This window comes from Paralichthys olivaceus, chromosome 3 (assembly GCF_024713975.1).
Source record: "Paralichthys olivaceus isolate ysfri-2021 chromosome 3, ASM2471397v2, whole genome shotgun sequence".
NCBI lineage: Eukaryota > Metazoa > Chordata > Actinopteri > Pleuronectiformes > Paralichthyidae > Paralichthys > Paralichthys olivaceus.
The window spans coordinates 23,301,145-24,330,503 of NC_091095.1; the positions used below are offsets into that span (position 1 = coordinate 23,301,145).

Here is a 1,029,359-nt window from a genome sequence, read left to right on the forward strand (position 1 = left end):
CTTACACACTGGACCTTTAACTGACAGCTCTTTGTAACCTTGCACAATGTACAGTATGCCCTGTTGGCGGTTTCTTAGGTCTACTTGGCTAAAACTAATGACATCTAATACAATAACTCTGCAATGATCTCACTTTCATGAAGGTTGTAACTATGAGATGAGCTGATTTAATGCAATGGTCTTTTTAGAGGCTGCAGTTTGTGATGCGGTTGAGTTCAAATGATTTTGTCCAATCCATCCAAGTCAATGAAGGTGGGGTAAACAGCAGACACGCCACTTTGTTTTATGCAATACAGTTCAACAGCACCACAAACTATAGCCTCAGAGCTGTTGCACTAGGCTGCATTAGTTTTAGCTAAGTGTGTTATGTAAGGTGATGTGATGTTAAAGGGCCAAGTCACAAAAGTCTAGTGGTATTTAGCTGCACTGTTTTGTAGTTATTTGCTTAGTTTCTATATTTCCCTCCACAGTTTCCTCCTTTATCCTAAATATAATACAGGCTATTTCAATGGGGCTTGAAATGTTTAGAATAACACATAAGATTAATAATGTCCTCAATAAGGATGACCACTTCAACCTGAGCCACAGCCTCCCTGGAGACAGAAACATCATGATGGATATATCAAGATCCGATCAAATAAAGCCAAACCATGAACAGTAGGTAAGAAAATGTTTTTGTTATTTAATTGAGCTAATCCTTTAATCATCACATAACATTTATTAGTTTTATTGTAATAATTATTATTGGTCAATCATTCACCAGTAATTATACTAGTGGATTACTAAATGCACTGTAGGAATTGTGTTACTGTGTGTGCTTTTTATAATATTTCTAAGCAATATTATCATTTCAAAAACCAAGTGAATTTCTCGCTCACTGTCATGACTGAATACTTCAACCGACAGCCAGCCAGCATTCACTCCCAGCCACATCCACGCTGCCTCTGAGAGGAATATAAGGCCGAAGCATCTCAGGCGTGATGTGCCTATTAGATTATTCCAGAGACCAAACAACGGAGCGGGGAGAGGAGGCAGCGGAGAGGGTGGCAGACTGGGAGCAAAGCCTCTCTGAGCGCTGGCAATCAGGTGATATTAGGCTCCACCAGTTAGAAGCAGCAGTGAGGCAGACACAGCTCAGTGTTAGCCGTACATGTGTACATACACTCAGCCGTCATCTAAGACACAATAATGGAAAACCAGATACCTTATCAAGCTCAACTGTCAGGCTGGAGGCCGAGCCGCAGAGATTAAGTGTGGGATATGTGTGACGGTGCGATGCATGAGGTTGGGTATGAGACTGGGAGGAAGTGTGTGTGAATGCGAGTGGGGGATATAGGGGTTAGTTGCAACTTCCTGAGGTTTGGTTGCAGATGATTCCCAACTGTATTATGTCTGCTTTGTTACAGAGACAGTGCAACATGGATTTGTTCTCTTTATCCTACTGGGAGATCCTCTAGAGTGTTTCTTGATTGACGCTGGAGATCCTCCCACTCCGGGTTGCTAATGAGAAAAGCCCCGAGGACACAGAAATTCAGCAGACATTACTCCCTGACCTTTGCGAGGTTTGCTGGGGACGCCATGGCAAGGCGTTCATGCAGCCACGGCGTCGTACGCGCGTCAGGCTCCCCAGGGCACCGCTCAGGGCCGGGGAGTAACACTAGGGAGCCTCGTTATGTGCGCACCATCAAAACGAATCAGGCTCCGTCCACCACCCCTTCTTCTCAGGCCCCCACTGTGGGCTGCAGGGTGAGTGTGTGGAGGTAATGAGACCATGGTGCTCTTCAGCCCCCGCCGCCACCTCCACTACGAGACACTAACAACTACTGGTGCCCCGGGGATGTCCGTGAGACAGGCAGTGAGAAAAAGAAAGAGTGAAATGGGGAGAAAATAAAGAGTGTGAGAGAGAAAGAGAGAGACCAGGCAGTCTACCTAACCAGCTGAAGTGGAAGTTATCCCTATGAAGTGTGTGTTTGTGTGTGTGTGTGCGCGTCTGTGTGTGACTCATGCACTGCCAGGGGTTTTCAGAGGTCTTGAAGGAGCAGTGCCAAGTTGTGTGGAAGTTTCTCTTGTTGCCAAAAGGCGCTGAGCAGTCCAGCCTCCTCCCTACAGTCACACAGAAAGTAAGTCTGAATCTTTGTCAGTGTGCACACAATCATCCACTACACTGTACAGTTGTGTGGAACAATGGATTAAACATTGGACCGAATTTCCTTCAGTGTCATCTCTCTGGATAATATGGTGAAGAGCGATGGTTGTCTCAGCTTATAGGCTTCACAAAACGTCTGTAAAGAGGAATTATTTATTGCAGCAAAGATGCAGAAAGACAATCAGCACACACATTTCTGCCAAAAAAAATCAGCAAGCCCTAAGCTGTTTCTCTCCCTAACAGATAATGTATGAGTGTGTCAACAGCAGGCTTGATTACTTCAAGGCTCTTCTCTCTGAAGAAAGCTTTGAATAACCTGCAGATCAGCCACGAGAAGCCAGGACCAGACTGTATTACTCCACTTACTTATGTTCAATGGTTCTTTATTAGTTTTGGAATAAACTAGAGATAATTAAAGATGGATTAAATGTTATTATGTTTGTATTATTTAAAGATACATGTTGTTAAGACATGTTCATTTAAATTGGATACAAAGTTCTTACAAATATTTTCTTTTGTGCTTTAAGGCAATTAATCCTAATCACAATTTATTTCAGCATACACTTTAATTTGCTCCCAGACAAAAGCATTAAAATGTGGTAACTGCAAACCCCAGATGACGTTCAATAACAAGGATTATTACATTGCTCTCGACCACAGTGCATTGGAAACGACAGTGTGGTCACGATTACGTCTTGGTTCATGCTGAGAGTGGCTTACAACAACAGTTGGTTAAGAATCTGAAAAGATAGTGGTTAATTTAAGCAATAATGTAATGTTCGTAGTGACACACGATACACACCCATCCGAAACCACAACCTTACTTTCCACCTTGCTGCACAAAGGACACACAGCAATTCAGGGGCTGCATCCTTCGAAGGACGCAGTCTACCCAATCCATGAAGACTGCATAGACCGTGAAGAACAACCAGAAATGAGAAAAACCTGGTCTACAGAGGATTTCTGTGATTGTTGTCACCAGTTTGTCTGGCGGTTGTTGCTGTTACAACAGAGCTGCAGTTGGACACATCGAGGAAGTTACAATGCCCCTTGTTTTTTTTCACATGTGTACTGTTACTGGTTTGGTTGCGTTAAAGCGTAATGCTCAAGCATCAGACGTGTCTTTGCTTGCCGCTGCCATTATCTCTTTTAAAACTGGTTCACCAACGGAGTGCAATGAATCGTGGAATAGGTTACGCCCGCGTTGTTGGATAACGTAAAGACTTCCATGTCAGCAGAGCCACCTTCTACTTAACAAATATAATTGCTCGCCTGAAATCTGTTCGATTAGTTAACTTCTCTTTGTGAAGGTTCCTTAAATTGGATTTCTTTTATTCATTCATACTCTTAAAAGTAAGCAAAAGCCAATCTTGCCCTTGGTGACTAAGTCCTGACATTCTGTACAACTGGTGCTTTTGTTTGTGTTATAATTAGTGGGCAAGTGTCTGAGAGGCAGATATGGCACTGAAAGCCATCTTTTGAAAAATCTGCCCACACATGGTATGTCATGTGTTTTCCTAAGGCTGCAGCATTGCTGTGTAGCTATTACCGTACAGTCAAATGATTCTCTGTACATGCACCACAATGGATGAGACAACATGACTATCACCAAACAGTAAGACCATTATATTTTCATAATAATACAATCAGATTAAAGCCTTTATTTTTATTTCAAAGAGATTGTAACTGATACAGTTCCGCTTCTAGAGTTCTGTCGGAAACCCTTGGCAATATATGCCAGTTTAGTCCTATCCACTGTGTATGCAGGCTTTTAATCAGGCATAGAAAAATACAGTATATTGTTGACTTTTTCAGAACAATAATATATCAAACTAAATGACTGTTGTTAGCATGTAAATGCCCTGATGAATATGATTAGTTAAAAGATGCAACTTACACAAACAAAGAAGGAGCATCAAGCATGAGGAGGACACACTGTGCATTTAGTTCACCTAAAAATGAAATTCCCTCATTATCTATGCACCATTATGCCGATGGAGTGTTTGAGTCCACAAAACACTTTTTCAGGGGTAAACAGCATTGCAGCCAAATCCAATACAAATGAAGTAAATGGTGACACTTCTTCAAACGTGAAAAACAACAGAAAAAATGCCTCCATACTGCTCCTGTGGTGTCATCTAAATCAAATTCCACTTGAAACAAGGTCATTTACACCATGTTTCTAGTCTTAATGTCCGCCATGATCCACACGTGAACGTGACCCCAGAGGAGGATATCAGGAGACATGTAGGCTAAAAACATGGTGTAAATGATACAGTTTAAAGTTGAATTTGTTCAGTCGCTCCTTGTATTTCTTCCCCAGTGGAAATAACTCTGGAGATGGCACCGACATCTGCCACATTCACTGCCTATTTCATACTGATCATGAGATGATAAAGTGCTCTCATGATTACAAGTTCTTTGCAATAATGTGTGTTTGTTATGGGGAAGGAAGATTATCCAGAAAATCTATTCTCTTCAGAGAAGTATCTGCAAAGATGCAACTACTTCAAACTCACCGAACTACTTTTTACCTTCATGATGCTTATCTATGCCTCATGTGGCAAAGTAAAAAAGTAAGGTTTTGTGCCTAGTAGGGTTAACTTCTGTTGTTGTGCGTTCGGTCACACATTTTGAACCTGGTAGTTTTTGGCTGTACTCTAATTTCAGCACAAATTAAACTGGTGAACAGGAGGAAGTGTCGCCGGCAGCATGTGGCACAGCAGCTCAAGCTGTTAGCAGCTGAAGAGGCGCAGCTGAGGAGCAGTCTCCTTGGGTCTCAGGGGGCTCATGCAGCAGTCTGCCCGTCTTTTCCTATTTCACTTCTTCCCTGCTCTCTTTGGGGACTTCTCCTGTTAGTGTAGTGTTTGCTGTAAGAGACGCGTCTGCCTTTCCATCTGTGCCCAGTTTGAGAGTGAGCTAAACTGCAGTCAATGTCACACAAGAAGTTGCTGAATTATTAAGAGTTTCAGATTTGCTGTGCACTGCACATATTTGATCCATCTGTTGGAGGAGCATTCATATATGGCAAAGTGTACCTGCAGCAGTTGCTGGCAATCTGTCGCGGATCAAATTTTGATGGTTCATATATTTATTGTCACCATAAAGAAGTTTGGCTCTCATGGTGTCTGACTCTGTGTTATACAGCTTGCTCTGCTTTCATTTACAGTGTGCCATAATGCACTTAATGCAAAATCCATTTTTATTCTGAATATTATAAAGTAAGTGAACTGAATAACATTATATCACCTCAGCCTGCACTTACTTATAATTTGTTTCCTGAAACAAGGAAAAAGAGATGATAAAACACAGAGAGAGGGAGACTGAAGTGTGAAAACAGTGACCTGCCAACACCTAATCATCTGCCCCATTCGCCCCAAGTTGATAGTGTAAAGGTTAGTGTTGTATGTCGTCACTGAGAGCAATAGAACATTATATCACTTCATCCATGCAGCTTCCATCAGGAGCTTTTTATTAAGTGAACGGCACATCTCAGTTGTCTTATTCTCATCCTCTGACCTGTATCTATTGTGCACATCATTGTTTCAGCCTTTAGATTAAAAAAGAGCCATGAAGCACGCTGCAGTAAATTAGACCACCTGCCTGTTACTGGTACATGATATGGCAGAAAATTATTTCTTGAAAATATTTCATATCATTCCATATTAAGCTTGACACTGTAAGGTATTCTATTTTCTAAAAAAAATTATATTTAAAACAAAGCAACAAACTACAATGAAATAAGCACTTACATATTTATTTCAAACCACTAGCTATAAATTAAATTGATCTTCCTGTTTGTCTCAGTCATCAGTTACATGTCATGGTCTCTTTTGAATTGTTATAAAACCACCAGAAAATGTTCTTGAGTAATGTGTGTATAGTTAAAGAAAACAGCTTAAATAGCATCATGTAATAAATAATCACTGCCTGAGATCATTGGCAGATGTTGGTCACTTTAATTGTCCTCAGAAAGATATTTGTCCTACATTCGAATAATTACGTCCTCTCTTGACCCTAGGATCAGCATATGTGATAAAGCAACATCTCATTTAAAAGCTAAACTTTCATGAGGCTAATGTTATAATTGCCAGATCTATAAGTATATGAGGTTCTTATTTAGTCCAGATGACTTCAGTTCTAAAGAATTTACATGTGCATGTGTATGATCTTCACCAAGCAAACTACAAAGTAGTACAAGGCCTTAATTACACTCCCTTGCGGACAGCGCACTGGTGCAGCTGCAGACACCACAGAGTTATACTTCTTTCTAATTGATTTGGAGCACACACGCACAGTTGTGCACTTGAAGCACAGGGGCCAATGTGGACACAACAAATTGACAAGTTTACACACTTACACATCCTTTCTGGACACTCCTTGATGCAGAGATAGAACATTATCAAATAAAAAAATCTGCCTGTGATTTTTCATGTGCTGTATGGAGCTTGAGTTGCTGTTACTTTTGACATATACTGTATTTCCTACACTTATTGATGGAGCCACTATCTCCGACCCTGTGTCCCTGAAAATAACTAATTAACGTGCAATCACAAATACATTTTGAAAGAAAGAATGTTGGGTAAATCACATAATGAGATGAAAAATCATATATTAATCATAAGAACAATTAATTTTCCTACATTTTTCTGCTCTTCATTACAATATCTGTTCATCGACACTAAAAGATGATTTAACTTATTTATGGTTGTGTTAATGAAATAACAGCACTTGCTTGAGGATCCAGAAAAAGCAAGGTCTTGGATAGTAAGTGAGCAATAACTTGAGCACATTTCTTTTCTGTTGCAACAAGTAACTTAATAATCCCTGACCTTAACCAAAGTGCTTTTCTCATCCAAGCCTGACCACCTAGAATACAAACCTCAGTGTGCATTTGCAATACTTGCTCTGATCACCTTGTATGACTTGGTTGCATTAAAAAGAAAGCCTTTCCTTCATGTATAAACATTGCCATGTCCAGGTAGCAATTATGTTTTCCATCAAAACATAATCAGCTCAAGAAATTATGCAATGTAACTTAATGGGGTGTCACATTAAAAGCAGTATAAAACACGAGGGATAAGATGATAAATGTATTTAGGTTGTGTTTGTAACTGACTGGCTAAGGGGAACACCACAACTTAATTCCAGCCAGCGACCACTTTGTGTTTGTGTTTTATATCCAACAACTCGCTGGAATTTATTATATTATATTTATTATCCCCTTTTGTTTGGCAGTCTTACTGTGATTCTTAATTACTACCTCCACCAAAGAGGTTATGTTTTCATCTACATTTGTTTGTATGTCTGTCTGTCTATGAAGCAAGAACAGGATTACACAAAAACTACTTTGATGGATAACCACGAAACATGGTGGAAAGATTCAGTATGGGTCAGAGACAAACACATACAATTTCTGTCCGGATCCGGATCCAGGATTTTCCTTTTTGTCTTTCTCTAACATCGCAAGAAAAGGTGTTTATCGACATTTTTGTTGATTTTAACATTTCATTGATCTTGATGAAATTTTTTTTTGGCATGTTTAGGGAACTGGTAATTTTGAGTGTGTGTGCAATTTGGTGCAGATCCAAATAAAAATCTGATCGAGTGAATTTGATAAGTGGACTGTTGGGCCTTGGTTGAGGTGTGTGCTCCACTGAATGACCATTCTCGTTGTATTGAATGTATTGAAAAGAAATAAATGAACGCCATTCCATCAATTTGGTTTTTGATGTCAGTGGACAGTACTGTGACACCCCAAAAATGATTAATTCATTATATTTGTCAAAAAAAGAGATAATTGTTGTAATAGCGCTATTTATACTGATACTGGTCTGGCTTTGTGCTTTGTGAGTGTGCTGTGGTTCCTGCTTCCCAGTGCAGAGGCTCTTTAGTGTGTTCTGTGGCAGACTTTGTACTTGACATTTCCATGATTCATGCCTGGTGTGATGGCTGGCCTGGAGGCTCACAGAACCTTTACTGAGACAGAACCAGGCTGCATTTGTCTGCATGGCCAGAGAGCATTACCAAACTACAGTACACTGTGTGCATGCACATGTGATTATTCCTGTGGTTCAAAGTCGTGCTTTTAATGCTTATCTATGTGTAAAATGCAATTTGGCGAGATCTGTTGGATCCATTGTGTAACCTCTATTATTGACTCTAATTCATAGTTGGCTCTTTTTTTCTGGGCCTGTGCTCACTGTTGGAGTTCAGAATACATATTTCATATCCAACTTTTTCTTTACAGAACTTGTGTTCAGAATGGTACTCCCTACTTTTGAGAGACCCACCCAGTGTACGCTTTCTTTTCATGTTTTAGAGGAATCATGAAGTCAGCTCCGCATGCATATGTTTCAGTGCTTTGGGGAAATGATAGTGGCTATGAATAACAAATAGATGTGAGTCAGTGCAGTTGAAAAGCCCCGGCTTTGTTGCTGTTATTAAAGCCGCGGTAGCTGGAGAAATGATCCAAAGTATGCTGTTGATCTTTCCGCGAACACATATCAAAGCCTGGACAGCAAACGAGTGGTAAGTACTGTGGGACAGGGGGGATCCCTGGAGCAATCCGAGGGGTGAAGATGAAGGGATGTGGAGGAGATGAAAGAGGGGGAAGAAAGAGAGAGGCAGAGAGGAAGAGGGAGAGAGAGAGAGAGAGTCTGTGTGCCTTTGTGTGCCTCTGTGTACCAGTGTCTGCTGGAGGAAGGACTTCAAAGACCCAGCAGAGCAAAGGCTGCTTCGCTTTTTCATTTTTTCATTTTTTTCTCACCAAAGCTCCTCTCGTGTTGGATCCCCCCTCCACCCCTTTCTGATTATTCATCTGTCTCTCCTCAAAGGCAGCCAGGCCTATTGGATTCTGTAGGGCACCACTGACATGAATATTTCTGCTGCATCAGAGACATTTGCTGTCGGTGCCTCACAGTGCCTCAACTGTAATTGAGCGCATGATCCCCGAAGCTTTCCACAAAGTTTATTGACTGTATTATGGACTGCAATGCTGCTGTCCCTGTTTATCCAGAGAAAAATCCAGTTTGTTCATTGGCAGAATTTCATTTTTGAAATTACATGGCTTTTACAGTCATGGAACAATGTGTCATTTGTGAAAAATATACAGAAAGTACATCTTATTAATGAGCCTTCAAACTCAGCAAACATGGAGTTTGAACTGGAGGGCACCATCGCAACAACGTCCTCTTTAAAACATCAAATGTCCCGTCAGTACAACGTCCCTGTGCCCAGATGTTACCATAAAATAAGGACCAGGAGGAAGGTTGCCTGTGGACTTCTCTTTTCTAGACTTGTACCAACATTTATATTGTAAGTTAGTCAAAGTACAAAACACTGTTGACTGTGAACAGTGATGTGAATTTCAAGAGTGAGATGCCAGTTTGTGTAATTCTGGCTGCCAACACATATCACTTTCTAGCCCTGCAGGTTGTAGGTACACAGCAGTCAATTACTGACCAACAGCACACATTAGTAATCCTGCCATTAAATATAAATATGTCACATTACTATTTTAAAAGTATAAATCTTTATGGCATAATTTCACACTCTTAAACAAAAGTACAGGGAAATATATCATATAAATATACAAATTATAACTTTAGATATTCTAGTAATTTGCATATTAAATGTGTGGCCCAGAGTAAAATGGTCTGGTTTTCTAGAAATAGTTTAATTAGAAGTAAACTCAAATTCATCAGTAACGCAGATTAGAGGTTGATGGGAATAATTTGGTAAAAATGTATTTAACCAAATTAGTTTTATGTCAAATACACATATGATAATATTAATTTTCAATTTCATTTTGTAACACTACCCTATAGTGAAGGTTTTTTTTAAATGATCAGTTGTGTTAAATATTAACCAAATACATTTTCACTGGAAGGTTTATTACATTACATCTATTTTTATTCACATACACTTGCTGAAAAATTTAACAAATAAAAAAAGACTAGAACAGGTGACATCACAGCCCAAACAACAGGACAGGAAGTGTTTAAAGTTTTTAGTGGCTTACAGTCTTGCTGTGGCTGTTGACATGCCTTTTTACGAGTGTCAGTCTTCAGCTCTGTGACTGATTTACTCTCCCCAGTCATGGCGAGTGTCTTTCAGATGCCATAATGCTGATCATGTTGCTCTTTGAAGAAGAAGAAGCTTCCCCGGAGGTACAGATGGCTACGCGCCTTCTCAGATTGTGTTAGGGAAGATGAGAGGCGGCGAGGTGGAGTGTGTTGTCGTGGTGGTGGTACGCACAGTGGAGGGGGAGGTGGAGGGGGGGTTTCTTTTCGGGGAATTTGAGAAAATCAAAGCTTTGTGCTTAGAGGCATAGGTGAGTGGGTACAACTGGTGCCGACTTTTGTCATACATGGATAGGCTGTCAGAGCTCTGATGGAGCTCATGGTTGTCTAATTTTGAATAGTTCTCCTTCACGACACACTCAATAAGTATTTGTGTCTCGTCTTCTCAAAGCTCAATGTAATTTTTTTCAGTTTTCTTGAGTGTCAAAAGGGTCTACAAGCCAGAAAACTTGCAATACGAGTGGGTCTTAAAAGGATGTCGTAACCAATTAAGTTTCCAAAAAGTAGAATTCTTATGGCACACGTTTTTTTCCTCTAATCCACAAACGTTTGTCTGTCTGTCTGTATGTGTTACGTTGACTTTTGCCTGAGAAATGTAATGCTGAGTCCCTTCAGATTTGGACATGCTTTTAATGAAAATGGAATAAACAAGAAACCCACACTCTGTAGCAGTCAGTTTGTGGGCTGGCAGCGGACAGTGCCCGTACCCAGTTCAATTATATTTTTGAAACAATGGTGTGTAACTGGGTCAAATAGCGGATCAAAATAAATAATGGAGTTAAGTTAATCATTCAAACTTATATACAAACCAGTACTAAAGAAATGGTTTTAATTTTAGGAAAAACATAATAATAACTTTACTTGTAAAGCACTTTTCTAAACAAGGTTACAAAGTACTTCACAAAATAAAATCCAAAAGAAGAATGATTATAATAAATGGTATTCAGTCCATTTCAATTTGAAGGGCCAAATCATAACATAATAAGGTCAAGACCTTAAAATGTATAGAGATAGACTATAAATTCATTGTAGATAAAGCAGGCAGGATGAACGCAAAGTTTTCTAACTTAACTCTGCACACGACATCCAGCACACAAACAATACAAAGTGACAGTACATTGTAGAACTGTTTGAGAAGGAATCACTTATGAGAAAGCATAATTCTGAGGTAGCTCTTGAGCTTTAACACAGGACAAGAGAACAGTCAATTCAAACAGGCAGGTTTAGAACCGACGCTGCACTAGTTGTTTGTTTTTTTCAGTTCTAAGGAAAGATATAGTTCTTGCCATTTTTAAATAATTTAAATGGTTGGACTTTTCTTTAGGATTTTTCTCAGTCGTGTCAATAGTCAGGACGAACAGCAGTAGTTATACTTTCTAATACTTCTTCTTTCAACAAATTGTCAGGCTTCCCCAGATGCAAAGTTGCAACAGAGTCGATGATATATCAGTGCGTCTCATGGGGGTCTCAATACAGCCCTTGTTCAAAGAGTTTGACAGATAGATCTTCACCCATATGCTTTTAGAGCCCCCACAGGACTTGAGTGACTAGTGAGGGCAGTATATTGGCCCTATGAATTCACTTTAAGACACTGCTTGTCAAGGTGAAACACTCACAGCTCATTACATGGCACAGGCTCAGATTGTTATTATATTGCAAATCCATGAAGATGGGGCTCATCACTGTGGTGGATCAACAAAGGGGACGGGCCATATAGCATGAGTGCACAGTTGTTAACATTTAGAGGGGGTGAAATAGTTACGAGCATATAAAATTTGATTGCCCCCTTTAGAGAACTTAGCAGCAAGTGTAAAGTTTGCACTCTGTGGGATCAATGGCTGCCTTTTTCTATTGTACACTATATCTCAATATCCGTCTGTTACTTCTCTCTGGTGGGTTGTAGATCTGACTTCATGTTGAAGTAATAGCTCCCTCTCTCAGAAATACTGCCTTTTGATGCTGCGTGCTTTAGATCCATGGTATATTTATTAGGGTGAGGATTCTGTAAACTGTATATTCAAGGGAAAACGTCCACCCATTTCCTGATCGGTCTATCTCCACATCCTAGTATCAGTGTGTGAAATAAACATAATTAACTCTCATTGTCTATAAAGTGATGTTTTTATGTTGTGCATTAGCCACAGTTGTGAAGACCGAAAGCCATGTATTGAACCAAAGTTCCTCACCATCTACAAGACGCAAATACACCCCCCCATACATTCACATACACACACAGGGCCTTTAAAGTATTGTAGGACTGTAATAAGGAGTAAACACAGAGGCAGTTTTTAGAGAGGGTGGCAACGTGTTAGTAGTTTGATGTGTGAGCGCTAATCACCACTTGGCCGTTAACCACACGCCGGCACCACTGGGCTCATTCCAGGGGTTAACTAAACTGAGCCGTGACACATGGCTGGGCTTTATGGGGTCCAGGCAGGGATGGGAGGCCCACGGATGACGCTAAAGAGCCCATAATAATGACAGCAATTACCACAATCCGCTTAAACAAATGGGAGTGCACCGAAACCTCATCATACTCTGATCAGATTGGCCCTAATGAGATAAAGATGCCAATTAATCCTGTGTTAATTGCCGTGGCGCGTTCTCGGAAAACACTGAAACATGCACATGCAAATGCGAGACAGGGCCTGCTGTGCCGTCCAGGATCCAAACTGCAAAATGTTGAGAGCATATTTACATAATGATTATGATGATGGTCGCGTGGATAATGATGATGTTGATGATTATGATGATGAGCATTCATATCTGGACTGTATTTACTGTAGATTTTGAATAATGGTCGTCCCCCAGCTGATCACTAGCTGTTCCTACTCCGATCTGAGCGTCTCAGAGCGATGAGCTCTGTCTCAAGACAGAGACAAACCCAAAGTCAGGCATATGCATTAAGATAATGTTTGGTGACTGATGCCATCTCCTAATGATTCTGTGCGCCGGGCCAGGTAACCTCTCTCAACACTGTGTCTGCACCCCAAAGTGCTGAGATGACACTGTGCAGTTGGTGACCTCATTATCACTATTAGCGCAGTCAGGGAATTTATAACATACATGTCTGTGATGACAAATTCTATAAATCATTGCATTAACTCCTGCTCAGAAGTCCTTTGCTGTGACATTCTCCTCAGCGCCGATGCCACCACAATCCATTTTCTTTCATGTTCTCTAATTGCTGTCCTCATAGTTTTGCTCTTTTTCTTGCCTGTGTTGACGTGCCGTAATAGTCAGTCCATCCAAAGTGGCCGCGTTGTCACTTGTGCCATTATGCAGGCCATTTTCATTTCATCTGCAGAGGTCCTAGCTCCTCACCGCAGTGACAGCATCCCCCTAAATCATCCTCATGTGTAATTGCTCCCTACTTACCCAAATGGCTATGGCCTTCTCTATTTGCCTAAGAGCATTTACTCAGGCTTCTCAGGAATTCATGCTCCTGGTTCAAACCTTTCTGACTAGTCCTTTATGCTGGACTCAGTGTCAGTTGCTTCATTACTATCATTCAAAGTGATGTCAGACTAAATGTGTTGTTTTGCATACTGTGGGAAAACCTCAAATTTGTCATCCTTTACCTTGAAGGATTACACTGCCCTAGATGAGTTGTTGACGACTTTGTCCATGAAGTCTTTCAAAACCATCAGAATTATTATACCTGAGGGAAAGCTACTGTTTATTATAATTTTTAAATAACACTGTTTTCACCAGAGTAATTGCAGAGATCTGAGAACTTCTCAAGGAAAAGAAAAAAGAAGCAACCATAATGTTGCTGATAATCTCTTATTGTACTGGAAAAACGTGAGTTATGCATGAACCATGAGTTACCGTGTTTGTGGAAGAAGGGTTTCATCACCTTGTACTCCCACATAGCTGCACAATGTGTCAGTGTGCTGCACTATTAGTGCTTCTCAGATGGTAGGAAGGGTTCTGAAAGGGCTTCGGACAGAGCTGTGTTCTACACTTTCTGAAACCTACAAACTAAAACTCTCAGGTTTTGATATTAAGGACAAATAGAAGAGGATGACTATAAGGAAAGCTGGTCCAGAATTGTGTCCCATGATGTCCATTCAAAATGGCCCCTTTTTTAAAACAACCTGCAGGTGTAATGGATCAGTATTCACTACTGGGTCAAATGATTCTGCAGTAGTCACAGTTCATTATCGGCTCCAGCTCTGATCATCGGTGATGGAAACAAGAAACTATTTTGGCAAGAAATGGTGAGAGAGCATCTCAGTTTTCGGGACATTCTCGATGTCGCACCAGGGAAAAAAACAAAAAAGACCTCAACTGGAAATGGGAAAGGAGTCAATCACCTTTATTTGGCAAAGTTCACCTATAAAAAAAAACCTCTGTATACCTGCTAATTTTGTGTAAAACCGGTATGAGTGACGATCACCCAATGATGCCAGGTTTGTTTCATCCTACCTTTTAACCAGCAACAAATATTTGTACCTTCAAGCTGTTGGTTTTAAAAATAATGTACCCTTTTAACTCATGACAAACTACAGCCTCAGACGTTATTCACTTGGTCTGGTCCCTGCTATAGTTTCTCCTGTGAAGACGGTTGCAGAACTAATTACACAGAGCACATTTATTGAATTGCTGTTGCTGAAATAAAGTGTTGGCCATAAATGGTGTCAAGAAATGAATTCGATGTGCTGAAAATCTTGAGGATTACAACTTTAAATGAACCGACACAAACCTGTCAGGTTGGCATTTTTGCCTGACAGTGGAGATGTTAGTCTTGTATTTGTGTTTATTCATGAGATAAAAGGTGACACGAGGGGAGACAAAGATGGCCCCAAACGCTCGCACACACACACAAAACATGCACTCACACACACAAAGCAGCTGGCAGATTGTGGCTATCCCATTTCAATGATAATAGCTATGTCCATTGTGATGTCCCACTTTTTAATTTTGATTTCGGGGAGGTGAGTGAAGTCATTCCATTGTTGCCCTCACTTGGTGTTATGAACAATCCAAAGCCCCAGAGACTCTTCTCCACACAGACAATGCACACAAACCAGCAGCCACACATGGACAATAGATAAGCACACACACCACAGCGAGTCACCCCCCCCCCCCCCACCCCCCCCCCCCCACCCCATTCCCCCCACCCACCCCAAGTGATTTGCCCTGCCATTAGGCCCACGACTTCCAGAGGGCTGCTGAGTGAATGGGGTGTCCCAGACCCACTCAGCGTCAGAAACACATCACTTAACCCTGACGCTCTCGCTCGCCTTCCCTCAGCATGAAAAGCCAAAAGCCTTTTGCAGTTAGGCCCTGCCTGTCTTGCCTCCATCGATTTTGTGACAATGGAAAAGTCCAGTGTCAAATCAAGGAGCAAATCATTGAAAGAAAGTTTCAATTAGATTTTTTTTTTCCTTTTCTCCTCCTGAAATTAAAGGCTACAGTGGATTCTGCTCCATCCTCCTCTGCTCCATCATGTCATGGGTAATGGGCTGATGGCAGAGGCTACACAGGAAGAAGAAGAGGTAACAAGCCCACAAGCCTTTTGAAAAAAGAAAGAAAAAAAAACTGAATCGGTCTGGTGTTCGCAAATGTTCGCCGCAGTCATGGCGTGCATCGATGAAGCATGGAGCCAATGGTCATTTGCACAACATCATAATTAGGAACCAGCTCTGTGTAATCTGGCACAAACAAAACAGCCTAAAAATAAAAACAATCGGAACTCATGGCATTACTGATGAAAGAACACGTTAAATGTTCAGACATTGTGTAGCTGTGATTTAAACCTGTTCTGTGTACACAGACACATTTGCCGTTGATTGTTTCTAATTCTCTCATGTAATGTCTCTTAATGAGGAGTGTGGGTTCAGCAATGATTGGATTAGTTGAGGTTGCTCATCTTTTGACTTCAACATACTTGTAGTGGAGTTGAAACTTCCTCTAAAGTGATTACTGTCTTATTTAATCATTTCAGGAAAAAACATGTTCTAATCAATTCTGCAAGTGTGCAGCCAGATGTTTGGAGTTTCTATAATTGAGTTATTTCAGTCAGACAAACAGAGACGTGTTTGGTCTAATTAGACTCTGTTGTCAGGGAAATCAACAATTCTTCAAGCAGGAGCTGAATGCTTTTACCACGCCGTTGAGTGATGTATCATTTTTAGAATTAATTTCTGATGCAATAAAAACTTGTCTGATCTTTGGATGTTCCTGTTCATCAAGAGCTGTCAGTTATTTCTGTCATAATTCCCTCAGAACAAACTGTTTAAAAAGCACATTGTTTGTCTCAGTTTGATCTCACCAGAGCAATCAGGCACTCACAGATATTTATAGCACTTTTCCTCAATCTGGGATGGAATTAATATTTGTGCAAATGAGTTGCCTCTCTGCTTCTGTCAATGTATGCGGGACGGAGATTATTCTTTTTTGTTGTTGTGATGTTAAAACATATCTGAGCATCTTTAGTGTTGTGTATACATGCAGAGCTTTGAAGGGAAATAGCGTCTTTATATGGATTGGAATAATGGGCTGATTTTCTTCCTGGCAGCTCATAGCCCGTGTGACTTCATTACCCCCCCGTCAGGCCCGCCAAGCACATAGGCTAATTACTCAGTCAGTCCAGCATTGGCAGGTAGCTGCACACATATTGATCAAAGTGCTTAAGGCAGGACTCTCAAGCAAAACTTAATCAGGCATTATTTTTACTGAGTGAAAATATTAAATCTCCAAATGATCCTTGTTTGATGTGATGTGAATGACGGTGGTGTTTACAAAGCAATATATTTTTTTTATTTTTTTATTTGTTTTTCTGCTGGATTATTGCCCGAACATGCAATGACATCAGGGAATATGAATCATTGTGCAATGAGGCAGAGACAAGCAGGGTGCAGGAGTCACTCTAATCACAGTCGAGTCACCCAGTCAAAGGTTTCTGAGTCTAATAACACAGTCCAAAAAATCAGCCTCAGTCACATTAAAACCGAAAATCACCACTACCGCCTGCCTCTGACATCGCCATGGAGCCAGAGCATGTTTTTGCATTAAAATGCAATTAAAATAGACCAATTATATATGATATTAATATAAAGTGTCACACTTTTATAGACAAAACAGTGGGTTTTCCTCCTTCCTGCATGCCAGACAGGTGTATGTTGGGTAAACAAGACCACCAAAGTTAGTAGAGGGGTGTGACAGCTTCTCAAACCTGATTCATTCTGTCTGTCTGTTACTGAACTCAATATTATTAGTTTATTAAATGTGTATGGGCCATTGTATGTGACTGTGTATGTCATAAACAAGACACGTTCCATCTTATCATTTGTAGAATTCAAAAGAAATGTACACAACTAATAATTATCTCTCTTTTTTTGTATTTTTCTATTGCATTGACTTGGATTCCTGTCTTCTCTCTATATACAGTTTACCTCTCTATCCTCCCTCTCTGCTTTTTGTGTTGAACTGTTGGATATCTTTATATAAAACATATAATATTTCATATCTAACAGCATAATAAAATATTGTGAAACAATCAATGTTGGAGTTTTCTTTTAATCAAACAAGCATTCTGTTAGTTTTGCACACTGAGTGTGTTGAATTATCCCCTCTTGATCTATGTCCATCCATTATCCAGTTACGGGGAGCTGGAGCCAATCCCAGCAGATATTGGGCAAGAGGCAGGGGCACACCCTGGACAGTGTATCACAGGGCCAACATACATAGACAAGAAACCATTCACCCTCACATTCACATCTACAGTCAATTTAGAGTCTCCAATTAACCTAACTTAAATCAATTTCTTTGGACTATGGGAGGAAGCTGCAGAAAACCCACTCAAACATAGGGAGAATGTACAAACACTACACAGAGAGACCCCGGCCAAAAGGGGATTCTTGCTATGTAGATCAATGGGGTGTGGCAAAAGCACTGGTCAGACTGTGCATGCATGTGTGCATGTACTCCTCTCTGTGCATGCACTGAACAAACTGCTCAAAAACAGCTCCTTGGTTCGAGGTCAAAAACTCAACAGCAAATACAAATACTGAATAAATGTTGAGCTTTGTAGTTTTCTCTGTATCAAAAGAGCAACTGTGCATGTTTAGTCAGTTTATTAGCAGTATGATAATATTACAGTTTAAAAGCTACAGTTCAGTTCTAATGCCTTCCTAACAACATGCACACAAACAAACACACAGAGACATTTAACATAACAGGTGGGGATTTCTAATTTCAGCTCTATTCAGAAGAGAACTTAATAGAGCCCTTCAGAGAAACTACATTTTTTTTGTCAGGGGACTTTTTAATTAAATTTACTCACATGTCGTAATAGCGTAATAATTTGTAGTCTGTTTCCATGTGTCCTGATAAGCAGAATGATGAGTAGTGGTGTGTAAATTTGCTTAGTGTCTGGAGTTAAGATGAAAGTATGTGCTCTGTAGCTCCGTGGATTTATCTGAGTTCATTTATGTAGCTTGGTGGGCTGCCAAGAAGCCTGGATTGAAACGTACATACGTCAGCAACGTGATTAACGGATAATGACAGACCCGGGTGTCGATATGTTCTGCGCTCAGATTTGTAGTGTGGGCATTATCACAGGCTCAGGGCCCAGTATATCATCCAAAGGGAGTCAGCAGAGAAGTGTGGTGGGAGAGCAGTGTACAGGCGCTACAAGTATTCTCAGGGAGAGGGGGGGAAAATGAAGAGAGAAGATTCGAGGCTCCCCTGATGCCGCGTGGACCTTATTTCTCATTTTGGTGCACAGACAGTAAATACCTTGCTTTTCCATCTGTGCTCCTGACCTGAACCCGTGACCTCCCCTTGGTCTCTGATGATACTCCAGCGGTCCCCTGCTCAAGGCTGCCGAGCAGGCGGCACGGCCAGATCCAGGCCTTGTAATTCACAGGCTTCTAGATCGCCTGCCACAGTGTATTGATTTTTGTTTCCCCAATCTCCAGGAGAGAAGCAAAGAAAAGATTAAAAACACTGTCAGTTTGAAGTTGAATAAGAATCCTGCACAGGGGAGATACCTTGGAGAGCACGGGGTCACAGCTGAGGTTCGAACTGTGGATCTCTTTATAGCCTTAACCCTTCCTTGGCTTGTAATCCAATTATCATCACACTGAGACAGCACGGGGCCAAAAATGTTAACCATAATTATGACTTTGATATGCACATTTTATCATGCTAATGACAAGAACTGCTTTTTAGGAAATAAAACTAGAGTCTGTTTTTTTTAATCTTCTCGGGACACCAGTAATGGGTGCCAAATTAATTTAGTATCTATTTTTAGGAGCATGAAGGGAGCTCAAGATGAAAATAACATGTTTCCTAATTATTTAGTTTTGATCTGGGTCAAACATAAAACAGTATCAGTCGCAGGAGTCCATGACACATCAGCTTATCGTCAGTGCCACCTACAGCACTGCAGTCCATGTGCAAACAATTCTGTAAACACTTATCACTATCACATTCTTAACAAAGTTTCAAACCAATTTAAATACTACCAGTAAAATGTGACATTTTGAGTTAGTACATTCATAAGTATACTATTTAAGTATATTCAATCATTTCAAAGATGCAGAACTCGTCTTTAATCGCACCGTGCATCTAAAATGAGTATTATGTGCATAAACTTGGACTTTTCCTCGTCTATTGCGCCTTTCAGAGTTGATTTTCAGCTCATTATGTTGGCTGAGTGTTTTGTCTCACCGCTCTCATCAACCAAATTTTTTATCTGTATAAAAACTCCTAATATGCTTCTAGTCCAGCACCAATTTAGAGACAGGAATAAACAAGCTGGTGAACGTAGCAGAATTAAGTAGCTTGAGAGCGATTCCTCAAGAACTGGTTCTGGATTAAAACCAACACAACTAGCATTCAATTCTATATATTTCTGGATGGTGGGAGGAAGTGTCATCTTTTTATGCCAGTCCATGACAGTTTGTCCAAACTGCTTACAAGGTGGCAATATGTGTTTATATTGATTTTTTAAGCACATTATATAATATTGTAGGCATCACAGGGCAGCACCTGTGATTTTGAAGAAAATCGTCTCTTTTTTCTGATATTGTCAAATACTAAATAATTGTCCTTTACTGCTTTTCAGTCTTGTGTCAAATTACTATTTCAGCAAAGGTACATTTGAAAGAATCTTGGCACTGCAGGATGATATTACATGAACATTTTTATGAATTGTACACGCCTTTTCAAAAGATTTGAAATGCAGAGAGATAAATAGACTCTATACCTCAGCCCTGACCTACATATTTTTCATAATATAAATCAAAAGTAGGCTAAAATATGAGGTTACATTAATCAAACAATCTCATAAAAACAACATCATTAAATATATCTGACAGAGTGCCAACACAGTCGCAGCCAAGACTAAAATGAAAGCAGGATTTTAAGGAGGACCCTCCATGTGTATGTTTTCACCTTTCTACATCACAACAAAGCAGGCCATTGTTGTGTGACTGGTCTCGTCAGTCATCTCTTCAACATCACTACACGCACTGACCTGATTACACTCTCACTCAGTTTCAGATAGTTTGTATCATCAGTTGGAAGTGAAGAGCTGCTTCTCATCCCTCTCATGTGTTTGATATTCTCAGGACAATGTGTGTGTGTGTGTGTGTGTGTGTGTGTGTGTGTGTGTGTGTGTGTGTGTGTGTGTGTGTGTGTGTGTGTGTGTGTGTGTGTGTGTGTGTGTGTGTGTGTGTGTGTGTGTGTGTGTGTGTGTGTGTGCATGCGTGCGTGCATGTCTGTGTGTGCTGGCATTTTGATCATGGCAGTCAGGCCCTATTCATCTCTGTGGTGTTGAAAAGGCTCCTTATTGGCCCTGACCCTACATGAAATATTGTCTTATCAGCTGAGCATGAGTTGCCATAAGACATTAGGGCTGGCACATTTCTCCAGCTCCCCTCCCTAACAATCCCCATCCACTGGAAAGAGATCACAGATACACCACTGTCACTCCCTGTCCGCTGTGTTTACTTGATTTCTATATATCTGTGGTCAAAGCTGGGATGTCAAATCAAGTCAGACTCTATATGGCTGTGTTTTAAATCTTACTCCAGTTTGTACTTTATAGACATTTTTAAAGAGAGCTGATGCTGTTCCAATCTTTTACACATATAATTTAAATGTCACAAGTTACAAGATTAAATATATCCTCACTGTGACTTTTACAGTAACCACAGATCCACTGTACGAGGGACATTACACAGGCAGGTGATAACCTTAATAAAAGATGACAGAAGACATAAGAAAACAAATTACAGGGTGACAATTTCCACAGATGCTGTCACCCAAGGTTGAAATGGCAGACACTGTGTTCTATTATTTATTGAGTTAGTTGATGAAATGTCATCTTTGATGATGTGATGTTCACAGGGAACGCTGACGTCTAAGAAGTTTAAGTGACACGCGTCGCCGTAGCCTTGCCAAAAAGCATGTACTCTTCTTTAAATATTGAAGGCCTACATAAGGAGGAACATGGACTCCTTTGTGCCGCCTGTCATTATTATACATGTGTCGGCTGGTGTAAATTAATTGGTTGGAAAGCGCTTCTTTTTGTGCACTGATTAAAGGGAATGGAATACCTTTCAGAAATGGCCCGTGTAGCTTTTTCCATGGACCAGAAACACACAGGAACTGATCATATCACTCTTGTGCTCATTTAAAACTACTGTTTATTTTACTTAATGGCTAAATTAGGAGCTTTTAATATTCAATACCAGTAAATATTATTCACTGTTTCATGTTATACAATAAGATCTTTTATGAATATTACCAAAATAAAATGACAGCATTGAAAAAAAGGCAACTGACAGGAAACACAGCACCACAAAGATTCCACAATTTACAGAGCATGATATTGTATTTTATGTTATTCATAGGAAATTGCCTTCGGGCAACTTCACAAGCTTAAAGTCTCACACAATATGCCGGGCCTCCTCAAAGGGCATATTAGCGTTCGCTGTTGCATATTAATTTAGCATCCAGAATGACTGACTGGATACAAACCACCATGCTCCTTTATGCCTTCTCCTCGCGCCCTGGAGGGGTAATATTGCAGGATTATGAGCCCTGTGTGTTATATTTATATATCCCCCTCTTTCTACTCCTTTTATCTCAAGCAATTATGTCTTTAACCCCATCAATCTGTCACTCAACATCTTCTCATACCCTCCACACTGTTTTTTGCCGGGAGACTCGTCTATTCATTCGCTCTGCACCACTTTTTTGATCAATTTGCAAATACAAAGATTTCAAGACTGTACACATGATCATCTGAGGTTTGGAGAAAGACGAAAAGAGTGGAACAGAGAAGTCGTTAAAACTGAACCACGTGCAGAACTCGCAGAGAAAGTAAAGAAACACATTCCCTTTGTTGCTCGTAGCCAAAAGCAACATACAGCATTTACATCGTGCTCAACAGTCTCATTGTAAAGTTATTTTTTGCCAAGTTGACGTGTCTCCATATGGCTGTACAGGTGTGAGGGGGGAATATGTGAGGAATCTATCTCTACTGTACCGCAGCGGCACTAGTTATTTTTGTTTGTCCCATCCTCTTTGGTAGAACACGGGGGGCTCAGGGAGCGCAGTGAGCAGAAAATGTGCGAGCAGAGGATCAATGGAAAAGCACACGAGCCCATGTGCATAAAAGAGGAGAAAACACAAACAGAAACACACACACACACACACACACCTACACATCACACAAACACACACACATTCAAACATTATAAATACACAACATAAACCCAGGTGGATTTGGTGCAAGCTGTTTTCACTGGCAGCAAGCTCCCCCTCCCCCATCCCCCCCATTCCCATCCCAGCCCTGTTCAGCAAAGCTGTCACAGCGGCAGCACTCATAATGAAGGGTAAAATATTTTATTCAGATTTATTAATTTGAAAATGAAGCATGCCTGTCGACAGAGGGACAGTTCTTCTCAATCTGTCAACGCGGAGCCACTCGGCGCTGACACCAGGATTCATTTGTCTTGTCGGCTCTGACAGTCGGATTCTCCCAGTGCTCTACGGAGGGGGATCGCCCAGGGATTTTTTTGAGCTGGATAAAACGCATTCCGACAAGGAACAGCCTCTTTATTAATGCAAATTAGGCCAGAAAAATTCCAGCAACAGCTACTTGGCTCCAGAGTCCTGGCTCCGTTCTCTGTTTTTTTTTTTTATTTGAGGGGTGGGGGGGTTGTGTTAATAAAAAGCAGCCTCTGAGTGTTTGTGAGAATAGGGCCTGCAGGAGGACCTGTCACACCGCAGCTGTGACACTCTGCACACACATGGGACCTACACCAAATCTTGGAGCCTTTCCTGCACTTTTAGGTGTCCTTTCCAGGTATAAAACCTCACGTCACAACGATGAATAATTCCTACATTCAAACTCTACTTTTTGAAAAACATACCAGGCCCTAATGAAAAATGAAAATCCTGCGATATGGGTTCCAATTTTATTTTCATTTGCAGCAAGCACTCAAGCATTAAGGTTAACCTATTGAGTTGCTTATGTTAAATAGGTCCACCATGCACTGCCCTTTATTTTCGATTCTCTTTTGCATTGGGATGTATGGATTTTTTTTTCTCTGCTCCACCTCTGTGAGTCTGTTTAGACCAGAGGCCAGGAGACTCACGAACTGTGGCTGACTTGTGCTTGCCTGGATGAGTGCGGGCGAGTTGTTGTTTTATTTCGCCGAGAGTCCTTTGACATTTATCTCTCTTCACCTGCTCCGTGATGGTGATTCCAAGTGACAGGGTCTCCTCTCTCTCTTCCTCCTCTGTCTTTCCGTCCTCTCTCCCCTTTCTTCCTCATCGTTTCCATCTCTCCTCCTCTTGTACCATCCTCCCCTTTAATTTCTTCTTTCTTTCTTTCTATTCCCTCTCTCTCCTCCAGACCTCGCTGCAGCTTTGGATGCGTGCATCCACGGCCACTATTGGCACCGCTCAAAGTAAATTGAACTCGGTGTGTTGGGGGACCCTTAAAAAGGAGACACTGTCAGTCTGAGGCATTTGTCTGGAGACAGCACAAGATGGGACCGCAAGGGTGAAGACATGCATGATGGGATTGCTCCCTTATAATGTCTGAAATGGGGCGGCCTCTCCAGTCCTTCAATTACTTAAATGGATGAGATAGGGAAGAAGTCCACGCTGCCACTGTATCTCTACTGTAACACTCAGATTAGTTAATTGGTTATCCTCAGGAACAAGGCAGAGGTTGTATTTCACTCAAGTAGACAGCAGGCGTCACTTATTCTAAGTCCTCCCTCTGTCAATATAGTGTAACAGAGAAGGGTTTCTCTCTGGCGTCCTGCAGTGTGGGTTTACTCTCTCTGGAAGATAAATGTGGCCCGTGTGTAGCCACCACAGACTGTAGCTATTTCTCAGAGGCTCCATTTGCGGCACACGCTGCTTCAAAAAATTAGGAACAAAAACGTCAGAGAGAGTGGTGGCTGTTTCATTTTGTTTTCATCCTGTGTATTAGCCAGCTCTTATGGGAAAAGTCACCTTAATTGCAGAGGCTTCAATACTTGACCTCAGCATCAGTTCATTAACCCAGCAATAAAAGGAGCCCTCATTCCAGAAGAACTGCAACCGCTCTGACCATTTGAAAACCATCTCACTTCCACAGCCCTGTTTTCCCCCAGTGTAAACACCTCTGCTTTAGCCACCCACTTTATCAATTGCCTTCATAATTTTAAAAGCCTTTTTTATGTTGTTGTTTTTCTCTCATATAGTAAATGGAGCCATAATTTAATATTTGAATGCATGTTAATGTGTTGTTTAACCTTCTAGCAACAATCAGGCGTCTCTAAAAGGTTAACCTTGAACGTGAGCCAGTGCAGACAGCAGCACAATAACGCGTCAATCTTTGAAAAACATCTCTGTCTAATGGATTAGTGGTTGATTGCACAGCCCCATCTCGAGGTAGATGCCGTATATATTGGATAGGCATTAAAACGAGCATTTCTCAATTTTCTCGCTGCCGGCCCTCAGGGTCAATGGATCGCTAGGGCAACAAAACGCTGAGTCAACACTTGCCTGTTAATTTATCTTGGGGTTTGATTATAGCTTCATTTACGTCCCTGGCAGCCCAGCAGCGCAAAAAATTTAACAGGTTGGCTTTAAAAGAAAGGAGGGGTTCCTTCAAAGTTCACTGAGAGAGTGTTTCCCCCTCTCATACCAGTTCACTGCGGAGGGTGTACGGAATGGGATAACACACCGATCCCGCACTGACATGAGAGGTAAACAATAGTCTAAGAAATATGACAGACACTAGAAAAGAGCTAAAATGAATGAGAGAAAGTGTGTGCAGCTACTGGTGTGTGAAGGGTAACTAGACTGTCAGTAACTAGTATGTGATAGGTTGACTGTGTATCTATCATATTAAGGATTGGTCAGGTGGAAAAGCAGTGATCAGACATGGCTTCATGATTTTATATTAGTCTGATGCGGTGGCTGCAATCACTCACTACTCACAATGTAGTCCACTATGTAGTCAGTTTGCCATTTTGTATTGCTGTGTGAATGTTTAGCGAGAGTTGCTCTACCCTATATGGTGGGATCATTGTATCCCACAATGCATTGTGAAAGGTAAAATACAACCTGTGGTCACTGATCGAGAGATATATATACCATCACCCTGAATGATAGACGAGAGCAGAGAGTACTGCATGATGTGAAAACCGAATTAGTAAAAAGCCTCAGATGTGACTCAGTTGAAGCAGCAAACGCAAAAGTCCTGATTGAAAAGAACTTCATGCAGACACCAAATATTTTCGGTTTATTTGTGTGAGAAAATATGCTCTGTATGGTAAGTACTGACCAAAGTTAATAAGGTACATTTTAAGTTTGTGACAACGATGAGCCGAGACGTGTCTCTATACAATTTATACAACTGTAGGCTACAATCATTGGAAAGTCGTTAAAACAAACCAAACATGGTTCTCTGGTTCTACGTATTTGCAATTGATGGCTGGAACAAATCTGAATGCACTGTTGGGCAAATCATTATGAATACATTCCATTATTATTCACGTTACTTTCCATAATTCAGTGTTTCTCTGGATACTCCATGCCGTTTAGCTGATGACTCTAAAATACCTGTAGGTGTGAGTGTGTTTCTATGTCTTGTGATGGAGACATGTAAGAAATACATGTAAGAATAGAAAACCAGGTATTTAACCAGGGTTTAAAGGAGTAATTAGATAATTGTTACTATTATGCTTATACTCTTTAATGCAAAACGTCAAAAGAGAAGATCAATTCCACTGTCATGTCTGTATTTGAAGGGACGACCAGAAAACAGTGAGCACACAGAAACAGCTACCCTCACACTAAATCAACTTTTTAAAAGTTATATAATCATTTGTTTAATCCAGATAGATGAAATAAAAACTACACTACACTGTAATTTTATATGTGCCCGACTGTTTCTTGAACAGGCGCACTGATTAATGGTGCTTGCCCCTGACAAACATCATGGTGATGACAAGCATTTTTCTCTTAATGCTATAAAGACTATTCTCACAAGTGAAGACAAGAGAGACAACTTCTATCAGAACCAGGTGATTCCTGAATAATGGCTCATAGGTATTAGGCAAACTATCCCTCTTCTTTGGTGGCAGTATCTGCATCCTCACAGCCAAATATTTAAGAGACATTTAAAATTAAATTACTGGAACACAATACTAAGTCCTTCTCAAGCTTGGTGAAAACATGTTTAAATTCTACTAAAAGAAAATGTTAATTTTGTAATGATGAGCAGTTACATAACACACATAACAATGTTGGCCAAAGCAGCTCTGTGTTTGTCAGAGGAGAAGTTCATCTATCTGCTGCTCATGTCCCAGGTTTCCTCAGTTTATCCACCCGTCCTCACATCTGTCTTTATCCCTGCTCTGTAACCGGAGGCTCCAGCCCTGAAAAGGTGCATGTGAGATGCCTGTGATACACAACTGTGACAGCGGTTGAGCAATGGGCCTGTCTTGTTCTTGGGTCCCCGCTGAAGCACAGTTCCCCTTTGTTCTGTGATGTATCGATCCATTCAGACCTCCTCTTCAATGTGCTCCGCTGGTGCTCACTCTGCTCAAACCAGCTTGTGCCATCTTCCTCTCCGAACACAGCTAGAGCGGCATCTCCGCCAAAAACCCAGGCGCTCTTATTTCTACTTAGCTGTAGAACTTTATCTGCACCTGTACAGCCAGTTGTACTTTCTGCTGTCATCACATCATCTGATCAGTTATTGGTTTGAACCAATAACTAACCTAAATTTGCTATTTTAGTGTTTATGTATGTGGTTTATATTTAAGTTTGAATTATTTATGACTCAACTGGTGTTATTTTTTGGATGTCAGCTATTTCAGTGGTGTGTTAAGCATATTGCAAAAGAGGAAGTGATTCTAGGAATGTTGTGCTATAACGGAGATCAGCACCTGCAACTCGTGAATGTCTGTGTCAACCCGATATTGTGAAATAAATATATTATACATTATAATAAATATAATATAAATTATGAAAATGATCTGGTGGGATAGATATTATGGGCTGCACACTGACAGTTTTCTACCACAGCTCCACAGCTGTAGTGGTAAGGACAAGGACATAGAAAAAGACAACTTGGTCCACAGACTGAAGGCACACTGCTTTTCCCCACTTGACTCCTACGGAGCGCTGCTTGCTTGTTTATTACATTTTTATTCATATTGAATGAATGGCATGGTCAAATCACATCAAATTCCACATTACACTTCCCTGGGCCATCATCAATACACACGCCAAGTGTGAAGCTGACTGAATGAATGTTTCTCAAGAGTTGTGTTCCAGAACAGACAGATAGATAGATGTTGGTGTAATTAGAATGTAGATAACCTTAAAAGATTGTTTCTCATGGCCTATTTTTCTGCATCCCAAAATCTTCACATTACCCTGAATATTCTGGTGAAGGAAGCATATACTGTAGTAGAGCAGCGATTGTCACTTATTGCCAGGTCACTCAGAGCATAATTAGCATGCAGCCATGGTGACTCATTGGCAGTGTCACACAGAGGCAAAGGAATGTAGAATTTTAAAACAATCAAGGTAATACGTCAACTGAGGAGTAACCCTGTGCTTTCTAATAAGACTAAATGCTTCTTTGAAGGAGAGAAATAGCCCACTTTTCAGGATTCACGGCTATACGTGCATGCTGTGTTGCATGTTTGAAAACGGAGCGGACACGGAGCTCCCATTCATCATTTTCTCGGTCCAAACGTATTAGAATCAAAGAGAGGTTTATGTGTGTGAATCCTTTCCATTACTGCTGCCTCCACACGGGCCAAAAGCCGCGCAGGATGAAAGGGAGGATTTATCTGCACAACCTCATCACATGGTGTGACCCGGGGCCTGAAGTAGAAAGGTCTCTCTCTCTCTCTCTCTCTCTCTCTCAGGTGCCATGGAAACCAGCCCTCCTCTGGCTGCTCGTCCTGTCGTCCTCCAGTCGCCCTCTTTTCCCCTCGAAGATATGTGAAGGTTTCTCAGGCCTGTTGAATGTCTGAATCAGCTTTTAACAGATTGTCCCAAAGCCGTGAGAACACTGTGGGGGTTTAATTCATGCTTGAATTGATGCACTACTGAAATCTAAAGTATAACATTCATTTGCACATGATCATCACATACAGACCTTGTGTTGTCTCTCAAATGTTTAGGTCAGCGAATCCATTTTAGTGTGTTCAAATAAACAGTGAAATAGATAGAGAGAACCGTGCAGGTTAGATTAACTGGTTTCACTATGATAACCTGCAGGTGTGAATGTGTCTGTTAAGCACCCTAATTGCAGTTAGCCACTCCACTCCACTGACACAGGTGGAACAGCTATCTGATGACAAAAACACCCAATGAAGATGGAAGCATCACTAACCATAACTTCCTGAGAAGGTAGTTTGAGGCGCATCGTCACCAAATGTTGTACAGGGGGAACATACATCCACCTTCTGCGTGTTACTGCTCCAAAGTGTAACAATAGCTGTGTTTACACTACAGGAAGTTTCCCCAGGAACTAGGAACCTTTGCAGGAACTCTGTAAGCTTCTGCCACAGGGGCCAGGGTCTAATTATAAAGCCAACTGCATGGGAGGGTAGCCCTTTATAAAAGTCCAGGAACCTTCGGGATGAGGCTTGCAGTGCCTGATTGGTCAAGTGCTCGAGCACATTTTTCAACTAACAAATACCTGAGATAGCTTGTATAATCTATTTACTTACTTTGTGTACAGCATTCTAGGGTAGGGTAGAGTAGGGTGGCTCAGGGGTAGAGTGGTTGTCCTCCAACCAGAAGCTCAGCAGTTCGATAATTTTAGGTGTTTTAAATACGTTTAGTTGCTCATGCTTGAATCGACAGCCTAAATATTTACATTTCTGACTGATAATCTGTTCACTGTGTACCTGACCTATTGCACTGTTGATTTGTTTTATTCGATGCATAATGTATTTATTTATATTCAAATGATTGTGCTTTTTAATGTATATGCTACATTTTGCTTTTGGACAGGATTTGTCCACAACACAGCATCAGTGCAGAGGTGTGAGTGCAGCTGTTGTGTCCCACACTTGGGCGTCATATTTGCCACTTCTGTTCGAGTTTTCTGTTGTTACTTTTAATAACTGTGACAGTATCCCAGAATCCCACCGGTGAGGACGGTACTCTGGCATGAGAAATTCAACGGTCCGTAATGTGTCGCTTACTTCTCCTCTGCAAATTAAGCATTTTACAGGACGTCTATTAGCATTTCCTGTTTGATCCCTGGTGAGTGGCCAACCATACAGTACACCAGCCTGGCAACGAATGGATGGAGATCACTGCCAGCTCTGCGATTTGTTTGCCTTGCTGTGTAGCCTGAGAGTATCAGCATATATTTAGATTTCTCAATGCCCTGCTAACATAACTTAGCAGATGTTGGGGAGTCATATGGATGTTGGTGTAACAGAGACCCCCTCAGGTATTCTCATTATTCTACTACTGAGCAGATGGCAGGGAAACTTACCACACTTACCATTATCCATCATACATATTCTGCTCCCAATTTACATAGGCGGTGCTTCAGCTGAGCTCCTACAGGGAGAGTACCTAGCTCCAGGATCGCTCTGCAACTACACCTGAGGCTTAGGAAGACAGTCTGAGATGTCACTGCCACTACACTTCAAACTCAAATATGCTAATAGTTGTACAAAGGACTACCGATGAGAGCATCCCAGTTGTATTTTGAATTGCGAGCAAGGAAAATCTGCAGCATGGTGATTTTTAAATAGTTTAATATCAATCAGGAGATGTTTTACTATTAAACAGCCTTAATAAGATGATAAATTAGTGGCTTCTGTTGTATTCAGGAATCATTTAAAAGGGACCTAAGTTTCGCTGGCATTTCAATAATGCAAAGGGAACTGTCTGAGCCTTTAAAACTCAAAATAAGCAATAATTTTATCATTGAACATGTAAAGGCCCTAAAAATCCCTCAACAGGATTCTTCCTTAAGAGTGATGATATTCACAAATACAAAAATCTCTGCTTAAGTGGGTTATTTCACATGATTTCACTCGATCTACAGGTGGCGACAACTAGTCAGGAAATACAGAGCACCACCAAAGCGAAGAATTCGCAGGTAGTGTAGCACTCAAAAATGTCTCGTTTAACTCTGGATTGATTTTGAGCTGCTCACGATAAAACCTTCTGGCACTTTTTAAATATTTAAATACCATTCTTAATATATGTGTCATATATGTAAATATCCAAGCCGACAATTTGCACGCTACCGTTCATACTTTACTTCCACACAGGAGTTTTTTTTTTTACCCTCCTCCTCTTTCTTTGAATGGCTCTCAGTAGTGGAGGGGAGCAGCGGCAGTGAGGCAGCACTGGGCCTGAAGGGCACTTTTCAGCCTGGCCAGACACACTCGGGTCTTGCTGCTTGGCTGCGCAACATGGGTCACCGCCTTACATTAGGAGGACCCAGCTAAAGTCAGCCAAGCGGAGCCCTGCAACATACCTGAAAATGAACGAACAGAGTCGATGTACCACCGCCTACAGCAAATAAACAAGCGTGTTTGACTGTAAGGCTCACTTTATGCCATAAAAATGAAATATTAATGACATCAGAAAGGTGTTATTCCACTATGTGTCTCATCAGTGGATTTTTCCCCCTCTCTGTTCATAAATCCTTATTATGCATCCAATCATTTTAACAAATGAATGGGCTTGTCCGGGTGTACCTTACATCATGGCACCACATGGAGATGGGGAGGTTTCCTGTGGGTCCTGGTGAAGGGATGTGTCTCTTGCAGAGGTCAGAATCAGAGACTAAAGCAGAACTCCAGTGTCAGACTCTGTTATTTATTTGGGGTTCAGCCTCTATCCATCACTCCGTACAGTCTCCCTGCTTGTAAAGGCAGCAGCAGCAGCCACATTTCCCAGCTTCTACCCGGCATCCCACCCTCACAGCCCCAATGATCGACGTTTCACGAGAGGCACCTCAAGGTGGGGCTAAACGGTCTTATATTCCCAATCATGTCGCGTAGGCGGAGTCTGGCATCTCATGCGCTCTGCTACGCTGCCGCCTGTACTGTACATGACAAAAGCAAGGGGATGGAGTGGTTGAAATAAATACACACTTATCATTATCTCTCACGGCCACTATTTTCTTTTTTTTTGTGCTAAATTGGCAGGAAGAGGTGGTTTTGGATCACTGCGCAACATCACAAGAGAACGTGTCCTAGTTGGTGGTAGTACTAACCAGCAGCTTTTTACGCACACCCTGCTCCAGTGAAGGCAGCAGCAGCAGCAGCAGCTCAGATCAGATTTCACATTCAGCACCGACCAGCTGAGAGAGAGAGAGACTCAGCCACAGAGCAGGAGGGCGCGTTTCTCCGCTTTCCCCTCATCCGATCCCCGCGCTCTCTGCTCGGCGAGCGCCACCAGAGCCGTCTGCGAGGAACCGACGGGTGCGCAGCGCAAATATTAAAAACACTCAGCTCCGGGATATTTTTTATCCCCTACCTCCCTTTTTTTTCTTCTTTTTTATGAATTTTTGCAGGATTTCAGCAGCGAGAGCGCCACACAGAATTAGATAAGAAGGGGGAAGAAGAGATGGACGAGCAGCCGAGGTTGATGCACTCTCACACCGGGGTGGGCATGGCAGGACACCCCGGCCTGCCGCAACACATGCAGGAGAGCACCGGAGGGACGGACGGCGACGGCAGGAAACAGGACATTGGAGACATTTTACAGCAAATCATGACCATCACAGATCAGAGTCTGGATGAAGCGCAAGCCAGGTAAAGATCCGCTCCAAACCCAGCTCCTCTCCCGCTGCCCGGCTGTCAGGAGGAGGCGGCGGCGGAGGAAAACTAGATAAAACATAGAATGGAAAAAAAAGAAAATTTTAAGAAATATATTACAAAAATTCTAAATTAAAAAAAAAAACACAATGAAGATAGAAGTATAAATGCCAGGGTATCGCAGTCCCTTGTGGAAAAGCCGACGAAACAACGATGGGTGGATTGAAATCACTAAACTTCACATTTAAATAAGTCGCTCATGTGGTTTTTATTACTGTCACATGCCAACGAGTCGCTCACTGGAGTATTTTTAAAAACACTTAACACCTCAATAAAGTCAGGGTGCATTCACCCTTCAACACAGATACAGCTGCCAGGATCTTTTATTTTCACAGTTTTATTTTGGATATCTGTTATAATTAGTGAGTAATAGTTCAGGCAGTTTTTTTAATGGCCTGCAGCTTATTCACAACTTTCTTATGTGATACATAATTTTGTATTTCCTCCATGTACTGTAATCCACATTAAAGTTCAGAATTGTATTTATATTTATAATGAATTTATATTATGAGCTAATAGAAGAGCTGATAAATCTAAATTAAATGTTTTTACGGTTATTTACATTAGTAAGTGATATAGGCTCTAACAATGAAACTGCAGCACTAGTACAATAGTTGTATTATTGGTCCCTGTAAAGATGTAAATATGTACCCACACAGCTTTGTTGTCCAGTGATTGAGAGGTTGAACATGTTTTGGATAGGACCCATGTCTTGTGGTTTGCTCATGGAGCCACCTCTCTGTTTCAGGAAACACGCTCTCAACTGTCACAGAATGAAGCCAGCTCTTTTCAATGTCTTGTGTGAAATCAAAGAGAAAACAGGTACGTTCACACCAACACTGCACTCCCCTGAACACTGAACACTGCTTTTGTCTCCACACTGTCCACGAGAACTGCTGCGAGTGTCTTTCACGAGGTTACAGGACTTGCACCGGTGCTCACACTGTGTTTTTTAATAATGGAACATGTGGCTAAAATAAATTCACAGAGGCTGTGTTGGCTGTCCTGTCATCAATGGGACATTCACTATTTCCACTCCAATTCACTCTCATGTTGGATATTCAGCTGCAGCACAATCCAGCATGTACATTTCTCTGACAAGACACATTTCACACATTTCCTCCTGTAGCTGTAAAATGTGAACATTTTCACTCTTATACAATAGCAACTGTGGACAATTACCTTTGAGTGGTTCTTATCAATTATTGTGTCAAAATATGAATGAGCTCTTTTATTTGATGCTATTGTGGAATAATGGAGAGTGTTGAGCAAAATTGTCACAAGCACGTTGATGTCTCCCCTTGTGAGTTAACTGTCAAGTCTGGTGAATACGTCTCTTTCCATTCTGTGTTGTGTCTCTCTATTAATGCAGTTGTGAGGGAGCATGTCAGCAGAATAATTGCTAGGAGAGAAATAACGTAACATAGGAGGCGTAAGTCATGTTTCCAAATCATTATCCCCGTGACATTTTGGAAATTGGCGCAGATAGAATTCAGTGCACTTCCGACCGATAGCGTGCATCTCATCTTTTATTTCCCTGTCCTCACACTGATGTGCTGTAGGACTCTTCAAAACTTGTACTGCAGAGATATTCAGTTGCCAAAGCATGCCAGTTTACAGAGAGAGGCAGCGCTTTCTGCGTGTTTCATACTCATTAGTGCATGAAATCAAATGGAAGGGATGGAGGATGAAGGAGATATTGTTGTCACTGTCTCCAAAGTTGCACTTGCTCATACTTGACCTTTGTGGCGGCGATGACTGGCGCTGTTTATGTTGTTTCCCGTTTGTGTGATCCCACCCTCGCCTGGTGCTTTCATGAATGTTTTCATTGAGGTTTTTTATTGAAGTTCACCTCACTGCCTACCCCCAAGCCCAACAATTTATCTGGAGTCGGCCAGTGCCTCAGGAGAGATCCGGGGGCCTTTTGAAGCCTGCTGGCTCGCTCTTCTTTTTTGTTGTCTTTGCTCATTTTTTTAGGGAGGGGGAGTGACACAGTTATGCATAGTGTTTTACTCCCCGGCGCTTCTCGGAGTTCATCCAAAGTTCGGCTCTGCAGAGAGTACAAAGTCACTTGGACCTCTTCCTGCCTGCACACCCATTACTTTCTCTTTCAGCTGGCAACCTATAAATACAAGGTGCAACTTATGGAGCTTTACACAAGAGACGTGGTGCTTGTCTTGTTTTTGTAGAGACATACTTTTCACATTTACTAAAATGTTGTACAGTTTCTCTGATTCTGGTACACTCGAGTAAATGTTTTTTATCTCATAACCCTTAACATTAAAATGTTTAATTTACTATACACACATGGAGAGTAAAATTGTTTATAAATGTACTCTCTCTCTCTCTAGAGAGATATAGTTATATATATCTATATCTATATAAATATATAACTCTGTGTGTGTGTGTGTCTGTGTGTACAGTTCAGAGGAATTATGGTTCAAACATTATTTTACTTTTTTCTCTGTCAACACTTTAGCAGTCGACACTAATGTTTCTCTTGGTCGTCGTTGGCCGCTAATCAAACAGAGCACTTGACTTAAGCTTGGTTATTAATATTATGATTCATAATCATTTTTACTTGAAATATTATTTTGCCTTGTTGGTGAGCTCAAAACATTGTCAAGTTCACTTTCACTGAAAACGTAGATTTATTTTCGAAGTGTTATTTATTAGTGAAGAAGTCGCAGCTTGTTGCTCCCTCTAGTGGTACAGTATCCTTCTGAAATTTAACTATATCATTGAATTGACTGACGTTTGCGACCAATTTCATTTTTTATTGTAATTTAAATTAAACGCAGGTCAATTTTTGCTCTAAGCGTTCGTAATTTTTAGAAATTAAATTACAGCCAGTTAATAGAAAAGTTAGTGGCTTTTTAAAACTTCCTTAGTTGGACATTTAAAAGTTTGTAGCTCTGACATTGCCTCTGTGTTACTGAAAGAAGCCAGCTGACTTTCAGGTTTTCTTTCTCAATGCTGACTCGATTAAAGGCCTGAAATGAAAGAAAAAAAGATTTTTTGTTTGAAAAGGCTAACGGTACATTTTCACAGATCACAACATTGGCTGTAATTTACTTTGCCGTTCCACAAAAGGTTTTTTATTTCAATGTTGTTTTATTTCCTGGAGACAACCTTCTGAAATATTCCAGAATAGAGCGTCAGAATCCACCAGAGTTGTTGTGGTGACTCTTCAAAGCTGCAGTGGAGCCACTGTAACTTTGGCCCTCATTACAATCCGAGTGCAGAGACAGTGTGTGTGTGTGTGTTTGCTTGTGTATATTTTCCATCCCTGGCTGACAGCACCTGCAGGACACAATGCCAGTGTTGATCTAGGTCCTGAACTTCTGACCCGCTCTGTGTATTTTTACTGGGATGAAATGAGGGATGGTCAACAGAAAGATTGTGCAGTATAAACAAGCACAATGCAGCATGTGCAGCAGAACCTTGGGAGGAAAGGAGAAGGAAGGAACACTTTATTTATACCAATGCTTCTTTTTGTTTCTTTTTTTATGACAGACATCAGCTTCGTCTTCACCCGTTTTCATTCCAGGAATATTTGGGTAGTCTTTATTACTTCAAAGGAATGCTGTTTTGCAGAGCGTGTGTGTGTGTGTGTGTGTGTGTGTGTGTGTAGCGAAGCACATTCTCAAGGAGAGACGAAGCATGAAATTTATAAAACATTAATTATACCACTCAAACGTGTCCAACATGTGGAGCAAAGGTAAAAAATACAGCAGGGTTTATCTGTGTTAAGTGTTGGTCCGAGCAACGTGGGCGTGCTCAGTGCAGGGAGATTCTCACAGTGACTTTCCAAAAATATAACCAAACAATTTGACTCCACTGCTACTGGGCCATGAAACTTTAACCTTTTACTAACTGAACTCTTCAAGTTAACAGACGGGTAAATATTGAGCTTTCAAATGAGATGACACGACTTCAGTTTATTTCATATGAATGCACTCTGTTTTTCTAGTTGTGTTACTGATTTTTTAAGGTGGACTGGTTTTTTTCAGGGTCTTTTTTTATGATTGATGAAAAGGCCTCTTTAGATAAGCAAATGCTTGACAAACTGATTCGGAAAATGAGCCGCCTTGACCTCTGTAAACACTTCAGCAACATCATAAATCTCTGGCAGTGTCAAACAAAAGCACTTCTTGACGGAGCTGCTCAGTAAATGTGCTGCTCTGACTTGCTTTTTAATTCTTTTCCTCTCAACCTCAACAAAAGGCCGGCTTTCTCGTGGCCCGTGTTTGTGCAGTGTAAGGTTTCAAGCCTCGGGGTTCCTCCATTTATAAAAATGACTGGGTCGAGTGATGTAATGTTATTTTTTGAAGGGTGAAAATACGGTGTTTTACGGAGGGGCGGCCGAGCAGTGTTTGACAGGATGAAACGAGCCAGAGGTCTGATTATGGAAGGTGAATGGAAGCCTACACTACATTGACTTGTCAGTCCATTCAGCTGCTTGGCATCTGCCTATTTGTATGACAGAGAACTGATCTCAGCAGAGCCTAGCTGCACGTCACTGTGTAAACACTGTGGAGCAGCCGCCACGACGATCAGGTATAATTTCAACCTTAAAACATCATGCAGTCTGGTGAAGTGCTGAAACAATGAGTTATTCTTAACTGATTAGATGATTGACAGAAAATGGATTGGCAACATTTTTGATTTATTTTTTTAACAAAAATGCAGATTCTCCTGTTCGATTGGCAGGACTTTAATCATTGTAAGCTGAATATCTTTGAGTTTTTGTTGTACTGTTGGCAGAGCTACAACTATTGTAACTAAATTTTCTCTATTGATTAATCTTCTAATAATTTTTTTTACTAATCAATTTACTCTTTTGTCCAATCAACTCGATTCAAGACCAAGCATTATACTTTGCATGTTTGACAATTAAACATTTTTTTGTAAAATGACTTAAACAATAAGTACATTTCCAAAATAGTTAATTAATTCCTTTTCAATGTCAACAAACTAAATAATTGATCACTCATTGCATCTCTAGACAAACACAACTGAAAACATCACCCTGGCATTAATTCATTATAGACTAAGAGATGAATGAATCAATAATAACTGGTTAATTGTTTGGTCTCTAAAGTGTGAATAAATTGGTGGTGTCGTCAGGTTGTATCACTAATTAACAAGTCAGAAAAGTTCAGTTTAGTTTCACATGAGAGTGAAAAAAGCATCAAATCCTCACAGTGTTCATTTAGATCTTGTTTGTCATCGAAAGATGAACTGAAAGCAGCTGCCGATTCATTTTCTTTCAGTGGATAAACTGATCAACTAATCAATAGCTGTTCAAATCTGTTGATAAAAGAACCAAAACATCCTGTCTTCAGATTTCTTCACGAGTCCAACCACCTTAGTTTGAATGCTCCGAACCCTGAGTTGGGAGTCACTATCAAGTGTAAACAAGTGACAGTGTGTGGCACTTTCTCAGGATGACATGGTGGAGCAGATATGTGCTCTGATAGCGAGCATCGCGTCACAGGGCTGTGCCTCCGCTCTCGTGCGCGTCTCTCGGCGGACACAGAGGCAACTGTGATACGCGCAGCTTTTGTCTCGCTCTCATCCTTCCTCCTCGCTGCTGATACAGCAGCATTCAAGGGAGAGACAAACGCCAAGCTCGCCGCCCCAGCTGGTTTCCCCCGTCTCCCTGCTTAATCATCCACAGGGAGTGGAAGAACTGAAGTCTGATTCAAGGGAAAATGTGTTTTGATTAACCAGCACCAGACACACACTTTTTTTTTTATTATTATTTTTTATTTGATGCAGATTCATAATCACAGAGCCATCAGTGAGTGACAGCATTGTAAATGGTGTGTTAATACCATTACAGTATAGAACAATGTGGTTACATTATACATTATGCAAATTGTCAGTCGCCTAATTGATACATGTTAATCATATTAAGGAGCTTAATTATAAAAATCTTACTGTGCTGCGATTTGGTAATTAACACTGACATCACATGTAGAAGGAAAGTCATCTATTTTCATTTTTCAGGACAAGTTTCTCTTCTCCACTCGTCCCTGTTAAAAGAAAGCATCAGTGCACACACTATGTGGTGTTTTTGTGATATTAATGAAAGATATTTAAAAAAAATTGGATGTGATGAATATTTTTTTTCCTCTCTTGTGAAGGCCACTTGTAGAAAAATGACATTTAGCTGGGAGCAGCCCTGCCAGTGTGGAGATTACAGAATGAAGGCATGATCCGAGCAGACTCATAGAGGAGCGTGGGCCTCGTTCTTTTACCTGACTGTCGCCTCCTGTGCTCAACGCTGAGAAACGGCTGCTTAAATATCGCTGCTCTGCCATTTACCTCGTTCAAGGCTCTCTTTGCAATCTCAGTCCCCGCAGGTTTGGTCTGCCCTTTTTTTATACCAGCCACCTTAATATGTTACGAATTTAATCAAGTCCGCAAATTTGTTATGCACGTTAAATTGAACATGCAACGGCACATTTGAATGTGGTTGCCATACCAACCCCCCCAGGAGTTCATTTTCCATAATGTAGTGTTTGGAATCTCATTTCCTCCACTCTCCCCTGCTGCTACTTGCAGACGCCACCTCCAGGCTTCCACTGTATGTTCACTATGAAAGAAGCTCAGCTGCCACAGCTTTCAAACACTGGAGGGAGGGAGGAGAGGAAAGAGAGAGGGAGAGAGAGGGAGAGAGAGGCCTCTCTCCACGTAGTGGAAATGACACAAATTAATATACACTACTTAAACCAGACCAAGATTAATGGTTCCCTTTCGCTGCAGCTTAGTCCCACTGTCAGTTGCCGGGTGCTCGTTGGACAAAATCAACACTAATCAACATTTATTCCACTTTTGCCCTGGGCTCTCAGGAGTCTGGCAGGACTGCGTGTCCCCCCCACTACTCCCTCCCTTCCCTCCCGGCAGAAACCCCCACCCCACCCCTCCTTCCCTTCGTCCGTCTCGCTACGCTTTTCACCTCTCATCCAGCTCCTCCATACATCACCCTCCTCACACCGCTCGGCTCCTCAGAGGAGAGTGCGCCCCCTCCTATCAGGCCGCATTAGAGTCATGATAGATTTTCTCTTTTCATTTGCATCTGATATTTAACACAGCAAAGCAGTTGCTCTGTCACTTTACTGTACAAGTGTGTCTGTGTGTGTATGGGTGTGTATGAGCACAGGTTTTTGTCCGTCTGTGTTTTTGAAGCAGTCCTTCCAGTCAGTAATCTTATCTGCACTCAGTCGCCACTGCATTATGAGAAACAGGATATGCATTCCCTGCTCAGTTCGGTCTATGTGTGTGCGTGTGTGTGTGTGTGTGTGTGTGTGTGTGTTTGCCAGGTAGTGTATTTATACAACACTTCATTTTCTGGAAAGTAGTACTTTAGATTTCCCCCCTACTGGGAAACTTGACTCTGGGAAACTGGAGACTCTGCTAAGTTATGAGCATCTTCTGACAAAACCTACGACTTATCCTAAAATTACACACAATGTTCTGTTCCAGTCCAGAGCAGAGACATGTATCGTACATGTTCTTTTGATTTCAGTGAGTGGTAGGACTGGCTTTCACACATCTTCTTCACAGAGCAACATTAGGCATCTTACAATGGCTCTTGATTGGCTGCACTAAAGCTGGGCCATACTCCCACCGCTGCTCTTTCTGTGCCTCCACCAGCTCCAATAAAAACACACTCCGAGCTATTAGAAAATAAACCTCAAATGAAACAGTATTTAAATCCTAAATGTGAATAGCAGTTTGAATAGTCGTTCACGAATAGAATTAGAAAGAAGGACAACATCACTAAAAGTCACATCCACAGTAATTATGTTCATAAAATATCATTATTGTTACTGCTGTCATTGCTGGAACTTTGATGTGTGCTAGTGTTTATTCACCCTCTTTGATTTCCCACAGTGGAAACACATGTTCTTCATTAAAGATTTTTGTGGTGATACAAAAATGATTCATTTAAGTGAATGGAGATGCTAACTGTGCTAACCTCTTCATATGATACATGATAAACTAATGATGCATGAATTTGTGTTGTGCTGCTCCACAGTCATAACTTTTAGTATTGTAGTGTTCTTCCTTTAAATCACAGTTGTAGGAAAACACTTGTACATTTTTTGTAAATAAAAATTAACTTTTCTTTATTTCAGGAAGGGACGATTATACATTTATTTTGTTAATATTTAAATATTTTTAAGATATTATCTCTTTACTCCTTTATCCTAGTCCTGGATAAACAGTAGTGATATTCATTCTTATGAAAAGGATGTCATTTTTTATTTGAAATTTGAGGGGTTCAAATTTCATAGCATATTTAAAAACAACAGGCCGCTCCTTATACTCCAGCAAGGGGGGCTGGTATAAGACTGCTCTCTCTGTCTGACCCACTGCCTGTTGTGCTATCACTTCACCCACTGCTCTCTTTGCCAACACAGAATATCCACGGCAAATGGATAATCGTGACAGAGGTAATATGAGGAGATATTTGGGGTTTGATGCCATAGATTGAACAGTCCTGAATAAAGATTGTTCTCAGTGGTAAGATTTACAGTAATGTAAGAAGGAAACTTGACCCTCGCTTTTGTTTTTGTGAGAAAATCAGTGCATCGTGATTTGCAGTTTATTTTTACATACATCCAGATTTTCATTCATCCAGATATTTTCTTACCCACTCATCCTATTTAGGGAGCTGTACGTGCTGGATCTATTCCCAGCATGCATTGGGTTGTAGCCAGGGAAACACCCTGAACTGGCAAACAGTCCATCGCAGCGGCTCAGATTTTATTATCCTGTAATCTGAGGTGGAAGCCTTCCTCAGATTCAGAGTTTGCTCGTTTGCTTGATTCCCTTGTGAAGATGAGATTGTGCAATTAGCTGATGCCTGCTTTCCTTCTTTGCCAAGATGTTCAGTGCAGGGTTGTCCGTCTTGTAGGATTGCATGGCCAGAGGCATTGTCATGGAACCAACTGGCCTCATTGAAGTGACACCGAGTGCTTTGTCAGCTTCGCGTCTCAGGTGCCAACCTGCGCTTCCCAAAATAAACTGTCATGCAATGTGGCAGGACAGAAAAATGTAGAGGGAGCATGTTGGGGCCCCGTGCCCCCGTGAAAGGAAACAAATGTTCCATTGCAGGGAGGCATTGTGGTTTTGGGCACCTTCCCAGCTCCGACACCAGCGACATGGTGGGGGAACGTAAAGCGTGCGGTGTCTGCAGCATCAGCAGGGGTCACAGCAGGTGGGATCACAGACACAAAACTTGGAGTTTCTCTGTCTTCCTGACGCATCTTTTTATTTATATTTTAAGTGATTTTATTCCACCGTGGACCTGTTAGATGTTGACAGCTCTTTGTTATTTGCAGACATCCTCCTCCAGAAATAGCTTATGCTTACTGTAGTTAGCTCCTCTTCCTGTTTTGTAAATGGTCTGTCATTTTCTCTCTGCGGTGCAACATTACACCAGGGGAATGAACGGAGGACGTGCTCTTGGCTGAAGTCGCTCTCGGACTGATGTCAGGGAGGCTGAAAAGGGTTAGTGTCGGGGACACGTCACATGCAGAGATTCCTTAGCGGCCTCCAGACCGTAGCTGCTGCACGTATCTGCCCTGCTGGGTTTGGCCCTGAGCGTGTGATTCCTGTTAGATCTCAGTGTGGCCTGTGTGCTCTACAGCTGCCATGACATTTTTATGCCTAGTGAACTGAGGTAGAGGTGGGAGCCATGAAAGCTTGAAATGGAAGTTCAGTCCTCACCTTCATAATGAGGAAACAGTAGCTAATCATGCAGACAAGGGGAAGGGGTCCTGTAGCCTGACAGCAAGAGAGCTGTAATGATGTTTCACTAAACATGGACTGCAGAGCTGGGTTACGACTTGAACAGTGTTGGAGCCAGGATCGTCTTGGAGTTGGTGAAATGGGCCCATTAATACTTTTCCAGGGGGTCACTGCTCTATCCAAGTAGGAAAATAAGCGGTGCTGTCGAAAAAGTGCACAATGAGAACTGACATTAGACATAATGTATACCAATGAGCCACAGCATTTAAACCAGTTACTGTGTTTTTATATATATATATATATTAGCATTGTTGGAACGATATGGCAAACAATCAATTGACAGATGGATGAAAATCTAAATATCATAGTCACAATGGGCTCCAGGAAACTGGAATCAACACTATTTCTGACACTTTATTGCCTAATTGATTAATAAGTCAATCAAATAATAATAATAATTGGGAGATTAATTGATAATCAAAATAATCATTAATCAGCTGTCGATTCTAAAAGCCAGTCATCCACTCCATCGTTGTTATTGCCGCTGATGAATTCACAGCGCTCCTGCTTCTGCTGTAAAGAGATTGTGTTGATAAGTTAATATTCGGACAACAGAGACGAGATAAAGAGGTTTTAGGAGTTTGGAGGATAGCGTAACCTTGATAAAATGCTCATCTCAGTGACATTGATTTTCACCATCTATCTTCATCTGATATGAAGTATGCAAATGGTGGCATCGGCTGGGAGTGGAGTACAGTGCTGTTAAATGGGCCATTTCAAATGTTCTTTGTACCATGCTGACTCCCCCCCCCCCCTAAAAAAATCACTGTCATTCAGCTCGGCACAGACTGAAGTCTTTTTTGGAGACACTTTTCCACCTTTATCTTCTACCCTCGTCTATTTCTATCCATGTCTTTCCCCTTTTTTTCCTCCCCTTCTCCAGCCTCTTCCCTTCCCTCGCCTTCTGTGCCATACAAATTATGGTATACTGACAGTGTCACAACGGCTACTCATGAAATATTAACAGCTTGGAGAGAATTTTACATTGCTGCATGTCTCTTCATTTTAACTATGTCAGCACAGGCTGTGGAGCATTTATTTGTGTGAGTTCAGCAAGGCTATTACCCTTCCAGCTTCTTTTTTTTTCTCCCATGTTGTAGATGATATCCATTAAGCCTCTTTCCAAATGCATGTAGTCTCACCTCACCCCAGACATCCTTTCCTTGCAAATGGAAAAGGGGTGTTTATTTATACCTATACCACAATCTGGTACATGATCTCTGGAAAAAAAGATCCTGGATGTAACGAGGTGTTTATTCCCTTATGATGCTGCTAATTATCCCTTTATGAGTAAGAAAAGACCGAACACTTTGCATTAAGCAACATAGGGATAGTAAAACCTAACTGTGTTATACTAAAAGGTGCAATCAGAAGGTGCTGGAATCATTATTTTCCTCTTTTTCTAATTTTTGCTTTTATTTATATCTTTCTAAAAATCTCACGTTCATGATTGCTCTCCAGGAACATTCAGCTCAGTGGGCGGGGTTGGCCTCTCTCTCTTTTTGCCTTTTTGTTGGATGGCCCTGTAAAGATGGAGCTGTCAATCATCTGCAGACTCGGCGAGTCCTGAAAGGCAGCGTCAGTTCTCAGTGAGGGACCAGAACAATGACTTTTGTTCTCACACATGTGCAGTTCTGTGGAGCATTCTGCGGACAGTGTCTTACCCTTTAATTAAATTCATCCTTTCAGGCTGAATGACGCTGTAGGCAGACAAACAGTTCATATAACAGATCTGGGTTATATGCCACAAAAATGTTCAGTTTATTACAATTTGGATGTAATTGTCATAGTTTTACACATCATTTCCATCAGTTGAAGTATTACAATCTCAGAAACAATTGCTCAGATGTTCTGACAAGCTGTAAACAAAATGTTAGCTTGACCAGATTATCTAAACCAAACTAACTGGAGGTAAAATAGAAGACAGCACACTGACAATGTTGATAATAATCCTTCATTCTATAGAAAAACTGTGTGAGCGCTCAACCACTGTTAATACAATACGATATTGTTTTTCTTTTTCAGATAAGTTTGTCTAAAACCTGTGATCCTCAAAGGTTTATCATCCTGCCTGGTTTCTGTTCAGTGACATTTAGAGATGTCAGCCATTAACTGCGGAATAATGGTGTAAACAATGAAAAATAAAGTGTCCAAATGAGCTGGAATGAGCCTTTAATGTTTAAAACCTAGAAAGCCCCAAATAAAACCAATTTTCTCTTACATTTTTATTAGAACTTTTTTTCTGGAAAATCCAGAAGCAGTGGATATGGATGGATACAGATGAACATCTTTTCTTCAAATAATGCACCAGAATCAAGGATCTTTATATCATCGCTGTACAAATTATATCAAATTCAAGCAATTCCACAAAGCATTCCTGCTCATTTGTTTGCCACATTGCCCCCAGTGGTGTAATATACTGGTTCCTTGGCTGGGGCTCGAGGCATAAGATAAATCAGTGGTTTAAGCAGCTACTGGTATAAACGTTATACAGCAAGATCTGTCACGGTTCACAAATTTGTATCATCTGATGGTACTGTATATATTATACATATAAAACAATGCAAATCAGCTCACTTACAGTTACAAAGACACAGGTGTAAATATTCTGTCTGTGTTGCTGTAAAAAATAAATGGGGGAAATTAGTTAATGAGGTGTATCCTCCTCTCTTATCATACGTGGCTGGGGCTTCCTCTCCTCTTGACTAATGATGATGTGTGGCACAGGTAGCTGTCAGCACGGCATGATTAATTAAAAGGAAAACTAGGCCAATTTGTCATATTGTTCTAACTGTGGTCAGAGAGCAAGCCAAGTTGCTCTGCCTGTGCCTCCACACCCTCCACTGTAGCTGCACATCCATAACAGGTTGAGTTGTGCTGCTGTTTGTGAGGAGTCTCATCAGCTCTGGGGGAGTTTTTATCAGCGCCTCTGCTCGCACTGTCTCAAACACAGACTAGATAACAATTAGGAGGCGTCTGCTTTGGAATGGGGCTCAGAAATATGAGCGTGCCGAGCGAGGTTGACATAATGAACAGATTCAGCACAGAGGAGAGAACTCCTCTCTGTGCCGAGTTTGAAGTCTGAGAGAAGCGTAGTGTCTTTTGCCGCTAACAGAGTCTAAGCCGCGTTTGATTTTCTGTGTTTGCGTTTCGGAGGTCCATCCATGCAGCTGCGATTGTTGGGAAGCCAGTGGCTCACGGCGCTGCTTTCAGTGCACGCTGACTGAGGCTTCTCAGCTGCCAGCTGTGGGTCCCACTGCAGGGCCGCTGAAGAGAGCAGGAGTCTTATTTGTGCTGGACTGCAGTGTTGCTCCCAGCATGCAGCCTGGCCCTTGTCAGCGGCCTTGTCATATCTGTCTCGGGCCTGTCCCGACAGCCAGCCCGGACGCCTGTGTCACAAAGCCGGGCTCGTCCTAGGAGAGACAGGTGTCAGCAACCGACCACTGCCCCCTCCCCCCTCTCTCTCTAGTTCAGGCAGATGCCTGCTGTGACGGAGCCACATATTTGAAACTGAGCAACTTGGAAAGAAGGGTCATCTCTGCCACCCATTCTCATTCGCAGTATCACCGAAGCTTCATCAGTGTGTGAGAGCGTTCATGTCAGATACGGAGCGTCCACCAGAGGAGACTGTCCCAGTCCAATAGCATTACAGACTGGGGCTGCGTCCTGACTGACTGACACACTGACTGACAGCTTTATTGTGTCCTTTGAGGAACAGGGATGAAAGGCTCTCCTGAAGAGGCCGCACAAACACAGACCATACTCAGCCGTGCTCGACAAGAATTACTTGTTCCTTTGTGTGCATTGTTGTGTCTTTGTATAGCGTCCACGTCTTTTAGCTGACAACACTCTTTTTGTAATTGTACAAAAGCAGCCATGAAGGGATCTGACTCATTATATTCTGGCTGTAAAACTTCAGCCCCAAGGACTCTGGCTTCAAGAATTTCATGTGGATGTTTGCTTCTTGTCTTGTGTAATTCCTCTGATAATTGTTCAGCTCGGACAGATTCAGTGTAATGGTTCTACATTTGCTTCTATTAATGGCTTTTTTCATACTACAGGGGATACTCATGCTGATCCATGCTACAGTATGAGGAACCATGACCATTCCAGCCAGACTAACTGTTTCTTTTTTAACAATTCATCCCTGACACTTAAAACGGACTAAAATTAAAACAAAGAAAAATAAGATGCAACATTAATGTCAATATTTCTTGTTTTGACAATTTTTTACTGGCCGATTGCAAAGGGACACTAATCTCTGTAAAAAATACAGTGCACTGTATTTCCTTAACCTGCTTCATAATAAAAGTCTCCCAGTGGGGAGCTTTAAAGTGACGCTATATCACTTATGTAACTAGCCAGATATTGGTGAATGTGAATACATATTGTAACTGAAGCATAAGTAAAGTTAATGTACTAATTCGTCTCAGAAAAATATACCCTATCGGAAGCTTAGCAACATTTGCTAGCATCAGCAAGCACTACTAGGGCAAGGCTACAGGCTGAGGAGGCCAGGCCCCTGAGTGCATTAAGTTACACAAAGGTCTTTTTGCTAACTTAATTAATTACACTTTGATTTTAGGAGGAAGGATACATTTTTGATATTTTTAAAATTTGTCACTCTTTCTAAAGGGTTGACCATTCCGTGTGCACTGAGAGCTACGTACACATTCTACTCCATTTCATTCCAGTTGGTGGTTATTTTGTACCTGGAGCATGTGCAGTCAACACGTAGAGTAGGGGGTTCAGTGTGTTCCCTTGCAGACATAGGTGAATGACCACATTGATGTCATGAGGACCACAGCAGAGCAGAAGCTATGAATTTGCCTAAACTGTAAAGCATCAGAAGCCATAATGTAACATACATCAGATAAAGGAGAGCAGTAAGGCTGATAATAGTAATACTGTATTCATGCATAACACAGTAGTGGAAAAATAATGGAAACCAGAAAGATGTGGCAACAACAAGTGCCACTTTTGAGCCATGCATGTGCCAGACATCTAGCAGTGGACAAGTTGCATGCTGGGATATGGAGCGTTGAACACCACTTGTAAAACTGATTTTTTTAAAGTAAAATTCTAAAATTTTCTTTATGTGCACGTTTTCTCTTAAGAATCTGCTTTGTATATAAAAACTATAAGAGAGAGAGATGCTAACATTTTTAAAGCAAACATATTTCTGCCGTTCTACCTGCCAGTGCTTGACATTTCAAAGAAATGACATGATATAGTGAGAGCCAAATGACTAATGTGCCATTTTCTCTCTCTCTTTCTTTCTCTCTCTCTCTCCCGTCCCTGTGTCTTCATACTCTGAGGGCTATAGCCTCCCTATTTTCTCTCCTGTGTTATTTTTGTAGTCATCTAAATTGATCCACGGTGAAGCCAGACAAAGATTGCTGTATATTTAATGTCTTTCAGCAGCCACATTAAGAGTGCAGTTTGTACGGAGGGGGGTGGTGGGGGGCTGTGACATTAATAATTTAATTGCAGTCATGTATCTGAATGCTGCAGGAGCGTCAAGTGATGGATGTTTTTAATGATATGAAGAGTGAAGCCCAGAAAGATCAATGCCAGCATGCACACACACACGCACACACACACACACAAACACACACACACACACACACACACACTCTCCCAGTGTCTGTCAGTGTGAATCTCAGTGCCTGGTGAGGATGATTGTGCTCACACACTAATATTGTTTTGGTCCATAAGCCGTCTGGTCTGATCTTCCAGGCTGAAGGTCTCCGGCCCAAATGACTCTGTCCCCTTTGCTGGTGCTGTCAGAACTGACAGTCCTCATGTTTATTTCATTTTGCGTCTGGGCTGTCTCGTTTCCCTATCCTCCAATGTCATTAACGCTCCGAGCCAGGACCCTGCAGTGGCGCGGCTAATGAATTCCTCTGCGGCTCCTTACTCCCCACCTAGTTACCCCAGCTCAAGGTGTCAAATTAAAACAGCCAGGGAAAAGCAAGAGGAACTGCTCTTGTATGTATGTGTGTATGTTTGTTTCATGTCCCCCCTGTTGCATTATTTATTGTGTTTAGAACAGCGCTTTATTTGAAGGGGAGAGTGTTGACCATTGAGAACAAAAGCACAAAATAAACTTTCACTTCAAAAAATTGGACTCCAACAAACACCTCTGTGCTGTAGATTGATACTGTGATACAAGAGGCGTTTCTGACGCCGACGTGCAGCTTTAACGTCCTTTTGGCCGATGATCAGCATGATGAACGTGCGCTACTTGATGAAGAATTGTTGCTCTTAACATTTGGGATCTCTGTGATAATTTGGGGAATGAAATCAGCAGCGGTGAGAGAGCCTGGTTGACTGCTAATTGTGCTTATTTAGTTGTCATTGTGATTAGCGTAACGAGGCCAGACGTGTTATTGAGCTGTGAGGCTGCAGTGGGAGAGCAGTTTTCTCACATTCACCCCACATCAACGGAGCCTGTGCAACGTTTTTTTTTATGTTTATCAGAAATGTACAGTGGGAACAATGTTGTTATCTCTCTGAATCTGATCATTTTTACATATAGTGTGTTTGGGTTGCACTGATCTTTTTACTCCACTGTATGATACAGTACAAGCTGCATATTGGGGTTAAGTGAGGCCAGTGCTGTGTGGTACAGTGTATGTCCACCTCCCAGTGGAGAACCTTCTAGGTGACCACAGTGCTGCTGCTGGAGTGTCAGGAGCGGCCTCCCTGTGTGGCTCACTCTCTTTCTCTGACAGCACCGGAAGATGGAAAATGGTGTCAATCAATTTATCAGAGCAACACGGGTGGCTGTGCGGCGAAAGAGCTGGGGGCGTGGTAATGGCAGCATGCAGGAGGAGCGCGGCACATGATTATGGCTCCCTGCTGCAAGTATTTCCCCTCACTGGTGGAGCTGATGCTGCAGTGCCTTAATGGAATGACTGCCTGTTCACCCGTCGGTCCGCAGCTAGAAAAGATCCCTGTGTAGTGTTCTTAGGGGGCCACAATGGCACATAGTGTCTGAAGGGCCCTTTCCCTGCGTGCTTGAGAGCCACTGCTGTATTTTAAACCAACTTGGCATTCAAACGTCCACAGCTTGTTAGCCTAAAAGAACGCGCTGCATTAATTAAAGATGTGTAAATTTATTATTTTCACATTAGGAGAGATTTGCAGGATCGGAGCTGTAATATATTTTAATTAAGAATTAATTAAAAAATAATGGGTATTTTATTTTGCCTGGCAGACTAGCTTTGGACGCGAATGTGGCGTCTGCTGTGAGCTCATCAGTGGAATATTGAGCATCGCTTCTCAGGAGCACAGGGAAGCTCTCAAGGTCTCTTTAAAAGAAAAGCTCTGCCCTCTCTTTGGATGAAACGGGAAAAAAGAAAACAGACATTTACTGTGGGAGGGAGTGGCCACGGTGGCTTAATTAAATTTTTTTCACCCCCCCTCCTCATCCTCACCCATCCTCTTCTCTCTTTTTCGGCTGGCAGAGCAGCAGAGTGGCTCTGAGACACGGAACACTAGTTGTGCTGGCAATTATGTTAATGGGATGCTATTAGGCCATGATTCCGTATGAGCGATCGGGGAGAAGAAGAGCCCCGGCGGCAGAAAATGATAACGGAGCGTGTGCCTCGTTGATACCGCTCCAGCAGGATCATTTGCATAATGAACCCTCCCCACTAACGAGGGGTGTGGCCTCGACACTGAGCTACTTAGAAAGCTCAGGAGTCGCAGCGTGAGGCGAGCTGACACTGAAAGCACAATGTGACAAAAAGATTCATGGACTTCACTAGTCATTGCAAAAGCCATTTTGGCACAAATGTAACTGTAGCATGCAAATTCCTCAGTTGGTTTCTTTGCAAACTCAGTTTACAGGCTCTGCTCCATGTTTCCTTCTACACAGAGACATGACAATGCAATTTCTTTGTAGTGCCCTCGAATCTTTAAAAATGAATGAAGAAATCTCCATATTGCCGGCTCCCTGCTCTCATTTAGTCATGAGTCTTGGACTGAGGGAAATTGAAGGTGTTTTTGCTGCCTCTGGGTAGCGTAGGCACTTATAGCATATTGTTATTTCTGGCAGCTACACTCTAAAATGTCTTCGGCTTCCAAAAATAGTTGCAAATCAAATATACCTCCGATTGTTGTTTTGGTCCTTCCTTTCTTAAAAACTTTTTTTTAAACGTTTCAGTTCAGAGTCAACATCTTGCCCTCCAAGTGCAACACACATGCACACACACACTGTAGGATTTTTTGGTTGTATGATTCACTAAGCGTTAAGAGGGAAACTACCTTGGGGCAGCAAAGCCCTGTGGATTCCCTCGGCAGCTGAAATAAAAAAAAGCTGAGAAAGGACTGCTACACTTCATTTGCTCGACATACTGAATCTGAATACTTTTTTTAAACTTTATTTATAAAGATGAAGTTATACACTGATGTCAATGTTTCCAATCCTTACAATTTATTATTAATTTGGGTGCACAGTGCAGTATCTTTATTTATGCATCGCCCCTCTCTCTTGATGTCTTGATGTATTATTTGTGTGTCCACACAGCGTGTGTGTTTTCCTGCGGCATGGCCTGTCGTCTTTAGACACAGCCTCAGGATTTGATCAGAATGATCTTGAGGCCCATGGGAAGACATTAAACACCCAGAATGCCCCTCAGGCTGCTCTCCCCTCCTCTCTTTCTCAACCTTTCATTCTCCCTTAATGAGAACTCCTCCTAATTATTTCAGTGGCTGGAGCGTGGGGACACAGCCGGAGTTAGATCCCCTGCGCTCGGACGTGACTGCTATGCTGATGAAGGCAGGGGATCAATAATTTAGGCCTGAGCCTTAATGGCGGGGTGAGGAGAAAGCGATACATCTGAGTCAGAGATTACATTTTAAAGGCACAGCCTGAGCGCCAGCCGGGCTGCCGGAGTAAACTAGAGACCTGTGAATGTGCTTGATGTAAACAGCTGACACATTTATGTTTACTGGAATCCTTATCGCTCTTCCTCTCAAGCTAAGTCTGTGTCTAAGTGCTTGTTTACCTAGCTTTGTATATCCCGCATTCCGTTATTGCAGCCTGCAGAGTCACTCGGAGAACTGCACGCTCGCCAAACGATTTGCATTTGAAGTACTTGGGGATATAATTGATTTAGAAGCATGAATATTGATAGTATCTTATCAGCTCGGTGCCCATCCCTCAAACCACTCTGCGGAGAATAGTGGTCCTCTGAGCATTTTTCTGGTCATCTTGCTTTAGTGGATGCACACATAATCTTTAAGTGTACAGAGCCTCGGCTCCATGAAGCCCTTCCATTTCCCTCTGGGGAGGCATCCATGCATCTTTTAAGGACTCTTCACATCAAGAAGGCTTGAGCAGAGTACTCTGCAGTTTCTCCCTCAATTATTAAAACCAGGATTTTGATGCTTTGTTTTAACTTAGCCTTGGAAGAGAAGAAGAGAGAAGTGAGCAACATGCAGAGGACAGTAGCCTAGCCAAGCTTCATATCCCTCCCCTGAAAAGAGAGAAAGACTGTGACAATTTTCTCTGGCAATTTATTACAGGATTCTTCTCTTTTTAAAAAAAACGGAAACTTGGAGGAGGTTTTGAAACATTCATATGGATTTCATATTGAAGACATTCCTTCTTCAAACAGAATGATTCACTGCGGGTTGCATTACAGTTTTCCAGCACCGCATACACAGTCACTGTGTGACAGAAAAGAAGGGCTGCATCCAATTATAACAGAAGACACATTTGCTCACAATGTTTCCTTTGATTGATGTGTGAGGGCTGTGGTTGGAGCGCTAATGAAGTCCAAATGGCTCGGATTGAAACGTTACTTATTGACTGAGCCTGACAAACAATAACATCAGCTCCAGACACCGGTGTCCACGGTGCTGCTTGTGAAGTGAAAGTGGGAGAAATGAGGGATGAATCAAGTAACACAAGACAGGATCTCATGTAAGACGATTGATTTAGTTATTGCCTACAGGCTCAGGGTGCAGAATCCCACTTGGCCTTGATTGGACGTCATTGTTTATTTTTTTCATTCGAGTGTCAAGGAGGTTTTTCAAACTCCACAAATTGTTTAGCTGATGGCAACGGCACTCCATGTAAACTCCATCCATTGTCTCTGTGAATCGCAGCTGCCTTTAACTCAGATTAAATATTGATACCCATGTAAACGCTGGTGCCATATTGAGTAGTTTATTCAGAGTCACCCTCCACAGTGTGGAGAGAGCTGCTGCTGGCTTGAGAAATAGACCCATTGTTTCTGGGCTCACTGTTGATTTATGGTGACAAAATGGAAGTGTTCTGACACCGAGCTGAAATTAAGGCCCAACCAGTTTCCAACTAAGGCGTCTGTGAATTTGAATAAATAAATCCCTCAGTGAGTGCCAGCTAACACGCATGTCCTCAGTTTGCTGCACACGTGAATCTGCTGTGAACAGCGACTGCTGTCACAGTAATTTAATATTGTCTCCCGCAAGCATAAATATTCTCTGCTTGGGAAAAGACAGAGGATTAGTATGGCCTAATTGATAATTGACAAGATTTATTTACCGCCCACAATCAATCACCGCAACACTTTATAAAATGGTTTATGGCGTGAAAGCCAACCGTGTCGCTCATTGTTTGGTTTTGTTTGTTTGAAGTGCTCCACATGCTTGTGAATATGCTTCAATCAGCTGGAAGGTAAACACGTGTTCAGCTGTTCTTAACACAAATACCATCAAATATTATCTCAATATGATATCTGCTAAAACCCCTGCTCGAATGTTTCACATGAAAAGCCTTCCACCGGACACCATATCCTTTTTTACTGCTGGCCATGAAACATTTTCTGCTCTGATCCATTTTCAGAAGTGCAGCAGCTCATGGAACACAACCCTCCCTCTTCCTTGTAGCTTTTAATGTCAAACATCTTCTACACGAGTTGACTGAAAGGACTACATAGCAATTAGTGAATGAAGAGTAGTGCTGAAATAAGTAGGGTTGGCTATCCTTTGGGTTTTTCGATACCGGTGCTAAATAAGTACCTTAACAACAATTGCGATGCCTAAATGGTGCCAGAACAAATTTTCTTTAAAGCAAGAAATGACAGTTGACTATAAAAACAGCTTTTTTAATGCTATGGCAAATTGGAAGTTTTAATTTAACATATTACATTCTTACTTCATTAAGCTCATTGTTTTCCCCCCTCCCTTTTTTCTTGGTTTACTGACCAAACAAAAACAACAATGTGCATACCCCCACCAATAAGCAACAGCTGCCAGGTCCCTGTATCGTCTGCCCGCTCTCGTCCCAGTGTAGGCTAACGTTACATACTGCCAGAGCTATGTAGAGTGTGTTACCACCAGAGTTAAGTGTAATGTTCCCTGTAAGCCAGAAAACTATTTCAGTACAGATCTATGACACCAAAATATGCGCTGTGATTTGGTCAGGTAGGCTTATGCCATGTAGAAACCAACGCCTGATCGGTACGACAGTCCGGTACCAACCGTAGAAATACGTGTAGAGAATCAGAATTTACCATGTGAGCCTTACAGGAGGGCTAATCCTGTCACCTGAAACCACAGTGTTTGTTTGTGCTCTGTATTGGTCAATATCTGAATCCCCACATTTATGTGAGAATTTACTGTAGTCGAGAGGATCTGGGGACAACATCATCCTTGATTGCATCCGCAGATTAGCTCGAGGCACGGTGGAGCTCACTACCACCTGCGTCTTTCATCCTGCACTGCAATAGTTGCCACACACTGAGATAATACCACTGTGAAGGGAGACATTTTCTCTCCTTCTCTCTGTCTGTTTTTCTCTCTTTTCACTGAGTGATACATCTCCTGCCAGTAGAGTTTCCTCTTTTTGCACCCCCCTCACTATTTGTCTGATATCTCAGGGTCAATTCGACGGCTCTGTGAAATAGAAACATTATAGACTCTTACTAGGAGACATGTGTGCATACAGTACACCACGATCCGTGTCTGAAATGCCACGCTCCTGGGAGAGGGAAGCTATCCACATATAAGAAATGAATGAGGTAATGTGCTGGGAGGTAATGGGTTTATGCAACATACTGGAACAGAGAAGCTCATTAGAGGACTGGAGCCTTAACCCCAGTGCTGTTTGCCTTTACTCCTTTTGTCATAGCAGACTGGTGGAAGCAGGGGAATTTAGTGCTGGAGGAAGGGAATCCATTTTGGGCTGTAGAATTCAATACAGGAGAGTTTCCACTGAGGCACAGGTGAGTTACTTTATGTATGAAATGGCCTTTCTCCAAAAAGACAACTAGCCATGTCATTTCCATTGGCCGGGAGAAACAATCAATATGAGCGCACTCAGGATTAATATGATATAAGTGACCTATGTCTTGATGAATGTGTAGAAAAGTCAGAAGCTGCTCTGATTCAAATCTACATCCTGAAAACAAGAGCTTGATGATTACTTGTCACTGAGTGTATTCATGTCAGGTCAAACTTTGTCCCAATTTCCAGTTCTTGTGTTTAGACTGCTTCTATGTGCTCATGAGGCAGGCAGAGCACTGAAGATGAGTCTTTGTGAACTTATGGGAATCACCTGTTTCATTCATGCTTCACAATCACTTGTTTACATTCAGGCCCTTTCCCACCTACCTTGTTTGATCCAGACCTCTTGAATTTTCAGTTTAGTCTGAACCAAAATTACAGGTGTAAGAGTTTCCTCGGACCACGATCTGGACCAATAGAAAAAAATGTAGTTCGACTTATAGAGGTGGTCTCGGTCGGCATCAAACTGAACCATTGATTGGATAATTTGCAATGTGAAAGCATTTTTTTGGGAGATGTTTGGACTATTGGACCAATTTTAAGAAGTTAAGACATCTTTAAACAGTAGAAGAGGAATAAAAGCACATGGTACAACCAAAACTAACCAGATAAGTAATATAAGCAATGTAACAAAGACATGCACTTTTGGTTCAGACCATGTTCTGGACGATCAGGTGTGAAAAGGCCAATCGATTGACTTTTCATCATTATTCAGTGGTGTGTGCTGTATTTTTGAGGTTTGCATCGAACACTGGCAGCTCGCATAGCGTTCCCTAACTGGATTAGATGGACCAGAGGACTTGATGTTATTATCAACAAATAGATTTTATTCTCGAAATACAAAATAAATCGTCTTAATTGTCAAAATGTTTCATTATGCCTGACCCTAATCCTCCAAAAGTCCAGACAACAGGAGTTTCATCCATTTTATAACAATGTAAGAAAGAAGGAGCATCTGTACGAAAAAGATAATCAAAGCGGTTAATGATTCTTAATTGATTATCCATGAATCCACTTATTGTTATATATTATATAGTGTATATTTCTGGTATTGTTGACTCAATATATAATGTTTATTCATGTGTTTTTGACAGGGAATGAGCAGAGCAGAGTTATAGGATTCCTTGGATTCATTGTCACTCTAAACTCAAACGCCCTCTTCAGTGTTTAAGGGATCAAATGCACCCAGAGCAGAAGTCTTCTGAGGATTTGTTGGTAGCTGCACACAGCAGCACATCAGCTGACTGAAGCGTGCTGCAGTGTGGGTGCACTTCACTCTGCGATGGTGTTATAGCTCGTTGAATAACATGCTTCGATCATGTTTGCTTTGTATGATTGAGCCGTAGTTGTGGGGTTTTGTCTCTCCCTGCAGTGGAAGGGTTTGTTTGGCAGGCGGGCGGGCAGGCAAGCATCACCAGCTTTCTGGCCCGCGTGGAGCCAGAGTTTCCGGTCTATTTCCAGCGCTGCATGTTCATTCTAGGTGACTGGGGGGACTGTGTGTCATTAAAGCCCTGTCCTCTGCCTCTACCCAAGTGTGAAATGCTGCGCCTTGGAGATGCTGGTCTGCTTTTGTTTGTGTTGACCAGTTTGTCGAGACTCGGAAATCCTTGGCAGAAGGTTATTGCTGCTCGTAGAGGTCAACAACACGATGTACTGTTTGAATTTAACATTTCTCTGAGGTATTATTTCCTTTTTTTAATACAAACTAGAATCAGAGGTTATGTCTTCATCATATATCATGTCTGGTCTCGGCTTGTTTTCACTTCAGTGAGAGTTTTTCCACTTTAAGAAAAATACCCTAACTAAATGTGTATTGATTTGATTAATTCAGACTATACGGGCTTATTGACCGCATTGTATAGTATACAATTTCTCATTTACTGTCAGAAAAAAGAGACGCGCCCATTGGGACATATCACCATAGCAATAAAGTCTCCCTATTATCCCCTTGTTGACAGTTTCCAAACCATTTTATAGTTGATTCAAAGATATAAAACTTTATTGGATAAAAAGATAAGGGACAAGGCCCTGTATGGTTTTCATGGCTCTGGTTTATACTATCTATATTATAGGTCCTTCGTGACATTTAAAACTTTATTGGACAGGACTTAGAAATCTGGGGGCAGTATATAAAATGAGGAATTTATTAGACTTTGTGCCCTTTTGTGTAGGCTGTGTTTGAAATATTGTATATGAGAGACAGATGAGCTCAGCCTGTGTGGCTTGGATGCTGCAGCCAGTCGGTGATGATGTGCAGTAAAGAGCAGGTAACAGATGCTGAAATAAAAGGGAACATGATCTATCAATATTTAGCATAACAGATGTGATGTAGCATTTTATAATGCCAATAATCCCCAGCTGACCCTGTAAGTCAGTAACAGCTGAGTGATTAGTAGATTTAACAATGCAGCGCTGCAGAACTGGCTCTTTGATGTTTATTATTTCAGGTAAACAGATATACAGGGTTTTATTTTTATTTTCAGGGTCATCCTCTAACGATACTCGGGGCTGAGATGTACATTTCTTGCACACAGAATGATATGATGTAGATGTGGTTCGGGGAAGGCTATAAAATCCCCCGCTCGGAGACTTTTTTTTTTCCCGAGGCAGGTGTGCATCCTCAGCCACGAGAGCAGAATTTAAAAGGAGCCGGGGAGGTAGGCTCTGCAGGGAAACCAAAGTAGGGAGTCAATAAGGCCTGAATTTTTTATGAAGGCAGAGGTATTCAGATCACAGCTCTGCCGACAGAAAGAGCAGCCTTCTGCTCATATGAGGAGACAGTAGTAGTTGTAGTAGAGTAGCAGAGGATTAAAATCTCTCCCAGATATATACCTCAGTCCTCATTAGCACATGGGCTGCTGCTCGTTACAGCTGCAAGAGGTGAAAGTGTGGTGTTCTAAAGATATTTTGTCATGTTGGAATATAAGAATAGTGTAGTAATGATAAACATCATATTATACTGATCTATTTTTTTTTGTAAAATGTCATGAAAAAATGTCATGGTTATAATAAGACTAAGGATTATTTCCTCATCAGAGACTAAACTGTGGCTCATTCTCACACTCACTTACTTGTATGGTATTTTAAAATAATGTGAACAATACTCATCACAGTTTTCTAAAGCCCAGGCTGACATCTTCCCATATCTTATACGAGAGCATTTTTGGCAGTTTTGCTTGTCAAATGACTTTAATGATGATTCATCATTAAAATACTAAACCGAATAACAGGAACAGGAACATCATTACAGCTAAGGGTCGGAATATATTCACAGTTAACTGTTCTTGACTGGGTTACTGGGTACATCATCAGCGTCTGAAATGGCGAAGAGTTATTAAGACAAGCTATGTGACCAGGTCCTGAATCACCCACATTTGTATCATGTGACATTGCCACTGCACAGTGCAAAGAGCAGAGCATTCTATAATCTTGAACAGTAGTCTGAGTTCTGCGGGGGGCCCCCTACTGGAATCCTCCGGTAACAGTTGTAGTACCTAAGCAAGTATGGACAATACTTTGCCTATGCATACGCATGCTTAAAAAGCAAGTATATATATCGCAAGTATATCTTAATTCAATCGGGCCAAATAACATGATAACCCAAAATATGGGTATTACCTCTTAAAATGGCAAAAACTATGGTAAGTACAGTGGCTATAAATTAAAACAGTGTGTTGTTTTCTGTTCCAAATATGTTTTTCTAACCTTGACATATGTTTAAAATCTGTCTGATGGACTGGTTGCTTGTTCTTTGTCCACTTTGGCTCCTCCTCTTTCTTAAACACGTTGGTCAAACTTTGAAAATAAGATTCAAGTAGTAATACATGTGGTTCAGCCTTCTGACAGATATTTTTCCTGAGGAGGTGGTGGAGATCCAAACAGAGCTAATAGGAGAGTGATTTTATTTGTTAGGCAGACAGAAACACATGGTGATAGTATGTTAGTGTTTTAAAATATCCATTAATGCAGGTTTAAAGATGTTGTCAGAAGCAAAAGATGAGGTTTAAAAGGAGATAGTGACGCTGCAAAAAAACCTAGCTGTCCATGTTCACAGTTTTCTTTTCAACACATTCACTGCACAGGGCTGAAAGACTGAGTTCACCCTCAGTCATCTGTGCCCGCTGTCCTCACTTCACTCAGACTTTTTACGGAGCGTGTATGAGTGTGTGTTTTGCGCTGAAAGACACAGCGTCTGAGTGGCTCTTGTTTACTAAGTCTGCGTCCGGAGAAGTTTAAGTTTGTTATCGATTCGGGAGACAGAGAGTGCATCTGAGAACTGATGTTTTGTGAAGCGTCGGCTGAAGAATAGTCCACGTTGTGTTGAGAACTGAAAATAGCCCATCAGTGCCTAATCACATTAATGCATACTTACTGCTGCCAAAATCTAATTTAGCATGCTTTGGAAACACACAAAGACACCAAATGACACTGGAATGAAAAGGGGAAATATTAATTTGAGTGGCAAACAAATATCTAGCAGGGCTTTAATAGATTCCTGGAAATGTAACAGTGACGCTGCCCCCTGCTCATTGGCGATATCGCCTGAGCGCACAGGAAGGAGCAGGTGCAGCATTGCAGAAAGGTCGAGGTTGGTCTTTGTGAATGTTGGCCAGCTACAGCGGGTCTGGGAGATGTCCACAATAACAGACCCTTTTTATGTCCTTTTTCTCTCCCAGCGATGCTCCGCTGGCTCTCATTGCAATTAAAACCAAGTGTCCATCAGAGGCTATCTCTGCTCTGTGTGGCCCATATGTTTGGGTGCTGATAGAGCGTGGATTACTCTGTTTGGGACACAGATAACAGGCTGTTTATAACCTTGGCAGAGTCTGGGGCCTAATCTGGCAGGAGCATATTTCCCCTTGCTCCCCGATAAAGGCCTGTTAGCAGCTTTATCACATGGGCAGATAGAAGTCGAGCCAGAGCGAGATGAGCACAGCACTGAGCCCAATCTGGCACCACACACATGGTTCTGCTGCTTTATTTTTAGAAGTCTAGCCCCCCCCCCCTACAAAACACACACACATTTATACAAATATCAGCCTCACTCGGAAAGAGCAATTAATTTCTACATCTGCCTTCTCGGGCAACACAAGGACCAACAAAGGACAATGTCTCCATTCATCATTATAGCATTTGGAGTTACATTATGTCTGTGGATAGGAAAAGAAACAGGAGCAGGGAGGTGGAGGCCATTCTCTCTTATGCATGTCATCACGTTTGGCTGTATAGTTTAGACCCTAAAGGTAATTAGCCTGAGCAGGAAAACACAATGTACCCTGGCTGTGATTATGTGAGCTATTCAGGTTTTTTTTTTTTTTTTAATAATCCGTGACTCGGTTTCTCAAAAAAATATTCCAGACTAAATAAAAGGAAGGTTTTATGGCTGCTTTCCTTCTTACAACTCTGAGTGGCACTGGGCTACGTGTGTGCCTGCTGCGCTATTTTCTGTATCCCCATCTTGATGGCTCTGCGTAGGCACAATTAGAGGGAGCGTTTTTTTCACAGCCGGAGAAAATTGTCGTCCTCTGTAAATTGCTTTTGCCGCAGCTTAAAGAAGATCTCTTGTTACCCTCTCATTCAGTCTTTTCTCGCAGCCCACTCTCCCCCTCTTTCAGGAAAATTGCTTTCTTGCAATCAACAGATTGCTTCCTGCACTTAGGGGTAAATACAGGTAGACTAGACCATTAGCATAACATTATTCAGACAAGTGTCAACCTCAAGGCAGTTTGCGCTGCATCTAAGCTCAGTGTGAGGTGAAATGAAGTGCTACAGAGTTGTAGAAGCTGCCGCTTTTCTGAGAGGAGCTGGAATAGGCCAAAAGTGCAGGAGTAAGAAAATGTGATGTACTTTCAGCACTTAAAAAGAAAAAAAAGTCTTCTTAAAGAAACTCAAGAATGAAAGTGAAGATCACGCTTCAAGGTGACTTAGTTTACTCACTTTCTCGCTGCTGGTGGAGATGTATTCTCTGGAGGTCTGCAGTGTGTACTGAGGTTAGACTGGCCTCATCTTCCAACTACACACCGTGTAGGAAAGACTTTATTTGTGTGGCGGTGGTGATACATGGTCCAGACATACAGGACTGAAAACAGAGCTTGAAGTTGGTTCAGTTGTGCTACAGGAAAATGTTAATGCTTTTTCACGCGCGTCAGTTAGCTCAAATTAACCTCATGAGCATGAGTCTAATTAAGTTTCCCTCATCGAGGCCTCGCACCAGTCGTCTCCGCTGCAGATGATTTGATACCCTCTGTCCTTGGGGACGGGCGGTGAAGAGGAGCAGTCGTGATCTTTCACCAGGGGGGAGACACCCTTCCATCCTCCTCCTTTACTCCACCCTTTTTTCTGCTCTTTCTTGATTGACAACGGGGGTTCCTTCTGACCTACATTTGCATCTGCTCCCTGACCCAAATAGGACCCCACGTAATGAGCTGCATGGACATTTTCTTTTCGTGCAGAAACTTGTGTGGTTTTCATCCTGGCTACAGGGGGGTGTGTAGCTGTAGCGGAGCAGCGGCATCCCTGTGTCCCCGGGGCTTTGTGTCTGGAGCTGCAGGGCTGCACAAAGACACTATCCCATCCAGACGCCTGCCATGGCCACTGGGCCATTCTAGGTCATCTGATTACTCTTCACAGTGATTACTAATCAGTGCTAATGTGCCATATCGCCGAGGTGCAGTGGCAAAATCATCAGTCAGATTTCCGTCTTATTTGTCAGGCGCTTTGTCATCAGTTTTCCTGATGCATCCCCCCAAATATGGCAGTGAAGAATCCATTCAGTGTCCTGGCTGTGCAGAGTGTCTGTAATCTGACTGTGCAATGAGCCTGTTATTGTTTCCTCCCAAACACCAAGAACAGTCGGCGCTGGCAGCAGCTTGTACACAAATGGAGAAAAAGAGAGAGATCCCCTGGGATCCCTCTGTGGATTCCACGAGCAGGCGTGAAAGTCTCAGGACATGTAGCTCATATTGGTGCAGCAAAACCTGTCTGATGAACACAATCGTCACTCAGGATGTGTGAGCAGCGTCTTCTTGAAGGTGCTCTGTTAAGAAACACAGAGGCGATTGTCCCTTTCTCTCGACACATTAAAGTGATTTTAGAGAACAAATGGCCTTTTTTCTGTTCTTCTACATTTCTCTCAGATCACATATGTGAGCTTCAGCTATGCGTCACATTGTCAGACATGTTCCCAGCATTGTAACGTTGTGTGTTACTGAACACATCACAGACATTCATAAACACGTCATACCAAGATTGGGGAGGAGATTGAATTTAGCTGTAGCAGAAATATAAATTTAGACTCAGGAACAACTCTGGAACTTGTTTCCTGGTTTCATTTCCTGTCTCTCCACTGTTGGATTTTCTCTTATCAGCGAGTGTGATATTATGTGAATAATCTCATTTTCCTGCAGCTTTTTTTTTTTTTTTTGCTGCCTTCATAATGAAAATTTCCCATATTCCTGATCTTGATTAACACCCTCGCTGCCGAAAGTGTTACATTTGTAGGAGATAAAACCCATCCCCCCTGAAGGAGAAGGGAATGAGACGTATTCAACTAGAAATTGCCTTTCTTTTCATTCATTTCACTCCAGCTTTAGTCCAACAATTTGATGTAATATCGCTCCCAACTGTGCTGAACAAACCTTTTCTAGTGGCTACATTATGTGGAAGAATTCCCACTCATTGAATTGATTTTTTTCCAATAAGTCAATTCTCTTATGTTAAGTCTGTTTTCTCTTATTCATGGCATGTCTGTACACGCTCCCATTACATTCACTACAAGCATGAGTTCAATGTCTGTTTGTAGGATAGCTGTGAACATACTGATAAGGTAGATAACATGCATCAAGATGCATTGATGTGATGTTGTCCCATGAGGAATAAGGGTACTTGTACATATAGTAAACATGACACAGTTATAAGGTTAAATGTGGACACCAGGAAGAATTCCTTCAGATTCGGGGCTGCATTACACAGTGTTTTCATGGCTCATCTCTCTTCTCCTCGTCTCCTGACTCTTCTTCCAGCAGCTCACAAGATTTCCATCACAAATTAGCTGGTCTTTCATTTTCCTTGGGCCTGCAATCCCAATGACATAACGTCGTGCACAAACATCTGCAGGGCTCTTCACTCTTTCCCCTCGCTGCGGATCTTTACTCAAACAGCTTCACTGTTCCCGATATGTAAAAAATACCAAATCCTATTATTTCTCCGGCTAAATAACACCACTCCCGAAGGCGTTGTCTGATGTTTTAATGAGAGCCCCAATTCCCGATGCTCAACACTGTCTTCTCCTCTGCATTTCCTTAAACTGCCAAGTAAGAGCCCCATTAATAATTCAGCTCATTAAAGTGTGTAATTAATCTGGAGCTGTGTAACAAGGAGAGACTGGGGTGCGGGGAGAAAAACTCTCCAGGGGGGCACAAGAGAAACATTGGGCTAAGAGACACAGCACACCCGCTGCGATGGAACCAGTTCCCCGGCACACAACCAGCTCTCCTGCATCATTTATCTGGCAGGAAAAAGCTACAGAGGGGCACTGCCGCTGCTGCTGCTACGCACTGAAACATCTTCAGGCAACACAGCCAATCAACAATGCGGCACGGGTACACACAGAGCCGGGCCCGGGACTGTGTGTGTGTGTGTGTGTGTGCGTGTGTGTGTGTGTGTGTGTGTGTTAGGCTGTTTTAGTATAGCCACAGAATTTCTAAAAATGTACACATAAAATTATAGGTTCAGAAATTCAGAGACCTCATCTTATCACTATTTCCTTTTAATGCCATGGTCAAGGTAACAGATTTTGTTTTTAATAAACATGAGCAAATTATTGTTTCATTTAAACAATGACCAATGTTTAAATACATCATATAGAAAATATAAACCGTGTAAGTCAGCATCAAATACCTTCCTGCATTACATAATAAGAATTAGAACAATATATGACTCTTGTATTACAGCTACATTTCCATATTTTGTAGGCAAAGCTCCAATATAAATGCAACAGCAAGGAAATACTGAATGTCTGATATGAAATATGTTGTTTAGATTAGTTTTAAATAAAGTTATCTTTAAGGATGTGTACACTTTTAAGAGTTTATAACTTATTCAAAATAGCTTTCAGGTACACAGATTGGCTGAAACAGAAAAGATAAGACCACAGTGTTTATCATCATATAAAGTTTATTTCTGGCTGCACTAATGTCTCCAGGTTATCAGCTCATCACAGATCATCATATCTGCGTCAGCAACATGTAACAAGGAATTGTGTCACAGAAATGTGACATTGAGTAGTTATTTTGTCACTATGAAATAAAGTCAAAGTTGTCTGCCAGAAATTGTTCATATTCATATTCTTCTGCCACATATTCATATTCTTCTGCCACAGTAGTGTGGCTGATGATGAAAACCTCATTAGCTAATGTAAAAAAAAAAAATGCTGATGACTTTTATTACTTTTATTTGTACCAATGTTATTTAGAGATGTTTAAAAGAAAAACTAAATTGGCTGCCTCCATATTTAACACCAAATTTCATTTTTGGATTTTGAAATAGAACTATAGATTACTTTTTTGAATCCAATGGATTATCCATCCATCCGTTAGCCATATTGTTTATTTGTATGTATGTGGGGGGGCTGCAGCCAATGCTAGCTTACATTGAGCGAGAGGCAGGCTGCACTCTGGACAGTCCATCACAGGGTCAACACACAGACAAACAGACAGGCCCAGGCCAGCTGTCAGGTTCAAGCCTGGAACTGTCTTACTATGTGATGACAGTGCTAACCACTGCACCACCATGTTGCCCCAATTGATTATGTTGCCACTAATCTGTATTCAATAAGTAACCACATTGCAAAGTAATCCAACCCAACCCTGGATTTAAAAGGAATGGAAGTGGTGGATTCACGCGAAGAATGATTTAAAAAAATTGTATGCATTATCCAAATTGATGCCAATTCATTTTAACTTTATAGATTCATTGATTAACAGATGTGCGGTTTTAGCTCTAATAGTGTCCCATTACATAACTTCAAGTCATTGAAAAACAAATGACCGTGTTTGTTCATGTGATAATGGCTGACATATTGTGTTTGTTAAATATCAGCCACAACAAGCACATGTCAGTACAATAGCTCTAATCACAGTGTGTAGGTGCAGAAATAGTTATCAAAAATAATTATATATATATATATATATATATAGAAAAAAAACATATGGATCGTCGAATTTAACTTTATTTTAAACATCTATGATAGCATTTATGTTCTTCTGATGGGTACTATGTGAATTTACACACCACTTGACAGCACATGTCCTAAAGTAAGCCGTGCCTGAAATGTGCCTGGTGCTGTTTGCTTTCAGATGTTCCAGGTAGACCTCAGTAAACAGTGGCGTTCGCACTCAGCATGCCTGCTGCCATTCACCATTCACCAACTCTCAGCTGCTCCAGATGTGGCTTAATTTACTGCGACTTGGCTAATCATGGTGATTAAGGATTAATTACTGTTAATCACTTTTACATAAACTGGTTGGCAGTAGGAGAGCTGCGCTCTGTGAAAAATGCCACACAAGTGTGTGTAGTCAGAGAGATGGGACAGAGCTGGAATCAGCCAGACTTCCCAATCGGGTGTTTCTATGGGCCTACGCAGTAGCTTTTTTACTCATGAGCACACCAGTCAAAGAGAGTTAACCTCTAATAATTCTCTGCATCAGTTAATACTGCTTAAACAACAGTATAAGGCCAGGTTGGACTGAATGTATGTGCAGATTGATTCTCAGCATTCCCAAAAACAGTAGGAGTTGCCCTGAACACGTTTCTTGCAAACAGGAGAGACACTGCCAATATTACACACAGCAGTTGTCTCCTGGTCAGCCGAGGCCCAACAGACACTGCTGGGCTGTGCCACTGTCCTGCTACAGGAGATAAGAATGTGAAGGAGCATAACCGCTGTGAGTTCCATTAACACAAACTGACAAGGGAATCACAGGGACATCAGGGGGTCCGGGATGAGGCTGACAACTAAGCCGCTGTGCTGTGCTCCTATCCCCCCCCTGCCCCCTGCACAAGCTGAGGGTGGCAGTGTGGTCACCTTCCCTCCTTGGCCTGGTTTCGCACTGTGACATGCTCGTCTGCTCTCCTGAAGGAATGGCTTTAATAAGGTAGAGCGGATCAAGGCGACTGTTAATGACATGGCAGGCCCAGTCAACACAGTGCCCGAGGCCATGGATGGCCCCAGTCTGGTACATGCTGCTGGATGCTTGCTATCTCATGTGGGACACACAGGACACTTGGCTGGATGCTCTTTAACTGCTACCCATCCTTCTGTGGGCCGAGAAGTTGCACCTATAGTGGCCATTGCTAAAGCACAAGGCCTGTACATAGCAAAGCGGTGTAATAGAAAAAGTTAAGGCAAGTCCAGTTTTTTTGTGCTGGTCATCCATCTTGTGAAAGCCAGTTATAACATGACAGATTGTATAACTATTAGACATTGCAACATGTCCACAACACTATATCCATCATTTAGCTGTATTCAAATCAACATTAACAAATATTTAAAACTCACAATCCACTTCCTAGCTTTTTTCAACTGACCTTAATCAGTGGAACGCAGTTGAAGAAGAACATTACACGGTGGACAGTTCAGAAAAAATATTCACATTAACATCAGACCCTGGAAGAGGGTAATGTGTTGATTTTAGAGGTTCATCTGCCCAAACAATTGGTAAAGTCTAGTGCATCAAAAACATTGAGAGATATTCTGAAAAACTGTTTGCATTCTTTATTAATGACTGTATTCACGAGCAGAACAAGACATTGATGGAAGTGTGGGGCTGCAGGAGTGTAAAGTGTCATACTGAAGTGAAGGATAACTAAGTACAAGAATTATTCATGTAGGAAGTGTATGTCTAATGTACCAATGACTACATTGTTGTAAGTAAGTCAAAGGCCTTTGTGGACCAACTTCTAATTACCCCAACCCTCCTCATGAGTGGTATCTGCACAGGACTGGAGAGTGTGATAAGCTGCTTCTCTCTCCTCTGAACTAACAAAACAGAGGGACACATGTGCGATGAGACGGCAGCAAAGCTCTTTAATGTTAACTCTGTCAGCTCCTTTTGCTTTTCACCTTCTGAAGAGCAGGAGGCCTTATCGGTTTAATTGACTCTTTATCTTTTTGTTAATTTCCCCTTTAGTGCAGAAGCTTCCGCTCTACCTATTGATGTGTCACTTTACATTGGCTTTTGTGTGACTTTAAGGAAGTGGCTGTATAGATAATTCCATATTTCATTAAATGCTGATTTCTCATTAACAACACTGTCAAGGAGCCCTGTTGCCTAGTTACTTCTTAATTGTTTTGATTTTCCATTAACCTCTTTGATATTATCTTTTTTCCCCTTAAAATGAATTACTTAACTTAGTGCCTATGCTTTGAAAGTAAATATAGTAAAATATGTTGATTCTTTACAGCTCCCAATGCTCTTCATGTGGCTATCTAATAAGTCTGGTTTAATTTTATAGTTCTGGCAAGACTTTAGAGCTGGAGTCCTTGCAAAGGCAAACAGAGGGGACTTAAGAGGAGCAGGATTTAACAGTTTGATGCCTGTCGTCTTCCTCCTGGTGTATGTTGGTTCTCTTTCCATTCCAGTACACTTGCGACTGTATAATGAATTATGCCAATGTTGAATTAGCATGTAGCTGTCGCTTCGGCTCTGGCGCCTGCCTTGTGACAGGACCACCGTAGCACAGGCCTGCGTCGAGTGAGGGGGCTTGTACTGTGATTTATTAACTGCTGAAGTCACAATGAAGTGTGCCCACTGAAGCACCAATGCAAACAAATAAGGCCAGTGCTGTCAGTGTAAATCCAAGCAGACAGGCCAACCACAGCCTGACCGGAAAGGGTTAATCATACAAGAGTGTTTGGCTTTCACCTGACACACATTTAGGATGGACAAGATTACATCATGCTTTCATTTTGTAAAAGGTATGGCCACATGCTGAATAATATCTTAAGAATTCTTTTGATACTTTTCATCATCAAATTCAGATTTTGATTAACAAAATATATACTCAGCATCACTTTAAACACCTCATTCCATTTTCAATACACAGGAATCCATATGAACAGTAATTATCAGAATTTGACAATTGAAGCATTTACGTTTATTATCATTAGTCTTGTCGGTATTAGTCTTATTATTTGTCACTTTGCCAGTCTTATAGCCATTTCAATGTGGAACCAGCATTTTACCATGTTCTCCTAAATCCTGCCCTTTGTCTCAATATAAAATTATTTTTCTCATTCAAAATGTCCTAAATTAAAAGAGATATCACATTATAAAACAATTTAGACAATAATTAAAACATTTAATATTTCACATATTTTCACAGTGTTTAAATATGTTTGACATGATAAAATATCATTGATTATTATTATTATTAAATATCCTATAACTGTTAACAGATTTGGTTATGGCTAATTAATACTAGTGTCTCTCTTTAATGTTTATGTTCAATTCAATGTATATATGGACCATTCAGAGGGTTTAGTCATTTACAGTGCGGGTGCTATGCTGTACCATACCACTGTTCCATACTCTTAGAAGCTAACGCTCATGTCAGCATCTGTACTTTATGAAATCAGAAATCAGCCACCTTTTTTCCATCTATGTTGTTGAATACCTAATGCTTCCTAACTTCACTTATCAGATTTTTAGTGTCATCTGCTCAGCGTAGCTTTCTAGTTTTCTGTATTTCATGTTAGCAAAAAGAGCAAAAGCCTGTAAACTGTGACGTTCAAATATTATGTATTGAATCCTACATCTGAACGGTGGTTTGGATATAGAATCAAAACCCTCAACCCTTTTTTATTTTATTATTTTCAGTTGTGTAACAATCAGAATCCATTGTTTAATTGGGACCTTGAATTTTGAGCCCCAATTCTTTACCTTTACCTAATTGACCTAGCCAAACGTAGGGGGAGCATGCTTCTGTGTGTGTCTTAGTGAGAAAAAAGATTGTGGACATTTGTTTTACAGTTTTGGTCTCAGTTTCAGAATCATAGTTGTAAACTCACAGTCTCATATATGGGACTCTGTAGCATATATTGGGTTTGAAATTTTATGAAAGTTTAACTCCATGTGAAGCCACGCTGCAATAAACTTTTAGTTGCCTCCTCCCTAGCACAGATTAGATGTGATTGGGATGTGGAGGCTTGCCACTCAAACGTTTGCATATGTGTCATAGTGGTAGTTGGCGGTAATGCAAACAACCTATTTCTTTTTTCTCTTTCACCCACTGGGCCTCACTTACACAGTCAGTTTTTTTGAAATGACAGATCTGTGTGACACAGTGAGTTTTAATAAGCTGGGTATGATCTGAGTTACTACTGATGATTTGGTGTTGTGCAATTACATAACAAAAAAATTCATATGAAAATATCTAGTTTTCACGTGCCCTTCACCTTCCAAATCAAAGTGCTCTCACAAATGTCAGGCCTGACGGGTGTTGATCTGCCTGGACGTGCTGTCACCTGACCAGCATCGTGTGTCACTTTTGGCCGACTCCCCCCGCGCTGCTACCCGTGATGTAACACTCCGGATCACATTTCAGCATAGAGGTGCAGAATGGAGGGCCTCTGAAGGTGAACACAGGCACCCAATATCTGTCAGAGGGCTTAATATTTGACTGTCCATCTCGCTAACTGTGACAGAACGGCCCAACATCATTAATTAAACATCAGGCTTTCCCCCATTCACCCGATCACCGTGACGGGCTGCCATGCCAACAGTCCCTGTTGACATGCCTTCGAAATCTAGAAGGGGATTACATATGGTAATGGTTTTTGACAGCCTGCCATTTGCCTCTGTTAATCTGATAGGATAAGATATCTGGACTGCAGAGCAGGGTGTGCTGCAACTCTTTGAGTCTGATATTGTTATGCCATGAAGAAACTGAATCATTTTGAAGATGCAAGCAGTGTCCTGGAAGAAATCGTAATCCCCTGACAAGCTTTTGATACAATCCCAAATATTGTCACTGACTCAAAACTGTATTTTTAGACCTGGATCTTGCTGGTATTTGCTGTCAATTTTAATATGTGTCACATTTTTGAACTCCTGTCATATATAGTGAGCTGATACAGCGACTATAAGGGACCTGTGTCCTTCCTCAGTGATAACGTTTCCTCCGAAGGAGCTGGTTGTGATGCTAGCCCCAGGCTGTCAACCCACTTTTGCTATGCCACGGTTTATTCCCCTTCAGAGAGAGGAGTTTACTCTCTGGTCTTTGTTCAATTAAGACTCACCACAAACTCTGATGTATGACAATGAATCTCTGTTGCTTGTCATTGAATTAATATTTTAATACCCACACCCATCTTCATCTGAGGCCACCAGCCAATCTCCTCCAATGACTAATATATGGGGAACAGAGAAAGTTACACATGTGCTTGCTGAAAACAAGCAACGTGGGGGGAGAAGACGGGGGCAAGCTGCTTCCCTCAAATAGGGACGTAAATCATCTCAGAGCATGATATTCCGAGCTTATCCTCAAAGAGCAAAAGCTTTTTTTCCCTCAGCTGTGTGGAGATGAAATAAATATTCCCAGATAAACGACCAGACAGTTAAACATCCACCTCTCCAAAAGCCAATTGCCCCGGGCTTATATTAAATATCGATTTGATTTGCAAAAGGCCAGATGTTGTGGGGTTAAATAAATGTCATGTTCTCTCATTCCAGTTTGCTTTTCTTGTCTTCTTGGTCTGTGACATTTTGTCACACAGAGCAGTAAAACCGCCGACCAGCATACGCCCATCCTGACCCAGTCCAACCTCGCAGAGATGCATTTATCACGTAAACACATGTAGATGATACATGAAGGTTTCTGCTTTCTGTGTGTTATTAGTGAATTCATCAGGAGCCAAAACCAATGCAAACCCTGTTTTTGTTCATATTAATGCATAAAATAAAGTGAGGCAATATAGCCTGGTGCTTGCCTCCTTGTGAGAATTGCTTGTGAGAGCGGGGAATAAGGCATCGTCTGACAACAAGCCATCGTTGAAACGCCTCCAAGAGGGAAATGGCATCCATTAGAGACATACAGAAAATGTGTGTTCACTGAGGGGGGAGGGGAGTCTAAATCACACACACACACACACACACACACATATACACGGATAATTGTTTATCTGAACCTGCAATGTTTGTCTGCGGGTGGCTAAGTAAGTTCACCAGCACTATTGGACAGGGAGTGCCCAGCAGACCCAAGGCTCGAAAAACATTAGGATGAATCAATTATGCTGCCATTAGCCAATAAAGTGGCCCTCACTGAGTCGTGTAATTATGACCCAGAGCAAAGCCAATTTTATGGAGGCACATTATCCCTTTCTTTTCTTTATTAATTTTATTTGTTTGAGATAATCCCTCCATGGTTTTAATTATGTGCTTTAGGTTCTGGATGGAATGAATAAATAATTGCTTGCCTCCATCGTTCGCCATCACTCTGTGGTTTCTCCATGTGGGGAAACAACCCATCGCAGGAGAGGAGACTGTAATCATCATGTCTGTCATTGTCTATCGAGGATCATACTGATTAGTCACTTAAATTAAAAAGGAACCCGTTCGCATCCTCCTTGCAGAATCCACATTAACCCCACTCTGAGCAGGTTCCCTTCAGATCGTGTGATAAGAAGCGGCAGGGAGAGCTGATATTATAGGGAGCAGCTCCTCCGCTTGTTCCCAGCTCAGAGGACACTGTGTAAGTGTGACAGTGTGCTGTCAATGAGGGATGACAGTACACAGCCAACACGGCGTAATGCATTGTTCCTTCCTGGGTCCCTCCTGACAGATGCTCTCCAAGACAGCTGGATCAGCAGCAAGAATGGAGCTGGGATCTAGGCTGCGCGCGAGGAGAGGATATGATATGTGGCTTATTAGCCAGGGTATACACGTGTCAACAAGCACGGCCTGGGGATCATCTCATAGTTTGTGTTAATTGTCAGTTTAAGACACATTTACCTTTTCTCTTCGAGTATCATCCTATGCGTACCCTCAGGTTCTGCTTTTAACTGAAACACCTGATGACACCAAGGTACAACTGAAGATTATTATTTTCATTATAACGACCAGTCTTAAATACGATGGTTACACAATCTTCCCCTCCTTCTCTCTAATGAGGGAGTTATATCTCTCCACAGTCGGCAAAGTGCTGCTCATTGTGGGAACTGTTGGATTTTTCTATATATTTTTGGCCCTTAAAATTGAATTGAACCGAATTCAATGCCTTTATTTTTATTCATTAATTTTTTTGACATTGATTTTGTGAAGCACTTGTTTAGATAAGTGCTATACAAATAAAGTTATTATTATTATTATTACTTGGTGGAATGTATTCATTTGCTTTCCATTTGTCAATGACCTTTCTTATTTAAAAAAAAAAAAGTCAGCCTACTAGTGTTTTTTTCTCTTTCCCTTCCAAGAGATCTCCTAAGAAATGACCTTCTCTGCAGCAGCCTCTCTTATAAGACTGATGTTGGAGGTGCCTTCATGCCAAGTAAAATAAAACACTTCATGAATGTTAAGCTGGAACTTGGCAGACGTGAATCGAATCGTTTGTGTGGACACGGGGAATTTTTATGTTCCATTTTCATTTGATAGTCTAGACGTTTTATGGGTTCAAGAAGAAATCCAGCCATGGATTTTCAGTAGAAACATCTTAAAAGAGCTTCCTCCCTAACATTTCTGGGCTGATGCTCTTTGAATGCGGCTTCTGAATGATTATTTTTCCCTTTCTCTTGTATTTAAGGAAGAGGATCAGATGAGATGTCCAAAACAATAGGTTGAGTTTCGAAATCATCATTTGAACATCGTCTGAGCCTCTTAACTCATTTCTAATCCACACTGGAATACTTAAAGTAGCTTCTCATTGTGCACGATTGTTCGTTTTCTTTCTTCTTCCTTCAGTATGTTTTGCTACGAGTTGTTATCCGGCTGGAAATTACTTCCAGAAAGTGCAGCTCATTTTTCTCCATGGGATATTGTGGTGTGCTCTCATTTTAACACCCACTTTAGTCTGGTATTTATGAGGTGGTAACTATAGAAAAAAAAAAGCTGTGCGTCCATACTGGTGAGTGTTCAGGAGCTGGGGGGATGTGGGGGGGCCTCTGTTGATGTACGTTAACTAAAGTGGACAGTCGAGTATAGAGTTTCTGATGGAGCGGGTTTGATCGGGTCATAACGCGGTTGCAGCCGCAGCAGTAAGGAGGTGAGACGGCTGTGAAGCCATCTGAGATTTTCTCCTCCAAGCCCGTCCATACCTTACACGAATGATGAAGGAGTGTGGGTAATGAGACAGGATGTTTGTACAGTCCTGCCGTCCCGAGAGACACCCCCCCCCCTTCCTCGCCCGACTCCTCCGACACTCCTCCCTCACTCAATCTACCTCCTGCTGAGCCTGTGGCCTGAACCCCTGACCTCTTCCACTCGCCAACAGTTGACATATTTGCATTTCCAGTCCACTTAAAGGCAGGGGGTGACTGAGGAAGCCCCCTCCTCTTCTTCAGCTAGTACAGCAGGCCTCATTCTCATCCCAGTGACCTCCTGCCCAGGCCTACCAACCCGGACAGCAGTCTGGGGTTAATGCACCAAGCACTCCCATTGTCTCTGAATTAATGAAGTGCTCCCCGCCTGTCCCTTTTCATTCAATGACAACGAGACAAATGACGAGTGGTAACGTTTTAAATGGCTATCGACACATGCAGGGCATAAAGTCACAGAGTCATATCTCCTGTTAGCGCTGCGACCGAAGCCCAGTAATGGTAATGCCAGCCGCTGTCGATGGACTTTCGATGTCCACTGTGGGATCAATTTGGATCCTAGCAGGCACCACGCTCCACACAGGAGAAGGCCTTTTATATTGAAATGGATGGTTCTCAGATGGAGGAAGAGTCAGAGTCTGGCAGTGTTTTCACCTCAGAAAATGGAAGGTGGGATTTGAATCTTCTAAAGAATGGCAAGGGAGACCTCTAGAGGAAGGTAGCGGTACTAATCCAGATTATTGTTGTTGATGCCTCACACACTGTAACGGGCCACACGCAACCTTGCATGGAAATAATATGGGACATATTGTGTCATCAGATCATATCAGGTCAATTCACGTCTTTCACATCAATCATATATGCAACACACAAACATAATAACCAGAATAAAATACTGAAGATGGAAAAAGATTATAGTGTAACAGTATAACACTAAGAGGTGAGAGTTTCCCTGGCAAATAAAAAATAAAAAATACCTCATATTTTCCAGATGAAGGTCACTGCAGCTAATGATTATTTTCATAATCAATTATTCTGCAAATTCACATCTCAAATTAAAATTGAATGGCTTCGTTTATTATGTATCAGAAAATGGTGAAAAGTGTCATTACAATTACCTAAAGCCCAAGGGGATGTGACCAAATTACTTGTTTTTGTCTGAGAATGAATTTAACGCAGGTATTTTGTTTACAAAGGTGAAGGAAAGAAGTTAATCCACACAGTCAAAAAGCTAGAAATGGGAAATGGTCTCTTGCCTGAGACGAAAAAAAAACAATCTAAAAAAATACCAGCGTGCAAAGACACAGTGATTTAACAAGAGGTAAACTAATAAACTAACTAAAACGTTGTAGTGTTATTCATTACTACATCACTCACAGTGAGCTGCTGGACATGTGGCTGCCACTCAGCGGTGTCAGGATGCTCAGCTGACAGGTCGTTACGATGCGTCTAGGTGTGACCTTTACAACTGACCTCTGACCTTTCCCTGTCATTGCAGTGCTCAGTATCCGTGGCGCCCAGGAGGAGGAGCCCCCAGATCCCCAGCTCATGCGGCTGGACAACATGCTGCTGGCTGAGGGCGTATCTGGTCCGGAGAAAGGCGGGGGCTCAGCGGCGGCGGCGGCTGCAGCGGCGGCCTCGGGAGCCGCAGGGGCGGACAACTCTGCGGAGCACTCCGACTACAGGGCCAAGCTTACCCAGATCAGACAGATCTACCACACAGAGCTGGAGAAGTATGAACAGGTGAGAAGACTGCACCTGACTGGACATAAGAACAACAGACATTTGATTAGTTCTTTTTGTATCTACCTTTATTAAATCATAAGAAGCACTGATTGTGACAGACTGTGAAAACAGAACATGCAGAATACTGAATGCTGCATTTTTAGTTCTCCCAATCTTGTACGTGATCGTCTGGGATCTCCCACAGAAGGTTACCAGGGCTTCACAGAGACTTGAGAATGTCAGTCACATACGTTACAGTATCGCTCAGACACCTGCAGTATGGGAGTAAGTTTCATTTCAAGAGACAGAACAGTCATATCATTTTGAAACTCAGCTTGTCAACTGTAGCTAAAAAGCAATAGAAAAAGCTGTAAGGCTGTTGGCTAATTCTTGTCTCACCATATTCTATCTGAAATTCACCATCTGAGACTTTTTTTCCAAATGAAATCAAAAAGTACTCTCACATTTTCCATAAAGTTGGGAGACTACAACATGAACAAAAGAAACAGACCCAGTGGTTGCAGAGGTGGCTGCGATATCTTGACATTAAAGCCTACATTTCCCATAATACAACTGGGATTTATGTTTCAATTTACATACGCTGGGTGTGTTTGGTGCTAAAAATGTGTTTTCTCCAGTCTTAAGTCAAAATGTCCCCTGTGAACAAAGGTTTCTTCCATAAATGATAATTAATTTGGGTATATCGCAAGATAACAAAAAAAACTAAATCTTCCCAGAAGCCCTCATATTGTTTGTTAAAAACACAGATTTTAAGTATACAATGGTACAGAAGGGAATATTGTTCAAGCAGACAACTGACTCACAGTTAAAGGTCAATCATTTTGTCAGTTGACCTAATTGATTATTTGGCTAGCTGTTCCAGCACTACTAGCATTGTTTTCTAATTTAGAGGCGCAAATGTCATAATACAACTGTTCAGACACTGAGATAACAAAACACAATAATTAGACAGACGATTAGAACAACAACATGTAAACAACAAACATGTAAACCATGCTCTCCATTAATAGGATCACTGGGTTTGATATTAGAATGAAAAAATAATAATGAAATACAAACAAGATAAATAGTAAACTGATCTTGTGTAAAAAACAAAAACTCTGAAAACCCAAGTATCCAGACTTGACACTGCTGAAGAAACATAATGACACACAACTAGGGAATGTAATTACACCATAAAAAGTCAACATCTGTGTCATTCTGTTACACAGACTATCACTTGAATCCATTATTCTTCACTGCTGCACACTCAGCCTTAACTCAGCCGTATAGACTCAAAATGGTTTGTCAATAGGAGCCAGAAAGAATTCACTTAAGTTTGTGTTTTCACAACAGAATAGTCCATCACATTCAGTGAGTTGTGTGTCTCTGCATGTACTCCAAGTATAGTCTTGAAAGTCTGTTAGAGGGAGAATGATTTCCTCTCATTGCCTTGATAACCAATGCGTTCATGACAATATCATCCCTTTCGGATGAATGTGAGTGAGACAGATGAACACGAGGATAGACAGACACAGACAAAGCCTGACACGGATAAATCCAGAGAGAAATCGACAGGAGGAGAAGAAATAAAGAAGAGGTGGCAGCAAGAGACACGGAGTCGGAGTGTAATATCGTGGCAGATTCGCTCCTGGTGTCGAACAGGCGGGATGAATGAAACGTTGTGGCATGCTCGTCTCTCAGGGTGGCTATGCTGTGAAAGTGTGTCTGAGAAGGGAACAGCTGTCATTGGTTCCTCTCAACACAATGCCATCGCCACTTCTGTTAAATATAAAATATATCAGCGCTTATATTCCCCCTCGGCTCTGCGAGAAAGCTTGAGCCCCAGAACTACATTAAGCATAGAGCTGGGTTTGGATTTTTTGTGATTTCCTTCATCTGTGAATTTGAAATATTGCACTCACCTTGCATGTTTGCAAATGTGTGATTCTTTGGTGGTGTATTTGACTCATTAAGGTCCTGTTCACAGGTTTATTGACCTCTGGGGAAGTGTTTTTGTGTCTTGGTTGTTTTTGTGATCCCCTCCTCCGCGTGTGTTCTCATTACAGGCATGTAACGAGTTCACCACTCATGTGATGAACCTGTTGAGGGAGCAGTCACGCACGCGGCCAATCTCGCCCAAAGAGATCGAGCGCATGGTGAACATCATCCATCGCAAGTTCAGCTCCATCCAGATGCAGCTCAAACAGAGCACCTGCGAGGCTGTCATGATCCTGCGCTCCCGCTTCCTCGATGCCAGGTGTGTGTCCTTGTGTACACGTTTCTGTTCAAACCACACACGTGCCACGCTCCATGCCAACCCCACAATTTAACTACATGGGTAATACTTCATCATGGGTTTCTTTTTCTGCCTCATATCCATATGAATGGCAGATGTAGGAGGCCTATCATGCGACAAACATGCTGTAACACATGCTGTTTAGCTACTTACCACACACACTGGACTGGTTTGCATTCACCGATGCCATTTGGACCAGCATACCCAGCAACACTGGCCAATAACAGTTCGCTGCGTGCTCCATAACACTAACAGTTTCCCTTTTTTAATGTAATCGCTTGTTCCTTTTGATGCGTGCTTCGGATTTGCATATATTTCTCCAAGGATAAATCTCACTCAAAGTCTGAGTTGGAGGCATAACATTTAAATGAGGCATGCGCTCCCTTACAAAGCTCCCTATCTATTCTCTTGCAAATGACTGTGGTGGTGCTGCAGCGAGGCGAAGGGGAGAGGAAGAGGAAAGCTTTCACTGCCATGCTCAGCTCCGCTGATTAATCTACTGGCTGCTGGAGCCCATGCTGTGCACATTTACATATTCTCAAGCAGGCTTTTGGAGTGCGGGACAGATATTTTAGCACAAATCTCCTCACCGGTGGATACATGCAAAGAGATTTTACAGGGTTCCCCTGCAGCTTATGCAAAGCCCTGTTTAGATGTGGCACATGCAGACATGACCTGATGGGTGCGAGAGGTAGAGGGCCAGTCAACTCATGGGCATCAGCATATGATATCTGTCTGCTTTTAAGGTGTTGTATGGAGGGCGTTCACAGGGTTCATTTACATATGCAATAAGAATATGATTAAAAAATGTGTATCCATGTTTATGTTTGATCAATTCAGCTTTGTTTCTGTGCTGCCATGCATTTGACACATGCCATGCATTTCCACTGAGGTTCTACTGTTTCAGCTGTATTTACACATAGTTACTCTGTGTTTAATATCAATTGTCTTCTACAATAGAAAAACTTGATACTCAGTTTTATAGTTATTTATGTTTATGTTCCAATCAGTATTTATTTGACAAAACCATGTATATAACCCACTTCAATACTCCTTCTAACCCTTAAATGTCCTGGTTCGCAGCTCTCAGCAACCTCATTTCCAGACATGGCTGTTTCAGTGAAGAAGTTCTGATAAACCCTCTTTACACTAACATACCCAGCACCAGTCCACAGACAAAGTTTGCATATAGCTGATGTACACAGTGAAGCCTTTAGCAGATAATTAGCTATTTTTTAGCCAAATGCAGCTAAAAACATTCTAATTATTCAACTGAATTATTCATTAAAAACACGATGACTCGAATCATCTACTATCAGTAGTACATAAGCAGTATATAAGTTCACATGAACACAATTTAAGCCTGTACTTCATACTTTGTTTTGTTCGGTACAGAAAAATGATCAATAGCTAGTATATCAGAAAGAGTCTTTACTTGATTCATACTTAATAAAAGAAAATATTCCATACATCAGAATAGTTTTCTCACATCGCAATTAAACATTTAATGCTACATACCGACTTTATGATAGTAGATATGGACTTAATTATTATGAGCCTCTATGTGCTCTTGTTGCCTTAGTCTCTCATAAACAGAGTTTAATGTAAAGCTGTTCTGGACTAAATTGTTCTCTTGAGTCCTGGCAAAGTGTGTCACAGTAAAACTGCAGCTAAACTGAACTTTCAAATACAGGAAGTCATGTAAAGCAAAGCCAAACCAGTGAGACCACATTATTTGAAGACTGGTATACCAACATCTTCAGCTTTAGTTTAGGTGATTGGCTTTGACTTTGAGTGAAAATGTTTCGATCAAACTAACATCACATTATTTATAAGCATGGAGCAATGCCATGTTTACAGAAGTGGATGATTCAAACGTCATGGTTGCAATCTGAGAGTGTAGAAGTGTGTAAAACTGGCAGTTTAAACATGGAGGGGGAAATATTCAGCTGGTGGGGTTTTTGGAGTTGGTGACTTGCACTACAGAGTTAGAGACCAAGGGAAAAGCTTTTTTCCCATCCTCCACAGCCATGCTTGAGTTTTTCAAATTGAGGTAAAAGTAGTATCAACTGTCTGACAGCAGTGTCTGACATATACTGGGTTAAATTCCTGTTTTAACCCTTGATGCACTCTTTGCAGACGAAAAAGACGAAACTTCAACAAGCAGGCGACAGAGATCCTGAACGAGTATTTCTACTCACACCTCAGTAACCCTTACCCCAGCGAGGAGGCTAAAGAGGAGCTGGCAAAGAAGTGCGCCATCACAGTGGCCCAGGTACACACACGCACACCACGCGCACCCACACCACCTGTAGGAACACTGCTGCACAAAGAGCTGTGAGAACGAACGATTTTCAGTCTGAAGAAGCAGCTGTGAGCGTCTTGGCAAGTAACCTAATAATACATTTTCTGACTGTCACGAGTACAGACAGCTCCTCTAATCTTTCAGCAGTACCTTTCATTGAGACAACAAAGGACTCAAAGTATAAATACTCCGTGTCATAAGTTTGTAGTCTCATAAATCAAACCACACTAAGCTATTTTTGACCAGTGACAGTGTTTCTATTGAAGTAACGCAAGCTCAAGACTACATAGTCTGTCATAGTCCTACTCTCTGCAGTATATAGCCAATCACATTGTGTAACAACACACAGGACAAATCCAGAGTCAATAAAAATACACAAAATCAACAATGGATATTAATGTTGTTTTAATAATTAAAATATAACTAAATGAAGTATTCCTTGTTTTTTGTTATACAAATATTTTTTGTTTAACTCTGAGTTCCTTTGCATTTGTAATTGTTTTACTTTTAATTAATAGAAATAAATAATAAATACTACAATTTATTTGCAAAGCCATCAGCTTCTGAAATTTTGCTCTGCAGTGGTTTAAGGCATTTGCAGAGCAATAACAATCAACTTGATCTCACTGTAACTGAGTAAATATCTAAAGACATTGAGATATTTGTGCCAGTGATGCTGACGAGCCAAACAGTGAAAATATTTTGGTATCTTGTTTTTTTTTTTTTTTATCTTTGCATTCTAGCGCTCAAGTTGTTTCAATCCTGTGAGAATTGATAATAAGGAAAGCAATGGCAACGTCAAGGTAAACAGCAGTTTGTGTTTTGAATCCATCATTTGGAAATGGATTGTTTTTCTCAATTGGTTTCGTTAATTTACACCAAATGATTTGAGGATGCGTCTGGGCCTGATTGTGGAAGCTGCTCAGTGGCTGAATGATTTGTAGCGTTTCTGTTTGTTGGCCATAATAAAGGAGAATGTTTACCCACTCTGTATTGGAAACTTTGCAGGATTGATTCGGTTTTCATTTTAATGTTGTTTATCATTAGCGCTGGGATTACCCCCCTGGCTTCATCTGGGAGTCCATTAGTCGTAATGGGTGTTAGCGGATGTTGACTGATTGGTGCTTGCGTGAGTTCTGATGATAGCTGCAGTCACAGTGACATAATGAGACTGTTATTGGCAATCATTCCATTCTGGCACTAATGCGGATTCACAGCACCAGTCTATGTAGCTCTTACCTCTGACGGAGGCTCTCTGCAGTGTCACGTGCTCCATTAAGGCGGTGCACGCGAAACACTAGCACACGTTATCTGAGAGGCTCTGTATGTTGAGATTTCACGTGAATTAAACTACGCTCTCTTGTTTGTCTGTTCAGGTTTCCAACTGGTTTGGGAATAAAAGAATCAGATACAAGAAAAACATTGGTAAGTTCCAAGAGGAAGCCAACATGTACGCTGCGAGAACTGCCGTGAATGCGGCTAATGCATCCTCACATGGAAGCCAAGCAAATTCACCCTCAACTCCAAACTCTGCAGGTGAGACAGGAAGTCCCTGGCTCTGCTCAGCTCATAGACATGTTCCTCCTCTCTGTGCATCACTACAACTTAACAGCTATTGCAGATGATCAATTGAACGTATTGAAATGCTGGTGCTGGTGATTTTTAAGGAATGAAATAATTAGGAATAACAAAAAGGCAGTATTTGTACCAGGAACCTATCACCGCTCAATGCACCATTACTATTATTATTATTATTGTTATTGAACAGGTTCAACTTTTGCCCGTAGCACAACACCCCTTCTAGATAAAAGCTGTGTCAGAGTTTAACCAACCTGAGCCCCATGCCAAGTCTCCATGTTCTTACTCTCCTTTTGTCTGCATCTCAATTAATCAATATGTTTCATGTATGCCTGTTTAACTGTGTACTCACCCTGATCTACTGCACGGATATTTGAAGAATGAGTCTGGTGATATTCTATATTTTTGCTTATTGTCAACAAGTAATGTAAAGAAATCCAAACCAACGATGAATTGTTTCCATTAATTAGCATTGTGTGTGAACCCAAAGCTTCATACAGCTCTGTGGTTATCCAAAGCACTGTTAAAAGACATCAGTGAGCCACGTTTGCACTGTCATTACTATGAACACACACACACTGTAATTATTATTATAATGTTGAGCAACAAACATGAATCTATACATCACTAAAAATAGCATCTTGTCAAAAAAGTCTGTATTTGTAACCATTTTAAAAGATCAGTCAATCAATATATCAGTTAGACAGAATCTGCAGAATTGTTCCACTAGACCAGAGTAGAACTCATTGGGTAAAGAATACAGCAAGCAAATGAAATAGCAAAGAGTTAAAAGTAAAACCAACACATCAGAATCATGAGTTAATACAAACTTCTGAATAAAACAACCACATTATAAAACATCAATGTTAAAAGGATGATTGAATACAATAATAAAAAATTAAAAGAAAACAATCACATTAAAAGCTGAAAAGTTGAATTTGTATGGTTGATGGTTGGCTATAATAATATTGTAAGAGAAAGTGAAATACAATTTTTAGTCTTCATTTAAAGATTTCATTATAACTTGCTTCTTGAACATGTAATGGAAAGTCATTCAAGAGAAATGTGTTGATTAACTTCATATGAGACTAGAATGACATCATGAATCACATGAATAGAGTGGGTAACACAAACAGGGAGGTATATTGTGCAATACAATATAAAAATATGAATAATCAAAAAGTAATAAAACATATAGACTAATTCCAGACTCATCTTTCAAAGCTACAATCCAGTATTTTGAGAATGTCCATATTTGCTGTCTGACTTGTAAAATAGTAGTATACACGTTTTTAAACGTTAGCATCTCTAAAGCTGTCTTGAAGTTGTATCCTGTTTAACAAAGTAGTGACCAAATCAGTCACAAGCCAAATACATTTTCATGTATTTTTTTCAATTTAAGGAGACTAATAGCTTCCCACTGTTTCCAGTAATAAACTAACAATTGGTACTTGACTCAGACATGAAATCTGGATTAAGACAGCAAGTAGGTGCATTCATCATAATATTGGATTTCCTCTTCCTTGTTTTAAATGTATCCATTAATAACCTCTTAATGACACTTATATACAAATTACTTGCTTATTTGTGTATGTGCTTGTAAAAACCTATACTCGACACAAACACCTCTCATGTCGGGGAACAGCTGCAGCTTCTCTGTCCTCTTACTGTGTCCATTAGTTTCATCTGAGCTCCGTTCCTCTGATCTAACGGCGCCTGTCTGGCTGCTAGCTAACTGCATGGTGCTCCTCCAGGCTGGAGGGGCCGACTTGCTTCCCCTGCTTGCTCTCTGTCTCTCTGTGATTCGACTGCTCCCTCTCTCCTTTCAGGTTCTGCTGGCTCTTTTAACATGTCAAACTCCGGGGACTTGTTCATGAGCGTGCAGTCTCTCAATGGGGACTCGTACCAGGGGGCTCAGGTGGGAGCCAACGTGCAGTCACAGGTAGGGGCCCCCGAGCAGCACAGCAGACAGGCCCACCACCTTTGCAACAGGCTGTTTACTTGTCTGTAGTAAAAGAAAAAAAAGTTAAAAAGTAATGAGACTAATTCACGTTACTGGTCTTTTTCACGACAGACATGTTATCGTGACATAATCTTAACAAATAATTATGCCTAAACCTTTGACTTTAGTATTTCAATTACATATTAAATTTCCATTATTATTTCATAAGCTTCATTTAAAGAGTCACATTTAATAAGTGTTTAATACATAAAGTTAAATATATACCTTAAACACAATTTGATTGAGTGATCTTCTTTAAATGTGATCATTCACATTGAACTCATGTAATAAAGTTACATGAAAACTAATTGAAATACATCAAGTCAATGATTTTTTGAGCACAGACATTACTGCTAACTTTAACGGTTGCTCTGTTCAGTTCACGTGTTCCAGTGAACGTGCGACCTGACATACTACTGTGAAGTGTCAAAATGTCTGCCATGAAAGTACTGGTCAGAAAGCGACGAGCCCCAAGCCACTGATTACATTGTAATTCTAAACTATTCTGAAACGTGGAAGAGTGTAAACCTCCGCCAGGGCCCAACAGTGTCTTTGTGAAACCACATTTAAATAGATGCAGATTTTTATTTGGATCTGCGACAAATTGAGCAAATTCATAAATATCAGTTCCTTAAACATGCCTGAGATCCATGAGCTATTCTCTGAGAAATCACTGAACATTCTAAAATGCCACAGTAATGTAAAGGTAGGTTAAAAAAAAAAGAAATCTTCCCCTTCCACAACCAATAGTAATTGAAAAAATAATAATACTCAGCTATAAAAGAGTGTTTATGAGTATCTGGATTTACTTGCTAACAAAATGCAAACACAAATATAAGCAAAGCTAATTTATGCTATTTGCTGAATATGGTGGGACTAGCAGTGGTAACACTGCCTCAATTAAGAATTCATTAGTGTTCATTTCCTTCTTTCTTTTTCTGCCAACATCGCATGTAGAATCTTGTTTTCTTGATTTCAGCTTCGCTTGCTTGATGACTGATACATTTCATTTTGCTGTTTGGTCATTTCTTGCTATCCAAATATTGCTGGCCATGCTAGCACTTAATTGCTACTGTTTGTTTTTGTTTCCAATAAGAAATTCATTTATAATTATTCACCATCAATTATACCTGTTCCTTCTGTGCTATGTGAAAATATCTGTTGTGTTAAAGGTCTATACAGGCCTGTACTCGTCTGTTCCCCTTTAGAGCTCCTTCACAGTCTCAAGGGCAGAATATCTGTTACATGTGTGTTCACCTGGTAGATTTTTTTTATCTCAACCAGCAAAAAGCAGAACCTTTTTTATCCGTTATGTTCTTTATTTTTATTTGATTGATTGGACCGTGTCCTCTCCAAGCATATAACTTGCAGAGCTGTGCTCTTGTTGTCTCTCTTGCCGTCTTGTCATCCCTCTCTCTTTTCTCATGTGTTGACTCTGACCTTGCTTTGTTTGTTGTTTCTGAATGTTTCAGGTGGATACCCTTCGCCATGTTATCAGTCAGACAGGCGGATACAGTGAAGGACTCACAGCCAACCAGATGTACAGTCCGCAGGGCATCAATGTAAGGATTTTTTTCTGTCTCTCCTCACCAATTATTTCAAAGCCATGGGGCTCAGAATGCCACTTAGTGGGACTTGTCTCTGCTCTGCTCTGGTCACCTAGTTGATTGGTTCTGTATCGCTGGCGCCATGGGCAGTACACTGTCCAGCGTATACGAGCATGGGGCTGGCCGCACACATGCAGAGCCACCGTCTGAGCCTGTCATGTATAATCAGGTCTGGCCCTAGCACCTGCAGCCACGTATGGTCAGTCGAGAACAAACAGCACAAACAGGTGACACTTCCTGCGTTGGACTTCCCGATCTCACCACCTGACCATGTGATTAGCAGTCCCCCGGGCAGCAGCTCCCACTAAAGCCTCCCGGGAGACAATGTGCTGTCCCACTAAAAATAAAACCCCACGCCACTGGAAGCAATTCCTCATGAGCCACAGGGGTGTGTTCCCCTTGTGCTTGTCTTATTTTGCAGCAGAGTTCAGGTATAGAAGCGGGGGTTGTGCAGGGGGGAGGGGCTGGGCTGGGGCTTTACTAGCTGGCGGCTGCAAACAGTGGGGAAATTCACAGCGACAAGCCGTGTCGTAAAGGGGAAAATCGATAAGACAGACACAAGGAGAGCAGAGTGTGGACTTGGGACAGCAATCCAAGCGCATTGCTCAGATCATGTTCCTGCCACACTAATGGCCCTGACAGCGAGCCGCGCTGAGAGGACGAGGACGGTCACAGCCGCGGCTGGGCTCCTCCGCTGTCGTCGTCGTGCCTCAGTGGCCATATGATAATCAGATGAAATGTCTCCCGTATAAAAAAACATGTATGTGTATTCAAATAGGCTTCCTGGCTGCTCCGAGCGCATCCCACAGCCAGCTGTGCTAACCCTGAGAGGCCGCTAACGTATTCAGGCCCTGTTCTTTCTCAGTCCTTTGACCTCATAGATACGGTTCTCCTTGGACGCCTGCTTGCTCTACCACATCTTACACTGCCACAATATTCTGTATTATTCACTTTCATACCCTATAAAGAAGCCCCACAATGCATAATGTAAGAGTAGGATTTCTGTCTTCCAGCCTGTTTGCCTGCAATTTATGTAGCAAAGACAAGTAAGTTTGGACTTGTCATCGCTCCGCTTGTCTTTTCTTCGACACCGTGCACTGCACTTTTTTCTTTGATGAAATATTTTGCGAGACTTTTTAAGTTGTTACACATGATTGAGTTGTTACCTTTATCTTAAAAAAGGCTTATGAATCAGCCTCATAAGTCAACTGTACCCCACATGTTGGGTCTCAGCACTGAAGCAGAGAAATTCTGGGTCATGTGGACCCTGTATCCAGGGAAACCATGTTCAGTCGTCCACAGACTTTGTGAAGAAGGATGCGAAGAAGTTAAATGAAAAAAACTTAATTCAAAAAAGTGAATTTTAGAAAAAAGAATGGGTAGTGACTACATGATTACAGCTGTAATTATGATTTTGAAATAGACAGCATCGCCAAAGTCAGACATTGTACAATGTGACCCCTCCACTGGTGATTACACTCTACTGTCTGCTGCCTCGAATAACAGGCTTTGAAATGAAAGGCTGTCGAGGACCATTTCCACTTTTTCTGATGCCTTTAATTTTACTATTAATATCCTAAATGCTCTTTAACAGGCCTGTCTGTGGTGGTGGGACGGCCCCTCCACAGCTCGTGTTGTATGTTAATTCCACCTGTCAGGGTTGTAATTAGTGCACGTGACATTGATTGGACTTGTTTTGTTTGTGACGTCTTTTCAAACAATTTACATATGATTCGTGTTATTTTAAATGACAGTGACAGACAAAATCTTGTACTTCTCTTGTGTGTGTTATCTCCATTAAATGAATTTGAGCGTGAAGTGTGTGATGGAGTACGGACTGACTCCATTTCTGCTTGGTTGCAAACGTGATTTTATTTATTCTATGTGAGAATCGTTCTGATATATTAGTTGTTATTTGAGCTAGGTTAGTCCAAGAGGATATTTGGCTTAGGGCTGTGTGTAACTGTATGGTGAATAACTCGAGCATCCCAGCATTCCACGCTGCGTCTATACACTACACTTGCCCTCAGGACTTCAATTCATTGTACCTCACTGTCTTTGACTCGGCTGCATTGGGTAATGAATATGGGAGCAATATACTCACCCCCCCACTTCCTGTTTCTCTCTATATTTATTTCTCTCAGGCAAACGGTGGCTGGCAGGATGCTCCGACCCCCTCGTCAGTGACTTCACCTACAGAAGGACCCGGAAGCGTTCACTCTGACACCTCCAACTGATCCTCCACCCCCCTCCTCACTCCTCCGTACTCTGCTTCCCTCCTTCATCCACCACCGGACCCTGCCCCCTTCAGCCATATCTCCTGAAACGTAACCCCATGACCCTGCCGGGATTGATCGTGATGTGCTGTATGTAGTCACACTGCAGGACACATTCTAGGGTCTGGGACGAGTATTTTTTTTCCACCGTTACGGACAAAAACGTTTCACTTTTCCCCCGTTTGGACCACAGCCGCACTGTCAGCAGCCTGCGTAGAGGACTCGCATCCACACTCGCAGTTTGTACAGTTTCCACTTGATGTCCATGTTGCCTCATTGTATTTCTCTTACATTATATATTCACATATTAGGCACAGTTAGCAGCATATTTGCCCCACATTGTGTAAATCTTTCACACTACCTCTATTCGAAAAATAACAGGCAAACGACATTTCGGTTTTTACAAATTTTCATAACGATTAGAATCGTACTGTACACCACACCATGCCCTGTCATTACACCTCTGTCTTTATTTGTACTCACAGATTTGTTTTAGTTTATCTACAGTGCCAAAGTTCAACCCTGGAGGTGAATTTTGATATGTTTTTTATCTCATGACCATGCATTTTTCATGCCACACGCATTAATATCTTAGTCCAGTTAATATTAGGCAGCCTCAGTCTATAGAGTTTGTTTTCAGAGCTTCTACAGCAGACTGTCATATGAGGCTTTTTATATTTCACTGCCGGAGCAGAAGGTTTTCTGCTCACATGCAGTACGAACAGAAAGCAGTCGCAGTTTTTACACAACCGATTAACCAACTGAGTTGTTGCTCTGTCACACACGTCGACTGCGTCAACAAAGAAAAATTGACCTGAAACACTAAAATCGATGACAGCATTAGCAGCAATTATGGCACGCCAATATGTATTAAAGCACAATAACACCAAGGGATTGAACATGTACATGTCAAAGAAGAAACAGCGGATAGAAGTAGTAGTTATATATGGAAGCAGCAGAGAGTAGATACAGAAGATTATCAGTCAGTGTGCATCAGTGTAGCCAAATACTGCTGGTAACCAAACCCAAAACTAAAAAACTGTAATTCTGATTTTAAGGTGTCATGTAATTGATCATTGTTGCACGTCTCACTTAACACAACATTTTTCATTTATGGCACAAAAACGTTTGTCTCTCAATCCTGAGAGACGTGACAGGACATTGGAACACAGGATTGATTTTTTTTTTTTTTTGCTCAAATACATTTTTCTCTTCAGGGTCATAATTTTTTCAACAAAATATACGTCATATACAAACAATAAGAAACTCTAAGTCCCTCATCACATATTAGAAAGAAGTCAGAAATATACTGTGCTCATGAACAACGTGAGGTCAGCCGTCCTTTGAGAGCACGAGAGAGAACGTTTGATATAAAATGACACGTCTTGATTTGTTTAAAAATAACATTCATCAACACCAACCAATCCAAAATGTGAAGTTAGATGTGTGACTTTTGTTGTATGTACAGTATAGTATGTGGTCTAACATGTATTCATGAATACAATAGTCCTCATGAGATATCAGCATTTACACACTTTGATACCAAAAAAAAAAGGCAGAATTTGTATCCTCTTACATTGGGATCAGCTTTATCGACATTTTCTTTTTCCTCTTTTCATAGGATTTTATTATCTAAGGTACAAGTGAGCAGCTCATAATGCTCTCGTACTCAAAGCCAAAAAAATGCAGTTGGAATACATTAGTGTTTATATAAATGAAATGGAAAAATACCCTGATGGCACACAAATCCAGATGATGTTTGGATATATTTTTATGTCTCCATTTTGTGAATAACTCATCATGTTCTTGTTTTCATATTACTTTGTTGCTTTGCTACAGGACTATGTTTCTTTTTTTCTGCTACCATTTGTTTGTGAATTAGGTCAAGAATGCTCTATATACAGTATGTAGATATGCACCTTTACTCTTCTTTTTTTCTTACATCTTTCAATTTGGACAGTAGCCATTTTGCCCGTCTCCGAGATAGCTGCTGTCCAAATGAAGGTGACGTGAAAAGTTAGTGTTAACATCGCCCTCTGGCACTGTTTTTAGCTCAGCTGAACCCTCACACAAAACAAGATTCAGTCCCGAGAGCCCAACCCGTCTCAAAACAGCCCGGAAACCACAGGAGTTTGTTTTTATTTTTAGCAGTTGTCAGTGTGTTTGTATTTATTACACGTGTATGAAATCAAGGATGTTTTCGGAGCCAGAGTGTGGAAGTCGACCACAGCGTGATCACACCAAACAGACTCATTGGGATCATTCAGAGCGGCTCCTCCTCAGCTCACCTGCTCAGTATTACAGTCGAGGGGCCGAGCACCATCCAAGTGATGCACAGACCCTGCCTCAGTCGTGTCTTCTCAAGTCATTGGAGTGAATTGACAGCAGCGGCCATGCAAGGCAAACACAAGGGTTGTTTTTGCACCCCCTCAGAAAGAAAAGGCTTAACTCTGCTTTTCACATTGCCTGTCAAATATTATCGAAGCTTCATGTAATGATGCTTTTTAGTTTTTGAATATAAAAGGAAAAGAGACATGAAAAGAAAAATGAACAATTTGTAAAACATGAAATGTTTTATTTGTTGCATGTCTTTTTGTTCTTCAATAAAATAACGTACTGCAGTGTTTTGAATGTTAACTTCTTTTTTATAAGGATTTCAGAGTGAAATCATGGAGCCTTTTTCTTGACAGGTTTTAACTTTTAAGATCTCTGCGTATGTAAAAAGAAACGAAATGGAAAACTATTGTCTTTTTCATTCCAACTCAAAACCTTGTTTCTGTGGAGAAAAATTGCGGAAAGGTGTAGGTTTTATGGTCTCTTAATTTGTACTGGCAATGCGTATCCCAAATAAATAGTTTCTTTTGTTGCATAAATTGCAGTTCTGTCCTTTTTCATGTCACGTTGCTTTCCAGCACAAACTTGTGTGGTTTCTCCTCCAGACTTTTCTAACAGGGTCAGGGTCAGGAGTCACTGTAGGACACAAGTTTACACGTTGCAGACTTGTCAGTCCAACACCTCTGGATAACATTGCACGTCTCACTTCCTACTATGCTGTGGCACGCGGGCATTCTATCAGCACTACCGCAGCGCCGGAGCTCGGCCGAGCTGCCGAGGGTGTGAAGGAGACATTTTCACAGTTTTCGAAGTGAGTGAAAGCTGTGCGCTCCCAGCCGACAGATGCCTCCTCTACCCCCCCAACACTTCCCCACATCCAGCGCTCCCTCCGAGGCATGGTTAATGTGCGTCGCCTGAAAGAGGCGGAATCCACACTTATCTCTCTCCTGCAGATAAACCAGACAGGATGTCTGATACTGCTCCTCCGATTCATCCCTCCACAGGAAAGAAAGAAAGGAGGATGAGGATGAAACATGAACTTGTGGATTAGGGAGCGGTACCCAGGAGCATCCAAAATCAGGGAGCGTGACAGAGACTGTGGGAGTGACATATGCAAACATGATCAAATGTAATTACATGGAGGAGCCTCCTTGTTCCTATCAAAGGGTTTCTTTTAGCCACTGTGTGAGGAATGAAAGGCGCCAAGTGCTGGACGTGTATAATTTATTCATGTGCTCCTGCAAACCAAAAGGCATTGTGACACTGATTCAGTCATTACATGGTGAAAAGGTGTAAATCCCATTCTGAGTAAAAATCATTCTTCGTTCTTTTGAATTTCTGAATCCTGGAACAACCAGGCAGGAGAACATGCTCCACCGTGACAAATGCCACGCAGGTTTTTAAAGAAGACAAAAACACTGATCATTTTTCATTTACACATGAGGAGGAGAAGTAAATACATCAGATGCAGAATCAGGAAAGTCTGTGATCCATCATCAAACACCTACAGAAGCAATGAAAATCACAATATTGTCTTTTCCTGTCATTTTCTCCGAAAGACATTCACCCCAAAATTTAACCGCATATATGTGAGTGTGAGTCAGATGTTTATACTTTGATCAACTGGAAAAAGTACAAGTATCTATTTGACCATTTGTAGGTCAAAAGAGGCCTTTAGTTGGATAGAGATGGATTTTAGACGTCACGTGTGCTAGATAATCTCAGCATGTAGTTAGCACCTGTTTCATGAGGAGATATCATTCAATGCTGCTGATAATTTAGATATATTTATATAGGATATATTATCATTTATATCTCGCTGTGAAAAAAATCTTTAAACTTTTCACCCAGATCAATGCCGACTGGATTCAATTAAAAGTTAGACTGATCTTCAAGAATATGTTTGAGACATCAGTGTCTTCAAATTTAACATCTCTAATCAAATATTTCTGCCTGCACATGTTGCCCCACTGATTCATTGGTCACAGGCCTCTTTCACAGCCGACAGTTTGACAAGTCACAGTAAGAAAAGCCCAGGTGGTAATAACAAATGGCTGAATTCCATTTCGCTGCTTCAGCGTCAGGCTCCAGGTAACGTTCATGCTCAGACTGTCATGAGTTACTGGGACAGTTAAATAGAACGGAGCCATGGTTAATGTTGTTAGTAACACCTGCTTTTACAGACCGGGGCCACAGCTACAACTGAGGTCATGTCCTACGTAATATTTATTTATAGATTTATTACATGATATTTATGACGTGAGAGGTTTAAAGGGGTAGTTCACCCAAAAATGAAAGTTCACTCATTATCTACTCACCACTATGTCAAACCTAAATAAACAGGAAAAAATTGTGAAATACCTCCATACTGCTCCTGTGGTGTCATCCAATAGGAGTTACTGCTGCAGTAACTAGGGGGAGGATGTCAGCAGACATTAAGACTAAAATCATGATGTAAACGATACCGTTTCAAGTCAAATATGAATTATTGGGGCTCACGGACACTTTGATGACAACTGCAGGAGCAGTATGGACGCATTTTCTGTTTTTTTTCTGTTTAAAGAATCGAACAATTACTTCAATTGTATTCGATTCGGCTGTTTACCCCTGAGACTCAAAAAATGTTTTGTGGACTCAAACACTTCACCCACCCCTCCATCGGTTAAGTGGAGAGTAGATAATGAGTGAATTTGCATTTTTCGGTGAACCAGCCCTTTAAATTCAACTTGTTCACATGTTGGGGCTTTTAACACTGATTCTGATAGATTCAATAAAATAGGTTAAAATAAATACAGCAGCCTGATCTCCATCCAAACTACATAACTGCATTTAGAAAGCTTTGGACCAAGCTGCAGAGAGATATGTTTTACAATAAACACAGTGGAACGTTTAAATCAATTAATTAAGTGTAAATTTTTCTGACATTTTAAAAGGTTTGGTGTAAGAAACTAGCAGACATGACGTTATCTTAGGTGGGAGAGGTTCTGCTGTGGGACTCTGGCCCTCCTGACCTCAGTGTGTCTGATCTTGTCAACAGTGTATTAAATACGAATAAGTTATTTCAAAATCAGCCAGTGTCCCTTTTACGACTCAACGTACCAGGTCTGAATATTATGTTCTTTGTTTTCAACACCTCCAAGAATAATTATGTGACAACTACTTGCTGTGATTAAACTAATTGCACATTTGATTGTGATGTTCACCACAAAAGTACATTGACGAAAATGGCAAGGGGCCTTCAGCACTTTTAGCTATGCTAATGTCTCCAGAGGATGAACCCTCTGATTATGGTAAAAACTGTTGCTATTCTGCTCTTTCTTTTTTTTTTACATATACTGTGCTGCTCAAAAACAACTCCAAAAAAAACCCTACACCATCGAACATATTAAGCACACACGTTAAAATGGACTGTTTTAAAATCTGCAACAACCTACAAACAAAAACACTTTCTGACTTGTTATATCATGAGAGAGCTTGTTGGATTAATAACTCCATCGTTTTTTTTTTTTAAGGGAGTTCTAGGTCTAATCATTTTTTGGTAGGATAAAGACACTGACCTTCCACGTATGAGTGGGCTTGTTATGGAACAGATTATTAAGAACTGAGAATAAATCTCCTGGATTGAGTGTATATTTTTGTGTCGATGTTGAAATTGACGTTATAAATGCTATTCCACAGAGTTACCTCATTGTAATTCAATCTCAGGAGAATCTTAAAGGAGAGTCATAGTTTACCCATGTGATTTAGATAACAGTCACACAGTATTTTATTCAACTAATTGTTACCTAATTTTACCTACCTAATTTTGTTTACCATTCTGCTGTTCTGTAAAATTTCAGTTCTGGCAACAACAACAAAAAGAAAAGTCAGGCGTGTCATTGTGCTGATGAAAGCACAGGTTAGTTATATTTGGAAAAGACAAAAGCACAGACAGTGCATCTTCCTGACCTGATGCTCATTGGTTAAGAACATCTGAGCCTCATCACTCATCACTGTTCTTTCATATCAATCATCCTCAACCAGTGGACAATGCATGTGGCACCTACAGTAGGGCTCAGGGCTCACATTATATCAATGACAATAACAAGACTCATAAAAAGACTGGCCTTATTCACAACGCATAATATGCATCAGTTACATCAACGGCTGCCAGTATGATATACAGACACACACACACACGTGCATGCACACACACACACACACACACACAACACACTTGCCTTGAGGGGAGGGCTACTGAAGCAGATGATGCAAGGTCTGAGGTCTGAGGGCACGACATAATGGAGAGGCTTTGTCTCAAGGAAGTCCTCTGCATTAATGTAATGAAACAAGTCTTCCTCTCCACTTAGAGATTTGTCCATTAATCATGTTCATGAAATAAATCCGCCCAACTCCAGAGACAAAAAGGTTCTGCGGGAATAGGGTCAAGTAATTAGTGACTGTGGGTGTGTTCCAGTCAGTGTTGCAGTTTTGGGAATTTGGAAAGTGTTCAGTTTGGCAGAGTCTTGCCGCTGGAAAGCGTCAGTTTCGTATATTGCCTATGCCACCCACAGATCTTTAATGAATTCCTCTGATCCCAACTTTCATAAAGAAGACATTTGGAGAAGATTTCACAGATCGGTGTGCGTCATCTGAGCCTTTCAAGTTATTTCAACCGTGGAACATTTGAATTAGAGGCTGCAGTATATTTGAGCATGTGGGGTGTGGGAGTTTAAGGCTATAAAGTGTTTCTCTTTATTTGCCTAAAGCTTCCATAATGAGCAAGATATGGACCTTATCATGTTCCTCAATTATGAGCAAAAAAGCCTTTAAAACCGTGCCAGGAGATGCTCTTATTAAAAAATGAGAAAGTTATCTCTGCAAAACATGAATCGAAAATAAAACAAAAAAAATATTTTGTGCTGATGATCCAGGACATTTGGATACAGTGCTGTTGCAATAATTATGGCGCTCCCATCCAACAACAACAGTGGCATCATTCATTCACTCATGCCGCTGTGAGCTAATTTGTTTTGGGGTATGCGTCTGTGTTTTCATCTTTCTAAATGTTTTTCGCTGCATTTCTGGACATGAAGTCATCAGACATATTTGGTCACTGTGGTGTCACTTGAGAGGGAGATTCTGTCTTTTCAAAAGACACCAATGCTGATTATGTTGTCAGGCTGGATTTATGTCTGATAAGAACTGCCCAGTTGCCCCTGCTCCCTGCACCCTGCTATGTACTGTATATTGTAATTTAGGAGGCAGCTGTCATATTGAGTTGCCCCATTATCCACTGTGTAGTGAGTCTGGCTGAATATGCCGTATGTGACTATAGCGCCCTCTATATCTCACACACAACCTTGATCTTTACCTTGAGCTCTTATTCTTAACAATGGACCTGAGGCAGCTCCTGTGACACTCAGTGAAACGCTGCTGACCCCTCATGGTCAGTGGGACTGCAGGTGTCTCACACACACACCAACAGGAGGAACTAGGAACTACATACAGGGGGAACTATGTACAGGAGTAAGGAACTATAGAAACAGGAGTAACTGTAAAAAGAGGAGCAACTACGGGACCAGGGGTCACTACAGAAACAAGAGTAACTACAGGAACTGAAGTGACTAAAGGAACTGGAATAACCAGAAAGAGGAGTAAATGCAGAAACAGAAGTAACCACAGCAAAAACGGTAACTACAGAAACAGGAGTTACTATAGAAACAGGAGTAACTATGTAAACAGAAGTAACTACAGTAACAACAGTAACTATAGAAACAGGAGTTACTATAGAAACAGGAGTAACTATGTAAACAGAAGTAACTACAGTAACAACAGTAACTATAGAAACAGGAGTAACTATGTAAACAGAAGTAACTAGAAACAGGAGCAACTGTCAAAACTGGAATAACTAAAAACAAGAGCAATACAGAAGCAGGAGTAACTAGAAACAGGAGTAATTACAGAAACATAACTACAGAAACAGATGTGACTACAGAAATAATAGTGGCACTTGAATACTAAAATGATCTGCACTTGATTTTTGAGACATTAAAAGAATACAAGTGCATCGTTTACAATTCACAATAGTTAAGGATTCAAACTCACACTTTTGACCTTTTCTGTAGAGAATACACTGAAGTGCCTTCAGCTTTGACAACTGTAAATATAACTCCAAAAATAAAAACGATAAATCAAAATGATCATTGAAACTCATTTAAATACATTAGCGGTGATGGTTATGGTAAAAAAAACCACATTAACTCTTCATTTATATTAACGGTATATAACACTGCGTTTGACTTGACTCTGATATTGTGTTGTCATTTACAACACATGAACTAACTTCCAGTCAAACTAATAAAGTACAATCAAATCCTCAGAGCGTCATGTGGGGGTAAAATTATTGAATAAAATGTTTCTTCCTCTGCACATTTCAGGCTGTGAACTGCAGATCACATGTGTTACACAATTCTGCTGTTCTGCCATTCTCCAAAGGATAAAACAAATACATATCTATGTTCACCTCTCGCTATTTACTTCCCTTTCCTGTAAATATACTGTTAAAATTTACTTCCAGAGACTGAATCAAACAAAAACTAGCGACAGCTTTAACTTTCGTCGTGTTGACATAATTGTTCTGGTGTGTTCAGGTTTTTGAAATTCATTCACACACCAAAAAAAGGTAGCATAACAAAACAAAGACACGGCCACTGATTATTTAACAGAACCAACCAGTGACTGATTGTAAATGCAGTATTATTTGTGAAGTATAAAAACTGCACAATCCCTGAACTTTGGGTGAAAACCTATGTGCACTCTCTGTCTGCAGGTTGTTGCCCATGAGCTCTTTGTTTATAATTTAGACCTCATCTGTGAACGTAAGTGTGACCTTGTGCAGCTTTGAGCTGTCTCAGCAGAGCGCCTGACCACGGCGGCTGACACAGCGAGACGTCCGCCTGTTTGGGGACAGAGGGTGTATGTAGGTCAGCCATGGGCCTGCACGCTGTGACAGCAGCACGGTCACTGTGCTGTGCAGCAGGACAGGGATTGGAGTGGACAGAGGGAGCCGGCGTGGTGAGAGGCCCCTCTCACACGTCAGCACCGATACTTCCTCATTTCCCCCCTTAAACACTTTGACATTATCAGGCCACACGGAGCAACGTCCACCCTCATTATTCTCACCTTTGGTGCTGCAGCAAAATGGGCAAAGAGAAGCAGGAGGAGAGGAAACTGGCAGAAATGGTGGACAGACATCAGATCATGGTGCATGTCTGAAACGCTGGGATGGTCATTTGATGGGTAACGTGATGTAAAACACTACTGATGTTCAATCACAACACAGACACTGTTTAGACATCACAGACGTTGTGTTAACAACATAATTATTGTTAGAAGATAACTGGTGCAACTAGAACACCCTTTACTTGTTTAGGATTTTAAAAGGAAAAAAATCATCCCTAGAAAATAGCATAATCTTAATTGTATTCATACTTTGTATGTTATTTAAATGCAAACAAAACCATTCTTTCACAACCAGTCTTTTTAACACGTCCTTTATTGAAAAAGTGTTTAGAGTGAAGTCACAAATTCAAGCGGCTGTGATCCAGTGAATGATGACATACTGCCATCTAGTGGCTCCAACACTATAGTTCAGTAAAAAATATTCTGGTAGATATAAATCAATCACAAATAGCAAAACGTTGTTTGAGATGTTTGTCGGATCAACCTGTACGTCACAGAAAACAGCTTTACAGACTCACAGCTTCGTGTGCTAACACGGCATCCAAAGGTGACATCATGTACTTGTAAATATATCTGTTGTTGTATAAAGGTTTGGAATCTAACAAATACAGGTGGTAGGACTGAGGAAGAGGGAGCTCATCGGTTGTAAGGGTGCATTGAACCAGACGCAGATTTGATGTTTGTCTTGATACTGCTCGGCATTTTACCTGAGAATGAAAAACAGGAAGAAGATCATAAATAAATAGTTACTGTGGCCCAAAACAGCTCAGGTTAAAACAATCAAATTGAACATTACCAATTCTGTATTAGCAGCAAAAAGCTCACAGAAGAGTAAGTGAGTGAAATGTAAATAAAAATTCAAGGTGGTGTTATCATAACCATATATAATGAAAGCTATACACTATGCAAATCAGTTCAGTTACATATCCACTCAGGAATGAACAATTCCACAATTTCCAAACAAGTTTCTTATATGCTGTGAAGGAAAATTTGTGAATAGTTCCCCTGCAACACGAGACTCGTCCGAGATACAGTTCTGCCTTGTCTTAAAGTGGAGAGATAAAAACATCCAGGGTCAAGACACTGAGGTCAGAATATTTGCAGCAGCATCCTCAGCCCCATACAGGAAGTCACATAAACATTTATTCTGATATCTGTTCAACTAGTCAATCCAGCTTTGACTTAGCTGACAATTGTTTTTTAAATGATCCTGTGTATGTGATATGGTATTAAATTACTTCATAATCATTTTGTTCAATATAATAGATATACATTACATCTCAAACTACAACCATTAGTGCAAATATGGTCACTGTATCCTCACACCTACACTTGTTAGCAGGAGCTGGATGTCACATCCCAGTGTACAAGAATTAAATACCAGTAAGGTTCTGTAATTGTGTCTTGATTATCTGGAATGAATTTATTCAGCTTCTCTGGCTGATAATAGTAGCCATTAGTAACTCTAGTGCAACTACTAAAATTCATTAATTTTTTTTTATCAAATTAAAATAATGGCTCTCCAATTATTGATTAAACTCTGTAACCAAGATTGAAGCACACTCCTCGCCTACAAGCTGTGAACAAATCCATTTCTTTAAATAGATATGTACAGACCTGCTTTAACACACCTTGCTTCATTCTTTTTGTGTAAACAAAAATAAAATGGACCGCCTACTAAGCTGATGTCCTACAGTTTCACAGTGAATGAATTTTTACGCTTCTCAGGGTCCATACGTTGACGTGTTTGAGGCCACAGTATCTACACTGACCACCACATAATGATCTCTTCTTCTCTCTCACACTCACTCACTCACCTACACAGACAAACACATGGACAACTGACACATCTACTCACAATGGCTAAAAACCTATTTTGGTCATAGTAACCACAAAATTGAGATCCAAGCACAAGTGGTCAGTGGAGACACATTCAGGAGGCATTTTATTACCGGGTGGGAACAGAGGAAATTAGCACTGACCACAAGTGATCAGATCTTAATACCAGGTCTGAACAAGGCAATTGAGACTCTTGATTGTGTTGCCTTCATCCTATGTGTCCTTGTCCTTCCACACACTTTGCCATTTTTCTCAATACTACAGTGACTGTTTTCCTCCTTTGCTTCAGCTGCTACAGTGTGTGCGTACATGCAAAAATAACACTCAAAGACAAAGAAGTAGAAATAGAAATACAAACCCAGCTCTCCAGGTCTCCTACCTGGCTGTCCTTGCTGCTGCTGAGCCCCAGGTCCCCCCATAGCTGCTTGCTGACCTCCACCAATGGTGACCTGCTGTAAGGTCGGGCCCCCACTCATCATAGGCCCTTGTCCAGGATGTCCAGGGGCAACTGGACCAGGAGGCCTGCATTTAGAAAGTCCCTTTCCAAATGCGACTGCTCCAACCAGTGCGTTAGTATCAGCTGGGTTGAAAGATGGTTTGTTTTGTCTCAATGCTGAAAAAAAACAAAGAATATATCATGAAAATCTACAAATTAGAGAAAAAAATTAAACAAAGGAACCAAAAACAGTGACCTACATGCACTTTCTGAATCTCTGTCATCGCGTGGATTGTTCAGCTTCTCTAGCAGATTGGAACACAGCTTGTTCAGCGCCTGGATTTGTTTCTGTTGTGAAAAATATGGCAGGGTGTTGTGTTAAAAATGCAAAATACTCATAAGGCAGTAAAAGTTACACAACCTAATATTTTGTATATGACTAAGACAGAATCAAACAGCTCAGTGTATATCATAGCAGTGTAACTAACTGACCTGTGCCACCTCGGGGCCGATGCGTGCTGCCTCTGTACTCAGCTGTTTCTCCTGCTCCTCCACCTCCGGATCAGGTTTTGTCCGCAGGTAGTCTGGTACGATCTCATGGCTGAACACCGGGACACGCTGCTCTGTCAGTTTCTGATGGAGAACAGGCAGCAGTGATAAATGGACATGCCTCAAGCAGACACATTGCTGGCTTTCACCTGTGAAAATACGCACTGCTAAATCTTCATCTCTGTCCGGAGACAGCAGCAGAGGAATTATAACCTGGTTGCGAAAGGACGGCGTCTTCTCATTCTTGAGCAGTTTGTTGATGGTGTTCAGTTGACCAGAGAGCAGAGCAAAGTTGTCCAACACAGAAGGCCTGAAAGACACAAAATACACATCACGGCATCTGACAGAAGAAAAAACAATCCACAAAAAACATCTTAAAAGGGAAACTTGCCTAATTTAATGATATATTATGACTGACATCCAGTGACCAAGTAATGCAAAGACTAACATATTTACAGAAGAAAATAGAGATAAATAGGCGATTGCCTTGATATGTGAATATAACAAGAGAGAAAATCTTATCTCAAAGCTGCTCCATAGAAAATGAATTATGTGTTTTTGACATAGTGATCAGAGCACGGACATGTTAGAAGTCTTAGTCATGCTCCACCCCTTCACAAAATGTCCTGGATATCGATTGAGAAATTTTTACACAATCCTGCTAATTTACAAAAAACAAAACAAAGAGACAAAAACCGAACCTTCTTCGCAATAAACTGTAAATGTCCAAGGCCCCAACACTTCCTCACACATGAACATTTCCACTTAAAACCCAAACAGAAATCTACTGTCCTGCAGTAAAATGCATTACTTACCATGTTAACCTCTCATATTCATTTTCCAACTTGTAAATGAAACTGTGAAGAGCGTTTTTGACGTGAGCCACCCGAGAAATTAGAGACTCCACCGACGCTTCCAGCTGTTTCTCTTCTCTTTGCTGTGGAGGGAAAAAAAACACACACACACACAAAAAAAGCTCAGTCTCAGAAACAAATACAACAAATATACACTGCGCACCAGATCAGATAACCAGATCCTATTATGGAGCAATGTGTATAATGAACCTCCAAGACAAATGATGTTTTTTCATAGACTTCTGCAGTTTGCCAAAACTTTAATCTTATTTCTCTGAATAACTGGACCCATTGAAAAAATTGTAAGGACAGATAAACATTTATCGACAGCTTTCATCCATCATTTTTTGGATATATTAGCTATTTGTTGTTGGTTTTGCCTTATTCTTTACTTAATTTTTGATGTATGTTTACTATGTAGGTACACTGACAGCAATGCTAAAACGGAGTACAAATACTTGGCAAATGGAGCTGCCTCTGATTGTGACAAGTTGCAGTGGGTTTGAAAGAGATCGCTTCAAAGAACTAAAATCTTCTTAGTCGTTAAAGGCAGCAGGGAAGTTGTTTATTCTCCATAAATATGAATTAGTTTTTGTCAAATGTACATGTTCTTTCCTTACAATGCACACTGACTGCGTATATCACAGACGAATATATAACAGAGAATGCTGATTGCCTCAACAGCATTTTAAAATATAGTTATATATATATATGTATATGTATATATTCCCTTATACTGAGAATAATGATGTAATATGCAGACATTTGTCACTTTACATTGTGGTCAGCTGATGATCTGTTTACATGAAGCATCAACACATGGACTCTTCGGTGAAGCTTCATCTCACTGTTTCACACAAGAAGTTACTAAACTCTGCGAGTCATCTACTCAAACTCTGGTTTAACTAGTAACGTTGGCTTCAGTTATTCAAACCTTTAGCTACATGCTAACGCACGCTACCTGATTTAGCGAGCTAGCTGCTGCTAGCTTTGTTTATTTTCATGAGTAAACCACAGGCTCTGCACACAAACACCGGGGAATACACCAGATTATACCTTTAACTAAGACAACACGCTGTCATTTACAAAGTATTTACAAAGTACTGAGGAGAAATCATTACCTGCATGGCTGAAATACAGGCTGACCATGGAAAGATCCAACATCTATGGACAACACTTCCGGTTCACTATTCAAAATAAAAGCACGCTCTGAGTCTTTTCAATCCAGTGACATTTACAAAGCAGGGACTAGGCCTGTATAGAATACATACTACTTCATATACTACATGATAGACACAGATTTATTGCCACAGATCACAAGCCAAAAAGCTCTCATTGTAATAATGGGATGTTAAATTCACATTGTTGCAATGTTAAACTTGTCGGACACCATCCAAAAAGAGTTGGTGCAAATCAAGGGGTTTATCCCATTTGAATAAATACATTTTATCAAAACTCATATTTACATAGAAAGTACAATGTTTATCAACTAGCATTGAATGGAAATACTCTATTCAATACATGTTACTAATATATGTAGCATAAATATACTAAGTTGTTGGTAAATACTACTCATATACCAGTGTTTCATAGCTAATATATTTAAATCGAGGGTTTGGGGACTTTGTCCTTGTCCTAAGTGACTGTCTCAAATCTAGGTGAGTTTTGTCACCTTATGTGGGTCACACAGAGTTTCAACACTGTGACCTCACAACATGTCAGAGTGGAGCTTACCTGTTCTCCAGGTGCCAACGTGGGTTTACTCCAGGTGCTGCCAAACTAGCAGGGTTCAATTGAGAATTTTGCAAATAAATATAAATGTTTAGAATAAAATTGATTTTGAAAATCAATTTGTCTTCTTTGTCTCAGCATATGATCATAGGTTATTTTCCAACAATTAAATACTGCAATTGTTTTTACAATACATTTCTAATAGTAATATTTTAACAGTGAAGTTCACAAAAGAGCAGAACGAGGTAGCAGACACACCACACATGTACAAGTACAACTGAACATGGAGATTTTTTGCAATATCATGTATAAATAGATCAGTATCATACATCCTGAGTATAAATTGTTTGTTTGAAGTGGGAATAACATATGAGAAGCAACAGACAAACTCAGAAACTTTTTACCCAAAAGATTTTATTTTGATACAAAAGCTGTCAAAGTGTTGCAGTTTAGCAAACAGTAGAAAATCTGACACCTGCTGTGATTGGCAGTTATTTTCTTCTAATGCTGATTAGATGCTAATGCTAATCAGTTTCTCATTAAGGCTCTTGGTTCTTCTTCCACATACACACCAGTATGTCATTTTAAAATAGTGCATTAATTCAATATTGTCTCAGTTTATTTGGTCAAAACTAAATCAGTGTTAGTTGTTGGGTAAAAGTTGAGAGCTGACCGTGAACAGGGAAGAAGTAGATGTTTGTTTCATAGTAACATGCCTCAAAAAAGAAGTGTACATTTCTGGTGCCTAGTACATGACTTAAGGGAGAAGTGAGGAGTGTTAGTCCCAGTTCCAGCAAAGCAGCTACAAATCAGCGAGGAAAGTTTAAAAGAGGCTCTCGACGTCACCCATTTCCACCACCACGGTCTTCAGCTGGGAGTAGTACTCGATCGTCACCTGGCCATTCTCTCTGCCAAAGCCTGGTGAAGCACAGAACAGATCATGAGAGACTGAATCACCAGACATTCATTCAGTGAAGATAATCTGGGTCTCACAATGCAAGAATATTTAATACTATGAATGCATTTTTCTTGCAGGTGCAAAGACCATTTTATTCTGACTATTTTAACCTGACAGCAGCCCACCTGACATCTTGTATCCACCAAATGGCACTTCCACAGGGCTGATGTTGTAGTTGTTGATAAAACAGGTTCCTGCCTCCAGGTTCGCAGCTACACGATGGGCTCGAGAGATATCCCTGCGAGCGGAGGACACATTTTAAATACAAAATAGAACAACTGCATTATAGAAGTTAAAGTTGTTTGAGACATTGATTCTTATTTTACTGTATGTATTCATTATGATCTACAGATCCTTTGTGTCTGGTGTTGGTGCCTTCTGGCTCCCACCTGTCTGACATTCCAGTGTCGCATGATGACCGTTATTTGTGTAGCCTGCAGGGTGTGTCTCCAGGGACTTAAACTAATTGATTTGAAATCTCGGTTTCCAAAAACGCTGTATAAGAAATATGTAACTTTTGTTGAGTTACCTGACTGACTTTACTGTGGTAAGATATTTAGATTTAATGTATACAATATATTCTACTTGAAACCTTCAGTGTTTTGTATTAGGTGGTTTAGATTCATTTCCAGCCCAGCATTACTGTTTGTACTGTATGTCTGTGCAAAGTTGCAGTTTTTATCTGTGTATGTCCAGATGAAATATATATAGTCAAGACTTTGAAGGACTCCTGTCAAGGCAGTCACCAGAGTGGAGGCATAAAAAGAGTTAATACTCTGTATATGTACCCTGATCAGGCAGAATAAAAACTTGATCCACTCCCTAATTACAGAGACTGTACATAACTAACTCTTCCTGGAACTTTCCACACCATGGAAAGCCCTGGCATGCAACCAGCGGAATGCAGTGGCCTCATTATCTATGAGGGCGAACCGTTAGCACTGTGTAAACAGAGGTTGTGATAAACTGCTGAGTGATCCTAAATTCAAATGCTCTTCTTTTCCTCAACTGACCTGGTGAAGACTCCAGAGGCCAATCCGAAGGTGGTGTTGTTGGCTCGCCTGAGTACTTCTTCCTCTGTGTCGAAAGGCAAGACCGACATGACGGGCCCAAAAATCTCCTCCTTCACACAGGTCATATCATCTCTGCAGTTATCTGTGCAGGAGAGAGACAGTCCTGGATGTTATGTGGGGCTCATACTGGGTCACAAAGTGTGCAAATGAAAATAAGTGATCAGAGTAGTGCTGCAGGAAAATATAAAGAACGAAAGAGAATACCAAAGAAGACTTACCAAGAACACAGGGTGACATGAAGTAGCCTCCTTTTAGTTTGGGGTCACTGGGGACAAAAGGTTCTCCTCCACAAAGAACTGTGGCGCCCTGGAAGAACAGACAAGTTTGTGGATGAACTCATCAAAAACCTTATGCACACCTGAATATTGTCTGTGACAGCTGTGTAGGTGGAGCCTGTTGGTTCAGCATTGTGACAGCTGTCAGACATCATCGGCCCAACCCTAAAAAAAGAAACACCTGCACGCTGTATAGACAGTTTGTGGGTGTTTCTTGAGTTAACAAATTTCACTGGATCAGTGATAGCAGAGCCATTATCACAGCAGATGAGTAACATACCTGCTTCTTGGCCTCGCTAACAAATCCCAGCACTTTCTCCAGCTGCGGCTTGCTGATAAGGGCTCCCATACGAGTTTCATCCAGCAGAGGGTCACCCAGACGGATGGCCTTGGTCCTTTTCACCACTTCCTCCAAGAACTTGGTCATAATCTCTCTCTGTACATACACTCGGGTTCCATTGCAGCAAACCTGTATTTTCATTGGACAGACATTTTAAGCTTTAAGGGCTGACACAAAGGGTAGAGATTGACATCATGCAAAACGGGGATACATGATGATCCGACAATCTCCTCCTCACCTGTCCCTGTGTGAGGAAGTTTGCCATGAGCGCTCCCTTCACTGCATTCTCCAGCTCACAGTCTTTGAAAATAATGAGTGGAGATTTCCCTCCAAGCTCCAGAGTCACCTGCTTCACCCCCTTAGAAGACATTTCCATGACCTGAGGAACAAAGTATATTCTGTGTTATGACATACTAAAATGTAGGCAGTAAAACCAAAAATCTAAGACTACATTTAACTTTTCTAAAATACCCTGTGTTAATGCAGTATGAAAATAATTTAAGAAATGGTTAGATACATTAACACGACTAACACCCACAGAATTAATTAAATCCTTGGTGACAATGGGGTTCATGTGCACGAAGGTCACTGTAATGCACAAAAGACTGAGTGACAGCTACACAGATATGCTCTCGTGTGACTAAACTATGAGATCTGACTTATTAATGTCAGATGTATTTAATGTCAAATGTAATTAATGGGAAAGACTGTAGCACACTAATGTGGTCCATTGAATAGAAGGGTCGTTTAAAAGTCAGTTCACTTCAGAAGTACTTTCAACATTTTGTGTCTGTAACATGTTTTTGTACCTTTTTGCCTGTTGGCACACTGCCAGTGAAGGAGACTTTGGCAACCATCGGGTGGTGGCACAGCAAGGTGCCGGTCTCAGCTCCGCCTTGCACCACACAGAAAAGCCCATCAGGTACGCCTGCCTCTTTGTAGATCTCAGCCAGAATGACGGCCGTCACGGGAGTCATTGGAGAGGGCTTGAATACCATAGCGTTACCTGACAACACAGAACAAATTTAACCATGCAGGTGACAAGTGTAATTACGGTTAAGGTACACAAGAAGCGTGACTGCTGGATAATTAGGAAGAAATAATGGTTTCAAACTGGATAATCATGATTCATAACATATACATGCTTCCAAACTCACCACATGCCAAAGCAGGAGCAGACTTCCATGATGCGATCTGGAAGGGGTAGTTCCACGCACCGATTCCCACGCACACGCCAAGGGGCTCCCTCCTGGTGTAAGCAAAGGCTCCCCCAGGAAGCTGGATATGCTGGCCTGCAGAGAACAAGAACACAATCCATCATTATCTTGATATTATCTTGGAGCACTAGTGCATTGAGTCTTCGTGTACTCACCTGCAAGTGTACCAGCCAGTCCAGCATAGTATTCAATGCACTGCCAGGCAATATCAATATCCACCAGTGCTTCAGTGATGGTCTTGCCATTGTTGATCACCTCCAGCTTTGCAATCTTCTCTCTTCTTTCCTGTTTTCATTGGATCACAAGAAGAGTGAAAAAAAAAAGAACATGTGCAGAGCTTAAAAATTATGTAATGATGATGGTCATTGGAGGTTGAAAATCATCAGACACTCCTCTTTGTGCAAAAAATGTAGTGCAGCTGCAAGGGAGGAGGGGTTTAATGAATGATGTCTTGTTGCACAGTTGTAACAGTCAACTCCAATCTCTGTTGCACAACACCAAAATCTTTTACAACCCCCACACAAGCTGTTGAACCGCCTCACCCTGATAATACGGGCGGCCTCAAGCATCACCCGTGCCCTCTCCATGCCTGCCATCTTGCTCCACTTCAGATAGGCAGCGTGCGCACTCTTGATGGCCTCATCCACCTCCTCAGCCCCGCAGGGCACCATCTGACACAAGACACGGCCTGAAGGAAACACATCCACACACACACAGCTCACAGACAGGCTCCGAGACCTAAAGAGCTGTTGTTATTTTAGAAGCAGCTGATCCTGGACTATGATTCCAACTGAACTGCTTAGATATAATAAGCCTACTCACATTTATCACCATTACTGGCAATTCCTCTATCATCACAATTGTCATTACTAGTCCCTTCATATCAGTCAGACATTTTATTTTGTATACATACTTAAATAGATACACCTCACCATTTATATTGGACACTGTCTTTTCTCATCAGTGTTGTAAAAACTTTCAACATGCTCTGTTAATACGTATCTATTGCACTTCTTACCATGTTAATCTGCAAATTCAGAATTACTGGACTACACTACTGAACTTTTACACTGATTAACAATGCATTAAACTAAATAATGCAGGTCACTACAGGTCACTCTCACAGCACTGGGCAGCTCCTTCAGCAACAGACTGATACACCCCAAGTGTGTGAAGGAGAGGTACCGAAGGTCCTTCCTTCCTGCTGCTGTCAGACTTTACAATCACTGCTCCCAGTAGCATACATCTGCATACACTTTTTATAAATACCCATATTTATTATCACTAGTAAATACACTGCCACACTGTCTTTTTGTAAATTCATTGCACACTGAATATGTTCATATGTAAATAGCAGTATATTCTTTCTATTCTATTTTCCTTACCTTTAAATTATCTTGTTTATTTTTCACTACTGTTATTGTTTTTAAAAACCTCTACTGTCCTGTTGCTGCTGTGACAAAGACATTTCCCCGTTTGTGTGACAATAAAGGTATTCTGATTCTGATAAAAATACAATGTAGAGAGGGTTTTTTTCAGGGTTTTTCCCCTGTTAAAACGTTTTTATTGGGTAGTTTGCGTTTAAGTGCATTAGATGTTGCACCTTGTTATGCCCAATGAATCAAATTGCATTTTGTGCATATTGGCAATAAGAATAATTGTTATTTTTCATGAAATAAATTAAATAAATGCAACCGGGAGAGTTGTCAGGTTTCAATCATCGTCCCTCAGTTTAAAATACCAAAGATATTCTGCCTCACCACCACAGAGGAAAGGGGGAGAGTCTCTATTACATAACAGCATAACTCATGGTGGCTCGAAAGACCAGCCGTGCCACTATCCTGCAAACCACGGCACTGGGATCCACGCTTTCACACACGCATTTAACATTTTAACTAGTTCTCTGTTAACCAGGCTTTACTGCCTTGTTCTCACCGGTCGCAGGTTCGAACACTGGCTCAGCGTTGATCTCCTGCCTGGGTTTCACGCGTTTCCCATCCCAGAAGTTCAGGTGGTCTGTAACGCTCACGGTCCCCGTCGAGGCTCCGGGCATCGTGTCGAGGACTGACTGGGACATGTTGGACTGGAGAGGACCTGCAGAAGTCAAATGGAGACTGGAGGTCAGGCGCTGCAATGGACTCTTCAGAATAATAAGGAGGACATGTGGGTTCAGCTGCACGGATATTACGTAAAGCTTTTTAAATAGCAGAGAAAATGCTCCGCTGGACGTGTTACACCCAATCGAGACAGAGACACACACAGAGACAGACAGAGGGACACAGAGACCGATAGACAGACAGAGGGACACAGAGACCGTCTCACTCACCGCTTGTCTCTGTGCAGAGCCGCAGACTGAGGAATGAGCGGAGTCAGCGCTTTATATACGCAGCCCGAGGGGATCGATACTGTGACCTCTTCCCGTTCCAGGCTCGATGACCACATCAGGAAATCGAGCTCTAAACGGAGTCATTGAAGGTCAACGTGTCATTTCACCATCGGCTGTTCCACTGTTCGATGCCCTTCTAACCGAATTAACAGGAACTACTTGTCCTTCCGCCATTTACAGTCATGTGCGCTGTGAAATCAGTGTCGCGTCAGGTTGAGCCCCAGAGGTGAGACTCCACCATAGTGTCAGCGAGCAGAGATCATTACATTTCTACTACTGATCACACTCAAAACATACGTACCATGATTTTATCAATGTCCCCATTCCGGGACTGATGAAAGACCGTCTTATCTTATCTTAATTTAATAAATGTTGACCTATGAGCAGATAACAACAATCAGCCGATAGATTCTTTCATAATGTAAGTTTTGACCAACTCATGTATTATTTGTGTCGTGGACACTGACAGTATGTATGTAATAAAAGAAAGCAGCAGGGCTGTGTGACTCGTTGATTCCTCTCCTCTTGGTGTCCAGTGGAACATTACTTCTTTACTTGGGACATGACCTATGGACATGTCCCATCAAGTCAAGTGTGTTAGGGTAGGCACGTCAGTCTTTGCCTCATATAAATTTTTAGAGAGGCTGCACAAAGGTACTTGAGTTGCTCTCTGCACTGGATGAACTCTGGGTTTCATGGTTTGATTGGATATAAGGACGGACAGCACCACACCTCCCCAAAAGTCATGATAAAAACATTTGGATCGCCCCCTGGTGGCTGGCTCCAATTTAGGTCAACCCCCCCACCCGTCAATGTAAACAGATAGGACATAGGACAAACTGTTAAAAGTAAAAGGCTGAGTTGTTTCAGTTACTTTTGCTTTAACCTCAAATGACAGAATTACAAGACATTTAGACTTGACACATTCGTAAGAGCACAGGGGTCTGAATAATAAAAAGAATGCTCTGGTCCTGTGGGTGTGGCCTCACTGACAATGACAGGTCAAAAAATGGACTGGGGAAAGGCTTATAGAGTAGAAATAAAGAATTGTATTATTTAGTGTAGGCTAGAGTATTGCGAGGTGAAACAGGCAGGCCAAATGTATAACAGGTTCTTCATATGCAAGTTTTTAAAAAAGTCCTTAAAAATGTTTGCCCCAATTATCTTGCATTAATAAGACTTATATAGGAAGAACTAGCAAACACAGTTTAGTGAGGATGTCTTCTTGATCTTTGACCCACTACAACTCAATTTGGATCACAACAAATGGGCTTAAATCATTAATAGGGACAATAGCAATTATTCTATCTTGACAACTGGACAACATGGAAACAGTGGTGGAGAGGAGGATGCTGAACAAACTGCTATCCATCATGGATAACCCCGACCACCCTCTCCACCAAATCCTCCAGGCTCAGAGGAGCACATTCTCACACAGACTCAGACAACTCCGCTGTCACAAGGACAGATTCAGGAAGTCATTCCTGCCATCCGCCATCAGGTTCTATAATAACTCCTTGTAGCTATTGTAACAACTGAAGGTTTAACTTAACTACATAAGTCTCCTATTCCCATCTGCAATGTAAATGTAATTTTTCCGCTGCTATTTATAATGACTGGTATTCAATATCAGTAGATGTTATTCTCGTAGATTGTATATAATAGCTAGTCTCTTTTGCACATCACTGTATCACTTACTACCTGCAATGTTTTTATCACTTTATCGCTTTACCACATCTACTCTTGCACTGTTTTATGGTTTTATGTTCTTATGCTTCTTGATTATTGAAACATTCAACTAGTCTCCTCTGTTTTTAACTTTGCCTCCATTTAGCCATCTGAACAACTCAGTCACCATATCCTACATATGTGCTCTTTTTATGTCTGTACTTATTGCACATGTCTGTACTGCTGGAACAAAATCATTTCCCTTCGGAGATGAATAAAGTATGTCTATCTTTCTATCTATCTATCTAATTACTTAACACTGATTATTTCAGAGAACACAGAAATTCAGCTATCTACATATGAAAAATAAATATCTCAGATAGAAATGTATAAACAAATTAAAAGCACAACAAAAGGTTTGATCATAAAAATTTATTAACAATTTCATATAATAATACTGAATGGATCAGGTGTCACTATGCCAATTGATAATTAAAATGCCCCAAAAAATGATAATGGGCATGTCCCAAATACAAGATAGATATTTGTTAATCAGTGTCATTAAGAACAACTTTTTATTTTTCTAATTTCTAGGTAAGACAATCTTCAAGTTAAATAAACAAAATATGAATGAAAACTCAAACAGAAGACAGTGATCACAGTAGCTGCAACAGATAATACGTTTGATCCGGCCTGAGCAGCTCCGCATGTGCTCAGATGAGGGAGCCGTGACGACACACAGTCGCAATGCTGGAGAAGCACAGAACCTGTCTGAGGATTAAGAAAACTTTGCTGCTTGAGGAGGAGGTCCCAGGAAGCCACCAGCCTGTTTTGTTGCAGCTCTAGAGGGCGCAAGGCCGAGCATCTTCTGAATGTTCTGGGTAAAAGACAGCAACACGAAAAGGTACTGAGTTTTCCAGCCAAACTTTTGTGACATGAATGTTAATCAGAAAATCAAAATCACTGCAGGTGACCAGATTCAAAACAAAGCTTAGACAAGGGGTTTATTATTCTTATATTTAATAGCAAAACACTCTCTTGAGTTTGACAGAATTGATAGTGATATTTGTACTCCTATGTGGGTCGTATGTGTGTCATTAGTGAGGTAATCAATATCAAAGTACTGAATATTTTTTTAGATAAGTGCTCTATTGATAATCTATAGCCACACTAATGAGACACAAAAAAACACAACTGCCTAGTGACATACAGTTAACATAGTTAATGCTACGTCCTTTATTTTTTTTTACGTTTGAACTGGTCACTATTTACTTCAATTGTATTGGATTAGGCAGCAAAGCTATTTACCCCTGGAACTCCAAAAGTATTTTGTGGACCCATCCCTTCATTGGCATAGTGGTGAGTAGATAATGAGCAAATTTAAATTTCTGGGTGAACTATCACTTTAAGTGGTTAAAACATAGAAGTTACCTGTCTGATGGACATGGTGCAGAGGATGTAGAGGAAGATAAAGGAGCAGTCTGTGAAATCCTCGCCCAGGAGGTTACGATGCGACAGACCCTGGATGTAAGACAGTGGCACGAATGGCAGTTTGGCCACTACTCTTCCATCAAAGCTGAACAAAAAACAAAAAAGTTGACAGTCAATAATAAGGAGATAATATTTGCTCAGATTAAACATTTTATCAATTAATTTCGTCAAATGCAAACTAATATGTCTGCATTTAGTTTGTGTGTGTGTGAGTGTGTCTACAGGGACAGAGAGAGAAAGATGAATGAATGAATGAGTAGCTTTGAAGAAAATTTTACTGATTTAAGATTAGTATCGATCATTATGTGGTGATCCATTTCAAACAAATGTTGTTTAAACTGTAGCAGGTTAGAGAGTCAGTTATAGTGTGTATGTGTGTGTTTGCTCGTCAACACAAGCGAGAGAGAGAGAGAGAGAGAGTAAAAGTGAGTAGAGGAGTCAGTGTGAAATGTGATATCGTCTTATCTTAAAAACCAACTTTACCTTTCCCTCAAGCTCTGGGACTTTCATACAGAAGCTATGCAATACGTTTAAAGTAATGAACAGTTATAGTGATCAACTTGGCCCCGGACAAACTTTATCACTATAAGGGGTTTACTTTGTATCCAGATGCTAACCAGAAGTAAACCAAGGCTAATGCATGGCAAAGATAAAAAAGGTGTGTCACTTTGAAGGCCAGTGTGCATAGTTGCAGGTTTTTTTTAACATTGCATCAAAATGTATCCCCTCTGAACCAAACAGTACCCTGTGGGATTAATCACACACATATTTTCCAAACAGATGCACTTTTTTTCGCTTCTACAATGACAATACATTGACCTGATGTAAGTGTGTAGGACTTACATGGAGTTGAACATGCCCATCAAAGCTGTAAAGCAGAAGCCAATGGCGAACATGGACTTCATGCGTACCTACATATAAACAAACAATGATTTAACATATAAATTAAGCAATATTAATGAGAAGAGATTGTTTAACCTTTACATACCAAAACAATTAAGGAAACACTTCATCAGACACACATCAGATCTTGATGAACAAATTATTCAAGTTGGATACACCGATACATAACATCCCATAGGTGCTCAATTGGATTGAGGCCTGGGGAACGTCAGGGGCAAGTCAATGGTATCAATGGCTTTGTAATCCAGGAAGTGGTCAGGGTACCATTGGCTATTACACGGAGATAAATGATCTGTATTTATATAGCACTTCTAGTCTTGATGTCTCTAAAAGTTTCTTTCCACACACACACACACACACACACACACACACACACACACACACACACACACACACACACACACACACACACTTAATATTTTCCTTAATATTTCTGAGCAGTGTATTTGACTCACCATGGAAAGGTCTCTGTTGTTGTTCTTCAGTTTCTCTTCTTGTCTTTCTGTAAATTGTTCAGAAGCAGAGGTCAGAGTGAACACATCTTCACTTTATCTGCATCTTCAAAAACAAAAATTGTTACAGTGTCTTCACTGGGCTCTTACCAATCTTCTTCTTCTGTTGACGTCCTGCAGATTCTGTGATGGTTTCCTTTTTCTTCTCAACTAACATGAAACAGGTAACAGAGAAAACAATTAACACTCAGAACTACTGCTACAATAGCATGATGCACACATTCATTATGTGTCACTTACGTTTTTTGCTTTGTTTTTCCACTTCAGCCTTTAGCCTCTTGTATTTTTCGGTGCGATAAACTAAAACCCATGTAATTCCTGCAGAAAGAATCAGAAGAGGTCTGTTAGTTAACATGACGCAACTCCTAATGGATCTCTGACACTAGGGTTAGACATAGGGTCAGATGATAACACACTGAGAAATGATTTAAATTTGTCAACTGTGAATTTATTTTTTCCTGTCACTACATTTGTTGGATTAGTTTATTAACTGAATAAGTATTACAATGAAATTAAAATAATTTAAGATATAAATCAATCAATTTATATTCAAAACCTAATGCAAGTGTCCCAGATAATCGCCATTCTTTGTTCTGGTGTGGTTAGAAAGCATCTTAAGGATTACAGAAAAGTATAATATGTTGATCTGATGTGTAAAACATAAACAATAAATATCGGATGTTGTAGAAGTCAAAATTGCAAAGAATGTCCAAGATTACTCAAATTCACCCTAGATATGTTATATATATGATATGTTTATAACTATATAGAATTAACAAACTCTCCACATGCAACACAAACACTCCAATAAATAGATAGATAGATAGATAGATGAAAGGAAAATTGTGGTCTTGGGTTTTCCTTCATTTAAGTATTTGCTATTTGGTGTATTCATTTAAAATGTACATAAATAAAAAAGGAACAAGTCCTATTTTGGAAATTCGAATAAAACAGATAGGTGTAGACGTGGTCATTATCATAGTCATATTACGTTTAATGTTGTTTTTTATTTATATTCCCTTCAACGATATTGACTGAGGGGACGAATTCAAACACGCTTACAAAAATATTATTCTGAAAGGTTTAGCGGAAGTTCAATTGCTTGTTCCGTTTGACTTGAGCATTAGCTTGGTTGGCTGAATTCGCTAGCTAGCTTAGCAACTACCGTCCAACAATGGAACCAAATGAAAGATAATGGATCCATCTTCGTAACACCGACAGTGTTTTCTCGCCCAGCGAACGAAGCACGGAGCAGACGTGGGACTCGGCGGCGGGCGCGTTGAGCAGCTCGTCCACCTGTCGGCAGGATCTCACTCACCTTCGGCTAACAGCGCCGTACACACCGAGATGAACACGATCAGGATGGTGTCTGCAAACATGGTGCTCATGGCGACGGGGTGCTGCCGATCCGAGCGCAGAGGTGGAGGGGGGGAAGAGAAAGCGTGTTTCCTTCTCAGAACTGAGCCTGTGAGCACATCACACCAGCCTGAGTCTAAAGCTATGTCAGCATTAGTGACGAGGGCAGACACGGCAGAGAAGCACTTCCGGTTCACCGTCTCCTCCACACGATCATCACACAGGAAACACTTAAAGGAGGGATACAGTTGAAGAAAGAGTGACAACAGTTGAAATATGTTTTCCTCAATATTTACAGAATGCACTGCTCATGTCATAGATACTGATGATTAAATAAAATGTGTTTTTACATATTTAACCACAACCTCCCTTTGTGGGTCACACAAAAGCGTCAGTGTCCTCATTCATGAATTAGCAAAATGGCTTTTAACTAGACTTTTGGTTTATGCATATATTTTATTATTTTTATTATCACAGTTTTAAACCAAATTTGTAATCGCACTTATGTGTTTTCTGTTTGGTTTGTGTTTGTTATAGGTTCAGTGTGTAAGAATGGGCCCTTTATATTTAAATTCATTTTATTTACATCAGGTCCCCTCTACGGAGGCCACCATGTTTTTTACATTAGCCCAGACTGGATAAACCATAGGGATAAACTAAACACCTTTTGAGTTTTTTATGATAACTGAAGGTTTCCACAGGTTCAGGGGTATTCAGCTGCAACATGCAACTTCAAACTCTACACACTGAACCTTTAAACATTTTGTCAAAGGGTTTTTTAAAGATCCTACATAAATAAAGTGTATTATTATATTATGATTATTATTATTGTTGTTATTATTATCATCATTATTTTAAATGCAGGCATGATGATGCAAACAAAAATATATATTAAATATAATAAAAATAAGAGCTGATTTTGGCCGATTCCCTGCTTTAGTGTAACCACAAGAACATTCGTGTAGGTGTAATCTATCGTCATCATTTCTCTCTCCTGTCGTCATGGTGGCGTCAGCCTCGTCGTCTTCATCATCATCATCATCATCATCATCATCATATGGGAGGAGCAGCGGGTGGACGGGCCGGCGTGTCAGAGCTGGGCCGCATCGCTCTGAGGCTGCAGATGAAGCATGGCAGGCGACAGCGACACAAAGCCAGGTGACAAAGCCCGCAACGAGAGCGCCAACCGGCAGCCTTTCCTCATCGGGGTGGCCGGAGGCACAGCCAGCGGCAAGGTGGGTATATATGCCACATTTCTTTTTTTTCTTTTTTTAAATGTGTAACTCCTGGTGTTTATATTGCTTTGTCTGTTTTTTATGACAGAACCAAAGGGATTGATATTGTTTGATTTATGGAATTTACAGATATCGTGTTTCCCCACCAATGTAAAACAATGGTAGCCTATTTGTCATGTTTCTGTTGGATCAGTTTCATCAGACTGTTTTGATCTGCAGGCCATCCCTATATTCTGCATGTCACTACAGAGTAGAGTGTATTTTCAAACTATGCCTTGACTTGTATGGTTGATAAAGAAGTGTGATATACGCGACTCCTTCATCTCATTATTATGGTTTCACATTTTTAAACTTTAATTGTTTGAGCTGTGTGGGTTCTGCCTGTGAAAATAAGAGACCACAAATAAAACACTTCTGGCTAAAACCTGGCTGTTGTGTCATGCTGTCTGCAGGACATAGATGTAAGGATATTATACATGTATGATGATGTTTTTTTTTTTATCATCCTGATCTGGATTGTGGTTCCTGGAGAATGTGGAGGACTTTCCTCTCTGCGACACTGATGTATCCACTGTTGCTGTTTCTTTTTTGGCCAAATATCTGCTTCATCATTCTCTGCTCTGCATATGGTGCCGTGTTGTTGAGGTTTGCAAAGGTTTTCCAACTTTATTTGTTGCACAGTTGCAGAGTAGATTCTCAGTATTCACACCTTGATACAACATTTTAATCTTAAACTGTAATGCAATTCAATTTTATTTTTATAGTGCCAAATCACAACATGTTTCAAGGCACTTTACATAATTTGAGAGGAACCCAACTGTTCCCACAACAAGCCAGTACTTGGTAACTGTGGAGAAAAAAACTGGAACGAACCTCGAGCAGAACTAGTCTCAATGTGGGTGGCCATAAGCGTAACAATAAGTGTGATATGCATAGATGTAATGGTGTTAGCAGCACCACTTGTTGTTAGTAATAATAATGATAATAATAATTGAGCGGTGTCAGATCTGGATCCTCCTGCTCTGGAGTCACATATTTGGTCAGTGAACTGTCAGAGACTTGTCTCCAGGCTCCAGTGTGTGACATTTTTGGCTCAGTGAAGGTAGTTAAAAGTATTTCCATGATTTTGTTATTTAAGCCGTTTAGCCTGTTTTCTCTACATTAGTTTTATAGCTGACAGTAAGTTGGATTAATGAACACTACTTAAACCTGTGGTTCAGCAGACAGTTGTTGGTGGGTTTGACTTCCTGGTTTTTTTTTTCTGTTTTTTCCTACTCGAATAACTGCTCACAGAACCACCTGCTCCCCCTCACATCTTTTCTGAAAGGGGAGTAGACAGAAATCTTAGTGTGTGCCAGTTTCAGATGTGATGCAAACAAATGTGCAACCTTTTTTATCAATGATTTGACTCATCAAACTTCAAGGCCACAAAAATGTGTGTGAGTGAACTATGCCAAGTTGATATGAAAATGTTGCTGTTGCTTGAAATGTGTTGGTTTGACATACATCTGCCTCTGCACTGAAAGTAGAAGGATGCTGTAAATCAGACAAGACGTGCCATACATTATCATAGTGTTTGTTTTGTTTTTCTTGTATGATCAGTCTTCAGTGTGCAGCAAAATCATGGAGATGCTGGGGCAGAATGAGATTGACCACCACCAGAGGCAAGTGGCCATCCTCAGCCAGGATAGCTTCTACAGGGTCCTCACCCCGGAGCACAAGGCCAAAGCACTAAAGGGCCAGTTCAACTTCGACCACCCAGGTACGTTAGTATTATTCACCAAAATACCATAGTGTTTATTCTGACAACAGGACCATATAAGCTGGGCAACTGCTGGCCTGAATCACCTTAACCAGCTGTCTGATGATATTTCATCCTGCTGGAGCAGGACTTCCTGAAACTTTTCAACCCCTGAACCCCAAAGTAAAGGTGCCAGAGACTTGAGGCCCCTATTAACCCAGCAGGTGTTTGAAGCATCCAAAGATAATCATCAGAAAATCACAGGATTGTACTCTTTCCTTTTAGATGCATTCGACAAGGACCTCATAATCACAACTCTGTGGGACATCAAGGAGGGAAAAACCGTACACATCCCCGTTTATGACTTTGTTTCCCATTCCAGGTGAGTGACTCTTTGAATGAGTCTGTCCATGCAGAGACATCTTTTCCATATGAGCTATAAAACAAGTCTCTGATGCATCATAATGCAGCAGTAACATTCACTCTAAAGCAGACATGATGGCCACTGTGCTGGACTAATTACTCTAATTTTATGCAAATGGTAATATCATAATGAAATGAACAGAAATGAAAGGCTGTCTGGAACATAGGAAAAAACATTTAAAAATGTGAAACACCACAGTAAGGCTCAATCCCATTTCAAAAACCTTCAAAAAAATCACTAGCATGCTAACACTAGCATCGTAATTGCATGATAATCCTGTATTTTGACATAATTTCATGTCGCATTCCCCCTTTGAAGATATGCATTGCACTTAATTTAACCAGCGTATAGCAGCGGGTTTACTGAATTTACCTGCTCCTCTATTAACAATGTATTATGGCTAGTAACCTGAAGCTGAGTGCTTTTGATTTATACATAAAATAATGCTGTTTCAATTTTGATTGGATGAATGGCAAATGTCATTGTGCCATTATCTGCAAGGATTAACCTGGGAATTTGATTCACCTGCATTAGCACAGATGTTATTTCTATATATATTTATAGGTTTGTCAATTCATAGAGGAAGATTTCAAATGGGGTTGTGCCTAAGCTTTTGAATATGGACACTAAAGTAAAGTAACTTGTTGTCAATAGGCTTTTTTGTACATTATGCACTAGAATAATGAAGAATTAAAACCTAAACATTTCATTGTAGCTTTAAAGCAATGTTTGCTCGTAGAATTGATTGCTCTGATCAAAACACTGTGGCCTCTTTGTCTGACACGAGCAGTAGCTTAAGATGGTAAAAGATCACTCACTCCATGACATAACTTATGTTCTAACAATTTCCATTATTGTCTCTTGTGATCAGTAAATGTTACATAGGCAAGCTCAAAGGGTTTTTTGTACCGTATGTGTTTGGTATGGCAGGAAGGAGGAGACAGTGAAGGTGTACCCTGCTGATGTGGTGCTGTTTGAGGGTATCCTGATGTTCTACTCTCAGGAGATTCGAGACCTTTTCCAAATGAAGCTGTTTGTGGACACTGATGCGGACACACGTTTGTCTCGCAGGGGTGAGACGTAAACTCGATGAGACAACTCCCATTGATTGTACACACAAAAGGCTCTGAAAGAGATGCTAACCACAAGCAACAGTGTGACATTTAGGGAAATACACTTTCTGCAATTTCTTGTTGAGGATTAGATAAGAGGATTGATACCACACTTGTGACCGTATGCTAAATAAGACCACAAATTATTACCACCTATAGCTAGTTAGCTAAGCACATTAAGTGGAAATGTGGGAAACATTCAATTTAGGTCTGTTCAGAGGAACAAAGTTTGTCTACCAGCATCTCTAAAGCTCACTGACAGATACCACCTCATATTTTTGTTGTATTTTCCAAAGAATGGATGTTGTGTCTTTACAGGGGTGACGTGTTGCTAAGCTGGGAAGAGTTATTGAGTGGGCCCGTCACAATAACTTTGCGAGCATTTAACCCCTGTTGAAACGTGGGTTCAGTTTTTATACAAATTACACAAACAGGATATAAAAAATTATTTGGTTTACTTTGGAGGTACTATGTAGACATTTTTTTTACCTTTGGACAAAGCCAGGCCAGATGTTTGCAGTCTTTATGGTAAGCTATGCCTTCAACTTTGCCACACACAAACTACTGATATAACCTTGTTTGTGTCATTTTCAGTGCTGCGAGATATTAGTGAACGTGGTCGGGACCTGGAGAGCATTCTTGCACAGTACATCAACTTTGTCAAGCCTGCATTCGAGGAGTTCTGTCTGCCGGTGGGCACATATTCGTATTCATATCGTAATACTACTCATCTAAGGTTTGCTAAATTGTGACGATGAACTCAAAGTCAAACCTCTTTTTTCCCCCTTTCTTATTGATGCTACATAGACAAAGAAATATGCAGATGTCATCATACCAAGAGGAGCTGATAATATTGGTGAGTATTTGTGCTTCTTTAGCTTGAGAGATTCTTCAAGAGCATTAGAGGTGATATTATTGACGCCAAATGTTTCAGACGCTATAGTCGCAACAGTGTTATCCTGAAGGACACAGCTGTGTTTATTGTTAACCTTCAGGTTTGGAACTGCTGTGCTCTCAAAACTAAGGAAGGAAAAGCTTCTGCTGCTGTGAGAACAGAACAGCTCTGTGTTGACTTGAGAAAAGAACATCTTAATAAACTGCAGTTTATTGAAGCAGGATACTCTGACCTCTCCCCAGTTGTGTCTCTTCTGCAGTACCATCATATTTGAGCCATCGATTAGATGGTTAGACATCTTTAAAGGCTCAGTGTGTAAGCTTTAGCTGAAAAGGATCTATCGTGATATTTTCACTCGTTTCATCATCCATCAAAAAAATTACGGATTTTTTACCCTAGAATGGGCCCTTTTTATAAAATACTTTGTATTTACATCAGGAGCAGGTCGTCCCTACGGAGGCAGCCATGTTTTTTACAGTAGTCCAAACTGGCAAACTAAACATCTTTTAGTTTTTATGACAACTGATGGCTACCAAAGGTTCTTTTTTATGTTTGGAAGGGGAGGGGTATTCAGCTGCAACATGCAACTTCACCACTAGATATCACTAGGTTCTACACACTGTACCTTTAAGGTTTCTAAACACATCTTCAGAAATGTACTTTGGGGCTTTTTATTAATTTATTACTGACTATTGTTAAAAGTTATACACTGGAGACACTGAAAACTCAAGACTAACCCTGACCACGCATCTGTTTATCTCTCAATACAGTTGCTATAAATCTAATAGTGCAACACATCCAGGATATTCTCAATGATGGTTTGACCAAGCGGCTGAGCGGGTGGTTTAATGGTTACGGAACAACGAAGAGTCAACCGAACATGGAGTCCAGCAGTCGGCCTCACTGAGCACAGCGCTGTGCACAGAGGAGGACAGAAGGTTCACCTGCACGTGGTGAATATACCCTTCACTGTGGCCAACAAGACAGGAGTTACTGCCAGGACATCAGAAGGCCTAATGTCCTGAAGCTTTTGATATGATCCCGCTTGCATTGAGAAAGGACAGAATTTTTTCCCTGGTGAAGCTAAAGTAAAGCAGTTTCATTTGTCCCTTTACTTAGTCTATGAGATTTGAGAGGGAGAAATCCACAAGGGCTCATTTGGAATTGAATTTAAAACTGCTGCTTGCCTTTACCACTGCGCTGAAACAGAGACACTAAAGAAGCAGCTATGGTGTCTAAAAAAACATGATCTCCTAGCATTTGACAGCCTTCAACCACACCATCGATGCGGTGTAGCAACATGATGTTAAACGGCAGGGCCTTAGCTTATCTCTCTCAGCTGTGTGACCAGACTGATTTCCTTTATCAATATTAATTTCAAAGCTCCATTATGAAGCATATTTTGAACTTATGTTAAGAACTAACTCAAGACTTCAGGTATGTGTCATGTGGCCCCTGAGCTGTACTTGTTTTGTCACATATAAAAACTAGTTATAAGACAAATTAAACAACCGGTTTCAACCTCAAGTCATCTGATGTGTGACAACCTCTCCAAAGATAATTTTTCATTCTGTCCTTGTGGACTAATTGATTTGTACCTTAATGCAGTATTGACATCACTGTGACTTATTTATTAAGATGTTGATGTAACACAGAGAGCAGTTGATTAAGACAAACGAAATATTTTATTTCATTCTATATTTCCTTAAACTTGAATCCTCAGATGCAGGTTTGTTAAATTCAAATGAAGATGCATTCAGCTGTATGTACAAGACACCCAGTGTTTGTGTTCTGTAAAAGCTGTTCAATGGGTTTCTCCTGTACACATATTTCTTACGATAAAGTTTTCAGGTACTCTTTGTTTGCTTAAGTTGACATCTGTCACTAAGAGTTTTGTATTTAATGTATTTGTATGACTTACATATATTAATTTCTGGTTGTAATCATTTGATAATTTGATTTAGGTAACTCATGTGCAGCAGTGGAAAACCTCAAACAATGAACCTAGCGGAAAACATGAAACAATTAGGTTCTGTCTCTGCATCGATGCAGAGACATCTAAGAGTGAAGAGATTTCCACACCTCTAGTATACACTGTAAAAACAGCCATGGAATTTAAAGTAAACACGACTTGAATCATATGACACTTGATTACATAAGAAAACATCACACATTTATTGTTTCCTTCTTGTCCACTTAACACTCGCATACAAATTATATTTTGAATCAAACAGGTCACTAGGGCAACAACAAACGCTGAAGTGTCCCTCAGACTAAAGGTCTTGATTAAGAACTGTATGAGTCCAATTGACTCTTGTTACGTCAGACCACTGTAACTTTCCGCCTCGTCTGAATCAGCTCTCCTGACGTACAGCAGGCACCGTCTCCTCATTCAAACCGCTGCGCAGCATCTTTCTGGCTATGTGGTATCCTGGCACTAAGCATCTGCTCCACATGAGAACCTCTTAAACGTCACTCCCTGACCGAGGAGTTCTGAACAAAAAGGCCACGATAGAGTTCGCTGCGGGCCTCGTCGCTCATTAAGCTGTGGTCAATGGGAGCCATGAAATTCACCAGCTTACTGTGGATGTGGAATCGGACTTTGCGCCCCTTGCTGGCTTTGGTGTCCACCTTCCTCTTGATCTTGCTGCGTAATTTCTGGATGGCCAGCCACTGTCGGCCCATGGCCACCTGGTCGTTGGGATCTGCTGCATTCGTCCTGCGCTCGATGAGCTCTCGCAGTAGTTGGTGGTAGAAATCGTCATCATCAAAGATGTCCTCGTCCACGTCTTTGAGATGGGTGTTGGCTTTCAGCTGCTGCTCAACCTCTTCATCCTCATTGGGGACAGTCTCCAGGGTGAGCGCAGAGGACTCTCTCTTCCCCAGGACTCTGTATTCTGAGCGTCTGGTCTGGGTACGCCGCACCAGCCTCTCTTTGTCCATCAGCACCTGCTCCACCTGAGTCAGTATGTTCCTATCAAATGCCCCAAAACCCTTGCTGCTCTTACCCATGGTCAGCCTAGTTTTGTCATGCCACTTCTGCAGCGTGGCGTTGCGGTAAGGCTGGAATGCAGCGAAGCGTTTGGCCATGAAGTCTGGGTACTCTGCCATCTCCAATTTTCGTTTTGGTGCGCCGCCCACCTGCGCTGATCCCTCTTCGTCGTCATTCTCGTCGCTGTTTATCTCCTCATCTTCACCCTGAGCCCCTGTCTTGCCCAGAGCGATGGGCCTCGTGTCTGTGTTCTGGCACAGCAGCTGATCTTGCAGCTCCAGCAGGGACCTTTGCAGAGCCTTTAAAGCCTTGTGTGTGTTCTTCAGCGCCCCCGCCATCTCGGCTCCACCCCTCCTCTTAAACTCCGAGAGGGTCTGCGGCTGTGGAAGCTGGTTGGCCGTCACCAAAGCTTTCTGGAATTTGATTCGTCCTTCGAGCAGTTGGTCCCACAGGGCCAGCTGGTTCTTCACGGCTTTCCCTTTCTCGACCTCTTCATCTACTTTCTCTTTGGAAAATGTGCGCACGGTTCCCTCCTCCTCACCATCATCTTCCTCCATGTCGTCATCATCATCAGAGGCTTCATCTTCATCACTGCCGCCAGTCTCCTCGTCACTATCATCATCACCCTCATCGTCTTCACTCACTCCCAGGTCATCCATGCCCTCTGTCAGCTTGTGGAAATCCACTCCCTGAGGAAAGCTCATGCCAGAGGCTTTTGTCTTGGCCACCAACTCTTCCTCGTCATCTTCTTCCAGATTGTTTTCATCATCATCAAGCTCTTTATTCAATATGGAATCCTCTCCTTCCTCATCGTCCGACCCTTCCATGCTGCCTTCCTCCTCCTCCTCCTCGTCTGCATCATCATCATCATCTTCCTCCTCACCAGATCCCCCGATATCTATCAGCAGCTGTTTACGAGAGACTGCTTTCCCCACGTACCGCCGGTCTGTGTCTGACAGCAGAGATGTGTTGTGCTTCCGCAGGGCACTGAGGCCGAGTCCCTCTCCGTCTTCGTCGTCATTGAATTTGTCGATGACTTTGGCTTTGGTCGCTTCGTCACCATCGTCCTCGGGATCCACGAATTTAGGCAAAGGATTCAACAAATCCTCGAGCTCCTGAGAGAACGAGGACGCCATCGGGAAAAGTTTGCAACAACCACACGTGTAACGTATCAAGCACGACTCTCCAGTGAGGCGGGTGATGACGTCAGTAAAATGCGACGATGATTAGGGATATTAGGCTCCTGGGTTTGTCTTTAAGGCGGAACATTTTTTCAGAGTGCACATAAACTCATGATAAATCCTGTTAATTGCTACAAGTAAAACAAATACAACCACTAGATAAATTAAATTGTATTATTTTACGGAATGAACACTAAGGAGAAATGCCGGGTGTAAGCAGAGGGTATAACATTCTGTTAAATCATTGAAGGACAGTGTGTTGTTACCTATGGTTGTTACTTAAAGACAAATCTGACAACTGACTATGGGTATTTCTTTTGTATAAGAAAAAAAACAAGTCATTGTTTGCTCAGAAAAATAACAACTACAAATGTGAGTCTACTGATATAGGTGATGAATAACAGTAACTGAGTTACGGATATGAAGATATAGTTGGAGCTGAAATGTGTAAAATAAGAAAACAGCATCAACAGCTTGATAATAAAAACTAATAATAAAACTCAGACACAAGGGGAAATGAATCCTTATATCAGATAGATAGATTACTTTATTCATCCCCAAAGGGAAATTAGGTTTGAGATAATTTAGAAAACTGTTACTGATACATCGACATAGAATCCCATTACAAACAAAGATGATTATTTTTGCTTTACAAAATCAGACCAACTGTTGTATCACCTCCAGAGAGGAAGGATTGGGTTTCCTTAGATTTATCCATTTGTGAGCAGCTGGCCAGAACTCCTGAAAGACAGTTCTCGGGGCCAGAACAATTCCACTTCCTGTATTGACCCTTCACGCATGCGTACTGGTGTGTCGCTGCTCCGGGCTGCCGCTGCTCACAGAGTTTTGTTCCGCAGTCTTCTCCTGAAAGAACACTTTCTGGAGAGTAACCATGTCGACAAGCGACTTCTATTTGAGGTATTACGTTGGTCACAAGGGAAAGTTTGGACACGAGTTCCTGGAATTTGAATTCAGACCTGACGGTGAGTAACATTTGGCGGTAATACAGAAGTGTTAGCTCTCCTACCTCCGAGCTAACGTCGCTAGCCGGCGTGTAGGCCGCAGCTCACTCACAACCACTTGCTAGCACCGATTTCTCCTTGTAGTTCCCATTGTATGGTAAATGATGTTAGTTTGTGTCTAGACTGAATGTATTCCTGAAATGTATGTAATGCAAATGTAGTTATGCTTTAAGTCAAATCCTGTGCATGTAGTAGCGCCACGCGGCCTTCAGAGGAGGTAACGAACTCGTGCGTGTTCTAAAAGTGATGCATTGATTCAAACCTCTGCTTTAATCTCTCCATGTTCCTGCAGGAAAACTAAGGTATGCAAACAACAGCAACTACAAGAACGACGTCATGATCAGGAAAGAGGTAATCAATGATTAGCAAGCATGTTTGTTTTGGAGTTAGCTGCACCTGAACATTTTACACCCCATTTTGTGGGTTTTCTTTGGTATGAATGTTAAAATTTCACAATATTAAAGTACGTTATGGTTATTTGTGACATCAATAATGTGTTCATGCTGCATGGTATGTAATTCAGGGGTGGATTCACAGTGACTGTAGTAGTAGAGAGGGTCATTGTTTCTCAGTTACAACATCGTGAACCATTAAAATCATATTTGTCACAAGCACAGTCTTAATATGAAATTGCACGCATTATTGAGGTGTAGCTATACTGCAAATACATGGCACAGTTCTTAATCTTCTCATCTCCCCTCTGTACCAACCCAGGCATATGTACACAAAAGTGTGATGGAGGAGCTGAAGAGGATCATTGACGACAGTGAGATCACCAAGGAAGATGATGCATTGTGGCCGCCTCCTGACAGAGTTGGCAGACAGGTTTGTGACTCCACTCACCATAGTTACACCAAAGTTACAGAAATCCACACAAAATTCACATTTGAAGACACACTGTACATATTCAAAAAATTCCAGAGTCGGCACATTAAAACAGCTGCTGGCAAAACAGGTTAAAGTGCAGTGTCTATTTTAAATTGTTTAGTGTGGTTATTGCAGAGGGAATGAAGGAGATGTCTTGTAGATGTTTCTCTGGGCCAGTGGGACTTTGTAACATCTGCCTGATGGCAGCAACTGGAAGGACTGGTGGAGGGAGTGAGATGGCTCCTCTCCGATCAGGGAGGATTTCCTTTATTTTGCTGGCCTGATAAGTTTTGTGGGAGATATTTGTTAAGTGTTGAGGTCATTGTACCAGGGTGAGATGTTTAAGGTAAGAACAGATTTGATAAGTAAATACTATATACTAATATGGAAAGTCCTGGGTGTCCTGAGTTTGGAGGCGCTGTTGAGCTTTTTTGTGTACAGTGTCAGTGTGCAGGGAAACGGACAGATCCCTTTTTGTTCCTAGGCATTTAAAAGACATTTGATCACCAATAACCAAATGATTATGCAGGAATCTCTCCAGCTTCTAGTTCTGAATGGTTACTTTACACTGGGCCCACTACACCTAGAATAAAACACTTCAGATTTTGTAACTTTTATTGAATAGTTAATATTAATATTCACAGGAACTGGAGATCGTCATCGGAGATGAACACATTTCATTCACAACTTCCAAAATTGGATCCTTGATTGATGTCAACCAGTCAAAGTGAGTATTGTAAAGTTGAGTGGACACAGTATATTTCTCACTGATAAAGAGCCACGGCTTTAAAAAGTTTCACTTTGTTTCAGGGACCCTGAAGGTCTTCGTGTGTTCTACTATCTGGTACAAGACCTGAAATGTCTTGTCTTCAGTCTCATCGGTCTGCACTTCAAGATCAAGCCCATCTAAAACGGGGATTTTGCTCATTTTAATTGCTTTAGCTAATGTTTCTGTTGTTGAACTACCGCATTTGTAAATTTGCTTTTGATGGAACACTTTTTTATTTTAAATAAACAGTGAAGAAAACCGTTGCCTTTGTTCTTTGCCAATATAGACACTACAGCTTAGTTTTCAATGATAATTGAATAGTCTATACTCATATGTAAAGAAGTATTGTATTATTAGTAAAATGATCATTTAAACAAGAAATGTTCTTTCTACAAATTTTTTGGGAATAAGGTTTTATTTCAAGTTACATTCACCCACACCAATAAGGCTAAGCATGAAAAACAGTGATAATTTAAATAACATGTATTACAGAGACATTAGTAAATGCTTTTTGATAAGGCACAACATTTGTCTCTATTCTGTCATTGTAGACTAAGTTTTACATCTAAAATGATTAAATGTATCTGTTTTGGGACCAGCACTCTTGAGTCTTAGCTGATGATGTTTCACATGCTGATTCTCCTTTAATTCTCCCATTGGCTTATAAATAATTGCTCTTAATTACTTCCTGCACTGTAATGCAGAAATGTTAAACCAACTAACCAGAAGCTGAGCAAAATAAAACAGACTTAAGAATTGTTTCTTAACTAAGTGGCTTTCCATCCAGGACTGTGAAAATGTCCTCCAAAGACTTGTGAACGCACTGCAAGAATTCATGGACGTTGCGAGCAGGGTAGCTGGACACATTACAGCCGATCCAGTCATCATGGACACCATAGCCAATGCCAAACCCATCAGGCACCACTGGGGCAAAGCCGCCAAGGTTCACTGCTGGACTGGTGAGGGTGCTGGTCGAGAGGATGTTGTGGTTGATGGCAGCGTAAGCAGGATCAGTGTACAGGCCTGGCAGAGCATGGCCCTTTGATTTGGCCAGGCATCGCATGGCAAAGAGGTGTCGGTCAAAACCTTGTCCTGGCGAGAGAAATGAAGGAGGTGGTTAGTGCAGCAGCTCTGAGTTTGTGTGTAAGTTGACACCATTTCTGTGTTCCAGTTTTAAAAGTGTATAGTATATGTATATCAAGTTTCAATGTATATAGGAATTTTAAGTAGGTCATGAATTCTGTGTTTACACTGGAAAAGTAAGAATCTTAACTAAAAAGCATTGTGCATAGAAAATTAGATTGGGTTTTTGAATAGAATGTTAATACACATTAACATTGGTTGGGATTGGACAGTGAGTCCAGTCCTGGAACATGCACGTTGCATGCTCTCATGTGGACTGTGATGGTCAAGGGTCGGTCTGTTTGCCTTTCAAATAACCTATAATCTACATTTAACTGTTTCAGCCCCAGACTCACTTACAGCATCCCACCCCCTTTTATTAACACTGATCTCATACAGCACCTCTCTGGACTCCAACTGACAGAAATCTGCCAAAAAACATTTTTACGAAATGAAATTCAGTATTTGAATAATTAATAGTAAGGAGTGACATATCCATTTTGCTGCAGTAATGTTGACGGTCAAAATGTTAAATAAACACCTCGTGTTCATTAAGTATTGTGATCAACATATGTAGAAATGTCTTATACACACCCATAGCTGCTTCCTTGGTGAGCTGCCCATGATATTTGGAGCATTCCTGGAGCATGGCTTGTAGTTGCTCCACACTGTGTTGTCCCGGCTGACAAACAAAGGCGTGTGAACACTGTTTGGTGTACGAGGTAGCGGGTCGGATCGTCTCTGTGCGGCCATGCTTGAATGCTGCAGTGCTACACGACTCATATGTGGACACTGTCTGTCCATGCTGCCTCAGGAAGCCCATCTGAAAAGCCAGCTGGGCTATAGCATCTGGACTCAACTTGCTCTTCTTTAGCTGATTCTTCCCACCCTTCTTGAACTCCATGGCATCAATGGTGAGTTCCGACACAGCTGAATCAAACTTCTCCTTTGCTTTTATGATTCCGTTTTCCAGCTCACTGTTCATCCTAAAGTCCAGTCTGTGCACAGCAGAGGCTGAATCTACAGCAGCAGCAACAGAGCCTGGGTGCACCAGTGGCTTTTCTGTGGTGTCTTTGAAGATCTCATTCTGAAAGCGGAGCACTGCTACACCATCGCCCCATGAGTGTTCAAAATTAATGGCGGCCTGACCATCCTTGGTGAGAATTATGCTGAAGGACTTGTCGTACCAGCGGTTGCAGCCATCACCATGCAGCATGTTGTGGGAGATGTCAATATGGTCTCGCATGGTCTCATCATCCAGGCAGAGACAGAAAATAGCACTGTCAATAAGATTTAATTTCTCTGCATTTCCAGCAGCTATCAGTCTTTCCCTTAGCCCGGCCCACACATCCCTGTTCTCACTAGTCAGCACCCCAAGAGGAAAGGTGGGCGCTGGTGTCGGATCAGACAAAATGTACTGTAAGTGGGACTGGATCTCTGCAGGCTTCACTAAATTCCCATCTCTGTCTACGATGTCAAACACATACATGTTGCCTTTTCTCATAATTAAGAGATGTCGCCCTTTTTCATTAGTGAAGAGCTTATCTCCTCCACATTTCGGAATCCGAGTTGAGTTAAAGAGGCGAAAGTACTGAGACATGTCCAGGGGGTAAGCATTCACCATGTAGGCTCCATACCAAGATAGAGAGGATGGGACCCAGCGGATTAACTTTTTGAATCTGTCTGTGTCACTCTTTGCTGGGTTTAGATGAAAAACCTCTGGCTCCAGTAATCCAGCTCGAAGTGTTTTCATGAAGCGAACGGCTGAGCACACCATATTAGTTGCCCGTATAAGCTGGTCATTGTACTTTGTGTTAGGGTCCAGATTGAAGGACATGAAGGGGTTGAAGTTCAGCACCACAGACTCACGAGCAGACAGGTACATATCAAACCATGGTCCTGAAATAAAAGTAAGTCAACCAGTTGCATTAGTAATTGTATAGATTTGACATGTTCAACTTCAGGCTGAAGACTGTCAAGAAAGGCGTCACCTGAGATGTAGCTTGTGTGCTTATTTATTTTATCCTGGGCTACCAATTCCTCATGCAGCTGTTTCCCCACACCACTCTGGAAATCCTGTGCAAGTTTCTCTATTGTTCTGAGGGCACACAAGAAAAAGAGTTTTGCAAGATCTTAACTGTTAATATTGTCCATGAATGAAATGAACAGACTGAGTGTCTCACTACACATACCTGAACTGGTCATCATCCAACAGAGGCCTCTGGGCAGCTAAATACCTCCTCATGGTATCCTCCAGCTTTGGTATGGGTAACCTGAACAATTGTCAAAATAATCATGGAGACATTTCAGCCTTTCAACAGCTCAGTAAATATTACAGTATACAAAAAGACTGGCCACACTCCTGGTGAATATCACAAAAATTAGGCTTTTCAGTCAAAGAGGAACAAATAATAATATAAAAAGCTTTCCATCAGTTTTGGCTTGCTTCACAAGAATATAACAGCTCTTCAGTTTTTTTCGTATTTGCGAGTTTCCCCAGATGCAACTACGTGGTTGTGCCATTTTAAATTCTGCCTTTGCAATGAATTGTGTGGCAGCATTTTCCTTTCCCTTAATAAAGAAAGGTGCAGTTTATGGATTATTCATCCACATCCAAGGTCAGGTGTAATCTTTCATGACCAGTTATTCTTTTGGGGACACTTTCCATATTATATTTCTTTAATATTTAATATTCTATGTAATACTCATGTTTATAAATACAGATATATATCAGTCAATCATATCTAATCTGTTTTTAATCACACATAATATTAAAATGCCCAATATTTGATGATCATTTATGACATCATTTAAAACAATTTAACATGTCAGAGACACTGAACAAGGCTCTGCACACTTTTCTTGTATACTGCAGAGGTCAGTCCTGTCACCGCCCCCTAGAGGTCACCGAGCTTAAGACAATAGTGCACTTTCACCTACATTCATCTAAAACCTGTTTAAACCAGGTAAAACTTCCCTCCATGCACGTGGCATTATCAAGGCAGATACGATTCACATTAGGCCAAAGTTCTGTTGCTAATAAAGCCACGTGTCAGTGCCGCATTGGAAATGAATACTTGAGTAAACTGCGTGAGCTCCTTACCTCGGTAAACTCTTCTGGTAATGCATCGATGGCACCACACTTTGGTGCAGGTACTCGAGAGGAGACGTTTCGTTCCTGCTGTAGTTCCGCGTCTGGACTCCCAGTGCTGCGGTCCTGAGGAGAACTAGACCTCTGCTTCTTCTCAGGCAACCGACGCATGGCATTGACAACAGAATGGTCATATTGGAAGTGAACACCCGCTGCTGGTTCTCGACCTAAAACACTCCGGTCTGTTCAAGCTCGATCACTAAAGAGACCCACGGGTCGCAGCTGTCCCCACAGACACACGGAGACGTTCAGAGGTGTGGAGCCCCTCGGGACCGTCAGGTAAATACTGCAGCTAGCTAGCAGGAGCAACTAGCATTAGCTGACAGGTTTCCTCGGCTGACCCCGGTTGGTTCCGGCAGCAGTTGAACAACTGGACAAACTCACGCTTGAAAATTTTATTAAACTCGCTCCCGACACTGGGGAAAAATGAGAAACGACTCCGGTTTAGAGTTTTGAATTAATAACAGGAAGTTCCACCGACAACGTTAGTCACGTGACCTGAGAGTATTTTCAGGAAGTGTCTGATGTCTGAGGGAGTTCACATTGCAAACCTTCTGAGCGGCTCTGTGGAGCAGTCTGCTGCCACACATCACATGGGTCAAATAGCTGATGTCTGACTCACAACAGAGCAGATTCACTTCTCTTCCATCAATGCAGTCATTTCAATTCACACATATATATTTAATCAAACTATGTTGGTGGAACAACTCAAATGTTAAGGTGTCATTAAAGCATTATCAAATTGTGATCAGAATAGTCAAAAACTAATCAATACTCAGCAGTAGAGGATGGACTGAAGTAAAACAAATGTGACAGTTGCCAAAGGTAAAGGTTACAGTGATATTCATATAAATCTGGAAAAAATATATGTAGAAATTTGTTCACAGAAACTGCACTGGAAATTGGAAATTCTAGTTATTCTTGAAAATTTCCTTAGACTCCTACACTTAACTACACTCACTTGACATTGGCAAGGCAGATAAGATTCAAATTAGACCAAAGTTATATTGATACCAAAACATTATGTTGGAGTCATATTGGGAAAAGGGTTTGAGCAAATTCATAGTGAGCTCCTTACCTTGGTAAACTCTTCTGGTAATGCATTGATGGCACCACACTTTGGTGCAAGTACTCAGATGGACACGCTTCTTTCCTGCTGTAGCTTCGCTTCGTGACTCCCAGTACTGCGGCCCTTAAAGGTCCAGTGTGTAAGATTTAGGTAAAAGGGAACTATTGGCAGAAATTTGATGTAGAACGAGACATTTTGAATGGGTGCCTTTTTGACACCGCTCCGTTCAGAGAGAAACATTTTCAGCATTTCGAAAAACTGCATGATTTTATAATCATGGGTGATCCAGGTTGGTGACAGAGAGATTGTACCAATTTCAGAGAGAGAGAGAGAGAAACCATGTTATACAGTTTTAAGGTCTGATCACCATCCATGGGATTTTTAATTAAATTTAAATTTTTCATAAATTAAGCCTCCTTCAGGCTTCCTGGGAACATCCTGTAACCATTTGGGTTTTTTATTTTGAAAATCCAGCCTCCTTTGAGCTTCCTGACAATATCAAGCAACTATCTGGGGTTTTTATTTTGAAAGTCCAGCCTTTTTGAGCCTTCCTGGTAACATCCCGTTACTATCTGTTTTTTTTTTTTGAAAGTCCAGCCTTTTTCAGGCTTCCTGGGAACATTCCATAACTATCTGGGGGTTTTCTTTAGAAAATCTAGCCTTTTTAGTCTTCCTAGGAACTTCCTGTGACTATCTAGGGGTTTTATTTTGAAAATACAGCATCTCTCAGGCTTCCTGGGACATTATCTAACTATTTGGGGGGTTTATTTCGAAAATCAAGCATCTTTCAGGGTTCCTGGGAACATTCCGTAACTATCTGGGGGTTTTATCTAGAAAGTCCAGTCTTTTTCCGGCTCCCTGGGATCCTGTAAGCATCTTGGTATTTTATTTTGAAAGTCAAGCCTTTTTAGGTCAGTAAACTATCTCTAGGGTTTTATTTTGAAAAAACAGGCTCTGTACAGGTTGCCTGGTAACATCCTATTACTTTGAAGGGGGCTTATTTTCAAAATAAAGGCTCATTACATATTTCCTGGTAATATCCAGTTACTATGGCGGGGTGGGGGGCTTATTTTCATTTTAATTTAAATTGTCAAAAGGTGAAGCAAAAGCACCCATCCTCACCTAGTCTCAGACTCACATCACATGATGCAAGTGCTTTAACCACTGGACTAAAGCAGAGCATAGTGAAATTTTGAAATCAGTAAATCTTCCTTGAAATCAGTAAATCTTCCTAGATAGCCATTCAAAGAATTTAAAGGGGTTCACTCCATGCAATGGACTAAAGTTATCAGCCCCTCTTGTGGGCCCCAGGCAATTACCTCATTTACAAGTGTTGCCATGCCCCAACTTATACAATTACATCCTCATCGCAGGTCCCAGATATTACGGGAAATATAATTGAAATAGGAGGTGGACATGTTGGAGATGCAGTCGAAGTGGAAGAAGTGTACGGACAGAGCCCCGAGCACCAACATTGGGGAAGAGGCAGGTGGTAGCCGCCTCAGAGGTCTGGTGGTCTGCAGGGGGCCTCATGCGGCCTCATGTGGTCCGATCTGAGGGGACTGCTTCCTCCTCTACAGGTAGAGGAAGATGCTACTTTTATGAATGTGTGCAGCGCTTGTGAGCCCACTACTGCCCACCCTCATGGTTTTATTGAAATGTGTTGCACATATTTGGCCTGAAGGGAACCTGACAGCCGGGTTAGTTTTTGAGAAGAGACCTTAAACAGCCTGGTTCAGGATGTCAAATATCCCATTGGTATTGTATGGTGGCCGAGAGCTCAAGCAGCTAACTCTCATACGTTTCCCACAGTAGCATGATTTCACCTTGGTGGAGATAAACAGAAACCAAACACGAAGGTAAATGTGTTTGCAGTCTGTAAAGAGCTTCAACAGGTCCTAAGTTTAATCATGACTCTTCAGAGAAATATGTGTTTTTTCATATCTTTTAATTCTTAATCAAACTGGCACATTACAACATATATACATTTTGGTATATACAGATACGAAATATATAAACAGATAAAATAAATATATACACATATCTATACACACATAGATATATATACACTGGATGATATCTGGATGTATATTGTATATACAGATAAACACAAATGGAGTTTTTGCACTTCAGTGTTCTCACTCCAGTGTTTAATTGGTCACAAGTTGTTCAAACTTCTGTTTTCTTTCACCTGGCGACCTTCCTTCTCTTTTTCGCTGGGCAGGTTTCTTCTAGCTCAGGCACCTCCTCTTTGTCCCTCTTCCTCTTTAAGGAATGAACTTTTGTTGAGTTTGAGGGGCAGCTTCTGACTTGTTGCCTCTGACCGAGACCCTCAAGTCTTTCTTCTCCTCTAGGACTGCCAGTCCTCCTTCTCTTGGCTTTGGAGCCACCTGGTCTGTGAGGTTGGATAAAAACATTGTTTAACTCTTGATCTTAAAGCAGTGGTTTGACATTTTAAAAAATGCACATTGTAAAATGCACTCAGTGGCAGCTCCATAGTTAATGAGAGTTTTATCATTCTTCCCAATGAACTCTGAGCAAAAAACAAGAATATGTACCAAAATGTTGAACTGTCTTCTACAATTTAAAATGATCAAGACAGGGAGATATTTTAAACACCCACCTGTTGCCACACTCTTCTGTCAATTTTCTTTTTTTTGGCCGAGCGATGGCGGAGGTTTGCAAGAAGGCAATCTTCTCATGCCTCATCACAGCGTGGCTCCCCTGGGACGTCCGCTGGATGGTCTGGTCTCTGCTTCCTCCATTCTCAGAGGTCTGATCCTTGCAGATGTTCATCAGGTCCTTACATGAGTTCACACTGGAAGACAAATTAAACTACGGAGTCAACACCTTAATCTCCTATTATCTCATATATGTTTTACCTGTATCTATCAGCACAGATGTACACAGACCATCTAAGCACACTTACTAGGAGCTGTTATTGAATCGACCTTCAAAATGGCTCATTGTGATAAACGGATGCTGGAGAATTTGTCTGGGGGTAATTCTCTCCAACGGATTCATCATCAGCATCTCTCTCAGTAGATCCACAAAGCACTTCAGGTCACATGCTTCAGCTATGTAGTCCTCTCCCCAGAGCCGAGGAGTCGCCTTTAACAAGATGAGAAAAAAAAAAAACATTGTTTGTTAACGATATGTTGTGCCGTTATAAATTCATCCTGGCTGTTGATCACAAACGAGAATTGAAACTATTGACTGAAATGAAAAGTTTGCTCCAAATGCAGTGGATGGCGCAGGGGAAAGAAACACAGACTGAAGGATAGACAGCATAATTAGTGAGCTATAAAAACAGCTAAGTGATGGTAAACTCATTTCTTACCATAAATCTGGATTCCATCCACTGTTTTGGCCAGAAGCAAGGATTGAAGTCTCCTTCAGGCTTTCCAATTGTTAACCAAATTTTGTTCATCTGTGGAGAAAACAAGTTGTGAGAGTTAATTAACGTTAAGTTTGTAAACTCATTGTTGTTCAGGTGCACTTCTATAACTGAGACATTCGGATGATAAAATATAAATAATGAAAATATAAAATAGTAGAAATCTGTGAACTTCTATTTGAAACTCTCACTGTTCTAATCAAGTGTGTGGATTTAAAAATACAAAAAGAAACGCAGCAGAAAGGTTTGAAGTGTTTTCAGGGCAGTGCGTGTGATCTGACCAAATCATTCTCATCCAAGGAGGGGAACAGGATTTGGCCTATAAAAAGCTCAGCAGCAATGCAGCCTAGAGACCATATGTCGATGGCCTCGTTAAAAGGCGCTTTCTGCACAATCTCAGGTGATCTTAGAAGAAGAAGAGAAACAAAAACACATTCAAGTCAACACATTACAGCAAACACAGCTGTCCCAGGTATAGAGATGTGCTGTCAGTTACCTACCTGTAGTACAAGGTCTGGAGGACGTTACCTATCTGCTCCTCAGGACTGTTGCTAGCCAAGCCAAAGTCAATGACTTTAACTTTCAGCGGTTTGCCGACATGATCCACCATCATGATGTTTTGAGGTTTCAAGTCCGTGTGAACGATCCCTGTGTTTTGCAGGAAATCCAATGACGTAGCCAGCTGAAATCATGAATAACACAATAATCATCATGAGCTACAGAGTTCTTCTCGTCAACAAAAACACAGTTTCATTGATGGCAACAAAAACAGAGAGTTTAGAGATTCAGTTCAATTAAATTCAATATTATTTGTGTAGCGCCAAATCATAATATACATTATCTCAAGGCACTTTACATAGAGGGTCAAGACCTTAAAATTGTATTTATATAGAGAAACCCAACAGTTCCCACACAGATAGACCAACATACATAGCACTAGTGATTGAACACACTAAACATGAGATTGAAGGAACTAAGGGTTTCCATTTAACCACCAAAAATCACCATCTCTAGTCTTTAAGGACATTATTTAACTTGAAATAGTGCAAACATCTTTCATTAGTTGTTAATGAAACACAAACTCGTGCAGTTTGAGAAGAAAGATGCTTTTTGATGGAAGTTACAACTGAGATTTTAATAAAAACTGTAACAGACACTTCACCCGACAAAGCAGTTAGTGTACGAATTTCAGTTTAAAAATCAAACCTGCTGCAGAATAGGGCGAATCTGCTTCAGCTCAAGATGTTGACCTGGGCTGTTGGTCATGAATTTGTGTAGTTCCATGTCCAGGCATTCAAATACAAGGCAGGAATTTCCCTTGTAGCTGAAGGACTCATTCAATCTTACGATATTGAAGTTGTCTGATTGGAGCTGCTTCATTGTTTGAAGGATGGCCTCCTCTTCCACTGCAAACTGATTGTATGCAGAGCTTCGACACATCTTCAGAGCCACCAGTTCATTGGTGCTCACATTCCTGCATTGGACGACAAGTCCATATGAGCCACAGCCCAGGTATTTCTCCACCAGGTAATTCGTAGTGGGGGATGAGATCATGTCTCCCTTATTGATTTCTATTACCATGTCTTGAGACATAGTGACGGAATTATTCTTCTGACTTCTCAAACTGTCGGGAGAATAGAAAAGAAGGAATTAGACACAAAGACAGGTGTGCTCTCACACAGACAGTTCACATGCATGCAGCAGAAACATTTACAGACCCTTTATCAAGCTCAGTCATTTTAAAACTAAAACTACTGCTACAAACCAGGATACAGTACAGACCAATACATATTACTTACTTCTATCACTAATATTACTCCTATGACCATATGTACATATTTATTGTACACAATCAAAAATGAGCCCACACTGAAGATATAACTACTGAATACGAAGATACAACTACTAATTAACACATACAAATATATTTTCTCAACCTTTTACTCACAACAAGCTCAAGTTGTAACAAAATCATTTGTAATAATTGTAGTACCATACTTAGCTGAGTTCAACAGGTGTCAGGTGGAAAATATTCAACTCACCAGAGGGTTGATCCAGGGAAGGTGATCTTTAAAAAGCAAGTTTTAATCTCTGAAATCACACAAGCCAAGTGGTCCTCACAAAAGGTTAACGTGACTGAAATGATAAAGCTTTATGTGTGTTTGTATACCCCTCTGACTACGATGTGCAATCAAAGTCACATTCGATTTCCTTTTAAGTTCAAAGCCAAAACACGATTACTGTGTTATGTAAAATTACTTTGCACATTGTCATATATTTTTTAATTAATTAAACAGTTGATAGACAGATAATTAATTGACAATTATTGTAGTAGTCGATTTATTGCTTCAGATGTTTTTCATGAAAAAATTCTAAATATTTTCTATTAAATTTGTTTTATTTATAAAGCAAAAATCTGAAGGTTTTAGATTTAGGCCAGACTAAAGCAGGCCAGATTAAAGCATATGGAGTGTAAACAATCAAGTGGACAGCTCAGTCAACACAACCAAACACAAGCACAAGTACCATTTTCTCTATTGAGTGGCATTTAGTTTTAAATGTGTCTTAAAATAAGGAGCGTGTCAAGGGACTTTGGGGGCCTGAACTGACCCCTTCCTGTTCCAGTATTTTTTTGTCAAACCTCTAAAATTACAAAGTTTTGACAGAAAAGTATGTAGCATCAGGGGCCTCATCAGGGGTTTTGGACCAGTGGAGCCTTTGAGTCTCCAGGAGATAGCCAGTCAACGAATTTAAAGGGGTTCACACAATGCAATGGATTAAAGTTATCAGCCCCTCTTTTGAGCCCCTGCTCAGCTTGGGGCCCCAGGCAATTACCTCATTTACAAGTTTTGCAATGCCCCAACTTATACAGTTACATCCTCATCGCAGGTACAGGTAACCTGTACAGGTAGCCTGTTTGGTCATATAGTGTTTGTCCTGTTGAGCAACATTGTTCTGGGTAAAATAAATAAATTAAGCAATACATGTTACAGATTACGGCCATGTAAATGTCCAGAATCATTCACACACATACTTGCAGACAAGTATGTAGAAGTTGGCAGGGGTGAGTCCAAATTTCTACTCTGCCGCCCAGTTGTGTTATAGAACCAGCAAACATGAGTGTTGTTATGCAGTAGCTATGATCGCTGAGATTGATTTCAGCCTATGGTTCCTCCCTCTGCCAGTGTCCTACTCTGCTGTGTACCATCATCCTGGTTGGGCAGACACTCCCCCTCCCAGATATTAGGGGAAATACAATTGAAATAGGAGGTGGACATGTTGGAGATGCTGTCGAAGCGGAAGAAGTGTGCGGACAGAGCCCCGAGCACCAACATTGGGGAAGAGGCAGGTGGTAGCCGCCTCAGAGGTCTGGTGGTCTGCAGGGGGCCTCATGCGGCCTCATGTGGTCCGATCTGAGGGGACTGCTTCCTCCTCTACAGGGAGTGGAAGAGGCTACTTTTATGAATGTGTGCGGCGCTTGCGAGCCCACCCTCATGGTTTTATTGAAATGTGTTGCACATATTTGGCCTGAAGGGAACCTGACAGCCGGGTTAGTTTTTGAGAAGAGACCTTAAACAGCCTGGTTCAGGATGTCAAATATCCCATTGGTATTGTATGGTGGCCGAGAGCTCAAGCAGCTAACTCTCATACATTTCCCACAGTAGCATGATTTCACCTTGGTGGAGATAAACAGAAACCAAACACGAAGGTAAATGTGTCCTCAGTCTGTAAAGAGCTTCAACAGGTCCTAAGTTTAATCATGACTCTTCAGAGAAATGTGTATTTTTTCATATCTTTTAATTTTTAATCAAACTGGCACATTACAACATATATACATTTTGGTATATACAGATACGAAATATATAAACAGATAAAATAAATATATACACATATCTGTACACACATATTTATATACACACAGATATATCTGGATGTATATTGTATATACAGATAAACACAAATGGAGTTTTTGCACTTCAGTGTTCTCACTCCAGTGTTTAATTTGTCACAAGTTGTTCAAACTGCTGTTTTCTTTCACCTGGCGACCTTCCTTCTCTTTTTCGCTGGGCAGGTTTCTTCTAGCTCAGGCACCTCCTCTTTGTCCCTCTTCCTCTTTAAGGAATGAACTTTTGTTGAGTTTGAGGGGCAGCTTCTGACTTGTTGCCTCTGACGAGACCCTCAAGTCTTTCTTCTCCTCTAGGACTGCCAGTCCTCCTTCTCTTGGCTTTGGAGCCACCTGGTCTGTGAGGTTGGATAAAAACATTGTTTAACTCTTGATCTTAAAGCAGTGGTTTGACATTTAAAAAAATGCACATTGTAAAATTCACTCAGCGGCAGCTCCATAGTTAATGAGAGTTTTATCATTCTTCCCAATGAACTCTGAGCAAAAAACAAGAATATGTACCAAAATGTTGAACTGTCTTCTACAATTTAAAATGATCAAGACAGGGAAATATTTCAAACACCCACCTGTTGCCACACTCTTCTGTCAATTTTCTTTTTTTTGCCCGAGCGATGGTGGAGGCAATCTTCTCATGCCTCATAACAGCGTGGCTCCCATCCTCGGCCGGGCTGCTGGAGGAGTCCTTGTTCTGGGACGTCTGCTGGATGGTCTGGTCTCCGCTTCCTCCATTCTCAGAGGTCTGATCCTTGCAGATGTTCATCAGGTCCTTACATGAGTTCACACTGGAAGACAAATTAAACTACGGAGTCAACACCTTAATCTCCTATTATCTCATATATGTTTTACCTGTATCTATCAGCACAGATGTACACAGACCATCTAAGCACACACTTACTAGGAGCTGTTATTGAATCGACCTTCAAAATGGCTCATTGTGATAAACGGATGCTGGAGAATTTGTCTGGGGGTAATTCTCTCCAACGGATTCATCATCAGCATCTCTTCCAGTAGATCCACAAAGCACTTCAGGTCACATGCTTCAGCTATGTAGTCCTCTCCCCAGAGCCGAGGAGTCGCCTTTAACAAGATGAGAGGAAAAAAAACATTGTTTGTTAACAATATGTTGTGCCGTTATAAATTCATCCTGGCTGTTGATCACAAACGAGAATTGAAACTATTGACTGAAATGAATAGTTTGCTCCAAATGCAGTGGATGGCACAGGGGAAAGAAACACAGACTGAAGGATAGACAGCATAATTAGTGAGCTATAAAAACAGCTAAGTGATGGTAAACTCATTTCTTACCATAAATCTGGATTCCATCCACTGTTTTGGCCAGAAGCAAGGGTTGAAGTCTCCTTCAGGCTTTCCAATTGTTAACCAAATTTTGTTCATCTGTGGAGAAAACAAGTTGTGAGATTTAATTAACGTTTGTAAACTCATTGTTGTTCAGGTGCACTTCTATAACTGAGACATTCGGATGATAAAATATAAATAATGAAAATATAAAATAGTAGAAATCTGTGAACTTCTATTGGAAACTCTCACTGTTCTAATCAAGTGTGTGGATTTAAAAATAAAAAAGAATCACAGCAGAAAGGTTTGAAGTGTTTTCAGGGCAGTGCGTGTGATCTGACCAAATCATTCTCATCCAAGGAGGGGAACAGGATTTGGCCTATAAAAAGCTCAGCAGCAATGCAGCCTAGAGACCATATGTCAATGGCCCCGTTGAAAGGCACTTTCTGCACAATCTCAGGTGATCTTAGAAGAAGAAGAGAAACAAAAACACATTCAAGTCAATACATTACAGCAAACACAGCTGTCCCAGGTATAGAGATGTGCTGTCAGTTACCTACCTGTAGTACAAGGTCTGGAGGACGCTACCTATCTGCTCCTCAGGACTGTTGCTAGCCAAGCCAAAGTCAATGACTTTAACTTTCAGCGGTTTGCTGACATGATCCACCATCATGATGTTTTGAGGTTTCAAGTCCGTGTGAACGATCCCGGTGTTTTGCAGGAAATCCAATGACGTAGCCAGCTACAGAGTTCTTCTTGTCAACAAAAACACAGTTTCATTGATGGCAACAAAAACAGAGAGTTTGGAGATTCAATTCAATTCAATTCAATATTATTTGTGTAGCGCCAAATCATAATATACATTATCTCAAGGCACTTTACATAGAGGGTCAAGACCTTAAAATTGTATTTATATAGAGAAACCCAACAGTTCCCACACAGATAGACCAACATACATAGCACTAGTGATCAAACACACGAAACAATGACACTGTGGGAGCAAGTTAGAAATTGTTTTCAGTTGTTCTACTTTCTGACTTTTTTTTCAAAAATTATCATGGCAGTCAATGGAGAAATGAAAACGAAAAACTTTTCTCGATAAATTGTCCCAGCCTAAACTACAGCACCGAGAGATGTCAGAGTGACATGTGTGCGTACGAAACAAACTCTATTTTCAACTGATGTAATGGGGCATGAGTCCCATTTGTCAATTTCGGCTGCGTTTTTGCAATTTTTCAGAGAACTATTGGCAGAATTCTTAGAAAAGTCATTACAGACCATTCAACGTAATTCCTCAAGGGTTCCGTATCATGGGTTTATAATAAAAAAACATCGCAATTTATTATTATTTGATTTATTTCCATTATGTTCCTATTGACACCAAAAATTCATGTCCCAGACAGAAGAGTCTTACTTCTCTGTAAGCATATTTATATTACATGTTAGACAATAACACATGTTCTTCTTGATTATGAAAGACTGGAGTTGTGCTTCATGAAGGAAAGTTTGTCGTTGCAGATGGAGAAAGAAAGGATCCAACTTCTGTTTAAGACCCAGCAGTAAAGTAGTACTCTACTTTTGGGCCCAATCCCAATTTACCCCTTGGCCCTTTGTTTTTGAGAGTTTTCTTGCCCCTTGAAACGCAGTCATAAGGGGTAGTGGTTGAAATCTTTCCCCTAAGAATTAGGACAGCCCTTTAACATGCAGTTACTTCATCAGTAGACAACGTTGTAAACGCGTATGAATCACACAGGTTGCTAGCAGTGGTCTGTATGCAGTCCAGCCAGGATTCATTGTTATTAGAGGAGTAGTTAAGTTCAGTAACAACACTTCTATATGCTGCTTAGATCATGTGCATTGTGTGTCCTCAAAGAGCGTAACATATTAATGGAGAAAATACTACATTTATTGGTCTCTCTCCTGGTTTGTTGGTGATTTGCAAGGCATTCTGGGAAATTTGCATACTCCTTGGTTTGAAATGAGGAAAAATCTCAGTTGGCGCTACCCCTCCATCCCAACAGGTATTGGGACAGCCTACCCCTACATGTGAAGGTGCAAAACGAAGGGCTAAGGGCCAAAGGGTGAAATTGGATTGGTAACATTCAAACCCATGAGGGTTGCACACTTCTGTGAGCATGACAGGAAAATAAAGAAAACAATCAATCCAACAGGAAACCAGGACAAATATGTATGAGGAAGATCCCTATGCAATGAAGGTGAGCTTGTTGATATGTTCATTGATAATGTTCAGACATTATCTAATAACACATTTAGTTCTCAAACACAGCACATGAAAACTCTCAATACCGTAGCAGTACAGCATTGCACTGCAACACTGCTGCGCATTTACATTATTAAAACTTTAACATTATTGATGCACTGTGCAGAGAAGTATTATGTCCAGCAGGGGGCAGTGTTCTTCTGGTTTAATATGTGCTATTCTGGCCTGTATAATAATTGAGGCTGGTAGTTCACTTCCACTAGATTAATGACATTTTTGGATGTTTGTCCCCACAGATGCTGTCTACATTATATGTAATGTCACTTGCTGACCTGCCCTCTTTGCATTGCCGCTAGTATACAACAACAGCCTGCACGTTTTAATTGTTTCTTATGCAGCTGTCAGACTGAATGGCAGCCAGCAGTTATTCCCATCAAGGCACCCATCAGAGTTTTCCATTATTATATGGATTGGCTTGTGATAGACATCTGACACAAATGGATAGCTCTTCCCACAGCATAATTTCATTTCTCAGTGTCGATCATGTTAAAATTCAAGGTAGAGTAGTCAAGGTTTCACATTCCTGATGGATATCTTGTCATCTTTAACAGACTTTACATGTGTTTGGGATAGAAAATGTGCAGAAACAGAAATGAACCATGATTGAACAACCATGACAATCATCTGATCACAATGACAAAAGTCACTAGATGAAGATTCTCCTCCAGTGCTTGAAATGTGACCCTTTTTCTATCATTCATAGTGATATAGACAGTTGGACTTATATAGTTGTGGTCATTTTCAGGTGCATGTTTTTGTATCAGTTATGTGACTGTAATGGGAGATTTTTATGTGTAGCAATGTTTCAGCAAAATGTAAACAACAAAACCAGGTAATTCAGTTTTAGTGCAGGTTTGATTCGAAAAGTCTGCAATCAAATCCTTGTGGCATAACTTTGGTAGATTACACACGTATGCATTTAAAGCATTCAGTAAATGAATGTGCTAAAGTATCCCAAACCACCTTTATATAAGAACCTCTACTTAAAGGTCCAGTGTGTAAGATTTAGGTGAAAGGGCTCTATTGGCAGGAATTTAATGTAGAATAACCCTTATGATGTATCGTTTCATCAAAATTGTATGAGTCGTAGTTTTCTTTACCCCAGAAAAGTCTGTTTATATTCAATTATATTATATTTACATAGAGGGGACCCTCTCTACGGAGGCCTCCATGTTTTTTACATTAGTCCAGACTGGACAAACTAAAAACCTTTTGAGTTTTATGACAACTGAAGTGTACCACAGGTTCTTTTTCATGTTTGGAAGGAGAGGGTGAGGTGAGGGGTGTTCAGCTGCAACATGCAATTTCAACACTAGATATCACTAAATTCTACACACACAAATACGTCAAACTCACAGCTGAGAGATATCTTAGTCCATGTTGACGAAATAGGATGTTATTTATTATTTTTAATTTTTGAGAAATGTAATTATTATCCTTGGAAAATTATGTTTGCATAAGAACAGATTCCTAAAAACTCAGATGATCTTCCACATAATACTGGGAGGCTGCCTAGAGTCTGTTTTTTATTCCTTTATACTTTATCATCTTTATCAAATATTCCCTTCTATGCTGCGTATGTCATGTGACATGATGCTTGTCTGATGTCAGAAGTGCTGTGAACGGTAAAAATGCCTTATTTTGTTTGTAACGTATCTTTGGGCACTTCAATACAGTTGTTTAAAAAGATTTCTTGGATCTTGTAAGACAGGTGAATGCTCTGTCTGAAAAAGTATCTGTTCACATTAGCTGTTGCAGTATTTTTGTCTTGGGGATATCTGTCATCACCTCATCATGTCTAAAGATCCGGGGAAATTGGGGGGAGTTTTTTTTATATCATTATTATTATTAAGGAATTTAGATTGTGATTCTATTTTCCGATCCACACTCCGAGGCAGGGGGTGGCGGTAATGCTCGATGCAAACCGCCGTAAAACAAGAAGAAGAAGAACAAACCGGAAGAAGCAAGGAAGTGAAGTTCGCATAGAAAGCACAAGCTGACCTGAGCCAGTGTGTCAGTCTGACTGTTTGTTCACCTGACGTAACAAGAAAATGCCTGAAAGACAAACGTTACGGTAAGAATAGTAAGCACGGTGTCACTGAGACACTGAGTTCATGTTTTTATACAGTTCATCCTCGTGGTCCCGGCTTAAACACTAACGTAACGCTACAGCTAGCTTGCTGGTAAGATACATGCCAAACATTCAATGATAGCTGGCTGATGCTGCTACAAGCTAGCCTGCTGCTATAACCTGCTATTGTCAGCAAGGTTGTTTCCTAATGAATTAGCACACCCTACTAGCATTGTCAGGTTCATGAAGATGGTGACATCCTGCACCCAGGATTTGAGAAGCATCGACTGTGGAGCAGTAAAGGTGTCAAGTAGGTGTCAGTAAATGTGGAAGAGTGTTTTCACGATGATCCCTGTAAAAAAAAAAAGCGACACTGCATTACTGCATGTTTTGATCTGGAACTGGCGAGCACACAATGAGCTCCAGTGGTGAGACACATGCAGTCAATGTCTTTGTTTCTTACAAATACATATATCACATTGAATTTTACAGATTGGTTCATTTCTAGTAACCAGGCATGTTACTCTGCAGTGTTTCCATCACCTTCTGTTGTTAAAGGTCCAGTGTGTAAGATTTAGGTGAAAGGGAACTATTGTCAGATATTTAATGTGGAATAATTCTCATGAAGTTTTCACTAGCTCATTTCATCTAAATTGTATGAATTGTAGTTTTCTTTACCCCAGAAAAGACCCTTTATATTTAAATACTTTATGTTTACATGGAGGGGACCCTCTCTACTGAGGCCACCATGTTTTTTACATTAGTCCAGACTGGACAAACTAAACACCTTTTGAGTTTTTATGACAACTGAAGCTACCACAGGTTCTTTTTCATGTTTGGAAGGAGAGGGTGAGGTGAGGGGTGTTCAGCTGCAACATGCAATTTCAACACTAGATATCACAATAGTCTACACACTGTAGCTGAAATAACCTCACTTTTCATTTCTTTCACCTTCACCATGTCAAGGATTGAAGCCATTAACACCAGTGCCAGTGATGGGCTGGAGGGGTTCAAGGCCCATGCTGTTTTCCAGGAAATCAACAAGAAGCTTCAGGAGGTGATTGAATGCCTTTTACAATCGAAGACAAAATGTTCATAGGCCAGTGTATGTTGTCCTCACTTGTGTGTAAGATTTGACACTTTTGAACGCTCACTAAATTTTGTCAGTTCAACTTGTGACACACACATCAATTCTCTTCAGGACTATCTATCTATTCCGTCATATATAATAGGTCTAGGTCTGTGCTGTGTGGTGGCACAGTAGTCTCAGTTCCATACCATGAAAATAATTTTAGACTTACAGTATGTTGACACAATCAGATTCACTCTCCTCCAAAAAATTGTGTTAGTTTTTTTTCATGCAAAAACCTTTTGTGACCCTGGTCATATCATCCACCTCAAGCGTGGCAGCAGTGCTGTCTATGTAATCACTGAGAAAATGACAACTTGGGAGATAACTGGTCCTTGGAGACATGGTTTGTTTTTAACTTGCAGGCAACTGATCAGACAAATTACTTTGAAAAATTTGAATGTAAAGTTTTACTTTTCTTCCACTTTTGTACTCATATTAATTAAATGCTGCAAGGGCATTGGAATTTTCTATTCCAATTCAAATCCTATTTTTTATGCAGATTTATGATGATGTTCCAAACCATCCAACTTATTATGTTTTCTGGCACTGGCGTAACAGAGTCAAACACATTGTTTAATTTCTCTACACTTAAAATTTGTGCTTAGGTTTTAATAAAAGAAAAATTCTACATACATCTGCACTTACATAGAACAAAGCAAAGCAGTGAGCCACTTCTAAAAAACAATGCCCCATAGCACCTCTAGTGGCCAAACATTCTGCTGTGCACATTTGAACATTTTGGCTTTCTGTATTTTAAATGTACATTTTTGCTCATTTTGTAAACTTGCAATCAGTCAATTCTAATCAGTTGATTTTAAGTATCTGAAACATATGACCCAATTGCAAATTTGCATCAGAAGTCGTCTCTCAACATTAATATTTCATGAATTTTAATTTATGGTCCCTATTTGACAAAGACATGTTAGTTTATGCAAAAAAGCAGGAGAAAGATGTGGCCAAAGATAATTTAACTGACTGACTGAATTTAACTCTGGTTACATCGTGCTGAAGTTTTCATAACCTAAAACATGGAAACTGCAAGGTCAAAGTTTTAACATATCCATCAGAAATGGCTGTGGACAAATTAAATATCCATGAAAATTAATTTATGTCCCTTACATTACTACTGCTGGGAGTTACCAATCACACAGGTACTATATCTCAGAACCACGGACCCTCTACCCAATGCAGTTATATATGGGTATTGACTGTGTGTTTAACACATGCATAGTGAGCAGTGTGACCTATTCTAAAAGCACCAATGTAAAAACAGCAGACCTGTACTAATGTGAATATAGGTAGTGAAAACTTAATTCCCATGTCATAGAGATACACTCCAGTTCACTGTAAAATAAATCGGTGTGTTTTATACAGGAAGGGGAGCAGTTTGTGAAAAAGATCGGGGGAGTGTTTGCTTTTCAAGTGAAGGATGGTCCGAATGGTCAGGAGGCAACTTGGTTTGTGGATGTGAAGAACGGCAAAGGCTGCGTTCATAATGACACAGGTAAGAGAACTCAAGAGTCTAGAAAAACCTCAGCATTGCTTGGTTTTGTCTCATATGACAGTGTCATGTAATCATATTAATATTTAACTGTTGGTGTAATTTCAAGACATGCACACACTTATCTATGTTTTTACATTAATGCTGTCTTTGCATTAAATCTTATTTCTGCTCTGCAGCTAAGAAAGCAGACTGCACCATTTCCATGTCGGATACAGATTTGTTGGCCTTAATGACAGGGAAGATGAACCCACAGAATGTGAGTATTGACAGAACTTTTACAAATATAAACCAAAGTAGTTGTTTCGTGTCTACAGTGAGAGAGTAAGACCCATTTTAGACTCGGTAGTAACATCTGTCTGAGAGATCTGATCACATGTGGAAAGCTCTAAGTACTGGAATTCTGTTCACATCTAGTCATAGACCTGCTGTTGTACTCCACAGTGTGTAGAGAACAGAAAAGAACAGTAAGGCAATAGATACAAATATGTATCAATTGAACAATAGCACTGAGAACACATCAATCCCCGACCCCCCCCCCCCTCCCATGATGTAGTGTTTTACTATTTTCAAGACATATGCTGACAGTAGCACCCGTGGCACACTGGACGTGGAATGGCCACAGAGAGGTTTGGTTTTCATTTCTGCACCCATGTTAACAGAGAAGACCTGGCACACTGGCTGCTGCGCTGCACGGCTGCTCATCTAGAGGATAGAGGTCTCTCTCACAAGAATCGAATAAACAGTGAAAATGATCTTTCACCACATTTTTATTGCTCTGTCGAACATTTCTGAAGACATATCTTTACAGCCTGTCCAATATGTCACAATCGTAAATGTTTGCAACACTTCCTGTACCACTTTTTAAAAATAAAAGCACTCCTGCTTTTCTTTTGACTGAAATATATTAATTTGTTTAAAAAAGTATTTTTTCTTTTATATTTGGAGCAGAAGATGCTCAGCTTCATACTTTACAGTACCAGTATTTATTTGAGGACATAAGAGTAGCCCCCAAGGGCTCTAGTTATATTTAAGTTCACATAAAGAACTTCAGCTGAATCTCTCTCTCTCTCTCACAATTTTTTTTTTTACTGTATAGTGACATCATAGTTAAAATTCTGTTATTTGTGGCCAATTCAAGGCAAACCCTATATAAAAACGTAGTGGAGTTGGCAGTAGATGCTTCTCTGCTGAACTGCGTCTGGTGTGACAGACAAACACCAACAACATGCAGCTGAACCGCCTCGCTGCCGTTCCACCGCCCAGTGTGCCCCGCCCTAAAAAAAAATGGAATAATACAAGACATCTACCTCAATGTGAAACTTAAAGTTCAGTTTAATGATTTCAACTGAGGTCTGATTGGACTTCAAATGATTTCTATTTAGTTTTGACATTATTATTACATATTGATAATTTTTCATAAAATCTCTTCATCATCTTAAAAGTCTTAGCGACATCCCCCTTCATGCTTTGTGAAGAAATGTTTTCATACCCTGAATAGTAACGGGGTGAGGAGCATTGAACCATGACTCAGGTCATTTGTAGTGGAAGAGTGATGTGAGGATACATCCCCGGCATCAGTTCACACCAGTTCAGTGCTTACCTGTGGAGAACCTGTCACTTTTTATCATTCCACTCCCCAAACAATCTTACTCTACACACACTGGGCTTGTGTGCCATGCAGTTTTCTGACATTTCATAAGCTGTTGTTGCCATTGCCCCACTTTTCTCTGGCTTGAGTTAATCTCCCATGGCAACTCTTTAAACCAGCTGCATATTAGTTCTCTATTACACTGGCCGAACACTTCTTCAGATTCCAAACTCTGGATGATGTTTTTCACCTTCTCTCATTCACAGGCGTTTTTCCAGGGCAAGCTGAAGATCAGGGGAAACATGGGACTTGCCATGAAGCTTCAAAACCTGCAGCTGCAGCCAGGCAAAGCCAAACTGTAGATGAGACCTCGGAGTGAGCTGTAACTGCGAACACTGAATAGAGTACATCACAAAGAATCGGTTTCAGAATAAATGTAACAGGGTTGGGAACCTTCTCATCAATGGAATGAACCACTTTTCCTACTAGTGGCCTCACTGACAACCAGGGGACTAGTCCTCAGCCCAACCAATCTAACTGGCCAATAATATAAATGGATAATTCTCTAATCAAGTCCCTTTCTGCAGGCTGTCCCATGATAATAATGTAACAACACTAGTGTGGAGAGGTGCTCCTACTTTCTGATTTTAGTGCAGTTTGTGTCCAATCTTCAATAAAATGTCCAATATCTGTCACTAATCGATTCCTCGTGGGAATGTTTTGAGAAGAATCTTGTGATGATTTTCCACATTAATGGACACAATAGTCAAAGTGCCTCCTTGTCTGAGATTTTCAGTTTTTAGCCAATAATGCAGAAATGGTTTTTACTGTCGCTGCCCAACATTTTAATGGAGGGGGTTGTAAATTTCTGCTGTGCTATGTCACTATTGTATGAATCTCTGAAATATTTCTACTAAATAAACTTATCTGTGCTGCAAGGTCCAGTGGGCAGTCTGTCAGCTTTTCTTAAACAGGAATGTAGCACTCGGCCTTAAACGAAATAATGTTTCTAATAATTTTGTGGACATAGACTAAAAGAGCAACAGTTTGTCTGGTTTTAACAACATGATGAAATTGTAGTGTTAACTTTATGGATGTTAAAATGGAAACATTGGCCAGATGTCCTAACACAAGCTTCAGTGTTTATTCAGTGCAAATGATCACACTCCTCCTGGCTCCACACACACACACACACACACACACACACACACACACAACTCCTCCGCCCACATAATTTTGGGGGCCTGTTTGAGGTTGTATTGGTGTCACTTACCACAATAATGGTCCTGTGTTCGGACGGGACAGAACTTGAATGTTGCCGTCAGGCTGTGCCTATGTGTGCTCCCCTTTTTTGGAAGACCTTGCGCTTTTCCAACACGGCAGCGACCTGGTTCCAGACTGCCACGCTGTAGTTTTTCCTTTGTAAATTGAGGAGTCTGGCAAAGACACAAATCTGTTAACTAGCTCTGACCCAGATTCCGCCGCAGCTTTGGCTTGGCTACTTTTCTGGGCCTGACTCAGTAGTCACACACAGGTTATTTCATCAGTCACCAATGGCTGCTTTTTTAGTATGAGATTTCATAAGTGTACATCTCCATGTTGTATTTTGCAATGGAACATTAACTTTTCATGAGAGGTGTTGGGTACCATGAGAACATGTCATAAATGCTTTAATTTTCATGTGAATAGCATAATTGATTCACACAAATGTTTTAAGGTCATAGATGTCTGTCAACAGCTGCATCGATTTCTAGGTGTTTGCTTAAAACCATAAAAATGGATGACTGGGCTGCTCCCAAAAAGTGAAGCCAAAACATCTCAATCACCCTCTAGTGGCTGGCTGCAGTATAGGTCATAAACCCTGTCTCCGTGTTAGAAGATGGGATTCAAAAGTCAAAGAACACATCAAATATTTTTGTTCTCATAGATGGTGACTGTAATTAAGAGAGTTCTTATCACTACTGTATGTTCTAATGTGCATTTTTCTGATGAATTTAGTTGTTTGATGCCATAATAGCAGGGTGAGACGTCATGATTGACAGCTGAGGCTGACTCACGATTGTTGGAGTGCATGTATCAGTGGGACCTTGATACTGCGCCTCCTTCTCCCTGTTACCACTGCGCACACCACAGCTCCAAATGTGAAAAAAAAAAAGTATCCTGGATATTTGGGCTTTTTTCTGGATAGTGGGAGGAAGAGACATGTCTGTCTTTATTTCCATTTTGATTACTCGTGTTGAATTATTGGTGATGACTAAGAGAAGAGCAAGCCAAAAGATCAGGTGGTCACAGACTAAGAAACACACAGTGTGGGACTTGAATCCTTGCTTTGTGTTCTGCATTAAACAAAAGAGTTGCCCTTTAAAGAGCTGCACTCAGTGGAAAATAGTTTATTCAAGCAAAAGATGGAAAGGATTAGTATATAAGAATGGAGACTGGACTGCATCTGTGTGCAAGAGAGCAGGCAATATCCCTGTTGTAACTGATTGAAGGTGCGAAACAAAGAGTCTCTTTGACTGTGTCTATCCTTAAGCACAGCGGGGGCAACTGTGTAGGTAGGACTTCAAAAATAGAGATTAGAGGTCCCATGGCTCCACGCTGATCTGGATAATAGCCAACACTGTCCCTGCTGTTCTGTGTCCTGAAGAATAACACAAACCTGTAACCTGTGAAATCAGTCTGTTGGAACAGCCATTTCTCAGAGAAAGTTGTCCGAACATGTTCCACTGGAACAGTGGAAACTTACAAATTAAATAGAGCTGTGACCAGCGGCCCCTCTCGGGGAAAACCCCCAAATATTACGATGAGTAGTGAAGAGAGCAAGGATCAGTGTGTGTAGTTTACTGCGGCTCCTGCAGTGGGAGAATTTTATTCCCAAAAAACTTCTGGAAGATTCACAGCAATTGTAATTGAGTTAACTGAGTCCAGCTGAACTTGATGAAAACATTTTCAGTTTTGAATTTGACTTTAAAAAAACACCAGACAGATAAATCTAGAAACTGATGCTGAGTTGGATAATAATCTTGTTATAGTTGGCTGTGTGATTGAAGGCAACTTTGACACAAATCTCTAATAGAGGAACAGAGGTTTCTACGATGTCAATGTAAAACAGGTTTTCGGTTTTTATAACAACTTAGTTTTCAACTACAGAAATCCATTTTCTTTTTGAAATGCCCTCAAATTTAAATGTCTGAAGACTCAACTTTTGAAGACCAGGTACTTTCTTGCAAATTATTTTTAAAGTTCCAGGAATCAGGGGAAAATAACTCCTTAAAGTCTTGCCATTATTCCACTCAACATCAACCCACAACTGGCTGTCAAATTTAACAGAAAATGCATGCTGGTTCTTACGGATTGCCCTTTTACTAAGATCTGTCCTACAAAGGAAATCCAGTTATAAATTGTCCTTAGAGTTATTAAGTTCTTAAAAACACTACATATGACTGATTACAATAAACATGTCTACATAACAACACAACCCCATTTGAAGGCAGCATTAGCACTAGTGCAGTGCATTGCCTGCTGTGAGCCTGTCTGTTTGGAATGGGCCGTTAGTTTGGCCTGATCCAGATCCTACTTCAGAATCATTCCTCACTCAATCATAACTACAATACAGACTGAGTGTGACTTCTCTCTTGTTTTAATTGTTTATTATGTGCTGCATACTGTGAGCAGAGATTTTTGTAAACAGTCCATGGTGAAGAGTGAAAAAAGAAAAAATTGTGTTTATCTGACCTGGTTTATAAAATGTTGATAAGGAGCTTTATAGAAGCTGTTAGGTGACTTTTGTTATATTTTGACAAAGCCAGGCTCTCAATTTCCATGTTTCCAGTCTTGATGTTAAGCTAAGCTAAATGTTGCTTCATATTTACTATACAGACAAGTGGTTTTAATCATCTCTTAACTCTTAAAAAGCAGATTCTACAAAATGTCAAAAGATTTGCCTTCTGGTGACAATAGTTTGTGTATGGTTAAACTAGACATTACAAATTCAATAAATGGTAAATGGTCTGTGTGTTGCTTTTCTGACTTGATCTCCACTGCTTTACAGTTTATTGACCATTCACACAAATTCTCACAGTGCATCTATGGGCAGCACGTTTTCTTCTATCAGGGTTCAGTATCTTGCCCAAGGACAACTGGCTGGAATCAAACTGCCAACCTTCTGGTTAGAGGACGACCGCTCTATCCCCTCAGCCACAGCCACCTGTAAGATTACCTATGTAGTTACATCAAGGTTGTGTAGGGTAGTGGGTACTTCCTCTGTGTTTTAGACCATTTCATTTGAATGTCTTCCGCTGAAAAAACGAAATGCTTTGGAATAGTAAAAATGAGATATAAAGTTTTGATTACTGCTCACACAGGCTGAAAATGATTCTTAATCTGACGATGAAGGTAAGGCCGTATATTTTGATTATTACTCGTGGTAATAAAACTCTTGAAACTCTTCCACATATAAAGTTCAGTGAACTGTGCTATTGCATCATAATGTTAACAGATGTTTACACACTGGCTTACGGGAGGTGGGCTTGTTGAAAAAGGGTCTTATCCAGATACACTGCCAACCTTTTTTGACAGGCTACTCTTCCACTTTTTAAATATTAGCGATGACTCATCTGTGTCCCAATTGAAAGTCATCTCATAACATGTTTCTGTTCTCAACCAGAGGAAAAAACTGTTTATACATACCTTATACAACATCTTTTATCAATAATCTGCAACACAGATGTTCAGAGTCAGTACACCCCAGAGAGCGAGTCTATGTTTTAGCTGTTACACTTTCACATCCAAGATGTGGCCACCCTGTCTGTTCGAGTTGATCTTTAAGTTCATGAACCCTAACCCCTGACCCAAGAGGAAACTCCAACAACCTAAAAATCACAGCTCAAAACTTCTAACAAGGCCTGCGAATGAGGGGAAATCAATCAATTCTTGGGGAAAAATATGAGAAAAAAGGAAAGAATTTTCATTTTTGGCTTCCAGTCAGGTCAGAGCTGTCTTTCGTACTCACTCCCTTTCCTTTCACTCTCGCCTGTTCCCTTTCCTGTGTTTCTCTTGACTTTCTCTCTCCTACTCCCACTTCTCTCAAACATCTGGAGGGTATCTGCTGTGGCTGTGTGACTCCTTGCTTGCTGTGGGACAGCCTGTGTTTGGACTGGACCTCAGACTGCATTTCAGCTAACGTGCGGAAGGGGTAAAGTACAACAGTATAGACCAGAATGTTGCTTTTGCAGACTTTTCTGCTCACTGCTTATAGGTGGCTGTTATGGTATACAGAGCACAGACTGAGCTTTATGCATAAAGGTCATTCATCCACGCATGACAGTTCTGGCATGTATATTTCAGATGACTATTTAACAGTGCAGTAAATCTGCCTCAAAACCTCTGCTCGGCTGAGAAAAAGGAGAGCAACATGAAAATATGCTTTTTAACTTCAAGCCTTGAAATTATGTGGTAATATGAGAGGGTTGTTGACCTAGTGATGACTTTAAACTCCTCTCTGACCCCTGGATGCTGTATTCTATCTAGCCATAGACAAGATTGAACAGTAAGTGCAGGCAAGTGCACATTAGGCTTTTATGTTTCATTGTATGTGGGTGTTTGCGTGCTGCTGTTTAAATTTTCTGTCTGTGCATCCACTTGTCAGTGTGTTTACCACAGTCCCTTTGATACTTGTGGTGCAGCAATCAGAAGAGGCTCTTCTTATGGATGGCTTTTAGATGTTTGCCTTGAGAGCTGCCTTGGATGGAGGTGATGAGAGCTTTGTCAAGGCTTTACTACACTGCTGTCCTCGTGCTTGCCAGACAATATACAAAAGGCTGCATTCATATTATCGTATGAAATATCCCTGAAACTGATGGATATATGATTGTTGTATGATTGGAAAGCCAAGCAAGCAAGGTGTAAGGATTGATGCCTATATGTTCTTTTTTCAAATCAGCTCTTCCAGTTGGTGAGGACTGAAGCTTCAAACTCAGCAGAGAGAAGGAGCAGAGGGCTTTCTTTTGTTGTTGGCCCGGTGTGTAAATAATGCAAACCCTCCATCAATTAATATACATTTTAGATGTAATATATATATATAGCATTTTTTTGTCTCTCGTATGGATAAAATAAATAAACTGGGCCCTACACTTCCCATAATGCCATTCAAAATTGTCATAGAAAACAAGTGTTTTGAACAAAATTGATAAATCAAGGAAACAAATTTAAATGGATTAAAAAACTGTGACTGCAAAAACATTTCTGAGGAGATTTCTGGTTGCATTCAATAAGTTTAAGTGTGCTAAATATTCCATTCTTTACCCTCATTCCAAAAAACACCACCAATTCTGAGCTGTCAACATGGCTACTATTCCACTGCTACTCCTGTTTACATGGAGCCATACGTACTGCAGCCATATTTAAAACATCCCCATGATGCCTTATGGTTACACTCCTTCTAAAAATAGGTGTATCTCCTTCTTTCCACAAATGTGGGCTTTTCATGGGCTTTGTTCTCTACCCGAACCTCGCAAACTGTGTAATTGGTTTGTGTACAACTCAGAGCTGACTGCAAACTGGCAAAAGGCAGTGTGTCGCAAACTGCCATCAAAACCCTTTTAGGTTACATATTCTGAATGTGCAAGTGAAAAAGCCAAATTTTGACTTTGTATAAATGATCTGCATCAATTTCCAATTATTGTCATATTCAGAATAATCTGACATTAGCATGTAAACATACTGACTCATGGGAAGGTGTTTTGAGTCTTTGATCAGCAGAATTCAAGACCAAAAGTCCACGCTGAGCAGTACTCAGTGTGCCTCATGAATTCATTTTGACATTTAAAATTCCGAAAGAAACCAAATGCATCTTATTGTCTAATACTTGGCTGGACAGGCTGCCTGATCTGAGCCAGTTTCTTAGGATGAACCAACTGTTGTGTTGAAATGGTCTCTGTTTTTTTAAAGTTTAAAGCGAGTGAGTGAGTGAGGCAGATGTTTTCATATCAACTGCGATTAGAAAACTGCCTTTGACAATACATACCTTCATAAAATCATACATTGTAAAATTGTTTAACTCATTGAAATTTGTAAAGCTAGTGCAGTGTGCATTCTAAACCTGCCTGTTTGGAATGGGTTGTTCTCTGTCCTGTGTTGAAGCTCTGGAGCTACTTCAGAATTATTCCTTGTCATTATTGAGTCCACCTCAGACAGTTCTACAATATTCTGTCACATTGTATTAGTCCCTTTGTGCAGTGCTTTTTGTGTACTATAATGTAGTCAATGTTTTTTATAAAATCGAACTAAATTAGCTTTAATACAGTTCATGTAGGGGATAAATGCATTACATTTGAGTGATTTACTGCTGTTATTTTTCCATACATTGCGTGTCGATATTCAAGAGGTCTGTTAAGCAACTGGCACTGACAATACTCTGGAATGTCTGTGTCGAAAACATCAAATTGTTAAAATGACCAGGGGACATTTCAACTCAGACTGAGGGGACACTGCACCACCGACTGCTACAGAGCGCTAGTCGTCTGTTTATTCAATTATTATATTATTATTAATACTGAACCGTCGATTGCATGTCCAAATCGCGTCAACTTGGACACTGCACTTTTCTGAGCCATTGAGGACACACATGGATGGTGTGAAGTTGATTAGGTGAACAGTTCACGAGATGTGATCCACATTCAGACAGATGATTGTAGAATTAGTATGTAGCTGATCTAGCAAACCTCACATTCCCACTATATTTCCCTCTAAAGTGGCTTTATCAAAATAACAATGGATAACAGGAACACTTGTTTATGAAAGATATCACCTACAGTGATGAACCCACAGAGAGTAATCACTAACTCTGCAGTTCCCCTCAGTTCTTCAGAGGGTTCTGGCATCTGTCAGCTCATTGTTTTGAGTTTAAGGTACAGGTTTACATTGCTTGCCTTTTTCAGCCACATCCCTTTTTGATTAAATGAACTTGTTCACTATGCAAGCTTGTAATATGTCTGTGTTTCTCTGCATTTTGTGGATAGTTAATGTCAGAATGAGTTGGTTATGAGCGACTGACAGGCAGTGGGCTTCCTCACACTTTATAACAATAATAGTAATATTTAATAAAAGTTATGACTGAGGATACTACCGTTGCTTTAGTATCAGAAAAGTAGCAAATTGCAAGTTTCATCCATAACCTGATGATTTTAACTCTACAGCATGCACATGTGCTCGTTCAACAGGACAGCTCAGCAGTGGACATGGCCTTTCCCAAGCATTCCTTCCTGCGGGCACTGAGTGTGCTGCTCTTGGCCTGGGTTTTGGTGCGATGCCAGGCCCCTCTTAAACCAGTGGAAGAGGAAGAATCGATAATGGAGACTAACATTGCAAAAGTGGCGACAAAATCTGAGCCGGTCCAGTGTCCGCCAGCCTGTAGCTGTACATCAGAGGGGGTCGTGGACTGCGCTGGAGTCGACCTCACAGAGTTTCCCTCCAATTTGTCAGATAAAATCTGCCATCTCTCACTGCAGGTCTTGCACACCCACATATGCAGTAGTAGACATTTGCATTTTGTTGTTCAGCTCAGAAATGACTGTGTTACCTGTGCCAAACTCCGTTTTCTTTCTGTCTGTGTTTTGTGTCCTGATTTCAGAATAACAAAATCGAGGAGATAACAGTGGAGCATGTTTCCCATCTGTATCAGCTTGAGACTCTCAACCTTCAGAACAACTGGCTCACTACAGATGGTAAACATTGTAACACAACATAAACTCCTAGCAGGAATCTGGCGTACAGCAAGGGAGCCGATTATAGACATGTTTTCTAATGTGTCTTATGACAAGATAAACATGGCTGTTGGATTCCCACTTGTCCTGCTCAGCTCTGAGTGTGTGCTGACTCGTGGAGGCTCAAAACGATGGATCAATTTCATGACATTTTTGCTTGATTATAACTTTTGCTGCCACTGAACTGTTGTGTGTGTCAGCACCATTCTGAAACATGCTGATTTAACCAACTGTGAATGAGTGGTTGGCCTTCTACAGCTGTATCCAAACATAATAACCTGACGCTCAGCTGTGGTCGTCGCCATTTGTGTTTCCCGGATAGTTCTCCAGTGCTCCAGAATTAGACCGGGGATAGGCCTGGTCGCGTGTCACTCAAATCGAGCCAGGCAATCAAAGGAGTGTCTCATAAATAATTCATAAGGCAGGCGAAAACAGCCTGTTCTGTCTGGAGCTCCAAAGTGAGGCAGCAGAGTAGCTTTTTTTACTACAAACCACTGATATCATTTTTAGGGTACCAATACCTCAAATTAAATCACAGATAAGTGTAAGATATGGGGCCTTTAAGTTGTATTTATAGAGAAAAATCTCAAACCTGAAAATGCAGATGTATACATCAGTTGTTCACATCAGTATCACTTGAAAAGGCAGAAAGTAAGGCTCTGAAATGTGGATGCATGCAAACAACATTGCAAGTTCACAGTCATCCTGACCCTTAATCCTAATGCCCCATGTTGCTCTATCAAAGTCAACACATTCCATTTACACAAACCACATAATACCCAAACAAGCATGATTCATGTCTGTGTATTTCAGGCGTGCAGTGGTGACTGCTGGTTTTTGTTTTTCTTGCTCAACTGACTGCAGCTTCCCAATTCATGTGAATTAAATAACAGGATATATTGTAGGTGAAGTAGTGTGGTGAGATTGTATACCTGATCACAGTTTGTATGTATACATTTGTTTGCCATGTTATAAATTCCCAGAAAAGATTTGCACATAATAAAAAGAAAAGACAACATATGTTCTTACATCTTTTAGTACACTTGCAATTTGGAATAAGTTATCGCCAAATAATTTTTAACAACTTCCTGAAATTCACTTAGTGACCCATTGGGTGTGCCTACAGTCAGTTAACTAACAAATCTTCCTTTTCCCAACTGGTTCAGACTGATCACTTTCCTATTCCAGTCCTATCTTCTGGACACCACAACTTGGTCAAACGCTCTAGTCAATGACCTACTTTTGCAAAAATAGAGATAGTTTGGTAATGTCATGAAGTTATGGGATTCATGGGAGTTGTTGTCCCTACCATTGCATTCCTTCAGTGTGTCAGACACCATCTGGTGGCTACAGGATATCTTGTAGGGCTCCGAGCCGAGTTGCCACTTACCATAGATTGATGACTAAAACCCTTCATCCAATTAAAACATATGGTTAAATATGATCAAGGTGTAAAAAGGTGAAGTATAAAAATGTTACTTAAAACTGGATGGTCCAGTTTGATAACAAGTGGATATACGCCACTGAAAGGGAATCAAATGTATACAGATTTCTCCCTGTTGCAAAATTACATTTCGGACAATCTGGGTTCATAATTCAACTTAATATCTGAGATAGGTCTAGTTGCTTTTCTATCTTATAATGTGGATATATGATTTGTTAAACCTTAATCTACCGATTAAATCTTAAATTATCTGAACAAAACTGTTCAGGAACATACAGAATCTGTTTTAAATGTCATGATTGTGCCATCGCCTAACTGAGAAAAAAGGTAACAAAGTACATTATAAACTAACTATGAATCAGTGACCTGAATAAATCTGAAATTTGAAACTTACTAAAACAAAATCCATTGCGGTATGTTTTTCTCTTTACAGGCCTTGAAGACGAAGGTTTCGAGATGCTCGAAGAGCTAGCTTATTTATACTTGGCGAATAACAAGGTGAGCCAAATTTTGTTCTACCAGCCTCCATTATGCAATAGCAAGTTCATCTTTAAAATGTTCATCTTACTGTTCTATTCTGTTATAGTACAGTGACATAGCGCCAGCTGGCAGAGAGGGGTGGCAGTCATACGCTCTGTGTGAGCTTATGCTTGTAATGACTCTCAGTATGTCTGTGCCAGCTGGTCAGAGCTAAAATGTTACTGACCCTTTTGGACACAGAGAAAAGAGAGAAAAGATGGCCAGATTTGTTTGTGCCTTTACAGGGATGACTATGCAAACAGGATACAGGAAGAATAGGGGATTTTAAAGTGCTCACTAAGCCTCAAAGACACCCATGCTGCTTTAATCCATAAACCATATTATAAAAAAGAGAGCTCTAAATGAACATCTAATCTCACCAGTGCTTCCCGGATTTCTATATTCACTGCTTTTTTCTTTTTTTTTTTACAGTGAAGTTGTAGTTGTGGTAAACTGTTCTGTTTCATGAAGGGGTACACAGCTTGCCTTTCTTCTTTAGAGATGATGTACCGAAGAAAATATTAGAAAAACCACAAGAATGTATTATTGTTGCCTTTCAAAACATCCCTGTTTGTAATCATCCACGGTCAAAAAGAACAAGAGTCTAGTAGCTCTGTAAGGCTTTCCATTTTGAGCTAAATGCTATCATAATCATATCAGCATGCTCATGTCAAATCTCTACATATAAACTGTTTACCATGAGCATTATCCTAGTCTATTGTTTGCAAGCTAACATTTTCTAATTAGCACTTCACACCATGTATAGCTGAGGCTGCTGGCATTAACATTAATTTTGTAGATATTGGGATACAATCATTTTGACCTAATGGTGGCACTGGATAAAAAAAATAAAGGGCTGCCCAAATTTATTATGGTTCATCTTGAGGGGACAAGATGAACATTTCACACAAACCACAAAAAAAGTCCACCTCATGATTGTTCAGTCATTTGGATTCATCCTCTTGTGACCACAAAATGTTTGCAATTGGTGGTCTGTCTGAATAAGTGACCAAGCGACTAACATTGCATCTCAGGAGCCCCACCACCAGCTAGGCCAAAATACTTGTTTGTTGTTGTTTTAACTAAAGCAAGATTGTGGCTATAGTTGAAAGAAAAAGTAACCAGCCAAGAGGATGAAAACTGCAGACTCCAGTTTCAAAGACTCTGTTTGTAAGAGATTTTGCAACATCATAACCGGATATCTGTTTTCTTTTGCTTGCAGCTTACTTCAGCACCAAAGGTCTTACCACCCTCTTTGGTTAGTGCTGATTTTGCTGCGAATCAGCTTACAAAGATCTACCCATATACGTTTGGCCATAAACCAAAACTGAGGTATGAATGTGTGTATCTATATAAAAGTATCTCTTCTTTCTGGCAGTGTGTCCAGTTACACATTGCATTATCCCTTGATTATGTCTCCCAGGTCTGTGTATCTCCATAACAACAAGCTGACTGATGCAGGGCTTCCTGATCACATGTTCAATGCTTCTGACAATCTGGAGATCCTGACAATGTCAAGCAACTTCCTGCGGGTTGTACCCAAAAACCTGCCGTCCAACCTTTATCGTCTTCATCTAAAGGTATAGCACCTGAACCACTGCATAATACCAGGAGAGTAGAGAATAATATAAGGTAATAGATGGTTTTCCAGCTTAAGTTTGCACTTAGATGTTGGGTGGATGACATACATCTATTTCTTTAATTCATGAATATGGCAATGATGCTAAAATATGCATTTTTCCCTTGGTTACAGAGTAATAAGTTGGAGAAAATCCCAGCTGGGGCTTTTGACAACTTGAAAAACCTAAGAGAATTGTATCTCCAGAACAATCTTCTCAGCAACGAGGGCATGGACAACGAGACTTTCAGGTGGAAAAATCCTCACTCACAGACCCTCAGTGGTTAATATGTTGTTGATATATTCAAGCATGTTGATGCTATTGCCCTGTGTAAAGTCTTGATGGCACCACAACACATTGATTACAAATTAATTTATGTATGAACTCTTGTGTTGCAGCAGCAGAGAGAAAGCAACACAGTTCAGGATCAGAGAACTGATTTGATGACTTCCTCTCCCTCTCTTCTGGTAGCCAGCTGAACAGCCTGGAGTGCCTGGATTTGTCAAATAACAATCTGAGCGTCGTCCCGAAGGGTCTGCCTCGCAATCTAGTGCTGTTACACCTGGAGAAGAATTCGATCCGCAGCATCCCCGGAGACGCTCTTATCTCTGTTCGAAACCTTGAATACTTGCTCCTCCACAACAACAAGATCCGCTCCCGTTCCATCCACCCAGCTGCCTTCCAGGTATGTTTCTTTTTCATTTCATATTCTCTCAGATCTTTTACAGAAACACACACTTGGGTAATAATATGAGGATTTTATCAAGCATTTTCAATTGTAAGACAGCCCCTGATGAAATGATATTCTCAACTACTTCACATTTGACATTTTGACTTTCTTCGTAAAATGGATAACTTTTTGATTTAACTGCTTTTTCACCAGGGTTTAAAGAAGCTGCATACTCTACACATGTATAACAATTTGCTGGAGCGAGTTCCCCGGGGCTTGCCTCGACGGGCCAAGACCCTAATGCTGCTCCACAACTCTATTTCTGAACTTGGCCGGAATGACCTGGCCCTGCTTTACACCCTGACGGAGCTCAATCTTAGCTACAACAAGCTGACCAACCAAAATGTTCACAGAGATGCCTTCAGGAAGCTGCGCGATTTGGAAAAACTGGACCTATCAGGGAACAACCTTCACTCCATGCCCCTGGGTCTTCCACGCAGCCTGCTGGTGCTCGAAATCAAGAACAATCAGCTCAACACTATTCCGGATGGTGCGTTGACGGGCATGGAGAAGCTACGAAAGATCATCCTGAGTAACAACCAGTTGAAACTGAACTCAGTCTACCAGGGAGCTTGGATGGAGCTCAGTGCGCTCACAGTGAGTGTCTAATGGGGGACTCAGATCAGATAATAGTGGTAGTTGTCCACTGCATAAACTGACAACTTGTAGCTTGAGGCTTCTCATAACATCAATATCTAAGACAGTTATGAGGCTCTTTTTACTAGGTCCCTGTGCTCCCACTGTATTTAAAAAACATTAATGTTAAACATTAAAAGAGCAAAAGTAAGACTGGCCATAGGATTTCTATGCAAGTGAAGCAGTTGTAGCACAGACAACAGTAGAGGCAGTTTGATAAAGGAAGGAAACATATGCTGGATGAATCAAGATCAAGGCTCTGCCCTGAAACCTGGTATTTGCATTTTAGCGTTGGGAGGTTTGTTGCTCTGTATGTAGGCTACTGGGCCTGTAATATACAAGGGTTATGTCTGTGACCTATTGTTATTTCTACTTTTGATTGAACGGAAAGGAATTTGGTAAAAGGACTTTGGGGACCTTGGGAATATGGGAAGAAATGTTCAAATAATGAAAGTGTCAGCAGTAGCCGTCAAGAAAAATATGTGCACTACCGAATATCTCAGCAGCAAGCCTGCAGCTATGATAAGCCCAAGAGGAAAACCTGTCTATCAGTCACCACCGGCATGGATTTGTTACACAACATGTTTGAGTGTTGTATTTGAGATTGAAATAGACAGAAATATCTATATCCCCTCCTCAGTAGCACCAAAATATAGCTTAAGTGGAAGCAAGAACCAGAACCTGTGACAGTTGCTATAATTTGTCTTGATTCGAAACAATGTGCAGTGCAAAATGGCTATTAATAACACATTGAGTATAAAACATATTTTTAAATATTGCCTTGTATTTAAAAATGATTTAACATACAGATCAGTGAATTTTTTTTATTATGCTTGATTATTTACTATGACTTTTGTAATTTTAGACATTAGATCTGTCTGCCAACCAGCTGTCACACATCCCCTCTGACCTTCCTGAGTCTCTGGAGTACCTTTACCTACAAAGTAATCGCATCTCTGCTGTTCCTGCTTCAGCATTCGAAGGCACTCCGAACATCAAAGGCATCTTCCTCCGGTAAGGGCCATGAAAACAATTTGTTAGTCTCAGTCGTATGTTACTTCTACTAGTCAGACACTCATTAATGATTCAAAATGATTGCACAAGACATGAAGTAGATGATAGACTTTAACACTCCTCATGGTCCTCAGGGGTTTATGGAAATATCCTGTGTGGCTCCTTAAATATGTTTCTTGTCCATTTGTATTGATCCCCACTCAGGCAACGATTATACAAGTGTAACCGTATCATAGTTGTGAGGAGATTGATGCTTTTATTTAAAGGGATAGGAAAATTAATGAAAAGTCACTTATTATCTACTCACCACTCACCACTATAATGATTTTGAATGTGGATGCAGAGGAGGATATCATAGGACATTTAGGCTTAAAACATGATGTAAATGATGCTGAATTATCAGTGCTTTGTAACAGTGGGGGTAGGGAAGTGTGCCTTCAGTCTGTGGACGAGTTGGTGTTTTGTTAAGGGCCTGTGCATTGGTCAAATTCTGTGCGATTCGGACAGCAAACTAATTATCACATTATAATTTGTTTACATCAAACTCAAGTGTAAAAACACCATTGTGGTTTTATAGGGCTTATGTGCTGTTGCTTTATATTAACTTTGGAGACATCAGATTGTTATCAGTCTTATGTAACTCTTGCCAAGAAAGTAAATAAGCACATTTTCATAAATGTCCAACCTGGTATTTACAATTGTGAAACATACTATGATACACATAGAGATTACAGCCATTCAAACGTTTGTTTATAAAGTCAACTTTTTACATTTCACATTATAGTCTAAACTGATGATATACTCTTTTACAAACAATTCCTGTGTTGGACTGAGCTTCATTTGTAGAGTGCTTATATCTAACTTGTGTGCATTCAGCAAATTTTCCACTTTGGTTTGTTCCACATAGTGCAGGCTTATGCCCGCAAGCAGTGCAACTGAAAGCAGCTGTCAGACTGCAGAGTAAAGAGGTTTCAGACAAACGCTTCCAAGGCTTTTGTTCTGTTAGGTTTTCAGTCTGACCTCAACCTAGCTGCTTTATTGCTTGTGTTCATGGACCAGTCATCCAGGCTGTTGTGCTCTTCCTGTTATATCAGGTGCTGCCACATTTCTTTGTTTTTTTTGCATCATTGAAGGAAGGGGGAAAAGGGATTTGTTTGTGTGTGTGTGTGTGTGTGTGTGTGTGTGTGTTTATTGCATGTTCATATGCATTGCATGTTTGTTACTTGATAAAGTTCATAGATAACATTTGCAAGCATTTTCTCTGATGGACAGAGTAGTTACTGTTGATATTAGGAGAAATTAAATGCTTTGATGCAAAGTGAGCACTTAGTGTTGTGTGCTCATCAGATAGATCCCACTGTACTGATCCCTGCGTGGAGAGATGCTCCTCCTGACAGATGACATTTGTAAATGTCAACTGCTTTTAACCCGTAAACCATCGCTTCCATCACATACATTTCCTCTCTTTGTCTCCTATAAAGGTTTAACCGCCTGTCTGTGGACTCTGTGGATGAGAGCTCTTTCGCGCACCTGTCCAATTTGCAAGTGCTGGACATTGGCACAGCAAACACTGACCTTCCCTTTAAAAGAAACGACATGGAGGATGATAAGGAGCAAGAAACATAAGAAACGTTCAATTAAACTGGACTTGATTGCGTGAAGGACAGAAATATTATCTAAATGGGAATGATCCTGTGAATGTAATTTTCCTGGTTCATTATTGTATTGTGCTGAGTGGCAGAGTCACATGTTTCTGGTGCAGGATACCAGATGAAGTTACTCTAGTTTCCATTGTATGGGCTGGTGAATATTGCATATCTTTATACCAAGCTTTCATATTTTATTGACTGTTGCCATACAACATCTATCTATCGTCTAAATTTTGTTATTCTGCTTTATTCTAAGAAAAGTGTATTCACAAAGGTCTGTGGGAATTTTCCTTTGTAAATGTCTCTGAATGAAAATGAAAAATTAATTTGCAACTTTAAGCAGCTGTTTATACTGTGTTCCTCTTTGTGAATGCTTTCATTTTGTTTCTGGCTGCCTTGTCTCCCTGGCTTATTCAAAGGATTTTACTAGAAATACTGTGAAACTCTTTGTGTTTTAACAACAAGAGTGGCCAGATAAGCAGTTGGCCTCCCACTGAAACCAACACACCCACAGTACCTGTTCAATGAAAACACTGCAAGTCTCAAGCCTGGCTTTATTTCAATTTTAATAAGTAATCTATTCATTATTTTCTTTAGAGCATTCAATTAATCTCTGGAGCCTGAGGTGATCTTATTTTATCAACACTCCATAAATCTTAAGCATTTAATTTATAATGATATTAAGTAGAAAAAAAATAACAGAGCAAAACATAACATTAGAGAACCGTTAAAGTAACAATCCTTAAGATTATCAATACAATAAACACTTATATATACATATGCATACATTTTTATAAAATATTAATTATATAGGCACTGTTTTCCTTAAAGGTTCAGTGTGTTGGATTTAGTGGCATGAAGCATTTGCATCTAGCTGAATACCCCAGAGGCTTAACCCCACTCCAAGCATCTAGAAGAAGGAAAGGAAAAAGATTGAAAAAACAAAACATGAAAGGTCTTCTCTAGATCCAGTGTCCAGTTTGTCCATTGCGGGCTACTGTAGAAACATGGTGGACTACGTGGAAGAGGACCCTCACCTGATATAGATATAAAGGTCTCATTCTAAAGTACGAAAATACAATAATTCTTGATAATTTACAGTCATGATATATCCTCCTAAATCCTACACACTGGACCTTTAACCGTGGTACTACGTACAAGTTTTTGAGTTACTGGCAGAGTGTTCATTTCTCAGGTGGAGTACACTAATGATGACATCACAGAGCATGGTGCCTAAACATCCTGGTGTGTTGCACAGTGCCGTACAACCAAGACTGCTGACTGTCCTCTTTAATGTTTCATGGGATTAAAACATTGTGACATCATAGATTAGCGCAAACTTTTGCTGGCTGTGCAGAGAAGCAGATCTTTTTGCTGTTCTTCTTCTTCTTGTCAGTTGTGTGTCTGCTGCTCCCAGCGTCCAATACATGAATCATACAAAAATGTACATTTTATTACCCCAGTAACCAAATTAAAACAGGACTGAAATCTTAAGGTTTGCAAATTTAGCTTGTTAATGTTCACCTTGTGAATACTATTCTAAATAAATTGGATGTCTAGTATTTCTCTTTCAATTGACAAATTCAAACAAGAGTGCTGTTTCAGCACTACTTTCAAATTAATGCGAAGGTGTTGAGTGTGACACACAGCCAGTAAGGTATTTGTATTGGTAAAGTAATATTCATCAAAAGCAGTGATTTAACTACGATGTGGAGGAAGGTATACATATCTTTTCAAATTCTTTAACTTGTGAATGACATATTCAAAACATAAACTGATTTCAGCTTCATTGCTGCTTCAGTCTCCACCTGTTCTATATAAGCAAATGGAAAGTATTTAGATATGACATTGAAGATATCACTCTCTATATTGCTATGAATACAGAGTCACTTTCACATACAGCAGTATTGTAGTCTCACATATATACGGTCATCAAACACAGCAATAATAATTTGAAAAGACATCTGATCAATATCTCAGCAGGTTCAGCGTCACTGATCCTTTTTGCAGGTAGTGCAGATATCGGTCTCATTCTGGCGCAACCGTTGCAACTGTTATTTTGCTATAGGATACTGAGCTTCTCTCAAATAATCTTGGTAACTCACTATGCACACAAGTGGGAAGAGAGATGCGGAAGACGGTGTGACGATGAAGAGCCAGCAGCTCACTGATATCTTCAGCCAAATAGTAATTTATAGCTTAGAAAGGTTCCGATCTGATCCAAATGACTCAGTGGCCACCTTGATAAGAGCCGGTCCAATTTTCTAAATACTACGGAAATGAGCCTTTAACATAGGGTACACAGGCCATCGTTCATGATAGGAAATGATAATGCTTTCCAACAATTCCTTGAGGCAACCGCATTTATCATTGCCCCACATGAATAACGTGCCATCGTACAATTGTTGGCTAGTATTATGAGCGCAGTCAGATTCTTTTGGCACCAAGTCTCCTTCACATCTTTCCCTCACCTCATGATGTTTTCTGTTGAGGTAGTTTTATAATGCAGGTGTATGTTCATGTGTTCATTCCTCTGGTAAGTTGTTTGTGATGTCATGATCGACGGCTGAAACTGACTGTGATTGGTGGGGTGAGTGGACTTGCAGGACCTTGTTACCAAGGCTCGCCCCCTCATCACTGCAGCACAGACTCTGGCTCCAAATGACGTCAGCAGCACAAGATGACAACATCTGTATCCAGGATATATTAGACATTGTCATCGTCTTTGATTACAGTTATTAGCTCCGGGCTAGGAGGATAACAGCGGACATTTAGGCTAAAAAAACGGTGTAAATGATACATTTTCGAGTCGAAAAGTTTTTAAGTTCAGCGCACTGAATTCACCTGGCCCACAAATTCCCACAATAGAATAAAAATAGCATCCGTAACATATTCAGTAATTTATTCTGACAAAACTAGGCTGTAAAGCATTGCTTGTTTGTATGTAGATGATAAAACAAAAACCTGTGACATTAGACTGTTATGAGTGATGAAGCTCAACAATGACTAGTACATGTTTCCACAGAAAGAGTGTATTGACACAGACCTGAAAACATCCAAGCCTAACATTCACATGAATGACTTCATGCAGTGGAAGATGTCGACAAGTTATATCAACCAGTGCATCAGACGTTCATGTGCTGTAGGTATCAAATGATACAGTACATTGCAAACAGAAGCAAATAAACTCACTCAACCTACAAACAAGAGCCACTTGGTTTACGTTACATAACCAGTAGTTGTTTTCAGGCTGTTCAAATGCCAGGAAAGTTTAATTCAATGAAGCCATGAAACCTTTAAAATCTCTATCCTACTGTATGTATGTACGTTAAATCATGACCCCAGTGGAAGTTTGGTGAAATCTCTCCTCCTGTTCCTCAGTCAGCCTGTAGCACCACCAGCGTTGTTAAGGCAAAAATAAAAAATTAGGACATTTCACTTTGCCTCCTCGCCATTCAGCTCACACCAGACATGTTGCACACAAACCAAAAAAGAAATAAGCAAATCATATAAAATGTAGATATCAAATAGAAATCAGTTCATCAATGTAAGTACTCACGTGTGCTTTCAGAGTCTGGGAGTTTAGTAGTTCAACCTGAAGGTCCAGACGAAGGACATTTGATGTTTATAGAATTATAGGTTCATTTGAATCAAACATACACTGTGAAGATGAGCTCAGTCGTCCAGTCCTCCCACTTGTACAGGTGTTCTTTGCTCTGAGGCTCAGCACAAGTACACAGTCGACCCATCAACCTCCAGGAGGAGGCTACACGTTGGTCTCAAGGCCATTCATGTCAATGGTGCAGTGTTCTTTTCCCTTCTTCAGGTGCCTCGGAGGAATCGGTGGCTTCTTCCTCTCTGACAGCGGCCGCACGCCCTCCTCAAGCTGCATGAGCCGGGCCACGTCAGGAGGGATGAGCTCATGTTTGATCCCTGAGGAAGGGGGCCGGTAATTGCCATTGTTGTTGTGACAGTTCCTCAGAGGTGGGGTGCTCAGGACGGGTTTGGTCTCGCAGATCAGTGGCACCTGAAGGTGTCAAGGGAGGACGTTGTGGGGTAATCAGAGTTTAATATGTCAGAAAGGAAACAGACATATTATGTGAAATCATAAAATTAAAGAATTGAGAGAACTGAATATTTTCTTCCTCAATTTCTGCCATTCTGTATTATTATTATTATTTACCAAAAAATCTCTGTCCATACCAAAGACACTGTAGAGAAACTGTATTAAGGTCCTGCCAATACACCCTCAGCTGTCAATCATGATGCTTCACCCCATTCTTTTTGCATCAAATATTGAAAATCAAACTTACTGGTAAAAGTAAGATTTTGACAAATAAGAACTACCTAAAATGAGAGACACCACAGAAAATCATTTGATGTGCATTTTGAAGATGGCTTCTCTTATGGGAGCTGTCATGTCGTTCAACTTTATATACAGTCTATTGTCCACACCTGAAAAAGCATAACACATGACCGGTCACATACACTGGGCAGTTGTATCTATTTGCAGTTGGTTGCTTTATTGCAGAAAAAAACGACATATGAGCGACAGCAATGACGAAGAGTAAGAACAAAGATTTGTTTTCTTGGACAGCGAGATATGTATGTTTTTGTGAAAGTAAATGTTAGAAACACTTGTTATTCAGTATAGGTGCTGCATTCACTGCTGGTAGTAATGTGCCTGACAAGACCCAATCAGGAAGAGAAAATAAGTGCATCTTTGTTTCTCAGTTTCTGTTCATCCAGCCAAAAAACAACCCCAGTGTTAATATAGTAAAAATGAAAACAGCCATGTTTTCCCAAAAACATGTTTTGCTTTTTGGGCTTTTAGGGGTGTGGTGGGGATGCCACCTGTAAACGTAGTAGAGTTGATGCATTTTAAAACTACATCATTGTAGTGTGGCTGTAGCAGCCTTTGCCATGCCTTAAAGTGCATCTGTTTTACAGGATCCAATCACAAGTGGACAGCACTATAAGAGACATGTCTCGAGTGACTACTTGATGAATCGGTCCTCACTTTCCTGCTCAGTATGCAAATACACACATGGATCCTTTCCAGTATCAAAGATAAAACTAAGTTTGTGTGTGATCCTGTTATTTTCTGCAGAGAAAATAACCTTTTTTGGACTTACCCCATCTCCCTCTTTCAAGAAGTCTTTCCTGCAGATGTGTGCCATGATACCTGTAGCCAAAGCATCGCCCATTACATTCACCATGGTGCGGAATCTGTCTCTGTAGAGGGGGTAGACATTTAGGAGAGAACATAACAACCGGAATAGAATCATTATTCATTCATTCCTGGACATTTTGGCCTGAAGGAAACTGAGGTGATTAAAAAGAGGACCCATCTGTTTTTGCTCTTGTATGATTAGTTTGAATCAGTTTCGCCAAAGTGATGGAGGTGGACACACATGCTACTTACAGCGCCCAGTCTACTGCAATAATAAGAGTGATGTCATCGGTTGGCAACCCGACAGATGTTAGCACTATCACCATGGTGACCAGTCCGGCTTGAGGTATCCCTGCAGCACCAATGCTGGCGGCAGTGGCTGTGATGCTGGTAGAGAAATGGGATGTCAGTATGAATATAAAACAAAACCTAATTCCATTAACTGATGCAAACCCTCACATGAGGCTCCCTCTATGTTTTTCCTCATGTTAATGGGTGGGTGGGGGTTGGAAGTTTTTCCTCACTCTTGTTGAGGGTTAAGGACACAGAATGCCGCACCTTGTTAAGACCTAGAGACAAATTGTCATTTGTGAATATGGACCATACAAATACAATTTGATTGATACATATAGTAACAGTTTATGCCTAGGGACCACAAAAGGACATTTGTTTTCTCTTTGTTTGAGATTTAGGAATTTATGCATTATGCAGCCACCTTTTCATTTCATTCATGTTAGACTCCTGCTGTTTCCACTCAAGTTGTACTTTAACTCTTTTCTAATTTCAGTTCTCTGTAGATCTTAATTTTCATCACTGAACATTGCTTTGCTGAGTTTGTAACTCATGGGGCTATTTTGTGACCGTGCCACACGCTGCAGGCACATTTGAACAGACAGAAATATTAGATTTACTTGCCTTTAACATTGGTTGAGTAATTTGCATGATGATTTTTATTTTTATTTTTTTTAACTTAAAGCCATTTGGTTAAGTGCCTTGAGATAATGTATGTTGTGATTTGGCACTATATAACATTTGTGGTGCCCCATGTGTCTCACTAGGACAGTATTCTCCAGTATATCTTTTTTTTTTCATGCCAAGCCAATGACATCAACGACTGTGGTGATTCATTTCTTCCTCCTCTATAATCAAAAATGGTGAGTCTCAGAAGATTGTGAAAAACTTCACATTAGTCTCCTGGTAAGGCAGGAAGGACATGAGGACACAAATGGACATCAAGGCAAGACTATTAAGTTGCCTTTGGTCCAATATATGTTTAGAAGAAAAGCCAAATGCATATTAAAGCAAAATATTTGCACATGTTGGTCATGAAGTCCTTCACTACAGGATTTACAAAGGAATAAGTCACATTGTTCAGCTCAACAACTTTTATTCTTCCATTGAACAAAGCAATGTTTTGAGACGCAGTATCTTCCTCTTGCAGGAAAACTGCCTTTTATGAGTTTGGTCTCCAGCTGCTCTAACATCCTCTGCACTCCAGAACTTAGCGGACAGCAAAGCATGCCAGTGCATCCCACTCTACTCCTACCCACACTCCAGGGGTGCACTTGGAACACTGAAATGTTAGGTCTGAAAGACTGCCATCAGAAAAAGGAGAAAGATCTGACCATCACATCTACATTTCTACACTCAAACACAGTTTAGCCCTGCTGTAGTATTGTTGTGCTCAATCTTTCATTAAACTGCCCTATGTTCTCAGCAGGAAGCAGCTAGGTTGTTTTGATGAGAACTTACTCACTAGAAGAATTTGAAGAAAACAAGAACAAACACTGAACTGACAACATCTCCACAGAAGCCGTCCCACTACATGTGGATTAAACGCATCCTCTGTTAGGTCAGAAGGTGCATGGTGACTATAATAGCAGACAGTGTGGAGAGTGATCTGCATGTTGTTGCACATGTGATGTCTGGTGCAGATCCGGAGGTTGAGGATGATGATCCCACCACTCATGGCAGCATGACAGTAGTGGGGGAGGTGAGTTGGGGTCGGAGGTCTCGCAGTGGCGTGACTGGGATATGGTGGTTTATCGAGGCCACATGGCTCTTTTCAGACAGAGGATAAGCGGATATTTTCAATCTACAGTTGCTTTATGGAATTATACATAAAAAAACATCCATTGGTGAATATAGGGGAGGATGACAGCTACAAAAGATGTAATATTTGAATATCTACTATGTTTGTAGACATCCTCAAAAGGAGAAGATATGACCTTGCCCTCACAATGATCGGCCATCAGGAGTGATTTCAATTGGCTTACCACATGCATAATTTTGCAGGTGTATTAAATATAAGTATCTGTTAAACTACTGTGTAAATGATTCTTATCCTTATTACTTAATCAAACACATATTTTCACATTCATATATTTCAGAAAACATCCACACATTTGATCTTTTACTCATTCTCAAATGCACCAGAACCATCAGCAGATGAATGTGTACCATTAGTATGCACAGGAGTTTCACTTAGTGGTGTGATTTTCCTCATAGTTTGTTGTTGATGTATGTATATTCCCTAGTTTTTAAGGTTTGAAGTCTCACCTTCATTTTGGAAAGGCAATCAGGAGTGTTCCTTTTCTGTGTGGGTTGTACTAGTACTGTCTGGTTGCAAATTATTTTCTGCACCCTGTGTGCTCAGCCTCCTCTCTCTGCAGGCCACTCACACATCTAACAGAGCTTGGCAGCAGGCACTGTCTTAAGTGATGTGGAGTGAAAAACCTGCTTCTCCATACTAATTGAAAAGGACAAAAAGATGTTTTAGATTTGTGATAATCTAACCCACCAGATGTAGACTGCAGGTATACCTGCCATTGGGCATGATATGTGTCTTTTACTATTTTTATAATCTACAGGGAAATAACCATTTTAAAGACAGTTCAAACGTTCAAGTTTTCTCTCTTGAGCTAAATTGCAGAGACATCATCACTGCATCTGGGTTTTACTGAAGATGAAAGTGATTTAAAGGAATACAAACAACCTGTGGGTGTTTTTCCCCCTCTAGCAGAATGATAATTGGAAAGGCCAGACCATTACCCAGCACTGACACTATGCTGTGAACATATGTTTGGCTATATGAGAACAGGAATCTGATAGATCCTTGGCCTCTGGTAAAAGCTATCACTGTCAAAGAGTTTAAAACGGGATCTAAGACACCTAAAGGTGGTAGTGTGCTTTCATTAAAGAGCTTGTTGGATCATTGCAGTGTATGGAAACTGCCCCAACACATCGCCCATGTCAGAATTGTCACTTCTCATGATTGCAGCTGTGTGCGTCACCATGAAGATACTTTTGACGAGAGACTGAAGCTTCACAAAAATACATGTAGGAGAAGGGCCTTTTTACATTTAACTCTCTGGCAGCAAGGAAAATGGCTATCTTCTCTAAATGTATCCGTGTCATCTGCTATTGGACTATGGCAATGCTCCAATATTTTAAGTTAGCAAATCAGTACTTTGACATGTTGATTTGAAGCCTCAGTATCAAACTAAAGTAGAGTGGTGACACTGCACATTATATTGTATAGTATTGAATTAATTGTTTTTAGGTGCAAAAGCTTATTTTTTACATTTTTGTAGAATAGGAAACAGATATTGTGGCAGTGTTCATTATCAATGAACACATGTGAACATCTTTCAAAATATAAAGATAAATGGATAAAAACTGTACATAAATAAATATGGCATTTCTACATAAAGGAACCTCTAATCCATCATCCAACTTCCTCTCTTTACTCTCCCGTGTGTCATTAAGTGGATATGTTAAAAAACCAGAGACATACATATTCCATGATGATTCTGCTCTACAGTTTAAAGGATTTATTGTTGTTGACATCATTGCTTTCAAATCCCAATGATATCTTTCCCATGTTAATGAGCTTACAAGCGCAGATGGTATAGAGCACGGTCCACTGACCTGATGGTGATTATCTGGCCAAAGTCCAGCTCATAATTGTTAACTTGTGCGATGAATATCGCCGCCACAGCCTCGTAGAGGGCGGTGCCATCCATATTGATAGTGGCGCCCACGGGCAGCACAAATCGGATGATTCGACGGTCGATGTGGTTGTTCTCCAAGAGGCACTTGAAGGTAATAGGCAATGTGGCAGAGCTGAGGGAGACAGAAAAGAAGACAAGAGAGTTCAGAATATTCAAATATCAGTTAGATGACCGTTTCTGAAATTCTCCTGGGTATATCTGTTAACAACTGGTGACTTATCCAGTTTGTTGTGGTGAGAGAAACAGCTGAAACTCTTATGAATAAGAAAGCATGCGTTCATGTTTGTAAGACATTCAGCATGCAGATGCATCTGACTGATCTGAGCCCAGTAAACACATCTCAAAGGCATATATACAGTTCTGTACGATGGAATTATTTATCTGCCTTCCACTCTGTTTTTTAAGAGTTCAAAAATATAAAAGTAAGAAAAATAAATAAATAAAATAAAGCATCAGTGCAATATAGTGCTATAGACAGTAAACTGATTTATGGTCTTATTGAGTCTGTGCAAAACACACACTTCAGAGTGAAGGATCTGTGTGTTGAGGTAGTCCAGGGTAGAATCATAACCAGTGAGTATTTGACCTATTTAACAATCGGATGGCTGTTGGATAGAAGCTGTTCCATAGTCTGGACGTCATGCATTTTACTCTTCTGTACCTTCTACCAGAGGCGTGAACAGTCTGTATTGGAGGTGGGTGGAGTCCTTCACAATGGAGCAGGCTCCTCTGTGGGCTCTGCGGTGGTAGACGTCCTGCAGAGGGTAGTGATGTCCTGGTGAACCTCTCAGCAATCTTTGCCACTCTCTGCAAGTGCTTGCGGTCCATTGCAGTGGTGCTCCCTTACCACACGCTGATGCGGCTGGTCAAGATGCTCTCAATGATGCAGCTGTAGGTGCTGCTGAGGATCTTTGATGACATGTTGAATTTCCAAAGCCTCCTCAGGAAGTACAGCTGTTGTTGTGCTTTCTTGACCAGCTGGGTGGTGTCAAGTGTCCAGGTGAGGTCATCGCTGATGAACACCCATGAATATGAAGCTGCTCACCCTGTTCAACTCAGGCCCACAGATGGTCAGCGGCCGATGAGTTCTCCTCTCCTTTCTCATGTCCACGATCATCACCTTGGTCTTGTCCGTGTTGAGGGTGAGATTGTTCTCTTCACACCATGTCACCAGACTTGCCACCTAAGGTCTGTAAGCTGCTTCCACACCGCCAGTAGTAAGTCCGAGGACTGTGGTGTCGTCAGCCAATTTCAGGACGGTATTGTCCTTGTGAGAGGAGATGCAGTCGTATGTGAACAGTGTGTAGAGCATGGGGGTGAGAACATATCCTTGTGGGGAACCAGGGTTCCTCACAAGGCTGTTTGATGTTGTGTTTCCAATTCTGACAGACTGGGACCTGCCAGTGAGGAAATCTGACAGCCAGTCACAGAGTGTGGAGTTGAATCCAAGGTTTGGCAGTTTGTTAGTGAAGTTGTAAGGGACGACTGTATTGAAAGCAGAGCTGTAGTAAATGAAGAGCATCCTGATGTCGGCGTCTTTGTTTTCCAGGTGGGAGAGGGCTATGTGACGGGCTGCAGAGATGGTGTCCAAGGTACTTCCGGGAGGCGTACTTCAAGGGGTCCAGTGTCTCAGATATACTGCTCTGAATGTGGGCCAGAACCACTCTCTCAAAACACTTCATAATGATCAGTGTTAGGGGGAACTGGGATGATGGGGTGGTTTTGAAACAGGTGGGGACTGTGAGACTGTGGGACTGTGAGAAGGACAGGCTGAAGATGGAGGTGAGAACATCAGCCAGCTCTTAGCAAATGCCCTGAGGGCCCGCCCAGGGATTTTACTTGGGCCTGCTGCCTTGCGGGGGTTGATTCTCCTCAGGGCTTTGTATGCATCATCTGTATGAATGTATAATCATAGGCCGTCACCAAATTCTGTGTTCATCAGCTCCATTTTACCACAATCCGACAACACACCTTCTCCAAGAAAAAGGACTGGATTCACATGGAAACACTTTTAAATTTGACCATACCAGTGGTTTTGTGTGTTTTATCAAATTTATTTCAAATTGCAAAGCATTTCCAACGTGTGCTGTTTTTAGATTTCCAGTTTGCTGCTCACCACCTTCCAGGCAGCTGCTGGCTCTCGTTCATTTTCTGATATTTACCACAGTGAACATAATGTCTGCTATTTACATTAATGTGCTACATCGCAAACTATTAACCACATGGAAACATGTAGCCCTGACCACACACATGCACAAATGGATAAGTGCCAGTCTAATAAGATGAGCGGCATGCTTCTTTACATTCCAGTCTCTTCCCCCACACACCAGATGGTTTCCCAACATCCCTATGAGGCTTTTTACGGTCATGTTTCTGTGAGTTGTTAGGAAAGGAAAGGATCTGTAACATCAGGACTCTGAGAGGTATTAAGATTCAAAAATGACTAAATAAAAAATCCTTTACTTCTCTTTTCTTTCCATACGAGATAAATGAATTGGGTTTCTTCACTGTATAGTGATTTTCTTTACCTGGAGGAGGTTGCAAGGGCGATGAGCAGAGCTTGCAGGATTCCCCGAATGTAAACGATGGGGCTCTTTTTGGTAATGAAGAAGTACATGGCAGGCAGAATGAACAAGCCATGCAACACCAGACCGAACACCACAGTGACGGCATAGAAACCCAGCTTCTTCCCCATGTCTGATGGATCGCTCATCTCCAGGATCTTACCGGCCACCAGGAACACGATGCCAAATGGGAAGTACCTGAATGGGGAGTTGCTCAATGTCAGAAACAGTAACTGTGAAATAACTTGTTGACAGAAAGTTGGGTTTTTGAGCGACATCACATTTTTTCTCCAAAGAAATAAGGGGGCAACAAGAAGTTGGTGTGTATACCCCTGTCGAATCAAATGAGGAAATGCCCTCTTTGGTCCTTCTAACGCACAGTTGGACAGGACATTGGTTAAACCGCAACAAATCTTGGTGTGCCACCATCAAAAAAATTTCAATTCAATTTTTCTGTGCACCTGTCATCCAGCATATGACAGAGTGCAGTGTACATGTCCTGAGACTGGGCTCACCCCAACAACCAAGTTTGAACCTTTGCCCTTACATTGAGCTAATGTTAGTTTGAACGAATCTCATCTCAGCAGGGAAGTTGATGTTATGTCGCCAACCTGCTTGTTATTGTTGATGCCATCTCATCATGTGACTGCTTGTTTTTTTCCTTTTGTGATAAATAACTGAGCTTGAGGAAAACGTGGAGAAATGTCGCTGAGAGAGTACAGCTCCAGCGCAGGTTTATAACCTACATGCAGTTATTACCTTTTGTTGGGCTAGGGGCAGAATGGGCACTAAATGACTCATTATCACCTCCTCGGGTACTAAGTGTTTTCAAAAGGTGCACTGAGACATAACCTACAGAGATGACATCATGTCGGTTAGTGATACCACTCCTGCTGGCTACCAAGACTTCAGAACTGATCTGACACTGGTAGTAAGTGAAGGAATGCTGCTTCATTAAGTCTCTTCACTGTTATTTCAAGAGTGAGTCTGCAGAAGTCACTCAGATGTCAAATACTTGAAACCATAGATCATTGTTTATCTCAAACACAGCTGTGAAGACACAGCTGCCCAATCCAAATTGGACGTTGCCACAGCAACCAAGGTCGTAGCAGGGAAACTCAGACATAGGACAGTGTCCGCTCATAAGTTTTCAATCACATAATAAAGGAATGTCTATAAAAGAGTGGGTTGTTTTGGAAATTGACTAAATGTTCCACACACAGATGTCTCTCAAAACGATGTCCCTTATACACATTCATTCAGTAAACTAAATTGACATGTGGCAATTCAAATCCCGGCTGCATGTTCATCCTTTACTGCTTTTAAAACACATCTAAGGCTAAATTCAAATCCTCACCATATTACAATGGCAACAATTCTGAGGACAGCCTCATTCAGACTCTGACAGAAGTTCACCAAGGCACTGCCATTTGGCCCCATCCTTCCCAGCATAATACCTGTGAAAACACAAAGTACATCTTTAAAATGATAAATGTGAATAAAAGTGTGCAATAACACGTTTGAGTACATTTGAGCCCAAAAGGTACACAACAGACTTCAGGGTAGAATAAAGCAGATATGTACCCATTGTGGCTGAAAAAATAACAATTCCAAGGACATTCATGCCATCGCTTGTTCCTTCCCGAGTCCTTATGAGCACGTCAGGGGGTGGAGTCAGGTCAAGGGCGAAGTTCTGGATGTCAGTTCCATTATCATCTTGAATACCGTAGATGAGGGCTCGTCGTGTGGTGGACTCTGATTGGGTCAGACTCACTGTGGGCTTGGGTTTCACAATGTACTCACTACTTGTTCGATACTGTTGCCAGGGAATAGAAACAGAAGCAGTAAGAGACTTGCAATAAGGCACTAAAAAAGTGTGGAGCCTTTGTGTTTGTAAGTGCTGTGTCTGATATTAAAGGTCTTACCTGCTGAAACGTGGCCTGGACCAAATTAGATGGGAACATGTTGCTGCAACACAAAAAATACACATTAACTGTATTGAAATATAATCACTTGATGGTTCAAAAGGGTTGGACAGTAACAAGAGGTGTTGTTGGTGTTAATACAGCCCATTGTGATAAGTTTACCATGAGTAACAGTAAATTCGGTACTTTTTCATATCATGAGATCCCTCTTCACTATGAAGCTGGAGAGATGTTTTATATGTTCTTTCTTTGGTCTAAATGAAATGGTAGTGAATCATAGTCAGCAGGTTCCAAAGAAAACATCCCAGTCTTTTTGGACAAGCTCACATAATACAGAGCAGAAGGCTGTAACAGTGAACAGAGTAGCTCTCACTATGTAATGTCTGCCTTGGAGACTTCATTATTCTCATTTATTTAAAAATCTAAATTTAAGAAAAACAAAACCAATATAAAGCTACAGGCTAAGTTATTATTCAGCATTGATATCATCAAGTGACCCTCACATTATTAATTCAGTTGTTGCTGCTTTGCTTGAGTGCAGCTGCAACAGTTGAAAGGCTGTGAGGTTTAAAAACAAAGTCCAAACAGACTAATTAAAATGACCACTGCAAATGGAGCTATAAAGTAACAAAATATAAGCAATTCATCATCTAACACTTTCTTGATCACAATCTATTGAAATAGGAACACACTCGAAATAAAGATCCAAACCCCATGTTATCTATGATCTGAATGCTATCATTCTTAAAGTATCTGGATAAAACTGTGTTTGAAAAACATCTGGACAGCTAAACAGCACAGCCTTTAATCCAACACAGACTTGGTTTGCGCACTATGTGACTGTATTGAGATCCAACAGGAGAAGATGAAAACAAAGAGAAAAAAGAAGAAAAGCAGACTATGACTCATAAGAATTACCTCCGGGAAGATTTACAAGTGCCAAGCACAAGAAACCCTGTGGCTGAGAACACAATGGAGGTCCTAATTAAATGACCACTTGACTTTTTTCATGAGCCTAGGTGAGATTATATGAGCTGTCTATGGCTGCATAATCTTTCTAACCTGCCATAAACATGGCTTTTTTTGCATACAATGCATTAAACATGAAAACAGACAACACCGATATACTTTGGGAAGTACAACAGCTGAAATCATCGATATGTGCATGACAACAAGAGCACTGATCTACTACACACTGAAGTGTTGTGTTTAAAATGCAAGAACATCCATTGACTTTGTGGAATAACTTTATAAAACAGTAAAATGTGGTTTCAAATCAGTGTCTTTAATGGCAGTTACTATATTTACAGCTGCAGTGACAGTTTAAATGCACCTGTGACTATTTATGATATATTTATAATTGTTGCCTTATGATTTCCTTGGTTTGTTTGTTTTCTTTCTGTTTTGTTTCGTCAGACTTGCACTAAACTTTAAAGATATTGAATGCACCAAGGGAACTATGGATTATTCTCCAATGTTACAGAACAGCACGCTTAAAACACAAAGCTAGTTTACAAAGCCTAAGTCATAAGCCTTATATATTATAGTTGAAGCAAACAAAAATAATCATGTTTGAATTAATCCAGCTAGAGTTCACTGTATCTTTAAAGTCACCTGGGCTCAGCCTGCCTACACAGCTCTGTGCTGTTTCATTAATGGCCTGTTTCACTAACAGCATGAAAGTGCTCAGATTACACAACCAAATTACTCACAGAACTAAAATGTAAGACAGGTTACTATTAATAGTTCTGTTTACTGGTACTGTATGAGGAAAACATTTCCTATCGAAGAGGATTTTTTTTTCAAACAAAGAAATCACAGCAGATACTGAAAAACAAAGGTTTGAATCCTGTCTCAGGTTTTCTGCCAAATTTAATAATAAATAATTAATTAATAAAACTAGTATGCTGTTAGGTCTGCTCCAGAAAGGTGCAAAATTCTAATTATTTTGTGTGAACACCAGAATGAACCGTGGTTTGAAACATGTAACAGAAGTGATTATTAAATGTTCCATTAAACTCAACTGAAATAAAGCCACAAGGGAAAAAGAGAAAAAGTAACATATGAATAAATCATTCTTTTTGCACAACAGAAGGCTGACCCACTGTCACTGTGACATCTGGAATGTCAATTGTTTGTAGTGAGAGCTGCAGAAATATGATGGCAGAAATATTGTCATGGTAACATGCTGTTCAACATAAGTGTTTTTAAACTTGGTCTTATGTGAGATAAATCAGGTTGGGAGAGCTGCAATGTAATTTAATGTAACGTAATATATATCTAATATAATGAAATTTGAGTATTTAAGGAAAGGACAATATAAATATGAAAATATTCTTTTCTTCCTGATTTATTTAAAATCCCTATGCAGTTGTGTTGATTTTTTTACTTGATTTTTTTACCTGATTTTTTCCCCTCTTCTGTGATTTTCTGCTCCAGCCTGATGGTCTGCCTGATTTCATCCATTCTCAATTATTGCTGTCTCCTTTAAGTATCTGGTTGCAGACACATTTCTATGTTTTTGTTTGAAAACGCAACTACTGTGCTACGGATATTCTGTAGAGTTTTAGAGCCACTGAAACGTGAAGTTTTAGTTTAGTTTTAGTTTGGGTGGGCAGAAAAGGAGATGTTTGGAAATAATGATGGAGACACTCACACTTTCTGATTAAGTCTTTTCAGTCACGATGTAGCCTTCGCTGATTTGTCAGACTCCTATCAGTGCAGAACGCAACATGGATCATCAATTAAAAAGCATTGCTGAACCTGTTAGCTTACAGCTGTTGTGCAATTAAATTCTGCATTTTACACTGAAACAGCTGCTGACATGTGTACAACAGGAGATATTATTCAAGCAATCTGGTACAATTCTACAACTAACAACCAAATGCTTCCTATGTTCTTCTTGTGTAAGCTCATGTGTATGTGGGTAGTCATGTAAAATGTAATTTTGGGCATTTTGGTATGGACGAGAATCAAACCTGATAGGGAACCAAAATGCTTGTGTGGATGGAGATCATTTTAATTTGAAAACATTTTAGTATAGATGTAGCCTCTGTGTTCCCTTTGCTCGCACCTTGTCTCAGACATCAAAATATCTATTTAGTTTCTGGTCTGAGTTTTTTCGTTTACCATGTGTTTATTTTTTTGAATCTGTGCTCTTGGATTCCTGGTCGTCATATTATCTAAGTGACTGAAAGAAAAATTTTCTGCAATCATTAAAGAGTTTCTTCACTCATCAAGCTTGCCTGCATTTGGAAATAAACAAACTGGTGGGGCAGCAGTAGCTCAGTCCATAAGGATTTGGCTTGGGAACCGGAGGGTGGCCGGTTCATAAGCATGGAAGGTGGACTGGTAGCTGGAGAGGTGTGTCAGTTCACCTCCTGGGCACTGCTGAGGTGCCCTTGAGGCACCGTACCCCCCCAATTGCTCATGGGGCACTTTTCCTGGAGCTGCCCATCACTGTACCATCTCTCTCCAAAATGTGCATGTCTTTGAGCCCTCTGTGTGTGTGTGGGATTGTGGGTTATTGCATGTATAAAAAAATGAAAACATGAGTGTAAAAAGAATTTCCCCTTGTGGGATCAATAAAGGAAGTTTAAGTTTAAGTGACTGAAAGAAAGATTTTCTGCACTCATTAAAGAGTTTCTTCACTCATCAAGCTTGCCTGCATTTGGAAATAAACAAACTGTAACGGGCTCAAACATGCCACCACTCTACCGGAGGAGATGGAACACCATTCTTGCTAAAGATATCCTTTTTCTCTGCAGTTTCAAGTCTGCAGTGATATGCTATATCCTCCTGTGTGTTTTGCATCACTTATGATAGTGATGTGTATATAGTGCGGTCGGCTCTGGCAGAGATAGCACTCCCTCCTGGTTCACTCCAAAGTCCCTGTTTGTGTGACACTAAATTGATGAAGACGGTCATTCTACCCTTTACCCTCTGTAGTGGGCTGTTTGTCATGCTGAGGTTTCAGACATTTGGTTTCTGGTCTTTTTTGCCAGTCTAATTTCACGATACACTTTAAACCAATGATAATTTAATGCCAATGGTCAAACAAATTTCATAATTATGATGAACCCTGTAATCATAAATACCTTCAGATCCTCAATGTTTTAACTGCTCTCTCTCTCTCTCTCTCTGTGTCTCTCTCTTTGTAAATATCAACCACTATATGAAATACAATATGATAATTTAATAATGAATATACTCCAATGACCATACAGGACAGACAGCTTTATGGAATTGAAGGATAAAACAACATGGGCAGCTGCGATACTCAGAAACATTTACTACAGAGCTTGTTTCTCTTCAAGTGCAACAGCAGTGCAGAGCTATTATTAATATTTTTATGAGCCTATTATTTATCACTCTTATTTTTGATTATTAATTGGTGCTGTTGTTTATACTAGTAACACCATTGAACTTCAACTTTGAACATAATTTGTCCCCAAAGGGCAATTTGTGTACAGCAAGAGAGTACAATACACGAGACATAAAACCTAAAAGAACATGGGCATATAGTACAATAAGGGATCAGCATCTTGCTATCCATATTACAAACAGTCATCATCATTGTCAACATTGTCTCCGTCACCATACCCTCACCACCATCATGTCATTCAAAACAACACTGCAACAAGGCATGGCCAAGCCCCTGATCAATACCATCAATAATGGTCGGAATGTAACAGTGTATCTGAGTATTGTTGTTGACCATGTTCATCCCTTCATGGTCATATTTAACAATCTTCTAATGGATACTTCCGACAAGGTAATGTACAGTATCACAAAACACAAGTCCAAGGTTGGTTACATGAACATGCAGCTGATGATGTAATGCAGTCATGTCACTCTCTTGTGGAATCCATGCAAGCAGAGACACAAACTACACGTGCACAGTAACTGTTTTTTTTATGTTGACTGCTGGTCAAGGTATAGACACTCCCTATCACTGTCCTTCACCTTGTGATGCCTTCTTGTATGTCCCTCTCTACAGAATTCAGTTCTATACATCAACCTAAAGCCTTGATGCTGCAAATCCCCAGCAGCAAAAATAATCTGTGTACAGCTTTCAGTGTTCAGTTTTTCTAAGGACAGTGACTCACAGCAGCCCTCCCATATCCTATTTGTTCTCTGCTAAGTATTGTCTTCCTGATGTCAACCAATCACAGACATGCCAACTCTGCGCTGTGTCTGTGCTGATTAATGAACACAAAACCCTAGACATGGCAGATGTGGACCTTTCCCTGAGGGTCACAATTGAACAGGATGCTCTCAACATGTACTGTACTGTCTCTGTCTGCCAAACTGGTCAACCCAGTAATTGCCAGTAAATAAGTAATGTTCACACATGCTTGTATCTTGAACTAGGAATCTTTTGTTCATGGTGTGGTGTGCACATGTGCAGCCTGATGGTTGTCATGGTGATCTTACCGGATAAGGTCTAGCAGAGCATCAGCAGAACTCATGATTGATTTGCCACTATCCTCGGAGTCCTCTTTCTGGGCTGCACCACCAGGGTGGATGATGGAGACCATGATGATCCCCACTATCACAGCCACAAAGGTGGTCCACAGGTAATAAGACACTGTGATCAGACCGAGGCGACTGGAACACTTGGCATCGAGGGCAGCGAGTCCTGACATCAAACTGTAAGAGGGAACATGCATGTTAGACACAATTACAACTTCTTCTTTAACACTATTGGGATTATAAGTAAGACATCCTTTCTTTTGTAACCATCCACAAGTTCTGCTTCACACTTTGACAATCAACATATTAATTCCACAAATGCCTGTCTGTCTGTATGTGAAATGGATGAATGAATGAAGTGCAGTGCCATGTGATTAGGACACTCCATGTGTTTAATATGAATGAAAATTGAATAATCTGGCAACCAGCACTCTGTTACAGTCAGTGGTTACCTGGTCTGGTAACAGCCACATAAAGGCAACATTTTGAAAAGGTCAAGTCAAGTCCATTGTTTTTCATGCAACGACAATTCAAGTTATAGAAGCTCACTTTTCATATGGAGTAGGTCTTGGATGCACGCTTAACAACATTCTACGTTCTCTGAGAAGCTACATCAGTGGCAATCTGCAGACAATAATATTTGGCCCACCAGATCAGTTCATCTGATCATTTTTATTTTGCCTTATCGGACTGACACAGACTTTAACTGGTCCTGCAGGTGTTGAACTCCGTCATGGCAGCAACACTCATAAAATCACTTCCTCTTTAGCAAATTGACTTCAAACTAAAAGCACTTTATTAATTGTGTTGCTGTAATGCTTTTTATCGAGCTGAATTGCAGAGCTTTTACTTTGAAAAGTTATTATCTTGGATCTGAAGATTGATTCAGTTGCTTTACAGACCTCTTTAATAGTCGACATGCAATGTTTGAAAAAACAGTTCAGTTAATCATTCAAACTTATATATAAACCACATACATGAACTACAATAAAGCAAATTTAATTTATTAAAAAAAACACTGACCATAAATCTTCGATGGGCATAAACCAGGTAGGATGAACACAAACTTTTTTTACTTCACTCTGCCTTCAGACTGTTCTCTGCACACTTGGTCCAGCACACGAACCATAAAAAAGTGACAGTATATTGTGGAACTGATTGAGGAGGACTCACTTATGACAAGGAATAATTCTGAAGCATTATCACAGGCCAAGCAAACAGCCCGTTCCAAACAGGAACTGACCCTGCACTACTGTTGATACTTTACTTAGACAACCTGAAAGGAAGCATGCACCCCTTCAATTTATCCGAAAATCCATTCAGACACAAACTTAGGCATTCTTGGACTTCAATTCAGTCGAAAAACAAGAATGTCCATGTTTTATGAGCTTAAAGACCTAGGGGTTTATTAATTCACAGGTAAGATCATTTTCCCAACTGCTGTACAAGGACAGGATTGATCTCTATATTTACATGGATCCATCTGCTGCAGAACACCATGTATTGCAATCATTGTCTCCGAATCTAAAAAAACAATTAAGCAAAGTGAAAACCTTGTTATGATATTCATGATCAATAAATCATGTCTCATTATACTAAATGTCTCTCTTTGACATGCAAGGTCTCAAATAACTACTTCAGATGAAAAACATAATGATTCATGCTTGTCCTCTCCAATGACTCATAGAAGCAGAATAGCATAGTTTGTCTGTTTCTTTCAAAACCGTTTCGAATCCCTGTTGAAAAATGTTCTGCTTTAGAGGGAACAACACTATAGTTAAGTTTAGGCACAGTAATAACTTGGTTAAATTGAGGTGAATGGTTTAATTTTTTTTTAAATGTATTAGTTTGTTGGCTCAGTTCAAAGATGACCCTTATATAAGGTTATTGACTCCCGCGTTAAACTCCAACAATTTAATGACCCATCCACGAAAACCTCCTCCAAACATTGACATTCTTCTACAACTTTACCTAACTTCACTATACTTGACCTCCACAGCTCCTGTTATAGTCACCGCAGTTGTGCTTGATAAAAAGACGGATGCTGTCAATATGTCTGTGAGCGCAATTCCAAAGCACTTTGCTTTAACTCACTCAAAGACCCGCTACTTATTCTAGTTTATAGAGACTCTCCATTAGGGTGTGCTACACAATAACTGTCAGGTCTGTTCAGTAACCTGCACCAACCCCAAGAGAGAGAGAACCATTAGCAGCAGCAGCAGCAGCAGCAGCAAAAGTTCAGTCTGGGAAATGTACTTGTCGATACCAGCACATTCAGGCAAAAAGAGTAGCAATCATGTTATTAACAGTTTCAATAATACTAGTTTTCCACAGAGGCCCTTGTCCTTGCGACTTATTTTGACAATAAAGACACTTCTTGGTGTACTCTGAACATCCAGTGGATATGCTACAATCTAATAATTCAGCTTGATCCTGAAAATGAAATGGGTTTTGAGATCCTCAGACAGTGTTCTTTTGTTTTTTCTCTGCAAATATTTTCCTGAAGAAGAAATACTGTTAATTTATTTTCTGTTTTATATTCATTCAGCACAGCACTTAAACTGTTCCCACTCTATCCCACTCTTTGCACTGCATACAAAATAAAAAAGAATACGATCTTCCTCTATTGCAGGACACCACTTTATGTATTGTGTATTGTACTTCTAATCCATTAAGTAATTTACATATATATATTAGAACAGAATGTTAGTAGTAACAACAAGAAGAGCTGGCAGCATCGACTGGAGCAGACATTTTAATCTGGCAGCACATCACAGTGGATTTCTCTAGTGAAAGTCAGGATCAGGTTCAATCCCTCTCGCTCTCTCTCTCACACACACACACACACACACACACAAGCACAAATGAATATATTTATCAAAGCAGCTGTTTGGTAAGATTGATAAAATCTAACTACACACAGATATAAAAGAGTGAGAACCATATAAGTTGATTAAAAGTCATCTGTGATCTGTATGTGGTCATATTATATAATTCATTCTGATATAAATTCATAATTTAATAATAATAATAATTGAATGTGAAAATGTTTCCTTTTTTTTAACATTTGCAACACTAAGCTTAAGGAGGCATCAAAATACTAAAACTGTGTGCCTGCTCTTCAGATTGTTCAATAGTACAAACCCGTGCACTTGATTCAATCCAGCACAACTCGGCTCCATGCAAAAGGCTGAAGAAATGTCCACAGGATGTGTTTTTCCCCTCAGGAACATGAGTTATTAATTCAGAGATAACTTCCACATGATTAACTATAGGTCGGCATCTGTCCTGCATCCCTTTGCTTCTTTAGCTCGGGACAATGTGCTCTTCAGTTTCTTCACTCACCCTGCTATGATTTCTATACTAAGAAGCTAACTTTTTCTTATTGCTAGCACTGGTTGCTGGAGACGTTTGTGGTAAAGCATGTCACAAATGTTGCTGGACGACAAGGTTTGTGTGCCATCAAAATGATTTTGAAGCCCTTATTTCAAGGTATTAACAACTAGTGTGTTTTGCGTTTCTTGTCTCTCTTTACGTGCCATCATTGTAAATAAGGAAATAAAGGTTCATAATAATTTTTGGATGCAAGTTAGAGACATTTTTAAACATTTCAATTACAGAGGTTATGAGGAATGTACAAGTTAGCCTAATATTCAGTACATTTCAAAAAATGAGTTAAGTTATATTAATATCTCAATACCTTAACCTGAGGTAACATAACACTTCTTCCAACAGCTTCCTGGAATGAATAAACTGGGCATTGAGGAGATTCACAATTTTGTGCATCAGTGAACAAGACCGGACAAATTCTGACACAGCCGCAATAAAGCTCATCTTGTTTTTTGTAGAGATGAATAGGGAGCAACATCTAGTCTGGTCACAGCCACATAAAGGCTACATTTATGAAAAGTTGGACAAATTCATGCAAGATATCTTAGCTCACTTTTCACATGGAGAACGTCTTGACTGTGCTCTTACCAACATTTCCCCTTGAGCATATGGCAACAGTGGTGGACAAATACTCCCCTTCAACAGGAAGATACCTTGAGCACAACCAGACTCAGGGTGAGTGAGAGAGAGAGTGAGAGAGAGAGAGAGAGAGAGAAAGAGAGAGAGATGTGACATGAAGTGTTTCTGAATCAGCTCAGTGATGAGAACATCCTGCTGATCAGTATAAGTTGACCCAATTATGTAATGAATGTATTCTTATAGACAGACGTCATTACCTGGACACGACGAGTGGGAGAATCAGCATCTTCAGCATCCTCATCAGAAGCTCTCCAGGAAACTGAAAGTACTTCACCTCCTGTCAGGACGAGAGGAGAAAAAATAATAGCAAGAGGTCATGAACAGAAGAACATTGGATAATTTCTAAAAATTATGAACATGAACAAGTCATTTTTACAATGAATGGTGCAAGGAAACCTTGGGAACAGATCCAGTTTTTGTTCCACTTGCTTTAAAATTGTAAAAAAAAAAGTTTTACATTTTCATTTATTTTCACTGAAGAATAAATAAAAGAATCTAGTGAAATCAGATGTGCTTTTAAAAGGAGACTGTCGCGCATTGTCGGACGTACACACTGAGTGCCCTTGTATTTTCTACTGCTTCCTCTCAGGGATACAATTCAACAATGCACCGTACATTCACACAGTGACTTTATTTGTGTTTATTTTTCTCCATTTTGTTATCAGTATTTTCATGTAAATTATTTGAAATCAGTGCAAGTTTTCTGCATATTTTTTCAAAGTGGATAATATAATTTTCATTTGTCTTCTTTGCAAATGAACATTTTTCATCCTTTCTGTTTAAAACCATTGTTCTGTTTACTTTGTTACCTTTGATGCAGAACTTTTCAAACAACAGACTGAGGCTGAGAGATGACTGTTACTTCAATGAGCATAAGCTCTTTTGGTGTCATCTTAAATATTAATAAAACAGTAAATGTATCAACTAATTAAGTGCACTCCTACTAAAAACACACAGATGTCTACAAAGTTCTATGTGAAGCGTAAGGAACTGTGATTGGTCAGATTGGGCTTCCAGTGTTTCTGATGCTAGTGAAGATGATGAGACGGCATCCATCAAGTAAAGCCATTCAAACGGCACACTGTGCTAAAGAAAGCTGATAAATGGTCTGTATTTATATAGTACTGTTCTAGTTCAGATGACTACTCAAAGCACTCTACAGTAGGTTTTTCCGTTGACCCATTCACACATTGAGCTATGTGCAGCACTTTCTCTTTCACACATCATTCACACACTCGTCAGGGGCGATTGGGATTTATGCCCTGTCCCAATTCACCCCTTAGCCCTACCACTTGGATACCCCCGTTGTTTTGTGTGTGACCGTGAAGGAGTAGTGTTCTCCATTTCTCTATGTGACATAATGGTAGTGGGCATCTAGCCCTTGAAACACCCCTTCAACCGTGGTGTATTCAGAATCCCCTTAAAAAAGGAGGGGTAGAAGAAAATTCCTGAATGCTTTACAAACAATCGAAGCAAAACAAGATCGTGAACGCTACAGGTAAAATACTCATAAATGTAAAAAGGGAAATCTTGCAAAAATAACCATGATTTTTTTTTAATCCAGCTAAATATCTTATTTGAATTAATCAAAAAAAAAATGTTATTCACGCTGTCAAAACAAACATGTAAACAGTCTGAGAGTGATGAGAAACATTTGTCACTCCCGTGTCCCATAAATGAAGTTTCAAAAAATTGTCAAGCCGCACATATTGCAAACTTCCTCAGGACCAACGTTACATTGAAACAAGAGTTGTAAAGACACTAACTGACTGTGTATTGGTCAATGGATCAATCTGTCCCATCTGTCCTGCAGTTGTCAGATGTGTCACTATTATAATGTTGGTTGATAACAGTTGTTTAGATAATATTGTTAGTTGAGATGGCTCTCATGACATAGAGAGTGGTTTCCCAATCCTTAAGGGGATATTTTCTTGGCACTTATTTTTTAGTGGTAGGGCTAAGGGAGAGGAATCGGGACAGGACCTTAGTATCTTGACTAAGAACACGTTGGCATGCAGAATGGGGGAGACAAGGATCAAACCACCGATCTTTTGGTTACAGGACAACCCACTCTACCTCCTGAGCCACAGCCATTCCCGAAAGCCATGTCAAACGCTTATATGGCAAATGTGTTGGTCATTTTTACATCCAGCAGACAGAGAACAGCAATGGCAATGAAATCACTTGGTTGCTAACGTTACCTCACATAAGTATTCAAACAGCTATCTAACGTCTTTTCTACATGTAGGCTATAGATACAGACTAAATAATGACATTTGTCATTGTCACATATCACACTATTTCTCACGTGATCACACATATCACATGAGGAAACGTGTAGCTAAATAGATGAACTCTGATAATGATTGTTAAAACAGCTGCAAACAATGTTTTTACAATAATGTATTAAATGACAGGGTGACAATGTGAGAGGCTTCACTCTAAGTAATGAACCTACAGAGAATTATAATAGAAGAGAATTCTTACTCCACAAAAAAAGAATCTGGTGCCTACAATCCACTGACTTAAATAACGGAAGTGGGTTGTTTTAGCATTGATTCATGTGAAAATGACATTATGGATTCAGGAATGTTTTTTGGGAGGAACTGAGTCACAGAGATCTGCACGACACAATACATAATCCAATAAATGTTAAAACATCACACACAAACACACTTGAGCAAGTAGCCCAAGATAAGTTATATGTTTATGATAAGTATATATTAATAAGTGTAATATCTTCAAACTGTACCTTGACAAATAACGTTTTATGTAATGTCACACTATCTGTGGCTTATAGTTTGTTTCAAGTGACGGTTTACAAAACTTCTGGCTCATAGACGACTTAGTTTACTCAAAATGTATAATCATAGTTTACTCAAACCTAAAATCTTTGGGCAAGTATAGATGCAAAATCTGCATCTGCATCAGAAGTTTATTTTTTGGGTGAACTAAACATGCAAGAGTAGTCTTACATGTCACTGCTCGTTGTCATGGCTGCTTTAAATACAATTCCGGCATAATTAAGATTATTCCCACTTCAACACCACTGAGAAGCACTGCTGCATATGTTTGCTGAGCACATCTCAAATCTGATTCCTGACATATTGTTGCATTTATAAAGTAAAACCTGTAAAACTATGGAAAATGTTAAATAGGATGGACAAATGAACGATGATCTATGAAAACGATTGTGCTGTAGTGTAGAGCTGAATATGACAGGATTCAATAAATGCCATTAAATTACCACACTCAGATTCTGTATTTATACGACAGGTGATTATTTTGTCACAGTCTGACTCAGGGGGACATTGGCTCTCTGACGAGGACAAAAGTGAACATCGTTTCTATACATCTATTGAAGTAATTGTGTTTTTCAGATAAAAGGTTCAGATTACATTTTATTCAGAGGTGAGATTCATCAGTCAGAGGTATACACGAATATTTTCTGAAATCCAACACAGCAGCAATTTCTCAAAATATGGTGTGTTAGAAAAATGATATAAATTACAGTACATGAATCTCCTGTCCTCTACTGATGCTTGATTTGGGAACATTGACAACATTGAACAAAACACACATCATTTGAAAACACAATTAAATACATATCGTTACCATGAGCATATGATTTAAGGAGGTTATACAGATATTTTAGCTAATGCACTGTACAAAATAGCCATACTACTGCATGACAGGGTTAAAGAGAAAATGGATCCATTGACTACTTTGTTCAGACATGAACACACAATTGAGTCCAGGCTTTCTCCTGAGTTTGTCTTCCATACATGAACAGCACAGTAGGAGATACAACACAGACACAGAATAGAAATCTCTGGAGTGTTCGGGTGAGGGGTGGAGCAGCAGACATGAGGCAGGACGTAAAGTTAAAGGTGTCTACTGGGTGGCTGGCCGGAGAGAGACTAGAGCATCTCTCTCAGGCGTTTGTGTTCTGATTCGCAGCCCCTTCGGAGAGCACCAGGTGATTAGCCTGAGACTGGGTTGTTCAGAGACTCTCCCAAGAAAGACCACAATTCACTGTTATTAAAACTAGACTTTGTTTGTGTATTCCAGTCCCAGGCCTCAATATTATTAAAGCAGTTCAGTGTTATTTGTTGATTAGGTGGAAGAAATTTTTTTTTTTGGCAAATGATCATTTCTGCCACTTGCCAGAGGAGATCAGGCAGAATCAGTCAGAGTGACATCCAAACACAGAGGGATACTTTAAACCTAAACTGAAAAGAATGGGAGAGCAGCCATTCAACGTCACACATAAACCACCAGTGACACAGTTACACGGTCCAAGAGTTTTGGGTGACAGTTTGGCAGGAATCTGCAGATCTCACAGGTTTTTTCATGCATGTGTGTGTGTGTAACACCAGTGGACAGCTGTTTTGTGTCAGCCGTGCTGTTTCCATCCACTGCAGCCAGATCTCGTATCCTCCCCCTGTCAAAATAGGCCTGGCAGTGCATCAAGATTTTGAAAAAAGCCTCTTTCCTCCTAAGTCGTCACCAGTCACAGTGTGGTGGTTTAGGGATCTGCAACATGAGTCAGTGTTGGATAATCCTGCACTTTCAAGTCTAATTACCTTTCAACAGTCCACAGGGAGAATATGATTTGGTTGCCAGTTTACTGTGATTGGAAATAAATCAGATTTGTATTGTTTGAGCCTGAGGAATAATAGTAATATGATACGTGTAATTTGTTTTTCCCTCTATCGATGAACTTTGAGATGTGGTTTTACAATAAATCATCAACAATGACTGAAAATGAGAACATAGCAAAAGTCTCTTTACTTCATCTGTGATTTATTGTCTTTGTGACAGAAATATATGACAAACTATCTGTGCTCAAACCTGTCTCATACACTCATTTTAAAAGGTAAAAATATGTGACCAATATGTTTACTGGCAAGTTTAATTTGTTTTCCTTTTCCTCGTTTTGCCTTCAGCGATGGAAAATCTGTTATGATGACCACTTTTGGTCACACTAGGTTCTGTTTGGGTGGTTGGAGAACTTGGTCAAAGTTATGGCAACAACATGATGTACGTTAAAAACTAAAAATGCCATACATGACCTCAAGCATGAAACAGGCTGGGTCCACTTCATTAACATTAGAGAAAAACATGATCTTTCCCTAACCTCAAATCTTTCAACCTTTCCACACATGTGCTTTGTGCTCTGACAGTCCACCGTGTATGTGGTTGAATGTTCTCCCTGTGCCTGCATGGGTTTTCTTCAGGTATGCCAGTTTCCTCCCACAGTCCAAATCATAGATGCATATTAACTTCTTCCCACTATCCAGAAATAAAGCCAAAGTATGCTGGATACAAATTCAGCCATCTTGCGCATTTGGAGTCGCAGTGATCTCGGTTTTGGCTGCGAGGTCCTACTGATACATGCTCTCTATCAGTTTCAGCTGTCAATTGTGACATTTCACCTCACTTTTCATAGCATCAAAGAGGTTATTAAAACCAAACCTACTGGAAAAAATTGCACAAATAAACCTCAGTGGGATGAGAAATACCTAAAATGACAGAAACCATCCTTGAAAAAAGCCTCCAGGGAGCAATCAAGACGCTTTCCCTTCACTTTCTTGGGAGCAGTAATGTTGGCCATGTTTAAATACAGTCTATGATCCAAACACATGCAGTTTAGGTTAATTGGTGACTCTGAATCTACTGTAGGTGTGTATAAGAGTGTGAGTGGATGTTTGTCTATGTATGTGAGGCAAGCCTATGTCTAGTACACCCAATGTCAGCCCCCTTGGGCTAACTTCTTAGCAAGAAAGCTCCAGATACAGAATGACATTAGCATTCATTTGGAGTTTTTGTTCACATGGGGAATGTTAGATCAGTATTCACTCTATTTAAATTCAATAACACTAAGAAACTGCAGTTTGGTGCTGAGCAATGAGCACACGGTGAGTTTTAGAACTGCTCAACATCATTAAAAATGAGGCTTGATTTTATATTTTGCTAAATAAATTGCTTCAGTCAAAAGTAATCGTTCTGGGAAATGTGTTCATTTGCAACCCTTTCACCAATGAACGGGGTAGAGAACAATAAATTGAGCCAAATTCAGACAAAATCTTGATGAGCAACAACATTTGAGCAAGCAGCAGTTTAACAGATAAGCTGGGACATGATTTCTCAGAGGAAAATCATGTCCCAACATGACCTGAAAAAAAACCTAAACTGACTCTCCAATAGCTTTAAAAATGGTTAGCGTGTCCTGCAAAAGTCCAAACTTAATCCCAGTGAAAATTGGTTGGATGACATTAGAAAAACACTTAAAAGGCATTACCTAACCAAGTTAGCAATCTTTTGGAATACATATTCAGATAGAGCCTGAAATATTTCTCACACACTGCTACTTTGCTTCTGCAGCTTTGTGGCAGCAACCAACATTCTAATTCCACAAATGTCTGTCTGTCTGGATGTGGAACGCAAATCTCGTCAACCATTCATCTTATCAACTTCAAACTTGGTATGTGTACTTTAAGGGTCAAGGGAAGTGCATTTTGGTGGGATTTAACATAGTATGAATACAATTTGAATAAACTGGCGACCAGCGCTCTTGTAGCAGTCAGTGGAGTGTGGGGTAATGTGTCCTCTCATTCTAACTACAGCAGTGGTCTGCAAGTGGGTCAAACCATGGGTCACAATATTTGGCAGATCATTTTGATAATTTGATTATTTTTATTTCACTCTATCAGACTGACAGACATTCACAGGAGTGGCAGATCTTTGGCAGCGACATTCACCGAATCACTTTTTTGAATCACAATTTGTCTTCAAAGTAAAAGCACATTTGTTTTGTTGCTGCAATGTTTTTTTATATCAAGCGTAATTACAGAACTTGAGTCTTAAGGTGGGTGTCCATTGCTTAACAGACCTCTGAAAGAAATGACATGCAGTGAATGACAAAATAACAGCAGTTAAGTCAATCATTCAAACTTACAAATAAACCACACATGTGAACAGTAATTAAGCAAACATTTCAATATTCATTGCAGATAAACCAGGTGGGATGAACACAACTTTTGATAAAAAAAAGTGTCCAGCAGGCATAGCTCTATTTGAGGAGTAACTCACTAATGACAGGGAATAATTCTGAGGTAGCTCCAGAGCAGGACAAGCAAACAGCTCACTCCAAGCAGCCGTGTTTAGAACAGGCACTGCTTTTGTTTTTTTTAAATAGGTTTTTCGTCTTTCCATTAATCACAAGTCCCAGCTCATCCTTTTCATCACTATGAAATTGAATTTTTGAGCAGGACTTAGACACATCTGTCTGGAATCACAGTTCAAACCATCTCTGAATGTTTTTGAATTCATTCTGGATATACCAGATCTGGTCTGGCAGTCTGAAGAAGGCCCTAGATCCTTAGCAATGACTCACTCATTCCATGTTTGCAAAATGTATTACTTTGCCAGTTCTTCTCTGACTGCACTGTAGCTTCAGCTAGCTAATGGCTCACTGGAGAACAACTAAGCTATGACCAGTTTATTGAATGCATGTTACATTCATCCATAGCAAGTGTTCTGCAAGTCTGTCCTGCTTGGTGTTGAAACATGATGCTTTTTGTTGAATTTTTCACAATATCAGTATCTTTTTTTCTTTAATTTTGTCAATTTCAGGTTAAAGTATGATGGGTTATTACAGCCATTTTGAAGTAATAGGAATAATCTGAAATTACAACATCAAAGTTGTTGTTAAGAGAGTAACATAACACTGGAATTTTGTTCCAGTATGATGACATTATGAGAATAAAGCTGTGAAATTATGCATCAAAATGTGAAGTATTTCGTTATGTGAAACCTACACTAAAGTATAACTTAACAAGATGCTCCATGTTTCTCATTTTAATGCAACCGACCGGCTGATCTTCTTATATCTCCCTTGTTAAATGAACACATACTCACATTTTTTCTCATAAAACTTTCTAACTTTATCATCACAATTTCAGATTTTTGGCCTTAATACTCTGTCATACTAAGTGATTAGATTCCAAGTCTCTGCTCCAATAATAACTGCTGCCAAAGTAGAACTTATACAGTGTTTTCTGTTACTGCACCTGCCAATAACACTGTGGTAATTTGATATCGCAGTAATCTTATGCATTGTGTACTTAAAACTCTTTAGTCAGATTTTGTCATTGACTACTATAAGCAAGAGGCAAAGATTTGCTGAGGCAACATTTGCAGTATCAATGTGCAAAATAATGACCATGTAAAAGTTGTGTATTGCATAGAGCTGATGGAAGAAGTGTGAGGTTGGCGATGTCAGAGAGGATGGTGGATTGAGGGGCTGTAGGGCAAAGCTAGAGCATAATGACGGCTAAAGAGCTTTTCTGTGGGGCATTAAGCAGAGAGAGCTTAGTTTGCTGTATAAGAGCAGGATCAGCACTCGCATACAGCAGAGAAGGTTTGTCTCTGCTCATCTTCCACTCCTGCATATGAGTTGGTGTGTATCTGTGTGTGTGTGTGTGAGAGAGAGAGAGTGAGTGTGTGTGTGTGTGGGTTGTGGCAAGTGCAGCTGGATGAATTCATGGATCTTTCTGTATTATTCTCATCTAAATTTGATTTAACAACACACCCCTTAAAGTGAGTCTATGTACATTGTGCTACAAGACGGTCATTGTGGTCACAAGTGAAACAATTATGGGATATGGTGAACATTACATGTAGAGTAACAGTACTGTAAGCAGATAGGCACGTTCAAGTCAGTGGCCCTGTTTAGATCTGTCCTGAAAGATCTGGTCACAAGTGATCAGTGTTAAATACGTGTATTCACACCTGACAGTGAAATGTGTCCTGAATGTGTCCTGTGACCACTAATGATTGGAATGCACTTCCCCGCTCTACATGCAAATAATCACATATGCCAGTTGTGTTCAAGAAGACCAAATAGTGTTGTTTTATGTTGTTTGTTGGAGTATAGAGAGTGTGAGTGGAGTCAGGCAAATAAATGAACGTGCACAGCTTTGAAGAAAGATTTTACTAACCCGGTCAGTGGACGTCACCTGAACAAGGGGTTCTTCAAATATGACACAATATACATTTGCCTTCAGACAGCAAAATGAATGTCTTCACATACATTCCAGACCACATTCAAACAGGGTTTGAGTGATCAGATCTCAGGACACATTTGGGTGCGTTCAGGCCTGAAGTTAGCGTTGACCACTTGTGAGCGGATCAGTCAGGATGGTTGTTAATACCCAGTGTGAACAGAGTCTAAAAAAGCACAACACATATCTCTCAAGTTTTCTGACATCATCTGCCAAAGCTAGAACAAGTAAGGTTGGAACAGTTTTCTCACTGGTGAGACGGTTGTATGCCTACTGAAACAAACCACCATTACTGATGCTGCTGCTTACGAGGCTTTTGTTATAGGACTTCATACTCCCCATGTAGCCTCACAAAGAGAGATGAGTCAATACAACTTTCAGGGACAATCAGCATTTGGATTTCAGATGGAGGTGTCTTTGTTGGGCTTTAAGGTTCACAGCATGAATGATTAAATCTAGGAGCAGATGTATGACACTTGAAATACAAAGTTGAAGAGCATATGCATAGATTGGCATTTTTACAAACATCTGGTGTCCGCTTGTTGAGGATATATTTTAATATATTATATTGTGATTTTTATTTTATACTTTTAGTGTATGACCGCAAACTGAATTTTTAAATCTAGTACTACTAGATTATTATTTTCTTTGATTTGTGCAAAGTAAAGTCATTCAGGTCATGTCAGCGAATTAAATATCGTGACTGTAATTTCTGGCACTATTAGACTGCATCAGCCAGAGAGTAAGATACACAGCAGCTGACTGAAAATCAAAAGGATCTTTTGTCTGTTATTCATCCCCAGTCTAGTGCTGCCTGTGGAGATAAACTACACCCACTTACGAAGGTTGCATGCAGTCAAATGTAGGTGCTTGCACTAAAAAAAACTTAAAAAGATAGTTCGTTACTTTACCTTACATTACATCCTGCATCTGGCTTTGGCGCCATCCCTCACCTTATCGCTCTGGAGATTTCTGGGTTGTTGTGAACGTGTCTGAGCAGAAAATCTCCTGTTGTGTTCAGGTAAGAAAGGCTGACAGAATTCTGCAGACATCCTCCTAAATTAATGTTAGAATTTAAACCTGCAACTAAATTTACAAAAACTGTTACTCGACACATCACAGCTGAATCCCTGGTGGATAAACTCGGCTCGACTGGTGACCTGATGGATGATGTTACATACCAGAAGCATCGAGATATTAGCTGAAGCTGGCAGGAAGGCACACGCACGCACACAATTTTGACCATGATTTTTTTCTTGAATTTCTTGAAACAAGTCCTTGAATCATTGATGGTATTTTAAAGGAACTTGTCACAGTATCTCATGCGCATTCAAAATGTGGACTGTCGGAATGTGGCACAGAACAATCCAACAGGATCTTTTCTCTGTTATTCATCCCCAGTCTATAATTCAGAATTCAAAAAAAAGAAATTCTGAAAAGTTCACAAGTTATGATGTTTTTCTGTTGTTTCAGAAATGGCAGAGGCCATGGAAGCTAATCTTTCTTGGATGGTGAGTTAATCTATACAATTCTAGTCATATTCAGTTTTTATTCTGACTTAAAAATGTCAAGGAAAATGTTAATATTCACAATGGCCTCATCTTTTCCCTCTGTCACCATGTATTTGCATTTCCTGCACTATGTTCTTCAACTGCTTGTAAACTGTTAGTGTCTGAGACCTCTCCACCATAAACTGTATAAAGATGGACGACATGACAGCTCTACAAAAGTAAAGCCATAGTGCCTTGATTGCCACCTGGTGGCTGCCTGCAATATAAGTCATAGCTCTTCCTCCATGTTAGTGAATGGTATATGGACCAGATTAAATGATACGAAAAAAATACTTAAGATGGTTTCTGATATTTTAGGTAGTTCTTATCCCAATGATATATGTTAAAGTTTGGTTTAGTTATTTTATGGTATAAAAATGAGGTGAAATGTCATCACTGACAGTGAGAATGACTCGTGATTGGTCAAGTGTGTCTGTATCAACAGTATATCTCTACCGCCCCCAATCATTACTGTGCAAACTCTGGCTCCAAATGAGACAGATGGCTGTGTCCTCCATTTATATGTACAGTCTACAGTCTAGATACTGACGGTAGTGTTAATATTAACATTACTGTTGCCTAGCAGCTGTGTTCTTACAATTTTAAATAACTTTTAACAAAGACCAGTGTGTAGTCAGTCTCTAACTTCAGATGTCTTTGATCTGATAAGCGCTCAGACAAACTGATTATTGATTTGTCCCTTTAATCTTCTCAAAATGGGTTAAATAATGTCCCAAACACTAATGCTCTAATTTCTCACCAAACAACAGAGATTAGAGAAAAACTCCTAAGAACTGAAAACAGATTTCTCCATGAGAAATGTGCTTTTCCTGCTGCCCTGTTTTCCTACATTTCCTGCCAAATGTGCTCTTCCCTCTTGTGCGTTGTTTGTCCACTCTTTGTCTGTGTCTGTGACTAAGGACTGGTTCTTCCACAAGACTCCACCAGATTGTCAAACACCTTCAGCAGTTATCATGCTACTGCAGCGCATCTGTCCAGCATTTGGTAGTGTGGTTACTCTGTTTTTTGCATGCTCACATCCTCTGTGAGTGCCTGATCACCTGCCCTCCCTGTAATACCTGCCCTGCTCTGTTTTAATATTATTAAGTGTAAATGGCTACTCTGTTACCTGTTGGTTGAATGTGGACTCTGGGTCACCTGTCCTGGAACCTTGTTAGAAAATAAGCCATTCTAAAATCCTAACATTTTTCTCTCCCATTAATCATCTCTCCATCCCTCAGTTTTATCTTCTGTCCCTGTATATGAATGTATATGTGCTAGTAGTGGCTGTATCCACAGCCACACAATTAAGATGGCTGGTCGGCTTTACTCTCATCACACATTATATGGATTCACTTTAGGTTCATGGTTTCACAAACTTTCAAATCAGTATCACATTTTCTTTGCAGTCATAGTAGTTTACAAACACAAACAGACATTTTTGGTTAAAATCTTTTTTATTGTTACATTTCTGACACTACGTTGTTTTCTGAATGAGGCACGCACATTTAGTTTACACTTTTTTATCCTTGGTAGAAGCAATAATTCAGTTTTCTTTGTCTTTGAATGGCCGTGTCTACTGCGTCAGTTCTCTTTCCTGGTTTGACCAAAATATGTGGCTGAGGGTGGAGTCTGGTTAAAGCAAAGCAGAGGGCCCAATAAAATGAACAAGACAAAGTGCTTCCTCAGCATGGGGGGATGTGGTGTCTTTGTATGAATTTTGATTTGTTCTCTATTTAGTTTTCCTCTTGTCATTTCCAAATTCAAAATCAGCCAGCTCATATGTCTCCCCTTTGACCCATTTGCAAGATCAGGTGTGAAAGTTAATGTACTCGATTTTTGAGTAGAGTTCTGTTTGGTTGACCTCTTTTAATGGGCACATTAATCCACTTAATTGGTTATTTTCCATTCCTTTGTCATTTGATACTTTTGGGTGAAATACATTTCAAATGTAATCCTCTGCTTGGTCCCCTGACAGTAGCTGAAACCACCCCCAGAAACTACGACAGTAATAAACAGTGATACTCACTTATTCAAGTCCCCTCCATAGTACAGAAACTGCCTCGGTAAAAATCACCAATGACCTTCTCATGGCAGCTGACTCTGCACTGTTAACCATTCCCATCGTCTTTGCTCTTAATGCAGCCTTTGACACCATTTCTTATCATCTTCTCCTTGATAGACTAGCCACACCATAAATTTCCGTTGTTGTGCGGATAGTGCCCAGCTTTACGTATCTACCAAACCTCAAACATAACAATGATTAAATCGAGGTTCTCCTTTTTGGCACCAAATCCACCTTATCAAAATCAGACAGTTTTTCATTCATCGTTGATTATTCCTTAGTTTCTCCCTCCCCTCAGGTTAAGAGTCCAGGTTTTATCCTTGACAGCACACTATCTTTCCAAGCACCACATCAATAATGTTTCTCAGTCCGCATAACTCCATCTACCTAACATTAATCGCCTCTGTCCATCCCTCACACCCAACAGCTCTGCCATTCTTGTTCACACCCTGGTTACATCCAGCATCGATTACTCTAACTTCCTTCTTTTTGGTCTCCCATACAAATTCCTTCAAAAACCTCAACTAGTTAAGAACTCTGCCGCTCACATCATTTCTAGAACCCCCTCCATTTATCATGTCACTCCTGTCCTTCAGCATTGTTTTTAAGATTCTACCTGTCAGGGTTAAGGCCATCCATAATCCTCTATACCTTTCTTAACTCCTGGACATCGACACAACCTCCCGCACTCTCAGGTCTTCTTCTTCCATCCACCTTACTCTACAACCTGACGACTTGACCACCACGGGATCCCGAGCCTTCAGCCGCTCTGCTTATAATGAATCACCCTTATGATGGATACTTTTTTTTACTTAACTATAGTATTTTTTACTACATATGGTTCAGGATGTAAAAACAGCAGAGAGACGAAGACAAAACAGCACACATAGTTAAATATCTGTACATGGCTTTTTATACATGCAGACAACATGTATGTATGTAGACAACATGCTATTTCTGTATTAAATTATATCATTTGTTAAATGTTTATTGTGCTGAGATTTCTTTACATTTTTCTTCCCTCTAACTGGGAAATCTGCAGCTGATGGTGTGACTCCGCCTTCTAATACTATAATCCAGACTTATGTCATAGATTCAGACATACGTCTCCACTCACTGTGCGCCCGTGTGGAAACTGTTTATGTAAGTCCTTTTTTGAATTGATGTTCACTTTACATTTGGGATAATATTTTTTTCATTTTCTAACTGCGGTCTCATTTCCCCCAGAAATAAATTCAGTTTTATTATGCCAACTCTGTAATACCAGGCATGCACCTGTACACACACACACACACACACACACACACACACACACACACACTCAAATAGATTGACTGCACCTCCCCTCTCGACTCTTGCCCCTCAATCTCATGGGGATGTGGGTGACTATAAATTGAAAGTAAAGGTCCATGGCCTCTGTGTACCTTGACATGCGTCACACTGACAGACACACATATTTGATGTACAATTAGAGAAAGCTTTTGCTTGATTGGATTGTAATCCCCTATTGTGAAAGTAAAGGAATCACAGGCTATTTTTAGGCCTATTTGAGAATATGACAGAGCTTTAGTCAGAGGGGTGATGGGCAAAAAAAGGTTGCATTTGGTTTATGGGGCCCCTACACAAAGCTGCATGGTGGATGGATTCAGAGCAATGTGCTGCAGCTGCCACATGTATTATTTTTCCCCTGTGTATTTACCGTAAGCTTGTGGGTTTGCGCTTAGCCTGGATTTGTGCATTGATGTTTTCTATGCAACTGCCAATAATTAAAAAGCATCACCAGCAATTACACCCAATCCCCCCAATGAAAGACCAATCAAAGCCAGGTTGAAGTTGTGCATTTCTGTTTTGTTTAAAGGTCAGAGTGTGCGTAAGAAAAAAGATACTGTTCACTAAACGCTACAAAGTAAAAAGGTTTGCACAACTGTTGGAATGGAGCCCTGCTGCCAGTAAAATGAAATATTCACGAAATCATCCAAGGTTTTCGTTTGTATGAATAACCTTATAACTCACCTGTAGTCGAAAGAAAATACATTTTACTAAGTTACAGACTTTTTATTTATTTATTTATCTGTTAAGTTTCCCAAAACTCATATCCGTTGTGTTTGTAAACTTTGAGGTCTCCGTTAGAATCTTAACCACAATAAGGACAGAGATAAGAGGTGTATAATAACATAATGTGCCATCAGTGGGAAGAAAGGGACTGACCTGCTCTGTGAGGCGCCGCGTCCGCAGGAAGAATCCCAAAAGACACCCGATGACCACAGCCAGCACCGACATGATGAGGAGCCCATTCTGCTTGCAGACATTCTTCACCCTCACCCACACTGCGTCCAAAGCCACGGCCATCGTGAGTCACCTATCGTATCCTCTCAGCAACCCATAAATGTGGCCAAGCCTTAAAATCCAGGTATGAGAATGAAAACAGACAAAAGAAGAGGAAAGAGAAGAAAACCTCCAGGGTGGGATGGGATGTTCTGTGAAATATCCAATCCTGTGATGTTTTATAGTACCTTCAGGCTCAGCATCCCTCTCTTCCCGTCGCTGCGGCAATCTGCACTAAGCTAAGAAGATCCTCTCACTTTCCAGACTTTCCCTCCCATCCTGCTCCACCCATCATCGTCCCTGTAAGCGCTGACCCACCACCAGGGGGGTGGAACAGCTGGCACCCATGTCCTCTGGGGGTTAACATCACCAATCCTGTTAGAGCGCTACTGTATTAAACAGGTCTGAGGCTGGATTATAGATCAGTGAACAATTTGACAAAAGGTTAGCAGGGTAGAGCTACGTCAACAGTAAAGAAAAGAACGCTTTAAAAAACAATCCAACACAGCACATAGTTGACTGTGAACAGAACAGCTAAATAACAGAACAATCACAAACATGTACATGTGCCAAGGTCGGATCAGCAGTCAGATTGAACCTATAGATTTCACATAAAGTTACAGGTGTTGACATGGAGACAGATTCCCTTCAACATTTCTCCATGTGTGTCACCTTCGACAGCCCAGCAGCCTCCGGTATGTCACCCTTATTGCATTTTTACGAACAACTTCCAAAATGCAGAGTTTCAAAAAGTCTGGTTTCTCTTTATCTTTGTGTATCTGCAACTTGCAGCTTACATCACACATATCCACTGTTGCTTTGTGTGTATCAGCACACTGGGTGGTTGACCTGGAAGGTCTTGGATAAAGTAAAGAAAAAGAGGATAAATAACTATAAGCAAAGATATAAGCAAAAAAGAAGGAAAAAAGGTTACTATCACAAAAGGAGATTAATCTCACTGAGCATGCTCACAGCATTCTTTTCTGGTATTTGACTGATCGTGGATGTATTTTTGTAGTAATTTTTGCATTCTCATCTGAATGAAGACATTTTGTAAAGAGAAGGTTGTGTGGACAATCTGGACATAGATATTTTTCAAAATGGAGAGGAGAATGTCAAAAAAAGTAGCAGCAGTACAAGTACGACTTAGGCTACATCTACATGTAGTTACATAACCAGGATTGGTGATGTTACTACATTTTGGTTTTAAAAACGTTTGGAGAGGCTGTGAAAACTCCTGTGCTGTGTCTGGACGGGCCAAAAAGGAGACTTTTTGGAAACTATGACATAGTCAACTGCATTTGCTTCCTGACTGGCTCTTATCTGTCATGACTCGAGTACCAAATGCTTATTTTCCCTGATTCACTTTTTGAGTTGCTCCCCTGCACCAGCCTTTTTGTTCTCTAACCGATGTGCTTTAACAGTTTGATTTAGTATTTGTTTGACAGTAGAACTGGACGGCCAGTTTATGTTTTAACACATTCTCTTCTGCTACATCTTGCACTTTGTCTATCCGTCCTGAGAGAGGGGTCCCTTACATATTACTCTCTCTGAGGTTTCTACATTTTTCCCCTTGTTAATATTTTTTTTTGGGTAGTTTCTCCTCACTCTCCTCAACAGCTAAGGACAGAGGATGTCCAATCTGAAGATACAAGATTATTTTCCCGTTGTGTCAACAAAGTCAAATTATCAGATTGCTTATCACCAATATAATTATACTAATTTCATATTACATCATTAGAGAAGTCCATACATTTGATAAACATCTGTGCTGTTTTCATTCTAGTCATTTAATCAGAGGCTGTCAGACCTGAGATCCTCTGGGTTATTACTGGAGGTCAAAGACAGACACGTGCACCAGTTCATTAACTGTAATCCTGAGGATGACAGCTGTGATTTGGCTGCTTAACCTTTACTTAATGAAAATAACTTGGAGGTGATTAAGGACACAGAGGAAACTTTGTTGTTCAGATGTAGCCTGAAAGATCCAAAACTCATTCATTCAGTATTTGATTTCATTCAAATATTTTCTTTACTGTGTAGGAAATTACAAAGAACTTCATCAGTGCCTACCTGTGTATTGGGCCTATCACTGAGTTTCTATTTTGCTAGTATTCAAAAACAAAGACAAAATGACTTGAGAAAGTGTTTGAGAATTCTGGGAATCAATGTCAAACTGAGAATGATGTTGGGGAGCTTTCTTGGCACCATCTGCAGTTGATTCATCGTCTTGCAGATTCACAAAAATCTATATGGTCAGCTCACTGTTATTTTTTGACATTTTGTACATTTCTAAAGAAATAATCAGGATCATTTGGTGTGGCTAAATTGATTTTAAGGGTACTGTTTATGGCCTTGGTGGTGGTGTTCGACCTCTTATTGCCATTCTAATATATAATTTTTATTGATTTAAACGTTTTGGGATTGTTTGACACTGGTAATTGTTGGCTATTTACAAAGGTATACACTCTACGAATGCCTCTCAATGACTCTTAACTCTCAACTGTGCAATATTCACTGTGCTATATTCATCTGTCTGTGCAATATCAACGGTTCATGTGCAATCCATTCACTGTACATATTCTCACAGTGCACATATTCTTCCTCTCTTTAGACTATATATACTAGTTTAATTACATTCATATGATTCTATATTTCTATATATATTTTATATTTCTTACACTTAAGTATTTCATGTTCCTTATAACTTGCTAATGTCTTTTTGACTCTAGCTGCTGTATGTAAGTAATAAAGGATTATCTTTCTTTCTTTCCTATCTATTTATATTACAGGTCCAGTGTGTAAGATTTAGGTGAAAGGGAACTATTGTCAGAAATTTAATGTAGAATAATCCTCATGATGTTTTCACTAGTTTGTTTCATCTAAATTGTATTAATTAATTTTTTTACCCCAGAAAAGGCCCTTTATATTTAAATCCTTTATATTTACAAGGGGGGAGGGGGCCTCTCTGTGGAAGCCGCCATGTTTTTTACATTAGTCCAGACTGGACAAACTAAACACCTTTTGAGTTTTTTATGACAACTGAAGTCTACCACAGTTTCTTTTTCATGTTTGGAAGGAGAGGGTGAGATGAGGGGGGTTCAGCTGCAACATGCAAGTTCAACACTAGATATCATGAAATTCTACACACTGTACCTTTAAGTGGAAGAAATGAATTTAATTTCGCTTAGTCTCCTATTCCTTCAGCGGAGCACATGTTGAGAGAACAGCGTGGTGACATGTAGAGGTTGTGATGCCCTCATGTGAAGCAGTTGTGTGACTGTTGATCCGGAAAGTAGTGCAGCTGTGTCCGGTGACAATGAGAAGGATCACCCTCTTCAGCTGCGTGGTAGGGAGGTGGTGTGCATGAGGGCTTTACAATTCAGATGGATTTCATTCAGTAATGTATGTATAAATGCCTCACGAGAATAGCCAGGGGATTATCAGAATGCATTTGACTGGTCTTCCATAAATTTATAAACATGAGCAGTGACTGTCAGTACGCAGGAGTCCCGGCTCCTCACATGCAATCCATAACAGTTTTCCTCATTTGTTGAGCTGTCAGTCACTTTAGTTTGTGTGGTTGGTTTTATATTCCATTCAAACTCTGCCAAGGCCCAACAGTCGCCTTAAACTGCACACCAAATCCATTATGTTCATTAGGGGATAGTCCTAAAAGTACTTAAGTATACATAACTGCTGATTCCCTTCTGAATCCATGATCTCAGCTCCACATTTGAAGTAGTTTGTGTGGTTTGTGGACCTATTTGTTACCATACATTGAATACATCTGGATAAAGACAACACACAATGAAACCACATTTAAATCTGCTAAATCTGGGTTTCTGATTGGATCTACACCAAATTGCAGAGATCAGTCCCCTGGATAAGATGCATGCATTGTTTCTTGAGAAAACATCATCCTTCCACCAGGTTTTGTGGAAATCTGTGTCTGTGTAATGCTGCTGACAAACAAAGAAACAGGGTTAAAAACATAGCCTCTTTGAATGGTAACAACCTTGGGGTGGTTGGAGTTTTCCAAACCTCATACACTTATTAACATTAGTGATTGTAAATACCTTATTTGCTATTCCAATTCCCCTTTCCCTCAGTCCATAAACTGAAATGCACATATTCATTTTCTTGCCAAGAGTAAGATGATGCCGAGAATAATGATAGCTGTGTGGATGTATTCAAAATTAGTAGTTTGACAAATTTGTTGATGTAGGAACTTGGCTACCTAGAAGCTTACATGCTAAGAGGGAACATTCCAGCACTACTCAGTTACAATCACAGGGGTGGAAGTTCAGCAGCTTTCTCTATAAATGTATTGACTTTCAAGATCCTTTTAAACTGAAAAGAGCCTTTAGCTTTCGATTGATAGTCTGGCTTTAACTGAAAGTTTATATTTCTCAGTGAATGCTCTAGCTGTGGCTGTATCTGGAATGATATCACTACTTTCAACTGCACAGACACACTATCAATGATTGTTCACGCAAGACACAGTCCTTGTTTTTATATGATATAATAAAGGGATAAATATATTAAACTTGACCTTTAATCATCAAAGCTAGGCAGAGTCTTCTTTTTCTTCTAAGGCCTTAGTATTTCCTAAAAAACATAGGCCATCACGAACACCCCCATCCTCGTCTTTTCGGTCAACTTGTTGCCATGACAGCCCATCATCTCCTGTTCTGTGCATCAGAGTCAGTTCAGTTTATTTTGACTTTTGAATTAAGAGTACTTCAATCCAAACATCTGGGGACTTTTCATAGAAAACAAGTGGCAATACTGAAAAGCCCCTCAGACTTGTGTTTTTTTTGGACTGTGCTATTATGCTATGCTATGTCTCAGCTCTGAATGGCTCGCCGTTATTATGTATGTGTACTGGAGCCAGGGCTGTGGTTCTGTGAACAGGAAACAAAACAAAGTGGCTCAGACCAAACCATAAAGCACTATTCCTTCAAAGTAGAAACAAGGTGCCTTAATGTGCACCACAGTGGCAGATCAGTGGACGCGCTCAGCTTCTATAGGAGCATTGAAGTGATCAACAACTGACAAGCTTTCTCCAGAACCACTGGCTCCTCCATTAATTAGCTGGGGGGTGGAAATCTTTTCATCTCACTCTTGACAGAGACCAAATGAGCATATTTTCTGAAACGTCAGAGGAAAACTTAAAGTCTTTATCAAGTGCGAAATCATATAACCCCGGTGCAGCCTGCAGATATGAAGGTTGGAGCTGATGGTTGGGTCTGCGGTTTTTGTTTTTAAGATACATTCTCATTGTTTGCACACACAGACCCGGACTGTTCTGTCTGCAGCACAGATTTTATTTTATTTATTTATTTATTTCAGCCAGAGTTTTAATCTTCTGTTTGCCCAAAGCTTGATAGATTCAGGTCGCTTTGTCCTTCACAGTCTGTCCTCAGGATGAGACCATGTGTGTGGCAGTGTGTTTTTTTTTTTGCAGTTCAAGTGTGTTTTTTTTTTAGCAGTTCAGGGTGTCCTTTGACTGAGGGAGTTCTATAGAAAAATTGTATAGAAGTAATTGAATTTATAATCAAAACCATAATACATTTAAAAAGGAAAGCAAGAGTTTTGATTCACTGTGCTATCTCCTATTTCAATCCTCATCTATGAATCAAATATGAGCAAACGGCATCATGAGGCATGTGCAAAGCTAGCAAGCAACTGGCACCCCTCAATAGCATCATCTTGTTCTTTTGCGTTACATGTGGAGGAATCATGAATGGAGGCGAGCGCAGTGGTGTTTGTCTGCGTGTGCCAGGGGAGAGCTGCCTATGTGTGAGTAAAGCATGTACTCGTGCTGGGATCACATGTTTTGCCAGACTCCACGTTCACTAATCCCTCTCTTTTACCAATATTCCCACTCTCTCTGGTTTCATCAGGCAGGGATTACACAGTATTAGACAACTTCCCAGAAGCTGACATGCATTCATTCATTAAAAAGTCCAAAGGCAGTTGCTCACACGCCTCCAATTCAGCCAAAATGCACAGATTACGCCCTGGTCAACAGCATATGTAAAACACATGGTCGAATAGCTGTAATGTGGTTCTTTATATTTATTTAGGAGATGTATGGCTGCAGCCACAGTGTTGGTGTGTGGTTATGTAATGTAATGATGTCATCAGGGTGGGAGTGGTCTCGAGGTTGTAGTTTAGCAAACAGAGACTTTACCTCTGAGCAGCAGGCAATCAGTCTGCAGAGCATGATCCTCCAGCTGCTAGCTTCTTTGTGCACACGGGTGGATCAGAGGCTCGCAAATGAACCAATGTTACAGCAGGCTCCATTTTGATTTACTTTAATGTCCTTAATGAACATATACCAGGACTGAACGGGTCAGAGGGAATTCTAACTCATGCACATGAAGGTTATTGTTTTTGTTTGATACCCGTTCGGATGGAAACAGGACAAGTTGTTTTGCTCTCCCTCACAAAGCCACATTCACATTGTGCTCTGCTAAGGCTCATTAAACATCTGTTTTGGACAGATGTTGTCTCAAGTAAGCTGCACAGGGGATGACTGACAGGTCTCTCCTTCAATCAGACATCAACATAAAACCCACTGATTGCTGAATGGACGCAGTCATTGGGCTGAGAATGATCTTTGTTTCTCATTTTCAATCTGGGTGAAATCCTGGAGGTTGTTGTACAGAATGGTCGACAAATCTAAGTTGAGAAATAGGCCATGCAGCTTCAGAAACCTATTTTATTTAATAACATCTATTTAATCTTAAATCCAAGTGACAAATTAAGTCCCTGTCATCTCTCATGCCCTCTCTTTGGAGCAACAAGATTATGTATTCACAGCCATGGTGGTGGGTCTGTGTAACTGTATTATGGCACATTCCCTTGAGACTACAAGCTCATAACACAGGATGAGCACAGGCCAACACTGAGAGAAACCTCATTCATTTCTTTTTTTGAAGAAAAACCATGAGAACCTAATTGTAAAAAAAGCACTATATGATTTTCGAGTAAGTGTCAATCATTCATTCTGCCAAAGCATCACGCCTTTGGGACCGGTCAATTCGAGGTATCTCTTAATCCTGTAGGAATATATAGACACGACCTAAAACTGTATGATTATATAGTAGGAATAATGTCATGTCATTACAAAGGTAAGTTGAAATGCTATATTATTACATTATTTCATAATAACCTTTGGAACAAATAACATTGGAGACAAAAGCTTATTTAGAATAGCACATAATTTGTCATCATATGGTATAAATTAATATTACCGCTTACTCCCAAGGAGGTTATGTGTTTGTTTATTTGCTTGTTTGTTTGTTAGCAAGATTATGCAACAAAAAAACCCATGGAGTACCACAAAATCACAGGATTTTTATATTTTTCACTTTCTTTAACTTTGTGGAGGGTTTTTTTTGCCATTTTCAATGATTTCCAAGAAAATAATTCATGTGTCTGGATGAAAAAAAATCAAACATAATTATGGGACATTAGGGGAAATTTGGTGCAGCTTGAATGTGTTTAGGGGTCTGTTAAGCCTTGGCAGAGGTATGTGCTCTACTGAGTGGCATTTTAGTTACAAAATAAAACTGTTAGCATTGCCTGACTGGGATAAGAACAGTTTGCGTGCAGAGTACGAATCACAGGTCTGATGCTTTTATTCAACTTAATGTCACGTCTTCATGCTCTCTGAGAGTGTCCAAAGTGGTTTGACATCATCTTAACTTATATCTAAGCAGGAAAAGTCCCGTTGAGATTAAAGTTAAACATGTTGAAATGTTAAAACATGAATTCATGTGCAAAACAAACAAAAAATAGTTGATCCACTTCATCATTTACATTAAAACCAACAGCTTGATTTGTGCTCGCGCGACATAACTGTTCCATAAGAACCTTCATTTGAAAAAGATATAAAACAACTTTCAGCCAATTACGTTCAGATACCAGTAAACAGCAGAGTCATTTATAGTTTTAAATAATATGTTCAAACACCGTGCGTGTATCATTAAGGACAAGTGTGTCCACACAGAGCGCACTGAAGATCACTCACAAAATAAAGAGAAACTATTTACTTTCAAACTACTTTTTTCAAATAATATCCCAGAGTGGAGGTTAGCATCCACGGATGTGTGAGGTAATCGGTTCGATTTCTCAAAATACGTAAATACTGTGGTGACGCTCGTGCGTAATGCCGCACGCGAATGGAAGATGAAGAGGGAACGAGGGTTCAGTGATGACTGATCAGCTGATGTAGAGTCCAGTATCACACAGATCGACCCAACGGAACCGAACCATCCCAGTATATACACAAGCACATACAAATTATTCTGTTAAATCGTATAAATTGGGGGCATCAAAATTGTCTCTGAATTTAATGTTCCTGCAGTTTTGGAATATTAAAATACGCACAGCCGATACAAGTTCCCTCACATTCACAGTGTGAAGCGATTGTTTTTTCGCCTCCACCTTTGAATTAGATTTTGTTTTTATTTCAGGCTCCGTTCTCTCTATCGTCCTCACTCTCACTCACTAACAGCAGCAGTGTATCAGTGTATTTCCTTTATTAGTGACATCACTGCTGTTCCATTAAATCGCTCTTCACCTCCACCTCACTAACAAACACCTCCATGTCAGTGTCACTATTGTGCGCACGTACACTTTTAGTATGAATCCTACGCACTGTTTTATTAAGATTCCCTTTGTTGTCATCCCTCATCAAACATGCACACACAATCATGCTACATGCAATCTGGAGATTCAACCTCTGCTTTTACTGTAATCCATCCTTAGGTGGACACAGTACACAGAACACAACACACAGAGCAGTGGGCTGATGTAGCTGTTAGAGGGGAGTAAGGTGCCTTGCTCACGGGCACTTGAACAGATCCATTTCTGGTCCATCCTCTGGTCCAGGTATCATGTTTTGCCAGTCCATGACCTCAAACTGGTGACTTTCCAGTCCGATGTCCTTCTTCTCTAACCACTAGTCCACCGCCGCTCCCAAATAACCTTTCATTTTATAAATGAGGGCCCAGGTTAGTATTTCATTCAACCAGGAACATTGTTTAAATGTCTGATAAATAAGTAAATAAAACAACTGGTCAACCATTTTAATATTTCAGTTTTGTCTAAAGGACATTCCAAGTGGCCCCTGTAACCGCTCAGTAGATACAGTGTTCATTGTATAGACTACAGTGACAACAGTCCACTGATTCTGTCAATGATCCCAGTGGAATTTGGTTGTTGCATTACAAGCAGAGAAACACGTTGCCCAATATTAATAAGGAAGAATGGTGCAGTTTACAGGCAGTGAGTTGTATTAACTTACTCATATGTGTGCTGGGTGATAGAGTTATTGTCAAAGTCCGTTGTTTTTACCTGGCTTGATTTTTTAAGTACTGACTCACCACCCATGTCAATCAGCTCATTGATGTTGACATTTTGCCCTTCAGGTATGGCGCCCCCATCAGGCTGATCAGCGTTACTGTCAAAATACCACAACACATCATCGCCCCTCACAGGAATCCAACAATTTGGTGTCTGCAGACCAGCGGTGGCTCGTGACAAATATTCTTGGTGGGGCTGTGCCGTGCCATACTCAGGTTTCAGTAACCATCCCACTATCATTTAACACAATCTGCAGGATACCAGTTCTTTGTGAAATAGTAGGTAATTATTTAACCAATAAACAATACTAAACATGTCAGTCTTTTTTTTACTGCAAACTACACAAATGAACTTAAAAAAAATAAACGTAGAAAACTGAATCAAAATACTATATACAAAATAATAATCAGCCGCTTGATAAATAATGTAAATTATTAATAGTTGTTTCCCTTGTGCTCAGATAGTAAGTAGTGCATCATTAGACGACAGACTGAGTCTGGTTACTAGTGTTTACTGAGTACACATTCCTGAAATATACACAGTAAATATATATATTATATATTAACAAACACTATTAAGACAAAATAAAAGGTGGCGCCATTTACTGCTGGATATCTTCTGACTCATACTCTGTACATCCTGCTAGCCAAGCCCTCTGCTGGACCAGTGATGGGAAATCCTCGGGTGTACGTTTTACCTTTTTTTTGCTGGCTTGTTGGCTGATTTTAATATCAGATTAATCTAGTCCAGTTTCTTTAATTTGCAGTTTTTCAACCAAAGTTCTCCTCTCAAATGGAGCTTGGAGAAGAGATTGTACCGAATTTGGCGGCTACGATGCTGTTTCGTGCGTACCTGTGGATTCATTCTCTCAAATACTGTCTGATTTCCTCCCCCACCACACTGAGGGGCTTGGGGCGCTATCAGAATCGCCCTTTGGGCATTATTTTTGACAATGTTGATTGGCCAAATTTACTTTGCCATACCTCTTATTGGCTATATTGGCTACATATTTCTACTGAACATATTTATTTATATGTTATACAACACACGTTATTGTGAAATTTAAACACATAGAAACCTAAATAATTCATCGTAGCTAATCGTTTTTAAAAATAAAACTGAATAAAAAATAATAAAACACTCTCCACAAGAGAGAGCGGCGCCCTAGCACCCTCTATTGACCAACTGCCACTACTGCAGACATATACAAATATGGGATAACATCAAAATGAACCTACACAGCATTTTTTGTTCCACATATAATTTTTATTACGTTATACTTTGATTCATTATTTTTCAATAATATGTGGGAACATATGTGATGGAATGTACAGTATTTCTCATATTCATATAATAATGAAAGGAAAACTCATGGGTACAATTAAGTACAAACCTACACACTGTTGTTTAAGCTGCAAATGTCCTGATGCAGAATGTCCCCTCTCACACTTGTACATCATAATAACTTATTATTATTATTATTCTGCTGTATTGATATTACTGAGGCTTTCATGTGTGAACAGCCATTTAGTACTGTAGCTGGCTGGCGTGAACAGTGCTTAAAGTTACTTCCAGTGTACATGGTACCTAGTGTAGTAGTTTAAGACATCATGTTGCATAAGCTCTGTAGTGTTATATGTTTAATCTGAATATAATGAGTAACAGCTGTTAATATGGAAATATAAATACAAAATGGTTAAAAATTGTGAAAGGATGTAGAATGGTCTGTATTTATAGATGGTCTGTATTTATATGGCGCTTTTCTAGTCTTGATGACCACTCAAAGCGCTTTACAGTAGTAGAAGATATCATTTTTCCAGCACAGTGCCTAAACAAATGTGTGATAGAAAAGCACTGCATGGATGTGTGTGAATGAGTGAATGTGACTTATTGTGTAAAGTGCTTGGAGTGGTCAGTTAAATATGTAAAAAGAAACCCTTTATTTGATGAAAGTTTCTCCTAAAGGAGAATTATTATGCTTTTTCGGTTTCTTTCTTTCCTCCAGAAGCTCCTGAAATGCTTCTGTAGTATCGATAATCGTGAAGCTGTGATATTTCTCAGACAATCGTGGCACCAAAATTTCATTTCGTGACATCCCTGTTTGTGTCTTTTTCATTCTATAGTATCAATAATATATCGTAGAATATTGTGAAACCGTGATATTTCCTCTGACAATAATCGTGGCACCAAAATTTCATTTCGTGACATCCCTATTTGTGTCTTTCTCATTCTATAGTATCAATAATATATCGTAGAATATCGTGAAACCGTGATATTTCCTAATCGTGGCACCAAAATTTCATATCGTGACATCGCTACTCATCGCTCGCTTTTTGCATAATGCATCCTTCAAGGCTAGTCTGCACCCACTAAAGCCTGATGCATGCTTCTGCTGTAGCCTACGCATAGATGTGTTCCCTACGCAGAGCCCTATGCTATACCCTGACATGCACCACCCCTAAAATGTACGAGGAGCAGGAGCTAAAACGAGATGTTTCGGACAGAGGCTGAAAAGAGGATCTGCAGCAATGGACACCATGTAGAAAAGCATGTGTTGTTTAAACATTAGAGCATTTGAACCTTTTCAAGTTATTACTCAAATTAAAATTAGGAAGGTGAGGGGTATTCAGCTACAACATGCAACTTCACCACGAGGTGTCATAAAATTGTACACACTGAACCTTTAATGAAGATCATTACTGACTAGAGAATGTTTGATCCAACAAAGGTAAATACAACAAAATCAACAGTGAGATGCTGATAAAAGATAAAAATGTATTGATCCACACACAAAAATGCTGAGTATGTATATTCCCATTTGTGATTTGTATATAAATGTTACAAAGTTAAGTGCAGTGGCACAGAATGATTGCACGAGCAAATAGAAAAAAGTATGTATATATATAAGGACATATTGCTATACAAATAAAGCTTTTTTTTTTTTTTTTTAATAAATGCTGCCACCTTGGTACTGCAATATGATTGATTCATTTAAAAATACCTCATCCTTCCTGGTAACAGGAACCAAATTTAGCACCAAGCCTCTCTGCTGAAAACTTCTTCAGTTCAGAGCTTGACATGTTAATAGAGGAAATTATGATGTGCAACAACAATAGCAGTGATGGTTGGACATCCATTATAAAGCTTTTTATGTATTTATCTCATTCCCACGTAGGGTAAGTGTGTGAATAGAAAATAGTGCAAAGTGTTTTGAGCAGTTTATCCGACTCTATCAGGGACATCAAGTATAACATTTGTGATTTTAGTATTCATTTGATTGGCCAAAACATTTGACAACAACTGTAGAACATTTTAATTAAAAAAAAGAACATTTGAACACCAACTAATTGAACACAGCCTTGTACTCTATTTTAGATTTAGATTTAGATTTGTCACAAGTACAAAGCAACGAAATGTAGCTGTGGGCAGTTGACACAGGAAATGCAGGTTTTCATCGGGGGTTGATTTACTGTTGACTGAGCCCCCTTTCCACTGGTCAGAAACCTCCACTAACATCTGGCTTTTGTCTGCATGAGAATGGATTGCTATCAGCATTCCCTCCCAAGTCAAATGACTCTGCAATAGACACAGTTTTTTTAACCAGCTTTGGTTGCAATCGGCACTGATAAACATGACACCTGAGTGAACACTCGTCTAGACGCTTACGCTGCACTTTGCCTGCGCTACCTTATAACGCGCATTGGACTTCTGGATGTTGGCGTGTCATTAGCTATAGTTGTTTGTCTCCTTTTTGTTTTTTACATCGGAGGGAGAAACAAAGAAAAACTCATCTAAAAATCTGCGTGAACCATCTTATTTAAAAGATGTATTATTTACATTAAATTATATTGCTTGTCACTGCCTGGTCCATGGGTAAAAACATCCCCTGACCCTAACCTGTATTACCCTCTTCTTCAAATAGTCTAGTATCTAACTACATACGTGCCCTCATATTTTAATTTTCACAAATTTTCGTAAAGAGCTCCTCCTTCCTGGACATGTTGTATATCAACACACACTATTGTCACTCTCAGATAATTTATCACGCCTTTCTTTATCTCAGAATGCTGGAAGAGCAAAGAGTCTATGGTGTCCCTCCCTATGTAAAACCCACTTTCACACAGGCAGCCATGGCTCAGCGGTAGGGCAGGTCATCCAATAACCAGACGGTTGGCAGCTCGATCCCCGCTCCCGCTGTTCGTCGCCATGACCGAGGTGCCCTTGAGCAAGGCACCGCCCCCCTCCCCCCAACATCTGCTCCCCGGACGCTGACAACGGCAGCCCACCGCTCCAGTATATGTGTGTACATGGTGTTTCTATGCATGTGCGTGTTTCAACAGGTGCCGACTGGATGGGTTAAATGCGGAGAACAATTTCATGTATGCATGTAAAAAGTGTAGAACATGACAATAAAAGTAAATCTTCTTCTTTATAAACCAATCTGTTTTCTGTTATTCCACACAGCAGTGATCTCAGTGCAAAGGTCTTGCAGGCTTGTGTTGCATCTTTCCCCTAGTTTTAATATTGGGACCACCACCACTGAGATCCACCATTGGACATGTATTTTATTCTAGGGGGTTTCTTTATAGGGATGCATTTGTATGCATCACACAATATCACTGCAAATAAACTATTCCCTTCTCCCTTTGCCTTTTGTTCTCTCCCCATGGGTGTCATCACAGTTGTCAGATAATTGCTCCCAGTTTGCCTTGATTACATTCAAAGAATCTGGGTCTTTTAAGTAAGTAATCCCCAAGTCTCAAAAATATAAGAAAGTAATCACTGTCCAAAATGTCCATTCTCACAGCCGCTAATCTATTTATTCTAAAGCTGAACGGCTCCTTTTCCAATAAAAAACCTTAGTTGTTCTCATTCACACATACTAACTCATATCTGTCCATACAATCTTCCTCAAGTCACTTCCCCAAAGGACTGGAGTCCCTGTGTTATTCTATAACCTCCTCTAAATCTTAATGTAATGAGCAAACAGACATTATATTATAGCAGTTGTTGATGTTCCTTTATCTGTTATATTATCACTACACATAGCTGAGACTTGATTTTCATTGTCTGCTGCTGCACAACCTCTCCTCACTTTGACTCTGTTTAATTCTTTCATTCCTTCATGTTGCTTAATCCAAGTTTCCTGAAGACATGTTACAGGCTTATCTTTGAATTCATCCACAAGTCTTTTAAATTCCTCCCAATGCATCCAAAAGCTCATGCTCAATTACAACATATTAAACATCAGCTGCCTCCTGATCATCACCTCTTATTTCCATGACTCTCTTTTAATTGATTATCTTTACATGGACACCAGTTTTACAATATTACCCACATTAAGTCAAGAGTCTGAATAAGAAAGCATCATGTAAACAGCATTTTCTGATTACTCTGACCTTTCGGGGTATTCTGACCCGAATTGCAGTTTTCACAGCATTTTGTGACATCAACATATGGTGGTTTCCAACTCCAGGGTGTAAACAAGATGAATCCAAGATGGTAAATGGCAGTGTCGTACATTTCACTATTTCAGGCTTGCATTTTAAAACCTGAACAATGCTGGATGAACTGGCTTAGTCGACCTAATGAAATGAGTCATAATGCTCAGTTTCATTTTAAACAGGAATATGAATCAAATATTCCATCTCATGTTGACATCATTATTATTCTGAATAGATAATCGATAGTCAGAATATTGCACACACTTACTTACTCTCATGTGCTTCTGCCTCATAAGTATGTGTGACTCCTCTGGACACACTTACATCCCTTCAAGAAACCATTCCACACCATCTACCTCAATTTTAACGATGTAACAGTTAATGTTAATCTTTATGAGCCCTGACTATAGTAGAATTTAAATTCTTAAACATGTTAAAGCATGTAAATATGTTTTCTTTATTTCCAGTTTGATTAAAATTATCCACCAGTTACAAGTTTCATTACAAAGGCTCATTTTTTGTTTTTTCTTTGTCTGTTCCATATCAATGAGTTGGTGCTTCCCTGGGTCCATAAATGAGCAGAATGTCTCCAGTATGGGCTCTTTGATGGCTCTGAAAACAGGTATGTCAGTCCACATGGCACACACACATAATACTAAATCACTGTTGGTTTATGAGTTGATTTCATTCTTTGCACAATAGCATTGTCCCAATGAACAAGCCAGCTAAGCACTCACATTAAGCACTGCTTCATGCAATAAGTGGTCCTGATCCAATTAGTGATACATGGCTGCTCATTCAATCAATGCATCATTATTCAACTATTACTACATCTCACCACTGTGAGAGCAGAACCTGTGCTGAGGTTTCATTAACCACTGATCAAATGTGTATCCCTGAGGTGGTACATAACATGTGAACTATCTCTGTGTCATTACGGTGAAGTGATGCCTATGTTTGTGTGAGGGTGCAGCCTCACATAGTCTCACATGAGTGTTTTTCAGAATGAAACATGAATATGTAACACACTGCCTGCATGGAGCAGCGATCGTGCAGTGAGGCAGAGCAGAAAAAAATCTCTTCTGTTGAAGAATGATTAGATGAAAACAAGCAACGATTGTATATGAGAACATTTTATTAGATCATATACTGAGACATACACTGCAGGGATCAGAGGACGTCACATGAGCAGGTGGTCCTTCATATGTGGCCCAGGACACATTTGTGTTCCCACAGTGAAAATAATTTTGTCACATGCATCCAAGACCACCTCTGAATGTTGTTTTTGCAATCCAATCTCAGTTTTCACACAATCATTTATTCAGATAAAAAACGTTCACATATCAGTCAAAGACATGAAACCTCAAAAAATAGAATAAATACAAATAAATACATAAATTAAGACAACACATCTGCAGAAGGGATTTCAAGTTCCTTTAAAGAAAAAAGCACACCTTCACAATACACACTTTTAAAAATCCTAATTTTTACATTATATTTTATTATAGTTCAGTGACATATTCTCAAAAAGATGTCAATAAAGTGAAAATGAGTCTCCCCAATGAACAAAAAAGACAGTCATCCGATACAGTCCAGTTGGACTCTGACACAAAGAGAGGGGGGTAGAGAGGGAGGAAGAGAGAGAGAGAGAGAGATGTATACAGGGATAGAGAGAAGGGGGTAGAGAGAGGAGGGTAGAGAGACAGAGTTAGAGAAAGAGTGATGTGGGAGTGAGAGAGAGGTATAGATGAAGATTGAGAGAGGGGGTTGGAGATAGAGAGAGTGAGATTGAGGTTGAGAAAGTGAGATGTAGAGAGAGGAGGGTAGAGAGAAAGTGAGGTGCAGTGAGAACAGAGTTAGAGACAAAGAGGAAGAGAGCGGTAGAGCGAGGTGTCAGCGCAGCTCCTCCTGGCTCAGATGATGAGGAGGAGAACTTGCAGTATGTGTGTGTGCAGTCATGGGAGCGGACGCTGATGTGCGCGCCACCGCGCGTAATGCGCTCCGTGCGTCGGACATGGGCTCGAAGTGTGAAAGTTACTACAGCAAGGAGAGGGTGTTCGTGGAGGGATTCACGTGTCCGAGAGCGGACAATGACTCCACGGCTCTCTACTGCTGCGGCTTCAGTGACTTGAAGTACTGTTGTGACGACCCCAACAGCTTCTTCCCATACGAGTATGGATACATGTGGTGGTTGAGGTAAGGAGCGGGGAAAGTAGCTGAACGTGACATTTACATTGTGCAGAATAATACAACTAAATGTTTCAAAGCGTGCATACTGTGACGCTTATCTTGATATCAGTGGTATTTTTGCAGCTTGTGCCTGTTTGGCTCCAATCTGGTTAACTGGTTGCTGAGAAACCAATTTCTCAGTCAGAAATATCAGTAGCCCTATTTAACATGCACACTCATGGATTAGTATTAGGGCAGTTCACAGTGGAATGTGATTCTGATTACTTGAATTAATGAATCTGTATCAGGCAGATTCCATATTGTCTCTAAAAAGAATCATTACATCACTGCATGGAACTCATGGGAATTTCATGTGCTGTGATATGAGCTCAAACATTGCTGATGCTGATGTTAAAATTCATTCAACTGGTCGCAGAAACAGTGTGTTTCAAAGACATTGACACACTCAGTTTACACTAACCTTTCCCCGATTGTCTTTCTTAAAATACACTAATCTAAATTACATGCTGCCTTTATTATCTCTGTGACTTTATTTGTGCATGTGTGACATATCTGTCTCTGGGAATTCTGCTGACAGCCCAGATATTCACAACTGTTAACTATATATATATATATATATATATATATAGTTAACAGTGTGCAAAAGCATAATGTTTCATAAAATAACATTTTGACGCATTTCTGGTCAGGAAAAAAGTTCAACATTCAATAAGCTTTTAATAGGTTTTAATTTAACACAATACAATTTCATTTTTCTCATTTATTTAACGGAATAAACAGAGCTGTTATTCTAAATGTATCTCTGAATCCATCCATCCACCAATCCACCCATCGATCCACCTACCCATCCATAACCCATCCACCCATCCATTACCAATCCATTACCCATCCATAACGCATCCATTACCCATCCACCCATCCATCCATAACCCATCCATCCACCCATCCATCAATCCACCCACAACTCCCAGTGTCTGGTCATTATGTATCATTGTGTGTCATTGGGTGTTTTATTTTACTGGACTTGGCTTTTGAGTCCTTTTTCAGCTTTACAACTCTCAACTGTCCACCTTCATATGATGAAGTATAAATGCAGAGCACATCACTCATGCAGTCGTGCATTGTCTCTTTTTTTATCTGTACTGACAGTAAACAAACAATTATAGCAAAGGTGTGTGTGTGTGAGAGGGGGGGGGGGCAATTTATTTATTGCACAAAAAATGTGTTCAAGGGTAATGCTGTGTCCAGAGAAGGGGCAGAGTGTTTCCAGAGCAGGAATGGAATGCAGCCGGCCGGAATGTTTCTCCAGCGAGGAATCGAGAGGACACTGTGGCTGAGGGCTGAATTCAAATGGCTGAATATGACAGAAGAAGGTGAGCAGCACGCGATGCTGAAGCAATTGAAACAGGATAAAGGCCCCAGCAGGCAGGCAAAACATACACACTTCTCTAAGAGCAATCTAGAAAGCTAGAAATACATCAAGATAATTTGGTGCTCTGGAAGGAAAGTATTGATCAAACCTGACTTATATACAGTGAGCAAGTGGTTTAGAGGAGGATAAGGTGCATGGAGTAGCTGGGAGGAGCAGGAACCAGGAGTTACACCTAGTGAGCAATTTGTAACAATTTATTTCGTCTTTGACATTATTTTTAATGCTTACAACTGGTTAATACATGACAGTGTCACCTCATAGCAAGAAGGTCCCTGGTTCAAGTGTGGTCAGGGTCTTTTTGTGTGGACTTTGAATGTTTCCTCCAGGTACTCAGGTTTCCTCCTATAAGGTCAAAAGAAACGCAGATTGGGGACTCTTAATTGTCTAATGGTGTGAATGTGAGAGTGATTGGTTGTTTGTATCTGTATGTTGGCCCTGTGATACTCTGGCAAGATGTCCAGTGCTCCCCTGTAACCCTCAAAGAATAAGTGGTACAGATAATGAATGGATGGTTAATTCCTTGATGTAAAAGTCTCTGACGGATTTTAAGGGTGTTCTCATGCATTTTTTCTTATGCTATAAATAATATTTTTTCATAAAGATCCATTTATCATTCCCTGGAAAATTGGGAAAAATGTCTGAAAAAAACCTGTATCACGTAATTTTGGACAAAGTTGTAAAAAATTCCTGGATCCGCCCCAAATTTGAATGGGTTCTTTCTCGGCTCGTGTCCCATTCTTCTATCAATTTTAATCGGAATCTGTTGAGTGACGTGTGTGTAATCCTGCTGTCAAACAAACACAGAGACAGGTTAAAACTTGTGACAGGTGAAACCATTTTTGGCAGAGCTTAAAATAAAACAAAAAAGTATTTTTCTCCTTCTTCTACATCACAACTTCCTTCCTCTACCTCAGCAACGTACAGTGCTGAGAGACATACATCATATGCACAAACATCAACACTGCATTCAACACAAATCTGAACACTAGAGCAATTGAATCAGGCAGTTTGGATTAGAGAATGTAAATGTTTCCTGTGTCCACTGTAAGGAAATAAAATGAAATTTCCCTTTAAAAACCAAGGAAACACATGGAGTGTAATCATCATGAGCTGTATTTCCTTTTTCTTCTTCTTTGTTCAGTTTTTTGGTGGGTGTCAATCGACGTTTAGGTGCATTACTGCCTTCACTGTGATGAGTATTTTCTTTGTATCGAACAGTATTTTCAGAGAATGTTAACGAAATGACACCTCTTTGTTCTGTGTCTCACAGTCTGGGAGCTCTGGTGGGTCTCTCTGTAGCAGCGTTGGTTCTTCTAGCCTTCATCATCACCCTGTGTGTACTCTGCTATCTGTTCATCACCACCAAACCCAGAGGACTGGATAATGGGCTGCCCCTTCGAGCACCAGGTAATGACTGCACTCTGCCCAATATACATACAGTGCTCTGAATATACTAACTTATTTGGGAGCAGCCCTCTGATATACAGGACACTGTGTTGTATACTAACTCCACACAGAAAGAACCTGGCCAAACTGGGATCTGGATCGCTCTCTGAAGCCGTTTTCTGATATGAATTCCAAATGTGAGTGTTTGGGTGACGGGTGGTGCAGCAGGATGTAACGTTTTAATTCCACAGTGGAGATCATGTGTTTTGTTTCGAGCACATCAACACCGGAATCGGCTCATATCACCAAAGGCTCTCTTGACATCCTCATCGGTGTCTTCTTCATTTTCATCCCGAGACATCGGATCATGTAGACAGTCTCTGGAGTTTTTACGTGGGGGCTGACTGAAGAAAGTCTGGAGCATCTCACTCTGATATACAGTGTCCTTCGTCCTGGCAGAGTGAGAACTTCATCTAATGATTATTAACTCACCAGTGTGTCCTGTGCTGAACCCTGCCTCAGCTGTTCAGACTAAATTAATTTAACGTGAAATTGTGGTTAAATAAGTTAAAAGCTGTGTCCCAGTTTGAAGACTGAGTCAAAGCAGCACGACTATAGGCTGACCCATTTCAAAGGTTCCGTCAAATGTGACTGACAAATTCAACCTTCAATTTCTCAGCAACAAAGTGTTCAACACACAGGAGTATTTTCCATTTTCAAACAACATTTCCTCTAAGGACTACTGCAGTGCTAATTCTAAACCTGCCTGTTTGGAATGGATTATTCTCTTGCCCTGTACGTGTTAGGGCTCCGGAGCTACTTCAGAATTATTCCTATTCGTTAAGGAGTCCTATTCATACAGTTCTACAATATACTGTCACTTTGTATTGTTTGTGTGCTGGACGTTGTGTGCAGAGCTTTTTATAAACAGTCTATGGTGCAGAGTGAAGTTATAAAACTTTGCGTACTTCCTACCTGGTTTAGACTTTCAATGCTTTTTATACAATGAAACTGAATTCGCTTTATTACTGATGACATGTGTGGCTTATATTTAACACCACATATTTACTCTCCCACTGACTTCTAGGCACCTGTTTATTCAAATGATTATTATTATACAGACAAGTAGACTCTCAACACTAACTTTAGATAAAACTCAATATTTTTAGGTAAAGATATACAGAAGTTTTGTTATGTAATGGTCCTTATTTTACATATACAGAAAAGGGTAAGGACACATTCTGACCTTGTGAATCCACAGAAAGTTGATGAACTTCACAGTTTCTCTTTTCAGTGTCTGAAAATTCAACCATATAATAAAGAGGTCTACTGAGATGTGTTACATGTCTTCAACAGAGAGTGATGTTGTGTTCCTGACATTTAATTCTTTCATCTTTTTCACTTATACTATTGCGGTTGAGCAGTTTTAGAAAACACAGGCTACATCCTTCACCTTGAAATCCCCATTTAGACATGCTGAAAGGACCAAATGTACATTTTCAATGGAGAAATAAAAAATGACTTAGAAATGATTCTATAATTGCAGCAGGTATTTTGCCAAAAGGTCAGTTAAGTTTGTAAGAAATGGACGAGGACAACTCTTTTTATAAACTATTCATTTGGCAGTGCAAGACGAAACTTAGTCTTTTTAGCATGTTATAACATTCTAGGAGGAAAAGAGAAAAATCTGGTTCTTAAATGGCCAGACTGTGTCCATCTGTTGTTTGTCACTGAGCACAAGAGCTTTTTAAAGAGCTGGCTGTGTCTTAACCATAGACTGTAAATAAAGACAAACATGTTTCCACTTCCTCCCACTGTACTAAAAGTGAAGCCAAAATATCCAGCATATACGGGTCCTTGAGCTTTTTTGTCTCATTTGGAGCCAGAGTCTGTGCAGTAGCAATCTAGCCTATACATGGGCTCGACCAATCAGGAGTCAGTCTCTGCTGTCAATCATGACATTTTGCCTAGTTTTATAGCATCAAATTACCAATAAATTCAAATCTACAGGAAAAAATAGCACTTGAACATAAATCGGTGTGATAAAAATGTCTGTTATGTCCTTTAAGTCCTCTGCTTGCTGAACCACCTCACCTGCACACTCCGAAGACTCCTGTGTTGTGAAGCATCTGAGCTGAAAATGTCCTCCTGCATTGTTCATGTGTGAAAAGGCAAACTATGAAGAAAGTCTCTATATTGTCACCAGCCAACAGAGAGCAATCCAGATGATTTGGCTTCACTTTGGGGAGCAGTCATGCTCTTGACACAATGATACAGTATAAAAACTCCATACTGGTTTGTCAGACTCTGTTCATACAACATCCTGAGTGAATTTTCTATTTTTCAGGTTCATCATCAAGTCCACAAGGACCAGGACCGAGTCATAGCAGCGCACCTCCTGGACCTCAAGGCTTCAGGAAACACTTCCTGAGGGGCAAGCTGGACTGTGACAACCAGCCGCCAGACCCAGACCGCCTTTTCCAGCGTTGTTTCATGGCTACTGTGACATCCATCAACGTCGAGAGTCCTGCATAGACTCGTAGACTATTCGACATTTGGTTCGGCTACTTTAACTTTGATTATTCTACCATCCTCCCTCTACTGAAGGTTCAATTTAGAATGTCACATAATCTTAAAGATAAATTGACATTTGACAAAATCAAATGTAAACCTTGAGGACCAAAAAATGTAGCAGGGGAGCAAGATGAGACCTTGATTGCTTTAAATGTAGGCTTTTGCTGCTGAAGCAAACAACATTTTCCATTGAAATCTCTTATTATTTGGTTTCCGGTTAGATCAAAACCCCATTATGAAAGCGGTCGTGATGTGCTGGAATTGTGTCATCAAACATTTTCATTTTGGTAAATCTGCGGTAAATGGTCTACCATTTAAATTAATCTCTTAGATTGAAATTCTCTAAAGTTTATTGTTTTTATCACCTCTTACTGAAATTTATGTTTATATAAACTTGAAGAAAAACATGAAGGATTTATCAATTTAAAATAAGTTTTTAAAATAAGATCCAGAAAGAATAACCTCAGCATGTTGAACAATGAATAACCACTGATATAATATTTTTGATAAACAACAAGAACATCTGCATCTATGTTTCTGAGTTCCTCGTGTTTACCTGGATATAACCCGGTGGCCAATAACCAATAACTTTGCTTTTACACTGTTATATAAAGCTTTATTTATTATTGAGCTGAATATTACAAATTCAAAAAGGAGGAGCATTCAGGACTTTGATGTAAAATGTGAAAGTACAGGATCTTCAAGCAGCCTGGTGTATATAGACCTGGAGGCAGTGTCTGTAGGCCCTCTGGTCTAAACGTCTCAACAGCTGTCAGAAGAATCCTTATTCATTCAGTCTCCTGAGGATTGAATCCTACTGACTGTGGATTCTCTGACTTTTTCCTTTGGGCCACCATGAGGTTTAGTCTTGTCTCGAAAAGTAGTGGATGGATTAGCATGAAATATGGTACACACCCACACACACATACACAACCACACACACACACACACACAATATTTTAAAAGTTCCCTTCACGATAAAAGATTTTTACTTTGCACAAAACTTTAGTCACGAACCAACCATTGAACATATTTCTTAGAGGTGACATTAACAAGAAAATAACTGTTGCTATATTTACTTAAATACAGGGTCAGATACATTGAAATGTAACCTGACATATTTAATTCAATTAACACACAAACAATGATGCCAAAAATAGAGCTGTGCATGTGTGAGATGTCAGTCACACCAGCTGTAATGTCAACAGACTGCCTCCACAGCCTGAACGTGACACTTTAAAAAAAAATCAAGGACATTTTAACAAGCAACATTTTATGGGAACATTTGTCTATTTTTGAAGAATCAGCCAACATGTTTCATCTTATGTGGACATGCAAAAGTTCCTACCTTTACTGAATAATTTGCTTTATATTGTAAACTTTGTGCTGTGTGTAAATGAAGCTTGAGCAATGGCATAAACCCCACCAAAATAAATACTTTTATTTACTTCGATATTTTGCATTTCAGAAGTTGGCTGAATGAAGAGAAGGCACAATTGTTGATTCACAGTTTGATGCCCATGTACTGAAATTGTTTTGATTGCATCAAAGCAGAAACTGTTGAACTGTTGAGCCATGAATTCTCAGAATAGTCATGTAATGTCTGTGTTTTGTTCACTAGCTTTGTACTTTGCGTGAGATATTTGGCAGCTCAAGTGCCTCTGACCTTGCACATATGTATTTTCCAAACTTATTAAAGGTACAACTTCAAATAGTTTTATGCTGTCTCTTGTTTTGATGCTTAACTTAACTTTGATCTTACTGCACCTTGAGCAATGGCTCCACTTCAAATTAGAATTGCTTCTTATCTTGCGCAGGCTAATGCATTTTTTATGAGTCTGAGCACCAAAGGTCCTGTTGGAGCTTCTCAGATGATTTATTCTTAGTTGCAGCACGTTTTTCATGAAGTCAAACCTGTAAACAATCCAACAAGTGAATGAAGATGAATTCCCTGGATGTCAAATCACTTTAAACCAGTCACTTCAAACAGGTACATTCATGGGGGGATGGAAATCACACACTCATACACTCAGATTCACTCAGCCACAGATTTGAACCAAAGCATCAAGAAACTCAGCTAATCAAGTTTTATTTTCACATGGGAATGTCATACTATGAAATTCTTGTTGCTCTTGCACAGAGACACAGGATTGTTATCAGTCGGAACCATCTGTTGCCCGTACTGAAGGACAACAAGCTCAGCCGACGGAAGGACTCTGCAGATTTAGACTTTGGGGTCCGGGGCAGGTTTAGGGTATAGATGGATGTTTACGAAGTCCTGGGCAAAAATGTTCTCAATAAAAAAGGGATATGTTAGAGTCATCTTAGCTGAGCTAGATCCTGATGCAACACACAAGCAGCAATGGGGACTTCACAGGAGACAGTACTTGGCCCAATCACATCTGGCACATTGATTCATATGACAAGTTAAAACCTTTTTGTCTATGTATTAATAGGTGTATTGATGGCTTTGTGGTGTCTGAAGGAATCAACTTCCTTAAAATAGAAAAACAACACATGGCATAGGTGTTGTTTTTCTATCTATAATCTATAGGCCCTGATAATCTGGCGGTCCATATGCTTTGGTTGGTTCCCTGAGTAAAGCTAAGTATGGGCATTAGGTCAAGGCTCTAACCACCGCTCTAAAATTTGGGCTGGCGCCCTCTTCTCTGTTTCTAGACAGAGAAGGTGTCCTTATCGGGGAACCAGATATGTTTCTTTAGGTTTATGACAAGACTCTCCTATAGAAACGGGGAGTTGAAGCTGTTAGCTCCGAATCTCTCTCCAGGCAGACTGCAGTGCTTGTACTGATGCTGAACATTTTGGAATAAACCTTTTATACAATCAAGACAGTGTCTTGATCTTCACATCTTCACATCATCGCTACCCAAATATACACAACAGCTTCTACCAGAAAATAATTTGGCTGAATGCTTATAAAAAAAATAGGAGGTTATTTTCTTGAAGATTTAGAATCAATGAGTACCTGTCCCAAACTTGTACTGACAGAAAACTGCCTTGTTCAAGACCTGCAGAGATATTTACGAACAAACCATGGAGACGATTTGTCAGGAGAATGAAACTACCTCAGTGGAGTTAGTACAGCAGACCAGTGTGTTGATAATTGGTGGAGCAACCTCTGCAAAGAGGGTTTGGAATATTGGATGTAGCTTCTTGGAGAACTGCATGAAAGAGGACAGTTTGAAGGAGGTGTACCCAAAAGGGCCATACATGCATGAAGGTATGCAATAATTCAGTTATGATGATTAGGTGTTAATATAGTCACATATGTGGGGGAGTTTTACTCAGTAAATTTACTTAAGTAATGAAGGCTTGTTTAAATAGTGTTTTACTGCATCATCAATTATTTTACAGCCCATACCTAAAGTATCTGCCCTCAGGACTTTTTCTTCTAATTGACTATTTCAACAGTGTAATATTATTACATTTACTTAAGATAAAGATCTTAATACTTCTTCCACCACTGCTCATGTCTGTTTTTAGGAAGAGCTGAATAACATCAAAGATTTCTGGAATGCACACCAAGTCCGATCTGTTTCCAACCCAAATGTCCCCTGCGGAATCTCAAATTTGATGTACTCGGCCCTAGCGTTATGGGACACAGTGGTCCGTGCCATGCCACTTGATCAAGAGGAGCTGAATATGTACAAAGGGCAAAATATGTTTCACCTGTGTTCCTTGTGATGAAGATATATTTGATCTTTGCATTATACTTGTGGATGAACTGGGCCTACAGTTCCCCAGTAAAAGGCAATTTGAAGCTGCATTTTTGGTAGTTTTAGCCCACAAGCCACACCTTTGTCACTTGTGTGTCATCTGTAGCAAAACTCGTTAACATAATTATACCGTTTTTTTTTAGTTTTTAAAGCATTCAGTGACATTAGGCCTATTTTGAAATGCATTTCAATTAAAATTGCGTAAAAAAGCCATTGCTTGCAATGGTATTCTTTTCTGTAAATTTTTAGAAAACAACTACCATTGTCAACATTACTTTATTGCATGAAAGACACTGTCATTTATGTAAGAATATTGTGTAGAGAGTCTAGAGGGTCAGTTTGAACATGCTTTAATAATTAACACTTTACTCTTAACATGCTGTATGGGGTTGTCTGTACAACTGGTTAACAGGATATATACCTTTCACACACTGCAGTTTTTTGGTTTTTAGTTACAAAAATAATTTGAATTAAACATACACACCCCTATAACACAATTTTTTGAAAGTATTACCTTACATTAACTGAATTCCAAACCATTTACTCTAAATGGTTGACATATTTTCTTTAACAAAAACATAAATACAATTAAAACTAAACTAAACCTTTTCAATGTGTATGTGCATTTCAAATTTGTAATTTACAGTACAAAAACAAGCCCTAAATCTGAACCTTTGTTCTCTATATTTTTAAATTCCTGAATAAATTACAATTTTTTGCTTTATATAGCCTACAAAGCAATTTTGGCAAAGGCAGGTTGTCACAGGAACTAACCATCATAGGCATCATCACATTTGTTAAATATTACACTGGCTAACCAAAAGGGTTCTGCATTCAATAGTGTTTTGCAAACTAACAATGTTGGGCTTCTTTAATATACCCTGACCAACCTGAACAACATTTTCGGTAAACACACTCTGTGTGCTCTAATATATATATATATATATATATACATATATAAACACTGCCCAATGAAAAGATTGTTAAAGCTGTCGTCACACATTACTTTTCTGTGTGTGTCTTAGCTATGCGCTCTGCGGTAACATTGTGCCACTGTGTGCAGCCACTGAGCACCACATGTCAATAAAAATGAAAAAGGAAATTATGTAACTGCTAATCGCATGTGTGTTTAAGGAAATTATGTGACTGGGAATGGATTTGGGGCTATTGACAACATAAACGTGTCTGCAGATAAAGGATCACACCCAAGCTCTGCCCCTGCTGGAGGGTCCTTAAAAGCTCCACACCTCTGAACATCTCTGTGTACCTGTGGTGACAGCGGTCACACAGCTTATTTCCACCAACTTCAACTGCAAACACCCGGAATTCACTTTCAATATGGCCAGTCTGCTTTCAATGCAATGTGTCGCCTCCCTGAGAAAAAGCAGAGGTCTAGTTCACTTAGGGACCGCAGTACTGGGAGTCAAGAAGCGAAACTACAGCAGGAAAGAAGCGTGTCCATCTGAGTACCTGCACCAAAGTGTGGTGCCATCGATGCATTACCAGAAGAGTTTACCAAGGTAAGGAGCTCACTATGAATTTGCTCAAACCCTTTTCCCAATATGACTTCAACATAATATTGTAGTATCAATATAACTTTGGTCTAATTTGAATCTTATCTGCCTTGAAAATATCAAGTGAGTGTAGTTAAGTGTAGGAGTCTAAGGACATTTTCATGATTTTTATACGTCTTTTAAATTTTGTTTTGATCAGGAAAAAAACGAATTTCTAATTTCCAGTGCAGTTTCTGTGAACATATTTCTACATATATTTTTTACAGATTTATATAAATGTCACTGTAACCTTTACCTTTGGCAACTGACACATAATCACTTTATCTTTGAGTCCAAGTGACAACTGATCAAAAGCTGAAGAAATTCCTTCAAGCAATCTTGAGATATCACATTCAAGAGGCCAAAAGAAGTTGTGTTCGTTATACATGATCAGCTGCTACCTCGATCATCATCCATGATCACGATCTACCATGCACCATCCCAGTCATGACGCACAATTTACTATCATGATCATGAACCACTGATCCACCATTAAGATGCCATCACGATCTCTGATTCACGATCCACCATCACGATACACAATGTGGCCACAGCAGTGATCTGAAAATGATAAAGCACAAGGACTCTGGAGAAGTCACAATAACATGAATTGATGAGACATTTATGTGATGAATAAGGAGAGAAGGAAATAAATGCATTCTAGACCTATAGCAGCATAACTACGAGCTGGGCCAACTGAAACAGTTCTACCTATAAGGTTTATCACAAAGGAAGTTTTAAGTCGACTCTTAAACATAGAGGGGGTGTCTGCCTCCCGAACTGAAACTGGAAGATAATTCCACAGGAGAGGAGCCACACAGTGATTAACTCTTGTGCGTGAAGATGACTCATTAATTTGCACAAATTGGAATCGATGTGAAAAGTAGAGAGGGTCCCCTCGATTTAAATATAAAGTATTTGAATATAAAGGGTCTTTTCTGGGGTAAAGAAAACTACAATTCATACAATTTAGATGAAATGAACTAGTGTAAACATCATGAGGATTATTCTGCATTAAATTTCTGACAATAGTTCCCTTTCACCTAAATCTTACACACTGAACCTTTAAAGGGCCGTGGTACATAATCCTGATGATAACGATAGATTGATTAAAGTAAGTAAAGTACTATTTATTAGGGGCAGAATTTCTTTAAGCAACTTTGTAGGAATAGGATCTAAGATACAAGTTCTGGATTTAGACGATGAGATTATTGTTGTTAGCTGATCAAGGGTGATCAGAGAGAAGCTGTCTAAACAATTAATAGGATTCCTGAGATTTCTATGCTTGATAGTGTCAACTGAGGGCAGGAGATTAGATTGTATTATTAGTAAGAATTGTATCATTTATAAAGACATTGCTGGTTAGGGATGGATGAATACTGGGTTCAATGGAGGAGGGACTCTCTGTTAGCCTGGCCATAGTGCTGAACAGAAACCTTTTTTTATTTCCCTATTAATATGGAACAGTTTGCAGCTCTTGCTTTGTGGGGGGCATTCTTATATGCTCAACCACTATCTTTCCAGGATAGGTGATTTTAGGGGTTTGGGGTCTAATGTTAATCGTAATGAGTGTACAGAGCTATCAAGTTTTTAAAGAGTGAGTTAAATGTAATTGTAATAATTTCCTTAAATTTAGCTACAGCACTATAAGGTAGTCATCTACAAAATGAGTTTTTTATTAATGTCATGTAGTCTGATAATGAGAAAACTAAGGTTGTTAAATTATGGTCTGACAGATTTTATTGCAGTTTAATCAGCCAAATATATATCTCTAATTGGGCTTGTTTGGCTAAGAAACATTGTATTAAATGGAAAATATTTCTAATTAACTTTTTTATGTGATATTCACCAGGAGTGTGGCCAGTCTTTTTGTATACTGTAATATTTACTGAGCTGTTGAAAGGCTGAATTGTCTCCTTGATTATTTTGACAATTGTTCAGGTTACCCATACCAAAGCTGGAGGATACCATGAGGAGGTATTTAGCTGCCCAGCGGCCTCTGTTGGATGATGACCAGTTCAGGTATGTGTAGTGAGACACTCAGTCTGTTCATTTCATTCATGGACAATATTAACAGTTAAGATCTTGCAAAACTCTTTTTCTTGTGTGCCCTCAGAACAATAGAGAAACTTGCACAGGATTTCCAGAGTGGTGTGGGGAAAAAGCTGCATGAGGAATTGGTAGCCCAGGATAAAATAAATAAGCATACAAGCTACATCTCAGGTGACGCCTTTCTTGACAGTCTTCAGCCTGAAGTTGAACATGTCAAATCTATACAATTACTAATGCAACTGGTTGACTTACTTTTATTTCAGGACCATGGCGTGATATGTACCTGTCTGCTCGTGAGTCTCTGGTGCTGAACTTCAACCCCTTCATATCCTTCAAACTGGACCCTAACACAAAGTACAATGACCAGCTTATACGGGCAACTAATATGGTGTGCTCAGCCGTTCGCTTCATGAAAACACTTCGAGCTGGATTACTGGAGCCAGAAGTTTTTCATCTAAACCCAGCAAAGAGTGACACAGACAGATTCAAAAAGTTAATCCGCTGGGTCCCATCCTCTCTATCTTGGTATGGAGCCTACATGGTGAATGCTATCCCCCAGGACATGTCTCAGTACCTTCACTTCTTTAACTCAACTCGGATTCCGAAATGTGGAAGAGATAAGCTCTTCACTAATGAAAAAGGGCGACATCTCTTAATTATGAGAAAAGGCAACATGTATGTGTTTGACATCGTAGACAGAGATGGGAATTTAGTGAAGCCTGCAGAGATCCAGTCCCACTTACAGTACATTTTGTCTGATCCGACACCAGCGCCCACCTTTCCTCTTGGGGTGCTGACTAGTGAGAACAGGGATGTGTGGGCCGGGCTAAGGGAAAGACTGATAGCTGCTGGAAATGCAGAGAAATTAAATCTTATTGACAGTGCTATTTTCTGTCTCTGCCTGGATGATGAGACCATGCGAGACCATATTGACATCTCCCACAACATGCTGCATGGTGATGGCTTCAACCGCTGGTACGACAAGTCCTTCAGCATAATTCTCACCAAGGATGGTCAGGCAGCCATTAATTTTGAACACTCATGGGGCGATGGCTTAGCTGTGCTCCGCTTTCAGAATGAGATCTTCAAAGACACCACAGAAAAGCCACTGGTGCACCCAGGCTCTGTTGCTGCTGCTGTAGATTCAGCCTCTGCTGTGCACAGACTGGACTTTAGGATGAACAGTGAGCTGGAAAATGGAATCATAAAAGCAAAGGAGAAGTTTGACTCAGCAGTTTCCACTCTCACCTTTGGCCTCGTGGAGTTCAAGAAGGGTGGGAAGAATCAGATAAAGAAGAGCAAGTTGAGTCCAGATGCTATAACCCAGCTGGCTTTTCAGATGGGCTTCCTGAGGCAGCATGGACAGACAGTGTCCACATATGAGTTGTGTAGCACCGCAGCATTCAAGCATGGCCGCACAGAGGCGATCCGACCAGTTACCTTACACACAAAACAGTGTTCGCACGCCTTTGTTTGTCAGCCGGGACAACACAGTGTGGAGCAACTACAAGCCATGCTCCAGGAATGCTCCAAATATCATGGGCAGCTCATCAAGGAAGCAGCTATGGGTGTGTATGAGACATTTCTACATATGTTGATCACACAACACAAATTTACAAATGAGGTGACATTTTGATTGTCCCAATTTAGTATATACTTATTTAAAAACCCTGAACATTTGGTTTCATATCTTCAAACATTTCATAGTTAAAAATTGTTTTACTTCTTGATGTTATCTAGCCGGAGAGGTGCTATGAAGGCTTTAATTGTCAGTGTACAAAATAACACAACAAAATTTTATTTAAACTTACACATTGAAACTGGATATACATATACTTATACTATATGTATTGAAACTGACACCACAGCATAAGTGTCAACTTACATGTAAACTCTGAGCTGCTGCACTAACTGCCTCCTCCATTTCTCTCACCAGGACAAGGTTTTGGCCGACATCTATTTGCCTTGCGATACCTGGCCATCTCAAAGGGCCAAGCCCTGCCAGGCCTGTACACTAGCCCTGCAAACATCCCCTTGCAGAAAAACACCATTACCACCAGCTCCCTTGTCAGTCCAACTTTGGGCCTTATGGGCTTTGCCCCGGTGGTGCCTGATGGGTTTGGCATTGCCTACAGTGTCCACAACGACTGGATCAGCTGCTGTGTGTCCAGCACCCCAGCTGGCAAGATCCATGAATTCATTCAGTGTGTCCACAAGTCTTTAGAGGACATTTTCACAGTCTTAGAGGGAAAGACACTCCGTTAATAAACAAGTGCTTATTAAAATAAGAAAATAAAAAGGAATTTTACAGTACAGCAAAGGTGAGCGAGGTCATCACTTTCAGCTTGTGGTTGGCTAATTTAACATTTCATCATACTGAGAACTGCCTTCTTTAAAATGCTACACATCTGAGGGGTCATGATGCATTCTATCAAAATAACTTTTTTTATTTTTTATTTTTGTTGCTTGTATTTTCCTGTCAACAGTAAGTTATGACTTCAATCATATTAAATTAAGCATATTTTTACATTGAGATGATGAGATGTGTCCAACTCAATGTTTCTTTTTGTGTCCCACTGTTTCATTCTGTGTTCCACTTGGATTTCCTGTTTTAATTTGTAGTTTCTGCTCCTTGTGTGTTTTCTACCTTGACTTCCTGCCTTTGTTAGTGTCACCTGTTTGTCCTGTGCCACCTGTCTCTAGTTTGTCATTGGTTCAGTGTGTATTTTAATCTCTGTGATTGCCTTGGTCTTTGTCAGTTAATGCAATTTGGCTTTTGCATGATCTCTGTGCCCTGTTCTGCATTTTTGGTCCAACCGCTCCTCTAACCGTGACACACCATGACAGAATAAACCGACCAATTACGGACCTAGCAGAGCTAAACATTTTTTATAAAAAAGTTTCTGATTTGGACTACATGGTGGACAAGCTGAGCATCATACACAGCAGTAAGCAGTGCTACTGGGTAGGATTTCAACAGTACAGGCATGGCTAGAGGACATTTATACATATTTGGTATAAATATTGTTCACATACGGTTGCCAGAGTGGCCTTGCTTCTTCATCACCCTCTCAGATGTGCTAAGTTAGTTTCTCTTCAACTTGTTAAAAGCCTTGTACCTCTTAGAGAGCAATCTCCATGCCCTTACACAATTTGGAATATCTCAGTATAAGCCTAGATAGTAAAGTATTTGTCTGACAAGTTGTTTAGCATCAGAGCAGATATTAAATCCCGGTTTGTTGCGGCCATTGTCACTATAAGTGAGTCTGCTTATTGTCAGTTTTGTGATCCAGCCCCATCTATTGGTTTTGGGGGCTTCTTCATTCAGGTCTGGCCAACCAAACCCGATACTCTCTACCCCTTGGTCTATAAATCTATAGATCCTCAATAATTACAGTTGCATCAAACATTTAGTTAGCTTTCTATATCCTTATTACTAATTTGTTGGCAAGGTGAGTCAGAGTGTCTCACATGTGTCTCATTGATACAGTGATGGAAGCAGTCTTACCAGAAATCTGCCAAGGTTATTCTCATTTAATCCTCCGCATGACCTTACCCTCTAACCTTAGAGGAACACATGTACACAGCATTTCCAATCACTCAAAGACTGATGGAACTTGTCAAGACTTTGGGTTATCATGCTATGTCACAACAAGAAGGAATATTGATTGTCAAACATCATCAGTTGCTACACCCTTGATGCTTTAATATGTACTCTCCGCTGCCTAATTCCATTGTTGCATGCCGGATCTTGGGGACCCCCCTTGACCCGCGGCTGGGGCAGTCACAACATGTTACAGTGCCTTTGTCACCCAAAGAACAGGCGCTTTTGTAAAACCCATCTTCTGGTGCAGGTTTTCCTTTCAACCTCCTCACACTTACACATGTTCCACCCGGAACGGGCACCTCCTGTTGGGCCCCACATGAGCTGGGCATGGCTGCCGGTGGACAAACTCCTGTCTCTGCGTGCGTCAGGCTCTGGCGTGAGGTGATGAGCATTTTGTGGGGGCTGCGGGTGGTCAAGGGTGCTCGGTGGGTGACGACACAAGGTGAATGAAGAGCTCCACTGCACCCTTGTCGCAGTATTTATTGCACTCCCATCCGTCCTGGGAGAGGGATCCCTCATAGCTCTCTCTGAGGTTTCTATGTTTTTTTGTATCGAACTCATCAAGCATCAGAAACTAATCATCTTTTGTGAATATGTGCTATACAAGTAAAACATTTGATTGAATAATATGTATGTGCTTTGCAGCCGTATGATGTTGTTGCATATCAGCTGGTTTGCTGAGTTTTAAGTGTTCAATATTGGTTCATTTGTTGCCATGTGGTTGTGGGAATCCAAGTTTACTACGTATACTCCCCCACAGCCAGGGTGCCTTTGAGGGGAACCTTACTAAGTAGTATATTCTCCTGCAGGCCAATGCGTCTAGAGAATGGCCACACTGCGTCAGCGAATGGCGCACACTTATAAGATAATGATCCATAACATCAGGCTCTGAATCTGTGCAGTTTTGGGGGGTTACAAGTATTTGCTCATCACTCCCATCATATCTGTGTAATCATATCAGGGGAGTGATTAAGCACCTAGACGCCAAATACAAACCTGTTCTTCTGTTGCAATAAACATTTGAAGGTGAGTTGTCTGGCTGAACTAACATTAGCTTTCAAATAACTTATATCCATATCATCACAACACAAATCAAACTTATTGAACATCACATTAATATAATTTAAACAGTCCTGTGCATAGCCTAGCATTATTAGACCAGTTGTGTTACCAGTTCATGAAAAGAGGGAAAAGGTCGTTTGTGAGTTTTCCTGTGTATGACCATTGCCTGTTTTTCCTGCCGTGATTCTCTTTGCCTGCTACCTTGGGTACCTTGTTTTGGACTACCCTTGTTCAGAACTGGACTGTAATAAACCACCGTATTTGCTACTCTGCCTGTTGAACGGTGCATTCTTGGGTCCTCCATCTCTTGGTTCTGATACCCTTAGTGGCTGACATGAACCCAAGTTGCTCTCGCAGTGATTTTGATGGCAGTGTGCATGGTAGGGTGCATCTGGAAAGGTCAGTCCTACCTTTTGGAATTCCAGTGCTTCCTACGCACATCACCACAAAATCATCTGGTTTATATGTGGGGTTGGGGGGTTGGTCAGCTGGCGTGTCCTTCACCTGTGTATGGATCAGAGATAGGGTGGAGGACAAAGCCTTGCAATATTTTCAGACATTTTCATAGAAATAAGTTTTCTTGTTTCCACAGAGCACCAAAACCATGCATTACACCAAATGCTTATCTTGAGTCTATATAAATAGTAACAGTTATGTCTTTTGCAACCTTACTGGATTAGTTAGTGCCACCAGCTCAACATCTTGAGCATAGAAATGGCATGGAATTGGCATAGATCTCACTGTCTCTAACCTACTTTATTTTGACCAGTGGTGGGGTTGTGAGACACTGAACCATCTACAAACAGCACTAGCTCAGGGTTAGACAATGGTAATTCAGACAGATCATTACACGGGAGCAAAGTTCATCAAGCACAGCAACACAGTTATGCTCCTCTCCATCTCCTGAAACATACAAAAGAGTAGCAGGATTCAAAACATTACATCATTTCTCAGTGATGTTAGGCATGTCAAGTTGCAAAGTGTTTTAATATCACTCATCTAGCAGTTGAGAGGTAAGATGTTTTCTGTTCTAGTAAGATCATAGAAACAGCGTGTGGGACAAGGAGAGTCTGGTCAGAGTAGCCTACTATGTCCCTGGAGGCCATAACTGCCTTTTCAGCTGCTGCTACTGCACAAAGGCACCATGGTAGGCCAGCAGCAACATGGTTGACTTTAGCAGATAAATAAGCTACATTGCATGTTGGAGCAAGACATAATTCATGCACCTGTTTCTTTTATCCACAGTCTGTGTGAATGTTCTCATAGGGTAAGGAAGCCCTAAAGTCTAAAGTGCTTGTTCTGTGCTGGATGTGCATGTCACTTTGTCATGAGATTGCAGGCCTTTGCCATGAACAATAGCACTGATTGGTGCTTCTATCACAGCATAATTAGTAATAAATGTTCTACAATAGGAGCACATTCCTAAAAAGAACAGTACTTGTTTCTTAGTCAGTGGTCTTAGTATGTTCTGTATAGCCTTAATACATTTGGTTGAGTGGGATTTGCCCTCTAGTCCATGCATTGTCACATAAACAATTGATTATTGTAATTCCTTATCATCAGGCTCCAGCAGTAAGTTGTCAAAGACTCTGCAGCTTATCCAAAATGCTGCAGCATGTGTCCTGACAAGACCCAGGAAAATAAATTACATTTCTCCTGTATTAGCTTCACTACACTGGCTTGAAGTGAAATCGAGAATATAATCAAAAATTCTCCTCCTCGCCTACAAGGCCCTTAATAATATGGCACCATCATACCTTAAAGAGCTCATAGTACCATATCGCCCCACTAGAGCACTGCTTTTCCAGAATTCAGGCTTACTTGTCCCTTAGTAGAGTAGGAGCCAGAGCTTTCAGCTATCAAGCTCCTCTCCTGTGGAATCATCTCCCAGTTTTAGACTGGGAGGCAGACACCCTCTCTATGTTTAAGAGTAGGCTTAAAACCTTCCTTTGTGATGAAGCTTATAGTTAGAGCTGGTCCAGGCTTGTCTTAGATCTGCTCTTGGTTATGCTGCTATAGGTCTAGAATTTCGGCGGACACATGACACATGGAGCTTCTCTTTGCCCTTCTGCCTCTTCACATCAAAAAAATGTTTCATTAATACATGTTACTTCTTCCCCGGAGTCCCTATGCCTTATCATTCATAGATCCAGGGCCATGGCTTCAGCCACATTGTGGATTACGATGATGGATCTCAAATCAGAGATGTATCGTGTTGGCTGATCACGATAGTAATGGCGGATCCTGTATCGTGCTGGCATTTGACCGTAATGGTGGACCATCATCAACGTGGCAGTCATGATGATGGATTGTGATGGTGTATCCTGATCGTGGTGGCTGCTGCTTGTGGACTATGATGACTACGATTACAACGAGACTGCTTGATATACCATATGTCTACTCAGATACCCTGCCATTATTGACAATAATTTTTTCAATTTGTTTATGCTGTAAATAGTGTTATTGTGGCATCTATTGCACGTCTGTCCTGGGAGAGGGATCTCTCACATGTGGCTCCCTCTGAGGTTTCTACGTTCTTTTTGTTTCTGTTTTTCCTTACTTTTATTGAGGGTTGATGGCAGATATTACATCTTGTTAAAGCCCTATGAGACAAATTTCGATTTGTGAATATGGGCTCTACAAATAAAATTTGATTGATTGAACAAGAACGCTGAAAAAGGCATAAGCCAGGAATCAGGCGAAACCTGTGACAGGATAGTGTATGGATTAGGAACAGTTGGAGCCCTTGGTTGAATGGCTGTGTTCACCACTTGTAGGTCTTGAACAAAACAACACTCAGTGGGTTGACCTTTATAATTTTTCTTAACATGAAAAATAGGTGCCGGTGATTTGTTGCATGGAATGATTACTCCTGCTTTCTGCAATGATTCAAAAAATGAAGCATTGTGTTCTAATAGAATTGAAGTAACTGGTGATCAATTCTTCAAACTTAAAAACAAGAGTAAATATTTAACATGTAGGTGGTGCACATGGACTCTATCTTATAGTGAAAACAGAAAACAGAATCATGTGCTAGTTTCAACTAGAATAACAGCTGCAAGGGCAGAATGGACAAAGATACAACAGTAGCTGAGCACACATGTAATGATGATTATAAATTGTCTTTATATTTAAACATGTGAAATATTTGTCTTGATTTAAAGGTTCAGTGTGTAAGATTTAGGAGAAAATTATCTATTGGCACAGATTGAATGTAAAATAATCCTCATGATGTTTTCACTAGTGTGTTTCATTTAAATTGTATGAGTCTCTTTTTCTTTACCCTAAAACAGGTCCTTTATATTCAAATACTTTATATTTACATCAAGGGGGTCCTTTCTATGGAGGCCGCCACGTTTTTAACAGTAGTCCAGACTGGACAAACTAAACACCTTTTGAGTTCTTATGACAACTTAAGGCTTCCACAGGTTCTCTTTCATGATTGGGAAGAGAGGGTGAGGTGAGGGGTATTCAGCTGCAACATGCAACTTTACCACTAGATGTCACTAAATTCTACGCACTGTACCTTTAAGTCAGATATTAAACAGGCTTAAGGGTAAAGAACCATAGCATAATTGATAAACTGCCTGTTTTCCAGACAGGAAGAAGATGTAGAAGAAGAAGAAATAATAATTTTTATTATGATTATTTTTAATATTTAGACATTGTATTGTAAGATAACTCGATAAACCTCCACACCAATTGGTGGCGGTAATGCGCAATAAAGTTGCTTGCCTACTGCGATAAATATAATGAAGAAGAATAAACAGGAAGCTCCTCCCTGGATACAAGGGACGCCACAGTGGTCGCCAAGCCGTTTACATTTACTCAGTTTGACGTTAAAGTTCAGAGAATCGTGAAGGGTCTACAAATCAATCTATGACGAACTTTTTATCAATGTGCAGCGCGTGTGTAGCTAGCCAGCGGCCAGCTAACATGCTATTATCCGCTAGCTAGCTAGTCTATCTACCTGTAACGCAGGATGGAAAGGTTGTAAACACGTGTGGCTGCTGTTCAAACAAACGTACTGTGAAGATGTGGAGACGAGGCGGTGGGAGCTCAGCCCTGGAACGAGCTGAGGTGCTTCTGTCCGCTAAGAGGAGCAGCAGAGGAGACGCTGCCGCCGGGGCCACACCGCGACCTGCGCACTCCACACCCACACACACTGTGAGTCTCCACCAGGCGCACACGTCTGTAACACTGCAGGACGAAGCACGGAACAAAGTCCTGCAAACATAATGTCAAGGTGCTTCATCGATCTCACCGTATTCACAATAAGCATCGTCGATTAAGCGTACATGGGTATCAAATGTAAACGTGCAGATTCAATGATCCCTGTCAAGGTGTAATAGGCTTATGTTATTTTAATGAGATGATACATTATATCATTGTTATTATTAGTAGCGGATTGCTATCTGAGCAGGATTTGAATGTTGCAGCTGCCTGGTAAGAGTTGTTTTAATAGTTTATTTTTGAAATGTTTGTTCAGCAGTTTGAGCTGTTCTTAAAACACTGTTTACGATCAGAATCAGTAATAGCTGTCTACTCAGTGTTGCAGAGTATAACGTTTTTTGTTTCCACGACTAAAGAAAACCTCTTGAAATAATTTGAAAAACAGAAAGTACATGTATTGTCGCCACCCTCTTTTTCCGTTGGGCACTGATTGTGTGGCTATGAAAACCAGATCTGTGGCCCTCAAATAGCCACACGTTGTTCTCAGATGTAAGTGACCTGGCCTCAGTGTCTGTGACTCTGTGAGTACTGAGATCCTTTACTGAAGTGAAAGTACTAATTCTACACTTTAAAGATACTCTCTACTTAAGAACAGTAAGTGTTATCAGCAAACTGTGCTATGAAAAGTGATGGTTGTAATTCTTTACTATTTTATCTGTCAGTTTTAATATTGATATTACATTTGTATGTTGCATTGTACTGCTGAAGAAGTTAAGGGTTGAGCTCATTTGAACTACTTTATACACTGTTGGGTAGTTTTATCTATAGCAAAGCATCAAATTCTATAAGATCATCATCATTTGTGAGAACCATGTATCTTTAAGTCATAATTTTGTCATCTGTTATGTAACTAAAGCTGTCAGACAAATATAGTGGAGTAAAAAGTAGTAGTAAAGGTACCTCAAATGTGTTCTTAAGTAAAGTACTTGAGTAAATGTACTAAGTGACAGTTGCCCAACGCAGAGGCAAATGTCCTGTGGTGCTATTGTACTCTATGCTGTTTCACTCAGAACATAAAAAGAGTGGAATCATTTGTCAGGTTTGACAACAAGCTTTCACGTCTTGTGATGCTGCCTGACCTCGTCTGTTTTATTCTCCCAGGGCCTCAGACCTCAGAGCTCTCTGGGAGCAGGAGGAGGAAGAGGGAGCAGGTTTGTGAAGAAGGCTCCGCCGTCTGCAACCAACAGCAGCCAGTCACCTATCAGCAAGAGCCAAATGCAGCAGATGTCTGAACCAAGGTATACAGTTCTGTAGATAAAAAAACATAAAGTCATGATGAGCACCTGAGTGAAAAGAATCAATATTTCTGTTCAAATAATCACAGTTAAAAACGTTTTTCATCAATCTCTCCCCATCTGGTCAGATATGTGTCATCCTCCCAGACTGCTGCTCTGAGTAGACTGGCTCAAATTGAGAGCAGCATCCACAGCCGTAAACAGATCCAGGAAGAAGCCAGACCGCAAATCTCTCCTCCACCAGAAACAACCAGTGTGCCAGTCTCAGTTCAGTCCAGCAGTGACCAGAGTCTGAATGGGAAACGTTTCCTCAAGAACAAAACAGCAGCCAGAGCCGTTGACAGTGCCAACACTGCTGCTGCTTCTGGATCTCCAAGAGGACCAGATGTTGGTGTCAGGTCTATGTCCAGAGCTTCTGGTGCTGCGCTCTCTTTGGCAGGTTTGGAGAGGAAGTCAAAGAGAGTAGTGAGTGGTGTGAGTCTGGAAAGTGATGTAGAGGACATGAGGGAACTGCTCGGAGACTCTTTGGATTCAACAGACAACAGCTTGTTAAAACTGGGGATACCTGCCTCTGTGAGAACAGCAGACAAGGTACCTTTCCAAAGCTTAACTTTGATGTCTGAGAGAGGCATATTATTACCAGGATTGTGTTAGACTAATGCCATCATTTCACATTTCACTCAGCAGTACTATACATGTTTTAAAACCGTTATTCTGAGAAAATATTTTACAGTTTTGAAATAATTTTGACTGAAAAAAACTATGGAGATTAGATCTTATGTCCCTCTTTGTCACAGGTTTACTGCACAGCAAACATTTACATACGAGGCAAGTGTCAGTATATGACTATATTGATGAAAAATATGTAAAAAGTTTGGGTTTGACACTACACTTCCCATCATGCTTCAGGTGACGCAAAGTTTATTGCAATTATTGAGTCAGTACATTTTCGCATATGAAATCTCATGCTGCATTATTGCTAGCAGGCGCTGTTAGCACTGCAGCCATGAATGCACAGATAAGAATGAATTTGATTAGTTTTAATACTTAGGAGGACTGCAGCCCTGTTCAAATCTGGTATTAGCATCCATCTTGGGTGAACTGATCACAAGTGGACTGGTGTAGAGGTGTGAACGCACCCAAGGCACATTGAGCTTATATTTGAGAGATCGCTCAATATATATATGTCACTCAAACCACATTCAGAGGCGATCTCGGCCACATTTCAGGACCACCTACTCTGCTGACGTCTCTGACCCGCCACAGTTTTATAATGAATCCAAAGTATTTTTACACCTCTCAATATTTTAGATACACTGATTTATGTGCGGTCACAACAACACCACACTGACCACCACATATTGATTATCTACTTCATTTAAACTATTTATAATTGTTAAAATTGTATTTTGTTGAAGAACTTTGGTTAGTACATTAATTCACTCAGCATCCCCTTGCCCTACCTTCCTTCCCCATATTTTGAGGTTACACGTATCAAATCAGGTCTCACACGTCAAAATCTGCATTTCAAGACAGTGGTTGTTTACATTGCAAAAGAAAACGCTCTGCTTTCCTCTCTTACAGATGTTGAGCAAAAGTAATCAGAAGGTCCACTCCACACCTCAACACACTATTCGTCCTTTGCCACCTTCCAACGCAGCACCACCACCTCGCTCTCCCACCTCCCCTTCTCGCCGTTCATCTCCTTTTCGATACACTGGCCAGGTCCAGGCCCAGTTCAGCCCCTCTGTGCTCTCTCCCACCCCCTCTCCTACGTGTCTCTCCCCCTCTCCACCAACGAGATGGAACTCTGCTCGTAGGGTGGCCAGTCCACAGCGCTCCCTCTCCTCCATGTCAGGCCACAGTGAGGTGCACTCTCTGGACGAGCTCTTCCCTGTGGCGCTTGGCTTTGAAGATCCCCACAGCGAGATGAGCTCAGTTTCATCTGAAGGTGAGAGAAGCGTACACGGCCAATTAGATACATCAGTTAGAGATAAAAAATCAAGAGTCAATAGAACCTTAAGTCAACAGTGTTCTTCAGTGATACGTCACAATATTATTGTTGAGAGGTTAACTGGTGTAAAAATATCATTTTTCATACAAAAGAAGTAACACGCTGCTTTGTTCATTAATCTTGTTTTCTGAACTCCTTATCTCATGCATCCTAGATGGACAACAAGGTACATAGATCTTTTCATAGTTTTAAATCTTTGAATGTTTAGGCATCTTTCTTATGTTTGTGCACATAAATTATACAGGTACTTTAATAGTTTAGTAGTTTATTACACTTTCATTATGAAGCGGCTGTGGCTCAGGAAATAGAGAGTCGTACATAAGTATAGAGGCGCTTTATGAATATGTGTGTGAATGTGACAGTATGGTAAAATGTTTCAAGTGGTCGATAAGACCAAATTCTAGAATTTCCTTTTTAAACATAAATGTGTTGAAACATTTTTATCACGTCAGACACAGTGACCTAGAATCATTGTTTATTACTTTAATTTATTTTTGATGTCTTGTGTGTTACTGTACTACTATTACCACACATGCCAGTTGTGTGGATATATGCTGTCATTTTATAAAAGTCTGATCTTGTGCTATTACAGACTTTAAGATAAATGTGATGACGTTAGATGACCTTGTCCCGGCTTCTTTTGGATATACAGAGGAAACACCAAAACAGGAGGTGGGCAATGACAGAAAAAGAATAATAAGAGCAGTATAATTAAACAAACAGTAGTAATATATTTCCTACTATGTATTGTGTGTGGCCTCAGTAGTGAAATGCTTCCTGGCAGTAAACATGGACAGGGATTATAGGAAATTTCAGTGTAAAGAAACAAACTGGCTCTTGTTTCAATTAATGGCATTTGGCATTTTGACCATCATTTCTAATTACACACTTAAACTAAACAACAATAGCTGCAATAAGGAATATTTATACATGCATAATAATCGAAAAAAAAACCTTAGTAAATAAAGTGGCACTTGTATCATAAACCAATATTCAAAAATGTAGAACTGAATTGTAGATCTTTTTTCTGTATCTGATTCTGAACCAAGTCTCTCACAAAAGAGCCTGATACTGTAAAGTCATTTGTTATTTGTGATTTGATTTGATCACAATGATTTAACTTGTCTTCTCTGTACATGGGGAGATGACTGCTGTGAGGGCAATACCAATAGGATTACTCTTCTAATGCAACCACCCATTTTGTGTTTTTTATTTGAATTATTTATAGTTTAATCTATTTCCCCTTTGACTGGGAATCTCTTTTACTGCATAAACAGAAAGAAGCCAAGCACAACGCCCTTTCTCCTGGATCTCTGAACAGACGTGAGCAGTCACCAAGACTGAGGGAGAAGAGGGAAGAGGAACAACAGCAAGAGAAAGAGGACATGTTGGACTATCAAAGTGACTTTGAGAGTGAGAGCAGGTCACAGCCAAATCACAGTGCCAGCCAGGTATCAGAGCACCTGCAAGAAGATGGAGATGAAGTGGGGGAGATTTCGCAGGACAGCGAGGAGGCTTTGATTTCAGACGTGTCCCGTGAGAGAACAGAAGATGATTACTCGAGCACTTTCTCGGACTCGTCCTCGCGGACTCCAGGTCGCAGTCAAACGTCAAAGTCATTCAGCATAAGCAGAGACTCCAGATCCTCAGTGTCACACATCCGCAGGACTTCAAGTCACCAGTCGAGGAGGCGTGCTTCAGCCAGAAAGGTTTTAAAAGAGGTGGCAGTACAGACGCAGCCTGATACCATGTCGCACACGTGGTCAACTGGTTAGTCTTTCATACAATATATTTCATATTGTATTTAAGATGTTGTAGAGACCACTTTCTTCACTATGGTCACATTAATGTAGTTAACTTGTCATTTAGTATTCAGGATTCATTTGTTAATGACATCGACAGTAAAAGTACTACATGTGTCATATTTACTAAGTGGGATCTGAGGTTTAGGACTAAACAACAATGTCTGTTTCTGATCTCTGATTCTCTCCCTCTGCAGGCGTAGCTACATTTGACCCCAAAACCTACATTAATCCCACCCCAATGGCTGCTTATACTCTCAGTGAAGAAACACTGGAAGGTAAGAGACAGTGAAATAGAGAATAAGATGCAACATAAACACACATAAATCCTAATCCTTTATTTTGATAATGGAGAATTGTCAGTGGTTTTAAACCTGCAACAGGATGTTGACGCACTGAATGATATGAAAAACATACACAACAGTGCTATTTTGTTAATGGTAGCAACGATGTCCACTGAGGAGAATATCTGGGTTTTGGTCAATAAGAATATGATGCAAAATTTCCTCAGAGGTGTCCATTTACTCTCTCCATGTCGCTGCAGCGCCATCTGTCGCTGAAATGCTATTGAAGTGTGCAGGGTGGCTTCGAGCCAGTTCACACAATGCCTGCAAGACTAAGACTTTTGTTTAAAGTAAAACAGTTTGTTGTATCAGAAAAGAAACCTTTTGGAGACCTCATCCAATATCTAATGAACTATACCTGTACATAATGTTGCTTTGCAATGACATCTGCTGAAAGTTAAAACTATCTGGGACAGGATTTGTGTCTTAAAAAATTATAAATTGGTGGGTATCAAAATATTTTCATGCCATACTGCGCTTGACTCAGCAGCTGCAGGAGGAGTTAGATATTTTGGTGAATACACTTATTTCCTTTTTGTTAAGTTTGATGAGTTAAAGATAAATCTTTAACTTGGGTCACAAAACAGTAAGCTTAGAAAAAAGAGTGGGAGCAGGTGGAAACACCCAGACAAGAGATATCATTTGACACTGATGGACAGAGTCTTTGTGCTAAGTGAGCCAGCTGCTGCCTATGTAGCTCAAGCTGTAAATAGGCAAACTTCTTGAAATGTTCAACTCCTCCTTTAGTTGTCCTGCATTTTGCCACTAACATGTATTAGAAGAATCATCTTTGGTGTGGCCATGACGTCAATCATTAAGTGTCAGGATCCTCTCACAAGTGTCACAGCATTGGCTGTGACTCCTGTAGAGATTTATTGACACTCAAGCAACCCCTTCAAAGGAAAACAATTCTGAGATAGAGATGTGATAGCACAACATTTAACATTAATAAATTATTTATGGAGAAGAAATTATTAATATTATGTGAATAAAATAATACTGTCAGAATAGTCATATATTTACCAAAAAGTCATATATTTACAACAGCAAAAGGGAAAAAAAGGAAATAACCTGAAAGGAGAACTTAGCTTGTGCTTGCTACTGCTGCTGCGCAAAACAATGCGGCGCTGATGTGCCCAGACTTTTTTTTTTATCACCAAACTGGAGATAATAATAATGTATTATTAAATAATCTATTGTATAGAAATGCTTTTATCATAGTACTTTTTTTATGTGTCGCCCATGTCTTTCTCCTCAGCTCTCAGCAACTTCAACCCAGCTGCGTTTGTAGTCAATGAAATGCTGAAACAGCAGCTTGCCATGACAAGACGGTTCATCGAGAGCAGCCATCGCCTTCACTCCAGCCTGGTGCAAAGTCTGGAACCACCCAACTACAGATACACCACACTGGAGGACACCATGGAGGTAAAGCACTCTGCTTAAACACACACAAACACACACAAATACACACAAACACACACAAATACACACAATTCAAATTACTTTCTAGAGTGAAGTTGTGAATGAATCAAGGAAATGACAAAAATAAATTTGTGAAGCAATAATATTAGATTTTTCCACCACATGTATCTTTGTGCATGAGATAAATGTCTTGCTTTAACCAGTGATGTTGGACAAACCTGTCACCCATTAAATTACTCTTATATTCAAAAGCCAGGCTTTATTGGGGTTGTAGTTACCTCACAAACTATTGTTCTTAATTCTTTCCACAGTACATTCGCAAGCACAGATCTTCCAAACTCACAATGGAGGAAGCCTTAGAGGAGGTGCAGCGGGAGATGAGGGATTGTATGGCGACTGTGTGACTACGTCAAACTGGATGACTGAGCCTCCTGGTGCAGAGCAAGAGAAAGTTGCCCTATATAAAGTTTAACATAATTGATTATGATTTTTTTATGCAGTATTATTAATAATTGTTGTCAACTCGTCACATGCCATGAACAACACATGCCTATAGTGTCTTTAGTGAAAAAATCCTGTCATACATTTAGTTATGATGCCAGCTTTTTAATGGTCTTAACGAGTAATTTATAAGACTTGACCCCCCCCCCCCACTGGTGAAATAATATTAATAATAAGTAAGTGTCCACGCTGTCACATGTGTATTCTCAGGAAATAATGATAAACAATGTTACACCTTCATGACTGTGATTCTGTTGTTTTTCATCGGATGAAGTGACTCAAATGTAATTACACACCTTCCTTCCTCATTTCCTGACTGGTGTCTATTAATATGCAAATACTGAGCTTACTCCAGCTACTATTAAGTGTTTTACTGAGTTACACTTCACATATCTATACATACACTTATTGATCTATGACACTGTTGAGTCACAGTGTCAGGTCATGAGCTTGAATCCAGCCCGGGAATCTCCTCATGGACGTTCGCATGGTCTTCTAAGGTTGTGGTGGTCCCACTGGGCACTCCTGCCTCCCTCATGGTTCACATGCGCAGTAGTAGGACCCATGGCTCCAAAGGTGGGAGGTCCTCAGGTGAGAGTGCTGGTGGTTGTGTGACCCTCCATGTCAGCCCTGCAACAGACCGGCGACCTCACTAGGTCGATCCCTCATTAGGACCCGAGCCCGAGCCAGGGCTTGTCTCATGTTTAATATTAGAATCTGCTGCACTGTTTGTGAATTGACTCAATAGACACACTCCAAATCTTACTACAGTGTTTCAATCCAGGCTGATGTACAGTACATTTATAGTTTGAGTTAAACTCTACATTTGTAAAGAATCACCTGGTCAAATAAAGACACTTCCAAGTGTAGTAACAAAATGTTTATTTAAAAAATAGCACATACATAATGTGTACAGTCATACAAGATTTTCCAGTCTCCATCATCAACATTAACCTGAAATGATAACGTGCAACAATTCACATGATCTAAAGACAAATTCTGAAGCCGGGATCCAGAACATGTAACTAGTGATGTGGGAGGGTGGTGTTGTGAGGTGTGGAGCCGATGGGGGTTGTTGAAGGCACGAGTTTAGGTTGTAGTGCGAGTCATCAGTAGGGGTCGTTGAAAGGGTAGTGAGGATGTCCTGCATCCCGTGGAACTCGCTTTCCCTCCACCTGCAACGTCCAAACCAGAGCTGAAACGTTTGTCTTTTGTGTATGTATAACTGCATGAGCAGACATGTTTGTGGAGGACTGACCAAATGGTTGACCAAATTGTTTATTTAAAAGGGCAACTTTAGGGTTTACCATGGTGGCTTAAGAGACTTGAATTTTATGGCCTCGAGAAACCACAACTTTATGGCATCTCTGGTTGGGATCTGACACCTGGGGTCTCACAGAACGTGTGAACACATAAGGACAGGATGTCTCCTCCACTGAGTGAAACTACAGGAGGGTAATAAATACCTTTGCATGCTTAGTGGGAGGGGGCTGTGAGTTATAAGATCACTGATTCTCCTATGTTCTTTGCTCATTTGTGCATGTCATTCAAGGTGATGTGTACTAATGAGTCCATCTGCAGATGCTGAATTAAACTTACAGAAAGAAGTGTTTGACTTTGTGCTTATTTCACAGAAATGGCCAACACAATGTGTTTACATTCAACTCAACAAACTGTTTTTCACACTGTTCATTTCAATCACTCACTTCAGGTGCTTTTACTTCCACCAATATGCTGGATTAAATGTGATATGGAAAATGTTCAACTAAAATTGAAACATCTGTAATATTTTGCACCAATGTCCTCTACATTTTCTTATTTTTACTATAATCAGGATAAAAAAAGCCTGATGATAATTTATAACACCATAGAAAACTTAAAAACCCCACTTACTTCAATCATTGGCACAATGTAGCGCCAGCCTTTGTCCAGGGCTGTGATACTTTTCATTTCCTCTGGCTCCAGGGTAAAGTCAAACACCTGGCAACAGAAAATTACATCAGCGTTGTCTGAATTAAGAACAAATTAAAATCTAAAAAAACAAGCGTCTTGATATTGAAGTAAATTACTGGAGCTAAAACTCATATCCCACCTGAATGTTCTCTTTGATACGTGACTCCGTCACACTCTTGGGGATTGTTACCACGCCTCGCTGTGTCTGCCACCTGCGAATGCAACACACTTTGTCACCGTAGAGTCTCCTTGCTTTAACCACTGCATGTTCCAGCCCTATTACTAGAAATGAACTATACAATGACAATGCTGTTAACAGTTCTCAAAAGCATGATTGTTTTTAATGGAGCTGGACTGACTGATACCAATGCAGTATTTAACAGTTTAAAAAAACATTAATTGCTGTCAATGTGTCTGTCTGATTGTAAAAGACTTTCAGCTAATTTCCACAGGTAGTATTTTTTTTACTGCATGTGTGGTATCTGTGTTATTAAACTAGTTAGTATGTATTTTATTATTTTGCTTGTGTCTTCAATATTTGGATGTCCTTTTGTTTCTTTAGCTATCGTGAGTTGAGCTGTGTAGCAGACAACTAAAGACACTGCAGTATAATTTGGTGAATGTTAACGGTGCAGACCCAATGGTTTCTAATAGTCAAGCTAAAATGTACGAAACAATGCTGAAAAGGTTACAGAATCATATTAATGTATAATGTATGGAAATGAACTACTCATTGACATACTGACAAGATTGTCAATGAGTAATCAAGCTCAAGTTTAAAAACCTAAGCTTGAGTTTTTTATCTAGATATAAGATATAGTGTATCATTGAGCAAAAACACCTTCACATAATAGTGAAATCACCTCAGAATAATCTGAGCAGAGGTCTTTTTATATTTCTCTGCGAGGGTGGCGAACACAGCCTCCTGAAGCACAACGGGTTCGTCTGGATGTTTCCAGGCCCGGTCAGGGGAGCCAAGAGGGCTGTAGGCCGTCATCACCAGGCCTCGGTCCCGACAGTGGGCAAGCAGCTCTACCTGGGCCAGGTAGGGGTGGCCCTCTACCTGTCCAAGCAAAATACAGAGACGCCAGAGTGACTCAAGACTTTTACTGCCAGTTTTCATCTCAACGCTTTGGTGCAGTTGATTTAAACATCATGTACCTGTAGTACAGTAGGTTTGATGCTGGCGACAGACAGGATGTCATCTATCTGCCGACTGTTGAAGTTGGACAGGCCGATGGATCTGACGAGACCCTTCTCCACGAGCTTCTCCATGGCAGCCCAGGTCAGCTTGTAGTCTATGTCATCATATAGCATGGTGCCATCCTCTTTTCTGGGGAAAGGAACATCTCCTCGTCTGGTGGATACAAAGAGGGGGCCACATTTAAAGAACAGATTAAAAACAAGGACAGACTGAGGAAGGAAGCAGGCAAACCCGACAGTTTCCTTTGTTTCCTCACAAATTTAGCTGCCTCTACAAGTTTCACTTTAAATTTACATAGCATGAACTGCAATTTATCCCTTTTTCCCCAAAATCTCCCAGTCTCAACATAACAGGTTAACCATCTTGTTATCTTGAAATACCAGTTTAATTACCTTGTTATCTCAGGATATCAAAGACATTTCACCTGATTATATTTTAATTATCTTGTTTTCTCTAGAAAACAAAATTGTTTTTCTCAGGATAACAAGTTAACTATCTCATTATTAGACCGTAGAGCAGGTTGAGCTCACTGGAAGGCGTAGGGCCAGTGGATGAGGTAGAGGTCCAGGTACTCAAGCTTCAGATCCTTCAGGGTCTTCAGCAGGGACGGCTCCACGTCTTCTGGGTGATGTTTGGTGTTCCACAGTTTGGATGTGATGAACACATCCTCTCGCCTCAGTGGCTGGTGCACAAAAAACATGTCGAGTGTAGTCAGATAATAGAGGAATCAGAATGTCAGGATAATGCAGATGAGAAAGTACAGACTATAGATAGAGATATCTAAAGAGACCAGAATCTCAGCATGAGGCAGTTTGGTGAAGGTGTTTCACCTTGTTAGGGCCCAGTGTCTCCTGCAGGGCTTCTCCAATCTCAGCCTCGTTGCCATAAATGGCTGCACAGTCAATGTGGCGGTACCCAGCTTCCAAGGCCCAAACAACTGCTTGTTTCACCTGCAATTTAGGTATAATGTGGCAACTGTCACAGTGAAAAACAGACTAGAAAAGGTACAAGGACAAATTATTTTCAGACATGGACATCAACTGGTAAATCATGGAGCTTGTTATTATTTTTACTTGTTATTTTATTTTTACAAACACAGCATTTGTCCTTAAAATAGTGGAAAACATTAAAATACCATCTGACTGGTTTTGACACTTATAACATCTGACAGATTTTCCACATATGATTAATGAATGAGGATCTATGTTGTTAAGATTAAGTGACATCTAGTAGTGAAGTTGCATGTTGCAGCTGAACACCCCTCGCCTCATCCTCCCCTTTCAAACATGAAAAATAACCTGCGATAACCTTCAGTTGTCATAAAAACTCAAAAGGTATTTAGTTTGTGCAGTCTGGACTAATGCAAAAAACATGGTGGCCTCCATAGAGAGGACCCACTCCTGATGTAAATGTAAAGGGTTTAAATATAAAGGGACCATTCTCGGGTAAAGAAAATAACAATATGAATACATTTAAATGATAACACAGTATTTTATATTCAATTTCTGCCAATAGGTCCCATTCACCTAAATCTTACACTCTGGACCATTAAGCTCTGTTTTTATTGCCACCATCTACTGACAGTTCTTTAACTAACAGTTAAGTCAAGGGTTGTGAAACCATAACAATAATCTACCTTTCCTGGCTCGCTCTTCCACGTTCCCAGTCCGAGCAGGGGCATCTTCCGCCCCGTGTTGAGAACTGCAAAGTCATTCATGCCTTTCAGTAGCACCTTTAAAAGGGACAAGGAGAGCATGATTCAGACTGTGCGAGGAGCTGCTCAGCTCACTCAGATGTTTAAAGCTGCAGTAGCAAAAGCTTTATGCAAAACTGCAGTGCTCTTCTTGGCCATACGAAGCTATGCAACAGCATGAGAAATGTATTTGCTACAGCTCCGCACAATGGAGGAGAGAAATCCAGAGTAAGATTCACTGGGGAAGCAAAGCACAGTGTGCTGTACACATGCTGGATTTTTTTCATAAAGATCTGTGCAGATATCTACCAACTTTCAACAAAATCGTTTTGTAGATTTTGAATAATCCTGTGAACAGAAAGACAAACATCTACTGCTATTTTGTCAAACCAGGGAGAGGGATCCCTCACATATGATTCCATTTGGGGTTTCTTTGCTTTTTTTCCCCATGTTGAAAGCTTTTGTGGTGGCTTTTTATCCATGCATGATGAGGGTTAAGGGCAGAGGATGATGCTCCTTTTTAAACCCTATATTACACAAATAGGGATTTGTGAGTATAGGCTGTACAGATAATGTTTGATTTGATTTGGGGATTATTTGAATCATACAGGTCTTTAATCATTGAAGGAAATACAGGAGATAAAAGTCATGAAATGGTCAGCTGCAGTCACAGTGTTACTGAGATATATTTAACAGCATATCATATAACTGTATTACAAACTGTGGCCATATTGGGAGTGGGACAGACAATGTGGTGCAAAAATATCAGTGCTAATTTACTCTATTGATTTAGGGTCTGTTGAATTGATTTACTTTACATAAATGGTAAATGGTTTTCTAGTCTTGAAGACCACTCAAAGTGCTTTACACTACAGTTTTCCATTCACCCATTCACACACACATTCATACAGTGCTTCTATAGCTAGCACTTTTTTTGACTTTGGCATGCAGATGGGAGGACTGGGGATCAAACTTCCGACCTTCTGGTTGGAGGACGACCGCTCTACCCCCTCAGCCACAGCCACTCTACATTCTACATGCAGAGCAGAACATTTTAAACAAGGCAAGTGAATGTTTTATTCTGATATAAGAGACTTTATTTTCTTCTCTGCTCTGTTAAATTGATCTACTTTATATAAAATCTCTACATTTCATTTACAGGACAGGAATGATGGATTTTAACAAAGACAAGTTAATGTGCATGTGACGTGTCTGCAGAGAAAACGGGCCGCAATACAAACAATGCGACGTGAATACAAGGTTGAAGCATGTGAAGCGTCTGTGTTTTCTGAATTACCTCGAAATCGAAACGCCTGGATCTAAAATCCCAGCTCTGTCAGCTGACTTCCTGAAAACAAGAGTCACGCGCGGCATCCGCACCTCAGCCACAATGAGCTGGAGACGTGAAATCAAACCGCTGAGTGCAGATCTGAGTCCAAATGAAATACCACCATTAGATATATGATTAGCGTGAAGACATGGCGGACGTTAGCTTGTTTAACAAGAGCAATGACATCAATCCGTTATCACAGCAGCAAACGGAACCGGACCATTAGCTGCTAAAGCTAGCTAGCTTGCGCTTCTCGGCGTGTAAACACACTTGACTGGACCCTCTCGTGTCCCCGGCTCTGAAGCGGTACCCAGCCTCGCTGTGCCTCTCGGCGGACGAGCGGTCATCTGCAGGAGCTGCTCCCGTCTCGATGACTGCACGTCCCACACGCTACGTGACAGCAGCATGGGAGCCGCGGCTCTCCGCTCGGTCACTCACCGTGTGAAGATGTGCGTTTAAAAACAGGGGCCCTCTCTGTCTGCGCTCCTCCAGCTGTGCAGAGACTGTCTGCGTTTTCTTCAAGGGGTTTAAAAACACCACCTCATTTTGTTGACACTTCCTGTTCCGGTTTGGTGAGTCCTCCCATTCCGGTGGAGGAAACCACCAGTCACGATAAAGCCTGCAGTCACGGCTGGACAGTCCTGACCCAGCCCTAAGTTATGCATGTCAACATGTCACTAACTTTATGTTTTCTTCCATTTCATAGTCTCTCTCTCTCTAAACCTGCAGGATTCAGACAACAACTATTATTATTATGATTATTACATCTTTACACCCAGAATTATCACTCTGATAGTTTTCATTACAACATCTACAGTCAGAGATGAAACCTCAAACCTGATGGTACACGACTGTTCCTGCTCTTTCTCTCCTCTCTCCCTCAATGAGGGAGTTTTCTCTCTCCATTCGCCAAAGTGCTTGCTCATTGTGGGTTTCTCTATATCTTTAAGGGCTCGACTCTCATGTAAGGTGCCTTGAGATAATGTATATTAGGATTTGGCGCTCTACAAATAAAATTGAATTGGATTGAATCACCCTCCTCAGCTCAGAGAGTTTCATTTAGTACTGGCCAAGTTCTGCGTCAATAAATGAACATAAATAAAGGCTGAACCTTATTTTTGTCCCTTTTAAAATGCAGGTAGAAATTTATATCACTTCATTCTTCTACCTGCTGGCCTACTAAGCTGGTCAAACATCAATGGTAAATGGTTAAATGGTTGTATTTATATAGCACTTCTCTAGTCTTGAAGACCACTCAAAGCGCTTTACACTTCAGTTTGCCATTCACCCATTCACACACACATTCATACATACAGTGCATCTAGAGGAGCACTTTTTTATTGTTGTTCTATGAGGGGCAATTCGGGGTTCAGCATCTTGCCCAAGGACACTTCCGACCTTCTGGTTGGAGGACGACTGCTCTACCCCTCAGCCACAGCCACCCAGGCTGTGGCAATGTCTGCATCATATATATATATATTCTGTGTATATTGCATTTGTTATCTGTTACGAGTATATATTACCTATATCAAATATGATCTGTTTATCACTGTCAGTTCCTATTTATTCTTGTGAAACTTTGTTTTTGTACTGAATAATCTGAACCAAAAAGCAAATATCTCTAATGTAATCAATTGATTTTACACTGTTTGTGCAGCAGTTTGTGTTTTTCATTTGATCACTATTTAAAGTCACATCCCTGAGGACAAAAACAAGAGATAAGAACGTTTTCAAAAAGACAGCGTTCAGTGGTCTGCAAAGCCAAGATTGATTCAAAAATCCATAACACAGACAATTTCACGTTCTGATGGAAAAAACTGACAACAACACCGTGTAGGTTTACTCCTGACCAGCAGGGGGCAGACTGTAGGAAAGTGGCACAGAAGGGAGCAGGAGCGGATATAGGATTAATATCAACAACCTGGGTTTACAACAACTCAGGTGAAACTTCACAACACTTCACCCCGATATGATCCGTCACATTGTTGTGTTCAGTTGAAATGCCTTAATAACACCCGGCACATTATGGGGGAAGTGTGTATTTGCGCTTCGAGGAAGAGGTTTGTTTTTGTGCTGAAACTCGGTGGCTAGTTTAGCCTGGGGAGCTAAGTTAGCTAACTTTTTGGTAGTTGACGCGTGAGGTCATTTTGGCAGCCTCGGTGAGGAAACTGTCCACTGATGTGCTCAGATATCGCTCCTTGGTTAAGTCTCTCAATGCTGCGGGTGTTGCCAGATTGTGCGCTAGCTGCTGTTGACACTACCTGGTAGTTTTATGTGGCGCTGACAGAGCCTGGTCCGCTCTTCATGCTCCTGCAGCTGCTCCCACCTGTCAACTAGCTGGCTACCTCTCCTGCTGTCCGCCCGCCTGCCGTCGCCCAATGGCTCACTGCGGCTCCTCCGAGCCAAAGCCACAGGCACCGCCGCAGGGCAGCGTAGACCAGAGCATGAAGCCCGTGCTGTTCGAGATCTTCGGTGAGATATGGACCGTCCAGTCGCGCCTCGGCCAAGGAGTCTCGGCCTCGGTGTACCGGGTCAGCTCGGGCAGAGCCACCACCGCCGCTGTCAAGGAGTATCAGGTCGACACTCAGGGAGGAGATTACGGGTATCACAAGGAGAGATCCGTGCTGGAGGACATACAGGGCCACAAAAACATCGGTAACATCACGATTACATTTTCAAAATGTTCACCTGTATGTATGTGCCAGGTAGAGGATGTGCACAAACTACGTCATGTGGAACATTAACAGTAAAATAGGAAAATATTATTGTTATAGATCTTTGTATGAAATAGAGCAAATACCAAATTCAACAAGAACATCTCAATCTAATGGTATACTAACGCTCACTGACCATTTATAAACACTGTATGTCTCCCCTCTGATTCTGCTTATGTAGCAAATCTGATTTCAGTTGCTTTCCAGGCTTTCAAATTCTCAGGTTATCATTCCATAAAACATGGTTAACAACAGTTATGTTTGTAAATCTAATGTAAAGGTTGTATTAGAACAGAGTAGACTGTATTTGAGTTGACAGTTCAACAGAGGTCCCCATTGATCAACATCATGGTGTCACTGCATTATCATTATCATTATTGTCATTGTTCTAGGCTAAACACTGCTGTCCTCTTGCTGTCTTGTCAACCTGATGTGAATGCACGGGTAGAGGCATTGCTGTTTGTAACCACGTATTCATTCTCTTTGCAGTGACACTGTACGGGGTTTTCACCAACAGCTGTATGGGTGTTTCAACCCGTTGTCTCCTGCTGGAGCTCTTGGATGTCAGTGTGTCTGAGCTGTTGGTGAGAGGCAGCAGTGGTACCCAAGGTGGTAGGTGAGTCATGGGAATTTTTTCTGATGTATGACCGTGGCAGTCTGCCAATTTGTTAGTCAAGCTCAACCATGTGCAGATTCCAGAAAGTGTTAAACACTGCACACAAGGCATGCTCTGCCTGACTAGAAACACACATGATCATTTGTATCACTGTTTCTAATCTTTGAAGGAACAAAAAGATTAATTAAACAACCAAACACTTATAACTTGTGATATAATCATTCAGGAAGTTTCTGATTTGTTTTATGTTTGTTTTAATGCAATGAATATTAATAAAATTTAGTTTGTGAATCTGAAAGCACAAACATTTACTTGTGACAGTGTAATCAAGCATTGATATATTGTTTCAGCTATGCTCAAAGCTTCATTCAAAAGAATGGACATTGCCATCTACTGGTAAAAATAAATGCAGTGCACCCTTTATACTTTACGTTACCTATGAACCCACACTAAACCTTCTGTGTTGCAAGATATCTCGTGGGAGAAAGTTTTCGCCTGTCATGCAGATGATCACTGATTCAATGTTCAGTGAACTGTGTGCTTTTAGTAAAACACTTGTTTCAATTATTTAATCCCAAGGGCAGCTTTCTTTGAGCAGTAGCACAGTGACACCTGTGAGTTATTAAAAAACCTGACTGAAAAATCTCAGCACTAGGTGTAAGTAGGTTAAAGTAATTCTTTGATTTAACAGACCCTTTAAATATCACCAGATTTTCAAAAATTCATCCCAGAATGTTACGTTGTTAGCTAAAGTAATTCAGGCTTATTCAAATTGTGGGCACATTATTCACTTGGCCATCAGAACTGTAAAAAGATATCATACACCTTGAATAAAAATGGTCTCAGAGCAATTGGAAAGATAATATAATGAATAATGCTGGATGGAGTCACTGTAAAGCTTTTATGTATTTAAGACAGCTTGAGCTTTCAGTGTGACTTCATAGTATGATATATATTCTGGACAGACCCCAGCAGGGCCACTCCATGTGGCTTGTCCAGCACTGTGCCAGAGACATCCTAGAGGCTCTCGCCTTCCTCCACAAGGAGGGCTACGTCCATGCCGATCTCAAGCCTCGCAACATCCTGTGGAATGCTGACGACGAGTGCTTCAAGCTCATCGACTTTGGCCTCAGCTTCAAAGAGGGAAACCAGGTATGTGTGCCTGAGAATTAGAAGTAGATTAAAAGAAGAGCTGGGATTACCCGAGTTCTGTTTTTCTAACCCTGACTCTTCCTAACCCCAGGATGTTAAGTACATCCAGACAGACGGGTATCGAGCTCCAGAGGCTGAGATTCAGAACAGCCTCGCTCAGGCTGGGGTTGAGTTGGAGGGAGACTCGGGCTGCACAGCCGCAGTGGACCTGTGGAGCCTGGGCATCATCCTGTTAGAGATGTTCTCAGGAATGAAACTCAAAGACACTGTCCGCTCGCAAGAATGGAAGGTATGACAAAGCTCAATTCAGGGAAGAGCGATGATGTTGACTTAGTCAATAATTCAAATGGATTAAATTATTAAAGGAAGAATATGTAAATATTTGGGGAATTTGAGTTCACCAAGATTATTTTTGAAGGCTTAAGAAAGTAAAGTAATAAATTATTTATGAGTAAAAGGACTTAAAATCTTCTGTAAGAGTTGCAGTGACCACTTCCCATATAGTAACAAAGTCACAATATAAAAGCACAAAATATGGAATTAAAACCAAATATAACAACAACAAAACATTATACAATATATGTAAATATGGGCTAATAGAGAAAATAAAGTTTAAAAGCTTTGGACATTTTCAGCAAGGAAATGTCCAATAATGCAGACACCTTTATGCAATACTAAAACAGTATTCTGCAATTGTTTTCCCTGTTATTAGGATAACAGTGCTGCCATTGTTGACCATATCTTTGCCAGCAACAGTCTGGCATGCCCTGCCATCCCTGTCTATCACCTCAGAGACCTTATCAAAAGGTAAACCTCATATCTACTACACTATGAGCTGCACTGTATAATGACACAATCTCGCCTGCTGTGTAAGCAGAGAGCTGTAGTCTGGTCTGTGAAATGTCTCTTGTTATGTTGTGTCTGCAGCATGCTTCTCATTGACCCAAAGCAGAGATGCACAGCTGAAACTGCGCTCCTGAGCCCATTCTTCAGTATTCCCTTTGGTATGGGTCAATATTTATGATAAGCATCAAGATAAACATGTCCATCAGTGTGCCATGTTTACATGTGTGTGTGATGTGTGTGTGATGTGTGTGTGTCAGCTCCTCACATAGAGGACCTGGTCCTGCTGCCTTCTCCTGTTCTGCGTCTGCTCAACCTGATTGATGACAGTCATCTGCACAATGAAGATGAGTATGAAGGTACAGCATATCTTCAACTTGAATGAATTTGTAAATTTCCAAATGTATATCCATTTTGACTTTTCATTTAAATTTGTTGTTCCCAGACATCCTGGAGGACATGAAAGAGGAGTGCCAGAAATACGGCTCGGTGGTTTCTCTGCTCATCCCCAAGGAGAATCCAGGGAAAGGACAGGTAAGTCTGTTTAATCAGCCAGGATCTTCAGAAACAATTCAGTACAACTAAAAGGAACAGCTACAGGGGATTCTCAGTAACCTTCATTCACAGCGATCTGATGATAGAAATCCATACTTGGTGCACATTGTTGTGCAAAAAAAGTGTTGTCCTTTACTCACCACCAGTATCCACTGGGTGCAACTGCAACCTTGCAGCTCTGTCATAGTGTCTGAAGATTCCTCATATAGTGGCCTACAAATAAATATTAATTCCTATTCCTTCATTTATTGACAGTGGATTTTAGATTGATATTTACTGATGCATTTAATTTGATACTCCTATAGTCTTAAATATACATGGAAGAACATTATTTTTCTTGTAAGGAGGGAAGCCTTAACATTTTTTGTGTATCAACTGCAAAGTGATATAGATACAGGCCAGTATGTGGTAGTACAGTCATTAAATGTAAACTACAATGCAGCCACAAACAATCATCTCAATTTGCAACAAATATCTATTGAATAGGTTTTTATAATGAAAGAATATCTGCAAAACTGCCAAAATCAATATGAAATGTATCTGCTGAAGAACATCCAGCTTGAAACGGTCCTGTAATGTGCTACAGCACAGGGTTACATGCATTCATCAAGGTTTTTAATCCACTTTGTGTCCACCAGGTGTTTGTAGAGTACGCCAACTCCAGCGACTCCCAAGAGGCTCAGAGGTTGCTGACAGGCCGCACCTTCGATGGGAAATTTGTCGTGGCCACCTTCTACCCTCTCAGCGCTTATAAAAGAGGTTACTTGTATCAAACTGTGCAGTGAAGCCCCAAAGCTCAATTTACATCATTCAGAACCGCATAGGTTACCACAAAAGAGAGAGAGAAGTAGTTTTCTCCCTGTTAAAAAATAAGACCTGTTATGAGTGGCCATCCTGCAGTTAAAATGCATTCAGTTAAAAAGGAGTGTAGTTCAAAGTTCTGCATGTAAGTCATGTGGTAAATCTGTGTAAATTGAACTCAGTTGTGAGCAGCAACACTCATCACATCTCTGCTGCCTCCAGTCTGGGCGCCACTCTTATCAGTACACATCCATCTGGTGCTTCAAAATGAGCTGCATCTGTCGAAACTAATGACTCTGGGGACAGACTACTAACTGTTCTCCCATCCATTTTCACACTTCATTCATAGAAATGACCAATGCTGAGAGAATGTGAATCTAAATAGTTGCACATCTCTAGATCCTTTAGAAATTCTAGTCAAATACTTTCAGGGATGAGATTAGGAACATGTAGCAGGATAACGCTGACCTCCTAGTAGTAATGAATGGGAACTTATGTCTGAAACCTAAAATCCTAATCCAAAAAAACATCCCAACTGAAGATGTCCTGCAGTGAAACTAGTGTCCTGTTTGAATTTATCTTATAGTTGCCTGTTAATATTTGTTATTCTGAACATAAATGAGAGGAAAGCGATACAAGGGGCTGTACAGGAAGCTTTTGCTGTGGCTCCTCATGCAGTTTTCAGGTACAGATAGTAAAGAGTGAGCCCTCTATCAGCTGGTAGGTTTCACTCTCTCTGCTGGTATCCGAACAAGCCCGGTGCTCCGTGTGCCCTGACCTGTAGCCACAGGCTTTGTAGCTTTGTAGCTTTTGTTTACGTTAGTTACAAAAGCATCCATCTGTTCTGTTGTTCTTCTGGTTCCACTGAGTCCATTATGGTTTCAGTGGACCTGCAGTGCCCGGCAAGCAAACTGTCACACAGGGAAGCATCAGATGGTTTCTATACAAGTGCCCAATGACATTCACAAGCTAGCTAGCTAACTAACCAAAATGCCACTGCAACAACAGGTTGCTGCACCTGTATGTGTTGGTTGCTCATGTAGATGAAGCAGATGCCTTAGAAAATTGTTCCCTTCCAGCAGTCGAGATGCTGCTCGCTAACAAAACCAGATTGTTACAGACAATGATAATAATTCTTCCGAAAAGCTGCTCATTGCTCTTGTTAAAATGAGACTATAACACATAAGTGGAGATGAGTCATGCAGTCAGTAAACTGAATGTGTTTTTAGAGCCCTATTGACACTAGACAACGTTAGCTTTCATTATTCAAAATTAGCTACTTAACATTGGCTAACAGTATCTACTTTAGGTCTGCTAACATTAGTCAACATTTGCTACTTAACATAAGCCAACATTATGTACTTTTTGTCATTTAACACAAGTCAATATTTAATATGTTAAGTTCACTAAAATCCGTCCACATAATTCAATATTTAATCTGTAAGAGGAAGAATGGAAGTTGAATAGTCATGCTTTAAGGTCTGGTGTGTAGTGCAAGAAGTGCAACTGGTTCACTAATGTTGGAAAGTTCAAAGATCAAGCCCTGCCCCTTCTGAATGGGTAATTAATTGAGTATGTGAGAAAAACTATAATTCACACAAATGAAGAAAATGTCCGAAGCTTATGGACGTATAAATCTTCCTTCTGACACTTATTTATATTATTATTTTATATCACTCTTTCAGGTAAAGAAAAATATCTAAATTATGCAACAGAAAAATTAAAAACCTACAATCAGAAGAAAAGATGGAGATTTGTCTTTACAGAGTGACTCCGACAAACATATTTTTCTACAATCTTTTATTTTCTTTGTGCCTGAAATGTACTGCTGGCCTAGAAACTTGATTTAAGGCTCCAACCACGTCTGTAAAGCACTTGTAATTTAGCAGTCTGTGGTAAATAATCAAGATGGTCAGTGTGGCCCTCAATAATAATTTCGGACTAAAAACCAATGAACAAACGCTCATCCACGTTTTTTCATGATTTGTCCCATAGTCTGTCAAGGACGTGGAAAAGAAAACAAATCATTGATGATGTCAGGATTGTCTTTTAAGGCATTTGAAGTTTAATTTTGTCTTAGGATCTAAACTCGCCATAGTTCAACTGCACCTTATTGGATGAGAGAACTTTGTTTGTGTTCAATGATGCATGGCAAATCAGTGTGCACAGGTCATGGTCTAAACATAGTTTTGAGATACTGTGTGAGTGTGTGTTACTGAGTGTGTATTGTCTGAAAATGATGTTGCGCGGCTGCTGTGTAACCCAGCAGTTTTTCCTGACTGGAACCTCAGTCAATGTTATATTTTTATTATATTACAGGTCCGTAATATCTTTAGTACTTGGTGTAACTTTATTATTTGTTGTCATACGATACATCCCCCTCAAATTGACAAATTGCCTGTTGACAAATTGTGTGCATACGTAACACTAACATTTCATTGAAAATAACCAATCTGTATTCTCTTTTCTAGCGCAGGAGAATGATATGATGAGAATGAAAAAAGCTGATATCCTGCACACTATCAGCACTAAGTTTGTTTAACATTAACATTAAGTTTAACATTTATTTCTAACAAATGTATTGACTGTGCAAATTCAGCTTTTTATATCTCTATAAATACTACCAAATTACATATAAACCTCTTGGAGATTATCAGGAAATTAAGAGGAAATGACAAAATGACAGACGTGTAAAATGTTATGTCTGTTTGTGAAGTTTAGAGATACAGGGCCAGTTAGAGCACCATATTTTATGTTTTGGATCATTTTTGGGGCATTTTGCTTGAACAAATAAGTTGTTTACATTGAAGATCCTGACAGGAGACATGGGTAGAAGAGAATGTGCAACAAACCAAACAAATACAACTAAAATGCAATGTTGGGATGTTGCAGTTACATGGATCTTAACCACTTGCTCATGCCCTCTTCATTGAAAGTGTTGGGTTCATTTTGAAACAAGATGTCCGCATATTCACAAGAGCTGGCAAGACAATTTCTAATGAACAGCCACACATAGCACAACAAATTGTGGCATGGGCTTCCTTTGACAAAATGACAGCAAACCAGTCAACTGAAATGGTCTTTTCAGATGTTCCTATCCGTGGTCTTCCACACTTCACAGGCCTCGTCCCATCTCACTATGGCTTAGGGTTGTTTTCAATCCCTTTTGAGCATGATGTCACATGAGAGAGAAGCCACAACAGGTGATCAGAGAAAAGTAAAGACCGGAGGTTATGGTTTGTACTGTTTCTAGTTTACATAGACAAGGACAAAGCCGGTTCCTTAGTTGATGGCTGCACCTTAGTATTATTATATATTTGTTCTTACATTATTTTCCCTGCTGGTCTCAGTCTGGAGCCGCCCAGACTTGATTAAATCAGCTTTAGCCCTGCATGGAAGCATTGGCAGTCTGAGAGATACTGTGCTGCCACAGAGCTGTGAGCTTCTGCAGTGGAGTAATGAGTCTGGGAGCAGTGTTTAAATATTAGACTCAAATATTTAATCAGGCTGATCTGAATGATATGATACTAAGTTGTTTGCTGCATGCTGATCCTTTTTAATGTAGGAGATTGTTTTAGTTCCATCCTTAAAACATCTTATTACTAGTTAAGTACTGGGGTACACAAAAGCAGCAGTTTTTGTTTATTAGTTTGTTTACACAATACTCATCACATTTATTAATTTCATAGAAGTGGAATAAGTATTTCTTTTTGTTTTAGATATATCAATATAATTAGTTTTTCACTTTTGGTGTAAATACCATTTATTCCTGGGAGTACTACAGACTTCACTGCACACTGTTTATGTGTAACCCTATTAATGTGACATTTCTGTCTAGGTCATGGTCCCACCGTTAATGCTCGCTGCCACAGTTAACCATCAAGAAATTTCAACAGAGCCCAGTGGGACCTAGAACATTAACGTCCAATGGCATCATGGGACACGATATTTAAATGTCTTATTTGTGATCAGTCACACATCATTTTCGACCAATTTGTGTCTGTATGCAAACTTTGGCCACACTTAACAATTATTTTAATTTAAATCATTAAGATGTTTCCATTAATTTTTTCTGTTCCGTTCGTAGCCTCTAAATTGTGAAATGTGGAAATACCCATCCAAATCTCACAGAGCTCGAAGTGACATTCATTTGAATAGAAAAGCATATCATATTTCATGATGAACCGATGATTGAAAATGTTGTTGACAATTATTCTCTTGTTGATTGACCATAAAGATAATTTGTGAGAGCACTAATGCCCATTTACTTGCAATACAATATCAATCAGATGAACATGAGGAGAATAAAAGAATATCAGCACAATGTTGTATCCATAACCACTATTGTCATGGCTCCAAATAAGTTGAAGCTCCCTTGTTGATTCCGAGATTTGTCCATATCACACTGACTTCAGATTCAAAGTAAAGTCTGGCACATTGTTGTTTTTCATAAATGTCTGTGTCTGTGCTGAAAGTGGCACATGCATTATTGTTCTACACACTGGCATTAGGTCTGCTCTGAGCAGCAAGAGTGCAGTGCTGGTGATGATGAGCACATAGTGTTGGTCAGCAGGTACAGAGAGATGAGACAGGGTGAAGAACAGAATCACACGCCTTAAGAGCTCTGTCGCGCACTTAGAGGGATGAGTTGACAGCAACATTTTAAATCTTCATACCAGGTGATTGGGAGGAGAGAGTGTGGCGGCTGCCTTTTGTTTTTGACCCCTGCTAGCTTTAACTTGGTATGGACTGTGACATCTTTGTCTTGTAGGGATTTGGTGACAATGCAGGAAGTTTGTCGCTTCATAATCGCCTTCACTCTCCTCCTACCTTCTCTTTGACTCCATTCTTCTCTTTTTCACCTCTTTCATAGTTACGCTTCAGCTGTTCAAGCTGTTATACTTGTGTTTGTTAGTCTGTTTGAATTCTGGTGTTGTGTTGAAATCAAAGGGAGATCTCTGTCCACTGGAAATAATGCAACAAGTAGATCTTCATGACTGCTGGATGTTTAAGTCTTACAATTTAAAGTCCAGTGTGTAGGGTTTTGAATATAATATTCATAATGATCTTTTCTTTAATGTTTAATAACACTTGTATATCTACATGAGGAGGAGGTCCTCTTCCATGGAGTCATGTTTCCCAAACCAAACACTGTCTCTAGAGTTGGCCCCATACATTTTAAATCACCCAAAGGCTTCCTTAGGTTCTCCTACATGTTTGAAGAGAGAGTGAGTGGAGAGATGTTGAGTTTGTTGCATTCTGCAGCCTCACTGTTACATCCCACTGAATCCTACACTCTGAACCTCATAACACACTTCTTCCACAGTGTGGATTTGCCACTTTTGACAATTTCTAGTCAGTTTTCTATAATAATAATTTCCTCCTGTTGTCTTTGCTGCTCACTATGGCTCTTTGTCAGTTTCAGAGTCGTGCTTTAAGACCTTTTTTTGTGCATTAGTGTGTTTCTAGATAATTTGGACTGTGTGTGTTGCGATGTATAGAAGCATTAGAGAGAGCATTTACCCGTGTGTGTGTGAGACTGAGATGTGTAACACTGTGTCTGGCTGATTTTCCTCCATCACTTATGTGTGTGTTGCCGTATATTTGAAGGTGTATTGAAATAATTTTATATCATAAGGACAGTGATCAAAACAGTCAGTTTCTAACTGAAGAGATAAGATGCAAACGTACAACCTGCCTTTTACACGCTTTGTGTCTGTAGTATCCATTCCTATAAACAAGCACACAACATGAGCTCACCTTAAATGTGTTACAGCACAGTAGATCGAATCAAAGGGCAGCGGTACACAAACGTATTAAAGTTCATGAAGAGTTGTTTTTTTTGTTCATAAAATTGGGTCAATTGAACAAGTACATGCTTATGTACAAAAGTACATCAGCAGTTAAATCTTTCTGATATATATTTACAAAATGTCTACAATGATACAAAGAACTGTGATTTCATGTGAATGTTTTTTAATCTCTATTTCTAATTCAAAGGTTCAGTGTGTAGAATTTAGTGACATATAGTGTGGTAGCCTTCAGTTGTCATAAAAACTCAAAAGGTGTTTAGTTTGGACTAATGTAAAAAACATGTCTGCCTCCATGGAGAGGACCTGTTCCTGATGTACGTATTTAAACATAAAGGGCCCATTCTAGGGTCAAGAAAATAACATTATTAATAACATCACTAATAACATATTTTGCATTAAATGTCTGCCAGTAGATCTTATCACCTAAATCTTATACACTGGACCTTTAAAGCTGCAGTAATTATGAATCTTCTGAGCCAGGGAAAAACATCCCAAAGTAACTAAGAAAGCTCCAGAGATAAACTGCAGTCACTACAAATTACCCTTTCTATATTTACACATGGTTATTTGATCTGTTGGGTCTGAATATTTAGATATTTTCGTATGAAATGGAACCCCATGGGATCATTATCTGAAGCCAAATCTGACATTACAGTTGCCTAAATGTCAAGTTGCACAAGTGCAGTTGGCCTAAAAATATCAAATTGTGAAAGAACTATCAGACAACTAAAACCAAATGATTCGATGACAACTTGCACAGTCCCGTGTTATCATCGTTTTGAGTCTGAATAGCTCAAAAATGTTATGTCTTCATTGTAATATTTGAAAATATTAAAGGACAATGCAAAAGACAATTGTTGCCTTTTTTTTGGATCAAGGTCTTCCTTTTGTTTTCAGCCAGGTAGGCTGAAGAGATGATGGTTGAATGTTGTGGAAAAGTTTAATTTGGACACTAGATGATGTTCACAATTGGGCAAAATGAGGTGGAACAGTTTTTCTCAGTGAAACATTAAAATGTAAAACATGTTCATGTTTGTTTCTGTGTCCAGATCACATATCCTCGTTCAGTGGTCCAGCCTCATGAGACTTACTACCGGTCAAACTGTACTGAGAGAGCTAATGATTGTTACTTCTTGTTTCAGGGCTTCTGCTCAGAGGAAGCACAATGTGAGGAGGTCACTGTGTAACACACATATAACATGTGTGGACCTGTGTGTTAGTCAATTCTCTAATATTCATAGCACTCATGTTGTGTTTTAGTATCTCAAAATAAAAATGATGCTTAACTTGACCTGATGATTGTCTGGTGTTTTTTAATGGATCTAATGCAGGAAGAAAGGTATTTTGTTGGTTTTGTAGGAAACTATGTAAGAAAAGTGTGACTTTAATTTCACTACATGTCTAGATAAGCCCCTACTGACAAATAGTGTTTAAATAGAATTGATTTTTTTTACCTGGAAAATGTGTAGCCAATTTTTGAAGGTGATGTATAAAGTCTAGCACGGACGCGCACACGAAAAAGAAACAGAAACTAGATCCAACTGTAGATCTATGAAGAACAACAGGAATCCATGGAACTTTAACATATTTATGTGAAGTTCCACAATAAAAGCATCACTTCACATTGACTCTTCTGCTGCTGTAAAACTTGTACTTTGGAGAATATGGTGCCATGAATACACACCAAACAGTAATCTTGAGCATGGTGCCTCTCTGTGGCTGCTGTTGGTACTACACTTTGTGACAGTGTAGGACCTCGTACCTTAAGGTCTCCACCAGGGATTCAAACCAAGTCACTGTGAAAGTAGTAATAGTAACCAGCTGTTTTGACTGATGGGTAAAGGTGTTTCCAAATATATTGGTGTTGGATATATTCAAGAATATAATAGAGATGTTCAGAATAAATACAAAATACATTTACTATTGGGATCATAACTCCAAGTTACTACAAATTAAATGTCTTGTAAATGTTAATGCTAGTATATTACATTAAGATAAGGCTTAAAATTTATAAATGACATAATGTCCCTCAACAGATTTAGAAACTCTACATTAATGTGTATTACAGCTGCATTAAAGGTCCAGTGTGTAAGATTTAGGTGAAAGGGATCTATTGGCAGAAATTTAATGTAGAATAATCCTCATGATGTTTTCACTAGTTCATTTCTTCTAAATTGTATGAATTGTAGTTTTCTTTACCCCAGAAAAGACCCTTTATATTTAAATACTTTATATTTACATCGAGGGGACCCTCTCTACGGAGGCTGCCATGTTTTTGACATTAGTCCAGACTGGACAAACTAAACACTTTTTGAGTTTTTATGACAATTAAAGTCTACCACAGTTTCTTTTTCATGTTTAGAAGGAGAGGGTGAGGTGAGGGGTGTTCAGCTGCAACATGAAACTTCAACACTAGATTTCACTAAATTCTACACACTGTGCCTTTAATATATTGTACCAGATATATGGTTGTGAATAAATCAGCTCTTTTAGTTATTTTAGCTGCTCAGGAAACTCAAAGATCAACATGTTTTAACCCAAAGAATCTTTGTGATTCATGCCTTCATTTTCTCTCATTTGGATTAGTGCAATTCTCTGTTCACCTGCCTGAGCTCCTCAGTGAAGGCTCTGCTTGTCATTCCACCACCTGGGCCTTTTCTGTCAGGGCCTTGGGACAATGCCCCTGAGGAGATCCATCTGTTAAGCTCCTTATGCTCTTTTAAATCTCTCTTCTAGGCACATTTTATAGTTGTGCTTTCTCCTTGTTCTGAAAACAACAATTGTTATCATTTTGCAATGGTTTATTTTGCTTTTACTCTTTTCTTATCTGTAACACTTTTTATTTTTGTATTTGTGCTGTGATCCTGTGTGATCTTCAAATACTTTTGATTGTTTCCTGTTGTTTGCATTCAATTTCTTTCAAGCACCTTGTAACTGTGTTTTAAAGGCTGTTGTATAAATAAAGTTTATTATCATAATTATGATTTTGAACTATTTGTATTAAAGCTGCAATGATCATGGAATGGATGTGGAATCCAGAGTATGTATTCTAAGTCATTACAAACTGTAAACGTGTAGCTTTTAAAACATTTTCTGAATTGCTAAAACATTCATTCCTGTTGTGTGAATCAATTGCTCAGTTGTCTAAACTCATTCACTGAATTGAGCATCAATTTGACAAAACCATAAACTATCTTCACCTCGTAAAACACTATCCGCAGATTTCAGTCTTTCCTTTTGCAAAACTCTCAACACATTCATATTGGAATAAAACACAGTTGTCACTGTGATGCACTTGTGATGCATAATGGTAAAAACCAGTGGCAAAATATGAACACAAATGAAACACATGAATCATCCATTGAACAAAAGGATTCAAAATTGATCACACTTGTTTCTTTTCATGTCATGATAACATGACAACCAATATAAGCCAGTTCAGAGTGCAAGCAGGTTGGTCCTGCAAGCTCATGACAACAATGGATCAGAGACACAGAGGACGAGTGTGTGTAAGAGGAGGTAGAGGCGGAGGACAAGAAGGAGGCAGAGGAAGAGGAAGAGGAGGGAGAGCAAGACGAAGAGTGGCAATTTCTGATGACATTCAGGCTACCGCCATATAACCTATACTTGCCGTACTCTCCCTCAATGCAATAGAGGAGTTTTTGTCCACTTGGAGATGGAAGGTGTACGAGCGACAGCCCTACTCCAGGCTCACAGTAATCTTCAGAGGCCATGGAACTAGCCTGTGATGACATTGGTGAGGAGATGTGTCAGGGCTGGGTACGGCACACTAGGGTTTTTTCCCCCTTTGCCTGACAAAGGCAAATATAACGTGTGATGTGGATGAAGTGCTGTGGCCTGACCCAGCCCAAAGACAGGATGACGCTCAATGAAGCTCAATGATCAACTGTACTTTATTGTGACCAATAAACATTTCTCCATGAGCAGCATGCCTTGACCAGTGTGTTTTAAATTTTTTGGTGTACTGTTTGATGACAGCGCAGCAGTTTTTCTATTTTGACCCACTTGTGCAAGATCTGACAACAGTGTTCGGTTTGACAAACTGCCTTAATCCTCTCACAGGGGATTTCTGTAAATTTGAGACTTTAAAGTGAACGCAATAAATCACCCACTATATTGAGAGAGAAGTTGTGGACAAAATCATTTGATTTTATTTCCAAGATAAAGCTTCAGATTCTATGAAAAAGATGCAGAAATGTGATGCAGCCTCTGCTCTGGTTAGTGAGAAGCTCATGGAGCGGTGAGAGCACAGGGTAAATCTTTGGTCATGTGCTCCTGTGATGAAAAAAGAGAATTCATAGTTAGTGAGGCAAGAACAAATTTGAATGCCTTGAATTTGTGCTGACTCTAATAGTCTGACTCACACTGAAATGCAGATCCTGTAATGTCACCACATCATCACTCCTTCGCTGTCTTCTCCTCACCCTCCAGGCATTGCCAAAGAATAGTGTGAAAACCACAAAAATGGCCGCTGACACACACATCACCACGATCACCATGTGGTTACTAGCTGCTGCCTGTGGAGTGTCTTGGTCTCCAGCCTTCATCGCAGTGGCTTCAGCATTAAGTGCAGAGTGAGGCAGAGGCTGAGATAGCAGCAGGTCAGATATATCTGAGGACAAATACACAAAAACCAAGGTGTTTCAGAGACTGCAGGAAACAGATATAAACTGTGTCTAAATTCAGGGGCTGCATCCTTCAGAGGTAGTTTTTGAAAAACGACAAGGCTGTCCCATTTCGAAGGTTCCTTCAAATGCAGCCTTTCATCCTCGCTTCGTGTGAATCCCTCTCAGTCCAACTTTCATTGCACTTCAGAGATCAACCGTCAAGAGTTAAAGGTTTAGTGTGTAGAATTTAGTGACATCTAGTAGTGAAGTTGCATGTTGCAGCTGAAGACCCCTCACCTCAGCCTCTCCTTCCAAACATGAAGGAGAAACTGTGGCAAACTTCAGTTGTCATAAAAACTCAAAAGGTGTTTAGTTTGTGCAGTTTGGACGACAGTAAAAAACATGGTGGCCTCCACAGAGAGGACCCCCGTCCATGTAAATATAAAGGATTTAAATATAAAGGGTCCATTCTATTGTCAAGAAAACTACAATTCATACAATTTAGATGAAACACACTAGTGAAAAGATCACTAGGATAATTTATATTCAATTTCTGCCAAAAATCCCTTTCACCTAAATCCTACACACTGAACCTTTAATGGTGCTGGCTAGTGACGAGACGTCCGGCACTTGAGTGTCACGCTTCAACCAAACAGCTTATGATTCATAAATAAAAAATAATCAAGTGGCATGAAAGCTGTCTTGGTGTGTCCAACTTTAGCTCTGTTACTAGGCAACAGCAACAAGCTTAGTGGCGCAGATCACCAAAATCCTCAGTAGACTGTCTCATTTCGTTTCGGCCTTCACGGCCCACAAAGGTGGCGGTCTTCATGTGCCGTGTAGACTTTGCCTTCTGAAGGATGCAGCCCCTGAATCGAGACACAGCTACACAGTATAACTGTGTGGGATGTCCTGGTCCTGTCTGAATGACTTGCATACCATCCAGACTTAAGAGGAAGAAGGCATCATCTCCTTTGATGAACTGTCTGCTCCTCAGCCTGCTGTGTGTAATGAAGGATGAGGTCCCAGTTCCTGGGCCTCGATAATAAGAGCTGCCATCAGACCCCGTCACTTTCGAGCCCACTTTTCTTGGATCGTCCCAGTAGTATTCAGTACCTGAGAGAAATGTTGAACCGTCATTCTCTGTTCGACAAACAGAGCTCAGCAAATACATGGACAGTCAAAGCTTCTCTTACCGTCAGTGGACATCTTATCAGGGTCAGTGGTGACCATTCGGTGCATGTTCATTTGCTCTCTGATGTCAGAATGCTGATCCATCAGGGCCATGGTCGCCTGCTGCCAGGGGCACGGCCACTTGAGGTTGTGGTCGTTGGGGCCTGAGGTCAGATGGAAGTAGAGGGCCATGTACCCCGGACGGTCGCTTCTTCCATTTAGGTAAGTGCCAACCTGTGGAGCAGAGAGCAGCATGAGGAAGCTTTACTTTTGTTTCTTGTATCAAAGGTTCAGTTTGAAGGATTGTCTGGCACCCTCCCCTTTCAAATGTGTAGAGGAAACTACAGTGGCCTTCAGCCTAAAAGTCAGCTGATGTCCTCCTCGGAGGCGCATTCACGTACACACGTGGACACCAGAAAACCGCACACTCTCACCCAAAGGCACGTGCAGGGTTTGCGTTCATTTGGCTACATTCGCTAGCAAGGCCACTTCCAGGAGTGGACTTTTTTGACTTTCAACATGGTGTAAATGACGCCGTTTCGAGTCGAATATGAATGTCGGGGCTTACAGACATTTTGATGACACCACACGAGCAGCATGGAGGCATGTTATGTAATTTTCTCTTATTACATCTAAAGAAGAGGTCACTGGCTGTAACACTGTTTACCCCTGAAACTCCTCAAGTGTTTTGTGGACTCAAACACTTCACCCACCCCTCCACTGGCATAGTGGGGAGTAGATAATAAGAGAATTTTCATTTCGTCATTTAAGAACTTTAAAATTGAGACTTCAGGTTTCTTTTACAGGCCGTGTTAAGTGTATAACAGCAGAAACATTATCCGCTAATGTGTCTTTGTTTTTATTTATCAGAAATTAAGTATTTAACTCATTTCATTCAAACACCCTTATCTTAACACTTATACTTCACACTTGTATATCTGCGGTGGAATGGGCTCATCACTGCATCATTTCAAGCTGCTGTATCTCTAACTGGCTGCAGTTGTTGAATATGGAAAGCTTCTGCTGCTCTCCCTCCTCCTCACAGGAATTTATTTTCACATCTCATCCTGCATGAATAATTAACTCAGTAACTTTATCTGGGTTCAAATCAGAAACACAATGGAAAGTTCTTTAATGGTCTCTGCAGGTCAATCATTTGCTTTCTTTTGATTGTTTAGTAACATATGTTTTTGATGATAGGCATATGTTTTATATCATTTATAAAATCAATATTCTGTTATACATGACAAAGTGTTGCAGCATACAAATACTGCAATACGTGGCATTTTAAACTCTGGTGGCAGGAAGTACGAGGGAGGAGCAGAGATTTCAGTAGAAAAGTGGGAGAAGTTTTTTTTCCTGTCAGACATGGTCACTTACAATTTAAGGTGGTCCCTAAATTACAGCGGGCCAGAAAAAAGAGTAACAAAATATTCCAAAATAGTGATATTTTAAGTTATGGCATGACAGAAACATATTTTTTGAGTTGTTTTTCTAGTCCATCAAATCACTGAAGCTGAGTTTTTCAAACACATTTTTATTAACTGAAAAACTTGATGTATTTAGACCATATGAAATGTAGTTCTTACTTTTGACATTATAACATTTGCACTTGTTATTGTACTTGTTATTAATTTATTTCAGTCCAATTTGAGCTTAGTTATTTATTAATTCTTATTTGTATTTAAGTCCTTTTTCTTTGAATTTCTTGTCATTCCTGTACAGATCTTTTTTTTTAAACTCAGTAAAAACATTGGAGACAGAGAGAGTACATCTACCTGGAAGGAGTAACCTGCTGGAGAGAGAAAGCGAGGGCTGTACAGTTTTACTCCGGGTGGTGTGGTGGCCATCAGGCCGGTGATGTTGCGGATGCGCCAGACGTGCTGAGGGCACTTTGTGGACGACAGGTTGATGTCATCGAGGGAGAAACCCCCACTCGATGGACTATTTCCCCTCACGGCCTGAAAAACCACACGGGCCTTCTGTGTCACATTCAGATCCACATTATGCAGCTCCCAGGAACCCATGACACCTCCTGTAGCAGAGAGAATATATTAATCACTAATAATCCCTCTGCCTTATGAAATTATTATATATTCTGTATACATTCTAAAACAACTCATTCCCCATCCCATAAAACAGCAGCTTCAAAATAGCGTTCAATGGTTCACTGACTTGGAAAAGGGAGGAGGTTTCCTCTTTATTCCCACTCCTCACTCTGTACACCTGTTCTTACTCTGCCTAACTTTAATGAGTGAGTTTGATCTTCTGTGAAAACTGTGGATCTAACTGATGATCGCAGCTTCAATTGTCAGAATCAGGTCCGACAGGTTCAAGAGTAATGTTGAACTGTAGTCGGGTTAAAAATCCAGGAAACTTTTAAAATATAAAGAATTCTGAACAGAGTTTATTTGCTGCAGCTCTTCTGGTTTAGAAAGCCAGGGATCATGGGTAATATCCAGTTGTGTTTCTGTTAGATGGGATTATGCACTCAGAGCTCAGAGACAATTCTCTTCTTGAAAACCATTTTATCACTGGAGCCCAACAGAATGAATATGTAGCTCAGTAAAAAATACATACTGTTGCATTAAATGTGTACATCTTTATATAACTATTGTATATTTTGCATAAAATGATCCTATGCTATCATGTTCCTACTAATTGGGGCAAAATGTCATACATTACCTGAAATGCTCTTGAAGAGGCTCAGTTTACCGCTGGGTTCAGCCTTGTCATACTCTCGCACCCAGATGTTGAGAACATCATCAGCCGCCCCCGTGTTATAGAGGAAGAACTGCAGACACTGAGCTCCAGGTTTGGGGTAAAGCCAGCGACTCTCCAGAAATGCCTGGTGACCAGGTTCAGCAGAGGCTGTGCTGAAGTGCATGAAGTAGCCTTTCCCTGGCAAAGCAGGCGAGAAGCAGCTCATACTAAACATCAACAGTTTCTCACATTTCAGTACACCATGTTAGTTCTGCATTATTGCCTGTTAATTGTTTTTCAGAAATTCAGACATCCACCAGGTTTTTATTACTTCAGCCAAAGATGTTACGTTTTCACTTCTACATTTGGTTCCCTCTGTATTCTAGAAATCATGAGAAAATCCCGTCTTCGATCTAAATACAGAGTCTAAAACGTTTCTCCTGCAATTTGCAAAGTCAAACTAAGTTTGTTGGGACCCTTAGCAGAGTTGGATTTTTTGCTCTCTTGCAAATTTCCTATACAGTTTTTTATGAATGGCAAAAAAATAAAAACATTGGAGGAGTGGGAGAAGCACAAGCAGGCAATTCAAACTTTTTTTATATTTTAATAATGCCATTTCTTAATTATGTTGCCATTTAACCATATGATGACAAATGTTCCGTTGGCCCATTGTAAATACGCTGTATTTCAAGATGTGGATGTAGAATGTGTCTCTAATGTTATTGGTACAAAACTACACTGTATGACATAATTTCCTGACCTATTGGTGATGTCATTATTACATCCCACCTACCAAATGATCATGAATTATTAAGTATTCCATATGAGCTTCAGGTCATGTCTATAGAATGCAGAGATACCTGAAATCATTATATTGATGTTGTTTTCTCACTTTTTTCTAACTTGTTTATGATTTAATTTATCATAAGATTATGATATGATGGTAAATCATTTTCTGATCTGTATAATTTAGTTTTTTGTTGACCTTTCATTACCATGGGGGTTCAGCTCAGTTGAATATGGATGCCAATGCATATGATGCATATATATGATGCTCAATTTAAACTGTGTGTAGGTCAGAAGTGTTAGTTAGTGGTAATGGTGACTTAAAGGTTCAGTGTGTAGAATTCAGTGATATCTAGAGTTGAAGTGTCATGTTGCAACTGAATACTCCTCATTTCACCCTCCCCTTCCAAACATCACAGAGAACCTGTGGGGAACCTCAGTTGTCATGAAAACTCAAAAGGTTTTAGTTTGTCCAGTTTGGAAGACAGTAAAAAACATGGTGACCTCCACAGAGAGGACCCCCCCTCTCCATGTAAATATAACTTTTTTAAATACAAAGAGCCCATTCTATGATAAAGAAAACAACAAGTAATACAATTTAGATGAAACACACCAGTGAAAACATCACTAGGATTATATTATATTCAATTTCTGCCAAAAATCCCTTTCACCTAAATCTTACACGCTGAACCTTTAAGACATGCAGATTCAAAGCCTGAGCTGTTTATCCAGCAGATAGATACTGCACAAAGTCCTTAATGAATTATAATCATGTTTATCTTGAAGCATCAAACTATGATCATTAAGCTTGATACTCTGTTCAGTGTACTGTTGTAAATCCACTCAGCTACTGGTGTTTTTCAGGTATACAAACACAAGTTCAGATAGGGACAGGCACCTCTGAAGTCAGATAAGAGGAGCAGTAACATTTATAACCACACAAAGATGCATACTTAAAGTGTAATTCAACAGCCATACACCTCACTCTCATCAAATAAATGTAGTGGAGTAAAAAGGTGAACATTTAAACTTCGCTACTTGAGTTAATGTGAGTTTTTACTCGCATACATTTGTAAGGTTTGACATTCACCTTTGCATTGCCCCATGTTGGTGAAGTCGTGCTGAGGCCCTCCGTTAACAGAAATGCGTTGTTCCCACTTTGCGTTCCCCGGACCTTGGATCATCCCACAGATGTTCTCCCGTTCAAAGTCACAGCTGTCCACAAAGATAGAAGACTTCGCTGTGGAGAGGGTAGAGCTGATCAAACACTGAGCCAAAGACCTCAGTATGGTAGACTCGAATAACCAAGACTTTGTTGATTGTTGTTTGATTTGTTTGATTTGAGCTTTGTTTCCATTCCTGTCAAAATCCTGGAATTCAAATAACATTAATACATTTTTGATTACTCAAAACAGAGACTCTGGCAAGAGGAGGGTAAAATCACTACTGAATCACTATCAGACCTATAAATGGCTGATTACCCTGTTGAAGCAGGCTCAATGATCACCTGATGGAAATTCTTATGTAATCTATCAGAGCACCTCTGATAGATTACGCTATCATACATACAGTTTTATTTGCCCTGCATGGACGGAGTGATGTCGATATGTACGGGGTGTTGACGCTTGCAGTTTGATAACTGTGAGGGAGGAAAAATAAGCTAAAAACAAACAGCGCAACATGACTGCTGATAAGCATTTTGTGGCATCTTCAGAGTATTCAAACTCTGGTCGCATATGAGTAAGAGCTGATTAGTGCCCAATATTATCAATAGGCTACATTTTACAATCAGATTTTGCTAGATAGACTCTGACTCCATGTAACCCTACAAGGTTATTATGAGACAAACATCATTTTATGAGGTGATTTAGTTTAGTTCAAACACTCAAGGGAACAGTGCAGGTTTATGTAGCCTATTCACATGTAGCATACACTTTGATTTTAATGTAATCTATACTGTTCTATTTATAATATTATGCTTATATGTACTTTGCCTGATTCTGTTTGGAATCCAGCCACAATTTAAATTCTCTTGGTTTTTTACCTCTGCAAGAGAGGTTATGTTTCTACTCATGTCTGTTATTTGTCAACAGGATTACCAAAACCTACTTAACTGATTTCCACCAGACAAGGATGGGGCCTGGGAAGAACCCTTTCAGGATTTTTTTAAATTTCTTACTCTATATTTTATGACAAATAATCAGACCACAGTTTTTTCATATTTCTACTAAAGGAACAAGACAATAATGTGGAGCATCATTCGGCCTTGGCAGATGCATATGCTATTCCTTGTGTATAAAAAAAAAAAGTGAATTTTGACTCATTGGTTTGGTTTGTGCAGCGAATGCTGCCATGTAGGGGGCTGGGTTTTTGACCTATACTGCAGCCAGCCACCAGATAGCAATGACGATAATTTGGCTTCACTTTGTCCAATCATCATCAATCAAATTCTATTTGTATAGCCCATATTCACAAATCACAATTTGTCTCATAGGACTTATAGGAAACGACCCAAAAAAACTATTAACGGGGAAATAATGTAGAAACCTCAGAGAGACACATGTGAGGGATCCTTCTCCCAGGACAGACTGAAGTGTAATAGATGCCACGTGAAGCTGAACACATCAACAAAATTACAATATTAAAATTTTTTATCAAGTATTTATGTTAAAGTATACTGATATATCCTGTAGAAGGTGTTGCCTGGGGCTGTCTTACCTCAAAATATATAAAAACATACGTCTTATTTACCGGTTAACTTACTGCAGTTGTAGAGACGGTTGAGTTTGGTTAGGTCACTAGTACTGAACCCTATCCTCTGACCAATCACATCCATGAAAGAGGGGATCTTGGTGACGATGGTGGGCTCAGAGCCAATGTTGAAGGATGTCTTACTGTAGTGCATCACTGAGCCATAGTCATAAGGGACACCCAGAGCACTGGACACTTTGTCATCATATGTCTTGAAGTTGTGCTCTTTTCCTGAGGAAGGCATAGAAAGAGATTCACTGCTTGGTTGGTTTTGTGATTTTTACAAATATGGATGGAGTAACAGGGTGTATGGATGTATTCAGATGGTAGACGAACATGAGGAGGAAAAAAAACGAGATAAGATAGAGTTGTGTATTAGATTTTATTTAACTCTTTCTATGACAGTGCTCTTATTGCATTGTAATGCTGAGCTGACCAGTCCTTCTCATCCAACATTTTTCATTGTACTGATGACCATATATTAACTTAGAAACGACAAATAAAACTGAACTTGAAACTTGAGTGTGCAGGTTGCTACTGTAATTCAAAGTTGCTACAAATCAACTTTACCAGGTTCAATGCGATCCCACATGATGTTGACGTAATCATCACGGTCAGCTCTGGACTGCTCGTGCCAAAATCCAAGAGCATGAAGGAACTCATGCTCAACAGTTCCAAGACGATCACAGTTTCTACCAATGGACAATCGCTGCTTTCCCTCCCGCTGGTTTCCGACAGAGGAGAAGCATCTACAGAGAGGGGAAGCAAAACGCAAGTTTGTCAAAGTGGCTGTCAGATGTTTTGTGGCTTTTTATTGAAAAGATATTGACAGAGCCATTCAATTCATTCATTTGTTTATATAGCATTATATAGCCGTGGGTTAATGAGGGTAGTGAGACTGAACCAAAACAACAACATAAAGTCGTGGACATAAAAACCAAAACAATGAGCTTGACTCTATAAATACATATATAATATAAAACACTGCAGAGCGATAATTACCTCAGCCAAGGTAGTTAGGTTTTAATTGCAGTTTGTCTGTTTATTTGTTAGCAGGATTATTAAAAAACCTCTGAAACAATTGCCATGACATTTTTGTGGAGGGGTAGAGCATGACCCAAGAAAGAAGCCAATAAGTTTTGGAATGGATCTGGATAAAAGGGGAGATACAATAGTGCCTTGGCAACTGTATCTGTTAATATGACATGAAAATAACAGCTATTGCAGGTTTAAGTGTTTCTTGGGTGCATCCATTTTTTGCATTGGATGTGTGTTATGAATGTTGACAGAGAAACATACAACCAGCAAACATGTCAGGCGCTGGGTTAACTTTGTCTCGCTCAACACAACTCAACTCACCCGCTGCCTTTGAAAACAGAGATGTAGTTCTTTTCTCCACTCCATGGTGTGAAGTCAATACAGGTCTTCAGTCTGTACTGGTCAAAGGCCTTCAGGATCACTCCCTTTGCATTCATCTCTATATGTTACAAAGTGAAAATATAAAATATTTTACTTCAGTGCATCACCATGGTACGTAACTGGGAATTTCCACACAGTGCCTTACCCAGACTGTCCTCCAGGTAGTAAGGAATGGTTTTTGGCCAGCGATACGCATCTCCTATGATGGAGTTTCTGCTGGATGTCTGACAAGAATGAAGAAAACAAGATTTACCAAAATGTGGAATAAGAAACCGATATATCTATCTATCTTTCTACACTCATATTTGTGTCTCTATTCTGAGTGCTTAAAACAATACAAACTAAAATGTTATTTCAAACAAAAAATCTGGCTCTGTTATCCACATAACCACGCAGGTGTAAACAAATCAAATTGAATAAATGTAGTATTGCAATTGCTGATTGGTTGTTTCATCTCCCATCTGAGCATTAATAGGATGATGAATCACTAGCGGGGAATAAATCAGTAAATCAAATTTTATTTGTATAGCCCATATTCATAAATTACAATTTGTCTAATAGGGAAGCACCTTATAAAATAAAACATACGCATAGATTCTGCCTATGTGCTTAAAATATCCCATCATGCACCCAGAACGTCACATTCAAACAGGCCTGAAGATCCAGATTACTGAAAAGTATTAGTGACAGAGTCTTTGTTGTGTCTTTATGTTCACTCACTGACTTACCACGTCGATATCTCCCTGCAGCAGGTCCAGCCCGGCCGCTGCAAAGAAGAATTGTGTTTGCATGAGACAAAGCCTGATTTAATGACATAATACAACAAAACCAACCAAAAAACAATGAGTCTTCAAACCTTGATTGATGTCGAAGATGTCCCAGTCATGACCTTCATCAACATCAGTCTCTGCAGTTGAAGAATCAGTCAAAATGAGATCACAGTATGATGAAATTAAATATAATAACAACACAGCAGATTCACATCAGAAAGAAATAACTTTAGTACTCCTGTACCACAGGTGTGGACACACAGTATATGTATATATACAGATATATTCATGCATCCAATTTAAACTTAATAAGAAATATGCTACACACACACACATATATATGTAAAGTGTAAATTTGACCGTCAATGTTTTTTAGCTGGAACCTTTCAGTAAAATATCAATATCTCCCTCCTCTGATCACTACTGACAAAGAACCCATTATATTATCTGACACACCTGTTTCCCCTGTTAGTGCAGCTGCTGCCTGTAAAATAAATTAAATAAAGCACATCAATTAATTGAAAAAAATGAGGAATTGATTTAATTGTGAAACATTAACTGACATCCTGCCTCTCAAAGGGCTTCACACTCACCAAACCCAGGCCAAAGAGCAGAGTTAGAAACCGGAGTGACATGACCCCTGATGCTGACACACAGTGATGCATAGCCTTGATGTGTTTCAGGTAGATTGTTGCTGCTTAGTTTTTGTACAGAAAAAGTCCAGCATGCAATAGTTACTTTTATGACTCTGGTTGGAGGGGATTACATGACTATCTAATTAATTATTAATTCAAAAGGAATGATTAGCTTATCAGAGAACTGTAATCAGATTCATAAACATGCACTGGCGCAGGTGGTTTGGAAAACATCATACAACAATACAACAAACATACAGTACAAATGAACAGACCTGGCTCGGACATGGTGTCTTACCCCCATGATTCTGAAAGTATTAATTGTCTGGGACAGAATGCATTCACAATCAATAATCTAGGCTTGAAAAGAAACTGAGGGAGGTCATAGGTGTCATTTTGCAGCACTGCTCCACAAAAACCCTCCTTGACCCTATCTGAAACTCACATACATTTTGGTAAGATTTGAAGATTTTATCATCCAATATCATGCAAGAGAGATAAAAAAATATACAAATAGGAGGGTAAGTGTTGTCATAGTGACATTTAATGTGTATTGACCTATTCAAAGGTCCAATGCATAGGATTTAAGGGGAAAGGCTCTATTGGCAGAAACTGAATATAAAATAATCCTAGTGATGTTTTCACTAGTGTGTTTAATCTAAACTGTACAAATCGTTGTTTTCTTTACGCTACAATGAGCCCTTTATATTTAAATACTTTGTTTTTATGGGGAGTGGGTCATTCGAACTGGACAAATTAAACACCTTTTGAGTTTTTATGACGATTGAAGGCTACCACAGGTTCTTTCATGTTTGGAAGGGGAGGGTGAGGTGAGGGATATTCAGCTGCAACATGAAACTTCACCACTAGATGTGTGGACAGGAGGGGCAGGGAAATCAGAATTGAACCAGAGACCACTACTCAGGGGATTTGAGCTCTGCCTGCACTGCAACTTTTATTCTGAAGGGCTGCACAGGTCAATAAATAAAATTATTCAAAACACTACTTGTGGTCATTTTGCTGCGTCAGCCTTAGCAGGATGTTTGGCTGACTGTCGTGTAATGTTCTCAACACAATGGAACTCTTAATAAGTTAGTCTATCATCGATAATGAGATCAGTTGTTGATCGTGGAATGTAAATCTGCCAGCATGTGGTCACATATCCATAAAAATGAGACATGCACAAACAAACATGTGCCTTTCATATAGGTGCATGACAGTACCACACCTCTGTAGAGTACATACTAGGTTTAATAAATGAATTGAGACTATTTAGTCAGACGGTCTGGTGTCAGCAGGGAGGTTGTTCAAGAGGACTGGGGCATGATAGGGAAAAGAAACTGCAGCCTTCTGACTGACTGGGGACGGATAGCATAGCATGAATTAGGATCTCAGTGTCTGCCATATCATCTGTTGGCTGATTCATTTAATCAATAGCCCTGTGATACTCCATATTTCACATCACATTAATATCACATTACTTTATAGTATTAATACAGGAAACACACTGTGTTACTGCTGACAACCTTCTATAAAAACAGTTTTCAGGCAATGTATGTTGTCATTTGGTACTTCAATAAAACTGAATTTAAAAAGCATCATTTTTACCATGTGATAGTAAGGGTAAAGACACCTCTTGTTTTCCAATCAATCAAGTTTATATTTTGATCTATAGTATCAAAATGTGCACTGAGATCAAGTAAGAGAAAGAGAAGTCCAGAGGTAGAATCTCAATCCATGGTAATTATAAGACCACTAACCACTAAGTTTAATAAATGCAGACTCAATGGAGTCCCAGACTAGGTCGTTTTAACAGGATCCTCAGCCTCCACACCTGGCTCCAGTCCGTATGCTCCCCTCACAACATTGGTTTCATTCACAATTTTATTTATTCTGAAAAAGTTCTTGTTTGCACGAGCAGTCTGCATCCAAGCTTGCAGGGGAGTCACATGCTTGCTTGTAATCTGCAGCAAGCTGTACTATTTACCCCTTGAGACTATTTACATGCACTGGCATGTCACCTGCTACCCCCTGCTCTTCTTCTGCCACCTTAAACAGCCACTAGCTCCTCCTTGTGGACAATTTTCAGTACTGCTTGCAGTACACCATCACCCACAGCCTCTGACATTCCTGTCAGGATTACTCCCAGAGTGGTAATTATTTGTGATGATCGGCATGGTGTGAACCTCAACAATCTTCGCACACTGCGCTGCGCCTCAAAGCCGGACAGCATGGACCTTACTCTCCACGTGACTCTGATTAATGCTAGATCTCTAGCCAACAAAACCTTTGTACTAAATCACTTTTACACATCTCTTGGGCTGCATTTTATGCTTTTGACCAAGACCTGGCTTCATACTGGTGAGTCCACAGCTTTTTATGAGCTTCTCCCTCCGGAATGTACTTTTTTCGGCTCTCCTTAGACCACTGGTAAAGGTGGAGGGGTAGTCACTGTGTTTAAATCCATATTTCAGTGTCGAGAGTCTGTAACTGTCACTTACTACAGCTTCGAGCATCAGCTCCTCCCCCGTGCTGTACCGTTCCCCAAAATACAACAACGATTTTATGCAAGTTTGCTGACTTCATAGTGGGTATTTCAATGAATTATGAACACTTTTTAATTTGTGGGGATTTCAACATGTATGCTGTGAAACTAAACCTATAGCTAAAGATTTCATAAATCTTATAAATTCCTTTAATCTCACCCAGTCGGTGTCTGAAGCCACACATGAAAAGACCTAAACATTAGACCTTGTCTTGTCTCATGGCCCCACATGTTCATGTCAAGGAAATCTGTGATACATATATATCAGATCATCTGCCCCTTTTATTTACAACTACAGTTGTTTGCTCTGTGGTCAAGCGTTTTCCTCCTGCACGCTACCGCCATATAATTAATAGTCAAACTCAGTTGCATTTCTCCACTGTTTTTAACACTCTGGGCTCTATAACTTGGATGGAAGTGATGTTCTCAGTGCTGATGCATTTATTTCTCTTTTTAACTCAACCTGCACAAGCTCTTTGGACTCTGTTGCTCCTTTGAGGTTGAAACGCACTAAAGCACTTTCAGAGCCATGCTTAAATGACTCTACCCTCAGACGTGCATGTCGGCAACCAGAGAGAAGGTTGTAAAAGGACTCTTACAGCTTGGCTCAGGGTTGTAACAACAGGGAAATCACACACACCGATAAGGCCGAAACAACGTGATTTATTCAAATAACAAAAGAAATAAATTCAAATGATGAAGTATGTAAGTATGGTGAGTATCAGTAGTGTGAGGCGCGTGTGCATGAGGGAAAGTGTAGGTGAGAGTGTTGAAAAGAATGTAGAAACAAACAAAACCAATACAGAGGCCATGAGGTCAGGTGGCAGCTGCCCAGGGAGAGAGAACACAGACTGGGGAAGCAACCCCTTTATGCCTTTTGCTCCTCCCACCTCTCAGGTGCAATCAGTTACTCTGACGACCCACCCAGGCTCCTTCAAGGAGTAACATCAACAGGAAGTCACTTGGTGGGCCGTCACAAGGACAAACTCAGAGTATCATATGAAATATTACAGGGCCGTCTCTCTGATGATCAGAAAGCTGTTAAATCTGCAAAAACTGAGTGTATATCCAACTTGATCTCCATTAACTGTCACAGGCCTCAGGTTCTTTTTAATATTTATAATAATAATACTCTAACAAACCCCTGTAATCCTACTTCTATTCTACCCACACCTGACCTCTGTGATTCCTTTCATAAATTCTTTGCTGAAAAAATGTCATGACTCCCCTATCCCTCATATGCGCTCAGCTGTCTTGGGTCAGTTTGAGCCTATATCAATCTCCTCCCTATCTGAGGTGGTCCACCATCTGTGACCCACAAACTGCCCCTCTGATAGCATCCCAGCTCATCTTCTTAAGGAAGTCTTTGACACTGTTGGCCCATCCATTCTGTCACTGATAAACACCTGCCTTCTCTCTGGTTGTGTCCCAGCTGCTTTTAAACATGCTGTTGTACAGCCCTTGCTAAAGAAAGAATCCTTGATCCCTCTGTTCTCTCTAATTTCAGGCCCATTTCTAAACTGACCTTCTTGGTCCTAGAGAAGGTAGTTCTCACCCAGTTGCAAACATTTCTATTCAACAATAATGTGTATTAAAAGTTCCAGTCTGGGTTTAAACCCCATCATAGCACTGAGACAGCCCTTTTAAGAGTATTTAACGATTTAATTTTAACTATTGATTCAGGAAACTCTTCTGTCCTATTGCTCCTAGATCTGACAGCTGCTTTCAACACCATCAATCATGCAATCCTGTTAAAGAAAACTTTGTGGGGACTGAAGGTGCAGCACTCAGGTGGTTACAGTCATACTTAACAGATAGGAGTTTCTCCGTCCACCTGGGTCACTACTGCTCTGGGCCGGCCCCACTTACATGTGGTGTACCTCAAGGATCTGTTCTAGGCCCTATCCTATTCTCCCTATATATGCTGCCCCTAGCATCATTTTTTGGAAAATACAATGTCTCTTTCCACTGCTTTGCACATGACATACAAATATACTTAGCCCTGAACCTTAAAACTAAGACTTCAATGCAACCCCTACTTTACTGCCTCAATTACATCAAATTATTGATGAATTCAAACTTCCTCAAATTAAACGAAAATAAGACTGAGGTTATTGTATTTGGACACTCTGAACTGCTGGATGTGAGCACCCTTGGCCCCTTAGCTCCTAATATTCAATCCACCGTGAAGAGTCTTTAAATTTGACCAGCAAATTTCCTCAGTTGTCAGGTGTGGCTTCTTTCAACTAAGACTCATAGCCAAAGTAAAGGCCTATCTCTCACAAAAGGGTCTTGAGGGGTTATCCATTCCTTCATAGCCTCTCAAATAGAGTACCGTAATTGGTAACACTTTATTTTAAGGTCCACCTATTCACCATTAATTAGTTGCTTATTAACATGCAAATTAGTAACATATTGCCCCTTAATTAGTCATTATTAAGTACTTATTAATGCCTTATTCTGCATGGCCTTATTATACAACCAGTTTTTATTTATCATCAGATTCCTAGTATATTCAGAATCTAGAACTGAAGATCTGTATTTTTGCCTCATAATTACTTCAGAACATATTTATAACAGCTCTTCCAACGCTTTTATTAATACTTATTTTTCATGACCACTTGGTGATAACAGGGCAGGTGGTTCAAGTTATGCCATTCTTACCTCTTACATGAGCTTTTCCAGGCACAGCCACAGTTGCAGATGCAGGTGGCTGTGTCCGACGTGTCTTCCGTCTTTGGATGACAACATCAGTGTCCGAGGACTCACTGATGTCTGGAGAAGATGGGGGAATGACGTCATCTTCATCCATGTTGCCATCATCATCCTCGTCGTCCTCCTCCAAAGTAAATACTTAAGGTTGAGCTTTGATCAAATAGAGGATAGATGAGACAAAGATCAGATTGTTATGAAAATATATCACACCGTTCATTACAATTACATTATATTATGCAAATACAAGTTGCTCCCAAATCACTCTTGCTGCTGCAACTTGCAGAGCCTTTATCTCCTTTATCTTCAGGACCTACAGTATGACATAGGTACAACAAAATGTATACATATAACATATGAAAAGATGACTTTAAACGTTTATACACATTTGGACAAGATAATTATTTAAGTATTACAGTTCCTTGAAAGTTAACATAGAAAAATTTACCATCCAGATCATTTTTGGTCACCTCTGTCATCGAGTCATCTTTAGGGACTTTTAGGGACATTTTCTTCTTTGCCTTAGGCTGTAAAAATATAGATAAATTAATGTCACTATAACCGGCAAAATGTAACTTAATAATAATCAACACAAGATTCAAAAGCTCTTCTTGTTCAATGACTGCATAGTGCATAATTTATTTTTCATTATAAAATGTGGTTCATACCAGAGATGGGACCAACTTAACTTAGCACTTAACTCAGTTTCCATTTTTTGTTTTTTTCTTTAAACTCTTCAAAGATACAGCAAATTTCATTTGTTTTGGGGTTTTATTCCATTCCTCCTCTCATATAGGGAATGTTCTTCACCCTACTTTGCTTTTGAGATTTGTTGTTTCAGGTTAAATACACTCTTATATTCAGGCTATGAGTATCTGCTGTGTCTGCAAATGGGACCGCAAATGAGAAATTAAGGTTATAATTATGGTTATAAAAGGACTAATGACAACTTAAGAAATTGGTTTTAACCACCCACTTCTAAATTGTGTCATTGAAATATTTATCTGGTTGATCTATTACAGATTTGCCCAAGGCCTTCGACTGAGGCAAGTGGACATGCTGAAGGAAGGAATTACTCGGAGTTCTGCAACTCTGACTAAACTTGCAGACAAGCTGCAGAGAGTTTGCAAATCAGGAATAAAAAGAATGAGAAGAGGAGGCAAGCAGACTGTTGGACAAAGAGCAGAGACTGTTATGATATATGAAAGCAAATTTGGCCATAAAAGAAAGGTAAGAAATTTTCACTTATGAGTATTACTTTGATGCCAAATACATGATTTTGTGTCTAAAAACGTGTATTTAATGTTGGATAAGTCTGTGCTAAACTCAGCTACTGTCAGTAGAGACAATATACATACATTTAAAACCTGTTTTTGCCTGAGGTGCTTGGAGGTGTATCTCCTGTATCTCGAGAAGTAACTACTGTATTATGGATTAAGATACATTGTAGTTCATTGATGCAATCGAGGGGAATGTTGGTTTTAAGAAACTACATTATTCCTACACCCCAGAACAGTTCAATATTTGTAAACATGCACCACTAGGCTACTCCAAAGCTAAAGAGAACTTTTGAATTTTTGACTTATGATTCATTCTCTCCCATTTCCCACCATTATTGCTGAATCATTCAATTGTCCTCATTTTTAAGTATTTGCTCTTGTGAATTTCAGTACAACAGAGGACGGGCAAGCAACAGGAGTTCCTGGGTGTTTGGAATGCTAGGGATTAAGGATGACAGGAGGAGACCCATTCTTAAGATTGTGCATCACCGTTCAGCCAGACATCTCTTGCCTCTAATAAAGAAGCACGTTCGTCGTGGAAGCTCCGTCATTTCAGATGGGTGGAGGTCTTACCGCCGTCTTCAGGATGAGATTTTGGGGTATTTGCAAGTCAACTATCTGGAGACAAAGAGGGAACCGCACACAAAAACTGTTGAGGGATCACTTAGATGTAATTGAGTGGACTTATTGGCGTGGAAACCATCACAGTAACAGAACACTTGGAATGTTTTTGCATGACATTAAGAAAAAATACCCAGTATGAAACCTGTCTGTAATGTAGATAAAGATATCAAGTTGATATGTATACTACCACTCAAAAGTTTTGAGAAATGTACTGTTACCTCTGAGAAAAGGCTATTATCATGGACATGAAGGCCAAATGCCAACTCCTTCCCTTGTTAAAGTTTTAAAATTCAAGTGAGCTTCTTTGTTCAGTTAAAATTCTGTTATATTATATTAGAAAAGTGAAATATTTGTGCACAGGGGAATAAATCACCTGATGCAGTAATTATAGAGCAAGTTCAAGCTGTGGAATTGCAATGTTTGTACGGTTCAGTACATTTGTTCTAACCTTTGACAAGTCATGTTGAGCTGTGCAGGTTTTGTATTTTTTAGATTTACATTTTTTGTATTTTTGTACTTTATATTGTGCAGTGTTTTGCAACAATAGAGTACCTGTTTTATCATACAGTATGACCTGCTTATACATTTGATACCATATTGTATGAAAACCTGAACCAGTGGTTTAATAAATGAGGTATTTGTACTTGTGCTGTCTTTGTTATTCTACCACTTAATGAGAGGGAACCATTAGGTGTAACCCATCACTTGTTTATTGCAGTAGTTATGTGCTATAATATATTAACTAATTGTGAAAAGGAGGCAACTTTAGATTAGGGAACATGTGTTGGTTAATAAGTGTTCAACTATTAGTGAATTAGTAATGATCAAGATGTCACTTTAGTATGGGGAACATATTCTAAGTAACAAAGACTTAATTTAAAGTTATTTGGACACTATTAACATTTGTAGTTTTGTGTTTTGTTATGTAAGAACAAACCATATTCATTAAGTGGTATTAAGGGAGAATAACTACTCTTTGGGTACTACCACCTTATAAAGTCCATACTAAGCAAAGCATATTGAAATCGTAATTCATATACAACAACTTCCTTACTCAGTACTAATAAGCAATAATTCTGAGGTTATTGAGGGAAGACTCTTAGTTAATGGCTTACTGGTTGTATAATAAGGCCATGCAGAATAAGGCATTAATAAGTACTTAATAATGATTAATTAAGAGCCAATATGTTCTAATTTGCATGTTAATAAGCAACTAATTAATGGTGAATGGGTGTAACTTAAAATAGAGTGTTACCCTGTAATTCCCTGTATGTAGGCTTAGACCAATCCTCCATTAAACGTTTAAAGCTTATCCAAAATGCTGCTGCTCGCCTCCTGAACAAAAACAAAAACAGAGACAATATCACACCAGTGTTGCACTCCCTCCACCGGCTTCCTGTCGGTCACAGGATCGATTTGAAAATTTCACTGTTGACTTTTAAATCTCTTAACAGACTGGCACCGCCTTACTTAGCCAAACTTTTCCATATACACACTCCAGTTAGGGAGCCGAGGTCAGCCACTGAGCTCCTGGACCGACCTAAAGCAAGACTCATAACCAAAGGTGATCGTGCCTTCGCAGTAGCCGCTCCAAACTTTTAGAACAACTTAACACTCCACATTAGATCTGCCCCTCTCTTTCACACTTCAAATCACTTCTAAAAAATCTGTTCTCCTTGGCTTTCTCCTTGGGTAAATGTTTTTCCCAGCTGACTTTATTTTAATTTATTATGTATTTTATATTTAACTTTATTTAAAAAAATTCTATCATTCTACTTTCTCTCTCATTCTATTTTTACTCTGATGTATTGTGTGTTACTGTCCTCTTGTTGTACCTTGTACTTGTCAAGCACTTTAGTCAAACAAGTTGTTTTAAATGTGCTTTATTAATAAATTTGACATTGACATTGACAGGCTCTTAAAGTTGATTAAAATGGAGATATGTGGGCCAAATGCTAAGAAAAAAACCTGCAATAATCATTAAGAGACCCTGGATCACAGTGTAGTTTCTACAGTAACCGTTTAACCACAGCAATATGCAGACTTTCAAATATCAAAGCAAATAGGGATGAAGATGTTTTTTTACTCCTCAATCTCAAACTGCAATTCCTCTTATCCTAAGACACAGATACAGTAAAACAGTGAATCTGGGCTTGGTGATGTGGACCCAGATGGCTTAAATGCACTTTTGGTGTCAAAATACAGTCTGAAAAGATAGGAAATACACTTACACAAAACTGATATCTACTTGATCTTAATAATCCCCCATTTTTTAGGACAGCAGACATCTTGTCTTACACTTTTTCATTGGTTTCAGAAATTTTTGACACCATTTATTAAAACACCTAACACAAATAGAATCTCATAGACCCATACATACACTGGATAACCTGCATTTAATAGATGCAAACCATTTGTGCAATTATGAATATCTCTTTTGTTTCTGAATATTTCTCATTGTAAGTAGAATGAAGAAGTCAGGCTAGCTGTGGTGCTAAGATGGGGAGGCAGTGAAAGCTTGGGAACCGGAGGGTGGCCGGTTCAAGTCCAGCATGGACGGAAGTTGGAGAGGTGCCAGTTCACCTCCTGGTGCCGAGGTGCCCTTGAGCAAGGCACCGAACCCCCCAATTGCTCCCCGGGCGCCATCATGGCTGCCCACTGTTCCATGTGTGGTCACTGTGTGGATTGTGTTCCGCGTGTTCCGTGTGTGCTCCGTTCACACGGATGGGTTAAATACAGAGGTCGAAATTCCCCATGTTTGCATGTTGCATGCTGTGTGTGGGACCATAAAGATGAAACTTAATCTTAATCTTAAAATAAGATAACTAGCTGCTAGCTGTAGCTTCATATTCATTGGACATTAGACACAATGAGAGAGAAAGAAAATAAGAACATAGTTCCCAAATGTTTAACAGCAAATGCAGAACTGATACATCAACATATTATGCCATTTTTGCATAGATTTAAAAAAATTAAACACTAATCCACAAACAGTTATACACCAATCAATAGCAGATGCCACAAGTGTCCAACCAGCGTCCGTTTATCTTCAAATGTGGATTACAACTGTCTCAAAAACACGTACTCCTCTTTCTTAAAACCTTTAGATTGTAAATTCCAGCATTCCAGGTGTCCCCTTCAGACCACATCTGGCTTCCAGATCCACTTCACTGCTTCCACTGTCCCTCTGTCGCTATTACAGGAACTTCCACCGGCCACCATTCTGTCCGTCACGTCTTGATGCGGCTCAGTCGCTCAGACATGATGGATAGGTACTGAGTCAACTTCACCATGGCAATGATAATGGTTCCTGCGATCAATGTGCAGGTTGGCCAGAACAGGGAGTGGAAGACGGCGACCCGACCATAGATCTGAGTCAAAATGGCACAGTCCATCCTCTCCGTAGGGTCCACAAAACACTGAACTGGGTGCTGAGACCTGAGACGCCCAGAAATATTCTGAACCATGGCGTGTGTGGCTGCATAGTCTTTACGACACTTTGGGATGTAGAAGCACTGAGGGAAAAGGGGAAGAAATAAAGAGTAAACTCAAAGTTATGTATTTGTTTTTCTCCAGATAGATCATTATTATACAGCTGCCCAGTCTTGTGGCAGAGGTGTTTGGGCTTTTCAATCATTTAACTGCTTTATTAATAATTAATAAATAAACACAGTATTTATAAACCATTACAATGCCTGTGTGTGCTTAACGCTAGACCACTGTTCCACTGGTTTATTGAATGATCAGTTTGTAGGTTTGCAATTCAAAGCTATTAGAAGTCAATGTGTGTGTGTGTGTGTGTGTGTGTGTGGGGTGGATTTAATGGGCATGAACAACTTTGTGTAAAAACACATTAATAAACAATAGATATGTGTAATATAAATGAAGTTGCAAACACAACCCCAAAACAAATGAGAAGGACTCAATAAAAAACTTAATAATTTAAATGTACTACTTAATGTTTCAGGGTTTCTAACAGCAGCATCATCATCAGATGTTGAGTACCTCGGGGTTGTTATCCTGCGTCTCCTCGTTGTGCAGCAGTCGCATCACCTTTCCCGAGGAGTTGAGGCTGACGTAGACCTGGAGACAGGGGTAACGGGAGCTCTTCCAGCACTCTGACCCACAACTGTATGAACAGTTTACATCCCACATGATGGTGGAGTTCACGATTGTGCAGCTAACCTCTTCAGTCCACACACTGTGGGATAGAACAATGATTTCCTACTTGATACAGGGATCATATATCTCAGCATTGATCCAACAACAACTGTGTCAACACAAAAGTGAGCATGCATTTGTTGCTTCGTGGCCTGAAAGTGTCTCTACCTTTCTGCGTAAGAGCGCAGTATGGTGATTCCCACGACAAAGTACATCATGACAGTGAAGAAGACCATGCCTAGGCCCAGCAGTATGGCTCTGTCCTCTCCTGCTCTCAAAGCTGTCACCGTCTTCCTCTTGTCCAGCACCTCATACTCACGGAACTTCTGGTAGATGGATCTTGACATTTGTATCAAAGAGGATCAAGTTTGACAGTTTTCTCTCATTTTATCACAAACAGGTAAAACTCTCAGTAAAACTCCCAGTAAACTCTGTGTGTAGTAAGGCTGGGCATACACTGTGTGATGTTCCAATACCTGCGGTCACTTCTTCCATCTTTTGCTTTACTTCCTGCCCACAGAAACATCCTGTCTGAGGCATGTGGGAAATGAAGTCCACCGTTGCTGACCCTAAGACATGCAGATATGGTGAGTGAGGTAGGGTCTGGTAAAAGAGGAAGTGACATATATGTCCTCCTAAATTATAAAACACAATCCATGCAGCTGGAATTAATAGAGTGGTTTTGGTAAGAGTGCAATGCCCCCAGAAAAGTCTACCATAAAAAAGGGCTATCACATAAAATGACAAAAAAAGTTATTGTGATCATTAACCAGCACAATTATGGCTTGTTTAGGCAAACAGTAAGTCTATGAACAGCTGGACGCCTTCTCCTACAAACATAAAATTCTTATAGTCAGCTAAACATAAGTTTAAAAAGCAACTCAAGGATCTTTGCTCCATAGTAAACTAGCAGAATAACAATTATTTTTTAATAGGGGAGAGGGAGTCCCTATGGTCATCCATCACAGATTCCGATGAACAGTGAGGAAAATACTTCTGGTCGACCAGCAAAGAAACTAAAAAGGAGTTATTGAATAGATTTTATGGAATAAATAAAATAATATCAATTTAAGAATGTAAATAAAAGATGAATAAATAATAAGTGGCACAGTATAACATTTCCTTGGCAGTAGCTGCTTGGTGCACTGATACTCGTAGTAGCAGTCAGCAATGGATGACCGGAGCAGTTGCTCTGTCAAAATGTATCACAAGTGGATTTGCACTGCAGTTCATTGAAGACCTGGTGTGTCTCCTTTAGATGCAGGAGACTACCCCGTGGATCTGAAGGAGACACAAGTGTGATAAAACACCAGAATGTACGGCTCCTGGAATGAGAAGGTGTTTGCTGTGCTGACAGTCAGTGAGACAATGAGGCCACCTTAAGAAGGCTAGATATGATTCAGATTTATAGAAAATTTTAACTCTGAAAAACAGCTAAAAGCAACTACAGCATAGGCATAGATTACATGATAGATTACGTTCAAGTGATTTCCAAAACCATGACCACAAACATGAGAAAAAGAGTCAAAAAGCACATGTCCTGTTAATGGTGGCTGAAAATATGAGTGGCTATGTTGACTTGAAGAGCATCTCTAACCCAACAGGAGTATGTGTGACATCAAAGAGGTGCAAACAAGCCCTGCTGGTTGTCCAGCCATACGTTCATATGTCAGCACTGACCTGACACAGCATGCCTCATCATAGTTTATGATCCAGGATTAACAGCATGCTCTCGTCAGTCATTAATACTAGTGGAACACTTCTCTCTGAGAAGTTACAATGTCGTCAGCTGTCCTCTTGTGATAAACAAGCCTATAGGTCATCTGTGCAACAGCCCATCATGATCCATGGTTACATTTTATTGTTAGGTGACGCCTGGTGGCCATAGACATTGTGCCAGGAGCAAAGGAGGAAGTAGGTACCATAAAGAGTGATGGAACCTGCTGCTGGTTTTCCTGGTAAAGTCAATAGTTTGTGATGTTTCCCATATCAGTGACCTTTTCACATCCTTACTACATTTTCATTATTGTGACCATTAAAACAGACATCCTATAATCTTAAAGAAGTACTTATTTTAAACTAAATGTTCTTATTCTTTCCTAAACCTAACCTAAGAAGTAGAAAGGTGTGCAAGGTGAGTATGGTACATTCTGTGAGTCTTCCACAAGTGAATTACATTTGGTCCTGATGTTGTTCAAATTCTCAGTTTTTACAGTACCTTTAAATAGCAACTATAGTTGTAGTCAGGGGATTTTGTTTATCACAGTCAGGTTTAAGGTTAAAATACATATGATTATTCCTCTTGGCTAAAACTGTAACAGAGCACTCACATGTTTGCGTTGGAGGCTTCAATGGAAACACTCTATTAACTTCGAATTTGGTGACGTCATGTGTTGGCGAACTGCATTATGTTGTCATTGCTTCGATTTGCCTGCCAAATACCCATTTGCAGACACTAGCCAATCAAATTGTGTTGTTATAAATAAACGTCCTTTCTAACGTGAGAATGAGCTTGGAAAACATGCAGCAGAGGCAGCTGTGAACCTGGTATGTGTTCAGTGGTGGAGCTATTTCCCGTGTATCTTCCCTTTAGCATTGCACAGACTTCACAGTCTGACATGTTACACACCATCCACCCACCACGACCTTCACATTCCCACTTTCTTCCTCGCTGCATATAGAGGTGACTCCACATTCCACTTTGGCACTTGAGTGTTGGCAGTGACTGTAAATCATGAGGTTCAGATTTTTCCAAGACGACTGTTTCCTGGCCACTGGGCCGCTGCCTTGACTTTGAACTGTACTTTGATTGTTGTGTATTTGTCTACTGAGGTTTAATTAAACCAATATAGAGTAACGCTATTAGATATTTGTTGAGAAAATAATTCAGTGTGACAGCACATTAGTGTGTCTACATGTCAAGTGATTGTTTGAAAAAACATGTAACCTAAATGATTAAGGCTGACGTGTGTGTGTGTGTGTGCGTTTGTGTGTCTGCACGTGTCTTTCTTGAGAACATGTGTTTCTTTTGATTTATGTGTGGCAAGTGTGTTGACTGACTGCATGCCTACACAGGTCTGCTAGTGTCTTTGAGAGTTATATTTGTCTAAAGAGATTGATCTTTGTAAACTAGAGGAAAACACGATGTGGTATGTGTCCAAAATACATAACTGCCATTCCTTTACAGTGTAAGGGCTCCTGCACAAAAGGGAAAGCACACTAGACATAAACAGTAAAACATTAAATGATGCCAACCCGAGCGCTGTGTTTTGCAAACAATTAATGTCTAGCATCAATGTTTTTGAACCTGTAAAGCAGAAATTAGACACCTCTGGCTACATGTTCCCACCAAGGCTGGGACGTTGACAAAACTATATAAAAATAGTGGATGCAGCTGAATGAAGCTGCAGCATCAGCATATGAAAATAATACTGTATAAGACTGTATAAAACCCTATTGAGACATATTATATTATAAGATTATATAACAACAACGTTTGGATCTGGTGAAACACCCAGTTGATTTCGGCCACTGCTAATGCACCACAGGTGAACTATAGTAAAGGTGCAGTTCTACCAGGCTGGTACCAATGATGTTGACATTGATAATATTTCATCAATAGAGCTTATGGCATCTTTAATGATAGATTGGTTTTATTTATCGCATTCAAATGCCAAACACAATGTCTCAAATCCTCCCACCGGGTCTGATGGTTCCACGGGAGCGTACTACCAGGAGGCTGGGATTTATCCTTCAAATCTGATAGATGGTTCCTAATTTTAAATCATAGGATCATTTATGTTTAGCAGCAGCTGTATCTATCAGAACTGACCAGAGTTCTCTATGTGTTTAATTTTACATTTGCAAAAGTTTGAAAAAAAGTATTTTGAAACACAACACATGATGCAAGTGTCTTTGCTAATGTCATTCCATTGTAATTGACATTATACCATCCAACACCCACATTGTTCCAAATTCCAAATGTGCTTTCGACTATCTGATCACCCATAGATGTGTTGGTCTTAAAATGAGGTGATAATGTTATTAGATTGACAATGAATGACTGAAATTGGAAAACGATTAAAGCAATACACTTACAATAGGTGTTTAAACAGATCTGTTTCCTCTGCAGCGAAGTATTCTCTCTTATATTTGTAAATATACTATTGTAATAGCAATACATCACCCATTTCAAAATGAATAGGAGATGACACTGTTTAGTTTATATATACTAAATGGTAATTGGTCTGTATTTATATAGCTCTTCTGCATCTAAAGGTAGCACTTTTTTTTCTATGAAGGGTTATTTGGGCTACGGCATGCAGATGGGGAAGACTGAGATCAAACTGCCGACCTTCTGGTTGGAAGACCACTCTGCCCCCTCAGCCACAGCTGCCTTAAACAAACCAATAGAACTTGTTGGACCATGGGCCTGGTGCGGTGACCTCTTTCTGCTGATGTTTTATCATTCATAAGAAGCTGACTGAAATGTTGAATAAATTAACAGCTCACTCAGTTTTTTATATTTTAAGGTCCAAGATTTAGGTGAAAGGGATCTATTGGCAGAAATGTAATTTAGAATAATCCTCATGATGTTTTTACTAGTTCGTCTCATCTAAATTGTATGAATTGTAGTTTTCTTTACCCCAGAAAAGGCCCTTTATATTTAAATACTTTATATTTACATTGAGGGGACCCTCTCTAGAGTTCACTGAAAATGACACTGGTAATAAGATGATTAGTGATGCGACAGGAAGTGAATTATCAAAATATAAGACGGATATTTGAACTCTACTCTCCATCCCTGTTTGCCATCCAGGGTATTTGGGGGGGCACAAGCTGAATCAGAAGAGTAACAACACATTCACAATTTAAGCTGCTTTTATTTACAGTGATGATGAATATCATATATGTTTTAATTTATTCAGTGGTCACTAATAAATGGGTTTTCTCAATTGTCAGGCATAACAGTGGCTATATGACAATAGATGAACTACTATAGAGCTTCATACGCTTGAATTTCATTGAATCTGATTACATTTAAATATTATTGATTATTGTTTTTATTACTGATTATTATTGAATATTATGTTTACCACTACCAAATGTTACTCAAATGGGGGTCAGTGGCACACTACCAGGGGTCCATGAAAAGTTTCCAGATTCATCCATTAAGATAATCATAATAATAACTGTGATAACTTGGTGAAAATGTTTTCATGTAATACATGTCTAATATGAGGTTCCTCAGAGAAAAAACGTCTTTTTGAATGGACATATTGATTTTCTCTGGTCAGTGTAATACTGCAGCAGAAGAATTTAGTTTAGTCAAAAGAAAACACAAAACTTAACTCATGAGTTAATCCAGTCATATGTGAACTGAAAACAATATAAAAGGATTACTATCCTGGTTCCAACAAAAGCATTTATATTCTAACGCAGACATAAGACGACACGGTGCTCACCTGATCTCGGACTGTGGTGTCTGACAGAGGTCAATGGTCAGACTGTCGGAGCAGTCGTCCCCAAACATGGCACCTTGCACTTTACAACACCTCAGTCCATTGGCTCATGTTAATCTTTATCCAGACTAATATTTCCCCATTTCATCTAAAGCTCCTCAGGCTTCACTGTTTGATGCCAAAACTCAGTAAAAAGAAAGATTATTGCCTGACACGCAGCACCCAACGTTAAGGAAGCTTTTCTGATATTTACTGTCAGAGGAACATTGAAAAGACAGAAATAGAAAACTTTTTCTTTGGAGAAAACAAACCAATGAAAACTACTATAGCCATCCTCTAACTATAATCCACAAGTGTTTGCTTAATGACTCTGATTCTGTTCTGTCTGAGGTGTCAGGTCTATTTAACATGAGTGTGCGTCAGCTCCATCAGCATCTGTCAGAGAGGATGTGGGTGGTGTGTGTGTGGGTGTGGGCTGGGGGGGTGACAGCGAGGACAGGGACATGAACATGACGATATCAAACTTAATAAAACTTAGTAGTTGTAGTTTTAGGCTTGTTATTTCAGAAAAGGAGCCTGTACTGGTGTTAAAGCATGGAGCACCTTGTGAAGCTAAACGTCTGTATATGTTTCACAAAAAATGAAATACTGAATCTTATGACTCATCAGCGCCACATTATTTTAAGTATCCATTATTCTCGTAATATTATGACTTTATTCCTGAAATGTCTGAATTGTTTTCCTAATACTCTGTCTTACAATAAAATACAAACCATATATATTAATGAAGAAAGTGCTTCTGAGACCAAACAAGATATAGAAGAATATAAATATTGGACTGAAATTCAGCAGGTGGCAACAGACACAACTGTGATTCTACATAAGACAGGCAGCGTTTTACTCGAGTCGCTAAATCTGAAAGTCGGATTCCCAATTTCTTAAGTCCGAGTCTAAGTCTGAGTTTGATTGAGTTCTTTAGACTTAGTGCCATCATTTCTCAACACAAACTGATGGCACCCCATGAATATGTATGTTGGCTGATCAACACACGCGTCTGCCATTGCATGACATTTAATAATGTTACAGATTTCATATAGCGATCAATAACTTATTTGATATTATTATGACCTATTATATGAATGCTGACATAATAAGTCTGCACCCTCAATTCCAAATGGAGTCAATGCTCAAATCCAGGTAAAGTCATGGGTCCTAAAAACCAGGACTGGGGTCTGACTAAAGTCCAGGGCTGTGTCCATTCATTCACTCCTTCCTACTCGCAGCATAGAGAGTTCCATGTAGAGGACTATATTGAGCTCATCTGCAAAATTAAAAACTACTATACTCTACAGTTTGTTGTCGAACAATTCAAACACGACACATTAGTCAGTCAGAACATATTACACTGACTGTATCTTCCATATGAAGAAACAGAAAAAAGGCTTTTATGTTCGCTGCTGCTTCTCTTGAGTCTCATCTGGGGCTTTGTTTTATTAAAGTCTTTTATATTTAGACATGACACACATTTCTTTCACATCATGCTGTTTCTCTTTCTCCTCTCATCTGTTGAATGTTTTTCTTTTATTCAGTACAAGGCCAATGTATGATGGTGTATATTTCTCAGTTTGTGACCTTGGGTTGTACACGACTTTTCACAATGCCTTGTGGGATACAGTGAGTCCACTATGCAGGGTATGAAAACTCTCACTACACATTCAGACAGCAGTACACAATGGCAAACTTGAACCCAAAATATCAAGGACTACACATAGTGATTGATTTCAGACTCAGTCCTTCAGTTCTGAAAACCAGAAATTGAGTGATTCAATACTTTTTATTTACTTTTATAGTTGGCTGGCTGGCAGATCAGGTCAGTGTGTGGTAGGTTACACACCCAACCCAAATAATCAGTACGAGTGATCTGCACAAGTGTAAGCAAATACAAAACAGAAGTTATACATTATACATTATCTTAGTCTTCTTCTACTTTTTTCTGTGGAGGGACCAGAATGAGATTCACGCTGCTTTTGATCTTTAAATGGATGACAGATATCTGAAATAATAGTTTTGTGTGCATATGTGTATGTGAGTAGGTGAGTGTGGTAGTGTACTGAAAATAAAAGTGGACAAGAGAAGCTTATAGAGAGATGGACGCTACAAGACAGTAGAGAGGAAGAGGTGGACAAAAATAATTCACTGCAAATGTGTCATCGTGTGAATGCATATGCACTTAGACAATAGTGGCTGTGTCTGAGGGGTAGAGCGGTCATCCTCCAACCAGGAGGTCGGAAGTTCAATCCCCAGTCTTCCTATCTGCATGCCAAAGTGTCCTTGAGCAAGATACTGAACCCCAAATTGCCCAATAGAACAACAAAAAAAGTGCTAGCTATAGAAGCACTGTATGTATGAATGTGTGTGTGAATGGGTGAATGGAAAACTGTAGTGTAAAGCACTTTGAGTGGTCATCAAGACTAGAAAAGCGCTATATAAATACAACCATTTACCATTTAGTCTTCAGAGACTTTAACATGAATGGTATCATATGTCATGTATATATTTATACATGTCTTTCTGTGTGTTGTAGACACACACACACACACACACATATCCACCTTTCTGACACCTGTTAAATAGGTCAAGGGCAGCATGTCGTGTGTTTAAAACCACTAAAGAATGTTCTCTGATGAGGCCAAACCCCACAAACGCATGCTTGCACATGTTTTCCACACACTATACTCCCTTTACCCTTAGACCTCCACACACACACACACACACACACACACACACACACACACACACACACACACACACACACACTAGCAGGATTAATCTCACAGAGTTCATGAGACACTTCTCTCATTGACACATAAACCTCACAGCCTTCCTGGAAGGTGGGACCGTCGGGTGGTGTGGTGAAAGCACAGGTGCTGCGTTTCTCAGTGCCAGCTCACAGACACACACAGACGTGCCTCCTACACACACATGCACAGGGTGCATCTCAGCAGTGATGTCATGGTTATGTTTCGGGAAGGTTTTATAGGGATGGCATGCGTTTGTGTGTGTGTGTGAGACCAGCAGTTGTCTGTTGGCACCTGACAGACGACAGTGAGCGTGTCACACAGCTGTTCAGTCTCGTTTTGAGTCAAAGAGTATAATGAACTTGTTGTAAACACAAATAACGGCTGGCACTTTCCCCTCTACATGCATTTGAACAGCCTCCATACAGCTGTTACCGGTGAAACTACTCATGAAGTTAACTAGTTACAAAAATAATCTGTAACTACATTGATCTTTAATGTTGCACTGGATTCAGTAAATACATGTCTGCCTGCATCTTTCCACACAATGCAGTCATGCCAGCTCTACAATTATCATCCCATTCTTTTGCATTTTTTTAATATCAGGTTGATTAAATTATACATTTAAATGGACAGTGTGTAGAATTTTGTGATATCTAGTGTTTTTATTAGTTTTTCTGTTCATTTTCTGTATTTTTATATGTGTGTTTTTTATGAAACACTTTGTAATTATGTTTTGACAAGTGCTATATAAATAAAGATATTATTATTGTAGTTTATTACTCTAGTTAGTCAACTAGTGCCAAGTTGTTTTGTCACAGTTGGAATCCCTGTTCACAAGCCATGGACCCATAACATCTCTGGTTTGATTGTAGTTGGAGACATTTATGAGATAAAAACACAAATTATTGAAATAATTTTTTTTTTACAAGAATATGTTGTGTCCACTGCCACTGTTGTGAGCTCCAATATGTCAGCATGTGTTACTTCTCCTGCCAGACATCTGTACTGCAGCTGGAGAGCAACACACACAGTATATAATAGGCCACAGCACAGTGCACTCTGTGAAACACATTGAGAGTGAAGCTGGAGAGGCACGAGGAGAGAAAAAGACAGAGGGACATGTGAGGAGGACAGGGACAGTGTGATGTACTGTAAATGGCATTAATGTTGTCTTGTCTGAGACAGATTCTGGTGTGAGTGTTGGGCTGAGTGCTAATGGCAGAGGAGCAGAGGCAGCTGGTGTTAATGGTTCAGACCAGACTTGGTGGCACCTCACAGCGACGCACCGTTAATGGAATAATCCAGATTGCTGCACAGTCATTGCAGTGCATCTAAATTTCATTGTCATCAGAGCTGACAGCAGCTTTGGACTATCAGCTTTTTTTCTGATGAAAAAGAAAGGGATTCATTGTTTAATGAATTGTTCCTGTTCTGAATTATTGAATTATATTCCTTCATTATTCCACATGTTGTGAAAGTAAACCCCTTTGATATAAAGACAAGCATTTGTTAGTATGGCTACACATTCAGTTTTCCTTGTTATTTCCAATATTTACTTACAAGAAAATCAGTTTAAATAATCCAACTCTTCATCAAATTCACAGAGTCTGGTTCTAGAGGTTTCTTCTTCTTTTTCTCTCCACAGTCACTAAAGTGCTGCTCATTGGGCGAACTGTTGGGTTTCTCTATTATTTGGAATGTCTTGACCTTCACTGTAAAGTGCCTTGAGATGTGATTTGGTGCTATACAAATAAAAGTGAATTGAATTGAATGTGACTGATCAGGACTGAAGATGAGACTGGCAGCCAATTTAAAGTCCATGGAAGGGACGTCTAGCTGTGTGACGGCAGCGTGTACACCACAGCTTCATCAAACTTTACCTACAAAGTCACAAAGTATACATTTACATGAAATAAAAATTGAAAGAAAGAAAATATTGTAAATGTGTTTTTTCTATTGACTGACATTTGTGACCACTTGGGGGCAGCAGAAACGAGTTTTTAGACACAATACTGACATGAGTGGCAACAGAGCCAGATTAAGACTAATCAGAATCAGCTTTATTTGACATATATGTTTACACATACTAGGAATTTGACTAAATGGACAAATAGACATACAATTAACTACAGACTACAAGACACTAGCAACAGTATATCAGTCTGCTTAGATTTATATTGTCGGAAATGCCCTCAGAGCGATGCCTGTGGGAAGAAGCTGCTGAAGAGTCATGGTTCTTACTACTTGATGAGTTAAGGCCAATGTTCACTCTGCTTCCACTTTGTTCTACTTTCCACAAACTAGCTGTCTGTTGCTGTACAGATAGTGCTCAATGGCTTTTAAAAGTTTTTTGTTGAAAACCGCTGCCTGATGCAGCCAAAGATGATGCCTATCAGAGCGGTGAGGGTGAAGCAGTAAAGCTACAGGCCGCAAAACCAACCAATGAGCTCAAACATGTGAAAATGCTTTATAGAGCTGAGAGGAACTGTGTGATCGTTTTTTTCACGAGCAAACCCCCCAGTATAAAACAATAACATAGATGACATAGATAGTCACATTTTCACCATGATGTGATTTATAATGTAAAACAGTGAATCAAGCTGTTTACATTCATCATCTTTTAAATTTCCAGTGTGGATGTATGACTACAAAAATGCTGCATAAAATGATCATGGGATTGAACAACATAATGAAAGCAAAATTAAAAGACAGCTCACATAGGACACAGGGCATTGGTTTAGTTTTCATTTCATTGACTGAAATAAAAACCCCCCTTTCCAATTTTTTGTAGAATGTAGTCAAAAATCTTTTCCTTTTGTCATCAAGTCAAATTCATTCTTACCTTCAAATGCTGCTGAAGTTAGAACCTTTTCTGGTTTTCATTTTGTCTTTTAATCCCATGGCATGTTGAGATGTGTCCACTAGGCAACATGTGGCATTGTGTTTATCAGGGACGGAGCAGCTCTGAGCATGACTCCCAAAGTGCAGAGTGAGGGGCAGCCATAATAGTCACACTGCCTCCCAGTGCTCACACTACTAATCTGAGATGGATGGGGATTGTCTGTAGGGTTTAGAGGAGAGAGACAGTGTTTGTGAGGGACAGAAACAGGAAAAGTGAGCAGGAGAAGACAAGAAGGAGAACAACAGATGGGATGTGCAAAATAAAGTAGGCTATATATTTAGAAATATTAAAAATCAAATCAGAGCAGTCCAGATGGCCATGCATTAAATTAAATGTCCATAAACCTCAGTCAAGGTATGATGCAGGTGTGGTTTAAATTTAGAAACAGGGACCTCTAGTGGTGGTTATCTGAACTTGACATGGTAGGAGATTTATATCATGGTGATATGTGTTTGATAAATACAGAGTTGTTTGAGAATGAAGGCGATAGTTAGCTTAGCTTAGTATAAAAGAAACTATAAGAGGAAACAGCTACCCTGGCTCTGTATATCAGCAGCTCTAAAGCTGCATGGATTAAACACAAGCTGGACTCCTTGTTTCCCCTTGCTTCCATATTTATGCTAAGATTAGGTAATCCATCCCCTGACTGCAATGTCATACAAAATATAAAAAATAATGAAACTATTGTACTTTAAAGAAGCAGTTTCAAAATCACTCTGATGGCACCGACCTCCCCACTCTGCACCCTGAACACCTCTTGCTCTACACAACGTGGGTTGACTTGTTACCATCTCCTGGGAGCAGTATGGAACATTTTACAGAACTATGTTGGACATCACGGCGGAGGTGAAGAGACCATCTACATTTCAGCACTCAGCTGCTGTGGCTTCAGTGCTTTGTAGTGGTTTTAACAGATCAGCTGAATGTTGACTTGACATGAGTGGACAGTGTCAGTTTGTAGTGACATGAGGATTCTGTGTTCATTTACTGAGCAATGAGTTTGGGTTCCCAGTAGAGTGCATGTCCCAGTGTGTGTGTGTGTGTGTTGGGAGTATTATTTAAGGGTATCTCGAGATGATTACCTTCTGCTGCTGAGTCAAAGGTCATTATCAACAAAGCTATGATACAAAAAACACATTTTCCAAGATCCCTACATATATCAGGGCCTATCATAAGCTTATATGGATCAGAAAATGATTCCTCATCATATGATGTAATGACGTCATGAATAAGTCACAATGAAGTCAGGAATTGATGCCATACATAAAAATGCATGTAAATCTGTATCCTATAGGGTTAAAGACATGACTTAAATCTCATAAAGATTTTAAAAAAGGCATTTATAAGCATATGGAAGGGAGGGATGACATTGTGACTTCACTATGTCATATAGTGATGCTTTTACTTTGACAACCAATTAAATCGGAAACACCATCTACATGTAGATTAACCAACCATCCGTAATCATGGTATAATGTATAGATGACAACATTATGATGTAACTATAAAGTTGTAATAATACAACATTAATATGTTAGTATTGCCTGGTTGGGGTATATACAGCATATGTTTGGCCGCTGCTGCCGCTGATCAGCAAGAGTTACAGTCTCATTTTAACAGAAGGAGAAATCTGCATTGTTTTTAAAACAACAAATAAATATATAAATAGTATACAAACATATTCTATTGATTCAATTGATATTCCTTTGCTTCTCCAAAAACATTATACAGCACCTTGGTGAAAATGCATTTGTGTATATGACATGTATATTACAGAATTATTCTTGCTTTTGTAGTAAAGTATGGAGTTGATATTGTAATAAAATAATACTTAAAAAACACTTTCTCTAATTGTTATGAATGTGTCCCATAGTATTGTTTTTCCTATTTTATGTTACATTCTTAACATTATCATGTATACAAGATCGACGGGCCAATATTGTTTTATGATTAAATTTAAGATAAAGACCACACCTGAAGGATATACTTTCTTCTCCTCTACTTATGCTGTACAGAAATGTGTAAAAAAAAAGACATGAGATGAAAACAGGCATTAAAGCGGAGAAACAGATCAGAGAGCTCACCCTGAGGTGCAGTGGGCTCCGGCCTTTCTGAAGCTCCTCTGGGTCAGCATGCTGTTGCTGTGTTAACGTCTGGCTGCCTGACAAAGAGACACACACACACACACACACACACACACACACACACACACATGAACACACACACACACACATGCCACAGGACCACAGGATGGAGAGAGAATTGGAGGAAGTGGAGGCTTGGCTCAGTTTCCTGATGGTAGCAGAGGCGGCCATTAAATGTTTCCATCCAGTTCAAACTTTAAAGTTTCTGGACTTTGGACACTTTAAGAAGGTATTTATTACATTCATGACATTTTTATAATTGAAGAGCATCTTGCTGTTACTATTGATTCATGTAGAAATCCATGACTTACATTATATTAACTAATGCTGATTTTCTAATGATTACTGAGAGTGATTGTTAGTTAATAAAAAAGCTTTTATTTTATATTTCTATGACTATTATCTGTATCTTTATTCATGTTGTTTTGACTCTGATTGTTTATTATAAAGCACTTTCGTACTGACAAGTTCTATACAAATAAAGGTATTATTGTTATTAAGTGGGTTTTCTCTATTACTTTGGGGGACTCACAAGAAACTCAGAAAGAGTGGTCAAATCTCATGTAACAAGTGCTGGGTTATGCTGATTTATATCTCCTAATGAGTCATAGTCCAAAAAACAATGAATCTTGGAAATGATGCAGCCAACTGGATCTTTGCTTGGACCTTCCTGGCCTGTAACAACATGATTTTCAAACTCCAAATACTGGAACAGGATATCAATGTTTGTTATGGCATTAACACCGACCAAGGGCTAACTGCACCACTGCACTTAAGAGCCTGACAGTAAGTGAAAAGCACATGACCTACTTTAATATGTAATATGTTCAAATATCAGGATCGTCATGTGTAACAGGGAGTATTTAGACAGGACAGGATAAGCTCCACTAGGTGGAAGCAGAGAGGCGGTCTGACTGTGTTGAGAAGTGGTTATATTTTTTAACAAAGCTCAGTAGGGGGCAGTGGGGAGTCATAGAAATCAACATGAAGGGGATGCTGTTTGTCCATAGGTGGCACTATATCCATAACCTTCTCTATTTTCTTGGGTTAGTGTGTGTGTGTGTGTGTGTGTGTGTGTGTGTGTGTGTGTGTGTGTGTGTGTGTGTGTGTGGGTGTGTGTGTGTGTGAGTGTGTGTGTGAGTGTGTGTGTGTGTGTGTGTGTGTGTGTGTGAGAGAGAGAGAGAGAGAGAGAGAGAGAGAGAGACTGTGTGTTTTGAATCAGGGTTCACTCAGGACTTAGCTTGGCATTCTATTTTAGAACTCCACCCTTAACAGCTCTAAATGTGACTCCACCCCACCCCCATAGTGTGTGTGTGTGTGAGTGTGTGTGTGTGCATGTGTGTGTGTGCGGGTGTGTGTGTCTTCTAGTGCGTGCGGAGGTGGGAAAAAAGAAAAGCCAGGCAGGCATCAAAGGGCCAAGGCATCAGGAGGAAATGTAGGTCATACTAGATATGAGGGAGGAAGAAGTGAAGGAGACAAGTGGGAGGAAGACAGAGGAGGACAAGATACCCGGCCGCCCACAGTCCCCCATGTGTCCTTTGGCAAGTGAACAGCAGGGACAGAGAAACAGAAAGAGGAACAGAGGGATAGTGAAAGCAGAGCAGCACTCAGTCGATCACAAGTGTATTTGCTCTGCGTGTGTGTGTGTGTGCGTGTACTGTTCTGACCAATCAACACCAACCATTACATTGGGATGCTCCTTCCTCTCTCCTTCCACAAAGAGGTGACCTAAATACTAAATCCACCCAACTGTTGGAGGAAAAAGTGAGAGAAAGTGCTCTCTGACTGTTTGTGTGTGTGTGCGTGTCTGTCATGACTGTTGCATCAGTCATGAAAGCCATAGTACTGCAGCTCAAAGCTATATTCTTGCCTGTTGGCATAGCAACCACTGAGTCAAACTAGGATGAGATCAAAGAGGGCCTGATTATCCAGTGTGTACGTGTGTGTGTTTCTGTGTGTGTGTGTGTGTGTTTGTTTAAAGGTTATACACACTACATTGAAAACATTGATAGAGCAGCCATATATGTTGTTTGTGCTCCACGCTCATGTTAGTGTCTAAACATAAACACTGAGCACACTTTCATGGACACCAATATTCCAACTACTGACCTTATTCAGAATAAGATAGTACAGTAGTACAAGTAGTACTTGAGAGTATGTTTACATGAGGAGTTGCTAAAGGAATCCATGTTAATATGCCACTTTTATAGAGCATAGTCTAAATATCTGTGAGTGGCGTCATCATAACTTCCTGCTACTCGTTTACACTCAAATGACAAATGACATGGCATACGTCATCAAGCAGTCTATAACTGCCATTACGTCAATGTCACAAATTGCTATGAATTAGGATGTTATCATGTTATTAGGACATATACGTGTCTATATAATGTGACCAATATCAGTACTCAACATGTCTTTTTCATTTACAGGTCCAGTGTGTGAGATTTAGGTGAAAGGGAACTACTGGCAGAAATATAATGTAGAATAATCCTCATGATGTTTTCACTAGTTCATTTCATCTAAATTGTATGAATTGTAGTTTTCTTTACCCCAGAAAAGACCCTTTATATTTAAATACTTTATATTTACATTGAGGGAACCCTCTCTACAGAGGCCGCCATGTTTTTTACATTAGTCCAGACTGGACAAACTAAACACCTTTTGAGTTTTTATGACAACTGAAGTCTACCACAGTTTCTTTTTCATGTTTGGAAGGAGAGGGTGAGGTGAGGGGTGTTCAGCTGCAACATGCAACTTCAACAATAGATATCACAAAATTCTACACACTGTACCTTTATGTTAATTATTGATTATTCCAAGGACGATCTGTTCAGGTTAAGATAATCACAGTCTTATTTAGCCTATTGTGTTAATCTGGTTAATATTATTACCTTTATGATTAAGTTAAGGCCACGAAAGCTAAAGTTAGGGAAAGATTGCGGTCATTCATGGTGCCAACACTGACATTTGGTTGGAGATGGGAATAAAACTGTGGTCACTAGTAATATGATACATCCAAACATCCCTATAACATTTTCTCTAATACTAACTAACAACACTTACCTTTGCTGTTATTTGTCGTTTCAAGAACAAAAAATAATGTGAAGTTCACCCAGTATCGGCTGCCACACTAAAATCCAGTGTATGCTTGAAATAAACGAATTTGCATGAAGTTTTCTCTGATCATGTGTAGAAGCGACAGTGTTTATAGCTCAAGCTAAAAGGTAAAAGCAGCCGGCTGAAAGCTCAAATGGGATTTAGCGAAAATGAATGTCATCATCCTTATATTTGGAAACACAAAAGAGATTTGGGGGTTTCCTGCACCTCAGAGAAGAGCTGGAGTTCACAATAATATGTTCTCAGATATAGGATTATGCACCATCCTATGGGTGGGGAACAGCATTAAGCCACATTATCATTGAGTCTGGAAACAACACGATGGAGCAGTTCAAAGAGCAAATGAAAGACGGGAGCTTGTGGATAGATTTTAAGGATCCCTCTTCATTGAAATGCTAGTGACCTCCTCTTAAGCGTTTGCTTCCTGTACATCTGTTTTTGTCAGTGGGACACGGCCCCTTAGTGCACACATAAAAGGTTACACGCAAATATCCTGGTCAACACCTTACGAGCATCTGCTGGCCATGCGTGTGGATGCGGAAACACGTTTGAGGCTTTAAAATAGCACTATGCTCTGCTACTACATCACAGGTTTCACCAGCTTTCATATCAGTATTTTCATAAAATCATAGGGTTGGTTCTTCTATATAATATCAACCACATTGCTACAGCGAAACCTGTATCCTGATCCATTTTGTTGACACGATACAGTCAACAACACACCCAATATCCCAACAGACCTCATGGCTTTTGCTGCATCTCATTCTCTCTGCAGTCACTTCACCCTCATGACACAACCTCAGAGAAATCGATGCAGAGGGAGGTCTGAGGTTTGTCCATTCTTACTCAGTCAGGTATGGAAATTAAAGCTGGTAACAGGAAATCATGTTTAATGTGTGCATCAGTGAAGACAGTCTGACAAAGAAAATGCTAGAGATTCATTTCACAAACAGGTTCAACGTGTTGACATCGGAGGGAAAAGCAGAGCTGTCAGCGAGAGAACAGACGTGTGTTTTTATGTGTATAAAATGTGTGTGTGTGTCTGTGTGTGTGTGTTTGTGTGTGTGTAAGTGTGTGTGTTTGTGTGTGTGTGTGTGTGTGTGTGTGTGTGTGTGTGCGTGTGTGTGTGAAAGTCAGTATTGGGGGTGAGCCTGGTGTTAGAGTTAGAAAAAAACCATGCCATCATTTCTCAGAAATCACAGAGCCGGTTGCCATGGGAATGCTGCAGGGAGCTCCTCATCCTCCCACCAATGGGCTTCAGTGATTTGTTACCGCGGGAAACCTGGCTTGTTGCCTAGGAGACTAGAGGCTGTGTGCTCTTGCTCAAATGAATAGTTGTTTCTGCTTGGCTGTTACCAAAGATGAAACACTCAGCGGTGGAAAAATGAATAGGATTAGACACATATCTGGGTTTACTGGTGTGTGGGGGAATATTGATCTGTGAATTGAAAATGGGATATCAGCCAGTGCGTGTCGTCCATGACTTCTATATTGCAGGTTTATTGATTCTGTTGTTACTTGTCTTTGCTACTTTATACTATCTATGTATGAAATTACCTTAAAGGAATAATCCACTAAAATGGCCAGTGATTAACAATGCCTTCTATTTAAACAAACATAAATATCCAAACTTTAAATAGGGATCGTTATGGTTGTCCATTAACATTGTCCTTTATAGGTAAGAATACAATCCAAACTAATATATATTTATATAGCCAAACCAATGAAATGTAACATGCAAACTTAAATGAATTGTAAAATTGTCCATTTATTTAGTGTAAGCATTTGTTGGTCCAAAAAAGATCAATGAATAGGAAATAGAATACTGCACCAAACATACAAGGTGGCTCATCAATTGTAAGATGAGCCACCTTTAGGCCTTTAGGCTCAGTAGCACCTGCCTTTTACAGTAAAATGTCAACATTGTTTCTTACAAAATCGATTCAGTGTAGTAACATCACTGTGACCAGTGAATGACTGCTGTCTGAGAAATCTGTGCCACTGACGTCTGAAAAAGTTGTAAATCAGAATTGGAAGCGATACAGTATAGACATATACTATACATGTATATGCCATTAGTCCCTTCAATCTAAATTCTATTCTACATGTGCAGTATGTAAATGAAACTAATTAATCACCATGACACCACTACATCACCAAGTTTCTGACAGAACCTTTTCCCATGGACGTGCAGATAAAGCTGTTTCCATGTTGTAAACAAATTCCATGGCCAGACCAACAGCCCAACAATTAACACTCACCAAACGATTTTAGCAAATGTTACTCAAATAGAAGGAAGTTGTACATATGTTGGGAACTCTTTTTAGCATTGGGTTAATCCTCATTCAACACGGATGGTCAAAATAAAGTGCAGCGTGTGTTACTAAGTTGATGATATGTTGAGGTAAATCAGGTTTGGATACGTAGAAACAATAGTGTTAAAAAATAAATCATTGATTTTGTTCTGTGAATTTTTGACGTGAGGTAAACTATAGAATATCATCAGACCTACTATTTTATCCCACTCCTCTCATCTCTATTCTACAAGAAGCTTTTACATCACACAGGCACAAAGCGCTCCATCCTTGTGAAAATCAGTCCTGTGTTGTACTGCCAACTCACTTATTTTATATATGTGATTATAAAGTTTTGATTGTAAGGATAATGAGATAGTTTTAAAAAGGAATGCCTCCTCCTTTTGCTTTATTGTTAACTTAAATAAAAATGAATAAATATACATTTGCAATGTCAAAGCCACTTTGTGCTTCAAAGATTTTGGTTGACAAGGCATTCCACGGGAGTGTTTTATGTGGAAATTCACATTTCACAAAATATTTCAGAGGAAAGAATCAAGAGTGAAAGAAAGTATTCAAAGCATGATGAATTATTGATAAGTGTGCCATCTGGAGATGCAAATAACCTCCTACTAATTCACCAAGGACACCACCTGAGTGCACAACAGCACTGCAATGCAGGGGAATATCACAAAATATATTAAATGACATTCGGCTGAGAAAATAAAATGTTGAGCCAAAGCTAATTTCCTGGGTTTCTAAGTTTCACATTTCAGTATGTGTGTCTGTAGGGGATGAGGTCTGATAGTGTCCAGCCATTGAAGAGTTCACTATCTCACAATGGCTGACTCCTCTGAATTCATCTCTTATGGCAGCAGTGACCTATCGTTACACTGAAATACACCAGTATGCATGATAGCTTCACATTTAATGTGTGTGCAGCGTAAGGATAAATGATAAATTACAGAGGAGATACATTTTAAAACTTATACCTAATAATTCTACCCGACCAAAATATACATGAAAAAAACATGTTTTGATGTGGAGATAAAGACATTCTTAATCCAAATATTAAATTTTGGGGATTTATAAAGCTCAACAGATAAAATTATTTGCAAAATGATGAATTAAAAAGAATAGAAACAAAGAAAATTAGCTATAGTCTGCTGCACCAATGTTTGCGATTGTTGCTGCTATTTTTGAAAATATAGTTGAAAGGAGCATAAACTCTGTTTTATAAAGTTTTTTCTATTTTTCACTGGTTGCCAATGAAAACTGAGCAACAACAAAGTGAATGGTGCAGTGGTCAGCACTGTTGTCTCCGGACAAGAAGGTTCTGGGTTTCAACCTGTTGGCTGATCAGGATCTTTCTGTCTGGAGTTTACATGTTCTCCTTGGGTCTGTGTATGTTTCCTCCAGGTTCTCCAGCTTCCTCCCACAGACATGCAGATTTTATGTTGGTTAATTGGAGACTCTAAATTGAATGTAGGTTTGAATGGTCGTTTGTCCCTCATGTCGGCCCTGTGATATCCTGGCGACCTGTCCAGGGTGTACCCCACCTCTCACCCAATGTCGGCTGGGATTGGCTCCTGCTCCCCCCGTGACCCTCAAGGGATAAGCGGTATAGATAATGGTCGATACTGCAATATCACAAGAACTTAACACCAAGTAAAACACTTTCTTTATGGAGTGTTTTCATTGAGGTCAATGGTGCAAAAGGTAATTCTATTCTCAACAGCACAATTTTTCTCAAACTATCTACGATAAGTGCACAGTGTCTGAAAACATCTAGTTCAACCATGTTTTGATAACAAAGGTCAATACAACAGTGTTTTTTGTCCATATGTTTTCAGCTTTCAGCTACACAGAGTGTTTGCACCACAAAAAAGGAAAAACACTCCACTTTGCAGAAATAATTTGAACACTTACAATGTAAATACACTTTCACACGGATACTTCAGAAATACCACATCTTTACAATTCTCTGAACTATGCTTAAATTGAAGGACAATACTGGGGATGGCCTAGAAAAGTCCCGGCCTCTGAGTGGTGCAGTTCGTGTGTCAGGACAGATTTTGGTGTGTGGCGCTCATGGAGAGCTTCTGTTTACAAGAGAAGGAGGTCATCCTGCTCCCCTGAGTATTTCCTCTGCACTGACAAAGACTGAGACGGACAGATTCAAGATTCTGCTTAAGCTTGATCCCAGAAAAGTATACAAGACTAAAACCTTTCCAGCTGCACTATGATTAGATGGAGACGTTTGTCTGTCTTGATATTACATTTTTAATATTACATTTTTGGCTCATGGAACAAAAAATTTCCTTTTCATCATTACTTGATATTATTTGGGCCTTTCTGCAGAGCCCTGATTGATGAGTATAATGAGCCATCATTGTACAGAGATGTGCAGGTTTCCACAATATTTGTCATCGTGTCTGTTCATATGAAAAATTGCACAGTGACATTAATTTGCGTGTCAACCTGAAACAACCTGCCAATGTGGTGACATTGTGACAGCAGGTCATGAAGTTGCCATGGGTAAAGGCTACTTCCATGTTTCACATAGTTTTATGTCTCTCTCTCTGTCTCTTTCTCTCTCTCCGTCTCTCATCATGCAGTTATCTCTGACCAGTGTAGCCAAAAACATCTCACCAGAAGCACCTATTGGCTCACTGAAATGTAGCTAAAAGTCACTAGATTGCAAAATGACGTCACATTATGTAGATCCATCTAATTTGCATACGTCACGCTGGCGACTGGCGTCTCATTCTCTTGCCTTTTTCCCCACACTCTGTGTGCAGTGCCCGTGTGTTATGAGTAAAGTACCTTTGGATTTTACCATTATTTTATTTAAGAGACTCAGAGTTTACTGAGTGTAAAATGCCGAAATGTCTATAGACAGGACAGTAGCCTAAAATGATTAGTACATGTACGTTTTTCTATATGCCCAATTTTCTCTGTTCATACATACGGGCTATGTCCAATGTCCATTCATCCCCTTTATAGTAAACAACATCTTGTCATTCTCTATATTAGGGCATGGGGATGAATGGCCTTTAGGACATTGCTACGGAGTGCTCATAACGACTCTGGTTTTATCCACATGCACGCCGACAGGCTTCATAGCATTCAGGTCTGTGTCGGCCTGCAATGCAATTGCCCTCCAATCCCATCGCTGAGATGACAACACATCCACGGATCTAAAATTGGGAACACTAGAACTCTAAGAAAGGCAAACGTGACGTCAGTCACAAGTCAGTGAACATGATTTTGCTGTTGCTGAACAATAAAAAATGGAGGTTGCCAAAGCAGCGTTTAATTGGCAACACTATCTCTGACTCCACAGCTGCAGGATCCGGATCTGACACTGCTCAAGTTTATTATTAATACTATTATTGTTATCATTATTATTATGAACTGGTGCTCCTGTCATTAAAACATCATTACAACAACATCATCATTACAACAACCAATCTGACAGAGGTTAGGCTAGCATCGCTATTTCCGGAAGGGGACTTTTAGGCTTAAAACATGGTGTCACTGAAATGACGCCATTTGGAGTCGAATATGAATGTCGAGGCTTGCAGACACTTGGATGACACCACACAAGCAGTATGGAGGCATGCTGTGTTTCATTTCTGTTGTTTTATTAAAGAAGGGGTCATTTGGCTGCCACACTGTTCACCCCTGAGACTCCAGAAGTGTATTGTGGACTCAAACACTTCACCCACCCCTCCATCTGCATAGTGGTGAGAAGATGAGTGAACTATCCCTTTAAATATGACACACAACTGTTCCTGGTCTGTCTCTCTCTCTCTCCCCTCTGTTCCTCCTCCCCCTCTCTCCCCCGCTTTCCATCCACTAACCCCAACCGATCGAGGCAGATGTTTGCCTCTGATTTGCCGATACACAAAAATTGAAACACAGAATTGAAAATGGAATTGAATAGTTTTATTTTGTACATGATGAACATGTTCTGCCTTTGCAGTTCCTGGTTCTTGGTCACTTTACTGTTACACGCCTGTCTCCTGATTGTTTTCCTGTCCCTGGACTTTTCTGCCAAGAAACCTCTTAAAACAGCCCCCCCTTCCCTTTACTTCCTGCCACGTTGTCTTGTTTCCCTTCACTCCAGTGTTTTTCGCATGTGTTGCTTCCCTGTGTTTGACCTTTGCGTTTCTGGACTTTGGACTCTTGCCTGTTTTTGGTTGCTGTTTTTGGACTAACTTCTTGTGTATGAACATTTGGACTCTGAGTAGAAACACTTTTCATCTTAAACCCTGCTCTCCTGAGTGTTCCCTGCATCTGATTCCTCAGCCAGTGTCACAGATTTCTCATTTACACATCCAACAGTTACAGAGCTCACTTGCAGTCATGTTTCTTACCTCCTGATGAATGTAGAAACACGGTGTTCACTCTCTTTGTCACTGCTAAAGGCTTTTTCACTGAAAACAGCTGTGGCTGAAGACAATGTTACAACTGTGGTCAGAAATGAATGCTGGGAGGAGCTGCAGATTTGGTGGATAATGGTAATTTGATGCATTGTTATTACTGCTTGCCAGTTGTGGGAACTGTTGGGTTTCTGTATAACTTTGTAAGGTCTTGATCTTTCTATGTAAAGTGCCTTGAGATAATGTATGTTTTGATTTGGCGCTATACAAATAGAATAAATGGAATCGAACTGAATTTAAATTAAAATTAACTGCTCATTATAACTGCAACCATGTCTCCTGAAAATTATGTCTTTATACAACTAAACAAAGATTTTGTACAATTCTTTACGTTTAGGTATGTTGGTAATTTATGTAAGTGGCAAATCACAAACACAGAACAACAACAGATGGAGATATACATGTGAACCCTGGTCTCAACTGTTGAGTCTACTGCCGTTCATTCAATTAAATTTGACTTCTGTAAAACCACATCTCAAGGCACCGAAGTATAGGTAAAGTATAGCAACCCAATATTACGAGCAAACGCTCCATAAACTCCACTGCAGCAGAACCAGACTCAATATGAGCGGACATCTGCCTCGACGGGATGGGATGAGCAGAGAAAAATGGGGACAAGAGGAGAGATGGGTCAAGAGCGGAGAGAAGAGAGAGTGGGGGTGAGAGAGGAGAGAGAGACCAGAAACAGTTGTGTAACTGTGAGGTAGTCTAGCTCAAGGGTCACAACAAATGATTGCTGGCAGGCAGACTCAGCAGACTTTAGGACGTGTTTGAGGTGATTATTTTATTCACAGTGTGCCCCAACTCCCAGTACCTAGAACAAACATGAAACAAAAAGAAAATATCAGAATGTACAAACTCTGCAAATGCACAAGCTGGTGGCAACACAGCTTCAACACAATAAACACTCCTGAAGAAAAGAAAAACCCCTTTGTTTGGGTTTGTCCTGGTGATATAATCAGTGACATCACCAACACTATAAAAATACAGGAAATGCTGGGCAGCGTCCTTTCAAACCTTACGTGGCTAAACAATGTTTTAACCTGTAACAAAAAAGGTAACTAAACTAACTAATTGTGGTGTGTTTACTTGAATCTACTCATGCAGTTAGATGTGAACTGTAACATTTTACCAACACTAACAAACCTGGGATATTCAGTGATGTAATGTAACTTACTTAGTAATGGTAAATTATAATAAAGTTAATGTGGAATGTGTAAAAACTAACAAGTGTCATGTGGAATGTGGAGAAACAATGGGAGGGGGGTTCTCTTTGTCACAGTAACCATCCGCGGCTCGGTCAGTGATGATAAAAATAACCATAGTGATTCTTATGATGTTATTAATGATGGCAGCACCAGCTAATAGAAGTAGTAAAACCACACCAGTGTGCTGCATGAGTTTGGTGCAAGACAGAATAAACTGAATATGAATAAAGTCTGATCATTACACTATTGAAATAAAGTCTGTTCTAAATTCTGCTGACAGACCCTGACTCACAGGGGCCCTGTGACTTTTGGTTGCTGCTGAAGTGATTGACCAGATTACACAACATGATCACAGCAACGCCTATGAGCATTAAAACAGGTTTCACTGAGCATTCTGAGCATTAAACATCCTTTATCATGATGTGACTGGTGGGGGCGGGGTGTGACCACCTGCTGGGCCTCCTGCTGTTTAAGGGAAGTTAGTTTCATAAATGACCTGAAGCCCTTTCAGACACCACTTGACCCTCTGAGGCTGCGTCCGTGATCGGGGGCTTCGCCACACGACGTGACAGTTGGACGGCTGCGGCTGGTGACGGTTCAGCTGTTTAACCACAGATGTATCAGAGAATCTCACATCTTCTTCCTCTGTCTCCGTCGGCCCCCTTCTGGCTCCCTGCCTGCCTCTTGTTTAATATTTCAGGTTATCACTAATGAAGGAAGTTATCTGTCTCTCACTGTGACAGCAGCTTTAAATAGAACTGGAGCATCAATTCAGTGCTAACAATCCCACAGCTCTCTCTCTCTCTCTCACTCTCTCTCTCTCTCCCTGTGTATTACACAACCTCAGCAGTTGGCCTGGCAATATTCTGACACATTCTGTCAAGTGACTGAAATTATTGAGATGTGAGACAGATTTCAGTGATTTGTTAAAATTCGATTTAAAATTCAACTCTGATGATATCACTAACAGAATCCTAATGAGGACAGAAACCAAAGGGAAAATGACTGTGAAGCTCTGCTGCAGTTAAATGAGAGGGGTGGCTGCTGATAAATCAAACTCATGTTCAGATCGTCAGGGTTCAGATCAAATCCCCACAGACTAATGTATGTTCATCTCATAGCTTTGTTGTACCCTTGTGCTGTTGTTCAGATAATTTAAGGTTGAGTGTAGTGAAATACTATTATTATAGTGATTATTCATTTGAACACCAAATGTGAAACTGACGAATCTTTGAGGTTGGGAACATACAATGAGAAATTAATGGAATAAATTAACAGAAATCTCAACATCTGGAGAAATATGTTTGTTAATTTGAATTTCGAAACCTGAACTTAACCTAACCTGAATAAAACAAATGTCTGAGTAAGAGGCTTCAGACGTTCTCCGGACTTTCTCCTGCCAGCCTGTCTAGAAAAACTCAGCAGACTGTCCCAATGAGTCGATGTGAGAACACAGCAGGAGACACTCTGCAGGATTCACCAGAAACAAGTGGGTGTGTTGAAGACACATCTAACAGGTGACAGATGCAAAAAATGAAATACAAATATCTCAGGATGTTAAAGAGATGCCACACACGTAGAAGACATCGATGAAGATGTTTGGAGAGTTGTGGTGATAATAGCTGAAAAACACATGATCTCCGCAAAAGAACTTTTAAGTTTTACAGTTAAGTTGCTTCACCACCCCTCACATTAGCACTCCGGAGATTTCTGTGTTGTTGTGAACGAGAACCTCCTGCTGCGTTTCTTCTTGTGTAAAAGGTACACTGCAAGTCCGCAGACATTTTGCGGAGTTCTGAAAACGGCTTTATTCACGAAAGCTACAGCCAGCAAGCAGTCAAGTGTCTGGCTAAGAATTAGTTCAGTATATTATCCCCATAACATTGTAAAGCTTCTGTGTATGAAACATATTAAACAAAGGAAATAAAATATGTGAACTACTGATTTTCACAAGTGCTTGTAATGGTAGTGTTGTAGAAAAACAGGGCCAGACTGTTTCCCCCTGTCTCCAGTCTTTACGCTAAAGTAACTACCAGTGGCTGTAGCTAATTCGTATTACTCAAACATGATACTGCAAATCTTTAATAAAAAAGAAAACATTGATCACATGTGTATTAACGAGAAACAAGATGATTCTGCTATCTGGTCTAATCTATTTTCAACATTTTGACCCAGTTCTGAATGTAATTTATCACTGGAAAGAGACAGAGACTTTCAAACCCAAGGACAGTCACAAAGACCTGAGGATGGACCTGATCCAAAATGTGGTCAACCTGAACCGACCCATATAGAGACACAGACAGTATCATGATGCAGCACCAATTACTGAACAGCCACAATCGAAAACAGCAGCAGCAGGCCACATATGTTTTTTTTCCTGCTCTGTATAATTCACACTCTCTGTTTATAGCCTCAAGACGTACATTTTTCTCATTCAGTGGTTATGACTCACCATGATCTGAGCTGATGGCAAGTGCACTTGGATCCACTCAGGAGTATTGACACACAGACCTGACACCTGCGGCAATAACTGGACTCCATGCAACCACTTACATTAAACCAAAATTTATATCTGACTCAGAATAGGTTGCTGGTCAGTTTAGGTCGGCCGTTTGATCCCTGTCTCCCCCATTCCATGTTCTAATGTGTCCTTAGGGAAATACCCCAAATTGCCCGTGAAAGCTTTGCTGACAGTGTGTGAGGGATGTGTGATAGAGAAACGGCTGATGCACTGTGTGAATGTGTGTGTGAGCGGGTGAATGGCAAAACTGTACTACAGTGCTTTGTGTCATCATGACTAGAAAAACTCTGCACTTATAACTTTTATTTTTTATCATTGGTTACTATGATACCAAATGGACTTGTTAGGACCATGGCTGTATCTGAAACCACTCACTCATCACTATCTAGTCCACTGGATAGTGAATTTACCGTTTTGTAGTGATCTGTGAATCTGAAATGTATTATACCCTATATAGTGGGCTCATTGTTTCCCACAATGCATCATGAAAAGTAGTGTACAACCAGTGATCACTAGCTGAGTAATATATACCATCGTGCATTGGGCTTGCAGCATTGCCAGGAAAGGGAAGGATGGAGCGATGAGAGGGCAGCACGTCTGAGCTTTCTCTCTTGGATCTACTTCTACTCTCATCAATATTGTTATGAATTATCGTGAGGACAAAGAAAGACAGGTATGAACAGATTTTAAAACTGTCAGTTTTAGCAAACGTCCCTAATATTTCCATTGGCATAGTCTGTCTTTTATGACCGGTACAAGACAAGTCTGTGAGTTGTGGCGGTGAAATCTGAATTAACAGCTGAGCAGCACATCCCAGCACAAACTGCCGTGAACAAGTTTACTTCTACATTTCAATATGTTCTTTCAACATGCTTGTTACTTAAAAGTATTCATTCTAAATTGTAAAATAAAAATCTACTATTTTCCACTGGCCGTTGTTGTTTTTGTACACAACAATTTTGCGATGTTTCCAAAAAGTCTGTATGTAGTGAATGAGTGGGTGGTTTTGGACACCGTCCACCAACAACATCACATCTTTCAAAATACGGTTTCTCACCAAAGCCCAATGAATCCTGTGCTAGGTTGGACTGGGAAGGATTCACCCATTGGAGCCTTTGTTTCTCAGGGATAGAAGGACGCATTTGTTTTGGACAGCCAATAGCCATGAGAGAATCTGTCTTCAAATGCAGCTGCCAAAGCATGCAGCCTCTGAAGTGAGAAGTAGTTTGTGTAGCAAACACCTTACACAACGGGAAGAGGAAGGTGTGGCCTACAGAGCATTTGTTTGGGTCTGAGATGCTGCTGCTAGTGCAACATCATAGTGGCAGTGAATATCATATATATATAACTTTCAAATCGTGACATTAACTTAAAATGTCTTGGTCTTCTTCTCTCTCTCCTCCAAAAATTCTCTCTCTTTCTTCTACTCTCCAGAGAGAGGGTAAGTCTTCAGAAGTGCTCTGTAACCAGACAGACAGACACATAGAGGATTGCCAGTCTGCTAAGATAAAGGAAGTTAGAAAAGAAAATATGGTTACAGACAGATCTGTAAGAGGGAAAAAAAACTGGAGAGATGATTCAAAGAGAAGCCCGGCTACATTAAAGTTCAAGCAAAGTTAAGATGTCCAAGCAAAGTTCAGTGCAGCTCTGAGAACTAAGTTGCACTGATTATTTCTTTTTTAATTCTGCATAATACTCTGCAGCTTCACATTCCCCAATTTGATCTTGACTCTGACACTGTACAGTGAAAAAAACAGGCCTTTTATTCCATCATCCGATACACAGGCCTACAGTCACAAGAGGATTTGAATTGTCTTCAAAAGTCATTTTTATTATTTTTTCCATACAAGAGTTCCAGTTTAACCAGATACCAACAGCGGAGCATGGAGACTCAGTCATTAATATGCAGTATGTATTCCCAAGCTGTATTTCCGTGTGTGTGTGTGTTGTGGGACATGAGCTGTGAGCACTCTAGGCTACAATGCTATTTATAACTGACATTGGCAGAGTTGCATAAGGACAAAGCAGCACATCAGACTGTGGAAGACAGGGAGAGAGCTGCAGAAGGAGAATGTGTTGGCACTGACCGATGATTTGTAAAATGCCCTCATTCTACTTCAGTGCTGCATTTCCACCTCTTGCACTTTATGTCTTTTTTATTTATAAGGTATCACCTCTACAGGACAATGTTGATGTAGATCAGTGTTGTCAGCTGCCATCTTCTTCTGATAGATTGATTTAAGAGAGAGAGCAAAGCTAATACGGATAAAAATATATTGCCAAAGAATAACACATTAACAGCAGGCCTGGATGTGTCATGAGGAATCAACAAGTTTATTCTGATGCTAAAAGTGACAGCAGAGTGGAATATAACAGCATTTTATATATTACACATACATTTATATGCATATGGAGATACTAAATCCATTAATCATTATTCACTACTACACATACAAAAAATTATTCAAACTACAAATGAAAAGCATCAGACGGGTGATCTATACCCTGCAAATGCTGTATATTCTAACTATATTGTAATATTGCTATTTCATAACAATCATGCGGTCATTTATTCCATATGACGAATGACTGGTTAATCTAAATAAGGTGCAGATTATGTCTTTAATCGTACTGGTAGCAAAACTCAATGTACTACTACGCTATATTTTCTGACTATATAGTTACATCAAGGTGACATAATTTCTACAATAACATTATAAGGGTTTTTTCCTATCAATTTAAGTTGTAGCTCATTTTTATAGTCCTACAGGATGGTGAGATACCTCTTTGTGACTCATGAGGTCACTTATCATACAGCGTAAAGGGTAATCAGATAAGGTGAAGTTGTTACAAACCCAGAAAATTGACTTTAACCCCACAAAGTTTATTTTTTAACCTCTTTTAGCTCAATGTTTTGGTTTTACAGCCTGTAAATATAAAGTACAGTTTGGATTCACTGGTTTAATTAGAAGCTACCTGCCCATCATCAAAGACTAGAAGGAGTGGTCCAATTCAATCATGCAAATAGACAATTGTTTGCTAGTATGTTTATTGTAAAACAACTTTATACGCCAATAAAATTATATGTCAGTGTTGTGTTCCTTTCAGCATTTTTTGATGTTTTCCTGCTCCCTAGTAGCCAGAATTAGAATAATACAGCTTCAGTGAATAATTCCACAAAAGACCTTTAGAAGGAGGAAAAACAGAGCTGCACTCATAGATAGACAGATAGATAGACGAACAGATAGATAGATAGATAGATAGATAGATAGATAGATAGATAGATAGATAGATAGATAGATAGACATACCTTATTCATCCCCAAGGGGAAATTCATGTTTTTCAGAAGTACAGCGAGCAATAAGTACATTTTTACATAGAAAGAGCATACATGTCTGATGGTAGTTGAGTTGTTCAGGCAGAGCTAAGTTGAGGCAAAGTTAAAACAGAGGAGACTGGGTTGAATGTTTCAGTAATCTAAGAGGCATAAAAACATAAAACAGTGCAAAGAGTAGAAGTGGTACAGTGATAAAACAGCAAGTAGTAAGTGATACAGTGATGTGAAAAAGAGACTAGCTACCATTAACAATCTGCAACAATAACAGTTACTGACACTGAATACCAGCCATTATAAATATAAGCAAATAAATTAAATTTACAGTGCAGATTAGAATAGGAGACTAATGTAGTCGAGTTAAACAGTCAGTTGTTACAGCTGTTACAGGGAGTTATTATAGAACCTGATGGCGGATGGCAGGAATGACTTCCTGAATCTGTCCTTGTGACAGTGGAGCTGTCTGAGTCTGTGTGAGAATACACTTACCTCTATGCTGAGTGTGGTCAAGGCTGTTTCCACTGGTGACCACACCCAGCTGTGATGTAGCATGGTACTATGCCATGCTAAATCACTGCTATACAGAGTGTGGTTGGCAGGATACAGCAATTACATTGAGTGGAGTTGCCCTTTAACATTTTCAATGTTGCAGCAGTTTGTCTTGCACAGACATCACAGGATGACAGAAATGATATCAGGTATATTCAGTTTGGTCCATAACCCATCCACTAACATGGAGGAGGTAAGGGGGAGGTCTTTTGGGGAGCTTTTGTGTGGTCTATCTTTATATACAAACGATGTTTTAAAAACATTGTGAAAAAGTTTAAATTTCGAGAAACTCACCAAACACATTTATCCTTGAGGTTTAATTAAGGTGTTGAATGCTCTTCCTTCCTCGTCAAACATTTACTCAGGAGATTTGTCTTAAAAGTCAGAATTGTGCATTGGCTACAAATTAATGCCTCCAGTTTTCTTCATTGCATTTGGTGGTGCATAATGGACACCTGCCCGTTAGGGGAATGGTTTACACTTAATTCTTTTCCTCCTCATGCACATATCATGAGAAACTCAAAACAAAACAACAAAGACTACTCCTTAATGTGTTGCTTGACTTTCACCTCATAGGAATCAATCCAGAAAGTCACAGCTGTTTATTTTAAATGCTGAAGTGGCAGACATTGTCGGGTGTGTATGTGTCGGTTTTAATTTCTCCTGTGTGAGAGTCCACCTCCAGTGGGACGCATTGGCATCTTAATAAGTGCGGTAGACCTTCAAACATAAAAGAGATATTTTCCATCTTGTCCCTGAGTTCCAGGGTGAGAAGTTGCATTAAAGATATGACGTCTCATCCAGCAGAGGCTTCAACTCTAATTCTGCTGTTCTCTCCTTGGGTTCTATTAGTTTGGTGGCTGTATACACCAGTACAAACAAAGCTACTGAATAGAAGACAGCTGGAAATATTTAGTAATAATCTGTTCTCTTTCTGGTCTTTGCTGTGTCTTCAATTAAAGTCCCAATGGGGACAGACAAGGAGGAGGTCGGAGTTAACTTCAAGTATCTGCTCTGCATTCAGAAATCATAACTTCATTTGCAGTCTGGAGTCTTCCTGACTCCTCGAGTTTCTGCATCTCTTCATGTAGCCAGAGTGGCAGCTGTGCTGTGAGACAGTGAGCAGAGGGACAGTGAATGGTCTGTTCAAAAATAAAGGAAAGATGATCCTGTCAAGATTCAAAATCCAGGCAAAGCAACACACTTATTTAATTCACTAAATTAGATAGTGAAAGAATATTGGCTGAACAAAAGGAGAGTTGAGTTTTGATCTGAAGCTTTGTTTAATCCGTGTTCTACCTATCTTCTACAGAGACGGCATCGAACATTCAAAACATATTCATGGGGTTTTATCGGATATTTTCAAAGTCTCTATATTTTATGCCTTTTTTACTTGACTGTACTTTTCTTATATGAAAGTTTATTAGCATTTCTGAAACGTGCAATACAAAAAAAAAGATGACTGATAACATTTCATCAATTTATTCATGTGTGACACTAAGTGTTGCCAATGCTAGACATGTAAAGTCAGTTTACACTGTAATATACCCAATGTCAGTCGATGTAAACAGTGTTCAGGCGCTTGAAGATGAAACATGGCAGAACATCCTGACATTTAAGCAGCTGTCATTTCTTCTTGTTCAGATTATAGTCTTGGTGTTCAGTGCTTGTATACAAACCGACAACTCAACTGCTCATTACCTTCCCAAATAATCCTGAAGTGTGAGGGGTTTACGAAAAATCGCAGTGCTAGCAATTGATTTGGAGCTTCCCCGGTCTCAAATCGTAAATATCAAACACGCTTGATTTAACCATTCACACACATATTCTTACATCACCTTTTCTATGATTATTGTACATTCAACATGCTCACTAAGGTAAGCTGCAGTGTTCAACAACTTAAAGAGGCTCAGGTACTGAGTCTGCACAGAGCAACAGCAGAGAGATATGGATACCGCTGTCACCTGCAGTGTCCTGTTGTTTCTCCTCTACGTCTTCAGACATCAACAGTGCAGTGACCTTGCCTGAGGTAGCTTCAGTGTCCTCTGTTAAATCTTACAGGATCGGTGACCTGTATGCAGTGCAGCCTGTTGGAAGTGAAACCATAGTTCTAAATTCATGCAGATGTGATTTCAAATATCTAAGACTTTATTTGAAGTATTGTATTATACACATGACCATATTGCGTGGGAGCGTGTGCACGTCTGGTGGTTTTAAGAGTGATCTTAAGCACATGTGAGCATCCTCCTGCACCTCTGTGTTTGTGTTATCTGAGCAGCTCCACTGTTAATCCCTCATCAATAAATGTAGCTGCTCTTTCATGATCGCTTCAGAGTGGCCTCGATCTGTCACATGACATCATATCAGTGCCTGCTTCACACACTTGCAGTCACATATTTCGGTGTAAAGCCGTGTAGGTGATAGTCATGCACATGGAACAGGCTCACGAACACACAGCTAGTACCCACATGCCGTCATCTCTCCACATTTAGCCCCATTTATGCTGGTGCAGGTTTTCTTTAATATTTATATTTTATTCTTTATTTCTCTTTGATTAATTATTAATGGTTTCCATGGTGTTTGTCAGAAACAGCCTTACAAAACCTTCTACGTTTGCTGATGCTGTTTCCACTACAACCACATTTTCTTCTTTTCCTCTGGTGCAGCGTCTTCAAAGGCACCTTGACAGTAATATAGGAAGAGAGACGGTTACGCATTCACTTTCCATGCACACACTTTCTCTGGCAGGCTGCAAATTTGTGCTGGGACCATAACAGCCTGCACGTCCTCTTAGCTACATAAAGGTTGTCACTTGGGCAGAGTAAGGAGAGAAAAAACACCTGGCAGGTGCTGCACTTTCATTATTTTACTGATGAAAGTAAAGCACAAAATAGACCAAAGATCATGGACGAGGTCCAAAATCAGGACCCTGCCACTCACAAAAATGAGAGTATGAGAGTATAAAAAAATGAGCTTAAGCTTCATTTCTGAAATCGGCTTACTTCACCACCAAATAAGTTGATGGACTGTTTTGTAGGTTTTATTGACCCTCGCTGTGCACCATCGCTGCTCAACACAAAAGACATAAGGACGTCATTTATGGTAACAAGAAACTGTCTCAAGCTAAAAAACAGCAGTAGGCGCTCACCACTAAAGCTGCTTTGTGACATGCACTGAACTGTGAAATGTGAGTGTGGCAGTAGACGTTGCCACCGGGGTCTCACCACAGCAGCCAGAGACAAACCAGTCACTTCACAGCATTTTATTCAGAGACTTAAATACAAACTACAAATTTGCCACTTATTTCAGCTAGTGTCTGAACTTTTCAGCTCCGCTCAACTCACTCTCTGTCACGAGTCTCCCCCGCGTTCCTCCCGAGTGTCTCTCTTTTGTACCAGAGGCTCAATCAGCTAACAGCTCTCACCTGCTCTGACTGATCCTCTGGTCCAGGTGAAGGTGCTCTCCTCCACAACGAGAGCCTCCGGACTTTCTTCTGAGAGGCTCGGGCCAACATCGTAGCAATTATCTCTAGATCATGTTCAGTTAGCTGATGTACACAGCAGGACATCCTCACCATGATGATTCACCACATTTTATATTATATGTTAGATATAGAAAAACCAATATAATAAATCTGTGTAATATTGTCTATTTTACTATTGTCAACAGACAGAGCCAAGCTGCCTCCTGGTTTTATGCTGTTAGAATAATAGACATCATTTCCAGGGGGATGGTGAGTTTTCAACCTTTGTTTTTTTTTAAAGAATTTTTAGATTTTCTGGATTTGATTCAATTTGCAGCACCCCAATTTTATTATAGCTACTTTGGCTACTAGCTAGTCGGTATTATCTGGCAAGTATGTGTGTGATTATTTCTAAGTTATATCAAGTGATTATTTACTTTAAGTCTCCTGTACCAAAATGAAGATAGTTTGGTTTGTAGAGTTTCCAATAATTCAAAAACCGATGAGCAGTGGGTGTGCATTTGTTATATTGTCATAATGTACTGAAACATTTCCACACAAAGGGGTGTAGAGGTTTTTCCATCACAGATGGCTTTCTGATGTCATCCCATCTGAAGACGTGCCAAACAGCTGCAGTCACATTTCTCTTCTTCATTCTCCCAGCTTCCTCTCAGAGTTTCTGCATGAGATAACATCAGGGGGGGAACTAAAACGGAGCTCTAGCCTCAAACTAAAAGTGGCACTGTGGTGAACAAAAGTCAACAGCTCGCATAAGCCTTGAGCATTTTCAAATACCATGACAATGATACGGACACTGCCTAGTCCCAAATGCTAAATGTGAAATTGATTTGGTGACAGTTTACATTAGCTGAGCTCCATTTGTTTTCATTTTATACAGCTTCAAGCCTTGTGACTCATTGTTAATGCTCACAAACCTCCCAGTTTCTGTAATCTATGAAACAACCTATAGATACAGATGTGCCAGCATCGACACTGCTGGCACTGAGCCCATCTCAGCCTCCTCCTCATACACAATCTGCTTCACACCAGTTTTCTCTTTGTTTATCTCTTTGTGTGTGTGTGTGTGTGTGTGTGTGTCTTTCTCACATCTTGTACTCTCTCGCAGCTCTTGGCTGCCTCCCTGCACATTCATCATTAATTTATCCAATTTCTTAATGTTCCCCCTCTTCTTCGCCTTCACATGGCCTCGGCCTCTCTACCTCTTCAGCCACCCACTGGCTCCTCTCCATCTGCACTACTTTTAGATTGAAGAGCCTCTCTCTGCTTTATTGCCTTCTGTGTTGTTGAATTCCATCATAAAAACCAATGACTGAGACTCTAACAGCTTTTAGAGAAATGGGAGAAGGATGTTTGAATTTCAAAATTTCTGCACTGCAGGCTCTGTGGGAACAGCTTTTTCTTAGCACCATTGATAGACTAGAAGCCAAAAGCTGAAAATACTGAGTGTATTTGTGGTGAATGTTTTGATGACACTTGCAGGGGCTATACTCTTCCATCAGGACACACTGGCATGTTCTATTATATCACTCGCTGACTATAAATGCAGGTGTGCACATATTCTCACCTTTACCTGATAACAATCATTCCTGATTGAAATGCCACCAGTTGACATAAAAAAGGAAGAGAGAGATTCTGGAATCCTGTTAAATTCTGCAGTGATACAGTATTTCAAGGTAAATGTTCTCCTCGGACTTTTAATAACACACTCTGTGTTATAAATCATGATAGAAATACACAGAAAATTACTTCAAGCTGTGAGGTGAGAGTGGAGTGATGAGTGAAAATTCCACTGTTCTGTCACTTTAATATGAAGGTGTCATTGGCAAAATGATGCCACCATAAACTCAGACTGGGAATTAAAAAAAAAAAAAAAGCTGAAAAAATCTTAAACGTGCACAATTGAAGACTTAGAGGTGGATCAGTAAAACACCTTGGCAGATATATTGACTAATATTATTTCATTGCAAAACAAAAAAACAAGAATAAGAAAAGTGAGAATTTGTAACCTTACGAGAGAAAAGAAAAAATACTTTTTAAGGAAATATAAAGAGAACAGGAGAGCCGGAGAACCCATGCTCGTCAGAGTTTCACTCTGTCTGGAACCAAAATCTTGAACCATTCTTATTGTGAAACTATGAAATCACACAGGTGTAACCAACAATATATTTACTGTCGACCACTACCAGTACTTTTTTCGACCACTACAAATATATTTACAATTTGTGCATTTTTCTTGTAATATAACAACTTTCTGTTGTGTTTTTTTCAACATGGCCACAATTCTCTGTCGTACATACCTTTGTCAAACATATTTGAAAAAAGAGTGTTGTTCAGGTTCAATAAAGAATCACTCTAATGCTTCTTACGCATCTTTTTGAATTTCATTGACACTTATTCTTGTCAAGGTATAAAGCCACCAAAAAAGATGACAACTGATCATTATTACAATTATTACAATTCTAATATCAAATTTGCAGACCCGCATAAAAGGAAAACTATTATTTGCCAAAACAAGGTTTTCATGTCACAGCTCTGATCAGGGATTTCATTCTAACTAATCTCCTCTCCCAATAGACACTGATAAAGTTTCTTCAGAGCATTTGATCAGTTCCCAAACAAACTCTTCCATCTATGTGTCTGTTCCCAGTAATTACTTTGGCGAGACAATGTTATCACAAACAATCTTTCCCTTAAGTCATTCACTGGAGCACATGAGAGTTTTTGAAAACTTTCATGAACTTTTCAAAACTTCTATGATAAAAAAAAAAAAGACATACTGACAGAGACAGTCTGAGTAATGGCTTTATATTAGTCATGGAATAACTTAGAGATGGAGCCAAATGCAACAATGAGGTCTGTAAATGCCTTTAAGGTTACGGGAATGATAGCTTCATGGGTCACAGCAAACACTGTTTTACAATGATGTTATTGTTCGTGTTGTGCGTACACTGCTCTGCTCTATCTGTATGTGTCACAGCATAACATTTAATCAGTATAATTCTAACAAGCACAAGGATAAAAGCCTTGGAGTATTTATTAGTGAGTCAGAGTGTTTCAGCATGAGCTGTTCAGATGGGACAGGGGGTGAGAATGTAATGTGAGACTTTGTTTTTCGCACCGTTCAACTGACCTTGGCACTGATGATCTGCTTAGAGACAATGAGGAGACAAATCAACAGAGGGAAGAAACAGAGGAGAGAAGAGCTGGATCCTTTTCTGTCATAGCACAGTATCACACCCTGTTCATTTCAACATTCTGTTATGCGAAATTAATGTTTTGTACAATTTCAAACCACTGAAAGAATACTGCGGTGTTTATGTAACATTTTCCTGGTCTATTGACCAATCAAAGCACTGAACAATTGTCCTCTCCTTTGTGATTCAGTGCCTTGTCTTATGCCATGTATTGGTCCACCTATCCATCCATTGATCCATCCATTGATTCATCTATTTATCCATCCATTCATTGATAAATCCATCCATCTTCCATCATCAATCCATCCATCCATTAGTCCATCTGTCACTCAGTCTTCAATCTATCCATTTTCTGCTGATTATGAAAGTTGGGTCATGGTGGCAGCAGGTTAGTCAAGGTAGTCCAGGGCTGCATTCGGAAAGTCCAAATAATCTCCTTTCCTAACCACTATTCCTTAGAATATGTCACAAGGTCAAGGAAACATGTAAAGGAGTTAGGAAAGGAGAGTCACTGACCAGAGAAAATCAGACTCAATGTTTTCTTTAAATAACTTAATTAATACCAAAAGATACACACACAATGTACAGCACTGCTGTGGGCTGTGAGTTGACAGTTATAATAACGTTTCCTGTCCAAAACAGAATGACACATACTGAGAAAATAAGTTTTCAGTTTCTACAGAGACGACATTTAACCATTAGTTTCTCACAGAAATATACAACAAAATAGATTGTGTCCTTCCACAATCAGGAGATTCAGCTACCTCTGAGTGTCTCAACTGCCATAAGAATGGCAGAAGTAATGGATTCCAATTATTTATTGTAGTTTTGGTACTTGACGAGAATAAAACTTTAATATTACCTCATCCATGAACATGATTTACACCTGAATCATGTCTCATATCATTCTCATTGGCAATAGTGGAGAAAACAATATCTTTTTGGGTCCAAAGCTGCTTCTCGACGTCTTTAAACCCCTAAAGGCTGAAGTTACATATTGTACATCCAAGAAAAGTCTGTATGTCTGAGCAACAGAAAAAAGAGAAGTGGATATTAAACATCCTACTCAACCCACTAAGCATTAGTACTTTCAGAAATTAGTCACCAGTATTGGTAAGGCAGTAAAGTAGAAATGAAACGACTATAGGAAGTATTGAAAACATGAAGTGAGACCCAGGAACAACCATGGCAGAAGAGAGGAGGACACTAATATGAGAAGACGAAGGTAATGGTCTGTGCTAAAATGAAATAAGGTAAAGAATAATAAAACCAAAGAAGAAAGCAAAATGCCACGCTACTATTTACTATTCCCTCCTAAGGAGCCATTCCTACCAATTTCATTCCATTTCCTCCTGCTGCTTCCTCCTCTATTATCCACTGTGAGGGACGTGAAAGACTTAGTGTCCTTGAGGTGCTTTTCATTTGCTGTTATGTGTTAGAGTGAGATTTGTGTTATAAAGCTTTTGAAGTCTCATTCCAGTAGAAATGGACTGAAGGACTGAATACACTTAATCAGCATCCACTGCAGCTACTACTGAACAGTACGCCACTGCATTCCCATCATGAATTATTAGTGCTTGTACATTGCAAGTACTCTACCACACTGTAACCATAGACATAACTAATTAGTCTTTATTTGCAATGCAAGAGTAAGTAAAGAGACATAGCAGGTACTCACGAACCTTCCATGAGGGACTTCAATCATTGAATTAAATGATGCCGTGTCAGTGCTAACCTCTCTCAGTCTTAAATCTGAGGGTTTGCTCTCATCTTCTGTTTCATAAACATTCTACACAGGAGCGTACAGGATAATTCTCGTCCTTGGGAACAAATCTCAAGGCTGATGCGAACGAAGGCTGCAGAATCTGGCTGACCCCTTTCATGGAGCCATCTGTGTGCTGACTGTGATCTCAAGGAAACATGGAGGACAATCTCTGCACCTCACAATTTGTGTCCCATGCCCACCTTCATTGTCCAGGCAGGAGCAGTCAGTGAAGGGTTTGGAGGTCAGGAGTGGTGGATGGACATGTGAAGTATCTTATGCTGATGCAGACGTTCACACTCTGTCACAGTAGATTGCATGACCATGGTATTTTTCTTAACCAAGACATTTCAGTTGGCCAACCCTTGCCATATCTTTAATCACATTTTAATTGGCATGACTACACTCTTTATTTGACCTAATCTGCTTTTATCTCGTACCATGCACAGTTCATAAAGAAAACAATTGTTTTAAATATGACTTAAATAAAATAGTAAGTTATTATCTCGTTCTATTGGTCTAGTTCTCTGGAATGGATTTGAAAAGAGCTGCATATGCTGTATATTATTATGGTCAGCATGTTTTAGACTGGAGAGCAAAATTCCCATTTGAATGCATTTGCTTTAAAGACCTGCTGACTGTAGAAAACAGTGGGGACGAAGAAAAGTGGATGTAAAAGAATAGTGGACAGGGATTTGTATCTTAAATTAGGATTTGTATGGTAATATGAGATTATCATTAAGATTTATTGTTAGATTAACCACTACCTTTCACTGTATCTGGTGGTGTACACATGTACCTACTCTCTCACATGACCTCAGTCTAACTGATGTGTTTCACTCGCCAACCCCAAACATAAAAGACCCTAAAACAGGCAAGGCAAGTTCAGAAATGGAAGCCTTTGACCAGAGAAGATACGAGCAACAATTATATTAAGAGAGTGTATAGCTAGTAATAACTAAATTTGGTGGAAATATGTATGATACATATTTCCATCAGTGACATATCCTCACTGATAATGAAGATGCACCTTAAAGTAGATACCTGAAATTAAATTGTAACAAATCCTTGTCACAATCCTTTTCCAACATCTGGGACTTGCAAATGCAATACATGTATTTATTACTAGTAAAGAACAAATTAGTGATATCAATAATTAAATCAAAGATATATTCGTTGCACTTATATGACACTTATATTGTAGCACTTTGTAGTTTGGCTTTTTGAAGCAAAATGTACTCACTTGATTTTTGTTGTTCTGGGTTTGGTCCCTCATGGTTGATGCACTTATCGTAGGTCGCTTTGAATAAAAGCGTCAGCTAAATGAAATGTAATGTATTCTGTAAATCATAATTTAATAATGATAATAATAATATTTCGTGACGTGTTGAAATCAATATCTTAAGGTAACATTTTTCATTTGTCGAAATGTCACCTCCCCTGGTGAAAAGTGAATCGCTGTTCGTCAGCTCTATGCACTAAATAAAAAAAATACACTCAGACACACGCTGACAGATGCCCCTCTCTACTGAACCGGGTATAATATGAGACTATATTAAAGCTGATATAAGTGCAGGTCTGCAGTGCTGCTGGTCTTGTCTTCCTTTGCCTGTTTCCACAGATCTATAAATAGCAGTGCTGAGCATGCAGCACAGCCTGCCATCACCCAGCCTGTTCTCTGCAGCACTCACACCCACAAACCTACACACTTCTCCTCATGTTTCCTCGCCTCTTCTCTCCTATTCACAATTTTACACAGATATTCTCTAACTCCTCGCCCTTCCCCCACTCCTCTCTGTCTCCTTTTATCTCTGTTCCCTCATTATACTTGCACTCATTTCCCTCTTTAAATCTCTAATTTCTATCCTAGACTCCACAGCCTTATTTCCATAATAATTTCCATCCACCTCTTACATTCACTTTGTCCCTTCTCCACCCATCACCTGTCTTTCTCCTGCTCTGTCATTAGTCTTTAACTACGAGTCACTTTCATCTCTACACACAGAGATGGATGGATGGAGGGAAAGATGAAGTGGCAGAAGTGACGGATAATAATGACGGACAGTGTGACTGTGGAGCAGTTTTAGATTACAGGATAAAATAAAGACACTTTACTGGACTCTGCTTCTCTAAATATGGAAAGTGAAATGTTTCATTGGAGCGTGATGTGCCCAGATATAATTCAACACCACCTGCTGTTCTGTGAGCCCTCTAGCACTCATTAGCAATTGTGAGCACCCTAGGAAAGTGACCATATCAGGAGATTCATACCATCTCCAGTGAGTGCAAAATAGAGGATTGAACATAATGTCAAGGCAGTGAGATTTTCTTCATTTTGTCATCTCTGCTTTTCACCCTTTCGGGCCTTTGGTCGTAGCTAGGTAAAATAAATATCTATTGAGGATGATAACATTCATTTTTTACCAGATGTGTACCACGTCACTAAACAGCTGACAGTAGACTCAACAAATCCCCCAATTTCTGATCCTAGTGCAGTGCCGGTTCTAACCATGTCTGCTTCGTAGGGGCATGCTTGCTGCACAAAGAGCAGTTCACCTGTTTATTCAGAGTTGACACTGCCATTCTAGTATTGGAATCCTTGCTCAATGTTTTGCTATGAGATTAGACTGTAAGATCACTGCATGGCACTAAACAAATCCCCCTTTGTTTGCACACTTGGTCACATGCTTCCCAGCAGTTTCAGTGAGTGCTGCTAAATACCTGACCTTGATGTATGATATGCAGAGTGCTGGTAACTCTCTGTGCAGCTACACTTCAGACTGCATGAGGGCACAGTGTCTCTGCATGTTGAAGCTACCTTGTTAATTCATCTCAGTCTGGAAACTGTTCTTTCCGCCTCTGTGGCTTCAACACTACACCTGTCAGCTGAAACATGAGTTAAGACGAGCTTCAAGAAAACTTGAAAGGAAGTGGCGCTCCAACAATCGTGTTAAAATTACCTTAGCCTGGAAAGATAGTCTTGAAGTGTATAAGAAGGCCCTCCACAATGCAAGAGCTGCCTACTGCTCCACATTAGTAGAAGAAAATAAAAACAACCCCAGGTTTCTCTTCAGCACTCTACTGAAGTCAGTATTCCTCCATCACTGAACAGCAAAGTCTTTAACAATAAAATTCTAACTATTAGAAATAAAATCTGTCCTACAAAGTTACTTGAAGAAAGTCTACCCTTAAAAGATTGTACTTTACTGAATACAATCAATCTATCGTCATCATCAGGATATGAATATGTATATACTGTATATATATTCTTATGTATAAATACTTTAAACATTGAGACACTTCTCCATTATGTTAAAAACTGTTTCTTCTAATCAATAATGTAATTTTGTTGATGCGTTCAGGTACACGTGGCATCTATTGCACTTCTGTCCATCCTTGGAGTGAGATCCCTCACATGTGGCTCTCTCGGAGGTTTGTTTTCCTCTGTTATTTTTTTGGTCGTTTTTCCTAACTGTTGTTGAGACGAATTATAATTTGTGAATTTGGGCTATACAAATACAATCTTTATTGATTTGATTAATAGAGATTTTTTCTGGTTTGAAATTTTAATTTATTTGCATACATCAATTTAGTGTAGATTCAGCATTAACCACAACATGCCAGTTGTAGTAGTTTGGCAGCAATCTCATTTATTTTTTATCAAAGTCTGCAAATAAAGATGGAGGACACGTCTCTGAGACTGACTTATGATTGGTTGAGCATGAGTATCAACACACCTCTCCACAACCTGCTGCTGTACAAAAATTAGATCTCATAATGTGGGTGCTGCCATCTTATGCCGGTGATGTCATTTGGTCAGAGCCAGAGTCTGCACAGTAGTGATCTTGGAGTATTGTGTAGATACTCGAACAATAATGAGTCAGTCTCAGCTGTCAATCATGATACTTCACCCCATTTTATAGCATCAAATAACTAATAACACCCAACAAACTCGAATGAAATAGACAAACTTGAAATTTGATTTCATGTCCTTTTAGTTTGGCTCTGGCCCATCTGCTAACATGGAGGGGCCAATATTATCCATGTTTATAAACAGTCTACGGTTTACCTTAACTGCACTTTTTGTCCCCACTGACACATGTCAGGTGTCCCCTGGTCTCTTGAAAGGTGCCATATAAATTATTATTATTATTATTACTACTACTTAGAATGTAAGCAGAATAAGGAAACCCTGATGTCACTGCTTTCTTTCTTTGCCACACAAAGCTGTAACAGTTGTATTAGTGATCTCATGTGAATTGAATGATGAGCGCAGATGAATAGCAGTCATGTGTAGGTGGAAGTAGTCTGTGGACCAGAGGGACGTTATCCATTAACCCTGACCCAGCACTTACTGTCTGGCTGACTACTCTGCAGTCTATCCCTCCTCTCACATTGCCCATCCCCCAGTCCATCTATCCATCCCTCAGTTCCTCCATTAGTGCTGAGAAAAAATGAAACAGCAAACCTTTGCTGGTACTTTTTGGTGTTTTTTTCTACACTGGTATGTACTTCCAGTTCCCCTAAACAGCACTAATACTGCTGGTGAGAGGAACTAACGCATTAAATCCTCCAATGGTTTTACAGACACAGCCAGTGCTGTCTGATGAAGTTAAGCTTGTTTTAAGCAGGTAGCCACAGACACATTTCCCCCTCAGGGCTTATCTTAGCTGTATGCGTTCATACCAAAATTGGATCATATGCTAAGCTAAAGCTGACCTGCAGATTGTCACTGCCTGTGAGATCTCCCTCTCTCTTTCGCTATGGATATCACCAAATTCATTCATATTCCACATCAAACTGTGGGCTCAGTGCCTGTTAGTCTGTGCATGCTGCTCTGGACTGTTATGTGCGTTGCTATACGTCAATACTAGACAAGAGAACTCATGTGAACATCAAAGTCTATTTACCCTCAACAAGGATAGGAACAAAAAGTATTAACAGGGGAAAAAACGTAGAAACCGCACAGAGCCACATTTATGAAGAAAAATAGACGTATAAAACCTTTTGTGGCAAAAGAGGAAGCTGAAGAAAGTCTGATAGAGGTTGAGAGATTTAGAGAGCTGCTGCACCTCTGTGCCCACCCCCCCCATCATCATTTCGGACTCAGCAAGGTGGATAGTTTCATATATGAGTTACACGTTTTTACCCAGTTTATATGGAAGCAACAAAAGCCCTGAACTTCAAGATATTCCCATCCATCCACCCACCTATGCTTCAGGTCTCCATTGAGAAACATTAACTGGGGCCACATCCTTCAGAGGCTGCATTTGAAGACCAATGGCCTCAAAGCAGCATGACTAGGCTGTCCTTCAAACACAGCCAAGAAGGGCGTCCTTCCATTCACAAGCATGAATGATGGATCCCTCTTGAGCCAGACTTTCCCAGGATTCATTGCATGCCAGTGATGAAGCAAATAGTGCAGCTTTAAGGGCTTGTCAAGCCGGAGATGCAAATAGGACATTTTCCGCAGACAAGACATTGTCCTTCTAGCAAGGCTAGGTTGAATTTTCCAACAGATGTGGCCCCTGAATTGCGACACATATTCAGCCAGGAAAACCCAGTGATTATCACTGTCTTCTCACAGCAAGAAGGTTCCAAGTTCGAATCCCGGTTTGTTTCGTGGAATTTGCATGTTCTTGTGGGTTTTCTCCAGAAAACCTTACATGATCCAAAGGTAAGCCATCAACCACTGAAGGTATCACAACTTATCTCACAGTTAACTTCAATGGTTTCTGCTTTGACTGCATCTGCTATTTTATCTTCCATTATATGTCCCTAATGATCTGCATTTGTTTCTATTTGCAGCCATTTTTCTGTAAACATCATGTTAAGATTTTTCTCTTGCAAAAATAACAACATCGAATGGAAATAATTAAACATTCATCCAATCTAGTCCAATCCATCCATCTATCTATGCTGCCTATGCTGGTTTACAGTCTGTCACACCCCACCTTTTAGTTTCTGTCGTTCACCTCCATCTCTCCTTATTATCCTCTGCATTTATTCAATACACACTCTCTCACACACACACACCTTCTATTTTATTAGGACATGCACTTAAGGGAATCACTTTCTCAGACCATTTATGCCTTTCCCTCCCAACAACCACACACAACTCACCTCCACCTCTCTTAGACACAGACACAAGCTATGAAGAATATGCTCCTCCAGAAAGTCAGTGGCTGCGGACATCAGATGATTTATCTATCCCACACAAACAAACAACATACAAATGTACATTGTCTTGGGTTATGTCGATACCCTGTTCTAGTTATAAAGCACATTACTTTTATTACATTTATGGCTGGCATCCTCACTACCCTGGAGTTTATGAGCCACGAGAAAAGGGCGAATTTTGGATTTTAGAAACACTGCTAGTACTGTTTTAGTTGGAAAATGGCCACTGTGCTGCCCAAGAAAAGAAATTCCTGGTCTTACTTTACATCTCTGCTGTTCCACATTTGTAGTGATTTCTGCTAATTAGGCAATGAACTGCAGAGTCAACAAACTGCTTCCTGTTTTCAAGCATGCACATGATTAATCTAAGTGAATGGCCATGTGATATACATATGTTACATCTGGACTGAGATTGTTTTATTAGTAAAATGCCGTTTTACAACTAAATCATTGTAGTGTAGATTAAAGTGTGGATACCCAACCAGAGCCCAGCAGAACCAGTTGTAACCCAGTGGGTTGGGCCAGGTTCGGAAGAAAATTGAAATGATATCTGAGTTTGGGGTCAGGTTCTGTCATGTTGGCTGAGCTTGCCCGCATGCCCGTAACAGGTGAAAACATTGGGTTCGGCTTGGCTTCAGACACAAAATCATGTAATATAAATCAACTCCCATCAACCTTGTGCAATAAATTTTCAATTAACCTTGAGTCAATCTAATAACTTAAAACTTAAATTTCCATTCCATCCATCCACTATCTATCTATCTCGACGTTTTTGATAATTGCAGGGGGGACTGGAGCCAATCCCAGCAGACATTGGGTGAGAGGCAGGTTACTGCACGGACAGCTCACAGGTGTATCACAGGTCCAACATACAGAGACAATCGTTCATACTAACATTCACACTTTTAGGGTCTCCAAATAGCCTAACCCAAAACTGCATGTCTTAGGAGGAAGCCAAAGATGTCAAAGAGAAGCATACGCAGACATGGGCACTGGGAACCTTCTTGCTGTGAGGCATCAGTGCCAACCACTGCGCCACTGTGCTGCCTGAAACTTATATATCAAGAATTCTATATAGAATTTGTTGAGTTTATTACCCTAACAGAACTTTTGGTTCGGGAGGCTGAGGATAATGACGAATATAAACTGCTCTCCTGTGGCTCAGTTCAGTGAGTGGGACTCCACAGTTAGAGCTCCTGTCAAGTGATTGATTGGCTACGTCTGCTGTTACGCAGCAGATTTACATAACTTTGCCTTAAATGGTGTAGTTTCATACAAAGCCCAAAAATTGAACTGTTTTCACAGAGACGCAACTCGTATATACTTGACATATGAGGTAACATTTGCAGAATAGATGTTTAAAATCCTGCATTATTCACATCAATGTTCACTAAGTCCTCCTCCGTCTCTCTGCCTCCACCAGCAGCTGATGACTCATGGCAGGAATGTGCATTGCATTGCATGCTCATGCACGTGCATGTGTGTGCTCCTGCAAGTGCACGATAGCAAGCTATGAAAGATATGTAACACTTTCCTTTCACATTTCCTCATTAAATAAAGGCTTTGTCATATTGTTGACTTTTTCTCTTTAGTAGTGTTGTTTTCATCTACCTGTTCCTGTAAGACAAGTTGGCCTGAAGTGACCCAGCCTTCCTCCACTGCCTCCTTCTCCCCCTCTCCAGTCAGCAATTCATTATCTGACCTAACCAAGCACACAAGCCCTGATTCATTTTCCTCCTTTCCTCTCTCTGCTAAACCTCCCCCACCACCTCCTTCATCCCTACGCCTGCCTGCCTGTAATTGTTGATTGTCCTTTCCAGTTTATGCCTGCAGCAAGCCACCCCCACCCCCCCACCCCCACACACACTGTGAATATTTATCTTTTTATAGCTCTGTCTTGTTAGGCAGGGGAAGCAGATTTCTCCCCAATGAACAGTTAGCATCTCCTGCAGCCAAAACTGCTCTGTGTTATATAACAAGGGACTTAAAAGTATGCCACTTAAGTATGAACTCCCTTTCCAAACCCAGTCTTATGTGAGATGTAATTCTGAAAGATGAAATATATGAATGTTGATTTCATGGCTATTTTGTGCTTTTAGATTTCTCTTTGAGACAGTTGTGAAAACACTGAGAGGACTTTAGGTCACAAGCCCAGAAGTACAAAGTGCATCCTCATGTGCTGGACTCAAGTGAACAAACAATCCTCCCACATGTGTAAAACCTCTAAGACTGGGTAGCCAAGTTTAGCCAGCACACACATGAAGGGCATATACACATACATTGTGTGTGCTGGTGTTTCTGGTATGACTGTATTTCCTCAAATGAAAGAGGGGCTATGTACTTAACTAAATGCGCATCATCCAGCCCTGCAAATATTTCACAATAAAAACCTTGTTAAAACAGAAGAATAGATTTGTTTAAGTTGCAAATATTCCTGTTTATGACACATTCAACAGACACAGACATTCACATTGTGGTGAAAGATCATTTTTAATGTCTATTTTGCTGTGAAGCACATGCAGAACACGAGCAAATGGGCAAACAAAACAAAACATAAATTATATTACGTAGCAATGCTGTAGGTTTTCTTCCTGTGCTTACAAAGAAATTGAAGGTTTGAATCTGTCTTATATAAAGAAAGTTAAAATAAGAAGAAGTGGTATATCAACATGACTCGGGCTCTGTTTTTGATGCAATAGGTTTTAATATCACTGTAAAAGGCATTGTTTATTGTACATTCAGCGTTGGTAGACCATAAAGTTAGAGCCCCCTCTCTACTGTAGAGCTTTTTGTGTGAGCATGCTGAGCTGTATGTGTGGTCCCCTGAGCAGGACTAGCTCAAGCAGCTGAAGGTGTGGCCTGACCTTGTTCTGGCTTCCTGTCTCAGCCATGGATTGTGACTGGAGCAGCACCCAGTCCAGCTCTACAGTCTATCGTTTGTGGGGCTGCTCGGCAGTGTTCCTCTAGTTGTTGTTGCTAGAGATTGACAGATCTTAGTTGGTGAACAAACTCACAAACTTTGTTTTTCTCATTGCACTACCTGTGGAGAGGGTTGGGTATAGACTTAAACCTATATATCTACACTACTGTAGATATTTTGGACAAACGTTACAGTCATTGTGAATGATCCATACACCCTCCAATCATGTCTGTCCTTGAGCTGTCTCTCACAGTATAACCATAAGGCGGGCTACGTTTGTTTTGTTGCTGCAATGCTTTCTACACAACAGAATTACACTGCGTGATATGTATTAAACTTGGTTCTGAAGATTGGTACAGTTGCTTGATGGACTCCTGCAATAGCTGACATGCAATGTATGAAAAAATAACACCAGTTAGGTAAATCATTCAAACTTATATATGAGCCATACATGTGAACAGCAATATTGAAAATTCTTTTTCATTTTATGAAATTCATTGATTACAATATCTTCATTACAGATAAACTAGGTGGGATTCTAACTTCAATCTGCACACGACATCAGCACACAAACAAACTGTTTGAGGAGGAGTCACAAATGTCAAGGAATAATTCTGAAGCAGCTGCAGGACAAGAGAACAGGCAAGTTTAGAACTGGTACTGCACTAGCTGGATATAATGTGAGTTATTTTTACCGAAATTAGAGAAAAATATCATCAAAAAGTAACACAGAGTGGAGGGACATACTGGTATTTAGCCCTCAACAATTGACTTTAAGCACTTGCACATGGAGGATTTTGTTTCACATCAAGAAATAGTAATAATCTTGGGAGAGTGACGCTCCACCCAGACGCTCCACCCAAACTCCATCTGTTAAGAAACAAACATGAACTAACTTGAACCTGTCGAGCTGGTCACGTTGCCTTAGGACCAGGGAAGTGCTTGAAAACATAATGGGATGGACTGACAGCATAAGAGTGATGTGTATATACTGTATGTGAATGTGCATTAAAGTCCTTGATGAATCCAAACATTGCTGCAGCTGCTCTCCTCTTCTCACAGCCACCACTCGGAGCTGCAAACGTGATCACAGAAACCAACAGAAAACTGCTGCCTGCACTTGAAAAGTTAATCAAGCCACTTCTGTATCTTTCTCTCCTGACGCCCTCCCCTCCTCCTCCCGCATCGATCTGCCCCTCCCCCCCACCCCCTCCAGAGAGACGGCGGGGGAGTGTAGATTATAGTTTATCCCTCCTCTGCTCTGCTCTGCATTGCCTCGCTCTGACAGCAAAGCCCTTTCACCTACATTCACTGAGCGTCTGCCTGCCTGCCTAGCTACACACACACACACACAAACACAGTCTGCCTGCCTCGTCTTGTCATGCAGAGTGCAGCAGTGCTCTGCTATCTGACATGGCTCCCTACAGGAGGGAGGTATTTACCATCTGTCTACGTTTACAAATGCTCTCTCTCTCTCTTTCGCTCTGTCTTTTCTCCTTAATCCTTGTCTTCCTTTCTCTCCTTCAGCCGCTCCCTCTCTCAAAAAATAAATATAGGAAGAGCTAAAGAAAGCAGAGGAGCACAGAAAAGGGAGGAAATGTTGTAGGAGGAGACCAGATGAGTGTAAAGGAAACAAGCTGCCAAGGCCTGTACGCCACAGTGGGCTGTTGCATAAGCAAAATCGTGATGGGATACTTTAGTGTTACTGAAGCCAACATCATGTTCTTTGCCAAAAATACATTTCTGGGGTAACATTGAATTCTTAATTTAAATGAGTTCAACTGGCAGCAAAATGTTAAGAGTGAATGTTTTTTAAATGCTCATGTACAGCATAATGGACAATTGTCCCTTTGGAGCCTTTCTGGAAATGAGCAACTGGATCCATCATCTGTCAAAGTTTAATCAGAATCAGATGAGTCATGTTGCAACACTGGACTTTTTAAAGTTAGAAAATGTGACAAGAATTAGTGGTTCAGTTTTGCCAAAAAGCATTTGTAAAGACTCCTCCTGAAGTTCTGGTTTGTATATTAATACATTTACATTTCTTTCAAGACGTTTCTCCTGCTGGGTCCAGAGAATTAAAAAATGGTACGTTTTCAGGCATAAAACCAATACAATGAGCTGAAAGACACAATAATGGGTCGATCATTTTCTGTGGGTTTGTCACAGAACACACATTAGTTCATTGTTATTATTACATAAAACATCAAAAAAGGTAGTCATTAAGAATAATAACACTTCATCTTTGTCATGTGTCATCTTGCTTTTCATTTGATTGCTTACTCTTGTCAACAGAGACTACTTGCTCATTTTTGGAGGGAATGGAGATTTGACTGCAGTACTTCAGCTAACTGTGCTGGATTGTGCGCATGTTCTTTGTGCTCTTCTTTCTCTTTTATAATGATGAAAGTCGACGTGTAATTTCTACCTCAGAGAGCCTGGTCTCTGCTGCGGTGTTGTGCAGATCAGAGTCTCCATGAGGCTGTGATGTATTTCAGTCTTTCTCTGAATAATTGGAGAACATATAACTGGAGCTAATTAGATCCAGTGACATGCATAGCATCTATTCTCACAAAGAATCTGTAGCCTTTCATTTTCACCAAAATATGAGATCAGTCAATGTCAATGATTTAAAAAAATTCAAAATACATAAAAAACCCAAATTCAACAACGAACAGCTGAAACAAACTATTTATCACATCCAGTTTGTTAAGAGAGAAAAGGTTATTGAAAAGGTTCACTTGTGGAATTTAAATGTACATAGTAAATTTCATGGCAATTTATGTTTTCCAAAAAAAGATCCGGTATGTTGACATTTTGAATTTAAAGTGGTGCTGAAGAAGAAGGTTCAGTATGTCAGAATGAGAACATTTTGTTTCAGTCAGCATAAAAATATGTAAGCGTAGTAAGGCTCATCCAAAACTTTAAAGGTCCAGTGTGTAAGATTTAGTTGAAAGGTTGAAATTGAATGTAGAATAATCCTCATGATGTTTTTACTTTGTTTTATCTAAATTGTATGAATTGTAGTTTTCTTTACCACAGAAAAGGTCCTTTATATTTAAATACTTTATATTTACATGGAGGGGATCCTCTCTACAGAGGCCACCATGTTTTTTTACATTAGTCCAGACTGGACAAACTAAACACCTTTTGAGTTTTTATGACAATTAAAGGCTACCACAGGTTCTTTTTCATGTTTAGAAGGAGAGGGTGAGGTGAGGGGTGTTCAGCTGCAACATGCAGCTTCAACACTAGATATCACGAAATTCTACACACTGAACCTTTAAGATTCATCCTCTGGTGACCATGAATGATCCCATTTCCAAATTACCAGCAAATTGAATTGGTGGAAGATAGATGCTCTCTTGACAATAACACAAAGTGAAAAGTGGTCCAAAAAATGATTAGGCATCAACCTCTGTTCTAAAGCATGATTTCGTGGTACTCTATAAAGTAGCTCCTGGATGAGATCTTAAGAATTACTGACTAACTGATGGATCTAGTGCCTGAGGCTTCGTATAACTTTCTGGAAAAAAAAACAAAAAAACAATTCCAGTACGAAGTAGGAGGCTCTCTCTGGTTTTGACTTGGGTATTTTGTCAAAAGATTGATTCATTGCCGACTGAAGTGCAAAGTCTAGTATCTGAAAAGGTAATACTGGTCAGGTCTTTCTTTCCTGCATTGTTGCCATTTATTTTTTCAGGAGTTGGTTAAGACTACAACAGAGTAATATTGCACTTACCCTCCATGTCTCCAAATAAGTGGTTATGTTGCTCTGTTTGCTACAGTGACTTACTACCATAAAGTGAAAGTGGAAAGAGTTCTTTGAGGAGCTGCTGAGCCCGTTCAATACAAGCTCTGTGGAGGAGGCAGTGTCTGAAGACTGAGGGGAAACCCTCACACACATCAATGATTCTGGGATGTGTGATCAGGGACCCTGATCACTGAAGTAGTCAAGAAGTTAACAAGATGCAGTGTGATGATATGATTCACCCCGAGATGTTGAAAGCTTTGGACATTATTAGGTTGTCTTGGCTGACATACCTCTTCAGTGCAATAAATAATGCAAACGTTGTACCATAACATTGTTATAAAGTCGCAACCGAGGTGGAAGAAAAGCTTTAAATTTACCAGTCAATCTACTGCAGTTTTTAGACATTAACTACAGAGAATATCTGCACAAGTAAGTTCTCCGGAGTTTGTCTTTCACACATGAACAACGCAGCAGGAGATTCTCCACTCAGACAAGTTCACAGCAACACAAAAATCTCCAGAGCGCTCAGATGAGGGGTGGTGCAGCAGGCAGAGGCAGGATGTAACATATTACTTCTGCTGCAAAGATCACTTGTTTTGTTTACTGCACATAGGGGCGACTGTGGCTTCGGGAGTATCCTTCTTATATGAATGGATGGATGTGTGTGTATGGGTGAATTGCAAAAAACTGTAGCACTTTGAGTGGTCATCAAGACTAGAAAAGCGCTATATAAATACAAACCATTTACATTGACACAAATTTTGGCCCTTATCACCAAAAGATTGATGTCTTCTACATCTGACCTGGGTACTGCTCAGGATCAGGAAAGGGACATTTGAAGTACTCTACCACTGTGAACCAACCAAAGAGAAAGAGGATGGATGGATTGTGAGTAAACAGCTGTTAGTGCTAATGTGAGCTATATAGCGTTGGCAAAATCGTCCATATAGCTCCTTTAAGTATCCCCCCAAGACTGCAATATGCATGAACAGATTGAACAATTAATAAAAGCCCCATCTAAATGCTGGGAGATGTTACCTTTGGCTGAACAGCTTGTCAGGTTTCATGTCCATGTACATAATAACCACGTCGGGTGGTGCAATTTGGAATAAATATCATCTTTTCTCCCTCCTGTCTCCCAGCAGAGCAGCTGATTGTTAGTTCTTTCTTCATTTTGGGTGCCGCAGGGTCAGCTGGGACTGAAATTAGATCGTGCTGATTTGGCCGTCCTCCACATCTCTCTTGCTTTTCCACTCACTCAGTCTCTCTCTCACACACACAATTAAACACAATTATTTCTTCCTGCTAAAGCCTCCTGTCCACAACTCAGAACATAACGTGGCTGCTTTTCGTTGCGTCCAACTCATATCTGTTAGTACTGTCATTCACTCCCAAACTTTCTGCTCTCCAAATATACAAACTGGCATCTTATCAGTTTACTAAAGAGCGTATGCAGCAAAATCGGAGAACTATACATGAACAAATCAACTTTCTGAGGAAAATACTTTATTATCCATGCATGCCAGTTCATTTGAGTTGTAGAGGTAGCAATGACAGAAACACTAGTAGCAATGGTAGCAGAAACAGTAGGAAGTAATAGTAACAGCAGGGGTAGAGGTGCACGATGACATCTAACTATATTGTCTTAGATTGCCCCATGATGTGATTTGTAGGCCTCTGCAAGGGCAATAGCTGAATGACCAGCCCAGTCTTGTGATATCTTAAGTTCAGTCAGGAAGACTTTGTCAGGTTTAACCATGTATTGCATAAATGGAAATAGCCGAGCCGCATGCTAGAATGAGCAGGGACCATGTGCAGCACCCCCGGTGGGCGTAAGGTGGAGACTGAGATGGATGCCGTGTATTTGCCGAGACCATGTTTGGACTCGGTGCTCGAAAGGTGGAGGCTGGGGTGGTGGTGGTGTTTGCTAGCGCAGCGCATGCGTGGCGGTGTAGCTGAGCAGGGATCGGTGAGGAGGTTGTTTTTAAGGCCTGCTTTATGAGAGGACGAGCTGTGATTGGCAGGTGACTTACCAGCACCTGTGCACCTATTGAGCTAATGATTGTGATAGCTGAGCTAATGACTCCATGTCCTGCATGAACTAACGTTATGCTTCATAGTAAAGGGAATTTAGTCAAATTTGGTACAAATGTTCATTTGGTATTAAGGAGGAACTGAATGGACTTTGGGGGATTACTGGTCAAAGATCAAGGTCAATGTGACCTGCTTTTTGTGAAATTGAAATATCAAGAACATCCATAGGGAACTTCAATGTCTGGTGCAAACATTTACTTTTTCGATTCGATTTGGATGATCAAGGTCACAGTAGCCTCACAAAACATGCATCTGGCTTCATGACCATGATGTCTTAAGTCTGCTTTTAGAGAATGTCCTCACATTTTGACCAGTTGTCTCTTGGACTCAAAGATTAACTGAATATATTTCATTGATTAAAGGTGAAGGTCAAAGTGAGTGGGGACACTGTATTTTTTGTTGACTGCTAAAACTTGGAAACGCAATCCACTATTTTCCATGTGTGCATGTTTCAATAAGTTTATCTTTAACTTTGATAAAAGTTTCAACGCATATTTATGGATTGCATTAGTTTTTGGATCAGCGCATCATGCTAATTATTAGGCCCTACCTCAGCCTCTCTGCGACACTTTTGTTTTCTTGAAGTTGCTACACCCACCACTGAAGTCACCATAGTCTGGACCTCTGCTATTTTCTGAGGTGTCTATAAATAGCAATTTTTGACATAATGGCTGAACAATAACTTTTTTTACTTTTCTTTACTCAACATGGTGGTTCATGGATGACATTACATTTAACGGTTGTCACAACCTTCTGGTGGCTCTTGTCATGGGAACACCAAAGTCAGTGGGATTCATCCCTTCATACAAAATTTCATAAAACCACCATACAAAACGATATAACTGCCCACCATACATGCTATTAGCATCGCACAAAATGCTACTGTTGCTAAACCCTCTCAGGATATTCCTGTTAGATCTGTGTTCTAATTAAGCACAGTTAACAATAAACACTTGGCTTTATTCATCTGTGTTAATCTCAAGCAGTTTGTGGCTTGTTGGTGTTGTTGCAGTTTTGACCACAGATTACTCAACAGATGTGGAGCGAGGAGATAAACCTCTCATTTGCTGACGGTTGCATCCTGTTTCCTTCCTTTCTCCCTTCCTGTCTGTTAAATACGAAACAACAGCATGGGGGCGTGAAGCTAACAAGCTCATATGGAAAGGTTTGACTAAAAACTGTAAACGTTAAATGCTGAAAGAACCCAGACCACATCCTAATGTAAACTGCCACGTAGACCACAAATCCTTCAAGCACCTGGAGAGCATGTAAACAGATATGTAACAGATAATATAAGTTCACGTTGCTTTACTTGGAGAATAAAAGATTCCAACTTTGCATTTCCTCTTTCTGTAATGATTGTCCACGTGAAGGGGAACAAACATGTTTGAAAAATGTTCACATAATTGTAGACAAGGCCTCAAATACTAGAACTGTTCGATCAATCAAACTCACTGTAGGCTTCAAGGTAACAAAGGCAGTAAAATGAGGTAAGATGACGCACCCAAGGTTGTATAACATGTTCATTGTTTCATTGTTGTCCACTTAACTGTTTGTAAAATGGCCCTGGAGCAGATGTGGTAAGAAGAAAAACAAAAGTGAGCTGATAAATATTGTATACTGTATACATGTTTTCCTCCTTTTGATTCTCCTAGAAATAGCACCCAAGTCACAGCAAAGGTTGCTATAGTGTTGCCAAGGAAACTCAGAATATGTCTGGTATTGGCTCAGCTGTATCTAGGCAGCCTATTGCCACACACACACATTAGCACACACGTTTGCAGACACAAAGACACGTAATAATGGCCTGCCTCTTACACAAACACAGCACATATGCTCTGGTGGTGCAGCAAATCAATAAAAATTACACGATGGTCCAATTTGTTCTGGTGATTTCACAAATTCAATTTGTATTTTATTTCTGACACAATATGAAATAACAATGATGTTGTTGTGTGTGCGTTTTAGTGGACGGAACATATATACAAATATTAGAATAAATGTATAAAGAAAATGTAGATTTCCCTCCCGTCATTCTAGTTCGTCAGCAGCCAAACAATAGCAACGTGATCAACCCTGAATCAATTATGGCTGAATTTACATTTGTTCATTAGCAAAATACACAGAAGCAATACTGAGTCTATAAGAAATACTGTAAATAATAATAATAATGTTTTTAGAATTTATTCCCCACTGTTTTTTTAGGGGGTAATTCTGCTATTTGGCCTGGATAATCTTGGCCCCTCATTATCAATGTGGAGGTGAGGGGAGGCTGGGAGGGAGACAAAGAGAAGCAGAAAGCAGGCTGGATGAGCATGGACAAAAATGTTGATTTGGATAAAGCTAAGAATGATGCACACAGGGAATGTGGGACATCTCAGTAAGTCGCACGTATTCAACCTACACACGCACACACACATGCTGCTCTAAGAGGCTGTCAGTGCAGTGCATACACAAAGGGATTCTCTTGTCAAAGAGAAGAGAGAAGGGGGTAACTGAAACACCCGTGGAGATTTCTCCTAATTCACCCTTACAAATTTCAAATATCGCGTGTGTGTGTGTGTGTGTGTGTGTGTGTGTGTGTGTGTAAATACTTTGATATCCAGAGCTCCCTGGAGTTAAGCTCTTCTCTGCCTGACTTCTAAACAGGCAGCCTGTCAGGGCAGCCTCTTTACTTAGTGTGTGTGAGAGAGAGACGGGTGGTGTTGGAGAGATATGGTGCAAACAGAAGGGGGGGGGGGCCAAAAATAAATCTGACATTTATAATAACACTGCAAGTGATGTAAAAGCTAATAAAGGGAAATCAAGTATAACAGGTCACTGAAAGCTATGTCAGCGGGGAGGTCAGAGTGAAGTGTTTGTACCTCACCTGAGACTGACTGCTCCACCTACAGCTGGTCGACATCCAGGCCACACTACACACTTCGACATCTTTGTTTGAAAACTCTGCTACTGATATGCCTGGAGTCCACGGTGTGGAAATGCTGCCAGCCGCATTTCAGTTTACAAATTCGGTGACAGAAACTGAGATATTTGGAAACTGTAATGTAGACCCTCATAGCAGGTTGCTGATTGGGTCTCTTCGGTAAGGACGTAGCCTTTGCTGATTCATCAAGCTCCTGTCACACTCCATTCCTCTGGAGGAAAATAACTGGTATTAGTATTAGCTTCCAGAACCTGTAGAACAACATGGATAGTTGTCTTTGCTAACAGCAGTTGTGCAGTTAAAGTCTATATTTTACAATGATACAGAGGTACAAGAGCTATTACAGCTGCATGCACATGCCCAGTGTACGTAGGTGGTTTTAAGGCATGTTATTATAGACAGGGAACAAAACCGATAAGGAACTGAAATGCTCTTGTCGATAAAAGATTATTTTAGTTAGGAAACTGTTTTCAAACTAAAACGTATTATTCTGGATGCAGTCTACAGCTCCACGAACTAGGGTTGTCCTGAAGAAACCACACGTGACATTCACATGCAAATAAGACGAGTGTACGCTGGCTAATGTCACATCTTAAGTATATAAGTATCTGTACAAATGACTTGATATTCTCTGGCGTGATGTAAGTTACACAGTTCACATTGATTTGGCCAATGGATTACAAACTGCTTTTACTCACGATGATCTTGAAGAAGGTCCTGATGTCTTACCTGTCTTCCCTCTTTGAATAATCCAAAACTAAACATAGGCTGATGTCAAATATCACTGTTAAAATCCCAATTGATCAAACAAATCAGATGAGCAATAAAAATGCACTGACTAACAAAATATACCTGAAATTAAAGATGAACGTCCTGATCTATTTCTAAAGAGCTCTCAGATCCTCAAATAGAAAATAATAATACAAATCACTCTTGTTGGAGATTGATCTGAGCACCTGAAATATCAATCCAGCTTATTATATTAAATTAATTTTCTTTTTGAATGTGGTTCTTAGCCCTTCAACAAACTCACATACCCCTAATGGGTATATTTACATATTACTCCGATTATTGTTCATTAGCAAAAATACTCAAACCAAACGGTAGAAATTTGAATAGCAATAATGCTGTAAAAAAGAAATTCCCTCACCATATCTACATTTATAGCTCTTTTCTATGGCCCATCCATCAGAGGCAATTTGGGGTTTAGCATCCTGTCCAAAGACACTTCTGCACATGGCATGGGGAGACTGGGACCTGCTGGTTAGTGAACAACCCACTCTACATCCTGTGCCACAGTCGCCCACAGTCTTCTTTTCTCTCCACAGTCGCCACATGTTTGGGAACTCAATAATATGGTCAGGTCCTGACTTACGTTTATCTCAAGTGTCTTGAGATAATGTATGTATTGATTTCATGCTATATATAGAATTGAATATTGTGTTCATCTTTTTATGTGATACACTGTCATGTTTTTTTTCCACATCTATCCCTGTTGATTCAGTGTTATCTAATGCCATGACACACGACAGATGTAAAACTGGGAGATGAATGTTGATTATTGATTTATCAGTATTAATAATGAACCACATATAAAATGCATTTTTAATCAGGGTTGCTCAATTCCACCAATTTGTTTTAGATGTTGCATGCACTTACTAATGGACGTGTTTTTCTGTCCTCCTCCTCCTGTCAACTTAGCTGTACAAATTTCAATTAAATGAGTCACTGGATGAATAAATGAAGCTTTTCAGACATTACTAACTGTAACTTTCACACAAAGGCTCAAATAATCCAGATAAATGAAAGAACACAAAATACAAAAATGTGTTAGGAGAGATCAGAAAGCCACAGGGTTTGTTCAATGGACATCCCCTCTCTTTGGGTAAAAAAACAAGCAACATAATTTCAAGAAAATGCAGCAGAAAAAGAAAAAGAAAACGTAATGAGCAAAGTGCAATGGCATAAAAATGTGAATGGAACCTCTGAATTAGTGCAGCTTAAGTCACAGCACAGAACAACACAAATAAGTAGGCTCAACTCTTGTTGCAGCATGACGTCAGCCACCCACGCACTACACTACTCACTTTGTAAGCATGATTGACATGATTCTGCTGTTAACCCTCTGACCATCATGACAAAAGATATAATAGTTGCTGCCGTCATTACCTTCCAGGGCTGTAAAACCCCGTCTGTGATTGTCATAAATGATGTGATTGGCTGAAATGATGGTCAGTAGATGGTTGAACAATACTTGTCAGCCCCAGATGAGTGACTCTTCATCTCAGTCCGCCACAATAGACCTGCAGCGTGACACAGACAGGATATGACACAGAGGTGAGCTGTTTAATTCCAGCTCGAATATGTTTTACGCCACCTATTCACACATTTGGCTTCTGCTTCTGCATCATCACCCTCAGTGTTGGCTTAGCCGGAAGCAGGGTATTGTTTTCACAGCTCTGTAAGTATGTGTGTGTGCATTTGTGTGTGCATGTGGGTGTGGGTGTGTGCGCGTGTGTTAATGTGTGTGAAGGTTGACTTGGTGCCAGTGACTGAGATGCCTCACATCCCCTGTGAGCATGATTTTTATCTTTGACCAAATTAACATTTTCCTCCATCTCATCCAACCTCCCCTTTGTCACCCTTTCATTTCTCTCTCTTTGTCTCTCTGCCTCACTCCACTCACCTCTCTGCAGCATCCTCACATTATTAATGAAGCATAGCGACCAGGGGTTTCAGCACAGACCTTCAGGATCTCCAGAGAGCTCCAGATTCTTTGACATAACAAAGAATGTAACAGCTCATCATTTCCTGAGCACTGGGGAGATTAGCGTGTAATTTCAGATCTGTTTTTGAAGGCAACATTTAAAGCGAGCCTGGGGTTTTCATTTGGCGCTTTGGCGCTATGCCTGGGATGGGCAGTTCAGGACTCCTCTGTAAGTTATGTATGCACCATCACCTCAATATAAAGTCTGTGGGACAACCAGGCAAGGCCAAGGACAAGGAAGCTAGGGCTCCACTACATGGAGGTGAAACAAACATGGATGACAAAACACAAACCTGTTTGGCTCATGTGCTAAAGGACCAGCATTCATTGTGATTCATAGGCACCATTTTAGAGTAATCCAGAGCAAATAACTCACTCAGTCACTTTCATTCACTCTCACCTGCACAATAGAAACTCTATAGTTTACTCTGTAGAAAGCAATATTGAGATTGTACATCATAATCATTGTGCATCGCCACTGGCAGGTGCATTACATATTGCGTATTACAGTGATTTTGGCTCCATCAAATGTGACACACTGCAGTGTGAGGTTTGCAGCAAAAAGTAGTCAAGTGTTCATAGTATGGATGCTGCTATTTTATCCTCTATTGTGGGAGTTATTGAGGGCACTATATCCTGGACCAAACTGACACTCAAATAAAATGGTTGACATTAAATTAAATAGGAAGTGATTCTGGGCACAGGTCAGTTTTCATAACAGGCAGGAAATAGTCTTTCTTTTTTTGTTTTACTTCAGTGATAATACCACTGAAACCTCTCACCGACTGATCTTTGTCAGAGTTTTTTAGCATTAGCAAACACTAGTGTGCTCTTTGTAAACCTGCCTGTTTGGAAGGGGCTGTTTACTTGTCCTGTGTTAGTGCTCCAGAGCTACATCAGAATTATTCCATGTCATTAGTGAGTCCTGTTCAAACAGTTCTACAATATACTGTCACTTTATTGTTTGTGTGCTGGACTCTTTGTGTATACAAAATGCTAAAGAGGAAGAGATAGTATAAATGTTGTTGCCATGACAGATCACTAATTTATGTCCGTGTCTCAGACGGTGAAATCAAATGATCAAAATGACTTGTAATTTTGACCTGCTGTTTGAACCAGTTGGGACCGCTGCTGTAGTTTATCCAAGGACGTGTGCAACTCGGACCACAGACTGAAGGCACACTGCCCCGTCCCCACTGACTGAGTGCTGGTCACCTGTTTATTCACATTTTATCAATGAGAACGTATCACACTTCCCTGGTCTACTGAACTCGATAAGACAAATGGTTTGCAAGATATGCATTCCACATACAGACAGACATTTGTGGAAACGAAATGTAGTTAACTACTGGTCATAATAGAAGGAGAAAGGCTTTGTCAGCAAAACTACTGTAAAAAATTCAGCTTCGCATTTGCAGATGTAAATTGTGTTGATGAGTTTTTTTCTTGTACATTTAAGTAACATTGTTATCATTGTTAATTTTAAATAATGTTTTTTTTTTTTTTCATTTACAGCACTCTCCCTCAAGATATATGTGCAGAAACTTGGGAGTTACATTGTATAAATGTGATTATTGTGTTGGTTTAACGTAGGTCGAACCCTTCTACTATTGGTGCTCTATAGGTGTGTCTGATTCATACAGACACACAGCCAACATGGATCTGGATTATGGATGCTTCACAAGAGCATCTATTTTCAACAATATAAATTAAAGGGTTAAAGCAGGGGGTTGCAACAGACTCAGGCTGAGAAATCCCAACATATACTGTGCATGACGGAAAACATCACAACAGGAAGAAAGAAGGCAAGATAATTGTCCTCATTAGGAAGATTATGTAGTTCATAAATTCAGTTTATGATCATTTAGCAGAAGTAATACGATACTGTTTTTGTTTTTCTCTTATGAATTAGTTTGGTCTTACAGTGTGTCACAAACATTCAAGGATAAGTATGTGTCATTTTAAATATTTAGGGATTGCAAATCTAACCAATCAAAATAGTGAGAAATCTAAAGAATAGACTGCAGTTATGAAAAGTCTTCATATGTCTTCTCTTTCTCTGTTTCAAATGTATTTATTTTACTACATGTCAATAACTATGTTTCTTTTTTTCCCTCCCATAGTCCCTCTCTGTCTCTCATTGCAGGTATCTCTGACTCCAGGACTGACTCATTAGTAATGAATTATTATATGAATTGTTGCTGCTATCATTAATTATCAATAACTTCTGTACACTGTTATTGTTTTCATTTTAACTAGTCAGAGCTGATACCTGCGCAAGTGTTCCCAGTCTCTCTCTTCTCTCCCCTCTTTTCCACCCATCTCTCCTCTCCTCCCCTTTTTTCTTTCCTCACCCCAACCGGTCGAGGCAGATGACCACCCACATTGAGTCTGGTTCTAGAGGTTTCTCTCCGTTAATGAAGGAGTTTTTCCTCCACAGTCACCAAAGTGCTGCTCATTGTGGAAACTGTTGGGTTCCTCTATATTAAATACGATTTTAAGGTCTTGACCTTCTATGTAAAGTGCCTTAATATAATGTTTTTATGATTTGGCGCTATACAAATAAAATTGAATTGAATTGTTTGGCCTTTGATGGAGAAATACAAATGTCCCATCGTCTCTCTCATAAGATAAAACAGTGGATAGATAAACACCTGCCTTCTGCTTTTGCTCGGCTGATCTCTCTCTGTTCATGGCTTCACACTGTGTTCCACAGTCGTCCACCTTTTGTTCTCTATAAATGGCTGCCTCGTGATGATGTTCTTCACAGCAAAGAATACTGGATGTAAAACAAGCAAATCAAAAAAACAATATTACAAAAGGCTACTAAACTGACAAAACTCAAAACAGTAAAATGAAGGCAGAATAACCCATGAGATCAGAGAAGCAAGTGATGGCGTGAGGATGAAAAGAATTGGAGGGGCGTGCACATGCTTTATATCCCCAAATTAACCAAATCAGACCATGCCACTTCTTTATTTTCTGTATTTTCTGTATTAAATAATACCATTATAATGGTATTATTACAAAATACAAATCATACAATCATAATGTTGGCATTATTACACCATATGAGGACAAATGATGGATTGGTTAATATTGGCTGTAGATATTGTATCTAATCTAATTGTTTGCAATATATAAGCTTATAGGAAGTGAAGATAAAACATATATTTTCAATAATAATGTATGAATTTTTCGACGTCATCATGACTACACATATCATATGGTGCACAACTGTACCTGTTCTCTTCTCTCTCTCTTCTCTTCCCCTCTTTTCCACCCATCTCTTCTCTCTTTCCCATTTTTCTCTGCCCACCCCAACCAGTCGAGGCAGATGGCTGCCCACATTGAGTCTGGTTCTTCCAGAGGTTTCTTTCAGTTATTGAGGGAGTTTTTTTTCTCTCCACTGTCTTCAAAGTGTTGCTCATTGGGCAAACTGTTGGCTTATATAAGAAAATCAGTGCATATTTAAAGGTGAGATGTGTGTAACTGGGTGTATATACCCGTATATACACAGTTCTCTTGTCTCATTGGGAGCCTTTCCTCTTTACACACTAACCTTGTTAGGGCCAGTTTTCATTGTGGGGACTTCTCCTATAATTCATGTCCTAATGAGGCTAAATTCTGAGGTCTATGGTTAAAGTAAGGTGTAGAGTGCGCATCTTGTCTTATTAAGATTGCAAGGGCAAAGGTAGGCATTTAGTTTTGATGGTTAAGGTTCAGGTAAGGCGCTAAGGAATGCATTATGTCAATGAGTGTCCTCCAATCAGGTTTTTGTAATAGATTTTGGCTTAACATTTGCACCACAGCTTCCTGACTTCTGAAACCAGGCAGCGAAGAGAAACATTTGGTGCAGGAGAGATATGATGCAAACAGAGGGGGGGGGGGGGGGGGGGCCCAGCCAAAAATAAATCTGATATTCATAATAACAGTGCAAGTGATGTTAAAACTGATGAGGGGAAATGAAGTATAAGAGGTCACTGAAAGCTACGTCAGCAGGTGGTGCAGGTACCAGGGTTGACCTGATGAAACCATGTGTAACATTCACATGCAAATCAGATCAAGGTGTGTGAAATGGGTCATTCTGACCCAGCTGATGTACGGTTTGTGGTAATTCTTCTTTTAATAACATTATGTAAGGTAACAATGCACAACACTCTGGGAATTATGGATGCAGCTGGTAGTATAGTCCCTTGATATCAACACTATTAAAGGTTTAACCAAAATGAGACAGTCTGGTCAGCAGAGGATCTCTGTGATCGGTGTCATGTGGTTGTCTCGCCCTTTCCGTTGTCGTATATCAACAGAGCAAGCTGGTGATATTACTTTTTGAAATGGGTCAACCCAGTTGCGCCACTGTGACGCAGTCGGTCTTCACATGCACCAAGACATAGCTTGTGCTTTTTTCCTGATAGCTCCAGCTTTGGAACTGAAACAGCTCAGGACCACCATGTCCTTCTACACCACTGCAGTAGATTCTGGAGGAGAGAAGATCTCCACCTCATAAGAGACCTCAAGCATAGCTGTCTTCTAACTCTTTGTCGATCTCATTTTTCTCTGGCCTGGCTATGTCACTGAGCAACTCCTGCCGCACACATCCACCCCCCCCTTTTGTCTGCCTTCGCACCGAATCATATAAATCTGGGTGGGCGAGGAGCTTGGTGCTATTTGTCCACTTTATAGTCAGTCAGCTGCTACTATGAAACAAAAACTCAACAGTCATCTTTTCTTGGCATGCCTGGGCTTTCTTTATCTCCCATTCTTCTTCATTTCCCAGCAAAAGGATGGAGGAGCTGGTTGTTCCTCCATCCTGTCCCTCCCTACCCTCTTGTTGTGTTTCATGAGTTTGGTTTGCTTGGCCAAGAGGGAATAATGCCAGCTTAACTTGGGTAGTGGCCAGTGCTGTAAGACTCAGAGAAAGATTGTCTCTGTTAACTGCAGTGTGGTCTGTTGAAAGTGTTGGGAGGAGTTTGGATGAAATGATTGCAGCATACAAGGATTTAAGGGTATGAGGAGACAGATTGTTGACATCTGAGAGTCAGGAGTTTGTCATGCATGGAAAACCTGGCATAACAGAAAGAACTGAGGGCAGACCACAGTCCGGACTGGTGATAATTATCAGCTATTTCTTTGTATCCTCTTACTTTTTAAGAACACAAGGGAGGGAAACCAGTCCATCATTCCAAGTTACATCTAACTGCAGCCAATAAAAACTATTCTTGATGGTCTCAGTCATTTTTTTACAAGGTGTTTGGTTTAAATGAAATTGGAAAGTGTGAAGCTGACAGAATTTCAAATGAGACATCAGTAGGTGTGGGTTCTTGTACCCTTAGATTGTTCCTGTTGTCTAGAACTAGAACATTAAATCACATAGCAGTTCTGATGAAGGCCTTGGATTTGAAATGGTTTCATAGCTCAATGCGCACTGTATAAACGAGCCCCCCCCCCCCCCCATCCCCCCCGTCGGGCCCAATCATAAGCAGTGCTCACGACGTCCACTGAAAGTAGGCAAGCAAGTTGAAAAGAAAAAAATTTCCATGTGCAGCAGCCCACAAAAGCCACAAATCATATTGCCTGAAAAGAAGCAGCTGACGTTTGTTTCCCCCAAATGAGCCTTTGCTTTTTTTAAAGCGTGGTTCTCTGGAAATTTCACCCAATCCACATTCAGATGCTCACTAAGGAGAACCATCTGTGACAAAAGAATGTGAGGCTTGGATAGCAGGGGCAAGTTTTTTTTCTTTTTTCCTTGAAAGGCTTTTATGGCAGTTCATGTTCTGCCAAACATTCCTGCCTGCTGGATCTCCAGTAAAAGCATTTCCCTGGCCTGCAGGCATTTAAAGACACCTCCATCTTTACATGCTTCAACGTGGTGGATTTCTTTCTGAAATATCTTCCAATAATATTTTTTATATTTTTTTGGGACTACCCGAGGGGGGACAGCAGACGTTGCATAACAAACCGTGTGATCGACTCATAGGTAATTCTTTACCCACCACTCCCTCTCCTTCACCACAAGTTAAATTTAAACCCACTCTACTTCAGAGGCCAAGTAGGCCAGGTTTTGCAGCAGCACCATGGATAAATGAGATGCAGCTACTCCAAGCACCACTTCTGAGGCAGGAGAATATATAACTGTTTACTTTGTCATGAAATATGTCAGACAGTTTACAGGGGAACACTTTTTTATGTGTGCAAAAAGGGCAGGGAAAGAAAGGCCTGGGCCATATGGACAAAAATATATCGAGACGAAAATGTGGATATTAGTTGATATCTAATAATTATGACATTATTTATAATAATATTACAATATTATTTAAAAGACTGATTTTTGCTTCTGAGTGAAGGTTGTAGTTTAAACTCTTCTTTATGAACAGAGAATGACAAACACATGATAAACAGCAAAACATTTTACAAATCTGAGGTCAATTATATTCCTTGCTTAAAATTATATTGATATATATTGGACCTTTACTATATTGCCATTGATGACAATTTTACAGTGATAACTATTGTTCTTCCATCGCCCAGTCCTAATAGCAAGCTGATATTCAAATGTTGTTACCAAGAACAAAGACATGGATATTGGAACATAAAATTGGGTTAAAAGGAATCTTAAATGTTATGTTCCATAGTCTTTATACCTAAAAGTTACGTTCTTATGCAAAGTCATGAATTGTATTATGTTGCATTTTCAAGGGAATTTTGCATCTGAGTTTGTTCCTGTTAGAACTGGTTGTACGTATTTTCACTCATTATATTCAGATTGATAAGGTCCTGTTTGTCAGAGAAAAAAGAAGTTAAAGTAGAAACACTGTTGTCAGACAAGACATGTCAGACATTTTCTGTATAATTGTATTCAAATATAGTTATACAAGCTAAAATACAGTACACATTACTGTGGTTATTGAGGGAAATATCTGGCTTTAGCTACTATATTCTCCACAAGGCTCACTTGCTTGTCACTAATTTACATATGGGGCGGATAAACAATGTGCTGAAAGATGCTTCAACTCTCTTTTGAGCTGAGTAGAATCAGGTAAATAATTCTTCTTGGTGAGTTTGTCCCCACAAGCCACACATAAAAAATATTGATCATAGCAGCTTTAAGGTGTTTTACGCTCTGTTAGTTTTTATGCAGTGTGCCAAGTAAGGCATGAAACATCTCTGTCAGGAATGCATTTTTACCAGAGCTTTCAACCACTTTTCACACTTTTCTTTCTCAGGATATTCTGATTGTCTGTCTATAAGGTCAGACGACTTTTTGTATCAAGAATGAATGTTAACACTATTTTAAGATGAGAAAGCGCGAACAATTAAAAAGCTATAAGGTTATCATCTAAAGACACACACCTACACCTGTTTAAACTTGGTTTGAAATACACAGCATTTATATGAGATTACACAACTTGGCAGCATGATTTATTCTGAAAATATAGTTTAAGAAACAAGTAATTTTGACTTCTTCAGCCATTTGCACCCCTGCAATAGCTGTGCTGATCCAACAAGAAAAGTGTGAATAATCTTTTGTACAGGTTCCTTGACATCTGTCTGAAGCACATGCCTTTGGGTTTCACTAGAGAAGTGCAAGAAGTGAAGTGAAAATTGGCGGATGTTTTTTACGAAACTCATGGTAGAAGGAAATAAAGAAAATATAATGAAATGAAATAAAAAACGTTTTTTCTTACTTCAGATTTATTTAATTGAAACCTTTATGAAACGAGCACTTTATTTATAATCAGTATTATGCAGGGATTTCTCAATGCGACACATTCTAGCCTCTTAACAGTAGGTTTCAGCACTGGCATTATTTAGTGTCAAAATGATATAGGTCAAATAGTAGCCCATGGTAGAGGAAGGATCTGAGAGGTGGTTTTTATAGACCGGGGTCTGATCAGACAAATTGAATTGAGGGAAGAGAGCTGAGGTGAAGCTCGTCTTCATCAACATAAGTCTATTGATGTTTAACTCTCACTCAGCAAAAGGCTAATTACTGGTAATATGTGGATTATGTGTGCACTTTTGATAATAGTGTCATAATAGGACTATCCTTCAGTAAGTTATGTTGCAGTGCATCATTATAACTCTCACCTTTTTTTAAACTGTTATAAATTCCTGCTAAATTGGCCACTGAAACAAAAAAATACCCATGGGAATAAATTGCTTTGAAAATACTGAGTTTAGATTTATTCATAAATGTTGTGTAATTGCTCCCTCCAGGAAAACACACACACACACACACACACACACACACATATCCAGTGTATTGCTCAATTCTTCCAGTTGGTCTTTTTGGGTCTATCTAGGTCAGTGCTGTAAGCAGGCCATCTGGGCTATCACTGTCCTGGCTGAGGTATCCATTACTTGGCACTCTCGGTGTATGTGTGAGTGTGTGTGTGTGTGTGTGTGTAAAATATCTTTTATCTGTGACTTTTGATAAGGTGTCTGTGTGTGTATTTCACTGACTTCATGCTCTTATGCCAGGCAGTCTTCTGATATTCTGTCTCTTAAGGAATATTGCTTTCTAATATTGTCACAGATTACTATTTTCTCATTAAGGTCATGTTGGTATTTTCTCATTACAGTTGTCTTCAGAAATTAACACTGTGTGAAAGCCCCTTCCTTCATTCATCTCATTAACATTTCTAATACAGGGGTCTCTGGGTTGTAAGTTAAAAACATGGCCCAGCTCTTGCCACAATGCAAAACTATGTCATCCAGCGTTATGTTGCAATGGCCACAAATATGTCTAAACATTTATTCCTGCTAGCTCACTTTGCAATGTGAACAGTTGTGATTCTGTTGTTTCCCTGACAACTTTAAAGATGTATCTTCAAATTACATGTCACTGTGACAAATCCTATCTCATGCTATTAAACTGCTGAGTAATGTTACACATTTGCTACACCTGTTTTTCAAATCAGTCTCAGCTCAGCTTATTTCACCTCATCGTCTGACAAGCAACATGTACCATATTAGCCTGACTGACCCTTAGTTAAGCTTCTCGTCTTGGTTTGTGTTGCTTTAACTGCCAAGAGTTCTGCAGCTCGCTGGATGTTAGCCTTTACAGCTCACACCAGAGTAGCCAAATGCACAATAAGATTCCTAACACCTTTTTTCTTCTGTCACTGATTTTTCAGATACCAAAACATCACCCTCCTTACACTTATGCATGGAGAGAAAATAAAAAACCCATAGACCTGCTGTGCATGCTAATGTTCAGTAGGATGGCTTTGCGAATGGTGCGGTTGCTGGCCTACAACCTTGCCATTTGCAATTTGATCCTGGACATGAAATAAATACTTGATCAAATCTAAAGTTTGTTTTCTTCAGCAGATCTGATGTTTTGATGAAATTCAGTTCCAAACAGTAGAGGAGAAAAGCTATACATTTCCTGATCCACAGCAGATGATGCATATCGTATGACGAACGTAGCAGGAGATTCTCGATCAGATGCAGTCGACACAACTGAAAAATCTATGCCTTCAGGTTAGAGGTAGCACAGCAGGCAACAGGCAGGAGGCAGGAGCCTTTGCAGTCTCTCAATTACAGGATATAATTCAGAGTTTAATACATATCTGAATGCAGCTCATGCAAAGAGCTACTGAGCCTAAAAAGATGTGATAATGTGACAGCTTGAGACCATTTTCATACCACAGCTACAGCAATGACTCTAAAATGTGACTCAACATGTATAAAAACTTCTGTCCACTCAGTGGCCTTCCCCTCTGGAGTGATATTGTGCAGTTGGACTGATAACATAAACTGTTTATAGCACTGAGAAAAACCTTGTACCTAATTCAAATCAAGTTTTATTATCAGTTAACGTTTTTATCAGCTCAGGAAACAAAAGTATGTAACTTCATTTTATTCAGTGTGTTCCTGCTGACGAGAATAAATTATGACACATCCTTTCATTTTCTATTCAACTCATTGACATTTGAACAGCCACTATTTTTTTAAATCAATCAATAAAAAATATTTTCCAGGGTCTCTGTGAACCACCGAAACACACCAAAATAAATGCTGACTTGATGTTGTAGGTTTTAGAGAGTGATCTCACAACAGCATCAATACCAACATTTATATTTCACTGGCTGTGCTGCAGCAGTGTCGAGAGCAAACAACTACAAGTCAGCTCCACCAGGCCGTGAAATTACCTTAATTTCATGTAGCCCACAACACACAGACTGACAAGTGATCATGTTCCCTGCCATGGTGGAGCTGTGTGCGTGGGTGTGGAGGTTGAGGCTGGGCTGGTTTGCTTTTTTATGGGTGTGGGAGTATATCTGTAAGTTTTTTGAGTGTGCATGACATTTTTAGACCCTGGACATTTAACTCAACCATTCACATCCATTTGGTCAACATGGATTGCCCTGTTTCCTCACAACAGTGACATATAGTGTATATAGTGTCAGACTAAGCTGAGCAGCCTCAATGTTACTGTAAACTACATGTATGCATGTGCCAAATGGATCATCCTTCCAAAGATATCAAATAATTGTAAAATCAAATGAAGGTATAAATATATTTTAGCAAATAAGTTGTGGATGCTCGTTGGACTTGTGTTGGACAAATTTTAAAAGAGGTCATTAGAATGTATGAATGTTTCTGCAGTCATAGTGTTCTGTGGTTACAGAACTGCCCATTGGTGTGAGCGCTAGCTAATGCTAAAATAGCATGAAGAAAAGTAAGGTCTGGTTGGAATCATTGTCTGTGCTAACTCGCTTCCTCTCAGAAACATGTGAGCTAGTTACTTAGCTTGCATGCTTACATGCACCTTCAAATTGGAACACACCTTTGAAAGCACCATGGAGCCCCCCGGTTTGGAAAGTGGACATGCCAAGGTTAAGGTCACAGCAGGTCAAGCTTTAGCCTAATGCTAATGCATGGCTAATATAACTGCTTATATACATAGATATATAATAGAAATGGTCTCTAATTCTACTTATTTTACAGTGGCATATCAATGTATTATTATTATTGCTATATGTTATAATAATTGTAGTATTTTGTCAATCCATTGCACACACCTTTGCTTTGAGCTTTAAGCTTATGAAACTGAGCTTTTCTCATGATATATGTAAGACTACTTGCAGTTGCATCTCTGCATATCTACTACTCCACGAAAAGCTTTGTAACACACTGCTATGGAAGTGAATTAAAGAACGTTTTATATGACAGATTTGTCCTAAAGGGAGACCATCAGCATTTCTATAATATACACTTGGCCAAAAACAAAAGTGAACTCCCACAACTGTCAGTGCCTCTGGTACATTTATTTATGGTTATGTTTTGGTTGGTGCTGTGGCTGGCACATAACCCTAAATAAATGTAACAAGGAGGGTTGACAGTTTGTGGGAGCTTGCTTTTTTTCGTCCACTACTGTAACGGCTCCAATGCCAAGAAAAAAAGCAGCAGTGTTACCATGTCTTAACGTTCTTGTTCCTTGGAGTCATGGCACATAATATGCTGCTTATTCACATTTTATCTTCATTTTCTAGTACCACAGTTTGGGATCTGTACTTCTGTAAAAAAGACACCCATACACAACCCTGGTTGAAATCCCTCTTCTGATCCTTTTAAAAGGTGATGTGATAATCATTATTTATTACAACTCTCTTACTGTACGCTGGTCACCAGCTTTTGCAGCCTGCTGTCGGTCAGGTTTTAGCAAACAGAGGTTTGAGTGCAGTTTGGGGGAGGGCACAGCAGATTGTTGCAGCCGTGGATTAGAAGCTGAGCTCAAGGCAGCTGATCCGACAGAGAAAGCCTTTCACTGGGGCCCCCTGCCATAGCAACATCTAAAGCTTTTTCACACACACACACACACACACACACACGTGGTTTCCTGTGTGCAGTGGGTATAAAGCAACCAGCATCAGACTGGAATGCTGAGCCTGAGTGTGGAAAATTGATTGGAATGTTGTGTAGGCTGTGTGTGGGGGTGTGTGTGTGTCCATGTTCACATAAGCCAGGTTTGTGTGTGTACGTCTGTGTGTAACTGGAGGAGGGCAGGGGAGTTATGGCTGAGATACTGATAAATGTAGAACACTTACCACAGTTAAGCAGTTTTTGTAAATTCACATATTTGCTTACTTTCGAAGAGTGAACCTCACGTCTGTGAGTACAGTTACAAGTCCTGGTGTAGTAAGCCAAGCTTAGTATCTATTGGACAGATTGTAATGACATATAATGCATACATTCAGGGTCTCCACAAGATGAACCCTAATGACCATGATGATTTTTTTTCTCCAGCTCCATCATCAGGTACATTTTTTGTTTTTTCATTTAATGTCCAAATACCTGCAAGGCTAATGAGCTTACATCAACATGGTGCACACGTACCATTTAAACATTAGCATATTAACACTGTCAATGTGGGAATATTAGCATGTGAATGTTAGAACCCCTGTCCCCTCCCTAACCCTAACCCATGCTTGTCACACTTGACCCTGCAGAAGTTGCAATAACTCTGTGTAGGTGCTGTGGTACAAGTCAACAGTTGCATGCAGAAACCAGGCAGAGCTCACCTAAAGTAAAAATTTTCGAAATTTCAACGTGCTGCGTTTCACTGCACATGTTGTTTCCAACCTACTTCCTTATCTTCTAATCTTTAGATATACTATAATGACTATGATAACTGATAGGTTGACTGACTGAGATAAACAAATGATTAGGTCAATGTTGGGAGCTAATTATCAACAAAGATCAGTGCAACATCAGCACAGCCGTAGATCGCAATGTTGTAAAGAGGTACATTCAGCCAGTCACAATTTCATCAGATAATTACAGTTGCATGATTCAGCCAGACTTGGGTTTACAGTTTTGCTTATGTGCAGATTAACCGCACAAAAACAATGATACGAACTTTACAAATGTTTGATAGGACCAGACAAGCTATTTACCCAGCTTCACATCATTATGTATAGTTTTTTAAAGTAACTTTGACCTTAATGTTGACAAAGTGTGTGCATGTGTGTGTTTGAGATATTGTGTGAGCCCTAAAGCATAGTTGTGTAGATTTCTGTGTGTGTAGTCATGTATGTATGTGAATGTGTGTGCATAGCAGGGTGTTCCTGTGAGTGTGCGTTGAGATATGCATCTTGATCAGTGTCACTGATACAGTTAGACCATAAAGGCCATCCATGCTGCTTTACCCTCCCCCACCCGCCATCTCTCTGTCTGTCTGTCTGTCTCTCTCTCTCTCTCTCTGTCCACCTCTCTCTGCCTTCACTCTCTGACCTGCATTCGGTCGCTCAGCCCCCCCGGCCTCATCAGAAGATGTTGCTCTCTCTCTCTCTCCCTCTCTCTCTCTCCCTCATATGGCTGCTAGAATAAAGGCAGCACTGTATCCTACAAAACCAATGATGATGTCAGCTTGTTATTGACTCTCCCAGGTCTGAATGACTGAGCAGAGGATGGGGGTGGGGTGGAATCTATCTATTGCAGCGAGGTGACCAGCCAGGCACAAATGAGCTGTAGTGTGTGTGTGTGTGTGTGTGTGTGTGTGTATGTGTGTATGTGTGTGTGTATGCGTGTTTCTGTGTGATGTCTGTTTGGTGTGGGGGATGGGTGGGATCCTGCAGTCCTCGTTTCCGCAGACATAATCTGTCCCAGTTGCTGCACACCTCTTACAGTTTACAATAAGCTCTCTCTCCCTCGCTCTCTACCCCTCCCCCACGTCCTCTCTCGTAGAGATGGATGATTCCATTTGAGTAGCGAGAGAGACGGACATAATGGGCTGTAAGACAAGAGAAGAAAGACAGAAAAGACTGATAATAATAAAGTGAGCTTAAATGACACTTGGTGAAATGACCTTGCCTGCGAGGTCAAACTGCTTTAAATTTTTTGCCCTCTTTTACGGAGCTGTATATTCATTCATTTCTATTTTTGTTTCTTTTAAAGTACATTTTTGACATTTTCTGCCTTTATTTTTGATAGGATAGAGAGCTAGCTGTGAAGGGGGGGCAGAGAGAGAGTGGGGGAGGACATACAGCAAAGGGCCGCGGGTCAGAGTCCGCCGCTGCAGATAGGAAAACCAGCGGCACTAGCCTCAGCTACCAGTGTAGAAATAGTGCAGATTTACAAGACTTGCTGACTCTTCACCAACTGCTGTTGTGCATTTAAATTCTGCAAAATACAATGATGCAACCACTTGCCTGGGAGACGAGCTATTATTAAAGCGTGGGTACATGAGTGGTCATGTGATATGCACTTTCAAGCTTGTTTGTATGGGCGGGGATTAAAACTGGTATAGAGCCAAAATTCTTGGAGGGACAGAGATCCTTCAAGTTTCAAAATGACTTTTTCAAAGAAACATGTGGTAGTACTGATGGAGCTTGGATTTAAGATAAGACAAAAGACCAGAGAGTCTGCAGTAGAAGAGGATCCATTGGGCATGAAACTGTTGTGCTGTGGTTTAACAAGATTACGCTGCAGCTAACAAGACTTTTGGTATTATAAGTGAATTTTGTAAATTTTCCTAAAAAAACGTTTTGTTTATTACATATGTTTATTGTTTTATACACAGTGTTAAACACATTGCTCATAAAAAGATGATACAGATTTTTCCCAAAGGTAATGGAGATATATTCTAAATGTGTCAAATATCATTGGCTAGTTTGGGTTAAGCAGAAAAAGATTTATGGTTTGAACTCTTCTTTTAATTTATGGCGGACAAATGGAAATTATTTCCACACTTATTTGCACCTCGAGAGGCCATGTGAGATCTAATCACATGCGTACACTGAGGACATGTGGAGACACATTCTAATGCCAGCTGTGAACTGATGTACTCAGAGCTGTCCACATGTGATCACCGACGACCACATGTTAATGCCACGTATGAACAGAGCGTATGAACAGAGCGTATGGAACATCTACGTGACAGAGACCTGAGTCTCCAGGCTAAATGCCTTTTGTTAAATGGACATATGAAGCCAGCAGTGTTACATAATCCACATATTAACAGGCTTCAGTTACATGGATTGAGAGCCACACATTTAAGCTGCTCCCACACACTATTTGATATTCACTCTAAGGTTCTTGGTCCTTCTTTCCCTCCCCCAGAAATCTTTCTGTGTGCTCTTCATTCTGAATCTTGTCACCTTTTATGTCTTTCAGCTTAGGCATTGGCTTCAAACAGAGAGCACCCTCACTTTTGTTTTTCTTAGGTTGCTCCTGCATAAATGTTGCCCTTTGGATATCAGAATATAAAACATTGAACAAACTCTAAAATACAGTACACATGCCATTCTGCATAATTAGAAAACAAATATTACAAATAAAAAAAGCTACAGTATGTCCTCACTCTGTGAAGTTGACTGAATACCTATGGTTCTGTTATTGTCTTTTTTATACTTCCACTTTTCCCAACACATCCAATTTCATTTTCTGTTGATTATGTTTTGGGGAGTGACCATTTTAAAGCCATGGTTTTATACCATGCAGGTGGAGAAATGTGTAACTCTCCAGTTAAACACAAGCTCTTGTAGCTGCATCATGTTCTATTTTAGTGAGGATGCTGTCAGGGCACAAATGTGTAACTTTTGTTCCCTGTTATAAATATCCCAGCTAGAGCTGAGCTCATAGTTTGCAAGTCCAAACACGTCTTGATGTATAGGTTAAACGTGGCCTAAAAATAGTTTCAGATGCTGCTGAGTAAACTGTGATCTCTTTAGAAGGTTGACACCACAATGTAGCATTTGCTGATGTTTTATATGCAGCTAAGATATTCCATTGTTGCTAAGCTGGACATATGATGGTAACTACCCATCAAAATAACAAAAGTATATCACTAAACATCAAAATGTGCAGGTTGTGCTCCAATTGTCAGGGTCTCACACTGCTCAGCCTTCTCAGGAGAGTTTTCTTCATAGTGCTGGAAAGGAGGCTCAGACCAATTGTTAAGCCATACAGTCTATGTGTATTTTGTTGACTTGGAGTAGGCTTATGACTGTGTTCCCCGGGTGTACCCAGTGGGGGGTACTGTGAGAGTATTTTGTACAACCAAAGAGAGCAATAAGCATATGCTTAGCATGCAGCCTTGCCCTGGATAAGCAGTAGAAAATGGATGGTAGTAATCTATTTATGTTTTGCCTTCATACTGTATTCATATATTTGCATATATTTCTTATAAACATTGTCTTAATCACACTTTAAGTACTTTAAATTACAGTGTTGGGTCTGACATCTTTTCCACTGCATAATGTAGCCTGACATTGCAGCCTAGAACAGGGGAGTGGTCCACTTCAGATCATGACCATGTTCTGTGTCCCAAATCACCCACTCACTCACTAACCCCTACTTCCTTATATAAGGTATATGTAATCTATATATGACCTATAGACTTTTATATAGAGAACTGGTCTTCTGAGAGCTTATCTGCAAAAGGAAAAAATGCTTTCAGACACGACTCAACGCATTTTCTCTGCACTGGTGATTATGTCGTCGCAGGATTATGATGTACAACAATGACAGCCGGTGTTTGAGGTGATGTTTATTTTAACCTTAATATTAATAGTTTTAAGGTAAACGTGTTGAATGACAACCTTGAAATTTAGAAATGAACTTGTTTGCCTTATTTATTAGATGCTCTACTCTGATCATATACATTGGTATGAAAGGTGGCGATGTTCCTGCTGCCCTCTTTCCTCTTGTCTCTCCACTGGGAGCGCAAAGCATGGTGGTATATTACTTGGTTACTGAGTATCAGTTGTAAACTACTTTTGATGATGCATTGTGGGAAACAATGAGTTCACTATATAGCACATAAAATATGTCACCAAAGATACAGACAGCACTATAAAAAGGTGAACTCACTGTATACTGGACTATATAGTGATAAGTGACAGATTACAGACACAGCCCATGTCTCAGTGGCTGGACAAACACACAAAAGTACCCCTCCTTCATCCGATCAGTGTTCATACACATCATTTCCTCTGTCTTCTCTTTCAAATATGTCCCTGTCCTTTCAGTAAAACTGTTTTTCAACATTTATTAGCTCTTACTCAATAATTCATTTGGTTTGAATCACCATAAGTACGTACATGACATAGACACACCAGTGCACCAGTAATGTAAACAATGGCGAAGGCCCACTTGTGTAGGATACAGTGTTTATTCTACGTAGACAAAGCCTGTAAATCTGTATGTAGATCAACAAGAGGAGTATAGGAATGAGCATACTCTGCTCTGACTGGAAAGTTTGCTGACATACCTGATGCCATCAATCACATACATTTTTTTTATGTCCATCCTAACCCATTGTCCAAGCCTTTTGAAGCTAAACGTGTGAACACAGTGTAACACATGTGCAGCATGTTACCAGAGCAGCAGCTTCAGTGCTCCGTCTGTGTCTGCTCAAGTTATTATATTCGCTGTGTGGGAAACATGAACGTAGGAGCCAATTTCTTTCCAATCCACTCAGTATTTGTCGAGACTTTTAAATCCAAACCAAATTTGTGGACCCACTGACACTGCCATCCCTGGAGCAACGCTGCCAGTATGACTGAATAATTGCCACAGTTCCTTGGTTTATAATAGTTGTATACAACAACCTCCATTGAGAATAGATTTGAGAATCTATCTTCTGTGTTATTGAGACTTATCTGTGCTTTGAGCTTCAGTGGAACATTCTAAGCAGCTACAATCACCTGTACTGGCTGACACAGGGTAGGCTTTATAACTCTGGCTTGTTTGCACACTCTGGGATTTATTATTGGTGGGTGCACCCCTGAAGATCGCTTCTCTGTATTTTCATCTCCCTTTCACTCAGGAGAGTCTTTAACTGTCTGAGCTGGATACCCAGTTGTAAATGTTAATGTATAACGTGGTGAGCTGGGATCGATGAAGATACAAAACAGACCAGTCTCTCTTTGTATTATCAGTCTGATGAGGCAGAACACACCATGTTGCTCTCTCTCTTATTCACTCACACAGCTCACAAACACACAGACACACAAGATACAAGTCATTTCTTCCTGTTTTTCTTCTCCCCCTCACACACCCACACGAAAAGCCCACACACACATTCATGCAAGATCTGTTTTTCTGTGTCTCCATCCCTGCCGCACTGAATAATTTAATCACTTAACAGAAACAGCCAACCATGCTATTCCAGTCTCCACTGTAGAGGGTAAATTATAGCGGTGTAGGTAGAGAACAGCCATGACTGTAAGGCCTTATGAAGACATATTATGCAGGCATGCTTTGTGGAGACCTTGTCATTGTCGAAGCACTAAATATGTCAGCGTTAGAGTGAAGCATTACATGTCTTTTGAAGTGGATATAGTTTAATGATGCTATGGAATTTTAAAGGCCAAGGCTGTTATCAGTTGATGTGCAATGACTGAAAAAAGTGACCAAAGGAAGGTGTGTGTGTGTGTGTGTGTGTGTGTGGCCCACTTCTTACTGTGAGGATTTCCACACTGACTGAATGCATATATCCCAAAAGGAACAAAACAGTGTCCATGCATGCTTGTGTTTCTGTCCAACTAGCATATCTAAGTTCAATATTCACTTTCCTTTTGCTCAGTTTTTGGTCTCTACCAACCCCTGAGGGAAATATCTGGCTCTTTAAACCACTAAATGATCCACTATGTTCGCCAGATAGTCACTAAATACGAGTGCCATTTGCTACTGAGTAGATTAAAGCCCCCCAAACTATGGAGTTTCTTTCTTGTTTTTATTCAAGAGCATAGTCTTTCATTTTGAGAGCATTATTTTTCCCTCAAAACCCTGCCCTCTTCCTCAGACACTGCTCACGTGTAGATTTGCTCTGCTCCTGCTCAGTTTGTGTGTACTCAGACACACTGAAATGTCCTACATTTGTGCTTCAGATTGAGTTTCAGGCTGCCTGTGTGCACTCACTGAAAGTCTGCTCTCATTCTCGGATTTCTGTCAAAAACCTCCAATTCCCACATGTTGACCAATTATGCGTTGTTTAATGTGTTATATGTGTATCTCTGTGTGACTGAATAAGCTATTTTGAATGTGCAGGACAGTTAATGTGGTTTTAAGTTCCATCACTTCCCCTTGTCGAATCAAAAGCTACTATTATATGCTACTGTCATCATGAAAGAGGAATTCATCATTATTTCTAATGTGAAATCTTTCGAAATATATTCCAGTTTTGCAGGTTACGACTCTCACTGTTTCCCTCCAGGTGAGCACGCGTGAAAGAAACAGTCAGGGTGCAGCTCTCGGCTGAATCAGAGTTCCTGGCTGTGCATTCGTTGGGACAGACATTGAAAGAATAAATGGTACATTGTCACACCTCCATAACTAGTTTTGTTACATTCCATTCACTTATCACTTCCAAACACACTCGAGGGAATTTGTATGTGCAAACACATGTCCCACTTATCTAGCTTTGGTTTTCAAAAGCTTCACACAGTCTCATTTCATTAACACAAATACTTTAGCTAATTTCCCATAAACAGAATGGTGACATAGGTCTTAATAACATTAAGAATGGCTGTTTTAGAGAAGGCCCTTATACCACTTGGTACTAATTTGTGATTTGTGACTGGCTGCACATTATTTTGTAAAATGACAACCGGTTCACTTGCTTTCAGACCTGGTACTAACAAGACTTGACTTCAGGCAATAATGATCAGATTTCAGTGTGAAAATTAGTTTTCAAAAATGTGTGTTCCAGGGAAAGTTGCTGCTACTATCTATTCCTTTTGCCAGAACTTTGTCCTTAGCAGGAGGACGTGTGGTCAGGGGACCCCTCAACTTGCCTCCTTGTATTTTTTGTTTTTTGAGCTAGTGCTCATACTACACATTGCATTGTGCATTGTGCACATATTTGCACCTGCATCAACATAACTTTTTTCCTCACACAAACAAGACATCCAGATCACATTCTTATGCAGGCATTAATGCTGCACAAGTACCCCAGGAGGCCATGACAGAATTAAAGTAAAGTATTTACTGTGACGTTAAAATGTCTGCTGTGAAAAAGTCCTGTTCAATGAAAAAATGCACTTATTCCTTTAATTTAGAGATACTACACTTGTGTATTTCTATTAAACTATATGGTACTTTATAGTCTCCATCTAAAACTACAAATCATTGTTAGATAGTTAGATGTGTTAACCCATTTAACAAATGTATATGTAGCTGTTAATTAGTGATCTTTGGACATGCTACAGTGAGATTATTTTCAACTGGGAACAGAGCCAGGCTAGTTGTTTCTCACGGTTTGTGATCCTAATCTAAAATAATCACCTTTGGTCAAGCTACATACAGATAGTAGAGTAGTACTGATCTTCTCATCTCTCACCAAGAAAAGCAAGTCATTTGAATGTACTTATTGTAAGTTGCTTTGGATAAAAGCGTCAGCTAAATGATATATAAGAACTGTCACTTTAAATGTCTTATCTTAAACTCACTAGCTTTGTGCCAAAATCATTATGTAACTTCTGCCGACTATTATTTGGTCTGCAGAGCCATAAAAAAATAAAGGCTCACCTATTGCACCATGAAAACCAAGCCAAGGACACAGGTTAATAAGCCAAATATTCAAGGTTAAACATATTAGGTCATCCTTGTTATACAGTCTAGGCAGGGAATACCTTTCAAATGAGATCAGATCTGTCTTTACATCTTAACTGAGCTCAGCTCAGGTAGTTTGCTTGTAGATTGTTGCATGGGAAACTAGTACTTTACCTAGAGGACGCCAAGTAGGAAATACTAATTATTTCAGGATTTTAAAATGCATTTGAGTCCAAGTCCTTGAATACAGTATTAAACTCTTATTTATAATGAGACACTAATCAAGGTTAGCAGTGGTAGCGTGTGTGCTGCAGAATGAGCAGCGAGAGAGACAAACAGAGACTGGTTGCTACATATACAGACTGTTGTGGTTTCCCCACTACCCTCATTACCCTGACAGTGGTCTGCTGCACCCTGAGGTGTTTCACTTCACAGTTTGCCACAGTAGAGCTGTTTCTACATCACTGTTTTCCTTTTCATTCATGGGCCACGATAGCAGCAAAATGACTTACCGCTGCCACATTTCCCCCTCAAAACAAAACAAGTGCTGGCATTAGAGTGTTCAAATGAGAACTACGCGTAAAATGACTGCCCCAATTAAAGTTGTAGGGTCCCTCTTGTACAACAAACCTCCCCAGGCATGTGGAAATGCATGCTGAGGAAATACACTGATGTCACCTCTGTATATAAGTCATCACCCATCCTCCACTTTCCTGTTACAGCCATGCTTAAGCTCAGACTGTACACCACCCCAGGGCTTTCTGTCTGTCTGTGTGTATCTTTGTATTTCAAGAGGGCCTTATCTGCAGCCTGTGTGCGTGTGTGTGTGCGTGTGTGTTGATGAGCACATGCTTTCAGTTAATGCATACAGGCAGGCATGATTAGTTGTTTACATCTGCAGATGTCTGGAAGGCCTCCTGCTCTTCCTGCCTCTACCACCATCGCGTCTAACTGATGGCAGGGCCATTTGCATTTTGTGTAATTTAAACTTAAAGTTAAGTATAGATACGTCAAAAAGACCCATAATACTAAAAATAAATATTAACTCTGCCATAACTAAAAGCGGAAAAATATATACCAGCTATAATATAGTGTGATGACTTAATTACTATTTTTCTGAAAATGTTATGGCTTTCCACCCAGTTGGACTGTGAGTGGATGGTTTTCCCCAGTTAGACCTCATTCTAATAAATCAGCCTTTCCTTTCCAATTACATTTGGTAGAACAGAAATGTATAGGGCACTGAGTTCAGTGCCGATTGAACACACTATGACCAATAATAACTGATGAACAACATAAATGAATTGCATTTCAGTTGATAATAACCAGGCTAAAATGATTTTTGTAAGTGAAGAGATTCACTGTAAATCACAGGAGTATAGACTTTTTAATTTCTGAAACTGTGGTTTGGGGTTTCCCTAAACTGCTCCAGTAAATTTGAAGATTCGAGGCTTGTTGGATTTATGGTCAACACCATGGGTTAATGGGAGTCCCACCATGGATACCTGTGGTTTGGTTTTTGATCTATAGCTTGTCATCCAACGCCAAAACTAGTTCTTTCTGAAAATGAAGTAAATCAGGCAGCATCAGACATGCACTGATCTTCAAATAATCTCTGGCTGTATTTGAGAATGCCAATGTCAAAGTGAGAAGAAAGAAAGAAATACAAATATCCTGGGTGAAAAAGCAGTGCAACACACATTGAAGAAGCTTTTGGTGATAAGGGCAGACGCTGGTACATGTAATCTCTGGAGCAGAATTCATGCGTTACATCACAAGTCTGCCTGCTGTGCCACCCGTCACCTTAACACTCCGGAGATTTCTGTGTTGTTCATAATGCATCATCATTGAATGATCAGAGACACTGAAGAAAGTCTGGACCCAATTCCCCGGACATTCTCTGGAGTCCATGTCTGAAAACGGCTTAACTAAGCCTCAGCTTGCTCCATGTTCAAATCAAATCAACTTTACGGCTGAACAGAAGGACATTTCTCACAGGCCAGTGTGCAAAAAAGAAATGGTGCAGCATAAAAACGCGACAAATAATGAAATAAAGACCAAATGTTGTCTTCATGTAGTGTATCTAACTCTGCGTTGTGTTGTGAGTGAGGTAAAGACAAACTCCCTGGGAAGTAGATTTGCGCTATTTCTTCACAGCCAGCAACAGCTGTAACATAGGACAGGGCATTCACAGACTTTCTCTGGCAGACTGCCTCTCAGCATCTGTAATTGTGCAGAAATAACACATTCATGGTCTCAACCGTGTGGATACTGTGTGCTCAGTGCCTTCCCAAGGAAAGTCTGAAGCAACTAGAAAGTACACTTCACACGAAGTGCTGGAAATGCAGTTTGCAAAATAAACCGCCCGCTGTGCTAGGGGCAATAATCCTTAACATTTTACGAAGACACATGCCCATAATATAATGCTCAACCTGACAAATTACACAACTATGAAAGAACATACTAATGAGATTTCAACAGTAGTTAGGAAACTGAATAAACATGACAGCGGAACATTTCAAAATAAAAGTCTGTGCTTTGATCCGTCCGGGAATTTTCGAAATGTATATTATTTATACTATAGTGTTCATAATACATACCACTATTACATTCACACTCTTTATATAAAGTCTATGATTCACACTCAACATTACAACATTACACATTTTGGTGTAACGCCTTCAAATAAATAACCAAAAAACGTTCTTCTTCGAGTAGCTTTAGGAGCAGAAAACCAGAAAACGTGCTTTTCACTCATCCTAACGTGTTGGATGGAGAATGTTATCGGAGCAAAATGAATTGTTCTTCATTTGTGCACATTGTTTTGTTGATTTCCCGCCAACCCCAGCCAACCGCTCTCCTCCACACTGCGACACCCATTTTGATGTTTATGTGAGTGGAGCGCGCTTCCTGCAGAGAGGAGCCGGGGCCTGGCTCATTTTCGCCTGGCGGGTCAGCTGCTGTGTTTCAGTCTGGAGCCGCTGGCTGCTACTGAACCGTTTGGCTCTTTTCTCTACTAGCGAGCAAAGCTACAATCCAGAGAGCCACTGTCCATCCAGCGCCTCTTCCTGGGGATTTATCACTCTATGTGCCCGTGTATCCAAACACACCGCTCATAGGGGACTCCCGGCAGCGGCTGGCCGGCTCTGCGGGCCGTTATAACGCTTTGGTCGAGCTTTAATCAGAGCCAGAGAGCCGCGGTGGTGGTGGAGGAGGAGGAGGAGGAGATCCCATATTAGGAGCACAGAGGAGCAGGCACCCCCCTTGTGTGATCTGGAGCTTCTGGTGAGTGTTTATCGCCTTTTTACCTTATCACCGCCATTATTAATGGTGCCCCCGCGCACGCCGGTGACCGCTGACTTTAGACAGCGGCCGTGTGCGCGTTACTGTGTCGCTGTGGACGTGTATTTGTGTGTTTTCTCTCCGGGTGGGGGATGGGCAGCGTCAGCGCGTGAGGGGGTGCGCGCGCGCGCGGCGTGCGTGCGCTCACAGGGCAGTTCTCGTGCGTGGTTTGTATTTGTGATCGCGCCCTTCCTCCTGCAACTACAGTGACTTGAGGCTGTGATCTCTAACCTCAGCAGCGCACATAGCATCCCTGTAGATTCCATGCTGCTGGAACACACAATGAAACGTTGGGTGAACTTTTTATGCCATTTAGTTTCATTTTGGATACTTTATAATAATCCATGCCTTTATTTCTTGTTTACTTTTTTTGTGTTAGTGTATACCTCGTTTATAAGTGTCCACATGTAGGTGTTGTTATTAAAGGCCGCAGAATAACAGCATTCATCGATCAAAACTGAAAGTGCACTGGTAGGATTTTGTGCCACAGTTGTAGTAACTAGTTTGTGGAGTTGTGCTTACAAGTCCATAGTTGTTATTACATTATAAACAAATGTTGCTGTTTGATTTGGATTATTTTCTGCAGCGTACAGTAGATCCCCTTAATGTGCCCAAGTGCATTGAACACTATCATATTATTTTATTACCCTTGTGTCAAATCTTATTCAAAGCTTACTAGAGTGCTGTGCAGCTGGTTGCTCCAAAGCCATGGGTGGTGTGGGGGAGGGGTGAACACACACTCACACACACAGACACACACACACACACACACCCAGGAGGGCCACTTGCCAACCTTGTGAAGCTCTACTCAATGACACAATGTACCAGTCCCAGATAGGCCTTCAGTATCTGTGCAAGGAAGGAAAGAGTTGGTAGTATAAACTCAAATGAGCCATGCTAATCAGGTTAGGGCATTTGTAGGCAATTGAAATCTTAGTTGTAAAATTTCTCTGCTAACACACATCTTAATTCTGTATAATGCTTTGTAGTAGCCTGTTGCCTCAACAATTCTTTTCCTTACAGCCTCTGTTACTTTGTTCTGATCAAATGTTGCTGCATATATGTAAGGTGGGTTATTTAATGGTAATGTATGGGGGTTTGACCTGATGTCATAGAGGTGCTAAGCTCATTATTTCATTTATATCAGTGCCTTGGAGAGCAGTATCACACAAGAACCCTTGATCATCCAAAGACAAAAATAGGCTCTGTCTGTGTCCTTCTGTTGGTCTTTGTTTGTAGTAGTGACAGACCGACCAATACTGTATCTTTTAAGCATTGGTATTCGTATCAGATAACAGTCTTTTAGTGGGCTTTAACATAAACACAGAAGCACAACATCTGTAGCTGTTTTTAAACTTCTCAGGAATGATTGGTTTTATTTTTACCGTCTCACTATTTCCGTTACACCTCCTCCTACTAAAGTGAAAACACTGCTTATCATCCAGTGGTTTGAATATACTGAATATATCCAACATATCTTGTTTTGTTTTGCTTTGGTGTGATCATATGCCAGGTCTGTTTAATCAGCTGTTTTGGATTGGAACCATTGACTACTGGCCTGCAAACCTCTCCTGCACAGGTGCAAAACAAATGTGTTGGCTCTCTCCCCTTAGTGGTATAAAAGTGCAACATTTGACAGAACATGCAAGGCATCGTATACTTATCTTATCTGTGCTCGTTTGTTGAGGTTGGCTCAGTGTGTCAAGCAAGGACGCCTGCCAGACATAGAAACAAGTCTTTTTATGTGGCCACTGGCATATGTAATCTGCAGCTGTTGATACATCAACTTAGATGAATGCTCAGACTGTCTCAGGTACAACTATAGGCCCTGTTTAGCTTTGGTATTTGAAGAGAGTCTCCCTCTCTGCATTAATGTTGCGTAATGCCAGATAGTGGAACTGTAGTTAGTACAGAAGCTAAGTGGCTTTGACTGAATTCAGATGCCTCTTTACCAGAAACAAAAATCCAATTCATTGAGTCTGGAGGGGATTGTTTTCCCTGGATATTGCCTCTATTGCTTTGGTTTTTGTGCTGTCATGATCACAGCCCTGACTTCTTTTAGTTTTGTGTTAGTTAATTGTTCTGACATGGTTGTTGTTATGTCACAAGTGATTATACATTAAACCCTAATTATTTACTGGCTTTTGATGATTTGCTGGAAAAGATGCAGGACGACTTTGTAACGGCGTAGTAATCCATAATCGTGGTCTTTGTTGTGCTGTAACAGCTGCCTCTATAGTCCCAATTGTCAATGTACACCAGATAATATGTGCATTGTCAATGACCTTCATCAAGAACAGGGTCACACCTGCACATGTAATGTGGGTTGTTTGATAAAGAAAGGTCTGACCAATTAATTGGTCAATTATATGCAGCATGTGCTGGGCTCCCACTCTGCTCCACTGCTGAACCTTTTAGCACATAACTTAATTTTAGTGAGCAACATTAATCATAATTAATCTGGCTTGCTATATTGTAAGCTACTGTCTGGGTGCTTAATCACACCCAAATAGACCCCGACATCAAGGAGCATCCAGAAAACACATTATAAAATGCCATCCCTGAAAAGACCCAGTGTCTGTCTTGTAACATCTTGGCTGTTTGTCATGTAGCATTTAGCTGTTTCACGTGTCTCTGCTTAACATCATGCCAAAGCATATTACACACATGTTGCCACAAATATCCCCAAAACGTAAGAAATAGTAATCCAACATTAATTAACTTAAGTTATTATCAGGCAAGGACAGTTTTGATCCTGGGACACTGAAGGGACTACATGAGGTGCTTACAAGTGCAGTCCAAAAGACTTGTTCAACAGAATGGGAAAGACCCCAACACACAGCAACGTTTCTGTAGAATTCGGTACAAAAAAAGACACAATCTTACAATTTATTCATTTAAATTGTGAATCCATCCATAAGATTTTGGGCCTGTATTTAGCTGAATAATATTCACCACATGCACATCAAACGTTTTGCATGGCAACGTCACACTAATCTAATTCAAAACCCCAGCAACAGAGCGTACTGTCCTTAAAATCTAGTGCTTGTGGTTTCTGTTGACAAACACACTGAGCAGTGGTTGTTTATCTCTGTGGTCAACCATGGAGGTTGGAGTTTCTACTAGTATGTCTATCCGCTGGTGGATCTCAGTGGCCGAGAGGAGAAAACGACGCATTCTCAAAGCCAAACTGTCCCTTTGGTACACCTACCAATCATTGATATCAGAATACATGAGGGAAAGATGGGAGTGGACGAGGGAGTGCCATTTCTTTTTTTTTGACTTTAGTTTCCTACAGTGTTGTGGTGAGATAGCGTAATAAGGGCACACACATCAAGTCTTGAGCAGTGTTTTCAGTCTTGTAAAGATAAACAGAAAGCTTTGATTGACTGTATTTAACTGTATATTTAACAATGTGCTATGCTGTACAACTGAAAAAGATGCATAGAAATCGGATTAGTATTTGACAGCTGACGGCCGGGGTCACCGCTTGTTGACCATCCTCACATTGGCCCATTTCCCTGAATACACTGCAAGCAAGGTTTCTATTAATGACCATCCTGTACCAGACACCAGCATTTAAAATGGAGCAGTGAGAGTAATCTGTGCTGTCTCTGTCTGTTTATAGTCACTCATTTCTTTGAACAGTTTCACTTGGTAATTTCGACAGTGAAGAACTGGATGTGACTGGAAGGCTTTTTCGAAATATAATGCGAACACTGTTGGTATATCCTGGACTTACTAATTTGCCCTTGATGTTGTTTTTCCCAGAGCGAACAAATGGGCACATGACACAAGAATATGGTTAGTTATAGTGCAAGCAGCTGAGTCATGTCATCTACACAGGACACATTGATTAGTTGGCCTTATTAAATCACAGAGTGGTGGAGTAGTACAGTTACATAACCAGTGCTCTCAGTGTTGTGAATTGAAACAGGAAAGGCAAAATGGACAAAGAAATGCAGTGGGTAAAAATGTCTTCCTTATTTGGGTAATGGCCTGACATGAGATGGAGAGAGACACAAATATGGAACAGCCCTTTTAATGCAAGATCATGTACTGATTCCTCATCGAAACTGTCCTCATTACAAATGTGGAACTGTAGTGGGACAGAAGAGTCTTAAATATCGCTCATCTTGATTTCACTTTCATTTTGAACATTACATCCGGTGTAGAATATTCTCCATTCCTCGATGGTATGATGAAGACCCCCTCTTGTCAGCTCTTGATTACTAACTATCTTACAGACACATTCTTATAGGTCACCTTTGCCTGAATTTCATGTCTTGTCAGTCTGGAGTCCTGCAGTTACTTGATGATTGACTAAATGAAATTGACCTGGATATTTGTGATGTTGTCTAAACAGTTAAGCAATGGCTCCACAAAATCTACGATTCCCAGAGAGCAACTTTTGCTGTTTGCCCAGCCATTGTCCTAAGTTGCCCTTTCATACTTGTAGCACACAACTAGAGATTGTCTGTGAAAGGCTGACAGGAAGTACTTTGATTATGGAGAGGGATGGCACCTGGACAGAATGTGCAGGAGAGATGGGAGAGGTGCTGTCAACACTCCTACATTCTCCCTGGTCTCGACTAGCTCTTTTCACATATTTGCTCAACCGGACATTACGCAAACTTTGCACTCGAGAGCAGGGAATTAGGTGCTGTTTATTGTCCAGTGCAACAGATTCAGACGTTTGATGTAGAGAAACGTTCAAGTTTGCAGTGCATGTGTGAAAGTAGCTTTTGACTATGTATCTATCAGGCCAAATCCCCCTCATTTGAATATAATACTGCATATTGTAATGCTGGAGTCTGAGGGAAACAGGTGGCCTAAATACTCTCAACACACACACAGTGACTATGCATTCCGTTGCAGCACAACACAATGAAGTACAACCTCCAAAATTAGCACAGAGTTGAATCAAAACCTGTCTGACACTTCATGCTAAAAATCAGTGATCTGATATTGTGTGATCTCGAAATATATTTACATAAATTATTATTTTCTTTTACATGAAATCAACATTTACAGTAAAGCATTGATGAGTTAAGATTGAGAAGCTTGATTATGAGCTAAAGCTAAAGGATAGTTAGATTAATTTCCAAGCCCCAAAAGCTGTAATAGGATTAGTGTCATCGTTAACAATGTCATCTTAATAAGATTGAAGAGGGAAACTTTAATTGTAGATTGTGGGTTGATTTTGTGAAGAGTAGTCAGAGTCTCAGCTAATTAACATATTTACTGTTATAAACAATCGCTTAACTGAGATCTTGGGGATTTAGAGCTCTGGGCAACCTATCTATTCAATTTGTGATGCTAACTTAAGCTCCGGCAGCTCTAGTGAACATAAACATCAACAAAGTCATAAAATGAGTCAGTCAGTCTCTATTGGCTCCATTTTACACCCAATGCAAAGAGATGCCAAATGCGACCCGATGTTCTTAGTTAGTTTCTTTTACTCTCCAGTGCCCAACCTTGGACCGCACAAAAGATAGGTTAGACAATCACAGACGTTTACGGTTGTATTATTTCATGTGCTATCATTGATGTACATTAGAAAATGTTAAGAAGTTGATTACACTGATGATTTGTGAACAAAAATAACCTGTGGTCATGTCACGTGTGGGGCCAATTCTTTGTGTAAACATTACAAAAAGGAGAAATGGTTTCTCATAGAAATTACACCCATAATTATATTAGAATTTCATATCCAAGCAAAATTGTAAACCCCAGTTTATGAATGTTACATGAAATTGTGAAGCACAAATCTGTTACTGAAAATAAATGTTCTTCTCTTGGAAATCTAATAATGATTAATCAACATGCACAATGCATTCTGTTGGATCACTGCATATTGCAATTTTGTAGAAATGCATATGGAATAATAAAAAGACAAAACAAATAATGCAATGAATAAGAAATTGGACATTGGTTATTATGGCAAACATTGAACCTTCAAAGCATTTGGATCTACTGATGATCATTCAGTTACATTACAGAAGAAAACAACAATACAAGATTTCTTGCTCATCAAGAGTTTAAATTGAAGGTTTGGTAAGATTGCCAAATTATTAAATATCAATATACAATATATTGTATTTCTGTGTAGTATGTCCTTATGTTACATTATTTTATAATGCAAAATATCTCTCCCTCCCTCTCTCTCTCACACACACACACACGCGCGCGCACACACACACACACACACACACACACACACACACACACACACACACACACACACACACACACAGGCAGTTGACGGCAGTCACATGGTGTGTGGCAACCCCAGGGGTCAAGTTCAACACTGCAAAGAATGTGTCTGTGCTGGGTGGGTATACCCCCCCACCCCTCACCCATAAGGCTTTGAATTGTGCAGGCCTGCCGCCCCTCTTTCTCTCCACTGCAGAGAGTGAGGGTGATTATTCTTACCCTGCAGCTTCCATCCCACATTGCCAGCTCACAGTTTAGCTGCCTGTAACAATTAGAGGCTATTTCATTAGAATATATTGTATAAGTGATACAGGTGCAGATGTTAATCCAATATGATGACATTATTATGACCGATATTGATTAGTTATGAATGTCCTGATACTAGATTATACAGTTTTCATGTTCAGTCTCTATTTTGTTGGTTTTAAAGAATTGCAGCTTTTTTGTACATTTCTGCGAGGCCACAGAGTGCTGTGTAGATGGCTCTACCAAGAATATGATCTCAGCAACTTCATCTGGCTACAAACTCTGTTGGCCAGGTGCCATTGCAATACTTCTTTTTATCTGAGGTTGACAGGTTTGTCTTAGCCAATTGGAAGGTAGTAGACTTGTGCAATTTAACTTAATTATTTTATCCTGTGTTTTAAGCACAAATAAGTACTGTTGCTCACCCAAGACTTGAAAAGCTTGCTAGCAAGTAGATACACTTCTGATTTGCTGCAGGCATTAAACGCAGTGGTGAAGTGATGCCTGGAGAAGTGGGTACACTAAAATTTAAAGCAGCCCGTCCAGCAAAGAATAAACATTGTGTGTTACAAACAGTGACATGTTAGAACACCACAACACCCCCCTCAAAAAAACAAAAAACATAAAAAACTAGGTCGGAACCGTGGATTTGGAGTTGTTACAGCCCTACCATTTGTAAATATTACTATATAGATAACTCCATTCATGTTATTGACATAATTTAACAAGATTCTGCTATTAAAAGGTGCTCAATGTGTTTGACTCAAAGTTGTTGTACAAGAGAACCGTCAGCATCCTCCCTGACTGGGGCTAGGAATGCGGGGAATGGAGAGCACTGTTGCGGTCGCTGAACTACCCTCACTGCCTGGGCTGCTGGCGAGCAACACTGATGTAGCTACATTATGTTGGTTCTGCTGAAAACTTTGTTTGGGTGTTTTTCTTCATGTTTGAATTTCATTTGGGGCCAAATTTTGTTGTGTTTTGTAATGAGTTCACTTAATCAGGAAGTCAGGTAAAGTGCAGGTGATATTTTTCCCAGAAAGTTAAACACAGGCATGGCACTCCCTACTCTGCGTCTAAGTGGCTTACTCTGATACTCTTATCCTAACTAACCAATCAGAGGCAGACTACTAGACTCAAATTTATCCTAATATGAACTTTTTACTTCTGTTTTTATAAAAGGTCCAGTGTGTAAGATTTAGGTGAAAAGGATCTATTGGCACAAATGTTTTCACTAATGTGTTTCATCAAAATTGTACGAGTTGTTGTTTTCTTTACCCTAGAACAGCCTCTTTAGATTTAAATACTTTATATTTACATCAAGGGTTCCTCTCTATGGGGGCTGTGAGGTTTTTAACAGTAGTACAGACTGGACAAATTTAACACCCTTTGAGTTTTTATGACAACTGAAGTCCACCACAGGTTTGGAAGGGGAGTGTGAGGTGAAGGGTATTCAGCTGCAACATGCAATTTCACCACTAGATATCACTAAATTCTACACACTGTGCCTTTAAGGCTTCAATATAAGTAGTGTTATTTTGTCTTGCTGAAGTGTCATTAACCTTTGTTTGTTATTGAGCCTATGGACAAATCCAGTTTGCTCTTTATAGATGATCCCTGGGCACTTAGAAACTGAAAGATAAGAACCTTGCATTGTTTACTGTACTGGTCCTTACTTATTGACGCATCAGAAGGCTTAGTGTAAAGTTGAAACAATAAGAATAGTACAATAATGCAAACCGCAAGGCAGCATAATGAAGTGGCCCCAATCTTCCTCTGAATGTAAACACAAGCTTCGTTCAATTTGATGTCAGATGCACTTGTAGTTTAATATTGGTTCCTTGGGTAACCCTTGCTTCTAAAAGAAACTCTGTGTTTAGATTAGTGATAATGCTTCTGCTGTGGAAGAGTCTCCACTGATAGCTGCAGGTATGACAGCATGACAACTGGCCTGATGTTATCAGTGCACACCTTCTGCCTCTGTTGCTGCTTATCTGGTGCTTTTCTGCTTTAGCAACTTACTTCAATTGCTGAGCATGTCAAGCTCTCCACTCCCACTTTATACACAAAAGCAGACTTTTCAATTCCAGCCATTAAATTATTTCTGCTGCCAGGTAAATTTTAACAGCTGTTGCTAGCTGACTAACTAATAAGCGCTAACTTTAAGTTGGTTGAAACACAATCTATCTCTTAACTTGTAAAATAAATAAAAAAGCCGCATTCATGATATCATCCATAAACTAAAGAAAAATATTGCATTGTTCACATTTATTAGAGGAAATGCTTTTGAACTGCTAGGATTAGGATAATTGATGACTTTGGCAATCTGACACTGCCTCGGATATTGAGTTGAGCTGGACTGGCAGGAACACCAATTTGCCTGAATCCTGTAAAGGTCCGGATAGGCAATGTTGACCTAAACTATGATATGGTAGTATCCAGGAAATCTTACATCATATTAACAAATTGTTTAGTCCTTCCTTTATTTGTTTATTTATTTCATACATGCCAGCTGCAGCCGTGGCTAGATTGCCTTTGTGTGGGTCTCTGTCTGTCTGTCCACCCTAATCTCATTAATGTGATATCTGAAGAATGCTTCAATGTAATTTCTTAAAGTTTCAGAGGAGGAACTAAATGAGCATACTGGACGTGTCAAATATATTCAGGTGCAGGACAAAGAATTATTCAATACAGTTAGCAAACGTTTGTTGATTTCCTTCTCACAAGGCAACCCTTTAATTTACAGATTTTCAAATTTGGACTCAAGGATAAACTAATTAGATTTGAATGGTCACAGGTCATTATGATGTGACAAAAAATGTTTTTTGGTATGTTACTTAAGAAATAATGAGCTAAACATGATACATTTTTAGACAAATGTTTAATTGGATAATGTTGCTGAAACATGTTCAGGCCATTATTTTACAACATATCTCAGTAACGGAAGGGTTTCAATTTGTTTGGTCACAGGTTGAGGTGCATTTAACTCCAGCTAAATATCAGGGGATCTTTGCAGTGCTCTGATGTATTGTATTCATTATTGTCAGGAAAGCCTGGACTCAGTGCTGATTTAGAAGTCAATGTGTTTCACTGTGAGACAGGCTTAAGTCCATAGTGTCTATTCTTTAGTTGAGCTGGTCTTATATGGCTTCGGATTGGCCTGCATTCAAAGAAGACTGATCTCATTGTGGATTTGTGGAGTTAGCATGTACGTCAGATCTGACCCATCTTTATGATGTGGCATGGCTGTTATAAATGAAAGGCCTGTGATCCATAAGCTTCCCTTGTGTAAAGGGGAGCAGTATGTATTATGGGAGGAAAGAAGGGTTTTATATGCAACTTGAATTTCACGCAAAGTCAGAGAAATCTTCAGTGAAACGTAGGTGTACATTTCTGTTTGTACATTTTGCATATTTGAAAACAGGGCATTATAATTACTGTGTACCTGTAAAATGTTAAAAGGGCAGAACTTTTGTAAAAGTATAGCAATGGCTAAGTTGAGTTGGGATCTTACAAGCTACTGCACTGTACACGAGCGCTAGATTTGCTGACGTGCGATAGACACAAAATGAAAAAAAATTAAAGAAAGAAAATATTTACTCAATTCCTAGGACTTTACCCACAGGCCATGTCTGAAAACGGCTTTAGTGAGGTCGTGTTGGCAGTTGGTAACAACAGGCTAAGCAAATAGGCAAGTCTTGTAGCTAAGCTAAGTAATTAAACACTATAGCTAAAAAGTTTCAACCATTCCAAAGCCAATACCTGAACGAGCTGTGTTTAGATAAACACATCTGGATACATCTTTATTCTGGATTTTTTTTTAATTATAGTTCCCTTAAAACTCTTCTCTGCATTCCTTCAAAAACTGCAATGCATCCTGTTTCCCGCTTAGCTTTATCTAGAAGCAGCAGAGGTATCAGGAGGTCAGTTTCGAAAATGACAATTCTCCTAAACGGAAGAGAGAAATAACCTCTTACCATCCCAGTGGTATCTTCTACTATACAGGGATGCATCCTAGACCCAGATAACCACCCTCTACTGTGAGCTAGCACCAGTGCCCCCCTTAAACACCAATAAACTATGTCACTATCATTATTATGATCACTTTTATTTGTTTAAGTTTTTCACATCACCCAGTATTGTTAAGACTGGGCTTCTTTGGGAAACACTGCTGATATCCGCCATGACAGGGTCGTAACCTTTAGCAAGCCCTCAGAAAACTGCAACTTTTCAGTGTTCTCTGGCCACACCCAACTACTGCTTTCTTTGTGGTAACATTATCCCTCCCTTGGCTCTGCAGTCTTATTCTAACCAGAACTGTTGAGAGAGGCAGCAGAGACAGGAAAGACATAGGCATCCAGGGAAAGTACGACGAAAGGGGACTAAAGGGAATGTAGCACAGGAGGAATCAAGGTCAGGGGAAAAAGGGAAGGAAGCAGAGGGCAAGGAGAGGGAGCTTGGAAACAAATAATGTTCAGTGATTTCCAGTGGACGTTGCACTATTATGCAATCCAGCCCCTTCGTCTGCAGCTGTATTAATTAGCACAGAGTTGAACCACAGAGCCATTACAGGCTCTGCAGAGAGCAATGATTTCAATGCTTTTACATTACTTTACATTACCCATGAGTTGCTAGTCTGATTGGCCACCCACTGGAAATGTTGGCACGGAACATGCTTTAAGGGTTTGGAGAGGTGAAGAGTTGTTTCCTGTCTCCGCAGTTTCTGCAGAATTTCTCCACCTGGCCTCCCAGTATAAAGCCTGTAGAAAAACAGGAGAATCCGATGTGAGAACTCAGCAGGGGATGCACCGCGAGTGAGTGGAAGACACCAACAAAGATGTCAAGAGAGTTTGTGGTGATGAGAGCTGACACCGGTGTCTGTGAGTTGTAAAGACAATCACGTGATCTCTGCAAGTTAATGTGTCGCCTCCTGCCTCTGTCTGCTGCTCCACCTCTCACCTGAATAATGCAGAGGATTTGATGCTGTTGTGAACACCAGAACCTCAGGGATAAAATGACCATTACGATCCGGATTCATGATCCGACACCATTGATTGATAACTAAATAAATGTGATTGTCAGTTCGAAACAGAGAGGAGCAGAAACACTCACTCAAACACACACTCCTGCAAAAGGGAGAGGAGATCTCTGCAACTTATTTTAACTTTATTGTTGCAGAGGAAGCCAGTTTCCTATCTGAAACACTGCACCATAATGATTTTGTTGACACTGCCCAGCATTAACTAAAATCAACAAGTCCCCAAGAAGCAGGCGCAACATTTGTTGTGTGTTAGAAAAACATGGGGAAAGGAGCAGAAGGCAGGTGGGGGCTGTAACAGCAACTCTGGCCATAGCTAACGAATGCCAACATTCACTGTCGCCACGTTGCATGCATTTGACAAATATTTTTGGCTTGACGTCTGCACTTAATGTAACAACATGACAACATAAATAATAAAAACACAATCAACATTTTATTGATATTATGTCAATATTAAATTTGGTGAAATTAGTATAGCTGGTGTATGAGTAACCTTTGAAAAAACTGCTATAAGACCTTTTAGTTTTCATGTAGTGCTTCCTTACATTTGCACCTTTTTTTACTTTGACTTCAAAGCATGATTAGGGATTATTTTACATGTGGTGACACTGCAGGGACACTGAAAATCATTAGTGTCTACAAATGCTGTCATACCAAAAGGCTGTATGTGTGTGTGTGTGAGAGAGAGAGAGAGAGAGAGGGAGAGAGAGAGAGAGATGAAAATGATCATGATTCATTAGCTCTGGTTGTATGCACAATATTTTGTCTTTGAGATATTACATCATTCTGTTGAGGATTTCAGGTCAACTGTTTACATGGAAAAAATACAGTCTGGTGTTAACATATGCATTTAATTGTATATGTATATACATATATATATATATATATATATATATATATATATATATATATGCAGGAAGTCCTCAAGCTGTTTTTAATTTGTGCAGCTCAACCGTCTGTTTTGGCTTTGTTTCCTTTTGGTGAACTTGTGTAAATAGGTCATAATTTCTTATTATATTACCATTAAAGGGTCCAATGGTGTTAGGGTTTATCAAGAGTTGGCTCCTGTTCAACTTGGAAGCCACCACTTTTTGGAAGTGAAGAAACATCTTAACTAAATCATTTATGTGGTACAGTTTTAAACTACCCGTTTAGACTACCTTTTTGCAAAGATTGAACATTTAATTTTGTTGGGGACTATTTATTCTGATTGAGATGTTTTTAAATGGTGCACTTTAATTGAGTTTGGGCTTTGAAACTAATGGTGATTGGAACATTAGGTCCCATGTAAATGTATAACAAATTTGTTCTGTGTGTTTGGCTGGGATATTGCTACATTCATTGCGAGTTTCCACCACTGTCAGTAAGCGATTCATTGGGAATGTGTATAAGGTCATTCATACATGTATATGGCTATGGCTGTTGCAGACTGGTTTTGCTCTAGTTGATGAGTTCTCCTAATAATTTAATTGTTTGGTGTATAAAATGTGTCAAAGTAGTACACAGTTTGATTCACAATCTCCTCTAACGCCTAAATTGATGCTCAAAAAGCTTTATTTTTCCAATTTTCCAAAACCTAAATTAATTTAGTTTACTATCACACAAGACGAAGAATAACAACATTTGCTTGAATTGGTTTAGAAGCTATAATTCCATTAGAACCCTCATGCATGTGCAAGCAGAGCACCAGATATAATTGAAATAGTGATAATGTAAAAAGATTGCTCCACAGTAAAACCAAAAACAAATAATCTAAAGACATTACAAAAGCTTTGCCTACAAAATTCATCTCGTCTCATAAAGGAAAATGCACAAAAGTTTAAAGAATTTACAGGCTGTCTGACATTTTGTGTGGTTATCTTCCTCAAATGTTTTAATAGTATGGACAGAGCTCTGTTCAAGCACTGTATAAACACAAAGTCAACAGCTACATGAAGTTCTGTAATGATAAATAATAGATATTGTTTACTCTCATGAATAGACCCTTTGGATCCCTGTTATAAAAGATGTGTTCACAGGTTATGTTCGGGTAAGATTTGTTCTCCTGTGACACCTGATTTTAGGTGAAGCAGAAAAACTGGTTTCCAAAAAAACGCTTGATTGTCAGTGTTATTCTGTCTTGTATAATCTTTTAGAGACCTCTAACTAAGTGTTGGATCTTCTTTTGTTGCAGGTTCTGAGCCCATGGTACAAGGCCCTGACTGAACAGACTGGTGGTGCATACATACATACTACTGTGGTGAGTAATCTACAGCCAGGTGGGGCTGTGAAATGCTCCTAGCAGTCTCTCCACAGATTTGGTTGTCTGAGCTCCGACATGAAAGTTCCCCAAAAGACAAGGCAACTTGGGAATTTTAGTTTGTCCTTTCACTATAAAAGCTCTTGAATAACTTGACATTAGCCCCTTAATAGCCCACGCAAAGATTGATTCGGATTTGGATAAATGTGTCCGAGATTTGTGACCTAGATTAGCAACTGTTGTACAATTTAAACCATTTATTGTTTGGTCAAATACATTTCTTATGTCCAAGTTTACATATTCAGATGTGTTCTTTTGATGGAAAGCCTTTTTTAAAAAAATGTGTCAAATAGAAAAAGGAATTGTAGATTTTTTTTTTGTATTGAATAATCCATTAATTGACTAAAAGGAAAACCCCTGTATTGTTGATTTCACATACTTACATAGTTACATACTTGTGCATGTTGCTACAGGAGCTGTTCTAGATTTGTTTATGTTCTCCTCAGTAATGAACCGCCTGAAACTAATTTGCGACCAGATTTAAAGGCTCTTTCTGTGCTTGTTCTTGCTGGATTGCTGTGTTCAAATTTACCAGATTAATTGGACCAAGGGGGGCAAACAAACCAGAGTCTGATTTGACTAAACATTATAGATTTAAAAATGCCCCAAGCTGATTGACAGTCTCTGTAACACACAAGTGGCTTTGTTAGTGCCACTGCTTCCCCACACTCTGACCACATTTCCTGTAAACCCTGTTGCCCTCTGTCTCACTTCCCCCTCCTCAGTGTCTTTTATTCAGAGAGAACAAACATATTGGAAGTGAGTTTATTTTCACTCTTTTAGATACAAAGTTGTCTTCAAAGTTCTGACAGCTCCAGTTTGATTTCCAGTGGACGAACTCTGCTCTCTTCCTGTTTTGTACTGTTTCACACTCTTGCAGATTTCCTGTGAACTCTGCCCCAGCAGCACGCAGTGTTAAATGCGGGATAGGATGCGTAAAAGCCATCGGTCTCCTTGGTGATGCTCCTGTTTGTTTACGTTTGTGTACCCAAGGACATTCTGCCTGACTCACTGACGCTGTTCATTTTGTTCTCCGGTTGAACCAAGATGCTTTGCTGTGACAGCTACGCTACTGCTGTCACCCTTTTTGGCAGCTAGCTGTGTTAATGTCAGGTCGGCCTCATTGGAGGGCTTTGTTTTCCTTACTTTCCAGCCCTCAGCTCTGCATGTTTATTTCATTCATGCTGAAATATTTCAGCACTGCAGTTCTTAGTCATCTAGTGTATGTGTTATTTACATAAATAGCCTATAAGCACTCATGCATAGTTCTCATTTTACACCAGTCATCTTCAGAAAACGAGTGGTTTTGTATGTAGCACAGGAAATGGTTTTCTATTGCGATACTAACATGAAACAGATGCAGAGTTTTATTCGGTGAAAATGAACAGTGATGTCAGAGGAGCATATTGCTCTCATAAATGTCTGTGTTGTTGTGTGATTTTTATTGTGTTGTTTTTGTGCTGAGGATAGCATGTAGCTCAACTTGCTACAGAGTAGCTGCATACCGAGCAATTACTGAGTCTGAGTCAGAGCTGTTAAAGCCAACAACACACCCATTTTGTTTGTGCCCTGCGGAAACCTTTCACTACCAACCTTGTCTTTAGTTTCACACTGAGCCCATGCTTTGTTATGCAAGTGTAAAATGTTTTTCATGGGAGTGAGACAGAATGATAGAGATGTCAGAATATCATCACAGAGTCTTTATGTACCGGTTGCTGGTTTTAGGAGAGAATCAGCAGGGTGTCACTTACTTAAATTGTGAAGAGTCTTAGGAAAACATGACTTCTGACTCTTGGAGGTGTTATGTACTTTTATTGATGCAGTCGTATGGAACAATGAGTTGCTCCCACAAGGCTGTTGTATGAAACAATAGAAGAAATATGTCTTTGTTTTAAAATGATTCAGCCCAAAGTGTTGATTCAGTGCAGCAGTTTGCCTAGAAGTTAACTTGTATGTTACGCCTCTTCATTCTCCTAAGGAAACCAAAACCTCCACACCTCAGTGAGCTTGTCCCTGATTCACCCTCAAGTTCAAAACCAAAAAGTATTGCAGAGGAATGAAGAGAGAGAAAGTGATGCAGATAAGGCTTAGGTTATAGAACAGGGGATTAGGTTGTATTTTATTTGTCCACATCACTGGCAGGAATACAGAAATCTAAATATTCAGGCTTAGTAGTAGACATACAATAAAACAATCCCTGGATTCCATGTAATGTTTGGATAAAATGAATCTTTGATAAGGCCTAGTCAAGCTGGTATGTTAAAAGGTGAAATTCATTCCAATGGGATAGCAGTAATGAATGCTTTTCGCATGGGAGAGAAGTTAACCTGCATATTTCTATTTTTTTGCTTCAGGTGTCAATAAAGTGAAAAATGGTTTGCAGAAAAACTGAAAGACAGTCTGTCTGAAAAGTGTGGAGAGCTGCCACAAAATCCATGTTTTCGACTAGCCAGCGTGCTAGCATTTAGTTTGTAGTTTTACAACAAAACCAGTGAGTAGTGGTCACCATGTCACCAACCACCATATATTTTTTGAAAAAGATGTGCTAATACGTTTGGCTGGTGTGACTCGGCCTCTGAGTCTGAGCTGAGGTTATCAGTCTAGCTCTGTTTTATAGTACATCAAATCCGGATTCACAATTCAGTTTTTCATGTAGCTGACTTCTTGTTAATTTTATTTGATGCAGGATAGACAATCAAAGAAGGAGAGATGGACATCACAGTTAAAATAAAATGTATGAATATGATGGGCAGTTTTATAGTATATATATATATAAGTCCAAAACAAACAAAATTATTCTTTATTAGCTTTATTAGTTTAAAAGATAAGATAATCCTATATTGGTTCAACTCCCACAATGGAGACATTTGGTGTATTGCAGCAGCAAATGGGATAAAAAAGTTATAAAAGCAAGAATAAATAAGAGTGCAAGTGTAAAAACATTGAAATATAGGACAGCTTGACTGCATAGTTGAATGAAATTGAACCTGAGTGAATTTGTAGTGCAATAACTCTGAATTTTGATCATGTGCTCCAAATATAAATAACCAAAGTTTCAATCCCTCTATTTGTTAATACCTCCTACGTAAACTCACCACTTGGATTCTATAAAAGCCAACTTGTTTTTGAAATGAACTACTTGTACATGAATATAACATTTGGAACACAAAAGACAAATCTATCAGCCGGGCTTAAAAAAGTCTATTTTTGTTCTGCTCTCATTAAAGGTAGTGTCTTGCACTGGCAGGTCAGCAGGTGCTTACAGGGGTAAGAGAGATCACCACATCTTATTTTAACCCAAGACTTCAGCCTTGCTCACCTCTACCCCCAGCTGTCAATAAATTGGCTCATCCTGTTTGTCTGTCATTCACTGAAAATAGTTGTTTGTCTGGTTCTCACATACGGTAAGGGTATGTGGATTAACATCTTAATACAATAGAACAACTCAAAACAACAGGATAAAACAAGGCGTTAAAACTCACCAAACTCATGTAAAAGCCATCTCTGAAATCTATAAAATTTGTGTCACACTAATAGAAATTTAAATTACAGCAAGGCTTTGGTCAATCTTGTTTTTTTATTTGTCATTTATGTCTCATCATTCTCGAGTTTTTAAACAGAGTTAATATCTCGATGACATCATTGATTCAAACCTTTCATTGTAGTTTTTAGCTGTGTTGTTTCTGAATGTAACTTTTTGCGTTCTCGATATTTGCGTTTGACGATAGACACATCTCACTGGACTTCCTTTGTAATGCATGCCCACTTGCCACCTGTTGTGCTAAAGTCAAAATGATGCTTGGTTCTATTGTGAGAGCTGCAGATCGAGCAGTAGCCATGACTTGGTTTCTGGTATGTGCATGACCCTCTTTAGAAATGTTATTGGGATTCTGACTTAGGTTTCTTCTAATCCGTGCCAGCACGGCAATTCCCGTCGAGATAACCAGCACTGAATCAGTGGCCGTCAATGACCAGCTGCGTTCAGGTGGACACGAAGTGCCCACAGCAGGTTTGACTGACCGTCAAGCAAAGCTAGCTGGCAAGGCCAACATGCTACCATCTGTCATGACATAAAGCTAGCCTCGCTGACCTCACATAGGCCATGCGAGGCAGAACAAGCTTGCCAATGCAATCTGCCACTCCACAATTCCAGTATGCCGAGAGGGGGAGGGGTGAGCCTCATGCAGAGAGTGGTTCACCACTGTTGTCATTGCTCCTTAAACAACTGCACTGCAGAATTTATGGAGGCCCTCACTCAAGCTTACAGAACTGTCATTACATGTTTAAGCTTTTTAATTTTCCTTAATCTGAGTTTGGATTTCATTGGAAATAGCTGAACATTTTTTTGCTACTATTATCAGCCTCCCTACTGTCGGAGATGTAAATAATCTGATGAACACTGCACTGAAAGTGGTCAAAACAAACTTGAAGCTGAAGCAAAACCCAAACTCAACCCACCCACACCTTTTCTGCAGTGTTAGTGAGCTAACTGAGGAAAAAACTTGAGTGTTTAGTGGATGAGAGCAGCCTTCTTTTTTGGTTTGTACAAACGTTCTTGCGTTGGGCCCAAAAAGTGATAGACATGGAGGCTGGTCTGGTTTGGATAAACTGCTGCTGCACACAAAGTGGAGCACCTGTTAAAGAAACCCTGTCTGTCAAACAAGCTTTACATTAGTCAATCTTATTAGTTTTCATGAAAAAAGCCCCATCATTTTAAAATTTGATAATTTTAAAGATACAATCAAAGTGATATCATATAATCCTTGACAATGTAGTCGAAATGTAATTACACATTTTCATTTTTCAAATGCAACCTTGTCTGATTTACTTGCAATGTGATTATGTAATCCCATTACTGCCAAATCCTACCCATGGTTAAGTGCAGGTTGACAGTACACCATCTCTGTCCCTTTTTTCTACCTGTGCAACAGTATTAGTGTGAACATTTTTTCATTTGGGGCTCTATTGGGCAAGAGGTGAAATCAATGCATTTAGAAGTGAAATGCTATGAAAAATAGGAGTTTGTCCTGAATCATTCCACCCCCACTGCCTTGATTTCTTTCTGCTGCTCTGAAAATACAGCCAAACTGTCAGCTCTCACAGATCGTCTCAGAGGGAATGAGCCCTATTTCCACCTGCAGAGGAGAACGAGAGCAGCAGACATCACAGCCTGGGCCTCTTTTATATTTCCATGCAGGAGAGCCTTCAAAGAACATGACATCTAAATGGAATATATCACAGTCTGCAAGAGACAAGAACACACATGATGCAGTGTGTGGGTTTTCTCAGTTTCATGGCATACACCTACCTCAGTTGTCTCACACAGTCTGCAACATTAACAAAATTAAGTGCTGGACTGTTCAGTTAAAGTCAGCAGTGTCTTTTAATGCTTAAATATGTTTTTCTATATAAAATGGCCATCAAATGAAACTAATACTGATTCATTCAAATATGAGGGGGGTTGTGCCACATAGTGTCATACAGATACTGTACAGATAGAACAATAGTTTAGTTCACATCAAGCTGCGTTTCCACTGCAGAAACTTTCCCCGGGAACTAGGAACCTTTGCAGGAACTCGTTTTCACCTCAGGGACCGAGACGCTCATTGGTCGAGCACTCTAGTGTTGTATTTTAGCCAATCAATCTCCAAAATAGCTTTTCAAATATATATTTTTGTTTCATGTGCAGTTTGTTACGAGTGCCCATCTCTTTTCTGACAGCAGCAGTGTTTGTTTATCCTCCATGTTTACTGTTGCTGTAGTGTTGCTCGACTTAGCTTCATTGAAATATCAGAACCTTGTTCAAAAATATATTCTCCTTGAAAAGCATGTACACTATTTCTATTATTTATAATTGGCGGCGCTTGACTAGTACTGATACCAATGAATAATTGAGGCGGATACTTACGATATAATTACATTGTAAGTAACTCAGTAGTGTGTGAGCTTATGAAATACTGACAAATTCTCCTTTCCTAAATGTAAATGCATGGGCAACACTTTTGACAATAATTCTTGAAATATGGGCGCAAATGGAAACTAAAACAATACTGAGCATTTTTAGCAATGCAAACACAGAACAGTTTATCTGAATAGGAAATGAGCTGTCGTGATTATGCTTATTAAAAAAATACATCACACATAGCTATGGACTGTCAGTGTTGGATGCTTCAACCTTCAACACAGACATCCTTTTTTAGAAAACTGCTTCATACAGAGAGACCAGACACTATAAATATATACATTTCATTACATTCATTCACCTGCTGTTTGTGTTTCGACCAGACACCTGCTAATCTGCAGACTGCTGGTTAGTTACCAGCAGGCAGGCAGCAAGTGAAGCAAAGAATCCACAAACAACAGCAAACACTCGTGTATCCAGAGAGTAAGTCAGAGTTCAAAGACTTTTACGTTCTTACACTGGCAGATAAACTCCTTCTGGTTAGTGGATGACCCGCCTGAGCTGTAGCTGTCTGTTGTTACTGTGCACAGCTAAATTCAGAGAGCTGAAGTTCCCAATGTAATGCATTTCAAAAACAAGCAGCCCTCGTCCTCCGCCCGTCAAAGACAACAGCGGTGTTGCCTTCATTTGGCCTAAATGTCTGCATGTACATCATCACCTCACCTCTTTGGGTGGGCTTACGTTAATGAATTATAAATAACTGCTGGTAACTGTTACGCCTGGCTCTGAGGCCGCAACAACACAGACAAGGCAGCGTGATGTAGCGAATTACAATATGCTTTATTGATTTAACATAAACGGAAATGAGCGATGGAGTGTGAAAGTGAGCGTCAGTAGTGTGTGAGGGTGTTTGAGTGTTATGTAGTATGTGTGGTGCATGTTGTCAGGTGCAGAACATAACAAAAGATGCAGCAGGATGGAGATCTCAGGGATGAGTGAGAGAGAGCAAGACAGCCCACGGCAGGGGGTTTATAACAGCAAGCCAATCAGGGAGCCCTGCACAGGAACCTCCAGCCGGCTAACAATCAGCAACCTGCAAGACACACCCACACAGCATACACACCATACACAGACAGGACACAGACATGGGCTGGGGCCGTAACACCCCCCCCCATAAAGACAGGGTCCCACACGGAACCCTGGCAACCCAAGAGGTAGAAGGGAAAAGGACAAGGGAGCAGGCGATACCTGAAACAAATAAAACAGACACCAATATGAATATACAGCAAACAGATTAATCACATGGAGCCCTTGACAAGGCGTCAGCTACCACATTGTCACAGCCCTTGATATGGCGGATTTCAAGGCAAAATGACTGCAACAACAGGGCCCACCGAATTAAACGTTGGTTCGGACATTGCAGTGAACTCAGAAATGTCAAGGGGTTGTGATCTGTGAAAACAACAACAGGTCCAGAACTAACATAGACACTGAAATGCTGCAAAGCCAAAACCAAAGCCAGTGTTTCCTTTTCAATAACAGAATAATTTAACTGATGCTTATTAAACTTCCGTGAAAAAAAACAAACAGGCTTATCCACTCCCAAGTCATCAGGTTGCAGCAACACTGCTCCCGCCCCCACATAACTGGCATCTACCTCAACTTTAAAGGGCCTATCCCACAAAGGAGCAGCCAAAACCGGAGCATGACAAATAACGGCCTTCACATTCTCAAACGCAGACTGACACTCAGAAGACCAGTCAAACGTAGCTTTAGCCTTCAACAGGTTAGTAAGAGGTGCAACCACAGTTGAAAAATTCCTACAAAAACAACGATAGTACCCAACAAGCCCCAAAAACCTCATCAGTTCTTTCTTGGTTGTAGGAGGAACATAGTTATCAATAGCTTGCACCTTTGCTCTCACAGGACAAACTCTACCCTGACCCACCACACGACCAAGATAAGTAACCGTGGCCTTCGCAAAGTCACATTTGGCCAGATTCACAGTTAAATGTGCGTGAGCCAAGCGGTCAAACAACTCACCAATGCGGTCAAGATGGACGTCCCAATCATCTGAGTAAATGACAACATCGTCTAAATACACTGAACAACCTTCCAGATCTCCCACAACCCTGTTCATCAGGCGTTGGAAGGTCGCCGGCGCATTACGCAAACCAAAAGGCATGACTGAATAGGAATATAAGCCTGTGGATGTAATAAATGCTGCAATGTCTCTTGCCCTCTCAGACAGTGGGACCTGCCAATATCCCTTGAGCAAATCAAATTTGCTCACAAATTTAGCTGACCCAACCTGGTCGACACAATCCTCCACACGAGGGAGGGGAAAACAATCAGGTTTTGTGACACTATTTACTTTACGAAAGTCTGAACAAAATCTGGGCGTGTTATCCGACTTTGGAACGAGCAAGCAAGGCGAGGCCCAAGAAGAGCAGGACGGCTCCGCCATGTCATTCTCCAACATAAACTTAACCTCGGCATCAAGAAATTTTCGCTTCTCTGGATGAAGACGGTAGAACTTCTGTTTAATGGGTTTAGAATCACCTACATCAATATCATGTTCAATCAAGTGTGTGCGGGTAGGTGTGTCACTAAACAAACATGTATAATGCCTAATCAAACTAACCAACTGTGCACGTCTGGAAACCTCCAAATGGCCTAGCAAACCATCCAAATTCTGCAGAGTCTCAGAATTCTTGAGCCGGCCATATAATACAGCGTCATCAGGGCCTGGTACACCGTCCCCGCCCTGCTCTGCCATCACAGGGGATGGAGAAACAGACACACAGGCAGGATGGACATCCGATGACTGGACCCCCTGAACACCGGACTCCTGCACACGAGAATAGTATGGTTTCAATAGATTCACATGACACAGATGAGTAGAAGACCGACGGTCTGGAGTAGCAATCAGATAGTTCACGTCAGACAGTTTTTCAACCACAGAGTAAGGGCCAGAAAATTTAGCCTGAAAGGGAGATGTTACAATGGGCAACAGAACAAGGACCTGATCTCCTGGGAGAAAAACACGATCTTCAACCCGACGGTCATAATGTTTTTTCATTTTGCTCTGTGCACCCACCAACTTACTCTTAGCCACCTCCTGAGCCCTATACAACCTGTATCTAAAACCATAAACATACTCCAGAAGGTTTCGTGGAGGATCCGCCTCCTTCCAGTTGTCACGCAACAGGGCCAAAGGGCCCCGAACAGTATGGCCGAATACAAGGTCGTTGGGACTAAACCCTATACTCTCCTGCACAACTTCCCTCGCGGCCAACAACAGCCACGGTAAACCCTCTTCCCAGTCACCCTTCATCTCAACACAATACGCACGCAACATCGCCTTTAAGGTCTGGTGAAATCGCTCCAGAACACCTTGACTTTGTGCATGGTAGGCAGAGGCCTGATTGTGCTTAACACGCAACTGCTTCAGGACCTGCGAAAATAGATGCGATGAAAAGTTAGACCCCTGGTCGGACTGGATGACCCTGGGAATACCAAAAATAGCTATAAACTGCGACAAAGCACGCACCACAGACCTGGTTGTGATTGTTCGCAGTGGATAGGCAGCTGGGTACCTTGTGCTCTGGCACATCACTGTCAACAAGTAACAAACTCCTGACCTTGAAGGGGGCAAGGGCCCCACACAATCAATAACAAGGTGTTCAAAAGGCTGCCTCACAGCTGGTATTGGGAACAAAGGAGCAGGCTTGAGTGTCTGATTAGGTTTACTGGTAAATTGGCATGTATGGCACGACTTAATGTAGGCCGACACATCTCTTTTCAGTCGGGGCCAAAAGAAATACCTCAGGATGCGGTCGTACGTCTTCCTGACGCCCAAATGACCACTCTCGTTGTGGGACATCTGCAACACCAAACTGCGAAACTTAGTGGGAACAACAACTTGGTAAACAGGATCCCCAACAAAATTTTCCCACTGAGGCACCCATTTCCTCACCAACACACCATTATCAATAAAATAACACTGAGCGTGATTTCCCACCTCACCAACAGGGCAAACCATCTCCCGCAACGCCTTAAGGGAGACATCCGTTTGCTGCTGCTCCACCAACTCACTGTAAGAGACAGACCAAGGTACATCAGAACATTTTACATCATGCTGCAGTGAACTGTCAACTTCTTCTGCGGAACTCCCATCCGCCTGCGTGCGCGCCATTGCCCGCGTCACAGCGCATGCAGTAAATACATCAGGGAACTCCCTCTCGTTCTTATCAGGTTCACTGCTAACGAGGGGAACCGGAACCACAATAGGAGGGGGAACCTCCCCCCAAACCTTGCTACCGCATATGCCATTACCCAGAATCACTTCAATTCCATCCAGAGGTAAAGCCGGGCGCACACCAACCACCACTTCACCCTGAAAAAGATCACAAGACAACATCATTTTATGCTGAGGCACGCGCAAAACTTTCAATCCCATCCCAAGCACAGGGATAAATGAGCCGGTGTAAGTCTCATCTGAAAACGGTAAGACTGACGTCAAAATAAAAGAATCGAAAGCAGCCGTATCCCGCAGTATCTTTACGCGCACTTTCTTGTCACTACCTACCAGGGAAACAACACCGTCACTGATAAACGGCTTAAAAGACTTGAGCCCCACACCGGCTACCTGAGGCCCCGCCTCAGTACCTGCCGTCAAATCCTCCAAGACCGGCGCAACAAACATTGCTGGCTTGGGGGTAAAACTGGACTCAGTGTGCTTCAACCTGGACTTTAACGCATAACAATCACGCCTCCAATGGCCCCGTTTGTGACAATAATTACAAACTTTATTAGACTCACGTGCACCACGTTCGTCCCTCTGCTGGTCTGTTGGTCTTACAGGGCGCCCAGACCCAGAACTGCCACCGGAGAAAGCGTCCCTGTGCCCGCCACCGCGAGCCACAGGAGCATCCCCCCCGTGCGTCAGCACATAATCATCGGCCAAGGCAGCGGCCTCAGCTGTCGTTTTAACTTTGCGCTCACTGATGTAAGTAGCAATGCGCTCCGACAGCGAGTTCTTGAACTGCTCCAAAATAACCAGCTCCCGCAGACCATCATATGACTCAACATCTGTAGCAACACACCAGCGATCAAAATAAGTGGACAAGTCACGTGCAAACTCCATGTGAGACTTCTCACCTCTCTTCCCAGTCCTAAATCGCTGGCGATAAGCCTCAGGGACAAGCTCAAACGCCTTCAGAATAGCTGATTTTACTGTTGCGTAATTCCCACACTCACTGCTACTCAAGGACGAATAAGCCTCCTGGGCCCTGCCGGTTATCACACACTGCAACAACAATGCGCGTGTGGCCTCAGACCACCCCCGTGCATCCCCCAGACGCTCAAACATTAGAAAAAACGTCTCTGGATCACGTTCATTAAATTTGGGCACAAGCCTCAAATCACTCAAATCATTACCAGCATCAGCACGTACCGCATTTCCCCCAGACACAGAGGGACCACCAGGTAACAAACCAGCCGCTGCTCTGTCCTCACGAGCCACCTGCAGCTGTTGCCTCTGCAGCTCCAGTTTCGCCAACTCAGTCTCCTGCTTAATCCTCTCCAAAGAAAGCTCCTTCTCTGCCTCAAACTTCAGACGCAACTCCAGCAACTCCTTTTGCTGCTCGAAGGACAACCCAAGACCAACACCAAGACTCGCAACCGAGTCATCACACACAGAAGCACCAGCTTCTTTCACGGTGCCCAAAACCTTCATTTTACACAAATGCACCTTCAAATTGGACCGAATGGTCTCCTTAACACGTCTGTCCCCTACATCGACCTCATAATAGTCCACTATTTTAAGCAACTGCTCCCTAGAACACTCATCCAACCACTGCTCAGACGGCTCCTCCAAAAACGCCTTCACTATTACATCCATCTCAATCACTTGCGAGAAAAACAGAAAAAGTAAAATGTCAGACCCACCTGTGCGCCTTCAGTCGGAGTTCCCCCGCTAGTTATCTGCCTAACCAGAAACTAACTACCTAACTCCCCCCTAGTCTTCATGAGGCGTAGCGGCGGGTATTTATGCACCTAGAGCCCGCTGGTTCGAAAGCAGCCACCAGTAAACTGGTCACCACCCCGAAACCACGGACAGTGCTCCCGAGCAGGTTATGGGAAAAGGGGAAAGGGAAGCTCTCAACCACCGTACCCCAACACTAACAACCCCCGCCGACGAATCCCAAAGGAGAGACGCCGCTAAACTTACCAGGAAAAACTCCGACAGAACACTGCACACACACCGTGTCCGACACTCACCTTTCTCCGCTTCCGCCAAAGTCCGTTCCGCATGAATGAATGAAAAAAAAAAAAAACCGGCTCCAGGAAAAACACACCTCCTCACAACTCACAAACGCATGCGCGCCAACACACAAAGGGAGAAACACGTCACCGTTCACCTAGGGAATCCCCACAAAGGGAACCCCACAAACCCGACGTCACACGCCGCACAAGATCAGTCAATCACATCCAACAAGCGCCGCTAATTACACAGACAACAATACCCAATTACTGCGCTCACTCAGAACGTCAAAGACGAAATACGTACCAACAAGGCAAAAAAAAATCCACTAAACGCCCAGCACTTATCCCGGACGAGCCCCCAACTTTGTTACGCCTGGCTCTGAGGCCGCAACAACACAGACAAGGCAGCGTGATGTAGCGAATTACAATATGCTTTATTGATTTAACATAAACGGAAATGAGCGATGGAGTGTGAAAGTGAGCGTCAGTAGTGTGTGAGGGTGTTTGAGTGTTATGTAGTATGTGTGGTGCATGTTGTCAGGTGCAGAACATAACAAAAGATGCAGCAGGATGGAGATCTCAGGGATGAGTGAGAGAGAGCAAGACAGCCCACGGCAGGGGGTTTATAACAGCAAGCCAATCAGGGAGCCCTGCACAGGAACCTCCAGCCGGCTAACAATCAGCAACCTGCAAGACACACCCACACAGCATACACACCATACACAGACAGGACACAGACATGGGCTGGGGCCGTAACAGTAACCCAAGGCATATATGCTTTAGATAGATAGATAACTTTATTAATCCCACATGGGGGAAATTCAGTTGCCATAGCAGCTTCATATTTAGATGTATCTCATATTGTGAGGTACAGACCCCCTTCTCTTCCAATATGTTTTCACTCTGGCTCTCTCAGGCTAAATCCATACTGATACATTTTTGTTTGAAAATGCATCAAACCTACTTCTATAGATATGCTTGGTGCCCACACTACTCCGGGGTTTTAGAGCCGCTAATACGGAGAAGCCTTGTTTTAGTTTGAAAACTCCGGGGCAGAATGAGGATGGGTAGAAATTGAGATGTTTGGAAACAAGGATGTAAACTCTCATATTCTTGCTGATTGTTTGTTTTCAGTCACAATGTAGCCTTTGCTGATTCGTGAGGCTTCTATCACATTACCGTTCTCTAGAAATAAACAACTGGCATTATCCTCAGCTACCAGTGCAGAACACAACATGGATTATAAATTACCAGTGTTGGTGATACTGTTGTCTTTGCTGACAGTTGTTATGTAGTGTACGTGTTTTTGGGCCTGTTAGTATTGACAGGGATTAATACTGACATGGAGCCAAATGCTTGTATGGACAGAGATTTTTGTTTGAAAATGCAATTTCAAACAAAAACCTAGTTGTATGGATGTTGCCTCAGCAACATGTTACATGTGGAAACAGGTTCTGTGCTGCATGGCTGTCATTGTCATGTCCTGATTTTCTTTTGGTGTCCCTCCATCCTCCCTCCCTCTCTTCCTCTTTGAGCTGTGACTTGATTTAAAATGTACAGTATGGGCCCAGTTTGCCACTGGCAGCAGTCAGAGGCAAACTGGGGAGAGGGAGAGAGAGAGAGAGAGAGGAGAGAAAAAAAGAAAAGCAAAGCAGAGACAGAGATTCCCTTCTTCTCTACCATCCTCCCATCCCCCACCTCCCTCTTTTCTCCCACACTGTCAACACAGAGGCTGGAGCCGGTGGCTCCACAGCGCCACTGCAGTGGCATGGTTGTGGAGGGGAAGTGCATGTCACTGTTTACAAACACGTGGTCCTCCCCAGGCTCTGCTGCTGTCAGATGGGATTTAAACAGAGGGTATCAGTGATCTGTGACTCAACAGTCTGCAGGTTTTCATTTCAACCAAACACAACATCGGTGCCTCCTATGCTGTTTCAAGTGTGTTATTCAGGTCAGCGTTTGTGTTTGCTTCAAATGAATTCCTGCATGTTCTGAAGCCTTAATAAGCTCAGCACCCACCATCATAGATCATAAAAAATATATTCTTAGAGAAATGTACCTTTACTAATGTCCAGATTACAATCTAGAGTGATGCCATATGTCTTAGATTCATCCTGAAATTATGTTTTAAGACATTTATTTTGGGCAGTTTCCTGTTTTTGAGGAATTTTCCAGATACAACTGGTCATGGCAGCAGACACCATGACTCCTAAATCTTTAAATATGATCATCTGTCTTGAAACCTACATTTGACACACTGAATTTGGGCAAATGTATAGTTTTAGAATGAAAAAAAAACAATCGCAATGTACACCCTTTAATTTTCACTGTATATTTTAAATTGTTCAAAATATATATGCCACCATAACTCTGAACCTGCTGTTATATCACCCAAAAAACTACAAACAATGGGTTTGGAAGTATTTAAGGGCTAGTGAATAAATGGTTTTATTTTGTTTGTAATGGAAGCTCTAATTCAGTTTAATTAGATTATGCTTAGGAGGCGGATGAACGCAATAGGCCTAAAAGTTGTTTGTCTCCGTTGTGTGGTTTCAGCTGCTTTAAATACAGTATGTGACTGTACATTCAATCAAGTGATTTAACCCTGAAGTACATTTATAGACAGATTGTAATAATGCGTATCAGGCCTTCATTCCTTTGAGCTGGTTAACTGGATGGATGGAGTGAGTTTCTGTCAGTTTGAATGAGAGCTAGCACCTTGTTTTGTCTCCGTGTAGTTTTCTTGCATAATAAAAATTGACTATCACACTGATTTTCTTACATTATAGAAAACAAACAGTAATTGTATCGTGGGGACTATCAAGTTTAAAGTTTTAGTGGTGACATACAAAATTCGGTCTTTTAAATTCTAGCTTGAATTACGTTTCTGGAATCAGAGTTTGGGTCCTGTGACATAAATGGTGCTTCAGAGCCACTTTCCACTTTCCCGAGAACTAAAGTCACCAGGTAACTAAAGCTACTTGTCATGAATTTGGTGAATGTTTGTTGGAATATTTAAATCTGATATTTCACTCATCTCTTTTGGACAGGTCATTAATAACCTGTAAGAAAAGGAACATGATGTAGTTAAATATATCATCAAAACCAATTACCTCAGAGTTGCAATGCACTGTATAACGTGAACAGGTGTGTCACTGTGTATTTCATTCTTCTGAGGAGTGACAAGAAACATTGAGATGTAACTATAGTGGTGAGTTAAGTCTCTTTTAATTACCTGGCTCTGAACATATTCTTAGGCAGTTTTTCTGCCTCCCTGTTATAGTTTCGATGGAGGCTGACTGTCATACATCGCTGCCGTAAACACACAGTAACCACAGAGTGCAGGGGTGTGGCGTGTTTCAAAGTTAGCAGGCAGCTGAACTGTAAACCGCTGTAAATTAGAAGTGAAAGCAGCCCGGCAGCTGCTTATGATTTAATAATAGGCCTAATTTAGAGTACAGTATGTCTGCAATGCCAGGACAGGAGTAATGGCTCATGTCAGCATGACCGAATGTTTCTAGTTAGCACCGGGCCACGCAACTCAATCACAATTACAAACACTTGTAGCAGTGTTTGTAATTGTGATTGAGCTCAAAGCGCCACGCAAGGTGGTTTGTATGTGTGTCGACCTGCTGTAGATGTGACCCCCAGAACAGTCTGCTCACTGACAGCCTTCTCTGTGGAAGTCGTCTGTCACCCGAGACTGAAGGGTCCGGGCACATCACCGAGCTGACTAACCTCTTCTCCTGCTGTCTTGGCTACAGAGTTGTCTCGCGAGTCTTTGACAGATCCCCGAGCAACTCAGCCATGGCAGCATTATTCTCCTGTGAAGGTGATGCAACTGGCCAGGGTCGTCTGTTGTTGTCGGAAGCATTAGCCACATTAGTCCCCTGCAACTTTAGACAGCGCCATGTGTGTTGTGTAGATGTATATCACATTTGCTTTGTAGTAACCTGTTTCCCCTCAGGTTGACGTTGAAGATTAATCGAATCTCATCATCTCTTCTAATTACCTGTGGAGAGTGTATGAGATGATGGTATCACTGCGTGAAATCCCCTCCTCCTCCTCCTCCTCCCCCTCCTCCCCCTCCTCCTGTCTGGGTTTGATATTCTGCAGTGTTCAGGCTAAGGGTCATCTTAAATGTTTTCCCGTGCCAGACGACGAGAATCTTAACATCCTGGGAAATTAAATGTAACCTGGTGCTCACAGTAGCCAGGAGACTGTATTTCATCCACTTAAAAGCCATTAAATGCACAGAAAGCCTGCTTCTCCTGGGAGAGGGGGCTGCAGACATTGAGCTTCAGGCATTACATGGCTGATTATTCTCAGGGGAAATGGACTTAAAGCTGCTCCTTGTTTGGATTCTCCTAGAGTTTTTAAAGTTGTATTACCTAATGCTTTTGGGGTTCACACAACCACAGACAAAAGTAATGTTGAATCTTGACCCCCTGACATGTGCTCGGATGCACATGCAAGAAGTCAGTTTGTGCATGAAATGAAAAAATAATAGTCAAGTAGCCATTTTTAGAGGCTGCTTATTAACACTAACTAAGTTCAGTGTTCAGTGTTATGGTTTCAACACAGATGACTAAATTCTCCACTTCTGGCATTACAACATGTGCTTGTGCAACTGTCAATTACTGTCCATCTACTCCCCCACCCGGAAAGGAGTTTCAACTTGCTGTTAACATGAGACCAGTTTCTGGATATTAGATAATGACATCTGATCTCAGCACCATTGCTTCTACACCTGTTTTGACAAGATCTTTTTCTTATCTCGATTCTGCCTGCATGGGGAATGGATCTCAAGATGGCAGTGATATCGGTGGAGGTCATTGGCTTGTTAGCCACATGTTGAACCAAGGGAAGTGAGGCAAGACACTCCTCAGGGATCTCTATGGCGTGCAAGTGGTCAATAGGCAGTTGTTCGTTGTTGTTAAAAAGGCTAAAGTTACTTGCAGGTGTGCAAAGTGAAAACTGAAAAAACCCAAAAAAGAGTTTGATGTGTGGGGATGTGTTGCTTCATGCATTGATGGTTTGATGAAATATGATCCAGTAAGAGAGTGATAAATCCATAAACATGCAACTTCATTACAGTATGGAGAGGTAAATGCGGACTGTGGTGTTCACATAACATTTCATTTCATCAGCCAACATAGCACCTTGCTGGGTGACGTTCCAATGTGATGTGGCAAAAGTTGATGCGCAGTTCTGATGTGGCTCTGATGATAAAACAGAGTCATTAGATAAGTTTGGTAGTAGTAGTGTAAGCTCAGTTAATGCCTAGTTTACACAAGTTTTGCCTGATTTTCCGCTTGCAAAAACTTCAGATCAGAGCCAAATCGGTGATTGATAGGCTAAATAACCAGACAACATGGTGAAACCCCATGGTCGCTTGTCAGTTGTGTGGTATGAATTCACAATGACTCCCGATCATAAAACAGCAAGCCATAAGGTGTGAACTTCACAGCAATCCAACTTTAAAAGTCATGTCTAATTTAACTTAACTTGGGCATATTGGAAGAGGTGCTGCTGTATGTGCTGGTTGGTGAGGAAAACTTAAATCCAGGCATGCACGAGGAGGAGTTAGGCGACTAGTCAAGTTGTTGGACAGTTGTTTTTTGTTTGAAGAATGCAGACTGTACAGATTGCATTTGCTCCTGGCTGAGATCCAATTACAATGCAGCGTAGAGGTCATTTGTTCAATCCAGACAACTGACTGCAGTGTGTTTTTATACTTTGACACATACTTTCTTCATCCATGTTGGGACTGCATGTCAACAATCAACGGTTATCCAACTATCAACTAAGGCCCCGAACACACGGGTATTAACATGTGGCTTTTGTGATCCAATCACAAGCGGACAGGGTACAGAGTACAGGTGTGAGCGCACTCAAATCAGATAGCGATCCAATCCGCCAGACCACATTCAGAGGTGGTCTGGGCCATGTTCTTTCAGCAGTGTGTGTGCAAATGCTTCCTGGGTCACATATAAAGAACCATCTATACTCAGCTAACATCCTCTAACAGTTTCACCACGAATCCAATGTATATTTTCTCTTCTGGTTGATTTGTTTGTAGCCACCGCCACAGTATCAACACTAATCACCACATAATGATCAAGACTTTCCTTAAATTGGTAAAATCTTTCTTCACAGCTGAACGAGATTCATTCAAACTCTCCTGACTCGTCTCTCTACCTCTCTTTCGCTCGCTCAGCCTGACACACGCACACACAGTAACACACACAGCGACATCAGAAACATCTGTAAACTCAGACTGGCTCAAAGCGACATTGTTTGGTCTTAACTAACACAAATGACGTAGGTGTTCATTTGCATGTAGAGTGTGGACGTGAGATCCGATCACAAGTGGTCACAGGAGACGCATTCAGGACACACTTCAATGCTGGGTGTGAACACACGTACTTAACGCTGGCCACTTGTGATCAGATCTCTCAAGGACGGATGTTAATACCAGGTGTATAGAGAGCCTATCTGATCATTCTGTCTCTATGAGCTGCCTTAAATATGCATTCTGAAAACACCTCTAACCCCCCTATCCTATACAAGTTATATATTTCAGAGCTGGGTAATATAATCAGTATTAATAATGATCACAATTTAATTTTGAGCAATATGACAAAAGTCCAATATATATCAATATAATACGTATGCATTGTATAAGAACAGTGACGAGGTACAACACAAAATCGATCGACCTCAGATTTGTAAAATGTTTTGCTGTTTTTCAAGTGTTTGTCATTAAGAATAGATTAAAACCACAACCCTTAAACAAACATCAGTTTGAAAATAAATAATAATGCGACATTTATCTTGATAATTATTGACATCAACTGATATGAAAATGTTGGTCATACAATTTAGCCCAATATTTAAGCATTGAAATATTCAAATGAAATGAATGAGATAGGTCTGTTTCATTTCTCTTTCCTCTGTTTCAAATGTTTATAATCACATATATCAAATATGCGAATGAGCTGATCTGATACTGGATATGGGGAAATTGGTTATGGGTCTGTTACTGACTCAAATAGCTGGATAATGTATTGTCACAAGGGGCTGATTCAATTCAATGTTAACAGCTACATACTACATTTAATTAGTCTTCATTTTATTCTGATGAAAAGTTGTTGATGCTCAAAAACTCACATACTTCTTTTTCTGTGCTGTGGTCACATTTACTTCTTCTCTGAGCAGCAGCAGTGAGTATCTCCCTCCATTGTTCAACCTCTTTCTCTGTGTTTCCAGGTGTGTGTGTGCTGACCTCATGGTGTAACGGGAGTAAAGATGAGCATTAGCAGTGATGAGGTCAACTTCCTGGTCTACAGATACCTACAAGAGTCAGGTATCCTCCAGTCCTTTTACTCATCATATATTCATCAATCTTATTTGAAATACAGCTGCTTTAGAATCTAACCCACTGGGCTGTGGTAATAAATATATTGATAATTGATTAGTGCCTTGCTCTCCTACAATCTTTCATATACACCTATTGTCTTTTGTTTTTCTTTTCGTTTCAAATGTGGATGTCCCTGAGCAGCATCGTGTTGAATGAGTATCAGTGATGTTGCTAATTAATTAAAAGATGTTTTGGTTCAATGCATTTACAAAGGTGTCTCTGTTCTTTAGCCTACCCTCACTGATAGACATTGGCTGGACAAAATAAAAAGAAATACTACCTAATGTAGCTCAACAGGACAGCATCCTCCACAGTGATCATACAGTTGAATCAGGAAGTGGTTATTGTGAGTTTTGAATTGTCATTGACTGACTGACTGCTGAGAGAAAATTAGGTAAATTCCACAAACACCCGAGAGCTGCCGGTTAGTTTGTTAGGCCAACTTGATCATTGTGTGTACATAACACAGTTGGTGTATGAAGGCCAGAGTTTGGTGAATCAACAGTGTCTGTCCACAGTGTTGCATACAGGTACAATAGTGAGCCATACAGTGGGATACTGTGATTAATCTCTCATAGGTTTTAAATGGTCTGTATTCAAATTACATATTCATATCAGAGCAGAGGAGACGGCTCAGCTGCTACTGCTTCACTGTTACACGTGTGGAATGATGTTATGTAGTGTCTGTAATTTACCTTCCTGTTCCCTAATCTCATATGTATCATGTTCCAAAATATATTTGATAAGACATAGACGGCTCATCTAAATTAATTCTGTCACAGTTGTATTATTGATTCAAATATTGGAAGATAAAAGGGATATTGAAAAAGTGCTGAAGTCAGAAGGCAGTGACAGATTTATATTTGCTTTAAAGGGCTTGTTTTTATGATGACAGGCCTGGGTTATGGCCCTGGCACGTTATCACGTTGTGCATTTTTTATAGATGGAGGGAAACTGTCTGCCTTTAAAATCTGGGTCTGTGCTCAGTCTGTGCTCAGTTGTGGTGAAATGAATGAGCGACAGACTCTTAAATTAACATAGAGCCTGTGCTCACCATATGCAGTGAGTAGTTGTTCATGACTTTAAGGATTGTTTTTTTTGAGCAAAACAAATGTGTGTCTTAGTGAGGCACATCCAGACGACTATGTTTTACTTTTAAAACGAACCACTGTTGCTGTGTTTACGCCTGCCTTCCACATTACTGCAGAGTTTACCGGTGCCTAAAACTAAGAGGTTTTGGAAATACTGTTAGTTTGAAAACTCCAGGGCTGAGTTTTAGTATGAATGGGCAAAAACTGAGACAGTTGAAAAGTGGACACATTCTCTTACTGGTGAATCAGTCATTTTCAGTCATGACTCAGCCACCAGTGGTGAAGGCAAAATGTAGTGCATGTTTATTGTCATGAAAAGTTCCCCCTCATTGTCGATCCAAGAAAAGAAATCTGTTTTTACATTGGAACATTGCTGTTTCTCCTTTCGTAGTTTTTGTTCTAAGTATGCAGAGTAGATAATGTCTGTGTATTCCCTGAACAGTCTCAGGTGTTTTAGTGTGGATGGAGATGATACAAAACATTTTTTTTAAATGAAACCGTGTGAGTATGGATGTAGCCTTAGTGTGGAGATTAAAGTTGGGAATTCCCATTAGGCCATGGCCTATTTAATAATTCTAATTACTGTGAATGATTGGATAACACAACAGCTATAAATAGACACTGGGAGAGATGTGCAACACTGTATGGTTTGATTATTCCATTTGGTTTATGAATACAAAATGTCACATTGCACAACGTGCTTCAGGAGTATCGCAGCACTTTCCTGCATTGTAATCAGGGACATCTATGTCTTTATGGTACAAAATGAATGTCTTTAATATGTTGTGTTGTATTAGAGTTGGGGTAAATAATATGTCTGATAAATAGTGTATTGTTGCTTTCCAGTGTTCCAAATGTACCTCATTCTAATATTCCCTCTTCATCTCTTCTCCAGGGTTCTCCCACTCAGCATTCACATTTGGTATAGAGAGTCACATCAGTCAGTCCAACATCAATGGTGCTCTGGTTCCCCCTGCTGCCCTCATCAGCATCATCCAGAAGGGCCTGCAGTACGTCGAGGCAGAAGTCAGCATCAATGAGGTAGGACAGGAGTAGGCTAATAAAAACTCTTTCTTTCTTTCCTCTTCCCACGTCTCCCCCCTCTGACTGGTTTCTTCTCCCTTTCTACAGGACGGGACGTTATTTGACGGGCGGCCCATTGAGTCTCTGTCCCTAATTGACGCGGTGATGCCGGACGTCGTTCAGACGCGGCAGCAGGCCTACAGGGACAAGATGGCCCAGCAGCAGGCCGCCGCTTCAGCGCCAACGTCGGCCACTGGAGGCAGTATTGCTGGCAATGCCAAGAACGGAGAGAATACTGCCAACGGGGAGGAGAATGGAGCCCACGCCTTAGCAAGTGAGTCACTGACATTAATGCCCAATTCATGCTTCTGTCTTGAAAATAAACTGTAGCCTATGTGTAGACATGCAGAGCCCTACGCCGTACCCTGACAAAAAAAGTAATTACGCGTTGAGGCGACCACAAGAGCTGTGGTCTGCCTGGTCCAACAGACTCACCACCATTTTTGAAATGAGTTGTAGGAACGAACACGGACGTCTTTCTTCCGTTGGTTGCTGTTTTTTTTACTTTGTTTCGTCCAACTACATCATTTATTTTTGACTTCATTAATTTCTATTTATTATAGAATTGTGAAGACTGTCAGGAGGTTGATAGTGTCTGGATATTCTTCTCACTCTTCTAATTATGTCCTCAGACAACCACGCAGACCTGATGGAGGTGGATGGAGACGTGGAGATCCCTCAGAATAAGGCCATGGTCTTGAGGGGCCATGAGTCAGAGGTCTTCATCTGTGCCTGGAACCCAGTCAGCGACCTGCTGGCATCAGGGTGAGTCAACCTCCCCCACCCCCACCTTTCTCCGATCACCCTGGTCTCTTTTGTTTTATAAATAAAACAAGTGAACTCTCACTGTTCTGATGAACTTCATGCCTCAGTTATTTGAAAAAAATAAGTAAGTGCAATTACTGAGATTAGTGACTGATCTATTGCTTAAGGTTCAATGCGAGGTGTCAAATTAAAACACAGGAAATGCCAATTTTCACAATACTAGAAGCTTGTTAATCCACATTAAATACCCATTATTATCATTATTATTATTATTATTATTATTGCATATACTTGATAATTGCTGTTATTTTTCTGATTGCGATTGTGTGAAATTCCATTGTCTAAATTATAATAAACAAATTAAAATAATTGTTTAAAGCAGTTAAAAGTAACATGGACAAGATTTTACCACTACAACTTGAAACAATACCTATCCTGGCAACACATTTGTGTATGGAAGTTAGCTTAATGTTGTCGTCTGTCTCAGGTCTGGTGATTCGACGGCTCGTATCTGGAACCTGAGTGAGAACAGTACAAGCAGCTCCACACAGCTGGTCCTGAGACACTGCATACGAGAGGGAGGGCAGGATGTCCCTAGCAACAAAGACGTCACCTCGCTAGACTGGAATGTAAGGACACTGACACACACACACACACACACACACATGATGTAACGTGAGTCACCCAGCGTGGCTGTATTGATTTAAAAAATGGGACCAGATGAAAGTCGTGGTAGCACCAGAAAGATTTCTGAATGTTTCTCTGTCATCCTGCTGTACAATTTAAAGTATGGTTGTTTCTGTTCTTTCTGATGATTTCCACTGTTGATTAAAAGGCTTTAAACACACTGTACTTACTGTACTGTACAGTAACATACAGCATCTCCGTACACTATAATGATAAATTACACCAAACGCTTCCCTCCCAGAGGAACTCCCAGTGAGCGCTGAACATAAGTTTTGATGATATCGAACGCTGGAGTATCACAGAGTGGAATTTTCCCTTCAGTTCAGCCAGTGGGCTGTAAAGCTGAGCCAAGGGCAGAGGCAAATATTTCCTGGAAAGTGTCCACGCTGATGGAAAACACAGGCCTCTCTCTCATGATACCAGCTGAATCACAGAAAACCTTCTCTGAGACTTTAGGAAAATACTTCCACTGAAAGAGACAACATCACTCTGGAGACATGTCCAAATGACTAGGAATATATCTGTCTGACACACACACAATCACACACAATGCTTATCTCTCCTCTTTCTATCTGACAGAGCGAGGGCACGCTGTTAGCGACAGGCTCCTATGACGGTTTTGCCAGAATATGGACGAAGGATGGTGAGAGGACACAAGTTTATAAAACATATAATATATTTTTGGGGGGAGGGGCTTTTTATTTTCATCAATCTGTTTTTATTAAAAAAAAATTGAATAAGCTCTGCATTGAAATCTTAAGCTACATTGTGGTGTGGCATTGCTTGATGCTGTATTAAGTACTAAACCTGCATTACAGCATGCACGCCACATGGCTCAGTGAATCCTTGAACAATGCTGCCACCTAGAGGCAGGTCTGCATACTACATAGAACCAGTATTGGTTATCAGAGGAGTTGACACATTTTGTGTTATTTAGACCCTTGTTTGCATTTTGCTGTAGTTCTTTCAAATCTCTTACAGTTTGCGTTTCATTCCACAGGTAACCTGGCCAGTACACTCGGCCAACACAAAGGGCCCATCTTTGCCCTCAAGTGGAATAAAAAAGGCAATTTTATCCTCAGTGCAGGAGTAGACAAGGTAAACTAGGAGCTGTTATTTAAATCAGAAGTCAACACATGGAATAACAATCTTTGAGTAGTGTGCTTACATTGTCAGCTCTAACTATACGTGTGTATCCTCCCAGACAACAATCATATGGGACGCTCATACAGGAGAAGCCAAACAACAATTCCCCTTTCATTCAGGTACAACGGCATCTCCACCACTGATCCCAAGACTCTGAAGCAGACTCTGAAGTTTTCCAGTTGTATATCAGCAGTAATATCTCAACACTGTTTTCTTTTCCTCTCCCACAGCTCCAGCTCTAGACGTTGACTGGCAGAGCAACAACACGTTTGCCTCCTGCAGCACAGACATGTGCATCCATGTCTGTAAACTAGGACAGGACAGACCTATTAAAACATTCCAGGGACACACAGTAAGTGCTTCATCTGTGTGTGTCTATATGTGATCCCTCAGTCATGTATAACTTAAAAAAGATTCTAAACACCCTGAGAAGAATGAAACACGTTTGCTGTTGTTTGAATGAATAGCTGGTCTGAACTGGTTTAGAAGAGGGTATACATTTGTACAATGACCTGACATTTAGTTGCACCCTCATTTCAAATGGTATTGGCAGAAGGCTGGATGATGACAAACAACACACTGTGTGCACCTACACCCCTTCATCCCTCTCCTTTCTCTCCTCAGAATGAAGTAAATGCAATCAAGTGGGATCCCACAGGGAACCTGCTGGCCTCCTGCTCAGATGACATGACGTTGAAGGTGAGAACTAAGACCTGGTGAAATATTGGACATCTTGCATCGTCATTATCACTATGCTGCCCTTGACCTAAAAGTGCTGGGCTGTGGTGAAAGTAATGATGTGTTCACAGTGTCTGGGGAGTTGCAGTGTATAGTTTTGTCACATTTCTGAGTATGAAGAATCCCCTTCTCACTCAGAAAGCGGCACAGGTTCTGGTCCAGGCTCTGGTCCAGGTCCAGGTTCTGGTCCAGGCTCTGGCTCTGGTCATCTCACTCCTAGACCGCTGCAACTTCCTCCTGGCTGGTCTATCCACTAGTGCTATCCAACCGCTGCAGCTCATCCAGAATGCAGCAGCTCTACTGTTCTTCAACTTTCCTAAGTTCACTCACACTACTCCGCTCCCTTCACTGGTTACCAGTGGCTGCCCACATCCGAATCAAGACTCATCCAGGACATGGTCAAACCTTACACCCCAGCCCGTCCACTCTGCTTCTGCCTTCTGGCTTGCTGCTCCCTCACGGCAAGGGACACATAGCCACTAAAGCCACAAAATCACGACTGTTTGCTCCCTGAGCTCCCTGTTGACCCCAGGCCAGCAGAAAGTCTACACATCTTCCCCCGCAGAATAAAGACAAATCTCTTCGGACTACTCATTGGTTAAGAAGATGATGTCTAATAACCAATAAAAAAAAGAAAGAAAAAGAATTAAGTTCAGTTTTGTTCTGTGGTTTGTGTTTTCAGATCTGGAGTATGAAGCAGGACTCGTGTGTCCATGACCTGCAGGCACACAGTAAAGAAATCTACACCATCAAATGGAGTCCCACAGGCCCAGGAACCAACAATCCCAGCGCTAACCTCATGCTAGCCAGGTGTGTGTCACAATTAGTAATGGTATGCTAGAGGCCTTTTAACTTGCTGTACATACCAAATATGTATAGTACTTAACTTATAGCAGTTTCAAGCAGTAGTGTTGAGCTTTACTCATTAGTCTACATGTTACTTAAACGTATATCAGCAGCTCTATGTCACAGTATATGAACTAAGTCATTTTTTGTGTGCTTTTTCCCCCTTGAATACTGATGTGGTCATTTACTCACAAACCCCTGACAAGCATTAAACCTGGAGCCTCTTCAGTAAAAGTCAAATGTTTTTGTCTCCTGTGTCCACAGTGCATCGTTTGACTCCACAGTTCGTCTCTGGGACGTGGAGAGAGGCATCTGCATCCATACGCTGACTAAACACCAGGAGCCTGTCTACAGTGTGGCTTTCAGCCCCGACGGTCGACATCTGGCCAGTGGCTCTTTTGACAAATGCGTGCACATCTGGAATACACAGGTAGGAGGAGACATGTGATGTGACCTCTACCACTCAAAGTTCAGAGGAACCTTCAAATTTCTTTCTAATAAAACATGTTACTATGTAAGAATAATGTTTCTGTGTCTTGTGCCTGCAGACGGGCGCTTTAGTCCACAGTTACAGAGGGACGGGGGGAATCTTCGAGGTTTGCTGGAATGCAGCAGGGGACAAAGTCGGAGCCAGCGCATCAGACGGATCTGTAAGTGCACAGGAATGATGTTACGCTTCACACCATCTTCACTTTAGCTTTTACTGTAATTGTGGTTTTCCTTCAGTTCTTCAGATCTCTTCTCTTCCTCCTCAGGTGTGTGTACTAGACCTGCGGAAATAGTGCTGCTGTTTGTTGGAAGCCATGGACCGACCATGAATGTGTACATAGCCAAATGACTGTCCCTGCCTGCCCTGCGTACTGCTCACGCTTACGACTATGGCCCCGCCCACCGACAGACAGGAAGCAGGAAACAGGAACAGGAAGCAAGCACCCGACACAGCAGGTTCAGACAGAGGGATGAACAGATGGACAGACAGAAGGACGGATGGATAAACGCGCAGATGGAAGCGCCCCTCTCTATCTGTGCAGACTCTTACAGAGATGCAGAAGGGACGCAGTGATTTAAAAAAAAAAGAAAAAACTGAAAAAAAGTTACAGATCCGTATATGTACCAAATTTGGAAGCTATTTTGCTTTTTTTGATCTTTAAACCATGCTCATTGTCATCAAAATGAAAAACAATGAAAAAAGTGTTGATCTTTGTTACTAGCTGGATCTCATTGTGCAGACATATCAACTTCTCCACCATAAAACAGGATGGCACTTAGTTTGTTTTTTTCCGGATCTCTTGTTTCAATGTTTTTATATTTTTTATCTCCAGGGGAAGGGGCCGGGGCTGGTCAGGTCAGAGTTTTATCATGTGGAGAAGTACATACACACAGACATGCGCACCAAACAGTTCTAATAAACCGTGTCCTCGTCATGATTTTAAACTGATGTGACAAACATAAAGGTTGTTTCTTTCCAGTAGTGGTTTCTGCAGATGTCAGTGGGTCAAAATGCAGTAATTCATGTGACGTCTCCTCCAGAGGACAAACTCTGGACTCTTCTCGTACATTGGCCTCTGGACATGTGACACTGATGATGTACATGTAGATGCTTTAAAAACAGCTCCTGTGTGCACTGTTTGACCTGGTTTTACCCACAGTCCTCCTCTCTGGACACTTCAGTCGAAGAGGTTACATGTCGGATTGGAGGGGGAAAAAACTAAAATTGGCAGGAGGCCGACTGTTCCCTTCACTTGTCTCAATATTCAACGTAGTTCTGAGTTTAAGGTATCGTCGCAGTATGTCAGGTCACCATCATAAATCAGTTTATCAGCCAGAAGCATTTGTACCTTTACGGAACTCCATACATAGTTGCATGTATAACTGGTGTACGCTCAGTACCGTCCTCTACACAGCATTTATCAGACCTAAATTATTTCTAATTTGACTCATTCATCAAAACCACACAAAACCCACATGTCAGCTGATTAATCCCATTACAAGATACTTTTAGTTTCCGCAGATGTTAGATTCTCAGAGGTCGATGATCTGCAATCATCTCAGTGAGTTCAACCACAGACGGCAGAGCCAAAGAAAAACCCGCCACAAGACTTTGCTCACATCACAGACACAAGAGCTCCACTGCAGACAGGACACTCAAGCTGTGTTCGAAACCAACCCCTGTTCATTACTTCCTATGTGTGACAAAAATGGTTTTATTCTACAGTGATTCCCTATCTTTGTGTAAGAGAGTGCTCTTTCAGTTTCAAGAGTAAGACTGATTGATTTCACGTGCAAATTTAGTAATTCTCTTGCTCAAACATACCCTGCTTGTGCTCAGATTCCCTGCGCCCCAGCTTCAACTCTTCTCAATTTCATTTGTAGTCGCAGAAGAAAACAAATCCAAGAGCCGAAGAAAAAGAGTTTCACGTGCACAGAAGCAGCGTGAGCGTGAGGAGAAGTGGAGGCGGAAGCTGGAGCGCAGGAAATCTAAGCACAAGCGGGTTATATTTGAGTGTGAGCATAGGCTTTAAGAGCACTAGAAATTTGGAACTTGAAATACATAAGTTCTGCTCTCAAACTGAAAGCCCATGCTCGTGAAGTCAAAGGAAGAGGACGAAGCAGATATTTAAGACATAGTTACGCACAATTTGAATTTTTGCACATTTGCTTGTGGGATTGTTAGCAAAGTATTACACCTAGTGTGGACACTACTGTCTTGTTCCATTGTGGGAATTTTGAAGTGGATATGTCAGAATTCAGATGCTCACCTAAAATGGCGGCGAGTCAATAGCAAACAGGGATCAGTTTTGGGCACAGCTTTCGTGTAGCTACACTAAACTCTCTGGTCAAGCGATGCTTCTATTGTCATGGCAGCCACACCTGCCTGGTGTAATGTCTGTTTAGTTTTCAATTAATACGGGAAATGTCATCAGCATTCATTTCATTTCAACTGTGTTTCGACCAAAGTTGTGTTCTAAACATTCAAATTAGCCTCTTTGCAAACATTTTCCACTCAGAGAAACTTCCTTGGCTTCATTGCGTTGAGCATTTAATACAAACAGCGACGAAATTAAAACCCCAGAGCAGCTCTGCCTCCAAGACTTTGTAAGTGAAATTGTAATGTGCTGATGTTTTATTTTTTACTCTTTTAATAACTCAGCCACCCACATTTCTCTGGCATGGAGTGGAGGGCGTCGGTGTGATGGCAACAGGCTGCTTTTGCATAGGAAGAGACAGAAAGACTTTCTTTGTTTTAACCTTCGAACATCATAAAATGGTTCATTACGTCAGTCTCATGCCTGTGTAAATGCAGCCATGAAGGATTGTATTTTTTTTTTCCTGTTGCATTTTAATTGAAGGGTCCCTGGGACAATGTTGCTAATTCAGAATGAAGCCCAAAAGTAGATCAAATGTGAAAGCAATATGCAAATACTAAAAATGTTTCTCTTTCACAACCAGTATGGTTCATAATGTGGGAGAGTAAGGACACTGCAGCTCTGCTATGCTGTTTAGAATCCAGCCAGAGCTTAACCAAACAGATGTTAAATATGCGAGCAGTCTGTTCCATGACGTTCACAGTCCATAAAAACCGAAAACAAGCTGTAACCTCTGGTGTATTTGAATCCATCGGCCCTGTATCACCTTCATCATAGGTTCTTCACCAAAATCCTGCCCACGTTTTATTCTGAGGTTCTCTGCTGACTGAACATTTTATACTCTTTTAAAGACAAATTTAAAGTTACATTTTTGTAATTTCTTTGTAGATTTGAAAAAAATGTGGATTGATGATTTATTGGCAGTGTTCAATTACCTGTTCTATAAATTTGAAAGATTTTTGTTGTGCTACGTTGATGCTATTGCAAATAGTAAAGGTTGACCGTGTAATGTAAGGCTTACTGAGCTGAGCTGTCATTCTGAAGGCAACTTCGCCTGGGAAGAACTTCCCCAGGAATCACCACTAAATTTGTCTATGTTTTAATAAAGAAATGTTTTTTTCTTTTGCTTGAATCTTTTTGGGAAGGCTTGTCCCAGGAAGTGACTCTCCTGAAGCTCCTCTTGGCTTACACACAAGACAAATTGAATAAAATTGTAATTTTTCAATCAAGCCAAGATTTTCTTTCTGTCCCCTCTCTTTTAATCACTGAAATCAGGGGTTGTACAGATGTTCTGTGGAGAAAGTTGCTCTGGAAGCAAAGATACTAGCTGGTTGAGTACGCAGTTTTATTTGTCTAAATTCCCAGTATGCAGTGAGACGTCTTGAGCTTTAGAAAACATCTTCACAGTTAAGTGCATTTTATAGACAAACTTTGATAATGCAAATACTAAGTTCATTTGAAAAAGAATCTCAGTGCAGTAGTCATGTTAGTGTGGCTGATATTCTCATAAGGGAACAGACTCACTTGCCTGAGAGCAAGAACCCTGGTCGACCTGGTAGTGGATGATGTTTTATCTACTATACAGTTAACAGTAGGATCTGGTCAATAAGGAAGTAGGAAAATGTGTTTTATGTACATGCTAAATATCTTTTAAATGTCTCATCACACACACACGACTGAGACACTACCAGTTCAACCTCAGTGGCTGAGCCAGAGAGGCACTGAAGCCCGGTTACCCTCAGCAGACATTGGCCAAATAAGTCATAAACACACACATTATATTTAATTGGATCTTTCATCCGAGCATTACTGTTAAAGTTTAAGTTTGGCTTCACTGAGGTTCGATCAAACCAAAACCTGCGTCCAGAGCAGCGAAGCTTCTGACAGAAATTTGTGCAACTACACGTAAACATGTTCTCCTCCATCCCCTATAGATTTCTATTAAAAGGGGGTAACAGAGTTCACGTGTTAAAGTCCTGGGGACCATTCGAATGTTTTCTCTTCCCTGTATTTGAAACACTTGATTTGAAACTCACCCAGGCTAACTCCTCTGATGTGCTGCCATCAGTAGGTCTGTGCCAGTTTGTCAGGGTGAACATGAACAAAGTCAGCTTTTGTGCACGTGTCCCCATATCAGAGCATCACATCAGCCCAACAGCATCCCTCCCATGAGCCTTTGTTTGTGTTTCCGCAGCATCACATCGATCTGTAATCGTTTCAGTCAGATCAGTGAAACAAGTCCAGAATAAAATATATTTTGATAAGAGTTTGGAGTTTTTATTTGTGTGTGTGTGTGTGTGTGTGTAAATGCTGTGTAGTGACGGTGCCGCAATAACACCATGAAGTAAAGGTACTCATGTCACTAGCAGGATTTATTCATGTCAAAACACCAGTTATTTATTTGAATGAATTTAATAAACACATGATTCACAGAGTTTGAAGCTCCCTCATGTTAATGTTGACATGCTGGTGCTTTCTGTGGTGGGAAAACAAAGTGATTCAAAAGAGACATGCTTTATTCTCTATGTGTTTTAAAGCAGGGATTTTCAAAGTGGGTGAAAAGCGAAGATTAAGAAAGGAAGTTGCAGCTATTTGGATTTTTTTTCCTCCGAACTGAAACCTTAAGGCAAATCAACACTGGCTCTACTCAGTCAGTGAGCAACGACTGCTGAATATCCTGTAGGATTTTTCATGTAATTTATTTGATCCTATTGCAGATGAGACACGAATTGAACTTAATGAGACTGAATGTTGTTGAAATCAGAGCAGAAGAGAAGCATCCACCAGAGACGTTCCAAACCTCTGGGCTGGAGACTGAACTGGGTCTGGGAATATTTGTTGACGGCATGATTGAGCAATGTAATTTTGGAGAAAAGAGAAACATAATTATGCACTTGATTATATCACTTTACAGGCTACTTCATTTTCTAACTTGACTTCAAGGCATATTTGTGGGAACCACCAGTCTTTAAACCTCTGTTTCCCTGTGAATACAGATGAGGCGTGGAGAATTATTATAATTATCACACTCCCCCTCCTCACATGCCCCCCACTCACAGAGCCGTAATGTGAATGTAACAATGTTGAACCCCTGCACTTGAAAACCTACGGTTCAGGTTTTTGGTGACAAATCATGGGAAAGTATAGACTATTTGAGTCTTTAATAATTTCCTATAAAATAATTAGCTATAAAATCCACTCATTTCATGATGACAGAGCTTAAAGAAGTGAAGTTAATAAGTGTCATTTTAAAATATCTTTATAGTGGCTCAGTTTACAGCGTAATATATAGTCTTAAGTATTTCAGTAAAACGTTGGTATATATGTGGAGATATACAGTAATAAAACATCAGGGACCAGATGTATAAAACACTCTGTATACACAGAGACTGAAATATGTGCATTGTGTCACATTTATAAAACACGGTTGTGTTTTATCAACTGCATGTTAACCACTTCATGACCTGTTTGAAAATAAAGGACTTGTCTCTGCTCGACCTGTCGTACAATCAAACAGCACCAAGCTGCTGTTCATGTCATAGAGACTAATAATAACAGCATTGCCTTAGCTGGAAAACTCTGACAGGCATTACAGTCCTGTAAGTATATTTACTCTATTATGGACTGTTCCTTAAATATTTGTATCTGTATTATATATTCATATGAATTGCCGACATAGCCTTGCAGTAAAGAGTTTGTTACGAATGTTTTCAGGAATGCAAAATTCATATTCTGTCTTGAAATGGTATTGTGAATAAAATCAAATAAATAAAGACGCTGAAACACTCATCAATGATGTTTGGGGATGCATATATAAATTATGTAATCGTCACATGGCGACGGTGATCCAAGTCCACCCTTGTGTTTATGTCACATGTCTCCTGCTGTGGGTTGTCATGACACCGTGTCTGCACTGGAAGCGGAGTAGTAAACAGAAAAGGCTCAACCTTATGTAAATATCCTCAGACAGACTGCGAGCGACAACCGGGGCAATCACGTTCATTTTCATTCCTACAGAATTTTGAAGCACAGATACAACTCATCAACATTGAGCTGGATGCATTTTCCAACTCTGTAGCTCGTCCCATAATATAATTGCTGCCTTAATTATTTTATAATACTGCAAATATGTCTCTGAGTATTATAAACCGTTTCCATGTAGACTTGAGATTTGTCCACTGGTTGATGGACCTATTTTCCATTCATTTACATAAATACAATCTATAAATAAAACACATTTTAAATTTGTTTTGACCCTACTTCTACAGACAGTAAGGCTACAGTAAGGCTCCGCACCACCTGATGCAAACCTTTTAATCCCTACTCTGGGTATTGGGCTGTTTTTCAGGCTTGTTTTGATTAGTCATTGTGCTGTTTTGGTCACACAGACCTGGCAACCCTGGTGAGAGGGAGGGAGAGAGAGGCAGAAAGGAAAAAGACCGAAAAAAAGAGAGAGAACGGTAGATTTGACTCATTAACATCGGTAACATTCACTCGGCCGAAGAAACTTCAGCATCACTGTAACATTCTTAGGTGATCATGGGAATGTGCGCTGCAAAAACAAGAAAGCTTAAATTCAAAAATTTCAGATAATATCAAGAGCTTGATAAAAAAAAAAAAAAAAAAAAGCACTTGCTAAGCGTCAGATTTTTGGCAACTTGAACTCGTCGTGGTCCACGTCTTGTGTCTGGTATCACTGGATCAGAGCAGCACAGAGACGTTGACTGCTGTGACGCTCCCGCTCACATTCTGGTAATGTGCTTCCTGACCGTGGCTGTAGAAATGCAGGTAATGAGCCACGTCTGCCAGCGTCTGCAGGACGTCGTAGGTCACCGCAAACAGGAAGTAGGTGGGGAGCAGCCAAGTGAGGCTGAAGACGCAGTTGCCAACGGGCAGAGGGACTGCGAGGTGTCTGAGAGGACAAGCAAAGAGAGGGAGAGAGAATGAGAGAGAGGGAGATTTCATTCCAGATCTGGTTGCCATTAACATTAATAACATTTTGTTATTAATAAATAATAAATAGAGAAACATTCAAACTGCAAGAACTTTTTTTTTTTCAATCCTTTGAAACCATACAAATAATCTCAGGCTGATTTTGGAGAAATCTTGTATGTAGTGATGCTCGGGATATTTATTTTTGTATTATTTACTTGAATGCAATTTATTGGAATGATACGAGTGGAGGAAAACTGTATGTTTAGGCATGAAGTCACAATTTATAATAAACTTTTTAGCTACAACTTTAGAATCACAGGTCCATTATTTGCTGAAAATAATCTTGTGCTATTTACAGGGAATTCACTTTTAAGATCAGCTCAGTTTAAACACATAAATACTCATCACTGGTAACTTTATTAAGTCAAGTTGTTGATTTGTATCTTTTCCTGAATTCAGATTATTACAGTTCACCTGCAGCGCTCTGACTCTACACGTATCCACCGTTCCCTGAAATTATCACCAAGTTAACATTGCTAAAACATTTTTAGGATTTTGCACAACATTTTTTTTTTTAATCAACAAAATACATTCAGACTCAACAAACAATTATACTGAGGTTAAAGTTTTTAACAAAATAAAAAGAAGGATGACCTAAACTCTGACATGGGCTCAAATGAATTTTCACCTCATAGCTCAATGTAGAATTTGATGAAGAGTATAGAGGCTGCATATAAAGAGAAACCCAACAAATGAACATACACAGTGCATGGAGTTAAAGTGTGCGGCGTGTGGTTCAAGCAAGTGTTGACAGCAAGTATGTGGGTGACGGGAGTAGACGAGCACAAGTAATAGTACTAATTAAAGAAGTACAAAAAAATACTAATAAGCCTCAAGATAGTTTCGCTTTTAGTTTAAAAAAATTAATGAATACATATAAATCACAAATCAAACTTACTGGAATCTGTCCTCTCTGGATTCTCTCAGCATGATGAAGACAAACAGTCCCACCTCAGTGTTGAGAGAGAACGACACAACTTTGTCCAACATGACAACGAAACCCTAACAAGGATCAGAAACACTGGTGAGTGTGAGGATTTCAGTCAAGGCCTTTGTGTTGTCTTTGTGTGTGTGTATGTGTGTGTGTGTGTGTGTGTGTGTGTGTTAGTTACCCTGGGATCACACACTGACACGATAAAGATGGCAACAAATGCGAGCAGGGACATGAATCCTTTGACCACGCTGGAAGAAGAAACAAGAGCATATCATCATTAACATCTGAGAACAGTTTCAGACAAATTCCACATCCCACACAGATCCTCTGCTTTTTTTATTGGTGTGTAGAGACGAGAAAAACACAGCAGAATAAATAATAAACCAGACGTTAACAACCTGGAAAATTGGCTTTTGGGGAAAATGGTGCAAGCAATGAAACCACTGAAGTTTTGTGCTTAAAGTACATTTCCTCAGTAGTTTAATACTGTTTGTGATTCCTTTAAACCAAAATAACAACAAATGTGTAACAAAACATTTCTCAAATAATTAAAGCACTTGCACACCAGCGGGCTCTTGTGATTTGTATGACTGTCAGTTGTTGGAGTAGTTCTTAGCTCAAACCTTTGGATTTGTATGCATCAACCTTTTCTGGGATATTTAATGAGCTTTTTGTTATATTGCCCTTTTGCTTATTATCAGAATTATTATTGTCAATATTACTTTTGTTAATTGGTTTACTTATCTTTCATTATAATAGCATCATTACATCAATAACTATCACTTATCTTTGTCATTATATAATTATAACAACCAGTCTGACAGTGATTAAATGAAACAGCTGTATTACAGATTCTCTCTCTCTAATATTCTAAGGTATTAACCTTACTTTAGCCTTCAGACATGAATTCAAGAGAATGTCCACACAATTAGCTCTGGACTTTCTCCAGAGTTTGTCTTTCATATGTACAACACAGCAGGAGATTCTCCAGGTCTCACATGTTCACAGCTACAGAAAAGTAAGGGGTGGCACTGGGTACATCCTGCAGGATGCAGGAATGTAACGTGTACATTTCGTTGCAGAGATCACACATTTTTGTTTGCATTACATCCCACAGCCTGAACATGTTGAAATCACTGGAACCACTAAGAAATAATAAATAACAATTCCCTATTAAAATGTCTAAAATGAACTAAACCTATGTTGTATATTCTGTTGACTTGTGTACTAACATTATAAAAAAATGTATGCAACAATGTTCTAACCCAGAATAATTCCTAATTTTATTCAAGGTAATGTTTCATCTTTTCCCTTGTAATTGTGCCACATTTACTTTACTCATGGGTTTGCCCGTCTCTGATATAAGCTCCTAGGCAAATGACATATGATGAAGGAAAAACACACTGCTAGCCAGTTAGCCGGTGGGCTGCTCTTTCCTTCCACTGATTGTAACTCATAATGGATCACAAATATTCATTTCTGTTTGCATAACTCATCAGTGAACATGATTTGTGTCTGAGTCACGTCACTGGCAATGGTGGTGAAAAGAACAACTCTAACAACTAAAGAGTGGTGGTTGAAGTTACTTATTGAACATTTAGATGAGACAGAGGAGATGCTGTGTATCTCTGACCAAATCTGAGCTGTCCAGAATAAAACCTAACACCTCTGAGGGAGTGTTCACATTGGTTACTGCAGGAATCCTGACAAATGTACAAGATGTAAAGCTGAATAAAAATGACAGGTTGACTTAAACTTAAAACCATAACATTGGATCTTGGATGCCACTTGTCCAACAACGTGCTTCTTACTCGGAGGCTTCCTGATCAGCTGCAGCATCTGTAGCCATGTTAGTAATGCTGTCAATTCTGATATAACCAATGGTGGATACCCAGCCATTATAGACTGATTATATCAAGTAGAACAAAATATATAATTTTAAGACTTCCCTGAATGAAACACTTTGGTTTCACTCTTGCTCGTTGCCACTCCTCACCTTCTTGCTGAGCAGATGTGTTGTTTGTTTGGCAGATTTCTCTCCCAGGCTTTAGACAGCCACTCCAGTCTTCTGCTCCACATCGAGCTCACCAGACCATCAACTGAAACAAACACAACCAGTCAGTTCAATCTGTGAAACCTTTCATTCTTTTCAGATTCAATTAGAAAACCAAAATCGGAAAAATTAAAAAACAAGTCATATTTCGTTATTCATTTTTGTGTCTGATACCCAAAAACAAATAATGGTTGGTTTTTCGTAGTTTGGAAATGGAAAAACGGGTCACGGGCCAAACTCAGTTTTGATATTTAATATTTAGAGTATCAGTGTGGATAACTCATCACTTGCCAGTAACACACCGACCTGCTTTTCCTTCCACCACCCACTCTTACTTCATATATGGATCCGAGCCCACTCCAGCTGTGTGTCCGATACACGTCTTTTCTGCTTAAGGTCGTGCATAACACAGAATCTTCTAATGCTCATTTCCCGGCATCGCTGGACAGTGTTGTGCCAGTTCACACTTAAAAAGAACTAGTTCAAAGTTCAGTTCATGCAGATGAAAATGAACTAGTTCAGGTTCATTTGTTCCATTTTTTATTGGGATGATTTAGATGATAAACGTACGATTGTGTGTTTAGTTATTAATCAATGGTGTCGGATCATGTCTGCGTGTCGCACTGAGCACAAAATGTTGACAAGTCATTTTTTATGATGTTTAAATGAGTTTAATGAACTCTGGAATCAAACAGACACTGAGTTACTTCATGTACTGATCAGATCCTGATCAAGTCTCTGACCTGCTGCTTCATGAACGAGCTCTGATCTCACATATATGAGGGTAAGGGTGGGCAGTGGAAGGAAAAGCCGGTCGGGTTACTGGACCTCTAGATGAGTTATCCACACTGATACTCTAAATATCTAAATATTCAGTATAAAATCAAGTTTGGCCTGTGCCCCATTTTTTCATTTCCTATTTTTGATTTGAGCAAAAAATTGAAACTACAAAAAACAAACTGTTATTTGTTTTTGGTATCAGATTCATAAATGCATAACGATTGCAATTTCTGTTTTCTAATTGAATATGAAAACAACGAATGATACAGGGATTCAGTTAAAGAATTTAGAAAATAATCCAATTAAGTGAAATTGCATACTAGAACTATTTACCACTGGTCTTATCATTTCTGTTTCACGAGTCTACTTTCTAGCACAGTAAAAGTAACACTAACCATTTTCTTTTACTGTTAATTGTCCCTATATGGCATCAGAATAAATGAATGAATCCAAACAGCAGTAAACTTACTGGTGTGTTTCATGGCAGATCCCATCACCAGGAAGGACACAGAGACACTGATGGCTATAAACACCTGTATCAGCTCAGCCACCCACGAGTACGCCCTGTAACGCTCATTAATAATCTGCATGGGTTGGTGGAGGGGGAGGGTGATGGACGATGGTGGATGATAAGAACGAGGACACACAGAAGAAGGGAGCCATGATTTTTACACTCAAGCACAAACATCTTTAAACTGTTTCAGGTTTCAAAATAACTGTAGGTCATGAAAGGTGTTTTATTTGAACTGCATGATGCTGCTGTGATAACCACTGTGACCATCTCTGGCTACCAACCAGTTGGTCAGCTGGGTCCAGGCAGCCACTACCACTAAGTGCTGCATGTTTCCATTTAGCATTATAGTAAGCTGTTAGCTAGAAGCTGTTTCATGTGTAACTGAATCCCAACACACTCTGATCGCATCAGGCTTCAGGTGAGTTCACCAGAAAACAAGTATCTGGATCTGCATTTGCAGCACAAACCATACACCACCACACAATGACTTTACAAAGCACAATGGCTTTTTATACAATGCACACTGTGTTTATTAGAGCTGCTACATGGAGCCCTGGCCTCCTATGACTGGTAAGTGTCAGTATGGATTATATGCAGCATTTTTAGATGTCAAATCATCAAATTTAACAGCATTTGGATTAATCCGGGTGTTTCTTATGGGAAATGGTCTGTTTCTAAACAACATCTTGATGTCTCAAAGTGCTTTACAGTACAGTTTTGCCATTCACCCATTCACACATCATTCCATCTATCTACTTTCTCTATCATATATGAACCACTTGGATTGAACTGCCAACCTTCTGGTTAGTGGAGGACAAGCTTTACCTCCTGAGCCCCAGTGTTGCAGGTTTCATGGCGCTATGTTTGAGGCAGCCAGGGCCAGAAGCCACTTAACATGTTTCTGGCCATACCTCATGATAATTTCAATCAATTCCTGCAGAGTCTTGACTGTACACATTGAGTCCGGACAGACATGGACATAAACTGAAACCTGTTGGCAGAGGCAGAGTTGTAAGGTTATCTGTTCAAGAACCCCTGTGCATGTACGATACCATACTTATGATACGTTGTGGCATGTTCCAAAGGTTACCAACATTAGTAGAAGTGGCCAGATGATCAAATGTAGACTGCCTTTACCCATAAAACATCTGCCTCAGTAGCATTATACCTCTTTTTTAATGCCACACTTAGCAGGTATACCTTGTTTTATCGCAGGTAAACGTGCTAGAAAGGGCAATTGACTCCCAAAGGAGCCGTTTTCTTCTTTGTATCTCTTACGCTGCATCATGTTCCACGTCACTTCACCAAAAACCAATGCGCTCTCTCACTTCTCTGTCTAAATTTGTGCATTCACCTGGATGTCAAGTTTCTATCACTGACGATCTGAGCCAGAGCCGATTAAAACCCATGTCTACTGCAGGATCGTTTGACCCCGGAGTGAATGCTGATGTCAGAGTGGGCTTTTTGACCAATGGAAAAGAGGCTTCAAAGCACACCACAGAAGGAGTCATTGAGTTTTGGTTAAAAAAAAGTACAAAATACCAAAGGTAGATTGGAATCTAAAGAGAAACAAAACACTGGTGCACCCTTTCCACTTCAGGTGATAGGACGTCTGTGATAGTTTTGCTCTTGGCGACATTTTATTGACTCTGGAAGAAAATCCCTAGTATTCATATGAGGTCAGGTGTGACTGACAGAGGTCAAAAGCCTACCTCACTGAAAAGTGCTTCAGCCGACAGCCATTATGTAAATTCTGAGTAATTTGGATTGCACAAGTGCCTTCTGTTGTATAACTCACATAAATAAACACAGTATGAGCTCTTACCCTTGTCAGTGGGATGGTGGCAATCTCCCCTGCTTTCTCAGACCTGAGGGAAAAACCAACACAACATGTTACTGAGAACATCCTTAAGGTTTTCATTGAGCAAAGCAAATAGTTAACCAACCAGAAGCTGATGAAGTTATTGGGATCCGATCGATTATGCATGTTATTATTGATACGACATTTATTTTGAAAATAAAACTAACTTTTACAGGCTTGACCTGAGCACTGACTTGTTTCTTGCCTCGTTGACTTGTTTGAGACTTTGAGGTTAAGACATACTGTATGTCGCACCTTCCTTTAATGAAATCACAGCAACAATTCTAACCTTTTGATCCATGGATACTCAGTAGTCATTAGTCCATTATTTAATGAGTACTCAGTATGAGTTTGTCTTGAATTCTTGAGAAGGTTTTGGAGATGTCTTAAGCAGAAGAATTTATTCTCAATACCAAATCCATCATGGAGACCGGGCTGATGAGTCGAATAGAAAGTTAACAGTTGGATTCCCTTCTCCAAATCTGAGCTGTCCTTGCAGAAAGGAGTATTGCAATCTCACCAAATCATGATGGACACATACCACTAGTCCTCATGTGGAGCTACTCCATTGTCTTCACTATCTGTCTCAAAGAAAGTCAGTAACCTCTCACAGAAATATCATGTTCCTTCCTCCAGTTGCTATCAATCTAGCTTACAAAGTAAACCTTGAGTCCTACAAATAACTGCAATAGAGAAAAGGGGACACAGTATTATAACAATAAATATGCGATGAATTTGGATAATCTTCCCCTGACTTTGGTCTATTTACTGTTATCATGGGTTAGACAGGTCTGAAAATAAGACAATGGATAAATAGATATAAAAATAAAATAAAATTCACAAAATAGAAAGCCATGAAAATCTCCATAACAACAAGCCAATGCTTCCACAACAGCAACTGTGGCAGAATATAAAGCTTGTTAATATGAACTAATACAGGTTCTCACAACAATGAACTAAATAAAGTAGGTCAGGGTAGTAGGTTATTGTTATTATTACTTCATTAGCAATTGTAACTTGAATTTATATTGCGTCTTTCAAGGTATACCCAAATAAAGATGCTAGCTGGAGAACAATATAAACTTATGTGAAAGTCTTTGTTAACAGGTGGTTTGAGTGTCCAGAGATGGGTCAGTGAAGACGTCAGTGTTCCAGAGGGTGACACCTGCCTCACTGAAGACTGTGGATCTGTACACATCTGGTATCAACATGAGATTTTTGTGATCCGATCACAAGTGGACATGTGGCCCCACATGCGTCTCGTGATCGGATCTCAGATCGGTTCTCACCTCCCTAACCGTACGTCAGTTCTGTTAGCGAAGACCAAGTAATGTTGTTTCTGCCGAGTCTGAGTACAAGTGTTGATATTGTGACACTGGTTACAAACAAATCAATGAGAAGAGGAAACATACATTTGATTCATAGTAAAACTGCAGCGGGTCAGAGGACATCATCTTAGTAGGAGGTCCTTAATATGTGGCCCAGGATGGATTTGCATTCACACTGCTAAAATAACATGGCCCAGGCCACTTCTGAATGTGGTCTGATGTGATCTGCATCCAATCTGAATGCATTCACACCTGTACTTAGAGCTGTCCTCTTGAGATTGGATCGTAAAAACCACAGTGGGGTACCATGGAGGGAATTATACGTGAGGAGGAAGATTCTGTATGTGACACAGGACTAGAAGCCAGAAGTTAATCCCTGCAGCACTGAGCCTTGTGTGTGCTTGTGTGTCATTGGATTTTATATAATGCTATAATACCTCCATAAAGTGCTCATCTTAAGGACAATTCAAGCAAACAGGATGCACAATGCCCACAATATAGAGTGCCACAGCACAAGGGGTCAGAAGGGAGACATTTCACATTCTGAATTGTATTGAATTTGCAAAGAAAATAAATAAATAACCCATTCACTTTATCATTATGGATTGGTTTGTGTAGACTTAAATCTATAACACAATGGTCCATTGTCTGTATGTATTTAGCCTGTTTGTTACAGTTTTGTCATTCAACCATTCACACACATTCATACAGTGCATGTCTGTCTTTCTCTGTCACACGATCGCAGCACAGCCGTCAGGGGCAATTTGTGGCTCAGTATCTTGGACACTTTGGAATGGGGGATTTAACCACCGACCTTCTAGTTAGTGGGAGACCCACTTGACCCCTTGAGCCACAGTCACTGACAATGAGCAAAAAATGAATTGCACTGGAAGTACACATCAGCTCACAGGCTTCAAACCCCAATCTTTGACATGTCGATATGTATATATATATATTAAATGTGAATCACATGTGAAACATGAATGGGTCTGAATACTCGCTGAAGCCACTGCACCTGTGTGCTCAATAGTACCATCGCTAAGATTTAGCTTGGTTTCATTTTAAGCTCTCCTCTCTGTGCCTTTACATTAATAACAGTAATGCTGCCCACTGCATGAATTAATCTTCATTAAGACTCACTGAAATACAGGCTGGTAGCTGGCCAGCTCCCAGCCTGCAGAGGGATCTCCTGCAGAGATACAAGATACTACAGTGTGAGGCGAAATATTGTCCTAAATATTAAATGAGGCACAAATGGTTGTAAAACATATGGGAGGCTGGGGCTAAGCCTATGAATCAGTGTTTCCATTTTAAACTCTAATTTTGCCCATTTGTCTGCTGCTGCTATAATGTGCTGTACGTTTCATTAGTTGTCTTATCTGCTTTTCTTTGCAGCCAAACTAATGCAAGCTAGTACTTAACTGTAACAGCAGGAGGACGGAGGAGGAAGTAGCAAATGTGTGTCCTTAAACTTATACATAAATATATACACTAAAATCAAACACTCCAAAGTACTTGACATGATGGAAAAGACTCTTTCAATGTGATAACTTTAATATGTAATTGAAATACAGAAAGATATAATTTGGCCACATTGTTTTTTGTGTAACTTATATAAACATGTCTATCACCTTTGTGTAGTTAGCCACATCTGAGCTACTTTTTAAAGGTAGGGTAGATGGTAGGTGAAATGTCTTTTTATCTTCTTTGTTGAAATCCTGTTGGCGTACCGATGGCTATCAATAAATTAAAAAGTTCTAAAAAGGCCTTGGAGACCTCTGACTTTCTACCTGTTAGCATCCTCAATCTGATCCTGATCTGTAACTTAAGTTTCTCCCTTTTAGCCACTGAGTTGCTTTTTGCACACGACAAAGCTCAGCCTCCTGGTGCCTCCTCTGCTTCTCCTTCATCAGATCACACAGTGATGCTTCTTGTAGTTCAGTTGCTTCTGTTTTTGTTTCTCCAGGGCCTTTTGCTGTTTTTCTTCCTGTACTTCTGAAGCTCTCCCACAGCAGCACCTGTCTTGGACGTCTCTGACTTTCTGTAGCCCTCGTCGAGCCTGTGAGCATCCTGGTCTCATCTTGGCCAGAATCAGTGCTGGGCCCAGTCTTAGGTTTCTCCCTAAGTTTTGTGTTTTCTGTGAAAAAAGGTGATCAGCACAGAAAAACTGGGAAAATGGATAGTTTTTCAGCAGATTTGGGAAATGGCTCCTCTCCAAACAGTTCTTCAACAGAGATTTTCTGTTCCTGTGATCTTGGCTGTTCACATCAGAGTTCAGGCACTTGTTCCCGATTTGTCTTTCACTCTTTTCTCAGCAAATCTTAAACTCCACTGTTGCTCCTTCTTCAGGAGTGCATCTTTTGATGGGCTCCTTCTTCCCCACCATTTTGCCTCTGAATCTTCTCATTATCCAGTTGCTCCTGTTTTTGTTTCTCCAGGGCTCATACACCCTCCTCCTATTCTCCTCCTCAACTCTTTCCTTTCCGCTGTTTCATTCTTTCATTCTGTTTAATTCTTTTTCTCTCCTGACCCTCAAAAGTGCTTCAACAGCAGCTATAGAATGATGCATTTGTTTCCTTCTCTCATCAATTCTTATTTTCCTGATGCTCTTAATCTCCAGGAGGTGACTTTGGTGTTTTTGTATTATCTCTTTGTGCAGGTTAGTTTGGTCTGTCTCTTGTAAAGGCGGCTGTGGCTGAGAGGTGAAGTGTCCTTGGGCAAGATGCTGAACCCTGAATTGCCCTTCATAGAACAAAAAAGTGCTAATAGATGCACTGTATTAATGTGTGTGTGAATGGGTGAATGGAAAGCTGTACTGTAAAGAGCTTTGAGTGGTCATCAAGACTAGAAAAGTGCTATACAAATATTGAAATAGAAATTCAAAATGCTGAGAGTCACAGAAACATTAGACAACTTATCACAGCCTGAGTTTCAATAATCATCACTATTATTTGGCTTTGACCAGTCAAATGGTGTATTACACCTTTATACATTCATTGTTGTGACTTTAAATCGAGTTTCTGAATTGAAAATGTCTGCTACTAGAAGTGTGGCCCGAATGGTGGAATGGTACTGACAGCAGAGTGTGATGGCAGTAGGTTGGTGATTCAATCATCATTTTGGTTCAGAGTGAAATAGTTGGACAAATATTAAATAGAAGGACATTACATTTTGAACAGACATTAATGATCTCAAGAGGACTTAATGACTTCCGAATGACTTAAATAACCTCTTGGCTCTTCCTCCACCAGGAAGTTGATATTGATATAGGTTTATATTTTATATATATATATTAACAGCTGTAAAATAAATAGTCCCTGAAGGCCCCTGTGGCATCATCATCAAGTCACATTTTAATACTTAAGCTTATGACTAAATACATGCAAAACAAATGATTACTTCGCTCATGACAGAAAGGGATGAAATCACATGGTACAAAGCTCAACAGTGAATCGCTTATAGTGGTCACATGTGTCCCTGGCTTTGAGTACTATAAACGTATTGCGTAGCTTCTGTATGATAGTCCTGGAGCTTGAGGGAAAGGCAACACTGCACACTCAGGTATGTGCATGCACGCACACACACGCCACACATAGTGACTCTGCAGCTCTCTCTCTCCCAGACTCAGTTTGAGCGTCCATTTGTTTGAAATTACGCCACAATATAAATACTGATCACCAAAAAAGGATCAATACTTTTCTTAATGAGTCAAATCTTTCTCCATAGCTGCACATTTATTCATTAAATCAGCCCGTCTCTCGCACTAACACACACGCACACACAGTGTCATTGGACATGTGGAAACTCAGACTGGGTAAAAACAACACAATATTGAAAGTTAAGAAATGTATGGAGAGCTGGAGGGGATGGTGGGGCAGTGTGAATGGCAGGGACCCAGAGAGGAGCAGTAAATTACTGACAGAGTAGTTTTTCAATAGTCTGACTGACCATCGAGGCTACTGAGGCAAAATCGGGACAGTGAAATGTGACCAGATGCTGAGCTTTGTCAACAAGGCAAGAAAAGAGCTTGTAAAATTCAAGCATCTAAAATAACTTTGAAATTTGAGAAAATTACCCCTTCAAAATGTATGCCAGATGCAGCTGTCAATAATCTACAAGTTTGGTAGATCATCAGAAATCTATACATATCATCTTAGCAATGTTGTTACTGAAAAAAATGCTGAAGTCATAAAGTAATGGTTTTCAGATAAATAAATATAAGAGTTGTAAAGTAGAAGATCATTCCATGTTTGTATCACCACGGTTGATGGATAATGTTAAAAAGACTTCAGTTGCTAGGTAAGAATTAGACCTACAATCTACTGAATGAAACTGAAAGGAAGGAATGAACAACAGGTTTATTTTCTTTAACAGTGGAATAGAAGCATCAGTGAAAAAATTATAAAAAAGGAATTAAAGACGCAATATAAACACAATTTAAAAGTAATAATATACACAGTGTAACAGGATAAATACAGTGTAAGACACATGGTTAGTGATAAGAAAAGATGAGTGTGTGTGTGTGTGTGTCAGTGACACAGTGTTATTGTATTTTTTCATAAAGCATAATGTTAGGTATTGCTTCATGAGGCATCAGATGGGACCCGAATTGACAATATCCCCGCATCATGCCACAATAACTCACATCTGATTCTCTCTTTAATTCCTTCCCTTCTTTTCCCCACTCTTCCTCTGCTGCTGTACTGCAGTGGCTGCTCAGCCAGCGGGCTCTAAAACTCTGAGTTGTGACATGCTGAGTCACAGCAGGGGGATCGGGGAGACAAAACTAATTAAGAGGAGCAGCAGCAGCAAAGTCATGACACTGTGTGCATCACAGTGTTTCTAATCGCCAAAGATAATAAGCCTCATACAGTCAGGGGGTAGCTTTTGTCTCTGGCTTTGAGTAAATGCTGTGAAAGGGAAAAAAAAAAAGCTTAGAAAACACTGCAAATGTTCCACTTGCAGATACAAATGGAAAGGCGGCAGATGTCAGATATGCATGGGAGGGAGAAGTCCAAAATAGCAGTTGCTCCGACATAACGATGGCATGTACGTGTCACAATTACTGCCGTGTCAAGACACACTGTGTGTATGAAATTGCGGAGAAGTGACAAACAGGACAGAGAGGGCAGCTATCAGCAGACTGTAAATAATGTCATAATTGCAGAGTTCTCAGTGGTGTGTGGGTTGATGTGATGAGCAGCTATGACGACGAGAAGGAGTGAGGGTTTATCACACAGATGAAGGAGTTTCCTCTGTCAGTGTTTGACCACTTGTCTTGCTGCCAGTGAGAACTTCATCCAGAGTTTCAGGAAATGTAGTCAGCAACTGGCTCTTCACAAAACCCTGAAGCCCCTTACTTAACGCCAAGCTTTCTCATCAGCAGTATAACGCTTCACATTGGCAGCCCACAGTAATCGTGAAGGCAGATATACCACTTTGTTGTATTTCTTGAGACTGTGGGTCTGCAGACTGAAAGGACGACTGTCGATGACAGATTTCAACTGTACCTCGAGTGCATGTGTTATATTTGAAGATTTTCTCTGGCTAGTGTCAGACATGATGTCTTCAGTAGACTCTGGATGACTCATAGGACAATAAAGGTGTTTTCACAGCTGAAAGTCTGGATGATGGTGTGAACCAAGCTTCAAATCTTTGCTCCATTGTTTACCTTTGATCCAGTTATTTTTGGTTTCACATTGTATTTATAGGGAGCGGACCAAACCAATGTGCATGACATATGTACAACATGTCATTACACATGTGGTCTGCATCTACCTATACTTGACTTTGATTGACAGTTTGGAGACGGACAAGCGTCTGATGTCGGCAGGTTGTAATTTTTAAAAATAAAGTGCATGGAAAAAAGTTGTCTTTCCGTTAAAATATGGAAATTTAATTAACCCATTTAATTTCATGGCCGCTGTAATATCATTATGGTATTACTACCAGCAAAATGAACGTCCTCCTCATTCAAACTATCGTCTGCGAGCAACATCTTTATCTTCTACTAGAATATAGACTACGCTGTCTCAACTTCCTGCTATTGTCCCAAAGGTCCAAAAAAAGGGAGAAACCATGGATTTAAGAAGGAACAAATTTTGGTCCGTTGATCTGGACTAAACTTAAAGTCTGAAGGTCTGGACCATGCAGGGTAAAAGTGAAAGTGCCCTATAACTTAAAAGGGCCTTGTAACGATATAGGAAAGATCTGAGGTCGCACAGACATGAACATTAAGAACAAAGCATTGTTCTTGTACTTTAATGTAGTTTCCATTAGCATAGTGCAGTATTATGATGAAAAATAATATTTGTTATGATGTTTACTTCAAAAATACACTTGAACAAGCAACATAGAGGCTTTTATCAATGTTTCTGTCTTCAAGCTGATGACTTTGACAAAGCCATTATGGACCATCCCCCTTAAATTCAATTAAGAAGGCTGCTAACACGTTGGACTGAAATAACAATTGTGGCCTCCTCGCTGCTGTGGATTCCAGTTCTGAACAGGAATTTTTCTAACTTAACCAGTGACTCTACATAAATAACTCATTCTCAGAAGCTTGGGACTATAGAGAACAAGTTAGCTAGTGATGCTACTGTTTGCAGCTGACATCATACAGACAAAAATACATTGTTATCTATGCTTTACACTTGTGTTCTTGTATTTATTGCTTTGGAGAAGCCAACACAAATACATGAGATTTAAACTCAGTATCACATGAAATGCTTCAGTGTGTGGAGAAATCCAGTTGTGCTCAGTCAGTTAAGGTGAGTGACATGAAGGAGAAGAGCAATAAAAGTAAAATAATTTAATTTCAGCTTTTTATAGAAATAGGAATGTGAATTGTCTGTTAAGTAACCTGTTGCTGTAGTGTGATGACAGGTGGCTGTCCTGAGGCTATGTGCCAACACACTGTTTGACCTCTGAGAAGAGTTGTTTTGTTCCACATATCTGGAGACTGTGCAAAGTCCCAAGCTGCTACATCTGACACCTGTATTCATCTGAGTGACCTAAATAAGACTGTGGATGGCTCGTCCTCATCCATTCTGATGACCAAGGATAAGGTTGCAGTTCTCAGACACTGACAGCGTGGTGGTGTTTTTTCATGGTCTAACCTTGAAAGTACGAGAAATCCTATGTGTACTCTGCCGTTTAAAGTACTTTTATTATAAATTCAGATTTCGATGTATTTTTCTGTAGGCTGACTGACCTTTTTCATAAAAATATGCAGATACAGGAAAATATGATAATAAAGCCCTTTGGCAGAGGAAACATGAATATCAACAATTGATTTTTAAATGGTCCACTTTATTTATTGTACTTTCTGTTAAGCATGAAAAAGAGAGAAACTTAGTGAAAAGGAGATGCAGAAAAAAATACGATCTGAGTCCAACTATAACCTGTTGTTCTTTTTTCTTAGTATACTTAACATTACTGACACATTTCGATACCAGTTTTCCCTCCACTCTTATAAAGTATCTTTCTGATCATCTTGAAAGTGATAATAATATATGAAACCTTTCTGTCTTTTTTTGGTTTATATATTAACATATTCATAAAAGTGAGAGGAGTTATTGCGGCAAATTTCCTGTGTGTAAGAAGTGTTTCCTTTTATCTGCCTGAGCCTTGATCCACTTATCGTTCTAGATTCATATTTTGCCATGACTGAAAAAAGACGCATTACTTTGAAGAGAAAGATCATTCCAGGCCACATTTAAAATATAGTTATACTGCCACACAGTGAAATAAAGATTGTGCAACTTTTACTTTGAATACTCATATATTTTTTTGTCAGTTATTGAATATAACTTTTCAGTTTGCACTAACTACATGGATGACAAAGAAAATCAAGATCCTAATCTCAGTGTTGGGTAAAAACTCCCAAAGCACGAGTTGCCAAGAAATGTTCAGAGGTCGGCATTTAGAAATGGAAGTGCTGACAGAACACCAACATTTGCAAATAATGTATAACATATTTTATATTTCTAGCTTTATAATGAAACCCAAAAAATCTGAATCAAACTTTGCCTTAGGACCACAAAGATCAGAGCACACACAGAGAGAATGAGACATCATTACTCCACCACATCTTCCTACACTTAAATAAATACAATTTTAATATTGACATATAACATTATCAACCATCCTTTTTAAAGTTTAAGGATTATCTACAAATCCTACAGCTGGATGTACATAATCAGTATTCCAATTGGAGGGGGTCTCAGACTTTTGGACCCCACTGTATTTTATAACTGGCTTCGATGTTGGCCTTGACTTGTTTTCTAACTCATTTTGTATGGATGTCAGCTTCACTAACTCACGTAGCAAACATGGCCTGACCCTAACAAGGCCCCAAGTGATTCCATCTTTAAATTACACAAACTCTACTGTCAACCATGAAAGCATAACAGATAGAGTGTCTACTATCATTCCTATTTATATTTAGAAAACAAAGTATCATTCCAAATGAAATTATAACATTGTTTTCTATTTTGTCTTGTTTCTCTAGTTCTGCATCATTGAGCAAATGTAGCTCCATACATGACTTCCAAAAGATCCATTAATGACATTTAATTGCCAAATGAATTAAACATTCCAGTTCCCTCAAGTTTAAGTAATTTAATGTTGCCAGGTGTATAATGCTGAAACTGTTCAACATGAAGCAATTCAAATATATCAAACGTCTTTAAATTACACTCAATTATGTAATATGAATCACTGTCCTCGAGAAGAGACCAACACAAACAGACACAACTTCTTCACACTCTTTCTTTCAGGACACCTCATCATGCCCTAATGAGTTTTTCATCTTAACCCTTTGTTACTTACTACAAATAACTCTACTATTAATGCTACAAGATCACCAGCGGTTTCAAAGAGATGTGTTGGACATATAAGGCATTCTGGGTCGTACATTTTCAGAAGTCTTAGGTTAGAGAAGACGTGTTAGATGAAGACAGTCTTTTCCCTCGTCATCTGTATGAATTGATAATTGAGACCTGTGCACTGGACGGAGTCTGGACTCGGCAACGGTTGAAAAAAATCATTCGTTTTTTTTTCACCCCTGCAATTTTTGCATCGCTACCTTTACCTTCATATGAGCAGTAACACTCTCAGAGAACCCCAAGAGTTTATCTAGCTGCAGCATGTATAAAAGCAAACTGCTGTTTATCACCCAAGGGACAGAAGACACGAGGCCAGTGGAGAGACTGGAGAATGTCCTGTCCCCACTTTTGTTTGTGTTACTACCCCCTTCACCTTAACATGGCTTTAAAAGCACATCACTGCTCTAAAAGACTCAACAGATGAGGAGAACTAGGCTAGAGGATTGGGATTTGAAGCAGTATAACAGCCATGTGCTCCAGAAGTGTTTTTTTTAAAGAGGTTCATGAAAACAAAGATTTCCACTAGGGGGCAATGTTGTTCTATGAAAGTCGCAGCTCTGAGTGGGAGAGGAGAGCACCTGTCACGGAGGTTGTCGTAGCCATGTGGGTCATAGACTCTGCTTTTTAAAGAGATGAACGGGGAACTGTGATGAGTAGGGGGGGTAGAGAATAACATAGAAATAAAAATTCATGCCAAGCAATCAGAATGAAAAACGGTTGTTCTGCAAATCACTGGAATGAAAGAAGATTTAATGGAAAGGGACAGTCTGAGCCAGGGAGCCATTACAATTCAAGGATGCTTTGACACAATTACAGATACGGTCCAGAGTTGTTAATTGTGCACATTCACACACTTCTCTGCTGATGTATCATCACTGTCACCTTTGGGCACCAGCTTAATGACACACTGTACAGTTCTGATGAAGAAAAGCTGCCTTTTGAACACGACCAGTTCAGGGTGAACCCTGCATCCCCCCCAAATGTCACCTGGGATTTGGCTCCAGCCCCCAAACCCACCCTCAAAGCACAAATGATAATAGATGGATGGACATGGTTGGATAGATGGATGATGAATGGACGATTCATAAAGGGAAAAACTCTATGAATTTTGTAATCATATGACGAGCAATTGTACTATATATATATATATATATAATTCTGTGTAATCTGCCGCAAGGAGAGCCCGATTGGTACTAAACAGTGGGCTATGTTATTAAAATTAGAATTTTAGGTGAAACGTTGCTGTGCTTTGTGCAGAACTATAGTGAGGTTTCAGCATTCAAGCATTTTTTTTGTACAATTATGTGATTGTGCCTTAAATTGATTTTCACACACAGTTGCCTGCTGTCCTCTAGAAAGAAAACTGTACAAACTTCTATTTAAATTAATTAAATACATCAACAATCAAAATATCTATTGGGATATTGGAATGAAAATTGACCACTGCAGGGCAAAGTAAAGAATACAACTGTCCATGCAAATGCTCTGTCTTGATGTCTGAGAATATGTTAATAATTTATTGGAGGCTTGTGGCTAAAAGACTTTTGGTTATGATGAAAGACATAAAACAGGAGAGGAAGGCATACGGTGTAAATACTCACTCTTCTAGTGAGATGTTGGAGTACAACAGAGGGGGGGCTGAGGCACGTTGTCCAGGTGGGCTGCTGGAGTCGAGATGGGTACTCGTCTCAACTGCCGTCCGCATCTCTGGTAACGATGTCTGGGGAACAATTTCCAGCACTGCCCAGCACCTGAAACACACAAACACACACCCAGGTAAATGTCTCACACGTCTCTGAAACCAGTATGTGGCCTACACATTTTCAATACACTTGGACCTGACAGTTACAAGGTAAATTCCTTTATAAATCAAGTAATGAATGTAAAGATGTACAATAACTTATTGTGTAAAAGGCTGAAAGAGAGAGTATCCTTGGGCAAGATACTGAAGCCTAAATTGCCTCATAGACAAAAGAGTGCTGCCCATAGATGCACTGCATGTGTGAGTGGCAATAAACTGTACTGGAGACCACTTTCACTGGTCATCAAGACTAGAAAAGTGCTATTTAATACAGACCATTAATACCACTGTAATACTTTGTGAAAAAACAACTTTTTTCTTAAACAATAATGTCGTTTTCTGTACAATGAGGAATCCTCAAATGTGTATTAGTTACATACTTGATTAAGCACAAATTCCTGCCTATAGGTCTTATAGCATCTTCATTTTCTGGTATTGCATTCTACACACAACTTGATAAAGCAAAGTTTTTCACAAAACTACTGTCTGATCCAATCCCAATGAACAGAGGGGCAGCTAGCATTTTATGACCACCAAACACAATAGGCTATAGCGTTAATGGCTGTTCTGTGCCAACATGAAGATAGAGTAACATGAGCCAACAGAGAACAGCACGAGCAAAGCTATGTACTAGCACACATGGAATTTAAGCAACTTTCCTCAATTGGAGGAAGCAGGATTAAAAAAAGGTACGTTTCTCAGGAAAAGACCAAAAACAAGCTTAATTTTCTTACAGGGAGATGTTGCGAGACAGGGCCATTTGTCACAAAGATACAACATGGCCTCTAATCTGAGGTAACACACACACAGACACACACACAGACGCACACACTTGCTTAGTCACCACTGGCACCAGGCTGCATTAATCAACATTTTTATATGAACAATGGATCAAATAAATGTGCAATGTGAACAAGCCACAGAGAATTATCACCCAACTCTGCTGTTCCTCTCAGCCCTTGAGAGTGTTTTAGCATTTTCAGTTCACTGTCTTTGTTTTATGGCACAAAACTTTACAGTCGTGATTCAGTCCCACTGCTCTCTGCAACCTTGTTCCAAAATCTCCAATGCACCAAACAGGACAAATAACAAATTTAGCAACTTGCTGGGAGACATATTAGAGCATTTAGTGGCTAAAAATCCAGGCATTTCCCTCGGGAGTGTATGTAAAGATGGACAATGCATCTTCACTTCCCCCCACTACCCAGAAATGAAGTCAAAATATCCCGGGTATGCTGCCGTCTTGCGCTGATGACATGATTTGGAGCCAGAGTCTGTTTGTTCCATGTCCCATGCACTAACACGGAGGTGGCAGGGTTTATGACTTTTACTGCAGCCCCCCACCAAGAGGCAAACAAGATGCTTTGGCCTCACTATGGGGAGCTCTTCCTCCATCTCTATACACAGTCTATGGTGGAGACCGAAGAATAATGCTGCTCTGCTTTCAAGATGAGGAAACAGGCTATGGCTAACCAACATGTTACTCATACCAATAGCAGAGCAGCCTCACAATTACCCAGCTGATTTTAAGGGCTAATCATAATTATATTGATTGTGGGACAGCATTGGCATAAAGTCACACACATTGTGAACTACACTATCAACCACACCATGGTAATATGGGCTCCCTTTATGTACATGGAGATTGTGGTTTGAAGAGACTAATCTCAGTGAAATACTGAGTAAGGTTTACAGCAGGAGAGGCTACAATATATGTTTTTGCAGATTTGATTTTCACAAAGGAGCACTGTGAGACTTTGCAAGAGGTTATGGCAGTTTTTCAAATCTGGTTTTTCTTTTTTACTACTACTTTCTTACTTTCAGGCCTCACAGGGACACCGCCATTAATTAATGACACACTTATCAGCAAGGCCAATTGTCACTGAAATTATGCATTACCTTAGTTTTGGTAGAACAATGAATCACACCATATACTGAATATGGTTTCATATTAACATAACCTGTCTGCAGCTGTTAACACTGTATTCACCCAACAGCAGGGAATCGCTGCACGTGTCCAACACCACAGCCTCCTCCTGCTCTAGTTTTCCTTTGCCTGTTTGACTTTGCCATCCAATCTCAGTGCTGTGTGTCTGCTGGGTTCAGCACTGAGTAGCCCTTGAGGTTTATTGTGCTCCCTGCAGAATTCTTTAGGGAATAATTTCAAGGGCAAAGCTTGTTTATAAAAAAGAAATGTAGCTGTGTATGTTCATTGGGTTGTTTTTATGCTGGATAAAATTTTATTTTTTTAATCTCTAATGTAAATTGTATTAATTCCTTTAATGGTTTTAATATTTAATGGAAACACATGTCATCTTGTGTTAAAGTTTGTTATCATTTACAACATATCCTAAAAATCGGTTATTATGCTTTATAATAAATGCCCATATGAAATAAATTGTTTTTTCATTATTTAGTTAGTTTAGGTAAGAAAAAGAAAAGCCAAAAATATGAACAATAACAAATCAAAACAAATCAATTTTACATAACCTTAAGTTTACTTTACTATTACTACTACTATGAAATGTCTCATTTCCATGCTTATATAGAATCCTTCTTATTTATTCCTTTTCAACATCTTTTCACTGTCACTTTTATGTGTACAGCTTGTCTTTGTTGATGGAGTGCATGCAATGCTCAAAAGGAATTTTACATGACCATCTTCTACTTATGTGGAAATGTGTCTACATGATTCATCTGAAATGTTAAATTTCCTTTGCCCTTTTTGTTGTCTATTGACTATCTCTGATGTGCACTACAACTTTGGCCATGATGATTCATGTCAATCCGCAAAGCTGCTTCAAATAATATGGCATAATAACGGAGCTTAGCATGTTTACCATGCAACTCTGGGGATATCTGTCAAATTGCTCTAATTTCCTCATTAGCCCAAGTCAACTTTTTGACAAACCTTTCAATCAGATATTGATGAAAACACTTTCTTCCCCAGCAGCTGAGACTTTGAACAGTTTGTGTTTTAATTGGCCGGAAATTTCACTTTAAAATAGTGAGCTGTTCAGGAAAATGGATTATTACTCCTATTGCTGAGCTAAATGTTGAAGATAAAACAACCTTAGGTAATTTGCCATGTCCTGTTTGTTAAATTAAAATGTCTGTTTGCTGTTTGTGCCAGTGATATTTTTAGCTTTTTGAACTTATCCAGTGTTAAGAATATGATCAAACTGTAATCTGAATGTGTTAAATGTGCAGTATGTAACTGGTATCATCATTTTATCACATGAACTATAGTTATCTGCACCATGGAGGTTGTGTCTTTATCAGCTGTTGTTTGTTTGTCACCAAGATAACATAAAAACTACAGAATGGATTTCCATGAACCTTTGAGTAGGAGTGGGGCATGACCCAAGAAATAACCCATTTCATTTTGAAGCAGATCTGGAGAAATGGGCAGGTTTTTTTCTTTAACATGGCGAGATAGAACCTGCCTTTAACCTGCCACAGCACACTGTAAAGATAGATTCATGACTCAGATCCAGTGAACATTCAAGAGATGAGCAGTGGAAGACCACAGATGAGTTTGTGCTACCTTAAAACTCAACATATCTCGAATTATCTGCCATAACAACATTTAGATACTCTGTATTGAAATATCTGGACATTAACATTGAGACAGTTCAGACTCCTCACTCTTTGGATTGAGACATCCTCCTCATGTCTAGATCGTTAAAGGAACTTTTATCATCCACATTTACAAATCTCAATGTCTCATGATCCTTTACCTATGTTCTCCTTATCATGAGATTTCTTTTAAAACTCCTTCACCACGATTTCAATAGACTGCATGGTTGGATTGTTGGATTCAAGGTCAAAGGATAAAAAGTGGTAAGCATTTTCCCTAAAAATTAAATTGAGTCCATCTGCTAAGGATTGCAACTCCACATCAACTAGTAAATGCACTTTATTGTGAGCTGTTATAGTTTAGACAAATTCTGTTTGCAAGATTTTTGTTAAAATCTCATCTAGATTCACATGGTGCCACATACCTGATGACAGATTATAATAATTTTGGATCTAATCTGAAGATGCTCACACTGGATTAACCCACACTTCGACAATAATCATAGTCAGTCAACTACTGCTGTGCTATTATTAGCAGCTCAGATATTTGCTTATGAGAGAGGATCATGGTGATTCAGCGTTCTCATCCGAGCACCGCTCTGCAGGGATTCCCTTTGGATTGAAGGTGTTTAGGTCTGGTGGAGTCAGCCTGATAATCCTTTAGGGTGCAGCTCATCTTTGAAGGTTTTCTAAAAACAAAAACCCACTGGGAAACAGAGTATGAATCACAAGTTCTTTGTTTGAAACCAAAGGCCATAAAGTCAGGCTGCAGTAGAGGGAAAGGAATTCACAGACAAGTAAATTCTCTCCCCTCTCTGCGGCATTGGCTGTTGGTCTCTTTGAATCGGCAGAGCAGAGTGCAGCTCTGAGAGATTTATCCATTCATTTGTTGTGGCCACGCTCGAATGCACCCGACAACACACCATTTCTATTTTATTCTACTAGTCTTTCACTCTGCTGGGTGGCTCAGCAGAATTATGTCCCCAACGATAATTATCAATCAAAATTATGGTCTGAAAAATGGAGGCAGCGGAAACTGCTTACCAGGACGTCAAGCATGAACAGGACCCCAAAAAGAAGTAGTGTGATAAGAGAACAAGAGAGAAGGAGAGGGGAGAGAATGCAAGGGGAGAGAGAGGATTTGCATCTGTGCTGCATAAGTCATGACCATTTCAGTCAACTTGTGGTAACAAACTTTGCAAGACTTCTAGTAGTTTGAAGAACAAATTGTTTCAATTCAAATGCATTGCATTCCCAAATATTTTTGACAAACAAAAAAGGAGCAGGTGAGAGATGTGTGGCAGAGAGGAAACAGTCCGTCTTTCTGATGAATGATTGAATGCTTTAGTTTTGTTATTAAATGTGTTTTAAATAGGCTCTACATTTTTATAATCTAAAAATATCATATACCTATACATTTGCATATTGATGTCTACAGAATGAAATAGCTCTAGATCTGTGTGATATGATTATATCATGTAATGATAAAATTCTCTATTGTTTCATATTAAGCTTTTGCGTATTTTGTTGAGCTACAAATCACCCTTGGCAAATATGGCAACATTTATTTTTGTCATTTTGATGAGTTCTTATACGGGACAGGTGCAGACAGGAAATTTGCATGAAGACAACTCAACATCCATGGAGGGGAATAAATGTTCCACAGAACGCGGTGATTCCAAACAGAAGATAGACTCTGAACAGCTAAGGTACATAGAGGGCTAATTCTGTCAAATACAGATTTTCTTCACTATTTCTGGAGGTCTTCAGCGAGAGTCACAGAGCACAGCAAAACAATGGACAAGACCATGAAAAAAACTGGGCACAGATATTTGTTTAAATACTCCACCACTTATTTTTCTTTCTCCTCCTCATCAATGTTTTATTCATAGACAGAGGTCACACTTAGGCTCAATCCCATTTCACCCCTTAGCACTAACCCTTCCCCACGTAGGGGTAGGCTGTCCCAATACCTGTTGGTTGGTGGGGGGGGGGGGTAGTGCCAAGCGTTAGGGCTGAATACCACTTGAAACGAAGATTTTTCCTGCCTGTCGCTTCAGAATCTCAGCTATTAACCATGTGATCGTTGTGCCTCCTTGTTCGGCGGGGCCAGTCAATCCAAATGAGTATGGGCCCTCAGAGGAAGTCTGCTTTATTCACAAAACTCAGGCTCAGTCAGTCAAGATACATTCTGAGTCTGAATCAGACGGCCATCATCTGTGCCATATCTACTGAAAACGTCGTCCGGTCGGTCCGTGCACTGCTTCATGGAAGAGCAACACGCCGAGATCTGCTGAAGCTTTCATCATATCCCCTCTGCTCTAATGAAATCTGCACTTAACATTATGCATGCAAGAATTCTATCTCCACAAAATAACACCATCTCCGCTACATGTACTGTAATCAACACTGTCATGACGCTACCTGGTGACGTCACTCCCACAGGATTATGGGAGCCGTATACCCAGCTCCAGCCATGGGTTCGAGGCTTCTACCTCCTGAGCAACAACCCCTGGATACTGCTGGAATCAAATTCTAGCAGGCAATCTGTTTTGTTATTCTTGAAACACTAAAATATATGAACATTTTTTAATGTAGATAATACACAAAAATAATTAACAAATCACTTTGACAGGCCATGATGTCTGCTCAATAAACCATGGTTGGATTTCAGGGAATTTCTTGTAGTTCGATGATTCTATTTTCAAAGCTAACCTTGGCAGGGTTCAGCATCACATCGGGTCTGTAGACCACGTTTACACGCAACACAGGGAGAGCTTCAACATATATTTTCTGATAGGGCAGCTCAATCAATTGAAAAAAGATGCCATGTAAGGATGGGCGATAAAACAATATCAACAATGTCAATGATATTCAATCATCACCAATAACAGCAATCACTGCAGCATAAATTATTATATATTATATATAAATTATTATATTGCAAAGGTGCAATGCATATATATAAATGGCAAGTTGCCATTGTAGGAATACATGTTTGCAGTTTTGCACTGTTTTGTGGTAAACTGCTAAAATAAAATTAAGGGAACACTTAATCGTCACAGTTTAACACCAAGTCAGTTAAACTTCAGGTTTATCAATGTGTCCATTTAGGAAGAACAAGTGATTGAGAATCAATCTCACCTGCTTTAGTGCAAAGTAAAGTGACAACAGGTGCAGTGGAGGCAAAAGCAAGACAACCTCCAAACAGGGAACGGTTTTACATCAGCTGCTCTCTCTTTATCCTTCCTGACTGTTTCTTCTTTAGTTTTGTGTTCAGCTAGTGTCCTTGTGACTACTTGTAGCATGAGGTGGAACCTGCAGCCCGATCAGGTTGCACAGGTAGTCCAGCTCCACCATATGTGCGGTAGCAAGAAGGTTTTTTTTTTTGTCCCAGCACAGTCTCAAGAGCATGGAGGAGATACCAGGAGACCACCCGTTACACAAGGAGAGCTGCACAGGGCCATAGAAGAGCATTAACCAGCAGCAGGACCAGTATCTGCTCCTTTGTGTGAGGAGGAACAGGAGGAGCACTGCCAGAGCCCTACAACATGACCTCAAGCAGTTTACTGGAGGAACAGACTCCATGAGGGTGGCATGAGGGCCTGACGTCCTTTAGTGGGACCTGTGCTCACATATCCTTCAAAGGGTCCCACAGACCTCCATGTCATAGCCAACGGCAACCTGACTGCAGTGATGTACCCCAAAAAAAATCCTCAGAGCGATTGTCAAACCTTAAGCTGACCTTCCTCCTGGTGCCCGGCCTCATGTGGCCAGAGTCTGTAGGCAGTTCCCTGGATGATGAAGGCATTGATGCCATTGACTGGCCCTCATGTTCCCTTGACCTAAATTCAATTGAGCACCTATGGGATGTTATGTATTGAGGAATCAGACGCTGCAAAGTACCGCCGCAGACTGTCGAGGAACTCACTGATGCCCTGATTCAGGTCTGGGAGGGGATCCCCCGGGACACCATCCACAGATTCATCCGGAGCATGCCCAGACGCTGTCAGGAGTGCATACAGGCACACAGAAGTCATACACACTACTGAGTCACATTATGAGTTGCCGTGATGAAATTCACACAATGGGTTGATGATTTTGGTTTCCATTGACGTTATTTTGCTTTCAACAAATTATAGAATGTACATAAGTAGAGATTTCCAACTTGAATAGTGGTAGTGATTTCAGAGTTTCACATTTTATACAGATCTAATTTTGATTCCATTTGAAATGATTTCAGTTCTCTGTTATAAAACAATCCTGCTCTATATGAAAGGTTTCCTCTGATAACTGATTTGTTGCTATATAAATGAAATTCACTTGATATGACAGTGTTTCTGTTGCACAATCTCTAAACTGGATAATATGATCCAGTCCAAAGCATGACAGGTTGAGATTTACAGTGAAGGGTGACCGAAAACAATACAGAACTTCCCACAATCACTCGTACTAAGTTAAATAGAATGTAAACACAGTGGCAATGGGGATTATAATTTAAAGCACAATGGGGCTAATGAAAGAGCATTTTATTTGTGTCCTGAAATGTTCTTAAAGTTTGTGAAGCTGGATTCACCAGATTCTAAAACAAAACTGACAAAATAGCTGTTATGGGACTAATTTCATCTGTTAATGATGAGGCCTGTGTCCAGAGAGATTTGACAAATAACATTATCACCACACTCTTATTGCCATGGAGGGCTGCCAGTTTCACTGCATATAATCCCCAGACCATTGTTACAGCTACAGCCTCATAAGTTTGGCACAACCTAGTGACGCAGTGGGCCATCAGACCCAGAAACCACACAAAGTAACACGCAAAGCGACATCGAGAAAACACAAAAGATCCCTGTGCAAACCAGGTGCTACGGGAGAACAAAGACAGCAAGATAGCAACCTGATAGTAACCTGAGAGGAGACACATCCACACAACAGGCAGAACATTTCCACAACTCAAACCACTAGAGCCCGAAAAGGTACAGCGCACAACAAGAGTAGTTAACTACATCACCAAACCCACACATACTAACAACAGCACCTCTCCAGCTTCCCCTAAATACCCTCTACCTAATCATGCTCATTATGCTCCACAGAGAGAAGAAAGAGGGAGGAAAAGGAGGAGAGAAAAGGTGGAGCACGTAGAGTAAGTAGAATATCACAGTGAAAAGGAACCAAAATACATACATTTTACAACCACTTGTTCAATCATTAATATGAGCAATATGTATGTGCAGTGTGAATCGCTTTGTATGACTGTTTATATGTATATATGTGTAATTTATATACATACTATGGCTGATTACATCCTGATTGACTATGATACGCTTGTCTAGCATTGCAATAGTTTTATCAATAGACAAACATGAAGAGCTTTATCATATTTGCACAGTATATCCCTTTGAAGAAAAGAAGTGTTGAAAAGATTGTTCTACTGACTGGTTCAATCAAACCCAAGAAAAGTCAAACATAGAGAGTTTTGCTAGAGGAAAGTCTAACCAAAGCTCCTAAAGAACTAAAAAGTAAAAACATGTTGAAGATTTTTGCAATCTTTGTGTTGAGCGCAGGGTTCTGTGTGCTGCAAGTAAGGGAAGTCTGTTTACACCGCAGTGAAATAACTCGGAAATGTTATCATGAATCGATAAATGGAGCTCCCCAGTGACAAAAAACCTGCCATTATAGGGCATTGCTTTTCCACGCAACACTGCTCTCAGAATCTGGTGTGTAGGTTGGACACAAAGCAAAAGAATGCAGCCTGAAGCTCATAAATCTCAGAGAAGTATCCCAGAGGAGAGAGACTTATTGTGTGGAGCTGCTGTAAGTTGTTTTGCCAGAAGCTGATCAGTAAAGTACACCAAAGGTCAGATATAACTAATTGGGCATAGCTCAGTAAAAATTTGTCATGGGTGCACACAGCTCATGCAGCAGTGGAACAGGTCTTTGATTTTCATTTTATACTTTGGTAAAAACTCTATGAGAGACTGCATGGTATGAAGTTGGCAGAGTTTTCTGTGGATCAAGAGGTTTATCTTGGTCTCATTTTTTTTTTTTTTACATCACAACAACCCGGCCTTTTAACAGGGGTGTGTAGACTTTTTATATCCACTGTATGCACAACAGCAATATCAGCTACACCCACTAATGCCTGATACTCATGCTAACCAACGTGCCAACACCTGCACAGAGAGGGTACACTCACATCTCCAGATGACCATATCATGAGCAGCCCGCTGGTGTGGTGGGCACACAACAAGAAGGAGTTCCCCCAAAAGCTACATGGCTATCCCAGACATCGTAACTTTTTTTTTTTCCTGGCCGTAAACACTATTACCCTGCAGCGATCAAGCCTACACTCAGCTCACGTGAATGCTCTTCTCTTCCTCAACGCTGCGAGCCTAGATAGAAAGATGAGAATTCTAAATGTAGAGGACATTAATGTGGGCGAGAAACCGAGGCGGACATTAACCTTTGCCACACAGTGGAATAAAATTTACCTCCACGGTCAGTCTTTATGGACTATGGAAGACGTTTGCATGAGCAATTAATAAAAAAAAAAGAGCTGCCATAGACGTAGAGGATGCCAACAAAAATTCGAGAGATTTGGGTTTGGTCCAGACCCAATTGTCCACACATTCTCCAGAGTTCATGTCTGAAAACAGCTTGAAGGAGGTAAGCTATAATAATTCAATACACTTTTTGTCAAAAAACAGGAGGGGGGGGGAGTTCGCTAATCCTCTTTCCTCTAGTTTTTTTTTTTAAAAGTGAAAACATCACAGGTTACATCTTAAACATTCAAACGTGATAATTATTTAGACGAGGTGTCCTCAGACAATGGTCAATGCTGCTATTGTTTAGAATGTAGCAGTGTAAATGTTATTTTCAAAGTAACATTTCAAATGCCGAGTGCTTAAGCACGTGCACATGCAGAATCACGTGACATTGGCGTGAGGAGAGATGGCTGTCACTGTGAGGATTTTGTGTCAAAATGACAAAAGCATCTATTTGGTATTATTTCAGTTTTGACCAGAATAAAGAGAGTGAATTTGAAATCTGCCAAGTTGAACTAAACTTTATGGATTTTTGGATAGTCTACCAATATTCATTTTGTTGCTGAATTACAGAGCTCGGTTTTAAAAGGTTGTGAATTTGGGTCTGACTATTGTGTGGATTGTTAACGGACATCTGAAATGCTAAGATGTTTTGCATGAAAAAATAACCCCAGTTCAAACTTATATAAAAGCCACATACGTGAACAATGCCAAAGAAAATTCGGTTTTATTTCATGAAAAACACTGATTATAAAATCTTCATTGCAGATCATTTTAACTTCACTCGGCACCAAAGACTGTTTATAAAAAAGTGCTGCAAACAAAGAATAAAAAGTGACACTGCACTAGTCTTAAAATATCAGAAAATTCCCCAAGTTTCATTTACAACTGAAATGAATTTGGATAACTCACTTGATATATGTATATATGTATTATATATGAGTAATTAAAGAAAAAATAGACATTTTAACATGAAAACCCAATCTCCCTTAAGTTTAAATATAAAATATAGATCGCAGTTTTAGTTTAGACACTGGGGAGTTATGCATACTATGACACTGTTTTTACAAACAAGGGAAAAGAAAAGTTATTTTGCTGAAAAGAAGAAATGAGATCCAGAGTCAGTAATAGTGATTACACTGTGACCTTTGATAACATGTTCATGTAATACTGGCAGGAGGACTGTTATTTACTGACAGAATACTGAAAAGCATTCACTTAAATCTTGCATCTCCCAAAAAATTCCACTCGAGGCAGATTCTAAACAGCAAAAATAATAATGTTTAACATGGATAGATGGACAAAGAAAGTAGTATTTTTAATGAAAAATGTAGGCATGGGTATTTTTAAGATTCTAAAAATGCCTCTATCAGGAGTTTCTTCAAGAAAAATGATTGCCATGCACTTTAAGAATTGAAGGTGGTGTGATAAAAATGAGTCTATTTGGCGATTGGACCCCTCAAGGTTGAAACAGGTGTGGCTTCATGGCAAAGAAAACCCCTCATCCCGGGGACTAGACAGGTGGTGGTTGATACAACCTAGAAAATGTTGAGGATGTGGTGAGATGAGTGGACTCAGCTGGGCTTGACCAAAGCATTGCATAATGGAAACTGGAGGAGACTGGAAAAGAGGAAGATCACAGCTAATCACTGAAATGACAGCTGACAGTGACTGAGAGGAGAACATATTTAAAGTTTGACAAGAAAGACATGGTTGGTTGATTGAGATCATGTCAAAAATCTGTTTGGATTACTGTAATCAGCCAACAGTTAGCTGAGTATAAGAGGCAGGGATGGTGAAAGAATTGTGAATGAATGAGACATCTAAGTCCATAAAACATGGCAGCCTCCGTAGAGAGGGTCCCCTCAATGTAAATATAAAGTATTTGAATATAAAGGGCCTTTTCTGGGGCAAAGAAAACTACAATTCATACAATTTAGATGAAACGAACTAGTGAAAACATCATGAGGATTATTCTACATTAAATTTCTGCCAATAGTTCCCTTTCACCTTAATCTTAAACACTGGACCTTTAATAAGAAGGTACTTGACATAATAATAACACTCACAATAAGAGAGGTTATAGGTATTGGAGTAAATTCCGAAATCCAAAGTAGGGTATTAAAATGAAAACAATTCAGACATTTAAAATAGAATAAAAGGAAAGTTGACAGTAAAATTAGTAGACAAGTAAATTAAACTAAAGGGGCCCTCAAAAAGTGCAAAGCTCTGTCAAGGCCAACACGCTATATTTCCAGAAAGAAATGACTGAAAGTGGTGACCAAAGTTGTTCGACTGCGCAAGTTCAGGGATTTTAAACCCTCGTAGACCACTGAACATTACTGGAACCTGAATTTGAAAATACCTGCAAAAAAATGCCAAATGAAGTTATCAGTACACTCAGCAATTGAAAACGCCCTTGAAAAAGAGAGAGACTTAAAATGATTTGTCTTGTTGAGAATGGAGTCTGACAGATGTGCCCAACATCCAGAATAAGACACCTCCATCAAGTAAGCCAGAAGAAGATGGAGGATGGAACACATTGTCCTTTGTACTCACACCTAGAGGTGAAGCCTACCCCTAGACTCAACCTTATCACTACTTCTGTCCACTGTGTGCTTTAGGACCCATAAGGTCACCAGGCCAATAAAACCCTGGTCCCTTCTCTCTCTTCCAACTCCTCCAAGAGGAGAAGTGTATCCGTCTCCTTTTGCCAGAAAAACATCTCTATCCAAGTTTTTCTGATGCAGGCCTGTCAGAAGCAGACAGCAACAATGATCCATAAAAGGAAGCAATGGGAGAGCCTGCCTAAGGACTAGAAATTCAGCACAATGACACAAGGTCTTGCCAGCGGACTCAAATCCAAACAGGGGCAATGCAAATGGTTATCACAGGGCTGCAAAGCAAAAACAGGACAACAAAGGAGCATTCCCCAATCTGCAACACGTTCCATCAAGAACTCCTGCACAGCAAAGATTATATTATTCAACACTGGAGTCACAAAGTTTCCCAACCTGGCCCATTCAAGTTCCCGGCTAGGAAAGCAGCACACTAAAGTCAATTTCAGACATGATCTGGGGCGGAGGTGGGGGCCAGGATGCCATCACTTCTCTGGAAGAAGCATATGAAAAATGGCAGAGGCAAACATCCCTAAGAAGCAACAAAGAGGACGACCCGGGTGAAAAGTGTAGGAACACTACAATAAAACCTTCAACCAAGATCTTTAGCTCCAGAATATGCAGCACTGATCTTGCATGGCACAGGAGCAGAACATCACTTCGGGAGCACCTGAAGAGAAAACATGTTGAGGAATGGGTGAAAGGGACTCAAAGGCCATTTCACCCCTTGGCCTTACCCCTTCATTTTGCGCTTTCACGTGTAGGGGTAGGCTGTCCCAATATATGTTGGGACAGGGGGGCAGGGCTAAGGAGTAGGGCTTTATAGCCTTGCAAACTGAGATTTTTCTCTCTTCAAACCTAGGGATACCCAGAATGCCTTGTAAATCACCGGCAGACCAGGAGAGAGACCCACAAATGTAGTATTTTCTCCATTCATAAGGATTTAAAAATTACGACAATGACTGTAATATCTAAGTTTAATATTGTTTCTATGTATTATGGTCCTTTTTTGACAACCTGCCTTAAAAAAAAAAGATCGTGCTAGTGTTAGAATGCATGATAATCCTGTATTTTCATATAATTTTATGTCACACCCCCTCTTTGAAGACACATGATGCACACGACTTAAACAGCGTATAGAAGCGTGTTACTGAACTTAACTGCTCCTCTAATAACAATGAATCCTGTTAGGGTTGCATACAGACCACTGCCTGTGTGCTTTTGATTCATATGTGAAATAATGAAGAGTATCCAGGCTTTTCAATTAGAAATGTCATTGATTCACCTGCATTAACATGGATTGTTGGATTATTTGGACATTATAGGTTTGTCACTTAACTTCAAGAAATAGCATTGGTTTATTTAAAATCTCAACAATGTTATAACGACGACATCCCCGCCAAACTTTTGGTCTTGTTTATTTACATCGAGGACTACTGATGATGTAACGGCTTCTTGAAGGGCTGTCCCTTTAAGAAGCCGTTACATCACCATAACACTACCCCTTATTCCGTTTCAAGGGTCAAGATAACCATCAAAAAGAAGGGGTAGTGGTAGGGCCCAGGGGTGAAATGGGATTGGGCCAGACTGTGTAAATTTATAAAGGCTTACACTTGGGATATGTCAGTTATTGTTTGTAAAAACTATTTGCAAAGTTGCCATGTCTTCCCCGGCTCAACGAACAAAAAAGAGAGAGAGAAGGCAGCAATGGCTGAGTGACCTATAGGCTGAATGAATGGAACAAGCACCAATAGTGATCTCAAAGCAGTGAAAGAGAGATGGGAATGTTTCACAGCAGTTCCGTTCTAAACACTAGAACAATACTGATAGAAGTGGCATTGCCAGGTTTTGTGTAAATGGAGACATGAATTCAGCCCAATGGAGCTTGTCTACTGACCATCCAATGAGTCTGTGCTGTGAGTGACAGCCACACCTCTAGTGCACACAGCTCTCTGTAACAGAGAGGCACATTCAAAAGGCAAAGCTGTTTCCTCAGGAACTATGACTGGTCAGAAGTAAACTGTAGAAATCTGATAGTGGAATAATCGAACAGCAAGTTATACATTGAGTTCACATTAGCATGCTGAAGATATCGTTCACATGGCAAAAAAATGTGTATCAGCGACTTTCACCTTGGGCCTTTGACCACTTAAGTCTAATCAGTTCATCAAGTGAATGAAATTTGAAGAAATTCCCTCAAGGCCTTAATCTCCTTGTGTAAATATTATGAATAATGTAAATATTCCAAGAAAAAAAGTAAATTGATATGAATTAATTGAACAAAATAATGTCTTCATCATTATGACTTGCTCTAATATAGGTACAGGATTAATGGCTCCGATCAGTTACTACAGTAGTAATGTGAAGGGGGTTGGTTTTGTCTCAACAGATTCTTAGGAGAAATGCAGAACCTTCCATTAGAAACCAGACTTGATGTCTAATAAAGGTTTTAAATGTATCATAGAGATGATTTATTATTTCTACTGACATTCAGCATTCAATATATAGTAGAGATATTTTTTGTAGTGAAGACGATGGGAAGAGTTATTTTAAATAGACATTTCTTGTCTGGGTCAGGACAGGGAACATGAAATTCACTTCAGTCAGGAACACTATGTCATGATTTACCCATTTGTTGCAAATGGGGACACAGTTATGATTGGCGCTGAAGGTCCCATTCCTTGGAAACTTGTGCAGAACCCCCTTTTGGGTGTAGCAGGCAATATGCTTTATTTAAGGATGAATATCGTTTACCACGACCGTGTTTGGACTTGGTGCTAAAAAGATGGAGGCAAGTTGCTGGCAGTGGCATCTCAGTGAGGATGAGGCCGTATTTAAAGGGACCGCTTTGGTGAGAGAATGAGCTGTGATTGGTGGATAGCTGACGAGCACCCATAAACCTATCAGTAGCTGACAGCTGAGCACATGGCTCCGTGTCCTGCATGAACACAACGCGATGCTTCATGAGTCAGATACAGGTGAAGATGATGCAAGTTCTCTATCACTGATGATCTGTTACAGCAGATTTCTTTAAAAGAAATAGGTGGTTTTCGTGTAGTCCTGCCACCAAACAAACTAGGATGTCATTCAGCGGAGCAAATACCCTTAAAAATGTCAAAATATGCCCCATCTCACAATGTAAAAGAAAGTGATATGAAAAGTCCCTGGATCCGCCCCCTGATCTGTACAGGCACCAAAGTGTAATGGGTTCTTTTCTGACATATACAACATCCTTCCACCAAGTTTTGTGATAATCCGTCCAGTAGTTTTTGCATAATCCTGCTAACAGACAGACAGAAAAATAAAAATGCTGATGAAAACATCACCTTCCTGGCGGAGGTAACTAGATACCATATAAGCTGCTTGGTAAATGGTGGGAGGTTTTATTTGATGCGAACCCCTTAATTAAAACTGAATTTTCTTCAAGCCCAAGCTGAGAAAACGGCTGAAGACACTTGAGTAATTCTCTCAGACATGACAAAGCTTCCCACAGCCATAAAGAACAATATAGAACTGCTTTCATGGCTGAGTGGAACTTTACGATTAGTAAATTGACTCAGACATGTAAAATCAGTGGAGTGCTTCACTGGTTTCTTCTCTCTCATGAAACTCACTCTCTTTCTCACAACTTCTCTCTCTCTCTCTCTCTCTCTCTCACACACAAACACACACACACACACACACACACACACACACACATCCAGCAATATGTTTAGTTTTCTGACTCAAAGGACATGTGTGGAGCGATAGCACAAACACATGTGAAGTACAAACAAAACAACAGCCTGAGTTGTGAGTCATCCTCACTGTGGCTGAAAGTAAAGTTTAAATGCTGCAGTCTGATTCCAGGCCTGTTTCTATCTTGAGAGCAGGAAAAAAGCACATTAAATGTTCCCTCTGCATGCACCTGTCTGACACGGTTCAGCTGAAATTTGGCTTTCATGAGATGGTGCGTGTTCTGTGCTCTCTGGTGATGTGGACTCCTCTGTGGAGGATTGTAATGCCTCCTTTCACTGTGGGCTGGATTTCCTACACCGTACAGGCTGCTGAGGTTACCGCCCAGTCTCCTGGAAGCTTTGCTGGAGGTCTCAGAGGGTCCTGTCTCTTTGGCAGGAAGTTCGATGATATTCTAGCAGCGTGGACACGAGCGATCAACAGAACACGACTTTAAAAATACTGAATGAAAAAAACATTCCACATCTGGATTAAATGGCACTTTGTAAAGCCTAGTACTTTTCATACTTCCTTGGCATGACAACGCTTCAGCCCTCTTCCCAGCCATGCGTTTCCAAATCGGTTCACCAGAAAAACAGCGGGTTGTTCTGCAGCTTGTTCCGCTTCTATAATCCCTGACCCTCAGCATGTAGAGAGGTTATAGGAGTCATTCACAGAAATAACTAAGTGTCCTGTGCTGCTCTCCCCGGGGAGACAATACACCAGATGCTCTCCGGGGCAAATCGGTCTCCGCCATGATAAGAGAGATGATTCAGAGAAGCCGGCAAATGTTACTTAGTATAAAATACTGTTTTCTTTGTGTTTGCACATCTGCAGTACACTCTAGGTTTTCTTAGTCACATGACCTTTTCACCTGTAAAGGTGTTTAAGGTTATAAATATGTATTGATGATGTTTATTAATAAAGTATAAAAGAGCAGGAGAGAGAAGAATGTGCTCACCAGAGGATGTTGAGTATAGTGCAGGTTGTCAGGCCGCCGAGAACTGCTCGTCGAAACCACAGGATCTGGACACAGAAAATAGTCACTCATAACATACATCATAAATGTGATCATAGCATGCCAATACAAAACTAGTGACCATTAAGAAGTGATAATAGTAAATTATCTGCCATAATCTGCAAGCTCTAGTTTCACAACCAGTTATTTTGTGTGCAAATGAACATTGTTGAGAAAAATTCTTTCACACAGAAAGACTGTGTTTCCGTGTTTTGATCCACACCCCCTGGTGCACCTGACTGTCTCAGTATGTTTTATGCAAAAATATCTGTGTACTATGCAAAATACTGCTCTTCAAAGCCACCTCAGAGACAATGATCTGCCAGGGATGATGATACCACTTTTTGTTTTTGCTGCATCTCTGTATCCCAGTCAGATGTAGGTGGTTATTTCTTTGAAGCAAAGTGTTGTTCTCACAATGACATTGAGAAAAATATAGTTTCCATAAATCAAAAAACTCACAACAGAGCATGTAGAGTCGATACACAGTTCTTTATTTCTCAAAATATGAATTCAAAAATGAATAAACTAGTGGAATTGGTGAGTAAACTCTCACACGTTCTGGTATTCAATCATAGCATGTATTTTTAATATATTAAAAAAAAACTAATAAAAAGAGATGACGTAGGAAAGCATCAGTGTCTGTATAGAATACGTACAATCTCAGCCCTGAAGCAAATTACCATGAATTGGTTAAAACTATCAAGATTGAAAATGAAAGCAGTGAAGCAGGAATTTTTTAGGCACATGAGCCTAAAACTATATTAACTAGTCGCCTAGGAAAGCGCAGTATCCTAACCAGTAGCACTTCTGACCTGAGTGATTAAGTCCAAACCAACCAGCAGGCAGGGTTAGAACAGTGACAATCAGCCAATGGAAACCATAACAGACCAACTGTAGCATGTGGTCAGTACTGCTGGTCTGTTAGTTGCATAAGTACACTTTCTCAGTGTACTTATTCTGACAAATAACAACGCAGCGCCTGAGCCACTGCTGAATTCAGCACAGAGTGTAGAGGAACACAAATTTACCTGTGTCTTGTTGTGCGAGATCTGTGAGAAAAGCAAAGGCATCACGTTTACAATCCCCCCTGTTGAGACAAAAAACGGAACAGCAGGTAAATCTCACTAGGCTGTGTGATATTTGTTATTGTCTCTTTACTGTACAGAGACAAAGCATTATGAGAAATGTGTTTTTGCAATCTTCACTCATCTGCTCCATCTGCACCACTTGAACACAACAACCTTTTCGAGGCATCTTAGTATAGCTGGAAAATAAATAGAATCCACTGACTTAAATTTATATAAACTACAGTTTCAAATGTCTCAGTTTTCTGATTCCCATCATCATTTTACATATGCTCATTAACCTGAAGCGACTAACTACTGAGGGACAACACTGAAGCTTCAGTACAGTAGGAGACCTTGACGTCGGCATCAAGAACTAAATCTGTTAGTGATCCAAGTGCTGGGACTGATGGACATGGTGTGTGTGCAGTCAGGACATGTCCCTATCCACTGTTCATAGTTTAACAGTGGAAAAAAAAGTTGCTGCACTGAGAGCAGGGCTCAGGAGGATGAATTTGGTGAAAGTCACTGTGGGGTACTTGCATGAGGGTGAGGGGAGTGGTCAGTTGGTTGCAAAAGGCAACTTCACAACCAGATGCCACTGAATCCTACACATGGAACCTTTCATTAATTAGTGGTTTGTATTGGAAATAACATGCAATGAACTGCAGTCATGTTTGAAACTGATGCAGTTGTCATTTTCCTGTCCAGTGCCCATGTTGTTACATTATCATTGCTGTTTGTCTGTCTGTTAAGATCAGATAGACTTTATTCATCCCACACTGGGGACATTTGGACATTACAGCAGCAGAAGAGCAATAAGATAAAAAAATAATATATTATTTGCACATGGGAAGTGGAAATATACATTGGATGTAACAATTCAAAATGTATTGCACAACACATCTGAATATAGTAGGTAGATTCAGGTTACTGTCTGTGTTTGGGCAAAGTGAGCAGTTTTAAAGTGACTGTGACAAACATTGCATGTTAGCAAGATTACACCAAAACTACTGAACCAGTTTTATTGAAACTTGGTGGAAGTGATGTACAGTATATGGGCCAAGAAATAACCCTCTCACATTTCATTTTAGATTCGATCCAGGATTTTTACCCACTTTCTTTAACAGTGTATTAACATTTTTGTGAACTTCTCAAGTAATAATGCAGAGATCCTGCTGGTCCTTGACAGAGGTATTTGCTCCATTCTAGTTTGGAAAAAATGCAGTTGCACCTATGGTCTGTGGACTGCTATTTAGAGGCAAAGGAAAGCTGTTCTGCTTTTCAACGACAGAAACCTGGTCTGAAGTCAATGTTGCAATATTTAGTTATTTTTTAAAGATAGTTACATGCGTCTACATGGGTGTGTGCTCAACAAACATTCAATCACAAAACTGTTTCCTCGGCAGAGAAAATCTTCTGGATTTTAGAGAGAACGGGAAATGGCATTCAGGGGATTTACTGCATTTTACAACTAAAACACACTATAGATCGATTAAGAGACTAAGTACAACTTATGAACCAGCTGGAGCAGCAACCTTTTTTTCTTTCTAAAAGTTCAACCCTAACATATCAAATTGAGAATCAAAGACATCTACAAGCCTGCTTTGTAGAACAGATCCAAAGTTGAACTAAAGTTTGAAGATTTTGAATTAGATATATTTTGCAGAAACTGCATAGTTCATAATAATTCATATCTAATAGATATCACCTAGTTTAGAAACTATACAGCAAACAAAAGTCGCTGTGGTTTGGTCCCTTCATGTTGTTTGAGAAACTTTTAAATCCTGACCAGAGCACAATGCAGAGGTAAACAAAATCCTGTTTATCAATTTTAAGAAAATGATTTAATGTTGTTCTATATAATGTTCCACACAACTCGCAATGACAAACTGCAAAGCGGCTGTCATCGTTGGCAGTTTGCATGTTTGAATGGCTCACAGAAGTAATGAAAGCTCGAGGAGGCACAGCCAGAGGTGTCACTGAAATGCTAATGAAACGAAGGGATCACCCGTTATACTGTCACAGCTGATGTGCTGCAGCGACTTCAGGAAATCAAATCAATCAGTCAATCAGTCTTCATTTGTGTAACACTTTTCATACAAAATTGTAACACAATGTGCTTTACATAATAACACCCCCCCAGCGTCTAAACCTCTTGAATGTGACTCACATTGCAATAAAAATTAAATCGGGTAAGATAAAAAAATAGTAGAATAATGAGGTGGGATGATTTTTTTACCAAGAAGCAAATCAGATTAAATTGTATGAACAAAGACATAAAATCAATTTAAATTCAGACTAAAGAGGGAGGTTTTATAAAAACTGTCCGACCAGAAGACCTGAGCTTTTTAGAAGGTTCACAGAGCAAAAGCAAGTCTGATTTATAGATAAGAACATTAAGGGCTTTACAAACCAGTAAAGAGATCTTGATATCTACTCTGAAGCAGACAGGTAGCCTGAGCAGAGACTTTAAAATTGTAATGCTTTCTCTCTTTTTGGTCTTAGTCAGCACATGTGAAGCTGAGTACTGAAGCAGTTGAAGGTGAAATATATTTTTTCTTAGGGAGACGAGAAAGCCAAGCATTACAATAGTCCATCCTGCAGGTAATAAAAATGCTTAGTCAGAAACGGTCGCACTCCGGCAATGTTCTTCAGAAGATATAACACATTCTAAGTTTGAGGTACTTTGAAGTATCTGCTGGTGGCTTGGGTGAAAAACTTTTGAATGCATTTTTGATATTTTCTTTTTACTAAGCCCTAATGTAGGCCTGTGGCGCTAAACAGATAAGACAATGAAAGTTACGATAAAAATGTATTCTGTTTCTTATGCAAGTAAATGTATAACCTGTCAATTGTAGGGATTCCAAGTAATGTACATTTGAAATGAAAGTGATTAAAAGGGTATTTTTGTGAAGATTTAATATCGCAATGGGAAGATGTGAGAAGAGGAATGATGGACACAGCATAAAGAGAGGAGAACCTTGAGTAAAGTATATTATAAGATTCATTATTCATTATCATTAACGTTATAAAAATGTCATTATTCATATTATTATGATTATCAGAGTCCTTCTAGTGTCTCTAGCCCAATTTGCAATTTGAAACTCTCTAACTCTAACTCTCAGTTATGAACAGTGTGTTGAAGACAATATTCAAGTGCGTGAGAGGACACAGATTATGTTTGTGAAACCATTCACTGGAATCATTTGGAAGCATGTTACAATCTTCAGCCTGTGTGACAATCATGAAGTGAAAAGGGGATTAAGTGACCATCCCCACTGGGCAAATGCCTTTGGATAGAAAAAGAGGTTTTGTCTAAGCATACTGGAGTTAAATAAAGTGGAGAATAGCCTCTGTGGTGCGTTAGTACCACGTGAATCCACAACACTTCAGGATACTGGACTGACTTATCCTCATCACCTGATCACTGTGGGCTGAGGTTTTTTGTGAAGTCGTCTCTCAGGCTCATGTTAGTGCTGCACTGAGCTCTATTAGCTAATGTCAGTCTTGGGGTACAACAATGGATCCTATTAAAACAAGAACATCCTGCATAGACAGACTGTCCAGGCGCTGCACAGGGCTCTCGCTGCTCATTTCCCGTTTTAATAACATCACGTTATTAGCTATGTAACCTCACCCATACTATCAGATGATGAATATATATTTCCATCATGGTCATGGATGCAGCCTGATTGCACAGAAGTACATCTTATCTCAAGCCATAGATGACAACAGACTGCTGTATGGCACGGAACAACGTTTAAAACTATCCAGACACATTTTAGCTCAGAATCAGAAGTCATCTCCGTACCTACTAACACACCTGAATACACCTGAACATTCACATACACTGGTCACGTGTGCCGGTGTTAACACGGAGCTGTTTGTCTACTGTGCAGAAAATATTGAGAGTGAGAAATAGAAATGATCAAAGTCAGACCAGAGGTTTCTTTTATTGGATCGACAATGAGGGGGAACTGTTGCTGACGTTATGGGTAGTAGAGACCTGTGTGATGACCCAGTCAGGAAGCAGATGTGGGTGACTGCATCGTCGTTTCCAAAGGTCTCCGCTTTTTGCCTGTCAATATTAAACTTACACATACGTGAATGCATCAGCAGCAAACCTTCACATCCCGTTCGCTTCCAATCTGAGAGACCTGGGGCGTGAATAAAACATTTGCTTTCTGTGGCGAAGCAAATCTCAGCATGGCTTCGCATGGAATTGGTGCACTTTGACCCACGATGTTCACTTCGCATTTGTGTATGTGTAACCGAGCGCTAACACGTGAACGTGGATTTTTTTAAATAAAATGGAAAAAGCTGCATTTCTGGAGCAGTGTGGATGGAAGGTGTAAAACATTGCAGACATTATGTGTTTTTAAACTAAAACTTCATACAAATTTCAATGTCACTTAAGTATGGATGGAGATGCAGGGATTCAGCATCTGAGGCATCTTCAACTTCCTGTTCATGAAAGCTACTGGATTCTGTTTCTGTTCACACACTACATATTCCCTCCCAAACAAACTTCAGTAAGACATGGCGCAATGATTTCCGGATGTGAAGCAGAATCTGAATCTAACAGCCCTGTAACTGGTTGCATTTCAAAAAGGTTTTTAGCTTTGTATTCAAAGCCTATGTTTTTCCACATTTCAGTAAATGATCCACTCTCCCTCTGCATTATCTAATGGAGCAGGGCATTTCGACCACTTTGGCTTCCTTGCTGCAGAATATCAACAAGTCAGTTTTCAAAATCTGGCAGCCAAGAGAGTTCATCAAAGACAGCCCTTACACATTCATGTTTAAACATGGGCCTTCAGTATTCTCTAGCAGCACACACAATGAACGAAGAATTAAAATGATGGTGATTCAGGAGACCATGAAGATGAAAAGGTGGAATAAGGTAAAAGTAGGAAGAAGAGATGGATTGATTCTCACCCAGCGCCACTGTGCCCATTAGGAAAGGTTTCCCCATCTGACTGAAGTCATTGCTGCTCTGAAGGCCGACCTCTGACCCCACTGCAAATGTCACGGCCACCTGAGACACACAAAGACACACACAGGCGTTCTGGGACAGGTCCTTTGAGATTCATTCTGTCAAGGTCAAGTTCAAGATGAAGGTGGAACAACATCAAAGTATCTGACTTGAAAGCAGGTAGATAAACTCCACACAAGTAAAAAAACCCACACAGTTAATGCCACAGAAAGCTTAAAGTTTTTACAATTTCATTTCTGATACTTTGGGTCATTTGTAAAATGCATCATTAATTGTATTTGCTAACTTTTTGGAATATAGTGCATAGAAAAAAGAGGTTATTCTGTTTGAATGAAAAGAAGAAAAGAATCTTCTTTTTTGTTTATTTCGTAGCCACTGTGATATGATCACAGTATCACTACCAGCAAAATGGTCTCATTGTATCACTGGAGGCCAAGACAGCATCCAATCCTGTAAGCCACTTCTTCTTTTTCTTCTGCAAACAAACCGGACCATGGTTCAGTTTGATCAGGACTGAGACCAACTCCTTTGGTCAGAAGAAATTGTGGTCCATTGGTCAGTAACAAAAATCTGAGGAACCTTCCCGCCCTGATATTTTGGTTCAGACTAAAATGAAAAGTCCAAAGGTCTGGGCCAAACAAGTTAGATGTGAAAGAGCCTTAATTTGTTTTGAAGACCAAAGTCCATATTAAAACTCTTCAGAACCATCAGTTATTAAACCAAGACCAGACACATGATGAAGTCAGTGTGACAGAACCATTTCCAGCTTTCATCATTATTTTTCTTTTCTTGTTTTAGATCTCATACTTTGTCTTATTCGATGTGTAAATTTGAGTAAATTTTTTACTCTTTGCTGAAAGAAAAAAAGCTTTTTCGGTATCTACTGCCGTAGTTCTTCTACAAGTACAATTGTCAGTGGGCTGGAAGAGAAGGGGTGTAAATTGAGAGGGACAACATCCAAAGACTGAAAGCTTCATTGAAACCACTCAGTGACACAGTGAGATCAGGACATGGTGCAACATTTAGGTAAATGTGTGTCTGCAGCCTGCCTGTGAGGCCAAAAAGAGAGAGTGAAGAGTGACCTTTGTGCATTTGTGCAACACAAACCATCTGTGGTCTGTTTGCTAATGGGCAAAAACAAATGTGAACACTGTGGAGATAAAGACAGCATTTTACAGCCACAGGCAGGAGATGAAGGTGAAGGAGGGAAAGATGAGAGTGGAGAGATGAGACCAGGCTGAGAAGAGGGAAAGCAATGAAGACAAGGTAACAGCACACAATTGAACAAAACAAAAATGAAGAGGAGTGAGAGAAAAGTGTGAGTGAGGAGGAGAAGGGGTGAAATCTGGTAAAAATTCTGTTTACCAACTGAAACTTTTTCAGATGGACTGAAAAATCAGAGACTGTGGGCTGGTTTCATGGAAAAGAAAGGACCACATTTTACATACACTTGTGCACACCCACACACAAGCACACACAATAAACCTGGCTGCACTGCCCTCGTCCAAGCGATTTGAACGCCCGCTCCAGGCTGCAATATTCCCCTGCTGTCACGGGAGCCCGCGGCATTAAAGGTTCAATGACAACTTTATTAGAGGTGAGGGTCTGGAGTCTTAACCAATTATAAAGCCTGAATAAATGTCACGCTAATTATTTCCAGAAAGCCGTGAAATTGTAGTCGATTCTCTGTGAATAATCTACCGGCCAACACAATTCCACACTTCAGTGCAGGGGATTCATTTAAAAAGTGTGTGTGTGTGTGTGTGTGTGTGTGTGTGTGTGTGTGTGTTCACCCAAATCTCTATGTATTGTTGTGATGGCCAAAGCATCATTCAAGCCAATTGCACAATTACTTAAGAGGGGTTTCATCAAGGTGTATGTATGTAATAGAGGAGAGGAAGATGAGATGAAGAGGGCAGGAGAGGGAGAGCAAGAGGAAGGAGAGGAGAAGCAGAGGAGAGGTGAATAAGAGATGAAGACAAAGAAGAAACGGAGGAAAGGGTAGAGAAGATGAGTGGAGAGGAAGAGGGCCGGAGAGGGAGAGAAAAGGAGAGGAGAGAGGATGAGAAAAGAGGAGGAGGTAAGAAGAGGAGAGGGAAAGGTGAGGGAGAGGAAACAATAGGATAATATGGGAGTAGCAGGTGTTTGTTCTTTATTCTTCTGTTTGCTTTTTGTAGTTTCCTGTCAACCACAAGGGAGAAGACAGGATATGAGAGGGAGATATGGCTGAAGGTTGTACAGTCACACAAGTTAAACTTCCATAAAATGTGTTACATGGAGATTATGAACATGATGACAAGCTTGCAACAGATGGTCCGGGTCAAAGTGAGCAAAACATCGGAGACATCCTGATCTTTTTGTGGTCAATCTGTAGTTCTGATGATATCATGTATATACATATTTATACACACATACACACACACACACACACACACACATATATATATATATATATATATATATATATATATATATATATATACACACTATATATATATTGTTCAAGTGCTCTACTTATTTGATGCAATAAAAACCGTGGTGAAATCCATATTCCAGATATTTGGATAGTGGGAACATGTCCATCTTTATATACAGTCTGTGGTATGTGTGAGTGCTCTGTAAGTGTCCTTAAAGACAAACAAACAGCCAGTGTCTGTCTGAAACCATTTGGTGCTTCAATTGGCCTTTATCTCACAAATATTAATCCTAATCAATAAAGCTGCCCTCAGGGGCTACTTACAGCCCCCACTTAACACACACACACACACACACACACAGACAAATTCCCTCCATAGACCTCCTACAAACTCTTAATTAAATCCTGCTCAAAATATCAGTCAACTTCCTAAGTTGTTTACTGCCAAGGTTTCACATTCACTTTTCATAGTTGCCTTAAAAGAAAAAAGCTAGACGCACCAATGCAAGTTTGACTTTCTCAAAGTGTTTTTCACAGTGAAGAAACATCTCCCTGAGGCCATTGTTTGGAAATTGGAATAAATTAGGGATGGCTTTATTTTGGATTATGCTCCTCTGAAGGGAGGAAATCAAAGAGGCCACAGTCGTGATTTTCTTTTGAGAAAATTTGGGGAAAACTGCTGAAAAATCCATTTCCACTTATTTTCTACTTTTAATGTGAAAAATATTTTTTATACTTTTATACTTATTAATTACAATGACCATTATAATCATCAAAATCATATTTCTCGTATCATGTAACTGGAGAAGTAATCCTGTTGTTTGCAAATGAATCACTAGTAATATTAATGTGATACTGCACAAGTTTGATCTGTAATATATTATATACATATAACTGTTCTTTGCTGAAAACCAATAATGTTGGTTTTAATACCACATTTATTACTTAATTTGTATGTTAAAATCTTTATTTATGGATTAGACATGGCTCGGAACATCTCCCAGTGTCTTACATCCACTTGGGCTCTGCAGGGACAATGCTTACAATTCTTATATGAAGAGGATTACACCCTCTAATCAAAGGTGTGAGACCCTCGCCACCATTGACCACTAGTGAGCAGGAATCTGAATACCTGCAAACATTTTCAAATCTACTTTGAAACTAAACCACCACATCGTCTTCCATTCAGACGTCCTTCATCCTCTCCTGTCACACACACACAGACAGCCACACATTTTTAACATTGAAAGAAAACATTGTGTTTAAACAAGCAGCCAGTTTACACCCTTGTCTAGAGTGTTACCTTTGTCATCAGGAGACTCTTGAAGGCAACAAGTGGACATGTCTCACTAACATCTGTGTGGAGGTGGCTCAGAGAACCTTCACGTGAACCAGGGAGAGGTGATTGGCACAGCTGAGACTACTTGGCCATTTGTAAGCAAGTTTTTTCGATTTTAAGGTGAATGATTTTCAAAAAATGTTACTGAATTTGCTTCATTACTGTTTATGTGTTTGGCTTCTATATAGTGTGAATTATCTACTCAACTGGTTTTATTTGTTCATGCAGTACATGTCAACTACTTCAGAGGTCTAATAGACGTTCTCCAGACCCAATATTATAACTTATCAAAATAAAAGCACTGGAATTTCACTCAATACAACAAATTCTGTAAAAAAAAAAAAAGAACATTGTGCTTTTACTTTGTAGACACATTGCGTAAGAGGAAGTGATTCTTTGAATGATGTTGCCTAAATGAAAATCAGCACCCACAACACCTGGGAATGTCTGTCACAGTCCAATAGGATTAAATATAAATGATCCATTCTCGTTATCAAAAATCATCTGGTGGGATAGAGGTTATTGCTGACGGGCAGCCAGTTGCTGACTGCTTCCGTAATTTAAATGACATGAAAGAAGACATGTTCAATTTGGTCCGCAGAATGGCTCTTAAGCCACGCCCCCACAGACTATAAGGCACCGCTTGCCTGTTTATTCAATTTTAATTAATATTGAATGAATCTTGTATTTGACACTGCACATCATCTGGCAACAAAGAGTAGATATTTCAAGTGTGAAGCATATAAGATGACATTTGTGAAATTAGACATTGGATTATCACAAATGTTAATTTGTCTGTTTTCTAATTAGTTATTATTAATTGATGCTATTAAAATGAGGTGAAAAGTCTTTAAATCTCCTATGTCTTTTGTACTAAGATGAAACAGAAAGCACTGTCTTTCTAAATTATATTAAAGAGCTGGCTGTAAAAATCATAATGTGTTTGGGAATAGGGATAGATCGATCATGTACTCTTTCAGAATAATAATAGAAAATGCATTTCTAACCCTCAACACAGGTGTCCCAGCTGGCTGAAAGCCTCATTTTGACTGGCTGTTTTGGGAAATGGCTCTTGGTGGTATTCAGCATAGTCAGCAGCTTCTCAAAGCATATAACTGAACATAACTTTAATGTCACGCTCAAAACATAAAGGACAAGGGGAGATGTTTCGAGGTAGCATTTTTGTCATTTTGAATTGAAGACTAGGCTAGTGCAATTTTAAAAATAGCAATAAAAAAAAGTCCATCGCAATATTTCCCTCTGAGGAAGAATGATCACAGAGCCTGATGTACAGTAAGTTGGTGAAATGTTATTGAACTGAGCCATTTTGGTCCTTGGTGCTGGGGGAAAGAACAACACAGCTGGTTGGAAGTTTCCAATTCTGGCGAATGTGGCACATTGTAAATGGTTTGTATTTATATAGCGCTTTTCTAGTCCTGATAACCACTCAAAGCTCTTAACAGTAGAGTTTGCCATTCACACACACATTCATACATACATACAGTGCATCTATTAGCAGCACTTTTTGGTTCAGCATCTTGCCCAAGGACACTTCGGCATGCATGTGGGGAAGACGACCGCTCCACCCCTCAACCACAGCCGCCCAATGTGTGAAGCAGCCATCTCAGCAAATCAAACTCCACTATCAAAGTCCTCTAATGGCACAAACAAAGACGTGAAATCAGCCTCATTCCAGTAGTGTAGAATTGGAGAACCCTGTAATAACATTAGCTTGAAGCCCTGATACCACGAGCAGACAGAAAATGATGAGGAAACTGCTGACAACGGGCAATGACATCTACTGTGCTGAGAAAATAGAAGAGCATCTGACCAAAAGTGAAGTGTGGGATTATCCAGGTGGAGGAGAGGCCTGCCAGCTCTTCTTTTGCTTTTATATAATGAATAGTTTTATTGCCATATGATGCAGGTCATAAATACAGGTGGATCAGTGGGTGCTTTCCCAGTAAAAATAGCAAAAAATGGCAATAAAATAATCTTTTAAAAACATTTTATGTCTGCAATATTGGCCTTGATATTTACAGTGGTCACTGTCTGAAGGTCATACTTTACCCACCCTTTTATTTGCCATGACATCACTTATTAAAACCCTTCCCCCCTTTTTTTCTACCCCCCTCTATCTTGGCAGCTCAGGGGCCTGGAAACTGCTGTTTTCCTTCAAAGTATACCAAGATAGAAACATTAATATTTCAGCCATAAAGAGAAAAATCACATTTGCTGGGCCATAAATGGCTGGTGCTTGACGATGGTGTGTTTTATTCTGGTGCAGTCGGCCTTGCCTGACCGGCTCTCTCTCATATTGATGCAGAGTGGAGGGAATGGCTCTCGGTGCCCTGCTCCACAACTGAGGCTCTAAATCTTTGCACCTACCCCGTTTGGGACTTAGCTCGAGGACACATTTCTTTCACACTGCGTACGTGTCTGTTTGTATAATTGTGTGTATGCGGACACAAGTGAGTTTCTGTGTAAATGTCTCCATCTACAGGACGTAGATGAAAAAACAACCACCCCAAAGCAATACAAATTAGCAACTGCTTATTGTTTGGGTGTTTTGATGCTTTACCTTGTTTTAAAACTCTAGGCTTCAGAAAAGACAACACCATATCCAAGACCTCTGTAGGACAGCTTTTATCGTGTTTTACTGTGTGTGTGTGCTATCAATGCAATCTAAAATCAATCTGTCCAATTTCTCTATTGTTCGTCAAGGACAGCAGATCCTTCAGGGAGTCATAAAGGTTCCACTGGCTGCCTCCTGCCCTGGGGGGATGAAGTCATTGATCTGATGTTGGCGTGTGAAGTGGGTGGGGGGGTGTCTGAGCCCCTAAAGCCCCAGCATCTATTCATTCATCCCCACTGTGGCACTTCAGGACGAAGCACTGGCATCAGTGTACATTGTAAGTTTATCACATTTGAGCAGCGAATGATGAAAATCAGGCACAACTTGCACTATGTCATATTCAGTGTCAACTGCTGTATTCTAATATTATCCAGGTACAAATGCTCATATTTAAATGTACTCCCTGTTGTGCTATTATGCTATGACTGGCTGATGTGACTCAGCAGAGCTGCTGTTGTTTGTCTGTCTCACACAATGTTGAAGACATACACCCGAGACAGGTTGTGAATTACAGGATAAGTCCATGGTGCATATTACATCATACATATTACAGAGCATCTAAGTTTCACATCAATAAAATCCAATTGCCGGAGCGGGGCACTGATAGAGGGCAATGACAAGATAAGACAAGTAATTAAATTCATGAGAAATTAAATGAGATGTATAAATAACTCTCCCAAAGCTGAATAAATAAGGAACCAATTAAATCAATAATTAAGTAACAAAAAAATCAGTCCAAGTACTTCAAGTGAGAAAAACACTTATTTACGAATGTAAAAAATCTATTGAGTCTCTTATGCTCAGAAGAGACTCAATAATTGAGCATTGAAGTCAAAATATCTCAGAAAGTCAGAACCAAACAAGTACATCAGTGAAGTTTTGAACCCTAAACCTTATGTATATGTCTCAAAGAATTCAAAAAAACAAAAACTCTGTTTCACGGTTTAGTTTGGGTAGTGAACGAGTTCGGTTTTCACATTGTAACATGTCGTATTTCATTTTTTTGGGCTATTTTCTCCTTCTTTCTAAATACGAGAAAACAGTATATACAGTGGATATAAAAAGTCTTCACACCCTTGTTAAAATGCCAGGTTGTCGTGTGTTAAAAATTAGACCAAGATAAATTATGCCAGAACTTTTTCCACCTTTACTGTGACCTATGACCTAAGATAATGTAGTTGCATTAGTTTCCACACCATCTTATAATTGGGGTTATGGCTGTGTCACATTCATACTCATATTAAATAGCTGTCAGTACAAACCTGCATCAATTAAAGAGACTGGGATAAACCCCGGATAAAGTTGACTTGTTCTGGTTGGATTTTGCTGACATTAACTTAGTTGCATGCCATGGTCTGAAAAGAGCATGGCATTGCTGAAAGGTATCAGGAGAAGGGTACAACGTAATTTCCAAGGCATTAGATATACTATGGAACACAGTGAAGACGCTCATCAACAAGTGGAGAAAATATGGCACGGATGTGACATTACCAAGAACTGGAACTTTCTCCGAAATTGATGAAAAGACAAGAAGACGACTGGTCCTTGAGGCTTCCAAGAGGCATACATCACAACAACCATCTATTTTAACAGGGGTGTGGAGACCTTTTTATATCCACTGTAATGCATGATGTTGGAATTCTAATGTTCTTTCTGCATTCTGAGCCAATTTGAGACATCAAGTTTTAAAGTTTTTCTCTATAAGTATTGTTAATATAAATCCTATCACATTTTAAGTAGCGTGGAGACAATTATTGCTTGGAATTATTATTTATTTGAATGATTTGAGGCTTAAACACGACAAAGGGGTTTTCTTGAAAAGTGTAGAGTTTAGTCCAACATTATTTTTAATACATAAAACCAATGCATTAAACGTATTACCTAATGGGACAAACACAAGAATTCAGCTAAACACACTAAAAGCATCTGCACAACAGAGATGTAGTGTTTGTATTGTATTTTTCTTTAAAAATTGGTGAAATCTGCCACGGTTTAACATCTCTGAAATAACAAAAGCATCTCATTTAAATCAATTAGGAAATTCAATTTATTTAATGGTACAACTAAACTACTCATAATAAACAAAACTCGTCGCCGCTTTTTTTCCAAGGGCCACAAGTAATGCAATTTAAGGCCAATCTCTATAGTTTCTACAGTATTTCACCTGGATTCTGAGGGCCAAAATTAATTCAATTCAATTCAATTCAATTTTATTTATATAGCGCCAATTCATAATTTACATTATCTCAAGGCACTTTACATTTAAAGGTCAAGACCTTAAAACAATATTAACATAGAGAAACCCAACAGTTCCCACAATGAGCAAGCACAGGCGACTGTGGAGAGGAAAAACTCCCTCAGTTTATATTTCAAAGTTGCTGCAGTTCCCCAAATATTAAACTAACACTAACACTAAAGTGTAGTTGCCCTATTCAAAGACATTTTTTATTTATATTATATATATATATATATAAAAATAGTGAATATGTATTTTTTTAAGTATGGAAGTTTTTTTCTTATTGTTTAGTTTTGTGCTGTTCTTATGTGGAAAACTCTGTTGTTCCTTCTAAAAGACCACAAACTACTTAACTACTGTCTGGTGTTACAGTAGTAAAGCCAAGGCTGGCTCCTACTCTGCCGGTGGGATATGACTTAATAACACTGACACTGATCTCTTCCGGTACTAATCCCTGCAGCACCAGCTCATCTGCCAGTATGTCAATGATTGAGCTAAACTGACGTGGTTTATAAACTGCAGAGGAACAAAGTTAGAGGGCACTCGGGGAAACGGAGAGCACTGTCCTCAGGGAGACTTTGTAATGAAAGAATTGTGACTGTCTTCAGCAACAAAAATGGCGAAGTCAAAGAGAGGCAAAACTGCGGAAAGCTGCGTAAGCACTTCATCCAGTGACTGGAATTTTTTTTTAATAAGTTAGGAACTCAGGTTTTGTAAAGATGGAGAGACTCACACATATAGCAGCATTTTCAGACACAGATAAATAACAAATGGCAAATAACACATTCAGGTGTTTAATAATTCAATATCAGCGAGGGTTATCATGTGTTTGATTATAAAGAGGTACTACAGGCTTTCCTATGCCTCACTAGGAATGTTAAAGTGAAAGGCATTAGAACTACAGCACATTAAACACAGATATTTCCCTGCATTGGCTGACTTAATTTTAATTTCTCTTGAAAAATAACCCTCCCTGGAATAGCTGGATGTGCTCTGATGATGTGTGTAACACCACATTATGTAATAACAACACATTATGTAATAAAACTCATAAATGTAATACATTTTCACTTCATATAGTAATAACACCTGCATTATGTAATAATCAGACACATTTTGTAATAAACAGCATGAACACAACATGTAATTCATTTCTCCACATTTTGTAATAAATTATTAAATAATAATAATAATAATGTGGTGCATTATGTAATAACCAACCGAACTGGTCCTCTCCTCTACTGGCTTTGACATTTGGAAAACAAGAAAAGAAAAGGTAATTAATATATTTCACCATAAAACATTTTTTTGCTCATCTTATCTTGTCTTACATGGTGCTTGCAAATGTACTGGTATGAAGGCTATGGTAGGAAACTACATCGAGTAACTAGCCTACTATATATAAACTATAAATACACTAGGGAGTTCAGTGAGTCCCCTGAACCAACTCAACTGCTATGGATGGGGGAGGAAAGAGACCAATCCTACTTATATAGAGTAAGTCTACCTGCAACATCATCTGTTTGTATAGAACACCTTTTGGTTGCAGTTTGCAAAAGTCACTATGGAAGGCATCATGTTGTAAGGGATGTGAATAAAATGTTATTAATCTTCAAAGCAGGATTACTGACAGGAAAATAGTGTTTTCACTCAAGTGGTTACAACCATATGTGTTCATTGGAATAGTAGTTACCAGGCATATTCAATCATAGCTTGTTTGAAGTAATAAAATAAAAAACTGTTGTTCAAAAATGTTCATCCATATTGTTGACAAGCAGTTTTATATTGGAAATTCAAAGAATAAAGAACATGAAATTATGTACTGTTCCATATTGGGGGTTTTTGTGCAACCATTTTCTGCACTCAATTTTCAAAAGCCTCATTGCATAATGGCTTAATGGAGTGAGTGTGTGTGTGTCTGTCTGTGTGTGACTACAGTGACACTTATTAACCAATGAAATACTAATCTACTGAACAAATAGTATGTTTTTTAATTAATTTGAGTCATTATGATTCATGCTAGAATGCATAAAATAATTGTTACAGTGTTATAAGAAACTGAATGAAGTGATCCATTTTGGTTGGTTATTACATAGGATGCACCATTATCACATTTCTGTAACAACAAAAAAAAAAAAAAGGGACAGCCATTCATTTTGTGATAACTACTGCATTATGTAATAATTTATTACAAAATGCAGAGACATTTATTACATATTGTGTTCATGCAGTTTATTACAAAATGAGTCAGATTATTACATAATGCGGGTATTATGACATAATGAAGTGAAAGTGAATCAGATTTCACAACCATTACATAATGTGTTGTTATTACACAATATGGTGCTACAAGGTGTCTAACGAAGATCGTAGTTAAAGAGAAGAGATTTATACAACGTGTATATAGAATTTATACAGTTTTCTGGATATAAGGCTATCTTCATGGAATGTAGGGAAAATAAATTTACATTCTATATTTTTAAACCATATTTTACTTTCTTAAAGTGTGCTGAATTTAAAATTCTGACCGAACATCACACACTTTATTGAACAAGCACTGGGCTGTTGCATTGTAACTAAGTAACACATCCTGTCCTGAAACACCCACACTGACTGAGCAATGACCACACATGTGCAATTCTGACGTTGAATGCAGTTGAAACTGTATTATGATTGCCAGGCTACACAAAATCAGCCCAGTAATAGCCCAACCTGGAAGACATAGGCTGTCTGTTAATTTCCCAAAGGATCAATGGACATCAGGCACAACAATGTGTGATTGTGTCATCACGGACAACAACTGGATGACGCCGCGGCTAAGACCCCTCACAATGTACTAAGAGAACTAGCATGTCTCACCTCTGTGGTGAGCACTCAAATCGACAGGGGTAAAAACATAACCTCCTTGGCGAAAGTAAAAGAAGGACTACTAAACACAAAAACCAGACTGGAAAAAAGAGTTATCTGTTGAAATATGTCATCACCACTATGTGCAGATGGTTCAAAATACTTGTTACTGGAGCTGAATGAACACTGAAGTATTCATATTGGTCGGGAAGTGTTCTCTTCTTAATGCAGTTTCACAGCAAAGAGAGGAAAGGTCAAATCCACAGCATGACGCTCTCAATGTACATACAAGAATGACATGAGAGCATTATATAAAGATAAATATCAATAAAATATTAAAATATGAATTTCCTTTACTTGATTTGTAAAATAACATTACAACATATATAACATATTACAAAGTCTTGGGCCAAAATATAACACAGTCTATATCTTCCACATGCCAGCAGTGAGTGTAGCAGCTCTCTTGTACAACTCTTGGAGGTTGTGTACCCTCGTGGGACGTGATGGTGTTGAATGTACAAGCCTAAATACTTCATGAGCTCCTGTTGAGTGGCTCACACTCCCTGATGTCGGCAAGAACTGACCTGGAAGAGCCCAAAACCACCACACACACACACACAGTGGGAGCTCAATAAGCACCACAACTTCTGCATGAGGCGAAAAATGTGTGCCACCACTCCCATCCATTTTGCCAGCATGACCTCATGCAGATACACAGCAGTCACGGGGGACATAAAATCCATCAAAAACTGCCTAAGGATATCCACTTTCACCGAGTGAATAAAGACAAAGTTGAAGAGTCTATAAAGCGTGAAGGTGAAAGACTCTTGAAACACTTATTTCGTTTTTGTAACCAAACAGAAAGGGGGAGAACATAGGACACAATAAATCATATTGTGTGTCCAGAATGAAGGTAATGGACAATAACACTATTTGTTCCCCCCATCATGCTCTGTGCTTCAGCATATTCAATTTACAATAATGGACATTAGAATGTAAAGTATCGGCTTTAATTCAAATAGCTTTACAACAATATATAAAGATGCAGCTCTTTGAAAGGCTACAGCTTCAAAAGTAATTGGACAGTTGGTGATAAAATGTGTGTCGTTTCAGTTTTAGTTCATGCAAGAGTTGCCATTTAGGTTCATGTTCTTGATCAATATGGGAATTATATAACCATGAAAGTCAAGACGATGATAATGAGGCTCAGGAAAAAGAAACCAAAGGTATCGAAGATAGTGTAAAACTCAACAGTTCTTAAAAGGCAAGTGTGTACATTGAGTCTAGAAAATAGCAAATAAATAACAGAAAATCATTTACATGATGATGGAAAATACCATCAAGATGCACATGTTCCTTTGTGAGTGATCAATAGAAGACTTCATGATACAGCATAAAAACCCTGGTCTTCCATCCACTCGTCGCCAGATTCAGATCAGTACTGGCTCCAGTTCTGCTGATAACTCTGTACTTTGCCAGCTTGCTTCTACCCTGTATATATTTAGTTTGCCTGATCATCGTATGCCTGTAGGTTCATTCATCTGTGCTTACACCCAATCAGAGACCAGCTTCCCATTTCCAGCCTCTCACCTCTCGATCACTAGGTCGGAGTCCACAGGGCCTCATCTACAGCAATGCAGAAACTTCCTGAAACCATAACCCATAAAACTGATGAGAATCCTCTAATTAAAACTTTTATTTAACTGTGAGTCGTTGTCTGAGTTGTGCATTTGGGTTCAGTTCCTGCTCCGATGGTCACATGTGTACATGTCCAATTACTTGAACTTCAGGCAGTATGTGTGGTTAGGGCTGTATCTCCACTCCCTTTAAGGAGAATGCGCACCGTGCAACACTGTTGTGTCATTTTGGTGAGGGCTGGCCACGTTGAATGAGTGCACAAGCTTCTCTTTCTTTGTCGTTCACATTTTAGAGAACGTAATAATATTGTACACATTAATGATGTATGATGTGCATTTCACCCACCCAAACCAATCCGCTATTAATCAGAAATGTTTTTTACGACCATACACACCCAACCCGTGAATTAACCATGAGTCCGCGGGTATAGCTGCAATCCATGATAACTAATCCCCACACAATTTGTCTCTATATTGACGTCAACCTTCTCAGGATAAAGCTGAGACTTATCACTTCAATGTCTTAACTAGTGTTTTATTTCAGATTGAATATCCTCAAGCACAAAGCCTGAAAAACTAAATGAGCAGCTGTCCAATAGTTTAGAGCTTTGACTGCGAACATTTTGTGGAGCAGAATTTAACACGCGAACAATGCAGCAGGAGTTTCTCCGATTAGATGCGTTCACAACAAAACAGAAATCTCCGGAGCGTTCCGGTGAGGGGTGATGCAGCAGGGAGAGGCAAGAAGTAAAGTTCAAACTCCACTGTGGAGATCGCGTGTAGTTGTTTACAGTACATCGACACCAGTGTTGGCCTTTATAACCAAGAGCTCTTTTGAAATCCTTCGTGACTGTCTCATAAAGGTTCAGTTTGTAGATTTTAGTGACATCTAGTGGTGAAGCGTCATGTTGCAGCTGAATACCCCTCACCTCAGCCTCCCCTTCCAAACATGAAAGAGAACCTGTGGAAACCTTCAGCTGAGGTGTTTAGTTTGTGTAGTTTGGTTACTGTAAAATATATAGCAGCCTCAATAGAGAGGACCAGCTCCTGATGTAAATATAAAGTATTTCAGGCCCATTCTAGAGTAAATAAAATAACTATTTGTACAAAAGATACATTTCACCTAAATCCTAAACACTAAACAACCTTCAAGTGTATAGCACATCCTTTTCATCCTGAGATGTGTCTGTCGCATGTTAGATACTTCATCAATACACTAACTCGCTACCGATGAATCCTCCTGAGGATCTCCTGCAAATTTCTCACATGGACTCATTAAAACATTCTCCAGAGTTGCCATGTAAAGTGCTATAGTAACAGCCTGCTATCGTTACTCATTAGCAGTTCAAGCCATTTAATCTCAGGAGTGTTTGAATATGCAAATCATTTATGCAGCACTTTTCTAGTCTCAACCACCCAAACTTCTTTACACTACCACATTCATAGAGCACATGTATACTTGTATATAAGGCACTTTTTGTCCCTGACATATCACATTCAATGCACAATCACGTCTTCAACATGAGGAATCAAACCATCGACCGTCCAATCAGGGGACAACCCACTCTTTCAAACAGCAGCAACCCCAATACTACTGAATGCTCTTGAATACCATTGTCCATTGTATGTGAAAGAGATCCATGACATGCATGTGCACAGGTAAGAATCAAATTACAAATCTCCACTTGTTATTTACTGCTGTGTTGCATCAGTTATAAAAAAATCATTTATAAAAAAAAAAAAAAGAAAAGGTTTAATCTCACTTTCCACACTGTGTCAGAGTAGTGGACAAAGCTGATACAAAAGCAAATTAAATAAGAAAAAAATATGACATTGAGAATGTTATTGTTTTCTCACAAGTCTAGAAACTCCAATAAGAAGTTTAATCTCTGCTGCATGTCTCTTTCTCTCCTTTTGTTTTTCTTCCTACAGAATCACCACCTCTCCTCCCTTGGCTGCTTTGTCTTTGTGTTTTGTATTGAAGCAGATGATAACACATGTATATTTAATTCCCTTTAATCGGACGGTTGCTTAATTCATTTATAGTATCTCTGGACACATTCCATTAATCTTAACCAGGATGGAAAGCAACACACCCTCTACCTAATAGATGTAATAGCTGTTATAATGAGGGTGTTAGTTCAGGAATAGAATGCTGATATACTCCTCTTTAATTATGAAAGGCTGCATGGCCATATATCTGTATTTGCTCCAACTTTTAAGGGATTAACTGAATATGGGATTTGTGCACGTTTGATTAAAATGGGCCACCATACACAGCTACAGTCACATCAACATGCTGTATGTAAAGTTTAAATTTATAATGGTGAAATGCATCATTATACCAATGATCAGTCACTTCACTATTTAACACCGATATAAAATTTGACAAAAAAAAATTAAACTGTATATCGCAAATATAGCATTAAACACTTGATACCTCTACTTTAAAATGTGTTTGCAAACAGTACATAACCACATGAAAGTGCAGGTGCACCCAAGACACATGGATGGATTGTAATCTGATCAGTCAGACCAGCTCATGGTGGTCAAGGACACACATTGTGACGAAATTGAAGGCAAGTGACAATTCAATTAAATTGACAATACACATACAACAAATACCCTGGCAGTTATATGAAATTGCGCAACTGTTCCAAACCAGCATCAGTATCAGCAGCTAAGCAGCTAGCAGCCGTTAACCAGCAAACACAGAAAGTAGACCCTTCCTCATTCTTCAATATGGACGTTATAAAGTGAAGATGAGACCAATATCTTATCTTTTTTTTTCATCTGTTGGACACATGTTTCATCAGTACCATTTATAAATGAAATCTGATTAAAATCATGACATGTTTGAAAGTAAAGTGTAACACCCACATCCTGGCGATGCTGATATTCCGCAAAAAAAATAGACTTTCTGAAGTACAGATTTTCAAAAACTTTGGTTTCTGTACATGTAAAATTGAGTGTTTGGGAGACAATGATGTCATAGCTTACTTTTGTAATTTATGTAATGAGCATGCAGCAGAAACAACAATGGCGGCTATATAGGCTACTGGTTTCTCTTTGCTTGATTAGCACTGATGGGTCTAGTTACAAGTTTGCAACTAAATCTATTGTTACCCCACCACATCACCGACACTCATGGGTACCTGCCTTGCCCAGTAGAACTAGAATTCCTCTTTTGGAATTTGAAGGATGGTTGATTTAGACTTAATCGCCACCTACTGGCCCGGCAGGCTTGTTAGAGCATTTGCAGTCGTTTTTGTGTTCTCGTCTGGACGGAGATATTGTTTTTAAAACACATTAGTGTAAACAAGGCCATCGATACTCCTGTCATAATTCATCCATACTGAATTAAGTCAATATGATTGTCAGTTGTAGAAGACCGGATGCAGCTCTGTCCCTTTTATACAGTGAGTAATCCATTTAATACTGATCATAACTGTCACTGACATTTCTACATCATCAAGTTTTCTTCAAGATAAAAACAACAGATGCTGCTCTGAAAACTCTTTGATTCATTATTGTGGATGCAGAATAATTACACAGGCAAATATAGAAAAAAAATAAAATGATAACGATAAAGTCAAATGATATTTACCGTGACAATGAGCAGGATTCCTTTCAGCAGGGTCAGCACGGATGTGATTGGCTGGATGACTGTGTGTCCCAGTAGTATAGCAAGAGTCAAGATCCAGGTGAAGGCCGGAATCACATATATGTGACTGTGGAGGAAACACACAGACAAGTCACACACGTGAATGAACACTCTGCTCTGTCGTGATCCACAAACACATCACCAGAGGAACACGGCTGAGACCTTTCCAAATGTACAGGATGACACAAAGACTCCAACAAACAAACAATGATTATGATGTGACTGCAACAAATACACACAGGCAGTCCGCATACATCTTTGAGAAATGAGAAAAATAAAGCAAGGAACACCTGTGGGTGCCAAGTGTGAGCCCCCACATCCGCAAAAACACCTGCCTCCCATTAACCGGGACAACATTTGGTGTGTTCACTGAAAGGCCTGAAAACACAATATGTTTGCGTGGAAGGCAATGCAAGACTGTTCACACACTCACAGGTGAAGACAAACTGAGATTCACAGTCAGAAGGAAGAGGAAGCATGTTGATTCAGTAATATTCTATTTCCAATTATCACCAAGTTCATTAGACAAATACTGTATGTTTTTCACTCCATTTGATTTTTCGGATGCCTAAAGTCACCTTTATCTCCGCAGTTTAAGATGCAACATAAAAGATATGCGATCAGCTTAGATGAAATGATGTGATCTTGTAGTAGAGATGTTTTGAAACTGAATGAATTAGTAAGTCAGCTCAACCTCAGCCAGCCATTAAAGCCATTACGCTCCTTATACATTAAAGCTAAGAGTTGGTAAGACTGGAGAAGCTAGCAAGAGCAGGCTAGATTTTGAAAGTATGCCACCGATACATCCCAACCCTTCCCACCGGCCTAAGCGTCTTATAACTTCTGATTAGTGTTGGTGGTTAGTGCTAACATGTAAAGTAAGCGCAGGTCAGCGGGGCAGTGAGGAGGGACAACATGCAGCAGGGTGATATGGCCAGGAAGGTCGTGGAAACCCAACAGTTTGTGAATACACACTTTGGGGGACACTATTAACCTATTTAACTGACATGACTAAAATTAGGTGGGTTAGAGGTTAGAAATGTCAGTTTCGATACATTTTCAGTTAATTGCCCAACTCTAGCTCCTTATCATTCCTGTGTCCATATTGTGGTGGCTGTGATTCTGGTGCGCGACAAACCAGATATTTGCAGAAGGGCGAGATTAAACTCTACCTTTGTTCTGTCGATCCTGCAGATGCAACAGTAACAAAGCTAAAGTCTCAGACTTTGTGTTCCCACCTTATCGTCCTAGAGTCAAGTTTCTGTTTGCAGCACCTGGTTGAACAGATGAAGCCCCATATTTTTTGACTTGTCCTTGTACAAGTGTGTCCTCTTCTACAATGAATATAAACATTTCTTACAATCCATGCAGCTTTACTGCAGGGAAAAGATTTACTGGGCAAATTCTACTTTGCTTTAAAAGTGCACTTGAAGTTCTTTTTTTTTTACTGGGCATATTATTACAATATATCTTACAAACGAAAATTATCTTATTGTAAGATGATAGAATAATAATTAGGTGCACTGGCTGAATGTGTATGTGAATGGGTGAATGGTCTGTAAAACGCTTTGAATGGTCATCAAGACTAGAAACGTGCAATATAAATACAGACCATTTACCATTTTACTCATGGTTAATGGGTAAAGATAGTGTTTTAATCTTCTCATGTTCCAGGTTTTATAGAAAATGAGCACTTTTAATACCTAAAACCCAAAATTAAGACACCATCATCTGGTCCCTTGGTTGAGACTGAATCCTCAGTAATGCATTAAACCTTGCAGCGCTCAGTGGGGTTTGTTTCCAAGACACCCACTATTTTATAAGTGTGGGACTGAGAAAAGATTTTTTGTGCAGTAACCTATCGATCGCTGCCCCTGGGGAGGAGGGAATACAGTGGTTTATCCAAAAGAGGCTTGCCCAAGGTTTTTCCACTCCAGTAACCCTGGACTCCTATTCCCACAACGTAACGCAGCAGCTCCCCTAGCTCTGACGGGCCGATGATGAGGCGCCCAGGCATGCCAGTGAAGCGGTCCTACCGAACCGCAGAGCGTGAATAATATTATCTAAGTATTTACTGGGCCATGACAAAGTAAATTAGTCCTGTTAACTGATAAAGGCAATTATAGGCTCGGGAGGGGGAAACAGAAGTGTGTATGTGTGCGCACTTCATTTACTTAAAAATACCATACAAGTTAGGCGAAAACACCAATAACGATAACACACTTCAGATTAAACAGAAGGATGGCATTTCAATTTTTTGGCTTGATATAACCTTATATTACCCTCATCTAAAAATACTGTTATCTATTTTAGGTAACACTTTAGTTTAGGGAACACAATATTAGTCATTAATACATAACTAATAAGGATATCTATTAGTGCTCAGTAAGGTTTTTATTAAGCATCTGCATACATGTATTAGGTCTTAATTGAACACATTCTTATTTTTGCTTAACAACTGGTTTATTCTTGGTAAATCCTTAGAAGGCCACTAGTTGGCCATGATCATAAGTTATTAGTATTTAGTATGGGTCAAAATAAAGAGGCTATAGACTCCTTATACACTGTCTTAATATACTACCATTGAGACAGAGTAGCAACATACTGCCACAATGTATTAGGAGTCTACTTTGATCCATACTATATATCAGCAACTTAACCTCAAGACTAACTAGCTGCTTATTCAGGGTTTGTCAAGAATAAATGACCTATTCAGTAAGAATAAGAAATTGTTAAATAAATACCTAATACATATGTAGAGATGCTTAATGCTGATCTTATTGATCATTAACACATACACTTATTACTCATGTCTTAGTGGCTAACATTGTGTTCCCTAAACTAAAGTGTTACCCTATTTTTAATTACATATACATGACTTATTGGTGCTGCATGCAGTAAAGCTGTGAGGTTTGCACACTCTCTGACACTGAAATTCTTGAATGCTAATTTAATAGTGGATACAATGAGCATGTTAGCAAAAGGAACACAAACTGCTGACAAAACCACTTTTCTGTTACGAGGAGTGGAATAACTGTCCCCTTCCAGCAAATGCATGTTTCGGCCCAAACGCAGTCTGATATTAACCCAGCTGAACTACTTCCTGGTAACACAAAGTAGAGACACCACAAAACCATCTAAGTGACAGATTATTGTTTGGATTAGTTACATATCAATACAAAATTGTCACTACAAATGTAATCACATTCCTGTAAAGAGTTACTGCCCAACACAGACAGTCAGTCTGTCAGTGTCAGTCAGGATTTTTGTGTTTATTAGGGGGATAACAATAATTATCATCACATAACAGGTTAAAAAAGTAAAAAGGTTCAACTTGTTCGTGAAACCCACTTTCAATTTGAATATCAAGGGGCATCATCAGGTTAGAATTATATTTTTAATAAAAGAAATGCAGGCGTGTTACGGTCTTATTAATTTTTTAATCAATAACTCTGCACTCTCCAATACCAGCAGGGAGTAACAGTAACAAATAAACACCACATACCAGCATGTATAGTGCATAGAGTGGTCATTAAACACTTTTTTGTGAAACATTATAAGATAAGTCTAAATGTATACACTGTATATAGGCAGGATATAAAGTGAAAAACAGCTATGGTCTGGCTTCAGTAGTGACTGAACGGTGTAGAGTGATTGTGCAGACGGGGCCTGACCCAAATACATCATCATGATGGAAATGTAAACTTTTAACATTTTATTACCTGGCCCTGGCTTATCAGGGCCACTCTACATTATTTTTCATGCAAGACAAGATGAACTGAAGTGGCTGACATTGTGCATACAGGGTTTTTTGTATGGATCATTAGCATACATTTTGAGTTGTGATATCTTTTTGAAAGATTGGTTGCACTTAACCTGACCCTTCTGTAACTCTTGGTGCAAGTCAGTGATGCCATAGAAATTACCCAGGGGGACCATGGCTTTTAGAACCATTAATTTACTGAAAAAATTGTCATATGTCTTGTTTATGAATATTTTATTTACATTTTTGGGATTTAGTTTGACTTTGGAGGGTCTTACTGACAAGAATGATGCAAATGAATATGTCCCAAACACAAGGTTTACAGTATGTACATCTACTTTACTGCAAAATCTGAGAGAACAATTAAGGAGGTCAGTGGGCAGCTAGAATAGGAGGAGATTTACAGCTCAAATCTGATCTGAGTGAGGTTCACATTCAACTTGATCAGCACACCAATTCTGCCAGCAAGCCTCAATATCCTTCCATTTCCATCCTTTTTTCAATTTATGTGTGGCAGCAGACTAAAAGTGTTCCAGCAAATATTTCCATCTCTTCTTAGGAGATTTTGAAGCATTTCAAGGACAGATGGGATATGTAATCCCAACAATGAGTTCTGGGTCAACCCAGGGTGTCTCCTCCAATCGAAGTCCACCAGGAGGCAAGTTTCTCAGATGTTTGATGCAATGGAGCAGTGGCTCTACTCTGAGCTCTATCCAAAGTGATTCACAAGCACTCGGATAAAATGGCCAAATATGAGCCGCAACAGCAACAGAGAAACGGGGGCCTATCCCTGGAGCCAGAGCTGGGAGGGGGGACTGCCAGTGAGCATCTGGGATCTGATGAACTAACAGGGATAGGCATCAGGGCCTACAGAAATATTTGAGTTCACCCTGTAATTCAGGAACAAATGGGTGCAGACTGATCTAAGGAGGATATAGACCAGCTCCAGTAATTGCTCCTAAAAGGTCAGCAAGACCTGGAAGAGCAGGCAGCTCACTTCAGACTGACTGCAGAAATAAGGGAAGGCTACATGATCTGGAATCCAGGATGAAGTTTTGGACAAAAGTCGAAAAAGACCAATTTAGGCTAACTTTTCAGGTTCTTCATTTGAATAGCCAGAGCACAGGAATGCAGATGAGTCATTTTGAATATACCAAAAAATAACAAACAGGACAATGGCGATGCAGACGAGAGGCGGTGAACTGAAGCCAGACTACAGATCAACTTTATCATTAACATTAAACCAGCAGAGTCATTTGTGCTCATGAGACATGTCCGTTAACTTTTATTAAGAATCCTACATTTTATAAATGAGGCCCCAGAGTCTATCATTAGGACATTTGCAATCTCTCATGCAGCCCTTCCGGAGAATGTCCAGAGATTCTGCAAAGGTCAGTGCATGTCTGAAACCAGTTTTACATGTTTCCTTATGAAACTTGAAACATTAGCAGTAAATATTCATCTAATTAACTCTAGACTATGATTACCATATATTATATTACAACAAGACTGCTTGAAATACAATATGTCTAATCAGATACTCTACTTATCTGACTTATTGACAATAGTTCCTCAATTTATTTACCTTCTATTATGCTACAAACTATTTATTCTAATCAATACTACATGTGGCATCTATTGTACTTTTTCCCTGTTAAAAGGTTTTTGGGTAGTTTTTCCTGCTCTTGTTGAGGGTTAAGGGCAGAGAGGTGTTAAAGCCCTGAGACAAATTGTGATTTGTGAATATGGGCTATACAAATAAAATTTGATTGATGATTGATATTGAATATTCTGGTGGTGAGAATATTGTGTGGCTTTTAAACGTTTCAGATTGCTTTAGACATTTAATTTCAGATGATGAAAATTGTCTGCAAAACTTGAAAACCTCTAAGACACATTTTGTTAATTAACAATTTTAAAAGACTGACTCATGCCAGTCAATTAGATGGTTTACCCTCTTGACAGTGGCAGTTACACTGTGGGGTAAAGTGAGTGACAGATGAGAAGGCTTATTCATTAAAACTTCAGACTGGGATTAGTCATTAAGGCAGAAAATAAAGAAATAAAACAAATCCTGTGATAATGGAATATTTTTGCCTCAGGGAAACATCGCTGCTTTGTGTGTGTGTGTGTTTGCTTTAATTAAAAGAAATGCTACAAGTTCATGCAATGCTTTCAGCGCCTCCCACTCTAGTGGGCAGCTGCTGTATGTCAGGGTTGCAGAGATTTTTCAAAAATACTGTAATAAGAAAAGAGTCTTATTGTGAACCCGTGTGGCCTTCAGCAATTCTACACTGACAAGTTTCTTCAACTTTTTGCTTTTCACGAGAGAAAGAAGAAATGATGACTGACTGACTTTTAATAATCCGTGTTTCCACCTTGGCTATGAAAACCTGCATTGACACTACAATCTCTTAGCAAACTCATTCAAATACATTTCTTTCTACCCAGTGAAAAAATGTATCCAATTTTTATATAAGAAATCTCTGACTCACTCATTCAGTCAAACACTTTTAGGAGCTGCTAACTCTAAAAGGAATTTAAGTCAATTATACAAAACTGAACGATAACAGAACCAGGAGTGGTACATGGGAAAATATAAAGATTACTTGAAACCCTCTGCTCACAGAATCATACTGCATGAAACATGCAACATTTTAGCTCACAGGAGAAAGAAGCGTCCATCCTTATAGGCCCAGGGTTTAAGATTTTGTGGGATTTATCAGTGTCACTTTCTGCTTCAGTTCAACATTTTTGTTAATGTTACTGTACTGTTCAATTACTTTTGTTTTGTGTCTTAATAAGGCCCCGCCCTAGTTAGTTACACCTGTGACTTGTTATTTAATTTACTTTTGTTATTTTCTTGGTGTAATTCCAGTGTTTTCCTCGTGACTTATTGTTCAAGTTTTGTTGTGGACTTCACCTTTAAGTGTTTTGAATTCCTTCATCTGACTTAACTGCATACGTGTACCACGATTTGTGTGTCTCATTAAAGACTGTTATAAAGTCCTTGTGTGCATCTGCATTTGGGTCCTTACCTGGTTCCAAACATAATAATTAGCAGAAATGGAATACAATATTTATTATTGTTACAACTAATTACACCTAAGCTGCACTGGATGTGTACACGTCACACAACCTCTTGCCTTTCATTGTGGTACCCAGGTCAGGTAAGAGCAGTCACACAGCTTGCGTGAGACATGTGTCTACCATGCATTTGGCTAAATACCGTATAGTCCTGGCACTTAGCTGAGTACATATACAACACTGACTCCAAACAGGTCTTTTCACATTTGCATGTTTCTACATAGGTTCCCCTGCACACTTGGGGTGAGGATGTGTTGAGGATTACTCAGTTACTCAGTCACTAAAGTGTCCAAACTGAACCTTGAAAGTGACACTGAAATGAAATGATCTAACTGCATCACATCAATCACAAACAAAATGTGGCTGGTTGTTTTTGTAAGCGGAGGACTTACCTGACATTAAGAAGAGCAGCGTAGGCCTCACTGCCAGCCAAGACATAACTAATCCCAATCGAAATACTGGCGAAAGACAGAATAAGAGAAGAGAAAGAGGAAAAGAGAGGAAGAGAAAAAGTGGGAGGCAAAAGCAGAGACAAGAGAGGTGGTTAGATATTGAACAGTGATTAGTCATCTACTGTTCTGGTTAATCCCCTCTAAGATAAAGTCAAAAGTTGAATACGCACTCCTACGTTGTTCAATGCACTTGAGGCAACTAACAGCCGTGAGATTTCATTTTAAAATAATTTCCTGTTTCAAGGGAAGTGCTTTGATCCTCCACAACTTTTCCGTCTTATATTTGCTCAAAACAAAAGTTGCCTTTGGGGGATTCTTAAAGCAAATGTTTTGGTCATATGTACTTTAAGCATCACGCACTCACAACAAGCCCCAACACACGTTTAAAAAATACTGCGCCTCCGCAAATGAGCTGGGTGTTGCTGAACGTTGGAATAGATTTTTTTTAAATAGGCTTCAATCTGAAGAGAAAGACAAGACAGGTTTTTGAAACTCAACATCTGTGAGGTTCCTTGTAAATTTAAGCCTCTAATCTTACAACAGTTGATTGTTGAGAGTGGGAATCCATTAGTTTCTCCTGACAGCTAAGCGTTGTGTTGGAGAGCTATGTTCCACCCACACTTTCAAATCTCCCCTCTTTCAAATCCTAAAAAAGGAGAAGCCCAAAAATGTTGTTAAGTTTCATGCATGCTAGACTCTTTGTCTACAGCAGTCCAAGGCATATTTTATATTTTTCAGAATGTTTAACTTCCCAAAGATGCAAAGCAAAAATGAGAGAAGCTGTGAAGCTGCAGTATGATGATTCAAACCTGAGATCTAAAGGGACGTCCATCAGGGATTAAGGGCTGTTTTATGATAATTTAAATAGAAAACCTATTATCTATTTAAAAAGTTCTTCTCTCCTGTACTAGACTTATCTTGTACACAGCAGTTTTTATATCGTTTTCATATATTTCATTGGATGAGTTTGCAAAGAGATAGATTGGTTTTCAGGTTTTAATATTAAAGGTGAAACAGGGATTATTAACACACAGATGGGTGACAAATGAAAGGAAGAGCCCAACATAGCATCACTGTGTTCATCCATCAGGAAGCTGGAAAGTCTTTTCGGTTACTGCAGATATAGATTTTGTAAAAACAAAAAAAAGACTATGAGCTGCTATCAAAAATAATGATCAGCAATGAAAAAAAAAAATGCAATGATCCTTTGGTATTTCTATTTGGAAGATTTTTTCCCCCTTTATTCCTCTGCTACCTTCTGCTATTATCCACTCATCTATTTGGGTTTACCTGTGATGTGTCACTTCTCTGCGTGTGTGTGTGTGTGTGTGTATAGATGGTATAAGGCTGAGAAAAAAATGTAGCCTGGTCTGATGAAACGAGATTTTTGCTGAGGTTAATAATAATATAATAACAAAACCAATGATCCAACCCATTTATCAACAGCACAGGCTGCTGGTGGTGTAATGATGTGGGGAATGTTTTGTTGACACACTTTGGAGCCTTGTCTCAGTCTATTTGAATATTGATATTGACCATGTCCATCACCATTGTCCACATTTTACATCTTCTAATGGCTGCTTTGATCTTGATAATGCTCCATGACACAAAGCAAATGTAGTCTCAAACTGGTTTCAAGAACATGACAGTGTATTCAGTGAACTTCAGTTGCCTCCACGCTCATCAGAAGTGAATCAGGTAGAACAGGATAATGACGGGGCAGCTAACTAATCTACAGAAATAATGTGATGGTGTCATGTCAACATGGAGCAGAGAAAAGTTTCCAAAAGTTTCCAACATCTTGTGGAATCAATGACGAGGCTGGAAACTGACCCAATGTTAGTGGTGTTCCTAATAAATTCCTCAGTGAGAGCATATGATCGATTATTGTATTAACTATTAAACTACATTTATTCAGCAAAATATTTGTTTTTATACTACTGAAAATGCTTGGTCTGCTAGAGAATGTGGCTAAAGCAAACAGTGTGCATTTGCATGTGGCCATATGCATTATATGTGTTATACAACATCTCGTCCATGTAGGCCAGTACCTTAAGACCAAGGGGCACCAAGGTTAAAAGATACAGGTCATGTTTTGTTGTGTGTGTATGTGTGTGTGTGTGCGTGTGTGTGTGTGGTTGAGGCCTGGCATTGATCGACCACTAAGCCTCCTTGAGCACAATGAGGGAACTATTGATTAGTCAGGTGTTACAGAGCTGCTCGCACACTGATAACAAGACCTTCCACAAGCAACTCTGAAGCCCCCCCCCCCCCCCCGTGCCTGTACGGACACACATAAAAAATAAAAATAACCCCCCACACACACACACAAATTGACACACGATTCATTCTGTTCTGCAAGCATTGCACACAAACAATACAATCCCAGACTGGTTTATGCCTGTGTATCACTGTAGCACATAACACAGCAGACAAGTGAAGACTTTAGCCTTTAAAATGACTTTCCCACACAATTCCTTTTTTTTGAGTGGTGCAAAAAGACCATACGTTTGGAGCCATGGGAGAAATAGATACAAAGAAAAAGAAACAAGTCGTCCATTAGGAAAATCATGCCTTTACTTTTATAGCAGACAGTATGTTTTGTGTGTGTGTGTTTTAAACTAGAGTGTGTTTATAAGTTAAGAAAGCACTGCACAGCATTTTTCTGACGGCAACAGCTGCATAGCATAGCCTTAAATACACTGAGGGCACCTCTACATAAACCAGCCACAGTTTTGATTCAGAACTTCAAGGCGCAGTTTCATTTACCCGCTGTCACAATTTGAATTAAGGACAGAAAACAGTGACTGAAAACAGGTTGGTCACTTTAAAAAGTCTGTGGACTGCAGATGCTGCAGGACTGATCATATTTTATCGCTATTTGGCTCAAGCTTTAACTCTCAGGATCTAGAGACGGTGCAGCAGCAGCCAGTGATATAAAGTTTGAACCTCAAGGACAGTTTTTACACGAGTCTGCTGCTCTTGCCTCGATGAGAGGAGCTGTGCTGCTCCACAACACTGACGCTGGAAAGACTCTCTCATAGTATATGATATATATATATATATATATATATATATATATATAGCATATACATAACTTACATAATACACATTACTCTTATTCTTTGCATTATAACACTTGTCTGTCAGAGTTGAAATATGATGGTTACACAACTGTTCCTGATCTCTCTCTCTGTTCTCTCCCCTCTTTTCCACCCATCTCTCCTCTCTTCCCCTTTTTTCTCCGCTCACCCCAACTGGTCGCTGCAGATGGCCGCCTGCATTGAGCCTGATTCTGCTGGAGGTTTGTTCCAGTTAATGAGGGAGTTTTTTTCTCTCCAGCAGACATGTACTGAATATGTTGGGTGAAGAGATTATAACATATTATTGGGAGACAATTACATTTTTAAAGGCAAAATAACGCACATCTGGAATTGGAGAGATTGGAGCTGAGAGGACGACGATGACAATTGAAACTGAGTGGGTGGATTGAAGTGATTAGGGACAGAAACACATTCTGCTTCTCACTTCCTACAGTCAGTGTATGACTGGCAAATGCTGCAACATTAACAAGATCATTGCCATGGTAACTTACAACTGGAAGAGGAGGATGCAATTGAAGGCGTGGCTCATGGGCCGTGAGAGGAAGATGTGGCCGAGCAGATGAAGGTTAGGCCGAAATCCTTCCTCCTCGTGCAGAGAAACTGCATCTGGCTGCAGCAAACCTGTATCTGAAAGAACCAGAGAGACGGAAGTACAAGGCTGTCAAACAAGATGCAAGTCAACAAATTACAGCTGCTTTCACACATGCACTGAAGTCTGAATAATCTCCTGAAGTTATCTATAGGTGTTGTATATAAGAAGGCAAATCTCAGAGTCAGTTTTTCCTGCCAGCATCAAAGTTAAAACTCAGGATAATTTATGAGAAAGCCCATGTGAGAAAACAGCATGAGATCCTCCGCAGGATTAGCTATGAGCAAGTGGGCGTGTTGATAATGTTATGCAAAACAAGAAGAATACAAATATCTCATGATGAAAAGAAAGGTGACAGACGCTGACAAAGATGTCAACTTGGAAAGATGAGAGATTCAAGAACAACAAGACATCGCTGCAGTGGAATTTATATGTCATGTGCTGCCTCCTGCACGCCGCACCATCAATCACTTGAGAAAGTCTGGACTTTGCTGACATTTTCCAGAGTTTGTGTCTGAAAAGCTTTTAAGTGGTGCTTCACTGTTCAAAATGATATGCGACTCCTCATCACAGGTTATGGCCTTATTGTAGATATGAAAGTGAGTTTATCTTCTCCTTATTGTTTTATTTGAAGGATTTTTAAGGATATTTCATCAATGTAAAATAAACAAAAGAGAAGTTTCTGATATGTCAGATTTTGTCTTTTATGTAACACCTTCAGATGAATCTTGAGATCCTTGAGGGAGTTGCCTAAGAGACGGGAACATAGATCATGAATTGTTTCTTTCAATGTTTTCAGGAGACAGAGATCACGAGCCAGAGATGATGAGTGAGACAAAGGTTGAAAAGAATGATGAGCCAAGCTTTGTTTTAGTGTCCTGTATCAGAGCACTAGGCTGCCACCACACTTTTATCACAGTCAACCATCCAATGCACAACTTAGCTCCAGAATATCATTCGTTATTTTTATTATCCTGCACACTGGCATAGCTGCACAAGCAGGGTATTGTTTTCACTCCTCTGTGTGTGTGTGTTTAGTCAAAGGTCAAGATGAACAAAAACCTGGTCAATAAATCCCATTTAGATATATGTCCACAGATATTAGGGCTAAAGAGATACTCTAAAGACTCTAATGTTCAGATGATGTTTACCCATCATTTGGTTATGATGTCATATGATGAGTGACGTCACGGAGGAGTCACAATGAAATCAGAACATGAGGTTATGCATGACAAATCTTCCCACGTGTATCTCCTGTCCTAAAGCTTATATAGGTAGACCATTTACAATGACAGAAAGCTATTGGGTTGAATTGATGAATGAAGTTGCAATTAGTAGGAAAATGACAAATAAACTCTTATCATAGAATAGAATATAAATCTTTTTGCATGGAAATCATCTTAAATCTTTTACATAAAACATAATCTTTGCTGACTTTTGCTCATGCCCCCAAGTTTCCATACCAGCATCTGATGATGTAAGAGATTATTATCACTTTTAACTACTAGACCACCTTCAGGACTTCACTCACCTCAAAGATTTGCATTGTCTTTATTGAAAATGGAATCTAAGTTTTCAGTTAAGTTCAAAATAGTCCTCTTTTTGTTTTTGTCCTCTTTCTGCTTCCCACAGTTATGGAGCATTGTTGGCTGGCAAATTTATCTCCAATGACAATGTTACTAGGCTCTTGAACTTACATAAATCATACATTATACACTGTCACCAACAACACTGCATACATACTGTTTTCATGCCTATGTGCTGGCGACAGCAAGTGGCTGCAGGCATTACGTTTTCGAACTGTCTGTCCGTGCCATCCTCATGAACATTATATCTCAAGAACGCCTTGAGGCAACTCTTCATCTTCCCCACAGACTTTATCCGTGAAACAAAGAAAAAGTTAAAAAGCTGACACTGCATGATGTGAAATATATATCTTTGTCAACCAGTGTCCCCCCCATAAAAACAAGCGATTGTTTAATTGAATCAGACAAAAATGTGTCTCGACCATAAAAGCTGCATGTGCATGCTGTGCAGTTGCTGGCGTCAAGGACTGGCACCTTTGTATTTTATTTAAACTCCAGCACTGGCACAGATGGTGATGTAGGTGTGCTTGTGTGTCTGTGCCTGACTTTTATTTAATGGACTTCTGCATTGCCATTAATATAACATGCTCATTTTGACTATCATGTTAAATAATGTATTCTCTGCCAGGACCACTTACATCAAAGTTATTACACCATAAACATGCAGTACAATTATAATGGGCTGTATGGCACCCTCCCGGTTAGTTGTAGAACATTGTCCAAGTTCAGACGAGACGAGTCAGCATTTTAAGGATGCTCCAATAATCTCCAAAAATAGAAACACATTTTGAAATTAATACTTTAAGTAAAAATGAAAATCATTAAAGGGACAATGCAGTACCTGCACATACCCTAACCCTACCCAATCAGCAATGCTAACACTTTTATAATAATGATCATTTATGCCATATGAGGTCAAAGGATTGGACCCTGACACACATGATGTGGTGTGATTTTCTGACTTCATTGTGAAATCATAATGTAAATGGTGTGTATCTGTACAGTGCTTTTCTAGTTTTGATGACCACTCAAAGCCTTACAGTACAGTTTTTGCCATTCACCCATTTACACAAACATAACTGCAGTGCATTAAGTTATATAGAACAAATAAGCCCTCATACAATGTGGATTTTCTGTCAGTGGCCGAACCAAGCAGCTTAGAAATAAAGGCCTAAGACGCTGCTGGTGCATATAATTGCAAAATGTGGGGTAAACCCTTTGTAAAGGTTTCAGCAGAAATGGCTTCATTTAACTTTAGGGCTAAACTCAAGCAAACTGAACCTAGTTAAGTTAAAAACTCAGCAATTATCTTTTCACGGATAAGTGAAAGTTTAGACAATAAACAGATGGTATTCTCAGACTGTCTGGAGAGTTACACTACGTTGTGTTTGGTGAATATGTGGAAGAGTCCACTTTCTTGCCAGTGCCTCTTTATCCATAATGTACTTCAAAAGGTACAGTAGATGAGACATTTTGCATCTTGAGTAATTTATTTTTATCAATAATGCCATCACGTTATCTGTGTTAATCTGCTTCTTCTCAATTTACACAGATAAAAACAATCTGCATTTACCTTTTATTATGACCCTATGTTCCATACAGTGCCTAGAGAGGACAGCGATTTAAGAGCTAGATCTTAAGACATTTAATAACAGGGATTGTCCTAATCCTCCATAGACACATCCAGCCATTACTAGTTTCTATTCCAGACAGCATGGCAGAGTACAGTGGTCTGTAGATGTCACTTACTGCGAATAAACATGTGCAACGTGTTTGTTTTCTTCATGTGAACCTGTGAAAATAAGCAGTTATGCGTGTGGGCTGGTGTGGTTATCCATTCAGAAGTGTAATGAGAGAGCTTGACATTTTATTAGCAAATAACAGGATCAGCCTGCAGTGAGCCTTATCGCTAATCCACCAGTAATCATGGTTGAATGGTTCTCTGCATATTGTCTAATATCCCCGAGGGTCTGCAAGTGTAAAAAACATCTGTATAGATTTTTGGCCACATGACGCTCGTAATGGAGATGATAAAAATAGACAGACGTGAGCAGGGGGGGATTAAACCATAACAACAGAATATCAAATCATCCTTTGGCAATTTTACTTTAGCACAAGCCAGTGCTCATGCAAACCAAGAGCAAGCACTAGCTGCACTGGTGCATGCACATGTACTCGCACACAGTATATTCTCCGATGCGTCTGAAGGCGACAAGCCCCCTGATCTGACAAAATCTAAAGCTTCATGGATAATGTGAAAATATCTTTTTTTCAAGAGTTCTAATGAAAAAAAATAACACTGCCTTGTATTTGATGTGCGATAACATCAGACTGTGTTACCACAAATGCTTCAGCATTGAGGGAAAAGTGAAATAAACAACTGGGTCCAGCAATTTAAGGACACCAGGAAAGGGAGGGATTAAGCCCTGTGATCCACAGCAAAGTTAAACCTTCGTGCACAAAATGCTACATTTGATTGACAGAAGCTTAACACTGACTGAAAAAATACAGTTAATGCCATTCGGTTGTATCTCTCAGTCAAGTTGCAGGAAAAAAGAGTCTGCATGTTCTCCCTACACCTGCGTGGGTTTCTGCGAGTTCTCCAGTTACCTCCCACAGTCCATAGGTGTGAATGTGGGGGTGAACGGTCAACTGTCTCAATGTGGCTGACTGGCCACCTGTCAGTTGTTTGGTCTGTGGTAATGCTAAGTTTGGTGAAGCTTGACTTATTACACAGAACCCTTAAATAGAGAATCATTTGTAATTGATGTTGCTTGAAAGGACAAGTTGTCATTCACCCGCCCATTCTCGTGATTGACAGTGGCACATACATTGATGAGTCCCGGCTCCAGCAGCTGCCTTTCTATTTAGTTTATAAATATAGAATGTAGAGCAGGTCCTGATTTAACACTGCACTTTCTGTTACAATACAAATGCTTGAGAAATAATAATAATAATCTTTATTTAAATAGCACTTTTTAAACACAGAGTTTACAAAGTGCTTTGACAGCAAAGCAAGAAAAGTAAATATAAGAGAAATAACAATCATGGAATGTGCCAGAGAACCACACTGAGGTCAGATCGTCAGAAACAAAGTAGTGTTCAAATGAAATGAATATAGAGCTATGTGGCATGAAAACTTGAACACATAAAAGCAGTAAATTGACAATAAAAATAAGTGAACAAGTAAAATAAAAGGTGCAAAGAAAACGACCATATCTATAAAAATAGGATTTATGAAGTGATTTAAAAAGAAGTTGCTGACTCTGCAAGCCTTGGGTTCGGGAGGCAGACACGGTCAACACTTTTAAGAGTGGACTTAAGACTTTCCTTTTTGATAGAGCTTATAGTTAGGGCTGGCTCAGGTCATCCCTTAGTTATGCTGCTATAGGATTAGACTGCTGTTCTATACACGTGACATCCATTGCACGTCTGTCCGTCCTGGGAGAGGGATCCCTCCTCTGTGGCTCTCCCTGAGGTTTCTTCCACCTTCTTTTCCCTATTAAAAGGGTTTTTTGTGGGCAAGTTGTTCCTCACTCGAACCCAGGTTGTAAGGACAGAGGGTGTCACTCCCTGTACAGATTGTAAAGCCCTCTAAGGCAAAATGTGTTTTGTGAATTTGGGCTATACAAATAAAATTTGATTTGAATTGATTTATCTCTTCAGGTAGGTCATTCCAAAACTGAGGGGCTCTGATGGCAAAAGCACCGTCACTTTTAGTTTTCAACCTCGACTTTGGAACAGCCAGCAGGGCTCTACCTGAGGATCTAAGGCTGCATGCTGGCACATAAGGGGTCAAAAATTATATTATGTAGCTTGGGGCCCAGGACCCCAGTGCTTTAAAAGTGATCAGTATAATCTTAAAATCAATTCTAAAACAGAGAGGGAGCAAACTGAGAGAAGCAAAATCAGGTTGATGTTGCATTTTAAGACCAGTGAGAAGACAGGCTGCTGCGTTCTGAACTAGTTGGAGGCGGGAGAGTGACTTTTGTCTTATACCCAGGTAGTTACAGTATTCCAGTCTAGAGAACACTAGTGTGTGAATAACTCTTGTCTGGGTGTGAAAATATGAGCTTAATTTGGGAGATGGTTCTGGTTTTTAAGAAGCAGGACTGGACCACTTTTTAAATTTGTGCTTTTGAAAGTAAGTGTTTGGTCAAACAGAATTCCTTGGTTTTGTTTGATATAGAAATTGGTAATCGCAATTAGAACATGAATTCTTGAGCAATGGCAAAATAAGGTGTTTTGTGACCTACTAAATGTGATAAGTTCATCCAATGAGTCCAAGTGCACCAAGAAATACCCTCAAGGAGGTATTGAGATATCCTGTTCACGAGAATGGGACATAACACCTATGGCCATAGCTGTTGATGGCAAGGAGGTATAAAAACAGTGAGGCAGAGGAGAATGGAATTAGGTATGCTCTAGTGGTGAGTTGAGTACAGTGTTGGTTTATTGGATCAATGGTGTGGAAATATAAGTAACCCAGGAGGAAGTGTTGAGACACTGAAGAGCATCAACAAAATAAGATGGACCAGAAAAGTCTGACCTGATCAAGAGACTTGTTTGCCTGTAACGAAAATATGATAATATACTTGCAACTTGGCGACTTCTTCTGATCCTCAGTTATATCTTCTGGTTAATGCTTTAAAAGTCTTATAAATTTGATTTTTATATATTCACTTTATTAGGTGTGTGTATCTTGCCCCCAGAGAACAATTTGATTAATACCTCAATATGCAATCAGTGATCCAAAGACTCTAGTTAGGAGATCAATATAATTCAAATCAGCTATGTCCCCATGCAGCAGTTTACGATGCAATTCAATACAGTGTGTTCCAACAGCCCTGACACTGTAACCTGACTTATCATCATCCTGAAACTATTAGAATAAATAAATCTTAATACCTTTTAGTCTACTTAAGGAAAAAACTGCTTTTTGTAAGAGCAGGACAGCTGGAATATTGAAAATCTATTAAGGGAAGGAATATGACTCAGTCTCAATGTCTGCATATGAGTGCAGGTTCAGTGTGACCAAGCATCCTGTTGCCTATTTGGATCAGCAAGTCGGACCACAGTCTTAAGATGAGCTGGACTGTGAATACTGTGACAAGACGTTCAGATTCATTCCTCTCTAAAATAAAGATGATCTGTTGTTCACTGCAGTCTCCTTTATCGTGTATTCATCAGACCAGTACCACAGAGTTATCTGTGTAGTCCATGATTAAAAGGTCTTACAGTACATGTTACTGGCGTGATGTCATTTTATTGTATCATAACTGTTTATGAGACAGTCACTTCCTGCAGTAACTCACCGTGTCTCATGCTGAAATTATATGAGGGCCTGAACAGAAGAAAAGGTCATGTCTGTGGTGTGTGTCGGCCCCACAGATTCTTACCTGCTTCTGCATTATCACCCTCATCTTCATCTTCATCCTCTGTGAGACCTGGATCCTCCACGCACACCCGATTCATCACAATACACTCTGCCACATCTGTCTAAGACAAACACAGCAAGATTAGAGTTACATATTACAATACGAGTTATTTCTATTGAGTTATTACTACTATCAGGCTATTATAAATAACTATATCTAATAATAATAATGTCCATGTGTTTGTCACATTAATATCACATTTAACTGACAGTGTCTGTGATGTCCCATGTGACAGTTTCTGTGATGTCACATGTGACAGTGCCTATAATGTCACATGTGACAGTGTCTATGATGTCATATTTGACCTTGATTGTTTATTTATCTAGACTCCAAAGCCATCAAGGCCAGGTTCAGTGCCTATAAGAGTTCGGGAAGAGACCTTGGGAGGACAACAGCTCCAAAACTAGACCACAGATCCACAAATCTTCGATACACGAGACCGTCAGAAGACAGAATATACTTCAGTACACCTACATTTTTCCTGTATTTAGCCAACATGCCGAAGAACAAGTCAAAAAGGGTAAGGTTTCTAAGCAGGAAACATGTTTTTAGTGTGACACTTTAAATGATTTTATTTTATTTTTCCATTGTTTGTCTCAAACTCTAAAAATATTTTTTCTGCGAGGGGATGGACTTTAAATAAACCCATCACATTGGTGCTAACGCTAGAATGCTAGCATGAGCATACTAGTGATTTTTTTAAATTTGTGTGTGCACCGCTTGGTGAAATCTCTCGCAAGTCACGTAATTTGTGTGAGCGAGCCACTGAAACATTAGTTGAGAAGAGGGAACTGACTTAACGGCCTTATTTCCACCAACGCTGGACAAAGAACTCCATCAGAGGAGTTCACAGCGAGAGGAGAAAAACTTGTTTGCTTTCGGTTTCTGACCAGCACGCGTACACACACACACACACAGACACACACAGACACACACAGACACACACACACACACACACACACACACACACACTAAAAGTCCCATACAGATATACTGCTTATGATGACAGGATACACAAATTCACTGACCAACCTTCCACAATAAGGCAACTAAATGAAACGGCTTAGATAAATTACTTTAAAATAGCCAAACGTTACACTAGAAAAACTAACTGGATATAGTTGATAATAATAATAAATATTGTAGTTAATTAGCTATATTATTAGCTATTTATTGTTTGTTTTTTATATAATCAATTATTTTGTAAACCGTGATATTTCCTCTGACAACAATCGGCGCCAAATTGTCATATCGTGACATCCCTAGTATGTAGAGACTGTATTTAACAGAACTGAAGAAACTGTATTTAAATGTACTGGTGGTCTGGTTCATCAACATTCAATTCAAAGCAAGTGTGGGACTGTGTTTTTAACTGTTATATGTTTGTTTGTGTCTTTCAGGTGCCAGACTCTGAGAAACTATTTGAGGACCTCCTTGAAGCAAAACAGAAGTTGGATTCTGAAAATATGAATCTGGCTCATGAAAATGCCAGTCTAAAGATGGCCATGTCCTGCAAAGAAGCTACATGGCGGAAGGAAAAGGAGAGCATGCAGAATGCAGACTATGAAAGACTCAAGGAGGAACTAGAGCTCGATCTCAAGGATGCCAAGAAGGAGTTGAGGATCCAAGAGAAGGAGTACAGGTCCTTGAGTAATCGCAACCAAAGCCAGCAGGCAGAGATCCACAAGATCAGACGTGACCTGAAGCAAAAGTGCAACCAGGTGAATGAGCTGGAGTATTCTATAAAACAGAGGGAACAGGTGATCGACAGGACTACGCATGAGAAACAGGCGCTGGACCACCAAATCAATGAGCTCACAACCAAGCTCAAAGCTATGGGGACAAAAGTTCTCCAGAACGAGCCTGACTGGCAGTCAGAAATCAAGGCTCTGAAGGACGAGCTCAGCCGTGAGCAGGCAGAGAAGGAGGCGGGCTTCATCAAAATCAGGGCTCTGAAGGACGAGCTCAGCCATGAGCAGGCAGAGAAGAAGGCTGGCTTAATTCAAATCAAGGCTCTGAAGGACGAGCTCAGCCGTGAGCAGGCAGAGAAGAAGGCTGGCTTCGTTCAAATCAAGGCTCTGAAGGACGAGCTCAGCCGTGAGCAGGCAGAGAAGAAGGCTGGCTTCGTTCAAATCAAGGCTCTGAAGGACGAGCCCAGCCGTGAGCAGGCAGAGAAGAAGGCGGGCTTCGTTCAAATCAAGGCTCTGAAGGACGAGCTCAGCCGTGAGCAGGCAGAGAAGAAGGCTGGCTTCGTTCAAATCAAGGCTCTGAAGGACGAGCTCAGCCGTGAGCAGGCAGAGAAGAAGGCGGGCTTCGTTCAAATCAAGGCTCTGAAGGACGAGCTCAGCCGTGAGCAGGCAGAGAAGAAGGCTGGCTTCGTTCAAATCAAGGCTCTGAAGGACGAGCTCAGCTGTGAGCAGGCAGAAAAGAAGGCTGGCTTCGTTCAAATCAAGTCTCTGAAGGACGAGCTCAGCCATGAGCAGGCAGAGAAGAAGGCTGGCTTCATTACAATCAAGGCTCTAAAGGACGAGCTCAGCCGTGAGCAGGCAGAGAAGCAGGCTGGCTCCAATAAAATCAAGGAGCTGGAGAGACTGCTCAAGGTCACAGAAGAGAAGTGGGTGACCAAGCATGAGGCCAGAATTGTCCATACGGATCAGATGATCGCCAGTCTCACTAGTCAGAATATGGCACTGGAAGCCAGCAACCAGAAGCTGATCTCCATGCAGCAAGCCATCGAGACAAGGATCCTCCAGAACAAGACTGAGTGGGAGACGAAAGTTGACGCTCTGGAGGACCATCTCAGTTGTGAGCAGGCTGAGAAGGAGGCTGGCTTCATAAAAATCAAGGAGCTGGAGAAACTGGTCCGCGATACTGAGCAGATGTGGGCGGCCAAGCACGAGGCCGACATAAAGATGCTCATCCTGAAACAGATCAAGCTTCAGGTAAGTCACATCAGCTCCGTTTGATCTAAATAAGAACTAGTTGCACTTTAAGTTTGTTTCTTATTCAGGCTTTTGAAAGAGAAAACATCTAAACACACTCGTCTCTGTCTTTTCAGGAACTGGCCTTGATGACCGATAAGGACAAGGCAAAGATAGTAAAGGAGCAAAAGAAAGCAAAGAAAGAGGCAGAGAAGAGGCATAAGAAGGAGCTGAAAGAGAAGAAGAAGCAAGAGAAGAGATAGAAACTAGACAGAGAGAAGGAGGAGAAGAGGCAAAGAAAATGAAAATATGTACCTCTCTTAAAAAAAAAATAAAGTTGAAATTTTATCAACATCTCTTGTTTCTTCCTCAATACACCCTGGTGTTCATTTTGTAAGTCATGGTTCCATATAGAGTCAAATATATGATGTGTATATGATATATACTGTATATATAATGTGATCGACAGCTAGTAATGTCCAATGGGTGCAGGTTGCAGGTGGAGGAGGGCGTGCAGTGTCCTCAAGCTCTCAGTCAGGCTCCACCCCTCGCTCCTACTAATGTCGTCACTTCCGATTTAAAAAAACAAGATGGTGCCGGACCAAATAGACGAGAGGCTACAAAGCAGCAGCTCACAAACCGAGCAAGCTCCGTTTCATTGTTGCAATGCTGCATCATGAGATTTGTTCCATCTCGTCTGTTCACAAATGATCTGACACAGATTGCAGCCATCAGGAAAAATTAAACATGCAATCGGTATTTGATGAGTCAGAACTAGTTAAGTTAAATAATCTCATTGTTCAACGTGACTCCTGACTGGACAGATGTGACAGAGATGAAATCAGGAGCTCAGACAATCGTGTGAGGATTTCTGTAAGTTTTGGCTTGTTTCAGGAGAATACAACTAGGACGCTGCATCGCTTTTCAAAGAATTATGGGACGGCATTTTCCCCTCTCCTTGTGTAAAGGATGGTCCAGTGTTTCCTCTGCTAAAGGAGATAAGATAGGAAGCATAGAAGCTAATTTCCTTATGATTTAGAAAATTCCAGTATGTGTACAGTTTACTGCATAACCAAAAATAATGCGTTAAGTTACCAGTCATAGACTTGCATCTGTTGCAAATGGGTGAAACATCAGGAAAGAAACTGCAGTTTTTGATGACGCTTCATTGGATTTAAAAGGATGGTTGGAAATTTTTAACATTTTTAATTTAAAAAAATTAGTTTTTAATAAGTCAACATAGTGGTTGTTTTGTGTGTTTTTGTCCTAAACTTAATTTCGCCGACTATTGAGTCTATAGTATTTAAACCAGCGGGAATGTCTGGGAGGTGAAAAGAATGTTTGCAACAACTCCCCAGGTTTCTCACACACACACACACACACACACACACACACACACACACACACACACACACCAATTTGTATAGATATGACAACAGACCAAACCTCTGCTGCGTCCATTTATATGGCGAAATGAATTGTTCACATTTTAGAGGCAGCGGACGGTGACATGTTGAACCAAACACCCCCCCCCCCCCCCCATTTTAATGCCCCTTGTGCAAAAAGTCCATTAAAATAGCACTAGTGTGTAGAAGTTTGATTTGGTGAAGAGAAATGACATTTTATAGTTTAATATTCTTTGAAAAAGACTTTAAGTGATTATAACATATGTTGGGTAAATAAAGTATATTTGTGCTTTTTGTACTGTTCCAATAGAAATCACACAGTTTGTGGTACTGTGTTTCAAAACTGATCAATCAATCAATAAATAAATTTTTTATATACTCCATATTCACTTATCACAATTTGCCTCATAGGGCTTATATCATGGAAAACTGTTGGTTTAATATTATAAGCTTATATAAACAAGATTCATTTAAATTTACCTTTATTTTTTAAGTTATATTTTCCTGATAGATAACAGTAGCTTGTTTAAAACATTTGCAAAAATCAAAAAGCTTCATTTATTATGTGATAGCTGTAAAGGTACAAAAAAAAATCTATATGCATTTTTTTATTTATTTAAAAAAATGATCTCAATTTGGTAAAGGTTAGACTCATTGCCATGAAACTACAGAATAAAATAAGGACTAAAGGAAACAAAACATCAAAAAGTGCCACTTGTCAACCAGATTAACATAGTTGTGAAGTTTCATTGAAAAATCAAAGTGGTTTTTGAGTTCTGCTGCAGAAATGATCAGAGAGAGACATGCTGTTGACTATATCCCCCTGTATTATATGCCGAGGGGAAATGTCAGGGATAGAAGAGAGAAGTCAGGAATAGTGGATGTTTGGGGGAAATGCTGGGGATAGAAAACATTAACAACAACTCTATTCCATGCAGCTAAACTACTTCCCGGGACCTGGTATTGTGAATTCTGATTGATTAACATGTCTTAAAATCCACAATGAAAAAAGTTATATTTTCTATCATCTGAATATTGCACACATTTGTTTTAAACCACAGCACTCCATACAGACTGCTGTTCTATTCAGGCAAGAGGTGACAAGATAGATAAAATATCATTTCGATTTTCTGGTTGGATCTCAAATATTATACTGCTCTATATTATCTTTAAAATGTCCATTCACTTAGCCCTTAGCTTTTTCTTTAGTCAGTGCAGCGGTGTCTGCTCTCAGTGTTACCACAGGGAATCTGTTGTTAAATGAAGGGATGGTGCTTTGTCAGCTGCTTACCTTTATGGATTCTAGCTGCACCACCTGACATTTCTGAAGAAGCTCCACGAACAGGTAGATGAGCAAGCCCTATAAAACAGAGGATAGAGAGTACATGTGTGGCCTTTTCATGCAATAACGTTGGATGTATACTGGTGCATTTACAATTAAGTAACTAGTTCACAGTCAGCCTTTCTTTTTTAAATACCAAGTAGATGAGAATCCTGTTAACATTCACTGGGGGAGGGCATGAAAGAGATCTGATTTCCTCTCTCAGTTAGATTTCACCTTGAGACACAGAGTTCTCTCTGCCATGTTTCCGATCAGCTTTTTCACAAATACACGTTTTTGACAAAAGACCATAGACTGGCAAAGTAACAGATTCGCAGTGGATGAGAGGAGACATCATCATTCATTTATAGTGGCAGGCTATCAGTGAGGGACATTATTCAAGTGATAACAGGAAAACAAGTGAGTGCCGCAACATTAAAGCAAAGACAATCACTTAAACAGTCCTGGTGTAAAACATCTGTTTCATTACACCAGGCGAGATCCCACATCACAGACTGGCTTCAAATAGAGGATACAAGGATAAATAAAAATGTGCCTTTAAGGCTGCAACATAACTTTCTCTGACATAATCTCTTATTCACGTCCCATCCTGTGGGGAAGACTGAGTGTGTTCTGTGCCTTTACACCAAAGAGAAGAAATTGAACATGAACAGCCATAATTCTTAGTGACAAACTGGATAATTTGAATCTTTATCGAGTTTTGTATTCACTGATGTGCTGTTTGAGAGTGTTTATTGTTTTGCCAATGTTTATCACATGGACTTTCAAGCAGACGTGACATGTATAAAAGATCTTTATCCTGTTTGAAGCTGTAGTTTTACTTGACCGACTGGTCGCACCAACTGTGAAAACAATGCAACACCTTTCCTTTTATACTTGTGCTTTAGGTGCATAAAAGGAGACAGCTATTGCCTCTGAGAATAATACAACACTATCACCGGAAATAGGCAAAGAGAAAGAAACTCAAATAAAACAGGTTTGGCATCGGCTTATTTCCCCCAGGAGCACAACTTCAGCCATGTGTCCACTTCTTTGCCTTGACAACATGTTCTCAGATTTTTCTTCCATAGTTTCCTGAAGTATCATCAATCTCCCTCCAGGAGCCATCTGGAAATCTCTATGCTCCCTCATTATGACTTTAAGGAGGAAGCGTAGTGATGTTGTGAGACGGACCTGTTCACAGTCTAATAAATAAAACTGATTCTGTTGAGAGGTATCTCAAGGCCTTGGGTCATTATACAACATCTTAAACATGGACGTATTACTCACCTGAACAAAAAAGCCAACAAGAAAGGAGACAAGGAAAGGCACCAGTCCGGCGTGGGCTATCGTTACTGGAAGACCTAGAAATTGAAAACAATGTAGAACCATTTCTGAATGTACAGCTTTAAAGACTTGCGCTAGATCAATGTGTGACTTTTCAGAGCGTGCACACCTGCCTGTCTATCACCATCTCTGCTCGTTTTTCTCTTTCACAGACACTCCTTTCCGCTCGGGCTCAAACTTACCATAAAATTTAATGGATAGTGCTGATTTCAATATGAGATTTAAGTGATTGAACAAGTATTAACTTGGAAGGGCTCCACCTTTGTGGAACTACATGAAGACCCTGCTGAAAACAAAGTAGTTAAATGTAATGTCCCGTGTAATTTCCACCTCCACAAAAATCTCCCTGGTGTTAACTACACTTCATAAAACCACAGTTAAATTTGCTCTGCCAATGAAAGCCAAGACACGGACAGAGCTTTAATTGTGTTCCAAATGAACTGATATTGCAAAAAATTGTCTTGGAAAAGAGACAAATATAGCTCACATGTTCCCCCCAATTGTGTTAGATGAGTCAACCTTAAACTATACACAAATAAGTATATAATTGCAATTTAGTACAGTGACCTTTAAAAAGATAACTCTGTGAAACTTCAGTTTATCTGTAGGCTGTGAGAAAGATGGTAATTCAACAGTAAATGTTCAGGAGGTGTGATCCCAAGAGTTTGTTCCCCCAAAACCACAAACCCAATTTCATTCATTCAAGTTCCCATGTGTGCAGCCTTTATTTCACATGGTCATTAACAGTTTGTCAAGGATGTCCAAGGATGTCAAATCAAAATGTTTATCATACTTTTTAGAAAGTATTGACCATTCAGTGGGATTTCCTCAGATCTACTGTAAGTCTGTGTTGTTCAACAAACTCCCCAAATCCACCATAGGTGCAAGTATGTGTGTGAGAGTGATCTGTCAGTGTAAACAGTCACTTCTCCATCCACATTAAAAAGACACAAGTAAGTACTCACCTAAGATTCCAGTTCCTAATATTGTTGCAATGGTCAAGAAATCTAGAGAGACAAAACAGAGCTAGTTAGCTATTACAATCAACATATTCATAAAAAATAAGAAACTACAAACCACAAATAGCTGTGCAGAAAATAATATGTACTCCAAGAATAATCCAAGAAAATAATTCAAAGAGCCTTAGCATGTCAAAAATAAAGTATTTCTGCTCCGAGGCTGTTTATGAGATCACAGAACAAGTCAAACGGGAGTAATTCTCAAGGCTTTGATATCAAGCCCCAAGTAAAGTCTCAACTCCAGACAGGGAAGTCCTGAGACAACACAAATGAGTCCCAGGTCAAGGCATAAACATTTCATTTCACCCCCTGATTTGTTTGTATGCTGGTGTGAGGCAACTATCTATGGGACACTCATTTATATCTTATACTTTATTCAAATGAATCAATTTTTGTCAATGTGTGATGGAGCTGTCCAGGATCGCAATTTTAAGGCTTAAGTTGGAATTACCAAAGCTATTGATTAACTTATTCAACATCCAGGTCAGGGACAGTTCAGAGAAGCTGATTTAAGCAGGACTGCAGTGGAATAGTCTACTGTATTGAAAAAAAAACACACACGCAAACCAACAGGCAGCACAACCTCAAATAACTTCAGCACCAGCCGTGTTATCTCTACTGAGCTTTCACTGTAACTCGTCCCCTTTCACAGCTCCATCTGCGTTTCTCAATTTACTCACAGTTGTAGAACGAAACACATTTCTCAAAACTGCACACATCATCTGCAAGATCATTCATTCTCACGCAACCGACTTCCTCACTACCTGCTCTGAGATTCCCCCGCTCTGCCTCGCCTGCCTTCACTTTCCTCCCCTTCGGCTGCTGATTTCAGCATAAACAGACGTATCAAGAGGCAAGATAAAAGATGTTGTTACCATCTGCCATACACAGGCTCATCATGACCACTAAGTCCACTGACATGATGATACATAAACCACATACTCCTCTCTGTGCTGCAGTTTGTAATCTTGTACCATTGTTATCATTGTATGAATGTTGGACGCTGAGTCTCTTACAACTCTAAGGTGTTTTCATGTTTCATGTCTAAGAAACTTGGGGAAGACACTTCATCCTGAGGAATTGATCTGACTGAAAGATTTTATTATGCCTTGTCTACACGACTGCAGAGATTTTTGGTATACACTATATTGCCAAAAGTATTGGGTCACCTGCCTTGACTCGCATATGAATTTAAGTGACATCCCATTCTTAATCCCTGGGGTTTAACATGACGTCGGTCCACCCTTTGCAGTTGTAACAGATTCAACTCTTCTGGGAAGGCTTCTATCAGGTTGAGGTCAGGACTCTGTGCAGGCCAGTAAAGTTCATCCACACCACAGTTTGGGGATGGCCCCTTCCTGTTCCAACATGACTGTGCACCAGTGCACAAAGCAAGGTACATAAAGACATGGATGATAGAGTTTGGTGTGGAGGAACTTGACTGGCATGCACCAAGTCCTGACCTCAACCTGATAGAACACCTTTGGGATGAATCAGAGCAGAGACTGAGAGCCAGGCCTTCTCGTCCAACATCAGTGTGTGACCTCACAAATACGCTTCTGGTCAAAAATTCCCATAAACACACTCCTAAACCTTGTGGAAAGCCTTCCCAGAAGAGTTGAAGCTGTTATTACTGCAAAGGGTGGACCGACATCATATTAAACACTATGGATTAAGAATGGGATGTCACTTAAGTTCATATGCGAGTCAAGGCAGGTGACCCAATACTTTTGGCAATTTAGTGTAGATATCCATACAACCTGGTTTTACAAAATGGCTACATCCAGACGAGAACACAAAAATATGACACTTAGCAATGCTAACATAGAGACACTGGTGTGTAGCCGGCATTTTTACTGTTTCTGATACATACTCAACAATTAAACTGTGGGCATCCGCAGTGAAAGCTGTGAAGTCATAGTTTCCTAAAATCTCCATTTTACATGTAAACGTGAATACATAGATATCAGAGTTTTTGAAAATCAGCACTTTAGAAGGCGTTGGAAAAATCTTGTAGACTGAGGCCCAAGGGCAGGGGAACATTTTTTGTTTTGGAAAATAACCGCATTATTGTTGACAGACCCTTTGTGAATTTGAGTACTTTTTTTCTTTTTTTTTAATACCTTCAACCTCTTTGGGAGATATTCCAAAAAGCCAATGATTGAAAGCCAAAAGCTACATTTAGGCTACAGTGAAATATGATGTTTTGATGAGGATGATCAAACTGAAAATTACGTGGAAATATAAATTCTGGGTTGAACACTGATTGAGTCAGATTCACAAAATTACTACAAACATGCATATACTAATTAGAAAGACCAATAAAAATACAGTCATAACTTTAAAAACAATATTATTATTTTTCTCCTCCTGCTGCACCAGCTGGGAAACTACCTCTGGTGTTCTGATGACAAAACTTTTCCTTAATTGGCTTAAGGCTTCGCTGATGCATGACGTGTGGTATGTTTTTATTGTAAGAACTTTAGATCCATTATCTCCAACTGTTATCTCTCCCAAAGGAGATATCATTTATTTGATGTCTTCCTTCTGGCAGTCCAATTTTTATATATATATTATTTTTTTACACACTATAGTTTTCATTTCCAGGATGAGAGCTGTGAAAATAGTTTAGTTCAGGAGTTTATTTATTACTGTAAAAGAAGTAATGGTCTGATAGGATATATTTTTTAGATTTGTTTTCTTTTCACTTTCTATAAAGTATGGTAGCCCTACATTTTTTAATCTCAAGTCTATGGTCCTCTATCAAAGAGAAAGACACAAAAAGACTTTATATGAAAGTGCTTTGACTTTGTCCCTATGCACCTTAGTGAGAGAGCAACAGACAGACACAGACAGACAGAGAAAGAGACATGGAGAGACACAGACAGAGACACACAGAGAACAGAGAGAGGCCAACAGACACAGGAGAGAGACATGAAGTGAGACAGAGAGAGGGTGACAGATTCATGGACAGAGAGACAGACCGAGATATAGAGAGAATCCTCAGTTCCCCAAGTGACACTACTTCCCGAAGTGATTTTTCTTCAGATACAGTTCTTCGTCGATGTCATATGGAGTACATTAAGATGCCTGCAAGAGCCTGAGGTGGCTCTTCTTTGTAACCATTTGATTTGAGAATTAAAGACAACTTAAAATGAACTACTTTAAAAAAATTAACTAAGTTAAAAGATTTACTTCAAAAAAAGCAATGTTATCATGTAGAAAAAGGTGAGGACCCAAATGCAGATGCCGCAAAGCACAGGCCAAAGTAGGTCAAGCGTAAAAGAGAATTTAATGAAAATTTAAAAGTTGATGGACAGGAACACAACATTCAAAAATCACAGGTAGTATAATTCAGGGAAAACTCAGGAGGAGGAACATGGCAGGAAGGAACACGAGTAAAACAAAACAACAGATGAACAAACAAAGTGACAAAGACACAGTGGCTACATCCAAAATCACTCACTAATCACTATGAAGTAAATGTGCCATTTTGTAGTAATGTCCAAATGTTATGTGATGTAGGGCACTAATTGTATCCCACAATGCATCATTATAAGTAGTGCACAACCAAGAGTCACTAACTGAGCAATATATAAAATCATGCATTGCCCTTGTGGCGTCTCATCCGTCTCTCTGGCAATTCTGCTCCTTATTCTTTTCAAAAAGATCTGAATTATCATGAGGACAAAGACAGACAGGTTTCTATTTGCCGAAATTTCACAGAACAGTCCGTGTTAGCGTGTGTCCCTAATAGTTCTGATGGTCTAGTTGTTTTATATTTTTTAAAGTATTCTGACAAAAAGTCTGATAAAGCTTGGCACAACCTGGACACAACTTATCAGTGGAGCAAGTGTGAAAGAAAGAAGCAAACCTGCCAACAAGATATAAAACAGGGGAGGCAAGAGTCTTACACAGCAGCATGAAGCCATTTTCAAACACAAACTCCACAGAATGTCTGCAGAATTAGGCACAGACTTTCTCCAGAAATTGCCTTTTCTACATGAACAACGCAGCGAGAGATTCTCTGTTCAGACCCGCTGAAAACAACACAAAGTCTCTGAAGAGTTAGGAGGAGAGAGGCAGGACACAACATACTAAATCCTCTGCAGACATCTTTGTCAGTGTTTTCTATGCTTTTTAGTCAACCAGCCAGTCAAACTGCTCCCTTCAATCAAACTTATGAGGCTCACGCAGAGAAGCAATGCTTGAGTCCCTGTTGCGCCCAGATCTAGAGAAGTGAAGGGGGCTGAGACGGAGAGAACTTTTGAAAGTAAAAACGCTAACCACCAGAGGGCAACTATCTGAGAGTCTCTACCAAATTACTAAAGGGCAAGAAAAGATAATATAAGACAAACACTCAAATGCTTGAAAAAAAAGTTCAGCCCAAATTAAAAGTCACAAAACTGGTATTTGCACCACAATTTTATCATTCTCTCGGGGTTTTCAGAATTTTAGCATTTCTATTTGCAAAGACAGTCGTTGGTTATTCACTGTCTAAATCAATATGACTACACCTGTGGAGACCACTGTGAGATCCCTGCTGACTTGGCCTGGTTTTATCCTCCCAGTTTCCATGAGCTGCTACGTGGAGGCACAGCAGGAATCTTGATGATTGAGAGGCCCTGGCATGAAAATGTTAAATTTCAGGCCTTAGATCTCTCAAATACTACAATCTAATCTTTTTACATTTTATGAAAAAAATAACGCTGCAGCAGGATTACCACTACCTTACAAAAAAGTGATTAGGAAAAAAGACGTTAAATTCCATCTCGGTCCATCACTGACAAATGTAAAGCTTCCCGGGGTCTTTTGAAAGGCGCTATTTAAATTCAAGTTATTATTATTTTCATCCCCTCATTCTCTGCAGCCCTATTGTGCTGGTCTTATCAAATACTCCAAAAATTGTATACTACACAACAAGCAGACACTGCAGAGCTGATCTTCTGAACACTGTCCATTTGCCTCCAGAACTTGGACAAGCCCACATGCATGTTTTATCACAAAACACTGAGCATTCACCTTCTTACTGAGTTTCTCCCCTTGCTGCTATGTACCCTAAAATACTGGTATCCCTATAAGGCTTCTACAGCTGCGACAAGGGGGATCTTCCTACAGAGCATGGTTAATGCTGTGAGGCAAAAAGCTCTGGCATCCTACCATACGCCATGTTGTCTGACACTGACATGATAGAATCACCTCTGACACTGTCACTAAAGCTGTCACAGTCAAAAGAAGTGGATAGAATTTTCTCCATTCCAGATAGGAGATGCAGTTCTCAAAGTGGGGCTTACAATAGCTATGTAGAGTTTGAGGGAAAACTCAGACCTGGATTGGGCTTTCTCCAACAGCCCAGGTTATGAGTTCAGTGGGGCGCAAATCCTAGAAAAATGTTTCCTTAATGCTTATTTGTGTATTTAAACATGTCTACAACACTACTATATAGGACTCCTGGTTGGCCACAGACAGGCCAGGACAGTTTGTCTATGGGATTTTGCTATGCTGTGAGTTTTGATACATCAGACCAAGGGTGGTTATAACATACAGGGTAGTAAAGATGAGAGAGAGGGTTATTAATAACATGGGAACATTTTTATGGTTATATAACCTCCACATGCCATACACACCTCCCCTCATCTTTTAGAAAGCCTGAAATGAGCACTAAACTCTGATAGACTGTAGAGGAAGACGACATCCTGCACAAATCAAACTATTTTAGGAACAATACTGAAGAAGGGGAAACACAAACTCCACTTGGTTCTCGAAGAGAATACTAAATCACAGATTGTACCGGTAATATCAATTTGATGTAGTGCATGTAGTTTCTTTAGTGCCAAAGTTGCTCTGAACAAACTAACTATTCTTTCTTCAATTTAGGCTTATGTTTGAAAAGATCAAATGTTGCCAGGTCCTGATTTGAAAAACTGAGAACACAAATAGCCAAGTTTACCTTAAGTTGGTCATTGAGTTACTGGCAGAATGAACATAAAAAAGTGACATCACATACTGTCAGCCACGTTTGTCATTTTAACCACTGAAGGCATCATTCAGTTATGAGAAATGGGAACTGAATGTTTTCTAATATACGTTGCTAATAATAATTAGCGCTTATATATAATTCCAATCGTGTTCGAACAGAATCACTGATTGCCATGCATGGGTGTGACGATTCTCTGAATCCACAGTTCAGTTGACATCTCAACTTCAGAGAGGTCCATACCTCACTGTCCTGGTCCTATTTTGCAATAAGACTGGGGATGTTTGTATCACAGTTTCAGTCTAAGATTCCGAATCATTACACCCCTGGCTGTGCCCAATTAATATTTCACAGTCATTTTTTACTGGCTTTTGCAGGGGGAAGCTGTGCTGTAGAGGGCTGCTATCTTAAGGAGGAGGAGCTGCAACACGATTAGGCTGTGTTGGATAATCTTGAAAGCAGCTGAATCACATAGTGTTTCTAATAACTGGCTGCATCAAGACCATGGAATTGAAGTAGATAAAATAATCCACTATTAAACACATTGTTAGTTGAGTAAGCTGCAAAATAGTTCATTTGTAGGTATACTAAACTAGACAATAATTCTTGTCCTGTGTTCTTTGTGTTTACTATGGCCAAAAACGAAAGAAAATGAATGTGAAAAAGATGAAAAAAGAAAAGAAAGTAATTGCTGGCTAATGCGTTTTTATGGGATTTGATGGCAAACAAATAATTGTAATTAACAGTGTTTTTCCCCTCTAATTATAATTGGATACATATATATTTTTTACCATCACTCTACATTTAATACAATATTACAAAAGAAGTGTTTTTTTTTTTTATGTCCTCAATTTCAAAACTGAAGTCTCTTGATTTTAAAAGTATTCAGACCCTAGATGCATTACTTTGTAGAAGCCCCTTTGGCAGCAATTATAGCTTCAAGTCTTAGTGGTTAAGTCCCTGCAAGCTTTGCACCTGGATTTGCACAGTTTATCCCATTATTCCTAGCAGATCCTCTCAAACTCTGTCAGATTGGAAGTGAAATGTCTGTGAACTGCCATTTTCACTTCTCTGTGGGTTTTAAGTCTGGGCTTTGTTTGGGTCACTCAGGGACAGGACGCTCGCCATGCATAGTGTTTGGAGCTCTGCCCAAATCATTTCAAGGCCAATTCATGCTTCTCGTACAACATAGGTACGCACATAGCCCACGCACAGCGCCAAGCATTCGTAGTTGTGCTGGTGTTGAATGTCTTCCGGTTTCTGGTCTGTTTATTTACAACTTCTCGGGAATCTCTGTTTACACCAGAACAATGGCGAGTGTTACTTAGGCGGATCGTGTTGGAGTTGTGAGATGTTGAAAAGCAATAACTTTTTATTAAAGAACTGCAATGAGGGAAAGAAAGACGTTGCCTGTGTTCGTTCCTTTAACTCAATTCAACAATGGCGCAGAGTCTGAGGGAAAAAAATAAATCCCAGCTCATGTGGTCTATGTTGTCTCTGGTTACATTTTTGGGGAGGTGCACATCAGGGTACAGCACCGGGCTCTATGTAGAGTACACATCTACGTGTAGGCTATGGCTTAGCTTCAAAACAGACTCAATATATATATGAACTATGCCTTGTTAAAATGTGATCATGGACATGTACAGAGAGTTCCTCAGACTTAATGGCCTGCATTTGTCCTGACCTGACGTCTGGATTGTGGGACCATGTATATCAAGGTGTGCGTCTTTCTAAATCACGTCCAATCAATTCACTTGATTAGGTTCTAGGCACATCTCAAAGCAAACATTTTGGAGAGCAAAGCGTCAGAATTAGTTTTCATTCATTTGGCAAGATAATCTTTGAAACTGAGTTTTACATTAAGGGAAAAACCACGTCTGCATAAAGGCCATGTAATACTTTCTGAGGCTTCAATATGTGGACTGGAGGAGCCAGGGATCAAACCTCCCGCCTTCAGGTCAATGGACGACACACTCAATCTCCTGATCCCAAAGGACACTCACTAGCAGAGTTAAACTGAAAGAAAGAAAAAAATAAAGACACTCACTACATATTTTCATAGTACAATCATCTACTGTACGACAGCTGTGAGACCATTTTCTGTGATGACAACTAGAGCCATCAACCAGCCCCTCTGACATCACACGCTGATGGTTGTATTGACGAGGCGGGTCACTTTTCCGTCACATTCAAATCCATCACTTGCACTCCACAGACCTCCCATCATCACTAGAAATAAGCTGTCATTTTAAATCAGCGTGACCATTTTTCACTCTGATATCAATCCTCCTCTGTGTTCTTCCACCAACCCTCTAAAGATGGCTGCGGGACATATGGCATCAGTAATTAGAAATGTCATTATAATCTTTTTCATATTGTCTGTGTTCTCATGGCTACCAGGGCATGTAATATAATGACTCAATAACTTGCGTTACAGAGACAGAATTATAACAATGAGATGGCATCATGGAAAACACATTAAATGACAAATACCCTCTGCTTCCATTTACCTACTTCTTACAGAAATCTCTCTCTATCTGACTGGCTCACATATCTTAAGAACCGTCCATCCTATTGGTTCCACACTATGGTCAAAGGCCCAAGGAAGTGCTGTGTTTAATTTGGTGCGAACTGAACATGCAATACATTCAATATTAATAAACTTTGCATAAACAGACGACCAATGCTCTGTGGTAGCATCAGCTGGGACTCATTCACGACAACAGCAACAACTCATTAGTGATTCTCCATGCAGTTCAGGGTTCTGCATACTGGGTCAAGCTTCATCAAATTTTGAACGAACAGGTGGACGGCTCTATGTGCAGCAGCAGTGTTGCATCTTCAGTGTTCTGTGGACTGAGTCCTGCAGCAGGTCTTTACTTGCCTCAGCTAAATTTCTGCAGGTCACTTACAGTTTCAAGAGGAAGAAAGCCACAGCCAGCAAACAAGCAAACAGCACATTTCAAACAGGGTGGTTTAGAACGAGCGCTGCACTAGTCATCTAAGATGAGACAATTTCCAGAATCTTTTTTATGATAACATAATGAACATCTTTGATATAAGTTAGAAAAAACAAGACTCTTTAAACTTTAAAGTGGCTCAGTAAATGTTATTTAGTGTTAAAGCAACACTAAGAAACATTTACTAACGGTGCTCTCTGCAGCCACACGTGACGATTCATTATTTTGGGTTTTAAGAGAAGAGAAACCTATCAATCTGTTGACAAGACCTCTAACCACATAGATAGGTAGGGCTGGGCTATATGGCAAAACAATCTTATCACGATTATTCTTTTTTTATATCAGTCGATTTTTGATATATATCACAATATAAAACGAATCAGCACCACTGCACTGAGGTGCATTGCTCTGCTGGTCAACAACTGACTCCTCTGATGTTTTCTAATCACTCACACTTAGAAATGATCTTTATAAAAACCTGCTGAAATCATATTTCAATCATATCACTTTAACCCTGATGTCCTGACTGTGCATGTCACGTCACGTGTTGTGTAGCAGGTTTAAAAGTGACTCAACCTCTAGAGGGAATCAAACAAACACAAAGTAAACATCAGTCCTGTGCGTGTCCTAATAACTTGTGATCAGTGATAGTGTTTAATGTTAAAGTGTAGAGTGAGCACAGGTCAGAGGGGGAATGAGGACGAAACAGACTCTGACAGAGACTCGGACGACCGGACCTTTAAGGTGCATCTGTCCTGAAGCAGCACTGGTTGTAATTATTCAGAACTGGAAAACCGCTAGAATAATTATCTCATCTTAATCGTTTTATCGCCCAGCCCTAGTAGTAGGAAGTTTTCGACTCAATTCGAGTTCAGCATTACTTTTGAACTTGCTGGGCTTTTTTCTGGCAATTCAATTTGCAACTCATATACTCATCATATCATATATCATATCATTTCATCATGATAATATCATGTATTTCAGTGACACACTTCACAAAGGAGATTGTACCTGCTCACCAAAGTTACATAGAGCAAGAACAGATGGTCAGGGTGAAGAGTATTTCTATTACTAAAGTCTACACACTGTACCTTTAAGACGTCACACTTGGCTATGTGATTGACAATTGTACCTGGTGCTTCATGTTATAAAGGAAAACCAATCAAATAACTGCATATTGCACAAAGCATTGGAAGAATTAATGAGATGAGTTGCAACGATACAACTACAGGGCTTGTTCACAGGAGACAGAAGGAAAGCACAAGCGTTACTATCAGCATTAATAACGGCTTTATTCCATTCAACATCCCAGCAAACCATGACAGTGAAATATTCCAAATCTCTTATTTGATCGTTACTTTTACCTCAGTCCTGAATTGATCCTTAACTATTCCAGAAAAGGAATGAGGAGCAGGGAGGGAACACCGAGGAGCCATGAGCAAAGATAATCATGTGATTTGTGGGTCAGATTGATAAAACAACCATGAACGACTTCAGCATATATATTTTCTCTGAATCATCAGTCAAAAACTTCTTGGTTAGGCTGAGGAACAGATCATGGTTTGAGTTAGAATAAATACATCCTCAAGGTCGGTCCTCTAACTTTCCTCACCATATTTTAATAGTAAAAACACATTTAATGTTTTGAAAGCATCATGGATAAAATAAACATTGCAAATTTTTTAGATATGCACAAGATACAAAAACAGGCTCCTGTGTGAAAGTCCTACTTCACCTACCCATCCATCCACCTCTATGTCTTCCTCCAGTCAACTCAATCACTCTTTATACCACATAACCTATGCTCTGGAAATAAAAGCCGCTAAAGGTCGTCTAACAATAAAACAGAATATGCCTCGTAATATGATGCGAGTACAGATGACCCATGACCTCATTCTTTAGAGGAGGACAGTATTTATCATGTCTTTATAATGTCTTCTACTTCCAACCCACTGACCAGCTGCGGTAAAGGTGCTTTAATCATTCACGTCGTAATTATTTTACATCAGTTACCAACAATCTCAATCATCTAATTTACTGACCTCCAGTCTGTAAGGAGCTAGCTATATTTCCTCAATATTTCACTGTTGTCACTATTTCATAAAAGTAACACCTCAACAAAACAAAAGTATTCTGGATAAAGTCATAGAAACTATAAAAGCAGTGAAGCTAATTGTTTACAACATTTATCAGACTATTTAAACAAATGGCCTAATAATGTAACAATATTAACGTGTTGGAGAATACTAGAAAAGCAGAAAATTTAATGCAACTATTATATTGCTAACATGGTAAAAACAGCTCCTACTTCAACACAATGTCCTTATTTTCTAAACCTGACAAATTATGGGAATCACAGACACAGCATACACAATATAAAAGGTTTAAGTCTGAAGTAGGTAAAGCACTGCTTCTCTTGAATGTATAGAGTATTTAATGATGAATCCAAATGATGAACTGAAGTTAGTGTTTGGTGAGGTTGGGCAGCTCATTTATCTCAACTGCATTGCAGGAAAATAACTAGTTATTCATGTATTCACTTATTTGTTGACGCCACTTCATCAGTTTTGGTGAACAACCACCAGGACCATATGTTTGTTTGTCACATGTGTTCATTCACTCTCTACAATAACACTAATGGAGGTATTGTTCTTTATCAATGTGACCGGTAACGTGAATATTTGTATGCATATTGTGGTGACAACACCACATAACGATCAAATGTCTGGGCGTTGACATGCTTGAATGTTTTCTGACCAGCAGAGTCGCCTGTATCCAGCAGTCTCATTCAGCTCAGGGAAGCAAAGTACTTTGAGGACCTCCATTATCCAGAGTTCGCTATATTTACTCAAATATTATTATTGCTAATATTGCAACACCTCAACTAAACAAAAATATTGTAGATAAAGCTAAAGACAATAAAAGCAGTGGGCTAAGTAGCTAAATGGAGTGTAGCTTATCACAAAAATAGCCATAGAAAGTGAGTTGAATAAGGAGATTCAAAAGAATAAATAAATTAACAGCCCCGCTAAACTTTAATATTAGCAAAAAACTAATTGTGGAACACTAGAAAAGTGGACAACTCAACACAACTATATCTGCTAACAAGGTACAAACAAGCACTCACTTTAACAAAATGTCATCTTTTTCTAAACATGACAAATTGTAGGAAGACACAAAGAGTTTCAGTCTGAAGCAGGTTAAGCACTGTGTTCTCTGAATGCATGTCGAATACAACCATGCATCGAATCACTGGAGTTACTGTGTGGTGAAGCAGGGCAGCTCATTCATCTCCATGCACCGCAGTAAATCTGCATGCACGCTTATTTATTCACGAGGGGAATTTGCGCGTGCTCCATATGCGTGTTTGTCACGTGCGTTCATCCGGGTCCGCCGCCGCCGCCGCTTCAATAACAGGTTAAATGGAGGTGTTCGCTCTTTAACAATGTCACGGGTGACGTGTTTGTCTCCCTTCGCTCCGTGCTGACGGGACAGTTGCGGGTCGAGGTGCGAAGGTGGCGCCGCGTCTCTGTGTTTTCGGACCGTGTCGCCTGCAGCGTGGTGGTGGTGGTGTGTGGGTACTCACAGCACTGCAGGTAAATGAACCGCAGCCTCCACTGACTCTCCTGCTGCCTCCGCCTGATTTTGATGGGCACAGTGCTGAGGCTGCTGTCGGGGACGGGGCGGGGGCTCGTGTGGGTTCTTATCTCCTCTGCATCGGTCGCCATCATTTTCATCCCCCGTGTTCCCCACCACCACCACCCTCCTCCTCCTCCTTCCGCCCTTCTGTGTGGACGCGCCGCGCGTTCCCGGTGACGCTCTGAGCTCGAGTTGAAGCACAACAGCAAAGATGAGTGAATAAACAAAAAGTGGAGCTTGGATGAATAAATCCAGCACAGACAGACAGTGGTGTCCACAGCTGAGCATTTTCACTGGGGGAAGCCAGGAGTATCCTGTGCTCCAGCCTTAACCATAAAGCTAATGGTTTATGCACAGATGTACAGCAGCCCCGCTCCGTCCTCCAACACAAAATTTAACAGCATCTGAGATAAACATGAAGTGTAATGGGCCCACAGCTCCACATAAACACCTCTGGAACTGGAAGGAAAAACCACATAACAGGCCTGGAAAGAGATGCAGAAAACAATGCAACAACTATTTTTAACAAACAAGAGGACAATGTGGGTTATAATAAACTGGAGTGTTCCATCCAAATCTTCTCATATCTCAGTGATTTATTTTACTTATTTTTAATGTAGTTCCCTATTTATTTCAACTTGAATCAACCTTTTAAATGTTTCATTGTATTCACTTTCCCAGCACTACTTCTTGTTTTCTATTATTTGCAATATCTGACGTTGGTCTGTACTCACCTAATTAACTGGCTGCTGAAAGCTCCTTCTCTTGTGGTGTCAGTAGGTAAGCACATTTACTCAAGCACCACAATTAGGAATAATTCTGCAGAGGTACTTGTACATTTCGTCTTTCCATTTCATGCCACTTTATTCTTGTACTTCAAATGCAAATGTTGAACTTTTCAATCCACTGTTAAACAGATACGGTTGCTAAATCTTTGCAGAATATATACTAACCAACAAATAAAGAACAATTTATTATGATGGATTAATTTAAGATAAGGTTGTATTGATCCCGAATTCAGCCTCTTGAAATAAATCAAATTAGTCCCACTTTTATCAGTAACCTTGCAGTGATAATCCAGTGATGTAGTATCCAATATGCTAAAATAGACCATTCTGCAGAATGAGTACGATAACATTTTGTGGTTTCTTAAAGTATATTTAGGTGTATTCTGATCTTTGTGTGTGGTAAGAGATGATGTAAAATATAAAAAAATAAATGAACAAATAAATAAGACTATGGGCTTGTATTAATTTGAAGAAGTGTTTGGTGGGATGTTGAAAATGCATAAAGACCACTTTACTGTTTTGATGATCAAAATTGTCTTTATTGCATTAAAAGTTCAACAGGACTTGAAAAGAGGGCAGAAAACCATGCCAGTAAAAATCCCTGCAAACGCCACTTATGTTATTATGACATGCACACTGACACCAGGCTATTGAATCAGCAAACGATTCATCTACAGATTGAAGCTTATTCAACAGTTACATTTAAAAACTTCCCACAGGTTTTCACAAAAACCTCAAACGTTAACAAGATATATTTTTAGTTGTTTTTTTGTATTTTTTTTAAAGCACAGTACAGAAAACAAACAACATAGTACAGTGTCAGCAGTTTCAGGGAATTCATTTGAAGCAGTAACATCACAGACAAAAAATTCACAATTTTGTGCAAATTCCACAGTAGTTTCTAGTATCATCAAATTCTATAAAAAAAAGTATTGCATATCATTACATTTTCAAATAAATACTGTACATAGTTCTCAACACCTTAGGTATAGGCTCTGGTTGTGCAATCATGCAGTTTGTGTTGCAGATCATCGCATTTATGCAATATTGGTTTACCGACATTTACAATGTGAATGCTTGTAGCCTCTAATTTACCGTTTGTTTCCCAGTTCAAAACGGATAATCGAAGTATTTGTGTTTTTTTGTGTTTTGAAGCAAAAAAGGTTGAGAACCACTCTGTATTAAACATTGTGAGCATGAAGTCCAAGTCCAATGATGAGTAGAAATCCAACATAAATGTATCAGCATGCAATTCTACAACCAACAGATGCATACGATCCATGCTGTGAAGCGGCACTAACTGTACTGTATACTGTCACACATCAGACCAACAGTAATCAGAATCAAAACCAGCATCTCTGTGTGACATATGGTAACTGTCTGAGTTTGTGTGAGCGATATCAGCTGTGCCGCAGGATGTTTGATTTAAAACTGAAACAATACAACTGGTGATTTGAGACTTTACTGACAGGATGTTAATTACATGTCACCGTCTGGGACTTGGTGCTTGTTATGGTTTGTTAACTTTGTGCCACAGGGACAGTATCAGTGTATACTCATCAGTGTCTCAAGATACAACATACATTGATTTTACAAAATATCCAAAGACCAACCAACGATGCAGCTTTTCTCTGAAATGGAGAATAGCATTATTAAATGATGTATTCTTACTTGGTCCTTCCCAGCAAATGGTGACTATCTCATAGGCTTTGTAGGCCATTGCTTGGTTTTCAATTCAGAGCACCTCAGATTGATTGGAGAACGGTAACAATAAAAAATACTTCTATTCCAGTATTGTCATTTTGTCTTTACACTGTTGATAGTTATACCAAGCGACAGGCGAGTTTAGCGAAGCAGTTTGTCATGAAAATAACAGCCAGCCAAAGAGACACATTCAGACTGACTTTTTTCAATATGCATGCAGTCTGTGTGTATTTACCACATGCACCAAAGGACAAATTGTAGCAAGCTAACATTACAGGAGATCGTTCTATTTTTTAACACAGTGGTGGGTAGTTGATCAATCTGCTCAAATGTATGAAAATCTTTTGGTATTCCTTTTGACATAATTTAAAGCATCTGTTTTAAAGGCACATGATTTAAAACAATGACAATTCATGATTTTGATCCCTGAAAAGTTTTTGTTTCTCTTAATCAGTATTGCAAGTCTGCTTATTTACAAACTGGACATTCAAATACAAATAGTCAATACACCTTACAAAATTTGGTGTATCAAATTGTTGCTACAAATTGAGATGTCATTTAAAAAACATATCCTAAGACTAAAAATACAAATATTTGACTACATCATTATGACTGTGGAAGCACTGAACACTGGAATAAACCGTTTATCTATGCAAGTAAGACTTGTAGACAGTGCTGTTGGAATATTTCCAGATCCTAAATCACAATTCAGATTTAATTTTAAATTACAAGCTGCAAAAAGACCACGCCCTCCCACCCCCCATCATGCTATAAAACGCTATCACATTCAATCTATTACAAATAAGCTAAGGTATGAAATTGTTTGATAGTATAAAATCATTTATTTAGTCTCAAAATCGACACACATAATAATCATGTTGGCTTTAATAGGAGTGCACAGACCAGTATCTGCGGGCGCGAAATCCTACTCGCTAGCATGTAGGGCGACTTCTTAGTACAAGTCAGCCTTCTCGAGTGTGCTTTTGCGTTCATAAGTCGATCAGTGCATTCGTATCATACGCACGAGCGTGGTTTTTATGTGCGTGAAGTTTGAGACAAGATAAACGCCATCATTTTTCTCTGAAACACTATTCTAGCAAATGTCATGCCTAACTACAAAAAAATCTGGAGCCCAAGTATTTTGTACATAAATGTTGAAATACACGACTCCCTGTAAAAGAGCTGCTGATGTCTGCTTTGTAGATTTGTTTGGAACGGCTGAGTGACTTGGTTACAACTTGACAACCATAAACCAACATTCACTCTTCCTCACTTTATTGTTACATTTTTCCATACCATAACATTAACTAGTCTTTTAACAGCAACACTGATGATGATGATTTATTGCTCAGGTCTTTTTTCAGGCTTGTGCAGGCCAATAAAGCAGCACATCAGCCTCAGACTCCCAAATCTGTTGTCATAAGCCGCACAGACCGCTGCTGAATGACAGAGATCAATGGGTAGTGGCGTCACTTATGAAGAGAATGGAAGAAAAATGAAGAGGAGGAGGAGGTGGAGAGATGACACTTACTTCTGCCACTTAAAACATAAAGTGTAGCACAGACACTGAGAAGGTGGGAGATGTCCACACGCACAGAGCAAGTGTCCAACAGTGCATAATGGCTTGAAATGCATCCAGTTGGAATCTGTGTTATAATGGCTGCAGTCTGCTGTTTATCCTCTCTTAGTTTTACCAGAGAATTTTTTAATGTTTTCAACACATCCTCTCTGTGAGATTGTTGTGAATGGTTGGTGAAAAGCCAAGTGCATTTGTGTTGCATTTAATAAAGTAGAATTGGCTCATTCTGAATTTATTAAAAAAAAAAAAGTATTAATAACCACCATTATAACATTCTTCTACCATGTGTATTTGCCTGTAGGCTTTCTCTTTTTACTCCTACCTGTTCTCCCAAATTTGATCCCTGTCACTGCCAACCCCCTGTTGGCCCGTGGCAGGTGTAAACCTCTCCTGGCCCTTCTACATGAGGACTCCATGTCACCAACTGCTTTTTTTCACTTCAAACTGAGGAATTGTAGGATTTTCTAGTGTGAAAAACAGTGCCATGCTCACCCACTGTACTTTCACACCTACCAACACTACCACATTTACTGTGGGAGCTGTCGGGGGCTCCAGAAGGCTTTGGTATCCAACATTAACATTTGTGCCATTAGGAAACCCTTTCTATAGCCATCTTTGAACAAACACACTCACACACCTAAAACATGTGTTTTAACTGTTTGACCTTGTGCTGCTCACTGACTAAATAAAAAAACCAAAAAAATTGTATTGCTTAGAACATTAAATTCCTTGAAAAGCCGTGTTCTGTGGTATTCAAATGTGATATTGCTCTTTAATCAAGCCATCAAGTCGTATGGCATACAGTGATTATAGAACTGCTGAATGTGGTTGTTGGACAGTTATATAATGGCTTATTGCTTACAATTTTCAAGTTGTAAGGTGAATTAGTTTTCAAAGAAAAAATGTGTATTTTTTAACCTGGGTTCATATACATGGTCATTCTGATGTTGCTAGCATGGGCTAATGGTTACATTTACATGGAGTCATTTATTAATCACTTGAATCCATAGTGAGTTAGAGCTGAGAGACCAAACTGAAGCTTTAATACAGCAGGAGCGCTAAGTAAGTATTGAGTGCTAAATCTGTTCAATGGTACAAAGTGGAAAGTGTGGCCGGCAAAGTATCATCCTATAGAAAGCCATATTTAGATATGTTAAGTTAGGTTAACTCATAGTCAGAATGGCCACAGTAAAACCAAGTTTTAAAATACTCAAATTTCCCTGTATAAAGCAATGAAAACAGGAACCCTCACAAAGAGACTTTGAACATGGCTTCATCTGTAGAGACTGAATCTAAATATTTTTGGCATTTTTTGATTTAATCCGAGTGTAAATTAAAATGTTCTCTTGATCAATAGTAAAATGTGTGTGGAGTCTCTCCACGTTTCCTGGAATTCATTTTAATGTAAGATAAGGTTTTGAATGCGTTTGGTCAGAGGGTCAATTGTGTTTTAATATTCCCGGTATTTATTTGAATATGATTGACTTGATCACTTGTGGTTTTTGCTGCTCAGTGCATCCAAGCATCAGTCAGATCATTTTGCTCCTCTCTGGTAATTTTCAAACAAATCCAAGCCGAAACACACCAGCCTCTCTGCTGACCGGATGGCCCTGAGGATGAGAGACAGAGACTGGTTCATGGTGCTGTGGCAAAGCACTTCCTTGTCGGCAGCGTTGTGTTTGATTGCTTTGCTGGAGACATTGCAGTGCAGGGCGGCTTCCTGTGAGAATCTGAGGACGGAAAACAGAGGAGTCTTTCCTGGAAGGCTGTATAACAGGTTCCTGCAGGGGGAGAGAGAGAGAAGGCATGGTAAGCATGCTAGTAATAATAAATTAATGGAAGAGTTTTTTGCAAGGAAGAGTAAGAAATCACCATTTTGGGATTTTTTTGTAGCACACAAACTGAAGAATCTAGGTGAGGTAATGTATTGTCTTTGCAAAACCTGTAGCTGATTCTAAGGTGACAAATTTCCCCGTTCTATATACAATCAATCAAGACCGTCACTTGTGAAGACCAAATGATGATGTTTTCCCAGGTCTGAGTTTACAGATGTGTCAAATGAAATATTACTGTGTCTGTGTTGGTGCGTGTGTGTCTGCAAGAGAGGGTGATAGAAATAGAGAGAAAGAAAAGAGAGCGAGATGAGTCAGGAGGAGATGTATGAATAAAGGAATGAATGCACAGCTAGGAAGATTTTACTCATTTCAGAAAAGTATCAGTTAATATTTGTTTATCAGTGTTGATGTTGTGTTGGTTGCTATAAACAAATCAATGAATTATGTTTATACTGTAGCTGGTCAGAGACGTCAGCTGAGTTAGAGTGTGTGTGTGTGTGTGTGTGTGTGTGTGTGTGTGTATGTGTGTGTGTGTGTGTGTGTGTGTGTGTGTGTGTGTGTGTGTGTATGTGTGTGTGTGTGTGTGTGTGTGTGTGTGTGTGTGTGTGTCCATCAGAGTCAGGATGAACTGAATGTATCTAATATGTGTCAGCTAATTATTTACAGAACTCTGGGGGAGGCACACCACTATATTAACTAAATCTGATGACAAAAGCACCCAAAGTGGTGTCAAACTCAATCACAGAGAAGGCTAAAATTTAAAACTGGGACTTAGTCGAGGGCCAAACAGGGTCAACATTTATTAAACAGGATAGAAAGGATATTGAATAAAAAGAAAACATATTTAGGTCGGCTTCATTCTTCTCTTATTTACATGTGCCAGAGCCAGATGTTTGGCATCTGTTCTTGGCTGCCAGTTCATTAAAGTTTGGTGTTCTGTGCTGTGGAAACCCTCAAGATGGAGTGAAGGTGTGCATCAATGAGACGACTCCTGTGTGGGTTTTTGTTCATCGTCATCACAGAGAAAAGCATGTGGGTGAACTTGACAGGGCACAGACAGCAGCTCACAGGCACTAGGATCTCTGGAACATTGGAAAAAAAATTAACTGACACCAAATACTGGGCAGGTGAGGAGGGGCGATCGTTCCGTGTGCATCTAGCCGGGCATTTTGCACTGTGGCTCGGCCAGTGGAGCCAGTGCATGCCGCCTGGCTCTCTGGCCAGAGCGAGATGAAGAAAGACGGGAAGAAAAAGAGAGAGAGAGATAAGACTGAGAGACACAGTGAACTTGACGGGGCAGGCACTGGGGTCTCTGGAACGCTGGAAAAATAATAATAATCATCAAATACTCTGCGAGAGAGTGGAGAGGATGGTTGCTCGCTCATGTGTGTCTAGCCGGCGGGCCAGTTAAGATAGACATATGATATTTTATCGCGCAAAAAATAACAACCGATTGGACTCGCAGATAGACAATGTATTTGTCCAATCCCAATGGATCATGCATGTGATGGTTGAGGGTTAATGGCAGAGGATGAGACCTGTTATTGACCCCAAGATCAACTTAAGTCTTTGCTGCACATCAGAGTAGTTGCAGGCACCATAGGTGTAATGATGTACTCCATTCCTCATGAACCTTATGAAAGTGAAAAAGAACACGCAGTATATTCCTAAAACAGATTACTGCATACTGGATTAATTTCAGTGGTCCTAACATGTGGTTACTGCATCAAAGTAATTGACTAAAAAAATATAAAAGTTCACCCCACACTGCTTAAAAAATCAACCATTGTACTGCTAATCAGCTAACATCAACAAGCGCTCACCACTCGCCATTAAAACTTGTAAATCAACACTAATAAAAATGAATTAAAAAATGAACTCCATGAGTTCTTTTAGTTTTGCTGTTTTATAATAAGCACTTAGAGTGCTTACCTTGCGGGGTAATGAGAGTTAACTTTAAAGAAAACATAGTGCCCTTCATGCCATATATTTTAGAACTGTGATGTCCCATAAGGAACAAACACAGCTAGATTCTGTAGTGACTCCAAAATGCAGAAGCACCAGAGGTACATTCAAGCAGCTGCCTTTAATAAACAGAAAGTACAAAGAGGACATAGAGTCAAAGCTTAATCTATATAAATATCTTCTATACAAAACTGTACTCATCCCAATAAGTGGCCTCAGTTCAAACTATTTTAAAAAAACGTATAAGCCTCCTACTGAGAGTTCACTCAGATCTGTGAAGGGAGCTCTGCTGGTTATTACCAGATCACGGCTGGTGGCTGGAACAGTCAGTCAATCAAGATCAGAAAGGAAACTCTTTTAAATCTCCTCTTAGAACATTGTTTTTATAGAAATCTTTTATGAATGTTTTTTTTTTTTGAGTGTATAACAACTGATTATCTTTCTCCTGTTTTGCTATTTACTGTTCTGTTAATTTATTTCATATTAAGCATTTAGTTACGTGCAATATCAATAAGGTTTATTATTAATAACAACTTTTAAACACATTATAACAAGCTGCAAGACCAGCCTCACGCAAGGGAGATACACCTGGCGGCACAATCAGGTCCTCAAGAGCCTGGCATCAGCTTGAGAGATCAAGCGGAGTGCGAACAACTCCTTGCCAACTAGAGCAACCAATCCCCATGGTCAGGCTCTGTGGAAGATCATCAGAGCAGTCTCAGAGGTGACAGAAAGAAGCAGCCAGTGGATTTGGCTCAAGCGGAAGGACCCGTGCTGGGCCGCGAGTACTTCAGCATAAACCACCTTAGAACTCCCAGCTGTCAACCTTGAGCACAGGACACAAGCTAAGGACTGATCATCCTGCAGCGGGCCATCCTTGTGGAGGGTGTATAGTGTTGGAAGGCCGAAACACCCAGTGATGCAAGGGCACACACTACTGATGATGTTTCCTGTGCCCAATCGAACCAAAATTTTAACCCGGTTAAGATTTACCTCCCACACAACTCAGAGAACCCCCACCAATGGAAAAGTTGCTCACCACCTATTGGCACAAGGGACAGTTTTCTAACATCTCGTCCTGTGCTTTTTGATTCTTACATCATTATTAATCATGTAAAGTCAAGTCGGAGTTAATTATAGCCTGATGTCACAGATTATATCTCAAAGGGCTGCACATTAGTAGTATTCAGGAGATTGACATTTTGTGATTGTAAAACCCTGATTGTAAAAGAGATGAGTTATGTTTCCTAAAGTCAGATCCAGCATGAACAGTATATTAAAATAAGTTCAGGGATAATAAGACATGATCACATTTTCAACGGCAAGTTGAAGTTTGATCTGCTGATAGTTGATTCAGTTAATGAGAAAAGAAGCCTCCTTGATCATGTTGTTGATGATGATGAGGCTGATGATGATGATCATTATTAATATTATTAGAGAATTGTTATTATTATAACTGGTGCTCCTATCATTAATAGCATTACATCTATAGATATCACTCTATTTTCATTACAACAAACAGTCTGACGGAGCTTAAAGATGATGGTTACACAACTGTTTCCGGTCCCCCCCCTCATTCCCTTCCCCCTCGCTCTCTTTTCCACCCACCTTTCTTCTCTCACCCCAACCAGTCATTGAGTCACACAGTCAGAGATTTCTTCCTGTTAAAGTGTAGAGAGCTTTTCTTTCCTTCCATAGTCACCAAAGTGTGGAACCTGATGGGTTTCTCTGTGACATTGTAAGGTCTCTATTTTACTGTGTAAAGTGCTTTGAGATCATGTGTCTTGTGATTTGACGCTGTACAAATGCGACAAATGCATGAACGAGTGTTTCAATACCAGCAAGAATACGACGGCTCCTAAAATGAATGATACAGTGACTGTGCATATGGTTCACTCAGTCAAGAAAAACGTTTGTGTTCCTTACATACCATGATGATTCAAACGGTTGAAAATGGTGCTGATTGTTAACATTGCAGATTGTTGCAGCTTTAACGCCAACATCTAATATTTGTGTCAATCGACCTGGAGTCTTTTAGATTTTAACTGGACAACCAATGCTTAACCACTGTGATGATATGATGCATATTGCCCTTGATTCAACAGAAGACAATAATCACTGAAACAATGACATAACCTCTTCTTAGTTTTCCATCACAAATATTCTGCACCGTATGAATTATTGTCCTTTAAGAGCCCTCCTTTCTGTGTCTCTTTGTCTTCCTGACAGCATGCACAAACATAAGGCAAAGCACACATATATAAGCAGAGGGCAGCCTTTGGGGGGTCGCAGAGGCATCCTTTGTAGGTCAAAATGGCAGCGACTGCTGAGGGTTGCTCTCCTCGGGCCTCAAGTCCATTGATTTCTCTTAAAGTGGCTGAATGGACAGTCTTAGGGAGTAAATGGAGTGATTCTTCATCTGTAAAAACACATGTTGTGAGCTGTAGGGTGTGAAGGACCACTCACCTTCAAAACACAATTTAGACTCAAAGTCAGAGCTCGGTAGTGATTCTGTATCAACTCCACTACTTAACACCAGTGACGCCAGTGAGGTCAGTCCAGAGAGATAAGGGCGTTGGGAAAATTATATTTGTCGGAACAATTGGCAGGAAGAATTATTAATTAAATGTAACAACATTGAAAAATTGTTGCAGAGTGTAAGCAGCTATCTTAATCACCACATTGTCCATGCTTGGTGACTTTGTGCGTGCTGGGTCTGATTTTACCACAAATCACAAATTCAATGTTTTTGGCAGCCACTCTCATAACTAAAATTCTGACCAGCACATGAACACAGAAGTCAGCAGAAGACTCTCAAATGAGTCACCAGCCTGACCTTTCGAGAATAAAAATACCTTAGTCAAAATAAAATGACTGACTAATGTCTCAACGTATTTTCATGGTTGATTTTCCTACTTATACTCTGATATTCCATTCAGCTGCCTCTGTGTCAGGATCCTGATACTGTGCACGCTGACTAACTGCTGTTGCTTCCTGGACGCTTGAACTTGGTAAATCCATTACTCTGTCTGCTGTGTAAAAGATTAGATTGTGTTAAGTAAAAAAAAAAGTATCTACCATCCACTGTCAGTGTTTTTAAGTATCCTGCTTTCTATAAACTATAAGTAGGCAAGTCAAAGTTGCATTTGCATGAACTACTGTTTTGTCCACGTTTGGGCAGCACAACAAATGATCACGCAGATATGTTAGCACAATAAAAGTGTCGATTTGGCTGTAATAGCAGACAGATTGAGTTGGCGCCTGTTGAGAGTGATGACTCAGAGCAGTAAAGGTGCAAGCAGTGAAACAAAAATAATGAGCTGAAAGATGCTAAAATGCTCTCGAGAGCTTAAGGGAATTACAGGGGTAATTATATTGTCTAATTGTTGATTACTGTCTGTGGGTTAAAGCAACTAATTATACCATTTAAATGACATATGCTCATAAAACTAATCGTTAATATAACAGTATTTATTAATGCAGCTTTAGGGGAGGAAACGTAAATATGTGGTTTTGGTCTATACAAGAAACAGATCATAGTTTAAAGCTAAATAAAATAAAATGTGAAGCAACACAATCCTGGCCTCCTGCATGGCTCAATAAAGGACAAACAACCTCCTATCTTGGGTCTGAACTTTAGCACTCTATGTAAATTGTGTAGAAATTAATCAGTCAGCATTGTATTATTTCCCAGTATTGCACTTTGTAATCTTGAAAGATGATCAGCAGTAAACGTCATGATTTTTCAGCCGATGCAAAAACGTTGGTTTGGTCTTTTATGACAAAGAGGATTTAATGATTTTTGGCGGAATGAACCATTCAAAAACACAAACAATTCCCCACAAAGAAGCCATTTTTGTTACGTGTGCATTATTTTTGCTCAGCTGAATAATGCATTCATGTTTGGAACAGCACTGTAAAAAAAGGGTCGGCAGGGAACTGATTTCTGAAAGAGAAAAAAGACAGACCCAGACAGAGATTGATTTGGTCGGGCAATGACAAGTGCATGAACGGGCTTGCCCTCATGAAAAACCTTTGGAGTTTTTGTATTATCTGTCAGTGTTGCGTTCACACACTTGTACGAAGCTGTGAACATATATGCCAAAAAAATAAATACATATTGAAAATGGCTTTGTTCTGCTGGAGGAACAGGTCTATATGAAGTGCAACCTTTTGCCCACTGGTCAGTAGCAGCTGATTATGGCTGTGGGCTGGAGTTATCTCTATATTTCTACAGTTTGTTTCATTAGGTTTGCCCAAACCATGATCTGTTTTCAGAATGTGAAGCCTGTTGGATATATACATTATAATCTCTTACCCCTGGTGGTCTTAATGATGAACTGTGTTTGCTTTCTGTTTCTTTTGTCTCTCTACTTTCACGCTCTATTTTTAAACTACTTTCTGATCCAATGGGGATGAATCAATCATTATGATTTTGATGCAACAAATTGAGGTTTATTTAATACTGTCTATTTGCTAAATGGCTTTTTACCATGTTCCTTTGATAATATGATTAAATTACTTTGGTTAATATTGATAGTCATTCCTCTTGACTCCGATATTGTTGTGCATTTTAATAATTAATATGGTCTATTTCACTCACTGAAACTCTGTGTTATTGTACTTTTATTATTTTTAATATGTTCAAGATGTATTAAACAGATCAATGTCCAAATGATGTTCACTAACAAACTGTAGGAGGAGCTCAGACTGAGGAGCCAAAAGCATTGGCCTCTTGTTAGGCTAACCCTAACCCTAACCCTAATGAAGACTTGACACTATGAACCCTGCCTTTTGTTTAGAAAGACTTGAAACAGGGATTTATGACAAAAATATGTTAATGTTCTTTATGGAAAAGCTGCCATACTATGACCGTGTTACATGGTTTGTAACTTGTCATGTAAAAACTCAAAATAATTGAAAATTATGTAAAAGAAAAAAAGAGGAGTAATACACTAAAGAAGGTAATCCTGTTTGCCCATGCCCCCTTACTGTCCCCCTGTCCGTCTGTGAATATCCAGTGATGAAAGAGTTCTTTTTCAAAGACCTCTGAGTGCACATAAAGACATCTGCTATCGACTGGAGTGGCCCTCGGCAGCCTGACATCCGCGCTTAATTGAGGCTGCCTCCTGCTCTGCAACACAACAAATTTGGTTTAAACTCTGTCTACTGGTCCCAGGTGTCGCTCACATAGGAGCAGCAGCATCCATCCAACACTGACAGCTGCAAGGTGTGTCCCTCTCTGCTGGTACCTGTTTGTGAGGTTACTTTCAGAGTGGGAACATTTCTGCTCATCATCTCTTTTGCAAAAAGGAATTAGAGATTAGGGGGCAAAACTTACATTTTCTGAATCTAGACACCTTTATTTTAGTGCTTAATCCTATCCAGAAGCAAATAAGAGAGTTCAATTTTGAAGGCTCCAGACAGCAATCAATACACTGACTTTACACATATATACAGAGAAGTTCCATTGTCTTTAAGTTACACATTGAGACATAACCACCAAAACCAACACACACAGTCGTATGTTGGGTTAGGAAGTTGATATATGGGGTTTTGAATCCAAATGTGCACACACCCGTCACAGTCTGAGAGGAAATGGAAAGGTTCCTTATTGGTTTTGGAAATTGGCACATTTGTTTTGGAACCAGCACACTGATCACAATGAATCAATCAATCAGTTTTGATTTGTACAGCCCATATACACAAATCGCAATTTGCCTCAAAGGGCTGAACAAGGTGTGACATCATCTGTCCCATACTTTTGACCCTCAGAGAAAAGACAGACGGGCAATAGATGCTGTGTGAAACTGAGAACATCAACAAAAAACAATTTTAAAAGACGGTGTCAATGTTGTCTTATGTTGCTGTTATTTATTTTCTTTAGCTTTTATTAGTTTGCTTAGCCTATTTTACCAATTGTTTTAAAGGTGCTATATAAATGAACATACTCAACCTACTTACTCTCAAATCTACTGTAATGCCTGTTTGCACAAGGGACAGAATAGAAACAATGGAAATAAACATTGAAGCCAAAGATCAATCAGTTCCATCTTCCAATTCCATCTAGATTTGATGGCTTGCAGTCAAATAAACAGCCAACCGATGCAGGTTCATGCATGTATTGTTCTTAATTAAGTCTACTGGATACCCCCTGGACAAAAAAGGGCATGTGCGATTAAAAAGGGCAAATCAGGCTGGACTTGATAGATGTTTTTCCAAAGCCATGGCTGATGCAGTTGGAAGGAGTTCGACAAGTTGCCTCGCAAGCTCAGGTTATTCCAAAGAAAACTAGAAGGTAAATGACTACTGGTGTACTGGTGTGTATTTGGTTGGTCTGACATCAAATCAAATATACTTTATTGTCCCATAAGGAAAACAAAAAACAGTTCACAATGTCATATCACGCAAGACCCAGAATAAGAATACAGACTAAAAGTGAGTTGAACATTGCACCTGCCCTGAAACATTTTAAAATGATGAAACACTTCAACTAGAGTGAAAGAAAGCTGACTTTGCTGGAGGCCACTTTCACCAGTCTTGCATTGAGCATTAGATTAACATCAACAACTCAATGCAATTCTTTTTTCATCTCTTTCTGGTAGAATCAGTGTACTCCTGTTTTTACATAAAGTGGCCGGGACATCTCACAAAGACACATTAGTGGAAAACACAAATGCAAAAGTCACAACATGAATGGAAAACTGAGAAGACAACTACAAAAGCCACAACATGAAGGCAAAAGCCTTACAATGGAAACACTTCGCAAATAAGGGACAATAGCTTTTGACGAAGAATAAGTTACTTCCCATTAAGTCATGAATGTATGAGTCAAGTGAGCTGTCCTTTGTGAAAACCTGGACAAGTAAGTCACTGCTTAAAATTAGATGCTTGTCTATTTGAGGTGTTATGGTACAGGCGACTGATTTGTCCTGGTTTGCACAAATGGCTGCTCACTTCAACCCAGAAGGTAACTCCTCTCATTCCATGTTCAACATCCTTCACTCGCCTCGGTTGTGTCAGTTGTATGGCTCTTGCACATGTTGTGGTTTTTGCAGTTGTGTTGTGCGTTTTACATTTGTGTTTTTGGTTAATGTGCTTGCGAGTGGCTTTCTCCCACCCCACTAATGTTTATATTACTCAGACTTTGTGTTCCTGGAACATTTTCTCCCTTCGGCATTGTTTACCTGTCAGTCTCCCTGCTACCTGGTCATTATGTGACCTGGCTGAGATGTGAAGGATTTCAGCGTGCTGCCAGTATGACAGCTTAACTATACACACACACACACATATACAAGCTGAGCACCAAATCAATCTGGGCCAAAAGTCGGTTATTATAGTAGTACAGCATTTTGTCTTTATTGTTGCTTGCATATTGAAACTGCTAACATAATTTATAGTGTTCTTAGTTTATATTATTAGTTTTTCAATGCAATATTACACAGAGCCACAAGTGTGCGTTTCGTGTCTGGCATTTACTAGTTTCAGTGTGTTTACTTTAGTGAAAGTCACACAAAGCTTAATGTCATACCCATGACATGATGTGTGAATGGACAGAAATACACTGTCTATGGGCTGTACTACAGCTTCATACTTGTTGTGCCCAGCCTAGATGAAGAAAGTTTTGGTTCATCCAGCCATCATCTGATGATGGCTGCTTCATCACTGGCTTTGAACAGAGGATACTGTAGAACTGTGTGTCCGCCACCTAATAGAAATTACAGTTATGTAACTGACATCCTCCATGCTTAATGAAGACCCCAATTTACTGGTGTCGATCATCTGAGGAATGTTCTGAGCCAATCATTGGGAAACATTGGTGTGTTGTTGTTGTGGTGAACCAGCTGTTGTAGTTGCCATCCATAACTTTCTAAAAGATGTCCAGATGAGACTTGATGCCAAAGAACCATGTAACAAAGTGTCGTATGAAATGATGGCAGAATACACCCTGTAAGCATAACTGTTACTCCCACCTCTGCTACAACTTCACTACTTGCAGCCTTCATTGATTGAGAAATGTAAAACGCACAAAGTCAAGAGGTTGATGAATGTTGATGCTGCCTTTGATCGGCATCCAACCAATGCTGAGTATGTTCAAGTTTCCCTGATCATCCAATCCAGTTTTTTCATTGTCCGTCTGTCGGAGTCTGTCTCTATCTGTCTGTCTCTATCTGTCTGTCTCTATCTGTCTGTCTGTCTTTTTCTCTCTCTGTCTGTGTCTGTGTCTGGCTACCTGTTTCAAAGCTTAGTAAAAAGGTTTTCTGAATATTTGATTTTATACAATAACAAGAAATGCATCCTAAAACTTTGGAATTTGTGCCGCATCATCATGCCTCAATTATTTTAATGTTCTGTACTTAATACTAAATATTTTCCATTTTTTGAAACATGCCCAGCTGAACAGCTATATGTTTAAATAGATTTAAAAAATGTTAATCAAATCTGTTTTTTAATAAATTCAGGACAATAATTGTAAATGTGTTTGTCTCTTAATTTAAGGGAATGTTTTTGCCTCATAAAGGTCCAAATTGACATATCGCTCCAGTTGTACCCCATCAGGTGGCAACTGTTCCTGCTAGTGTTCAGCTGGGGCGTGAAGCCTTGGTACTCTTTGAAGTCCATTCCTCTTCCTTCATTTCTTACTGTGTAGCTGGTTTATTTGTAAAATAAATTATGTTTTTTGAGCAGGTAATAATAGTCTTAAAATTTAAAACAAGGTTTGTAACATTCAAGGTGATTTAATGCAGTTTAAATCTATTGTTTGCAATATATAGATTTCTGCTTTCATTGATAGTGGACTCATTGCCAGAGCTTTCATTGAGCAAAAGAGCAGTTGTTCAAAATGACTGTTTATACAACTGCAGTTAAAAAAGACATATAAAGTTGAATCAGAGTTCAAATTCCCCAGGACACGCAGCAGGTCCACCCACTGACCTGCTTAGTGACAAAGACTATTTCTTATCCCAAATCTCCTTTCAGTGGCAACAGCGACTGCAACAAGCTAAACCACAAACTGAAAAAGGTCTAAACTGACTTGGCAAATACAGATGGACAAGATTCTCTGGCATTTAAAATCTTAGTGTACAATTTTATAAAGTTATGGTTGCTTAGGGACCAAGGTAGCATGCAAAAAAAACCATACGGATACAAATTACAGGCATCACTATGAATTTGCACTGCTGTGCATCATGAATGTCACAACAATGTTTTTATGTTAACCATGTACTTCAAATGTTGTTGTGTATAAACAATGTCAACAGTTAAGCTAAAAAAAGGCCTAAAGACTGCTCAGTGCCCTTAGTCTAATTGTCTCAGTCTTGTGAGGGAATGGTAACTTCCTTTACAAATGAGTACTATTAAGTCTTAATGCTCTCCAAGCATGATGGAGCAGCTAATTTTAGTTTGGATGCTAATGGGAGTCTAGGGCAATTAACATGTCAATTACTGCCATAAACTGTGAATAACACTGAACAGCAGAGGCCATTTATTCTGTTTGAATCTAGTGGAAAAGTAGACGGCTAAGAGCTTTGTGTGTGTGTGTGTGTGTGTGTGTGTGTGTGTGTGTGAGGGATTTAGAGGACAAATGTATACCTGTTGCGTGGATGCTAAAATCAGACAGAACAGGGGTGTTGCTGTTATGAGCCCCAACCATCAGTCGAGCTCATGTGATCTGAAATGATTAATAGTTGCTGTTTATTCTTTAGCTGGAGCCGTTGATTAAGATAACTCCTTCAACTAATCGGCAGCTCTTTCTTTCTTGTGCAGACCATGGACTGTGCACAGCCGATGAATTACTGCTGCTCTGCCCTGACAAGCTGTTGCTTAGATAAAAAAAATCAATCCACGTTGCGTGTAAATTATTTCCGTGTTATATTTTACTTTGTGAGAAGGAATAATTATGTGTTCATTGTGAAGCTCAAGTTTTATGTCACAGTGTTGCTGTTCTGCTCTGTATGTAGAACAAGTTGAAAAAGATGTGGATCCCCCCCAAGGAAAGATAGATGGAGGATGGAGAATTTTAATCATGGCCGACACAGCATGGGACTATGTCTGATTTAGGCTCTCTGTGAATAATATCAGGAGAAAGGGAGGAGGTCAGAAAGGGGGGAAGGTTTTGTATTTTTTCCTTTTGCTGAAATGAGAGTATAGCAAATTTGTACATTTCTAAAATGATAATTAATGTCATGGCCACACATCACGGCTACTGAGTGCTTGAATAGGAGTAGGTTGACATTATACCTGTTGCACATGCAACAACACGACACCACTGTTACACCTATGAGAGTGCAACTTCCCTCCTACCTGTAAACTCCAGGCGGCGTCTGTGTGATGATGAAGCTCTTCTCCAGGTCACGTAGCACATCATTCAGCATTCGCACATGGGAGGGGTCGCGCTCTTTGGGGTCATTGGCTGGCCGCATCGTTTCTGACTGGAAAAAAGCTGCGTGGTCTCTCAAGGAGGCGGCTGAGGACAGCATGGACGGAGATACCACGCTTTTGTCTGGTCACATATATGGGGGGAGATAGAGTAACAGAAACAACACATGAAAAACACTCTCCTTAACTAAGGGGTATGTAAGTGTCAGTTTCTGAGATATCGCATCCACGAGGCCAAAACTGTGTTTTGTGACTTCACAGTGACCTTTGACTTTGTTCTAATCAGGTTAACTTTAAATCTTAGTAAATGCAATTAAATTATCTGTGGGCATTTCTGATACAGTGTTTACACAGGAACCTTGACCTTTGACCAATGAATTCTGACCAGGTCACACTTCCAGGGATTCCTTCAAGACAGGTCTGAATAATAATGTTGACAGGATAAAATGTGCTGATTCACAGTGACCTTTGACCTGCTGCCGGCTGCTGCTCTGACACTTCCAGCAATGCAAATATATAAAATGTCGCCATAGCTCATAATCATTCGGCCTTAGCTCCTTTATCTTTGTGGTGTTGTCATGTGTTAGACTGGAGAAGTGGAGCTAATAATGGATCAAATTGTACTAATTCATGGGCATGTCCTAAAATGCTATGTTAATGTGTCTATGTACACAGGAATATGCTGAATAAATTCACAGCTCAAAGAGCTGCATTGTGTCTCTGTCTTGTTGAAACACTGATATTAGACCTGAGACATTTATTAAACAAATGGAATAATTCTAATTAATAATCAACTGCTTCATCGAGAGGGAAGTTTTTAACCCACTCATTGAGTAAAACACCCCCCCCCCCCTTCCAAACATGAAGCTGTGGTAGCCTTCAGTTGTGATAAAAACTCAAAAGGTGTTCAGTTTGTCCAGTCTGGGCTACTGCAAAAAACATGGCAGCCTCCGTAGAGAGGACCCGCTCCCATTGTAAAATGTGTACAATTTAGGTGAAACACACTAGTGAAAACATCACCGGGATTATTTTATATTCAACTATTGTCAATAGATCCCTTTCACCTAAATCTTACACACTGCACCTTTAATAGAATGAATGAACACGGAGGAAGTACTTCAGCCATGTGATCAACTGTTGCATTGTCCAGGATGCGACCCGCCTGTTGTAAGCTGGCAAAGGTTTCCTGTGACCCTGCCAGGAGAAGCTGGTACTTACAATGAATAGACATGTGGTGTATCATGAAATTCATCAGGAAATGGATCAATCTGACAGACTCCACTGCTGGAAATGTTTAATTAGCATCAACAAGCTCCACCCGCCTGCTGAGATGACAGGCATGAGGCAGGCTGACATGCTGCTGGTCATGTGTTTGGCATCATGATATCAGTCAAATTAGAAATCCCACGTAGCGCTGACCCTGAGCTTTACATGTTCTGAGTTGTACCCTCAAAGTTCATTGCAGAACATTTTTTTTAAACTTTCCTCTCATGTTTTTTAGTCATCATACCAACATCCACTCATTCTAATAAATCAAACAAACGCTCTCCTCTTTTCTCACTTGTAGCTACCAATCAATTTCCTCCACTGGTCTCAACACACAGACCCACAAATACACACACACACAGATTGCTGCATGGACTTTGACTCGATATTAATTTCATGGAGAGCTACTACTTATTTAATTCTCACACTTACTTTAACCTTAAGCTGACTTTCAGTTAACCTACACTTAACCCACAGCCACACAAAATACTGTTACTGTTACACAACAATGCTATCATCCTTAGCCTGTCAGTACAAAGCTGGGCTTAGTTTTACAGTACACTTGGCACTTCGAATCAATTACCTTAGATTTGCAGTTAATTGCCTTGTATTGCTGCCTCTATTAAATTACATCTGTCTAAATCCAGTGGCCTTCTCTTTGGAAAGGCTGACATTTGTTGTTTACTGTCTGTGTGAGAACAAAGATTTATGTTCAGGTGCTCATCTCTACATGGTTAACATCCAGCATCGCAAAAAATCATTGCAAATACATGAGCTAATTGATACTCATTGTGCTGCACTGTTGAACCTCTACAGCTGCTGATACCGATGGCAAACAGTATTATGAACTTCAGTTTAACAGATTCATCGGCTTCTCTGAGCTGGCAAATTAACAGTTAAACACTTTATATTTCCATCATTTCTATGCATTTTTATATCCATGTACTTCACTTTGTCTGTAGCTAATTTCAGGGTTTGGTTTGTAATTTTTACCTCCATGTGTGGATTTGGTTAAACTAGATCAGTCATTCTCATTGACTGGGCTGTGACCTGGTTCCATGAAGTAGTAAGAATTTGCAATGATCTAAAAGTTTTTTGTTTTATTTTCTCTCTTCCCCCGGTTATTAATGGTTCCAACCATGAGAGATGTATCCACCTACTAATACCACAAACAAATGTCTGTTTTTTTTATTTTATGTAACACTGATCAGTTGTTATCCAGACAGAAATTAACATTTTTAATTGAACACATTAGAGGGGCTATGCATAGCCTGTGTGCACAGTGAGTAAACCCAAATCACATAATGCTAACTTTCTTCATATCATAATGATGCTATTACATAATGTAATAGTCATGATATCAAAAGCAGAGGATGAAAAATGATTTGTTAATCTAATTAGGCTGTAGATCATGTCAAGCCTTATCGATTGCAAATGTTAATGAATTACTACAGTATATGATTTTAAATTCTGTTTATTATGGTAAGTTATTATAATGGGTTATTATTTATTTTAGCCATGATGACATCATTCTTTCTATATGTTCAGAAATCTGTTCTGTCTATGGACCTATAGGAAGCAGAGATGTGTTTGAAATGTGTTTTCTTAACTATGCATGATGTCATTTTCTATCTTCATCATGACTTCACTTGTCATATGATATCCTGATGGTTTTCTGGTCAATACAAGCTTTTAATTGATACTTTTTTAAAACATTTTGAGGAAATCTGCCTCACACACTCACACACACTCAAGGAAGAGGCTGTGTGTGTGTACATGAAAAACTTTCCACTGAAGTATTTTTTTGCAAGTAAGGTGCACAGTTGTGGGGTTTGTGTGTGTGTTTTCTGTGTATTCATGTTTGTTGGAGTGTGAAGGGATTGATGCAGAAGCTGGCTGGCTGGACATTGAAGATGAGTTATGGCTCTGCATAAAGGTCCAAGACAGCAGTCACTGAGCACACACACACACACACACACACACACACACACACACACACACACACACACACACACATAGACAAAGACAATACCCTGCTTCAGTGAATAAGGTGAATTAGATGAAATTATGAAAAAATAACCAACATTTGTATTCTGCTAGGTGATAAGTGACCACTTAATCCTGAAAAGGTCCATTCTGTAACTCATTAAAGTAGTTCATGTTCCTGACCATGTTCATATAATGCCAGACAAGAAGTACAGTACATATAAGCTTTCTGAAAAGAAAAAAATGAAAGCACCATTTAGACACAATTATAGAAGACTTTTCCGTGAAAGGTTAATCGGCACTGAGATTGCAGCCGTGATATTTGATTCCAACAAATGTGAAAAGTTGTCTGTCTGAGAATCGGTGCAGAATTATCTGTCATCGAAGTCATAATGCAAAAAAAAGTTTCTAAATCAACATCTTTCAAAATCCTGGTCTTAATCGACAAACCTTGGAATGTTTTTGTGTGTGTCCTTTCGGATCCGAGTGGATCACATAATGCTGCGAGCAGTGCGTGACTCATTGGAGGCAGGGGGAAGACTGTGGGGCCAAAAATAGACAAAGAGAACTGCTCTCTCCTACAAATTTAAATGGCTCCAGCTCCTTGCAGCCAGCTGGGACTCATGAAATATTGTTTGATTGTTGTAATCCATCACATCTTTTGACACTCGGGGACCTGTGCGAGTGTGTTTGCATTTGGGTGTGCAGTTGGGACTTGGCCTCCTGTGATAACAGCGGCAGAGAGGAGAGAGAGAAAAAACAACAGAGCTGCACAGAGATACTTTCATCTGTTGGAATATCTTCAGTATTTTGTACAATTATAGATGTTAATAGACGTTAGGGTTGGGCAATGTGTTTGTTTAATGCTCTCATTTATTTTTCCACACATACGTTTTTAAATTGAGCTCTAATTAGGGCCCTAGCAAGAAATTATAATTTTTCTTCTTACAAAATGAATCACAATATTGTGGAACTTAAGGTTTTAAAAACTTACTAAGCTTGTCTGTGCCGCCCCCGAGGCACATTTCACCTAGATGCGCAAACATTGGTATCATGTGTATCTTCCTCAGATGTACAAAAAAGCCTCTTGGAGCCTTCGCCTAAACCCAACAGGAAGTGTGCAGTTTCCAGGCATTCTCCAGTCATTGTATATGAACAAACTCTACCAACAGAAATAATCAGACCGACTGCAAAATTGGTGCACACGATCGAGAGAGTGATGAAACGTTATTGAAATATTGCATTTTGTTTAAAGGGCATGTCTGTGGTGTGCCCTGTTGTATTTTGAGCGTTCATGGTCGGATCTGCCTCAGACTTAATGTTCAAGGGTCCTGTCCTGAAGGCAACACTCAGTGACATGATAATATTCAGGCATAGCACCACCTATTGGACACAGGAAACTACATGTTGATACTCTTGTGCGCTCATCTCATCAGCAGTTACACCCCAGACATTTGGGTGTGCAATATAGTGTCCTTTGCTCTTCTATGCTTTTATGTCTCGATGCTGCTTCTATGAATGAGACCAAGGAATATGTGGTGTCCTACTGGTCCAATAAAGTCCCTGTGGCACAACGGTCATCAGATTCATCCAAGACGCAGGACATTTAAACCTGCCGGTAAAATACATTTTGGATGATAGGATTGCAGTAGATTTGTGCTTGACCACTTGGAAGTACCGATGTAAATGCACCCACAATGCATTCAGGGTGGATTATGATCTGATCGGTTAGACAACCTCTGGATGTGAGCCGGGCCGTACTGTCATCATATTGAAATGTGAATGAAATGATGTCAAGACACTTGTGGATGGAGCAAATGAGAATTAGACAAGTTGTTGAAGAGAAGACCTCTCCTCATGATTTAAACATTAGCAAACACAATATTCCTGCTTCTGGTTTCAGTGTTAATCTGTTTCTCCATCTTTTTTGTGGTTGTATGTCAGTTGTCGGACCTGTGCAAATGAGGAGAATGTGAGGATGAGTATTCCAGATGTAGATCTAATCATACAATCTGTTTCAAATCAAATCTCATTCAAAATGACATCGAAACAGGTCATTTACGTCATGTTTTTAGCTCTCTTCCCCGTAACTTCTCCCCTTTGGATGGCGCTCTAGAACGCACAGGCTCAAAGAAGCAGACATAACAACATTTCCTGTCCACACATTGCACACTATCATCAACAGTTATGTAACGTCAGAAAAAGATTCCAGTGAATATACCTTGTAACATAAAAAAACTACCTATATCCAATTCTTTTGTTCATATGGTGGTTTGTATTAACATGTCACACCAGATTCTAAAACAGAAAAGTGTGTAAATGATGTGCGTAAACATGATGAATGCCACCTGTGCCTATTTGATTGAGAGTCCACAAGGATAGCAAATTAATGTAATTAACACCCCAATGTCCGTGTGCACTTTGTGCAAGATGCAATTAAACTGCAATATTTTGCCGTACAGAGAAGCTGGAAATCACAACATTTATCAGGTACATGTTAAATCTAGTATTTATTTATAATTGCTTCAAACAAATTAAATATAGAATCCATTAGTGAAAAACTTGATTCAAATAACAACAGACTCATTTGTCTTGAGACTTGTATCGTTAGTTCTGTTCATATCTGTAAGAAAAAATCAATGCAAATTTCTCCTAAATCATTGTGTACATACAAGATTGTTCATTTGGCCCGGTTTAACCAGTTTCTCTGACATGCACAAACCTCAGTCCCTCCCACACTTACATGTAGACGCACACTCTTAATCAACCTGTTTGCGTACATAGTGTCAGACTATTGTGTTGGGATTGTGAGGGAGTTTTCCTCTCCACAGTCACCAAAGTGATTGCTCATTTTGGGAACTGTTGGGTTTCTCTATATTTTGATTTTAAGGTCCTGACCTTCTTGAGATAATGTATATTATGATTTGGTGCTATACACATAAAATTGAATTGAATTGAATTGGGATCTACCCTTTTGCATTATTCTCGTCATTTACTGCCCTCTTGTAAATGGATTAAACCTGGGATCTTTGACGGGTGCATGACTTTAGCTAACTAACCGCCCCTTTACAACAGATAACTTAAAGGCATTATTGTCATGACACTGGAGCCAGCCATAAAGTCAAGGCTCATGGTAAATCAACACAACTTAACGTTCTACTCAGACTTTTACCAATCACTCAAAGTAATAAAACTAAGTAGCCCCAAATTAATTATCTGATTAATATATAAATAGATCATTGCATACAAATATGAATGACTGAGTTAATGGATTCAGTTCTGGGAAAAGTGGCAGATATATATACCTGTATACCAGTTATTATATTCATGACTTCTATGTTCCAGGTGCTCAATTTCTTTGTTCAAGGTTTATTTCTCAAAGTGGATAATGGAACAAGCATTGATGGTGTGATTGCACTTTATATCTTCATTCAATGTTACAACAACGCAGGCAAATGTTGACAGTGTTGACATAGAATTGCCCATTGAAGAATAAGCTCAGTCAAATCAACATAGTGTCATTTTTCAATATACAACGTGAACAACTGCAGATGAATTGTACTTCATGCATGTCACCGATATACTATTCTACCTTTCTGTGTTAGTGCTGTTGAGGACCAAAGAGAGCTCTGCTACTGAGCACTATCACTTTAGCAAATTCATGGAGATTTATGTCAGATCAAACAAGGCCAAAGGCAGTTTATATAAAAACAAAAAGAGAAAAGAAAGGATAATTGTGATAGGGGAAGTTTGACAAAAAGGTTTTTTAGGGTTTCAATTAGCACTGGTTGTTTGATCTGTGTCCCCTCCATGACTGCCACTCATGAATACTGCAGTACTTCATGCTGGCTTAAAAGAATCCATCAAATATCACCGGGCCTCTGCCGCAGGGGGCTTCTAAAACACCCAGAGAACAGAGACACACATTTACAAAAACACACACACAAGCATTTGTACTCACACATCCACACAGTCATTTCACATTCCCCAAAATATACTGACAGTATTGTTTGAATAGACCTCAAAAGTACATGCACCACCAGCCACTTGTGTAGCCGCTACACATGAACACACACGTGTGCACAACCTGTGCCTTCACCTATTCATCCACAATCACTCTCTGTGTGGTGGCAAACTATCGATCACATTCACTAACATTTTACTCATTTACAATCATATCTGAGCAATAAAATCTCCAGCAAGTATAATAACATTACAGGTCTTCTCACAATTTTCAGATGATCACTTCTACAACATTTCATAGGAAAAATGTCCCATTTTCACGAGCCACTGACAAACCATTTTAACAAATCATAGTCATTAGTCAACTTCAATATGAAAATAAAAATTTGACAGTATAAAAAATTAATAATTAAATTTAATTAGAGACGCATGTCAAATTTTAGACGCAGCTCACTGGTAAGTTGTGTTATTTTTAGAACAGGCCTGCGGGCGACTCGTGTGGTCATTGGGGGCGACCTGGTGCCCGCAGGCACCGTGTTGGTGACCCCTGCTATAGATCATAAACTCCACCCCCTGCAAGTTAGTGGATGGAGCATGGGCCAAATACGTGTTATCTCAAAGATGGTTTCTGTCATGTGAGTTAGTCCTTATCACGCTGATGTATGTTCTATCAGTAAATTTGGCTTTAAATACCTCTGTCAAGGAGGTTGTGTTTTCACTCCTGTGTGTGTGTTGTTGGTTGGCTTGTAAGCAAGATATAACATAAACAACCAAAAGGATTTCGGCGCAGCTTGATTGAATTTAATGGGTCTTTCGAGCCTTGGCAGAGCTTTGTGGTCTAAGAGTGCATTTGTGTTTCATTATCTATTGCTATAAAACAGGGTGAGAAGTCATGATCGGCAGCTGAGACTACCTTGCAATTTTATTTTTACCCTGCAACCACACTATTAACAAAACCACTAATTTCCACCCTGTGGGGTACTAACCCCAAAGGAATGAGATAATCATGAGATCATTTCCAGGAGTCACCATATTAAAAATCTGAAATTTTATTACATTACCCAGTATCACTAGTTTGTCTAAGAATATATTTTATATAGAGTGTTTGTGAAAATCAAAGTGAGCTTCCACATGAGATTCTGAATGGACAACAACAACAAATATCACATTTAACAAAATGGGGAAATGGCTTCACAGGAAAGTTCCAGCTCAAGACGCGGGCCACCAGGACGTGTCTCTAGGTGGTTCACTTGACAAACCTGATTATTCTGACGGGTAGTGACTCGAAAAGGTTGAGAACCACTCAGTGCGGTATAAATAATTCCTTGTGTATTGTTTCACTATGTGTTATCACACACGCATATCAAAAAGTATTTATTTCACTGTCCTATTCCTCCTCCTCTTCTTCTTTCTCCCCCATCTGGTGCCTCTGTATTTTTAACCAGCAGAGATATTATAAGCTCTTTCCCACCTGTTTTCTGGTTGAAGCTACTCGACATAAAGCAGTGAGAGTATCTGCACGTTTCACAAAGTCAAATTTATAACTTAAAGACATTTATAATGCCACCTGGAATTAAATTTAATACCAATTTAATAACCACAATAAAAAACACAAAATCTGTCACAGACAGCCTCATCCTGTTTACACACAGCTGATGAAAATAGTAAAACTAAATGCAGGCATAAGGAAAATGACACTAGGGGATGAAGTGTAGGTACATGATGTCCAAATGTGTAGTATAAAGAAGATACAGTCATAATAAAGCCAGTTCCCTATTGTCATTATTTTATAACACAAGGCCAAAAGTGAGTACCGCAATTCTCTGGTTTTGTTCACATCCTTTGTTAAAACTACACAATTTATTTTAGTTATTTGCTCTATTTTTTTTTACAACTATGCATCAAAATATCTACAGGGATAAAGATTGAGATAATTCCTGGCATCAAAATGTTGCATAAACATAGAATATCGATTTGGTATATACCCTAAACACATGAGATATGAGAAATTTTAAAGAAATACCTGCTGACAGAGCAAAACCTTATGCTACACTTTTATTGCTAGCTTGACAAATTTGAATTGGAGCCTGAACATTTATTGTTCATCTCAAAAACAGCAACTCAGATTAAATTTAAACTTGTATGTCGTGTGAAGAAGTGAGAATCTAAGAAGCACTGGGTCAGCTAAGAAAGATGATATGATTGGATCTTCCAGAACAGTATGCAACACACCTTGTGGGGACATTACTTTAACAAGGAAATTCAGGGAGAGACAATTCCGATGAAAAATGACACTCGGGTGCAGAGAAACTGATGGGAAGTAAAGCAAAATTCACAACAGCAAGGTATTTACCTACAAAACCAGGGTCATATGCAGCACAACTATAAGGAGGCAAGGACCAAACAAAATTCCAAAACCCTCCAAAGTAACAAACCATGATGGCAGACAGAAGAAAAAAGCTGGACAGCAAATCACACATGCAGAGATACAAAGACTTCATGTCAGAGGACAATAGAATAGAATATCATACAAATAGGTTTAACTATTATGACACAACAGGGGCAGGTCAGTGGGAGAAGGGGCTGGGACGCACGTGAGATGACAGGAACTGCAACTACGCAAGAGGCGCATCTGAATCACCGCCACCATGTCTGGTTTGTTCAAAGTGGATCAAACTGATCTGGAGTTGCTCAAAACTGTCAGCATCATCTTTCTGTGTCCACCTACCTACATCCACGGCACCAGAAATAACAACTATCGTAAATTAAATCGATGTCACTGCACAGGTTGTTTAGTAGACCTCAGGAAATAACAACTCTAAAAGTAATTTGATTGACGGCTTCCAGCGTCCATCCGGCAGATCCCATGTTGACTGAAATGACCTAATCCCTCGCTTTTGTTTTGTTATGACAAAAAGGAATTGGCTAATACAAACTCAATGTCCGGCTGGATAAACAAATTGAGACAAAATAGCATTTCAGTCGGACAGCATAATGTTAGGTTGTCTCTCACAGAGGAGAGAGTCAGCCAGTAGTTTCCTTTTTTTATTCTGGCCCTGTGAAATGAACAAGCATAGTGTTACTAAAAAGTTGAAACTGTTTGCTAGAATCAGAGACCACTTTTAAAGGAATAGTTCACCTAAAAATGAAAATTCACTCATTATCTATTCAAGCCTATATCAATAGATGAGTGGGTGAAATGATTGAGTCAGAAAAAGCAGAAAATGCCTCCATACTGCTCCTGTGGTATCAACCAAGTGTTCGTAAGCCCCGACATTCAAACTCAGCTCGAAACGCGTCATTTATAGTGTTTTTAGCCAAAATGTCCTGTGATCTCCTCCTCTGGATCTGCGTTTGCACGAGGATCATAGCATTTTCTTGCAGTGGGACAGTATTTCCCTGATCAGTCAAACCATCTCCAGAGGTCATGGACTCATTGTGACCACATTGAACATAACTGTAAATGCAACTGCATTGTCAATCTATACAATAACTGTGGTAGGGCAGCAATAATAATTGCATGCAAGGTTGCAGCAGCTGGGCAGCTAGCAGCCATTAGCCAGTAAACACAAGAAGCAGTCCTCTCCTCAGTCCTCCACTATGGACACTATTCAAGACACTCATGCATGGAGTGAAGACAAGACCAGTTGTCAAAGACTAAACAGAGTAAACACTATAATTCAGCTTTATGGATTGTTTCCATGAGAGAAGGATGAGACATGAGCTGGACAAAGTGTTCAGATGTCAGTCAGCTTTCATTGTGGCCACATTATATTTTATACTATACTTTTTAATGCCAGGTTGAAATGGAGTCAGTTGTCTTTTGGATGTCTAAGAATAATAAAATACTCAGATCCTCAGAGACCAACAACAGACCAAAAATAACCAGTGCATATATCTAATAGGATCACAGACTAAAAGCTGTATTATATAATTTTGCTAATTGATGGTGTAATTCTGTCATTTGTATCTTGGCTGGATGATGAAGCTGTTTAGCCTTGATGAAATGACACACTGCTGTGGCACCGCGCTTCAACTCAGCATGAACGTGAAGTTGCCAAGAAGGTGAAGCTTCATGCCAATGCAGTGCATTTGATCTGAACTGATAGAGGAGAGAAACCTGGAACAGACAACGAGGTACAAAGTGATGAAGAAAAAGACAAAGACTACAATCAGTCATCTCACTCTCTCTCCTTCTCAGGTCATAATCTGTCCATTAGTCTCAGCTGGGGAAGCATAACCACTCAATCTAGGCTTTAACAGGACAGCGCGCACAGCCAGTGAACCTGAGGCTCTGAGCGAGTGCCCTAACAGTACAAAGAATGAAACTTGAGGTGGAGTTTTAGTACATGTGGTGGAGAGCTTTTCTGTACCTCCATCCTTTTCAATCACTGTATTCAGTGTCTAAGTGACTGACAAGACTTATACTATCATCACATGAAGAATAAATTCTGTCGAGTCCGAATTCTCTTATTGTAAATCCACAGCTAATCCGGAACAGAGCGACTTGAACACTGAACTGATTAAGCATTCATGAATTTTGCTCTGGAGGTTTTTCTTGGTGCATAACAAAAGCAACATTGGATTTTGTTTATTCTGAGTTTTTTTGCAAGGAAGCAGGCATGCCGGCTAAATGTATACCAAAGCCTCTCTTGTGCATCGTCTTTCAAAGGTCTTCTTAATATTCAAGGACAGAGTCCTTGCACGCTCTGAGGGTATGACTTGATGAGCTGAATTCGTCTCAGAAGGCCTCAAGGGTCTTACAGCATGTTAACTTCTGAATATTTGGCAATGTAAATTTTCACAGGGTTCAGTTCAGACCTTGACTAAAGGGCTCCATTCTTCTTACTATGCAAGTTGCACACTTTGGGTGATACATATGTAAATCACTTGATGTAACTTGCACAATGAGGACCACTCTTCTAAATTAAACATGTAACTGTATTGACAATAGTTCTTATTTAGTAAATCAATTATTTGATACGTTATTACAGTACGTTATAGTTCATTAAAGGGATAGTTAATGGAAAAATGTAATTTCACCCATTATCTATTCACCACTATGCCACTGGAAGGGTGGGTGAAGTGTTTGAGTCCACAAAACACTTCTGGAGGGGGTAAAAAGTGCCAATGTGATCTCTTCTTCAGACGTAATAAAACATCAGAAATAAAACATAACATGCCTCCATACATACAAGTGGCGTCATCCAAGTGTCCTCCAGCCCGGATATTCATATTTGACTCAAAACAAGACCATTTACACTGTGTTTTAAACCTAAAAGTCCACTACTGGAAGTGGCAATGCTACCGGACGAAGCCACACAAATGTGCACCTTTGAGCCCCATTGGCGAGAGTGTGTGCGGTGTTCCAGTGTGCCTGAGGGTATGTTATGGTGCCTCCGGGGAGGCCATCAGAGGACATTTAGGCTTAAAACACAGTGTAAATGATGCCGTTTTGTGTCGAATATTAATATCCGTGCTTGTGGACACTTTGTATTTTTTTTCTACTTTGATTTTACGTCAGAAGCTTTGGTCACTAATTTCTTTAATTATATTAGATCTGGCTGCTAGACTATTTATTCCTTCAACTCCAGAAGTGCTTGTAGACTCAAACACTTCACCCACCCCTCCATCAGCATAGTGGTGAGAAGATAAAGAGTGGATTTTCTTTAAGCTCCTAAAGATACACAATATCTCAAATTTCCCACAACATATTATAATGCCCCCAAATATGTTTTCCCATGCAGAGAGTATTAATTGATATTGATATTTTAGATTACGTTTAAATCTGTCCAGTTAAGACATCTAATGTGCATCAAACTGACGTTTTGTTGTCTGTTGACTTCGTAGGATACTATATTCCTTTTATATTGTGTTTTAGATTTTTAAATACTGTCTATATTAAATTTCAGTCAGACCACTCATGTCTGACAGACTCTTCCCCATATATGAATACATCAATATAATGGGGAGTGATGGGCAAACATCTTTAACCCCCCTGTCAGAGCCAACAGGTGGATGCTCACAAGCATCCCTTCTTTTATTTTATAGTTATATTTGATTGATTGTGTTACATGGTTACCTTCAGTAACTCAGGTACAGTCTCATGCTCCAAACAATAATGAGCACTGAGGGCAACAGGTACAGTACAATTTCATTTGTATTTATTATAGCCAGCAGAAACAAACAGAAGTTAAGAGACAAAGCTACAAACAGAAAAGTAAGAAATGAGCAAGATGCATACGGTCAAAAGATTCCAGATATTTAAATGATTCATGAAGATAACCAACTGTGTTATGTTCAGTGTCGTGTGATTTCTGAGAGGTCGATAACCCCAGAAAAAAGACAGACTGTGCTTAACTGTTGGTCTGTGCTTGCTTGCATGCTTTTAGAGAAGATAGACCAATGACAAGATAAGTGGCCTTCTCTGCCTGCGCACACTGAATGTATCACTGTGTTGTGTTTATGATTCCACTTTAAATCATTTTATTTGTATCTGACCGGAGGACACTGCAGCAAGAAAAAGTAGGATAGAAAGAGAGGGAACGTGGGGGAGAGAACAGACAAAAGAAATAAAGAGACTTAGAAGAGAAACTTTCAAGGAGGGCTGTGAAGTTCCAAGGTTGAAGCAGAGACAAGAAAGATGTCGAACACTTGAATTTTACAAATGCAGGAATCAAGGTTGTTTTGCCATAGAATCATGAGAAGAGGAATCGATAAGTTCAGCTCAACAGATGAACCGACACTAAATCATTATAATAGTCAAGAAAGAGGCTGTGTGTGTGTGTGTGTGTGTGTACATGAAAAACTTTCCACTGAAGTATTTTTATCAAGTAAGGTGCACAGTTGTGGGGTTTGTGTGTGTGTTTTCTGTGTATTCATGTTTGTTGGAGTGTGAAGGGATTGATGCAGAAGCTGGCTGGCCGGACATTGAAGATGAGTTATGGCTCTGCATAAAGGTCCAAGACAGCAGTCACTGAGCACACACACACACACACACTCACACACACACACACACACACACACACACACACAATGCTGCGTATACTGCTGTGTACTGTAAGACTTTTTGTGTGCTGTGCAGAATCAAATCCCTGTCATTTACTTGACTATGTATGTATAAGCGTGTAAGTCTAGTTCTACAACAACATAACAACATATGAACCCAGGTACATGGAGAAAATAGACGAAAACCCCGACCACCTACAGGAGCAGCATGGCTCACACCCACGAGATGCGGCTGAGACGTTCACACAGGGAGTGTGGCCGCTATAACCTGACATGAACAGCAAATGAAAAGCAACACGTTCAGCGATGACACACGCACAGCTCACACAACCAGTGTGGAGCGGGCGTCGCAGGGTCAGAATCACAAAAAAGGTTTTTATACTATTACTCTTCAAAGCATCTTATGTACTTTAATATGGGCTGAATCTTAATCTGTTTTAATCCCCACAAAATGATATGAAGGTTAGCAGATATTGTACAGAGTGGTAAAACGTCTACCTTCTACCTCTGAGACCCTGGTTTGATTCCTTACTGAGGAACTTAAGGAGCAGAGGGTCTGTCTGAGGTATTTCCCTTTTTTAAGTGTTCAAACAAAACTGCATTGCACAGAGGCAGCTAGTAGTCAACCTGTGTACCAATGTTAATGCTTGAGTTTTCATGTCATGACAATTGTAAGCAGTGTAGAATGACATGAGAATCAGTCTTGAAATATCCAACATAATATTGATATTTTGGGATAGATCAGCCCACCAATACAGCTTACCTAATTCCCCCACTGTTATCATTAGTGTTACCTTTGAGTTTGTTCTGTACATCCAGGGCAATGTCCAGAGGGTAGAACGGCAGCACAGGGTCGTTGACCAGGCGGAGAATGGCTTCTGCCGTCATCTGTAGAAATAGAGAAAAAGAGATTTGAATTAAGGTAGGTATTAATTACATTTATTATATTATATATATTCTGTATACTATACATTTTTAATACTGCAGTTATGTTATTCCAAAATAAGAAAGGGAAGTTTCATCAGTTTTCATAAAAACTCAAAAGGTGTTGAGTTTGTCCAGTTTGGATGACTGTAAAAAAACATGGCTGCCGCCATAGAGAGGACCCACTCCCAGTGTAAAAATTTAAATTTGAATATAATGGCCCATTCTAGGGTAAAGAAAACAACAATCTGTATATGAGACACAATGGTGAAAACATCACTGGGATTATTTTACATTCAGTGTCTGCCAATAGATCCCTTTCACCTAAATCTTGGACCTTTACGCTCAGTGAGAGGTTGAGGAAAATAAAATGAAGTCAGTCAATTGTCTCAGTGTGATGTGGTCGAGCATGGATGTAATATACGTATGAACGACCTTGTAAATGAACATATGAGGGAGAGGTCCACCCAACAAAGATGTACATCGGAGTAGGTGAGTGAAGAATAGTAGGCGACATCCAGGGGCTTTAGCATTGAGGCACGCCTGTACAAAACGTCACCATAATGTAAAGCCGACAGAAACAATTGCTTCAACAACTGTTTGTTTAACAGGTTTTCAGTAAGAACCTTTGGACTGTGAGGAAGTTGTAGAAAATCAATCATACAGGTCACGTTGTGTCTTGCTCTCCAATTACAGGCCTCGGTATGTGATTAAGCAGCACGCACCTGGGGAACGGTGGGTGGATAAGTAAATGGAACACCTTTGGCTGCAGTGAGCAAACATTTATGCATGTCTCTGCTTGTCCTGGCACCACACACTGAGAAGCGCTGTCCAAATCACCAAAGAGAGTGGGTCTGTCTCTGCCATCACAGTGAAGTGTCATCTTGATGCAAACAGTGTCAGTGATTCAGCCGTTTGCTCTGCAGGCAGATGACTTAGCAAGGCTTCAACATGGATTTTTATTGGAGTGTAACATCACTGCAGCTTAGTGTGCTAACCAACTGCTAACCGACAGAGCAAATACTCTGTGAGAAAAATCTCAGCTGAGAATATCGACGGATCGATCGTCTCGCTCCACACCCAGACTGTATCATTCTCACAGGAACTCCACCCTCGCTGCATTGCAAGAACGTTGTATTTCTCTGCACCACGCGATAATTGTAATCCGCTTTATCAGCCAAGGACATCACATAATTTAAACTGAGCTCCATTCACGTTCACATTACAAATCCGTGACCTTCTACAAGATACAGAGCTGGAAAGAGCACTAAAAAGCACATGGCTTATTACCCATCCCATCCTTTATTTCTGATCTTGCTTGAATTTATTTCTAATTCCACATTTTCTTTTTTTAGTAATTTTAATTGATTCATTGTTTGCCACTTATGCCCATCTATAACAGAAGACACTAGAAACAAAAATAGGACCGGTGGTAAATGTAATTCTGAGCAATGTAATTAAAGTATCTGGACAGATGCTGACACAAACACTTCAAAACAAATTAATACAAAAACTCATCAAAATCGGTTTCTTCTAAATATTTTCATTAATTTTGTCAATTTAAATGTACTCTTACTACATGCCCAATGTTCTCTACCATGTATTACCATGAGCCACAACCAAGACCACCCACTGGACTTCAAACCTCAAAAAGGATCTTTCCCCCTTTTCATGGATGGGAAACACCACTGGGCTTGATAATTACACTAGGCCAAGCAAAGGACTGTTTAATTACATTCTTTTTTATGTGATGTTCATCAGTTTGATTTGTCTGTCTGTGATATTTTGGAATGAAGTTATTTGAAAGCTAATGTGAGTTATGTTATGCTCTTCACAGACTCAGGGTCTTTCTAAGCATGCAACTTAATACTTTCTCTTACCTGGCACCAACACCTCACACACACATCTCCATAAACTTAACACATACATGTGACCTCAACCTCACGGTGTAACCATACCATGTGCTCTTTTGTTTCATCGTGGCAACACAACATCAGAAAGTTCCCTGCTGAACCTGGATTTGAGCTGGAAACTGGTCTTTCTGTGCTAACCATTGCAGCTTAAATCAAATCAATATTTCTGTTCATATTTAACAATATTTAAAACTGCTATATATGTAATGATGAAACAGTCCAATTCAGAAAACAGAATATAAAAACTGCACATAATTAATTCGGCTGGAATTGACGATTGCCTTGTGTGAGTTGGATGTAATCGAATATTCACCGTAACAATTTAATGTTTTCAAATGGCTAAAGAGCAGGTTCAACATTTGGTGAGCACAGAAAGCACTTTGAAAAGTACAGAACCCTCAACTGTGGGTTCATGCTTCATTTAAGAGCGTGCAGTCCCTGGACTGCAGGAGCAACATATTATGTGAAGACACAGAGGTGAGGAGAAGAGATAGAACCACTTAGGTGGCACGAACAGTTTTAACTCTCAGGTCACTTAGGCCGCCACAGGGTTATATAAGGTGGAGGACCTGCCTCCAACTGAGTCCACCTTAAATAACCTTTCACTGCAAAAAGACATATACAAAATAGTTTTGGGCAGCAACATCAGTATTTTTACTGCAGTAAAAATGTGTCTGTAAAGCTGCTTTCTGACATGCAACTCCGAATAATGAGCTGACGTGAGAGCACATTAGAAGATCCTCCAAAGGATTCACTGCGAGCGTAGGTGTGGGTGACATTTCCAACACGCAACATACACAAAATGAACAAAACAAACAAAGGGAATACAAATGTCTCAGGATGGAAAAGGGGAGCCATACAGGAGGATATCAAAAGAGCTTTCAGGGCCGACGATTATTGATTGATGTGCTGTAAACAAAAACGTGATCTTTGTAAGGTGAATTGACGCATTACGTGCTGCCTCTGCCTGCTGCACCACCCCTCACCAGAACACTACAGAGATTGTTGTGAACAAATCTGAATGGAGAATCTCCTGCTGCATTGTTTATGTGTGAAAGGCAAACTCCGAGGAAAGACTGGACCCGATTGTGCGGACATTCCGCGGGCTGTCTGAAAACAGCTTACATTTATAATGCAATGGAAGATGGTGGAGTAGACCTGGTAAAGTGCGGCCTTTTATTATTTCACCTAGTACTTGCTGTATTTTGCAAATCCACACTAGTTTTTGTTTGCAAACTATTTGTCCAGTGGTTTGAACTGAATTGGAGTACCTTTAGCAGTTTTTAAAGACAGACCAGTTTTAAAAGAGCTATTGACATACCCATACTGGGATTCAGACATGTTATCCTTTTACATCCCTTAGTGCTTGTGGGATAGCAGGCATCTTATTGAATCCACGCAACTGCTGAAACATAACTTACTAATACTTTGGTATTTGGGAAAATGGCCAACAGTGTACAGATGTGTTGTGTACCTCTCTCTGCTGTTGTCAGTGCTATTGAAATCAATCTGGCAGATGGGGGTTGAGGTGTGTGTGTATGTGTGCGTGTGTGTGTGTGTGTGGTCATGGTGGTGGTGGTTGGGGGGTAGAAAGCATACATCAAAAGCCTGTAATGTGGTGGGACAGAAAAGGCCGTTGATTTCTTATTTATGGGATTATTTCTGGATCGTCTCTTTCCCGGGTAGAGGCGAGAGGAAGAGAGCGAGAGAGAGAGAGAGGCAGCGAAAGGTGAGATGGTGAGAGATAATGATGGAGGAAGAAAGGCAGAAAAGAGGCTGTGACATAGCAGAAAGAAAAAGACAATCCAAACTAAAGAAAGATGACAGTTGGAGTGGAGTGGAAGGTAGAACAAACTAGCCTAAGCAGCTCCTCACGTGTTCCCTCTTCTACTTCTGTCATGACCTCCCCACCCCTCCTCTCCTCTGACACTCCCCTGACCTTTTAGATTATAATGGAATCAGTGCCATCCATCTAAGTTAGATTTCAGGGGTGGATCACCAGTCAGCGGCACAGAAGGAAGAGAAATGAAGAATTATTCATCTTACGTATATATTCATTTGGCAAAGGGTCAGAAGTCATAGCTAGGGCTTAGTGACTGACCCTCAGTCAAATGACACCTCCCCAAAGATTTGGAACAGTCCATTCTGTTCACATAACATTGGTCAATAACATATCCATATATATATTATATTATTATTATATATTACTGTATATTTATATATAACTAAGAGATACTAAATACTGAGTAGGCACAGTATCAGGTTTAAATGTAAAGGTGGATGGTAGTTTTTATTCAATCAGACGCTGGAGGACATTTAAATGAATCCATTATTAATACGTGTTTTATTTCTAGTGGGGGAGAATCTTGAAATGGCTGCATTTAACAAGGTTGTGCTTTTTAACAGAACATGATCGTAAGGGTGAATGGCTGAGATCTTTCATTGGTTAAAATAAACAAAAGTGTTGTAAAGCAGCTCCTAGAAGCACGAGGGAATCGGTGGCAGATATAACTGCTCAAATGCCCGAGCTGACATCTTTGGCCAACTCTGCAACACTGACAATAATCACTAGTGTTCTATATGTCTATTATATACTATGGGAGAATACGATTTTCTTGAGGTCCAGCTCTGTGGCTGGTTCGGAGTTTTATTGTAGATCACTAAAATGCAGTAAAATTCGGTCTGATGATCAACGTTTTACGATCACTCCATCACGGTAAGTTTAAAACAATAGTTTGTGTGCTGGGCTGACCAAGTGGACTGTGTGACCAATGAGGTGAATACAATTCAAGAAATCCAGAACAGGCTAATTTAGAATACAATGGGATTCAATCTACCAATAATTTGTCTGGTTTACAGATCAGTCAATAACACATCTGGCCAATAACCTCTCAACCTCTGTCATTATGGTATTCCTGTCTGCAGTGTTTCTGGTATATTGTATTTGTTCGTTTGCTTTATGTCATGACAAATTCAACAACTTAATTTGGATATGAAGGAAATATTAAGAGAAAAAAAAGTAACTCTTCTTCTGTAATGCACTAATAAAATGCGGAATCCATTTCTATCTCTAGATAGTTGGATAGTAGTAAATAAGAACGTTTATAAAATCTAGCACACTTGCGAACTGGGAACATGTTTTCATGTATCAGTTAAAATATCTACAAGAGTTGGTTCCATTTTCTCTGTACTGAGCCCATAATCAACTCCCTTCATTGTGACATTATGAAGGGATACGTTGAGGTAAATGTATTTATCAGCACAAAAAGACAGATACATTAGATTTGAGGAGTGAATGATGTTAACTAAAACATCTTTGTTTTCTTTACCTGCTCTGTGAGTCAACATGAACTGCAACATATTCTCACAAAATACACACGGGATGCACATCTGAAATGTCACTTTAACATTTACCGGAACATGTTGTCACATGCATTTTTAATACGTTGACATTATGAAAAAAATGAGCCACTCAGTTGGCATCTGCTCAGGTGATCTTTGTGTTTCAATATGTGTCTCTACTGAGTACCCTGACCCTGCCTCGTTGGGGCTTTCTCTCTTTTTTCGCGTAGTTTATTTGCTCTTCCTTCTCTCCATTCTGCCGCATCCACTGAAATAACCATAACAAAAAGTCAAGCAAACGTCAAGTTCAAATCCACAAGCTTTGATTACGTTGTGTGATTGTGATCTGTGTTCAGATGAGTCCCAGGTTAAATCAACTGTGTGTGAAGACAAAATTGATTCAAGACTTACCTATGGTAAAAATGCCAATTATACGAAATTTCTAAATTGATGTGGTTCAATAAACATTAACTTTTTCATGGAGTCATTTTATGCATGGGCGACACTGGCCTGTGTAAACAGCTCACACAGGTGACCTGTGCTTTTCACCCACGAGCAATGCAGCAGGAGATTCTCCACTCAGGAGCATTCACAACAACACAGATGTTTCCAGTGTTCAGGGGAGGGGTGGTGCAGCAGCAAGACGTAACTTATAAATTCTGCTTATAACTAAATTATCACAAATCTCATCTCCATGAGTGTCGTCTACATGTATGAGACCTCTTTTTTCATCCTGAGATATTTGTATCCTTTTGTTTAGTTTCTTTAAATTTTTGAATCTGTTGTATGTTAGAAATATCGTCAACCCATCCTCACATACAGCCCCTCCTGATAATTTCAGGAGATTATCCAAAGTTCAGTGGATGTCTGAAAGCAGCATCAGTTTGAGAATATTCTTGTTTTACATTTTCATCACAAACTCTTGAGTTTTTTTTCATTTAGTTCCACCAGACTTTGGTGTGTTTAGTGCATTTTGTTGGCCTGATGTATAATCTGTAAATAATAAAATAATAATGAGAATTTACATTTATAAATTACTTTTTTAAAAGAGGCTTAAACCAAGGCTAAGGCTAGTCATATGGGGCATATTATAAAATATATTACAAGGGAAAATATATATAATATGTAAAACAGGTAAACCAATGTAAAACTAACTAAACATTTATAGAATTAATCTTAAATCGACATTTTAAAGAGAACAGAGGTTGTTTGTCTAATTTCCAGTGGTAAACCTTTCCAGAGTTTGGTACCCTGAGGGCATATGCCCTATTCCCCCTTTCTCCAGCATGAGCCCAGAGATATAGGGTTAGTAACAAGTTGTCAGCTGAGATTACAGGCTTCAATGCAGGAATAGAGAAGGTCAGCAACTCTTTTTATCGATGCCTTAAAAACAAGTAATTCTAATCAATCCTGAAGGCTACAGGTAGCCAGTGCAAGGACACCAAAACAGAAATATGATCATACATCTTAGTACTTAGGAGAAACCTGGCAGAAGTTCCTGTTATTCCAAGCTGGAGCTGTTCAATTGATTTTTTCCAGGCAGGCAACTGAATGAGGAATTACATTAGTTCAACTGGGTGTATACAACAGCATGAATGAGGTCTAACATCCTGGAATGAAAGACAAGATCTGAGCCTACTCAGTTCTTCTGAGCTGACAGATGGCTGTTTTTGTTTTGTTACAGAAATGAGAAGAAAGAATCCCCCACAGATGTCTGGCTCCTTGTGCACAGTACCATTCCAAGAGAACCAAAACCTGCTTTATGAATTCCCCATAGTGCCCCTGGCCCAAATACCATCACTTCAGTTTTATCTGTATTTAACATTAAAGTTACTAGCCATCCAGGGTTTAATGTCTGCCTTGTGTTACTTCCCCAGAAGTAACACACTGTATAGGTGGGGCACAATAAAGAGCCAAGAATAGACCCCTGGGGGACCCCGCAGGTAATAACTGCACTGGCAGATTATACATTCCCTACAGAGAAAGTTCTGTCATACACATAAAATCTGAGCGATTAAACAATGCCTGCCACACCAAGCCATTTTTCCAGTTGATTGATGCAGTGATCAGTAGTACGCTATCACAAAATACAAACAGTTACACAACCAACAGAATAAGACAACAGGTGACTGTTAAACTCTTGGTGGTATTGGTCTGGTCACAAAGCACAGTTTGAATGAACCTAACACAAATATCTGTCTCCACAAATAACAGTATGATCAAACATGTCTTAACTATTTTATATTAAAAAGTTCATTTTATTGCGTTCACACTTGATATGTGTATTGTTAAGGGCCAGAGGAAAAGCAGTGTTGATTTTGCTACAGTCTGGACACATGATATGTTCATTATTAATACACTTTGAATAACCAGTGCAGACCAGTGCTCTGTAGTGGTTGGCAGCTAGGACTCATCGATGTAAGTGATTCAAGACAAGGGGCAATGATACAGGCTATGAACTATGATTCTCCAGTTCAGGTATCTGCGCTCTGAATCGAGCTTCACCCAAATTCTAATAAACAGCTCTTTGTGCAGCAGCGGTGCTGTGGGTTGTGCAGACCGACACGTGCAGTCGTATTTTAACTGCCGCGCCTCCATTCCTGCAAGTCACTTTTACAGTTTGCAAGAAGGAAAGCTGCAACCAGCAGTACCACAGCCTAAGCATACAACCCGTTTCAAACAGGCATGTTTTAATATGGGCCCTGTCTTTATTTATTCATAAATACAGTTGGGTCGAAGTTTCTTCTGACAATAAAAAGTTATGTCTTGTTGAGCTCTTTGGTGACACCAAATAAACAAATCAGGTTGAGTTATGTGCAACATGACCTGCTGCCAGTCCCCAGACTTTGATTGGGTGGCTCTCTGTAGCAATGATGTCATGGGGGACATCACCAATATGTCCAATGAATGAGTCATTCCATAGATATTGACTGAGCGACAGATGTCAGGCCTGCAACTCTTGGTTTGTGTTTGATAATCTTGTGTAAAGACAAACTGGACCAGAACTAAAAGGCAACTCAAAACCAAATGAACCAAACTACGGCTGTGAAAGCTTGTTTGTGCTCAACCACATTCGAAGAACTGTGAAGCTCAGAAAATTGGTACTGGATACATGTACAGTATGTCAGCAAGTTAAGTAAGAAGGTTAGCCCATGATCTTTTGCTGAATTTAAAGCAGGAGATTAAATAGTAATATATCTATCTATTTATGGCATGAACAGAATTACTTCTGTATCTTAAGGGTTAGTAACCCTAATGTCACTAGAATATATATATATACACACACACCAAGAAGCACACCTGCAGTGGTCAAACATTACGTTACATTTCTGTGTTCCTGAGTGTAGCTGTGCTCACGGGGATATCTATCTTCTATTAAATTATATTTCACATAAGGCTCTACACTAGCTATAGTGCGATAAGTTCATAATTTGTATTTATACCATATATCAACAGACAATGTTTCCTATTGTACATCATCAAGTGACCTTGTCGGGCATGTTAATAACTTGTCATTCAAAGTAAACAAAGATTTCAAGACATTGGTCCAGAAATGGCCACGTAAAGTTTTTGTCAGTCTCTGATCAGACATCGTCAAGTAAGGTTGGATGACTGGAGGTTTCATCCTATATTGTTAACTAAAACCTAAAACACCCCAAACACCATTGTTCCATTGGTTGTTCAAGCTGACAGTTAAACATAAATAATAAACCTCGTACATGAATCAGTTACTACTGTTTAAGTCACTTTTGTTGCAGGTAATTCCTTATGTAATTAACAAGTCATTTGCCATCATTGCAGTGTGTGATGTTCATGCTTCACACCATGTAATCTTGTATCTCAAGACAGAAACATCGGAATCTTTAAAAAAGATATATAACTTTGATGGAGATGCAAGTTTTGTGTTGACCTGTGTTTGACATTGAAATCTATGGATGCTGTAAAGGAGACATGTGGAGATGGATACAAAAGCACCTGAGTTCCTGAAAATGTCCCTGCAGCAGTAATGTTACACTGTATATGTTCACTGTTTTTCCTCTCTATTGTTTCTCTTGCTTACAGAGGGAAACCTTTTCAGTCAAATCTAAACTCTTATTGAATGCTCAAGAACTGACAGAATGAAACAGAAAGAAAATGTGTGTCTGTGAATGTGAAAATGATTCCTTGAGTGAAATGAAACAAATATATTAAGGTAAAGACTCACGCGCAGACTTCATTTCAAACACATATGGCCTTATCTTGTCAGTGAGATGTTGAGAAAACCTTGAATCTTTGATAAATATTCTGAAGGTGTTATGTGACTGACTCTTACTGTGCAGCTGACAACGAACCTTGAGAACTCAACAGAGGACACAGATGGTTGTTGCTTCAAACAGCAGAGGGCTCTGCTGTGACACGCTTTCCACTTTGGATTTCTCTCTCTCACTCATGCACACAGAGAAACCATAGTGGATTCTCAGTGACGCACAACTGACACAGCCTCTCAGCCAACTCCTGCCCTATACAGATCGGTAGCACCATTTGCTGTGCCAGTCTATATAAATACACGCTTGGAGACTTCCGGAGTGGCAGCGTACTTCAGAGCAGCGCAGGCACTTGCACGCACGCACGCACACCCCCACAGGCGCATCAACGCAGACGAGGCGGACGAGTGAATGAAATGATGATGGTCAGATGGGCGGATGGAAGAGGCAGCGCAGGTGACAGGGATCATTTTCTGCTTCTCTCTCAGTGATGTGGTAATTCTGTCCGAGCCTGCGATCTCATTTGCCTGCCTGCCTGTTTCCCCGCGGGGCCTGTGGAGAGATGGAGAGATTCTCCTCTGATTCAGGACGCCCAGTTCTCCGGGCCAAAATAGGCCCCATAAATAAACCATGATCTATGTGGTTAAGTTATGTAACAAGAGCACATGAATAGATGCAGCGTGGTTAAGTACAGTAAGAACGGGACGGATGCCATTCAGTTTCTATTTTCAAGCTGTGCTCGAGTGCTTAAACAAACATTACAATACACAAGCAAAGCTTCTAAAGTGATCAAGTGGTCTGCCAACACATTTTCATACACTGTGGGTAAAAGTCTACTCAGCTAGTGTCGCTCACTGATGTTACCTGAGGACACTGAATGTTGGGATAAACATGTCTTCACTTAGATTAACTCTGGTGCAAAGGGAGAGTTAACAGTTTGAGTGAATGTGTGCAGAGCCTCTTATCAGCCATACTTTTGGGTGTTTAATCCAATCAGATTTTAACATGATCTCAATCAGCCAATCGTGCTGTTGCTGCCATTTAAGTCATTCGCTGTTACCCTCCTCCCTCCCAATAACCTCCATATCTCCATATTCAGTATTTACTCGTCTAAGTCAGATCTTCAACTTTCTCTAGATCTCCTCTACCACCACGAGGCCCAGCCACACCCCTTTTCAAACTTGATGACATCACGATGGTTCTAAGCGTGAGATCACTTTCTCCTCTTATTGTGCACATAACATTTTGTTCATCTTTCCACTGAAGTCTCTCCTCGTTGAAATGCTAATGTCCAAAAAATTGGCTGCAAGTCACAGGTTAGTCCTCAATCAATTATAGTGAATGGAGCTAAATGGCTAAAATAGTTATAGATTATAAATCACATTTGGAATGAAAAAATAATTTTGTTTTTTCTTACAGGGAAGGTGATTTTGTCCACATCACGCTGGCATTCTAATGCAAGGTCAGTTAAGGATTTAAAACTGGCCAGGGCAGATTCCTTGATGGTAGTCCTAGTCTAACCAAAGGGAATGAAGTAGATTTATTTTGTCACAATCCTAGAAGTTGGACATTATCTCAGATATTCTCAGACATGTGCAGCACCTGTAGTTAGTATAAACGGGTTCTATAGTTGAACTTACATGGAATCAAACACTTCGGTGACAGCGCCAGTGAATGTTTAGCACCTACATTTATCAAGACTGATGGTCAGTAGTCTTGTTCACGGTACTGAGGGTTTACATAGAAGACATAACTACAACATCAGCATCGATACGAAGAGACAGAAGAAGAAGTTACCTTACAAGTTGAGGGGGACAGGTTTTCCAATTATTTCAATGCAAACCACACATGCCAACCTCATTGAGAACTCAGATGTTTTTACAAAAGTTCACAGCAATCCATTCTCCAGTTGATAAGATGTTTGTGACAGAGGTGCAATGCCACCCCCCAGAGCTGATGCTGCTGACGTGGCTGTACCGTGTTAAAGGGCCCATGTGCTCAGCAAATTCAAGCTGTGAGGTCAGTCAATGTGACGCACACATCGGGGATACATAAAGAAAAATAAGCACTTTGTGGCAATATTAAAAGGCTGTCAGTCTGCATGAACTTTGCTCAAAATAACTCACACAACCAGTGGGAAAGTTTAAAAGCTCAACATGACTCAAACACCTTTTTTTCAAGATCGTATCCCAAAGCAGAACTAAAACATCACAAAAAAAGATTATTATATTAGGGTTGAAAGGATAAAAGTCAACAACAAAAAATCTGACAAAATAAGCAATATAAAAACATTTAACATTGCTCCAACTTAAAATGACTCCAAATTAAAACCCAAGAAAAATAACTTACCATTTTAATATGAAGCCGCAGCGTGTTTAATATTCTACGCGCATTAAAACAAGAAAGTGTTCTCACCTGTACTTTTATGGGACACATAAGGAACATTTATAAGAAAAGTAGTGGAGGCCCGTAGTGATCTGGCTGGAACATAAAATTAAAGTTAAAAATCTTGAATGTAGGAAGGGGCAAGTCCATTTAAAGCTTTATAGATAAGTAAAAGGATTCTGGACGGTACAAGCAGACAGATCAGCGCAATGTGCCAAATGACAGGTGTTGCACATAGTGATGAACCCTCTAACAGTCTGGTTCCCTCAGCTCAGAGCGTCTCTGCATCTTTCAGCTCAAATTCGAATCGTATCAGCCAAAGAGCCACAAAGTTTCTTCCGATGTTAAACAAAACAGAACTAAAACGAGAGTGAAGATGGAATTACATTAAATACAATAAAGATGCAGCTGTTGCTCTGACATTCCCTGTGTCATGTTTCACTTAACAGTGTGCCCCCCCCCCCCCCCCCCTGTTCAAAAACCTGAGAATATGTTCATAAAGATCATAAAGAAGTCAATCGTATGTAAGAGTGCTCTCGAGTGAAAGTCGATTTTGTCCTTACATAAGAAGACATTTTTGAGAATTATATTACATTTCATTTAGCTGACGCTTTTATCCAAAGCGACTTACAATAAGTGCATCAACCATCAGGGAACGAACCCAGAACAACAAGAATCAATGTAAAAGCCAAACTACAAAGTGCTACAATATAAGTGCAATTATTTAGACCTCATCTTCACCGAGGTGTAATCAGAAGAGATGTGTCTTTAGTCTGTGGCAGAAGATATGAAGACTTTCTGCTGTCCTGAAGTCAATGGGGAGCTCGCTCCACCATTTAGGAGCCAGGACAGCAAACAGTCGTGATTTAGTTTGGTGGTTCGCTCGCAGTGAGGGAGCAGCAAGCCCATTGGCAGATGCAGAGCAGAGCGGACGGGCTGAGGGGTAAAGTTTGACCATGTCCTGGTTGCAGACTGAACCCGATCCATTCACAGGACGGTACGCAAGTACTATTGGTTTTAAAATGGAATGGGGGCAGCAGTGACTGTAGCAGACGAGCAGAGTAATGTGAGTGAATTTAAGTTAAAGACCAGTCGAGCTGCTGCATTCTGGATGAGCGGCAGCGGTCGGATAGCACTAGCGGGTAGATCAGCCAGAAGGGAGTTGCAGTAGTTTAGGAGTGAGATGACCAGAGCCTGGAGATAATAAAACCTTGGGGAAAGTCAGAACCTTTGTAAAACTTGCGTAAGTGGGATTTTTTTCTTTAAGATTAGAGGACCTTCGTCACCATTGTTTTTATCATAATAAGTGGTTATGGTTGTGGAACTGCCACAAAAAGAGCTTTGACTCTCAATAGGATCTGTTGTCTCCTGTTTGAATGTCCTGTCTTTTATAAAATCTAGCCTCTAAACACTTTACCTGACCTCCTCCTGGCAAGTCTTGATTTTGTTGTGTTCCTTATATATCTTTCAATACTGAAAATGTATCTCTTTAGATGTAAATCATTTCGAATTTAAGAAAACAAACATTTCTATGTCTTGAATACATTTAGGGCATTTTAAACATAATTTGCACTCGGCCAGTTCTTCACTGCGACTCATGATGTTCCCAGCAATGGATGCTGCTGCTCATGCAAGAAGCATAGCCAGCACCCATGGCCAGTGCCAGGACAAATATTTACACACACAAGACATGCAATGAGCTGGTTTCTGGAAAACATCTTTTCTCTGCTGAAGCAACCTGAGCTTTAATAATAACTACCGTCGGTAGTAATTCTCTGCAAACACACTGCATGTGTGCGTGGGAACATTTTGATTTTACTGACACTCGACAAAATCAAAGAACGACCTTCTCTGCCAGAGACAACCAATTATGAATAACTGACAAGGCTTTAACTGGATAAACACAGTTACACCTCCATTACCCTCGAGTGACAACAGTGAGGGAGAAATACTGATGCATCTGGAAACATTTAACTTGTCAGGCAGCCGTGCGATTTGATAATCATTACCTTCATCAGATGATCACAATGGTCAAAGCTTGATTCAGTGTCAGAGAAGATGAGAAAAAAATGTATCTTTATATCTAAACGATTCATCTCCATGTCACTGAAAACACTCCTGGGAGGAAATCATAGGGAGAAACACATTCCATTCCAACTTCTTTTTTCCTGGAGGACGATTTAAAGACGTGTCTGAGAGTGACTTTGCCTCAGCTTGTGCTATCGTATCTGCTCTAGGCCTTGTTAGATCATAGAGTGTGACATATTAGACAGAAGTGAATGAAAACCTTCAGACATGGAGCTAATTAATTCACACTGTGGCGATCATAAAGGCACACCCCCGTGCCTGCTCTCTCTGCACGACACCGCATGACATATGTAGCCTGGAAGATTTATACTGCAAATGGCGGCGCTCAGCCATGCTCATAACAGCAGCATATGGTTGTGTCTTTGTGTGTCTGTGTCCAGTACTGACAAATATACTTTAATCACGCTGCAGAGATCACATGATTTTGTTTTCATCACATTGACATCAGCTCTTGTCACCATAAAGTCTCCTGACATCTTCATCTATGACTTCTACATGTGTAGCACATTTGTCTTTTGTCTAGCTCGTATTGAATCCAGTGGAGGATCCCCTGCTTCTGCTGACTTTCTGCAGACTCCACACTAAGGGGCCAGGCGGAGAAAGTCTGCAGACACTCTGGAGGTGCTCACTCACACACACATCCTTTTGAGAAAATGTGGAGGATCTCTGGAGTTCAGTGCATGTCTGAAAGCAGCTATACAAAAGGTAAAAAGGTGCACAGAGTGCTAAGTCAGAAGTAAGGAGGCATTAAAAAACAGCAAAACATAATCACCTCTTGTTCTCAGTGAAGTGAATTAATTTACAGTCAGTAGATCGACAGCCTGCTGATATTTTAGGCTCTGGTTTCTCATTTGCATTCACCATGACACTATAACTACAGAGTTATACACCCATGGACTAAACTGAGGAGCTGAAGAAAAAATATATGTGCAAAGAAAGATATGTTTACTTCAACTTGAAATAAGAGCAGTGTCGGGAAGATCATATTTTGAAAGAAAAATATTCTTTTTCATATAGTAATATTCATTTCATTTAGTTTTTCAGTTGTTTAAAACCTGAGACAGTTAGATCTAAAATAACCTGAACATAGAGCATATGGTTTAATTCATAACACAGATTAGCTCTGACAATGATGAGGAATTTCATCTGCCTATGCAAAATGGTAAAGGTAAAAATAAATAACGTGATTTCATTTTACTGATTGCCTCTACCTTCTTTTTTTTTTATCACTTTTGATTTACATTAGCATTTACATTAGTTGTTGTGTTATGTTGTGTAATATAATTATAATATGACAGAAAGGGCCAAACTCATATTTGTAGTACTATGACTTACTACTTCTACATGTTTAAATCAATCAAATTACTTTTGTATTCATGGTGACTCCAAACAGTGACTTTCAGTATCTGCTGATGACATGAGTCAGTGCATCAGATTATAGTAAATCTCTGAACGTTGAGCGTGTTGAGCCATGAAAAGCAAGAAGACATAAATATCAGAAATTACTGTGTAGATTGCTTTTCCCTACTTTCACACACACAACCCAGAGGAGTGCACCGGGAGGCAGGCGCACTGGACATTTGTTGTCATGGTAACAGTAAATGGTAAAATGATAAAAGGTCCTTGAGAATAAGTTCTTTTAGAGTCTTAAAGACCACTCAAAGCACATTTACATTACAGTTTTGCCGTCACTCACTGACACACATATTCATACAGTGCATCTCTGTGCAGCACTTGCTCTATCACACAGATGAGGACAGTTGGACAATGAGGATTGGGGGAGACTTCTCTCTGGTAAGAAGGTGACCTGCCCTACCTCCTGAAACACATAGCCACTCAATGATTATGATAAAGATGATAATACTAATAATAACTATAATAATACAAGTAACAAAGTGCTTTATAACAAACTGTGACGTTCACAAACAATCAGAGTAAAAGTAAAGTTTCAGATAAAATTTATCATGTGATAAAAGCTTTTTCATTAAGATGTGTCTTAGGTTTTTTACTGTCCCTTTTTGGAAAGCAATAATACAACTATTCAACCTTTTCTAGACAGCTCCCATATAAACACATATGTGGGCACGGGCATGTGAATGAACATGAATACGATTTATGCATGAAGCTTACTGTAAATTGCCCCACTGAAACATCTATTCAGCTGATATAAGATCATAGGCATCTGGGCAGTCAGCAAATCTAAGTGAAATCTCTGCTGGCCTTATGGTTTTATCAGTTGGCCAAATAAAAGTTATTTCAGCCAATAAGAGCTGAATCCTCAGTGATAAGCGACTGTGGTTCTGTTCTATGAGAGTCAGAGGGAACTACTCAAGCCTTCAGCACTCAGTAACATTAAGTGCCTTCTAACTAGTGTCTTTAAAAAAAAAAAAAAAATACTGTCACTTTGGCAAATGTAAGTCACGAAAATGGATGTTACATTTGCAATGTGTTTCAACAGAGCTATGTGTTGCTATAGACGTGTAAGCTGCCATTGGTCACTTGTCAACTTTGTTTTTATTCTGTTCATGTCCATGTGACAGAAACAACTTTGCCCACAAGAGGGTGCTTCATTGTTAAATACGAAACTGCACGAACACAGCAGGTGAGGGTACAAATCAAACGAAACAGAACCTAATCTGGAATAAAACTAAACATCTAAACAAATAACTCAAACTTACCCAGGGAAGGTGTGGGGAAACTTCAGTTTATGTTGTGCTTTTGACTTTTCCTTCACTGTCCTGTTGTTTAGTGGAAATGGAATTAGGCTGGAAAGTTCTGTTCACAACCCTGAGGATTAAACTACTGCTCTGCTCTCGCTCTGTCTGTGTGTGGATCTCCTCCACTCTAGTTTCAGCACTGTGGACAGCGCCACTCAACTCCACAAACAGCACTGTCCATGGTTCTGAAACAATTGACACACGTCAAATCAATTCATTAATAATTTACTGTACAAAAATATATAAATACAAACCCACATAAAGCATTAAAGCATTAAAGCATCATTTATTCTGATTACCTAAATTTCATGTCAAACATGCAATAATACAATGTGTTCAACTGACTGTATGAGTCAGATACATGCTCTGTGTACCTGAACTTCCACAATGATTTTTTTTTTAATGGGGATGTTGGTATATTTTCTCTTGTAATATTTAAATTTGACATTTTATTGACCTTAACGTGGCAAAAGCACACACGCACACAAACACACACACTCGCACAGGATGACATTTGCAGTGTGCAAATTCCATTTTTCTTTTCGTTTTGTGTACAAAACTGGAAGTAGGCTACATAGTTTTCAACCAGGCGCTGAATTGTAGCTGTGCCCTTCAGTAAGTCACTCAACCTTGTTTCTCAGCGCACCGCTTCCAGGACAAGTGGTTCCATATTGCTGTGTTTGTATAAAAGCTTGTCTCACTGGGGTTTGGATTTGTGTGTCAGCAAAACAATCGCAGGTCTCTTAGAATAAATCAACCCACACAGAATCCTTACACATCCTCAAGCTGCAGCATTCAACAACTACACTTGTTTTATTCTCTCATACAGACATCACAGACACTGGCAGGAATGGAAGAAACGTAAAATAAAAGCTGTACAGAGAAGGAAGACTCTGTATGTTCAGCATGCAGAGCACAGTATGAATATTCAGGTCTCATACACACTGCTGTGAGTGAAGGAGCATTGCTGTCATGCACAGAGGTCATGAATCCCCTGCCCTGAAAGGAGAGAAGGAGGAGGAGGTAAAAGGAATGGATTTAGTAGTAGATAAGAAAAAGTCATGGGAAATTCATGAGGGAAGGGAAACAAAAGAGGAAGGTGAAGAGGTGTTGTAGACGATGGAAGAGGAGACAGAGATCAGAAAGAACAACAGCGGATGTTAAGGAAAAAGTAGGGAAGAGAGGAACAGAGGAGTGAAGTGAATCAGGTAAAAGGGAACAGAGAGGTCACGAGAAACGAGCAGAAGAGGAGAGGAAGAAGGAAAAGAGAAGGAAAGGCATCAGAGAAAAGAGAGAGTGGAGCAGGGAGTCGTTAAAAGAATCAAATGTTCTTTGTGCTTCACGAAACATATGGTGCTCCTTCTAACTCAAAGAACCACACAAAGTCCATTGAAGTATGCATCGGGAAAAAAAGGAGTGAAGAATGTGGAAGGGTTTTTGGGAGACTGCCCCAGATTTGAAGTGATGAAAATATAGACAACAAAATCATTTTTGTGTCCCTGGTGCATCATTTGCTCTACATAATACTCAGTATTAATACTCTTCTAAGGCTAACACATGTACCCAGTGCCACCAGCTTATTGTGGCAACTAAACTTAAGTTGTTAACTGACAGAAAATGTGTTGCACCACAGATGATAAGTGTAATTTGATTCTGTGCAGCAACTGTTTCACGAGCATTTATCCAGAATTTGCTGCAATTGCTGATTGGTTTGATTATATTAAAGGTCCACACATGTTGCCTGATCAGACCTCTTCAGTGGGTGTTAACTGGCTGTGCTAAGTCGACTTTTATCCGAAGCACATTTAATATTATTCCAAAAAGGAAAGTATTTTGTCAGAGATGGAAAATAAGGCAAAGTTGAGGTGAGTTACACCATTATCATCAAAATGAATTTAACCTCAGATAATGTCTGCAACCCCAGAACTTCAGCCTGAGTAGGGATCTACTCAATCAGGATCAGAAAGCACCTCTGGGCCATTATGCTGTCTAAGTAGTACAAAAGAAGAGAGATTGTGTCTTTGCAACCGAGGCACACTGTGCACCCCACGGAAACAACGGTTCCCAAAAGGCCTTTTACACAGACAGATACTTGGACTAGTAACAGCAGGAAAATCAAGAGTGTTACTAATAACATTAGAAAGGTTGTGTTCTATTTAAGTGTCCCAGTGAGCCAGTGTGGTCGTGAGCCAGCATGTAATACACCCTATACCCTCCATACTGCACCGAAGCTGTGGGACTAGTGGGGAATAGTACTATTTAAACGTGCATGTGATTCCTGCTGTGACGTGTTCAGATGTGTTCAGTGAAAGGCCTGTTGATGTGTTTTGGTCTGTTCTGTGGAAGTGCATTGCAGAATGTTGCTGTTACTGAACGTTCACCACGTTGCTTTAGTGACGGTGTGCACAGAGGCAGCAGCCTGACGGTCTCATTCTCACTTCACCATCTAACATGTATAAATGTATGTATGCATATGTATGTAAAGATGTATGTAATGCATGTATATACTGAACATTCATGTTTACATTCAACAGCATCAAGCACAATCATCACTAAAATATGTGTCATGTGACAGAGTCAATAAAATACAATGGAATGCTGTCAGATTAATAACTGAGGTGTAGTGATCGATTTATAATGTCAATTTCTGCATTGAGCAATATGCAAGACAACCTTCCACCTTAAAAACTGCCAGAAGTACAATTATATTTTTCCCCCCTATCTAGCTAATGTTAGCTAGCTAGCTAAGATGTCAAATATAGATAGAACTAGATAAAGCTTTGGCTCTATCCATCCTTTGAGGGTCAACAAGGGGCAGCAACAACAATGGCTGCTGGAAATAAAAGCTAGTTTAACTATTGAAACTTCTCCTCTGAATGGACGTCTCCAATTCGGCTTTGTTCGTGCATCACACAAAAGTATATTACTTCATTCACCTATGTTGATAAATATCAAGCTAATTACAACCTACTACATCTATGGTTGGGTGTGAAACTCAACTAGTCATTTGGCTGATTACTGCAATACTCTCAAAGCAATCTCTTCATACATTTTTATGCTCACTTATAGGAACATTTGTAACATAACCATTGAAAGCAGCCACAACTCAACCATGCACGTGCACACATGTGTGCAATTCATAGGTGCGCTGCAGTACTTAAACTAACAGCACTCCACCTCTCGATGGTTGTGTGTTGGGGCGAGTGGCGGCATTTATCAAGCAGTTATGTCAACTCAGCTTTCAGTCGGTTTGATGGGCTGTGATGAGATGTGACAGCTATAGAGCCATTGAGGGGACACGCACCCACATACACACGTAATAAATGCACACAGATCGAGACTCACGGGAGCAAAATCTATCCCACATTCATCTTTAATCCGCAGCAAACACAATGAAAACCTCAGCCCTCTCTGTCTGTCAATCATCCCAGCCTGATAACTCCTTTTTTTGAGTCCCAGAAGAATTACTTTATTTTAAATGACAGCATGCATACACTCACACACATGCATATATACATGCATTGCCTCTATCTTTAGGTCTCAGAGGTGTTTCCATTCTTGCTCAAATATCTAACTCCTCTCCATCAGTACCCCCCCCCCCCCCCAAGCAGCCCGCAACACATTCTCATGTCAGTCTATTGATTAAATGGTAATGCCAATAAATTTTTTATCCTCTGCATCTTCGGCGACTGCTTGTGAAAGTGTGTGTGCTGAAGAAGACTGAGATACAGTAGCTGCTGTGATATCAAGAAAAGAGCAGAGGAACCGTCAGGAGAGCAGCATTAGAAGAGAAGGCACGGAGAGAGTGAAAAACAAGAAGGCAATAACAACAGAAGAGTTGGGGTTTACTTGTTATTGTAGTGAAGAAGCCTTGGGCTGTTTTGCTATGTATTCATCTCCAGGTGTTTCTTCACACCATTGGAGTGGAGCAGCTTTATGCCCACTCACCCTACAGCCTGGGAGAGTGTGTGCGTGTCCTGCAAAGTGCATAGACAGCCGCATGTCTGTCATGTGCCCTTGTGTAAGTCATTATTCAGGGCATGAGTGGGATGCTCACAAGAGAAGAGCATGAACTCATCAGTGGGGTTTAGAATCATATATGTGTCAATTTCAATTTAAGTTCAATTTTGTCAAACGATAGATTTGTTTCTGGCCCCTTTAATTGGCTTTAGTGGGACTTATAACACCACTGCAGGGTAGATTGTGAGGGTGACTAATAGAGAGAGTGGGAGTTAGAGAAGATGGGAATCACTCGAGTATTCATGCAAAGACAGAGAAAGAAAGACGTCTTCTGGCATCAAAGCGGCCCAGCTCTCCACTGTGAGAAATAATTAAAAGTAGCAAAATAGAGAGAAGACATAGTGAATGTTGGGAGCTATCAAAGAATCCTGGGGAAATGCAGACAAGCAGTGGGTCAGTTGAGGTGCACAACGTTCACATGCTTGCAGGAATGGTTGTTTGGCGACATCCATACTGATATTTTTTTGGGTGTAAATCAGAGTTTTAGAATTAAAAGCTTTTAGATCTGTATCAAGAGTCGTCTCCATCCACACCAACATACATACACTGGGCAGGTGAATGATGGTGCAAACAGGAAGCAGATTGTCTATTTGCAGTTGGGTGGTTTTTTAGTTACAAAAATTATTATGGACAAGAAACAGCTATGGTGAAAAGTAAGACCAAAGATTTCTTCTCTTGGCCTTAAAATCAAATGGAACCATCACTGACAGCAGGGGTCAGAATATACTTGATTACTATGCTTCAGCAAGATGGCCGCCTTACCTACGCTACATTTGTTTGGTGCATAGATCGTGCACACCCTTGAAGAATGGAATGTTCGCAAGAATTAATACCTAAATGATAGGTCAGGGCAGCAGCATGTCCTTGATAGTGTAAGTGTCACGTCATCAGCGACAGAAATGGTTGAGGGTTTTGAACGTGTGTGACCAGGTGTGGAATTACCCACATTTGCAGGATGTGTCATTGCCACTTCACAATGCGCAATCTTTGCTTTTTGTCTTGATCTCCTCAAGTGGCAGAATCAATCTAAAATAAGATATGTGGTGGGCATGTGTAGTACCTTAGCAAGTATGTGAATAATAACGTTCATGGCGCAGCCAGTTTGTCTCTGCGTATGGGTGGTTAAACAGCAAGTAAATCACTGCCATAAGTGTTAGCAATGCTTTAGCCACATTAGTAGTTAAGTTGTGACTGAAAAGTTATGAATGATGTTGAGTCAGTAGTATTTTTTCAGGCGCCTCCATCCCTTCACAACCAGACTGGAGTTCTCAAACGGGTGTACTCGTCCTCAGGCGCAATATCAACTGGGATTGGCTCCAGCCCTCCTGTGACCCTCAAAGCAGTATAGATAATGGATGGACTTTCTCTTTGCTCCACATGCAACAAAGTAAAGTCTTCAGCAGAAGTAAGCACGAAATAGCTTGAAAATAAAGTGTACGCTGCCACTGAGCATCTATTCATCCATACTTAATGCTACGTCCACATCCTGTGACCTACAGCACTTCACAGTGCACTGTTGTCCGATGCCATATGCCTGTTTGGTGTGGTCACATTAGACCAAATCTGATTAATTCAATCGAGTCAGTTCAATGAGGCAATGCTTCCCTTCCTTATTTCAATAAAGTTTAATTCTTTAAACAGAAACCTGATAGTTGTGCTTTTTTCTTTGAACACATGACAACCACAAACCTCCCCTGTGGGTGGTGGGCGTGTTTTTATCGAATATGTCAGCACCAGGAGATGATGATTAAGACGGTGATGAAAACTGAGTCAGTGTCAGCCAGGGAGTTGGTGAGTAGATGAATAGATTCATAAAGCTCTGCAGTAGTTCTGTTTTCTTCTCACTTTGAAGCATTTTTTCTACTCATTACTCATTTTTTACTCATTTAACATTTAAGTGCATGATCATGTTGTAAAATTGCCGAAGAGGTTCTCTGCATTAGCTTTTACTTATTATTTGCATGTGTTTTCTTAAACTGCGGCATATTGAGTTTTCTGGGCAAGATACAAAACCCAGAAGACACATATCAATTATTGAATATCTAAATGATTAAATATGTAAACGAGAAAGTCTTTCAGAAAGTTAGTTTCATCAAAAATGTATCATCAATTGCATTATTTACATGTGTAAATCTAATGCCATTACAAATGACTGTCTTCTCTTACTCAAAATGAGGTTTTAGGGCAGCTTGGTAACATTTGACTTGACAGGAATCAGCAGGGCTCACAGCAACATTATCTTATATGCAGTTTATCTAGTGTTAAAGGGATAGTTCAACCAAAAATGAAAATTCATTCATTATCTACAAGGCAGTATGCAGATAGAGGGGTGGGTGAAAGTGTTTGAGTCCACAAAACCTGAGGTTTAGGAAATAAAAATGTTGCTGCTGTGGTGTCATCCAAGTGTCAATAAGCACCGGAAATAAAATTTGACTCGAAACTGCTTCATTCACACCATTTCTTTAGCCTCAATGTTCTCTGATATCCTCAGCCCGGAGTTGCGCTCACATTCGCACGCACACACTGCACAAGCTCTCGCCTCTATGCTACGAGATGAGTTATTGGGAGTCATCTTTTCTTGCAGAGACCATCTCTTCAGTGTCTGGTTAAACAATCTTGACCTGTGCAGTCACTGGTGTGGTCCTGGTCAGGTCCACACCAAACATGCTTGATCCAAACAAATTTAGTTTGGTTTCATTTGACCTGAAAATATGCTGCTAGTGTCTCTTATCATGTTCTTTGGCAAAGTTCAATATCAGCGGTTTTGTGCTGCTTTTACTGATAGAGGCGGCCTAAGCTTACCCGTCTGTTTTTCAATGCAAGGTGACATTATTTTACTCGTCCCACTCTGGGAAAAGATGGCTAGCCGAGGATGGTTTTTACAGTCCTGTATTAATGCCCTCAGGCGCACAGACATATCTCGACCCACTCGCGTCCACACGTTCCTGTGCTCTGCTCCCACGTCAGAAGCCCAGCCTACTGCAAGAGACCAGAACCAGGTTAGCAGCATGCTCTTATTGACTGACTGATTACCTGATTCTGCACAGTTGTCCGTTCACCGGCTGAGCCACTCCTCCCTGTCGTCCAGCAGTTGGCGCCCTAACCACACCCCGCCGCCACAGGGGGATTTATTGCTTTTATTTAGTTTAAAGACCAGTGGCCAGCAAGCGTGAAATGGCAAGAGAGAGTGGGGGAAGACACGCAGCATAACCGGGTCTGCAACCGAAACCCATGGCTACTCCTGGAGTACTCAAGTGCGCCTCTAGATGAGCTAGCGGGCATCTGTGAAATACATTTTAAGGGATGGCTCTTCCTGTACCTCCTACCCTCTACTGCAACTGTATTTCACTTCTGTTCAGGAGCAGACTCATGCACTTGTGCCTTCTCCATCTTTATAAAGCCTTAAAATTCAGTTTCAGGATATGCAATCTATGTAAATGATATTTTTTTAATAAATTGTTTTCTGTAATAAGTATAATTTTAAATGCATTTTTTCCCCCCAATTTGAATCCACATGTGATGAATTGTAAGTTTGTAATGGAAAAGCTAATAAACTGTATAAAATGTAATATTACTTTTTATTGTCAGAACGAGAAATAGATTGGAGACTGTTTTAAGCTCGACTTGACATCATCGGAGAACTTGAACCAAAAAAATGTTTCAGAATTTTAATCTTTTTAGACAAATGTGATACATTAGTCTTAGATATAAAACAATACATTTGGGAGCAGTGTCGCTGTGTAAATGAAAGCCTAAGATACACATTTGAGAAGTCTTTTAAGTATTCAGACCTCTACACTTTTTCTACTCTGCATTGTGCTGTAGATTTGATTTTAAATGGGTTCAAATTGCAATTTCAATCATCCATCTACACCAAAAAACCCAAGTTAAAAAAATATTTCCTTCTCCCTTTATGTGTTTTTGAGTGGACACTGATGGGATCCCTTTTATTCTACAACAAAATAAAGTGTGTAGAAAGTGGCAGAGTACTTTCTTTGAGAGTGATACTTTTCAACAAGTCCCCCTTCACTCCGGCTGTCACAAACCCTGGTCCTCTACAGGAGGAGGCACAGCAAAACTGGAGGCGAAGATTCCAGGCAGGGAGACAGAGGTTAACAGACACTTTGTTTTGCAATGGGAGTTTAGCAACTCCACTTGTCTTGTACAATGATGACCGAAACAGTGAATCCACTTCAAAGACGAACATGCCCACTCCTGTTTAGCAGCATGCTGCACTGAACTGCTTTCTTTTCATCCCTCAGTCCTATGCTTCATTATCCCAAAACCTCCTGGTTAAAGTGCTAAAGGTTTCTGAAGTTGATCATTGTCATAATGACACCCAGGGAAAAGAAAATACGTTTTTGAAAAAAAAAAAAAAAAGTGTGGAGTAAAACATTAGTTGTCTACCTTGAGTCACACTTAATGTCATTGATGAGATTTCAGGAGTGTGAGAGAACAAGCTAGTTTCTTCTTCTTTGATAGCCCATAAACATTACTCAGTGAAATGAATGGCTGTTCCACAAGCTTTGATTATTACTTTAGAGCAGTAACTCAGGAATCCTGATGGAGCAACCAGACAGTCTGCATCCATAACATGGTGTCTTTTGAGATAACCCTAAAGGAAATCTTCACTGAAAATTGCTTCAACTATTGCTTCAACTATTGCTTTCATGCCTCACTAGTGCTCCATATTTTACACTGTTACTCAGTCACACAGACTTTCATTGTGCCCAAACCTTAGGTTATAAATATAAAATGAGAGGTTTTTTAACCTTCTTCTTTGTTCGGTTTATTGGCGGGTGACAACCGACGTCAAGGTGCATTAGTGCTTTCTACTATTTCCTCTTTCTCTTTTCTCTGTTCTTCTTCCAAGGGTCCATGGTTCCCTCTTCCAAAGAAGCAAGTATTACTCTCAAGTCTTCTTTTTCTTTGTTTGGTTTATTTTTTCTTTTAACCTGTTATCCAACATCTTCAAATTATTTTGATGTAGGGCTGCCCTGGATGAGACCATATTTGCCCAAGGCTTGAATCGTCCAGTATCCTCACTGCTTTCAACAACAACACGAGCATGGAACGACCTTCTACAACCTTTTCACCTTACATTAACAACCTCTGGGCCATTATATGAGTAAACACCTGCCCAATTATATTTAACAATAAAGCATGATGAAGCTGATCAGTATAAACTCAATTCAAACATGCCTTCAGGACCTGAATGTCTTGGCATTTTCTCATATTACACTCAAACAAATGTGTAGTTATTGTCCTTCAATCTATTAAAGTCGGAAACCTGTCATTTGATGATAAAGTTGTGCTAGATAGTATTGTCCTGGCCTCCAGCACCACCATCTACACCCGCTGCTACAATTATTCCTATTATTATTATAACCAGACCTCCTACCTCACATTCTGTCTCAAGCCAACCTGTCAAGGCAGATGGCCATCCACCCAGAGCCCGGTTCTGTTCAAGGTTTCTTCACTATAGATCTACATTTTTTTCTGAAGAATAAATTGATTTAATCTATTTGACGTTTTCTTGTGTTTCAAATTATCGGTCCCATGCCCCTAGTGTGTAATGTTATGTATAACATTCAAAAATGTACCCCAAACTGGGCCACAAGTTGCTCATTTTATACAGAAAAATAACAAAGACCTTCAATGTTTTATCAGTGTGCCTCCTTGTATAAAAGATAAGCATGTGGTGCTGTCTGCTGAAGTATGCTGTTCTGTTTCTCTGCTCAAACCAGTTTTCCACTGTGGGAAATATGAAACAGGGCCTCAGATGAGCAGGGCAGCAGCTTAATCATTAGGCCTGATGGATGAGGGCCCGAGCTGGGCAGCGGGTAGGAGGAGGAGGAGGAGGAGGAGGAGCATTAGACAAGAAGGATGGCGAGAGATGGAGGGTAAGTGGGAAAGAAAGAGTGGTTGAGAGAGATTTACAGAAGACGCGAAGGAAGGAGACCGATGGAGGGAAGGATGAACAGAGGGGAGACAAGCAGGCGGCCACAGAGGAAGATCCGTCCAACAAATTACCTTCTCCTCCATTACAAAGGCTGTCAACCTGGAGGCCTCTGTCAGCTCTCATACATACTCATGCCTGTCTTTGTTGCACACACGCTTCTCACAGACTCACCCCCACGCATGCATCTCACCAAACGCACATACAGCTTGTACTTGCTTCAGTGCTTCCTCAAAAGTGTAAACACGTGCTTACGCATGCAAGCCCACTCCACCTCCTGTTAACAGGTGATAAAGGAGCTTGTCATCGCCATGATGCAGACTCCTGCTGCAGTAACGTCACAGCAACTCCAGAGCGTGTCAGACAGATGTGCCTGTAGCTGTCAGCCGCTCGTGGTTTGTGGCAGGCTGTTGTAAACCAGGCTGTTAGGACAGAACATGTGGCTGGTTGGCTGACTGGTACTGTCAGATGTTTGACTGATCAGATGATTGGCTGCGTGACTGGCAAAGGTATCATCACTCTACCTCCCATCTGTCTCTCCTTACAAATATGATGAATGGTCTTTATTAATATAGAGCTTTTCTAGTCTTGATGACCACTTTATAGTACAGTTTTCTGCCATTCATGCATTTTCTCTTTGAGAACGAAACAGCACCAGGGGCAATTTTGGGGCATGCGTAATGGGGAATCAAACTACCAAACATCTGGTTAGAGGACGACCCGCTCTTTTGAATATTAGTAGGTTAACCACAGATCAAATGCTAAGCACAATGAGGGGTCACCAGGGACAAAAGTTCACAGACAAGCGGACAAGGACAACCATTTCCCTTTTTTGACATGGATGACCACAAAACTTGATGGAAGGATATGGGCTGGCTCAGGGAAGAATTATCAGGATCAGAGAGCTGATCCAGGAATTTTTCACTTTCGTTAACATTATGTGATAGGGCGCTTTTGGTTTTTCATTTCCAGTAATTTCTCAGAGATTCATGGATCTGGATGACAAAAAATCTGTCATGTTTAGGGGACTGATATATATGACTGAGTGCAATTTGGTGCAGGTCCAATTAAAAATCTGGATCTGGTGAATTTTAATGTGGTTTCATAAGGGGACTACCTCAGTGAAGGTATGCACTGTAGTCAGTGCCATTCTGATTTGTATAGTTTGTATCCTTTTCTTTGTGTCCAACTTTTAATTTCTTGTTTTTTTTTATTTCAATTCCTCATTTTAATACTTCAAATCAAGCATTATATATATATATATATATATATATATATATATATATATATATATATACATATGTATATGTATATGTACAGTATGTATATATGTATATATATGTCTAACTGTTTAACTAAAACTACCCCTGGACAGAACTGCAAACTTTTAACAGCTAGTGTCACTTCCACAGGGCATAAATCTGGTACTTAAGCGATTGTGAGTGTCTTTGAAGAGCTTGCAGAATTTCTTAAGACCAAGGTTTTCTATACATCAGGGTGAAGCATGAAAATCAATGCACGTTTATTAGAATCATGACAACTTGTACAAGAGGAATTGTAAAAGTGTGAGTGTGTTCAGAGTGTTTATTGTTATGACATTCTTCCTTTGCCTTCCACTATGAATAACAAAAAAGAAAAATCATAGTAAGAAAAACATAAATATGTACAATAAAGCACAAGTGCAATGTTGTGCAATAGACAGTAAAGGATATTTTTGGTCTTATTGAGTCTGTGCAAAACACATTGTGTGTGTGTGTGTGTGTGTATCTAGTTTATTATAAAAAAACATGGATATAATGTTACATGACTGACACACACTCCCCTGGGTTTTGTAGCACAGCTGAGATTTCACACACAATGCTTGACTTGACTTGCAGGTGACACTTGCTCTAGTGCCCTCTACATTAGCACATACTGAAATATTGCTGCTGAATACACATGATGACTACAGGCTCTGACGTCACACAATATGTCACACTCTGACACAATTTCAATAATAAGTAAACTTTATAACTTTCATTAAATGACAGTAGGATTTAACACACTAATGCTGTTTCAGACTGCATTCCCTCGAGATAAATGTACCTAATAAAGTGCCAAATAAATGCACCATTTTTTGCTATTTTAGGTTCCCCTCTTCATTAATGCTTTGGTTATTTGTTAGAATTTAGAATCAATATTTTATCAAACATTTTAATGGAAAAATCAAAGAAAATGGAGAAAAGGTGGAACTTGATAAAATAGTCCAGCTTGTGCTATTGAGCAGAGGTTTTATGCATAAAATGTGCAGATGGTAATGCAAGGTCATCTGTTTAAGGATTCATATAAAGTCCATTTAAAGTATCTTAAAGCTCAGGTCTATTTGTACAACAATGTTAAAAGTGGCCATGAGACAAGATAAATGTTAGTTACATGATTAAAATGTGTGTGTCCTCAGTGGAGAGCAGCTGCATTTATTTGAATAGTTTGATTCATTTGTCCATATTGGAGAATAATAATAATAATACAGTGAATGGAGAGACACCTTGAGACTAAATTTAATGTCACAGGTCTGATACATGGATAGAAACACCACAAATGATAAATTCTGGCTGACATTGAGCAAGAGGTGGGATACATCCTGGACAGGTCACCCGCATATCCCAAGGCCAACACCATTTACACTCACCTTCACACCTACACCCAATTTAGGGTCTCCAATTAACCTAACCCCAATCTACACAAGGAGAACATGCAAATGCCACACAGAAAGGCCCCAGTTAAACCTGGAGTTTGAACCAAGAGACTTACTGTGAGACGCCAGCCGCTGCACCACTATGCCACCCCTGTTTTAAAACTACATCTTAGCAAAATTTCCCTGAGCGGGACTAATAAAGCATTATTTCAGTTATTTAGTTGAGTCTTGGAAAAAGCTACCGGCCAGTCTGGTTTGAGTCTTTTTGCAAGGGTTCGAGAATTCAAATGACACTGACACATTTTTTAGGTTTGAAAGTTAAACTGAAGAATAGAATTAAACAACTCAGACTGTGAATTTTCCATTACATCTTAACCAAACTGTTCCCAAATCAGGCCCAAAATAGCTCGTCCTGAGGGAGTGGACAGGTTTAATTACATGCCCTGTACCTTTCCATTCTCCAAGTGCTTTCAGCTTTAAGAGGTAGTCACATAACAGCTGTGATTAGGGCTTATTGCAAGTATGCATCCATCGGCTATTTTAAGCTTGCATCATGTACTGCATATGCATGTGCAAATACATTGTACAATGTACATTATTAGTACATAATTTTGGAGTGTCTTAAAATAAGCATTGTAGTATTTGGTTGGTTGGTGTATGGTTTGAATTTTATATAGCACTTTTCAAAGTGCTTTACAGTACAGTTTGCCATTCACACAAACACAATTCATACAATTCATCTATAAGGACTTTTTTGTTCAATGAGGGGCAATTCAGCATCTTGCCCAAGGACACTTCAGCATGCAGATGGGGAAGACTGCCCGCTCTACTCCTCAGCCACAGCCACCCACAGTAAAGGGGGTGGCTTATTTGTAAAGGTAGACCGAAGGCAAGGGAAAGACAAAGGAGACCTAGAATAAGAGAGTTTATTAAAAAAAAGAGGAGACAGAGAGGTAACGCTGGGAGGGCAGAGACTGGGTCTGTATCATGCAGGTGTCTGGTTATCTTTCAGTGAGTTGTTCCCCCATAACGGGTGGCGGACCCACTTATGGTGGGTCCCTGCATGATAACCGTAGCGATGCATTTGAATGATCCTGGATGTCTTGATTGGTAACTACATGTGACTTTGTAAGCAGGTTAAAACGTGTCAAAAGCATTAAAGCAGAATATGTTTATGTGCAGTATGGTTTGGCTTCGGAGGATCCCCATGTAGCTCAGTCATTGGCTACTCCTTTGTGCACCTCAAAAATCCAAACCTCTTAACACAGTAGTAATTAGAGTGAACAGTGCTGCTGGTATTGTGTTTGACATGCATCTGTAGACGGTAACCGTCTTTATTGTTTGTTAACTATTGACCCTTCAGAGAAGTGTGCAGGGCCACAGTTTCTCAAGAGGCAAAGCCTTTTATGTCTAAAAGAGCTCCTAAGGCGTTACAAGCAACAGCAAAGAGATAAATTCAATCTATCAACACACAACCCGTGGCTTTGATCTTAGTGGATGGATAAGCCTCTGTTTTCCCACCTCCTTTTCGCTTTGGTATAATCTCTACTTTATGTCTCCGCTCTAATGTTCTTGAGCATTTATTGACAAGGCAGTGGGCATGGTTGGAAGGCAATGGTAATAATACAAATCAGAAAAAAGATGAATCTTGTCTGTAGAGCATGGTAATCATATTACAAATACTTTTAGAGGGTGACGACATTCTAGGAATAAAGGTATACGGCTATACAATAGTGAGATTAGCGTTACAAATGATGCTATTTACAAAACACAACACAAAAGCAACACTGGGCTTCAGTTGGTTGGGTTCATTGTACTGAACACTATTGGTCTTCTCCTCCTCGTCCATGATTCCAAAAATCTGTGTGTGTGGAAGTCTTATCTTCAGAATCTTTCATCTTATCAGCTGCACACTTGATATGTGTATTAGAGCCAAAGGAAGTGCAGTGTTGAATTTGTAGATTTGTACACGCGATTCATTTAATATTAATAAAGTTTGAATAAACAGGTGATTAGGGCTCTGTAGCAGCAGCAGCTGGTACTCATCAGCCTAAGTGACGTTTTCTATCACGACAACAGCACCATTAATTATCCAGTTGTGGTTTTTTTGTGGAGTTTCAGTTTAATTTGTACACACAGGTGAAAAGCTCTTTGTGCAGCGGCAGCAGTGGAGCAGCTTCAGGTTTCTGTGAACTGAGTCATGCAGTCGGTCTTTACTTGCCACAGCCAACTTACTGCAGGTTACTATAACAGTTGTACTATAAAAGCTGTAGCCAGCATTGCCATTACATAGGCCATGTACACAGCCCATTCCACACAGGCAGGTTGAGAATGGGCCCTGCACTAGTTTTTCAAAGTGTTAGATCCAACACTTAAGATCCAAAATGTGCTACTTGAATGCTCTGTAAAAGGTTCAAGGGTCAAATTTAGTATTTATATAATTATCTTTTATGCAGATGGCATAATTCTGTGCATCATATCACCTTTTACTCTTCCCTGTAAATATCCTGTAGAGGCAGATCTTTTGACCCTACATCTACCAAAGGAAGCTGACTGGTATTAAATATGAAAAAAAATGAATACACCAATTTTATTACCATTGTAAGAAACAACCCTCTGCTGAACGCTGATTGAAAGTGTAATTGCTCAAGACTTTTGGCTCTTGGTTTAAACCTTAAGTAGAACCTTAAGTCAAATTAACTTTCTGCCCAGGAATTCTGAACTTCCCCTCCTGATTACATCTGATGGTGTTTTTGTTCTTGGAGAGAAATGAGAAACAGAGGTTAAGTGACGGATTCACAGAACTCATTAAAAAAGATAGATGAGCAGAAACCTGAAAAAGAAATGTGCTATACTCCTCATATCCACTTAACCATCATGCATCCGATTCTGTTCCCAGAACATGGATCCCTCATTAGTGTCTTCTTCTACTTCTTCTTACTGCTCTTTTGTTCCTTTGTCATTTCCTGTCAAGTCTCTTTCATTCTTTTCTTCTTCTACTGCTTTTTATGCCTGTGTCTGGCTATTCGCACATCATTTACTTTATTATAGGCTTTATTTACCTTTTTCTTTTTCTTTTGGTTAGATAATCCATCCGTCCATTTCTCTGAAACCTCTCTCCTGTTTGCACCAATCACTTTCTCTCTGGGAGGCCTCTAGCATTCAGTCTTCATCACCTTCATCTCTACTTGCAGGCTTATCTGCCACTTTGTCATTCTCCCCCTTTCCCTTTGTCCATTTCTGGCTCTGTTTGCTCTGTTCCCATCCCGCCCTCCCCTCTCCTTGTCTATTTTGTTTTTTTAATCTCCTTATCCTTCCATTTGTACTTTCCTCAAAGCCAAGGACATGAAATCAATTTCAATGACACTTGTAAATTGCTTGTAAATAGGCTTCTTCTCTGTTCTCTGTCATCCAGCAGGTATCACTGACATGATCTGCCATTTCAACTCAATGCTCATCATTATTATCAAGAAAAAACTGCATTAAACCCAGCCTGCTAACTCCTGTGAAGCTGCTTGCACACATAAACTGCTTTCAGACATGCACTGAACTCTGCATTTCCCCTGTATTTTGTTGGTGCATGTTTGAAAGCAAAATGTCAGAGTGAGACACTCCGCAGTCTCTGCTGACTTTTTCCACCTGGCCTCCTAGCATAATGAATGGTTTGCATTTCTATAAATGGTTTGTATTTATATAGCACTTTTGCAGTCTTGATGAACAGTAAAAGCTCTTTACATTACGGTTTTCACCTATTCACATACACATTCATACAGTGCATCTATTAGCAGCACTTTTTGTTCTATGAGGGGCAATTCGGGGTTCAGCATCTTGCCCAAGGACACCTCGGCATGCAGATGGGGAAGACTGGGGATTGAACTGCCGACCTTCTGTTAGAGGACGACCACTCTACCCCTCAGATTCACTGCGAGCGGGTGGGGGGGGGTTGATGATGAAAGAAAACAAATATGCCCCATTGAATAAGCGCGGCACACACATAGAAGACACCGACAAAGATGTCTAGAACGTTTGTGGTGATAAGAGCCGACACAGGTGAAAGTCATGTGATCCACACAGCGGAGTTAATACGTCCCTTCTCTGTCTGCTCCACCGCTCACCTGTATGACGCAATCAATCAGGTCGAAATTGAGAAATGTGTGAATGCAAACTTTTTTAACTTTTTCACAAAATAATCCAGCAAGTACATTGATTTTATGGCGTGATTGGCCAGGCATGCTGAGGTGAGAATCAAGATCTGAGGTTCCCTTATTTGTAATGGGCAAAATTGAGAGCAACATGGCATATTATTTTATGAGACTGTGGTGGACAGAGCTCTCCTGTTTGCTGTTGTGTACTGTGGCAGCAGACTGAGGGTTGCGGACGCCAACAGACTCAACAAACTGAACCGCAAGGCCAGTGGCACTGTTTGGTTGGAGCTGACGGCGGTAACAGAGAGGAGGATGCTGTCTAAGTTACATGCCATCCTGAACAATTTCACCCTCTCCATGACGTGCGGGCCACAGGACGTCATTCCTGCCTTTGTCCATCCAACTATACAACTCCTCCCTCTGAGTCAACAGACTGGACTCATTACAATGCCAGCAATATCAGCACATATCCATGCTTGCACTCAATCCTCAATGTACAGTACGCACACATTATATATATTGTATATATCATATTTCTTTTTTTTATCTTAGATGCTTATATTTTTTCTCTTGCATGGAGCAACACAATTTCCCCCTGGGATCAATAAAGTATTTCTGATTCTGAAATGCCTCTGAGGAGAACCAGCCCAAAACTGTAATGCCCATGCCAAATTTGTAAAATTCTCCAAAAAAGCCGACATGACAAAGTCTGTCACTCTCTTCTGAAGGATTTTCTCATCTAGTTCCTCTACTAGATGGACAACATAACATGTCAATATAGTCCATGACTGTCACTTGGCAGTTAGAAAATGAATTCCATGTTTATTAATAAACATTGACAGTTTGTGCAGGTTATGAGAAGTGTTACTGATCACAGCAATGGACTAACATAAGACATTTGTGTAGCAAAACCATTAGAATCAATCATTATATGAATTGTTTTCTTAAACAGATACCAATGCTTTATTTTGGTTGAGTTCTAAAATAAAGCATTGGAGGACATAGAGTAACATAGAGGGATGAATCTGAATATTACTGATTCTGCATCTGGGTAATTTGTATTCCATAAGTTCAGGAAATGTCATGTTCATTCCCTTGCAAGTAATTTAATTACTCTAGATATATTGTTATATTCATTCCCTTGCAGGTAATTTAATTACTCAAGATATATTTTTATATTCAACATACACGCACATTCAAACCTTCCCAATTCCATTGTGTATGCCCAGCGGTGTGCAGCTGGGAACAGTAAAGGCGCATGCCAGGGCTTTTGTTCTTTCGCCTAATCATTGCGAGCCTCGTCTTGCTGGTGGCTGGGGAAACCAACTAGCACACAACGTCATGCTTACAAAATTAGCTACACAGAGAACGATGCCCACTGAGAGACATTGAGAGAGGCCGAGGGAGCAATGGAGGAGAGAGGAAAGCGAGAACAAGAGAAAGAGCGAGGGAGGGAGAGATGCCTGCTGTTGCCACCTGCCTCCCTGAACCCTCCCAACCGAGCTGCGTCCAAAACTGCACTTGACAAATGAGTACAGGGACAAAGGGCATAAGCACAGTCCCTGAGCTACAACACTAACAATGCACATACACCATTCCATGGAGAGGTAGGGGTGGGTGGGTGTGCGTGTATCTGTATATATGCGTGAGTGTAAGAGAGAGAAAGAGAGAGAGACAAAAAACACACTGTGCAGCACAATAGGAGCAGAAAGTGATAGATGGAAATAAAACCATAAGGAACAATTCAAGTCGATTCATTTCAACTCATTCAAAATTGCTAAATTCATTTTAGAATCACGTTTCTGATTACTCTGTATTGCAATTCAGACCACACATCAGAGATAACAAATGCATGTGACAGTTAATGTCCAACGCTAGCAGTAATATCTGCGACTCCAGTTTTCACGACACTATAAGACGGGACAGCACCTCAGCATTTTGCTGTCACACCAAATTAACTGAAAATAAAGAAAACCAAGATTTACAGCTCTACAGAGAGAGGATAATAAGTTTCCCTAATTTTACCTGGAAATGTATTCTTTAAATTGGGTTCATTTCTTATTTCAAGATGATACAGTTAGATATCCATTGATCACAAATATTCAGATATAAGAACTAGTGATCATGGTCTTTCGGTGCCGCGTTATACGTCGCTTGTGGCCCTAGTGTTTGGCTACTGTGGGTTTTTGTCTTTCAGTGTTAATCAGAATTGAAAGTGGCTTGTTAGTACAGTGTCCAGAAACAAGCACGAGTACCGATGAGATATCTGTCAAGTCAGAAAATGTAACTCAATACATCATAAATAAAACAGTAAAAATGGAAAGTCACACTTTTTAATTACAATTTTGTCTGTTGGTAAACTGCAGAAACGATTTTTTCATTCACCACCATTCAGTTGGGAAAATAAATTACTTTTTTATGGCCTTTCAATTTTGAGAGTCAAGTTCGATGAGATTGAACTTTCTGATGCCAATTGATTTTTCAGCTGGAACACAATGTGTCCTTCCTCACCGTAACAGAGCGCAGTTCTTACTTTGTTGTGTCCTGTCATTTCTTTTCATTTGCGGTTGCAATGAACCAGTTTCCACATGAGAATAATCCAGCTCTGGGTTCTGCTGCACAGAGGTAACTCAAAGCACCATGATGCCATTAAGGGGAAAATGAACTTGAGATCTCTTTAGATATTACATGGTATGTTTTTATGGATAAATAGTATATGTTGGATGGTGTAGCTTCACAGGCAACCACAAGAGGAATTCACTCTATCCTTTGTCTAGTTTCAATTTTTTTCTTTTTGTCTGACATAAATGTTTATGCAGTAAATATATAGAAACATGGCATGTATATCCAGAGTAACATTAGATAGAGGAATACATAAATTAATCCTTTCATATACTTGGAGCTACAGTGAAGGGAGCAACATTACATATAATGTTTTCCCCCTACTGATAAATAGTTTAGTAAACACACTCTCTTTCTCTCTTTCTCTCTCTCTTTCTCTGCTGTTTAAATTCCTGCTGCTATTTGGTAACCTATTAAAGACAACTTCTCATTCCTAAATGCACAATTTGTTTGGTAGACCACATGATTTTCACAGCACAGTGGCACCAAACTTCAGCCTGAGCAGAGATTCAATCAGTCAGAATAAATGGACACACCTGTGCTGTGATCACAAGCCCAACAAACCTGATGCCACTGTCCATGGCGCAGGAAAAAATGGGCTGAACAGATTGTAGCATACGATCTAGTGCAACACCGTCACACAGGATCTCATCAACTTAAGAGTGTAACACACAGACAATCCAGGAGCCAGGATGGTGAGAATAGGGTGAAAAACTGCTGCTTTTGTGTAGCATTTACACATACTGCAACTAGGAAATAGGCCAGTGCTACAGAAAAGTAGTAAATAAGAATGTAATGAATTCACATGGATTAAACTGTAACCTTGTGAAGGCTGAAGGTCATCTATCATGGCCAGCTTAGGTGAATATTATGAAATACTAAGAAAAGGGGGGAGTTGAAGTCGGAGTGCAGAGGGAGAGATGTGAGGCAAATATACTGAACAGGTGTTCCCGACTGTGACAAGATAGCTATTGTTGCAATTTGCATCTAAAATCTCAGTCCTTTCATCATTAGTCATAAGCTGGAGTCAGATCTGAACCCACAGACATGATACATGTATTTTCACATTCTGGATGATTTACACTTTCCAAAGATACCATTAATTTCCAAATGTTATGATTTTCCTTTGACATAATGAGAAAATTAATGATAATCAGACTTTTATATTTTTGTCATTATCAAAGTAATTAGTTGATAATTGGCCGCACCACAAAAAGGAACTGCCAACAAGGAATTTGGCATAGCGACGATGATGGCAATCTCTCAAATGTAGCCCACAGTATAAATCATTAAATCCAATCGTAATATCAACCAATCAAATTTTATTTGTATAGCCCATAATCACATATCACAACTTGTCTCATAGGCCTCAACAAGGTGCGGCATCCACTATACTTAACCCTGAACAAGAGTAAGGAAAAACTACCAAAAATCCTATTAACAGGGGAATTAAACATAGAAACCTCAGAGAGAGCCACAGGTGAGGGATCCCTCTCCCAGGACGGACAGAAGTGCAATAGATGTGGTGTGATAAGAAAGTGGCCACTTAGACATAATCATGACGTAAATGTAGATGGTAACACTTGGTTCAAAGACACCAAAGAACTGTCACCATTGGAATACCTTTAAGTCTTGCTGCTGATTACACTATGTACAGAAACAAATAGCATTAAACATGAACATAGGTTTGGATTGCACAAACAGAGTTCAACCTGAAAGAGCTGAGAAAAAGGAACACATCTAACCTAAATACTGAATAGTAAAACTCTCCTCCTATGGCAAATGAAAGAAATGTTTATCATTTCAGAAAATACCCAAAAAGGCAATGCCCCTCTAGTGAGAGTATGACTATTATCCCTTGCAGGTAAATGTGGCATTATTAGAGAGCCAGTTGCAACAAGGACTATGATCACAAACCTTACAAAGTATAGTCATGCTTTCAACACATAATCATGTTTTTATAACCTCAATGAAGTTCTAACTTTAACTAAACCATAATCTCTACGTGATTCTATTCAGATCATGTTTGTGCCTAAACCTCAAACATTCACCAAGGTGTCAGGTGAATGCAGTTCCACATATTGTCATTTCTTATATGGGAAAAGTTGTGGGAAGAACGCAGTGTGTATCAGCGGTATCGATCCAAAAATCACCAGTGGTACTTACCTACAGAAAGCCCCTAAACCTCAACTCAGTGGATGTCAAAGATTACAGTTGTTTAAAGCAAGCTGTACTGTAATATATATGTGTTGAGTCAGTAAATGTAGTCTTTGTTTTCGAGGTCATTGCCAAGTTTCTTCTCTTCCTCTCCATGTTAGGTGAGTGGTTTTCCATGAAAAAAAGAACATCAGAGAAAAATGAGCTGCCTAAGAATCCGCCTTTCAGCCAAGCAATCACCATCCAGCAGGGATGGGACGGACATGAAGTTTGCCTGCACAGCGGACAATAACAGCCTACACTGTCACACACACACCCATCGCTGAAAGCAGTTTTGCCCTTGTTTCAGATCTTCCTACAGATCTAAGATAAAGTAAGCTGGGGCCTTTTATCTTAAATATTGAAGCAAAGGAAGAAAGAAAGAAAGAAACGTCACGCGCATGTCCAAACCTTGTGCCTGCTTTTAGCCTTTAATGTTGAAGGTACCCTATGGTGTCTGTGACTACTACTAGTTTCATTTATTTATTTTACATTTATTTAATCTTAACTTCCCCAGACAGTGTCTATAACACCTTCTCTCCTCTCTCTCTCTCATGCACTGACCGGATGATGATCAATATCAACATTGATCATCACATAATGATCGATACTTTTCTTAATGAGTTAAATCTTTCTTCAGAGAGGGTGCATTCAATCAATCATTGAGCTCATCCTGACTCTGCTCGCTCCCCTCTCCTCTCTCGCGCTGACACACACGCTCAGACTCAAACATCGTCATCGGACACATGTGTAAACTCAGAATGGGGAAGAACAACAGCAAGACAATGTATGGAAAGCTGGAGGAGACTTTTGTATGATCCAAACGTGTATGAAAAGACCCCAAATGAACACTGCTGAGAATTTGTATAGGAATAATTCAGTCCCAAGATTTTTTATCCCGACAAATGGTTGATCATTATATCCAGGTTCCACTGTTTTATAAAAATTTGAGTAAACAGGAGACCAGCTTCAGTCATCGCTGAACCCTCGTTTCCTCCTCATTTTCCATTCGCATGCATCCATCACGCTGCATTACATCACCACAGTATTTATATATTTAGAGCCATCGGGCCGATTACCTCACACATCAGCGGATCCTAACCTTAACTCTGGGATATTATTTGAAAATAGAAGTTTCAAAGTAAAGAGTTTTTCTTTATTTTGTGAGTGATCTCCAGTGCGCTCTGTGCGCCTGATGGCACAGTCACGTTCGCTGCAGCGATTTTGCACAGTGTTAGAAGATATTATTAAAACTACTGATGACTTGGCTCTGCGACTCTGTTGTTTAATGGTATCTGAATGTAATTTGCTGTAATTTGTTTTATATCTTTTGCAATCGAAGGTTCTTATGGAAAAACCAAAGTTGTTGGTTTTCATGTAAATGATGAAGTGGATCGATAATCTGCTTCAGTTCATCACCTCATGTCTGCATCGGCACTTTCTCGTCTCCAAAATGTCCACACGCATCGGCCCGACTTTGCGTGGAAATGCGCAAATTCTCCCGTTAGGTTTGTTTTTATAAATCCCAACATTTGTGTGAGAAGTGGCAAACGCATGTTTCAGGCCCCGCTGTGTGCGTACGCAACAGATATAAATGAGACCCCACCTATTGGTGCTGATCTCCATCATGGCAAACACATTCACAAAATCTCCTCCTGTCTGGCAAGTTAAAGCACAATGTCTTATTTGTTGCTGCAATGCTCAAGCTGAAATGCGGAGCTTTTATTTTGAAAAGCTGTGATCTTGAGAATTACTTCACATATTTCTGCACGTAATATACAAAAACATAAAACTATTAAAGCAAATATTTCAAACTTATATATAATCCACAGACACAGAATAATAAAACAAATAATAATAATGATATAGTTTCATTTTATGAAAAACATTGATACAAAACCTATTGCAGAAAAAAACTGGTAGGATGAACACAAAGTATTCTAACTTCACTGTGCACCATAGACTGTTTATGAAAAGCTCTCCACACGAACAGTCAAAAGTCACAATATATTGTAGAATAGTTTGAGGAGGCCTCACTAATGACAAGCAATAATTCTGAAGCAGCTCTGGAGTATTAACACAGGCCAAGAGAACAGCCATTCCAAACAGGCAGGTTTAGAAAGGGCACTGCACTACAATCATACACTGCAGGAAGAATGTGAAACAGTTAGCAGCTACAGCACGAAAAGAAGACGCTTCTTATATGTACAAACCTTTACATCTCTCTCGCCAATTAAACAGCTTCTGTCCTCTCTGCTGTACGTAATAAAAGTCCCTTTGTTTGTAACAGGGCGTTTAGGAGCTGAAGCCTCTCAGTAAGTTGATTCAGTCTGCGTTAACATCTTCTAAAATTTGGCAGTGCAGTTTTCCGGCCAGGCAGTACTTGTACACTAAGTGTCCCTTTACACATGTGAGGTAAGGACACACCGAAACAAAGCAGCTCCATTTAGAGCTGGCTCTCCATAAAAGATAATGGAAATGTCACTGTGCGTTATGTAATTTGTAAACTGTGACAGCTATTCTACAGTGGCAGCAACTGTGGTGAACTGGTGGCATTTATAAGCAATGAAAGCATTCCTCCTAACTGTGAGGGCTATTTTAAAAGGGTCCAATCTGTTAACTGAGATAGAGATCCTAATTTGGCAACAGCTTACGTCAGCAGTGTGTATTTTATCTGACTTTTACACAGTCATTCTAGGAGAGAGTTCTAACTCGTGTCGCAATGTGAAGAGAACATGAGGCTATCGCTGTGTCCCAATTCACTGTCTAATGCGGTGCCCTTGAAGTAACTGACTGACACACTCAAAACGGCTGAGAGCAAGATGTTGGACACTCACTCTCAACCTGCACAATCTTGGCTATACACGGCTGAAGGGGAAAAAGCACTTTTGAACTTGTGAAAAAGGCAGCCAAGGAAGGAGGGAGTGTCTTTGATGATTGAACCAATTTCAATGTAAAATGTTCACTTTTAAGTCAACTGAGCAAATTGTCAATTCTGGTGAGTGGCAAAATGGTCACGTTTGATATCCAACACTAACCTGTATGAACTAAGGCAAACAAAATGGCTTTCTTTATCAGATCTGTTGGGAACTGAAAGTTGTGACTGTCCCTGCACAGTCTGTTTCATCGACACACAATATAATCAAAATCTATAAGGCTTTGATTGCTGCAGCTGAAATGGATGGTGCCTTTTTTAATGCTTTACTTACCTAATGACCCTGGTAATTTCATCTGCCACACCGGCTGATCGACTGACAGTGGCTGGCTTTACAGTTGCCTAGCAGCCGCAATAGGATGCTAACAGTGCTTCGACACATCTCAACACAAAAAGAAAAAACCAAAAGCGAGGACACAACCCTCTCAGGCAGGTCTGATGTACCAAGAAACACCGGTGAATAAAGGTGTCTTACAATGAATAAGATGAATGTGCTGGTTTCCTTCTTTGCTCACTGTGGCAAACTGATCAAACATGTCTTGCTCTCTGGTGATTTTAGGACATTTTATGAGCTGATGAGGGAAATGTCTTAATATCATTAAGAGCCCTAACACTGTATGTAGTGCGATGGCCTTGTATCAGTAGCTTAGGAGAGTTAACCGCAAAACAAAGGAATTTTGCGTAGATTGCTTAGATTTTCATATTATGACATTGTTGCAGTTTTGCTATATTATGCATCAACACGTCTTCATTTCACTTATCATTTTGCTTGTAGAATTATTTGTTTGTCTCTGCAGATTTTGGTGCATATGTCGCTGTACAGATGGAAACATCTTACCGAAGAGCCACTGTCTGGAGGTATTCTTGTGCATGCGAGGATTTGCATTTCAGAATATTTTCCCTTTTTTCTAAGAAAAAACTGCCACATACTCGTTTATTGTTGTATGATTTGGAAGGTGCTGCTGTCATTCTGCAGGTAGCAGTAGGGATAGGTATGGTGGTCCTACCTTAGCAATGGTTTCATGGAACTTGAAAAGTGGGTCCAGGGTCTCTGGCGACTCCACAGAAAACTGGGCCTCTGACAGGAAACCGGTGTTCTGAGGTGAAAAACAGAAGAAAGGGGAACTGTCAGGCACATGACACCACAACACTATCATTTCTATCCCTGTGATGTCTTTTCAAATCAAATCCTTATCTCATTCAGAAATCTTTTGTCATCGAGGGACCACAGTGATTACAAACTTCAGACACAACTCCTCACTCTGCTTCTTGTCTTTTATATTCTAGTTTGTTCTATTCTGTTCTGAGAGAAGAAAAAAAAAACTGGAGTGACCTGTCAAGCTTTTGACAGGAAACAACACTAAAGGCTCTCAAGGCCCCAGAGCTGCCAGGACGTTTTGTTCCACTGTCAAATATGCACATACACACGTGCATATTTGACACACACGTACACACACACACACACACACACACACAGTCCCACATGCTGACACAAAGTCATGTCACCATGACTGCACACACCCCAAAAACTACCTCAGTGTCACCTCAGCATACTTTTCGTGTCCCAAAACAAAGCACTGCATTGTGACTTCAAAGCTGTGGTGCTGCCTTTGTAGAGGAAATGCTTTTTTTGTCTTTTTTTCCCTTCAGGGAGTCAAATTAAGTAGCAGGCTATGAATGTCGAACGTTCAAACATTAATTTTCTACTCAGTGTAGCCTGCAAATCAAGTAATAAATGACAACTTCTGTGTGTCTTCAGAAACTCTGCTACTGCCTTATTAATACCCTGGTTTACTTTGAAACTATCAACCCTCTAGGTTGGTTAAAATTAAGCATCTATATAATAATCATAATGATTTGTGTATGTATGTGAAAATAGGGTTATGGTGTGTATGGTGTTGATTGTATGATAACAAGTTTGAAATATTGAAAATCCATCATGCAAGACTAATTATGTACAAGTTATTAAAGGTTTATTAAGCATGAGACTCCTCCTGTGATAGGAGAGTATGGCTGAGAGACACCTGGGTGTTGACTGGTCTGTTCTGTTTTCAGAGGAACTGTCCACTGGACATTCACATGGTCATTATAGTATTACGTGAACACCAGACTCTTTATCGATACTAGAAATCTGGAAGTTGTAAATTCCCTTTAAAGGCTAAAAAACACAGTATTGCACAGGCTAGCGACAGGAACTGTCATTTCGAACAGTTACAAGTGTCCATATAGATCTTTTGACATATTCATGATGAATTTAAAAGTTCAGAAAACACAGTTTCGAGAACTGCATGTGGAGATACAGTTTTGCCTTTCTGAGTGTGTGCATGTGTTTTTTTAGAGTTGCTGGATGGTGCTTATTCTGATTTTTTATTTGATCAGCCCACTACCCTTAGGAGTTAATTTAATATAAGAGGATTCTACACCTCAGCAAATACACCAATTTGCTGACAGTCCAGGAGCATGAGCTTGCAATCTTTTGCAGACATGTAGTTACTGCTTCATTTTGTCTAATTAATGCCAATAACTACTTTACCTTACCTCTAGTATTAAGATCTTCGTTGTCAATTTCTGGTGTTTTGTGTAGTCATGGTATGTGATTAGCCCTGATGTTACCTGGCAGCCACCATGAAGAGGGTGGTTTTAGACAGACAGGCACACACACACACACACACACACACACACGTTTGTATCTTAGGACACTTATTGACAAAATGCATTCCCTTCCCCCTTCCCCTAATCTTAAACATTTCAACTAAATGCTTAACCTTAACCGAAACCTAATTCTAAAATTAAATACCTTACCCTAAAACCAAGTCTTAACCCTTAAACAGTCCACTGAAATAGTGAGGACCGGTCACAATGTCCTCACTCTGTAGGGTCTATTATGTAAAGAGTCCTCACAAAGACAGCAACACACATACTGAGAAATCTCAGTTGTGTTGTCATGAGAAGTTGGGATGTTGCTTTAAATATGTTTTTATTTAAAATGGTCGGATGTTCCGTTAGCCAATGTTTTGCTCACGTGCATGTTTTCAACATTTGCATAATACACATCTAGTGGCTAGACTGGAACACCCCCAGACGAAGCCAGGTAAAGCGAAGACCGGCCTTTCCTACACAAACTGGAAGCATTTGACCAATTACAAATGAGTGGGCTATCTGGCCAATTAACAGCAGACTGGGCTTTATCAGGAGGGGGGGTCTTAAAGAGACAGGAGCTAATACCAAGCATTTCAGAGAGAGACTGGAGCTACAGCTATGGACAGTATGAGGAAAGTGATGTGTTTTCTGAACACTGAAGCATAATAAAAAAATAAGCATAATCTTTTAAAACATCATAGTATCTGGTGCATGTTTTCTAAGATGTTGGAATCACACATCTGATATTGTATGCTCACGCTGTTTCAATGGTCAAAAGTCAACTGTCAGTTTGAGTTTCTTCTTCCCTGAATATTTGTGCTTTCAAGCCTTGATATAAATGTATTCTATAGATTCCTTACACTTGTAACAAATGTACAATTTACATCTTGACATATATATATATTTATATTTATTTCCAGGTACTCCATTACAGTTTTGCTGGTTTAGCTCAAATTCATTCATCTAGAAATTGCAGTGCCACCATTATTTTGATATTTGTATCAACACTTTCCACTTTATGGTTTTCAGATTAAATGTTCATCAGTGAATTGTGAAAGCATAAAAAATATCCTGAACCGAGGGTGTTGCTACAGATGCATATATTAGTCTACTTCACTTACCCTGCAGAAAGTATCACCTCATTCCAAACATGTTATGCATATCTATGTGTTAATAAGATTCAGAATGAGATTTGAGCCTGATTAGAGCTGAGTTTAAACCAAGATTGTGGATTCTGAAAGTGACAAATATAATTTACAGGGACCTTTTATGCTTTTTCTTGCTTTCAAAGGTAAATATAATGTAACAATGTTGTACTCTCATGTTACACATGGTCAGAGTTTCATAAAATGGGCTAAATGCATGTTGGCGTAATCTCTTTGAGCCACAGGGGGCAGGACGTCTCTTTAGTGAACGCCCGCTTTCCTGTTTTTTCCATGCTATGGCATCTTTTGGACATCTGGTCCAAGCACTGGGAAACAACAATGCCTGACCAGCAGCGGGACAGACTTGTACCTGCACAGTCTGCTTGGCGCAGCGTCTGCAACTGAAGGCATCTTTGAAAGTGCTTGTTTGGTTGTGAAGGAAAGTTTCATTTGTTTTACGTCGCTAAAGAAGAAAATACCAAGCAACAATGGATAAACGTTATTTTTGTGGACCCACAACAGCCACATGCAACTATCTTTGCTTGGTCACACCACTCTTCACAAACAGAGCCCAGCATGAAGCTGGATTATCAGCTAGGACTCTGCTGAAAGATTGGGCCATTCCCTCCTAAAAGAGCCATGCTGAGGACCCAGGAAGACAAGCCATAAGCAACATATCATTTTAATGTTTGTTTTCTATTAACAGTTGGTATAAATCACTTCTGAATTAAGTTTCAGTACAGACAGTGTGTAGCCTGTAGCCCCCACAACTGTGATTTGCATATAACAGTATAGCAGAGCCGTGCACTAAGCATGTCTAACATGTCTTTTTTTAAACCATGAACGTACAGTTCTGGCGTTATTTTCACAACTGTGGAGAATGTAATCATCCCCTAAAGTTTCTATCCAGCCAGTTGTTTGCAAATTAGGAGCAATTCTTGAAACCTGCTAAACTCACTGATGAGGAGCTATTGGAGAAGGTGAGAAAGTGTCACAGTCCCTCTGTGCCCACTAGTGTTTTCCCTCCTTCCCTTGTGTTTCTCCTCTCCACAGGTGTGTGCCATCTCCCGCTGATGACTCTGCGGAGGCGCGGCCAGGGACGGCTCACAACATCACCTGCAGTATATCTCCCCTGGTCGTTCTCCCAGTCATCGCCAGCTCGGTCACGATACCACTGTGGTAGTATCTCGTTCCTGGCTGCTCTATGTGTCTTGATTCCTGCGTTGCTAACTGCCTTTCTCCTCGTGTCATCAGGATCCACTCTCCGGCTCACCTGCCGTCCCCGTGGACTGGATTCTTGGAGCGAACCATTCGCTCGCCACCTCACTACATCCTCGTGCCATCTTGTCAGACAATGATTTCTGGTTTAGCTTTCACTCAGACTATTGCCTTGTGTGTCTGTCTTAGCACTGGGGTCCAAAGAAACTCTGAAACGTTACAGATAGAGGGCAAATAAGGCTGTGTAGGTTTGATTGTCCTTATTGATTTTAGTAAATGGATGAAAATAACTTATTGTCCAGTGAAATCACACACAAGAGTGGGCGTGAGGGTGACACAGCACAGTGTGTATGCTTAGTACTCCTTTCTGCTTTTCATCATATTACTCTTTCAAACATGTCATGCACACGTTTGAATACATGCTGGCGTTTTTGTATCTTGTCACGTGTTCAGAGTCAACATCTCTGCTGTGTTCACACATCGACTCCTCCTGGATTTTTACAGACTTTATACATCAGAGGCCAGGTGCATAAAGTCCACAGAAACTAAGGAGCGTCTCACTCAGACATTTGCGTTCACACATGCACCTCCTGCTGAAGCTAATATGGAGGAACTGCAGCTCATGTCTTGAATTAACATGTGAGAAGTAAAGGTGTGCATGTCATATGGTCACTAAATGGGTGTTATTTACTGCTCAAGTTAAAGTTACAGAATTAGTTTATAACTAAACATATATAAACAAAGTAGCGTGGTAAAACAGCTACTAAAGTATAGTATATCTCAAAGCATTTCACGGTAATAACATTAGAACAGACTAACAGCACTTTCTCAGAGAATCACAGATGAATGGAAGTCTCTGATATCACTTTACATATCTTTTATTATGGTGCCAAATCATTTATGTGTGGAATGATGGAATGAGCTACTTTTTCTACAAAATATTTTTGTAATGTTATTTAAGGTTCAGTAGTACTGCACAAAGTACTACACATCATCCTGCACAGGAAGAGCCCTCAAGGGTGTAGTGAAGCTGAGCCACCACCATCAAATCTCCTCGCTGAAGATGTTCCACAGCCTGATTCTACGCTTCACACCAAAAAATGCAGTTTTACCATTCATGGGAATATTGTGCAGGTAATATACTTCATAATGTATTTTACACTAACTTATAAGTTAGTTACTAGTGACTGTACCATCTTCAAACTAATTTACTGATCTACTAACATAATTAACTTGTGTGCCTTGTGATTTGCTATTCTATTATTGTAGCTTGTTTCTTGCAGCCCTACATTACAATGAAAATGGAGAGACAAGCAAGCTACAACATCCACAGAACAACCAGTCTACAGAGTTGTGTTCCACAAGCAGAAAAGCAGACCCCACAGTAAGTTGCAAAAACATTTTTTATTGTTTCTTTTACAGTTTTGTTTACTATTGCAACATAAGAACACATTCAAATACATAATTATGAGCATGATTTAAGGTAAAACTAAACAACAAAGGTGGATTCAGGAAAACACAAGAAATTACTTGTTTGAATGAAATATTTTACAAATGAGGTGTCATTTTACAGACCCTCAAAGAGGAAGTGGTTGCTCACCACAAGTCGTGCTTCAGTCAAGGGGGAGTCAGAAGCCAACATTCTGACTAATTGGATTAAGAAACTCCTGGCTGATCTGGCAGACAACACATATTCCTATACAACCAGCACCTGTTGACAAAGCCTCAGTAGCCGAAGTGTCAGAGCCGCCTGTGGGAAGAGAATGAGACACTATTAGATTCACAAAGAAAACCTTCTTATAAATGTGTATTTTATAATATTTGCAAAAAGGCTATTTTGAGGAAAGCAATTATTTCTGATTGTTGATTGTTTTTCTCATCCTGTGGTATAATGAAATAGTTGCTGTTTTTATTTTATAGACTTTATTGGGTTACGACCGGGTTATGACTGGGTTACCTAGAGGTAGAGCAGTGGTAACCCTCTCCAACCCTCTTCAACCAGAAGGTCGGCAGTTCAATCCCCATTCTTCCCATCTGCATGCTAAAGTGTTCTTGGACAAGATGCTGAACCCTAAATTGCCCCATTGAACAAAAGAAGTGCTGCAATTAGATGCACTGTATGAATGGGCGAATGGCAAACTGTACTGTAAAGAGCTTTGAGTGGTCATAGACTAGAAAAGCTCTATATACAAACCATTTACCATTTATTGATCCCAGGTCATGGGACTTCATATGTTATGGCAGCAGATATTCTGAGCTACTGATGTAGACAAGAGAATAAAAAGTTGATAGAATAAAATATACAGAGGCTGAGGATAACATATACAGTATTTCTGCATTTGTATCAGGAGATATGGGAATGTGCATAGCATATACCCTTTATACTCATAGTTCTATATATATATATATATATATATATATACATGTATTTTTATATTATATATTATATATATGATTCATATATAAATGGGAGGATTGTTAGTATAAGAGCTATACATGTGGAATAAAATAATATAATTAGTACTGCCTTCCGGACTTCTTTGCAGTAGATATTTACCACCTCTGGATTCTTTTTCAGTTTCCACAAGTGAACCTAATCACAGTGATATGCGATTTAGTCGGTCTGTGGACATGTCAAGCAGAGAAATTACACAGTAACAATGTTGCTTACCATTCTGAAACATCCTGCTCCAGTCTTGGTAGTACACTGTCAGGACTAGTGGCTCCTCTCTCTGTCGCCATTCACCATCGGTGTTTATTAATGTGCACATTAGCAGCTCGGGCAGCTCAGCTAGAGGACTTCCTTAGTGGGCGTGACACTTCTGATACGTGCTGGACCAATCAGAAGAGACCGGTCCTGCCGGCCAATCAGAGCAGACTGGTTTCTAGCGAGGGCAGGCAGGAGCTGAATCCAAGTATGAGAGCTGAGAGTGGCTGCTGGGAAGGAAATTTAAATATTGAACCCCCAAATCAAGCAAAATAGGCCCCATTTAAAAGTGATATATGTACGATTTCACTGCTGCCAAAAGTTGGGGTAAGTAGTGGTGATGGTCACTCCCCAAGCATCATTGTGTTGAGAAAACTATAGTTTAGCTATTTACTATTTACTAACACTGGTGTTGCTTTCCCCCACTGCAGACAGCTCTCACGGAGTAAAGGTATGACAGCTGTAAATGCTAACATTGGCTATGTAGCAATGACAAAAACTTACATGGCCCCTTTAAAGGAAATAGTTACATGTCTTAGCCGTGAAAAGAAGCCTAAATGTGCACCCAACCAACAATCTCAACCAGTCAATATGGCACGTATGGGGAATTAAAGTTAGTCAATAATTCACCTATTTATGCTTTCCAAGAAGCTCCAAGGAGAAAGTTTTATGAAGCATTTTTGTGTGCCGCCTCTGAATAAATGTGTGAATTATTGAGGGCAACATCTGCCTAAAAATTCGTCCCTGTTGTGGATGTCAAACTGAATATCTGCAGCGTTTCCAAATGAGAAGTGTCACGTCCTACATTTAGAGGAGAGGATTTAATTCCTCTCCTTTAAATGCAGGGCCTGTGGTTACATCTGTGGCAGAGTCTCACAGAGCGATGGCTTCAAGTGCTATTTGAACGTTTTCTGCAGTCTCTGTGGTCAAGTTGTTGGGTGGTGCAGCAGGACAAAGACCCTAAACACTGATGCATAACTAATGCAACATCTCTTCAGACAGTCAGAGCCCAGAAGATAAACCAATGGTGACACTGCACTGAGCACAGAGGGAAGCTCCCACCACACAGTCTAAAAATATGTCTCAGGATGTCTCAGGACTGCTCTATGGCAACTTTAATGCCATTGCTGCCAAAGGAGGTTCACCCAGTTCCTAAATCCAAGGATTCACATACTTTTTTTCCCAGGTGAATATTTGATGGTCGTGTTCAGTGAAGACACAGAAGATGAAAATTGTTTGTGCGTTATTAACTTAAGCACATTGTGTTTGTCTCTGCTTGTGACCGAGATGAAGGTTAAATCAGATTTTATGAGCAATTAACAGAAAAAAATCTGGCCAACAAACTGTTTCTTGCCACTCTATATGAATGGATGAGTGATTAAAAATTCGGCCCACTGATGGTGCTGTACATTAACGTGATTAAAAGATGAAGTGGCCCACACACACACACGCAAACACACAGTCGCACACACGCACACAAAATCAAATCTTTCCTCTATTAAATGTGGTGAAAACTGCACTTAATATGTTCCATTCACAAAATTAATATTTTCTTTTAATCACTGAAACAATCTAATATTTTTGTCCATTTCATATTTTATTTCAGGCCATTCTCCATGAACATCAATTCCCAGAAGCACAAGACTGTCACATCTTAAACGTCATCAGGTGAAAGAATGAGATGACTCCATGGGGGAGGGCAGAGGCAGGGGGAATGAACATTTACATTCAAGTGATAATGTTGCTCTGGATGTGTATCAACCCTTTTCATCTTAAGTGATAATGATGTCAGTGCTGGGTTCACAGCTTACTCATGTTGTCCTGGTGCGCCGTAGAGAAAGGTCGCACTGACAATGGCTCCGCACGCACTACGCAGTTTTATGTTTATTTCGCTCTTTCTTGTTTGTTTTTTGTACACACTGCACTGTCGCTCAGTATGATCGACTCGCACTTTTGGATATACGCTCTTCGCTATATACGGAGTTTTTCTCGACTTACCGGAGTGCTTGCTGCGGCCCCTTTGTTCTACCGCCGCTATGTTTACCAATACGCCGACAGAGAAGAAAGAAGAGAGGGAAGCGCGCCGGTATCCTCTGCAGATCTTGGAGGAGATGCTGCAATCCCCCGCTGCCGAGCATTCTGCTCGCAAATGTTCAATCCCTGGACAATTAAATGGACGAACTACACGCACGGATTAACTTTCAGCGGGACATCGCAAACTGCTGTGTGCTGGCGCTCACGGAGACCTGGCTGGATCCCATGGTGCCTGACGCGGCCGTTACTCCGGCCGGTTTTTCCATCTACCGGCAGGACAGAACCCCCGAGTCGGGTAAGAGCAGAGGTGGAGGGGTATGCTTCATGGTGAACTCTCGCTGGGGCTCGGATGTTGTTGTGCTTTCTACACGCTGCTCGCCAGACCTGGAGCTGCTGGCGATAAAAGTGCGCCCCTTCTACCTGCCCCGTGAATTCAGCTCCGTCATCATCACAGCTGTTTACATTCCTCCGCAGGCAGACAAAACGTGCGCGTTAGACGATCTATATGGAGTTATCAATGGACTTGAGGATGCACACCCTGAGGCAGCCTCTATTGTTGTTGGTGACTTCAATAGGGCTAAAATGAGGAAAGTTTTGCCAAAATATCATCAGCACATTTCCCACCCGGGACCAGACTCTTGACCATTGTTACACACAAATACGGAACAGCCACAAACCCCTCCCCCGCCCCGCTTTTGGGAAGTCGGATCACACCTCCATTATGCTAATCCCAACCTACAGACAGCGCCTAAAACAGGAAAAACCGGTTTTTCGGGCAGTTCAACGCTGGAGTGCTGAATCCATTAGCACTCTCCAGGACTGCTTTGAAACAACAGACTGGCAGATGTTCTGTGTTGCAGCGGATGGGGACATCAACGAATACACAGACACTGTCTCTTCATATATCTCCAACTGCATTGATGATGTCGTCCCTAGGGTCAGTGTCAGGACTTTCCCTAACCAAAAGCCCTGGGTAAATGGTAATGTCCGTGCTAAGCTCAGAGCACGGTCCTCTGCCTTTAACTCCGGTGACCCAGAGGCCTTGAGGAAGTCCAGATGGGACCTGCGGAGGGCTATCAGAGATGGAAAAAGAGATTACAGGGACAAGCTGGAATCCAACTACCTCAGCTCTGACCCCCGACACTTGTGGGGTGGCCTGCGACACATCACAGGCTATAAAGGGAGAAATAGCAGTGATGATCAGCCCGCCGCCTCTCTAACTGATGACCTCAACACCTTCTACGCACGGTTTGAGGCAACCGACATCCTTCCATCCGCGAGACTGGCCGAGGACCGAGACGATGACTGCACTCTGTCCCTGACCGTGGCTGACGTGAGGCGAGAGCTTCAAAGAGTGAAGCCTCGTAAATCAACTGGGCCCGATGGAGTTCCAGGCCGTGTCCTCAGGGGGTGCGCCGACCAGCTAGCAGAGGTCTTCACCTCCATATTCAACCTCTCCCTTCAACTGTCAACAGTCCCCACCTGCTTCAAGCAGGCCACCATCATCCCCATACCCAAGAAACCATCCATCACCTGTTTAAATGACTATCGCCCTGTAGCACTGACCTCCACCATCATGAAGTGCTTCGAGCGGCTGGTCAAAACCCACATCTGCTCGACCCTTCCGAACACCCTTGACCCCCTGCAGTTTGCATACCGTACAAACAGGTCCACGGATGATGCTATCGCCCTCACAACACACACCACCCTCTCCCACCTGGAAAAGGCGAACACTTATGTGAGGATGCTGTTTGTGGATTACAGCTCAGCGTTCAGCACGATTGTGCCTGCCAAGCTCGTCCCCAAGCTCAGGAGTCTTAAAACCCCCCTGTGTAACTGGATCCTGGACTTCCTGACGAGCAGACCCCAGGTGGTGAGAATGGGCAACCACACCTCCTCTTCACTGACCCTGAGTACCGGGGCCCCTCAGGGCTGCGTACTCAGTCCCCTCCTGTACTCCCTGTACACGCAGGACTGTGTAGCAACACACAGTTCTAACATCATCCTGAAATTTGCGGACGACACTACCATCCTGGGTCTCATCTCTAACAACGATGAGAGCGCTTATAGAGATGAGGTAAGGGGCTTGGTAACATGGTGCCAAGACAACAACCTGTCTCTCAACGTCTGCAAGACCAAGGAGATGATCGTGGACTTCAGGAAGCTGCAGAGGGGGGGTCACGATCCCATACACATCGAGGGAGCTGTAGTGGAGAGAGTCTCCGACTTCAAATTCCTCGGTGTGTTCATCAAGAATGACCTTACCTGGTCAAGACAAGCGGACTCGGCGGTCAAAACTTCCCAAAAACGCCTGTACTTCCTGAGGAGACTCAAGAAGTTTGGCATGTCTGCCAAAACTTTAACTAACTTCTACAGATGCACCATTGAGAGCATCCTCTTAGGCTGCATTACTGCCTGGTATGGTAGCTGCTCTGCTGCTGATCGTAAGGCCCTGCAGAGGGTGGTGAAGACAGCGGAGCGTATCATCGGCTGCCGTCTCCCTTCCGTGCAAGGCATCTACAACACAAGATGCCTGAGAAAAGCACGGAACATCATAAAGGACCACAGCCACCCAGGCTATGGAATCCTCACACTGCTGCCGTCTGGAAGACGTTACCGGTACATCCGAGCACGGACTACCAGACTCACAAACAGCTTTTTCCCCCAGGCCGTAAGGCTTCTGAACCAGCAACACTGACCCACTGAACAGTCGCATCACCATGTACATTCTGCTCCCTCATTCATACAACTACACTTACTACACATATATTATTTAATTTAATACTTAATTTAATATCCCGCACTCCTTCACCCTGTAAACTGCTGCTAGCCCTTCATTTAAATTCATATTTAAACTGTTGTACTATGTTATATGTTAAAAGTTATATGTTGTTACTATGTTGTATGTTAAATGTTATGTTAAATGTTATATGTCACTAGGTTATATGTTAAATGTTATGTTAAATGTTATTTACTAGGTTAATGTTAAATGTTATGTTAAATGTTACTAGGTAATAAGGTAAATGTTATGTTAAATGTTATATGTTACTGTTATATGTCATATGTTATTATATATATTTTTTTTTAATTTTTAATTTTATCTTGTATTTCCCGTCTACTGCGTAGATGTTGCCTGCCAGGTCACAAGAATGTCACTGCTCTGATGACGCTAAGTTATTTGGTGCATGTGACAATAAACTTTGATTTGATTTGATTTGAACCTCTCAAAGGTTTTAGAACACTTCCATTTTAACAGCTGGTGTTTAAATTGACACAATTCAGCGTCTTTGTGTTTCTGAAATTTAAGCAAAGAATGAATACACAGGTGGTCATTTCATATAAAAGGAACCATTCTTCTTGTTGAACTAAATCCAGCAGCCAAACTCACCTGTCGTGTTCTTTCTACAATGGGAGTCACATACTGCGCAGAAAGTTTGTTCTGAAACTATTGCAATCATTCTCACAAATGATTAGCACTTTGCAGCTCGCTTGCTTGAGAGTGTGCAGAGCTTCCATCATTTCAATGTACACACACACACACACACCTGCGGAGCCTTTCTCCTCAGTATGGTACAGTGCCATTAGCCATGAATACGTGGTGATAAGCAGCAGGCCGAATAAAGCACTCTGTTTTGTACTTCACAGGGTCAGGATGAAAGCTTTTGGGAGGCTAAAGCCTAAAACAAAGCGAAGGATGACGAGGATCAAAGATACCTGAGTTCCATTCACTTTGTACTTGGATCCCTTTGTACCACTTATTATACCCTACTCTTCTTTCTTAGTGCAGACCCTGTCTGTGCATTGATCTCAGCACTTGCTCTTACCCTTTCCCCTTCTTTTTCTTTCTGGGTATTTTAATAATTATTCTCTAACAAAAAATACTGCCATGGATGTTTTTTTTTATCAAATTGATGATATAATGGTGAATTTCATCTAAATTGTATTTTATGAAACAATTCAACATAACAACATATTATACTGTGACAATTATTGCATGCAGTGCAAGCTTCAATGGTTTGAACTAAAAGGTTGACCAGGGGAAGCCAACATTTATGAGCTAGTGAGGAAGAGTGCACGTGTTCCATCCAAGCTTTAGCATCACAGGTTTTGAGTTTACCACATCAATTATTGAAGAGTTGTGATGTGTAATATACAATGTAAATATACTTTGTATATACATACATATTAAAAGATAATGGATGGTGACTCAATGGTTAACAATGCTGCAATATAGAAAAAACAGGACATTTGCTGACTAGCTTGCATTAGTTGAATACATCTTATGTAAGTGTCTCTTTGTATGCATGTTATCCATTGTGTGTAGAGATAGGATGTTGGATAGATGAGTGTCCTCATCACATTACCATTCATCATTCAACTGCTGTTTTGCAAATGTTAACCGTCTGCTGGTGGCACAAAGGTTTAACAGAGAGCAATCAGTACATTTAGAAGCCAGGAAACCAGAACAGTGATCTATTAAAGAGAATCATGAGAGTCTATCACAGATTTGTCTTATAATAATTTTCAGTTTGTCATCACAAGTTATAAATATGAAGAAAACCTACCCATTATATAACTAAACACACTTATTAGTGCAGCGAAATCACTGCCTTTACTATTTCTTTGCTCCCTTATTTATTAACTTAATTATCATCTCCATATTGTACCTGCTCCCACCACTGCTCCATTTATTATAAAATCCTTTATACCACACATCTCAGCTTTAATTTGAGTAAGTTTTTATCAATATATAAAGAACTGCATAGGAGATGGAACCCTTTCAACACACAGCGCCAAAAGTTTGGGGTTTTAATTGGACACTTTGCTATAAATGTTTCTTGGGCTTCTGTGTGAGCCTGTTCACATGAATAATTACACATGGTTCAGAGTTGACTGAGAGTTGCCATAGATACAAGTGGAGTTGCTTCGAGTATTATAATGAGGGTAAAAGCAAAAAACCGTCATAGAAAATCATCAGATACCGAAAAAGAAGCAAACGTTCACAGGAAAATAGAAAGTGGCAAATTACTTGGTAGACGGAGGAGTGTGAGTCTTGTGAGTGAGCAGAAAATAATTTGTTAAAAACTTGTTTTGTGACTGCACAGCAATTAAGTCAAGAAAACTCTTGGATGTAGGTGCTATATGTTCAAGAGAAGACTTCATGACCAGATGAAAAGTCCTGATGAACCTTAAACACAGAGGGTCAAGCCACAGGTCATAAAAAACACAGAGAGACTGCAACAAAATCAGATGGTCTCATGAAAGAAAAATCCACCTTTATCATAGCGATGATAAGAGGAGAGTGTGGAGGAAAAAGAGAACAGCTCGTCTCCCAAAGCCACCACCTCTTGTGTGTCAAAGATTGTGTTGCATGAATGGCTCCAGTGGAAGTGAAACTGGCATTTACTGATGATTTCACTGCTGACGGAGGCAATTAGATGGAGACAGAGATCTACAGGAGCATTTTGTGAGCAGCATTTTTTCAAAGGGTTTTATCTCTTTTCATTTAAAGTATCCATTATTTTAAATTAAAATTGAATTTGCTGAAGTAAAGGGCTTCAAGAGCAAATCAGTGTCACTGAGCAAATACATCTGGACTGTACACTTCTTCAAACCCCTTTTTGCTGCAGTACTTGTCCTGCAGTGTTGCCATTTTACAAAAAAAATCAAACTGTGCATGATGTCGCAAAAAGTAAACATATTTAAAACTACCCCTGCTATCTCTGTCTGCTCTGCACATACACCTTTGGCATGTCTCTCTGCCATCTGACATTGTTGTATGCCATAGAAAAAGCTCTGTGAAACCACATTTGTGGCCAACTATTGACCCTTGAACAAAATATATTTGTGTAGTATACTATAAACATACAGAGGTGGTTTGGATATGCCAAGAATTCAGCCCTTCACCTGTTTGTTAATACCTCTTGACACCTCTGCATCCAGTATGGTCTTCATAGTTGAACATGAAGTGTAATCACCTTCAGTAACAACAGGAGTTCTGTGGCAGTTTAAAATGCTCAAGCAGCTCTGGTCTGAGGCTGGACTGGAGAGGACGCCCACTATTCTAGATGATTGCACTCGTCCCTCTGTCGTCCTCCCTCCCTCCCTCCCTCTCTCTCTCATACGCACACACACACAAAGACACACACATGCACAAATTGTTCACTCAATGTTAGTCTTTCCGATACGCTTCGATATTAAGTGCATCTTGAGCATGAAGGACAGAGAGAATATCTTTTGACCAACAAAGACACTTATCACTCAAGAATGTCCTCGATCAAACCAGATGCCCTTGAGGGCATTATATTTTTTTGTTTGAGGACATTATTCCTACTTTGCAACATGTGGAGTAAATCTAGAGGACACTTAACATTCAGAGCTTGCAATGAATACTATCCTGTATTGCTATTAATAAGTATACCACTCCGATTAACAATGAAACCTCTGAGCTTCACAATCCAAGTATAAAGTGCCTTTTATCCAGGTGATTGGGGCTATAAACCTGGTAATGTTGGGGTTTTATTCCTCCCTGTGCATCATACAGTAGCTCCACATCCATTACAGTCAGTACCCTCTCTGCACCCTTGTACCATCTATAGACAGTACTGCAGTTGCAGCTGAATATTTGAAGTGCTTGCAAATGGGCATTGTTAGGATATCATTACATAGTAGGTGTGGAAATGGTTTTGAAATGGAATCCCACAGAATCCAAAAAGGAGAATCTACAGAGCAGCAGCTATGAAGAAAATGTACACACCAAACAAATGCTCTCTATGTAATGTTTTCACCAACTGTAATGTTTTGACTACCCACAACCTCCTCAAGACCCAGAGGTTGTGGGTTTTGAGAAAAACAGATGAAAAACATAATTTTCAGAGTATCCTGACAGCTAAAGAGCACTGTTCGCGTGGCTTTGATTTCCTTTCTTGTTTTAGGCTGTACTTTTTCAAGCAAAGTTTCTACAGGGATAGTTTCTTCGCTTAAGGAGAGTCAGGAGAGTCTATCTAAGATGAGGCAGTATACTGGCTCTTACCCGTTTATTGCAGAGAGAGAGAGATAGGTTTTCTTTTATTCACCAAGAGTGAAGAGTGTGTGAATTGTTGGGTAAGGACCAGGTCTATGGCTTAAAGGTCCAGTGTGTAAGATTTAGGTGAAAGGGAACTATTGGCAGAAATTTAATGTAGAATAATCCTCATGATGTTTTCACTAGTTTGTTTAATCTAAATTCTATGAATTGTAGTTTTCTTTACCCCAGAAAAGACCCTTTATATTTAAATACTTTATATTTACATCGAGGGGACCCTCTCTCCGGAGGCCGCCATGTTTTTTACATTAGTCCAGACTGAACAAACTAAACACCTTTTGAGTTTTTATGAAAACTGAAGCTACCACAGGTTCTTTTTCATGTTTGGAAGGAGAGGGTGAGGTGAGGGGTATTCAGCTGCAACATGCAATTACAACACTAGATATCAAAATATTCTACACAATGTGCCTTTAAAGGGATAGTTCACTGAAAAATGAAATTCATTCAAAAAATCGATTCATCACAATGCCGATGGAGTGGTGGGTAAAGTGTTTGAGTCCACAAAGCACGTCTGGAGTTTAAGGGCTAAGCTTTGTTATTGTCTGAATCCGATACAATTGAAGTCAATGGTGACCTACACTTCAGACGGACTAAAAAAAATAAATAGAAATAATATAACATGCCTCCATGCTGCATGTGTGGTGTCATCCAAGTGTCCACAAGCCCAGACATTCACATTCAGCTTGAAACAAAATAATTTACGCAGTGTTTTAAGCCTAAATGTCCACTGGCAGTGGCTAATAGCGGATGTAGCCATACAATGGTGTGTCTGAGGGTCCGTGTTAACTCACCTCATAGGAATATATCAGGCTTAAAACACAATGTAAGTGATGCAATTTTAAGCCAAATTTGACTTTCGGGACTGGCAGACACTAGGCAAGGCAAGAGTAGTACGGAGGCCTGTTGTTTTAATACGTCTGAAGTATAGGTCGCCATTGACTTCAAAATGAGTATTGGATTTGGCTGCAACAAAGTTTACCCCTTAATCTCCAAAAGTGTTATGCGGACTCTAACACCCATCCCTCCATTGGCTTAGTGACAAATAGATGAAAGTGCATCCTTATTTTTTGGTGAACTATCCCTACAGTGTAAGTCATGGTGCATAAACTAAACTATACTGGTATATTTCAGTATATAAGATATCAATTAAGATAAACAGTAGTCAGTTTGTGTGGGGGCAGTCATCATCATCAGCCGCCCTCACCAGATACTGTTGGCAGTGTGTCAGACCCTTCAGAAGTTGTTTACTCCTTAACTGTTCGCTGCATATTAAATGAACTTTCTGTCAGATCTGTTTTCTTGTTTGGTCGGGTAAACACGCTGCCAATAAAAGTCTGGAATGGACTTCTCTGAGACTGCCTTGGAGAGCAGCCTCAGCAAAAACCCTTAAAAGTGCTAGTTCAACATTGTGCGGCGCAAGGCCATTGTTTCCGGTGCGCGGAACAGCTGTGCTCTCTCTGGCAGCCGTGGAAGCCACAGCTGCCCGAATATATGCTGACCTCCACAATGCTCAGCCAATGGGAATCTGGCACTGCTGCTGGGTGGGAGTTACGCAGTCAAATCTCCAGGGTGACAGGAACAATCTGAGGATGTTGGGCTTCTCTATGATATTGCGATCTCACAACCTTCTGTGCCTATGTGTTTATGTGTGCTATACAAAATATATATATTTTTTAATTGATTCCATTTTATATGAGTAATATGGGGATGATTTACATGTGATCCCCATGATCCTGATGCACGTATGTGATTTGTTTTGCAGTTCACTCTGTGCACACATGAGGTTTTGTGAAATACCTCCCTCACATTTTTTTTCTCCTGACGGCTGGTAATAATACATATTAATCGTTGCCTCAAAGAACTGTGATAAAGGAGGTCAACGAACAATAATATTAATATCCTCTTGATGACTCTTATCTTTGTTTTTTGAATAAAGTGCTGTGAGCACACCTTGAAATAGCATTTGTTGTATTGCAATAGCATCCACTTGGTAAATCCTCACATCATTAAATCTAACCTATAAGAAAAAACAACAGATATAGACTTCTTTGAGGTATTCTTTTGACAAAGTGATGCTCACAGTGTCTGAAATCATTAATGAATTGTTTATACGGCAGACAGTGTTTCTGTTGAGAGCTCTCGTGACAACTGATGAAAGTAAGAGCTGAGAGAACTGGGGGTGAAAACCAGCATTAAAAATTCACAGCACACTTCTTCAGCACAGAAGCAACACTGCTTCGATGCATTACGCTGGAAGATATACATTCTATGTAAAGTAAAAGTGTAGATATAATTTGACAGGTTTTAAGAGGGAGGTGGCACAGTTGGGGGATTTTTGAGAGAGAAAATTCTTAAGATGTTCTTCAGATGAAATATGACAAACAAACTTGAACCCGCCTTGCATGAATGTTTTTTTTATTTCTAGTCAAAGGGATCTAATGAGAAGCAGACCTGATGTGAGTAGATATATACGATTGTGAGAGTGGTCAGTCCAAATAGAGCGCTATATATAGAGAGGGACCAGTAAAAAAAGTGACTAAAAAAAGTGACGCAACACTTTCTGTCTTGCATGAAACAAGACATATTTCTTCTGTGATGATTTATAATGCATTACTTGATCAGATCTAGAGTTTGCAGCTTCATTTATTCTTATGGCTGAGAACAAACAAGAGGACAGGAGGATGCAGAAGAATGCCATGGTTTAGGACTCTTATGTTCAGCTGTAACATATAGTGAGTCCACATATATCTGGTAGCATAAAGGTATCATGGTTGCTTCGGCCACAACACTGTCCCTTGTTTTGACCAGAGATGCTAAGGATACTTAAATGTGGAAGTAAGAATACATAACACAAGGTATTAAATGTAAATCAAATATGTAACTGTTCCAATGAAATAATACAAAATCCTCTTCATGTCCCAATAGCCATCAATAAATAAGTTGTCAGAAAAAAATGTAAAACATTTCTGTGTTTGTGGCCCTTGCATGCAGGACTGAAATAAAAATGATAAATTATATGTTACAGTTTCATTTAAATTAAATATATGACATGACTGAAGCTGGCAGAATGTGACAGAGGACATTGATGCTGCAGTCAGCTAAATTGTTTTGCCAGAGTTGCTGGTTGCGTAGTGGAGGGGGAACAGAGCACAGTTCCTTCGCTCGGAAATGTAATTTGGCCAAGTACTGACAGCGGCTCACAGAAAGCACACAAAGCTGACAACATGCTAATTTATTTTGGCCTGCCATCCAGTCGCTCACATAATTAACATTAATTACCAGCAACCAGTGTTTGTTATTATAATTGGTGAAAGCAACAGTCGGTGCTGCGAGAATGAGAAGCTAATGTTTTGTTCGCAGCCTTTTTTGTTCTTTTTGTTCATAAAGATCATGGGTGGCAAGTAAAGATGGGCCAGTCCTATGGCAAACCCCAGCAGGGCAATGGTGAAGCTAACTGATGTTCCATATGTAGATTAATTTAGGTTCTGTCGTCTTGTTAACATACATTTCCTTTAAACCATCCTTTGTGAACAGCAAGAGCTGCATGTGAATGAATAACATCACATCAGCTCTAACATGCATGAACATTAACCATAAATACCATTAAACCACACCTGTCGACATTAAACAACATGCTCACTTACATGTGAAGCTAGAAAACATGTATTACAGAATGTTTAGTTTATTTGTCTTACACTCACTTTGTGAGGTAGCATTAGCATGGCTGTAACTATAGTGATACATTTAAACACCTGTTAACAGGTACATTAAGATAACAAGTCGGGACACATTTATCTTCTTCCCATTCCAGCTAGGTGCTGAATAATCCATCCAAAAGCTTCATGTCAAGAGTGGGCCTTACAAACAATTCTTCTATAGTCAATCACCTGCCGTTAAGTGTGCAAAAGTGGCGCTCATTTGCTGACTACTAAATCGCCAAAAAAGGCCTTCAAAATTAAAGACCCAAATGACAAAAGAGGCATCATCAAAATAAAAGCTTACAGGAAATACTTAGTTTGTTTGCTTACAGTTATTTACACTGCTGACAAATTTGAACTGAGTTGAGGAAATCTTTGCTCAAGAAAATGATTCAAACCGTTTTCTTTGGGGAAATGAAAATCTCCTGGAGACCAGGATAGAAATAATGACTGTAATATGTAACCAATATGATTCATATAAAGATACTAGTGTTGGATTACACTCACATGCTGTGCAAAGAGGAAACAACATGCTGAAACGCATGAGAGATAAAAGCAGTGACATGAGAGAGAAACCTAATGAGAGCCTGGAAACAGAGACAGAGCATACAGAACAGAAGATTGATAAAACAAAAGAGAATAAAGAAACTAAAAATCCTTGAGAGCGTTGGAGAGGTTAATGTGGTGAGTTCAGTGAAATAAACACCCAGGCGGTCATACACTTTAATCACTCCCTGCAAAAAAAAACAACAACCCGAGAAGCAGGGAATGGAGGCGCGTTGTCAAGCTTAGTTCCACCTCAGTTGGATTGTCATTGATTTTTCTCTCTCTCTTGTTTTTCCCTCAGTCTCCCCTCTGTCCAGCTGTTCCTCTTCCTCCCTGTCCTTCCAGGTGCTGGATGTAATTGGATTCCCTCACTGCAAAACTATGGGTTTTAAACTCTGCTTGAGGGTGGGGGGCTAGTGGTTACGGTGGCGGTGGGAGTGTATATAGAGTTTTGAAGGATGAAGAAATGGACAGTTGAAATTGTCGCTCCCACCGGTGAACATTTGCTAACAATCTCAAACTGTGTGTAACAAATCTGAGACCATGACCTGCAGCAGTGTGACCACAGTTAAAATGTGGAAAAAATCTGAACTCAACTGTTTGTCTATCACTGTGCTAATTCCAGAAATCTCTGTTTGACTGTCTGTGGAATGAATATCTGGAGGGCCATTCTTTTCTTATTGGCTTCACACTTGGCATGTATGCAGACAAACCAGGTAAAATGAACTTCAATCTGCACCATAGACAGTAAAAGTGACAATATACTGTGGGTTTGTGTAAGAAGGGGTCAGAGTGAGTCCTGCAGCCGGTCTTCACTTGCCTCTGCTCAGTATCTGCAGCTCATTTTCTCCATTTCAGAAAGAAAAGCTAAAACCAGCATTACCACAGGCCAAGCTAACAACTAATTCCAAACAGGCAGGTTTAGAATGGGCACTAATCTATTTGTTGTCATTTAGCACAAATGCTTAAGGGACAGTTAAAACAGAGTGAAACAAGAGCTTGCTAAAAAACTGTAATATCATTAAAAAAAGACTCTGACTTTGGTATAAAGTCTGACCAAGCTTCCACCATATGCTGGCTCTAGATTACATTACAATCAGTGTCTGAGTGTGAGAAACAGCCCAAAAATGGTGGGTAACAAACTTCAATGTCTGGTTATTGGCAGCTCACCCTGTCCTCCAAAAATATTAAATTACAGCTACATTTTCCCTACAGTCCCTACTCCTTGTAACTAAAGCATTATTAATGTTTTCATATTTCTTTATTTTGGCAAATGAAAATACAATGTATCGCCACCAATGCAAACCCAGACCTAACCCTTAAACGCTGTAGCTGTATGAGATCAGATAACACATAGTCAAGAAAAGAACATGACAGCAACAAAATAAGTTGACATTTGGACCCACTTGAAATATCCGAGAGGAACAAGCGAGGAGAGAAACCCTGCGGCAACAACAGCACTGGGAAGAAGACACAAACCTGAAGAGACACCTAAAGGCACCACACAGGAACTGAGGTAGCCTAATGTCAAAATGTTGCATTGACTTTACATTCATAGCAAGTCCACTACAAAAGTTGGTGGTGTAGTATATGCTATATTCTCAGGTATGATGACTTCAACTGTGTCTATAAATTATTGCCATACTTATTTCAGGTTTATTTGACTTTGTCAAAAATCATGTGTCCATGATGATAATGTCCTTAGTGCAAATGTTTTATGAAACATTTAGAGGATCCGCTAACCTACACACAGATGCACTCTCTAGTGTAGATAGTGTAGAATATATAAAACCACAAAACAACAAGCACTTGGAAAAGAAACTCACTTAATATACACAAACTATAAAGGTATTCTATAACAGAATACTCTAAATCAGCATGCAGAGTAAAACAGACTCCAAAAGTAAGACTCCGAAATCTCAGCAGTGAGTTACCCTTGGTGGTTATCAATAATCAGACATGTAACCCAAGGCTCGGCACAACAAACACAACTGGTAGATTTCATCATGTTCCATCCTTCAAAGACACACATGCTCAAAGCGACAGACAAATATGAAGGGCTGGTTGCAGAGAGAGACAGGTTGCGAGTAGGTTGAACAATATCGCTTTAAGAGTGAATGTAAAAGATATGTAGATGATCGACAGAGCACGAGCAGGGCGTCTCGAAATGTTTTAATGCTTCCAGCCACGTCACTTCTCTCAAAATCTACCCTGAAAGTTCTGTTTAGTGTTTTGGGGAAGGTTATGGTAAAACAGGGTTTACTTTGACAGTGAATGAGGCTATATCTGCAGAGAAAACAGGACAAAAAATGCTACGTTTGTATTGTTCACTGATAAAACCTTGTAAAAATAATCTGTGAAAGCTTCCCTCCATTGGATGACACATACAGTAAATGGTTTGTAAGCTTTGTGAGAGCCTTTCTGCCAATGGTAGAGGCAAACAAATTACAAGATCATATTTTAATTCAAACCGTTCAGACCTTGCTACCTTCCAGATCAATCGTTTCCGACCCTCAAATATTGACTCAACACTTTACAGTTTGCGGGGTCTGTTAAATCAGCAGGGACAACATTTGAAGTTATTTTAGACGAAACCAAATGGAGGCAGTGTGGGGAGCTAAATCTTTGAATGCACCACAGTCTAGAATTCAGATCTGATACCAAACACTACAGACTGTTTGGGATTCTTTTGAATCATATGACCTTTGCTTTGACTTAACAAACCTTCACTGACTTTTCTCTGTGAGGTAGTTCCTATCTCTGCTTCCCTCCTTTTTATTTGGCAGCATTTTCTCATTTCACATTCTTTATGCCAATTCTACCACCTTTTCTTTTTTCATCCCTCCGTGTCTTGTCTTTACCTCCCCTCTTCTTCTGTGGTGTTGGAATAAGTGCAGCAGGGTCTAAGGGAGTTAATGGCTGATTAGGCAGCAGGGACAAGGAAAGCCTGGTTTTTTTTCTTAACACAAACTCCTTCTCCAGTCAAAACACACACAAAAAATCACATTACATCTTGGTCCAAAAGCATCTTTTCCATCAAATAGCCCCTTCTCTTTTAGGGATGGTTTCTAAAAGATTTTGGCTCTGTTTGTGTTGCCTTCAGGTATCAGCGAAGATTTTAAATCCAGAAATTAGTTTGATGGTTTATCACTGCACAGAGTTTTTTCTCTCCAGTTTATACAGTGCAGCACCTCATCATTTATGGACAATGCTGATCTTCAATAATAATACCAAACAAGTGTTAGCTAACATGTTGCAGAGTAAAATGTCAATGCAATAGATAGGTATATCTAATTGTATTTCATGTATTTTTAATGCCCACCCTGACGTTTTTCAGCGGTCAAAATCTAAGCATACTTTAACCAAATTTTATTTTACGCAACCATAATCGTTCTCTTGTTGTTGCCATGTATGTGTGAACTGGTGTAGTCAGAGCTAACCACTTGTGATTGGATCACCTAAGCTGCATTTTAATAAACAGGGCCTTAGAGAGATCTTTGTAGATCTGTTCTCTAGATCCCCCCAAAAAGTTTAAAGAAAGTGTGAGATTGACATGGTCTCTGAAATGCAGGACAAAATGATCACAGCAAAGAATGTTTAAAGCAGAATACTGAAATGCCCTTATTCTTGCTTTAAACCCTAAATCCAGGCCTTTCCATGAATCACCCTCCTAAGAATCTTACTATTTTTGTGAGGACATAGGTTTAAAAAAAGCATATTCACACACACATACACTGAACTGTATGCCAGTTCCTGATACACTCCATCTCTGTGACAGTTATTTGATTATACCTGGGGGCACCATATGAGCGAGAGATAATATGAGTAAGAGAGAGAGGGACAGAGAGAGAGCGAGAGAGAGAAATGAGACAAATTTGGATTTGACAGCCAAAGATGGAGAGCCTGGGAACAAGAGGTAGGAGGGCCAAGATAAAGAATAGTAGTGACAGAGCCTGGATCAATAGTGTGTTGACATATTCATTTAGACTCTCCTGGGGTTCCCAAAGTAAGTACACACTCTCTGTCTTTCTCATTCTGTCTCTCTATCCTGCTCTATCTACCACCACATCTTATCCCCTTTGTCCCCCAGCTGTCTAGTAAGTTCACCACTGGGAGCATCTAGATGTCCAAAGTCAAATGATAGCACATCAAAGCTGGGGTTCATTCACTTTTTAATTAAGGCAATGTTGTAAATGAAGGTTGTATAATCAGCAAGCCAGTGTCTGCTTCAATCTGCATTGGGAATAGAACGAAATAACTTGTTCTCATCATTGGTGACAATGAACTTGTTGTAGAGTCCCACAGTGTTATACCCCCCATTGTAGTCGGCAAATCTATGCAGCATTAATGCAGTACACTGCCAGGACTACTACCTCACAATGGTACTTATTCGATTATACAGAACCATAGACTCAAATAAATCAAATCAAATCACACATTAGGAAAAAAGCTTATCCAGCTCTGTGTTAAATATTTTCTCAGTAGTAATAATGAAATGCTGTAAACAGTGATACATATATTGGAATATTAATCTATATGTTACAGTAGCACAATAGAGCAGCTCTTGTTTCACATGCATAAACTGCACAGTCAGAATCAGTTGTCCAGCTCATGATATGAGTAAAAGCTACATTACTATCAAGTCTATGAGGTCTCAGCAAGATCACACGACCCAAGTTATTGTCAGACATGACACCTAACAAGAGTAAATTTTATGAAGTATCCATCTCAAACCTTAGATTAAGACAATTTACCTGTTTTTTTATGATTTACAGAAGCGAAGGACATGCAGTTTAATGATACATGAGGTTACACTGATTCTGACAATGTGGCACAATTCTGGTTTAAACAGTATTTCAGTTTATCTGGGGGGGGGGGGGGGGTTACCCCCAAAGGGAAGATGGGTAATTTGAACGACATAATGTTCTCTGTCATATTGCCATTTTCAACACATATTCCCTAACGACCATGAAGTGTGACAAAAGGAACATTGTGTCATTCATTGTATTTTGACTGTGTGATGTTCATATGCATTTTAGAAAGGAAACATTCTGAACAGGAAAAACATTAGCACCAGTGATACCAGACACCTGTTTGCCTGGACGTCACAATCTGTTGAGTGTTTTCTGATTTCTTTTCGTGCTTCTCAATGTAATCACACAATTAGCTTAGCCACAATTAGCTACTTACTTGCACATTATGCTCTCTTTTATTTGCCCACTCTCTCTGTGTAACATATCATTATTTTAGACTGTTTTGGAAGGTTGATATGTTGTATGAATAAGACATTTGACCATGATTGTAGTTTGGCTTGCTGATTCGAAACTTTTGCCAGACAGTTGGATCTGAAGCTCTGGCTGTTACAGCTCAAGGAAGCAGATGAGGTATTTTAAAATACTTTAATTTGTGTCAAAAAGTGGACTCCTCAGAGTTAGAACTCAAATTACCCTGAACACAGGGCTCTTAGCCAACAGCATACCTCACCGACTCCATGGTTACATAAAACCTTTTTTAAATCCCTGAGCAAGGTATTGGAAAGCAAATGGCAACTAAACCTCACTACCTTGGGAGCAGGGCCTATTCGTGGGCCAGGTTCTATGGTCCTAGAACCAAATCAGGTTTCTAGAATCAAAATGCAAGTAAAGCTCCTGAGTTCCTTACTGTGTTTCTTGGCTGTGGAAAAAAGCCGAGAGTAAACTACGCAGGAACTGTTTTAACTAGATTATCTCAAGGTCAGCACATAAAGTATACACAGTGCATCCAACTATCAAACATGGCCTGCAAAAGCAGTGATGTCTTCTTGATGAACCAATTTTACCAAAAGAATACATAACAGTGTTCGGATTCTCTGCCAATAAGTGCACAGATGTTTTTATTCAGCAGCTGATGGTTCAACTGCATAATAATACCATATTAATGCAATTAAATTGTGAAGCGAAATGTTTTTATGGAAAAATTCTCCAATAAATTCTCAAAATAAAGTTCCATTATATCCCTTTCTGGAAATCTGAACTGAACCAAACTTGTAATACTTGTCATAAGCAGTCTGACACCACATTTAGATTTAAAAGTTAAAAAAAGACAGCACTGCATACATATCTTGTTTTACAGGCATATATACTACAAATCTATAACTTGGATCCAACAAGGGAAGAGTTGTCCAATTTCTCTTCACCTTGTATATTGAAAAACGACACTTTAAGAGACATTGCCTGGTTTAATTTCCTATCCTTACACGTCTGTAACTTTCCCACAACTGACCATAAATAAACAAATGTGGGCAAACACTGATTTACTGATCTGAGTCAACTAAAAATCACACAAGGAGTTCCTCGAGGGTCCAAACTAAGGAGTCTCCTATTAAACATACACATGCTTTTTCTTGCTCTGATTATGGAATATTCCAGTGTCTCTTATGACAATTATGCTAGTGACACACAACAACACAACAGTAGCACCAGATGACTACACTAGGTGTGCCAGAATTTTCTACAATTAAACAGTATAAATTCAAAGTGTGTTACTTGCCTAAAAGAACTAAGACTAAATGTTATTGCTCACCTTCAATCCATGATTGTTAAAAAATACATATCAAGCCAGACATGTGGAGGTAGTTATGGTACTTTGATCAACTTTGACCTACAATTCAACACATTTCTTTGTCTAAACAAGATACATTAAACTTTTGAATATGCAGCCAGCAGGCTAGACTATTGTAATGACGCTTTCACAGGTCTTAGTAAGAATCAACCAGACATCTGCAGCACATCCACAGACCTCAGTAACACTAAGGAAACCTTACATAACTGCTCTGGCTGTGTGTCATAGTATAAACTTTAAAATCCTTTTACTGGCCAATAAAGCATTGAATACATATCTGATGTATTTATATTCTACGAAGCACAAACCTTTTAAGGTAATATGGAGCAGATTTACTCAGTGTTCACAGAATCAAAACTTTTAGTTCATTGAAATCAGACTTTAAACTCAACTGTTTGTTGCAGCCCAAAAATGTAATGAGTAAAGAAGGTCGAAATGAGCTGCAGTGCAGTTGACCAATGTCAAAAATATCAAATCTGTGAAAAAGACGGTCAGGTAGGAGGAAATATTATCCAAATTGACATGACTGTATACCATGCTTTTCAAACTGATGTACTCGTATCTGGCAACAATAGCGTTCCATGTAATTTGATTTCCTGACGGTAAAATAGGTTCAACAGTTTGGAAACTTGATGGAGTCTATGTCTTTATTTACTCTCAAGGTCAACAGTGCAAATGTCAGAGCAGGCTCACCTGTTTTTCTGAAATGCTCTGCTAGTTTCAGCACACCCATGCAATGTCCATTACGGTGCTATATTCTTTAACACCTTTGTTATGTAGTTAAATTCTGTGGTGTTTATTGATCAAACTTATTTGCTACAACTGCTGCATTGCACCAGTTGTGGAAATGCAGGAGAAGCCAGCACCATTGTGTGTGGCTCCATAAGACCATCCAGAGGAGCACATGGTTGGGGGACTTTCACTGGCTCCTCTAGGAGCTGTGTATGGACAACTGTCATTTCCATCGCTACCTGAAGCCAAACAGCTGCAGGTTTGATGACCCTTGGGCTCGGGTCAGTGCCAGGACCTGAGTCTTCTTGAGTTTCTTTCTCAGTGCTGACTGGCTTTCGCAGTTTTGCATCACTTGAATTTTGTGCTCAGTTCAAGTATTTCAACTTGAGCAATTGATGCGAAATGATTTATTCTGCAGCTGAATCCTCCAACTATTCTATTTTCAAATTCTGCGTCTGTCATTTGGTTCTCGTAGGTGTTTTTTAGGTTTTTATTTTCTAAAAACACCTGCATGATCAGAGCAGTGACAGTAAACCAACAAAGGGGAAGTTGTCAACAAAATGAGCTTAAATATTCTAAAATGGGAAAAGCAAAGTTAGTGATACTTATAGGTTCATCATCCAAAAATATTCACTACTGCAGGTTGAAGCACATTTATAACACCCTCATAATTCCACTACAGAGCACCAACAGGTTAAATGGCATGCAGAATCTGAAAACTGATGTAACGTGATCGGGGTTGAACATATACTTGCTAATGTATGAGTTTAAATAAAGACTGCATATATGCTGAATTTCCATATGTGGCCATGTGGTTAATGTGTTTCTGCACATTGCCTTAAAGTGACTTCCAGCGCTACTGCATCCTCCAGTGTACCAAATCAGATGCATGTTGGCCTGTCAGACTAAGTTAGCGCTGTGTGAGGAGACAACAAACACAGACAGCAGTGGCACTAGGGCATTTTGTATGCATTCAGTCACATATGATCCTATTAGACTCATTGTGCTGGATGTGAGGAGGAAACAGTGCAGCAACAGGACACTCAGTTAAACTTGCTCCTGCATTCTATATATAACTGCACACAACACATTCACACACAAAATACATACTCAAACAAGCATGCAGACATATGCACAGACATGCATCGGAATGGTACAGCTTGAGGACAAAATAACTAGGTGAACCAGAGATGGATTCGTACATGCACGAGAACACATATGTGTATATGTATACCTGCTTGCACATGCACAAACACACATATTCAAAGCAAGCTCATCCAGAGAGAAGGGTTGCGTTGACACAAGGGGCAAGAGATATCCATGCTACAGCTGCCAGCCTCGCTCCAAGTCATGAATTAGCCACAGGGTTATGGGTTTGAACTTCAAATGGCCTCATACCCTGTCTCTCCCATTTAGGGACATTCGATATGTGATTATGGTTATACAATTCCTAAATGAATAATAATTAAAAATACAAGTTGTTGTTTGAGATAGATCTACAGAACTGACTCTTAGAGACTTGCAGTTGTGCCTAGCAGTTTGAGACAATGAACTACAACAGGCTAAAGACTGTTGTGTTGTTGTGATGTTCCTTGTGATGTTCCTTCCTGACCATGGCTATATAATAACCTCAGTAAAACTTCTGATAAAATGTTATTTCTCTGCTCATTTATTTATTTAGTTGTTAATTAAATTATGTATTGAATTTTATTGCCTTATATATCTCTGGATATTTTCAACATTCCCCTTTATGAAATGGTCATTTACTCAAAAAGTATTTATTAGTCTGGTTTTAGAGCACCAGAATTGATGAGAATGTCTTAATGTTATATTTACACGCTTTTTCACCCTGTCAAAGAAACAAAGCTTCCGCTGACTCTGGCAGCTAAACCAATACCACAGCTCTATCAGAGGATGGCTGCTGTGTTGGTCAGACCCCACGTGTGGAGGTGATTCTTCAGAACACCTCCAGCAGTGCCAGGGGGCTCATTAGAACAGCTGAGTCCAATTAGCTTTTCACTGCTCTGGTTAAACGTAGCAGAGAAAGCTGCCACACAGAGAAAAGCAGACCCTTCCACTGTGGAAGACCCAGGGAGGCCCATGGTGGCAGGCAACTTTGCAACAGTGGCATTCCACCATGAGCCTCCCCACACACGGCACAACGGTCACTCACCAGTTTACACTTTTATTCAAACCAAATCAAAAGTAATACAGACTCATCTAATACCTCAAAAGTGATTCAATAAATCAAACACAAATCTGCCCAGAATCTCTCTTGCACAGGAACACAGGAGTTCTCTATTTCTGTGTCAGTGTCAGTCTCTTTGTGTGTTCTTGCAGCTCTGTTACCCCCCGGTGCAGCTGAAGGTGTTCCGAACCACCAGCCCCTCCATGTCTGCAGACGGGTTCAGATAGGTCTATCGACAAAATAATCACTTCAAATTATGTCACCATCAAAATCATCATGGCCGCTGTGTATCCAAGATATTTCGGCATTACTTTTTACACATTGGCAGGAAGTGTAGATGTTTCATCCATCTGTGTATGCAGTCATTGATTGCCACCAGTTGGCAGGTGAATAGGGTTAAACCAGTGGTGAGAGTTTGCATTGTGACAACTGTACCCTGGAGGATGCCTGTGCAAGATACAAACAAAAACCGGGACCCTCCCTTAAAAAAATTGCTTCATAACAGTGGTCAAAGTTTCCCAGTGTAGCTTTAATAGGGAGGTACAAGGATATGATTGATCTTTAGGAAGGACCTTTATCAAAACATATGTGGATATCTAATGTGGACGAGGAAACAAATCATATGGAAAGATTTAAGGTTGGCTTTCACAGTGACTGGAAAAGTCATCTCACTCTAGGTTGCATCGTAAAACGTCTACTGTCGAGTCCCAATTCAGTAAAATGAGTGGAGCGCATACAACAGCATTACTTTACAGACTCTACAGGGGGGGCTTATTTTTTAAATCCAGGCTCATTTCAGATGTCCTGGTAACATCCTGTTACTATGGGGAGGGGGCTTATTTTGAAAATCCAGGCTTTTTTCCAGGTTTCTTGATAACATCCTGTTACTGGGGGGGGGGCTTATTTTGAAAATCCAGGCTTATTGCAAATGTCCTGGTAACATCCTGTTACTATGGGGGTTGAACTCTTGACATTGTGTCACAGTGATGTAACCACTGGACTAAATCAGTCAATATGAAGAGGAGCCCTCTCCTCTGTGTGTGTATGTAGTTGCTATGGATACTCACTGACTTGATTGCGTGCACCTGTTATCTCCCAGCTCAGAGAGATGAAGACGCTCTGGCGTAGAGCGCTGCATTGGGATTGGGTCCCGCCGGGTCCCAAATCTCAAGGGAGCGGGCGGTTTGAACTTTGCTGCGGGCGAGAACGGAAGGCTAAAAAAAAAAAACACTGCGGGATCGGGATGTAGCGTAGCGACAGGATGGAATCAACAAATGATGTGGAAAAGAAGCTCAAACAAGGTCTTTACAACACAAAAACAAAGCAAGGCAAACACACAACCCCATGAATCTTTTTATTATTAACCTATAAAATGACACATGTTCTCCTGCGGGACGGGAGAAGACACAATGCATCTCTATTATTGTGCAGGCATAAATTCTCTGAGTTTTGCAGGTGCGGGCGAGAGTGGACATACACATTGCGTGAGCGGGCGGGAGTGTAACACACGTTGCGGGCGGTAATGGTCAGAAATTCAGCAAGAGCAGGGCAGTCCTCTGGCAAGCCCCTCAAACAACTGCTTATATTTTTTATTGGTTAGAGTTAAGACATGTGACCGAATTAGAAATGTAGTTTTCTCATCAGGAATCTACTTTTGAGATTAACATTAGAGCCAATGGGGAAGATAGTGTTGTGCTCTAGTGCCACTCTTTAAACAAATGCTTCTTACTCAAAAAATCCATTCTGTGAAATAAAAACACTGTGAGAATCCCAAGACTTCCCCGAAATTACAGGTGTATTTTTTATTGGTTAGAGTTAAGAAAAGTGACCATGGGCGAGTTAGAACATTTTGACCATTGATCTCGTCTCTGACCTTTTTTTTTCAAAATGAACATGGCATCCAATAGAGAGGTGAAACCAGAAAACCTTTATGAAAAAAATGATACAGCCAAAAGTATAGGTCCGCACGGTTTGATTTAATTTGTGTGAATGTGTATAAACTTTGCAGGAGGAGTAGCAGGAAGAAGTGCGATGCATTGAAGGGGCTTTGCACCTCGTGCACCACTAGGTGGCACCCATAATTATATTAACTACGTGAAGATGGTGGGTGGGAAGATGGGTTACATTTTAAATACAGAACCAAGCAAGAAGAAAATTAGAACTTCCTCATTTTTTCATGGAAAGAGGGAGCTTGCCTTTGCTTTTCTTTAAATGGGACAATGTTAGACACATGACTTGTGACCTTATGTGAAGAAAAACTTAGTTTGCACTTCAGTTCCACAAGAGCTTCAATGTCATCTTTGGATGTAATTAGTCATTTAAGACATTACACATCCAGTAGATAAAATGAAATCATTGTATATATCCAGTATGTGGTCATTGATAACATTTTTAACAAACAACCCACCATACAAAAAACACAGCAAGTATGTTTTGAATGTATGAAGCACCACATTTAATAACAGCAGCTAAATCAACAGGAGATGCTCAATGACACATAAGTTGTGCCTACAAGTGATTTTGGGTGAACTTGGTGTATTTGTCAATTTTCTCATATGTTTTCGAAAATGCTTCTTGAATGAGGCCCATCTTAATTGTACAATTTTACTCAACATCCTGAACAACATTGACAAATATATACATTTCCATTTCCTTATCATGTGACCAGTAACCTGGTGGGCATTACCATTCCTTGAAAATGCATTTGCTGTTCTAAACTTTTAAACTACAAGAACTTTTAGCTTTACATCATCACTTTGACTTCATTTTCGTCATTTTCATTTCGTCATTGTGTTCTTCATCAACCTCAGCTTTGATATGCCATTCCTTTTATTCCTCGCCACCTACCCTCTCTCCTTTGTCTTATTATCTGTGTTTTATTTTCAAAATAATTGCGGACCCATCAGAGACCACCAATCTTAAGAATTGTTTGTTTATGAACTACCAACAACCCATTGCTTATTTATAATGATAAATCACATTTAATAACAGCTCATCAATACTTAATGATCCCACTTGGAGGTCTCAGGTAGAGAGATGGTTCATCAAATAGAAGAGAAGAAAAAATAAATGAGGATCAAGCTAATAGAATATTTTATATCCAATCATTGATTTAAATTCTTTGACATATGACACAGCATATTGCAATATTTGTCCTTTATGGATAAAAGATGGACCCACTATTGATTGAGATATTGAAGTTACAAGGTTCTGTCTGGGGGAAGTAAGAAAGACTTAGGAATCACAGGTGCAGACACTGACAGATGCATCATTTCCCAGCCCACAAAATGTTTCATTAAATCGAAACATGAAATGAAGAATGCCTCTAAAGAGCACATGCATGAAAAAATGCCCTCTGGATTCCAGAAGGTCTGGGAGTTTTGCTTGGGACAATTTCTGGCACTGTTTGTTCCTGAGGAGGTAATTGATACTGATACTAAACCCTCTAATCCAGTTGATTGGACTGAACAGCTGTTGAGTGTGTGTATGAGAATGTGTGTGTGTGTGTGTGTGTGTGTGTGTTTGAGAGAGTCAGGTGCTGCTGAAGCAGGAGAAAGTCAGAGAGAGAGAAAGACGGAGAGAACCTTTCATTTACGACTGGTGTGGATGACGCACGAAGAGGGGATGATACAGAGGAGGACAACGATGAGAGAAGAGTGATGAAGATTAATAACTCAGGGATGCAGTGGAGGGTAAACCATTAAATCAGTTTGCCTACTATTTTTATTTGCAGAATAGGATTTACTTGCCTTATTGGGTTGACATTAATCTTTATTATATGGGATTCATAGCATATATCATAGCCTTGGGAGGCGTAGGAGGATATTTTAAGGGGAAACAAAAATAGATGAATGGATGGTTCTTTTAAATTCGACTTGACTTTTATTTAAATGTGGGGTTGTGACGGCTTAAGGTCGGAGTTAACCAGAACTCTCCTGGTGAAGACGGAATAAAGGCTGCACAGATGACGAGAGATGAAGGATGAGACACTGAGGATTAAGAGAAAGAGGAGTGGATGCCAGGCAGAAGAACAAAAGCAAGAATCAGAATATGGGATTTTGAAAGAAGAGGGAATAAACTATGAAGGGGATTGGGAAAATCCACATGATGCAGAGAGGGAGATTGATGTCCTTTCTTTTCATGTCGCTGGATGACAAACTAATAAGAATCAGATATTCTGAGAAAAACACAATAAACACAGGTGTGTATGAGACCCTTTTTATGCCTGGTGCCTCAATGTGTCAGCTATGTCTGGATGTTATTTGAGTAATAAAATCCATCACAGGGTTTTTGCAACTACACTTTACTGTGCAAATTAGTTAGGCTTGTCAACAAATATGGCGTGATGTAAAATCTAAGTGCTTTTGAGACGTCAATGGGACATGTGAGGCAAAGGTCCTGTAGCAGATGGAAATAGCTAAAAACACCCATTTATTTCTCAATAGCCTTGCCAAGTAGAACTTCTGCATTTACATCAGTACTGTGTTGTAATCAGTGCACAAGTTAGTAACCACTAATTCTAGCTGAGTTACCTTTGCTGGTCACATCACCGTCATCTTAACAAAGTAACATGACCAAGGAAACTGCCACTGAGGAGAAACTGAGGTTCCGATATTTTAAAACATAGGACAAAATGTCTTCCGCTTAAGTTTGATGATAAGTTGCTAACCACGTGCAGATGACAGGGACCACCAGCAGGTTTCCAGGACACATAATCAGCTCTTAAGTGTCCTTGGTGTTTTCGCCTTTCAAAAGATACAATGCAAAAATATAGGTCATGCATCGTTACCCAAGTACAGTTAATTGTGCCTGAAATACTCAAAATAGTCATCCATACCTGATAAACTGTATACTGAGGGAAGTGGGTCAGGAGAAAATATTTAGGAATAGAAATGATTTACCTCATCTTCAACCTTTCTGAGCTTTCTACTTACCACATTTTATAATAGGCATTTTGTAAGTCAAAGCCATATTGGATTTCAGATAAGACAAATCTGGGTGTCAGCTGAGCTGATAAGTATCAGTACATTGTGAGTTTAAGCTTAAAACAGTCTGTTCTCAGAGTGAAGTAGGAATGATGAAACATCTGTTAAGAGCTTTTTTTAAACCACAGTCAGTCACACATGCTCTCAGATGAGGCTGATTCAGTGTAAAACTTTGTTCAGCGGGGTTTTGACGTACGTCAGGCTGGCAGCAGGGAGAAGTGACAGCTACGTCTCCAACAGTGATGTTTCAAGGAGGAATTATTTGACGTGTGTGTGGAATGTCAGACCATCAAACAAGACACCAACCTCAAAGCACCGGGATGGAAAGACATGTGGTAAGGGTTGGTGTGTTGTTGGTTATATCACATTATTATAGTAGTACAGATTGCAGTATTTTCTACATATTTTTGTGGCTGGATGCCAATACATCAATAGAAATGATGCAGGAAATATCCTGTCACTCATGGACCGTTTTGACCAATCAGTGTTGAGTATGAGCAAGTGAGCTGCATCAATGTGATGTACTGTACCCATACCCCCATTTTGTTTCAAAGGACTTGGTTTACTGTTTTTCTAGTCTTGACGATCACTCAATGCTTTGCATTACAGTTCACTTCCATTCCATTCACACACAGTCGTTCAGTGATTCTATATCTAGAGCTTGTCTATCACTTATTCCGCCCATCAGGCCAAAAACACCCACACCCAACATATAGGCTGCAGGTGGAAATAAACCACCAACCTGCCGATTAGTGGACGACTCAGTTTACCTTTGACAAAGTCATTCATAAATTAAAAAGCGGTGTCATTTTAAGACTGGTAGCAGTTGTCTGTATTTGGAAAGCAAAATAAGTGTGTGTGAGTCGGCTGCTATAATAATATACTTTATTGTCAGTTTAAACAGATACAAACTATGTGTTAAAAGCACTTATAATGTTATGGGATTGGACAAGGACTTCAATTGCATTGCAGGACAATCCCTTTAGTTTGTTAGTTTAATACTAGAAAATGACTCGGCATTTTTCGTCAAAATGTGCATCAAAATGATAAACTTAATGCAGCTTGCAACCAAACTTGGGAAGGAGATCCCAATAACGTCCCTCTCCACTGCACTTGTGTGGGTTGTCAGCAATACATCAATTCTCTTTGCAGTTGATTAAATTAGCGGTTGTCAAGAAATACGATAGGACAGAAATGAAGATTTCTTGATTTATGAGTTGGACTAGTAACTATGTTTTAGGCTTATTTAAAATATGCCTTTACATGATTGCTGTCTCTGCATGGGTTTTGCACTTCTGCCATAGTCCTTAGACATGCAGAGAAATTGAAATTAGCTGTACCTGTGTAATTGAGTCAAAATCTATAACTTTAGGCCTGGGTTCCTTGTGCATTGCCCCCAAGGAAGTAAGAGAAAATGGATGGATGAATGAGTAGTGTTAGAGGGACCCTCACGCATGGAGACAAGTACTTCTCAGCCTGTGAATCGAGCTGCAACATCTTCTGTGGCTCTGAAGGAGTTTTCTAAAGTCTATAAAACATGGTGCTCATTTTCCATTTTTGTGCTATATCTAATGCATCTAAATCCAAATAAAACATGCAGTGTACAGGACTCTAAAGACTGTGGCAAAGGCGTACAGTAATCTGTGCTAATGTCTAAAATTTAAAAGATAATGAGTTATTGATGTTAACAACCCATCATCCTACTTCACCAGCTTCCTTCTCACTCTGGTGCCTCCCACCTCTCCACAGGTGTCATTCGTATGCCCTCTCAGGCTCACTCATCCTCATCTTCAAAGTCCTAGATGGAATCATCTCAACTAACTATGTGTCCGATGGAAGCATGCACACATGCAAGCACATGGGTGTGTGTTTTTGTGCTTTTGCTAGCACGACTGACCCTGGTTTCATCACCAATGGGGATTTTAGCATGGCAGCTGTGCAGGGGAGAGTGCGATGCAGATGTAATATCTTTCTATCATTCCTCATCAGCTTCAGACTTCCAGGAAGGCTGAAGGCGCTGACAGGTATCTACTGCCACTTAACAAGACTCCATTTACTGTATTTTACAGCTCAGACATGCAGCTGAAAAGCGCCTGCTGCAAGAGCCAATAATAAATTAAGAAAACTGGGGAAAAGCTTAATCACGCTGTGGGCAGAAAAGCATCTTCGCAAATGGTACTTAACACAGGAAGATCTAGATTATCTGACAAGATGTGACACATAAACCATCAGAGGAATACATTTTAGGGCCTAAAGCTGAACAAGGAGTGGTACAATAAAATGTACCTGTAGCTATTTTCCAATTCAGGGGCCGCATCCTTTGTAGGACTCATTCTCCTCAGAGTGGCCTCTGTAGTATGAAGGGCTGAAGGTCGAACCGGAATTCAGACAAAATGAGTCTGGTTAATGGAGGATTTCCTAATTGTGTCACCAGCTTGGCCTGCCTTACCATTGCATTGCTATGTTGAGCCATTGCACTACACTAAAGCTTGCCTGCATACACAGCTTCATCATCAGGGGGCAAAGAATTATTCAACGGAGGTTATCCTATATTATGACAAAGTAAGCTATACAGGACATAGCTGCAGTAAAGTCTATTTTACAGTGAGCAGGCTGATGACGCTGTGTGAATCAGCTGCTGATGCTGCAGTTGCATTTTGTGCCTCTTAACTATGCTGTTATTTCTTTGAGAAGTGGCCATTTTTTATTTTTACCTTTTAGCTTAATACTGCACTATAAGCCACAGCTTACAGGTAAAATGGACTTTCTACTAAAAAAAGAAAAGGAATGGAAATGCATGTTAAACAGGTGAGGGCAGACTGCAGATGCTAGTTCACTGTGTTTTCTTTTTACGCCACAGAGAGCTCATTTTGAGGGTCACATTGACTTGAAGGTGTCAATTAATAGAAGCAATTACTTGGTTCTTCTCTATCTTTTGTCGACAGGATTTGAATTATAGCCTGTCCAGTCTGTAAAGTGTTTACCGGCACACAGGTTAAAATCTACAATTTGGTAATTAGAGCTGTTGCTGATATGGTGCAGGGGAAGATATTAAAGACAAAGCCAGGGAAGCATAATTTGTTGTTGCCCTGGTAGACAGATCTACTGATAACCAGTCATTGTGCAGAGCTGTGCTCTGCTATGTTTCAGACATCACTGCCGTCAAAAAGAGAAACATAAGTTTAAAGTCTCTGCACACTCAGAGATATGTTGTAAATCATCTGGCTGATTAGATCTGATCAGGTTGAAAAATGTTGATTATTTATGATGTTGCAGAAGAGTAAGAGCAGGTCAGCAAGCAGATGACCAACAACATTTTATAAGATTTAAAAGAGTTTAAACTTTAAGAGAAATAGCTTACATCTAACCAACTAGAACCATCACTACAATCTTTGATTCTTTCAGTTTGCACCTCACGTCACTTACAGAACAGCCTTCTATAACGCTAATCTCAAGATCCGAACATAAAATGTGTTCTTTTCTTAAATTGTTCTGAATGTTTTGGGATTGCAATTACAGCCCCTCGCCAATAGGGGGTTGCAGCCCTCTCAGCACCTCTTCTTCCAGCATCCCTCTCCAAAATTCACTTGAGTGGAGCTGTCTGTCAAACCCAATTTGTCCACACCCACTTAGTCCTGCGAAGACATCTCGTCCACACACCATAGACTATCGGTGTGCAGAGGCAGAAGGAGGGCAGGTGTCACAGCTATGGTCTTCAGATTTGTGAGGACTATTATTGTCTAGGGAGAGAAACAGTAATGGCCTCCAGTCTAAATAGAGTACATGGACGTGTCAAAAAAGAAGATCCGTCTGGCTCTGTTGATCCTATGCTGTCCCCACCTGCACCTGAATGTGGCCCGGGAACCACAGCGTAGCAAAGATGAGGGGATGTCAGATATTCCTCTCACACCTCACAGCCTGTCTGAAGTTCCTTTCAGGTCCCCAAAGTCAATGCAACTGCTAGATGACATATGTCAGAGACGACTCCCACGCCTGGCACCGACAGGATGAAATCTTACTTCCAGATTTCGGTGCACAGTGGGGAAGAAAGACACACGGGAGGAGCTTTTCGTGTGCATCTTCACGATGAATGATTATGGCAATATGATGGTTAAATCGCTCATCTGCCTAACTGTCTTCAAGTCATGATATTGTTTAATAGTGTGAATATAAACTTTTGGGCACTAAACAGGTTTGAAATTGCAGATGACTCATCTCATCTCATTAGCAAAACTAACTTTGTAAAATGATTGCAGAGTGTGAATAATCACAGGCTGGTGTGATGACTGCACAGCAGAGAAAAGTTTCGTGGAGTGCGAAAAAAACAGATGCTACACTGGAAAACAAATGTTCGACGAACCACACTCCTGTCACAAACGCTGTGGCACTGCTACACAACATCTGCTGGTTTCCCGACACATTATCAGCACCACAACTCTGTTTACTGGTCAAATGAGGATGAATGAATATAATTACATACACAGTAGATTGAATACAAAGGTCTGTTTGGAATAATTAACAATGCTGAACAGAGGCAGAAACTGCTCTAAAGGTGATCATGTGGTTGAGGCCATATGTACACGCTTGGATTGATTACCTTAATGAGTTCAGTGTGCAAATACATGTAATTCTTGCCCTTGTCAGCCCCCAAAAGCCCTTTTTGGTTTTCCTAAGAATAGCACTCAATCTCATCTCATGTTCCTAGCAATCCTACAAGTGCACTCAATGGGCATGTGCATAAAACTTGTGTACAAATCTGATTTCCATTCCCACTTTCCCCCCACTGATGGATCAAGACAACTGAATCGGTTGGTGGTAAGACCTCTGATCTCTCCATGAAAATAAAAGCAAAGATGAAACAATTTCATCAGATCGCTTTGCAGGTTCCTCCAGCAGCGCCAGAGGATGAACCCCAACAAAGGGTCGTAGTTGGTTGTGGATATTACAAAGGTCATAAATTCATTAAATTTACATAAACTGCTTAAAATATTTTAAGTGTAGTTTAAGTATAGTTCCTGGCTAAATCTGCTTCCAAATCTAATATTACCATTGCCCAGATTTGATGGTCAGGCCTCTTTTTTGGGGGAAAGGCTAAAAATCAGGTGAGTATTACAGCTCTGCTCACTCCTGCTTAAAATAAGAGCCACTCACCGTGACAGTACTGATAATGTGTCATCGTAGAAAAAGCGCAGAACGAAGAAAAACAGTACGAAAAAATAGTGAGCAATATGACTAATGCAGTATATTAATAAAAAATACGACAGATATGACTGTTAAAAATAACTGAGGGTAAACTGGGCTGAATATTCAACACATTGACAGCGATGTTGGCATTTTGAGCTCGATTTGTGACAGAAATAGATTTAATAATGATATTATCAGGTGCTGATATATCTAGCTCTTAAACAAGTTACCTATTTGGCTCCAACAGTGAGCTTATTTTAAAAATCAGTGCAACATACAGTATAGACAATGCTTCATATTTCTGTGACAAACAATATTTGTCTGTATATTCGGATAATCCAACCTTAGGTCAATAGGAGGTCCCTGTAGATAAGGAGAGTACTGTGGGGAAGACAGGGGCACCCTGTTGTGGGCTGAAGTTTCTAAGGGCATGTGACTGGCATTGACCCAAAAACTATTGGCACATTAGGTGTATATTATATTTATTTTAATATATATAATATTTTAAAAGTGTCAAAGTAGGGACCAATCATCATTAGAGACACACAGAAGAGAAACACAAGCTTTCAAGTCCTCTTGAACCCACTCAGTGATTGTAATAGAGTCAACTGTTTGGGACGTCTATGTAACGACACCTTTTATTTATTTTTTTAACTGCACCCACTACTCAAAGGTGGGCACCCCCCCCACCGACCAAAACAACCTCTCATGAACGGGGACCTGGAAAGCTGTGTTCCTTTTTAAAATCTATCCTAAATATAAACTCCTACACCATAACATAGTCTACTCTTCAGAGACGTCCACCATCCTCTCCTGCCCCTCTGCACTCTCTCTCACACTCTGCTGGTTGAGACAGTTGGATGGCAATGCTCCTGGCCGTCAGGACAACAAGCCCTCTAACGCCCGGGCCACGCTGCCTGCGTGAGTGAGTGGTGCGTGATGGCTGCAACACAGTTTTGCTGAGTGTCTTGGTTCTCTTCTGTTCACACAGGCAGGAGGTCTGCTGTGGTTCAGCAGTGGAGCTGCTTCGGGAGCTTTCTGGTATACCTACTGCATTTCCTCGAATAAAAGTCAGGGTTATGTACTTGGTATGAAGCTGTGCATCTTCCAGTCTTGTGATAACAATCAAAACCTTGTTGAAACAAATTAGTTTCCGCCAACAGAAAGGGGTACAGGAAATATTTGTTTGAAAAGGTGGTGAATGATCAGTTCCACAACCTTTTTTGTGTACACAGTACACAGAAAATAGTCAAGACCTCAAACCTCTAGAAGAGCAGCATGGCTGAACCCTGACAGAGTCCCACTGTTCATTGTTCACATCTACACAACCTAGATAATGTGGAAAGCTAATATTGCATATGCAGACGGCTGCATGTCTGTAACATGACATATTTTTAAAGGTTAGCATGGCCTGTGATGGTGGGGGCCTAATGTAATGAGTTTTCATTGGACCCAAAATATAAGGCAACGCCCCTGAGAGGGCGGCAACCACACCTTTATTGAAACTGACAGTTTTAAATACTTAAATATTTTTTTGATTGAGCTTTAATGTGATAAAGACAACACAGTAACTGATGGCCTCACAATATAAAGACAGTTTTGGCAACAGTACATTCATCTTTGGATGGTTGTAATGCTGTACAGATAGATTCACTCATTTCTAAACCACTCCATGTGAATTGTGGTTTTGTTCTATAATTTAAGATGACAGATGGAAGAGCTTAATAGTAAGGCTGCATGAGTTAATCTGCGTTAGAGATGGAAGTCGGCCAATTAAAGAGAAGATGAATTTCATATCTTCAGCTGAGGTGTCCCGCAGGTTTGTACGTACCTGCCCAGAGACAGATGGAGGGTGAGCAGCTAAATCTGGAACAAAACAACTCTCCTTTTTGATGCTTTTTACATGATCCCTGACAAATAAATGTAATTAAACCAATGAGGCCACAATCAACCCCCCAGAGGGTTTGCAACATCATCAGTGCATGTGCAATAATGCATGATAGATGCTGGCTGCGGCACTAATATTTGTTTGGTACTTAAATAATTTGGTAAATATCACTGTAACGACTGCAGTCATTGTTTGTCTTTGTTTTGTGATTTTCTCTCCTGGTGCATGTTGGGCTGTGTTGAGTATGTGATGCATGGAACAGGTCTGTGCCGGAATCATGATTAGTGTTTTACTGGGAGCCCTTGCAGCTGATTGGTCCACCACAGAGTACAAGAAGACCAAAGGTGGCTGTCTGGCACATCCTCCTCCTCCCCCAACCTTCCACATCACCGGCTTTTTGCTCCTTAACCTGCCTGCTTTACTCATTCAGTTAGTATTTGTTCAACAGTATTTGCACGACATTTTCTCCTGTTTTTGGTTAATTAGGAAGTTAAGTAAATATTATTTGATTTATTTTTTTATTTTCCGATAGATTATTACAATGTTTTATTTAAAGATATCTATGTTTGCTAATTTGACGTTTAGTCCAATCTGAATGGAATAGGTTATTTTCCCTTTTACGTTTAATTCTAATAACAATAATAACTGTTTGTTGACTTCAAGACATTGTTCTTTGGCTACTTGAGGATTGTGGAAGATGTGCAAATTATTAAATTATATTGTGTCTCAGCCACAGTCACTATGATATATATATATAAGTCATTACTTTTTTGGGGCAAACATAACAATGATAACTATATATGTATAGTCAGTATATCATAGGGCATATAGTGTTTTTTCTTGACTTCACAACATTTATTCAATGACTTTCCACTTTTCTCTTACCACTGCAGCTCAGCCTAAATGCTACAAAGTCAATGCTAATGTATGCACACAGGACTTCCCCCTAACGCGGTCAGGCATATTTATGAATCAGACCATTTTCTTTTAATTCAATTTTGGGTTTTGTCTCCCTCTTAAATAAACTTGGCTGTAGATTTTCCCCTCCACCACCCATTATTTTCAGGTTGTGATGATGCCTCGAGGGCAGATAAACATCATGAAGATCTCTCGCACTAATTAAGCTCAAAGTTGCCGTCCCAGCACAAAGTTCCAAATTTGAGTGGGCTGACTTAGCTGTGGCTAAATCTCTGCGTTTCTACCCTAAGGCAGTACAACAAGCATCAATACTGCATTTTTAATAGAAGTAAATGGGGGCATGCATAATTTGTAAGCTGTGTGATGTGTTATTTGTTGCTTGTATAAAGACATAATCCATTTTGCAAAAATAATACCATTAGTCTTCTATGCTGCAGATGGCTGTTATCACACCCAATCCCCCAACGTGTCAGAACTGGACAAATTACTGCAGTGGAATAATGTGTAATCTCTTTGTTTAAATATCAGGCTTTTATTCAACACATGATAGGCTAGTGACTCTGAGTGTGTGTCTTCACCAAGAAAGTTTTCACTTCTAATTAAGATCTGAAGATAAACAAGTGGTGGCCTGTGGCAAATTCAGGAGTTTACTCAAAAATAAAAAAATAAAAAATAATACAGCCGCCTGCATTTGCATGAAAGAAACTCCCTGTTTGCACACCTTGGCAAAAATTCAACTAAAGTAATAGGAGAGTTGTCAGACAACAAAGTCATGTGGGCACAGTGTGAGCAGTAGAGGTAAAGGAGTCCAGCATGTGTAGCAGTTCTAAACATACCTCCTCCGCTTTGGTCTGCTCGAAGGCAAACTCCACGGTGGGAACAGCCAGTTGGTTGGCGAAGAAACTCACATCTCCAGGCAACTGCAGCGAGCTGACGTTGGGTCCGGGGCAGTTCCCACCACGAATGCAACTCAGCAATTGTCTCTAGCAGAGAGGAAGAAAAAGGATGAAAAGAAAGAGAACAGGGGAAGACACCGGGATTTAATGGAATACAGAGGCTCAGAGGTCAACACGATGCTGCCATGTTAAATCAGATGAGTTACAGGGTTCGCTTCATCTGGTTCTGTTAAAACGTTGTCACAACTGGCTGCGATGTCAGCTCAAGGCTCATGTTTATATGCAATCGACAGTTTCACAGCAGCAAAAGAGAATTCTCTGTATGACACATATGACATGAATTACTGGGAAGATCCTGGGGTTTGTGGGAATTCATGGTATTTATTCAAGCCAGGGCCCAGGATTGTAATTATGTGTGTCTGTGTGTTCATGTGTGTTGGTACATACAGGGTATTATACTGAAACAAATTCATCTTGGAATTCAAATACAGCAGTGTCTGTATTTCATGTGCAGACTGAGACAGTTGAAAGTGAACAGACAGGTCCTCTTCTAATGCTCTTTAGTGGAGAGCATCCTAACCTTCTGCTTTACTGCCTGGTATTTTTAATTGTCTGTGACTAATACAAATGAACTGCATAAAATAGTTAACATGTCCAGTAATATTGCTGGACAACAGAAACACTGTATGGGGATGATCTGTGAGTCTCGTTGGTGAAGAAAAGGAGAGCCTTGAAAAAGCACATCCCCTTTTCAGTACATGCAAGCTTTTAGCATCAGGGGGGTTCAGGGTGCCATCCCTCTGAACGAAAAAGACTAAAACATAAATAACTGAATCTTGTTGTGTGAGGGTGCTGCACCTGTACATGTAGGCTTTTCATGACAGGTTGTGTAAGCTTGCTGTGGTGATGTCGGTGTCCTACGACTGCTGCAGTTCTGCACAAGATGAATTTCCAAAGACAAATCTATCTCTCTATCTAATCAACACGTTCACACTTCTCATGTAATTAGATACTTCCTGTGTCCCTGAAGTGTTTTATCACAGTTAAATAACTGGATCAACAGTTTAGTAGCAGTGCTTCATTCCAGCTCACATATAAACTGACTTTTTGCTTTTTTTGAGGAAGTGTGATGAAAACATGCAAAATGTGTCAATCACAAGTGTGCAGGAGGCATGACAAGTTTTCTGAAAGCAGAGTGGCGTTCGACAAGTGCAGAAAATGCAGAATGTTATACATTTTTAGTACTTCTAGGGATGACCAGGACCTTAATCACTCACTTTTATGAGGCAGATACTATCTTCTATACTTAAACAGTTATGTGATTTAAGTATTGAGCCCCCTTAATTTATTCCCTGTAAGTTATAGCATCCTGGCAGATAGTGGCAGGTTTGTTTTGGTTACCAAAGTTGATGAGCAGGTTCAAGAGGCCAAAAACATGTTTTGTGAGGCGAGCACGACCTCGATCTTTGACCACCCAAATCTTAAAGGTTACTCCGTAAATCTAAGGGACATTTCTGCCAAATTTGAAAGGATCTCTAGAGGTATTATTAAGATAATGCATTTACAAGCAAAAAAAAGAGTTTTGTGAGGTCACCATGACATTGACCTTTGACCATCAAAATCGAATTACTTTGTGTATGAGCCCAAGCAAACAGCTGTGCTAGATTTGATAGGACTTGTTCCTGAGGTATTGTATTCACAAGACCAAACAATGTGACACCTTGATCTTTAACCACCAAAATCATATCAGTTAAATCAGTTCAACTACATTTTTGAGATATTATATTAACAAGAATGGGACAGACAGAAAGTCCAGACGCATTATGTCTCTCGGTATTGTTGATCGTGGGTCATTAATGGGCACTGAGTTTGGAGAGTTGAGTCAAGGCTCGGCTTCAACTGTGCAGGAGGCAGATGACAGCTGAACAAAGTATTTGACATATCAGAAATTCAGCAGAACGTCTGAACATACCTGGTGTACTCGACACAATGCCTTGCATGAAGTTAGGTAAGGCAGCTCAGATACTGGGCACAAAATGGACCCAAAGCAGACAAATACGATGCAGCTTTATTGGCTGTAGCAATTATGACTGGAGCAGAGGAAGTAAATCTGTGAAAGGCAGCATTTCATTATTTATGTGCAGCTGAGAAATCAGTACTGATTCTTCCAGTCATGACCGTTCCACAAGGAATTTCTTAGGTCCCTGATGCCGACAAAATTGTTTTTCATAATAATAGAGAAAAAACAGAGCATACAAGGATGTCTGTCATGACGATGAAGGTCCTGCTACTTGTGGGCTCCAAGTTTCCTGAACGTTGAACCTAATCAACACACAAAATTGCACCAAATGCCATATTATTCTGAACAAAGAAGAGAGTGAGGTATGAGCTCAATTTAATATGTGGTTAATTACACTATTCATGCTTTGGTCCCAGACCCTCACAGCTAACATGCAGCTTGTCACCGAAGCCAGCATTAACTTCTAGTGTTATTCTTAACTGAAAGAACAATCAGGCCGCTGGACTGAAATTGTTGAAACCAGGGTTTGGTAGAACGCAACAGCCAATCCACAGGAGACCTATCCCAACCATCCACAGCCGCTGAGCCTGTCTGATGTCGCCGCATCCTTCTGTCACATTGCATTTAATTAGAGTTTCCCGTTATGACGTCTATCAAGGGGAGAGAGCTCTGCTGTCTGATCACCCCAACCATCAAAAACATCTCTGTTGTATCTTTCCATAGGCTGTCGTTCTCTGAACATCAACTGCTGCTCTGACATGGTGCCACTAACTGATTCAAGGCCAGTTCACAATACCTTTCACCTTCCCTCACCTTGACAGTGTGCACATCAGTGCCACAGTGACTTTCTATCGTTAAACATTCACTTTTTTATTCACTCCCGCTAAAAGCCTGAAAGGACAAGAGGATTTGCTTTTTGATATGTATCAGTATTCATGAAGCGCATCCTATTACACACGTATGGCTAATTGTTGGAGTTAACAGAGTGGGAATAAATGCTTGTTCATGTGGTGTGCATGGTTTAAAAGTTGATTGAATTTGCACACAGAGGACAGACGTTTTGGAGGGAGCGGGTAAGGGAGCGGGTAAGGGAGCAGGTGGACCCAAAAAGGCAGAACAAAAGGTTTTAACAAAAATTGTCCTTTAAGGATTAAGGCAGGGCATCAGACAAAATCCCAAAACAACAGTAAACTCAAAAATGCTCTTCAGCAAAAACAGGGAAAACACAAGAGAACTTACTGGAGGGAGGAGAAACAACGACGGAGTGGTGAGACGACACTTGGGACGACATAGTACAACAACAAACTGACAAAGACAAAGGGAAGCTCAAAGACTTAAATACGCACTGAACTAATGACAAACTAGAGACAGGTGGCACAGGATGAACAGGTGAACCTCACGAGGGCAGGAAGTCCAGGGAGAAAACACACAAGGAGCAGAGACTACAAAATAAAACAGGAAACAGAGAGGAACACAGAGGAACACTGAGAGGAACACAGGGTGGAACACAGAAAGAAACAGAAAGAAACACAGAAAGAAACACAGAAAGAAACAGAGAGTGGGACACAGAGAGAAACAGAGTGGGAAGGAAAACACACCAGGAACAAAGCTACAACATAAAACTGAAAACTCAGAAACACAAATCCAAAAATAAGGACAACACAGGTATAATAATAGAAATGAAAACTCTCTTTTCATAAGAGGACAAAACACAAGGACATGACACAGACTTCACAATGTTGTTTGCCACATTCAACCATTTTTTTTTACTTGGCCAATTAGTGTTAAATTCATGGAAGAAGCTGTGCATGAAGCCTGTAGTGTTGAAATCCAAAGACCGGAAATTATGAATATTAGATTTCTGGTTTGTTTGGGGAAAATTAAAATATACTGGATAATTAGTGGATTACAGAGCAGAAACCACTGTGTGACTGACACGCAACTTAACAATAAGGATATGAGGAAAAACAAGATGAAGCAAATCAACTTTTACTGAACTGCATGTGTAGCCCCCACTGTCCTAAAGTGGGTCACTTTGTGATCAGTTCAACATGACCTCTCCTTTTTGAACACAACTGTCAACCCACAGTTATGACAGCGCCACCAGGTTGGACTGTTGGACACATTCACCGAGCAGAAGGCGTAACACACTTCAGGGGAAAGACAGAATGTCTCTGAGCCCTTGAGTCAAATAAAGTCACCTCCAACTATGTCACTCAAACGTTTATGTTTGACAGGTTACTTGTAACCTGTCAAACATTGCGTTTCCGTTTGTGAGTCAGCGAGAAAGCAACCAGCCCCGAGGTCTCACTAAGCCTAACCCTGCTATGTGGAAAAAAGGCCTGCACATTAACAAATATAACTTCTGATGACAATTTAGCAGTGATCAAAAATCAGCAAAAAATAATATAATATGATTGGTGGATGGATAATTGTCTTAATTGTTATTTTTTATATTTTAAATATCTATATAGCATCAAACAAGTATTCTGTATATATAATATACATATATAAAGCTGTTTTTTCTGTAAAGGGAATGGGGAGACAGGGCATCTGTTGGAATTTGTACCAAATGCAAGGACAACCAATTGATCTGCACTGACTAAAACTTTAAAGAGGAGCATATTGTAAAGCCACCAGATGTTTACTTTTAGCCAAAAATAAGAAAAGAAAGAAACTGTTTAAGTGCATTGTAAATAAAATATTCTATTAATGGTGATTGGTTGATAGGTTCATAATGTCTAATCATCATTTTCAGTGGCAGTCACAGCAGGCCCTTTTACTTGTCCTAATCTCAGTGACTTTAAATATGCTGTGATTGATGGTTTTAGTATTTCCACACGCAAAAACCAAAAGAATAAAAAATCCCAAGCAACCAGGAGTTCTGTGGACAGAAACAGAAATGAAAGGAGAATAGGCTGTTTGGAGCTGACAGAGAGGTTTCAGGTCCCTTAATACCAATCAATCATGGTTTGAATGTCACAGTCCAGTTGCATGCTCTTTCCTTTGTGGCCACAGTTTTCCATCTTCTAATGGCTACTTCCAGCAAGATTATGCTACCTGGCACAAAGCTAAAGTTTCTGTGAAATTCAGATGGTAATCCAGTACAACCTTTTGACTATGGTGGGACAGGAGATTGGCAGAGATGATGTGATGTCAACATGGAGCAGAACCACAGGGGAAGGTTTTTCTTGTGGGATCCATGTCACAAAATACTGAGGCTGTTTTGAGACCAGAGGGGGGGCACTACCCAGTGGTGTTCCTTAGAGAGTTGTCTGTTTAGTTCATAAAGTTGGTTTAGTAAATGTAGCAGTCTGACAAATTGTTGTGTAAAGAAGATATGTTAGTGTGGTTGGTGGAAAAGTTGACAAGAATTACATTAACAGTAACTTTTGGTTTTAAGCTCATTTAGTTTAATGTAATAACATTCCCATTTGTAAAATTTTATTAAACAATTTAGATTTTCTTTAGTTTTGCTTTTTATTATATAATTGTACATCTAATATATTTTATATATATATATATATATATATATATATATATATATATATATATATATATATTATATATTATATATTATAATGATAATATATTATCATTTATTATTGTGTTATTGCCAGGCCATTTAAAGGTCAAAATGGGTTAGGGTGGCTACAAACAGTATCTGTATTATTGTTTACAGCAGAATGATCAACCACATAGATCTCTAAAATATTTTAGATAGGCCAATAATTGTAAAATTATCTCCAGATTTCCGTATTTTGAGTTCAATTGAAAAAATCCCCTTAGATTAAAACTAAGATTACATTCTCTTTCTCAGCTGCATACTGGTGGAAGTTACAGATTTGAGTTTGTTGTTGTACAGCTTCTGAAAAAACCTACACTACTATTAAACCACATTTAAATCCACTAGTTTCAGATTGTCCAAAACAAACAAAATTGAACACACCCCTAAACATCCCTGATTCTTTTTCTCAAGAGCAATGCATTCATTTGAATTTAAACACTTACTTGCAATGTTTAAGAAAGAGAAACAAAAATCCTGGATCTGCCCCTTGCTCTGGGGCCGCACCGAATTGGCAGAGGTTCTAAAAATTCTTACCCAGCCCACACATGTCATGCACAGCTGAAACCTATGTGCAAAGAGTAGACACAATAGCAATATCAGCACAACTGAATGCAGTCAAATTAAATTCCCTTGAAGCAAATGCTTCAGGAACGTTTTATGCGTTTAGTTTGATGTTGTGCATTGGATTTCATATTGAAGTGAATTACACTTAGCAGCTGTTGCTTAAATTGTATGCAGTATAATTGCATATCCCCTCCTCTGTATTCACTGGTTGTGTTTTCTACTGGGACACTGCTACTGAACCAAGATATTGGATAAACTTCATTTAAACTCCATTTGCATGAACGACTGTTATTAGAAAAAAATACCACCACCACTGAGCAATCCAATTTGCATGCAAGTATACGATTGGACAAGCAGTGACTGTCCACCTTGTATCCATATGTGAACAAGTTCAATCTATTTAAAGTAGTTTCTCCCCTGGTCAGTGCTTAAGAAAAATACTACACTGCTGGCTGCTCTAGATGAGGCCATTCAACAATGTAAATAAGTGAGTACAATGTTCTGTCTATAGCAGGGATGTGGACTCTATACACTGCTCAAAAAAATTAGAGAACACTTAATCGTCGCAGTATAACAGCAAGTCAGTTAAACTTCAGGTTTTTCAATGTGTCCATTTAGGAAGCACAAGTGCTAATGAATCAGTTTCACCTGCTTTGGTGCAAATTAAAGTGACAACAGGTGCAATGGAGGCAAAAGCAAGACAACCTCCGAACAGGGAACAGTTTTGCTGTTAGTGCTGCTGTTCATAATAAAGGAGATGACACTATTCAAAACACCTGAAATACAAACGACTTAAAGTAGGTAAAGGACTTTACAAGCTTTTGCGGAGATTGGCTGGCTGAAATAAAACATTGGAGTACTCAACCAATCAGCCATCTTTAGCATTACACGCCACACGCCAATGATTCATGTTATTCAATAAAAGTACCACCCACAAAGCAAGGATCTTTCTTAAGAGGATTTCCTTGGAATTCAATTTAGACCCTGATCTCTGCAGTGGAAACGCACCAAATTTCTGGAAAAGGTTCCAAGTTCCTAGCTGGAAATGCAACTCACTTAAACACTGAATTGACTTGGAAAGGGTGGTTGTGATTTCATGATGTACTGAGGGTGGCCTGGCGACTTTCATTTTTAATGGTAACACTGAGCATGTCACCTACATATCAGTGATTATCTGCACTTTCCTGCACCTGAGCTCCACTGTTTCTATTCCTCTTACTTCTTTTTCTCCCACATTAACCATATTTTATTTTACTCTGTTCGGCTGACCACTCTTCACCCAGTGACTGAATCTTGCGTTGATCTTTGTGTGCAACTAAATGGGTGTGATAACAGACAAAGGCAGCTCTAAAAATGACTGGGAACGCAAGGGAGAGAGAAGAAACTTCAATTTGAAATACGGAAACTATTCACATACGCTGTCATAGGACTATGACCAACAACCACAACTGTCTGTTTTGGGAATGCTTTGCTATGGGATAAGGGATTTCTGAAATAACAATAGTATGGTGAAGGCTAGACAGTTAATTCAACTTATTTGTTTGCTAGTGTAATTTATATTTTGTAGAGAAAATGTGACTGAAACCAAATGAAAGTTAAATTTAAGTTTGTCAACCTTACAGTGTGAGGAAACATAATTTTTCTGTGCCAAAGATAAGAATACAAATTAAAAGAACAATAGCTCTGTGTTGGATGATGGATGAATATATCTTAACCTTTCTCTCTTGTTTCCATCAAAACAAGGTTTTAGAAAATAAAGAATTTTAGGTCGCCTCAGGTTAGGGCATTTCCTCAACACTTCAAAGGCTCATGCTGTCTTTGAATTCTTGCAATAGAAAATAGGAAAACAATTTAAAAAAAAGAGCCTCAACTTAAATCCCAAAGTGGGATCATATACAGAGATAAACTATTGTTCCATCAGCTGAGGAGAAGATTCAAAGATAGGACCTCTTCTATCCATTTCCTCTCTTACTACCAGAAACAGGACATTAAAGGAAAGTGTTAGAGGGAGAGAAACATCAACAGTTAAGATGTGAGGAGAGTGTTCTAGAGAGGGAATAATAAAAAAGAGAGGTGTAAAAAAACAAGTTGAAATAAGAGGACAGAGAGAATAAGCAAGTGCCCAGGGAGAGGAGGAGTGAGCGAGAGCAGAGAGAATGGGTAATTTCAGCGTGTCGTGGCACACCGGGGATCAATATTTAATTTCTTTGTCTGCTATGATAAGAAGGGAGTGAAATCATTTTGAGATCTCAGCCATACCATTCGATAACTCTCAATCTACAAAACTGTACGTGTTACACAGTGACCATGTCAAAAAAAAGATGTTTCTACTCAACTAAACTGTACGTCAAACACGTTTTGTATGAAATCAACTGCAACCAGATGATGATGATGAGGATGTGATTCATTTAATTTAGAAACTGAAGATACCAGTAAAATGAACACAGGCAACATTTTGGTTTTCTATATGAATATATGGTCTTGCTGTGTAATATCCACTTGTTGTGACTTTACCAATATTAAACATATTAATGATTATGTTTAAACTTTAAGTGGTCTGGACTACAGCTAAACACGTTTTCAGAGGCTTCAGACATCATTTTGGAATTTACTTTTAACCATGGACTGTATATAAAGATGACATGACAACTTCCAAAAAGTGAAGCCAAATAATGTGGATTGCCCCCTGGTGGCTTGCAGCAGTATCAGTCAGAAACCTTAACACAAGTTTTAATAACTTAATTATTTCCATAAAAATGTGGTGAAACATCAGGATTGACAGCTGAGACTGACTCATAATTCTAAGAGGGTATTTATCAACAGGACCTTTATTCTGCAGTTCAACACCAAGATCACTACGGCAAGTAGGTTAGTGGGATGGAGTGAAGACTAGGGTTACTGCAGTTGTGGCCATTACTGGTGTTACAAAGTGTTCACGCAAATGCCTATTATATAAATTGCCCGTCTATCATCACCGTCTGTTTCATTTATCATAGCCATAAACGCTATTCAATTCATTTTTGAGTATCAGCTGTAGTCCCTTGTTGAAAAAATTACTAATTTGTATTATACTTATGATCAATACTCATTTTGACACGAGTCACATCACAGAGCAACAAAGTTTTATCACTGAATGAAAGGAGAGTAACAAGGATGACATGGATCATGATTTTAAAAGTCATTATGGACGTATTGAAGGTTTACCAGTTTGATGAATCAAGGTTGTTTTTTTAAAGACAGAGAGAGGGAGAGAGAGAGGGGGGGGGGGGGGGTTGTACCTTCTAAAATGAAGCAACAGCACAAAACTTCTAAAATATCGTTTATGTTAATATGAGAAGTGGACCGCCACAGTCTTGTTATTTAATGAGAAACACTGAACATAACTCCAGACGCAGCCACACTCTTTTCTGGTGTAATCAGTCACACCGGTGTTGTCATTAGTTTATTTCCTGGTGGGAAATATTGCATTCCTAGTGAACACGGGTTGTACATATTTAAAAGCCTATGGTGGCGATGCATTAATGAAACAATCTATTAACAGTCTGTGCTTTTTGTCCAAATCACCATCTTTCTGTAGCCTTAACCAAGGACCTTTGTTGCCTAAACCAAAGACAGGACCCTGGATGGGAACCCCAGTCTGTGGTGTAACAGTTGTGTGCTTTGTACACCCACTATCTACTCCAGCCAACCTCCTGCTGCTGTTAGTAAATGCAGCATGTCATTTGAAAACAATGTTGTCTCTGTCTATAATCCAGCCAGTGATTAAATTTTGCTCCTGCAGTGTAATTGAATAGAAACATAATTCATAATGTCGGTCACAGAATGTTCTGAAGGACTTACACTCGAAAGCTTGAGACTGGATACTCATCTGGAGAGAGCGCATTGAGGGTATTCTCACTTGAGGCTGCGTTAGTGTTAAGTTTTGTTTTTTGAATAAAAACACAAGCCGTGACGTGAATGAGCTTACTCACAAAATATCCTCCTGGAAAGAATCTTCCCATCAAGAACAGAGTGGAATTTAATCACTCCTTCCATTTTCCACAAAGAGCATGTGTAGCCCCGATAATTTTGTACATGAGCGCTGCAGCAAATCAAACAGGCAGAGGGCGACGGGGAGCGGTAGTGTAGCGTGATCAGAATGCAACATGCAGCATCAACGAAGTGCCTAATGACAAAAACAACTTTTCATTATGAGTGCGATGATAATAATAATATTTCCGTTCCATACCGTGCTCTTTGGAAAAGTCATTTGCAGCTGTTCAACTGAGAAGCATGTCCCAGCCATGCAGAGTGACTAGGATATTAAAGACAAAGAAGACGGCGCAGAGACAGAGAGAAAGAACGAGGTGACGAGTGATTCTCGAACCACTTGAGCTGCATATTAAAGGAACAGCAAGATGCAAAGTAAAATAAAAATAAATGTAAATGTAAAATGGTTATTATAGTCAGCAGCGACTGTGCTAAAGTCAAAAGATCAGCTATAATATAAATAGTTTACTGCCAAATACGTTTTAAATACCTCATGAGTATAGAATTGTTTATTGATTGTTTGTTAAACTCTGTTGCTACAGTCAAACTGGTTTGATGATTCATGTATTTTTATTTATACAATTTAGAAAAATGTTTATCATATACATTTATTTTTGCTAAATATAATATAAAGCACTGTCCAAAAGTTCTAGTCAGTTTAGACTACATTATTTTCGTCCGATACCATTGGTTCAAAATTCATTCTGCAACACGTCAGAGAATCCAAAACTTACAGCTACAGTCAAAAATGATATGTGGTTGGAAGAACAAGTCATGCAACAGATGGTAAATTCAATAATGTGACTAATTGAGTACTGATTATCAGTTTCAATTACATTTGTTCTTATAGTAGGTGATGAAGTTTAACAGTGTAGCAGAGTATTTAGTGACAGTGTGTACAGAATATCATGCTGTTACATTGACAGTAGATGCATTTAATCTTACATTAAGTTTAACATTAACAGTAGCTCTGTGCTTCAGTAAATATTAACAAAAATACTCAGATGATAAGAAACTTGAGGAGAGGTTGGCAAAGTATGAATTCAGCTGTAGTCTCTTAAACACCGAGAACAATATGTGTAATGCTGCCGTAACTGATTTTTAAAAAGGTGTCACTATTTACCATGAGTGCAAATACAAAATGAGTAAAATGTCAAAATAAAATAACCAGTAATTAATGATGAGTAATTGTAAAACAGATGGCAATGTACACCGCATACAAAGTATCCCAGGAGGTTACACACGTAATCCTGTGTGTTTACATTCAGGTGTGTGATGTAAAAATCTAATTAGATGGTATAACCCCTTGAGATACCTAATCTGTTTTCAAACATGCTGTCCCCCCACTCATGGTAAATAACTGCGATAGTTTTCTCTCCTAGCAACTGATCAAATGACTGCTGAGTGGGTTAAAAGTCAACCTTGCAGAAGATTGCCCACAGAGAAACGGTGCACTTAAGAACCAGACATTGATTAATCTTCGCTAAGAGCAATTATGTATATTCTGAGGCCAGAGGTTATACACAAATTAGACTGTAATCTGTCTTTAATTCATTTAGGGGCCATCTATTTAGTACACATGAATCTCAAGGAAACTGTAGCTACACGCCTGCACCGGCTTTTATTTTAAATAATGTGACATCTGCAGACCAGAGCAGCTACAAACTGCAGCTGGATGAAGGTGTGACACGGCAGCACCAGCCACAAGTAATAACTCTGCTCATTCTTCACCTTACACACATTTTCATATGTGTCCCCCTGCTTATGTTGCTGTCGCTGTGATATGAAACTGTGATGGAGGGACCGCAATGACGGCCACATCAATACAGCTGAGGCTGAGCGGCTTCTCCCTGTGATTACACAGATTCGTGGCGCCTGCTGCAGTCGCACAATGCCCTTCCTGACAATACCAGAACTGTGGTAATTCAAACATATTGCCGACAGCGTACTACTTCAAACATTATGCCAAGTGTTCTGTCGAACCATCTTGGATGGCTGCGCGGCAATAAAGTTGGAGACTCATTCTGCTGATTTATCGTCAGCTTCTTTTCCCACAGGTTTTATGTGGGGAAACATAAATTAGACATATAAATTAGACTTCCTTGCATATTGCCTAATGTGGATGATGTTCATATTTACCATTTACACTGTAATTCTGAATCTGGCCTATTGTCATCCCGTCGTCATGTTTGAAAGCCCGTCATGGTGTCATAATTCAACTAAAATATCAAACATTATGTTTCCAGTGAGCGCGTACGCTAAGAGCTTGCACGAGAGAATGATTTGTCACAGTGAATACAAATTATGTTTGAAATACACCATATTTGGAAACATGCAACAATCTGTGGCATTTGAGATATGCTGCGTGGATGATCTAAATTATTCATGGTTATTGTTTTGGGGGAGCAGCTCTTATATGAGACTTTAGTTAAGATTAACAGTTTCAGGTTGAAGAGGTTTGGCACTGCTCTGTGCATGCAAAAAGGGTTTCCTCAATGGGTAAGCATATGTGTCTTTCACACTGGGGACAATGGGGACTTATCTCCATAGTAATGTATGTGACACTAACAAATCTTTGTTCATGAATTACAAATAAATCTCTGTTTATTTCTATCGGTTACATCTGTGGAAAAGGACAGTTGTAAATGTATCAAATCTATTTGAATATTGGTTGTAAGCAGTATTTTGTGTGGACGGTAGGTGAGCATGACGATCTCGCTCTTCAGTCAGAGAACAGCCTACAAACAGAAAACAACTACCACCTCTTACTCCCTTCACTCCAGATGGTTCAATGGTGGGCGTGTCCCATTGAGGATACACAACAGTGACGGCTTTTGTGTTAACATGCCATGCTGGCCGTACATGCAATGCTAGGGAAGTGTAGGAAAATTAACTCCTTAATTTGTCAGGCAGGACCTGGGTTGGCATTAACATGATTCAGTTGGCCCATGCTTGCACAACACAACACTGTGTCACGTGCAGCATGTTTTGTTTCAAGCAAAGTGGGTTACAGATTTCAAAAACTGGTTTAACATGTCATCATTTATTTAACCAAGCAAGGGCTAAAATCACTGTTTCTCAGTCTAAACTAGAGATGGAAAATAAATAAATAAACAAAACAACTTGGAGCACACTATAGCTCTAATCATTCTTGACTTCCATGAAAAATAACAAGTGAATTCAAATAATCTGGAATTTCTTTTGACTTCTGTGACTTATTCTGATATCTGTTTTACACATCAGATGAAAGTAGTATACCTTTCTGCAATTCTTAAGATGTTGTCTAACCACATCAGAAGAAAGAATGGAGATACTCAGAGGAGACATGGCACAGCTTTCAGTATTCTTTGTGCCAAAAAAGAAAACGCTCCCTGAATCTGATAATCTGGGACAGGCCACTTTGTAATCTCTTTTAAAAAAGAATAAAAGACCTTGCTTCATGGTATGTCAAGCTAAATATAACATATTTTTAAGCATTATGAAAAAATTACAAATAAAATGAATACTAAAATGTATATAATTATTTATAGAAATCATTAATTCATATTAGCATGTCAATATATTTTTTCATGCTAGATCCATAGCCTATAAAGAAACTGTAAAAGTAATGTTAAACATTCTATTAAATGTGTGTCACACTTTTTAAAAATCAATGAAAAAACAATAACAATAATAGATCATTAATTTGGTAATTTCATTAATTCTATTGGGGCTACTCTGGAAACAAACAGTCCTTGCAGTTGAAGGACCATCATCATCGATCAGCTCATAGTCTTCTCCACATGTTTGGTGAAACCAATGGCTGCAGACCACAGGACAGACTCTGCTTTTTGGATCATCTATGTCTTAGAGAGCAAACTGAGTATGTGCCAGACAATCAGTTTAAACAGACAGGGACACACTGTATTTACCATTAACTCCTGTCTTACAACTGCAGATCATACGCTGCATCATTGTTTTTTACTCCAGGAAGTCTGTAAATGCATATTTCCTCATTTAGAGAACTTGAATTACTGTCCCAGATTACCCAAAGCATGTTGTCCTGCATTTTCAGATTTGATAAAGTGGGACAACTAAAACACATTTTCAGCAACAACTCTTTTGTTGCTTGAATACATCACAAGAATAATTTAATAACAATAATGAATATTGTTTAGTTCATGAAAGATTTACATCCTTAATATGACTCTTGTCAGAATCCCCTGTCACTGACCTTGTCATGCATTTCCAGGGGAAAGGGATAAAGTAACAGAGATAAGTTGAGGGTTGGACAGATGATTTAGGAAACGCTGTGCTATTAATATGTTCCTCAAATAGTAGCACAGATAAAATTCATCACTCTGGGTATGGACTGTGGTGAGGATCCAAGAGACACTTGTGTGTAATGGGTAACAAATTAAACTTTTGATTCGTGGGGAGATAATTAAGGCCACCAGTGTGGTTAGCAGGAGCGTGTTTCACAGCTCATCAATATATCTGTCATCAGCGGTATCTACCTACAGTGTGTGTGCTCACACCATCGTAACGGTGGCTGGAGAATCTCTAATCACATTCAACGGCATGACTGTGGATGGGTAATGATATAATGGATGATATGAGCTTATGTATACGTTGGCTCACAAACTGACAGCGACATTATTGATGGAGGTTTGATGATGGCCCAGAAACTCACAGGGAAGGAGCAGCTAAACAATAACAGTTATTAGTTTGTTTACAGTTGATCAATAAAACCTTGGAAAATGTGGTTTGTTAATATCAAATGTTCACGTTTTCCTTTTCATTGGTCCATGCATGGGGATACATGACGTCCCTGTTATACAGCTAAGCCCCATCTACTTAAAACCATTGAGAAAAGCAACCAGCCAAAAACATAAAAACAACACAACAAAACTGAGAATCCCAAATGATGAATTATAAAACAAATGTTATTACACGCTCTTGTAAAACCATATTGATAGGGGCTCATTTCAAGATTGGAAGTGTCCCTAAATCTCTCTATATACACACAACTAATAGGTCAACCAGGCATCTACCTTATCAATAATATAGGTCTTATCTAAATGAAGCTAAGAAATGCTTCCAGTCCAGAGGTTCTGCAGAAATTCTGCCAGTGAATCCCTGTCCACTCAACAGTCCAGTACATTCTAGTTGTTCATCAACTTGTTAAGTTAGGAAACTCGATAACCTCGAAAAGCACTCGGTGCTTGACAGAAGCAAAGAGTACCAGAAGACAAGAGATGTCCACCACAAGCTGAGGCTCCCACAAACTTTAAAATGAACTCTCAGGTATCGTTAGAAGAAGTTCGACCTGTCTGAAGAAGGGCCTGTGCCCGACTTCAGGAAATATCCTCTCACTCACACCTTCGCCATTGCGAACAGTCCTCTTATGAAACATTTAAATACGCTATGTCAGGATTGTGCACCAAACTGTACACACTGATAGATCAGTCCCCTGATTATGCCAGATTTATTTTCATCAAGATCTCTGTATTATTCTCTGGGAAATCAGTGAAAATGGCAAAATACACCCTACATTGTTGAAGTGATGAAAAAAGAAAAATCCTGGAACCCAGAATTTATTGGGATCTTTCTTGGCTCGTGTTCCATCCTTTCACCAAGTTTCATGTAAATTTGTTGGAGGTGTTTTTTTTCATAATACTGCTGACAAACAAACAAACAAACAGTTACATGAACATACTGCAGCTTCCTTGGCAGGGCTACAGAAAAGAGTCTGAAACAGAGACAGAACTCAAATCATGAGACAGGATATATTTTACTTTTTCCAACACACACACACATATATGTATGGTGTGTGTTCCACATGAACATTGCAGAAGAGGTGGCAGTATGGACTCAGTTCACACAGACTTAAGGCTGTGGGAGCATGTACTATAAACAACTTAGGTCTCCAGTGCTCAGAGGGGATTAAATCACACAACGATAACTGACTAAACTCTGTGACCACATCTCGGGGAGAGGGAAAATGATTTGGCTTCCTGGTCTTTTTTTCAGTCTAACAATACACTGTCCACTAGTGACCATTTGTTTTCAAACAGAGGATCCTGCTACAGGCCACCCACACTGCGACTGGAGACCAGACGCACATGCATCTCTAGAACAATACCCAATTAAGGCACAAGCTCCTCTTCATTTGTTCTGTATTCTTCTGGCCACCAGAGCTCCCCTTGTTTCTCTTCCTGTTGCCTTCTATCTGTTCATCCACACCCCTGTTGCCCTCCACCCCCTCCTGGTGTAAATCTCCTACAAAAAGCGCATCTAGTTGCGTTATAATTGGTTCCCAAGCACCCATTTCAAAACTATCAGTGCAGGACCATCTTGATTTGGAAGACAGGTCCCTGCAAAGTAAGATAAGTAGGAAGCATTACGGCCGTTGCACAAACATAATTAATGACATGTTTAGACCTGTTTCTAAATATTGGGAGGTGGGGAGCGTACCTCTGGCATCTCAGAGACTGTTGTGATGATGAATAGAGTGATAGAGCGTGCCAGGGACAGCTGCCACTGAATGGACAATTAGATACAACGAGACGAGACGAGAGGGTAAATAAAGAGTAAACACAACACAAAGGGATGTTTTCAGGATTCTCTGGTTTGTTCAGTCTCACTTTGTAGAGCTTGAATGATGCATCTTGGTCCTTTTGATTTGTTTCCAATCATAACACCACCTTAAAGGTTGCATATATATATATATATATATATATATATATATATAACCAGAGCAGAATTTGTTGTGTATGAACTATTTTCTGTGAAAAAAGGAGGACATTCTTTATCTCACAATGTTAAATTATTTGATCCTTCCCCTGCATTAAAATCGGACGGATTACTTCCTGACCCACACCCCCCCTTTTGGAAACTTATTGCTTTTGTGTAATCTTGCTTAAAAATAAACAAACATACAAACTGACCAACAAAGAAATGGACAGGATTGAGAAAATAATGGCGGAGGTAAAAAAGAAGAAGAAGAAGATATGCTGCCACGCAGGCAGAGGAGAAGATGAACACATTACAGTCTGATCACTAATTTTTCAACATTTCCACCTTTAAAAGGCAGTTCTTGCTTTATAGAGCTGCAAGTGTAACCAGTCTTCATCCACAGTTCAGTACAGACCTTGATTTTTGAGCCACTGTTTTTACTTTTTGCAATCTAATTAAAGTAACTTTTACTGCAGGCGCGAACAATTGGTGCTGATTGGACCAAAACACTCTCACTCGTTGGAGCTGATAACAGAGCCTTCAAATGTGAATGTGGTTGCTTGTAATGATAAATCTACAAAAATGATCACCTGATGATCATAGCGTTCAGCTTCAGATCATTGTTAACTTGACTGTTTTGTTTGACCAACAGGCAGCTGTTTTCAGTGAAGAACCCGCAGTCCGCTGCCTCCTTCTCACCAAACAACAGTGACGTCTCCTCGAATCTCCCTCAGGGGTTGGTCAAGACCAAGGACAGAAGGAAAGCAGAGTGAATGTTCGACTTCCATTCATCAGATGGATGGAAGCAAATCTCGTCCTGTATCGGCAGAATGTCTAAATAAGCAGCAGTTTGCTTGGGACTCGACTCATCAAGGTGAATACAAGGCTTGTGTTTAGAGCTGGTTTCTACTGCCCCCTGTGGTCACAGAAAGCAGTTACATTCGGTTTTCCAACTGGGGTTTCATAATTATCAGACAGACGCTCTGACTTTATGACACTATCGTGTGCAAACAAAATTCAGCACCTATGGGAGTCATTACTGATCAGGTCAAGATAATATTATAGCTGCAATAACCGTATACCACATTGATAAATGTCTCTTACTTCTTTCAGTGTGGCTTGATGAGCAAAGTAGCTGCAGCAGAAAAGAACACAACGCAGGAGCTGCTGCAGAAAAGAAGCCTGACAGAATGATTGCATTCGATAGAGAAAGCAGAGCAGAAGCCCCAAATATGTTCACACATTGTCAGACGTTTCTTTTTCATTACGGAACATCAGAAGTTGAAGTTACTTTCTCTCTGTCTTCTTTTCCCTTTCTCTCTCTGCTCTGGCAGAGGCTGTCTGTAGCTTCATTACAGCCGAATGTCACAGGTAGCTATTCCTCCTAATTAGTTAGTTTATGGTAGAGCAGAGGAATAAAGGGACCTCGCACCGTACTATCCTTCCATTCGTGACCTCTTGTACCTGCCGAGGCGCCTGGCAGGAACACGAGTCCTCCCTGAGGATTGATGACTAACCTGAAGACACAAATAAAAAAATACTGTATTTCATAACCCGGAGAGACGCCCAGAGATGGCAGAGAAGAAGTGAGAGGGAGATTTTAATGAGGAAAATGGCAGGGTGGGGGGGGAGCGGTACTTGCTGTTAATGAAAGGAGAGATTAGGAGGTGATAGGAGAGACAGCAAGGTGGCATGAAAAGGATGTAGCGCTTAAGGGAGATGTGAAAGAACATGAAAATGGAGCAGGAGGTAGTGGAGGAAGAGGAGGAAGGAAATAACAGCGACAGGGTTTTCTTTTCTTTAAAAAAAGAACAGTTTTTAAAGTTTAAAGGATGGTAGAAGTTGTGAAGAAGCCTGGGAGGATGAATCATAGAGCTGCTACACTTCATCAGTGGAATGGCCACTGCACTTTGTGAGAATGCGAAGTGTGGGAAAGGGTGAGAGTGGATTTAGCTGCCATCATACTGAGAGTGTTATCCTCCCCCTCTCACAGAATAGGTGACATACTTTGAAGTGTCAAAGTCCCTTTTGTTGTGTCCAGTCACTGACATACTAACATGTTATGAAGCTGTGACTGCTGCACAATGTGAGAATTAAAAAAAGTGGAACACAAAGAATGTATGTGTACAACAGGCATATAGAGAGATCACAGTGAGCTCAGAAGATCTCAGCCAGACAAATACAGTAGCCCTCAACCTAGCAGAAACAGTGGAATATCAAATGGTATATTATTAGATTATACACAATCACTAATTCAATATTTCATCTCTTGGCATTACATTGACATGATTTCCACAATATAATACATTGTTTAAGTTTCTACACCCTGATTAGAATACATAAATTGTATTATATAAAAATAAATAAATATATTGCTTATCTGCAATAAATTGGGTAATCCGGTTCCTACACGGCCAGTATCTATCAGACTGATCGAAACATTTCAGTGCCTCATTTTGGTGCCTTACCTCTGTACTGCACATGCCTGGTTAACATTACACTAAACATTGGTGGTAACACCCTCTGTATATGGCTCAGATTGTAACATTAGCCTACAGGTAACTAGTAGCTACCTCAAACTCAAGTTGGCATTACAACCAAAGTGCCGGAACCTAAGAAGTTGAGAGTGGGGCTGTATTTCATGCCAAAGGACAGCGGGACAATTCAGGAACACAGCAAACCTAACAAAGAACCCGGAGATGCATTAAATACATTTAAATGCAGTGGGATGCTCCGTGTTTGACTGCTTGCCCCATGCCAAGCACATCAGCTGTCAGTGTGCGTTGAGTAAACTTACATATAACACATTAAATTTCACTTAGCAGAAGAAAAGCTGTTCTCATTACCAACCATGCTTTTGTGCTTATTTGAAGAATAAAGTATTGTGTCGGTTCTGGCAGCGTTTATGCAGCAGAACCCTTTTAAAAGTATAGATTTATCATTGCTATTGGAGAAGGTCAAAATGATACCCCTCCATTGCAATAAGTATTATAAAACTGTAATATTGGTCGAAACTGCTCAATCTATAAACACTAGGATCTCATAATATTTCCATGTATTCTCTTTGAATCTGAATGAGCCCTGTGATCACTCACATGTATTTTTCTGCATGAATCCTAAACTGTGCAAAAAATACAACTGAGCTCCAAGAAGTCCACCCCGTCATCGGTGCCAAGTTTAAAGCTTGAGCAAAGGAAATTAGTGGAGCATCACGCAAGATATGAATTCAGATTGACCAGCATCATAAAGCAGCAAGCCAGTGAAACCTGTCAGGAAGTCTGATTCACAGTCTGCTCCTCGATTATTTATAGTCCTTCAGTCCATAAGGGTCTGTGGACCCTTAAAGGAATATAAATCCTCCAGGAATGGTGAATCAAACTAAAGGAACCGATTCAAACAATCAAAGGGGTTTTTCATACATGAATTCCAAGTTGTGGTTCCTCTCTACCTTAAACACGATCCTATGAGTGTCTGAAGGAAGCTGGACAGAGAAAATGTTAATACAGTGAGATAGCTCTTGCCTTGAGAATTAGGGAAAGGCTTAGGATAAATAATGTTGGTTCCACGCGCTTCAAATTTAAATGTGATCAGTTAATTCACTCGCTACTTTCTTGCACGTGGCTATGGGGGCTTCAGTTCTTTTGAGGAGGTGAAATTCAACTGAATTTATGTCCAACAGTTGCGACTTTGTGAATCAACATTTTCTCTGCTGGATGTCTGAAACATGCAATCTCATTCTCAATAGCAATTCCTAATTACTGGGGGAAATCAAGCTCAATCAATGATTTTTTTTTTTTTTTCATGGTAAATGGTCTGTATTTAAACATTTGTATCCACTTTTCTAGTTTTGGTGATCAAGTGCTTTACAGCACAATTTTGCCATTTGCCCATTCACACACACATTCATACATGTGCAGGACTATCTCTATCATACAGCACTCATACACTGCCGGCACTTTGGGGTTCAATGTCTTGCCCAATAGCTACTCTGTACCCAGAAGGGAGTATCGAACCACCAGCCTGGTTAGTGTTTGACCCACTCCATCCCCTTAGCCATAGCCCATTAACTTAACTTAGTAACCTACAGGAACCTGAACAGAACAGTATTACACCTCGTGCGACTGTACACCAAGTCTTTGGTTAGGTCCAGTTGTGTTAGATCCATAAAAGTGTCAGTGGTGGTGTTTTTAATTGTGAGTTTGGATCATTCATCAGTGGTTTTAGGTGCAGCAGCATTGGCAGCACAGGGAGCTGCAGTAATAATTACCCTCTGAATGTCGGAGGTGAGTTGCAGCAGAGTCGGTGAAGCTGCTGCTCTGAGAGTCTCTGTCCCTCTGACTGGAGAGTTCAGACTGACGTAGGCCACTGCACTGCTCTGCAGGACAACACTGTTATCCTGCGGGACACACACATGCACGCGCGCACGCACGCACACACACACACACACACGCACACACACACACACACACACACACACACACACACACACACACACACACACATACATACACAGGGGTTATCATTGTTTCACTTCTACTTTCTTATTGTATAATTGTCATACTCATCTTCTCATTATCATCTCAAGTACACAAAAAGTCTCCTTTTCAGTTTTGGCAGTTCTGCTTTGCTGTCAGTGTAATTTACATTACATACGTCTGATTAAAACCTACATTTACTCTAACGGTTTTATCACACAAATCTAGGGAACAGTTGTGCACGCATCAGTGTGATTATTTATGATAATTCTAAAGGCAGCTGTTGTCAGTCAAACTGTACTGTTATGTGGCAATAAGAAAAAACTAAAATGAATAGTCAATCATAAATGAGACCTACTCCATCAAACTAACAGTCTGATGGCAGCAGCCAAGGCTGACCTGCTGCTGTGAAAGCAAGTGTGTCTGGGATACAAATACAAATGGAGCACTTCTTTCCCCCTGTAATTGTTAATTGCGGTGATTTCCGTTCACATTTGAAAAGTCAAATCTATTTAGTTTTGTATTCACAAGCTAGAAGCTGCAAGGAACAACTGTAGACTTTACATGCATGGTTGATACACTGCTAACAAGCCCATATACATCATGTCTGAGAAAGAAGAAATAGCATTCGCTGTCTTATGGTATAGTAAACATTTGTTTCCAGTGACTACTTTCATTTCTTGTGCTCTAACATCAGGTTAAATCACTCCAGAAGCCGCCAACGTTGACCTCTAAGCTGACATTTAATAAGGCACATGCTCTCATGCTTGCTGACCTTTCCCCACTCGTAGGACCCAATGTTTCCCAGGGCTGAGCCTCCCCACGAGCAAAACACAGTGGTACGGTCCGGCACCCATCCTTGTTTGGTCTGCTCTGTCAGGGCCGCAATGAGCTGATTCATGATAGCTGAAGCGCCGCCTCGTTGGTCGCTGTCGTGGCGACTGCCAACCAGCACGTAGCGATCTGCAAATAAAAATAAAGAAAATTCAGAAAAGAAAAAGTGAAGCCATTTATTTCTTTTGTGCTTTAATGTCTCGGTCTGCAATATTAAGAACATGTGGCAGAAGTCTATACTTTTAATATGAAATGTTTCTATGAAACTAATGACTCCTTGGATGTGGGAGAGACAGCAATGTTAAATTGTTAGGCTTACAGAGGAGGGTCAGAGTCCACTTCATTTGTATTTGTTTTTGGACACGTTATGTGACATGATGATTGTGCAAGTGATAAATGATGGAGTGTTCAGCACAATTTCGAAAACATTCTAGTTATTTTATATGGTGCAACTTCTGATGTTTTGTGTCTTAGGTGGATCTTAAATTAAAAGACTCTAAAGCAATTAGATAAACATGTAACACCCTTTTTTTTAAGAGATTGGACTTCAATGTTTCTGTAAATAATGAAAAAAATATAGAGAGAGTTTAACTGTTTAACAAACAACACATTTACACTGTTAGTTTATTTTAGCAGACTGATGGAGATGGATATTGTATTTTGTGACCAGTTTTGTAAATCTCTCCTCAAATCATTTATTAGCCCAGTTAACAAACCTTAATACTTGTCCACACACTAACACAAAATCCCGTCTCAACATGTGTCCCAACACTGATGGTTTATGTCCAATTTCCAATTCTGGTCAAAGCAGGTGAAGTTCTGTCACACCAGTAAGAGCATGGTGAGGAAGCAGGTCTGGTGGCAGAGGCCCAGGGAATTTATTGATAAAAAATGGCTGCAGCTTCACACCAAGATGCAGAATACTCTGTATTGCTGCTATTACAGAGTAGCACCAGTGCACCTTTACCCACTCACATTAGCATAATGTGAGCAATACAAAGCTTTTAAAAAACATACAATAAAAACCTCCACACACACACTGTGAGGACACTTATGATAATGCTTTCCCATCCCCATAATCTAACCCTAACCATCAGTGCTAAATGCTTGAGTCTAATTCTTACCCTAACACCTGGGACACACTGGCTGCGTGTGCAGTGCGTAGCGGTCATGCTGTGGATGGACTGCGTGACACAGGGCATCTGTTGCTCACACAGTGACTGCAGTGGAACTGCTTCATGCAATTTCTGGTATGACTTCTGAATTTCCTTAAGATAAAATACAACTAAATATCAGGACTGCGATATACGACGCTGTGTCTCTTCTGGTCCTCCAATTAAAAAAAACATTTAAAAAACCTTGTTCAGGATTCAGTCAAGAGAACCACTAAAGTGCTTTTTACTTGAAATAGGTACAGGAGGTGTTGCAAATATTTATGTTCTCAACAGATAGACACTCAAACATTGAGAGATCACTTTCACTGGGAACTGTGCAAGATGAAATAGGTGAGACCTTGACTATCCAGAAGAGCAGCGTCGCTCACGCACCTGAGATGTGCTGCTCACGCCGGCAGTGTGGTCGCTGTAACCTTATAACAGCCAGCCAGTGTGATCCTGGCTTAACTTTAACCTAATTCTAACCCTGAAAGCAAGTATTAAGCCTCAAACACTGTTAATACTGACTTGACTTCTTCCTGGAGTCGGATCCAGGTTGTGGCCTCGGCCACATCATGGATTGTGGTGGCAGCTGATTGTGGATTATTATAACGGCTAGACTGCTTAGATATACAATAGGCCGCCTCACATATACTAGTAATACTAGCAACACCTCTATCATTACAAATGATAAATAAACCCCTTCATTTGTGTTTGACTCAGTCTTTTCTAATGACTGTTGTACGTTCTAGGATCGAAAGAGTCCTCTCTAAGCTATCTGTACAAGTACACCGTCACACTGTCAGTTTCCAGTGACTCCTTTTTTCAAACCCAGAGCAGTTTCTGTAATGTGAGGTGACATTTTCTTACATCTGAAATATGATGTTGCTGAATGTGTAAGACTGAGACGTTAAGCTGATAACTCATATTGGCCTTCTTGCCTTCACTGCCTTTTAAAAATTGTACTCTGGGTCTGTTGATAACTTTGGACACACTGACAGCCACAAGTTTCCATGAAGGGTTTACTAGTTTGAAAAACTCTGTGTATTATTTGTTCTTTTCATAATCAACAAAAAAACAAAATCGGAAATTTAAAAAACACGTCTGTATTTTCACTTTGTGTCACTCTGCTGCTTCACGTGAACGAGCTCTGATCTCACATATATGAGGGTAAGAGAGGGCAGTGGAAGGAAATGCAGGTCGGATGTGTTACTGGCACGCCAGATGAGTTATCCACACTGATACTCTCAATATCTAAATATTGGCCCAGTTTTTAATTTCCTATTTTTGATCTGAGCAAAAAATCCAAACTACGAAAAACAAACCATTATTTGTATTTTGGTATCAGATTCATAAAAAAATAACGAAATAATGACTTGTTTTTAAATTATTATTCGGTTTTCTAATTGAATATGAAAAGAACAAATAATACACGGATTTGAAAAGATGACTTCATACATTTGTTGAAATACTTACAGAGGTCAATGGGTCAAGACCAACCAGACGTTCTGAATAATGTCGTACATGAACATGGTGAAGAGGAAATTCAGAAAAATGATATTTCAACAGTGTTTTCCAGGGAAACGCTCATCCACTCTAACACATAGAGAAACACACAAACATGAACGCTCCAGGCTTCTCTGTGAGAAATGCCTTACATTTTCTACAAAGGCCCTGCGTTGAGTGTGGATGCACAAAGCAGCTTCCTGCAGGGGAAAAGAAGAACAGAGCAAACCTCATCGCTCCAACACGGAGCACTGATGACTCTGTGTGAGAAAAGAGGTGCTTAGAGAAGCCTGCGAGCTTCGCCTGAGAATCTGACAATGTGTTATTGTACTGTGAGGAACTGCCGTGTAAATCACATGAGAGACCATAACTGTTAACTGCTTGAAATCAGTCAAATGTAAAAGTGCAATTAACTTTATTTGAATTTACAAAAGATAGACACACTGAAGACAAAATGAAGCATTGATAAAAAACACAAATATCGATGAAATAAAAAATAAAGAAAGGCATCTGAGGGATGAAGCATAAAATGCAATGCTGATTTATTTATATTGTAAAAATGACATTTCATTAGTATGTTAAATGTTGTCATCTACACAGTATGATTATTAAATTATTAATGTAATTATGTTTAAATAGACAAAAGTCAATTCAAAACATTTATACAACCTTCAGGTCTATAGGATGCAGAGTTACCTGGGACAGAATAGTTTTGTCACTTCCTGACTTCATTGTGACTTCTATGTGTCACTTTTCATACAACGTAATAATTTCCCAATGAATGCAGAGATATTTTACAAAATTTGTTTTCGTTATTTTTAATCCAAACGTCAATTATCTGAAGAAATCCTCCCAAGACATATTCAAACCAATTTTTTGGTGAAAAACTATCCATCGAATTATTTTGTACTCACACAAACAGTGGTGAAATGAATAACCTGCACTAGCTAAACTGGTGCAAATTTTAATAATAACATATATATATATATATACAGTATATATATATATATATATATATAGCTGTGTTCTCACTACCCAGAGGTTGGGGCAAATTATTACAGTTCACCAAGTACCATCTGAGTTTTAGAGTAGTCAGCTTTGTTTGCACCAAACATCTGTTGGTGCAGGCAATAGATGTGCAAACACTTTTTTTGTGTACCCTAAAAAGTTTGTGTGCAGCTGATATTTTAAGGTTAGAAACCAAACTGGTGTCAAACACCCTAATATTGTGACACTTAAGCTGTAACAGGGTTTACATGGGCTCTTACAAAGGCTGGAATTTGATCACCAGAATTGCAGGCCTGTCAAAGTCTTAAATATGTGAAGATTGTCAGAACTAGCACTTAAATATATTTGAAAAATGTTTTAAGAGAAATGTCCAACATGGATAACTGATGGTCTGCAACCACGCTGGTCAGAGGTGATCTCAGTATACTCGGCTTGGCTGTGAGAGAGATCATTGCATTTTGAGGGTTATTCGCTACAAGGCTACTTCACCTTATCTTCAATTAAAGGGAAGTTTAATCATTTCAGGGCTCGATATTCCTTCATATCTGTTGCACGTGACATAGGTCTTAAACTTAATTTATTATGGACTTAAAAATATATTAAATAGTCTTAAATTTAACATGTTGAAACCTGCAGAAATTCTCTTAACAGTTTTCTCTCTTTCCCTCAGAGTGAGGGGGTTAGATGCTGCTCGATGAACAAATAACTTGACATTTAACAGCCACCCACTGAAGTCAATTTATTCAAGCAACTATTCACATAACACTGAAAAGATCAAACTCTTTGTCTCTATTAAAAATGTATACCAACTATTGCTTGTGTATTGTATTGCTTCAGCCATTTCCCCTAACAAAATCATTGAGATCTTTACATTTGTGAAGCTCCTCTCTGGTGTGTAATGGCCAATAAAGGCTAGCAAATATCCGAATTTCAGTGGTGAGAGCCGGCTGTACAAAGAAGGTGGCCTTTTTTCATGAGTTACCCTGTGTCATTATTTACTGAATGGTTTATGGGCAGGAATTTGGAAAAAGTATGAATAACACCGTATGAGAGACTGCAATGTCATTTCAGTGCACCTTGAATATGTCCTCTATGTGTAACCAACCAATGCACTTCCTATGTTTCTTATTTCTCAGCCAAGTTTGCTCAACAACTTCTGGAAACCCTTCATTCCAGAACATATTCTGCTGTGAGTTGACATTCAGCACTGATAACCATTATTTTACACCTGCCAGTTCCATTGGGCTGCTTTGGGTCCAACTACAGGGCTGCTTACATCTGCATACGTTTCATTTTTATGCTGCTTATTGGTGTACAACATTGGAACCAAAGTTAAAAATAAATATTTTTAAGTAAGTTGCATGATAGTAGCAGCTTCATGCAAATTGGCCCTTTACATTATAATGGGCTGTATGACTCAAAGGCTTTGCGAATGTGCATGAATATTAATTCTGTTTAGGATAGCGACAAATGAGTGTGGAACAGACATGATCAAATGCCAACAACCAGTGAAAGAGTGGCTCCTTCCAGAGATTTGTGGCCCATATTATCTGTTTTAGTGGCCCATTATGGCTGCCTAATATCACACTGTAAATCAGCAAGGTAATTTTCCACCAGTGACTAAGCAGGACAGGTACGGTAGCAATGTGCTGCTGTGAGTGGAAAGGAGGGCAGGTGAGGTGGACACGTGGGGGCAAGGCAAGGGCACCATGGAGGGTCTTCTCTGCAGAGGGATAATTAAAAAAGATAAGGGCAGAAACAGCTGACTGAAAGGGTTGGTTTGCCATTTAAATATTAATAGGACATAATATGTTTGGAAATGACCTGAGTTGAAAAATGAGTCCATTTAAAACATGTCCAATATGTAACTACCCAAATCTTTCAGTGTTTTCTTGACTGATAATGCAATGTTTTATCTTTATTACACTTGTCCCTCAAATATCCCATAAATGGACAATGACTGAAGAAGCTCTGACCTGAAATAAACTATAAAAAGACAGGGGCAGGAAGGAACAGAGAAACCAAGAGACTGCAGACACATTAAGGCTGGTATTACTATTTTTGACAGCAGCGGATCAAGTGTGTTAGAACAAATCAAAGACTGTATACAGAGATAGACCTCATCTCTGATTCCTCCGATTCTATAAAAATGACGCCTATATGTTCCAGATAGATGTTCAACCATCTTTTGTGATGTTAATCTTGCTGATAGAGCCGATACATGCGCTCAACAAATTGCAAGTCGGTCACAGCCCATTTTTATTGCATCAAATATCTAATTAAAACCCCAAATTAGAGAAAAACCCTTGAGCATACATCAGTGTGATAAGAACTAACTAAAATGACATAAACCATCCTTGAGAAAATGAACTGAACATGTACATTGAGTTATTCTACCATGAAGCAATCCAGATTCTTTTTCTCCATTTTTGGGGATCTGTCATATTGCTCATCGTTACATATCCCACAGTCTATGTAATAATGATCATGGATGCTGGATGATGAGGGGGTTGCAGCACGCCCCTGCTCGCAAGGGGCTGTGAACAAAAAAAGTCCACAATAAATTGATGAAAAAAAGAATAATTCAAATAGCATTTATTTTGAAACATTATGAATGCTGCATAGTGGTAGGTCTGACGTAGATGTTTGTAAAATGTTTAGTGTATTTTCTGTGTATCTGAAAATGAAGACTAAGATAACTCAGTCAACAATGTATCAACTTCTGAGGAAGATCAAAACCTGTATTTCCTGTGAGAACTGTCCATAACTGAATATGGTTCTAAGCTGTGGTGACACACGGCAGGTTTTCTTTCTGTTGTGTAAATGCTGTACTCACAAATGCTGCTGCATTGCATGTACAATGACATCATTATACAGACTTCTCTCTGCACCCCCCACTGACTGACATCCAACGCTGCTGCCATGATCCTGCAGAGAAATGACCAGCTTGACTTGGTGCGTTCACACCAAACGTTTTCCTCGCGATGAGATTATATACAGAACTAACAGAATGACGACACATCACGCTCAAGTTGAAGTATTTGAACTGGTGATGCGATGTCATGAAAACCAAACAACGCTGAGAATGGAAGTCACAGGAGACAGATCCTAGCGAGCAGGTGATCAAACTGGCCATTGCTCAGCCTCAGGTAGCACTGAAGATGCTATCCAGTCACAGCCCCAGGAGGAGATGGTGAAATCCCCAGCACTCTTTGCACCTCTGGATGGTCTTGTGGGACCACACATAACAGAGCTGGAATCTACAGTGTTTCCCCAGCAGCTGAAATGCAGCGGTTCTAGTAGGTTCAGCCGTTAATCCTCCTCTCCTCTTTTCTGGAGGACACAGGGTGAATATTCGTGGGTAGTGTTTACACACATTGTTCATGTGAGGAACGTGATTAAACACAACTAAACAGGAGTAAAGCAGTAAAACAATTTGCTTCGCGTTTGGTGTGAACAACAGCATTAGCCATTTCGCAGCAACAGTTGAACACAGTCTTTTAAGACCTGCAGCATTTAACAGATAAACAAACGGGAATTGGTTGCAGAGGTTAAAGGGTAGAAGTAATTGGATGTATGAAATCCTCAGGTAAGTTGGACTCAAACATAACCCGACTGATGAATGCTAATGTTGGGATGTAAATGTGTTACTGTTTGTTGACACTGTAGCCATAAATAAATCCACAACTTAAACGTTATTCAGGTTGTTGTTGAGTTCAACGCTTTGTAATTTTGTCATCAGGGCAACAACCTACAATTATTTTAATTACTTTAATGATTCATTCAACTTTTCAAATAAAAGGATTTAATCTAATATGTGGCAAATGGTTTCCTACAGCAAGGTAACATATTTTAAAAGCTTATTTTGTTCATCTAGCAAAAAACCCCTGGAGTTTCCCGACAATAATACGAACAGAAAATGGAATTGGTGAATGACCCATTGTCAAACTTGTTACTAGTCAAATAAGAAACTAATGTTTCAGATGTAGTTGCTGCAGTTCATAGAAAGTAATTTAAATATTGAGCCGCATGCTTCTTAGTCACCACACACATTCAAACACCTGACAATCACCGACACTGCATGTATAAAACTGCGCCCACACTCCTACAGTACCAGGTAAGCTCTGAAGTCTCTGAAGTCATTAGAATGCTAATGTGTTTTTTAGGTTGTGATGTGCCTTATTTTAATATAAATATAGTAGGATTGACACCATGCAGTTTGTCATAATGGCATGTGCCACAAACTGTTCTTCTCTAAGCTCTTCTCTCTTGTCTCAGCAGAAAGTGACTCAGGGGTCTGATCGTGATGATCAGAGAGCGCTGAGTCATTCCAGTCTCTGTGTGACCTCCACCTTCAGAGGGCTGGTATATGTTTTCTTACTGAATAACATTGACTTGATTGACCTGTTAACTGTTGCTCAGGCCAGTATGACTAATACAGCAAAATCCAAGATGCCATAAAGGAAAAGAGTTAAGCTGGATAAAGTGAAAGTAAATTGTACCATCCAATATTAAAGCAGTTAATTAATTTGGAACTGGAAATGTCAGGGCAGAATAAAGCTGATCTTTTGAATATAATGAACATAGGAACATTCATCAAGAATAAAGAAATCCAAAGTAAATACAATTAAAGTCGATTATCCTGAAATGTTTAGGACACAGCATGAGATCAAAACAAAGACAAAATACATTCATTGACAAATAATGGGACCAAATCTAAATAAGAAATAATCTTTGCAAGGTTCATCTATATATTTAAAGAGTCCTCCAACTTGAATGGTCACATGTCACCTGTTCATACGCTTGAACACGACCCAAAGGACATTTGTTGTCATATAACAACAATAGAAGTGCATGTGTTCAAGTTGCAGAACAGCCACAGTTTGGTTTGGTTGGGTTGAGGTGTGGTTGTATTAATAAACCTGGTTTCACATGTAACATCACACAGGGACATGTCTGGTGAGAGATAAACTGGTGGGCTCAGACAGGACTGAGGTAGTGTACTTTTAGCATCCCTAACAACATACACATATCTCTTACACAGAGATGACACTGATAAGGGGCGGCTGTGGCTCAGGGATTAGAGCCAGAAGATCAGTGGGCAAGATACAGAACTTGTACGGATGCGTGTGTGAATGGGTGGATGTTAAACTGTATCAAGACTAGAAAAGCTCTATATAAATACAGAGCATTTACCTTAAGCTGCCTACATTTGATTCTTTCATAAATAATACGGGAGCTGTTATTTTAGACGTAAACAGTGAGAAAGATCAATGCAGCTCACGTAAGCACAGCACAACAGTTTGCCAACCTGCTTTGTTTCAATCATACAATATCATAATTCACAGTGTATGAGGTTTGGCTTTGTCCATGCTATATTGGGCTAGCTTTTACTCACAGCTACATAACTCCAACTCTGGTTATTGGACTATAACCAGAAGTTGATATCAAGAGCATGTTTTGACAATACCAGGCATTCAAGAAGCACTGTGGCAACGACAGAGATGCAATCCTCTCTATTATCGATTTGTTTATCGTCAAAATCGTCCTGGAGTTATTTCCAGGCATAAAAGACATTGTGTTGCTTTAAAGTACCATGTTTTGTCAACCCATCCATCAATCTATCCTTCAATCCATCCACCCCAAAATGAATCACTGCGCCTCATCACCTGACTTCCTCCTTTGCTCCTTTTATTATGTCTCAGACACTATATGCCAAGATGCTGGCATGTTCATTTTAACATAACAGTATTGGCACACAATGGATGACAGATGATGTTGTATGTATCTGCAGAGTGGACTTTTGAGGTCTTTTTTTAATATTTTGACATTTTGGGATTATGTTTATTATCTTTCTGATTGATAGAAACTAGGAAAAAGGATACAATGGTTAGCCAGACTGTCTGAAGATAAAATGATCTGTCTACCAGCACTTCTCAACACACTGATTAACACTTTATATAAGATTTGTTTGATTTGTGCAAAACTCTTAATAAAAATAATGTGTTGGCCTCTTTCTTGGCTGGGAGCAGTAGAATTCTGGATGATCGGCTGGTTCCCGCTGTTTCCAGCCTTTCTGTCTGTTATTGCATCATTTGAGGCAGACGGATATGACGGTGGTATTGATCTGTTTTGTCTACCTCTCTGTCAGTGAGTGCGCAGCTGTGTTTCCCAAAACCTCAAACTATTCATTTCATCTTATCCTTTATTTCTGCTGCTTGTCTTGAGCTCAAGCAAAATGGTGAAAAGCACTTTCATGAACAGGTAAATATAAAGTTTTTGCTCGACAGCACAGCACAGCACAAGTAGCTGTAAAATTGTTAATGACAGACAGTCAGTGAGCAGCTACATTTAAATATTAAGAAGAGATTGGTAATATGTTGAGTATATGTGTGTGTAAAGAGAAAGAGATATGTTCTCCAAGTAAAAACTCCAAAGCATTTGTACAAACCTGGGTTCCTCCTTCCTTTCAGGTATCCCACAACATTGTAGATCTTCTTGTAGGATAGCTGACTCCCAACCGTCAGTGTAATCTTCTTTCGTTCTAGAAAAAAAGAACAAAACAAGCTTTCAGATAAAGAAAATCCCCCATTTCCTTCAAAGGATGTCAAATAATTATCCTTGTGTTGACCATCAATTGTCAATTTGAACACTAAATCATGATTTCTCTCCATTGTGGTGATATGCGAGGATAACGAACAGCCATTGTAAATAGTCTGTATTTATGTTTTGCACTTTTCTAGTCTTGATTACCACTCAAAGCACTTTACAGTACAGTAACATTTTAAGAATCATGTTCGACAAGTGAGATTCATACAAAACATCCCAGTTTGACTCCACTCCTGTGATCATGTCTGTGTGTGTGTGTCTGTGTGTGCGTGTGTACATGTGTGTCTTTGTGAGTTTGTACGCAAAACATTATATTTATTATTTGAGGTCAATTTGGATTTAACAGTGGGATGAGAACAGTAGGAGAGCTTTAAGTGTTAATCACCAAAACACATTATGTGCATGTGTGCGTGTCATTTCGATGCATTACTCTTGGCCAATGAGAGAACTCCTCACGACGGCTGTGATGAGTGGCTTTTCAGGTGCTGACGTCTCACTCGCTCCACTTCGACACATCCACTCAGCGCTCGTGTTTCATTGTAAACTCTCAATGTTGTTTGTATGTTTGTTTCTTCTTAATTCTTATAATGGGATTCACCTTTGTCCAAAAAATGTTGGTATTAACATATTCGCAACAATGTACAGGCAGAGGAGGGCAGTGGAGAGCAAACCCTGGACACCTGTTCACTTGGATTACACACCCTGACCTGTTCAATACAAGGGTTAACATCCATTATAAAAAAAAAAATTTTTTAACCACTGATGGTCTGTAATGAAATGCACTGACCTGTGTTTTCCACTTCTATCTTCTCACATTACAATAAGGCCTGGTGCACTCTAGATGATGTTCAACTCTTAACAGATTTAAAAACAACGGAGACCACAGACACAACGACAAATTCAACCAATTTTAGAATTACAATCGTCAGAAACATGATGAGTTGGTCAGAATGTAAGACCACACACAGGAACTCACGTGATGTACCGCCACATGAGAAGAAAAACAAACATGGAGTAAAATCAACGCTGTGCGCTTGCTACACTAGCATGTGTTCTGTTTTGCAGCGAAAAACAGAATAAGGAGAATAAAATATGTGACTGAAAAGAAGCTGGAGGCGACTTGGAAATGTACTGTTGTTTTTAGTTTCAGCGATAAAAGTACACATCTGCTTGATGACGCTTACTGGTCAGCTCGCTCTCATTGGCAAGTTCCGCGTGAGCCAATTGTTGCTAATGTGAAACATGTTTGATGTTTATGATTTAAGTTTGAAGACACAGTCATAAGAAGCTTATTTTGTTATTTTGTAAACTCCTTGTGGTTACACAACAACTTTAAACTAAGTAACACATTAACAATTGACTGACTCTTGGTGCTGGTAATTGTTCAATGTTACCAAAAAAAATTGAGACTAATGTTTATTCAGGAATAAAAGGAATTCAACACAGGTATTTGTTTCTAGCCTCCAGAATGTTTTTTGGTGATATACACTCAAAGTGACTCTACTTTTCACATTCTGGTCTTAATTTAACCCTGTAAAAGAATGAATAAGAAACAAAAATATATGATAAATGTATTGTTCACAGCTGAAGGTCTGAACAAAACAGAAGAGGAAGACACACGCACATGCACACGCACACACAGTGCCACACAATGCAATTGGCAGAGCAGTCAGTGTATAATGTGTCTGCCAGCTCTGCTTCCTTGCTGGACAGAGCTCCAGGGGCTGTTGGTGGCTGGATATCTGAGGGAAATAAAGAGAGGTGCCAGTAAAGATGTGAAGCAGGGGCTCAAACTGTGTGTGACAGAGGTCCCTTGCATACAGCCGCACCACAGCACGACAGCCCACTTTCCCGGCCCATGCTTTCCTCCTGTTTAATACATTATAAAAATTCACTGCCTTTTTTCTCATAGGCGCCATTTATCACTTTTGACACTGGCACAAATGACTTTGGCTAAAGAGCCGGGATGGAACATGTGGCCCCGTTTGTGTATTCAATCTGCAGACGCACACAGCCAGAGAGATTTGTCATAGAGTAATTCCACCTCATGATGAATGGGTTTACAGATAGGGCTGTTTTTACAGGTAAGAGGTGACTCGAAGTTAAGTTTTGAGAGATGATGAAAATATTTAAAGGGACTGCAGTATTTGTCCCGTGTCTTTTACAAGGTAAATGAAATGTGAAAAGTGAGAGCAGATATGCCCATTGCTCCCCTCTGTATGTTTCTGCCAACAGACGAAAATAATTCTCTACCTGCTCGCTTCCAAACAGTGACAGAAACAGTGAATATCAATGGTAGGATTCATCCGGATTTCACCATTGTGTAACAGACCCACATGCTTAGTGACACAACTAACTACGCTGTCACAAGTATTTTCTTCTTGTGTATTTCAGGATTTTCCAGTCAAAACATCCGGGTGTCGGAGAGGGGTTAGACAAACTGCCCCCCACGGACGGCACAGGGTTTCAGTCACTGAAATCAGCCTTAAAACAGGAAACTTAACCTATGTCTGCATCAGGGAACATCACCATGACAGATCCTTTTCCTTACAAGTGTTTACAAACAGAAACCAACAAATCCTGTACAGCACACCTTCAAGTGCTAATTAATATTTAAAGAATAAACTTACTTTATATAATATATGCCTGTATGTATGTTAGCATTGCTACTGTCGTCATGTTGGCACACTGACTTTAGTCACTGTGTTATAAGTTAACTCTAATGCATAAGTCAAGTCCAATGTATGTTCAATGTATGTTACTGCCACTGGATGCTTGAATTTCCTTCGGGATCAATAAAGTATCTATCTATCTATCTTTAGCCAACATAGCATTACTGACAGCACATAACTGCTTGCATTTGTCAAGTTGTTAGGCACATTTTTATCTTGTAAAAAAAACAAAAAACAAGTGTATGTCCCTGTGCTTAGGGTCTTCTTATCTTAGTCCAAGAAAAAGACTTAACAAGGACTGAGGCATGCAACATTTTATACTGTCCTTTTAAGTTTGGGTAAAATAAAAGGTGAACCCCCATAGTAAGGTTTTTGAATGAGATCAACAAGAAGCTACGATTGTTACAACGTCTGACGTATTTGATTTACTTATAAAGTGCTATTTGACAAATGATTGACTCATTCATTTTAGATTACTGTGATTTTCATGTTAATAAAACCTATGTATACATGTTTCTACCATAATAACGGTCTTGGAGCACCACATACACCGTATTGCTCACATTTTGGTGGTGATTTAAAACTTGTTGCTACATGACAGTAATCACAGCTTGCAATAAAGTGAGCTGATTTTTATCAGCCACAGACCCATACATTTAAACCGTAAGTGCCACCTAATGAAAAGAGCTGATATAGAGTCTAAATTCAGAGGCATCTCAGAGCTGTTCTCTGCAGGGAATTAAATGCAGAGTTGAGAAGAAAAATCAGTTAGTGAATGTGGGAAACCTGCACACAGTAATCAATAGCGGTGTAATTAAAGGGCCTGGGAGTCCTTTCTATAAAGCCATTTCAAGTTGTTCTGCTTCGCTCGCCTCTCCCTCCACAGCCTTGCAATGTAATTGCCACGGAAATCTGTTACACTTTTGGCATTTGTTCTGAGCGGGAGAGGGGGTGAGAGAGAGAGAGAGAGAGAGAGAGAGAGAGAGAGAGAAAGAGAGACAGAGAGACAGAAAGAGAGAGAGAGAGAGAGGAGAGAGAGAAAGAATTGGGGATGCATATAGGTTAAAAAGTTAAGAGAGGAAACAAAATGAAGACAAAATTTGAATTTAGAATTCAGGCACAGCTTTGATTCTTCTAACTCTAATTGGAGAGAGAGAGATGCATAAAGGTTAAAAAGTTAAAAGGGAAGGAAACAAGACAAAGACAGAATTTGAATTCAGGATTCAATGCTTTGATTCTTCTGACTCTAATTGGTTTAAGGTGAACGTGTTGGATTACATGTGCATGTGCGTGGACAGACACACATACATAAGCTGTTTTCAGAGACATCCAGGGAATGTCCGCACAACAACACAGCAGGAGATTCTGCAGTCAGACAGAAATCTCCAGACTATTCACGAGAGGGGTGGCACAAAGGCAAGGGCAGGATGTACTATGTTCCACGTTCTGAATCCTTCAAATGATCCCCTGCTGTATTGTCACATCGGCTTTATCAGTTTATTAGTTAGTTAGTCGGGTGAGAAAGTCTGGAGTCTCTCTCTCACATGCAGCCTCTCTAGGGAATGTGACTATCCAGAGGTCAGTGTCTGAAAGCAGCGATCAATTGAGTGATCAATAGATCGATAAATAGTCAGAGAGAAGGGGGGAGGCAGAATTAAACTATTATGATTTAGATACATATTAAGATTGATTAAAAACTTAGCATCTTCATCTAAACTGTCAAAGTACATTTGTCAGTGTTGTAAGTAATATTGTTGTAAATTGACTGCACATCTTCAAAGCTGATACACTTGTATGGTTGTGGCTGGTGACATTTAGTTCCATTTAAGTTAAGCTCCATCAACAGTGAACGTGAACACAACAGTGTGCTCCAAATGTTGTGCTTTGACCTCAACATCAATCCTCCAGGATGAACTGGAAGTGACTCATGCATGTGTCTGAATAAAATCAGGATTTTACACACACATTGGTCATTAAGTCTTGCAGCCAAGTTCATCCCAGATTAAAAGAAAACGATGCCACTTATTATATTGTCAATAAGCTCTAAGAGAACATTATGACTAACCACAAATAAAGATTTAATAGTTGTAAATGAGCCAACCTCCTCAATCAAACGTTTAAGTGGTGTTTTATGATGTGCAGGCAGGATGATGTGATTCTACTTCTACTAGCCCCTGCAGTCTTGTCATCAACCTACCCTCACCCCAGTGATGCTTCAAGTACGACAAGAAGTGTGTACATGCTTCTCAACAGCAGGAACATGTGTGTGGTGTCATGTCCGTGCATGTGTAAACGTGTGAGGGCAATCAGTCCGTCTCGCCAGGGTAAACAGGAGCTTGCGGCACACCTAGAGGTAGTGATGGACTAGCTGGGTAATTGTCTGGTCAACAGACAGACCTCTCAAATATAGAGCCAAAGCCGCAAGGCCTGATGGGGACAGAGTGTGTTCAGTGAATTAATCAATCTAAAAGAGCTGAAGATGAGAGAGGTGGACGTGCCCTATCTCTCTCTCTCTCTCTCTCTCTCTGTCTCTCTCACTCACACACACACACACACACACACACACACACACCAATCTCCATCACATCAGAGCACATTACATTGACTTATATTGATTTCCTGGAAACTTACACCTTTCACCTTAACCACAGCAGCTACTTGCCTAAACCTGACCTAACCTTGTCTTCTAACATTGTTCCCCTGAAGAAAAGTCCCCATGTGCCCTGCGACTGTGTATTTAGGTCCCCACAACATAAGTAGCACATGCACACACACATACACACAAGACTCTTAAATGTATCACTGCTTAACTCAGGTTTTGTCACTTTTTCAGGAAGGTGTAAAATAATGTGAAACGGGAAGACATTTGGATGTGCTGGTCTTGTGTGTACACCACAAATCATCTTTTAACTGCTTGGATGCTAAATGGTTAGTAAGGAGCCCAAAGAGCCAGATGTATTCAGGAATCTTTGCATAGGATTATTTTGCAAAGCTAGACAAGATGAGCTTTCTAGCAAACATATATTGAAAACATAAAAACAAAGCACTGATAGAACTTAAAATGAGCGAGAATCTCTTAAAAGATCCATTAATCACGACTGGAAACAAGTGTGGCAAATAAACACTAGTATACATGAACATATTTGTACACACACAGTAATGAAAGTATTGTGAGGGCAACCGCACAATCTCTTTAAGGTCTGGCGATCTCCACGGAGGCCCCCTGAGCAATTAACCAATGACCAGCCAATACAGCCAGCCTTAATTGAATGGGAATTAAAAGAGAAAAATAAGTAGAAAGGGAATTAAAAGGAGAGGAGAAAAAAATGAAAGAGGGCAGGCAGATGGAAACAAATGATACTGGGATCCCAAGAGTGGTCAGAGGTGCAGCCAATCGATTGGAGACAGATTACATCTCTCTCGTGCTCGCTCTCCCTTTTTTTCCCCCCTTTTGTCTCTCACTCTCTAATTCCAATTCTCTCCCTCTTTCCAACTCATTGGATGTAATAGGAACACTTTGAAAAGACGCCTACCTTGCAGGACAATTGGATGTACATCAAGCTTGGGCTGCACTGAGAGCGGGGACAATGTTAGACACACACACACACACACATACACACACAAACACTCTCTCTGTGTCTCTCTCAGATTGAGGACTCCTAAACCAGAGCAGCCTCTGACACACTATGTGGATACAGGACATACAATAAATATCCACTGACATAAATATACAGTACTACTTAAAAAAAAAATCATGATCTACAGCATATCATTGAGAGACCCTCCCAAACCACTGAAGAGACAGTAAACCAATATAAACTTAAAGTATATCAAATATTATATCAAACAGTAAGTATCCAAAAGTGACAAGTAAAAGCTACCGGATCAAAAAATAAATAAAAAATACAAATCTGAAATTGTGTGAAATACCACCAGGAGAGTAGCTCACTCAGCACAATAAGACCCCTGCACTGATGGATCAACTGCACTCATGTGTCCACTGGTTTTTGGGGGTATAGCATTGATTGTCTGTGTGAGTCACTTGGGCATGGGTGTGTGACAGTAACAAACTTGGTGTGTGTGTGTGTGCGTGACTGACTGTTATCTGTGCAACATGGGAAACAGCAGAAAGCAGTGTTCCAGTCAGTGACCAGCAGCTTGGATTTATTGGGGAATAAATGGAAATGGACAGACCGTACACGTGCACAATGGGAAAACATGCTGGCAACAGGAGATGACGATTCCCTCGCATCCACCGCGAAAAACTGCTGGGGTAGGATGTAGGGAAGGAGGGGGAATGAGTGAGTGGGGGCTTGAGGGAAAGACGAAGGATTGAGAATGAGGAAGAGCGGGAGCAGAAGGTGGCAGTGTGGTAGAGGCATACGGTGAGGATGCTGGGATAAAAAGGGATTTATACTCTTAAATGTGAGAATTAGCGCTTAATACTGTATCATCTCATCTCTCCTTTTCTTCCACATAGATACACACTCTGCCTAACCACATACACCAGCCATACACCTCAACATGCTTGATCCCTCTAGTTGAGCAGCACTACAGGGAATTATGCACAAATTGCTCAATTTAATCAAATCAGTTGCATAATGGTTAAAAAATGACACATAGAAGCAGAATAGACAGACCTGTTGAACAAATCTACTTGAGTGTCATTCCTCAACCTAACCCACATGGGATTAGTTGCTCAAATGGTCTTCCTTTTGGACATGATGAGATCCTACCCAATACACCTTTCATCATATTCAATAAATATTTCCTCTAGCTGTCCACTGTGTGCACAATGTGGAAGCTGTTCCTACACAGTTATGACTCTGTTTATGGGAAACAAACAAAGTGGCTTTGACCGAGCCACACAAGACTATTCTAGCCAATCCCCAACAAGGAGGCGTTTGGGCTTGTCATATAGTTCCAACAGCATAATTGAATTTTCATGCAGGAGAGGAGAAAAAAGCCAAGGAGGAGAAAATCAGAGCAAAAACTAAAAAAAAAAAAAGGAATTCTATAATCAGACAAGGGCAAAGAGCTGCATAAACATCAGGGAAGCTTTCCAACGGCGGAGACTGCATTGCCAAGACTGGGACAGAAAATCAGCCGTGGACTTATGAGGTGGGAACAGCTAGTACTCCGAATTACATGCACACAGATACAGACTCACAAGGCCAGTAACAAGTTCAGCCAGCTCACCAAAGCAGAGGCCCAGAGTCCTGGTAGTCCCAGTGGCCAGAGACCCCAGGGAGTTGAAAGACATGAACATGGAATATTAAAAAAAAAAAAAAAAAATAGATGGATTAGCACATTTTTTTGGAAACATACATTGTTCTCAGATATGAACCAGAATTACTTTGATATTCCTGAGTTTTCCTCCAGAGCTGCCATTCTATTGATATGATTTAAATAACTCCACAATTATTGAATGGATTGTTGGGAAATTTGGTTCAGATACAGTTTGTCCAATACTATAGTTTATGACCAAAACCTGCAAAAGTAACCTCACCTACATCTTTACTTTATCTTAGGTGCTCAGTAGTAAATATTAGGACAATGAAACTCTAACTATGAACAACAATTGGAACAATAGATTTTTTAGTAAACTCTATGCATCTTCATTTGCCTCAAAAATCATTTTCATTGTTGTGAGAGCCACAAATGTAAGATAAATTCACCCACCGTACTGAAGAGGTGGCAGCTACATATTTCAGAATGTATGATAAATACGGTTACATATCACTGGAGGTAGTAAAGCAATACACTGATTTGTGATTTAATTGAACAGCCCCTTTAAAGTCATTCCATCACTGCTTATTTCACCTTGTTCACTATTGTATTCAGTTCTCCTGCTTGGCTTCTTTGTGCTCCAGTCTCTCTATATTTCTACCAACCACTCTCCCATTTGAATAACAGGAAGATGTCCTCACTACCCTCTTATCATCTATTCATCTTTCTCAGGGACTATATATTTATTTTCTTTCCTTGTCTTTTTTGAGTAATATATTCTGCTCGAATTTATATGTGCCTGTAAAATACTGCCCCAATTCCTTCATATTTCAGCGGCGTGCTTTGCCCTCAAGGAGGAATGTGGAAACAATCATCAAGTTCATTCATAAGAAAGTATCTGTTTAATGTAATCTTGCTATTCATTTTCCTTTTGTGTGAAGGACAGTCTCATTGGCTCCTCCGGTACGATCTTGTCCCTGCATCTCTTCTCTCACCTCATTCACAATAGGTTAATTAACAACTGCTTCATTTATGATGATCTGACCATGAGGCTCACCCAAGAGCCAAGTCACATTTCAAGGCAATCAAAATTGTACTGCAATAAAATAAGTTCAAGTAATTAAGCAGCACAAAATAACAAGAGCAAGGACGGCATTCAACTACAATAAAACAGGAATGTAATAAAAAGGGTTAGAGAGCAGGTCTCTATATAAAGTTCCTTTGACTGCAAATGTTTTTAGAGGCTTTATTTTAGATTGAAATAATGAAGTGAAAGAAACATTCTACATGAGTCACTGACCAGCCTGCTGGGCGACAGGTACAACAGCCTATAACGTATAGATTAAATGTTATCTCTGCATGCCTCCTTACCTTTATTCCTATTGCTTTTTCCTTATCCGCACTTAGGGTCAACAGATATGGGCTCTTTAAGCTCAACACCAAAACACTTTGGATTGAAGGAGCGAAGAGCAATTACTTTGTGGCTTAGAAAAGTGGAGACATTTCTGAAGCAGCATTCTGAGGCTAAGAGCTGTTCATTTTCCTCTCCTGGCATCTATTAAAGCCCTGAAACCCCAAATATGTCCTCTAAAATTACATTCTTAGGTTTTTCGGCTATCAAAAAATATCTTCAGGTGTTTGATGTATGTAACTAGTTGAAGAGTAGATTGTATAGGTGAGCTTACAAGTTGATGTGTTGGAAGGGTTTTTTATCCCATCCCTCAAGTTGACTGGATTGGCACCTTATGCATGTGTAATATTTGAAACCCTGGCAGTCTGAAATCATTTTCTGGACACTGCTATAGGCAAACTGCAGAAGGTGGAAACTCAGATCAGCAATTTCCAAAACTAGTGAAACTGTTGCTGAGGTTAAAGGTTCAGTGTGTAAGATTTAGGTGAGAGGAATTGTTGGCAGAAATTGAATATAAAATAATCCTAGTGAGGTTTTCACTGGTGTGTAATCATCTCAATTGTATGAATTGTTTATAGTTTTTTTTACAATAGAATGGGCCCTTTATATCTGAAAACTTTATATTTACATGTTGGGGGGGCCGCCATGTTTTAAGCTGTCCTCCAAACTGGAAGAAATGTTGTTGGTTGAAATATGTTTTAATGGATCTGAGAGTGATTATATAAGTGAATAAACAAATGAGATAAATGTCAGTGGGAAATAGGAAATCAGGGGTTTCTGCTTGCCAGTGTTTCTGCTACTACTATATTTTCAACGGTTTCTACCACGTATGAGCTTTTTGCTAACACTAGTAAATGAATACATACATAATGATAAAATCATATGAAGTCACGCAAATTAGCTCTGCATTCATCCAAGGTAGCATCAATGAAGAAAGACAGAGGCACTCATAATGCATCACATCAGTTCAGATGTAGACAGATGATATGCTGCATTAAACTGGCCTCACAATGTAAACCAGCAGATCTCTCTAATCTTTGACTGCCTCTGATCTACTCGTCCCTCCCAGTCTTCTCCATATTGAGGGCAAAATTACCCTTCTCTATTTTGAGGTAACCACTGATCCCATAGATCACTAATAGATTTCATGTTCAGCACTTATTGCCGAAGGATAAGGCGTCATCATGTTCTGGCTGAACTGTGACTCCATTCTGTATCTTTTCAAGGTCTAGTGGACTTGAGAGGTCTTAGGCACTTGTATGCACAGTGCTATTAAGAAATTACCTTATTTCTACCGGTGAAAATCTGTGAAAGTATCTGTAAATAAATCCATTTTACCATTAATCTAATATGTAGTGCATAAAGCTTGCCATACTGTAATATTTGTCAGGCCAAAATGAGCTGGACCACCACAAACTGAAGCCATGTTCTGCTTTGACCCCCCTCCCGATGAGTCCAACTTCCAGTAGCTCATGCCTATGAACTGGGGTTCCCTTAAATACATTTGGTGATCACATGACACCCAAAATAAAAGACACATCCATGAGAAATGTGTGGCCTGCTTGTTTGTAGCATGCTGTTATACTGTATATATACTGTATAGTTAGTTCAGTCGCTAATGACTACCTTCACAAAGTTATTTTTGTCATATTCCATACATCATAAATCAAAGATGCTATGGGAAATGTGGGCAGTGGTAAAAGTGATCGATTTCATTAGAGCACGGTGAAGCAAAAACACACTTTTTATCTGGTTAATGCATTGTTAGGGTTTTTGTGTGTGAGTGTGGATTTTCACAAAGCACAAATATATTCAGATTACAATTACATTAAACAGAGAAGCAAATCCTGACAGATGATTCTTGGTACGGTATTTTCACATGAGTAATTACGTCAATGATTATTCAATCATCAAAATAGATTATTTGCCGTTGATCACCAAATTAATTAATCGAAGAATAATTTCCCCTCTAGTCTGAATCAAATACAAGGGGGGAATCTTCAGTGTAATTATAGACACATAACAGTGACAAGCCGTGGTACTCTCTTCAGTGTGATTGAAAGGGATCCCTGCAGAGCTTGCAAATGGATTGCAGCAGGAGGACAGTTTATCTAATCAAGACTGATATCCTGTCTGACTCATGTTAATTGAATGTTTCATCTTTTCATAGCGAACTTTACAAGCCAACAGGAATAGACACAGATTCAGAGTCACTTCTCTTCACTATCTCTTTCCAGCAACCTTCCATCTGTCCTTTACCACTTAGACCCAGCCCTGCCCTGCACCTCTTACTGGATGAACCTGGACCATTTCTAGACTTCATATAAAGTATATATATATTTAGATTCACATATACACACTCCTCTGAGGAACATAGTCTGCCTTTGCATCCCTACACACTTGTATTCTCGATTGTGGTTCCCCGATAGTAGAACAAGCTGTCGCAGCCTTTCCTTCTAACAACCTACACTGAGCAGCAAGCCCTTCCTGTGGACCTGTTCCTCTACAATTTGTCTTGTTGAACAAACATAGCACTTAGAACTTGAAGGTCACCTGTGACACCTCAGTTGCTTTCGATGAAGTCTGCCAAATCAATTAATGGAATAATGAATATCAATGCGGACACAGCAGCCTGCCAGCCTTATCCCCCATATAAACTGTACCTCAATCATGCACAAACAAATCCTTCACTTGGAGCCAACTCCAAGTGAATAACCCATCATTTTTATTGGCTAAAAGCTGATATACAATCTTCTGTCACAAACTGTGTATTGTTGGACTACAGAAAAGAACAAGGATGCAACTCTCACTCCAGTGGTAGGGGAAAAGATGCAGTAACCTTGGCCCCCTTTATTTTCTTTGTACCCCCACAAGACACCAAAGAGGACATGATATCCACAAAGCACATAGCACTACTGAAACAAAAATAGAGAACAGTGAAGCAACAAAACAATCTGTGCATTTACCAAATGCTGTATTATTTCCGTTATTACTGATTATGTTTCCAATGATGACAAAAATGAAAAAAAAATGTTTTACGCATGAATAATTACAGATAAGGAATCAATACCTGTGTTAGGCGGCATGGCAAGAGGAACGCAGGAGTCTTGCCCTGCTGATGAAGAGGAAAGTAACTTCTTGGCCAGGAAGGCAGAGATCGGCTGAACCAACAGAGATGTCAGACTTCCTCCAGCCTCTCTTGACAGCCCAGCTAGAGACAATGCAAAAATACACATGGAGAATCAGAGGAAATCACAGCACTGGAGTGAGAGGAGGGTTATTTTTTTGTATTTCAAAATCATCAGTGTTTTTTGTTCCCTTCTGTTTCCTACATCAATATTCCATCATATATTACATAGACTTAGTAAAATAGAAATTTTCTATAATTTAGTCTAGAGCATGCAATTAAAAGGTAAACAGGTACCACCACCATTCCCTGGGTTGGCTAGTTGGCTAGTTTTTGCTTTCTCTTTTGTGGTCTGGGTCGAGCAATTATTTTCTCTCTTTGTTAATTTATTTTTATGTCTCACCTTAAAATTGTATAAAAAGTTAACAAAAATGTGCAATGGTGAAGGAGGTAAATAAGTCTACCGATATATGGAAGATGACAATGGAATCATTGCAATTAATTAGTATACACTTTTTCATCATATCAATCACTGTGGCAGCTAGTACTGTCTGTAACTATGACACCTTTTAAATACATATATGTAACTCTGGAAAAAAATGCTTGGATAACATTGAGGAATTAGTTTAATCCTCTCCAGTATTACTGTTGATACAGAAGAAGTTACACATGTGACAGCTTTCAGACAAAACGGACATTGGTCAAGGCATCAGACAGGCACTGTGCATGCATTGTTTGGTTTGCCCTCAGTAAGAGAATCCTAACTTTTGCTTAATTTAATCCTTTATAACTACATAACAGATATGGCATCAGATGATGGACTTGTCTCTATACATATCCTGTTGGATCTTAGTGCAGCATTTAACACCATAGTTCATGAGAGTCTGCTACAGAGAGGGGCAACATGTAGGGATCAGAGGAACGGCACTAGACTGGTTTAAATCATATTTATCAGATAGATTTCAATTTGTCAACGTCAACAATGACCCCTCCGTGCACATGCAAGTTAGTCATGGAGTTCCACAAGGTTCTTTCCTTGGACCGATACTCTTCACCTTATATGTGCTCGCCCATCATCAGAAAGCACCACATACACTTCCATTGTTACGCAGACGACACCCAGCTGTACATTTCTATGAAGCCTGATGAATCTAATCACTTAGTTCAACTTCAGGAATGTCTCAAGAACATCAAGGCCTGGATGACCCATAACTTTTTTCCTCACTGAGGTGGTTGTACTTGGCCCGAAACATCATTGTCTGACCAGATAGTCACCTTGGATGGTGTCAGTTTGGCCTCCAGCTCAACTGTGAGGAACCTTGGAGTTATGTTTGACCAGGACATGTCATTTGACCAACACATAAAACAAGTCTCTAGGACAGCTTTCTGCCTCCTGCGCAATATTAAGAAAATTAGATTTTTTTTTTACCTTTAGACTAGATTACTGTAATTCCTTATTAACAGGATGCCCTAGGAAATCGGTAAAAAGCCTCCAGTTGGTCCAAAATGCCGCAGCACGAGTGCTGACAGGAATTAGAAGTAGAGATCATATTACTCTTAGCTTCTCTGCATTGGCTCCCTGTAAAATTCAGAATAGAATTCAAGATCCTGCTCCTCACATACAAAGCCAATAAAGGGATAGTTCACAGAAACATATATAAATATATAATAATTGAATAACATCACAATGTGAATAACAGGACCCACAAATATACAGCTTACAGATCAAAAGACTGAAGAAAACAAGGGCTACTCAGTTGGTTGCATCTTGGTGTATTTAGACAATGTGTCTTTGTCCTGCCCAATGGACTTTCAGTAATTTTAGTGTAAAAGTTGTCTATGTCTGTCTCAACCTGTTTTGCAAGAATATGTCATAATACTAATATTGTTTACAATCAAATTGATCTCCCCATGTGTGCCCCACTGATGATGAAGGGGGAAATCGCCAGGATGTTTACTTTGGATTTGATATTGGAGATGTGTTTGATTCATTGTGTTTTTAACTCTGAAAGTCACTGAAATGACATGAAACCCAGTTACAGACTGTTACCACAGCAAAGGATCTGGCATAAACTTGAACTAAAGTTAATTTTCTAATCGAAAAACTATGCTCCCTGTCAAATCAAATAATAGATGTGTTACGAGGTTATGTCCAGATTGTAAGGCTGACATGGAAATCAAATTGTTATATCTCTCATGGTGGTTTGTTCTGCAAAGACCTAAAAGGAGAAATACTAACGAAGACTGGGGCCTGCAAATGGTAGTCGTGAGGGATCCATCAGTGCAAACTCAACACTAATTTAGTTTTTTTCTTTGGGAAGTAAAATTCTCTTTGAATCTTTGTGTTTTGGAGTTTTGATGAGGGAAAAAGAGGCAGTAAGATGATGTCTTTTGACATTTTTGTCTATTGAGAAAATATCCATTATAAAACAATAAAGGAATGGCAAATTAACTTTGTTTCAGGGATCTTTCTTCGACAGTCTGTGGTTCCTGAAAAATTAGCGCCATGAGTCTCTACCAACTGAAGAAAATATAATCACAGCCCCTTGAGTTATGACATTAAATAACCACCAAGAAAGTATCTTTCGTCCAGAACATTATTATGTAACAGTGAAGTTGACCTTTGACCATAATCATTCAGACAAATTCTATTTGCCCAAAATGAATGGATTGCCTAAAGCTGTTTCTGATGCCAGGTTCATTATGTCAACAATGTGTTTTGTGAGGTCAAAGTAACCTTTAACCACCAAAATCTAGTTCATCCTACAGTCAAAGTCAAATTTTATACCAAGTTTGAAGAAATGTCCTCCCTGTGGGACAATAGCCTCTGGCAACAATTGTGGATTTGTGTTGAGACATTAAAATTAAGAAATAAGTATTAAAAAAATAAACAAAAGAAAAAAGAGTCATAATTCTTCTAATCTACATTGAGAGATTATACCATGACCTTAAATAAGGGGTAAGTGAAAGAATTGCAGGGAGCATGAGAGTGGGCGGTCAGTATTTAAGGCAATGAAAAGGTAGATGATTCAAATGAACATTTAACGGAACTACTTGCAGTCTCCACCTATAGGCTACCTGGTTGGAGCTGTGCACCTCTGTGAACTGTAAGCACATAGTCATTGAAATGTAGTAGCTGTGTGTGATACTGCCTGCTGTAATTGGCTGAATCAATCATACAAAATAACCCAGGAGAAAATGTGTGTATGCGCATCGTTTAAATGTATAAATGTGTTTTTAAATTGCATTCAAATGACCTGCCCTTTAATTATTTTCTGAGCAGGAGAGCCTCAGTATTTCATTGACAACATGACACAAAGGGTCGCTTTGGCAACCGGGGTAATTATTCATCATTACACATCAGCAACTTAACAACCCGTCCCAAACTATTTTAGAATTAAGGTGGTAGCTATAGAAGAAGCATATATGCTTACAGATGAATTGTCATATATAAACCACCCTTATGTGTCCCTTTTCCTCACCTCAACTGTTTATAGTATCCTTATATAATTTTAAAATATATATGCCCAGTGTTTTTCGGGAATCTCTTTAATATGATCTAATTACCAGGAATAAGGAAATTGCTGACTTAGAAAATAAAGTGTTCTCTGGTCTCTACAATATCTCGGTAAACAAATAGAAGCAGGGATTAGCCATAACCAAGAAAGTCATAACTCATTACAAAGACATGCATCCTTTGTCCTTAATATCTCATTTCCTCAGCCAGTTGCTTCTTCCATACCCCATTAACCTAAGCATATTTTTACTTTTCTGCCTCAATTGCAACTCATCCATTCTTTGTCGAAGTTTCGAATAATCTATACTCCAATTTAGGCAGTAAAGACAAGTTCAGCAAACCTTGAAAAGTCCCTTGTGGTTTCTTTGAAACAAACCTATTGTCAATAGATTTCTGTGTATGGACTACAGAGTGTAACAGCAGCATCCTGATTTGATAAATAATCTATGAACGAGTGGGAGACAAGAGGCAGGAGTATATGGGGAAAGAGGAAAAGAAACAAGGGGGAATAAAACAGTGGGGAGAGAAGAAAAGGGGAGAGGTTGGAGAAAAAATGAACCCGAGAGGAGATCAACGTTTACAGGTGAGGCGAGGGGACAAGGCAAGGAGTGAATGGAAGAGGAAGTGACAAGTATGGAGAAGGTCAAGAGAAGATAAGCAGAGAGGACAGAGGGAGGAGACTCGAGGAGTTGGAGAGAAAGAAAGATGCATTGTTTGGGAAATAGAAAGTGAATAATAACGGGAAGAAGGAAAGTACTAAGAAAATACTAATAGGGTAATTAAGGAATAACTGATGATAAATAAAATGTGTCCTGAATAATTAAGGACCAAAGACTATATATACTGGTCATTATTATTATTATTTCATTCTATCAAACTGACTGACGCCTTAATTCCAACATTATAAAAGATTTTCAGCAGAATAAATGAATTCCAATCGATTTGCTGTCACCAGTGGATTAGTCTCAACATAACATAAGTCTGTAACAGCAGCACAGAGAGGACTGAACATGGTAGAAGTTTTACTGGATCCCATTTTTCTTACAGTGTGAACAGCCAACCTCAGAAACACATTTGACTTTTTTTTAGAAAGATTGATGTAGCATATGTTAAATGAGAGACTGCATTGTGCAACAGAAGCTTGTGGAACAGAGAGTAACCCAGACATGACACCATCACTTCAGCTCTCTGTTGAGATGAGGTGTGGGAGGAACTATTCCAGGCCCTCCTGGTTCCAAAGGTAAAAGGTCCAATAACTTTGTTCTCATGAACAATGTTATATAACTAACATAATTGATGCAGAGTTATACAATCAACTGTGTTTAAAAATATCAGGTTCATAGAAAAAAGAAGTGGAGAAATGAACCATTACTCAGAAAAACATTGAGTCACTGAGCTTAAAACTCTGCCCCATCAGGCACTAACGAGAGCAGAGGACGACAGAACTAAACAATATCTGAAGATTAAATAGGTTCAGTTTTTGGAGTGAGTCGTGATAATTCAGATCATCCAGCAGCTATGGCAACATATTTTGTTGACAACTGTACGACAAAGTGCTTTGAGATCTTTAATCTTTAATGTTTTCTTCATCGTGCAGTCATATAATCCTACCATCAGCCGTCAGCCATGCCTACATGACAGAAGTTAAAAATGTATAATTGGTGGCAGGAACATGACAGTTTTGTGCATGAACATCTCAAGGGACTTCAAGGGACTCTAACCAAAAGGGACCCGGTGGGCTTTCCTATCTTGCTGGATAAACTACCTGCTTGTACTTCTTCAGTAAACCTTTTCTACAGTGCTGAACTGTGAAAGAACACAAAACTAAAGACTTGCAGCAACCTCCTCTGCTGGAGTATTGTACGGAGTAACTATCCCATAAGAGAAAACTTGTTTGCAGACGGTAGAAAATGGAGCCAACAACCTAAGGGGCTTACTGTGGCTCAAAATAACCTAAAATCTGTAACCCAAAATTCGATGAGTTAATGTCACCATGTAGCCAAAATAGACAAGTCTATGAAAGAAGTAGCCCTGCTAGTAGGCCTCTATAGCATTGCCTTTGTCTCAATGGAGGCTGGATAAATATTAATGTGCTTTTACATTGTGGTGTAATTGGGTTTAAATCCAAATCGTAACATCACTATGTCATATTTTAATAAATATTTATACAAAGAATATAAGAACATTTCAAAAAGCCAATTTTGAGCTGTCATTCCATATTGTGAGGTGCTCAGGGTCTTGTCTCAGAAATTTTAAAATCGAAGTTGAAAATGAATGCTTCAGAAACATTATTTCAAATCCTGTGCTCATGAAACATTTTGATTTTGTATTTTTCTGTCAAGGATCAACAAGACCCTCACATTGAGATACGCAGCACTACATTATCACACACTTTGATGTTGTGCTTTCTACATTGTCTCCTCCCACTCCACACAAATCTTGTCTTGACAAGCTTGTTACACATAATTAATTCTAATTCATGGCTTGAAGTAATTAGGAAGAGAAGAAGCAGAGAAGTTTAGTTGTGCTTTCTTTATACTGGCAAAGAGTGACTGTTCGATCTCAATACAATGCATGCAATGCAAGAACAGTATTATGTTAAAACTGAGATGGAAAACAGTCTCTGTCAGTTTTCCACTGGATGAAGTTACTATGTCAAACACTGGCTCACATAGTCAAAGTGAAGAAATATAGAAAATACTTGTTTTTAGTGGTAAAGCGGTTGTAGCTAAAATGTTCTCTCATGTAGAGCCTGGAAAACAAGGTGTGTGATTGTGTAAATGAGTTCTAAGTTAAATCAATGGGATTTGAGCACAGAATATAATAGACTCTGTAATTAGTTCACAGACTACTTGAAGCTTAAAATAATCCCAGATCATTTTAATAAACATATAAAGTGTTTGTTTGATGGGTAAACATCACTGAGATATTAAATATCTATCTGACTGTTTCCCTTCTCGCACTGCTCATATGTGAATATAACCACATATCATTTAGCAAAAGATAGAAACTGCTGTTGCATAGTGTTTTTGTTTGTTTTATCATGTCAGTATAGTGATGTTAGTATGGCATAAAATGCTCAGTTTGGCTTAAAACAAGAAACTGACCAAGCTTTTGCATTTGCTGCTGTGTGGCCTCGATAAAAACATTGCCAACAGATTTGCATTTGTCTTGCTCCAACCCTCCAAGCTCTTGTACTTTGGGGAATAGTTTGACAAATAGTGCATGTGGTTATTTAGTGATACTGAGTGTAGGGAGCCGCAGTGCAAATTGGTGTGCAAGTCTAAAAACTTTGTGTGCACATAAATCAAAACTTAAAACCCTTAAAGTTTTTTTGAGACAAGATATAAATGTGCCAAACAGTTGTGGGAAAACTACAAGCTGTCTTTGTTACATTTTTGCCGTTCTGCAGTTTTGCTGAGGCTGGAACCTGCAGGTGAGTGTGGATGATGTTTGCCTTCACTGAAAATCTAAAATGAGCTATAATGTCTATGTCTGAAATGATGGAGGCACTATTTCATTCCTTAGTATAGTCTAAAATAATTTTAAAGAATTTCGTTTTTACATAAATTACCTTAGTATTCACATTAATTTCAATTTATCTTACTGTTTTATAACATAAACCGGGGGCACTTAAACTTAAAATGGCCATATTTACCATTTGATTTATTTATAAGTTTTACCTATTATTATTTTTGACAAAATTAATTACCACATACAGTAGATAGTATATTGAAAATGTCTGCATTTATTTTGTATTTTGTCTAGAGACATTCACACACTGTCTTCCTTTTTTACTGTTCATTTCTTTTTTCATGGACTTTAACCTTCTCCCGTCCCTCGTCTTTTCCTTTTTCCATTCTCTGAATGTTCAGTAAAGCGAGAACTCAACAAATCAATACCTGGGCAGTGCCCATGCAGCGGAAATCAGTCTTTCCATTACTGGACACTGATATTAACTGATACCTGGATTGTAGGGTTGTTCGGTATACCGGTACTAAATTGATACCGGGGTATTGATGCATTTAAAATGGTACTATACAGCGCTTGGATAAGACCGCTACTTTTTTTTTTTACTTGGCTGCGTGACGTCACCTCGTAGCAATTTGAGCCGAAGCGAGCAAGCCAGGACGAGCAGGCGAGTGAGCGGGCAGTGTGGAGCAGCAAACGGAGCAGGAGTCAACTCGTAGATAAACCAGGTGCTATATGGAATTACTTCGGCTTGAAAACAAATGAGCACGGTGAAGCCATTAACACAGATGCACCACTGTGCAAACGGTGTTACAAAACATGTGTGGCCAAGGGTGCAAACACTTCCAACTTGACAAAGCACTTGAATGAAAAGCCCCCAGACCTGCACAAGGAGTTCAGAGAACGAGAGGTAATAACTTATATACCCGTGAAAAAAAAAGCCACATTCAGTGCTTAAAGCAAGCAACGCCAGCCCTCTTCACTCTCCACAAAAGTAGCTCTGGAAAAAAATTAAGCCTGTCTATCTGGTATTTTATTTTATTTCCTGATGCATCATGATATAGTTCTAAGATTTTCTATTAAAATAAAGTCAATAATGAAATTTTTTGTGTATCGAAATACATGTTGGTACCAGTACCGATACCAACACTACTGGATTGACAGACTGGCTCCATAGAGCCAGTGTTTCTTTGTGTGTGTGTGTGTGTAGACCAGTGCAGGCCTCTGACATCTTGACACTTTCACAGAGGCAAGACGAGCCACTGACTCCATGATGTGCAGGGCAGGCAGAAAATCAAACCACTTAGATGAAAAACTGTCAAGAAGTAAGTGTTCAAGGAACTGTGAGAAACCGTTTGATTTCCCAACTGATGTCTGTGTATCACAAGCAATATAGTGGAAGATTTATTTTTAAAGGGCCACTGCTAACGTTTTCAGCCTTCACTTTAATTGTTTTAATGTCCTGTATTAGTTTAATCTGTGTAATATGGTGTGATGTGAAAAATTGTAAAATTGTGTCTGAGAAGGTAACATCAACTGACCCTACTTCCTTGGTATTGCATCATTTTAGACGGCTTACCCAAAGGTACTGTTGAGTGAATGCCTCTATGAGCTAATGTAATTGATATCTACATAAGTGATAATATTTTCTTCAATGCAGTTGATGAAATAATAATGCTGCCAAATGAAGGGTTCTAAGCCCAAAGGGTATGCATCCTATTTTTTGTGCTGGTTTATTACCATTATTCATCATCAGCTGTCGCTCTAAGTGCCCTGAGCTGGAATGAGCTGAAAACATGAAACTTGGTCTAACAATTGGATATTATATTCTTTTTAAGAAATATTAGCTTTATAGGTCAGATAGTGGCGCTGGTAATTTTGGAAAGGCTATGCCCCTCAAACCATGAGTCCAATTGAGTTGGAATTGGACACAAGTCCAGCTAAATGTTCTCTATAAAAAAGGCTGTTGGACAAAAAAAGTCCACTATGATGGATCTAGCACTTCTTTAAAATTGCCTGCTAAACTGTAGTTTAGATTACTAATATATCATCTTTAGCTCATCACTGGACCAATTTATATATACATATATATAATGTATATGCATTATTTGTGGGCTTTTTCAGTTTTGCCTCTGTTGCGTGTTTGAAACGTCATCGAACTTGCTAGCTGCGAATGGGTTTATTCAGAAATTACCCAACATTTTTACTAGAGAGCTGACTGGAGAAATTCTGGAGACTGTTATGGGCTTTTGCAATCACTGGGACATCAGGAGCCAGACCGATGTCATATATGTCAGAGGGAGGTAATCACTGCTTGTACTGCAAAGCTTTAAATCTATATAATATTTATGTGCTTTTACTGTGGCAGGAGGTTTTTTTTTACTGCAGGCTAAAATGAACTCAGTCCAAGGAGTTACAATGGAAACTGTGATTTTCTCAACCAAACATTTAGGACTCCACATGAGAGTAACAAAATATAATAAAGTACTTTTACTTATTTGAATATTACTTGCCTTCACTGTCGAAAGTAGTAGTTAAATTAATTAATTGAAGGTAAATTGAAATTTTAAAAAACAACTCAACAAGTTGAAGTCTAACATTCAAAATCCTAAAAGAATATATACAAATATGAGGTAAAACAAATTCTGAGTATTTATATAAATAGCTTGTGGACGTACAGTATATGAGTAAAATCAAATGAACAGAAAAATATTAAACTACAATTTAAATAACACATAGCTGTTACTCATATTTACACACACACAAGATTGTTGTTTTTTTACCCAATACTGATATTTTTCTTGATTTTTCACAAGATAAATCTTACACATTCAATAAATAAACTTAATAAAGTCACAACACAGTAATAATAATGAAGTGTTTCTTTGTAATGTTTATATTCATCTCAGAACTATTATTGTTATTATTACCTCCACTGAGGAGTTTATATTTTCTATCCTGTCCATTTGCTTGTTGCTTGGTTGTCTGTTCGTGTATATGCAAAATGACGCAAAAAGTACAAGATGGATTCCCATGAAACTTGGTAGAAACATGTGTAATGGGTCAGGAATGAACAGATAGTTATTATTATTGGTATATTTTTTCATATTTTGTGTTTGTGAAATTGTTTGTATTTTTCTTGTATTTGTTTTATGTTTCTTTGGGGAAAAAATGATTGAAAAGCAGCTCATACTCCCTGATGCTTCAGTATTAATCGAATAATGTCATATATAATAATAAAAATAATAATATATCAAAGTGAACAATTTCTATTACTGATATATTGGCCAAAATATATATAAAATTGCCACATCACTAATTCCTTACAATGTTGAACAGCAGTAAGTGATCAGTGCAAAATACCAGCAACCAAGCACTGCATTGGTCTCATCCTTTCACCGAGTTTCATGGAATTCCATTCAGTAGTTTTTGCGTAATCCTGCTGACCAACAAACAAAGTGACAGGGCAAAACATAAACTCCTTGGTGGAGGTAATTGTTACTCAATCATGCAACTTGCTGTGAGGAAATATTATGTATTTACTTTCACTCAGATACAGTTGTTTGGTTCTTTGTGGCACAGTCAGGATATCGTGAATCAGTTCAAGGCTTGTTGAAAAAAATGACCAGGGAGCAGAGATGCCAAAGCAGGCTGTCATGCATAAGTAAAATAGGTCTAACTCCCAGGTTGCACTTGTCAACAATGCTAAATCAAAACGTTTTTCGTGCCAGTGTTCCTTAGCCTGTCACTCCCTTTTTTCATAGTAGGCTTTGTCCTCTCCTCCAGGCCTGCAAGATTATGGTTAGGATTATCTCCTTTGTAATAAAATTAAAATAAGTTTACAGGCCAAGGTTTGACCCCCATTGTTCCACCTGTAACTCAAGGTTGGCAAATGTGTTCAAGTCAATATTATTATTATAAAATTAGATGTTCTTAAAAGTAACCACACTCTAAGAAATGTTCATAAAATGTATGGTAAAGAACTGCTGAATACCAAGTAAAAGACTGTATAATTGAAAACAATTTATAAGTGTAGTAGATACATGGAATTACCCTAAATTTACCAACAGTGCTTAACTTAAATTTTTACTGTAACAATATTTAAAAAACACTTTTTTTACTGTGGAAAATACTGGGGAAATACTGTAATGTCACAAATATGTAATCACACTAAAATTAACACTATTATGATGTTTAAATTACAGATTAATTTATACGGAAATAAGATGTTAAAAATATGGTAAAACATTTTTGAAAAAAAAATGTATGGTCAGTATGGACAGCAAAACACCAGAAACCACAAATAGTATCCCACCCTAAGTCAAGAAACCATACATACATGTCATAATACGTTGAAAACACACATTTTCACCTTAATAATGTGAAATACCTTAATGTCAGATTTTATTTCATTTAGTTTATGGACAATATTGTGTGCACTCTGCTCTCAGTTGACTGGTAGGGGAGAGGGAGGAGGGGGCAGTACCATAGACTGTATATAAAGACATATAAAGGCTTGATTTAATTTTTTTAAATTTTAAATTTCCTTTTTCAATTTCCTTTTTCTTTTAAACTAATTTTCGCCTCTTCATAGTAATAAATATTATATAAAAACAACAATCTTTTACATTTTAATTGTCTATTTGGACTTCAATTGAAGTGAAGTGAATTATGACCACAGTGATCCTCCGTGGTTAAGTCCAAAAGATTAAGTATCTCCTTGTTTGTGAAACCTATACTAAAGTACAATTCTACGAAATGTTCCAATGCCCTCATTTTAACAACTCTCCTCTTCTAAAACAACAGGTTAGAATATTTACGACTTTAATCTCGTAATTTATTCTCGCCATATTTAATGACTATTTTGTACCGATGCTGTTAGTACCTACTGTACTTGTTGTGTGAACACCCACACTACCCCATACAGAAATGAAAGAAGACCCAGAAGAAGGAAAACATCAGCAACAATGTTTTAAAACCTTTGATAAAACTGGTAAGTAAAACTCAAGACAGTGAACGGGAGTAACTAAACATGTTTACACAAGTACACATGGCTCCAAGGCTAATTCTGCTTTATATTATGAATTCATGGAAAATATTTATTTGACAGTTGAAGATACTTGCAGATGAAGAGTTTGAAAAACGTATCTGTATTGTGTAACTTTGATAGAATTCTGATATTGTGAATCTAAAGAACAGTTATTCAGATGTTTAAGAGGAAAAGAGAGTCGAAGAAACAGATAATGTGTCGGTTACATTTAGGGAAACAACAAGGCTGGGGCAATAGTACCGGCAGGAAGTTGATTTTATTTCACCCCTGCCACTGCTGACTCCACATTGTAACCTTCACATGTTCTACTTCTTTGTCACAGATGAAATGACTGAGGTCAAGAAATCTAAGAAGCCAAAGAGCATCATTTTGTGCAGCAGCACCACTCGGTACCTCATCAAGGAGAGGATTGGAGAAGGAGGCTTTTCCAGTGTTGTCAGGACTGTGAATTTGAGCACATCAGAGGAAGTGGCCATCAAGATCATAAAAGATAAAAAGAATGCTAAAAAAGAGGTAGAGTAGATTCAGTCGTATGGAAGAATACCTTTTTACACATTTTCTTGCTCATGACTTGTTTATCAAGAGAAATGCTGATTCCACGCTGTCACTGCCACCAATAGAATTTTTTCTGTTTCCTCCACAGTTTGCGATGTTTAAAGTACTGGAGGTTCTTGATCCAATGAAAAACAACCTGGTTCACTTCAAAACAAACACCTCATTTCAACTGAATGTGCCTCTGTTCTTGATGGCCTTGATGATGTTCCCAGAGACATCTTTCAGAGAATACATACGAGGAAAAGGTCAGTCTTTTCAGAAACAATAAAGCAATTTGCAACCACGCTGCACTTCTACTCTCCAAAGGCTTATGAATATGTCCGAGAGAAGTTTCACTTGGCTCTGCCTCATCCTCAGACCATACGAAATTGGTACTGTAGCATCTCTGCAGATCCCGGATTTACTGCTGCTTCATTCATAGCTTTAAAAGATCATGTTGCTGAGCAGAAGAAAGAAGGAAAAGACACAGTTTGTGCATTAATGATGGATGAAATGTACATTCATAAGCAGACAGAGTTCGGGGGAGACCAAATTCATGGCTATGTCGACATCAGTGCTGGTGAGATAGAAAAGGTTGTGGCAACACAAGCATTAGTTCTTATGGTTGTGGCAATCAATGAGTCCTGGAAGATTCCGATTGCTTACTTTCTTATCAACAGCATGACAGGAGCGGAGAGAGCAAACCTCATCTGAGAGAGCCTTTTTAGGCTCCATGAAATTGGAGTTAGGGTTGTGTCCTTGACATGTGATGGTCCCTCTCAAAACATCTCAATGATCAGAGAGCTTGGTGTCAACCTAGACATCATGGACAGGAGATCTTACTTTATCCATCCTCAGGATAACACACAAAAAGTCTTTGTGCTCTTGTCACATGCTCAAACTTCTTCGAAATGTTTTGTCGACAGTTGAGGTTCTGGTTAGAGAAGATGGCTTGCGTCTTGGCAACAAATTAAATTAAGCTCAGTCAGGACCACTTGGAGCTTTTCTTTTCTGCTATGAGAGCACGTGGAGGTTACAACAACAACCCCAATGTAAGGCAGTTCTGAGGGGCATTTAAGCGCCTCCTTGTGAGGCACCAGGTTAGCCTCCTCTTTGCCCATTTATGGGTTAGCCAGGAACTAGGAGGAGTCAGGCCCCGGCAAGATGGCGCTGGGTGAAATGCCTACTACGAGCCTCATTTTCACTCTTCAGAAACCAACGGGTGACGTCACGGACACTACGTCCATCTTTATATACAGTCTATGGTTTGTACACACAGTGCACCTGAAACCAGCCTGAGCCTCCCCTTCTCTGAGCCCATTGACATGTGGGGTCTTGGCTGTGTGCTTCTCTTTTTGTATTTAAATGCACACCCATCCCCCAATTGCCAGTACCAGACAGTAAGAAACCAAATATAAGTTGATTTCAATAGAAAGATTGTTGCATTCAGACACTTGTCTGAACACAACAGGGGACTTGATGTAGGATGTGATTCTTTATGTTCTCTCTCCAATATCACAGCAGTTGTTGGCTTGTTGGGGCTGCCAGCTGACCACCTCCTCAAGGCTGGGATGTATACCAACGTGTTCTTCAAGAAGGACCGGTATTGGTATAAACCAGGATGGTGGTTAAAGGTATTTTGTCTAATGTGTAACTCATTAATGATATATCATTATATATATAATGACTTAATGATATATCATTATATATATAATGATATATCATTAATGAGTATCTGACCAACATGTTTTGTTCCTTTAGAGCCCCAAGGAATTCTATCGCAAGACGAACAAAGCAGAGAAAGTCTTATTTAAAACCCTCCAGGACCTAATAACAGTAAGTTACCCATTTCATTACTGAATAAATAATTATGTCTCAAATATTTTTAGTAAGAAGCATTGTTTAAAATTTTCGATTTTAGTTCAACATACATTTTGCCTCACTTCAAAAAATATTACAAAGGCAAACATACATGAAAGACACACCAGATTTATGAAAAGTTTGTTAAAAATTTAAATAATTACAATTCCCACAAATAATCCCTCTCCCTTACCACCCCCAACCCCCCATTCCCACCCTGATTAGCGCTACCTAGAATACCAATGTCTTTTAGAATCAAAAATATGCATCTTATTCGTCCATTCCCTCTAAGAAAGAGATCACAGGTGTCCTAGTCCGTTTGAAAACCTCTAGTCATTGAGGACCTGTCTGATTTTTGGTGGATGGTATCAGTCAGAGTTGTTATCCAATGTTCGAAATAAATTAACAATTCTAAACGTCTCTGTTGAGGGACAGAAAGCAGTTCAACTAATCTCTCATCTACTGTGTTTTAAATCCAGCTCTACCCATTGTCGGAGGGCTCCATTGAGCTCAGTGACAGGAGAGCTTTTTTCAGCCTCATCAAAGGCCTCCTGGAGATTGACAGAAGGCTCACCCCATAGGAAGCACTGTTGCACCCCTTCCTCACGATGTGTCCATCTATTGGACAAGGAAGAACCATAGTGAGTAACTGGGTTTTGGTTTCAGTACAGATATTGAATGAAGAGAAAAAAAGTGTTTACTGATTAAGTGATCCTCTAATGTGTTGTTGTGTTTTATTCAGTTTATTTACTTCTCTGTCCAAAATGGATGATTTGGGAATCGAAGAGGACGATGTGGAGTCTCTCCCATGTGATATGGCTCAGGAAGAGTCTGAGGAGGAAGAGCCTGAGGAGGAAGAGCCTGAGATGGAGTATGTGGAGGAAGAGCCTGAGGAGGAAGAGCCTGAGAAGAAGGCTTCAGTCTTCAGCAAGAAACACACACACCGCACATGTGTTGATACATCAGCATCAGCAGTGTCGGCCATCACCAGCTGCCAACATGACACTCCAGATGAGGAGACAGACAATGAAAGGAGTCGACCTGTCGAAGTGGAAAGCCAGTGGAGAGGGCTACTGACAAGAACCACAAAGTCCTTTTGCAGAATTGTGAGGAGTATGTTTGGAAAAATATGGAAAAAAATTAAGACGATTGTGGAGTCAGTGGAGTTACATGTAGCCAAAGAACCGAATCTGCACAAGGAGTTCAGAGAACGACAGGTAATGACTTATCTACCCATGAAAAAAAAAGCCACATTCAGTGCTAAAAGCAAGCAACGCCAGCCCTCTTCACTCTCCACAAAAGTAGCTCTGGAAAAAATTTAAGCCTGTCTTTGTGGTATTTTATTTTATTTCCTGATGCATAATGTTATAGTTCTATGATTTTCTATTAAAATTAAATCAATAATGACATTTTTTGTGTTCTCTTTTTATTTGGAAAAGTACTAAAAGTATCGAAATACATATTGGTACCGGTACCAAAATGTTGGTACCATGACAACACTACTTTGTAATAATGTTATGTCTTGCTAAATTTAACACAGTCTTTTCTGCAGTTTTGTACGGAGCCCGTCTTGTGACATGGGTGGAAAAAAAAAATCTGTGGCCACGAATTAATAACGCGTGGGAACGAGATCCTATCCTGTGGCCACAACTTGCTTAATGCATGGGAACGAGATGATTATTAGGTGGCCAGGAACTAATAAGGCGAGGCCACGACTGTTTAATAAAATAAAAACTTAACAGCAGCAGTTGCCTTGGCAGGGCAGTGCAGCTGGAAGTGCCACTATTAGCCGCCGCTGCCACGAATTGAGCCCTTGCTGCTAAGGTGAAGGATAACTTAGGCACACATATTTTTATTTTATATTTTACACGCCAATCATTGGGGGTAGCGACCACTGAGGATTTTCACTTCATTCCGGAAGCGGATCTGCTTTCAAACACTGATACCAATTCAAGCAAGAAGATTGGTAGGTGCCTGGAAACAAACCATTAAGTAATTTGGACAACCTTTTTGGGGTAGGTCTCTAACCAAGGATAAAACATAATTTAAATACATTATGTTGATTCCATTCTTTACAGCACAAACCAATGAAGTCCATAGCCAGTCAGCGTCAGGCTTGATGCAGTTTTTAGAGAGGGGGAAAAGGCCAAGTCCATGGCTACGTAGAGAAATGGTCCGGATTGTTGATACTGAAATGATGAAAGCCGGTGCCTCTCCCAGTACAAAAGCCTCCACCGAAGTTGACGAAAAAATGAATGCAAAGTATCCACAGTCACTGCAAGATGTCATAGCAGGTGATGTGGTTGGATTAGGATATCACTCTAGTCAAGCAGTTACAAACCCGAATTGAAAATGTGAAAACAAGCGCAAACGGGACAGATGAGTGTAACACAGATCAAATCCCAGCTCAACAAAGGGCAGCTATGCAGGACACTTATGGTTGCATAAAGTGGGAAATTAAATATATGCCAGTGAGTGAGGTACCAGAAAGCCAACAGAACAAAATGAAAGCACTCAGTGAACAAACTAACTTCAGCCCAGGCGAGGAGGACATTCTTATGAAGTGTACCTTCTACTCCCAACGTAAAGAGATAAACAATGGAACAGATCTGCAATCCCTCATGGAGGAGTAGCCTTTTTTTGTTCCAGGAGATTGGCATGACAGTCCACTTCCAAGAGCTCACTGGGATATCGCTGAAAGAGACTTTTCTCACCAATGTAGAAAAAAAGTGAAAACGGCTTCTGGACTTCATGAGAACCATTTGTGCAGACAAGAGCAAAAGAGTTCTTCAGGCTGTCACAAAGCTGGAAATTCTGAGAGGACAGTTGGAGGGTTGCTCAGAAGAAGTGAAGGATATGGTGCTCCTTCTTCTCTCCTACTTTGATGAAAAAGAGGAGAACCTCTTCCACTTTGTTGAACAAACATGTCTGGCAAAAGAAGTACAAGTGGAAAGCTTGCCTGTGACACCATGCATCATTGTATGTGGTAAGTGTTGATAATCAGTTTCACTATGCTAATGTTAGGAAGTATTACATGAAAACTGCCATGCACTATCATGTTTTGAAGTGCTGCTTCAAAGCCCAGCAATTTTGGTAAGACTGCTTTTGGATGGTAATGGCTGGTCTGCTATTCTACCTGTCTGTTCTTTGCAGGAACATCTTGCTATGCCTCAAGACAGTTCATGCTGAGTGTAGATGGCAAGGTTGTTAATGACCACATCCCCAACTTCATATCTGCCATCTGTTTGATGTTTGGAACCTACTACTGCCTTAATATCCATTATTCTGTGGATCTGGGCTCCACACTTGAGTTCCTTCAGAGTCAAAGAAATGTTTTTTTTATTTTTTTTAATTAATTGATAAAAAAAAAAAAAAACCTAATTTAGAAAAAGGAAAATCAGTATTTTTAGTGGTTGATTATGAAATTATTATGTTCAAAGGTGTTTCTTCATGATCAATCCTGAGAAGGGCGCAAAAGTTGAAACAAAGAAGAACAAGAAGCAGCTGTCGGTGAACCTAAGAGTCCTCACCCTCATCGCAGATCTCGCTGACCAGGATTGGAGAAGGACGTTAAAGATGGACCTATCCAACTGAACTGTTAAGTCTGACCTCTTGCACAGTGCCAGCTGTATGAACCAGTATGAAATGGTGTACACAAGGGCTGTAACTAATTATAATTTTCATAATCAATTAATCTGTGTATTATTATCTTGATTTATTGATTGTTGATTGATTGGTTGGTTTGGTCCATAAAATGTCAGAAATGGTAAAAATGTGGTTCACTGTTTTTCTAAGTCCCAGGGGACATCCTCAATGTCCAAAACACAAAGATATTCATATTTTCCTGTCATAAGAGAACTAAAGAAACTGAAACAGAAACTGACTCGATTATGAAAATAGTTGGCAATTCATTTAATAATCCTTGCAGCTCCAATATAATTACTGTATTTTAACAGTTAACCATTGATATGCACAACAGTATTCTTTGTTTTCGGTCAACTCAGGGGTTAAAATAAGCAGTTTTTGTTTGTTAAATTTATGTGAACTGGCTCATTGTGCATTTTCTGTGGAATTATCAATGCCTATTGATTAGGTGAACAATAAGAAATATTTTTTGCCTTTTTGTTAGAGGCTGTACATTCAGTTAGGTCAACAATTTGAAGGTATTTGAACAATAAGATAAGATCAAGGCAACAGCAATTTTGTGTATTTTTTATTTTTTTATTGTTTGCCATTTTTGTTGGAATCTGCTCTTTTAGTTACTTTAAACAATTTCAGGGTAATACTGACTTCAATTACACGATTCAACCGTGAAATTTACTGGCATACTGTAATGTTTTAAATGTTATCACTGTATTTTTTATGGTGAAATTCTGGCAACCACAGGTGCCAGTATTTTACTGTAAATTATACAGATTGTTTTAGTTTACCGTAAAAAGGTTTATAATATAGCTGTTATTTTTAAAGAAAATTACTGTAAACAGGTTTAAAATAGATCTGCTTTTTACACAGTGATTTAACATAAACAAAACAGTTTTCAACTATGAAATTTAAGGTTCCTAAATAAGCATACTGTAATATCTTATACGTTAATCATATTTATTACAGTAGTTTACTGTAAAATAGTTTACATTCTACCTGTTATTTTTACAGCAAATTACTGTAAATAGGTTTATGATATATCATTTTTAAAATAGTATTTTACTGTAAATAACACCATTTTCAACCTTTAAATTTACAGTTCTATAAAACCATATCATAATATCTTATACATGGTAAAATTCTGGCAACCACAGATGCCAGTATTTTACCGTAAAATATACAGATTAATTTTTTTACAGTGTACAGCCTCATTACAACAACATTACTGAGTTACAGGCTATCCACTTCTTATAAACTGAACAGAGCACAGTATAGGATCTGGTTGATAAGGTGCACATCAAGGGATAGCATGCAGGCTTAGTCTGCATCAAAGTGGGTTGCTGTGACTTCTCAGCAACATCAGTGCACTGTTTTCTACAGAAGTTTGGTTTGGAAGCCCTAACTTAACAAATCACGTCAGAATGCGCAGGTGAAGATATGGTTGTTGCTGCTTCACTCAGGTGAGATGGACAGGTAAAGGGGTGAAATGTCCTGTTGAACATGCAGAGGGGTTTCTGACAACGCAAATTCTCTAACCATCCCACCACCATCACGAGTTGCATTATCTAAAATATCACATTTTTAATTAGAAACACAGTTTCTAATATGTAAATGAGAATATTCCCCACAAACCCTCCACCCTGGCACAATTTCCTTTTTTCCCCTCATGAACTTATAAAATAAGTTTGTGACAGACAAGGCAGGAAGCTGTGTTAATGCCAAAGTGACTGCTGCTCTCAGAGATTCCCTTTCAAGTATTTCCCCTGCCAACTAACTGGACGAGATCTTGAAGTGGTGGTTTATTATCTGCCACAGTAGCTGGTAGTGTGGACAAACTGACCTGCCGCAACACAAATGTTAACCAGCATCTGGTTGCTAGCTGGTGTTTATTCCTTGCAACAACACATCATCAGTAGGGTGAAACTAACCTGTCTCACGAAGGTCTAAACCCAGCTCACGTTCCCTTTTAGTGGGTGAACAATCCAACGCTTGGTGAATTCTGCTTCACAATGATAGGAAGAGCTGACATCGAATTGCTGATGTTTCCTAATGAGTTCACACGGTAAGTATCAGATTTCTACAAGAGTCAACCTGGTTCAGGAACATTCTGCAAATGCAGACAGTCAGTACAGTCAGTCCAGCCTTATGGGTATTGAAGCATGTGTACTCGGGTGTGTCTATTTATGTATACAAGCAATTGAGGCAACATATATGGTTATTTCACTTGAAGGGTTGTTAGGTCTCATCCTTCTAATTTCAGACAAACATTTACTCTGCTTTTGCATGAGTGACTTAGCTTTAGTTATTCCAGGAGCAGAGGTTTTAATATAATAATTTATTTATTTTGCAGCGGAATTCAAGAGTGTTGAAGCTTGCCAACAAATAGAATTCTGGGCCTGTTAATTAACACTGCTAAGTTGCTAAATGATGCGATCATTCCACAACTTGTTCTGAATCTAAATTAAGACGTTTCCCTCAAGTCAACAACAACAACTGCAACATACCACATTTAATGACATGAAAAGATGCACCAAAATATGGCCATGAGCTTTGAGAGAAGTTTTCTTAAAACCAAATTAAACCTAATGGGGTCTGAACATTTCACGGAGCAGGCTTCAGTGTGTCAAAATAAGATTAAGACTCATTCTTCAAACAGAGGCGGAGAGGGGGGGCTGCACACAGGTGGAATTACACCTCAGTAATTCAGGTTAACTAAATTATTACAGTGGATATGTCTATGCTGTACTATTGAGAAAGAATCCCGATGTAGTGACTAGTAGTATAATGTAAGCATTTGTCAAGCAGTTATCTCAATGCCAACAAGGTTGGGGAAAAAATAACTCAATAACTGTGATGCTTATTTGTGGTGTAGACATTCAGGGTCCCTGGCTTCTTCAGTATGCGGTGGTTATTTTCAGTCTATTGATTTTAATTCATTGTTTAAAAGCATATTCCTCTGGAAGAAAAGTCTGAGCAACAACAGTGATACAAAGTCCCCGGTGAGTCAGAATATGCCACAGCTGATACCTGTTTCAAGAAATAAATGAGTGGGAAAGTAACGTGTACCGGAGAGGTTTGGGTTTTGTAGCTGAGACAGCAGGAGTCCCCTGAGATAGCAATATAGTATAAGACGTACCTCAACTCAAAACATGTACTTAAAGGCTAGTTTTCACAATTATTTTACCCTCCACAATCACCAGACCTGCATTTTTTTTCTCAGGTGAAAATTAAGTATTATTTAATCATCAAGGGAACATTATGCTGGCCAAAAACTCAACTCAATTTAAACCCGCTCAACTTTTGCTGTGCAAATCTAATATCTGAAAAACAGTAATGGTCAATCAAATACCTGCAAGATTGCTTTTCTGTACTTCAGTTCTTTTCTCTGCTTAAAGGTCCAGTGTGTGAGATTTAGTTCAAAGGGATCTACAGACAGAAATTGAATATAAAATAATCCTCATGATGTTTTCACTGGTGTGTTACTTCTAAATTGTATGAATTATTGTTTTCTTTTCCATAGAATGGGCCCTTTATATTTAAAAATGCTATATTATTCGGGAGCGGGTCCTCTGTATGGAGGCCGCCATGTTTTTTACAATAGTCGAAACTGCGCAAACTAAACATCTTTTGAGTTTTTTTGACAACTGAAGTCTACCACAGAGCCATGATGCTCACATGACTAAAACACACATGTTCTCCAAAACCTAAGTCTATTGTCCTAAACAAAATGTAACATAGTAAAAAACTTATAATTTTAAATTATTGTAACAAAGCACAATTACACATACATAACATGTAGCCAGAGGCAGACTTTTTAGGCAGACCATTAGGCAAAGGTCGACAATTGCCTTGGGCCCCGAACTACCAGGGGTCCTATAAAGAGCCTAATAAACTTATGGATAAGATTTTTTTACTAATTCGTTATTCATCATTTCTTTTCAAGTCCATATGCTAAAACAGCATCAGAATGTTTATAATTCACAATTAATTAGTGTCTCTGCAACCCCCCTCTACAATGGACAATTCCATGAGCGCGTCCACACAAGTGATTCAGGGTGTAAACGCAGACTGACGAGAAGTGTTGAGCCATTTAACACTAGTTCAGTTCATACAGATGAAAATGAAGTAGTTCATGTTCATTTGTTGTTTTTTATTTGGATGATTTAGATGATGATCATGTGTTTATATATCAATCGATGGAGTCAGATCATGAATCTGTGTCGCTCCGGTCACTTAAACATTGAGTTCTGTGTGTGTCTGCCCTGATCATGAAGCAGCTGTGACCAGAGAGACTCTGTGTTTTCACTGTTTCCACTGTTCTTCAACAAAGTCTCTGACCTGCTGCTTCATGAACGACCTCTGATCTCACTGCATGTGTCTCTCTGAGTGAGTGAGCAGGGGCGGGGCCCTGGAGCCTCTGTTTGTGCACGCACACACACATTTTCACTTGTTCCTGGTATTTCACATGATGGCCTTTATGATGATGATTAAAAAAATGTGAGTGTTTTTAAGAGAAAGACATGAAAATATAAACATTCAATGAATAGGAAGAAAAAGACAGGGACAAAGAGAAATAGTAATCATTTTTAAAAGTATATTTTGTTATTATTTCTGCAACTCCATAATTGACCTCCTATTTCCTTGGGTGTTATCTTCTCACTTAATTAAACCAAGATATAAGACAGAGGCCTATCATCATCTTAATCCCCTGAAAACCATGGTTATAGATGACAGATCTTCCATGTGAATGGACAATACGGTTCATTCTTAATGTACAGAGATCATATTGTTTATGAGAATAAAATTTTACTGTGAGTGTATTTGTTAAACTGTTAATGTGTTTTGTTGGATTGGGAAGAAGTTACAAGTAGGACTTTCTTGATAAATAAGGATTGAAAACAGATGGAGAAAAACGTATACAGAGGGCCCCATGCCTATGTTCGCCTTGGGCCCCCAAATAGGTAAATCCGCCACTGCATGTAGCCCAGAGACTTGGTTCAGTCAGTTCATAAATTCATTGTGCATGTGTCAGTGTGACAGCGCATGTGCGTATTTCTCAAGGAGAATTAGACAGATTCTAAAAGAGGCAGATGATAGGGCGACTGAAAATTTGAGACATGAAACAAATGAGATGGCAGGATCCATCTCATGGTTCCCCACAGTGATCAAAGCAGACGAGAGGAATGCATTGCAGCTAATAAGCACTGCAGGAGGGTCTTCTGCTCTCATCCCGGTGAATATGTGACACCTCACAATTAGACACTTTGCTAAGCTCACACAAGGCGACAGAGATGAAGGAGAGACATGGATGGACACAATTAGAGAAAGATATTCAGAGAAGAGTGAGGCAATTATTCAGTTTTTGAAACATAATTCCAATATCAAATGCATTTAGTCTTTTAATGATTATGACAGAATTATTCATGTCTTTTGTTTCATCTAGTCTACAGTTACCATCGTGTCTGTGGCTCTGGCAGCCTGAATCAGTGCAGACGGTCTTTGTCTAACCTTGGTCGTGTACAGTACTGTCTTCATTATATCAATGCTGGCCTCAAAAGGACGCTACATGGCACTGCTTCCACAATATCATTCTCGACAAATTATGTTAAATCCTGTTATGCAAAATTTCTATGTTACCTTTATGTGGTAGAGGTGTCATGAGGGAGGGGCCAATTCAAGACAGATTCACATAACCTCAATGAATGGTAGCATTCACTTTACTTTAGTCCCCTTCTGGAACAGGCCTGGAAGGAGAGTTTGCAGGTGAGCAACTGGTGGGCCCCTCTAGGACTGACAGCTGCAGGTCTTAGACTTGGTGCAGTGGTACCAAACTATATAGTTGAGCTCATCACCATGCACAGTGCTAATCCTGGTAACAAACTACTGACTACTCTGCTCCACCCTTTGCCCAAGTTGAGAGGCAGCATGTGGGTGTTGAGTTACACGCAAGCCCAAAAGCACCACTGTTTTAATTTTTTATCGTGGAGAACATTGTAGTCTTTGTTAGTCAGGGACTGGCCATGCAGGCTCCATGTTTAAGCTTAAGTGTATTTGGTATCATCTGATCTGTGGACATTTATTGGACACTGAGGTGAATGAGGAGCTGTCAATTGATCCCCACCTGGAGGTGTGTCAGTTTAGATAGCACTGGATGCAGTCAGACATCTGGTCAACAAAAATTTCTAATTAACAGGGAAAGTCTGTGTCTCTTGTCGTCAATGACTTTAACTCCTCCACGTGAAAGAGCATTGCACCCGTCCTAGTGGACATTGGGGACAGAAATCCTCCGATAGCAGTTGACAGGTATCATCAGGCCAGAACGGTTGCAACTACAATATTATGCACAACCTACAAACTTCACAATCAACAGCACCACTGAGCCATTCTCATATGTAGGTCTGGAGTCATCAACCATGCTTTTTGGGGTACCAAGAATGGTAATTGGACAGAGCCAATATAAAGAAGACCAAGGTCGATAAACACATTTTCCTAAAGTAAAAACTGTGATCTCTAAGGAACATTTTTACTGGCTCTTCATAGAATAAATTTAAACAAAGCTAAACTCTTATCTTTCACATATTCAAAATTGAACTCTGAATTTGTTTATGATTTCTGACCATTGCATTCATTGTCAGACTGACAAATATTGTTAGACTTAATTGCATATATCGTTTTTCTTCCTTAACTGCTTTCAAATACCATGATTTAAAACATTTCAATAATGAATGATGTTGTATGAAAACGTAATCAGAAATGTGGGCTTGGATTGATAGCTTCATTGTTCTGAAAGACATGCTATTGTCTTATATTAACAAGAATTGAAATGATGGTATCACAAATTGATTTAGATTTTTTTCCAGTGTAAAGTAGGTAAGCCCCTAAGACCAAAATACGCCCCTCAGGAAACATCATTTGAACTGAAGTGTATAATATATATATTTCCAGAAACAAGGTGTTTTTGACTACTCTGCCTCAACTGACCTTGTGGTTTCATCTTCATCAATCTACCGCTGGGACATTTCATACAACTGAACCCTTGTAGGCTTTGAGGCCAAATCCATTTACGCCTCCCTCCTCCCTCCACCATTGGTTCTAAACAGTGAATCCATTCACAGTAGCAGCAGGAGCAGAATGAGGCTGAGTTCCGACATAAATTAGCCATCTCATTTGTTTGACAAAGACCACTCCGTTGATGCAACACAGATGCCAACTCATTTGGTTAAAATTCTGAATTGAGCAGAAAAAACAGAATCTGCCTCTACTTTTCCCGAAACAACTGTGCTGTGTTGGCCAATCAAATAAGTGCAAGAGCATATTCCTGGTAGATATCTGAGTTGCAGTTCACAAAAAGATAAAATGATTAAAGATTAAATCTTTTTCAGTGTTTTGTTATTTAAAGGTCCAGTGTGTAAGATTTAGGTGAAAGGGAACTATTGGCAGAAATTTTATGTAGAATAATCCTCATGATGTTTTCACTAGTTCATTTCATCTAAATTGTATGAATTGTAGTTTTCTTTACCCCAGAAAAGGTTCTTTATATTTAAATACTTTATATTTACATCGAGGGGGTTAGTCCAGACTTGCCAAACTAAACACCTTTTGAGTTTTTATGACATCTTAAGGCTGCCACAGGTTCTTTTTCACGATGGGACAGAGAGGGTGAGGTGAGGGGGTGTTCAGCTGCAACATGCAATTTCAACACTCACTGTCACAAAATTCTACACACTGTACCTTTAACAGCTAAACCCCTTAGTTTCTAACCACACAATTTAATTTAGAAAACACTGATGTAAATCAGATAACTTGCATGTTTTGTAACAAAAGACAATTTTGTGATGTGCTATGTGTATATTTGTTAGTAAGACCTGAAATGTGTGTGTGTAGCCTACATGTAGTCTATTTGGGCGATATTGCTTTTACTTCATATAAAAAAGAGTGTGTTTTACTCTACTCTGACTGTTTTCAAATTCTAACATGCTCAGTGCTAGTATTTTTTTGGCGCGTATTTGCAGTTCCAGGCATGTCTACAATAAGAGTGTCTTTTATTCAAGAGAAATAAAAATATAAAAGCTGGTGGAAGCCAACAAGTGTTTCTTAGTCAGCCAGCAACATTGGTGTTTTAATAGACTTTGATATTCCTGAGCTGCTGAAGTGGTGGATCCAGGGAATAACTAATCCTTCTCTAATGATGATGGTCTTTTAATGAAAGCTTAATGACACTCTTAACACCCTGGTGTACGTACTGTCTGCGTCTGCCAAAAAGAGAAAGATGGGGATAGAAAACATATGGGAGACATGAGGGATCACGAGAGATAAAACTAAAGATGTGTTGGGACTGACCAACACTGAGGTCCCATCATACCTCCCTAATCTCAAAGACACTGCTGCGTTACCTCCCATGTAGACTTATCTACAGACAATTCTGAGAGGTCAGTACTAGGCTGGTGGTTTGGGTCATTAAGAGCAGGACATAAGGCCAAATGGCACTGACTGTTTGATAACAGTGTTTAATAATAACTAAATTATCTACTAGAGATTTTGGCAAAACTTGTGTATTGAATAACAACTAGTTCTCAGCACTTTTGCCTAATGATATTGCAAAGGTAGGTTGAGTGATTTTCAGCCCAGACCTCGTTAGGATAATGTGATTCTTCACTTGTGATTGTTGAAAACACCACTTTACGATGCTTAACTTTGAAGAAATTAAAAACTTCCAGAAGAATCAGACAGGGTTATCAGTTCTAGTCCTACTAATAAATGGAGAAATCTCTGTCCCAAGCTCTGTAAGTTGGAAAAGGCTTGTCACAGCAGTACAAAAGATTGAATTCAGATCAAGTGAAGGGATCGCAGAGTACTCTTGTTGAAGATGTATTGATTGCAAATCAGCTTTTACTTTTTATCCCACCCATGATTGATATATTTTCACTATTAAAGCCCCTACAAGGAGTTTTTAACTGGTTATAAAATGGTCTCATTTTAATCTGCTGCCTCTTTATGACTTACGACAGCAAATGATCAGGAAGAAAATTGTCTTTTTCTATAAACTGTTCTCAATCTGTGGTCCGGACAGAACACCCCCAAATTCAGAGCAATAATTTACAGCAGTCAGGTTGGAAAAGCCTATGTTTAGGCTGAGGAGGAGGAAACAGAAGTGGATGAAGTGAGCCGGGCTACACACTAGGCTAAAGGCTAGGTTAAAGACTAACCTGTACAGAGCAGCACTCCAGAGTCTGTTCCTCACCAACTCCATATCTCTACAGACGAGACGGATCAGAATGAAAATTAAAAGTTCCTTGAAGGAGCTTCAACAAGCAGAGCGAATCATTCATACACCACTGTTGTCAAGGTAACTGTGGCGGTGGGGTGTGGCTCAGCTGGTGATCGGAAAGTTGTACAGAATCAGGTAATCAGTCAGTCAATTAGAGCATGCTGGTAACCTGGTTCTGGATCTCCTGCAGTAGGCTAGGTGACTGAAGACAGAGCAGACGCCAGTACGCACACAGTAACATAACACCATTATCTTGGCTTAGCATTGGTATAATTTACTAACTATATTTAATCAGTTTACTAGCCGATTAAATAAAGTTAGTAATTAGTAAATACATTTGCTAGTAGTTTTCTCAAACAAAACATTTCTCAAATTATTAAATAAATCCAATTTATACCCACTGTAACTTCCCTCAATTTCTTTCAAAGTGTTATAAATCTTATATAGAGGATGTTAAATTATTTTCATGGCCAGTTTAATAAAATAACTGAAAGTAGACTTACTGAGACATTAAAGAGTTAACAAACACATTTTTTTTTGTTTTAAAAGCCACAAACAACTCTTTGCATGTATTTGAATAATTTTATTTTGTGTTGTATGTTGAGATTCCCATTTAAGAAAATATCTATGATGGTTTTTGTTGCCATAACATATCGCCCTATTGGTGTTTATGTGACAAGGATGCAGCAGTGCAGTGCATTTCACAGATAATATTTGTAGTTTGTGCATGATCATAATGTGATGGGGAAACATAATAAGGCCAAGGTTTTAATGAGGACAAGGCTAATAAAACAACTTTGTGACTCAGCCCTCATCACAGCTCTCTGCAGACTGATGAACAAGTTATTTCTCTACGTGGTTGTTGCTTTATAGGGTGAGACTGAGATCCAGAAAAAAAACCAACAGCATCCAAGCAGATATCAATATATTGTATAGAAAATATTATCATGGATGTGTGATTCTTCAACTGAAAACGTAATTACGACTGGCAAGGGTCCTATCTGCAAGCAACAACTGTTCTGAATTCACTAAAACAGCAAAGCAACTGTTTGCCATCTTATATTTTGGTGGTAATGTACTACTGGAAGGATATCACCAAACATGCACTATCAACTCTTCGAGCTTCTTCATTATCATTGGAGGATGCATAGTCATGACACCCTAAAACAGAGGAGTCTACTTCCCACTGACCTCTGCCCTCCCACCAGTGTGCCATTTCTGTAGGAACTAGCAGCATTGTTCTCAATGGCCCAGTCATGACCTGGTATTAATGCATATCATTTCTGTTTGTCAAGACCAAATTATGTTTTCACCAAGTGTGAGATTACAGTTGTGTCTGCTGTGACTGTGTGTGTGTGTGTCTGTACAAGTGAGAGGCAAGAGAGAGGTAGAGAGAGAATTAAGTGGGCGCTGAATGAATAAATGGATCTCATGCTGGGCAGAAAGCTTTCACCCATTTAAAGAAAGGTGTCAGCAAGTATGTGGTAATCAGGGTGGATATGTGACATCAAACAAATCAACATATAGACACTGAGAAGCAGGAAGAAAATGGAGGAGGTCAGAGGTGGTCTGTGTAAGCCTTCCTTCATTGTGATCCATGACGCATGTATGCTCACACACCAGAGAGAATGCTTTCCGATGTGTCGCAGGCCACCTTGTGACGTGGTTTGAGTAATCGGATCTCCGGATGCATTCAGGACGCATTTCACTTCAGACTTGTATTTAGCAGTGACATGTGATCAGATTACTCAGGACAGATGTTAATACAAGGTCTGAGCTGGGTCAATAAGTCAAACTAAAAATAAAAGACATATTCATGTTAAAATAAAACAATTTAACATGAATAAAACATTTTCAAAAAACAACATGCTACACCCGTTGCTTCCATTCTGAATATGTGACCAACCTTCCTGAAAATATTTAATCAAAAATACACTGATAACTTTTTTACAGAGCAGGAGAAGAGGCAGAATTTAATCAAGGTCCTTTCCATTATAAAGCTCTGGGCACAACAGAAGGTGAAACAGTGAAAAATCATCTGTGTAAACTACATTGCTGAACACATCTAAGGACAGTTGGTGCAAGATTGATGTTGCTGTGTGCTCAACTGTGCAAATTCATATGGAAATGTTCACTGAAGGTGGGAAACTTAGGTAGTTTTCTGCCTAAACCAAACAACTACACAGCTTTAACTGTGTGTTTATTAATGTTTGGTATTTCTGCCGCTAGAACAATTTTGTTGGTCGTATAAGGTGGAAGGACAAGTAAACTACATGGCTGTTACAGTTTAAATAACTTTTTGCTTGACCTGTTTATTCTGTACTTTATAATTTACCAAAGTGCTGTAGTCATACTTGGTTTATTCAGCAACATAGATTGTTGTAATTTGATTTGCTATGTGTCTTAGTTTATTAAAAGGCCCACTTATATTGGAAGACAAGAAAAATGTGAAAACAATGTTCAAATTCAAATCCATCCTTCTAGAGAGAAATAACCCTGTGAAGTATAAGTGATATTTGAATGTGCTGTAAGAAAAGTATGTCAGCCTACTTGCTATAAGAGCATATTTCTGACTACATTTACGAAGACCGAAATAGATTCTCTCCATTTACATGAGGGAGGATAACGAGGTCTGAAGCCAGTCAGAAGTCATCAGATGCCAACAGCGTGCATTATTCAGATCACAGAGATGTTAATGAATTCATATTGCCGTGAATTACTTGCTCTCACCAGGAAATGAAAAGATAGCACAAACACAACAAGGTTACACACGGCCATGCACACAGGCACACACATTGTGCTCCCTTACACGTGGACACACAGGTCACCCCGCTTGCAATTACTTTCACTTGACAGAGTGTGTGGATATGGAGAGCCCTGGCAGCATGCTGTACAGTGCACAATCTCAAGAGAAGAGCCAGGTTAAAGAAGAATTAGCCTGACAGCATCCCCATGGTTATATCAATGCACATATGAAAACAAACAAATTCCGAGTCAACATGTATGTTTGACACTGTATGTACAGTGTGTTTGTTTCCTGCAGGTTATTACCTCAATGGGTAATAACCTGCCGTGCGTAAGAGTGCCACACATTTGCTGCAGCTCACAAAAAAGGAAATGCATCTTATCTCATCCATTCATGCTCTCATATATATCAATGTAACATTGTTTATGGTGTCGTTGTCTTTTATGATGCAGTTTTGTGCATGTAGCTAATAGTTTCCAGTATGTCTTCGGCTGGGTGTGACATCTGAAACATGGTTGGTGGACAGTCAAAAGTGATACAGTGATACAGACTTCTTTCCCAGACATTGTTATTAAATGTTTTCAGCAAATTAAAATGTGGTTGGGACTTAATCCAAAAAATACATCAGCAGCAGTAAGGATGTGATTGGTCAAGACCTTTGTCAATATATAGGAGAAGGTTGTTTCCTGTGTCTGCTAACCACCTCAAAATAGTTTACCCCCAAAGCTAATTGAGTTTGACTACATAAAACAATGTCCCTCAGCCCTCTTTACAATTTAAAGGTTTAGTGCATAAGATTTAGGTGAAAGGATTATTGGCAGAAATTGAATATGAAATAATCCTAGTAATGTTTTCACTTGTGTGTTTCATCTAAATTGTACTAATTGGTGTTTTCTTTACCATAGAATGAGCCCTTTATATTGATATACTTTATATGTACATTAGGAGCGGGTCCATGTTTTTTGTACAGTCGTCCAAACTGGAAAAACTAAACACCTTTTGAGTTTTTATGACAACTGAAGGCTCCCACAGGTTCTTTTTCATGTTTGTAAGCTAAGGGTTATGTGAGGGGTGTTCAGCTGCAACATGCAACTTCACCACTAGATGTCACTAAATGCTACACACTGAACCTTTAAATTATATGCATGCAAAAAAAAAAAACACGGTTTCTGTCCCACAAGTGGGTTCTTGTGTCAAATGCTATGTCAACCTAAATCAGGTCAACTCAAGTATAAACAAAGCAGGCAGTGGTGTAATGCTGTTTCACAAGAGGGTACCACTACATTGCGATTATGGAGTGGGGCTCTAATCCCTGCAGTGCCGACAAGTGGCTACTGTAAGGACTATTTCGCCGTATGGACAGGCTCACAGTTAAAGAGTCTGACCCACTGCAGTTTGTGTGTAAGCCTGAGGGAAGACATGTTCCGCTAGTGGCTTCAACTCAGAGTGGTGCTTCTAAAGCTGCTTATGGAGAGGGAGAGAGAGGGGCTGAGAGATAAAAAGACATAATGACACTGACAGACAGGGGAAATGAGTCAGAGAGGGATAAACACTGTTTGATTTGACAGACTTTGCTCAGACCCAAGAGGGAGTTTCTTCCCTCCCTGCACTTGAAGCGTGAGGTTAAGTGTCCAGCCCATTTGTGTGTGTGTGTGTGTGTGTGTGTAAATGATGAGCTTGGACAACATGAGCACTAGGGGAATTCGACTATTCCTGTTAAATTCGTATTTACCAATCCACTAATTTTGATGGATAATCCTCTTTATTGATATAATTGGTACCAGACTAATTATGGATGTTCATGTGGGAGGAAGGTTATTCAGATTACAAAATATAAACATAGATACATCCCATAGTCAAGCTCTACAATTTTATAAAGGTTGAAAACTTTTACCTTCAGTGTCATCAAAGTCAATATGATCACTAAATGGCTCTCATTGCATGTTACATATATTCACTTACATTTTGTTAGATATGAAACCTATGATCAAAAAAATTGAATAACAAGCTTGCACGCATTGTGTCTAAAAGCAACTACACACATTTTGTGCTTCAAAAACCACTCATAAAAATGCATTTCCTCCATCTTAAAGTAGAGGTAAAGATGGAGAACATTAAGTTAATACACCAACAATATCAGTTTAAGTTAATTAGACTTTTGCAATTTTGTGTACAGAGATAACTTGGATGATGTTATCTGGTGAACTTTGGTTGAGACAGCGACTGACTCCTCCTGTTTGGTCTTAAATTATCACATCTTACAGAATATGCAGTCACACAGAGTCCAGATGGAGAGGACTGAGTGGATTTATGAGATGTCTGCGATGATTTAGAAACTGTTGCACTATTGCAATTTAAAGTGTACATGGTGAACTATAGAACATGGTATATGGGCCCTTCAGTCTGCACTCAGAACACATGATGTCTGAGGCCTTTAGTATCTGCTGCTAGACCTGTGGTTCCCTGAAACGTAGCATGCATCTGCACAAGTCTACATAATACTTTCAAAAACATAGAAGGTAAGGAAATGTTTGCTTTGCATTAAGAAAACCATAATCTGTGGGTTAGCTAGTTAGCCTGCCACTTTTTGCTGGCCAGAAAATGTACCTATAATTAGTCAGCACACAATCAAGTCAAATTAATGAATAGTGTCAGATACTCAGCTAACACATTTTCTAACATTGGTTTTATGAGGCTGCATCTAAAAGTTGTTAGAGCTTTTTTTCAAGTGACAATCTTATAATCATGTCGGCTTTGTGCAGTGATTGGCCAGATATGTGGAAATGAGAAAGAAGTATGTCACATTTCTGATCACAATCAGCAATCAGTCTGTGTGGCTGCAGACTGTAACGGTTCTATTTTAATGATCTTATTACATGTAGCAAGTGTATTCATATTTTCAAATTCACTTTCTTGTTCAACAACATAAGGAAAGATTGGAAGGACCAAGAGCTTTGTTCAAAATGGTTGTGCTCAATTATTCTTGGGTTTTGGGTGTAACATACAATAAACTGTTGAGAGAGCCACCTCGCTTTCCCTTTAGGTTCCAGGGGAAGATTTCAATTATAATGCCGGGCTAGCGTAAATTGCTCTCCACTGTCTAAAATAGCAATGTACCAACAACAAACTTGACCACACATCACCAACTCGCCCATGGGCGCTGAAATGGGAACAAGTAAATTTGTGTTGCAATCTAACACTCATAATTATATTTCAGTTGTGTTAAACTACATGGGCGCTGAACAGGAAAATGAGAACTGTCATTCGGAAAGTGGCAAAGGCAAGTGTGTCGCCCCGGGTGGAGTTCTGTATGGGTGTAAGATAAAGCCCTTTGTCTCATAGAAAACAAGGTTGCTTTGCAGTGGTTGTGTATGTAGCTGCATGTATTTAAATGTAACGCACATGTGAAGCTTTCTTATAATAAAATTAGCACACAATGGCCTGTTTATTAAGTACACCTACCAAAGGTTAATGCAGTCTGATGCAGCTGCCATGAAAACTCAGATGTAGGTGTTTCTAATACAATGTCCAACCCACTTATCAGTGAGAGTTACTCACAAAAACATTTCTCACACTTCTTAACGTCATTACAACCTTCAGCCTTTCAAACTGACCATGGAGTTGGAATCAAAACCTCTCTAAGACGGTTTCAACAAAAACTGCCTACAACGTCCATAAAGCCAGCACTTATTTCTACTTAAGCTAAACCTAATAAACTGCCATTGATTGATTATAATAAGAAAAAAATAGACTCAAATGAAACCTTGCAACAAGGTTCATTGTTTAAAATTTCAGACCATTTACAGCTTTTTTACCAAATCGTTATTGGAAATGGTACATTTTTATCTTTTAGTCCTTTTTCAAAGGTATGTTGTTCAAGGATAAACTATGTTTCATTTTGGGGGCGACACCACTATCAAAGCCAGAACTACTTATTACTATACTATAGAATGACGAACATGTACAAATAAGGAAAGGAAGCAGAGAGTTGAAAGGAGGAGAGAAGGAGAGAAGAGTAAAATGTCTCTTACAGCTGTCACCCTGTCAGTTTTCCTGCCTTTCCATATAACACATTCAAAAAGGGAGCCATATGTGTGCTGGGGGGGGTTGTGGTTGTTACAAATCCTTGTTGGGTAAAACACTTTTGCATTTGGCCAGACTTAAGTGTCAGTCTCATCCCAAATGAGCTGCAGGGAGCAACGGCCAGAAAATATAGAAGCAGAGAGAGAGAGGCGGGAATGGAAAACAGCTTAATTGGCCAAAAGATGCAACTGCAGTGAAGATAGAGGGTTTGGTTACTAATTCTGCCTCAGTGCTTATTGCCATCCAATCTAGCTTACTTTGTGGGGAGAGAAGACTAAACCCCATGAAGAAAAAGACTTGTCGTACACTGCTGGACAGGAAACTGAGAACAATAGCTTGAGAGAGAAATTCAGAGAGTACAAAACCCCATCCAGTGTTCATGTATTCATGTCATATGTGCTCGGCTCATCTTATCCCACTACTCTTTATTCATTACTGGGATGGATCGCAGAGAACTACAACCAATTGTTCTAACATGATTGTTGTCTGTATATTAAGATAAGACAATCCTTTGTTTGCACTTTCTGTCAATGAGGTCTATTTTTGTCCTTAAAGTATACGGCTAAAGTGGGCTGGGCCTGAGGTCACACCCCACCTCCCCATCTCATGCTTCTGAATGGATGACATTCCCAGTGATGGCGGCATTGCACAAATTAGCTGAATGCTACACACTCTATAACAACAAGATGATGAAGAAAAGGAGCTTTCCAGGCAGAGGCACTTAAACGGATCAGGTCAAGGTTACTGTGACATGCAAATGAGCAATATGCAGAAAGCAGTCACGCAAATGTAAGCATTCTCAAGCCATCCCCACGCAAGATGCCACAGTGGGCAGCTGCCCATCCCAAAGCCTGGCACTGTACATGTTCGATGGGGACACCCACAAAAAATCACCAATCTACGAATAGCTGGCTCTTGATGGGAGGCTTTGAAGCGTTTTTTTTTTTTTTTTTTTCATGCATTCTGAAATGAAGGTCTCCATTACCAGGAACACAGTTATTCTACTGTAATGAGAGCAAGATGCAATATATAAAAGTGTAAGTAATTGCCAGGTTAACCATATGTTACACAATTCTTTCTATATTCTACCTGCTAAAGCAGATTCCTTTCAGGCAGAACCTCTATTTGCAGCTCTCTCCAGGGTATAGTCTGGCAGCGAGACACAGATGTTCCAATTTCCCACTGGACTCTATTCTTACACACATGCACAGCAAAATGGCACAAAAAAAACACTTCTAAGGGCAAGGAGAAATTGACTTGAGAATGGCAATAATTATGCCAATGCAATTAGGCAAACACGCTCTGCATTAGCGTCATCTCAATTTGTCACTGTTAAATCTGAAAATCAGCCGAGGCCGAGGATGTGTTGCGTAAACACCATTTACACCATCACATCAAGTCGGCCTGAGATGATGTGTTAAAGTACACACATGCATGAGCAAGAAATAAAGTGCAGTTTGACAATGCAAGCATGCAGCGGATACTCGCCACAGTGGGATGTTGGTTTTGATAAGCAATTAAACTCGACAAACAGAACATTTGACAGTTGAAAAAGACTGAGAGTTCAAAATGAGAGGGAAATGTGTTTGCAAGTTTCCTTTGGTAAACAGAGTAAACAGAAAGAGGATGTACAACTTTGATCACTTGTGCTTTCTACCTCTCTCGCTGTTTCTGCGACTACAGTACATATTTCTCTCTCCGCCTCTCCCACCTGTCATGTGCTGTGATACAGTGTGTGACAATACAAACACCTCATTCTGTCACTGTCGCCGTGCTAACAGGCTCATTGGACTGCCTTGTTATCCAACTCAAACACTGAGACCCGAGGAATCCTCTGCACATTTCCATAATGTTATTGACCGAGTGTCGAGACACAACACTGCCTGGAAATATACGCACACCTCAGTGTTATTTGCATATCTGTTACCTCAGAAGAGGCACGGGGAGCCAATTTAAAGCTCTCCTGAACATCCAACACCCCGCAACCACCTGCACACCACCCCTAACACACCAGAATCACAGCAAAAACTAGAGCAAAGCATTTTGGGAGACAGGAAGTAATGTAATGAAGGCCAACTGTGTCCTTTAGTGGGTTAAGCACACTCACTCGATGCGCATGATGGATCAGGCGTGAAATAGGCTGAAAGGCAAAGTTCAGAGAAGCCAGTGTGACAGGAATTTCAAACAGGATGTACCTGTCTATCTTTCCAACACGGTGTCGGGCAGCTCCAGCGGTGTTTAGATTGTAAAGGGGAGATAATAGGATCGTGTCTGACACAGGTGGCAGATTTAGCTGTTGTGACAGTACAAGAGGATTATGCGGCAGAGTCTGAGGATGTGAGGGGGATCCTGGTGGCTCATTGAGCTGAGGGTTGTACAGGATGAGCACTTGGAGCATGATTGAAAAACACAGATTATAGTGCACATGTATAGCTCAGGTGACTATGTATTTGCTCCCCACTTTATAAGATGTGCTTTACCTACATTACCTCTCAACCTGCAGTTGTTTACATTCACACATTCACGCTAAAGAAATTAATTTCAGAGGCTAAATACTTTGGCAAACAAATTCACCAAAGAAAAGACATATTGCTGAATTGTGGGCTGAGTATAGGCCTGCCATTGGCTATCACTGAATCCCCCTCCCCTTCAGATTTTTAAATCCCATTTGCTACAGGAAACTGCAACTACCTGTGAGCTGCAGGTGAAGATGGTAAGTTTTGATTTAGATTTGGACTCTGCACTCAGACTGTCGACTTTTTCTTGTCCCTTGGGACACTTTATTTCATGAGGAATTGGTCATTCCAAAGACAGTACGAGCCACCTGAAAACAATTTCTGTCCAGACTCAAGGTTTATAATCTCGTTCCCACACGTCAAGTTTAGTATTCTGCAAAAGGAAGAAAAAACAGTAACTTCCTAGTATGTAAACTAAATTGTGGTTCAGTCTCTACTATTTTTTGTGCGTTGAACAATGCTCCTCTGTCACCTAACAAACCAGCAAATCAATGAGGATGATCACTCCATAACATACCTTGAACTAGCTAGCCTCAGCCAAGCTCATCAGAGCTGCTCACAGTGAGTCGTTAGTCTTCCCAGTTTTTCTTTCTGTCCCATACAAAATGTATGAAACTGTCTTGCTCTGCCTATCTGTGAGCACCCACTGTTTTACAAATGCTGGGAGCCATTGGAATTTGGCTTTGATTTCCAGCCAGTTTTGTAACACAACTCCACCATGACCATTGTGAATGTGTCATCATTTGGTATCCCTGTCGCAGACCTAATCCATTCCTATCAGCAAGCAGACATTAATAAATCATAAAGAGAAGCTTTCAGAAGCTTTAACCTCCATGCATAATTCAGCCTGATGCTAATGCTACAGCTGCAGCTCCCATACTCAAATGTTCAGTTGTGTCCCACCAAACAACCAATTAACTGTAATGAATCCGGCATAGTCCAGCTCTAAGCAGTAAGCAGAAAGAAAGCCCTTTCTCCTGAAAACTGTGTGAGCTAATCCCTGATGAGAATTCACTAAAAATTAGTTTTCACCTTCCAACATGATTGGAGGTCAGACATAGTGTGATAATCTCACTTCATACTGAATCACTTTAGTTTGTGTAGGCTGAGAACTGTGTGGGATAAATTGTCATCAGGCTGAAGCAATTTGTAGTAAAGTTAGATTTGATGAGATGCCTACTACTGCCCCCCCAAAAAGCCCAGTACCCAGAGCTGGGATTGAGAGGTGAGCAAAACAGCATATTTTATAAGTGTGTTTGTGCATGTGGGTGGAGTGTTGGCCTTCGTGTATGTATTTGGAATCAGTTTTGACTATATAAATAAATAATGTATTTAAAAATATATTATTCATGTAAGTTTGTATGCAAAGTTGATCTACCAAACTAGCAAACAACAACAATTCAAAAGTAGCCTGCAGGAAAACCACAGACCTGGATGAACAGATTAAAAGACGATTGCAGGGATAAGGAAGCTAAATGTTATTTCATAAGCAATGTTCAAGTAACATTTCCCCCTTAGATGAACATTTTATAATCATAACTTCATAAAAGCTAATGGTGAATCATAGGATGACTTCAAACCTTAGATTAATGGAACATGATGATATAGGTTTATTCATAATAAAGCCAGTAAAACAAATAGATTCTGCACCTCACAATTCATGTCAATGCCAGCGTCAAGCGCCAGTTCAGGAACCTTATGTTCTACTGCAAAATCCAGAGCAGCGGATGGTCGTCTAGTAACTTTAATAGTCAGGGACCTTCAAATAACATCAGCCTTTTTATGAGCCATTAATCTTCCCTTAACCTGAAGCATTACCCCTCAAATTATTCTGTAGTATTCAAGAACTGTCTAATACAAATATTACTACATGGCAATCCAAGATTCGCTTAAAAGTTTTTTACATGTTTTCTTTACAATATTTACTTGTACAAACTAACATGATCAATTGTGGTAGTGTTTATGGTTGTAGATATAGGCAACTCAAAAGAAAGACTGGTAATAATTTGAAAGACTGAAGGAGTTTTTCTCATTTTTGCAAGTAGTTGGTCTAAAGTCAATGTTGATTTATTTCAGTTGTATTTTAAACGATGCACTATCAAGATAGTAATATTTCTACACACTTGTGGGTGCACAAGGAGCATACACTCTGCTTGTTACAAACACAGATGCACTTTCTTTACGGGCTTGAGTTGATCAAATTCCTCTGTGTTCTCTCAAAATGCCAATAAATCATTATAACAGAAATCCACAAAAGTGCAAACTTCCCTGACTTCTGAAGGAAGTGGCCGATGACATTCTGATTGGTTTATTGCTGATACACCCAAAACTTACAAATTATTAATTAGGTACAACCTTAATGAAGCATGTGACTAGTGGATGTCTGCACACCACCTGAAACCTTGACAAGACCAAACTACTTGACTATTACCACTGACAACTCCGTGGCAGCCCCCACCCAGACTGCTAGGAACTTGGATGTGACACTCAACAGTCATCTCTCCCTTACTGCCAACATTGCTGCAACAACTTGCTCATGTAGGAGAATACGTCCCCTTCTCACTCAGAAGGCAGCACAGGTTCTGGTCCGGGCCTAGACTACTGCAACTTCCTCCTGGCTGATCTACCCGCAAGTGCTATCCGACCACTGCAGCTAATCCAGAATGCAGAAGCTTGACTGGTCTTTAACTTATCTAAGTTCACTCACACTACTCCATGCTTCTCCGCTCCCTTCACTGGTTACCAGTGGCTGCCTGCATCCATGCTGTGAACAGGTCGGGTTCAGTCTACATCCAGGAAATGGTCAAACCTTACTCCTCAGCCCGTCCGCTCTGCTCTGCATCTGCCAATGGGCTTGCTGCTCCCTCACTGCGAGATAACCACCAAACTAAATCACGACTGTTTGCTGTCCTGGTTCCTAAATGGTGGAGCGAGCTCCCCATTGACTTCAGGACAGCAGAAAGTCTTCATATCTTCTGCCACAGACTAAAATTATATATATATATATACAGTATATTGTTGCAATCATATTGTAGCACTTTATAGTTTGGCTTTTTTGAAGCAAATTGTACTCACTTGATTCTTGTTGTTCTGGGTTTGTTCCCTCATGGTTGATGCACTTGTAAGTCGCTTTGGATTGAAGCGTCAGCTAAATGAAATGTAATGTGATGTAATGCTGCAAGTTTTTTTTTCACTGCTGAACTAAAAAAAGTTTCAAAACTCAGTTACAAGGTGCCAGTGAAAAATAAAGGTAAATTATATGAAACAGTTAAAAAGCAAACAACAAGAGATTTTAAGATTACATATCAGCACGACAGAGCGATACTGAACGATAAAATGTTCAAGATGAGAAAAGTAAAATCAAGTTAATATTAAATATTACAAAATTTAGATAGATGAAAGATCAGAAGTAGGAGAAAAAAACACCTATAAAATGTTGCTTTAAGAGAGATTTAAAGGAGGATAAAGAGTTTTTCAGATGGATCTCCTCAGGGAGGAGGACTGTGGATTGGCGAATAGAGCCTTTGCTGAGGACCTCAGGTTACGACCGGGCACATATGGTGTTAAAAGATCAGAAAAAGCTGCAAGTCTAGAACAGGCCTTAAAAGTTAGCAATAAAAGAATAAATAGCAATGATAAAATCAATTCTAAAATTTACTGGGAGCTGAAGAGAAGCTAAATCAGCGTATGCTCTCATTTATTAGATTGGGTGAGGGATCTGGCTGCTTTGTAGACGAGTTTCAATTTATGTTAACTCTATTGGCTGTGGCAGGTAAAGAGAGAATAACAATAATCCTAATGAGAGGAACTGAAGGAGTCTCTGTGCTCTGGTTTGTTCTGAAACCTGATTGAAAAGTCTCAAAGAATGAATTCCTCTGTTTTAGTATAACGCTGACAACTTTTTCTGAAACCTTGGAGAGGTTTTGCTCTTACTTCTTTAACCCCTCAATTCAAATTCTTAATTTAGTCCTTTAAAATCCCAAGGTGCAGGTCAGGTCAGGTCAGATCAGTTAAATGACTTTCCACTTTTGCTCCACTCTATGACAGTCCCTCTTTAGGACATGTATACTGTTTGTTATCCATGGCAGGGGATCGTACAAGGGGCAATATGGTCTAATACTTGGAAACAGGTATTATTAAAATCATTTAAAAATTGGATTTAGGTCAAGGTTGACTGAGGAGAAAAGAGGAGCCTCGATTAAATTAGAATCAGGGGAATAATTCAAATAGTTGGAGTATACAGGGTTGGACTTTTTAAAATGAATCTTGGACCAAAGATGCGAACATTTTGCATTCGTGGTCAGACACAAACATCCTTACATAAGATAGTGTTTACTAAAATCACATGTGAGTACACAACATCACGGGTGAGGCCCTTGTTGCTTGTAGGTCTGGTGAAAGTCCTGGTTAAGTTAAAAGAACCAGAGAGGAGTACAGAGAATTGTTAGATAAAGCCTGAGACAGATTTTGGGTGCTACAGATTAAAATGCACAGTGTGCCAAGTAGTCCTGCAATACGGGACCACAACGACTCAAAAGATGTAAAGTCGCCCGTAGAAATCAGGGAGCAGTTAAACATGTTATTATAAATAAAAGTCCTCTCCCTCTGCCGGATAAACTGGGACAATTAATTCAAGAGAAATTGGATGGCGAGGATTCTATCAGGTTACTGATAACATAAAAAAAGTCAATTTTATTAGCAGCAATAATGTTCGGGCAAATAAATTATTAGTTGGTGAGAGATCTTATATTGAGAAGTCAGAAGTTAACAGAGAGGTTAAGTATGGGAGTAAGATTTAAACAGTGGGCTGTTTAATATGGGGAGTAACAGCAGTATTATTTTTGTGTGTTTCAGAACTCTGGTATTATCCTAAACTGAGGTCTCTGAGTAATAAATGGAGTTATAGGCAGTGAGGGCAGTCTGGGGGGTTCATTTTGTATGCATACATTACTGGGCATTTTAATGGAGATATAATGAAATGCAGTGTTTCTCTGAAAGGAAGCTAAAACTGTCAGGTCCAAGCCCAGGAGTAAATGTCTCGATGAGCTCACATTAGAACAGGGGCAGCTGGTCAATAGGGGGCGATAGGGTGCTGCCATCCCAAAGAAAAAAAGGAAAAAAGATGATAGTGATACATTTTGTTAATTATCATTATAATCATCATTATTATTTTTTAAACGTATTCATTTTCAAGAGTTTGTCCTGCCTGCTGCCTATGAATATCATCGTCCAATCAGCTGCAGCGCCAAGCCCTGTTCACTAGAGTATGGGGCGATTTCAATATGGCTGAAAATTGCCAACAATCGCTCTCATAGACTTTCATTGTAAAACTTTTTTTTTTTTCAAACTGCTGGCACTGCAATGCCATCTCTATCTATGGCCTACAGGAGCACACGCACATACACACACACACACACACACACACACACACACACACACACAGGCCCTGGGGCCACACCCCCACTCACTCGCTCAGAGCATTACAAAGTGAGATAATAAGAGCGCTACCATGAACCTTCCGGTCAGTGACTTGTGGAAACAGTGAAAACGCAGAGTCTCTCTGGTCACATCTGCTTCATGATCAGAGCAGAAGCTGCAGTTGGTCAGGACCTGATCAGACATGAAGTAACTCAGTGTTTGTTTGATTCGCTCCAGAGTTTATGAGGCTGCATTTAAACATCATAAAAAATTACCTGAACAGCAGGACTCAGTGTTGAAGTGACCGAAGCGACACAGATTTTACCCATTAAACAGGTGACCTTAGCCATCATCACGACACTTGCCCCTCCCTGAGAAATTTGGCAGGAGCCTCCACTGTTTATAATCTATCATTATTGTTTGTGGAGGGTGGGAGCAAGCACTGTGTCTGTGGCTCAGAGGAAGCAATGAGTGACTGTGTTTAAGAAGAGGTTCGAACAATTCCCTACCGGCTTAGGACAGGGAAGAAAATCTAGAGCGACTGAGCACAGCCTCTTTCAGGATCCTACTACAGTGTGAAAACTATGGCGTGAAGGCCACTGAGTCTTATTTCTATTGATTGTGTGTTACACAAGCACCGATATCCACTGGACGTAAGGGCAGGGTTGACAGTTGCTGTTTTCAGTAAGAACTCCTGAGAGGGGGAATCCACTGCCACAGAGGTATCTGCTGGATGTACCAGAGAGTCATCAGACAAGGAGGCGTAGCAAATGGAGAGGTTAAGCTGAGGTGGTGAAGACGCCCTGCCTTCACAAGGCTTGAGATGGCATGGTATTTGGCTACGAGGCTAAGGATGGCAGAAATGATGCAGGCAGGAGACGATAGCTGCCGGCAACTGGTAAAATACAGAAATCCACAAGACATAAAGCAAAAAATAGAAGAAAGCTTGAAATTTTGTGTCGAAAATCTGTAAATATCTATCAAATCGAATCCCTGTGAGGGGGTCTACAGCTTCAAGGCTCATGTACTGGCTACACAGAATATGTGATTGTAATCTAGCTTCACCAGCAAAACCAAGCTGGTGGGCCATCATCATTAATGAGACCTTGCTGGTCTGCATAGATCAGCATGGAAACCATGTAAGTCAGGAACCTGAGATCTGATGGGTGAGACCTGATGTCTTGCTGCAAAGATTGTGAGCTTGGACATTACCTGGTTTAGTATAAAAAACAAAACATACACTTGGTAGGTGTTGAGTTAAGATGAAGCTTTGTCTCAGAGTCAACACACAGCTTCTCAAACGATGTTGGGACCATGTACTTAGATTGTTAAAACAGAACCCTAGGCTGGACATTTCATCCAATACCAACATTCATGAAGGAGACATGAGTTTCTTTCCTATCACACAACAGCAATGAATGTTTATCAAACATAAACACAGCTTTCCGGTTTTAAGAAAGTAATGATTTGCAATATAAAAACTTCTGTTTTTACCACAGAAACACTTTCCTTCACCCTTGAAAAATTGGAGCCGAGATACTTTGATCAAACACTGATATCCTACAGAGGACCCACCGTGTCTCCATTGCTGTGTTAACATTACCCTGGCTATGATTGTCCATTTAAAGAGGGAAAAAAAAAACGATGTCTTGTAGCAACCTTGTATTTAAATCAATATGCTAATGACTCAATTTCCCATTCATTGAACTCATTTGAATCCAGCCGAGGTTTCTAAATAACCCAAGGGACACACTGAAAAGAGCCACCTGTCTACCGGTTCCAAAATGAACGGAGTGAAGTGGTTTGAACATTCTCCGTTTGACTACATCAGAGGAGCGCAGGAAATGAGGTGCTGCATGTTAAAGGTTAACACAATTTATGCAATCTTAGCTTTGCACACAACCAGTGGTGTACGATATTAAAGAGAGCACGGACACAGAGCAAGCACAAACTGATGACCGGCAGTTCTCATTTGTTAATCACAGCATGAGGATATAGAAGGAAGTCAGTGCAAGACAAAACTCACACATGGCAGCCACATCCAAAGGAGAGAGGAAATTGCCTCAGTAGCAGGGGCAACAACTTGGCAAAAGAAATGAACTGTCTGAGAAGAAAAAGATGCCAGAAACAATTACTTCTCTTTTTTCCCCACAAAGGGAGAACACAGGGTCTATTTCCCTCTTGTGTTCTGCTCTCACATAAATCTGGAACATGGCTTGTTTTTCAGGCAGATTGCCCTACTGTGTTAATGGATGGAAACAGGTCCAAAATCAGCATCTGCGCCACTAACCCTGAACCCTACTGATAGATTTGAACAGAATCACAGTACAAATTATATTATTTCACTATGTAGCAGTCCAGCTCATCTACATTACTCCCAACGAGCCTGACTTGTAAAGCTCAGATGTGGATAAGGCTTCATTCAGACTGACAGTCACACTTCATTATTCATGGACAACACAGGGTTGTCGAGCTAAAAAAAGTTGAACTCAGCTCAACCTGTGCAACGCAATGTCACGTCATTCAGCAGGGTACTACACTGGTGTTTCAAATATGTGCCACCATATATACTCCTAGTAGAAGGCAAAATGAACAGTATTAAATATACAATTCCCCCCTCTTTCTCTCTCTCTCTCTCTCTCTCTCTTCCTATATATATATATATATATATGTCAGGAGGAAGTACTGCTGCCACAGGTCCTATAAGAAGGAAAACTATCAGGCAATGTCTTGTAGAGGTGGACAATGCCACATTAGGTTTGGGGCTTTACTATCAATGCACACAGAAAGTACCAGTTAAACATTAAGGCAAACAGTGGCACAAGAGATTTGTCAAGTCAGACTAATCAACACAATGAGTAAAAGACCAGTGGGTTAGTGTAGAGATAACAAATGTAACTGATATATGCACATAAAGCAGTAAAAGTATGCACCATTGGGCATTTTTTCTAATTATTTAATTACATGCATGCACATGTGCACAACTGCAACAGAGAGATCAGAACTTATAAGAGTGTTTGAATTTTAAAGATGTGATCCAACACTAAATGGATTCATCATTTTGTATCGACTGCATTTAGGCCAAAACTGAAACTCACACCAATACTTGGTTTTGGCAGAATCAATTTCTTCGCACCTGCTCATACAACGTGTGAAGCTCATGTGACATGAGATGAACCCTACTGATGCCAGAACGGATACTCAAAACAAGACTTGTACTATCAATATGGATATTTATTTAGTTAATGATCGGCCCACCACAAACAATCGTTCTTCAAACTTGTCCTGGATCATATTTCATTTCCACAAACATGCCCACACCAGCAAAGGTCCTTGTATTTAATGAGGTCTGATTTTGATCTTCCTCTTTTAGTGTGAGCTCGTAATTTGGTGAAATCTGAATGGAGATGGTGAATATCCAATGGACAGAAAATAATTGTAAAGGGTTCATATGAAGCAGAAGATGACCAGATTTGTTTAAGGGAAACTCATGAAATTGTGATTACTGATTGGGAGATCGATGTACACTTTACTTAGTCAGATTAGGTAATAATGCAGCACAAACATTCATAAAATGAAGATCTGAACAAGAGGGCCCACTAATATTTGTGATGACAGAATCATTCTTATTTAAAGTACTTAACATATTGACATACTCAGGTTCTCATAGGAGAACCCAAATGACCAAGTGAGAGGCTCCAGACATTCCTCTGAGTTTCTTCTGACAGCCTCAGAGTAACAACTCCAGAGAATGTTAGAATGAGTGAAAGTGTAAATATGTGAAAAGGCAAATTCTGGAGAAAGTCGGGACCTAATTGGACATAGTTTCACAAGCCTAAATACTTACGAAGGTCAAGGAAGATCTTTTTGTATTGGGAAGTTTTAAACCAAAGACATGTTGTCTAATCCCATTTTAAAGGTGTTAATTTCTAAGTTTCCTACTTTAGAATTATTGCAACTTGCAATACAAACATCATTCTGTTCATGTATGGTTTCCATTAAACTGCTAACAAATCTTTTATAGATAAAATCAAACAAAACATATTTCCAGTCTGGGATAAGCTGACTGTTTGTTGGCTTTTTTTGAGCTTTACACCAAGTGTCGAGACAGTTATGGGGCAAGAAAGGATATGAAGTCGTGGTATCTCTCTGAAGAATAACAGAATGCTACACCAGCATGGTGCACATCAGTCGAGATGAATGCTGGAGCAACAAGGAATAAACCTGACAGTGAACACCTGCAGATGATATCTAAGCAAACACTGTAGGCTCTGCAGGAATCTGCACTCTACTTGATTCTTCGCTCTTGTTATCCACGCATCACTTCATGTAACACTGAAGACACATACATGAATATAAAGCCCACAGACACACACTCAAGAAATACCAAGAAGCATGCAAACATACACACAGCTTCCTAGATCTTAGAGTTTTTTTATGCAGGCAAAAGCACAGCCAGATCTTCTGCAATGCCTACGGAGAGAAAAACAACCCACACTTACACACTGAAATACATACATACATACATACATACATACACACACACACACACACACACACACACACACACATATATATATACTACATAACGGAATTGGGAAAGACGTATGTGTGAGATGGCAGTGGCTTTGATTTGCTGTGGCTGTCTCAGCAGGCAGCATATTACAACACTGCAGTGAGACAACGCTACAAGGAACAGTCAAATTAACAAGGTGAAGAAGGAGGAGGATGGAGGAGGAGAGCGGGAGACAACAAAGTCCAAATAATAAACTGCGAGGTGGGGAAATTCTGGGGAACATTAAACAGAGCACTGGCAAACAGTGGAATCACATTCACTCTAAAAAGCTCCTCCTGTGGCAGCGTTGCCACTGGGGAGCACTCCTGACAGCTTCATGTTTCTTATTTTTAAAAAGGGAGACGCTGTTGACGCCACTGAGAACTGAGCGTGTTATGAAGCTCTTAAGACACCAAGGGCCTGAGTGGTGGAACTATTTCCATCTAAGCAAAGCAGGTGCAAGGCAACAGATAGACAATAACAGTGGGATATGCCACAGTTCTCAAAAAGTAAGTGCACATGAAGTGTGGAAAAATGGCCTGCATTAGAATAAATTACGAGGGACTGTTTTGCCCCTGAGTGTGTGTGAACTACAAGCTTGAGAAAATCGAAAGTCTCAGTGAGTTAAATTCTCATCTTGTTCTCTGTATTGCCACCAGACGTAGCGATGCTCCTTTGAATGTACAGCACGTGTACCCGATGAGCCAGACTTTAAAAAACACCGTGCACACTAAAGAGCAGATTCAATGTCTCTCAAATGTCATTCTCTTTGTTATGGAACACTCTTAAAACAACCCTGTCTTAAATTAAATTATGTTTTTTTAGTTTCCAAGTCGCAAATACATTGATACTTAACATGCCATTTGTTTTTCCATAATATCTACTCTTTATTCACAGCATCTATTTCTTGTGAATACAACATTATTCAACTGTTTTTCTGGTTATGTTCAGACACTTCAAGTCCGGGTTAGATCGATTTGGATCGATGGGAATAGGAAAGCAGTAAGTTGTACGAACATCATTTGTAGGAAATAGGGTTATTTCACAAGATCCTGTATAAGTTCATTTTAAATGGAGTGTGAATGGAATAATGGTGCAGCTCACTTTGTTGCACTAATGGATGTGATTTCTAAGAGAGAATGGCAGCTGACTGTTCGAGGTAATTAGCAGTGGCTTTGTGTGTTTTAGTCAGGAAACAATTTGCTCAATGGCATGAGAGGGTGTGTTCACATTTTGCCTGTGAAAAAAGAAACAAAACATAAAGTATTTGACTGTATTTATAACTTTTCATATGAAATAAAAATGTATATGAATATAGACCCAAGCGGTGGTCTAAGACAGTATCCTCATCATTTACCAGAGGTAAAGAGACAGAGAGACAATCTGTAGGACACCAGGTGCTGAAAAACACCAATGTAAATGTGCCATGCATCACAAACTGCATAGTGTTAGAAAGGGATATGTTTATTTCTGCACCAGTTAATGATGACAGTTATGTTCTTGGGGTGAAAAACACTTTCCCTCCCATACAGAAGCATTCTCTTTCATCTCTGTCATGTCAGTACTATACGACCGATTTCTTAATGACAATGGTTTTTATAAAGACAGGAGAAAATAGCAGCAGTGGGAATAACTTGCATATACTGTATTCTATGAAGTGACAAAAAAAAAAAAATGTTTTCCAGATTTAAACAGCATCAGCAAGAGATTTGACTCTCATAAAGCCAGATGACAGATGTGGCAATGTTGGCCTCATTTTTTTTCTCCTCTCAGGGGCATTACGTTCTGACATTAGGGAGGAATCTGCATCAACTGCGCTCACGTTGAGGGACATGTAAACTCCAGACATGTGAAATGACACAAAAGATAATGGTCTTCCTGGAAAATGAATATATTAACAATACTAAACTAACTAAAATATAATAATTCTGGCCCATTGCCAAAACAATATATAGAGAAAGCAATTGTCAGCACTTTACTGTCTTATTTAGGAGAGTTCATTTTTTAAGCAATCAGAAATGAACAGGACTTTATGAAAAGACATCTAGAATTGCACATATTATTCAGTGATGGTGGCCTATAAGTGAAGTAACAGACAACTAAATTGTGCCAGCACTGACATGACGGGCTCTATGTGAAGCTCACAGTATGTTTGGGATGCTGGACAGGATAGTATTCAATAAAGTTGCAGATTCACAAAGAGCTTTGGCTGCTGTGTTAGCAACTTTTATGGAAAGTATCAAAATGTACCAAGAGAGAACATTTATTGACATAGAAAGACATAGAAATGGTGAGGTGCCATGATAGGTGGCAGCCTGTTACAGCAGCTCCCATTGTGTTTTCTTGAATTTGCGTCTTTTTTTCATTTTGTTTGTGTGTGTCTACCTCTAGTCATTGTCCTGGGGACTTGTGGCTTGTGTTGTTTGGCAACTTTTTCCTAGTTTGCTGCTACTTTCCACGCTCTTTGTTACGAAGAGACATGCAGAGAGGAGCGAGAGCATTGTTTACTCATGCGTCAAGCTGTTTGTGTTGAGTAAACCAATGCTGCTGCCCGGTGCAGGACCTGGAAACCCCAGGAAGCTGCAAAGGAGATGCCGGGGATGCAGAGCTGGAACTAAGCGCAGACTGAAGAACAGAAAATATAAACCTTCATTTCCAGTGGTCTTCATGGGAAATGTGAGGTCCTTGGGGAATACGATGGACGAGCTCAGCTCGCTGATTAAGACCCAGAGGGAATACCGTGAGTGTACACATGGCTGCATTCGGATTTCCTGAACCACAGTGCGGCATTTCCAGGCTTCACTACAATTCGGGCAGACAGGGATTGCACTGTATGTGACTGAAAGATGGTGTAATCCCAGACATTAATGCAAAGACAGTCTCTGTAGCCCAGACTTTGAACTGCTAGCAGTGAAAATGCACCGATATTATTTACAGAGGGAGTCTGCTATTGCTGTCACTGTTTATATACCTCCATCAGCTGATGCCACTGTAGCCAGTGTGTTTTGCCACTATGCTTCAACTGTGCGCGGTCTGACGATGGCGACTACAATTTTTCGAAAAGGTCAAATATCTGAATGTCACTGCAAATCCCACCACTTGCATTAATACAAACAATCAGAGCAATTTTAATTAATTGAATTGTTATTGCATAAAAAAAAAAACTCAACCATAAAAAGATGCATTTGCTGTACACCTTTATGATCATAACTCGAATATCGCATCACCTGTTTTCTTTATTTCATTTGAATATTCTTAGTTGTTAGCCTGCACCTCATGCTGCATAATTCGTACTGAAGATTTTTCCAGGATTAATAAAGAGATGTAACCGAGGCAATGTCTGGCAGTTGGACAAAGTACGCTTGATATGAGTAATGAGGTGTCCTTTTACATCTTCTGTTCTTCTGAGCTGTTTTAGCACCGGGGACCTGAGAGCGGTGCGATTGGTGAGAGACCAGACAGCCAGCATCTGTCTCGCTCTCTTCCACTTAAATACACACACACACACACACACACACACACACACACACACACAGCAGTCCAGACATCTGGCGGGGCTCTACAGGGTCTTGCTACTGTGGTACTGGGACTCTTACAAGGACTGAAGATACTTCAGTGGTAATGACATGTCCCCATTGGCCAGACCGGGCAGAGAAACAGGAAGTGGGGACAAGACTGAGGGTCGGGGAGGTCATCCATCATGGGAGAGTGATTTAAATACAGTAGCTAGACAGAGCTACAGAGAGATATTATGTCCTCTGCCTGAGGCCAAGGTAAGAAAAGTGAGTGTTTCAAACAACGGCTACACTCCAAAGAAATAGTACTTGAACTGATCTGTACTTAAGTTATTAGAAGTAATTAAATTCAATTTTCTTAGAGGTTTAAACACATTTTACCATTGAATGGTTTGTTTCCTACAAGCTATGATTGATCTCATTTTATGGGACTCCTAAAATCTTGCTTGAAAAATATAGCATGTACAGCTGTGATTTATCTGTATGTGTATTCATGTTGTTTCAGAGGTGGGGACTGCATATCAGATGTAATAACAAATTGTCTGATCTGTTTGATTCATGTCTTTTTTCCTGGTGCAAAACACTCTTCATAGATACATACTGTATATTTATGTTCTGATCTTTCTTAACTCTATAACCCAGTCACCAACTTAAACTTAAACAGTACTTTCAGAAAGTATTTTTACATGTGCCCACATTATTGTGTTGTAGATTTAGTTAAAAAGATTATTTAAAAATGATCCTCTTTAATCTATTCTCAAGAACCCAAAATGACACAATATACATTAAATGTTCTCATTTACATAAGTGTTCAGTCCCTTTGCTCTGGGACTGTAAACTGAGGTCAGACTGCTTTCATTTTTCTTAAGATCTGTCCAGAGTTCACCTGTGGCAAATTTAATTGACTGGAAATATGCTCCTTCAATCCATCAAGCGTGTCAGGATGAAAATCAAGACATGAAGTCCTAAGAACTCTCACTCTGTCAACTTCTTTGATGAATATGATGCAAATCATACATCAGAAAAAATAAAACCACTTGCAAAGCTCTAAATATTTGTGAAATGGAAAAAGTTTGGAATCACAAGACTCTTTGTAGAGTTCAACATTTGGCCAAACTAAGTATCAAGGCAGCAAGAAGGGTCTTGGTCAGGGAGGTGACCAAGAGCTCGGAACGCCTTTAAACAAGCTTCATAAGTAACATGAATGACGCAAGGTAACAAACTGCAGCCTGCAAAATGACCATGAAGTTGAATAAACACATCCCTTAAACTGATTCAACACAAACTAACTCTCATAACCCTCATGAGATATGAGACATATCAACAGGTTATGAAGGGTCTTTTTTAGCTTATCCTGTGTATGTGTGTTGAAGATGTGTTCCCCCTCGCTGTTCTGTTGGAAGGGTTGGGGGTGCATGGTGCTGGCTTTGCTACTGCAGGTCATTTAGTCTGAATGAACTCCAGATGAACCGAGAGACAAGTCTCAATAACGTAAGAATTGCTTGAAGGTAAACTTGCCATATTTCAACACTGTTGTAAATAAAAAGTCTCAGTTTGAACCTCTCCATGGACAACGGTACATAAGTGCATTTGTTCACAAGCCAGAAGAACCATGTTGGCTGACAACGCAGAGGGACGTTACAGGATGTAACACAAATTTAATGGGTAGCTTTATACGCTTATAAGAGATGAAAAATAACTATAGCAGTTTTTATGGTTTTCACCTGGGTTGCCTTAAGATGATAAAAAAAAAACAGAGAGTTGGTCATTCAGATACAATCACTCACCAATAGCAGGATTTCCTCCGGGGTTGAGGGTGACTCGGAACGCTTGATTCCAGATTTGGCGGCCGGGGGGGGCATCGCAGGGGTCAACGTAAAGCAGAGCACCCCCAAAACCCAGCTCAGAGAGCAGGGACAGCTGGACATCCACACAGAGACACATTGGACAAGAAACAAAAAGAAAGAGATGGGACATCAGACAAGTACAACACAAATGCACAAAAAGGATTTCACAATGGTAGCCCTTTATGTTTGTAGGAAACAGCAGCAATCACTCAAACCTGTGAAAAGACCCTAATGTTTTTACATTTACATTTACACTTGATTGTTTTCCTGCCACCTGGGGGAAGCAGGAGTATCGCTTCATACATAACATGCACATATTATCATTATTATATTCTGGAAAAAATAAAAATTGAATCAACACATCTCGAAAACTGAACATGAGGTTTCCGTTATAAATTGTCTAGAATTGTATGCAGGGAGTGTGTAGTGTTAGCTCTGTGTGTCTGCGTGTTGTATGCTTGTCTGATATCAATCAGAGATACGAAGGTGCACGAGGAAATAATTCTGACGTTGTTGTTTTCCTCCTCATGATTGTACTGCATTGCTGATTATTTCGCTGCTTCATTGAGAAACAGTCGAGGACCGATTGTGAGTGGGAGGACGTGCACTGCAGCTGCTCCCTGCAGAGCTGAATTTCACTGTTGTCCAGAGGGGATGTAGCGTCCTTGTTTTTTTATGAGCATGGATGACTATTATTGAATATGTGACACCAGCCATGGTCATTCCCCTCTCATGACAACTCTGTCCTTCACAACAGACACACACACACAATAAAACACATTGATGTAAATATGCCCATGCACATGAATCACAGGTACTATGCTTTTGCACACTTGATATTATTAGAATTTATAGGATACAAGTTAAAGGAAAAGCCAGCATAGAGTGGCCCAACACGAGCTATCTGAACAGATTCGTGAACGTTGGCATCGACTCTACAAATCTCCAAACTCTACTGGAGAGTGCTCTGCTCTGTCCCCATTCTGTGCTTTGCTTCTGACAGCGTGTGTGCTGGCTGAGAGTGTGGTCTCCGGTCCCTTTTCCTTCAGCCAATTCACACACATACCTGTTCCCCATTCAGCGATCAACTCCCTGTTTTACCTTCGGCCAGATTGCTCCAGATATTGCTCTTCCAGCCGCTCAGGATCACCTGCTTGCCTCCTCTACTCTACCAGTATTCCGATATTGCCCTGATTAGGCCAATAGTCTAAATAAAAGTATATACCTTTCCCATGTAAAATCATACGAGGAATAAATAATCAAATCTTATCTGAGTTAGGTTACTTAGACATATATACATCTAAATCACATTACAACATTTGGAGACATCAGCATGCAGCAGTTGCCAGCAGGAATATGAATGTAAACACCTTAATCAAAATAGTGTGGTACATTCTGAATAAGGTCAGTAGTCAGAAGATTGGTGTCCATTTAAACGTAGTCAGTGTCATCCAGGAAGACACTACTTCCACCAGAATATAAATGGTTAATGGCTGAATAAAGTCCACTCAGAACAGCTTCATGTTGATTTGCAGTGAGTCTTTCCTCGAAGGAGACAAGTGGATTCAAACCACAGCAGCAAACCGCCGCCCACTGCATAACAGAAGCACCTGATCCCCTCACTGTAGCAGTCAAACGTTCAGGTCCTCATGTTTCTCTTGGTGTACGTCACATATGCACTCCCCCACTTGTGAAGAATACGGTGAAGGACGACTCATCTGACCATATCATTCTATCTCTTCCCCCATTAGTGTGGACTGGTGCTTATGTTTTCTTGCATTCATCTTTGTGATGAGGGGTTTATGCACTGCGGCTCTACCATAACATCCCTCTTCTCTATGTGCTTGTCGGAGGACTGCTCTTGCTGACACAGTCTCTTCATGTCCTGCACTGTTATTCTCAGTCTCCTGGGATGGAGGCGACAAATCACACCAACGCACGGGCATGACGGCCTTCAACTGTGCGCTGCCGTCCACAGCCTCAGACCCTGTGCACCGACTTCTTTCCCAGAGATCCAACTGCAGGCGTCACAGTAGTCTCTGCTCCTAATGAAACAAAAGCCGGCTGAGCCTTTGTGACTGAAGTTCCTGCCGTCCGTGTCTCAACGATTATAACTTTCTTTCTCTTGCCATCATTACATGAAATGTGAATCAACTGTTCCTGCTCTTTTTATACATACCATGGGGCATGATGGGATATTTATTTCCTAATTGTACCATGTAGTGCATTTGTATAAAAGATTCTTTGTTTCTCCGTTCATTCACTGCTATTTTCCATCAGTGTGTCTGTGGTAAGAGAAGACTAACACATGCACACATGACTGACATCCACGTGGATCGAAGTGACAAGCATGAATCAATGCACTTTGTGAATAACTGCAAGAACTTGACAATATACAGTAATGAGCTCACATTGTGATTCTACTCTGCCTCAAATGAGTTGATATGAATGGAGCTAAGGGATCTTTAGCTCAAGACGTGTTCCACGTGTTTGTGTGTATCAAATATGAACTGGGTGTGTGTGCAGCAGTGGGCCTGCAGTCACTGTCACACACTCATTAGTGAGAGTACAGCGCTCATCAATCATTCTTCCCCACTTACATGTAAAGGACGATCATTTCTCTCAGCTGCTGACACACGGGGACATTGTGAAGCACACATGATCAAATTTGTCACAAAATGTGGGCGAGGAGGAAAAATGGGTCAGCAGCCTGTTACTGGAAGGGTCCCATGTGACGCCAGTCAATATCTGCTGTAATGGATTTTTAAAAGGCTCGCTGTGTGAATGTAAATTCACTAAGATGATCTCCTCTTTAAACATTTTTACTTTTTTCCTGGGAACCTCCATTTACTCCTGTTATGGCTCATCAGCAACAATTTTTCACCAACCTCACATTCACAAGTAGATTAAAATTCCATTAATAAAGCAAAGGAAACCGCTACAAATACAACGATCAGCCACAACGTTAAAACTGGGAACTGCTTTCGGTCGCTGTTAGTGATTTAAAGATTTTCTAGTAATTTCAGAGACTGGATCTTTTAAACAATGAAAGTTAACTGTGTGACTTAAAGTAAGTTTGAAAAAAAATCCCAACTCAATGGTCATATGAATTCTGTTCCCAGACCTTTTATCTGCAACTGACCACAACATGTCCACAGGAGAATTTATTATACTACTCTTGTATTTCATGTGCATGAGTGAAATTTGATTGCTTAACATTTAAACCAACACAGATGAGAAATCCTAAAAGTGCTATGGCGGCTCTCATGTAAACAAATCCATCTCCATGATAGGGGGATGATGAAGACCCCATGAAAACAGTTGAAAGCACCTGTTGGGACTCTGTTGAAGTGATACAGTCACTGTGATTTACCATGGCATTATTTTAGAGCTGCTCTTATATAAATAAATAGGATTTAGATGTCTTGAGTTAAGTATTTCACATGAACAATTTCAAGAGTTCTTTGACTATGTGGTTGTTATGTACCTGACAGGAGCAGTGTATGTTGTGTTTTTTTTCTTTCTCTCTTCCTCCCCTATTTGCTCTAAAGGTTAAATCAGCATGATTGGTCTCTACCTATGATTAGCCATGTTGCTAAATCATCCGTCTGTTTTGTCTTGATAGGCTGCTTGGTCAGAGGTCTGTGGAGAAAGGTTGAGGACAATAGGTAAGTTTGGGATACGCTGAACATATTCACACACCTAGGCTATTGTTGTCCAGACACCCCAAGTTATTGGAAGGTGACACCCCATGTATTGGTTACTAGTGGGTCGTAGTCAGGCCTGGTTTTGTTGTACATGTGATTTTGTTTGGCACAACCACATGTTCCCCTTCTCCTCCCCGTTTCTTTTACGTGAACCTTTTGAGTCCAGTTCATACACAGACAGGCAGCTGAACAATAAAACAAATATATTTTCACTATTACTTTGACACCCTCAATTTGATTGTTGTGTTGCTGTCCCCAGCTAGACACATATCCAGGATCCAGTGGGGATTGCTAAAAGTCTGTTAATACAGACAAGCAGTTGTATTTAAAATATGATCATTATGTTAATAATACACATGGTAGTGATAATATTTTGAAAATAATTACACACCTCTGGAATATTTTTTGTCTATTTGTGGTGTAAAGTTTCAAAACATTGAATGTAAGATGTCAATGGTAGAAAATCTATGATTCTCCATCAAAAATGATAATTTTGTACAATATCACACTTTCTGTCAATTTTACTTTTGGATATTTAAATGTATTTAGTGAGCTGACATGTGATTATGTTAAAAAACACATATGGTAGACATTTCCTTTTCTCATATCACACAAGACCTCACTGAGTATGTATTCAGGTTTGCAAAATTGAATTACTTTTAATTGAGTGGAAACTGCAGATAAATGAATCCATAATTAACATGTAAGTAGATGTTTATGTTTTGATTAACTGGATTGGAATTCATATTTTCCCTGCCATCTTCTAATTGACAGGAAAAAAAACTGCCTTGAGCAGAATGTGGCACACATCCAAGCAGAAAGAGGAATAATCAATCAATGCGTTGCTAATGTTATTTCTTATGAAGGCAAATGGATTCAGACATCTTTGCACTGAAGGCTTGCAGACGCACGAGACAGGTATGATAAATTTACACCAAATATAATAAAAAGAGTTAGTAGTGCATGACTAGACATATGAAATATGCCCTGTTCAGGTCGCTCTGCAGTGAGCTGCAGTTTCTTCAAATGCCGGTGAGAAATACCTGCCTGGATACATGTGCATTAAAATACCTGAGATCATTTTTCGAAACTTTAAACAGCCTATTATATAAAAATCAGGTTTTGAGTCATACCATGCTTTTGCTTTTATAGATGAAAAGATCTCATTCCTCCGTTAATATTTTTCCTGCTGTAGCATCAGGTAAATCTCAAGTGGAGCATTAAATCACACGTGTGATTCTCTTATCAGCAGGGCAGGGCAGGAGCACAGCTCTAATCTTACCTTGTACAGCAAGGGTGCTTGGCCAAGCTTGACCACAGCAATCCGGTTGGTTAGGTTTAGGCTGTCTTTGGCTCTCCGCAGGTCATCCACACTGCCGTACCGAACATCCACCACCTCTCCCTGATGAGGAGAAAACAGCACAGAGGCCCAGGGATCAGTCGTTACTGATATCTCACTAAAAGCCCTTTCATCAAATGTTTTCCCAAGATATTTGTGTGTAATAATGTACCAGCCAGATGTTAGGTGGCCTTTATGCCTTCATATGCCTCAGCCAGCTGTGTGCTCACCGGCCTGACAACCACTGAAATTGGCTCTAGAAAAGTGCTGCATATACGGTGGAAGCCTGAGTGAATGTGAATTGTAGTGTAAAATACTCTAAGTGGTCGATGAGGTGAGGCGAGGCAGTTTAAATTATAAAGCATATTCCATACATGGTGGTAGATTCAAGATTCAACAACACACAGACAACATTAAACAAATCCATTTAAATACTTTTCCAGCATATATATATCGTTAATAAAATGCTAAAATACAATGATGACCTTCTAAAATAGTTAAGTTAAATGCACTTAGACGACAAAAGCGCTTTATAAATTCACATAATTTAATTTCAGTAGCGATTTCAGTTTTAATTTTGCCATTTGTATTATTTTATTTGTCAAAACTTATCTTTGGCTGCTTGTGTTGAGATTAATTTAAAGGGTACACAACATCTTATCTTGCAAATTTGGTGTTAGTTACTTAAAACCTGATGTCAACTTGATTTAAAGAAATTTAAATGCCTTTCTCTGCAAAAAGACAAACCTTACAGCCCCTTTTTTAAAATAATTAAGGGATTTGATTCCTGATACAGCAGATCACGGAAATAGCACCCGACTTCTTTACTGCACACTGCAATCACTTTGGCTAAGAGTCTGTTTGCAAGTGTGTGTGTGTGTGTGTGTGTGTGTGTCTGAGATTGAGTGAGTGTCATCATCTCCCAAATTAAAGTGACCTAGAAGTTGTTGAGGAAAGTCAAAGCATTACTTTTTGGGGTCTCTCCCTCTCTTTCTGTGTGTCTCCCATCTCTCTCCCTCTTTCTCTCTCCCCTGCTTTCTCACTGCATCACCTGGGCCTGATTCATTTTTCATGTGGCCTGGGGGCGAGTGTAACACAATGCTGCAGTGGAGAGAAAACAGGGGAAGAGCGAGAGAACGAGAGGGAGGGGGAGCCTGAGTTTGTGCGTGAGCGCAAGAGAGAGAGAGAGAGAGAGAGAGAGAGCACATCTTTTTGCATCAGGAGGAGAGCCCAGGAGAGAAGAGCGAGAGAGATTTATCACTCCTGCCTGCATTTGCATCATAAAAGGCCTCCATTTAAACTGCAGACCATGGAACAGTATGAGACGCAGCAAATTGAAATACAGAGTAACCTCTATAAGCACCGAGAAGGTGCTGCTTGAACTAGATCCATCTCTCTTCTTCCTCTCTGAAATTTTTCTTTAATTTCATCTCTGGGAGGTAATGAAATTAACAATATAGGCTAAGTAGCCTCTGTACGACAGAGAGCATCATTCTCGTGTTGAGGGGATGATTTTTTTCTTTTCTTTGCTCAGCCTGACATCACAAGAGTTTTTCATTAAGCATTTGAAGGATGATGAAGGAGACCAAGACCTCTTTGCTAACTGTTCAGTGTATCTGCTGAAACTCTCGCCAGTGTTTTTAAACTGCATTTAAAAGTTAAACTCTAAAAGTTGTGCAATTGATATGTTGGCTTCCTAAATTTAGGTGTTACATTCACACCCTCTCCAGAACAGAGTCTTTACTCCAGCTTGTATTTATAAAGTGTCGCAAAAAGGAAATCCACACTGGCCAGAAATTCTCTCTGACACATTTTTTGGTTCCATTTTTAGTGCTAAGCTTTTATTTTTCAAATGAGCTCATTACAGACAGTTTTGACAGCTACTTCTGTGGCTGACTGTCTGTGACGTTTTATCTCTGCATAAACATGGCTCATTTTTGCAGTAAGAGAAAATAAAGCTATGCTACAGCAATAGGTAAATAACCTTAACAGTAGCAAATAAAAAATCAACTTGAAGATAATGTGCTCAGCATCCCCCATTAAAACTAAAATTGTCACCTGCTTAGTCATCATGAAGGATATCTCTGATATGTCAACACTTAAAATTGAATGCAGATATTCAGCATTTATTTTTGTTGATATTTGTATTATTGCACATTATAATATTCATACACACAAATAACTATATTTATTTATTTACTCTATAATAATTCTCATTCTGCTAAATCTTTCTATTCATCATATTTCTAAGCTACATAAAAATAAATGAGTGCATAATTCATATCTGTTCGTACCTCCCCATAACTGCTGTTAAATCATGACTGCACATGTTTATATTCACCTTAGCACCTTATAATGTTTTATTATAAAGTTTATTGGCACCTTTTAATGTTTATTTTATTTTTTGCATTAGTTAATGACATTGTACTTTCTTGTTTATTTGCACTAGTGTATTGGTATTTTTGTATTTTTAGTTACTCTTATTTTATTATCTTCTGACACTATTGCATGTTGAGCTGCTTGAGGTGCCTGGGATTTAAGATTTTCATTGCCAACATGTACGCTGTATCTGTTGTGCAGATGACAAATGAAACCTTTGAACCTTTGATTATGTTCTTGTATTTTAGTTGAACTGTAATATTTGAGAGATGCTATGATTTACATCCCAACACTGGCGGATATTATCAAGAGGATGTAACGTATGCGTTCCATCGAGGGGGTCCACTGGCCCATAGTGAGTTTTCAACTTCTTCCATATTCCCAACATGCAACTACTAGTGTTGGTAAAATAAAAAAATAAAAAAATATTTATTCCTCAGCTGATTTTATTCTGAGTGATTTGATATATATATAAATGACCTTTTACCTACATTAAAGTGGAGGAAAGCAAGTGATAGCAAATGTGTGAAAAGAAAAACATGTATGATTGTCTCTGTCTTGCCTGCATGTGAAAGGCTGACGGAGAAAAAGAGAACAGCCATGTGAGGAGGAGACCGAGGAGGTCATGGATTGTTTGCAGTCTGCTGATTGAAGGCTGCTCAGATCCAACCTGTAATTAACTCTAATCACATGAAGTAAACGAAGTGTCTTCACAGTCACACTGTCATTATGTCAGACAACAAGGCTGAGAGAGGGCCAGTGTTGGGAAAGCCTCAGGCAGTCACTGCACATTACCATAGGTTCGACTTCAGTAAAGCTGAATCTGAGATGTACAGGTTATTGGTTAATGTTAAAGATGTCATAATAAATAGGTGGGAACTAGACATACATATAAATGCAGAATGAAATACTATACATTTAAATACACTATTACTGTTTTGGCACACTTATAAGTAAGTCTACATTTTTCACCATGTACAATTTTGTGAGATTCATTTAAATGGCAAAAACCTGAACTTGGCTGATAATGATGATCCTGATTACTGGTGGTGCAGGTATTCATGTGTTTGCCTTGATGCTCCAAACATATTTTTTTGTGAGAATGAAAGCCTGAATATCTGTGCACATGAGAAAAACTACACTTGACTACAAAGACAAACCACAGTTTTTAAATAATTTCTACCTTCTATTGATCTTAAATTATAAGCTTGAAAAGACAGATGTCGACTAATGTATTCCAGTAAACCAGGAAAATATATAATCCATGTGGGGGGGATTTGTATATTGAATCATTCAGTTTTTTCCTCTCTACTAATGTAAGATTATTTTATTTTAGCCTAAAAAACTCTGGTAATTATATTACCACTAAGATGCTTTAAAATGTGTCTTAGCTATATTTCTTTTAATTACAATTACTAACTCTTGTTTAAGGGGCATGGTCCCGATATTAGCTTAAAGAAATCTAACATACTAAATGGTTTTACCTGTTCCCCCGTACAGTCACACTCCTGTGGATTAATTATTGTGGAGACAGTAGCTGCAGAATATTCATAATCTCTTGTGCTCATATTTGCATATTAATGTGGAAAAACTGCTTTTCTTGCAAAGGCAAGAACTCCATTAAGCTCTGAGAGACATAGTTCATATTAATTGCAGCCATGATTTATGTGAAGATAATTGTGATGACATAGTACACGTTTCTAAATAACCTAAATTACCTTAATTACAGATCTTATTAGTATAGTTATACATATTAAATGCATTGTGGATGATGAGGGATTAGGCAGTTTGAGTGTCTTGTTAATTTAAAACCTGTCTATTAACTAATTATATAGACTGAAGAGCAGTATAATCTTTCAGCATTTGAATTAAAATATAATATAGTTAATTATTGAAATATACTTTTTAGAATGTAGCTTGCTTCAAATTAGGCAGTTTTTACACAGAAGGCAAATTGTCAAGATGTTTATCTTGGTTACAAAGAAAATTATAAAATGCATTGTAGTGGTGTATTTATAATTGGTTACGTGGGCTGTTTATGTGTAAGTGAGTAAATGTGTGAGGGTGTTTTGTAATGCATGTGGAGGAGGTTAGATGGAGTAGGGAGTGGGTGTAACGAAATGCAATAAGCCCAGAACTAATAACCAGATTCTTCCTAAATCCTATTGCGATTGCATAAATACAACAGAGCTCTACAAGGAAGAGCATGTCCCCCGCCTGCAGATGGAGCCTTTAGTTTTTGCTTGGCACCAACCCAGGCTGTATAGTCAGCTTAAGGACAAGGGGGTGGGGGAGACCTTCAGAGGAGGACCCAGACATAGCTTCCTGCCCTCACTGACTAGGCTGTGTTTGTCTCCCAAAGGTATAGACTGATGGCATAGGTTCTGTCACACTGGTACTATGCTCTATAGCTCAGCAGTTCCATTAACTGTCTCCTGCCTCCACCTTCTTGCACGCTCCCTCTCACTCGATGAAATATTCAACCCTTTGCCCATGAGATCAGCTGTTCTCTGATGTTCTAAGCTTTCAGTTTTGACATAGGAAGAACCAATTGTGCTGCTCTTCAGAGAGTCCTCTTAAGCCAAGATGCTTCAACCCCCATGTACCAACTCAGGCTCTTCGGAGCAGCTGGGCTCCCACTTATGTACTCAATTCTTTGCATAGCAGATGATGGTGGTGACCATCATCATGACCAGACATTGTCTAGTCAGTCAAGACTCTGATCAAGATCCATCTGCTAGTCTGGGAATAGCAGTGAGGGTGACCAGATTTGTCCAGCAAAAAGAAGCTTCCAATAGAATGCAGCATTTCAGACACTGTCCTCATTGAATGAGGTTCCCAACCTCTCAAATACACTCAAAAATGATTACAGCCGATATGTCAACTTTTGCCCAGAGGCACCTGGGGTTGGGCATAAAATTAACTTTGCATAAACTTCATTGGTTTTGGATGCTAGCACTCCACTCTTCTTTACCAGGCAGCAAGGCATGGTGTAGGGTAGGGGTTAATGGTTTTCCTTGTTACATGCTCAGCTTGCCCCTTGTTAAGAGTTCAGGGGGCATTGGCCAATGTCAGTGTTGAAAGAGAATGCAGTGACCTGGTGGCAAAGCTTGACAAGTTTAACCACTGCCAAAGCCCATTGGGTGCTATCAAAACGTAGCCAATTCATGTCTCCACAAGTGCACTGGATGGAAATATGAATATATCCATTTTATCCCTATTGGCCCAGACTACAGAAGAAGAGAAGTTGATGTGTTTGGGTGAGAGTGTGGGGAATACCAAGTTTTCCTGCAGCTTTTCCACAGAAAGGCTTAAAAGGTGTATTTACTGTATCAAGCATCAATGAGGTTTTTGGTGCTGCCATGTTGAGTCACGTAATAAAGCCTGCCCCTTTACCCCAGCTTACCGTCCACTTTGTCATTTGCATCCCGCTGGATCTGAAGTGAATTGAATTTGTCCTCTACATAAATCATTCCTGTCATGAGAGCTAACTCTTAGGTCAAACTATGACTCAGAGGACAACTCAAAAAACAGGGACGACAACAAGTTTGTGGATGAAATAAAACACGGCTGATAATATGAAACCAAACAGCAGATGGAGAAATTACATGTTTAAAAAAAAAACTTAAAGGCATTAATTAATTTAAGGCTTCAATTACTATTTTTACTTCCAATACTGCACGTTTTGCACGACAAAAGTAGTACACAATGTCATTCTAAAGGAAACTTTCCTAGGAAACTAATACATTATTGGGAAATTATTGATGATCCCATCTTGTCCTGTCAGTCCAGTTTGAGCATCAGTGCACTGGATGCCCATTGAGTTTAGAATATATTAATTACCTACAAGGCCATCAATGGACTGGCCCTGGAATAAATTAAAGAACTTTTAACTTCTTAAAGCCCGATAGGCCCCCAAGGTCAGCTGATGAAACTCCAAACTGTCATCTGCAGACTCCACTCCACTGTTGCTTAAATCCCTCCTTTAGACTCACCTGTACAGGATGGCTTAATGTCTCATCTCCATTATCAGATCTTACTATAATTACCTTTTACTCATTTGAAAATTCATTTATTTTAATTATTCCATTTATTTTAACCAAAAACTGTTGTCTGATTTAAAAAAAAAAATGTTTATGTAATCTTAGAGAAATACAGTACATAGTACATAATACTGTACTTTGATAATTACATTTTACCTTGCTAATTATTTTTCCTTGATTTCACCTGATGCAATTGAGCATATTTCCCTTTTAGCCAAATTTTATCTTATATTTATCTTGTTACAATTTATGTAAATGTATTTTATTTTATCTATAACAATATTATATCCGATCATCAATTTATCAACTTAGTGCTGTTGTTAAAGTTGTTTTGTAGGGGGGTTTCATGGTTTTATTCTCATGCGGAAATAACTTTTCTGAAGCTTAAAAATGGCACATAAATAAGATGTATTACAATTATCACACTATGTTCTTTACTATAAATACAATATCCACTACAATTGCTCAAACAGGGCAGTTGTAGAAAGGTATTCATGTAGTCAGGTTTGACAAAGGATCATTTTTTGGGGGATATTTTACAGAAGGTTTATAATATGGTCTGTTAAGTTACACCATATATTCAGTGGACAAGTCAGCTTCATTCATTTTAGAGTAACAGTAAGTTATTGAGACAGGAAAACTAATTAAATGGAAGGTCCATTGATATTTAAGCAGTAGAATTAATATCACGCCCGAGAACATGTTCTGTTATTTATCCAGGAAATACATTACAAAAATCACACGTTACCATCTGCTAAAGTGTAAGTCCATGCAGTATTGACTTACTCTACCAACTTATTCATGTGCCTTACATGTTTTTACATGTCCTAACAGCTGTGACCAGATGGTCCTGAGGCCCTGTGGGGAGGCTGCTCTCTCGCTTCACTTGATGGATAACACCCTCTGGTGAATGTGTACTGCACCAGAATGACTTTCTGTACTTCATGGATGTTGATGTTGCTGGGGATGCTGCTTGTGTATTTTGTGTTCTTCACAAGTTCTATGGCTCCTCTGACAACTCGGACTGTCACTTTCCACAACTAACACTATCCTTCAATACTGGTTATTTCTTATTCGATAATTTGATCATAAAAATAACTCCACATTCTGTTTCCTATGCATCTCGTGTTCTGCAAAATGAGGGCTGCTAATGAAATATTCCAATCGACTCGTAAACGGAATTGATCTTTAGAAGTGCAAAACACAGTCTACTGTAATGCCATAACTTACAGTGCATTACAATGTGCTGGTATATGATTGGTAAAAGCAATTCATTGTATTACCTAGTGAAAGCACAAGTTTTTCAGGCAATTGACATCATTACTTTGAAAAACATCCCCCGCCCGCTGAAGGTCACAGGGTCAAACCCCACCATGTCCACTCCGTCCAACAGTTCTGGCTCAGTCTAATGGAGGTGTCACATCATAACACACTTTGAATGGTTGCTTGTCTGCAGTAACCCAGTGAACTGAGAATCCATTTAAGGTCTTAAGCTGTTTACATGAAGATTAGATTCTCCATGACTGAGCTGCTATGTAACCATGAATAAGCAAGTTAAATATTATTATCCCCTCCCTCTCCTCTGCACATGAACTACTGCAGTTTTAGGAAGTATTTATATCAGGATGGACCCATGGGTTAGTGTCAATTGTACAAAACAAACTTGAAAGAAGTCAGAACTAGTGTTGAACTTTATTTAATAACTTTAACGCCAAATTGTGACTCAAAACATATGTTGACATGACACAGGTTAATTTCAGGTATTGACCTCTTAGATAGCAAACAGTAAATAGCTGAGAAGTTTAGGCTTAAATTTCTTTTTAAAGAAGTAGTTCAATAAAAGTCGCAGTCATGTTCCTGGTCATGAGGCTACTGCTACTGTAGCCTCTTTATCAAAACCTGACAACTTAAATACTCCCCTGTATTATCCGAGATAATTGAGAGGTTTTTATTTTGTGATATATATTTTCTGCACTTAGAAGGAGCAATTATTTTCAGAAAAATATCTGTTAATCAACGTAATTACTGGGTTCCTTCCAGGCAGCAAAACTAGAAGACTGCATATTCCATCCATTGATAATAGGCTGAGGTAGAAAGAGACAATTTTGGAAATGCACAGTTGGGTGAATTTGAGTAATCTGGGACATTGAGTTATATGGGCCACCTAAACCCCTGTCTGTTTATTTCCTGTTCTCACAAAATCAGCAGGACTTAAACTGTAGGTTGGCATGGACATCATGTGACTGAAATCATGTGACTTAATGCGGGGAAAGAGGCAGGGCAAGTGTCAATCAGAACACAGATATTGGTAAACACAGTCTGCCCCTATCTATTTAAACTGATGTCTGGCTAACTCATTAGCACATAATCAGTTTGCTCTCTAGCACAGAGATGATCCAAAAAGCCCAGAGTCTGTCCTGTTGCCTGCAGCCTTGGTTTCCCCAAACATGTGGAGAAGACAATAGGCTGATCAATGATGATAGTCTCTCACCTGCAAGGGCTGATCGTTCCCTGAGTTTATCAGTTTTTTTTTATTAAATAAGATACACCTTTAATAGAGTGTTTTCGATGGATTGTATAGTTTCTTTATTTTGTATGAAACAAATGTGACTTTTATATGTCATATTTGTATGAATAACACACATATTCTTACTCATTTTCCTGGTATTTTTTTCATGAAGCTTTTTACAACTTGTTTGTATAGGCTCTTTTTTTTTAAAGCAAATGTGTCCCAGATTATCAAATTCAGGCAGAATTTTCTGTTTTGGCACAAAAGCACTAAAAGCTTTGTCATGTTTCCTCTGTTGTAAGGAAACCTATTTCTTGTGGTGTGGTTAGAAACATCCTAAGGATTACAGAAAGGTATAATATGTTCATACAATGTGTAAAACAGATACTTGAGTTAGTCACAGAAGTTAAAATGGCAAAACATTTCCCACATTATCTGATTTCACCTAAAAACTGTATTATGGGTACGTGCTATCATCCATATTTAAAAAAATACAAATGTTTATCAAATTATTATACAGAATTATGACAGGTGATGGTGGACTGTGTCTTTTGTGGAGAAGCAAGGAGAGAAAAATAGTATAAGCAAATACAAAGACAACCAACATTATTTTAAATTAAATTTAAAATAATATATTAAAATAATATATTTATATTTAAAACTCCATCAGTGTGAACATCATTATTTTACGTTCAGTCCAATTGTGTAGCACTTTTCTAAGTTAGTTAACACTTAATGTGTATTTATGTATTTATTAACTGTGCTGCCTTGGTGAACTAGACATATGTTACTGGGGGCTATTTATGGCTTCTCAGGTAATGTATGAATGAATATGTGTATATCTATCAAACACACACACTACATGCATAGACAGCACTAATTGGAGGCAAGATGAAACTACGCTTTTGCAAAATGACCCTAGAAATATGCTGAGGTTTTGCTGAAGATTGTTATTAGAATGCACTAACAAGCTCAAGTGGTGCACATGTCAGGGTTTATTAAGTGCCTGCACCCGACTGACACGTTGAGACTCAATCACACCTGACCCACATGAATACGCGTTAATCAACCACCCAAACTTGACCAGCCCCAAACACCACACTCTCTCTCTCCCCGTTCTCACACACACACTAAAATGATACATCCTTCAGATATTGTGTGTTAGAGCAAAGTCACTGCCGCACCAGCGAAACAGTGCCACCAAGAGCAGGACTTATTATCCCAGTAAACTTGCACTGGGCCGCCATCCATCCATCACAACAGCCATGTTTAATTGTCTAAAAGCCATGTTTAGATCCAGCAAACCGCCGCTTAATTCAAGGCAGCGTGCAGGAGCGGAGCTGGGAAATAATCTGCTGATGGATGACTGTGACCCTCCTGTGGGTATACTCCGACGAGTGGACAGCTGGATGGATCGAGCAAAGCGGAGGAAGGAGAGCGAGGGGAGAGAGGGGGAGACAAAAAGAGAAGGAAAACTTGGTATTCAGAGACTGACTGCAACTTTTCATCTGTCCTCAGGCCGGGCAGAGGCTCAAGGGAATAACAAGCGTCTCCTTCAACCCTTTTCTCTGTTCCCGGGATACAGAGAAGTAAAGCCCTCTAAAAATAGTGTGACTATATTTCTTTGTGTGTGTGCGTGTGTGTGTGTGTGTGTGTGTGTGTGTGTGTGTGTGTGTGTGCGTGCTTGCTGGTGCGGGCGGACTCCATGCATAATGACTTCCATTAACCTTCTCATTCCTGAAGGATGGTGGGAAAGATCCACAGTGCATCAAGCATGAAACAAATACCATGTTGAAGATTTTTACGGTTACTGCATCGAGTGTGCTGGTGCTGTTCTAATCCTGCAGTCTATTCTTATCTAAGTGTAATGTGTAAAGTGTGTGAACTATCTCTTGTCTTGAAAATATGGCCTCGGGCGCCCTACCAAGAAAATTTCTCCTTCTGTTCTATTTATAAGAAAATTATCCTTTTGAGTCTAACATGCTTGAATCCAGTGAAAATACACAGTTTCATTCTGCAATGTGCATTTATTCTATATCAAGTGCTGCATAGAAAGGAAGTTTTCCTTTCTTCTTTCAAATTTCAAAATTAGTAATTTGAACATGAACTTTTTTTTACCTATAGATAACAATATCATTAATTGAATTGTTTTGTAAGGTGGTGACACACATTTGTCGCCCAATTTACAGTTCATTCAGGCATCAATACACACAAAGTCCCATGATTTCATCTAGCACAGTTTCACTGTGTCAAAAGATAGAGAGACAGACAAACAGACACCAAATGTATTCTAATGTGCCAAGACTGCCTCTGTGGTAGTTTTTTGCGTCTCTCGGACCACGATGACTCTCTCTCTCTCTCTGTCTCTCTCTCTCTCTCACACACACACACACACTGTAGATTTGGACTGATTACCAAACTAAATTAATCGAGATGTTTATTTCTACTTTCTAAAAATTCAGCTGTCTTTTTTCCCCACATTGTTACACACTGTTCAGTTCAGTGTGCTCGATCAATCCATCACTGTCACTGGATAATATCAATCTAAACACTCGACAAGGCTCTGAATTTCCTCATTACGAATAAAGGAAGCAAAGACTTCCGTTTCTGTTTTAGTTAAAATGCATGAGAATTCACTCCCATCGTTTCAAGGCATCCCTCAAGACACAACTCCAATTATTGTTACCCATTGCTTTGTATTAGGGGTATAGTTACAGATTTGACCAAATGATCTTCTCTCAGCACGATAAGATCATTTAAAATGCTATATCAGTGTTTAAGCTAATAAATTATCACTATTCATGTTAAAACTTGCTGAGGCAATGAGACAGTTAAATACTGCAGACAATGCACAGCTCTTTAACAAGTAATGTACAGTGTTAGGTTGTTTAAACGACTCTTCTCTATGTAGCGAATTTGTATGTATGCATGTAGCAGTTTTTGCCCAGAAAATCCAAATATAAATATCTTCTTTGCTCACTTGCAGGTTATAAAACTGCTGTAATACCCTTGACCCTGAACTTTGGCTTGACAAGCTGTACCATTTAAAGCTACAACCACTCACTGTGACCTTAAGTGCTGAGCCTTCACTGGCCAGAGGCTGCAGACCTAGATAATCTGACAATATGAAGGTGGCAGAGCAGAGTGCAGCTGCAAAAGGAGGTTGAAGGAACATTTGTTTCAGAAAACGTCAGCACAGAGGTCTGGAAATTGTACCTGTAGACTTCCAACAGCGGAGTAGGCTGCGTAAGAGAACTGCTGCCTCGGTAGGTCGTTTGGTCCACGCTGGTCACAGGGGGTCCCGTTTGGCAGGAAACACTGGTGACTAGACCTGTCAGTGATAGTGTTGGGTGTGGAACCAGGCAGGCTGAGTAGGACTGTGTGATTGGAAAGATGGACGTCAGTCAAACCGAGTCCCACCCACTGCCTGTAGAGGTACCTGGCTCTGGCTTCCTCACTGTCATCTGGTAGGCTGGAGAAAGACCTGAAGCAAGTGCACAAAGAGAAGCCCTTAATAATCATGCAGCTGCTTTCAGATTTGACTGACAACGACCACACAACCTACACAAAGCAAAGTGCATATACAAAGGCTACAAGAAAAAAATCCTGTCATTACCCCCCAAAAATAAGAAGCTGAGTGAGAAAGATGACTACTAGCGAGAAAACAGGGATGCAAATAATGTTCTGCACCTCAAGGTCGCCTAAAATCCTGACTGTGAATACTGTACAGGTACTCCTTGTTATAAAGAAAGCTGTGCAGGGGACCATCATGCACTGCTTTTATTGTGCACAAGCCTGCAGATGACATACCCATAACAAAATTTAAGAGCTAATGTTGTTGATTGTAATGGTGGTTTGTCTGAAAGGTAATTACTATCAAAAAGTCAAAGTGACACTGTACCAGATTTAAAATGTCACATTAAACTGTTGTAAGCACACAGAGCTTGGAGGCTTTCTACTTCCCACCGATGTTAGGACTCAACTGGACGCCATCGTGAAAAAAATCCCAGTAAAGAAACCAATGACCAAAAAGGGCAACCAGCTTCTGTGAATTGAGGAAGGCTACATGGATAAGACGCTGATGTGTTAAGTCTTGCAGATCATGACATGACTATTGTTTGAGCATCAGGGACAAGGTTGTAAATTACAGATGTGAGAAGGTTCATAACCATGACATCTTCAATCCCATCTCCAGGCTTTACAATGAAATAGCAGGTAAAAAAACACATTATTAAAAATGAAAAATATTGCTTCAAAGTTTCAAATGCATTCCATTGTGCTCTTTAAAGTTTGAGGATGATAATTCCATTAATTGCTCTAATTAAGCCTCATAAAATGCAAAAGTCCCTTTTCTTGCTGGTTAATGCATGAAACTTATTCATTCATGTTTCCTACTCTCAGGGGAGAGATGTCAATAAAATGTGATCCAGGCCTTATTTGAGTCTCCTCTCCTGGTCCGTTTGGCACTAGATGTTTACTCTCCTTATTGTTCTGTGCTGAGGAGACTCAACTTGAAAATCCAGCAATAAAACCCATCTTGTAGAGAAAGGCTGGTGCTGTATTTCAGCCTATTGGTAAAAAAGAACAAATCACCCATCCAGGTGAGGGAGTTTTTTTTGAGGAAGAGAAATGCTCTAAAACATAAAGATTACACATAATATAATAATATACTTCAAAATGTCACCATTTTACCACAGCCTGTGTGTGGAACTGTAGGTAGAAAAAAGACCGAGCTGGAGTAATGTTGTGAGAAAAACTCTTCTGACATTAGTCGTAAATTTAAGGCAAAACCAGGTTTACTCTGAGATTTAAGTCATACATTTATGAGAAAAAAAACATTGAAAAACAAAACTGAAATACACAAAACTTCTCGGAGAATATAGTTCATACACAATGCAAGTTTGACCTTTATTTCCTCAAGCTTCAGGATCACCTCATGTTTCCCTGTTTGTCTGCTCTACTCTCTGTCTGCCACGTCACACAATGCAGAACCATAACCAACTCATCTCCAGCTCCACTCGGCCCTCTGCCTCTTCCCTCTGCTCCCCTGCTCATTCTGCTGCCTGCTGCTCAGTCATCCAGCTCCACTCACAGCTCAGACTATTTGGCTCCGTCCTGCAAACCACCATTTCCTCTTTGCCCTCAGTCTTCTCTTGCCAGAGCCCTCACCTTCCCAATAAATCTTCACTGTATCACTTGTGGCTGTGTTCTGCAGTTAGGTTCACACATCTAAACAAAACTTATTCTGAGTGTTCCCTGATTGAAAAAAAAAATCTGATTGCATTGCACTGATTGCTGATTGCTTACTTCAGGTCATCCACTTCTCGAGTGATGTTTTTTTCTTGTCATATGACCTTGGCTCTCTTTCTCCCCATCAGCCTCTAGCTATAATATATACATATATACTGTAAATATATATATATATATATATATATACTATATATATACACTATATAGTATATATATATATATATATACATAGTATGATTTCGGCAGAGTTGATAAACCACACACCCTCAAGTTATTCAGAGTTGGGAGAGTTCGAGCATTATCCCAACTATTACCCTCACTGCCAGTCTCAAGGAGTGTAAATGAGCTACTTCTGTGGTATTGGTATTGGTTGATTTCAAGAACCCACATTAAAAAACACGCAGAACTTTGAAATTAGCTGAACTAATTGCATTTATGTTAATATGATTTTATTCAGATGTACAGCTCATTTTATGACTGCCAAATAATAATCATGACATGGAAAGTGACTTTCCTGAAGGCAGAAATGTAGCTTACATTAATTCATGATATAGTGTATGAATACAAACAAATATGGGTGCCTCGTTTAGCTATGCTGTCATGTCACTGTCACCTCACATGACCAACTCAACTTATCCTGATTCAGTTGCTTATAAACTCTCAATATAGATGTGGTATACATGGCTAATAACCAACATAATGTTCTGCATGCCTGTAGCATTACTTCTTGTGTATCTTGTGTGCGAGCGTATGTGTGTGATATCTAAAAGTCTAAGCAGCAGATGGCCCAAACACACAATTCTGCCATTCTCTAGTCAGCAGGCCATGTCTCATAGCTCACCAGGAGCAGCAGCAGGAGGCGCCGCGAGGGCTGCTAAGTTTTCACGCATGTGAATGAGCGTGTGCGTCTCCGTACGCATGTGCTCACAGAGACCTTCATCTATAAGCCTGCTACTGGAACGGCGCCCTGTGGTTTGGGACACATGCCCACTGGCAACGATGCCTCAGTGTCTCATGTGACTTTGAGTGCATCTCTGTTTGCATGTGTGTTGTACTACACAGTGTGTTTATGTGTCTTCGATGAGCATGTAACCCGGCCCTACACAGTATTTAGAGAGGACCCCCACTGACGCTCCCACATTTGTCTCTAGAATAATGGTGCTTTGCAGATCATTCACTGAAGAAAAGGTGACAACACAGGTGTCACAAGTAAATACTGGAGATATCCGTAAAAGCTGCTCTAATCAATACGTCTGTGCCAACGATGGCTTGTCAGTACTATGAAGATAATTGCTTGCTTAGAATAATCCACACATATATGTAAACCACTTGAATTCTTCCCTGACCTCTTCAGAGCATTTCAATATATTCCAGCTGATTCTTTTGGCTTCATGCAAATCAACATACAATTGATTGGTCACCCGCTCCACACTCGACAACATTGTGTCCACCAGAGGCACTACAACTACAATTATGGCACTTGTAGTTTCCATGTACATATTTCTACATACTTTTTTCCCCCAGTTTGATATAAGGTCACTGGGGCCTTTGAACTCTGAAAACGTAATCACTTTATTTTTGATTCCAAGTGACGATTGAGTTGAAGAAAAGGCAAAAAACAGAGAAAATTGCGCCCTTGGCCACAGAAATCACTGAGTCCAAGTGGATTTTACCAGATGTAATAAATGTCCCTACAGGCAGTCCTAATAAATCACATTTACAGTAACATGAAGTCACTGTCAACTTAACCTCTGATCTCCAGGCACCACAATTTAATCAGCTCATCATGAGTCCTATTGCCAAAAGCTGATTTTAAGATATCATGCAAGTCCAGGGTAACCTATGGCTAGAAAATTACATTTAAATTCGAGTGAATGTTTGAATGTAAAATAATTCTCTGACACCGTTGCGGCGATATCGCATTCACAAAGCAAAAAAAAAAATGCTTTGAGAACTCACCAAGACCTTGACCTTTGAACTTGGAACACCAAATTCTATTCAGGTCATCCTTGAGTCTAGGTGAAGTTTTGTGCCACATGTAATGAAATTCCCTTTGGTCATCCTGATATATTGTGTTCAAAATAATGCAACCTCATGTGACCTTGACCTTTGACCCTCAAATTCTATCAGTTCATCCTTGAATCCAAATGAATATTTGTAGCACATTTGAAGAAATTCCCTCAAGGCATTCTTGAGATATCGCGTTCACAGGAATGGGACGAAAGGACGAAAATATAATGCCTCTGGCTGTCGACAAAGCGGAGGCATGAAAAAGTGAATAATATATGAACAACCTGCCCACCACCAGACATATGAGTTAGCTGCAGGTGAAGATAGTGGAAGTGTACACTCTACTGAATAACCAATTATCCACAACGGTTGATGGGGTGAACATGTCACCATTTTAGCACAGCCTGCGTGTGGAATTGTAGGTTAAAAATACAGAGCTGGAGTAATGTTGCGAGGACAACTTTGCTGACATTAGTCATAAATTTAAGACAAGAACAGATTCACTCTGAGATTTAAGTCATACAGTTATGAGAAGAGAAAAAAATTAAATATACAAGAAAAACAAAATTTGAAAAATGAAAACTTCCAAGTAAATACACAAAGCTTCTCTGAGAATACAGTAACTACACAAGATGCAAGTTTGACCTTTATTACCTCATGTCTCCTCTGCTCTACTCTCTGTCTGCCACACTGGCCACACAAAAACTCGGGGGGAAAAACTTGACTTGCCCTGTCCACCTCCCATATTGACTACTGTAAAATGGTTCTCAATGATATTCCAAATAAATTAAATTACTACATACTATCATTACAACCACTCCATGTGCGCATGTTGGACCATGAGGGAGGCAGGAGTGCCCGGGGGGAACCACCGCACCCTTGGAAGACCATGCAAACGTCCACGTGGAGATTCCCGGGCTGGATTCAAGCTCTTGACCTAACACTGTGACTCAACCCCCCACCCTTTATTTCCTTTTGTTCCCCTATATCACTTGTTCTTTCTCCATTACCCCAACCGGTCCTGGCAGAGGCCGTCCACACCGAGCCTGGTTCTGCTGGAGGTTTCTTCCTCCTGGGAGTTTTTCCTCCCCGCTGTTGCTCATGCTTGCTCGGTGTGGAATAAGTTGGAGTTTCTTAAGATCTTGGACTTTTGTGCAGCACCCTGAGACTACTGCTTGTTGATACCGTGCTATATAAATACATTTGATTGATTGATTGATTGATTGATGTGGTTGACCATTGTTTTATTTATCACTAGTCTCGTGTGGCATATGTGTAATTGATGGGTGTTCATGTCCTAATCAGATTTTAATGTTTGTTTTTATTCCAGTTATTCACGTGTTTATTTTTGATCTATTGTCAGGTGTCTTTAGGTGTTAGACAGCATGATTTCATGAGATGTCCCCACCAGTGTGCTCTCTGAATGTATCTGGACAAGCAGGGAGAAGGTGTGCTGTGTCCTCTGAAGGACATTGGCCACACGGCACACTGGGCCACAGCGCCATTTCACAATTTAGTTTATTAAAACTTTAATGGGTCCACGTGTCAGACTCCACTAAACCTGTCATCTCAGAAGGTTACTACCTCATCAGCATCATGTGGAGACGTAAGGCAGACTGCTCTACTTCTTGACATTTTCTTCCAGCCAACAAGACTGAGTGGATATCATGTACATCGTGTATTTATTTTTTTTATTCTTAATACGTTCTGTCACTTCAATAACAAGGAAATCGGTGTTATTTGCATGCTGTGTAACCTTTCCCATGTCTGCCGAGATGCTCTGATTGTTTTGAAGTGTTAATAAACAGGCTGCGATTGAAGCCCAGCGCTTATGTTTATCTGATGAGTGGATTGAATCTTCTCTCTGTAAACCCTCTCTACCCCACAGAGAATGATGACAAACTGTTTATCCAAACTTCAGTCGGCCATGATTGTTTCATAAAAGCCTTTTATTAATGCTTCATGTCACATTCCTTTGGCGTCTGAGCTTTAATTGATTCTTTATTCTGAATATCACTGACGGATTGCGAGAGGGAAAGAAACATCCAAACGTAATTGTGATCTGAAACATCGGTATCTAGCCAAGTCAAAAGCTTTTGGATTATTGAAGCTGGAAAATTGACATGTTGCTTTAAAGCCTCAAGCATCACTGGACAATCTCCTTTGAAAGACAAACACAAATTAACTTTGACAAAGCACGCTTTTATGCTCTGAAATTCCACTATAAAAAAAAACACTTATTTCATTTTACCCTGGATATTTTTATTGTATGTTTTATGCTTGTTATAATGATAATGTGTAAGAGCTATTAGCATGAGAGCAGGCAGATAAATCACATGTTCCGCTCATGCAGAGTGTGCACATGCAGTAATTGCCTTCGTGGGAGCTCTTTTTTGAGCCAGGCAGACTTGGAGCATGAGCCGCTGTTGCCTCTGCTGGCAGCTGCTGACGATAATATATTTCTGTAGCACACAATCATTTTAATAGCTCATCCATTTGCCCAGGAGACAATTGATTTTCTCTGTTTCCATACACGTTAGTCACATTTGATTTCTCTCGTCCCATTTGCATTCGTCACATTTTCGAAGCGCTGCGCCTCGGCTCAGGCTCCATGATAGGAAATCTTTATTCAGGTGCCAGGGCTGGTGTTAAGGTGGAATCTAAATAATGGTAGAGGCTGCCAATAAAGAAGATTCAACACATCACTGGTGCTGCAGTGCTATCTGGTATAACTCAGGAGGGAGGAATTGGGAAGGTACCATTGCTGAGAGTTCAATCACTGATACCAGAGTCTGTCAGTTCTGGAGCAGTGCGCCTCAAGATATAGACCAAAGCACTATTAAAATTAATAACCTGCAGCTTTCTTATGTAAATGCATGTTGATGTTAATGGTCTGTTGAATGTGATTTATTCGATATGTCCTGCTCATGAAAAAATAACATTTTTTCCCACTTTGACTGGAATCTGAAGAAAGATAACTGCAGTGGTTGTCACCAGGGAATAAAATGAGTAGCTTTCAATTAGAATCTTCACCAGCCACCGAATGAAATTAGAGCTGTTAGAATTACTGGATTGTATAATGCATGCCAACTGATTTTTTTTTAATTTTAAGTTTGCATACTGATAAAACTATTTGGATTTACATGGAAATCAAAGTAAAGATCATTCAAATGTAAATTGACATTTTCTTCATCATGGAGAAGATCTTTTATTTCATTATTATCGACTTTTCAAAAGTTGATAACAATGCACATAAAATGTTACCATGCACAAAAACCATCTGCTGCCTGGTCCCTATCGGTTGCATTATATGTGTTCCTCGTAACTTCTCAATATTTAAAGGTTCAGTGTGTACAATTTAGATGAAAGACATCTATTGGCAGAAATGTATTTATTTTTTTTCGATACAATGGGTCCTTTATATTTAAATACCTTATATTTACATCAGGAGGAAGTGCTCTTTACAGAGGCCAATATGTTTTTTACAGTAGTCCAGACTGGACAAACTAAACACCATTTGAGTTTGTATGTCAACTGAAGGCTTCCACAGGTTCTCTTTCATGCAGGGAGGGTAAGCTGCAACATGCAATCTCACCACTAAATTCTGCACACTGAAACTTTACACATGAGGGTAATTTTATAATGTAGATACAAAACAGTGAATCATAATTTTAAGTTTTACATATTTTTTTGCCTGTTAATTAGTGGAGGTCTCATATATTTGGCAAACAGACTGTATTAGATACAAAAAGAACCATATTGTGGATAATTTAGCTCATTGATGACAAACAATTACATCAATTGTTCTCATTTTCCAAAGTGTTTATTTTCTACCTTCCAGGAAACCGCTGGGAATTGAAACTGAGTCACAAAAATATTACAGTGAGCCAGCTGTATTTATTTATCGTCAAAGACAGTCACATAGTGAAGCAGCTGTAAACAGAGTCTGTTTCTCCCTGTTGGAACAATCGAGTGTGCTCTCAAGTGATCTGAATGCAGAAACATGTTCAGAGCAAGAAATGGACACATTTACATCATGTTTCTTCAAACCTTTTGTCCGTTACAGATAATCTGATCCTCCTGCAATGGTCGCCAGTGCATTTTGTTTCAGCAACTTTGAATTGTCAGGTGTTGAAGTGTCATTTGTTGCATCACCAAAGCTACTTAAAAAAACTTCCAGATTTCTTCTGAGGTACGGCATAGCAATGAGATACAGTAACTTTGACAACAAAGTAAAGGTGACTGAATATTAGTAGCGGTGCATTAGCTGAGTTTAGCAACGTTAATGTTTAAATTAACTTCCATCAGGAATACATTTAAAAAATGTGAAGCAGGCTTTAGAAAACCTAAGCAGTGTGAAGTATTCTTGAAATGTATGAGCCAAAACATACAGAAACACCAGTGATATATACTATACATATATATATATATATATATATATATATATATTGAATATTTGTGTCACACTTTTAGAATGTTTTTTTGTGTGTTTGTGTATGTTTGGAAGTACAGCAATATACACATATCTATTTTACACATTACTGTGTTTAAGTATTTAGGATAGATTGAAAAAACAAAATAACTATATGGGTGTTGGGGTTACGGTTAATGGTGCTGATGACTTATCAAACTACTGGTGCCATCAGTTTTGTTGCATTTGTTAGTTTTGTTGATTCTTTCCTCGACAGGATTACACAAATCTACCGTACAGATTACCACAGAGGAAGGATGATGTGCGTGTCAGGGAAGAACCCATTCAATGCATTTGGTGTTGAAAATTCTTTAACATTGCAACACTTTAGTTTATTACTCAAGATCAGGCATGTTAAGGGAACTGATATTTATGAGCCCACAAAAATAAGATTGTGATTAATTTAAATGTGGTTTCATAAGGGAACTACTGGGCTTTAGCAGAGGTTTACACTCCACTGAGTCCCATTCTAGTTGCAAATATAAATGATACGGAATAGTTTCTATGGTTGCCTGTGGAATCATAGCACCTCTAAATGAAACATCCTGGCACACAACCCTGCATCACTAATCCTCTAAATGGTCAACGGCACATGGTTAAACATCTGTTCGGTGACAACTTCACACCAGAACACTGTTTTCCTCTCGTCCAAATGTGTGTAGTAGTATGTGATAGAGGATGTGCAGCTACGGGTCTAACTCTGCAGAGATACATGAAGAGTTCAGACACAGACTGACTTTAAATAAAGCAGCAGTTAGAGAGCTGCCTCTCGCTGAATGTAAAACAGGTCCAGTGCTGCCGTGCACAGCTACACCGCTGAATAGTAATGTCCATACACACTCGCTGTATATACACTGTACAATTAACCTTTGACATCCCTGAACAAAATATTACATTTTGCTCTCTTGGTACTATAAAAAGGGCAGAGAAGAGAGAGAGAGATTTTTTTTCTAAAGCAATGCAGCGATTGCCATTTCCAGCCATCACCATTCTGGTTTGAACGAGTCTAATATTATATTGTGACCTTGCTTGATTAACGAATTTAACCCCACCTCTCTTATGTATGGGACAATGAATTTCACTGAATTAGCAATCACTCAAACACAGCAGCAATTCAGTCAAGAGCACATGTCATCAACTTATTTCATTTTCTTGATTCACTAAACGTTGAATCGTCATAAGGGAATCAGAGACGTCGCTAATAAATGAGCAACGTGTTCTTCCTGTAAGTCGTTCCAGTGAAACAAAATGCACAACAGCTTCGTCAATGCCATCGCTTTCCATGTTACGACATATCAAAACAACTGAAGTTACAATGGTCGACCCGGAATGAATCCCTGAGATTCAACGACGAGAAAGAGCGTACTCATTGCTCGACCACCATTTGGCAGGAAGTGTGAAAAAAAAGCCTCATGAACAGCAAAACAAGACAAAGAACAGAACACCTGCAAGCTCGAGTAAGAACATCACACTCAATTACCCTCCATTTGTGCCTCGAGACTTTTTAAACCCATTTACACTTGATATTAGCAGTGTGCACTGTAGCTGGGAAGGAAATAAAAAAAAAACACATAGTGCATTGTGCAGAACAGACGCAGAATAACCTGACTCTGGCTCACATTGAGATTGGATCTCAGCCAGGATAAATGGAATCTGTGCAGTGTCACTCTGAGTTGAAAGGTCACCTGACTCTGCTTTGCCATGCGGTTTTCAACAAGACCCAGGAAAAGGGTTTCCAATACCCCACGTCTGCAAAACACACTGATGATCTCTCTTAACCCACTGCCTTGTTCACTCAGTCGCTCTCGATGAAACAGATACTTGACAGCGTGCTGAGCAGTAGAGAAGTTGAACACTTAATTGATAGGATTATTTTGGGGGTTATCAGAAGTGTAGTAGCACAATCAGAATTTCTACATCTATAAAATGACGGCCTGTTCCTCCATGTATGAGAAATTGAATTACTGTGCTCCATAGGTAGCTAAGATCATGACGAATACTGTATAATTGATTTCTCAGCAGTTGTTCTTTTCTTGTTCCCCATTGTCTGGATTTCTTCTACTGCACCTACATTTAAGTATCGCTAAGAACTGGTCACCATTTTATTTATTCCTGATTCATAGGATGGAATTATAGTGCAAGCTGCGGGATGCAGTAAAAACCTATTGCCCTTTCTCATTCAAACCGTGGGAGGGAGGATAGAATGGACCTGGACCTTCAATTTTAAAATCAAATGCTTTCAACTTGGGTGGTTTCCCTCAAACAGCTGACAAAATGGCAATTTCTGGCAGTACACTTTGACATATTTCATGTTATTTTCATAAAAAAAATAATTTCTTATAAACACATGATGGTCTCAGATTATAGACAATTGAACTCATGTCAATTATGAGCTGGTTGTGTCCTCTGAATTCAAAGCTTTTTTTGCAGCCACTCTCTGTGTGGAGGAGAAGGTCGTGTCAGCTTGTTATGATGTTGTGACATATGCAATCTAAAAACAGAGAATCCTGCCCCTGAATGAAGACACCGGCAGCATATTTGTAGAGTGTGTGTTTGTCAGAAACAGCCATTCCTCACCTGGACGTTCTCCTGCATCTCTTTCACTGCATTCCTCTGCTGCTCATTCCCTCATTAGCCCTGTGAGCCTCCGTCTGCCTCAACTGGCTGCACCTCGTCATATAATTAGTCGGTGTATACACTGAAGGAGAGGGGAGGAGAGCAACTCCCACATTTCCTCTGTCACATTGTCTAACCTGCCGTACAGCACCCATGCCTCCTCTTGTGTAACCTGCTCACCTTCCTATTTGCAGGACAATTACCTTGGTTATGGTTTGTTGGGAGCTGCCAGACTGTTGCTGCCTACAAAACGCGGAGAAGCAAAAGTAATTCAGAGATCGTTTTGTGAGGTGATGACAGAAAAGAACAACAAACACTAAATAAAAGGTGGTCACGCAGTGAATTACCATTTTGCTTGATCAAGGTGAAAAAGTTGAGTAATTTAACTAAACCAGTTTTGTCTGCCAAGCCTGAGTGACATGACTTGTCGACTGTGATGCTCTCAAGGTTTCAAATTTCAACTCAAAATTAAACTTGAACACTTTCAGGCGATTCTGGATATTACTGCATGTCACAGTATATAAGGTTCCTGAAAGTGATTCTTATTTCCACACTTGTTCTCATCAGTTATTGTAAATGAGCAGTCTGCTCCTTCAGATACCGACTCATTAATGACCTGACCCTGAAGTCGGGGAAGCTTGAGTCAACATTGTCAATGTATTTATACAGAGAATTACTGGGGCTGTGCTCTGCACTGAGTGGATGTCCCAATTCTGTATCTGAAGACTCTCATTATGATTTGTCTAATTACAAGATCAGGGGGTTAATGTGACAAGCATGTTAAATTTGTGTAACTTACTGGTTACAAAATGTATAATGATACTGGGAAATATCGCATGAATATTATTATTCTAAGTATTTATTATTTTTTGATCAGATAAATAATCAAATCCAGTCTCTGGCTGAAATGATTTTGCTCTGTGCTTCTGGCCCCATGATCTTAATACTGAGCTCAATGAGTTTTGTTATATTTATTATTATTAGTATCATTATCATATTTTTTTTTCTTCAATCATTTCATTTTGACTTATAAACACCTTCAATATAATGATGTATTAATGCAGTGTCTCAATAATTGTCCTAGAATTAGATCAATAAACCTCAAATAATATATGTCTGATATAAACATTAATATAAAAAAATACACTTAATAATATAGACCGGTGTATAGATACAAAACACACACACACACACAGAAACATGTTGAGTGTGTTGCACAAGGCCTATGGCAGATCTGGTGAGACTAATGAGAAGGTAACACTAGAACCTCATCATTAATCAATCAACATTGATATATATAAATATATATAATATAGGCTCCATACTATAGGGAACACTGCTTCAATAAAGAAAGAAAAGAAACAAAAGCTGTCAAACACCCACACACCATACCTTAGTGAAGGTAAAGTTTCTCATAAGGATTGAAAGCCGCTAGAAGGTCTGACTTTGTGACACTTCGTATAAAGATCAAGTCAAAGCACCTCACAGCTCACACTGAGGTTCAGATGTACGCTGGGAAATGCAGGAAATCTAAAATTTATGGAATAGGAAAAAATAGAATAATAACAACCCCTCTCACAAAGAAATACACATTATTATTCTTATTATGTGACACCAGATTTGAAGTTGAAATGAAGTTCATGCTGTAACATGAGGGATAAAGAAAGAGGAAAAGAGAATTGAGAATTCTAGTTTGTGGTTCAATGACTATAACTGTAATCCTGCTGAAGCTGCACTGATGAAAACGTTCACCTTCAATGGAAAGAACCAAATCACTGCCTTATCATTAGATGCACACCAGTGTCTTTGACTAGTACACCGCTGATCATTCCCATCCAGGAGCCACACAGGATTGTTACATTAGAGTTTGCTTCATGAACAAAAAAAGTAAAGTTGCAGACAATAATTTGATTAAACATGCAATGTGCGTAATATACTTGATTTTATAAAGGAGGTATAAGTTCACTTTAGAAAACTTGTGTTCCTAGAGTGAAGGAGAGCTCGGTGGTGCACTTGCAGTGAAACAGCACAGGAACCATCCTCGTTGATATTGTCGATTATTTTGGAAACACAAGTTAAATTGTGTTCTAAGACATTATATATGTTAGTTACCACGTGTAAGTAGCATTTCTGTTGTTTTCATTATGGTAAGTGCAGGTGCTGTTGTAAAAAATTCCTTTTTTTATGCGTGAAGTTTAGGAAATGTAAAGACATACACAATGATGGTCAAACTGCTAATATGAATACTTCTAGATTTCCAAAAAGTTACTTTAAAGGTCCAGTGTGTAAGATTTAGGTGAAAGGGAACTATCGTCAGAAATCTTATGTAGAATAATCCTCATGATGACTCTAGATATGTACCTAAAATTTTACACACTCTACCTTTAAATTAACATTTCTACTTATAAAATAAAATTAATGATTTGATCCACGGTAAATTTACATTAGTGGAGCTTTCAACCCACGACACAAGTTAATGTGTTAATGCAAAGACTTGTTGAAACACGACACAGCATGACGAGATGAAAGATGTTGATTCCCTCTATTTCAGATGCCTGCGTTTTCATAATAATTCTACTTCTGACAGCTCATTCCATCAAGTTCAACAAGGAAGCCCATGGATGCCTACCACCTGCCTACAAATATGCCTTTTATGTCTTTGTTAAGATGCTCAGCCCCACAAAGTCCAAAAGTATGAATACCACTACTTTGTATGACAAAGGAAAACACATGGAGATTGCTGAGCAGGAGAATTAGACAGATGGCAAGTGAGGTATATGCAAGGCATTCACAGATACCTTGCAGTAATCATTTATAAATTACAAAGATCAATTCTTAAGAGATCTGATGGAATGTGTAATGGGCTGAATAAGTGTGTTCCTTCAGAAAGTTTCAGAGAGAAGAAGAAGAACAGCTGCACTCCTAAAAGCCTTTACCCTTGTGAGTGATGGCAAACAGAGTTTCAGATAACTGAGACATTAATGGCAGCAGTTTGAAGGTTTGACAAGCTGGCAGAACATTTAGTGTTTGGTTTTTATCATGGACTTAATTGTTTCTTGCTCAAACAATATGGGAATGCTATCTCTCTGAGTCTCTTGTTTGCCACTGCAGACCATTTCTTATCAATTAGTTCATCCTTTAGATCCGAACGTTTGTTTACACTATGTTTGGTTACTTGATTTATCTTTGTTGAAATAACCAAGCCAAAGAACTTGTGCAAGGTGAATGTCTAACTTTAAAGTTATGATCTTATCTTGATGCCACTTTGAATTCTGGTGTTGAGAAAAATCTAAATTGGAGTTTTGGAAGCAAAAGAACACACCACTTTTAAAGACATTTGCACATGCCCAATATATATATATATACATATATATATATATATATATATATATATAGCAGGTGAACCATTGGGTTGAGAAAAAAAGACACATTTGGTTGAAAACAAATAAATAGTAATATCATCAAACTGTCCATTCCAGCTAACATTCTCAACAGTGCGGGATTATTACAAGCAATTTAGGTGAGCTCACATTCAGTGTTTCCTGGTTTAGATAATCTAATTTAACTGGTGCTCATTTTAAACCAGACTGATTGTTTGACCTCTCATTTACTAGCCTGTTGCACTTTGTTATGGAAATGTGGCTGTGACCCAAGATTAAAGCATTGCTCATTATTAAATATCAAATGAAACCTAGCAGCTCTCTCTCTATCTTACTGTCCCTGCACTTTATTTTTCTTTATCTCCTGTCAGTGATTTCACTGATACAATAGGGGAGGAAATGGATAAAGGGCTGAAAAGGTCTTTTCACAAACATGAAACACAAACAGGCTTAGAAACTGAACTGAGTGCTGTCTTCTGTCTGTCTGTCGATCTCCGCCCCTCTGTTTCAGGCGCTCATTATCAGAGTGCAGCCCCAACACAAATCAAACAGAGCTGTCCATGGTCCTGAAACACCATTGAAGCATATAGGCACATGCATTTCTATATTGTTGTTTTCTATGGATACATCAGGTCTAACCAGAGGAGGAATAAAAATGGATGTGTCCGATTGAAACAAAAAGGTGTCGGGCTGAATCTGGGAGGGCCTGACACAAATAAAGCCTTGGATAGGTTTTGGGAAAGAATGTGGTTTAGATAAAATGAAGTACTTCCTTTGGATGAGAGGTAACAATGTTAAACATCCTTAAGCTTGTGGAGCAAGCACTAATAAAATTAAATAGCACTGGTTACTGGTTTCACATGGGGAAACACCCAGTCATTTTACTGTGTGCATTTTTTTATTTGCATTCCACTGTTTGCATTTCTTTTTTGAAAACAAATTTCCACCAAATATCACAAAATCACATGCTTTAATTGGTTTGTGGTTAAATACTGTCAGTGGGGGAGTTACAAAATAAAAGGTGAAACAAACAGACTAAGTGTCAAAAGGCTGCACAAACAAGTCCAGTAAAAGAAAAAGTCCTTAGTAATCATGTATGGATGGGTGCACGGATTGATAGACGAATCCTGACTGACAGAAGAAGAGAAGTTCAGGTGATCCTGCTATTCTAATTTCAAAATAATCCCTTGCAAGCTCCCCTCAGTTTTGCTGCAGGTTGTTGAATGTACTGTGAAAAGACTTTGCAGCCTTTGTTCCCTCTAGCGTGAAATAGGGAGGATTAAAAGCATTACGAAACAGTGCAGTTAAAGTCACACAAACTTACAAGTTGAAGTGGCGAGTTCATATCTGCAGCATGTTGACTGATAAAGTCTAAAAAGAGGTGGAATAAGTGTAAAACAGCTTTGCACAACCAGGAAAAAAAATGATTTAACAAAAAGGAAAAAAAATAAACTGAACTTGCCCACAACACAGAAATGTTCCCAATGCCCTTTGACATCACAACATAATTGTCTTGGTATTATCGTCTTGTATATGATCAGGAGTTGTGTGACACAAACTTATTTCTAAGGATTAAGGCAGAGTCCTGTATTGAGCTGAGGGCCAGATCAGACTGAAGCTTCGGCACTTAACTGTGCAGGGGCTAGGATGAACCCCTTAATGTTACCGCCTTGTCTGGATGACAAGATTAGAAGGCTCATCTTTTGCTCATGGATCCAACAGGCTCTGTGGGGGTTCAAGAAAAAGCCCAGCGCTTACAAACTTGCATCATGGCTGAGCACTAAGAGTCAAGTGATCAGAGCAGGAGCAAACAGGGGTGGAGTGGTCACACTGCAGTGTTTGTGATATACCGATATCATGTAAATACGGTGCTTTTGTAAGTAGCAAGTCCAATCCCCAGCATGTGATCCACAGTCCTGAGGCCGAAATGGTCACACAGGGAGAGTAGCTGCTACTGTACTGTATGATCAAGGACGCTAACAAGTGTCTGGGTTTCAAAATCTGTGAACATAGAAGAGTTTTGCTTCCAATATGTCTGCTGATTCCAGCCAGGTTGTTGTGGATTTTCTTCTTAATAACTGAACACAGGCACACAAACTAAACTAAACGGATGGAGCCATACTGATGATGTACTTGTGGAATTGTCATCTTATCAACTTGAAACATGTTAAGAACCTGCTAGGAGACGAGACGCAGTTTAGTAGGCCACCTTGTCTGGGGGGTCAAGAGAACGGAACCCCATGCTTAGAGAGGGAATGAGACCCAGGACTCTGGCAGTAACTGCTTTGCTTTGCTCATTGCCATCAGACATTTCAACCTGCCTTACAGCCATCTTTGCTAGTTTTACAGCTGTCAATCTCCCATCCAGTGCCTACTTGTGAGATAGGACTTTGTTTGTTTTACTACATGTTACACCCAACATACACTGATGATTACTAAAGAGAGAAAGTGAAACCCTTTTGAACCATGACCACAGTGCAGTGACTTTTTTCCCCCGTGAGACCTAACAGCATACAGACCCAGGGATGTAAACTGCAACAGTGCACACTGAGAGGCATAGACAAGTGCCTGGAATATTGTACAGGAGCATCTGTGCTGAATATGGATTACAAGTACCCAATTCCCGATGGGACATACCACCAAAAGTGGCTGAGATTAACAGAGCTCCCAGACTAGAAAACAGCTGCTGGCTAGCCAACCGGACCAAGTGGTGGTTGACAAGGAGCAGAAGAGGGCACAAGGGATAGATGTGGCAACCCCAGCTGACAGCTGACTTCGGGAAGAAGCAGCAGGAGAAGAGGACCTGAGCCAGGGGAAGACATATAAACAGTCCCAATAATTACACACCCTGAAACATATGTTTTACATCCCTCCCCTTCATGTTCACTCACAATACTGCACCAATGTTTCACATGGACTGTTAAACTGTGTAATAATTGAAGAGCAAACGGCCATGGCCAGCTTCAGGGATGTTATTTTTGTATCTAAATTTATTTCTGCCATTTTAAGGAGGTAAGGGTTTAGTCACAAGCTGTGTCTCAGTTCGGGGGCTGCATCCTTAGAAGGCTGCATCTCAAGACCATTTGCATCTCAGTGGCGCAACTAGAAAGTCCCACTTAAAGGTCCAGTGTGTAAGATTTAGGTGAAACGGAACTATTGGCAGAAATTTAATGTAGAATACTCCTCATGATGTTTTCACTAGTTCGTTTCATCTAAATTGTATGAATTGTAGTTTTCTTTACCCCAGAAAAGACCCTTTATATTTAAATACTTTATATTTACATTAAGGGGATCCTCTCTACAGAGGCCACCATGTTTTTTACATTAGTCCAGACTGGACAAACTAAACATCTTTTGAGCTTTTATGACAACTGAAGCTACCACAGGTTCTTTTTCATGTTTAGAAGGAGAGGGTGAGGTGAGGGGTGTTCAGCTGCAACATGCAACTTCAACACTAGATATCACAAAATTCTACACACTGTACCTTTAAATTCTCCTCCGAATACGGCAGAAAAATGCGTTCTTCTACCCCCGGGCAATGGAGGCTCCAACAGGTGGAATTTTCCCAGGCCCACATATCCCATGATTCATTGTGATTTTGTGACAAACTGTTTTTCAAAGATGCCAAAGCGGCTGACTAATATGTTTTTAATTGTAAGTTCTCAACTGAACAGCCTTACACTACACACACACAAAAAAAACATCTTTTCTGCATTTTTGATCAACCAGAAGAACTTTTTTGTTCATAGCCATGTTGCTAAGTGGATGCTGCAGGGGCGGAACAGGCTGGTGATGAAATAAGAGGGCCAGACAATCTCATTTTGGTTCAGCTAATGTGATCAAAGTGGCTGATGAAGGATGCAGCCTACCATGGCTACGTAGGCCGATCCTTTGAAGGATGCATCCCCTGAATTGAGCTACTGCTACAATCTGCAGCATATTTATGCTGTGATTGAATGCATGCATTATCTCCCTGGTTAAATGTTTTATTTTGACAATTTGAGAGGACTATTTAAGAACATCAGTGATTGAACACAGGCGTTTTCTAGTGTTGCTTATGAATTAAATCAATATCTCCCCCACTCTCACTTTCTCTCGCTCCACCTACCAGCTTTTGGGGGAACTTTAGCTGTGTGCTAATTAGCAAAGCCCAACGAGTTGGCATTGATTATTAACCCTGAAAAAAATCCCAGGTGGCACTGAACATTGACAACAGTCTACCTGGCTCACTCCATCATGAATGATGCGCCACAGTAGACTGATTCATCCTTTCTTCTACTTCCCTTTTGAGTTTCCTGCTTCCTTCCTGTCTCTCCACACATTCCCACCTCGTTTCATTCATCATTATTTTCACTCAGTTCCTTCTCTCAGCCTCTATAATCCCACACAGAGAACTCCATACTGGCTGCTTATTGACTTGAAATAGACCCTGTCTGGACTATAGGGGACACACTGTGAATGCAGGCATGTACAAATAGCATATGCTTGCTCAAAGAAGTTTCTAAAAAAAAAGCTACACTAACAGATGGGGGGGAGACTAAAGCTTGCTTTTGTCCTGATCTGCATTCATTTCCTGCTCATATCCTCAATACAACTGGGTCACTGGGAAGATTCCAAACTTGTATGCACTTTTAGAGCACTTGGTCACACTGCTCTGCTCGGAGTATATGTGCTAACTGTGGTAATAGGTCCCCTTCTTTAAATAAGTTTCATTAAGGTTAAGTGGTACACGCAGTAAGTTGGCAGGTTACCAGATATCTCTCCAGGCGAGGGGAAGTGAAACACACCTGAGATACACCATCCTTTAGCTAAACCTGCTAATCTTCCAGGGTTACAGTGAGGACTGGAGTCTTTATCCCAGATACGACAGGGGATTAGGTCGGGCTCCTGCAGGGAAACTAAAGTGAGATGTACTTCCAGCACAATTGTTGGGATGCTCGCTTTATCACATAGTCAAAAAGTAACTGCAATTATTCTGTATATATAAAGCGATTTTCTAGTATTGATGACCACTCAGAGTGCTCTACGGTGCACTGATTCACATTCATACAGTCCTTGCGTGTGCAGCACTTTCTCTATCACACATCATTCATGCATGGCTGGCACAGCAGTCAATGCAATTTGGGGTTAAATATCTTACCCGGGATGCTGAATGGGGGAGACAGGGATCGGACCACCAACCTTCTGGTTAGAGGACAACCCGCTCCACCTCCTGAGCCATAGCCACCCAAAGTAAAGCAGTTAGTAAGCATATTATACACATTTGGTTGTGGAGATTGCCATAGGACATGTAACTGCCCCACAATGCAATGCATACCATAGTGTATAAGAGTTAGGGAGAATATTCTCTATGGTTAGTATGTGTGTGGAGCTGGAACTATAAGCTCTCGAATTTCCAAACACTGAGAGAAAATTAAGTGCATGACTTTTGTCCACTGAAATAAATCCTGTTGTGGTGAACATGCAGATTGAACATGGTGTATCTGTCTGATATGCTGCTTTCATAAAGGGCCGTGTTTGCAGAGTTCAGTCGTCCAAGTTGGTAATAGGAACACACACACCCCTCTTGTGGTATTCACGACTTTCAACCTTGGAATAGTTGTGACTAGGGGTGTAACGATTCATCCACTACATCGATGTATCGATTTATATTGCTACGATCCAACTACATCGATCTGAGCTCGGCAAGTTGGCCTTCCGGACGACATATATCGATCTAACATTGTTTTAAAAGGTCAATCGATTGTATTGATACTAGGAAATAACGCATTGGATTTAAGCACGTCAGACGTTTTTTTTAGCACTTTTAATGATAAAGGCGTTAAACGTTACTCAATTCAGTCTGCCTGTCTGTGACCTCATCGGCACGCGCTGGCAGCAGCGCAAATATCAAAGCATAGTATGATAGCAGATGGCAGAGGAGAAGCCGGCAAGCGAGAAATGATCAAGCCACCATTGCGGTCCAGTGTGTGGAAACACTTTGGCTTTTACAAAGACGGAGATGTTCTAAATAAGTCGCTCGCTGTTTGTAGGATATGTAAAGGTCAAGTAAAGTACCAAGGCAACACGTCAAGCGCAAAGCATCATCACACAACACCGACGGTCCAGGCACTTCTTGCAGCGCTCCCACGTTCTTGCAGCAGCGCAAGGTGAAGTCAGCTCTGCAGAAGCCTCAGGCCTCGCCAGCATGTTTAGTCAGAGACTGAATATATAAATATAATGGATATAAACATGTTTATATCCATAATTTATACCTGGTTCCCTTAAAATAAACAACAGGAATCTAGGAAACTTCACCTGCACTGTCCAGTATCCAGGTATTTATTTCAGTCACACTGGTTGAATTTTTGGCTAAAAAGTCACTGAATCGATTTCAAGTCACTGAATCGTTTCGAATCGTATCGTTCTAAATGAACCAATATCGTCCTTTAATCGTATTGGCAACCACAAATCTTGATTCGAATCGAACCTTCTTAGCTTTATCCATGTTGCTGTTGCCATGCAGTGGATTTCTCAGGACTTGAATGCCAAGCAAACAGTAAACACAAGCTCAATATGGCAGCATTAATCCATAGACCACCGTTCATTGAGAAGAAAAAAAAGGTCCTTCATCAGATCCCTCACCAAACTTAATTCTAAGAGATTTTCTTGTCACATCTCAGTGTAATGTCCGCAGATGTCACTCTGTTGTGAGCCATTATTTTTAGTACCAACACATCCTGGACACGAGTGTGTTTGCCTCAGATAAGGAGGGAAGGGAGCATCAGAGAGAATAATCAGTCTTTACCAGTTACCGTCACTCTTAACTTGATCCTTCATGTGCCTTATCCTCCTCTGTGCAATCCCTCTGTTTACCAGCTGGTGTGTGTGTGTGTGTGTGTGTGTGTGTGTGTGTCCGTGCGTATGACTTAGTATCATGGGCTTTAATAGCTTCATTAAAGTTGTAATCCTCCCTCTGCTCTGCCATTGATCCTTGTGTAAAGGTTTATCTAGTTCTCTCCATCATGCACTCATATAGTCAACTCACAGGTACACACACACATGCACACACTCACAAAGACACACTTGTGAGATCCTGTAGTTCTCAGAAAAGATCTAATGGCTAAGTTTGTGGCTGAACGGAGATTATAGATCATATTCACTTTGGGTTTGTTGATGTTCTTCAAGTGTTTTCATTTTTTAAAAAGAAAAATGTGGTCCAATCTCAGTTGGAATTGATTATTGAAAAAAAAGAAGAAAAAACCTTTTCACTGCAGTGTCCCTGGGCTGTGCATTTTTCATTATCTAATATCTGAGCAGCTACTGTCAACTGTGAAGGTGAAAGTCTTGTCCGGCCTAAAGATTCACAGAGTTGAGAGAAGAATTTATAATGAGATTTGACAGAAATTACAAAGTAACTTTAATTGAGGTGATCTAAAAATATGTTTTTCAAAATCAAATTAACCCGAGCTTATGTTTGCATGAATATTCATAGAGAGTATATTGTTATGTATGGAGTTCTGAGATGATGCTTCGTCAAAGCGAAACAGAAGTGAATGTATGTATCACAGCTGGTCGATTATTTACTTGTACCATTCGCTGGTTGGATTTTTCATCAGGTTTTCAAAGAAAGTTGTGTCCTGCTTTACATCAATACTGCTCGGAATTATTCAGACAGAAATTAGCACACTGTTCCCAAAGGAGAAAATAATATATTTATATATGCAATATATGCCATCCATGTGATCAATACTCAGCTAATTACTACAGTGAGGTGAAAGACTGCTTCTTTTAACATAAACCTCCTTTTAGAAGCTTATTTGTGCGATTGCCTTTACTCAGTCTAACTGATAACTGCTTTGGCCCCCACTTTGGTATAACCACTCATATGCCTTTCAGGTGTAAGCCCCCTCCCCACCCTGTAAACCTATCCATTAACAGTCATTGGCTCTGACAGGCAGGAGAGGTCGACAGATACAGTCGAATGCATGACGAAACAGAGAGCACATCTTTTTAAAAAGTTGTGAGCATGTGTATACTACATGTTGTTTAGATGATATGACAGGTGGTATGATTTTTGGGCCTGGGGGCTGTTTTTTCTGTAGCACAGGCACTCACATCCCGTGTTAACACGTCACCCTGCAGTCTACTTCCCACCACCGCACTGTCGTCACTGCTCACCTGGCTGAGTCTGAAGTCAAGGCATCACCTGCGGGGTCATGAGAAACATTAGGTGCTCTGATGAAAGCTGCATGCCCACACGTGCGAGCACATGCCGATGTGCAAATGCTTTTGAAGTCATTCTAGCTGCAGGCGTTAGGGAAACTGATGGCAATGCAGCTCTTCAATCTTTAAAACCCAAGATGTTATGCTGTGTCTTTGTAGCTTGTGAACGCACTACACTAACATGAGCTACTGTCTCTGCTCAGCTGCAACTAACCTGCAATATTACACATCTAAGAGCTGAGGGGTTTGGAAGTCAAATGCAGTTCGGAAGCATCTCCAAAAATCTCCATGTTGATATACTTCTTATAATAAATGTGATAAAGAGTCTAAATCCCCTCCAAAAATATGTGATGGTCAATGGCAAATCCACCAAACATGCAACTACTAGCTGCACAATCTTGGCAGACATCTTGGCTTGGCCAGATAATTGCTATTATTACTATTATTAAAACAACTTAAAAGGTTTGATGAATTTTTCCCAAAATAAAGTTCATAGCTTAAGATAATATGCAGGTGAATATCTTATGAAATCCAGCCTCATTCATGGCTTAACGCACAGTGCTGTGGTCTGACAATGTCGCTCAGAGGAGGATACCCTCCTCTTCCATGCTTATTCAAGGTCTTGCCACACACCATCATATTTGGCATTATGCACCATTATTATTCATTTTAAAAAAATACATTTTCCCAGCATTTTGCGTTTATTGTTAGGGCTATAAGCATGAAATGGGGAAAACGTACAGGTAAGGGCTGGTTGGAACAGAACCTGCGGACACTATAAGAGGGCTCCAGCCTCCGTATGCTCTTTATACTATTCAGGATTCCGTATGTGATCCACCTTCTGTCTTATAACATCCCTAAAAAGAAAACAGCTGCACTGACAGACCTGCACAACCTGCAGCACGATAGATCATCTCTCTCATCAACTCTCATCTGTCTAATCCATGTTTAGAGCCTTTCAATACTTGACTGAAATGTCGCTTTGTAATTAACAATTTTAATAAGGTTGTTGTGTGTTGCGTTAACATATCTGAAATGTCATTAATGGATTAGGGTTTCTGAGCACGCTCAACAATGAACACATCCCAAGGCGGACCCAGAACTCGCCATCTGGCCCGGGAACACTTCTGGATCCTCCAGGAGCTGGAAAGCATAGCTGGGAAGAGGATGTCTGAAACACTATGCTTAGCCTCTTGCCATTATGACCTCAGCTAAGAGGAAGTAGATGAAGATAACTGGCAAGGTGCAGTGTGTATACTCTTGAATGCTTTAGGCTTTTAAACACAACATTAATGTTATGTGTATTTGCAATTAGGGTCACTAAGCCAACAGTTCAATGTTGGATAATATCAGGGATATGTACTGGGGCCATGACATCTGATTCTGCTCAATAACTGGAAGAGGTTTATCTGTATTTCTTTTATTTCAGTTTAAAGCAATTCAATAATGAAAAGAAGGTTCAGTTAAACCGCTCTCCTACTGATCCACTGCCTGCTGCCACTATTGATATGTGTCTTTAGTTTGAAGTAATATTGATGGATTGTTTAAGACATTTAAAAAAAACAGTAGAAGTTGCTTCAAGCTTGTTTCCACTTGTTGTAGATACTGCTGAGCATACGACACTGATGTTTTATTCCAGATACATAACCCTGGACCTTCAGGGTGCAGCTTTAGATATATGGGTGAAGTACAACAGTGGCTAGAGAGGATGCCTGTGGAGCTACTGTAGCTCAGGCTACTGTTTAAATTTGCAGCACCCAAGCAGAGTGTTTGTGTGGCTCTGGGTGAAGAGCGGTAGATGAGGCGGCTGGCAGAGATTCATGGCCGAAGGATGACTGTGTGTGTTTATTGCCGGGTCTCCCAGGGCAACACATACTGGGCTGGAGGAGCATGGCTATCAGTCAATGTGACACACACACATGAACGCACACACACACACACACAAACTTTTGTGTAGCCCAGCAACTAAACTGTCTCTGACTACAACACACAGTCACCCATACTCGACTATGAGTAACCCTTCAGATCCTTCCCAATTTCCAACCAAAGGTCATCACTGTATCAGTCTAACGTCATTTCTATATGTGAAATTTCATTTTCACAACTGTTTGTCTTTAATAGTGTTTCTTCCATCATGCCACCCAGTCCTCTCTGCAGCGTATTGATACATTCAAACAGTATGGCAGGTGTCTCTCAGTGATGATGGCCTTGGGCTCATCACACTGCACCAACCTCATCCAAACAGGCCAATAACTTGATTGAGTTTGGCACGCAATAACTGTTACGTCACATTATGACATAATTTCAGATAATGTAAGTCTAAAGCAATTAATTTCAAAGCCTTGGTTAGGGTGGTCTGACTTAATCACAGCAAACACTATGCACTTGAATTAAAATACAATGTATGTAAAATTGGCTTATTATATGGTAATTGGTTAAGTTCATTGTGATTTGTATTGTGAAGCAAACCAACGACCTGTGATACATTTAGGTAGCAAAATGACTGTCTATGAAGCCAATCCACTTCAGCACCCTCTACTGGCTGTAGTACCTGATAGTCTGTAAGCCATGGACTACATAGAAAGTACCAAAAATTGTTTTTGTCATTTTAGGTAGTTCTTATCACACTGATGTAGGTTTCAATTAGTTATTTGACGCTATAAAAATGGGGCGAGAAGTCATGATTGATAGCTTAGACTGATTTGTTGGGTGGGTGTATTGGCAATTAGGAACTTAAAGGTCCAGTGTGTAAGATTTTTGTGAAAGGGATCTATGGGCAGAAATTTAATGTAGAATAATCCTCATGATGTTTTCATTAGTTTGTTTCATCTAAATTTTATGAATTGGAGTTTTCTATACCCAAGAAAAAGGGGTATATTGAAATACTTTATATTTACATCAGGGGGGTCCTCTTTCCGGAGGACGCCATGTTTTTCAGAGTAGTCCAGACTGGACACCTTTTGAGTGTTAATGACAACCTGCAACATGCAATTTCACCACTAGATGTCATTAAATTCTACACACTGTACCTTTAACACCCAACGATGGGAAGATTCAAGACTCAAGGGGTATTGTCAAATGCACATCAATTACATTTAGCAGTTGTTGGCAATGAAATGCTTGAGTCCCAGGCTCCCCTCTAGCCTTGCTCAGAAATTACACACAAAAAATTTTTTTTTAACAAAATATAAAAAATGAAATATATAAAATAACAATAACCCAAAGTATTCAAATAAAGGTTTATGTATAAAAGCAGAATAAGCACCTATGCTGAATCTGTTGGATCACATAATGGATATAGTCCAAATATCATATAAACATATACAAGCATTCCCAGTTACTGTCAAAGTCACAGAAACAGGCTAAAACATTGACAGGCTAAAGGTGACCGACTAATATATGAGAAAAATTTAATTAAAATGTGAACATGTTACAGAAAAAATAAGAGGAACTTTAAGCTTTTTACTTCAGCATTCAGCATTCATTTTTAAATGTTGTCTCTGTCTGGCAGCCAGCTCAGCATTGGAAGTTTCCTTTTTGGAAACGCGGCAACAAAAGGAGCAAGAACAAACATGGAAAAGAGAGAAGGCGGCGGCGAGCTGCCAGGTGGACCAGTCAATGTTTTGACAGTTTACCCACAGCACAGCGTATTCGTGGCAGCAGTCTGTCACTCTCAAATACCCTCCTGAGGCCCATGTACGTCCGCCTATCTCCAGCTTTCTCTCCTGGCCTGTGTTCCTCTCCTCTCTTCTTCTGCATCCTCACAGTGGCTTTTTTCTCACTTATTCATCCCGCATCCTCTCTTATTTCTCTCAAGTTTGAAGAGACAGTTAAAGAGACGCAGAGAGAGAGACACACACGCACACAATCCCAGGCCTCCTTCTGTACTTTAGAGTCCCTGAAAAGGCTGTAATATCATAATTTAACTCCAGAGATCGCCCCTGCCTCTAGTCTGAAATAGCATCATGTGCTATATTCATACCCCCCCTCACATATAAGTATTTTCATTTTCACATGGCCAGAAGCTGAGAAACCCAATTAGCCCAGAAGGCAAAATTCTGTTACTGAACAGATGGAAAATCAGGTTATTCCCTTCTGCAGTTTCTGGTCTTTCAATTAAATTAATTCAAAGTGCACCCTGATACATTAAAACTGACCATCCATACCAATGAGTATATGCTAGTTTCATTGCAAGCTTTTGGATACCAGTATTTCTTGTTTTTAACCTGACTAATACCAGGTTTCATCAAGTGACCAATCTGTATAACTGGGTGATTTATCTGAGTAAGAAATACATCACATGTTAAAGCTTCCAAGTGTGACATTCACTGTCACTCACCAAAACTCACTGTGTGTATCCCTGAGCTCTACCAGACATAAAACATAAAAAAAACATTGTTTAGATATTTCAAATCCTCAAATTCATGTACTTCTACTGCACTGTCTTTCGGACATTATTGTGTTTATTGGTGCTTTACTTCCACCAGATGTGGTCACTGAGGTGGTCAAATACATTTGAGATGATAAAACCCATTCATAAAAATATTGCTCTAGATAGAACGAATAGTAGTCGATTGTCAGTCGATGTCTTTAATCCAAATGTAAATACATATGCCCATCAATCAAATCAGCCAGGCTACATGGGGATGTGGTATGATCAGATTTAAGCTAGATGTGAATGACAATTTGACACAATCCCAAACAGCCAAACACAGAGGGCAATCTGGGCCACTTGACCAACAAGCCTTGGCAAGCACAGGGAATAATAATGATAATAATAATTATTATTATAATAATAATAATGTAATCATCATCATTATTATAATGATTTAAACAACTAACCAGGACATTGTAGAAAGCCACATTATTAAGGAACGGAGCAGTGCAAAACTGTTTACCCTTATGTTGTAGTGAGTTTTTAGTTTTACAATAAAATCAACACCTCAACCATGTTCAACAAAACCATTACATTACATTACAATCTTCATGGCTTCATTTCATGACTGCTGTAATGACTGTAATTGTTTTGCTATTCATGAATATCATAATGTTCCTTTATATAAAATAAAAAAAACAGTCCTCAAATGATATAAAAAATATAGTAACAATGGAGCCATGGACCCAGAAAGAGTGCAAACATATTCCTATAGCAACAAACACACACACACAGACACACACACACCGAACACACACACACTTAAGTCCAGACACAGGTAACCTTCTACTTATCTCTTTCCATTACTACTGTAAGACGCACCATCCTGTTCTTTAAGTCAGATTACAAGAACTGTTTAAAAGGATATTTTGTACCGATCGGCTTCCTTCCTTGAGTCCTAAGGAGCCAGATTTATACCTTTAACACAACTCACTGAGGAATTCAGCTTCACTGTATAGAGCTGCGAGCGCCGGCTCCTAACGCTGGTATTGATCAGAGGGACACTGCTGTGAAAGACAGTGCTGTGGCAAAGTAATTACCTGTAGGTTTCACACTCCACGGGAGGTGGGTGTATATACGTGTCTGCGAGCGCGTGCGAAGCGTGTCGGATGATACACGCACGTGTGCGCAACTGTAATTGAAACTGGATGGCTCGCCTTGGCACGTTCCACCTCAGAGAACTAAACTGCATTAATGTCTCAGTCCCTAGCTTATTACAAGCTCAGGTAATTACCCAGCTGGGGGAGTCTGACGCCACGAGGAACCCAGGAGGGGAGAGCAGAGCTGATGCATACCGGTTTAGGGAATCCTTGATTAATGCTCTATAGGTATAATCCTAATAATGACTAAAGAGAAGAAGCAGAAAGTAATTTATCTGAATGTCACACAGCCTGTAAAAAATACTGCTATGCAAATATATTATAATGATAAGCACAGCATTTATAGATGTGCAAACATATTTCACATCATAACTGATTCATAACACAGTTGACCCTGTAACAAGTTCATTTACTTGTACAAGAGGAAAAAACACGTGTTTGTGTTACATTCAGCCTGTGGGTGCTGTTTATGACTCAAGTGTTAATGCATCAGAATAATAATACTGAGCTGTTGACTCAAAATAAAACCGAACTCAAAGAGAAACATTACAGTACGGCCTCATATGGTTTATATGGTCATATTCTGATGCGTACACTGTGTAAACTAAAGTGTTCACCAACTGGTGTGCAATGTAGTCAAGGCTCATATGTGAACATTTGAATGAGTGAACGAGTCTCAGCCGTCTTAACAGCCTCTATTCCCACTGGCTCTGGATAAACGAGTTTCCACTGTAATTTGCACTGAGCTGTGCAAAACGACTGTACCAACTTTTTGTTTATTTATGCTCAGTGACTGTGAGGGCAGAATTTACGCCAGGGAAATTCAAAATGCTTTCTGAAAGAAAAGGGGGAAAAAGAAGACTAATGACTGTGAATCTTTGGAATCTACAAATAATGAAATACCTACCCAACGGCTTCCTAACTGCAGCCATCAACGCGTGCCTGCCCACCAGCAGCTAAGCAGTTAGTTGGAATGTGTCAAACTATTGTCACCAGCTATCAAGGAAAACGGTTTGATGTAGGTCCACATGTACATCAAAATGACAGGCAGCAGAGACATCTGTTCTGATGGCATAAGACACACACACACATGCACGCTCCCCGCTGAGTGCCTCTAGCACCAGCCCTCATCAACACTACTGATTTGCTGCTGTGGCAGCTCTCAGCCATGTTCCAGGCTGACTGGCCGTGTAACCTTTTAGTTTGACGTCTGACTGTCTTGTCATATCTGGGCAACAAACACAACACCACCTCCCATCAACTCGCACAACACTGACATTTGTCTGTCTTGTCATGTCTTAGCACAGCCGTGGAAGAAATGATGGATGTTGGGTGTTAACATAAGGAGAAAAGTGGGATGGGATGTCTTGAGTAAAGCAGCATGAACAGAGGGAGCGGGGAGAGGCTTTGGCGTTGTTAAATGAAACGTTCCACAGTCAGAGAGGAGGAAAAAAAAAAAAAAGAACAGACACTCACTCCAAACTCCTAAATCTCCCCAGATGCACCCACAAAGCTTGTCTGAAGCGGTGGAGGATATTTTGTGCATGTCTGCATTACTGCATTGTGGGAGCTCACTGTAACAGCATTAGCATCAACACAGACTTGGCTCAGATTGCTGAACATGACATTAGAAGGGCTCTACATTTAAATTTCCTTTATTTTATTTTCCTTGCTTCCAGACGCGCTCTCACTACGGGCCTCTGTGAGACAGGGCTAAGACAGTCAGGATTAGTATAAAAGCAGCTACTGCATAAAATTATTTGGACTGACATTCAGACATTTAAGCTGTCTCCCTTTTGAATTAGACTCCACAGTTTTGAGCTCGCATTTTGAATTTTCTCCTTTTCGCCATTAAAATATGGTTTCAGTGGCATTGCACAAAGGTTTCATCAGAAGCACATCCATGTCTTCATCTTTATGTTCACTGAGGGCTTTGCCAATCCTGGGAATTGATTCCGCCTGTGACAGTTTGGAAACCAAACAGCGCATTGGCCTTTTCCATCACTGTGTGGAAACAATGTCGATACAGTAAAGTACCGCTTGGTGTGTTTGCTCATTAGCAGCGAAGACAAGATGGATCAGCAGCTGAACACTCACAAAGCATCTAGAGGAGCGACACACGTCCGCTGGCTCATACATCTTGTTGACTGTCAGAATGGACCTGAAGTCCAACTCCTTTCCAATGTTCTCATCAGTGTCTGAGTGATGAGGTCTCTCACCTACATTTGTAATGAGATTTAGACCTACTGTCAAGTTTTGGGTACATTAGTTAGACACTATGGTTTTAAGCAAACGTTAGTCAATTAGAAGGAAATAGCTGCTGCTAGGGTTAGTGTCTCCAGTGGCAGGACAGTGAGTGTACACACACACGCACACTCACCTTAGTTAATGAACAAACATGTCAGTGCAACAGTGTGGTTTATGGATTTTTATATTACATTTGGGATAATAGTTGAGCCCTGTTAGAGAAATAAGACATGCTGCATCAGGCTTTGGATACCTACAGTATATTTCACATTTATTCAGTGTGGTTGCCTTGGATTGTATTGCAATGTGGGTAATTTTGGTGAGGTGGGAATATTTAGTGTATTTTAAACAGTAGCCAAACTGGAACCTGGTTGTAATGTGCCATGGCAGTAACATGGTACTGCTGTTTAAAATAGAGCGACACCTGAGGTCACATCACGGCACCCCCATTCTCGAGGTGGATTTCTGCAAGTCCACACGATCGCTAATGGAGAAGCACTATGGATTTCTGCAAGTTCAGTACATTTGGTTTATTTCATGTTTTTCGTGTTAACTTTTATGGCAAGATTTAAGGGATTTTACTCTCTCACTGGCGACCACAATATGCTTTAGTGTGGAATGAAGCTGTAAAGGCAGCTAATGTTACAACCTTCTCCAACCTTCTAACTTCCTTCATGAGTTAGTCCACAGTTGCGAAGTCATTGTTTGGACATGTGCGCTCATGCTCTTTGAGGTCAGAAGGTGAAAGAACACATGGACGCTGTATACAAAATGTGATAGCTAAAGTTTAAACACCTTGACACCAAGAGCAAAGACAATGTAAGGTATAATGTGTGACAGGCAGACAAATAATTTAAAACATATGAGTGTTAATCATCAACATGTATGCATTTATCACAGTTCACATTCAAAGCTACTGTTAAGAGCTCATTGTGAAATTATTTTTATTGGTTTATAAGCGATGAACATGAAATCATGTACCAAAAATGTCCGAAGAGTTGTTTTTCCAATTGAGGTGGAGCCGACGGGAATTTTCCTCGTCTGCAACTTATATTTTCACGATTCTGCCACCACATGAATGTGATCAAAGTACCAAGTCTCCAAAAATGTACAGTAAATAGCAAATCATTACTTTTCCAAACTTTATTTCATCCTGAGATAATCAGTTAAGGTTTAGCCTAGTTAGCTTGCTAGTAGTCTGGTTATACACTATGCCCTAAATAATTTCAATAGCCAAAGTAAAGTTGATGCTTCTGTCAAGTTATTTTAGTTTAATTTCAGGGTAATTCAATTATAAAGCAATTAATTAAAGCGTTACTAAAGTAACCTTTACAGGTATCATATGCAGGTTCTGTGTCATGTCTCTCTCAGTTTGTTTAAAGCTGCAGGGTTGTTTGACCGAGGGCGTCTGAACTACTCAGCTCCATCAGTCAATTTTGAATCAATGTATGGAAGTTAACATGCTCTTTCCTACTATCACCATTGAAACAATCAGAGGAATCTCCTAAGGTGCACAATTCTGGCATAAACTCTGTTCTTTCAAAGGTTTGTGAGAAGCTTTTGCATTTGTCTATGTTGAGACCACTCAGTTTATATCTTGATGCAGTCACAGTGGGTAGAGATGGTTTCTTTCAGTGCGTACCGATCAAAGAGACACTGAAGTCAGCTGATCAGGAATGATGGTACAGTACAGACAGACAAAATGAAGCAGTCAAGCTCACAGGCAGACACTTTATCGGATGTGATGGATGGAAAAACATTAAAGATTATGCTTTGTTATGACAATCATCCTCATCATTGTCAAAAGTTCTCTCTCAGGATTCATTTGAGGCCAACGCAAACGCTACAAACAACAACCAAAAAAAACCTCACATATTCAGAGAGACATTCTAACAACAGACAAAGTGAGTTAAAGGAAACAGAGGATAAATAAACTGGTGTGTTTTATGATAGCTTCCTGTTTATGTTTGTGATCATTTAAAAAATCCAGCTGACAACCAAGTTGCCTAAAACTGAGGAAAATGGTTGAACTGATGTGTGCACCAGAAATCAGCCATGGCCAGATTCCCTAGATTTTCATAGAAGAATATATACATCTGAGAAGTGCCATGCTCCCTGATTCTTCACTCAAAGTCAAACATCACACTATCCGGAGCTCATTCTACATGTTGGCCCTCTCGTTGGGCAATGAGTTTACTGACATATAAAAAGGTTGATTTCAAAATAAAACATTGTTGGTACATAAGTCCTTTAAATTTCAGGACATTCTGTCATGACAGCAACATCTATTGTAGGACCAGACACCAATGACAACTTATGTATTCGATATGGAGCAACAGGGTGCTACCTGTTCAACAGACATCGGGATTACTGTGGAAAACCCTTGACTAAAACTCAAACAGTGGATATCTGGGGGTTTCAGTATTCTCTGATAATTGACAGGAACATAGAAACAGCTGTGTCCTGTGTGCAGCATGTCATTGAACAAAATTGTTTCAACAGGAGATGATGGATTGTTTTATAAGGTAAACATACATTTTTACTGTATTAATCCATGATTATATTTTATAACAGGAATCAAGCATTACATTCTCAAATTAAACTAAAATTAATATTACCAATACTATTAACATATGGTTACATGCTCCCCCTTAGTGCTCCTTCTGTCATTTTCTCCTTTTCCATCTCTCCTTTCCTATTGTGCTCTCAGATGATCAGAGATGAGAAGAGAGCAGGGCCTCTGGAGGGACCATACTCCTCATCCCCTTTGCAACAACAGAAATAAATATGCCTTAACTGAACCACTACTCACTGCCCAACACAGAGTGGCCATACAGACGGTTGAACCCAGGGAACAAGAGGCAACCCAGCACATTCACATCCATACCACTACACTGCCCTGCATTCTCAGCCCTCTGCAGGAGGTGAGCACAGCTGGTGGCCTTCAGTGTGTCTGTAGAATCTGTTTATGTCAAGGAAATTGTGAAATATTATGGATTAGCAGCTGTACTTGCTTTTTGAGTGATCTGAAGAGCAAGCGGCAAAGCTGATGTATAGTTATATATAGTTCTTCTCACACTGTTACATCATATGGACGATTACAGACATTTGACCAAAATTAAAGTTTGTAGTATTTTAATATTTATATATTAATATTTTAACACTGGGCTTGTTTATGAAGCTGCATTCGTTGATTTGTCTTGCGAGAGTCGGCAACACTTCAATGATTTGTAGCAACTGTCTGAGGCTAGAGGGTCAAACAGGTGGAGGTCAGGGTGAGAACAGACTTTGACAGTGTTTTTGGCTCTGGACAGTTAGCGTCTGGTTGCAATGTCTTGGTTGTGTCAATAACTTCATAATATGTAGCTTAACTGACTGGCTCTTTGTAGCTTAAAGTAGCCATAGTGTGTGTATCAGTGCTCACTCCTATTTGATTGGACATCATGTATCCACCAATGAATGAATAGATTACTAAACCAAGCTAGACATGTATTCATTAAATGACATTACACTGTAATATTTATTTTCTCTTTTAAAAAAAATGAAGTATGGTAGTTTATATTGAAACCACACCAGAACCTCAGTGAATGGACTTTGGCTATTATTAATTTTGGTGGTAATGTTTGCCTGTCCTCTATTCAGGTCAGTAAGTTTGTCCACGAACAGCTTTAACAGTGTGCTGCTTATCTCAGAGTCAAAAAAAAACTGTGAACTATTGACCTTTATAACTGCTCTGATGCTCCCTCAACCTGACATTATGACAATAAATAGGAGATGACACATGTCACAGTTGCACCACAGTGCTGCTGCAGATTGTTTGGAGCAGTCATGGCACTTGAACTTAAACAAAATCCGTCTGTCTGTCAAACACACACACACAAATACACACATAGTTTGTGTTGACTGTCAAAAATGAGAACAGATTTCATGTTTTAAATAATGTATCACTTAGTTTCAACATATTAAATAGGTTTGCAAACATGCCATTAAAATGTGTGTGCAGTTTTCTAGGTACTGTTTTTATTTATCCAGCTTGTAACTCATCTATTCTATGTATCCATGACTACAAAAACTTACCGAAGACATTTTACACACAACAATGACACCAAACTCAAAACTAATAATAAAACTGCACCTTCTCATAGAGAACAGCACTGCACATAGAGTGTGTGAATGGGTGAATGTGAAACTGTACTGTAAAGTGCTTTGAGAGGTCATCAGGACTAGAAAAGCTCTATATAAATACAGACCATTTAACACGTCATCAGGAGGACATTCACATTCTTTTAATGTTTTCTCAGATTAATAATTAGCTGAAATCAAAGCCATTGTCTTTATTTTACATGTCACATGTCATCTTGAAATTTTTTGTGAACCATCCCTTTAATCACCGAAAAGGCATTTCTCAAAATAACAGAGGTATTTGTGTAACGTCTGTATTTCAAACTTAAACTTTCATGTATTCGGTAACCAGCACTTTCAAGTGAATAATGATTTCAATGGGATAATAAAAGTTGCAACCATGAAGCAAGGTAGAACTCAGCTTTAGGATTTGAATGGTTCAATTGTTAAGTTATCCACACATTCCTCAATCCGTTTTTTTATATCCATGTCGGGCTTATACAAGGTTGCATGGTGCTGGAGTTCATCATTGAGCGTGGCCTACACATGCAGCAATCATCCACACTCACATTCACATAACAAGCATTATTCAGTGGATGATTAACCTAACCTGTTGGTCTAATGGGAAACCCATTCACGAACAGGAAGAAGATGCACAGGGTAAGGAGATGGACCCTCTTTTTTATATTTTTTTTTACATAGCTTTGCAAATTATGCATGTTGTGAAGTATTCTGAAAAGACCAGGTTTGCTATTAATCCAACATTAATTAATATTACTACATACACTTCTCCTGGTAAATAAAGTCAGAGCTGCAGTGAGATAAAATGTTTATTAAAGCTTAATAGTTTTAAAATACGTATGCTTTAAGAACCTGGGTTGACTTTCATTTCTCTGAAAAACTCCAAAGATTAGAGTCTGGTAAAAAGATCTACTCAGAACAAACTCACATTAACAAGAAAGATTATGTTAACTTTATTTAAGGATAATCTTTATAACTTTAGACACACATGCACCAAAAACTTCCAACAATAACAACAACATTAGGTGTGCCTTTTTTGGTTTTCAATTTATCTGGTGGAGAGGACATAGCTTAGAGCCATTCAAAGTCCATTAGTCTCCTGAGAAGAGAGGACACCTGGCCTGACCGAGCAGTTCCTCTTCTCATGCACCTTCCCACTTCTTTGGCTGACCAGCTTTGCACTTTTGGTGCCACTGGTACGGTTGATTTCAACAAACCATCTGAAATCACACAGTCACATGACAAGAGCACTCAAAGCTGCTCCCAAGAGAGAGCAGATTCCATGTGTTTGTGCAAGACAAGCTAATTATTTGCTGTTTCAATATGAACAAAAAATTTGCTCATTATCATTTCAGTTGTGCTGCACAAGCAAGCTGAAATAACAAGTGGCTCGGCAATTGGTGACAAATTAAAGGAATAACTTTAATAAATGAGAAACATAACGAGTGAAAATGCTATACACAGGGCATGAGGGCTCACTGACTGGTTTGATGAGTTAGAAATTGAGGTGAATCATATGCTATGGCCTCGTTGTCACCAGATCTCAACCCAATTGAACATCTATAAGATAATTTGAACATACATCTTATTAAGTAATGTGCTCATTCTGTAACAAAAAAAAATGTTCTAAAGTAAGTAAGAAAGGAGTGATCTCAGGGAACCATAAAGTAGGTGAACTAACTATACTCAATTTATGTATATGTTCGGGATTACTAAAAATGTTTTTTGTATGTTTGTTGTGTTTTAAATGTTCTTTAGTAGTTTTCGTAGGTCACATCACATTGAGATGCACTGATACATAATGTCCCATAGGTGCTCAACTGAATTAAGGGAACGTTAGGGCCAGTCAATGGCATCAATGCCTTCGTCATCAAAGAACTGCCCACACACTCTTGCCACATGAGGCCGGGCATGTCCTGCAGGAGGAACCCAGGGCCCTCTGCACCAGCGCAAAGGTCTGACAGTTTGGTCAGAAACATGCACACCTGTAGCCTGCTGGTGATCAGGCTCTGGCAATGCTCCTCCTGTTCCTCCTCACACAAAGGAGCAGATGGATGGAGGAGCTGGTCTACCTGTGCACCCTGATCGGGCTATAAGTACCGCCTCATGCTACCAGTAGCGACAAGGACACTAGCTGAACACAAAACTAGAGAAGAATCAGTCAGGAAGGATAAAGAGAGAGCAGCTGTCTGTGGTCACCACATGTAAAACCGTTCCCTGTTTGGAGGTTGTCTTGCTATTGCCTCCACTGCACCTGTTGTCACTTTCATTTACACCAAAGCAGGTGAAACTGATTCATTATCACTTGTGCTTCCTAAATGGACACATTGAAAAACCTGAAGTTTATCTGACTTGGTGTCTACATTTGAAACGGATTAGCTAACAGTTATTTTAACTGACTGGTTGAATCACATTTGAATTTCATAGACTATTTTCATTGAACTTTACATTCCAACCTTATGGAAGAAGGGATGGATGCTGCTGTTGCTCCTCTGCTTCAGTCATCAAATGCATGTGTTCAGCTTCTTCCTGCCTTGTGCAGCACAGTATATACTTCTTTTTAGCATGGTATACAGTCACAGATTGCCTTTATTTTTACAATATGGTACTGTGGAAAAAAACTGCAAGCTACTGTAATTATTTTGAACCCATGATACATTGTGGTATACAGTTAAACCTGAATGACAGAACAAGAATTTGCTGTAAAACTGTAGAAATGTTACAGTTCAGAGCTAACCACTTGACATCCTTGCCATAATGAAATATTCCATTTAGTTAAAATCCAAACATATTTTCTAAATTGTGTATTACAAGAAAAAGCTTTAGGCCCTGTCCCAATAACTCTCCCTTGATCTAAACCCTACATATGAAGTGCCCTAGACTGAATGTCCCCCTTGAAAAGGAGCCACAATGGAGAGGGATAGAACATCTTCCCCAAGATACTGGGACACTCACACAACATAATCAACAGCCAACCACTGTTATTACAATGACAAACTATATCAACTAATGTTATTATATAAACAACTGCAGGACAGATGGGACAGATTGATCTGTTGATCACTACGTCAGCGTGGCTATTTCAATGTAATGTTAGTCCACACTGGTTACTCTCACTCAGACTGTTTAAATGCTTGTTTTGACTGTATGAATCGTGATTTTCCTGAAACCCTTGTCAAAGCAATACAATGACATTTATTCGTTTGCTGCTGGATTAAAATAAGATATTCTGTTGGATCTAAGCTTTTTGTCATGGTTATTTGGGAAGATTTTATACTTATGTTGATGGCATTTTACCTGCAGCGGTCGCTATGTCAATTAGCTTTGTAAAGCGTTCGGGAATTTCTGTCTACCTCTTAATTTTTATGGGGGTCCTGAATACACTATGGTTGCAGGGGTGCTTGAAGGGCAAGATGGCCATTACGCCTACATCACATAGAGAAATAAGACAACACTAGCCCTTTCACAGCCCCGTGCTAAATGAAGAGGTAGGTCTGAGGGGTGAATTGGGACAGGGCCTTACTCTGCACAATTTTTCACAATTGTCATTAGTCCATTTTGACCTTGTTAAAAAACAAGTCAAGTTCATTTGTAAAGTCCAATATCACAACCACCTATGGGCTGTGAATCCGTGCAATGTAAGTGTTCCTCCTTCATGACCTTAGGTGGAGGGGAGAAAAAGCTAACAGTGCAAGAATTCCACTGATGATGTAAATCATGCCATGCATACATTAATATCCGTGGGAGTACAGCAGACTCATAGTGACCTTTTGTACTGGATAAATCTGGGTCTGAAATAAGCATCAGTTTTACACAAGATGCTGCTGGAATTTGGAGCCTTATTAGACGGCATTGGGTGTTTAATTTGTTATTTTGAGTCCATGTGATCTGGCATAAAAGAAGCTACTGCTGCAAATGTAAAGATGAGTCTGATTTCCTGTAAGGAGAATGAAAATGCTCGCTGTTGTCAGTCTTTGTGGGCTAAGGCGTATATCATGTACAAAATCAAAAAAAAAAGATGACATTCTAGTTTTGAATCTGATCCAGGACCTTTAGAGAAGGTCAACCAAATCTTTGCTGTAAGGCAAATACACAAAATACTAATCTAAAAACACACAAAGCATATTCAATGCTATATTGTGGGTGGAATTAACATAGCAGTATATACTGTAACATATATATGATAGCACAAGCCTTTATAGTCCCCTCTATAGAGTCAAGATTACTGATACAGTGCCCTATGTTTAGGTAATGTATGAATCACTTCTACTTCTGAACCTATTAGTGCATACCACACTCTATTTTTAACCACAAGTTAAATATTTTGTGTACAGTAGAGAATTCAGCATGACCATGGTGGTGTATTTCATGAGAAAAAGAAAAAAAAACTACCCTAGTGAATCAGAGCATGTCACAAATGCATCCCATGAGTGCTTCCCAACATCTTGTGGAATTAAGATGTCAAACTCAAGGACATCAAAACATACATTAAACAGCTTTTGCTGAGCCATGGGCTTGGCTGGGTAAAGAGATCCTCTAAAACCTTGGGAAAGGAGACAGACATTTTCCTGTGAAAGTCCTTTAAACTAACATCACAGGGAGAAAGTCCCTCATGTTCATATACAGTTCAGAGGGTAACTGGAAGGGCTGGCTGCTGCTTGAAGTTTCTACAATACTCTTTCTGCTACAGTACTGATGAATATAAGCAATGTTCCAGCAATGTTCCAACCCAAACTGAAGACTTTTTAAAACCCATTCATGGCAACTTGAAACCAATTTGAAAATCAATGTCAAAGCAAACTAAATGAAAACTGGAAAATTATTCAGCTCTTGAATATATGCCATTTCACCACTAACAATAAAACACATGTATTAAACTTCCAGATACAACATGAACATGATTGACTTGTTGTCCAAAGACCTGTTTTTTAAGCTTATTTAGATTAGTCATAGCAGGTAATTAGCTGTTCCTGTTTTGATGAGATGCTATAATGTTGCATTGGAGTGAGCTTGTGTCCTGATACAAGCTCACTCCAATGACCCATGTATCAGGACATCAGGACCCATGTCCTGATACTTTTAGATTAACTACATTCACTTGACTGCACATACAACATGAATCTCTTATCCATCTATGACGAGAAGCTGTGACATTGCACACACCAAAACAGACTTCTCATTTGCAAAAGGCCTGGACCACAACACAGGTGTGTGGTATGGAGGGGATATACACATCTCTGAGGAAGCAGTTTGCAGCTTAACAGCAAGAACCAAGACTCTACTGTTAAAAATGTGTCTGAATTAGAGAGACAGGGAGGCCCGGAAGGTCCTTACCCCCCCGAGCAAAAGACAGAATTCCCCTCAAGCTACACAGACAGTAAAGGATAGTCTTTTATTACAAAGGCTGGCAAGAAATCTTTGAGTGCTCAGCTTTACTCAGGATAAGGCAAAGGTAACGAGCAAACTGAAGAGCTTGCTGAAAAACAATTCAAACAGGTCAATGATCATAATGGAACGAGTTGGAGGATGGCCATTTTTTTACTCACGCCATTCACTTTGGTAGACCAGTCACTCTGCTCTACTGAGGAAGATTACTAAACGCAACCTCTGAGATCACAAACAATTAATCTTTCATCAAGCAGTAACACCATTTCCATTATATTTGTGATCTCAGAGGTTGCGTTAAGTACTTTTCCATCTGCATTGCTCTGCCCTCAGAAATCCATAACAGTTTAAGGAGTGGACATTTCCATGCATATAATCAGAGTTTGCCCTCAGGAATTGACTGATGACGTAGTTCACTAACCACCAGTCACCCACTCATCGGCAGCAACACTGTTATTATGGCTAAGCTCCACAGGGATGGATTTATTTGTCTAAATATACTATATATAGTGAAAAACATTCGGTCTATGATTGCTACCAGTGCAAACAAAATACATGTTAAAAACATATCAGCGACTATCCTGTAGCAACCCAGGGTACCCCATGCACTGACCATTGTGTACTAGAGCATGGAGCAGTTGGTTGGTACAGTATATGGCTTTAACTGCTCCCCCTAATTTACATACACAGTGAAAATTCAGGCCAAGTGAGTCATGTATATCACACAGTCACAAAAGGATAGTTCAGCTCTGTCCTTATCCTTCTGACTCGTATACACACTGAGGAATACACATTAACACAGAGACAAGAACACAATTAACTGCACTGAAACTGAAGTGTGGAACTCCAGGTGCTGGTTTGTAAAAAGCAATTAAAGTCCAACAAGCTGTGCGTGTCCAGCATGCATTTCTATGCCTGTGCTTGTGTGTGTGAGAAGTAAAGTGGCAAACAGAAAAATAAGAGCAGTAAGAAAATCTCCATAGACAAAAAAGCCTTTTGGCTTTATAACAAATTCAAGCTTGGGATAGGGTAGTTATAGTTTGAGTTCAGAGTAAAATCAGAGTATCAGTAGTCGACTTCTTCATTGATAGTGGCATAATGTTCTCTTCAGAGATTTATAGCATGCCAGCTCGATCTCATTCACTTTAGCCACTAACAGTAAGAATAAGGACAGAGTATTGGTTGATCAAGGCCGTGACACATACTGTGCCCCTGCTGCAGGCGATCGTTTTCTTCATGAAAGACCTGTTTGAGGACTGTGGTGGTAAAGCTCAGACTTTAGACTGTCTTTTATACTTCTGATATTTTGTGTTCGTCCCTCTGCAAATAAACTACAAAAGAAGTATCAGCTGTGTTGATGTTTGGGAGACATTCGACAGGACATTTGGCTGAAATTCAGTGAGCAGCCTCTGACAGAAGGTGGGTTTCAACCATTGGATGATATTCAACCTCTTAAAGCTGTGATATTAAAATACCAGTCCTCCAAATTAAATATTTGATTAGTGTAGCATTTGTCCATGCATTTCAAAATAACCATAATGTTTTATGGTGTGATGACACCATGGTTAAGGTTTGCTTTAGGGAAAGATTTTGATTTATATTGATTGTTGGGTGTTTGATCCGCATTGTTTTGTTTTCTAAATATATATTTATTTGATACATCTATGTATTGTGATGTCCTTGTCGATGGGCTTTGTCACTTTATAATGGTATTACCTATTTAGTTACTATTCTGTTGGGCAATCCCTTCCCATTCATATAGTTCAATTGCTATACTCTGTTCCAACCAAATTCTTATTGATCGGACAATTGCTAGTGAAACACACATTGGGGGAAGGCTCCAAAATAATTCAGTGTGGCTGCATTTTGTGAAAACAAGCACGTGTAAACTTTACAAACAGCAGCTTGCATTCCATAGCCCAACAAACAACATGGCATACCATCTGAAACCTTATCTGAGTTAGGAAGCTTTGTCCACTTTGTTTATATTGCTTGAGTCTTGGTGTGTGAACATATCATATTTTTCAGTCATACACTGTCATCTGACTGTACGGCTGCCAAAGACTAGAAGATATATAATCAGTGGAGGTTGTTACGGCCTAACAGAAGACTTCTCAAGAATAACTATAGTTACATCCTGGCATTATCTTTTACCTCTGTTTTTATTCATAGTTCATAATTATTCCCATGGAAAGCAAGTTGAATTGACATCAATCAGTTATTTAAAGGTCCAGTGTGTAAAATTTAGGTGAAAGGGAACTATTGGCAGAAATTTAATGTAGAATAATCCTCATGATGTTTTCACTAGTTCATTTCATCTAAGTTGTATGAATTGTAGTTTTCTTTACCCCAGAAAAGACCCTTTATATTTAAATACTTTATATTTACATCGAGGGGGTCCACTCCACGGAGGCCGCCATGTTTTTTACATTAGTCCAGACTGGACAAACTAAACACCTTTTGAGTTTTTATGACAACTGGAGTCTACCTACCACAGGTTATTTTTCATGTTTCAAAGGTGAGGTGAGGGGTATTTAGCTGCAACACGAAAGTTCACCACTAGATATCACAAAATTCTACACACTGTACCTTTAAGAAAAAAAACTCCCTACCAATGACACCTATGAGAAGGCTCAGGACAGTTAGGACATTACTTTCATATATGTCACATTTATGTTACTTTTCCATCAAGTGCAATTATGTCAAATGATGCTATGATTTAGCTTAAAAACTGAACTGAACGGAATTATATATCTTTTATTTTAGTCCATTAATTTTTGTGAAGCACTTTTCAACTTGTTTAGATAAGTGCTATACAAGTAAGTTATTATTCGTATTATTATAATGATACATTTGATCACAATGTCAGATAGTTAAGAAAACCAAAGAGACAATACACATCATACAACCATTTAAAGAGGAAGCATCTTTGCAGGTTAAGGTACTTTTCAGCACTGGTAGTTTACAATTTGATGATTATTATTATAACCTCAATGTTATATAAAATTGATTGCTTTAAATAAAGGAGCAGCCTCTAAGATATCTATTATTTTGCTATTCTTTTCAACCTTATACGCTTGTTAAGGTCTGAATGTGGAGGAGCTATTGAAGTTGTGTGCCTTCACTGGCTCTTCACGTCACTGCAGTGGCACAGCTGCTTCTATCAGCCTCCCAGCAGTTATGCCATGCCTTCAAAGCAATCACCACAATGTAAATGCAAATGGAAGCTCTACATTGTAGAATTCAATTATGGTATGCATTTCGCTTGTTTATTGAGTTCTTTTGTTCAACTTATTCAGGTTCCCTTTTCTTCACAGTGCCGTATGAAGCACTTGAATGTAACATTCTGACTCCCGCATCCCCCAGAATGGAATTTGTCTTTCTGTCCTTTTGAGAGCAGCAAAGCATCACAGCTTAATTTAGACATTACTGTGTAACCCATGCAAAAGTAAAGACAAAATCACAAGTGAAAAATAGACCAAAATACTAGTTATCATGATAATCTATGCTCTGCACTTTGCACTCTGAGTGAAAGGAAAGTTCTGGTTTATTACGAAGGTGTGAGCACCATTTGTTTCAGTCAAGGTGACATAGTGCTAACATACTAACAAGATCTGGGAATTAACCACTGTTACTACATTTAAATCACACATTTTTAATTGAACTGATGTGCAGGCGTTAAAAACGGCAACTGTGGGCAGAGGGAGTAAAAATGGCGTAGAATACTGAAGGTGAATCAGGAGGCAACCTGGAAACCCCGGACAAGCATTCTGTATTATAGTGTCCAGAACAGATGGACGAGACATTTCAACTTAGACTTGTGTCTGACTCTCAGTCTGCACAGCAGTCTGCAGCAAAAGCCTATGGTGTAGAGCCACAGTACCAAGGACTAACTGATGCACACACTTGACCAATCACGAGTCAGTCTCAGCAGTCAATTTAATCCCATCTTAAAAGCATCAAAAATCTAAATACCAAATTTACAGGGAACAAATACACATGGACATTGATCAGTGTGTTACAGTAAGAGCAGCCTGAATAAAAAAAATGAATAATAAAATGCACTTTGAACTTTTTGGTTTGTGTCCCATCCATGAACACGAAGCAGGGTTTAGGACCTACACAGCACCCAGCCACCAGGGTAACATCCATCTGACTGTCTGTGGTTCAGCACTGAGCAATCCAACCAGATGTTAGACTGAGAAATGTAAAGAGCTTTCTTAAAAGGGCTGAGGACAAAGCTGGACCGATGTGTGTCTTGAGTGTCAGAACTTTAGGAGCAGCACTAATGGTCAAGGAAGGTGGTGACTACTGCTGTGGTCTCTGAAGCAGGCAAAGCATTGGGAGAATTGTTGCAATTAGACTTGCCAGCTCACAAAGCTGAGCCAGCTCAAGCTCCAGGGCCTCAGGCTCTTAACTCGGACTCTAATAGCTTGTGCCAATTTGGTTAGTCCACCATGTGCTATGGATGACTGAGCTACTTCTAACAAAAGCAGAATGCAGCAGAACAGTAAACATAAGCAATGGTAAGTCATCTTAAGGTGGTGGTGTAAGTGATAGAATGAAGATGATGAGAACATTTTTAAAGTTAAACAGCTTTCAAGTGTTTGGCCCAAGGTGAGTTTTTCATGGTGTGATTAGACAAAAATGGTAGAAGCTTGTGGAGTTGCCTGACTGAACTTTCACTAAACTTAATTTCTGACAAAGTAGCTGCTCAAAGAGTGTTTGCTGTAATATTAAATTGCAAAATTAGTTACCATGGTATCCAAGGGTGTCGGCCTGAAAATCGTAATATACTCTGTTCATGTTGGTTTCTTGCCCAAGCAGCAAATTGAACCAATACAAAATCCCTCAAAGAAGCAAATCTAAACTCTTGCAGCCTTGGAAGTAAAAACAGGGTCCAGGAAAATTAAAAATTAAAATAACAAAGAAAGTCAGCTTGGTAACATCAGTCTGACTGAAATTAAAAAAGGTGATCCTTGTGAGGCTGCATGGGACCTCAGTGTTTTGACCAAGGGTCTTTTGTATACAACTCCACTCATCTCAATCTTGAACTTGCAAAGTCAGTGTTGGCCTTTAAATCTTTTCTTAAGACATGCTTTTATTTTCAGACATTTTTATAGTGCTTTGCTGCGGTTTTATGTGTTGTTCTTTTATGATATCATCTCATGTTTTATCTTCATCTTTGGACTTTTATCATTTTGCATCTGTTTTGCATTGTAAAGCAGTTTTTTTTAACTGCCACACAGATATTTCTTTCTACGTTGATTGATTACTTTTCCATCAAGTGCAATAAGATTCCTAACTTCAGTGATGAGTGTGAAGACATTTCCACTGATGGTGACGGCCTTTCTACCAGGAGCAGTGATGCTCTGAGCTGCAGCTGGGACAAGTCAGCTCCAGGCTGTGATGACGTGTCGGCCTGTGGTGGTGACATATCTCAAGACCCCAACCAACAAGTGATGAGGTTTCTGCTTGCACGGCGTGATACCAATGCAACCTTTAGCCACTCACGAGGGAAACCAATGTCAATTCTTCCAATATGCTGTGATAGGTAAATCAAAACGTCTATTAAAATAGCATAACCCATATATTTACAGCAAATGCCTGTACATTAGCCACTGGATGTAGCAGATCTAGAGATTAATTTGCAATAACAATTTTGAATGCACAACAGCAGAGACTATCGGTAGTCAGCATCAGTAGTCAGTCATTTCTGTTGACAATGACGCATGATTGATGGATGGCCATTGGCATCCCTTACTGTTGTAAATCTAAGCTAGCTAACACTTAGCCAGAGCTTCATTCCTGTACTTACAACTTCATTTGACAATTTTCCCATTGCAAACCAACATGACTTCAATATTTGATTCTCAGAATATTTTCAGTGGTTTCTTAATTTCATACAAATAGGAAACACCCACAGTCCAGTTGATTTGCAAGGAAGAGTAAACACATCAATAAAAAGCAAACAGTCTCCCTGTCTGGATTTCCACTAACCGTCATGTTTATGGGTGGGCTATTAATGTGCTTTCACTAGCGAGGGTTGATGACAACTTTGAATGCAGCAATAAAATTTCCACCAGTAGCAGTGATGTGTCAATGCATGCCAATGAGGTTCCAGATCATGATGAAGATGTTTCTATTCCATCACATTCCCATCAAAATGTTGAGGTAACATGTTTAGAATGAATTTGAATACAAAGGTTGGACAGTGTCAGATGTTTAAAACCTCAAGGCCCTGTGGATTCGACTTCTGTACATGATTAAGTGATGATTAGTGGATTGAAGCTGATGTAACACTGATTCACATGACTTCAGAGGCAAACTGTGTTTTGCGTGCAGCAGCACAAAAGGAAAGAGCCAATGAAAACAGATCAAGAGGTTTCTTTGATTCTAAAGTAACGGGATACAAAGGGATTCTCACTCATATGATGTAAACGCACATTGGATATTTAGTCAAACCAGAAATAGATGAAGTGGCTGCATACATAAACACATATGGGGCATATCCCTGGTAACCGCTTTGCTGTAACCACAGATTTCGGATTTCTGCATAATGAAGCTCAGTCTCGACTGAGCAGTACACATGCATTCTCAGCAAAAACCCCATCAACACTCTCCCCCAGTTACTTATTTATTCCTGCTGCAGCACCCTCTTTCTTCTCTACTCATGTCGGCATGCACAAGCCACAGTTTTCATTATGCAGATGACTAGTCTTGCATTAAATTTTGACCAACACTTGTTGCCCTTGGATAAATTATTTATCTCAGTCCACTGATTCATCTGCATCTCACTGATGGAGAAAAGGCAGAGATGAGAGTTTGTTATTTTTTCTCCAAGAAGTCAATAAGTTGAATTTCTTATTTTAAGCTTATTAGATGCAAGCCGATATAGATGCTGAAATTGTGTAAATAAATTGCCAAGATGTGACCTGACATTTATACTTCCTCACAACTGCTGATATATTGTTTTGGCTCTGTTTATATCATTTGTTTCTCATAATCAGATACAATCTAGATCCAGTTGGATACATTGGACAGTTGCTCCATGTATGTGTGAAAGCCTTCAGAGTTTCTGAGGTTTTTTCTTCCAGTGGGCCTCCTGGTACAAAGTCTGCAGAAACTCCCAGAGAGGCACAAGAAAGAAATATATCTATGTTGGTAAGGCCCGGCGCTGTTGTCGATGTGCTGTAAACAAAATCACATGATCTCTGCAGCAGAATTAATACATTATGTCCTGCCTCTGTCTGCTGCACCACCCATCACCTGAATCCTGCCGAGGATCTGTTGCTGCTGTGAATGTGTCTGAGCAGAGAACCCCCACTGCATTGTGCATGCGTGAAAGTAAAACAGCAGAGAAGGTCTGGACCCAATGACTGAAATGGCTAATGAGTATAGTAGTGTTATTTCTCTTTCAAACCAGGCTCATGATAGAAGTTGGATTAAGAATATAAAAGTCGCTTGTTCTTGAACTGCACATGTTGAAATGACTACAGTCACTTTTGTTAGTGAAATTACACTTCAGTGTCACTTCAGCTGTCAATATCTCAGGATCAATGTCTGCGAGTAATCACACTAGGACGAAACATCATGTACGTGTGAGGCTGAGAAAGACAGATGCATCAACATTTGCACAGAACGCATCATAAACAACCTACAGAGGTGATTTAAGCAACTGGATTACAATCTGTCTTGCACTCTGTGGCAGTCGACCACACCATGGGGTTCTCCCACACACAGCCAGTGACAAGGGTGTTGCTTTTCAGCATCTTTTATTAATCAAACCGTAAACATGAATCAGATTTAACATAAACTCCAGCGTGTTTCTGTGAGCTCCGCTGCTCTCTTTTGTACCAGAGGATCAATCAGCTAACAGCTCTCACCTGCACTGATTCATCCTCTGGTCCAGGTGAAGGTGCTCTCCCAGCTACCTCCACACTCTCATTGGCTGCTATTACAATTTCTGAACAGGCTGGCTGGCAGAGAGCATGGGGGAAAGGAATATATAAAAAATATCTACTTCATCTGAAATAAAATAGATATTTTAAAGGTCCAGTGTGTAAGATTTCGGTGAAAGGGAACTATTGGCAGAAATTGAATGTAGAATAATCCCCATTTTATCTAAATGTTATTAATTGTAGTTTTATTTACCCCAGGAAAGCCCCTTTATATTTACATCGAGGGGACCCTCTCTACGGAGGTTGTTTTTTACATTAGTCCAGACTGGACAAACTAAACCTTTTGAGTTTTTATGACAACTGCAACATGTGATTCCAACACTAGATATCATTAAATTCTACACACTGTACCTTTAACAAGTATTAATCAACAGAGTTGGGTCTTGAGTTTCCAGAAAAAACAACAACAACAACACAAACCCCAAATCACTCACTTTCATGAACAGAATGATTTTCAATTGTGATGCCGATCTCTATGACAGGACCATGACCACTGAGCAAACTCAGACCTCCATCAGTGAAAAGCCATGCTCTTAACGGTCCTGAAACAAGTATGTAATGTTTCATCTGCAAGGTCTACTGTAAGGTATTCAGTTAAAAGCCACAAGGCAGTTGAGGCATAAGGCATAAGGCAATAAAGCAATGACAAGAAAATAAACTTTTGTATCTAAAAGGTTTTAATACATCCCATAATTTATGATGGTTGTCACCAGTTCCAATCCCTGCTACTGCAAACACTGCCACTTTGCATTGCATCAACTCTGTGTGCCATGGCCTAAAATGCTCTCTCTCTCTTTATTTGTATTCACTTCCCGGACCCAGCTCAACCTTTCCATCTTCATTTGTTTCTTGTGTTCCCCTGTCCATGTACTCCCCTGACACACACACACACACACCCACACAATATCACCCCTTCATATCAGCAAGAAATTATTTTCATGAGAATAAAATATACCCTGTCAACATTCCACCAACAAACACTGGGACATTGCACATTAGAATAATTTAAATGTAACTGCTGCAAATTGCATAATATCTCAGCTCAGATGCTGTCTCACTTATTATGCTGTGGATTTGTATTCATCTATTCTGCATCATCTCGCCATATTCAAAGTCTGATGTTATTGGGAACGCCAAATACAATGTTATTGCCAGTAGTGTTGTTTTGACAGCGGCTGACTTTCGAGCTTGCATTGCGCACACACACACACACAAACACACACACACAAGAAGCAGGCACAGAGATGCAGCTGAATGCAAGTCTGCACGCTACACAGACGTCATGTAACCCAGGTTAACAGGAAAGCTCAGACAGCCAATTAATGTAACTGTGTTCAAATAAAGGAACGCTACTTGTCAAGTTATTTAACCTGAGTGCTCATATGTTTCCAATCACATTACAAGCAGAGTCATTGTCGATGTCTTGTCAGCGTCATTTTCTGAGTTTAATTGCCTAATAGAAGAGTCCGTGCACTGTTCATTAACGAGTGCAGCATCAAAAGCCAGTCATTTTAAATGAAGCTGTAAATGTGGGAGTGAGAGAAATATTAGACGAGTCAAGGAAAGCTGATACACGTTTAAGTGACTCTAAACCTCTTTTTTTCAGTTTTGCAGAAGTATATTTCTAAATATGCATTATTATATTATTATAACACATTCAAATAGGCATGGAAATGAAAGATGTGGGTGGTGTTGAGGAGAGAGTAGCAAAAGATGACATTGAGATATATTATGACAAAAAGTAAGAGTTTATGTTTTTTAGAGCCTGGTGCATAGAAAGAATAGAAAGTCAAAGAATCTCCACCTCTGCAGACTTAATTTTGTCATCCAGCATTCCAGCCAAACAAAATCCCTGAATCAAATCAATCAGTGATTGTTCTGATTAATCGTGCAATGCTCGGATCTATAAAATGTCAATAGCAATTTCTAACAAGTACAAAGTGACCTCTTGAAATGTTCTGTTGTATCAGTTGTTGCGTTGTCTGCTTACAAGGTCCACTGATTACTAAAACATGATTAATGTACTGCTAATGGACAAATCAATTGAATAGCCATTTCAGTTTCTATTACTATTTATGGCAGTCTCAGTTTCCCATGTGTAAGATATTCAAATGTTTTCTTTCAGAATAATATATGTAAGAACTTATTTCTTTTTGTAATACATTTATGAGATGGATGTACTATTTTATGTCTCTTTCTCTCTTTAGAATATGAGGAAGTACACCGGAGGTTTGACCTTTCACTCCTAAACTCCCGAACTTTATCAAACAGAAACAGAGGACCAAGATCTTGGACTTTTGTGAAGCACCCTGAGACAACTGTCTGTTGTGATACCGTGCTATATATAAATACATTTGATTTGATTTGACCAGAGGATCAATTAATTGAGTAGAACCAGTGATACTCTCTTATTTCATGCATTTTATGCAGCCAAAATGGGTGCCTACTTTACCCACGATGCAACTTGACCACTAACTCCTCAGTCAAAGATTTGGGTATGGTTTGCCAGCTGCTGCAAACTACTAGCAACAAGCAAAGATGAGAAGCAGGCTGCAGAGAGCTGGTGAGCTCTATCTGACTTTATACCCCATAATTATTTTTTTTTCAAAATTGCAGTTTGCAGCCCCAGCAGATGTTGACTCAAATTACATCACTTGAGGTCATGTTTTATCAAACGTCAACTGCTCCCTCTGGTGCTTATTTTTTTTATCCACATTGCATCAAGACCTGTAGATGAATTTTGTCAAATCACCGTAGCTGCTCTTCAATCGACCCAAACCTATCTGGATAATTTATATGACCTGCAGAAGTGAGGAACACTGTAACACATGTGCAGTTCAATTTAATTCAACCACACTTACATAGGTGAATCTTACTGTGTTCCACATTTCGTCGAGGCTGTGTTTGTGCGATGTCCTTTCAACTCGGTGGCAGTGCAAAAGGAAGCATGCTGTTGCTATGGTTACATGCATTTTCACATACGTGGTAGTATTGACTGGAGCTGTCGTTGAAGAAATTTGATGTATAATTATAAAGGAGATGTGAATAATTATGTTCTTTCCCTTTTTAGTTGAGTGACCTTGAAATCAACTGTATTATTAGGTACTTGGTTACATCCTATAAGGCGCTCATGTTAATCCATCAGTGGATGTCTGATGTAGAGAAATGCTCATGCAATCATGGAAATAAAAAAAGTCACTACAGCCTAATCAGCTGATTTCAGTGATTAAAAGAGCTTTAATGAGGAGACTGTGATCAGTAAAGTGAGACTGAATAGAAACTGTAGACTGATGGATTATAGCTCAGAAACACATGTACACCTACAGAGGTTTCTATTCACAAACCTGCTCATCGAGACTGAGATGCTATTAATACTTTCTGTTACATCCTCTCTCGGACTGGTGTCCATGACCTCACTGAGCAGTGTTTCCGATGTACTTTCCTTAATTTGGTTCCTGTACTGGAGGACTGTCAGCCACCCAGAATTAAGGCTATAATCACACTACGAAGTTTGCATTTGAAAACACATCAACTCTGCTACGCCTGGTGTCCATACTTCCCCTGGACTTTTAGAAAGTTTTTAAAAATGCAGCTGTCCCAGTTTTAGTTTGAAAACTCCAGGGCAGCTTTTTAGTCTGGGTGGGTTAGGGTGGGCAGAAACAGGGATGTGTGGAAACGATGATGTAGACACTCATAACCACTTGCTGATTGGGTTTTTTCAGTCACAATGTAGCCTTTGCTGATTCAGGTTCCTGTCAGATTACCCCCTTCCTGAAGAGGTATTAGCCTTGGCTACAGTGTACAACGCAACATGGATAATCAATTACAGGGATTGTTGACCCAGTTGTCTTTACTAACAGCTGCTGTGCAGTTAAATTCTGCATTTTACAAGGAAACAACTATTGAGTCAAGTCACCATTTTGCTTTTCCTTCTTCTCATTTGTAGCCGAGAGCTTTTTGCAGCTAACAACCGAATACTGTGTACACCAGCAGACACATGCCAAGTGTACATGAGAGGTCACTTAATATGCAATATTGGGTGTGTCAGTATGTGCAGGGATGTGCAGGCATACAGAGCCAAAAAGCCAGTTTGGACAGAGATCTCTTTAATTTGAAAATACACAAACAAAGTATAGATGTAGTCTAAGTCTCCCACTCCCCTACATAACACCCCTATTAACCCTAGGCCCCTCCCCTCCATTATCTGTCCACTTAATTATCATTTCACATATAACTTAACCTGTCAATGAATCAGTCGTGTCACTGATTGATTCTATTTCTTTTTGCAAAAATGCTTCAAAAGTTATTAAATCTCTCAATTTATGTTGGACACTGTTTTCTTTGAAATGTTTTTAGTGATCACATGTTAAAAGTTGTTTTCAGTAGTTTTACCTCACTCTAGTTGAGATCACGCCTTGTTAATCTCTATGAGGCAAGTTGCAATTAAAATATGGGCTATATATGTACAATTTGATGGATTGATTGATGTTTTTTCCTTGTCAAAAGCCACTGCAGTACTCCCTGACCAGCTCTCCACAGAAGAATGATATCAAGATATGATTCACTTTGAAACATGGGTTTCTCAGAATATAAAATCAATGATCTCCTCTATAATCACACACACATCCGAAACAAAACACATCTCTACTCAGAACTGTTTACAGCACCTTGATCTTGGTCTGTGTCTTCTATGACACTGCATTTTCACCAGGAGATATTTGTTTTCTCATTGTTTAAAATGTTATACTTATACGTCTGTTAGAAGCCTCATCAAACATCCCCTGCTGTGTTGACACATAGACTTCTCCTGGAATTATACAGACAGTACCTGGAGTCCAGGGGGAGAACGTCCGTAGAAACTGCAGAGCAACCCACTCAGACTTTTGAGTTCTTTCGGAGTTGTTTCTCCACCTGATGCATCTTAGCCCAGTAGATCCTGTTTGAGTTCATGTCAGTGTTTGTTTCCAAGAGAGAAGCTTTCAATTTACCATAGGAAAATTGTTTGGTATTTTATTTCTATTTTTGTTGTCTGTTTATATTTATTTTATGAGCCAAAAAAAGTGAATAGTGAAATCCTCATAGATAGTTTTTACACATTGTTGCATCATAGGATTGAAAGGTTTTTATTACTTGTATAAACTTGAAATGGAGGCAAACATCACTAATCTTTGTATTGAGTTTCAAAGTGGTTCATATTACTGCTTCACAGCCATATGTGGTGTTAACCTGGGGTTAAATCCTGAGTCCTCTGAGGAAACAAGCTCTTTGAGTGGGGAGGACAGTGAGAAATGAGGCTGTAAGCAGAGAGTGAGAATCTAGCTCCACCTCACTGATTAGTGCCTAAAGCGGCTGCGCCTCCATAAAGCCTCCTGATGCCTTTACCGAGACATGACTCAGTAAAGTCATCTCACCAAGCACTCCTCCATTCAGCCTACTTTCAGCTGTTTGCTCTTCACAAACTTTCTTTACGGGTAGTTCAGCTTCCTTGAAAAAAAAAAAAAAAACTGAAAACCTTGTGTAAGTGTTTGAAATGTCAGAACAAATTACAGGTATTCATTTTATACTGCATAAAATCAATTAGGAGCATAATCAGCTGGAAAGCAAACACTGAAGTGGAATGAACAGTTTTAACTTGGAGGCTGTATCCAGTTATATCTTCTCCAACCCACCTGTGAGGGTTACATTCAGGTTTTCTGAAATCACAGGTTATTTCCTCTCCCTTAGGAGTCCCAGTTCACACAGCAAGGACAAAGGGGGATCCACCAGGTCCTCTATTGATTTGTGTTACAGGACACACACTTTTGCAGTAACCATGGAGTCCAAGGTTGAGATAGGAGGCCGAATACATAACAACTGGAGGAAAGTACAAAATATATCTGCAAGGATTCACTCAGAGGTTTGTGGAGACTGACAGAGAGTCAACCGCCCCTGTCTTAGGCAGGACAGAGGTCAAGAGAAGGCGAGCCAATACATATTACATAACTAAACATATAGAACCAACTTCTGACTTTGTAAAGTTTTTCAAAGGACATCTCAGATTAAAGCTTTGCAACACTACTCTTAACTTGACAACATCTGCAAGGTTAATGCAGATGTTGCTCATGGTTCTGCCAAGTCTCTCTGATGCATCTGGTCCTGACAGTTGACTTCTACTAAAGACATCATCCCTCTCCAGAAATACCCTTCTTCAAGCCTGCAAGATTTCCCTCTAACTACAGTGTAAGCATGCGCCTTAAAGAGATAGTTCACCGAAAAATGAAAATTCACTCCTTCCATACTCACTACTATGCCGATGGAGGTGTGGATGACACCACACGAGCAGTATGGAGCGCGTTATGTTTTTTCTGTTTTTATCTCTGAAGAGATCCCCACTTACTTCAATTGTATCAGATTTGGCTGCAACACCGTTTACCCCTGAGACTCCGAAAGTGTTTTGTGGACTCAAACACTCCACCCACCCCTCAGTCGGCATAGTGGTGAGTGGATAATGAGTGCATTTACATTTTTCTGTGAACTATCCCTTTTATTAACAAAAAAAAATTCTCAGCCTACTCATGTCCTGCATATGACATGTGTCTAGAAGTATTTTTGAAGCAGTTCAACACCACACACATTTGATAGGTTTTACATATTCACTATTGAGCATTAGCATACTCAGCCTCCAACAGATTGATCAAGATCTCCACATAGATGGTGTCATATTTGCTTCGAGGCAGAATGTTGGGGTGGGATGATAACAGTGGGGTGAAGGCAGTTTAATGAGATACAATCGTCAGAAATGGTTTGAATCATTTCAAAAAAGCTAAATGGTTGAACCAGTGGAATAGCAGGTCCCCAATGAAGATGCACCACTTCCCTGGAAATACAGTTTACACATATTTCAGGTCAGTCAAGATTGGGTTTGATATATGAAACTGCTGGTAGTCATCTAAATGTGTCCACACAAGCACAAAGCAAAAAAGCAAGCAATAGCTCTAACCAACATTTACCTCGATAATCAATTTTACTGTTTAAATGAGGTCCAGGTTGGACTTCTTTTTTTTCTTTTTTTTTCTAGCAACAGCATACATCTTCATTTAAAAAAAGAGAAGTCAGGAAACACAGCTGCACAGCAACAAGACTCAAACCATAACAAGATAGTGATCCATGGTGCTTGTTGTTCTGGTGCCAACGCAGCAAGATCCATATCGACCAGATAAAACCATATGAGCTAGATAGAGATTTGTCGCCATGAGACGTCATCCATCTAGAATCAGTAACAAATACAGCCCTTATGAGCAGCATCTAAAGGATTACAACCCCGCAAAAAAAATGTAAACCACTCAGTAAAATCTAAGAGAAAATAAGATACACTCCACAATTAGCAGGAGAAATAAGCATTAGACAGGATAACATACTAACAGTGGGAAAACATCTTCCAGGGATTTGAACTTAATCCAGTTTCTCTCAAAGTAGCTCTGCATGCTCGTTCACCTCTTTGAAGTGTAAATTTGGGTGCACAAAGTTTCTACAGTGGCAAGTTTGAAAAAAACAGGAAAGTTTTGTTTTGACATTGTATTAAGCGATGGAAAAAAACTGGAGGTCCTTTGTTTGAGAAACAAAAAAGAGTGAAAATATAAAATCATTAACACAAGCATAGATTATCTATCCGTGCCAAGGACTCTTTCTGTTCTGAACAATGCACATGTCGATCGTTATTCCTTGAATAAGAGCTATACAGCAGCAGTCATAACAATCACTTAATGCTGGAAAATGGCAGAAAACCATGCAGCAATTAATTCACACTGAGATATTCCCCCTGTCTAGACATGCAAAGCTGTTCAAATATGCTCCCCCTTCGCCATCTCCTCCTTAGTCTCCCCATTTCTCTGAGGTCTTTCTCAGTCCTGACAGTTCCTTTCATGTGTCTTTTACTTTGCCTCTGTCTCACTTTTACTTCTCTTCTCCCAGACTCAACACCGAGTAGCTCAGGCAGCCTTATTTGTCAATTTCCTGTGCCTGATAAAGTGAGCAACTAAAGGAAAGTGAGTGGGTGAGGAACGTTGTTGGTGCAATGAGTCAAACCATTCGCAGCGTTGTTCCTGTGAATGATTATGTCTTCAAAATCTCCTACTTGAAATATATTACTGAGCTTTCAACCTGGAATGAAATGAAACTGGTTGGCTGTGCATGACAAAGAAGGTTGTTTTCTTTTTCTTTTTAAGTGGACTGTCTGCTGATGACCTTACAGAAAAGTTAAATGTGGCTCAAACATAAATTGTGGAGTCAAACCAAACTAACTTACACATTTATCTCCCATTCAAAACAGATGTGGATAAAGGGACATTGAAGACGTTCTGTCAGGTACAAGATTATGCTTTGTTTGGTTATCATTGGTGTGTCTCCAAGTGGTTCCACTGTGAACTGAATTGCCAAGTAGTCCACTGTAAATTCTTAAATCTGTTATAGTTTGGTTGGAAAAAGGCCAGTCTTTAATTTTATGTTATATATTAGATTTTGTTTGTCTTACAGAGACAAACAGCGAGTGGACCATGAGAGGACATCTATCTTCTAATTCCAGTAATGTCTGTACTGTTCATCTTATTGGCTTTCACATGTGGCATGTGTATTGATGAGGGCCAAAGGAAGAGCAGTGTTGTACTTGTACTTGGTGTGACTTTGGACACACCATACATTCAATATTAGCCTTATATAACTTGACTCTTCATCATAAGTGCTGTTGTCAGTCACACCAACGGTGCATTCATGACAATGAGTGCAACGGCAATGACAAGCAAACAGCTCATTCCAAACAATGCACTCGATCCCTCCATTTGATAAAAAAGTGTATTGACCTTATATATTAGACTGTATACCTGTAGATTGTATAATCTATACCTTCTTTCATTAGCAATTGTGAACCACACTACAGCTTTGAGAGTGCCAGAAATCAAAGTCTTAGTTTTACGTTCCCCCCCGCAATGTTCTCTGCTTTTAAATTGTTAACACATTTTGCTCCTTCATGTAAATCACTACTGCATGATAGGTGCTTCTGATTTTAAATTTGTAAGAAGCTTGCTTCTCCATTATTTAATGGATGCAGTGTTTCTTCCACCCCACAGCACAAAACAATTACATGACCTGGCCAAATTTTACTGTTTGACTGGACGCTTGGGTTGAAACTAGCATCTAACGAGCTAATTTAATCCTCTGCATTGTGAAAAATGTGGCTTATTGTACAGTGTAGGTCAACTACAGGCCACAATAGTAAAAGGGTACAACCTAATGGGGAGCCATGTTGTTACAGTTTAAACAGATCTGACACAGTGCAGACAGAGGGCACGGATAAGTAAATCATAACAAATGATGTAATAATTAACTGAGGATTAGTAGCTGGTGAAAATAACCATTTAATTTTATTAGTATGTCTCTCTGTGTCATCCATCATCTGAAACAAACACTCCATTATCCTCACAGATGGCAGAGATGCAGTGTGTGTGGGTCTAGTGTTATTATAGATGGGTGTGTGAGGTGGTGGTGGGTGGTGTTTCTGGCACCCTGAAATGTAAATGTGAGAAAATAAATAATGAAGAGCAGCGAAAACTCATACAGAAACCATGGTGACATGATTGTCTCAGTTCAGTGGCAAAGCCAGTTATCTCACAAAGACACATACACCCCGGCATCCCATGATCCTTTGGCTTGGAGAAGGCAGCGTTCAGGTTGATAGAGGTTTGTATCATTGTTTAAAAAAAAAAAAAGAAAATATGTGCCACCTGGTATGTAGCCTTATCTCTTGTTTCGATTCTTTCTCTTTTTTTATATCAGAGTCTTTCCCTTCATCCTAATCCTTGGATATAAATAGATCAGCACCTGGCTACAAGAAAACAGGTCAGACTCGATAATGGTTTTCTTGAATCTCGGGCCATTGCACTATAATCTCTGAGCTTTCATACGTCTCTCTCCTTTGAACAACCTCTGAACTCATCACCATTACATCAGCATTATTTCACTTTTCCAACATCATCTTCCTGAAAACTCCTGATATTTTGTATTTCTAAATGTTCTTGTTATGCCTGCGTCAGTTGTCTTCACTTGGCCCATTTTTCTCTGTATCATGTTTGCCACAAACATGCAACGAGTCAACACCTCCTGGCTGTGGCTAGGTCACCAATTTACCAGAGGGTCAGAGGTTCAATCCCACTTTCCCCAATTCTGCATGCCTAGGTGTCTGAATTTAACCCCACATATCCCCTTGTGGCTTTGGTGCTATTGTGTGAGTGATAGAGAAAGTGCTGCATATAGATGCACTACAATTTGCACAAAGAGGTTATTCGGAGTTAAATCAGTTAAATCAGTTTCCACAGTCCATCTTGAAAAACTCTTTGCCACTATGATTCGAAAAGGTTTTAGTGTGAGTACCTGCATTTGTTTTTAATCTGTGTGATTAAGGTGAAAATTATAATTTTTAGCATAAGCGTAAGAACTTACTTCTGAAGAGCATCTATCTTTTCGGCTGTGATTCCTCTAAGCAGTTCCTCCAGCAGGTCTGAGCTGTCAGATGGGGGAACAAGACGTTTGACGCTATGCGTGTGAGTGAACCAGCCAATGAGGAGACCCAGGACAAAAAGCCCCACTGCAGCCAGGAAGTACCTGTGAGACAATGCGGAAGAGATCAGTTATAGTCTATTACTAGCTGTTTCTTTTTTTATTACTTTTAACAGCATCTCAAGGTATTTCTTTAGCAGATGAGTTTGTTTAGTATATGCTCCAGAAAAAGCAAGGACAATGCAAGTTTGAAGGTTTGTTTCGAGATAGTATTCCTAAGGTCATGGAAGAACTCTAGCTACAGGAGCTCAGGTATAGTGGCCTTTCTTAAGTCGTTCATTCTTTCTTTTGAAATGGAGAAACACTGACTAGCAGAGTTCTTCAGGTACTTCAAAGGTAAGATGGCACTTGTGCTTGATGTGCAATTTGACATTTGACAGGGTGCTATTGCCTTTTCATAGCTGCTGAGTCTGTGCTGGTGCAAGTCGCTCAACACCTAAGGCCATCATTCAGGCCTTGAATTCACTGGTGCTTAGGTGGATAACATGCAACCTATTCATCCTTGCAAGTGCTGTGTCACATTGATCAGTGTGTGGGGAATGTGCTAGAGGTACTTCTACTATGTGTAAAAGAGTGTGTACTCAACAGAAATACACCCATCAGCCTGAACAAACCTATCAAGGGTCATTTAATGTGTTTTTATACTTTGATTATTTGTCGTAAATATTTTTTGGGGTAAACCTACCAGACAAACAAACAAACACCAATGAAAACATATTCATGATGGTAATTATATGATGGAAAAGGTAAATATGTAATTCCATGTGTAAACATGTTATCCTTTAAATGTAGGTGTCAGAACCCTCTTCAAATGAGCAGATTCTATTAAACAGCTTATACAGCAGTCAAAAACCATCACTGTACCATGCATCTACTAAAATTCAGGGGATATTAGAAACGTTTGTCTCTGTATTTAACTCTATAAAGTTGTGTAGGAGAAGTTTGGTGACTGGTTGGTTTAGTCATATACAATGCCATCTCAATATTTTGGATTATGCTATTCAACCTGTCGTAGATATACAGTTCAAGGATTCTTTAAAACAATAATCTTGTTTTGTGTATATTATTATTACTATTATTCAATAGTATATTATTATATACTATTATTCAAACCATAATTAATTGTCACAACACAGTCACAGTTCAGACTGTAATTATTCAGACAGCTGCACATTCGTCTATCAAGTCTTGGACCCGCAACCATTTGCCAAGATTTGTTATCTCCCATATAATATAAAATATCTTCCAAGTGTCCAGTTACTCTTGCAATTGGGCACTTTTGTTAAAAGGGCTATACCTCTCAGCAGCTTTGTAGTCCATTTAATCCTTTTTTTTTTTTCTTGGCACACCTTGTCCATAGAAAGTTAGTCCCTAAAATGATCAATACTTAGTGGATATGACACCTAGTATAACTAAATCAATCAGATCAACTAAATGCATACAGCAAATCATTTCTGACTTGACTTCTACAAAAACTACATGGGCAGTCCCTGAATTACCTGAGCAGGGAGCAGTGGAGTCGTCTTTGACCTTTATGGGCGGGAGCTCTGGTAAAGTGGGAGATGTAGTTAGGATCTTCCTGGAGTCGTTCAAACCGACCATGTGGTGAAACCGAAACCGACGGCTGGATGGGTTCCATCAGCTCGGGGTCAGGATCAGGGCCAGGGTCTGAACAGGCTGAAAGTGACAACCATGAAGAACCTGTTATTATTATGACAGGGTTATTCTGTAACTTGGGTCTAGACTAAAATATCTTAATTACTGATTTTATTTAATTCCAAAATTAATTTTCTCCAGAGCACAAAGCTTGGTAATCCTCATCTTGCACATGAATCAGGTTTGATGCTTTATGTGCAGCTTCAAAATTAATGCCATTATCAGTAAACATTATCAGTACACCTGATGAACATCAGTATCTTAGCATTGTCATAGTTAGCATGTCAATGTAATGACTCAAAGAAAACTGCCATGTTTATGCTGAGATCATTGTGACTTAATTCTTAAGTTCACAATACAAGTTTCATAAAAATGATCATCTTGTGAGATCAAGTGAAACCAAAATATTAATCAAAGCACAGCCTCTATGGTCTTTTCTTCCAGAGAAACAGTTGGAGTTGGTTAAAACTTACCAAACTCCTACTGCTGTGGGGTAACTTTAAATAGGAAATTGAGTAAATACTTAATGCTGAGTTTTGAAACGATCAGCCCTCTTGCTTCAGAAGGCATTTGTGAGGATAGAACTTTGCCACTGATACAGAGCTCCAGGCGCAATTCAAAGCTGAGGAACTCAAGTCTAGCTTTAGGATACTTGTGAAGTTTTTCTCTTTTGCAGCTGCTGTCAGTAGCAAACTTCTCATATTAAATGCAGGATGTTTTCACAGTGACATTACTCAAATCATGTATAAGAGGTTGGGAATAATTTCTCTGCAAAACATATTTCAAGGTCATCAAAAGGATGAGACATAAATTAGTTTTGGCACGATCTATCATTCAAAAAAACAAAATTTACCGACTTCAGCTTAAGTTAAACAAATATCGCAGAATTAAATGTGTACATTATAACACAACAGGCTCACTCTGATACTGAGCACATTGTCTTCAAACATCCTTAAATCCATCCATAAATCAGAATTTAATAATGTCAACCTGATGGTTTGAGTAATATTTTTGCTGTTAGGAGCAGTTACATTCCCATTAATGTTTCATAAATTATTCACATTCTCATCATGCTAAATATGACAATATTTATTTATATTCAATGAGTTTTAATTGTCCTATTAGTAGAGCAAACAAATCACCTCTTTATAAACACATTATATGGTTTCAAGTGAGATATACTTCAATGTGCATCTTGTTAAATGGTTGGTATCACAATTACTAATTCACCAAAAGATTTTATCAAATATTGTGAAGATACAGTGAAAATAATTTGGCTGCCAGGGCGATTGAGGAGTAAAATTTGTGATCTGTTGGTGACTAGGTCGACTCTATCAATGGAGGCATGTAAATCATTTTAATACAATGGGCCCTGAAAATACATTTCATTATAGTTGTGGTCGTTGATTATGAGTCAAATTTGAAGCCATTGCAAAACATTCTATAAACACAATTCTTTGACCGCATTACATCAGTGATACTGCGTTTCAGAATGTCACAAATATCTCTTAACTCTCTGATGCTTGTCTTAAGACAGTATTTAGCTTAGCATTGCCAGACCAAGTAAAATGTGCATATGAGTCTGCAAATGAGTCTGGAACCTTTCAGTTCATTTCCCATTTCCAAGAAGTGTTATCAGTGGTCACGAGTCAAAATGCCTCCAGATGTACTTGAATACACCTAAAATCAATCAGTGCAATGGAACATGTGATGATGTGATGAGTGACAGAAGAGTGTCAACGGGCACAGAAGAGCAGAGTATGCGCTGTGTATGAATGAGTGCTGCAGTTTTTGCCAAAGTGAATAAAACAGACCGCCTCAAATCAGCAGCCATCCTGGATGCTTCAGTGAGAGAAAGATGGTTGTGACTGACCCAACCTGTCTGAGGATGGAAGGAATCTGTCTGAGCACACCCATTAGTGATTGTGAACAAACGTGAGCTCGCTTTAGGCTGGTCAGTAACAGGGCACACTGTAAATGTGAATCATCCCCACAATCCTACTGGTGTCCAAACTGCAACGAAAGAAGATGCTTGAGTAATCACACAACTCAAATGCATCTTTCCAGTATAAAAGACCTTGCTGCCATTTGTTTTTTTTAATGCAACCTTGATATCTCTATTTTGTGACCATTTTATAAAACTCTGTTTTGCAAGTGTGCCTAACAATGACCCGTAGCTGTTCTTAAATCACTTAAAACCAAGGCCTGTTTGGGCTTTTTGCTTCATTTTACCACATTGGCAGATATCTTAATGGAAATTTGGAATATATACCTATCCAACCAAATCCTACCTGATCTCTGGCAGTCTATGTGTTGCATTTGCATACGGTCCATGCTGGGTCCTGGCTCCTGCAGCTCCTCCTTGTCCAGGTCCCAGTCAAGATCCAGGCCACCAGAGCAGTGCAGACCCTCGCCGACCAGTGGGCCCCCCTGGGCGTCACACACTTTCCTGTAAGCCATGATGTCACCTGGGAACACATGCATCACATTTTCATTTACACAGTTTCTAAATGCTTTATGTCTACATTTAACATTAGCTCCAGAGTTTTCTAAAATAATCCCTGGGTCCATGGAAAAACATTGGACCCCACACACGTTGAACGTTGAAGTCTTAATCTCACATTGTCACTTGTCCTCTGTTGTTCTCTGTTAGTGAATAACTGGCTTCATTGCAATTGAAATTGCATCCTTTCATTTCCTCAAACTTTCCGTAAAGGACATCCATTTATCATATTTGAATCAATGAAAATTCAAAACAGCCAATGTAGGGTTGCCAAATGTACGATCTTTATCAGATTTGTATGATGATTTTGCCCTCTGTAGGATGTACCATCAGTAATGCATGATCTACGATAATTAGACCATTTTGACACTTATTATCAGTATTATTGGTATCAGTTGAAATTTGGATATGCAAAATAATAGTAAAATATCTCTTCTCACGTGACGTCTTTCAAGCAAATCATGCACAATATGGACCCCTTCGTCTGTATTTCCACATTTTTTCTCATTTGACATCTTTTCAGCCAATCATGCTTGTGATGAAGAAAGTGACCATCACGTCCTGATGCCCTGACTCGCATTTCCACAGCTTAACACAAGTCCTTCCTTATGTTTCAAAATAAGAGCCTTATGACTTGAAAATGATTGTTGTACACTGAATATTTTCCCATCTGACAATGGTGTGACTACTACAAACCAGAACAACAGTAAATCTCTTGGGATTGGTCTAAGTCTAAACCCAAAACACACAGTTCAACACACCATTGCAGTTTTGGAAAGAAAATGTATGTGGTTTGAATGGAGAAGAAGAATCAACACAGTGTGCTGTCAATTGATGTGATGTTGTGCAATGTGCAACGTTTTTAATGGACAACTAATCAAAATGATCCTTAACATTGACTAAAAACAGCAAAAAGACCGTACCATCACCAGCTTCTCATTGAACTCTAGGTAATGGATGTTGCATTAGTGCTGGATATAGTAGAAAATGTGATAAATGTGGTTGAAAGCTATTTGGGCTAAGTGACTGACCAGAGCCTCTTTGCACATAGGAAGAGTGAAGGCACCACAGCGATCTGCACATGCTGCATTTACACACATTAATGCAATAAATTAACTGATGTTAGACCAAGGCATATAGTTAAGTGCTAGATCTGGGATAAGATAGAAGTACATCACATTTGTGGCTTAGGGATGGGGCATGAAGTAGGAGATGGTGAATGTGCGTTTTTGTTTTGTATTGCACAGTACAACCAGCTCTGGGTAGAACACAGCCCCTAATCAACATCGCCAGGGTTGGGACGTTGGGTTGTTTGTGTGTGTCAGTTGAAACAAAAACAAATTGAACAGATTGCTTTTGAATTAAATTTTTGGATGCGGCACATACAAAGACACACAGCTGTCAAAGGATAGTGAAGAATTCCTAATGTTGTATATTTCAATATAATATTCATCGTCACATACATTATGTTTTACCTACTTTCACTGCAAGATTGTGCATTCGAATATTGTAAGGAGGAAGAATAGAAATGTAAAAACATTAAACTAACCTTAAATGAAACTGTAGGGTTAGTGGACAGTTGATATGACTTTGGTTGCCAAATTGCAACTATTTATACAGAATGACTGTCTGTTATTCCCTCCTCGTTGCCCTCAATGAAAACATTGGTGGCTCTATTTTTTCCTGGGGGAGTTTGTGCAGAGCTGGTCCTGAACCCCAAAAACTTGTGTTTGGTAAATACCAACTCTCTCACTTTCTTGTTCCTGACCTTTGTAGATGGTAATTGAGAGAGGCAGCCTGACAGGGAACTGCCATCTGACAAAGGTGAAGGTAAGCGCATCATTTTTATCATGGTGAGGAATCTTTTGCAGGAAACCCACTAATCATCGGTTGTGTCTGCGAAAATATCAACCAACCTGTGCATCATTTGTACCACAACCATCCTGGTGCTGTTTTTGAGAGTTCACTCGGGCAGCAGAATAATCATGATTGAGCAGTCCAAGAGTTTTGTTACTGGACATAACAGTGCATCCTTGTATTTTTGACTGTTAAAGGTTCACTGTGTAGAATTTGCTGGTGAAGTTGCATGTTGCAGCTGAATACCCCTCACCTCAACCTCCCCTTCCAAATATTAAAGAGAACATGTGGTAGCCTTGAGTTGTCATAAAAACCCAAAAGGTGTTTAGTTTGTCCAGTTTGGGCTACTGTAAAAAAAACATGGTGGCCTCCACAGAGATGACCCGCTCCTGATGTAAAGTATTTAAATATAAAGGGCTCATTCTAAGGTAAAGAAAACAACAATTCATATAATTTAGATGAAACACATGATTGAAAATATCAATAGGATTATTTTATATTCTGTTCTTCCAATAGATTCCTTTCACCTAAATCTTACACACTGGTCCTAAGTTCAGAAGACTTTCTAAAAAATGTTGATTTCTATGAATAGAATGCTAATTAATTCAACATGGCAAGCAGCAACATTTAGGACACAGGACCAGTGGTTGCATCCCATCAACACACCTAACTGTTGGCCTTGAATGAAAATTGTAAGCAAAAATAAGAAATAAGAAAATGTTCCTCATCCAGACAGGATCAGCCTATAAGATGTTTTAATAAATGTCCAGTAGGTGGCAATTAACACTAACTCTATTTTTATTTGTTTATTTTTTGCCCATGGCTTCACTTGTCCAACAAATTTCAAGGAAACTTGCTTAATAATTTTTGACAAATTAACAAACTAAACAATTATATTGGTACTGCATGACAGTATGGTTGTTCAGGGTGTATAACATCAGGAGGGTGAATGTTGATTATCAAAGCTATGATCAGGCAATAATTTGCCACACAATAATAATACAGTTATTGGTGATCCAGATGATTGTTAATTGGACAATTGCAGATCAATCCAGCTCTGAAAAGGTCACAGACATCTGAGTGAGCTGTCCTTGTTGAGACAGAGGGGCCATTTTGTGTACGCCAGCAGGTTGGGGATGGAATTGAGATGGAAAGGAGAGTGGTAGTGGAGAGATACACAGATGGAGACAATTAGAGGAAGAGTCCAGGAGAGGAGGGAGGATAGAGTCAGTGAGGGATGAAGAAAAGACAGAGACAGTGGCAAAGACATGAAGAAAAGCAGCCGAACACAGAAAAGCCAAAATAGAAGTGACAAAGTATTTATACATGAAGGAGAGAGGGTAAAAAGCAAAGGGAAGAGGTCTGGGAGTTCCCTGGCATCAATCTTCAATGCTCCACCACACTTCCATTACTTGTGGCTCAATGCAGATGAAGGATCCTCTCAAGAAAATGGAACAAAAGTTCATTTAGCTGCTGACCTCCGGTTGCAGCCACTGCAGTGAGCTTTTAGCCAGAGACCTATCACCACCAGAGAGTGAAAGTCTTGTGACAACATGCTCTTTCCTTCCTTTCTTTGTTGTGGGCACATGTAATTTGTCAATTTGCTACTTGAATTTCAAATTAACTTTAACTACGTTTGCTTTAACTAACTAATCTGACTGGTCGATCTTCTTTCTGTTCTATCCTGGAATAACATTTTTGAAAAAAGCTGAAAATCTGGACAAACCGCTCACTTAAGTTTAAACACTTACATTACTTTCCCTTCCATTTTCATATTCGTGGCCAAGACCCAGATGTTGCAAAATGTCAAATGTAAGCTCGAGGAAAATTTTAGGATTTGAAAGTGCCCTTCAACAAAAGTCCATTTGTTGTGTTGGGGCACTTACAAAACGTTTAACGCATAAGTCAAGAGAGATTCTATAGTGCTGTTACTATAAACACATCTCATCAAAACACCAAACCAATCTCGAAAAAAATAATACTCCTACTACTACTACTGTTTCTACTTATAATAATTATAATTATAGTAATATGTATTTGTTTAGCACCTATTGCTCAATACAGGTTAAAAATGCTTGACTGGTCAATACAAAAGAAAAAAAAAAACAGATCAGAGTAACAGAGATGATGTCTCTCAATACGTATGATATGATCACAGTAATGATCAAGTCCAGCATGGATGGAAGTTGGAGAGGTGCCAGTTCACCTCCTGGGCACTGCCGAGGTGCCCTTGAGCAAGGCACCGAACCCCCCAATTGCTCCCTGGGCGCCTTCATGGCTGCCCTATGTTCCGTGTGTGGTCAATGTGTGGATTGTGTTCCGTGTGTTCCGTGTGTGCTCCGTTCACAGAGGTCAAATTTCCCCATGTTTGCATGTCGCATGCTGTGTGTGGGACCATAAAGAGAAATCTTAATCTTAACATAGAAACTGATGTAGAAAAGCTAAGGGAATGGTCAATTGTGACAGCACCAGGTTTTAGTCAGGGATCTGATTAGATCTCTACTGTGCATGTATCCAGAGCCTGTTGTATTATGTATCTCTGTGCCATTGAGCTACGCTGTTCCAAGTAATTTGACAAACACACAAGGGAGCCCCACTGTTATGCTAGGTGATATGCATATTATGTATCAAAAAGAAATTAGAGAAATAAAATGTATAAATAACACAACTCTTTTCTTTATACATTTTTAATATTAACTAAAAATGTAAAGCTCATTGTCATTTTCCTCAATCTGGAGGTTTGCAAACTTGTACAATATTAGCATTCTGGGTTGTGTTAAGGGCTAAAAATGCAAACTACTGGCCTGTAGTGAGGCTGTAGAGCCAATGAGTCACCACATGCTGACTGACAGCTGGCATTTCTGTGCCATTCACCGCTCTATCATAAAATGTGACTCAGCCCGTAATGGCCAATGACAGACACCTCATCTGCACGGTTTCATTACTACAGGTGAAGGTGCATCTCCCAGAATCAGTAGTCCCAGTAATTACAGTTACACAAGTGATTCCTGTTCCTATAATAGTGAATGGATTAGTGACATTGCTGGCTTTATATTGCCATCAATGCATATTAAAATTGTAATACATTCCAAAAAAAATTGTTCCAACATAAGTTGAATGCACACTATTATATCAACCCTATGTCTACCCATGTCCTCTACTGCATTGCTCTCCTGTTAGTTTTGAATAACCCCCCCCCCCCCACGACTTCTCCCGTGAATCAATGTTCAGTCAAGAATCAAAGAAACACCGTGCTACGTCTTTAAAGGCTTAGCCACACTGCATATTTCTTCATGATCGACTGCACCTTAGAGAGGTGGTCATAGAGTGTAAATCCCATAATCATCTCATTACTGAAAGTGTCAGAGAAAATAATAAAATGTGTGACGAGTGAGACATCTCTGATTAAATGCAGGTACGTTAGAGGGTAAAATCTTTGTTTACTTCTAGAAATGTCTGCCAAGTGAAAGTAGAGGATAATGCAGAGTGGAAGGGAGATTGGAGTAAATTATACTTCACTGGATCTTTAACTTAAAGCCAAATATTTTTTTTAATACAAGTGTAGCAATTATAAGGATGGTGTAAATGTTTGTCTAACAGAGTATCCCACCATGCTAACAACTTCATAAGTCTACATTGAGCACAGTGGTGCTTTTTTATTGCTAGATGTTACCATCAGTGCTATAATAACAGTGACAATGATATTTCAATATTTTGCAGGTAATGTGCACCGTGTTAAATTATTAAGGGTTCAGAGTGTTAGTTTACTAACAGCTGCTAATTAGCCTTTATCACACATTAAAAGTACAGCCAAACCTTTAATGATAAGTCATAGACCATAATATTGGACAGATTTAAATTTTGACGAACAGAAACGGATAATTAATTATAAAAATTAAAACGGACATAACACTTGATTGAACTCAGTCTTCTGAGGGTCAATGTCAAGTAACACTTATTGAACACGATGGGAGTAGGTGAACTGATTGGAGCATTCTGATGCTGTTTAAGTGAGTAAGCAGAGTAGTGAACTGAATTAGATTTGAAAGTAGCTTTTCTAACAATGGTCTCACACCAGAGCAGCAAACAGCACTATTTTTTGTATCACAGTAAGTCCCTAGGCCAGCTCTAAACAAAGCATTTGTGAGTCTCTTTTTGTCTGCTGTTCCACTGCCTCCATCTCATTTCAAGTTCCATGTGGTTGTCGGTTGACGTCTGAGACTGAAACATCATTCTGATGCTCTTTTTTAATAAATCATGTGATTAGGGGGGGTGACTCGTGCCTGTAGTCTCGGCTGGATGGGTCACTGAATGTTTAAGGTTGTACCCCTCCTCGTGGTTTGGGGTAAAAATAGAATGTTGCTCTTTGAGCTCACAGATCCATTTCAAAGTGTAACACTATGTGACACTGTCGGTTGTACTGCCATGTGTACACCATCGCTGACCTGATTTTAGCCAAGGTGACAGTCCCATCCTCTCAGAGGACCAGGGCTGGAGCAACTGCAGTTTTGCTACGACTCAAAAGCATTCAAGTGTTAAAAACGTTATTTTGAAAATACAAACACTGCTGCAGGTGTAGCTGTTAGGCTGTTTACACAAACGTGAGCAAAAAGCATTTAGATTTTCATCGGCCTGTATCCAAGACCAAAGTCTTGGTCAAGGACCAAAGTTGTCTTGGTCTTGGATACAGGCCGATGAAAATCAAAATGCTTTTTAGGTTAGGGAACGTTTACCATAGAGGTGGCAATGTGTATATCCATTAGATCAATTTAAAATGAAGAGCTGTTTTACAAAAGTTCTGAAAGCTTTATTCTTAAACTTTTTTGCCATTTATTAATTAACAGTGAAAAAAGGTTTCAAGTAGTTATTCCCGGGTATGCAGCTGTGGGAATCCGCTAATGATAGTATAATATCAAAGTTGTTCCATAAATCAGACTTTTTGTAACAAGAGGCTTGATTAAACTCTGCAAGCTCCAACGTATCCATCCCTCCACTGACCCCCCAAGTCGATGAGAGAAAACATTAAAAGTATGGATGAAATTTCTATGCTTTTAATATAATTTTGAAGAGAATTAAATGAGGTTAGAACAAAACACAGATTCAGAGTCACAAAAAAAAATCCTTAGCACAAAGATGTGTCATGAATGAACTATGTCATCTCGTTAACAACCTCAACATGTGAGACAAGAGAGCTGTCAAAGATAACACATTAAACACACGGAAACTTCGGAGCACTCTACAGAAATATTTAAATTCTTTGTTTTTTGTGTTTATGTGAAGATATGTAATGCACAATCTCAAATACATATTGCATATATCCAGCATTAGGCAACATTTGTTGTAACTCATGTACTCAGTGTGGTGGACATTCTAAATTTCTTGTGCATCAGTGCTGCATCATGTGTTTCAATAAAAATACCCTGATCAATTTAAAAATTCCTTCAATGAGAACTAACTGTGTCCATTATATGCAACCCCTGATCTAAGTAGGGCGTTTTTCTTTGAACAACAGTCATTTGCAGAGCTGAACCTGAGAACACATTCTGCATAACAAATAGAAAGCCTGATGCAACAGCTGCTCTGTTTGACCTTCACAGGTCCTATAATCATAAACAGCTCTGTGGCTTCGAAGAGGAGAGGAACAACAGCATTGGTATGCTAGGACAAAGCTGCCCTTCAAATTGTTTCTCTGAAATCAAACACTTGCACACGAGGACACACGCACAAGCACAAAAGCACACTGTGTAAGCCTACCACTTCTATAGGGAGGGGAAAAAAATCCAGGTTTGAGGAACAAAGTTGTCTTTTATCTCGTCTCTTTTGAATTGACAGGTCATCCGCCGTATCTGCTATCTTTCACTAGTCCACATTAGATTTACCTCTCATTCATGAATAACTGCGGCTGCTGGCGTGCTGCTGAGGGGGTCGAACATGTTTAGTGTGATCGGGGCAGAGAGACAGAGAGCGAGAGAAGCAGAATATTTCCCCAAACACTCCCTCTCACCAAATCGCTTCATTTGACGTGACCCTGTCAGCTGCCGTAGTTACAGAGCATAAAGTGAGCTGTCAATCATTGATCCCCCCCCCTGCCACAGAGAAGAGCAGGGAGGGCAGAGGGAAACACTCGCAAAGAACACAAATTATTCATAATCCCATGTTAATTATACATTATAACAACGTCACAGTTACCATGCTTTGTATATTTTCATGTCATGAATAAAACACATGCAGATTATAAAACAGCCCCACCCCCACCGCCTGATGGGTCTCCCAGTCGTGTTGTTAGATAATGGAGGAAATGGTAAGAACCACTGGGGACAAATAAGAAAAGCAAACGGCGGTGTAATGAAGTGATCGAGTGTCTCCACGGAGACTCAGTTTGCTTTTCGTGGCGGTCAGCAGCAAATGAGGTGGAATCAGAGCCAAAGCTTTATACCATGTGTGGGAGTGTTAAGGTGCAAACTTATTTGCGAAAAGACAAGCAGCTAAGAGTGTGCAATAAATAGCGAGTTTTTATAAAGAACAACAAAAATAACAATAGATTAAACAAAAGTGTTCTTGTACATTCAGTTGTGGAGCGAAACAGGAGTGGAAGATAATGTGACTCCCTCGTTAACACGTCCATCACTCTTACACTGCCCTTTTGTTTGTCTTTAAAATGTTTGCTTCCTCCTACATGTGTCCTCTGTGCTGCACATGTTTTGTGGGTATGTCTGGAAACTTACTCAACTTCTCTGGCCCCATGCAAATGTACTCCATATTTAAGTTTAACCCTCATTTTGAATAATGTGGCTCTACATTCTCCTGTGTGAACTTCTAAGTAATAAAACCACAATATGCCCTCAAACCCCACATTGTACATTGTCTACATAATTTGTACTGTAACAAATTGACCATTTTGTTAATATCTAATGCTGCAATTTACAGTATTTTTCAATTAGCATTTTATATATTTCAATGATACAGCTTAAACCTGATTTCAGGGTGACTTGGGGACATCTGAAATTGTGAACATTTGAAGAAAATCACCCCCTTGTGAGTTCATACTGCAAGCTTGATAGCAAACTGTTTCTTACAACCAGCAGATAAAGAGGTCATTCATTCTGTGTCTTGTGTGCTTTTTTTTCCCAACCTACTCTCCTTCTGGGTAGATTCCCATTAATTATTTGTGGCAGCCCTCATATTCTTATTCGTCCAAAGTTTCACACTTCTCATAGTATGTTAACAGTTCTCCAACTTAACGTGTACAGTTGTGCACAGTGCTATTTGCCACATGCTTGCTTGCGTGATTGTATATCAAGTTTAACCGTCCATGCACACTGTCGGACCTCATAGATTCAGCTGCAGTTGTGCGCGTAGTGGCATGCAAAGCAGTTGCCCTATAAAATAACTTTTCTTTCACTCCGTACTTTCTGTACTTGTCATTCCCAAATTGCACATACAGCCCAAGTACTGCCAAAGACTGGATTCATTCAATTTGAATTGATTCACACGAAGTTTTAAACATTTCTACAAGCACACACATATTTAGATCTGCTCCAAAATGTAATGGGTTGTTTTTTCAGCAAAACAAAATAGCAGTATTACATATGCAAAATTATATCATCTTTTCAAAGCACATGAAAATTCCTTGGGAATAATCACCATATTTTTAATTTGAATATAACCAGAATTTGGACTATTACAAACCAAATCATGTTCAATACAAAATTAGGTTATGAACAGACCACCTCAGAAACGGTTTGATGGGTTATTTTTCAAATATACAAAAGAACAAAAGCCACAGGAACATTCAGCATAAAATATCAACCACCACACAGACCCCTCTACTGTGACTCATGAGCTACAATGGAATGCAGCAATGCCCTGATCCTTGTGTATCAATCAGCTGTGTTATGTGGTAACTGACAGTCAGTTCATTTTAGATTTGTCTGTCATTTGTCTGCTATCTGCAGAGAGACACAACCAACATGCAGCTTATTGGGATCCATTTAACAACAGAGCCAAAAGTAGGCTCTGTTCACTTCTGCGTGAAAACATATCCTGGGTCTCACTTTCTGGTGTCCATGCATAACCACAGCATCCACATCTGCCTGGTGCCATGTAGCTGGGAGAGTGTCTTACAGGCTGCAGGGCCATCATGGAAAACCTTTATTTTTATAGTGTTCATGAATTAAAGATGGTTTCCCCTGGGGTGTAGAGGGAGAGTAGAGGCTTTATGGATCTCTCTCTCTCTGTGTATGTGTCTCTGGCTCTCTCTGTGTCTCTCTCTCTCTTTCTCCCCCTCTCTCTCTCTCCTCTGCATTAAATCTCCTGAATACCACAGGCCATGTCTCAGGATGTTAGACACGGAAAACAATAACAGCCAAACATTCTTATCTAGCTGTGTTTTTGTATTTCTTCTCCTCAATACCTGTGTTCTTCCTTGTTTCTCTCACGCTTCCTGCCCTCGCTCCTATTCGGGCTACTCTGAAAAGCTGGAGGAAGTCCATTAAAAAACTGCATCACCAACAAGTCAACAGGTTATATTCTACATTATGTGTGAAGGTCAGGTTTTCTTGTTCTGTGGTGGTGGGGGGGGGTTGACACACACACACAAGATTTTGAGCACCAGAACATGGGCCCTTAGCTTAAGCTTAAACATAAGATTGGAATTTTAATAATACAAAGTGGTGCATTCACGTTTTAGTTTGACAAATAATTTCATTATGAGTCATCAAAACAAACATGATTTCCAGTTAATATGAGCATTAAGATGACTCATAAAATCCCCATCAGTCTGGTAAAACACTGGTCTGATGGTTCAGCGCACTTTCAGATATGGAACATTTACCGGCACTGACCAACGCTCACCTCTGCCACCACAGAAACCACTGTGGACTGCTGCTCTGTCACAGAACATGTGCACTAGCACTTTCACTATCATCATATCACAGCACAGATACCATATTCTGTATATGCTACATGTATAGTACAAATGATATGTGAAGTAAACAGTATTTGTTTCAGTAATTTATGGATGTCATGTTTGTCAGATAATCAGTTTATCCTATTCATTGAATTTTAGTAATTACACAGCTCCATAACGTTGCCAGCGTTTGCAGTTCAGTGACATTTTCAAAATGCATAAAAAACGGATGTGTATAAATCTATCATTATACACAACTTAAGAAAAAAAACTTCCACCTCAGTTAAACCGGATCTGCAGCAGGTTAAATTTATTCCTCAGACACAGTGGCCTGTAGTGAAGTTGAGATGATCTTCTAAAGGACATGGTGAAAGGCTTCAGATTAAATCACAGATGCAGTTTAAACCTCAGCATCTGTTGACACAGCAGCAGTGGGGTTGAAGTGAATCGTGTGGCTTTGACCCGGACAGCACAGCTTTAATCCCGCCCTAAACCTTAAACTGCTGCTAAGCTAATAGTGTCGTCTCAGTATTGGCTCCAGGTCAAGCTCGTTGTGTCAGTGCTTTTGCAGTGCTTTTTGCCTGCCTTGGGAAACTGCCAGCTCCTTTGCCTGCCAGTCTGTCCTGTCTGAATCCTGTCTGCCAGTTACCTGCCTCATCATCTTTCGACCTCGGCATATCTGCTCCGCCTAAAGACCAGCTTTCTGTCACCAACCGATCCCTCAGCGTGTGCCACCGGCACGGCAATCACATGCAGCGACCACGCCAGAGACTTCCTGAACCAGAATCCTCCACCGTAAAACAGCTGGAAAACATTTATTAAAACTTGAATTATACTGTTCGACATTGTCTGAGTTGTGCTATTAGTCCAGCTCTTGTTAAAAAAGTGTTAAAAAAGAAACAAGTTACTACTATAGAGTTATAGTTAGTACTATATATATTCCATAAAGAATGCTCCATCTCTCAAGTGTAGTTGAGGTTCCTTTGAGTGTGTTACACGTAGGTTACAACATATCTGTGGGTGACAGGTGGAGCCTCTCATGTATTACAATGATCCACTCCATATACAGCACATGTCTTTCCTCTGGAGACCTTCTAGCTGACAATGACATGTCTCCTAAGGGCCAATATACAGTAATTACAAACCTGTGTGCATCCACAAAACACACACACACAAGAGTCATTTGTGTTTTGTTTTTTTGTCCTTAACAGCGCGTTTGTGACAGCTGCTATCCCCCTCCTCTGCTGCCATTCCTTTTATCTGACAACAGCATCATGCATGGCCAAGGGGAGATTTACACCAACACGTACATGCATCCACAGGAGTAAACACCTCCATCTCCCCACCCCCCCCAACCCCAAACACCTCTCCTGTTTGATCTCTCCCATCCATCCACCCTCCTGTTTAATCCCCGTTTCTCCCCTGGCCTCCATCAAATAAATGCAAATAGCCCGGCATAACCTGGGGCGTCATTTATCTAAATTAGAGCGCTGAGTGTGGATCCCCGTGGGACACCCATATGCTAGCACAGTTAGCGTCATTAGCTTCATTAGCCTGTGTCAGACCATTAATTACACATCAAGCCTATCAGTTAACTGGGGCTGAGGGTTCCCATCCTCTCTGGACTTTGGCGAGCGGGGAAGAAAGAGACATGAGCTTTTATACCAGAGAGGGATCAGATTCTGTTTAAAAAGAAAGAACTAAAGTCAGACTTCATCCAAAATGTTTTCTTGTCAAACACTAAAACATAATTTAATAAGAATCAGTGAAAAACAGCAAGTAATAAGACTTTGATCTTCTGAATAGGCTCTGATAAGATACTTGTCATTAGATGTGAACCAGCGCTGTCTGCATTAGCGATGATGAGACTAGAATTCAAACAAAGAAACCTCACAACTGATCAAAACCTTGAATTAGATGATTTAAAAACAACAATAATGAAGTAAAACCCTGTAGGGCTCCTTTGGGGGAATTTTGTTAAAGGCAAACCTGTAAAGATGCCATCATACTATTCTAGTGAGACTGTAGGTTTTGCTCATTACTGGCCAGTGGCAATGCAGATAAATGACACACTGGACATTCTATCTCTTTAAGTCAGTTCCTTTAAACCAGTGGTCACCATCCTTTTAAAGCCCAAGATCACTTTTTAATTCCAAACGTAAGCAGAGATCTACCACCCTGTTAACTTACAAAAAAAAAAAAATATGAGGGTCATATTTACTATTTTTTGCTATTTCTGCCTCAATGTACAAAGCAGTTGTGCAACTTTATGCATTCAATGTACAATATTCACAATAATATCAATTCATAATTACAGCCTCTGTTCAATGCACAATATTTAGCTTCTCAGTTCAACATATGTTCTGCAGAAGAGCTGGTACTGTGTCTAAACAGGCTTTGCTTTGAATATGGAATATGACTATTTCCTTGTATAAGTAGTAGTCCTGTGTACTCAAATAAATAACAGTACTATACAGTATGAAGCTCTGCATCTTCCGCTCCTGCAAATATTTCAACAATAAATCCCCTTTTTAAACAAATTAATGGATTCCGTCAACAGAAATGCTGGAGTGCTTTTATTTTGAAACGCCTACAGAAAGTGTTGCAACCATTTATGTTTGTGACATAAATTCAACCAGTAAACATTCAAACTCAGGTGAAAGATTATTCTCTGTTTATTCTGCTGTGAAACACAAAGTTTATCCGTCTTTGTCACGCACGTGTTTACAACACTTTCTGAACATGTTTCAAAGTAAAAGGACGCCAGCTCGTCACTAAGGTTCTAACGGGGCTTGATTGTAATCGACAGACATGGAGATGCGTGTCCTCATACCGTACAGTCATGACATTTAGTTTAGTACATAATCCAACGTGTATTGAAAGAAATGCAGGAGATACACCAGCAGTTCTGCCGCCAGCAACAGACACACTGCTTGGTGAACAACAGACGACCGACACACAGCTGATCTTTGGAGCAACCTCACCCAGTGAGTCCAGAGAGTTACGGGGACCGACAGCGAGACTGTTGAGCTCGAGTGGTTGGCTACCACTGCCAAGTGTCTGCATTAGGTGACCTCAGAGGAGTGCAATGGGACATTATGCAGGAAAACGACAAACAACTTTCTGGTGAGATGTTATCTGACATCATCTGTCATTGTTGAGAAATTTAATGTAACAGTGGCACAGGTAGAGAAGAGCCCTAAAGCCATGCAACTCTGTAGTGTAGGTTATACACCATATGGGTCTACAGATCATCATTTGAGCCACTGGCAGTCAGGGCTGTCAGGGGTGAGGAGAGTCCAGGAAAGGTAAACTTGGGTAAAAGTAACATTACCCATAGGTACTTAATAAGTACATATTCCTGTGTTACATATTTAAAAAGGGGGTGAGAAGGTGCAAAAATATAACATTATAATACATTACATATAATAATGTTATATTATACAGTATTAGAGCATTAAATTACACTCTAAGTACACTGATATATCAACCCTTACACTGAGACCTTATGTACAAGGAAACCAATCAATTCCCTTTTCAGACAGGCACTTTTCAGACAGCCAATTTAAAGTATTTTATAAACCGAACTACCCATGGTGCAGGAAGTATTCAAACATTTTACTCAAAAGTCTAAATAAATTTAAACAAAAAACATAACACAGCTATTCTGCTTGAGTAAAAGTTAGCAAGCACTTGCATTTAAATATACTTGTAATATTCAAAGTAAATGTACTTCAGCCGAATGATTGCTAATTTTAACCATAGTTCATTCATTATATTGCATTGTTGTCATTTTTCAAAACTGTAGGACCTGAAGACTCAGATGGAGACACACCCATCACATGCCCTGACACTAAGTCAGTGAACATAAATATTTACATGTGTCTCTAACAGAATATCAATTGAAAAGTGCCAGGATGTGTAAGGGATGTGTTGTTTTACATCCCTTCTAAACAATGTTAGTGTTTAAAGAAGTTGAAAAAATGTCCAGCACTGGTTGTTGCTCACTCCAGAAAGTTTCTCTTCGGTACTTTAATGAGTTCAATACAAATTGAGTTTACACAGCCTCCAGGAAATAAACATATACCTGCTCTGTCTGACACCGACAGTGTGGATTTTGAAAATCAAACACAACTTCCCTGTGGAAAAAGACATTATGATTCTGACAGTAAATCCTCTACACACATACCCAAGGAAACCTTCCATCCCCTGAAGTCTTTGTGTGCTTCACATTACCACTGTAATGTATTCTATAACATCCTCAGATATCCTGTGAGTAACACCCACATATTCACAAAGTGTCAGGAGGAAATCAGAGAGACAAATGAGGTTGTTTTGCTCAGTCACTGTGTGAGTCACATATGATGAACTTCTCCTTTGTTGAAAGTCACACCTTCTCTCAAGCCCTCTGTACACAAAAACACCATTAGCTCTTAATATAGGATCGTGCTGCTGAACGGCTAATGCACATCACTCATTATCACTTTCCACTGTAATAATACACGCACACACACACACACACAAACAGTGTCATCTTCCTCCTCCCTTAAAAATGACACTATAACAGTGAGAACATGTTTGTTTGTTGACAGTGTCATGTACTGTGTGTGTGTGTCTATACGAATTGCCATAAATAAATAGAATATATACTGCAGATCATGCACATAAACATTGATTTTGAAGTTATGATCAATTCTATATATACAGTATACATACTGTATACACAATGTTAGCCACTAATACATGAGTAATAAGTGTATGTTAATAATAAGTGTTAATGATCAACAAGATCAGCATTAAGCATCACTACATATGTATTAGGTATTTATTCAACAATTTCTTATTCTTACTGAATAGGTCATTTATTCTTGACAAACCCTGAATAAGCAGCTAGTTAGTCTTGAGGTTAAGTTGCTGATATATAGTATGGATCAAAGTAGACTCCTAATACATTGTGGCAGTATGTTGCTACTCTGTCTCAATTGGTAGTATATTAAGACAGTGTATAAGGAGTCTATAGCCTCTTTATTTTGACCCATACTAAATACTAATAACTTACAATCATGGCCAACTAGTGGCCTTCTAAGGATTTACCAAGAATTAACCAGTTGTTACGTAAAAATAAGAATGTGTTCAATTAAGACCTAATACATGTATGCAGATGCTTAATAAAAACCTTACTGAGCACTAATAGATATCCTTATAGTTATGTATTAATGACTAATATTGTGTTCCCTAAACTAAAGTGTTACCATATATATATATATATTAATGTAGTCGTAGTGTAAAGTTTCATAACGTCTATTCAAGCAAACGTGTTATGTTTATAAATTCTGTTTAAGAGGCTTAAAGTCCATGTCAGTAGGAACCAAACCCAACCTGCACATGACACAGGCTGTGTCCCAGCTCAGGGGCCCTTCCTGACCAGTAAAGGATTTCATGGGCAGGTCCTTTTCAGGCCAACACAAGATGTGTTTTGCTGTTGTAGTTTAATTGTATTTGCACGTAATCATGATTCCTGCGAGACAGAATGGGTTCAAAGAGCAAAAACCACAGATTCTGTGTGTATGAGTGACTCTGCAACACACGTTTTTATGAATACTCTATATATACTTTTAACAGTTTGAGAGTGGCTTTCCATGACAATAAATCAATAGAAAAAAGGTATTTTGAACATTGGCCTTTTCCTGACAATAACTAAATAATCCCTATTTAAAAATGAACCTTAAATCTCACACAGTTCTTTTTAAGATTCTTTATCAACTTGCAAAAACCCCACATGTTGGTAATACTTCTCATCTGCATCTCCTCTAACACCAGGCCTCAATTACAAGATTCACAGGGACTCTTCAAACGTAAACACAAATTTGAAACAAGCAGATCACAGTCAGCCAATTACCTTAGGGACAAAGTACATGTTAGGCAGTGAAAATGCTAGAAATGTTAATGAGAAGCAGCAGACACACAGAAACAGGCGACTTAGTTAAGTTCAGACCAAATTGCCTTTTGGAGTCACTCTTGTCTGACATTGTGTTTGTTTTTAGGACCTGAGGACAAGCTGAACTCAACAGTGGAAATATCACAAGTGCAAACCGGTCTTTGCAGACATAAATATATTTAACAACTGAGTATTTACAGGGAGTAATCATTGAGTGCGGTGGGCAGTTAACAGTCTATAACTGCTGAAACCTAAAAAGGTTAGAGAATCGTTATTCAATTATGCTAAATAATAAATAATTAACGATCATCAAAGAGTATCTATCTTAGAAATAGAATGAAACCAAAAAAAGGAAATATTCGAATAAGAGTGGATGAAACGAGACGTTTGCAGTTTGTTTAACTCCAGAGAGCTGCGTTCAACATTGCTCGGAGCAGTTAGGAAGGTGTTAAGCACATGCTTCATGTCTGTTGGACCTGACTATATTCTCATTAAATACTTGTCATTTCTGTCATCTTTCAACAACCAGCTGACAGTACATGAATGCAATGTTGCATCAGCTTCATTACTTTATTTGTTGCCTGTTTAGTGAAAAGGCTCATAATTCAGACATTAACCCCCTCAGTAATCAGCACAACGCAATATATGAAGATGTGGGCAGACAGACAGAGGCATCACACTGCATAAGGGCAAAAATAAAGACGAATTTTTAAAAAACTGGACCAAATGTTTCTGACAAATTCATTCGTCTTACGATGTCTCCGTCCTGCTGGTGCGTAGCTCAACTGCTAACATCAGGGCCCATTGTAGGTGAAACAGTCATTATATACAAGAAAAAGCATTCTCTGAAATTATACATTAAAAAACAACTCGAAAACTTGCTCAGGTTCAAGTCACGGATTAATGCCCATGAGGAATGACAACATAATAGGTGGATGCAGGGATATCTGTGGTTACACCTACAATGTAAATGAGATTTGTAGTTTTCTCTGAGTGACCTTTACTTTCCTCAGCTTCAGCATCACCTGACGCTTCCCTGATCGACTCTCTGCAACACTCGGCCCACATCACACTTCTCCATAACCAGCTCATCTCCACTGGTCTCCAGCTCCACTCAGCCCTCTGCCTCTTCACTCTGCTCCCCTGCTCATTCTGCTGCCTGCTGCTCAGTCATCCAGCTCCACTCACAGCTCACACTTCTTCAAACCACAATTCCCTCAGCCATCACCTGCCAGAACCCCCATCTCCCCAATACATCTTCACTTAACACTTGAAACTTATAGCTGGCTACAATCACAAGTATTTCCGAATTACTAAATCTGATTTGGTCATGAACTCCTTCCATCTAAATATTTGACTTAAGTCTCAAAATGTTCAGAATTGACATGTTCTTGCTATTCTAATGACTTTTTAATTTTAAAGAACATCTGAGTCTTTTTTCTCATAACTTTGTGGTTGTTTAATTCATGCTCGTGCACATACACATGCACAGTGGCCCTAATACAGCATCATACTTCACAGTATTAGCAGCCACAAAGTCAATCATTATGTTGTTAAGGTTGTGGGTGTAATTATATTCCACTGTGCTGCAGTGGCTGCACGTTCACTGTGTCTCTACCTGACTCACACATGCACATGCTACATGTCTCCCCTCCCCCTCATTATATTATTACACATATGTCACATTAGAGGAGCCAGATTTAAACAGCAGAGGCATACTGTTTAATGCATTCATATACATGCAAACACTAAACAGAAATGCACACACACAAGGCAAAAAGGTTTCTTCAGCTCTATCTGAGGTACAATTATTCTACATTGCACAACTTACTGTGGTCCAATCTACCTGGCAACCCTTCAGGCCATGTGTGTGTGTGTGTGCCTGTGTATGATTGTGTTTCAGTGTGCCTGTGTGTGTGTGTGTGTGTGTGTGTGTGTGTGTGTGTGTGTGTGTGTGTGTGTGTGTGTGTGCGTGTGTGTGTGTGTGTGTCAGTGGCTGGCAGAGCTCTCCGGCAGCCTCAGTGAACAGATGGTCCTTCAGCAGGTAATAATGACCCAAGACAAACTCTTAAATTGATTATGCCTTTGTGAGGGCAGAGATACAAAGTATCACTGCCACAGAGAGAGGGAAAGAGACAAAGAGAGGGAGAGCCAGTCTCTGAGCCGACTCACAGCCCTGCATACATTAAGAAAAGCAAGGAAGGCAAAGTAAAAATGCCCGAGACAACGTTTCCTCAAGACCACAACATTGGTTCACTCACAGCGACTATTCAATCAGCAGCGTTGGAAAAAGCTTGAAATGGAAGGTTTGGCACAGCTGGCTGAATGTTTTTATCACCAAGGTCATTCTCATCTCCTCATGAAACAGAACAACACTGGTATTAAAAGATGATCCTGCTTCGTTTCAGCCTGGGTCGTATTATCAAAGTTTGAGTGATCTTTTCTTTTTTATTGTTATAAAATTGAACTCAGTACATTAATGACATCTGGAAACAAAGCAGTGTCATTAAAAAGACTGATGGAGCCTGATGGGACGAGACACTCAAGCAGTCAGATGACTAGACAGGCTGTAAACAAGCCAAGTGTTTGTCCACCTTATCTGGCCTGATTCTGTCTGCTCCATCAGCAGGTTGTGTGTTTTCCCGCTGTGTTTCATTCCCGTCTTGTTTATGTTCTCCTGCCTCCTGACTCAGGTCAGAGAAAGTTTGATTTCACTCCAAAACACTAATTTCTTTCAGAGGCCTCTCCACTTTGTTTTTTATTTCCTCAGTGTGCCATTGGTTTTTAATTGTATTTAATTTTCACCTCCTCTTCGACAGCTGTGCTGTAGGCCCACAGTGCAGCTTCATTGCCTTCTGCAAACACTTATTTAATAGTGGTCCCATTATGTCTCTTTTCAATCATATGTAGCATTTAATTTTAGCTGTAGATAATCTAAACCACTTTATTTGTGGGTATAAGTGAGTGCAGTCAAGATGACAATAATAATCCCTCACTGCATTGTGCAGAAGTACATGAAAGTGACAGTAGACAATAGAATGTCAACTGCACAATGGAGAGTAAGAGAGGACTGACAGGGCCAGGGAAAACATCCTAGATTCTTTAAAGGTCCAGACATTGTGTGGCTGTAGTCCTAATGAACACTATGGAGAGAGCTCTGGGACATAAACATCATTCCTATGGCATTATTTCAAGAAGACCAGTAACAACATTAATACAAAATGGTGTTTTAGTCTGTCTTTAGCATAGCACTGAGATCACGGTTTCTAGTTCCAGTTGGGAATTTTACAATTTGCAAGTCTCTTCCTTTGGGCAGCAGTCAGGCTGATTACTGTGGGGAAATGACTCTATATTCTGATATAATGAAGGATTTAATAAAACAGAAAGCAACCAGGTGTTCATGACAGCGTCATCAACATTTATATTTGTAAGATTGAATTTGGCTAACCAGGTCGTCTGACTTCCTTTTTTCATTTTCTTGAATTCATGTCTCTGCTAATCAACATCCCTCCATGAATTATTATCACTGCTGACAGAACCTGTGGACAAAAGTACATGCACAGTAAGACCGACAAGTAAATTAGTTAAGACCAAGTTGCTCAATACTATATATTACTAATTATAACAGCTGATAAACTTTTTGGATTCCTTTAACAGTGTATGACAGAAAGCTGATTTATTCACTTTCTCACCCAGTTGTGGCTGAAACTGGGGTGTTTTTGTAAAGATTTCAAACACTTCTGCAAAATTCCCTTGACAGCTGGATGGAAAACACTGTTGCTCAGAGCAAGAGAGAGAAACACGGACAGAGAGATCTTGACAGAGGAAGAGGAAAAAAATGAAGTAATCATGAAGCTGACGGAGAGAGAGAGAGAGATGGCTGAACATCAAAATCTCAGTCAACCCTGAGGCAATGGGTAATTTAGATATGAACACTTCCCCTCAAGTGTTTGGAGCAAAATGAGGTGCAGACACACACACACACACAAACACACACACACACACACACACACACACACACATATAGCGGGCCGAGTGCCCTTCCTGCAGGGCCGATTAGTCGCCACTGGCAGTGCCTGGGCTGAGTGGTTATTCACGGTCAATGGCTCAATGAAGAGGCCTGGATGATGTGCACAGACAAAGACCTAAGAAATGAATGCTGAAAGTAACAAGGAGCAGATAATGGTAATAACCTGTGTTTTTTTAATCACATTGTCGAAATATAGACATCATTTGTAATCATTTACACATTCATGGGCAGTTTTAGTACCGTTTGTTCTTCCCATTAACAAATCAAACCCTGCTGTAGTTATGTCTCATAGAAAGGGGATGGAAGCTTAGAAAAAGGCTTTTAACACTTCAACATGGATCATGCCAAAGGGGAACCATTGCAGACCGTGATTTTCCTATTTGCCGACGCGCTTGAAAGGGGCTCAGTAATCATTTGAATCATTTGATAAATGCAATCGCTTTCATACACTCACACAAAGTGAGTAACCCTTGGTGATGATTTGTTTGCACTGCAGTGAGCAATCACCTCGAAATGCTCTCTTTGCTGTGCACTTGAGATGTGTGCATGCTCATGCGTTTGGTCATTCAAGAAGGAGACATTATTGTTCCTGTGTGGAGAACATTGCTGGAGAAGAGCATTCTCTCAGTTCATAGATGATGTCTTTTAAGTATCTCAAAGTTAAAATCTCACAAAGCATTTTAGCCACCATGTGATACGACATAAATAACCAACGACACGTCAAAACACAAACATGTTTGGGGTTTTCTTTTGTACTTTTTTTGTGTGAGTTTACTGAAGGTTGGTGGTTCGATCCCAGTCATGTCATTCCACATGCTTAAGTGTCCTTGGCCGAGCACTTACAATGAATGTGGACGGCAAAAGAAGAAAAACAAAAAAACAGCTTGTACTGTAAAGAGCTTTGAGTGGTCATCATTACTAGAAAAGTATGATGTCAATTCTGAGCATTTACCATATACGTATACCACATACATTTCCACATTTAAGGAACGGTGTTACATCGATCCCACAGAATTACCATACAGAACACAGACAGTCACTAGCTGGTGAAGTGGGGGTGCTTTTAACAATCTAAGAGCTGCACATTCTCTCAGCAGGGCTACTGTAAAGTGAATACTGAATACTGCTCCAAAGCTGATGGATGTGTAAATAATAGATTGTTAGCCAATAAGCTAATCTTAGTGAGAGAAATGTACTAATATGATTATTTAAAAAATTATAATAACTGACATGAATTAAATTACAGCTTCTAAATGTACAGTAAACTCCTCCTAAGAAAGCTTATTTCATATCTTTACAAATACATGTGTTGCATTGTTAGACATGGATACATATTTAATATATACATTATACATACTTACAACTGACTTATTGACCCTTTTCACTGTGTGAATGCAAATGCATACTGGGCCGCATATAAAGGACAACCAACTCAGCGGACACCCTCCGACCCACCACAGGTTCACACGCTGCTCAGTGGCCAGATTTTGATTTGTTTGTGGCCACCACCGCAATATCAATAATATAAATTGGTCAAAAATGTAATCACTAAAACTGTAGATTGTTTCTTTGGCCATGTTATTTGCATATATATCGGAAAATGTTTTATACTATTTCTGTCGACATCAACCTTGTTTGAGCAAGTCTGACATAGTTTGGTGAAAGTTTGTTGACATGCCCTGGTCACAGTCAGGTCACAGTCACATATCTGCATCACCAGCAGTCTGACCGACTGAGGTACCCGCGATCAAGCGATAACTGCACAGTGCTCAACACTCAGCCACACCTCCTTGCTTCTTGTCCTTTCTTTGCCCACAGTCTTCTCCTTCATCACCTCTACGCTGAAGGTCATTGTAAGATCTTTTGAAGCAAAGTTAAGAACTCTCTGTACAAGGATTCTGAAAATGTTTGTGAGCACGGCCGCAGGGCCCGGTGGGAAGATACTAGCAGTGGAGCTGTTTCATAACATCAAATCTGACGCCAGAGGGATGTGAGACAGGATTTTTTTTTCTCCATGCTGTTAACAACTACATTGATCTTTTTAACTGTCATGCTTCCAAGTCCTAATTGTATACCGCCTCCTCTCCCATTTCATTCTGAAGATGCCTGTTATTCTTTCTCCATCTTGTCATTTTCCTCAGTAGACGTCAGTACACAACTCTCGTTATGCTTTTAGTGACCTCTCTCCATCTATATAACTACACACAGTCACAGACTGAAGTGTATTGGTTGCATGCAATCCTGCAAAGTGATGTTTTATATTTCCATGGAGGAATAGGCCACAGCTTGACGACGGGAAGAGCTAGAGGACAAAAAGCTTATAGGCTCACAGCAGGAGATCTGACCTTTCATATTCATGCAGGCGTTTGCACATACACATACACAAACACACACACACACACACACACACACACACACACACACACATGCAGACATACTGAGCACTGCAGAGTATGGATCTGAATAGTACTGAAAAATGAAAATTCACTCTGATTTTTCAGTGAACTCTCACTTTAAACACTCACATTAAAATGTTAATGAATTCACCGAAGGGTTTTAGACATGATTCTAGCATGATTTAAAGCACGACCAAAGAAGGGCCATGGAAAATGCCCCCTGTAGGCTTTGTAGTCCCCTGTCGGTGAATGTGTAATGACAGCAAGGTCCCACATGGATAGGTACATGAGTGCACACAGACACACACACAAACACACACACACACACACACACACAACCTGATAAATCAATGTGTGCTACATTTTAAAGCACATGCCTCTTCCAACCATTAATTCACCATTATGAGAGTGATGTGTCCCAAGAGAAGATAACATCTGACATCAGCAAGTAAACACCTCAACCATTTCTGCCGTTTCTTATCACTCTCTCTTAGACACACACACACACACACACACACACACACACACACACACACATATACTGTATACACTGTCCAAAGACTAGTTAAATCCTTTAGGATAGGTTGGGTGACATATCTTTCTAATTAAAAGGTACTTGGTAATCTTCCTCCACATTATGTACTGCCACAAGTTAAAATACAATGTCCATCTAAAATGCAAGACAAACAAACAAACAAAACATGAAACATCAATATGTTAAACTTCATTAATGTGCCTGACACTCTGAACTGAGTTGTATCAAGTTCTGATGGTGCCTAGTGTCGTCTTGTCTGTGACGCTGCGTGTACTAGGGTTACCACTGGATGTTGAAACCAGTGAGTGCATATGAAGATGGTTGACATGAGAGGCCCCTGAAAGCCCAACCATCTTGTTTGCAGCAGGATAGGTCACAAACCTCATCCTCTCCACGTTAGCAGATGGGACATGGAGCAAACTTGAACATGAAATAGATTTTTATAAAATCATTTCTGTTATTCTTGGTTGTATTATCACACTGTTCTATGATCAAGTTTTAAAAAGGAATATTCTGTAATGATTGACAGCTGTGAGCAGTTAAGTCAGGTAGATGTATAATATACCAGAGCTGATCACTTCCCGTATTTGGAATATTGTGGCTCCATTCATGTACAGAGATGGATCTTTACATACAATCATTGGTTAAAACCACAATGGGGAAATGCATAAATCACGAAATCCATGTCGATGTGTCAATAAGAGTTTGTCAAATATTGATCTGTATATCCGGAAAACATGTGCGCCTTCTGGTTTTATTTGTAACAAAGACAAAAACCCTTGTTCTTTCCTACAGGACTGGCCACAAGCTTGAAGTCAAACATTTAAATAAACGGTAACTGACAAGTCCAACTGTGGTGGATTCTCCTCCAAACTTGTAAGTGAATCCAGGCTGTAGATCAGCGATTCTCTAAAATTTTGTTCCCCGGCGGAGTGGAGAGGCCTCTGAAGCCCACCACAGCAGACAAAGCCAATACTAATGAAATTCTCTGATACAGCATCTCTACCACATAACTCTAAATTGTCCACTGAAACCAGTACAAATGAAATTCTATGAATCAACATTTAGACTGCATGGCACTGAGGCTGCCCACTGAAACCGATACTAATGGAATCCTCTACAGCAGCATTTTGACCAATAACACTCTATATTGTGGGATGTCAGTTTTTTTTTTCTCCTTTCTTTCTGGACAGCATGGCTCTCCCTGTCTGTTCAGTTGCTGAACATTTGCCCCTGTGGCCACACACCCTGACATCATGACACAGTGATTTACCCTTCACTTTGCATGATTTGCTTCATTTAATTGCTTTTAAAACCATTTCAAAAAAGCCGGACTGAAAACATGTGGAATAGATCCAAAAAAGAGAAATTAGTACATTCAAAGCACAGTATGTTGCAGACTTGTTTCACTGTTCTTGTTTAATTGTCTCTTTTGTTAATTGCTTATTTATTAAATTAAGGTTACAAGTGAGACCAATGTATTGCATCCCGTTTGACAAATGCATTGAGTGGTGTCAATTTATTAGTTTGTGTTTTCAGTATTTAATCTATGTATCATTCCCCTTTTCGTCTACAAGTTACCTCATTTATTTAAAGTTCAAACATAAATATACATAAATTATGAATCCATTCCCATCGCAAGTCACTGAATGTATAGAGGTTTAAAGTTGGCAGGGATATCAAACTACACCATTACACACAGCTGTTTGCAGGATGCATAGCAATGAGGTAATTATCGTTATTCTCACCCTGATTTCATCCATCGTGTTTGGAGATAGTGAAGTTCGCGGGGAACAGACTTGGGAGCACTCATCTTTAAGGGTTAGCCTTTAGCCTAGCATTTAGGTTAGTGCGTAGCCGGTTTACTTCCCCTGTGTCTGTATCCTCTCCCTGCTCCAAACGTACACTTTTCCAGTCTGACTGATTGTCCTATATTTGCTGTTGAAGCAATATTGAATGAGACTGTTTCATAACCAGTTAAAAATCCTTGTAGGGGCTTTAAGTCAGCGTCTCAATCATAGACTGTCAATAATGATGGACGTTACACCAGCACATAAGTGATTGTGCAGCCACAGTGTTGAGGTCCGACCCTAACATAATCCACCAACTGTGAGTCAGGGTCAGCTGTCGATCATGATGTTTCATAGCAGTTTTCATAGCATTCAATTCACTACAATTATTGTTTGTCATTAGTGAGTCTTCATTTTTGTATTGTCTGTGCACCTGATGTTGTGCGGAGAGCTTTTTGTAAACACTCTATGGGGCAAAGTGAATTAAGAAAACATGTGCATCCTACCTGGTTTATATCTAATGGAGATTGTATAGTCTGGTTAATATATAAGTTTAAATGGTTTAATGAACTGGTGTAATTTTTCTACATTGACTGTCAGGGATTTCTGAGGTCTGTAAAGCATTAGAGCACACTATCCATGGACCCAATTTCATAACCTTTCTAAATTAAAGCACCATATTTCAGCTCAATACGAAGCATTACAGCAACAAAACCAACATTGTACTTTTACTTTGATGAATGGTTTCGCGTCCGCAAGATGTGCTTTCCACATTAAGAAAGACAGACACTCAAACTATTGTGGAATTAGAAGAGAGATGTTTAAAACCATATTGATCAGAAACATGCTTTACACACAAACATCCGTGTGATAATAACTACCTCAAATGAAAGAAACCCTCATTAGAAATAACAATGTATTTGACATGAGGCGTATCCACAAGTAACAGTGTTTAAAATTGTGAATTGCTAGAATTGTTTTAGAGTTTCACTACAATTTTATCAAGAATTATCCGATAAAAAATTTGCGTTTAGTTGTTAATTTATTAAAGGGGAATCTTAATGATGGCTCTGCTCCTTTAGCTGGTGTACGTATACATGTGTGTGATATTTTAAGTTTTATTGGATGGTTTGATGAGATTTTATAAATCAGCTTAGAGTAGAGTCTTTTATTATAGTAACACAATAAATTTGATTGCATGGGCGCCTGGTTATGTTTTGAAATGGGAAAAACAAACTGCCACCTGCACCAGTCTGCTGCTGTCCTCCCGGAAATGTGGACGGCCACAGAGATGCTGTGAATTATACAATCAAGACATTATAAGGCTACTATGCCACTTCAAGGCCACGCTATCCACAACTGTGCTTTGTGTGTTAAAATGCTGCAGTGAGAAAGAAAGATCAAACTTTGAACTAGCTGTAAGAACGACCCTGACCTCTTGCTGCGCTGTTGTGTTCTACTTCTGAATATAAATCGTAAATGGTCTGCATTTATATGACGCATTTCTCATCTTGATGACCATTCATGGAATTATAATGTAATAAGCAGCACTTTTTTGTTCTATGAGCACTTTAGAGTACAGTTTGCCATTCACACATTCATACAACGTTATTAAAGGTGTACCCAATTTGCCTATTAACTAAAGCAAAGCAGCCTGTTGAACAGTTTTCGAAAAAAAATATTTCAAACTAATTACACCTGTATAATTAAAAATAATTGCAGTGCTGTGTTTAACTGTGGCAGCGTCTGTTCCCGGTTCTGATGTACTTGTACAGGAACTCATCACCAGCTGGCCAATCACAGCAGACTGGGCTTTCTTGTGAGGGGGGCAGGAGCTGAATCCAGCTGTGAGAGTCGCTGCTGCTGCAACAATGAATAGAATAAAGAAACTAAAGCGTTTTCTGAACATCGGAGCCTGTAAACTTTTAAGGTGTACACTAAACATTGAATCTTAATACTTGAATGAATCAGTGCACATGTACCACCAGTTATAATTGTTGCTTTTGTTGCCAAAGTAATGTTATCCACTGGATTCCCGTAGCTAGCAATGTTTTCTCACTGGCTGTCTACTCCATATCCTTGTGGAAAGCTCTGTTACAGTAAAATGTCCTGCATGCATCTACAATATGAGTTACTAACAGTCTACCAAAAGCACAGGATGTGCAAAAGATCCAAGACTTATCAAACTCTGACTGTGATTGTGCTGGTTTGATCTGTTTCCCAGGCCGGAGAGAGCTGGCATCCACCGCCAGCCTGCTGAGCTCCGGGCAGTTGGCTGCTGGTGAGATGGCTCTGTCTGGTAATGTGTTGGCTGGACTACTGTTAACTTGGGCTGGGATCTGTCTCTGCAGCCATCTGGACTGCTGCTCCATTTCATTCTACAACTTTGATCTCTTCATCTACATCTGTCTCAATGATTTGACCCACTGACGGACTTTGTACATGCTCTCTGACTGGGAGGCTGGGAGGCTGACTGACTTCATGTGTTTCGTACAGCCAATCTCATGGACCACATACACATATACATATACATGTGTATATTTGTTTGATTGTGTATTTGTGTTTGACTAAACGAATGGCTTATCTGTCTGATAAGATTGTTGCTAAGTCAAACAAGATAATTTTAAAGTCATGAATGTGTCGGGGCTCTTGGCAAAGTTAAATAACACACATATGTGTTAGTGCTTGACAAATTACAGCTTTTTGTTGATCATGGCCTGTGTGAGGTCATCAGAAAGAAGCCACGGGATGACATCTGGGAACAAAAATGTAAACCCAGAGTAGAGTCTGAAAGTGAGTGGTAAGTGATCGAGGACTCAAATAAATACAGGGGTGTTTCTGCCATAGCTCAACAAACCTCTCGTCTGTTTCTGCATTCTATTTGCATGAATAGCAACAACACCATAATCAATGTTACTGCTGCGCACAGACGAGCAATCCTATTGGTCAACGTCAAGCTAGGTTGATATCTGATACCAATACCTTGCTTTTGTTTGGTTGGGTTATTAGCAGGCTTATATCATGTAAAAACATCATTGTACTCTGGATTGAAAGCACCATGGACACCAGTCAAGGTCGGTTCCAACGACAAAATGAAAGGATACCATGTAAGCTGAAATGTCCACACTTTGAATTAGCTTTGCCCAAAACCACAACTCATCAAATTTGTAAAGTGATCTCAGGTACTGGACTATCGGAGAGGGTCCCTGGACTGTAGTTCTACACATATTCCATTCAGAAATTCATATAACCTTCTCACTTCTGAAAAAATGCAGTATACACACCCTCTAAAAATAGACTTTCCATTTGCAGGAGTGGAATGTCTGTTTTGCAGTGCGTGCGGCTCAAATGGGGCTGCATGCAATGTGGCAATGTGTTTTCAGCTTTTTCTGTCTCATTTTCTGCAACCATACTGGTGACAATCAGCCTAATTGTAATAATAAGAGTAAGAATAGAGAAAATGTCCCCTTTTATCATTGTTGACATGAATTCTCTCTGGCCTTGTAACTGTAGCAGTCCTAACATTTACATATAGGTACAGGATCTTTGGAGGAGAGGGGGGAGAGGAGAGGAGTGATGGTGGAGCAGTGAAAAGCGAGGCCACAGGGATGTGAAGGAAATTTCACAATAAATTTATAAGCCTCACTCGGAGTCTGACAAAGCTGGTCTACAAACAGTCAATGAAATTGCAAAGCAGAAAAGTGCACTTCCTTCCTCCCATGCTTTATTGGCGGGCCATAATGAACCATAAATCAATTACAAGGGGGAAAAAATGGCTCAACATGAACAATCCATTTAAATTGATGAACAAATTAATAAATGTTGGAGGCACGTGGCACTTTGTTTTGTGTAACTACTGACAAGGTGTTTTGGTTAATTAACTGTTCCACTGCAATTAACAGGAATGATAAACAGTAATCCTGTACATTATACTACATTCAATTAACAGGATATGTGGTCAAACTAATGAACGCACAAACGTTACTAATCATCAGGATTATCCATGTCATGTGTGGTGACAATGCAGATCTCATCTTGTGCGTATGAGTAGCACATCTAATGTAGTGTTGATTTGATCTATGAATCAATTCAGAGAGTCGCATCCCTCATTCATTTTTAACCCTTCATCATCTCGCTGTAAGATAATTGAGATGACTGTGACCTCATGGCGTCAAATGCTTAATCAGTCTCATTCCTCAGGTTTTCTATATAACAGATTGGAATGAGAAATACTGTCACCCCCCCAATCTCTGCCTTTTTAATTACGGCTGCAGAAATCCTGTGTGAGCCTGTGATTGAATGGTCCACAATTCATCTTGGTGGTAACTGGAACCAACACAGTTTTATGCCAGTCAGGACTAATAATTGGCAGAGCTCCTCTCCCCAGTTTACAGAGATACAATAAGATTCATACAATTATTTTGTGTGTGTGTGTGTGCGTGCGTGCGTGTGTGTGTGTGTGTGTGTGTGTGTGTGTGTGTGTGTGTGTGTGTGTGTGTGTGTGTGTGTGTGTGTGTGTGTGTGTGTGTGTGTGTGTGTGTGCTGGTTGAAAGGGCACGGTGATATCAATCAGGAAAAACCTGCTCCATGTCGCATTGAATACAACTTCCCTGAGGAGATTTTGCTAAAAGTGAACATGTCTTTAAGACAAAGAGGATTATTCTGAAGCGTTAATTACTGAAAACATAACGTAATTAAACTGCAACAAAGTATCTTAATCTTTATTGAGTGGTAAACTGCACAGTTCCTTCAAAAGCAGAGGTACACAACCTGCAAACATGACACTAATGTTATCACCAAGATCTTTCCAGTTTTCCAGTTTCAGTCCTTTCTTAACTGAGTTACTTTAACAATGTCTGCACAATTAGTTATAAGGGCAAGTAACATTTTAGAGTTACTTTTAAACATAGTTCTTATCAGTGCACTAGCGTCCTATATTATGTTGTTGTTGCTGAGCCTGTGACAGAGTGGGACAAGACAACTGCCACATCTTATCTATCATTGCGCCTGTTATCACAATGATGAAGTAAATGGTGGAACAATAAAATACAGCTGACATGTTTTGATAGTAGTATTTATTATATATTATAAATGCTATATATATCATTATTATTATTATTTATTAGCCTCCGTAGGCCTCAAGTTTAAGCACCGAGGCAGTGATAGTTTTGAAATGAAACAAGTACATTTCAGACATTTACTTTGCAGAATTTATTTTCTTTGATGTGGAGAAACCATGAGGAAGAAAATATTATGTCCACACTTCTATGAGAAAAAAACTCACATTACTCAGACCATCGGGCCCAGTGTTGGCTGATGCTGAATGACTGTTGCAGTCACTTGTGACACGATGAGTCTGCACCAGTCCAAAGTGTGGAAGAAATATATAATGAAGAAAAAGGATGTTTAAATTCCAGTAATTTAACTTAAAATTTAAAAAGTTTTTTTCAGGTCTAGTCATCACTTCAACATTATTAATTTCAACCATTGTCAATACAGAAAAATATAATTTGGGGTAACTTTCAGAAATTGTAGTTTAAACAACGTTCTGCACAGAATGTCTCAGTTTAAATCAGTACATCTAAATACTACTGGCTTTTTATGAAGCACTCACACATACTTGTTGCTTTGATGCTTGATGGTGGGCGTGCCTGACATGTAGTACTGGCGGAACACACAGCATAAACTCGATATCAGGCAAAACTTGAGTTTGCATGCACATGATTGGCTAGTGCCTGTGTTTGAGTAGTTTTTGATTGGCCCCTTTTGTAAAGTTGAGCTTCTACCATACAACCAAAGTGGAGCAACAGAACCACAATGCAGTTTGGCAAAAGATAATTGGCAGCGTTTCCATTGAAGCCTCTGACATGTATGTGCAGCATGAAAACAACATTTTACTGTAATGGGAAGACAGAGCCAATGTGATGGTGTATCAAATGTCCTTTCAGTGTCAGATCAAGCTTTGCTACAGTGCAGAGGTTTCATTGTTAGGCAGCTGTCTGCTTTAATCTAGAAATGATGATCATTTAATAATGAATTGATCATGTGTCTTTTGCAGAGGTAGAAATATGCTACTCTGCAAAGTGACTGAATAAGTTCTTTTTGTAAATCTTTGTAAATAGTGTTTTAGATTAAAATTAAAAAGATGTATGCGTTCTGTATGCCTTCTTTTGTACAGAAATCAAATTACGATGGCAATATATCCATGTCAATAACCTACTGTAGATATACAACTTCCAAACAGAATGATTACTTTGGAAAGTCTTTGCTTTGTTTAATTAAGAGAGTCATTCATTCAGCAGGGCTGTGCTGTCAGTATTTAAGTTTCCTAAAGATAAACAAAAGAGCACCTCATTGCCATGCAGGGTTGAATCCTTGTACAACTGCACTATTGTTTCTCTTCATCTACTGTGAAATCTGCACCCCCGGAGATCCTGCTGGCTATTGAGCTATCGATCACATGGGTCATGACCCCAACTTCACCACCAAGTCCTGCAAAAGCAACTGTGTGTGTGTGTGTGTGTTTGTAAGCAAATCAAAGTGGGTCCCGACCTTGCTTAACCCTGTTACATTCAACACTCCCTCGCTCACCAGAACGTTGAGCAGAGTGCGAGCAGCTTGACAAAGCAGGGGAAAAAAGTCAGTGTGACGCAAGTCAATACATCTGCTTGTGCACATACGTCACCCACAATGGATTTAGATAATGTATAAACCTCCGTAAAACCACTGATATATTCTGGCTATGCAATATAACATTGTAATTTATCCTTATTTCAAACGTACGAACCACGGCGAGGCTCATTTGTAATTGACTATACACCACAGTTTTCCACCGCATTAAGATGAATCACTCACAGCCCAACAGGAACAGTGTACAGTACATTAAGGTGTACACTTTGCACAGAGGTCGATGACAGCCATTCCATATTTATGTATTTCCCTCTAAGACAGAATGTAGCATAACAAAGTGACATAATGAAATGATTGCCATTAAATAATGCAGGGAGATTCACACAGGGTTAAATATAGGTCACTAACAGCACAAGACTACCTGGCTTCCTATTTCGAAGGCATAAATAAGGCATAAACAAATGAGCCAGCTGATGTTTAATGTGGCTACACAGGGACTTTTCCTGTGATAAATGGGCTCTGAATAATGCATGCAGGTACAACGGAGGGACTACAACCTTCAGGTTTACCATCTGGTGTCCCACACTATATGGTAGATACTGAGGAGGAGAATTCACTGCCACCTCCGTCAGATGACGAAGCAACAAGAATGAAGTGTTTATGTAACACGCCGGATGAACGGAAGAACTGGTTTTACACAATTATACTTGAGTTTGGTGGTATGTTGAGCCACGTTGACCATGTGTGAATTGCGATTTAACAGAATGCCTCAACAAAAACAATGTAAACCATCAATTTGCATTTCAATATAAAAGTCTTTCATATAACCTCATGAGCAAAACGTTGTTTCACATCATGTATAATCAAGCGACTGCTCTGAGATACCTGGAAATGCTAATATGTTTTATGTTTCACAGGTCTGTCAAGCAATATATTCAATCATGTGACCTAAGTTCACTACTTTTCAAAGTAAAAGCTCTGCAATTCAGCTTCATATAAACCATTGCAGCGACAAAACAAGGGTGGCTTTGCTCTGAAGATAAAAGGTAAAAAAGGAAGTGATACTATGAATGTTGTTGCGATGATGGAGGTCAGTACCCGTGGCTCTCATGAATTTCTGTGTTAGTCCGATATATGGTGTAGTAAAAAAAAACAACTTCTAAAGTCTCCCTGTTGGCCAGATATTGTTGCTGGTAATATACATTATTATTACATATCTGAAAGTCACAACTATCTTCTATTTTCCTTAAACTGGCAAATAAAAAGTTAATAATAATTTAAATCCAAGTTTCAAAATTATATAAATACAGCATTTAAAAGCAGATAAGAGACCACAGATATATGAGACAAAGTCCAGCTTAGGAGACGCATTTTTACTCTTCTGTTTTTTTCAATCTCAGAATTCTCTTAGGGAGACTAATTCATTAGGCAGTAAGATTTCTGGACAATTTTCCATGACCAGGGCGCAAAGAAGGAGAATACTCTCTATATTAAAAAGAAAAAAGAGTGATACATTATTACTTTAGAGGTTTGGGGAGTTAATTGATTATGCAAATGTTGAGCAAAGTGGAGTGACTATGTAATTGACAGTTAGTTGCTGTGAAGCAAAGTTTCCTCTCATATTGTGAGAAGAGTTTATAACTGAATGAAGCTTCCTCTGTTGGCTCATGGAAACTATTTAAAGTCGTGTCTAACATTCTGAAAATTCATGCAAACCAAACACTTAAATAATCAATCTGAACCTGCACTGACCACCATCATGTCATACTGTAAAGTTAATTTCATCATTTATGAGACAATGAGGCTCATAAGTTAAAACAAAAACAATGTTATTATGGGTTTACAGAATTTGATTGCCTGACTTGTGAGAAGCTTTTTGAATGTGTCTGCTAAGTGCGGTGTCTGCTGTTTGTGAGATCATACATGTTAAGTGGAGCACCATAATACCTAAAAATAATAATAATAATAGCTGAGGGCTTTATTAAAATTGTGCACATAATTGTTTGTTGAAATTATGTTGGAGATAATATGATTACTGCTTGTTGCGATAGTTGGCCTAGTAACACATTATTACACTATCAAATGCATTCTACATTTCATTTTCTTTTAAGTTAGCCTTGTATTCAGCAGAACAAATGACTATAACCGCAACTTAGTCATCAGTGTGAGATTAGATTTGAACTTTTCTTAAATCCCTGTTGAACTATGGCTGAGCTCTCAAATACATTTACAAATACAATCTGTCGTGTGTCTGAAACTCAGCATTTTCCTGCTAATTCTCTCTGCTTAGTCCAAACTACTTCAGAACTACAGGCTGGACGAATCAGGTTTTGGTGATCTGTTGTATCTACAGTGTATTATATCTGCCAACAATAACACAATTGATTTGCTCTTAAAACAGCCTCAGTTCTTTGTGACAATAATTCCATAAGATATAAAATACACTCCTTTGAGATTCTGCTACATGTTGACATGGCTGCATCACATCATGCTGCCAATCTCCTATTTTACCACACCCCACATTTGTTCTTCTGGATTCACATCTGAGGTCACTGAGCTCACTGTCAGACCTTTGACCCATGAAACATAATGTAAATGGTCATTTGAAGATGGTAAACTGTGGCCGTAAGGGTATGGTCAGCACCAACACTCAGATAGACTGAGACACACAAACTGTGATTGATCAATATTGAGGTCTGAAGTTGCATCAAGACAATGTCCTTTGACCACCCCCTGGCAGCCGAGACTGCTGACACAAGGCAAGCTGGCTCCATGGATTCATACTGTTGACCATGGCAACAGTATGAAATGGCAGAAATCCACATTCATCCAACCCGGCTTAGTTACTTAGTCTTCAGCTGCCCAGTGTTAGTGAGCCTGTGTCACTGCAGCCTAAGGTTTATGTTCTTGGTAAACAGGATTTGAACCTGATGCTGTCTCTGCTGTTGTAGAAACATCTACCTCAAGATTCGGGATGTTGTTAATTCTGAGATGCTTTTCTGTTCCCTACTGTTGTGGTTAAGAGTCATTATCTTACATGTGGCACTTTGTAGTTTGGCTTCTTTTGAAGCAAAATGTACTCACTTGATTCTTGTTGTTCTGGGTTTGTTCCCTCATGGTTGATGCACTTATTGTAAGTCGCTTTGGATAAAAGTGACAACTAAATGAAATGTAATCTTAGTTAATGTAGCCTTTCTGTCAGTTTCAACCAGTTTGGTCATTCTCCTTTGACTTCTCATTAATAAGACATTCTCGTCATTAGATTTTTTTTTTTTTTTTTCATCCTGGGTGAAGGCTCCAGGCTGCTCTGTGTGAAAATCTCTTCAGCAATTTCAGAAGCACTCAAACCAGCCTGTCTGTACCAACTATCACACCACAGTCAAAGTGTCTGACATGACATTTTCTTCATGATTCTGATGTTAGATGTGAATATTAACTGAAGCTCATGACCTGAATCTGTATGATCTTATGCATTGCACTGCTTCCTGGCGATTGGCGGATTAGATAATTCATGAATGAGCAGGTGCACAGGTGTTCACAGTACAGTTGTAAATCAGTGTAAATACACATCATATTTGACAAAACATAATCCCTTCTATGTTTTTCTTTTAAGGATTGGGACCAAAGTATGTGTTAGGCAGTATATTCTGCATTTGAAATATTAACTTAGTGCTCTTTGGTTGACAAACTAAGAAATGGCTGCACTAGATCATCGACTGATATTGTGATGGAAGTTTTCTGGAAGCTGGTGAAAGGAGAACCTGGGCAGCAGCTGATGTCTTACTCAGAGGAGTTTAATTTGATGCATCAAGGGGACGAGAAGGTGGAACAATAAATCAACATTAACAGTAACTTCGTCAATTGAACTGAAGATGTCTCACACAGCAACCCAACTGAACTCCTTCCCTCCCCAGCTCGCATCCCCCACAACACGTCCATAAAAGGCTAGAATTGCTGTCACGCTCTATGTTACATGTGAGTGTTTGCATCTTATTGGATTGTAAAACCTGAAGCAGGCTCTCCTTATTCACATTGTGCCCCTACATTGTTTTCCTGTGCATTACATTAGCCACTAATCTATGATGTGTGAAAATGGTCCAAAATTCCTTCACAAATATTACCCATTTACATTTACAACTTTTTTGGGGGGCTCTACTCAAAACCTTGGTATTACTACAATGCAGATCCGTAGCAAGGTAGCTTCCAGTAACATGTGGGAAGTCGCAGACATTCTTACTCTTCTGTATCAGATGCCATTGCTAGAAAGCCAGAATCTCTAACCAGTGATATATAAGTGACCCCCTCCCCCTCTCTTTCATCCCATTCACTTAGAAAATGAGCATGATATATCCAATAAAAAAACACAAGCATCCTCGGCTGTTGACAGTGAATCATTTGCTTCCACAACACCCCAAACGTGATATTTCTTATCTTCTAGATGTGCCATGAATATGAAGGACCCATTTCTGGATTTTCACAGGTTCAATAATGGATCAAATATGCCACTTGCTGTTCTTGTTGGCACTAAGCCCATGACCAAAATTAAGTTCTCAAAGCCATCCGTATTTGCATGATTTCCAACACTTGGTTTTCCAACACCATAACATGGCATCGATGGTGAGGAAATGGCAGGACCTTGGATTTGCTCTCAAAATACACATTAGGTGGGAAACTGCTTTGCACAAAAAGTGGTCAAGCCAGGCAGAGAGATACATAAATTGCTTTGCTACTCCTTGGCTGCATTATCTACCTTGTTCCAACCAGGTCAAAGAAAGCATAGACCTCTCCAGATGCATACAGTTGCTAGAGAAAAAAAAAAAAAAAAAGCAAACAAAACATAGAGGTGTTAAGAAAGCTAGTGGAAGTAGAGCATGGTGAAGAGAAGGGAGATACATTAAGAGTGAGTGCGAAGCGGAAAAAAAAATTAGAGCCTATAATCAAAGAAGGAAAGGTGAGAATATAAGTCAGGGGAGATGAAAGGAAAGGAAGAAAAGAGTAGGAGATCAGAGTAGAGGACAGGGGAGGATGAAGCCTATAACAGGACCATAAAAGCCTGCAAAATTCTGGAGAGCCGATTCTGATCTGAGGAAAGTGGAATGGAACGGGAGCGTGCGATAAGAACAGCGTGTGAGTGGAGTTTTCATGCCTAAATGTTCACAGCTGCTGTTAGTCAACCGCAGAGAAAATGGCCTTTATTGTAAAAACAACACTACAAGAAAAACTGGATGTTATAAACGCTGCCTTTGGTTTGCTTTTTGAGACGTTTAGTGTTCCCCTCCACTTTTTTTGCATGACTATATTACTCACAGGCATGTGAACATTTGATTCAGAGCTTTATTAATGCCATCAGTGCATAACCCCTCTGTAATGGATTAAAAATTAACGGGGGCGTGGCTAGAGGCAAAGGGAGATGGCTGCAGCTGATTCCATTTGCCTTTTGCAAAGAGCAGCATTTGCTGACTGAATAAGGATTAGGGCTAGAAATGATGGGATTTTGATGTTGAAAAGCCCGACTGAGAAGCAGCACAGCAGGAGACCATGAAGCATAGCGGGAGAAGAGACTCGGGCTGGGTTTCAGCCTCGAGCAGACAATGTCACATCTCCCACACAAAACAGCAGCATTGATTATTGCAGAACATGGAGCCAGGATCCCTGCATTCCTCTCTATCCTATTCTACTGGAATGAGGCATGCTGTCTAGTAATACCTGGTTAATGTCAACAAATTGACATAGCATTCGTTGACATTTCTTGGAGCTGCTGTAATTTTAAAAGATGTCCTATTCCCCTCCCTCTGTGTCTGTCTTCTCTTCATGTCTAGCGGTGTGTTCCAGTGATTCGATTAGATACAAAATCAATGCAAAGACACAAACTGCTGCACATCCTCGACATCGTGAGTTGAAAATGTATCAGCGCTGTGATGTGAATGTCCATCAGTGTTGAGATTCTCCTGACATCAACAAGTATCACAAATGAGGAACAACTGTGTTGTTACCAATTCTTTGCACCTGGAGTTGTTCAGTTCAACTTGTGTACTTTATAGAGAGACAGCTAAACTTGACGGCCAAGTTGAGTCCTGAACAGACATATCTTACCTCACCACTTGAAACCAAGGTAGCACTCGTGTTAACGAGTCTTCCCCCACTTGCTTAGGGAAGACCCCAGTTACTAAACAGTACAGTCGGTGGAAATCCCCATTTGCCTTTTCACTGGACACACTACTAAGGACATTCAGAGTTGGATTTTTTACAATATCTCATTCAAACAGAATCAACATGCAGTGATAACAATGGGTCGCTGTTCCGGGCAGATTAATATAGAGGGATATGATTTGCCTCTGGATTTATTTCTATTGAAGTTGTCTCTTTCTGTTGAGGTAACAATGTCATTTTAAGATCAGTTTGAGGGTAGAACATGGGTTGTGTGAGGGAGTGGCACTGCCTTGGAATTAATGTGGGTGTGTATTTTTGTCAGGTGTAGGAGATGATAGGCGATAGGAATATCCTAGTACATGAAGCAACACCAACAAATGGTCTGCTCTTGTTTGTTGTGTCCTCCTATCATTTATGATGAGGATACATTAGCAAAAATCAAGAAATGTGAAAACAGTCAAGATAATTAAAAGCAAATAGTATGTAAAAATGCATTTTTAGTTGTCTGTGTACTTTGTCTGTAAGCTTTTTAAACTATACAGTGATTTTGAGTTGTATGGTTAGAGCTGTTGTTACTGATGCAGCCAGTTAGAGATGCATACTTGTATTAGTGCAACAACCAAGTACAGCCATGCAGAGGAAAGAAAAGGTGTGGCGCATTTAGTAAATGTGATGTAATGAGAGGGTGCTGCAGATGGTGGAGCTGTCTGCTGTTATAATTCACTCAGCTGATAAGGCCACTCACCAACAGCTACCATTCCTGTTACTGGCTGTTGCCATAGTGATAAGAGGAAATGGGAATTTGCCTTGTGTGTGAGCCAACAGGTGAGTTCATCTTTGTGAACAAGCCGGAGAAATCTCTGTAACCACTGAGATCCACTGAACCCCATCAAATGTCACACAGTCTGAAAGAGCTCTGCTGCAAAACAACTTTTAAAGCAGCTTCTTTTGTGCAGGAAGAGTAAATTCACCCTGGTATAGAAACACAGTTCACACTGACAGTATTGACACCAATACTTTGAACTTAGATGTGAAACTATACTGAATAACAAGTTAAATATCTACATAGATTAAAATCCAGATCAACAAGGGATACAGAAGTTCACATCTAACCACTAATACTAAAGAAACTTACTTAAACTAGCCTGATTATTTGCTTATTACTTAAACACTGACACATAATCTCTTTACAAATTTGACAGCAAATTGTTGCTCAATGCAGCTGGTCGATAACTTTAGCTGCTGGGAAGGTAGAGAACAGTGGGTTCATCACAGCCATTTCACTGAGGATAGGTAGGAGGCAGTTGATGAGTTTAGCCATGGAAGCCAAAACAATGAGATGAAAGATGCTAAAATGCTCCTTTTACATAATATCCATTATTCATAATGCATACATACAGTGGCGATACTAGTATTAAGGGATGCACGATATATATTGGTCCGATATATAATCGGCTCGATAATGGGAATTTTAGATTATTTATTTATTGGAATCGGTAATTATAGCCGATAAAATGTCCTATAAACACAGCACACTTTGTCACGCTCATGACGTCATACATCCATGCCTGTCCATACCAGCATGATGTGGTTACGTCGGAACTGAAAACTGCATCGCCGGTGTGGAAGTTCTTCACACTTTCACACAGCGACTATAGGTCTGTAATTTGCAACAAATGTGCAAAGGTTCTGAGACTGGGAAAAACATTTGAAAATTTTAACACTACCAATCTCACAAGTCACCTTAGAGTCCGTCATTGCGACTACAATGTATATAGAGAACACAGGGCGCTTGCAGCCAGCGTAAGGAAAAAAAACAAGTGTTAGCGCAGCAGTGCCTATCCAGCAGGCATTTGAGGACTGTGGGAAGTTTGCTAGATACAGTCCACAGGACTGTCATTTTTTCCATTGACTTATGGACCTAAGACGTCAGTCCAGTTAGTATGCTTGGTTTGACTGCTCGGTGGCTGGATGGTGATTTTGCCGAAGGTTTACTTAATTTACACTGCGAGGCATTAGTAGATCACATAAGATGTGCGGGTGAGCCAGGACATGTCTGTTTATTTCTTCTTTACTCGTCAACTCCTCTCTCTCCACAACAGAACCACTCCAAACCAACCTTCCACAATAAAACAACGAAACAAAATGATCAATATGAAACGGACATTGTTGCATGCACATTGTTGTCAGTTTAATAAGAGCCTTCATTTTTTTAATATAAGATGCACTTTATATTTTGTTTAATAATTGTTATTTCTGTTTAGAGATAAAGTGCATTCAATTTATTTTGAATTTTTATGCAAAACATTTGATTAGAGTTATGTAACATTAAGGCCAAAGCATTGAGAAACCTTCCTTACCCTCATGCACTAAAAATACATAAACTATCCTCAACCTTTTTTACTTTTCTTTATTAAGCATAATATATAATGTGCTTTTGTCAGTTTTTATCAGGCTTTCAGTTCAATAATAGCCTTTATTTTTTAATGCACATTATTTTATCTGAATTACTATTTTAATACATGTCTTATTTGAGATATATATTTAATTTGAATTTTTTGAAGGAGAAATTGTCCTCCTCCACCTAAAGTTATTTGAAGTTTTCTGATGTACTTCACTAAAAAACTAAACCAACACTCAGAACTGAGTCAGAACTGTTCTTGTTAACAATGGAATATCAATTCATCAATATTTGCTTACTATATTTTGCAATTTTACCCTCAGGTTTGCATAAACTACAGGCTATGAAGTTCTTTTTAAGAACTGTGATATGATTATCGGTATCGGCCATGTTAAGCATGAAACTATTGTTTTTTGGTATTATATCGTGCATCCCTACCACTATTCCCATTCCCAGCCCTGGTACCATTATCTATGTGCTGTGCATCTTTACACAGTTTGCAATTGTTTCTCATGATTTTATTTCACTTGATGAAACCAGTGTGATCTCCTAACAGCTGGTGCAGTTTCATAAAGATCATTTGTTGCTGAAAAATGATAAACAAACCTGATTAATTGTCAAAGTTTATCTTAATAATGAGTACTTGTGTGCTATGCTGCCAACAACACCGAGAAAACAAAGGCCTGTTTTTGCAGAAAGATGACGTCAACTCTCACAATAAGAGCATGAATAATCCACCATTACCTAAAATGCCAATAGCATGTTATAAAGACTCTGGTGTGTCTTTATATGATTGCATTATTGTTGTAGAATGTCTTGATGGAGAACTGCAGGGGAACATAGAATTACAATACCATGAATGAAATCTACAAGGAATGCAAAGACTGCTTTCAGCCTTATTACACGGAACACAGTTACGATTTACTTTGAATTTGTGATAAAGATGTACTGATGCACTGCATATTTTAACTGTAAATAGAAAGGGGGGGGGGGGGGGGGGGGGGTGATGGATGAATGGATTGGTGAATGAGGGAATTTGTGTAATAAAAGATATTTATGGGAACAGGGTTTGAAAACTTTGAATAATTTACATAATCAGCATGAGCCCCCGGGTCTTTGTTTCCTTTTATGTTTATGTCTCAGATCTGCAATGCGAGCATATGGTGCTCTTTGGGGGTTGTCTACTTGCCAGGCACACACTAAAGTGTTGGAAGGTACACAATAGTGTGTGTGTATATATGGTACACAGTGTATGTAAATGCGCAACTTAAAAAAATTAAGGGAACACTTAATCGTATCAGTATAAGTCCAAGACAGTTAAATTTCAGGGATATCAATCTGTCCACTCAGGAAGCACAAGTGCTAATGAATCAGTTTCACCTGCTTTGGTGTAAAAGAAAGTGACAACAGGTGCAGTGGAGGCAGAAGCAAGACATCAAAGCAAGACAACCTCCAAACAGGGAACGGTTTTACATCAGCTGCTCTCTCTTTATCCTTCCTGACTGATTCTTCTTTAGTTATGTGTTCAGCTAGTGTCCTTGTCGCTACTGGTAGCATGAGGTGGTACCTGCAGCCCAATCAGGTTGCACAGGTAGACCAGCTCCTCCAGGAAGGCACATCCATACATGCAGTCACAAGAAAGTTTGCTGTGTCTCTCAGCACAGTCTCACAAGCATGGAGGAGATACCAGGAGACCAGCAGTTACAGAAGGACAGGGCTGTAGAAGAGCATCAACCAGAAGCAGGACCAGTATCTGCTCCTCTGAGGAGGAACAGGAGGAGCACTGCTAGAGCTCTACAAAATGACCTCCAGCAGGCTACAGGTGTGCATGTTTCTGGCCAAACTGTCAGAAACAGACTCCATGAGGGCGGCATGAGGGCCCACCGACCTCGAGTGGGACCTGTGCTCACAGCCCAGCACCGTGCAGCTCGATTGGCATTCACCAGAGAACACCAGAATACACCAGAACAGATGAGAAAAGGTTCACACTGAGCACATGTGACAGGCGTGACAGAGTCAAGATGGTGTGGTGAATGTTATGCTGCTTGTAACATCATCTAGCATGACCGGTTTGGCCAGATGTTGTCTGGAGTGCATACAGGCAGACACAGGCCATAATCAGTCACAGTATTAGTCGCCATGATGAAATTCATGCAATTTGGATCAGCCTGTGTTTTCAATTGTTTACTTGGCGTGGTTTTGAATATAGCCCTCAATGGGATGATGATTTTGGTTTCTATTGACCGATGTTACTCCATTTTGTTCTGAACAAATTATAGAGTGTACATCAGTAAATATTTTCATCTTAAATCATTTATTCATTAAGATCTGATGTGTGGTTGATGTGTTCCCTCAATGTTTTTACATTTGTATATTTGGGTTGTATTCAGTTTATTTCACTGGAAAAAAACAATTTATAATTTGGCAAAGAAGCTTTTGAGGGTTCTGTTATGATTCTGTTTGGCGATGTCAAATAACAGTATAATTCCCCTTTGAGGGAAGCCTCACACTGAAGACATAAGCTAAGCTTAGCATAACAACTGGAAACAAAGGGAAGCAGCCTTCTTAATAAGTAGCCTGGAGACAAAATCAGACTGCAAGCCCTTCCAATTACCAATAAGTTATCAGAATTCTATTGAGTTGGTTTAGTTTGCACACACACACACACACACACACACACACACAAACAGAGATACAAATAATACTCTAATTCCTCCTACAATAACAGCAGACAATCTATTTCTAAATAGATCTTTGATCTTCAGCAGTTTGTGTGCGTCCGGAGTAACTTACAACAACATAAGTAAGTTAAACTTTTCTTATTGTCATTTGAAAGATGAAATATAGAGTTCAATTAAAACCTAAAATCTATTTATCTATAAATAATAAAGGGATTGGTAGTCAATTTGGAGGCCAGAATTTTAACTCAAAATTCTACTTTGACTTTCTTGTTGCTTTTTAACCCTGTGGCACTGCCTAGTAATATCCCTCAACTAATAATGTGAGTATTACAGTGGTGTTAGCAACTGAGCCTGCCTGCCTGGAGTGTATGATGAGTAAGGACTCGTCCAGAGGAGCCAAAGCCTGCAGCAAATCCTCCGTCTAATTCTCTGCCCAGCGTAAATCCTATTCCCTTCAGCCTTCCGCTGGCCCTCTGGGGGGATCTGGATCAGCATCTAATGAACTGCCTTCAATTACCCCTTCCTCCACTATTTGCCCTCTGAAGCTAACTGGAGAACACATGCCTCTGCCTTCTATTTCCTGTGGACCTAACGGTTTCTCTGAGGTTACCATGGGCACACAAAGCCCCAGAGATGCAGCAATACTCCAAATCAAGACAAGATTATGATGCCCCTCTTTCCTCTGACTTAACAGGCTTAGTTTTTTTCTCTGTCTAGTCAGATCTCTTAAAATTTGGGGGCATGAGCAGGACTTCTAAAAATCCTAACAATGTGCTTCATGGACAAATGGTAAGACATTGCAATTTCCTACCATGCAATTTCCTACCATGAAAGGATTACGTCAAGGAGACAACAGTTTGACATTGAAATGTGTAGAAGTTTGGTTGGTGGATTTCTGCATAAATTTACCCTCAATCCTGACACTACATATTTAACCCATTAAATGAGAAATCATGCTAGTTGGAAATTGGAAAGCTGCCAAACCAAGGAGCGGACATGCTGTCAAGGCAGTAAGCACTTAGGGCGGCTGCACACTGGAGGATTTTCAACTCTTGACCGATTAAAAAAAATTTCAGACAAAATGACGCATTTAACTGATTTTTAATCTTATAATCTTCAGAATGCACACACTGGAGGATTTGGCCAGAACATCAGACCACACACTTGCAGGAAACGATTTCACAGTGGTGATTCCAGAGACTTGAGATCTCACAGAATTGGAATAGCTTCCTCTTGAGTTTTTTTTTTTTTATACAGTGGTTTGCAAACATCTTTCAGGCGCATTACCGACACCTTCTGAACTTGAATGTGGAAGACTTGCATTATTGACTTCCCACTTCATGGCTTCATGAGAAAAAACAAACGTGGAGGAGGATCAGTGGTGTTTGTCTGTTTTGCAGCAAAAGAAGAAATAATACAAATATGAATGAAATCATGGCTGAGAAGGCGGAATTGACATATACAATTGGCAGCACAAGTTTTTAGTCGCAGCTCCACAAGTATGCAACATCCGGTTGGTGGCGCTTCCTAGTTAGCTCGCTCTCTCGCTATTGCAAGTTACTGTCAGACATATTTGATATTTATGATTCAAGATCGGGGATCAGCAGCAGTTAGATTATTTTGTATAGCCCTCGCAATTCACTGTTTGGGCAGATAATCTGCACAGTTCCTCTAGCTGCGAACAAGCCCGCGATTGTCGGAAGGGGCAAATCGGGTCTAAAATCGGCCTGATTGTCCTCTCGTGTTTTAATAGCATTAAATGTACCATGATAAAGTTTGTTGGAGTGTTAGAATATATGTGGAAATAAACAAAAAATAGATTTTATTTTTCAGTCTTGAATGGGATTTGTGGTTTTAGATGATCAACCAATGAACCTATATAATTAATATCTGTGATGTGTTTTTTGTCACCTGATAATCATACTGATGCCTCATGTTGCACTTTATCATTGTGTCCATGCTGATCAATTTCTCATTAGAGGGCGTTGTTTTGTTTTAGTAGATTTGCAACCAGTCAATAGCATGTCAAAATCTGCTTTGCTGATCTCAATACAAAAACTGCCAGAAAAATAAGAAACTGATCAGAAATACCTAATATTCTTTAAAATGTAAACTAGATCTGCAAGAGAGATCTGCAACATAATTTGAGCACCTTTAACAACATAATATTCTGCCAATGCCCAGTTCAAAAGTGTACATTATCGATAGATAGATAGATAGATAGATTGCTAACATTGCCAAACTGAAAATTGGAAGCCTTTTTTGACCTAATTTCCTATTTTTAATTTAGAATTATTCAGATTGTCAAGAATGAATGAAGGACTTTCACAAGACACAGTCTTGGATCTCTTTTTATTTTCTTCACTTCGGTTTCTAAATGCTTTAAAGGTGCAGTGTGTAGAATTTTGAGATATTTAGTGTTGAAATTGCATGTTGCAGCTGAACACCCCTCACTTTTGTCCAGTCTGGACTAATGTAAAAAAAAAAGGTGGCCTCCGTAGAGAGGGTCCCCTCGATGTAAATATAAAGTATTTAAATATAAAGAACCTTTTCTGGGGTAAAGAAAACTATAATTCATACAATTTAGATGAAACAAACTAGTGAAAACATGAGAATTATTCTACATTACATTTCTGCCACTAGTTCCCTTTCACCTGAATCTTACACACTGGACCTTTGAAGTGTGATTAACCTTCATGCAGTGTAGCCATTGTTGTGTCCCCAGGGACTTTATCTGTGGTCAGCTAACCCTTCAAACTCTGGGGAGCTCGAGTCCCATCATGCAGTTGTCCGCTGTACTGTAGAGGTTAGATAACTGATGATTTCATAACCTCCCACATTCTTCAGACAATGTGGCACATCTTAACCCAAGCAGAGCCTTGATTAGTCATTCTGCTTGGTTTCACACTGCTGAAGATGTGACCTTGACTGTCATGGGTGTTAAGAAATGGTTTGCAGTTATTTTTCTCTGTAAATTCTGACTGGCTTGTGATGCCTGTCCTTCCTTGAATCCATTTGTTGTCATGGAATGTAATTATCCCTGCATCTCAGAAATCCATTCTCCTCAGGTTAGAAATGTCACACTACAGCTATAGTGCCGCATGTCCTTAAAGTTTACTAATCTTACTTATTTACTCAAGATATCAAACATACCCTTCCAATAAATGTATTGAAGACAAAGGATTTTAATTTTATTTTACTTTCAGGGGAACATTTCAAGAATAATTCATGGATCTTGATGAAAAAAAGAGAGATGGATATGTGTGCAATATCTGTGTGCAATTAAATCAACTTTTTATATGTGGCCTATATTCACAAATTACAGTTTGTCCCATAGGGCTTAACAAGGTGCAACATGCTCTGCCCTTCACCGTCAATAAGAGTAAGAACAACTACTAAAACAATGTGAAGGATCCCTCTCCCAGGACAGACAGAAGTGCAATAGATGTCACATGTAACTGAGAACATCAACAAAATTACAATATTTACAATATGAATTTGAAGAAACAGCTTTTATGGAAGTTAATGTGTATCCATGTTTCAAGTATTAATACATATAAAAATGTCTGATAAAAATGAAGGGAGCAGCATTGACAAACGCATTGGAGGAGTTATTGCCAGTAGAATATGAGAGTAGGCGTATTGTATATCAAGTTGTCTTGCTGTAATCATAGTCCATGATCAGCTGCCATCGAGATCCACCACCACAATCCAAAACCCACCATCAATTATAAATCCAAATAAATATCCAGACCTAGTCAATTGAAATGTGGTTTCATTTCGTTGGACTCCTGGTGCCATTCTGATGATTTGTTTCTAGTTTTCAATTTGGACTATTTTATTAAGTGTATGTATAAATGGCACATCTGGTTATTAGAGAATAATAGGAAAATACACTCAATAAATTGTGAGATTAAAACATCTGCAAGAAAAAAAAAGAAAATCTGGGATTCAATTCACATTAACTGTTTGTCTTTGTTTCTGAACCACCTACAGTGGATGACTGAACTAAACTAATATACTGTGCAGTAAGATGTATCAATAAGGAAAGTTGTCTGAATATTTCAACCTTAAATCAGAAAACACCTACAATTAATTACGTTTTGATTTATTGTGGAGATCAGGGTTCTGGCAGGTGAAGACTGAGGGCAAAGAGGAAATGGTGGTGCGCAGGATGAAGCCAAAGAAGTCTGAGTTGTGAGCGGAGCTGGATGACTGAGAAGCCGGCGGGAGAATGAGTGAAGCTGGAGACCAGTGGAGATGAGCTGGTTATGGTTGGCAACCAGTCTCTCAGCAACATTTTGTCTGGGTCAAAAATTAGACAAAGTCTGACCTACAAATCCTGGTTTGCTAGTGAAACCTTTGTTTGAGTCAGCACTGTAATTTAGCTTCATACACTCATCATTGGACTTAATACTAAACACTAATTTGAACCTTTATCATGCCTGTCTGTGTTGGAAAATACACCAAAACCTTAATTTCAGAAGTCCTTAGCAAGTGGCCATTACCCCCACCCAGCAAGAAACATCCAGTGGCAGATAAAAAAAAACAGTACAGCACGTTAAAGTCTATTTTCAGACTGATGATGGAACTGTTTTAGGAAGCAGAGCTACTTCATTTATTTCAGTGACAACACTGTGCTGAATCAGAGGGCTGCAGCACGAGAAAAGTTGGACTTGAAATCTCTATGAAATATGAACTGGTAATTATACTATTGACCTAAGGATTGGCACGATAGAGGAATAATGATTGCTGCTGTGATGAAGCAATAGTTAAACAGTTGTAAAATCCCATCTTATGACAATATAAACAACTTTGCAGTGTTTCGGTGTCCAAGGTCTTAAGCTTGGATGGATTCATTAATCAAACTGGTCCTACTGAATTCCATTTCTCTGTCTCAGTGGTACATGAAACAATGCATCAGTATTCATACCCACTTCCTTATGCAATGAAGTGCTGTTTTAGGCCCATATGTGTTTAAAGGTTTACTTAATTCTCCATTCTTGAGACATCACGCAGCTTTCATCTTTGAAAACAATTAGGGTTGCAAGGTAACTATTCTAAGTATGTACTTAACCCAGCAATTAAATAAAGTGTCAAACCACTGTAGTCTGTGTTATAAATCAATTTGAAAGTTTCTGTCTTTAAATATTTGACTATTAGCGTGGATACTTAGCTTTGCTATATGACTGCAGTTTATCTCAATCTTCTAACCCAACCCTCTGCTTTCATATGAGTTATTCCCATTGTCAGAGCATGATGACATTAAACATCTCATTTTGGGGGGTTATTGAATGGGATTAGTGTTTGAGGGGCATCTGATTATTACTTTGTTAATTTAATTCTGCCAATTTTATGGAATTATTGTTATTATTATTTATTTTTTTAATAGGAAATGCCATGATATGCCAGGGAGAGGGGGTTAGTGAAGTGGAAAATGCAGTGTCAGCCCAGCAGTGTTTCAATCAGTAGATCTGAGGACTTGCCTCCAGAGCAGATAGCTTGATAAAAAACAAATTATGATACATTCAGATGTGTCAACAGCCATGCACTTGACACCTGTTTCCATCTCGACTCAGAAACATCTCCACGTGTCCCTATTTGAAAGATCCAAGATCCAAGTCTCGCTTCCCTATGCAAATGGCTTTTATATGGTTTCATTTCATACCGTATGTATCCTGACAGTGTGAAACATTATGCTCAGCCCCATCCAAACACTAGCAAAATGATCAGCTGTTGGACACATCAACAGATTATTTTTCTTATTAGCCTGATGAGGGTAGTACCATGTGTTCACAGGAAGGGGGGTTTAATGACACGATCTGTAAACAAAGAGGTGGATGTGGGGTGGAATATTCAGCAGAACTAGGCTTTGGCAAAAGATTAGCAGTTTTGGTCAATGTCTTTCCATCCTTCAGTCAGTATGATAAGCGGACTAATTTACGATTTTTCAAAGAAGACTTAAAGTAATTAGAGAAGGTTGATAACGATACCAAATGTGTTCTTTTCCCACATTATCTTAAATCATGTTACAGAAAGTGGTTTTAGATATCAGTTGCCAGAAGCAGCACTCATCGTGCCTGTAAGACCTTGTCCTCACCACTGAGCTCGCCTTAATCCTGTGGATTCCAGTGTAATGGCGATGAAGCACCTCTCTGCAACTGTAGAGATCCTATGTTTGCTGAACGGTTTTCCCCACGGGTTCCCTCAGCAGAGCTCATTTAGCAGCCTGATGCTTTGTAATTAAGGATAGGGCAGGATAGCATTACCAGTGCCCAGTTAGTTCCTGCATTCTGTTTTCTATTGGATAGACAACTAATGAGTCTATTAGTCTCCTGTGAGGGATGGGGTGCAGAAGGGAGTGGGGATGGGGAGTAAAGACACACCAGATGTTGTGCTGCAGTGAAGTGGGTGTTTACATGTATTCATTCATGTCTGTGTGTGTGTTTGGGGACTGGGATTTGGTGTGTTTGGGATGATGCCCACTTCAAACTCAAAGCATATTTCAGTAGTTTATAGTTCATCCATCGGCAGCTGGAGAGTATGAAAAATAATCTCTCAAATAATATTGCAAGGGTGATTTTGAAAAACAAAGGGGAGTTGTTGCAGTTGACTCAATCTCAAATGTGTTTCAATTGATTTTGTAGCAACTCTGGGGCAGCCAGAATCAGAGCGCTATAGTAAAGAAATCCCGTGTTAAAGAGCAATGCCAGCATCAAGATATACTTCAGATATTTTTTTATTTGATGCTTGGAAATGAATCATCTGGTCTGTCATATGTTCTGCCCTTCAAATGTGATGTGTAGGCTGTCAATGGTGACGGAATATGTGCTAAATCTGCATCCACAGATTTCCCTGGGAGCAGTAACACACCGAAAAAATTGATGATCAGCTAATAATGCCATTACAGCTAAAACGTGCATCTAATGGATATTACTCCAATGTGTACTCTGCATGTCTCCACCAGATCCTAAGAAAAAAGACATCTCTAGCTATGTTGATAGTTAACATCTAATCATTTGTTGCTGGGCAGGTAAACATAGTGGATTCAGCAGTTCTTAATCAATGCAAACAGCAGCCTGCCGTAGCTGGAAAGAAGCTTAAAGGAGCTAGCTGGGGATAAATATAATGCAGTCCGTTTTTATCATTTTTCAAGACAACTTTTATAATACACACCTGCTTGTGTGGGACTGCAACACAAAAATGCTCAGTTTCATGACCAATGGAAGCCCATGCAATGCAGAAGTCTGCCAGGGTTTCTTCAGATGCTAAACTTGTGGCATCTCATCTCTCTTCATTTAGCCTCAAGCTGAATGAACACTGCGTCGTCATTCTATTTGACTGCATTCATCTCCGGGTCTCCTTTCACACTTGGATATCAAAACAGATGCAGAGAATAATCCAAAATCTATTCAATAACCTGTGATTTCTCTTAATTAATGTCTATGTCCTGATATGCAGGCATAAACAGCCAACCTCCGGTGCTATTGTGAAACAAAGAAAATGGAAAAAACATAGCATTATGGGTTTTATCCTACATTGTGAAAGCGCGCTGTCAGCCCATTGTTGTGATGTGCATTGATTGAAGTGAAAAGCCCAAGCCATTATTCAAAGCCATCCAGCACTCAATTAACACTCCATTTGCATTATGGCAGAGCTCTACGGCCGCCTCTTGATTAATATGTCTCCTTCTCCCTTGCCAGTCAATCATGAATCATCCTCTCCTCCACAGGACAACGCTCCATCCCCTGCTGGTAAAAAGAGGGATGGAGAGGGGGTGAGAGAGAATGGGAAGAAAAGGTAGCAGGAGAATAGGATGGAAAGTGGAGGACGGAATTGCAGTGTGCTGCAAATTGAAGATGAGAAGAATTCAAGAGAAGAAGCAATGGAATGACACGAAAAAGGGAAAATTATGAAGGAAAGGTAGAAAAATAGAGATTTATGACCAAGGGAGTCTTATGAGGAGGAAGGGAAAATGAATGAAGAACATGAAGGATGGACACTAGAGAATTGAAGGGAACAGTCTAAAGGGGAATGGATGGGCGAATGGTTTGAGAGAAGATGTGGTATAGATTGGGGTAATGGATACTGATAGAAAAGGAACAACATAGCGAAGGAGTGAGAGAAGAAGCAGCTGAATGATAAATATGGAACTGGTTTATGGGTGAGAAGAATTCAAGGCAGCATTAGGTGATACCATGGTACTCTGGTGAACATTTATAGTTTGTTCCTTTCAAGTTCAGAGAACGTTGCTGCCCTCTGAGTAGATAAAGCACAGTATGGGAGACACCAGGCACAGATTAGTCATTCGGAGTACTGGGGAAAATGGCTAATTTTCAGGCCAGTGACAAATACAAAATAAAATGAGTAAAAAAGACAAAACAACCTCATCTGTTGTCTCACAGTTCACATAATCGGTCACATACAGACATGCATCAACACATTAAGTGCACTTGGATGACTAGTGTGAAAACAAAATAGGAGAAAGAGAGTGAAGGAACAAAAAGGCTAAGCTGGTTGAGCGAGTGCATTAGGAAAAAAAATGGGACGAAAGTGCAGATAAACACAGAAAATTGCAGGTATACAAGAAAGTAGGTTTACAACATGTTTACAAAGAGAAAAAAAGTACATGCCCGTGGTAGCCCTTGCCATAGCTTCCTACCCTGAATTGATTCTACCAGAGCTTTATGGTGATCACCAAGAAGAGGGAACAAAAAGTTGGGATATAGGTTGATTGAACGCTGATTAAAACATTTGGTTGTTAGGAAACAATCATGATGCAGTTAAAAAACCATGAAATGGAACTCACTGAGATGAGTTCACTCACACGAAAAAAAGGTCTGAAGTGTTACACACTGCTGCTGCGTATGTCTTTCAGAAACAGATATATCTTCATCAAAGCTATTCTGTTACTCAAAAGCCCAACACAGTCTGGTTGAGGGTAAGTAACCATGACCTCAACACAACAAAATCCAAAGGTTATTTAGATCAACATATCTGCATTTCTGCTAAAGAAAGACTTAGGCTAACCATTTGTACAGGGAGTGGTGCTTTAGTGTCCGTCACTGAAGCATCAAAGAAATAACTGAATGTTCCCTTTGAGAACAGTCAACCATGCAAACATTGACTCGTGCATATCCCCAACAGGAGAAGGGGTGTTGGAAAAAAAAGAAGACATTACGGTGCTGATGGCAGTGGCAGAGATAAGGGATAGAAAGAAGCGTGAATGAGGGAACGATGAAAGATAAAGATTTTGGGTTATTGTGGGAGACGTATGGAGAGGGGAGGTGTTGGGTGAGGTAAATAATGAGCCATGATTTTGTGACAAAAAAGGGAAACTAACTCAGAGGACAGGTCAGGGTCAATTACTCTATTTCTATCCTGATATAATCTCTTAATATGAAATACATTTGATGTTTACAGATGCACAACAACAGGCAAACTTTTGAATAATGGAAACAAAGCATCTACAATCATTCTGTCCCAAGGTCTTCCAGCTCTGTATGATGCAACACAAAAATAGCTTTGTTTGAGCGGTTTCTTACCAAGTGGTATTGCATATGGCAAAAATACTGCCAGCACGTGGCAGTGCTGTTTGCGTATTTGCAGTGACCTGATTTCACAGTAACCTTGTTTGATTTGCTATTACAAAACCATTTGAAACTCCTGTGAATAACATATTCAGGGAAATATTCATTCTGGTGCTTCAATTATGTTGTGCAAAGGTGTACAAGCATACTAATGAGTGGAGGTGAATTTTGCCAATTAGTGAGCACAGAAACAGACAGAGGAAAGCACTTAAAAGCCCTCAAACCAAATTAAGTCTGCAATTAAAGCCAGTGATCTAGTTTGACTTTTTTCTTTCTGAGTCAGTGTCAGAAATGTGGGCTGGAAACAATTATTGTCAATATTCTGCTTTTCACTCATTTAAACTAGAATTCAAAGCATGTGATGCCATAAAAAGCACTGGGATCAACATCTTAGTGGCAGATTAAAGTAACTATACAGACAGCAGTTTTCAGCTTGCTATCACTGGGTGGATTATGCTCCGAGGCCATGTTTTATTTATTTTGTCTATTTTATTAGATAACTGAGTCACAAAATGGAGATGGAGTCTGTGGCACATGTACAACTGACTTACTGTTTGTTATTTGTCCTACAGAACAAAGACAAAAAGCTATCCCTCTCCTTATGACAATTTAGGAAAATCAAACAAGAGAGTTTTGGGTAATTACTGACTTCATTGGACATATAAAGACAATCCACACTTCAGCTTTCAAAATAATTCTACTAACATCTTATAAATAAACAAGATATAGATGTAACGGGTATGGTTTTGGAACCCAAATGCAGCACAACAAGCATGGACAGTTGGTAACAGTCTTTATTGTCGGCTCTTAGCAGATCAGGTGGCAGGCAATACAGACAGCAACAGGCCGACGACTTGGTCAGACAGCAACAGGCAGAAGACTTGGTCAGATAGCAACAGGCAGAAGACTTGGTCAGGGACGGAAGGCAGAGGTGATTACCCGGTTTCGGACGAGGCAGGATAGTCAGGAACAGGCAGGGTCGGCAACGAAGAATCAGTCCGGGGATAAACGCTGGAAAGTCTGGCATGAAGGCGTAGAACAATCTGGCACTGACTGAGAGTGGAGCTGGTGAATATATACTGGGCTTGATTGCAGGTGATGAGGAGCAGCAGTGTTGGATTGTGAGAGGGTGTGGCTTGGCTGGCAGATGAGGCAGAGGCGGAGTCCATGGAAAAGTACTGAGAGGTGGAAGGATGGGAGACTGACTGAGAAGTGGGAGGATGGGTGACTGACTGTGACAGAGCCCCCCCATCAAGGGACGGCTCCTGACGTCCCAAAAAGCCGGAATGCAGGGAGGAAGGGAGGGAGGGAGGGCCTGAAGGTGCACTTAGAATTCCTCCGAGCCGGACCAGTCCATACCCTCAGCAGGGCGGGGGGAACCCCTCATCGTCGGATGAGGAATCCCCTGAAGAGGAGAGGGAGTCTTCCATGTCTGGAGCAGAGGGCGTGGATTCAGTGGGAGCACTGTGACGAGGCACCCTGGACGAGACAGCCGCCTTAGCGGGCTGGTCTGGGTGTTGCAGATGAAAGTCAGCAATGAGATTGGGTCCCAGGATGTGACGAGCAGGAACCCATAGCCTCTCTTCTGGCCCATACCCCTCCCAGTCGACCAGATACTGGATGCCCCTCCCACGTCGTCGGGAACGGATCAGACGTCGCACAGTGTAGACAGGACCTCCATCAATCAAGCGAGGAGGCGGAGGAGGAGGAGTAGCGGGAACCAGTGGACTCTCTAGAACAGGCTTGACTCTGGAGATGTGGAATGTGGGATGGACCCTCATGGAGCGCGGGAGCTGGAGCCGAACCGCAGCTGGGTTGATGATTTTTTGGATCTTGAAGGGACCAATAAACTTGGGCGCCAGTTTTTTAGAGTCGACCCGAAGTGGAAGATCCCTGGTTGATAACCAAACCTTTTGGCCGACCTGGTAGGTGGGAGCCTTGGTGCGTCGACAATTGGCGGTCCTCGTGTAGCGACCCACAGACCGTAGGAGGGTGGTTCTGGCTCTGGCCCAGGTGCGGCGACACTGGCGAATGAAGCTCTGGACGGAGGGGCAGGACGTGTCCTTCTCCAGGGCAGGAAACAGTGGAGGCTGGTACCCATAAGCACACTGGAAGGGTGAAAGGCCGGTAGAGGAACTGGTCAGGGTGTTGTGGGCATACTCCACCCATAGCAGCTGCTGTGACCAGGACGAGGGGCGACTGGAGACCATGCAGCGGAGTGCCACCTCCATCTCCTGGTTCTTCCTCTCGGTTTGCCCATTCGACTGAGGGTGGAATCCGGAGGACAGGCTAGCCGAGGCCCCAATGAGGGTGCAGAATTCTCTCCAGAACACCGAAGAGAACTGGGGTCCTCGATCAGACACCACGTCGACAGGAAGGCCGTGGAGGCGAAAGACATGCTGGAGAATCAGTTCAGCCGTTTCCTTGGCCGAGGGGAGCTTGGGCAGGGGAATGAAGTGAGCCATCTTGCTGAACCGGTCCACAACAGTCAGGATGGTGGTATGGCCCTGAGAAGGTGGTAGACCTGTGACAAAGTCTAGAGAGATGTGCGACCAGGGGCGATGGGGCACAGGAAGAGGTTGCAGGAGTCCAGCAGGGGCCTGATGGGAGGGTTTGTGTTGGCTGCAGACTGGGCAAGCCTTGACAAATTCTTGTGTGTCCTTGTCCAGAGAGGCCCACCAGAACCTCCGCTGCAGTACCTCCTTGGTCCGACGGATCCCAGGGTGGCAGGTTAGGTGAGTGCTGTGGGCCCACTGCAGAACCTCAGAACGTAGAGCAGTCGGGACGAAGAGCCGGTCGGGAGGGCAGGTACTGGGCCCTGGTTGATTCTCCAAGGCTGTCTTGACTCTCTCCTCAACCCCCCAGGTGAGGGCAGCAACCAGGCGATTGGTCGGAAGGATGGTGTTACCACTAGAAGCAGATTCCTCTTCTTCCTTGAAGAACTGGCGAGACAGGGCATCAGGCTTCACATTGCGGGAGCCTGGGCGGTATGAGAGAGTAAAGTTGAACCGTGTGAAGAACAAGGACCACCTAGCCTGTCTGGAATTTAGCCTCCTGGCCGACCGAATGTACTCCAGGTTCTTGTGGTCGGTCCAGACAAGGAATGGCTGTTTGGCCCCCTCCAACCAATGGCGCCATTCCTCCAGCGCCAGCTTAACCGCTAGTAGCTCGCGGTTGCCAATGTCATAATTCATTTCGGCTGGAGAGAGTCGCCGAGAGAAGAAGGCGCAGGGATGGAGCTTCTGGTCGTAGGCTGTCCGCTGTGAGAGGACCCCCCCTACCCCAATGTCAGAGGCATCCACCTCCACCACAAATTGTCTGTCAGGGTCTGGCATGCAAAGGATGGGGGCAGAGGTGAAGCGGGCTTTGAGGGCTTTGAAGGCTGCAGCGGCAGGAGGAGACCAACTGAAGGGGATCTTGGAGGAGGTAAGGGCAGTGAGCGGGGCGGCCATCGTGCTGTACCCACGGATGAAGCGGCGGTAGAAATTTGCAAAGCCCAGGAACCTCTGTAACTGCTTCCTGGACTCAGGGATGGGCCAGGCGGCGACAGCAGAGACCTTGCTGGGATCCATCTGGATGCTCCCCTGGCTGATGACGGACCCCAAGAAGGTGACCGAGGAGGCATGGAACTCGCACTTCTCAGCCTTTACGAAGAGGGAGTTCTGCAGAAGTCGTTGGAGGACTGCCTGGACATGGTGGACGTGATCCTCCTTGGTTCGGGAGAAGATGAGAATGTCATCCAGGTAGACAAAGACATTTTTGTTGAGCATGTCACGGAGCACATCATTTACTAGGGCCTGGAAGACGGCAGGGGCGTTGGTTAGGCCAAAGGGCATGACCAGATATTCGTAATGCCCGGTAGGAGTGTTGAAGGCCGTCTTCCACTCGTCCCCCTCACGGCTGCGGACCAGGTAGTAGGCATTGCGGAGGTCTAGTTTGGTGAAGATGGAGGCCCCCTCCAGGAGCTCGAAGGCTGATGCCATGAGAGGGAGAGGGTATCAGTTCTTCACCGTGATGTCGTTCAGGCCCCGATAGTCGATGCAGGGCCTCAAGGTCTTGTCCTTTTTCTCGATGAAGAAAAACCCTGCACCAGCAGGGGACGAGGACGGGCTATTGATGCCTGCTGCCAGGGAGTCATTAATGTAAGCCTCCATGGCCTTTCTTTCAGGTGCAGACAGGGAGTACAGACGACCTCGAGGTGGACTGGTACCAGGCTGTAGGTCAATGGCACAGTCATAGGGACGATGAGGGGGCAGAGAGGTGGCCTTGGCCTTACTGAAAACCTCTCGGAAGTCATGGTACTCTGGCGGAACCCTGGAGAGGTCAGGAGATGGGAAGGTACTGGACCGGGGCTGTGGGGCAGAGGCTTGTTTCAGGCAGACTTGATGGCACCCGGGACTCCACCCTAGGATGGACCCCGTCGTCCAGTTGATGTGGGGGTTATGGCGGCGGAGCCAGGGGTACCCCAGAATGAGAGGGATGTGAGTTGACTTCAGGATGTGGAAACTGATAGTCTCATAATGGTTCCCGGACAGGAGCATCCGCACGGGTCTGGTCTGGTGGGTGACGGTCCCCAGAACATGACCGTCCAGGGCACTGGCAGGGGCTGGCTGGGGCAGTGGAACCCTGTCGATGTCGAGCTGTTGAGCCAGATCATCATCAATGAGGGAGACGTCTGACCCAGAGTCAATGAATAAAGACAGGGTGTGTGTGCCCCCTGCCAGCAGTAAGCGGGCATGGCAGAGAGGCCGCCTTTTGGGGAATAGTTCAGAGGTTGGACTCACCAGTATTTTCCCCGCTACTGGTGAGTCCGGGCTTTTACTGGACAACCAGAGATGAAGTGACCGCCTTGGCCACAGTACAGGCAGAGGTTCCCCTGGCGGCGGCGCTGGCGTTCCTCCGATGAGAGGCTGGTTCTGCCGACCTGCATGGCTTCAGGCTCCCCGCTCTGTGGCACAGTCGTGGGAGTTGGCCTCTTTCGAAAAGAACAAGGCTGGTCTGGAAAGCATTGGTTGACTCGTCCTCGTTGTCTCTCCCCACGTCGGACCTGGATACGTCGATCCAGCCGTGTCGTCAGTTCGATGAGCCCATCCAGAGAAGTGGGGAGATCATAGGAGACCAGCTCATCCTTGATGTAACTCTCCAGACCCAGAAGGTAAGCATCACACTGGGCTTCACTATTCCAACTGCTCAGACGGGCCTGAGTGCGAAAGTCTATGGAGTAATCGGCCACGGTCTGACCCCCCTGGTGTAGACTCAGCAGACCCCCAGTGGAATCCGGACCCCGGGAGACCTTCCCAAATACCTTGCGTAGCTCGGCGGCGAAGGCTTGGAAGGAGATGCAGGCTGGAGTCCGACGCTCCCACTCGGCGGTTCCCCACAGGCGAGCCCTCCCAGTGAGGTGGTTGATGGTGAAAGCCACCCTGGCCTCCTCAGAAGCAAAGGTGTGCGGCTGCAGGGCAAACAGGATCGAACAGTTTGTGAGGAAAGGATTACAGTTCTCAGGATCCCCCGCATAGCGTTCCGGGGCCCCCACCCGTGGCTCAGAGAATGGCCCAGGGGATGCTGGCGGAGGTGTAGCAGAGGAGGACGCTGCAGTGGGGGCTGGGGTTGTCATCTGTGAGAGGATAGCGGTGAGTTGCTGTACTTGTGAGGCTAACAAAGCTAGCGCCTGCTCCTGGCTAGCAGCTGCTTGCTTCTGGGTGGCGACAGCTTGATGTATTCCTGCTGCAGTGGAGTTGAGCAGAGCTTCATGCTGCTGAAGAGTGACTGTGGTGACGCTGTGTGCGCTGGGTCCATTTTGTGGCCAGATTGTACTGTAACGGGTATGGTTTTGGAACCCAAATGCAGCACAACAAGCATGGACAGTTGGTAACAGTCTTTATTGTCGGCTCTTAGCAGATCAGGTGGCAGGCAATACAGACAGCAACAGGCCGACGACTTGGTCAGACAGCAACAGGCAGAAGACTTGGTCAGATAGCAACAGGCAGAAGACTTGGTCAGGGACGGAAGGCAGAGGTGATTACCCGGTTTCGGACGAGGCAGGATAGTCAGGAACAGGCAGGGTCGGCAACGAAGAATCAGTCCGGGGATAAACGCTGGAAAGTCTGGCATGAAGGCGTAGAACAATCTGGCACTGACTGAGAGTGGAGCTGGTGAATATATACTGGGCTTGATTGCAGGTGATAAGGAGCAGCAGTGTTGGATTGTGAGAGGGTGTGGCTTGGCTGGCAGATGAGGCAGAGGCGGAGTCCATGGAAAAGTACTGAGAGGTGGAAGGATGGGAGACTGACTGAGAAGTGGGAGGATGGGTGACTGACTGTGACAATAGAAACACGTGGACATGTGTTTATTTTCAGCAGGCTATACTATTTTAATGGTGTCTTCAGAGGTCTTAGTACAAAATCAACCAGACAGCTGCAGCTCATCCACAGTCCTCAGTAACACTTAGAAAGTGGAGGACATTACACAGCAGTCCTTAAATCACTGCTCTGGCTTCCTGTGTGTCAAAGAATAGATTTTAAAATCCTATTACTTCTCTTTAAAGCACTAAATGGTCTCAGGCCTATACATCTCTGATGTATTTGTATTCTACAAAGCATCTGGACCCCTCAGGTCATCTTGGACAGATTTACTCAGTGTTCAGAGTCAAAACTACCAAAGTGAAGCAGCTTTCGTTTTTTTTTTCCTCCTCCCCTTGAGAACTGGCTTCCTCAGTTAGTTAAATCCGGCTACTTATTTTGTGGATTTCACTCTGGTTTAAATTCTATTTTGAATACAATTTGTTTGACTTCATATTGTTATTATATCAAATCATTTCAATGATTCTTTACCTCGGTAAAGCATTTTGTTTTCCTTGTTTTCCATTCTCTTTTAAATGTAATTTTAATGTCTTATGTGTGATGTATTACCATGTCTCTGTAAAGTACTTTGATTTGCCTTTGTTGATATCACGTCTGAGGTCAAGCAAGGAAAGCACCCCTGTTAAGGTAAGTGAGAGATAATGGTTTCTATATGTACTTAAACATGATATGTTTTAAGTCACTTTTACTAGGTAAGACCATAATCTAAACATAACTATAAAAAAGTGTTTCATCAAGCTATTGTCCCAACCAGTGGATACTGTCCTGAAAGATTGGATTTATTTAGGAGGGAAAAAAATATGTCTGCAAACTGATAAATTCAGTATCCACAGATTAATGCCAAATACGTAAATTAAAATTGTATTTAATCACGATTATCTTTGGGTTGGATTGAAAAGCTTGACTGAATGTCTCAGTCTCTTTTCCCCCTTCTGTCACTGTCTGAAACTGTGTGTGTTTATGCAATCTTTTAATAATAATAATTCAATCATGTGTTATTTTAATGAGAACTTCTTGTTGCACCAGGTAACATTAGTGTGAACGATGACAATGCTGCTCTCAGACACTGATATTTGATTAGATGTAGGATGACATCATCAAAATTAGTTAGTTATCAGTCTGTACAATGCCACGTAAACACAATCCAGATCAGAATTGAATATCACTTAACTACAGATGTGGCAGCACCCTCTCCTCCACTGGCCCTCTGGGGTCCAGCTGGTCTTGTTCAGACCTGGTATGAACATCCGTCCTGAGAGATCTGATCACAGGTGCACAGTGTAAAGTCTGTGTGTTCACACCTAAAATCTGTCCCGAATGTGTCTCCTGTGTCCACTTGTGATCACTTTCCTGCTCTGTATGCAAATAAACATATTGTGTCCGATGTCACCATGTTTGCGTGTGTGTCAGTGTGAGTATGTTGGCGCGAGCGAGGAAGAGAGAGATGAAGAGAAAGGAGTGAGGAATGAGTCGTCGTGCTTGAGAGTGACATCACATTCATCATCACAAGCAAGTTTCAAATTATCGTACATCATGGAAATGTTGCCATTATTGATCATTCATTGTACCATGGGCAAAATTGTCAAACAAATACGATAATTACTGTACATCTGGCAACATTGATCGTGCAGCTAGGCTTTGAAGAAAGATTACGAGAAAAGTATCATTGTGTCATGATATGATGATCAATGCATGGTCACTGGGAAATGTAAAAATATGTCCGATTCATTCTAAAACTATAGCAGGTCAGGGGACGTCAACTGAGTAGGTGGTCTTCCATATGTGGCCACGGAAGCATTTGCAATCACAAGTCAAAGAATGAGGCCACATGTATCCCAGGCCACCTTGGACTGTGATCTGAGTGATGAGATCCTGCTATGCATTCAGGATACATTTGAATGTGTTCACGCCTCTATAGCTGACCACTTGCGATCAGTTCACACATAAAGAATGTTGATACCGGGTTTGAACGGGATCACAAAGTTAGCAACAAACCCTTATAAAAGGTGTGATGCACATCCATCTTGAGAATTCCTGCAGCATTTGGTAACACGCTATGCACACACATGCCTCTCTACGGTGCACTGTACTGGACTATTTTATGGAACAACAAAGGTGTCCAGCACTGTGATGGATTAAGAAATCAAAACCACTGACATTTTCCTTAAAGCAAACAAATCTCTGACTTGATTTAACTTGCAGACGTAATTCAAAGTTGATCAATGTGATGTCTTTAAGACAGTGTGGCTTCCAATATTAAACATACAAAATGTTTTGCACAGGTAGGCCATTTATTTTTAGTACGCATAAAAAAAAACAGCAAGGAAGCAGCCATTTCAGTTCCTTAAGAATAATGAGATCAAATGCTAATGCAAGGTTTTAGCAAGAGTTAAGAGTAATCCACATCTATTTCACGCCAATTCCGTGCACACGCCGAGTCTGTTCCTTCATCTCGTCAAGCCTCGCTGTTCAATGTTGAGCAATTCATCTGAAATGTGAGAAAAACAACCTTACATGTCAAGCTCAGCCGCAGGAAGAGGATCTACCTGACAACAAATTAATGAAAATGTCACTGACTTATACCTCCATCTCCTCGTTTCAGAAACGCTCCGCTGAGCATATTAACATTGTGGCCAAGATGCTTTCACTCTTCTCCCTAACCGCCCTCATTCACATCTCCTATTGTAACCTCTCTTCGTTCTTCTTTCTCCCCCGCCTAATCTCCTGAATGCATGTTTGAGTTCACTGTTTGAACCTTGAATGCTTGTTTGATTAGAGCGTAGAGCAGGGCCTGTGCAAGGCTTTGAACGATCTTTTACTTTATCTTGACATAACAGAGTCATGGCCCTGTGAAACCAGGAACTACGGGTTAATAGGAGCCATGACAGCTGAAGCCATTCCATCAGCAGTGGTGGTCCTGCCAAAAAGGTCAAGCTCCAGTCTACACAGCCGACCAAACAGAAATGTCAGCGTTAGAGAGGAAGTGAGGGACGAGGTATAGGTGGTGGGCACATGTTTATTCCATACATGCACTGAGTTGCAGTCAAATCATTTGATTGATTATAATAAAAGCAACAAATTGGTAGCGTGGAGGCTCAATGTAGGCCATGGCCTCGAACCTTTTTTTTCTTTGGAGTAGAAAATAGAATAGAAATACATAGAAATGGATTCACACTTGAGGCAACACAAGCCACAAAGGCTTGGACAAACTTTCCATGTCTCCGGTTGTGCAGATGTGCTCATGCTTCTTTCATACTATATTGGATTTGGCTGTAAATGTAAACGCTGTCGACTCTGTCTTTTCTTACAAATCCTCTATTTTTGTCACAGTTGCACACTTGATATTCAAACATGTGTTGGGCTCTACACATGGACCTTCATTGACACAGGCAGGGAAAGCATGTATTGACCTTTAGTCACAGGAAGACCATTCATTTCTACTGTGGTCTTTAAGACGCTCTTCCAGAGTGGTAATATCCCTACTGATGTGACCACACAGAATTCAATTCAATTTTTATTTGTGTAGCTTTGAATCACATCTCAATGAACTTTAAATCCAAGGTTGATACCCTACCAAACTATAATGAATATGAATGAAAATAACATCTCAAAGCCAAACACAAAATGGACACAAAAGCTGTTTTAAAATGGCAGTACTGTGGAGGCTGAGGAAGCGCAACATACAAATGACGCTTGTAATGATGTCTTGTGTTGTTGGATATCTGCAATAAAAATGGTTAAGATGTTTTTTTAATGTTAGTGTTTGTTCTTTATTCATTTGTGATCTCTGTACGACGCATACATATTCTTTTTTTTTGTCTTACTTGAACAAAATCAAAGACAATTTTGATTATATCTTACATTTAAAACTTTTTATGTTGGCACTTAACTGAAACCTTGGGAATTCCCGAATTGATTGAGTGGCCTATCCTAGCTTAGCTCTCAGGTGGGCTTTTATTCATTTATTCAGAAAGACCAATTAAATGTGATATTTTTGACACAAGACTAAATTGTTATTATCAAGGAGTTCTTTTAAAATAGCTTTGTGCTCTCTGTTGCAAGTTTGCTCAATAGAACATTTTATGTTTGAATTTGTCTTAGCGCTCTAATGAAGTACAGGTTATCGCCCAGTGCCTCTGAGACACATAATAACCTCCAGCATCCCTGACAAAAAGAAAACGGTCCTTTTAATTTTTTTTTTTTTTTTTTTTTTAGGTAAGAGAAGCTATTTCATGGACTCAGCACCTATTGTCCTTCCTATTGCTCTCACGGAATTGTTAAACATATGAGAGCAAGTGTTGCATCATAGTGCAATGGTTATCATACTGGACTTTAGATAAATACAGTGAAACCAACTGGGATTGCAAGGGAGGTTCCAAGCCTTTTGGCTCGCTGAAAGAATATAAATGATATTTAATTGGGCCCCAATGGTTCCTATGTAAGTTTCTCCTCAGGCTGGTACGACACCCTGTTCTCCCTCTCTATCAGATCTTACCACGGCACTGTCCATCTCCTAAATTTTGCTGGGTCATGGAAATTTCATCAGCCTGTATCCATTTGTTAGCTCAAGAAATCATTCGGGTGGAAGGCCCAGGGGAGGCTATGATTGCCTGAAACACTACTGTTGGACAGGTAGATACATTGCTATATTGGATGTCCTTTGCGTCACAGCTATCGAAGGACACTGTTGGCAAGTGCAAAAAAACCTGTAACCTGTCAGCCTGGAGCTGCCACAGATCCTCACAGCAGTGGTAGCCATTTAGCAGCTTGTAGCATCGGAGAAATACTACCCTTTGATCTTTGACAATCTCCTCAACAGCGGTTTCCTAAAAACTACCTCTGTCTCTGAGGATAATGGATTTACCAATAGGCCACTTTACAGTACAGGCAGCTATGGATCTCCCTCTTAGAGAGTGATTTCTCTAGCAATCAGAACATTTAATCAGAGTTCAAGAGGGAACAGAGACGTCTTATGATTTGTTAATTGCATTCAGCTATTGGACGCACATTTTCCTCTTCTCATTGGACAATTCCAATCTAGAACCATTTCATTTAATCTTACTTGTATTATTTTATTTTTTTCACTTTCACTCCCTCAGTTCTCATTCTGTGTAGAGCATCGAACCGTTGTATTTGGCACGGCAGCTAAATTGCAAGCATTAATCATTTCAGAGTCATTATCAGCATTTTAAAGGTGAAAATCCAAACAAATTGTTTTTCATTTGGCTCGAGCTTAATAGCATTGTTTTCTTGTAATTTGCAGTCGTGGAGCGTTTAACACAAACAATTAACAGTAAATTGGCAACTCTGCTTATCTGTTCCCCGTTCTACATAACATTAAATCTTTAATGAAGAATCACCTCAATTCAAAGGCAGTATACAATCAAAGCATTCAGCAAGATGTTAAAATGATAAATTAGTTATCAGATTGATAAGTAAATCAATAATCAGTGGATACAAATGTGAATAAGAGTGTTAGCTTTCTGTAGAGATTTTAGGGCACCTGATAAGTTAGGACAACACATCTTCGTCACTGCAGCTGTTTTGATGTGACATCGGAAAACACAGTTGGTACTAATCAAATTTATACAGCTTCTGTTCTACTTAGCTAGAGCCTTGATTACTGTGATAACAGCTTTTAGCTTTTACCTGCTATTCCATTTCAAAATGGCTGCTTTAAAAAAAAATGTATCTTGTATCCTGTGTGAAACATCATTGTCTAACAAATTCAATCATTTCTCTATTTATTGTCAAATCCAAAAATGTCATCCTGCTGGTGGCACTAGTTGATAAGTCAGGGGAACACTAAAGTGCACAATGTATTGGGCCTTATGACTCCACACACTACAAGATCATAAATGTTACGGTCTTTTATATGATTTTGAAGATTGAAATAAACATGACATGACTGTATTGAGTGATGGTAGACGTGAACATTTGCTAGTATGTTATGTTCTTTTCCACGAGGCTGAAGCTGATAAAAAAAACCTAAAAAAAAGGTAAAAAAGGAAGGTAGATGTCCACCCAATTGTCTAAAATCCAAAATGTTTAATGCAGTTATACAAACAAAAAAATGCTGCAAAGTATCTTATTTTTCTCAGTTGTTTGGCCTCTTTCATTTGATACGGATTGCAACTAAAAATCAGTTTCACAACTTGTTCATGTGACAAGTTGTTTTTGTAAGGTATGTCAGCAATTGTGCATTGATTCCCGCCTTTGTAACTTTTGGTTTTATCCACCATCTTTGTCAATTACAATGAAATAAAGCCCTGCTGCTTCACATCACCACAACATATGTATCAGCTACGAATAGGTCAAAATGAACTACTTCACATATTTATCACATATTCTGAAGGGGTAGCAGGTTGCATTGGCATGAGCGTCCATTGTGTTCTCCATGCCTGCCAGCTTAGGCTATGCATGGTGTTTTCCTACTGGTTAAAAGTCATTAACTGCCATTTAATTTCTCTCTGCAGGCAGATAAGCAGTGGCAGCTGTCTGTGGATGCCCTGTCACCTGTCAGTTGTGCCTATCAGCAGTTTGTGAGCAGTGGTTGTACACAAACTCAGTGACTGTGACGCCCAAACATGGAGGACACAGTTGGCTGCCCTGTGTCTACACTCTGGGACCCCTCAACAAATGGTACAGTGCTGAGCAGAAAAGATACGGTGTGTGTGTGTGTGTGTTGTGTGCATGTGTGTGACATGGCACAGAACTAAATGGAATGTGACTACGATGCCTGCACAGCAAAACTGACAGAGATTAAAAAATGAGCGGAACACTGCCACCGAACCACCAAACAAAATAAACACCCGCTCAAACACACACATACAGATACAGTATAAGCACATTCCAAGTGGACACGCTAAGGAAGTGCTCTTAAACCATAATCCTTTGTTGTACTTGAACATTGCAATGTCAGAAGGGACACACAAATGCTATGGATGACTCCTAATAGGACGGATTTGGTCACTGTTGCCAAATCAGCCCAAGGGCATATCAGGAGAGTGGAGAACGAGTGGACGGAGCAGCAGACCTGTCTGATAAACATGTCCTCTGTGAAAACATGGCAGACTCTTATTGCCTGAATAAACCTAAACTAATTGTTTGTCTATATGAGAGCAAATGAACACTTGCGAGTGTGAACACCTATCTTTGTGAGGACCAGTTTGACCGTTAGACCTTAAGAAGTGAGGACAGTTTGGCCGGTCCTAACTTTCTGACAGTGTGAAAGGACTGTTTAAGGGCTAAGACTTGGTTTTAAGGTCCAAGTTAGTATTAAGTTTAGTTTAGGGGTTAGGCATGTCCTTGGTGGTTAAAGTTAGGGATAGGGGCTGAGGAATGCAGTATTTCATGAGCGTCCTTATAAAGATAGATGTTCAAGTGTGTGTGTGTGTGTGTGTGTATCTACAGTGACACACAGCTGAACTCAGTGTCCCAGCAACCCATTGGGTGCCGCAGGGAGAAATCGTATTTCTTTCATTTTTTATGATTTCATTGATCCCATGAGCAACTTCACTATTTATTTTCGGATGATAACCTCATTTTTAAATTCATGACTGCCCTATTTCAGAAATGCTACAAAATAATAATGATATAAAACGTTGTTTTTTGTTTTCCTCCCCACTTCTTATTTCATCACCTCACACCTTCCAAACTATTATTTAGAATACAAGGAATATTTAGTTCCGCTTATCAATGATATTGTGATCTTGTTGTTCTGTTGTATGCTTTGTACTGTAGAGTCAAAGAAAATCACTAAATAAAATGCTCATGTAATTTCTACTGTCAGAACCCTCTGTCCCATGGTTAACCCACGAGAGACCTGAAACTTAATCCCTTATTTAAACACAATTTATTTAGGAACTCCTGGGAGCTTTGTAACGCCTGCAATTATTACAGGCCTGTTATTTAAATTTGTAAAATATACATTTTGTGATTGTTTAAAATTAAGGGCAAAACCTCTTTGACATACCGAAATTAGTGGTTTAGAAAGGTTTCTTTTAAAATGCAGGTAAACCCACTAAAAAGTGATTGACTCCTTTCCTATTGCCAGTAGAGGAGTTGTGTTTTTACCCAGTGCCTCATGTTTGACATCAAAAATGCACCAAACACAGATGCATTCTCTCTCTCCTCGGTGCCTGGCCAATTTACTTTACCCAGGTATGTTTCCATCAGCGCTGATCGGAGCCTATGTCTACTGGAGAGTCATCTTACCCTGGAGGGAAGGCCGTTTGAATCCATTATCATTGCAGTCAAAAGCCAGAGCTTAGCAGGAATAAGTGGGTTTTTGACCAGTGGAACAAATGGTCACTGTTGACAGTAAAATGATTTGCAACAGCTAAATTGATTAGATGGTTTTGAAAATGGTCAGAGGCATTGCTCATATCAAACATGAGAAAATTCATGCGTAGCAACCTAATCAAAGGAATCCTGCAGGTATTAGAATGCCAGGTGTTGTTCGCTTTACTTCAGTGGATCCTGTGCAGGCGGTTACTCTGAAGGGAAACTCTTCACTCAAAAGTTTAACGGATCACCAGGACCTCAAGTACGTTTTTTTTTATTTCAATAGTTTCATAACTGGATTAAACGTTTGAGTTAAGTGACGTTGTTTCGCTTAAGAGTTACCATCCACACGGGACACACTGAAGTAAAGCGAAGGCACCCGCAACAAGGCAGGGAGCATATTGTTCATTTCATTGATTGACCACTGGTTACCACGACACCTAGCGTTCTATTGGTTGGGGACTTTTGACAGGGTTGTTACACACACAATTCCAAGCGCACAGAAAGCAGCCCGAGTGCGGAGAAGGGCTGAAGCTGGAGCGCAGGAAATCCATGCGAGCAACAATATATTGTATCTGAGTGCAAGCACACAGTTTGAGCAGAAGCAGAGCAAATTTAAGTGCAAACAGAAGCTATTTTAGTGCAAGGGCAGGGTTTGGATGAAAAGTCACGCACATTCTGAACATAAATTCAACAAGTCATGCGCTTGAACTGGAAGACCACGCTCTTGATTAAAGATAAGAAAACAACTCCATAGAAGAGATTTATTTCCTCAAATTGATATTGTGGTATCATATGTCAGAGAGGTGGTGGTTTGCTGTTGGTTGTTGTTGTGATTGTATCTTGGCTTTAAATTATATAGATGTGTATTAATGTTTCTCTGATACTGAAGTACTGTATGTGTGGAGATCCCAGGAAGATAACTGTAATACAGTTGCCATTGGGGATGTAAATAAATAAACAAATAAACAACGTGTCCTCTGTATGACATGATGCCACAGGGCTCTATCATACAGTTTGCACAATGTGTCACCAATTGCATTGTGTTTTTGCTGGTTCCAGACCAACACATTAGTATTTCTTCTGTCCTGTGCCCACATTATTTAAATACCGACTGCACCGACACCTGTCTGAGCAACCATGGCCATGTTGGTCTTAAGAAAGGTGCGGCCAGGTGCATTGTTGGCACGTTGCTTTCTTGAGGCAGTGGAAAGAAATTCTACAAATAAAGAAAAAACTGGTGTAGAGATGATGGCACAGCTTTTCACTGTTGTTTTCAGGAGTTGTGACGATGTTATTATGCACCTGTAGGTGAGTGCACAACAGAAATGCTCTGTTTGCGAAAGAGTGAAAGAGCTTCCTCTGCAGAGGTATACTACCTTACTACAAATGCACCCTTATAATACCAATCTATTAAGAAGCAAACACACCTGGCTGGTTGGTTTATTACATGGAAACACCCACGATTCAAACGAAGTAAAGCCCTTTTGAACAAACGCAACTGGTGCAGCCATCTATTTTTCCCACGGTAAAACTATTCAAATCAGATCTGGACACACCTTGAATGTGCTGAATAGTGTTTCACCTAAACCTCTGCAGCAGATGAGGACTATGGTGCAAAGTAGAAAATAGTTCACATCTCTGCGAAATGTCACCGCTAATGGAGATAGACCGACGGTGAAAGACAAATTAAAAGCAGTAATTGAGAGGCACTTGACTGGCCAACATGCTATACTGTGTCCCCCCCAGGCTTTTAGCTCTCAGAGACCTGAGAGAGATGAAGGTAAGTTCACATCCATCCACTTCCAGCTTGGCTAAATCGCCGTGTCCTGTCAGTTTGACTACACGTTGTGATGGGCTCATAATGTGTCCTGTGTGACTGTTCTCTATGGTGGGATTGCACGTTGCACTTACACAAGGCATGTGTGTATTTGGAGATTGCATATTTCAGTGCAGTGTTATTCAAGATAAATTTCCTTCCTACAGCTGTTGAGTTTTACACATATGTGTCTGAGAACTACTTTTGTATGCGACAAAACTGCAACAGCAGACATGTTTTGTAGGAAATGTTCTCCCTGGCTGGAACACATCCAGACACAATGCATCCAACAGGAGGTGGATGTCCGGCAGATCAAACACATGACTGTCACACAACTGCTGGGGTTTGCAACAAACATGCTTTAGTTAAAGTTAGGACAAGACAGAAGTTTTGATTTAATGTAAATAAGCATGTTGTGTCTGGTGTCACTGAATTGTTTTTCTGTATTAAACCAGACTACAATCTGTCCTCGACCATAAAGGATAGTTCACCAAAAAATGAGTACGCACTCATTATCCACTCACCACTGTGCCGATGGAGGGGTGAAGTGAAGAGTCCACAAAATACTTCTGGAGTCTCAGGGGTAAACAGTGTTTCAACCAAAGTGACCTCTTCGTCAGATGTAATAAAACAACAACAACAAAAAAAATAAATGAATATGCCTCCATATTAATTTTCATTTTACAGTGAACTATCCCTTTAACCAAGTGCTATGAGTCGAAACATAACACTGAAAATGTTAAATGCTGCTGTAGAGTCACTATTGTACTGCATGGTCGGATATTCATATGCTCAGTATCCATGTAATTACAACCAATCATATATGTAAATGAACAACATATCCTCATTACATTAAGATAAATGTGGCCCTGACCCTGTTACAGTCCCTACAAAATACATTTACTGTTGCTGCCTTGTCTTCTTTGTATTTTGTATTATATATAATAAGATCATATTTGTATGTTTTGCTTTGAATTATAGGGAGAGGTAAGAGCAGTGATATCTATTGCTGGATTTTGACTTAATGTGTAATAATATCACATCATATCATATAGTATGTATTGTTTGTACACCAAGTCATCCAAGAAATCACAAAGATTCATTGTAAGTGAAAAAACATTTCACATGGAAAATTCACATTCAGCACAAAAGTGTTTTGCAGAAATATTATATCTAAAAGCATAATTTTCACATGCTAATTCAATATGCATTTTGGCATATGATAGACTGACAGAAAGTGTTTTGATACATTTAAAAAAAAAAATACCACAAGTTTACTCGTTTATTCAAAAAAATAATAATATTCACACACTATAATAAATATATACACCAAAAGGTAAATATCAGCCGTCTTAATGTGTGAATGTTAATTGTCATACATTAGTTTAATTTCTGCAAAACTAGATTTCACTTAAGCTGCTTTCAGACATGCACGGAAATCCAGATTATCTCTCGACAGTCTTGCATTTTTCGAAGTTTCTCCTGACATTCAAGGTTTTTTTTGCTGCATTTGTATCATGCTTGATTTGCTTCTTAAATTTTAGGATTTGCTGCTATACTTTAAAACCCTGAAATGGAAGATATCTGAGTCCCTTAAGTGCCTTTGTCACCGTTTACCGATGCCTGTAGGACACAAACCACATAAACAAGAAGTGTAGTAGTTGAGGCAGAGCGGCCAACATATGTCAATGAGGGGAGATGTTATAGTTAAAGATGCAGCAATGTCATGAAATCATGATTCATGGAAAAAGAGTAAGGTATTAACATATAATAAGGAATATAATGTATTTTGTTGCTTTACTGCTTTCATTGGATCATCACTGAAGCGAGGCATAAAGGCCATACATCCACTCACACTAAATAAATATATATGTTGTTGTGAAAATGTATTTATGTTCTTAATTCAGGAATCCCACATATCATAGTGTTCAATACAACCCCTGAGTATGAAGCCATGAATAACCTCTGACAAAAAGCCTCACACAGCTGAGTTCAGTCAGTCCACAAGCTGTACGGCGACACCACCACACTATCCATTCTCCTCATTAGTCAATGGCAAAACGTCTGACTCCCTCCCACTGATTACATCTAGAGTTAATGAGCCACACACTGAACATCCTCCCTCCCCCGCCATATATCTCTCTACCTCTCCTCCATCCCTCTCCACTGCCTACCTCCCTAATGTATGTCTCATAAAGTCACTCTTAAGTTTCATTTGAAGTGGCACTGATCCCGCTTTAGAAAAATACGAGAGCCTTCCTTTACCAGAAACACTTTGGTTATTCATCACATTAGCGGGAGGACAGTCTAGCAATTATCAGAAACCACCTCCACCACAGTGCTGTGAGTATGCTTAGCTGATTGTTTGAGGCTGCAGTATGATAGCACTCAGTGTTGCACTCATCAGGCCTCCTCTGACTTATAAGCAGTGGTGTCATTGTGGGGGGAATAGTGGAACTGACTTCCCAGGGCCCCAAAGGGGATGGGGGCCCTTTAAAAGCCTGAATGATAAGACAAAAAAAAATATATATATATATAATTTAATTTCTAACAACTTAATGAAAATAGCTGAAACTGGCTGAATAAATCAATTGATTGACAAAATTGTGTATCCAAAAATAGTGGAGTCACCTGTCTCACCCCTTAAAACAAATGGTTTAGTCTTTGCAGCACGTTTCTTCTTTATAAACATAATCAAAGTCAGTGAGTGACTGACTACTGGAGAAGTTTTTTTTTTCCACATAAAGTCAAATCGCTGAAAAACAACAACCAGAACCATCGGTGACCCTTCAATATAAAGGTCCCATACAGATACACTGCTTTTCAATGGACAGGATAGGAAACACAAACTCACTGACCAACCTTCACAATAAGGCAAAGCAATAAATAGCTTACATTCACACTGGAGGATTGTCTGCTGCGGTTCTACAGCTGAGCTACAGCTGATATGTGTTCGTAGGGTTTATCCTGAAAATGACCATAAATGTGTGTGTGTGAGAGAGAGAGAGAGGAAGAGGGTTATATGTAGAAAAAAAAAAATATATGCATGAGGAACATCATGAATTGAGAGGAAGACTGCTTGTGTATAGGGTCGCTGGTGCAGACACATTCTTGGATTGTTTCAATGCTGGAGCCAAGGAAAGTAAGTCTGAAGCAGTCCATGTCAAATGTAAAACCTTATGTTTCGGGCTTGGATTAAAATCAAAATAATTTGAGGCCTACATGGTGTTGTCATGTTGACATCCTGTCATTGTGAAGTCAATGTTCAACAAGTATTTGTTTTAATATGTCATTTCAAATAGTGAGATCAGGATTTATTTTTTCCTCTTGATCTCTCTCTCTCTGTCTCTTTCCTCCCCAGTAGGGCTTCATCTGACTGGCCAATACAATACTTTCAGGGCTGCCATTGGTCTTTTTGATTTCCATGTTGTTGTACAGTCAGCATTTTTGGCAGTCACAACAGTTTTGATGGGTAAAAAGGATTAAGTCAGGTGTCATGGTACAGGGAGTGAAGTCCGAGCTATGGGGAGGTTGGGGTTGATCCACAGAACACAGCCTTTGATAAGGGAGACCACTGCTTCACAATCAGGCATCACCCTGACAGTTCCACAACTTTGCCATAAAGACACTGCTTAAACAGCATGTTCATTATTGTAACTATGACAACTACAGCGGCCCGTTACTTCAGGAGATGCTCCTTTGCGTAGCAACACAGGGACAAATGGCCCCCATACGTTCAGGCTGGAGGCTTTGCTGAGTCTGAAACCTGGTTAAGATCTGGTTTTCACATCCACCCTTAGTGATCAGATCACTAGTTGTCAGTGCTAAGTTCATGTGTGAACGCACCCAAATTCATAATCAATTTGGAGCTGGTCTGCTTCTCTCTCCCTCTCTCTTGATGCATACTAATAGGATTGATTGAATTAATGAAAAAAACATCAACATTACACCTTCAACATGCTACTCCAGCATTTATTTTGTGTTTCTCAGATCCATAGTGGCAGAATAAATCATGGATTAAAGGCTCAGTGTGTAAGATTTAGGTGAAAGGGATCTATTGGTGGAAATTTACGGAGGCCGCCATGTTTTTTACAGTAGTAAAAACTGGAAAGACTAAACACCTTTTGATTTTATATGACAACTGAAGTCTACCACAGGCTCTCTTTCATGTGTGGAAGTGTGTGTCTGAATCTTACACACTGAACCTTTAAGTGAACAGGAGAAAACACAGGTGTGAGTAAGTGGGTTTCTGTGATACACTATAAACAGAAGTGCAATCTTACTATTGAATCTCCAAAGGTCCCTTCCTGTACATCGTATGATGTAGGCATTGTTTAATAGCTGCCTTCATACTCCAGTGAAGATAAGGCCTGTGTGCTGAATCCGGAACCCGTCTCCATTCATTTCAGCTTAACTCCATTTATTAACCTACACAGATAACCCAACCACTGGAAAACGCAGAGTCAGCGGCCGACACACTTCCTGAGATACACCAAATCACACCGAGTTTCCACATTCCGCAGACTATTTGGGTTCGGTCATGGTCTGTGGTTTTTATGTTTCCTGCATCAGATCAGTGTATGCTCTACTCAAACATACTGAAGAGAAATGTACCAACTAGTGAGTCAAATTACAATCATTTCCACTGCAATTCTATATAATATACTGTACATATTTACTTTTTATCACTAGAACCCACAGCATGTTAGGGCTTTTACAATCAGATAAAAAAAAATCCCCTGGGGCAGAGCTCCTCTGCAGGCAGAAATGATTTCATTCTCAAGATGAGAAAGGCACAGAGCAGGAGATGAGAAATCAGAAGTTATATAGTCTAGTGATGCCATTTAGAATAATACTTCTCAATAAATTAAAAGAAAATGATTACTGAAATGTTTCCATTCAACATTACTTAGAAATGATGAAAGGTAAATGTTACTTGATTGAATTAGTGGAATCAGTACCAAATTCTAATATTATCCCATGCTGCCAAACTATCTCTATTTCTCAAACTCTACTTGATAAAATTGTTCCATGACCATATTGTTGCCTTTAACATATGCTGACCATCATGATGTGCAAAAGACACTCCACCTCTTTTAATTTGATTATGCTTTATGTGATTGTGACTGTTATTTTGACTACGGTCTCTTGTGCAGCACGGACCAGTATGACTGAAGTGACTATGAGTAGCCAAAGCCAAATACAAGAAGTCAAATACACATCTGAGTGTGCAAGCATTAGGCAACAGCGAAGATGAAAAGATGAGCAGCAGGTCAGGGCTGCTCTATCTCACACGCACACATGCGTACTTCTACCTAAGTGACACCCAACGGCATAATGCATTCCCTGGCTCCTTACGCTAAACCTTTACCATCACAACTAAACTCCTATCCTCTGCCTGGCTGACCTGGTTTCTTTTTAATTCTTATTTATATTTGTTTTATCAAATAAAAAATGATTTTAATAATATGAACATGGTTGTAATAACGGACCTACAAAATGTTTTTTTACCACCCTGTGTGTCCCTCAGACTGTGTTTCTATCTCAACCGAACCTAACCCTAACGTAAAGCCTTCAAACAGCGTATAAAATACATAATAATATATAGCGTATATAAAAGTGGGTCAGAAAGTGAGGACTGACCAAAAAATGCCCTCACTTTACCAAAATATCTTTAATTTGTAAGTTCTAGGATCAAACCAGTCCTCACAAAGATATTTGTACAGGTGCAAGTACACACACACGCGCGCGCGCACGCACACACACACACACACACACACACACACACACACACACACACACACACACACACACACACACACACACACACACACACACACACACACAGCAGTGACAATGTGACCTAAAGATGTAGGGCAGAATTCTGTCACACTAACAACTGCTGCAACAACTACCACAACTATCCTACTACTATTAGAGATTAGTAGTTCCAGAAACTTCTTATATCACTTAAAGCTTGCCAGTGCCAATAGTTCTTATAGAGTTTAATTACTGAGACATTTTCCACGTTAAAGATTAATACTTTTGCAAAATCCGGAACTGATCTAAGAAATAACTCTTGTTATCATCCAACAAATCATAAGGTTTATCTTGTAACACCCTTCGTGGGTTCCCTCCAGTGCCATAGGTAAGTGGGTTTAGAGGCCAATATCAACCTGTTATAAGTCTTAACGCCTACTTGCAATTAACTTGGCAGTGAAATACAGGACCTTCAGAAAATTTGCACAAGCAAACACTGCAATGAAAATATAAATAAAATAAATAACTAATAGTATAAATTATATATTTATACTGTATATACATATATATATTAAAAAGTTCTCCTCAAGGTCATCAAACAACACCAATGACAGCAGATGAGGAGTGAAACTGTCTTCTTGTTTTCAGTGTTCTCTTTGTTATCCTTGTTTTATTGCCCAGGAAGAGGCTCAGCGTCTTAAGCCTAATTGACTGTTGTTTTATGTGAAAGCACAGCTTGTGTTGCTCTGAAAAAGAGTTGATTTTATTTCCAAGGTAGGACATACTGCCTTGGTTATTAGGCAAACAAAGGTTAGGAGGAGATGAGGATACGAGACAGGAGAGTAAATAGAGGGAAAAGAAAAAGGGCAATTTGGGAAAGAACATGAATGGAAAGAAGGAGACATAAAACAAGTCTCAGTCCACCATTTATAAAAAAAACAAACGGTGGCCATTTCCAGATTCATAAATTGTATCCAGTGTCTACTAGAATGGGTTTACATGCTGTAAAAAAAATTAAAAGAATGATTTGTCATTTCAGCTCTTGGTCCACCTACCACAAAGCTCAGCAAATTTTTCAAGTGGCCCACTCCTTTATGAATGGTTGGCCATTTAGAAAGTATGTTGGAAATGTCAGGCTCCTTACTCAGAGGATTCTAGTCATCTAGAATGTCAGTGATGCAGAGACAAAAAAAAAAAAAAAAACTTTTAGTTGTGTATTTTTGTTGTTTTCTTTTGCTCAAATTTCTTTTTGGCCAAATGGCATATCCATTTATCCACAGGTTTTCAACAAGCCACAAATAAGGCAAAAGGAAAGATTATGTTTTCACATGAATAGAAGAGTAATGTTGATGGGTCACTCTGAGGCTTGTATTGAAAACCAAGACTCTACAGCCTACCTAGCAACCTGTGAGAGTGTATTTAGCACAGCGGCACTTTGAGCCAAATGCTAAGTCAATGTAAATGTAAATTGTATTAATATAGCACAGTTAAAACAACTTGGTTGACTGAAGTGCTTCACAAGTAAAAGGTACACCAAGAGGACCATAACATGCAATACATCAGAGTAAAAAATAGAAAGTAGAATAATTAAAAATTACAATAAAACTAAATATAAGATATACAATAAAATAAAATAGTCAGCTGGGATAAAAACTTACTCAACTTGAGGAGAAAGCCAAGGAGAACAGATTTTTTAGAAGTGATTTGAAGTGTGAAAGAGAGGGGCAGATCTAATGTGGAGTGTTAAGTTGTTCTAAAAGTTTGGAGCGGCTACTGCGAAGGCACGATCACCTTTGGTTATGAGTCTTGCTTTAGGTCGGTCCAGGAGCTCAGTGGCTGACCTCAGCTCCCTCACTGGAGTGTGTATATGGAAAAGTTCGGCTAAGTAAGGCGGTGCCAGTCTGTTAAGAGATTTAAAAGTTAACAGTGAAATTTTAAAATCGATCCTGTGACAAACAGGAAGCCGGTGGAGGGAGTGCAACACTGGTGTGATATTGTCTCTGTTTTCGGTCAGGAGGCGAGCAGCAGCTTTTTGGACTGTAAACATTTAATGGAGGATTGGTCTCAGCCTACATACACAGAATCACTGTAGTTGAGAGGTTATGAAGGCATGGATAACCCCTCGAGACCCTTTTGTGGGAGATAGGCCTTTAGGCTATGAGTCTTATGAAGTCTATCATCAGTACGCCAACATGCTAAAATGCCAATCATCATGTAGAGTTAAAGTAGGTAATGTTAACCATATTCACACAGTGCATGTTTACTGTCAGGGCTAACATTTGCCAGGCAGCACCAAACACAATGTAAAACAAAGGCTGATATGAATGCTGTTCAATTATTAAGCAAATTCAAAGGTTTGGGAAAAACTGACTTGTTGTGGAAAAGTATGAAAAGTTAGGAAATTACTGGAAAATAAGTAGTATGCCCACATTGTCTGGAAACTATGAATATCTATTAATTTCATTTAGGCTCTCCAGTATTTGTTGTGCTATTTCAGTTAAGACCAAGGTGGTTTAAAAAAAGTTGAATTTATTCGTGTATTTTTTCATCAAGTGATATATTGTTAGCACTTTTGGTTCCAGTCATTTGTCTGATCATCATCTCATAGTTTTCCTATTACTTCATTAAAGTCATATGAGCACCCAAATAACTGTTGATCTTAATAATAACTTCCGGTTGAGTATGATGCAACACTGGTAAGCTGTGCTGGTTTCAGCAGTGAGTGTATGACATATGTGTGTTAACGCTGTGGTACTAAAGCTAAAGTACTAACAGTGGTGGTTTCATGACAAGCACACACCTATCCACTGGCCCTCTCATACAATGCAGCAGAGGCTAGAGCATCATTAAAGAGGAATTTAATAAAGAGAGCCAAGGTGGGACACAGCTCACTCCTGTACACTTAGCTAATGCATGAGTCTGTGTGTGTGCATGTGTGGATGTTTGTGTGTCCATCCGTTTGTCCTGCTAGCTGTTGCCCAAGTCCTTCATCTTGGCCATGGTTCTTATTGACTGCATTTGAGGCCATAAATCACTGTGTGTGTGTGTGTGTGTGTGTGTGTGTGTGTAACCCAATGTTTCTGTGGATGGGAACAACAGTCCACACCATTCTCAGGTCAGAGTGGCAACACAGTGAGCTGTGTGCGTGTATGTGTGTGTGTGTGTCTTTGTGTGTGAGATCACAACTTAAGCCCAGTTCATGCGCACAACAATGAATGATTACAAAGGTGTAGACCCCGTTGGGTGGGCTACGGCGTTGCTTCGACGCAGAACACTAAATTGGAAAGTAGTAGAGGATTCACTGACACGATCAGCGAGACCTCACACAGCCATGTAAATGCTCCACACACCAGTGCACCCTTCAGTCACAAAGACATGGGGCTTGTGCACAGGCACTTAACACAAGCACGTAAAGGCAAACAGAAATGCAATTAAGCAGACTGCATCAATACAGCAGTGGGTGTATTTCCTCTGCCTCGCCTAACCCTACTTATTAAATCTCTCTCCAGCTTTACTTTTTTTCTAACCATGTTTCCATGGGGGTGATGCTGCGTTGAGTACAGATGGAGGTGAACTGTGTCAGACGTTAACTGCCCTCCATTAACATTTCCCAGAGTGCTACTGGAGGGAGCAATCAAATGGAGCAGTCAAGCAGATGCACAGCGGGCAGTCATCATATGTGTACACACACCGACATACACAGACAAAGACACGGTCGTAGACAAAGCCATTTATGACACTATTGGGAAACAACACTGTTGACATTTCAGACTTCCAAATTGCTGTCTATTCATGCCAAAGTGCAAAGAGGTCTGGAAATGAGCTGTATCATCAGCTACTATTACTGAGTTATGGAGATCTCACGCTCCGAGGCCCAAATCCTGCAGCTGATATTGTAGAATAACGTTAACCCACTATCCATTCATCCAAAGGGGGGTTAGTTGTGACCTAGTATCAATAGTGTGATTCTGGCCGTCGTGGCACATCACCCAAGATTCTTTTTCTGGGATGTCAATATTTAAAGTGTTGCAATAAGCAGCGAGTGAGGTTCTTGATTTTTGCTTCTCGTTTCAAGACATTTTTTTCTCAAGCATGTTATCCTCTGGTCCAAATCCAATGGAAATGTGCAACACAACAACATTTTCCTTGCAACTTGCCGTTAAAAGTTTAGAGGAGGCGTTGTAAACCTATTCACAAGCTGCCTCTTGGTTGTATCTCTGTTGTGTTATCTCAGTCTGGAAATAGACATGTGTAAAACACAAATGCCTTTATTGTAATGTATCAGATTCATACTCACGTGTGATGTGCTGGAGCAGGTCTGCTGTTTCAAATGGCCTGAAAAAAGAAAAGAGAGGAGATGGAAGAATTGCAGACAACCTGTATTATTTAATATAGTGAAATTTCATTTTATCCAAGCATCTGAAGTGGCCTTTCTCAGAGCCTGGAAAGAGTCGGGGAGGGAGAGAACACGGAAAGAGAGGGGAGATGAATAGTCAGCTGCATATTTTATTCGTCTCTTCAGCTTCTCTCTCCTCCCTTGAGACGGAAGCTTTTGTATCACTTCTCACAATACCTCACTTACTGCTCTCCTTCTGAAAATAGCACAGACTCAGAGAGACAGTGTGCCAATGAATCCTCAACTTCCTCCAGATGGACAAAGTTGGTAAATGTCATTTTCTGTGATATGGTGTGTCAGTCCATCTAATTATTGCAGAGATATTTAAGTTTCATAGCAATCCATCCAATGGCAGTTCAGTTGTGAACAAAGAAGTCTGACTGAGCAAGACTGCAATCCCCCGAGCATCCCTGTATGGCCATCTCTTCTTTGGGTAAAGCAACTTTGTTCCAAATGGTGCTGACGTCCAGTTTTCCTGCCTTTCTTCCCTTTAATCCTTTCAACACTCCTTCCCACTTATAAAACTGGCATGTTTTAGACTCTGGAGAGGTAAAAGTGGATCTTTATTAATTATAAATGTACATGGGCTTTCCTTGAATTGATCAACAGGTTGGGCTGTTCTGTTACAGCGTTACTGCTCAAGTGCATTAAGAACTACGCGGGTTAAAAAAAGAAGTGATGGAGAGAAGGGTTGGTTATTTATTAATTAAGCAAGAACAGAAAATGCCCAGATGGCTTGGAAAATAAGGTACACTGAAAGAGAGAGGCTTGCAGAGACAGCAAGTAAAGATTGAGAAAATAAAGGTGAGCTGAAAGATAAAGACAAGGAATGGGAGTAGACGGAAGAAAAGAATAATCATGCTGTGAGTGAATTCCTAGTTCTTTCAAAGGCTGCTTCCCTCTGCCACTTCTATTTTCTTTATCTTTTTGTGACATTAAATTGGAGGAAAAGAGCACAGATCGTTAAAATAGATCTATTTGCATTTGAAGTCACTGGTATGGAGCTATACATACATGCAGTGTATTTTGTTCCATACCCTTTGAATGCTTACCTGCACATGATTTGTACACTGAAGTAAACGCTGAAGGCTATCACTAAAATATCATTGGTGTAATTATGCAAAGGGGATTGCAGAAAAGAAGAGTGGAGGGGTAGAGGGTGGGGAGGTTGAAAAAGAACAAAAGAGTCCTGCTTTCAAGTTGGAGATGAGAAGATGGGCCAAATGAAACAGTTCATTGTGGCCTTTTCATTGTGGCCGTCTTTCATCTCTAATTTTCTCCTTTTCCGATTCTTTTTCTTCTTCTGTAGCGACAGCCTCGATTATTAATTTCACTCTTAAGCGCTGACATGGCTGCCTCTGTAATTACTTTATTTCAAAGCTGCCACATTTCACCTCTGAATGCGCCAGGCAGCACACTGAAGGTTTGTAATTAATATTTCCCTTTTCAGTCAAATGTCTTTAAGGACTGAGATTAGAAGGTAAGACTGAGGGTAAGTGGGCTCACATTTATATCCGAGAAGGGTTGAACTGAGGGTGACTTAACTTGGTGGTAGACAGCTGAAGATGTTTCACCTCTCATCCACGAAGCTCCTTCAGTTCTGACTGACTGGTGGGGTGACACAGGTATTTAACCTTGGGGTCGTTATGAAGACTAATTCATGTCACTTGGTTCGTTAGTGCTCCTGGAGGTTGTAACGACAGTCATTGGAACCGTCAGAGTCACACAAGGCCAAGTGTGAATGGTTGTTCCATCTACTGAAAGTGGATTAACCCTCTGGAGTCTATGTTTTGAAGTAGTTCAACATCCAAAAAAAAAATTATTTCACCATCACTGATAGATTTGACAGCAGTTAGTGAAAGCATTTCTGGCCTGGGCATATGAGAGTGGTAAGAATACAGGGACTTGGTTGGGTCTTGCAGAGTCGCAGGATTTATTTCCTCGCACTTCATTGCTAGTTCACAGCTATACTGCTAACTTTTAACTCTCTGCTCCAGTCACCCTGGCACATCCACTCTCTCTTTTTAACAATTTAACTCTGTGTAATATTTGGATAACAATATCCATCGAGAACGTCCTAATCTTTCTGCAGATCTTTCACAGAGATGATAATTCAATGTAGTTTCCATGATTACCTGATCCTAATGTCACATGCCTTCTCCTCCTTAGGAACAAAACACTGAAGTAGTTTCCACACAGTGCAAGTGTATAATAAAGCGAGTGAGATACATGTTATGGTAGCGTTACATGCATAGCTAGCTTCAGTTAATCGCACGTCAGAGATTCCAGGTTTGATTCTAAGTGTGCAAAAGCCCAAAACAAGCAGCTCTGACAAGCCCCAAGTCTTTGTCAATGGGAAATGGTCACAACATGAAAAATGACAGAAACGAAAGATGCAATGGCCGGAAGTCAAACTACATTCCAGAGACAAACCTGTAAAGAAGCCTCTCATTTCCTCTTACATATCATCCAATTGATGTATATTTTTAGTTTGGGCAGGTCAAGCACTGCCTGACTTGCTTTCCCTGTGATGCACTACTTATTTCCCTCACCTGATATTTCCACGACTGAGCAACAAAATATAATTGATTCCATTACATTACATGTGAGCCCTTGACTCTTTGATTATTCTCAGTTTACTCATTGTAACTCAAAGAAAGGAGAGTGGCCCACAATGGGTTCAATTAAGGAAGTAGCACCGGCCACTTGTGTGAATAAAACCTGTGAGTCAGCAGAGGATGTAGCTCACCAGATTTGAGTAATTATTAATTTCAACAGCATGAAGTTCCTTCAAAACAACACTGTTACTCATTCTTCATCTTGCTGCAGTCTGAATATACCTGAATGTCAGGAATGTCCAAATACATTTTTACTGGCAGAAATAAGGTTGCTGCCCCAAGGTCTATGATTTCAAAAGGTTGTACTCTTTCTTGATTAATGAATTAATGTAGTAAGAGGTTCTCCCCTGAAAAATAATCTCCAGACGTATTAATACAAAAGAAAAAAATACAATTGGATGACACTACACAAGCAGTATGGAGGCATGTCATGTTTTGTTCTGTTGTTTTACTACATCTCAAAGTAAAACTCAGCATTGTCTTCAATCCTATTGAATTCTGCTGCAACAACGTTTACCCTTTCAACTCCAGAAGTCTTTTGTGGACTCAAACACTGGCCCCATCCCTCCCTTGGCATAGTGGTGAGTAGATAATCAGTGATATATATATATATTTTTTTTGTGAACTATCCCTTCAAGTGTTAGCAATAAATAAATACATAGAAATACAAAAAATATGAATGTAATTATGTAAACAGTGTAAAGCCAGGAAGTCATATATGCAGTGTGAGAATATGTACAGTGAATGGATTGAATGGACTGTTGATATTGCACAGACAGATGAATATAGCACAGTGAATATTGCACAGTTAAGAGTTAAAGTGTTAAAGTGCAGTCTGTCGCTGAAGGAGCTGCCCAGTGCTGGGATGGTGTCCTACAGGGGGTGGGACTGGTTGTCCATCAGAGAGGGCAGCTTTGCCATGATCCTTCTCTGTCCCACCACCTACTGGGTCAAGTGGGAATCCCAGGACCGAGCTGACCCTCCTAATCAGTCTGTTCAGTCTCTTCCTGTCAGCAGTTGAAATGATGCTCCCTCAGCAGACCACACCAAAGAAGAAGCCACCACAGAGTCAAGGTATTCAGGAGCACCCCCCTCAGTCTCTTGAGCAGATACAATCTGCTCTGAACCTTCTTAAACAGTGCACTGGCATGATCAGTCCAATCCAGTCCAGTTGTTGTTGTTCAGGTGAACGCCCAGGTACTTATTAGAGGTCAATAACTCAATGTCCTTTCCCTGGATGTTCACCAGGACATTGTGCTGCAGTAGGGCTGTTGGGGGACTGTATGTGCCTGCAGAAATCTACCAACAGTTCTCTGGTTGTCTTTGGAATGTCTTTCAAATATACAAAGTTACCTCCTTATCCGCTACAGTTTGAATTTTGGGCTTCATTTTAGGATACAGCATCCAAAATGAACCGTTGCATGATGGTGGCTGAGAAGGAAACCCCACAGCTAGCATCGGGTGTCAACTTGGACAAGAAGACAGGTGATCAGGCTGTGAGATGATTTGCTGATAGCAGCAGCAACAAGATGCTTAGCTCCCACAACATTGCTAGCTAACACTGCCAAATATTTTACTATGCAGAACACACATTTCCAAGTGCTGGGTACTGGTGGCATTAAAGCTATGTCTTATACTTGTCCTTGCATAGTCCTTGTATTTGTGCAATTTTACATCTAGTCAAAGCAACTCAGGGCAGATTGTGATGTTATTCCTGCACAGAGAATGACATAATGTCAAGTGATATGCCCAAGCATTTAAATCATAGATATAGATAGACTGAAAGACCACTGACACACTCACAGAAATGATCCCTGAGTTCATACTCAAACTTCTCCATCTGCTTCAGGTAATTGTCATAGAAATCTTCACTGTCTGACCAGTTCAGTCAATGGGACAATGAGTTAATCAGTCACTAAATGACCAAGATCAGACATTGTCTCATGCAGACACGCTGAGTCAGCACTGCGTTCACTGAATGAGTCTATCAAATTCTTGAGTTCATGTGCTTTGATGAAGAGAGGCTCAATGAATATAGGAAATCACACAAAGAACATTTTTAGCTTCATCCAGTCACCAGTAACTCCATCATATCCGGCTGCCCCCCGAGGGATATCTTCTATTAGCTTGTTATCTTAAACATTTGCTTTGATTTCACCGTGGAACACTGAAAGTACTCCAGCCTGTGATGCGGTTTGCGTTTAACCAGATGTGACATTTTATTCAGACTCAAAGCCACCAAAAGCAGAATTGAAGATGTTTCTTGTCAGGTCTGTTTGTGGCTGTTTTTAAACAGACCATTAAAATGATGAGCCGTGAGCCTTTTTATACAAGAAAATAGTTATATTTATGGCAAAGCCTATATGTAAAAACATTGTGCTGCAGTAGCAGCTCCTCTGCAAAACATATTGTTGAACTGAGAAGCTAAATGTTATGCATTGAACAGATACTGTAAATATGAATTGATATTAATGTGAATATCATGCATTGAATAGATGCAATAGTTGCACAATTCTCTTTCTTTGTGTATGTTTATCCTTGTACATTGAGCCTTTAACAGAAATTGCCAATAATAATAAATATGACCCTCCTAAGTGGGTTTTTTGTAAGATAACGGTGTGGTAGATCTCGGCTTACGCTTAGTATTAAAAGTGATCTTGAGCTCGAAAAGGTTGGTGACCACTGCTGTAAGTCTATTAAATATTCAAGGTGATAATCCTTTGTGGGTTCATCAATGCATGCAAACCTCAGTAAAAATAGTAATTTAATGTATTATTTGTATAAGAATATCAAAAAGTGATAGTAACCTATTAAATCGTCGGTTTGTCAACTTTAACGTCAAAGAGGTTGAGATGTATTCAAAGACTTCTTAGCATTGTTGCTTACGGCTATTCTCAGAATGTTAAGTTATCACTAGACTGTCACAGTACCTGTTAATTAGCTGGATATACTGGGGTGAGTAACAGGAGGTAGTGTCAACTTTTCGAAACAAATTTAAATGTATGACTTTGGAAGAAATGAAAGCATTGCACCTTAAAAATGTGAAACTTTATGCCTAGAAAATAAAGTTATACAGGCTTTCCAAAAACCTCACCCTCTCATTTTAAGATGCAGAGAGAGAAAGACAACAAATAACAATCTCCTTACATTTTATCAGCCGTCTCTACTGCAGGTGAATGTAAAATCAGCATTACAACCTTGTTGTCTTATTTACTCAACATAAATTACCTCTGAGCATCCCCTAGTTAATCAAGGTGAGAGAACACACACACACACACACACACACACACACACACAATAAAAGTGCTTCTCACACTTCTGCAAAGTCAGACTAAAATATTTTGTCCATAAATACCTGGGGACCTGAAGCACTTTGCATGTCATATAAAATTTCATACGCTGCCTAAAATCAGTGTAACAGGGGCCATAAAAGGCCTTATTCAATCACAAAGGAAAACTGTGCCACAATAGCTCACATGGACTGATGCAGGATAAATATACAGTATAATGTGGTATACAACTGTTTTATATGTATTCGAAAATGATAATAAATGATAAAATAAGGGCGTGAATGATTTTTTTCGAGGGAAAGTATGTGAGATAAAATGATGTTTGTCACAATATCATCCATGCTGGAGGTGGGACCAAAGGCAGTTACGATTACAAAGTGACCATATTAATGTGAGCGTAATTTGCAGGGTAAATGGATTTGCTATATGTGTAATTTCTTAACTTCTCAGTGGTTTCTCTGTTAACAATCTCTTTTTGCATCTGAAAAGCACAGGCTAGCAAGTTAACAGCATTTGCTGTCTCATTGTGATATCTGATGTACACTGATTACATTTTTCAAAAGCTGCTACAGTGTAGCTTCTCCATCCATGTCCATCGGCACCATTACTACGAATTCTCCTTTTTCCAAAAAATTTTGCATGCCACAATATAACCACATTAAGCATTTCAGTGTAGTATTATTTTAATTCCCAGCCAATCAATGTAACTACATAAGATTTGTATCCTCCTACAATCCATTTTAAAGGAGAGTCAAATTGGGAGATACCATGAGCACAAAACAGCTTAATGGCAATATGTCCACCTTTCCCAATCCCCCACTCCCTACTCATTTCTTCCTCAGGTCTCCTCTCCATTTCCTCCGCTCTCTGTGAGCACAGTGTGGTGACCTGAACCGTGCAGCGATGATTGCCTCTGCAGTTCAATGCAGAGGTCTCATTTCCCAAGCCCCTTGACTACTTCTGGAGGTGCACCTCTTCTATGATTGATCCCTTATAAAACCCTTTTTACAGTTGTGACATTTCAGGGGAAACAAGCAGGGTCTGAACTTTCCATCTGCCAGGTCCACCTTCCTGTGCCTCCACCTCCACTCACCACAATCATAACAATCTATCCCATGCTTATACCTTTTGGCTTGTTTTTGCTTGTTCCTCACCTCCTAACTTCTGTTTCCCCTCTATGCCTTCCCCAGTCTTGCCTTGTGTTCCTCCTTTAATTTTTTCACATCTTTTTCGTCTAACCTTCATTTCTGACGTTTCACTTGTCACTTCAGAACAGGAATCACGAGGAAGGGAGAAGGATAGAAGCAAAACTGGAAAGTCTTCACTCAGAGGAAGCTGTTAAGCTAATAGCATTGTCCTGTATTCATAACAGCTGACTAGCTGGACATACAGTATCAACAGTCCATTGTCAATTTCTCCATAAGAACTTCAAATTTGCATATATTCACAGTCCAAAGAAAAGCAGATATTGAAGATTCTAAATGTATAATAATAATCATAATAATAACTTTACTTGTATAGCACTTTTCAAGCAAGAAAGTGCATTACAGCAAACAATGTGAATTTTCAGAATAGATTTTGGATTGGCTAGCAACACCTTAACAGACTGCATCCTGGATCCTAGAAAGACAAAAGGTCTGAAATATAGTGAGGGGCCAGCCCATCCCTGGCCTTAAAAGTAATTTAAATACTTTTTAAATCAATTCCAAAATAAACCGGCAGCCGGAGCAAGGATGCTAAAACAGGGGTCATTTTTGGGATTGTGTTAGAAGCCGAGCGGCAGCATTCTGGACAAGCTGTAGAAGGTGGATTGATGTCTGAGTAAGGCCGCTACAAAGGGAGTTACAGTAGTCAAGGCAAGAGGAAATAAGGGCGTGAATGATTTTTTTCTAGGGAAAGTATGTGAGATAAAATGATGTTTGCCACAATATCATCCATGCTGGAGGTGGGACCAAAGGCAGTTATGATTACAAAGTGACCATATTAATGTGAGCGTAATTGGTTGTTTGTCAATTGTTTCGTCAATCTAGTCTTTTCTTTGGCGTCTTTTACGTCTATGGCACGTCTTTTTCATCCAGAGATTTTTATTCTCCCATGGGCAGACTCTGGCATTCTCTGGAGTTTTTACAGAGAGAAAGCCCAGAGCAACTGACTTGGACATTTATGTTCTCACAAACAGCTTCTCTGCATAATTCCAGGACATTGTGAGTTCAGTACATGTCTGAAAGCAGCTTATGTCAGCCCTGTGATACGCTAGTCATCTGTCCAGGTTGTACTCCACCTCTCACCCAATGTCAGCAGAGATTGGCTCCAGCAGCCCCACAACCCCTCAAGGATCTTCTACTCTGGTAGAAGTTTTATTAGATTTAGATTTTGTAGAGGTTGATTTTCTAGAAATTGCTAATTTTAGCTGTTTCTTGATACAGTGTGTAAATACAGTGTGTATACACTCACTGTTGTTTGCTTACCTGTGAAAGTCATTTTCTCTCCCATGGGATATTAAAATAATTTGCTTTGCTTTTGTTTGTTTTTTTCTGCTGAGTACTATAGCTATGATCTCTCTGCTTTCTTGGTATGTTGATTGAGTCACTTTGACCATCAAAGTATTTGTGCAACGCATGTTTCCACTGCAATACCGAATGTGCTGACTATTGATGTCGCTGTCAAAACAAAGTATCATAAGTGATATTGTGTAAATACACATATCAGGAGAGTAATGTTTCCGACTTGGTCCTTAAATAAATTGGGTGTCTGAAATCCACTTTACATCAAAGAAAGTCCATCATTCGAGGCAATTACACTCCAATGTACTTGATGCCTTGCTTGCTGATCATCCCACCATTTTGAGTTATCAATCACGTTGTTTGAGTTGCAGATGTTTCCGCTCTTGGCTCTTCATAGCATATTGTTGGTCACGCTTGATAGAAATGTCAGCTGTAGCGAGCTAGCTACATGCACTTGGAATGTGTATAGGCCTATCTGTGTGCTGCTGTTGAGACTTACAGTCATCTCAAAAAATTCCCAGCTATTTTGTTAAAAATATTTAAAGTGGCATTAAAATGCTGTGCAGAATTCTTTATTTCTTCACCAAACTGTGCCATGGACCTTGGCGACGTCATTAAGATTGTTCACACACCGTGAGAGCTTCCTTTTGCACATATTTAGTTCTGTTTACACCTTTGATGTCAAAAATTACAGCTCACAACGATATGTGCTTCAGAAGCTGGTTTGGATAGGTTTCAGACGGGGGAATCAACATGCTTTTGACATTTAAATAACTAATTGTTTCTGAGCTCATGAATCACAGTGAGAGTTATCCCTTGCTGTTTTCTGATCTGGCACACGTCTCATTGAGCACAAGATAGGTGTTTAAGATCCTCATAACAGTTAGAATCAGATATTTGAGTCATAGAACTGTTGTATTCAATTGATATCTGCAATAGATTTCTAACTATGACAACATCCCTCATTCCATTTATTTACTTGTCAAAATTCCAATATCAGATATCCATTCAGTGACTTTGAAAATAGTGAATTACAGAAGTCAAATTGACAAGCTGGCAAGTATTCAGCAGTTGCAAGTGTGGAGGTAGGCTTCACGCACAGTAGTCCAGAGATTGTCGGACTGAAATTGTGCAAGTAGAGCAGAAATGATCTCTCAAGAAAAATATTTTCCTGTTCTGTGAGCTCATGTGCAAATGGATGGTTTAAATTTAAAGTTTAAAGTTAGGAGACTAATTCCATATACAGTATGCCACCAGCAGAGGAACCTGTGTAGGCGCCATGTTGCTGTTAATGATAGATGCATAAGTTGTTTCCAAAGATGCTCAACTTATTAAGTTGATTGTTGACTATGGTAGACTTGTGATTCGACAGTTGTCATAAAAACTCAAGAGGTTTTTAGTTTCTCCAGTCTGGACGAATGTAAAAAAACATGGCGGCCTCCGTAGAGTAAGTATTTCCCCTGGCTAAAAGGAACATCCAGGACATGGTCTTCACATCTTCTGCCGCAGACTAAAAACACATCTCTTCTGACGACACCTTGGCGAGGAAGATGATCTCATAAACCACTGTCAACTCTGGTGTTTATATAAAAGAAATACAAATGAAGAATAATACGTTTAGTTGCACTTATATATGGCACTTACATGTAGCACTTGTAGTTTGGCTTTTTTGAGGCAAATTGTACTTACTCGATTCTTGTTTGTACGCTCATGGATAAAAGCATTGGCTAAATGAAATAAAATGTTTTGTAAAAAAAGTGGATTGACTTAATAATGCTTACACCACCTTTAAATCTATTGCAGTCCCCTGTACTCCTGTATTCTTGTGATACCTTTCACCCAACAGTTTCAGGAACTAAGAGGCCCAAGCACTAAATGCATGGACTGACCTTAGCCAATTATTTCTATAGCCCATACTCACAAATTCCAATATGCCTCACAGGGCTAAACAAGGCACCGCATCCTCTGCCCCTGATTATTATGTGTTAAAGAGTAAATTCCCACTGAATATCGCTGGTGTACTAACCCACCCATGATCACAGCAGGTTGTTGTTATATGTAATTCATATACACGCATTAGACCCAGCTGCTACACACTCCTTGTTATACTTTCTGTAGTATCACTAGCTGATGTTTCCAAGGGCACTTATATGTTGGCAGAGCATGTGGTTGGTGTGTGTGTGTATATATGTGCATGTGTGTGCATGTGCACATGTGGATGTGTGAACATATGTCACTGCCATGCTGCCAGATCTAGGTAGTAAATTCTCCATCATGACTATCAGTATGATTAAATAGAGGTACCTGGCCACATCCATCATGACACATAATCACCAAGAAGGTTGCAGAGGTCATGGACTCGCGAGTAAAGCTAATGGAGTGGTTGCATTCAGTGTTGAGTGCATTACTGTATAACCACATGTTGTGCAGACTGAATAAAAGCTGTTATTGTAAGTGTCAGTGGGTCCACAGGCAGACTCTGAAGATTAAGGAGTATGGACATAAGTGATTTTCAGCATATCAACCCAGTGGTTTACAATACATCTATTAAAACGACGAAGATCTGCAGTGACACAACAATGTGACACCCTGCTTTTGTTCAACTAGAGTTTCCTGTTGACAAATAAGGAAAACATACAGCAAGTTGATGAGAGGGTCAATGATCTGCTTCTTCTGTGCTGTGATTCGCAAAACCTTCTGCACACTATTGCTCTCAAAATTAGTGGACAGATTTAAACAAGGTTACTTTCCTACATAGGAGATACAATACATATACACTCGGAAGACATGCTGCAAACATAAGGTTACCTGATATGTAGGTAGTGTGGAAAGAGATTTAATTTATAAGCTTTGTTTATTGTCTGATGCTGGTGAAAACTGGGATTTCAACAAGGATATGAAGTAGCCTGACAATTGGAAAAACTAGCCAGCTAAGGAGATCTGGGCACATGTCCCCTGAAGAAAAAGTTCTGTCAAAGTCACTAATATTAAGACCACATATATGTCTGATCACTCAAGTGGTTAGCTGTAAGCACAGGTCTGAATGCACCCAAATGCATCCTGAGATCCAATCACTCAAAATCACCCACAATCAGAGGTTGTCAGGGACGCATGTGGCCACATTGAAGGACCACCTGACGTCCGCTGACCCACTAGAGTTTCACAATGACTCAAATGTATGTGTGCTCTCCTCAACGACCATACATTGATTTGTTTGTGGCCACCGCCAACATTTCAACACAAACCACGACGTAAGGATTGATACTTTTCAGAAATTGGTCAAATCTGTCTTAAGTTGCAAGAGATTAATTCTGTCCCTCCTTATCCCTCTCTCGATCTCTATCTCTCTCTTGCTCACTCGTTCTGACACATAGCACAACACACGCACAAGAACAGGTACATCAGACACATCTGTAAACTCAGAATGGGTAAAAACAACATATTTGGTCGATGAATTGAGATCTGATCACAAGTGGTCACAGGAGACACATTCAGGACGTGTTTTAATACTAGGTTTGAACAGACAAGCTTAACACTGACCATCTGTGATTGGACCTCTCAGGATCTCAGTTAATCTCTGCCAAGCGAATTATGTTGTACCTTGTTTAGCCCTATGACTGTACTGTGGAATAAACAATTAACATGCCACCATTTTTGTGCACAAGCCTAGAGATATGTTAGCCAAAATAAATTGGGTACTGTTTTGCCATTATTCTAAACAAAGACTGAAATACTGAAGTGGAAGTTACATCTTTCCTAACATCTGATTTCACAATAGCAGTCTATCCCATTAATGATCTGATGTTGACGCATTGCATTCATCTTTTAATTGACTGCCCACTGGTGGGCAGCAGGCTGTTGTCTGTGGAAGCTAGCTTGATAAATTACCAATGCTTCACATAATTTCTGTCATTTTTGTGGGTGTGACAGTGCCCTGTTGACAAAGTCTAGGTCTTGTCAAGTAGAATGAGGAGCAGCATTTTTTGGACATGATGCCAAAAATATGCCTCAGTTGAAAGAATTGCTCTCACACATTCTTATCAAGCATCAACAACTGCTGTGAAATATGGCAAAAACAACAGAGTGATATGTTTCAGTGTATTTCAATCATTCACCCACTACCGCTACCTTTAACCCAGAAGATGAAAGCTACTTTGCAGTATTGTAACACATTGGTCTGCCTCACTTCTCTCCAAAACTTGTGGCAGTAACACTCACAACACCTTAAAGGTTCAGTGTGTAGAATTTAGTGGTGAATTTGCATGTTGCAGCTGAACACCCCTCACCTCACCCTCCCCTTCCAAACATAAAAAAAAAAACACGAGGTAGCCTTAACTTTTTATGAAAACTCAAAAGGTGTTTAGTTTGTCCAGGCTGGACAACTGTAAAAAACATGGTGGCCTCCGTAGAGATGCAAATATGATGTAAATATAAAGGATTTAAATATAAAGGGGCAATTCTAGGGTAAAGAAACACATTCATACTATTAAGATGAAACACACTAGTGAGAACATTGCTATGATTTATTTATATATAATAGATCATTTTGACTTATATATTATACACTGGACCTTTAATTATAAGGTAACTGCACAGGTACAATCCTGGTCTCCTTTAAAAGTAACACTTAACATTTACAAGAAAGTAGTAAAAAAGAGCATAAGAGATATGTAACCAAGGTTGGTTGACACAAAAAGGGTAGAAATGTCTAAAAGTAGTGTTTTTGCCTCCTGTATTGTTTTTCTCTTAAACATGAAAAAGGTAATAGAAGGCCTGTCATAGTATTTATTTAGTCAGAAAACAATTTTGAACAACTCTGAATCTGTTCTTAATCAACAGCTGTTGCCATCAAACGGGAATCCCAAAAAGCTTTGCATCGATTCAATAGGGAGACTTATAGCTCTGAAACACTCTATAATTTGTCAAGCTTGTGCGAACAACAGGTCAAAGCTTGAGTCCTGGGTGGGCTTGGTATTTTATAGTGTAGGCTACCATAGATGGAGGCATCTACTGCATGACCTTCAAACATTCAAACACTGATACAAATGTTTGAATTTATGGGTGCTGTTCTTGGCTGCCAGAGTCTGTGCATGAGTGAATGGTATGTAGCTGCGATACCAAGGTCTTGCCAATACAAATACATCCATATGATTGGCCTATGTCCCATCTGCTACATTAGAGGAGGCAGGGTTTATTACCTTTAATGCAGCCAGCCACAAAGGGGCAATCAAGGTGATTTTACATCACTTTTGGGAACTGTCATGTCATCCATCTTTTCTTACAGTCTATGGTCAGGCTATATACAAGAGGTTTTAATAAGCCCTCTGATTGGTGTTACTTCTTCAGGGCAAACTGAATGCTACAATAATTTGCTATTAGAAAGTGATGAGACTGACTGGTTGGACCAGGGAAATGTGGTTATCATACTTATTTAAGGCGAAGAAAAGAAGTTGAGATTGTGTTTGCTTTTCAGTTCGATGCTGAACTTGAAATTGTTCAGTTAGACAGGAAGTAATGAGTTATTAATGCTGAAAAGGAGAGGATGAAGAAGAAGATGCAGTTTTGTAGAATATGGTTTTAAAGTTTTGTCATTTTGCAATTGTGACTCTTCGTGGTTGCTGAATTTCTAATTGATCCTAATCATCTATAACCACCAAAAGAGTAACACTTTGATTATTATTACCCCTCAAGGTGTAAAATTACTCTTACTCCCGTTAAGTGGCTGAGAACAGGAAGCATCATCTTATTCCTTTATTAATAGGCTTGTTCAAGTGCCCCATCTGGACCATGAAATGCCACACGGAGGTCAATGTTGTGAATTCATGCATACCGTTACCACTTCTGTCCTGGAAAAGACACATTTTAAAGACATTCCTGTTGTGTGACCTGCAGTGGCATTCACGGTGTAAAGTCTCCATCTATGTGCTCTTAAGTAGGGGTGTGCATTATTGACAAAAAATAACATCTCAATATTTTCTGGGATTTTGCCGATAACGATAATTAGACTGCTGGGGGAGCCTGGCCAGGTTCTCTGTCCGGAACGAGTGGGTGAATCAGAGTTAGGGTGAGGGTGGGAGGGAGGGAAGGATTAAGTGAGAGGGATAAGGCTGAGAGACCCACGCACACACACTGTGAATGAGAAGGCAGGCTCTGTGATCTCTAGAATGCTGGAAAAAATGGTTTATTGTCATCAAATACTGGGCTGGTGGAGAGGAGCGCTTGCTCCGTTTGTTTTTATCCGGGCTTTGCGCACCGCAGCTCGGCCAGTGGAGCTCGTGCAAGGCGCCTAGCTCTCCCACACTCACCCACGGGGCTGGTGTGGCTCTACCCAATACTCGATAACGTGAGCTCGCACATCATTAAACCAACAATTAAAATATTATCGTACACGATAAATATCACACACCCCTACTCTTAAGTGTGTAAGTGTGCTGCTCGGGGTGTAATTCTGTGGTGGAGGTGCAGGATGCACTCATCATGCCTCTTACACATAAACATACAGAGCACAAGATCAGAATTAACTCCTCAATCCTCACGTCACATGGACTGTGCAGCTTGTGTCCATTTGTGAATGTGATGAATGTCTTGAATGCAACACCAAGGATAAATCCGGCAGTTGCAAAGATGATCAATGGTAAATTCATAGAGGTGACAATATTCAAGACAATTTTAGCTTCGGTACAGGGTTCTGATACACAGCCGCATTATGGTGTCCATCATGAAATACACACATAAATCTTGATTTTGTTGTAAACATTTGTCAAAATACTCTCACAGAGACACTGGTTCCAATCCATCTTCGGTAGTTGGACCTTGATGCCAGCGTAATCCTTTTTATAATTATCTTATACTACCAGTGTAATTAAAGCAGCACCAAAGCAGCTAAGTAGATTCATTCCTCCACACACCAGACGCCTCAATCAACAGTGCTGCAGTGTATTTGCACCACCTTGCAGGGCTCCCAAAAATAATAAGAAAAATATGTTTCTAATTCTTTGCTAGATGTATTCAAGTCAATATTTACTATTGAGGACATTAGGTCTAATTTCATGTGCTAATGTTTGCATGACGAGACGGACTCTGTCAAACATGGCTGACAAATGGGTCCTTCTATTTCGAAGAAACAAGGGAGCAAGCATTCAATGCATGTCCTTGACAAAGCAAACAAACAAGCTAGCTATGCAGGCGGCCGAGGTGCAGTTATTGCAGCAGCTAAAAGTAGCAGACGATCAAACTATGGCAACAATTCTTCTTTTGCTCATCAATCAAACATACACCCCTCTATTAAATTGTAAATGTAAAGAGTTTTGACCACTGTTCTTGTGTAAGATCATTACACTTCTGACAGTGATGGTTGAGTTCAGTTTTTCAGATATATAAAAAATTGGAACAGTGTAAATGAAAAAGAAAAGGTCTGTATTCATCTAAGAAACACAAAGGGTACATTGCCAAGACTTTTTAGAAGCCCCCTGTAAGCCTGAGGCTATGGAAACACACACACACAAACACGACAGGAAATGGGAATTATGAATTTTGACGTCAACCATCTTCATCAAAATGATGCTCTTCTTTCAAATAGGATTTTTTATGTATTCTACCTGATCTGAAACAATCCAAGAAACTCATTTATAAAACAGTGTAATCCCAGATTCTGACCAAGTTCATTAAAGCCTTCATTCCTGCTGACCTGCCTTTTGACATGGTGTCCTATAGCCTGATGGCAATAGTATACTGCTTTACATGATAGAGCCATGGCAAGGATGGAGAGAAAAGAAAAGGGTTAGAGACCAAGGCAAGAATAGGCAGTGAAAGAGAGAGACTACTAAAGAAAGAAGCAATCTCTCCCTCCCCTCTTTATTATAAAATCCCTGGTGAATGAATGAATGAAATTTAGATTAGCCTTAACGCTTGACCTGTTAATGCCCAATGCCATAGAAACAGATTGTAGCTGCAAGATAAGAGCAGGGGGAGGGGACAGGTAGAGAGAGACGCAGAGAGCGAGGGGGAAGAGGGAGGTTATGAAGGATGGAGATAAATCAGACCAGGAGAAAAGTGTTTTGTAGCAACTGCAGAAATTAGGGGAAAAAATGGGAGTCAGAGCGAGAAGATGAAGAGATAGTGAAAGGGATAAATAGATACTAAAGGAGATTAGGAGAGAGGGATGACAGGAGTGTTGATGAGATTAAATATGTGGATGAGGTTGAGAGACACAGATGCCAGGAGGTAACCTCCCCCCGACTCTCTCGTCTCTCCTGGGAGGGCTGCGCTTTCACTCTTTGTCTCCCTTGGACACTTGCACGCACACACACAGTGACGTCAAACAAGGAGGGCACACTTTCATTTGTTTTCGACTGAGATAACACAACACAGCAACATTTCACAAACCTGTGCAGACATTCATACCACACACATGTGCGCACACACACACAGCAAGTTCATACATACATTGGTTGTCCATGTAATGCAGGTTTAAAAAATGTACAAGCATGTATTTTCACACAAACAAAAAATCATATCATTGAATCATATCCTTAGCTAAAGAGGGGGCTGCAGCACCTAAAAGGGCTTATTTTGGAAGATGTGTACTATTAGCTTGAACACAACTGTAGATTATGTCCCATAAACTGATTATATTGAAACTGTTGTGGCAAATGATCTGTCTGCAAATACTGTGGACAAGAATAGTGATTATAGAGGGCGATTACTGTCAGCTTGACCTATGGCCTGCCCTCGACCTATCAGTAAAGTGAGTCAATAACGCAACTTTGTTTTGAGGATGCAAGTGGAAATCAAAGTTGAGGCTGCTTCCTTTTGTCTTTGTAAAATGTAATTTAATTTCCAAATATGTGGGCCAAGTAGCTAGCAGCCGCTGAGGAGGCACCACAGACGAGTGGAGCCACATAAAGTGTTCAACCCAACAGCGTGCACACACTGGGCTGGGTCAAATATATGTCAAATTGAACCAAAATGTTAGAAAACTGGCAGCCTCACCAAAAAGGAACATAAAGGCAGGCTAGTATAGTTTAAAAATCTACTTGGTCCAGGCCCAAAACTCCCTCATAATAAGTCTCTATACTGAATTTTGAACTACAGATCTATTGAGAATGTATGAAGGGCCCATCTTACATTATAAATGTATAATTAATCCTTAATGTTTCAGAGAGCTGGGAGAGTATTTTCTAGGTTTGACACCAATCGTTTTTTGAGAAAAACATCTACCATCACAATATCATGTCCTGCTTTACCTCAGACATGAAAACATATCAGCCATAATGATTTGAATAGATTCTATTGAACGTGAGAATGGCAACACTCTGGATCTGTTGAGATGTATTATATAACCATGTGTAACCATTAGAACCAATGAAACTGAGTCACTTGAATGATATCCTGCCTGGAACTTGATGTGGAAGTGAGGACTAACTGACAGAATTGTTTTTCGATATGAATGTCCTCATCAGAGGGGCTGTAGTCAGAGTTGTCCTCCATGTTTTCTTCATGCTCCTCCAATCACTATCTGCGTCCTCATCTTGGAAGATCACATCAAGAGCCTCTTGCACAGTTTGTCTTGCTGCCAGAACCTCAGTCACTGAAACAGCAGCTCACCTTTAGAATCTTAGGACCACCAAGCCCTCTTCTGATCTCTGTTGATCTCAGTTAGTTTAGAATAACCAAGCTCTCTTCTGATCTCTGTTGATCTCAGTTAGTTTAGAATAACCAAGCCCTCTTCTGATCTCTGTTGATCTCAGTTAGTTTAGAATAACCAAGCCCTCTTCTGATCTCTGTTGATCTCAGTTAGTTTAGAATAACCAAGCCCTCTTCTGATCTCTGTTGATCTCAGTTAGTTTAGAATAACCAAGCCCTCTTCTGATCTCTGTTGACCTCAGTTAGTTTAGAATAACCAAGCCCTCTTCTGATCTCTGTTGATCTCAGTTAGTTTAGAATAACCAAGCCCTCTTCTGATCTCTGTTGATCTCAGTTAGTTTAGAATAACCAAGCCCTCTTCTGATCTCTGTTGATCTCAGTTAGTTTAGAATAACCAAGCCCTCTTCTGATCTCTGTGTTGATCTCAGTTTAGAATAAATGGATTCTAATTGAGTTGATTTTAAAATCATTTTGTCACATTGCTTGTAGGTGCAGATCTCGTGTCAAGTTCCCCTCTGACCTCTGTATGACTTCTGTTCCTTATGTGCACTATCTATGATCACTCCTATGCTGTTTTACTCTGTCACTGTTTCGAGATTCCCCCGTGACCCTTCAAATACCAGCAGATGATGTCTCTGAGGGAGCCTGGGCAAATGTGGTGGGAACACAAACAGTTCTTGTGACAGTGTCAAGGTCCCGGAAAAGCCTCAATGTACAAAATGCTTTTTAAGCGCTTGCATGAAAGTATAGCATTTTAAAATATTAACATTTTTAGGAAAAGTCATTAATTTTCTGTTGAAAAGAAAGACATTCAGGGTATTTTTTACTGCTGTCAAATGTCAAAATTGATTAAATCTGACCACAACAGTATATAAGGGTTAAACTCAAATTTATGGCACGGAGAAAAAGTTCCTCCTCCTTCTAGTGTCAGTCTGCACTGTGATCACAACATCAAAACAATCAGAAAAGGGGGGCAATAACGATGACATGAAGGAAGCACACACAAAAAAACAAAAGAGGTCATCTGCAAATCCACTTTTCACTGTTACTTATTCATCCCTACATAAAGCACATACAATCTTTAAAATATGGAAATAAATATTAAGGATGTTTGACATGATGTGAAAACCCGAACCCTAACATTAATGGCACTATTACCAAAAGGTAGTTGACAGATAAATGACAGATTTATTATTCACCAACAAGAAAAAACTCTTAATTAGAATTATAAAGGCAAGAGTACCAGTGTGAGTCATCGTCTACAATGTCACACGAACAGAAAAAACTGTTTGTGACAAGATCAACATCACAACGTCTTATCCAGGAACAATCTCAACTAATTGTCTTGACAAGGTGTCAAATGATGAACAATTAGACATGTTAAATGGCCATGTAATGAATGCAAAACATATTTGCCATATGGATGGGCCCCACTGAGATCCAACAGTTGGCAAAGGGCCCACCACTCAAACTGTATCAACAGAGAGAGAGAGAGTCTCCACTTAATAGAGGCAAGAGTTGCCTGATTATTAATTCAGCTTTGTTGCCGTTTTGTTATGAATTTGTCTTTTAGAAATGTAAAGTTACCTCTAAGCTGTCTGGGATTTAAACCGCTGAGTATTCAAGCATCAATTTATTATTTCTTTCAGTTTAATATTTATAGTTTTGTGTTTTCGATGTGTTATGTTTTATCTATATATTTTTTTATGATTCTGTGCTGCCTAACTGAAAAAAAAACTTTTTGTAGGACAATAAAGATGTGAAATGTTTTGACTGGGCCAAAATAACTGAAATGTGCAGAGCTGTGTGGCAGCACGACACCTGCCCAGTTTCTTTATCCCGGTTCTGCTTGTAGATCTGGGGCTCTCAAAACCTTCTTCCATCAAGTATGAGCAGGGGTAACATTGAGTGGGAGGGGTCGTTAAAAATTGAAGAGATAAAAAAAAAATGTTTCGATGAAACTCTTGATATGATCAATGCGATGCTTTTTCAGTCTTAATTCTGCTTTAGCTGTAAATTGTCACATCATTTTGCAAAATGTGATGCAACAGTATCATCTTCCAAAGGCTTTTAAGAATTTCACACAGTTGAATGGCTGATGTCTAAAGTGTATTACTGCACTTGTGAAAGGAGATATATAATGTTATGAACACCTGCTGTGGAACACACATGTCCAACCTTGAGGTGGACGGTACACAACAGCAGAAGAAAAATGCAGGTCCCACTCCTGTTCCCCTGACACAGACTCATCAACACTGGACAGTTGAAAACTGAAAAACGTAGCCTGGTCGGATGAATCTGGAGGTTGCAGATGTTAGAGTCACAATGCACATGAATACCCACCGCTGGTGGTGGTGTAATGGGAATGTGCATATATCGGTTCCACAATTTGGGTCCTCAATAGGATAATGCACCGTGTCACAAAAAGTCTCCCATTGGTTTCATGATCATGACAGTGAGACCTCCACAGTCATCCGATGTGGCACACTCAGATATGATTGCATGTATATGATGGGGAGTGATGAGCAAATATCTTAAACCCCAGTTAGACCTCGAAGGTGGATTGGCAGCAATGCCGACCCAGGCCAGCAGAGGCAAGCCTAAGCTGAACAACCGTATTCCCCGATCCCTCAGACGACACCGCATCAAGAACCGTCATTCATCTATAAGATATAACCACATGGGCTCAGGATTACTTTGGCAAACGTTTGTCAAGCACTACAATACGTAGTTACATCCACAAATTCCAGTTAAAACTTTACCGTGCCAAAAGGAAGCCTTATGTTAACCGTGTGCTGAAGCACCGTCCACTTCTCTGGGCTCGAAGGCATCTGGGAAGAACCATAACACAGTGGAAATGTGTATTGTGGTCAGACAAGTCAGTATCCAGGTCATGTGACATATGGTCTAATGTCAGTGCCCTTGGCCAAGGTAACTTACACTTCTGTGACGGCCCCATTAATGCCGAAAAATAACATAGAGATTTTGGACCAGCGTATGCTGCCTTCAAGATGACTTCTTTTCCAGAGAAATCCAAGCATATTTCAAGAAGACCATACAAAACCACATTCTGCATACATTACAAAGGCATGGCTGCGGAAGAAGAGGGTGGGGGTGCTGGACTGGCCTGCGTGCAGCTCCGACTTGGCCACAATAGAGAATGTACGGCCCACTTTGAAACTTAAAATGCGACAACAGAGACCCTGTACTGTTGCATACCTTAAGACTTGATTGCAGGAAGAAACGTCCCTAAACGTCTTTTGAGCTTTGTGAAAAGGAATGGCAACATTCTAAAGTGAAAAATGCTTTACCGTCCCAATTTTTTGCAAAGATGTTGCAAGAATAAAATAAGTGTTTATTTTGAAAAACAATAAAATGAATGATGTCAAACATCAAATAATGTGCTTTTGTAATGTTTTTACTGTAAAACAGGTCAAAGATCATTTATAAATCATTGTTCTCAGTTGTCAATGTAACATACCGTCCCAGCTTTTTCTGATTTGGGGTTGTAGAATATGACATACATCTACTCACATTTGTACCGGGCAAAATTGATCACTAAAGCCCAAATGATGCTTTTGAAGCTACGCTGTAGGTATGCGCAGGCCGAGCATTTATAGTTGTGTGTAGGTGTGTGAGTCGTGCTGCAATTACACAGCCGAAACACTAGTGCCAGTAGAGTTCCTATGCTGGTGCTCAATGTCTTCTGGTTTCTGGTCCACTTATTTACAAATTCTCTGCCATCTGTCATCCATATTTGTTCCTTCAACTCAATTAAAAAATGGGCGAGTTTGCGGAAATGCGATGCTACCAAGCAGACCAATCACAGCTCTTGTGGTCTACATAGCCTCAACGACCAGTTACATTTATGGGGAGGTCCACGTCAAGGTACGGTGCGGGGCCACATACTGTATGAAGAACCGCCTATACTCAGCTGACCTCCTCTGACCCGTTTCACTGTGAATATTTTTTCTCTTCTTGTTGTTTTGTTTGTAACCAGCTCCACAAAATCAGCACTGGTCACTATATAATGATCAATACTTTCCTTAAATCAGTAACATCTAGACAGCGCAGCTGCATGAGATTCATGCAGACTCCACTCTCTACCTCTCTTTTGCTCACTTGTGCTGCCACTAACACATACACACAGTGACAATGGACACACTTGTACTCAGGTTTGGGTTTAAAAACATAACTTGGTCTTTGTGAACAGAAATGATGTATGTGTTTGTTTTTATAGAGAAGGGAGGCAAGATCTGATCTGAGATCCGATCACGAGAAATATGGGGGGCCACATTTTAATGCCAGGTGTGAATGCACTAGACAGCTAGCATGTAGACACATATGATCGAATCACAAGAAACACATTCATACCAGGTGTGTACGGGGCCTGTGTGTGTGTGTGTGCCTGGTCATCCATTAACAGTCATTCGTCAGGACGCAGCATCTAACAACACAGAAAGTAGTGCTCTCCATTGAGAGGCTCTTATCCCTGCTTTCTACCAAATGAGCTCCTTCACTATAGACTCCCTGACCTCTGTGACATTGCTTCAAAGCAATTTTACTTCCACCTTAATCTTTAATGAAATGATAGCACAGAGGAAGAAGTGACATGCACTTATGTCAGTTTTAAAAGGGAGATTTCAGCACGCTACAAAAAATTAACGAGAACGTTATTCCGAAATAAAACCGTTTTTCTGAAATTCTCTGCGACATTGGAAAAAAAGTAAATAGTTTATTGGATTCCCTTTAATTTTCTTGTCTCTAACTTTGATGACTGCATTAAACAGGAGTCATTGCAGCCGAGTGAAAGGCCCGCTGGGTGCAAAACAATCAGCGTGGCGTAAATTTGATTATTTTTGCAAAAGAAAAGGTAAAACATTATGTTGTCTTTTTAACTGAAGGTCTATTCAAATTCATCAACTTTGCTGTGTAGAAAATGAGCAATATTAAGGAGCAAGGATGTTTTCTAACCTAACCTCAAATACATAGTTCTGGAAGTGACAACACTGTAAAATAACATTATAGCTTCATAAACCAACAGCAGCTTGTATTTTATGTTGCATGCTCCTGGTGACCAGTTCTTACTCATTGTCTTTGTTAAAGTCTTCTCCACATAACCCGTATTTACAAAAAAAGAAAAAGAACAATTTTTATAACTTGAGTTTGCTGTTACCATTCACAAGGGCTGCACATTGATTGCCAGGAACAAACCCCATTACCACCACCTCACTCTCAGCCCAGTGACAGCTAATTAAAATCAACATGTTAATTAAGCGTTAGAGATTTAACAGGCTCCCAAGGTGTCCAGGCTGATTCTGACCAGTCAAGCGGCATCAGAGGACTACTGGTAGAACAATCCTCATTTTACATTCAGATGACTGTTTCCAATAGTCCAGAGGAAAACAAACAGAACGAATAGAATCATTTCACATCGAAGTGTAATATAATAACAAAAAGTGGATGACAATATTGAGTCTGACTGAGATAAACAAATTCTCTTTTAGTGCATCCTGATCACAAGTTATATCCCCAGTTTTGTTTACCCTGAATGCTTTATCCACAACAATGAAGTGGAAACTGGATATGTGGGGAGGACAGATTATGATTATCAAGATGATCTTTGTAACAAATTGGTGTATTCAAGTATTTATATTATTGTCTGACCGGCAAGCACAGGCGCGCACATGCAATGTGTGGGAAAATGACACTAGCATCAGTTTGAATCTCGGTGAGCTGGTGCCACATTGCACCAGGTGTAAGAGGGAGGCTCCACATCAGGGTGAAGAGAGCATGTTGTTATGGTCTATGTTGAAGCTAAACACTATATATTAGACATTCAAACACACACACACACACACACACACTCAACAAACCCCTTAAACACGTCAAAACTTCTTTGCACATATTGAAGCCAGGAATGAAAAAGAAAAGGAAGAAGTATCCCAGACTCGGGAATAAAGATGTGGCTGGAGGGAAAGGGCGTTCACAATCCCAAGGGCTCCCTAATCGGTTGCCATGCAGCATCTCTTGAAGGCACGCAAAAAAAGCATTGTCCCCTATTTATGCCGCGATGAGGCCTTAAATGGCACTATGGAGCAGGTACAGGTGTTTGAGGGAGATAAGACCCCCATCTACCTACTAGCATCCCCATCCTGACACTTTTAAAGGGCTTCAGCTGGTAGGAAATACAGGGTGATGGGTATTTCCAGGTGCCATCCTGTCAGTCATTCTTCATTTCACATACAGACCCAGATGTGTGTCTGAGAGGAATAATGATGGAGGCAAAAGAAGGAGGGATAACTTGTCATCCCTGAGCAGAGAGAGACAGCAGACAGAGACAGAGGTGAGGATTAGTGTGGAATTAAAAAGTCAAATATAGAGAGTGATACAGAGGGAGCAAAATGAAAAGAGAGGATGATGAGCCACACACGTAGAAGACACCATTGAAGATGTCAAGAGAGGTTGTGGTGATAAGAGCCGACACCGGTAATGATTATATGTAAATAAAAACACATGATCTCTGCAGCAGAATTAATACATTACATCCTGTCTCTGTCTGCTGCACCACCTAAAACCTCCTCAGGAGTGGTTGCTATTGTGAAAGCAGTGGAGGATTTCCTGCTGCATTACTCATGTGTGGAAAAAAAAAAAAACATCTGGAGAAAGTCTGGACCCAGTTCTCTGGAGTTCCTCCAGAGGTCATGACTGAAATGAGACTCTAAATTGACAGGCGGTGTGAATGTGAGTGTGAATGGTAGTTTGTTCCTGTATGTTGGCCCTGCGACTGGCTGGCGATCTGTTGAGGATGTGCCCTGCCTTTCGACCAGTGTCAGCTGGGATTGGCTCCAGCTCCCCCTGCGACCCTCAAAGGATAAGCGGTATAGATAATCGATGGATGGAGCAGAGATATCTATCCATTTGGCACATGAAAATACTGTGTGTCGTTATTTAAGTAACATATTTTCTTTTGGTCACCAATGAATGTTAGTATGTTACACTTAAAGGTTCAGTGTGTAGAATTTAGTGTCATCTAGTGGTGAGGTTTCATGTTGCATCTGAACACCCCTCACCTCTATCTCCCCTGCCAAACATGAAAGAGAACCTGTGGTAGCGTTCAGTTGTCGTACAAACTCTGAAGGTGTTTAGTTTTTTCTAGTTTAGGCTACTGTAAGAAACATGTCGGCCTCTGTAGAGAGGACCCCCTCGATGTAAATATAAAGTTTCAATATAAAGGCCCATTCTAGCGTTAAGAAAATAACTTTTCATACAATTTCGATAAAATTTGATAAAGTAATAATGTGACAGCTACCAACAGTGTTAGTATCAGATTTGACTGACTGGGAGGCAGTGCATTGTAATACATTTTCTGTGAATTTGACACTATGAAAAGATATTAAAATAGAATATGTGGTGATGCCGGTTTATTATGGATCTATACCTGTGGAATGATTAGGCACATGTTAAATCATGAGTAAATAATTATGGGAAAGGAAATGTACACAACTAGAAAAAAATAAACTGGTGCAACTGTTAATTAATGGATACAAGTGAAACAGCAGAAATGTGTTGCTTGCTCCTGAGGCTAGATTACTTCAAGAAAATAGCACAATTGACTGTAAATGAGAGTGAATGGTCTCTTAGCTGTTACCTCATTAACACACAGTGGGAAGACTTTTCTTTGATAAAGATCTGAGATGATGAAGCACTGTTTAATTTACTCATTTTGCCCCGTCACAAACCGCAAAGAAGGAATTCCTGCACGGTGACAAGATGAAAAGCAACAAAATGTTATATTATTGAAATTAAATGACAATAATTAGGAGGCAATTACATGTATTTATCCCAAAAGAAGAAGAATGTACATATTTTGTTTTACTCCCAGGAGCCCCACTCTGGCTGTTGCCAATAGTAAAATGGTCATATTATAACAGTTTGAAAAAAACACAACAAAACCCGGTTACAATTTTGGCAAAAGAGGGATGAGATGAGAGAATGCATAGCTGCTTTCAGACATGCACTGAACTCTGGATATTCTCTGCGCTTTCCTGAGAGAAGGTGCATGTGTGACGCAAATGTCCGAGTTACAGCCTCGTCTAATCTAGGAAGGTGATGATGAATTAATTTTCTTATTTTGTCATTGATTTTGAATCATGCACTAGAATTATTTGAATGAATCTAAGATTTTTATTCTAAGTTATAATCAGTTGTTTAAGATCTTAATGAATTACGTGACCATATATGTTGGAGGACTAATGGATTTTTCCCACTTCCTTCTGGTCTTCATTTCTTTCCAGCTTCCAACAGAAAACACGTATAAGCTCCTGATGTGTCTCTCATATAGTCTCACCTCTCAAAGGACACAGACATTGTTAAACCCAGGCAGGAAATGAGTTCTGTGCTATAATGTATGACACACACCAGTCGACAGGTCTCCCTGATCGCCCTGCCCTTCAAAACTGATGGATACTAATGTGTCACCACATGAAAATGTGTCATGAAACACGGGGAAATGGAAACACCAAAATATAGAAAGGTGGAGAGAGGAAATGAAGCAAAATGACCCACAGATGTAGCAGAGGTGGGGAAATAGAGAAATGGGATGTTTCTATAAATGTCCATGTTCCTCCGCCGCCTGGTAGCTGGTCCATTGAAAACATTCTCAACTGAGATTATCACTTCTTTCTTGAGGCCTGTGTTTTTGGTTCATGCTAAGAAAAGAAACAAAATCAGTGCTGTCTTTCTTGTCCATTTCCTTTCCCCTGTTTTCCCCCAGACACCCTGCATTTAAAAGCAGCTATCTAAGGGGAAAAGAGTTTTCCTTTTTATGCCTCACAAGAATATGTGAGGGGTCTGGGCGTGAGTGCATTGTTCAGTGGAGCAAGGCCTTTCCTGCCACAAATGAAGATCAAAATCCATCCCCAGGCTGAATTATTAACAACAGACATGCTTAAGAACCCCAGTTTCCAACAGTGAGACAAGGAGATGGAAAAGGTTGGGGAGAGGAAATCAAGGTTAAAGGAGAAAAAAGGCAGTCCACACTATGAGTTGTGGTTCAATTCCTATATTTCCTCTGATGTAGAAGAGCATCCAGACCACACCCCTTACTAGAGGGTCCAACCAACCAACAAGTCTCCATGCCTGAATGACAAAATTGATTGTTGCCAATTTCCAGAATGACCCAATAACCATTTCTTATCGGTGACCATATTTAAAAGAAACATAATAGAGGTTTTGCAATAGTACAACAACATAATTTCTTTGTTGAGGTTGTTTGTCAGGAAAAACAATTATCAATAAAATGGCCGCTACTTTGTTTTGTGTAAAGACAACTGCTTGAAACCGATGAATTAAACACTCCTTGTTACATGGTAGGTTGCTTTCTGCTATAAATATGAAGTCTTCAAGCCCAAAATAAAGATATGGCATAGAGCTTGAAAGATGTCATAGGATTATGTTATGAAACAAAAGAATCATACAGAGGTAAAGGAGACAAGTTAAGTTTTTTTTCTTGTCTCCATGTTTGTATTGTGATTTCCTGTTTTATTTTGAAAAAGTAACCCTCCTCTCGTTTCAGGTCACTTGCCCTTCCTCATGTGCCTCGGTCTGATTGTCTTCCCCGATCCTGACTATACTCACCTGTTTCCCATTACCTCCATGTGTGCTTATAATCTGTGTCTTCCCTTTGTCCTGTGCCAGTGTGTCTTGTCCTTTTTCGAGTCTCACCAGCCTTAAGTCAAAGAACCATAGTTACAGTCGGTTGCCTCGTAAAGAGTGTTTTTTTGTTGGCGTTTGCCTTTAAGTTTTCATAGCTTCTTTTGCTAGTGTAGTTTAGTTATAGTTAGATCTTTTCCCTCTTCAGAGGAGATTTTTGTTTATCTTTATATTAGAAGTATTGTCCCTCATGGTAGGAGTTTTATTTTAGTTCATAGCTTGTCCCTCTTTGAAGGAGTTTTTTGTTCATAGTTATATTAGAAGTATTGTCCCTCATTGTAGGAGTTTTGTTTTTTTGTTAATGTTTATAGTTAATTCCCTCGCAGGAGGTGATTTGATTTAGTAATTAATTTTCATAGCCTTTTTCCCCCCTTTAGATCAGCCCTTAGTTAAGTGTTGTTTTTTTTCCTTCCCTTGTCCCTTCACGGAAGGCAGGATATTTGAGTTGTACGTTTTGTAATCATCCCCTCTTTATCGAGGAGCCCTCTGTTTTTTCAGTCTTTGTTTTTGTGAAAATAAACACAACAGCTGCATCAGCTGTTTTTTCCTAACTCTGCATCCGAGTCCTTCCTCCGAGTCGTGTGCCTGACAACAGTATTACAAACATGTCTGGAACTACTCAGCCTATATATGGGTAGTCGCTCTCTAATATTCTAAAATACAAGGATTTTGAAAATGATAGGGTGCCTACATCACTATGCCCAACAAGATAATTCCTTCTAAATATTTTAGGAGCTGTATAAAGCTTATAAAATCATGAACTTTTTTTTTTTTTTTTTTTAATTGAATGCATTATTCGATGGAGGGATACCCACCATAACAGTTGTTCTATGTAATATATGCAGCCTTCATATGTGCTCTATATGCCTGACCTCATATCCCAACAGGGGAGATTAATTCAAATTTGCATATTATGCACATCCTATCAGCCAATAAGGATTAGCTGATCCACCAGACTTAACCCCTTAAACATTTGCTCCTTTCTTTATTATCACTCAATTTCCTGTGATACAAGAAATAATTTTCTATTTCACCAATACTTCCAGGAAGAAGTTAATTTCAATTAACCAACTGAGTAAACATATTTATTTTTATTTATTTCATTGTATATACATTATGTGGATTAAAATATGCACTCTGAGCACCTTATAACAAACACCATACAACCTAATTTTGCTCTAAAAGCAGTCTCACTACTCTGTAGTAAATTCAATGAGGTTTTTGAAATTTTCTTCTGAGATTCTGCTCCATGTTGACTTGACTTCATCACATAACTTTTGCAGATGTTCAGCTGCATATTCAAGATGCTAATCTCATGCTCTCCCACATCCCAAAGGTTGTATTCACACCTGGTTACCATGGAGGGCACTGAGGTCCACTGTACTGTCCAACCTGTTGGAGACGACCTTTGCTTTGTACAAAAGAAAGGACTAGGCCCTGCATGCCTCCAGATTATCTGACAGGTGCTTGTCTTGACTTCAGAGTGAAACAGTCATGACACATCGTCTCATCCTGTTTCCAGGGAGAGCATGGCAAAAAATCTGGTTTGTCTTGGCCAAGATTTTAACTATTTCAACTGCTGCTTGGAGAACAGCCCAGAGTTCTGGTTGGAGATTCTTGCAATCTAGGTGGCTAACTCAGTGTGAAAATATATTTAAACAAAGTAACAAAGTGCTTCAGAAGAAAAATAGTCAAATCCATGGCTAGAAGAAGAACAAATTCTAATAAAAAGGTATTTAATTCAGTTAAATGTTTTGGGCCACAGAGCAGTTTAACCATCACATTTGAGCTCTGTAAGACTGGTTGTTATAATGAAAATAATAACTTCAATTGTACCTTGGTGTCATCAAGTGTTTCAGCCTATTAATCACCATAACGTTGAGAGAGGCTAAAGGTAAATCTGACTGGCTACTGGCTTGTATGGCATTGCTATGAAAGCCGTGTGACCCACTCAGTAGATCAGACGTCATCACCTCTGTGCCTTTTGTATTCTATTTATTTATATATAGAACATTTATTTATTTGTTGATGTGGGTATGATGTCTAAAGGGCTTGAAGATGAGTGCGTGTGCAACACAGTATCGTTGAAATCAGGAAGTGAAACTTGGTGGAAGTTGCTAAGTAGAATGGGAATGGCAGGATACTGGGTGGTGCAATGTAAGTTCTAATGTCTTAAATTTTTTTGCATAAAGAAAGATAAAAACTTTTCACAGTAGGTATGTGAAGTGGGCAGAAGGAGCAGGGTTTATAAATCTATTAATGGTTTTAAAAAGGAATCTGGGATTATGGTGATTACCAGTGATTAGTTTGGAGAAATAATTAGCTCTTGTAGTTTTACTTTTTTTATTATAAGAAGATAAGAGGTCTTTTATATGTAAGTGGTGGACATGGAGTTTTGTCTTTTTACACTTCTGTTCGGTTTTTCTGCACAGCCTTTTAAGTTCTCTTAGCCTGTCATCAACCCATGGAGAGGTGTTAACAGGTGATTTCATTCTTTTTTTAACGTGGGCCGTAATATCCAGTGTGATTTGACAGGTATTATTGAAGCCATTAAGGATAATATTTGGATCTGATGACTGTGGATTTGATGTTTTGTTGAACAACATTGAACTCAACACAGAGATGGTCAGAGACAAATACGTCCTCTAAGGTCAAGGAATTGATGCTCAGACTGAGGGTAAAGACTAGATTAGTTGGACCAGTCACATGTTGGAATAGATTAAAAGACTCTGTGATGTTTAAGAATTCAGTTGCAAAACCATTGTCATCAATATGGATGTTAAAATTACCAACAATGATATCTCTATCATTCAGAGAATTCGGGGGCAAAATTAACATTTGGTTTGGGAGTGCGATAAACTACTAGACCAAGGACTGGAGCTGTGCTGCAAATTCTGAACATAGAAGCTTCAAAACTAGAACATTTCTCTGTGTTAATGGGGCAGCAAGTAAAGCATTTTTTTAAAACAACAGCTAGGCCACCCCCCCGCCCATTTTCCCTGGGAGTGCTTAAATATTCAAAGTTTGGTGGGCAGAGCTCTAGAAGCTGGGTGTGATTGCCAGGAAACAACCAGGGCTCAGTTAGGAATAGAAAATCTAAATAAGATAACAAAATTAGGTCATTCAGTATAAAAAATTTTTTAGAAAGGGACCTCACATTGAGGAGGGCCAGCCGCAGTGGTACACTCTGGCCAGCAAAGGGGGATATGGGGACAGAGGTTAGGTAATTGACATGCCAGCAGTGTTTATACATTTTTTGTTTGGCCTAAAGCTAATAACAACAGGGATATAATAAGTACCCTGTGTGTGTGAGAGGGGTGGTGTTTGCTGTTTATATTGATTAGTTGGTGGCTGTTGTGGCCATTTGGGAGAGCTGGTTGGGGTAAAACTCTGCGGCGCTGTGCTCAAGGAAAACGTTTCTAGGGGGCGTGTCTGGAAGGTAAATAGGCAAACTCGGGAAGCAGAGTGTACAGTGTGCTGTATGTTAGTTGCTAGCATTCTGTTTCCCAGTGCATTGAGATGGAGCCCATCATATGTGAAGAATGAAGAACGCCTCCAGAACAAGTTGAAGTTGTCAACAAAGCCGAGGCAGTGGGCTGAGCAGGCGGACTAGAGCCAACTACAGTGTTAAGACTGAGGATTCTGCTAAAGCGCCCAACTCTGCGGTCCAGGTGGGGATAGGACTGGAGATAAAAACAGATTTGCCACTGGTTTTTCAAGAAGTTGTAAAGCTGTTCAAAATCCTTCTTGGTGAGCTCAGACTGCTGATGAGTCGTGTCATTGGTTCCCACATGGACTATCACTTGGATTATGGACAGAGGGAGTGAGCGCAGTAGCTCTGGGAATGCAATGAGTGATGCATTGAAGAAGCAGACCTTCCTAGTTATGGAATCGCATCAATACAAGCACTTCAGTCTGCTTGGAGAGAGATCCAGTGCCAATGTGAATCTCTTCTGCCTAACAGAATCAACTCCCTGTTTATATAGGAGAGTTGTCGTCGAAAACCTAAAGAAACATATATGGCTCCCCTACAAGGACACCTTCTCTGTCTAGAAACAGAGAAGAAGGTGCCAGCCCAAATTTAGAGTGGTGGTTAGAGCCTTGACCTAATGCCCTAATGTCAACATTCAGTTTTCCTCTGAAAACCTAACTTATGGACCTCCGAATCCTCAGGACCTATGGGCTTCAGACCCATAGATCAACTTCATTTAAAGGGAACACGACACATGGCATTTCAGACACCACATTCGCATGGCAGGAGTGAGCCTGAACTGCTTTCGTGCTGTGTGTTGAGGCCACTGACTGATGAAGTGATGAATGTGTAGGTAAGCTAAGTAAGGAGGGAGCGACCTCTGATTCGGATGGATAATTTCCCGATTCTGGGTCACGAAAAGAACCGGAGCGTCGGAGCACAGCCTCTTTCAACATCTTACGACGGTGTGAAGATGTTGCTGGTGGTGGGGGCTGCTGAGTTTGTTTTTGCGTGGATCACTTAGTTACAGTTAGACTGGTATCGACTGGGGATGGGGGGTAGCTCAAAGCCAACAGGTGCTTTTTTAAGGAATGATCCCAAAGGGGGAGATCAAGTGCTGCAGACGGATCTGCTGGATGTGTCAAGAGATGTATCAGACAGGGTGGTGAAGCGGTTGGAAAGATTGAGTGGGGGTGGTGAGACAGTCTCACCAGAGCCCCGCTTACGCCTGCGGACTACGACCTCAGCCCAAGGGGACTGGTTATTTGGAGTAGTGCAGGATGAAAGCCGGGAACAGGTGGAGGGATCCCAAATAACTGTCAGGGATGTTTGCCTTGAGTATTTTGGTTCGCTCGTCAAAGGAGCTGCTCAAGACGGAGTTACAGCTGTTCTGCAGCTCATCCGAAAGCCTCCAGATGTCCTCCTTAAGGTCAGCAATCTTTTTATTTGCTTTCTGAAGTAAGGCACAGTGGCAAGGCACAGAAGGCATGATGTTTTGTTAGTTTTAGTATTCAAATGTAGGAATATAAGATAAACTAAACGTGATTGTCATGTTAAACCAGCAAAATTAGGCGGAAGTGACGTTGAGTGGAGGCTATGCTAACAAGAGCAGCCAAAGCAGGTAATGTATGTTGTAACTGAAGATCCTGAGATCTGATCGTAAGTTCTGACATCTTGCTACAAATATTGTGTTTGTATTTCCGGGATCAGCCTGGTCAAGTACAACTGGTAGTTCGTGGATTGAGACTGAGTATAGCTAGCCAGAAGTGATGCTAGTGGGAGCAGGGGCAGGTAGCGGTGCAAACTGTCTATATTTACGATCCTGGCGGACAAGTTAAACAATCAGATCTACTATAATGATAGTACCTGAGAATACAGTATGATCTTAATGGATTGTCACAGCGGGTACGACAAATAGAGACAAATCCGGTGGAAAGGAGAAGTGTCAAATCTTTCCTTGGACTCAATGAGCATGAACCTGAAAATAATCTGCCCTCCATGACCTGGTATAGTGTTGTTTGCCATTTCATGAATGTGTTATCTCACTGTGTCATTTGATAACGGCCTGCCAGCTATTTTCTCACCAGGCATAGCTCTTATCATAGATGTGCGATTGTGCGACCTGATATGCAACTTCGTACGAAGCTGCCAGGGCCTGAGCAGGGACTTAAGCTCAGTTACCACTGGCTATCGGCCCCATAGGCATCCTTCTTTATGTTGAAATAACACAAGGATTTGGTGCGTTTAGGGTCAAATGTCACTTGTGTTTCAGTGGTAGTTTGATAAGCAAGCACTTCTGAACACACAGTGGGTAACCCAATCTTTTTTTAGGCCAGTGCCTTGTGTTTCTCATCTGAAGGGGATGCTGCTGTTGGACTCTTGAGCTGGAACCTTTTAGGAAGCTTTTGCTCCATATTGTTTTATGTGATTACTGGCAAAATGGGGCTTGGGTAAGCACTTTGCACAAAAGTAAAAATATTTTTTATGTTCTCTCATAAACATACTGAAGAAAATCAGTTGTAAGGTAAATCATGTTCCTGGTAAATGCCACGAGAAGAAAAAAACATTATTGAGTTTAAAATATGTTACTGATTTTTTTTTAACCATCATCAACCTTGGTATCCCCCAGATATTATCTTGCTACCCCCCTTGACCCTTGGGACCTCCATGGTCAGAATCACTATTTCAGAAAAGTGAAACAAGTGTGAAGTAGAAGAATTATGTTACAATCATATATATTATTGAGACAAAATTTACAGTCAATCAGCAATTCATCCTAATTTTCACTCTACTTCTATAGCATCTGTTCAATTACAATACCATTACTTATCTTCCCAACATTGAAGTGTGATCTTCATGTAGTGCTTTTGTGGACTGTAAACAATAGGCACTCATGCACATAAACATGAATGCTCTTAAGTAATTTTTCTGTAAGAGGGGGGTAGGTCGATGTGTGTGGCGTGTCTCCCCACAACATAAATAGCCTCTCTATCCTGCGTTGTTTCAGAAATAAGCTCCACAACAGGAATTGCACTAAAGAACACTTACTGCGGCCAATCTTGCTGCTAGTAGAAACGACCCTGAAGAGGAAGATTTGAAAAAAAAATTATATATATATATATCACCCCCCTATTTTTGTATAGCATGGCTTCTGAAGGTTTTCTTCAATTTGTGGATTAATTCAAATTCTCACAAGCTACTTCTCACATTCTCACATTCTCACAATGCTACTTAGAGCTCTTAATATAGAGCCCATTCTGAACATACACTTGAAATTACCTGAAGCGTGGCCCTGGGGAATTTTTTGTAAAGCTACATTCCTTAAAAACATTTTTTAAGTCTTTTTTCCCAGGTTGGCCATCAATCATATGGCTTATAATAATATTGTTGTTGTTGTATGATGCAACATATGTCCCTTAGCCACATAAGGAGTTGTAATGTTCAAACTAGTACAAACAAGAAATTATGTAATTATGTAAATTAAATAAATAAATAAAAGCTCATGTTGACCATTTTTTTCTATGAAAGTAACTAACATCAGGTGCCCTGGCTTCCTGTTTATTCTTCAGATAATATGGTTTTACTGTGTTTTAAAACATAAGTGGTTAAATGTCGAAATAAGTCAAGCTTCACTTATTTCTAGTTTATGGGTAAGAAGCCAAACTTGTAAAATTGAAAAGTTAGAGCTTATTCAGTTCACACAACCAGTGTTTTATGTCATTGTATGTCAAATATGTGATGAATTCAAGTCTATTACTTAAATCCGCTGATAATATTTACATGAAATTCTCGGGGTCAAACTTGTAAAGGAATAGATTTTTCTGGCTCCCAGACAGCCTCATTAACGGCACAGAGACAAACAGAACAGGGCGGTCATTAACTTTGTCATAATCTGACTTCAGGTTGTCATTGCCCTCAATAGTGCTAATGTTCCAGGATAACCAGGTTGTTCTAAGCATGACAGCATTGGAGCTGGGTCTTCTAATCGAGATACGAGGGTGCTCAAGCAAGATGAACAGATGCAACAGGCTATTTAATGGCATAGGGAATAGTTTACGCATCAAGCACTTCATGAACATCTGTGCACCTTCATGCAATTTTACAGTCAATCATGTGGCAGCAGTGCAATGAATAAAGCTTTAGTTAATTTCCACATCATACATCAGAATGGGCGGGGAGTGTGATGCAACTGACTTTGACCAAGAGTTGTTAGAGGGTTAATGTCAGAGAGGTTTGAGTAGTTCTGCAACTGCTGATCACAAACAACAGTCTCTATAGAGTTTCTGATTGTTATAGTACGAAAAACAAGAAAAATGAAGGTGAGTGGGAGTTCTGGGATGGAAAAGCCTTGTTGATGACAGTGTTCACAGGAGGAAGACCAGAACTGCTTCTAGCTGAGTCACTTTTCACAACTGTGGTGAGCGGGAAAAGCATCTCAGAATGCACAGCACGTCCAAGCTTGAGGTGGATGGACTGCAAGTGCAGGCGACCACTTCAGTTTTCACTTCTGAAAACCATCCTGATCTGATTCATCAGGACTTTTAGTGAAACACAAAATTCTTACTCATCTTCCACATGGCTACTTCCAGCAGATCGAACTGCTTCCATTAACCTGACAGCGAATACCAGTGACCTCCCCAGTCACCAGATGTTAATCCAGTGGAGCATTGTTGGGATGTGGCAGAACAGGAGACTGGCAGCATAAATGTGCAGCTAACAAATCTGCAGTAGTGATGTAATGCAGTCAGGTGAACATGGATCAGAATCTCAGAGAGGAAACATTCCAACTGAGCCAGACAATACAATTATCTACAAACCCCCCAGAAAACCTCCAGTGCCCATTGCTTCCAACAACATCTGCATGACCACTAGAATAAGGTCGCAACACGATTTTGTGTTGCGACTCCAGAGGAACGAACCGCGAAGTAGCAGAACTGCAGCTCTGCTATGTTCTTACATAGGGTTTGCCTTAAAAATGGCCATAAATGTGTGAGTGTGAGAGAGTGTGAGAGAGAGAGAGAGAGGAAGATGGACGGGTTCACACTGTATAGTACTGGTATTTATTTGAGTACAGTGGACTACTTTAAAAAAGGAAATTCAGCAGTCACACCAGAAACATCAGATAGGTTGTTATATCAAAAGTTAACATAAAGAACTTCAGGTGATGGGTAGTAGGCTCTCTCTCTCATCTCTCACACACACACACACACACACACACACACACACACACACTTAAGACAGGAACGTAAATGGTCTTGCTGTCTTCAGCATCAACGGATAACTCACTCAGAAGCTGTCATATGAAGACTCAATTGAGGAAATCCAGACGTGTGCATCTGTAGAGCTTCCCACAACTGCTGAAAGGACGGTTCTTTAGTGCAATATTGTCTTAAGCAGAGTTTTCTTCTGTTTTGGGTGACTTTTGTTGTGTCCTCAATGTCCTTCTCTTTTCTGTTCCAAATGTTGCTGATTGAATAGAAAACTGAAATGTTCCCCCCCACTTTTACTTTTTTTAACCCCCTAAATCCCTGCCCCCACCTTAAAAAAAAAAAAAAAAGACCAAACCGTGGATTTAGAGTTTCGTTACACTTCTAGCTAACACATTTGTTGATGACCCTAGGAATCCTATGTGTGCACTGCCTTTTTACTACTGCAGGTTTTATAGAAGTTGCTGCTCATCGGGCAACACCTCTGGCACACATACCAAACGTCATTCAACCCAGAAACCGTAGTAAAACAGTGCAAAACATTTTGAGATTGAATTTGCCCCCGAAGAACTGCATGACCATCTACCACCAGGATCCCCCCTCGCTACCTTACTGCCACTTCTTGCCTTAGCAATGAATGTTGGCACTGGGCATAAATTGCACAGAGTGCTATCATAAATTGTGAGTGCCATTCCTGGGATATGGGGCTGATCCATCTTATTTACAAGTGCTACTAATCTGGCTTCATTATGGGCCACATGTTGTAGAGTAAGAGGGACACAGCTGGTGAGAGGCACATAGAGACTGTCATTTCCATGCTTTAACTCCCTGACTAATTAGATCACAGTCATGCCGGTATGATGGATTGTAAATGTTTTCTCTTTAATACAGAATAAACATCTCTCAAGTCAAATTTCATGTGTAACTAATGTTTTTATTTGAACTAATAGGAAATGTATTTTTGGATCAGTCTTACTTTCATTAAAACAATGTTATAATTTACAGTCATAGCAAAAATTAGGCTGGAGGCAATGGTGTTTTTTTTATTTCCAAAGGGCTTTGAAATATTTTTTTTGAGAAAATAAACCACGTTCCACCTGTCCCCCACTTTGTTTTTCCTTTGTTGCCGTCACCCCCCTCCTCCTCTTACCTCGCTGTGGAGAATGCACGGTGAAGACGTGGTGAAGACAGTGACATTGCGTCTCATGTTGTTGTGACGTCCTGCTTGCTAACAAAGCATTGGTTTGAATAGGCTGACAGGTTGTGAAAATTCCATCAGCATGAGAAATGTCTGTTTTCCCCCTCAACTTTCTGTTTACTGCTATCAATAATTTGTGAAAAACAAACAGCAGATGTGTCACCCTTTTACAAAGGCTCTGTGTGCGTGTGCGCGCACGTGTGTGTATATTTTGCATTTTCTTTAAATTGGTTTGTGTGTGTACGTGTGCATGTGTTGGAGCATCAGCGTGTGTGAAATATATGTGTGTGTTTGCGTGTATGGAACAGATGTTCCTCACTGCCAGAAGCAGACGAAGATGGACTTTCAACACTTGAGCTAATTGTGAATTAATCAATCCATTACCATAGAGACTGAGGGGAAGAGACCACAGTGCCAGCACCAAGTAGAGTCATACTGCTGTCATTGTAATAAACATAGCTGCAGTAGCTGTATTCTGGACAGAGGAGATATATGAACCATTTGGTTGCAAAGAAAACAGAGAGAAATAATTATTAAGGTCTTTCATTCTACCCCTGCCTAATTCAACATAAATACATGAATGAATCTAAACCTACTAAAAAATCATAATCAACAGTACACAACAAAATCCATTCATTTTGTAAATTCAAACTGGGTAAATTCTAAGTGAATCAAATAAATAAATAAAACAAAAGCTGTTATTGAGGTATAATGTTTACCACAATCCCCATTTAGTTTGCTGTGCCAGCGTGTTGAAGTATTGCAACTGAGCATCAAACAAAATACGCTCATAGAATGAATTACTATAATTTTGTCATTGTGCATTTTTGTTATTATCAGCCTATACAAAGGACTCATGAAAACTGATAAGTTAATGGAACAAGTTATGGAATTCACCAAGCAAGGATGAATGGACCGAATTCCATGGTATTCCTGACATACACCAAGATAATTCAGTCAAAACCACAAATGTGGCACTAGAGCAGTAGACGCCATCCTTTGAAAGCACAAGATCACTTTCTAATTCCAAACGTAAGCCGAGATCTACCACCTCTGATATCTTACAAAAACCCCACTTAGGAGGGTCATATTTATTATTTTGGCAAATTCTGTTAAAGTCTCAAAGTACGAGCATAAATATACACAAAGAGAGGCAGTTATGCTACTGTAGCTATTCAAAGCACAATATTCACATTAATATCAATTCATATTCACAGCATCTGTTCAATGCACAATATTTAGCAGTTTAAAAATATGTTTTGCTCACTCCAGCATTTCACTTCTGAATCCATTCATTAGTTCTAACGGAAGAATGCACGTCTTGAAACCGTAGAGTCCTGACATGTAGGCTGACCAGGAACACAGTAAATTCACAGCCATCAACACATACTTCTGCACACTAGGTATAAGTTATCTCAAATGTTTGAACAATGTGATTTTTTAACCCATCTGATAAAATCTCTATAGCTGGTATGCAATTAAACTATATTTGATTAAAACAGACACAATTGCCCACCAAAGTAAACTGTTAAAAGTTTTCCGCACTGGTAAAAAACATATCTGAGCTTGAAATCCTAAAAGGTGGGCGATGGCTTACCTGGCAAAATCAAATAAAATGACCAATGAACTTTCCTCAATTTCTCTAACAACATGAATATGTGCACAAAAACCTGATGGCTATCCAGCCAACAACTGCCAAGACATTGTGGTCTGAACATAAATATGAACCTGCTGGTGCAGGTATGTAAGGCAAATAGGCTGACAACCAAAAGATTTGGAGGTTTACCTCTACACTGTGAATGCCAGGTAAGGTAATTGTGACAACTGAATCTGCGGCTCCGTTCTAGATGTATGTAGCTCCAACTGAAACTGTGTTGTAGTTGTTTGTTACCGAATGCAATGACAGAGTAGTACTTCTAGTGTTTATTTGTTGACACCTGTCCAATCTAATGCAATCAAATCCATTAGTTCCAGAGTAAATGCTGCAATAAAAAATAAATATTTGTGATGAGTGATTTTTTATATGTAGTAAGTTTGGGAATAAGCAGCACATAATTCCACTAGCAGGCACACAGCCACTGGTTTGGGCCATAGTGGTAACAAGAGTGTGGCTGCTCCCTGGGGATCCCTGGTCCCCAAGAAGCCCCATACCCCAAACTGAAGGAGGCTGACTTAATGCCAACTGTGTGAACTGTGCGGTGGAGTGTAAAGTACTGCCCAGGGAAGCACAGCAGCATTGCTTCAAATGACATATCTGGCTTCTTGTGCCATCACTGAGAGTTAAGTCCACCACAGAGATTGTTTCTGCCACCACTGAGAAATGATTCCAGGTCTAAAACTTCAATGCACCTTGAACCAGTGGAAAACAACAGGTAAAACCAACACTGCACACAGTTCCTCTCTGTTCATGGATCTAATGGAAAGAACAATGCAGATGCACTGCAGGCGTTTGTCTCCACGGATGACTGTGGCCTAATCCACTGGTGTTGTTCTTGTATTTGTGGTGTTGGAGGTAGAGCAGAGCAGCTTAGAGCTCCAATCCCTGACCCGTTACTCCCACACTGAGGTGCAAGTGCTGATTACACACCCTGTGGCCAGCTGTGGAACACACAAACACCCACACCCACACACTGCTGCATGTATGCACAGTGCAATAAAACACACACACAAACACATACACCACATGAGCTCTGGGTATCCATGCAGGTCCTGCTGAGTCCACTGACAGTCTAATACATCTGATGTCAGAGGTCCTGAGCTCTGCAGCAGGACCCAGGGAAACTGGGAGAATACCAACAATGAGCGAGGGAAAAAGAAAGAGAGAGACCTTCAACAACAAAAGAAGAAGAATATATACTTTGTTGCCTGTATGATCATGCAACACTCCTATTAGCCGCTCACTTCCATTGAAAAAACAAATTAGCAATTAGATTCAGACCATGTGACTTGAATCTAATGCATCACAAGGCGTCATTATGACAGTGCAGAAAAGCATTTAACCATAATCACATCATGTTATTGTTTAAGTGGTGCTCATTAGAGCAGCTCCACGCAGACATTGTGATGGCATGGTAATTGTTATAATCAGCAAGATGAGATAAGCACAAATTAACAAGGGGTTCAATGCAACTGTATACATTGACATGCTATCAAATTTAGTGTGACTTTTTCGAGTATGTCTGATGAAAATCAAACATTATGTAAGCGCTTCATTTCTTCTGATGTGTTACTGGTATCCCTGTTCCACACCCCATCCAGACTTTGTATTGGGATACATGCCAACATTCCAAGAATCGTGTTGGTGCCTGTCACACTGTGAACAGTGGGTGTGTTGAAAACCTGCTGCCATTGTTGCGATGGCTGTAGCTGGAATCAAGGTTGATGAGAGCCGCAAGACTGAACCAGAACACTTAATTTCAGGGATGCGAACCAAAACAACAAACTACAGGAAGTTGAAATGCTCCACAGAGCTGGGAGGAACTCTAGGGTCTATTATCTGCGGGTGCCACACTGTTTCCATCTATTTATTTAAGGGCCCATCAGGCTGTCATCACTCATATCATCAAAAAGTTGTGTCTTAAACAGGGTTACCAGCGAAACAGCAAATGCAGTTTACAGTTTATAAAAAATGGAGGGATCGCTCTCTGCGTGTTGCTTTTCTCGAGAACCTCTCATTCCAAAAACTTTGCTGTCGACACCGCATTTCCTCAGGTCCTCAGCTCAACACTCACAAAGGTTGAAGTCGATTGGGTGAGTGATTGTTGAAAAGATCCATTTACAGACTCCTTTATTTGTAGTTTGATCATTTAAATGTCTTTGTTCGTAGCATTGCAACATTCTCACACTTGTTTTCTTTTCTGACTCTAAATGAATACACGTGTTCTACTTTTGTTCTGAAGATGACGCCTGTGAAAGAGCTGCACGAACCATGTGTGCACTATGAACCAATGTGAAGTTTTCTGCTTTGTACACATTTGATTGGTGCTCTATCACTGCTAAGCCAGAATAGCACAACATCTGACTCAAGCTATTTGTCAAGTTACATAAAAAGCAGCAAGAAAGTCCCCAGGGAGGTGTACATTTGACATTATTTTGGAGGAAGTGTAATAGTATGTGGCATATGAGGATGTTGGGGCAGGGGACGGTGATGGAGCGGAAGCGCAAGTGAGGAAGGAGGAGAGAAAAATGATAAAACATCCGGGTGTCCTTCTGGGCAGATGGCGGGGGACTGAGACAGGAGATGAAAACTCATCTTTGAGTAATGTGGCGAGAAGATGCACCTTTAGGTCTTCCCTCTTTGTACATAAAGTACATCTGAGCTACGTTTTGTGACAGCTTGTCATCTTGTCTAATACCCACTTCCTGTTTATAGCAGGTCTTTTCAACACCAGTGAGGTGAGCTTGCCTGGTTTTTAGAGCGTCACTTCCCAGATTTAAGAGAAATATAAATTCTCCACCTGCCAGACTATTATTTATCCATTCACCTTTGACATGTCATTTTCATGCACAGATGTAGTTGTCCATATCTGCTTCTGTGGGTTTGGCTGTATCTGCTTCTGCGTATGCTCCAACTTGACACTGCAGCTCTGGTTTCTAACAGAACGCCACTCAATCTAAAATCCCAGTTTTTTTTCTTTCTCTCTCCACATAGCCCAGGAAAATGCTGCCTGTGTGCGGCCATGTGTCTATCCTTGAGAGCATTCCTGTATGGAACCAGCCAGACTCAAATCCCGGTTTGTCACATCACTTCCTTTCACACTGTGAAGGATCAAACTGAATGGAGGAATTGCGAGTCAAACGAGTTCACACCACATTGAGCAGCAGTGAAGGTCTAGTTTTACAAGGATGTTTACGAGGGAAGTTGACAACACAGTCACTTCACCAATTGCCAATAGTTTCATAGTTATGTTAAATTCCTTTTAAAAAGTTACAATATACATTTTCACTTGACCTGGAGAGCATGCGTGCCGTCCTTATTCCTTATCTCCCTGTCTTCTGTGAATTATGTCCTCATGGACGAATCTGCAGAGCTTTCCTAATTTCTGTTCAACATTAAAACAAATGGCTAAGAGAAGCAGTAAACCAATCAGCAACAACATTAAAACATGTAATATCAGTGTGGTTGGTGACTATCTCTGGCCTGTTTTGAAAGACTATACTGAATCATTAGTAATTTGATTTAAAGCGGTGCTATGCAGGCTTTGCTGAGTAATAACGGATTCTGTAGGCACAACTGGAAAATGCATTTTCTTTAGGCTACATAATAGCAGTTAATACCGTTGGGCTTGGAGTCGTGCCCCAATTCAATTCAGTTGTATCTGTATAGCAGAATCTCACAACATATATTACCTCATAACAAAACTACAGAGAAACCCAACACTGCCAACAACTAGCACACACTTGGTGACTAGTGAGAGGGAAAAAGATCTATACACTTTGACAGAAATAAATCATGTGGATCTCTTTCATAGTGCTCCATGCTGTGGCCATTACCACTACAGTGACTAAAAAGAGAAGCTCAAAAAGACGATCCACTGCTTCATTTCTAGGGAACTGCAGGTGACTGAAGGCCTGATAAGAAACACATATATTGTATATTGGTACAACATTGTATAGTATACAACACACAATTAGTTCAGCAATAGCACCAAACATAAAGAATGGAACGTGAAAGAATGTATACAGTTCAGTATATTCAATTCACTTAAAAAGTAGATGGGAGATGTCAAGATAATGCATCATATTACCTTTAATAAGTCTAGTGAAAGACACAGCAGGGTGGAAAAGTATTTACAGTCATTCACCAACTCTAAAATCTTCACATAGAGTATAAAAATACTAAATACTGAAGTAAAAAAAACTGTCACAACTACACATATGACACATGAAGTGCACACAAGCACATGCAGATGCACTGACACACAAATATCTTACTTAAACCCCCTTCAGGACTGTCATTACCATCTCTGGGTTTATTTATGATGTTCCTCTCAGTGCTGGAAGAAAAAAATAATGTAGCTGCTTTTCATAAAGTCTCTGTAATGGATCCCTAATGGATTTGTCAAATTGACTGGGGAGGATAGGAACTGCTCGGAGGGAGGGAAATGGACACAAAGTGGTCTTTGATCAGTGCGCGTGTGTGTGTGTGTGTGTGTGTGTAAGACTAAAGTGTGTGTATGTAGAGCCAGCCCTGGTTTGTTAAATTCACGTCATGCAAGCTGTGTCTTAACTTGTCAGCAGCCACCGTTAGACGTTTTCTGAAGGAAAACAACGTATTTCATAGCACTACATATACTGATATACTTAAAAAAAAGGATTAGGGTTTGTCTAAAAACGTCATTTCTGAAGTCATAATAATTCACTCGAAGTAGAAGTTGAAATCACAGATGAAAGACCGCCTCACGTCTTGTGACAACCTGCTTGGTGTCAGCCTGTTGTCACACATGACAGTGCGTGCTGTCACACACACAAGTGCGGCATCTGTGCAGACTTGGTTCCATTTCCTTTGAAGTATAATTGCATGCTTCATCTCAGGGACTGACACTCGACACACATCACCTATCATGTCAAACTTATTCCAACATTAAAAATATAATTCAAGCTCTTTATTTCTAAGTAAGGCATTAGATGAAGCATGACAACATAGTCTGACATTAATATGACAATGTGAGCTGAAGAGCTCCTTAATGAGCGGAAATTTTAACTAAAAAATGACAGAGTGAGTTTTTCATTTGGTGGTTACTCAGTATGGGAAATCTGTGTCTCTTGTCAGGTATTAAAAATATTAGAAAGTTAAATGGTCTCTATCAAAGCCTCAAAATCAGTAAAATCTTAAAATCAAGTGGAGGAAATCCTGTCTCATCTCTTAGTAACATTATGTGGTATTACAAGTACAGATTATTTATTGAACATGGTTAAGTTCTTAATTTGAGCACTAATACGTATGACTGTGAACTGAAGTGAGGATCACAAGTCAGCTTTGTACAGCCCCACACTATCCCAACATTCTGGAATGGATACAATTGTGAGTAGCTTTGCAGGGGACACATACAGTTGTTCAGGCTGGACAGGAACATTGACAGCCAACAATAGACAGCAAGAGTAATTGCATGTCTAAAGAATGCAAGTTCATTCATAACCATTAACATCATTTACTCCTACAACAAAAGTGGACTCGTATAATTTCCTGCCAGCCATGCTTCTCACTCCACAGTCGGTGCTTTTTGTGAAGGAGTGGAAGGACATCTGTGTTTTGGTAAAGAACTATAAAGGCATTACAGTCCGACCCTGAAATTATAATTAAGGGGGTTTAATTGTCAAGCTGAACAAAGAAGAATTTTCCAGCAGTTACGAGGAAGCTGACCTTCAACTTTTTTCCTAACTCAAACATCAATTACAAAAGGCTGAATTGTTCTTCCTTTGCTCTCGTAATCTCTGCAGTCGTGCCTATTGCATGCTGCACCATCTAACTGCAGAATCAACTGCTGCACTCTTCATATGTGAAGACCTCAGTGTGTGGACAGTTTCTGGCATTCATGTCTTTTTCAGAGTAAACGTGTCATCATTGGGATACCATTCACTGTACAACACCCATGACTCAAAATACTCCATACATGAGAAGGTCAAGGTAAATGGATACGACATCCTCCCTGCACCAGTTCACAAACAGAAACCCACAGTATTGGCTCCCTCCTCTATCTCCTGACCCTCAAGCTTGAGGCTGTTATTAGTGTTAAGCATGTAAGTTACATACTATATACTCCCATCTATTCGGTTGTCGCACAACCAAGTTGTCAATTCGTTGTACAATATGTTTACACACATTGCCTAAGTCCTGGCAGTTTGAAAAGCATTTCCTAACGAAGGTTTTTTTTTTTCCAAAATTAATTTGAGGTGCTTTAGAAGAGTGGACCTGAAGCTAACGGCTTAGCTGCCAAAAGCTGTGCTTCAGTTTGTTGAGGGAATCAAATTAAGCCTTGTTGTTTTGTTTTCTGTAATGATAAGGAAATGTTAAAATGTCATTTATGGCATTTATATATTAAACAACATTCAGACTGAATTGTGTTCTGCCTTAGTCCTCGCAGCAACCTCTCACACACTCGCAAACACAGCGTCCAACTGAATCAGAAGTAAAGGTCATCGGCTGACTGCAAGCGTCCGCAAGTCGCTCAAAGATAATGGAATGAACAACTTGTTTTGTCTGGTGCCAGCAAACCTAGAAGCTTCTTCAATAGACCAAAAATACCTACAATAAAAAAATTAATAAAAGTAAACACAATAATCAATCCATTTTACCAAAAAATCACCTTTTTTAAACTTATACCAACTCAAACAATTACATCCATCCACACATACTCCCTCACAGTGCCCAGCAGTGTTCACTCAAGAGTCGGAAGCGTACTCTGGCCGCAGCTCAATTTGTCCGTTAACTAAAGGTCACGGCGAGTGTGTTTTACCAAGGAGTCGGTGTTTCAGAGCTCATTTGCTCTCTCCTACTTCTAGACTCCAGCTCACAGTATGGAAGACAGCAATTTATAGCCAGAGGAAAAAGCACAGCAACAAAGACACAAGTTAATGTTTCCATCTGCCTGTCAAGCCCATCTCTTTCAAACTATAGGTTGAGGAGCAATCACAATCCGACCCTTCACAGGAAACGTTTACTGTCTTTGACTGATTGCAGACTTTATTGTCGAGCCATGGGGCTGTGCCCTGTGATAATGGCAGCAGAAGTGACACTGAAATTAGCCAGTTTTCTGCCGACATCCAGTCATTTCAACACTGATGGTCATAAGGCATATACAGCTCCTGCCTGGACCCAATCAATGATCAGGGCAACTACTGATAAGTCTAGGTGAAGGGTTTTCAACATCTGACACTGTGGGGCTCACCTCTGTCAAAACTGTGACGGTTGCCATAACACTTATCCATGTATTAGTGTTAGGTGTTAGCTGATAGCTACTTGTTAGCCAGCTTCACAGTATGCATGCATGTAGCTAAGTATAAAGTCAAATATTCAAATGTATCTGTCTGGATAAGAAAGAACTGTTTTTGTCTTCAAATCAAATAAGTTTGACAACATTTCATTTACCGCACTTGTGCAAGATCTTCATTGCAATATAATCAGGCTGTGGCTGCCATTCACATGAACTTTAAAGTAAGTGGAGCCAGTGAAGAGGGAGTATCTATGGACACTGAATGTAGGGAATTGTGAACAGAAGACAGGGAGAGATAGCAAGACAGATAAAGATAACCTAAGCGAAAGCAAAGACAAACAAACTGAGAAAATGCCACCGGAATGAAAGGAGAGTTGACATTTTTGGGGTTGTTTGGTTTTCCTTTCGCACTTTGGGGACAGAACAAGAGTAGCTTGAATTATCTTTCAGTATTCTCTATCCGCTGCATGACTCCTACTTACACTCTTGTTCTTTAGAGTTCTATATTTAACACATCTGATGAAGCTGTTCCTCTAAATTAAGATGCAGGGGGACACAAGGCGGCATCATGAATTAATGAGGACTGTAAAGGTCAGGGCCTGACAGCACAGAAGAAACAGAGGTGCCGTGATACTTGCATGGTCGCCAACATCAAACTCACTTGTGTAGAAGTGTGATGAGCCGATAATCCCTCTTCCACAGACACATCAACCAGAAAACAACATATTTCCAGAGGAACTGTATGTGTCGGTTGGGATTTTGGAAACACATTTTTCAAAACTTCCAGGCAAGTTTTGCATTGATTTGATGATTGCAACAAACTATCTCCCAGCATTTCTCAGGAGGAACTGATTTTTTTTACCATTTCTGCAGATATGCGACACGAGAAAAATGCCTCATATGCATGATGAGCAACAGTTTAGGGTCTTTGAGGGATTTTGTGGAACTTTCATATTCCAACAGCACTGCTTCCTTCCATAAAATGGGTGAAATGTAAATAATCTTAAATGACATTTTGGAAATCATGCTTACTAACCTTGTCCTCATTTGTTTGTTTTTTACAAACAATAGTGTGCAACAATTTTCAATCAGTGATTGCTGCAAAAAAACACTGCCAGAGGATTTAACACACTAAAGAGGTTGGTAGTTATTATGTTTGAACTTTGGGGAGAGCCAAGCAGCCTGTTTGGTCTCGCTTCAAGTCATTATGTTAAACTAAGCTAATCCCCTCCAGGCTTAGCATCCGCCAGAGTGGTATCAATGATCACATTTTCTTCTGGGACATGACAATTAAAGATTGTTTATTAGCATAATCTCACTTTTATCTCTTTATTGTTATCCTGTTTTGTTCTGCTCAGTGCAAAAACAAGAGTAGGACTCATTTAAAACACATGAGGTCAACTCCTACTTTTGTGTGTTCTTTCACCCGGGCTTCGTAACGCTAAGAGATAATATAATCAAAGTTGTTATTTCCAAACACCATGACATGCTCACTCATAATAATCCAATAGCACAGTCTCAGTCAGTCAGACAATATCAAGCTTTTTTTTCTATTTCATAATTTTTTGTTCCACTAGGGTGCAGCTCGGGCCGCAATTCTCTGTGTGAACCAACTGTGAGAGAAAACTAACCAAGCATGTTTTTTTAGTGTCTGAACCTGAACAGAACCTGATGATTTCACTAATTACAGGAAGATGCAACCTGAAAATTCAAGTGGACAGACCAAACCCAACCCAAGTATCATTTTTGATTTTGTGTCCACACTTAAGTGTCCACACAGATTAATCCACAGGGGAGGACGGAACTGGAAAAACGTCCGTGGTTTATTTTGAGAATGCATACCATTGTATTTGGAAAGAGCAGTTGCCATACTTCCACTTATTTTTTTTTTACACTGAATACCACCATCCGAATGCCACTGAGCTCCATTGTACTGAGGTGAACTGGTGGCGAGATCTCAAATCCTTTACAAATTATCTCATGAGAAGGTGAAAGAAAAAGATATCCCCTGGTGTTTTTTGGGCTTGCACCTCATTCACTCACACACAGACACACACACACACACACACACACACACACACACACACACACACATACACACACACACACAGCCTTGAGGTATCAGCTCGCTTTTGTGCAGAGATGAGTAGTCAGAGCTGTCCTTATCAATGCTCGATGATAATAAAGAAGGTGGGTTGCTTTTCTCCCTCACGGAGAGCAGATAACAAAGAAATTGCTGGACTCTCTGAGATACCGCTCTGCAGACCAGCCTACCGTCCTCCTCATCCTTTCCTCCCTCCCCCTTCTGCCACCTCCCCCTTCCTTCCCTCTGTTCCCTTTTGTTGTTTGAGAGACACATCAGATCGTGTTGCAGAAGGAAAAGCGAATTGACGACAGGTGATATCGCATCTGCTTGCAGGTAAGGAATGTCAGATGGTATTAAGAGAGAAAAAAGCGGAGAGAGAAAAAAGAGGGCTGCGGAAAATCAAAGAGCAGCAGGTGCAAAACAATGCCAGAAAGCTGGAAATATTCATGCATTATTTGTATAAAATTTGCAATTATAATGTTCTCTGCACTTTCAGAAATGTAAGAAAAATCCCATGAGAATAGGAGAAGACAAAAAATGGATAAAAGAAAGATGTTCAGACATCAACTATGTCCCTTATGAAAATAAGCAGATAATGAAATGCATGTAATGTGGCCATACTACAAATGATCATGGCTGCATGAAGTGATGTATTTGAGCTAAGCTGCTCAATAAAATCATACACTAGACTGCTCAACCCAACCGTCGCTCTTACTCTTTTGTTGCAATCATATCATCTCTAAAAAAACACTATCACCTGAAGCCAAACATCAAAAATGTAGCTTTGTAATCTAAAATAAGATGCTGTGTTTAATACTGTACAAAGACTGATTCTCATGGCTACAGCATTCTGACGCAGCAGATATCTTTTACCCCCGTCGTCTGACAGACAACTGGAGAGTCTGTTTAATTGAACAAAGTGAATGTGGGGTGAGCTGTGCAGCCTCCATCAACTACCTGCACCACGTTTTTGTCCTTATGTCTCTATGTGCCTCTTCATCGTCTCACTCTTGCACTTCCTTAAGATTTGCTGTCATATCACAAATCTCCCGGCAACCTCAACTGGTGACATTGCGGCTCCCTGGAGAGTTTGGCTGTGCACAAATAATGACAAAAATGAAACAGCCTCAGCTCGCAGACGTAGAATATCACCTGTGGATCTGAAGAGGCTTTGTCAAGTTTAAGAAGATGATTGTCTATCTCGGTTTAGAGATATGCATTGAAAGAGAAATAATCGGCGAACAAAATAAAATGAGTCCATTTTAAACTATTACCGGGACTGTAGTGGGGTGAAAACGCAGTTTACGTACAAACACAAAACAGCATTTATGCACCTTCTTGTGGTTGTTTACGCACTTGTTATCGCCAATTTTTTTTAAGTTTGAGTCAAATTCAACACCCCCCCACTCCTTCTCACTGTTGCCTGGCACCCAACCCCAGCTCTCCCGGCTTCTTAGTGTACAGCCCTCGTCTCTCTGGTCAACTGACCGAGTTGATGTGGGTTCTCACTGTATGAACGGTCCCATGCGATGCAGCAGCTCATCAGAACAGGACACAGACATTTGGTGGACTTTTCTCTTTAATACACCGATCAGCTGTTCCTCTGATGTGAGACGCTGTAACCTAGGGCAACAGCGGGCTGTGTGCGTAGTCATGTTGGTTTGTGACGTAATGGTTAACACAGGTGGTTTCGTTGTGCTTCTTCACAGAATGTTTTGTGTGTGGGCGTGTACTTGGCCATTTTCACAGTGAACGCACTCTGTGTATGTTATTAATTTAAAATCTATATTTTCTCTTAATGTTTTGAATGCAAAGGTCTTAATTTGTAGCAGCTATTGCTTGACGTGGTGTGGAGTGAAAAGTACAATATTTGCCTCTGAACTAATGATGTATAAAGTTACATGAAATTGCAACACAGTGAGTAATGTAGTCCCTCAAATTTGTATACAGTGATTGACTAAATGTATTAAGTTACATTCCATCATTGGTTACCCCACACCAGTACACATAAAAACATCTAGAACAATGATTTGTTTTCAGTTGTTTGAGTCTCATAGTCTATATATGATCTCACATATGGGTGACACCTTTTAAATAACGGCGCAAGAGAGCTGCCTGATAATTATAGTTTAACCACTTTTTAACACTACAGCACTGTCTATCACACCTTAAATAACTACTTCCTGTTTCATCTTAAATCTACGACACACTTGCCATTGTTGCTCTCCTGGTTGTCTGTGCTATGAATGAAGGAGGAGTAGAGACATTGCAGTAATCCATAACAAGTACTTCTTCTGAACTGAAATTGCAAGATGAAAGCAACAAATTGTGCTTGTTGCGCTCACTTTGGCGAAGTTAACTTTCCTCTGATTTATAGTAATCGGACCCCGGCCTTGTCACTGACTCACCTTGTCTGCCAACAACAATATTTAGGTTATGGTCTGACCTGCCCTTCAGTCCTTCACACTGTATGAAAGTGGTAGCACAAAGCCGGTAATGTCTTGAAGCTTAAAGGTACAGTGTGTAGAATTTAGTGACATCTAGTGGTGAAATTGCATGTTGCAGCTGAATACTCCTCACCTCACCCTCCCTTTGCAAACATGAAAAAGAAACTGTGGTAGCCTTCAGTTGTCATAAAAACTCAGAAGGTGTTTAGTTAGTAGAGTTTGAACAGCAGTAAAAAACATGGTGGCCTCCATAGAGGACCCCCCTCACTGTAAATATAAAGTATTTAAATATAAAGTCCCCATTCCAGGTTAAAGAAAACAACAATTCATCCAATTTAGATGAAAACATCATGAGGATTATTTTACATTCAATTTCAGCCAATACATCCCTTTCACCTAAATTACACACTGGACCTTAAAGCCATGCAAGGGACTGACAATCAGTACTCTACAACCTCTGCTGCACCAGTTGTCACCATTGTTTTTGTTTTCCCTCCAACAAAATCCCACTTTAGAAATTCTCTAGAGTATTCATTATGCAGAATTTCCGCTTTTACAGTGTGATATCATCATCCAACCATTCATCACCTTTATCATTATTATTACACACTTATCTTCTCATATCATTCCACACATTATGAAAGACTGAATATTACTGGTTTAATAATACGTAATAAAAGCTTGAACTTCATTAAATGCTGATGGATAGTCATCACAAACATATTTTACCTGATCATATGATGTGTTCAGTAACAATCTGAATGTGTGAATTAATCGTGTAAGTACCTTCAAATTTGAGTTACATTACAAGACAATGGGCAATGACAAGTTTCTGTTGCTCAATAATATCAAGTTCCTCATCTCTAGAAGCTGCTTTTGAGAAATGAGAGAGTAAAGCTTTATATTCACTGAGCAGTATCTCTCCCCTCTTCCTCTATCTGTCCCACACACAGAGGGATACAGCGATACCTGATGCCTGCAGCCACAGCACCTGTTAAATTACAACCTGCCGCTCTGTGTGTGTGTTCACACCAACTCGTACAATACAAAACACAGTGGTACAAACCCACAGCAGGTAGACTATGATGTACAGCAGGTCTTTTAACCCTCACCTCTGTCCCTCTGTTAATGAATGTTAGTGGGAAGGAGCCCCTAGAGGAACACAACACAAACACACTGGGCCCCCAGTGGTGGGTTTTGTTACATGGTAACCAATGCACCTTCACACTCATTATCAGCTCCCTTCACTTGGTTACTCGAGAACCAAATGAAACTGTCACTGAGAGAAACTCTGCTTCTGTGGCTACTTTTACACTTTGCTTTCCTTGGATTCAATTGTGTTCATGTGTTCATGGCTGCTTTCGCACGTGCACTGAACTCCAGATAATCTCCCGACATTATCCGGACGGTCTGTATGTGACAACGCAAATGTCTGGGGAAACGCTCCGGATTTTCTCCTTTCAGCCCCCTAGTTCAAACTGTATAATGTCCGAATGAGCATGTAATAATACAGCAGGAGATCCTCTGGAGGATTCACTGCAAGTGTGTAGTTGCGTTGATGATGTTTCTTACACACGGACGACACAAAACTGAAACAAAAGAATACAAATATCTCAGGATGAAAAAGCAGTGCAATACACGTGAAAGACCTCCGCAAAGACTTTTTGGTGTTAAAGACTGACGCCAGTGTTGATGCGCTCTAAACTAAGTCACATGATCGCCGCAGTGGAATATATACCTTACATCTTGCCTCCTGTACCACCCCTCACCTGAAATGCTCCTGAGATTTCTGTGTTGTTGTGAACGCATCTAGATTCTCCTGCTTAGACTGTTCACATGCGAGAGGCAAACTTTAAAAGAAAGTCCGGGCCCTATAATCGGAACATTCTCCAGCTCATCTGTATGTGTGTGAAGGTAGACGTTGCTCAAGGATGCAAGTCTTTCCTCTGCCATTTCTTTAAAACAGATTGAAAACCAGATTTGCAGTAAAAATATGGTAAAAAACCTTAAGTGTTAGTTCACTGAAAAAGGAAAACGCTCTCATCATCTACTCACCAATAAGCCGATGGGGAAGTGGGTGAATTGTTTGAGTCCACAAAACACTTTTGGAGTTCTACACTTGGGTGACACCACACGAGCAGTATGGAGGCACGTCATGCTCTCTCTGCTTTATCTGAAGTGTAGGTCACCACTGACTTCAATTGTATCAGATTCGGCTGCGACAAAGTTTACCCCTTAAACTCCAGAAGTGTTTTGTGGACTCAAAAACATAGAATAGATTTCCACAGTTGGTTGATGTAGAATGAAAGTCCACTGTTAGCAATGAGTGTGTGTGTGTGAGTGTGTGTGTGTGTGTGTGTGTGTGTGTGTGTGTGTGTGTGTGTGAGACTTCCTTCATCACTTCACTCTTGTCTATTTGAAGTAAGCCACCACTGTTCAGTAAGGAGGATGAAAATATTGTTAACTTGTTTACTGGACTCGATCTCAGAGCAGCAAAGGTTCAAGTAACCTGATTAACCTGAATGGCTCTTGAACCGGACTATGACCGGCTGCATGTAATCACAGGCAGTGATGGATGAAAGAAGAGAAAGTAAGTAATTGAATTAATTTGGGGAAATGGAGAGCAGGCACACACATTCACACATCCAGTCCAAGTCCTTGAGCTCTAAGCAAACTGAATTTGCACATTTACCTTTCAAAGCTGAGTTGGTTGAATGCCCCAGTGGTTGCCTCAGTCTGTGCGTGTGTATGTGTGTCTCAAAGAGGGGGCAGCAGAGGATACTGGCCACTCTAACAGAATCTTCTCTGTGCCTCTCTATGCTTCTCCAGCTAAAAAAAACTGCAGCCGACAGTGAGAGCTGCCTGCTGAGACACCTGAAACTCTCCCAGCCTATGAAACACTATGTCTGCTTTACCTATAGGCTACACTGACTGTTCTGTGTATTCACTTACTGTGCTCACTTTTACACCTGTTAGTCTGACCTGGCCGTGTTGTGTCTGCCTGTAATGCTAGCTTCTCTCTGTGTGTGTGTTTTGTGTGTGTGTGCCAGCATTAGCATAGCCCTTCCTCCTCTCTTACCTGCACTCATCCAACCTGTTTGGCAGTGTCTCACCAGCACGTTTGTGTGCCAGAGCTGTTTGTTTTACTCACAGAAAAAAATATATTTGTCTCAGACTTTAGGTGTGATTACAATGACAGGAAATTTCAGGCCCAATGAAATAATATAATATTACCCATCATCTGAAGTTATTTACATTAACTTTTAATATATCAACAGCCTTTCTGAGGTTTCTGCAATGCCTACTGTATTATGTGTGTAGTACGTCTGCTTCTGCATATATTTCATTATAAAAATTTTTCTAACAAATTAATTGATTGAGTCAACAGAAACTCTGGAGTGCCGAGAGTGTGCTGGAGGTACAAGAAGTGCAGAGATTTGACAGGGAAACATTAACTGTGGTGAAAGATATTTTTACCATCTATTCTGCTGTGACCCTGCGCATGGTACAAGGAAAAAAAGATAGACCAGACTTCGAGAATCCTCTAGAGGAGCAGCAGCTGAACCCGTTAGTGTGGCCACTCTAATCTGTTAACATGGTCACTGAAATGAAAAGAAAGCCACAAGTTGAGAAACAAACCACAACTTTATTTCATTTATAACTTTTTAGTGGATTAAATGATCATTTTTTTAACATTAATTATTAATAATACTAATAATAATAACCTCAATAAGAACAGTAATAGTGTTCTCTGGGGGCCCCCTGTCCATGCTGGGCCCTTGGAATCTAACTTTCCCCCGACCTCATTGTGTCCAAGTGTATTGACTTACATTCATTTTCAAGAGACTTACAACATGTCTCCACCTTTAAATTATTATTATTATTAGGATTTCTTTTGTTGTCCTCATAAGGAATATATGTTCCCATAATGTGCTTGTGCAAACAGTCCAAGCAAAAAAGTGCACAGCATAGTCACAGCAGGTCAAATAGTCTTAGCAGATACTCACTGTCAACAAGTTTGACAGGTTGACTCTTCACGGCAGACCACTAGGAAATGTCCCGGGGCTCCTGATGGGCAATCTGCCACTGCCTAAACTTACCTTCACCTCAATTCACATCTTAACTCAAACAGATCTCAGAAAAAGACTTGGTCTTGGGTCCCATGAGGACTGCTATTCCCAATGGTGTGTATCAACAAAAGGTAACACAAATTAGAACACAAACACACACACAACCTTAAGTCGGGTGGTAGCAGTTGCTCGAGGCAGGTAAGTTAACATTATGTGAAATGGAAGTGATATGACGTTTTATGAGATGTGCAGTTTCTGTAAATTGACTTACAACTGCTCAGCTGGATCAATCCAACCGATATGGATTCTGGCTCTGGTTGCTTCCCCTCCAGCTGTTAGTGAGCACAACACAATTTAACACCTCAACATATACTGTATTTGCTCCCTTTTCCCTTTTTTGTGTCCCATTTTGAGAGGGGCCTTTCTGTGTGGAGTTTGCATGTCCTCCCCACGTTTGTGTGAATGTGAGCTTGAACGGTTGTTTATCTCTGTAAAGTCTTTTTTAGACATGAACTCCAGTGGAAGCCTGCAACGTTGGGTCCAGACTTTCTCCAGAGTTTGTCTTTCACACATGGAAGATTCAAAGGTGTTCACAAAGACGATTGTTGTGTCTTTGTCTCTGTCTCTGTCTGTGCAGTGTTGAGGTGAGGGGTGGTGAAGCAAGCAGTTGTAGTACAGAAGACATGTATTCCACTGCAGAGATCACGTTTTGTTTACAGCACATGGACACTGGCATCGAGCCTAATCACCAAAAGCTCTCTTGACATCTTTGTCAGATTCTTCTTCGTGTATGACACCGCTTTGTCAGCGTGTTAAGTTGGCCCTGCGATACACTAGTCACCTGTCCAGGTTGTGCCCCACCTCTCTCCTGATCTCAGATGGGATTGGCTTCAGCTCCCAATGGAAGTGGGATCTGGAAGTTTGTTCTATTTTTTTCTCCCACATTAGCAAAAGTGCTATATTGTATTAAGAACTAGGATATTCGATTTCTCAAATAACCATTATTGCCAACTTGCCAAGTACAGCTCATGTTTTAGCATCTGTCAGCAGAAGCTGGTGTTTAGATAAATGAACAAATAATATTTAATCCTAGGTGTTCCATGTTGAACTGCATACATTTTATTTCAATTGTCAACAAAAGTAATTGAGAATAATGTACATAGCTGCTGAATTAACACTATAATGGGAGTTTGGACACAATTTCATGCCATCTTGAATTTTATGATGCATGCCAAATGTTATTAAACATGCAGTGCTACCTGATGTTCTGCACCATGGGAAATAGTTCAATATGATAAATTAATTTATTACACAATTTGTTAGGGAACCAGTCTGAATTAATCAATTTTTGACAAAGAAAATTGAAGAATTTTTGGCAGAGATTGCTGATGGCTAAAATATTACTTGTGCACCTAAAGGACTTAAATGTGCTTTATTATGTTACAGTGTCATTCAGGGATTAAACATTGTATTTCACCTCAGTCTAACAGGGTTTGGAACTGTATGGTGTAATTAGTAAATATAACTATGAAATATAGATATTTTTTAATCTGCAGAACCATCTCATAAAAGTTTTTTTGTTATTTAAATGACAAAAAAAGGTTATTAAATTATTATTAGTTATTGGGGATATGAGTTGTGATCAAAACCTGACTTCATCATTGCAGCAATCCGGCTCTAAAAATGCTTTCACTGTAGGGGTGCAAAGAGTGAGTGATACAGTAAGCTCACAGCTCCTCCCTCAAGTCTGGACACTGGATATGGGTGAGGTCAGAAAGTAACAGGTTGTAGTACTTCAATAACAATGGGAACTGTAAAGAGAGGCGGTCCACGGGGAGTCTCAAGCTGTGCACCTTTTAAAGATGTCCTTTATGTGACATCTGTTTTATTTCACTGTGAGAATAAACAATGCCGTTGTTCACACGTTCCCTTACATTTATTTACATGTGCACGATCATGCATTGTTGTATAAAGTTATTCTTCAATGAAAAGTTGAGCCTGCAGGTGTTGAGGTGTCATTTTGACTGCTGTACAGATGAGAAAACCTCAATAATCTTTTTTGATACCTTGACAGGGCATCGTCTGTGCTCTTATTTTATGTTTCTGTGTGCAGCGACAAGGTGAGGAAATGATCTTTGCAGAGACAAAGGAAGAGTAAAGCTTGAGATGCTTTATAACATATGTTAGATGTGGAGCATTAACACAATCGTGGGCCCAGGCTGAAAGAACAAAGGCACATTTAAAATACATAAGTGCTTTTGTTGCATTTACTGTATTTTCAAAACCCATAAAACATCTGTGTGCTTAATTAAATTTCCAGAATATATTAGGAAAAACCTGCAGAGGATGTGCACCACTTACTAACAGGATTTTCCGTTAACCATTCCTATCATAAAGACAGCTGGCAGCGTAAAGCTGTGCTTCTCTGCAGCAGGCCACTGTAAGGTTGTGAAGGGCAATATGAACCCTGAGAGATTACGGAGAAAAACCTGCTGCAGTCTCTAAGCCACTGCATCAAAACAGTGCAGGGGGCTGGGTTAGTGTGGGCGTTTTGCTTCAGGTATGATCCGGGAGGTACAGTTGGAGAAATTGAACGACCGGATTGAAGGATTATCGGATGCCAGAACACTGCAAAGTGGTTTATGACACTCAGAAACAGGTAAAGTAGAAGAATGTGTGCTTCCATTTATTTCATAATAGCACTTTAACAGATGCTGTCATGTTGTCGTATGTGACAAGTTGAGTCCTCATCATTAGCACTCCTAACGCAATTCTTGTATTTTAGCCAGCAAAACACAGACGCCAAAGGTTAACCCAAATCTAACGTCTTATCTGGCCGAGTCAAAGTCCAGACCTAAAGAGAATCTACAGAGCTAGAACAAGCAAACCACACTCAGGTGTAAGAAGAGTGCAGGAGATTTTTCAGTCTTGGATCTCACATTGATGAAGAGACTATTTATTTCTTAACCATTGGACAGAGCCAGGCGGAACATTTCTTCCTGTTTCCAGTCTTTATTGTAAAGCCACCTGCTTTGTATTACATCGACAGACATGAGTGACTTTGACCTTTGCATCTAATATTAAACACATTTCCCAAAATGTGGATCCACTGCTTTAAAATATTCTTTTGTTAAACTACTGTTTTCGAATTCAAGTGGGACCTTTGATTTCTCAATGTTCACTCTTCTCTTGTGAACTTTTTACGTTTTTGTCAAAGATGGGCAAGTAGGTTTTATTTCGTTGTTATATCTTAATAATCTAACTGCGCCTCAACAGAGAGGACAAAGTAGACTCCTAAGGAATTTTAGTAACATTTGAAGTTAAGTCATATAAAACCTACTGAACAGAAAATGACTCATGTACAGTGGACTCTCAGATTTTGTATCTGTTAACTGAACAGCAAGGGGCAGCTTTTTCGAAACAGCACCAAATGCCACTTCAATGAATGCCGGTCAATGTATGGGAGATATAAAGTGTGCTATTGATTCAGTCTCACACTATTGTTACGGAAGTCATGTGCATTTAAATTTGAGATTAAAAAGAGAGACAGAGAGAAACGTAACATCGATATTAACTTAAAAAAAGAAATGGCAGAACCGAGGGTGGAGCAGTACATAAGATGACTCTTCCATCCTCCCTCCTCCTTCAGCCTCTTGGCAGTGCATGTCTTTTTCACTTGTGTCCCTGTTGCAATGATACTGTCGTCAGGCCTTCCAGGGATCAATATTGCTCGCTTTTAATAGGCCTTTCATTAGCAGCTCATCAATAACCTCCCAGCAAAGGACAACCACTTGATGCCAGGCTCCCAAAATGTTTTGGCAGGAGTAAAAGTTGAGAGGGTTGAAATGAGGTGATGATAACGCATTAAAAACATCTGGCAAAAGGAGAGTAAGATTCACAGAAGCTGGATAACTAATTTAATGAGATTTTGCATGAAAGGAGGATAATACTTTGCCTACTGTTAAGCTTGGTTTTGAGCTTTGCTGCAGCCGAAGTCACTTAATATGAACAGAGAGAACGAGATGAGAGTCTGGATGAAAGCTCAGGAGTCTGATTAGGATTTCTCATCATCCAGAGGGCTCCTTGTCATCCTGACTGAAGTATATTTTAAGGGACATTTTGGAATTCCAGCTGGTCATTTTCCTTTACCAAGTACTTTTTTGGGTAAAAAGTTGAATCATTTGTCCTTCAGCTTAGGTTTCTCAGATTTTCCACTCAGCATGCCTCATTTCCACTAAATGATGCTGAAGGCTTGTAAGATAATGAGATAGCATGCTGTGGAAATAAAATAAACTATGTCAACATGTCAGTTTTTGTCTTTTGTTGTGCTGTATGATGACATGGATTCAGGGATGTGATATTACCCTCTTAAATGTGTGAATGTATTCTGTTAAAGAGGGCCTTGGCCATTTTTCAATGATCACCTTGCAAAGACTCCAGGGCTCTAACAAGCTTCGATGCTGATTGCCAAGGGTTGCAAAGGGCCAATTTCCTGCTGACTGGAATATTAAGTAACAGCACATATAGATGGAATTGAGCTAGAGTGTTAAATTATTCATTTTTTTTGTGGTGTCCTTTTGCAACAAATTATTTTTGGTGATTTAAACCCCCATTTGGCTTACTTAAGATCCCTGAGGGCAAGCTACAAATACTAATATGAGGCCAAATAACCTAAAGAGAGAAAAAATTAAATAACTGAGAAGAGCTACAGGGGCTGAGGCAGCGATGATGTGCAGCGGTCAGCCTGCCAAGCTGGTTGTGGACTGCCAGTACCTGGTTCCTCATTTATACACCACGAGGCATGAATATAGGGAGACACTCACAATTTTAATCAAACTGGAGGGGGGCACATTCAAGGGATCTGACTCAATCTTCAACCTGCAGTGTCTGAATGTGTCAGCGTTTCAAATTAAAATGTCAGTGTGCAGTCCAAAAATGATGATGAATTAAGAGAAAGAGAAAGAGAGAGAGAGAGAGAGAGAAGGAGAGAGAGAGATGGGTTGCTATGGCCGTAAAATGTGATACTGTAGAAGACATGATGAGATGTAGTCACACTGCCAAGCCAGCCAACAGCGGAGGAGGCTTGTCTGTCCTTATACACCAGGAGGCATGGAAATTATAATTTTTTAAGTATAAAACTACAACATGGGCCAACAGTAGAGGAGCCTGCCTATTTTCTGCCTCCTCCATCCACAGACAAGAAGGACAAGTGGCCAAATGAGTCTGTAAACTTCCAATTTCACTGTGGTCATATTCATTTCATTTGTAATGGATTAACAACACATATCGGGCAGATTTTGTTGGACTCATCATTTTCCAATCTTTAGTAAATATTTGAATGTAATCTGCACATATATAAATGTCATATAAATGAGAAATAGGATTTTAGGGTGTTTGTGACCTTTCACTGCAGCAGTCATGGGTTAGATGTAATTGTGAACGACCTAGATCTTGATTGCCGTAATTAAGAACCTGTTTAAATCTTAAAAGGTACATGCAGAACCTGGTTGACCTTTACAATGCACCTGACTTTAATAACACACTGAGAGTCCCATTAGGCTCTGAGAGAAGCTAATTAACAAGCTGATTAAAAAAAAATGTGAGTGTGTTTTTAGCTGGCAGTGGTTCATAATGGCACTTTGACATCTGCTCTCAAAATGCGAGGCGCCCCAGTCATGCCCAGGTTTCAGCCAACTAAATGTGTGTTGTAACAAGCCTGACAATACTAACCCGCCGAAGCAGACAGACTCAGTGGATCGTAGCAGTGTCTGAATAAAATGTGCACACTTCCTGAATAAGCAGCTGAAAACTGCTAATAGAGATTTTCTGTGCAGTTGTAGGTGCAGGCAGATTTCTAAAATATTCCAGGCCCCATCGCAACCAACCAATATCCCAATTACTCCAATAAAATGAAATATGATGAGCCTGACTGAAGCGAGTCACAGGTTCTGCAGATAGTCCTTATGCATTAAGATGAAGGTGAACCAACGGCTGCCTGAGAAGTATAAAAACAAGTTGTCCAACCTTAAAATAAGAGTTGTGAATATTGAAGATTTGTGAGGAAAAACAATTTTAGCTGTATACTGCTTTTAGGCTTTTTAGGAAGAGCTAAGTAATCAAATAGTCAAAGTTTGCCATTCCTCCTGAATTTTCTTCAACAAACTAACCCAAGAGATCGGTTATTGCACAGTTAGAGTGTAAAGCTTAAGGTTACTATTTGGTAACGCTTAATAAAGCAATAGGTAAAAGTACTGATTGGAACAGAGAGCATTATTAAAAATATAACCCATTAAAGAGATCTTAAAAAAACCACACCTAGCTTCGGTATCAGAAATATAAAGTAAAAATCATCTAAAGAAATGCTGCCCCCCCCCGAAAAGACAAAAGTATGATTTGTTTAATTTTAAAGCATTTTGAGTTTTTTACTGACAGTTAACCAAAAGCACTATTATCCACTTTCACTTGTTGAGAGATTCTAAGCACAATCCTCAGTTACACATTGAACTGGCACAGCCTGAAGTCCGAATGCCTTATGTCTTAGCTGCAAATACAGTATCCGGCTGGGTATGGTCATCTACAGCAGGCATAGAAAACACACACATCTACACATTGATGGACACATTTTTTTACCTCCTTCAAATTATTAATAAGCTGCTTTTTTCTCACTATTTGAAGCAGATACTTGTTAGTGCTTTGCTGCAGAAATATAAAGACAGCTGTATATTTGGCCTGTATGCACGGCTACACACTGCAGTCAAAGTGCTGAACCGGTGTATCTGAGCGGGAAATGTCTCGGCGTATTAAAGAGGGCTCAAGTATCTCCAGCCCCTATTGTACTGGAAACCTTTGTCCTGGCTCCTTGATGGGGATCTAAGATGGTGAATACATTGTGTGTGTGTGTGTGTGTGTGTGCAAGCGGATTATCAAACTTCCACATTTGGAAACAAGCAGTGTGTTGAAGTGAAAGCGCTGCCACATAGAGCTCGGTGGCTGGTAACAGGAGTCCACTCAGGCACTCCTACCTGCACACACACACACATACACACACACACCAATAACTCAAACCCCTGAGCAGCATTCTGTATACCAACCGTTAATGTGAGGAGCATCAACAGCTGAGCTAATAGTGCAGGACTGAGTTCAGTGACAGCACTTGTACTCGCAGCGAGAGCGGAGACACAGGGACACATTCAGCACGGCACAGCTAATCACCATTAAAGGCTTACAAGAGAAAAGTAGAGGAACAGGACGGAGGGAAGGAGAGGGAGGGTGGGAAAGAGAGACAGGGGAAGAAAAAAAGGCGGACAGACGGACAATAGGAGAACGTTACAATGGGGCATCTGTTCCAGTGTTGAGCTCAGACTACAGCAGCAGAGCGCAGGACGTTTCTTTTTGAAAAACCTGCCTGGCCTTACATTTAAGATTTGAATAAATAAGAGCGACTTACTGTACTTCCTGTTGGGTGACTGGTGAGAAATCTTTTGTGCCTGCAAGAAATGATAAAATCCAAATTAGACACTGAAGAGGAGAGACAATTTCCCCCTAAAGAATCCTAAAAGGACATTCCTATTATTTCTATTTACTCAAACCAGCAAATGAGTAAAATATTCTCTGACTCTCTGAAAAGGATGTGTGTCACATAATATTCCCAAATGTTGATCCATACATTAGTTGCATCGTCCATAATTTAGCCCAGAATGACCAGACTAATTCACATTTGCAAATGACTCTGAACCCTTTCAATTAATTTTGTTTTCCCGAGGGGCGTATTCAACAGTTGCAGACAAAAATGCTTCGGGACCAAATTGCATAGATCTACAACAATGTGACAAAATAACCAAAATGTGTGATGGAGTGGCAGTGCACTGAACAACACACTGAACAGTTATTTGTCCCTCTGTTGGGAGAATGTCCAGTCCAGTTGGTTTAATGTCGTTGTAGGCTCAAGAGACATCCCCTATTAGCAGCGGCCATCTTTGTTGTAAATGAAAATACTTCAGTAGTGCTTCCAATGTGCTCTCATCTGTCAGTCACTGTAGATCAACGGTTGTGCTTGGCCTCACCACTCCCAGGATGAATGCTTCGAAACAGGAAGTGCTACACCTTCCTAATTTGTTTTTTCACTTAGGTTCCTTTCTTTTTTCCCCCTGTATTTTGTACAGTAATCTTGAAGATGACTCTATTGGACAAAATGATAGATTCCAAACCAGCACAGACAGGCCTTCAAACATTACATTGTTGCTTCTCTTACTCCTTTCTGGTATGATTATGGTCTGGTTACACTTAATAATAATAATAATAACTGCATTTGTATAGGACTTATCTAAACAAAGTGCTTCACAGAAAAAAATGATAAAATCCATGGCTAGAAGAAGAATAAATTCTAATAAAAAGGTATTTAATTCAGTTAAATTATTTTGAGCCACGGAGCAGTGTAACCATCACATTTGAGCTCTATAAGACTGGTTGTTGTAATGAAAATAATAACTTCAATTGTACCTTGGTGTCATCAAGTGTTTCAGCCTATTAATCACAATAACAATGAGAGAGGCTAAAGGTAAATCTGACTGGCTACTGGCTTGACTTCATTTTAGAGGTTGAGACTCATGTTAAGGAAGGAGCCAAGTGAATGAGCTCTTAGCCAGCTCACTAAAACATCAGGAGCACACACAGGCACACGCACACACACACACACATATATATATATATATATATATATATATATATATAAAGACATTTTTGAAAGTGACAGATAATGATGACAATTGTTTCACTTTCAGGTACATCATTGCATTTCCAGTTGCATTATTATTACATCTCTTCAGCATTGCTGAAGAGAAAGGAAAACTATGATGGACAGACTGGACTGTACCAATGAAAACACAGGAAAAAGGAAGTGGCCTTGAAATAATAAGAGCAAAGGAAGAGTGGTTGTGCATCCTGTGGAGCTAACCAGGCCTTCTCCATTTTGGGCAGGAGCTGAGTGAAATCTTGTAGAAATTGACAGCAGGTTTGCTTCATCTTACACTCTCAAATAGATCCCATCTGGAAACACACACATCAGAAAAAAAGTAAATTAAACCTCACTGTGTCAGCACAGGTAGGCAGTGCTACTTCTTTACCTCTTTGTATTGGATTCACTGTGGACTGGATGGACTCTATGCATGAAAAAGGAAGAAGCTCCAACTATAAACTGACCAGAGTTGATAGTACCGGCTCTGTGGGAGAGTCAAGATCCCCTTCTAATATTGCCTCACCCACCACATGATCTTTGTGGGTGTTGCTCAAAAGGTTTTTGTTCCCTGCCTTATCTCAGTTCAGTAACTTAACATGTAGTGAAATAGTAAATCTGGGTACAGCCACATATCTACCAATTTATTCCTCATTGTTGCACAGGTCTAAATTTAATAAAGAAATAGCTTCACCACATCGCAGATTTTTGAACTTCTACTGTCAATAAAGATCTAATTAATCCACAATGGTGCATTATTCAACAAATACGGAACAAAACAAATCCAATTAAAAATAAAGGTTTAAGATTTTTGTAATTTTTTGTTTTAGGTTTCCTGCAGGCTGCTCTTTAGGGGGGTTGCTCTCTGTCCTCTTTGGTCCCATCTTCTAAGAACTCTGGCGTATTGAAATGTTAAATTAATTGAAGTTTGCATGGAGCTGTGAGCCCAGATCTTTTTCTCTCAAGATTTCCCTTAGTATGTTTCTTGATCCCATAGCTGTGCACTTTTTTAGATGTGAGTGCCCCCTACACCCTGTAAAGGTTCAGATAGTACTATAGTTTCTGTCTTTCTCCGCATTTGATTTTACCTCACACATTACAGTGCATAATGAGCAAAAGCTATCTGCAGCGGGGAGTTGCTCAGTAGGTGGCACTCATCAGATTTGGTTTCTGCTTCTAAAACACAAGGTGTTCCATGTTTTTATCGCTCTCTGTCTCTCTCTCATCACTTCATCCCTGAATGTCTGAGTTTACCTCTTCTTACAATATCCCGATGGGGCTGAAAATTAAAACCGACAACGGTTGATTGGTCACTCAAGATAAAACGCTTTGACGGATGCTAAATTAGGAGCATTATCAGAGGGCTCAGAAAAGAATTCCAAGCGCTGAGACACCGTTGATTTAATTCAGGCTGCTGAACCTCTGTGGGAGACGGAGGTGCTTTGAAATTTGATATTCTAAAGCTGTCCCGGAATAACAGCGGCCATTGTGTTGAATTTGAACAGAAAAATATCAGTCGTATGATGTGCAAAGATCACATTGCTGCTTGAGCTGGCTGCCATTAATTTGACTCGACTGCAACCATGACCCCCCAAGCACAGCATTTAATGTGAAATGACAAAATATTACAGGCGGCACTCTCAAATGTCTGCAATTTTCCCCAGTGCAGTTTCATGCCTTTGTATGCCTGCAGCGTTGGAGTAACTCATGTATGGATTAGGTGGCAAAAATGCAGACATGAGAGACTGAGCTGGAGCTTACCAAATGATTTGACACGGAATTGATGTTGATACAGCAGCCTGCAGCAATGTTGAAACCTGGGTAAATATAGTGACGGAACAGTTGAGACAACATCCACAGAAATCTCTATCGAACTCCCGATCCAATCTGCTGTGAAAGACTTTCAGCAGCTTCAGAAGCCTAATTCACTTTAACAAGTATATTTAGTAGGGATTATACACTCACTGCACACTTTATAAGGAACAACATTCTAAAACAGGGCTGAGATTCCACATGACATTGATTGCACAAGATGCTGGAAACTTCCCTCTGAGATTCTGTTCCATGTTGAAATGACTCCAATGCATCATTCCTGCAGATTTGTCAGATGCACATTAATGCTGTCAATCTCCTTTTCTTCTACATCCCAAAGGTTCTAGTGGATTTATATCTGCTGAACTGAATTTACTGACTTGTTCATGGAGATTTTTGTTTTGTGACATGAAGCCCTATCATAATGGAAGCAGCAAACCTTAACCCTAACAGTGGCCATAAAGGGATAAACATGGTCATAAACTACGAATAGATGGCATTCAAACCATGATTGATAAAGGGACAAAAAAACATCACACACAATGTGAGGTTAAATGTTAAAACAAAACAGGTTGGCTCTAGATTCATGCTGTTGATGTCATGGGACATACAAGACATACAAGCTCCCCAGAAACATGAGGGATACTGGACTGACTCATTGGAAAATCCACTCCTGACACACAGATTAGTGAAAATAATTGCTCTTATAAAATAACAAAGGAGGACCAACTGATCTGAGATATATCAAATAGTGAGTGAACAATCAGTTCCCGAAGTCATTGTGTTGGATGAGGGATCGTCCCTTACATGGCAAGGCTTGCAGGGCAGAAGTGATGGGCACCTACCAACAGTGGTCCAAAGAGGGACTTTGTTCTGTTCAGGGCATGAACAGGCACATCACTGATGTGTGATAGCACTAATGGCTACACTGACTGCTCAGAACAGATAGAAAGGTAGCACACAAATGGGACAGCTTGAAAAACCAATGTAGTGTCAGAAAGGAATCAAACAGGATCTGCTTTCTTTTTATTATACAAACGTCTCAGTGAGATCAGTAATAGGCACACAAACACAAAGAAACTGGATTCGTACTCAGACTTTACAACATCTTTATGGAGTGTTGCTATTTTTGAGCAACTGGGTGACTTCAGATGTTTAACTTTATGAAAATAACGATTTCTGTTTCTCAAGGTTTTCCAGCTGCCTGAACGCAACAAGACCCAAAGCAAGTCTCTCTATAGAGAGTGACATTCGCTTCGCAATTAAATATTAAATATACACAATATGATGGGTAAAGCAGTAACCCTTCATTTTTGGAGGCATCCATCAAGACAAAAGTTTAAAAAATAGTATACAGGAAAACTTGTTCGTGTCAAATGGGAACTGGAGTTCCTGCACTGTAACCTCCACTCCTTTACTGTTCACACTTTAATTACAGACTCCTGCCTGTTTCCAGCTGAGTCTGCTCCTCCTAATCTCCTTTCGTCTAACTTACGTGCAAAGAACAGGTATTTGCGTTTTAAAGACACCGAGGTCATTTCACAAAATGCCCTTCAGTGGGAAAAGCTAAAGAGAAAAATAAAAGGAGAGTGACAGGCTCAGTTGAGAAATCTGATGGACATAAAATTCGGAAGAAACAGAAGCCTTTGTCTTCCTGAAACCTTCCAGCACAAACTCAACAAGTGTGATTAAAACAGCTTAGCAATGGGAATGATAAAATATAAACAAATACATAAAATACATTATCATACGATAAGGAAATCATCATCTCTGATGTTAAAACCCATTCAGTCAGAATAACACCCCTCTGGACTTCAGATGACAAGATCAAGTCCAAGCCCTGATTTTGCTAGTAAAAAAATAGTATGTACCGCATGAGTAATTACACTGTAGATATGACTCACGCTGACTCTGTCCTCATGCTCAAAGGTAAAAAGTTGTAAGTGCGTTAGTGGCTCATCCGTCTTCCTGTCATTTCTCTGCCAGTGTATGAAAGGTAGAATTTGCCCCCAGCTGATTTCAGCCTTCTGCTCCGGAAGAAAGACCTCCCACAACTGTGGAAAAACAAGGTTTCCAGACAATGAACTGGTAAAAACGATTTATTCAAGCTGGCCTATCTATTTTTTATTTATGTCTTTGCCACATAGCCCTGATTTTTTAATCCGAACTGGTGTTGTATTGCATCTCCCTTTTCTCTGCCCACCTTCCTCTCAACAAAGCAAGTAGCCTACTCACTCATTAGGTAGAAGAGCGACACAGCTTAGGCCAGCAGTGTTTACAAAATAATTGGCAATTTACACATCTAGCTGGTACAGCATGAAGCAACATTAACATTAGCTTCATTGTGTTTGATGCCCACCTCCATTTCCAAGCCCAATATTCATTCTTCTTTTAGCTCTGTTTTGGTCTCCATCACCCCCTGAAGGGAAAACAAATACCTGGCTCGTCAAATGCTAAATGCTGTAGTCACAAACATTATATCTGCTGCTTGGTGCTACGCTGGAACACTTCAGTTGTCCGAGCTTTTTCACTGAACACTGTTGCCTGATGCAAACATGTTCTCTGTAAGGAGAAGTGCAGGATCTGCTCTGTAGGTACTGTACATACTGTACATCACTACAGGCATGTTCTTCCACATACATCTACTGTAGCCATTCCATCCACTCTTAATATAAAGGATGGATTAGTGTGGCTTGAAAACACACACAGTTGACTTGTGCCCTTAACAGCATTGGTAAAAGTGATATCACCAATTCATCTGTCAGACCATGACCAACAGCACTGACCCATCAACTCCCCCAATCATGCTTTAACACATCTGCAATTGCACACGCATGCAATCACCTTACTATTAAACCATCACAGTGATGTTAATTTGCACTGGCTGTCAGACAGGTCTTGGTCCAAGGCGTCAGTGGCCTGTCATCATGATCTCAGCGCTGTGAAACACAGCAGAGCCTCACAGCACTCAGAGGCTGGATGCTACTGGGCTGTCGCATGTCCAATTAACACAATAATATCATATCGCTGTCACGGCCTTCAAAGATTAACAACATAGTGCAGCAACCCAACAAGGATGCTGTCATACTGCAAACAGCAGCCTCGCATTAAATCAACAGTGTATGGATGTACCACAGAGCTGCACTTTCTGTGTGTGATTGAAATTACAACTTAACCTTTAAAACTGAATGACCAAATTCCTTTTCTGATGTATTTTCAACACACAGTAGCACAATTTAATTAAGGTGCTTCTCTGTATAGCAGTAAGTTATTACACCAGACTTACAGAAGTGAAATCACATCCCAAGGTTGTATGGTATTCAAAATAATAGCCTATATCTAAAAAAATGTGTCAGTAATTCAAATCTGTTCACTCAGTTTTACTGAAGTTCCGTGATGCAGCAGGTAATATAAAAATATAAACCTTCATACATGCAGCTGTATTCACACACACACACACACACACACACACACACACACACACACACACACACACACACACATTCTTGCCCAAGGACACTTTGGCAGGTGAATGAGAGGACCCAGGGATCAAACCACTAACTTTTAAGTTACGAAAGATGTTTGTGGTCTGAGGTATGACATTTGTTTTTGCATGAATCCTCTGAGTTTTATTATTATTATATATATATTACATATTGGCTAGCTTTGAAGTGTGAATAGGAAAGAAAACCCACCGCCACATAATTTAGTCAATGCAATGATCCACTGGTGCCAAACCCCTGCTGACACATGCAGGTTGTATCATTGCCTTAAGTAAAGGTTAAGTGTTACAGCATTGTTGTCTGGATGAATCATTGGTTCTCATCATTCAGATAATAATAATCTGTTTCTTCTCATTTTCACTCAATTTTCTCAATTTGTGTTTGAAGCATCTTGCTGTATTTCTGCAACGCCTCTGTCTAGATTATTATCATTATTCCATGATCCAATTTTTTGACCAACAATACGATGCATTGAACATGACACAGAGCAGCATAAAGGGAGTGAATTTGCATCAAATTGGATATGCATCCACGTAACGTCTTCTGTTGACAGTGCTGTCACACTCTCCCTCCAACGCTTCCTTGTAAACAGTCCTCACTTGTCATCTCTCTAAATGACAAAATGGATCTTAGATTGAAGTGACAGCTAGATGACATGTGAAACAATGAATGTTGCATTGGAGATGAGAATTTTCTTATCATAAAACTGCCCATTCTGACTGGGAGAGACAAACATGGCAAGACGTGCTGCAGTCAGACTGTGGAGCACCAGTGTGCATGCGCCTCCTGCTGAGTTAAAAAAGTATCCACATCATTAATAATGCAAGACCTGGTCAGACAGGTGAGTGTTGGTGTGTGTTGGTGTGTGTGTGTGTGTGTTATCGCCCACATATCATTGATCTGGCTGTATGTGCATATGTCTGAGGCTGTATATACTCAAGGAAGCGTGTACACACAACACATGTGGCCGCTAGTGTGTGGTTGTGTACCCCTGTGAGTAAGCTCCCTAGTGTGTGTGTGTGTGTGTGTGTGTGTGTGTGTGTGTGTGTGTGTGTGTGTGTGTGTGTGTGTGTGTGTGCGCGCGCGTGTGTGTGCTCGCTCCAGGGGCTTGTATGAATGTCAGGTGGAACGAGCGAGTGGCTGCCGTTTCTGCTGCTGCCGCCAGTGACACTGCTGTGGTCTCCACGGTAACCCTCGTTTTAAAGGCTGCTATGCTATTCGGAGGAGGAGGCACTGAGGCAGGTCGGCATTATGGGATGTTGAGCTGCAGGGCAAATAGGCATCGTATTAGAAGAACAGCCACTGATCAGAGCCTCTGTTTTAAACTTTGACCATTTTAGGCAAACAAATGACTCATGTGTCCACAGCTTTCAAAGCAACACGCACCTCATGTTAGTCACTGACTCTTCTTGTGCATTGTGTTTGTTCATTCTTCGACGGCAGCTGCCTAGTTGTTTTGTTGTCTGTTATTTTCTCTTCCGGTATCTTGTGTGATTTGTCTCATTGATTACACTGAGCAAGGAAGCTCCTGTAGAACATGTCTAAAGGGCCTTTCTTGCTGGCCTAATTAATAATATTAACGGTGGCTGCATTCAGTTTAGGTGTCTGAGCTCCAGACTGCAATACAAATAGTATTGCTCTGTCTGGTATTGAGCCGCTGCTTTGGATGACACTTTTCCCTGGTGAACTCAATGAGCGTGCAGTCTTGCAGAGTTTAACAATAAGCCTGTGTAAGAAGTAACAGCACAAGGTGCAACTGGTGTCCAACCAAAACCAGACATGATTCTACATCAACTTTACTCAAGTGCTGAAGGACTTAAATATTGGAAATATTGCTAATTTCTGATTAGGTATGATGGCTACATGGCTGTGTATAATATGAATGTTGATTAATCTGACTGTTATATTGGTTCATTTATTTAGTATTCAATACGTCTGAAATATTTCCCTCAGACCGAGGTTTTTTGTTCAGTCAATCAGCTTATGAATGATTTGTTTTTTTAGCAGTAGACCGAGTTGTGATTCTGGTGCCAGAAAGAATACGAAACTGCTAAGGCGCCCCCTGCAGCCATAAGCATGTAATAGTTAGTTTTACAATGAAAATGATACAAAAGATAATTCGGCATCTGTGTCCAACTAAAAAAATAGATATTTACATTGATGTTATACCTTGCACATTCTTGGATGAGGTTTTCCGTTTGCCCAGATTTTCAAAAAGTTGTGTTGCTTGATTATATTTCAAGCTGAATGTGAGAGCCTGAAATATATGAATAGAAATGTACTGCTTTGAAAGACCTTTGTTCACATTGTATCACATGATGCTTTTCTATCTATAAAAGCTCATGATTTGCTGAAAAAAAAAGTTCCCCACTGTATTTGCTGGCTATTTACACTTGACCCTTGACACACAACACTATAAACAGTATTTACAACCTTCACAGCTCATTGTAGGCCTTTAGATTTCTCAAATGGAGGATTGAAAATTCAAGCAGAGACTTTGGGACAAATAAAGACTCTTCTCGTTTTGTGGTAGAAGGAGACTGGCTCAAGAGTAGCTACATAAACCAGTTATTTTTGGCAAAAATGTTATTTTTTAAGAATTTTGAATTAATTCTACGATTAAAGGAGGTAAGTCAAATCTGTAAACAAGGGGCGGGGTTGTTGCTTTAATCAAAAAAACCAAATTATTACCAACAGAAGACTGTAAAATGCAAGCTATAGTTCTTACCTAAATGAAAACCACAAATGGAACAAAATACCCTCAGTATTTATTAATCTAATAAACCCCCAAAACGGTCTGAAACAGAACAAACACAACAAACTCCTAACTACTGTGCTCAAGAAAATAATTCGGAGTATTTGTGTGTCTGTCTGTGTAAATCAGTATTTACTATCTGGCCCGGTTTCACAATAGGCGTGCCTCAATTCTAACATACACATTCAAACAACAGGTAAATGTAGTAGCGGGAGGCACAGCGAGGCGTACTGAACAGTCACTCCCCATTAGTGACGGGCTACACCGGCTTTTGAAGGTGCCGGTCCATGTGGTGGCTGTTGAAACTGTCCCAGTTAATACTTAACCCAGGGCCCCAATCATAACCCGAGGCTGGCCTGACAAGAGGCAGGAACTGGGGGCTGGGATCACCTCTCCGGTGGAAGCCAATCCGAGTTAACTAGACATCTCACACTGCAAGGTAGTAAGGGTTAACACATGGAGAGGAGACATAGCGACAGACATCCATAACAGAGACAAAGGCGCCGTGAAGGGAATAAAGTAGTTTTCTTCTCTCTTTGTCTAGTCAAGGTCACTACATCACTCGCACACTTAAAAACGCTACCGCACATGATATCACACAGCACAGTGAATAACAAGGTCCTGCTGAGGGATTAAAACAAAGTAGGAAATAGCCAGCAGTCCCAGAGCACATCAAAGAGAACGCAGGGGCCGTGTGCACACACACACTAATTCTCCTGACTGTGCTGGAAATGCAGTTACGCTTCTGTATCTTCAGAAGAAACTGGAATCAAACAATGCCTGTTGTACTGTGTGTGTCCACCAGGTATTGTGCCGCACCAAATGACAAATATTAATTTTCATCAAACACGCTATGTCTCATTCTCTCCTGCTCCATGTGTGCATGTCTCTGTTTCTCTTGGCCTTTCCTCAGCTGGGGGCCCCTGGGATACAATGGGCTGCTATTTGAAGCACAGGACCTAGTTTCACCGCTACCATGGGCCCTGTCTCAGATGCACAATTTATAAAAGAAAAGAAGGAGACGGCGAGAGAATGAGACAGACAAGAGTTTGGGGACTAAATTTAAATTGTGAAAAGCACAGTTTGAGCAAATGTCCCCCTAGAACTGTCTCCATTTAAACACACTGAAATCAGGACAATCAAATCAGACAGAAGAGCTTCTACTTTCTTTCATGCTTTTTTCCTTCAAATTGCAGGTTTGTATCGTGATTAGTTGCTGACCTGCCCAAGGTGTCTCGTAGCCATCTGTCCAAATGCATGCTGGGATCCAACTCTGGGCCCATGTGACCCTGAAAAGTGTCTGAATGACTGTTAAATAATATTTGTTAAATAATAATTTGTTGTTTTAGACATAGGTCTCCATTTTAAAATACAACATGACCACATGATCCACAGTTCGGTGCCAGTTGGGGGCCTGTGCTGCAGGTCATACACTCTCGGTCCTTTCTTTCTAGTCTGCATCTCCACGATGTTCTCGGGCAATTAACCAAAAATATATCAAAACCAACATTTATAACCCCTAACCGACATAATCCTGCTCATGTCGGTTAATTTGGTTAATACTTAAAATAACAGTGATATTGATTTGAAGTCATATCGCCCAGCCCTATTATGTTCTGTACAAGAATTGGGGGAAAATGCTTGATCGATATTTTGCAGAGGAAGTACTATCACTGCTCAGCTACATTTGTTTTTCCGTTTGTTTTTCTGTTCCTACAGGTTTAAGGGTTGAGAACTTAATTGATAATCAATGTTAGACCCTTGCCCTCCATTTGTCAGAGGGCATAGTAAAAGAAATGCCTCTCTATGTCCTGTGATGCTGTATGGCTTTGAGATGGTTATTGATAACATGGGAGGACACTGAAAGCAAAGTTAAGATTTATATTCCTCGTGCCAATTTCTGCCTCTACAATCAGCACATTGTGGCAGATCATGAAACATTTTTCTGGTGCTCTGCTTTCGACACGGTGAGCTTGTAAGGACATCATCATCATCACATAGGACATTCAGACATGCTCTTCTGCAAAGCACTGTTGGTGCAGTCTCCCCATCTGCATACCTTGGGCAAGATACTGCGATGCCCCCATAGATGCACTGCATGAATGTGTGTGTGTGAATGTAAAACTGCCCTGTAAAGTGCTTTGAGTGGTCATCAAGAAGTGCTATATAAATACAGACCATTTACCATTCTCAAGCTATTCACTGCACAGTTTGTTATGACCCATAGTAATGCTTTGTTGTTGGGCAACCCACTGAAGCTGTAGTAATCATAACCAAAGCAAAAAAAAAAGAGTAATCTGGCACAATAAAAAAAGTAACAAAGGGTGCAAAAACAGGAGTTTGAGTGCTGTCATTACTGTAACCATGACAATGAGGCTCATGAAAACCATTTGCTGTCGCTTTAATGTTGTGAGTGATTAGTGCATGTGTTCTTTAGGGTGGAGGAATTGTAATGTGCAGGTTTATGGGTGTATCTAATAAAGCTGTCACTGAGTTCACATGCTCACCAGTGAATCTTCTGCTCCATGAAAAAGGGAGGAGCTGAGAATGTGATGCTCCACTTGTGTCTGGTGGAATTAGCACAGAGGCTAAAATGGCAGTGAATAATGTGCCAATGCACCACAGTGGACATAAGGGGTTTAATAGAACTACATTCAATTCAGGCTTGTTCTATTCTGGAAACATCAATCAGTCGGACCTTGTAAATCTGTCATTGTATCTTTGATGGAAAATTAAATGTGGCACCAGGATATAAAATTGGTCTTGAGCCAATCCCAGTTGACGTTGGGTGAGAGGTGGGTTACATGTCTGCATGTCTTTGGAGTATGGGTAGAGTGCCGGAAGAAAACCCAAACAGACTTGAGGAGAACACAGACAGGGCCTGGCCAAGCTGGGATTGGAACCGGGAACCTTTTTGCTGTGAGGACAGTGCCAGCAACATTTCTTTTATTTTGAATGTTTGTTTGTTTTTAATTTAGTGACATTCTTACATAATGTTGGCCTCTTCAAATTTGTATTCAACATAATACTTTATCATCTCATGAAAACGTGAGAGTATATTTGACACAAAAAGAGTCAATTCATTATTTTGTTCATTGAGGATAACTTGATCATAGGTTTCACCTCAAGCCATGTTATGATGAAATCCACTTTCTTAAGTGAAATTCAACACCAATGTACATCAATTGAAGATTCAGTGCTGGTGATGAGAGATTTGACAGACGCTAATCCGTCCGACTGCTTCTCTTAGTGTCGACTAATTCAACAGGGAGAGTCTTTACTACAGCGGTAACAGAATGATGATGATGGTGTGGATGAGATCCAGGATATCAGGCTAATAATTTCCACCTACTCAAAACTAAATCTACTATCTATGCAACACTGACAAAGTATGCCTTTTAAATCCAAAGATGACAATAAAAGCTGTTTTACAATCTTTTGCGACAAAACTTTTTTTTTTTTTTTTTTAAATATCATCAAACGCTTGAACTAACTCCAGCTAATGTTACAAACCCATTCGCTGTCTTGTCTTTAATTTATTTTCTCATTATTCTTCAGCTGCAACAACACAATCTCGAATTTGCCCTCAGCCCTGACCCAGCAGTGGATCTGTAGGAGCGCTCGCTTCAATCTATATGATCGCTTACTGCCGTAATTGCGTCACTGCGGTGCAATCTCGAAGCTTTGTGAATGGCTGAAGTGATGAAAAAACAACTCTATTCTCGCCCTATGACATTAATAATTTGCCACAGTGTCATTAGACACAAGCTGTACACTCATGAAGGAGGAGAGGAACAGAGCCGAGAGGAGAGGACAATGGCTGCAAAGATGGATAGGTGAGAAAGAGAGAGTGGAAGCAAGAGATGAGAGATACACAAAATTACAGAGGAGCAGGGAGGCCAAGGACAAGAGAGGAGGCATAAATATGCATTGTCATGGGCCATCTTTTGTAGAGAAGCTTTGACATCAGCAGCATGCTACCAGCTAAGACGCCATTGTCATTCTGCTTGCTTTTTCTTCGGCTCCCTGCCTCCCCACCACAATCTCAATCTTCCTCTTCCCACCTTTTCCCTGTTTCTACACACACAAGCACACAGAGCCGTGCACACAGTCACATGCACCAGGCGGCCAGTGTTGTCAGTCTCTTGTGCGTCAAAACCAATATCAGCTCTCCCCAAATTAATTACCAGCCCTCGCCCTGGCCTGCCTCTGTAATAAGTCTCTCAGGGAGCAGAAGTGATGGGCTATACTGTGTCCTCTCCCTCCCTCTACACGGACTGACAGCTATTTCCCCCTCAGCCGCGGTCTTTCAACTCCTAATACAAAACCCCCTCACCCACCCCCCTGCCCCTCAACACCACCAACACTACCCTGTCACCCTCACGCTGCGTGGGGAGAGAGGATGAACCTGTGAAACAATCACTCCCTGAATTGGCTTTGTGTCAAGGAGAATTAAGTCATGTTCCATAATGAGGCCGGCACCGCAGAGAAAGCCCTCGCGTGTGATGAGCTGGCACGACGTATTTATAAAACAACTTGTTGGAAAATCAGCACGTGCGGATCAGATGTTGGGTCGCAGTGCGGCAGCACATTAATGCAATGAAACAGCTCAGATGGTTCAGGGTCTAGCCACGATGAGACTTTGATCAGTCATCCCCCTGGCTGTCTGCCCAACATGACTGTCAATGTGAACAACACTGTTACATAAACTGCAGTGGAGCTGGGTAACAAATGGTAGCATAGGTTTGGATTCTCTCCAGAGCAATACATATTGGCCTCATGCAAGCTGCTGAGCTACCGAATCTGAGGTCTGTAAGCTGCCTCTGAAATATAAAAACTGAGGTCTAGGAAATATAAAATGAACAAAAATGTAACCTACATCTGATACATAAAACCTAAGGGTCTGCAAGCTGCTATTGAGCAATTAAAGCTAATGCACAATACTTTTAATGTATATGGTTTGCAAGCTGGTTGCGAGGTGGGAAAAGTTGTCCTCTGCTGGCCTGGTTCTGAGATATAAAAAGGTGGATAATCAGCAATCCATGGTATAAAAACCAAAGTAGCTTCTATATAAAAAAAATAAAATAGCAGCTGCTACTTAAATGAATATATGTCATTTTGAGGCATTTGCTAAAACAAACTGCTATGATTTTAATGGGTTATTCCTTGGTTCCTGCCCAAGAATAGAGTTGCTACCAGGACCCTGCTCTTTCCTCCACCCACTTACTTTCCATCTGGCTAAAAATACAGTAGGGTTTAGGGGGTTCAGGGACACACATCCTCCTGTGTTGGCACTGACGTTCTGCATTGGTTTTGTCGAAATTGAAGCCTGCGCACTGGCTGTGAGGTGAAGAGAAACTGCAGCCTGTTACCTTGATCACACGTTTGAGAACTGAGGTCTGGAAGCTGGTTGAAATGTATGAAAACCGGGGCTTTTGAGGTGTAAAAAAACAGAGGTCTGAAAGCTACCTCTGAAGTTATTTCTGTGGTGCACTGAGGTCAATAAACAGAAGTCTCTTGGCTTCTTAAGTGGAAAACAGAAGCCCCCTAAAAAACATTCAAACATAAAAAATAAAATCTGAAACCTGCTGCGACTGGAGGTATACAATCCAGAATTTCAAGTTATCGAACCCTCAAATTCAAGTACACATTACAGAACATCTTCAGAAATAAAATGTAAATGGACCAGCTTTATCTAACTCAAATATTTTAATAAAGTGTTATTAGACAGGAGAAATAAAAGACATAAATTCAGTCATAAATGAGTCGTAAACTCCTTAATCACCACCATTCATTAATATTTGGTTGCAGAACCACTGGCAACAATGATAACCTCTAAATGCATCATATTGAAGGTTTGTACTCATGTTTACTTGTAGTTTCTGCCAATCTTCCATCATTAAAGCATTAATTTCAGATTCCTGAGGAACCTTCTGCAGTGGATTTAGGTAAGTTATAAACACCTTTGTGTCCAATTCTTTTGTGCCACTGGATGTGTGCTTTGTTTGTCATCAAGCTGAAAGACCTTCACCTAGATCTCTGACAGTGGATAATACATTTTGCTCTTGGTAATCTTCTGATTTCATTCTTTTTATACGTTCAATGCCTCCAGTAACAGAAGCACCAAAGAAGTCCTTCATCATCACAAGACCTTCGTGTTTTACCATAGATTAGGTGCTCCTTTCCTATTGGGCTTAGTTTATTCACCTTTAAACAACGTGATGATCTGCAATCCTTAGGAACTCCATACGTCAGTATATTAATCTAACTATTATAGCTCATCTATGATTCAACTAAGATTTTGCAAACATAATAGTCTTTCTGCCTTTCCTTCAAGGTGCCATTCCTGGCTAGTTCTGTTACTGAGATTCTTAACTTAGCTTTTTCGCCCAACTTCATGGAAGTGTCTTCTTAACAGTCCCTTAATAAAATGATTAACTATTCAAATAGAGATTTCATAATCTTTGGCTCTGAGCCTTTGGAATACGGATGTTTATTTTTAAGCATCTCTCAAATGCTCTCGAAAAGCTATCTTGTCTTTGTCACTGCATAAATTAAAGTGTAATTAAGCAACCTATTCTTTACAGAAAAAAAAACAATTGATTAAAAAAGCAGTTCAGGTGAACATTGGAAATTAAGCACACAAGTCTTAAGTTTCTGTTTTTTTATTTTTAATTAATTTATCAAAAGGCTGCCAAAAACTTTCAGAGATGCATTCTATGATGTGTTTTCCTTTGATACACTTTTATTCTTTTGTTTTGGTACTTGGTTGTTTTAATAAAAAAATGTGATTATACAAAATTGGTCCATTAGCGTGTAATTTTTAAGAAATCCTGAACTATGTTGTTGAAATTCAGGAGTGACGATAATTTTTGGCTAATGCCAATGACTGTATTGCTTCTGGGTGATAGAAGCAGATCTAAGGTCTTTCAGCCATCTAAAGCAAATATAAAGTATTTAATTTTTGTATTCTGTTTAAAAAAATATGTGTTCTCCAAGTGGGTTCTAAGGTTTGAAAACAGGTCAAAAAATGGTTCTAAAGTAACAATAGCAGAGGTCTGTTAACTTTGAGGTGTGGAAGCTATGTCTAACACACTGCAACTGATCTCTACATTGATTCAAGTCTGCATTTTGGTCTGTTGGGTGCATAAGATGTCATCAGATTGGGTTCATCTGGAGTGTAAAATGCTGTATAATGTAGACATAAAATGCCTATTTAAATTGCAAATGTCTCTAAAACCTAAGAAGAGGCTTCAATGCTATAATAGGGAAGGTCGTTTTACTGCTGCCGATGAAGGTTGGCCTCAGGCTGAATGCCAGCTACCCAATTTGGCTCTGTGGTAGAAAAACTGAGTTTTCATCTGATACAAAATATAAGTACATACACACTTGTAGCATTTATGTCTTTCAGTCTGCAAACTGTTTCTGAAGAACATTGTTCATGTTTTGAAGTTCGCACTCAAACACAAGTGTACCCAGGATAAATTTACACAGTACTGGCAGTAGGTCATGAGTGTTTAAGGCCAGATTTATGTGCTTGCAGTGCATAAAATGAAAGGTATGTTCATACAGTACCCCACGTTTTTCCTTCACACTTCAATCACAAACAAGTGGCACAGGCATCAGGGACAATTCGGGGTTCAGGATCTTTCCCAAGGAAACTTTGGCACACACAATAGACCTTTTTGTTACTGGATGACCCACTCCACATCCTAAACCATAGCCGCTCCAATGTAATGTGGGTTTTATTATTTGCAAATTAACTTGAGTTCTAGAAGAGCCCACGCCTTTCCAGACTTCTGGTGCAGATTAAGGGAGCAGAAACACATGCCCTAAGATTTGACTGTGCTTTGTGATTGGACTATCACAGTGAATAATCAGATTGAAATGTAATGACAGGGCCAATATCTGTACTTGTAACTTCAGCATTATGCCCAGTGCAGTTACTGAGTGCTGGGTTTTACATCTGTACACACATATTCTCAAAAACACTTTCACAGCGTCTTTCTATCACTTCATCACTCATTTAACTTAATTCACAGAGTCTTTCTATAATTCCACTACATCCCTCCTTATACAAACTAGAATCCCTCAAACAAATCCATTTTACAGTTTGAATCTGTTCATCTACAACCTTTGAAATGATCAGTCATCACTCAGACATCATCACTTTAAAAGCTTTAAATCTTATCGTCCCCATTTTAAGACCATAAAACCCAGTTACACAAACTAATTGACAGTGGTCATGTTTGAGGTGAATGAAGTCACAATGGCATGTCAGGAATACTGAGAAGCACTGTGAACGACTTTGTAGTGATATAGTTAAAAGCAAATTGCCACACTGTAGACACATTATTATCCAAGTATTTCTCTATTTAATTTACAGTACCACTCCAAGAAACAAGAATGAAATAAAATATGTGTTTTTATTTTTTAATGAACTATAAAATTGGCTCTTTTTTGTCCACCTAAGCCGTTAACAGCGTGACTCGAGTGGCAGTGCAGCTGGAGCCGTTCCTCACTCTAATCCGCATGTAGCAGCGGCAAGGATTTCCAATACTCCATAAATTCCCGGCTTATCTTCAGACAGTGACTAGTAAATGGTAAGCAATGCTATCAATCATGGAGCTCCCTGCTGTGTGATTCATAGCACCGTGTTTCCATTTAAAACTCCCCCGGGGTGGAGGCAAGAAGAGAGGAGCAAGTCTCTAGGCATCAAATTCCCCACAACAATCGATATGTGGAGCTCAAACAACCCATGCCTCAGCCTGCCCAGGGAAAATAAATGTATTAAGGCCAGGAAATGCATTAAAGAGAAGGGAAAATGTATTGGGTGAAAGAAGACTAATCAGGGCTGAGGTATCAGAAGCAACATACGGACACTCAGCTGCCTGTAAGAAAGGCCAGAGTGGAACAGCTTTGCAACACAGAGACATTAATGGTACATTAGTTCAAAGACAGATGAGCTCAGGTCTTCTCTGGATGTAGAGAACCAAACTGATGAGAAGTATATTATTCAAACGTCAGCTAGTTAATGATGGCCCATCTCCCACTTGCATGAAGATGGCCCAGACAAGTGTATCCTGTGCAACATACAGTCACTTCAGAAGAGTGGTTGAGTTTTTCCCACACTTTATGGCTTCTGCCAGGGAGGTTTACGTTTTTGTCAGCGTTCTTTTCTTTTTTTGTGTTTCTTAATTAGCAGGATTATACAAAAACTACTGAACTGATTTCCATTTAAGATTATGGGGGGGGTGGGGCATGACCAGAGGAAGAACCCATTCGATTTTGGAAGGATGATAAGGTTGTTAGCCTTGGCTGAGGTATGCGCTGTCTGAGTGTCTTTTTAGTTAATGTGCGTAATTGTATTTGAAATGGAAAAATGGATTATCATTCTGTCCTTCAATCTACACAGAATAAGTGTTCAGGCCTTCAATTCAGTAATATGAAGAAGCCCCCCCCGGCAGAAATGGCATCTTAAAAAGTTCTTGAAAACTTAGTTAAAGTTCTGTCAGACTGGATTGGAAGTCTCTGTGAACTGACATCTTCAGGTCTCTCCACAGATATTCTTAAGAGTTTGAGTCTGGTCCACTCAACAACAACTCAGAGACTTGTCCTGAAGACACTTCAGTGTTTTCTTGCCTGTGTGCTGTGGGTCATTGTCATACTGAAAGCTTCATACTTGCCCCAGTCACTAGTCCCAGATATTGCTTCTTCAAGGACCTCTTTGTATTTGGCTGTTTTCTTCCTTCCCTAACTCTGACCAGTCTCCCTGCCACCACCACTAACAAGAAACGACAGAATATATGTTGTAAACGAGACATGTCTGTTTTTGCTCATAATTCTGAGTGTGGAATGATGGGCAACATTGCAATTTCATCCGCTGTATTAAAGACACAACAATAAGATGTGAAAAATGTGAAGGCTTCTACTTTCTGAAGTGACTACTTGTGACTCACTGTTACCAATACCTATGGGCCTCCTGTCTACTTGACTTGCACATTATTTTATGAATTACGGTTTAATAAAAATAAACTGTTGACTACTTTTTCAGAAGACTGAAAATTTAGGTTGCTGAGGCAGCACGAACGCACAGATTTAAATCACTGAGGCTCACGAGCTGCTACATTCTCCAGGGATTCCCATAAACTAATATGCAATTTATTAATGCTGGTTCCCTAAACAAAAACACACATGCTATATAAATATATAAGAGACAGGTAGTATTATATGGCTGCAGAACATAAAGATATATTCTCTTGCCTGTGCCAATATAGGATTTACTCAGAACAATTATATATCAGCAGCAGCAGCAGCAGACAGTTAAGTTATCTCAACAGCATTTTCTGTGTGCATCAATGAATCACCAGTAAATCACATCTCACCATGCATGTTTGTGTTAAAGCTGGTTATAAATCATATGCATCTGCAACATTTTCTCTTCAGGACCATTAGTCTTGTGTTTTAATACAGGTTTGATAAAGTACACATACAGAATAGATGGTTCGGACATAATGGCTGATGCTGCTCCCACCTGGTAAAGGCATGATGATAGTGTGCTAGAAAACATTGATATATTAATGCACTTTGTTTCGTAGCCTGAGTGTCTTGTTTATTGTAAAAGTTCAATCAGTTACATTTATTCACAGAATTGAATGGCTTACTTTTATGTCAGCACATTTTTACACTTTTCTTTTCCTGTCCTCTTCTCATCATTGCATATTGGACAATTCTGCAATTCACAATTTACAACAGTAATCGGGATTTCCTTGGATCTAATCTATTTCGTCAACTTACTTTTACTCTCTTACAATATCTTTGTGAGAATCATTGCAGATAAAGGAAACAACAAATGTTTGGTAAAGCAAGCACTGGTCAGATTTGGATGATGACAATACCACTTGAAACTGTCTGTACGGCTCATCCGTCCAGTCTCTCTGATAGCTTTTGTACAAAAAAATACTGCTGCTTAAGACATCATTCATCTCCAGAAAAACGTAAGTAAACCTGAAAGATTTCCCTCAACATCCAGCACCAAAGACAACAATCAACCGTTTTACTTGCGTAACCTTAATTAACCCTATTATATCTAGCTTTACAGTCTAGACACCCAGACAGATCGTTTGGTCTCCATGGAGACTACTCATTAAGGCCATAGTCACATCCTAAGCAGTCAACCCATGTAAAGATGCAATTTTATATTTATATATAATCTCTTAGTGTATTGCTACATCTCTACTCTTATCTCTGGAGCCCGAGAAAGAACTGAGAGAGTCTCATTTTATTGACTGAGTGACTGAGTCTTTTGAGTGACACACAGCCAGGCCAACCACAGGTGATTGCTTGGAGCTATGTAGCTTATGTAACTGACCAGTAAATACAAATAAAAGTATCAGCATGACATATAATATACAATCCATGTAATGATAATACTTAGTTATATAATTTAGACCCTTTGTGAGTACGTCCTGCCTCTGGCCCTGGGATTTGCTCCAGCCATCCTGCGACCTAGTGGAAGTAGAAGCCGTATAATGAATGTATAGATTTAATTAAGTAAAAAATGAAAACCAAAAAAGTAAATCTTAATTGTCAAAATAACAGAAGAAACTAAAAAAGAGAGAACACCCCTCATCTCACCCTCCTCTTCAAAACATGAAAAATAAACTGTGGTAGCTTCAGTTGTCATAAAAGCTCAAAAGGTGTTTAGTTTTTCTGGACTAATGTAAAAAACATGGCAGCCTCCGTAGAGAGGGTCCCCTCAATATAAATATAAACTATTTTAATATAAAGGGCCTTTTTCTGGGGAAGGGAAAACTACAATTCATACAATTTAGATGAAACAAACTAGTGAAAACATCATGAGGATTATTCTACATTAAATATCTGACAATAGTTCCCTTTCACCTGAGTCTTACACACTGAACCTTTAAGTAAGAGTTGTTTTCAAATAAAAAGCTCCTCTCCAGAGGCGACAGTCGACAGAAGAGTCCACAGTTCAATACATGGATTAGTTCACTATATGTAATTTAAGAGGTCAGTTGGGCAGGTAAAGCCATGGTCTAGAAATGTGTGAATGGCCTTGATTTCCACATTTAAATACTCAGATTCAGTCATGAGGTGCTAGTTTTAAACTCCTGCATATCCCTTCAGTTCTCGATTGTCTCTGCCATGTCGTTTATCTGAGGAGAGAAACGTATATGGGACATAAACAGCTATGGAAATATGTCAGATGTTAAAATTCTCAGGGCCACGTCTGCCAATGGGGGGGATAAGACTCCCTGTTGAAGATCTGAATTGAATTGTTTTCTCTGTGCCAGTTTTTTTTTTCGTGGCATTTTCTCAGGGCGCTGAATGCCAATTTCCAGATCTACTGCAATCTCTCCAGTATCAGTTTGACAAGAAGCCCACTTTTCCAGAAATGTCCCATGTAATCTCACACGCTGTGAGAGCTCAAGAGAAGCACTATGGAGAATCTTGCTGACAATGTCGTTCTGAAACAAAACTTGCATCACTGTGTACACGACAAAATGCCAGGTTATCGGGTCCTGTGCAGACAATGCTGTCAGTTGGAAGCATTGCACAATAAGTTGCTTCACATGTTCTATTAGTATTACCCATCTTTGCATCAATGAACCTAATAAATTGTCACGTCTTTACATAAACCAAAGGAAGATGTAGTATTCAGTATGTGCTTATAACATACCATTTCCAAATGTTTATCAGTAGAGGCACCTTGGTTTCTCTGTATCTAATATTCTTGACATGTTCATTAAGCATCTGATCAAAGTGGGCCCTCACCTGTGATACAAAAAAAGCCTCCCTATTAAAGGGGTCATGTAAGATATCAGTCTGGCACCTCAAAGCTTGATAGCTCTCATATCTACTGTATATCACTTTCATCAAATTAATTAAATTATATCTTGATAATATCTGGCGATCATACTGTATGTACCTTTGCTTATGATATACAATCAATTTGATTTAATACAATTAAAAAGGTTCTTACCTTTATTGCTCAGAGCATGTCCATGCAAGCAAGGCAGAGGACTGCATCCACACTGACAGAATATTCTAACCCTGATTGCTTAATTTTCTCCCCATTTTCCATAATGATTCTGCAGTTTTCTCATGTAGAATCTCATCCTGATTTTCTTTTTTTGGACTGAATTTTAAAGGAACACCTTATTTCAAATGTGAACGGTTCCTACCTTCCCCATTATGCAGCATCATTAAGGAGCTTGGCCAGAGTGCAGGGTTGTTTGATAAAAGAACTGGAGGACCTTCTGTTCATTTATTTAACAGTAAAGATTCTCATCACTTATCCCTTTCTGATTCTTCTTCTCCTTTTTTCTTTTTCACTCCCACATAGTTACGTTTGCCTCATAATTGCTGTTCTTGCATAAAAAATATGACTGACATGTCAGCTTCCATACATTTTATTGCAGATCATAGGATTCAAGGGGTTAATATGTCTTTGCTGTGGTGTAACATAATCAGCAACTCTTGGGGCACTAAGCATTTGCCCACTTTGTCTCATATTCTGTCTCTTTTGAGTACAACAGCTTAATTGTGCCATGCTCTGAATAGTCTTTTAATTTGAAATGGGAAGGAAGTAACGACTTAACCACTGAGAAAGAGCAAAAAAGAGGACGTTTAGAGAATTAGTGAAGAAAACAGTATATCTGGTCCAAAACCTGTCTCATATGATATTTGATATTTTGGTGAATATCACACAACTGTTGTGCACAAATGGAATTAAAGTAAAATAAACGGTAAGCTGTAATTAAAATTACCTGGGAATTATTAATGACCGACCACCACTGAAAGTACATGAAACCCTGCCAATCTTTGATTTCTTAAAGAGCATGTCAAATAATAAAAAAAAAAAAATGTCTCTAAGTTTGTCAAAACACAGAGCAATGTGTTATCAACCACAAGCAAATTTTATTGCTGAAAAATTTTTAAAACCAAGTATATAAAAACAGACCGCTCTCCCTAACTGCAGGTGGCTGCGGGTCTGCAGCCCCTCGGGCTGGGTGCTGTCTTTAGTCGCTGACAAAAAACCCAAAACACTACACAGAGTGCAACCAAGCTAAAGTCTCCTGGTGTACAGTTTACCAAACCAGGCTTTTGAACTGTTTTGAATTAATTACACCTGTATCATTTAAATAACAAGTGTTGTTGTTGTTGTTGTTAATTGCATCGTCCTCTTCTCACAGCTTCCTTTCGTCCTGACGTACTTTAACTCATCACCTGCATGTGTGCTTCTGTGCCTGCGCTAGCTCCAGTGCTACTCTACTTCGATCGGTGAAGAAAGGTTTAGTTTTCATCAAGGCCGCACTTCGTCATGCATGATGACCAATAAAAATGATGCTGAAGTTGTGCGGTCCCCTTCTCAAACTGTCCAGTACTACATAGTTCCCTTTCTTTCACGTTTTCCATAATCACTTACTGACATGTATAGCATGTTAAGAGACAAATGACTGACTTTGCTTTACACTGTCTTTAAGTTGAAAATTTAATGCTTACAACATATAAAACACACACATACATTAACTTTGGCAACTTGGTAAAGTGACCAACTGCAATCATTGTCAAATGAGCTATAAATCTTTGTTTCGCTTCTTCTTGTTAGAAGCAATAAGACATGTGTAAATTGTTGTTTGTGAAGAATCCTCTCTAAAAAAAATACACTGGACAAGAAATGTGTTTGCTCTCCATCTCTGTGTAAAGAGCAGAAAAATAGTCTATTTCTTACATGTTTTCATGTATGTAGAGTAGACTGCTGCTGACAGATCCGAACAAAATCCCTTTTGAATGCAAAACAAGAATGAGCATAAGCACAAAAACATACATTTGAGAACTTGCAGCAGTCATTCATGCAGCCTTAACAAGCACAGAGAAAAGAATCATGCAAATTTCCCTCTCTCAAATAATTCAAAAGGCTATATACTGAGAAATGAATGCATACACACCCACAAAGCCTTGATCCAAGTGGGAATCGCTGCACTGCTACTAGACTGACATTCGACAAGGCGGAAACAAGTGTCAGAACAGAAAAAAGGCAAAGTATTGTGATGCAAGAAGATCTGAAGTGATACTTTACAGGAATGCTCTGTGGCATATTCCTATTAAAAACACAACAAAGACCAAACAAACATGTCACCAACCAAACGCAGACAAAATGGAAACAGTTCTGCTTTCATTTTACTGTCATTCTACGATAATCGCTCGTGCACATTGAGACTTAGTGATGCTTGGTTAGCACAAAGGATCTCTTCCTTCTGCAAATGATCCATTTGGACTTTGCCCTCATTCTATGATTCCATCAAGTCAACATGGTCCCGAAAAATATATTTTAGCCAAGCCCATTAGTGTTCTCTTTCAAAGAACCCTTTGAATAAAACTTTTTAAATAATCACCTGACTCATTTCCCTTGAACACCAATGATGGAAAAACCCAATATTCTGTCCAGGAAATATGTTATTTTTTGTAATCACACAATCCAGCCCTGCCGTCTTTTCCAAGTCCGATTTGGACTGTCCAACGGAGGTGTTGAGAGGCCACGGAAAGAGATGAAAAAGGATAAATGGATGGCTGCTGTCATTCTAAAGGCAAATTTCTCATTACGCCAGAGTTAAATCAAACCAAGTTGACAATTTAAGGCTGATTAAGGCCAGACATTACAGCAGACCTGCGATTGCGTAAGGGAGCCCCATCATTAAAATGCAAGAGGTGATAAAATAGCTGCTATTTCACATCAGGATAAATACACCCATTTTATGCCATGAGCTTTTGACATGCTTTGAAAACTAAAATGTTTAAGCTTTATCAATCATAGTCCTTGAGATTGTTTTTTTCCCCACAAAATACTACATAAATGCAGTTTCCCTATGATGTATAAAACTAGTATTGTATAGTCAGGGGCTCAAGTCCAATTGGCTCCAAAGTAGAAAAAAATGGCACAGGACTTCAAATCTTGTTGTGATCACCATGATGTGGTTAGTTGTGTCACATCAACAGTTACAGCAAGATTCTCTTGAACTTTCACAGTGAGTGAGGGATTATATAGAACATTTCTGGGAAAGTGGGCTTCTTGTCGAACCGATACTAGTGAGAAAACTGGAAATTACTGGTAAAAGTGTATTATATTGGTTTGTAATTCTCCTGGTCATTCTCCTATCCACACATTCATTAAGTGCTTCTTTATGATATCCTCTTTTCTATCACCCACTCACACTTATCGGTACAGCCACAGGGGTTCAGTATGTTGCCCAAGGAATCTTTGACAGCTTGAGTGGAGAAGCCAGGAATCAAACCACCAACTTTTTAGAAGGGTGCTCTACCTACTGGGCCACAGTGGACCTGAGAAACAGTATCGCTAATGTGTTTCAGCCAAGAGATTACACCCTTTATTAGATCTTTACAGAAGCTTGACCAATCAAATTGACTTGCCTCTTTGAGAGGTAACTTGTGGATCATGTAATAATAATTACAATTCACCAACTCCACTAATATAGCCTACCTGCTCTTTTGGAAAGACCTACATACAACAAACCAAACAAACTCTGAAAGTATGTATTTCTAAGTGCAAAACTGTTTTCATGAGTTCATGAAGAGTCATCAGACAACTTTTCCAGTTTTTAACTGTCCAACATAGTCTGTGTCCACTACAGCCACAGGAGTGGAACCTGACGTGGTCTCCTTGACACCATTTTGAGTAACTATAGAGAACTCAAGGTTATGTAGTGTGTAAGTGTTCCTGGTTAGTCAGCATACATACAGTATATGGTATAGCTTGAATGTTAAATGGTTACCGCCAGATAACCGCAACAAAACCGTGGGGTGAGAACCAAGCCTTCACAAATGACTTAATCCAGGGAGGAAGGTAAACTTGGCTACATGTGAGTTTAAAGAGTTCAGGTAAATCAAAAGCTGTAACATTGCCTCAGGTAACCATTTTTACACACAAAAAAAATAATATGTGTGTGTGTGTGTGTGGGCTAGACAATTGGGACTAAGAGGTACTTAAGAAGCCTAACAGCAGCTATGTAGGAAACAGCCACTGGTGTTAAATCTGTTTAATCTCACTCTAAACAACACTGCTATTTCTACCTCTACTATTGATCATCTGCTCCCCTGTGAGAGAGAAGTTTGTTCCGTATTACGTCTCTCACCAGCCAATCAGCTTACTGCCTAATAATCCCTTTTATTCCAAATAGGTACACATTTTGCACCATGGCACCTCGCAATAATCTGCAGGGCTAAACTGGATAAATCTGACTCTGGCCTCGATCCAAATTGAGATATGGTGCATTCAAATGTATAATGGGATATATTTTATTCATAAAATTTGACTTGCATTGCTTGAACCATACGTTATTTTAGAGTAAAGATGGGTTGCAATGAGACAGACCTCATGTCCTTACAGAGGAACTTAACAGGATTTAATGTGAGCTGCAGTGACAGCAATGGTTTGGTTAGCGACATTTTTCATTTAGAAATGCTTGGGTGTCTTAGCAGACATTTTGGAGATCTCAACGTTAACTGTGAACTGCTTGTAGTGGATACAACAGGGGTTTTAATCTGTTTAGAAAGAGGGCTGGCAGTCAGAGTCCAGTCTGAAAAAACATGTTTTAATGATAAGGAATCAGCTCACACAAAAACAATATCTATAAACCAGTAACAAGAAAACACCCCAAAGCAGTACAATCAGAAAAAAACAAGCACCATTTAGTTTAGTGCACATTATAAAGGCAGCAAGCAGAGTGAAACACAAGTGTGTTTATGTGTGTGTGCAAGTCTGCTCCACAATTTTTCAAGGCACAGTTCATTCCAGTTCAAATAAAACACAAACAAGGGAACTCAAAAAGCTGTCTAGACTGTGAGGAGTGGATTAAGCACATGACAGACTCTGCTTCTTTTTTGAAATAATTTGATAGCCAATGTAAACTATAGTGGCAGTCAGTAGAGCACATACCTCTGCCAAGTCCAAACTGTCCGCTTAAATTCAATTATGCTGCACCAAATTTCAAACACTCATAAATATCAGTCTCCTAAAAGAGAGAATTCTTTTCCCATCAAGATCCATGAATTATTCCCTGGGAACTTGGGAAAAATGAACAGAATATAAATGAATATTGGAATGGCAGTGTTGTTCTTTTAAACTGTTTTTTGTTTTTTTAATTCAATCAAAGTGGGAAATTGGTATTGAAGTCTATTACCCATTTGTTTTTTGCTAAAGTATGTCAAATTAGAACTCGAGGTCGAAAAATAATCCCCCCAAAAAATTACCTGATACAATTGCAATCCCCCACTTACTAGATATAGAGGTAAAATAACATGCCAGCACTATTGTTGTGTGACAATATTTTAAGCTAATGGCTTGAATTTAAAATTGGTTAAATTAGATTTGATGGTATTGTTTAAGTGTTAACAGTTATTTTAACCCTCTGTTTTCTAGGACATTTTTTCCTATTTTTGGTTTGCCTGATCTCATTGTGGTGCCGCCTGCTTCAGTGCTTGTATGACCTTAAACCTGTGATCTATTTTTCAAGACAGCCAGGGCTGTCAGAAAATGTACATTGCAGTGATGTCCCATGAATATGATGCTAAAGACAGAAGAAAAAATAAAACATAAATAGAATCTCACAGAAATGTACTCGAATAACAGAGAACAATAATGAACAAGGTTTTTGGCTTTTGAAAATTCAGGAAAAGAAAAATAACATTCTAACCAACACACATTAATCAAAATTAAGACATTATTCACAATATTTCAAGACATGTTCTTCCATTTTGATTTAAATCAGTTGTGCCATGCCTCATGGGCATATCACACTAATACTGCTACAAGTAATCTATAGATACCAGGATGGGTTCAATGTCATGTCATTCAGTTGCTCTATGTGTTTGAGATCAGAGCTCCCTCACATGCAGACTCAACCCAAGGTATTGTGGGATTGCTGCTTGACAGCTAACAAACATGCTAACACCAACAATAACTGTTATTATCACAGAGAAATTGATAAATATAAAAACATCCATGACTGTCATTATGGATTTATGTCTCCAAAAATACAGTTAAGTTCAAGGCTGGATTAAAAAAAGGATACAATTGCCACAGAGCTCTTATTGGAATGGCACAATGCTTCACTTCTGAGTGTAAAAAATAACACCACAACCATGTCTTTTGTCCGTTGTTGACTTGTGAGGGTTAACATAGGTGTGTTTGCAAAGGTTTAATAAGGACAAGACATAATTTAAGCTTTTGCTTTTTCAAGTACAAGTTTTTGATGATGACAATTCCCTGGTCAAGATGCAGAGAGTGAGATGTTTTGCATTTCCTTTCAGCTGTGATGAGAAACCAATTAGTCCCAATTTCCAAGAACAATTTATTTGTTAACCAAGTCTTTAGAATCAAGCTGCATGATGGTGTTAGCTGTGGTTGCAAGGAGACTTGTGATTAATAGCTCTCTTCCCTCTTTTTTTCTAATTCATACTCAACATCTCTGACTTCCCTCCCATCACTCTCTTCTATTTTTCTCTTCTTCCTCATCTCTAATTATTCCTATTTCTCCCTTTCCCAGACTGAACTTCCTCTTCGTCCTCCTGGGATTGTGAAGCACTCGAGTGCTGCGTAGTGCAGGCAGCTTCAGAGTTTCACCCTCAACTTTTCAATCGTTAGTGGGTTTAAAGCCGCGGTATTTAAAAGGAATACATTTGTCCAGAAAAGAGGTAAATTCAAGAGATCTCTGCTTTCTGAGATGTATTCTGTAAGATCTTCCAAGTTCTCTCTGTTCTGCATTGAATATAAATAGTGGCTCTAAATAAAGGGGTATCCTAAAGTGACACTGATCTTCAGTCAGTTTACTCCAAGGGTCCTGGGCACAAGCTTTCAGATAAAAGGCTCATGTGGCCAAACTTTTGATGACACAAGTTGGCTGCAACCAGCCCCCTGCATGCCATTCACTGCATACACAGGTACATATCTCTATCAGAGCATAGGGAGATGATCTTCAAGGGACAGTCACAATGAGCATGAAATAGGTCACTTCACCAATAAGGAAGCCCAAGAGTCCATGTCATTCTAATTAGATCTACATTAGCCAATGTAGGAAGTTAATTAGAATGAAACTCTATGACAACATTTTGAAGTCTAGTTGGCTAGGTCTCTTTCACTGTAAAGTGAAGTGGATGTCCATATCACTTTTATAGATCAAAAAACAATTTGCAAAAGTATGTATCATGCAAAAGTATTTCTTATTCGATTTCTCGATTAATCAATGGTATAATCAATAGAATACTCAATTACTAAAACAACCGATAGCTGCAGCCCTAAAATAGTTACATGTTCTATATCACTTTGTGATACATCTTTTTCCTGTTTCTCATGAGAAGATAACTGAGACGTTTGTGAGTCACAAGGTACTGCTGGCCTTTCAATCTCATTTGTGAATGCTTTGGAAGGCATAGATAGTCCTCACTTTAGATGAGGTCATACAAAATACTTAACTAGTATGAATTAATCAGGAACTTCATTATCAATAAGTATTTACAAAATATCTATGTATGAACTCACCAACCATTATACTTCATAGTGTGCAGTTATTATAAAGTGCCTAACTGTAACCCATTCATCTGCTATACAATGCACTGGTCAAACCATTAGGGGCACCTTGGGTTTCAGTGTCCTACTCAAGGACAATTCAACATGCGGACACAAAGAGCCCCCTTACAAGCCTTACTGCCTCAGAAATCTCAATGATTCACTCAGCAACTGTCAAAGGAAGTGAGTTGTATCATGTATGTGATTATTGATGAACAGAAAGTAGTAAAGAATAAAACATTATGCTTGTAAAATCAGGTAGTAGTGAATAAAACACATTTTAAATAATGATGCATCATTCCTCTCGATGATATACTGGATGTTAAGGTGGAATTGGTGAATTGTGAGAGCACGAAACATTATGCACATTAAAGCTAAACCAATTGATGTCAAGCGTGTACACCTTTTGGGCCAAAACTCATTTATATCTCTAGGTTCTCAAAAAGTCATTTGAGGTCATTAAGTGGAGTGGGGAGAGCTCATTTTGGCTAACATCTGGGTAGTGAATAGTGTGAAAAGGGATTTTCCTGTTGGTTGTTTGGCTTTATAAATATCATTAACTTCTATGCACTAGTGCGTCCTTACTCACACGTCAAGGTTGAGCTTGTCGAGGAGTGGTCCTGTGAACACGATGTGATCTTGCTTCGCTGAGCAGGACTGCCAAGTCATGGGACCTCGGTTCAAGTGAGCATCTGTGAGATACACAAAAACAAGGTTTTTCAGGGAATAGATCCACAAGCTGCAGATATAACACCACTGTTGGAGGCATCCAACCTGTTGAAAAACTAATCTGAAATACCTCTGACACCTTGAAAAGTCAATGGCCTAAAAGATTGTGGTTCAACAAGCATGATGGAGTGAGACTTGATATTGGGCCCCTGTTACTGTATTGTTTAGTACATTGCATATACACTAATATAGCAGTATTGCCTCTTACCCTACTTCAAGTAATTTCATCAACCTTGTTCAAATCTCTGTGTCTGAAAACACAAGGTGACTGCAAAGGGTGTCACCTCATCATCAATACTAATTACCATCCAATAAGAGAGTAATTGGTGCAAATGAATCTGGAACAGCCAATTTACATATTCATAATAAATGTTACGCCACATAAACACAGCCGTGAACAAATACGAGTATTGAGATCTGACTACGGTTGGCTAATAGATTGTATCACTTAATTAAAGAATTAAAAATGATTCTTTGATGTTGAAGATAGCAGTTTCAGCTTTTTCCAGTTGGAGGATAAAATGACCAGGAACTACATAACTCCGAGGGATGGATAGAGTCATAGATTCATATCAGCTAGCATTAAAGTTCAAATTGCAATATGCCACAATAAAAACATTGTAAACCATATACAATGTGGTATCAACTCAGGATGCTTCTTTGCAAATCAGATTTCTATACAGTTATTAGTACATACACTATATATTAATTAGTTAGAGATGTGAAAGATCATTTCAAATTTACATTTATACCTCATCTCAAAACTATGAAAGGGTATTGCTTCCATGCCAGATAAAACAGAACAGATCAGTAAAAGATCATTAAATATTTATTTAAAATATAAGTTTTTGTTCTAAAAATATGTTCTTTACATAATTATGATTACATAGTTTTTCTCCCATCACAACATAAATCATGTAATGTGATAGTTCATTGTTGAATCAGAAAATATTTCACATTATGTGATGAACTCTGCTGCATCTGGAAACTTTTGAATGATGAAATGTTTTCATGACGGATAAATCAAATTGCTATTTTGCACAATGTTATTGTGTTGTGCCAAATTGTATTTCATACTTTGGTTGAGAGCCAATTGTCTGAGCAACTTTGTTTGACCAAAAAAAACTATCTGACATCACTATATGTTGCATCACATGTTGAATCAATCCTCACACTGCTTTGCAAAAGGGGTGGATCGCATTAGAAGTTGTTTTACATTTATCTTTAATGTATTGGATAATAGGTAATGCATGGAAATGTGTATTGCATCATCCTCAGTGATGGGGATGCACATATATACAATATCTCTGGATTAAGTCTCAACAGAGACTTTAGCTGCAGCTATTCTCTCCTTCACTGTAGCACATGGATCAGAAGAGTTATTTTTATGGAAAAAATAAATTGCAAAGCTTTTATAAGGAAAGTAGCACTGAAATGCATATGTTGAAATATATTTACAGAAATATTAGACAAATATATACAAACACTAATGCACAGTGAATTTGTAGAGAACAAGATTACTCAAAACTTCATCAGTGCAGCTGGATCACAACGTAAATCTTAAGTGAGGAGGCACGACTGGAGAATATGTGAAGACACCAGTGGATGCCTACAAGTGCAGTTTCCCCTAAATGATGGCAAAGACAAGTCAATAAGAGTTAATCTCTCAAAGGCAGTTCAATAATAACACCAATTTTGTGGCTGTTTACCAAAAGTAGATCATACATACAGAATAAAATTGGAAAAGAGAGACTGGAGGAAAATAATAGGGATTTCCAGAAAGTCTCTAAAACAGGCATCTACATTACACAGTTTATTCAACACTTCTACATCCATCGCCAGCATTCACTGCTAGTGCTGGAAGTAGTGTGCCCTGTATGTAATGAGGTGGAAAGTAAGAGTGCCTGTATACACCATCACAATTGTTGTCTGGATGGAAGAATAGGTTTGGACCCTCATTTTAGATTATTGAGTCTGTGTCCAACCATTTACTCTCCGAAACCAATCACTTCACTCAGCGACTGACCAGCTGTGCATAGTTGAGAGAGGAGCTGCAATTTCAACTTCTCCTGCTGTCGCACTGTTTTTTTACGATTCTTGACAGAGCTTGTTCTATAAAACACAGACATACAAGTGTCCTCCAGATCAGAAAGTCAGAAATGACGCCCCACCAGTGCTTCATCGCAAGGGTCATCTTTTCATTCTGCCTCACCCAGCCACTTATATTTTGTATTTGTAATATTTTGATCTTTGATTGGGTCAGACAGTCCATTTTAGGATATGTAAATGTTCTTATTCAGATGGGGTTGAGCTAAACATATGTCGAGGAGCAGAGCTATTATTTTACTGTATTGTTCTACTCATGTCTACTTTACTAATAATTCAAAAATACTAAATAACCACTCTAAACTCTATAAAAGGTCTAAGTTATGTGTAAATGTGCAGCACTAGTCAAGTAGCAATTCATGTTCTTTGTTTTTTTCGTCATGGTTTACTTATTTCTTCAAAATGTTTCGTTGGTGGTGATGGTTCCATTTAAAGGTCCAGTGTGTAAGATTTAGGTGAAACAGAACTATTGGCTGAAATTGAATGTAAAATAATCCTCATGGTGTTTTCACTAGTTCATAATTGTATTAATTGTAGTTTATCTTTACCCCAGAAAAGACCCTTTATATTTAAATACTTTATATTTACATCGAGGGGACCCTCTCTTTGGAGGCCGCCATGTTTTTTACATTAGTCCAGACTGAACAAACTAAACACCTTTTGAGTTTTTATGACAACTGAAGTCTACCACAGGTTCTTTCTCATGTTTGGAAGGAGAGGGTGAGGTGAGGGGTGTTCAGCTGCAACATGCAACTTCAACACTAGATATCACAAAATTCTACACACTGTACCTTTAAAGACATGAAGCATTACGAATTTAAAACTGACCTGTCCAAGCAATGTCCGTGAGCCTGTCTAAAGTCACTGTAAACTAAAAACCCTCTTGGGCTTACAGTTTCATCCTACCAGGACCACATCTGCACGGCAGCGTCAAACACTGAGGTGCATGGGGGAATGCTTTGACACCCCCATCTGACTCGAGCCTAATGGGGCGGCAGGGTCATGCTGTTTAATGGCAGTTAGCTTGCTGAGTGACAGCACTGCGCCAGGCCAGGGGCTCAGCTGTCACGGATCGCAGGTGTGCTGCTGAGTTATGTGTCATTGTAGGATGAGATAAGGTCGAGAAGAGACTTGGTGGGAGAGGGAGAGGGAGAGAGAGAAACAAAAAACAGATAGAAGCAGAGCAGAGAGGGTAAAGACAAGTAAGGGTGTTGAGAGAAGAGGCAGATGCTAACATGCAGGAGATGAACAAATCCAACCAAAATGTTCAACAGCAACAGGCACAAAACAGTCAAAAGATGATATAATATGGTAGCAATCATCATCAACACCACTCGACAATTTGCTTCAATCAAATCACAAAAAATAAATTGATACATACTCAACTGATTGACTAAATTTCTTCCATGGACTGATGGGGCCATAAGAATGAAAGAAAAAAGAGAATAGGGACTCTGCTAGTCTGCACACTGCTGATGCCCTTGTGTGCAATTTAAAAGGGAAATGTCAGTGGCAGTTAAAAGGCAGAGCTAAATTTGGGGAGGAAGACGACTGCATTAATATATGGTATAGCTTGTCATACATAGTTACAAAGAGTGCTTCATTGATTCTGGTGAAAGTGTCCTCAACAATGTCAACAAAGGAAAGACATCTTTAGGGAGTGAAGCCAGTGGTTTGCACTGAATAAATCATATTTGACAATTAAAAAACTTCCTATATTCAGACATCACAGAATTTCCACTTTATTTTCAACACTCACTTTAACTTAGAAATTCATTTTAGTATCTGATCAAATATGATCTTTTAAAGTTATGTGAATTGATATGGGATGTGTAAAGTGTATTTACAATGTACTTTCAATTACCACTTCATGGTGTGTGTTAATGTGAATTGTGAAACCACAATTTATATGACAACATCGATGTCTAGACTGATTATTCATTCTAAAGCACACAGGAGCTCTGAGTGGAATTTTGGTTTTCTGTGTCAGTAAATGATGATGATAAGTGTTATGATCTGTGGCTCGTTGGCAAATAGTTATTGAAATATGTTAGATGCCAAGACAAAAACAAACAGCAAGTTAAATCACAGTACAAACCATTCTGGATTAAACTGAATTTGGGTGTCATCTCAGTGGAATCCAAGGTTATGCAAAAGACCCACCACTGTTCTTGGGCTAATTATAATAAGTATGGCTATGCATGAGAACAGCATACTGGCTTTCTCACAACATCCACTCGCTGGTGGATAAATTGAGGCAAAGTTCATTGGTATTTTTGTATTGGCGGCCTTAGCCCAGTCCTAGCATATTTCCAAAAATGCAAGCATCCCTTGAATCTGGCTCTACTGTGACTGCGGCTCTATCCAGGCCCTCCAAGCTATTGTAGGCTACCCTCTGCTGCCACACTCATGGCCACATTGACTAGTGTAAGACCTGGTGCCATCACAGACTGTATGCCTGAGCAAAGAGCAGAACTCACGGTTGTACAGAATGCACCATACAGTGAGCATGAAACTGATGTGATGGTATTGAGCATCACCAATGCTGTACAAGTGCTTGTAACATGTGCTGACAAGCGGGACCCAAGCCCAAGAGTCACGTTATTATGTCCACACCTAATAACTTCCAATTGCAACTATTCAGTTCTAGTGTAGTTTTTAGCGACAGCAATTACTCAGGGGAAACAACCTTAAAACCTCAGCTGGAAATCTCAAACAACTTTGAAGGAAACAACCCATTACTGTGGTCAAGTCTTAAGCCTAGTTTATGCTTCTGCGTCACGTCGACGGCGTTGGTACGACGCAGTCGTTGAGCATTCGAAGTTTTGCGTCGAGGGAACGCGTTGCACTGCAATTCACCGCCATGCCGCTAGGGGGGTGTGGCTGTGTGTTTGTGTGGTTATAGCCGAATCCTCGCTTTTTCTTGCGTAAAGTAAACAACAGTAAACAATGGCGACCGAGGTGGAGCAGCTGTATTTGGAGTTGGAGCTCATCAATATTGAAGAACAAATGCTTATATTGCAAATGTTGAAGCGCAGGCGACAGAGAAGAGGTTTGCAGAGGTGGTTTGTACGACGAGGAAGAAAGACCGGAAAAAGCAGCTGCCGGAACTTATGTTCTGAGCCGAGCAATCACAGCGCTCGCGGTCAACGCGACGCGTAGTAAGGATTTTTTGGAGGTGCGCGTCAGGCTACGGCGTAGGGGTCCGCGTCAACGGCGTAGCTATGGCGTAGGTACGGCGTCGACGCGACGCAGAAGCATAAACTACGCTTAACCCTCCACTTGCACTAGGTTAACATAATACTGCTGCAAATAAGACAAATTCTGAACAATTTATTCATCTTTAGCCACACCGTGGCAATCAATGTGGATTCTGACAGCATCCTGCAGTTTCCCTTTATTTCCCTGGTGCCTCAGTCATTCTAAAAAAGCTTCAAGGTTTACTGCCACTACTCCGATCCTCCATTAGAAGAATATTGATTCATGTGGGAACAAAGGACAGAGACCTTTAATAGTTGTCAAGCATAGTGGAAAGACCCATTTCTTCAGTGGACCTGGGTACTGGTCATTTCAGAAATGACTCTCTCATCAACTACACATTGCTGTCTTGAGAGGTGACAGGTCAGAGGACAACAGCCTGGTTGGAGCTGGCAGAAAGGCAACATTAGGACAGCCACTCCTTACAACTATGGTGTACAGAAAAGCATCTTACAAGTAGAACATGTCCAGTCTTGAGGTGGATGGTCAATAAAAGCAGAGATAAAACCACATCAGGTTCCATTCTTGTCAGCTTAGAACCGAAGTGAGATTGTTTTTCAGTTAAATAAATGCCTGGTCTGATGAAATTGGATTTCTGTTGAGGTGATGACATCATGAATCCATGAAGCCAACATGCCTTGGGTCAATAGCCCAAAATGCTGGTAGTTTCACAGTGTGGGGAATGATTTATTGACAAACTTAATACAAATCAATCATGGTTTGAATATATTATAAGAATAAGAATAATCTTTATTAATAAAGTACTTTTCTGAATGCTACAATCTATCTGAGAGTCCCTCCATCAATTCACCACAGTCTAATAGCTACTTCCAGCAGGATAATGCTCCATTTTACGAGCCAAAAGTGATGCATGAAAATGATCTGCCCAGTCACCAGATGTGAATCCAGTAGACCCTTTGGAATGTGGCAGAACAAGATATTGCCAGCATGAATGAGCGGCTGACTAATCTGCATAAATTATGTGATGCAGTCATGTCAACATGGGGAGAATTCTCAGGGGGAAATTTTCCGATATATTGTCGAATCATGACATTATGAATTGAGGCTATTTTAAGAGCAAAGGGAGCACCGACCCGGTATTGGTGTTCCCAATAAAGTGCTCCATGAGTGTATCTCTGAGCTGTTGTAAAGAACTACACTATGCTGACAGTAAATTTGATGTCAGTGGATTGCAGAAATGGGAGCTGCAGCTTCAGTCTGACACCAGAAACAATCTATGTGCCCCTTTGTGTCAAAGCGTTCTTGTGTAACACATCGAAACTGTTTCCTCAAGCTAAGAAAATATCATCTCACATCCACGTGCAAATAACACTGTATTGGGGATGTAGCAAATCTGTCTCTGTGCAGTGCTATAATTGGGTACTTCAGCCCCATCAATAAGGGGTCTCTGGGGGTCTTTAAAGTCAAGGTTAAATCTGATAGGTGACAGTGTTGGTGCGGTGGCTGCAGCCACACTGTGAGTCAGAGCTCCTGAAAGCATTTGGCCAAATCAGTCAACGTGTTTAAACTGCATCTGGTAATAATTCTGTTACTTTGTGTTACTTTCTTATTGTTTACATGTTGGATTCTGGGCAGTGATGTTACCGTTTCTCATTTTGATATATTGTTAGCTGAGGTTGTCTTCTCCTGGCCATGTTACCGAAGCCAGATGCTTTACACGATATAGAGGGAATTTGTCCATTATTTGGACCGATGTTTGATTTTGCAAAGGCCAGAATTGGAAGCTGTGCACTACAGGAAATGGCAGCTCATGTAAAAGGTTGAGAATGTATGTAAGTGAATGATTCATTCAGAATAACAATGAATAAACGTGCCATTCACGTTCAAATCATATTTGAATGGTCTTTTAGCGAATTAGAATCACTTCCTAGCGTTGCCATGGAAGATCTTATTAGTGCTGCTCATGAGGTTCGTTGCCTTGGTACCATCCCTTTGCTACATTTGCTTAATGAAAGAGGCCCTGCTTTTACCATTGGTAGTAAGTAAGAGCCACCCTGCCTCATAGAAATTACTAATTAGAACTATATATCAGTTAACATGTTTTGAAGGAAAGACAGTTTTCACCAGATTGAAATGTCTTACCGTTAGTGACTAAAGCACTATAAAAACTTTTGATTGTGGGTGTATTTAGATGCTCAGAGCACATGGTTAAGTTGAGAAAGATCATGATCTGATATCAGAGATATTCACTTTCAATATAAGCCCCCATATTTCTCACACCTTAACCAAAGCACAGTTGCTGCCTAATAACAGATGAGACTGAGTGTGAACTCTGGTCTCTGGTGTGCTCACTTTGTATGCCCACTATCTGCGACCTGCAGCTGCCATGGATAAATGTAGCACTTCCTTCATTCATTAAAAAATTAAAAACACTGACTAAGAGCATAATACAGATGGAGATTATGTTTCCACCACCACATACATGTATTTTAGAGTATTTCTAAGAGACATTTGTTGACCCTCCAATGTATTTTCCCTGGATTCAAATCCTCCTACAAACTTGTATCCTTATATAAACATTACATCCATCAAACGAGGTCATCACTGTGCTTCACTTATTTACCATCTCATGCATCTGCGAAGGTCCTCCAACTGAGACTAAAACCCTGGTAACCATGCATGCTGCCAAGTATGTGTCCTTAAAGGGATAGTTCACCAAAAAATGAAAATTCACTCATGCACTCACCACTATGCCAATGGAGGGGTGGGGGAAGTGTTTTAGTCCACAAGAAACTTAAACACTGTTTCTGCCAAGGCAACCTCTTCTTCAGACGTAATAAAACAGAAAAACATTAATTTTTAGCTCGAAACGAGGTCATTTATAATTTGTTTTAAGCCTAAAAGTCCACTACCGGAAGTGGCCATGCTAGTGGATGTAGCCAAACAAACGCGCACCCCGCTCGTGCCCTTTGGCGAGAGTGTATGTGTGTTTCCAGTGTGCCCATGCATACGTGAACGTGCCTCAGAGGAGGCTATCAGAGGACAATAAGGCTAAAAACATTGTGTAAATGACACCGTCGAATTTGAATGTCAGGGCTTGCAGACACTTGGATGACACCACACGAGCAGTAGGCAAGTTATGTTTTTTCTGTTGTTTTACTATGTCTGAAGAAGAGGTCACGGATTTAACTGTAACTCTGTTTACTCCTGAGACTCCAGAAGTGTTTTGTGAGCTATCCCTTTAACCCTGCTGAAGTGCAGCCTCCGAAGCGACCCAGTTAATTGGCAGGCTCCCCTGTCACCCTCTCTCCATAATTTACACTCCTATATTATTTTTCCATCCACTTAGCCCTTTCATCAGCATCATTCTCAACACTTACTCTATCAAGGCACTGTTAGTCAAGTCCTTAATGCTTCATACTCTTACTCTAAAAATGAAAAGCACAAAATTAAAGAAGGCCAATGTGTTGCTATCATTACTGTTAAAAGGATAAGGTTGCTGGTTAAGTTATCCAAGGTACAAAACTAGGTTTTATCAATACATTTATATACATGCTTTAATCCTTCAGCACAGGCCACCATCAACCTGACAAGGAATCTCATGTGTACACAGTGGGTGTCTTTTTAGCACATTAGTAATTAAGGCTGGCAGCTGCAGTGGTGGGAAGCATAAAGTAGAGCAGAGTGCAGGGTAGGGTCAGTCATAACATAGCCTCTGGGAGCAGACATACAAGATCATGTAAGCACTTAGTATTACAAGTCTAACATTAGATGTATCCAGATGTTGACTATAAATGGAAATTTCTCTTAGGCTCATTTGTAGTCACTTACATGCTACAAGTAAGTTAGCTGGTTGCTCAGTCAACTTAAAAATGATCTAACCAGAGCCCTTTGTTCCATGTTTTCTATCCAACAGCACATATTGAAAAGGGATTCTTTATCTGTGGATGGCATCATTTTCAGACTGGGAAAAAAAAACCTTATATGCATTCTGTCCACAACAGAGGTTGAAGTATCCTTTAAAGTCAGATAACAGGCCATGATTGCTTATGTGTGTGTGCAGCCTAAGTGGTGCATTGGAGCAAGTAATGGGAGACAATGGATGACGCCTCAAAAGTCACCTTGAATAGAATTAGTCAGTCACACACACACACACACACACACACACACACCTGGCCAAGGTCTCTTTGAACATTAAGGACACGGAGCATGTTGTACTGTACTTGGTGATATTCATCATCCATATCTTCCCCCGAATCTGCCCACATCATCCCTAAATGTGACAATTCTGCCAGTGATGTACTGCGTGGCACCATTGTACCACTTCCTCGTGCTACAGTTACAGGTCTCCGTATCCGTCCGTATTCTCCGTCCCTCCAAAACATCTCCCAGGCTGTTGCTGTAATATCCCTGCTGCATTTGTCTGATAAATTAGAAGCATACACGTCGCCATCACCGACATTTGCACGTGTTACTTAAGAGAGCAAAAACAGACATTCAATGTGAAAACCACCTCATTAACCAAAAGCATCCACCTCTGAATTAAGCTCCATAAGATCACTAAGGAGCCACAAAAGACTGTCCCCATCAAGAGCTTTTCAGCTTTGCTCTCTTTAAACACGCAAGGGCGGCAGACAGCCGTGCCACTTCAATTCAACACAAGCCTTTACTTCTTGTTATTCACTGTCATTGCCTAATGGAAGGTCGAATACTGCATGCACAACAGGTGTCCCTCTCAGACAGACACACACACACACACACACACACGCTTAGTCTAAGAAACCTGCTGGCTGCGGTCCACTGATTCCTCGTTGAGCGACATGCATCATTAACAGCTTTTAAACTGCAGAGGCGTCCTGCCCTCAGGATCTTCTCACAGACCGTCCGCCCCACTGCCCCGCACCTACCAACCCACCCACCCCAGTTCCTTACAACATCCCACCCACTACACACAGAGTCTTTAAAGTGTTACTAAAGAGGCTTAACAGCCCGTTCCAAAGAGCCTGCATGGGGCATTTGTGCTCCCTAAAAAAAGAAAAACCCCTACAAAACGATACTTCACTGAGTGCCCATATGGAGCCAACACCAGTTGCTGTGTGGACATGTTAAAGGGCAGCAGCAGGTGAGTAAAGCACTCTTATCTACAACAAACTTGTTTTCCAGTAATTGTTAACATAGGTGCTAGAAATTGCTAGAAGTGTGTACAAAGCAGTCGACTCATTAAAACATACGTCTATAGGCTGCGTCTTAAGTGTTCAGGATATGAATATGTCAACATGTGAAATTTGAAGCGGTTGCAATGCACAGTTCTCTTCTTTGAAGTTACTGCAGCTGGCTGGTGGAACGTAATCTTTCATGACAAAGATGTTTTTTCTCATAGTGATTGTCAAAATCAACACCCCAGTATTTGACTCTGCTGTAGGGTCAGTGCATCGCACAATAACATAAACAGTACTATCTCAAATGCAACAATAGAGCTTGAAACAAGTGCAAGCATTTAATATGGTGCGAGTGCATTTAGAAACAACATGCTGAGGAGGTGTTCTGTGTTCTTATGATGGAGACTTAAGGCTGTCGTGGGCATTACAGGACATATATACTGCCGGCTAGTATATATAGGGAAGCACACACAATTGTTCCTCACTTGCATGTTTCTAGTTGATACTGTTAGTAGCATGGAGCTTAAGGGAAATCCTCGTAACCGCACTGGAATTTCATCCATGAGATTAAACATGCTTCAACGCGACTAAAAGCTGTTTGGTAGGTACAAACCGATAAAACAAGCAAATGCTGTTAGCTGTAATCTAAAATGGCTTCACAATTGACAACAATGGATTGTACAGTGCAATGCATGGCTGTGAGAAAAAATAAATAGACAATATTTAGTCATTTGAAAGACCCGCAGAACGTAAACATTGTAAATCGTGTAAAATTCTGAGACCCTGTCAAATTTTTCGGATCAATCTCTCGGTCGAACAAGCGTACATATATTTTTATAGAATATTTGCGGTATTTAGCGAAACATTTTCGCATTTCGTGGATCAAATTTGGATGCAAAAGCTTACATTTTATCGATACATTCGCGGTAATAATATTGCGAAAACATAACGCTGCCGGTAAAGACATATAATAACACAAATAATCCTGCGTATAAATTAAACCTTGCAATAAAAAGAAAAAAGCTGTCACACAGCGTCGCAAAGAAAGTGCAGAAATATCCAAAGATTTCAATCCCGAAACATTAAAAGCATAGCTCACGTCTGCCCAAAATCACATAAAAAATAATTTCAGCAAACATACGAGATCAAAAAGGTGCAGTGTGTCTTTAATTCCCTGCCTTTGTGGCGACGGCAGCAAAAGCGAGGGCATCCGAGGCAAACCACAAAGCCAAGGGTTAAAGACGATACCATGCTGACTCTCTCCAAATGACATGCCACGCCATTTTACCAGCTCTTTATTTGCCCGTCATTGCAAACCAGCTCCAACTTCCTGCTAGCTTGCATGCCATTCATGGACAAGGTTGAGAGGAGCAGAACAGGCGAAAAAAGCAGGAATCAGTGTTTCAACAACATTAAGGGAAGGTTATTGTCTGCGGGCTTACCCTGGGAGAGACGCAGAGGGCCTGAACCTGCCAGAACCTATCCACAGCGACCGGGAGCGGGACCTGCGAGAGACCAGAACAACAAAGACAGTTTGTGACAATGCTGAGGCGCCGCAGTCCGAGAGGAGTGAAATCAAATGTGACATTTTTCATTTATTTGTAAATGCCTCCTTGGCGGCATGCTCACTCGAAACGACAGTTGGGCTCTTACCAAGTTAAAGGGAGCTGATGGTAGAATAGAGGGATCCTGACAGAGGTTGTAATGAGATGCCGCATTAGGGCCGCTCTCTCATCCACTCTCCCCTCTCTCGCCCAGGAGCACGCCCTTCACTTCCAATCTACTACCCCAACCATTTGGAAACGGTTAACCCAGTGAAAAACTACACTAACCCTCTTTTTGGTGTGCTGATGAAACATTCTTTGTGGGTTCAGTTTGCCAGAGAAGCCTTTGATGCTACAAATACTTTGGAGGATTTTGGAGCCTTTGGAAGGTTAGAAAATGATTAAGAATGTGCATTGACAGGCTTCGTTTAAGGCTGTAAAACACTGCAGTGCAGTGATGGATAGTAACGGAGTACATTTACTCAAGCACTCATACTTTCACTAGTATGGCAATGTTATATTATTTCTTACTTCTGCCAGGCTACGATTCATCATGAAATGTAACTTAGAGTTACCATCATTTCTTCTCTGAGCTTTTAACACACTGCAAAACTCTGTTTCTATGAGACATTAATGTTAAGATTAAATTTAAAACGTAGTTGGACTTGTTCGATTGGTTTTTTTTTGGGGCTGGAGATTTTTGCAAAGCTTTTAAAAGACCATTATTTTTGTTAGCTGCCACTTTTAAAATCATTGGCTATCCTGTCTTCCCTCAAAGAGCGACTGCCTCCTGAACTCTTCAAATTGTCACTTATTTAGGTAATTGCTTGAGGTCTGAAATCCAGTTTTTGTGCAGGAAAAGTTGAGCATTTCTTTCCTACCAAACCATTACACCTAACTGTATGTTAAGTTTCATCTTAAGCTATATGCTGACACATTTGTATGAACAAGGTAATAAGGTAAAGCTTAATAACTTTGGATTGTTCACATTACATTATACAACTATTCACTGATAATTATCCTTATCCTGCAGTATTTTAAATGCAGGGGTTTGCTTGTAAAGGTATATTTATGTTCCTGTATTGGCCCTTAAGTACTTCTTCTACCACAGCTGATATAATATGTTCAATATTGCATCATGAGCTATAGTAAGTATTATATCAATGTGGGCAGTTTAACTACAAAAGGTTACATTAGCCACACCAGAGGTTCTTACCATCTGACACACAAGAAACACAAAAGACATTATCATTTAAAATGATTGAACAACCATTAAAAGTAATGATTGAGCCATTCCCCTGCAAACTGGGTCAAGCTGGGAAGAGGTCTCAGTGGGGGAGCTTGCAAGGAAAATGAACTATTACCCTCTACAAGTGTGTGTAGTGCCCTCTAAACTGTCCTCACAGATTGAGAGAGTGTGCTATATAGTGGGCAGCTATGTGAGCAATGAGTTATGTACTTCATTAAGCTCAAGTAATTTCCCTCCCAGATATCACATCGCCTTCAAGCCTCTCAGTAATCCATCCTAGCAGCCATCAGCTAAATTTAGCTCTCTGGAGCACAATGCTGCAGCTCGTCATAACAATGTAGGCAAAGGGGTCTGGCTGAGGCAGAGGTGTACGAGGTGTCACTGAAAAAGAGTTGTGCTCAAGTACCGCTGTGGATAAAATCGTCAGGCTTTCAGTGGCGACCAATTCATCATCCTTATTTAACTAGTTCCATAATTATTCTACTACTGTAATTTGGTTCATCATCAGCATGATTCCACTTCTCAGCAGGATTATCCACATTACAGGTAGTATATTTAATCTTTAAAGATATAAGGCTTTCACTGAGCTGTAGAAGTGTTCATCTAAGATAATGTATTTAATTCTGTGAAGATATAATATCTGCAGTTATTAGGGCAACCACGCTTTTATTGTGAAACCAGCAGATTGTGATGAAGATACCTTAATACAAATTAATGCTGTGTTGTTGAGAAACAGTGCACAACAATGCAGCAGTGCTGGTACTGCCTGCTTTTTTCCCTTGTGATATGTATTGAATTATTTGAAAAACACCATATGGACACATTAACAAGGTTGAGAACTTAATTTTCTTTGGAGATGTTTAAAAATAGATGAAAAAAAGTGTGATGTGAAAAGTGTTGCTTGATGGAACAAATGCAATTAGAATTATCACCCAGACCCTGCAGTTTGCTTTATTTCTAATATGCATACACAATCCATTCTTTTAGTTTTGCAGCCTGCAGCTTTACTGCTTTAATTCAGTCGCACCAATCTGATCAGCTGCAGCACCTAGCCTTTTAATTCAAAACAGCTACTTCTCACAGCTTGTTCTCAATGGCAGTCAAATGTAGTGATGAGCTAGTGAACACCACATAGCAGGTATTGATCAAGGAAAAAAAATATTAAGCGGTAATGAATTAAAGTTTACTGTATTTTAACTCTTTTCACATGTGTCAACAAATGTATTAGCTAAAATAAGACAAAGGGCAAGACATGTGGCCACAAAGCTAACATATTGGTTGAGTATGCTTTTAACAGAAATTACAGTTATCATGTTGCATTTCTCACAGAGTAGCTGCTCATGGCATGTTTAATGCCCCTAATGGCTGATCCATGATGTGTCATTTCATTGTGACTTCTAGGAATTGTTCTATTAAAACAGACAGACAAGTGATCACAAGGTTCTGCCAAGTCAAGCAGGGCTGAAATCGCAAAGCCTTTTTACAGTATATATATAAATATATATATGGGGTTTTTTTATGGCATACACTGCCATAGTATACATTGCCTTTGATACATTATCAAGTATGAATTTATCAATATTTTTTTTAACATTACTCTTTCAATTAATACATGTATCATACAGTTAGTGTTACGTGTCAGTTTGTTTATTGTCTTCTTTGTACATTGAAAGCTGTAAACATTACCAATAGAGTAAGAACATGTATTAACATTCTCACTCATCTAAAGGTTGACGTTAACGTTCAGTGTAATGTGTGAGCCATATATCTTCCAATACGTCCCACTCATAACATATTTAAATAGTTACTGTATGAACCCCTCAACTCGAAGGCATAAATTGTCCACTGAGCTGTGGGATTGCTTAACCTACCTGCGTGTATGTGTGGATGTTAAATGTGTCAGAAGCACTAGATTACTGTAAATCTACATTACATCCCTGTAGTCACCGACCTTTGGGCAATATGCCAAATCTGACATTAAGGTATAGCACTGTTATTGTACGTATACATCAATTTTGTTAAGGGAGGCTTTACAAAAAATCCTGTCAGAGGTGGTGACTACAAAGAGACACTGACAGATGACAGTGGCAGAAATTCAATAAAATCGCCATGAAATAGCCTGTACAGTTCCCAACAGTGGGTGATACTAAGTGGTTATTTTTTATGAGCATTTTGACATCCAGACTTTCAAATTATTGCTTTGACAATTTGAATGAGGAGAAATGCTTTCAACGTGCCTTTCCCATCACAATTAAAATACATATGTGTGAGTTATATCTGTTACCCTGGCATTTAGTGGAGCTTGAAATCATCAAGTAAATGGACAAAGGCATAAAAAATTGTGATTTCCAACATACCACCCAAGGCTTGTCACACTATGCGCTCAAGTGCAAGAGAATTTGCTTATAGCACACATTACATATTTTAACCCAAGGACAGATCAATGCTTCATTTTGTGGGTTCCTAGGCTTGCAAGTGGTGTTTGTTCCTGGGAATTCCTGTACTTAGATATTTGTGGATATATCTTAATTTCGGGTGTGCAGGGTGGCAACAGGATTTGATTCAGTGGGTGGTAATGTGATGATGACCTCCTTAAACATAAAGGTCCCATCACTCAAACATCTAATATAGCGATAGCCAACTGCACACAGCAGTTTCCAGCCACATACAGATTTCTCCTGCAATGACCGGGGTTTTTTTTTGTTGCAAATATGTTATAATTATTTTAATGCACTTCTAGTCATATTTATTTTAGTCATGTATCAAACTACTGCAATGTTGCACACTTGTCTACTTTTTCATCTCTTGTATTTAGCCTTTTGCTCTTTGCATGCTGCTGTGATAAAATAATTTCCCAAATTGGGATCAATAAAGTACATCTATCTAGAGCAATCATAGCAGCTAGTAAACAAAAGCATACATTTGAAGCACAAATACATCACTAGTTAAGGCTCATCACTTCAGCCTTTATCTCCAGAGCACTTAGGCCCTGTTCATACCTGGCATTACCATTAACAGCTCTTTGTATGTCAATTCCCAGCCAAAGCATTATAGTCCGTCTCTGTTGTCCGTAATGGTGCTTTATTCATTTAAAACTGCTACTCATGTAGCAGGCAGTGTTGGTATTGTGGCAGGCCAATGCCTGGGAAGCACTGAGAGGCGAAACATACTTACAATTTACTATGGAACAGTACCGGGTCAGAGGATGTCAGGTGAGAAAGCCGTCTATCAATGTGGCCCAGAGCACAATTGCGGTCACGCAAATGTCTACATGCATCACCCTGTTCAGATTTGGTATTAACATCTGCCCCGAGTGATCCAATGACAAATAGCATCATCGATGCACCTACACCTGTCGTGGCGGTGATGCATTGAGGATACATTTGAGATCCGATCACTCAAACTACACCCGGAGGACACGTGGGATGCATGTGGCCACATTCTTTTTTAGCAGTGTGAAAACAAATGACCAGCATCATTTGGTCTTCATGAACAGCTTCTAGAGCAGGGATGTGCAAGGTGCATTCAGGAAACTAAGAGCTGTCCACTTGTGATCGGATCACTTCAGATAGTATTTCCAGGTCTGAACAGGGCCTTGACTTTAACTGCTTTCTTTAAGCCAAATATGGTGCAGTCATTGCTATAATGGCCAAGCAAGTTGTCCACATCTTGTAAAGAGATTTGATCTATCTGGTGCCTGTAATGCAGATTAGAATTGCATCTGTATGTAATCTCCATGTGAAGTCTATATGCAAGTGTAAAGTAGCACCACACTTTTGTTGGCTGATGACATTTCTAGTCAAGTTTCTGATATTTTTGAGAAGAGTACTAATAAAAAAACACAACCTTGGATGATTCTTTATATTTTCTTAAGTCAGCACGCAGTCTCCTTACTTCAGAGGCTACCTAAATTACTAACAACAAAACCATGCATGCGATTTTCTACACAGTTGTAAAGCACTTAAACCCGTCTTTGCTTTGCTTACATTATTGAATCCTAGCTCAATTAGGCGTTCACCTCAATTATTGTGCCATTTCATCTTCAGGTAAGAAAATGTAGGCTCAATTTCCCAGTAGACTTAACTAAGGGGGAGTGACCTTGCCTGACACAGTGTTAAATGGACCAGCAAGAATGTTTTCTGTGGGTATGTAAGAGGAAAGGCTGGCTGTTAAAAGTCCACCATTTTCCCATTTCTCTATGTCATTGATGCCTGACAGGCTGTAATTTCCATTCTCTCACTCCAGCGGAGCCTACTGAGCTGGAGATTATGGAGATGACGGTTTGGATTTTTAAGCACCCTCTTCATCTCATTTTAAATCTCTATAATGTCTGAGCATAAATAAAAACAGATGCCTTTTATAAAACAACCGGGCAGTGGAGCCGAATAACATTGTGCCTCAGCGAGCCCACATTTATTACTGTCGCTGTTGAGTGAACACTTCCCGTAGTCAATGTCAATCTACATGTCAATGGAAACCTCCTTTGACTAATGGCGCTAGAAGAGCCTGGATTGAAAATCTTGGGCAGAAAATGAATTCCCTAATTTTCCTGTCAGTGTCAATTTCATCATTCATTCTGCCAATAGTACTGTATTGTTCATGTGCAAAGGCCCTTTAAGAATTGTCTGCGTTAAACGACTATCGGCAGGAGAACAACTGATGTCAATCGGGTTTCAATTAAAGCTCCAAAATTAGTTAATCAGTAGTAGGGACTCAGATTCTTTTAATTTGCAGGAGATGTGGGTGGGTGGGGGTGTGAGTGACAGTGACCTGCTCCTCTTGAGTGGCAGAGGGAGGAGGGTCAAACTCGGGGAGCGTGTTGGTGGTCACCCCTGCATTAAATGAAGCAGAGGGTTTGAATCATCCCCTTGTCTCTTTGGATGAGGATCACGCCAGCTGACAATGTCTGGGCTTCCTCTGGCTTCCTCGGGGCAAGGTCAGACTATTACTGCCTCACTGTGACCAGAGTCTTTTAGCTCATAGGCCCTGGCCCTTCATTTGTGTTGCAATCTTATGTTTCTCTGTGTTCACTGGCCAACAAAAGGTGGTGTACTGTCACTATTGTAAATGTGGATGAGGTCAGGTAGTTAACATAATAATCGCAGCTCACATTTTAAAATGATTTGTTTAAAAGGTTGCTATTAGAATAAATATGTTAATGACTTATCCTTCATAAGCGATGAAGCTAACAGATTACATTTACTACAGTACTGCCTCACATACTTGTACATTTGAGTATTTTTAACTCGTTATTTGACTCTTATTAAGTACCTCATACCTTAAGTAGTGTACTTTTCTTCATTTAAAGCCACAATAGTTACACAGACGCAATAAAAGTTTCATAGCAACTGAGCAGCTGCCGCAGAGAAATAGCTGTCCTTGTCCAGAAGAGTGCCATTCTCAGCTCCTCTCAGATCACACTTAGTAGCACGTGAGCATCTACTTGGAGCTTCTTCTGCCTTTCTAGGTTTTTGACAACCCCTGTTGTGACTGCAAAGTGGTCATTCAGCTCACAATGTTTTAAAACTTTGAAGAGTGCAGTGAGACACGAGAGGCTGCACTCAGAGACGTTGAACTGAGGGCAAGTTGTGGAGGACGTCACGAGGAGTGAGGCAGAGGAATACAACACATTCACTGATTGCTCAGGAACATCAACAACCACAGCTCTGCCTTGCATTGTAGCATGTGGTTTTGTGTGTGCAGTAAAAAAACGATTTCAGCTCCCTGCTTTAAAACAGTGTGTGCCTAAGTGATGTATTATTCTGTTAATTTTTTTAAAAGTGGCAGAATGATTTATGTAAACCTAACAAGGACATGCACAAGGCTTAAGTTTCTCAAGCAACAGACCATTTGCTCTCCTTGGATAAACTGGAATAATAATTATTGTATTTCTGTTTCAACTGAATGAGGGCAAGCACAGCACAGAAATCAGTTGTCTCAGAGCTGTGAAAAAAAAAAAAAAAAGGAGAGCAATGCCCAATGTCCCCCGTCATGTAACACTGCTACCTCAGTGTTTTTACCTCAACACTACCAGAATCAAGAGGAACAGATTCCATCTATTATCATAATACACACAATACACACTATTGCAGAGCAGGTTCAGTGATAATTTGAGGTTTACCTTACCTTCAAAATGTATGCTGATTCCTGTCTGCTGGCCGAAGATGGTAAAACTTTTGTGGATGTTAAACTGGACACATATGCTAGCAGGAAGGGATGTGGAGAACACTATAGCGAGTGATTGCCACTGTGTGAAGGTGTGTTATTGAGAGGAGCAGTGTGAGCAGTCTCTGAGGTGTAGAGCTCCGTGCAGGTTATTGGGCAGAAGCAGAGTAAGCCGTATTTGCACTCATTAACTGGTTGGTGGCTGCCATTCACATGCTGTGTTGGACTATTAATGGCAGTGATAGACAGCCAATTTTGAGGGTGAGATTCCTGTGTGAGGCAGGACTGAGGATTTAGGGCTGTCTTTGTCAGATCTTCAGCCAGGTGATGAGACTCTTCTGCAACGGATGGAGAGGCCTCATCAAAAGACTGAAACATGGACAAAGGCACTAAATCTCCTCTGTAAAAATGCATGCTCATCTGTGTAACCAACAACAGAGTATTTTGTGTGCTTGGCTCACTTGCACACATTCCTTCAGGTCAGCACATGTAGACAAAAGGTGAACGTTGGCATAATTCTGAATTTGTAGGCAGAGACTGTGCCAAATTAGAGAGCAGGGTCCTGCTCCTCAGCTCCCAGTGTTTCCCATTCATTATCTTTTGTGTGGTGGCCAGCCATATTCTAATTTGTCCCACCACAGATTCATAGTGAACCAACATTTTTTTACACTTCTCATAACAACGTAGGAGAACTCTCACTTTGTGTGTGCAGTGCCCTACTGCCTGCTCACACTAGGTTCCATAATGTTTTTACCTTCCTTGTAGACAGTCAGACCTCATAGTTTCAGCTGCAGCTGTGACATGATTTTATTTTTTATTTGTTCCACACGAGAGCTTGTCTTTCACCTTTTAGTGTGTAGACTTGTCTTAGCTAATACTTAAAGCTACAGTTGAATTTGAATGTGATTTGGTGATAAGGCTGTTTAGCTGTGAAACAAGTGTTTTGTGGACTCAAACACTTCCCCCACCCCTCCATTGGCATAGTGGTGAGTAGATAATGAGTGGATTCTCATTTTTGGGTGAACTATCCCTTTGATTTACTTAAAAGGTAGAGTCTTTGTTGGGCTTTTTTATAGATGCATTCCACATGATCAGTGAAGGTAAAGGACTGGTCTAACACAGTCCCCTGGTACTTGAAGGTGCTCACTTGCTCCAGCTCCTAACCCTTTACTACAGCACCATATATTGTATTCATTCTGAGGGAAACTGTGGCTCTCAAGGAATAAAGGGATAGTTCACCCAGAAATGAAAATGAACTCATCTACTCAGCACTATGCCGATTGTGGGGGTGGGTGAAGTGTTTTGAGCCCAGAAAACACTTTTGGAGTTTAAGGGGTAAACTTGTAGCATTGTAGCAGCCGAATCCAATACAATTGAAGACATTAGTGACTTATCTTCAGACGTAATAAAACAGAAAAAACATGACATGCATTCAAACTGCTCGTGTGGTGTCATCCAAGTGTCTGCAAGCCCCGACTTAGAAATTCCACTTGAAACAAGGTAATTTCAACTGTGTTTTAAGCCTAAAAGTCCATCAGAAGTGGCTATGCTAGTGGACTTAGCATTTCCAACGGTCCCTGAATGCACCTTGTCATAAGATATCAGCTGACATTATAAAAACATTATGTAAATGACCTCGTTTCTAGTCGGATATGAATGTTATGGCCGGGGACACTTGGATGACACCACACAAGCAGTATGGAGGCATGTTATGTATTGTTTTCTGTTTTATTAAGTCTGAAGAAGGACTCACCATTGACTCCAATTGTATTGGATTTTGCTCTAACAAAGTTTACCCGAGACTCCAGAAGTGTTTTGTGGACTCAAACACTTAACCCACCCGACCAATAGCATAGAGGTGAGTAGATAGAGTGAATTTTTCCCTTTTAGATGAACTATCCATTAAGCAGCTCCAAATCTGAACGGTTGAATGATTCACATGTTTCAGACATGGGCAGCCCCTGAAAAAACGGAGCTGCGGTGGTATATACATATTTCTGCACCCATAGCCACCTTAGAGACCCTCATAAATGTAAAAAAAAAAAAAAAAAAGCAAAGGGAAATATTTACACGTCCCCATCAACTACGCTCACTCGTGTCTAACCCCAAACATGACCTCTGTATGTTTCAGAGATTTTGATCCCTCAAAATTGTATGTTTGAACACAAGTGTATAAAGATCTTCTGATTCACTAAGCTGAGAACTTTACTACTCATTAGTGAACATTACTAGCATTAGCAATGCAGTGTAGAAAACAGTCAGCTGCAACTTGACATTTTAGCCCTTGCGAAGTGTGAAAAGTTCCGGTGGTGGGTCGTCATATCAGATGTAACTAATTAACTTGATAATAGGTCTAAATAAACCTTGGCTGTCACTCTCAGATTACCACTCTCAGTACTTGTGAAAGACAGTTGCCACTCTGTCACACCACTGTACAGCCACACGTGAATTAAGTGTTTCTGCACTTCAAATTCAACAGAGTGAGGCATCTTAGCATTTCACTTCATGGCACCATCAGTGATGGCAGTCTCCAGAATAAACTTTCATTTATAGCAGTAAATTAGACCCACAGAGGTTGTATTTGAACCATTACGTTCAGTATTAAGTCTTTAAAAAAAAGTCCATCAAAAGGATTGTGTCATTAAGAAGATTATAGCAGTGTTATTATGTGTCAGATACACCAGGCTGGAAAATCAACAAATCATTTAATTCAGTTAAGTAATCTGACTCTATCAACATATATTAAAAAGGCTCACATTGTGGTTCAATTAGCACATGACTTGTAATAAGATATAAGTAATGAATATTGTTTGCGACACTATGGCGGAGATACTGGAATTATATTATAATGTCTTTCTGCGTGGCAGGGTGAGGGTGGGGGGGATCCAGATGCTGGGCATAACACAGTCCTCCAGCTGAACAGTGAGAGGTCAAGTTGCATTGTGGTTAATGCACCAGGCTGTGACACAGTACAGAAATGTGTGGAATAAAATAGACGATAGCCCTGGTTCTGCCTGGTGCCATGGCTGTGCATGCGCTTCATGTGACAAGGCGTCATAAAGGATGAAGTCAGGGAGCAGAAGCATCCTGAGGTGACATATTCACCACACACCTAAACTTCGGCAAACCTCTGTGGATTTTAAATGCTGCTCACATTCTCCACAGTCTTTGTAATCAGTAAAGCAGCCTCCTACCTGTGGCACCTAATGGCCTCAAAAGCAACAGATAAGTCATTGAATTGATCATGACACTCTGCATGACACCTTTGTTTGAAATCAATGGCACCCACACATTTCTCATTAATTGGTCTTAATATTATACTATTATAAATGCAGCTATTGATTAGATGCAGAGTCGAGAATCCACTCAACAATGTCCCAAATTGACAAGTTTAGGACAGTAATCATGATGATGTGACTATGTTTTATGTGCCCCAAGTCTTAAATCATTAGTTAAGCAAGCAGCAAAATGGAGGAGCTAAATGACTTGTGTATACTACATCCAATAAGCCAATAATTACCACCCAATGTTCCTTTTGTGTTATTGATAGAGTACATTTGCCCATAAACAGGATAAAGGTCAGGATGTAACAATTGCCATTTGCTTTCTTTTTACACTAATGGACATCAATAGAGGCTGTGTACCGCTTTGAATGGCAAAACAATTTAATGATCTGCAGTAAAAACTTAATGATCATAACCAAGGGAGAACCTATACTTCAATGAGCATTGTCCATATACAGAAGCATAGTTATTATGCAGTAGAGAAAGGCTGTAAGACCAAAAAAGTTTTAAAGATTAAAAACCAGAGGCAAAACAACAGAGTTGGAGGACTCTCTTGATCCCCTATTCCTCTGAGGATCTGGTTGAACACAATATGAATGACATTTTGACTTCAGCATAAAGTTTTGTAAGCCCAACAAATGACAATAGGCAATGAAAACAGTACCATTGTAATAGCATAGCATGGAGTCATCACTCATTGTCCTGAGTGATAACTGCATCTGACCTTGACCATTGTGTTCATGCTGTAGAGGCTGTCGGAAACCTGCCACAATCCAATCTGTCACATTTTACAGTCATGCACCTATGCACATGTCAGTTATGACACGATACATTCACTGTTGGTTGAAAAAGTTTAACATCATACCTTCTTTGACTTCAGTAACCTCATAGCACTGCCATGAAGTCAGATTACACACGCACAAAAATAGGAATTTGATTTGTCTTTACAGAACTGCTTCATCATGTTCTATGGATGTCTTGTGTAATGCTCTCATCGTCATTCCACAGCATATTTTTTGGGTTAAGGTCTGGACTAGATAACTGGTCTTCTTTCCAAGGTTACCTGCTGAAAGTGTTCAACCTTCATCTGGAAATATGCACAGCTTTTCAAGTCAGGTTTGACATTAGGGACATACAGTAAGTCATAGGTGATTAGAGAGCTTGTTAAAACTAGACAGTCACAGAGGTTTACACCCTGGAGAAACATGTGCACTTCAATAGGTCTGCATAGATCTTTTGCTGCAGAAGGGCTAATGACTCTAGATACAAAAAAAATGCGAACAATGAGATTTATAACAAATGAGACTACAGAATGAATTGTCGAAGATGGTGTTGGCTTCTAAATCTACCTGGTCCTGGAAAAGCTTCCAACTATAATTCTCTGCTACAAGCTGAATATGTTTGTTCATCATCCTCTACAACAATGGATTGTGTATCCATTACTTAAGAAACCATCCTTTGAGCCACAGTTTCTTCAACAACAGTATAAATGAAGATAATAGAATAATTAACCAATTGTTATTATTACAGAATGACTGTGTCTCAGAACTTTTCAATCCACATATATTTTGTAACTAGGGCTGGGTGATAAAACAATAAAGATAATTATCCCGACTTTTCCTCGATAGATATATAAGACATTGTCGATACATTGATAGAACCTATTCCATCCATGTTTCGACAGAGAACAGCGCTGCACCGAACCCATCATGTGGCAGGAATAGACTTACAGCCACTCATGCCTGGGCTCTTGCATAGGTGTGGAAATTTGTAATTCTTAGATGCATCTCGATGCGGACTTGGTCGACTCTGCATCGAAGCAGTGACAGAATATTATATATATATTTATGGTTTTCCATCACTGGATAATTATAACCGGCGTTGCTTCAGGACAGACGCACAGAGGTCTGGTCGTCCTGTGTAAGTCGAAGTCTGCATCCTCCTCACTCCCCCTCTGACCTGTGCTCACTTTGCACTTTAACATTAAACACCATCACTGATCACAAGTTATTAGGACACGTACAGGACTGATTACTGTTTGTTTGATTCGCTCTAGAGCAGAGGTCCCCAACCTTTATGAAACTGAGAGCTACATCATGTGTACTGAGTCATACTACCAGTTTAATACACTCTTCTGAAATAACAAATTTGCTCAGTTTGACTTTAGTTATATATTATTACTAATGATAAATGATACTCATCTATGTGAAGACACTATAACGTTAATGATTTCTCACAATAATTATCAACAATGACTTAACAAGGTGGGAAACAGATAATATCAATATTCAACACTTTATTTCTATTAATCTCAGCAATTGTTTAAATTTTCAGATGATCACTTCTACAACATTTCATTGGAAAAATGTCCTATTTTCACGAGCCACTGACAAACCATTTTAACAAATCATAGTCAATAGTCGACTTTAATATGGGGATAAAAAATTTAAAGTATAAAAAATAAATAATTAAATTGAATTAGAAACGCATATCCAATTTTAGACGCAGCTCACTGGGGAGTTGTGTTATTTTTAGAACAGGCCTGCGGGCGACTCGTGTGGTCATTGGGGGCGAGTTTGAGACAATTTTAAACCTGCTACACAACATGAGATGTAACGTGACACGCACAGACAGGAAGTCAGGTTTGAGATGCAGCGCAGTGTTTTGACTAGACATGAAAAAATTACCGTGATAAGATTTTTTCCATATCACCCAGCCGTTATTTTAACAGTTATATTTTATAACCTTGCTTTCAGGGCCTGTCACTCCACCATATCTGCACTCACTAATGTAAGAAATAATCTTCTTAATCTGCATACTCCAGATTCCACCTCTGAGCTTCTCTTACTCAATCTCAGAGTGGCTTTTTGTGTACTCCTATTCGTTGTTCTTGGCCATTTACATTTCATCTCTTGGTCTCAAATGTCTACGCTGATGATACCCAACTGTATGTGCCTTTTGAAGCCGATTAGAGCCCTGCTTATCTGCTGTGGAAAGCTGGATATTGCAAAAACTTGACAAGCACATAATCAAGACTGCCATTTTCTCATTGGTAGTTTTAAAGTAAAAAATACTGCTCAAAAAAAATTAAGGGAGCACTTAAATCACACTTCAGATCTTGATGAATGAATAGTTCGAGTTGAAAATCTTTGATGACGTACATTCTATAATTTGTTGAGAATGGGGCGCCAATGGCGGACCTTGCAATTCTGGTGTTCTCTGGTAAATTTGCCAATTGAGCTGCAAGGTGCTGGGCTGTGAGCACAGGTCCCACTAGGGGTCGTTGGGCCCTCATGCCACCCTCATGGAGTCTGTTTCTGACAGAGAGAGCAGCTGATGTAAAACCGTTCCCTGTTTGGAGGTTGTCTTGCTTTTGCCTCCATTGCACCTGTTGTCACTTTCATTTAGACCAAAGCAGCTGAAACTGATTCATTACCACTTGTGCTTCTTGAGTGGACAGATTGATAAACCTGAAGTTTAACTGACTTGCTGTTAGACTGTGCCGATTAAGTGTTCCCTTAATTATTTTGAGCAGTTAGAATGCTGAAGCTGGAATTTAAATCAAATCCAGCTAAAATTGGAACACATTCCGGTAATTTAAGCTTCCTTTCAATGACGCATCAAGTCTTTCATGTGCTTTTGATAACTAAATGGGCATCTTACATAAATGGACAACGTACCTATCCAATGGCCTTAAACTTTAAATTTCAGTGGTGGGGAACGTTTTTTTTTCTACTATCAAAGGTCATTTCAATTTTCATTTTCACATCACACTAACATGTAATGGCTGCCTCTCTAGAGTGAGGAGGCCTAGGTTTGGTCAGTTAGTTTTGAGACACACTGGTGGGTGTTTTACTTCCACTAAAATCAAGAATTGTCTGTTTATCTTTGGAAGCATATCATCCTGCACCTACATTTTCATAGATTCCCCCCCCCCCCCAAACTATGACACGACTGACAGTGCAGCTGAAGAGAAGCACCCTGAAAGACATGAATCTCACATCAGTCTGTTCATGTCATTATCTTTTATCACAGAAATACATTCATTGTTATGAGATTTTGGATTTATGCCTTGTGGGCTGTAAACGATCTGGAGGCCAGAAGTTACAATCCAAACCCATGTTGTATTTCATCCTGTGCACTTGGCTCTCAGAATGCAGGGCTCCTGTCAGTCCACAGAGTTAAAAAACATCAGCATGCTGCAGGGCCTTTTCCTTTTGTCACACAGTCCTCTGCAGAAACCTCCCTGCTGACATCAGACTGTCTGACTGTTCAGACACATTTAAAGGTACATTTAAAACTATTCTATAGGCCTTAACTTTTAGTTAATGACTATCTTGGATAACTTCAAGCCTGCTACCTTTCTCCTGCTTGTGCGTCTGTTAATGAATTCATTCAACCTGGTATATTCTTACCTCTGTTTGTTCTCTCAAACAAATGAAGGTCCATGTACCTGACCATCGATCTGTTTTCTTCTTCCTGTTCCCAGTTTTCTCTCAGACTCTGTGCTGGACCATGCAGCCATCCTGGGAGCCCTCCCTCTCTCCCCTCGCTGTCAGTGCCGCATTACTGATGTTTTGGATCTGGGTCTTCATCTTCCAGCAGTCTCTCTTTTCCCTCATCTAACTCTCTCCTTTTGTGGGTTTGTTCCACTCATTAACATGTGGAAGATGAGCTTGGTTTTGCTTGTTGTGTTTGTGTGCTCTGTCCCCTCTTCTTCGTCTACATGGTCGAGAGGAGATTGTATGGCTGAGCACCGACCCTAAGTACAAGCACGTGGATTGTATTCTATGTTGTATGTTTACAGTGGTTTGTGTTCTCTTTTTATGTGTTTGAATATGTGTCTCAAACTCTGGAGCGAATCGAACAAACACAAGTCCTGTTCAGGCGCTGATAACTTCTGATCAGTGATGGCGTTTATCATTAAAGTGAGCGCAGGTCAGCAGGAGTGTGGAGGGAGGACACCCAGACAAGCGACTCCGATACGATACAAACCAACTGCTGTTTCTGCTCCGATCCTGTGGCAGTGGTAATCGCTTTGTATTGGCGATCCGTCGCAGAAACACACAACCAAATGTTTTGCGTGACCAGGGAACATTTTTAGGATTAAGCCATATTTTAAAGTAAATATGACAAGTGAGGTTAAAGCAACCCACAAAGATGAACAGTAGAGACATTTATGATGCTGGTTGTAGCTGTGTCTATGCATAGTTTGGTAGTTATTAAATTCAATTCACAAATGTGTGTGAAGCCCACAGGGAGTACTTTAAACTATAGACAGATCTGGAATAAACTACTTTTTAGCAATAGCCCTGATTGCATTGAAATTTTACCAGCTGAGTTAAAATACATGCCTTCATGCATTCAATATACTTTAATTAGATTTTCACTTGGATGAAATTACTGTATTAAACTAGCAATTGTGTGATGAAAAGTCCGAGACTAAAGCTATGATAACATTTACACAAAAATCCACAGGTGGTATTCCCTCTCTATACCTCATCATGCAAAGCAAGATGCAGGAATTGACTAAATTAATTATCGTGTAAAAACATGGTAAATAAACATTCTTAAAGAGAGGGAGACACAGCCTGGAGACTCTTTACAACACCAGTATAGAACACTGTCCCAACACAGTTGATATTCAGAAGTAGGAGAGAATCACAATCTTATTTATGAAACTGCAGACATGGGGTATTGAATTCCATGAAATCCCCGGAAACCTTTTCTTTTTTTCCCCCCAAATAGAGACAACATTTTGTATGTGGCGTGCACAGTTCAACCCAGACTGGCACAAAACAAACTGAGCCAATAAACAGGATTTCGCATGGAACACAATGGTTCTATTGTTGGCATTGTTTGGCACCAGGTGAGTTTATTCAAAGTGCCAATGATTTAGCATCCATTACACAGGTAGAGCTGTGGCTTTAGGTAGACATGGCGATGATAAACAGCTGTTTGTTTAAACATGCACTGAGTTGTTGTGCTCGATCATTTCGTGTAAGCGATAAAAATCTGGTCTTTGTTTCTCAGGTATTAATATGCAGACCATCCATCAGCACTCGTCACATTCTCATATTTTGCATGTTGAATGAAATTTGTCTGGGCTGTTCTGTGCTTTCTTTCCCTTTGGGTTTTATCTTTCATAAAGATCCTTGGTGACTTTGGGGCCTTATTGCTCTTCACATGCAAACAAAGCATCCTCAGCTACATGGTTACTAAGCACTCACACCTTTGCATCGATTTAATGCTTGGCAAAACAATCATAACAGCATCAACCAATCACACTGTCACACGAGCAACACAACAGAGCCACCTTTCATGCTAACATGAGAGCTGTCCATGCTAAAGGGAAAGTACACAGAAAATAAACTTGACAACCACATGGACACATATCATGCCATAGTCTATTTTACTTTTAAAAGTTACTAACCAAAGCTGCTTTCATAATGCACTGGACTCAGCAGTACCTGCATATTTTCTCTGGAGGAGGTGCACTTGTGAATGCAAATGTAAGACGCTCCGCAGTTTCTAGGGACTTTATCCGCCTGGCCTCCTAGTGTAAAGGATGTATAAATCCTCGAGAATTTGATACGAGAACGCAGCAGGGGATCCACACTGGGTTCATCACGAGCGAGTGGGGGGGTTAATGGCGCTTCTAAAAAGCGACAGATGAAAAAACTATGAACAAATATCTGCCATGGAAAAAGCAGAGCCAGAAACGTAGAAGACACTGACAAGACATCAAGAGGGTTTGTGGTAATAATAGGAGCTGTTTGAATTCTCTAAATGATACAGAGAGGAGCTTCAATGCTATGTATTTCATCTCCTGTACCATCGGAAACGCTGCACCACCCTTTATTAAGGGCGACGAGAAAATGCAGATCCACAGTTAAATGCGGCAGCAATATTTAAGTGACTTAACATCTTTGCAACAAGGAGAATAGCTATTCTCATGACATCATCCAAAGTTGACATAAATGCTCCCAATTGTCTGGCTCCTGAATTCTTCTATCATCTGTCCAGTCTGTGTCATTTGAGTAATTATGTCATTGAACTTAGATCACAATATCACCATCAACGTAAAATATACATATAAATGTTATTTAAGTGACAAAAAAAAGTTAACTTCACAAATATATAAAAAAGTCAAATGCACCAAACCAGGAAACTCTATATGTCTGAATATCATTTACTCTGACCTATATGCTAAAAAAAAAAAAAAAAAAAATGTTATGCCATTATTTCAACATTTCAGTAATATTTGATATATATTTGTTTTGTTTTATGTTTCAATAATATCCATTTTAACAGATGGTTCAATGTTCTTTGTATGAACTCAAACATCTTTTCTTGGGAGGTGTGAATCTGTTTTGGACAAGAAACCTATTTTGTTTGTCACTGTAACATACAGTCTGTGTGAATCTGCTGATGTTAATAAAGTTGGTTTTCAAAAATATCTAAGTGTGAGTGGAGTCAGATTTTCCTCACACTGCGGTCCATCAGGGTCAAGGAATAGTGGTTAAGAAAGGAGATTATTTGGACTCTGTGAGAGAATCCCTGGTTCACCAGCTGCCTCTGCCTCCTCTCTCTCAATGTCTGGCAGGGCCATTGTTTGCATTAACATGATTTCATTGGCTGATTCCAGCACTTGAGCCATAGTTTAAATGTATTTTATTTAGCTTGTACATGCACTGCCACATGAAGTATTTTTTCAACCACAATTTAATTTGGCAACGAATAAAATTACCACATTTAAAGTAAATTGACAGCATTTCCACTAACACCACCATGTGAGAGCTATATTTCCAATACAGTATGATAGAAGCTGCAATAGTAATGGGAAATGAGTGGCTGATGAAGGCTGAGCTTTGAAGAAGTACAAATTTTGAAATTCTAATAATGATATTTCATTGAAATGGGAGTATCGATAGAAAAAGGAAACTAGAGGGATTATACTAGCAGGCTATGTTTTGCTTATACAGGATAAAACAAAGAAAAATGATAGCATGTAATGCTATGAAGTAATTCTGCTCATACTGGTGAAACCCTACTAAATGCCACTTTAGGAAAAGCTTCAAAGCATCTGTTATGTTTCACAAACTATCAGGCAGCTATACTCAGAGAAAAGGCGCGAGGTCTCAGAGGTAGGATATGTGTGGTAACTTCCAAAGGTTGTATACGGAAAATCAAAACCACCTTGCAGGCTACTAGTGCTATGTCAGGTAAAAAAAAAAAGCTGTATATGCAGCCTTAAAGATCAGAGGTCCATTGAATATAATGCAAACCAACAGCAGAAGGAATAAGCTGTGTATGTCACATCGGCAAGAAAGGGGTCATGGTAGTGGGTCAGTCGACAGCTAGAGGTACAGTAGATGGGCCATTTACTAAGGTGGACATAGCTGCTCACAACTTCGAACAGAGGGGGAGGTTGAAAAATAATGTTTAATAATGTGAACAGCCAGTGGTGTCCACATATTTCAGAGTTGTAGCTGAAATTAGCATGTGAGCTAACGTTAAATAGTGTAAAACATTTTTTAACACTGTTTTAATCTGCAGAACGTCAGAACAGATGTGAGCTGCTACATGAACTGTGATGAATGATGGCTCCTGGACTGTTTGCATCTTTCCCCCCATCACCATCATCAGTCAACGTACACACTGTTAAATATTTTAAATGTAAGAGGAGCTTACTCCAGTATTTAAACTTTACTCTTATAGTAAGCAGATGACTGCAAGTGCTTTAAGATTCATATGAAATACTACTTTACTATTGTGCTTTCTCATTTCTACTGTAAATTATACTCACTAAATATTAAGCACTAGAGACTAATCTTCCTACAGTGAAGATCATGTTAACCTTCTCCAGCGACTGGTAGCGACAGAATCACAGTAAATGTGAGAGAAGAGAGTGAACCGGTTTAAAAAGAGCTCCAGTTTTCCTCTGGCGAGCTTCTCTCTCGTCTGTCGCAGCTGCTGCCTGTCAATCATCCGGGAGTCTGTGTGTCAATCAAACAGACACGCCCCCAAATCTACAGCTTTTTAAGCTCTAATATCGAATTAATTAGGATCATGTTTTTAGAGGGACCACCAGATCTGATAAGGACAATATCTAGCGAATGAGACCATAATCACCAGTGGGGGAAAAAAAATGAACTGAGTATTTCATGGGAAAAATTGGCAGTCTATGCAGCCAGAGTTTTCTTGGAGCCAGTTGACCCAGCCCCTATTGGATCTCCAGCGGTATTACACTTTTAAGCACGACCGCATAGGCATCTTCTTTTGGAACTGGAACCTACATCCATTTTTAAATACAGTCTATGCCCTTGACATGTGCTTTTATGAGCTTGTGCAGTATCTAAATACAGTATTGCCTGCTACACTTTCTACAAAGTTATGGCTACATGCTAGTCCAAGACTCATCTTAAACCTCTGCCAGTTGTAATAAAATGAAATCTTAAATTTGGTCCAATATGATATATATTATACATATACAAGATAAAGTTTAATCTATGTAAAGAAAACCCAAACCCGCAAATGATGCATATACAATCCTATTGTCCTGATTGTACCGTATGTATCTTCATTAAACTAAACTCCTGCTCTCCAAACTTCATCTCTGTGTTTTCTCATGCATTCTCCAGAGTCGGTCTCTACGCTGACACTATTGTGATCATTACCCATGATTCCCGAGACCCGAGAAAAACCTCACATCAGTTCCAAGTCTGTTTCAACCCAATAACTTTGTTTGAAAGATTCTGTGTGCATTTGTTTGCTGCAGGAAACAGCGACTCCTCATTTCCATTCCACTTCTCACTCTGTGGGTCGCTTTAGAGCAAGCCACTCTGGTTTTTTGCCATGATTGACAGCGCTGAGCCACCTCACGATGACTCCTCTTCCTCTGTCATGTTTCGTCTCTTTTTTAGTCTTCTTTTCTTTTATCTTTGATGCTCTTTGTCTTCCTAGCTTACATGTATGCCTTTCTCTAACCTCCCCAGGGCCCTCTCCATCTCCTACCCTTTGGAATCAAGTGGCTACTGCGTGCAATAAACAGCCTGCTGACTTTATTTTATATATACAATATACCTACAAACATATATAAAAGCTATTCAGTGGTTTTCACTATTCAAAGTTTAAGTCTGTCAGGAGAATCTATGCATCCATCTATACAACATATAGTAATTTGCTCATATAACGGCAGAGATAAGATGTATGAGGTTTGGTGCTGATCTTTTCAGAAAACGTCTGAAATTGGTGCAGACAATTTGTCGGTTTCTCCTGTGTGGTACGAATCAATTCTGCCAGCAAACAGAATCAATGCAAACAAAAACATAAATGCAGGGGGTCTCTGAGGGTCTCAGACTGCCCAAGTAACATCAAGGACATCCCTGCCCCAACATCACATGTTTTTTTCGGGGGTTCTCAATATTAACTTTTTATTTGTAAAATAGTTAAAATTTTCTAACCAAATAGAACACTTTTAAATGTAGTCTGCTGTGGCACTCCAAGCAATCTCACCAAAAACATTGTTAACCTCTCAGTGCATTGCAGCCCGGTCATAAAAGTACACTGGGTGAGTTAACAATTAAATCCCAGCCTTTTTTCAGAAGATTTAATCATAATTGATGAATCGCATGTCCCTGCCATCGAGTTGGTCTAAGCAACAGAACCATACCATAATCCTGCAGAGAAATCTGCATGTGCCACTGTGTTTTTATCATCCTTTTTTTTCCCTGCCCAGATCATATTTGTTTATCCTGGGGTCAGGTCAGGGTTTAAATGTGTCAGGCTGGGTCAGGCCCTCAATTGAATCTGAGATATTTTTATGGGAAGAGATGTTTCTTTTGCAGCTGCACACTGGGTTTGCAAAACCAGAATCATGCAAGAGCTGCCTAAAGCATAATTCAGTTCAGTTTAACAGCACAAAATACTTGAATATAAAGAGATGATGGTTTTATATTGCAGGATTTCAGGAAAATGACAATCAATGTAATTTATTTTATCCATTATCAGTTCACAACCTTAACCACATGTGTAATATTAACTCAAGGACAACAAAGGTGCGGGACACCTGCTGCTGATATGCTCTTATGGGTTAGATCTGTTGTTGGTGAGTCTGGGGACAAACATCTATATGGCTGTTTAGGTTAGAGCTATTGGCTCAGGAGGAGATGAGCCAACATACAGTATATAGGTTACAAAGGCTGTTGTTTACATACATTTCTTGGTTAAAAAAAAACTACATACAGGAAATTCAAGGGCGGGTGAAAGAGATTTTAGGGCGTTGTTTGTTGTGCACAGCAATGGAGGGGATTATAGCAAATATTATTTGTTGTTTCAAGTAGCCAGTGGTGTAGGAGCACCCAAAACATTTTATTTTGATAAAAGTGCAAATAAAAAAAATAATCAAGTACAAGTAAAAATACCACATAAACGTTTCTAAATCTAATCTTAATTCACCCTATTATTTTTACTTTTTTAAGAACACAGGCATATCAGTAAAGAATAATGCAGACAATGCTACTGACACCTGCACTGTCATAAATTAATGGCTGAGTCTCAGCCTGTTTCACGAGGCGGGGCCTAACGTGGTTGGTTCAGTGAACCGGTTACACTCTACTTATTGATTACTTTTAAACAATGCGAACATGAAACGTATGTAAAAATGTAGTGGAGTAAAAACGTAGTGGAGTAAAAGCTAAAGGTAAATGAGACTAATTGATTTAACTAAAGTAGATCACAACATCCTACCACTGGATTGTTCTGACAGCTGCTCAACATGGAGAGTCACGACTTTAGCCTGCTCTCTGTCGACTCTCATCACAGAACATTAATATAAAATTCTGATTTGATATTGCCTTTATTTTTTAATAATAAGAGATAAATTAGGGTTTTTTTCATTTGGTAAAGGCTTGTTTACTTCGACTAGCCAACACTAATGGACTGAGGCAATTATATCAAAAATGTACAGCTAGTGCAACATGTCCAAACTGACAGGCTTCATTTCTTTTAGAATCTTCACTGTTGACATCATGCATCAAGCTCAGTGTCAGAGTGAAGATCTGTATTGTTTTTAGACCTCAGCTCCACCATGCATCTCTCCCTGATGCCCCCATCAGCTTCTGTCACCTCACTTCTCTTATCAGGAATACTCACACGCCACTCATGCTCTCTTTACCTTCCTCTGCGGGAATTCTCCCTCGGTCCCTGTTGGCGTCTCTCTCCATCCATCGTTTCCATCTTCTCCCCCCTGCCTTTGGCTCTCAGGTGACTCGTGTGTCAGGGATGACACATATACTCTGTACCTTTCCAATCTGGTCCCGTGGGAGGAGCGGTGCACGATGCTGACCTCGTGTGATGGACGGCAGTGCCTGGAAATCCAACACTCCAGGAAGGCAGCTGACTTCTCTGCAGAAGACAGGATGCATGTTGACCATATCTATTAAGTCCCTTTAACCTATTGATCCATACAAACTTATATACCAAAGATTTAAGATTCATATTATTTATTATATTAAACTTGCATCAGTGTTACTGTCTTTTGATGTTTGTCTTACACCAGTGATGTAGGCTATTATATTTATGTTCCGTTATAATTATCTTTTCTTTTGTTTATGATATTTTGCTCTACCACTACTTCTCTATCAGCTGCAAAAAAATAATTACTAAAAAATACACACAGACATAGCATGTACAGTTTCCAGATTCCCTAAAACCAACATTTTCTTTGATTTCACTAGATACAGGTCAAATACGTATGACCCAGAACAGCCTCAATGTACAGAACCTTGTAGCACCTGTACGAAAGTAAACATTTTAAAATATTTTCATCACGTATTTTAGGTCACTCTAGGAAAAGTCATCAAATTCCAGGCTAAAAGGATTAAATGTTTGGTATGTTTACTGCTGTCAAACGTCAAAATGGGTCAATTTAGTTAAATACATTAAACACATTTTAATAATACGAGCGATAAAGTCTGATATTTTCAGTTTTCTACAAATTGCGCAAGTGTCCTCAGATTGGGCCAGACCACTTGGAAACATTTACATTACACAATATATAAAAATGGTGACCATGCATGTGCAAAACAGACTTGCATGGAGGTAAAGAGCTCTCAGCTCTTTCACGAAAACCACATTTCCTTCATAGTTTGGGTTTTATTTCTGTAGCTTTGGTAATCTACTCTCTGTTACAATTACACTGCGTACACCACAGTGTTTGCTGAGACGTGGGAATGATGCAAGATCAGCATAGACAATTATTCAAACTATTAAATAGGTTGCTAACAAGTGAGTTCACCTGATTGAATGCCACTTTGTCATTTGTTTTTTAATTCATGCATTTATTTATATATTTTCATTGAAACTGCTAAAACCTTCTCATTCCACTGGACAACAATCTCCTTTTCTCTTCCACTTGCACTCAACAATCCTGCTCATCCTGGGGATTTGTTGAGAGCCTGGCTGTCTGACCTGGACCTATTTTCAGTGGTCTTGCCATGCCCCCAGTGAGTTATGTAGAACAAGGAGCAGGCTACAATGTTATGGTGAAAAAAAAAAATATATATATCTGACAACAGAAGTTTAAATAACTAGGGAGGGGGGAAGGAGAGCTCTCCATACTGCATGTTGTACAACTCAACAATATTAACAAATATAATTCTACATACACCAAAAAAATGTATTCCACTCTAGTCATGATAATATCACATTGTCTAATATAGTTGCTCCCTGCATTTTCTGTGTGAAATTTAAATAGCAACTTTTTACATATTATGGTTCTCCTCTCACTTAATATATTAATAAGTACAAAACATTGTCGTTACGCTACAGGGCCCAGCTCTGCTCTAGCATAATATAACATGCTAGAGCTGAGCCTAGCTCTGCACATACAAAATATACTATTAATAAGTTGCTTGAGAACTTTTTATTCTCCCTGCAAGAATATTGTGAATGCCTGAGTAACCTGAATATTTCACACAGCTGTGGATCAGGGACGATGGTAAGGGCAAGTACACCCAGGTCATAAAATGACGAGTGCACAGAGGATACACATGTTTAATTTAACCAGCATCATAATGTCTTTGCCCCCACTTGCAAACCTAAAAACAGATATATAAGAAAAACAAGTCCTCTCTCTCCCTTTCCCATCTCCAGAGTGGACACAGTGATAAAAACACAGCTTCACCGAAAAGTGTAGAAACGTACAAATTGCATCTGCAATTTTAGCACGGTTGAAACCCTGACAATTAGAAGAGAGGCAATTCCTAGAAGGCACAGCTTCACGACACACTGCACCATCTCATCACTCTGAGGCCTGCAGATCTCGAGTGCAATAAACTTGTCATCTTTTCAGAAATTACTATGTCCAAACTCATTTTCTTTCCCTGTGTTGAGTGAGTGGGAGAGAGGGCTGTGGCGTTGAGTATTTTATGGGAGCAAAAGGGGTCAGAGCAACTGCAGTGAAATTAAGATTTCAGTGTGTTTGTGTTTGGCTGCAGCAGTTTATCACACAGGTCAGCTGCAGGATTAATGTTCACATTTGAGCCAAGGAGCTGATCAGGCAGCATTGACTTTTCCCTAATCATACTTTCAATATAAGAAATGCACTTAAAACATTGAATTACACACTGTATTGTTGAATATTGTTTTCGGTCAAAAGCAGCCAGGATTTGACAGAAGACTTAGGTAACACAACCTGACAAAGTGCAGCTTCTGCAGATATTTTCTCTTGATTTTCTAAATGTAAACCAGAAGCTGGATGAGTTTCGTTTACCTGAACAGATGTGTGTTCTCCATTTGCAGTGTGTCCTCCACCACAGTAACAAACACCACCTCCACATTGTCCTGAAATCAAAGATGGCTGAGACAGACCTGTCTCTCTTTTCAAGCCATGTGATTCCACATGCTCAGTGCTGCCATCTATGGCTCAAAGCTGAAACAATAAAACGTATATAGATTTGTTTTCGAAAGCATAAACTAGTTATTTTTATTTATTTTGCAAATATTAAAGAATCTATTTTAAACTGAAAGGAGAGACAAAGTTACTTTTTACTTTGCTCAACTATCAATGTTGGTCTTAATATACAGGTCAATAAGAACGTAAAGTGATGTTTTATTCATAAATCAGCTTTTTTTAATTTGGGAAATAACTATGGATGAGTATACAATTGCACTTGTGAATAAAAAAATTTACAGAATAAAAACAATATCATCTGTGACAACATCAATATCAGTGGTGAGGTCACGAAAAGACACGGAAAATCGAATGGTCTGGTCAACATCTGTCTACATAGAAAGCAGAAAAGTGCGTGTA

General features: G+C 39.9%; 25 protein-coding genes and 2 long non-coding RNA genes across 38 annotated transcripts; 13 read left to right on the plus strand and 14 right to left on the minus strand.

Moving 5' to 3' along the window:
• Positions 1-31,795: 31,795 nt before the first annotated feature.
• On the plus strand, positions 31,796-89,413 carry LOC109625243 (pre-B-cell leukemia transcription factor 1-like). Of its 4 annotated transcripts, none has more exons than XM_069522540.1 (9): positions 31,796-32,519; positions 33,331-33,404; positions 74,498-74,742; positions 76,794-76,984; positions 79,163-79,298; positions 80,705-80,753; positions 82,736-82,848; positions 84,381-84,470; positions 86,660-89,413. In XM_069522540.1, exons 1-9 carry the CDS (start codon positions 32,332-32,334, stop codon positions 86,750-86,752), a joined length of 1,179 nt encoding a protein of 392 aa, XP_069378641.1. In that variant the 5' UTR covers positions 31,796-32,331; the 3' UTR covers positions 86,753-89,413. The 4 variants fall into 4 exon arrangements, with proteins under 4 accessions (XP_069378641.1, XP_019935962.1, XP_069378642.1 ...); XM_020080402.2 differs by having other exon boundaries at positions 31,797-32,519; positions 80,705-80,864; XM_020080403.2 differs by lacking the exon at positions 82,736-82,848 and having other exon boundaries at positions 80,705-80,864.
• Positions 89,414-96,644: 7,231 nt separating this feature from the next.
• On the minus strand, positions 96,645-101,256 carry med8 (mediator complex subunit 8). 2 transcript variants are annotated; one of them, XM_020081130.2, is made up of 7 exons: positions 101,149-101,256; positions 99,989-100,110; positions 99,339-99,483; positions 99,117-99,257; positions 98,885-98,972; positions 98,568-98,801; positions 96,645-97,056 (listed from the first exon to the last, which is right to left on the minus strand). In XM_020081130.2, the coding sequence occupies exons 1-7, from the start codon at positions 101,152-101,154 to the stop codon at positions 96,986-96,988; spliced, it is 807 nt and encodes a 268-aa protein (XP_019936689.2). In that variant the 5' UTR covers positions 101,155-101,256; the 3' UTR covers positions 96,645-96,985. The 2 variants fall into 2 exon arrangements, with proteins under 2 accessions (XP_019936689.2, XP_019936687.2); XM_020081128.2 differs by having other exon boundaries at positions 98,547-98,801.
• An 899-nt stretch (positions 101,257-102,155) lies between these two features.
• Positions 102,156-108,505, minus strand: aldh9a1a.1 (aldehyde dehydrogenase 9 family, member A1a, tandem duplicate 1). Its single transcript, XM_020081127.2, has 12 exons — positions 107,948-108,505; positions 107,557-107,715; positions 106,164-106,309; positions 105,777-105,906; positions 105,562-105,696; positions 105,214-105,410; positions 104,643-104,783; positions 104,345-104,533; positions 104,008-104,095; positions 103,730-103,871; positions 102,842-102,954; positions 102,156-102,676 (listed from the first exon to the last, which is right to left on the minus strand). Exons 2-12 carry the CDS (start codon positions 107,696-107,698, stop codon positions 102,582-102,584), a joined length of 1,518 nt encoding a protein of 505 aa, XP_019936686.1. The 5' UTR covers positions 107,699-107,715; positions 107,948-108,505; the 3' UTR covers positions 102,156-102,581.
• A 1,587-nt stretch (positions 108,506-110,092) lies between these two features.
• On the minus strand, positions 110,093-114,339 carry tmco1 (transmembrane and coiled-coil domains 1). The gene is made up of 7 exons (XM_069522546.1): positions 113,900-114,339; positions 112,822-112,899; positions 112,672-112,731; positions 112,525-112,571; positions 112,010-112,077; positions 111,107-111,251; positions 110,093-110,552 (listed from the first exon to the last, which is right to left on the minus strand). The coding sequence occupies exons 1-7, from the start codon at positions 113,967-113,969 to the stop codon at positions 110,454-110,456; spliced, it is 567 nt and encodes a 188-aa protein (XP_069378647.1). The 5' UTR covers positions 113,970-114,339; the 3' UTR covers positions 110,093-110,453.
• Positions 114,340-114,979: 640 nt separating this feature from the next.
• uck2a (uridine-cytidine kinase 2a) lies at positions 114,980-121,203 on the plus strand. Its single transcript, XM_020081248.2, has 7 exons — positions 114,980-115,172; positions 116,775-116,934; positions 117,199-117,295; positions 118,268-118,410; positions 119,044-119,141; positions 119,257-119,305; positions 120,115-121,203. The coding sequence occupies exons 1-7, from the start codon at positions 115,068-115,070 to the stop codon at positions 120,249-120,251; spliced, it is 789 nt and encodes a 262-aa protein (XP_019936807.1). The 5' UTR covers positions 114,980-115,067; the 3' UTR covers positions 120,252-121,203.
• Positions 121,204-121,495: 292 nt separating this feature from the next.
• On the minus strand, positions 121,496-124,011 carry aatf (apoptosis antagonizing transcription factor). Its single transcript, XM_020081245.2, has one exon. The coding sequence runs from the start codon at positions 123,470-123,472 to the stop codon at positions 121,817-121,819; it is 1,656 nt and encodes a 551-aa protein (XP_019936804.1). The 5' UTR covers positions 123,473-124,011; the 3' UTR covers positions 121,496-121,816.
• Positions 124,012-124,281: 270 nt separating this feature from the next.
• On the plus strand, positions 124,282-126,433 carry magoh (mago homolog, exon junction complex subunit). The gene is made up of 5 exons (XM_020081220.2): positions 124,282-124,500; positions 124,832-124,890; positions 125,254-125,364; positions 126,051-126,133; positions 126,217-126,433. The coding sequence occupies exons 1-5, from the start codon at positions 124,410-124,412 to the stop codon at positions 126,314-126,316; spliced, it is 444 nt and encodes a 147-aa protein (XP_019936779.1). The 5' UTR covers positions 124,282-124,409; the 3' UTR covers positions 126,317-126,433.
• A 123-nt stretch (positions 126,434-126,556) lies between these two features.
• cpt2 (carnitine palmitoyltransferase 2) lies at positions 126,557-130,973 on the minus strand. The gene is made up of 5 exons (XM_069522542.1): positions 130,401-130,973; positions 129,490-129,570; positions 129,289-129,395; positions 127,892-129,196; positions 126,557-127,267 (listed from the first exon to the last, which is right to left on the minus strand). Exons 1-5 carry the CDS (start codon positions 130,580-130,582, stop codon positions 126,939-126,941), a joined length of 2,004 nt encoding a protein of 667 aa, XP_069378643.1. The 5' UTR covers positions 130,583-130,973; the 3' UTR covers positions 126,557-126,938.
• A 2,475-nt stretch (positions 130,974-133,448) lies between these two features.
• Positions 133,449-137,094, minus strand: LOC109633046 (homeodomain-interacting protein kinase 3-like). 2 transcript variants are annotated; one of them, XM_069522543.1, is made up of 8 exons: positions 136,957-137,094; positions 136,121-136,538; positions 135,415-135,596; positions 135,196-135,319; positions 134,858-134,947; positions 134,447-134,628; positions 134,141-134,335; positions 133,449-133,912 (listed from the first exon to the last, which is right to left on the minus strand). In XM_069522543.1, exons 2-8 carry the CDS (start codon positions 136,505-136,507, stop codon positions 133,705-133,707), a joined length of 1,368 nt encoding a protein of 455 aa, XP_069378644.1. In that variant the 5' UTR covers positions 136,508-136,538; positions 136,957-137,094; the 3' UTR covers positions 133,449-133,704. The 2 variants fall into 2 exon arrangements, with proteins under 2 accessions (XP_069378644.1, XP_069378645.1); XM_069522544.1 differs by having other exon boundaries at positions 136,913-137,006.
• Positions 137,095-138,884: 1,790 nt separating this feature from the next.
• LOC138407259 (homeodomain-interacting protein kinase 3-like) lies at positions 138,885-142,391 on the minus strand. The gene is made up of 6 exons (XM_069522545.1): positions 140,675-142,391; positions 140,456-140,579; positions 140,124-140,213; positions 139,714-139,895; positions 139,385-139,600; positions 138,885-139,156 (listed from the first exon to the last, which is right to left on the minus strand). Exons 1-6 carry the CDS (start codon positions 140,785-140,787, stop codon positions 139,030-139,032), a joined length of 852 nt encoding a protein of 283 aa, XP_069378646.1. The 5' UTR covers positions 140,788-142,391; the 3' UTR covers positions 138,885-139,029.
• A 1,920-nt stretch (positions 142,392-144,311) lies between these two features.
• On the plus strand, positions 144,312-149,634 carry scp2b (sterol carrier protein 2b). Its single transcript, XM_020080385.2, has 5 exons — positions 144,312-144,469; positions 145,433-145,523; positions 146,973-147,102; positions 147,279-147,358; positions 148,957-149,634. Exons 1-5 carry the CDS (start codon positions 144,447-144,449, stop codon positions 149,050-149,052), a joined length of 420 nt encoding a protein of 139 aa, XP_019935944.1. The 5' UTR covers positions 144,312-144,446; the 3' UTR covers positions 149,053-149,634.
• Positions 149,635-153,705: 4,071 nt separating this feature from the next.
• On the plus strand, positions 153,706-165,402 carry podn (podocan). 2 transcript variants are annotated; one of them, XM_020080752.2, is made up of 12 exons: positions 153,706-153,884; positions 154,632-154,709; positions 156,910-157,197; positions 157,320-157,413; positions 159,330-159,394; positions 160,638-160,747; positions 160,839-160,995; positions 161,169-161,284; positions 161,506-161,719; positions 161,918-162,361; positions 163,266-163,414; positions 164,896-165,402. In XM_020080752.2, exons 3-12 carry the CDS (start codon positions 156,928-156,930, stop codon positions 165,038-165,040), a joined length of 1,764 nt encoding a protein of 587 aa, XP_019936311.1. In that variant the 5' UTR covers positions 153,706-153,884; positions 154,632-154,709; positions 156,910-156,927; the 3' UTR covers positions 165,041-165,402. The 2 variants fall into 2 exon arrangements, with proteins under 2 accessions (XP_019936311.1, XP_019936310.1); XM_020080751.2 differs by lacking the exon at positions 154,632-154,709 and having other exon boundaries at positions 153,707-153,884.
• Positions 165,403-165,611: 209 nt separating this feature from the next.
• Positions 165,612-203,535, minus strand: slc1a7b (solute carrier family 1 member 7b). Its single transcript, XM_020080729.2, has 11 exons — positions 203,134-203,535; positions 188,440-188,519; positions 184,175-184,390; positions 178,739-178,781; positions 178,398-178,629; positions 178,171-178,270; positions 176,778-177,011; positions 174,167-174,361; positions 170,489-170,623; positions 170,199-170,298; positions 165,612-169,090 (listed from the first exon to the last, which is right to left on the minus strand). The coding sequence occupies exons 1-11, from the start codon at positions 203,272-203,274 to the stop codon at positions 168,830-168,832; spliced, it is 1,737 nt and encodes a 578-aa protein (XP_019936288.1). The 5' UTR covers positions 203,275-203,535; the 3' UTR covers positions 165,612-168,829.
• Positions 203,536-206,407: 2,872 nt separating this feature from the next.
• LOC138407258 (uncharacterized) lies at positions 206,408-207,837 on the minus strand. Its single transcript, XR_011240690.1, has 2 exons — positions 207,330-207,837; positions 206,408-207,212 (listed from the first exon to the last, which is right to left on the minus strand). It is a non-coding gene; the product is annotated as an uncharacterized lncRNA (long non-coding RNA).
• An 11,932-nt stretch (positions 207,838-219,769) lies between these two features.
• LOC109625517 (protein shisa-like-2B) lies at positions 219,770-227,374 on the plus strand. Its single transcript, XM_020080766.2, has 3 exons — positions 219,770-220,271; positions 222,968-223,104; positions 225,431-227,374. The coding sequence occupies exons 1-3, from the start codon at positions 220,033-220,035 to the stop codon at positions 225,616-225,618; spliced, it is 564 nt and encodes a 187-aa protein (XP_019936325.1). The 5' UTR covers positions 219,770-220,032; the 3' UTR covers positions 225,619-227,374.
• Positions 227,375-230,669: 3,295 nt separating this feature from the next.
• On the plus strand, positions 230,670-237,935 carry LOC109625820 (carnitine O-palmitoyltransferase 2, mitochondrial). Its single transcript, XM_020081333.2, has 5 exons — positions 230,670-230,914; positions 232,889-232,969; positions 233,064-233,170; positions 233,263-234,567; positions 234,936-237,935. The coding sequence occupies exons 1-5, from the start codon at positions 230,733-230,735 to the stop codon at positions 235,262-235,264; spliced, it is 2,004 nt and encodes a 667-aa protein (XP_019936892.2). The 5' UTR covers positions 230,670-230,732; the 3' UTR covers positions 235,265-237,935.
• Positions 237,936-241,410: 3,475 nt separating this feature from the next.
• On the plus strand, positions 241,411-249,459 carry c3h19orf44 (chromosome 3 C19orf44 homolog). 2 transcript variants are annotated; one of them, XM_020080509.2, is made up of 9 exons: positions 241,411-241,835; positions 243,003-243,139; positions 243,265-243,727; positions 244,721-245,087; positions 245,743-245,822; positions 246,428-246,920; positions 247,150-247,230; positions 248,555-248,721; positions 249,030-249,459. In XM_020080509.2, the coding sequence occupies exons 1-9, from the start codon at positions 241,704-241,706 to the stop codon at positions 249,120-249,122; spliced, it is 2,013 nt and encodes a 670-aa protein (XP_019936068.2). In that variant the 5' UTR covers positions 241,411-241,703; the 3' UTR covers positions 249,123-249,459. The 2 variants fall into 2 exon arrangements, with proteins under 2 accessions (XP_019936068.2, XP_069378648.1); XM_069522547.1 differs by having other exon boundaries at positions 241,446-241,914.
• Positions 249,460-250,084: 625 nt separating this feature from the next.
• On the minus strand, positions 250,085-255,994 carry akr1a1b (aldo-keto reductase family 1, member A1b (aldehyde reductase)). Of its 2 annotated transcripts, XM_069522548.1 has the most exons (10): positions 255,838-255,988; positions 255,367-255,498; positions 254,013-254,108; positions 253,207-253,326; positions 252,907-253,058; positions 252,334-252,529; positions 252,036-252,235; positions 251,312-251,384; positions 251,113-251,199; positions 250,085-250,394 (listed from the first exon to the last, which is right to left on the minus strand). In XM_069522548.1, exons 3-10 carry the CDS (start codon positions 254,091-254,093, stop codon positions 250,329-250,331), a joined length of 975 nt encoding a protein of 324 aa, XP_069378649.1. In that variant the 5' UTR covers positions 254,094-254,108; positions 255,367-255,498; positions 255,838-255,988; the 3' UTR covers positions 250,085-250,328. The 2 variants fall into 2 exon arrangements, with proteins under 2 accessions (XP_069378649.1, XP_019935947.1); XM_020080388.2 differs by lacking the exon at positions 255,367-255,498 and having other exon boundaries at positions 255,838-255,994.
• Positions 255,995-257,264: 1,270 nt separating this feature from the next.
• Positions 257,265-268,747, plus strand: uhmk1 (U2AF homology motif (UHM) kinase 1). The gene is made up of 10 exons (XM_020080407.2): positions 257,265-257,340; positions 257,716-258,054; positions 258,603-258,729; positions 259,695-259,881; positions 259,973-260,170; positions 260,594-260,688; positions 260,809-260,885; positions 260,985-261,083; positions 261,170-261,258; positions 261,918-268,747. Exons 2-10 carry the CDS (start codon positions 257,778-257,780, stop codon positions 262,062-262,064), a joined length of 1,296 nt encoding a protein of 431 aa, XP_019935966.1. The 5' UTR covers positions 257,265-257,340; positions 257,716-257,777; the 3' UTR covers positions 262,065-268,747.
• Positions 268,748-271,789: 3,042 nt separating this feature from the next.
• Positions 271,790-282,807, minus strand: LOC109625364 (meprin A subunit beta-like). Its single transcript, XM_020080575.2, has 15 exons — positions 282,717-282,807; positions 282,580-282,607; positions 282,210-282,260; positions 282,082-282,119; positions 281,499-281,577; positions 281,294-281,411; positions 280,505-280,683; positions 279,947-280,165; positions 278,274-278,423; positions 276,380-276,595; positions 275,473-275,729; positions 273,718-273,928; positions 273,461-273,637; positions 272,279-272,526; positions 271,790-272,189 (listed from the first exon to the last, which is right to left on the minus strand). The coding sequence occupies exons 1-15, from the start codon at positions 282,786-282,788 to the stop codon at positions 272,145-272,147; spliced, it is 2,088 nt and encodes a 695-aa protein (XP_019936134.2). The 5' UTR covers positions 282,789-282,807; the 3' UTR covers positions 271,790-272,144.
• Positions 282,808-286,530: 3,723 nt separating this feature from the next.
• LOC138407260 (uncharacterized) lies at positions 286,531-291,459 on the plus strand. Its single transcript, XR_011240691.1, has 3 exons — positions 286,531-288,149; positions 289,038-289,245; positions 289,686-291,459. It is a non-coding gene; the product is annotated as an uncharacterized lncRNA (long non-coding RNA).
• A 327-nt stretch (positions 291,460-291,786) lies between these two features.
• s100p (S100 calcium binding protein P) lies at positions 291,787-307,419 on the minus strand. Of its 3 annotated transcripts, XM_069522551.1 has the most exons (6): positions 307,330-307,419; positions 305,186-305,404; positions 294,557-294,649; positions 294,249-294,419; positions 293,925-294,120; positions 291,787-293,434 (listed from the first exon to the last, which is right to left on the minus strand). In XM_069522551.1, the coding sequence occupies exons 3-6, from the start codon at positions 294,604-294,606 to the stop codon at positions 293,150-293,152; spliced, it is 702 nt and encodes a 233-aa protein (XP_069378652.1). In that variant the 5' UTR covers positions 294,607-294,649; positions 305,186-305,404; positions 307,330-307,419; the 3' UTR covers positions 291,787-293,149. The 3 variants fall into 3 exon arrangements, with proteins under 3 accessions (XP_069378652.1, XP_069378651.1, XP_069378653.1); XM_069522550.1 differs by lacking the exon at positions 305,186-305,404 and having other exon boundaries at positions 307,330-307,415; XM_069522552.1 differs by lacking the exon at positions 307,330-307,419 and having other exon boundaries at positions 305,186-306,398.
• Positions 307,420-377,331: 69,912 nt separating this feature from the next.
• Positions 377,332-421,643, plus strand: tbl1xr1a (TBL1X/Y related 1a). Of its 2 annotated transcripts, XM_069522555.1 has the most exons (17): positions 377,400-377,737; positions 388,977-389,136; positions 391,471-391,536; positions 411,041-411,137; positions 413,178-413,323; positions 413,414-413,639; positions 413,998-414,130; positions 414,618-414,759; positions 415,397-415,460; positions 415,818-415,915; positions 416,022-416,082; positions 416,194-416,315; positions 416,588-416,662; positions 417,384-417,511; positions 417,812-417,977; positions 418,096-418,197; positions 418,303-421,643. In XM_069522555.1, the coding sequence occupies exons 4-17, from the start codon at positions 411,080-411,082 to the stop codon at positions 418,327-418,329; spliced, it is 1,548 nt and encodes a 515-aa protein (XP_069378656.1). In that variant the 5' UTR covers positions 377,400-377,737; positions 388,977-389,136; positions 391,471-391,536; positions 411,041-411,079; the 3' UTR covers positions 418,330-421,643. The 2 variants fall into 2 exon arrangements, with proteins under 2 accessions (XP_019936684.1, XP_069378656.1); XM_020081125.2 differs by lacking the exon at positions 388,977-389,136 and having other exon boundaries at positions 377,332-377,737.
• LOC109625363 (uncharacterized) lies at positions 419,893-523,017 on the minus strand. Its single transcript, XM_069522553.1, has 18 exons — positions 522,445-523,017; positions 509,865-509,906; positions 508,843-508,916; positions 507,523-507,591; positions 501,866-501,965; positions 494,783-494,918; positions 491,128-491,193; positions 483,829-483,952; positions 467,051-467,150; positions 462,074-462,132; positions 460,986-461,050; positions 443,369-443,518; positions 431,516-431,558; positions 429,646-429,760; positions 428,340-428,442; positions 426,522-426,591; positions 426,308-426,411; positions 419,893-425,326 (listed from the first exon to the last, which is right to left on the minus strand). Exons 1-18 carry the CDS (start codon positions 522,593-522,595, stop codon positions 425,116-425,118), a joined length of 1,782 nt encoding a protein of 593 aa, XP_069378654.1. The 5' UTR covers positions 522,596-523,017; the 3' UTR covers positions 419,893-425,115.
• LOC138407292 (flagellar attachment zone protein 1-like) lies at positions 502,249-505,818 on the plus strand. Its single transcript, XM_069522749.1, has 5 exons — positions 502,249-502,424; positions 503,305-504,591; positions 504,751-504,846; positions 504,963-505,072; positions 505,794-505,818. Exons 1-5 carry the CDS (start codon positions 502,401-502,403, stop codon positions 505,816-505,818), a joined length of 1,542 nt encoding a protein of 513 aa, XP_069378850.1. The 5' UTR covers positions 502,249-502,400.
• Positions 503,404-505,133, plus strand: LOC138407293 (calponin homology domain-containing protein DDB_G0272472-like). Its single transcript, XM_069522750.1, has 3 exons — positions 503,404-503,895; positions 504,043-504,846; positions 504,963-505,133. Exons 1-3 carry the CDS (start codon positions 503,404-503,406, stop codon positions 505,086-505,088), a joined length of 1,422 nt encoding a protein of 473 aa, XP_069378851.1. The 3' UTR covers positions 505,089-505,133.
• Positions 523,018-523,818: 801 nt separating the features above from the next.
• LOC109625321 (inactive N-acetylated-alpha-linked acidic dipeptidase-like protein 2) lies at positions 523,819-952,127 on the minus strand. The gene is made up of 17 exons (XM_020080522.2): positions 951,802-952,127; positions 897,897-897,934; positions 818,255-818,431; positions 815,807-815,984; positions 814,191-814,352; positions 755,734-756,001; positions 743,530-743,649; positions 738,481-738,613; positions 686,462-686,602; positions 673,922-674,014; positions 663,744-663,931; positions 662,761-662,889; positions 641,536-641,682; positions 598,140-598,229; positions 555,763-555,856; positions 540,671-540,869; positions 523,819-528,349 (listed from the first exon to the last, which is right to left on the minus strand). Exons 3-17 carry the CDS (start codon positions 818,421-818,423, stop codon positions 528,103-528,105), a joined length of 2,358 nt encoding a protein of 785 aa, XP_019936081.1. The 5' UTR covers positions 818,424-818,431; positions 897,897-897,934; positions 951,802-952,127; the 3' UTR covers positions 523,819-528,102.
• Between the last annotated feature and the right edge of the window lie 77,232 nt (positions 952,128-1,029,359).

What these genes read in the sequence shown, in the direction of transcription:
- LOC109625243 (XM_020080402.2), top strand. Translation starts at nt 32,332, where the DNA reads ATGGACGAGCAGCCGAGGTTGATGCACTCTCACACCGGGGTGGGCATG. An exon ending in CTCAACTCCAAACTCTGCAG is followed by an intron (nt 80,865 to 82,735) that starts GTGAGACAGGAA and finishes CTCTCCTTTCAG; the next exon opens with GTTCTGCTGGCTCTTTTAAC. An exon ending in GAGCCAACGTGCAGTCACAG is followed by an intron (nt 82,849 to 84,380) that starts GTAGGGGCCCCC and finishes TGAATGTTTCAG; the next exon opens with GTGGATACCCTTCGCCATGT.
- med8 (XM_020081128.2), bottom strand. An exon ending in GAATATGAGAGGTTAACATG is followed by an intron (nt 99,484 to 99,988) that starts GTAAGTAATGCA and finishes TGTGTCTTTCAG; the next exon opens with GCCTTCTGTGTTGGACAACT. An exon ending in TCGGCCCCGAGGTGGCACAG is followed by an intron (nt 98,973 to 99,116) that starts GTCAGTTAGTTA and finishes TTTTCACAACAG; the next exon opens with AAACAAATCCAGGCGCTGAA.
- aldh9a1a.1 (XM_020081127.2), bottom strand. Translation starts at nt 107,698, where the DNA reads ATGTCCCAGTCAGTCCTCGACACGATGCCCGGAGCCTCGACGGGGACC. An exon ending in AGGCCGCCCGTATTATCAGG is followed by an intron (nt 105,907 to 106,163) that starts GTGAGGCGGTTC and finishes CAATGAAAACAG; the next exon opens with GAAAGAAGAGAGAAGATTGC. An exon ending in TGGTGGATACAAGATGTCAG is followed by an intron (nt 102,677 to 102,841) that starts GTGGGCTGCTGT and finishes GTGCTTCACCAG; the next exon opens with GCTTTGGCAGAGAGAATGGC.
- tmco1 (XM_069522546.1), bottom strand. Translation starts at nt 113,969, where the DNA reads ATGAGCACCATGTTTGCAGACACCATCCTGATCGTGTTCATCTCGGTG. An exon ending in GGAAAAACAAAGCAAAAAAC is followed by an intron (nt 112,732 to 112,821) that starts GTAAGTGACACA and finishes GTTTCATGTTAG; the next exon opens with TTGAGAAGAAAAAGGAAACC. An exon ending in GCACCATGTCCATCAGACAG is followed by an intron (nt 110,553 to 111,106) that starts GTAACTTCTATG and finishes TCTTTTACCCAG; the next exon opens with AACATTCAGAAGATGCTCGG.
- uck2a (XM_020081248.2), top strand. Translation starts at nt 115,068, where the DNA reads ATGGCAGGCGACAGCGACACAAAGCCAGGTGACAAAGCCCGCAACGAG. An exon ending in CACACGTTTGTCTCGCAGGG is followed by an intron (nt 118,411 to 119,043) that starts GTGAGACGTAAA and finishes TGTCATTTTCAG; the next exon opens with TGCTGCGAGATATTAGTGAA. An exon ending in TCGAGGAGTTCTGTCTGCCG is followed by an intron (nt 119,142 to 119,256) that starts GTGGGCACATAT and finishes GATGCTACATAG; the next exon opens with ACAAAGAAATATGCAGATGT.
- aatf (XM_020081245.2), bottom strand. Translation starts at nt 123,472, where the DNA reads ATGGCGTCCTCGTTCTCTCAGGAGCTCGAGGATTTGTTGAATCCTTTG.
- magoh (XM_020081220.2), top strand. Translation starts at nt 124,410, where the DNA reads ATGTCGACAAGCGACTTCTATTTGAGGTATTACGTTGGTCACAAGGGA. An exon ending in ACGTCATGATCAGGAAAGAG is followed by an intron (nt 124,891 to 125,253) that starts GTAATCAATGAT and finishes GTACCAACCCAG; the next exon opens with GCATATGTACACAAAAGTGT. An exon ending in ATTGATGTCAACCAGTCAAA is followed by an intron (nt 126,134 to 126,216) that starts GTGAGTATTGTA and finishes ACTTTGTTTCAG; the next exon opens with GGACCCTGAAGGTCTTCGTG.
- cpt2 (XM_069522542.1), bottom strand. Translation starts at nt 130,582, where the DNA reads ATGACCATTCTGTTGTCAATGCCATGCGTCGGTTGCCTGAGAAGAAGC. An exon ending in GCACACAAGCTACATCTCAG is followed by an intron (nt 129,197 to 129,288) that starts GTGACGCCTTTC and finishes CTTTTATTTCAG; the next exon opens with GACCATGGTTTGATATGTAC. An exon ending in CACCAAGGAAGCAGCTATGG is followed by an intron (nt 127,268 to 127,891) that starts GTGTGTATAAGA and finishes TTCTCTCGCCAG; the next exon opens with GACAAGGTTTTGACCGACAC.
- LOC109633046 (XM_069522543.1), bottom strand. Translation starts at nt 136,507, where the DNA reads ATGTCTCAAGACATGGTAATAGAAATCAATAAGGGAGACATGATCTCA. An exon ending in CCTTGGATGAGAATGATTTG is followed by an intron (nt 134,948 to 135,195) that starts GTCAGATCACAC and finishes TTTTCTCCACAG; the next exon opens with ATGAACAAAATTTGGTTAAC. An exon ending in GGATGGAATCCAGATTTATG is followed by an intron (nt 134,629 to 134,857) that starts GTAAGAAATGAG and finishes ATCTTGTTAAAG; the next exon opens with GCGACTCCTCGGCTCTGGGG.
- LOC138407259 (XM_069522545.1), bottom strand. Translation starts at nt 140,787, where the DNA reads ATGATGGTGGATCATGTCAGCAAACCGCTGAAAGTTAAAGTCATTGAC. An exon ending in GGATGGAATCCAGATTTATG is followed by an intron (nt 139,896 to 140,123) that starts GTAAGAAATGAG and finishes ATCTTGTTAAAG; the next exon opens with GCGACTCCTCGGCTCTGGGG. An exon ending in CGATTCAATAACAGCTCCTA is followed by an intron (nt 139,601 to 139,713) that starts GTAAGTGTGTGC and finishes TTTGTCTTCCAG; the next exon opens with TGTGAACTCATGTAAGGACC.
- scp2b (XM_020080385.2), top strand. Translation starts at nt 144,447, where the DNA reads ATGCCTGAAAGACAAACGTTACG. An exon ending in CCTGAAAGACAAACGTTACG is followed by an intron (nt 144,470 to 145,432) that starts GTAAGAATAGTA and finishes CACCATGTCAAG; the next exon opens with GATTGAAGCCATTAACACCA. An exon ending in CTGCGTTCATAATGACACAG is followed by an intron (nt 147,103 to 147,278) that starts GTAAGAGAACTC and finishes TCTGCTCTGCAG; the next exon opens with CTAAGAAAGCAGACTGCACC.
- podn (XM_020080752.2), top strand. Translation starts at nt 156,928, where the DNA reads ATGGCCTTTCCCAAGCATTCCTTCCTGCGGGCACTGAGTGTGCTGCTC. An exon ending in CAACTGGCTCACTACAGATG is followed by an intron (nt 157,414 to 159,329) that starts GTAAACATTGTA and finishes TTCTCTTTACAG; the next exon opens with GCCTTGAAGACGAAGGTTTC. An exon ending in ATGGACAACGAGACTTTCAG is followed by an intron (nt 161,285 to 161,505) that starts GTGGAAAAATCC and finishes CTCTTCTGGTAG; the next exon opens with CCAGCTGAACAGCCTGGAGT.
- slc1a7b (XM_020080729.2), bottom strand. Translation starts at nt 203,274, where the DNA reads ATGGCCGTGGCTTTGGACGCAGTGTGGGTGAGGGTGAAGAATGTCTGC. An exon ending in CTCCCACTCGTCGTGTCCAG is followed by an intron (nt 184,391 to 188,439) that starts GTAATGACGTCT and finishes TCCCTCTTACAG; the next exon opens with TTTGATGTCAGGACTCGCTG. An exon ending in TCTTGAAAGAGGGAGATGGG is followed by an intron (nt 169,091 to 170,198) that starts GTAAGTCCAAAA and finishes TGACACCTTCAG; the next exon opens with GTGCCACTGATCTGCGAGAC.
- LOC109625517 (XM_020080766.2), top strand. Translation starts at nt 220,033, where the DNA reads ATGGGAGCGGACGCTGATGTGCGCGCCACCGCGCGTAATGCGCTCCGT. An exon ending in GGATACATGTGGTGGTTGAG is followed by an intron (nt 220,272 to 222,967) that starts GTAAGGAGCGGG and finishes TGTGTCTCACAG; the next exon opens with TCTGGGAGCTCTGGTGGGTC. An exon ending in GCTGCCCCTTCGAGCACCAG is followed by an intron (nt 223,105 to 225,430) that starts GTAATGACTGCA and finishes TCTATTTTTCAG; the next exon opens with GTTCATCATCAAGTCCACAA.
- LOC109625820 (XM_020081333.2), top strand. Translation starts at nt 230,733, where the DNA reads ATGGCCAGTCTGCTTTCAATGCAATGTGTCGCCTCCCTGAGAAAAAGC. An exon ending in TACCAGAAGAGTTTACCAAG is followed by an intron (nt 230,915 to 232,888) that starts GTAAGGAGCTCA and finishes ACAATTGTTCAG; the next exon opens with GTTACCCATACCAAAGCTGG. An exon ending in GCATACAAGCTACATCTCAG is followed by an intron (nt 233,171 to 233,262) that starts GTGACGCCTTTC and finishes CTTTTATTTCAG; the next exon opens with GACCATGGCGTGATATGTAC.
- c3h19orf44 (XM_020080509.2), top strand. Translation starts at nt 241,704, where the DNA reads ATGTGGAGACGAGGCGGTGGGAGCTCAGCCCTGGAACGAGCTGAGGTG. An exon ending in ACTCCACACCCACACACACT is followed by an intron (nt 241,836 to 243,002) that starts GTGAGTCTCCAC and finishes TTATTCTCCCAG; the next exon opens with GGCCTCAGACCTCAGAGCTC. An exon ending in CACTGGAGGACACCATGGAG is followed by an intron (nt 248,722 to 249,029) that starts GTAAAGCACTCT and finishes TTCTTTCCACAG; the next exon opens with TACATTCGCAAGCACAGATC.
- akr1a1b (XM_020080388.2), bottom strand. Translation starts at nt 254,093, where the DNA reads ATGAATGACTTTGCAGTTCTCAACACGGGGCGGAAGATGCCCCTGCTC. An exon ending in TCAAACCTACTGTACTACAG is followed by an intron (nt 252,236 to 252,333) that starts GTACATGATGTT and finishes TTGCTTGGACAG; the next exon opens with GTAGAGGGCCACCCCTACCT. An exon ending in GTATCAAAGAGAACATTCAG is followed by an intron (nt 251,200 to 251,311) that starts GTGGGATATGAG and finishes TTCTGTTGCCAG; the next exon opens with GTGTTTGACTTTACCCTGGA.
- uhmk1 (XM_020080407.2), top strand. Translation starts at nt 257,778, where the DNA reads ATGGCTCACTGCGGCTCCTCCGAGCCAAAGCCACAGGCACCGCCGCAG. An exon ending in AGTGGTACCCAAGGTGGTAG is followed by an intron (nt 258,730 to 259,694) that starts GTGAGTCATGGG and finishes TATTCTGGACAG; the next exon opens with ACCCCAGCAGGGCCACTCCA. An exon ending in CAATGAAGATGAGTATGAAG is followed by an intron (nt 261,084 to 261,169) that starts GTACAGCATATC and finishes TGTTGTTCCCAG; the next exon opens with ACATCCTGGAGGACATGAAA.
- LOC109625364 (XM_020080575.2), bottom strand. Translation starts at nt 282,788, where the DNA reads ATGCATCACTGTGTGTCAGCATCAGGGGTCATGTCACTCCGGTTTCTA. An exon ending in TGCACTAACAGGGGAAACAG is followed by an intron (nt 282,261 to 282,579) that starts GTGTGTCAGATA and finishes CTTCAACTGCAG; the next exon opens with AGACTGATGTTGATGAAGGT. An exon ending in CAGCAGGTTACTCCTTCCAG is followed by an intron (nt 273,929 to 275,472) that starts GTAGATGTACTC and finishes TCTGCTCCACAG; the next exon opens with GTTGGCACTTACCTAAATGG.
- s100p (XM_069522550.1), bottom strand. Translation starts at nt 307,379, where the DNA reads ATGCTGACCCAGAGGAGCTTCAGAAAGGCCGGAGCCCACTGCACCTCA. An exon ending in GGAGCCCACTGCACCTCAGG is followed by an intron (nt 294,650 to 307,329) that starts GTGAGCTCTCTG and finishes TGCATGTCTTAG; the next exon opens with GGTCAGCAACGGTGGACTTC. An exon ending in GATGGAAGAAGTGACCGCAG is followed by an intron (nt 294,420 to 294,556) that starts GTATTGGAACAT and finishes ACAAATGTCAAG; the next exon opens with ATCCATCTACCAGAAGTTCC.
- tbl1xr1a (XM_020081125.2), top strand. Translation starts at nt 411,080, where the DNA reads ATGAGCATTAGCAGTGATGAGGTCAACTTCCTGGTCTACAGATACCTA. An exon ending in TCACCTCGCTAGACTGGAAT is followed by an intron (nt 414,760 to 415,396) that starts GTAAGGACACTG and finishes TCTATCTGACAG; the next exon opens with AGCGAGGGCACGCTGTTAGC. An exon ending in TCAGTGCAGGAGTAGACAAG is followed by an intron (nt 415,916 to 416,021) that starts GTAAACTAGGAG and finishes GTATCCTCCCAG; the next exon opens with ACAACAATCATATGGGACGC.
- LOC138407292 (XM_069522749.1), top strand. Translation starts at nt 502,401, where the DNA reads ATGCCGAAGAACAAGTCAAAAAGG. An exon ending in CGAAGAACAAGTCAAAAAGG is followed by an intron (nt 502,425 to 503,304) that starts GTAAGGTTTCTA and finishes TGTGTCTTTCAG; the next exon opens with GTGCCAGACTCTGAGAAACT. An exon ending in TGAAACAGATCAAGCTTCAG is followed by an intron (nt 504,847 to 504,962) that starts GTAAGTCACATC and finishes CTGTCTTTTCAG; the next exon opens with GAACTGGCCTTGATGACCGA.
- LOC138407293 (XM_069522750.1), top strand. Translation starts at nt 503,404, where the DNA reads ATGGCCATGTCCTGCAAAGAAGCTACATGGCGGAAGGAAAAGGAGAGC. An exon ending in ATGAGCAGGCAGAGAAGAAG is followed by an intron (nt 503,896 to 504,042) that starts GCTGGCTTAATT and finishes GTTCAAATCAAG; the next exon opens with GCTCTGAAGGACGAGCCCAG. An exon ending in TGAAACAGATCAAGCTTCAG is followed by an intron (nt 504,847 to 504,962) that starts GTAAGTCACATC and finishes CTGTCTTTTCAG; the next exon opens with GAACTGGCCTTGATGACCGA.
- LOC109625363 (XM_069522553.1), bottom strand. Translation starts at nt 522,595, where the DNA reads ATGAAAATGATGGCGACCGATGCAGAGGAGATAAGAACCCACACGAGC. An exon ending in TGTCAGTGTGTGATCCCAGG is followed by an intron (nt 426,412 to 426,521) that starts GTAACTAACACA and finishes GATCCTTGTTAG; the next exon opens with GGTTTCGTTGTCATGTTGGA. An exon ending in TCCAGAGAGGACAGATTCCA is followed by an intron (nt 425,327 to 426,307) that starts GTAAGTTTGATT and finishes TTGTCCTCTCAG; the next exon opens with ACACCTCGCAGTCCCTCTGC.
- LOC109625321 (XM_020080522.2), bottom strand. Translation starts at nt 818,423, where the DNA reads ATGGCTTACAGGAAAGTGTGTGACGCCCAGGGGGGCCCACTGGTCGGC. An exon ending in CCGCTGTTGGAAGTCTACAG is followed by an intron (nt 743,650 to 755,733) that starts GTACAATTTCCA and finishes TCTCCTCATCAG; the next exon opens with GGAGAGGTGGTGGATGTTCG. An exon ending in GAAAGGAAGGAGGAACCCAG is followed by an intron (nt 663,932 to 673,921) that starts GTTTGTACAAAT and finishes TTTTATTTGCAG; the next exon opens with ATCGCTACGTGCTGGTTGGC.